Source organism: Puma concolor, chromosome A2, assembly GCF_028749965.1.
Source record: "Puma concolor isolate L17-30 chromosome A2, mPumCon1.1.hap2, whole genome shotgun sequence".
NCBI lineage: Eukaryota > Metazoa > Chordata > Mammalia > Carnivora > Felidae > Puma > Puma concolor.
Genome location: NC_141668.1, coordinates 3194234 through 4347666, shown reverse-complemented (window position 1 = coordinate 4347666; position 1153433 = coordinate 3194234). Strand labels below are relative to the sequence as shown.

Sequence of the window (1153433 nt, the reverse complement as noted above, 5' to 3'; positions counted from 1 at the left end):
GTATAGATCTCCTCTCACTGGCCAGGGTCTTCATGGGATGCCTGACCTTTGCCTAAACAACTTTCTCATTCTATTTCACAGATTATTTATGTAGATTAAATTTATTCATTTTACTTTATGGTCTTGCCAGTCTGAGAATCATTTTGTCTCCTGAAGTCTGTGTAGCAATATCCTATTTCTGATTGGCAATATGTGGATTTTAGAATCCAAAGGGTTTCCCCCTTTTTTTCAAACCTCAAGGGCCATTTCACTTCTTTTCCCCAAGGCAGTTAAGGGAAAAATACGGCTGGGGTTGGGGATTTAGTAATCATAAATATTATATGGACTATGCAGTTAGTATATGTGTAGATGAGAGTTTCTACTATCTATATGACTGGGGTGGGGTAGGAAGCAGAGGTCATGGGGGCAATAATTCAGGGATAAACCAGCAAAATCTATTTTCCTGGACATTCCGATTTTGAGTGTCTGTAGGTGTTGCCCCACTGGGCACAAAAGGAAAACAGCCAGCCTTAATATATTGTCTTGAGCAAATTACTATCCTGCCTATTAGTCTCAGCTTCCTAACCTGTAAACATGGGGGTAATAATCATCATCTCGCAGGGCCATTGTGAGGATTAAATAATAAAGTCAATGTAAAGCATTCACCTATCAAATACTGAGTCCCAAGTGCCAGATTTTGCAGAATAATATGATGATTTCCTCAACATTGAACGTCTGAATGGGATTTATCAGCTAAGTAGTCCACATTGCCAAGTGGCCAAATGGTTCTTTTACTCAGCGGATCCCAAAACCATCTTTGAAAAATTACCATGCGTGACTGCAGATTAGCAATTCCCAAGAGATACAGAGATTAGAACAAGATCTTAGAGAAGGAGGTGAGAGTGTCATATTTATTTACAAGAGGTCATGTGTTTAAAAACAGGGTTGAGAGAATAACTCTCTGAAGATTTTCATAAAAATATTATTCTGGTACATAGAAGTCGCTTCATTGGTATTTATTGTCTACGATCTAATAGGTAAATGGCGCGAATTATCCATGCCACCAAAAAAACAAAAAATAGGTTTTTCACATTCTCTATCCATAGATGTTTAAATCGGCTCTTCTGGGGGCGTCTGGGTGGCTCAGTCGGTTAAGCCTCCGACTTCAGCTCAGGTCACGATCTCACGGTCTGTGAGTTCGAGCCCCGCGTCGGGCTCTGGGCTGATGGCTCAGAGCCTGGAGCCTGCTTCTGATTCCGTGTCTCCCTCTCTCTCTGCCCCTCCCCCGTTCATGCTCTGTCTCTCTCTGTCTCAAAAATAAATAAACGTTAAAAAAAAATTTTAAATCGGCTCTTCTGATTTGACAAGTCCGCCAAACTGCATTTGTCTGCAGTTTTTATTTTATTATTTTTAAAAAAAAATTTTTTTTTCAACGTTTATTTATTTATTCTTGGGACAGAGAGAGACAGAGCATGAACGGGGGAGGGGCAGAGAGAGAGGGAGACACAGAATCGGAAACAGGCTCCAGGCTCTGAGCCATCAGCCCAGAGCCTGACGCGGGGCTCGAACTCACGGACCGCAAGATCGTGACCTGGCTGAAGTCGGATGCTTAACCGACTGCGCCACCCAGGCGCCCTGCAGTTTTTAAAATGCGACCTGCTTTTTAATGAGAACCTGACATTTAAAGAGTTCTAAGCTCATGTTACTGTTATTGTAAGAATTACGAGCTACCCTTGTAGCAATTTCTACAACATCTCGGCGCATGTACACCATCCATCCCAGCTCCACCTGCCTGCTGTATCCTGATTTACAAAGGAAAGGGTGCACCAAGTTATTTGATTACTCTCAACAAGGAGATTATTTCAGAACTTTAACGGCATGATAACTGGGGCTTCTTAAGTATTAATAAGTAACTAACATTGTGGCTTGCACATTTTGCAAGGCGGTTTTACAAAAACTAATTTTTGTATACAAAAAAATTCATCACGGACAAAAATTGGTAACGACACTAGAGAAGCTTATCACGGTATACAAATATTTGTTATGGCAAGAGAACCAGAACTTAATTCAGGAAAACTCCGGGGGCGCATCCAGCCGTAGAGATCCCCGAGGGATCAGCCATGGTCTCCATAACAACTGCTTCTCAGTCCAGGTCCCCGGCTGTCCCACTTTCTGCTTCCTGCACAGGAGCAATTCCTGCGAGCACCCCCCACCCCGGTCAGCTTCTGGCCTGCACTCCATCTCCAAGATGCAACTCCGTGTGGCTCCCAGGATGTCCGTAGAAGAGAAAGGAAAAGTGCAGAAGGCACTCCTGCTTCTTAACCGCGTTGGTCTTGAAATGAAACACAAGCGTCTGCTCACATTTCCTTGCCCATGACGGTCACATGTGGCAAAGGATCCCGGGACGTGTAGCTCCTGGTTCGGCACCTGCTTCCTGCACGACCACCACCACGCAGGGCACCAATCTCCATTCCTGCCCCTGCTGTAAAGGTAGGTGGTGGTGGTTGCTTATATTTGCTACCTGTTTGAGTAAGCTGGCTAAACTCTGTTATAAGCCTTAGAAGTCTATAGAAAGTTTCTGAAGCTGTATACTTAAGACATACGTATACTTTCTTGAATGCATATAATACTCCAATAAAAAGTTAAAATAAAAAAATAAAATAAAAAATCTGGGGCTTTATGTGGTTAAGGGGAGAAAGATACAAGAACTGAACAGCAATGGGTTACCTGCTTAAACCTCGTAGACCCAAGGGCACAACTTGTAAGTAATTTGGGGATTAAGGAAAGAAACCAACGCTGTTAGTTCTCAAAATGTGAAACGGTAGTGCCACATTGAGTAAGGGGCACCTCGGGAGGCACCTAGAAATATACTTCTCTTTCTTCATGGAGCTCTGATAATCATGTTTGTCGTGGGAGGTTTGAAGGCATGTGTCTATGTATCTGTCTGAGCCGCTGTATGGCCATTTAAAATGTTTTTAGCTATTATGTCATTTAGAAAGATGATATCTGGGCTCCCAAACCAGTGCAGGTATGTATTCATTCCCTATATCTTTGTAAATACTGCATTTTTGTCACTTTTAAACATATTTGCATATCTGATGGATAAAACATTGTTTTTGCAATTTTCAGCCTTACCCAGTAATAAAAGGAACACACTACGCTTATCTATCATCTGTAGTTTTACGATGAATTGCCCATTCATGTCCTTTGCCCATTTTCCACTTTGCAAACTTAATCTTTTTTTTTTAAATTTTTTATTTTTGAGAGAGAGAGCGAGAAAGTGAGACAGTATGTTCATGTGAGTGGGGTGGCGGGAGGAGGGAGGGAGGGAGGGAGGGAGGGAGAGAGAGAGAGAGAGAGAGAAAGAGAGAGAGAGAGAGAGAGGGAGAGAGAGAATCTTAGTCAGGGTCTATGCTCAGCACAGAGCTCACTTGCAGCTTGATCCCACAACCCCAGGGTCATGACCTGAGCTGAAATCAAGAGTAGGATGTTCAACTGACTGAGTCACCCATGTCACCTATGTGCCCCTTTATGTTTTATTTCTTAATTGATCTATATGAAACCTATTACAACAGATGGTGGATCAGAAACCCTAAAATATAAATTTCTTCACAGGTTGGCATTTGTGTTTAAACTTTTCTTTGCAGTTTTTCTGTACATAAGTCTAAAAGTTTGTCATGCTGAAATTCATTAATCCTTTTTTAGTGTGTTCTGACTTTTTGTTATGAGAAGAAGCTGGACTACAGAATTCAGATTCAATAATGTAATCAAAATTACAAACATATCATCCATTTGTTCTCTTGGGTTGTATTTATTTTACATTTTAATATTTGATCCTTAAATGCTTTGTCTCTACGTAAGATATAAGGTAGGGGGCACCTGGGTGGCTCAGTCGGTTAAGCATCCGACTTTGGCTCGGGTTGTGATCTCACAGTTCATGGGTTTGAGCCCCACATCGGGGTCTGTGCTGATGGCTCAGAACCTGGAGCCTGCTTCTGGTTCTGTGTCTCCCTCTCTCTCTGCCCCTCCCCTACTCACACTCAGTCTCTCTGTCTCTGTGTCTCTCTCTCTCAAAAATAAACATTAGCAAATTTTTTTTTTTTTTTAAAGAAAGAAGGTAGAGACAGAGCTTTATTCTTCTTTGACAATGGCTAGCCAGTTTTTAAGGCTATTTATTATGAGTCCATTTCTTCCCTGCCACATACTGAACACCCTTCAATACTAGGGGCAAATATCAATATATGTAAGTGATTTTTAAGAAATGAATTTTGACAGGAATGATTTTTAAAACGATACTCCACCTGGTTAGGCATTTGAGATGCAACCTCCAAATAGCCTTACCTCCTAAATAACTCACAGAGGGAAAGAAATAGTATTGCTGGCCTGGATGCAGGAGTATGGTGGCTTCTGCGGTGTTCAGTTATTGAACGAGTATTCTCTGAGTGCCTGTCACGTGCCTGACACTGTTTTCGGAACTTTGGACACAGGAGTCTCCCAAACGTACCACATGTCTGACCTTGTGGAACTTGCCCTTTCTGAAAGTTTATTCCATATCAAAACCCCTATGGGTCTGCCATGATGAACGGATGACCTTGAATGCTGGCCCAGTGTTTCCTAGTTTGGGGGTGGGGGGTTATGTTTTTTTCCTATTCATGTGGAGATGTTCCTGGAACGTCCCATTCACGTGAGGGTTTGGATGCGATTGGCCGCACATCTTTACCACAGCACTGCCTTGGGAGGAGTGAAAAAAGAAGGACCATCTTCTCACAGGAAAAGATGGAGTACTTCTCTCTTCAGGACATATTATGGAAATGGGATGGATTTCTGAGGCTTGGATGTCTTGGCCACATTTTCTGAAAATTCTTTTGAGGTTTTTCTGGGAAAAAACAGTCGGTGTTCTCCCTCTGGGAAGCTTCTATCCTATTTTCACTGCATTTCTGTTTGGAGATTTTGTCGAACTGCAAATCCTATGAAGATTTTATTAGTTTTACCTGAGAGGGCATTATGCAGATGTTGAGGAATAAATAATGGATTGAAAATCCTCTGCATTAATATTTATTAACCTAGGTACTTTGAGTATATCTCTTCTTGCCAGACCTAAGCAAATGACACTGGATGGATATCACAGTCCACTGGATATCACTGAGTTAGTCATTACTAATAATGCAATTACTGGCCAAGTTTTCCCCGAAGGAAAAAAGTCTGGCTGCAGGGATGATCCATGGTGGCAGAAACTGAATCACTTCTAGGTAAGAAAATTAGCTGATTTATTCCATTTACTTACCTCTGCCTTCTCTGGGCTCCTTGTATATACAGATTATCACATAATTATCTAGTGTCGTGCTTGATTCATTAGGTATTGGGTGTGTGTGTGTGTGTGTGTGTGTGTGTGTGTGTGCATTGTCTTTAACTAGATTTTAATGCTGCTTCAGGGAGGGCTCAATCTTCTTTTTTGCTTCCTTTTACCTTTGTTCAAATATCCTGAAACTCAACTCCGGAGGGACAGAAGATACTCAATAATTAGTTTGAAGTATGTATCAGTCAGCCCTTGCTGCATAGCAAAACGTCCCTCAAAACACAGAGGTTTATTTAGTTCACAATCCAATGAGCTGGCACAATCCAATTAGGCTGAGTGCGGCTGGACAGCACTTCTGATCTCTACTGTGCTTATCTGTGTTTTGTGATCCGCTTTGTTCTGCTAAGAACTGGTCAAATGTCATGCAAGGCTCCCGAGGTCCAGGCTCAGAAGTGGCACACCGTCTGTTCTGTCACATTCTATCGGGCCAAACAAATCCCAAGGCCATCTCAGACTCAAAGGGTGGGAAAATTGATGGCACTTCCTCACCAGACGATCAGAAAGTCTTATCGCAAAGGGTGTGGCTACAGAGTAATTGCCTCCATTTTGCAATCTACTACATGGTGCAAATATATTTTTGTTAACAAATTAGGATATGTGAACTACACACAGATACATTGATCTAAAAAAAAATCCCAGGGACTGTCTTTGGTATAGGAAATGTTGATATCAAAAGTCGAAACAATATAGGGATCCTAGAGATGCATCTGATAATAGCACACCCTTCCCCTGCCTCTTTCTACATTTTCAAGTGGAGAAGCCACCAGAACAATTCCATCTCACTGAAAAGGTCCTGATTTTCCAGGACCAGAAGGGGCTGGGGCCTGGGAAGTTCTTACTTTAATCCTGGAGACTGAGCTGGTAGAACCTGGCATAGCAAAGGGTGTAGAAAAGAAAGTACCAATGATTCCCCTGAGCAGACAGAAACTAGCTCCAGCGTGGCCCCAAATAGTAATCGTGGCCCCAAATTGCATGGTCCTTATACCTTAACAGGCGTCCACTATTTTTACTGCTTTCTAAGTCTTTTGTGCATTAAGAATGCTTACCAATGAGCATCTAATATTCACCTGGGCAAGACAAGACTGTGGGGCCAACACTGGTCTAGGGAGTAGTAACACCTCCTCAAATCTTCCAGCAGGGAAGGGTCAGGTCCAATTCCATTTGCAGCTAACTGAGGGGTGGGGCACTTGACTTCTGCTTTGTGTTTTCACATCAGAAGTTGTTGAGGAATAGACTGAGCTTGAAAAGAGTTAAGTGAACTCTCACGAACACACACAGAGACGCAACTGTCAGACCCATTATCTGTTTGCTCAGCACCTGTTGACGTGATCCACAGGAGGACCAGAAATGGGTGATGATAACGAGGAAGCTCCAAACGTACAGTCGCAGGGGCTTGTGTTGTAGCGCGCACCCAGCCTTCAGACCCAGGCTACCACCGAAGAGTAAATGTGTGAGTAACCAGAAGGGCCACAGTAGAGTCCTAAGGTGGCGATACCTCCAGGACACTGCTTGCGGCAGGTGGGAAATGTCATGCGTGATTCTGATTAATACAGATGCACGCATTCTATATATAAGCCTTTAGCATCAACATCACGACCCTTTATCATTTCTTTCATGGTTGGTTCCTAGGGATCCTGAAGAACGCGGTGTTATTCGGGTAGTACCAATTTACCTTCTGCCAGATTATTTCCGGACAACCTTCTTCTCTGGGAGAACCTCTCCACACACGTGCCCGACCGGTGGAAAGTGTGGTGGTCCCATTTCTTCCTCTTCTTGATTTAAAGATCTCCCTGGGAGCATATGGATACCAAACATTCCCAGAATGATGAACCCACTTCCTTCTGAGCAGGGGGTCTGAGTGGACCTCTTAGGGCTGATGCCCACAGAAGAATGAAGTATTTGCCAGCATCAGTCAAGAAGCTCCCAGGGAAGGATGGGGCGGTTTGCTGCAATTTAAACCATGGTAATCACTCTAAGAACCGACGTAAACAAGACAGGTATTCCACCGCCAGTGTCCTGACTTCTACTTCCAGATTAAGGTGGCTTCAGCATCACCTCCCTAGGCAACCTCCCTCCTTCGGATGCTCCTTCTTGACTTTAAGGCCCTCCTCCATGGCTACAGCTCCTTCCCTGCCCCTCCCAGTGCCCTTGCTCACTCCTGCCAAGAGCTTCACTCTCCGCCCTTCCTCCTCAATTCCACTCCCTCCTCGGGACCAGCTCCAGCTGCACACCCACCGGGAAGCCCTCCCTTGACCGTTTCTTTCTCCACGACCTCCATGCCTTCCCGGTCTGTGCTGCAGAATCTAACATTTAAGTATATGACGACCTAAGTTATTTAACATCGCTACATGCTAGTAGCCACAAGCCGTGCCCGCTACCCCGGGGACCTCCACGTGCCCCCACCCCTCTACTCGATGCTTTGTCCACATTAGGCATTTGATTACCTCGTGTTGCAAGACTGGCCAATTGATTGATAGGAAGCACTAACCGAATCAAGCCTCACTCATGCAGTGAACGGGGCTCCTGCTATACTCACCTCAGAAAAATGCTTTTCTTGACACTTACTACTCCTCTGTACATTTTGTAGATGCCAACACCTATTTTGGAAATTTCAAAGTGATTTTTTCATTATCTGTTTGTGAGATTTCTATCAGTTCGTGGCTTTGCACCTCCAATATGCATACATTCATGAAATATCAAAGGAAGAATAATCTCAAGCCACATGAGATCTTCTTCCAAGTTGGGCAAATTGTATATCATTATGGCGCTTGGTATTTTAGATCATTTATTTATATTTTATATAATTTATGTTGAGTACAATTCGTTGGCATAGACTTTCAGATGTTTTTTGAAATATTCTTTTCACAGCCATCAATCTATTCATTCCAAGTTAAAACTGATTTCTTTGGTCCCCACTGGGCTCCAAATGTTGTGCTGGGAGTTAGGAACAGAAACACAGGTGAACGCATGGCCTCTGCTCTCAAGGAGCTCACAACACTGTGGGGAGGGAGTCAGAAATGCCTCTGAGATCACTTGGCCCCATTGTATCTGCTCTCACGGGGCAAGATCAAGGCACCAGGGCAGGAGGGAAGTCTGCTTGAGGCCGACGAAACACCAGTAGAGTTCTCATCTAGGCTCTGCGGCAGATAGAACTGCAACCCATAGCCACCAGACGCTTAAACATCATTTACAGAGAATGCCCGATAGCTACCTTGTAAGGTGCTTCATCATAAAAGATCGGTTCTGGATTAAAACTTGACATTGGGGGGAAATCTCTGAAGTCAAAAAAGTAAAAAAAAAACAAAAACTCAGTGCTGTCACTGCACCAAGACAAAGTACTCAAAACCCCACTGTATTTGTCACACCCAGGGGACAAACGGGGAGGCCATGCATGCACGTTGCCACATCCACGCAGGTAAGGAAGCCCTACAGCTGGATGTGTGCCGGAGCCCGTGCAGTGACAGGGAACAGAAGTGTGATCAGAGGCGGCCTCCTGCCCACGAGGGGCCCAGCAACCCTCTGCGGTCACCTAAGCACTCACCACAGCACGTCCCTGCAGCTTCCGGGTCCCTCCACCCACAGACACCCCACGCTTTCCGGCTCTCTGATCTATCTGGTTAACGAGGAACACATCTGATGAAATTGCTTCTTTTTTTTTAAATTTTACTTAATTTTGAGAGACAGTGGGAGCAGGGTAGGGGCAGAGAGAAAGAGAGAGAGAGAGAGAGAGAGAGAGAGAGAGAGAATCCCAAGCAGCCTCCGCGCTGTCACTGCAGAGCCTGATGTGGGGCTCGAGCTCACAAAATGAGTAATGAGATCATGACCTGAGCCGAAATCCAGAGTCAGACCCTTACCTGACTGAGCCACCAGGTGCCCCTGATGAAATCACTTCTAAGCGAGGCCTGGGCTGCTCCGTGTCACCCTCCTGGGGTGAACACGGTTGCAGGAGCATCATCTAATATCTGTAAGGTGCATGGCAGTCTCACAGCTTTTATGTTGTTTGTACCTTGCTGTATGCTGCGGAGTGTTAGTCTGGGTATGACCATCACTGCCACAGATGGGGAAACTGAGGCTGGCCAGTCTGAGTCACAGCCCACCAGTACTGCAGTCGGAAATGTTTTCACCGATGGGTCTGTTTCCGCGACCCATCAGGACCCCGATGCTGACATCATCCTGCTGACATTGCCCAAGGCAAGGGACAAGGTTGCATGAACCCAAGATGGACAGTTCACACCTTGGAGGCGATTACGCACAGAAGTGTCTCCAATGGGACCACGAATCACGACTCCTGTCCGGCATGCCTCCTGTAGTTCTCAACGTGACCGTCTGCTGTGCTTCCAAATAGGTAACTAAAACAACAGCAATAACAAAGGGAAGACAACACGAGAACCCGACTGCTCGGAGTTTTTAAGAGCCACGTTAGAGAAGCTTCCCCACGTTTCAGTTTTAGGTCCACCTCCTCCCCGGGAAACGCCCTGGTGCCGATGGGCCGCCTCTACTTACCAAACCAGAACCAGGAGCTCAGACACCTGCTCTAGCCCCCACGCTTGTAACTACAAGTGAACCATTTGCCACTGGGTGGGTGGGACTCTGAAAGATAATAGCATTCCCAAGAGACACTTGGTTTTTGTTTTCATGTTTCTCTTAAATTGTATTATAAACAATCATATTCCTGCAAAACTTAGCAAGTGAAATGATTTCTTTAATAACGTGGCCCCGTTCTGTTTAATAAACAGCATTTCTTTTCTTGAGGAGTCTATTGTTGGCGAGCAATATTGGGCATTTCTTTCAGGGCTACTTCTTAAGAGAAAGTATTTGAACCAAGCGGAGATGATCCTGGAAAAACCCCAGCGTGACTTCAGGCCCGGTGAGCCCTGTGCCTCCTGTGCGTCAGTGCCAATGGGGAAGGTGGGAACGGAAGTAACGTCTCTGAGTGAACCTTTTGTGTTTATTTTGGGGTAAACGTGAGCTCTCTGCTTATGTTGGTTGAGTGCCAACATCGCCCGTGATAGACAAGCTTCTAATTGGAAGGTGTTGGCCACCGCAGGGAACGTTTCTCTCTTATTTCTGAGACAGAAACTCTTTCTGGTCCAGAAACCAAGCCACTGTCCTCAAACACACACGCACACACCCACACACACTCCTAGGAGGAAGATGGCATTATCACGGTCCATGGATCCTCCCAGCATGCCTCTGGCTTCCTGCCTCAGCCGCTGCTTCCTGACTTTGTCTACTGCTGAGGGGCCCGGTCTACACCTGACATCAGCTTATGTTCCAGTGTCCGAGTACGACAGGGACACAGAGCTCCTGCAGGGGAGTTGAGGGATCAAGTTCCAGCCTCCACAGGCAGCGCCCTTCCCTTGATCCTCATGCCTGGGTCAGCTCAAGGCCAGGGACAGTGAGCAGCCGTGAGCAATCTGGGAATGAAGGGGATGCCTGGCTGACCTTGTCGCTTAGCCAAAGGCTTTTGCTCCCTAAAACTGAACTCTGTTTCTGCAGTGGAAGCTCTTTGTACAGCCGCAAGTAACAGGCACATGTATAAAGCAGATAAAGTAGCATTGTTACATTTCCGGCCGCGTGCTGGGGCTTAGGCTTCATCAGGCATGATCTCTACCTTCTACAGCGACTCCTGTGATTCCCGCAACCAGGGGGCATGTTGAGGGCAGCAAGTCCAAAGACCCGAAGGTCACCGGATTTGGGCTGTGGTGTAGCGAGACAGAAGAGCAGATTGAAACACTGTAGACAAAAAATCTTTCTCCCAGGACTGACTCAACCAAAATGTTCACTCAACCAGAAGGTCCACCTACTCAAGCCCCCTGGTTTTTGTATATTGCAGATGCCTCGGTTTTGAACAATAGGAGTATCACATCTCCAGGAAAGGCTTGCTGCTAACTGGAAATTAACATGTCTCTCGGGGACAGCGCAATTATGGAAAAAAATGGCATTTTATGTTGACATAATTATTGTGGTTTATTTTCAGGGACATAAGTTGTAACAATGCAACTGACTGAATTTAACACAACTTAAAATTATATGTAGTCACCAGAGACAGTAGGGTGAGCAAGAACTGTCAGAGGAAATGCAACTCTTTTGGTCTTTCAAACATTTTGCAAATTTTTTTTTTTTTAAGTCGTGGAACTGTTATTCGAATTAAATTTTGTGTGAAACTTAAGTATTCAGACGGGAAAAAAAATGCTGTTTTTCCGTGTGCTGGGCTGCTGCCTGGGCTGTCCAAGGCCAAGACCTCAGCACTGTCCGGGGTGCTCTCCAGGGTTTCGGGTGCTCTCCAGGGTTTCGGGCACTCGCCCTGACGCGTCACTGAGTCCTCTGGTCTAGCTTGGGGCGGAGGCAAAGATCTTTGATACGAGGTTGCTTAAGTTCGTACGTGGCTCCACCGTTTACTGGCTATAGGACTTCATTCAAATACTGCTGTGTCCTCTTTACAAATAAAATCAAACACAGGCCTCGATGAGTTGCTCATGAAAAGGGCTAGAGCGGTATCTAACCTAGTGTTGAGGACCAATACATTTGCTCGTCCATAAAATGAGGTAAGCGTGATCGACTTTTCAGTGTTACGAAAGCCCTCAAGAGCCATGGGTCACTGGCTCCAAACTTTGTGAGATTCAGTGAAGATACAATCCAACAGAGAGTCCTCTCTGCAAACTTCTAAACTTAAAATCTACAGGTTTGACGTTATTTAAAATGAGAAATTATTACATATACGTCATACATCACCTTCCAATTAATATATTTTTTAATTGAATCTATACTTTCAGGGTAACAAATAGATTTAACTGGATGCTTTCCCACCCTTTCTAATGAGGTCTGTCTGTGCTCTGAGACAGCCAGCATTGAAGCTTTTTTTTTTTAACTTTTAAGTTTATTTATTTATTTTGAGAGAGAGAAAAAGAGAAAGAGAGGAGGACAGGGGAGGGGTAGAGAGAGAGAATCCCAAGCAGGCTCCTTGCTGCCACAGAGCCTGACATGGGGCTTAAATTCACGAACTACAAGATCATGGCCAGAGCTGAAATCAAGAGTCAGACACTTAAGCAACTGAGCCACCCAGGTGCCCCTTGAGGCTTTTTGAAGGGTCAGTGCGAAGAGCCTGTAAAACTCAGGCTCCAGCCCTTCCGTGTTGGATGTGTGCTCTCTCTCCGAGGTGTGTGTGCAAATCACTGATTTCTATTCCCTAATCGCTTTTGTAAGAGATGATAACCAGAGTCACTGACTCACCTAGAGAAGCAGAGCAGTTCACTGAAGTTCCAAAATGTTCATACAAAACGAATGACGTTCCCACATCGAGATGTGTAAGAATTCTTCCCATTTGTTTCTATTGTATTTTTCTCCTACTAACAAAATGCTGTTTAATGATGCTGAGTTCATTATTAGCTGTGATTATTAACAGGCAACAATGACGGGAAGTGATGGGATTTTGGGGTGTTGGTGAGGGTTCGGAGCCAATGGCCAAGAGAGAATTCTTGAAGACGGTTACAAAAAGGCGATTTTGTTAAAGCACGCGGACAGGACCCACGGGCGGAAAGAGCTGCCCTGGGCTTTGGAGGGGTGACTGCTTAGATACTGTGGAGTTGGGGGAGGTGAAGTCAAGAGAAAATTTCTTGAAGGATTTACAGATTACCGGAGGCCTAGCTATTGTCAAACTCAGGTTGTTTTTCCCTCTAGCCAAGCATTGTCATTAAGCTAGTAGGGGGTTCCTGGAGATTAGGCCATTGATGACATATCTGTAAACTGATGGAGACTGTAAGCTTAACCACGTGTCTTCTGTCCTTTCCTTGGTCCTTGGGCAGCCAGGAGTGCCTGAGGAACATCACACAGGTCCCACCTGGGGGTGAGGGGGTAGTGCTGGCTTGTGATTGGCCCTCAGCTTGCCCTACGGTCCCTCATCTGGAAGGAGTTCAGGGAAGACCCCTGTCCCTCTTCTGTCCGGAGCCACCCCCGGGAACTTGGTCATGTCCTCGCCAGCGTGACCCCATTTTTCACATGTGGGGTTCCACATCCGAGGCTCTCAGCAGAGGCACACCCCTCTGGGGGAAATTTCTGGAAGACCTGCAGGTTTGTTTTTTTTCTCCCCAACCCCTCATTTGTCTTGTGCGGAAAAGTGGCCCCTCCAGTAAAGCCTCACTGTGGAGAGCCGGGTGACAGATGGGCTATGTCCTTGTTTCGGGGTGGACCCCGCAAACAAAACTGTTTGGGAATCAGAGGTCTCCTTCTTCCCCAGAGTATCTCCGCCATTTTAAACATTCTCTGTCCCCTTTCTCTGCTCTGTTTTTCTTAATAGCAATGTCAGTATCTGACATTGTAACATACAGTCTTTATTCATATGTTTGTAGTTTTCTCAAATAGAATGCAAACTCAGGACATGAGGGGCTTGTGTCTGCCCAGGCCGGGGTGTGACGCGTGAACACAGACAATGAGTCTTTCCTGCTTGTTTCTCTCATTCTTTCATTCAGAGCCTGATGGTGAGCCCTCCCTCTACAGACCAAGGAGACCCTCTCCTTTGTTTGTTTTTGCTGAAATCAAAGCGAGTGGTCTGGGATCAGCAGAGACAGCCTGGGGGCTTGGGAAAGGAGAGAAGAAACATGGAGATTTCTTCAGTGGAAAGGAGCCCTTGATTCCCTGGGTGGCACAGGATGGGAGGGGAAGCCTTCCTCAGTCCCCGTGGCAGGGCGGTGGCCAGTGGGGGGCAGCCCCGGGGTCAGGGCGGAGGTCGGGCCTCCACCAAACACTTGCAAAATAGGGAAATTAAGGTTTGAATTCGAACCTATTTTTCTCTGTGAGAGCTGCGGCTGCAACGTGTTTTAATTTGCATGTGAATGAACTACTTTTAAAAACCATCACAAAATCAATTATCTTTTTTTTTATAGTACAGATGTAAGGCGCCATTTATCAAACCTACCATTTAAAGAGAATGGAATTCAAACTAAAAAACAAACCAGTCCTAAATTTGTTGTCGGGATGGGTAACTATCCCACCGCTGTCGCGTTGCTGGTTCCTTTACTACGTGTATGAACAGGTGTGGTGTGAGTGCAGGGACATAGGCCCCCAGGGTCTCTCCAGGGTTCCTCTGGACCCTTCCCATCCCCCTCCCACGCTCTCCTCCCCTTTCCCTGTCTTCCACCGTCCTGCTACGAAATCCCTCTTCCAGATGGTTCTGTCAATCCTGCTGCTTCAAGGAAGGAAACTCTTGCCCTCAAGCAAGAACAGGAGTCACCCACCGCCTCATGTTGGCCAACAGCCTCGCACGTTTGACACAGTGCAGACCTCTCAAGCGATGCCCTGGTTCCATGGTGTTGCTGCCCTTTGACACCTTAAACGGGGTCCTGAAGAAACAGAGTCACAGAGAGATAAACACGGATGCAGGAGGAAGGTCAAAGCACAGGTCAGCGATAAGTGGCCACCGTGAGCGCGGATGCGAGGTAGCGATTCTGCACGTTGCGGGAGGTCGGCCAATGAGATGAATGAGCACTGGAAACGCGAGGCCCTTCGAGGATGTGCTTCATTAGATACTGTCGGGAAGTGAACTTGGCTTTGAGGGTTTGGGGCACTTCATCCATGTGTTAAGGAAAATAGTATACTTCTGCCTTCTGGAGTTACGGTGGAAACAAGGCCAACGGATTGCCTTTCCACTGCTGTCCCCCGTCAGCTCTGTAACGCGGGACAAGCCACAAAGCTCCTTAAGCGCTTGGTTTGCTCGTCTGTAGTAGAACGGGCTCACGGGGCACACGAGAGAAATCTCCAGTTTTCCAGTTTTCCAACAGAGTGAATGGAAACATGGCTTCAATTCTTTTCTCCCTTGGACGGTGTATCGTCACAATTCTTGGCCACCGACAAGCGGAGTCCAAGTCCCCACTCGTGCAGCTGGGCCATCACTGCGGCTTGCCCTGACCAACACAATGTGGAGAAAGTGGTGGGGCGCTAGGTCCAGACCTAGACCCCAAGAGAATCTGCACGCCGTTGCTTTCTCCCCTGGAAACCTGTCCGGGCTTCCTGTCAGAGGGCCAGGCTGGCCCGCTGCAGCATGAGGCATCTCATGGAGCAGCGTCCCATCAGCCCAGCCAGGCCGTCCTAAAGCAAGCCGCTCATCAGTTCAGCGCCCCTGCTGATCACAGATGCACAAGACAGCCTGTGACCCGGCGGCTACTGACTCTTAAGAAATAATAGGGGCGCCCGGACGGCTTGGTCATTAAGTGTCTGCCTTTGGCTCGGGTCATGATCTCACGGTGCCTGAGTTCGAACCCGTGTCAGGCTCTGTGCTGACAGCTCAGAGCCTGGAGCCTGCTTCCGATTCTGTCTCTCTCTCTCTGCCCCTTCCCCTGCTCTTGTTCTGTCTCCCTCTCGCTCTCAAAAATAAACAGTAAAAAAATTAACGAGAGAAAAGAAAAAGAAAAGAAATAACAAATGAGTAGCTAAGTCACTGAGTTTGGGGTTCATGACGCAACAATCCCTAGCTGATACAGACGATGAGCACTCCTGACATTAGTTGGTAGGTCGTTAGGACACATTTTAATCTCAAAGAGGGATTCCTCTCACTACCCTGAAACTGACGTCCGTCCTTCCAGATGTGGCATTTGTCATCACCCTATTCGTCAAATGGAAAGCTAGATATATTTTTGTTCTTCTAATAAGCTACTAGGCAGTTCCATTCTAAGTCTGAGCATTGTAAGAAATTGGAGCAACGGGCATTTGACTTGTAAGTCACATATTCTGGCCTTTTAGGCCAGCTAGTTGCCCGAACATCACAAAAAGTTTCTAGGCATTTGGAACAGATTCTGGAAAATTGCTCGCAATGCTGCCTAGTCCTGTCAGTACTAGGTGAATTTCTCCTCCCCTGAATGAATTCAGGTGAATTTCACTATTGGATAGGAACTAAGCCAAGGTTCACTTGCCCTCAGTGGCATCCAAGGCCAACACGGTTCTTTGAATGATGACTTCATTGCCTTTATGAAAATGATACATGCTCACGATAAAAACACTCAAGCAATTAGGAAAAGTGTAACCAAAGTAATAAATCGCCTCGAATCCTCAAAAACATTAGCGTTGTCGTTTTGTGAATATCATTTCGGATATTTTCCCATTCAGATACATAAATGAAGAGGAAGATAAAGAGATTTCTAAATATAGGTTCAGACAATACATATTACTTTTCATTTTACAAGTATTACTTTGAATCATCCTGGATTTTCTCAAGAGGAAAAAAAAAGTTAAGGAAGAGCTCAAATTTAGATAAATATTCATCCACTCCTTAAGAACTACTTTCTCTGGGCTTATTCAAAGCCTGAGGAAGATTAATAATCTCCAGACAGGGGTGGTCTTGAGATGCAGTTTGTATATTTCTTGAGCCCACATTCCCCCTACTTTGCTACCTGCTCATGGTTCTGCTTTAGCTATCTGGAAGTGTACTTCTAATAGCCCATAAGCCCTGGCCTCAGGTTTTTCGTTGTCGCCTTTGTTTTTAAATGGTTACTTATTATTTTTGAAAGAGAGCGTGAGCAGAGAGGGGCAGAGAGAGGGCGGGGACAGAGGATCTGAGGCGGGCTCTGTGCTGACAGCAGAAAGACCGGTGCGGGGCCCGAACCCACAAACCATGAGATCATGACCTGAGCCGGAGTTGGACCGACTGAGCCACCCAGGCGCCCCTGTTTTCGTTTTTTTTTTTTTTTTTTTTTTTTTAATGTTGGATTCATTCTACGATATTGGTGCCAGAACTGTCCCTAGGTGATTAGGAAGGCAGACCCTCACAATGGTGTTTTGGTATCTTTGAGCTTGTTGGTGGCAGTCAGGGTCTCAGGGCTGGTGGTAAGGGGAATAGGGCTCATAATCCCAGGCATCACCTGTAGTTAACTGGGAGAAGGTAGAGGTGGAAGAAGAGGCAGTGGAATGTGTGGGGATTGTCAACACACGGTATTAGGGAAATAACGTTCATCAGAATTACGAAGCGGTCCAGGTTCATTCACGGCATTGGAAGCATTTCAAAAAAAGTAGATAATAGACTCAGGGCATCAAAATGCTAACTTAAGACACGAGAGGGACACAGAGATGAAAGCTAAGGTACCCCAGTAGCATTAGACTGGCAGGCGGTCACCTGCTGTAGTCTTAAGACAGAACGGTCGAAAATGCGGTCCGGAATCTCATTGTCAACTGGTGGGGTGCAATAGAGACCAAATGCACGGCCTTGACAAGTCGATGACAGGAAAAAGGGGGAACCTGGGACCCAGGACAAGGACCTCTGGATGGGTGGGCCTAAGGAACTTTAAATCCCAAATTCTATTCAGGATGCAAAAGCAGCATCTTCCCTGTTGTCACAGAAAAGAAGCTTCTCCTTGCCCGAAGAATACAGCATGACTTCACCTGAAGCAAGGTGCCACTGGTTTCCATTACCACATGCCAACGGCACTCTTCCTACCTTCCAGAGCAGTGTTGGTGCTTCCTGGTTTGGCTTGTGCTCAGGACGAATAAGCCTGGAGGTAAATAGGTTATCCGTTAAGAGGGATTACAGGAGCTGGCGAGTTTTCCCAGTAGAAACCAGGGAAATGTGGGGGTGGGGGGCAGTGGATCTTGAGGACGTTGGACCCCTGGGGTGGGATAAAAGCTGACTCTGGAAAAAACCATTCTCGGGGGGGGGCACTTGCAACATACAGGAGACAATGTTCTGGCACTGACATCTGTGTAGGTCACCTAGTCATCTGTGGAGGTGGCTCCTTGAACAAGGTTTGAAGATGGTTATATCCTACAGTAAATGAGATGATGTTGCCTTAGTATTGAAGAAGAATCCGGATAGAAAAGGGAAAGAGAATCGTAGATTTGTTATGTAAAATCTGAGAACCCACCACTAAAAATGTTTGCCAACAGGCCCCAGAGGACACTTCTTCACTAAGGTAATAAGGAAAGCGTTTACAGGAAGGCACTTGGATTTTTCAGAAGTTCTTCCATGGGGTTGTTCTCATTAAGCAAGAGCTGAGCTTGGAAAGTGCTGTCTTGATAGTGGGCTCCATGGGATGAATGAGAATGACTCCAGAATTGCACAGACCTACTGGAAGCATTTATGGTCAGAGACCAAGTCCAAGTGGATATAGTTACCATAATGGCTGAGAAGAGTGCCTTGACCTCCCAAGATCTCGTCTGATGGTTAATAGATTCAAATGTCAGGACAGCACACAGTATTAGATCTTAGTTGTAGGTCTTAAACCATATTGGGGGCCTAGAAAGAGCATGACCAGAAGTTAGGGAAAAGTGAGTCTGGGCCCAGGAAATGAATATGAAGTGTGTGGATTTTTGTGTCTCACATTAGTATTCACCAGAGTGCTCACTACGGAGAAGCTACTAACACCACTTATCAAACAGGATGGTCCGTCTGACACTTGGATGTCAGCCAGACTCCCTCTTTAACTGCTCGTGAGCTTGCAAAATGGGCCCATGAGTACAGCAGAGGTGGACGGAGGCTTTCAGTTTTGTATGAAAGAACAGCATGGGCTCCATCTCAGTAAGGCAGGTCAACCTACTGTCACACCTGAATGCCCAAACCGTCAACAGCTGACACTATGCTGACCTCTTCCTTATATGGCACCTTTTCCCCATAAGCCATCTGGGGGCAGATAAGTCACATCAAGGTCCTTCCGATCTGCAGGTGGCCAGAAATTTGCCCTTATGCTTACTCCAGATATGGGTGTTCCTTTCCTTGTCTGCCACCAGCACCTTCACATGAGATCTTACAGACTGCCTGATATTCCATACAACCTTACTACAGTCCAATGGAGGATTTACAGCCAATGACATGCAGTGACGGGCGTAAGCCAATGGGATCCGCTGATCTTACCATGTATTTATCATCTAGAAGCATCCAAACTTACAGAATGATAAAAGGGTTAACCGCTCTGCCCACACGTCTAACACTCAGATCATCGCTTCTAAAGATTATTTCCCATTTACACAGTCTAGGGCTTCTTGGAGAAATCACTTATTCCAGGTTTGGAGCAGGGCAAGTACAAGATGAGCCCGAAACAACTTTTTGTGCCAGAAAGTAAGGAAGTGCTCAGAAAAGAATGGGGCCATGTCATGACAACACCGGGGCTGTCACTGGTCAAACCTGGGAACTTTTGATCATTAAAAGAATATTAGTGCATAATCGTAATCCACTATGACACAAAAATCCATGATAAGGAGAAGGGAGGAAGGAAGGGAGGGAAGGAGGGAGGGAGGGAGGGGAAACTATTCCTTACAGTAAAATGCCAACTAATGACTGCAGGAGTGATGGAGTTAGGAAATAATCATTTTGCAAACATCATGGTAAAAACTAGGTTAATTAAGAATTATCCGTGGATACTAAAATTAATTTGGTAAGTCAGAGAGTATCTGTATCATCTCCAAGCATTTGTTTACAAGTGACTTTTAATGACCAAAGGAAAAATCAGTCACATTATATGGTAAAGATCTGGCAGACACTTGCCAAATTTTATTGCCAAATTGGCAATATTACTCCTGCCAAATGTGCAGAGTTAACGTCTCTCAAAGTGGAACAAACCAAGACAGCAAACTGCACACGACGGTGGCTCCTACTGAGATATAATGAGAAAGATACAGGTCTCTTATGTTGCAGGTTCCCCAAAAGTAGATCACTTGAATCAAATCATGAGGATACATCATAAGAACCCAAGTGGAAGGGCCCTCCAAGCGGCCCGTACTCATCAAAAATGACCATGTTACGAAAGACAAAAAGACATGGGGGCCATTCCCATTGACGGGTGAGGAGACAAGAAAACGAAATACAAGTGTGTGATTGTGGTTTGGGTCCTGGACTAGAAAAGACCACACTGTTGGGACCGTTGGGTCAATCTGAGTAAGGTCTATGGATCTTCTTTGTCTTATTCTCCCAGATTCTCTGTGAATTGGAAACTATTGCAAAGTGAAAAACCACAAAGAACCCAGCTCACGCCAACGCAGGAACGTGGGTTTGGGGTACCGTCTTACAGGAAAGGATTTATACTGAACCACAGGCGGGCCTTCATTTTTTGGAGGAAGAAATACCTATTGGGTTCCCACTCAGGTCCTGGGATTCGTGTCTCACGCTCAGGTGTGATAGACTCATTGGATGCCCCGGGTTGAGCGCAGCTTTCAAACCGAGCTCCTGTTCTGTCTCCTGTTCTTTTATGTTGGGACCTAAAGACTGTCTCCGTTTTATGAGACCATCAGTGGATTTAACGAAGACTTTTGCATATATCGCGTAAGGTGTTTCATTTTAGATTTTCAGTAGCCAGGGCAATCCAGATGTTTAGCCTGGCATCTTAGCAGAAAGGGCAGTCCCTTCCCGTTACTTTCTGGCACCAAGCGTTGCCATGGAGGCACTGACATCGACTTCTTTCGGTGCCTCCCTTTTTTCTTTTGAAGGTGACCGGTTTCAACCGCTGGGTGCCTAAAAGGAAGTCAATTTGTTAATGCTTCAAATTTGTTTCTAATACCTCAACACTTTCTGATAGAAAGTGTGCTTTTTTTGGGGGGCGCCTGGGTGGCGCAGTCGGTTAAGCGTCCGACTTCAGCCAGGTCACGATCTCGCGGTCCGTGAGTTCGAGCCCCGCGTCGGGCTCTGGGCTGATGGCTCGGAGCCTGGAGCCTGTTTCCGATTCTGTGTCTCCCTCTCTCTCTGCCCCTCCCCCGTTCATGCTCTGTCTCTCTCTGTCCCAAAAAAAAAATAAATAAAAAACGTTGAAAAAAAAAATATTAAAAAAAAAAAAAGTGTGCTTTTTTTGTTTTTAATATGCAGCTTCCACTTCTCCTTTATTTCAAAAAAAATTGCCTGTAAATTCTCTGAGGACTTTTTCAGCTTTTGGTGTTGTTGGATCAGCCAGGAAATGCTTCTCATGTTAGACTGTACTTTTTCTCTCTTTCCTGGCTAGTGTTTTCTCTCCAAAATTTTCGGTACTTTTCTCTGCACCTAGGCATTCGTGGATTGTTTCTTGCCCTTGCTCTGTCCAGTTAATTGGATTTTCAAGCATGTCATTTTTTTTCCTTGATACATGTAATGTATTATTAGGAAGCACACGCATGTGCACTTTATTATATAACTAGTTTATTGATTGGAAACGTAATGACGTATTTTTGTTCTCATTTTACTTCCTTTGCTCTATGATCTCTCTTTCCATCATATTTTTGTAATTTAACCTATCATTTAATTACTTAATCTATACATTTTATCACTTAATCTGTGATTTTTAAATTTTATTGACTTTCTATTAAGTCAAAAATTTCTATGTTTTATTAAATATTTCTGTTCTCTATTTCTTTAAAAAATTTTTTTTAAACATTTATTCAGGGGCGCCTGGGTGGCGCAGTCGGTTAAGCGTCCGACTTCAGCCAGGTCACGATCTCGCGCTCTGTGAGTTCGAGCCCCGCGTCGGGCTCTGGGCTGATGGCTCAGAGCCTGGAGCCTGTTTCCAATTCTGTGTCTCCCTCTCTCTCTGCCCCTCCCCCGTTCATGCTCTGTCTCTCTCTGTCCCAAAAATAAATAAATGTTGAAAAAAAATTTAAAAAAAAACAAAAAAACAAAAAAACAAAAACATTTATTCATTTCTGAGAGACAGAGAGAGACAGAGTGCAAGCAGGGGAGGGGCAGAGAGAGAGGGAGACACAGAATCTGAAGCAGGCTCCAGGCTCTGAGCTGTCAGCACAGATCCCGATATGGGGCTCGAACTCACAAGCTGTGGTATCATGACCTGAGCCAAAGTCAGATGCTTAACCGACTGAGCCACCCTGGCGCCCCTGTTTTCTATTTCTATATTTTATTATATCCCTATGGTTATCATCATTCTTGCAATATTTTCTCTGGACTATACTTTGTTTTCCAGAATTAATCCCCACCCCCCCACCTTTTCTTTCAGAAATCTATTATTTTAATTTAATTTTTATTTTTATTTAAATTCTAGTTAGTTATCATATAGTGTGATATTGGTTTCAGGAATAGAATTTACTGATTCATCGCTTACATACAATACCCTGTGCTCATCACAAGTGCCCTCCTTAATGCCCATCACCCATTTAGCCCATCTCCCACCCATCTCCCTCCATCAACTCTGTTCGTTCTCTATCGTTAAGAGTCTCTTATGGTTTACCTCCCTTTCTGTTTTTATATTCTTTTATTTTTCCTTCCCTTCTCCTGTGTTCATCTGTTTTGTTTCTTAAATTCCACATATAAGTGAAATCTTATGGTATTTGTCTTTCTCTGACTTATTTTGCTTTGCATAATATATTCGAGGTCTATCCATGTTGTTGCAAATGGCAAGATAAATGGGTAAAGAAGATGTGGTACACACACACACACACACACACACACACACACACACACACACACCGGAATATTATTCAACCGTGAAAAAGAAAGAATTAATTATTATTATTTTTTGTCTTTTATAGGTCATAATCCTTTATTTGCCCTGTTTCCTTCCTCTTCCTCCTCCCCTTGCTCCTTCTCTCAGCCTCTCTCACTGATTTTGGTCATAGTTTATTTAACTCAGATGATAACATTTGTTTTCATTTTCTACATACTTAATACAGGTCATGTTGTCCAGTACTTTCTAAGGTCTAACATGGTGAACATCAATACACCTTGACAATTTTTACCATAAGTTGGACCAGATCTATTCCCAACAAACAAAAGACCAGGACCAGATGGCTTCATAGGCAAATTCTGCCAAACATTTTTAAAGAAGAGTTAATACCTATTCTTCTCAAACTATTCCAAAAAATAGAAAAGGAAGGAAAACTTCCAAATTCATTCTATGAGGTCAATATTACCGTGATACCAAAACCAGATAAAGACTCCACAGGGGCACCTGGGTGGCCCAGTCAGTTAAGCATCTACCTGTTAATTTAGGCTCAGGTCATGATCTCACAGTTCAGCAGTTTGAGCCCCGTGTCAGGCTCTGTGCTAACAGCATGGAGCCTGCTTGGGATTCTCTCTCCCTCTCCCTCTTCCTCTGCCCCTCCCCTGCTTTATCTCTCAATAAATAAATACACTTAAAAAAATTCCGCAAAACAAGAGAACTATAGGCCAATATCTCTCATGAATATAGATACAAAAACCATCAGCAAATATTAGCAAACCAAATCCAACAATACATTAAAAAAAAATCATTCACCATGATCAAGTGGCATTTATTCCCAGGATGCAAGGGTGGTTCAACATTTGCATCAATCAATGTGATACATCACATTCATAAGAGAAAGGATAAAAGCATTTGACAAAGTACAACATCCGTTTATGATAAAAATTTTCAACAAAGTAGATCTAGAGGAAACATATCTCAACATAATAAAGGCCTTATATGAAAAACCCACAGTGACCATTGTACTCAATAGGGAAAAACTGAGAGCTTTTCTCCTAGGTCAGCAAAAAGACAAGGATGTTCATTCTCACCACGTTTATTCAACATAGTACTGGAAGTCCTGGCCACAGCAATCAGACAATATAAAGAAATAGAAGGCATCCAAATTGGTAAGGAAGAAGACTTTCACTACTTGCGGATGACATGGTACTCTATATAGAAAACCCTAAACACTCCACCAAAAACTACTAGAATTGATAAACAAATTCAGTAAGGTTGTAGGATACAAAATCATATACAGAAACACACACAAACACACAGACACAGACACAGACACACACACACACACACACACACACACACACACATATACACAGAATCAATATACAGAAATAATTTTTTTTAAGTTTTTTAAAAATTTTTTCTAATGTTTATTTATTCTTGAGACAGAGACAGAGTGCGAACAGGGAGGTGCAGAGAGAGGGAGACACAGAATCGGAAGCAGGCTCCAGGCTCTGAGCTGTCAGCACAGAGCCCGATGTGGGGCTCGAACCCATGAACTGTGAGATCATGACCTGAGCTGAAGTTGGATGCTCAACCGACTGAGCCACCCAGGCGCCCCTAGAAATAATTTATACTATACACTAATAGTGAAGGAGTAGAAAGAGAAACAAAGAAAACAATCCCATTTGCAATGCACCAAAAATAATAAAATACCTGGGAATCAATTTAACCAAAGAAGCAAAAGACCTGTACTCCAAAAACTATAGAACATTGGTGAAAGAAATTGAAGAAGACACAAAGAAATAGAAAGACATCCCATGCTCATGGATTGGAAGAATTAATATTGTTAAGTTGTCTATACTACCCAAAGCAACCTACACATTTAATGTAATCCGTATTAAAATGCCAAAAACATTTTTCACAGAGCTAGAACAATCATAAAATCTGTATGGAACCACAAAAGACTGACTAGCCCAACAGTCTTGAGAAAGACTGGAAAGAATATCCATGGGAAAAAGACATTTTAAAAATATGGTGTTGGGAAAACTGGACAGTAACATGCAAACAAATAATACTGGACCATTTTCTTATACCATACACAATAATAAACTCAAAACAGATTGAGGACCTAAATGTGCGATCCAAAACCATAAAAATCCTAGAAGAGTGTACAGGCAATAATTTCTCTGACATCAGCCATAGCAACATCTTTCTAGATATGTCTCCTGAGGCAAGGGAAACAAAAGCAAAAATAAACTATTGGAACTCTTCAAAATAAAAAGCTTCTGCACCATGAAGGAAACAACCAACCAAACCAAACGACAACCTACTGAATGGGAGAAGATACTTACAAGCGACATATCCAATAAAGGGTTAGTATCTAAAATATATGAAGAAATTACACAACTCAACACCAAAAAAAAAAAAAAATCCAATTAAAAAATGGGCAGAAGACATCAACAAACATTTCTCCAAAGAAGACATACAGATGGCCAACAGACACATGAGAAGATGCTCAACATAATTCATCCTTAGGGAAATGCAAATCAAAACCACAATGAGGTATCACCCCACACCTGTCACAATGGCTAAAATCAAAAACAAGAGACAGCAAGTGTTGGAAAAGATGTGGAGAAAAAGAAACCCTCATGCACTATTGGTGGGAATGCAAACTGGTGTAGCCACTGTGTAAAAGAGTATGGAGCTTCCTCAAGATGTTAAAAATGGAACTACCCTATGATCCAGCAATGGCACTACTGGGTATTTACCCAAAGAAAATGAAAACACGAATTCAGAACAACATATACACCCCTTGTTTATTGCAGCATTGTTTACAATAGGCAAATTGTGGAAGCAGCCCAAATGTCCATTGATTGATGAATGAATAAAGAAGACGTGTGATATATACACACACACACATACACACACACATACATGTATATGCATATACATACATGTGTATACATACACACAGTGGAATATTATTCACCCATTAAAAATGAAATCTTGCCATTTGCAATGACATGGATGGAGCTAGGGAGTATAATGCTAGGTAAAGTCAATCAGTCAGAGAAAGACAAATCCCATATGATTTCACTCATATGTGGCATTTAAGAATCAGAACAAAGTGATGGCTACCAGAGGAGGGTGGTGGGATGGGGAACTAGGTGATGGGGATTAAGGAGTGTACTTGCTGTCATGAGCACTGAGTAATGTATATGGAACTATTGAATCACTATATTGCACACCTGAAACTAATACAACACTGTGTTAATTTTACTAGAATTAAAATTAAAAATGGGAAAAAACAATTGGACCAGATCCTCTCCCTCTTCCAACAAACTATAGTTAAAGGCTGACCATGGCTTTCCAGCTACTTTTCCGTAGCCCAAAGGCTCTGGTGTGAGGGAGGCAGAAGCCTTTTTAAGGGGGAGGTGCTGTTTCTCTCTCTCTCATCCCTCTCCCAGGTGGACAAGGATCTCCTGGAGCAAACAGCAGACAGGCTTCTCTGACCCTCTTTTCGACGAGGACTTGAGGACTTGTCTCGGGGCCCTGTCGTTGGCCTGCATGGCCCTGTTGTAACAAGAATCTCGCGGAGTCAGTTTTGTAAGAATCCCACACCCGTGATACCTGATCAAGGTCCGCACTCCCCACCTCCGATTTCTAAGTCCTTCGATGCCTTTGGCAAGATTCCTGTTAGGTCAACTTGGCAAGAATCCTCCTACCTTTGATGTCTCCCTTAGTGACTTTCCACCCCCGACCCCGCCCTGCTCCTTGGCTGTAAATCCCCACGTGTCCTCGCATGTTTGGAGTGGAACACAATCTCTGTAGTGCAATAGTCTGGAATAGTCTTCCTTACATTTAGCAAGTATCAGAATAACATCTTTAAAATTTTTTTTTTAATGTTTATTTATTTTTGAGACAGAGCATGAACGGGGAAGGGTCAGGGAGAGAGGGAGACACAGAATCTGAAGCAGGCTCTGAGCTGTCAGCACAGAGCCCGACACGGGGCTCGAACTCACTGACCATGAGATCATGATCTGAGCCGAAGTCAGATGCTCAACCGACTGAGCCACCCAGGCGCCCCTCAGGATAACATCTTTAACAAGACACACTATATCTTTTACTCTTGATTAGCGTGTACCCACACCTCCTGCTAGAGGGTCAGCACCGTGAAAGAAGGGGGTTCGCGCTCGATCCCCACCCCCTGCTTCCTGCCCCTGGGATGGTGTCTGAGTCACCTTGTGCTCTGTTAACGTTCCCTGAATTTATATGTGAGTAAACGAATGTAACAACTTATATTACTTGATTTTACCGAAACCGTGGTCTATCTTACTCCTTCTGAGCTGAGAAATAGTAAGAAAATCCAAATGAGTACCTTTTGTTTTTAGAAATTTTTTTATTTATTTTTGAGAGAGAGAGAGAGCAGAGGAGGGGGAGAGAGAGAGAGAGAGAGAGAGAGAGAGAGAGAGAGAGAGAGAAAATCCCAAGCAGGCTCTCGACTGTCAGCACAAGAACATGATCTGAGCCAAAATCAAGAGTTGGAGACTTAACCAACTGAGCCGGTGAGATGCCCCCAAATGGGTATGTTTAATATAGTTAGTGTCAATAAACGTTCAGTATCAGAAATAATAATGATAAATAGCCTTGTTCTTTCAAATCAAATGAGGGCTCTGTAAAGTGGTTGTCCGCCAGTCCCTTGTCTTCTCTCTGGCTGTCCCAGTGGTAAGCCGCAGTTCTAATTTTCCCCTTGAATTTTTGTAAAGGGCTGCTCCAAACTGCAAGTTATCAGGGAGAATTTTTAAGATTTTTGACTCATCTTTCCTCATTTCTGTTCCTAAGGTAAGGGTGGGGGCAAAACGTGGGGCTACACTGAACCACATTTAATCTGTTTCTTTCTTGTTTCTCTTTTCTCTTTCCTTCTTTCCCTCTATCTTCCTTCCTTCCTTCCTCCTTCATTCCTTCCTATCTTCCTTCCTTCCTTCCTTCCTTCCTTCCTTCCTTCCTTCCTTCCTTCCTTCCTTCCTTCCATCTTCCTCCCATCCTACGGAGGGACTGAGATACTCTGTCCAGTGTGCTGGACGTGTGGCCACAGTCAAGATCAAGGCAAAGTCTGTGAAGGCTGGAGGGAGGGAACAGATGAGGGTTCTGCCGGATCTGGACGCCAAGGTGCCGGGCAGCGAGGCGAGGGCTTGGTCCCCCGGGGAGCCAGAGGTCTGGCCTCACTCCAACACAGCGGCTTGTCTACCGAGGTGGGGCGGAGACAAGGACTCAGGACGGCACACTCGGCGGGTCCTTCTCTCTTTGTGACTGAAAGTAGTTCCTTCTGAAAACAGTGAATCCTTCTAAAATCTTAACAACAGTGACTTGGACGAGGGTAATGCCGTTAGGGCAGGGGAAAGGGCTGGTCTGTTTATATCGCTGGTAGAGCTATAAATGGCTTCAGTAGTTTTGGAAAATAACGTGACAGAAATGTATTATATGAAATGTATTTACATGAAAGTAAAAATACACTTGCATCTTGACACCGAGAAGCACCTGTGGGGAATCCATCCCACTGAAACAACAGCGTTAGGTTATGAGACTATGTAAACAGAGGTGTTCACTGAAGCATTATTGACAGTGGTGACAAAACAGGGAAGCTGGGACATGAGATTAATGACCTTGGTGCATCCGTCTATGGAATACTACCCAGCTGTTAAGGATATATGATACGGCGGTAATTGCAAAAAAGGCAATTTGCTGAGAAATACATATGAATTAAAAGGAAGTCTTTATGTTTTGAGTGTGTGTGTGTGTGTGTGTGTGTGTTCTGTTTGTGCAGCTGTGTGCATTTGTGTGAGTACAGACAGTAGCACAGGAGGGTGTTTACTAAAGTTGTAACGTTACGTCGGTTACCTTGGAGGAGGGGTGGAGTAGGGGAGGCGAGACGGAGAAAGGGTCGACTTTTACCGTGTGATTCCCCGTGGTGAACTGTGGAGTTAATGTGTTAGGACAAGTAGCATGCATTGCTTTGGCAGCATGAAAGTCAAACTCAACAAAGGACTAACAGGTCAAATAATAGTTGGTGGCCTAGGGGACAACTATGGAAGAACCAGGGCTTAGGAGTCTCTCTACCCATCGTGTAACTTGCATGTCCCAGTGCAGCTGGCATCCAGAGTGTGGCGGACACGGTGTCCCGCAGGGAGGAGAGGTCTGCAAGCCGGGGCTCCCACACGGAGGCCGTCTATCCAAAGGGGGGCACCATCGCTGTCACTGGTGGGTGTTCTGTGACAGCCACTCTGCCCTCTGAGAATAGATGCTGAGGAGGGGCACTGGGCACTGAGGAGGGAGGGGGGTGCACGTCTTCAGCCATCAGCTTCCACAGAGTCTCTTAAACAATTTCCATTTCTAGAGCACACGAATATGACTTTGCTCGTTCCTGGGCGAAATCCGTCCAAGAAAATGTATGTGCCCACCAGGCACAAGGCGTTCAATGACCATTGCTTTACTAATCGGTGTGGAGCAGATTCAGAAACGAGGGAACATTCCCCCAGTCCCCATTTTAGGTGACTTACTCTTGGGAACCACTGTATCTAAACCGGGGCCCCATCTCCAACGGTTTCGAAGAAAAGACTGAATATTATCCATAGCATATTTTCTCTCTTAAGAAAATAAAACCAATACGCATGTCTAAGTAAATTACGGTGATCTATTCTAAAACCTCTTTAGAAACACAAACACCATGCATAATTTGTGCCTAACCTGGAGGCTCCCAGCTAGACTGGGAACGGTCTGGGGAAGGAAATGAGAACCGCTCTGAACTCCTGACTCCCCTGCGGCAAAGTCTTGACGATGTCTGACGGTGCAACAACCTTTACAGATGCCTGAGCCGAAATCCAGAGAATCTCTCCCAAACCCACAGGTTTATGGTTTCTGTTGAGATCAGGAAGAACTACAGGCAAGGGAATTCATTCCTGAGGGAGCTCTCAGTTTATGTCGTGGTCTGCCCACCGTGTAAAACAAACAAACACGAGCACAAACTGTGTTGGCTTGCACCGAATGCGAGTGCACTAAATACAGGCGAGGATGTGATTAAACCAACCCGCCTGCTGCCTCCTAACTTAATACATCATTTTTCCTTTCAATCGTGATTTATAAAGTAACTATACCAAAGATGTCACCTACATTGGACCTGAAAAAGCTACTGCTATTTTTGTTTTTTACTTTTTTTTTTAATTTTAGAAAAAGAGTGAACTGGGGAGAGGGGTAGACGGGGGTGGGGGGGGTGGGAGGGAGTGGGGAGAGAGAGAGAGTGAGAGAGAGAGAGAGAGAGAATCTTAAACAGGTTCCATACTCAACGCAGAGCCTGACACGGGGCTCGATCCCATGACCCTGGGATCAGGACGTGAGCTGAAATCAAGAGTTGGACATTCTACCCCCTGAGCCACCCAGGCACCCCAATAAAGCTATTTTTAAAAGATTAATTTAAACATCTTCAGGAAAAAGAAGGATGAGCTTATCAAAATAAAATGCTGAGAACCATTTCATCCCGTGTATTCCACAGACTCCCCGAGGGACGGAGTGAGCTTTCTCTGAGGTGTCGTGACTATTTCCATCACAGTACCCCCCGCAGGTAGGCACACAGGGAAGTAAAAACCATACACGAGACCCGGTTCTTGTGCTCAAGAAGCTTATGCTCTTAGATTCCATTCTCTCAGAATGTTGCATAAGTTCCTCTTTTCTGTCAGATAAATACGTAATGACTATTCATCAGCATTTAGGCAGCTAGTGCTTTTTCCTGGCAAAAATGAACATTTTGGTTCAGCTGGGTCAGTTCTGGCCTCCTCTGGAAACCTCTTTCTGCCCTGTGTCTTGCAGTTTTATCAGAGGTATAATAATTTTGCTTTTCATATTCTGAATTTAAGCCTCCAATGGAATAATCGCACCAAAATCTCTCCTTACATTTAGAGAGAATAATTAAGAGAATGAATGTAAGAGATAGTACCTAGAATGGAGGCTGTATCATGAAGCTTCACAAAGAGCCTGTAAAGGGGGGGTGGGGGGGTTGATCAACACTCCCATTTTACAGCTGAGGACACTGGGGCTCAGAGACCTTCAACCTGTCACCGAGATTACTGGGACTCAAACCAGTATTAGCTTGACTCTTAAAGTCCTGTCTCCTTCCTGTGTGTGGAAATCGGAGGAGAATTCAGGTCTGGAGATACAGCTTTGTGGTTATCTCATGGAAGTGATAAGCGGCAGGATTTGTAGGTGGACAACTTTGTAGACCGAGTCAAGAGCGGAGCTGGGAGTGAGCCCTCCCGTCAGAGGAAAGGAGTCTGGATCCCAGGTCCGGATTTGGCCTTGTCCACCGAGAGCTACAGTTTAGCACGCAGGTGACTGCTGGTGATATACGTGACTCAGAGCCCTCTGTGACCCCTTTGCCCTGGGTGGCTTTGTCACAGTACCACTCAAACGGCCACATAGAGCCCAAGTCTCGGGAGAGTCCTTTGCGTTTCACTGTTGGTCATTCAATTGTCAACGTTCTCAGCCTTTTGGAGATGTAATAGCCCCTTCGTGGATCCCTTACCTGGTCACCAGGCTGTCGGTCTGATGAGCTGGTACACAAGGACTCAACCCTCAGGGCCTGACGTGTTTCTGTGTGACGTTGGGCAAGTCCTTTAACATCTCTGGGTTTGAGCGTCCTCATCTTTTTTTTTTTAATGTTTATTTATGTATTTATTTCGAGAGAGAGAGAGAGAGAGAGAGAGAGCATGAGCAGGGGAGGGGCAAAGAGAGAGGGAGAGAGAATCTCAAGCAGGCTCTGTGCTGACAGATCTGGGGCTGGAACTCATGAACCGTGAGACCATGATCTGATACCAAATCAACAGTCGGTCGCTTAACCAACTGAGCCACCCAGGTGCCCCAATTCCTCATCGTTTATGAATTTTGGACCAGATGATTTCTAACACTGGACGGTCTGAGCAGGTTTTAGTTTTGCTCCTACACCTCCAGCAGAGTGTCCTTCTCCCCATCAGGCCAGATGATCAATGCAGTAACGGAAGACTTGGCAAGGCAGGAAAAATCAGGAATAACGCTGAGCCTCCTTCGTGCTTGTTGCTGACAGCGGGACCGGAGCCCGATGCCCAGGCAACGGAAAGCCACGCACCAGGGCTTGCTTCCCCCGGTTATCTCAGAGGACTCAGGTCACAGATTTGCGTGTGGCAAGGAGCCTGAACCTGCCACGGGGAGAGTCACAGCGGGGACGGGCAACTTGATGGTTCCTCAAGATGGAGTCTCTCGTGTGCGTAAGAAGTGGGAATGTCTCATTTCAAATCTTCACATGGGATCATTAGCCTTCGTGTTAGATTTTCAAATCAACAGACCCGTTCTGCAATCTTGACCTGTTTGCTTTCTCTCTGTGCTACCATTTCCCTATTCCTGACATAGGCTTGTAATCATCCACCTCATGGCGTCGTTGGAACAAATTACGATGTGTCGACCGCAGCATCGAAGAAGCAAGGTGCTTCATAAATGACAAGCATTTCATGCTCACTTCTCAGTAGACAACGTGGTGTGCACAGTGCACTGGGCACAGGGGGACCCGGGTCCAGCGTGTACCTTCCCCGCCCCGTCTTCCCCGAGGACCATGGCTCCGTTCATCTCCTCCATTATGGAATTCTTCAGGACCTCATTTTTGTTCCACACAATTAAGCACTTAATTAAATACTTTTTTCAAACCGTTAAAATTGTTTCGTGAGTGGAGGTTATGTGGGACGTCACTGGCCCGCCCTCTTGGGATCGCAGGGCTTTAAGGGTATCAGCACACATTACACAGGATGTACGCAGTTGACAGATCTTTGAAAAAAACACCAAAAAGTACCCAAAAAACAAACAAACAAAAAACCCATACAAGAGTAGAGCCCAAGCCAGGGCTGCCTCGGTCTTCCAGCAGTGGAGCTATCATTCTGGGCAGCGAGGCAGCGGGGAAAGTCTTCCAGAGGAAGGTTGGCCTGATTAGTCTTCACAGAGATGGAGAAAAACAGCCACATATTCCTGGTAATGGGAGCAGCAACAGCAAAGGGCCTGGGGTAGGCACTCACTTGCTCCCCGAGGGGACGGATGCTGGCAGTTCTGAGTCAGTCTGCAGCCAGCCTTTCTGTGCCGAATCATCGGAGGTGTGGGAAGAATCTGTAGTGCATCGTCTAGTGACCTCTTCCGCTGTCTTGAATTTAAGTCTCATCTGCTGTCAAGATTTGACTCTGATGCTGGATTTGAGAGCCAGGAGCAAATTGCGTCCCTGACTCTATCTGCCAAGGCCAGCTCCCAGTTTCCTTTGCTCCCAGCGGGGGATAAACCCTGCCCAGAGTTGTTCTGAGGACAGAATGAGGTAATAAATACAAGAAGACACGTTGAGGAAAACCTACAAGTGCTCCAATGTGAAGATCTCTTTTCTTTGCCGTGGAAACCAGGCTCTCCCCAAAGTAGGAGTTGTGGATGTTCAAGCCCATGAGGGGGTCAGACTTAATTGGAAATCATACCATGCCGCTGCCTTCTGGAAACTTCCCTGGATAATCAGCCAAAAGAACAGTGCCTACCCCAGGAGGCCACTTGGCAAGGCCCTGATCCACTGGGGGACGCTGACATTTCCCCGAGAGAGAATGTCACCCAGACAGGGTGTTGTGCTTTCATTTAGCTTTTCCCACCGGGTAGATCTAATTTTTCTCTCAACTGCGGTCTAACGTGTTAAAGCAAGTCAGTCCGGCTTTGTAAGCCCGACAAAATTCAAACATGATAGTAAATCATGTCCCATTAAGCCAACCCAGGTTTCACTTTTCTTCAGCTCCAGGTGGAGATAAGCCAAGGGTGGGACACAGACTCACAGCTGTGACAGATCCTGAAGATGAGTCGACAGGCTTGGCGTCTCCATCGTCAGCCCCAGAAACTTCCGACAGTGAATGGTGCTTCCTTTCCTGGTCAGCCATGGGTGGAAGGGAAAACAAAACCCCCCACCTGGCAGCCAGTTAACAGATTTGTACAACACGTCTGAGTATATTTACTGCAAATGTTTTGCCTTTCTCTAAAGAGACCTGTAGGAAGACAAGTTTGTGCTTTTATGCATGTGGATTTGAGAAACACCGTGTTTGGTACCCCTGGGGATCCTCAGAACCTCCTGGATCCCACAATGCTTCCCTCCGGCATGGGGTGGGAGTGGGGTGTTTGTGCCAGACTCCGTCGGTCTTTCCTTCTTCTGTGTTAAGAAAACCACTTGTCAGGGCGCCTGGGTGGCTCAGTCAGTTAAGCATCTGACTTCAGCTCAGGTCATGATCTCGTTGGGTTTGTGAGTTCGAGTCTGTGCTGACAGCTCAGAGCCTGGAGCCTGCTTTGGATCCGGTGTCTCCTCCCTCTCTCTCTGCCTCTCCCCCACTCGCACTCTGTCTCTCTCTTTCTCTCAAAAATAAATAGAACATTAAAAAAAAGAGAAAGAAAACCACTTGTGGATTTGGGGGACTCTCTCCAAAAGTGGAAACCCTCTGGTTCAGTGATCGTGGGTCTTTCCGGCCCTGAAAACGGCTGCCCTTATCTGGCAGATGATCCGGGCCCAGCGAGAAACTGGAAAGTCTTCTCCCTTGAAGTCAGACGGACCCCTTAACAGCACCCCCACCCCATGTCTCTCTGGCCGCGCGAGGAGGACGACAGAAGAAACCACGGGGGGGGGGGTAGCTGCCAGGTGGATGTCGGTTGCTGAATCTCTCAGAGAACTTGGTTACCCCCGGCTCGTCCTCGTTGGTTCGTCTTTTAAGATGTGCACGTGTTGGGGGGACAAAGACTTAGCAGAGCGCTCAGGACAACTGTGCATTTCTTTTTCCCTTGGATACCTTTTACTGGCAATACTGAAAAGCTAGCTTGGTTTTAAAAGAAAGGAAATCCTGTGGAGTGTCCCCAAGCCTACTGCACATTCCCCGCGCATCCCCTGTGCACCTTCGAGCCCTGCTCTGAACTTGGCCTTCCTTCTCCTTCCCTCTCTGTGTTTCAGTCGAACTCCGCCCGGTACCTGCGGGTGGCCCGCCTCGGTTCCTCCTGCGCGTCCCCAGCAGCGGTGGCCCGTCTGGGTCTGGCCCCGCGCAAGGCTGAGCCCAGAGGCCGCTTTTCAACTGGCGGCCGCCAGGGGATGAGAGGACACGGTTTGCAGTGCCAGCTCAGTACTTTGCCATCGAAATGTCCCCTTTGCTCTCCTCCTCCCTCGATGACAGTTCGGAGAGTGGAGGCTGCATGGTGAGTCACCGGCTCGTCACCGAGGCTGTCTGACACCCTGGCCTCGGTACTTCTTCACGCCTGTCACCAAGTCCCTTCGGTGGCGCGTTCGGCTGATTTGTCGGGCTGAGCCGATTTATTCGCGTCTTCAGACTGCTGGGGTTGGACACCCAGAGCCTCTAAGGTGGGGAACCAACAAGCGAAGCCAGCAGCTGGAAGAGAGGCGGGTCTCACCCTCTGGCAAGGCCCACGGAAATGCGGGCACTCTCCCCGGGGGTGGGGACAAGCCCAGCGTGGCCGTGGTTTTCCTCATCCTTCGGAGGAAGACCAGACGCCCACTGGATGCTGGCGGACGGCAGGCGGGCCAGCAAGCCGGTGACAAGCCACGTCCAAGCAGGAAACGTTTGTGAAACCCTCCAGGCGCCCAGCCGTGTGCCCGGACTGCAAGTTCCGTCCCTGCAGCACGACAGAAAACCCCACGTAGAATTCCGTGGGAGCACTGGCTAAACCGTGCCTCCGAGGAGTTCAGAGAACCGACCATTCTCGGTCGACGGGGATCAGGGAAACACAGTGAGAAAGGAGAGATTTCAGCAGAAACATCTGAGGGAGGCGCAAACAAGGAATTCACAGAAGGCCAAGAAACGGGCCCCGCTGGGGGCCGGAAAGAGCAAGGATAGGGAAGGACAGATGGAAATCAGAGAGAGGAACCAGGAGCGGGAGAAGAGTAGGAGGGGCCTAGGTCTGTCCCTTCTTGTGTCCTGCTTTGACCCTGCGGATTGACGTTCCCGAGTGTAACCGGGAGTCCAAGGTGAGATGATTCCATCAAATAGAGTCTGCTTTTAATGGCTGCCAAGGGGTGGGGAGAAGGTTCCAGAAACAAGAATTGAACCAAAACATGAACTTCCCGTTAGGCCGCCCCCCACCCCCCACCCCAGGATTGTGAGCAAGGCCAGGTACGCTGAGGGCCCGGTGCCCTGCAACCACGCCCTCCCCATCCTTAAGGGCAGCCCTGCGTGGAAAACGAGATGGCTCTCATCCTTGAGACACTTTGCTTCTTTCTGAACACTTCTCAGATTTCTTCTTTGTCCTTGACTCGGTGACGAATAACGATAGCACAGGTAGAATGCACTGTATGTGCTGACTAAATCGGCCCCACTATTTAGACACGAAAACTAAACGGCATCTCCTACCGCAGGGCGTTTTCGTGTGAATGTGCGATATTTTGGATCTTTGGCCTCAGGGCGTTAGACACAGACCGTGCTTTGTCTTCCTTGGCATTGGCAGCGATCAGAATTCAATGTCCTCTCCATCCTTCCTTTATCTCCCAAGCCGTGAGTATTAAATGAGATTAATATATATTAATGTCATATAGGGTAGACACTTAATGCGTATTTAATGTGGGTCATGAATAAAAAATATTTGGTCCACCCCAGAGAAATCTGCATTTTAATTGTATTCCTCCAAAGGAGAGCCAGCCATTTGCCCCTCCAGGGAGAGGGTGTGAGGGGTTTCCAAGGCCTCTGTGGGTGGGTGGGGGGCAGGCCTGTTTCTGGTGCCTATAGGGTCGGGGAGGCCCCCCCCCAGCACTACCTGTAGGGTCTCCAGGGGGTCACATTTAATGTGGAAGACTTTGGGGGCACCTGAGTGGCTCAGTCAGTCAAGCGTCAGACTTTGGCTCAGGCCATGACCCCTTGGTTCGTGGGTTCGAGCCCTGAGTAGGGCTCTGTGCTCTCAGTGCCAAACCTACTTCAGATCCTCTGTCTCCCTCTCTCCCTGCCCGTGTGCTCTCTCTCGCTGAAAAATAAACAAACATTAAAATAAAAAAATAAAGTGGATGTGCCCCAGACCCTCACTCTAAGCAGAAAGAACAAAGCTCGCCCAGAGACACTCAGCACAGACCTGAGGGGTTCCGAGGCCTCCCGGGGTCAGGGGTGCTCTGTCTTTAGCAAAGGGAGTGTTATTTTGCCTGGTGGATGGAGAGACCTAGACAAGGCTGAAGTTCTTAAGGCTCTGCTTCAGGCACTGAGGACTGTGGTAGGCCGTGATGCGGTGTGTGGGGAGAGCTGGCGAGGAAGAAGGCTCCTTCCTGGGGGGACATCTCTCTCCCCCAGGCACCCCCCACTTTTAGGAGCTCGGCTGGAGATGCCCCCGAGCTAGGGGCTGAGTCCTCCTGCTTTTCCTGGCCTCAGCTGCTCCTGAGGACCCTTCATCCTTGCTTGTCCTCTCATCTTCCTAAACCAGCCCACACACCCACGTGGTGTTGTGATAGGGAAAGATAGGATAAAATAGGCAGAGAAGGAAAGGGTTAGGACCCGAGGTCCCTGGGTGGGGACAGACACGTTTTTGAACAATGCTGGGAGTGTCTCCCCACAGCAAACCACCCCCAGGTGTAAGGTTCCTCTTAAGAACGTTAACAGACCCCACCTACTCCCCTTCAGGTTCCCCTCAGGAATTTGACCAAAGACCTGACTAGAAATAAGTGGTAGGCCATGAAACCTTTGACCCACGAGGAACGATATGGCCACCGGTCACCCCTCATGCAATGGAAACGAGCCAATCAGGAAAGGACAACCCAGCACCCAGAGCTATCAAGCCCATGAGGGTAGGACCTGAGAAGGACTGAGGGGGAAGGGAAGGGAGAGGCGACCAGAACCTTATAAAACAAGGACCCGCACCTGTAGTCGGTGGGCATTTACTGTTGAATGTCCCCTCTCTGTGAAGAGGGCTTTCACACTATTCTTACTCTACTCTAATAAGCTTTTGCCTCCTGCTCATTTTTTGTCCACATCTTCATTCTTCAAAGCATCGAGGCAGCGAATCGGGTATTGTGGTAAAAAATCCTGCAAAGGTGTGGTGAACCCATGACCTCTGGGCTTGCACCCAAGGTCGTCACCGCCCAGGTCCAGGCACGTGTCTCTGAAAGTTCCATCATGTTCCAGATTTGTATCAGGCGCGCGTCAGCCATGAGCAGAGCCAGGCGTCCCAGACCCCCAGAGATCAGAGCACCGGCTCTGAGCACGGCTCAGAGCACGGCTACCCGACACATTCCAGAAGGCTCTGAAGCACCGACTTCTGACCGGCTCCAGTTGGAGCGCGCTCCCCAGCCAAACCCCCTTGTGTGGGACGGCTCTCTCCTGGGTTAGAGGAAAAAAAGTTTTAATGTATTTTCAAGATTAAAACAAATGGCCTAAATTAATCACTCTTTGATCTATTTTAAGAAGCAGAATCTGAATTATCAGCAACAAGGTTCTTTACTCTGGAGTCTGTACCAGAATTTGAAGACGATTCTTTTGATTTTCTGTCCCTGAACTTTTCCATCCCATTTTGTCTCTTCCTGAGGGTAACCTCATTCCTGAGAAGACCGATTCATTAATTACGGTGACCAGGATGGCCTTATGGTTCCCTCAGCTGGACAGAGCTTTAAAAAGGCTTTTTCCCCGACTCTAGGCCCCTGACCTCCTTTTTCTTAAAGCATTTTTCTTGGAAAATGCTAAGTGTAAATTCCTTCTCTGTCCCTTTGAGATGTAAATCCTTTTAAAAGCCTCCTGCCAGTTTTACAACCCCAAACTGTCTTTCTCAAGGATGTGGGCGCCTTCCCTCTGAAATGTAACCACCCAGGGACATGGCGTCCAGTCTCCGCCTCTGTGGGGCTAGCAGCCTGACTTTGTGGACAGCTTAGTCCAAGTCGTAAAGCCGCCTCCTGTGGGTAGGAGACAGAAAGCTTGCTCTTCCTTTGGGGAAGGCCAACTAGCAAATACAGGTGTTCTGTCCTCCCTTCCCCCCATTCCAAGCTCCTAAAAAAAAATACCACCAGCCTCTGTTTTCACAGAGTTGGGTTCAGACTGTGTTCTGATCTCTCCTTGCTATTGCAATAGCCTGGAGGAAAGTCTTCCAGTTCTGTTTAATTTTGTTTGGGGCAATTTTTGCTTTGACAATGGCGAGGACAAAACAAACAAAATATCTAGAGCGCAATGCATGTCCAAAGATAAAGGAAAGGGTGTTAGTAAGCCAATGAGAAGCAGGAAAGAAGCTTGGAAGACATCGACACACCGATTTGAACATCCCAAGGCTTGCCTTGAAGATTTTTCCAGATCTTGGTGCTCCATATTTTCTCCCACAGCAACCGAGGAGGCCCTAGATTCTGTGGCTTTTGAACACAACGCCCTGTATTTCTTTCATGGTGGCTTCTTAAAACCTGTCATGTTGTGGCGGTTTCCAAGTTGTTTTAACTCTTTTAAACAAATGCCATATTTCATTGTGTGTATGCCTTGCAGACGCCTAAGCCAAAGGTACAAGTTTTAAGGCCAAGGAACAGCATCAGAAATAAAATTGTAGGTAAGAGTGACTAGGCGGTAACTAAACACTGATGGGATCGTGCCCAGGGTTGGAGAGAACAGTCTGAGAAACCGCTAACCATGGCCATGTTCATGCTGTACTTGAAGGCTAGATGGAATGCTCATCACCAGTGGCCCATCAGAGTGGATATACGTTCTTTGAGGCCCATTCACTGTCATGTGGGGGCTCTCTAAGCTTCATGGGGGGCCCAGGAGGCTTCCACTCATTGAATATTGAGAGCCCTATGGCTTTGATACTCCCTCTCCACTGGCTTGGCTGGGCCAAGGATCCTAGACCATGGCTTCCAACTCAAATTGCCCTTGGACCATTGCTTATTCTGCACACCCTTGCTTACCTCCCTAACCAATTCTTACCCACTGTTGTCTTTCATTCTGGCAACTCAATCAAGCTCAAAACCCAGAGTCATTCATCACCTCTAGAAGTAAAAAGTCCTGCACGTTTCAACTATGTAACTTCTTGAACCCATCATCCCATTCTATCCACCACTACCACATGGTTCTACCATGGGGGTACTCATCAGCTACCCAGATCAGTGTAATAGCCTCCCACTAGTACCCATCTGTACTCTTTATCAATTTTTTTCCTGATGCCCAGCTGGAAGAACAATATTTTTCAAATATAAGATCGACCGTGTCATTCCTCAACTAAATCCCTTCAATGGCTCCCCAGTGAGTGCAGAGTAACATCCAAGTTTCTTAACCAGGCACGTAGGACGCCGTACGACTTGGCCTCGTTCTCATCTCTCTAGCTCTACCTCGGGCCATCTCTAATGTTCTTGACCTAGGTATCACTCCCTGGAGTGGGAAATCCTGCTTGCTTGTTCTTGCTTTGCATCAGTCTCTGCCTCGCATATGACTAGCCCCCACTCTGAATTGTTCATGTTCCCAATAATTGTATGTCCCCTTTGGGGATGCTGACCCTTGGATTGGGTGCAAATAAATGATCTGCAAGATCTGGATGAACCATTTCCTCTTCCCCAACCCCAGGACAGGGTTCTTAGGACTTAGGTGTGAGAAATAAACCCACTGACCCAATCAAAGGAGGGACGGGGAGACTCGGAGCTTGGTGGAGCAAGGCTTTCATCAACCTACTTGTAAGAGCAGGTGTCTGATGGACAGGCACACTCAGGGCAGTTACAGCAGACAATTTATCTCCTAGCACGCAAGTCCCTCCCCTGATTCCTCATTGGTTGAGTACTACAGAGGTTACAGCCTTACCCGGATGTTGCCTATGCCCACATAAGGCAAAAAGTACACTCCCTGAGGTGAGGCAGAGACTTCAGTCCTTTGGAACATGCCCACTGCAAAGCCTGTGAAAAGTAAGCCCGTGAAAGGGAGTGGGAAAGAAGAACCAGGAAGTGAAGTGTCTAAGGGTTTGGGACCCCACTGTGCATGTAGTTGGGGGGGGGGTTGTGTGTGCGGGGAGGTTTGTACATATTTCCAATAGGTTGTAAACCTATTGTTAACGAGACAGCACAGCTTTCATTTGGTATTTTTGAAAATGAATCATCTCACTTCTCACATGAGGCATCCTTTAGTCACACTGATGAAGTTTGGGAGTTGGGGGGGGGGGGTGGTCCAGAGCTGACAGCCAAGAAAGAATTCTTGAGGCATCTTTGGTGCCAAGAGGTGCAAACTGGTGGTTTTATTAAAGCCGGGACAGGACCCCTGGGCAGAAAGAGCTGCACTGGGGTTGTGAGAAGTGACTGCTATATACTATGGAGTTGGGGGAGGTAAAGTCAAAAGGGAGGCCTCCAGAAGGGCTATGATATGCTAAAGAGGACTCCTAAGACCTGAGGCCTTGCTATTGTCAGGCTAAGGTTGTCTTTCCTCTAGTAAAGCATTAACATCAGGACAGTATTGAGTTCCTGGAGAAATGGTCTACTCTGTGTTTGCCTCAAGTATTTGTCAATGGCCTGCAGCTTACAAAGAAATGTAATGTTATGTACATTTTCTTCTTGCCTTCATTCCCCACATCACTATGGAGGAGAGGGTGATGTTGGGGCTCTAGGAAACTGAGTCTGTGGGTTTCTGGAGATTAGACTATTGGTAAGATTGCCTTTTTCTTATAATTTACTAAGACATATATAAACTGACGGACACATCTGTAAACTGATGGAGTCCTGCATGACTGTGATTTCTAACAGTGAACCATTGGTTTTTCCCTTTCCTTCCTTCTTGGATGGCCAGGAGTGCCTGAGGAATGTCACACACATCCCACCTGGACAGGAGGGTGGGGGGTAGGAGGGGGAGTTTGCAGGGTTATCAGCTCACCTCATCAGCGCTACAAAGGAGTAGGATTCTGATGGCCATCGCCCCACCTCCTGCACCTCCTCCCTCCATCTAGCTTCCAGGTGAGACCAAGTAAGCTTGCTTACTGTTTTACCCCTGCCTCGTGGTGTTTCCTTCACTCCCCTTTTGCTGAGACAACTCCTTCAATACATCACATGGAGAAGTATCCTTGTCTTCAGCGCTGCTTCTAGGGAATTCTATAGGACAACAAGGAAAGTTGGCCTCCATCCTAAAGAATGAATGGGTTGGTAACACAGGAGACAAAACAAGGATGAGTGCACATGCGTGGTGGATGCAGCATTTGAGGTGGGCAGGGTTGGGTTCCACAGGTGGGGATTTCAGTACGAGTATTATCTCGTCCCATCATTCCTCCTCTTAGAATCCTCACTTGCCCTTGAAGCTTGATTCCACGTTAGAGTCTAGGCTGTAAAGACGCAGGACTTCACGTGAAAACACTTGAACAAATGTATGAACTCTCACAATTATCAAATGGTAAATCTCTGACTATTTGCAGATTAATTGGAAATGGCAGCAAAACTATTTTTATCTGATGCAACGGCACCAGTGTATTTTCTGTGGTCTGCTCTTCCTTTGAACAAGGCATTTGGCAAAAACTGCTTAAAATTCAAGAGACTGGCCAGGAAGGTCTACATTTCAAATTATAGTGATGTTTGCCTTAGAGTCATTTGCTATTTTTCCGAGTTATTTCTTTAGGATGCATTAGGCATTGCCTCGGTCTAGGTTATGGTTAAATAGATTTCTATTTTCCTTCTTTAATGTAGTTTAACCCAACCTGACTTTTGTGGTTCTATCAAAGTGCTACCTCACCCCCACTCTGGATGGTAACCCTCTAATGGGATTTCAATCAGGAACTGCAATATAATCTCTGAAAACCGATTGGATCTCAAATACGAGGATATGGAGTTCAAGGGTGACTATTTATCCTCCAGTCTCGTCTGAAACGCCTGGTTGTATCCCACAGGACAAATGCCATTCCTATTAAAAGAAATAGAAGAAAGAAGAAATGTACTTCATCTTAAGAATTTTATAAGGGAGTCTTCTTCAAACTATAGAATTTAAAAACTAAAACTCAAAGATTCAAGGGGGCCCGGGTGGCTCAGTCGGTTAAGCATCCGACTCTTGATTTCCGCTCAGGTCATGATCTTATGGTTCGTGGTTTTGAGCCCTGAATCAGCTCTGTGCTGACAGCGTGGAACCTGTTTGGAATTCTCTCTCTGCCTCTCTCTCTGTCCCTCCCCTGCATGCGCATTCTCTCTCTCTCTTTCTCTCTCTCTTAAAATAAATAAGCAAACTTAAAAAAAAATTAAAACCAGAAGATTCAAGTATTAAAAATAGATCTAATTTATCTGTTTTAATCCCCACTCATTCTGAGTTCAAAAAAAGTATCATAAACAAATGAGGCTGTATACATTTGCTTATTCTAAAAGCAATACACACTTATTATGGAGAGTTCTTTACATACTGAATATACACAGAGAAATAAAAGGCAAATATCACCTACAATTCTTTCTCCTAAAAACAACCACTCAATATGTAGTTTATTTTCTTATAATCTATGCCTTCCCTGTACAGCATTTCAAAGCATAATTGTAATTTTAAAAAAGCATAGAGCTTTACACTAATTTTTCATATAATTAATAAAAGAGTGTTATTTCCTCTCATCCAATATTTCCAGCTTTAAGCATTTTTTTTTTCTAACTAAAAAATCATACATTGGGTAACGTTATAGGAAATGGTGAAGTACAGCAATCAAAAAATTGGTGCCTCTACTGAAACACCCATAAGCTGACAAACACTGACATAATCCTCCCATTCACATGGAATCACAGGAAGCCCTGAGAAGCCAAAACAATCTTGAAAAAGAAGAACAAAGTTACAGAGCGCAAACCTCCTGATTTCAAACCTTATTATAAAGCTACAGCAATTTAAACAGAGTGGTCCAGGCACAAGGATGTACATACAGACCGATGGAATATAATTGAGATTCCAGAAGTAAACCTCTACATCTATGGCCAAATGATGTGGACAAAGTTGCCAAGATCAGGAACTGGAGAAAGAATAGTCTGAGATAACTGGGAGCCACAAAAAACTGGGTGGCCCTACCAAAAGCACAAGCAACCGAAGAAATATAGACAAATTTGGCTTTATCCAAATTGAAGACCTTTGTGCATGAAATGACATCATCAAGAAAATGACAAGAGAGCCTATGGAATGATAGAAATACATATCATATATCTGATAGGGTGTTGTATCTAGAATATATAAAGAATCCTTACAACTCAATAACAAAAGGACAATCCAATTTAAAAATAGTCAAAGGGGGTGCCTGGGTGGCTCGGTCGGTTAAGCATCCGACTTCGGCTCAGGTCACGATCTCGCAGTCCGTGAGTTCGAGCCCCGCGTCGGGCTCTGTGCTGACCGCTCAGAGCCGGGAGCCTGTTTCAGATTCTGTGTCTCCCTCTCTCTCTGCCCCTCCCCTGTTCATGCTCTGTCTCTCTCTGTCTCAAAAATAAATCAACGTTAAAATTTAAAAAATAAATAAATAAAAATAGTCAAAGGACTTAATGAGACATTTCTCCAAAGAAGAAATACAAATGACCAACAGGCACATGAAAAATTGCTCAACAGCATTAGACATTATGGAAATGCAAATTAAACCCCAATGAGCTCCTACTTAACACCTACTTGGGCTATTATAGTAAAAAATATGAAATAACAAGTGTTGGCAAAGATGTGGAGAAACTGGAACCCTTGGATGTTGATGTTGGGAATCCAACATGATTCAGCCACCGTGGAAAACACATTAGCTGTTCCTAAAAGTTAAACATAGAATTACCATATGACCGAGCAATTCTACTCTAGGTATAGACCCAAAGGAATTAAAAACAAGTACTCAAACAAATGCATGTACATGCGAGATCACAGCAGCAAATACCCAAAAGGTAGAAGCAGTTGAGGTGTCCATCAATGGGAAAGGGATACACAAATTATGGTATGTGCATACAATGGAATATCATAACAGTGCCAAGATCTTGGCTTTGATAGTTCTGCCTACATGGTCACTTGATGTCCCTCGTCCAAATGTTCCGTCCCCACCCAGGCATAGCAGTCCTCCATGAGCTCTTTTGTAAAATGTATGTCTCTCTTCTCTAGATGTCAAGGTTTTGCTCCTGACCTCTAGGAACAGTGATTCTCCAGTTGGGGTTTGCATAAACTCTACTCACCCTGTTTGTAGTTTTTAGGGATCCCTAAATTAATAAAGTGTCTAGTTCTGAAAAAGCATCTTGTATCATCAGCTCTATCCGACAGAAGACGACCACCACTGAGCTTCTCAATAGTGCTGGTGTCCTTCTCATCACTGCATAGCTTATCACTTCGATCTTTATGGTCATATATCCACGTTAAAATAGCAACTTCTCTGAGAATCCGATCCCTTCTTTCATCACCCTCCATGGAAGTTCTGGCACCGATGCTTAACTTAGTGTGGGCCATTGCTTTATCAAGCTTCCGAGAGCTGTCTTATTGGCATGTCAGCACCCATCTTTGACATGCTGTCAGGATGCTAAACTCTGTCATAGCATCCTATCACATAAACAAACTCAATGGTCTAGCCCTATATTCTGGGACTTGACTCAGCATCCTCAGGATCCTGGTCTATACACACACTGCTGGCACCTGCCAGCACCTGTGGACCAGTTCCTACAGCTTACTTAGGATATAGTCCCTTTCTTTTTTGGCAGAAACAGAACTTTTCCAGCCAGGTTATGTCTTCATCCAGCCTTTATTATTGGTCTAGTGACCAGGAGGGAGAGTGTGTGTCAACTCTGGGGGTGGGAAAGAAGGGAGGGGTCGGAGAGGACACATGTCGTTTTGCAAGGCAAAATCTTCCACATCATCTCTAAGCATATACAAAACACTGGACTTAACTGGGAATATTTGGCTCCTTCTATGGACCCAGAAGGTCAAGAATTCAAGGTTTTTCCATTGCACACTCCCAGATTTCCCTATCCCAAGTCTCAGGGTCCCATTCCTCTCAACCATGCCTTGACCTTGGCAGAGCATTCCTCCTAGAGTTGACAATTAACCTTCTCTGGAGCTCTGTTTACCTTATAAGTAAGTGTTGGTCCTGATATACAGATTTGTTTTCCGCCCTTTGGTTCAGCAGAAGATGGAAACCTTTTTATATACTGCTAAAGAAGTCCTCTGGTTTTCACACCAAGCCTCTAATTGATGATTAATGACCCTCAGCCTCTTTAGTCTTTCTCCCATCCATCTACCATCTGTGCAATCGCTCTTTCCCTGTCCTTCTCCAATAACTGAGAAGTCGCATGTTGTGCGGCCAGTACATTTCCTTCCTCTGCTATCCTATCCTCTCTCACCACTGGTGAAGGTTTTAGCAACAGCATAACTATTGCAGACCAAGGGCTCCCTATGCCCTACCCACCATCAATATAGTGCTTACTGCCCGCCCACCAGCAGGTGACCCAGATGATCCCACATTCCACTTTCTTCAGACCATTCCTGGTATTAGATGTCATAGGTCAGATAATCCACGAAACAGGCCATGAGACAAGATTTCTTTGAAAGAAATCTATTGGGTCATGGCCTTGAGATCAACCCCACAAGGAGTGATGGATGCAAGTAGCAGCAGAAGCTGAACTGTGACCCACTTGCAAAAGGGTCTCAGCTGATTCTGGGGGGGGGGGTCTGGAGCTGGGACTACTCCTCAGTGTTGCCCTACAGAAAGGACAGAAGTCAAGTGTCATTGGGTGTGGGCTGTCCGCAGAAAGAGCCACGACCTTAGATGAGAAGACTGTCTTCATCTGAGAACAATTTCCAGAGAGAGATTCCAGTAATAGCTGTCTGTAGCCAACATTTCCAGAATCCGGATAAATTAGTTATTCAGTACCAGAGGGGATAGATAGGACCTGGGAGTTGCACCACAGAATCCAGCGTGGAATTTTAGGGAAGGGCCATCACAGCAGCTTGATGGGTTCTCAAAGTAATTTAACAAGTAGAGACAGTAAAGGGGAAGAGATTTGAAGAGCTGATTAATTCCAAATTTGGGGAGCATTCTAGGCTCCAGCTTAAATGTTGTCTATGACTTTGCAGCCAGTATGAACTTAGGCAACGCTTCAGCTCCCTGCAGATTAAAAAATGGTAAAGGAAATTCTTCAGACGGAAGAAAACAGATACCAGATGAGAAGGTGAATCTACAGAAAGAAATGAAGGACATCAGATATTGTAAATACACTAGTAAATATAAAAATTTAAAAAAACCCTTTTTTTCTTTTAAAAAATTGTTTAAAAATAACTTAGTGTTTAAAGAAAACTGATGATGTTTTGTGCAGTTTATGCAGAAATAAAACATGTAAAAATGATTGCACAAACGATGGGTGTGACTAAATTAAAATATACAGTTATGAGGTATTTACATTAAATCTGAAATGGTATATTATTATTTGAAGGTAGACTCTGAGAAGCAAATGATGCATTTTTAAATTGGAGAAAAATACTAAAAAAAGAAGTATAGCTAATGAGCTTATATTGGCAAAAAACAGACTTGGTAAAACAGCGTGAGTCTAAGATTAGACAAGAAAAAGGAAAATGTGGACAATGAACAAATAGATGGCAGCTTTAAAGTTTTTTTTAATGTTTATTTTTGAGGGAGACAGACCGGGTGTAAGCGGGGGAGGAGCAGAGAAGGAAGGAGACACAGAATCCGAAACAGGCTCCAGACTCTGAGCCATCAGCACAGAGCCTGATGCGGGGCTGGAACTCATGAACCACGAGATCATGACCTGAGCCAAAGTTGGATGCTTTACCGACTGAGCCACCCCGGCGCCCCTAGATAGCGGCTTTAAATCCAACATTGTTGGCATTGCATGTAGGTGGCCTAAACACTCCATTTACAAGGCAGAAGGCTGAGAAGTTAGATTAATAAAGAAATACTATGGGGCGCCTGGGTGGCTCAGTCGGTTGAGCCTCCGACTTCGGCTCAGGTCATGATCTTGCGGTCTGTGGGTTCGAGCCCTGCGTCGGGCTCTGTGCTGACAGCTCGGAGCCTGGAGCCTGCTTCGGATTCTGTGTCTCCCTCTCTCTCTGCCCCTCCCCTGTTCATGCTCTGTCTCTCTCTGTCTCAAAAATAAACATTAAAAAAAATAAACACGGCCGATCATATGTCCTCTACAAGACACATTTCATAAAGACACAGACAAGTTAGAAGCAAACAAAAGATGGGAACAAGACTGTGCAAACGCTAATTATGAGATGGCCAAGGTGTTAATAACAGCACACAAAGTAGGCATCAGAACAAGGGACACTGTCGTGGGTGAGGAGAGACACTGTGTGATGACACATCACATCCACCCACGTGCATTGAGACTTGATGCATCAAATATACAGGGAGGGACTGAGAGAACTGAATACAGAAGTAAGTAAATCCCCCATGGTAGCTGGAAATTCTAACACTTTTCTCTCAGTGACCAGTAGAGTAAATACACAGAAAATCAGGAAGAATACCGAACACACGAACAGTATTGTCGTCAAGCTGATCTAATTGATGGTTATGCTACACCCACATACTAGTGGCAAAATACACATAATTTGAATTATATATTGAGTATTCACCAAGACAGAACATATTCTGGGTCACAAAACACCTCTCAATAATCTTCAAATGAGTTAAATCATACAAAAATACGATCTCGGAATCACACGGAATTGGAATAGAATAATAAGGATATATTTGGCAAACTCCTCCAGTGTTTGGAAATTAAACAAGATACTTTAAAACAACCTATAGTTGTTTTTTTTTTTAAAGGAAAATGCAAGAAAATACTTTGAATTAAATGAAGATGAAAACAACATGAGAAAATTGAGGGGGGAGTGCAGGGGAAAGCAGTGTTTATTAAATATGTGTAACTTGTGGGGCGCCTGGGTGGCTCAGTCGGTTAAGCGTGAGACTCTTGATATGGGCTCAGGTTATGATCTCATGGTCCTGGGATTGAACCCTGCGTTGGGCTCTGGGGTGGAGCCCGCTTAAGATTCTCTCTCTCTCTCTCTCTCTCTGCCCCTCCTCCACTCATACGCATGCATGTGTGCCCATGCTCTGTTTCTCTCTCAAAAAAATTTTTTTATAAGTTGTAAACAAAATATCTCAAAATAAATAACTGAATATTTCAACCTGAAATGGTAAAAAGATCTGGGGTGAATGAAATGAAGCCAAAGCAAGTACAATTAAGAAAATAATAAATGAAGCCTGAGCAGCCAAAGACGGTGGCAACAGCCTATGTCCCCATCTCCCCAAGTTTTGTGTAGAAGTAATGGAGGACATCAAGAAAAGAACAGAAGCACACGAAAACCCTCAGAATGACAGAAAATGCTCAGACCTCAAAATCACTATGTTAAAAAGCAGGGGATGTTAAAATCTGGGGTTCGGCCTCTCATGTTCCTTCCCCACGCACACCCAGCCCCAAGACTGACCCATCCCAAGGGCAGGGAGAGAAGAGGCGGGAGCTGGCCGGGCCCAGGCTGACCCAAAACCACGGCCAGAAAGACGGAGTCAGCCCTCCACCTGAAACTGCTAGAAAGTGTCTGGAGCTCCAGAAGGGACTCGAAAGTTCGCACAAATTGAAGGGACAGTCTTCAAAATGAATGGCTTTTCAGGGAGGAAAGAACAGGACGAAGGGAGGGAGACGTGACCTTGGCAGTTGGGTGGTGAAGGGGACAGAGCAGAAGGGGATTCTAAGGACCTGCCACAAAAACAGAAGAAACACAGCCCCTCCCTCCCGACCACACACGCACGCACACTAAAAACAAATCCACGAGGTCCCTGAACGTTGCTTCACTAACAAAGGGGGCGTGGCTAAGCTTGGAATTTCGTGAAGGACTTTAAAAATTTTTTTTTCAACGTTTTTTATTTATTTTGGGGACAGAGAGAGACAGAGCATGAACGGGGGAGGGGCAGAGAGAGAGGGAGACACAGAATCGGAAGCACGCTCCAGGCTCTGAGCCATCAGCCCAGAGCCCGACGCGGGGCTCGAACTCATGGACCGCGAGATCGTGACCTGGCTGAAGTCGGAGGCTTAACCGACTGCGCCACCCAGGCGCCCCGTGAAGGACTTTAATCCCACAAAAATGAACGACAAAAGTTTAACACGTGTCCATAAGCTGTTGCAGGGACAAACCAACCAAAATGAAATTCGGCACATGCCCACCAAGGGTAGATTCCCTGCCCCACTCCCGCCAAATAATCACAATCACAGATTGGAAGAAAATGGTAACACAGCACTCCATGTGGAGTTGCATGGGTTCAGACCAGCATGTGAGGATCTGAGAAAGAATCCTGGAGAAGAGATTAGACTATGAACAGAAATGAACAAACAAACAAACAAACACCCAAAGAAAAATAAAACAAAGGGAGGTGATTAAACTCAGGAGAGAAATGAAAGAAAAGAAAAAATTATCTCAGATTTTCTAATGAATTACAAGATGTAGACTCAAATGAAAAATTAAAGAGAACTATTGAAAAAAGGCAAGAAAATGATAAAAAATATTTTTTAAATGAGGTTTAAAGAAAAAGCTTCAGAAAAATGTAGCACAATGGAAGACAGGCAAAGAGGGAAAACCATTTATATTTTTGGGGTCCTCGGGAGGAAAACAGAACAATAGGATTAATTCTTAAAACTATAACCCAAGAAACCCTCCCGGGGGGGAAAAAAAAAGATTACTTCAATCTATACCTTGAAAGGCCTTATCAGGGACCTGGGAGCATTAATTCAGAATGATCAACTCTGAGACACATTCCAGTAAGATGTTTAGATTTCAAAGATGAAAAAGTTTCTCAGAGTCTCAAGCAAAAGATCAAATAATTTACAAAGATAAAAGAATTCGACTGCCATCTGATTCTTCAAAAAGGAACGTAGACAAAAATAAAGCAGCATTTAAAAAAAGTATCAAGAGCATGGGAACGCTGTTTTCAACATATGAAGAGGTAAGGGGATTCTGTGCCCAGAGGTGCTTCTTGAAGACCTTATTAGAGCATGAGATTCATATATCACAGCGACCGCATCCGGAACGCTTTAAGGAAGAAAGGAAATGGTGGTATTAATATAAACGAACAGAGGAGAAGGGTCAGCTTTTCCTGGTACTGGAATTCTAATTAATACATTAAATTTTTTTAAACATTTCTTTATTTTTGAGAGACAGAGAGACAGAGCATGAGCGGGGGGAGGAACAGAGAGAGAGGGAGACACAGAATCCGAAGCAGCTCCAGGCTCCGAGCTGTCAGCACAGAGCCCGACGCGGGGCTCCAACACACGAACCGAGATCATGACCTGAGCTGAAGTTGGACGCCTGACCGACTGAGCCACCCAGGCACCCCTGTAATTAATATATTTAGTGGAAGGAGAGAAATGAGCAAACCATCACAGCAAAAACTGTTAGAGTCAAGAGTAAGGAAGATGCTAAAATCAGAGGAAGCGAGTATCTGAACTGGTTCAAGGCACCTCCCTGCAAAATTGTCACTCGTTACAATAGGAAAGGTAGTAACTTCACCGTGGACGAATCCAGCAGGAAGTACATCAGTCACGTGACCAAGGTTAACACCACCAGTAATGAGACGTGTCGATGCCTCCTCGTATGAGGCACTGAAATTAAGAGAAGAAGAATATTTATATTAACATCAAAAAATGAAATGCTTAGGAGTACATTTAACGAAATACATGCGTAAGTAGATGCCATGTATGCACTGAAAACGGCATAAGGTTTTTTTCTTTTTCAGATAAATGTAAGGATGTGGAAACAGGGGCGCCTGGGTGGCCCGGTTGGTTAAGTGCTCGATTTTGGCTCAGGACTTGATCTGGCAGTTCACGGGTTTGAGCCCTGAATTGGGCTGTCAGCACAGAGCCCGCTCCAGATCCTCTGTCTTCCTCTCTTTCTGCCCTTCCCCTTCTCACACACTCTCTCTCTGTCCCTCTCTCTCTCTCTCTCAAAAATAAATCAACATTTAAAAAAGGATATATAAATAAGTGGAGAAACATGCTATGTCTCTGGGCTGGAAGACGCAATGACATTTAGATAGAAATTGCTTCCAAAACTGATATATGGATTCAACGCGATCCTAATCAAAATTCCGCCTGGCTATTTTATAAACTTGATACGTTGATTCTAGATATATATGAATATGCAAAGAACCCTAAATCGCCAAAACAATCTTGAAGGGGAAGAACAAAGTCAGAGGAGTTACCGTAACTGATCTCAAGACTTGCCGTAAAGCTACAGTAATCAAGACACTGTAGTGTTGTCATAGAAATAGACATTCGGATCAATGGAACAGGATAGAGACCAGAGAAAAAGCAAACCTACACAGTAAATGAATTTTCAATGAAGCTGTCAAGGTAATGAAATGGAAGGGGGGGGGAGAAAGAGACTTTCAACGTGTAATGCTGAGACAACTGGATATCCAAATAGAAAAGAATAAACACCAAGGAGAAAGCTAGGACTACAAAATCTCTAGAAGAAAATACGGAAGTTCTTGTAACGGTAGTGTCGGTGAAGATTTCTTACACAGGACACAAAGGACTGTCCCGAGAGTCCTGACTGCTGGCTTTTCTTTTCGTAAAGCAGGTGCCTGAGTTAAGCTTTGATTCCATGTGAAGGCCCCTTGGAAGGGGGCTCGTCCAGGAAGCACACTGTCAGCCCTCAACTGGAGGCATCGCCAGCCTGCCTCCTATCCCAGGCTCCTTTGTCTTGGAAATCTTGGTTTGTTTTTGATAACTGACGTTTTGGGCCTCTTAGGTTTTTTTGTTGTTGTTGCTGTTGGGTTTCTTTTTGTTTTTTGTTTTTCTTCCCGTGCTTTGAATTCCTGCTCTTATGTTTTAAATCCACCAATATCTAGTAAGTCTGTGAAATCCTAGGCCCCCACCCTCCTGGATCCCAATCAAAAGCGGAAGCTTCGGCCTTCGCCAGCTCCTCCGAAACCCTGGAACGTGGCCCCAGGTGTGCTGTGTCATTTCCAGGTACCGTAAGTAACCAACCTTTTCTTTCAACGTTTCCTGATGGTTATTGCCGAGGATGTCTGGCAATCACAGTTAAGAGCCACAAAGGCTGGTCTGGCCATGAGATTGGTTATTGATGGGCTGAGGCTGGCACACAGTAAGCACAACCTTATAGAAAAGAAAATTGATAAACTGGAGTTCATCAAAATTGGATACTTACTGTAGCTAATATATATAAGTATATATACACACACATACATAATTTATACATATTTATATATCCAGAACATATAAAGAGCTCTTACAACTCAATAATAAAAAGCAAAGCAACACGGTTAAAGAGTCAACAGACTTCCAGGATTTACTCACCTTGTGTAACTAAACCTTTGGACCCTTTGACCAACACCCCCCAACTCCCCACCTTCCCCAGCTAACATATCTACTCTGTTTCTTGAAGTTTGACTTGTTTAGATTCCTCATATAATTGGAATTACGCAGAATTTGTTCTTCTGTGGCTGGTTTATTTCACTCAGCATAATGCCCTCCAGGCTCATCTGTGTCCCAGCAAATGGCAGAATTGCCTTCTTTTTTATGGCTGAATAACATTCCATCGTATGTGAATACCACATCTTTATCCCTTCATCTGTTGGTGACGTGAAGGTATCTTCCCCGTCTTGGCGGTTGAGGACGACGTAGGAACGAACGCAGCAGAACCGGTATCTCTCTGAGACCCTGCTTTCAATTCCTTTGGATGTATTCCCAGAAGGGAAATTGCCGGGTCATATGGTAGTTCTATTTTTAATTTTAATTAACAACACTTATTTGCTTATGTTAATCTGAGTTTGCTTATGTTAATTGTTCTTGTCACAAAAGAAAGAAGGGCAGAGTGCAGGAGGAAACTTATGAGCATGTTTGTGGCATTGACTGTGATGATGGTTTCACAGGTATATACTTATCTCCAAACTCATCAATGTGTATACGTTAAATATGCACAGCTTTTTGTCCATTAATCACACCTCAACAAAGTGATTTTGTGAAGTCAAAAGACCCATGCGGACACTTCTCAAAAGAAGATGTATGTACAATGCTATATATTAGGTATTATATATTCTATATATGTGGCCCATACGCACAACAGGAAACGCTCAACATTTTAGACATCAGAAAAATGAAAATTAAAACCACTAGCGTAACCAGAATTTACAAGACTGATGGCACTAAGTAGTGACAAAGACGTTCAGCAAGTGGCAGGAGATATTTTGGCTTTTGCCTAAGAGGAGAAGAGGGAAGTTTGGGGATGAGAAAACCATTCCCTGTGGCGGAAATGGTAATGGTTTCGTGGGTGCACACATTTGTCAAAGTGTTGAACTGCACAGTTAAAACGAGTATATTTTATTGGTGTGTAATACACCTCAATAAAATTGACTTTAAAAATCACACATCTAAAAAAATTTTAAGTTGTTTATTTATTTACTTACTTATTTTGAGAGAGCGAGTGTGAGTGAGGAGGGGAGGGGCAGAGAGAGAAGGAGAGAGAGAGGATCCCAAGCAGGCTCTGCACGGTCAGCACAGAGCCTGACGGGGGGCTCGAACCCACAAACCACGCGATCGTGATCATGAGCTGAAACCAAGGGTCCGACACTTAACCGACGGAGCCACCCAGGCACCCCTAAAAATCCCACTCCTGAGGCAAGCTTAAAGCATGGCGTGGACTCTCATCCATTAAATCTGATGACACGAGAATAATAAGATCTTGAAGAACTCTGCAAGGGCAATTGACTTTTTTTTTTTTAAGTTACCTCAAAATGCCAAAGGGCGACGAAACCACTTTGACAAATTTCAGACTTGCTCGTCCTGGGAGCCGTGTTTACGGATCCAACATAGGAAATGAAGATCAACAGGCGAAGCCATTCATTCCCCGCAAAGCTGCCCCTCGGGGCCGAGATTCAGGGCCAGGGGGGCCACGCTGTGCAAGTACAGGATGGCGGTCCCTGGGGGCCCCCAGGTGCAGGAAGTCAGACTCAGGAACAGAAGGTGTGGAGCACCATGATTTAACGGGGTGGGGGGGGGCGATGGTAGAAGTGGGGTGTATGTCTGAGCTAGCCTAGCTGCAGCGATCGTGGGGCACTGGGCTAGCTTTCTCCTGGTGTCTGAGCCGCCCCTGCCCAAGTGCTGCGTTAAAATTCCTGTTCCAAGACCTCTGGATGCTAGGAAGCCAGACAGCCACTCACAGGCCAGATCTGCCTGCAGGGAAGCTGGCGGGGCTGATGGCCCCACTGTAGGACAGAGCGGCCCCCTGCAAGTGCATGATTACCGTCTCTCCTCCTCCTGACACTCTTCCCTGCCCACATCGGGATGGACGCCTCATCACTGCTTCGGGAAGGACTGGTTGCACTCCAGGCTACAGCACGGCCATCTGTGAGCCCCGCGTGTCTGGTGCCAGGGCTTGAATTCTTACCCACTGTACCATGGCCTACGGTCGCCAGGCTCGACAATGGCCGTGACATCCCGTAGGTGGTAGTCGGAAAGTCACGCTCCTAAATCAAATGCGGAAGTTGCTCGGCCCCAGTCCGCCTTACCAGATGCAGGGAAGGCAGGGAGTGGCAAAGCCTGGGAGACACATTTGTGAGCAGGTGGCCGGGGTGAGTGGCTAATGGGCTTGTGGCCGGTCGTTCACCTGGGACACACTGCTGTCCTCACTGACAGCTGGCGGCCGCTCAAACTCCTTCAAATATGGTTTCCAATGATGCTTAGGCACCTCCTTTCAGAAAGGACAGCCAGTTCTACCAAACTCATTCCTCACTCGTGAATTTGTTGAAATGGGATGAGCCTACATTTCACCTCATACTGTACATGGTACAGGAAGAACGCACTCGAACGGCTTACTTTTCTTCTTCCCTCAACTGCTGACACAGTGCCCAGTTTAACCCTGAGATTGCTGGGCACAGGCAGCAAACGTCAATGTCATGGCCTTGGACAACACCCTCTAAACCAGGAGACAGATCGGGCATATCAAACAAATTGCTGGGGAAACACTGGCAGCAACCCCATGACCCATCTCCTAAACTCACTGTGGCAGAATCCCGTAGACCAACCTCAGGCAAAATTCCATCCATGATGCCCATGACATAGCAGCTACAGATTCCCAGATTCTGTTCTTAGGTCGTGTCTCTTGCACCACCCGCGATCCAATAGCAGGTCAGTGTTTATGGGAGTGTCCCACAGAATATGCAGAAGGCCCGGGGATGTTTCCAGAATGTTAAAGAATTGACATTAGTGACAATGGCCAAATTTCATATACCATCTAAGGGCTTTTTAACAATGTGCTTGGCACCACAGTTGGTGTTGAGGTGCCTGAGCTCAGAGAGACTGAGCTCTATGTTCAAGGTTACTGAGCGGTTAAATTGCATAGGTGAATTTGGCTCTAGCTTTGTCCTTAATCACGGTGGTATGACAGAAAGGGTGTCCAGTGGCATGGGCCGGAAAGAGACCACCAGTGGCCCGCCTCTTACCCCACACATTCACTCTGCTCACCTCATTTAGGGGCTGATGCTTGTCCTCAGACCATCCCGTGATGCTACGGGATTCCTTGGCGGATGACACGTGGAATGATGAACTTCACCTTACACCACCCCCGGCTCTATCTCGAGACCTGCCCCGCTATCCTGTGTCTTAGGGGACTGCTCCGTTATTCTGAGAAATGTTGTCACTCAAAGAGACAATGCTGGGGGCGCCTGGGTGGTGCAGTCTGTTGAGCGTCCGACTTCAGCTCAGGTCACGATCTCGCGGTCCGTGAGTTCGAGCCCCGCGTCAGGCTCTGGGCTGATGGCTCAGAGCCTGGAGCCTGCTTCCGATTCTGTGTCTCCCTCTCTCTCTGCCCCTCCCCCGTTCATGCTCTGTCTCTCTCTGGAGATCTCAAAAATAAATAAACGTTAAAAAAAAAATTAAAAAAAAAAGACAATGCTGGCATCCCAATTTCACCAGTACCTATTGGTGAGGGCTGAGTATGTTGGTTAGCACTGAGTCCCTAAATCCTAGCAGAGTGTATATGTGCTCAACAAACACGAGTCAGAGCTCAGACAAACATGTCTCCTCCCTATCTTGGCCACACAATGATTTTAGATAGCTCTTACAAAAATGTGCAATCAACGAATAAAACACAAATGAAAAATAATAATGCACAACTGAAGGCCCACTGTAGGGCAAAAACTATGTTGACTGGACCATGGATTTGGCTACAGACTTGAAAAATCCTCTAGTATCTGTTCATGCCTTTCTTTAATATTTTCTCCCTTATCTCTGTATGTATTTTATAGATGAGCCTATGGTTACATTGATTCTTACTACGTAAGGTGCTACTCCTCAACCTGGACACATCCGGGTCATTCTCTTTTACACACAGATTCCATGAGTCGCTGGTTTTGTGCAGAGGATAGTACCATGCTTCCTCCACTTCCTTACTTGCCTTTTGCCATTTTCATTGTCATTATCACTGGCTCCAACTTAACTCCCTTTTATGACTTGCTAACTATGTATGTGTAGATAGTCTGAGAAAATCAAGTTATTCGTGACACAGTGGCATGTATGGATGATCATTAATTAATCATGTTTATGCTCTGCTAGAGTCTTGATAGATTGAAACAAAGCGTTTCTTGCTAAGGAATAAAAACCACGAATGAGACTGTGTAGTTTAATAGGATTCCGTGATAGCATGAAGATATACATACATGGTTGATTAGCATTTGCGGTTGCTAGTTCCAACCAGGGATCACATTTCAACTTCAGTGAACAACAAATGATTTACTCTGAAAACTCTCATGGAGAAGTAAATTGGTTCCATATTTTGTAGAGCTTTTCCCCTTCTCTTAGAACTCTGCAAGAACATTCTGTATGCTCAATATTTTAGAATAGAATGCCTTTTGATTACTTTATACCCTTTGTACTTAATAGTCCAGCAATTCTCATCTACAGCCAACGTTGTTAAGATATCATTTTGTTTCCAGCGGCTCTGGAGTTGCGCTGATGGATGGCTGAGGCGACGTATGAGGAGAAGTAAATTAACTATCAAGAGCAAAATGAAAGATTAACTTCATTGCTTCCCAGAGACAATATATTATCAGGATTTTCTTGATTTAATGTATTTGTCTGGGTCTTCTGTCTACAAAAATTTTTTGAAAATGAATATACAGTAACATATCATCTGCCTGGCATCATGAAATGAGTTATGTCATTAGCAATAACGGATTATTTTTTTCCTAATTACAAGAACAACCTATAATCATTTTTTTAAAATGGGGAATGCAACAGAGAACAGTAGGAGCATAAAAATGATCTCTAATACTATAATTCTAGCAACTAAGGCAACAGCATTTAACCTTCCTACTGTAAATTGTTTCCATCATTTTTTCCCTAGGCAGGCAACATATCTGCACACCTAGACGTATAATTTATACAAACAAAGACCTACTGTGCATTCTGTTTTACAACATACTTTGGGATTTAATACATCATAATTATTTTCCTATGTCATTCAATCTTTTTTTCTCTCTCTTGAACATTTTTTTTTTCAACGTTTATTTATTTTTGGGACAGAGAGAGACAGAGCATGAACGGGGGAGGGGCAGAGAGAGAGGGAGACACAGAATCGGAAACAGGCTCCAGGCTCTGAGCCATCAGCCCAGAGCCTGACGCGGGGCTCGAACTCACGGACCGCGAGATCGTGACCTGGCTGAAGTCAGACGCTTAACCGACTGCGCCACCCAGGCGCCCCTCTCTTGAACATTTTAAGGAGTACATAGAATTCTGTCTTTGGAGCTATTCTAACTTAGTGACATATTGTTAAATGTTCAGACTGCTTTCAGTGTTAGATCATTTATAATTATATAATTTAAGTGAATACCCACTGAGCAGCAACCTGCTGTATTTCTACACAAAAACCTGATTATTTCTTAAGATGAAATTCTTACAAGAATTTTCATGTTAAGAGAAAATACATTTTTAAAAATGTTTGTTTATTTTGAAAGGGGGAGAGAGAGAGAGAGAGAGAGAGAGAGAGAGAACCCCAAGCAGGCTTTGCACTGTCAGCACAGAGCCCAACAAGGGGTTTGATTCCACGAACCGTGTGATCGTGACCTGAGATAAAATCCAAAGTTGGACACTTAACCACCTGAGCCACGTAGGTGCCCCAAAGAAAAAATACATTTTAAGTCTTTTAATACATATTGCAAACTTTCTTTCCAAAAGACTGTTCTGATCTACACCCAACTAGAAGTGCCATTTTCTCAAACCCTCCCCAAAGCTAGTTATATAATTTACTGTACTTTTCGTGGAAAACCATAAAATATTTTTGTGTCTTAATGTTAGTTTAATTTCTATTTTTTATTACCACTGATAGTAATTTAACTTCGAATGTGCCTTTGCTTTTAGATTTTTTTGAGGGGGCCTTCCTAAACAGTACTATATATGTGTTATTTACCTATCTATGTGTAACAAATTACCATAAGCTCAGTGGCTTAAAACAACACACATTCATTGTCTTGTAGTTCTCATGGGTCAGCAATCTGGCATGGCTGAGATACGTCCTCTGTCAAGGTGAGCCAGAGCTAAGATCTGATTTGATGGCTCAGCTAGGAAAGGATCAGCTTCAAACTCACTTATGTGGTTTTTAACAGGATCCAGTTCCTTTCAGGCTGTTGGACTAATGGCCTCTGTTCCTAGCTGGGTGTTAGCCCCAGGCCTCCCTCGGTGCTTTATCATGTGAGCCATCTCAACATGGCAACCTGCTTCATCAAAGTCACTAATGGAGGAGAGTTTCCCAGCAAGATGGAAATTAGACTTTATACATCTAATCACAAAAGTAACATCCCCTCAGCGTTGAATAAGCCTTTTGATTGGAAGGAAGTTATTCGTGGGGAAGACATTGCCTAAGGCCAGGAATACCAGAGGTGGAGATCAACAGGGACTATATAGAAGATACCCAGCACAATGCACTATTCTGTTTTCTTGGAGGTAGATAGAAAAACACAACTGGCCTTTAACCGGTAACTCATACCTCTATGTCTCATCTTTCTAATATGCAAAACTGGGATAAAAATATTAATCAACTCATGGAGCCGTTAAAAAGATTAAACGAGGGGCGCCTGGGTGGCTCAGTCGGTTAAGCGTCCGACTTCAGCTCAGGTCACGATCTCGCGGTCCGTGAGTTCTAGCCCCGCGTCGGGCTCTGGGCTGACGGCTCGGAGCCTGGAGCCTGCTTCCGATTCTGTGTCTCCCTCTATCTCTGACCCTCCCCCGTTCATGCTCTCTCTCTGTCTCAAAAATAAATGTAAAAAAATAAAAAAAAAAAAAGATTAAACGAAATAATTCAAAAATGCTTAGAACAATCTCTGGCACTTAGCAAGTTCCACTTCAGTATTTGCAGTTATCTTCATCATCACTATCGCCACCAACATCATCATCACCACCACCATCACCTTCATCACCATCATCATCATTCCCATCCTTATCCTACTGTTATCACATCCTCAAGAACAAATTTTTTTGTAAGATTATTAGCTTCATCAGAAATACTTTAAAAAGTACTTTCTAAATGTATGAAATAATGAGTGAATACATGGATGAAAACAAAAATCATTGTCATTTGGGGTTTCACAGGTGAATTCTACCAAACATTTAAAGAAGAGTTAATACCTATTCTTCTCAGACTATACAAAAAAAAAAAAAAAAAAAAAAAAAAAAGAAAGAAAAGGAAGGAAAACTTCCAAATCCATTCTATGAGGTCAGCATTACTCTGGTACTAAAACCAGATAAAGACTCCACTAAAATGGAGAACTTCAGGTCAACATCCCTGATGAATGTGAATGCAAAAATTCTCAATAAAATATTAGCAAACTGAATCCAACAAATACATTAAAACAATCATTCACCACAATCAAGTGGGATTTATTCCTGGGATGCAAGGACGGTTCAATATTTGCAAATCCATCAACATGATACATCACATTAATAAAAGAAAGGACTAGAACCATATGATCATGTCAATAAATGCAGAAAAAGCAATTGACAAAGTACATCCATTCATGATAAAAACTCTCAACGAAGTAGGTTTAGAGGGAATATACTTCAAGATAATAAAGGCCATATATGAAAAACCCACAGCTAATATCATCATCAAAGGAGAAAAACTAAGAACTTGTTGCCAATGGTCAGAAACAAGACAGGGATGTCCACTCTCCTCACGTTATTTAACATAGTACTGGAAGTCCTAGACTCAGAAGACAGTAAAAAGGTAAAAAGCACCCAAAATGGCAAGGAAGAAGTAAAACTTTCACTGTTGGTAGATGAAATGATACTATATGTAAAAAACCTGAAAGATTCCACCAAAAAAGTTACAGTAACTGACACACAAGTTCAGTAAAGTCACAGGATACACAATCAATGTACAGAAATCTGTTGCATTTTTGTACACCAGTAATGAAGCAGCAGAAAGAGAAATGAAGGAATCGATCCCATTTATGATTGCACCAAAAACAATAAGATAACCTAGGAATCAACCAAGCAAAGAGGTGAAAGACCTGTACTCTGAAAACTATAAAATGCTGGTGGAAGAAACTGAAAAGACACAACGAAATGGAAAGACATCCCATGTTCATGGATTGGAAGGACAGATATTGCTAAAATCTCCATATTACTCAAAGCAATCTCCAGATTTAATGCAATCCCTATCAAAACACCACCAGCATGTTTTGCAGAGCTAGAACAAACAATCCTAAAATTCGTATGAAACCACATAAGACCCTGAATAGCCAAAGCAACCCTGAAAAAGGAAAGCGAAGCTGGAGGCATCACAATTCTGGACTTTAAGTTGTATTACAGACCTGTAATCATCAGTATGGTACCAGCACAAAAAAGACACACAGATCAGAATAGACACACGGAACAGAATAGAAAGTCCAGGAAAAAAAACCCATAATTAGACGGTCAACTAATCTTTAACAAAGCAGGCACATGAAAACATGCCCCACGTCACTCATCATTAGGAAGTACATTATTTAGATTACGTATTTTCCTGTACTGGCCTTGTTGGGAAAGCCGACAGAGAGGCTAAGGGCTCCTCAGTCCATGCCTGGGGAGTTTCATTTCACAGAGACAAACTTTAACAGTCATGGAAAATACACAACATGACCAAGATCACACTGTTGGGTTGGAGCCTTGGGGTCTGAAGCAGCTCTGGTGTTAGACTCAGGAAGCCTTCCTGGAAATATCATCTGAATGCCACTGGTAGCTGCTGGGATAGCACAAAGGGATGATGCTTCATTGTCGAAGTCTTGCCATTTTACTTTAAATATATCCAGTAAGGATATTTACATTAATTTTCCTGTTTTCATAGAAGAGTGATTTAAGAACCCTTAGTTTTAGTTTTGACGCTAAGTAGTTCTGTGGCAGGAAGAAAGAAAGAAAGAAAGAAAGAAAGAAAGAAAGAAAGAAAGAAAGAAAGAAAGAAAGGGAAAAAAAAGAAAACCTAATTATTTGCCTAGTATCAATTTTCCCCTCTTATTTATAAAACCCCCCTTTTCAGTTACTCTTTTTGTTTGTCTTGTTGTGTATGTGTTTGGATGTGTGTGTGTGTGTGCGTGTGTGTGTGCACACATGCTGAGGACACCAAATGCATTCAGCTGAAGGATGCCATTTCCAGGGGCACCTGAGTGGCTCAGTCGGTTAAGCGTCCAACTCTTGATTTCAGCTCAGGTCATGATCTCATGGTTTGTGGGACTGAGCCCCACCTAAGGCTCTGCGCTGACAGACATAGCCTACTTGGGATTCTCTCTCTCTCCCTCCCCCCCCGCTTGCTCTCGCACCCTTTCTCTCTCTCAATAAATAAATAAACTTAAAAAAAAAAAAAGGATGTCATTTCTCAAACTGCACTTCAAGTGGCCAGATGGCTCTGCTGACCAGTGAGATGTCCTTGGCTGGGAAGTGGAGACAGGTTCCTTCAGGGAGGGAGGGACAAAGAGTTTGAGGGCACCAGTTTTCCTGTTTGAAGTCTTCCTGCTTTTTGCTGTCTGCCAGGTGGATAAAATGCTACAGCATGTGAGAAACCACGAACGTGGAAGGCGCACACAGCCTAGACTTGTAAGGAAAACGGGATGATCACACCAACCCTGACTGCCCACCTTGGATTTACTTCATGTGGGATGAAATATGTCTTTATGTGTTCAAGGCACTGAAAATTGGGGTTTATCTTCTATGCACCCAAACCCTAATTCATCAATTGTGTGATCTTGATCAAGTGAACTCCCATTCCTATCCTTAAGTTTTCGTGTCTGTAAAATGGGCTCCGTGAGGGATGGGAAGAGGAATCTGGCATTATGATTATGCGATTTCGAAGGTTCTTCTAGTCTATTATTTCTTGGTTCTGTTTAGGTCCCAGGTGCCCTATCTGTTCTGAAGCCTCAGAATGTTGATTCTTAAGCCTTTCATTAAGCCCCGCCCCCAAAGGTCCAAGGTTTAGGATGAATCATGAAATAAACACAAGAAGAGGACCACTCCCTTAAAGCGTTTTTTTTGCTAGGTATTATTTTCAAGTGTGTGTGTGTGTGTCCTTTTATAATTTATCTTTCTGAGTAAATTTTTTAGCATAATAAAACCTCATCAATTAGATCCTACTAGCGAAATTGTGTGAAAACTTGGATAGAGTCTGGGCCAAAGATTACTTCAATCATAAAACAAATTACTTTTTGGGGGAACAATAAAAAGGATTCCCCTGGGGCGCCTGGGTGGCGCAGTCGGTTAAGCGTCCGACTTCAGCCAGGTCACCATCTTGCGGTCCGTGAGTTCGAGCCCCGCGTCAGGCTCTGGGCTGATGGCTCAGAGCCTGGAGCCTGTTTCCGATTCTGTGTCTCCCTCTCTCTCTGCCCCTCCCCCGTTCATGCTCTGTCTCTCTCTGTCCCAAAAATAAATAAACGTTGAAAAAAAAAATTTTAAAAAGGATTCCCCAAGTAAATCAACCCTGTAAATAAGGCAAATTTATCTCTGCTCGGGAGAACAAACTGTTCTCAACTCCTATGAAGAATCTATTTGCATAAAAATTAATTAATGTACTAATTAGAAATCATTTTTACCCAGCTTATTAAAGTTTGCTCATTGGCAAAATTTTGCCAGTGTTTCTCCACTCAGTGTTGGAAGGGAGTTGCCTTTGGAAGTGTTAGGGAATTCAGAGCACAACGCCTGGTTTATCTAAATCAATGAGGTTTGCTCCCGGTTAGTTTATACCTCTCCCAGACACAGCAGAAAGATTAAATGCCATCTCTTTTTTTCTCAAACTATTAATATTTCAGAGTTTTTATTTCCTACAGGTTATGACACTCCGAGGAATCTCTTGGAAAATGGCTTGGGGGTAAGAAACCAATAGTTACACTAAAAAGATACTAGAATCCCTGGCTTCTTAAGATAACTGGTTTTCTTTCTCTTTTTGCATTGCAGCCAGGAGGGAATAAAACGGACAGGAGTACTGAGATGTTAAGAGACTTGAGAGAAAAACAAGTCCCTTCCCAGATGTGGGAGTCCACTGGGGACAGACAAACAGCAAGATTTCTCCGACGTTCATAAGCCAGTTTCTTGGTTGTTGTGCACAACTCTGGGCACGTCCCCCAAGGGTGAGAAACAAGTTTTCAATTTACCTGAAAAATGCCACACAAATGTGCAGGTTTTTTTTTTCTTTCAACTCTAGAAGCTGAACAGATCATATCTGATAGAAGCTAGTGGGGAGAGAGCTCAGAGGGAAGTGGAAATTCTGTAAATTTGTTGGATCCGTCCACGTGTTTGTTTCATGGGTGCTGCTCCAGAAGTCAGGCAATAAACGTTAAAAAAAAATTAAAAAAAAAAAGGGGGGCACCTGGGTGGCTCAGTCGGTTAAGCGTCCGACTTCAACTCAGGTCACGATCTCGCGGTCCACGAGTTCGAGCCCCGCGTCGGGCTCTGGGCTGATGGCTCAGAGCCTGGAGCCTGCTTCTGATTCTGTCTCCCTCTCTCTCTGCCCCTCCACCGTTCATGCTCTCTGTCTGTCTCAAAAATAAATAAACGTTAAAAAAAACATTAAAAAAAAAAAGAAGTCAGGCAATAAAAAAAATTCTAAGGCTGTGGAAAGCAGACAGAAAGGCCACTTTGTGTTTAAACCTGTGTTCTAGAACACTCTTTTGAAGAGTGAAGTCTTAAAGGCAAGAACTTTTCTCAATTTCTGGTCATTTCTACTGGCCCATGAAGTATAGCTTGCTGCCTGTCCTCTCCTACCCTTCTCCTACCTTAATGTGCCTGGTCAGTCCATCCTTGAGGGTCACACGTAGGTTTGATCCTCATTGTTGCTCCTTTCAACAACCTTCTCTTCCCTTCTGGTGACTGGTGCCTTTTCCCCTCATCCTAATTCCCACTTAGGTCCATCTATCTATCCCATCTACTATGGTCAGCATTTTCTACCTCTTACCCCAAACTTCCAGTTTTGTATTCCATCCACTGAGGCAAACTAAACAAATTTTTACTAAGACATTACTGGCAGATAGACTTTATCTACCTTTCTCAGAAGACTCGTCCGTATTGTAACGGGGTCCTTTAGTGCCACAGTGGAATGACCAACCGTGAGCTTTTAAGCAGATTGGGTAGATGTTTCTCGGCATGAGAGTGGATGGGATATCTCTTTGCTTCTCGATACTCACCAGATCGCCCACCGCATACACTCTCTCTGCTTATTACCAGGACTGGTAACAGGGCAAAATTGTCAACATGAGTTCAGAGTCCATGCATGTCGGGGCATTTGGGGCCTCAGAGGCAATCTCCTCTCCCCTTCCCCTTCCTGCAATGCGTAAATGGAGGGTGGGGGTGAGAGCTTACTAGTATCCACAAGCAGGTGCCCCTGTGAGGACCACGGCTCCCTGTTCCTGCCTGGTGTGTGATATTTCTGACCCTGCAGAGAAGGTACTAGGATCCTGGTTTATTTTCTTTTTGCTGCATTGGGGGAAAAAAATCTATAAACCAAACGTAGATCTCGAATATTCAGAAACCCAGACAGAACCCACTCTTTCAGGCCTGATTTATATCTCCCTTACTCCCAAGCATGCTGTCTAATTACTCCATGCTTCAGGGAACTTCATTTCTCTGGAGCATCTTTGAAATGTATACAGTGACTTTCACATAAGAAACAACTTAAGAATTATAAAACGTTCAACTAGTTGTTAGTCTTGTCAATTAGATTGTAATCTTTTTTTTTTTTAATTTCTTAAATGTTTATTTATTTTTGAGAGACAGAGCAGAGCAGGGGAGGGGCAGAGAGAGAGAGGGAGACACAGAATCTGAAGCAGGCTCCAGGCTCTGGGCTGTCAGCCCAGAGCCCCACACGGGGCTCGAACTCATGAGAGATCTGACCTGACCCGAAGTCGGACGCTTACCTGACAGAGTCACCCAGGTGCCCCTAGATTGTAATCGTTTTAAGCTGTATCGCCCCTACTCTGCAGGGGTGCGGCTGTGCTGAGCTTAGCGCCGGGTCCCCAGCAGGGTTCCACACAGCACCTGCACCTGCTGTGTGTCCCGCTGCTCTAGCGGGAACAGACATGCCCCCTGCCCCCACCTTAGATTCTCAGAAGGTGGCTGAGTTTTCATTCCTCCACTGGTTATCGGGAGTTACCCAGTAGAGAAATGGGGACCCTTTAGGAAGCGCGGCAGAAAGCCTGTGTGGCGGACGAATGCTTTTCTACGAGAGGCCCACAAAGAAAGCAAAAGAATTTCTTGCTTGAGCTCCATTTAGATGCTCCAGGAGCATGGAGAAGGGTAATGCGCTATTTCAGCTCAGAAAGCAGGCTTACAAAGCCAAATAAATAATTGACTGTGTTAAATCATTTTAAACCACCGGTGCCTAACCTCTTTGGAATACGCGGGCCCCTTGGAGAATCCCACGAATGCTACACACCCTGTGTTGCAGTCAGAGCGCATCCGCACACACGCTTTTAAACTTTGGCAAGTAAGTTCAGGAGATTCAATGGCCCGCCGAATGACCATCCACAGAGCCCAGGCTCCGAGGGCATCAGAACTGGGTTCGTTGTCACCCGCGACAGCGTTCCCGGCAGCAGATTTAGAAGTAAGCCGCTCAAAGCCTCCTAGGCAGTTTCTCGTGTGAAAATGTTATTGTTCTTCCGCAGCGCAGAGGGCTGGAAGAAATGGCCTGCATTTTCAGGCATTCAAGTCCTGTGTGGTGATCTGAATGGGGCACTCATTTCTCCCAAGGGCTGTAGCAAGTCGGTACAATTTAAGCCCACCTGGGACACGTTTATGCGTGTTCATGCACAGACAGGTTTTCCTCCCCCTGGAGAATCGGGCTCCCGACAGCTAGTGCGATTTCAACCTCGAAATCCTGTTGCCATCTCCCCCTGTGTATTTCTGGTTTCTAGTTAACAAAGGAGTTAGAATCTGTTTTTTCACTGTGGCGAATAAAAAGGGCTGGGAAATGAGGTCAAGGACATTACTGGAACGAGGGTGGAGAGAGAGGGACATCTTTGGTGTCGAGTAAATGATCTTCTGAGTCAATGGAAGCCCGTGGGGGGGAAATGAGGGAGGGACCGTGTCAGGAGCTGTAACATCTGATGTTACAGCAAGAGCCACCGTCCCATCCTGAGCAGGAAAACCCTGCCCATTGCTAAGGCTCTTCGTGAAGGTAATTCAGCTGCAAGTCAGACTCAGAGGCAAACGGTTCTTTCACAAACGCATTGTGTAATCTCAGCAGAGCTCAAAGGCCTCCAGACGAAAACGTACCTTTACCTGAAACCCTGACTTCTAAAGATGTGCCGTGGAGATTCAGGAGGCTCGGGGACACCACTGAGAGGGGCTGGACCAGAACTCCATCCCTCAGAGCACTGAGCTTCCGTGAATATTGCTTCCGGCGACGTGCTGGCTCAGACAGTGTGGCTGTGGCCGAGCTGGTGGGGGGGGAGGGGTACTTAAGCATCAAGGGGAAGATAAAGACACTGGAAAGAGGATGTGGACGTGAGGACTGGAATGCTACCGGCAGCGGAGGAAAAGAAAAGGAGAAGGGGGACAAAAGGGTTCCATGGGCATCATCATCAAGACACCGCCCTTCGGTCCATCCATCCTACTATTCACAGAAGAAACGTGTTTTGATCACCCGTTTTGTTTGTGTCACACTGATTTGCAGGGGCATTTCAGTCTTGGGAAGACAGAAGAGATTTCCTGTTTCAAGGAGACCACACTCCAGCAGGGGAGCAAGATCGGAAGCCGCAAATGGCATAATTAATCTCTTCCTTTGGAGGTTCTGAATTCTCCCCGCCAGAAAAGCAAGGAGGACATTGGCAGAAAGTGTCAGAACCAACTTTTCTAGAACTCCAGAAATGAACCACAGGCTTGCAGCCATCCTGGGAGCACTGACTCGAGAAAAACAGCCAAGTTCGGTAAAGTCAGCAAGCTTTGTGGCATTTCAACTCACTCTGTTCCGCCCCCTACCCCCTCAGCTCTGCGGTAAACCAAGGGCGCTCTCCGGGTGACACGGAGGGGCCACCAGAGCGGGGCCGTCACAGTCTCACTCCCAGAATCCAGAATCATTCCTGTTGGACCAGAGCGTGGTTTTGAGACACCAAGCACTTGGGCAGCTGCTTTTACTTAATTCACAGCCTGCTTGGTGCACAAAGCCTTTTCCCAGGGGCATGTGGCAAAAACATTTAGAGGCCATTGTCTTCCTATGCAGCTCAGAACGGCGTAGAAGGAGAACCTGGAGAAAGAGTTGTCCACGGAGGCTTTGGAAAGTCCCGAAAGTTCCATCCGCGTTGCTACAAGGGGAAAGTGGGTGATGGGCATTGAGGAGGGCACCTGTTGGGATGAGCACTGGGTGTTGTATGGAAACCAATTTGACAATAAATTATATTTAATATAAAAAAGGCAAATTTCAGAATAATTTGTACAAGATGATGGTTTTGTGAATCCAAAACTATATACACGTAGAAAAAATACTAAAGGGTTTTCTATGAATGAAAATATATGATGTAAAACAATACGAACATAGACAAGAAGGAAACATGCCATCTTCAGTAAGTAGGAATGAGACTTGCTTCTTTGAATAAAAGGAATTTCAGCTAAAACTATGTAGTAGGTTGTAATGGTATCCCCCTCCCCCCCCCCCCACCCCAGAATTTATGTCCACATCCAAGTCCCTGGAGCTCATGAATGTAACCTTGTTTAGAAAAAGGGTCTTTGCAGATATACATTAACAATCCTGAGATGAAATCATGTGGATTACCCAGTGGACTCTAAATCTAACAAGTGTCCTCATAAGAAACAGAAGAGGAACAGACCCACACAGGAGACAAAGTAACGTGAAGACAAAGACAGAGGTTGGAGTGATGTAGTCACCAGCCAAAGAAGTCAAGAGATGCCTAGAGATACTAGAAACTGAGAGAGACAAGGAAGAATTCTCCCCCTAGAGACTCCAGAGCAAGTGTGGCCCTTGACTTCCTCTTAATTTTATGCTTCTGAACTCTAGAGCAATGAGAGAATAAATTTTTGTTCTTTAAAAAGAAAAGAAAGGGGCGCCTGGGTGGCGCAGTCGGTTAAGCGTCCGACTTCAGCCAGGTCACGATCTCGTGGTCCGTGAGTTCGAGCCCTGCATCAGGCTCTGGGCTAATGGCTCAGAGCCTGGAGCCTGTTTCTGATTCTGTGTCTCCCTCTCTCTCTGCCCCTCCCCCGTTCATGCTCTGTCTCTCTCTGTCCCAGAAATAAATAAACGTTGAAAAAAAAAAAAATTAAAAAAAAAAAAAAAAAAAAAAAGAAAAGAAAGTCCTGAAAGATTCTTGGGGATCGAGAAACACGGGGTGGGGGTGAACATCTGAGAGGCTCTGGAAAGCCTGGGAAGGCTAAGCTCTTAGGTCTGAGCTGAACTGGAGCCTTGACCATACGTTCTTGTTTCTTCACCCAACTTGGGATTTCTTGTTGAAAATGGAGTCTTTCAAATAATATAACATGGCAACGCTGGGAACCAGATTGTCATTGCTGTTTGTGGTTATTGTATTCCATATTTGCTTTTTTTTAAAAGTGTTTTAAAAATTATTTTGAGAGAGTGAGCACAAGTGGGGGAGGGACAGAGAGAGAGGGAGAGAGACAATCCCAAGCTGGCTCTGCGTTGACAACGTGAGGCTCAAACTCACAAACCCTGAGATCGTAACCTGTGCTAAAGTCAGACACCTAACCGACTGAGTCACCCAGGCGCTCTCCCCCCTTTTTTTTTAAAGTTTTTTTTTTTTTTTTTAATTTTGTTCTGTGTTTGCTTTGAGACTTTTCCATGTACAGCCCCTGGAATCTGTGTTCAGGTAGCTAATTGGTCATCTAATGGTTGCACGGAGATTTTGTTAAAAGCTGGGAAACAGCAAGTCTGCTGGGCTGTGCACTGTGTGTGTGTGTGTGTGTGTGTGTGTGTGTGTGCGTGCGCGTGTGCACTGGGGCACCCGTTCCACACGCAGCCGGGCAATCACTAACTCTGCCTCAGTCTACACTTCCTAGTGTGAAAGATGCCCACACAAAGATCACATATCACAGAATCAGTTTATATGAAATGTCCATACGTGGCAAATCTAGAGGGCAGAAAGTGGATTAGTGGTGGCCAGGGACTGTGGGGAGGGCGGAACGCGGATGCCTGCTAACAGGCACGGCTTTTCTCTTCATGGAGGTGACAATGTTCTGGAATTAAATAGTGACGATAGTGAATGTGCTAAATATACTTGTGAAGATACCAAAAAGCACTGAATTGTATACCCACAAAGGGTGAGTTTTACGGTTTGTAAATTGTATCTCAATTTGAAAAGGGCTATATGAGGTAATCTGGACTTGGTCCATGAGATATCTGCTTCTGGCCAAGCTGGTTTAGCAGAGACTGGATTTACCATCCGGACCAGGAAACTGAAAAACTGAAAAACAAAAAAATCCCTGGGACAATGGCTTCTGGGCAGTGGACATCAGGCCGTAGAGGAGAGAGATCTCTGAGAGACAGAGACAGAGAGCGTCACACGTACCCTAGATCCTTGCCCTGAGGGCTCTCCGGGTGCAGCGCAGGAAGGGGTGGGGCACAGACCAGAATGTTCCTGACTTGAGGAGATGGTTCGGGAGCCCGGGGAGACCAACGTACTTACACTCACGGTTTGTTTGGCAGATGCCCAGAAACGGCAGAGCTGTGGACAGAGAGAAACCCAGAGATCCACAGAGGACCCCCCCTCAAACACTCATCAAAGAGCCGATCCGTGCACACGAGGAAGCTGCCGAAGGTTGGGGGTGGAAGCTGGGCAACACGACTGACGTCACGGAGCCCAGTGCTCACGCAGGACTGGACCAGCGCCCCTTTCCACCAGTCAGACTGGAAAGCTTTGTAATTCACCGGGTATCGGCCGCCCTGCAGGGGCCTGCGCTCACTAGCCCTGCCCTCGTCATGCCCAACATTTTTTCAGAACAAGACCTACAGCTTCCAACACACTTCGTGCATTCTAAAAAAATATTTATAGATATTTGTAATAAATTTTCAAAGTAATCAAAGTATAATAAAAATCAAAAAACTTAAGTTATAAATAAAAATGTTCGGCTTTCTACAAGCTAAAATTCCCCAAGTCTGGTATCCAAAAGATTATTAAGCATTAAAAGCAGAAAACTGCATCATAATAAGGACAATATTCAATCACAGAAAAGACATTGTTTGAATTAGCAGAAAGCGACACGAAGATCATTTCTGTAACTGCATACATGTATCCAAAAAGCTAAGCAGAGGCATGCAAATCATTTTAAAAAAATCCCCTTAAATTTCTAGAGATTAAAATTCCAGTATCAAGATGAAAAATACACAGCATGGTGTTAATGGCAGCTTAAGCATCGCAGGACGAATGAGAGAAACTGGACGCAGCAGCAGAAACACCACCCAAGATGAACCTTAGAGAGAGACTCCAAGGAAGGAGGCCAACAAAGCATCAGTGCGGCGCAGGACTGCCGGGGGGGGGGGGGGGGGGGCTCCAGGTCTCCCCCGGGAGCAGGGCTCCCTTCCCAGCCGCCGCTGGGTCTCATCTCTCCGTTGCTGATTTAGGGAACGGTGCCCAGGCCAGTCCCCCAGCTGACGGTGAGGTGCCAGCCAGGGGGCCTGCGTACCTGACAACTAGGTAGACAGCCCCGCGGAGGTTCTCAGGCTGAGCCCTTTCCGCTGCTCGCTGCCCGTCACCCCCTATTGTCATAGGCTTGTTCCTGCAGAAAAGGCTCTGCGGCCTCAGCTTCCATGGGATGGTGGCACAGGACCCACGACATCCCAGCCCTGTTCTGGCTGCAGCCCCCTCTGCCCGGGGAATGTGGCAGCTCCTTCCCTGAGTTATTGATGATTCCCAGGACTAGATTATTAATTGGTGATAATTCACCAGGAATCACTTGTAACTCGAGCACAATCATGACATGTTAGAAGAGGCACAGGAGGTGAGGCAACAAAGGTTTCCCTGGGAGGCGACGTTGAAAGGAGACACTTAGGGTCACTGAAGTGTGAATGGGAGGTGAAAGTAGGAAAGGAAATATTCTAGGCAAGGGATTTCAAAGAGGAAGAAGCTTGGCTTGTTTGAGGAACAAACAAAAACTGTGTGGCTGGAGGGGACGGAAAAGGGAACAAACGTCGCCCCAGGCTCCTGGTGACAGACCAGAGCGCTGGGATTTCATCCCAAGAGCGATGGGACGTGCCTCTGCCAAGTTTTGGGGGGAGGGGGTTGGGGGGGGGGTGGGTGGCTAAAATGATTTGGCCTGAATTGTAACGGGCTAACTAGAGAATGGACAGGGGTGGGCAGAACCTCAGTTCAAGGCCCGGGCAGGATTCCACGTGTCTGGACTGGAGCGGTGGCCGTGGAGAAAAAGGAGGAGGAGGGGGGCACATTTTGGGGGCTGATTATGTGCCCGGTGCCTCTTCCTTCCCCCTCATGGTTCAACCAACATGGCAGCTCCCGTGTGTAACGGTACAGAGGTGAGAACGAGACACGGGACTAGTAGAGGAACCTGGAGCGGGGTTACAAACAGGAAACCGTTTCCAGAACTTTCCTGACTGGAATTACGAAAACGCGAGAAAGAGCGGAGGAACCGAAGATCCTTAAGATCACGTGTCAAGGTAAAGGGTACCAGCCATGAGTTCCAGAAACAGTGACCTTCGCTGGTGGGCAGCCTGGCCTCTGATTTGAGAAGGTCTCCCAGAAGAAGTTATGCTCGAGCTGGGTGTGGAGGCAGAGAGAGATTTACACAATCTCAGGGAAGTTAAGCCCAAGGAATTTGGTATTTTATGGGATCACTGCCATCAGCCAGTCCCAGGAAATCGGTATAGACAGAAGAGATTCTCATTCAAATAAACATAATTTCTGGGGCGCCTGGGTGGCTCAGTCAGTTGGGCGACTGACTTCGGCTCAGGTCATGATCTCGCAGTCCATGAGTTTGAGCCCCGCATCGGGCTCTGTGCTGACAGCTCAGAGCCTGGAGCCTGTTTCAGATTCTGTGTCTCCCTCTCTCTCTGACCCTCCCCTGTTCATGCTCTGTCTCTCTCTGTCTCAAAAATAAATAAACATAAAAAAAAAATTAAAAAAAAAAAACAAACATAATTTCTCACCCACGAAGGGCAATTAAACTTCAGAGGCAGGTGAACAAGAAGTTTAATGAAGCTGTAAGTGTTTAAAAAATCATAAAATAACCACTTCCCCTTCCCCCTTCACGGGTGAGCTCTACTTGGGATCACTTACGAGGGGTGCATGTGAGTGCCAGGCCCCAGTCAGGCACCAGGAGTCACAGCTAACCAGGTCCCCGTGCCTCTTGCTCCCTGGGTTTCGCTGTGGGGATTTGAAAGTCCCTTTCAGAGGCTGATAGCTTTCCCCATTCAGCATTTCCTTTTTTTCCCTTGTGTAAAATCTACCTGTACAGCTGGAGGATAGATATTAAATTAAACTCGCTTTATGGAGTCCATTCACCTAACTAGTTCAGAGTATAGGGTCAGCACCCATAACCCCCAAACACTGGTTCATGTGTCAACTTGACTGGGTCATGGGGCACCCAGATATCCGGTCAAATATTTTTCTGAATATTTGGGAGGGTGTTTTTGCATGAGATTAACATTTGCATTGGTGGACAGAGTAAAGCAGATTGTCTTGCCCAGTGTGGGTGGGCCTCATCACATCAGTTGAAGGCCCGAATATCACAAAAAAGGCTGAAACAGCACCCCTCCCCCTCAAAGAATTCCTTCTGTCTGACTTCCTTTGGCCTTGGCTTTTTCCTACCCTCAAGTATGAATTAAAACACTAGCTCGTCCTAGGTCTCCAGCCTGTTGGCCTTCCAACTAGAAGAACATCATTGGCAATGGATAGACAGTCCCACCCCATAGATCTTGAGACTTGCCAGCCTTCATAAACCCGTACGCCACTTCCTTACAATAAATCTCTTTCTATATATGTGTATCCTATGGGTTCTGTTTCTCCGGAAAACCCTAACACAACTTCTTGTCTTTGCCTTCTAGGGACTCCACAGACTGGCTTCCAAAAAGCCCAGAATAGCATCCTTCAGCTTTCTGTCCAACCTGTTCCTAAGGGACCCGTGTTAGTGGTTCAGCTTGACTCTCAGCCACCCCTGTACTTCTGCATTCTCCTTCTGGGTCAGGACGGGGCTCTCCTCCCATCTAGCATGCTCTCTGCCCCTCCCCTGGGCAAACGCAAAGCCAACAAAGGAAACCAAAGTTGTGTCTTCCCTCAGCTGATGTTCCCCAATAATGGGTCTGGAATATCAAAGGATGCATTTTCCTCTCCATCCCTCCACATTACTTCTTCTTACTTAAAAAGTATTTTTACTTCGTCCCTAAGGATAACCCCAGGGTAGCTTCCTGCTGGCCCCAGGGCAAGACCAATGTGGCTTTGATGGAGCAGCCTGAAGACAGGACATAGCTAAGACCCCTTACTGTCTATGGTTCAGGAACAGGAAGATAAAGCCCAAGGTGGGTTTCTCTATTTTAATTGCCCTCTTGTTTAAATTATTCCCCCGTAGAGACCTTTGGGGCTGGTGTAACCTGTGTCCTCTGAGAAGCGAGGGTTTTATGAGGGGATGTGTATATAAAAGTCAGTGGGAGGACTCATTCTTATGGCTGCCATAGAACTATTGAAAATCACAATAATGAGTGATTATTGTATTGACCTAATGCCTTGCTGGGATTGACACTTAACCTGTCTGTTAAGCGTGTCACTCTTCGTACCCAACATGGGGTTCACTTTTGCTTGAGTTACACTCGTCCGTCCTTGTAGATGCCATGTTCTTCTCATGACCGCGACTTCTCTTGTGCTGAAGGTTACACTTGGAATTAACCCCCTTTTTTCTCCATCTTTCCCACATTGATTACTCTGGCATCTTGAACATCAGTTGAAAATCAGGTCTTTCTTTTCATCCTCATTGATCCATATGTCTTTTCTTAACACCATGCCCATGTAGTCCTAATAGCACGGCTTCGTAGTAAGCTTACCAATCAGACGATATTCTCCAACTTTCTTTTTATTTTTCAAAATTGGTTTGGCTCTCCCAGGTCCTTCTATTTCCAATATGTTATAAATCTCTGAGTATTTGTATTTTGTATGCTCTCTTACTATTTGTTCTGTATGACCTCTATTTCTTTCTTTTATTTTTAATTTCTCTTTAATGTTTATTTTTGCGACAGAGAGAGACAGAGCATGAGCAGGGGTGGGACAGAGAGAGAGGGAGACACAGAATCTGAAGCAGGCTCCAGGCTCCGAGCTATCGGCACAGAGCCTGACATGGGGCTCGAACTCATGGACCGGGAGATGGTGACCTGAGCCGAAGTCGGACGCTTCACTGACTGAGCCACCCAGGCACCCCAATGACCTCTATTTCTTTACCTGCCTAACAAAACACTTAGTGAAACTATGAAATTTAAAAAGAATAGGTGAATTGATCAAAGTTTGAGCTACCAGTTGACCATGTCCCTGGTCAGGCCTTATCTAAAGTCACATTTATTTTGTGTCCTACAAGTACCAGTAAGAGACAGTAGCAGGACAACTGTGTTGTGACCTTACTACAAACACATTAGGGTGTGGAGATACTCTTGGGATTGCATTGTACCTGCCCCCCCACTCCTCCCAATATCCACCAAGAAAATAGAGTTGAATGACTGGTATAAAAAAAAACAAAACAAAACACAACTTCATTCATAAATCTGTTTTCGGGGCACCTGGGCGTCTGACTTTCGAGCGTCCGACTTTGGCTCAGGTCATAATCCCGCAGTTCATGAGTTCGAGCCCCACATCAGGCTTGCTGCTGTTAGCCTGTCAGCACAGAGCCTGCTTCGGATCCTCTGTCCCCCTCTCTCTGCCCCTCCCCCCATTTGTGCTCTCCCCCAAAATAAATGTTTTTAAAAGTAAAACATAAAAAAACCAATCAATCAATCAATCAATCAATCAATCAGTTTTCATTTTGGCACCCATGCTGCAGTAAGGCTGTTAGTAACTTTTATAAAATGAGTGGGAGAGCTGGACGATTTGATTGGTCATTGACAGCACTAAGCCTGGTGTATAAATCTTCACGAGCGTGCAGGTAGAAATTCATTAGTCACATTACCCTCCTTCATGCTGTTCCCCATAAAAAAGACAGAAAAGGTGCTTGGGGGAAAGCTTGAACACTATTCCTATAACTTTTTTTTCCTCTCCTTTAACTGAATGTAAATATACTACAGGCTGTCAGCTCCTTATTGGAAAAAGAGGTTTAGTGGCAATAACAAGTTCAGGAAAAATAAAGCACTGAATTTCAGACTTGAAAGTCACCGTATCTTTGGAGACAAAAGCAGGAAAGAAATTGATGTTTGGCTAGATTGAAAACTTTTAGCTTCAAGTATACACCAGAAATGAAACAAGGGCTTATTAAGGAGTTAACCTTTCTGAGCAAAAATGTCTTTCATTTTATTTACGAAAAATGATAAGGAACTAGCATTGTGTGGGTTGCTGGGGAGACGGGTGTGAATGGGGCCATTACTAAAAAAGCAGAAGGCAGAGTCCTCCTTTTTTTCTTTTTAAGTGTTTATTTATTTTTGAGAGAGACAGAGCGCACAGGGGGGAGGGGCAGAGAGAGAGGGAGACACGGAATCGGAAGCAGGTTCCGAGCTGTCAGCACAGAGCCTGACACGGGGCTCGAACTCACGAACAGCAAGATCACGACCTGAACAGAAGTCAGACGCTTAACCTACTGTGCCACTCAGGCGCCCTAGAAGGCACAGGCCTCCTAACAAGCTCATTGTCTTTAAAGGTGTAATTCTCTCATGGAAAAACATCCCAGAAACAACACAAGAGGATACACCATGGGTTGTCAACTGGTGTGGCATATACAACATGTTAAATAAAATTCAGAGAACTGAGAGAGGATGGAAAATCCATTTAACATAACTAACTTCATGGATTGAGTATTAGAGTTGACCTTCCTTAGAAGACAGTAGGATTTAGGTAGACAGGTGGAACGGGGGCCTGAGATTTAATAGGTAGGTCAAGAGAAAAGATGGAAACTGAACCCTGCTACTTTATCTGTAAGATAAATGGAGCTAATAACACAATGCAATGATAGCCCAAGGATGCTGCAGCCAAATAACCATCAAGAGCCTCCTAGGTTAAAATATGGTTTTATTCTCCATTCATCCGACATGTCTGCCGTGGGCCTGGAGGGGAGACTACTCAGCACGGTCACTCGGCACAGCACGCTGATGGAGCAGCCACCGTCTGGGACACTCTTATCTTTGGGCCACACAGACAAGAGAGTCTCGAAGGAGACAAGAGAGTCTCGAAGGAGAATTTCCTGTCAGGAATTCAGTGTTTCAGCCTGTCCTCATGCATGTCAGTGATGGGCTCGTAACTCATGGAGCAGGACTTATCACATTCACCACGGTGGGGCCACGAATACAATACCATGCTTCTGGAATGCGGGGAAATAAACAATATTTCAACAACATTAGTGTTTGCCACAAATAGGTTCTGCGAGGATTGAGGAAAACAGCCCATGTCAAGGGCTTAGCACAATGATGCACCAACCACACTGAGTCCTAAAGAATTATCAGCTTTTATAATTATTTTGTTGATGTTTTACTTAATTTTGAGAGAGCGCAAGCAGGGCAGGGGCAGAGAGAGGGGGACAGAGGATCTGAAGCAGGCTCTGTGCTGACAGCAGAAAGCCCAATGTGGGGCTTGAACTCACGAACTGTGAGATCGTGACCTGAGCCGAAGTCGAATGCTCAACTGACTGAGCCACCCAGGTGCCCCACAGCTCTTATAGTTATTAAGGAGTGAGCCTGTGAAGTTTTGGGCAAATACTAAATCAAATGCTCTTTAATAACTTCTTTACCATATTACTTATTAATCTCTACAACCCTGAAGTATTATTGTCACCCTATTACAAATTAGGACGCAGACTGAGAGCCCTTACACAATATCCCTCATGTTACACAGCTTTTACTGTCTAAGTATGGATGAGTAGCCAGGTAAGTTGGACTCCAAATGCTATTTTCACTATGCAACATAGTATTTATAAAAGACTCTCTCAGAACTATGTTTTGTGTGGAACATAAGTATTCTGAGTTCTGTAAGTGTATCCATTTTGTGTAAAAATAAGATTTCAACATATACTTACTAAATATATATTCTATGTTACTACATATTCTGATAGGTTCTAAGGATTAAAGGAGAAGATATTTGCAAATGACATACCCAATAAAGGGTTAGTATCCAAAATCTATAAAGAACTTATCAAATAAATTCAACACCCAAAAAAACAAGTAATCCAGTGAAGAAATGGGCAAAGGACATGAACAGACACTTTTCCAAAGAAGACATCCGGGTGACTAAGAGACACAGAAAAGATTCTCAACATCACTCATCATCAGGGAAATACAAATCAAACCCACAATGGGACATCACCTCACACCTGTCAGAATGGCTAAAATTAACAACTCAGGTAACAATAGATGTTGGCAAGGATGTGGAGAAAGGGGAACACTTTTGCACTGCTGGTGGGAATGCAAACTGGTGAAGCCACTCTGGAAAACAGTATGGAGTTTCCTCAAAAAATTAAAAATAGAACTACCCTATGACCCACCAATTGCACCACTAGGTGTTTATGCAAAGGATAAAAAGTGCTGATTTGAAGGGGCACATGCACCTCAATGTTTATAGCAGTGCTATCGACAAGAGCCAAATTATGGAAAGAGCCCAAATATCCATCAACTGGTGAATGGATAAAGAAGATGTGGTATATATATACAATGGAATATTACTCAGTGATCGAAAGGAATGAAATCTTGCCATTTGCTAACAATGTGGGTGGAACTAGACTGTATATACTAAGCGAAATAAGTCAGAGAAAGATAAATATCATATGATTGCATTCATATGTGGAATTTAAGAAACAAAACAGATGAACATAAGGGAAGGGAAGGAAAAATAAGGTAAAAATAGAAAAGGACAGGGGTGCCTGGGTGGCTCAGTCAATTAAGTGTCCGACTCTTGATTTCCACTCAGGTCATGATCTCATAGGTTCATGGGTTTGAGCCCCACATCAGGCTCTGTGCTGACAGTGTGGAGCCTGCTTGGGATTCTCAACTCTCTCCCTCTCTTTCTACCCCTCCCCTGCTTGCCTGTGCACGCGCGCTCTCTCTCTCCAAATAAATAAACATTAAAAAAATCTTAAACAAAAACAGAGATGGAAGCAAACCATAGAAGACTCTTAAATACAGAGAGAAAACTGAGGGTTGTTGGAGGGGTGTTGGGTGGGGGGATGAGCTAAATGGGCAAGGGGCATTAAGGAGGGCGCTTGTTGGGATGAGCACTGGGTGTTATATGTAAGTGATGAATCACTAAACTCTACTCCTGAAACCATTATTACGCTACATGTTAACTAACTTGGATTTAATTTTTTTTTTTAAAAAAAGATAAAAGATCTCTGCCTGCCAGTTATCCAAATATCCATGGGGAAGATACATAAGTAAACAGACACTCGCAATATTATGAGGTAAGTACCCTACTGGAGATGTTATCCAATGCAACGGAAACACAGAGGAGGAACAATTAGCCCACGATGGAGGCGGGGCAGGAAAAGCTTCTTAGTTAGGTGATCTATAGCCCCTGTCTGCAAAGTCTCGTACAAAATAGTTGGGTAAAAGGGGCATGGGTTGGAGGGACACATTCCAAGCTGAGGAAGCCATGTGTACAAAAGCATCAGATTTAGAAAGCACGGCCCAGCCAGGACATGCCGTGGTTGTTTCTAGCTGTGGGACAGAGAGGGAGGGATGGCGGAGGCCGTAAGAATTAAATCTACATAGATAGACATTGATGAGATCCTGACGGGCTTTCTGTGCTGTGCTGAGAGATTTGGATTCTATTCTGGAGGCAATGAGGATCCTTTAAACGATTTCACGCAGGAAGGTGACAGAGTTAGACTGGCATTTTAGAAAGAGCATTCTACCAAAAGAGCTGAATTTGGATTGGAAGAGGCTGGACTCGGGTACGGTGAAATGAGCTAGGAGGCTTTGTACATGAGTCTTGGCGAGAGCTGATCAAGGCTTGAACTTCAGCGCTAGAAGCAAAGATACGATACAAGGAACGTGTACGAAAGTATCGCGCGAAGACCATCACAGAGCGGGGTAGCCGTGTCACTTCTGCACACACACTCCTGGCAGCTGAAGGGATGTGCGGGAGGGACGAGGGTCCGTGGGGCGCACCGGGGCATCCACTGCAGCCACGGGATATCCTCGGCCTTGCTCCACGTGCATTCACACGCTGCGATTCATTCAATCCTTACGACAAATGACGAGATAGGTGCTGTGAGCCCTCTCATTTTACCGATGAAGGAGATGAAGCACTGCAGGCTGGCTGTACAGGAGAAGCGGCGCTCACAACCAGCACCCACACGCCAACGCCTTCCTCCTTCCCGTTCTCTCCCGAGCCAGGGGGTGCAGCACCTCTGGGTGTCACCCGCGTGAGCAGCCTGCGGAGCAACACCCCACCCCCATCTTCCCAGGAAGTCGGCTCCTCTTGGACGGTGCCAACCACTTCCAGGTTTTGTGCTTGACCTTTCGCGGTGAATCCCGTGCCGTTTCCCGAATGTCCGGTGAACGATGCATTTGTCATTCGTTATACAAGCCTTCCTTCCAAAGAAAATAATTGGGTCACAAAACAGCTCAACGTGTAACGGTAAGAAACAAAACAGAAAACAGCTCAACGTGTAACTTTCTAGAAATGGTAGGAGGCTGGAAACAGATCCCAGGCATTAAAAAAAAAAAATTGTTGTATTTATTATTTTTGAGAAAGAGACAGAAAGCACGTGAGTGGGGAGGGGCGGGGGGGGTGCAGATAGAGGATCTGAAGAGGGTTCTGTGCTGACAGCGGGGAGCCCGATGCGGGGCTCGAACTCAAGAACTGAGAGATCATGATCTGGGCCAAAGCCCGACCTCAGGCATTTTAAAAGGTGGAGGACACAGCCATCCGACGGCTCAAACGAAGTCTGACCGCACTCGTACTAATCCTATAGAGCAAGTGGAATCCTTCAAATCTCCATTGGTGGGAGCAGAACGGCACCATCACCGGTGGTAACTCAGTGGACGAGCCCCAGAAACACTGAGCTGAGGGAGAGGAGCCTGGCACAACCAGACCGCATCGTGTGATTTCTGTGGACTTCCCGAACAGATGAAACAAGTCCACGGTGAATAACAATCCGAACAGTAGTTGCTTCACATAGAAGGGGTTAGCTGTGGACTGGGAGGGACGTGGGAACTTTGCAGGGAGACGATAATGTTCTCATCTGGATAGCCCTGTTCTGTATCACAAGGGTGTGTATTTTTGAAAACAGAGAATACATTATTGATATTTATCCATGTTTGTGATGTGTACACTTTGCCTCAGCGGAAAAAATAAATGTTGAATTCTTGTTAGTGATAAGCATGTTCAAGTACTGGGAGAAGTGTACTGATGTCGGCAGGCTACTTTATTTATTTATTTTTTTAATGTTTTTATTTTATTTTAATTGATTTTTGAGACAGAGAGAAAGCACTAGCTGGGGAGGGGCAGAGACAGGGAGACAGGAACTGAAGCGGGCTCCACGTGGACAGCAGAGAGCCCAATGTGGGGCTCGAACTCACGAGCGATGAGATCATGACCTGAGCTGAAGTCAGACGCTCAGCTGACTGAGCCACCCAGGCGCCCCTGCAGGCTACTTTAAATGCGTTAATAAAATAAGATGATGATGGATAGAGACACGGTTGGATAAATGTGTGGTAAGACGGAGATCATGATCTGTAGAGTTGGTACAATGGTAGAATCTAGGTTATGGGCAGATGGGTGTTCAGTGTGGGATTCCTTCAACTGTATTGTGTTTGATATATTTGTAATAAAATACTGGAGGAAAGGATAGAGGATACCGATGGCCCAGGTGCCCTGGTGCACAGTTTTGTAAGACTTTTTCTGGGTAAAATGTCCTAGTAAAGCCCCCAGCACCGTTCTTTAATAATCTGGGTATGCTAACAATACCAAGCATCACCTGGGTAGATGCAGGTGAGGAAGCATCTGTCGTGTAAATGTGAAACGATGGAATGTGCTGGAACATAAGATGATTTGGGAGGAGTGTGGGAAGTGGGGTTTGAGGGCAGAGATTGACCATATGGTTAAGAACTCCCAGAAAGACAATGACATTGCACTTCAGGGAGACATCGTTGGATAAATGTTGGGGAACATCACATGGGAACCCCCTGTAGCTTGCAGATTCCCAGTATTCAGCATGGTAAGGTAGCTGACCTCCTTCTCTGAAAAATAGATAAGGAAAAGCCTCCTATATGGGGACAGAAAAGTTTTAAAAAGCATAGGAGTCCTTCCTGCACATGAACTTTATTTTCATGAATTTCAAAGAAGGGGATTGGTGGGAGCACAGGCATAAGACATCATTTTGATGTACGAGTCCTTGCCCTCAAAGAAGAGATACATCAACCTGCAAAATATTATCAAAATGAAGCTATAGGTGGAAGTCTCACAGATCCAAACCTCCTGTCTGAAAGAGAGATACTCGTCACATTGCCTCTCCAACAAGATTCGCAGAGTTGAGCAATGGAATGTTTTATTTGAATAAACATTCTAGCAATGCATTGATGATCGATTTAAAATTTTTTTTTTCAACGTTTTTTATTTATTTTTGGGACAGAGAGAGACAGAGCATGAACGGAGGAGGGGCAGAGAGAGGGAGACACAGAATCGGAAACAGGCTCCAGGCTCTGAGCCATCAGCCCAGGGCCTGACGCGGGGCTCGAACTCACGGACCGCGAGATCGTGACCTGGCTGAAGTCGGACGCTTAACCGACTGCGCCACCCAGGCGCCCCAATGATCGATTTTAAATAAACCAGAGATGAGAAGAAAACATTTAATACTAAGATTACAGGGAAACTTTTTTCCTCCATCCATTCTAGTTAATGGACACCAAGTTTCCTAACGTGACGCGCTGTGAAATCATGCTTTATTTTTGTTTTGTTTCTGTTGTTACTACACAAGCACTAAACCACCAGTAAGTAGGCTCCCATTTGATAGATTGCCCCATAAACTAGAGTTTATATATTTGGAAAACATGAATTAAAATCACGACAAGTAAGTTTTATGTTGTAGAATTTAAATATCTTTTTAATGTTTCTGAGAAAGAATGAAGGAATTTTAGATACATCCTGTCCCTCCCTGCCACGGTGCTTTCACTTCCTTAATGCAAGAGCAGAAAACATTCTGAAAAATATATGAGCAGTTATGGTTTTCTGCATATTTAAAGGGAAATTGCTCAATCCATCAAGATAGTCTCCCTAAGAGAATCGCCTGGAAGCGACAGCGTGTGTCTTTCGCTTTTGGAAGAAGCCAGCCTGGGTTTGTAAATTGACTCTTACTTCCTAAGTCATCTCTCCGGAAGGCAATCTTGGCCATTGAGTGGGGACACTTAGTGGCTTTCCATGGGGACGCTTAGTGGCTTTCCATTCATTCCCTGAGTTTCTTCCCTTTGATCCCACTGCTGCTCTGCTCCACTTGTCCACTAGCATCTAAATGTAATCTCATCAGAGCCAAAGGTGCGATTGCTACCCTGGTCCAGATGGTCTTCCGTCCTCTGCTTTGAGGCTTTGCCATTTCAGAAGTGAAATTCTACCATGAAAGTGACCTGCTGGTAATATCCCTTTCCCCGGCTCCATCTGGATAAGTATAAACCTCTGTGTTAAAGGAAACCTTGTGGGTGCCTGGGTGGCTCAGTTGGTTAAGTGACTCTTGATCTTGGCTCAGGTCATGGTCTTATGGTTCGTGGGTTTGAGTCCCACATCAGGCTCTGCACTAACAGTGCAGAGCCTGCTTGGGTTTCTGTCTTTCCTTTTCTCTGCCCCGCTAGTGCTCTCTCTCTCTCTCTCTCTCTCAAAATAAAAAATAAACATAAAAAAAAGAAAGAGAGAAAGAAAAGAAAGGAAACCTCCAAATGAAAATTCCAAGAACACTAAAGTATGGGGAATTTTCATACCCTATATACCATCCATTTGCTCCCATGTGAAAATGTCAAGTGAACGCAACCTTCCTCTTTTTTTTTTTTTTTTTAAATTTTTTTTTCAACGTTTTATTTATTTTTGGGACAGAGAGAGACAGAGCATGAACGGGGGAGGGGCAGAGAGAGAGGGAGACACAGAATCGGAAGCAGGCTCCAGGCTCTGAGCCATCAGCCCAGAGCCCGACGCGGGGCTCAAACTCACGGACCGCGAGATCGTGACCTGGCCGAAGTGGGACACTTAACCGACTGCGCCACCCAGGCGCCCCTCAACCTTCCTCTTAAAATGTAGATTTGAGAACTGGAACCCCGATATCCACGATGGGGGGGATATGAGATATTGACATTAAAATGTGGACCTGGAATACCTTGTGAAGCGAAAAGGTAAGAAAGTGGGGGGAAAAATAAAATAAAACAAGGATGGGGCTTGTCAAAAGGTCGCAGGAACCAAAGTGAAATTGCTCCCAATGATCAAAGTAGAAACAATCCGAGAAACAAAATAAATACTCATAGTATTTATAGTATAAAATAAATATTCATGATCCCATTCTGACATAAATAAAGGATTGAATAAATAAATAAATGAAGGAGGGAAAAGTCTTCCTTATAGAATTTCAATTAACAGGGAAGGAGTTAAGGAAATAGAAAATCATCGTTACAACATTAGAATAATAATTGCTGTAAGCAAGATTTCCCCCTTTATAAAAGCACAAATTAGTGAGCAGAAGTTTAAGGTGAAATAGGATATTCACAATTTCAATGTACAGGAGTCCTCTCCCCAATCCACAGCTTTGCTTTCCACAATTAAAAAATCACCTGTGGTTGGGGTGCCTGGGTGGCTCAGCCGGTTAAGTATCTGACTTTGGCTCAAGTCATGATCTCGTGGTTCATAGTTCGAGCCCCACGTCGGGCTCTGTGCTGACAGCTCAGATCCTGGAGCCTGCTTCAGATTCTGTGTCTCCTTCTCTCTCTGCCCCTCCCCTGCTCATGCTCTCTCTCTCTCTCTCTCTCTCTCTCTCTCTCTCTCTCAAACATAAATAAACATTAAAAATTAAAAAAGGGTAAATAAATGAAAATCACCCACAGTCAACTGCAATCCGGAAGCAGGTGATTTTTCTTCTGATGAATAATTACCAGAAGGTCCGCAGTAGCCTCACAATATGTCACATGCCTATGTCACTCACCTTCTTTAATCTCATACATAGGCATTTTATCATCTCCTATCATAAGCAGAAGGGTGAATGCAGTACAATTAGATATTTTGAGAGAGAGAGAGAGAAACCACATTCATATAACTCGTATTATAATTCATTGTCATAATCGTTCTATTATTAGTTGTTGTTAGTGTCTCACTACTGCCTAACTGATAAATTAAATGATCACAGGTATGTGTGTATAGGAAAAAACATGGTATACACAGGGTTCTGTACTATTTCTGGTTTCAGGCATCCACTGGGGGTCTTGGAATGAATTCCCTGTGAATAAGGCGGCGGGGGGAGGGACTACTGTGACTCTCCCAAATATTTGTTAATTATAAAAAGAAAAATGATAACTACAGTGGAGTAACCTGGTAGATAACCCTCTCCCAGGTGATGACCTTGGTTTCTTACTTAGCAATAAGACATATCAATATCATGTAGCCCTAATACGATACACGTATTAAGCACATCACAATAATGGCACATCACCGTTGTGACATTTCCCCCCCAAAATCCATAATGTGAATCTCATCATGAAAAAAAATCCAGACAAACCCTAATGTAGGATTATGCTATCCAATACTTGATCATTATTCTTTAAAAGTCTTGAGGATATGAATGAAAGTCAAGAAAGGGCTGAGGAGCTATCACAGATTGAAGGGGATTGTGGGGCATGCAAACTGACTGCAGCGTGAGATCCTGGATTAGAATCAGCACATTAGTGGGAAAGCTGATAAAATGGAATAAAGTCCCTAGGTTAGCTAATAACATACCCTTGTTAATTTCCTAGCTTTGATGATCATACCACACCTCTGGGAGATACTGACAATGGGGAAAGCCAAGTGAAGGGTGTACAGGAACTCTGTACTATCTTTTAAACTTTTATGTAAATTTAGAACTATTTCAAAAGAAAAAAAATTTCATTTTAAGTGCTGCCTATGATGAGGATGCTGTTTTTAACGTCTGTGTAACATGGATGGCTCATAATGAGCTTAAAAGTAGTCATAGCAGCTCACTGTTTGTCACATGAAGAAGGCTCCTGATTCATATTTGTCAATTGAGTTTTTTGAAATTAAGTGCAAAAGCCTTAATCAATCCTTATTATTTATTTATTTATTTATTTATTTATTTATTTATTTATTTATTTATTTATTTATCTGTTTGTTTTTGAGAGTGTGCACATGAGTTGGGGAGAGGAGCAAAGAGACAGAGAAAGAAAAAGAGGGACAGAGAGGGAGATCTCATCCCAAGCAGGCTCCACACTCAGCACAGAGCCCGATGAGCGGCTCGATCCCATGACCCTGGAATCATGACCTGATCCAAAATCAAGAGTCGGATACTCAACAGACTGAGCCACCCAGGTGCCCAATCCCTATTTTTAAAATCACTAATTTGGTCCACCATTTTAATCGCAACAGCTCTTTGTAAGTTCTGAGTTTATCATCCACTATATTATTACTTCTAGCACACAAAATTATGGAAGTTTCAAATTATGCCACTCACTGAATTTTTACACCATCAATATTATAAATAAATGTATATCATTCACCATAACATAGTGTGTTATATTATTATGTTATGCGTATGATATATTATAAATATCACAACCAGATTTTAAAACTTGGTGCTTTCAGGTGGGTCATCTGAGAAGGCAACACTAATGCTTATCTTGTCAGCCCTTGCATCTATGAAGCATGTTGTGATTTACAGTTTTTCATACATATTGTGTCGTTTGATATCAGCAGCTGATACAAACTGTGGAATCACACTTTTCAAACACAGAGCTGTGACACTGTGAGAAAAGCGTGATGGGACAATCTGCTTCACAGCTGTGTTGGTCTGATGTGCTGTTGGTCTGAGTGCTTTGAAGCTTGGCTGGGACCAGAGGGCTCATTTCCCAGAGGGCGCCCTCACATGGCTGGCAAGTTGGTACAGTCTGCTGGGAGGAGGTGCCACCTCACCTCCCCTGTGATGTTTGAGTGTCTTCATGACATGGAGACTAGATTGCTCCAGAGAAAAGGTTCTAAGAGAACAAAAGAAAAGCTGCGTAGCCTTGGAAACCCCACACTGTCGCTTCCACCACACTGTTCCACAGATCAGCCCTGTGAGAGAAGCTGCACATCAGTGTGAATAAAAGGAAACAAGGACCGTTGAAGGCCATTTTGGAGGATGGCTACCACAGTAACCAATTGTGTTCTTTTTGAATCTATATACATCATGAAATACACTTGTCACCTTTCTTAGAAGACTGTTCAATTTGCAAGTAACACAAAATTATATATAACCTAAACCAGTGTTTTCAAAATTGTGTCCAGTGAGTGTCCAGGACTATCAAGAGGTATTTTTGGAGGCACTTCATGTCCACCACCAAGGAGAGGACCGGTCAGGACACAAGGTCCAGCTCAACTTAAGCTATATCACTTCTATTCTTTTCATATATGAGAGTGTCATATAAAAACATATCACCTTCGAGGCGCCTGGGTGGCGCAGTCGGTCAAGCGTTCGACTTCGGCTCAGGTCATGATCTTGCAGCTTGTGAGTTCGAGCCCCGCGTCGAGCTCTGGGCTGACAGCTCAGAGCCTGGAGCCTGCTTCGGATTCTGTGTCTCCCCCTCTCTGTGCTCCTCCCCTGCTCACATTCTGTGTCTCTCTATCTCTCAATAATAAATGAACGTTAAAAAAAAAAAAGAAACAACATAAAAACATATCACCTTCAAACAGAGACAATTTGACTTTCTCTCTGATTTGGATGCCTCTCACTTCCTTTCTTGTTTAATTGCTCTGGCTGGGATTCTCAGTGTTATGTTGAATAGAAGTGGTGAGAGTTGGCATCCTTGTCTTGTTCCTGACCTTACAGGAAAAGCTTTCAGTTTTTCACCATTGAATATGATGGTAGCTATGGGCTTCTCAATATATTTGTTATATTGAGGTATATTCCATCTATCTGTATTTTGTAGTGTTTTATCATGAAAGGGTGTTGAATTTTGCTAAATAATTTTTTTTGCATCTACTGAGTTGATAATATTTTTGTTCTTCATTCTGTTCATGAGGTGTATCACATTTATTGATATGCAGATGTTGAAAAATCCTTGCATGCCGGGGATATATTCCACTTGATCCTGATGTAAGATAATTTTAATGTGTTGTTGAATTTGGCTTGTTACTACTATTTTTTTGAGGATCTTTGCGTCTATGTTCATCAGGGTGACTGGCCTGTCATTTTCTTTTCTTGCCTGGCTTTGGTATCAGGATAATGCTGGGCTTATAAAATAAGTTTGGAAGTATCCTCTCTTCTTAAATTACTTTCTGGGTTATCTCATGTTGAATAAATGGCCATAGTATTCTCTTACGATCCTTTGTATTTCTGTAGCATTGGTTGTAATGCCTCCCCTATCATTTTCAATTTTATTTGACTCTCCTTTTTTCCTTAATCTAATTAAAATTTTGTTAATTTTGTTTATCTTAAAAAAATCAACTTTATTTTTGTCTTTTCTATCGTTTGTCTGGTTTCTATTTAATTTATTTCTGCTCTAATGTTTATTATTTCCTTTCTTATACTAACTTTAGGCTTAGTTTGTTCTTCATTTTCTAGTTTCTTGAGGTGTAACTTTAGGTTGTTTCTTTGAGTTCTTTCTTCTTTCTTGCTACAGGACTTTATTGCCATAAATTTTCCTCTTAGAACCGCTTTTACTGCATCCTGTAAGTTTTGGTATGTTGTGTTCATTTTCATTTGTCTCAAGATATTTTTTGATTTCTCTTTTGGCTTAGAAGAAAGCAGACCAGGAAAACTTTTTGATACTGATCTTGGCAATGATTTCTTGGATTTGATTAAAATCACTGGCAACAAAACCAAAAAGAAACAAATGGAATTACATAAAACTAAAAGCTTTATGCACAGCAGAGGAAGCAATCTACAGAGTGAAAAGGCAGTCTACACAATGGGAGAAAATATTTGCCAGCCATCTGTCTGGTAAGGAATTAAAATTCAAAATATATAAGAATGTCCTATAATCCAATAGCAAAAAAACAAATAATTAATGAACAGGCAAAGGACTTGAATAGATATTTCTCCAAAGAAGAGGTTCCCAGGCATGTGAAAACGTTCTAAGCATCGCTAATCATCAGGGAAATGCAAATCAAAACCACAATGAGATAGCACCTCACATCTGTTAGGATGGTTATTATCAAGAACAAATAAATACACAAAATGTATTGGTGAGGATGTGGAGAAACTGGAATCCTTATACATCATTAATGGGAATGTAGAATGGTGAAGCCACTATGGAAAACAGGATGGGGTTTCCTCAAAAAACTGAAAATAGAATTACCATATTATCCAGCAATCTCACTCCCAGTCATATATCCAAATGAACTGAAATCAGGATATCAAAGAGAGATTTGCACTCCCATGTTCATTGCAACATTATTCATAATAACCAAGATATGGAAACAAACCATATGGAAACAAATGTCCACCAATAGATGAATGAATAAAGAAAATGTGTGTGTGTGTGTGTGTGTGTGTGTGTGTGTGTGTGCGTGTTTATGTAATGAGATATTATTTAACTTTGAAAAAGAGAGAACACCTGCCTTCACAACAACACAGATGAACCCAGAGGACATTGTACTAAGTGAAATAAACCAGTCACAGAAAGACAATATTGCATGATTCCATTTATACGAGGAGTCTAAAATAGTCCAACAAACAAGCAGAAAATAGAATGCTGGTTTCCAGGAATTGGGGAGATGGGGAAATGGGGAATTGCTTTTCCATGGGTATAAAGATTCTGTTTTGCAAGACAAGTAAATTTTAGTACCACAGCTAACAAGACAGTGCTGTGCACTTTAAAATATGTTAAGAGGATAGATCTCATGTTAAATGTTCTTATCTCCCTAAAAAATTGAAAAACAAAATACAAAAGAACACAAGGAAATGTCCAGAGGGGATGGATGTGTTTGGTAACTTGCTGGTGGTGATGGTATAATGGGTACATGCATACATCCAAGCTCATCAGTATGTATACATTAAGTGTGTACAATTTTTTTTTGTATGTCAGTTATACTTCAATAAAGCTTAAAGTCGCAAAAAAAGCCATCTTTGATTAAAGGGCCATTATATAAAACTTTGCTTGAGGGGCGCCTGGGTGGCCCAGTCGGTTAAGCGTCCGACTTCAGCCAGGTCACGATCTCGCGGTCCGTGAGTTCAAGCCCCGCGTCAGGCTCTGGGCTGATGGCTCAGAGCCTGGAGCCTGTTTCTGATTCTGTGTCTCCCTCTCTCTCTGCCCCTCCCCCGTTCATGCTCTGTCTCTCTCTGTCCCAAAAATAAAAAAATAAATAAATAAATAAATAAAAAAACAACTTTGCTTGAAAACCACTTTTGCAAAATTGTAAAAATACTGAGGCAGAATCTGATCAAGTACAAAGTGTACAAATGTCCCAGAGTTTCATTCCAATTGAAATCGATTTATTGTATCAAGATTCTCCATTTTTCTAACAATACTATTCGATGAAATCCACATCTCTACATTTTATTCACATTTATATTGTGAGAAACTTTGCCCTGTAGCTATAACGTATCTGGATTACTGGGAGAAGTAAGGGAGATGGTTCATTTTCAGAAACACCAAATAGAAGCCGTGCTGTCTAGTTTATAGTAGGTTTACAATCTATTGGAAATACGTATGAACCCTTCTCCCACCCCAACAATGCAGTCCCAAACCCTTAAACACTTCACTTCCTGGTTCTTCTTCCCCCTTCTCCCTTTCATGGGGTTATTTTTACGGACTTTGCAATGAGCATGCGCAGAAAAACAAAGGGAGGAGGGACTGAAAGTCTCTGTGTCACCTCAGGGAATGTACATTTGTTCCAGTCAGACTATTTTTTGTCTTACATGGGCATAAGTGAAGGCTGCAACCTCTGTAGTATCAGCCAATGAGGATCCAGGGGAGGGGCTTGCGTGCTGGGAGATAAATGGTCTGCTGTGACTTCCCCGAGTGTGCCTGTCCATCAGACACCAGCTCCTGCAAGAACGCTGATTGAAGCCTCGCTTCACTGGGTTCCGAGTCTCACGCCCCTCCTTTGCTTGGGTTGGTGGGCTTATTTCTGACACTTACCTAGAAGTGTACTCTCCAGCAGATGACTTCTCCTCATCCCCACTTTGTCTGTGTGACAGAGGTGATAATTATCCTACCTAAATACTCACAGACACGTCCCTAATTGCTTCATAAACTCCGTGAAGGAGAAACTTGCACAGACACTGGCCTGTAGTACACAAACCTCCTCCTCCACCACCTGTCCCTTTAGGACTTCCCTGGGTCTTGGATTCCTTTGAGAATTTTACTGAAGGTCATGATGGACTTTCCACTGAAAAATACACAAATGCACATGCAAAAAATTTGCACATTATTTTAGGGAGTTCATAGCCAACACAAATCTCTGTGCTGGGAAACACTACTGTGTGTGTGTGTGTGTGTGTGTGTGTGTGTGTGTGTGTGTGTGTGCGCATGTGTGTGTGTGTCTGAGAGAGAGAGAGAGAGAGAGAGAGAGAGAGCGAGTGCGTTATAGTGCTTTGTTGGCCATGATTTGCCCCTTAAGTGAATCCATTCCGTTCTTCCATAATCATATTCTCTTGAACTGCTCACAATTTCTTAAGTAAACCTGTTCCCAAAACAGTCTGGATTTTAGCATCTACCCTTCCCTTTTAAAAACAATCAGAACACCACCACATCCTCCACCTCAGCACCCCTCCTTCTCCCTCAGCCACCAGCTTGTACGCGGAATCTCTACCATCCTGCCTCAGTTCCTCTCAGTGATGTGGCCGGTCCTCTGTCTGGCTCTGATGATTCCAACTCATTTGAGGTCCCCAGGTGCTGTCCCACGGGCACCTCATTCGTGTTTGATCTCTGCTTGTTTATTACACCTTTCGGTTTGAAATGTTTCTCCTTGGGGCGCCTGGATGGCTCAGTCGGTTAAGCGGCCGACTTCGGCTCAGGTCATGATCTCGCGGTCCGTGAGTTCGAGCCCCGCGTCGGGCTCTGTGCTGACAGCTCAGAGCCTGGAGCCTGTTTCAGATTCTGTGTCTCCCTCTCTCTCTCTGCCCCTCCCCTGCTCATGCTCCGTCTCTCTCTGTCTCAAAAATAAATAAACGTTAAAAAAAAATTGAAATGTTTCTCCTTAACACAGATGGAAAAGCAAGACAAGGTTTGAGAAAGTCTGTTTAGATGTCATTTTGTTAACATTACAATGTAAACCTGAAGTGCCTTCCTCCCTCCCTCCTTTCTCCCTCTGCCTTCTCTTCCAAGCATTGCTCAATTTCCAGCTTTGTTGCCTTTCCTCTCTTCACAAGTCTCCCTAGTGTAGACTGAGGGAGGCTCAGGAATGAGGTGGGTGGGGGCAGAGGGCTCAGGGTTGAGTTTGGCTGCCTTCTTTTATTACGGATTCCCATGGCCCTTTACTAGGTCACAGGGGGTCCATCTTGCAGTTTTCATGGGCAAACAAAACAAAACAAAAACTTGAGGAAATGAGACCGTCAAGGCAAAAACCCCACAAAACTCCAATAATTTTGCTTCACACATACAAAGTCTAAATTCCCCTGAGCCAGCGTCCATGGTTACAAGCAACATCGAATAAACTGAAACCCCACTTTCCCTAGCTTTAAGGTCCCCCCGATCCCTGGCATTCTGAAAAGTCCCCTCTTGAGATGTTTCATGGCGTCCCAAAGAGAACCACCCACATGTTCGTTCGGCCGGTGGGGCTCTTGATTCCCATCACCAACACCCTGACTGGGGTCGTCCTGGACCTGCTGATGGCCCGACCAGGTGGCCGGAGGTTTCCGTGCCCCCGCCCTGCCCCTGAGCAGGCAGACCGCAGGCTGGTTTCTGGCCAAATGAGTAGAGTCCTCCTTCCCAACGGGGTCCATAGCTCTCCCAAGCAACGCTCCCTCGGGACCTGGGTTCCTACATCTCCTCTGTAAGTTGCTGGTTCTGCTCCTTTCTCCCCTGGACAGTCAGAAAGTCGGAAGGTCCCTGCTGTCCCTTTCCCTTTGGTACCTTGTTTCCAGGGCTCTTGTCTCTGGCCCATCAGCTCTGCCACGTTCGCTCCCTTTTAGAAGGTTCATCTACTCACGACTTACAAGTAACCTACTTCTGGACCCCAACACAGACCGGGGAGACGTGGGCTTCCCGGGATGTCCCAGCAGGATCTGTGGCTCTGTCCTCCACAGGCGAAGCCCTGCCTTTTCCAGCAGAGCTGAAATGTGATCCTTGAAACGCGATCCTTTGAAGGTCCAGCTCAGTCCAAATTCTGGGACAGCCCCAATGAGCAAGAAAAGCAGGGAGGGCTGTAGGGAGGTCCAGTCCCTCCAGAAAGTAAAATATCAAGCAAACGTTGTTGCTTTTGAGCCCTTCTGGTTCTCAGGGGCTTCGCTGAATCCTGGGCGTATCCAAATGTGCTCATCTCCCTCAGTGCACACGATCGCACCTCTGCTTTGCTGCCCTGATATGGGGGGGGGTGTCTCTTTGCCCCCTCCTCCCTGTCCCTCACCCAGACAGAAGCCAGGATGTGGGGTTGCTGCTCGGGCAGCCTGTTCACATCCTGCCCGCCCCCCTCCCTGTATCGCACCTGTGACCGCAAGAGAGCTTCTGGCTCCCAGGGGTGGACGGCATAGAGCCAAAGGCCTCTCTGCACCTGAACCACCATCGTGCCCCCTGCACGCAGCATGCGTCTGCTCCCTCACCCCCTCCTCCCCCACAGTTCCAGGACCGGGTCAGATTCCCAGGCCCTGGTCTGAAAGCGACCCCCCAGTGAGACCCCAGGGGCCTCACGCCTGGAACTGCCCTGCCAGGGAGGTCTCTGCACCTCCTGGGTCCTACTCTGAGTGCCAGCAAAACAGTCCGGGCCCTTCAGGGACGGTTTACAAGGTGGCTTCTGTGTGTGTGAGGCTTGCCCGCTGCCCCCCCACGGCCACTGCACAGCTCACCTCCAACCCCGGCTTTCCTCCTCGTCACACGCAGGTACACACTGGGCCTAGAACACGGGAGTCGCTTCCTAAGTGCCGGGGCTGGTTGTCTGAATGATGATCAGAAACCCATGCTTGAACTGTTTGTCTTCGAGAGAGCACAAGTGGCAGAGGGGCAGAGAGAGGGGGGACAGAGGATCCGAAGCGGGCTCTGCTCTGACACGGGGCTCGAACTCACGCACCTCGAGATCATGACCTGAGCCAAAGTCGGACGCTCCACCGACTGAGACACCCAGGCACCCCAGAAAGCCATACTTTAAAAAATGTTTTGGGGATCAGAAATTCCAAATGCTTTGTCCACTTAAATTTCCTAGTACTCCCGGGGATCAAGGGGAATCAAGGGGAAAAGGGTAAGAAGCCATGGAGAGTTGCCACCTGCTGTCTTCTGTCTCGGTCTCATCGGCAGCCTGGGATTCAAGTTCGTTCTTCACTCTCCCTTCTCCCCACTTCCCCCTGAAGCTGCTTTTCTAGGCTTGTGTTAATTGGTTACTAAGATGTAATTCATTCAGACTAAGGTGCTAATGGGTAGTTAATTGATGCGTTACTCTTTCTGGAAAACGGCTGCATTTACTTGTGGCTTTCATGCCTCACATCCAAAAAGGGACTAATGTCCATTTTAGTCTCTGACACACAGCCTGACCTTTAATTTTCCACTCCCAAGGCATTTGCATTTGAAAAAGGAACTCTTTTTTCAAATATTTATTTTGAGGGAGGGAGAGAGAGAGAGAGAGAGAGAGAGAGAGAGAGAGAGAGAGAGAATCTCAAGCAGGCTCCATGCATCAGCACAGAGCCCAATGCAGGGGCTCGAACCCACAAACCATGAGATCATGACCTGAGCAGAAACCAAGAGGCAGACGCTCAACTGACTGAGCCACCCACTGGCGCCCCTGAAAAGGGAACTCTTGGTGCCTCACTACAAAGCTGTAATCCTCGAGACAGTACGGTACGGGCACAAACAGACACTCAGATCAATGGAACAGAATAGAGAACCTAGAATTGGACCCACAAACGTATGGCCAACCGATCTCTGACAAAGCAGGAAAGAATATCCAGTGGAATAAAGACAGTCTGTTTAGCAAATGGTGCTGGGAGAACTGGACAGCAACACGCAGAAGAATGAAACTAGACCACTTTCTTACACTATACGCAAAAAGAAACTCAAAACGGATAAAGGACCTGAACGTGAGACAGGAAACCATCAAAACCCCAGAGGAGAAACTAGGCAACAACCTCCTTGACCTCAGCCACAGCAACTTCTTACTCGACACGTCTCAGGAGGCAAGGAAATTAAAAGCAGAAAGGAATTCTTGGTGTCAAGAGATCTTAAAGAGAGCTATGGGTCTGCGTCAGGGGTAGTGAGGATTTGGGGTGGGGCTTCATTAAATTAAACCTCATCAATTATTTGTAAGGTGGACTGTATTTCATGCAGTGGTACCATTTCTGTATTTCCAGTAGCTTCTCAGCAAGACAGGCATTTATTTAAAAGGCAATTGGGGGGCGCCTGGGTGGCTCAGTCGGTTAAGCGGCCGACTTCGGCTCAGGTCATGATCTCGCGGTCTGTGGGTTCGAGCCCCGCGTCGGGCTCTGTGCTGACCGCTCGGAGCCTGAAGCCTGTTTCAGATTCTGTGTCTCCCTCTCTCTGACCCTCCCCCGTTCATGCTCTGTCTGTCTCTGCCTCAAAAATAAATAAACGTTAAAAAAAATTTTAAAAGGCAATTGGCCGGTGGAAGGGAATACTTGTAGAAATAGCCCTAGAACATTGCTGAGATCTAATTCGAAATGTTCACAGATGAACAGGGAAACAGAAACCGAAAGGACTCAGTTCCACAGCGCCTGGAAGCTTACAGCTCAGTGGCCCCCTCCCTGTCCGCTGGCAGTCACTGCCCCCAGAAAGGCCTCCCCCACCCCTGATGGCCCACTGTAGCTCCTTGGGAGTGGACACAAGCATCCAGGCACTGGCTGGGGAGGCGTTTTAATGTCCCTCAAACCACGGTATGTACCCACTTGAGCCCAGGGCTGGAGGCTGTTGGAAAGCAATGGGAAGAACAAGAGACATAAATGTTTGAAATATTTGCAACGTTCAAAGAGCCCCGGAAGAAAGAGAAGGGGGATCTGAGAACTGTGTAGAAGGATCTACCTGCAGCCCCCAGTCCACAGCTGCAGAATGAAGAAATCAATCGAATTCCTACTCAGAAACATCCTCCCATCATCCCCCACCCCATCAGCACTCACGGCCCCATTTCCCATCAGGAATCTGCTGTGTTCTGGACCTAATATGGTGAATCAATCACGCCCCCGAGATGTTAGAGCGATCATGGTTTGATGTGTTTATCTCTCCTGCTAGCATTGCTTTTTTTTTTCTAATGTTTTATTTACTTGTGCTTTAATCCAGTGGTTTCAGTGATTTAGGTCAGTGGCTGTCAAACATCAGTTTGCAGCGGGATTTGCCTGCAAGTCTTGCTTAGCACAGATTTTTCCACGCCACCGCCGGAGTTTCTGATTCTGGGATGAGGTCCGAAAATTTGCATTCCAACACATTTCCCGGTGATGCCTGTCCAGGTGCCGCTCTTTTAAAAACACTTGTTTGGAAATAAGACAGTCTCTTTAACAAATGGTGCTGGGAGAACTGGACAGCAACATGCAGAAGGTTGAAACTAGACCACTTTCTCACACCATTCACAAAAATAAACTCAAAATGGATAAAGGACCTGAATGTGAGACAGGAAACCATCAAAACCTTAGAGGAGAAAGCAGGAAAACACCTCTCTGACCTCAGCCGTAGCAATCTCTTACTCGACACATCCCCAAAGGCAAGGGAATTAAAAGCAAAAGTGAATTACTGGGACCTTATGAAGATAAAAAGCTTCTGCACAGCAAAGGAAACAACCAACAAAACTAAAAGGCAACCAACGGAATGGGAAAAGATATTTGCAAATGACATATCGGACAAAGGGCTAGTATCCAAAATCTATAAAGAGCTCACCAAACTCCACACCCGAAAAACAAATAACCCAGTGAAGAAATGGGCAGAAAACATGAATAGACACTTCTCTAAAGAAGACATCCGGATGGCCAACAGGCACATGAAAAGATGTTCAGCGTCGCTCCTTACCAGGGAAATACAAATCAAAACCACACTCAGGTATCACCTCACGCCAGTCAGAGTGGCCAAAATGAACAAATCAGGAGACTATAGATGCTGGAGAGGATGTGGAGAAACGGGAACCCTCTTGCACTGTTGGCGGGAATGCAAATTGGTGCAGCCGCTCTGGAAAGCATTGTGGAGGTTCCTCAGAAAATTAAAAATAGACCTACCCTATGACCCAGCAATAGCACTGCTAGGAATTTATCCAAGGGATACAGGAGTGCTGATGCATAGGGGCACTTGTACCCCAATGTTCATAGCAGCACTCTCAACAATACCCAAATTATGGAAAGAGCCTAAATGTCCATCAACTGATGAATGGATAAAGAAATTGTGGTTTATATACACAATGGAATACTACGTGGCAATGAGAAAAAATGAAATATGGCCTTTTGTAGCAACGTGGATGGAACTGGAGAGTGTGATGCTAAGTGAAATAAGCCATACAGAGAAAGACAGATACCATGTGGTTTCACTCTTATGTGGATCCTGAGAAACTTAACAGGAACCCATGGGGGAGGGGAAGGAAAAAAAAAAAAAAAGAGGTTAGAGTGGGAGAGAGAGCCAAAGCATAAGAGACTGTTAAAAACTGAGAACAGGGGCGCCTGGGTGGCGCAGTCGGTTAAGCGTCCAACTTCAGCCAGGTCACGATCTCGCGGTCCGTGAGTTCGAGCCCCGCGTCAGGCTCTGGGCTGATGGCTCAGAGCCTGGAGCCTGTTTCCGATTCTGTGTCTCCCTCTCTCTCTGCCCCTCCCCCGTTCATGCTCTGTCTCTCTCTGTCCCAAAAATAAATAAACGTTGAAAAAAAAAAAAAAAACAAAAAAACTGAGAACAAACTGAGGGTTGATGGGGGGTGGGAGGGAGGAGAGGGTGGGTGATGGGTATTGAGGAGGGCACCTTTTGGGATGAGCACTGGGTGTTGTATGGAAACCAATTTGACAATAAATTTTATATATAAAAAATAAAATAAAATAAAATAAAATAAAGAAGAAAAATAAAAAAAAATAAAATAAAAATAAAATAAAAACACTTGTTTAAGTCACAGGAGTTCCACAGGCTGTGGGAGGAGGCAGCCCGGGATTATTTTAAGGGGAAATAAGGCAATGTGAGAACTGGATCCCATCCATTAATAAAACAACAGAATGCTAATTACTGGGCATTTACTGTCAATTGTCATGCTATGTGCAGGGCAGTTGACCAAAATCAACATAGGGTTCTTCCATAAAAACCATCCAAACGGAAAGTGTGGGACCTGGGCTCCAGCTCTGTTTCTGACCGAGAACGCACTTCCCCCTGGTGGCCACACCCTCTGGGTCTCCCTCCACCAGGTGACCCACACCTACACGGGCACCTGCACCCAGGACCCCCACCCTCACCCCCCGCCAGCAACCCATGCTTACTCCTCCCCTTTATTTTTATTTTTTAAAGTTTTTATTGTAATTCCAGTTAGTTAACTTACAGTATAATATTAGTTTCAGGTGTATGATATAGTGATTCATCACTTCATACAACACCTGGTGCTCATCACAAGTGCATCCTTAACCCCCATCACCTGTTTCCCTCTCCCCCGCCCCCCCTTTTCTGGTAATCATGTTTGTTCTCTGTAGTTAAGAATCTATGTCTTGGTTTCTCTCTCTCTTTTTTTCCTTTGCTCTTTCGTTTGGTTTCTTAAATTCCACATGGGAGTGAAATCATATAGTATTTGTCTTTCTCTGATTGACTTCTTTCGCTCAGCATAAATGCTCTTTCGCTCCTAATGCCTCCCCTTTAGATGGCAGGGAAGCTAAAACTCAAAGCCAACTGGGAGCCTGGTGGCAGGTGCTCCCCCACTGCCACTGTCCTCCCAGAGCCACCTGCTATGATGAGCACGTGGGGTTTAAAATGGGTGGGAGCACCTGGGTGGCTCAGTCACCCATTGACGGTTGAGCGTCCGACTTTGGCTTGGGTCATGATCTCACGGTTTGTGAGTTGGAGTTCGGTTGGGCTCTGTGCTGACAGCTCAGAGCCTGGAGCCTGCTTCGGATTCTGTGTCTCCTTCTCTCTGCCCCTACGCTCTCTCGAGCGCACTCTCAAAAATAAACAAACATTAAAAAAAGAAGGAATTAATAAACACTTTTAAATGTTCTAATTTTAATTCTAATACGGTAAATAGCACGTGATGTAACCCACAGGAGCAGAGTATGAGCCACATGAACCCTCATCCCTTGGCCATCAACACCCTCACTGAGATTACAATTTCTCTTGTTCAAATTCACAGCTGCACACGGTCAGGGGAGTGGCATCATCCTTCAGCTTGTTTGTTTTTGTTTATTTTGCACCTCAGTGAAATGAAATGAGATACATGCATGAAACCCATCCTAAAGTGCAAATGCCCTGTGAGTTCCTCTTTACAGCAAGATGAAGAGATTCTGCAAGGAAGGTGGGGCCACAGGATGGCTGGGGAGACGGAGGGCAGGCAGGGCAGCACACGGGGGGCGTCCTGTGAGCCCTCCTAAGTCACGATGGCACCGGCAGGTACCATACGCCCAGTTAAATTTGAATTTCGACAAACAACAAGTATCTTATGTGTTGTGTGTTCAAATACTGCGTGGGCCATACTTGCACTAAAACACGATTTCGTTGTTTTTCTGAACTCCACTTTAACTGGATGCCCTGTGTTTTTCTTTGCTAAATCTGAAAACCCTAGCTGCTTGAGAATAGACCTTTTATGGCTCAACAAGCGATTTTTGCTTTATGCATTGTGTTCCAAAGTATCGCTTCCATTTAGGGCTCCACAACTTGTAAGAAAATACAGAACCCAGTTTAATTTTAAGAGACTGTGCAGGGGCGCCTGGGTGGCTCAGTCAGTTGAGCGTCCGACTCCGGCTCAGGTCGTGATCTCATGGCCTGTGAGTTCGAGCCCCGCATTGGGCTCTGTGCCGATGGCTCAGAGCCTGGAGCCTGTTTCGGATTCTGTGTCTCCCTCTCTCTCTAACGGTCCCGTGTTCATGCTCTGTCTCTGTCTCAAAAAAATAAATAAACGTTAAAAGAAAATTTAAAGAGGCTGTGCAAAAAGAATGCTTTGATAAGCATGTCACGGATGAAAACGTTTTGCAATCTTTTTTTTTACCTCAGTAGAATCTGTTGTCAGGTGATATGCCCCATTTATTTAGTTGTTTTGCCCTTAAATATATGGTTCATACTCTTGCTCATCCATCTGTCTCTCTTTTTTATTTTTATTTTTTTGCCATGTTTCCATGTCCCTTTGGCTTAAATCACGTAACGAGAGAGCACATTAATCCTCTAACTCGTGCGTTCATTCCATTCGATTCAACAGGCAAGGAAGGGTGTCAAGTCTGTGACGGGCATTCTGCTCGGGGCTGGAAAGGTCAGCGTCAAATAACATATAAAAGTCTCTCTGAGTGGACATGACTTCCCAGCGTGGGGAGACAGACTACGGACACGTCACAGATCACGTGGTGTCAATACTGCCAAGAATCGTAAACTTGGGTTAAGCGCTTGGCAATGTCAGGGTGTGGGTGGAGTTGGTATTTCGGATGACAATGGAGGAAGGTCCCACTACCAACAGGGGATCTGGGCCACCTAAAGGAAGTGAGAGGATGAGCATTAGGACCTGCAGGGGAGCAGCCCTGGAGGGAGGGGGAACAGCAGGTGCGAGGGCCCTCAAAGTTGGGTTAGGAAACGGCCAGGAAGCCAGTGGGGCTGGGCACCGTGAGAGAGAGAGAGAGGATGGTGGGAAATGAAGTGAGTCGCCAGAGAAAGGAGAAAGGAGCATAGACAGTGTAGACATATGCGGTGTCTCTTAGACCATAGTAAGGACTCAGGGCTTTGCTCTGGGCCAGACAGGAAGCTGTTAGTGGTTCTGACTTACACAGGTGAATGACCACTCTGCATGCTGGGGCCCAGAGAATGGAGGCAGGGAGGCCAGACAGGAAATCACGGCGGAGGTCATGGAGGTGTGGTCCAGGAGGCAGCAGGGAGGGAGGTCGGCGCCCGGCTCTGGACGGCGCTTGGAATGTGGGAGAAAAGGGGCACCCGGGGTTTGGGGCATCCAATATTTGAAAGGGGGGAGCTGCGTTTCTTGAGATGAGGAAGACGAAGGAGGGAGAGGTTGCCTGGTTTGCGAACAGAGGAGGTTCATACATGCTCAGGTTCATACATAACAAAGCAGAGATGCCCGCCACATGTCCCAGCCAAGGGTACAATATACCCTTGAACAACATGGGTTTGAACTGCCCGGGTCCACTTATACATGGATTTTTTTTTTTGGATAAATACAGTAAGTACTGTAAATGCATCTCCTTTCCTTATGATTTTCTTAATATTTTCTTTCCTCTAGCTTACTTTATTGTAAGAATGCAGTGTATAATACACATAATATATAAAATACGTGTTGATGATCTGTTTATGTCCTCAGTAAGGCTTCTGGTCAACAGTCAGCTCTTAGTAGTTATGGTTTTGGGGAGCCAAAACTTTACCCAGGTTTTTGACTGTGCAGGGAGGGGTCAATGTGTTGTCGTTCAAGGGTCAGCTGTATATACCAGCTCATTGGTTCCTTCTGAGACCTTCTCCTTGGTTAGCAGACGTCCAGTTTCTCCCTGTGTCCTCACATGGTCAACCCTCTGTGTGTGTCTGTCCTACCAGTTCTCTTCATTATGGACTCCAGTCAGATTGGATTGGCACCTCCCCTCCATGACCTCACTTAACCTCAATCGCCTTTTAAAAGGCCCTGTCTCCAAATATAGTCACATTCTGAGCTACTAGGGGATAAGACTTCAGCAGATGAATTCGGGGAGAACACAGTTCAGCCCAGAACGAAATCAGAACTCACTTGTCATTGGGTTTTAGGAGAAACTAGAAAACTTACTGGTTTTGTATCATTTTAAGCATATACCAAATTTTTAATTTTTGAAGACTCTACAATGGGGACGCCTGGGTGGCTCCGTCGGTTAAGCACGGGGCTTCAGCTCAGGTCATGAGCTCACAATTCATGGGTTCGAGCCCTACATTGGGGTCTCTGCCGTCAGCACAGAGCCCGCTTCAGATCCATTGCCCCCTTCTTTCTCTGCCCCTTTCTCGCCCTCAATCTCACTCAAAAATAAATAAATGCTAAAAAAAGAAGAAAAAACTTTATGATATATACTATTATGTCAAGACAGAATAAACTCAACATTTCATTCATCTGTGGCCTGCAAGGTTTGTAATTTATTTGAGCCTAGAAAAAGACTAGAGTAGTAAGCTGAAGATCAGTTTTTGTGGGCCTTGGAGAACTGACTTGGGGTAGTGAGTATTGTGCTATCAAATGAAGGAGCAGCCCCTTGAGAAAAGGCCGCTTACGGAGAGGACAGGTGGCAGGACAGACCCCTTTTATCACATCCCCTAAAGGTGCCAGACACTTCCATACCCTCTCTCTGTTGCTATGCCATAGTCTTCAATGTCATAAATGGTGGGTATCTTCCCTCGCTCCGACCCTCGTGTCTACAAAAACTTTGAGGGCATTAATCGGGTTCCTAAATCACGAAAATAAACCCAAAAATGAAAGGTTTTGAACAACATGAGCCAGTTTTTCAAGAAGGCGGGCACACATCTTAGCATCTCATCCATTTCTCCCATTTGGTATTTAGTTAAACGCTCTAGAGAGTCATTCCATCCTTGGACCGTAAGTAGCAGATCATATAACCACAGCGGGGAAACCGGGCCACAGTGTAGTCGAAGCAGACTTTCCAAGGACAGCTATGAAATTGGCTCAAGTATCTGAGGGCACACCAGCTACGCTGTGGTGTGTGGCTTCTGCTGACGTAGGCTGTTCCTCATCATGAGAGCTGGGGATTAGGAAAATCTAAAACATGCCGATCAGGGTTCCAAAGGCAAACAGGTCGTAAGTGGTTCCGGCCTCCAATGACTCCAATTAAAGCTTGAAATTGTAAGCCATTTTTTTCCTCAATGGCAAATCCAATTTTATAAGACAGCACTCAAGGGCTATTTAAAGGGATTTCCACAAAATGCTCACTCCGCAGAGGTTCAAATGTCGTTGGGTATTAGCTGAGCCCTTGATGAGGCATAAGCCCATGAACTCTGAGCAAAATTCAGGTAATTTCTGAGTCCGATGGAATAAACTATGTTAACATGTGAAGCTTCTGTATATCACAAACTAATGTTATTTTATATGTTTAAGATGTAAATTCAGTATTGAGGGAATCAACGTCTTCCCATAAATTTTTCTGGCAATTAAGAGTGAGTCTCAGGCATAGGAGAACACTTGTGACATATATATTTAAATTGAGAGACCAGCACATTTAAAGGACATCAGCTATATGGAGATGTATTGCCATTGACTACCAATAGCTTTGTGGTTGAAATCTGCTGTGTACTTCCCACTCTGTTAGTGCAGATGCCACATGAAGGTACAAAGTCACTGTCATTATGAAAATTTTAAATTCACTTCAGGAAGATACGCACGCAAAAACCCAGATGCACATAGACATGCATGCAGACACACAGGCAATGACACACAGAGACACGTACACACATATGGACACACAGAAGCACATCCAGACAGACATAGGCACAGACACACAGACACACAGAAACACACACAGCCACGGAGACCTACATACATCATATATTGTATAATAATCTACTTCTAACACTCCAGCTGAGAAATCAACAATGTAAATGTTTAGGGGTTTCCTAAGATCTAGGCTATAGCTAGGGACTGCTCTGTCTGGATGAGATGAGATTCTCTGGAATGTAATTTCAGCCAGAATGCTTTTCTGTAGGAAGGGTTGAATTAATTCATTCATTCATTCATTCATTCATTCATTTATTAATGTATTTAAAATGTTCATTTATTTATTTTGAGAGAGACAGAGAACGTGAGTGGAGGAGGGAGAGAGAGAGAGAGACAAATTGCGAAGCAGGCTCCAGGCTCTGAGCTGCCAGCACAGAACCCGACGTGGGGCTTGAACCCACGAACCATGAGATTATGACCTGGGCCAAGGTCAGATGCTTAACCCACTGAGCCACCCAGGTGCCCCTGTAGGAAGGGTTTTCACCGGCAGCGCTGTGGCCTGAATTTCCCAGACGGGAACTGGGTCCCAGCTATGGACTTCCTGGCTGGTCTTGACTATTTCATTTAATCTCTGTCAGGAAGTGGCTGACTTGTCAGCCCATTGTTAGAAGCCAAGGGACATTACTATCCGCTGATGGTTTTAAGCTGAAAGTCTTCTGGGAAGAAAATCGGAACCATTTTCATTATCCCTTGGCCAAAGCCAGAATCGAGTGGTTTGGATTTTGTGTTATAAAAAAAGTGGGGAGAAGGTTAGGCTGGAGAGGGGGAGGAAGAAGGCAGGAGAAGCAGAAAACAATGAAGAGGAGTGTCCTTTAAAAGCTACGACATGGCTTGCCTTTCCTAAACTGTAATGACAGCCTTGGACGACTTCCAAAAGTAGACCCCAGTGACCGCCTGTGGTTGGACCACTTACTTTTCAGTCTACACAGGTCGTGAAGGGTCAAAAAGGTTTACATAAATTAATAAATATCATAGAAGATGAGAAATCCAGCCCCATGAGACCAGATCCCTGGCATTGTCTTTGACTAGAGTACCAAGAACAATAATGAGGACCGGTAACCATCTTGCTTGGGTCTAAAAATTTAGACATTAACTTTCTTCTCATGTCTGAAGAGCACTTAAACAAGTTTATTTATTTATTTTGAGAGAGAGAGAGAGAGAGGGAGAGAAAGAATCCCAAGCAGACTCTGAGCTGTCAGCATGGAGCCCAACTCGGGGCTCAAACCCACGAAGCTGTGAGATCATGACCTGAGCCGAAACCGAGGGTTGGACGCCTAACCAGCTGAGCCGCCCAGGCGTCCCTGAAGAGAATTTTTAATGACATTGGCATTGGAATGTGGGAGGTGCTTGACTTTATCACTTCATTGCCTTGCACCTTAGGCTCCAGGAGTTCCTGCATTCTTGGCTTAATGGCCAGGAGCCTCACTGTAAGGTATTACTACCCAGATTGTTCTCTCTTGGGCAGGATTCAGCTTCTCTCGCCCCACTCTCCTGCCACGTTCAATCTCCGAGAAGCCCTAAGAACGCCACGGTCAAGATGCCAAAATTAAGGCACCGGATGGACAGCAGAACGTAGAGTTAATACAGTCATCAGTCATTGACATATGAAACCACAATGACAATAGTGACTGGCTTATCATAAAGGATCTGCTCCATGCCCGCACTGTGCTAGCCACAGTTCATGCTTTCTATTATTCGGCACTCAGGAAAGCTTGCTTGCTGCAGGTTCCATCTTTCTTTGTTTCACACACGGAGGCAACAGAGACCATGAAACACTGAAGTGCATACTCTCGGTCATGCACTTCAAACATATTTCACCAGGGTAATAGCTCCTCATTAGAGAGGCTTGAAGTCAAGAGCTAAGTGAACAAATTAATGCATCTTCCGGTCTCAGTCAGGAGTTCCCTGCTAGAAAACTGACTGTTTTGAGCCGTTCCCACAAAGACTTGAGAGTTCAAAATTCACACGCAACCGTTATCTGAAAAAAGGACGTTGGAATGGAGACGACAAATTAGTGTTTCGATATTTAACTATCGGTGTGAATTTTAGACCCTGGACAGACCTCGCTTTTAATGCACTTTTGAGTCCTACCCCATACCGTTGCCTACACAGGAACAGCTTTGACGACGAGGGTCCGTGTCACCAGAGGACTCGGCAGGATGAAAAGAAGGGCACAGCTGGGTTTTCTTGCAAAAACCTGACACCCGGCGCTCACCCACTCAGCAAACTGAAGGGAGTTTTTCCGAAATCTCTGCTTTCACTCTGCTTCTCTCCCCTTTCATTAGAATTGAAAAAGCGAAGGCCGGGTTGCAAAGGGATGCCAGGCTGTCTGACGCAGGGGCATAATTAAGGCTTCAAAACAACACAGTGACTTTAAGAAGGTCACACGAGAGCTGGGCCCGGACGAGGGTGGGTTGAGGAGTAAGAAGCTCCCATCAATCATGTTAATCACATACTTTGCCTGACTTAAGTATGATGAAATTAAATGACAAAAAATAACAAATGCCAGGGGGGTTCTGCAATTGCCAGGAGAGCCACAGGAGAGTCGGTAGGAATTGAACAGCCATCTGCAAATCCATGTCAGGGACAAGAAAGAACAACTTTCCTTCTGCTCTAGAGCAACAGTCTATAAACATTATTAATGGTGCGGCCCCTCGCTAAGAAAAGGCTTGAGCCGGCAACCGCCATTCGTGCTTGCGCACTTATTGGAAGAAATGTCCACAAGTGTTCCCATTCACGAGAGTTCATAACAGAGATCCTGGAGCAGAAATCTATGCCCGGGTTTGGGTCTCCGTTCTGCCTCCTGTTTGTGGTAGACTTCAGTCATTCATTAACCCAATTGTGCCTTCCCTTAAGCATCTATGAAATGAGAATGACAGTGAGAATGGCACTAATATTTGACGTGAGAATTAAACTGGTTGATACACAGAAGTCTCTCCGAGCGGTGCCTAGCACAAAATGCATGGTATAGAATGTTAGCGGTTATTATAACTATCATATAATTAATTACATAATTATAATTATATATTTATATGTCTAGAATACAGTTATAATTAAGAGTGGGTTCACAATATAGTTATGATAATTGCTCTATACAATTAATTACATCTAATATATCCTCTATTAATAATACCGTAAATATCTTTTTTCTTATGATTTTCTTTTCTCTAGCTTACTTAAGAATGCAGTATATAAGGCATATAATTTACAGAATACGTATTAACCAACTGTATTATGGGCAAAACTCAACAAAAGGCTATTAGTTAAATCTGGGGGGAGTCAAAGGTTATATGCAGAGTTTTGACGGGGCAGGGGGTCAGTGCCACACCCCTCATAATGTTCAAGGGTCAACTGTATATTAAATATTATACTATTTAAATGTGCGTATATTTTCATGTGTTTATTTATATATATACGTGAAAAGAGAGATTTTTAAAGGATGAGTTAAACCTAAGTAGAAATATAGCTTGTAATGTTTTCCTCTAGCACACCAATGGATGACGAGGATGCCAACCGGTGAGTGAGCATTCTAGTCTGGACACCGTCTCTCTATGTCAGGAACCGGCAAATGTTATCTAGAAAGGGCCAGATTGTAGATATTTTAGTGTCTACGGGTCACACAGTCTTTGTGGCAAATGCTCACCTCTGCCGTTGTAGCACAAAAACAGCCATATGCGATTTACAAATGAATGGGCTCGGATGTGTTCCAATAAAACTTTATTTACAAAAATAGGTGTCAAGCCAGGTTGCGCCCAAGGTACATAGGTTTCCCAACCTTCTTGAGAAGAAAGAAATAGGACAAATATATAGAGATCACAGGGAGTCAGCTCATCAAGAACAAGATATAATGCAGCAATGTTAGCTCTCTTGTTAATGAACTTCCCAGTACTGAAATTATTTAAGCAGAAGCCGGAGGAGTATCTCCCACAGATGATTTCATAGGAATTCTGAGTTAGGTAGGTGAAGCTAGACACAGAGACTTTATAGACCCTCCAAACCTAAGACTAATTGTTTTTATTCTAAGTAATGTTTACCCTTTTGTAAATCCTAGCATAGAGAGTCAACTGATTGTTGACAGGGCACCAATGACACACAATGGGTAAAGGATATTTTCTCCAATAAACATCATGTTGGGAAAACTGGATATCCACAGAAAAAATATTAAAATTGGACCTTACCCTGCACCATCTACAAAAGTCAAGTCAAAGGTTAAAGACTTAAATGCAAGAGTGGAAAAGTAAAACTCCTAGAAGAAAACATAGGGCAGAGCTCTGTGACGTTGGCTGGGACGTCATGGCTGTGTGGCCATGATACTTTTGGTAAGACACCGAACACTCAGGCAATAAAAGCAAAAATAAACAAGTGGGACTACAGTGAAATAAAATGCTTCTGTACAGTATGGGAAATAATCAACAGCAACTCTTCAATTTGCCCCCCCCTTCTCTGCCTTTCTCTCAATGGATACTTGAGATGTGCAGATATTCATATATTCCATGGCAGCCTCAGACTTTTGCTTTTCTTATTAGGAAAAAAAAAAAAGCCACTGAATTTCTTTGGGGCTTTGGAAGCTATCTCTTTCTCTTTCTGTGCCCCCAAACAGGCCTGGGCACTCTTTCCATAGTGTCAACTTTTGCTCTCTTTGTTTTACCTTTGTCCTCACCTCCTACCCACAGGGCAGGGACCAATGTAACCATGGCAACAGGAAGGTGGGATTCACGCTCCACATCCTCATGAAGAAGCCTCTAATTTCTCTGTGTCTGGCTGTCTAGAGGTCATTCAGATCCGTCTGAAGACATTAGAAGCTGTCTCAAGGGAGGAGAAGCATGCTTTTTGTGGCAGTGCTTTCTGAACTATAGGTGCTGTGTCCTTTTCAGTAATGTTTATTTATTTTTGAGAGAGAGAGAGAGAGAGAGAGAGAGAGAGAGAGAGAGAGAGAGACAGGAGACAGAGCATGAGCGGGGGAGGGGCAGAGAGAGAGGGAGACACAGAATCCGAAGCAGGCTCCAGGCTCTGAGCTGTCCGCACAGAGCCCGACGCGGGGCTCGAACTCACAGACCGAGAGATCATGACCTGAGCCCAAGTCGGATGCTCAACTGACTGAGCCACCCAGGCGCCCTGAGAAAAACCATGTTTAATTACCTGGTAATTTCTAGACGATGCATGTGTTATGAACAGTAAGTAGGCAAATGTTCCCCTTCTGATGATGAACTTTTATATTATTGAGGCAAAGGAAAAAGACAGCACAGATGTCCTTCGATACGTATTAACCACCAAAATTCCACTTCACTTCCCATCCAAAACGTTGTTCGCAAAGAATTTTGCCAAGTGTCTGCCAGATGTTATTTTTTGTCTGTCCCATAACATTTCAAAAAATTTGTTTCAAGTCCTAATTTGCTGATGGGGAAATTAAGGGTTAGGAGATTAAGTGATTCCTCCAAAGGTGATATGGCCCATAAGGGACAGAACTACCAGGATTACTATTGCGCCTAAAAGCTGTCTTAAATCTTCAGTCCAGAGAGAAGGAAGAAAGAGAAGGTAGGCAGGCAGAGGAAAGCCATGATGTAGGAGTAAGGGCATTGTGTTGGGATGTGAGAAATTCTCGTTTCCTTTCTTCACCTCATCGTTGAGGTCGAGTGCTGAGCGTAATGCCTTACCACGGTAAGGACATGATGAGATTTAGGATTTACTATCTGATTTAAGTCTGACGTTTACACTCCCAATATTACCATTAAGGAAATGGGTTTTTAAAAAGATTAAGTAATTGTTTCAGACTCACGATCCTTGCAAATTACAGAGCCAGGATTAGAAACCTAAGCTATAATCCAGACCGTGGGTTTCGACTTGCTTCTTTTGTAATAATCCTTTAAAGGACTTTATCTGAGTTTACAGACCCTAAGCCCTAAGAAGATTATGATATGTCATCCTCCACGCACATTAATTCAAATTCAAACACTGCTAAGATACAGAGAGACCGATAAAGTTCTGATTTGACACTCATTTTCTTGAAACATCAAATATTGAATTATTTTAAATACTTTTTTTTCTCCCTTTTTCTGTTTGACCAATTCCTTCCACTTTCGTGTAGTCAGCCTCTTCAGAAGCCCACGTCTGTCTCTACAGTCCCCAACTTAAATTGATCATCACCCTGTTGGAAGATTTGCACACCCCGGGTCAAGCAGACTGAAACCCACTAAAGATGAATGGAGTCCTGGGGACCTCTGCTGGCACCTACCACGAGCTTCCTGTTCACCCTTCTCAGCCAGTGTAGACGTGTTGACCATGCAATGGCTTTGCTGACTTTCCCTTGTGGTCTCTGCTCCCCTGCCTTTGACCTTTGTCTTCCTAAGAGTTGTTTGCCACATTTCTTCTGCCACACCAGTATGGGGGCATCAGTTTGGGAGACTGACTGCCCCCAGTTCCTTACTTAGTGTCTCACCATTTACCATCTGCATATATGGTCCTTCATTTGCCCTCTGGTCTCTTCTGTCACCTGTCCCTTTCCTAGAGTGGCTCTGCTCCGGGTCTGCAGTCCCATGGAAGCCTCGTGGAGAATCCCAGTAGGTTATTTTTCTACCCGCTGTGTTCTTCCACTCTCGTAGGGCTGGCCCAAATGGGCTCCGACAACGTTTTCCCATAGTGGAATTCAGGATCCCAGATCAAACACATTTATATCTTCATTTTACTTCACTGTTTAGAGAACAACCATTATTGACTATGTTTTGATAGTGGTTGTGGCCCATTTTGTCTACTTGCTGCCACATGCTGTCCGGCCAGGGAAATGAGGCAGATACAAAGAGTAGATAATTATGGATTGCGAAAGCTGGGAGAAAGTTTATTTTTTTCATTTTTTTCAAGTTTTGATTTTGTTCTCGAGAAAGAGAGAGAGAGCGTGAGCAGGGTAGAGGGGGAAAGAGGGAGAGAGAGAAAGAATCTCAAGCCGGCTCCACACTGAGCACAGGGCTCGATCTCACGACTATGAGATCATGACTTGAGCCAAAATGAAGAGTTGGACGCTTAACCGATTGAGTCACCCAGGTGCCCCTAGCTGGGAGAAAGTTTACATTTATTTATTTTTTGAGAGACATAGAGAGACAGAGCACAAGTTGGGGAAGGGCTGAGAGAGAAGGAGACACAGAATCCGAAGGAGGCTCCAGGCTCCGAGCTGTCAGCGCAGAGCCCGACGCGGGACTCGAACTCACAAACCGCGAGATCGTGACCTGAGCCGAAGTCGGACGCTTAACCGACTGAGCCACCCCCGAAAGTTTAGATGGTTTTATAAAGTTCTCTGCTTTTACAGCTGAGAAAAATAGGGCTGACTCGATCAGATGTATACAACTAAATTTTAGGGAGCTTCAACACTGATATCCCGAAAGGCAGTCTGGCATCATTTATGCCGCCTAACAGCCTATGTTCCTTTCGGCAAGACAGTGACAAGTGTCATCTGTAGTTGCTGTCCATCCTTCTTTCTACTTTTGGAAACCAGAACATATTTTTAGCTCCCCACAACCCCACTTCCGCCTCTCCAAACAAATGCATCAGCCCCCCACACCCCTCTTTCCAACACCCTCTCCCGGCCGAAATGAAATTAAAATATAGTAATACTTCAGCTTGGGTTTGGTTTCCAGAAAAACCAGCTCCTTTGGCCAGCTCCTTTGTTACCCACTCCAGGAAACATAATGCTTAGTCCTTCTCGTGGTAGAAATATCAGACAGTGTGGCCAGTCTTTGAAGATGAGCTCTTTGTCAGAGAAGCCTTCCGATCCCAAGTGATAATCGACCACACCCATTAACAGATCCTCAGCAACACAGTTACCAGCCCACGGGCACAGAGCCCCCCGTCAGCATCTGGTGATACCACATGGACAGATAGAGGAGCGACTAGATGAAAACATGCCCCAAGCTTCAGTCGTGCCGTGTGGGCACCATCTCTAACTGGAAAGGAAGGAAAATGCCATAGCAGGGATAACACGCATGACCCTTCTTCTCCCTCATGCTCCCTCCACGATGACACCAACATGGGAGCACAGCTCAGTTTGTAAGTATAGCTTCCAAGTGACATTAGGGCAATTAGCAGGAAGACCGTGGAGAGAAGACTAATTCGCCCTTTATTCGGGGCATTTTTTTTTTTAAACTCTTTCTTTGACTTGAAGATGATATAGGGGGGAGGTGTCAGGCTACTATTTTCTTAGCCTTTACATTAAAATAGAGGGATCTGGGGACCAGTTATTAAATCAGTCTTCGGAGAAAAGACAATGAATTCTAGAAGCCTCGTTTCAGTGTGATTTCACGAAGAAAGGGTTATGCTTCAGTAGCTTGTTAAGAATTCTTTGAATTTCACTGTCACTTAATCAAAGCAACTGTAATGAAATTGCATACAATACAGCAGTGGGGCAATCACGCTGCTTTGTAACAAGTTTCTCTGTGTCAAATTAAACTTCATTCAAAGGACAGAAGCATGGGATAGTAGCCAAGGGCAAGCAATGTGAGTAGTCCTGCAAACTGGCATGGAATCAGAGAGCCTAGAAGCTAAACTTCCCAACTCTGGAAACGATCTTCAAGACTCTGTCTGCGGGCCCCATGTTTTATAGTCAAAAGTTCCAGAAAGTTGGATTCACAGCCTTAGGACACACAGCCAGGACTGGAAATGAGATACTAACTCCAAGGACTTTTCCTACGGCCCATGCCTTCCTCTTTCTCAGTAAGAGCACATTCTAACCCCCTCCCCCAGGGGAGGAGACTCTGTAAGAGTCTTGGTACAGGATGGAACACCGTTGTTGTTGACATGAATGAGGTGAATAGTGATACTGAAAGCCGTAGTTTTCAGGTTGGTAAATTATACTACATAGTGTAACCTCGGCAAAGAATGACAACAAGAATGGGAGGGACCCGGAAGCATTAATTTCAGGGCAGTAGATGCGATTAAGCAAAATTATGTATGGAACTATTTGCTACTGAACGAAGAACAGAAATAAAATGCCAAAAAAAAAAAAAAAAAAAAAAAAAAGGAAACTATGTTGCATCATACCCAGAGAAAATACTTGCATTGAGAGCTGTCCTGCCTCTAATTTGTTCTTACCACAGTGTGGAGCTGTCTGGAAATTGTTAATTCTTGCTGTTAATAAATTTAACTATATATAACTCTCTCTATATATATCTATATATAGATATACAGATACATATACATGCATATAAACAGATAAATAGACATATAGATAGATATACAGATATAGATATAGATATAGATATAGATATAGATATAGATATATAAATAGATAATTTGGCGAAGCAATGAATGTTTTCTTTACTGAGGGTTCTTTTTGTCAGCAACGCCACCATTGAGAAGAAATTCCAAATTCTTTCTGCCTCAATGTTCCCCTCATTTTATCTTTCAACTGCAAATCATAGCAAGGACTCTGTGACCAAAATCCCTTATGTGATGCATGACAACAGAGGCCTCAGCTGGCCGTGACTCACCCAAGGGCTCGTGGCTGTTATGAGGTGTGACTGAGCAGGTGACACATTGAGATGTGACAAGGACATACGTAAAGAGACATGGGGATGGACTTTTCTCAGAATCCTCTGCTTCTCAAGGGCTGGGCTTCTACAACCAGCTCAGATAAATCCCAGGCTGGCATGTCGTGGAGAATCGCTGTTATAACATCCAACTGACCCGTCTGTCCAGGCTTCAATCCCCCGACGACTGTCCCCAGTTATTTAAACAGCAAGCGCCAAACGTTACCAGGACAAAGCAGACCCTCCAGGAAGAGGGGCTGGATATTACTTCTTCTGAGACCCAGTGTCCTTCCTACCATGACAGGCTCTCTGGTGCCCAACACCCCCACCCCCGTCCCTGGTTTACTTTCCCAGGGCTGCCTAAACCAATTCTCACAAACCGGGTGGCTTAAAAAACAGGACCTTACTGTCTCACGGTTCTGGAGGCCAGACATTAGCAATGAACGTGTCACCAGAGCCACGTTCCCCTGAAGCCTGCAGGGAAGCATCCTTCCTCGCCTCTCCTCATGTCCAGAGTTTGCCAGGAGTCCCTGGCCCCTTGGCTGGCAGCTATACCCTTCCACCCCCCACCACTGAGCTTCCTGTCTCTCTCTCCTCCCGAGTGCCCTGGTCACTGGATGAAGGACTCACCCCCACTCCAACATGCTCCCTTCTTACCTTCACAGACCACACTTGCAATGACCCTGTTTCCAAATAAGGCCATGTTCTGAGGTTCTGGAGGCTAGGACTTTACCGTATCTGTTCGAGGGGGTACGGTTCCACGTGTGATGGCACCACACCTCTCTGGTGGCCCTCACCCACGGCGGGGTGTGGCTGTACCGAAACGCCACGCACCCTGCCTTCACAGGATACCCTGTTTTCTAGCTTGGCCAGCACTTCTGGTCACTTTTCGGCAGCCCTTTGCCCTGAGAAATCTGTACGTTCGCCAAGTGCTGCCTCAAGAGGGCAGCGCAGAGGAGGGTCTGGACAGTCTTCAGATCCAAACTTGCGCAAATCCACAGCTCATCCAGCAGCTGCTCTTGTTAAGAAACGTGGTTAGGTCCACCGCAGTCACATGACAGAGGCCACAGGGCAGAAGGCTTTCCGGAGGCACGTTCCGCCTGCCCGTTGGCCGTGCCCTGCGAGCAGGACGCCTGCCCTGGGCTCCTCTCAGGTCAGCTGCGTGCAGCACGGCTCACGCTAACGGGCCACACGTCGTGTGCTGGGGCCGTGCTGGGGTGGTCACTGAGAGTGGTCGGACTCAGCCGTTCCCCTCAGGGAGCCCTCAGTCTAGAAGACAATTCACATAACGGTGTGTGATGGGATGCATTTTATAAATGAAGCCCTGAAAGATTAGTTTTGCATTCAGAATAAGAAAGGAAACTGGAGAAATGCATTTTATCTGGATCTGAAAGACAGGAGGAGGTAGCAGAGGAAAGTCCAGTTTGGCCATGATGGGGAAGCCGGTGGGTTGCTGGACAAAATAGGAAAAACAGCTCTTTAAGGCCGTGGGACACATCCAATACAAGGCTGCAATCCTGGTGAGAGAGGAAACACGGGAAGTGAGTCCCACCTTCACAGCAGCTTCCTGGTGTGGGGGGAGAGGGCCTGGGAAGGAAACAGCAGTGTCACTGGGCAGAGGAAATCCTCGCTGAGGTTCTTAAGATGGCTGGATGGGGTGGCCGGGCACTGGTGAGGGGGAACAGAAAGCGGAAGCATAGACGTCTGCGGACATAGCCCCCGAGATCCTTGGCGAGCTCCAAGCCATGCACAGGGCCTTCTACAGAAAGGACAGCAAAGACAGTTACATGGAACCTAAGTGCCGGGCAGAAACGAAAAGTCACACGATGTGGGGAGAAGTTGGAATTGGTGCCTCGCCCAAGAGTAGAGACCTTGGTGAGTTACCCAGTTGTGACTCTAGCAAGTCCGCTCTGTAGTAAAAGAAAAACCCGATCAAACACTCCTTAACTAAGCCTGAAACCAAGTCTTAACAAGACAAAAGTGACTCACTTTTACGTAATTTAACTTCCTGCCAAAATGAAACTCAACACTCTTCGGAGGAAGATAACGTAATACAGACACGCTACAATATAGAGCCCACAGTCTCCAGCTGGCAGCAGAAAACTCACCGGATGTCATGACGCGTAGGAAAATGTGACTTCTAACAAAGAAATGAGTTACCAGAAATAGATCGAGCTTTGGTAGCTTGTATAGTTTTTATGGATTTGCCGATGTTTTCTTCTGCTCTTAAGCCCAGCCAGTTAAGTCTTCATTTCTGGTATTTTGAAATTCAATTCTACGTTTTTCAACGTGGTAGAATTTCCTCTTTCTTCCCTTCCTCCCTCTGTTTTCTCCTCCCTCCCTCCCTCCCTTCCTGCCTTCCTTCTTGTTTTTCTTGCTGAAATGTTCCATCTTCTTGCCTAATTTGATCATTCTCCCATCAGGTCTTCAACATATTTGAAAGAGTCATTACCAGTCCTTGTCTGTTAATTCCAAAATCTGAGTGATTTCTGACTCTGCTTCTATTGTCAAATTTTTCTTTGGATTCTGGGTCACATTTTCTTCCTCCACGTAATACATGGATGTTTTTATTGCATGCTGGATATTGTGCCACAAGAGCAGTAGAAACGGAGGTGGAGAACATTCTCCCCTAGGAAAGTTCCTGTTTTCTCCGTCAGGCAACTGGAATAAGGCTCTGCTGTCTTCAAGCCAAGGAGGAGATGATCTGGGTTGGAGCTGGGCAGCCTCTACTGGCTTCTGTTCACCTCTGGCGTCTCGAGAGTGGGTTCAGACATCACTCCCTCTCCATAAGCACTTCCGTGTCTCCACATCACACGGTCGTGAGCAATTTCTCTATGTTTCAATCCGGCGTTCTGCTTTCTGCATCACATTTTATTCAGTGAAAATCCTGCAGTGCAGAATTTTTTGGGTCATCGTGCTTGCTTCGTGTTGTGGATCCTTCTCCTGCAGGGTCATTACTTATTCAGCTATTTTCTCCTGAGCCTGCAACACACCAGTGCCTACTTCGGGCTCCTTCTCCCCAGTGTTTCCAGACTTGGCGAACAGCCTGCGGGGATAAAGTGACTGCTTGCGTCTGCCTACCTGGGAAGGCTTTGTTCCGGTCTGGAAGATATTTTAGCCCCTCTCTTCATATCCAATGCTCTTTTAGCTGAAATTTTAAAATTTAACCTATGTTTCTTCAATGTTACAGCAAGACCTGTGACCTCTTTTTATGAGTTTCTACGTCCTCACTAGATGTAGTATTCACCTGGCAGCGTCTTAACTCGGGAATACCCAAGATCCCCAAATTTGTCTTCAACTGACCCCTAGTAGATACGATGACCATACGTGGAAAGTGAGCTAAAGCTGTATTTTCAGAAATTAAAAATTCCTTTAATGTCTTATTTATTTTTGAGAGAGTGAGAGAGAGAGAGAGAGAGAGAGAGAGAGAGAGAATGAGTGGGGGAGGGGTGGAGAGAAAGAGACACATGCAGAATCTGAAACGGGCTCCAGGCTCTGAGATGTCAGCACAGAGCCTGACGTGGGGCTCGAACTCAGGAACAACGAGATCATGACCCAGGCTGAAATCGAACGCCCAACCTATTGAGCCACCCAGGTGCCCCGATTTTCAGAACTTTTATCCCCGTGTCCTCATACATAGGATCAATGGGTTTGGGGTTGAAAGTAGGACTGGAACATATCAGATTTTCTCAGTTTCATCCACCTCCGGGGCCCTCTGCTGCTTGCTTTACAGGTTAACCGTGAGCCATCACTGCGTCGCAGGACGTGAGCACATCAAAATCCCTCACCACCTGCTTATCTTTTAGAGACTGCTCCTAGAACAGGTTAGTGACCAGCAAGGCTGCTTTCTCCCACCAACTGTGGCCAGCTCCCTATGGGCACGGGCAGTTCATGAGGGCGGCCATAGCTTACTCCCAAGCTGCAGAATGTGGATATGGTTTCGTCAGTAGGGCCGAAGTGAGTTATCCCGGACGTACGTCGGCAGTAGTCGTAAGCAGATGCACAAACCTCCTGCTTTGTCTGATAGACTTTTCCAAAGCCTGGTGGTTTTCCATGAAGACTTTTATTTGTTTATTTTGAGATAGAGAGAGAGCAGGGGAGGGGCAGAGAGAAAGGGAAAGAGAGAATCCCAAGCAGGCTCCCCGCTGCCAGCACAGAGATCAACGTGGGGGCTCAAAGCCACCAACCATGAAATCATGACCTGAACCAAAATCAGGGATCAGTCACTCAACTGACAGAGCCCCCCAGGTGCCCCTGGACATCTATATATTCTTATAGTTTAGAATTATAACATAGGTGAAAATCCAAACACGGTATCCATCTGGTAATGGAATTTGTTCCTCTTATTTATCTGGATCCACTGTCTTTCTGCATTTCTACCTCCATTTACTGAAAAGTTAGTGAAAAAGTGACAGGACAATATCTTAACAACTGACTCAAAGGCTTTCAGTCACGGAACTGCTGTGGATTCGCTGGAGTATCATGCACCCTAAATGACTTTTCTATTTTCTTTTTGTAATGTTTATTTATTTCTGAGACAGAGAGAGACAGAGCATGAGTGGGGGACGGGCAGAGAGAGAGGGAGACACAGAATCCCAAGCAGGCTCCAGGCTCTGAGCTGTCAGCACAGAGCCCGACGCGGGGCTCGAACCCACAGACCGTGAGACCGTGACCTGAGCCGACGCTGGACGCCCAACCGACTGAGCCGCCCAGGCGCCCCACCTAAATGACTTTTCTGAGCTTCGATTTCCTCATCACATTAAACAAGAATCAGACGAGAGAGTCTGTGAAAACACATGTGGGCACATACTAGGTGCTCAGCAATGTCAGCCTCATCTGAGTGTCTGTGTTGATTTCAAACAAATTGCTTTGCTTTATGTAGCTTTCAGAAGGATGTCCCCTTCTACCTCTGGATACTAATTGCCTTTTCAGATTACGTATCTCATTAAGCTTTGTATATCTTCATTTCTAGCACTGGCGGTAATTGAGTGTTCAGTCATTGTTATACTCACTATCCTGACAACGTTTATTAAAATGAAGCAATTAAGTATTGTCTTAAATGGAGTTTAGAGGTAGGGCTCATTAGACTCAGGCTCATTACAATTAACTCAAATGATAAATGCAAAATTATGTCATCCCAGCTCAACCCAGGAAATTGGTTCCGCTGTATTTCTCCGAGCTGGCTCTCCTTCCTCACATAACAGCGAAACTAGTTTGGAACATTTTAGTGAAACACGTATTCATTAAAAGGATGTTATTAAAAATGTAAAGCCCCAAATTGGCTCACAGGGGTTCCTGCGCCATTAACATCTGAACCCTGGCATACCTTCCTTCTCAGGCTGCCACATAATTGGGCTCGGGGGCTCCCTTAAGCGGGAGAAAAGAAGGAAACAGGCCCAGCTTTAAGTGGCCTGAGCGTGAATTCACATTTGTCTGCACAGGCAGTGCATCCCCTTTGTACACAGCGGTAGGACCGGCGGGGCAGAAAGACGGCCTTCCTGCAGTGGATTCGCTTCAGGGAACCCGTGGCCCTCCACCTCACCCGGCCACTGTGGAGGACTGCTCTCTTCCCCAGGCTGTCCGCCTTAGGCTGAGGATTTAGACAGTCTTACTCTGTTCAGTTTATTCCGAACAGGTCCTGAGAAAAGGAAATGGAAAGAGAGAGGGGTCCCACCCCTTCCAAGTCAGCTGATAGGAAACTTCCGGAAAGATGTCATTCCAGAGTGACCCTGACCTCAGGGTCAGACGGACTGTGCATCACCCCTGGAGGTGCCAACTGTTTCCTGTGTGATCCTCCAGAGTCACAGCTTCACAGAGCCCCACCTTTGTGGCCTGAAAATGGAAATAATGTGTACTTGTGCTGACTCTGGGAGTAGGTGAGATAAAGGAGAACCCTCAGCACAGTCTCCAGCACATATGACAGGGAGGGCAAGTATTTCCTTGGCCCCTGGCTTCTCCGGGCTGTACCAAACATTCCTTATGGTCTGAAAGATACAATATGGATGCTGTGTGCATTGGATGTATTCGAATATCTGGCACATGTAGCCCTTCTATATAATATCTTATTTTTGCCTCTGTCATCTGGATGATTGTGTGCTTTGCTGTTTGATTCAGATGATAAGGCCTCCCCAGTACGGCCCCTGAAGTCTCTCTAATAATCAGATGGCAAATTAAAATATCTTTGCCTCTCAGGGACCACGATGTGATTGTGAACTGAGAAAAAAAGAAGACCAAAATCTTGCTTTCCAACGACAACGCTGAATATGAAACAGGCAGGAGAGGTATTTGGGGGTTGGGGGTGGGAGACCGTATCAGCCAACAGAACCACAGCCACAGCACAGTTGAAAATAACCAGGTTTGGTGTTTTCTTTCACGTTCAAAGCATCTACCATTCGATAGTCTAGGGTTTTGAATGAAGTGGTTCAATAATGCCATCCGGGTCTCAGGGTCTTTGTTTCTTTCTTCTCTGCTCTTACTCACTGCTTGTCTTTTATCCTGATGTTTGCTGCCTCGTTGTTACAATGTTCGGTGGAGCCCAGGGAATAAGCCTGTGTTTTAGATCCAAGAGAGGATGAGAAGGCAAGAATGAACCAGTTCTATCTCTCTAAAGAGAGGCAGTCTTTGTCCTCCACCAAGACTCATGAAATGGATAATCCCTGAGCCTCAAAGAGGGAATGATGTTTGGCCAAACATACGAGACCACGTCCACACTGCAGGGCCACGCGGCTCCGAGGAGTGACGGTCCCCGTGCGATGGTGCCCGTGGCACCTGGTGGTCTGCCCTCGGCGGTTACGGCCCGGGGCCATACCAGCCATGCCCTTTACCTTGTGCGTTTACATTTCGCGTCTCACCTTCTTTGCATTTTGCTCCATGGGGGATCGAGCTTAGGAGAGGAGATAAGGAAACACTTGGGGTGTGGCAGTGTGCGAAGCCTGGGTTAAGGGTCTGGGAGCCTGTTGTGATCCAGTGGAGACACAGAGCTCAAACAGCTACAGCAAGTGCCTTTGGACAATGGACCTGAATCGTTCATCCACACCCAACCGAGGGCACCAGGAAAGAAAGCCACTACGGTAAAGAGAAGGAACAGCGTCCTCAGAACATGAGGCCCTGGAAGAGGAGACACATCCAGAATGCTGGAATAAGGACCTGAACCCCCACCCCCACTCCCCACCCCATAAAAGAAACGGAACCCCGGCAAAAATCGTCAAAAGAAACATTATTTTTAAAGCTCTGGAGTTTTAAAAACCCTGATTGTTGCGTCGCAACCATCCAAGGAGTGTTCACCCAACAACGAGGATGGAGTCTCGCTCAGAAAGAACAGTGAGCCTGTGGTGGGTTAACTTGAACCGTCCCATCCCCCAGTCACCAACAGCCCGAACAGCAGGAGGTGTGGAAACCGGAAACTCCGCAGGAAGCCCTTCTGGCAGCTTCCTGTATACGCTCACCAGGAGGACTTGTCTTGTCTGGCCTGATTCCGAGCTCTCTCAGGGCCAACAGTGCTTTCTCTGGAGACGTGTGTGGAAAACATCCCAGCGACGGGTAACTTTACAGCTGCTTGAGGCAGTGATAACCGTTAGAACAAAGAAGAGCCTCGCTGAAAAATTAAAGGAGAAGCGAGGGAGCGGGATGGGCAGGCTGTGAAAAGCTCCAACACACCCCGGGGATCACAAAGGCCCGGACTCCAGGCCCCCCCGGCCAGCAGGAAGTGAAGGCTAAGGCAGGGCTGTAGGTCCCCGAGGGAGGAAGTCGTGGAAGGCAAAGGCGGAAAGACATGTTGGTTCAGGGTGTTCAAGGACACACTGGCATCTCAGGAAATGTCTGTCCAGCCATTAGCCGACCACGAAGCCAACAGCAGAGGCTTCCGAGGCCCCACGCGACAGAGCGCTGACGTCATCAGATTAGTTCGCAAAGTCCCCAAACAGAGGCAGTAGCAGCAGCAGTGACAAGAGCCAACGATAATGACAAGCCCTAGGATGAGGGAAATACAGCTTTCAGAGCTACCCCAGCAGAATACCGAAGTTGGTCCGCACTGAAAAAGAAATTAGGAGAAAAGCAGCCGGGGAGGCCCAAGCACGTACGGTGGTGTAAACACAGGAAAAGAAGCCGTCACCCGAAACCGTCCCCGAGGACGCCCAGATGTGGGGCTCCTCGGACCGAAAATTTCAATCGCTTGTTTTCAATATATATTTTTTTAATTTTTCATTTATTTCATTTCATTCATTTTTGACAGACAGAGAGACAGAACATGAGCAGGGGAGGGGCAGAGAGAGAGAGAGAGAGAGACACACACACACACACACACACACACACACACACACACACACACACGCAGAATCCGAAGCAGGCTCCAGGCTCCGAGCTGTCAGCACAGAGCCCAACGCGGAGCTCAGACTCACAGACCACGAGATCATGACCTGAGCCGAAGTCGGACGCCTAACCGACTGAGCCACCCAGGCGCCCCTTAAATATTTTCAATCAACTAAAAGAAGCCATATCCAAATAATTGAAGCAAAGTATGAGAATAATTCCTATCTAAATAATTACAAATAGATATACAGAGAGATTTTTTTATTTAATTTTTTTAAAATTTTTATTTATTTTGAGAGAGAGAGAGAGAGTAAACAAGGGAGGGTCAGAGAGAGAGGGAGAGAGAATCCCAAGCAGGCTCCACAGTGTCCCTGAGCCCTCCTCGGGGCTCAATCTCAGGAACTTTGAGCAGAAACTGACAGAGCCACGCAGAGGCCTCTCCCTCTTCCGCTTTTAAAGAGCCTTGTGATTACACTGCACCTACACAGGTAATCCAGGGTAATTTCACATTTTCTGACCAGCTGATTGGCAACTTTCCTTTCCCTTTTGCCACGTAGCAAAACATATTCTCAGGTTACATGGACAGTTTTGATCGGGGGCATTGTTCTGCCTACCACAATACCCAAGATAACTGAAAACACATATTTGTACAAACATCTGTACAGGAATGTTCACAGCAGAGTTATTCATAATAGCCCCAAACTGCGAACAGCCCCAATGTCCATCAACTAATAAATGGGGAAGCAAAACATGGAATTTTATTCATAGACAGGAATGAAGTACTTTTAGATGCTACGGTATGGATATAACTTGAGAACATTATCTAATTAAAGGAGCCAGTCACAAAAAGGCCATATATTGTACAATTCCATTTATACGAAGTGTTCAGAACAGACAGATCCTCTGGAAGATGAAGTATAGTAGTGATTATCAGGAACTGGGGAGTGATGGCCAATGAGCACGGGGTTTCTTTCTGGGCTGATGAAAATGTTCTGAGGTTAGACAGTGGTGATGTTCACACAACTCAGCCAATGCACTAAATGGCATTGAACTGTACCCATTAAAAGGGTGAGTTTTATGGTATGTTAATTGTATCTCAATAAAGCTGTTACTGAAACATTTGAAGCCTTTGAGAAAATTTGCAGACCAGAACATTCTGACTGAGTCCCCCGGACAGATTCTCGCAGAAGAACTGGAAACACTCACTAAGCATCTGCTGTGCTTGTGTCCACTGGGATGGGTCACTTGTGACTTACTTCTCATACTCAATGGGAGGCCACACTGTGTAGAGTTCAAGAGCATCAGTTTTACTGTTGCTGTTGTTATTTTGTGTTTTATTGTTTTTTTTTTTTTTTTTGGAGTCAGGCAAGCTAAAGTTTGGGCCCTAGCTCAGCAATTACTAACTCAAGAACTCTGGTGAGTTATTTTGCTGTTAGTTTTTTCTCCTCTGAATGAGGTTTAAATAACTGTGAGCCCTCCCTCACGAATCTGCTGTGTAGATTGAGTAAAAGTATGTATTTATAGCATATGTTCTCAGAAGAGGTGATATTGCCCCCCAGGGAGTGAAAATTGGTTCTTGGAAGGACAAAAAAAAATTTCAGATGTTATGATGGTGTCTGTCCCTCTGAAACTCAGCCCCAACTGACGAAACCGTATTCCTAAAGCTGGAAAGGGCAATTAAGGAAATAAATGTCTACAAAGGCTTCTTTGGAGGGTGATCTTATTGGCTCATTGGAAGCCCTCAAGGTTCACGGTTATTTTCCATCATGGCGGAGTCTCCTTCTCTACTCTTAGACTGAAACAAACTGTTGTGTCCAAGTTACAGGCTGCTGGGTCATCTGGAGAAGGAAGAGGAATCTGCCCACAACCCAAACCCTGTATTTCCAAGAATGTGCCATTCGATTGGAGATATAGAAAAAGAAACAAAGAAAGCAAATCTATCCAATGACTATTCCTCTCCTTCCCTCACGTCAATGAACCTGAGGTTACTTCTACTAAAAGCTACACTGTGTGTGTTAATTGTTCTAAACCACTCTGCCCTGACTTCAGATGGGACTCGTGATTGATGACGAAGTCCAGATTCACTTTGCCCATCACGTAGGCTGGGCCGAGTAAAGGCAAGCCTGTGGAGCGTCCCTCTCCCTGGCGTCCTCAGAGGACCCTCTGCTACCTTCAGTGTCCTCTCTCCATTCAAGGTCCCGGGACTGCCTCTCTCCCCCAACTCCCCACTTAGCCAAGTGGATCCCAAAGGTTGTTAAAGATGGAATGTGGACATCAAACATAAAGTTAAACATTTTAATAGGAATTGGATTGCTGTACTTACTAGGGCTTTCACATGTATAAACCGAAGTCTTCATGGATGTTTTTAGAGTCAAACCCTTCACTCTCCATTGACGACTTCATTTCTTTAACAACTTACCTCCAAGAATACTAGAGTCTGGTTTAAAAAATTGAATGGAGGGCGCCTGGGTGGCGCAGTCGGTCAAGCGTCCGACTTCAGCCAGGTCACGATCTCGCGGTCCGTGAGTTCGAGCCCTGCGTTGGGCTCTGGGCTGATGGCTCAGAGCCTGGAGCCTGTTTCCGATTCTGTGTCTCCCTCTCTCTCTGCCCCTCCCCCGTTCATGCTCTGTCTCTGTCCCAAAAATAAATAAAACGTTGAAAAAAAGAAAAAAAAATTTAAAAAAAAAAATAAAAAATTGAATGGAGTGAAAGATGCGTCCTTTTACAATGAACAAATATTTATCAAGTCTTAGCTGTGTGCAGGCCTTCTCGTAGGCACTAGGGTTAGAGAGATGTGTAGGGGAATTATGCCCTTGAGTCTATGGGACTCATGTTCTTGTGTGTGTGTGTGTGTGTGTGTGTGTGTGTGTGTGTGTGTGTGTGTGATGAGTGAATGAATAAATAAATATCCCTAATCATGAGGTAGTGATAAATACTGTGAAAAAAACCACTAGCAAAGGAGACAGAGAACAGCACTGGGTTCTATTTAAAATGTTGGCACAAGGTATCTCTAAAAAGTCAACATCTAAGCAGGGATCTGAAAGCACCAATGGGGAATATTGAAGGAAATGGTGCTCCAAGAAGAGGGAAGTAGGTGTAAAAGCCCTGATGGGGATATATGGCTGGTGGGTTTGAAGGGCTTCCTGGAGGCCAGCACGAATACAAAGACCTACGACCCCCACCCCACGCCCCACAGGTGCATCATTTCAGCTAATGTGAAGTTACAGTTGGTCATGTGTTGTTTCACTTGGTTTCTTTTCAGCTCTCCGATTCCTTTTCAGTGTCCCAGAATAGGGGTTCTCCCGACCACCGGCCACCGTAAGAACTCTGTATTCACACCTTGGAGACTCTGAAAATTCAGGGCTGGAAGACACGTGCACATGACATTGTCATCTACCCACTTCAACAGATATATTCATCTACTTTTGAAAATCCTGACTTTGTTTTGAGAAGACTCCTTCTCCTTGTTCAATTATTAGCTTCAAAATTTACGACTTCTCCATTAGCCTCCCACTCCCTGCATCTCATAAGAGACCGTCCGATGTGTAATATGTTCTCAGCGATGCTCTAGTGACTCTTGTCCTTCTAATTAAGGGACAGAACGTTTCCGGGACAATAACAACAAAACCTGTCAGGTATATCGCGTATCAAGTGCACAGCTCTACGCTAGATGCTGTAAATCCGGTATTTTAGTAATTATCATGACAATTCAAACCCTAGGTGTATTTTTAAAACAGTTTTTAAAATGTTTATTTATCTTTGAGAGAAAGAGAGAGAGAGAGAGAGCGAGCATGAGGGGGAAGGGGTAGAGAGAGAGGGAGACACAGAAGACAGAATCTGAAGCAGGTTCCAGGCTCTGAGCTGTTAGCATGGAGCCCAACACAGGACTCTAACCCATGAACCTCAAGATCATGACCTGAGCCGAAGTTGAATGGTTAACTGACTGAGACACCCAGGCGCGCCCCCCCCCCCCGCCAGGGTGTATTTTTATATTATTATTTACACATTGCAGTTGCCAACATGTCAACTAACTTACCAAGGTCAAGGAGCATGTGGGTGGCCGACCTCGACTGCGTATTTGGGGGTCTCACTCCTGTGCACTGTCTGAACTTGGGTGGGAAGCCTCCGTGGATGGCAGGAAACGAAATGAGCGGAGAGAAGTCATGGCCGCCACGACGCCCACGTGCCACGCCCATGCCGTGGACAACCAGAGGCTGGCAGATATTGTCTTGGGCATTTTCACAACCGTTGAGCAGGACCAGGTTTGCCCAGAGAGATGGGGGCAGAGGCTGTCTGTGCTGTAGCGACCGAGCCCAGGGAGCGCAGGTGGGTCGTGCTGGTGCAGCTACACAAATACATTCTCTCCGGCTTTAATTGTACCCGATAGACGGGGACAAACACATTTGCCTTTGCTCTTAATGATATTTCAGTGCTATCTGGAGCACGTTTGAACATGGCAGTCAAGGGACTCCCCACCCCAATGGGGGGCCTGGGTGGCTCAGTCATTTGAGTGTCTGGCTTCGGCTGAGGTCATAGTCTCGCGGTTCGTGAGTTCGAGCTCCGCATCAGGCTCGCTGCTGTCAGCTCAGAGCCTGGAGCCCGCTTCGGATCCTCTGTCCCCCTGCCTCTCTGCCCCTCCCCCCTCTCTTTCTCTCTCTCACAAATAAACAAACATTAAAAAAGAAAAGGATTCTCCACCCCACTGTTATGAAAGGTTTTCTCTCTCTGTCTCTATGTATGTGTGTATCTCTCTCTCTCTCTATGTGTGTGTGTATATATGTATATACACACACATATACACACACATATATCCATGTATGTATATACACACATACATACATGTATATATACATGCATCTCTATATATACGTATATATACACATATGTATATATGTATATACACACATGTATGTATATGTGTATATATGTGTATATATGTATATATAGAGAGATGTATGTATATATGTGTGTGTGTGTATATATATATATATATAGAGAGAGAGAGAGAGAGAGAGAGAGATACACACACATATATCCATGTGTGTATATATACATATATATACATGTATATATACATAATCTCTATATATACACACGTGTATATATGTATATACACACATGTATGTACATACGTGTATATATGTGTATATATGTATATAGAGAGAGATGTATGTACATATACATGTATATATGTGTGTGTATATATATATCTGTCATTTCTAAGAGTAGTCATTTCTTATTATTTTCATTGCAGCGCAATGAACGTACAATAGACGCTAATTAAATCCAAGAGCTCCATGTGCTCTGCAATAGCCACGTGATCTTCATCAAGACAGCACGGAAAACATTTCCACCACCCCAGGGGGGTTCTTCATCACCTTTTCTGGTCACTCTCCCTCAGCTCGTAGAAGGGACCACTCTCTGATTTCCATCATCATAAATGGACTTTTGCTGGTCCTTATGGTTCGGTATAAACAGAATCCTGCAATTTTGTGTCTGGCTTCCGTGGTTCAGCAGCATATTTTGGAGAGTCTCCCCAGTGCTGCCAACATCAATAGTTGTGCTCCTTTTATGTGCCATGATTTATTTTATGGCATAAAGATGCAGCTTTTAAAAGAATCCTATTTTCCTGTTAATGGGCATCTGAGTTGCTTCCTTTTTGGTGCTGTTTCGACTGAAAATACTCTGGGCATTTTCCTACAAGTGGTATTTGAGGACATATGTTTTTAACAGCTTTCTCAAGAGATCGTGGACATAATGAAATGCAGTATTCAAGGTGTAAAATTAGATCATTTTGGCAAAGAAAACCACCACTGTCACAATCAAAACAATGAATACATCCATCCCCTTAAAACTCCCTGTGGTCCTTTGTAACCCAGCTCCCCGGTTTGCCCCTCTGCACCCAGAGGCAGTCACGGAACAGCTTTCTGCCATCACAGATAGTTTGACCTTCCTCGATTATAAAACGGGAATCACAGGTCATTCTTTTCTACTTGTCAATAAAGGTACTCATGAACAGCCTTAAACATACCAGCAGGGGTCCAGGCTCTACCCGCTTCATCCCAAGTCTGAGCATTCGAGTGTCTTAGAGTTCTGAACTACCCTCAGAGACGAGGCTCCCTGCCATCACAACAGGGGCTTGGCTGGAGCCAGACATTGAGATGTTCCACCTTCTGTCACCGACTTGTAGGGAAGACAAACAAAAGAAAAAAAGGTTTGCTCTTGCCCTCTTGCTACTTCCTGGCCAAACATTAAAAATGCAGAATGAAATTGCTATAGTCACATTATTCCCTTGCACGTTACTTACTAAATGGATTTTAGAAGGAGACAGCATTAAGCATTTATCTCCTGGCGATGCTTTGGAAACGCTTCCTCTGTCCCCACTCCATCCCCTTTCTATTGTATGGCATTTGTAGCTGGAGGGGCCTCTGTCTATCACACCACAGAGGCCCCGGGACCGGACGGGATCGTTGCACAGATACTACAGCAGGTGACCAGAGCGTGAAGAAGGGGACAAAGTGCAGAAGGAGGCCACCTCTGAGAATCCCTGTGTTCACTCCTCCCCACAGGCTGGTCTGTCCTCCAGTTCATCTATCAACTAGCCCATGGTCACCTACTGACTGTTTGGTTCCCAAGAGCTTTTGCACATTGGAAAGGCACACTAAGAGAACTGAAACAGAGCGTAAGGGTTCTCCAGTGACTTAGTATCAGGCTTCGAGAAGACGAGCAGACAGACACAGTCCAGCAGCAATCAGGAACTGGTCCCATGGTGGGTACAGCAGTAAAGGGGATGCGATGGTGAGATCATGGTCCTCAGCACTTTCTGACCCCACATTAAATTCAAAGAAACACCAAGAGATCATAGAATGGCAGGTGACTGAGCAATGTTAAGCAGACTCAAAAAGGATGGGTGTAGAAAAGTCAGAATAACCACTCATCAGGTGACCGCGTGTCAAGCAGATTTCCAAGTTCACAGACCAGGGCTTGTGCTTGGTCGGCAAATCTATGTCAGGACCAACATGTAACACATCCCAGGTGAGTCCGGAGGAATGTGACTGGCTGATATCATCTCTCTGAAGGTCACAGGGGAGGATGAACCGATGCTCTGACCTTCGTGCGTGAGCAAGACACTCTCTGCCCCGGGCAGCGTTCCGACGGATCCCTGAATGGAGCCCAACACAGGACTCTAACCCATGAACCTCAAGATCATGACCTGAGCCGAAGTTGAATGGTTAACTGACTGAGACACCCAGGCGCCCCCCCTGCCAGGGTGTATTTTTATATTATTATTTACACATTGCAGTTGCCAACATGTTAACTAACTTACCAAGGTCAAGGAGCATGTGGGTGGCCTGAATGGCTGTCTTGGGACACAACATTCTCAGATTTGCATGAATGATTCCTACACAAATACAGTTATTAACTTAAAAATGTGTCCATTAAAACAGCAGCCGTGATACGTTAGAGACTGTTTTATCAAGCACTTACTACATCAGGTATGGTTGTAAGTGCTTTATATATATTAACTCCTAATTCTCATAACAATGTAATTCTCGTAACAACCTAGCGGGAAAACTGAGGCACGGAGAAACATAGTTTCCCCAACCGGGAACTCTGCACAGGCTCTGGACTGACATCCAACAAGTCTGTGTCCCTGTCTGGAGCCACAGTCCATGTACCAATCACGTATCAGTCGGACTCTGGTGCAAATCTCAGCCTGGAAACCTTTGGAGGTAACACTGCATTTTCGTAAGCGATTGTAAACTTTCTACATTAGTTCCCAGGAGTGGTTCCCAGCTGCACAGAAGGTATTTACAGTGGCCAACATATATTCCCAGATCCTTCATGCGGTTTCCATATTAAGAGGGATTAATCCTAAATTGCCCCCAACATTAGAATATAGTTTTTGTCCTTTCCCGCTTTCCCACTTAGCTTTCAGTCTTTCTTCTACTCAACAACGGAGGATTTCGTCACTGCTAGGTTGCCTTGCCAGGCAGGAGATCCCAGGGACGTTTTACTCGGGGTCTCGGGCATAGCTGGAATAGGAAAGCTGGCCTCCCACAGGACCCAGGAGCAAGGGTCAAGTCCATAAGGATGCCTCGCAGAAGGATGACCCATTTCATGGAAATGAAAGTTTGTGCTCCTTGGAGGATGGGGGATGGTTCATACGCCCTTTTACCACTGCCCTGAGACTTTTGGGAGCTTCCCTCATAGAGAATCGTGCACGGGGCACTGCTTATTTTTGCAGGATGACAGGTAACTGGAACAAGAGCTTTTTGGGGCCTGACTTCTTTCCAGGGCAGCCCCACTGTTCCCACGGTAGGGCCAGTATACAACTAACAACTGGGGACAATGTCTGCCCCTTGTGCAAGTGCCGCCCCCTTTGGTCCTGCTGCATTGTCTACAACGTTCTCATTTAGACTTGGTTTTTAAGCCTTTCAGGATGAAGGATCCTCTTGAGAATCTGGTGAAAACTGTACTGTCTCCTTCTAAAATTCTTGTGCGCACGCACGCACCTAAACACACATGCGCACAGGGCCCTCTATTCAAATCTAGAGGCTTTGGCCCCAAGCTGAGGACCTTGTGATGGAGATACCTTCCCTTGGATTAAAATGTTACTGTTTCTAGGGGCAGGCTTTTAAAATGTAACCACTGTGAAATGCAAATCTAAACCATAATGAGAGACCACCTCACGCCTTTCAGAACGGCTAAAATCCCAAACACAAGAAACAACGAGTGCGGGCGAGGATGCGGAGAAACGGGAACCCTCTTGCACTGTTGGTGGGAATGCAAACTGGTACAGCCACGTGGAGGAGAGTAGGGAGGTTCCTCAAAACGTGAAAAACAGAACTACCTTATGAGCCAGCAATCGCACTACTGGGTGGTTACCAAATCCAAAGGGTGCATCCACCCCTATGTTTGTAGCCGCATTATTTACAACAGCCAAACTCTGGAAGCAGCCCAAGTGTCCATCGACTGATGAGTGGCTAAGGAAGATGTGGTATGTATACAATGGAATATTACTCAGCCATAAAAAAAAGAATGAGATCTTGCCATTTGCAATGATGTGGGTGGAGCTAGAGAGCATAATGCTAAGCAAAATAAGTCAATCAGAGAAAGACAAATACCATGTGATTTTATGAAATGATGAACTTAAGAAACAAAACAAAGAGGCAAAGAAAAAAAAGAGACAAAGCAAGAAACGGACTCTTAACTACAGAAAACAAACTGGTGGTCACCAGAGGGGAGGGGGGTGGGGGAGGGGGGTGGGGGTGGGGGGTTAACAGGTGATGGGGATTAAAGAGTACACGTCTCATGATGAGCACCGAGTATAGAAATGTTGAATCACTGGGGCACCTGGGTGGCCCAGTTGGTTAAACGTCCGACTTCGGCTCAGGTCATGATCTCACAGTTCGTGGGTTCAAGCCCCATGTTGAGCTCTGTGCTGACAGCTCAGAGCCTGGAGCCTGTTTCAGATTCTGTGTCTCCCTCTCTCTCTGCCCCTCCCCTGCTCACGCTCTGTCTCTGTCTCAAGAATAAATAAACATTAAAAAAAACAGAAATGTTGAATCACTATATTGAACACCTGAAACTAATACGACAGTGTGTTAACGATACTGGAATTAAAGTATAAAACTTAGTAAAAAATAAAAGAACATAGGCAAAACCAAAAAATAAACAAATAAAATAAAATGTAACCTCTGCAGTGAGTAATACTCCCGAGACTTTCAGTGCACAACTTGGTCAGAGATTGTGAAACCAAGGCTACTGCTCGATTCTGGGGGGGTCCAGAGTTGCTTTGGGGGCAGGAAAACACCTTCAAGAAGGAAGAACAGATCATGAGAAAGGAGATGTCACCTCGAGTCAGACTCACGTCAGCCTTTGTGATGGGGGCAGAGCAAAAGGGCCACCTGAGCCAGATCTCCTCACTTCACGTCCTATTGTCTTTCTCACTAATCTTCTCATTCATGAGGTCAGCGGCTGTGTTTCCATAGTTCTTTTTTTTTTTTTTAATTTTTTTTTAACGTTTATTTATGTTTGAGAGACAGCATGAGCAGGGGAGGGTCAGAGAGAGAGGGAGACACAGAATCCAAAGCAGGCTCCAGGCTCTGAGCTGTTGGCACAGAGCCCGATGTGGGGCTCAAACTCACGAACCGTGAGATCATGACCTGAGCCGAAGTGGAACGCTTAACCGACTGGGCCACCCAGGAGCCCCTGTGTTTGCATAGTTCTTCACACCAGAGCCTGATTCTACACCCTGAGTGCCGAAAATTCTTACAACTGTTCCGTGAGATACCGGTCTGCCTTCATAGGCCACTAAACTGAAGCCCAAAAAGTTTAAGTGGCTTGTTCAAGGTCACCTAACTCCTAAATTGTGTGGCTGCAAGCCAGCCTTGGTCTTTGTTATAATCAGCCTCAGGTGTTGAGACTCAACTTGATAATTGGGAGCACAACAAAACCAACATCACGTAAGCAGACATCACGTAGAGGCGAGACCAATCCCTGGCTACTATGATAGACCTGGATGTTTTTCAAAACGATGTAAATATCATCTAGAATTACCAGTAAAGCATATGCGATTCTGGACACTTATTTTTACATGTGACTAAAACCTTTTACATGTTACCTAAACAGTGAATTATAACTGAGGGTTGACAGGAGGGTGGGGGAGAGGGCAAAGTGGCTGATGGGCGTTGAGGAGGGCACCTGTTGGGAGGAGCACTGGGTGTTGTATGGAAGCCACTTTGACCATAAATTATATTATAAAAAAAAGTACATTCGTGGAAAAAAATAAAATTAACATTCATAAATGAAAGTGAGCACAATGGCAGAACCTCCCAATACCCTTATTTAGTTTTCTACGAAGAAGAGTGGTTGCCGTGAAACGTCTAGCACTGTTCATAGAGCTTCTAGAAAGCAGGCACACCTATGACCTATGGATAGTTACATTCCTCTGTTTCCAGGAGGGACTTTGTAATCATCGCAACAACAATGTTGAGTTAATTACGATGTTCAATTGCTGTTATTTTTGCTTTTGGGTGACAAATTCCTATCAGCTTACCTATTTATCGGTTCCATTTTTTAATAGTGTTTGCCTAATGTAACATGAGTAGAGATGAATATCTCCGTCAGCAATATCTGTGCCTCGGATTTTACAATAAACAGACCTTAAGTGCACCCATATCATAACTCAAATATTAATCACCATCCCCATACTGTGAGTGATAAGTAATCCATGGGAGTATTCAGGTACGGTGGCTTACCATTATCTTTATGTTTCTTCCCACATAAAATTGGATCGGGACTTGTTGGTCAACTGTCCCCATTAAACTGACATGGGGCCATGAGTAAAAAATATTTGGTGACTACCGCATTAGAATATATAAGACAATGCATATACACGTATTAAATGTTAGGCTAACTGTATACACAGTGATGAGATCAATGCATATTAAATTCATCCAAGTCTCATCGAGGCAGCAAATTCTGAGTGTTCTGCATTTACAAACAGGCTGTTTGCTGACTGACTGACTGACTGACCGGCTGGAAGGGGACCTTGCCAGAGGGTTAGACGTGGCCCGACTCCAGAGGGGAGAAGAGACTTTCAGCCAAGGCGGTGGGTTGAGCAAAGTCTTTGGCTGGAAAGGTGAGGTGTCTGCAGAACGGTGAGAGGAAAAGGATGTGGATGACGGAGGAAAGATCTAGAAGAGCTGAGCTGACAACCAAGACTGCCCCCTTAACCACCACTTTGTACCATCCCTGCTTCCCGTGTGGACCCATCATAGCCTGCCACCAAGGGGACACTCAACATCTTCATGGAGGACTGGTTCCTCTGGGAAGAAAGGGCCTGAGGTGACGTGTGCAGGCACATCGTAGCTCATCTACGAACTCAGCAGAAATTCAGCAGGGCTCTCGGGGAATGGTCTGAGCTGGGGCGTCAGTTCTCTTCTGCTGACACCGATCTGAAAGGATCACTCTCCCGAGGAAACCGCTGGATTTTCCATTTTTCCCTGGAATCAGATCCTGGAGAGTACTGTCCCTGTGGACTCCAAATTCCACTGCGGATCTGGCTGTAGCATATTTCATTAATTGGAATGAACAAATTGTTAATAAGGCTGAGAGTCATATTGTTTATGAATTCATTTTGAAAGTTCATAAAGTATAAAGGAATATGAGATATAAATGATTAAAAAAAAGCCCACACACAAATCACTGAACCCAAGAAAAAAGAGTATTATTAACAAAACTCATGAACAGCCATTAGAGTCCCTGTGGGCTCTATTTTTCCTTTAAAATGAAGCATGATTGTAAATTTTGTGTCTACTATTTCCTTGTTTTTCTTTGCAGTTTTACTAAACATACATGTGTGTTATGCAAACACATCTGCTTTGTTTGTTTTGGAGATTTTAAAATGATTTCATGCTATATGATGAATTCATATTACTTGTTTTTTAAGTGTGCTATTTTCTTTTAAGTAGGCTCTACGTACAACATGGGCTTGAACTCACAACCCTGAGATCAAGGTCACATGCTCTACTGACTGAGCCATCCGGGCACCCCACTTGCTTTTTTTTTTTTCTAAAAAAGAATTTGTGGGGCACCTGGGTGGCACAGTCGGTTAAGCGTCCGACTTCAGCCAGGTCACGATCTCGTGGTCCGAGAGTTCGAGCCCTGCGTCGGGCTCTGGGCTGACGGCTCAGAGCCTGGAGCCTGTTTCCGATTCTGTGTCTCCCTCTCTCTCTGCCCCTCCCCCGTTCATGCTCTGTCTCTCTCTGTCCCAAAAATAAATAAACGTTGAAAAAAAAAATTTGTAAAAAAAAAATAAATAAATAAAAAATAAAAATAAAAAAGAATTTGCATGTAAAGGAATCACTCATGTCGATACACATTGCTCAAATGTATTTATTTTTACTGTTTCATATTATCCTTCTGTGTGAATATGCATAGACCGTGGTATATTTATTCATTTTATTATTGAGGGACGTCTAGATTTTTCCAGTTTGGGGAGTTTCCTGTTGTGCTGATTTTGCCATCACAACCCATGCCGCTGGTCTCCTGACAACGGGAGAGTCTTTCTAGCGGCCCTAAGTAGGAACCTCACAGCTCAGGAGAGAACTTGTCGATTCCAATCTCTCTTCCCCAGAACAGTCTCTGGGGTCTCAATGGGTTTCAGTTGGGTCTCTGGGATTTCCTGGGAGAAAGTACCAGAGACATAATTTTATAAGTAGCCTCTTCTCTGAGGTGTTAAAGTAGGAGCCTACTGAGATAACACCACCAAGGAGCAGCCAGCTGGGACACGCCCTGTCACTGGAATTTCACTCTTACAGATTCATTCCTTTCCATCAAGGAGCGCCTTGTCCATTGCTTTTCCTTGAGCCCATCTGAGCGGGGTGAGAGCTGCAGGAGAGATGCCAGGGCGGTGGGGAGGGCAGAGGAAGAGAATCACGGGGAAACGTGCTTCTGTTGGACTTGAATCTGGAGAAGCTTGTCTCTAAGAGAAGATTTGTCACTGACATAACCTCACCAGCAAACACACAGACGTGAGAATATTTGAGGCCAGAGAACAAGAGGTAAGGAGAGACTCGGTCCTTCTGCCACAGTGACGTGGACGAGTGTGGAGCACAAGGTTCGCCAGCGCTAAGGGGCACGGGGTCACGAGTACCAGCGGCAGGAGACTGGGAGCAGGGGACCCGGGGGGAGGGCGAGAAAGGCTGTGGTCTGTGCCACTCAGGATTTCCAACTTTGCGAACCACAGCACTGCCAGGTTATGGGACGTGATGTGTTAGGCTTCCATTTCTTCTGAGTAAGAATTGCGTGCTTTAGAAATTCCTGCTCACAGTGCTGATGCATAGGGGCACTTGGACCCCAATATTTAATAGCAGCATTTTCAACAACAGCCCAATAATGGAAAGAGCCTAAATGTCCATCAACTGATGAATGGATAAAGAAGATGTGGTTTATATATACAATGGCATACTACTTGGCCATGAGAGAGAATGAAATCCTGCCATTTGCAGCAACGTGGATGGAACCGGAAGGTATTATGCTGAGTGAAATAAGTCAGTCAGAGAAAGACAGATATCACATATTTCCACTCATACATGGATCTTGAGAAACTTAACAGAAGACCACGGAGGAAGGGAAGGGAGAAGATAGTCTCAAACAGAGAGGGAGGGAGGCAAACCATAAGAGGCTCTTAAATACAGAGAACAAACCGAGGGTGGATGGGGGCGTGGGGGAGAGGGGCAAGTGGGTGATGGGCATGATGGGGGCTGGGGAGTGAGGGGGATGGGCACTGACGAGGGCACCTGTTGGGATGAGCACTGGGTGTTGTATGTAAGGGACGAATCACGGGAATCTGCCCCCAAAACCAAGAGCACACTTTACACACTGTACGTTAGCCAAGCTGACAATAAACCATGTTTAAAAAACAAAAAGAATTGTTTGTTGGCTTTAACAAAGAGCACTGAAGGAAATGAAAACACTAGGGCTTAATTCTCACATAAAAAATACAAAAATAAAAATTCCTGGTCACTCCATGTTTTGAGTGACCTGTTTGCATTGAGGGAACGTAATTCTAACCTCTTCGTCTCCAATTTTACATGGATGTCTCCTTCTTAGCCTTTTATGTCCAGCTTGAGTGTCACCCCTTCCTGGGGGTGGGCTGTTCCCTGATACCCCTGGCCCACTGCCCGCCTCACCCCCCGCTTGCCACCTTCACCCACCGTGTTCAGTCTGTAACCATCTTGTTCGGTCACCCTGACTTCGGTGTTGTCCCTCTCCCCCACGTGCCTGTCCTCTGATCGTATGAACTCCTACTGCACTGCTGTCTGCTCCACCTTTGGCTCCTCCCACACGTTAGGTTTTCGATAAATATGTGTCGAATAAATAAATCTTAAAATTCTTGCTGTCAGGAGACTCCAGGATAAGAGTCCTCTACATTTAGATGATGATTATACTATGCATATCCTAGGGCAGCCGGGCCGTATCTGCTCAATCCAAATGGAACCATGTGGTTTTACACAAACCTGGAAATTGGATCGCTGAAGAGTGGTAGAACGCAGGCTGTTCCTGGTTTCCGGAAAATTGTGGATAATGATACAACACGTTACTCTTGCGCTGTATTTCGTATTCGTTTTAGCCAAACCCTTGCAACGTGCAGACAAAGTTGGCTTTCTACCAAAAAAGAGAACTCTATTCTCTCGCAATTACTTGGAAGGGATTTAGATACTAATGGGGACAAAAGCTGCTAGCAGGTACACAAAGTATACTGCCAACAGAAGCCCATGCCTGAGAACATTAGCAACATCATTAAGGAAGCTGCTTAAATATTTATGTAGTTTCTTATTTTTAACAGAGGCAAAAGAACTCACAATAACCAAGACTACTTTCCTTTTTAGATGTGGATAAATTTATGGGCTTGTGTATTAGAGTAACATAAAATAAAAGCTTTTAATATTATTTTATTCAGGGGCACCTGGGTGGCTCAGCCGGTTAAGTGTCCGACTTCAGCTCAGGTCATGATCTCACGGTTCATGGGTTCGAGCCCCGCGTCGGGCTCTGTGCTGACAGCTCGGAGCCTGGAGCCTGCTTCGGATTCTGTGCCTCCCTCTCTCACTGTGCCCCTCACCTGCTTGTGTTCTGACTCTCTCTCTCAAAAATAAATAAACGTCAAAAAAATTATGATTATTTTATTCATGCAACTCCTATGTTCATCCATGCTTGTCCAGCTTCTAGAAATTATTCTGTTGTGTGTGTCCTTTGAATACTTTGGTTTGGAGAATATCATTAGCTCTCATTTGGCCCCAATGTATGCACAGGGATGAATTTTTCCTAGGGCCAGTCTTATGAGTGGACCAAGCAGGTGACCGCCTGTGTGGTCCTAAACAGTCTACAACCCAAATACCATTCCGCTAGGAGAGCATCTTTCTTTAGAGGGTTGTAGCTTCCAGCCTGTGACATATGGCAGGTAGTCATGATAAAATAATTTCATGTACGTATTTACAGGGTGATGATGTTTAAGGAATAAAGAGGAGACGAGACCAGGGAGGAGGGTTGGGGCAACATTTGATGAATTTTAGAAGGTATGCAGACGTGTGTGAGCCACAGTTTTACAGAAGCCGAAATTGTTCTAGCACGCGGGACGAGAGCCCGAAATCTGAGAATAAAAACATCACCTCTTTAAGAACGATTTATTTCCCTTCCAAAAGGCATTGCTGGAGTTCAGAAACTTCCACTGTTTCTGAACTCCAGCTCTGAGAATAAACTTGGATAAATGATTTGTCTTTTAGCATCTTCTTTCTGTATTTTCTTTTGAAGGGCTGGATGCGTGGGAACGTGTCGTATTTTTGTTTTTCATATGTCAAAGCAGAGTAAGTTTCCTTTCATCGGATTTGCTTGTCTTTAGTGCAAAGTCAGGCTAATTCAACGTAGAAAGAAAGAAATATTGAGACAAAGAGCAGTCAGGCTACATCTCTGTGCACAGTTCTGTGTCCCTGTTTCTCACCTGCCCTGACCTGGGCTGTTTACGGGACTCTGGCATCACACACCTCAAGCGGCCAAAAAAGTTCCCCTTTGTAACTTTCCTCAAGTCACCCTGTCTTTCTGAGAGTGTGAAGTTTTGTGCGTAAAATATGAAACAATCAGCAAATTCATTATGCTGATGTTTCATGACAGTGTGAGATCAAATAGTCACCTTGAAAAGAGGTGGCTTTATTTAAAGGTTAATGAAAGGACCTGGGGCAAAAATACACATTATACTGTCTGCCCCTCCCCCCCCCCCGTTTGGCTGCCTTACTATTCACCCCGCTTGGCAGACCATCCTTTTGGGGAGCTATGTTGGGCAGGGCCCCTTCCTGCCATGAAGAGGAGGGCAGTACTCTCACGTCAGACTTTCATCAGGCTTTCTGGGAATATTACGACGTGGAAACAAACACCAGAACTCAGTTTTGAATACACAGATAGATCCATCCTGGGACACGTGGCCAAAGAACTACCAAACACTCTGCAAGTTGTGAGCCAAAGAGAGAAGGAAGGAAAAAAAGAGAAAGCAATAAAGAATTTGAAGTAATATTTTCAAACTTCAGAATATATTAACATTTTCTGGGCGGCCTGTTAAAATGGAGAATGCGGGGTCCTAGCCCCAGAGTTTCTGCTTCAGTGTGACAGGGCCTCAAGAATTGGGGTTTATAACAAGCTCCGAGACGCTGATAATACTTCCGGTCCGAGGCCCGCTCTCCGAAAACATCTGGTGTAACATCTATGAAAGTAAGGACCGTTTCCCCACAAAAAGTTGCAGCTGGCAGCATTCCTAATATGAAAGACCGAATGCTTTCCACGGTTGGAAACAGACAAGGATGTCCACCCTCCACGCTTTCATTCAGGTTTTACTGAAGGTCCTCTGTGTGTGTGTGTGTGTGTGTGTGTGTGTGTGTGTGTGTGTGTGTCTGTCTATGAAAGAGATAGAGACACAGAGAGCGAGAATCTACTCAGAAAATCCTACAGAATCCACAAATTATCAACTATTGATAACAGGTGAGCTCAGCAAAGCTGTAGAACACATGGACCCTTCTATGTATTACCAATGAGCAACTGAAAACTGAAATTTAAAAAATAATACCGCCCAAAAATTATTTTGACAAAATCACCAAAAGATGCGCATTTCCTGTACAGTAAAAATTACAAAATGTTGCTGAAATCATAGACAACCTAAATAAGTTAGATTTACCACATCCATGAAACGAAGGGCTCAATATTGTTAAGATATTAATTCTCCCCAAATTGATATATGAATAATCCCAATCAAAACCTTCTAGGACTTTGTTGAACGGAAATAGTCAAACGAATTACAGAGTGGAAATGAAAATGCAAAGGAACTAGAATGGTCTAAATAGTTCTGAAAACAAGGAGAGTGGGAGGACTTACATTTGCCGATTTTAAGACTCATTGTATATCCACAGTCAACCAGACAGAGCGGTATTTCCGTAAGGGCAGCCATATATAGGATGGAACAGAGTAAAAAGCCCAAAAATGTCTTACATGCATATAATCAACAAATTTTTGTCAGAAATACCAAAGTAACCCACGGGGCAAGGATTGTCTTTTCAACAGATTCTGCAGCAAAAAAATGGATAAGCATAGGAATGAAAATAACCCTCGATATTTACTTCACGCCATTCACAAGAACTACCTTGAAATGGAACATAGATCAAACTCAGGAAGTGAAACATGAGACTTCAAACAGAAACCACAGATGTCTTATTGAACTTGAAGTAAGCAATGAGTTTTCAAACAAGACCAAAACATTGCAGCCATAAAACAACAACAACAATAGAGAAATTAGGTCTTACCCGAATACACGATGCTGGCCCGTCTGGCTGCCGAGCCCGTTGAGAGCCAAGGGCGTGTCTCCTCTGGCCGAAGCCCTCCAGCCGGTCTGAAGCTTCCTGGACACCCGCTCCACAGGCTCCACAGGCTCTGAGAGGGTGGCAGTGCATGCAGCCTGGAGAGGGCAAAGTGGGGCCAGACAGGCGGGTCTGTGAAGTCCCACAACTTAGTTCTCAGTGCTGGACTTCCCGCACTCTTGAATTATCAGAAATCTTTGTTGGTGTTTAATAAGCAGGACGATGTCTCACGGTCCTGACATGAAGGGCGCCCTGCGGAATGTCCTCGTCGCACGGAGCCCTGGGGACAGACGATATCAAGGTCCTCCCGGGGCACCTGTGGCTGCCAGACTTGCAGACTCTGTTGTCATCCACTTTGCCTGGTGAAAATGGGCTTTGCTCCACCCGTGGAAAGCCATACCCAGAAGACCCAGCAGTTTATAAAGTGCTCTCCCAGAAAGAACTGCAAAGGATAAAGAACAAGAAAAGCCAGAAACACAATGAGAGAAAACAGAAAACACTAGAAAATTGCAAACACATGGCTAGTATACCAGCTATACAAAAAACAAAACCAAACAAACAAAAACTAGAAAACACCTCATCTTTGTTGCCGGTCCGTCTCAGCACCTAGCAACCCAGAAGTTTTTACGTGACCACGGTATTTTGGGACATTTGATACAATACATGAAGCTGTCACCACGTGCAGGCTCACAGGGTCTGGGCACCAAGGTTCATCCGGCATCCGGTCAGAAGACCCTCTCGGAACCATACGGCGTGTCAACGATGCGGCAGTGGGTGGCGGGACCCTTATGGCCTCTCAGGTACAACTAAATACCGCAGTAACTCCTGGGAGAATATGCGGCATCCAGAGCCTGACCACACATATCTACATGATCTTTCTACACGTGTGTATCTACATCTCGGGGACGCGGCGGCCAGCGTCACAGAAGAGGAAACACAGGTGGGTGAACACCAAGAATACTAATGGAAGCTGCTTCCAGAATTATTTATATAAATTAAACCTCAACTGTCTTCAACTACACGTGGGTCCATTGGGTAAGAGTAAGAACTAACTGATGCTGGGGTGCCTGGGTGGCTCAGTCGGTTAAGCCACTGCCTTCGGCTCAGGTCATGATCTCGCCGTCTGTGAGTTCGAGCCCCACGTCCGGCTCTGTGCTGACAGCTCAGAGCCTGGAGCCTGCTTCGGATTCTGTGTCTCCCTCTCTCTCTGCTTCTCCCCCACTCACACTCTGTCTCTCTCTCCACCTCTCAAAAATGAATAAACTTAAAAAAAATTAAAAAAGAAGAACTAAATGATGCCACTGCAGAGGTAGATCCTTCCACCACCCCAACGAAGCTCAGATTGTCCTTGGGGAGGGAATGCTGGGAATTCCCAGTGGATGTCTACACAGTGTACCCTTTCCCCACCACCTGGTTTGTCCAAATCTGAGGAGGGCATCCCTACCAGCTCATCCAGGGCACAGTCCCCTTCTGAGGACCTGGACCCGGTCACAGTCATCATTCTGATGGCTTTTGCTGTGCCAGCCCCTCCCAGGCAGGTCCCTCCTTTCCCCAGCTCCCCACCGTCCTGGAGACTAGCCACAGAAGCAACCCCAGTGCCAGCACAGAGAGTTTGGTGTTGGTTCTTCTAAACAACCAGAGGACGATGTGGGTTGTGTCCCTCGAAAAGCCTTTGGTGGCACCTGACTGGCAAGGAGTTGTCAGTCCAAGACCAGCCTTCCCTTTCTCCCTCCTCTCTTCACAGCTAACCACCCAGGTTGGGCTCTGGGTCCCGCATCGCGGCACTAACAAGCCCAACTCTCAACAGAACCTCATCAGTCTTGCACAGGGTGTCCCACATTGCCAGCAGCCGCGAGCGTGAATAATTCACCCAGTTTTGCTGACCCGGCATCCCACTGTGCCTTGATGGGCTTTCCACCCGACAGCATCATGCACTTGATGCACACAGCAAACCCCACCGCAAATAGAATTCCTTGGAATTAAATCTTCCGCATAGCACAGCACAGGAATGGGAGGGATCGCTCCAGATGGAGACAAACAGGTGACTGTCATTCTCTCCCCCTGCATCACGGCACAGACAGCAGCCTGCCCGTGTCCACGCTGCCGTGGCTGACGGGGGGAGTAGAGCCAGAGGCCCAGCCTCTAAGGTGTTTGCATGGCAACCAGATTTGCACACGGCTCCTTCCTGAACTCGTAGTTGACTTACACACCCCAAAGAGTCCCCATGAATGTTCCTCATGCCTCTAACTAGTGTTAGCTCACGGTCCTTGAAGTATTTTTTCATTAGGCCTTAATGCACTGTATCAGCATAATAATTTTGGCATTGTTTCTCATGAATGATACTATTTTTAACTCCCAACATCAAACTTGTAATACTAATTCAGATCCCAGAGGAGATTAGCCAGAATTGTTCTCATTTTGGCTCTCTTACTGAAAATGTGCAAAGATCACGGCAACTCTGTTTTGTGACTTGTGGAAAAAACGGTAATACCCTAATATATTCATGAAAAATCTGACAATTAAGAAAATGATGCTTATTGCATTCTCTGAATACTTGAGGAGAATAGAATACATGTCAAACAAAATTGGTGGTGGTGTTTAATGCTGAGAAGTGTGGTCAGCAACAGTTTTGAGTTGCATGGATTTACATGCTATATTACGCATCACACATGTAAATTTGGTTAATGTTTATTTATTTTTGAGAGAGAGAGAGAGAGACAGACAGAATGTGAGTGGGCGAAGGGCAGAGAGAGAGGGAGACACAGAATCGGAAGCAGGCACCAGGCTCCGAGCTGTCAGCACAGAGCCCGACGCGGGGCTTGAACCCATGAGTCATGAGATCACGACCCGAGCTAAAGTCGGATGCCTAACTGACCTACCCAGGCACTCCGCCTCACACATTTAGAAACTGCTTTTCTTATCTCTCAGTTGTACATCTGCACTTTCTTTTTGAATGGTTGTTAATTATACAGGAAAGTTTCAAAGATAGTTATTAGAGACTAAGTGCAATGATCTCTTTTCTAATGTGCTTCCAGTATACTAGGAAATGCCTTAGAAACAGAGTTTCAAGTTACAGCTGACGTACCAGAAGCTTGAATATAGCATAACATTTTTATTGAACAAACGGTAGTTCTGTGGGATATCTATTTGGAAATTTCTTTGTTTAGTAATTGAAATGTGTCATAAAACGAGATCACAAGTACTTGGCCAGGATGAGACTAAGGTGGGGGAGAAGAGATTGGGGATCCTCTAAAATTAGGCCACGTAAGTTGTCGTAGATCATTTTGGTTACCCACAGAGGGTAGTGAAGTATTTTACTAAGACATAATGTGAAGTGATGTTTTTGGATAACACACACTTTCTTGACACAGTTTTAAAATGGATAATGAAATAAACTCAATTCAATTCTGAGTACTGGACAAAAATGGATTCAGAAAATGTGACTGTGCCGCCTAAATTAAGTATCTGGGGAGATACTTTCCCAAAGGGGAAAGTCAGATATCCTCGAGATTTTCAAAAAAACGATTGTGATAAAAGATATGCCTTTATACGTTGGAAATATTAAAAGAATAATGTGAATACCAAAAAAGGAAGCCCAGAGATTTAAAATAATAACAACAATTTAAAACACCTTATTAGGGGGCACCTGGGTGGCTCAGTCGGTTAAGCGCCCTACTCTTGATTTCAGCTCAGGTCGTGATCTCACAGTGTGTGGGATCGAGCCCTGAGTTGTGGTCTGTGCTGACAGCACGGAGCCTGTTTGGGATTCTCTGTCTCCCTGTCTCTCTGCCCCCCTCCCCCAGCTCTCTCTATCTCAGAATAAATAAATAATAAAAAAAGAAAAGAAAACACCTTATCAGGAGATGATATGTAATATCATGTTCAAGTTTTCAAAGCTCCCTATTGGAAATCTGATGACTTTCTATTAAATACAATGTACAAATTAAATGGCTTTGTCCTGAGGTATAGTGTGTAAAATCTGTTCCTAGATACCCCCCGATTCGATTAACTGAGCGTAGAGAAACAGCTAACTACCTAGCCATTTACGTTACTTTTCTAAAATTCTGCATAAATGAAAATCTCTAACTTATATTTTGAAGTAATTTTAGGACAGCATCACAAGAAATTCAGAAAACACACAAAAAAGATGGTAGGCTTACTAAAGAAGACAAATCGGACTTCCTCAAAACTTCACACTTTGGTTTTCCAAGAGCCGATGTGACAAAGACAAGGAGGGAAGCCGCAGACGTGGAAGACGCTTGCAAAATTATAACCGATAAAGGACGCACATCCAGAAAACATACACACACGTGCAGCTCGATAACAAGAAAATGAACAATTTGATTTTTTAAGTAGGCAAATAACTCTGAGTAGACACTTTACCAAAAAAATGACATGATTACCAAAAAACACAAGGTGTTCAATATCTTCGGTCATGAAGGACATTTTTTAATGCCAATGACATACTATGATATAATTACTAGCCAGGCTCAAGTTTAGAAAAGGAACGAGTTTGGGTAAAAATGTGGAGCCACTGAACTTTCAGGAACACACCTGTGTCTGTTTCTGAGAAATTCTGGTGGGGATGTGAAATGGTACAAATACCAAAAGGCCGTTTGATGGTTTTGCACAAAGTTAAACATGCACCTACCTACAGCTCAGCAAATCCCAATTGAGGCATTTTCCCCGAAGAAATGACAACATGTCCACAAAAATACTCATACTCCAATGTTCAAAACAGTTTTATCCATCTTAGCCCCAAACTGAATGCAAACGCCAAAACCATTAGCCAGTAAAGAGACAATTGTGGTATATTTCTAAAGTAGAATACTCTGTCAGTAAAATCAGACCCATTACTGATACACACAACAACATGAACGAATATCTAAAGCATTATATTCAGAAGCCAGAAACGCGTATATATACTGCATGATTCCATTTATATGAAGTAACAGAAAAGGCACAACTCTGGTGAAATGGCTTGTGGCTGATTACCAAGAGTTAAGAGAAGACTTTTCGGGGCGATGGAAATGTTCTTTATCATGATTGCGTCGATGGATACATGACTACATGCATTTATCAAGACTCGTCAAACTGTACCCTTAAAATTGGTGAATTTTATTTCATATCTATTTTAACTCAATAAGCCAGATTTTATTTATTTAAAAAAAATTTTTTACATTTATTTATTTTTGAGAAACAGAGTGAGACAAAGCGTGAGCGGGGGAGGGGCAGAGAGAGAGGGAGACACAGAATCCGAAGCGGGCTCCAGGCTCCGAGCCATCAGCACAGAGCCTGATGCGAGGCTCGAACCCACAAACGTTGAGATCATGACCTGAGCCGAGGTCAGACACTCAACCGACTGAGACACCCAGGTGCCCCAGTAAGCCTGATTTTAAAAAGTAACTACACTGGCTTGGTTATGAAGTTAATGAAATAAAACTAATTGTTGAGCTCATCCTTTTATGAGGCACCTCACAAGCCTCTACGAGGGAAGAAGAGAGGAAATGTGCCCTCACCATGCATCACAACCCAAACCAGCGTACCCGGTCAATCTGTGCAAATTCCAAGCTTCCCTGCCTTTGCTGCTGTCTAGTGTTGAGCTGTGGTCCACGTGGCAGTAAGGGAGGGGTACACGGATCAGACCTCCTCCGAGGAGAGCCTGCCTTCCAGCCCGCAGATGGTAGGCTTACCAAAGCCCCCAGGGTGAAGGCAGCAGTGAAACCAGTGCCACGCTGGTCAGGGCGCGTCCACACACACCCGGGCTGCTCCTGGCCTCTCCTAGGTGCACAATCCATGCACCAAGTCTCTCCATCTGGGTTGCCTGAGACTTGTCAGACGCTTTTTATGATCTGAGCCCCCCGCCCCTCTTGTCCAGTTCTGTTTCACCATCTTTATTTTTCACGGTATTATTGCCCGGACACCCTCTGGTATTCCCAACTCCATCACCGGTCTGCTTCGGAGCACCTGACCTGACGCACTTAAAGAATAACACAGTTGTTCTTAGTAGGAGGCATTTGGTCACGTAAAAGCCGTGTTGGCGCAGCAAGCATCCTCGCGTATCCCATACGCTTATGCTGTGACGACACTGTGCGTGCGTGTAGGCATGCACACCTGCTTACAGGCAGCTTCACATGCTGCGGCCACGAGTGAATCTGCATAAAAGGAGCAGCCTTCCTCCGCACGTAGGTATTTACACAAAAACTCCATGTCTGGAGTTAAAATGTCATTCCTTTGGAAGAAGTTTATTTTAAACTATGGCCGGGTAGACACAGCTCATCCAAAGGGAGGAAGAATGATTGATGGCACTTCGGGCAAAGAGAAACCAAAGATTCTGTCCAGGGGCAAACACCTGTTCCCTGAATCAGCTGCCTGTGAACCAACAGAACGCCTCATCTCTTCCATCCTACAGCGAGCGCACTGTCTCGCCGGGCTTCCCTCCAGCCATCACGCACACTGTCCCTGAGACCCTTGTGCCATGGGATGAACCGAGATACCCTCTCTCCACCCCAGCTGCTCCCTCAGCTCTGTCTGGAGAGAAACGGGGATGACAATGAATCTCCGAATGGCTTAGAGAGACCTGGCATCAGCCTGTGTGTGTATATGTGTGTGTGTGTGGGGGTGCTTATACAGAAAGAGAGTAAACGTAAAACACAAATGTAAAACGCAAATGTATTACGCAAATGTAAAATGCTCCCTCAGCACCCTATCGCAAGGCTCCCGGCTCCCAAAGATTCGCTGACATCCTCGTTTTTCATCACGTGAGACAGGACGGGGTTTCTTGGGAAGGGAATTCGCACTCGATATAAAATGTATGCCTCTGGCAAGCCGGGTGATAGTATGCTAACAGTTTTCAAGCGTGAGGATCCACATAGAGCCCCTGGCCATTCCTGGAAGAAAGAACGAACCAGAAGCAGAAACCGGAATCACGAGAAGTGTCTTCCTTCTCTGCTTCAAAGGCAGTGGGAGCCGGGTGGAACAGAGGAGACAGGGGAACGGAGGAGAAAGAATCCAGGGGCTGCCTGCACCCCACCCTGCTCTCTACAGAAAGCAGGGGGAGGGTAATGAGAGTCCAAATGCTCAGTCCTCCTCTCTGCACGGCTGTCCATTTCCAACCAGTCATGACTGAAGAGTTACAATGGCAAGCGATATAATGCCCGACCCAAGCCAGTTTTCAAAAGTCAGCTTTGGCTCAGATCACGGAGAACTCGGAGTCCTGGGCTAGCATCAGGTGTGACAGTGATGCGGGACCTCAAAGGAGGTCACCACAGCCTGGTGATGGAGCAGGGCCTCCAGCCTTCCCGGCTCTCCTCCCTGCACCGGCTCCCTCCTCGCCGGCCCCCTGGCACCAGCCTCTGCGCCAATGGATGCTTCGGCTCTGGCCCCACCCTCAGCTTGGCCCCAGCAGGGAGGGGAACATTTCTCCCCCAGTGTTAAAAACTCATGCGTATTCTGGGCCTGTCGCTGGTTTAATTTAGCTAATATAACCGTCCTTGAACCAAGTCACTATAGTCAGGGGAAGGCATTGATTACTCTGAACAACAGGGCTGATCCCAGGTGCCGAGTGAGGGTCAGACCTGACCTTGTCCACGGGGACTGGAGGTGGGAGGCTGGCCTCACGGGAACTCCTGGGTGGCGTTTTATCAGACGAAGGTTGAAGGGATGGTGGGTCAGTTAAGCTGATGTTGTGATGAGAACAACTCTCTAGAATACTCCACTGGCCTTTCGATGGAAGAAGGGCTACAACCAACGTCAGAATTCCAAACGTGATGGGCCAGGAAAGACAGAGGCTGGTGAGCAGGGGCTCAGGTGGGGCCGGGTCCCCGCGGACGCCGGCAGGGGAGCTCTGAGTCAGCGCACGGCTCCCCCTGTACAGCCAGGCCGGGCTCCTGTCCCCTGCTGCACAGTGATGAGCACTCCCACACACCCTGGGAAGGAGCCGTGGTCCATCTGGATGCCACGGTCATCGCTGGCACCGAGATCAATCATTAATATTGGCGCAACATGGAAATCAGCACCTTCCCCACACACAGGGCAATCTGTGGTTTCCTGATGACAAAGCCCTCGGGGATTAATAAATCTCTGACCTGAGAGAACAAACAACCGATTTCTGGTGGGGGATGGGGATGGTTTTCGGGACTTAGGACCTTCCTGCATTTCTGGCTTTTCCCTGGGTGTCTGTCTGGCATCAGCCTTCCAACAGCCTTTGCCTGACTCTCACTGTTGTGTGTGTGCACGGCACAGATTGCCTCTGACTCTCCAGGGACACGGATTAGCCCACCCTACCAGACACACCTGCACACACACACACACACACACACACCCCACACCAGTACCCTCCACCCCCACCACTGCCTGTTTGGACATAGCACCCGAAGCCTCTTGTCACCAAGACAGTCACACGGAGCTGAGACTCCCACCTGGGCCTGTGACCACGCCTGAGGTGTTCCTCGTGGGCACCCAGCTCTCCTAAGACACAGCCACGGCCAGTGTGGACATTTCAGGGCTCTCTGGTCCCAAGTTGTGCCCCGTTCTCTCACTGACACGGTGGCCCAGTTAAAGAGAGGCCAGACGTCTTTGGGAAACGTCGGATGAGAACACTATTTCACAGCTATCCCCGGTCACCGTTGACACGGCACCAGCCTGTCCCCTGGCTCGCAGGCCACCTGCATATACGGCCCCTTGGGCCGACTCACTCACACGGAGGGAGAGCGTGATGGGTCAAGAGGGGTTTCCCAGCTGGCTGGGTCACAAGCGTGACAGGAGCCGACAGCCACTTCGTCACATACCTCCGTGTTGATGCTCTGGGGGTGGGGGGGACACTGCCCCAGTGTCAGAGAACAGCACTGAGCCACAGAGGAAGATGTGATGCCAAAAGGGAAGAGAGCCCTGAGACGGAAGGTGAAGGAGTGAGGTGAAGGCCGCTGACCGGGGGCCAGAGGGTAAGGTCTGCCCCCTCCCCCGTCTGGCTGCCCGGCAGGAGGCTGAGAGTGGGCCCCAGGCCTTCAGGTGAGCCGCCTCTGCACCAGGCTGAGAAGTGCCTCTACCACTGCGCCACGTTTGAGCTCTCGGTCTTGAGCCAGGAGCTTTTCCCTCGCAGACAGGATTCAGAACACGGGGCAGACGCGCAAATGGAAACAGCAGAAAGCCCAGGAGATACACGGAGCCTGGGATTTTGCAAAGAGGTAGCGCACACTTTGGTGTCTTCGGTAAAGACCTTGTAAAATCCACGGAGGCTCACCGTAGACAGCCCAGGAAGCACAGAAACAGAGTAAAGAATAAAAGCACATATTAATTCCATCACCAAAAGGCAATTACTATTACTAATATATTTAAAAGATAATTATGATTAAAAATGCATTTATTTCCTTTTGGTTCTTATCCCATGCAAAGGGGGAGATGACATCACCCCAAAAAAGCGGGATATGACATTGTACATTGAAGGTATCGCAAGTGTTAGGATTCATTCAGAGAAAAAAGGTAGGTTTCCTTAATTCTCAAATCGGAGGCCTTTCCGGCCCCGTAACGTCATGACTTCTTACAGAGAAAAATAGTATCAGACACTCAGTGACTTTCGAGCCGGTATTCTCAACTCAGTTTACTATTGCCTAAGTAAGCAAAACTATGCACACATGTAACAAATAATCGCTCCTCTTAAATATGACTTAGCCCGGGGTAATTACCAAGGAAGTGACTCGTTTTGAATTTGCCCAAACTGGGGACAAAAGGAAAAATTAAACATGAGCTTCTACTGCACTAAGTCGTTACGTTGACTCCTGTGGGGATTTTGGTGACAATCCTTTGAAAAATGGGAATCCCCCCCCCCACTCTAATCCATGACTCATAAAATTCCTCACAGCACTTTTCACCCCTTGTTATCAGCGCCTGACCTCCTATCACATATTTAATGCTTGCTGTCTGCCTCCTCTACCAGAAGGAACAGCCAGATTGTTTGCTAATCCCAGTCTGTAATCCTAGCACCTGGAAAGTGGCTGGTACACAGACAAAATCCTCAATAAATATTCTGTTGAGTGTTGATTATTAACCTCCTCCAAGAATACCACAAGGCGAGTAGGGAGGAAGATACGAGATTTCAGCCTACTCTCATACTCCGTTGGATCTAATACTTGAAGCAATCTCTTATGGAAAACACGATCTCTCTAGATGAGTCTTTTAGACCTCTCCCCCCACCCTCCACCTTCCCCCTGTTCTTCCTAGAAATAGCATCTAAATGGATGGGGGGTGTGGGTAATTTCCTTGAGTTCCCCATCCAGATCCAGCGTCCACCCTTTCCCTTGGGTCTGTGCTCCAGGGAGGGAGACTCTACAAACCTGGGGCCCTTGCACTCTGGTTTCTCGTTGGGTTTAGCCAATGGGAGGAGACTGGCAGGAGATACGAACCAGGAGGATGAAAAGGCTGAGTATATTCCTTCCATGTCTTCCTTGTTTGGCCAACATGGTTCTTCTGACAGTAGCCATGTGGCTCTACCTCGTCTCTTGTTGGGCAGCCCCTCTTCCATGGCTCCAACAACGGTGTCCTCCCCTCACCCCTTCTGGACTAGGCTTGGTAACCATTTCCGGCTCTTGATGCTCTGAGGGGATTCGACATCTTTTGTTGGACCCCTTAAACTTGCTCACCCCCAGGGAAGAGCCACATCTTTAAATTCTCTTCAAATCCTGAGCTTCCTGTGGCTTCTGTTTCTCCCTGGGCCCCCCATGGACACACAAGGAGCCTGTGTCTTCATGGCAGAGGGGAAGAAGGTGTGTCCCCAGCCTCGCGTTGTCTCAGAATGTAAGTATTGGCTCAGGAGCCCCAGGACATACTTAGTGCTGTGCTCATACCCTCAGCTAAAGCTGTAGTTGCTGTAACACATGGTCCATGCCGGTCTTAACCAGCACATGGTGGTCTTTCCTGCTGCTCGGACAACCTGGCCCTTCTTCTGAGTGATACCGTTTTCCATTCAATCCCAGGTGGGGGGTTCACAGCCATCAACCGAGCACCTCTTGAAGGTCAACAGAAGCCTCAAGGTCTCCCCACATCATGCGAAGTCATATTTTGTTTTACTTTGTCTCCTGCCCTACACCCAAATCCCACCTGCCTGTCTCCTCTCAGGTTCGCAAACAGGGAACCGAGCAAAGGCTCTTGTGCTTTCAAATATTTTCCAACCACTTAAGCACAGTGTGAGCTTCTGAGTCTTTGGCCCGGTCAGTGAGATCTTGCTCACTTCCAGACCTCACCTTCCTTTTCCTCTCAGGGCTGTCTTGGCAGGATGGCTCAGTTTTCTAGGCCCTATTCTTGACTCTCCTGGAGATCCGACCTCACACAGTCGTGGGAGCTGGCACACCCCAAATCCATAGAGCAAGCTGGAAATTCAGGCAAGAGTTGATGTTGTATTCTTGAGTCTGAATTCCCCAGGGCAGCAGGCTGGAAATTCTGGCAGAGAAGAAGAGAATTCCTTCTTCAGAAAGCCTCAGTTCTTGCTCTTAAAGCCATCTGCTGATTGGATGAGGGCCACCCCCTCCCATGGAGGTAATCGCCTTTATTCAAAATCTGCTGATTTAAATATTAATCACATCTAAAAAAAATGCCTTCACAGCAACATCTTGATGGGTGTTTGACCAACACCGCAGCCCAGCCAAGTTGACATATAACATCAGCCATCACACTTGCATATTTATGTGATGGTTTTAAAGGAGGTTGTCACTTCCTGCGTTAGTTCAAGGAGCTGAGAAGCGGATACCAAGATACTGTAAGACATACAAGAGTTTTACAGGGGAGGGCTCAGGGGGAGGTGCAGAGCAGGTCTGACACTTGTGTAAGAAGACAGGGAAAGAGGGCGTTTGAGCACCAAGTCTCCGATGCAGCGCAGCTCCAAGGAAAGACTGGCTAGGCGGATGAGGACTCCTCCAGCCAAAGTCACCGATTGGAAGAATCCCAGTTTACCCCTGTGTTGCCCAGTAATTGGCTGGGAGTGGTCTGCGAGAGGCATGGCTTCAGAGCACGGGGTGGAACTGTTTGTGCCATCAGTCACCTTTGCCCCCACAGCGGGAGATGATGTATTTTCATGCCTCACCTCCCCATTACTACAGTTAACCCCACGTGGGTACAGTTATATCCATGCCTCTTCTAAATACACACACCTTCCTAATATGTGCATTTCTGTATGCATGTATGGATGGATTTCACAAAGGTCCCGATGCCATCTGTCAGCACTAGGCTTCTTTTATTTTTATTATTTTTTCCAGATTTTACTTTTTTTAAAGTCATCTCTACACCCAACATCGGGCTCAAACTCACTACCTGGAGTAGAGAAGAGTCCCACGCTTCACTGACTAAGCCTGCCAGGTGCCCCCCCAATACATGCATTTATTGGAATCCCCTATATAGAAATACATGAAGCTTCAGTAAGGCTAGAAAATAGTGACCATGATGGGGTTCCACAAAGACTTTTTTAGCTGGGGAGATGTTTTTTTTTTCAGTTCAAAGACGAAGGAAAAGTAACTTTCAAAATGATGTCTGTAGCTCTACCTATGAGTCTTTCTAGCTGTGAAAGAGGATCAAAGGGCAAACCACAGAAGAGATTTTTGTCCTGTTGGATTGTGTTCTGTGTTTTCATACTGGTTAGGTTTACATTCTGAGATATGAAAAGGAGATGAACATTTTCTTACTTGTGCATGGGTGCGGCCGTTACCTCACTGCACAGATGAAATGAGATGGTGTTTGTTATCATATCACTGAATGGGTGGAGGAAGTATGTGTTTTGATATAACCGTTAGCTGTGATTTTTCCTTGTAATTATTGGATCAATATAAGGAAATCATGCAGCTAGGGTCATGAGACGAAATGAATTTCTCAGAAAGTATACTGGGTTTATGTAAAAAAAAAAAAAAGTATTCACTTAAAACACAAAAGACTTTAGTTTGCTAAGCAATTACACAATGGATTCTAGGCTGCACAAATGTACTTGTGTATACTTTCTGGAACATTTATAAAGGTAACAAAATGATCTAACATATTATTTTGATAATACGTCTGATGTGCATTGGAAACTCAAACATACCGCTTGGAGAAAACACTCAATTCCTTAGAAGGGATCCGTCAACGAGGTGGATGTTTGAGATGTGCCCTTTAGATCATGTCATATCTGAACTCAACTTCCCAGTCTTCAGGCACTTGAACCCAATAAAGCAGCCACGCACAAGATGTCCCAGACAGTACTGATGAGAGAGCTTCACAATTGCATGATCACCGGGAAGTGTAAACCACACTCGAGTTGTATAACAGCAGCAGCAACAAAGGGGGAAAATGTTCTAGCCACATCGTGCGAGAAGTGAATGACCCCAAGGAACGAACACTACTTCTCACCTATTGGGTTTGCAATTTCCATTGCGAAAAATTTCCAAGAAGCTAATTATGAGCCCACAGCTAAGGGAGCCTCGGATCTCCTCATTATATTTAGATGCACTTCTCCCCCACACAGGTGAAAATGTGATTTTCACCTAAAATAGAAAAAGAGGGAGGATATTAAATTGTATGTACTCTATAATTACAGCCAGTATCATTGGGAAATGCTTATGAAGCAGTCTGCATGACCGTTATATTAATGACAGCACAGTGTTTTATTGAATAGATATACTATTCTCAGTGTGGTTATTGGAGAAAATCTAAAATGATTTTTAATGAGTTGAGCTGACATTGTAAATTTCCTATATTAAATATATAGCTATCATATTCATTTATGCTGTATATTAAGCATATCTGTAGTTATGCTACATTTCCATACATGCACCTATAGTTTTTCATTAACACTAAAGTTAGAAGCAATTTAGTGCTAACAGTAAATTCTCAAAGGATTTGTTTATCCAGTATTGTTCATATCAACCCCTTTTTGTATTTCTCTATACTTCCACAGTCATTACTACTCTGCAAAAAAAAAAAAAAAAAAAAAAAAATGAAGTGGGTCACATTTACCTTGACTTCAAAGTCTATTTTTTTTTTTAACCACTTAAATTCTTTTTCATCCTCCCCAGCACCCCTCCCAAGGCTCCCAGCCTCCGTTTGGTCCCATCTTTCCCATTAACGATTAAAAATGATAGTTAACTGAAAGGCTACTTCTCCAAGTAACCACCTGCATTTCAAAAGAATATCAATCAAAAAGTACTGAGCCTATTATTCTATTAGAAGACATTTATTATTGAAAGATACTAGACTCACCTGGGAGATACTGAAAAGAACAAACACACAGGACTTGTGTGGTATTCTCTCTTTCCGTATGGGACAGTTGACTGCCTAGGACCCAATGCTAGACCTTGAAGCCTACAATCCAGGGCATCACCAGGGGGAAGGAGGCAGGACTTCTGACTCTCCATTTTGAGCAGACTTAAGAAGGAACATCTGCGCTGGAATTTGCATGAATGAAAAATACACTTTTACTGTACTAAGCCACAGTCTTGGGCTGGTTGGTTACAGCAGTTATCCTGCCCTAATGCATAAATTTGAACCAGAAGTAGGGTTATGCACAAAGAAATGAAGAAAGGAAGGAAGAAAAGAAGGAAAGGAGGACAGAAGGTAGGAAGGAAGGAAGGAAGGAAGGAAGGAAGGAAGGAAGGAAGGAAAGAAGGAAAGAAGGAAGGAAGAAAAGAAGGAAGAAAAGAAGGAAGAAAAGAAGGAAGGAAGGGAGAATAAAAAAGGGAGGAAGAAAAGAAGGAAGGGAGAAGGAAGAAGGAAGGAGGGAAGGACATAAACATCTAACGTATGAGACAATAGCTTCACGATGGTCTGTCTGCATGAGGGAAAAGTCACTGATATGGAGACTTTGGGCTATCACAAACACTTATTAAACTGTTGCCTGCAACAGCTGGGGAGGCAGATCATGGACCCAATGAATCAGTGGCCTTAGGGGAAATGATCGGGAAGAACCGGGGTCCTGATGTGTAGGATTATCATTGGATACATTTATCAAGGTGTCACCAGCAAAGTTTAGTTCAAGAGAAAATAAGAATAGCCAAGAGTCCAGTCCACTGAGGCCTGCCAAGATTGTACTGCTTCTAAAGCCAAACCATAAGAAGTGGGATTGAGGGGCGCCTGGGTGGCGCAGTCGGTTAAGCGTCCGACTTCAGCCAGGTCACGATCTCGCGGTCCGTGAGTTCGAGCCCCGCGTCAGGCTCTGGGCTGATGGCTCAGAGCCTGGAGCCTGTTTCCGATTCTGTGTCTCCCTCTCTCTCTGCCCCTCCCCCGTTCATGCTCTGTCTCTCTCTGTCCCAAAAATAAATAAAAAACGTTGAAAAAAAAAAAAAATTTAAAAAAAAAAAAAAAAAAAAAAAAAAAAAAAAAAAAATAAAGAAGTGGGATTGAGAAGGTCTTTGAGTGACATTAAGGGTCAAGCCCCGGCCTTCCAGCAAAGACCTGAATAAGATGGGGCCTCCTTCCTCAAGCCCAACCATGACAGGGTAGCAGGCGCTAAACCGAGAGAAAGAGGACAGAGGGGCGATGGAGCAGAGAAATTTGAAAATCTTGAAAATGAGGTTGGGGTCATCATGGTGGGTCCAGTTACTGGTTCCAGAAACTGATGACAACAAATGGGTCTGAAGTCCAAGTGTGACTGGACTGAAGTGTAAGAGTCTGAACAGGTAGGGATTCTGACGGTGAAGACAGAAAACAATCAGCGGCTTCTCCAACTCTGCAGGGAAAGAAAGAACTCTCCAGAGCATAGAGAGAGAGAACATGGAGAACAATGGACAAGGGTCTCCCTGACAGACAGCAGGACCAACGTACCATCAAAGGAGATCCCCGCCCTCGGAGTGTCGCCCCCAGAGTCCCTGCACTGCCCGCGAGCCCCTCCTCCATCTACTCCCACTTGAGAACCATTAAGAATGCCTGAAGAGGGCAATATTCAACTCCAAATAAAGAATTAGAAAATTCCAGACCCTCTGCGATCTGTGCCAAGAGCATCACGTTCTACATCCTCACAGTAGGGACTTCACACGAGGCTGGTCTACACAGCAATGTCGCATGCTTATCTCCAAGGCAGAGCGGTGGATTTGGCAAAAGTCCACCTCAGAGTCCCGGGAGGGCGCCGCTGGGTCAAGAACCTAGATGGGTGAAGCACAAGTTGTTTGAACAACTAAGGACAGTCAACATAAGAGACGCCCAACAGAGGGGAGACAAGGCAGAGACTGAGTTGGTGTTGGCAGAAATCATCTTCAATCCGCGACAAGACCACTCCCCTTCTGTGGCCGTTGCCATCTCCCAGTAGAGGCAGCCGGCTCTCTGACCCGTCCCGTTTTCCGTCTGCGTGGTCGGGTATGGCTGTGTGTGTGAGACCATCCCAGGCAAACCGTATGAGGTTTTGCATTTCTGTGTTGTGACTTATTTTAAAATATTGCCACATACACGTGAGTATGCATGCAAGTTAGTCCCAATTTACATCTAGAAGAGGGTGCTGGGTACCTGATGTATTCATTAGGCATCACCTATCCGGGATCGCATTGTTCCCAGGGGTTCAGACTGGCTTTGGTTTCTAGTGATCTCAACGGTCAGGTTGTCAGACCGAGGCCCTTGATGTGAGAAACAACAAGCTTTGTGATTTTGAATGATCTTTTCCCTCTCCACAGAATCTGGCTTTCGAAACCATTTTCTCACTACGGACAGAACAAGTCGGCGTTGACACTCTCAAGTCCTATCCTGGATGTCAAAAGCTGAACGCTAGATTTTTCTTTCTCTTTGCAGTTTGGCTGCAACAATCCTAAATCTCCATGAGGCAAATGGGTTCCTCTGGCCCACAGGGGAGGTCACAAACAAGGAAACGCAAGAGAGAAAGCACGCGAAATATTTCAAGAAATATTATTCCTGCCACACAGCTGGGGCACGATCCTGCCTTTCCTCCACGGTCGAGCTTCTTGAGTGAGTTTCTCTGATTTGTTGGCACCCAGTTATGCTCTCACTATTACTCTGAAATTGCTACCACCAAATATCACTGGCAGACTGCTTTTCGCTAAAGCCAGTGGATACTGCGTGAGTCAGAATGTGCTTACTTCCATGTAGAAAACCCTCACATTTCAGTGGCCTCAGTTTGAAGGTCCTATGAAGGTTTTCTTAGGTCACAGTCCAAAGTGGGGGGGGGGGTTGTCTGCTGCAGAGTCAGGGATCGGGCACCTTCTATCTCATGAAGCCACCACGTTCCGCCTTCTATCTCGTGAAGCCACCATGCTCACCCTCTAAGGTCACTGCAGATCGGACCACAGAGAGGGGGAGGTGACTCCTGGGACAATGATGTGGGGTGAGGCGCATCAGCCAGCTGGTCACATGGCTCCAAATACATGCAATGGGCTGGGAAATGCAGTTTGGCGAGCCCAGGAGAAAGGGCAGATACGCAGGTGTCCGCGAGCGGCCAGCATCGTCCTGGCTCCTCCCATGCCTGGATCTCTTCGAAGTTTTCTGACTCTGTCGACCTCCCACTTGTCTTGAAATGCCTTCTTCTCTTCGAAGCGATTCGAAGGCTCCAGACACGCTTGGTCTCTTTGTCTCGTCTCTGGCCACTTCCCGTGAGGCTCGTCCTCATAGTCCATTACCTAAGAGAGACCGCCGCTCCTCTGTTGTCTCCCTTGGCAACCAGCTACGGGAAGGGTCCTGAGCGCGGCCCCCAGCTCAGGCCTGTGCTTTCTACCTGCTGGCAGCTGCCCTCACCACACGTACCCTCCTCAGCCTCCTCGCCCTTCTTACTCAGTGACTGGCCCCACATCCCTGCCATACCCCCAGGCGCCACTGATTTCCTCTTCTCCTTCCCTTTCCGCTTCTAATCCCAAAGTCCTGACAATTCTGCCATCGGAGAATCTCTCTCATCGATATTTTGACATCCTGCCCTCTCTAAATCCTGGCTCAGGAGCCATGGCCATTTGCCCTGTCTATTTCAGCTTCCTCCTAGGGGACTCCTGGCTCACGCATTCGTTCCCCCATTATTCTCCACAATGCAGACCGGTCTGATCAACCCCAGTCTGTGGTCCTCAGGATAAAATCCCACCCACTGATCAGGTCTCTCTGGCTCTGACTCCATCCCTCCGCAGGGGTCTCCTTGTAGTCTCCAGGCCAACTCTGTGCGATTACACTTGGGCCACAAGATTCTCTTCCCTGGCCAGACCCTGGCTGTTCTTGAGGCTGGTGGTGTGCCCAGAGCCACCTTCCTTCCGCTCTCATTTTCTCTGATTGATTCTGTTCATACTTGGGGGCTGGTCATGCGCCTCCTCTTTCCCCATCCCCCCCACCCCCACATCCTCACATAGCTTTACAATCCTCCTTACATCTCGAAGATCACTATCCTACATGCCTACAGGTAATGGCAGGTATGCAGCTGTGTTCAATAACATTTAACTGAATAAATGAACACATCACAACCAGAAAAGGAGGGAGGAAGAGGAGAAGGAAAGAAAGAAAAAGAAGTTAGGTGTTTAGTAATCTGAGACACATACTGGTATAGTAAATCCTCATTATACTAAAAACCAACAAAATACAGAACTACAAATCCTCCAGTAAGTAAACTTACAAATACATTATGTGTAATTAGCATTAAAGAGCTTTGTAGAGTGGTCCTGGGGATGTTCTTAAAGTGTATCTAAGCTCTAAATTCATTATTTCTGGATTATCTTTAAATGAAGAGACCCTCAAAAATGCAGGAGCAAAGCCCTGTAATAATAGCTGCACCAAATTGGTATTTAACTCTTCCATTGAAAGCTGTTTTCCTAACACACGATTATCTATTTTATTAGTATTTGAACAGTATCCATTTTTTTCATCACAAGGGTAGCTACAGTAAGCAAGTGTTACTCTTTTTAATCTTAAGAAATGATCTAGAATCAAAATAAATTAAAAACCTCATTTCCTTTTTCTCCCCCCATCAAATGAGCTCAGTGGTAATAATTTTTCTGTTTGGTATGCCTGCATTACTAAAGAAACGCCAATGATGTAGACTGCATTTTAATCACCAAATACATCAGATTTGGTAACAAACAGCTTTGGGACTGCTAAATCTTTCTCTCATGCGTGGTCAGTAGGCAACTAGGATTCTTTCTGGCGAGTAAAATGAACAGTATCTCCATAATTATCGTGATTGATCCTCAGCCACGGGAGAGGCAATGCTGAAGCTTGCCCCAAGGGGTAGCTAGCACTCAGTGTGGCCGGAGCAGTGGTCACACAGCGAAACATCTGGCATGAGAGGGGTCCCTAGAGGGCACTGGGGGCAAACACCAGGGGTCAGGAGATGACAGAGTAAGGACACGTCACGCGAGGGGAATACAGAGTCTGGGACCGTGGTGTTGAGGGGTAACGGGATATAGGACTGTGTATGTGCGTGCGGAGCATGTGTTGAAGATATCAAGAGACAGAGGGAAAGGAGAGGGTTAGTCACAGGAAGCATGTGCTCCGGTCCTAGAACCCACTCGGCCTGGCTCTGTGAGAGTCCCTCTGAAGGCTTTGCCCCAGGTATGTCTATATCCCATACTTCACAGGTGCAAGGTGTCGTCTCATGGAGAATTTAACTTGCCATGATGGTCCTGTCGGTTACAGAGGGCACTGATTGTTAGCCTACCTCACAGATGAGAACATTGAGAATCAGGAAAGATAAAAGTGATTTGTTTACTGGATGAGGTTCATAGTGAAGACCAGAGCCTGGTGATTTGAGCATCTGGCCTCAGGCTTTTCTCAGTTTCTGCTATAGCACTCTCTTTCATACAAGTGCATGAAGCTTAAGCAGAGAGACGCGATGGTCATCTATATGGTATAATTTGGCAGAGATATAAGAAGGACTCCATCAGCTACCCACCCACCAGTAACACCTCCATCAATTAAGAAACATCAAATCAAGTCAAAAGGAGACCACGGGGCACAGGCAAACCCCCTTGTGTCTCATTAGCCAGTTATCCCTTTCTACATTTGAGAATGGAGAGGACAGAACCCACCAAATGCTCTTTTGTCTTTCTCCTGTCCCCAAACAAGTGGCGTAACAACGAGGTTGCCCCTGTGCATAAATATACATGCCAGGGTGCTACGATCAGATAGATGATCAGATAGATACCTAGCTAGGTAGAGACAGACAGACAGACAGACAGACTGATGTTAATGAGGATTTTAGCGGGTTCTGTGGTGGGCTGGCTCCTGGCCCAGCTGTGTGTAGCCAACCCAGAGGTCACGGGAAGAGGTATGTACAACTGACGAACAAGTGATCGGGCTTCTGGGAGGACAGGGCTCCATCAGCCATCGGCACCCAGAAGCAGGTGAGAGAAGGTAAGTGGGTATTGAAAGATTTTATCATGTTTAGAGCTCCCCCCCCCGCCCCCCCCGCCGATGCTTTTAAAGAGGCTGAATTATGCCCTAGATTCTTTTCCTCCAGGAGTCTTCACTTTAAACAAGATTTCAAGGTAGTTGGGATGTTGTTGCTCCACTTGTCAACAGCTCCTGATGGGTTCATTTACATTTCACTGCCGAGATAGCTGGGCAGGTGTACTAGGCTGCAGCTAACAGACGTTTTTTGTATTGTTTGTTCTTTCTGTTCATCTAATTGACACATTGTGTCTTGTTCTATATTATATTTTGGTGCTTTATGGCAAAATGTCTGCATTTCTCATCCAGTTACCCCGAGGTGTTTCTTGTGAGCAAAGGCTAATATAATGACCCTTCTGTGAGAGGAGGGGCAGTTCCCCAAGTCTTTCCAAATCTGTGTTCATGTCAACATGCTTGGACCACTTGACAGAAGGGACCTCAAAGGTGATTGTGATGGTGAAATACGAAACTAAGTAAGAAGCTCGGAGAATGGGGAAATCTATTCTCATAAAGTTAGTAGTGGATCTTACCTGGTGAAAATAAATAGACTTTTCACGAAGACTGAAACACTGCATAACTCAAAAGGTATACTGGAGTTTCAGAAATAGCTATAGAATAATTTTAAAATAAACTTCAAAATTCACCTTTTTGAAATTCAGATCCTTCATCATAAAATAATTGAATTTCCAAGCTTGGATTCTTATCCAAGAGATACGGGGCCACCTGGGTGGTTCAGTCGGTTAAGCATCTGACTTCAGCTCAGGTCATGATCTCATGGTTCATGGGTTCAAGCCCCCGCATTGGGCTCTGTGCTGACGGCTCAGAGCCAGGAGCCCACTTTGGATTCTGCGTCTCCCTCCCTCTCTGCCCCTCCCCCTCCCCTCAAAAAATAAACATTAAAAAAAAAATCCAGGGGATATGTTCTCTTTTTGGTGTGTCCATCAACCCAACAGTGAGTCAGTCAATGAGCATTTTCCCCTGTGGATGCCATAATGAAGTATTAGACATGAATCCTGCCCCAAAATGTGGCCCCAGGACTAAAGCTTAAGAAGCCAGGAGGAATACACAACAGTGCATGTACATGTTGAGGACTGTGAATGCTATGTCGATTCAGCAAAGGCAGAAGCTGTTGGAGCTGGAGGCTGCATGGAAGAGGTGGAATTTGACATTGGCTTTGGAAACTGCACATTTGGAAAGGGAGAAAAAAAGTGGGTGAGGGTTTGAGGCATTGGTGTCTGCCAGGGTGAGTCATCAAGTCAGGAGTAAGCATAGCCAGTGAGTGGCCAAGGGGCACGGCTGGTGGCCCCATATGGGATAGAGCTCACTCCTCAACTCTCTGGCACAGGATCCTAATACACTTTAATCTAAACAGGCAAGTATTGGCAAAAGTGTTGATTACTTTAAGATAGAATCTAAGGGAAGAAAAAACCCACCTCTATAAATAAATTACTGATGAAATGTGATGACACTCGAGTGGCCATGGATGGCTCCCTGATTTCAAGGAGCTGCGTGTGCTTGGGTTATCTTCTGTTCTTGCCTTGTATCCCGACCGCTGGAAGCTGCATACCCTGGGTGTGCCTCCCTCACCACTTTTACTCATTCATGCCAATCTGTTGATAACCTGAAAACTTCTTAACCCATAACCGTTACCAGTAGTAGCTGAAATTAAAGATGGAACGGCATCCCAGAAATTCAGTCATGAGCACAGTGGTGCAGGCCAGGGAGTTTGGAGGCACAGCGGCTACTTTCCCAGGGCCCACTGTGCATATGTATGATGACCAATCCCAGAGATGACACCCGAGGAAGACAGAACGAGGCTGTTGTTTCCACACCTCAAAGTCTGCATTCTTCTCATCTTCACAGGAAAGAGTGGCTGCTCCTGTATTCGTCACGATTACTGTCCCCTTCTCTGGGTTACTTTCCCCGTGCAGACCTTGCATGCCTTTGGCATACATACATGCCTAGCATACAGGCACCCGAAGCTGGCATCCTTGGGTTGCCCATCACCAGCTGCTAGGACAGCTTGGTCTAATGGTGGACTGTCATCAACTTCTTGCTGTTCTGAAATTTTGTATCTTTATATAGTTAGGTCTTCTGCACTCTGCAGTTACAGGATTCGGTAGATATACATTGTAAATTGCTGTATCTTCTTAGTGAAGAGATTCATCCATATGGAATTCATATCTTTACCTTTAAAATGCCCCTTTCCCCCTTAGAGTATGTATTTTTCTGATGTTAGTAGAGCTTCCCGGTTGTATGTATTATTATTTTATTAGCTTTTCCCAAATAAAAATAAATTAGTGTTTGACATCTCTTCTCTTATCCTTCGGTTCAGGTTTTCTGGGTTCTTACGTTTTATGTCTTTTTAACTATAGAGTTTGGGTCCACACTGTGATCACTGATTGTTTGAATTCGTTTCTTCCATGTTGTTTTTTTCTTTTTATTTGTCCTACTTATTCTGCATCTCTCTGCTTTCTCTCCTGTTTTTCCTGCTGGAAATGATTTGAGGTCTGTTTTTGTTGTTTGTATCTCTTCATTCAATTTCTTCATCAGTTTGGACGTTATTCTTTCTAGATCTTTTGGAAGCACTACGCATTTTAACGAGTATCTTTATAAATCAAGCCAATTATAATGCTTTAACTCTGATCACCCACTATCGACTGAGTTCCTCACTTCCGCCATTCGTTTGTTTCAAAATATACTTATTGCTGTTTCTAGATTTATACACTCGCCTGCCATTTTCATTCCTCAGTTATTTTTGTATTTGTCACACCTTTCTTTGGAGTGGTTTTTTCCTGTAGCTCATCCTTTGGAACACGGCCATTTACGTGTGGTCTGCACAGTAGCACTGGTCTGCAAACCGTGAGTTACCGCTCCCAGACTGAGAAGGCGCTTGATCCAGAATAAAAATCAGCTGCATCATTAGGAACTCTGGTGATGGCAGCCAGCATGTTTTGTTGCCCCGGCAAGACTCGCGATGAGAGATGCAGTCTTTTGACCGACACCCTAAAGCAAGCCCCTTGGCTGGTCCTAGACCCACCTCTGCTTTGAGTAGCACTGCTCTGGGAATTCCTTCAGTAAGTGCCTGTCAGTGTTAAATCCCTTCAGTTTTGTTTGTTTGTTTGTCTTCTCGGTTACTAAGAGTTTTTATTTTGTCCTTATTCTGGAACAAATAGTTTTGATGTAGAAACTATTGGTTGATGGGAGATTTTCTCTATTTGCTGCATATGCTGTTGACAGACTAGCTCTCAGCCCAGGATCATCCTCTGTGGGAGATGTGCCTTTTCTCTCTGAGAGATGCACTTATAGTCTCTGCTGCTCTGCACCCCAGGCTGATGCTTCTCGGGGGAGATTCCTTCCTATTCACCCCGATCAGTGTTTCTTGGGCCAGTCTGAAGACTGGATTTCAGCAATCATAGAGGTCTCTTCCATTATCTCTTCAAATAATATGTTTTCTGATTCTGTGTTGTCTCTGACACTTCGATGGCATGAATCTTAGACTTTCCTAGTTAGCCTGCGTTATAGTTTGATACAGCCCCCCATGTGGCAACAGGGCACTTCTGTAGATTCAGCTTCTGGGTCAATAATTCTCGATCAGCATCGTTTAGCATAAGGCTTGTTGTTAGGTGCATAGATAGACAGATGAGAGAGGTGCTGGGTGGGGGGGTGGGGCGGGTAGGGATTGATTCTGAGAGGAAATATGAGGTCTCCGGCCAGAGAATAGACAGTTTATCACTCACAGAACATCTTGGCCCCAGCTCCCCAGAGCCCAATGGGATGAGAGAGGTGTTTACCAGCATATTGGTCATATTGAACTACGTGTCCTTTCTTTAATGTGCCCCACCTCTCTCACCTCGCTGCTGTCCTCTCTCAGTCGAAAACCCCCCTGCCTCTCCTCATTCGGATGGTGCCTTGTAGTTCGTTTGAACACCCACCAGGTACCACACGATCCAGGAAGCCTGGTGCAGACTTCTTGGTGGCTTTAGGACCTGTACTTATGTCTCCCAAGGCACTCATCACACAGTTTTCCGATAAATGGATTCCTGCCCGTCTGCCGCCCTGCACTGTAGACTTGCTGAGGGCAGGAGACAGCCCCTCCATGTTTGCGCCCCTCATGCCCCTCCTAGAGCCTGGCACGTACTGTTCCCAGTGTCTCCGCCACCCTCCCGGAACAGGCATTGCTGTCCCACGTTCTATTCTTTATTCTTATTTCGAAAGACTGTGAGAATCACGAAATGTTAGACGTAGAAGAATATCTACTTTGCATTACATCGATTTGTTATATTTAGAGTTCATTTCGTCTTGGCTTTAAGGACCGATACCAACGCACATCCCCTTCATATCACGGGCCAGGACGAGGCCAAGCGCCTAAAATCTCATTTCTTGGGAGGACGGACAGGCGAGTACCTACCTGCCCGCAAGGAAGGGAAGAGGCAGTTGGGTAAGGGAAACACAGGTTTGTAAATGTTTTAGTCGTTCTGCTCTCCCAGAAGCGGCCCAGTAAGGAGAAGGGAAACAGGACAGACCTCTCTTTCCCTCGGTGTGTTTTCCCTCACTTCCATTATGGAGTTCTGCCCAAGTCGACAGAGCAGCAGCAACTTCAGCGCATCTCCTCCAGCACACCGTGATTTGCACTGTTTCATAACCTGTTGGTGCCTACTCGTTGATAATTCTAAGCCCGTGTGCTCCTGCTGATTTTTACCGCAGAGGTGGAAAAGCACTAAATGGCAATTCGTTCCTCTAATTTTCCTGTGCAAACAAAGTCAGGGAACAAAGATGCACGGTGACTGCAAAATATCATTATTATTTTATCAACAATATTAATACAGTACTCCATTAGAGAAGCATCTCAGTAATAAATGCACCTAAAAGCAAGATAGTGAAGCAATGCAAAAGACAAATTTCCATAATGCTACATGAATTATTTTGCATAGGGCCAACTGTAGCTTGCTGCTGCCCAACAGATTAATTGCAAGTTTTGCAATTCTCCATCTGTCACCGGCTTTCAGAATGCACACTAGCTATGACCAAACTGACTAATGCAAACCCAGAATAAGCAGAATTTCTAGCACAGCGGTACTGAGACTTCAGGGGCTATTGCTGGAAATCTCTTTAAAAGGTAAACAAGATATCTATTGTGATTGAGAGATACAGTTTAAAGAGTACCCCTCTTTGGGGGAACCTGGGTGGCTCAGTCAGTTAAAGAGTTCGACTCTTGGTTTCGGCTGAGGTCATGATCTCACAGTTCGTGAGTTCGATCCCTGCATTAGGCTCCGTGCTGATGGTGTGGAACCTGCTTGGGATTCTCTCTCCCTCTCTCCCTGCCCCCCACCCCTCCCCACCACTTGTGCACATGCTCTTTCAAAATAAATAAATAAACTTTAAAAACATAAAGGGTGCCCCTCTTTGTTTGATAAGATGCATGGACTTAAATTCACTGTAGGGTTAAGGTGACCAAAGATGAGGTCTACTTTCCGAAAGAAGGGACACACTGGAGGGTGCACAAGGCCCAAGGAAACTTCATGCTTCAAGTGTAAAAGGGGGTCCGTGGAAGAATATGGGCGAAACATTACATCTTTATCGCCTATAAGCACTAACTGAAAATCAGCTGCTCCTTCTGTTGTGAACGTAGTCAGCAACCACTGCCCCACTAGCAGCACCTCTGACCTTCTTCACCACTCACTGATTTTTCATATCACATTGCAGTCACAAATGTCTTCAAACAGTGTTCACTCCCAGCACAATTTTGGAATGATAACCACAACATCTTTTTTTTTTATTTTAATTTTTTTAACGTTTATTTGTTCTCAAGAGAGAGACAGAGCGTGAACAGGGGAGGGTAGAGAGAGAAGGAGATACAGATTCTGAAGCAGCTCCAGGCTCTGAGCTGTCGGCACAGAGCCGGATGTGGGGCTCGAACTCACAGACCGTGAGATCATGACCCGAGCTGAAGTCGGACGCTTAAGTGACTGAGCCACCCAGGCGCCCCTTTATTTTTTTTAAGTTTATTTATTTTTGAGAGAGAGAGAGAGAGAGAGGGAGGGAAGGAGGTGGGGGAGGGGCAGAGAGAGAGGGAGACACAGAATCTGAAGCAGCTCCAGGCTCTGAGCTGTCAGCACAGAGCCCGACACGGGGCTCGAACTCACAAATCGCGAGATCATGACCTGAGTTCAAGTCGGATGCTTAACCAACTGAGCCACCCAGGCACCCCTCACCCACAACATCTTGATTAAAAACAGAAGAGACTCATAAATATGGAGAACAAACTGAGGGTTGCTGGAGGGGTTGTGGGAGGGGGAATGGGCTAAATGGGTCAGGGGCACTGAGGAATCTACTCCTGAATTCATTGTTGCACTATATGCTGACTAATTTGGGTGTAAATTTAAAAAAAATAAAAATAAAAAAAAAACATATGGTACTATATCAAATTTATTTTTTTCAAAGTTTTGATATGGGCAGTTTCAATATGAGTCATTGCCTTTGTAATCCTCTGGATTTTATGATTATTTTTTTCTTATTTTCACCTTTTTGCATTTAAAAACTTTATTCTGAGGATGGCCTACAGACTTCAGATGGTCAGCAGGTCTATATCTCAGAAAAGGGTCAGAACCCTGCCTGAAAGGTCAAAGAAGGAAGGAAAAGGCAGAGATTCTGTTGATAAAGTTTTCCAACTTCACAATTTTGCTCTTGGCAAAAAAAGCAGCTGCTCCCTTATGAAAACACTAATGCGCAATTTAAAAATCAATTTCGGGGTAGTGATGATGAGCACAGCTTCCAGACAGAGCCCCTGCTGTGTGGCCAGCCAAACACCATCCAGATCCTCAACCTTAGTGGACACCAGACACCTGACCCCTGGGCAGGGAAAATCACCTTTCCCATAGCAATGAAAGAACCCCATTTCCTACGTAGGGATAATTATCTGGATTGGTATTAACTGAGGACTAAAAACAAGCACAAAAATTAAGTGGGAAACACGAGAGACAAACCCCCCCCCCCCCCACCACCCTACAATCATTTCTCTTTCCTCTACAAGATCACACACGGTCCGCAAACGAACGGAAGTATGAGCTTCTGGGGTTTGTTTCTGATGTGGCCAAACTCACTTGTAACGAAACCAAATAGAACGTCGATCACGTCTGAGTGCTAATTGTGCGGTAGACACACTGCGGAGCAAATGAATATTTATTGAGCGCATGCTATGTGCCAGAAGTTTTCTATACCAAGGGTCAGCAAGCTTATTCTCTAAACGGCTGGACAGAAAATGTTTTCGATTTCGCAACTCACACTAGTCTCGGTCACAGCTGAGTGCAGTGTGAAAGCGGCCGTGGGCCATCTGCAAACAGAGGTGACTCCGTTCCAATAAAACCTTATTTACAAAAGTAGGTGCTGGACCATATTTGGCCCATGGGCTGTATTTTGCTGAATTCGGTGCTAGATATTACAGCACTGAGCAAAGGACAGAAAATCCCTCTCCCATGGGCTTATATTGTGGTACAAGGAAATGCACAATTGGCAAAGTGAGTGAGTTAATTCCATGTATACCTCAGGCTGATGGGTGCCATAATGGGAAGCCCAGGAGGGCCAGGGCCTGGGTGTCATGAGGGGAAATTGCAATGTTCCGGGGGTCAGAAAAGGCCTCTTTGAGAAGGAAATGTTGGCAAGACAATTCCAGCTTCTTGGATCATTACAGCAACTGTGCAGCATAACCAATGGCCTCTCTTTGAGACCTATTAAGAGAAGGCAATTTACTTGCCAAATCCACAGGCCCAGGCCCCTCCAGGCCTAGATGTCAGTATTCCTGGGAGCCACAAGGCCGTGAGACTCATTTAAAGCTCTCCAGCTGGTTGCAACATCCAGTCAGGATGGACAGTGACTTAGGCCCCACTGACCTCTAAGTCATTAAATTTCTCTTAAAGAAAACAAACCAACAAAACCTACTAATATTTTTACACGCAAAACTATAAGTTAGCAGTGTTAGATATTCTGTATCTTGGGAGGTGCTCATTACTTTGGTCCAGATGTTCTGGAAAGCAGATGACAAGGTACGATCAAACGTACAAGATGTCTCTTAGGGGAACACTTGATAGACAGTGGGGTGGGGTGTGGGGAAGGCTGGGGGAACCAGCAGGCCTGGTGTCAGCACAGGAGAACTGCCAGCCCTGAGACAAAATACAAATGACCACCGCTGTCCATCCCAGGTACCGGGAGTGGTTTCTTTTAATTTTTTTTAAATGTTCATTTATTTTTGAGAGAGAGACAGAGACAGAGCTTGAGCTGGGGAGGGTCAGAGAGAGAGGGAGACACAGAATCCGAAGCAGCCTCCAGACTCTGAGCCATCAGCACAGAGCCCGATGAGGGGCTTGAACCCACAAGTGGTGAGAAGACGGGTGCTTAACCGGCTGAGCCACCCAGGTGCTGACTGAGAGCGGTTTCTGATGCCTCGGCCTCTTGGAATGAATAAGAACACAAGTGCCAAATTCACGGTTGCACACAGTGTACGTGAGGCCTCACTTAGCTGCTTGAGCCGTAATACCACGTCTGGCTGCAAACATAGCTCATCTGTTAGTGTGCGTAAGCCGACGGTCTTTGCCCAGGACCAGCCCGGTTTTTGCAGGGCCCAAACTGCTGAGTTAAGTGGGTACAAGGTAGCGATCACTTTCCTTGTACTCTTTGAGTCTTTAATGGTGGCACAAATCTTCACCCCCATTAAACGCACAATCGACTAGGAGTTAGGGGATGTTCTAGGGTTATGACTTTTGTAGCATGTTAATTTATTTTTTCTAGTTATTCAAAATTTGTCTCAAAAACGATGAAGTGAAATTCAGGAACTTAAACACTTATTCCCTAATTATGAGATTTTTCTTTAGAGAATCCTGTGGTCAACGTGGCTGACACGTTTATTTCAATGTCATATAAGTCAACACATTAAGGTTGTAGCCACTTCCCAGCTCGATGCCATGTTACAGAGACAGGAAAGGTAATAGAATAAACCTATGTCCTCTGGGAAATAGTTTTATCTCCAAGGACTGCAAACATTGCATTAAGCACTTAAAAATTGATTTTGAAATTATTGTCACAGGTTTATCTTTCTAATGACACCACAGGATCAGGTTTCCGTTTGCAGCTAAAGACGTCACTGCAGGGGCGCCTGGGTGGCGCAGTCGGTTAAGCGTCCGACTTCAGCCAGGTCACGATCTCGCGGTCCGTGAGTTCGAGCCCCGCGTCGGGCTCTGGGCTGATGGCTCAGAGCCTGGAGCCTGTTTCCGATTCTGTGTCTCCCTCTCTCTCTGCCCCTCCCCCGTTCATGCTCTGTCTCTCTCTGTCCCAAAAATAAATAAACGTTGAAGACGTCACTGCAGACACCCACTGGTTCTGCAAGCCATTCCTGAGGACGTCACTCTCATCGTGATGGGACATCCCTGGGGACAGGGGACTCCCACCTCTCTCCAACACCTGACATTCATCCTGTGTTCTCGAGCTCAGGGAAAGAGACAGTTAATGCTTCACCATGAAAACGCTGCCTACCTGTTCTTTATTTGTGACATTCCCAGTGTCAATGGTAGAGTGGGGACGTTAAGTGGGAGATATTCAAAGGAGCATTGAAATTAATTCCCAAGTTTCCAAGCTCAGACTTCTATAGACCCTACTGACTCTGAACCCATAAACAAAATACCCATGAATATACCAAGACAGAAAAATTACCCAACTACCCGGGCAATGGCAAGTCAAGGTACATTGCATTGTGACTTCCATCTGGCAAAAGCATGCTTCATTACACCTGGAGAGTTTGTGATAATTGCATGGCATACTGTTTCAATTATTACTAATAGCCAACACTAATTGGTGGTTTGCTTTAAAAACTATCAACATGTAATTTCAAAAAAATAGCACAGATTCTAAGTAAAACTTTACACTATTTATTACTGTCCCAAATGACTGATTTCCACCTTGAATATTACAGTTAATATTTGGTACCTTCAAGTTACTTGGTGCCATGGGCTGAATTGTGTCCTCCTTCTCCCCCAGATTCCTATGTCGAAGCCCTAACCCCCATCGCGATGGCACTGGTAGACAGGGCCTTTGGGGAGTAATCTGGGTTAGATGAGGGTCGACGAGATTAGTGCCCTCATAAGGAGACACGTCAGACAGCTTGCTTCCTCTCCCTCTCTCTGCCATATTAGGTACAGAGAGGAGGAGGCTGTCTGAAAGCTAGGAAGAGGGTCATCGCCAGGGAACTGACTCGGTCGGCACCTTGATCTTGGACTTCCCGGCCTCCAGAACAGGGAGACGTGCCCTCCAGAGGTTTAGCCCCGGGGTCTCCGGTGTTTTGTTCTAGCAGACCGAGCTGGCATTACACTTGGAATAAGGACTATGGTCTGAGAATTAAACTATCAAATCAACCAAAAATACATTATGCAGAGTCACTGTGGAGAGAAAAGAGCTCTCGGGTGAGAGCAAGAGTTGACGACCACGGGATGAAAGGTGTTCATGCAGGGGCTCCCGGGTGGCTCAGTCGGTGGAGCCCCCGACTTCAGCTCAGGTATTGATCTCGCAGTTCGCCAGTTCGAGCCCCACATTGGGCTCGCTGCTCTCTGCACAGAGATCACTTCGGGTCCTCTGTGCCTCTCTCCCTGCCCCTCCCCTGCTTGCGCATGCTCTCAAAAATAAATAAATAAATCACAAAAAAGAGAAAGAAAGGAAGAAAGGAAGAAAGAGCGTTGGTGCAGGGAAGGAAGGCACAAGGCAGGAGCTGTGTCTGGACCACAGAAAATAATTATGGAATAGAGGACAAAAAAAAATGGTGGCACGGGAATCGCACACGGGCAGGCCAGCCTTGCCCCTGAGTGTAAAATGGTGCAAATCAGAAGGGTACCCTGAAGGTCAACTGGGGAGCTCAAAGGGGTGTGTAACAGTCCGTTACATCCCCGTGAAAGCACTGCGTCTACAGCATGCTCTGTGCTGGTTCGGCCACCGCCTCTGCGCAGGGAACCCAGGGGACACAGCGGGGTCCCCGCCTCCCTGCACACACGCCATCCTGCATGGGGCGACCCCTCGGTGGCGCCCCCATGGGGACCCCCGCCCCCCAGGACCTACAGAATTCCTTTCCTTAAGTTTTCTTTTGCACAAACACCACTCACAGCCAAGACAGCTACAAGCCCCAGCGATCACAGGATATGGCGTATCAATCAACAGCAATTAGGCAGGCTACGCAGGCGCTATTCCAGCAAAACACAGTTCAAAACCAATCTAATTCTAGGGCACATTCTTGCTCTCACTATTGGATTTTTAAAATACTATTGCATGTCCATAGCAGTTTTCTTCTTCTTCTTCTCCTTCTCTTTCTTCTTCTTTTTCACGTTTATATACTTATTTTGAGAGAGACAGAGAGAGCTTGAGCAGGGTAGGGACAGAGAGAGGGAGAGAGAGAATCATAAGAAGGCTCCGTGTCTGGAACGCTCTTGGGGCTCCATCTCAGCCCCATGTGATCTTGACCAGAGCCCAAATCAACAGTTGGATGCTTAAGCGACTGAGCCACCCAGGTGCTCCCACAGCAGTTTTAATATAAAGGTGTTTCAGCTTTTCGAAGAGCTCAGAAGATATCAGACACTATTTTATGTAAAGCTTTCCAATCCCACACATAAAACAGTTTTGAAATGGCAGTCCTGTAGCGGTCTTTTCTCTTTGGCTTCACCTTGCATCGCAGCCATCCAAAAATATTCTCTATATTATCATAGAGACTTACTATATTTAGTCTACTGTCTCCTAATTTACTACCCTAGTGTTTACGATGCACCTGTTACCGAGGTTCCTCCTGAAATAATCCGCCTTTCTTGGTGCCTTCCTTGGCCCCGGGGCCATCACCAGCCTCTACATCCTCCAAATCGCCCCTATGACCACGCTGGTCCTCAAGGCAGGGATAGGACAACCTCCTGTGGGCGTTCTTAGCTCTGTTACAATATTACGTCCCTGAGATGTGTGTGTGCTATGTATGTCCCATTAGAATGTACTTTTTGGAGCCACTGTAATGAATACTTGATATATCCAGGTTCTCCAAAGAAAATGCCGATGCAAAGTAAGAGCTTTAGAATGTGGTGATCAAAGAGTGCTTAGCAATTTGGAAGGACGAGCGGTTATCTTTTTATTACAAACACACACACACACACACACACACACACACACACACACACACACACACACACACAGAATTAAATATTTAAGCCAAACCAAAGGGCACCGTTTAAAGCACTCGGAAGACAGCTATTGTCAGTTCTTGTTATTCATAATGGATATGTTCTGTTAAGTCTCCATGAACAATGAATTAGCAAATACTGGGCTATTTTTCCTACGGAAAAAAAAGGCTCAGATTCCTTGAGCCTCTGGTCACAACATTTTCACCGAAAAATCAATATATAACTTCGCTTTATGGGTGTTTCTGCTTAAAGAAACCTTACTTAATATCTATTGTTGCCTCATTAACATTGAACTCACGGCCAATGGCACTAACTCAACCCGAACGAAGCTCATCTAACACGTGTATTTTCCCCATAAGGCACATTACGGCCTTCTTGCATTTAGGAACACAAGAAAGCACTTCGGCACGACAATTAGGGGCCATTTTAAACAACAAAATCAGCAACAAAAAATGCAGAAAACATGTCCCTAAACAGATTGTGAAAAAAGAAAGCCCTTGTTTACAGACTGAGAGCTTGTTTGACCTCAGCGCAGAATCGCACCTCCGGCCCCTGGATGTGTGTGGCTCTGGGAATGTCTGCAAGAGTCCACAAGGGCACCCAGAGCACAGATTGGGGTCACTGACCCATTTTAGCGAGTAGGCGATTTCACAGATGGGGAGTCCGCCGGCAGTGAAGGTCACCTCTGTATGAATCTCCTCATTGGAGGGGACGTGTAGGGGCCTAAGGGGGCTTTTCCTTTGGCAATGTTGCCTTAAAAACCCATCCACACCCTTGAAAGGGCATCCTAGGGAAAGGCAGGGACCCCACGTCGCGAGACTTCTGTTCGGGCCTAAGCTCTGCCAGTAACAAATCGTTTACATGCGAACCTCAGCGTCTTCACTTACAAAACCCAATTCGACAGGGTGAGGACACCTCTTTTCCTTCTTGTTTATGTGAAAGGACACACATGCTGCTGATGCACACCAATTTGGGCTTAAAATGGTGTGATTCCTCCATAAAAACAGTCTGTTGACTCATGTGATCCCTCCCACAGTGTGAATTTACTACAGAACCTGAGCCCCTGTGGGGACCTGTATGTCCGTGGTAAAGCGTGGAGACCTTCAGGAAGAGGCCAGTGACCTCAACACCTCCCCAGGCAGGTGCTGTTCCATCACAACCAGTAATTAAAAATTGACCCCGACGGGGTGGCGGATCTGAAAGAAGGCAACTCCGGGAAAAGGAAACACACACGGGATTGATGACGCGGCTCAGTCTGCTGAGTGTCCCGGCTTTAGCTCAGGTCACGATCTCACGGTTCGTGGGTTCCAGCCCCGCGTCGGGCTCTGCGCAGAACTCACTTCAGATCCTCTCTCCCTCTCGCTCTGCCCCTCCCTGGCTCGCTCGCTCTCTCTCTCTCTCTCTCTCAAAAATAAGTAAACATTTAAAAGATGACATTGATGATGATGATGATGAACACGAGCAGCGATTTGCTGTTTGGAAAAATAAGAACAAAAAACAAACAAAGGATTATGCTACCAAGTCAGTAAACAGAGAGTGATGTTTATACGATATCATATAATCTGCTCCAAGCTGGCAGTGAGCAGCTGGGGCAGCGACAGCCAAACGAGGAAAGAGAAATCAAGTCTTTGTACGTAGATTTTTTTCCTTTTGTCTTTTATTTTCCTTGACGTGGCTTAGATGATCCTCGCCTAATAATAAACTACTATTTTATTTATGTCCGTATGTATTTTTAATTACCTATTTTTATTTTATTTTATTTAAAATTTTTTTTTCAACGTTTATTTATTTTTGGGACAGAGAGAGACAGAGCACGAACGGGGGAGGGGCAGAGAGAGAGGGAGACACAGAATCGGAAACAGGCTCCAGGCTCTGAGCCATCAGCCCAGAGCCCGACGCGGGGCTCGAACTCACGGACCGCGAGATCGTGACCTGGTTGAAGCCGGACGCTTAACCGACTGCGCCACCCAGGCGCCCCTAATTACCTATTTTTAAATCAAAAACTCTTTACCCTTGTCCTTGGGAACTGCAGTATTCCAAGGCTGCTGTTTTCCACGTTCAAACACGTTATATGTAAACAGTTGCTTATTACATGGCCCAGGAAAAGCATCACCAATCATTCGAAGTTAGTTAAGCCCAGGAACGTCATAACCACAAGGAGGAAACCAGAGGTTTGCAGACCTTCCTTGAGCTTTCCAGCCATGATGGGGACGTCACATGAGATCAGAAGACCCGAGTCCTGGGTTGTGAAAATGAAGTGAGCAACGCTTCTTGACAATGTTCCGTGCTGCAGAAACGGAAGGCGCTCGAAATGCTGAGGAGGGAGAATAGCAGTGGGCGTTCCGGATCCTTCCAGATTTCCTGGCTCCCTAACAGGTGGCTTTGCTCCAGGAAGCCGGGCTCTGGGTGGTCAGAAACGTGGAATTCTCAAGACAGCCGCTGGACGATCCCTCCACACGTCCCTCGCTGGACTAAGGACTCCCTTAGTCCCACCTGGTTCCTTCCAAGGCGGGTGATGAATCGGGCAGACAGGTATTCACCGAATGTGAGAGATGTGCCAGACAGCCTGCTGGGCTCTGTCACTTAGTGTCACGGGAACACTTGACACGTGTGCTTTTCAATTTGGAGCCAAACAGCCATCTTCCATAAAACTTGTGCGACAGCGGAAGTCTCTAGCACTAATTTCTTCTCCTATGAGCAACGTCCTGTCTCCTTATGAGCCCGCCTTTCTGCCCACCGTCAGGAAAACAGGTGCCGCTGTTCCGTTTTTGTTTTTTGTTTCTTTCCCAGACTGTTAAAAAAAAAAAAATCATGATGTGACAGGATGTGCGTGCATCATTACAATGGGACATTCTTCCCGGAAAAAATTTGCTTTAGATTTTGCCATCTTTCGGATCGCCGAGGAATACATCTCTAATGGGGAAATACCAGGCAGAGGCACAACTCTTCTTGGGAGTTTCCAGCACTGTCTGCCGATAGGCTCCTTTTCCGCTTCACTCAGGCCACAGGGCACTTCCTCCTTCCCACCGACGCCCAGGTCTGGTGCTCCCTGGGCCCATCACAGCACAACTCACTGTGCTGGCGTCTTACACCAGAGAGGAAGTGGGCTGATGCACCTGCAGTGTTCACGCACGCGTCTGCATTCACCAAGGCAAGGGTCCGAAGAATAGCACCGTTGTTTTGGGAAGAAACGCCCATCTTTGTAGTTTTGTCTCCACCTCAAAAAAAGGGAGAAAGTAGTGGAAATTCCAGGATCACGGGGAGACAGAAGGATGAGGGACAGAGAGGTGAGGTTCTCGCTCCCGTGCAGGAAAGCCAGAATGTGGGACCATAATCCAAAACTTAGGGCTTTTATGTGTTAGCAATGTTGAGGATACACAGCAACTCACCTGCACAGGAGAAAAGTGCCCCTCTGAGTCAGTGCTGATAAAAAGACTCATCTGGAATGACTCTAATCCTAAAATTTAATTTATCCTATATTTAGGAGAACACACATTATATTACCAATGCAGCCCCCATGCTCATTATTCCTTTTCATTATAAAATTTATCTGACACAAATCATGATGGATCTTTAGGTTCTCCAGGTTTTTAAACATCTAATATAGCATGTAATCTCTTACAATGTAGAGAAAATCTATCATAACTAGATTAAAAAGGTTGACTATCATTTTAATTCAATGAAATGGGTAAAGAGCATTTTTATTAAATTTAAAAAAGTTTAGTCTCGCTTTTGACATCGGACGCACCAAGAAAATTATTCCACATCTTCATTTTCTCTTAAAATGGAAAAAAAAAATGCAGGCAATTTCAGTCTCAAAGGCAGTGTAAATTTAAGAAAAATTTATGAAAAATAACAACTCGGCCAAACTACAATTTAATAAAGGAATGAGACAAGGACCGTCAAGTGCATCAATTGTGAGTGCAAGAATGAGAATTGAATTTGGTGCTGGTGGTAGGGGGAATGAGGGCCATAGAAGATCCTGGACTAGGAATTAAGATATTTCAGTTCTTGCCCTTGATGGAACATTGACCACATCATGGTGGACAGATCTGACACACCGTTGCTCATTCAGTAAATGCTACTGGGCACCTGCCATATGTCAGGAAAGGTATGAAGAGTCGGGGTACATCTGTGAAAAACAGTGATGGGACCCCCAACCCTGTGTGCTCGCATTAGGGCTCCTGGCCCCAGGTTCACGTCTCTGTGGTTCCCGAGCACGGCTTACACGAGCTCCCTTGGTAACGTCCAGCCTCACACTTCTAAGCACCATCCACACAAACGACTTCTCATTTCTTATCTCCGGGTCTGTCACCCCCCCACCCCCGAAACCTGGATTTATATCCCACTTCTCAGATGGTTAATAGGCACCTGAAACCTGACCAGACCCCTGATCTTTTGTCCCCCAACTGCTCCTCCTACAGATACCTGGGAATTAACCTTGTCTCCTCTCTGCCTGGCCCCGGGGTTTCTGGCACAACATCCTTCAGCTCTGTGTTAAAAACACTGTGTCCTCAGAACCCATTGGCTTCTCCCCACCCCCACCACCGGGACCCCAAGACTTTGCCTGGGTTCCTGCAACGGCCTCCTGATAGGTTATAAAACCATTGCTCTCAACTCACTACACCTACATCTTAACATGGAAGCCAAAGTGACTTTTTAAAAATACAAGGTCTGGTCACACTGCTCAAGAAGTCCAATAACTTAGCATCTCATCTAGAGAAAACCCAGTAACTTTCCAGTGGCCTCCATGGCCCTACATATCCTACCCCATCACCTCTTACCTTATCACTGTCTTGACTCACTCCATGCCAGCTCCATTGCCGCTCCCCCCCCCACCCCAGACAGGCCAAGCAATGCTGCCTCAGGGCCTTTGCACCTGCCGCCACCGCCATGGGCTCACTCTCTCTCGCCTTTGGGGTCTATGCTCAACTAGCATTTTCTCAAGGGGGTCTCCTACCCAACCCCCTTCACACCCCATGCCCTTTCCTTGCAATGCATCTGCCACGATCTGACCTACAGAACACGGCACTTAGTTTTATTTTCCGTCTCTCCCTACCAACACACAAACTATGTGAGAGATCTTGGTCTTTTTCACTGCTGTGTCTTCAACGCCCAGCACGTCACAAACTCCTGATAATTATTTATCGAATCAGGTGACAAGAAATGCACTGAAAAAATAATTGGTGTAATTACACGTTATCTTCACTTTGTGCATGTGAGAGAGAGAGAGAGAGAGAGAGAGAGAGAGAGAGAGAGACAAAGAGAGACGGAAATAGAGAGAAAAAGAGAGAGGCAGAAGAGGGCTTAGGCTTCCACATGATATCCAGCCATTACACAGCCAACATGAATTTTGAAAACTTGATCTGTGGGGCACCTGGGTGGCTCCGTCGGTTAAGCATCCAAGGGCAGAACTACAGAAATGCACTTTTGAGATATATTTTCAAGAACACATTAGAGGGATGCCTGGGTGGCCCAGTCAGTTAAGCATCAACTTCAGCTCAGGTCATGATTTCGCGGTCCATGAGTTCGAGCCCCGCGTCGGGCTCTGTGCTGACAGCTCGGGGCCTGGAGCCTGCTTCGGATTCCGTGTCTCCCTCTCTCTGCCCCTCCCTCACTCACACTATGTCTCTCTCTCTCAAAATAAATAGACTTTTAAAAAAATAAAGAAAACTTGATGTGTACCAGAAAATTTTAGATGCTGTGATGACAGACATGGTTAACAATCAACCAGGAGAGACAATTTAACAGATATGTAGCATCACGTAATGCTGTTTCTGGGGGGCTTGGAGGCGTGTGGCCCAGCACACCCCCCGTGACTCCATGGAGGTGAGAATCCACCTTTCTCTTGAAGTAATATGTATAGTGTTTGGAGGTGTGAGCAAAGGCCTGCTGGGCAGGGGCCAGCAAGAGTGAAGTCATGGTGTTGTTATTTTTCTTTCTTTCTTTTTTTTGTTTTGAGAGAGAGAGAGAGAGAGAGAGAGAGAGAGAGAGAGAGAGAATCTTAAGCAGGCTCCCCACTGTCAGTGCAGAGCCTGATGCAGGGCTCAATCCCACAACCCTGGGATCATGGCCTGAACCAAAATCAAGAGACAGACGTCAACCGACTGAGCCACCCGGTCGCCCCAAACTTGTGGTATTTTAACCATTTGTCACACACTGGACATCGAGTCAGCCCATCTGCCTGGAAAGGAGAGTGTTTGAGGAAATAGAGGAAACACCCGTGATTTGGGCCGCACTGCAAAGCTTGAAATGCAGAACTAAGGTATTTGAGGACTACTGGCCAATTTCATATTATCTCAGGTTTTTAGTCACGAAATCCTCTTGTCAAACACGACCCATCACGAGGCCTAGGGGGCTGAAACGGTCACAGGCGGGAGGTTCAAGTCGAAGGGAGTCAAGGACTCTGTCCCGCAGCTTCTCCTACCCACCCCCCGGGGGTTCGAGCCTCATGGAAACCAGGGGCCCCTCGGACTGTCCTTGGAAACCAGGACAGATGAAGCCAGCTGGGGTTTTCGCTTCACTCCTGATTTACACGAGCGGGGTATCATCTGGGGACCTGGGCAATACGACAGAGAAACAGCTGACTTTGCCTGAAGGGCTCTCCCTGTGCCGGAAGCTGAGACATAACCCATGTCAAGGGCCCGGGGCCTGACCCGGCCATCCCGTGTGCTCATTCATTCAGTGCTCAGTCAACAAATATGCCCAAGTCTACTGTGTGTCAGGCATTTCTGCAGGGAAATAAAATTTGGGGAAATAAAATACCCCTACCCCCCCACAAAGCTAATCGTGTTGACTCTTGGGAAGGTGGCAGAGGGCGGCTGGCGTGCAGGTACGCGTGGGCCGCCAGGCTGGAGCTGTGTCTCCAAGTACAGTCTGTCCCGACCTCTGCACCTTCTCCTGCTTGCTACAGTCAATACTCATAAGCCCCACACCCATCTTGTGGCACTTTTGCAGTGGCTCACAAACACGCACAAAACGGTGGAAGGTTTAAGCGTCCGTCACGCCCGCTCCCAGCTGAGGTCAAGCAAGGCCATCCTCCGCCCCCGGGTTTCAGCTCCTGCTATAAACCAGAGCCCTCTCCACACTCCATGTACGGCCATGGTTTTCCAATTTGTGTGCCTTCCGCTGGGGATTTCGCTGCCGAACACGGCCCCCAAACGTAGTGACGTGCTGACCCACGTTCACGTTCTTGCCCTTTGGTGCAAGGCCGCGATGTGCATGATGGAGAGAACATGTGAGCCCGGTTCATGGTGCTGTGGGCCATGAGTTCCGTGCTGGAGAATCGACAAAAAGCACATTCGATAGGGGTCTTTACACGGAAACACACATAAAAGAAGGTTGCGTACTGATTGGCTGATGAAAATGATGCGGCCGGAAGCTCACAGGAAACTAACCCCGTAGTTCTCCCGGGAGTGACAGTCTGGTGCTCACTTAGGTCAGTGTCTAGGGGACTTGGTCAAGCATCCTACTGTGGGTTGTAAGAAGCAACTGTAGACGATTTTGCTTTGTTGTACGTAGCTGAGAAGAATATCGTGTAGCTGGTGGGGAACGAAGCCAGGAAGGAGGGAAGGGGCCCATATTTAGGTGCCCTGATGTTTATATTTCTGTACCGTTCTTCCGTACTTTCCAATCATTCGCAATAGCCCCTAGATGTGCAGATAAGGCAAGGTTAGAGACAACAGCTTTCCAGTGAGTCGATGAACAATCCCAGTCCTCTGTACGTGTGCCCTCTCCTGTGCTACGATTTAAGCTGGAATATGGTTATCTGCAGCAACTGAGCTCACTAGAGAACAGAAAAGGAGGGGCGCCTGGGTGGCTCAGTCGGCTAAGCATCCAACTTCAGCTCAGGTCACGATCTCGCCGTTCGTGAGTTCGAACCCCGCATCTGGCTCTCTGCTTCGGATCCTCTGCGCCCCCCCACCCCCGCCCCGCCGCCACCTGTCCCTTCTCTGTTCACGCTGTCTCTCTCCAAAATAATCAAACGTTAAAAAAAAAAAAAGAACAGAAAAGGAAATATGAACTGCCCCTAGACTTGGCTTACGACCAATGGACTCTCCGTGGGACTCATGTGAGGGATTTGAGAAATGCCACTTTGAGTATAATGTTCCTTACGCTTATAGTTTTCTGGGCAGTTGCTTAAAAATATAATTTCTTAGTGAAGACTAGTACTGACTATACCTGAAGCCATATTATTGCCTTTGCCCATTCAACTACATCTAAATAAATCAAACTCCTAAGAGTGGTCTATAAAACCTGTGATTTAATCACTGCTTTACTTTACAACTCTTTACTTAATTACAAATTATTTCAAACAAATGGAAGAGGTCAGATGATAATAGACACCCTACCAGATACCGATCCATCATTAATCACATTTTGTCGTATTTGCTTCAGATTCTTTTAAGGAGATAAAATCATACAGTTAAACCTAGCCCGTCCTCTCCCCTCTCCCTCCCCCGATTCCCAGGTGTAGGACCCTCATGCTGGCGTATATCCCCCCTCCTGGCTTGATGCCTTTACTATTTCTGCAGGAAATCATGGAGAGCACATAGCATGGTTTGGGCATTTAAGTCCTTATACACCTGGTACCATTCTCTACATTTCCTTCTGCACATTTGTTTATTTTAGTAAGCAATGTTTTAATCCACTCTGCCAATCTCTGTCTTAAGCAGCATATGGAGACCATTTACAATTGAGGCAATTATTGATAAGTTAGGAATGGGGTTGCCATTTGGTTTGTGCCTCCTCATTTCTCTTTCCTTACCTTCCGGTGAATTAGATGACACTGTTTAAGATTTCATCTCGATTATTCACAGTATATTTGAGTAGATGACTTCCTCCAGTTTCCGTGGAGGTTGTTCTGGGCATTACAACGCAAAACTCATCGCGGTGAGAGTGCCCACGTCTTCCCGCCTGGGGTGGACTGTAGGCGATCTTACTTCCCCTCAAGCCCCTCACTCTCCCCATCGTGGAATCGACTCGTCATGAGTATTTCCTCTGTGTGCCCCGAGCACACCATCACGCACCATTACAGTTTTTGCTTTAACCATCCAAGAGGACTTTTAGAAACTGCTGAGGAGGGGTGCCTGGGTGGCTTCGTCAGTTCAGTGTCCAATTCTTGATTTCATCTCAGGTCACGATCTCACGGTTCATGAGTTTGAGCCCCACTTCGGGCTCTGCACTGACAGCGTGGAACCTGCTTGAGATTCCTCTCTCTCTCTCTCTCTGCCCCGCCCCTTCTCACACTTTCTCTCTCTCTCTCAAAAATGAATAAACTTGTAAAAAAATGGGGGGAAAGATTTAAATTATTAAAAAAAAAACTGCTGAGGACTGATCCGGTCCATTCTACCACCCCTATGCTTGTCCCTGTCTGTGCGCTTGGTTCCTTTCTGACATTATAAGGCCATCTTCTGTTTTCAATCTCTGCTTAGAAAACTTCCTTTAGCCATTCCTTAAGGACGGAATTGGTTTTCCTCTGTCAGCCTGTGCCTTTACTTCCCCGTCATCCTTGAACTATGTTTTCCGTGGGCAGAGAATTTATAGTGCATGGTTTTCTTTCAGTTGTTAGGAAGTTGCCAGTTCCTTCTGGCTCCCGCGGCTTGAGATGAGAAATCTGCTCCCACGGGCAGTGGTGTCCACCTATAAGTAATGTGTAATTTCTCTCTGGTCACTTGCAAGGTGTTCTTTTGTCTTGGGCTCCAAGGGTGTTGATGTTAGCTCTTTGGTGTTTTCCCAGGGGGGCCTCAGCTCTGTTCATTTTGTTTCTATTTCTGTCTGTTGTCCAGATGGGGTCAATCTTATTGATGTTCCCTTAAGTTCTCTAATTCTACTCTCTTGTCATCTCTGCTCTGTTACTAAGCCCATCCACTAAGGGTGTTGTCTTTTTCTGGGTGGGGCGGGAGGTAATTGTATTTTTCGGTTATATATTTTCCATTTGTTTTTTTCTTTCTGATATCCCTTTGGGTCAGCATTTTGGATATTATATTATGAGCCTGAATCTTATTTCATGCATTGTCTTGTTAGCAAGCAGTTCCCCTGTTGAGGGGTATGCAGGACAAGGGCTGAGTGGGTGGGTGTGTTCACTTTCCCACGGGGCCCCTGACATGAGGGAGGATGGAGGAGGAAAGCAGAGTGGGCACCCCTGCCCCCACCGTTCCTTCATCTCATAGGAGCAGGTGCAGGCTCAGGCCGAGGTATCCAGCTGAACCGCTCGGACAGGGAATCCAAGTCTGACGCCCACTTTCCTGGCCACGGTGCAGTGTGGAATAGAAACTTCCCATGTGGCCCTACTGAATCCACAGCAGGGGCTTGTTCTGTTCTTGGTTCACTGGAGCAGCATCAGCATCACAAGACTGTTTTCTTGTTAGGCCACCCTCTTCTAGGTCGTTTGGCTAGGTGGCCAGGCTTTCCCTAGGTGGCCAGGCTTTCCCTGCTGGACTCATGCCTGAGTCCAGCCTGGAGGAGGTGTCACGCCCTGTGCACAGTCTACAGGCAGTGGGCATAGAACCCAGGGGGTCACGCCACCCTGCCGTTCATTCCTCGGAGCTGGAGGTCCCAGGACAGTCCACCCCTTCATCTCCCCTTTCCGTTTTCTGTGCTTGTTTGCCGTGTGCTAGTGTAAGGGGGAACCTGGGAGCTATGGGGCTGTTCCGCCCTAAAGGAGCTGTCAACAACGTTTCCCAAGATTTGTGGGCTTTATTATACACGGAGGCTTAGTTTGTTCAGTTTAAAAATCGGTGGTAGAGACTTAGTTCGTTCAGTTTAATAATCAGTGGTGGTCTGTTCTGTAGACACAGGGTTTTTTTGGTCTTTTTCCTATTCATAAATGTTTGCTCCCCCCTCCCAATTATTTCCTTTCATGAACAATGACGGAATGCACCTCCTAGTAACAGGTGTCCTAAATGCACGCCAAGACCTTCTTGGGAGTGACGCAGAGGGTGGAATTAGTGATGTGTAATGTCCCCTTTCTATCTGTCCCTCTCTCTACTTGATGGTTTTGTGATTGCCTCTACTAAGTCTCTACAGCCCCTAACCAGAGGAAGTTGTATATCCACGCCCTAATTCCTATTTGGCGGGGAGGGATGGGGGTTGTCAAGAACCTTATAAATCCAGCCACTGAGCCAGGGGGCAGCTCAGCCCAGGTTCTGACTTGGAGGGAACATCAAATCCTTCTGGCTCCCTGCACACACAAGAGAGCCATGACGACTTTGTCAAACTCACTCACTAACCAGAAGGGACCACTGCCACCCAAGCCCTTGGTATAAAGCAGTGAGCCTACAAAGCCCCCACCTGGCAGCCACACTTGCCACATTATTTCCTTTACACCAACTGAGCTCCCAGCTGCCTTAGCTTAGAGACCAGCAAGATGGTACTTGGGTCTTAATTAAAGCTTGTATCTCTCCCGTCTGCCAGTTTCTGGCCCACGGAGACGTGGATCTCGCTTAAAACTAGCTATGTCTCTTCTATTTTCTCCATGTATGTTTTATCTACTGTTGCCGTGTTCGAAGCAGAGGGTGGGTTTGGGAGAGGAGACTCAAAGCATGAAGTTGGAGAACCCTCCTTCCCCCAAATTCCCATCCTACCTATCTCGTGTGGGAGTCTCCACTGCGCTCCTGGCACGTCTACACCTGTGCCTACTGGTCAGTTCCTGACTGTGCCATACTTTCTTCCCTTGTGCTTCTCATTGGTTCCCTCAGTCTCAACTTAATTCAAAGATCTTCTTTGAATACCAGTCTAAATTAGGTACCTTCCTATTACATTCAATGTAAGATCCTTGTTGTTTCTTTCATATCCCGTTATAACTTGTATTATTTTCTCTGTTCACTTGTTGCTAGTTAAATGTCTCATCCCTTAGGGTAGGAGCTTCATGATGGCAGGGGACGTGGCTCTCTAGAGCAATTAGAGGCTCACGTGGGGCTGGCACACGATTTGCACTCAATACGTACTTGCTGCACAATTATGGAGTGGGCTACAATGGACCATCACAAACCCATTACAATAATTGGTCTTTAATCATCATTACTGGTAATTTTGATTAAAATGTGCTCTATATACAATGTTTTTTTTTAATTTTTTTTAACATTTACTTATTTTTGAGAGAGAGAAAGAGAGACAGAGCAGGACTGGGAAGGGGCAGAGAGGGAGACACAGAATCTAAAGCAGGCTCCAGGCTCTGAGCTGTCAGCACAGAGCCTGGCGTGGGGCTTGAACCCACGAACCATGAGATCATGACCTGAGCTGAAGTTGGATGCTTCACCGACTGAGCCACCCAGTGCCCCTAGTTTACTTTTTTCTTTAGGACGAGCCAGGGTGGCAATAAACAAAAAATGGCTTGCTCTTTTAAAACTTAATGATGACTTTATTAGGTCATTAACAATGCCAACATAGAAGGGCAAAAATCGTGTGGTGTCGCCCTCCACCTCCCGTGCTTTAGTTTAACCCCCTATAATTTCTAGGAGCCTTATTTCCACCCGAAGGAAGCACAGGATAATTTAACAATGATTACTGATATCCTGTCCACTTACTTGCCTTTGAAATACATGCATAGTATCTTGAAAGATGAACCTCCCTTAAATATACTGCATTCGGTAAGTTTTCAACTTTGTTTTGCATGTTGTCAGGGACAGTGCTGCTGGAGACAGGGGCCCACCACTGCACAGCAGAGTGATGGCTCCCAGCCCCGTCCTGCCACCCAGAGAGAGCCTGGGTAGCTCGGAGACAGGTGCCACCAAGCCCTATTCCATCCATAATGCTTTAGATCTCCGTATCAGGATCTGCAGCCTGACATGGCTCACAGAGACAGTCACCGAGTCGTTGGCTTTCCCGTGTCCCCCGCGGTGAGGGGCACCGTTTCACACGGTGTGGCGGGACTCACCGGCTGGGTAGTCTCCAGAAAACCCACCGCACAAATGCACAGCCAACTGACCCCCGGGTGCTTGCTTTTGAACTTTTAGAACATGAGAAAATGGTATTGAAGCCGAATCTGCAAATACAAGTGGAGAGTGAAATCGGTTCTACAGAATCCGAATAGCACGCTCTTCCTTCCTGCTAAGACCTAGTGGCTATGAACCATTCCTGCCTATTGACCATGAGATAAAGTCTCAGCTCCATCACCAGCATTCAAAGAGCCAACCTGCTTTTTCTCCACGTAATCATTTTTCTAGGAATAAGACTGGCCTGCCCGGTTTACCAAGACAGGCTGCGAGAGGTCCCCCTACCCTGCCGCCGCCCTTTACTTAAATGATGCCCATGGCTTGTAATAACCAGAACCCCTTTCCTTATCTCTCAAAACCCTCCTCCGTCCTCAGAGTGAAGTCCGATCGCTTCTCCTCCAAGTGATCTTCCCTGACCCCCACAGCCCGTGATCATCTCCTGGACCCTCGCGTGGACAGCTCGGAAGGTCTGTCCCGAAATAGGACAGTGAACACACACGCTGATATGTAACCAGAAAGTGGCACAATTAAGCAAGAAGGGCCCCAGGCTGAGATTTCAGATTCCTGCTCTGGGAGCCATCCCATATTAGCACTGAGGTGCGGTCATGTCCTTGCAGGGCCCGCAGAAGCGACAGTCCCCAACCCTCTTGTGACCAGTTAGATCCACAGGACTAATTCTGGCCAGGGGACTCTGAGCGGGGTGAAAACTCCCCTCTGCGAGGAGGCAATGACCCCGTGCATATGTAGCCAGGCAGCTTCCCGTCCCCCAGGAGTGAGCAACCACACGGTGAGACGACAGAGCAGCAAAGTGAAACTGGCTGAGGCCCCGAGTCACCGTGCGGCCCACAGAAGACTTGGACGGAGTGAAGGAGCTTTGTTAGGCTAAACTACTTTTGTGGCAATGATGTGTAACCACATCAGTGATGCCTCAGGTTCCAGTCCTGCATCAGCCATTAACTGGAACCTTGGACCAGCCTCTGACTGAGGAGTCCAGATCCCCACGGGAGGCCAGCTCTGTTTCCTGACGGCACAGCACTCCTGGTGCACCCACAGTGTCCTCACCCGCTCTCCCAGGAAAGAGCGTAGGGATTGTTCTCAGCTCCTCATCATTACAAACACTGCTGCGGTGGGCACCCTTGCGAGCTTGGAAATAAGGGTCTTTACAATAAGAAGGATGGGATCTCAGGGCGCCTGGGTGGCTCAGTCGGTTAAGCGTCTGGCTTCAGCTCGGGTCATGATCTCGCAGTTCGAGCCCTGCGTCCAGCTCTGTGCTGACAGCTCAGAGCCTGGAGCCTGCTTTGGATTCAGTGTCTCCCTCTCTGTCTGCCCCTCCCCTGCATGCACTCTGTCTCTGTTTCTCTCTTTCAAAAATAAAAATAAACATTAAAAAATTTTAAAAAAAGGATGGGATCTCAATCTGGCGTGATCACTGCTGGAAAGTTTGCACGACATCGTGAATGCAGTTAATGCCACTGAGTTGTACATTTTAAGATTCTAAAATGGTAAATTTTATGTTATATGTGAGGTGACTGAGATGCTTGAAAACAATTTTTTCTCTTAAGGAGTTCAGTTTTGTTTGCACTAGTGATTTGCTTAGTCAACCCCTTCCTTGGTAAAGAACACAAAAGTAAACCAGCCCAGATTTTGCCAAATTAGCGAGGTACCATCTAATGAAGCTTTAGAATATAGCTTGAAAATCATTAACTGGACTAGGAGTCCAGCCAGATTCTACCATTATCGCCAGAAAGGACCTCAGTGACTTTTAAAAAAAAAAAATAATTCATTTATTTTCCTGAGAAGTAGGTGTGATATAGAGCAGTGTTTTATTTCCCCACACTGAAAATCTTCAGTTCTTCCAGAGACTATAGTGGCAATTACCTTAAGATAAGCAGATTCTTTAAGTCCAAAGTCACATTTGACCTATGTATATTGGCCGTTGATATCATATTTGGATATAAATTTGGGGGGAGTTGGGGCACCTGCGTGGCTCAGTCGGTTGAGCGTCCGGCTTTGGCTCAGGTCGTGTTCTCCTGGTTTGTGGGTTCAGGCCCCATGTCAGGCTCTGTGCTGACAGCTCGGAGCCTGGAGCCCGCTTCGGATTCTGTGTCTCCCTCTCTCTCTGCCCCTCCTCCACGCACGCTCTTTCTCTCTCTCTCAAAAATAAATAAAACGTCACAAAATTAAAAAAATAAATTTCTGCGGAATTAACATACTGGAGTCAATAGAAGTGTGTGCCCTAACTATGCTGGCCATGCTGATGAGCTGACCATGTATCTGGGTTTTCGGAAGGAGGGGGCCGAGGGCGATTGCCAGAACGGACGAAAGAGGCTGTTCCGAAATGTCAGAAGCATGCGTGTCTGCAACACAGAGCCGGGGAAAGGGGCAGCTGGGAATACAAGAGTTGGCATCTACAAGGGGTAGAGATGAAGAAACACCGCTGCAAAAGAAATGGGCACTACTCAGTGTCACTTTGCTAAATTTAGCCGGCATGGTTTCAACATCTAATTAAAACAGCAAAACCTGGAGAATGGACTTTGTCATATGCATCTTTTATGGAATTTAGAAATAATAATTCGGTATGCTGAATTAACTGCGCACGATCAATGAAAAAGGCGCCCATATATTTTCAGGAGTGCCACATCGTCAGACCAATACAACTGAATTATGACTGGGGATTTTATTAGTCAAGGCAAATGGCGGTAGGGAGGCATTCGCTTAATCGCAGCTGCATGGTTTATTTAAAGCAGGGAGACGGAACAGAGCACCGGCTTCCAAAATTTCCTATTCTGTCCCCGGTACAAATGTCAAAACAATTCACACAGCCTTACCGTTGAGTAGGTGAGCTGATGGCATACACTTTCCGGAGAAAACACACACTGACTCCTTTGACTCTCTCATTCACAGCAACTTCTAAACACATGCCGAAAACAGTCGCGCACAGGTGAGCACACTCTTTTACCCCCACAGACTCTGGATCCTGGCCCGCGCGCGCACACACACGTGCACACACGCACACACACGCACTCAGCAGGGCCTGTGCTCTGCAGCCGTGTGCTTGGGATTTACATCTTGCCTCTCCAGGATTTGTCAATGCCGTTGACAGAAACTGCCAATTGACTGCTTTTCTTTTTAAAATGTTTTCTTACTTATTTTTACAGAGAGAGTGTGAGCAGGGGAGGGGCAGAGAGACAGGGAGAGACAGAATCCCAAGCAGGCTCCACACCATCAGCACAGTGCTGGACGCGGGGCTCCAACTCACAAACCGTGAGACCATGACCTGAGTCAATGTCAGACGCTCAGCCAACTGAGCCGCCAGGCACCCCGTTGAGTTGCCCTGGTATCGGTTGTTTGGAATGATTTGGAATGATCTCTTTCATAGCACAGAGCATCAATGGATCATACTTAAGCTACCAATGATTATCTGGAACAATCTTCCCTTCCTCTTAGCTGTGCGGCGACTGAGAGATGAACTTGTTGCGCTCGGTCTTCATGTGAAACACGAGAGCGTTGGGCTATATCCCCTCCATGGCCTCTTCTGGTAAGAGCTGCCACGTGATCTTAGAACACGATTCAACTAACCCAAGGCTGTAGCTGGGGAGTCTTAGTTCCAAGGTTCCTGGTAGATACAGGCTCTAACTCCAGGCTCCTCGCACACAAGCAGTCCCACCGGAAGATGATTCTGGAGACACCACGAGGAGGTATCAGCCCCACTCCTCAAGAAACAGACCCCACTTTGGTAATAAACGTGAAAAGAAAATGCCCGTGAGAGGGGAAATGCAGGAGGGGCCCTGAAAACTTCCAGACCACCACTCGAGTCTGATCGCAGTGGAGGAGCGAGGGAGAGAAGCCTGGGGGCCTTTAGCGTCTACAGATGTCCTTCCCGGAGTCTGTGACTGGTGGCTGGCCATTGGTGCGGCCCCAGGCCCAGGCAGGCCTCCCTGACCATCCCCGAGGCTGTCCTTACTGGCTGGGAGGAGGGGCCGTGACCTCCACACAAGTGCAGTAGGATTCCAAACCACAGCAGGGGGCCCTGTCGGGCCGATGCCCCCTGCAGCTGGAGGTGGGCCGGGGCTTTCTCCTGGCTACTGCACGACCTACTTAAGAGCAGGTGCACTTAGTCTGATCGCCAGCACGGGCGTGGGGGACTGACTCGGAGACACACCCCGGAGCATTGCATCCTGGGCTGAGGGCCAGGGGTACTAATCTGCAAGTCCCCTGGTCAGCTATTTAGGGTTGCCAGCAGGGGCGTGAGTTCCAAGGCACATCCAGCCTCCCACACACCCAGAGTCCAGTCGACACAGGTGCTTGCGGCCAGAAATTCGGGACAGAAAGGGCCAACAAGATACGGGCGGGGCACCATTGGTAGGTAGACAATGGAGACCCACCTGGCCCCACTCTACATCCCTCCCTCCAGCATCAAGGCCACTTAGACAGAGCACAGTCAGGATTTGCTCTGTGTGGCAGCTTTAACGAAGTGAAAATACTGTGGACCCTCACATACCCCCAGCTGCTCACTCTTTCAACAAGATACAGACACCTTGGGACAGTCGCCTTTCTTTGCAGCCAAGGAGTTGCATTTATTCTGATCAGTACCCACACAAGATTTTAATAGCCCTTTTCCCTTTCTTTATGACATGCATTGAGAAGACTACTTTTATTATTCATTAAAAAAAAATTTTTTTAATGCTTACTTATTTTTGAGAGACAGAGAGAGACAGAGGACAAGCAGGGGAGGTACAGAGAGAGAGGGAGACACAGAATCCCAAGCAGGCTCCAGGCTCCAGCTGTCAGCACAGAGCCTAATGCGGGGCTTGAACCCACGAACTGTGAGATCGTGGTCTGAGCCGAAGTCAGACACTTAACCGAATGAGCCACCCAGGCGCTCCAAAAACTATTTTCGTTATTTTTAAAGATTTTATTAAGTAATCTCTATACCCAGCACGGGGCTTGAACTTACAACCCGGAGAGTTGCATGCCCTATTGACTGAGCCAGCCAGGTGCCCCAAGAGGACTATTTAAAAGTTAAATAACAGGGCTTGGGAAAACTCAATACACCCGGGGTGAGAAAACAAGGTACGGGCCAGTAGAGTTTCAAACAGAAGCAGAGCCAGCATCGCAGTAAGCCAGCATCCCCAGCCAGCGTGGGACACACTGTAGGCACCGGTCACAGGTACAACGACATAAGCCTCCCGCTGAAGAACAGATTCTGGACCACAGGATGTCTACAACAGCTTCTAATTGGCGGGCATTATTTGCCAAAAGCCATCTTGGATTACCTCACAGCCTAGGGTTGTATCATCAACTTGTTTAATTTTTTTTAATGTTTATTTTTGAGAGAGAGAGAGAGAGCACGAGAAGGGTAGAGAGAGGAGGAGACACAGAATCCGAAGCAGGCTCCGGGCTTGGTGCTGTCAGCACAGAGCCGGACGCGGGGCTTGAACCCACGGACCACGAGATCACAACCTGAGCCAAAGTCGGACACTTAACCGACGGAGCCACCCAGGCTCCCCACCAAGTGGTTTTCAATACGTGGCTGAAAGTGCCAAAGCAATCAAATGGCAAGTTCGGCTAGACGGACTTGTAAAGAGGGCTCCGTGTACCTGCACAGGTAAGAAGGTCAGGAAGGCACAGCTCCTGGGAGCACGGAGCTTTCAAGTCACGTGCCGACAGCTGCTGGCATTTTCCTCATGGTATGCATCTTGGAGCGTTCCAGAACTGCCCTGGATGCCAGGGTGACACACATGTGGTTGTTAACGAGTGTTGTGTAGAAACAACAGCTTTACCGAGTGCCCACCGATCGTTCAGTGGGTGTCCGATGAATACTAACGAATGTTAATACTAAATTAATTACGGAAGTGGTACCTGTGCGCCACGGGAAAAGCTTCATTACCCTGCATGCACTCTCAGTCGTCCTTCCAGACTGAGGAGAATGATCTACAACAGGTCAGTTCACTCCTTCCTCAGATCCAGGGCTACAGGTGAGGTGGCCAGCATTTCTGCCACACGTTACAAATGTCCCTGCCTTTTGCTCCCGCCTCCCTCTGCTGTAAAGACGGGATGTGAGTGTGCATCGCATGGGGTTCGACCAAAACCACCCCGCTTTTCTGAAAGAGATTACTACAGATATGCATTTCAACCAGTAGACCTACGAGGCACAAATGTAACTTTTTTGTTGTGGGTGTTCGGCAGCCGGCTTGGTACCGTGGGAAGGACAGCTGGAGATCTGTAAACATTCAATCGTAATATCAGAAACGAGGGATCGCCACCTTAATCTGATGTATCTATCAACTCAAGCATGGGTGGCCTAACAGTGACAGCACTGCTTATTCTCTGGAACAAGTTGGCAGGAACCCGAGTGTTACTCGCAGATGCCCCGCCCCCTCCTTAGCTCTCAAATATCAGCACTGGTGTGCTTTTCCGTTCCTCATTGAACTTATGAAAAGAGCAAAATATACAACTGTTGAACAAGGAAACTGTAGCTGAATGAAGCAAACGATGTGTGGCTGAGGTTAACTTTGCAAAACCTACATCATACTCAACGTGCGGATTTCCTCATTTCTGGGAGGAAGGAAGTTGGGAATCATCGCCTAATTGTTCCGCTTCTACTTTTGAGAACTCCCCGGTCACACTCGTCTGGGGTGGGCAGTGTTTGCTCTGACCTGAGGGCCATCAGAAGATGGGGGACCGGGGACCGGGAAGGCGGCAATGATCCTGTTAGACTAGCAAGGACAGAGCCTGCTGGTGTCCAGAGAGAAGGGAGGAGGGGAAGGTGGGGAGGGGGCAGCTGTGGAGGCGAGGAGAGAATCAGGAAGCTTCTGCTCATGTCCCTCTTACCTGCTTCCTTGAGCCTGACATAGTGGGATCTATTGCATGGTAATGCTCAACCGGGACTGAAACACGGAGCACTGATAAACACTGCCGGATCCGTAAGCTCCAAATTTTAGTGTCAAAAAAGTATGACATATTGGCAGAGCTGGCCACAGGACATTGCATTATCTAGCCTGCATATTCATCATGAAAAAGGAGTGATGGGAGTTGCAGCAGGCTGCTTCTGAAATGACTCCCAACGATCCCACTTGGAAGTGCCATGCTGATTACGAAACGGCAGGACGCTTCGCGAGACTGTAGCCTGCAGTTCTGTGGAAACAGAAGAGCTTTTCTAATGTTACCTAATAAACGCAGTTATTTAGCTAGAGGGATTTCTGAGCAGCGTGGAAGGTACCACCTGGGTTTTCTTGCTACTTACAGTATGAGAGAAGAGAGATACATTGAGTGAATGGTTATTAAACAAGAAGGGAATAGGGAAACTGAGACGGAAAACACATGGCCTTCTGGGTTCAGCCGCAAACTGTGAAGGGCTCAGAAGCCATTGCTCCCAGCCTCACAGCAAGAAACACCTGAATAAGTGGAAATCAGTGATGATTCTTGGACCCAGAAGAGAGGGGAGGTCCCAGGGCACACACAGCTCCCCAGGGGCCTGCACAAGAAGGGTAGATCTGCTAACCCAGAGCAGAAACCCTGGGACAGGAACAGGGAGGAACAGGTCAGCGGTCATTTTTGATAAACCGCTAGAAGCTGAGAGTGGACTAGCGCCAGGGCGAGGAAGTCCGCGGGCCACACTCACGGGATGCCCACCCTTGTGGATTCCACGTCCAGAAACGATGGAAATGACAGACTGTCTCTGAGTTATTAAGCGCTCCCAATGTCAGCTCCCAATGTTCCAGGCTGTCAGCGACACCTGCCATTTGCTGAATGCCTGTTCCTGTGCCTAAGCACCTTCTACGCATCAATACTTCGGGGTCTCAGGGTCGTCACCGGAATTTGGCACTCTAGTGCCTCCCTCCCAGCCGTAAAACCACCAAGAGAGAACCTCCCCAAGGACGTTTGCCAGGCAGGGCAAAGCCAAGACTCCGTACGACACGTGCCTTCACCACACGCCCCGTCCACTGCCACACACACGGATGCCCAGCACATGCCTCCCCATCCCTGGGACCGAAACCTCACGAGTTCGTCTTTGAACTTCTTCACGGGGCAAAAACCATGAAAGGGGATAACGGACTCTACCACATGGGCCTTATTCCTATTTGGGGACTCGGCCGAAACGATGAGCACCAGTAACACCTGAGAGCGAAATCCTTTTCCTCTTAAAGGGGCACCGCAAAGGGATGTGCTTCTTTCTGTTGGGAACCCAACACGAGGGAAGGAGCAAGTTCCGGGCTGGCTCTCCCAGCAGAAGCCAACTCCTTCCCTCACTTTGTAGGTGATGAAACTAAGGTTGTGGGGCCGGGAAACAGAAACTGAATTATGCCACTTGATTTTCCTTCCAGAATATTCAAACCGCAGTATCTCTACCTGGATAAGTCCAGAAAAACCAACCCACCAACCAAACAAACAAACCGACCAAGATTTGGCTAAATGCTACAGCCGGGCGCCAATAGGCTCTGGGTCCACTATTCAGACTTGAGAGTCTGTAAAATGTTGCAATGCGGTCTTCGTGGTACAGCTGTTCTTTCCGGGTTTGTTTTTCCTAGTTCCCAAGGGTCAGTTTTCCACCTCTACCCCAACGCTGCCTAATTAGATCATGACTTCACAGGCGCCAAAGGAAAAGAGAGAGAGCGAGCGCGACAGCCAGGGCCAGAGAGACAGGAACCCCGGGCACGCTGCAAACACTCGGGTCGGGCTGCAGAAAGGCGTGGGCGCCCAGGGCCGCCTTCCCCCGACCCGGCCCGCCTTCCCCCGACCCGGCCCGGGGCCAGCGGACCCAGACGCACGCGGCGGCGGGGACCGAGCCGGGCGGCCCGGAGCCCGTCCCTCCGTTCCCGGCCTTCGCCCGAGCGGGGGCGCCCGGCGGAGCCTCGCGTGCCCCCTCCCGACCATCCCGGGGAGCCTGGGCGGCGGGAGCGGGCGCCGGCCCTCGGAGGTGCCGGGTGCGCTCGGAGGCCGGCGGCGTGCGGAAGGCGCCCCCGCGAGGTGCCCGCCGCCGAGGCTCCGCCCGGGGGGGAGGGGGCGTCAGGGCGCGCGGCGGCCACGCTCCCGCGGTCCCACCCGCCGGACACGTACCTCCGCGCCCGTCCTCGGAGCGCCCGTGGGTCCGCGCGGCCTCCCGGTCCTGAGCCGCGGACCGCCGCCCGGGAAAGCAGCGCCGCGCGGAGCGTCCCCGCAGCCGCCGGCCTCGCTCCCTCCCGGGTCCCGGCAGCGGCTTCTCCCGTGCGGCGTGCAGCCCCGCGGACACCTGCGGCCCGCCGACTCGCCGCCCGCCTCCGACGCGGCTGGAGGGCAGGACCCCCTCGGCTCCCGGAGACGCGCTCCGGGCCGCCCTCCTGCGCCCGGGAAGTTTGCAAGGTAGAGCGGCGGGCCCCCAACTTGCTCCGGACATGAATCAAACGGCGGGAGCCTCCAATAACGTCAGGTGTCCCCCGGGGAAAGGCCACAAGGTAAGGGACCGCGAAGGGGGGCGCTCGGGCGGGGCGCAGGGGGAGGCCGGGCGAGCGGACCCCCGCGGGCTTGCGGATCCCGGGCCTCGGGGTCCCTCCGCATCCCGGCCGCGGGGCGGGGTCCTGGCGTCTAGGGGGCCGCCGGGGGCGGGGATTGCGAGAACAGGTGGCGCGTCCCGGAGCGGAGCCCACAGTGGGGCCGGCGCACCTGCCCGGGCTTCCCGGGGCACGGAGAGCCTGGGGCGCTGGCTCCGGGTGCGGCGGCTCGCGGGCACATGCAGATTTCCCCCCCAGATCGCAGAGTTTTCCGGGGGTCAGGGAAGGTCAGCGGTGGGAGGCAGGGCCTCGGGGGTCAGCGTGTGACCCTTGGGCAGAGCGCTTCCGGGCGGCGCTTTGGGCTCCGCGGGGCGCGCGCTCTCCTAGGTGTCACGGACACGTGCTTAATTAACTTTAATGGGCCACGCGTGCCTGGAAAGATTTCCAGGAAATCACCTGGCGTTCGGAGAAGGGAGAACAAGCAGCGGTGAGAAATTGCTGCAGAGGCTCCCTCGTCGCGCAGAGCCTGCAGGGACCAGACGTGGGAAGGGTGTGCTTGCCCGCGCGGAGAGACAGACGGCCACAGAGGCCCCCTGCTCCACCCTGTGTGTGCCGCACAGCCCCTGCGTGGCCACGGCCAGCGCGACTCTTCTCGTACTCGCTGGAGGCTCACCTCAGGTCGCAGTTAGTTTGCAAGGAAGATTCCTTACTGTGCTCTGGTCTTTTGTCTCCTGTTTGTTACACCTGTTTGGGCAGCACGTTAGTAGAAGATGGTGGTATTTGTTGGAAACTGCACATGTGAGGAGTTGGGTTCATTTGGTGGATGAAGGAACCCCTGGTCTGTTGAGTTATGTACGATGAGGAGTGAGACCGAATGCCTTTCCATCAATCGAGCGATAGCCAGCGTTTTGTACTCCAGGCAGATCTGGGTGCTGTATTTCAATCAGCGGGCCATACCTCTGATCTCCATGCTCATTAACGATGATTCGAGCAGTTACACTTTTCACATTTACTTTATTTAATATCAATAGGAAATGTCTCTTTAATACGTAGTAGCTGATATTAGAAGATTGTAAATGAAAAACCATCAAGTTTCTCGCACCGGTGAGTATGTGGTAGAGACATCTGTGGAGTTCGGAAGATCATTCGGTAATTTCTTTTAAAAGATGCCTTTGGTTCCAGTGTGAAAGTGGCTTCTTGGCAGAATTGGATTGCAAGGTACTGACACCAATAAAATGTTCTGGGAAGTGTTCAACACTGGGAAGTGGGCAACCATTCAGGATGTAGTAGGAGACCTGTTCGTCACAAGGGAGCACCTAGCGGGTCCGTTGAGTTCCGCTGATTCAGTGAACAGTCATGGTCAGCCGCTCACTTAACAAACTGGGTCAACTCCGATTAAGTTCTGAGAACTGAGAACGCCGAATAGAGATTTAAAGATTGCCTTCACCCTCTGGAGTGAAGCCGTTGTCATACCTGCTCCTCGTGCTTTGACCTTTCTGGTGGTCCCCATGGCCTACTGTCCATCTGCTGGGAGGAAAAAATTCCAACTCCCTTCCGGGTCCCTTCCTCAAAGGAGAATCCACTGAAGTTGTCATCTGCCCGAGAAGTATGCAGGTGTATGGTGTGTGGTTGTGGACGAGGGTTGCTGCAGTGATGGGGCAGCGCTGGAGACAGAATTAACCGGGTGACGAGCGAGTGAGTGTGGAGTGAACGAGGCACACGCACGGAGCAGGGGGTCGACAGTCAACCAGAAAGTAAGACGGGTCACGTGGGACTTAGGCTGCCATGGTTTCTGCCTAAATGCAAAACTGGATAATATCAGTGCGTTTTATGAGAAGTTTGAAATATGCTTGTTTCCATTTTACCTGCTGTCCTGAGGGTCCCATGTGGGAGGCTTTCCGGGAAGAAGGGCCTCACCCTCTCCGCAGAACTCACTTTTGTGTTGATTCACTCCCTCGCCTCAGTCCCAGCTATTCCGATTGGACACATTGTTATGGTTTGTTCTTGGGAAGCATTTGTCGTCTTTGTCTTGTAGGGTCCCTGCTCAGTGGCTGGGTTTAGCCTTCGCTTCTGTTTCCTTGTTGCTGATTATGTCGGGGGGATGCCTCCCCCCCCCCCCCCACCCCCGGTAACCAGTGACTCATGGCTGCTAAGGATCACAGCGGTAACCACGACAGTTACCTCCTGAGCACACCGCCCCAGGAGCCATGATCACACGGGGCTGGGGAATTAAAATGTCCCTGTGGGATTATGCACTTGTACCTGCCATGTGGGTCTGGTGTTGGGCACCGTGACTGGTATTCACCAAATACTGGTCAAGCAAGCACTGGCCAACAGCTTGGGCTGTTCTGTAGACTTGAGACGTGACCATGTCGAATGGCTGGTCAAGCAGCCCACATTGAGTGTTTCCATGGTGGCGGTTGTGTCCCCAGGGGCTTGCTGGAGGGTGACACTTTCTGGAAATTTATGGTGTTTTCTTCTTTCTTTCTAGATACAAAATGGTATACATTTTATGATACTGAATTACATAGAAATATCTGAAAAGATAGTCAGGAAATATACCAAACTATTAAGCATGATTAACTCGGAATTAGAAGGAATGACTCGTATTTTTGCTATATTTTCCACTTAAGTCTTCTATAGTCATGATGTATTATGAGGTGTTTTTTTTATTTTTGAGTGCTTAATGGGTATATTTTGTGATAACATTACTAAACAATATGAACGTTTAAAATTTTGGTTTTGAAAACTTATGTACCATTGTACAAAGATTTATCAAAATCCAATATAACCTCTATAAAAAGAGCCACGGTTTTATTATTTACATAAAATGCTTGCGTTTCTTATTCTCAAAGACACTAAAGTCTTCCCTGGTAAAGGCATTGGTTACTCAGTGTCGCAGAACGGACAGTTTAAACTTTGATATGCCGTAGTTCACGTATTCCAGAATTATTCTTTAATTTGTTGTCTTCTTAAAAAAAGATCGTCATTAAATCTTTTCGACAGTTGTAGCTTATTACCTTCACCGGCACTTAAACTTTTCTTCATTGCCTTTTGAAACGTACAAGTGATGGGACATAAAAGCTATTCCTGCTGATACAGGGTGAGTTAAAATTTTAAGGTCAGGCCTATTTTGAGGAAAATAAACTCGTATTTAAAACACTCGTTTACTGATAAACGAGACCCAGTGTGGTATTTAAAGCTCTCATCTCGACTGTTTCACGAGAGGCATGTTTATAACTGTTGCGGGAGGTCAGCGACAGGACGGGACCTCAGGTTGACCCTGGAGCCAGACTCCCTGCCGGGTCCTCCGAATGTGCCCACCGTTCCCACAGGTGGTTCCAAGGTCTCAGCCTCGAGAGAGCGAGGTGTCCTTGAGACCGTCCAGGTGGCACAGGTGACCCCGCCTTGTTAAGGCTCCTGTAAACCTGTGGGATTCTGTCAGGAGGGTGTGGAGATCTGCCATCTGGTGGCCCCACCACAAGCCTGGTGTGGACCCTCTCTCCCTGCCCTCCGGGTATGGGGACAGGGGGCGGTCCCACCTGACACCTCCGAAACCCCCAGGGTTTCCAGCTAATGATAATCCAAGTGTTTGAAGTTCTTTTTGATGAATTTAATTTCCTATTCCCTACTTACATTTCCTTTCTATTTCTAGTGCTTAACTCACTCAGGGATAGGTAGGCTCAGTGTGGCTTGGGTCTCTGTCATTTTTCCTTTAGGATGTTCAAAAAATAAAGCCTCTAAACTGAGCCATTTTAGTTCAGTAGGAGGGCGTTTTTGTGAAAGAATACCGGCTAGACCCTCCTGCATTTTTATTTTGCCTTCATTCTAAGAGCTGTTTTTTTTCTGGTCAGAGAATCCTGGGTTGGTAAGATTTCGGTTTCTCTTTCAGTGCTTGAAAGAGCTTTCCACTGAATTCTGGTCTTGAATTTTTTTTTTCCCCCTCCTCAGAAGTGGATAGCCATTTGATTCATTGTCCCTTGAATGCAACGTGCCACTTTTCTCTGTGTCCTTTCGAGATTTTCTCTTTGGTTTGTAGTATTTGGGTGTCAGACGCCTGGACATGGTTTTCTTCCTATTTATCTAGTTAGGGTTCATAGATCCTCTTGAATCTTCACGTTCAGAGCATCTGGTGAAATGAGGTGTTTCTTCCCTCCTGTCCCTGGGCTGCTGGAGTGACAGTTATTCATATGTCAGACACTTTGTGTGATGCTGCGGGTCTCAGAGACGGTTCCTGCTTTTTGCCCGTTTCTTCTGTCTTCTTTGCGTTCGCTGGTTTCTGCTGCTCTGTTCTCACATTCAAGCCACGCTTCCCCCTGGCTTCTCCATCCTTATGGTTGGCACGCCCAGCGGTTTATTTCGGATGTTGTATTTTTAATTCTGGAAATTTTACTTTGTGCTTTCTTCAGAGTTTCTGTTTTTCCAGCTTAGAGTGCTACCCTTTCATTCACCATAAGTACTTTTTCCCTGTAAGTAACGGGCCTCATTGCGACATGTTAAAATCCCTGTCTTCTGATTCTGACATCTGGGCCACCTTGGGACTGGTCTGGGTTGATCGCACTACTTTCTTGAGGGGCGCCCGGGTGGCTCAGTCGGTTGGGCGTCCGGCTCTTGGTTTCGGCTCAGGTCCTGGTCTGGCGGTTGTGAGATCAAGCCCCGTGTCCAGCTGTGCGCTGAACTCAGAGCCTGCTTGGGATTCTGCCTCTCCGTCTCTCTCTGCCCCTCCCCTACTTGCTCACTCTCTCAAAATAAATAAACATTTAAAAAAAAAAAGGATGGGTCACATTTTCCTACTTCTTTGTATGTTGACTGATCTTGAATTTTCTCCGTTGTGAATTCGAGTGGAGGGATTCTGTTATGTTTCTCTGAAGAGTGTCTGGTTATTAATTTTTAGTGAGCCGCTAAGTGGGGGAGCAGCTTCCATGTAAGTTGTGTTCTTTGATCATTATCTAGGCCGCCCGGACCCTCCCTAATCCCGCACAGCTCAGGGGCCACCAGAGATTTGGGTGCCGTTTGAACACAGAATTTCTGGCTCTCTTACTGATTTTCTTTCTTTTTAAAAATTTTTTTAAAGTTTATTCTTGAGAGAGAGAGAGAGAGAGAGTGCGAGTGACCATGAGTGGGGGGAGGGGCAGAGAGAGAGAGGGAGATACAGGATCCGAAGCAGGCTCCAGGCTCCGAGCCCGATGCGGGGCTCGAACTCACAGACCGCAAGATCATGACCTGAGCCGAAGTCAGACGCTTAACTGATTGAGCCACTCAGGTACTCCCCACCCCTGATTTTCTTATTTCTAGACGTTCCCCCCCTCACTTTCCACCTGTGGCACGTGCCTCAAACTCTGCCCTCTCCAGAATCTGCTAATTTGGGTTGTTTTCCCAGCTGTCAGATTGCTTGTTCTGTGTTTTGCCCAGAGATGTACTTATGTGTGTCATAGCTGCTTTGACACAACTGTGACCCAGCCGTCCCGGGGAGTGGGACCCCGCTCATCTTTTCCATTAGTCAATTCAATGCCCAGGCTTTAGAATCAGTAGTTTGGGGACTTTGCTCACTGTGGCCCTGGAACCAGTGACAGAGAAGTTTCTAGAATGACAGGGCAGTCACTAGACTTACTCTTCACTTTATTTTCTCACATCTTTAGTTGGACACGTGTTACCCCTCTGCACTTTGAGACCGCATCCAGGAAGGAATGGTCAGCCCAGGTTGCGCCTTCCATCGGTGCTTCAGCCTTCCTCCCCCCTGCCCTCTCCAGGATGTTGTTACACCTGCCAGCTTCTCTCTCCTGTGATGTCCAGTCGCTTCCGTCTCCTCCCGGTCCCCTGTTCTCCCCTCCCCAGTGTGTCCCATTCTCCAAATGCCCATTTGTTAAGGCACAGCCTGTTAAATCTGGAAGGTCTCTTTCTTCCTCTGCCTTCTGACCCCCGCCGGGATGCCTCCCGTGTCTTTCCCACGCCTCCCTGCCCTTCTTCTGTGGACAGCAGAGCTCCCGCCTCCCCAGGCAGTTCATCCTCTTGCCGCACTTTTCCTCGGTCTGCACATCTCTGGAATTAAGCAGCCACCTCCTCCTCTTCACGGGCCAGGGGGTTTTCCTCCTGGATTTCCGCACACGGCTTCGTCGGCGCCTCCCTTTCCGCGGGAAGCCTTCCCTGAATGACTGGCTCAGCCACCGACCCGCAAGCCACCATGGACGCCCCCAACGCAAGCAAGGCTTGTCCTGCCCTTTCTCCGTCGTCACCCCTTCGGTGCACGAATTCAGCGGACGAGGTCTCCGTCCTAACTCTTGGGTGCCTGTCTCACTCTCCAGTTTGCCGTTGTGGCTTCAGTTTCGTGCCTTTCCACCTGCTCTCGTCCCTCTGCCTGTTCCTGAGCCTGTGGCTCTGGCAGAATTCCCAGCTCCTCTAATCCTGACCGTCAATTCCTGTCGTCTCCTGTGAACGTGCCTGGTGCCTCCTGTCACAGACAGGCCTCTGTTGCTAATACGCAGTGTGTGTGAGTGTGTGTGCGTGTATGTATATACACGCACACACACATGTGTATATATTATTTATTCATTTATTCATTTATTTTGAGAGAGCAAAAGTGCACAAGCCGGGGAAGGAGAGAGAGAGAATCCCAAGCAGGCTCTGCGCTGTCAGTGCAGATCTCGACGCGGGGCTCGAACCCGCAAACTGTGAGTTGATGACCTGAGCCAAAACCAAGAGCCGGACGCTCAGCCGACGAAGCCACCTGGGCGCCCCCCTACTACATCCGTAGTATTTTAAAACAGGATCTAGCTCTGGAGGTAATTTTGCTCCGCCCTTTCATTTCATAAAACCCGAGCTCCAACAAAACGCAGCTAGTTGGTGAGACAGCCTAGACGCAGACCGTCGTTCTCCGGCCCCCGTCCGTGGTGCATCCGTCGCGTCCAGCTGTGTCACGCGTAGCTCCGTCGGAGCACGGAGTCGGGGCCGCATCTGCTACGAGCTCGTACGTCACGCAGGTCCGTGGCTCAGCCTGGAGGAAACTTCACTAACGTGCAGTGTCTCTGAGAGCACATCCAGGTCAAGGGTGGTCTGGCCCACCTTGCCCATCACACACGCCGGACAGGAAGCTTACTTGTTTGGCTGGTCATTCCTGAAAGAGATAGGAAAGGGAACCCATGTCAATTAAAAAAAAAAACGCAAATTCTTTTTACTACCCAGAACCTAAATCATCCCGAAGAATTGTAGAATGTTTAACGTAATGCATAAAACATAGATTGCTTTAATGACTTCCTGGATATTCGCGAAAACCTATTTATGTTATTGGGTTTTACGTTTTATTGATTTCAAAAAATTTTAATTGTCCCCGTTTTCTCAGTAAAATACATAAAACGAGTATCAGCTCATGCATAAGTTAAATTTCCAGGAAGAAGAGGCAACAGATGAGTAGTAATTGCTTTTCTGGTTAAACTTGCCGGATTACTTCTTTTTAAGTCAAAAGCTGTCCCTCACACGCGGTATTTTAATTATCTCACATCTTATACCTTGTGAAGGAAATAGACTGACTGGAATTTCATAGACCCCCCCCCCATTCATGTTATTTTTGTTTAAGTGCCTGGCAATCTGTGTTTAGTCAGCAGGGACAGAGGACAGCTATGTGGCTCCCTGCTGGTCCTGTCCCCACGTTCGTAGGGCCCGAGAGAGTCTGTATTGCATGCCTACGACGTATAGCGTGCATGCTTTTTCAGTGTCTGTCTTGTGTTATGAAAATCTCAAATTAATATTAAGAGATCTTGAGACATTTAGACATGGCTCTATAATTAAAAATTGTATCTGGTATAATGCGGACACAAAGGAACGAGTTCACATGTTTCATAAAGTAAAAAAGTCGAAGATGCTCTGGGCCTTTGTTAAAGCAGTCTGAAGTGTGTGACTTCGGGGGTGGAAAAGCCCACCCGGGGGAGGAATATTTACTGAGGGTGCAAGAACATAAGGGAAAAGGGGTCAGTAGACAGGATCTGAGAATGAGCTAAGTTGTGCCTCCTGTTTGGGTCGACTCTCAGGTAAGTGGTTGCAGCTCGCTGGGCCTCCCCCTGCACCCTCCATCCCTGGCGCTCGCTATCTGAAGACTAAGGCTTCAGGGCCCCATCAGGCCCTTCCTTGCTCGTGTTCCAACCTGAGAAAGAGCCATAGGCAGAGTGATTGCCATTATTAAGGCATTCATGGGCATAGATGTTACAACCAGTTCTATAATGAAATGTGCTTAATGCGAACCCTAATCCAGTGGGAGTCCTTCACACTTTAGTATGAAAACGGACACATACTATGCATATCTGATACAAGCAAGGCTCGCAGCCTGAAGACAGAGGTACCGTATGAGATGAGGTGATCAACAATTTGACGTGCCTTTTCCATCCCTCACTTGTCATAAGTTTTTCACGAATGCCGTCTTATCTTCACAACAGCAGCCACAGTAGATAGGTATGACTTTTTTCCTCCTTTTATTTTTTAACTGAGGAAACTGAGCCAAGTGATGAGAGGCAAATCACTTCCAGCCACAAGGCAAGTAAAACAGAAAATGTTTTCAAACTGAAAATGTGTAAATAATGAATAGTATCGAATCTTTCATTCAGTAAGCTTCAACTCATGCTTCTTTCAACCTGTAAGTCTATTAATTTCCTCAATGCTACGTGTTATTTATGTATTTTGTAAGCATGGACTCCTTGCTTACTATTCTAAAAAAAAAAAAAAAAAAACACAATAAAGAAACTGTCTCTTTCCTTGGTGAGTCAGGTGGGTCTTCACAGATGAGACGGGGAAACGAAAGAATAAAATACCTGGCTGTTAAAAGACGAATAAAGCCAAATTATGGGAGTGTGGTCCGAGAAAAGAGTGATCCATTCAGTCTAGTTGGGGAAGACTTCACATAGGAAGTGGGACTCAGAACTTGCGTTCTCACTATGTGCCCTGCAGTGTAGACATTGCATGCAAACTACCGGCCTCGTACGACCAACTTTTCCTGCTCCCCCAAATGGTAAATACGATTCTCGGCAACCAAGGAACCCAAGGAGCTACCATGTAGCATTAGCTATACTTGCTTCCGGTAATTTCTGTTTGCGACCACTCAGATCAGGTTCTAATGCCTTCCACTCTAGGGACTCCGCAGCTTCACTTCCTCCGTGCAATAGTCAAAAGTCCGAGAGATCACCAAGAAGGACGTGATGTGAAAAAAAACAAAAATAAAGCAACGCTTACTATCTTCTTCCACGCTATGTTGGCTTTTGAAACGGTGCAACGTTTCTTTCTTAATTCACTCATCAACTGCCAGGGTAACGGAGATGCTGTTCATCGCCTCATGGGCCACGTATCGTGTGAAAGAAAGACCTCGCCTACGGCCTCGCTTCTGTTTGAAACGCAGGACTCTGCCTGCTCCTAGAGCCAGCTGATAGGACCAGGGCTGGACTCATGCTACGGGGAAGAAATCCACACGCTGAGTGGAGCCAGTCGACAGTGTCTTTGGAGATTTGAACTGAGAGATAGTCATCAGAGGTGGAGGGCACCATCTGGAAGATTCCATAGACTCTGACAGCCATGGATGGTCACAGGAAGCTAAGGATGACAGTTGAGAGAAAGAGCCAGCGGGGGGCAGCAAGGGGACAGAAATTATGGGCCCCTGCAGCACGGGGCACGTGGCCTCCCTTCTAGACTCTCGGGTACCTTCACATGAAGCCCGCCCCTACTTCCTTTTACTTCCCCGAGGCCCCTCTGTGTTTGGAAAGGCACCGTTATGTAAAATGGACAGAAAACAAAGAAGCCTCTTTAATTGCTAACAGGATTTCCTGTGTTTTCTCTCATTCCCCATGACCACCAAATAAAACTTTTTTTCTGTTGAGCAGACTTTTTGGTAAGCTTCTTTGCTTTCAAACTTTGTCTCCCAAGAGGCACAAGTGAGAATTAAGAAAAAAAAAAAAAGTCACCAAATTGCTTTCTAAGCAGGAGTAGGGAGTGATGGCTCCTTTCCAGGTTATTATCGGACAGAGCTCGCCAGATCTGAATTTATCAGAAAGATAGAGGGTATCTGTGAGGCTTTGTGGCAAGAGAGAAAAGGGAACGAGGCAAAAAAGATGATGTAGTGGTGGCCGGGAGTTATACTTTGGGGAACAGAATAGAAATTTTGCTGTGTTGGGGCACCTGGGTGGCTCAGTGGGTTAAGCGTCCGACTTCAGCTCTGGTCACGATCTCACGGTCCGTGGGTTCAAGCCCCGCATCGGGCTCTGTGCTGACAGCTCAGAGCCTGGAGCCTGCTTCAGATTCTGTGCCTCCCTCTCTCTCTGCCCTTCCCCCACACATGCTCTGTCTCTCTCAAACAATGAATAAACATTTAAAAAAAAAAAAAAAAAGGAACGTTGCCGTGTTGTATCTCGCTTTTCAGTGACGTGTCAATAAAAACCTTTTGGGTTCCCTGGCATGTTATGGGAGTGAGACCTCGGGTTTTGTGGCCATTGGAAGTGGGTAGCTTGATGTAACATGGGCTATGGGTTCAAGAGAAGGGATGGGACAGGATTCATCTGCCCAAGGGGGAGCTCCCCAAATTTCGATTACATCCATAATTCATTTGTTTTCCTTTGAGCTTTTTTATTTTTTACAGGTTCCCACTTTTCTCCTGCAGTCCCATGGGCCCTAGCCAAAATGATGTATCATGCGTGAAGCAGGTCTCTAGCTGGTTGTGTCTGAACCCAGATTGTGAAGATATCGTATCCCTTTCTGGTTCCTTTGCTCTACAAACAGGGTCCTTTCAGGAGTTAAGATGCCCAGTGCAGGCTAATATATTATCAGCTCCCAAACTCACTCAAAAGACAGGCTTCCTCTCTCCAGCAGCTTGAGCGAGCTTTGGGTCCGGCACCTGCAGGGGGGGAAGGGGGCCCTTCTGCCTCTTTCCCAGCATATCCCTCCACCCTCCTCGCCACCCAGTGCCCCATGTCTGTCTGCTCCGAGGTTGGGTTGGGAAGGAGGAGAAATGAAGGTAAAAGCAGAACGTAACATGGTAGGTGCCGTCATGATCTGGTGATAGGTCTCTGCGGACGGGACACAAAGCCGACCCTTTTCTGACAGCAGCTTGTCAGAAGCTTCTCTTTGGCCACCATCGCATAGATATTGAAAGGTGACTGTGGCTTTTCCTCCGGCTGTGACACTGTCCCTCGTCCTCAGGCTTCCTCTTGTCAGTCTCTGCCATTACTTTGCTCTGTTGGGTGGGTTCCTTTCTAATGGGCTCTTGGCTTTGTCATGCATATGGTCCATTTGTGTCATGGGGAACACCCACATTTTCCACTCTCACCATCCCAGACACGGTGTGTTCCCAGTACAGCCCCACTCTTCGCATCTGGCTGTTCAAGAGAAAGTTCTGGTTGCAGCTTCTGTTGAAAACTTTCCAGGTGGGGTCGAGGTAGATACTGCTTCTGCTTCCAAGTCACCCATTCCGAGCCCGCGAAGAGTTCCCTGACCCCCTCACTTGGTGTGTGCTGAGAGGCAACCTGTATCCACTTGTACATTCCTTCCTCTCCCACCCAAACGATGGAAGGTGCCAGAGAATCCCACCAGCTGTCTGCATTGGAGGCTTCCTCTCCAGGGGGATGATGGCTAATGTATGCAAGCGATTTCACACCCTTTCCTCATTTCCTGATAGTCTAAAGACCACTTTCAGATGTAGGGACACTTGGCAGCCATTTTTGCAGATTTTTCATCTTATTTTTATTGTTTTAAGTTTATTTACTTTGAGAGAGAATGAGAGTGTGAGCCGGGGAGGGGCAGAGAGAAAGAGAGAGAGAGAGGGATAGAGAGAATCTCAAGCAGGCTCCATGCTATCAGCACAGAGCTCAATGTGGGGCTCGAACTCCCGAACCATGAGATCATGACCTGAGCCAAGATCAAGAGTTGGACGCTCAACCCTGGGTCCCAACCCAGGCGCCCAAATTTTTGCAGATCTTAAGTTTGGTGCCTCAAGGTGGGACCGATAAAGGAAGAGCCTGCTGAACTTGGTTCTTTCTACTTGTGGTTTTCCAGTATCTCTGAGAATACGGGGCAGTTGATGATGTGTGGAAATCGCAAGTGCTGTCTAAGCTTAGTGTGTGTGCCGGAAGGATGTATTTTGGCTTATGTGATCGGAAAAGCATTCGTGGAAGAGTTGGGGTTTCAGCGAGGCAGTGGGGGGCACAGCATTTTACACGAGACTGTGTTTTATCTAAAGGACACAGGTCGCCTCCCCAAAGTCGAACATTTCCGTTCTCTTCGTACCTTAAATGCTGCACTTGCTTTCGTGCTCATGTGCATCCAAGGAAAGAGGGGGCTCTTGGATGTCATGTTCCCCCTCATCACTAAAATCCCCCTGTCGCGGTGCTTCTCAGACATGACTGGGCACCCTGGGAGTTAACTCCCTGGGTTAAGCCGGTCACCTGGGAGTTGTCATTAACACGCAGGTTCTGGGAGTGGCTGCGGGGTGGATCTCGAGGTTCTCTAAATGAGGCCAAGGCTGTTCCTCCCAGACCATGCTTCGAATAGCAAGGCTCTGTGGCTTTTGCTGAGTGACACATGCCTCAATACATGATGCACTTCCGTGTGTCATCGTGGCAGGTTGCTGGAAGCCTTTCATTTTGGGAGGACGGTCTTAGCTGTAGTTTGTACATCACGGGCTCTCACGCCTTTGAATTGTGACAAGACACTTCGGGGCCATTCACTCGGAAAGGAGGGTTGAACTAGGAAGAAAGAGAATGAGGGTCCCCTTGCCAGCTCTGCCATCACCTGGCTTTGGGCCATCACCACCAGCATCTCCAGAGTTAGCCACACCTTTTAAACGGTCGGTGCTGTAAGGTGGTCTCCAGGGCTCCAGCAAATACTAATATTCTACTTCTAAACCTGTTTTACGTCTGTCTTACTTACTGAGCTATATTACTTAAAAAAAAAAAAAAAAAAACCAGCCTTGGGAGCTAAGTCTATGTTTTTACATACACTTTCATTCACGGAACACGAGATAGGAATCTTGCGTGTAGAACGTGCTCCGTCAGTCTTTAGGAGTGATGATGGTGCGGAAGAGTGTTGATGTGGTGGTACAAGAGGCGATCCCAATACGGAGGAGTCCGTGAAGATTTTAAAAGTCTCTGGAGCAACTCTTTGTTGCTGGGTGGTGGGCGGTGTCCACTTCCTAAAGGGGAGATAACCAATTCCATGGTGGCCATGCGCTTGCTGAGTTTCTCATCTCCAACTAGGGCGAGTAGAGGCACCCCTTCCTCGCAAGGTCCAGGAGGATCAGGAGAGTAAAGGAGTGGAAAGCCTTCTCATTATAAATACAGTAGAGGTTTTTGAAGACACAAAGGAAACCTCTGCTTCCTTGCTCGCACCCTTCGGTGATTCTACATCCATAAAACCTCCCCGTTCTCTTCAGGTTACGGTTTGTGAAGACAGCATCCTACTTAGTCTTTCTAAATAGGTGCTACGTTCTGACTTCCTAAAGTATCTATTTCCATTCTGTCCATATCAGAATCCACTGAATAATTTGAAAACTCATTGATCGAGCTACGAGTCCTCGTGCTAGAGACACCACTGGGTTGTCCTAGTTGAGGAGAGTCAAGACAAAGATCGACAGAAAAGGCAAAATGACCCAGTCGTAGTCTCTAAATGATGTGTTATGACAAACAAGGAAATGTCACTCTGACATTTACTAGCTGGAAAGAAGCCAGGGAGGGGCGGGGAGGGGTCGTAAATAGCTGATGAAGTCCAGAAACTTCTACATGAAAGATCCAAGTGATGCAGGCAGGCAAATGCTTCCATTTATCAAGGAGGACAGGCAGAGAGATACTCAGTTTTCCTCTACCTGTGAAATTATAGCTTTTCGTTTGAGGGATAAGATTGAGTGAAGAGCCACACTGAATGTATCTTTGCAGAACATTCGAGTATAAAACTTGCGTCTTCCCCAACTTTGAAAACAGTGTGAAACCCCTCCATCTCTGTGTTAGATAGTATGAGAAACTTCGAGGTCTTATTCTGGACAAATCTATCAGCTGCTTCACAACTTTAGGTTTACATCAGTCCACGTTGAAGTAGCCTTCGCCATAGTGGTGCCTCGATGACCCCACAGGGATCTGTTCTTGTTGTGTTTCTTGTAAACACCTGGAACAGATGTGTCCCTGAGGTTTGTGAGGGCAGCACCTGGATGGTGAAAACTGGGGGAGGGGGGCTGCAAAGATTGAGGCCAATGGGAGCTCCTTCAACATCACCTAAATTTATTTCACCATCTGAAGCAGAAGACTTCAAATAGGAAAATTGGTAATGGGGTTAGGGCTGTGGAAGGAGAGAAATTATGTGGATCCGGTGTGGTCTCATGGGAATAACCTAGAAGGTTAAAATGGGGTTGATAAAGTAATATCTAGACAACGGTGGCAATCTAGTTTGAAATAAATAATGTAGGATTGTTGCGGAACAGGGATTTTAAACTTCCTTTGGTAAAGTGCTGTGACCTGCGAAAGGAAAAAAAGCATTCCTTGGAAGTCATTAGGAAAGAAAGTAATTAGGGGGAAAAAAAGAAGGTTTATCTGTGGGTTGAGGGATGGAGATCTGTGTCTGCCAGGAAAGTATTTTGCTTTATTTAACCCTTGCTCTAGTCCTACGAGGTACTATTGTGGAGAGGACCCAGAGATATTAAGGTCAAATGTCCATTGAGATGCTTGAGGCCTAGACTCGGAGCTCACTGCTTAATTCCAACATCGCAATGGATGGTAAATGGTGGAAGAGAAGTAAATGAATCAGAGTGGTCACTTCATAATTTGGTCATGAGTTGAATTGAGTAAGTTTGAGTAAATAAAGTTCTTCTACATTAGAGGAAGCGTGTCTATCGTGCAGTAGCCTTCTGGACACCGTGGCTCTGGTTTATTTGCTGAAAGATCACTTATTCTCTGAAATTGACCTTGAGTCCATTAGTCTTAGAACTCTTACTAGTTCTAATGATCGGTCTTGCCGATTCTGTGTTTTGATCATACCATGTGCAAAGAATGACAGCTGTTTCTCTTACTTTCTATACCCGATTATTACCATTTATTTATCTACTCTCGTGTTCTTGGTCAGGCTCCCTGTGCTGTTAAACCCTACTGTTAAGAGTAGGCTTCCCAGTGAGAACTGCTCAGTGATCCAGCGTGATTGGGGTATGTTATGGTGTCATTACCGAGGCATGGAGGAAGGAGGTAGGAGCAGTTTGGGGCACACAGCCATGCCCGTGACATGCCCACACCCGTGTAAACAAAAAAAAGGGTGATACTGGTTATCTTTCCAAACAAAATGCCCACAGGAAGGAACAGTGAAAGAAAGGGGAGCGAATGTTCAGAGACATAAAGCGGAGAATCCAAAGACAGTCATGTTTTGCAAAACAAAAACACGTTCTCCGAAAGCATCCTTGCAGAGTACTCCCATGAAATAACCCCTAAGAATAAAGAAATGTTTCCATGATTATATAAATACGTGGAATAGTGGAATCTTCTTGGAATTAATGGTACATACGAGCACAATAAAGAGTTTGAAAAAGGCTTCACTGCTAAAGTCTTCTTTTATAACAAATCCAGTGTTTCCCCAAGTTATTTAGCTCTGAGTACTTTCTACGCTTTTTTTTTAAAGTTTATTCATTTATTTTGAGAGAGGGGGAGGCAGAGCATGAGGCGAAGAGGGGCGGAGAGATAGAGATAGAGAGAGAGAGAGAGAGAGAATCCCAAGCAGGCTCTGCTCTGTCAGCACAGAGCCTGACGCGGAGCTTGAACTCACCAACCATGAGATCGTGACCTGAGCCCGAATCAAGAGTCAGATGCTTAGCTGACTGAGCCACCCAGATGGCCCACTTTTTTTTACATTTTTAAAGAGTCCTTTGATATCAACTTTATAAAATCAGGAGTCAGATCTATTTGCTGCCAGTTATCCAAATAGAGGTCATAGCAGGTAATAGGTGGGTACTCCTAAATCTTATTACACACCTTTAGGTCTTGGGTTTTGAGGGATACACTTGGGCAAAGCTTGAACAGACATAATAATGACAAGAGGGCAGTGACTTTGGGGCAAATAAGAGTGAATAACTCTGAGACCGTGCAGGTAGAAAGATAAGGAGCAGTTGTCTCTGTTTCCTGCTAATACGATGTCTGAAGACCGAATCTAGATTGGTGAATCCAGAAAGGTGCCCAGAATATGAGTTTTAGATTGATTAATTCTACCTGCTGGTCCTCTGGGATTCCGTTTGGACTTTCATGCAAAGATGTGGACTTTCAAAAAAGATGTCTCCCCATGGGGTGGATCGTAACCTGATACCCCCTCATAAGCTTGGATTTGGAGTAAAAGAAATAAATATACTTTCTAACTGCTACAGTAGGAATAAAAATGAAAAAAAAAAGAAAAATGATTGCCATGATAAATTTCCCTGACATATTTATTACAATTCCTTCTTGAAACATTTGTGAGGGAGACATTGATGAAGCCTGGACCATTTTATATACTTAGGCATAGTCTCTGAATTGTTTTAGAAGAGAGAGTTTTTAGTGCCGATTAATGAATTATCTGTGTGAGTCAGGACAATGAAGCATTATGATTACTTCTGGGTCCATTTCTCATCCTGCCCGTACAGACTGAAGTCTTCTGCAGGCTCGGCATCGGCCACCCGTTGCATTAGATTCCTGATGTTTCCGTCTGAGATAAGAAATAGCCCAACAACTTGCCTGGATCCTCCATTAACCCTGGGTGAAAATTCCCGGGGCCCCAGGAGATGTTGTTCCTGCTGCACAGGGGCAGGTGCGGGCAGTAAGCCATCGGCCAGGGAGAATGTTCTTGTGCGAGCAGCCCTCACTTGCTGGCCAGGTGAGGAAGATCACACAGTACAGCCACCCCAGGACCAGGCCTCAGTCATGGGCACACTGCTTATGGCACTCTGTCCCTTTTTCCTAAGTCAGTTCGTTTGAGAAAAGCCAGGCAATGGAGGCTGGTCTGCTCTTCCCTGAGGCTCTCTTAGGGACAAGAGACAGCACATTTGCTCCCCGCATTCGGTGGCCTCATGGAAAAGTCACCCTGGTGGGTGGGAGGTGTGGAGGTGGAAATGACTTGAGGGGACATGAAAGGGTCATGGCAGGATTAAGTTAACTTTCCCTACAATCTGCCACAGGGTTGCACGCACTGCGTCCTTCCTCTGCTAAGAAATGGATAAACTCAGTCATCTGGAGGATATTTGAATGTTAGCCTGATTTATCAGATGTTTTCAGATGTTTTTCGTGTTCTTTTTTTAAATATTTTAAAATGTTTATTTGCTTTTGAGAGAGAGACAGAGAGATAGAGTGCACGTGGGGAAGGGGCAGAGAGAGAGGGAGATGCAAAATCCAAAGCAGGCTCCAGGCTCTGCACTGTCAGCACAGAGCCCGACGCGGGGCTCGAACCCATGAACCATGAGATCATGACCTGAGCCGAAGTCAGATGCTTAACCCACTGAGCCACCTGGGCGCCCCACTCATGTTCTTTTTCAAATATTAAGGTACCTAATCAGGTCATAGAGCAGTAATTGCTAACTGTTTGAAAGTCACAAGCTCCTATAATAATCTGAGGGAAGATGTGGGCCCTCTTCCCAGAGAAGTATATGCATGCACACATTCACACACTGATTCACTGCACATCTAATGTTGACTGTTCGATCTGGAAGGAACAATCAGGATTATTGTGAGCAGACACTAGTTTTCTCCCTGATTTCTCTGCAACCTTTTATCCTTCACTGGCATTTGGGAGAATTTAGTCCCAACCCCATTTGGGGGGATGTTCCGTGATTCATCTGAACCAATTAGAATCATATCTCCCCTAATCTCCCCAAAGTGACCGGTTCCTGCCCAACCCCAGGCCATGGTGGGCGGAGCCCAGAGATCTTGAATGGCAAGAATGTCAGTGAAGGCACAGCAGCTGTCCCCCATTCTGTGCACCACGGAGGGCGCACTGCAGAGGGCGGCTGGGACACTTAGAGTCACCTACAGTAAGGGATTCGCTCTGTGATCACCAGGAAACTAGCATTGGCACCTTGAGAATAGAGTTGTCAACCAGAGGCACAGGCGGGCAGAACTGAGGACATCCCAGGGAAATGAAACTTGAGCCTTGAACAAAACATGAAGGCACCTCCCTGGGAGGCTGGGATTTCAATGATTACCTACAGGAGCTCAAACTGCCCTTAGTGTTTGGGCCCTTGTAAGTTGCATTTGCTTTTATGTGCAACAAAATAAGCTCCAAATGATCCGATCCTCCAGTGCCACTTGCTCAAGTATCTGTGGTGCTGGGGAGTGCCCTGGGGGGTAGGGGGTAGGGGGGCGTGGCTGCAGGAACTGCCCCACTGCTGTGCCTTTCCAGCACCCTGTCCCCACTCTGATAGGGTGCAGCTGGTTACAGGTGCCATGAGTGGTGGGTGAGGCCATCTCTGGCCATTCACGTTTCTCCGCCGAGTCTTGTGACTAATCTCCCCCAGCGGTAGTCCCTGGTGGTGGAGTCAAGGTCCTGAGACAGCAGAGAGCAAACTGGACCAGAAGAACTGAGCCTAACCGTAGCCTGGCTTCGTCCACACCGCACAGACGCCTCATAGACAACCCCATGGTTACCTTGCTGTGCAGAACTCCCTGAAGTGTGGACTGTGCCTTGCAGGTGACAGGCTGGTAGTTTCACGAAGAGTTTGCTTATCTTGACCTCACTAAACTAAACCTCACCGAGGAAGCAGTCAGGAAACCAGCAAAACCTTTTGTGGAGTAAGCTTATTTTTTTTTTTTTATTTTTTTTTTCAACGTTTATTTATTTTTGGGACAAAGAGAGACAGAGCATGAACGGGGGAGGGGCAGAGAGAGAGGGAGACACAGAATCGGAAACAGGCTCCAGGCTCCGAGCCATCAGCCCAGAGCCTGACGCGGGGCTCAAACTCACAGACCGCAAGATCGTGACCTGGCTGAAGTCGGACGCTTAACCGACTGCGCCACCCAGGCGCCCCTAAGCTTATTTTTTAAAACCACATCCAGTCTGTATTGGATGTAAAGAAAGAAAGATAATGGAAACCGACAGTGTATGTTTATCACCTGTAAGTCCTCAAACCCTGTTAAAAAGTTAAAATGGCGGGAGAAACTTACAAACTGTGTAGTATAGACTAGAACAGCTGTTTTGGAAAACTGTCATATACTAAAGCTGAGCATGACCTTACCCTCTCATCCCATGATGTCACTAAGTGCACATGTATGCACCCGAAAGACATGTACAAGAATAGTCTTAACAACATTGTTAGAAGAGTGCCAAATCGGGCACAATTTTGACCTTCATCAAAATAGACTGGAGAAATGCACTATAGTTTTGTCACACAAGGGAATAGTATGAAACAATGCTAAAGAATGCACCACAGCTACATGTAGAAACATAGATGGATCTCACCGATCATAGGATCATATATTTCTAAGGAAAAGAATCCATAATGTATGTGCACACACAATAGTACAGGGGCTGGAACACAATAGTGATCCTACAAATGTTATTTTGTCATTTCTCTTGAAAATTCAAAAGAATATGAGAAGAGGGGCGCCTGGTGGCTCAGTCGGTTAAGCGTCCGACTTGGGCTCAGGTCATGGTCTCACAGTTTGTGAGTTCAGCCCCGCGTCAGGCTCTGTGCCGATGGCTCAGAGCCTGGAGCCTGCTTCGGATTCTGTGTCTCCCTCTCTCTCTGCCCCTCCCCAACTCATGCTCTGTCTCTGTCTCAGAAATGAATACACATTAAAAAAATTTTTTTTAAGTAAAAGAATACGAGAAGATACGATTAATGCTCAGTAAGTAAATGGGTTTTCCTAGCTTTCTCTGGACATCCATTGTGGCATACATCATTAAAGGGCATCAGCAAACATAATACATGCATAAATCATTATTTTGCAAAGAAAATTGCCATTATGTGATCTAGTTTGTTTTACAAGCCCTAAATCATCAGGCTCAATCTGGAAACAAAAATATGCATTCCCTATATTCAGCATAAATTTCATTGCAGAAGATGGGGGTTCTGAATTTAGAATTACATGAGAGGAAAAATGATAAAGGATGTTTTTTAATTCCCAGACTCGAGTCTACCTCGCTCATTAATATTTAGCTCGCATTTGGCCTGGAATCTCTTATATCATTGAGAAGGATCAAATTGTTTGCAAGGTCGATATTTGATAATCCCGAATGTTTTAGTTCCTCTTGTTTTTGAAGAGAAGTCCTTTTGGGTGATACATTGTGATGAAAAATGACTTAATTCCAGGTGAAGGTATGCCTTATGGCTTCCATTTTAAATCTTGAACACCCACAGAGTTAAATTGCGGTGAAACTCAAAAAAACCACTGTCTGTAATTGATGGGACCCTGGAGTTCTAATGATATGCTGTAGGAGTCTGAAAAGATCTGGTAGTCCATTATTAATAGGCCACCCCAAAAAAGTCTGTGGGTTTTATTTTTCTGAAATGTTGAATTTCATCGGGAATAGGCAGGTGGCGAACGGTGGGAAGTAGAAATAAATTTTACTTATATTTTGTAGATTTGAATAAAATAATTTGAAGTCAACCCTTCAAATGCCAGATCGAAACTGAAGACTGAAGAAGGGGTGGGAATGAAGTTACAACTCCCTCTGCTTTTCACGGGTCATCCAGAAATCCAAGTAACAAATCCACGGTCATCAAAAATAGACCTTGCCCCGTTGTTGTCTGTTTGTTTTTTGCTCTTTAATCTGTGGGAAACGCACAGCTGAGAATGGGAGTGAGTTTGGATCCTCAGGGCAGGAGGGAATGTTGGTCAAGAAGAATGGGCTGTTTATCCTGGATCGTCACTACCCCAGTCTCTCTACGCTTGGGTCCATCTCCCGACATTCTCCCTCCATGTGCTCGTTCTAAGGGGATTCCCATCTGTTGGTCTGCTGCAGGGCGGTAAGACTCATGAGAGCCAGGTGCTTTGTTCACTCAGGGGCGACAGAGCAGGTCCTGGGTTCAATATATATTTACTGATTGTATCAATGACACACAGTTTTAGTATTTTGTAGGGATGGTTTCATCCTTTATTTCCCATTTCTCCCAGTCATAAAATCTCTTTCCAGCATTTAGCAAATGTCTTCTCATTTTTTCATTTTTTTGTTTTTTTTTTAATTACTAGTCCTCTGGGGCACCTGGGTGGCTCAGTAGGTTAAGCGTCCGCTCTTGGTTTAGGCTCAGGTCAAGCTCTCATGGTTTGTGAGTTCGAGCCCCACCTGGGGTTCCATGTTAACAGTACAGAGCCGGCTTGGGATTCCCTCTCTCCCCCTCTCTCTGCCCATACCCCGCTCACTGTCTCTGTCTCTCTCTCTCTCTCTCTCAAAAATAAACATAAAAAAATAAAAGTAAATTACCGTGCTCTGTATTTTTTGAGTTTGAAAAAGTTAATATTATGGTGGTATTGCCCTGCAGATCTATCTATAATTCTAATGCAGTTCTAATTTTGAGTTCTCTCCTTAAGGAATGGGTGCTGTCTCCCTTTATTTTTGTAAGTATTTCTTTCGTCTTTAGTAGACCTTGATTCCTTTCTTCATCTAGGAGTAAACAACCAATATGTAGGCTCAGTATTAAAATCTTTGTTACTGTTTCTGATGCCACCTTGTACCTATTTCATATTCTGACTGACTGTATCTGCTAAGACAACATTGGCTTTTATACATTTATTTTGTAATTGGCCGTATACTGAACTCACTTAGACCATGACTAATGGGTTTTCAGTTGGTTCGCTTTAGTGTTCTTGCTAGACATTTATCATTTTTACTTCTCTTTTGCAAAATTTATACTTCAGGCTTTTTATATTAACCCTTTCGTTAGCAGCATTGATGGGATTTGACTGGAAATACTACTTAAAAGTATTAGTCTAAGTAAATGAACAATTACATGTCAGCACACGTTATGAACCCAGTGCAAGTATGTAAACAGTGTTAACTAATTCACAGAACAACATTTCAGATGACAAAACACACCATGAAAATGTTCACATCCCTCGTACGTAGAATATATATGAATTAAAATGAGACTACTGTTTTGGTCTATCAGCTGGGCAGAGCATTCTTTTTTTATCCACACCAATGCTCTTCTCAGTGAAGGAAACAAAGACTCACAACCCCTTAGGGAAGTAAATTGCACACACACTCGAGAAGTGAATTTGGTACTATCTGTAAAAACTCGGGGGGGGGGGGGAAGCATTTTGCCTTTTAGAAATGTGTCTTGAGAAAAACATTTGGATCAATATACAAAAATGTTTCATCGCGTTATTATTCATCATACGAGGAAAAACCGCAAACTGTATGATATCCAAACAGCCATATTCCGGACGTCGTGTGCTTGATACATTCAACATAGTCAGTTGACAAAAACATTCAATTTCATTTTAAAAATTGTACATCAGTATGCAAAAGTTTCATCAGAAATCGTTGGTTTCCGGGGCGCCTGGGTGGCTCAGAGGTTGAACGTCCGACTTCAGCTCTGGTCATGATCTCACAGTTCGTGGGTTCGAGCCCCATGTCGGGCTCTGTGCTGACAGCTCAGAGTCTGGAGCCTGCTTCAGATTCTGTGTCTCCCTCTCTCTCTTCCCTCCCCCGCTCGGGCTCTATCTGTCTCTCTCAAAAAATAAACATTAAAAAAAAAAAGAAAGCGTTGGTTTCCTTTGGTTGCATTTACACGTTGAGTTGATGAATAATTTATGTTTTTTTGTTTTCCTGTGTACGTATGTATTTTCTCTAACTTCCTGTGTGTAATGATGATCTGAATTGAAAAGGCGTTCTTAGAGGAACCTCTCGTGTACTCTGGGGGCTAGAGCAGGGCAAGAAGAAAAATACCGTTGAGCCATTAGTGGTTCAATGCTGGTCTTCCCCAGGCTGGTGAGATTCAAGGGGCCAACTCTTCTCTACCTTCGTCAGATTTTCTTTTACGGCAGGAAAATGAAATTCTAAGTGCTTCAAGACTTGGAGAACAATCTCATAATATCCACTTTCTAGATATTAAGTCTGAAAAACCCCAAGCTGTATTACCACATTATGGTTTATGGGTGTGATTTAGGGATTGTTTTTCCCCTTATTTCTTACATTTGGAACACCCAGCCACTTTTCAGAAAAGCTCCTAGGAGAATTCCTTTGAATCTCCTTTAGAGTTCTTTTTAACTGTTTGGGAGCATGAATCCACTGGCCTTTTGGTAGCATTTGGTGAACTATCACCTGTAGCTGCCAACTGAATGTTCAAAATAGGAGTGTGTAGATTCTTCACCCCTCATGGGGGTCTGTAGACTTTCTGGACCAAATTATGTTAAGTGCAAAAGTTTTACTGGAAAAAGAACCAGATGAGAAGAATCCCATTAGCTTCGTGGTGTTCTGCAACTTACCGGTTCCAGTGCTCGGTTTATGTGATCCCCCATTTCAGTCTTTCATGTGTGAACATCTCTGAAATCACATGCACGTTACAAGGACAGCATCTCATGACCAGTGTTGTCCTGAGACGTTGCCATTGTCTGTGCTTGTGTGCACCTGCCAAGGGACTCGTACTGTCAAAACCTTGAGTGCTGTGGATTACTGTAGCTACCTGTGGTGGGTTCCGTTCACACGGAAGATGCCTTCATGTTTGTTAAATGATAATCTTCAAATGACCCCTCGGGTGAGACCAAGAAAGTGCCAGTGTTGTTACTGGTGCTTTGGAATAAAATCTGGTTGTCAACAGTGGAGTAGCTTTTTAAGAAATCCTGCATCACTGTTGCTCTGATGGTGCAGAAGATGATGCTTTGTCAAAAATCATAAGTAATGATAAGGCCTCGTGTCATAGTTTTGTTGCCATGGTTTTGTGTTTAGTGTTTTTATAAATGTCAACCTACAATAATGTCGTGTCTTATAATCAGTGGTGTCTTAGACTCAGTCTAAGGAACATACTTGGTAGCAACCCCGTTACTATCCTGAAATGAAATTCATAGATAATAAAGCCACCTACGTACAGAATTTCCAAAAATCAATTTAATCATCTCTCTCCGATACGGCGGGCAAATAAAAGGATATTAATATGTATTCTTAATGGAAATGATTTGGCACAACCTTACCCGAATCCATAATGAAGTGGGCAGATGTCCGTATCTACCTGGGATGAATAACGGTGCATTTAGGAGAAATGGGATAATCAGAAGCTATTCTTTACAAGGAGCACATGAAAATAAAAGGCACAGGTAGAGAGGCGAATGCCAGCGTGAACGGCAACACTATGAGAAATAATAAGTGGGAATTATTTGTATTGATGAGACAAAGAAGAAAATAACCTTAATTGCTGCGGAGCTAACACACTTTGGAAAATCGTAAACTGTTGAAATGGAAATAATGAGGAAGTGTTTTCACAGAGGAGCTGGGACTTATTTACGATTGTAATGTCAACATAATTGCCTCTGTTGTGACATGGAGAGGGATAGTGACAACTACCATTGAAAATATATTTCCTGTTGGGAAATTCTAGAAGTACAGGTGCGCTCAGTTCTCTAGGACTTAAAAAGGTCTTGGAGACAATATACAACAGTCTTCGAAGGTTAACTGGAAAAACTGATAATATAGGAGCCTAGAGAGAATTGGCGTAGACCCCTGTGGCTATTATCCGGGTAGGATGGGAAGGATAACAGGTAACCACAAAACAGACGCATAATTTCAGTAGCTAATTTTCATAAAATGAATTTCTGTCATTGTGCCTTATAATTTTTAAGACGTGTAAGTTGGCAATAACATGAAATATTGCAAATACCACGTTATTCATGAAATTCAGTGAGATCCCCGCCTTTCATGTGCCGTTGTCAGTAGAACCATGTTTGGGTCTCAGTCCCCCAACGGGAGTCTCAGATCTCGATTGCATCATTGCCATTGGGTCCGTTTCTTATTGCACGTTTCTACTAAACATGACCTTGGGACCCTTGCAAAACATTGAGTTAGATGTATGGCGTCAATAAATTGTCCCCTCGCTCAAGACAGTACCTTTAATCAATTTAGCCACCCCTGTCCACAATAACGCTCTCTCAACTTCTTGTGAAACATTTCCAAGATAATTATGTTCTTGCCTCAGCCTATTCGGGCCACTGTAACAAAAAGTCCTGCAGGCCAGGTGGCTTTCAAACAGCAGACATTTATTGCTCACAGTTCTGGAAGCTGGGAAGTCTAAGATCAAGGCACCAGTGAAGTTGGTGTGGCGGGTGAGGGACGGCTTCTTTGATAGTAGAAGGTTGTGGCCTCACATGGAAGAGGGAGCCCCCGGAGGGTCTCTTATACGGGCACTGATCCCATGCATGGGGGTCCACCACTCCAGACACCATCACCTTGGGGATTAGGTTTCAATATGTGAATCTGGGGAGACACAATCAGTTCAGCCCACAGCAGTACTGTATTGGCGATATACTGGCCACGGTAGATTTTATCTGTTGGGGGGTTTGAAATTCCTAGGCGATGCAGGACAATTTCATCTTGTAGGATTAGCCCACGTATTGAAGAACACCTAGCATAAGCCTAACCCATCTGTTGAAAGCTAGTGGCATCACTAATCCGGGGTCCTGTCCCAGGTTTTCAGAATGCTGTGATCAGGGAGCCGCTGGGGTCATTAACCCTGGGGGCACGACCGGAAGGAGACAACCTGAGACCAGCCACACTCCCCATCCACACGTGGCGTGGCGCTGGCTGGAGTGATGTTGATTTACTGGGTGTGCCCCGGGCGAGGGGATTGCGATCCGGGTACTTTCAATTAAGGAAGTAATGAAGCTTAGGAGCTTGGAAAACAAAACAAAATTGTAACCTAGGACATCCCTCACTATACATTAGGATCCACAGCTTAGAGACTCAGGTCGATCCAAAAGGGTAAGCTGCTGTTCTTGAAAAATCTGGACAAAAAAGTTGAGGGACCCATCCCACAACCTGCTCGCCATACCCTAAGGAATGTCCCTTGGGATGAGCAGTGAGAGTGACATCTCCTTATTCTCGATATTTACTTCAGTATCATAACCTGACCTGGGCTTCCCGGGGAAAATTTTTATTATTTGTTGTGGGTGGCGACACAGCCAAGTATCTGTTAATTCCAATGGAAAATCATTAGGGGGATGATCCCCAGGTTAGCCACCGTCTCCTTAGATATTATAATAGGAAAGAATTGTGCAAACACACACACACACGCACACACGGAGTGCCATAATATCTCCTTCAATCTGCCTAGAAAGAATATAAATCAAATTAGAAATATGGGGTAGACACACATATGTAGGAATGATTCCAGAAGCCTTGCTTTTAAGTCACTTTTTATTGGTCTTATCAGTTCTAACACAGAGATGATTTATTACTAAAGTCAAGTCAAAAGCACGGTGTTAAAGCTCCTTTCTAAAAAACAGATAAATTTGAAAACCTAGAATTACTAGGACAAAAAATTATGAAACAACGTACATGTTCAAATTATCTAATTTAGCTTTGTTATATTTAGGAATGCTTCATTTGCTTTAAGTACAGAAAGCAAGCATTATTCAGCAAGTGATGCTGGACCAATTAGCTCTCTGGAAGAAAATCAGTTTCAAAGCTATATGTAGCATGTACACGTAATACTGATTTCTAGGTATATTAGGAAAAAGTTCATACAGAATTATAGTAAAAACGGGTGAATGAAAAATACGTCCTGGGCTTGAAAGTAAGGAAAAACGTCTCAAAGAGCACTGAGAGCTTTCAATTCATAATTAAAAAAAAAAAAAATCCGCGACCACAGAGCAGAAAACAAAACATGAAAAATATTTAGAACAAATGCGGCAGAAATATTGTCAAACTACGAACTAAAGAAATGAGGTTTTAACTGATGCCAGTTTAACAAAACTTATTGGATTGATGATAATCGATGCCAGAGGCAATAAGTATGTACATATGTGTACATATTCATATATACAAGTCTTTATGGGTACATATGTATAAGATATACCCTATAGCGTTTTATACATATACACATGACACAATTACAAATGAATGTGTATTGAGTGAACAAAAGAAGACTGAAATATTATTTATCATGAGATCTATGTATATATAATATACATGTATCATTTATATATATGACACAAATCATAAATAACTTTTTCGTCCAGTTCTGTTTTCCTTCTTCTTGAGACATCAAAGACGCATAGTAACAGGAGCACCTCAGGCAATGGGTGACCGGCTCCTTCGGAGAACCCTAGAGCTGACTTAGCAAGATAAAGAGACCGATGTCTTGATTCAAACCCACTGGAAATTGCTGCATTCTTGAGGACACTCATAATAACTTTTTTCTCCGCGTGTATGTATCTTCCTGGTGATTAGAACATAAATGCTCAGAAACGTTGTCATGATTTATGGATCTCTAGACTTTATCTGATGCACCTTGCAATATTTGTGCCTAAATGCAATTTTGTTGGCGACCTGTTATTAGCTTAATCTTTTGAAATGGATTTTTGTATTTTTTATCACCGTAACTCCCCTCAGAGCGAAGGGTCATGATGACCATAAACTTCTGATCTATTTCTTTATCACAGTTTCGGGGAAATGACCTTTGTCATTGTCACGTTGGGAGGTACTCCATTACTTTTGGACCGTGGGATTGTGTCACGTGGTAGTTAATGTATTCTTCCAAATTCGAGGTCTGCGATCTAAGTCAGGATTCTCACGGTAACAAGAAAGTGAAGGATAGATGGTGTCAGGTGGGTGCGTTTGCATAAACATTCCTGAGAACCTCAGTTAAACCTTAGGCCAATGAATGCACCTGATGCGTGCCGTTTGCCGAGTCTTTGGGGACATGTGCCAGCAGGATACCCTCCAAGGTCTTCCTGGGGCTTTGTAGTCTTGGGGGGATGAGGTATACGTGACCCAATGAGGGGTGTGCTCAAAAGAATGTAGAATAAGTGAACAAAAGAAGGTTGAAAGCATTACCTGTTGTATACATTTTCATAAAAAGCACGCACATCAACAACAACAAAAGTGTGCCTAGGCATCCCGAGAACCCTTGAGTTCACTTCTGGCCTCAAGCTGGCCACGGTTCATCGAAGGTTACCCTGACTCCTTTTTTTCCAGTACTTTCTTCTGACCTCCTGAAGCTCTCACATACCTACCAGGTCACTTTATTTTTGGAAAAACTTCGGGGAGGGAGGAAGGGCAGGTATTGATCTCATCTCTAAGACAGGGGAAACGCAAGGCAAATTTAAGCAACCCGCCTGAGGTCGCATCGTTCCGCGGTGGCAGTGCTGGGACGCTGGCTTGCATCGAGCTGGGGTTCAGAAAGCTTTGATCTGTCGCAGCGTCCTGGTGGAGCCACAGGTTTAGGAGCGGGGTGCACCGGATCCAAACCCCACAGCTGCCCTACTTCCTCGCCTGCGATGACAGGTGGGAACCCCCACACGGAGGTCACAGTGAGGGGTGAGTGAGGCGCAAAAGGATGGCAGAAAGCCCCAGGTCCCAGTTCAGGGCTCCCCAGGGTCTCCTGGCGGGGAATTCTTCAAAGAGTCACCTTGGGCTTTATTTAAGGGATTTCATTGTTGAAAAACCAGAATGGTATTGAGGCTCTGATGCAGGTCATGTTTCCAAATAAGAATTCTATCTGTGTTCCCGAAATTTGACAGAAAAGAAGGCAGAAAAGATGAGCAAACAAAAACATCGACTTTAGGCTGATCTCTGAAATCAGCTCCTATCCTGGCCTAAAGCATGACATCTGATTATGCCTCTTTCAGCTCAAGTTATTCCAGCCCTTTACTCAATTATTGATGCTTGAAAATGCACTCAAATGTTCTGTGATGCAGCTGCTCAGAAGACGCACAGGGAGGGGAAATTTTAATTCTTATTTCTGAAGATGAACCTAGGTTTTGAGGTTTAAAAATTGTTTTTTAATCATTGAATAAGAAGCCCCGTCCCCCCTGCCCCGTGTTATTCTAAATAACCCGGGAAGAAGTCTTTCTCTGTGGCAGGAAATCCCACCGGCCCTGAGTTCAAGATGCGTGCAGGATCTGAACCTCCTCAGCACCATAGTTGGATTGTCCAGTTCAGAGCCACCAACACCTGTCCCCCGATCCCTGCCATAGCCTCGTGACGGCTCATCCGCTCAGCATGGCGGGCAGAGCAGAGGTTGGATCCTACCACTTGTCTGTCCTAAATCCTGCAAGAACATGGTTGCACCTGGGTGGCTCAGTCGGTTAAGTGTCAGCTCAGGTTGTGATCGCGCAGTTCGTGGGTTTGAGCCCCGCGTCGGGCTCTGTGCTGACAGCTCGGAGCCTGGAGCCTGCTTCGGATTCTGTGTCTCTCTCTCTGCCCCTACCTCGCTCATACGCGCACTCTCTCTCTCTCTCTCTCTCTTTCACACAAATAAATAAACATTAAAAAAATAATAAAAAATCTAAATACTGCAAGAACAGAGCATGAAGCATCTTGCTGAGAGTAACCCAGTGCCAGCAGAGCTCATGAGGTCCTCCTGGCCACCGGGTCTTCCCCTCTGCCCTCCCCCCACTGGCTTATTCATTCCGGACACACCGGCTCCACGTGTCCCGTCTCCTAAGCCAGCATGCCCCAGCCTAGGACATGTGCTCGTCCCCACCACACGCAAACTCTTTATCCGGATGTCTGTGTGCCTCGCTCCCCAGCGGTTTCCAGTCTTTGCTCAGATGCTAACTTCTCAGGGAGGCCTTCTCCGTCCCCACTCGATCGGAGACCGCACTCTTTCCGTAGCTTTCCTGTGTCCTCTTGTCTAGCCCTGCTTGTGTCAAATTCTTAATACCCTGATTTTTCAATCCCAATGCAGACTTTGCGTCCCGAACTTAGTATCTCTAAAACGGGAGTGCATCTGAACGTCCTGTGCTGTCCGGAAGAGGTGGGGGGGGGGGGGGTTGTTGCCTTTGCTCATCCGTTTACAACACAATTTACGGCAAGGCGGGGGATGGGCAGAATGGGGGAGGAGAGGGGGGTACAGCGCAGGGAATGTAGTCAATGGCGTTATGATAGCTCTGTGACAGATGGGGTTACACGTATGGAGAGTGTGGCATAAGGTTCAGACTTGGCCAAACACTATGTGACACAGCTGAAACTCATGTAACACTGTGTGTCCTCTATACTTCAACTAAAAAAAAAAAAAAACTTACGTTAAAGGATGTCAGAGGCTTTTGAGAAAATCCCATAGACAATGAAACACTGTTGTTTTTGTTGTTGTTGTTGTTGTTGTTGGGTTTTTTTGGGTTTTTTTTTGTTTGTTTTTTTGGTCTTTTTTCAGAGAGAGAGGGAGAGGGACGGGGGGAGGGTCAGAGGTAGAAAGCAAGAGAGAATCCCAAGCAGGCTCCTCGCCCGGCACGGAGCATGATGTGGGGCTCCACCCCACGGCCGTGAGATCATGACCTGAGCTGAAATCAAGAGTCAAACAACTGACTGAGCCACCCAAGCACCCCTATAATGAGACGTTCTTAATGGCACAGAGGATGTTACTCTGGAGGGATTAAAGCGATATCAACTCGGTCTGCATTGAAAAGGGATTCAGACGAATCAGTCTTGAACGTGAAGACGGTTGAGGAATGAATGCCTTAACCAATTTGTTGTCCTGGCATTTTCCTTTTCAATGATTGACAAGAATGACAGATGGCAAACAATAATGTAGAAATAAGTCTAAAGTACTAATAAAATGGAAATTAGCGTTTCAGATTTAACGCGTCACAATGCGGTTTCTTTCCCAGTAGTGGATGGAGTCTTGGTCCATCTCAGAATTAGTGATGTTCTAGACTTCATAAAATGTATAATTTACTTATTTTCTTGATTATAATCTCTCAACTTGATCGTTGTTAGTCAAGAGCCTAGCATATCAGCAAGCCTCAGGGCCCTGTTGTTGGGACACAGCCAAGATGTCCATCCAAATCAGACTTCCTTAGGAAAGTGATTCCTCAGTGAAGTTTTGGGAGAGTTGTAGAGTTTGTTTGGAATGTTTTTCTACCCCTTTCATTGAGCTGAGGCAGGAGCATGTATCTGAGGTGGTCAAAGAGTGATGTGTTTGGTTCCCCGCAAACAGTTTTTAACGATGGGATCACTGAAATTCATGGATGGGGGCAGATGGCCCCTCTTTGCCTTTATTTAAAAAATTTTTTTAATGTTTTTTTTTCTTTTTTGATAGAACGCAAGCAGGGGAGGGGCAGAGAGAGGGAGACACAGAATCCGAAACAGGCTCCAGGCTCTTAGCTGTCTGCACAGAGCCTGACACGGGGCTCGAACCCACAAACCGTGAGATCATGACCTGAGCTGAAGTCAGATGTTCAACCGACGGAGCCACCCAGGCCCCCGCCCCCTTGCCTTTATTGATTCCAGTGCATCACGCTGGAATCCCACCCACCTCATTTGCCCTTTAAAAACCTACAGGGGCACCTGGGTGGCTCAGTCAGGTTAAGCGCCTGACTTCTGCTCAGGTCATGATCTCACGGTTTATGGGTTCAGGCCCCACGTCAGGCTCAGTGCTGACAGCTCAGAGCCTGGAGCCTGCTTTGGATTCTGTGTCTCCCTCTCTCTCTGCCCCTGTCCTGCTCATGCTCCGTCTCTGTTTCTCAAAAATAAATAAACATTAAAAAAAACAATAACATTCATTGGTTGGTTGACTTTTTTGACAAATAGCTGTTGGGTGCCTTCTTGGGGCCAGGCACTGCTCCAGGCACTGGGAACGCAGGGTGAATGAGGGACAGTGTTTATATGACACGTTCCAGCTGGGTTCTGAGTGTCTCCGAGTCAGGGCTGCAGCCTTACATGTATTTTTACATCCCTACGTAATGCCTCCCATAGGAGTGATGGGTTATAGGGGTGATCACTTAACTGTCGCTGCTAATTACCTGTGTCGTCATTTCTGCACAACTGTAGCAAATGTAAGAGTCAGAGCACCTCCAAATTGTCTGTTCTTTTCTCTTTTTTGGGGTTTTAGTTTTACTTATTATTTTTGGAATCCCTTAGAGTATCACACTTTGTCTTCTTATGATGGAGATGTAAGAAACACATAACATTGTATTCGTTTCAGGTATACAACGTAATGATTCAATGTTTATATATATTACAAAATGATCACCACAGTATGTCTAGTTAACTTTCATAACTACCCCTACTTACAAAATTGTTGTCTTAGGATGAGGATTTTTAAGATCTACTCTCCTAGCAACTTTCTTTCTTTAAATTGTTTTAATGTTTATTCCTTTTTTGAGGGGGGAGGGACAGAGAGAGAGGGAGACACAGAATCCGAAGCAGGCTCCAGGCTCTGAGCTGTCAGCACTGAGCCTGATGCGGGGCTTGAACCCACAAACCACGAGATCAGGACCTGAGCCAAAGTCAGATGGAGCCACCCAGGTGCCCCTCTTAGCAGCTTTCAACGCAGTATTATTTGGTGCAGTCCCCATGCTGCACGTGACACCCCCAGGACTCGTTCACCTTGTTACTGGGAGCTCGAGACCCCTGCCATCCGGCCTGCCCCCCACTGCCTGCCTCTGGCAAACACCAACATGTTCTCTGTATTTATGAGCTTTTTTTCCTTTTTCTTTTTTCTGTTTAAATCCTCTTTTCCTCACAAAATCTGCTTTCTACTTCTCGCCTTTTTGAATTGCTTTGAGTTTTGCTCTCACAGCCCTTTCGGAATGACCACTTCTCTTCGTCACGGTGGTGGTGTAGGTGGCAGGTGACCTAGTTTAGGGGCAGATAAGGGAGCAGTGGGGTGCAAAAAAAAGTGGATCAAATCAAGTAGAGATGGGGGCAAGTTTCCTTTGACTGTGAACAAATACTCTCATGGAAATAGGATTTACCCCGATGCGCTGAGACTTGTGCTGACTGAATATGATTTAGCTGAGAATTCCTATGGCCGTTTTATTTCATCTTTTTTTTTTTTTTTTTTTTTTAACCAGAAATCTGTGTCCCATTGTGGAATCCTCTTGGTCCTGTCTTGGTAAGAAAGAAGTGATGTCATGTGTAGCGTTCAGGAAATTGGAAGTTCTGCTAGAGATTGGAATGGACCGATAGTTCTCACCCGAACAGACGATAGAAGGACAGTTGAAAGGTCTAGAAGATTTGGCAGAATGTGCACTGATACCAGCCGGTCACGGCGTAAAACGTGAAGCGTCCAGCCTCCGTCCTAAATCAGCTTGCTTTCTGCAGATTGGCCGCTGTCCCCTGAAAGTGTCACATGGAGGAAATGGGACCTGTTTGAGGCGTTAGCCATGTGGGTGGAGCCTGTGTGACACGGGATACGGTGCTCCCTTCCGTGCTCCCAGACGGAGCGTATGTCCTCGCCCGGATGGCTCCAGCTCAGGTGCAGGAGGAGAGGGGGGTCAGCCCGAGACTGTCGTGTGCCAGAGCTAAAATACCTTGTGCTCCTGGCCGCTTTTCGTTTCCAAATACCCTTATTGACTCCTTCCCCGACTCGGATCGATCCTGTGGCTTGGGAGAAGCCTCTGCCTGGAAGCGGTGGGGGAAGGGCAGGGCCGGGGGAAACATCTGTTAACCCCTGACAGCAGTGAGGAGGCCTGAAGTGACAGGAATCCCGGCCACCAGCTTAGAAAGACGAGTTCCCCCGGCTCCTTCCCAAGCATCCTTCCCAAAGCTCGTCTGTGTTCTTCTCTTTCCCTTTCGATGTTAATTCTCTGCTCTGTAGGGGCTCAGAGTCTCCCCGGCCTGCCCCACCCACCGCGGCCCCACTTTGGCCTCTACAGGCCTCTCCCTGATGTCTGGATACCCTCCCGCCTAGCGAGCGCCTGGCGTGGGGCAGAGGTTCGCCCACCGATGAGGAGTGGCTGCTGCCCGCCCTTGAGCAGTCTGTAACCTCGTGAACGGGCACTGTGCTGCTCCTTCTGCTTCCGTCCACTTTCTGCTCGTCTGCTGCTGCCTCCTGCTCGGGATGCACAGATGGTGGTTAGCTTTCCTGCTCAGGGAGTCGGAGCTCCCGAAGATAGCGTGTAACTAATGGGCCATGAGGTGCATGAGGCATTAGTGCTGGGAGGGGGGCACGGGACAGCACCACGGACCTGTGTTCCAGGCTGGGATCTGTCTCCTCCTGGGGCCGCGAGCTTTGGCGAGTAGGGTCACCTGTCTGAGCCCCACTTTCTCACCTCTTACAGGTTTGTGCCCGTTTTGCTCTGCCTTCTTCTCGGGGCTCCTGTATGGATCAGATGAGTTCAGTGATGGGAAAGCTTTCAAATAAAGCATTTCAAATACGGGCATCCTTTCCACATTAGGGATTTTTATTATGTAGGCTCTTCTCTCCCAGGAACATGTTTGCATCTCGGGAGAAATCTCCAGGGCCTTCAAGGAGTTGCCGTAGAAGGGATCCTAGGCAGACACCGAGGAAATGGGTTGGTGTCCTCACGAGGCTCTGGGTCACCTCTTCAACCACCTCGTGCAAGTTTTAGGCGAAGTTGGCTGACTCACAGTGCACAACAGGAGCTAGACAGGTTCCACACCATCATCTCAAAGCTACAAAGTCCCGTCTGCATCCTGCGTTTACTTCCATGAACAGCTGCAATGCCTTCCTTGCACACACAGCAGCTTGTGACAGGTGATTCCTAGGGGTTCTCCCGTTGGAAGACGCTCAGTGATGGCGAGACTACACGATGTGCGATGAACCAACCCCTCAGTGAGCCATGCAGGTTTTAGTAAGTCACATACAATTCTAGACTTGGAAGTACCTTTAATCCGTTTTCCTACACTTTTTTTAAATTTTAGCCCTAATAGTGCTTCTGATAACTTAGTAGAACAAGAGGTGATTATCCAGCCAAAAGGAATATGATGCCATTGGCATAAAGGGTAATAGGGAGGACAGAGTAGAAAATATACGTAGTTACTGTTTGGAGGAGGAAGGAAGAGGAGGAGGAGGAGGAGGAGGAAGATGACCCAGTCAAGGGTTATCCCAGAAACAGCTGAAATTTCAATGGTACCGTCTGACTTTTTCTCAGTAGTCTTTTCTCGTGTTTTCTCTCCAGAAGTACTAAGTCATAATCAACCCTTGTTTTTATTCTATTGAGAGTTTAAAAATTAATTTGTGATATCCTTAATGATAATAGCAGAACGGTGGGAAATCAGGCTGATAGTCTGAGAACAGATCACACGACATAAATGTGCCTGTAACTCACAAGATGCTGTTCTTTGGGTCAACGGCTCCCCTAGAATATGGGTGTAAACATGGTCAGCCCGTGCCTTAACCAGTAACTGGACCTCAACACGCAGCTCCAGACAGGAGTCCTGTTTAACTTGGCCTCAGCTGGCACTCAAGGGCAACCTCTGCCTCCTAGCAAGGATAAATAACCCGGATCAAAAGGCACTCAGGGCAGATGGCTCCTGTTGGTGAGCCAGGACCCGGGCAGTGACATGTCTAGAAGGATACGCAGTTACCCCAGGAAGGAGGCAGATTGCTGGTACCCGAGCCGACCCAGGGTCCACCTGCAAGGCCTCAACAGTTTCTTTCCAACCTGTGATATTCCATCCTGAACGATGACATTTTGCCCTCTCAGACACTCTGATTACAATACAAGCACACTGGGGTGCCTGGGCGGCTCAGTCGGTCGAGCATCCAACTTTGGCTCAGGTCATGATCTCAAGCCCCACGTCGGGCTCTGTGCTGACAGCTCGGAGCCTGGAGCCTGCTTCGGATTCTGTGTCTCCCTTGCTCTCTGCCCCTCCTCCATTCATGCTCCGTCCCTCTCTCTCTCTCGCTCTCTCTCTCTCTCTCAAAATTAAAAAAGAATTTAAAAAATAAATAAAACACAAATATACCTGGGGTAGGACCCCCTGCATGATTACTAGGGCAAAGGGATTCTTCCCCCACCCTTAGGAAAGCCCAGGGCCGCTGAGGGATGTGGGGGTCTAGGAGGGCTGAGTGAGGAGGGCAGGGGTGCTGAGGCCGGGCTCATCAGCTGCACAGTTTCCCCCGTGCGTGGGCCTCCTTGTGGTCTCTTCAGGGCCCCTCGGCTGGTAGGAGGCCACGTGTTCATCCTCCTTGGAGATGGGACCACGAGGCCTGGGATGTTCGAAGTGAGATATGGGCCGTTTCAGTCCCTCGTTTCACGGATGTGGATACTAGGGGTCCCACGCGGCCGCCTCTCTTGCTGGCTGGGGTTTTGGGCATGTGCTGACCTCAGCAAGTGGACGGAAGGCTCCGGAAGCAGCGGGGGTCGTGCAGAGATTAACCGAAGTCACGTGTGCCGGGATGTGTGTCTGCTGGTGGCTTTCCTGCCCAGATGTGCAGCCCCATCCAGGGGCCTGGACTTTGTCCGTGTGTCCCCACCGCCCCCTGGATGCTCTGCAGACACTATGTCCTCTCCTGTCTGTACATCTTTTCTCGTGCTCAGCAGAACGCTCATAAAGGAGCAGCCTGCTATTGATTGTATTTGTCTTCTAGAAGGAAACCGTTTGCTTTCTGTGATCTCCTCTCCTAATTTGATTTGGCTTTTCCAGCCTGGTCGATTCTTCCTGGGGCTGCGTTCACCTAAAAATTGGGCCGGGGAGGGAAGAAGATCTTTAAAATACTCCACCTGTTTCCACGTCTGAGGAAGTTCGGATGGGTCTTTGTTAGTATTATTTGGTTCGTATTATTTCTGTCCTAGTCGCTTGCTCAGCCAAGTCACTATAACCTTGAAATTCAGTGGGTCGTGGGCATGTGTCGGATCTAAGAGGTTCCTAAGCAGACACTAGATGGGGCCACGTTACTCACGGGAGCGTCGTCTGAGGGGTGATTTGGGAAACGAAGGAGTCTAGTCCTAGGCTCCGGAAAGAACCAGAAGAGCCCCTGGGAAACGTGTTTTCCAGAACAAATGAGTCATGGCTCTGAAATGCTTGCTGGATGCCAACCCCAGAAGCCTGACTCCTCAGGGAGAGAGGCTGGGGTCACGGCCAGAGGACTCGTATGGGATTGGGGTTCTTGGCATCAGCACGGCCTCACTGTCAACCATCTGTCACCTCCGTCTAGAGCAGCAATTCACCCTGTATTATCAGCCTGCAGTGCATTTCAAGAAAGCCTCGTATACATGGAAATCCATAGTATATTGCAAACAAAACCAAGAGTTTTTAAAAATGGGGGGGGGCGCCTGGGTGGCGCAGTCGGTTGAGCGTCCGACTTCAGCCAGGTCACGATCTCGCGGTCCGTGAGTTCAAGCCCCGCGTCGGGCTCTGGGCTGATGGCTCGGAGCCTGGAGCCTGTTTCCGATTCTGTGTCTCCCTCTCTCTCTGCCCCTCCCCCGTTCATGCTCTGTCTCTCTCTGTCCCCAAAATAAATAAACGTTGAAAAAAAAAAATTAAAAAAAAAAAAAAAATGGGGGGAAAAATCCCTCAGGTGAATCACTGATGGTAATGAAGGTGACTCATGACCAAAGCTAATGAAGGTATACTTTAGATCACAGCTGGCTGTGCTCAAGGTTAGCCCTTGAGACAGAAAAGTCCAGAAGCACCCCAGTGGCCCTTCAGCAGAGGCTACGTAAGTCTTCAGTCAGGACAAGGTAGACATGAGGTTACTTGTGGGGCTTTCCCAAGTCAGAGCAGGCAGAGGGGAGTCAGACCTCCCACGTCATCGACTGGGTCTATCACCCGGGCATCGTGGATGATCATATGGAACCTGTAGCTGGAGTTCATGGTCACAAATGGGCATTCTAAATGACTATTATTCCACATATTTTATTAAGAGATATTTTATGGAAGGAAATGAATATATATTAAGAGGCCATCACAAATTCCTGGAATATGGAATGGGCCATTTTTTTTTCAAGAACCTAGCTAATTTCCTCAGTGTTACATATTATATAAATTAATTCTCATTATGTATCATGCCCTAAACTTAATTCTAGATAGATTCAAGTAGCTAAATAAAAAAAAAGAATGTTTCACCATAAAGTTATGAAAAATCGGGTTAAATAAGTACCTATTAACACAATAAAGAACAACATTTTCAGAATAAAAGCAATCAAATGTTCACAAGGAAAAATATTCTTAGATTTTTATTTGAAAAACAAACGTAGATTTAAAATACTTAGTGGAAAAAAAGGAAAACAAAAATCTGGTAAAATCCTTATAACAAATTCTAAATGCATATATACTTGATATACAAAGACATCAGATACATTCATTAGAAAAATAAATAATCAAGATGTTCAAAAAAATAGAAACAAGTTTGAGATCATTGTTAGTTACTGTTGTGTTATTTGTACTGGAAAATAGGAAATAACTATTTACCCTGTGACTTAATATTGACAACAAATGCAAATTACAGCACATTCACATAATATTTATGGTCCTGCGTCAAGATGGTGGACAAGGCTTACATAATTAAGTCCCTTCTCTTCCGCGAGAGCTTGAAACAAGAGTAAAAAAGTACAAAAGGGGCTATATTTAAAAGACACCGGGGGGGGGGGGGGGGGAAGCCTGGGTGGCTCAGTCGGTTGAGCGTCCAACTTCGACTCAGGTAATAATCTTGGGTTCTGTGAGTTTGAGCCCCATGTTGGGCTCTGTGCTGACAGTTCAGGGCCTGGAGTCTGCTTCGGATTCTGTGTCTCCGTCTCTGTCTGCCCTAACCCTGATTGTGCTCTGTCTCTCTCTCTCAAAAATAATAAATAAGCATTTAAAAATTAAAAAAAAAAAAAAGACACTGGAAACCAAGAGGGGACCGGCAGACACAGATCTGGACAAATTTCTGTAAGACAGAAAGAAGGTGGGATCATAGTAACAAGTGTGCTCCAGTAAAGGATGTCATGGCTGGAGCAGGTGCACGAGAAGCTTTCAGCAGGTGAGACCCATTCACGGGGGAAGGCGTTCTATTCCCTAACACCCCTGGGGGTGCGGCAGCGGTGACTGACTTGTGCAGTGGACACACGGCAATGCTCACCAGGCCACTCCCCACCTCCCACCGGTAGAGCCAAGGACATTGCCCCCCTGCGAAGGTGGAATTGTAGACTTCTGGAGGGAATGAGCCACTCAACTAGTGGTAGCAAATGATGCGGACCAGCGCCTTCCTCATGTGGGGACAGGCAGAACCCGCAGCTTCCTTCACAGCTCCCGCTTAAATAAATTCCAGCTGAATTCAAGATGCAACTACGGAACACAAAACTAAAACTTTCTGAAAGTACATAGACAACGTCTTTATGACCCCACTGGGGAAGAGAGGGCTTCCCCACCAAGACACAAACATTCCAAACCACACACATCCCAAAAGATAAACGTCACTACGTTGCATTCAAAGACATCAGTGTGTCCTGAGAAGTCATTCTTTTACAAGCCTGGGTGGAGGACACCACACGCACTGGAGAAGGCATTCGTAACCCCTACGGCCAAGGTTTGCCCATCCAGAATATCTAAAATACCTCTGCAAATCCATAAGTAAAAGATAAACCACTGAGTATAAAAATGGACAGATTGAATAATGCAGCAGTTCAGAGAGAGAGAACCCAGATGGCCGCTGAGCGATCTCAAATTTTATTCATATCAGGAAAACGCAAGTTACATGGCAGAGGTGGTGGCTTCTGTTCTGGCACGTGATGTGCTGGAGAGGGCGGGGGTGGCGGTCATTGAACATGACAGGTGGAGAGGGCCGGCCCCTGGCCAAGTCCACGGGGGTGGGGGGCGCAGTTCCAGCCCCGGTGACGTCCCAGGAGGAAATAGTTCCAGGACCTAGTTGATGCTGGAATGAAGGTCTACGAAAAGATGTTTATTGCATCGTTTGGAAAGCAAAACTGTGGGAACAGTTCCTAAGTGCATCAGTAGAGGAGTGGATGCGTAAGTTGTGGTAGGGTCCAGGGTAACACTCTACGCGAGAGGAAGAAGCTTCATAAATCAATATGGGTGAACTCACAAGCACAATACTGAGTGAAAGTCCCCTCGCAGGGTCCACACCGCACGGTGCCATTCATAGAGTAAAATGTGAAACCATGGCACGCACTCACCTTGCTACGTAAGTAGAGATTAAGGCAGCTAAATCACTCCTTTCAGCTACTGGGTGGCATTGGCACTGGGTTTAGAACTGGTGGGGGGCTCTGCTGGGGGAGGTGGGCAGGACACTCAGCTGCACTTGTAACGCCTCATTTTTTCATGTGGGTGATGGGCGCAAGGGTCGTGTGATCTTTTCTGCTTGTCTGAAAAGGTCCGTACTTCACAAAGAAGACTAAAGCAGAGGCTAAAAAAACCAAAAAACCAAAACAAAAAAACAAAGAAATTTCCCCGGGCTGGAAACGACCCCTGTTTTCAAATTGGAACGATCAACAAATTATTCATACTGCTCATAATATTCATGTTTGATGCACGATTGCAGAAAACTTTGAGGACATGATCTTAAGAGCCTAAGGGGGCAGGGAGGTGGGACGGGTGGGGGAGGGGAAGACTTCAACTAGAAGATAGTGGGTAAATGTCTTCAAGGTTCTGAGGGAAAATCCAGAGTTCATGGGCTCAGTTTAAAAGCTAACCAAGCTCCCCATTCATGTGAGGGTGAAATACACACATTGTCAGCCTTGAGACCCGGGAAGCTTCAGGTGAAGCTGAAAATATGATTTCAGTCGCACTCCAGCAAAACAAAAAAGGAGCCCAAGGAGAGAGAGCATGATATTTGGAAAGAAAGGGAGTAAGCCAGCAATACAGTAACACATCACCCAGGACAAGAATCCAGAGTGACGGGTGGGCAGCCTAGAAAGTAAGTCACAGCTTTTAACAAATCTTGAACTTAAGAAATCACATGGTTGATCTGGGGGACTGATGAACAGACCCATTCCTTCTGTTTAAAAAGAATGAGGGGTGCCTGGGTGGCTCGGTCAGTTGAGCGTCCAACTTCAGCTCAGGTCATGATCTCGTGGTTCGTGGGATCGAGCCCCACGTTGGGCTCTGTGCCGACAGCTCAGAGCCCGGAGCCTGCTTCGGATTCTGTGTCTCCCTCTCTCTCTGCCCCTCCCCTGTTCATGCTCTGTCTCTCTCGGTCTCAAAAATAAATAAACACATTAAAAAGAAATAAAAAGAATGAAAAGATAAGTTAACTTCATCAGTTAATCGAAGTCCTGCCCTATTTTGCTCTCTCTCGTGGGCTCTGACACCCTGTGGGTTGTATGGTAGACTTTGTGTTCTGTGCCTGAAGAAAGAAAAAAACAGTGCTGGCGATTTTATACGTAAAACTAAATCAACTTGAATGTTGTATTTATTGAAAGAGCTGGTTTAGAATTATTTAGCACGTAAGGAAAATCACAGCTCTAAAGGAGGCATAATTCAAAAGGAAACTGAAGGGGGCGCCTGGGTGGTGCAGTCGGTTAAGCGTCCGACTTCAGCCAGGTCACGATCTCACGGTCTGTGAGTTCGAGCCCCGCGTCCGGCTCTGGGCTGATGGCTCGGAGCCTGGAGCCTGTTTCCGATTCTGTGTCTCCCTCTCTCTCTGCCCCTCCCCCGTTCATGCTCTGTCTCTCTCTGTCCCAAAAATAAATAAACGTTGAAAAAAAAAAATTTTTTTCAAAAGGAAACTGAAGGACATCGGTTAAGTCTTGCGAAAGCCATCATGTTCGGGTAACTTGTCAACTTAGAGGCATTCTTGGTCCTTCTGTGCGTACGTCGTCCTCTGGGCTGGGAGTAGCAGAAAGAGGGCTACGTGACTGCATTTGGGAATATTTTGCAGGTGCTTTTTTTCATCCAGAAGGTAGCCATAGGAAAATTCCCGGTAACAGCTGGTGGCCTCTTCCTCCCCGAACCAGCCTCCTGATGGCTTAGCTGGAGCGCCCTGGATAGCGGGGTTCCGAGAAGTCAGCTGTCCTTGTCGGCGAGAGTCATGGCTGCACCCGGCCCTCATGGATCCCACGGGGCTGCCTCGCATGGGGGATGTCACAATGGTGAATGAACAAATCTTAAAAATCCCTGAAATCGCTGAAATGAACATACTTTCGTTGGTTTCAGGAATGTTCATGCAGCTTCCGCTTTGCTTTGCTTTTTGCTTATCGTTTTGGGCACTTTTCCTCATGTTCCCCCTGTACCGTGTTGTTTATGTAAAAAAGAGAATCCATTTGATCTTAAAGCTGGGAACTTTTTTTTTTAATGTTTATTTTTTGAGAGAGACAGAGCGAGCATGAACACAAGCAGGGGAGGGGCAGAGAGAGACGGGGACAGAGGATCCGAAGCGGGCCCTGCACTGATAGCAGAGAGCCCAATGTGGGGCTCAAACCCACAAACCGTGAGATCACGACCTGAGCCGAAGTCGACGCCAACTGACTGAGCCACCCAGGTGCCCCGGGAACGTGTCTTTCCGAGCGGTACAGGTTTAATCATTCAAAACCCCGTCTTCTGTGTGGTTTTAATCACACGGCTTGTTGCCAGGGAATAATTTCCATAAGCCCCATATTTTAAATGTTTCTAATTGATTTTGAAATTTCCCAAGGATACCAGAAAAGGTTTATTTGTAATTTCAGAGCAGCATGTAATTAGTACAAAGAGATGTTGTTTTCATTTGGGAGGTACAAGAGGTAAGAGTAAGAATACTGTGTTTTTCATCCTACGGGCAGGGAACCATGAGATGCTGTCTGAAATTGACGGGCACAGAACATAAGGTGATTCCAGCCGCTGTAGCGAATAAGCCCTGAAATCCTGATCTTTTAATAAAATATGGTTTCTTTTCCAGTCACTGGAAGTTATCTAATTTATTTAGCACCAGGCCTTTGGGATGGTGAGTCAAGGACCCAGACCCTTCTGCCTTGTGGACCTGCTGTCTCCTAATATTTTAGAGTATTTTAATTCTTAGCTCAGGATGGGAAGGGACTGGACAGTTCACAGAACAACATGTCCCAGGCTGTTCTTCTGGGCCAAGCCTGCGAATGGCGTAGACCTTCACCCTAGTCCAGCTCGAACTGAGTCACGTGGAAAAGGAGGCCGAGAAGGGCCACGTAGCCGTGTGACCAGCAGGAAAAGGAAAGTCGGTTTGGTGCATTATAAACAAGTTTCCTCCAAAATGGATAAAGAGGCCATGAGTCAGGTTTATTATTAAAACGTTAACAGGGGTAAAATATAAATCAGAAAATATAAGCACAGTTGGTAAGAACAGGGGAAGAGAACCACTGAGGAGAAGTAAGTGGAATTATGTACCACCGACATAATTCGCAACCACTGGTTGCGAGATTCTGTTTGAAGCGGATAAATCAAGGCACGGATGCAGACGCGTGTTCCCCGGGCCCCGAGGGGGTGGGGGACGCCGGGGTCACCGTGAGCAGCGCTGTTCTCTGAGAGCCTGGGCTGAGGGTGGCATTAATGGTGGTTTTGGTGGTGATTCTGGGCATGAGAGATAACTTACCCCTTGTCGCCAATTTTCAGTACTATTTTGAAAGTTTAATTGCAAGTTCACAGGTGACTTCTGTAATTATATAATTAATCATAGCAACGGTGGTAAAAATATAAGCCAAAACATTAAAGCCGAGGGCAGAGATACACGTGAATTATAAGCAACTATACACAAGGAATAAGAAATAATATTTTTTCATAACTTACATCGTTACAGTAAGAAATTGTTTATAATATTAAGGTGGGGACATGCAGGGTACAAAATTATGGCTCCATATAATCTCTTTGACGTAAATAATAGGCATAGAACAAACTAGCAGGAAACCGCCGTTTTCATATTTTTAGTTATGAATTACAGCATTGACTTGTTTTATCCGTATTTTGTCTTTATCCTCGTCTCCATTTACAATGAACCATATTATTGCATATACTTTTGTGTCTAGAAAGTTGATATTAAGTGTATTTTATTCTCAAAACAAAACAAAACAGAGGGGCCTTGACGGAAAACACAATAACAGAAAAGTGGAGCTGTGTGCAGGGCGTTCGGAACCGTGGCTGGCTCTGTCCAAGGACGGCATGGTCGTTAGAACGAGGAATCCCAGATGCATCGCTCATTATGCGCGTGGCCCCGCGGACCCCGCTCGAGCGGGACCTCTGCCCCTCCTTTGATGGGTGACGGTCACATTCTCAGCGCCCACAACCTGAGCGTTTTCGTGTAACCGTGATGCTGTGCCCCTGCTTGGCGTTGTCGCGGAAAGACGGCGCAGCCCCGTGATGGGAAGGAAGCAGATTTTTCCATCTGCAGTGACAAGGTGCCCGCGAGATGAGAGAAGGAAGCCGTGCTCTGATTCCGCGGCAGGCGGCTTCCAGTGACATTGATGCCTCGGCCCCATTTGTATAGCTGGAGGCCCCGCGGAAGTCCCCTCCGGAGGGGAGCTCTGCTTTGCTTGTAATCTCCAGCTGAAGACCCCAACTCGTTCTCTGATGCCACCCACTTCCTCACTGCCTCCCCATCAGGGCAGTTTGCGGCCCGATTAACACGCTTGCAATATTCCATATCACTGTCCCCGGCCCCCGTTCATCTACTTGGTTATTTGTCTAGGGAGCCGTTCGCCGGGGAAAGGGAGGCGGAACATCGCTTTTGTCGGGAAGACATTTCAGCCAGAATAGAGTACACCTGCGATGGGCTGAATGTGCCCCCTCCCCCCCAGAACTCAGGGGTTGAAATCCTAGCCCCCAAGGTGATGGATGGCCTTTAAGAGGGGAGGGGATTAGGTCATGAGGCTGGAGCCCCCGTGAATGGAACCTTTGCCCCATGCACAGGGGACCCCAGGGAGCTCACTCAGCCTTTCTCCACCGTGTCAGGAAACACTGAGAAAAGTCCGCCTGGGAGCCCTCACCCACCGGGACCCGCCCATGCAGGCCTCCGGATCGCAGACTCCCCGACGCCACAGCTGGGAAATAAACGTGTCATTTACAAGCCGCTCGGCCCATGGTGTTCTCTTGTCACAGCCGGAGCGGCCGGCGAGGACCCTTCCTGAAACCACAGAACAGCTTCCAGCCATCACACAAAAGCGGGTGGCAGGTTGCCTACACGCTGTAGAGCTGGCGTGACTATTCAACAGTTGATATTTAGAAAACATTCCAGAAATAAAATGAGTATATAAATACCCACAGTGTGAAGAAGATGATTCGGCCATCTGCCACGGTGGACAGAAAGTAATATTATTTACCTGTTTGTCTCCATTTAGCCAATGTAACGAAGATATGTTATAAGGTCCCAGTGAGGAGTAGCACGTAGTAATAAAATATACATTATAGTGATCCCTTATGGATTACATCCTTTTCCCCCTCTTCACCTATGGAAAAATGACCTTGTACGTGTATCTTTAACATCAGGCTTTCTGAGGGCCTTACCGCAATCTTAGCAGGACTGAGTGAAAACATATGTCCGACACGGTATTTTTTTCTAGTCTTTAGGAGACCTTCATTCGAGTGCTTTTCCAAAGGTTTTTGAAAATGAAATCTTCTGAGAGGGCTTCCCGCATTACTGACAAATTTAATAATTCTTAGAATAACGGACTCCTTCCCTGCATCTGTCCTAAAGCTTCCCTCTTCCTCAGAGCCTACTTAGCGCCTTTGCAGATATGACAGCTCGGATTTCGGCGGGCACGTATAGGTTTAATTTGGAAACTCTGTGGTCTTTGCTCTGCTCTGTGGAATTCTTGACGGAGGGGAGAAGCCAGCCCCGCGGCCTCAAGGAGTCTCGCCCACCGACTAATTTGATTGATTTCTGTTCCTGCAACTTCCTGAGATTCCACCCCCACAATGCTCCATGGGGGTTTTCTGGCCAGGTTTCAGGTTGAGGTTGGCCAACGGGAGGCGGTGAGAGAGGTGGGGTCCCCCAGGTGCGCCTCGGCTGCTTTCCTCTGCCTACTTCTCCCACCATCAGGCAGCCCTCCCCCTCCAGCTGCAAGGCAGTATACATCCAACAGGATTCCCCAGCCCCAACCTCTGGTTCACTTTCTGTTATTACAGCCTGTCTTTTCTAGAATGCCACCGATATGGGATCCAGAGGGGATACTCGCTGAGGGGTGGGGAAGAGCGTTGGCTGCAAGGGAGTCTGAGGCCATCTTTGGAAGTGATATCTTGATTATTAGCAGTCATGTGATTATTCTCCATTGTTAACACTCCTTAAACTTCCCCTTGCAAGGTTGAATTTTATTCTACGTCAATATTGTACATCAACGATACTTCAATAAAGCCAACTTTGAAAAGTGAGAAACGGGGGTGCCTGGGTGGCTCAGTCGGTGAAGCGTCCGACTTCGGCTCAGGCCGTGATCTCGCAGTTTGTGGGTTCAAGCCCCGCGTCGGGCTCTGTGCTGACAGCTCGGAGCCTGGAGCCTGCTTCGGATTCTGTGTCTCCCTCTCTCTCTGCCTCTCCCCTCTTCACGCTGTGTCTCTCTCTCTCTCTCAAAAATAAACATTAAAAAAATAAAAAGTGAGGAACGACTTAATCGATCCGTGTGTTATCACCACAGTAAGCTGCCTACGATACATAGAATGACTTTCAGAAGATGCTTTGATACCTCTGCTCCATTGTGCATTGTGTCTTGTAACAGCCATTAATATTTATAGGGCCGAATAACTTAATCTCTCTTTATTTTGATTATGCAAAGAGATATTGAGCAGAAGGTGTTCAAGGAGAAACTCCCGTGCCCGTGTTTTCCATGACACTGTCCGATCTCTGGGTGGTTCTTCCTTCTTGAGCGTGTCCTCCGTGGTCACGTCTGCGGTAGGTGTTGGGAGTTATGCCATCTGTGGAGCAGCCATGACCACATTCCTCCTCGTGAAGTCTTTGCGTTAAGGCTCAGCTGGGCAAAAGCTTGTGACGTCCGTGGCAGTACAGTTCCTCAAAAATTTAACAGACGCCGGATGTGTTTGTTTGTCATTAATCCCGTGTTCTCGCCTCCATACCCAGAGTTCTGCCTTCCTATTCCGCAGCCTGCCTTATTTCCTTACTTTGTTACCCGCCTGCTTTCCCCCCATCTCTGGCAACTGGCTGGAGACAGTGTAGAGTCTGGCAGGTGGGGAACAACACCTGAAGCAGACCTCTGGCCTGAGTTAGTCAACTGAATAGCTTTATGAGACCTTTGCTGTGTGAAGCCTTTCCAAGCCTCACCTCTCCCCTCTGGTTTGAGAAACAGGTGGCTTTTCCAAACCTCCGGGTCGCAAGTGTCTTGATGCTCGTAGCTTCTTTTCGTCTTGTTTGCAAACGGTCTCTTTTCTGCCCTCGTCTACTTCTGGTATTAATGTACGTGGTCTTGCTTTGTCGTATTAGAGGGGCCCCTTGGAAGGGTTCCCTTCATGAGTTATGTGTAGAGCCTCTTCCCCTCCGTCTTCGGGGGTCTCCTCTGACTTCCCCAGAGAGGCTTGGCAAGCGCAGATGATGAAATAAAGCGAACAGAGTTTGTACGCCGATCGACCACACTTGATGAGGAGGAGTTTCCTCCCACGCTTCACCCAGACAGTGCCCTTAAGAACACACACATTATCCTGCTCCTTTTCCTCTCCCCCGTGACTCATTTGCTGCCACAACTACAACAAGTGCATAGTCAGTGTTTGTTGAATGAAACTGTCTTCGTTTAAAAAAAAACAAAAACAAAAACAAAACCAACAACTTTGCCAATATGGGTAAATTGTTAAGCATGCACGCCGGGTCCTGCAAAGAAACACAGACTAGTCCACAGTCTTCCCACGAAGATGCGCCCGCGTGAAGGGAAGACGGCGGTCCGTCACGCGCCACGGTGTGTACGTCAGACTGCCCGGCTGACAGTGGCAATATCCCTGGGAAATTGAACCGCACGAGCAGCTTCAGGGAACAGAGCCTCAGGACGTGTATGGGATTTGAGTGGATGGGGAATTGGTTACAGAGCATTTCGAGCTGAAGGGAAAAAGAGCAGAGAAAAGTCAGATTTGCAAATGAGCCCAGCAGTTTGGGGGATCGTAAAGCAAACTGCCCGACCTAAGGGGACGTGCATTTGGGACGTGCAGCGTGAGGTTGCCTGGAATTGCTCTCTGGTTTTGTAGGTTTGGAAAATGAGGCTGTCCCTTCTCAGATTCTGCATGACCTCCTGACTCCTGCTGAAACTGTGTCTGTTGAAGCACAGTCTATCTATGACCTTGGGCTTCTTTTCCTTACTTGCTCAGTTTGGTCTCAGACGTCAAAAAATTCGCAATCTCTTGTTGCTTGCGTGCAGATTCGGAAAAACTGCATTGCTGTTAAGGGTTAGATATAAAAGGTTTCTGCTGATATACTTTACCTGCTATGGAATTAATTTACTTTCTACATTTGTCTGCAAAGGGTCTACCTATTATCACCTAAAACTTTTACCTATTAACGTTAAAAGTTCACCTAACAGCTCCTGTGTGTCTATTCTGCATATAAAAACAACAATTTCCACATGCCATGTAAAATAGGAGAGAAAAATAGATCAAGAAACTCAATATGTTAACTACAGACGTACAATTTATGGTTTCTGTTGGTCTTACTTTTAAAAAATTATTTTCGGCATTATAATATACGTACATGTATACTGACAGAAAATAGGAATTTTGATATACATATATTTGTTAAAATGAGAATATAATTCATCAGTTGTTCAAGTATATAAATTAGAGGTATTTGGAAAAATAGAATGCTACAAAGAGGATTAAAATGAGCAACTTTTATGTTTACTGGGAAATTTATGACCACCAAGTACTGAAGGAACAGAAACTATTAGGAGACACAAATGAAAAAAAATCATTAAATGATAAACTACTATGAAGAAATCTCCAAGGGGAGGTGACAATATAAGTGTGGCAACTTTCCATCTTACAGAGAAAAACACAGACATTTAAGTTATGTGGGTTTATAACTTTAACAATTCCAAAGAGCATACAACAACAGTCCATGAAAGTATCCACAGTACCAGAAAGAAACACACACACACACACACACACACACACACACACACACCCCAAAAATAATCTAAAATTGTGGGTACCACTTCGGACTTCTGCTTCTGGAAAGGAGTGGGCATACTTTTCTGGATTCTGCTGTAAGTACAGCTGGAAACCCTGGACATTTATGTAAAACAAACACGGCAGACGATGACGAGAAGAGAAGACCAGCCAAGGACGTTGGGGGACGAGAGAAACAATTAGCGTGAGTTCCTCGCGTCTTCTTTTCGCCCACACCTCCCCGGCAGAGGCTGGCCACCTGGAAACGCCAACAATGCAAATCAGATTGCCCCCAGAAGAGCCTGCTGTCTCTGGCGAGACCAGGAAAGGGGCAGCCCAGGCTGGCAGAGTATGTTTTCTGTATAAGGGCTGCTCTGCTCCACCCCACTCACAACGCCACGAGTACAGGAGGTGGGGTGCTTGGCCCAGCTGTGAGGAGGCACCCCAAACTCCACTCCAGTGGTGTCAGGGAAAGCCTACGGGGGGGAGCCGGGACCCTCACCTCGACCTGGGCAGTGAAGGGCCCACGGAGACCGTGTGCAGATCTGGGTTTCCACCTGCACCTGCTGAGCCAAGGTGGCCCCTGCACGCCCCATGGGGAGGGAGCAGGCCTAGTGGGGAACCGGGACTCTGGTCAATGCCGGAGACAGAAGGACCCCACCCGGAGTGGGGGTGCACACCACATGAGGAGCAGCAGAGAGGGGTCCCCGCCCCGGCCGGGTGTTCCAGTGGAGGCGTGGTGGAGAGCCCGTTTCCACTTCCTCCCAGCAGTGGTAACCAGGTGCCTCGGAGGCCAGACACGGAGCAGGCACTCTCCCGGCAGACAGGCAGTGGCCCAGGAGAGCCCCGCGTCATCTGACCGTGAAAGACAACATTAAATAAGATCCAGAGTCTTAGGATATGGTACCCAGGGGTTAGGGATGGCAGAGAGGGTATGACTATAAAGGGATAGCGGGGGTTGGAAGTGTTACGTCTTGGCGGCCGTGGTGGTTACGGGAATCTACACATGGGATAAAGTGGCACAGAACCATCCACACCCGTTGTACTGGTGTTCAGTTCCTGCCTCTGATTCTGGGCTGTGATTAGTTAAGAGGTAGTCATCAGGAGAAGGTGAGTGAAGATCATATAGGACCTAGACTACCATTACAATTTCCTGTGAATCTATAGTTATTGTAAAACAGAAGCTCTGGGGCACCTGGCTGGCTCAGTCAGCTGAGCTCAGGTGATGATCTTGCAGTTCACGAGTTGGAGCCCCACGTTCGGTCTATGCTGACAGCTCAGAGCCTGGAGCCTGCTTTGGGTTTTGTGTCTTCCTCTCTCTCTGCCCCTCCCCTGCTCATGCTCTGTCTCTCTCTCTGTCAAAAAAAATTTTTTTAATTAAAAAAAAAAAAAAAGCTTAGAAAAAAAATTTTTATGTTTATTTATTTTGCAGAGAGAGAGACAGAGACAAAGAGAGAGAGAGAAAGAGAGACAGAGCATGAATAGGGGAGGGGCAGAGAGAGAGAGAGGGAGGGAGGCACAGAATCCGAAGCAGGCTCCAGGCTCTGAGCTGTCAGCACAGAGCCTGATGCAGGGCTTTGAACCCATGAATGATGAGATCATGACCTGAGCTGAAATCAGAGGCTTAACCAACTGAGCCACCCAGGTGCCCCATGGGGGGGGGGGGGGTGGCGGGGAGAAAGCTTTTAAAAAGTACCTGCCATATATGTATAAATAGAAAATAAAAATGTTTATTATTATTATTTTTACATCACTAAATGTGAGTAGGATAAAAGTTTCCCATTAGGAAAAGAATTACATCCAATTTGAGAATATATTCATTTACAAAAATGGAAATGTATATGAATATATGTTTGTGTATGCAGAGGAGGTTTCCGGAAGGATACACAGAAACGCTGGGTATTGGGACTGATAATTGGGGAGAGGCTGGGAATCTGGTTTTCATTTCTGCCTTTGTACAATTTGTAGATTTTCCCATGTGGATTGATTACTTTCATAATTGAAATGTATTACCTACCGGCTATAATAGAAGAAATGATCTTGAAAATGTATAATATTTAAAAGACCTGGTTGGAAATAATATTAAAACTCAGTTGAATTCAAACCATAGAAACCTGCATTTGGGGATAATTCTAGCACAAGGCGTATGGAACGCTTAAATAGATCTCTTGCAAAATTTACAGTTTCTTGGATTTTTTTCCCCTAGTCATCCCCGGTGTGTGGTGCAATTATATAGCTGCATTATGCTTGTGCATTTTACCTCTATCTCTGTTAGCTGCACGGCTGGGTGATTAGTTAGACAAAAATGTGGGGCTGTGAGCATTGTCATGAACAATATTTTACCACTGGGTTGGCAGGAGAGAATCTCAGGCGGAGGGCGTCGTAAGGACCTGAGTCTTCCTCAGGCCGTCTGCTGTTCAGCTCTGCGGAGGGGCCTCTCTCCTTCCTGTTTTGCACCTTCTCCGTGATTTCCTCCTTCCCTCCTTTGATATTTGGTATCTCCAGGTTTCCATCCCCGTTCATGCCTCTGCATGTTCGTTCCGCAGAGCATTTACTGAGTATCTCCCGTGTGATGGCAGCATCCTGGGCATTGAGGGCACAGCAGCTGTGGGGGGAGAACATCTCTGTTGCAAGGGGACGGACATACCAGTGTTTGAACTGGACTCTGTGGGCCACCACTCGATGTCACCGTGCCCCGTTCTCACTGCCTGCAGACTGGGATGGAAGAGGGGCAGGTTGGGCCGATCAAACGTGTTGACCGTTTGCTCCAGGCAGCCTTAACTGTAGAGTGGGAGAGACTTCTTGAAACTTCCTTATCCACGGGACCTAATGCTGCCCCGCCATCCCGGGTGCTCTCTGTCAGGGAGTCCACAAGAAGGGAGACAGAGCTTTCGTCCAAGAGGGTAGTCTCAGGACAAAATTGTATCTTGGACAAAGGAACGTGTGCTCCATTTCCTTATGTGTTTACAGGGATCGGAATTAGAAGCAGGGAAGCGGGTTTGGGCTCCATGATAACATGCTTGTCTCCTGGTTGCAGCTTCAATCATCTATGAAATTGTATAAATCCTTTTCATTTATATTAATTTAACTCGCCAGCAATGGCAATGGATTGGTGTCAGGAACCTTTTCGGTTTTAGCTGTTAGCCAAGAGCCCTCTGGGAAGCAAACAACTTAGAAAGAAACATCAAACTGTTTTCCGAGGCGGGCTTGGAAGGATTTCGAAGCTTCAGTCATTGGATTTTCATTTCCTAGCACAGCAAAACCTGCTACAAGAGCATCTCAGGCTGCATCATTCTTCCTTCTTATGAAACTAATGTGTGCGCACATTTTGTTGGTGAGGAAGCAGTGATTGGCGCGAGCTAATCCTGCACTTTGATCAATGTTCTTGAGAATTTCACAAGTTTTCGTGAACTTTCAAGAGAAGTCTGACCCCTAAAAGTCCACCTTCCATAGGCTATTTGTCCTGCAAATCTCCCAACCAAATTCGGAGAGAAGGCAAGTAAGGTGAGGGAAAAGACAGAAGGGTTGGTGGAAGGAAGCGTCTGTTCTCCTCCTGTCGATTTTCAGGTTGGCTGCCGTTCAGACATTCTTGTGCACATGTTTGGGGATGATGGTTTGGGGGCCCTGGAAGACATTGTATTAAACATGTCCATTCCAGGTAGCGTCTTACCTCATTCCAAAGATAATGTCCTTATGACTCAAGAAATGGTCTTGCATGAGGGTCGAACAATGGCTTAGGGTACATTTCAAATGTTTTGGCCAACAATCTTTAGGCAAAAGAGAACATAGAAGTCATTTTATTAAATACTGGCTGTTTTACTTCCGTGGAATGAAGAATTGATTAGCATTTTTTAAGTTAGCTGTTCTGGATTCATTGGATTCACTTAGCGTCCATAAATATAACTGATTTAGATTTAACATTCTTTCTGCGCTTTCGCAAACCACATTAGAGTAAAGGAAAATTTTTATGGAATGAATTACTGAACACAGAAACATTAACATTGAGCAGGGGCCAGGGGTATAGGAATAAGTTGTGAGCGAATGACCCGGAGTGAAGGATTGCATCTGACCAGTAGGATGCTGTAGAAATACGGGATGTATGGGACAGGTATAGTGTCCTCTATTTAGAAATGATTGATCTTTCTTTCCTAATTAGTGCATCATTATTATTCCAAAGATAACATACACCTATAAGCATAAGTGACTTTATTTCCTTATACAGACTTTTTGAATCATTTTTATTGTTCTGTTTCCAAGAGGCACATGGATTGGGGCAAAGAAAGTGGTTCTCCATGGAACTGTCATAGCCCCAAAGCCCTTCTTCTTATGCCCTTGCAGGCTCATGGCAGATGTGGGATGGCATTAGAGAGACGTGTTTGCTTCATTATCAATGTGGTGCAGCTAAGGAGCATTTAATTTTCCCTTGTCTTGTGTGGAAAGCTTAGAACTCATCTTCGACGCTTGGCTAGAGATTTGAGCTGTTTGGTTTTTCTGATTGAGGCCTGGCATCTCTCAAGGCAATATTAAACAACTGATTTAATGATCTCCTCGAGTATTCCTCTCTCACGAATGCTTTAGTAGAAGTGCACCCATATCGCAAAGTGGGGTTCGCCGGAGTTCACCAGTGTCGCTGATGGAAATGATCTTCTGACTGGATCTGTCTCTAGTCCTTCGTTCCCCAAACCTACCCACGTCATACGCTATCTAAAAATTAATATTCCTTTTGTAGGGGCGTGGGGACAATATTTATATAGACTTAAGATTTAACCTGGAATATACGCAGTAGGAACAGGAGTCCCAGTCTCTAGTCTGGCATTGGAATCTATGCCACGTACTTGGGATTTTATCTGTTTGTACATCTGCCTTATGAGTAAGTCTGCGGTCAGACTGAAATGCCCACTGAAATCCTCAACCTACCAGAGTATTTCTGCAGTGTTCCCATCTACCATCGTCTCTCAGCAGCTGGACCACAGGACACAGTGTCTGTCCACTTTGCTTCCTTCAGGACCCCGTGGAGCTCATCGGACCGTGGCGATTTCTCAGCCACACACTGTCTTAAGTTGTCTACTGTGCTTTCTCCTTGTATCTTCAACTCTTGGCTTATTGGTTAATAGTATGAGTATACCCCATCTCCTCAGACATATGAAAGGATATCGTAGAAAGCAATGGTGAGTTAGTATCTTTCTCCGATAATAACATCAACATGCTTAACCCTCCTGTGGTTCCCTTTCCTGAGTCTGTCTCTTGGTACGTTAAATGACGTTAAGAACACCCACTTTGCTCGGTTATTCTAAAGGTTAAATCATTAAATAAAATAGAGCCTAGCAGCATGTCTCTTGTAAGGAATCACTGGGATTGTTCATCAGTTTTTGGTGAACATAACTTTTCACAAATGTTTATCATGTTGGGTTCTTTTTTTAGAATTTTTTTTTAATGTTTATTGTTGAGAGAGAGAGAGAGTGCGAGTGGGGGGAGGGCAGAGAGAGAGGGAGACTCAGAATCTGAAGCAGGCTCTAGGCTCTGAACTGTCAGCACAGGGCTTGACATGGGGCTTGAACTCACGGACTGCGAGGTCATGACCTGAGCCGAAGTTGGACGCTCAACCGACTGAGCCACCTGGGTGCTCCCCACATGTTGGATTCTTAGGGTAATGTTATGAAGTGGCCAGAACAGGCATTTTTATCTGCATTTGTCAGTTGAGGAAACAAGTTCACCAACATTAAGGGCCATTTTCGCAGTGATCTGTGGGCGAGTGGTATTTACTAGACCTTCAGAATTTTAATCATACTTTGGTATCTTTGCATATCGAATAATTGTTGGATAAATGAACAACTCTGAGCAAGAAAAGAGAGTGCCTCTTTTCCTGCAGGGAGGTGATATGGCAAATAAATTCAGTTAAATGAAGGAGCTGCATTTTAATGATAAATTTCAAGGAGGTAAAAGTGGAACATTTGTATTTTCGTCCTACAAAAACCATTGGAAAGCGCTCTTCAAAATTTCCTAGCAACGCAATACAGTGCAGCGTCCCTGTTGACTGATGACGTTGGGATCACGAGAGATTGGCAAGGGCAGGAACTTCCCTCCCTTGACTAAAGTGACGTGACCCCATTCTTGTTACATCTGCAGAAAACAGATAGTAAGTAGTCACCACGTTAATGAATCCAGAGGTGGACTAATGGAAGGAAACAATTTATTTCTGTCTCGTCAATTTCCTTCCTTTGTAACATATTGTTCCTCGTCAATTTCCTTCCTTTGTACTATGATTTTTAACAAAATGCCTGACAAGTAATTTAGTGGCGGGTATGATTAATGCCCATGTAGCTTTTAAGGACTGGTGGGCAATATAGGAAACCGTTTTAAATAGAACAGCTGTTGTGCTGGAATAATGCGAATACCTAGGAAACGAAAAGACTAAGCTTGCCCTCTACTGGAATTCAGAGTTACACCACTTGAAGCTTCACGAGCAGAGGGAAAAAGGATCTATGTATTTTTAAATTTTTTTTGCTTTGCACATTTTAAATTTGGGCCTCCTGTTAGCAATTTGGTTAACCCGCTTCAGTATGTATTCTATGCATAGATCCAATTTAATGAACCGCTCACTTTCAAGGTAGAATTTCGGGTCCCACGGAAGAAGCTTTGGATAGCACGTGATCAGGTGGTCTGCAGAGTTATCACAGCAGCGGCTTCTGCTCTCTTACCCGTTCTGCAAAAGAGGAGGGATCCACTGACACCCAGTTGGGAGTCCTCGCAGTCCGGAATTGGTGTTAGGTGCTCAACATAACCTCGGGAATGAAATCACGCCGGCACACTAAAACATCGTCCGACAGTTGCCGTGAGCGCAGCCCTGACCGTTGAAGGGGCAAGGCGGGGTTAGGGGGCAGGATGCTGGCTACCAGCCCTTGGGAAAAGCTGCCGTCCCCGTTCGTTGGCTCTGAGTATCCCTGTCACAGCTGTCGGAGAGGCAGTGCAACCCGGCACCTGCTGCTGGGCCACAGCCAGTGAGGGCTGCAGGCTGGGACACCCCAGGAGAGGTGCAGGTCGGAAACGTGGGTGGCTGCAGGACACGGTGCTGGCAGTTGGCTTCAGGCTCGGGCTAATACACCGCCTCGTGTCTGTCCTCTCCTTCCAGCTGGGCACTGTCTCCTCTTCCTCATATGGCCTCCAAAGACCACCAGCTGGTGCCGGGGCTTTGTTGTAATATGCACGCTTATGTCTGTACTCTCCACGGCGTTACGGACTTCAGAAACTGGAAAAGAGAGGTTTGCCTTGCTGGAGGCCAGTACAGATCGACCGAGCAAAAATTTGCATCTCCGCTCTCGGCTCGAGGCTATTTCGCATTTGTTGCACGTGGCCCAAGGTTTAGAGAGAAAACACGGGCAGTGTTATCTGTCAAAGCTAAAGTGAGCATTTATGGGGGTGGCTGGGTGGGGGGAAAGAGTAGAACATTCCAGACCTGTACATCACCCTGCTGTTTAAACTTCAGCTAAAATAGCAGTTTGCTCTGCTTTTAAAGCAGCCAGAGCAACGTGTGTTTAGAAGTTAATATGCCTCCGTGAAGGGACATTGCATAACTTACCTTTTCTGGTTTTCCTCAACAGTAGAAACTGACTCCTATCGTTTACAGTAAGGTGCTTTATTGCAAAAATAGAATTATGGCATTTTTTCCCCACTTCATAGAAGAAACAGTGGATTAAATTTTAGAAATTTTGTGGCTTTTCTCTTAATACTTCCCGTAAAACTTTGGTGCCTGCCAGGATTCACCCCTCCCAAAATGCAGCATATTATAGTCCCAGTGAGGAAAAGTGCAAGTGTAGATTTAGATGTTTGGGGTTTATCAGTGTTTGGTTTCAGGTCATGAATTCCAGAGCTCGGCCGGGTGAACACATCCGAATTCTAGTTATCTTCTGAGAAACAATGAGGTCAGAAGATAGGAGTTGATAGGGTTTCTTTTCTTTTTCTTTTTTTTTAACTTTTCAAAATGTTTTTGTTTATTTTTGAGAGAGAGAGAAAGTGGGTGAGGGGCAGAGAGAGAGGGAGACACAGAATCTGAAGCAGCTCCAGGCTCCGAGCCGTCAGCACAGAGCCCGACGCGGGGCTCGAACTTATGAACCAAGAGATCATTACCTGAGCCGAAGTCGGACGCTTAACGGACTGAGCCACCCAGGCGCCCCTAGAGCATAATCACTTTTAAACATTGGAAGCTGAAACAGGGTTTGACCTCAAGGAAAATGAGAACTGTTTCAGCTGTTTTCTTTCCCCGACTGTGGAAGCTGTCAGTTTTAAGTAGATGCAGCATAATTTTCAATCTCCAGCAAAGGTTTTTTAAACATCCAAGTATTCACAGGAACCGTGAACCGTTGACTGTCAGCTGTGTGCCATGCGTGTTGCAAAGATTAATTCAGAAGCGCTGCAAACGTGCAAAGCAGATGATGACCTCAAGGTTCGCTTTTTGAGAAAGGAGGCTCGGACGCTGAGCCGCGTGGCCTTGGCCAAAAAATAGTGAGCTGCAGGGTTTGGACTCAAGTTTGTCTGATACCCAAGCTCATGTTTGTGCCCTGCTACCCCTCCAGGAAACGTGTTGATTTAAAACACTTTTTCTACCAGGAATAAGTAAATTTCAGCGCCAATACAGAACCAGTTTTCTGCTGTCTTATTCAACGTGCAAAGGGCCCATGATAATCTTTCCGAATAGCATGCACTTTTATAGCTCTTTGTAGTTCTACCACCTGCATCCCAAGTGGGTATTAACAAAGCCAGCTCTGGAAGGGAGCTACTTGGGAGAAGAAAGGCCAGGGCAGTCTTGGAGGGTGAAATAAATAGGGCCAGTGTGTGGAACCACAAAAGACCCAGAGCAGCCAAAGCAATCTTGGAAAAGAAGAACAAAACTGGAGGTATCACAATCCCGATTTCAAGATCTATACAAAGCTGCAGTAAAAAAAAAAGGGGGGGGGCGGTCAATATGAAGTTTCTCAAGTATGGACGGGAAAATGTGTCTACACTTTAAGCCGCAGTCCTCATACTGGTCACTCTAGAGGTGGTTGGGGGTCCTCGGGAAGAATGGGAAGCAGGCATCTCGCTGGGCATAGGGGTTCTTCCTGGCTCCCCAGTCCAAGATGCAGACGGAGCGCTGAGCCAAGTGTCTGAGGTCAGAGCCCGCAATCCCAGCAGCTGGATGCTGGGTAGAAGTCCATCTGCCGAACGGCAGTGACTCTTCTGCGTGTTGGTGACTCCGGACCACAGACGCTGATGACAATTAGCAGGCAGTTATAGACCTGGAGACCAAGTCTGCCCTGATTGAGTCAGGCAGAAAGAAGTGAGAATTATGTTATGATACCGCTATTGCTCAAACAAGCTAGAGATAAAGAGAAACAGAAAATAAGTGCCCAAGACACTGCGTAACAAAGGATGTCCGAGTTGCCCAGAGCATGGGCTGATTGAAATGGCAGAGACCACTTTCAGGGCAGTGGAACTTGATAGGGTATCAAGTAGGTTTCAGCTCAGTCTACTTGGGTTTCTTGGTACAAGAAGTGGGAAGCTCTTCCAAAAACTCTAACAAGAAAAATGGTCAATGGCTGTGTTTGAAACATCAGAGACCACTTTCTTTTATTAATTTTTTAATGTTTATTTTTGAGAGAGAGAGAGAGAGAGGGAGGGAGAGAGAGAGAGAGGAGCAGGGGCAGAGAGAGAGGGAGACACAGAATCCAAAGCGGGCTCCGGGCTCCGGGCTCCAGGCTCCAGGCTACAAGCTGTCAGCACAGAGCCCGACGTGGGGCTTGAACTCACGAGCTGTGAGATCACGACCTCAGCTGAAGTCAGATGCTTAATCGACTAAGCCATCCAGGTGCCCCTTTAATGTTTATTTTTGAAAGAGAGAGAAGAAAAGAAGAAGGAGGAGGAGGAGGAAGAAGAGGAGGAGGAAGGAGACACAGAATCTGAAGCAGGCTCCAGACTCTGAGCTGTCAGCACAGACCCTGGCGTGGGGCTCAAACCCAGGGACTGTGAGATCATGACCTGAGCCAAGATCAAGAGTCAGACGCTCAACCGACCGAACCACCCAGGTTCCCCCAGAGGCTACCTTTTGCCCATCGCTGATCTACCTGGAAGACGACATTTGCTTTAGCTTACACTAAAATAATGTGATAGTATTGCTGTCATTGTTTGAGCTTATAAATGAAATTCTCCCCTGCTGGAAATTGGGGAATTAAATTCACGGCGTTAGTAGCTTTTGAATAACTTCCAGCACCCAACACCAGTGGTTCTCAGACTTGTGCAACCAGCTCCCTGGCCCCTCCCCCGAGGTCTGGATTCAGTAGATGTTGGGTAGGGTCTGAGAATTTGCATTTCCACAAAATTCCCAGGACCACGGTGACAGCATCTCCACAAGGATGTCTTGTGAGGCAGGACAAGTTTGTCTTGCTTTATAATATTGCTCTTCTGTTTTTTGTCTCGTTGGAGAAGAAGGACTACGAGGAAACGCAATGGGAAATTCTGACTAGGAAAAAGCAAGCAGTAATTAACCTGACAACCGCCATGTTTTAATCTGGCAGATTAAATGGAACAGAAAAGCAAAGGCTAGTCCTGTCTTTGAGGCTCTTTGGTGTGTGCGTTGGGAGGTCTTGGGAGCATCCTTCCTTTCTGGAGGCAGGGCGACGGCAGAAAGGTGTCTTCCAGGGTGTTCCCTTGGGGTGACGGAGCCTGAAGACTACAGCAGGAAGGGGAAGGTGCATTGCCCGCAGTGGAGCTTTGGGCCTCCCCCAGGCTGGGATCACAGCAGAGGGGAGACTTCCGCTGGGGCAGGCCCCTTCTGCCTCCAGCCGCATCTGCACATACAACTTCTGGCCTCCGCTTGCCCCCTGGATACAGGAACACACATTTTACAGTGGATCTAAAGAGAACCGTTAAAGCTAATCGCGTCACAGGTAAGTGCCTTTGCCTTCGTCCAGCGATGGTGATAATGATTGTGTCCTGAAGTCTGAAAAATAAAGTTTTGCTGCATGTATAAATTTGCGACTTTGACTTTGTACAAGGGGCAGAATGTAGCTAAGACGCCAGTTTTAATGACGACCAACTGTACCCGCCCGTCCTGGCTCGCTCCGTGTAACTTGCAGACAGATGGGATTGTGATAATGGCGATTACTGTTCTCAGTTACCGATCGCGTGAAAGTATCAGAGAAAAAGGACACACTGCAGTTCCCAGCTCAGGAAAGAGTGGATGTGGATAGAGGAGCTTCGTATAATTTCGGGTTTCTGATGTTAAAACGTGGAAGTGAGAGAATGGAATCGAAATCCGTTTAATCCTACACTGAAAGTTCTTCCCTTCTCCAAGCAGCTCGTGGAATTTTAGCCTGTAATTTGGTTGTGGTGCTTGCATTCATTTGGCTATGAAATCGGAAATTTCCCGAGGGAGGATGAATTGTATTTAAAACTTCTGCTCCTAATGCCTCAGCCAGTTGCCTCACAAATAATCAGTAGTTAACAGTTATTCGCTAAATCAGACTTTGGGCCCCTGTCTTGTAGTGTAAGCAGGTGAGTTGGAAATGAACACAGAGCGCTGCGGTGGGGATTCTCTGCGGCCCTGAGCAGAGCGGAAGCAGCGGAGAGAAGGCCCTGGAGTGGCCCCTGGAAACCATCCTGCGTCCTGCACGCGGGGTCGCCAAGGGGATTTGCACCTTCGTACCCAACCGGTTCAGGAGGAAAGACCTTGACTGGTTTCTGCCTGGATCGTATCGGCCTCTAGCCAAAACAGATCGTGTCCCCGAGTCCTCACGTCATGGAGCTAGATGTTTGAGAGAGCCTTTCTCCTTTGAGCCCAGCCTGTGAATCCACAGGGAAAAAGGGTGCCTGGGGGGCAGCGCGGTGATCCATCAGGGGAATGATGCCCGGTGAGGTTCAAACCTCTTCTCCGGTAAGACAAACAAGCCAGGGCTGGAAAGAGCAGGACCCCGATCCCAGCACCTCTTCGGCGAGTGGGCCACGATTTCAGCCGCAAAGAAGGCGGAAGATCCCTGCAATATAATGAGATAAAATACCAGCCACGCCAGTCATCAGATCACTGATAAAACCCAACATCGTCTTAATAAGTATCGCATAGGGATGGAGACTCCTTAAGCATGGTGCGAAGTATTTTGGAGAAATGAGTTGCCAGTCTTGAAACGCTTTTTATTATCTTGCTTACACACAAAGATGCATGATTATTTTGAAAGTCAGGACGTCACTTATTTGATCACTCCATGACAGGAGTAACCTCCTGGAAGTTCCGCAGGGAAAGCCTCCATTCGATCGTGACAAAGGGTCTGCATGATTTGAGGTACTCCTATTTCAGCTTTAAGCCCTCCTGTCTTGTTGACTGCCCACCCCACTCTATCATCCCCAGTCAGTTGCCAAGTTCACACTGCTCAAACTCATTTTTCTTGCGCTGAATCAGGCATTGAATTAAATTTTCTAAATACAAATTAAAGAGTATCTCTGTATTACCGGGAAGATTTGTGTCTCGTTAAACAATATAATGGTTTGAGTCCAAGGACTTTGCAAGAACGACTCAAACCAAATTGGTCTTGCCCATATTTTAAAATCTTTTCACATCTCGCTTCTGTATTCCACACAAATGCATAAATCTTAAAGCAACTAGAGTCAGCTGAAAAAAGAAATGTTCTAAGCATTTCCTGTGAATAAAAGATATTTGAGAAAGTAGGCTGAGGAAGATAGGGAAGAAACTGAAGTGAGTAGAGATAACTGATGAGCTGATTTAATACACTTCAAGGAGTGGGCTAGCAAGCCCTTGGCATATGTTCTCTTCTTTCTATATAAAATATTTCTCTTGCTACAGAAACTCCCAAAAACAAAGTAACTGTCACAGCATGTCTTTAACTGTATGCATTCCTGTAGGATTCGCTAGTTTCATATGTCTCCATGTTCTTCTTGGCTTTCCACTGATGGCCAAGTGGACGTGTCCAGCAAATGATTCTGAGATGGAAGGACTTACCGTGAAATGCGGATAGGTAAAAACAGGAGTTCGGGGCATAAGCAGGTGGTTCCTGTACATGAACGTCAGATACACCTGTTTAATTAAGTCTTTGGATCGCTAGATAGATTTGCCCCCCAGGAAAGTTAGTCCAAGAAGCGGCATACAGAAATGGTACTAAACTTGACCCGTACCAAAACAAGTTGGTATTGCTGCAAGAAATATTTTGTTAGTGGTTTAATTTGCACTATTTTCATTGTACGGTGTCTGGTTGTATTTCTTCTCTAATTTATCATTGTTATTCTTTGCCAATCATTTTCACTAAGATACTTGATCAATAATTAATATATCAGCTCTTAAAATTCAGTATTCCTGTGGCTAATATTACTTCCCTCTGTTTTTTTTGTTGAAATACACAGGTATTTTGAAAAATTTTTATGTTTTCCATTCAGTCTTTTCCTTTGTGGCTTACATCTGTTTATTCGTGTTTAGAACTGCCTCTCTCTTCTACAGTTATATACATTTTTTAATCTTAATTTTCTTGTAGTCCTTTTATGACATCATATTTCACATTTAAATCGTTAAACCGTCTGGATTTTACCTGTTGGTACAGAGTGAGAAAGAGATATACCTTAATTTTTTCCCCCCAAAATGATTACTGGTTGTCACAAAACCTTTTGAGGTAATGCCTTATTCTTTGATTAGAAATCCATCTTAATCATGAGGGAAATTATTATTTATATTTATGAGGCTCTGATGCAGAGACAAATTTTAGTTCATAAATAGAGATTTAGTTCTAAATATTGCAAGAGATTTTAGGACACATAAGGTATTCTTGCGATACTCAAACCTCCTCTAAAAATTCTTTATAGTTCCGAGTATTTCCAGGATTTCGATAGACCCCACAACTCTTACTTCTCCAAATCAGGGGTCAGCAAACTTCTCTTGTATTTTAGGCCTGTGGCCACACGGCCTTGGTCAAAGTGGTGCTTACTAACTGCTGTTGCATAATAAAAGCAGCTGTAGACAGTGCCTGCGTGAAGGAAGGCTGTTCTCTCCCCACAACCTTTGTTTATTGGTGCTATGATTTGAATGGTGAATAATTTTCACAGAGAAGAAAATATTCTTCTTCTGATTTTTTTCAGTGATCTAAAAGTGTAAAAAACATTTTAGCTCGTGGGTCCTACAAAAACAAGCGATGGGCCAGATGGGGTCCACGGGGGGGGGGGGGGTATCTGCCAACCTTCGTTCTGTAAGATAGCGCCTCCCGTGTTTGGAGAGGGTTGTAATAGACTTTCTATCATTTCTAGTTGGCAATCAACCTGCTTTTTTTTTTTTTTTAAATTTTTTAAAATGTTTATTTGGTTTTGAGAGAGAGAGAGAGAGACAGAGTGTGAGTGGGGGGAGGGGCAGAGAGAGGGAGTCACAGAATCGGAAGCAGGCTCCAGGCTCCGAGCTGTCAGCACAGAGCCCAACCCCTGGCTTGAACTCACGAACTGTGAGACCGTGACCTGAGCCGAAGTCAGATGCTTAACCGCCACCCAGGCGCCTCTGCAATCAATCTGCTTTTTAAGTGTAATGTTTTAAATTGGCATGACTGTCAGTTAGCTGAGGTGACTCACTACGCAGTTGTAGAAGCAAGTGAACTATAAAAATACAAGTTTGTGGGTATGGTAGAACTCAACAAAAATGTTTTAAGCATTTATGTTTAACAAATCATTCCATTTGGGTCTGAAGCTTTCAGCTGTCAAGGTATAAAGAGCAAAGGAACAAGGTGTTCGACTCTGATTTTTTATTTTTTTTTTTAATTTTTTTTTTCAACGTTTATTTATTTTTGGGACAGAGAGAGACAGAGCATGAACGGGGGAGGGGCAGAGAGAGAGGGAGACACAGAATCGGAAACAGGCTCCAGGCTCTGAGCCATCAGCCCAGAGCCCGACGCGGGGCTCGAACTCACGGACCGCGAGATCGTGACCTGGCTGAAGTCGGACGCTTAACCGACTGCGCCACCCAGGCGCCCCAAAAGTTTTTTTAATTAAAGCAGGCAATTCATCAGAATAAAGTTTATACCATGAAAATTTTAAGAATTTAGTTTTAACACGTGGTTTCTTTGGGGGAGGATGCTTATGAATGTATTATGAATTGTTGCATCGTACAACTTGTTTTTTTTCTTAAATTATGCTATCTTAGAGATCTGATATCAGGAGATCTTATACATCAGTCTTTTTTTTTCCTGCTGAAATCCATACTTTAATAATTACAATATTTTTTCCATTTCTTTTTTTTTAATGTTCGTTTATTTTTGAGGGGGGGCGGGGAGGGGCAGAGAAAGGGAGACACAGAATCCGAAGCAGGCTCCAGGCTCCAAGCTGTCAGCACAGAGCCCGACGTGGGGCTCGAACTCACGAATGATGAGATCATGACCTGAGCTGAAGTCGGACGCTTAACCGACTGAGCCACCCAGGTGCCCCAATTTATTGTATTTTTAATTTGTATTATTTATTTATTATTATTTTTCATGTTTATTTATTTTTGAGAGAGAGAGAGGGAGAGGGAGACACAGAATCCGAAGCAGGCTCCAGGCTCTGAGCTGTCAGCACAGAGCCCGATGCAGGGCTTGAACCCACGAACTGCGAGATCATGACCCGAGCTGAAGTTGGACGTTTAACCAGCTGAGCCACCCAGGCGCCCCTCCTCCGTTTCCTTTTTGAGGAACATATTTTAAGTTATGCTGTTAGGAGTAAACACGTGAATTCCTTTTACCATGTGTATACTCTCTGTATTGTTGATAAAGCTTATTTTGCCTTAATGCATGTTTTCTCAGATGTTACTTATGGCTCCAGATTTCTTTTGAACAGTGTATTCTGTAATTTCTTATTCTGTACCTTCAGTCTTTCCATGTACTTACATTTTAAATACGCCTCTCCTAAACGGAACAAATCAGGATTTTGGTTTTGTGTTGATTTTAACAGTCTTTATCTTTGAGTTTTGGATTCAACCCTGATTGTAATTACTGGTACATTAGAATTCTACTCTCTGCTTTTCTGCTTTCCATGTATTTGTCATACTTGACTAAGCTTTTCTTCTTTTGGCTTGCTTTCTTTTGAATTAAATAAACCAATTTATTTTCTTTCCTCTACTGGCTTGAAAGTGAAATACTCTATTTCCACTTGTTGGTGGTGATCACATTTTAACAAGCGCATTTAATACACAGTAAGTCAAAATTTGATCCGTTTCCTGGTTCTTATTTCAAACAAATAAGAACTTGACATTATTTTAACTCTAATCACCCTCACCCTGTCTTTGCCTTGACTGTGTCCCTGTCACTGCCCAGATTTTAATATACCTTGGTTGTTGTAATAATCAATCGTCAGTTGTTTCAATTATTTAAATCACCGTCATCCAATTATTTACTCTTTATTTGTCTTGAATAAATACGTAAGAGTAGAATCCTTGCTCACAGGAAAGGTGCAGTTTAACGTTATAACACTCTACTTAAAAGGTTTCCAAATGACCCGTCCTTAGGTTTATGCCTCTAGCTTAGCAATGTAGGAGAATACTTCTCAATCACTTGGCATTGACAGTTTTGACCTTCGCCATTCTTATTAAGGGTCCCCCCCCCACTCCCCATGATGTAGAGCAACTTCTTTTTGTCCTGTGCTTACTGGTGTCTCAAAATAATTCTTCTCTGAAGTGTTTGTTCAAATTCTTTTACCATTCTATTTGGGTGGCTTATTTTGTTGCTATTGATTTGTAGGGATTCTTTATATATTCCCGATACTAGTCCTTTGTCTGATATATGCAAATGTTTTCTCCCAGTCTGCATTTCATTCTCTTTATGGTGTCTTTTTTTTTTTTTTTTGTAACATTTGTTTAGTTAGAGGGTGTGTGTGTACCATGTGCGCTCATGCAAACGAGAGATGCTTGCTCGTGCAGGCAAGGAGAGAGAGAATTCCAGGCAGCCTTGGCACTCAAACTCATAGACCATGAGATCATGACCTGAGCTGAAATCATGATTTGGACGTTAAACTGACTGAGCCACCCAGGCATCCCTCTTTATGATGTCTTGATGAGCCAAAGTTGTTAAAATTGATGAAGTTCAATATATTCATTTTTTCGCGCTTACTTCTTTGTCTTTCCTGAGAAGTGTATTTAATTTCTAAATTTTTTAAAATGTTTACTTATTTTTGAGAGATGGAGACAGAATGCAGGCGGGTTAGGGGCAGAGAGAGGGAGACACAGAATCTGAAGCAGGCTCCAGGCTCCGAGCTGTCAGCACAGAGCCCGACGCGGGGCTTGAATGCACAAGCTGTGAGATCATGACCCAAGCTGAAGTCGGACGTTCAACCGACTGAGCCACCCAGGCGCCCCCGTGAAGTGTATTTAGACCAATTTTATGGTGCAGTGTACACTCTATTTTAACAGAATGTCATGTGCCTCTTTCTATTTCTCCTTTCCTTTGGGATTCCAGTTCTATATGCATTCCACCATTTGATATTGTCCCAGAGTTCAATATGGCTCTGTTCTCTTTTTTACGTACGTATTTTGCTCTCTGTTCTTCAGATCGGACAATTCCTATTGATCTGTCTTCAAGTCCATAGACCATTTCCCCAGCCACCTCCAGTCTGGTGTTAATGACATCCAGTGATTTCTTTTTAATTTCAGGTATCTTCCAGTTTTAGAATTTACATTTATTTTTTATACCGTATATTTTTCTCCTGAGATTATTCATCTCTTCACTCCTTAGAACTATTTTTCTTTTTATTTTTTTAAAAAAAAATTTTTTTTTTTCAAACGTTTATTTATTTTTGGGACAGAGAGAGACAGAGCATGAACGGGGGAGGGGCAGAGAGAGAGGGAGACACAGAATCGGAAACAGGCTCCAGGCTCTGAGCCATCAGCCCAGAGCCTGACGCGGGGCTCGAACTCCCGGACCGCGAGATCGTGACCTGGCTGAAGTCGGACGCTTAACCGACTGCGCCACCCAGGCGCCCCCTATTTTTCTTTTTAAACCCTTGACCGGGTTTATCACAGCTGTGTGTGATTCATTGTCTGCTAATTCTAGGAGGTTGATAATTTCAAGGTCTGTTTCCGCTGACTCCTATTCTCTTGAATATGCATGATATTTTACTGTTTCATCGCATGTCTGCTAATTCTGTATTGTATTCCTAGGCACTGGACATGATGCATTCCGAAACTGTGACTTCTTTTGTTGTCTCCTGACGATGATTGAATTTTTCTGTAGCAGGCAGTTACACTCAGGGCCAATTACCTTGAACTTGGAGAGGTTTCACTTATAGTGAACCTTGCACTTTATTAGGACAGGTCTCTAAATGTGGACCTTTGGGGATGACACGAGACACCCTGAAACGTTTACCACGCCTCTAATTTGGAAAACGTGTCAATCTAAGTTCTGCTCTCCTTCTGGTGGGCAGTAACTGAAATCTAAATTCAGTTTTTTCAGCCTTCCAACTGCTGCTTTCTGCGGGGCTCCATGGTGTCTTTCGCAGACATTTGTCATTCACAATTCATTTAATACTTGTGGGTCTTTGTGTGGAGGCCCTGGCCCTTCTCCACTGCAGCTCCTTCATTTTGTAAGATCTTCCACATCAATTTTCAGCTACCCTGGGAGCCTCAAACTCGCCCCTCTGGCACCTAAAGCCAGTAAACCTGTTCTTGTTGGTTTGTTCGTTTTTTCCTAACCACACTGCATCCCATGTACCAGATAGCATCAGTAGGGGAAATTTGTATGAATCTTCATCTAACTTGGTGAAGTTATTTCCTTTCAAGAGTTATCAGCTTATCCCTACTTTTAAGACGTCTTGAGAACCATCAAATTGTGTTACTTCTAATCTTTTCCCGGAGTTTACCAGGTTAGCGTGATAGAAGTTAATTTACCATTGTTAGAATCACAATGATCCAAATCAGTATTTTTGTTCATGAACTCTCTCTCTCCTGAGCTGTGTTTCCTAGTATTGTTATTTCCGTACTTTAAGATCCTAGTTTTGTGTCTTCTATCTTCACTTCTATACGTTCTCTTTGGATATTTTCCTAATTTGGTTTTTCAGTTTTGATAGTCTCTTATTCTCCTTGTCATGCCTTCAATTATTGCTTAAAACACATTAAGCCTAGTCATTTCATTTGATCATTCCATTCTCTTCCATATCTTTGGATCTAATATACAAGGGGAGGGTTGCTTCTTTTCATTTCTTTTTATTTTTTTATTTTTAATTATTTTTTAATATTTACTTATTTTTGAGAGAGACAGAGACGGAATGTGAGCAGGGGAGGGACAGAGAGAGAGGGAGACACAGAATCTGAAGCAGACTCCAGGCTCTGAGTGCTCAGCACAGAGCCCGACATGGGTCTCGAACCCACGAACCATGAGATCATAACCTGAGCTGAAGTCAGACACGTAACTGAGCCACTCAGGTGACCCAAAGGGTTGCTTTGAACTTCTGATGGCTTCTTTCTTTATGTTTTTGAGTTTTTTAATTGTAAGTTTTCCCTCCCTTTGGAACTTCTACCTATGGGAGTTCTTTGAGCATGGCCATTAAAGTACATTCCTAAAGTGAAGAATCTGTTGTGTTCCACTGAAACATGGGGGTCATGTCCAAAACTGGATTGTCTTAAGTTATGGTTTGGCTTGCTGTTTACGGGGCACACGGTTAACGTGAATGGAAGCTCAAAACCCAGAGATGTTTAAGGCATAACTAGGGGAGATATACTTTTCTCTTTTTTTGGAATGCCATGAGAGTAAAGCATCTTCCAGAGGTCTACTCACCAATTTTGCTGGACATGGAAGCTCTGATTTCTGGTATTTCAGACGGTGTTTACAGGTATGGAAAAGCTCTGTCTTCTTTCTCATGTTCTTGGAGAACTCTTCTCATAGCCACTATGAAACGTCCTTACTTGTTGTGCATCACACTGCTACTTACTTTGTTTCACAAACCTGCGATCCAGACGTCTGTGGGGCCAGCGTCGCACCTGAGGCTTCACGGGAGAAGGACCCCACCCCAAGCTCACGTGGGTCACTGGCAACATTCAGGTCCTGGTGGGTTGTTGGACGGATGGGCTCCGTTTCTTGCTGGTTGTCAACTGGAAGCCATCTTCTTTGTCATGTGGGCCTCTCCAGGTGACAACTTACAACATGGCAGCTTGCTTCTTCAAAGCCAGCAGGAGCAGGTCTACTGGTAGGACTAACGGCACGACCTTACGGATTGTAGTCGCAACGTGGAATCACATACATCCCATCGCCTGTCCCAGAGTCGAGTGTTAGACGAAACTCCCACGCCCTCCACACTCAAGGAGAAGGAGTCACACAAGCACATGAGTACCAGGAGTTGGCAGTCATGGCGACCACCTTAACATCTGTCCACTGCGTTTCCCGTGCCTTTTTCTGGATTGATACCATTTTCTTTGCAGCTGTATAAAATACGTTGGGTTATTTATAGTTGAGCATTCCTTATTTACCCTCCTGCTTTCCCAACAGTATCTAGAGTTGGTAGATTATACATTCTTTTCCCAAATAAGTCAAGGTTATTTAATTCATAATATTACATATGAAAAAATACCGGTGCAGATCTGACTTATTGGATGTGATCAAGGGACATGCTAGCCTTAACCTAGTTCTGACTGAAGAGGAATTATTCACTGTGGATTGATATCTGATCCTACCAAAGGAGCAGTACAGTGTCCCATTATCAAAGGAGCTCTGTTTGCCAGCGATTGGAATAATTAACTTAGGCTCAGGTGTTAATGACCAATGATGACATTTTATGTAATCATCCAAACCAGATTTTCAAAATAATCAAGGCCTCTGTGTCTTAATCCAAGAGAGTGAGTGGGGTGCAGGTTATTGACTCCTTAAGAGGATCAGTCTGCCACAGACAGAATGTATTCTAAGCAAGGTAATTAGCCCCAGACAAGCCATAGTGATATGTAGACTTGGAACTTCTTTAATTGTTTGAACATGATAGTGTTCAAAACATGTAAACTATTTTGGATTTTCCATTACCTAATTTGCTGCCTTACTCTGTAAGTATAGAAAATATTGATGAAAATTATAATACGTGTTCCAAATCAATTCCTTTTCTGTTGAAAGGAAGATTTTATTTTGTTTTATTTTAAAAGTTTATTTAAAAATAAGAGAGAGTGCACGTACGTGTACGTGAGGTGGGACAGAGAGAGAGAGAGAGAGAGAGAGGGAGAGAGAGAATCCCAAGCAGGCTGCAAGCTGTCAGTGCTGAGTCTGACGTGGGGCTTGAACTCACAAACTATGAGATCATGACCTGAGCCGAAATCAAGAGCTGGATACTTAACTGGCTGAGCCAGACGCCCCAGGAAGATTTTAAAAATGGAAATGATTTGCCTTCTTACAAGACCACATTTTTAGGTTACAGACTAGAGTCAAGCTTTCATTAAAAATTTTAATTGTTTTTCTTTTCAAATGGGTTAAGCAAAATGCTTAGTGTGTAGTTTTTTTAGAAAACACTGTATATAATTCCAAATTATGCTTATTAGCATGTGTGTCCTTAGAACTCAGAAACTCTCTCTCTATTTCTTTGCGTGTGTGTGTGTGTGTGTGTGTGTGTATAAAATTGTGGGCACTAGTTGCTATAGTCAATATTTAAAGTGCTAAGCTCAACACAAAATCTAAAATTCTATCAGAAAAGAGCTATTTCTGCCGCTTGAAAAATGTCCTATCTGCCCAGTCCCTGCTCACAGCTTTCTAGCTGTGACTTTGGAACAAAGCCATGATTCTTCTACCGGAAAATGTTTGGAGATAGACTTTGAATGTTAAGTCATTTGGGATGGTGTTTTTTTCATTTGATGTTAGCATCCACTGTTCATGCAGTATGAAGACATCAGTTCAACGAAAGCGGATGCGAAATAGATATTATCCCTGGACTAACGATGATGCTTAGCATCTAGGGACGTCTCTAGAATACTTTTTTTTTATAGAGATGTGGCTGGTGGAGATTTTAGTCATGTTTGGTTTGCCCGGTGGAATTCAGATCAGACCTGTACCAGCTCTAAAACCTCACTGAGGAAAACATGCATTTTTGAGATCTGGGATGATTTGGATGGGATCAAGGTAGATTGTCCGTTGTATAAACAATGAACCGGTTCGTGAAGTAAGTTAATTGTATGAAAATATCCTAAATTGGTTCCCAGTTGACTCCAGGGTTCTCTCTAGCTCTAAAATCGTGACGATGTGAATTATTTTCAAGCACCATTTACATACTGATCTGCCTGTTCCACCTCATTCTAATCAGTCATTAACATGCATCTTCTAAGGACCGCATAGGAGACTCTCTGCTGCTTTTTCTTCCCCTCCCCCTTCTTGCTTGAAACTGACAAGATCATTTCTTATGTGATCAGTGGAGATAGAGACTCGGTTGAGTCGGGGTGAGCTGATTGATTGGAGGTGTGGGGTCGCGGTGTTTGTAGGAAGACAGGGCGCAGAAGACTGTTTGGGAAAGCCACACAGTGAGGGGGGGAGAGGGATGGTCCCGGCACAGCCAGGGGACAGTTCTCCCGGTGGGGGTGGGGCACAGAGACGCTGGTGGCAGCGGAAGCGTGGTTTTCTGTGGGGCAGGACTGGCGCTGGCCCAAGACGGGACACCTGCTGTCAACCTCCTCCTTCCGGGGTTCCTTCTATGATTACACCTCCCAGCCCAGCCTCCCCCAGCTCGCACGAGAAAGCCTTCAAATGACTGCGTGAGTCATGTGTTGGGGTTTCCAAGAACCGTCTGCGTCCTCCGAAAGCCCTATCTGTGGGGACATTTCCAATTTGCTGTGTGAGGCCTCAGATCCGCGGCTCCTATTCACAATAATTCTCCATATGCTGCTTTGTAGACCTTGTTTTTTTTTTTTTTTTTTCCTTCCTTCAGCTTTAAGCAGAAATGTTTAATGAAGATGAGATTTTGATCTCCTTTTCCGTGTAGAGGAGTTGCTGGATGTGAGTGGGGAAGGAACACGGCTTGATGTGGTGGCTTAATGGAGGCAGTATATAATTATCATTATCTGTGACAATTAAGGCAGCATCGGGCTGTGTTGTGACAGTTTATCGTGGTGTGTGGTGATGCAGTAAAGTGATATTTATACCCCCACGACTGCTCTGCCATTCAGAAATTCATAACTGTATAAATGCATTCTGTGGATCGAGCATATGTCTTCAGCATTTCCCTAGGTGGCTGCGTCTTTACACTGGGAACGTGGCCCACAAAATGAGAATGAATCCATAGGATAGATCAGAAAATAACAAGTTGCTCGACGATGAACGAAATCGCCCAGTGCCGTCAGGGTGTTAGAATCTGTGAGTACAGGGGAAGGTGCCGAGGGACCAGACCCACCGAGGCCAGTCTGGGAAGGGAATGGGGAGCAAGTGCTTCAGGGAGGAGGGCTTGGGTCCAAAAACCAATGGAGACTCTGTTACGGGATGAGTGTTGGTGTCTCCCCAAATTCCTGTGTGGAATCCCTACCCCCAAGAGGACAGCCTTGGGGAACTGATGAGGATCAGATGAGGTCCCAAAGATGGGGCCCTCGTGAGTGACTTGGGGCCCTTCTGATGGGAGTCACAGAGAGCTAACCCTTCTCGCCTCCCCGCCCTGTGAGGACGCGATGAGGGGGAGAAGTCCGAAGTCTGCAGCGTAGAAGTGGCCCTCTCCAGACACAGAATCTGTTGGCTCCTTATTCTTGGGCCTCCAGCCTCCGGAACTATGAGAAATAAATTTCTATTGTTTGTAAGCCACCGGCCTGTGGTATGTTGTTAGAGCAGCCCGAACACACTAAGGCTTGACCTGCCTACCTCTTCATCCAATTCAGACTTTCCAACCTTGACTCAAAGCTGGAATCAGACAGGGAGTCGGGGAGGCCAGCATCCAAGGGAATGTGGTGAGGCCAATGACCAGAGCTCAGTGACAGGGGTGAAGGACCACCGTGGGTTCCACGAGGGATGGCCATCTAGACCGCGGTGTGCAGGAAAACCTGAGACGCGAGAGCTGAGATCAGTGTTCTGAGCTGCAAAGGATGGAAATTCCAGGTTTCGGTTCTGGCTCTGGCCCATGGGCACGTAGTGTGTCTACCGTCCCCACCGTGGAGACCTACTGGCATTTGTTGATGGGGCTGTTGCTCAGGCCAAGTTGGCTGCCGTACGAAAGCACGCAGGGCATGTGTGTGCGTCGTTAGCCCTACGTAAAGGTTGCCGTTGTTATTGTCATTTTCCATTCTACAAATCGCCGTTATTATCCCCGGACAACCAAAGATTGGACCATCTATTCCAGTATATTCAGAGCCTCAGAATTGGACCACTGTCTCAGTCTAAAGGAATGACTTACCAAAAAGTAAATGTCAAGGGGCGCCTGGGTGGCTCAGTCGGTTAAGCACCCGACTTCGGCTCCGATCATGATCTTGCGGTCCGTGAGTTCAAGCCCCGCGTTGGGCTCTGTGCTGACAGGTCAGAGCCTGGAGCCTGTTTCGAATTCTGTGTCTCCCTCTCTCTCTGACCCTCCCCTGTTCATGCTCTGTCTCTCCCTGTCTCCAAAATAAATAAACGTTAAAAAAAATTTTAATTAAGGGGGCTCCCGGGTGGCTCAGTCAGTTAAGCACCCGACTTCAGCTCCAGTCATGATCTCGCGCTTCGTGGGTTCAAGCTCTGCATCGGGCTCTGTGCTGTCAACACAGAGCCTACTTCAGATCCTCTGTCTCCCTCGCTCTACTCCTCCTCCAGCCTCTCTCCGTCTCTCAAAAAGAAATAAATGTAAAAAAAAAATTAACTGTCAAATACTTGGGCAATTGGGGGAATCTCCACCCTGCTGGGAGATGTGGGGCTGCCCAACGACCCCCTCTAGCCCTCCAGGTGCCTTTCACTCTCCTCCACCCTCTTTGTGCCCCAGGAGGCTGAAGTGCTTAATGGCATCCTTGCCCGGTGGCTTCTGACTGGGTTGGGCTGAAGGGAGGCGCTGAAGGGAGGCACTGCAGGAGGTGGAGGGCAGGGGAGCAAGGGCAGAGCGTTTCTCCCCCTGCGCCCCCAACACCGATTCCCCAAAGCCAGTTACCTCTGTCAGGCCACCTTGCCACTCACCCTCCCTTCCTGTTCCTTGTCTAGCCCCTACCAGCCTCGGACAGGGACTGGTCCCCCAGTTACTAGCCCCTGGTACTGCCCTATCCTTGGCTGGATTTCCCAATCTTGCCTACACCTTTAAAGAATGTCTCTTTATTCACCTATTCCTCCATTTTCCGGCATGAGTGTGCCGTCTACCTCCTTCCGTGGGCACTTCTGTGGTCCTTTAAAGCAGACCCTTATTGTGTCCCTGGCTTCTAAATTATTTAGAGAATATTCTACCTCATTCCCTCCTTTTCTCACCACCTAAAACACCTGACATCTTAACCTTTGACATGTAGATACTCAGACACACCCCTAACAGACAAAGCAGGGGACAGAGAAATTAATGTCCTGTGCCTACGTATCCCCGTTTTAATTATGGAGAATATGTTAATTTTTAAAAGCATTACTGAGATGCTTAGTAACGTAGCAGGTGTTACAAAATGGCACTTTTATTATCCTTCCCCGTATCAGACATGGAAATTATGGTCTCTACAGCTATTTCACCACTTGCTAAATGTTCCTAGTCAGTTATCACAGATAAATGCTTCCTTTTAAAGCGTATGTAGACAATTAGAAACTTCTAGGTTAATTAATTTTCTATATTAGAAGAAATGACTTTATATAAATTAAAGGCAGTGGGATTGACGTTAATAACAATAATGGTCATCATACCCCATGAACCCCATAAAAATATTGAAAGTTGTATTTAACACAATTTGCAGCCTCAAAAGCAAAGCCTTCTGCACAGGTGCACTTTTTAACTAAGACATGTCTGTCCGGGGACTTAATATAAATCAATGGTGATTGGTTATTCACCCATGCTGCTTTTCTCTAATGCAGGTAGCATATCCAAAAGATACAAATCATTCCTAAAAGACTGCACTGTCAAAGAAGAGAAGGAAGGAATTTTGGTAAACAGGAGGTGGGAAACTAAGAAGCCAGGAGTCGGGTCTGGAGATAAAAGCACATGCCCGGAAGTCTTCTGCAGCGAGCTATGCATCCGACGCCACAGAGAGCAATGCACTTAGCGTGCCATGTACATTATCCGTAAGGCACCTGGTCGGGCACAGCAAATCTCGGTCTAGGATTGAGGCAAAGACAGTTACTCATTGAAAGGGCCATTTCTCAGTGTAAGGAAAAATGCTCTTGATGACATCATTAAGCTAGTTTCATAGGACTACTTTTTTAAAAGACTGAAATCTAGGGGCACCTGGGTGGCTCAGTCAGTTAAGCGTCCCACTTTGGCTTAGGTCATGATCTCACAGCTCGTGAGTCTGAGCCCCGTGTTGGGGTCTGCGCTGACAGCTCGGAGCCTGGAGCCTGCTTCAGAGTCTGTGTCTCCTTCTCTCTCTGCCCCTCCCCTGCTCGCACTCTGTCTCAGTCTCTCTCTCAGTAATAAATAAACATTAAAATAAAATAAAATAAAATAAAAATACTGAAATGTAGTTGACACACGATATTACATTAGTTTCAGGTCTATAATATATAAGTTTGTATGTTATGCTGTGATAGAACTACTTATTTTATTGAATTCTTCCACGTAGGCAGATGGCATCATCCAGAGGAGGATTTGGTGGTAGCCATTCTTTAGAGAAAAGGTCCTAAAAGGAAACAATTTCTTTTGTACACACAGCATAGTTCTCACACCAGATGTGGGTGTGCGTTGCAGGGGGGAGCTCTTTCCACAGCAACAGATCTTCAAATACCTGGATACCAGCAAGGTGTCCTGAAACTCAATTCAGTCCTGACACTAACTAGCTGAAGTTAGCCTAGACCCCACAGGGTAAAGGCTCAATCCCATATGCCAGCTCCCACTGCTGATGCCAGTTGCAAATCCCAAGGTTAGCCATACTTCCCTCCAGCTTGACTACAAATTGAGGGTCCATGACCTTCTCAGGTTCAGTGATTTCATAGAAAGCCTCACAGAACTCCGTGCAATACTTTACTTACATCTACTTATTTCTTATAAAGGATACAACAGAGGATACAGATAGACAGCCAGATGAAGAGGGACATAGGGCCAGGTGTGGGGAAAGGACACAGAACTGCCGTGCCCCCTCCAGGCATGCCACTGTCCCTGGACCTCCGTGTGTTCACCAACCTGGAAGCTCTCCAAACCCGTTCGGTTAGAGTTTTTCATGGCGTCTAATAATCAATAACGATTATTGTTTTTTAATTGCAGTATAGTGGACATCAACATTATGTTTCAGGTGTACCACATAATGACAGATATTTGTAGATATTGCAAAATGATTGCTACAGGAAGTTTAGTTAACATCCGTCACCATATCTAGTGATAGCATTTCTTCTTGGGATGAGAACCTTTAAGATTTATTCTCTTAGCAACTTTCAAATATGCAATACTGTATTATTAATTACAGCTGCCATGCTTTACATTCCATCCCCATGACTTATTTATCTTACAACTGGAAGTTTGTATCATTTGATCCCCCTCGCTCAAATCACCTGCCTCCCACCCCTTCCTCTGGCAAACCCCAATCTGTTCTCTATATCTGTGAGCTTTTTTTTTAACGATTGCACATATAAGTGAGAGCATACAGTATTTGTTTTTCTCTGTCTGACCTATTTAGCATGCTCCATCCATGTTCTTGCAAACGGCTAAATTTCATCCTTTATCCCTTCATCCGTCAGTGGACACCTAGGTTGTTCCCCTGCCTTAGCTATGGTAAATAATGCTGCAGTGGACATGGGGCCACAGAGATCTTGTCAAGTTAGTGTTTCTGTTTCCTTTGGATGAGTCCCCAGAAGTGGGATCATTAGATCATAAGGTAGTTCTGTCTTTACTATCTTGAGGACCCTCCGTACTGCTTTCCACAGCAGCTGCACCGATTTACATTCCCACCAAGGGTGCGTGAGGGTTCCTTTCTCCGTATCCTTGCCAGCACTTGCTATTTCTTGTCTTTTTGATAATGCCTTTGTAGCAGGCGTGAGGCGGTATCTCATTGTGATTTTGATTTGCGCTTCCCTGATGATGAGTGATGTTGAGCATCTTTTTTGTGTACCTGTTGGCCATCTATATGTCTTCTTGGGAAAATGTCTATTAAGATCTATTTTTTAATGTTTATTTATTTGAGAGAGAGAGAGAGAGAGAGAGAGAGAGAGAGAGAATGAATGGGGGAGGGGCAGAGAGAGAGGGAGACACAGAGTCTGAAGCAGGCTCCAGGCTCAGAGCTGTCAGCACGGAACCCAACACGGGGCTCGAACTCACGAACGGTGAGATTATGACCTGAGCTGAAATCAGACACTTAACCAACTGAGCAATGCAGGTGCCCCATAGCTTCTATTTTTTAAATCAAATTGTTTTTGTTCTTGAGTTGTAGGAGCTCTTTATATATTTTGGATATCACCCCTTATCAGATATGATTTGCATATATTTTCTCACATTTCATAGGCTATCTTTTCATTTTGTTGACGGTTCCTGTGCTGTGTAAAAGCTTTTCAGTTTGATGTAGTCCCACTTGTTTATTTTTGCTTTTGTTGCCTTTGCTTTTGGTGTCAAATCTAAAAACAATAGTCACCAAGACTGATGTTAAGGAGTTTACCACCTATGTTTTCTTCTAAGAACTTTATGATTTCAGGTCTTATATCAAGTCTTTTTCATCTGTTTTGAGTTAATTTTTGTGTCTGGTGTAAAATAGTGGTCCAGTTTCTTTTCCTTTCTTTTTCTTTTTCTTTTTTTTTTTTTGCACGTGTAGCTGTCCAGTTTTTCCAGAACCATTTATTGTAGAGGCTGTCTTTTCTCCATTGTATACTCTTGGCCCCTTTGTCATGATCAGTTGACCATATATGTGTGGGTTTATTTCTGGGTTCTCTATTCTGTTCCATTGGTCCATGTGTCTGTTTTTATGCCAATACCAAACTGTTTTAATTCCTATAATTTTGTAGTATGGTTTGAAATCAGGGAGTGTGGTCCCTCCAGCTTTGTTCATCTTTCTCAAGATTGTTTTGGCTATTTGGGTCTTTTGTGGTTCCATGGAAATTTAAAAATTGTTGCCATTCTGTGGGAAAATGCCATCGGGACTTTGATAGGGGTTGCATTGAATCTGTATGTTGCCTTGGGTAAGTATGGACATTTTAACGATATTAATTCCTCCAGTGGAATCCATGAGTGTGGAATATGTTTCCATTCATTTGTGTCTTCTTCAGTTTTTTTTTTATCAATGTCATAGTTTTCAGTGTACAACTCTTCCCTCCTTGGTTAAATTTATTTAGTTATTTTGTTCTTTTTGATGCAATTGTGAATAAAACTGTAATCTTAATTTCTCCCTCTGCTAGTTTGTTATTGGTGTATAGAAACCCAACAGATTTCTGTATATTAATTTTGTATCCTGCAAATTTGCTGAATTCATTTTTTAGTTTGAGCAGGTGTTTGGTGGAGTTTTTAGGGTTTTCTATCTATAGTATGATGTCGTCTACAAATAGTTTACTTTTCCCTTTTCAATTTGGATGCCTTTTATTTATTTTTCTTGGCTAATTGCTGTGGCTAGGACTTCCAATACTATGTTGAGTGAAAGTGGCAAGAGTGGGCATCTTTGTCTCATTTCTGATCTTAGAGGAAAAGCTCTCAACTTTTCACCATTGAGTATGATGCTGGCTGTGAGGGTGTCACATGTGGTCCTCCTCATGTTGAGGTACATTCTCTCCATACCCACTTTGCTAAGAGTTATTAATTTTGGACTCTGGAGAAATAAAGGGACAGAGGAAGATGAAAAGAAGAGGCAGACAAACTTTTTAAAAAATGGGATGGGGTTACAATAGATGTAGTTGGAAGGGATGAAGTAAGATTTTAAAATAGAAAAAAAAAGGAAGAAAGAAAAATAAAGGAAGGAAGAAAGAAAGGGAGGGGGAGGGAGAAAGAAAGAAAAAGAAAGAAGGAAAGAAAGAAAGGGAGGGAGAAAGAAAGAAAGAGAAACAAAGGGAGGGAGGGGGAAGAAGAAAGAAAGGGAGAGGGAGAGAGGAAGAAAAAGAAAGAAAGAAAGAAAGAAAGAAAGAGAAAAGAAAGAGGGAGGGAGGAAGAAAGAGGAAGGGAAGAAGAAAGAAAGAAAGGGAGGGGGAGGGAGGAATAAAGAAAAAGAAAGAAAGAAAAGAAAGAATGAAAAGAAAAGAAAAGAAGAGGGAGGGAGGGAGGGGGAGGAAGAAAGAGGAGGGAGGAAGAAAGAAAGAAAGAAGGGGAGGAAGAAAGAAAGAAAAAGAAAGAAAGAAAGAAAGAAAGAAAGAGGGAGGGAGGAAGAAAGGAAAGAAAGAAAAGAAAGGAGGGAGGAAGAAAGAGGAAGGGAGGAAAGAGAGAGAGAGAGAGAGAGAGAGAGAGAGAAAGAAAGAAAGAAAAAGCAAAAGCGTACCTATACCTTTAAGAACTCTTGCTGACCTGCCAAAGCTGTGAGAATACAAAAGGGCTGTGATCATTTGCCCATGGCCATTGGCCCATCAGCATCAAAGGCACATCTGATTGATACAAGTCCTACTCCAGCATCTTAATCCTACATTTCAGATTATGAGTCTGTCATCTTTAACAACACCTACAGCCATGTTCATTGTCACCTTCACTTCACTCAAGTGGGCTGACCTCACAAAATAGACCCAGCTAGTTCTCAAAGTCTGGGTTTTTGTCTTGTTTTGTTTTGTTTTTAGAAGTTATCCTAAATAATGCCTAAAATGTCTGTCCTAGACTTTTTTCTTTTCCCCTAAGTGAAATTACAGATACAAACTCAGGCTGTGCTTGCATTTGCAAAAGAAAACAAGCTAGCTTTGGCGGCCTCCACACAGGCTTTTATAGTTTAGGTTTCTCCCAGTATCTTAGCAAGTCAAAAGTCAGTCATAATGCATTAAAACCATTTGAAATTTACTTATAAAAATTAGACCATTAAAGAAGTTCAAAGCTGAACAACAAATGAGTAATGCTACTTAAATGCTACTTAAAATTCCTGTCGAGTCAATTTTCTTAATGCTAAAAAATACAAATCAATAAGAGAACAAATAAATAGATGAACAGGGAAAAAATGAAGCAAATATTATGAATAAACAATTTATAGAGAATACGTGTATAAGAAAATGCATTTATCTTAAGTAATGATAGTTAAATAAGATTTTACCTTAAATGTTTTATTTCTATTTAAAGTTTTGTTAGTCAACCTTTTGACACAATTAGAAATTCATGTTTTATTATGTAGCCATTCCCATATGCAGTTGCCTTTTATTTCTAATTTTAGCTTCTTTAAGTTAAAACTTAAAAACCTTTTAAGTGCTAGGGCGCCTGGGCAACTCAGTCTGTTAAGCGTCCAACTTCAGGTCAGGTCATGATCTCACAATTCCTGGGTTCCGGCCCCATATCAGGCACTGTGCTGACAGCTCAGAGCCTGGAACCTGCTTCATATTCTGTGTCTCTCTCTGCCCCTCCCCTGCGTGCATGCACTCACTCTCTGTCTCTCAAAAGCAAACAACATTTAAAAAAAAAGCATTCTCAGTGCAGAATCCTCCTAGGGTTTTCCTTTTCTTCACTCAGTAGTCTTTTTAAAAAGTTTTGGGGCACCTGGGTGGATCAGTCAGTTAAGCATCAGACTCTTGATCTCAGCTCAGGTCTCGATCTCAGGGTGATGAGTTCAAGCCCCATGTTGGGCTCCACACTGGGTATGGAGCCTACTTAAAAAGAAATTAAAATTCTCTCCTTAAAAAAAAAAGTTTAAATGAGATATTTTTGGACAAAGAAGTCCATCCTTTTAAAAGGTGCAACTCATTAATTTTTAGTATGCACAGAATTGTGCAGCCATCAACTTAGAGTATTTGGCCATTCCAGAAAGAGTGTCCTTGTACCCATTTGCAGTCACTATGTTGCATCCACACGACTCCTGAAACAGAATGCTACGGGCACCAGTGACAGTCACAACAAAGTTTATTGCACTGATCGGCAAGGCCGACCGATCTGGACCAACACTCTTGATCAGAGTGTGGCCCCGAACAGCCGGGGTACAGAGTTTTTATGGCCGATCACATCGTTTTATCATCACCTGGGAACAGAACAGAGAAACAGTTCCCAGACGACTTAGAAACAGTTCTCAGATGAGTTAGAAACAGTTGCTGGATGGGGTGATTATTTTAGACGTTTTGCCGCTAAGTTGCAACCAGTGGATCTCTTTGACCTTGCCTCTGATGCTCTTTCTTTGAGCTTATGTTTCCTTCATTGGTGAAGCCTGATTTACAAGAGTACGAAGCATAATTTACAAGAGTAAAGCAAGGCTGTTATCTCTTGACCTTCAGTGTCAGAACAAAGCTGTTATTTTTCAAGCTACACGTTAGCCTTACACTACAATTTAACCCTTACAACTAAGGTCTGTGATCACCAACACCCTTCCCCTCCCCCTTCGTATCCAGTCTGGTAACAACTTCTATCTGTCTGTGGATTTCCCTATTTTGGACATTTCATGTAAATGGAATCCTACAATATGTAGTCTTTTGTGACTGGCTTCTTTCATGTAGCATAAAATGTTTATAAGTTTCCTCTATGCTGTTCCATGAATCTACTTAATTCCTTTTATGTGTGAATAGTATCACACTGTGTAGAGACATGCCATTTGTTTATCCTTCCATTAGTTGATGGACTTTTGGGTTATTCCCTCCTTTCTCCTATTGTAGATAATGCTGCTCTGGGCATTTGTATACAAGTTGTGGTAGGCATATGTTTTCCGTTCTCTTGAGTATTTATACCCAGGTTGGAACCTCTGGGTCAAATGGTAACTCTATGTCTGGCACTTTGAGGAGGCGCCAGATTATTTTCCATAGTACCTGTACCATTTTACATTCCCACCGGGAATATGCAAAGTTTCCAGTTTCTGAGGAATATGCAAAGTTTCCAGTTTCGCTGCGTCCTCACCAATGCTTCTTATCTGACATTTAAAAAAATTTTTTTTAATGTTTATTTATTTTTGAAAGAGAGAGAGCAGAGCACGAGTGGGGGAGGAACAGAGAGAGAGGGAGACACAGAATCTGAACCACGCTCCAGGCTCTGAGATGTCAGCGCAGAGCCCGACATGGGGTTTGAACTCACAGTCTGTGAGATCATGACCTGAAGTGAAGTCAGACGCTTAACCAACTGAGCCGCCCAGGCGCCCCGACATTTTTACTATAGCAATTCTAGTAGGTGTGAAATGGAAGCTCACTGGGGCTTTGAGTTAATATTATTTTTGTGGAAAAATGAAACAGGCTTATATTTTAAAAAATATATGCCTGTGGTATTTTTAGCAGGGAAGAAGTAATGTGTGTCGTGTGTATGCCTGAGCCATAGATGTACAACGGGACTTACATTTACTGACAGATATTCAGGTTTTCATTTCTTTCTGGGCACATCTGATCTAGGCTCAGTGAAAAGCAGAGGTCAAGAGATCTGTGTGTTCTCAGCTCGGTGCCTCAACTGGCCGCAGAATCTTGTAAGCAAATTGAAATCCCTGTCTTTGCCCAAATACACTTTCTATGCCCATTACTTTCAGTTCATAAGTGTTGGGCCATTTCTCTTCTACAAGAGATTCCCCAGGAATTCAAAAATATATATTCTGCTCCACTGGTTCCATAAAATAGATGTTATATGAAGGAATTTCACATTGCCTAAGGATAATAGGAGTCTCAGACATTTAACTGCTTTTATTTTCCCATAATGTGCCCATCTACAAAACTTCTTTCTACAGATACTCTTTTTAAAACAATTTTTTTTATTGTTTTTAATTTTATGTTGGAGAGAGAGAGAGACAGGGCATGAGCAGGGGAGGGGCAGAGTGAGGGGGAGACACAGAATCTGAAGCAGGCTGCAGGCTCTGAGCTGTCAGCACAGAGCCCAACGCGGGGCTCGAACTCACAGATGGTGAGATCAAGACCTGAGCTGAAGTCGGACGCTTAACCAGCTGAGCCACCCAGGCGCGCCTCCCTATACAGATAATGTATAAAAGTGTGATCAACAGTTTGATACTCCCTACCCTTCCTCTAGAAACTACTTAATACCAACAAAATACGGCACGAGTCAAGAGGTCTTAACTATAATTCCAGTGAGGAGGCAATATTTGTTGAGTGGTTGAAATTAGTGGGTTTAGCCTGGAATGTTGAGGAAGTGTGGCCTGACCATGGGTCTGAAACGCAGGGTCTCTAGCCTTCATTCCTTCAGCCGTTAATGGTGGGTTCAATAAAACACACGCGTTATTGTTCAGACAAGTGCGAGGAGAGAAGAGGGACTCTGAACTGTATGTATTTTGGTCTGTGGAGGTCTATTTCCCGAAATAGAAGACCACCCCAGCCTATCTCATATAAAGGATTAGGTCAGAAGTATCTTTTTCCCGAGAAACTTGTGACATCCATGGAATCGTGCTGAATCGAGCGAGGCCAGAGAGAGATAATAAATAAATTAATAAATAATTTCCTTGACTCTGAGACCTGTTCTGGCAAAGTGAAACATTGCCAAAGACAAAGGTCTTCTCATCAAATTTGGAGGATTGTTTATGGATACACGTGGGATTCCTCTGAGATCTTTTTCATCAACAGAGCAGCGTAGCTGGGTTTAAGAAAAGAGATTTATTGAGACATTGTGCAATGTCAGCCCTTTGTTGCGAGTGCGGTGGGAGAGAGAGCGTTGTGCCTTTTCACTCCTGGTCTCGTTTGTTTCAGAAACACGTAGGGCACACCTACTCTCCATCAGTCACCGTCAGAGAGCACGAAGGTGCAGAGAGAAGCAGGACATAGGATACCCTGAATGTGGTACACGGAGGCAGACACGTAAATAAATATGTGCGCTAAGTTTTTAGAAGCGCTGTTCTAGCTGGAAGCAAGGTGAGTGTGTAAGTGGCCAGCAGAGCAGTTTTAATGTCACGTTGTCACTGAGTTGAGACAGCGTGGTTTCCGTCTCTTGGTAATGTGCCTTCATGGTCCTGAAGGAATGGGCCGGATGTGGGTCAGGTGCGAGATGGGGCGACCTCAGATTTTCCAGTTTCATGTGGAAGGTCCACAGATGACGCTTCTCTCACCCAAACCGTTTGCCACAACGTCCACATCTTGACTGTTCCTCCTCAAAATTTGTGCAGGATTTCTGCCGCTTTGCCTTTGTAGGGCGCATTGGAGGAGGTTCGTCGTGGATCTGGCAGGATTATTCTCTACTTGAGGGCCTGGGCCTCTGCATTTCCCACAAGCAGTGGCCCACGGGGCTTTCACAGCTAGTCCCACCCCCACCCCCATCATCCACCCGTGCTTCCATATGTTAGCATTCTTTTTTAAAAATGTTTATTGGGGCGCCTGGGTGGCGCAGTGGGTTAAGCGTCCGACTTCAGCCAGGTCACGATCTCGCGGTCCGTGAGTTCGAGCCCCGCGTCGGGCTCTGGGCTGATGGCTCAGAGCCTGGAGCCTGTTTCCGATTCTGTGTCTCCCTCTCTCTCTGCCCCTCCCCCGTTCATGCTCTGTCTCTCTCTGTCCCAAAAATAAATAAACGTTGAAAAAAAAAATTTAAAAAAAAATAAATAAATAAAAATGTTTATTTATTTTTGAGAGACAGAGACAGAGCATGAGCGAGGGAGGGGCAGAGAGAGAGGGAGACACAGAATCCGAAGCGGGCTCCGGGCTCCGAGCTGTCAGCCCAGAGCCCGACGCGGGGCTCGAACTCACGAACCGTGAGATCCTGACCTGAGCTGGAGTCAGAGGCTTGACCGAGGCACCCGCCGTGTGTCAGCATTCTGAAATGCTCATGCACTTCCTTTGCTGGCTCTTCCTTTCCTCAGCTCCAGGTCCCTAACATCGACATTTATAGCACTCCTTTGAGATGCGTTTCAGCTGTCACCTCCTGTTTTAGTTTTCTCTGATATTTGCCCAAACATCCCACAAGCCCTGTATTTTATATTCTTGGATCATACTTGTATTCTTATTGTTGTTGTCAATATTGTTAATTTTGATGTCTCCCGCCAGATACTGTGGACGTTTTGAGTACCAGGTCTGTTTCCTACAGTAAAATCACTGTGCCTGGCATATCATTAGTGCGGCTGCGTACGTTCACTTAATTTGTTTGATTCCTGAATGCTTTCTGGAATCCATTGTAAAATCGCTACTGACAGATCTCATTTTTTTTTTCCAGAATTTACCTTCCTGAAAATTTAAGGGTAAATCAAATTACATGGAATGAATGTTTTTAATGCAGTAAGAGAGCTCACGTTTTAAAGAACGTCAGCAATGACTTAATCTGTGGAAGAAGAGCTTGTGATCGCATTCTCTCTCTTTTCCCATGAGCTCTGATGGTTAATTTCATAAGTCAACTGGGCCATGGGGCGCCCGGGTATTTTGGTCCAACATTATTCTGGGTGTTCCGGGATGAGATTACCATTGGTCTCCTTAAAGTGGGTGGGCCTCGTCCAATCAGCTGAAGACCTGAATAGAAAAAGGCTGATGAAGGGAGCACTCCTTCCCCCTGACTGCTTTAAACTGGGACATCAGTTTTTTCCTGCCTTTGGGCTCAAACGGAAACATCGGCTTATCTTGAGTCTTGGGTCTGTTGACTTTTGGGCTAGAATTTAGACGATTGGTTCTCTTGGGGCTCCGGCTTGCTGACTGCAGCTCTTGGGACATGCCAGTTCGTAAGACACAATTCATGTGAGCCAATTCCTTATAATAAATTTACATATATACACGCACACGTCCTACTGGGTCTGTTTCTCTGGAGAACGCGGACCAATAAAGCCACCGAGGCTTCCGCTTTAATACGTTGGGGATTTCACATGTTGGGTTTCCTTAAGGTCGAATTCACCTGAATGAAGTTAAACCTCTTGTAGGACGTAACAAGAACACCGGTCAAATGATGTGAGGAATCTCTCCTGCTGTAAATGTTGCCTGATGTCAATTGTGAAGCTGTCTTTTGCCAAAGTCTCAACTTAAAAGCTACTTTAGTCAGAGCAGTCGCTAATGCACACAATACACAAGTTAAGGATGGAGCAGAAAGACGGCCAAATCCCGTGGCTGTATTTGGCAGGTTTGGAGAGAGCCTGGGCACAAAAATGGGGCAGGTCTGTCTGCCGCAGCCTAACAAGAGATTCGATGTTGGAAATGGGGAGACATGCTGTCCTTGCAGGTGGGAAGGAAACCGGAAATACAGCTGCAGGAACTGAGGACACCAGCAGATGATGGGAGGGAGGGTCTAACGGCCATGCCATCTTCCAATAATACTTCCTCATCCAATTTCCTCATAAAATTAATATCTGAAATGAATACGACAGTGGAGAGTCTTCGTCTTTCAAGCATTCTTTCCCTATACTCTTGGCTTCTTTCCTTCTTCGGGATCCCTCTTTACGCATCCGTATTCTTTCTTCCCCCAGCTTCCCCCAAGTCAATGGCTAAAGGCAAAGGAGTTGCAAAGAGTGAGTAGTCACTGCTGGTCGTTCAGAGCTGCTTTGCTCTTTTATTGTGTACAGTGTTCCCTCGTTTTGTGTTTGTTTTCAGTGTTCCCTTTTTATGCCTGCTTTTAGCTCTGTCATTCCTGTGGGCCTTTCTGCCAGAGGTCAGGCACAGATAGGACACAGGGGCCCCACATGAATGGTTTCGGCTGGTACGGTTTGGTGAGTTCTGGGAAGACCTTCAGTCAACTGACGTATTTACATACGAACTCAAAGTGTAATCCAGTGTATCCCACTTTCCATTTCCGGAGATAATGAAAAGTTAGTTACAACAATGGCAAGTTAAAAAAATATGTTTGTCCTCTTCTCTGGATTCTCTCTCCCTACTCCATCATGCGGTGATGGGATGGAGAAAGGGAGGTTGTGGGGAGACAGTTCCAACTGGCCTGTTCTTGTTGGGATGGAGGAGAGAAGGTTCCAGATGAATTAATGCTGCTTCATATAAAGAAGAGGAAGAACCACCTTCATTTGGTTGCTTCAAACCAATTTAGGTTGGTGGTAATTTTTTTTTTTTTTTTTTTTTTTGTCCACATTGGGCTGGTGGGTTTAGTGCAAAGTTCAGTAGCACAAGGAAGATTGCGCGGGTGTTCACTTCTGGAGAAAAGTTGTCATTAACAATCTAACACAGAAGGCAGGAATGTTCCTCTGCCTTCCACCTTCTGGCAAATGCCAATCCACGTTCCTTTAAAAGCTGCTTTTCAGGGGCACCTGGGTGGCTCAGAACTGCCGACTTCCGCTCAGGTCATGATCTCAGGGTTCCTGAGTTGGAGGTCCGCATGGGGTTGCGGCTGTCAGTGAGGAGCCCGCTTTGGATCCTCTGGTCACCCCCTGCCCACTCACGCTCTGTCTTTCAAAAATAAAACATAAAAAAAAAAGCTTCTTTTCCAGGATTTAGCTTTGGTTCACCTATTTCTTCCACCTAATTTTTAAGCCAGATCATTACTGACAAGTAGTTTTCACGTGTAAACCAAATGCTTGTGTGTGTTTATGTATACATTATCTATAATGTCTAATAAAGTGCATGCTTGAAGGCACTGTGGGTAATTTACATATAATTACTGTTGCAATTGCTAAGAATTTTCTGCTCCACTATGGGTTTAAAACTGGCATCGTATTCATTCTGATACACGATTTTTTGTGAATGTAAAAAAAAAAAAAGGAAAAGCTTCTGCAACCCCTCCCAGCCTTTCACCATCGCCACTGCCCCCCAGGCGAGGGCGCGAGCGCGCACGCGCGGGACACACACACACACACACACACACACACACACACACACACACACGTGAGTTGAAGCCTGATGTTTCCGTGTCCCTTCAAGCAGCTCCAAATACCGGTTTTGAGCGCCGTGGCCCCTCGTGGAGGAATGGCGCGGCGCGGGGAGACATCCTCTGTCTGCTCTTGGCAGCGGCCTGGCTGGGTCAGCACTTGAATTTGACCACCCTGTGCGTGCGCGCTCTCGGGAGCGCGCGTCCGTGTGTGGTCCAGAGAGCGAACCCCAGGCGGCTACTGGTCAGTGCCAGGAGCACTCGGGGTGGAGATCGGGGAACCCAGGGCGCGGTCCCTGGGTAACCTGTCGCTTGGGGTGCAGGAATGGGGGCCGGGTTTGGGCCCGGGCGAACGCTAAGTGGCTCCCGGGCCCGGCAGACCCACAGGCGCCAGGCCGGGCGGTAGGAAGCCGCTGGGATCACAGGCGGAGACACAAAGACGCCCGAGGGGCCGCGGCCGGGCGGCGGCCCGAGGGGCAGCGGAGCCCGGGAGGCCAGGTGTGCGGCCGGAGCGCGTCCGTGCCGGCGGGCGCGCGGAGCCGCGGGGCCAGGGAGCTGCCGCGGCGGCGGATTCGGAGGCAGATCCGGAGCGCAACCATGGCGACGCAACGTGTGTCCCCTAGTAACTCGCAACAACATGATTTATAAGCTGCCGTCCCCGGCCTGCCCTCCGCTCCCCCACCCGCCCTCGGCTGGACCGCACTGGCGGCGGACCGGCGCGCCTCGCCCTGCCCCGCCCCTGTCCCCCTCCCGCGGGCGCAGCCGGAGGTAGTCGCGGCCGGTCGCTGCTCGCGCTGGGCAGGAGGCGGCGGCGGCACCCGCGGAAAGCACCTTCGTGCGTGTTCGGAGACCCGAGCGTGCCAGCGACGCGCGCACACACACGGCCCCCCGGGGAGGGGGCGTCTCCCGGCTCTACCCAAACAGTGTGGGCTCGCGTCACCTCGCCGCCGCCCGAGGCTTCCGGGTCCAGCCCAGTCCTGGCGGAGCACCCGGTGTGAACGCGCGCGGGCGCGCACACACGCACACACACACATACACACACGCGCGCACACACACACTCGCCCGCCCGCCCCTGGCGCCGCCGCCGCCCCGCCGGGGCCCCCGCCCCCAGGGACAAGTGCGGCCACCGGCGCGCCCCACGCCGCCCGCCGGAGGAGCCCCGGGCCGGCCGCGCCGCCGGTGTCCCCGCGTGCGCCCCTCGGGTCCGCGCCGCTGTGGCCGGCGGAGCGCTGACGGCCCCCGGCGGACACGCACGCTGTCGGAGCCGGCCCTCCCGCCCGCTCCCGCTCCCGCTCGGCTCGCAGCCGGCCTTGCTCCCCGGCCCCGGCCCCCGGCCCCCGCTGCCGCGGAAAGCGCGGCAACCCCCGCGCCCTTCCCGCCGGCTGCTTCGGCGTCTCCCGCGGCGGCCGGAGAGAGTTGATCGCTATTGTGATCCGCCCGGGAGAGGCGAGGGGCGGGCGCAGGTGGGGAGACCGAAGAGCTGCCAGAACTGGGGTCCTCCCGAGCCAACTCCACCCAGCGATCGCCGGCGCGGTGTCTCCTCGCCGCCGGGACGATGGATTAAGTTACTCCTCCCGGGGCCAGAAGTCGGTGCAGACTTGCGGAGACATGAAGGAAAAGGCGATGATCAAGACCGCTAAAATGCAGGGCAACGTGATGGTGAGTGTGGCGGCCGAGGCGCGGGGTCGGGGCGCCCGCGGTGACGAGCGGCGGGGGTGGGGGGGTCCTGTCCCCGCGAGGCCCGAGCTCCCGGGCCGCCCGCGACCCCCGGCCGCGCGCGGCGGAGTCCCCCCCCCCCCCCCCCACTTCCCGGGGGCGCCGAGGGTCGGGCGTCTATCTGCACATCGCAACTTTGCGGCGCCGCCGTCCCCCTCCTTAGGGAGTGGGGCCGGGGGCCGGGGCTGGTGTGCGAGGCGAGGAGGGGCGGCGGTCAGACTTCCAAGCAGACCCCCCCCCCCCACCCGGGCTGGTCGCCGCGGCCGTGAGGACCAGGGCCCTGATGCCCGCGCGGCCTCGGGGCTGCGAGTCCCCGGAGCTCGAGACCTGTTGGGGTTGGCGAACCTCTGGCACTCGGGGCGGCGCCGCTCGCTCTGCTCCGGCCGCCGCCACCGCCACCACCCGGCCGGCGGGGCCCTGCTCCCCCCTCGCCCCGGGCCGACTGTGCCAGTGAGCGTGGTCATGGCACGGCGTCCCCGAGGGTTCCCGTGCGCCCCGAGACCCCTGTGGACGGGGTGGGGGGGGCGGCTCAGGGATGCAGGGCCGGGGGCCAGCTTAGCGTGGACAACTTTACCAACTCGAGGACCCCGGTGTTCCGCCTCCCAGCGAGCCTTTCCCCCCTCCCCCCTCCACTGCCCTGCGCCCCGCGCGCCCCGCGGCCCCTGCGCCCCGGGCGTGGGGCCGAGGGGTCAGGGCGCTGGAACCTCCTGGCGAGGACGAGGAGGTTGCCATCTTGTTCCGTGGAAATTGTGTGTGTGCCTGTGCGTATTTATTTGGGTGATGCTTTAACCCTTGCGGTCTTGGTGGAGGATGATCAGAAGGAGGGGCTCTATTTTTGCCTCACTCGCCGGTACTTGTTTTGCGAGAGAGGGACCACGCGACGGGGACTGGCGTGTTACTTCTGAGGGCACCGCTGGAGATGCAGGAATTTTTTCCGGCGCTAGGTCTGGAGTTGTCGATGAGGTGGGCTGGGGGGCGGGTGATGGGGGGAGGGGCGGGTGGCCGGAGGTGTGTTTGGGGCAACCCCAGTCAGGGATCCGTGTTGAGGTCTTGGTTTAAACAAAAAGAGACAAGGAATGAAACATTTATTCGAATTGAACAAATATCCGGCTGGCTTAACCACACCCACAGCAAGACACCTGTTGCCCGGCTGAGGTCTGTGCAGAACTTGACTTCTGGCCCGAGGTGTGCACCACGTCATCTGAGACAGCTCTGGGAGGCAGTGACTGCATGGAAGGGGCTATTTTGCAGGACCCCCCCCCCACCCCCACCCCCAAATGACAAGCCCTTCCTTTGAGGGCCTTCGTCAGTTTGTGGGTTCTGGGGCTGACTGACCTAATTGCTTGTTTGTGAAAATACATCCGTTTCCCCAATTTTCCTCTTCTCTTTTCAGCCATTGTGTTGTTCAGCATAATTTTTTTTTTTGTATAAACGGGGCAGAAACGTGTTTGGAATAATGTTTTCCAACTGAATTCCCACCTGCACCCATAATTCCCCTTTGATATTCTGCCCGAATGTGCTAGTAACACATTCACATTTAGGACGGAGGCAAAAGCAGGAATTTGAACGAATTATATTGATAATACAGTGAGAGATTATTGATTGGTTACCTACATCTGCTGTCAAACAGGTGCCCCTTGTCATGACTTAGGTGGGATGTGGAGACATAGCAGCATCTTTGTGTTCCGTCTGAAAAACGTTTCAAGTCTTCCCTCCCGCTTTGCCCCTTCTGGGTTTACTTGGGAAGATGAAGAATTAAAGGCATGTTTCCCTCCTGCTCTGAGCAAGGACGGTCCGTGCACTCACCGCACGCCGTCCTCTGTGTCTGTTGCTAATAAGCACAGTTAGAACAAGTAGAACCGAGCCTAGCAAATTGTGTGGCCACCAGACGTGTTTTTAGGCTCGTCGTTGGCCTAGGAGAAAATGAGATCCAGTCTTCATCAACTTTCCATCACCCTGTCGATTCTTACATTGGCAATTATTACCCTGTGGTCTGGTTCGTACCTTTTTATTTTTTTTGAAATTTCCTGTTCCAGCTACATCCACGCAGCTTTAATGGAGTGATCACTCCCTCACTTAAGTGGTTATTTGGGGACTTCCTGATCCTTAATTCTTCATCAGTCATTTTGGAAGACTCGCTGAGCACAGCCTGGCTTGGACTGCATGACAGGCAAACTCTTCTCGCTGGCAGCTTGATTGAGATTCAGGTGCTATTTTCCATCCCGGATGGGGACAGGGTGAATCACGCCTGGCGCCAACGGGGGAAGCTGCCACACGTCTGTGATGGAGAGAAGAGCATTTTGCATCCTGCAGAGTCGTGCGTGGACGTGCTCGCGGATGCCCACCCACACCCACGCCCACACCCTGCACCTCAGTTTGGAGCCCTCCCGGCTCTCTGGACGCACCCGTGAGATCTGATATTGGAGAGGGAGACATTGGGTACCCGTAACAGGGTCAGAGCCTCACCTCCTACGGCTGCAGCCGGATATGTAAACGGTTGATCGCTACAGCCCCTTTCCCATGCTCCATGGTGTGGCCATCGGGGGCCAGAGACAAGGGCACCCTCATTGTCTGAAATCTGACTGAATGCTTTGTTCCTCATACGCTGCTTTGGAGGGCGATTCCTGCTGACAGGTGATTAGAAAAGGCAAACTTACCAGTATACCATCTGATCTCATTTGGGTTAATAAACCAGTGAAAGGGATAACATAGGTGGAAACCACCTCTTGGGTTCTATTTTAATTTTTTGAAAAGAGCCAGCTTCATAAGCTTTATTTCCTTTTTTAAAAAATATTTATTTTTGAGAGACAGAGCATGAGTGGGGGAGGGGCAGAGAGAGAGAGAGAATCTGAAGCAGGCTCCAGGCTCTGAGCCGTCAGCACAGAGCCCAACACAGGGCTCGAACCCACGAACCGATCATGACCTGAGCTGAAGTCGGACGCTTAACGGACTGAGCCACTCAGGCGCCCCAACTTTATTTCTAATATGGTCAAGAATCCCATTCTCCCAGAACAAAAGTTATTTTTAAAAATAACCGTATTTTCACAAGGTCTCCATTTGAAAATCTGGGGGGGGCAGGGTGACTCACATGGGTTCTCAGCTCAGCCTTCCTTTCTTATTAATACACTGATATCGTACTTACTTACCTGCTGTTTCGATCAGACAGGTTCTTTTGGAGAAGCACGTCCTCTTGTGACAGGTTCTAAGATCGATAGAAAATTTTATTATCAGGAGGATAGTACTTCATATGCTAAATTCTGTTTTGTCCCTGTGAGCATTTCCCAGACACGGAGGTGCTCAGCGGAGACTCAGAAAGGATTGGTTAAAAGCAAAAGCCTCGGGGACTGCCCTGTGCCCCGTGCCCTGTGGGGCACGTCTTTCCTTGGCAGGCTGGTGGCTTTTCCTGTAGGTGGCGGGCTAATGATGGTGAGGTGGGCCCCTGGTGACCAGGCTTGTGTCAGTGAAGGTTCAGAAACTGGATGGAGAGGATGAGAGGTCTGTGGGTCACAGGGACACTTGAGAATCTCGTGGTTGGTTGCTTTTGGTTATGAATGAAAGTTGCAGTCTGGGAATTCGCTCCCTGGAGAGGGAATGCCGCTCTTTTTCCTGTGGCCGCTGGAACTGATTTGAGGGCTTTGGTCACTGACTGGAGGTATCTGTGATGTTATGAGCAGAGTGTCTTTTCGGACCTTGCCGTCCCCTTCCTGTGTTGAATAAAAACCCTAGATGGGAACCACCTGAAGTAAGAGCTTATTTCCAGACCCTTCGAGTGGCTCGCCTGTTGATTAGGTTAAGCATGGTGACCTTTCACCGTCGATGCTCTACTTGTAATGAGCCCAGGTGAGCAGAGGAAGCTCTTTGAGGTTTATAGGTAAATTACAGGGATTTGTGTGGGACACAGACCCCCAGTGCTGAGCCCTTCTTGGGAACCGCCATGCACCTTTGTAACGTGACTTTCAAGGGTACAGCCTTGAGTAATGCAGAGGTTCTCCTCTGTTGGGGGGTGATTGGGACCACTGCTCCTGCTTCCTTAGAGGAATTGGCACCCTGGTGACATTTAGGCACCCCTTCCTAAAACAATCAACCTTGTAACTGAGCTCCTCCGGAAATCTCGATGAATCCCCCGTGCAGGAAAACAGAGTGGAACAAGGGTCCATTTCCCCCACCCCTCTTCGAGGACTTACTGGATTGGAAAGACTTTACACATCAACATAAGTTAATGAAATTTCCAGGGAGAAGTCCCCAAACCCAGAAAGGGGTGGTCAGCTCAGGGTGTCGTATTTGAAATACCGTAAACAAAACTCTCTTGCAGAGGGCTAGCCTCTTTTCCCTGTGCAGGGACTTTGCGTTGAGATGTGTAAATATACTAGGCAGGCCGTTGCTGTACCTCAGTCATTTCTCTGTCCTGTGTCCTGTCCTCATGCCAATGACAATCCTCAGAACTCGTTCATCTTTGGCACTTTGAACATCCTGTGTTATTATTGCCAAGAGGTGGTGCATTTCCAGGTATTAGCCTCTGTTGATCATCTGTGGTCAGTTGCTGTGCACAGCGGGACTCAAGCAGGTGTATGTGTTAAATGCACAGACCGGGGCTCATGTCTACGCTTGGCGTAGACTGCTTTTGTGAGGAAGGACCCTGATTTTAGCCGTACATTTGTTTTCTTTTACTTTTAAGAACTCCTTCAAGTTCTAACGCATCAGGTAACACAAGAAAGAATTCCATGTGTATGGTATTTTCCACATACAGCTACAATAAAATTGAAACTCATGCTCACTTTAGGGGTTAACGTACGTGCTTTTTAAAGCACCATAAAGCAAGCCATTCTCTGACACCAGCTGGATGTCCTGTAATCCAGTTCAGTTCCAACACTGCTGGCTGGAGAGAGCATCCCACACATCCCACAGGTTGAGGGCTCAGTCCCAGAAGCCTGCCCCCACTTCAGACACTAATGTGGAGTTCAGGTGCTTCTGACAGATTGGGAAGAAGTCACAGGTTCCCAGGACGGCCTCCTTGGGTTCCATTAATTTGGTGGAGGCCCTCCCAGAACTCAGGATACCGGCTCATGTACTAGATCCCTGGTTTTTTACAAAGCATGTGAAAGGAAGTGAATGCACAGCCAGATCAAGAGTCACAGAGGGCAAGGTTTGGGAGGGTCTCAAACACAGGAGCTTCTGTCCCCATGGAGTTTGGGGTGCCGCCACCTTGGCCGCGTTCTGGTTCACCGTCTTGGAAGTTTTCCAAGCCCCATCCTTGGGGGTTTTAGGAAGGCTCCATTACATAGGCACGATTGATTAGATTATTGGTCATTGGTGATTGATTTGATCTCTAGCTCCTCTCCCTTGCCCAGAGGTTGGGGTGGGACTGAAAGTTCCAACCTTCTTATCACACGGTTAACTTCCCTGGCAAGCAGCCCCCATCCTTAGGGGACTTCCTAAAGACCAAAGCTTCTGTGTGGGACCCCTGCAGACCTTGTCCTCTGTGTCTCTTCACCTGGCTCTCCATTGGTGTCCTTGGACATCCTTTGTGATGAATAGAAACAGAAACTCAGGGGTAGTGAAAAGGGCTGGTTCTGAATAACAACACACCCATTTCCCATTTATGGCTCTAAAGAGATTTCAGGAACTGAGAACAAAAGAGCCAGTATTAGGACAAAAGTTGCTGCCATTGCTGTTGTTACTCAGGACATTCCAAGGGTTTTGGGAGCCCTGAGTCCTGTAAGCAGACCAAACTCCCGTGGACCCTTGAGGAACTTGGGTTTGAGCTGCACGGGTGCATGTATACTCGGACTTTTTTTTGGATAACTACAGCAGAGTATGTAAATGTATTTTCCCTTCCTTATGATTTTCTTAATAACATTTTCTTTAGCTTAGTTTATTATAAGAATACAGGGAATAACAGATATACGAAATACGTGTTAACCGACTGTGTTACCAGTAAGGCTCCTGGTCAGAAGTAGACTCTTAGTAGTTAAGTTGCTGGGGGAGTCCAAGATTATATGTAGGTAGTTGCTAGCACAGGAGGTCAGACCTCCTGACCCCCACGTTGTTCAAGGGTTAACTATATATATTAGTTATAAATTACAATATCGGAATCCTTTTTGTGGGGGGGGGAAATAAATTTTTTCCTTTTCCTTCCATTACTTTAAATTTGGTGATGAGAATTTTTGTGACCTCTTTTGGTTATAGAAGCTGGTTTTCTTTGATTAATAGGACCGCGTTTTAGAACCCAAGAAAGAGCGTGTCCCAGACCTTGTAGTACGCCCTGAGCCAAGAGGATAGAGGTAGATAAAAAGCAGTCAGGATTCCCTTTTCCTTTGTGGCTTCCTGTGAGGATGGGGAAGGGGGTTCATTCAAGAGGTGGAAGGAAGGTCTGAAAATCCACGTGGGTCCATAGGTCTTAGCATCGGCTGGATGATGTAATCCTCAGGGTGGTTTTGACAAAGCCAAGGACATCAGGTGGTCCAGTGGGCTGGCAGAGTTGAGAATGGTTGTTTGAGGGCAGGCAGAGGTTATCAACCTTGCTGAATGGTTGCATCACCAGAGGAGACTTAGTGATGATTGAAGGATAGCTTTGGGCTTTCCACACCCCCGTGCACACGCATGCACATGCTCACGGGGTGAGCCGATGTCGTTGCTCTGCTTTGCACCCTGGGTGTCGATATGTTCAATAGTGCTTCTGTTGGGCAGCCAAGATGGAGAGCCACTGGATGGAATGTGAATTTTTAAAATAAATAGGGTCAATAGCGTCTAAGGAATTAATGCCACCATTTATAGGGAGCCATTTTGGTTCGCGGAAGGGCACAGTCAAGTCTGGTGTATTGATTGGGTTGTGGAGCAAGCAAGATGAATGGGAAGCTGGGGATGGAGTGACACATGAGGAGAAGGAGTAAAAGCAGAGTCCCCAGGGGAAAAGCTGAGGGGACGTGCTGTGTCTTTGTTTTCCATTTCTCACCTGGGGTTGGGGAAGAACCAGGATGCCCAGGAAGCTCCCTTTGATTCACACCCACAGATAGCAGTCCTTTTCACTGCAGGATACTCTATTACTTGTCTGTGATCTACCTGAAAGTGTATTTCAAACCAAATTGAGCAAGTAGAACACGGTGGGTAACAGCGCATAACTCCTGGAGCAGCAGGTGGAATTCTAGAATTTTCCAGCCACTCTCCGAGTGTCCTTTGCAGGCAGCTCCCTGGACCTCCGTGTCCTCCCGCGTAAGATGAGGGAATGTGAAGAGACTGATTATCCCTCAAGTCCCTTTCTGCTCCCTCTTCCCAGCCAGGGGAGCCCTGTCTCCTCCACACGCTGACCCGAGGACGTGCTTGAGAAGTACCCGTCCGCGCCAGAACAGACATTTTGTTGGCGTTGTAATTTCTTCAGCACCAACTTCCCTGGCGCCTTCCAGCTTAGCTCACTCGTCACTCTCGCAGTGTGTCTGTCACTGTTTGTACACAAAGACAATAGATAGCAGAAATGTGTGCCCATAAGTCACAAAGTCCACAGCAGGCATCCATAAGCCTTGACCGCTCAGGCGGAATGCGGCGTGCGTGCCTGCACGGGTACGTCTGTGCCCACGCGTGTGCGACACGTTTCTCAGGTGGAAATGCTTCCAGAGCTCGGAGGCAGGGCCGTGGATTTGTTGGATGAGAACTTCTGCGGGCACAGTCACTTTGATCGCCTGACTTCCTTAGCTATTAAGAGAACATAACCACGCGGTAATAAACAGCCTCGCCAAGGATGTTCTGGTTTCCAGTTTGGTGTTACTTATCTGTGAAAACAGAAGGGAATCTCTGATGAGCTGGGCCGGCCGAGAGACCTGCCTGGAAGGGCATCAGCTGTGCGTGGGGTGTGATGGGGTCTTGCGTGGGAGGGACCCAAGGCTGATCATGTTTTCTTCACGGTAATGGTACTTGAAAAGTAAGATTTTCCTCTCTCTGTTGTCCAGCCTACCAGACGAATGCCCCTCATTTTATGATTCTGGCTATGTATGAACAACGCGTAGTAAAACCTTTACTACTGGGAACCCAGCTTTGAACTTGGGTAGAGGAGACCAGCAGTCATGTATGATTACAGCGCCTGAAGCCAGTGTGTAGTTTCTGGGTACATCCTTGACTCTGGGCACATTCAGCTCAACTTCCTAAACCTTCTTATCCTATGTTTTTGAGAAATGAGAGTTGATGAACTTCAGGCCCCAAATCTCTCCTTCTTACAAAAAGGGCTCCGTTACGGACTACATTCTCCATTCTCAGGCATGTGTGCGCGCGCGCGCGCGCGCACACACACACACACACACACACACACACACACACACACAAAGAATTAACACATTGTATAAAACTATAATTATCTACAACAGAAAACCAAATATTTTTCTGGTTAAATACTAGTTCCCCAGAAATTTCTGGTTATCAGATCAAATCAAATCCTGGGAAGACTTCTTTATAAGAGGATTTTTTTTTTTTTTGCTCCTCTTCTAGGACTCTAAACTGTGCATATGTTTTTAAGATCCCACGCTTCCCATTTCAAACCTAACCGATAACTTACAGTTTGCAGATTATTAAGTAATTTCACATACTCTATTTTATTATAGTAGCACAACCTGTTGTGCCCCAGGACAGATATTTCTGTTTCGTGGCTGAAAGAATCAAGACACGGCAAGATCGTTGAGCAGGATGGGGAGGACTTAGCAGCCGACCTTCAGAAACCTTCTTCCCCGCCACAAGTGGAAAGAAACCCAGAGCCCGAAAGATGGGAGAGGGCCTGGAGATCATCGAGAATGACATCTCCTTGTAGGATTTCCAGCCCTTTCTGGAACACATCCAGGGACTGGAAACTTCTGCCTTTGTTGACAGGTTCTATTTGCTGCAATGGTGTTGTTTATGGTTCCACGAAACCTGCCTTCACGTGACTTCCCAGTCCTGGCGCTAAACCTTTAAACTACATAAAGTCGGTTAACTCCTGCTTCACAGGACAAGCCAGCGTCTCTGAGAAGTTCAAGCGGCTGTCACGTGGGCCCCTTCCCAGGAAAAGTCTCTCTATTTCCTTCAACTTACTTAAAAGCGTGATCCAAGTAACCGTGCATTTAGCAGGTAGAGACACCTCTTTATCCAACCCTTGCCATCTCTTGCAATTTCACAGGCTTCCACATGTTCCTTCCGATTTTATTGTTATTTCTTCTTCTCCTGTTTAAGGACGCCATGGGCAAAGGTTAAAGATTAACTTGCAGAGCTGTGAGTAAATCTGGGGTATATTCAACACACGCAGGCTTTTTTCAGAGTGGAGCATAATCTTTTATGAAAATCTCCAGGGAGGGAAGGCTGAGGGTTACCGGTGGAAGGCTGTGACACTCACCGCCGACTCTGGTTTGCTTACGGAAAAGGAAGGGGCAATCCTGCAAAACTCTATGACAACAATATGACAGCAACGAGCCTTTTGCAAAGCAAGTATTATTTCTGTCTAGCTGACAGAAGGTGTTCCCTTCTAAGGTTTCTGTCTTTCTGTTTGATCTGGATGGAGTGGTTCAGCCTCACCTGGAAGCAAGAGGCCCCAACTACTTGTAATTCACCTTTTTGTCCCCTTGAGAAAAACAGGACACCCCCGACAAAAGGTTATCTGTGTCCTAGGACCTTCTTGTACAAGAGGGAAAAGGAGCCTGTTAACAGCAACATCAGGAAATGAAAGCCGCCTGTCCCCTCATTGGCCACGCAAGCCCCAGGGCAGCCCTGATCCAGCCACCTGCAGAGACATCGGCTTTCTTGGGAACTCTAGAGTAGGGCAGTCTGGTCCTCACGACAGCATCAGCCTGATAGGACCCTCCATCCTCGGGACAGTGCTTTTCTGGGCCCAGGGGGCTTTTATAGAAATGCACTGAGCCCCTCAACTACGTTAGCATAACTAGGGAAAGGCAAATTGAAATCACAGTGAGAAAACACCCAATGCAAAAATCCAACATTAAACTTTTTTTCATAAGCTTATTTGTTTTGAAAGGGAGAGAGAAGGAGAGAGGAGAGAGAGCGCACGTGAAGGAGCGAGGCATAGAGAGAGAGAGGGAGAGGCTCAATCCCAAGCAGGCTCCACGCCGTCAGCACGGAGCCCAACCAGGGGCTCGATCTCGCAACCACCGGATCACGATCTGAGCTGAAATCAAGAGTCAGATGCTTAACCCACTGACCCACCCAGGTGCCCAGAGAAGTCTACCATTTTTTAGAGATTTGTAACACTAAATTTTGGCGAAGACGTGAAACAGTGAGAGCCCTGCACACAGATCGTGGGGAGGGCTACAACTTGCAGCTGCTGACGTTGATGATGTCACCCGGAATCACACTGCGAGGTGCATGCCCACAAGAAATCGTGCAGACGTGCCCCAAGGGACACGTACAGGAAGGTTTAGAGCTTCAAACTGAAAGCCGGTCAAATCCCCATCAACAGTAGGACTCATGGCTGTCGGTGTGTTTATATAACGAGGTACCAGACAGTGGCAGGAGCGAAGGGGCACGATGTTCAAAGACACAGGGACCTTCTCAAACACAGCACTGAACTGAGTACAAGAAACCAGGACGGAAAGGAGACTGTATGGTTGCCTTTTTCGGTTTGTTTGTTTATTCGTTTTTGAGAGGGAGACAGAGCGGGAGAGGAAGAGGGGCAGAGAGAGAGAGAGAGAGAGAGAGGGAAACGCAGAATTCAAAGCAGTCTCCAGGCTCTGAGCCATCAGCACAGAGCCCGACGTGGGGCTCGGACCCACAAACCGCCAGATCATGACCTGGGCCGAAGTCGGATGCTCAACCGACTGAGCCACCCAGGCGCCCAATATGGTTACGTTTATATAGGGTTCAGCACAGGTAAAGCTGAAATGTCATACTGAGGGATACTGAGGTAGAGTCCTTGGTAGATGGGATAGCATGTTTAGAAAAACTAAGGGAATTCTGATGGTGCAAATCACAGTACCGTTACTGGGGGAGGGGGACCGTGTGGGGGCAGGGAGGCATGTGGGGGCTTCTGGAGTGTGGGGAGGGGTCAGATGCTTGCCCAGAGTTTACACAGGCTGCTTCAAAACGATGGTTTCTATGTCTGTATGTTCATATTGGGTGCATTTTGCTGTACCTGTGTTGCCTTTCACAGTGCTTGGAGACAGATTTTACTATTTTTTACTTTTAATTTATTTTTTATTTAATCTCAAGTTGTCTAACATACAGTGTAGTCCTGGCCTCAGGAGTAGAACCCAGGGATTGCTCATCCCCACATGTGTCCTCCTTAGTGCCCATCGCCCCTTGTGCCCATCACCCATTGAGCCCCTCCCCCCACCCAGCACCCTGCCAGCAACCCTCAGTCTGTTTCTGTGTTTTAGAGCCTCTTAGGGTTTACCTCTCTCTCTGTTTTTCTCTTATTTTTCCTTCCCTTCCCCATATGCTCATCTGTTGTGTTTCTTAAATTCCACACATGAGTGAAATCATACGCTATTTGTCTTTCTCTGACTGACTTGTTTGGCTTAGCATAACACATTCTAGTTCCATCCACATTGTTGAGCATGGCAAGATTTCATTCCTTTCGATCACTGAGTAGTATTCCATACACACACACACACACACACACAAACACACACACACACACACACACACACACACATCATCTTTATCCATTCATCCATTGATGGACATTTGGGCTCTTTCCATACTTTGGCTATTGTCGATAGCGCTGCTATTATAAACATGGGGGTGCATGTGTCCCTTTGGAACAGCACACCTGTATCCCGTGGATAAATACCCAGTAGTGCAGTTGCTGGGTCGGAGGGTAGGTCTGTATTTAATGTTTTGAGGAACCTCCACGCTGTTTTCCAGAGCGGCTACACCAGTTTGCATTCCCACCGACAGTGCAAGACTTTCTCCGCATCCTTGCCAGCATCTGTTGTTGTCTGCGTTGTTCACGCAGACGGATTTTAAAATGTATTCTGCGTGTGGTGGGCGAGCACACTGTGCCATGTGGTGGCACAGGGCACTGTTTTCCGGGCGGCCACTGGACGTGGAAAGGCCACGTCGCTAGAGGCCGGTTGTGCGCACAGACCCGGCGGTAGTTACAAAAGCTGCTCTGGGGAGCCCCTGGCCAGCTGGTGGAATGCAGCAGCATGGAGGAGAACGCCTGTGGTCTCCAAAAGCTGGGCGGGCCAGGAAGGAGGTGGCCGGGGCCGGCAGCCGGAGGGGAAGACACCGCGAGCAGTGGAGCGCAGAGTGGGTCTACCCAGGAAGTAGAAGCAGGTTGGAAAATGGTAGCAGGGCCTTGGGGGAGGACTGTCCGCCGACCCTGGGAGGAAGGACGCACCATCCGCGCTGTCCTCAGCGAGCGCTCCGGGGGCCCTCCACCACCGCGGTGTGATCAGCGGTCAGGCCGGGGTGCAACCCGCTCTGGTTTCTGCAAGAATCCGGGGCCCCTGACTCCTGGGTGCGCGGTGGCCTCCGACGTGGGGGCCACCGACCTGCGTGTGCATTCAGCTCAGACACCTGCGCGGTTCCTCGCGTTCTGCAGAGCTGGCTTCGTGAAACCTGGGTGCTGATTCACGATCACTTAGAAGAAGGAGATGCGGAGAGAAGGCGCCGGGACTCCGCGGGCGCCCACAGGTCCCGGGCACAGAAGCTCAAGGGCGAAGCTTCTTCCTCTGATGCCCTCAACCAGCCCGGCATTCCCGCCTGCCGACTGTGGTGCGCCACCCTTGTGGGAACTTGGGTGCCAAGCTCCCGGGACAGGGCTGTCCCCTCCAGCCTCCCCTCCCACCAGAGCCTGAGCCTGAAAGAAATCTTCCTCGACGTTCGCGCGTCCGGAGGGGGCCGACCAAGCAGGTCCGCTGTCCCCTCCCTCCACTCTTTGCTTGCTTGCTTGCTTGCTTGCTTGTCCTTTTCCGGAATGTTTTCCTAGCCAAGATGTTTGGGTTGAGAGGCCTGCTGCTGACAAAGCCAGTGAAGAGTTGCCTGGTTTCTGGAAAGAGCAGGACGCCCCCCGTTGGTCACCTTGTCAAACTAGGTGGCAAATGCCAAGGTCTCTGCAGATTTCCTTGAAAAATTGGCCCACCTCAGTCTTGGATTTTTTTTTTGTTTGTTTTTACTGTTTATTGTTTAGAGGGTGGGGGGTGAGCCAGAGGCATCAGGACTTTGAAACACTCTCTGGAGGGTGGTTCTCAGAATGCGGTGCCTAGACCAGCAGCGTGAACAAGGTGGCATCGCCTGGGAAAGAAATGTGCCCCACCCGGACCTGCCGAGCCAGGAACGCGGACGGGGGTCGGGGGGACGCGGCCTCGGACTCGAACGGCTGATCCTGGCGCATGCTACAGTCTGCTTCTAAATTTTCCAGCCCTCAGACTGGGGAAGGGGCATTGGTTTTCATTTGTTTGGTTTTGTTTTTTTGTTTTCATTTCCGTTCCATTATGGATCAGGACTTTTGTAAAATGCAACAGAAATGAAAAACATGAGAAAGCTAGAAGATTTACGGAGTGCAAACCCAAATTTTGTATTCCTAGATCCGAAGCTGTACAGTTGCTCCGTGAAAATTGCTAGAAACCTTTCTAAATGGCATCCTCTCAATTTCTGCGCTCGTGTCTCAGAGAACCAGCAGCCAGCAGCGTGCCCAGGGGCTCTGGCCGGCTGACCGGGCTCAGAGCGGCCAGGCCAGTGGGCCTTGGACAACCTTCCTCGCTGACTGCCAGGACCGCCGGGTACACGGCAAAGCCCCGGGTGGGGAAATATAATGAAAAGCAAACTCTCCTCCCAACCGAGACAACCTCATCACAGAGGCAGAAGAGACAGAAATTCATTTTATTATTGAATAAACATTCAGCCCCCCTGCGAAGACAGAAATCTCTCCTCCATGTAGCCACAGATGGGGCCACTCCTGTTGGGTCGCATTTGCCGCCTGGAGCCCGGGGACGAGTCAGGCCCATGTCTCCCCGAGACCGACACCGGGGAGGTGAGGCGGATCTTTCTCCAGGATTACTTTTCAGAGATTCAGCTCCTGGGTCCTTGAGGCAGCATTTCTGAGTGGAGACACTGGCCAGAGGCATTTAGCCATTAAAAGCATTTCCATACAAACAAGATTTGAAAAGGACAGAGAAGGAAATTCTGAAAGAAAAGGAGGAGAGTGTCTCTTTCTTCTGTTCCGTGGGGACACTTAATTTGTATCTGGGCTCACACCACACAATTCCCATCTTTTCTTTTCAGCCTTCGGTGTGGCTTGCGTATTGGGAGCGAGCGAGTCTGTGAGTTGTCACCGCAAATAATCTTCCTTCCCAGTGTCATTGTAAATTGATTCACGACAGGGTGCCCACATGGCGGGGCGGGGGGGGGGGGGGGGGGCGGCCAGGGTTAAAGAGATGGCTTTCATTTTTGACTTTGGTTATTAAAGAGAAATTGGGTATTTTCCCACTTTGTTCTAAAGTTTATTTTTAGCTGCAATTACTTAAAATGATTCATTTTCTTAGACATCTAGGAAATGTTAATTACTGCAGATAAGACTCTATTCTAAAGCCTACTACAAAGGCTCGCCCCCCCTTCTTCTTTAGCACATATAAAGGAGATGATGTTAAAATGCTCTTATGCAAATTTAAAAATTTGGCTGTTGCCTTAACAGTGCTAATGACAGTTAATGCATTCCCAAAGCCTCTCTGTGACCCAAAATCTTCAAGTGCTTAGAATTGTTTCAGGACCACCCTGCAAATAAACTAGAAGGGGACTTTTTTCCTGGAGATTAGTTCCCTGGACAAGGGATTCAGTTCGAATTTAAGGGATAAAAAACAACTGTGGACTCAGTGAGGTACTTACAGAAGTCTCTGCGGACAAAGACTGAAACCCTCTTCTCCCAGATCACAGTCGTGGGGGAGCTACAGAATCAGAGAGGAACGGTCACAGCGATGGTTAGGGGGGGTTGTCCTTCAGAAAGCAAGGCAGAGGAAGGTGTGAAGAGGGCTATCACAGGAAGGAGAGGAATGGGTTATCACCAGGAGGTGGGGAGAAGGCCATACAGGAAGGAAGGGAGAGGGCCATCACAGGAAGGTGGGGAGAAGGCCATCACAGGAAGGAGGGAAGAGGGCCATCACAGGAAGGTGGGGGGAGGGCTAACACGTGAAGGTGGGGAGAGGGCCCACACAGGAAGGAGGGGAGAGTGCTATCACAGGAAGGAGAGGAATGGGCTATCACCAGGAGGTGGGGAGAAGGCCATACAGGAAGGAAGGGAGAGGGCCATCACAGGAAGGTGGGGAGAAGGCCATCACAGGAAGGAGGGAAGAGGGCTATCACGGGAAGGAGGGGGGAGGGCCCACACAGGAAGGTGGGGAGAGGGCTATCACAGGAAGGTGGGGAGAAGGCCATCACAGGAAGGAGGAAAGAGGGCCGTCACAGGAAGGTGGGAAGAGGGCTATCACGGGAAGGAGAGGAATGGGCTATCACCAGGAGGTGGGAGAGGGCTATCACTGGAAGGTGGGGAGAGGGCCATCACAGGAAGGTGGGGAGAGGGCCATCACAGGAAGGTGGGGAGAGGGCCATCACAGGAAGGTGGGGGGAGGGCCATCACAGGAAAGTGAGGGGAGGGCCATCACAGGAAGGAGGGGAGAGGGCCAACACAGGAAGGTGGGGGGAGGGCCATCACAGGAAGGTGGGGAGAAGGCCATCACAGGAAGGTGGGGAGAGGGCCATCACAGGAAAGTGAGGGGAGGGCCATCACAGGAAGGAGGGGAGAGGGCCAACACAGGAAGGTGGGGGGAGGGCCATCACAGGAAGGTGGGGAGAAGGCCATCACAGGAAGGTGGGGAGAGGGCCATCATAGGAAGGAGGGGAGAGGGCCAACACAGGAAGGTGGGGAGAGGGCCATCACAGGAAGGTGGGGAGAGGGCCATCACAGGAAGGTGGGGAGAGGGCCATCACAGGAAAGTGAGGGGAGGGCCATCACAGGAAGGAGGGGAGAGGGCCAACACAGGAAGGTGGGGGGAGGGCCATCACAGGAAGGTGGGGAGAAGGCCATCACAGGAAGGTGGGGAGAGGGCCATCATAGGAAGGAGGGGAGAGGGCCAACACAGGAAGGTGGGGAGAGGGCCATCACAGGAAGGTGGGGGGAGGGCTAACACAGGAAGGTGGGGAGAGGGCCATCACAGGAAGATGGGGAGAGAGCTAACATGGGAAGGTGGGGAGAGGGCTTCACAAAGATGGGTCAGGGGTGATCATGAAGAACCAGCTTCTCGATGAGATCTCGTCACACTTGTGCCAGGACCGGTTGGAAGGAGGCTGGGAATGGTAGCGTTCAACTCAGTCTTGCTTGTAGACCAACCGCGGAGAGATGCAGGCCTGTGTTGTCCCTGACCTAGGGACTGCCCTGTGCTGCTTGGAGGAGGAACGTTTCATCCTCCGAAGGTAGCCCTGCTGAGGCGAGTCAGGATGCCCCAGGGCCTTGGCACCCATGCCTCTTACTGTCAAAGCCGTTGTGACTCCTTCGGTCTATACGCCATCCCCCCTCCCTTGGGCTCCTTGCCTGTAAACACAGACAAGCAGAGGCACGTGTGCCGCGGTGTAGTACGGAGCAGGAATGCCAGCCAGCTGACTTCTGGAAGGTTCCGGCTGGAATGTGCTGGAGAAATAGAATGGAAAACAGAATCTTCCAGCCCAGAAATGTTGTCCACAAACATAGTGGAGGAAAACAACCAGTTTTATCGTGTGAATAAGAGGCCCGAATGAGATGCGTATTCTAGGCAATCGAGGAACTTTCAAGAAGAAACGCGACCACCCAGGGAGTCCAGCCGACACCGCCTGCGTCACACGTGTTTCCTGATACGCGGGAACTAGTCCTCGAGTCCGCGGCCTTTCACGGCACCACCGGTCAGACACGGTTCATCCTAACCCACCTGGAAACTGGGGTGACCACTTCCGCCAGCTTGTTGGAAGGAGCCGCCTGTCTCTGGGACGGGAGGAAGTGTGCGTGTCGGAGGGAGGCTGACACCAGCTCACCGGAGGCCCCTGTCCCCCCGCGGGAACCGGGAGGGTGGGAGCGTCTCCCTTGACGGTTGCGTTTCGGAAAGATGGCTCCCGCGTTCCTTGGGAAGACGGTCCAGCAACAAAAGGCCCATCTCGTCCTCAAAAGGATACGTTTCCGAGAGATGAGAAAATGCTCACAATGGCTCATTTTTCCGAGGTGAACTTGGTAAGAAAAAGCAGAGGAGGGAAAGATTTCCCCTACGGTTGACCCTGGGGTTTGAACTGCACGGGCCCACTTAGAGGTGAATTAGTGTCCCTAAATACAGTACGGTACTTAGCTGTATTTCTCTTCCTTACGATATTCTGTTTGAGAGACAGAGAGAGAGAGAGAGAGAGAGAGAGAGAGAGAGAGAATGAGAATCTCAAACAGCCTTCACACTGTCAGTGCAGAGCCTGATGCAGGGCTTGAACTCATGAACCACGAGATCGTGACCTGAGCCGAAATCCAGAGTCGGACGCTTAACCAGTGAGCCTCCCGGGCGCCCCTCCTTATGATTTTCTTGATAATCTTTCCTCTAGCTTCCTTTATTGTAAGAATACAGTGTATAAATACAACACACAAAACACACGTCAGTCAGTGGTTTACGTTACTGGTAAGGCTTCCTGGTCAACAGTAGGTGGTCAGGAGTTAAATTTTCAGAGAGTCGGAAATTCTGTGCGAGATTCGACGCTCTGGGGTGTCAGCCAGGCCCCTGTCTGCTGTGTTGTTCAAGGGGCCGACTGTATTTTCAATGAGGAGAATTAAACCTGTTTTTTTTTTTTTTTTTTTTTAATTTGTCTTTGCCCTTAAAGCCAGAACATTGAAATGAGTAACCTGTTCAACAGCCAGCAAAAACACGGACACTCATCAGGAGTGACTGGAACCCGTCCCAGGCTCACGGAGGCTGAGTGCTTGAGATGTCAGCACGATTTAGGCAGAATTGAGGACCAGGAGACTGCCAAGGACACCAGTGCTGGGGGGGAACCATTCCTTCTTCCAAGAATTTAAGAGCAGGAGGCATGCCCCAAAGAGTAACCCAGAGCGGGCTTTGCTGTGCTCCAGAGGCACTGGGGTCCCGCACCCTAGTGTGGGAGGGAGCTGCGGCTAAGGCTTGGGGCGACGAAGGGAGGGGGCCCAGCACCTTGTTTATCCAGCCAGCCTTACTTCCAAGAGCGATTATTTATTTAGTGCTTAGCACGTGGCAAGCAAGAAGGTGGGCACTTTTTACGCCGCCTCTCGCTAAACTCCCATATGAGCCCTGGATGGAGGAAATCTCTCCATTTATCAAATGAGGCTCGAACGAGTTCAGTCGAAAGACCGCCCAGGTCATCATCCAAGGCTGCCTCCTGCCGAGGTAGAAGGGAGAAAGCCGGTCGTCATCCAAGTCCGATGGGGGCAGCTTGATGCGGTCATTTTAGGAGAAAGGGTCCAGCTTCAGGTCTCCCGGGCGAGGAGGGCGGAGTCTCGATACGCGCACAGAAGTGCTCACTCCGTAACATATTGATGCCGCGGCTGCTGCGGCCACGCCCAGGGCATTTATTTGGAAGCGTCCCTAAGAATCCAGCTGTGTCTGCCCTGCCCCTGCCTTCCCTTTTCCTTTTCGCGTCTTAGCCCCCCACCACATCACCTTTGGACCCGCTTTTGTTCAGGTCGGTCCCACGATTAAGGGCCTGTGTTACTGTTGCAGCATCTGGTTCTTGAAAGCCTTGCGGGGTCACAAGGGTTCACCAGCTGTGCCCTGCCTGCTGCGTAAGTGGGAGAGAACTCTGGTTGGTGGGGCTTTTAACCGTTTTCGGAAGCTGCCCGCTGCTGTGTCCGGGGCAGGCCCAGGGGCTCCCGTGTTGTGTGCCGTCCCAGGGGATGGCAGATGGGAGGAGAGTTCACTCCGCAGAGAACCAAGTCGAGGTTGTTCTCGGACCCTGGTTTTTCTCCACCGTTTCCCAATTCCTTTCACTTGGGGTAGTTTGTCTGTTCCTCATCAGTGTAGACCTGGGCGAGGAGAGGGGAGGAAACTGACCCTGGGTGCTAACGATTTCATTAAAAGCTTGGTGATCGTAGGGGGCGCCTGGGTGGCTCAGGTTCTGATCTCGCATCTGTGGGTTCGAGCCCCGCGTCGGGCTCTGTGCCGACAGCTCGGAGCCTGGAACCTGCTTCGGATTCTGGGTCTCCCTCTCTCTGCCCCTCCCCTGCTCATGCTCTGTCCCTCTCTGTCTCTCAAAAGATAACATAAAACATAAAAAAACTTAAAAAAGAGAAAAGCTCGGTGATTGTAGCAGTAGGGCTCGGGTAACAGTGAGCATTTTGACTGTCACTGGCCGTCATCGTCGCCTGAATGACCGAGGGTGTCACGCACGTATGCTCGCCATCTGTTGAGTGTCTCTCGTGCAGGTATCGTGGTCAACCAGGGGATCGCTCAGTGAGCAAAATAGAATCCTGCCTTTCCCTCCTGGGGTTCCGTTCTAGCGGCAAAATGGGGGTACAACTGATTACACAATGGACTATTTAATTACAAGGCTGATACGTTCTGCCGGAAAGGCAGATTGAGGCTGTCAGTGTTTCAGCATAGATGTTACGGTCCAGTATTGGATGATTTCGCAAATTTGAGGTTTTGTATCAATGGTATTAGTTATGATACGTGAGGAAGACGATTCTCCCAACTTTTTGATCCCAGGCAAAATGAAAATGTCACAATGATGAATATTTCTTAAGGGGGATTAAATCACTACATATGGGCGATTTGCCTCCACAGCAAGGAGTGAGAGAGCAAGACATTTAAATGAGGTTTCAGGGAAGCTTGGGTATCTGGTGTTTGTGAGTCTTGTGAGAGAAGTCTAAGGTCCTTACGTGAGGCACAAGGACTCATTTGACTCACTGTAAAGATGTGCTTATAAGGGGTCAGGAAACAAGGAGATGGGGGGGGCGGGGGCACTGACGGGGGGCTCTGGGGAGCAGAATCAGCTTTGGAAAGTGAAGATTGAATCAAGATTTGGTCCTGGGACCAAATACCAAAGAGCTTTGAAAAGCAAATAGTTGTGAAACGATAGAACGAGAAACAATCGTGAAGCTTGGGTAGAGAAGCTTACTTCCTGACGTTGGTAAAAAAAATAAACTAGGAAGATGAAAAGAAGGGTTGTATGTGCTTTTTTGTATGCAAGTAAACGGTATGCATTTTAGGAGAACTAAAAGGCACGCCCATCCAACTTTTATGAAGATCTGTATCCAGGCAGAAGACATATACTAGAGGCTTTTATTAAATTACTGTCAAACCTCATTAGCCGTGCCAAACGCTAATACTCAAGGGCTGAGCCCTCTCATGCCTTCTGTGCCGACCACATCACAACTGAACATGTGGTTCTGGGTTCTCACATGAAGAGGGACAGACAGACTGGCGCACATCCAGAAGAGAGGATCCCAGTCATGAAACACGAGAAATTGTGTCGGTAAACAAAACTTAAGTAAGTGCTGTCTAACCGAGGTGTGGTGGGTGATTCTGTGTGTCCACTTAATGGGCCACAGTAGCCAGATATGTGGCCAGACATTATTCTGGCTGTTCCTTTGAGGGGCGTTTGGATGAGATTAAGATTGAAATTAGTGTACAGAGAAAGACAGGTACCATGTGTTTTCACTCTTATGTGGATCCTGAGAAACTTAACAGAAGACCATGGGGGAGGGGAAGGAAAAAAAGGAAAAAAAGAAAAGAAAAAAAAAGTTAGGGAGGGAGCCAAACCATAAGAGACTCTTCAATACAGAGAACAAAATGAGGGCCGATGGGGGGTGGGAGGGAGGGGAGGGTGGGTGATGGGCATTGAGGAGGGCACCTGTTGGGATGAGCACAGGGTGTTGTATGGAAACCAATTAGACAATAAATTTCATATTAAAAAAAAGATTTAAATTAGTGGGTGTTGAGTAAAACAGATTGCCTGCTATAATGTGGGTGGGCCTCATCTAATCAGTTGAAGGCCTGGATGAAACCGAAGACTCATCGCCTCGGAGCAAGAGGAATTTTGCAGCGGACTGCCTTCAGACTTGAATTGCGACATTGTCTCCTTCCTAGGTTTTTTCAGACTTGAATTGCAACATTGACTCCTTCCAAGGTTTTTATTTATGCCTACATATCTGTAGGTATACAGATATTTTTGTAAATTTATTTATATATACAGAGATAGATAGTATGTATCTAATGGGTTGTGTTTCCCTGAAAATCCCTGACTAATGCACTAGGCAAACAGATATGGGGTGGAGGGCAATACAGGCGTTCATAATTATCTGGAAGATGGGGAACCCGTGTAGCTCAGTCAGTTGAATGTCTGACTTTTGGTTTTGGCTCAGGTCATGGTCTCCTAGTTCATGGGTTCAAGTCCTGCTTCGGGCTCTGTGCTGACAGCGTGGAGTGAACCTGCTTGGGATTCATTCTCTCTCTCCCCTTCTCTCCCTCTCCCCCCCCCCCCCCCCGTCTCTCTCTCTCTGCCCCTTCTCTGTGCACGCTCTCTCTTTCTCAAAATAGATAAACTTAAATAAAAAGTAATATCTATAAGGCTTTCATGAAAATAGATTCAGATTTATTTTTGTGTGATTTTTTTTAAGAGATTCCGATCCCTAGACTGAACTTGTAGGCTGGCAGCATTTAATCTGATAGAAGACAACAAAAATGGATATTTCAGACATTTTTTTTTTTAATGTGAATTGACATGTGAGACAGCGAAACTTAAAACATTTTGCTGTTGATACAGTTGGTGGAGAAACATTTGCACAAGGTGCTATAGAATGGTTTCGGTGTGCCTGTTGGGAGTTAGAATTATAAAGAATTTTGGAAGTTTCTAGTCCAGTCGTCTGTATTTCTGGCAGCACACATTGTGAGTGGCACAGAAACGTCTTGTTTATTTCGAGGATGAAACAACAGACTTACTAAAAAGCTGAGGGTATAGTTACGGGTTTTACACGGAAACATCCAGGCTACCTATCTTGTGTGAAATCATTGGGCACAGCGAGAGAAGAGCCCAACTCCGGAAAGAGCGACAGATTCGGTGTCTGGATGCTTTAATTTTACTTGCTTGTGGACGTGGATAGGAAAATGCTGATAGCAGAGTATCACTAAAGATCTGCTTGTGGTACAAAGGGACAGACACAATTTTTGTGTGACTGCAGTTACACAACAAAGGCACAGAACTTAGTATAGGCCAGTCCTTTTATACGGCTCGTTTTCTAAGAACGTTGTATTTAAAATAAATACATTCAGCATATTTCAGATGCACTCCAAGCCTGCACGTCTCAGGGATCTCCATACAGGATTCCTTACGAGGACGGTCAGAAAATGAAGACTTGGGGCCCCTGGGTGGCTCAGTCGGTTGAGCGTCCGACTTCGGCTCCGGTCACGATCTCGCGGTGTGTGGGATCGAACCTCGCATCAGGGTCCTCGCTGTCAGCACAGATCCCATGGCAGACCTTCTGTCCCCCTCTCTCTCTGCCCCTTTCCTGCCTGTGCCCTCTTTGTCTCGCAAAATAAATAAATAAACTTAAAAAAAAAAGAATATGAAGGGTTAAGTTGCTCAAAAAGATCGCGTGCGTGTTGGTAAAAAGCATCAACAGGTGCGCTCTATTTTGTTGTTTTCATTCATCTGAGACAGGTATTTGGGACGGATATTACTTTATTTTTTTTCTCAAATGGTTTACCTAGAGGTCTCAGATGATCCGTGGTCTTGAATGGACGTGGGCAGGAGGGTAGGTGCTCAGCAAGCTGTCAAGCGCCTGCAAAACTCAGGCGGCAGTTAGTGCTGGCACACCCCTCCGTCACCAGCAGGGGCTCAGGGTTGTCGTGGGTGGAGGGGCCACCGTGGGTCCGTTCGGGGACACCCGTGTTCTCTGCTGGATTGACCTCCTCAGACGGACAGACGTGCTCCGCATGTTTTTGTCTCTTACAAAACGAAATATACCTACGGCCTCTCAGCGACTCCATGCTGGGTACCCCTCCAGCCACCAGTCCTTCTCTCCTGCAACTTAATAGCAAAATGTAGCTATTGCCACTGTCTTCCCCTCTTACAGTCTCCTCTCCTTGCCCCTCCAGGGAGATCTTACCTGGCAACGTCACAGTCGGATCCAGAGGTCAGTTCTCACTTCCCACAGGTGATGGCATCTCCCTTTTCGGTCACTTTGCTTCGCTTAGCTTCTGGGCCACGGATCTCTCCGGTTCCGGCTGCTCAGTTTCTTACCCTGCCTGGGTTTTCCTCCTGCCCTGGGGCTCCGGAATCCTCCTTCTGGCTCCTGCAGTCCCCGTGGCTTTCGGTCGCATCTGTGTGCTGCAGGCTCACAGATTCACACCCCAGCCTCTGAACTCCAGACTCTTATGCTAAACTCCCTCTTGCGTGCCTAATGGGCTTACCAAAGACAGCAGAGCTGAAACAGAACTCTTTTTTAAACATTTTTATTTATTTATTTTTGAGGGAAGGAGAGCGAGCGAGCGAGCAGGGGAGGGGCAGAGAGAGAGGGAGGAAGAATCCCGATGCGGGGCTCGAACCCACAGACTGTGAGACCATCATGACCTGAGCTGAAATCAAGAGTCGGATGCTTAACCGCCTGAGCCGCCCCCGGAACATCACGCTTGATTCACCGCCTCCAAACATTTTTTACTTACGCTTCCTCATCTCAGCGGAATTATGCGGAAGGATGGGACCATCGTACGGTCTGATACTCCAGCTTGAACACTCGGAGCGTCCCTTGTTCCTTACTGGCCTGCACACCGCACGCCAGTGACTCTGTCAAGCAGCCCAGGCTTCAGGGGCACCCTGCACCTGACCTCCGCTCTCCCAAAGCAGCCTCCTCCTTGGTCTCCCTGTCTCCCCCTGGGTCAGACACACTACTGTCTTGAGAGCCTCCAGAGGGATCTTTTTAGACGTAGGTCAGATTTCTTCACTTAGTAGCTTCTCAGCATACTGGGATCAAGCCCCTGGTCTTACCCTGACACAGCCGTTTGTTGCCAATCCTGGGACCTCGCTCCCCCCCAATCCTCCCTGGTGCTGCTGTGACCCTGGCCTCGCTGGGGTCCCCGGAACAGTTGCCGTATTTCGCTTCACTTCCGTTCACCTGCTTTTCCTCCCCCGCCACTCTCCCCCCCCCAGAGGTTGGCTCCCTTTTTCTGGAATGGTCTCCCTCTAGACCTCTGCACTGAAATCATTCTCTTCCCTTACCCTCTTGCCCCAATATCACGACACAGGCCGAGGCTTTTGCCAACCGGTACCGGGTACTTTTCTTGAAATCATATTCATCCTTTATTCGTTGGTTTCACGTTCTAAATTCACGTTTTACGCACTCCCCTGACGGGCATCTTGTCTTGTTAGCCTTCCGTGTTCCCAGTGCTGGCACAGACGAACATAGACAGGATGAATAAATGTGGGCTGGGGGTTGTTCAGAATATGTTTTATGTAAAAAAAAGTTTTGTTTTTTTAATTTACTTATTTATTTCGAAAGAGAGAGAGCACGTGAGCAGGGCTCATAAACCGCGAGCTCGTGACCTGAGCCGAGATCAAGAGCGGACTGAGCCACCCGGCTGCCCCCAGAATATATTTTTACAAAGGCATTGGGGGGTCTCTCTTACTTTTTGTGAGTTTGCGATTCCAAGGCAAGGAAAGTACGAACTGGCAATGAATTGGAACTTGAGGAAGGGGAGAGCAGGGTAGCAGTTGTTACTGACAAATTCCTGCGCGGATCGTTAGGGCGCAGGCGGTCTAGGTGAAACCCTGCATGCGGTGGCAACATTGTAACATGCAGATTCATCAGCTGAGGTCACAGCAAGTTCCTGCTGGAGGGCAGAAGGAGAAATCCTGCCGTGTTACATTTCTGTTAGCGATTCCGTTTCAGTGCTGGTATGTTTTGACACCTATTTTTAAGTGATTTTCCTGTCATGTCTCCTCTTTGGATCAGGCCACCGCCGGGTGTGCTCGATGCAGTGATATCCATTAACCACTTATTAAGCGGACCATGCCAGGCTGGATGCCTACAGCCTGTCCTGGGGCAGGTCCAGAACCACTTCTCTGAGAACCTTGGGTTCAATTAGGAGCTCAGCGTGTTGGAGTTTAAGCATCTAGCTCAGTGCTTTTATGTTACATTAGGTAACACCCTCAGTGGCATCTGCGGTGAGCAGACCATTATATTTCTGCAAAAAAAAAAAAAAAAAACTACACTAAGTAGAATAAATACAATTATAAGTCGCTTCAAATCAGTTCCAGTAAGTTCTGCTCCCAAATGAGTTCAAGTCAGATAACATTTTGTTCTCCAGGGAGTTTCAAAGAGCTTTACGGTTTTCAAAATTGTGGCCTATATAGCCTGAAGTCACTGCAAACTCAAGACTCATACACACTCCACAGAAACGAATAGAGAGCCGCATGTGGGAAGCAGGTGGGGAGTGGCGAGGCATCAGCCGGGGGTGGGGGGGGGGTCTGTGGAAGCTGGCACTTCCGGAAAGAGGTGCACTTGGCATCATGCCCTCCTCGGAGGACCCCGCTGCAAAAAGCCGAGTCCTCCCCAGCCTGGATCCAAATTCTCTTTCCTAGTGCATCGCAGCTGCCAAAATAGCTCTTTGAATTTGGTGCTTAGAAGGATTTAGAGAGACTAAAAATTGCAGCATTTCCCACAGAGCTATTTGTAAGAAGAAAGCGGTGGGGGTAGAGAAGTGGGTTGTTGAAAATAATAGGGTGAACTTGAAAAGGGAAAAAAACCCGGGGATTAAAAGACGGGCAGTCTTCCTCCCATCGAAATTTCTCAAACGCAGAATTCTCTAAGGGGTTTAACTCTCATTTTTCTTCAGGGGCGGAAAGTGACGTTTTAAAAATCCTATGTATGCACATGTATGCACCTATAGACTTTATTTTGCAGGGGGGAGTAGATGAGCTGGGAGAGCTCTCCTCCCCAGGGGATCTCTGTGGCCTCCCCTGTAAGACTGTGAACAGCCCCCTCGCTCCTGTTCTACCTAAAGAAAAATCGTCAACCTGTAGGAATAAGTTGGGGGAAAAGATGAGTCGAGCTTTTGAACATCATGGCATCTCTTGAAACTCTTGTGTTAGCTGGAAGCCAGCAAGGGAGGCCTCTGTTCCAGCACTAACTGTTGACGAAGGGTTTTTTTTTTTTTTTTTTTTTTTTGCTTTTTTTGCATACAGCTGTGTTTGGGAGTCACGATCCATTTTCCTAATCTTCAAATAACGGGTTTCAGTTGAACCCCGTGGTTCTTGCTAGTTCGTAACGTTATCAATTCTTTGACTTGATCCGGAGTGGATCGCAATAACTCTCACAACAGAGATCCACTGTTGTTTCGTGTTTTGATGAGCTGGAGCCGTAGAGTCTCAGAATCGGGAAGGATGCTAGTTAGAGCTTAGTCGATACTGCTTCTGCTGCAGGTGTTAAGAATACTTCTACTGACCTTAGTCGCTACATCTCTGCGTCTCTGCTCATCGGTCCTAGCACTGTGGTTTGGACCAGCCCGAAGCACGTCTCACCTTCCATCGCTGGACGTTTCTATTCAGTATCTGAGAAAATTCATCCCTGTCTCCCTTGAGCCTTCTTTCCCCGGGGAAAAGACTAGCAAATCCAGCCTTGGAGGCCTCTGTTACATTTTACTCTTTTAGGCCTTGGAAACATTTTGCAACTTCCCAGGGGAGCCCTTTGTGACCGCACGATTCCGGGTGCTTGGGCCTGCAGAGCCCGGTGAATATTCCAGGGGGGGGTCTCCGAGTGACCGCGGCAGAAGGGTTCAGGTTCAGGTTCTTAGGTGCCGTGCGTTGCCGGAAGTTTCACATTTGGGAAACTTCACGTCAGGTGCCAGGAACATAGAGTTTCTTCTGGGTGCCAGGAAGCTGCTTGTGTCTGTTATCATGTGAATAGCCAGAGGGACGACCTAGATTTGGTATTCACCAGAAACTGACTGACTTGGCTGAGCCCGGGCCCCAGCCTGGGGACTCCCCAGTGGCCCTTCCCTCGCCTGCAGGCTGCGGGTGTATATGATAGTGGCTCCATCAGGAGGGAGCCCTTTTAAGTGTCCGAAGGGCCTTCTCCCAGCCACAGGAATTTTTCTGACAGCTCCGTGGAGCTGTAACTTGCAGGGTGTGCTTGCTCGCACAGCTCTGGGAAATTAGCATTATGTCCTGGGCTCTGCCTCCACCAGCACAGTCTAATGTGGAACATTTTCCTTGCCCTGAAGGGAGACCCCACCCCACCTGACCGGTGCCGGGTCGTTAGGGGTGCCTGGGTCGCTCAGTCGGTTGAATGTCCGACTTGGCCTCGGGTCATCATCTCTCGGTTTGTGGGTTCGAGCCCCGCGTCTGGCTCTGTGCCGTCAGCTCAGAGCCTGCGTCAGGCCCTCTGTCTCCAGCCCTCTCTCCGCCCCTCGCCTCTCAAAACCAAATAAACATCGACCGTGGGTCTTGGAGAAGTCACCTGTTCCTCCTCTTGACAGATAACGGCTTCAGAGTTCAGAGGCCACCGTTGTTCCTTCTCGACAGTGTCTACAGGTGCGTTATTTGAGGAAGCTGGTGACCATCCTCTGGATGGTTAAGCTATTACCGGGTTATGCTTTCTGTGCTGTGGCTCTCCCCTTTTCGCTGTCCCGGCTCACCAGCAGTTGGGTCTGGACTCTTGCTTTTACTTACGAGTTAGAATGTTTAATTGCGTTTGATATTATCTGGCTAAAATTGCTCACATTCCCTTTTAGTGTTGATCAGCAAAATCTTAATTGATCAATAAGTAAATTAAATCATTACAAGATTTAATCGATAAAGTGATTTAAGCGTTCAACAGTGGAACCCGTTCTGTTGTACCTGTGTGTGGATCCTTCTAAGCTGGCCAGTGGGTGTGTCGAGCAAGAGGGAAGCACAAAAAATCAGGCTCAAAGTTCAGGTTGGGACGGCACGATTTCAGTTCCATATGGTGCAGGACTCCCCCCACCCCAGCTGTAATGAGGACCTTCTAAACAGACTGTATGCGTGTCCAAAGTGACTCCGCGGTCGAAGGGCGGTTGAAGGTCAGGTTCTTGACCCATTTTCTGGCATCCGTAGGGGTGTCCAAGAGCAAAGTGCCCAGGAATGACGCCCGGCCCCCAGGCCTGATGCCGAGTGCACCGGTTAGCTGTGAGAGGTCAGGGAACCTTCGTGGTCCTGGGAGCTATCTGATTGTGTCCTGCTCTCCTTTGAACGACTGTTCGTTTGAACAGTAGTGAACACAAGAGTGAAGATGAGAATGACATCATCTGGAGTGCTTGGTTGGGGGGTCCTTCCAGGGATGAGACTCAGGTGTGGGGTAAAGGGGAGCAGGTGGCGACACAGGCATCAGGTGACGTGGAAAGTTCTCTCGGGCCCTGGGACCTGCTGATTCCTGTGCCGTGTGGAGTGCAGGGTTCTTGTGTGGCTTCATGGATTTGTGGTAAAGAGGCAATAGTTGTGTTTAAAACTACGAGACAGGGCGTCTGGGGGCCTCAGACTGTTGGTCTCAGTTCGGGTCACCGTCTCACGGTTCGTGAGGGAGAGCCCCACGTCGGGCCCCAAAATGATAGCAAGCAGTCTGCTTGGGATTCTCTCTGCCTCTCTCTCTCTCTGCCCCTCCCCTGCTGACACGTGTGCTCTCTAAATTAATAACCTTTAAGTGAGTAGAACTTTTAAAAAAGATGTAAAACTACAAGACCATAATATACTTAGGCATCTGTTTAAAGGATTAATCCTTTAAAATTTGAGAAGGCAAAATTAGTAAACATGCATAAGACCCTCACCTGGGCCAGATAGCACTTATCATTAAAAAAAAAATTAGGGGCGCCTGGGTGGCGCAGTCGGTTGAGCGTCCGACTTCAGCCAGGTCACGATCTCGCGGTCCGTGAGTTCGAGCCCCGCGTCGGGCTCTGGGCTGATGGCTCAGAGCCTGGAGCCTGTTTCCGATTCTGTGTCTCCCTCTCTCTCTGCCCCTCCCCCGTTCATGCTCTGTCTCTCTCTGTCCCGAAAATAAAAATAAATAAACGTTAAAAAAAAAAAAAAAAAAAAAAAAAATTAAAGGGGCGCCTGGGTGGCGCAGTCGGTTAAGCGTCCGACTTCAGCCAGGTCACAATCTCGCGGTCCGTGGGTTCGAGCCCCGCGTCAAGCTCTGGGCTGATGGCTCAGAGCCTGGAGCCTGTTTCCGATTCTGTGTCTCCCTCTCTCTCTGCCCCTCGCCCGTTCATGCTCTGTCTCTCTCTGTCCCAAAAATAAATAAACGTTGAAAAAAAAAATTTTTAAAAAAAATTAAAAAGCAGGGACGCCTGGGTGGCTCAGTCGGTTGAGCGTCCGACTTCGGCTCGGGTCATGATCTCATGGTCCGTGAGTTCCAGCCCTGCATCGGGCTCTGTGCTGATGGCTCAGAGCCTGGAGCCTGTTTCAGATTCTGTGTCTCCCTCTCTCTCTGACCCTCCCCCATTCATGCTCTGTCTGTCTTTGTCTCAAAAATAAATAAACGTTAAAAAAATTAAAAAAATAATAATAAATAAAAAAATTAAAAAATTAAAAAGCAAACAAACACATGTTCTTGGATCGAGAGAGAGGGGCATGTTCTTGGATCGAGAGGGGCATGAACAGTCTTCTGTCTCTTCTCTATTTTCTTTTTTTTTTTTTTTAATTTTTTTTAACGTTTTATTTATTTTTGAGACAGGGAGAGACACAGCATGAACGGGGGAGGGTCAGAGAGAGGGAGACACAGAATCCAAAACAGGCTCCAGGCTCTGAGCGGTCAGCACAGAGTCTGATGCGGGGCTCGAACCCACGGGCTGCGAGATCATGACCTGAGCCGAAGTCAGCCGCTTAACCGACTGAGCCACCCAGGCACCCCTCTTCTCTATTTTCGAATATCCATTGGGGTGAGAAGCCACCCCAGCTCTTATTTTCAAAACTGTAAAATGTCATGAACGTATTTATTTTATAATTTTTTATAGTTTATTTTATGAATTTTATTACTGTGTGTTTTATTAAATTAAAAAGTATAATAAATTACTTTTATTATAAATTTTATTACTGTGTGTGTTAAAGAGAAGTTTCCAGTGAAATTTCTTTTTTTAAAATTTTTTATTTTATTTCACTTTTTTTGTTTCGAGAGAGAGAAAGAGAGAGAGTGTGTGCGAGCAGGGGAGAGGGGTGGGGGGTGGGGGAGAGACAGGGAGAATCTGAAGCAGGTTCCACCACTCCCAGAGCAGAGCCCGTTGTGGGGCTCGATCCCACGACCCCGGGATCACGAGCTGAGCCGAAATCAAGAGTCTGATTCTCAGCCGACTGAGCGCCCAGGCGCCCCCTCCAGTGAGATTTCTATTCTTTTTTTTCAACGTTTATTTATTTTTGGGGACAGAGAGAGACAGAGCATGAACGGGGGAGGGGCAGAGAGAGAGGGAGACACAGAATCGGAAACAGGCTCCAGGCTCCGAGCCATCAGCCCAGAGCCTGATGCAGGGCTCGAACTCATGGACCGCGAGATCGTGACCTGGCTGAAGTCGGACGCTTAACCGACTGCGCCACCCAGGCGCCCCGAGATTTCTATTCTTATGCATCTTCTGTTGACTGCAGTGACTGGAGCTTATTCTTGTCCCTAAAGTGACCTGTGGATATGGTGTCACTGGCTGCACATCTCGTTAAAAAGTGGGTTCTGCTCAGTCGGTCTGGTTGGAGCCTGGAAGTCTGCATTTCTTTTTTTTTATGTTTTTTTTTTTTTTTTTTGAGAGAGAGAGAGAGAGTGGGTGTCGGGGAGAGGCAGACAGAGAGGGAGACGCAGAATCTGAAGCAGCTCCAGGCTCCGAGCGGTCAGCACAGAGCCCGACACGGGGCTCGAACCCACGAACCACGAGATCATGACCTGAGCCGAAGTCGGACATTTAGCCGACTGAGCCACCCGGGTGCCTGTGGAATTCTGCGTTTCTAAGAAACCCAGGATGATGGGGGACAGACATTGCAGCCGTCAGCCCTACTTTAAGTAGCAAGGTCTCTCTCGTGGGGCCTGGGGACAGGGGCACGGTGAACCAGAGTAGGGACAGGACTGGCTAAGGCGAGTTTCCCCGAGACCTCCCTCCTGTCCCTCTGCTTCTTGGGATTAGGGCCCTTTGGCATCAGAGTTGGATGGGGGGGCGATGGGGGGCATACGTTCTGGGAGGAAAGGCCTGGATGGAGAAAGGACGTTGTTCTTCCAGTATTTTACCCAATTTTACATCGATTGGGCATGTGCTTGTACGTCCAGTCAGAAATGTATGTGACCTCCGGGAAATTTTACCCCCCCTGGCTGCTATACAAACAGAAGGCTGGGTCACGCCATGTTGCGGCCACGCGTCCCCTCCCGGGGGCCACTGAATGCATGGACTTGGCAGACGTCGACGCCCTCAGGAAGGGGCTCCCACATCTCTCCCTCCCAGACACGTAGCTTCCCTTCCGGTTATCCAAAGGTTCTGGGATGATAGAAAAAAAAAAAAAAGTTAATGAACCCTCTCGCAGATTGAAACGCCTTCCGTGGGTTCTGTAGGACTGTCCTGGTCCCATGGGCTGCCCCCCCTTACTTAAAGGCAGTACTTTTCTTTTGACTTTTAAATGTTGCCACCGTTTCAGACTGCATCAGGCTTAAGTCACAGCAAACGTCTACACTGCTTTTATCTTTCCACTGATGGGAAAGTACCAGAAAAATTTCAAAGATCTTTCCGAAATGATTTGATCTCCTTCATTTTAAATTTTTTTTTTTTTTCAACGTTTATTTTTTTTGGGACAGAGAGAGACAGAGCATGAACGGGGGAGGGGCAGAGAGAGAGGGAGACACAATCGGAAACAGGCTCCAGGCTCTGAGCCATCAGCCCAGAGCCCGACGCGGGGCTCGAACTCACGGACCGCGAGATCGTGACCTGGCTGAAGTCGGACGCTTAACCGACTGCGCCACCCAGGCACCCCTGATCTCCTTCATTTTAATTCCCGTCGTCGCACCATTCAGATGATGGCGGAGTTCTTTAAAAACAGCTCATTCAATCATTTATGTTTTCTGTCATCCCAGAAGAACTATTTAAGAGTGCGGGACGGGGGCGCCTGGGTGGCTCAGTCGGTTAGGCGGCCGACTTCGGCTCAGGTCACGATCTCGCGGTCCGTGAGTTCGAGCCCCGCGTCAGGCTCTGTGCTGACGGCTCAGAGCCTGGAGCCTGTTTCAGATTCTGTGTCTCCCTCTCTCTGACCCTTCCCCGTTCATGCTCTGTCTCTCTCTGTCTCAAAAATAAATAAACGTTAAAAAATTTTTTTTAAAAAGAGTGCGGGACATGTATTTGATGTATCGGTTGTTAGTTTTATTTTATTTTTTTTTAATTTTTTTTTCAACGTTTATTTATTTTTGGGACAGAGAGAGACAGAGCATGAACGGGCGAGGGGCAGAGAGAGAGGGAGACACAGAATCGGAAACAGGCTCCAGGCTCTGAGCCATCAGCCCAGAGCCCGACGCGGGGCTCGAACTCACGGACCGCGAGATCGTGACCTGGCTGAAGTCGGACGCTTAACCGACTGCGCCACCCAGGCGCCCCATCGGTTGTTAGTTTTAAACAAATGGGAAAAAAGTGTGTCTCGTACCCTCGGACCTCATGAACAGAACTGTGACATGAGCCACCACAGGGTGGTTTTATTCCCAAAGCTATTGTGGCCGGTACCGTTTTCCAGAAATAACATAATCCTAAATTCTTCTGCCTTGTTGGTCTCTACAACATGAGCCTAGGTCCTTCGATTGCTGTGGAGCCTGAGAAGCCAAACAGTGGGAAATATCATGTTTAATTGCCTGTTTGAACATTTCTTCGTTTTTCCTTATTATCAGCTGTGGAAATAATGTATCAGCAAAGACTCCTTTCAGCTGAATGTCTTCTGCTGTCTTAAAATGATTCATCACAATCACCTTGGCCATTTCTACTAAGGCAAAAAGCACAGGCAATTAAAAATATGTTAGGAAGCGATGTGTCTGTGTGGCCAAGCAAACCAGCACCGATGACTTGGTCTTCCCCACCAAGTTTTGAACGATTGACATCAGAACGAGTACGTGTCACCGAGGTCTTATGTCGGGTCCCACGTGGGACAGCTGCAGAATTCATGCCTTACAAATAGCATCTAGAATCACAGATGGTCTCCTTCGTCTTGCCTGCAGTCTGTCTGGGTTTGGCAAGGAAGCTGGAGGCCTGGCCGACACAGAAGGTGTTGCGGACCTCACTGCCACGCAGTTGGCAGGTGACCTGGTGTCACGTCCATTCTCCATCAGTGGAGAGCTGGGGTGTGCGTTTCTCTTGCATGCCTCTCATGCAGTCTCCTGGGGACCCGTGACTGTCCTTCGCAGGACCCTTGGCTGGATTGAAAAGACCAGAGGGCCCTCGCATAAGCCAGCCTCCTCCTGGGCCTCGTTCACACGAGTTCTTATCTACCATGCCCTACACACTTAATCCCAGGGTGGTTGTCTACTTTGATGGAAAAAATTGTGTTTAATATAGGGTTTCCTGATAGCACGTTGTAAATGATCATTTTCAGAGGATGAGAACAATTTAAAATGCACTTCGATCAAAGAAATATACACTCAGGTAATGAATGGATTGTAGAGGCCTTCAGTCCACCCTCTTTTATTTACAGAGAGAACTTTTATTCCCACTGTATCAGCCACGGTTCTCCAGAGAAGCCGAACCAGTAGATTTAGGAGCCGCGGTTTCATATATTTTAGGCCAGAGAAACCCAACTGAGCTGTTGATGTTGTCCTTCTCTTTCCTTCTGGGTTGCTTGTTTGCACAGGTTACCGGAAAGCTGGCCGCAGAGTGGGTGGGCCTTTTAAGCCATCGATGCACCCATACAGAAGAGAACACCTCTGGCTGGCAGAGGACCCTCCTCTGAACAATCACAGTTTATCTGGCAGTCCCATGATCTTACTGATGATGTTGACTGCTGCCTGAGGCCAAAATTCCCAGAGAATGTCCCAGATGAATCACGACTCACACCTGTCTCACACAAGTGCAGTGGGGGCCCACAGTGAGTCGGGGACCTGCACGCTTGGTTGCTGTTGGTGGAATCCTTCCGGCCACCAGGGATAGCCGGCAAGCCTTCCTCTTGTCACGGATACCTGGCTTCCCTGAGAGAGGTTTAGAAGGGCGAGTGACTGTGGACACGTCAGTGGGTTCGTAGTGCTTGCGTGTGAAGCAAATTTCTCTGAAGCAAGTTTCTTTCACGTGTAAGGTCTTCACACGATCGGCCGAGAGAACCAGGGGGCCACCAGCTTGCTCCTCGGAGTGCTGACAAACATCCTAGCGCCGTTCAATAATCCTGTCATATTACAGTTGCTAGTGGAACTGATTTCAAAGGAAGAGACAAGGAAGGAGGGAGGGTGGGGAGGGAGAGAAGAAAAGAAGGGAGAGGACGGGGCATGAGGATCTGAGTTCTCTGACGGGGACTGCATTCCGAGATGGGTGTCACAGCTCAGACCTGGAGTCCTTACCTGGGTTCCTATTAGGTGGTCGTTAGTGATGTTATCACCGGTGGTATCATCAATGTTGCTGATTAGCGGTAGGTACTAAAGGAGTCCCTTCATATTAAAAGCCCAAGGCTTAGGAGGCTGCCGTAATGGTGTTTGTCCCCAGCATCTTGGAGGACCCGTGGTAGGTTGTGTTTGTCTTTACGGTTACTCAGTTCCTGGCTCTGGAGATAGAAGATTCGGCCAGTATGTCCTGTACTGACCAATGAAATGCAGGAGAAAGTGATGTATTTCTCCTCCAAATGGAAGCGCTTTCCTGAGTCTGTTTTTCTTCCATCAGGATTTCAGCGTAAGCTCTGCACAGAGGCTGGGCCCCAGGATCCCAGCCAGAGCCAGTGTTGACCAGGGTGAACACTGAGCAGGAGCAAGACGCCGACCTTTGTTCTCGTAAGCCTCTGGGATCTTAGAGTCTATTGTTGCCACATCACAACCCAGCCCATCCTGACTGATATCAGATGCCTCAAGTCCTAACATTCTGGGATCCTAGACTTACACTGATTTAACAGTTTATGTTGCCACGTTGTTCCAAACGATGAGTAAATGTAACTTAGAAAGCATAATGCAACTCAGTGGAATTAAAATGTATAAATCACGTAACACACACACACACACACATTTGGGGAAGAGAAAGGAGGGCAGAAGGATAAATCGAGGGCAAGCCCGGTATCATCTCATTGAATGCGTGCCGTGAGGTGTTCTGTCTACACAAGGTGAGCGGCGTGTGGACCCGGCTTTCTGGAAGCCATTGCAAAGAGGGAACACATTGCTCAGGCTTGTTAAACTAATTGCTTTTGGCTCAAGGGAGCACCTCACGTGATGAACAAAAGTAGTGAGAACTGAAGTAATCCACATCCCGTGAGCAGGCTCACGACAGCCTCTGGCATCGAGGACTGGATGGCTACAAGGCATGCCACTGAGGTCTGAAGGCTCAGGAGAGCCCCTGTCGCTTCTCAGCTCCCACATCTAAATCTTGGTTCTGGCAGGTTCTGACGTGCCTGCAAGGGGAGAAGGTGACCCAGGTTTGAGGAGCAGGCTCTGGCCAGGCTTCCACACCCAGCTGCGTCCTTGGAGAATAAACGTGAAAAAGCAAAGTCATGGCAGAACCTGCCATCCTTCCTTGCCTCCTAAGTCAGGAAGCAGGAAGCCTAGAGGAAGGGCTGGTGCTCACGGCTTTGCCTTGCAGGCAATCTCATGCACCATTAATCTGGTTCAATTATTATCTTCGTCTCCAGTGGGAATCTCGAGTCGTGGCTGGTTCCCGTGGAGTGGATCGCCCCAGCCCCCCCCCCCCCCCACAGACCCACACGTGGCTTTACTTTGCACTGTTGATGATAGAAGGGACAATCCCGGCCACCTGCCACTGATCCAACACCATATTTCTTTAGGTCTGAGATGCAGATTTTTTACATGTTTTTCTACCGTTAATATCAGGATGTATCTTATAAATAATGGCATGTCATATTTTAATTGGAAGCAATTTTTCTTCCGAAGTGGTTCGAGCCGTAACGTTGCCTATCACAATCAACGATTCCTTAGATTTGCTGAAATATGGTAAAAGGACGTTTGCCGTAGCAGAAGTAGCACCCAGTGTAGAGTCCTTTCTCTGCAGGGTTTTCAGAGGGGCTTCAACAAGACCCCTGCACGCCCTGGTGTACCTTGCATCCAGCCTTTGGCATACAACTAGGAATGTAAGTCCACAGCCTGGTGCACCGTGAATGAGGCAAGCCAGAAATCTCCAGTCCCCTGACATCAGTGATTCCAAATGGCTTGGGACTCTTTTGTCGTTTTGATTAAACTGGAAGGCTGCTGTTCAGAATGGCCCAAGCCCCTATTTGCAGAAATAGGTGCTGCAGATGGTCTTTGAATCCTCAGCAGGGATTGGATGATGAGGTCAGATGCTACTAACCAGCCAGGGGCAGTGAGGGCATCCCAAGTGGCAAAGGAACACACAGGAACACACAGGAACTGAAGATTACTGGGCGTGGAGTACTTAGGGGGCCGGTACCTGGAATCCAGTGTCTGTGTTGGAAAACATGGCCTTTTAGAAAGACCAGCTTCCTAAAACAAAGAGCAAGGTGGACTTAAGATCCTAAATATATGTATGTTACATATACTGTTTGTATGTGTGTATGCATAGGATGTGTGTGTGTGTATGTATATCCTATATACATGTATGTATACGTAGGATATACATACATAGACACATACACACACTTTTACTCCTTCTTGGAGACATTATTCAAACTCTCAACTCTCTGGGCCCTCTCCAAAGTTCTCCTTCCTCTTTAGAGATCACTACACTGGGCGTGTGGCTCTGATTTTGAATCTCTGCTTTAAGAAGAGGGAGAATGGCTGTAGCCATGACAGGTTGTCTCTGACACTGATGAGTGATGGGTCATCTGCCTGGCTGTTGGTCTGAGTCACCAAGGGCCAGATCCAAAGAGCAGAGGGCTCCTGGGGCCAGCGTTCCAGGGTATTGTGGGTGCCCACAGCCAGCGGCATGGTGACAGCAGGGCAGCAGAGAGGGCACTCGTTCTGTTGGCTAAGCGAACACCCAGGGGTCTGTTGAGAAGTCAGCATCCTGGCTGTCAGGGTTTGGCGGGATAGTTTCCACAGCTTGTGCCATGGCGGTCTAGAGAAAATCTGGACTGGGGACAGTCTGCTGAGCCACACCTGTTGGTCACTGACACTGTACCTCCAGCGTTAGCATGAAACCTGCTGCCTGGCACATCACAGGTATCCCTAGTGTGAGCTCATGGTGAGGGCAGTGGCGATGGCATCCTTGGTCCCCCGCTGACCACAGCAGGTGCAGTCGCTGATTTCCCAGGAGGGACCTGCATCCTGCACCCGCCGGAAAGCCATTCCTCACCAGAGGAACTCAGAGGAACTCAGGCATTCGTTCGTTCACCAAACAAGGCCGTATGGAGCACCAGCCATTCCTCTGGGGTTTTCCACATTCACAGTCTGGATTCGTAGCTACTTGACTCCCATATGATCTGTTACCCGTCACTGATCACGTCCGTGTTTCTACTGTGAGCCTCGCGCGTTCATATGTACAAGTAAATCTCATCACAACGGAAGCCACTTAATTAATTTGTGAGATTCTATTACAGATTGCTTGAAATCACATTTATATCCAATAGGAGACTAAAAGAGAATGCAATCTCTTGAAACCCAGCTCCTGTGTAAGAAATGGATGTACGAGAGAGGTCCCTTCAGCAGGTGGAGGGCAGTGTCAGCCTTAAATCACCCAGTGGGCTGGAACTTTCTTTACTGTATTCGTGGTAAGTGTTTTTGGATGATGGTGTGTTTTATTTAGGTGGTTCAGATGTCTGGAGTGGGGAGTTTTGATGGAAGTTGTTAGGTAATTATTACTTAAAGGACAAATGAAGTATAAAATAGTTAGCTACATATTTTTCCTCCTGTATCTTTTCTTTACCTATGATGCAAAAAAAAAAAAAAAAAAACAAACCCAAAAAAACAAAAAAAACACCCCACCCTGACAATGTCTTTATTACAGAAGTTGATTGTTGTGTGGACAGGGATTGGAGAAATAATTTGCTGTTTAGAATTTCCCCTTCTGTAGCATCGCCTCAGTGAACATGTACCTGCTCCGAGGTCCACTGGAAAAATGCAAATTAATAATTATAGTATTTGTTACAAAAATGTTTCCTTGGGTATGTTTTAATTTTTATAGGAAACAGTCATGTATTTTACTTAAGGCTCTTATTATAGAAAATGAATATGTACGTGCGCTCACTGTAAGAAATTCCAAAGTGAAAGTTGATGTGAAGTTCTGCCATGCTGACCTGTAACGCCTTCCGCATCTCAGTGCATACCTCTGGTTCATCTCTGTTGCACGTATACATGGATAGTATCGAATGTTGCATAACACGAATGAGATCATGAATTCGACTTCACTTCTACTCATTACAACGTGTACTATGAATGTTGGGTGCCCCAGACATTGGCAAGTAAATTAGTGAGTATGGGAGCAAGAGGCACATTATCTTAACTTAAAAATGATGTGTTCACACATTTTTATCGGATGGGATGGAAACTATGGGGATACGGAAAGCGTAGAGAGAAAAAGTCACAACACTAATCCTGCCACCCAGAGAAGAGTGACATTAACGCCGTATTCTACTTTTCCCGGGGCTTTTCCTGCTTGTACATAAAAACCTTACTTAGAAGGTCATGGTTGAGAGACAGGCCAGCCTGGTGGGTGAGTCCACACTGATGGGGCAGCTAGAGGAGCTGCTGGAAAGGACGAAGTGTCCGTCGCGAGGGCCCCGTTGCCCTGTAAAGGCAGGCGTTTCCTCTGGCAAGGGGGGGGTGATGGGAAGGTTTAAGCAGGCAGTGCGGTGGTCTGACCTAGGTCTTACAGGATCACACCGTCTGTGGTGTTGGGAAGAGACCACAGGTGGGCAAGAGTGGAAGCTGGGAGACCTTTCCAGAGGCTCTTTCTATAATTCAGCCAAGACACCGTTGATGGGGGCTCAGAGCAGAGAAGTGGTGCCCAGCTGTGGGGGGACTGGGTCCTCGGAGGGCCAGGATGCCATCGGGATTTGGGCCGGAGCCCTGAAAGAGCAAAGTGCATTTGGTGGAGGTTGGCCGCGCTGTGGGTTAGGCAGGTGTGGGGTTGTGATGTTCCAGGCCGCACACGCTGAGTTCCAGGGCCCCCCAGCGAGCAGGTGGGGCTGGGGGCCTCCTTTGAGGGGCTGTCGGCAAGTAGAGCGTGTGCACGACCTTGCAGTGGGTGAACTGATGAAGGAGTGGGTGTGGATGGAGAAGAGCTGGGAAAGTAGGACAACAGTTAAGCCTTTTGTGACATTTGCAAAGGGCTTTGGAGCAAGGGGCCAGGGTGCTTTTCCTCGACAGCGAGTGGGAACGATGGCCATACCACACCCGCGTCTGGTCTCTTCATTACGACGCATGAAACCTTACGGTTGATGGCTCAGGGAGGCATCCTTCAGCTTTTGGGTTTGCCTTTAGAGCCTGGGGTATATTCCCTTGAATATCTTGAATCTGCAAACACAAAAATTCTGGAAGCCCTTCCCTGCCGGCAGTTGGGTGAGCTTGACGTGGGGAGCTACCGAAGTTGGCTTCGAAGAAGAAGCCATCCACGGCTCACGTGCACAGCTGGCTGCACCACAGTGTGACTCATCCTGTGTGGTTCAGAAAGCAGTTTCATAATGAAATCGCAGAGAGATTTTGACGGTTAGCTGTGTACCATCCCAAGGTAACTCTTCTGCAGGAAGTGATGCTCACCCGGACGTGTGCCTCAGTGGCCTTTCTTTCTTTTTTTTATTTTTTAAATATTTATTTTATTTTTAAGAGAGAGAGAGAGAGAAACAGAGTGCGAGCAGGGCAAGGGCAGAGAGAGAGAGGGAGACACAGAATCCGAAGCAGGCTCCAGGCTCCGAGCTGTCAGCCCAGAGCCCGACGCGGGGCTCGAACCCACAGACCGTGAGATCGTGACCTGAGCTGGCATCAGAAACTCAACCCACTGAGCCACCCAGGTGCCTCCTCAGTGGCTTTTAAAACACAGCACGACTGGGTCACAACTGGGGACTTTGGAAGTCCCCACCCACTAGTTTCTGGAAACTGCGGTTAAAATCCCCATGGATACACCGAACTAACTACAAGATCACGGTACTCACTTTGTAAAGGGAAGTTCAGCGCAGCACTTAAATCAGAATGGGGGTGCTTGAAAAATGAGCCATTTGGAGGAAGAAAAAGTGTCCCATTCATCAAAGCCGACGGTCAGTGCCTCCTGGGAGCCGAGATGGTCTCCACGACGGCGAACGAGACAGTTTTGCCATCATTTGGGGCTCGTGGCTACCAATGTAACTTTTCTTCTTTCAGGTAGATGTCCTAGGAAGGAAAATATTGTTCTTTGCAGGACAGGCTAGTTCAAGTATCTCACAGGAAATTAAAACCGTTCAGGTTCCTTGTGATGTCCGCTTTGGCTGCGGCCCTCGGAGGCCGTTGGGAACAGCCTCCGTCCTCACTGCGATTTCTGCCGCGCCTGAGGACACAGATTCCTTTTACAAGTGGTTTTTCGTCGGACGACAGTTGAATTTCAATATGTGTGTCTTGAATTGTGTCATGGCTGGTGGCACTGCATCTCCGCAGCCTCTTAAGAGTGTCAGCAGCAGACGTGTGCGAAATCAGAGGGTCCCACGTCCCCGTTGGCTTTCTGGCCGGTTGTGCCTCAATCTGCCCGCAGCACCGTCAGGCGCCAGGTGGCGGTGGCATTTCGGGGGAGGGTCTCGCCACAGCTTGCAAGGAACCGTTCCTTCTCGGGTGGTTTCTGATCAGAACCGCACAAGTTGCTGTGTAGATCGTTTACTGGGGACTCTAATGGGGTCTGGGGAGGCCACAGTAAATCTTCTCTTTTTGGCTCGTTGCCTTTGATTGATCATTTTGTGTCTATAAATTACAGGCCACCGACGCCCGCAGAGGGGCAATGTCTTCTGATTGATGCAGTTTTCCTTTCTTTCTCGAAAGAACATTGAGCGCGATGACAGTAGCTGAAGGCCGGCGGGCCACTCTGTCTTCTGTCCTGTCTCACGTGTGATGAGAAGAGAGCCCAGGCTGGGGATTCGGTGATTTGGTGTCGGTAGAGAAGCATTGCTCATTAGACGTGCTCAGGGTTGGGAGAGAGATCCCCTGCTCCCTAAGTACAAGCAAGCATGACATTGTCATGATTTAAGGGGCATGGGACAGGATCCCAGAAGCTTGGTTTCTAATCCAAGACAATTCATCACTGTCTTTGTCCTGATGATGGTCTTTACCTGGATAAGCTCTCGGTTTCCTCAACTGTGAAGGAGATTTTTTTTTTTTTTTTTTCTGAAAAATCCCATTTCGTTTTAACATTCTGTGATTCCGTGAGAGTCGCCACTCGCTTTGTCTCGTGGAGCCCTCCGCCACCTTGCTCCTTTTCTGTCTGGAACAGAAGGGCGCTGTGTGGGAACAGAGGAGTGTGAGGTGAGTCTGTTCACTTCTTGCCCTGGCCAGTTCAGATAACTCTTTGTCCGTGTTGAAAATCTAATTACGTTTTTAATAATAAGAGAGAAAAAGCAATCCGAGAACATCCTCAGTGTCTTTATCTACACCAGGAACACCTCTGCCGTCTCAAATAAGTTAATTTCTTCAGATGCTTCACTGAGTATCTGGCATTGAACCGGCCTCTCTCTGGCACATCGGTCGCAGAGAGGGAATGAGAATGTGATCCCTTCATGTAATGCGGGAAACCTTTTTCTCCACGACTCCGCGCCTTGCCTTTATTAAAATGTTTTTTTAAATTTTTTTCATTTTATTTATTTGAGGGGGGAGGGGCGAGGGGGGGGAGAGAATCCCAAGCAGGCTCTGTGCTGTCAGCTTGGGGCCCGATCCCATGACCCGAGTGGAAGCCAAGAGTCGGGCACTCCAGCGGCTGACCACCCCCGCGCCCCCGTTAAAATGTTTTTAATGTCGCGCATTCTCGTTCTCTGTCTGGACACACACGCACACTCTTGCACGCACACACACACTCACGGTGCGGGGCTCAAAGGAGAGGATTTCCAGGACCAAGCAGTTGGCGGTGTGGCCCCTGATTTGCCACAAGCCCCCTGGTTAACGAGGAAGCAGAGCACGTACCGGGTGGCTTCATGGAGCCGGGGGGCTGGAGCCCAGACGCTGTGCCCTCCCGCGGACACCGGTCAGCAGATCGGGCGGTCTGAAGCCCGGCTCCCTGGGGATGGGATGCAGGCTGGCGGTGCCGGTGTATCTGGGTGAAAGTGAATGTTTTGCCGTCCCGGCAAAGGTGCAGGACGCCGAGAGGAAGCATCCCAGGCTGCCACTGCCAGAGACAGAGGGCGGACATCCCGGCCAAGCCCATCCCGGTGGGGGCTGTGGAAACCCCAAGGAAGGGCGGACTCTCTGGGAATAGCGACAGGTGGATAAACTCATCACGAGCTGGGCTGTGTGGACAAGTGACAGGGCAGGCGATGGAGGGAAGCCGACACTTGGGGTGGAGGGGGGGGACAGAGCCCACAGGGGACGATGGGCCAGCACTCCCGTGCCTTGGAAATGGTCCCACGGGAAGACTGGCTTTGCTCAGTAGGAGGAGAAGTGAATCAGAGGCCGGGGAGGCACGGGGGAGGTGTCCCGAGAGGGCAGCCCGGTCGCCCAGCCAGGCCACGAATCAGGACTGCAAATGTGTGATTCATCAGCCCAGAATAGGCCACTGCCTCTAACGTCAGTGTCGAACGTCCCGGCATCATGGCCTTCACGCAGCAGCCCGACCCCACCCAGCCTGCTCTCCTCCAACTCACAGCACAGAGCAGACCCTGCCCTGGCTCTCCGCTCTCCCTAAGACCCTGCTTGTTCCCTGGGTGTATCCAGCAATGGCCAAGAATGACATCAGCTCATCGGGTCTCCGTGCAACCCTGGGCAAATATGTAATAACAGTCCCACTGTGCAAATGAGGAAACTGAGGCTCACCTGGCAAGGCCCAGACAGGCCTGGGCCGCACTCTGCCTCTGACTCTGGTCGGTGGTCCCGGCACCACCCTGTGCAGCTGCTGGCCGGTCCACCCGACCTCTTGCTTCCACTCGAAGGCTGACCTTACAAAGCCCGTGGCAGACCCAGCCCACAGCCCCCTTGCACCGTGCGGGTGCCTGTCATCCGGAACCCGGCCCGGTGCGGGGTTTCGCCGCAGCCTCTGCTGGGTCGCGTGCCCACGGCACTGCCCCATGCCGCCCTCAGAGCACCTGGTGCTGAGTTACGTGCACAGTCACCGGCCAGCCCTAATCAGTGGGCTGAAACGTCACTTAGTTTGCTTCTATTTCCAAGAACTCCGGTGCCCCAGGAAGCCCGCCTCCATTGAGGACTGGGCTGTGTTACGGTTTACTGAGGGGAAGAAGGTGAGGCTGGGCTGCCCACAGTGGCTTCCACTTTTGCCCAGAAGATACGTGGGTATCACACCTACGCACAGTAGGATACCAGTTTTGTTTAGAAGCGTATAAACTCTACTGAGTGAAGACGGTACCGAAATACCAAGAAACCACTGTAAGCAATGCGGAAGAAACCACCTTGCAATATAGGAAGTTTTTAAAGAGAGGTCAGATGGCTCGTGTTCTGAACCGAACATCAGCGAGGAGTATGGGCAGGAGCGGTGGTTGGCAGGCTCGGGGCAGAGAACTCAGGCCAGACATCATGGCGGGGACAAGCTGATCAAGCCGCGTGCCTCCAGCTCTTCCTGGGCGCGCAGCGAGATGACCTTCCCCGTGTCCTGTGGCCAGACGTGGCCCCGTGACTGAGTGCCACCGAGATGGGAGAACAGGTGACGTGTGGCGCTCTCAGTCCTGCCTCCGGAGTCACGAGTGAAGGCACCTCTGTGGTTTAGGCTGCCCCATCTGTGCTTGGCCTTTGTGGCCCGAACAAACCATGGCACCAGCCAAAAGACAGTGTGATTGCTCTGAAGGGACACTGGGGTGGGGATGCCCAGAAACCTTGAGACACGGGGATTGACCAGACGTTGGCTTTCAGGCACCGCGTGGGTGGTGATGGACCAAGAGTTACGTGGGGGCGGCCCTGGGGAGGCTCGCATCGGTGAAACCGGCTGTGGGAGCCGTTTTGGTGGGTGAGAAACCCCTTACCTCAGATCCTGGAGCCACTGTCTCAGGAGAGACAGGGCATCTAGAACGTCCCACGAGCCCCATTCTACTGGCTACCAAATAATGAGATGCGGATGTGAGGTTCCCCAAGCCAACGGATGCCTCAAAAGGTGAAGTTTACTACATGAGAGCAGCCCCGTTTCCTCTGAAATTATCACTACAACAAAGGAATTGTGCTATGCTCATTCTTTTGGGACACCTCCCTTCAGTTTTTTGTTCCCATCTCGTGGCCGCCCTTGATGTGCGCTTCAGTTTGATTCCATCTGGCAGGAGAGTTCACCTGGAGATCTGCCCCTAGAGTGGCCCTAGGGAAGGTTCCTGAGTTGCCCCTCAGAGACATTGCATCGGGTGAAACAGGTGTGCACCCCCTTTGGTTAAGAGCCGGGAAATGACACAAGCGAAGTCCATTCTGCCGAGAAGAAGGGTGAGTGGGTCCAGAAGGTTATGTCAGGGACTGTGTGAGCTGTCCTGGTTTTCGTGGTGGGGACGAGCATGTGACCGCAAGGACATATCACACAGGCTCCCTTGCTCCCGGATCTCCCGGGGCAGAGTGGTAAGCAGACCCCGAAGACTGTGGTATTTGTATTGTGCCTGGTACCTGATAGATCACTGTGTCTCTCCTTCTCTCCCGCCTTCATCCTGTTCGTGCACTTGCCTCACCGGAGCACCTAAGCTTTTCAGATCTGGGGCACAGGGACCTCCCATTTTGTACCGAACTTTGTCACTGGGTTGGCTTGCAAGGTGCGTAAGGGGTCTCTCAGATTTATCGCTGGAAGTTTAGAGCAGGCCTTCAAATCCTCTTAGGAGAAGTGAACGTTCCCAGGGTACAGAACCAAACCTCTAAGTCTCAGGAGAGCAAAGCAAAGAAAACGGCATTTGATCTTTCAGAAAACCACAGGGGTCTTTGCCTGTAGGTGACGGGATGCTAGAAAAAGTCTAATAGGTGAGAAAAAGCAGCATAAATCAAAATGCATAATCTGTTGGTCACGTGCTTGCTTGAAGAAGGTATCGATGTGCAACCCCACGAGACCAGCCCTGGGACTATTTAGCGTGACTTGTCCCACACCCATCTCTCCCCCTGTTTTCAAGTCCTGTCCCTTTAAGAAGGAAGGCAACCATGGTGGGAAGACTCCCCCCCACCCCACCCCCACCCATGACTGTTGCTGAGGCCAGGGAGCTCTGTTAGGTCATCCGAGTTGTCACCTTGCAGAGCACACAGGGTGCCTAATTGAGTCTCATCACTGTTATGGTGGTTACACATACTCGACATGCCCAACCAGATCCTTTAATTAAAAATTCTCAGGCCATAGGGGCACCTGGGTGGCTCAGTCAGTTGAGCGACCGAGTTCAGCTCAGGTCATGATCTCACAGCTCGTGAGTTCGAGCCCCGCATCGGGCTCTGTGCTGACAGCTCGGAGCCTGGGGGCTGCTTTGGATTCTGTGTCTCCCTCTGTCTCTGCCCCTCCCCTGCTCACGCTCTGTCTCAAAAATAAATAAAAAACATTAAAAAAATTAAAACAAAAATTCTCAGGCCGTAGACCCACAAGCACTTTTTCTGTATACATCAGTGCCAACACAGAAGTAGGGTTTAATTCATTTGTGTGCTCTTATAATTCAAAGGTTATTTTCCACCCCCCGCCCTGACTTTTCCTAAATGAAATGCATTTTTCTGGGCTATCACTATAATTCTCTACAATCAGAATAAAAATACTCAGAGGAACAATGATGTCATTTCTGATTAAATGTTATTTTTATTTTTTGTTGCCTAGAAGAAGGTGCCCCAAGATCATCATCCATTAAATTAGAAACGGTGCCATTACTCACGCACTTTATATATAGTACAAACTCATTATGATCGGTTAATATTGACTCAGTGCTTAAAACGTTGTAGGTACTACACCGAGTCTATAAAGCGCAAGTATTAAGTTTTCGCTATGTGTAATTCTCTTCTAACGGCCAAGAATTATTGTCTTATTTATTCAGCAAATATTTATTAAGTGCTGCTCTGTGCCAGAGCCGCGAGCCAAACAGACATGGCCCCAGGGCTCAGAGAGAACACAAGTTCACGGTCTCGCAATGAAGACAGATGTTCAACAAACAATCGCCAAAATTAGTCTTAAACTGTAGTTGTCAGTGGGGTGAGCGGCAGTGAGGGACGTGGCTCGGGCTGTGGTTAGGGTCTCCCAAAGCACTGGCTCTTTGAGTGGCTTCATCCGTTGACTTGGTGTTTTTTGGGAAGTGCCAAGCCCTGTGCTAGATTCCGGGCGGTACGGAGGTGAGCCAGACCACATGCTTGTTCTCGGGGAGCCCCACGCCCGGTGAGAAAGACAGGCGTGAAAGCAAATAAGCGGACAGATGCCTGTGGCATCACTTAATCGGCCCGTTGTGAAAGGGCATGTGCTGGCACTCCTTGGGGAAGGAAGCACCGAGGGACAGCGGCGCAGAGGACGAGTCAGTGACAACAGGACGGTTTCTCTTACTAAAGCTAAAGGGAAGAGGTAGTACTGTCATCATGCTACGAGGAGTACCAGCAAAGTGGAGAAGGCAAGGTAGCCAGGGCCAGAAAGGGAACGGCTTCTTTCCAGAAATAAAGTCTTGCTAGCTGTGAGTGATGGCCCCCCGGTTCCTCCCTACTTCGCGCGACTCTGCTTACCAGGAAGGGGCTCGGCCATTTCCTCCTGGTTCAGTGCACAAGGCGCACAGAAGGCGGTGGGGAGATCCCATCCAGTGGATCCACCTTCCGGGCTGGGGGGTCAGCCTGAGTATTGGCAGAGGAGAGGGGACGTGGGGTTTGCTTATGTGAACCCTCAGTCTTGGCTTCCGTAGGGTTGATACAAACTACATGAGCAGGAAGTCAACTGTTGGGGCCAAGTAGACCATTGCTCTGCAGGGATGTGGACTCAGGAGTACGCTAAGAATTAACCGTGAGTGATGTGCACTGAAATAACCTTTACGGGATTCTATCAGCTGACCCTACGAAGGGTGAAGGGGTCTGCTCTGTGCTTGATTACCAAATAGTCAAAGGAGGGATGGAACCATGGTCTACCCTCCGACTGCCATGTCTCCATATCCATTCCTCCTACACGTCACAGAATGCCTCCGAGCATCCGTGTTGAGACGTGCCGTGGGTGATCCGCGGCACTCAACCTCCAGACACGAGAGCCTGCCTGGCGTGAGCTAGTCACCAACCCAGCTGTCACTGGGACAAGCGTCCCGTCCGCTTGTCTGCGCCCCCAACACGTATGCGATCTATCGCAATAAAAGCCACGCACTTGCTAAGCGTATGTCTCTTCAAGACAAGTTATCTGGCGCCTTCTTTTAACCAGGTCGCTGCTCCTAAACCTCTCCCGAAGAGAAATTCTAGAACTTTCCACTGCCATTTTTGGTCAGATTTCTGCATGTAGGAGAGAGATCCAGGGGTTGCCGAAGGTATCTTTTCCACGAGGGGCCAGATTGCCTTAAGAGCTCTCCCACTGCAGACCAGGAAACTAGCCAGGGGCGAAGTAACCGTTCCATGCTGGTTTCAGACAGTAAGGTTTTGTGCACACCTAGAAGTGTGCCCTGTGACAAAGGTTTCTTATGGGGATGACATGAGCTAGTGTATATTAGGTGTGTAATACACAGCGGTGGCAAAGCACAGGAAAGAGCCCTTGAAGTGTCAGAGAGTGATGTCGTCATAAAGCAGGTCTGGTCCAGTTGCTTAAAAAGTACCTGTGGCCCGTGGATGCCAGGAGGACCCTCCTGGACAGAAATGGTGTTCTCTCTAAAGCAGGCACATCCGCCCCTCAGCCCCCCTGCCTCTCCCCTGCCGAGGCTGGGAGTGAGGGGTGGCGGGCTCTGTGATGAAGCCGAGACCGGAGGTTGGGTGGTGAAGTTTCTCCCCGTCACCCAGGCCAGAATGAGTCCCAGACCGGACGCTGCTGGACAGAGAGAGCCCCCAGGAGCTCCCCCTCGCTTGAGTGGCTCCTTACGTAAGAGAACGAGAGAAAGAAGACATGAATGAGCTTGTGGCTGCCCTCTGCGGTGACCCGAGTACATCTCCTAGACTCTGCCGCCCACGTGTGCGGCTTTGGCTCTTTTGCAGAAATGTGCATTCAGAGGATAAGGTTTTCAAACTCCATTGACCGTACAGCTGAAGACGTATTAGGCACACGGAACAAGATAAGAAATACAGTCCTGTTCCAAACAGGTGAGTCTCTGCCACTGAAGCTTCTGAATGAATAATCAGAGGAACTTCCAGAATGTGTTAAGTAAGAATCAGTCTTTTCTTCTCGTTCTGTCTCTCTCTCTCTCTCTCTCTCTCTCTCTTTTTCCCTGAGCGCCCCCACCTCGCAGTCCGTGACATCTAGTAATTCATATACGGCAGTGAGAGAAGGGGAGTTTGGCAAAGCCGAGTACCTTTAAAGGGTATTTCACTGGCAACTCAACATCGTCCTCTCTGGGGAAGACACATCAGTGTCACCGCGTGCTTGTCTCCATTCTTTCAGGCCTCCAGCTCCTCTTTAGTGAATATCTCGATGCCAGATGTTGCCCGTGTCCTGGCCTCCTCAACCTTCTGTCCTTCCCAGGTTGGCCTCTGTCTTCTCTTCTCTCTCTGTGACGTACAAGAACCCTCCCTTCAGCGGCACACGGCACCTGTCGGTTGATGCCTGCAGCCCTGAGAGGTGATAAGCCCTTTCACGGTACCATGTGATGAGACAGAAGATGCCAGTCCGCTGGAGAGCCAGGGAGCATGCACTTGACCCCCAGAGGCCCTTGCTGTCATGGATTCTCTGCTGGGAGCTGCATGTGAGGAGTGGGCAAGAGAGTGAGCATAAGGACACCGCTGCGTGGGGTGCTGAGGCGGGCGATGGTGGGGCGCAGGGTCAAGTGCAGGATGGGAGTGCGGCCTCTACGGCCAACATTTGTGTCAGGAGGCAGCCCTGTTCTCCTCAAGTCCGCCTCCTGCCTGGGGTCTGTGAGCTCTGTGCTTTTCTTATTTTAGAGAAAGAGAGTATGATTGGGTGAGGGGCAGAGGGAGAGAGAGACAGAGAGAGAGAGACAGAGAGAGGAGGAATCCCAAGCAGGCTCCACACTCAGCACAGTGCTGGAGGTGGGGCTCAATCTCACGACCCTGGAATTATGACCTGAGCTGAAATCAAGAGTCAGATGCTCAACTGAGCCACCCCCCCCCCCACCCCTCTGTGACCTCTGGGATCTTTGGCTCTCCTCGTATCTGCCCCAGCCCGGCTCAAGGGAACCAGCTCGGGGTGCCTGTGATTCTGTGTCTTCCCTGCAAATTTAGATATAATTTATATGTAAATTATATATAAAATTTATAGATTTAATTTATATATATTTATCCTCACAAATTTATATATAATTTTTTTTCCATGTTTATTTTACTTATTTTGAGCAAGAGAGAGCAGGGGAGGGGCAGAGAGAGAGGGAGAGAGACAATCCCAAGCAGGCCCTGCATTGTCAGCGCAGAGCCCAATGTGGGGCTCGAACTCATGAACCGCGAGATCATGACCTGAGCTGAAACCAAGATTCAGACGCTCAAACCGACAGAGCCACCTGGGCACCCCACAGACTTTGTCTCTTGCCTGCTACCCTGACAGTGATCACAGAGAATGTGGCAGTCAAGCCCTGTGGTGACTTTTGAACGGCCACTTTCCTCGAGTTGACCTTCGCAAGTTGCTTCCTTCCGAGGCAGGGCTGAGGCTGAATCGTGCGCTAGCCCGAGTGAGGTTTTGCTGTATTTCACACCCCCCCCTCGTATTTGTCTTGGTTCCCTTTTACACGATTCTGCTTTTGTAAAAGCCTAGTCTTCACTAAATATCAACATATCCCTAATAAAATTTTACTTAAAAGGGCCTGAAGGTAATTATTTTATTAGTCAGGGAACTCCATCTAAAAATCTTAAAAGTCCAAAGAAATGAATCTCTAATGGCTGATTGTGGCACTCTGCCTGGCAGCAAGGGAGATATCTTGAGGCAAAAAAAAAAGAGACCTTTCTCGAAATCTAGAAACACACGTCTGCTGATGTTGAGTATAACTCCAAAGTATGACTGATGATGGAAATTTCAGACCTTAGATTGCTTCCGTTCTGTAGACCCACGTCGGGGGGGGGGGGGGGGGCCCTGAAGACCCGGTCGCCCAAATCCTGCCCCCTGAGGCTGATGCCCTGAGCGGGGAGGCCAGGGCTGCGAGAGCCCCCACAGGGGCTTCCTCTGGCGCCTCTGGTTTCAGAGACTCATTTACTTTCTAATGACCTGTCTGTGCTTTCGTTGATGTCGATCACGCACACACCCCCGGGGAACCGCACACTCCCTCCATTCAGCTCCCGCCGTGGTGTGAATGAACAAGGAGCCGGGAACTGTGTCCCCGCAGATGATCGCCAGACAAATGTGTCGGCCGGCCCCAGCGTTTACAAAAAAAAAAAAAAAAGACCACCAAAAAACACCGTAATTTTGCTTCCGCATAAGCCAGTGGCATTTATCAAACATGGACTAGAGAGTTTATACTTAATGCGTGGACACCTCTGCAAGCCCCCGTCGGAGCTAGGCTGCCCCGCAGTTTTCAAGAAAGAGAATTTGGAAGAGTGGTGAGCCCGGCCGGGCGTGGAACAAAGGCGGTCCAGCTGATGCTGGGGCATCCGCCTCCCCCCTCCTCTGCAGACCCTGGCCGGTGGCCCCGCGTTGGGGCAAAAGCGAGCGTCCACGGTGTACGTGGAGCACGGGCCAAGTGGCATGATCGAGGGTGTCCCCGAATGATCCGTTGAGATAAGGGTGCATCACCAAGGCCTGCTATATACTGAGCCTTGTTATCGCATCGATTCCAGTACAGCCCCAGGCGCGGATGGCTGGCCGTTCGTCTGACAGCCGACAGGTCCCCCTGGCCACCGGGAGCCAGTGCGTGTGTGTGCGTGCGCGTCCTCTCCAGTCGAGTGGCATCTTCTTCTGCCGTCTGTCAGAGCACAGATCCTGAGCCCAGCTGTGTGCGTGGGGCTGGCCCCCTCCCCGGCCCCGTCCATGGGATGCGGAGGCTGGGTCCTGAAGGGCTAGCAGGTGGCGGTTGTGCGAAGGGAGGGGGAGGGGACATTCCAGGCAGGGAGAGGAGAGTGTGTGGTGAGAAGGTCTGTGGGCATCGTGGAGAAGCAGACCGGAGGCCGGTGTCGCTGTAATGTGGGCGGGCGGATGGGGCGCCTGGGCGGCTCAGTCGGTTAAGCGTCCGACTTTGGCTCACGTCATGATCTTGCAGTCTATGGGTTCGAGCCCCGCGTCGGGCTCTGTGCTGACAGCTCGGAGCCTGGAGCCTGCTTCGGATTCTGCGTCTCCCTCTCTCTCTGCCCCTCCCCTGCTCATGCTCTGTCTCTCTGTCTCAAAAATAAATAAAAACATTTAAATAAATTTTAAAAATGTAGGTGGGCGGCAAGGGGGCGGTCAGCAATAAACACAGGATGAGGCAGAGGACGAGGCTTCAAATGACGGGGTGTTGAAGGCTCTAACTGCAAGGGAATGATTGTCTGTCTCTTGTTTTTGAAAGATCATGCACTGAGAGGCTGCAGATGCAGGAACCTCCTTTGTGTCCCAGAGCAAAGGTGTGTGCTGCCCCAGGCCCTTTGCACTTGCCATGCCTGCTGCCTGGGGCGCACCCTCTGCTTGCTCTGCCCCCGAAATGTTCTTCCTCATGTGGGTGGAGGTTCTGCTCTGATCAGGCTCTAAACGAGCATCTGGATTTCACTCACACCGAGGGTCTGTCCTGCGCCAGGGGCTACATAGTCACTGTGTTCCCTTCAGAAGACTGCTAAATTGTCATCGCCTTGTTTCTCTGCTTGTGTGTTGGGGGGACACCTGTCTCCTTCCCTTTTTTGGAGTTTCTGTGAGAGGACAGGCGCCTCCCTAGCTTTTCCTCTCCTCCTGCAGGTAGCTTTGCCTCAGGGACTGCAAAATCGGCAGATACCCGGGACTGAGTGGGGGATGGTGGCAGCTTGGACAAAAACGGGGCAGCGGGAATGGGAGCAAAGAGGACGCACCCGTTTGAGAGAACATGGGTGACGCTGTAGATGGCGTGTTTGTGTCCCCCAGAAGCCATGTGTTGAAGCCCTCGCCCCGCAGTGTGATGTCCTGGAGGTGGGGCTCTCGGGAGGTGAGTCGGTCATGAGGCTGGAGCCTCAGGAACGGGGTTGTGCCCTCCCGTGAGAGACCCCAGAGGCTCCCTGTGCCCTCTGCCGTGTGCGGATGCAGCCGGAAGGCAGCACCCGTACCCAGGTCTGAACCCTCGCCTTGGCCTTGACTTTGGCCTCCAGGACCGTGAGAAAGGAACGAGCCACCGTCTGTGATGCTTTTTGCTGGTGGCCTGCACTACGACAGATGTGAAATCAGAGACTTAGAGAAGCAGAGGGATGGAGAGAAAGGTCTGGGGATCCCATCCGAGAGCAGGATGTGCCGGTGGGGGGCACAGACCCTTGGAGGCACGGCCCCGGAGCCCTTCCCGATTTTTCCTGCCTCGCTGTAGCTCTCTGCTGAGGAGAGAGCCAATGAAATTGCCAATGAAATTGCCAAACCAGACGTGGTTTCCGAGAGTGGTTTTATCGGTCGGCAGGGGTGGGGGCACAGCCCGGGTGTGCAGGGGTGCCCTGGCCAGGGCTGCGGGGCTTCAAGTGACTTGGGACGTTCTCCAGTCCACTGTTCCCCCGACCTGCATGCTGCTTTGACCAAGCAGTGACTTTTTCTCAAATCCTTATTTTTATCACCGTATAAAAGTATTGATTTTCCATCCGCTCACCATATTCCTAAACGGGGCACATTTGGATTTTGTGGTCTGCAGAGACCAGAGTCCAAGACCAGATTTCTGCCCCCAGGGAGCCCACGCCCTCACGGGAGAGATTACAGACATGAGAGAAGCCACTTGGGCCGGAACGTGCACAGGAAGCAACTCAGGGTTTAGTGTCGTAGGGGTTTGGGCAGGCGGTGAACCGTCCATAAGGCTGTGCCATGCCGGCAGGAAGGCTTTCTAGAAGTGGTAGAAAGCACAGGCTGGTAAGATCAGGCAACCCCAAGGAGATGTGGAGGAACTAGGGCAGAGAAGGGGGGGATTTCGGGCAAGTGTGGAGGCAGGACCTGAAGGTCCTGAATGGAGGAGCTGAATTTTTCCCGAGGACAGTGCTGATTCCCAGACGGACAGTGAGCAGATCTCAGGGCCAGCAGACCCCACCCCAGTCCAGTCACCGCCCTGCCTCTGCTGAAGGGGGTGCCGGTCGGGGGGCAGGATGATTCACGCGGGCATCAGGGACCCTCTTCCCCAGAAGCAGCTTTACAAATCTGGTCTCCGCCAGCTTCCTTTCAGCCAGAGGAATCCGTAGAAAGCCATTGACACGATCCACGAGAAGTAGAAATGTGCCATTGGGTAGGTGACGCCCTTCTGGCCAAGGTCACTTCTTGTGTTAGCCGGCTCCCTTAGGGTGGCTGTCCGAAGTACCACCAGTCAGTGGCTTGAGTCACAGAAGCCCCGTGTCTCATGCGCCAGAGGCCAGGAATGGGGAGCGGAGGCATTGGCAGGGTGGCCCCTGGGCCTGGCCGCCCCGTGGCTTGTGGATGGTGGCCGTGTCCAGGTTCACACGGTGGCCTCCCTCCTCCCCTGTCGTAGGAGGACCTGTCATGTTGGTGACTCAGTCGCCCCTGTGAAGGCTGTGTCCACATAAGGCCGTGTCATGAGGTCCCAGGAGGTCAGAGTGCAGCGTGGGGATGGTGGGGGGCACAGTTTAACCCCCAGGGCGCACTGTGGGTTTTCTCAAATGGGCTGCTCTTTACCAAGAGAACAGACCAGTTCCAATACTGTGGCCGTTACTGTTTTCTGTCACCAGAAGGTAGCACTTCTGTCTGCAGGGATGACCCAGGAAGACCGTGTTGGGCGGCCACGTGCTTTCTTCTTGTTTCATTTGGAAATTGAAGCATCACTATGTTGATGTGCGTGTGTGTGCACCTGTGTGTGCATATGTGTGTGCCTGTGTGTGTGCCTGCATGTGTGTGTGTGAGAGAGAGGCGGGGGGGTGGGGAAACTGGGTCGGTGATACAAAGGCTTTTGCCATGAATTTTGGACCTGTGACAAGACCAGCAAGCCTGCAACAGTGGTTCTCTGTATTTCAGAAATCCCTTTGGGGGCCGAGCTGGGCCCCATCAATAACTAGCTTCATGGCTTTGAGAAAACCGCTTTGAAATATGCGGGTTGGTACTGGGACGGATAGATGTGGTCTAGAGAGATTTTCCACTCTGTCTTCCTTGCTGGGTTCCTTAAGGGTAAGATGTGCACACTTATTAAAGATCGGGAAAAATGCAATTCAAGGTACAAGAAGCTTCCGCTTGACTGTCATCCGTGAGGCAGAGGCCTCTCCCCTGCTGAGCCCTCCCTCAGAAGGGACACTGTCGTCCCCGAGAAAGAGCAGAGGCTTCTTTTACTCAAGCAGCGTCCAGACTGCCCAGTGAGATAGAAGCAGGGCTTGAAGACGTAGGGACAGTTAAAAACACCCGGAGGAGCCATTGCGATTCAGATGTAGGTCGTGTCATTACATCCCTCCAAGTTGGGAGCGGAGATAAAAGGGAAAGCGTGCGGTCTCTACTCTTGAAAAGCCCACACTTCATTTTCCGTGTTTTGAGAGATAAATTCAAAATGCACACACCTGAAACAGAATAATACATGAAGGAGTGAGTCCTAAAAGCATCAGGCGAGACTCATTTGTGAGCTGGTGTGGTTCTGATCCTTGGAGACGGGACACCACTGACGCTCGGTCCCCGGGCCCCCGGAGCGACCCGTGCCCAGCCCGTCCGCACAAGGAGTGGGTGTGAGCAGACCCCCCGCCTTTCTTGCACACGCTGATGGACGCTTGGAAACGCAGCTGGTGAGCACGGCAGCCGAGATTCAGTGTAAACAGCGTGGGGTCCTTTTCTCCGAGGAGGGGGAGAAAGTAATGGTTCTGCAAGGCACAGACTGTGTGGTCCGTTTGCCCCGACACTTCTGCTGCGACAGACCCAGCCCTCGTGTCCCTGCAGCCGAAACCCTCACCCTCTGCCCTCGGGGGAAGCTGTTCTGTTTTTTTTTTTAAACTTTTTAAATTTTTTTTAGTGCCAGTTTTGGGTGGGGGAGAGCGTGGGCAGGGAGGGGCAGAGAGAGGGAGACACAGAATCCGAAGCAGGCTCCGGGCTCCGAGCTGTCGGCACAGAGCCCGATGCGGGGCTCGAACTCACGAGCCGTGAGATCGTGACCGGAGCCGAAGTCGGACACTCAGTCGACTGAGCCTCCCTGGGCCTCCAGGGAAAACGGTTCTTGCGAGTCAGGCTTGTATGGTCTGTGGTCTCCGTGCTGCTAGGAAAGCCTGCTTGAGAAGCACGTTTTCTAGGTCCCGCGCTGCGTCTCCTTGTAGATATCTGTAGGTCCGAAGCAGGAAGGAGGGTGGAATCTGTCAAAGGGAATCCAGAGATTCTGGCTTCATGTTTCTTCTGGAATGAGCCAGCTGATTCTTCACTCGCCTAAAGGTTAGAGGCTCTGTTTCTGTGATTCTGGCTCTGGACTTAACTCCCCACACTGTGCGTGTTCCTTAGAAGCCTTCCTTTCCTCTGCTCATTTGGAAGAATTCCGTGGGGGGGAGGGGTGCAAATAGACCCCCCCCCCCCGTGGGGAAGGTGGACGATTCCTCTTGTGTCGAGCTGAAAACCATCTCAACGTTGGGACAGCAGGCGAAAAGACAGCACCATGCGAAGGGCTTCTGAAGAGTCTGGCGAGTGCGTGGACAGTCCTGGGGGATCCGGTGCAGGTTCGAGGCTAATCTGGAACCATCCACTCACCCAGTCCTTCGTGTTCTCCTCCCTCGGCCGGGGCCGAGGTGCCGCGGGCTGCTGAGCAGGGAAGCAGGCTTGGGGCCCAGCGGGGGCACAGACAGAGGAACAGCCACGACTCTGAAGTTTACTACAAAGGGTGGCGGTTAGAGCCGGCTCGAGGTGGGAGGGGGGCTCCTGGAAGAAGCAGGGCAGATAAGCTTTCACAGGTGAGGGAGGATTTAAGGAATTAAAAGGAAAAGCCGAGGACTGTAAGTTGCCAGGATTTTGGGGTGCCAGGGGCTGCCGGGCTGAGGGGCAGCAGCTGCCGGTGTAACCGGTTAGACGAGAAGGTATGGGACCAGTCAGGTCGGAGTCGGACCCAGAGGCACAGCCAGGATGTGCCGACCGTCCTACATCATGCAGAGGGATTTCGTAGGCAATGGGGAGCCATGGAGTTGCCCGGAGCGAGGCAGTACCAGGATCTCGTCAGGTGTCAGGATGTTACCGCAGGTGCAGAACAGGCCGGTGAGAGAAAGTCCTGGAAGCTTGTGCCATCTTCGGGCAGGCGTGACTGCACGGGGGAGCAGGTGCACAAGAGGGGCAGAGGCACTGTTTAGTGGTGGGCTTGAGACTTCATACCTGCTCGCAGGCAGAGGAACCTTGGGCAGAGACGTCTCTTGGTTCCTACTTTGACAGTTGGCTGGGTGCTGGCCTCCTTCCCTGAGGGCAGTGAGTGGAGACGGGGCAGGGGACACGGGGATAGCCCTGAGCACGTGAGGCTGAGAGGGACACATCAGTGCTGGGACAGGAGGCGGCTGCTTGAATGTGCAGGACTGGCACCTGGAGAGACATCGCCCTGGAGATCTGGCTGGGGACCCTGGTGCAGCTGTGGGGACGGATGCCACAGGGACACGACTCTATGGAGAGTAGGGAGGACCGAGTCAGGGCACCTGGGGCACAGCCAACATTTGTCAGGCGAAGCCGCAGGGAGGGGGAAGGGCGGTGGGAGGTGAGCAGAGTGAATGCAGCCAAGGGGAAATTCAGGAGGAGGGAAAGATCCAGAATGCCAGAGGGCAAGAAAGGCTGATGAGAATGCCCGTCGTGGGGAGAGCGTCTGAGCATAAGGGGCGGGGGGGGGGGGGCGCGAGTCGGTGAGTGTGGACGCTGTGCCCACAAACACAGCGACAGAGTCAGCAGGGATGCGGCCGGCCGCGGAACCACGGCGGGAACCATCAGGAAGGATCTGTAAGCGCTGGTGTTTGATGGCAAGATGCCGTTGGGGCAAAAGAGCTTCACGGGAAGTCGGGCAGGAGGAGGACACAGAGGATGTGGTGGGGGAAATGCCTTGACCTGCGGAGAGCAGCTTTCTCGTGGCCGCTGTGTCTCGTCTGCGGGACCTTGCTGTCTCTTAGGCAGCCCGAGGGGGCCACCACCCCTTACTTTGATGGGCCCAGGTTGCCGGGAGCTGCCTTGCTCTGCCCGAGTCCCTTCCATCGGCGCCCGTCACCCAAGGACGGACGCACCCACCTTCGGTACTGAACGTGCGTCGCTCGCCACCGTGGAGGAATTTACGCCCGGGTGGGTGAGGGGCTGGATGAGGCTGGATGACATCCTCCTCCCTGTCCTGGCACCGGGCGTAAGGAATGTCCACTCGCAGGTGTGTCCCCAGGAGCGACAGAACCGCAGAAACCTTGCCGAATTTGTCTCATGACCCTGTGGGATGGCTCTGGATTGAGGGATGTCTGTCTTTTGGATGTGGTGACATCTCCACCTGTAGAACACGAGACCTGTTGCCTGATGCCAAGTCACACTGACTTTTCCGCCACTTGGGTTTATTCTATGTAGCTACCGTCCACGAGTACCTAGCGTTCGTATTGGGAAACGGATCTCATCGTCCCCCATTTACAGAGGCTTAAAGTAAGGCCCAGGAAGATGAAGCAACTGATTCCAAGTTGTACAGGAAGTTGACGTATCATTGGATGAATCTTCCTGGGATTCAAATCCAGAGTTTTACTTCTCTGTAGTGTATGGAAATCAAATAGAATGTTTAATTTTTTTTTTCCTTGAAAGGATTCCATCGAGAAGGGCAATTTGTTTTTGCCAAATCAGGACTGGGATGTGCCCTGAATTTATTACAGCTGCACATCCCTAGACGGGCTGGCCGTGGGGACCCGAGAACCTGTGTGCATCTCTTGGCGTATTGACTCCTTTGAGTGAAGAAAGGACATCTCGAAAGGCACATTTATTCCCTTCCCACACTCCATACTTATTTTATTAATAGTTTATAAGTCTCAGCTAAATCTCTAGGGCATGATAAATCACATCCTTCACCATGAGAACTTGAAATGAAAATAAGCATTCAGTTATAACAATTTATGGCGAATGCTTAAAATGTGTACACCCCGCAATCTTTCAAGGTCTTGTCAAGTACAGAAGTCAGCCCGCTACAATTTTCAAAGGCTTCCCATAGAAAGCTCTAAATCTTTGCGTAGTCAAGTATATCTTAATATGGGAGAAAATTATTTTTGTAAATCTTTTCCTAGAAGAATTTTCATGTTCTCTTTTATAATCTTACAGTGCGGTGAGGCGGGGGAGAGATAAGGGCCCATGTTTATGCAGCGCTGAAACCTGGTAGTTCAGAAGTCAGTCTTTGAAAACCACTAAAAAGAAATATGAATACTGCTATTATCTCTTTTTTTATTTGGTGGTCTCACTTACCTGTCAAAACATTTCTTCATCTTGCTTTAAACTTCCAGAGTGCCCTCAAATCTGTTATTTCATTTTGTCCTCAAAACCACAAGAATTAAATAAGGGTTTGTGTTATTGCTTCCGCTTCACAGATAAGGAGACTGAAGACAAGAAAATTTGGGGTAATTTGTCTAAGGTCACACAGCTGGTTAGAGATAGAACTGGCGCAATAACACAGATCTCCCTGTGTTTTTTTTTTTTTTTTGTCTTAAATAAAAATGTCTAATGTCTCCCTTCTTTAGCCTCAGAATACCCTGTGTTTTCACTGAAGCTAGTTCGGGAGTCGTTGTGGTTTAGAAGGTACATGGTGTCCAGGAGGGGTCGTGAGGATAGACCTCGCCCTGCGTCCCCTGCTAACTTACACACCATCTGGGCAAGTCTTTGATTTTTTCAGTGTCCCAGTTTCCTCCTGTATAAAACCACAGACCTGGGACATGAATGGTCACCTGATCACCTGGACCAGACTCTGGGATTTCAGGGGTGTTGTTATTCTGTCATCAGTCGTGGCTCTCCGGAGAAACAGGACCCACGGCGTGTGTACATGCGTGTGTGTGCGTGTGTATGTGCACGTCTGTGTGGACACACGTAGATTAGAAATCTAAGTTGTGTTACTTTTGCAGTTTGGTTTTTGAGGCAGGAAATTCTGGACAAGAAAGATTTATTTTAAGGAGTTGGCTCATGCAGCGGTGGGTCTGGCGAGTCTAAAGTCTGCAGGGTAAGCCAGTGGGGTGGGGACTCGGTGCTGACTTCTACGTTATGGTCTTGAGGCAGAATTCCTTCTTTTGGAAACATGAGGTTTTGCTGTTCAGGCCTTCGTTTTATGGGATGAAACCCACCCACACTGTTGAAGGTGATCCCCTTGACTTAAAAGTGATCCTGTTGTAGGGTGCCTGGGTGACTCAGTTGGTTGAGCATCTGGCTTTTTTTAAAATTTTTAAAATATTTCTTTATTTTTGAGAGAGAGAGAGTGAGCAAGCAGGGGAGGGGCAGGGGCAGGGAGAGAGAAACACACACACACACACACACACACACACACACACACACACACACAGATTCCGAAGCAGGTTCCAGGCTCTGAGCTGTCAGCACGGAGCCCAATGTGGGGCTCAAACTCACGAACCGTGAGATCATGACCTGAGCCAAAGTCGGACGCTTAACCGACTGAGCATCTGACTCTCGATTTCATGGTCTCAGGGTTGGTGGGAGTGAGCCCCATGCCTGGCTCTGCACTAACATTGCAGGGCCTGCTTGGGATTCCCTCTCTCCCCTCTCTCCACCCCTCCCGTGCTCATGCTCTCTCTCTCAAAATAAATAAACGTAAAAAAAAGTGAACTCGTTGTAGATATTCATCACATCTGCAGACTCCATCTAGACTAGTGTTGGACCAAAGAGCTTGCTACTGTAGCTTAGACACGTGGGCATACACCATTAATCAGCGTGGCTACGATGTGTGTCTGTAACTTTTAACCATCGCAACTATGGTGTGTGTCCCTTTGAACAAGATATACACAACTTGCCTAGCCAACCGTCACCAGAGATGTTCACTCCTGAAGAATTTCCTTTCCTTGAAAAATCACATTGCAAAACTAGCAAAAATTTAAATTTCTGACAAGTTTAGTGTGTGCCTCCCCATGTCCATCTGTTAACTCTTGGAGGGGTCTAAGCCCCTGCTTCCGGTGCAGATATTCCCAAGTTTTCAAGAAGGCTGAGCATGGTGGATGCATGTTAGCAATGATATCGGACAAAAGGTTGAGAAGGCAGTGCCCACCAGGGTCAGGCAGTAGGAAACAGGAGAGCAGGGAGTCCGGAGCGATAGCTGGTTAGGGTCCCGCCTGGGGCTGTGGAGACCTGGAGATCACCGGCGTCCAGAGAAAATTCTAACCAAATGTCACAGTGCAGGGACAGGGTCCCTAGGATCCCCAGAACTCCTTGTTTTTTGGATAAGCTCTTAGGTGGATTATTACATGAAATCTAAAAACTTTAAGTGTTGGCAGTTGACTTTATTTTTTTTTAATTTTTTTTTAACGTTTATTTATTTTTTGAGACGAGAGAGACAGAGCATGAACGGGGGAGGGGCAGAGAGAGGGAGACACAGAATCGGAAGCAGGCTCCAGGCTCTGAGCCATCAGCCCAGAGCCCGACCCGGGGCTCGAACTCACGGACTGCGAGATCGTGACCTGAGCTGAAGTCAGACGCTTAACTGACTGAGCCACCCAGGTGCCCCAAAACTTTAAGTGTTGGCAGTTGACTTTAAAAAATTAAGACTTATTTAGCCCGCAGGACACTAGCCGTGGAATCTCTGCGGCTCCGTGGGGCGTTACTGCCTTTTTCCCTGGTATTGCCGTGGATGAGTTGGAGAAGAACGTGCCGGAAAATAAGGCAGTGGGGTGTGGATTAACATCGGAAACCCACCCCGGACCTCTGTTGTAGTGAACAGAGTGTAGTGAACCCTGTTGTAGTGAACAGTGCCAGAAACAGCTTTGGTAGGCACGTAAAATCTTGCAAGAGGAAAGGCGTCACCACCATCATCATCGTTTAATCTCACGACTGTCATTAGCGTAGGTTCCATTACTGCTGTTAGGTTAGGGCAGAGAAAATGAGGCACAGAAGATGTGAAGCGACTTGGCAGAGTCCACACGAGTAATAACCGGGGGCACAGGGATCTGAGCCCGGGAGGTGCGGCTTCAGAGCCTACGCTTTTCACCAGCGTTCGCTCTCGGGTAGAGTTATTAAACCTGCGGGTAACCAGGGAAGAAATAGCAATGGCGTGGAACAGCCGATTCAGCCCTCCGTTGCGTCCTGTCCGTGTTCCTTTGGATCGTGATCCTAAGGGGCGGCCGGTGAAGCTGAGAGAGCCACAGACCTGCCTTTGGGCCCCGCGTCGCAGGTGCAGGAGGTCCAGCGCGAGGTGCTCGCTGACCGAGAGCGCCGGGGCCAGGCCGAGGGGCGCTCGGACGTGACCTGGTGTAGGAGCCGGGCCCCTCGTGGACGCTTGGGCTGCGTCCCTGGGGGAGGAGGGGTGGGTCCCGGGCTGGGGTGTCCTGATGTCCTCCACTGCTCAGACCCCGATGCGTGCTGCTTGTGCAAGGCCACCGTGCAGGGGAGGCTGGGCTGCCCCGGACAGACCCCGGAGGAGGGGACCCCGGGAGGCTGGGGAGGACAGGCCTGAACCACCCGGACGTGCTTGTCCTGGGAGAGAGAAAACAGTCCTCAGGGTCAGGTGAGCGTGACCATGGCTGTGCCAGCTCCAGGGGTACGGACAGCCCAGGGGATGGCCACGTGCAGCCAGTCTGTGACGGGCAGGGGCGGCCCAGGTCCCAGACGGCTTTCCCACATGGCCGGCTGCGCCCAGCCTGGCATTTTCGTCCGCAGGACAGCAGCAGGACTTAGCTGCTGGGCAGAATTCTGCACTTTGAGCCAGCACGGAACCTGCTTCTCAAACTCTCCTTTGCCCCAGCCCCAGCCCCAGCCCCAGCGCGGGGCCTTGTCGGTTCCCTGGGCTGCTGGGAGCCTCTGTGTCATGCGAGCATTGTGGCTGTCCACTGTGCCCATCGTCTGCGTCGGTCCCAACCAGCGCCTTGAAGCTGCCTTCTGGGTGAGAGCTTGCCGAGGGTTTATAGGGCACAAGATAAAATAAATGTAAAATACACGTGAACTTAGTCTACACGCTAATCATGAAGCTATAAGAGCTTTGGATAAGTGTATCCGTAAGTTCCTGCTCATGCTGGTCCTGAATCCAAGGGTAAGGGGGGGGGGGGGCAGTAGGTGGCATGGTAGTCATGGTCCCGACATGTCGGGAAAGGAGGATCGGATTTGAGGGACTGTGTGAGGACTGGGGGCGCCTTGCACCTCGCACCTGTGCTTCCTCCCAGGTGACTGCAGAAGGAACAGGCCGTCCGGTGGGAAGAAAGCCAGACGTCACGGTGTCCTTGTGTAGGTGGGTGAGCTCAGGCCTGCAGGGAGTCCGCTCGTTTCCCAGGTGACCACGTGGAGGGTGGACAGGGAGAGCCACCCAAAGAGTTCCCCCCACTCCCACCTCCGGACCCCCCCTCCTGCCATTTACCGGGGAGACCGTGGGGCTGAGGGAGAGCAGAGACGTGGTTTACCCCACAAGTTCGTTCAGGGAAGCTGCCGACTCGAACCAAGTTAGGGTTACTCTTCCTGCCGTCCACTCTCTGTGTTTGGTGTTTGCAGATAAAACATTCAGATCTGCCTGGTTTTATTTCCCGTTCCTCTTTCCTCTGGAGCAGTGTGTTAACTTCGTCGAAGAGTTCCCACGCTCTTCGGTCAATAATTGTGGGCAGGTGCTATGCCTCACCGTAGTTAGGGCAGGCGAACTGCTAGGGTACAGGGGCCCCCGAATAAATGAGGGTTCAGGCACAGCGAGCATCTCCTTCGGGCCGGTGTGATAGGTCAGTGGGGCAGGTGCCCCTATCTCGTCTCTGCCACGTTCATCCATCGCATTTCTTGTGACGTCCTCAGGAAGGGTTGCTCCACTCCACCCCCTGGAGGCAAAGTGCCGGGAGGACCCCACGTGGGAGGGGTTTGATGATGCCAACAGGCATCCCCTTCTGCTGGGCAGAATAAGTCCTGGGGCCCTGCCTAGCTGCAAGGCAGGCTGGGAAGTGAGGTGGGTGGGGAGCCCAGGAAGCAGGGAGAGCTTGCCTGGGTTCCCCCTACACCTGCAGGTGCACCCCAAGGTGGAGGGCTTTGCCTAACACGGGGTACATCTATTTCCTTTGAGTCTGCTACCTGATTTGGAACCCTAAGATCGTCAGATGAGGCTTGGCACAATCAGCTTCCTCCTCCCTGTGCGCACAGAGTTCTTCTCTGCGCCCCCCCTCCCCCTGCCAAGCCCCCATCTCTGGGCAGGGGGGAGGTCAGCAGGAGCAGATACAACGCTCAAAGTGGGTGGGGTCTCTTGGCCCTGCCCCTCCAGAAGGCCCCTTGCCAGTTGTCCCTGCACATCTGGATCGTCTCCTGGGGTGTATAGAGAGGGGCCCTCTGCCCCTTCAGGGCCTCAGCTCGGCACTGTGAACCTGGGCAAATTAAAAAAAAAAAAACCACAAAAAACCCCCAAAGCTGCTGCCCAAGCACTTGGAACACAGTCAGCCCTGTACGTACCTCCTTCCCCCGCTCCCTCTGCTTGTAATAATATTTACCTGCTTGGCAGAGAGAGCCGTCGAGGGGATACACGTGTTCACGTGCTGAAGTGAGGGAGAGATTCTCTAATGAAAGGCACTTGGTGGCAGAAATTAATTGTGGCATATTTCAAAGGCAAGCCAAGAACTTGGCCTCCTTTCTCTTCTGTTTGGGGGCTGCTGTGATGGTCACTAAGGGTAAGAGAATGACAATAACAATAAGTTGCAGCCTTTTTTTTTCTTCTTGCTGTCGTATAAATAGCAGCCTCCTGACCTCCGCTCTGCAGAGTTTTATTGCAGCGTCTTTGTTCCCCTGCACGCAGCGTGCTTGTGGTCGCGGGGTCCTAAATGAATCTAAGCGTCCCAGTGCTCACTAGCCGGTGGAAGCAGTGTGGGGTCACCCCTGCTGTTACCATATTTTGGGGTGGACTAAAATTGTTGCCTTTTTTGTAGCCGCATCCTGAGGGGAAAGATGTGATTTGTGGAGACAGTAAAAGAAACACATTGCCTCCGGACGCTTGGGGTGGAAAGCCAAATTGTTACCTTTTTCTCCTGATTAATTCCCACTATGAAATCACTAAACAGAATTCACGTTCAACTCTGTTTTCGTGTCAGGGTTGCTGGTTGCAAAGACATCCGTGCCTAGGTCTGTGACAAATCCTACTTCCGGGTGTAATTATGCAAGTGATCTTTATTCCTCACTTTCTTCTTTTGTTATTTTTAACCATCCTCTGTTCTCCTCCTCTCTCTCTCTCCCTCTCCCTCTCTCTGTCTGTAAGCATATGCCTAAGGTCTGAAATTGGGCTCCATAAAGTCCCTGGCACTGTTGGTGTTGAATGAGTCTCACAAGTGCTTGGCAGGAAATCTGTGGAGGGAGTAGATTGGACTGCCTTTAGGGTGGCCCTCTGTCCCTAAATCCTGTGTGCTTGACTGTGTGTGCGGAAATGTACACATGCACACTTGACTCTGTGTGTGTGTGTGTGTGTGTGTGTGTGTGTTTTGAGGGGAAGATAGGGACAGTGGGCAGATATAAGATATGTGGACAGATATAAGTTGCATGTTCTTTACATCGAAAATGACAAATCATATCCCAAAATTTTTAAATTAATTACTCTTTTTTTAAAGCTTTTTTTTTTTTTTTTTTTTTTTTTGAGAGAGAGAGAGTGCAAGCGGAGAGGGGCAGAGAGAGGGAGACACAGAATCCGAAGCAGGCTCCAGGTTCTGAGCTGTCAGCACAGAGCCGGACGTGGGGCTCGAACTCACGGACCGCGAGATCATGACCTGAGCTGAAGTCAGATGTCTAACTGACTGAGCCACCCAGGCGCCCCTATAATTACTTTTTTTTTTTAATCTTTTGAGTCTTTTTATTTTGCTTTGGTTTCTCTGAGTACCTTTTCCTAGGCATAGGCATTAAATGTGTGAAACAAGGCAATTGCTTGTGTCATGTTATTCCAAGCTCCTCATAGGTACCTATAATTTTCGTTTAAGTACATAAGAAATATATGAATGTGGGGCGCCTGGGTGGCTCAGTCGGTTAAGTGTCTGACTTCAGCCCAGGTCATGATCTCACTGCTTATGGGTTGGAGCCCCACGTCGGGCTCTGTGCTGACAGCTTGGAGCCTGGAGCCTGCTTCGGATTCTGTGTCTCCCTCTCTCTCTCTGCCCCTCCTCTGCTCACACTCTGTCTCTCTCTCTCTCAAAAAATAAACATTAAAAAAAATATACGAATGCATTATCCTAATAATAACCAATAAAACATAAGGTATGAAGTGATCTCCATCATCCCCATGGCCTTTGTTTCAGGAACTCCTAGAAGAAATTGCTACCATTATTTAGTATGTAAGTTTCTAGCCTTTAGATATATAGAATATTAATGTGATATTTAATTACATATCAGCATACTAAATAATATTAATGCTTATATAAGTATATTAAAATTTATATACATAAATACTTATATGTATATACACATGCATGTACACATGAATGTGCACATTTGGATAGTTATATATATTGGTACAGTTTTGTGTATGTGTAATTTTTTTTACGTAATTAGTATACCGAGGTATTTTTCTCTCGACTTCTGTGTCACCCGACAGTATGACGTGGTGACATCCATTTATTGACTTAGCTTTGAACACACACACACACACACACACACACACACGCTCCCCTCCTTCTTACAAACTGTAACGTGGGGTTGCCATTAGCCAGTATAATCATTCCTTTATTGATAGACACGCAGATGGTTTCTGGATTTTTGTTTTGATCAACAACCGCCACCCTGATCATCTTTATATATTCTTCCTGCGTCTATGTGTCCGGTGTTCCTCCCGCAGAGAAACCAAGAAACATAGCAGACAGACTATAAGTTACGTGGCTTTACGTTTAAGTGGAAAATGACGTCATCCTCCAAAGTGGCGGCCCCGATCGATAGTCCCACCACCCGGGTGGGAATTCCTGGGCACACCTCCCCTCCTCTTTTCTGTCGGGTATGTTTTTTGAAGTACGTGCTATGTTAAGGGAGCACCTGGGAAGCCACGTCCACACGTGTGATTTCTTTCAGTGTGACGTTTGAGCCCACGTGCACGCCTCTGTCAAGTGCACAGAGGGGAGGAGGGACTGTAACGAAGCCAACTTTTCTGCTGTCACATCTACTGTAAATAGTGATCCCCTGAGGCCCGCCCTCCTCGGCATGTGGCGGTCATTGCGTGAACGGTTTTGTACGCCTTCTTTGGAATTCTGTGATGGGTTCCTTCGGGTCTCTTCAGAAGTCGGGGGCAGCCGTTGATTCCTGGAAGATAGGTTTTTGGTGGGTGAATACAGCCCAGGCCACCCAGAGCCAAATGTAGAACAGGAGGTGCGTGACGCAAGGGTCTGGTGTCCCACGGTGATGAGGCTGGCTTCTGGCTGTGCCCTCCGTCCTACCCGCTGAAGGCATGGTTTCGGTTGGCCAAGACGAGTTGGCCTGGTTCTTTCGAGCAGCCCGCCGTCCGAGTCAGGCAAACTTCGTGGCCTCCAGCCTCTTCCCCCGAAGTTTGCCTGTGGCGTGTGGCTCGAAAGAACCAGACCAACTTGTGAAGCTGGAGGCACCTGCTTTTCACGTCACTGTCAGAGATCAGTGATGGTTGAGGGTGAGGGCAAGTGGAAACACTGAGCCCTGGGCAACACTGGACTTTATCTTGTCACAGGAAAAAGGAAGTGCAGCAGCTCCTTCACGGAGCTCGGTGATCATTTGTTGGTACTTTAGGCAAAATACCACCCGGCCCGGCTCACCCCCCAGCGGCCCGTTTCCGTCTCTCGGAAACGATGTGTGCCAGCTGCTCAGGTCCCTGGTTGCCGGGCCGGGGTCACCAGGTCTGTGACCTGCTTGCCGTGAGTCACTGGGTGATGTGCGGGCTCACCGCTGCCCCAGGACACACGGAGCTCTCCCTTTGGTGTGCCTCCAGGAAGGCGTCCGGTGTTTTCGTGAACACTGTCCGGAGGGTGTCCTGTCGGGCGTGGAGGCATATTAATGAGGCAGCTGGAAAATTGTGCTGTGCTTTGGATTTCCATAGAGGCGATTATCCCTACCATGCCTTTTCTGACCAAGAGTCTTTGAAGAGAGCTCAGAGCTATTTTTAAGAAGTCTCAGACTAAAGAGAGGTTGTCCAGGAAGGAGGGAAGCCGTGCCCGGGGCTGCTGGGAACAATGCTGTCTGGCTCTTGGGCAGGCCCTTCGTCCTCAGGGTGCGGGTGCAAACCCAAGGAGCCCGGCTAAGCCTGAGTCAGGGACCCCCCAAAGCTGAGTGTGGACCTCTTTGAAGCTGCTTCTGCAAGAGGCGTTGGGGGAGCCCGACTTGCCCCTTTCCTCGCCATCTGCCTGCCGGGTGGTGCTGGTCCTGTGGGTGGGCAGGCCGGGCTCGGGCATTACGGAGAATGCTTCCTTTTGGGGACGCCCCCTCCCTGTCGACGTGGACCTCTGCCGTGTGTCACCTCTCTCTGTACCGGCACGAACCGAACGGGAGAGGTGCATGTAGCTGGGGAGAAAAGAAGCAGGTGTCTCTGCGCCCTCTCTCCGGGGAGGCCGCGTCCTGGCGTCCTGCAGGCAGTTTAAAGGCAGCTCAGGTGGGTCTTCATAAGACTTTGGTTAAAGGAGCCCAAATGGACGGCCGTGGGTCTCTGAAAGGACCGAGCCGTAGGGGGCACTTGGCGCGCTAAGAATGAACGTCTTGTTCGATTTGTTCTTTCCTGTGAATTGGACGGTAGCGACCACTGGCTTCTCTTTGAAGTTGGGCCCCCCCCCTCCCCCCCGCCCTGTTGTCTTTTCTGCACAGCGTCTGAGTCTCTCGGGCTTCTCACCACTCCTCTTTCTGTGCCTGGACTTCAGATCCTGGTGTTTCCAGCCTGCCTGAGCTCCGTCCTGTTAATTATGTGATGCCTCCTCTCAGTCTCCGGGGTTTCACCCACTCCTTTGGCCTCCTCCAGCACGTCCATCATGATGCACGTTCCGTCCAGCCCCTTATGTGAGCTTGCTTTTAGTTCTAGAACTGCCAACAAGCGTTTCTAAGAGGAAGCCCGTCATCTGCCCCTGCAGACTTTGTCTTCTTCCTACAGAGTCTGTCTCGGTGGATGGTACTACCATACCCCCAGAAGGAACCATCTAGAAGGATTACCCTCTTTCATATTGAGCTGGTGTTCCTTTAATTTTCTGATGCTACAAACTTGGCGAGGGCTCACTTGCCCGTGGAGGAAAATCACACCAGAAGGACTTGTGAGTTTGTGGCCCCTTGGGGTTGGGTAGGACTTGAAGGAAGGGGTGGATGGGAGAGGAGCCCCCGATTCAGCGACAGATCAGATGTGGGAGCTTCAGGAGGGAGAGGAAGCGAAGGAGGAGCCCAAAAGCATTCTCTCTGCTGGTGGCAAAAAGCTTCTCAGTTGTTGGAGAAATCTCTGTGTCGTGAGGTGATTAGACTGAAAAATGTATCTCTGCACGTGTTTCTGACATAACCACACTCAGCCGTGCTAGCGATTGCTTCATCCATGTGCGTGACTGTGCGTGCGAGACCGTGGGTCTGGTGTTCACACAGCACGTTTTCCTACGATGGTTCTTAGAGGGAACTCATCACCCCTGAGGAGGGGAGCGGGGACGCAGCTTTACTGGCTCCTTTGCTGCTGTGTCTTCTCCTCCCTCCCTGTCTCTTTCCCTTCCTCTTCCCACCCGGCCACACTGGCCCCTTCCTCTTCCCACCCTGGCCACACTGGGCAGCCATCCTGCCCTCCTGTCCCCGTGAAGGAAAGTGATGAAACAGAATTTCCCTCGTTGACGAGGAAGTACAGCTACTCTTTGAAGAGGTGGCATCCAAAATGAAGAAGGTCTCCTTTGTCCCCAAGTCAGATCCAGCCCTCGCAGGTGAGGGAGAATAGAGCATCCTCGGGGTTCCTTCTGCCTGCAGAACTCTGCGTGCCTTGGGTGGTGGCTCAGGCGGTTGAGCGTCCGACTTCGGCTCAGGTCATGATCTTCCGGTTCGTGAGTTCGAGCCCCACGTTGGGCTCTGTGCTGACAGCCTGGAGCCTGCTTCGCATTCTGTGTCTCCCTCTCTCTCTGCCCCTCCCCTGCTCGTGCTCTGTCTCTCTCTGTCTCAAGAATAATTAAACATTAAAAAATCATTTTTAAAGAAGTCTGCGTGCCCCGTGCTCACTGAGGATGTCGGTGGCTTCGGGTTTATGTGCAGCATTCCAGACGCGAGACCCTTTTCCATCCCCGTCAAGCACGACGTGTTGTGCCATTTCGCTCTCGGTTTCCCTGAAGGAGGCATCTGGCATTTGGAACCCCAGTGGTTGCTAGGAGCCACCGAGGACACGGGGTTAGGGCTCTGACGAGGAACACCCGACCTCAGTGTGACAGATTGGTGCAACCCCCCTGAAATTACCCCGAGCTCCTCGCGGTGATGCGGGGACGAGCCCATCAGCTGCACCACCGGGAATGATTCCCCGGCTCTGGAGTGTGGCGCTGCCCTTCAGCTGTGGCCGTGCTCCTGGGCAACCTCTCGCTCAGTGCCTCAGTTTCCCATCACGGGCCACGAGTGCCATGATGTGCTGTTGTTGGAGCTCTGTGGAACCGTCAGTGTGGGCGTGTGGGACAGTTGTAACTCTCCTTCACAAACTGTCAGGGCACACATGTCAGGGTTGTTAAAGCTTAGGATGGGGAATCAGAGAAGGAATAATTATTTCAGTGACAAACGGACAGGATGTGACCAAAACAGAATTATCGAAGTCTATGGTTGGAGCTCTCTACTGAGTGAGCTTACATCAGCACCTTGGAGCCAAACCCTGAGTCTCAGAGAGAACAGTGGTGAGTTTTGATGGTATCCTTAGACTGGTCAAGGATCTCCGGGAATCTTGCAAGAAGACAGCAGCAGGTGGAATTAGTCCCAGCGCGGCCAGCAGACTGACAAGCCAGGGCCACAGCGCCATCCTGGGCACGGGGCTGCAGGGAGCCTGGACAGAGGGCAGCCACCTTCGCGGGGCCTCGCTTGAGAGCAAATCTTATTTTCCTTTTAATTTGTAAATACCACGTGCAAGCGCTGACTTCTGATATATGCGGGGCAAGGTTCCCTTTATCTCCATGTCACAGGCCCCCCTTCCCATTCCCCAAGGCAACCATTCTAATGTTTTTGATGTGTGTCTTTTTATTTAAGCCGGTTGTTATAAAATACAGAACGTTATTGACATGTAATTCGCAAGCCATTACTTGTTATTTTTACAGCGTTCGATTTCACGGGTTTTTAGTGTATTCACCGTTATGTAACCTACGGTGTGATCTTACTTTAGAATATTGTTGTCTTGGGGAAGAAACCTTGTCCCCGTGAGTGGTCACTCACCATATTTCCCTGCTCCTGGCCCCTGGCGACCATTAATTTTTCTTTTAATCTCTACGGATTTGCATATCAGGACATTTCGTGTAAGTGGAATCATGCTCAGGGATGTCATTTGTGTTGGCATCTTCCGTTTAGTGTAGTCCTTCCCAGGGTCCACCCATGTTGTGCGAGTCAGAGCTTGGTTTCTTCCTATGACTGAGTAACATCCCAGGGCACAGAAGCCACGTTTCGTTTATCCACCCCTCAGTCGTGGACCTTTGAGTTCTTTCCGCTGTGTGGCTGTGAGGAAAAACGCTCCCGTGAACATTTGCATGTGGGGTTTCCTGGGGGCACGTGTCTCCATGTCTCTTGGATCCCACCCAGCAGGGAATGTCCTGGCTAGTGTGGGTGAACTGCCGAGCCGGAGGGGGAGGTCCGGTAACAGGGCGAGTCACAGCCACGCGGAGCTCTGTCCTGGCTGGACCCAGCCGCTTTTCTGGCATAAACGCTGCCCGGATTGTTGCCAGCCTTTGGTTAATTTCCAGAGTCCCGAAAAAGTCGATTTTGACAGTTTCTGCTGGTGCTCAACTTGCGCCTGTGGAAGAGCAACTTCCTCGCTCTGACTCCGCTCCATCGGGATCGTGTAGACGGGGTGCAGTGAGAGGAATTGTCCAGCGGCCTCCATTCTGTTCCTTAGTTTGTGTTCGTTTCTTTGCTTTTAAGCCCTATTAATGTTACTTCCAGAGCCGTGCTTCTCACGGTGCCTGGTATCACACTCCCCAACTTGATGGAAAGACACCCTAATTGCGGTACTTGTCCCAACGAAGGGGTTTCCGCTGGTATGTTTTTCCTTCCCTCAGTAAGCTCGTACTCAACTTTTCTTCCTTTTCCTTTATCCAATTTTTTCAGGAGCTGGCTTTATGGAGGTGAAATTCGCATTCGTTAAATTTTTGCAACTTAAGAGGACAGTTTGATGAGTTTTGAGTGATGTAGAACAGAGTCCTATAGGCATCATCGCAGTCGCAGTAGAAAATATTTTATTGCCAAAACCAGTTTCCTTCTGCCCCTTTACAGTCAGTTCCTTCCCCCACAGCCTGGCCCTCGGGAGTCACTGTCAGACTTGCTGTCACATTCTTTGGTTTTATCCAGAATTTCATGTAAGTGGAATCATGAAGTCTGTCCTTTTGTGGATAGCCTCTTTGTTTTCGTAAAATGTCCTTGAGATTTACCAGTATTGTCCTGTGCATCAGGAGTTCATTCCTTTTATTATTATGACAATAAAAAGGCATCTGGGTTATTTCCTCTTTTTAGCTGTTTTTTTTTTTTAAGTTTATTTATTTTGAGAGACAGAAAAAAAAGCAAGTGTGGGGGAAGGGCAAAGGGAGAGGGAGAGAGAGAGAGAATCCCAAGCAGGCTCCACACTGTCAGCACAGAGCCTGATGCAGGTCTCGATCTCAGGAACCATGAGATCGTGACTTGAGCCGAGATCAAGACTCAGACGCTCAACCAACTGAGCCACCCAGGTGCCCCTCGCTGTTTTGAATAAAGCTGTAAACATTCACGTACAGGTCGTTTTGTGGACATGACTTTGATTTCTTTTGGGAAAATCATTAGAACTAGAATGGATGGTCATATGGTCACAGCATGTTTAACTTCTAAGAAGCTGGCACATCATGACTTTCGTGTGGCATATATTTTGTGAATTTATTTGCATCTGTAACTTTTCCAGCGGAGGGGTGGGGGACCTTGCAGATCCTAATTTATTATTAGGCTGCTTGCCTTTCTGTTAGTGAATTGTAAGATTTCTAAATACGTGTTGTTCAACGTTTGCAAATAGTTTTTTCCGGCATGTGGCCGGTTTAATTTTCTTAATGGCCTTAATAGTGTCTTTGAAGAGAAAAGTCTTTTAATTTTGATCAAGTCTACTTTACTCATTTTTGCCATTTACGATTTTGCTTTTCATGTCCTTTTTAAGACATTTTGTCTCACCCAAGGTTACCAAGTGTTTTTCCTGTGTTTGCTTCTAGAAATTTGATAGTTTCTTACGTTTAGTTCTGTATTGCGTTTCTTTTTACTTTCCAAGACTGTATTTAAATTCATGTCAGTTATTAGCATATAGCGTGGTATTGGTTTTGGGAGTCGAATTTAGTGATTCATCCCCATTCACCCAGTGCTCATCCCGGCAAGTGCTCTCCTTAATGCCCATCCCCCATCTAGCCCAATCCCCTACCACCTTCTTCCACCCACCCTCAGTTCGTTCTCTTTTGCCAAGAGTCTCTTATGGTTTACCTCCCTCTCTGTTTTTATCTTATCCTATTTTCCTTCTCTTCCCGTGTATTCACCTGTTTTGTTTCTTAAATTCTGCATATGAATGAAATCATACGGCATTTGTCTGTCTCTGACTGACTTATTTTGCTTATCATAATCTAGCTCCATTCACGTTGTTGCAAATGGCAGGATTTCATTCTTTTTGATCGCCGAGTAATACTCCATTGTGTGTATTTACCACATCTTCTTTACCCATTCATCAGCCAACGGACATTTTGGGCTCTTTCCGTAGTTTGGCTATTGTTGATAGTGCTGCTATAAACACTGGGGGGTGTGTGCCCCTTAGAATCAGTATTTCTTTTTAAATTTTTTTAATATTTATTTTTGACAGAGATAGAGCATGAGTGGGGGAGGGACGGAGAGAGAGGGAGACACAGAATTGGAAGCAGGCTCCGGGCTCCGAGCTGTCAGCACAGAGCCTGACATGGGGCTCGAACCCACGAACGGTGAGATCATGACCTGAACCCAAGTCGGACGCTTAACCGGCTGAGCCACCCAGGAGCCCCAGTATGTTGTATGTTCTTAAATAAAATAATGTACAGTTGCTTCTTGAACAACACAGGCTTGAAGTGCATGGGTACACTTATATGTGGATAGTTTTCTTTTTTTTTCTTTTTTTTTTTTTTTTTTTTTTTTAGTGTTTATTTATTTTAGAGAGAGAGAAAGACAGAGTGTGACTGGGGAGGGGCAGAGAGAGAGGGGGAGACACAGAATCTGAAGCAGGCTCCAGGCTCTGAGCTGTCAGCACAGAGCCCAATGTGGGGCTCGAACTCATGGACCATGAGATTATGACCTGAGCCCAAGTTAGATGCTCAACTGACTGAGCCACCCACGTGCCCCTCGTTGATATTTTCGATAAATACATTATGGTACTGCAAATATATTTCTTTTTCCTTAGGATTTTCTTAATAGTTTTTCTAGCTTTATTGTAAGAGTACAGAATATGATGCATATAAAATATGTGATGATCTACTGTTTGTTCCTGGTACAGCATCTGATCAGCAGTGAGCTATTAGCAATTAAGTTTGGGGGGGGGTCAAAAGTTATATATGTATTTTCAATTGCGAGGTGCATCGGTGCCCTAGCTGCCATGTTGTTCAAGGGTTCAACTGTAATTTATTCCCAAGTTGGGATAGATGTCATGGTGTCTTCAGAAATTGGGCTATGCACAGGTTTCTGTCTTTTTTTTTTTAATTAGAAAACTCTATGTAGAGAAAAAAAATTGACGGTAAAATGAATGTTTTCTCCTTTACAGTTATTTGCAGTTTATTAATGAAATTGTTCTGTAGGGTTGAATCTCCTTGGCTCTCCTCCGTCGTTCCAATCAACGGCACTGTTAGTCATGGGAGAAATCAAGCTCTGCTTTGGGACTCTGTGGTATGGCATGAGATATTTATAGCTCACAGAGATCTTAGAAAGATTAAGCCATTGCTCTGACCTGTAATCCTTTTTAAACATTCAATAAAATTTAGCCAAGTAGGCATATCTACAGTGAACTATGTGGAAGGTCCCACAGACATGATTGGGAAGAAATCCCGTGAAGCCTTGATGCATTTTCTGCTTCTCATTATATTACAGAGAAGTGAAGTCAACTGAGGAGTTAGGTCGGTCCTGTGACTCCATCCCCAGTCATGGGTTGGGCAGGAAGGACGGAAGGCTGGCACTTGTCCACATGTACTTGGGGTGGCTCCAGGGTCAGGTGCCGGATGGGTCTTGGCAACCGACAGGGGGTCACCCCCGGACAGGGGGTCACCCGGCAGGTATGCAGTGGTGCCCGTGTGTGTTTGCGTGTGCAGTGGTAGGGTGGTCTGACCTCATGTGTCCTTGGACCGATGGGAATGGTTGTTCCTATGCTCTGAGGATTCTTCCTGGTGGCTCATGACTGAATAAGGGCTGTGGGGCATTTGTTGTCTCTATGAATGAGAGTAGCTTTAGTGTTGGGCACTGTTCATTTTTTACATATGAGCTTTAATGCTGGTCCTGGTCTACATTTGATGCTAGAGGACAGGACTTCTTAGGCACAGGCTGGTGTCTCTTCATGTTCAGCGGCTTTGCCCATCTTACTGAACTGATTCTGCCTCGTCTAGCCTAGTCGGTCCCATGTACCGCCATCAGGTGAGTGTGCCGCTGGCACAGTGTTGGAAGGTGGATTACCTTTGCTGGTCCAGTGATCTGGAAAGGATTGGCTCATTGGAGCCTGGTCTACCTGGGAAATCTCCAGACCACCGGGTGACAGGTCAGCTTCCCTCAAGCGGTGCCATGGGCTTTTTGTGTCTGGGGCCAGGCAGGAGTGAAAGGCCACAGCTTTGACCGGCTCCGTCAGGTAAGCTGCTGGTACCGTTCACAGTGGGTTAACCCAAGGTGTAGCTGATAGTAGGCAGGTGTCTTTGTATTGTACTTGGTGGGGGGGGGGGGGGTCCTGCATTTGCTCCCGTGGAAGCATGGCCTTAGGGCATGCTGTTTTCAAACATTCAGTGTGAAGTAGCTTGATTTGCTTGTTTCCTCCTTGGTGATCTCTCCCCACCCCAAAGTTAGATGGTTGGTTAGATGCTTCTAAGGTCCCCATCAGCTTTCAGACACATTGCCTGGTTCAGAATGAGCGTCTGCATGTGTAAGAGGAAGAGGGGACAAGAACACACGCGTACACAGTGTTCAAATACGTTTGGGTAAGAAAATATTCTTCCATTCCTCCTTTCTCTTACCTGTCTTGTTTTCCTCCAAGGCTCCCCTACTCCGACTCTCTGCCCCGAGGGTCGGTGACAAAGAACCCAAGCCTCACGTCCTTCAGTTTGCATTCGGTCCCACTTTGGGGCGGTCCTGAAATCGAGGACCCTGTGAGCAGAGACTCGGGTCGGAAGCTACCAACTGTGTCCTTGGTGTTCGTTCTGCTGGCGTTGAGCCAGAGAGAGCCGCCCTCGACCCAGCAGACCAGCACTGAGCCCTCGCAGGGCTCGCCAGCTTGTCACTCTTGAGTATTTTCATTGCTGGAGCTGAAACTAATCCTTCCTAATGCACTGACCCTTCGACCGTGTCCACATGAGGGGTCACGTTTGGATGAATATTTTTGAATCGTATTTCAGGGAATTCAATGCCCTTAATTCAGTGTTCCTCTTTGTTTCGCAAACGCTTAATACCTACTGTGTGTCAGACACAGAGGAGGCGTGGAGGTGACCGCAAGGCACAAGATCGAGGTACACAGAGGGAAGAGCAAACGTGTTGGACCTGAGAGAATGGAGGTGCACCCCCAAATAAAGAGAATGTGGTGGAAGAAGTAGGACGCGTAGAAAAGCAAGAGTCTTCGCTTTACAGAATAATTATTTTGCTTAGAGCCTTCTGTGAGGCCACCCTGAGGCACAGGGCTAGAGAACAGATCGTTGAAAATAGGACCAAAAAAAAAGCCCCACAAAGCGTCTGGAAACTTTAGCCTGTAGACACTTCTTAGACACTTTCTTAGAGAATTCAGGCAGCTTGAACTAAAAGAGAAAATACAGCACACTTGCCAGAAAATACTACGGTAATAGTTCTGTTTCTTTACTCGGCAAAGTCAGCCTGACGTTTCCCTGCAAGGTCTTGGTGAAAATAAGAGTTTGCCTATACCTTGGCCTCAACATCAAAATCATTAAAAACGTAGATAGAAGTCAAGATGATTTTCTTTTTTTTTTTAAATTTTTTTTTTCAACGTTTTTTATTTATTTTTGGGACAGAGAGAGACAGAACATGAACGGGGGAGGGGCAGAGAGAGAGGGAGACACAGGATCGGAAACAGGCTCCAGGCTCCGAGCCATCAGCCCAGAGCCCGACGCGGGGCTCGAACTCACGGACCGCGAGATCGTGACCTGGCTGAAGTCGGACGCTTAACCGACTGCGCCACCCAGGCGCCCCAAGATGATTTTCTTTAAGTCTTCATTGAATATCCCTAAAAAATGAATACAAGCCATAGAGATGTGGAGGCTTTGAAGTCAAAATACCTGAAATCAAATAACGGGCCCCCCACTCACCAGATGTGTGATCTGGGGCCACTGATGGCGCCCGGCAGCCTTAGTTCCGTCATCTGTAAAATGGGAGCAGCAATAAAACTACTTCCCAGAGCTGTTACAAGAATCAGCAAGGTGACGCCTGAAAAGCTGTTGAATAAGTGCTCAGCACATAGAGGATTTTCAGGAAACTTCAGTCACTGATTTTCTTGTTTTTATTTTTCTTACGGTTATGCCCTACAACGTGCAAGGTGTTGGCAGGTGCTTGGACGTGGGACTGGAGCCCGGCAGGTAGGGTTGTCGCAAATACACGTAAGCCAAGACCCGAAGTCAGTGTTTGTGGAAGAAAGACAAGCCGAGCCCCCGCGGTAGGGAGGAGGGGGGAGAAGTGGAAGGACTTCGGGACCCTGCAGGGTCTCAGAGCACAACTGTTACGGTGGCCAGTCAGCTGTATTAGTCCTCGTGGGTCGCTTCTCTGAAAGACAATAATGAGGAACCCTATCCTGACCGACGGCATCGCAAACAGGTGCGTTCCTCTCCGGGTTTCCCTGCCAGAATGCAGGGGGAGTCACGAAGGTGCTTCGGTAAGAGTGCACTCATGCATTTAACACTAATAATAACAACTAACGTATTTTGTTAAAAACAGCAAGGACTTCAGCTTCAGTGGAAAAATGTCTTAGAAATGGTTTGTCAGTCAAAGCGAAAGGTCTGGTGTTCAGCCAGGTTGGGAGTGAGAAACCATTTTCATGCAAAACGGGGAAAATTCTCAGCATTTGCAAAAGTTGAGCTTCTCGGAGGTCATGATGGAGCCTTAAGGACCACTGTCCAAGAGGAGGGGGTAGGAGGCCGGGGGGGTGTCCGTGGGGACTTGGCGTTGTCCAGCGGCTGTGCTTTTGGTGACCTGTGGGGACGGGAGACGGACCCCAGGCAGACCCCTCACCCCTGCCTCCCGAGCCTCTCAACATCCCTGCGCTCCTGTCCAGCCGCCGTGGCTTCTGCTCGTTCTCTCATCACCAGTGCGCCTTAAATGCAGAAATCTTCAAGTTTCCTCTCCCTTTTTCTCCCTGTCCCCGGTTTTCCTTACCACCCAAAGCCCAATGTGGCAGCGGGGGCTTAAGTGGCACCATCATGCTGTCATCACAAAGCTGGACCGCGGCCACACCTTCTTGTGAGGGGTGCTGGGGATGGAGTTGTGGGCGGGGGAGAGGCAAGAGGAGGCCCTGGCGGGTGACAGCCAGCCGTCTCTGCCACCATCGGACTGCCCTTCTCTTAGATGACGTGTGTAGCACCAACTCCTGGGCCACCACATCCATCTCAGGTATCAGCTCCTCGAGATAAGAGCTGTGACTGGTTTATCTTTGCCTCCCCAGTGCTTGGCATCATTTCTTACACGTGTCATCTTACACCCACACACACACACACACACACAGTATACAGGTGAAATTTTGGGCAAGGCATTAGATCTCTGAATGTTATTCCCAGGTTTGTGACTGAGTGTCTTCATTCTTAGGTCAGAGCCTTTTCTCCTTCTGTCTCTGGCTACTATCTGATCTGTACGCTAATTTTAGAATTTAAGAGTCTTTATTGTAAAGCACACAGGAAGAACTCTCCGTAGACCCGCGTATCTGGGCAACACCTGTGGAAATGAAAGCCAACATTAAGCCAGGTGGGAGCACGGGAAGGAGGGGTGTCGCTGCCTTTCAGATCCTGGGGCCCCGAGAAGCAGTCAGACTCCTGGGACATAATGCCACCTCGGGGCACGTGTGACTGTCAGGGCATCCTTCTCCTCTTCCTGTGGCAGCAAAATGAACATTCTGGAAGTAGAGATTCCCGTTCCACTGGTTTTGGCACGTGCATTCCTGGATTAGGAAGGAAACCAGTAGGCAAAAGTGAGCGTGCCGACCCCACTTGCTATATCCGTTTTGTTCTTTCTTCCACGCATTCCCCCACGAGGCCTTTATGGTTTTAGAATTCGAGCTCTCTGAATGTGAACCTTTTAGGTGTAGCTTCGAGTTCTGATCTCATCTTTGGTTCTGTGACGCCCCGCTCTTAAGAGCAAAGCTGTGATCCGTGGCAAGGAAGTTTGAGTGGTTACCCCCGGGGTCTCTGTCACCGGTCCCGTGGCCGTGAGGAGTGAACACTGGGTCTGTGCATGCTCAGTGCGACAGCAGTAAGGGCCTGGTTGAAAGTGATGGCTCACTCCTTCCAGCAACTTCCATCGAGCACCTGCTTCCTGCGCTTCCTGTGCTGGGGCAGGAGACATTCAGGCAAGCCTGTCCTGCAGTGCAGACCTGCCTCCAGCATTGTGTCTGTGCACATGGTGTGTCCTCGCCTCCTCTGATGACAGCGGAAATTCGCGTTCCGAGTGCACTGTGCCTTCCCTCGGCCGCGTGGATCTCATGACAGGGCAGGAGCAGGGTGACCCGGGGGAGGCAAGGGGATTGCAGAACGTGTCTAGCTTGCGTCTCTTCGCTCGCTTTCCTGCTCTGTCTCCCTTTCCCCATTTGTGAGTCGCCTTGCGGGGAACGCATCGGCCGACGGTGTCGGGACGTCACCCTCTCCGTCCCCAGCTCCACCCATGGAGGGCTGCTTCTGTCTCAGGAAGACTAACGTCACAGCTCCCAGAGGGGTCTAGGGCATCCCCAAGCCAAACGTGTGACCAGTGGCTGTGGGGACATCAGTGTCATCATTACCAACTTCACAGACCCTCTGCCCACACCTGAGGCCAGAGGGGGAGTGCCCTTGACCTTTACCCCGGGCTGCAGACAGGAAGGGCTGTGGTTTTGTCGTGCCGTTTCTTTAGTTTACGCTTGTGCTCAAGAGATGGCTTTGACAGGTGTTCGCTGCTTCTGGTGGTAACCGAACATTCCAAAACATTCCACATTCCAGTAGAAGATTGAGCAGAATAGCAAAGAGGAAAGAGACTACGTGACATGTTGGGGAACAAACTAAATGGCTTAGATGTGGCATTTGACAACTTGGGGTGGGTGGAGAAATGAACCTCTCCTCTCGCTCCAAAGTTGGTGAAACTGTGATTCTGGAACAATATATATTCCTGAAAGTACCTGAGTAGGAAAATCCTTTACTTCCAATCCATGCCTGTCCTTTGAGGAAAAATCTTTGTGGAAGAAAAAAATGAAAGATGTTAACAGGCAGTCTATAACTCTCCCTTCCAGACATCTGAGAAAACACAAAGGTAATTACTAACTTCTCTTTCAAAACAGAACACTCGAGGGACGCCTGGGTGGCTCCATCGGTTGACTGTCCGACTCTTTGTTTTTTGTTTTTTTTAATTTTTTTAACGTTTATTTATTTTTGAGACCAAGAGAGAGAGCATGAACAGGGGAGGGGCAGAGAGAGAGGGAGACACAGAATCTGAAACAGGCTCCAGGCTCTGAGCTGTCAGCACAGAGCCCGACGCGGGGCTCGAACTCACGGACCGTGAGATCATGACCTGAGCCGAAGTCGGAGGCTCAACTGACCGAGCCACCCAGGCGCCCCCAACTCTTTGATTTTGACTCAGGTTGTGATCTCACAGTTCGTGGGGTCGAACCCCATGTCAGGTCTACATTGAGTATGGAGTCTGCATGGGATTCTCTCTCTCCCTCTGCCCCTCTATCCTGATTACGTGCTCTCACTCTCTCTTGCTCTCTCTCTCGCTGTCTCAGAAAGACAAAACAACACAATGCAAAACAAAACAAAAACACTCACTACATTGTTTAGAAACTCTCCTTGCACACGTGGTATCTGACCTCTGACCTACCTCCCTTCTGCTGAAACTCAATCAACCCCTTTCAATCACAGTCCCCGTTGGGAACAGAAAATACACCCATCTGTTACTCTTTATTTTTTTTTTTAACGTTTATTTATTTTTTTGGGACAGAGAGAGACAGAGCATGAACGGGGGAGGGGCAGAGAGAGAGGGAGACACAGAATCGGAAACAGGCTCCAGGCTCCGAGCCATCAGCCCAGAGCCCGACGCGGGGCTCGAACTCACGGACCGCGAGATTGCGACCTGGCTGAAGTCGGACGTTTAACCGACTGCGCCACCCAGGCGCCCCCATCTGTTACTCTTTAAAGACATCTTCACGTAAGAATTGCTTTCACACTCATTCCACACAATCATGCCTTCCTGCGACGTTCTCCGAGCCTCTGGTCTGTTTGTCCAGGTGGAGACACAAGTTATCTTATTGTTTTCTCATGGTCTCCTCTGAACTCCAAGATCTGTTCGTCTTACTTCTGCAGGGCCCCAAACTGAACGTGGACTTTTTAATTAAGATGTGACCCAGCCGGGCATTTGCTCAGATCTTGCAGATCTGAAACTGTGCCCCGAAGGAAAGATTGGACGGATACAAAGATTTGACCTCCTCGTCTCAGTCCAGACTTGAAAAGAATCAGATGATTACCCAGGACACAGAACACAGAACCACAGAAATCACACCGGAGCGGAGTGCTATCTCTGTCCAGGTCAATGGCATGCCACAACATTAAATTCAGCTTTTAGCAAGAATCATCGGTGAAGTTTTCCTTTCAAATCCTGCAAGCTCTGCATTTTTTTCATGCACAGACAAATTTATCCTAAAGCTTCCGTAGAGGATTTAAATTTCAGCTAGAAATATTCCTTATGAGGAAAACCCATCAGGCGGTTTGTAAGTTCCTGGAGCAAACGGCATTATTATTTCATACTTCTCTTTATCCTATAGAACACCTTGCACAGAGATGGGTTTATAAAGTTGGTGTTCAAAAGCGTTCTCAAATCATTTAATTTGAATGAAACTTCAGAAAAAAAGGGGGAAGAAAGATTTACTGTAATAAGTAAGTAATAAATGCGTTTCTAGTAAAGCCACATGGTTCCAGAGTAAAGTCTGTTTGGTGTGGATTGATTTGTTTAGTATTCCGTAGGTACAGCTTACTTAGAAAATAAGCATCTTTCTTTTTATCTGTCCAGATGTCATTTATTGTTGGGTAACAGTTGTAATGCACCGATTCCCAATCTTTTCTGCAGAGAAGTGTCTCCTTGGTAAGTACCACATAGAATCAAACAGACCTGGGAAAGGATCAAGTCGGACCGACATTTTTCTTTTCTTTGGCTCTTGGGAAACTCAACAAAATGTCAACCACATTCTGTTTCCGTTGGGTTTCCTTGCGTTATCTGCTAACCCCAGAGCCTTGACATTGGTGTGGGCACAGCGGCAGGCGGACTGGTGCTTGGTCGCGGGTACTGACCTCCCTTCTCACGGTGGGTTGTCCTGAGGCTCTGTGCCTGGGGAGGACAGGCAGGACTTTGTTCATCTGCCTCCTCTGGTACCATTGTTTTGTTGTCTGATTTAAATACGGAGTTCAGTACGTAGGTGTGTGAGTGCAGCATAAATAATACGGTGTCCTCCTTCAGAGCCAGCGGCCGCCGTCCGGGGAGCCGCCGTGATTTATGAGGAGGGAGGCAGCCTGTGGGGTGCTTTGTCATTCGCCAGTGTGGAGCTGGTCAGAGAGACAGGTTTGGGGGGATGGGGGTTGGCGGGAGGGAGGACAGGAGGCACGAGGAGGACTGAATTGGGGTGCGGGGACCTGAACATTGGAAGTCAGTCCTAAAAAGCACACCGGGAGTCGTTCCACAGCCGCCCCCTAATTACCCTTTGTCCCCGGAGGATCCCGGGGAGCGAGGGTGGGATTTTCTCAGCGAACTTCATCTTCGGTGGGTGGCTTTTCCTGTGAGTTCTTTCCCTTGGTGGAGGAAGGGGGGCACGGGAAGGCAATGTGTCAACGTGAGGGTGGCCAGAAGCTGGTGGCCTGTGCTCCGCTCGCGGCCAGGAGGGCGGGCCACGTTGGAGCTGCCCGGGCGTGATGGTCGTGAGCTGTGCCGATGGGCACGACCACTAGGTCCCTCCTGCTTGCAGCCCATCCGACAGTGGAGACCAGCTTGTCCGGCCTGCCGGTAAAGGAGGGTCTGTGGCTGTGAGAGTGTGTGTGTGTGTGTGTGTGTGTGTGTGTGTGTGTGTGTGTACGGGGCAGATGGACAGAATTCCCTTCGTTCACCTGGACTGAGGATGGGCGTTTGCACTTTGTTTTTAGTGTTCCAAGCTCTGATGTCAGCCAGCCTTTTCCAAACTTGACTGTCCCCGTGATTGCTGAGGGAGCCAAGGGGGAGAGGGGTCAGGAGGACTCCCGCACACGGTTGGGGGATAAGTGAATCCCAGAAGTGCAGTCTCCACGAGCTCCGAATTACTGTGGACGTCGCATTTTGCTGTTCCCGGCACAGAGCTGAGGAGTCGGTGGAAGGTGTGGCCAGTACGACGCAGGGGCACCAGCCAGGGGGCAGCAGGGCTGGGGACGGTCAGCTGCTCGACTCATTAAACGGGATGTCTTCCCCTGGAAAAACCAAAGCCGCATCTTAACCTGGTGGGAGAGTTGGTTTGTGTGCCCTGATAGGCGTCTCCCCTTCCGGGTCACAGAGATCAGCAGCCGGAGGGAAGGGGGCCGGCGACCTGGGGCTGGAAGGGGCTGAATGGACGGAGGTGCCCAGAGCTGGTGAGCATGTACGTGTGAACGCGTGAGCATGTGTGTGAATGGGAGTGAGTGTGAGCAGGTGTGCCTACAGGAGAATTCCCTTTGTCTCAAATCTTCGTCATCTTGGCCGAGGTTTGGGGACGGTGCCTCCCCTCCAGTGACCATCCCCAGGTGCGTCACCTGCAGAATGACAGAGCCACGAGCCTCAGAGCAGAGCGGTCAGCCTGCGCACGTTTAGCACAGTTTCATTTTACTTATTTATTTGGGGGAGGGACTCTTCTTAATTTTTTCCAGCCCTTGTGAGATGTAACTGCCGTATAACGTTGTGTGCGTTTAAGGTGCGTGAGCGATGGCCTGATGGACTTGGGTGTCTTGGGACATGGCGAGCTCTCCGTCACCTCACATCGTCACCGTTTCTGTCTTAGCGCGTAATTTTAAAACTCACCGAAGAACACGGGAGGGAGGAGTGACTTCCGAGTTTCTTAAGCCTTGGAAAGGTAGGGCCAGAGTCCCGTTTTAGGGTTTTCCGTTATCGGCCGAAAACGGATTCACATTTTGTGTGCGTTCTGGGTTGTTAAACTCTCGAGAATGTGTTTGGGCACAAAATGTCAGGATACAGAGCCCACAGGGAATGTGCAACGGTGCCCACAGCAGTCGGAGGGATGGTTCCCCAAAGGCTAGAGAAAGAAGCAGGTGTTTGCAGAGCACAGGTACAGAAGAAAAGCCTGCAGCTGACCTATGGCAGGGGGACTGTGGTCAGCACCCAGAAGAGGCAGAGCGGGGGGTGGGGGGGGGTAGAAAAGAGCCCACACAAGATGTTGAAAGGCGATGTGGCTCACTGCCTTTTGAGGAGGGCATTGTGACGATTCTTACCTGTCTCTCCCATTAGGGAATGAAATACTTACATATATTTATTTTAGAGTGATCTTTTTGGGGTTGTTTTATTGAAAACAGTAAAGAAGGGGAACCTGGGTGGTTCAGTCAGTTAAGTATCCAGTTTCGGCTCAGGTCACGATCTCGTGGTTCGTGAGTTCAAGCCCCGCGTCCGGCTCTGTGCTGACAGCTCGGAGCCTGGAGCCTGCCTCCGATTCTGTGTCTGCTTCTCTCTCTGCCCCTCCCCTGCTCGCACTCTGTCTCTCTCGCTCTTTCAAAAATAAATAAATGTTAAAGAAGTAAAAAGAAAATAACAAACAAAAACCCCTCCAGTTCCTACTTAATGTTTTTCTGATTTCAATAGTTTACATTGTTACAAGAAAGTCAACATTCAAGCAAAGCTATAAAAATTCCCCTGTAAATGTTTTTAGTGAGTCTTCTAATAAAATAGTTTATTTGTAGTAAAAACTTGAATGCAAACCAGTTTTTAAAAGATTTGGCTTTCTGCAGCAGGGATATTTGGTCTTCTTGTCTGGGTTCAACTAATGTACATTTCCTGAGAGCCTCTGGGCTCTGGCTGTACTTGTGTGTGTGCATTTTGTCCAACCCCATATGTGCTCATTCAGTGACCAAGGGACACGTTTTGACAGAGTCCCCATGAGTCGCTCACTGCCCATCAGACAGCAGTCTGTCATGGCCGTGCTGACTCCAGGACTAACTTGTGCTCCAAAAAGTTCTCTCTCTCTCTCTCTCTTTTTTTTAAGTTTATTCATTTGAAAGAGAGCAAGCATGAGCAGGGGAAGAGCAGAGAGAGAGAGAGAGAATCCATTTTATGTATATGTATATGCATATGTGTATGTGTATATGCATAAGTATATATATACTTGAATATATCAATATCAATATCAGTATATCTATATCATGAATAGGGACATATTCAAATATATATGAACGTGTATGAGAATACACACACACACACACACACACACACACACACAGAGGGGCTTCAAGAGTATTGATTCAATGAACAGATGAGAGCATGTTGGCGGAGACATTGGATCCAGCACCAAGATTGCACCTGTCATCTTCCAAACACACTTTAGGCTGTCACCCTTCGAGGTTGACGTTGACACTCATGCCACCTTTACATCACGTGAATAAAAAATACCGTGTGGGAGTGATCTGCCCAGAGCCCAGCATTCCTTCGGAAAATCTGCCGCCGGGATTCTTCCAGTTCTGTGCCTGACTGACGCGTTCTCTGTGGGGTTCCAGCCTCGGCCACGAATCCCTCGGCAAACCGCAGCCGGCGACCGTCACCCAGGGTTGTCCCTTTGGAGATGTGCATGCGCACGCTCCTCTCCCTCTCCCCTGCATACATGGGACTCCGTCCCCATGTCTGTGAAAGAGGACGACAGAGGCTGAAAGAGACATTGTGTGAGTCGTTCGCAGACTCAGACCGCCTTCGCGACCTCATCCGTTCATTCTTCCACCTTTACTGGAGGGGGGCTGGTCCTCCTTTATGTCCCCAAGATCCCTCTGGGGCGGGTTCTAAACCACACTGAAAGCAGATCACAGTTAACAGCCCGTCCTTGTCTGCCGCTCAGCGCATCCCCTGCCTGCACTAAGGACAGGACCTCATGCTCCAGTTCCAGGCGATCTTTGCTGAGGCGTTAATGGTGACTGTTCTAGAAGCTGCTGGGGGGCTTGATGTGCAATCAGTTTCTTCCAGTAAGGGATTCTTGAAGATACTTGTATCACCGCTGGTGGGGCAGTGAGCCGGCGTAGAATCGCGCTATATAATGCTAGACCTGGAAGGGGCCTTGCACACCTGTATTTCAACTCTTTCCTCTTACAGGTGGGGGTAAAGAGCTCTCTGGGCTGAGTGAGGGGAATTCGAACCCAGACCGTCTCACTAACCCCAGCTCGGTGTATTTCCTACAGCCGCCTGTTCCCCTAAAAGAACAAAGCTCTAATGAGGGAGTACAAAAGTGTGAGTGGTGGTTTTAGGAAGGAAGTCCTTCTCTCAGATCATGCCACACGGTAGCAACTTCTCTGCCAGCTCCAGCCACTTTCGATAAAAGTTGAGCTGTAATATTCAAGGAATAATGGGGTGTGTGATAGGACACTGGACTGACGTTCCCCGGGGGCTGGTTTTTAAACCATTTTGGTACCCGACATTAAATTTATTGTTAGCGACTTTAGGGATATCTGACATAACTTCAGTGCCCTGGTGACTGGAATGTAGGGAGAGCCATCCATCTGATCGGGAATGACGGTGGCTTTAGACTTGTAGAATATACGGAGCTTGGGGCGCCTGGGTGGCGCAGTCGGTTAAGTGTCCGACTTCAGCCAGGTCACGATCTCGCGGTCCGTGAGTTCGAGCCCCGCGTCGGGCTCTGGGCTGATGGCTCAGAGCCCGGAGCCTGTTTCCGATTCTGTGTCTCCCTCTCTCTCTGCCCCTCCCTCGTTCATGCTCTGTCTCTCTCTGTCCCAAAAATAAATAAACGTTGAAAAAAAATTAAAAAAAAAAGAATATACGGAGCTTGAGAGACTTGCCTGTGCCTTTAATGGTTCCCCAACATCTGCTGGAAGTTGCCCATAAGTCAGTGATTTAAACTTAATTTTTCTGGTGCTTGTTTCTTTAAAAACATTTTCTTAAATGTTTATTTTTGAGAGAGAGAGAGAGAGAGCGGGGAAGGGGCAGAGAGGGAGGGAGACACAGCATCCGACGCAGGGCTCGAACCCACAAACCGGGAGATCATGACCTGAGCCAAAGTCAGACACTCAACCGACTGAGCCACCCAGGCATGCCCGTTTCTTTTTATTAAAAGCCCTCTCCTAAAAAATCTAATTTCATGAGAATTTTGATTAGTTACACAGTATTTTTTTTTCTAAATGAAATACAAGTCAAAAGTGGTATTGACTTCAGGTATGAATTTCATTGTACTTTTTGTAGTGCTTATGAAAAAAATAAAATTTCCCCGTTGCACACTTCTCTTCCCTGCAGAGAATTTCCACTTACCTGTTTTTAGATGATGCTTAGAGGTTTTTAATTTGCCCTAAGCAGGCATTTGGTGCTCCTCAGGTGAAATGTAATTCAGCATTACAGCTGGCTACTTCGAGTCTGCCTTCTCCGTAGGAGATTTCCAGAAGCTATAAAAATAAATCGTCCTTTAAGTGTGTAAGTAAAGGCAGGAGTCAGTCTGAAGGGGATCTGGGAACCCGAGAATCGGAAGACCCGTGTCTCCGGGTCAGCACGGACAGTGTGACATTTCAGGGTCACCCGGCAGAGGCCAGGGATAGGGCTCTGGGCTTTCTACCAGCCGAGGCAGGGACGGAAGGCCCTTGCTGCTACTGTGGACAGAAATCCTGGGTGGGAGCAAGCCCTCCACTCTGGAGGCATCTCCTTGTTGGTGGGGCCCAAGATGGTGTCTTCGTGGGGTTCTCATTTATTTATTTGTTCGTCTCTTCCTTCCCTCCTTCCTTCCTCCCTCCTTCCCTTCCCTTCCCTTCCCTTCCCTTCCCTTCCCTTCCCTTCCCTTCCCTTCCCTTCCCTTCCCTTCCCTTCCCTCCCCTCCCCTCCCCTCCCCTCCCCTCCCCTCCCCTCCCCTCCCCTCCCCTCCCCTCCCCTCCCCTCCCAGGAAGCACAGGCAGGGAAGGGGCAGAGAGAGGGAGAGAGAATCCCAAGCAGGCTCTGCACTGTGAGGACAGAGCCCAACGTGGGGCTTGAACCCACGGACTCCTCATGACCTGAGCCGAAGTCAAGAATCAGATGCTCCACTGACTGAGCCACCCAGGCGCCCGATCCGTGGGGTTCTTTCCAAAAGGAATGAAGGCAGGGGCAATGTGATACAGTGACTTAGTGGATGTTGTGCTTGATAAATCCCCCGTAGAAAAACGTCACACGGCTTTGCTGTCCGTGTGCCACCACCATAATGACATATGGCCATTAAAGTTAATTCAGGAAAGGTTGGGAGGGGAAATAAAAGCACCAGATGGAAGGTGTGGGTGTCTTGGCTCCCACCTCCCTCCCACCTGCCTTCGAGACCCAGACAAAGTGTTACTTCCTCCGGGAAGTCTTCTCGGAGGGACTCAGGCCGCGTGGAGCACTGTCCTGGCAAACCTCCTTGGTACTTGTTCACCAAGCCGTCGTTTCCCAGTCGGGGAGCGATGACAAAAGCCCCGGGGTCTGTGTCCTCCCAGCAGCTGCCTTCAAGGGCCGGGAACTCTGTTGTGTGTTGTCTGGTTCGTTTCCCGGCCTGCGGCGGACTCTTGTTTTCGTCGCTGTCGAGGAGTTAACACGTAGCCTGGCTGGGGAGGTGCTGGGACCACAGTGCCAGGTTTCGGGGGCGCCGTGGGACTCTAGGACCTGAAGCCGCGGGAACCGGCTGCCTGTTTTCACTGCATACGGTATTGCTTTGAAGGGAGGAATTATTTAGGGCGGAAACAGTAACGCTCAGTGTTTGGATATCTTTTAAAATTGTTATTCCTTCCATGTTTTCATTCGCGAACCAGTTCGTCTTGTGTCAGGAAGACATAGAGGTACAGAAAGCATGGGGATCCGTAGTCATTCTTCAAGGCTCAGTGTCCAGTCTTTTTCTCAGGAAAGTCTCTTCTGGCCACCCGGACAGACCGACGTGGCCCCTCCGCCCCCCAGACATGGCCTCTGCATCTCCCTTTGGACTCAGCCACTCAGGATTAAGAGAAACCTGCCATCTTCTTGTGCATAAATGTTTTATAGCTGCAGTGTATTATAAATGGTTTTGGGGGGTGGAACAGACTAGAAAAAGTACAAACAAGAGAGTGTGTTTTTTGTCTCCAGGCTTAATACTTCAGAGTCATTGTTTGGGCTTTCCTTCCAAGCCTTTGCATAACTTTGAGGTTTTTCAAGTTTTTTTTTTTTTAATTTTTTTTTTTTAACATTTATTTATTTGAGAGGGACAGAGTGTGAGCGGGGGAGGGGCAGAGAGAGAGGGAGACACAGAATCCGAAGCAGGCTCCAGGTTCCGAGCGGTCAGCACAGAGCCCGACGTGTGGGGCTCGACCTCACGGACCACGAGATCACGACCTGAGCTGAAGTCGGACGCTTAACCGACGGAGCCACCCAGGCGCCCTGAGGTTTTTCAAGTTTTAAATCACCCCCAGTGGATAATTTTTGCAAACGGCCTGCAAACAACCAAAAGTGATTCAGTGCCACAAATAATAAATGAAACATATGGAAAAGGGGTGCTATCACGATATGAGGCTGGTTTGCAAACAATGGTTGTCCTGAAAGTAAGGAAACCGGGGTAACTGTGTAGGCTTCATAAATGCAGAGTCCCTTTTGGAATTGCCTGCAGCGGGAACATGCCCTCAGCAGGGCAGAAACACCGGAAAAGGTGACAATGTAACTTTCGGGAAGGCCGTGTGTTCGGAGTGAAAGACGTGTGTGCCTCTCCCTCTCGGGCCTATCATCACACCAGCCCGTCCCTTCAGCCACACCGAGGACTCCTTCCAGGTGCCTCAATGTTGCACTTCTTTCGCTATTAGGTTGCAGGCCACACGCGGTGAAATCTAGCTGCGCTGCAATTATGTAGCAGTTCCGTGGTCTTCCAAGGCTGGACGGAAGGGAAACTTTGCCAAGGACTGAAGCTGCTGCACGGAATATTGACACCCCTGCTTCCGAGTCACCTTCACCTTCGTAGGCTCGCTAATTGCCCCCCACGCCTCCCCCAGGCAAGGCTGGAGTGGGGATCGCCGCCCCCTCCGTGGCTTTCCTGCCCCAGTGCTGACTGTGGATGTGCTCATCTGAATAGAACTGAGACCACTCCGGAACCGTGGTTGGTTGTCTGCCTCGTTTGTAAATATCCATATCCTGGGGCGCCTGGGTGGCTCAGTCGGTTGAGCGTCCGACTTCGGCTCAGGTCATGATCTTACAGCTCGTGAGTTCGAGCCCCGTGTTGGGATCTGCGCGGACAGTTCGGAGCCTGGAGCCTGCTTCGGATTCTGTGCCTCCCTCTCTCTCTGCCCCTCCCCTACTTTCGCTCTGTCTCGCTCTCTCTCTCCAAAATAAATAAACATTAAAATATTTTTTAAAAAATATCTGTATCCCATTATCTCTGTGTATCTGGGGAATGCGTGGATGAGACCTGTCTGCATGGAGAAAAGTTCTCTTGCGTTTATTAGAAACTGTAAAATGCCGACACAGCGGGAAGCTGAGGTGCCCCCTGAGACCCCAAAGTTACCCTGCGCGGTCAATGCCACACGAAATGCTGAGCCCGTCTGCGCCTATGTGCAGCCATGCTGGGAGTCTGCCGTGTCCTCCAAATAGCCTGAGCAGCCCAGCCCTCCTCTGGAGGGAGAACCGGGCACCGTGAGTCAGGTTTTCGGCCCCTGGGCTGTGTTGTGTTGTGTCTATGCAGCGACTTTCGCAAACAGCATCATCGCTTTGGCATCACGGGGCAGAGGATACAGTCATGTCCCTTGGACTTCTGCTCACCCAGCGCACAAGTGTGCGGAGAAGTTTGCACAGTTTTTAGGTATCATTACCTCCTGGAGGCCACCTGCCCTGTGTGCACACAGGGTTTGCCCTGCGGTCGGCACACAGACAGACAGCAAGGTGCTGTCAGCTGTCAGCTGGCAGACAGACAGCAAGGTGCTGACTTCCCAGGAGAATAGTTTCTAGTGTCTTGTCCGCTCACACTGCCTGTTCCTCGCCCTCCTGGGTGCTTCCTGGTTTCCTGCTCCTCTAAATCCTTGTAGTGTTTGCTGTTGAAACCTGTCAGTGCTTTGGGTTAGTATTCTCTGAGCACCTACCATGTGCCATGTAATGGAAATGGAGTTGGGGCACCTGGGTGGTTCAATCAGTTAAGTGTCCAACTTCAGCTCAGGTCATGATCTCGTGGTTTGTGAGTTCAAGTCCCGCATCAGGCTCTGTGCTTGTGGCTCAGAGCCTGGAGCCTGCTTCGGATTCTGTGTCTCCCTCTCTCTCTCTGCACCTCCCCTGCTTGCACGCTGTGTCTCTCTGTCTCTCAAAAATAAATAAACATTAAAAACATTAAAAAAGGACACAGAGTAATAATTTTGGGCAATCAACTCCTCACAGGGGGCTTTTTTTCATCGTCAAATTCTATCCTACTTAATTTTACTCTTTAATTTCAGTCTGGTTAGAGAGACAAGATTAAAATGCCTTTTTTTTTTTTTTTTAAAAAAAAGACTTTCCAAAGGTGGAAAATTTATATTCAGATAGTTGTAAAAATAACTCTGAATGACTTTGCTGAGTGATGTTTACGGGTGCGTTATGCATTCGGCACTTACAACTTCAGTGGGTGGGGAAGTGGAAAGGTCCTGGACGTGATAATGTTTCCTTTGAGCACAAACATGTTTTATGATGGTCAGAACCAGGGGGGGGAATTACTGCAGAGCCTAAACGTTGTTTCACTGGCACATAATATTTCGACGTTTTCCTTTCACGTCGAGGGGCTGGGCTGGGATTCCCCCAAAGAGCTGTAAAGCTGAGAGCAGACAGCAGCAAACAGATGGAATTTAGCGCCTTCGTTAATTTCATGCTAACGTGTCGCCGGGGCATCCAGGAAGGCTGTAGTTCTTGTCTGCCAGCGGGAAGAATCAGGGACCGACGGGCTGGCTTGTGCTCCTGATACACAGTTGCCGACGCTTGGATGTTCTGGGCGACGACGGCCCCTCTGTGCCCGGCCCCGCGTTCTCAAGTGGGGAACCGCGTCCTTTCCGCACGCACAGGGGCGCGGCGCTGGGCCCTTCGCCGAACCAGGCTGGCTTAATAGCAAGGTCCAGTCTTCACATCAGAAAAGCTGCGTTTCCTGACCCTGGAAAGCAGTTTTGGCTTCAGCGTTTCTTTGTTAAGAAGGGTCTGCAGTACGAGAGGAGATGTTAACAGTAGCTGCATCTTCCTCGGTGTTAACAATCTGCACTGGGTACGCTTGGGCACGTTTTAATCCACCCGTTACACATAACTCGGCACCCAGGTACAAGACGGAAGGAGGCATCGGTGACCCGTCCCCATCACGCGGCCAGTGGGTAGGCCAGGCCATCCGTCCGGGAACCTGGGCACTGAAACACACAGCCACTGTCCCCGGGTGCTCTCGTGGGCTCCTGCCAGACCCAGGGAGCCGACGAGAAAGGAGAAGACAGGCAGATCACAGGGTGGGGCCAGCTTTCAGGAAGCATCCCTTTGTCGGTCACCACGGGCTTCCGGGGATGCCTGAAAGCTCCGCCCTCCACCTCTGAGCTCTGCCGGTGTCCCCCTCACCTGCTCATGCAGCTCAGCCAGGCTGGACACAGCCTAGCATCACATAACCTGAACATCTTCGTGCACGCTCTGACACAATGCCTTCTTTTTTAAAAAATTTTTTAAAAGCGTTATTTATTTTTGCGAGAGAGAGACAGAGCGCAAGCAGGAGAGGGGCCGAGAGAGAGGGAGACACAGAATCTAAAGCAGGCTCCAGGCTCCGAGCTGTCAGCACAGAGCCCGACGTGGGGCTTGAACTCATGAACTGTGAGATCGACACACCGTCACTGTTCATCCTAGCTATGTCTTGCTAAAATCCCGTGGGGAGAACGGAACCCAGTGGTGCTCAACTATTAAGCCGTTTCCCCAGACGAAACCGTTGAGGAAGGTCAATGGATAAAACCAGCCCCGTCCTCACTCGCCGCCCAGCCTAGGGCATCCGTGATGTACCAAGGGCTCTGCAGAGGAAAGGAGAAACGTCAAGAGCGTTTGACGGTCCTTGAGTGAGAGGAGCGCCAAGGTCTCTGCCACTTTGAAACTGCGCTGCTTTTTTTCTGGTAATCAAGACACGGTTAGACGTTCCTACGGGTTGGCCTCCACTTGAGATGTTGTTATAGACCATTAGCAGGCAAAAAAAGAAAAAAAAACCCTGTATTTGAAATTTTAACATGAAATAAGGGAAGAAAACCCATATGATTTCTTTTAACTCCGCCAGTGGACTAATGCAGGTGCTGACGACGTCTCACTTTCCGGGGCTAATCCAGGCTCTCGGCTGTGCTGCCTGTGGGGGGTCAGGAGTTCTTACAGGTTTTTGGGGATTGTGCAAATGTCGGGTACTCACCATTTACAGATTTCTGCTGTATGTTGTCTCCCAGGGATATGCTTTCCAAGATCCTGTCCGACCAACTTTTAAGATATATTTCTTTTTTTTTTTAATTTTTTTAAATTTTTTTTTTTTTTTTTTTTTTTTTTTTGAGAGGCAGAGAGAGAGCGCAGGGTGGGGAGGAGCGGAGAGAAGGAGACACAGAATCCGAAGCAGACTCCAGGCTCCGAGCTGTCAGCACAGAGCCCGACGCGGGGCTTGAACCCACAGACCGTGAGATCATGCCCTGAGCTGATGTCGGACGCTCGACCTCCTGAGCCACCCAGACTCCCCATTAAGATACATTTCTAAGTTGATAAAAAACTTGAAGAAAAACTGCAGTTTTGATGTAAACTTAGCTGCCTACCAGCAGAGCCAGGTAGATGGGTCTCGGGAGCTAGAGTAAATAATTATGTTTAGCATGCTGTGGGTATCCAGCCCTCCAGTGTCATGGGCGTGTATGAATTCTGGGAAGAAAAGGCCTCGGCTGCTGATGTCCCCAACTAGCTTGCTCCTAACTGTCGTCAGTAGCTGCCTACATGATAGAACTTGTGGGCCACTGAGAGCCAAGACTCACTCCCAAATATCTCTTTATAGACCCGCAGCCAGCAAGGTCTGCATTGCTCGGCTCTGTGCCTCAACGCCAGATGTTTTCGAAAACACAAGAATTCCTGGAGGTTTGGTTCCGTCTCTTTCGTGCCTGGATGGCACAGCACCGAGGGTGAAGTGGGCATCTGCGGGCGTGGATAGCCTCTGACACTTCGGCACCATGTTTTTGAGTGAGCTCAAATGGGAGGGAGGGTATGGATGGGTCTAGAGGAAGAGAAGAGTTGCTCGTGGAATGGGAGTGGTCACTGGGTGGGAATGGTGTTGGGGAGGATTCTGAGGATTTGTCCACTGGTGGTAGAGGAAGAAATACTGAGGTCGCCCGGCAGCAATGCCCGTCACGAGCGTGTGAGGGAGGAGTGACGCCCTGCGTGTTTCTAGTGGCCGTCTCTGCTTTAGAGTTTGGGGGCACCAGCAGGCAGCGGAAAGCAGACCTCAGCCCAGAGTAGGAAGTGCGACGGGGTGGGCTCGACCGAGAGAGTTGGCCACAGACCTTCACAGGGACAAGTACGGTGCCTAGAAAACTCCACACCCGCTCCTGTCCCAGTTCTGCCCCGGTCTGTCGTTAATCTTTCTGTTCTGAACACGTCAGGGTCGTTCTCCTTGTGGCTTTTCAGCCTTGAGTTCAGATTAAAACAGGATATTTAGAGGGAAAAAAGAATGAAGCATCACTTCTCAGACAGATTTTCAAGAAAGGAGAAAAGGGCTTTGGTTATTTTCCGAGACCTGCAAAAGGTTAGGTTATGACCAAAGACAAAGGTGAGGTTGGTGTTGCCTTTACGTGAACTGTGTTACTCGGTTCTTCTCCGGGAGCGGTGTCTCCATTGATTCGGGTGAACCACAAAACCCCTTGGTAAGCAGTCTGCTGGCTGTGGAATTGCATTCAAAATACGTTACTTGCGTCTTCCAAGTCTTTGCTAACGTGTATGTTCCAGATAACACGATTGAAAGGAAAAAAAAAACATTAAATCTGTGTGGAGACTTTGGGGATCTGAGTTTTAAACAAAGGAGCATGCTTTAAGAGGGAAATCAGTGCTGTTAGTTTAGCCATGCTGAAAATTAGTAGGCGTTTGACAAAAGCTGAGCTTGTCAGACGCTCCCCTGACACAAAATCCTGTCAGTTTGGGGGATGCGTTTCCTGGGTGTATCAGGTAGTGCTGTTTAAGCACCCCAGAAACTCAGCGGGCTTAACACACCAGCCACGTAGCTAGGAAAATCATGTGTCCGGTCTTGGCTGATCTTGGCTGGACTTGGTCAGCTGTATGTCGGCTGCTTGGCTGGCTCTGCTCTGGACCGAGCCCACCGGGGGTGTCTTAGCGGGGACAGCCCTGCTCCATATGTGTCCCTTTCTCTTCCTCCTGCACCCCGGGGGGCCTGGTCTTTGCATATAGATGAGACAGAAATGCAAGAAAGCGAGGGCTGTAGGCAAGCTCTCCTGACGTGTAGGCTCAGAACAGCCCCACGGTCACTTCCCTCCTTCTGTTGCCCTGAGCAAGTTCCGTGGCTGAAGGGATGGAAAAATAGGTTCCATTCACTTTGCGGAAGGAACTCCAGTGTCACACGGACTATGGGTAGAGGAAGCATGAAGAACTGAGCCCGTTAGTGCAATTTACTGCAGTTAGCCCGGTCTTGAGATCTCACGGATGCTATTAACAGCCTGTCCAGACCCAGAATGTGCCCACCCTGGGCACATGAGGGTGGTAGTTGCATAACGGTGGGGGGATTGTCATGGCCAGCTTTTACCCTCACTTTCAGTGTTGTTTTTTATAGGCTTGTTGGAGTTGAGAGCCCCGGACTGGTATGAAGAAATGTGGTTCTTGGAACTTTTTTCTGTCCGTGGTTAATACATCAATCCAGTGTTTACCAGATGGCTACTGGATGAGAAGCATGTGCTATGTCTTGGCTCAGGGAGATGAAGCGGGAAAAGGACTGACATCTACTACGTGGCCATCTCAGGTCAAGAACTGGGGTAGGAACTTTGAAATCTCCAAGCTAAATGTGACAGGCATTTTAATGGAGAGATCCTACAGACAGCCCCTGACTTAAGATGGTTTGACTTATAAACTTTGGACTTTGGTACAAAAGTGATACCCGTTCAACAGAAAGCCTACATGGAATTTTGAATCTGGGCCTTTCCCCGGGGCTAGCGACAGGAGACGCAGTCCTCCTCTGTGATGCCAGGCAGTGGCCGCAGCTCCCGGTAGCCACGCGATCACGAGAGTCAACCGCCAACGTGTTGACGACCATCTACACCCACAGAGCCATTTCGTCTGTCACTTTCAGTATGGCGTTCCATTCATTATAGGAGATGTTTGATGCTTTATTGTAAAATAGGCTTGTGTTAGATGATTTTGCCCAACTATAAGCCAGTGTGAGTGTTCTCAGCACATTCAAGGTGGGCTCAGCTAAGCTGTGATGTTCCTAGTAGGTTAGGTGTATGAAATGCATTTTCGACCCAACCGTATTTTCAACCTTATACGGGTTTATTGGGATGTAACCCCATTGTTAGTGAGGGCGATCTGTACATGCATTTTTGTAGGGTCAGTTCAGGCATATGTCCAAAGTGTGAAGATTTCTTGGGGCCATTGATGATGAAGAAAGAGGATTAGGTTTTGGGGGTTGAGGTTTGAGTGCGAAAAATAAAAATACGTACATAGAGGTTTCCTATGGCTTTGGTGGTGGCTACAGTTTTGGTATGTAGAAAACAATGATAGATGGTAGTCCTGCAAACTTTGAACTGATTTTCAAAGGATGTTTGTGTGTGGAGTTTGAAGCCACAAAGATTGCCTTTAGAAAGCAAGAGAAGCCATTCCCTCCCCCTCTATATGAGATTATCTGGAATTTTCCATTCAGCTTTGGAGAGCTCAGGACTATGGTTTATAGGAAGAATTTTCCATGACTTTCTGTTGGTTCAGAATGTTACAGCTTTGCTTATCGGGCACACATACAGAACTAAAGCGTGAGTAAGCTGCATTTCTCTGGAGGTGTGCTCTCCACACGTTTGTCTCCTGCGGCAGCTGTTAATGGTTTTAAAGAGGGTCGTTATGGTCTGTCGTGTCAAAAGATGTCATTTCCTTCTGCCTTTTTCTTTGTGCTCATGCTTTTGAAAATGAGGGTACAATCAGACCTGAAAAAAATAGAACTTTGTGTCATGACCTACAAAAAGCAGTGTTGGCATGATACGAATTCTACTCTCCAGCGTGTGTGTCGGCAAATAACTGGAGGAAGTTGAGGTTATCTGAAGAGGGCTGTTTCTCAGACCCCATCTTGGAGGTCTTTCAACACAATTCTCACCCCAAGAAAGTAGCTAATTTGATTTGACTCTGGTGTAGCTCTGCTCTACCCTTGAGGGATCGTCTGAGCTGGCGGCCAGTGCCGCCTGAGAGGAGCCAGCTCCGTCCAGGGGGCCCAGCACCCGGCCTGGGTGGGCATGGGGGGCACACTGCAGCCAGTGTTCCCTTTCTACTGGGAGCAGAATGGATGAAGGCAAAGTATTTGGTCTGTGCGGTTAGACCCTGGGATCTGATTTTTTGCTTCTCTTTATTTTTAATTTAAAAAAATTTTTACATTTAAATTTTAGTTAATATACAGTGTTAATAATTGGTTTCAGAAGTCGGATGCAGTGATTCATCGCTGACATACAACACCCAGTGCCCATCCCAATGAGCGCGCTGCTTGATGCCCGTCCCCCATCTAGCCCATCCCCCACTGACCTCCCTCCATCAACCTGCGGTTCGTTCCCTATTGTTGAATCTCTTGTGCTTTGATTTCCCATATTCTCTTCTCCTCTCTTCCCGTATGTTCATCCGTTTTGGTTCTTAAATTCCACGTGTGCGTGAAATCAGCTACCCTGGAGAGCAGTACGGAGGTTCCTCAAAAAACTAAAAATAGCACTCCCCTACGACCCAGCAATTACACTACCAGGTATTTACCCAAAGGGTACAAAAATGCTGATTCAAAAGGGCGCACGCACCCCAGTGTTTATAGCAGTGCTGGCAACAATAGCCAAACGATGGAGAGAGCCCAGTGTCCATTGACTAAGGAGTGGATAAACACATGGTATGTACGTACGGTGGAATGTTACTCAACCAGCAAAAAGAATGAGATCTTGCCATTTGCAATGATGTGGATACAGCTAGAGAGTATTATGCTAAGCGAGATAAGTCAGCCAGAGAAAGACAGACGTCGTCTGGTTTCACTCATATGTGGATCCTCTTTGAATGGAAGGAAGAATGTGAAGTCATTAACATTAATTAACTGCTCACCGAGGATTCAGTTTGGGGCCTGGGAGACCCTACAAAGAGGCAGGAAGAGTGGAACCGAAGGGAGGAAGCTCCAGGGGCCATGGCAGGGGAGCGCAGACAGAGCCGCTGATGCTCGAGGGGCTGGACCTGGCGGCTGGCTGTCCTATCAGCAAAGGCTGGGTTTGGCTGGAGCTGTGGCCTGCACGTCTGGGGAGGATGAGGGGGGCAGTGGCAGGTTTCCCTGGGACTTGCACTTCATCGGCAGTTGGAAAGGCACTCTGCCTTCCAGAGCTGGCGTCCCTGGAAATGCAGCAGGCATCTGCCATTCACTAGCCTGCCCTCAACCAGTGCTTTATAGGCACTGTGCTCACCGAAGAGATTGGTTCCTACTAGCCTTATCTCAGTAGAGTGGGCAGGACTGGAGGCTTGGGGTCTCAGATGGGGTTGGTCGTGGGTGGCACATGTGGAACTGCAGACCTGGAGGAGGCCGGGCCCCGAGGAGAACCTGACAAAGTCCGGTCTGAGGGGCTGGCACCAAGGGGCCCCACCGGTGAGTGAGGCACAATGACAGGGAACATGGTTTGCAGGAAGTAGGAGTGTCTGTGCCACCCGTGGTTCTGAAATAAATTAACAACTAACAGTAGGTGTTTTACCTCGATGCTGAACGGAACCCAACATGTTGGGGTTCAAGGTTTTATGGCATCTAGTTAGTCAGTATGGGTCCTACCTGTGGGCCTCGGGACGGTCTTTGCTGTATGGAAAGATGAAATTAAGCGGCCAGAGGCAGAAATGGGTTTTATCCCAGGTTCTGTTATCAGCGGTTCCTTCCAGTCCTTTCGGAATGTCCACAGGTGCGCTCTAGTGCTAAATTCAGCTACCTTTGAAACCACACACAAAAAGGGCTCAACCAGTGATGGTCTCTCCCCCCAGCAAAGCCAGGGATTACATAATTCCACCTCTGGGACAGGCTCTGGAGCCATGTGGCCAGAATTAAAATCCAGTTCCACCACAAACAGCAGGGGGACGTTGTCCAAGTTAATTAACCTCTCTGTGCTTCAGTCCTTCGCCGGCAAATGGAGGCCATAGTTGCACCTTGTACCTTGTCCATCGTGGGGGTTTGCTGTGGACAGGAAATCCATGAGGGTGCCTAAGAGAGCACTTGGCTCTGGGAAGCCCTCAGTAGTTGTTTGCTGTGGTTTGTTAAGGGTCGCCCCACACATAACCAGAGAGGTAGTTTTGAATTACCCTGGTTGGCCTTGCTGGCTGTTTGGTGCAGGGAACAGAAGTGTGGGGCAACTTGGCTTTTCTGGACAGGTGACAGCCCCCCCCCCCCCAAGAAGGGTCCAGGGTTTTTAGTCTCATTGCTGTCCACCTGAGAAGACACTCGGCTCTTCCTGAACTGCTGCAGGTTAGGGATGACTCAGAGTCCCATCATCCTGGGCGTCAGGGACTCGGGGTGGTGAGTGTCGCCCAGGGCGGTGAGCTGGGGTGCCTCCCAGAGGAGCTGGGGACCTGGAGGGAGTTCCACTTCACACTTGCCCGTTCACCCTGCCTTTCACCTTTCCGCTCGGATGGACAAGATAGTTGGTCCGCTTGTAGAACAACCCCACATTCGCACCTGCGTATGAGACATTGCCTTTGCTCCTCCCACTTCTAGAATGATTTCATATTTACGACAGTGACTTTCGCTGCCTGCTGTGCCTCCAGGTCACCCCCAGAGCATTTAGAATGTGCACACTGAGGTCCCAACTTTGAGAAGTGCTCCAGTGGGGCCTCCGAGAAAATTCAGGCGTCAGCATTTTAGAAGATTCCTCAGATGAGCGGCCAGGGATAATAACCTCTTTGCTCTCACAACAGACTTGTGAGAGAGAATTGGACAATACCGTTGTCCCCATTTTATGGATGAGGAAACCAGTACTTAGCAGTTAAGAGCTGTCTGAGGGCACATAATTAGTTGGTGTACTTGCTCGGGGCCATTGCAGCTCCTTTCTGTAGCCAAGACTTCCTAATCTTAGGGGCTTAACCCGGCGGGTATTTCTTAGGGCATAGTTACCTGCCAACGGGTCGCTGTCTGTATTCTCTGAGGAGGCTCTCAGTCTTTCCTTCTTCTGTTCATGACCCTTTCCTCCCCTCTGTGGTTGCACATCTCAGGGTCCTTCAATCCCAGGAGTGTGGACAGAAGATAGATAGGGTCATGCTTCCGCAGGCCAGCACCATGGCCAGCTCCACAGTCTGCTTCCGCTGGCCAGACCTCAGGCACGCAGCCCCTAGTGTAGGTGGGTGTTCCTGTGTGTTTATGAGGAAACAACCCAGTCTGGCGGACATGTGGAGTTGTTTCCACCACTACTAACGACTTTAAGGCAATGAGATCTAAGCAGTGAGAATCTTCTTTACGTGGAGCCTAAGCTCTCACTGACATTTTATTTTACATTGTCTAGTTCAAGTAGGTGGCCATTTATCTCCATTGCTAAGGAGATCTCCATTTTTAAGGATGAAATCTCAGAGATTCAGAAAATTCCGGTGACTTGCAGAAGGCCATCGCCCCAAGAAAGGAGGGAGCTGGCTGCCCACATTCACCTCCCAGTGCTATGTCTGGGGTGATTTGGCCGGACAGCACTCGCCGCCCGTGGGGCTGGGGGCTACAACAAAGTCGGGGCCGAAGCTCAGGCTTCTGGACTGCCATTTGAGTGCACTTTCCCCATGACATGTGGTGAGCTTGCTGTGTTTCCGTATGGATGGCAGATTTAGGATTAAGCAAGTCTTCACTGACCAGAGGGGGAGAAAACAATTGAGGAGATTTTGCTGGAAGGTTTTGCTGTTGTTGCCAAGTACAAATACAGAATGTTTCTACTTCCTTTAAATCTGCTTGTGCCTCTCCTTGGGCGCCTTGTCTCTAAAAGCCATGTCACAGAAGATTCCATCTTTCCCAGATCAGCAGCCGCAGGAAGTGCAATTATTAGGGATATTATTTATAAGGCACAAGAGGACTTCTGCATAGCAGCCACCTCCCAGAGGAAATAAGCTTCCACTGGCTGTTTTCTCCTCAACACGGAGCAGGTAAATCTCCAGACAACGTTTGCCCCCACTCCAAATTAGCAAGGACTTTTCTGGAAACCAATAGCCTGAGGAGGGTTTCTCTTACTAAGCTGCATTTCTCTTCACTTGAGATGCCTCTCCCTGATGGTCATGTTTGTTCAGGTTGAGTCCAGCTGAAGCCCGTTCCCCCGGGAGCCGAGAGAGGCCTGCACAACAGGCAGCCACCGCCTGCCAGGAGCATATGGTCGGAAGGCATCTATCTCAGCAGCTCCAGCCTGACCAGCCAGTGCAGGGCTTTGAACTGTGAGCTCATCCTCCACGGAAGACAAATGGGGTTTAGCCGACACTCACCTTGGCCTGGTGACCTGTGGACATTGAGGCTCCAGGAGAATTCCACAGGCTCCCAGTGGTGTATATGAGTCATCCTGACCCTTAGGTCTGGCCGCACGGGAGGGACCCCACAGTCTTGCCTGCTGCTGCTCAGATGGAAAGCCGGGACCCTGAGCCCTCCCAAGGAGTCGTGTTCTTTCTCTCTTACGCCCGGCCACAGCTCACTTTCGATAATTACATGCCAGCTCATTAATTCCTCTCCCTCTCAGATGGAAAAGACACTGTGCGTCTCTCCTGCCCTGCTGGGCCCTGAGCCCTCACAGCATGGTGCAGCTGTCCTGCCTCACCCCAGAGGGGCTGGCGCTTTCTCACCCCGCACGGCCTCCCAACCATGAAAAGATCTGAGGACACAGTTAACGTGAGCACACAAACATGGAAAGCATATACACCATGTTCTCCCATGCCGTAGAGAACTAGGATGTTCTCATCGGGCCATTTTATCTGGCTCGCCTGAATTGCATAAGGAAGGTGACACCCCTCTGGCCTGAGGTCACAGGGGAGGACACACGTAAGAGGTAGACACGAGACGACGTGTGTTGCCTGTGCTGTCTGAACCAGCCAGGAGGGGGTTGGGGGTTGGTGGATGACAGAAGAGGAATCATCTCCTTTTCCTTCCAAGCTCTGTGTCGTGTTTGGTTTTTCCAGCCCCGAGACCGCCCTGCCTCTGAAGAGGTCTGTCCAACTTCGCTTGAGCAGCACTGGCTCTTTGCCTTTAGTCAGAAGCCTCTGAATAAAGACTACAGATCAGCTCAACTTCTCCTCCAAGGTCTGGTGTTGCTTCTGACACTTTTCGGAAACGGAATGCGGCCGACCAGCCTCAGCAAACAGTGCGTGCTACTCTCAACTGAGCTACCTGGAGGGCGGAGTAGAGACATCCAGCCGAAGCTCGGGGGGGCCCTGGTGCGGAGCAGCAGCAAACAGAGCCCAGAAGACTCCTCCCCCACGCCCACTCTTCCGGGATCATGAAATTATGGAAGTCTGAGCCAAACTCATCAATTAAACCAGAATCATTTATTTATCATTATATCTCCTGCCTGCTGCCTCCAATGATTTCTCATGAATTAATGAGCCAATGTACCTGCATATCAATATCTTGTTTTGTTTTAGCAGGACTAGATGTTCTTCTCAATGTCTGTCTGGTTTTCTGTTTTATCGATCCAGGTAGCAACTAAAGAATGAACCATGGAATGGATTCTTTCTTTAATTCTTTTTCTTTTTTAAATGGGCTTTTATTTTTATCGGTGATGAATGAAAGGGAGGTTGGCTTGGGGACATTTAGACTGAGGTCACCGAAGTGGCCCAGAGTTTGGAAGTTTTTATGAAACCCGCTGTGCAATTGGATTGAAACGGTGCTAAGAACAAGCTTCCGTGCCAGACTTGTGGCCAAGTCCATTTGGTTGCTGGCACAAAACTCGAGAAGAATGGTATTTGGTTTTGTTTATTTGGCATTTTGAATGCTGGTACATGTGGCTCCCAGCCCAACCGGAAACGGTCAGAACTGGAAATAGCAACTTCAGTAGCAGAAGAGTGGAGTCACCGGAGCATGACAGCACCTGCACGAGGTCCCCAGAGGGCCACCGAGAGCGCTTGCTGAGTGTGTGTGGTGCCTCTGGTTGGCACAGTCCCTTGGGCCCCAAGAGCCCCTCCCGCCCCTCCCCCCAGAGAAGAAAGCCCTGACAAAGAACTCCCTTGATCCAGCTCAGTTCCCCAGGGCTTGCAGCCTGCATCACAGAAGTTCCACTTGGCAGGCGGGGCAGTGGTGGGGCCCGTGACTGTCCTACTTTCTAGCAATGACAAATGAACGCACAGAGCCTCACATCTGACGCTAATGAGAACTCCTCTCTGGAGCTGGTGTTTTCATCAGGAGCCCCCACTGCTTGATTTGTAGTGTTTTGGACAAACACCCTGAGCGCTGTCTCTGGATCATTCCATAGCACGGTAGGTGGTGGAAATCGAAGCTCATCTCAATAGGGAGTGAAAGAAAAGGGATCGTTTGCAAGTCAGCTGTGAGACCTCAAAAAAATAAACCTCAGTTCATGTGCACTTTAAGAACTCAGAAATGATAAGAATTGTATTTTTCTTTTCCCTAAGAAAATTCTGTCTGGGGCAAAAGATGTCTGACTTTATGTATTATCATTCGTACCCAAAGTATTCGCTCTCGCTTAAGGCAAGTATTTGTTTGGAAGCAGCGGTTGGTGACGGTAGCCAAGATCATCAAACAAAAAAGCCGGTTTTTAAACAAAATGGTATTCCCTAAGGGTGAATCTGAACAATTTGCCAAATGCATTCTGAGATTGTAACGGAAAGCTTGGCGTGGGAAGGACCTGAGCAGTGATGTCACTGCCCCGCGTTTCAGAGGAGGAAGGTGAGGTGCCAGAAAGCCACACCCCTCCCGTCAGAGAGCAGGAGAGCTGGACGGCCGGTGGGCAGTGTTCTCCTGCCAGCATTTCGGGATGGAGCGATGGAAGGAATTACGATAGTGGCAGAAGCAGCCACTGACAAGGCAGATGTTATTGTCTCCATTTTACAGGTGGTAAAACTCAGGCTCGGGAATGTTGAGTCGCCTTTCTGGCATCATAGAGAAGAGAGTGTGGGACCTGGCTGGTGCCACTGGAGATCCAGTGTCCTTGTTCTTTTCCCATTATAGGAAAGTCCTTTCCACTGTCTTGGAAACAAAACAAAACAAAACAGGAAGCCTTCTTCCAAATAACCTAATGATCAAAAACCTATCAAAAATAGCCAGAGTATGGAAAGAGCCCAGATGTCCATCAACTGATGAGTGGATAAAGAAGATGTGGTATTTACACACAATGGAACAGTACTTGTCCATCAAAAAGAGTGACATCTTGCCAATTGCAACACCGTGGATGGAACTAGAGTGTATTATACAAAGTGAAATAACTCAGTCACAGAAAGACAGGTATATGATTTCAATTCCAATTCATATGTGGAATTTAAGAAACAGATGAATGTAGGTGAAGGGAAGGAAAAATAAGATAAAAACAGAGGGAAGCAAACTGTAAGAGACCCTTAAATACCGAGAACAGACTGAGGGTTGCTGCAGCGGAAGGGGTTGGGGGATGGGCTAAACAGGTGACGGGCACTAAGGAGGACATGTGTTGGAATGAGCACTGGGTGTCGTATGTAAGGGACGAATCACAGGCTTCTACTCCTGAAACCGGTATTATGCTGTGTTAACTAACTTGAATTTAAATCAATAAATTAAAACTAAAACCTGAATGTAAGAGCTAAAACTGTTAAACCCTTAGAAGAAAACAGGCATGCATCGCCTGCAAAATAGAACCAAATGGAAATTCTAGACCTCAAAAATATAATGTCTGAAATGAAAAACAAATTGTTAAATGTGATGTTGGTTTAGGCAACAATCTCTTAGATGTGGCCCTGAGAACACAACAGAGGAAGAAGTAGATGAACTGCACTTTGTTGAAATTAAAAGCTAGTATATCCATGAATGCCTCAAGGACTTGGAACCATGGCACATGCAGCAGGAGGACATTTTGGCACATCGTGTATCTGACAGGAGACTCGTATCTAGAACACATGAAGAACGCTATAATTCAATAATAAAAGGTAAATAACCCCATTAAAAGGAGGCATGTATTTTGCAGACCTCTTTTTTTAATCATCGAACAGTCTATCATCACTGTTGTAAAGTTCCTGCCGTGTTATTCCATCCGCCACCTGTCTCCCCATCTTGCTCGCCATCTCTTGGTCTGTTTCGGTGAGATTATTCATTTCCTTGTCCTCTGGATGTGTAATAACATTTTTTTATTTACTTAGAGAGATGGAGAGAGCATGGGAGGGGCAGAGAGAGGAAGAGAGAACTGTGAGATCATGACTTGAGCCAAAATCAAGAGTCGGACGGACACTCAGCCGACTGAGCCACCCAGGCGCCCTGGGATGTGTAATAGCTTTTCTTTTTTTTTTTTTTTTTTTTTTTTTTTTTTTTTTTTTTTTTTTTTAATTTTTTTTTTCAACGTTTTTTATTTTATTTTTGGGACAGAGAGAGACAGAGCATGAACGGGGGAGGGGCAGAGAGAGAGGGAGACACAGAATCGGAAACAGGCTCCAGGCTCTGAGCCATCAGCCCAGAGCCTGACGCGGGGCTCGAACTCACGGACCGCGAGATCGTGACCTGGCTGAAGTCGGACGCTTAACCAACTGCGCCACCCAGGCGCCCCTGTAATAGCTTTTCATAGAATGTCACACACTGTGGATTGTATGTCGTTGAGAATTTGAATTGAAACTTTAAAGAGTTTGAGTTTTGTTCTGGGACGCAGTTAATATCGTGGCTGCTCCGTTCTGTCCTGTTGAAGCTCGTTGTCTGGCTTGGTGGTGGGAGTCAAGATCCAAGGTCAGGTCACCACCCCCACGCACTCTGGCTACTCGAGCAGACTCACCAGTGCAGCCACTGCTGTGCCTTGATCTCCACTTCTCTGTGCTGCGGGTGGGACAGTGACCCTCTCTGTGGACTCCTCTGGCCAGAGTTCAAGCTTGCCTGGTCCTGCCCCTTCTCTCAAGGGCACAGCCCCACCCTGTCTGTAATCCAATCCCTGAAAGCTTTTGTTTTATGCATTTTGTCCAGTTTTATGATTCCTTCTTAGTGGAGGGTGAATCTGAGGACTCACTTGTATATGATGACCAGAGCCACTGGTATCTCCTACGTTATTAGAAAAAATTATTTTTGACGTTTATTTATTTGTGAGAGAAGGGGGAGGGGCAGAGAGAGAGGGAGACACAAGATCCAAAGCAGGATCTAGGCTCTGAGCTGTCAGCACAGAGCCTGATGCCGGGCTTGAACTCACAAGCTGTAAGATCATGACCTGAGCCAAAGTTGGAGGTTCGGCCGACCGAGCCACCCAGGCTCCCCTCTCCTACCTTATTTTTAATCACTCTGTTTTATATGTATTGACGTGCTTTGCGATGTTTGAATTCAAATGGGAAGAAATTCAAGAGAAAGAAATTAACAAACCTTTTAATGTTGAATATTCCTTAGACAAGCCTTAGGTTTACTTAAACAAATTTAGGTCTTTTTATTTTGTTTAGAAATTAAAAATTGGGTGTGGGGCACCTGGGTGGCTCAGCCGGTTAGGCATCTGACTCTTGATTTCAGCTCAGGTCATGATCTCACAGTTCATGGGAAGGACTCCCGCATTGGGCTCTGTGCTGATGGCTCAGAGCCTGCTTGGGATTCTCTCTCTACCCCTCTCTCTGCCCCTTCCCTGCTCTCTCTCTCAAAATAAATAAATAAACATTTAAAAAAAAAAAGAAATGAAAATTTAGGTGAAACCAAATTCAATAAGGGATATCTGTTTGAGTTACCCTCAGATGATTCTACTAGATGAGACGGCAGTGCTCAGGAAAACATCGTCAAATTCTTATTTCGTAGATGCAAAAAGTTAGAGGTCAGCTTCCACTTGTGATAGGATCGCACGTGGAAATGACTTAGGACACATGCTGTTGTCTGTATCGTCTCGCTTCTGGAATGCTGCTCTGTGCTCCTTCCGGCTTCCTGCCTTGATTGGCGTGTAATCTGCCTAGCTCCCTGTGCTGCAATTCCTTCTGAGAATTCACTCAGACTGTACGAGGGGCAGAACATGAGCTCTTTTCCAAGCCCTATCGAGTATCTCCAGTCTTCTGGCTTTAAACAGGGAAGTCTGAGGCTCAGTCTGGGCTAGTCCACGTGTGAGGGAAGAGAGGTTCGGAGCCATCCACCTGCGGGTCCCCTTCACCTTCTGGAAGCCCTCATCTCTCCGCTCGCTCCCCATCATTTTTCTCAGGCTCACTCTGGCCTGGGCACCCCACCCGCATCAGTCCAGGGAGGGGTTCATGACTGCAGCTGGTTTAGTGTGTTTTGGGAGGTTATCGCTAGAGTAAGGAGAACCCAACACAGCAGGGGTCTTGGTCAGTCTACCTCAAAGCGAGGACTGTGGGAATTTCTGAGCTCGCACAAAAGGGCTGAGAGGTAGGGGCTCATCTTTTTCCGGTGTGTCCCCCTTGCCTTTTATTTGATGTTTCCATCTGGTGCGAGCTTCAGGACAGCCTTGTCTGTGGCTCTGTGCTATTTCACTCCCTCACTGTTCCAGTCAAAATAATGCACGAGCTGGCTGTTCTGGTTCTGTTTTCCCGTTCCTTGCACCCTCTTACTATACATCCCTCCGTGGGCTAAAAGTGAAGCCTCCCTTCTGACTTTGCCTGTGTCTGAAGCAACAGTTCTGGTCTGGAAGGAACCCGGACGAAGTGGTCGTTAATGATCCCCCCTCGAAGGTCAGACCACCCAATTCATAATCTTGTAACACCTGGATATTTGTAAAACCCATTCCTTACGAGGCTCAGGATGTGACATGGGGGATGATCCAAGTTTCGTTCAGCACTTGAACTTCAATAAATGAAGTTGTGGAGAAACTGTTTCCCCATCGACATACCTGCCTCAGTGGAATGAGAAAGTACGATGTACCTGAGTGTTGGTTATTTGGCTCAAACGCAATGCAGTCCGGGGGTTGTGGATGCCACAGTCTTCTCTGCCCTCAACATCGTTTCTGCCCTCACCTTATTTGGCTTTTCAGCAGTGCTTGACGTAGGTGACCTCCGTCTTGGAACCTTCTCTTGTGGTTTGTTTCTCTTGTTGCACTGGCCACTCCTTTTTGATTTCCTTGATTGAGCCCATATCCTCTGTCCAACCTCTTCACGGTGAAATACTATAGCGTCCAAGCTCTCCCTTCTCTTTCCGGGTGTCTCTCATTCCCAGGTGAGCTCATCCCAGTCCACGGTCTTACAGACCACGTATGTGGCGATGATCCCCATTTGTGTCTCTGCAGCCTTGTCCTCACATTGACGTCCAAACTCAGTTTTCAGAACGCCCATCTGACCGCCCCACTTATAGTCCTCACTCAGTTAAGATGAAACTCCGCACCCACACAGCCTATTGAAACTGTATCTTTACCGTAGTGTCCCATCTCGGTGGCACGGCCAGCTGCCATTTGCTCAGATCAAACACCTTGGAGCTGTTATTCATTCCTCTTTTCCCTCACGTTCTATGTAATCCATTTGTGAAGTCCTACCAACCCCATTTTCAACAAGTACCCTCAGTCACTCACCATTCCCCACTCCACTGCCACCACACTAGTCCTAGCCACCATCGTCCCCCTCTGGGGTTCCTGGAGTCACTCCCAAAAGGTCCCCCTGCTTCCCTCCACCTCTCCCATAATCCCCTTCTTCACAAGGACCCAGAGTGGTCCTTTTACAATGTGAATCAGATCAGATGACTTTGACTCGCCCGCTTTTGTGGTTCCCCTCGGCACAGCACAGCCTGAAGCCCCTCACCAGGACCCACAGAGGTGTGTACCCTGTTTCTCTGGCCCCATAAGATCCTGCTCCCCTGAACTCTCTTTACGCCAGCCATATTGGCCCACTCTCTATTCCTCAAACGTGCCAAGTTCGTTTCTGCACTAGACCCTTTATCTCTGTTGTTTCCTCTGCCTGGAATGCTCAGTACAGGTCTTCATGTGGCTGTGTCCTTTCCATAGTTCAAGCCAACCCAAATGTCCCCCCCTCGGGAGAGACTTTTACCCGCTGGTCTACATAGACCCTGGCCCCACCCCCCAGTCACACTATTTCCTCGTTCTGTTTCATTTCCCTTCTACACATGAATCACTATTAAGACATTAAACAAAGAAATAGTTAGATTCGCATTTCGCTTTCCACAGTAGAGAAGGGCCTTGTCTATTGTTTTCTGCTGTATCTCCAATGCGCTCAACAGATATTTTTGAAGTCAACACTATGTAAATTATAAACATTTAAACATTGAGTTTTGAAAGCATGTTTGTTTGTCTCAGCGATGCCAAGAAACTGGCATGCATGGTAATAAAACATCTGAATTAAGAATCAGGAGGCTTGGCCCCTGGCCAGAACGTTGACATTGCCTCAGGTGACTCTTAGCTTCCGTTGGCGCATATGTTTGATACTCGTGATATCTCCTTTGTCTTCCTCATGGGGTTAGCGAGAAGATCACATGAAATAAGGCATTGGTAAACACACACGGAATCATAATGCACTGCACACACGTTAGGTTTTTGTTTGTCGCACGCTGAAAGAGCCGCTTGAAACGTTTTCTTTGGCAGCGTGTAGAAAGAACAAGGTGAAATGCACGTGACTGAGACTGTTCAAGAAATGCCTGATCTTCATGGCCGCAGCTTTACCATGCACACCCATAGGACCAGCCGGGCACCCCGTGCTGGGGGTGGTGGCCAAAGCAGGGTGATTTGCACCCACCACACCCATCGAGATGCTACCACCGGCCGTTCCCTGTCCTGCTGTCCCCTTAGAGATGGCTTCCTTTTGGCATTGACCATGGACGTCTGTGTTGCCCATTGCAGTACCCGCAGAGCCCTGCGCAGCACATGGCACCTGCTAGATGTTCTGCAAGGGACAGGGGGATCGGGTGCTGGTGGAAGAAATGGCACCCCAGCCCCGGAAAGGGTCAAGAGTGAACACCACCGCCCATACTTGCCCGTTTGGTGGTATTTCATCCACTCCACAGCTAGTCTCAAAATCGCAGGCTTATTTTTTTCGTGAATGAGTGGAAGCCAACTCTTTGTGGAGTCTGAGAACAGGCAGCTGCCCCAGTGGCTGGAGAAGAAAGAACGGTTCACAAGCTTTCTGAGCTCACAGCCTGGCCGGTCTGGGCTTCTCAGTAGAGTGGTTGCCATGACATTGCATCACTCGCGCCGGAGGGGAACCTTCCAGGCAGTTCCCGTGCTAAGGGCACAGGGTGACTGTGATACTAAAAGAAGCGTTTCTTGCTCTTCATACTCAGAGGAAATCAAGGGGAACTTAAACTCATTAAAAGCCGGCCGAGCACATTTGCACGAGGGGAATGCGGGTCCAGGCGGCTTCCTGCGCATCAGCCTGTCTCCCGCAGGAGAGGCCCAGAGCCCCTCCTGTGCCTGTTTGTTCTTAATTAAGAGGGATCCTTGGGGGATGAGAAAAGGTTCATAATGGCACCCACCACCGCCCTCTCGCTGCTGCTTTGACACCCCTTCCCCGGACCTGCAGCGTCTCGCACCGGCCCTCGGCCCTCAAAGCAAGCGGGAAGGCGGAAACATGGCAAGAGGCAAGACAGACACGATGCACGGTGAGAACGATTGCAGGAGATTCTAATGCACATGAATAACGCAAGCCTCCATCATGTTTGTTGTGTAGGATGCCAATGCTTAATGTTGATCATTGGCAAAGGGAAGCGGCTGCCCCCCGCTGTTGGCACCTCGTGCGTTCCGGCTGCGAACCTGAGGCGAGTCGCGGTTCCGCACAGGCCCCATTTAAGAGTTTACCTTTTTCAAGTTTAATTTTGCGAATAATGTGATGTTTAGAAGAGGGAAACAAACATCCTGTGTGAAGTCAGTCTTTCCCCATTCTTTCCACCCCTATCCAATATTTACTTGCCTCGGACATTTTATTTTCCTTCCTCTTTGTCCTTCCTCTGCTTCTTCTCCCCCTCCTTCCCCTCCCCTCCTCCCCCTCCCCCTTCTCTCCCTCCCCTTCCTTCCTCTCCTCCTCCCTCTCCTCTCTCCCCTCCCCCTCCTCCTCCCTCTCTCCTCTCCCCCTCCCCCTCCTCCCTCTCCTCCCCCTCCCGCTCCCCCTCCCCCTCTCTCCTCTCCCCCTCCCCCTCCTCCCTCTCCTCCCCCTCCCCCTCCCCTCCTCCCTCTCCTCCCCCTCCCGCTCCCCCTCCCCCTCCCTCTCCTCCCCTCCCCCTCCCCCTCCTCCCTCTCCTCCCCCTCCCACTCCCCCTCCCTCTCCTCCCCCTCCTCCCCTCCCCCTCCCCCTCCTCCCCCTCCCCTCCTCCTCCTTCTCCTCCCCCTCCCCTCCTCCTCCCCCTTCCTCCTCCCCCTCCCTTCCTCCTCCCTTCCTCCCCCTCCCCTTCCTCCTCCCTCTCCTCCCCCTCCCCTTCCTCCTCCCTCTCCTCTCCCTCCCTCTTCTCTCCCTCCCCCTCCTTCCTCTCCCCCTCCCCCTCCTTTCTCCCCCTCCCCCTCCTCCCCCTCTCCTCCCCCTCCCCCTCCTCCTCCCTCTCCTCCCCCTCCCCCTCCTCCCCCCTCTCCTCCCCCTCCCCCTCCTCCCCCTCCCCCTCCTCCTCCCCTGTTCCTCCTCCCCCTCCTCCCCTCTTCTCCCTTCCTCCTCCCCCTCCTCTCCCTAACCCTCTTTCCTCTCCTCCTCCCATCCTCCCCTCCTCCCTCTCCATCCCCCCCTCCTCCCTCATCTCCATCCTCCCCTTCCTCCTCCCTCCTCTCCCTCCTCTCCCTCCTCTCCCTCCCTCCTCCTCCCCTCCCCCTCCCCCGTCCTCCCCCTCTTCCCCTCCTCCTCCTCTCCCTCCTCCCCCTCTTCTCCCTTCTCCTCCTCCTCCTCCTCCTGCTCTCCTTCTCCTTCTTTTCCTTCCTCTTCCTCTCCTCCTCCTTCTTCTAACTTAATTTTCAACACTGGGCTTCATATTTAACACATACAGTGTAACTGGCTTCAGTAGCAAATCATTTTTTTTCTCCAGTGATGTTTGATGACACGGCCAATAGCACATAGAAAGCAGCCACATTGTTTTTCAGATCCCCTCTTCGGTGAACGTGCTCATTAAAGAATTGTATCAAGAGGAAGCACTTCTATAATGTGATTGTCTCCAAATGCTGAGGCTGGTGTTCCTATCGGTTCAGTAATAGCTTACAAACAATGACTCAAAATTAGTTCTTCACAGCTTATAGTTTTTCCCCTCTTCATAAAACCTTTATCGAACAACCGTTGCCAATAATAATAGACGACAGTCTGTTAAATCCAGTCTTCCTAAACAAAATGGGTCTTCCTCTAGGTCACAGAAAGTCTCTTTCAGGGAGCTCATACGGAGGTCCTGGTGGCCTTCAGATGCTCTCGTTTCTACGGGAACTACTTCCACTGTGGAGTCTGGGCGACCACATGGGATCCCACCCCAGGCCGTTCGTAGGATGTGTGAACGGTCCACCTGCGTTTCTCCTGCGGATCACTCGCCGAACTGGCATGCCCAGGGTTCAAATGAAGCTGTATGACGTTTTAGGCAGGCACACACACACACACACACACACACACGTCTTACTCTTTCTTTCTTTCTTTTTTTTCAGCTTTTTTTTAAAATATGAAATCTATTATCAAATTGGTTTCCATACAACACCAAGTGCTCGTCCCAACAGGTGCCCTCCTCAGTGCCCATCACCCACCCTCCCCTCCCTCCCACCCCCCATCCACCCTCAGTTTATTCTCAGTTTTTAAGAGTCTCTTACGGTTGGCCTCCTTCCCTCTCTGTAACTTTTTTTTTGGACATCTTACGCTTTCAAACACCCGCTTTGTTTGGTTTGCATTCTGAATTCTCCATCTCTGTGTTTTCAGTCGTTTTCTTCAGCTACCAAATGCCACAGAGCTTCTCCGTGGCGGGTTAGTGGAAGACCTTCGACTGCTGTGAAGGTACTGGTGAGGAGAGGGAAGGAGAAGAAGAAGGCGAGAGAGAGGCAGAAAGACGCAAGAGAGTAAATAGGCTGATCCATGACTTTGAGCCCTTGTGGATCTCCACATCTCGACCTCCACGTTGCACGTAGCTGTCGAGAACATGGAAAGATTAGCCTGAAAGTGTGCATGTGGTTAGAGTCCGAGTTGGGACTCATCTGAGTTCTGATCCAGAGCGTTTCTCCCAGCTGGCCAGCGTTTCCGCACCATTCACTTCGTGTGTTCAGCGTTTCAGTGCGTATTCGTTTGGCGCTGACTTTTCTCCCACGTGGGGGTCAAGCCTCTGAACGCTGTGAGGGGATTTACATCGTCGCTGAGCCCAGTGAGCTCGGATCGGATTCTCACCGTGGAGGTCACTGTCAGCCCACAGATGGGCCCGAAGGCTGCCAGCCAGCACGTGGGGCGAGCGCAGAAGCAAAGAGAGGAGTGTGTGAGGACCCAGGGACGGCTGGGGAGAAGCAGGAGGTGACGACAAGGCCCCCCAGAGAGGGTAGACCTGAGGGAGGAACAGGCACAAGAGTCCGCAGCCGACTGAGCAGGTGGCAGACGTGCGGGAGGCACTGCCCACTGCCGGGGGTGCGGAGTGGGGAGGGCGGGAGCCCCGAACGGAGACTGGCATGAGGGTGACGGGCGAGGGCACGAAGTCCCAGAGCAAGCCTGGGATCCGAGAACTGGAGGAGTCAGGGAGCCGTAAATACGTTTCGCAGCATTTCCTTTGACTCGGTCACCACGAGCCCCCCGAGCCTGGGGAGCGGTGGCCTCTGACTGCTGCGTGGCTCCGGAGCCCGGCGTGCCCCGGAGGGGTGACCCGGGGAGAAGCCTGTCCATGCCGCGAATAGCAGCATCTCTGTTCCTTCCTTCTGCCCCCGCCTCACGCGGCTCCTGCTGAGTCAGGTGCAATCAGGAGAGGCCCCGAGAAGCCTCGCGGGAGGATAGGGAGGACGGGGAGGACGAGGAGTGCTTCCTGACGATCCTCCAACCTTCATGCATCTTCACGTGACCGTGTGGGAGACACCAGGAGTCCCGGAAGCGGGGCTGTCCCTGACGTGTGGGGCTGGGGCTGGTGACACGAGATTTGGAGGGGCTGCTGTCTCCTTCCTCCCAGGGGGTTGGACAGAGTCTGGGGTGTGCCGGCCCCTTCGCCTCACTCTTTCCTTTTGAGAGGCAATTAAACTTTTACGTGCAAATGCATATGTAAAGTGCTCTGCACATTTAGAATCAGGCTCCTCTCCTGACCCAGGTCACGGACCCTAAGCCTCTCTATTCCGTTTATCTGTGGCTGCATAAACAACGAGCCTCGTACATAGCTATTGTAAATAATTATTTTACTGTTTTTTAAATAATTGTAGGGGTGCGTGTTTCAGGCACTGCTTGCACGGGCAGTTCTCTTCCATGTGGCGTCCCCGGAGGTCCCTTGGTGGTGCCCTCAACTGTCCTCCCTCCCAGGTGCTTCCGCAGGGATGGCTGGAAGCCAGGCCCGTGTGGTCACCGCAGCACGTGGTTGGGTCCTCGTGCATGGTGGCTCGGGTCCCCCTGAAACCGTCTGCCTACGGTCTCAGGCAGGAGCTGCAAGGCTTTTTCTGGACCAGCCTTGGAGGTCCAGAGCGACGTGGGCTGCATTCTGCTGCTCCAGCAGATAGTTAAGGCCAACTCAGATTTCAAGGGAGAGGTATTAGACCCTACCTCTCAAGGGGAGGAGTCTCAGAGCCACCAAAGGTTCCCGCCAACACTCCTGACAGGTGGGTAAAGATGAGCACAGACTTGGGGCGTGGGTGCGGAAGGTGGCGGAAGATGTCGAGCAGGGGAGGCCATGATGACGATAGTGCCACTTGCGTTTTATTTTGCATGGAGACAAAAATAATAAGTTATCACAACATCGGCCACCAGACCTGTTCTTAGTAAGAGGAAGCACTTTCTTTAGAAATATGAGTTCGAAGAGTTGCTTGAACGTGGGAAGTAAGACACGGAGGACCCAAGCTACACAGAAATGGTGATGCCATGCTGGGTGGGAAGGGGAGGGGGCGATATTTGTGTGGCCTTGGAGAGGCCAGGAGAGAGGAGGAAATAGAAGACACGTGGGCTGCCCTGAGCCCTCCCTCCTCAAATGTTAAGCCAGGTCTTGTAGGCTAACCGTGGCTTCGTAGGAGCGTCGTCCATGTGTATGTGCGGGGCACAAGGTTGAGGAAGAGGCCGAAGGTCGTATCTGACCCTGGGCAAAGAGACAGGAGTGGAAAGAGTTGCTCGCCAGGGATGACGGACACACCCTCCCGGATTCAGAGACATCGCAGCGAGGGTTTTGGACTTCCCCCAGGAAAGACAGCTTGTCTCAATCAGAAGTCACAGGGTAGGGAGATCCCGACGACCATCTGGCTCACGTGTGGTTTATGGTGTTGACAGCTGTCTGCTTCTCAGCTTCTGACCAAGTGTCGGCCCGGGACCAGTTCCCTTACCCTTCCGGGGGGAGGAGCCTCTTAAAGCCAAGGCACTAGATAATGGTCGCGATCATAAACCGGGATTCCCTTTGGTTCCCCTGCACAATGGGCTAATCTCTGTCTCACTTAAGGCTCAGGACTCCATGAGTGGACCTTTAGAGATTCCAGGATACCTAGAGTGGATTTTGCCAGTCCTGCCTCTGAGGCAGCAAAGGCACACGCTTACCCTTGGCACCTGTGAAAACTTGGTTCACTTCCACTAGGAGTTGTGGCCCCAGCTCTGGCACTAGCTAGTTACGGGACCTGACGCAGGAGGAGTGGTGCCTCCGGGATCAGGTCTGGAGACGGCTCTGCACACGCAAGTGCACACACATGCGTGCACACGTGCAGATGCACAGGGACACAAGTGCACACACACAAAGACACGTGTGCACACACGTACACACACGGATGCACACTGCTCCAATCTGCGTTTCACAAATCATAGAAAAGGGCATGCTTTTTCATGACCATTTTGCATCACAAAAGCTTATAGGTCTTTGCCCTGTGGCTTGACGGATTGGTACATTTGAAGCATCGTCTTTGTATTTGTTAACAACAGGTTGTGATATCGGGAAGATTTACCCTCCTCCCACTGTATTTTATATTGTTTTCACCACTTAAAAATGGAGAACATGATTATAAAATATTTGTCTCTGTTAAGAATATATCCGTGGGGCACCTGAGTGCCTCCGTCGGTTGAGCGTCTGACTTCGGCTCAGGTCATGATCTCGTGGTTCGTGAGTACGAGCCCCGCGTCGGGCTCTGTGCTTACGGCTCAGAGCCTGGAGCCTGCTTCTGATTCTGTGTCTCCCTCTCTCTCTGACCCTCCCCCGCTCGTGCTCTATCTCTCTCTCTCTCAAAAATTAATAAACATTAAAAATTACATCAAAACAGTTATTAGAAGTTAGGGCTGTCCAGACATCTTACCTGTCTGATTTTAGGTTGAGTTCTGCTACTGTTAAATGCTTCCCTGTGACCTTTGGTATTCTGATTGTTCTGGGAGCTTCTGCTTATAGTCACTCCATCTGCCAGGAAAGAAAGCTGTATACCAGGCTGCATAATTTCCTCCTCAGCTGTAAAGTATTAAAAAAAAAAAAAAGTATGGTGGAGAAGGAGTTAGGGAGAAAACACAGCATTTATCGTTTGAATTAAAGACCAAACCTGGCAAAGAGTCCAGCTGTCAATCCATGAACAGCGTGTGTTGTTGGACGCCCAATTCAGAGAATTTGAAGAGTTGATATATTTATACGTGAGCATCAACAGCACCCAAACCACTTTCCTGCGCATTATTTTTCTTGTCACCCACAAATCATGTTGCAAAAAGATTGATGGTAATTGAATAAATTGCCGTGCGTACTTAAAGACCGGGCTTGTTGGAGAGAGAACAGATTTATTAGGTGATCGATTTCATTTTTTCCTTTTCTGCCAGTGCTTCCTTCCAAACATAGGCAACTAGAAAAAAACAGGCTGAGGTCTTCAGGGGATGGCTCAGAGAGGTGATGTAACATTAGGGAAAACGCTGAACTGGAAATCGGACTCCTGGGTATAGATTCACTGCCGGCTCTCTCTGGTTTACATAATTTCTGAAATCCCTCTTGGCTCGTACATTTTATGGTTTCCCAACGTGATCCTTGTTTCGAGGTTTGTCGGCTGACTCTTCCCTATATGATTATGCTGTCTTCACGCGTGGAGTCCCGACAGCTGGACTTCTGCCCCTGTGGGTTTCAAATCTTCTGGATGCTCCCCTTTTCAGTCTCCTACTTCCATTCTCTAACCTGGCCAGGCACCAAAGTCTTCGTGAGATGCTACACGCCGATATTTTGTAATACCAACATTTCTAACTTGTAGTTCTGTGGCAAGAACCGGGGTCCTCTGGCTAAAACTGTCACCCAAGAGCTCTGTGTGGACTAAGCCACAGGTCAGGACTTGAGGATGCTTGCCTTCCCATGGGGTCGAAAACCCTATCACCCACAAGCTTGCCTGATTCCCAAGGTCATGATTTTGGGGAGAGGGGTGAGCATTGAAGCATTGGTCCTAGGACGCCTCTTTTATTTTTCTTTCTCTTTTTTTCTTTTTAAATTTAGTGTCTAGTTGGCTAGCATACAGTGTATACCGTGTGCTCTTGGTTTCGGGGGTAGATTCCCATGATTCATCGCTTACATACAACACGCAGTGCTCATCCCAAGTGCCCTCCTCAATGCCCATCACCCATTTTCCCCTCTCCCCTGCCCCCACCCCATCAACCCCCAATTTGCTCTCTATATTTAAGAGTCTCTCTTATGGGTTTGCCTCCCTCTCTGTTTGAAACTATTTTTTCCCCTTCCCTCCCGTATGGTCTTCTGTTAAGTTTCTCAAATTCCACATATGAGAAAGAACATATGATATCTTTCTATGACCGACTTATTTCACTTAGCATAATATCCTCCAGTGCCATCCACGTAGTTGCAAATGGCAGGATTTCGTTCTTTCTTATTGCCGAGTAGTATTCCATTGTATATATAAACCACCTCGTCTTTATCCACTCATCAACTGATGGACGTTTGGGCTCTTTCGATGATCTGGCTCTTGTTGAAAATGCTGCTTTAAAGTAGGAAGCCCCTTTTAAAAAGTGTTCATACCATGAGCAGTGACCATTGAGTTATCGGTAACGTTTTATGCTAACCAGGTGCCCTGATTATTTTCTCTTCCTTTATGCTTTACAACTGAGAAGGGATGATAGCAAGTGAAAGTCTAGAGGTGAAGAATAAATGTAGCTCAGAAGCCAAGAAAAGGCCACACTGAGTGTGCGCGGTCTGGTGGATGGGGAGAGAAGTGAGGAAGGTAGTCGAGGGGTAGGGGGATACCCTGGGAGGAGGAGTTGGGATGCTGCTGAACATGGTGTCCTTCACTAAAGTCTGGCAGTGTGGACTTAACCACACTGGATGGTCTCCTTCCATCCTGGAGCGCCATTGTGTTTATCTACGCAGCCCTCCCCCTGTCGACTGTGACAGTGACCCAAAGTCCTGCCTGGTTCTGAGCATGGCCACCCCTTCCTTAACACTTTAAACCTTTCCGTCTCTTGCACACTTATTGTTTCCAGTGCACGTTGTGACACACTGGAAGGCCATGAAATGTAGCGGGACAAGACGAACTTAGAACAATAAAATATAACACAAAAACAACACCCATGCACAGTAGCTAGTAGAGGAACAATTAGGTTGTGGAACTCTGTCTATTGCATGTGGATTTAGTATATGTTTCCTGCGTTGCTATTTAAATGGATTGCGTGTGACAGATTTCAGTCGCTTAATTTTGACAACTTTGGAGCCTTTTTTTGAGTGTGGAAAGGAAGAGGGATGACAACCCAGCAGGCCTGAGTTACTCAAACCATGCACGTTCCCTGGGAAGACCTGTTTTCAGGACTGGCCCTGGCAGGCTCCTGGGAAATGGGCTCCCAGCTCTTGGAACATTCTGCCCCGTAGGAGTGTTTCTGTTACCGGGGACCTTGCGCCACATGGTACCAGTTCGATCAGTTGGGTTATCCCAACAGTGTGATCGATGGTGGCAGCCTGAGTTTGCTCTGGGGGAGTCTGAAGGGTTGAAGTGAGTCATGTAGGAGTTATGTGCCTACATCCCTAACCCCCAATAAACACCCTGGACACCGAGGCTTAGGTGAGCTCCCTTGGTTGGCAACATGGTTTCTGGAAGAATTCAATGTGTCCACGAGACTTCACTAGCAAAGGACACTTGGAAGCTGACACCTGGTTTCCCCTGGACTCTGCCTCATGTACCTTTTATTTTTTCTGACTTTAATCTGTATCCTTTGGCCGCAATAAGTCATAATTGTGAATATATGGGCTTTTCCAAGTCCTGTGAATCCTAGTGACTCATCAAGCCTTAGGGTGGTCTCAGGGACCCCCCACTTAGATGCAGAGATAGGACCTGAGAAATTATGGAGCTTACTGGAACACACACACACACACCAAGGTTGAGCCTGAAATATGACTAGACCATGGGGTATCAGGCTGCAGTGGAGGGTCCACACTAAATGACTCCCTTTTTAAGTGAGATGGTGGGAAGAAATGACCTTTTCTCTGTTTCTGACAACAGTGATTTTTGGACACTTGTTCAAGTGCTATCGGTGGGTTTCACTAGGCAAGAGCAATAGAAACCAAATATTTTACCCTGTTTCTTTTTTTAACTTTTTATTTTTTTAATGTTTATTTTTGAGACAGAGAGAGAGAGAGAGAGAGAGAGAGAGACAGAGCGAGAGCAGGGGAGGGGCAGAGGGAGCGGGAAACACAGAATGCAAAGCAGGCTCCAGGCTCTCAGCCATCAGCACAGAGCCCGATGCGGGGCTCAAACTCATGAACCACTAGATCATGACCTGAACCAAAGTCGGAAGCTTAACAGACTCAACTACCCAGGCGCCCCTACCCTGTCTCAGTTTCAATCAAGGGAGACAATGGCACAAACGTGGTGTAAAACATTAGGGCTTATTCTGAACTTTTTTTTTTTTTTAACGTTTATTTATTTTTGGGACAGAGAGAGACAGAGCATGAACGGGGGAGGGGTAGAGAGAGAGGGAGACACAGAATTGGAAGCAGGCTCCAGGCTCTGAGCCATCAGCCCAGAGACCGACGCGGGGCTCGAACTCACGAACCGCGAGATCGTGACCTGAGGCGAAGTCGGACGCTCAACCGACTGAGCCACCCAGGTGCCCCGGCTTATTCTGAACTTTATCTTCAAAGGTACTTCTGACTTTTCCAAGATCTTTCAGTTGGGTCTCTTCTGTCCATTAAATATGGACCTCAGTGATGCTTAATGTTTTAAATTATTTCTAATTATGGTACATTGTAAACCAATGAGATTACCTCTCCTGAGTCCACGTGAATGAAAATCAATATGAAATTCAAAAAGGAGGCATGAAAAGAAAGTTTAACAACCACCTCCCTCCATTCCCCATGTCCTAGTGGGGCTTGCTCTTAGCTTTCTTTGTTTTGTTTGGAAAGATAATACCGAGAGGTTCGTAGTAAAAGCTTTGGAATGTAATTATGACGAGGGAGATCGAAAGGAAGTTAAACATAGCACGATTACTTTAAAAAATAAGGATGTAATGCCGCGTCTTTGCAAATAATCTCTCCCATACTGCCAGCTCATTTCCCATCAGGAGGTAGAGAAGAATTTTTGAGAACTATTAGCTAATAACAGTGTCTGAATCTTTATGGACACTTCTACTTTTTCTACACATCGTCATGTATTGGCAACTTCCTCGATTCTCCCAGGTTTTATGTGTCATCGTAATCAGTTTCCAGTGATACCTGGTTTGAGAATTACTGTGCCCCCACATGGTGCATTCTGGGAGCCTCGGGTTGTCCCGGGGCTGAGGGCAGGTGAAGGGAGAGACCACCAGTGGGTTCCCTCCCTCCCCCATCCACCAAAGTAGCCCAGTTTCTGTAAGAACAATGGAGGCATCTGCTGGTGTGCGAGGGGTCCCGAGATGGGACCTTAGTTCTTCATGGGACACTCTGCTCCCAAAGAATCCATCCTGCTCCAAGAAAGCTTTGACTTTTCACCTTTTCTCGGCCAGCAGTGACTTCCTTTTGTGCATGCGGTGCTAACTTCCTTAGGTTTTGAGCAGTTGACTGTAGCCCTTGCCATAGTGTGATCCGAAGAGGTAACACCTGCCTGTAAATGTTCACATGCTCTGATCTTTCCTGACCGTAAAGCTTGTCAACTCTGAGATTTCCTCCTCTAAATCTACATTCAACACATTTTACTCTTGAATCCAAAGAAGCATCTCTCAATCCTGCATTTTTATCGACCTCAATCTAAATATTTGGTCTCACCAGTCTCCTTTTATCCATTTTCAACCTTTTCCTTTTTTGTTTTCTGAAACCCAATGAAATTTCTTTCCCCGCACCACCCTCCTTATTGGAAAGGCTATACGTGTGGATGATTTTGTGCCTCTGTCTTTTTTCTCAGAGTACAAATGATTCTATACATATCACCTGTCACCCTCCCAGCCATATGCCTTTCAGTCGGAGGAAAAATAACTTCCATATTTCACTTATTAAGCACAACTCCCTGCAATATTGACAATATTTTCTCCTCTTAAACAGTGTCCGGAATCTCAAACTCCTGACCTGGATACTGTGTACGCTTGTTTTCTGTCCCCCTCGCTCTTATTTCCAGGGGGAACCGGGTCTGTGCTTTCACTAGACAATACGTGATGCTTCTTTTAGCTCTTGTATTTCGGGGCGTTGCACCTGTGTTTCCGGTTAAGTTGTGCTCTCCCCCTTCAGCAGCGTGATTTGGTCCTCTGAAGCCTGCCTGTGAGGTTTGGTCCCCAGTGCTCTGCCCGCCCCTTCCTGGCCGGGCTCTCCGCCTCCTCCCCCGGGCTGGCTCCCCTTGTTCCCAGCCTGGCTGCCGGCAGAGGCCCTGGACTCTGCACTCTCTCTGTCTCCGTCTCCCCCTGGCCCTTGCTCACCTGGGCAGATGGCTTTTCCCGTCTTCATCTCATCAAGGTGCTAAATTCTTCTTCGTTCCCTGTCCCCCAGAAGCACCCTCTCCCGGCCTCCTCCTCACACAAAACTCCAGCGATTTGTCTCCATCTCTTGAACTCCCATGTGGCGCGTGTTTCTTTCCATGGTTCCTCCTGCACCCTGGACGTGAGGGCAGCTGTCCACCTGCCTCGTCTGTTCCCTTCTCTTCGTGGTGGGCGGCCCCGGGTTTTGTCCGATGGGACAGGGCTGTGCAGTCCACACGTGCAGCAGGTGCAATGCAATGCCTCCTGACCCACACTCGGGGGCTCCTGCTGTGTCCCCGGCCCCGCCTCGCATGTACACGGCTGCCCAGCCCAGCCCAGCCCAGCCCAGCTGCGGCCCTAGCGTGCTTTTAATGTGCGGAGTGAGAACCCCACGGTATGTTGTCAAGCAGAATCCCCCAAACCTCAGAGGTGCCGCCTCTGCAGGGGGGCACCACGTCCCGGGGCCTGGCTCTGGGGAGAGCTCATAGGGCTGCACCGTAGCACCCATCCTGACCTAGGGAGTTTCCCTCCGAAAAACTTCGAAATAAGCAATTTTCTAACTCAAATTTAAGTGAGAGACACGACTTCAGGCCCTTTTCTTCCTTGGGACAGTGCACTGGAGGATTGGAAATGGTCTACGTCAAAAAATAAGTTCTGTTCCTGGCCGTTTCTCTGCTCCTGAGCCACGTTTCTCTGAAATGTTACTGACGCCTTCCCGATGGAATCCACCCAAACGTTAGGCGTCGCTCGCTGCCTTTCCTTCATCCGCACGGTGCCCTGGGAGACGTGCTTCTTGGGATGGCAGGAGCGTCCACCTGGGAGTTGGCACCTGAGCCTGGGCCTGGCTCTGTAGGTCATTACCCAGAAGCCGAGGCTCCCACGCCTTGGGGACATATCCGAGCAAGCCAACATCTCCAACCGTGTTCCTGCTGCTCAGAGGCTGTAAAAGGCAATGTCTCTGAAAGCGCATGGATCAGGTGAAGGAATCCTGGCCCCTGTGCTGTCTGCCAGGCCTCAGCCTCAGTTCCTGCGAGGTGTGCAGGCTCTTTCTTCCCACTCCTGGCTGGGTCTGACCCCCCCCCCCCCCCACCTCAGGACACTGCCCTGCCTGCATGCCTTGGGAACTCTCTCTCGGCCTTAGCACCAGGATTTCCCCTTGAGGCCACAGCTGGGCCCTCTGGAAACTCCCTTCTGGTTGTCCCTGGTGACTGGCCACACAGCCTCATCTGTTACCCGTTGCTTTCCCTCTGGAAGCAGCCCCCGTTGTTTCCACCTTGCCAACTCTGCAATAGTGTGGTGTATCTGAGTGTCTCCGGGACGTTTGTATACAAGCAGCTTGACTCAAGCCCCCTCCCCGGCTCCCCAGTGGTCTGAGGCCGTCTACTGGACGTCTCCGCCCGCTCGCGGCCTAGCCGTGCTCTTTAAGGCTGTGACCTCCCCCTCCTGTCCTTTCTGCCCCCCACAGGGAATACGACCCCTTCCTGTTTACATCCCAAGGTACCACCAACACAATGACGAGGTGTGGACTAGGTCTCGCCAGCTAAGTGTTTGTTCACATTTTTTTTTTCTACTTTCATTGAGATTTAGTTGACATACAGCACTCTGTAAGACATACAGCTTAATGATTTGACTTAGAAATGTTGTGAATCGATTATCATCGTAAGTTTAGCTAACTTCCATCATCTCACAGATACAATAAGAAAAAGGGAAAGGTGTTTTTCCCTTGTGAAGAGAACTCTGAGGACCTATGCTCTTAACCCCTTGCCTACATACGAAGACGGCAACGTTAACTGTAGTCGCCATATTGCGTGTGTATCACATCCCGAGAGTCCTTATTGGTCTTTTAACTGGGAGTTCGTCTCTTTTGACCCCCTTCCGCCCTTCCCCCAACTAAAATTTTAAAGAAACAGAGGAAAGTCTATATGTCCGGGACCAGGCTTCTCTGTTCCTGAAGTTTCTGGATCTTCCTCATCGCGGGGAAGCCTTCTCTTACTCCTTAGACCCAGACCGCTCCTTCTTGGACTCTAAAGCAAGTTTTCTTAATGTGGGATTTCAGGGGCTCTTGGATGAACTGGAATGAAATTAAAAAGGCCGTAATTATTTTTACCATTGCCGAACTGAAACATAGCTTCCCTTCAGTATGTCTGTAGGCATAGTTTTGTCAGTACCTGTGACCAGTAGAAATCACAGATATTTTCATATCATAATGACAGTTGAAGATATCATACAATGTAGGTTACTCTCACCGTTAATTCAGAATCCTCGTTGTTTGAAGCCCAGGCTTTGAGGCTGTTTGCACTTGCTCAAACATGTGGTCAGAGCTAGCCAATCTCAGGTAATTCTGTTCCCTTTTTTCCCCCATTCTATTATATTTTATCATCAGGAGGAATGAAATTAATTCTAATGAATAGTGCTAGATCCGTGAATCACAGGGAATTCTATGCTCCATGGTCTTTTAGCCACAAGACTGCAAGTCAGGTTTATTCCATTGGACTTTAAGTCAAAATCAAGTGCTTCTGGAGACCAGGATGCCTTTTCCTTATGACATGATTTGTGAAAACTTTCATTCTGCTTATGACTATGTACGTTTTCATTTATTTATTTATTTTTTATTTATTTTTGAGTCAGAGAGAGACAGAACATGAGCAGGGGAGGGGCAGAGAGAGAGGGAGACACAGAATCTGAAGCAGGCTCCAGGCTCCGAGCTGTCAGCACAGAGCCCGACGCGGGGCTCGAACTTACAGACTGTGAGATCATGACCTGAGCTGAAGTCAGACGCTTAACTGACTGAGCCACCCGGGCGCCCCGACTGTGTACCTTTTCAAAACAGGAGTTCCATTCTTCCAGTCCTCCAGAGGAAAAAGTGAAAATTGGATATCCAGCTTGATGGGCGTGTGCCCTTGTCAAGGACAATCCCACCATTAAATGTTATGAACCTAGCTAAGCCGATCCGATACATCTTTAAAAACAGAACTCGACTTGAACCTGCCTATTATATTGTGAATCGTTAATCAGTATGAATATATTTTATTGTTTTGTGTGCTTATAAGTATATTTTAAAATAACGGTTTTCTTTATAACCCAGTGGATTTTGTTTTTTATATCTAAATATACGATTCTGAGAAAAGAGACACAGGCTTTACCAGAGTGTTCTAAATGTTCAGGTTTCATTTGTTTCTAAAGAAACAAGGGTGTCTCCACCCTTTTTCTAACAACTCCGTTTTGTTATGCGGAGCAGTGTAAGGAGGCTCTTTCCCTTATGCCCTTGGGGGCTCAGAGGCATTCCCAACCAGTAATGCCACCAATCACAGCCAAGTACCTAGGGAGCCTGTGTAGGAAGTGCCTTACCTGTATATCACAGAGTCATTAAATCATTTGCCCAAAACCCTACAGTGAGGGGAGTGAGGGAGATAGAATCTGAATCCAGACGTTTCAGCTCTAAGACTCCACGGTGTGTGATATTTAACTACTCTATTATATGTTGTAGCCTCACTAAACTGTGTTCTGAAATAAATACATACATACCTGCCCACCCGCCTTCGGCTTTGTCCTTGGGGCCTAGGCGTCTGCAGTTAAGGAAACAGAAAATGTTTGTTCCCTGCCTTTGTCTCTCTCAGTCTCACTAGGTCATTCTTTCTCTTTCCGTCCCTCTGCATGGGGATTTGACTCTGTAGAGAAGCCTCCTTGTCTTCCCAGGCTGTCCCCTTGTCTTCCAGTGAAGGAGGTCAGACAGAATTGGCTCGGAGGCCGCCTCCAGCGTCAGTGTTGCTGTTTAAATTCAACACGCGCTGGGTCTCCCTCCTCACAACCCGGTGGTGGAGAGATGGTTCCTTATTATTGACCCCAACGTCACACGTTTCCCGCAAGGCTCTAAATCATCCCCACGAAGAGGTGACCTTGTATCTCCGGTCTCCTCATCTCCGTGTATCCATGGTGCAGTTGTGTTTGTCTCCTTGAAGGAATTTGTGAGCTAAACCAGTGGTTGCCCCCGTTTCGTGGTTGATTAATTTTCTAGAAAATAAAGAGCACGTTCACGAACACGGCTCTTTTTGGAAACTGGCAGGATCTTGATGTATATCCTACATACTGACTCAAAGCGCCTCTTCTTACTGGTGCCTGTTCTTACGCAAACGAAAACAAGCAGTATTTATTACACGTGGCTTCTTCAGTTTATTCTTGGGAGATGGGGTTTCTGGACCCCTTTGCAATTTGAGTAAAATTGGTGAATTAGAGTTTCTTCATAGGCATCAAATGGTACATTGTTATGGAGACACTGGAATATTTCTGCCGCGATGTTGTCGGTGGAAAGCTGACTGAGATGATTACCTTGAACGACGGGAGCCCTGCGATTTTAGTAGTGGGTGTTCAAAGCTGCATTAAGTGATGTCTTATTAAGTGTGGGGCCAACTAAATGACCCAGAGTTTTCTACATAACCGTTGTCAGGCTGAGTTTGTTCCAGCTCAGAAACGGAACAATCTTTATTTTTATCTGAAGACAGAGATGTACCTGGTCTGATGCTCTCAAAGTCAGACGGGTTTCTGTTGCCTATGGTACATTTCCTGGTGCTCACAGCAGGAAAGAGCCTCCGTGTTGCCCTGTCCCAGCCCTTCAGATTTGTAGCCGAGCAAACTGAAATCCAGGGAGGAAGTGAGACTTGTCAAAGGGTAATACAGATGAAGAAGTGGGGTGTGAACCACATTTATGGCTCCGGAGCCTTAATGTGCCTTTGGGCCACTTCTGCACAACAGTGAGAGTCCCATGGTCCCCTTCGCTACAGCCAGGGTCCCTGAAGCAAATGCAGGTGACTCCCTTCCTTCCTCCCTCGTGTGTGTGTGTGTGTGTGTGTGTGTGTGTGTGTGTGTGTGCGCGCGCGCGTGTGTGTGGCTGTTGGGATCAGTGGTTCCTCTTTAGCCTGCTTTTAAGTCAAGATAGAATTTGTTTTGGCACTCACATAGTGCAATGCCACATGTAACTTTTTATTTGTATGCATTACTAATTCGTTCTGGCGACAGTCATCAATACACACGAAGCCACTTTCCAATGTCTGAGATCATGAAACTAGCCCTCCCGGGCATGTCGGAGCCCCCCTTCACCCCTTCTAGGCATGTCGGAGCCCCCCTTCACCTCTCCTGGGTGTGTCAGAGCCCCCCTTCACTCCTCCTGGTGCTGGAGAGCCACCTAATTTTTGCTTTTGCTTTCATTCTCCTTTGCTTCTGTCATCCACTTACTTGAAGGTTGCTTTTGTGTCTTAAAGACTCAAGCAATAGAAAATTGAGAAGATCAGTCCATTGATTTATTTGGTCAGTCCTAATCATTGGTTGAATTCAAAGTCCCATCCCCATGCAATCCAGACTGAGAGAACTGATCTTTTCTGAGGCTAAGACATATATCAGTGGCCAACGTCCATAACTTCAACTTGACCAGCTCCCAGATCTTGGTTTCCCACCCAATCCTGGGAGCCCTGGATGCAGCAACCCCTTTGTATCCTAAGATTTACAACCTTAAGAGTTTTTCCCGGGGTCTGCATTTGGGGGGGGGGGTCAAGTCTTCACTGTTTTTTGTGACGAGATGGCTCACAGGATAATCATTAGCTTTGGCATATGATGTATTCTTATGTGCTGTCTCTGAGCGAGAGAGTGAAAAGCCTCCGTTAGGAAAGAATTATGGAGTGGTAAAGTAATGGATTCACTGTGGGACTTGAAAATAAATAAGTAAAGTGAATAAGTTGCCCTGTAGAATCCATCACCTATCATATAGAGCGGTGATACAATGGTGCAATAATTAGTGTGGCTCTCAATGTGAAATTATGTGAATCACTTCATTCATTACAGATAATGAGCCAGTAACACAAGCCTGAGTGATGGCTCCCTTACACTACTCATATACTTTATCTCCTTTTCTGCCCCTTTTGGAGCAAAAAGTTTTTTTTTTTTTTCCTTTCTCCTTGCAGGAGACACTTGTGATGATAGTAGTTAAACGAGGGATCGAGACCTCCAGCTTCTGATGGACGAATGCTGTCTAGAAGTACTGATCACCTAGCATGATGCTTTTATCCAGAAAGCATTTATCAATATAAACACACTTAGAAAGGCCATATGGAACACATAAAAGCATCAAGAAGCTCGGAATTACAGCAAAGGCACAGAATGAATGTTTTTTAATCTTGTCTCATCCATAGATACCTGCAAAGATTATTTCTGTTGATCACTGTGGTACCACTCGCCCTTTACGCACCTTCCATGCATTATATTTATCAGCTGTACTGTTGAAAATAGCAGGGCCGCTCTCCTGGTTGGATACCTTGGCAAACACGAAGCATTTAGAACATGGACAGGCTGTCATATATACGCGAACCCATTGGCCGAAAGGACAGTAATGATATCGCACCAGGGAGCCTGATGGAAAGCCAACAGATACTTGCTTGTGAGTGTGTGTGCATGTGTGTGTGTTAAAATGAACATCATATAATAAGTTTTCTAAATCCTTTTAACAATCCTCTGGAATGGGTGTTAATGCCTGTCTCCAGTGAGAAATGTATTTGAAACTGAGCTTCGGATGTCTTGCCTACAGCAATGTGGAGGCCCTGAGTGAGGGGTTTCATTCTGCCCTTTGTGGAGCCATCCAGTTGTGGGGCTCCATTATTCACGGGCGTGTGAGACGTGGAGAGAGCCCCGGCTCAGATCGCACACGTGTGGATCATACTCTGGGCACCATTTATACCCTTCTCTGGGAAGTAGGACAAGAAACGGAGAACAGATGGCTGATCCGTGTTGCAAGTATTCTGCTCATTCAAGCAAGAGATATTTTCCACTAGGAAACAGGATTTCTGAACAGTGTTGCTACCTTTGCAGTCACTTGCTGTACTGCAGTGTCCGTGGAAAAGCCGTCGTGCGTCGTGAGATGGCGTGGTGACAGGAACGTGCCAACCCCAGCGCTGACGTCTGCTCCACTCACCCAGGCTGTATGCCCCAATGCGCAGGTGACATTCCTTGGCATCTAGAGACCCAGCAGGTACACCTTTGGTGGGCGTGCCCAGTCATCAGCCATCTCGGTAGGAATTCTATCCCATGGCAAAAGGAGATCAAGACACAATTTATTTGAGAATATTCAAAACTAAATAAAATTGTTACGTTGCACCGTCTTAGCCTTTTCCAGCTCAAGGTTGAGTCAGACCCGGGAGTCTTGATGCAGACATTTGGAAATCCCCGGGCTGGGTGGAAAATCACGTCAATTGCAAACTCGGTGAGTAAGCTGTACAGCCGCACCTTGGAGTTGGTAGGAAGACAGCGAAGAGGGAGGTGATTGACCAGCACCAACTCTGACCCTGGCCGGTACCTCAGAGGAAGACTTTCAGTCTGTCTACGTTCTGTGAATTCCTTTTCCCTGCTGGTGTTCTCAGGTGTTCATGGGGACAGAATCATTGTCTGAAGCCAACAGCGAAAGTCTCCCAGGACCGCATGGCAGGCTTATCCTCAGGCTCTGGCCTGGAGCCACGTGTATTTTTCTGAGGTTTACAGGTAGCCCTTGAAGCAAATATTTATAGATGTGTTTTTAAAGAATCACTGATGCTGTAATTAAAATGGCTTACTAGGTGAATAAATGAGTAACCCGTTGAACGCGGCTGGTATTATTGCTCGACTCCAGTATCCCACACCCCGCGACAGACTCGGGTTAAGAGCAGTGAAGCAGACAGAAGCAATCTCCCCACTCAAGGAGCCTGTGCCCTGGGGGGGTGGGGGGGGGACATCCAGGGAGGCATCCAGCAGGATAGTCTGTCCATCCGGGAAGAGCCCGACGTGCATGCAAGATGAAAACACACAGTGATGGGGTTCTTGAGCAAATGACTAAGAAAGAATTCTTGAGACGTCTTTGGTGCAAAAAGCTGATTTTATTAAAGCGTGGGGACAGGACCCATGGGCAGAAAGAGCTGCACTGGGGTTGTAAAGAGTGACTGATTATAGGGGTGCCTGGGTCGCTCGGTTAAGCGTCTGACTTCGGCTCAGGTCATGATCTCGCGATTTGTGAGTTTGAGCCCCACAGCGGGCTCTGTGCTGACAGCTCGGAGCCTGGAGCTGCTTCGGATTCTGTGTCTCCCTCTCGGTGTCCCTTTTCACTCGCGTTCTATCTCTCCCTGTCTTTCAAAAACAAACATTAAAAAAAAAGTGACTGATTATATACTTTTAGTGGGGCTTAGGGATAGTGTAAATCTCTAAGGAATTTGGAAGCAAAGCTCTCAGGACCTTGAGGGGCTAGCTGCTGTTAAGATAAGGTTACTTTCATGGGTGATGGGCAGTGAGGAGGGCACCTGTTGGGATGAGCACTGGGTGTTGCATGGAAACCAATTTGACAGTAAATTTCATACTAAAAAGATAAGTTACTTTTAGCCTTTCATAAAACCAAATCATTAAGGAAGGAAGGCGGCCATGAGTCGGCTTGAGGAAGGTCACTCTGTGCGTGTTTCAGGGGTCTACCGGGGGGCTGCGAGCTGCATGGACATTTAATTTACGTCACATTTCTCTTGCCTTTGTTTCCCTCATCACACAGTGCGGCGGATTTTTCAAGTGTTTCTCTATAATCAGATACCAGTTTCATAAATAACACGACCCACTGCAGGATCGTGCTCCACGCTGTTTAAAAGCGCTGTTGTGAACAGAAGAGCCTTTTCCTCCCCCTGGTGTCCGAGGGAGCGCCAGTCAGAGCTCCTCCCAGCCGACTCCCACATGGAATCTTCTAGTAGGCCACCTCCCTGAGGACCGAGACGTGTCTGAGACAAGTGTGGCTTCAGTGAACTTCCTCTTTCTTCTCACTTGAACACCTGCTCTGTATGCCACGGGGCTCCCTGTGTGAGCCTTGGTCAGGCACGTCTCTTCTCACTAAGGGGCTTTTGACGGGGGAGCTGAGACATGACCCGCCATGGCGAGCGCTCAGTAACATGTGCTGCATGCAGAAATGAACGAACCGCGCGAGGTAGAGGGTTGTGCGTTCTCTGAAACAGGTACTTACGTGTTATGAGCATTCCACAAGACTGATAGTAACGTCTAGAATATCATGGAAGGCCTCTTGGAGGGAGTGGCTTTGATGTAAGGCTATGGTTGTGCCATCTGGCAATTCAACTTCACAACTTCCTGCGATGTGCCTCGGGGCATGACTCATCAAAATACCAGCATTAGATGTACAGGGTACCAGGGTGCGTGTTCCCGTCCCATATAGCACTCAGAACTGGGTTGGGATCCCAATTCTGTGACGCCCACACCATGCGCCTTCTAAAACGAAGTGAGATGCTGTATGGAAAACATGGTATAATAAAGCTCCCTCCACCATTGAATCTGTTCTTACTCGACAAAACCCTTCATGGATCAAAAGTTTATAAATAAATTCAGAGTGCCTAATGGAGGTGTCTCATGGACCCGTGGATGTCCTAGCATCCCAGATCCATTGCCCATTTATAGAGACACATGCATGTTTTAAAATATGACGGAAAAGAAATCGTAAAGCTGCTTTTTCCAAATTAGGGAATAACTTTACAAAGAACCTAAAGTTCGCGCTCTCCGAGAAGACTTGTGCAGAGGTGGCCGTCGTAAGGGTACCCTCCGGTATCCCCGATTTATTTCCTGTTCCCCCAGAAAGGGTGTCTGCTGTCCCAGCACAGCCTCTTCTTTCTGGATTCTTTTTTATCCTGGAAGGAAGAGGAGCTGGAGGAGGGAGGAATGGGAGGTAGGATAAGCCAATCCAGGCCAAATAAGGCTCGCTCATGGTCGCGTCCACCTCTCCCTTTCCGTGGCTCCCTCCTGCGCCCCCACTTCATCGATGCCAGTTCAGGTTCCCCCTCACGGGGGCGCCGTGGATAAAAGAGGCTAAAGGTGATCGAGGGTCCCTTCTGGACCCCACAACTCTTGGCACACAAAGCCATCCATAGGCTATGCCTGACCTCCATGATGAATGGAAATTGAGCTCATGATTGGCCCTTCCCTCTCCCCCAGGAGTATCCAAATCTGCAATAAATGAGAAGACAGAATTATGGTTCATTTACTGACCTGACTTTAATATTCCTGAGAGCATTTAAAACATTTATAGAGCAGCAGTCTGCCCTTTGGTAGGAAACAAAAGTCTCCAAAGGCAGAAATGCATTCCCTTCACCTGCCTGGGCTGAGCAGACGTGCGCTTCTGAGCTCCCATAGCGCCCTCAAGTGGCAACATCAAGCTCTCCATGTGCTCAAAACCCGCAAGACTCTCTTCTGGGTTTGCTCGGTCTTTTCCGTGGTTTGTGTAGTCGCTTTGATTTTTGCAGATGATTGAATTCACCAAAGGGTTATCAAAATAAAAAGCTGGAAGTGACTAGGATTTGCAGAGTGATTTTGAAACGATAGGGATGCTGGCACGAGGGGGCCTTCGGCGGACGCGGGGGAAGAAAAACAGTAAGAAAGGAACATGGAAGAAACCTGTGAGACTGTGGGAAATATATTTGCCTATTTCCCTCATGTTGTTTTCTTCCCCTGGATCGAAGCAAAGAACAAACCACATACGGGGTCCCAACAACCAACACAGGCTGCAAGATAAAGGGAACATGCTTTATGAGCCTGTTTTTCTTGTGTTCTTTTCCCAACGTGGAGTTCTGGATAATATCATCTGAAATGTTGCTGGCCCCTGCCTTGATAGACAAGGTTCATAAACATGGAGTCAAATTCCCATCATCTGTTTTTTTGGGGAGCATCCGCCGGTCAGGCTGGGTTAGGACTCAAAACCATGGGCCCTCCTAGGTGCAATTCCAATAAAAATATATACGTATATTGAAAATTAGTTTCTTCCCAGATACTCTTGAGTGTAAAGTTCTATGTGTCCATCCAAGGTGGAATGTGTTTACTTGTGTTTTCACTCCTTACGTGTGCCCTGGGCACCTGCACCTGCCGCTGTAGCCCTGCGCAGCCCCTCCTGTGAGCTAGCGGTTTTTTGCTGGGCAGCTCATGGCTCATGGTGGCTCTGGCCGGATGGGGATCCCAGACTGGCCCTTTTGACACCAAATCAAGGTCTGCTTCTTAGGAGGTCTGCTTTTTAGGGCAGTGACGTTGAATATTGGAAAGCACTTTGAGGGGCGCCTGGGTGGCTCAGTCGGTTAAGCGTCAGACTTCGGCTCAGATCATGATCTCGCGGTCCTTGAGTTCGAGCCCCACATCAGGCTCTGTGCCGGCAGCTCAGAGCCTGGACCCTGCTTCGGATTCTGTGTCTCCCTCTCTCTCTGCCCATCCTCCATTTGCGCTCGCCCTCTCTCTCTCTCGAAAATAAATAATAAACATTAAAAAGAAAATTGAAAGCACTTTGAGTACCAAGTGCTGATAAACATGAGTTTTAATGTTTTGCTTTGTTAGAGCCGCGGTGTTCACCTCCCTGTTTGGGCCCTGGGCTGCTCCTTGGTGGCTTTAGTGACCCTGGAGGGAGAAATATCTCCAAAGACATGTTTCTTCACTCCGCACAGGAGAGGCTTCTGAGAGTTGCAACACATCTTCCTGCCAGCACTCTTGTGGAAGGAAAGTATAAAAGTCAATGGAAAGTCCAAGTGTTTCCCCTTTGAATCTGAGACAACAGTAAACAAGAGAATCCACGGGAAAGCCTAATGACGCCTTTTGTGGGTGCTGAGCCATAGGCAGCTGTGATTTTTCTGAAGGTTAGGTGTATGTTAGGTGTTCCGGTTTCCCCTGTAGGAACAGCTTACTGGAACCTCTCAGGACCCGCATTGGTCACTCTGGACCCCGAGATGCTGTCCAGGAAGAAGCTGGTGCTAGTGAATCCTCCCCCTGCAGGGGGCCAGCGAGGGGAGGAACCCCCCGGGCATGACTGCATGTGTTACAACACTTGGCTACGTGACATTTCCCGACAGAAAGGGGGGACACTGGGGTTTCTGTCCGGGTCCTGGTTCTGTTCAGCAGCTCTGTGCTGTGAGGGTCCTGCTTGTATCCCTGCAGGCCTGTACCCTTTTTTGTCGTGGCCACAAAGAGGTCATGGCAGCTGTGAGCCCTCGGGTCCGCACACAACTGAGTGCAGAAGACTGGAGGGGGCAGTGCCAGGGGGGCGGGGAGGGTCCCTCTTCCGACCACCCTCTTTTATTGAGGAGGAAAACCTTCTTGCCAGGAGCCGCCCAGAAACTGTTTACACCTCTTTAGCCAAGCAGACACTTCTAACTGGAGGACAGAAGGTCTATGTTGTCGGGCGAAAAGGGAGAAGGGACAGTGGCAGAGCTTTTGGGTGACCAAGGAGGGTGGCTCCCACGGTGGTTCTCATCAGTGAGTGAAGAATGCATGTAAGAATGTGGTTACGGAAGAAATTCATGTCATTCCCTCCAGAAAACAAAAGTGCTTTGCCTTTCTTCAAAGATCCAATTTAATGAAGAGTAGCCAGCTCTCTCCCAGCAGGCAAATCTGGGGTTATTATTATTTTTATTTGACCCGAAGTACAGGTGGCGTAATGCTACATGGGTTTCAGGCACACAGCATGGGGACTCGACAAATCCGTATGTCATGCGACACTCACCACGAGTGCAATACTCCCAAGGTGTGCCTTTCATCCCCGTGACTCAGTCGTCCATAAGTGGAAGCCTGTATCTCCCACTCCCCGCTCCCTGCCACCCGTTTCGCCCATCCCCCTACCTCTCCTCTCTGTCAACTACCAGTTTGTTCTCTGTGTTTATGGGTCTATTTCTGCTTTTTCTTTCTTTGTTTTGTTTTTTAGATTCCACATATAATGAAAGCATATGGCTTTTGTCTTCCACTGCCTTCTTTTACTTAGCATAATACCCTCTAGGACCATCCATGTTGTTGCAAATGACAAGAGCTCATTCCTTTTTATGGCTGAGTAATGTGCCAATGTGTGTGGCTAGACAGACAGACAGACAGACAGACCTCATCTTCTTTATCCATTCATCTATTGATGGACATTGGGTTACCTCCATATCTTGGCTATTGTAAATAACGCTGAGGTAAACATAAGGATACATATTTTTTTGAATTAGTGTTTTCGTTTTCTTTGGGTAAATGCCTCGTAGTGGGATTACCGGACCATAGGGTAGTTCTGGTTTCCAGACTGGCAGAACCAACTCACATTCCTGCCAACAGCGCGCGAGGGTTCCCTTTTCTCCACCCCTTTGCCGAAACTTGTTATCTCTTGTCTTTTTGGTTCCAGACATTCTCTAGGGTTATTTTTCAGGTCACTGAACCATAAGGAGATACCTTTGTGGGTCTCTCCCATCCTGCCGTGAGTACATCTGACGAATGAGGCTTAGAGAAACGATAAGAAGATAAAAGTCCCAGAAACTGGGAATAGGTTGGACTAGGGACCCTCTGGGCGTCTCCAGCCTCCTTCCCTGGTAAGACTTTGGGAAGGAAAACAAACCACAGAATGCATTAATCTCAGCGAGGGTGTTCCCCCCTCAGAGATCAGTGGGATTCTCTTCCTGCGGCTGCATCAGCTGATGTGGGACGTCATCATCATTCCACTCGAATCAGGGACGGAAACCCAGGGCTGCGTGTGGCCTAACCACTGAGACGCTCTGCACTCGTGAGACGCCATCATAACCAGTGCCTGTTGTTCATCAGGTGGGTAAACCCGAGCCGGCTGCCCTCCCGGGGATTCCGTAACTGTCTGTACACGTCAGGGCATGACGTTCGCGGTGATAGATGGGAAGACCTCATCAAATGCAGATGTGATCAGTGGTGGCGATGTCACATGAGTACTTGTTCCAGGTTTTCCACGGAAGCGTCCGTCATGGGACAAGTGCACCCCTTGAGGGTCTGTGATACGAGTGGTTAACTTATTTGGAGCCTTACATCTGAGCATACTCACGACTTTTGTGTTCTATCCCATATCATCCCGTATTTGGATTTAATGACTTTGTATTATGTCTCTTTGAGTAAATTAAGTGCTGCAGAAAGGTATTTGGAGACTCAGAATTCATGTAGATCATGAGCAGCCACTTCGTCTCGTTCGGAGTTGAACTTGACGTTGTGTACGATATCCGGGCTCTGAGAGGGAGAAATAAAGCGATCCTGAAACACAGATGGAAATTGAGGCTTTACTGTTGCCGCTTCTACTGTAACGTGGCTTGGAAACCCTTCAGAGTCCTTTGAAAGCTTTAATTTATCCATCCGTCCTCACAAAGATTGAGGAGGTTCTGAATGAATGATGCAATTTGGGTTTTGTTGGGTTATAAAGGAACGAAATGGCAGTGATTACGGGTGCAGTGCAGAGGACTGAGGTAATGAGAGCCATCAGGGACTCGGCACAATCCAGGGAACAAGTGGGATCCACCTCATCCTGTTGTAGCAGAGAGTGAATTTTGTTTTTGCTGTGAGTGAGGGAAAAAACCGTTCAAATTGTAGGCTTATATGACTAATGGATTTATGTAGCCAACGGGCGGTTTCTGTTTTACCTGTCAAGCAAAATATAAATATAAGTAATTGTTAGGGGGATTACTTTTTTGAGTTCCAAATGACAATGACTCGGAATGCAATTAGCGGTATAGACAAACCTATTTCCCCCTTTTATGAGAAGGAAATTGTTCGGAAATGGGTAAGTGCAGTTGGTAGAGTGCACAGTGGATTGAATTACCCACATGAAGCAAATGAGTGGCTTCCTTTCTGTTTTATTGCTCCTAATATAATATGTTTTCATTAATGAGAACCCACTGCTTCTCCTCTCTGACGTGTCCCCCTCTGCGCGAATCAGGGTTTTGCGCTGATGTCTTCTGTGTTTGCTCAAGACTTTGGGAAGATACAGAGCACAGGTCTGAAGTTTATTTTCTTTCCCACAGTGTCATACTTCATATTTAGGATCTATGTGCGTGTTGATGGTGATCCTTAAATATAGGTATATATTCACAAAAATAGGCACATTCCATGGAAACCTGGAGAAAATCATTAAGTGATGGCGAAAAAAAAAAAGGAGTTGATGATGAACACTTTGATGTGGTTTAAAGGAGTAGATTCAGGAAAATTAAGTTGATAAAAGTCAGTTTTCAACTTAAATGTGTTTATTAACTTCGTTGATTTTTAATTCATGACAAAGGTTTTTTTTTTTTTTTATTGCATGAAAAAAGCAATGAGTCTAAACCAGAGGCACTGAGGATTTTTTAACGAAATCAGGTTTTGAAAGTAATGCTTTCTTCCCCCCTCGCAATTCTGCAGAGCTTTCTGCGAAATGGCATATATTCTGGCAAGGGGGTGATGCTCTTTGCTCGCTTGCATAGAGGAAAGTGTCTCTGAGATCTGCCCCAGCAGGCGTGGTGTCTTAGCTTTGATCCTGTCTTTGGTGTCTGCCTTATCAATCCCCTTCCGGCCACTACCTTCTTCCTGAGATGAGCCCTAAACAGCTCAATTCAAGGGGGAAACAGCATTCTGAAAATGTCTTGGAAAGGCCAACTGTACTCCGTTCTCTTTTGACTTTGATCTGCTGAGATAACCTCTATTTAAATGAGGTAGACAGGCTTGTGCATTCTCAAGAACTTCCTACCCTCTGGAAAATCCTTGTTAAATACTTTAGATTGGAAAGCCATTCCCCAGGGAAAAAAAGCAAACATTTGGGAGAATCTTTGAGGTCACCTGGGTGCCATCTAGAAAAACATTTGAGTATATTATTCTAGTCCAGCGTTTCTCAAACTTGAGCATTGCATCCAGAATGACCTGGAGGGCTTATTAAAATACAGGTGGCAGGGCCCTAGTCCTGAGTTTTTGATTCAGCAGGTTAGGGATGGAGTCCAGATTTTTCTTTTCTAACAGATTCCTAGATGATCCTTGTGCTGTTGGTCTAGAGACAGTTCTCTGAGTGGACTGAAAACGCCACTTAGCGCTCCTACAATAAATAACTAGGGCATTATTATGAACACATTTGTGATCTAGTTCTTTCTAAGAGTCTTTTTCTAATAAAAGTAGAAGGGCTGTGAATGCACCAGAATGAGCAAGAAATTGAGAAAAGCGCATTTATTCACAAAAGGAAGTCATTATCAATCTGACCATGTGATTTAGAGCCTCAATCCTGATTCACTGTGAGGGATATTGGGATATTGGCTGTAATCTGTAGGAAAGGAAAGACTATGTGTATTTCAGTCCATCGTGTCGTCCCTAGAACACAGCACAGCGACTGGCACCTAGTAGGGGTTCAAATATTGACTGAATAAGTGGGTGAAATGCTCACAACGAACATGAACATTAGTTCTACCATTTGCCACACGTGGGTTTGGATTTGGTTTTAGTGAGCTAATGATACAAGCGTACTCTGCAACACATCGTCCCAACTTGATGGCTTCTACAACAGTTATTGATTCTAAGGTGCACATTCCCGCGGGTCACCTGTGATTTGGTCCAGCCGCCCTGGGCTCAGCGAGCTGGCTCTGCTTTGCGCGCCCTGATCGCTGGACTGGACTCCAAGCTGTGGGTTGGGTTCAGATGTGTTTGTTGTGGAGAGCAAGCCAACATGGCGGCCAGGACATGTTCTTGTATGGTGGATCACCTGAGTGAAGGAGCTCGGGCAGGCCGTGCAGGTCCCTTGAAACCTCTGCCTGTGCCATGTCCGTTCACATGCCAGTGGCCAAAGCAAGTCACTCCGGTCCCTTTTGCTATTCCTGGCTGACCAGCCCTGTCTTTCTAGGCTGGATTACATCAGCCTCACACTCAGCCTCCCTAAATTTTAGTCTTGTCGCGCATTCTAGGAACACACCATATCCCCTTCCGTTTTATAACTGGAATCGTTTTCAGTGGAGGCAGATCATTTTAATCTTCTGTGTTTCCATTGGCCTGCACATGAGTAGTTCATGGAAGGATTAAATGACTCAGCATTAGCTCCGTTTTCCACCGTCCAAAGAAGACCGTGCATTTGAATGACACGGTTTCTTTCTATCCTTTTCTATTCCATTGTTGCTTTCAAGTAAAAGCCGAAAACCCTTTTGGGTGACATGGTGCAAAATCATCATCATCATCATGATCATCAACACAAATTCAAAAGTCCCATGTGAGGGTTGGAGCCTCCAAAGGGGACTTGGCCTCGGAATTTCAGAATTCTTGTCATTGGTTGCAAGAGAGCACAGATAAAAGCTTTCCCTTCTTCTAGAACACAGTCATCACCTCTGTCGGTGCTAGCACTGAAAGCACTGAATTACAGAGGCTCATTAGCATGACTTTAACATTAAAGGGAAGCAGATTTAACTGAATTCATTAGACTGGGGGAGTGCTTGGTTACAAAGGGCGGGGAGCTCTGGGGGCATTTCAGAGCAGAAGTCACTGCCCTCTTAATCTAATAATACTTGATGTGTGAATTAAGACATTTCAGATGACGACATCGGGTTCAAATGATCACCGGGGACAAACAGAAACAACAGACTCTCTTCCAAGCCTCACGCTCCAAAAACCTTAAGAGCCTCGGAAGACACTGCGGAGGCTCTTGCTGTGTCATCAGGACATGTGACCACACAGAAGTTGGTGCCTCCTCTGGGAGGGAAAGCGATTATTTGGATACTTTTATTTTATAAGTTCTTGTAAGTATTTTATAAATATTCAGTGAGCAGCAAGGAATTTGTAGAAAAAAAAAATATATATATATATATATATACAGCCTATTGATGTTGACCCAGAGCAAGGACAGGAATGAAGGACACGAACAAGAAGGAAGGAAAGGAAGATGGAGAGCAGAGGATGTCAGGGGCAACAGGTGGCCGGCGAGAGGGAGCACCCCTGAAGGGAGGGAGGGCCAGCCCCCCACCCAACCGGGCCAGAACAGATATCTTCTCTAGGTTCACACCAGCCTTTGAGTTGAATCCGGAGCCGTTGTGCCGACTTGGCAGTGGGCTTCCCAGGCTCCCGATGATTGACGCTGTGTGCTCGCAGGTGCCCTGTGACGGCGGTTAGCTGCCCATAGAAGGTTTTGGGGTAGCGTGCACAAAATGTACAGTTGCGTAATGGCTGTATTAAAATGCAAATGCAAGTGCCATAGGGAGATTAACATTGAAATTTATTAATTTTAGAGTAAGCCTTTTTGTTGGGTTAAAATAAATGTTTCTCTTTAGAACATATTAATTGTTAAGTACCAACTTGATATCAACTTGAAAAACCTCAGAATTAACCCCGGGCATATTTTAATTCTGTATTTTTTAAGAGCCGAGACTAAGCAGTCCCTTTTCTTGTGCCAGACACTTCCTGTTTGTGAAATTTGTAAACAGGTCATGCTATGCAGACCCTTGTTGATAGGCATCTGGCCAAAAAATATATATACCTTTATTCTTTAAAAATTTTTAATGTTTATTTATTTTTGAGGGAGAGACAGACCATGAGTGGAGGAAGGGCAGAGGGAGAGGGCGACACAGAATCCCAAGCAGGCTCCAGGCTCCGAGCTGTCAGCACAGAGCAGGACATGGGGCTCGAATTCACAAACCGCGAGATCATGGCTTGAGCTGAAGTTAGATGCTTCACTGACTGAACAGCCCAGGTGCCCCCAAAATATATATATATATATTTTTTAATTTTTTTTTTTTTCAACGTTTATTTATTTTTGGGACAGAGAGAGACAGAGCATGAACGGGGGAGGGGCAGAGAGAGAGGGAGACACAGAATCGGAAACAGGCTCCAGGCTCTGAGCCATCAGCCCAGAGCCCGACGCGGGGCTCGAACTCACGGACCGCGAGATCGTGACCTGGCTGAAGTCGGACGCTTAACCGACTGCGCCACCCAGGCGCCCCAACCTTTGGTATTTTTTCAATGCTTAGCTTGCACGTGGACCAGAAAGTCCCCTTTCTTGTCATTTAAAAAATGACCATCCAACCAAATTTTGCAGCAGCTCCTTAATTCCAGTGACTTATCATATTTGTCTTGCAATTTGGTTCCAGGGGAAAGAAACGAACACAACTCACGCCTTTATTTAATAAACAGGGGGGAAAACCCATCATATGTAACTCGGTGGGAAAAATGGGTCAGTGGGCATGGTTTTAAGCAGTATTCACATCTTGATATGAAAGAATCCATGAAATATTTTCAAAAACAGTTTCCCACATTTATCCGGTAGGCAGATATGGAAACTATTTCAATATAGCATATTGAAGGCGTTCATTGACTGGTGAGTGGAGGCAATTACTGACCTGTTCCCTTCTGAGACGCTCCAATGTTTAAATACTCATTGGGAAGTTTTGCCCCTCTTCAGACTTTTCCCCCCCTATTTGAGGGATGGGGCTCCGAAAACGTTATTGAAGGCAATAAGTGAATTAATTCTGTGTCACAAACACGAGATGCCATCGTTGCAATTTTCCACAATTGCTTTTATTTTTTAAGGTTTATGTATTTGAGAGACAGAGTGCGCTATGAGCGAGTGGGGGAGGGACAGAGAGAGAGAGAGAGAGAGAGAGAGAGAGAGAGAATCCCAAGCAAGCTCCGAACTGTCAGTGCAGAGCCAGATGTGGGTCTCAAACTCAGGAACCGCGAGATCGTGACCTGAGCTGAAGTTGGCGGCTCCACTGACTGAGCCACCGAGGCACCCCATTTTATAAGTAATTTTAAATAAACATTGCTTATTATGTTGTCTGAATCATTTAGTTAGGATTTCTAAGGCTGACCAGATTGTAATTTGAATACCTACGAGATCACTGGACAGTGATTTTTAAAAGTGAGGGACACATGTGCCTTCCGTACCTCAGTTTCAGCCTGTTCTCGTCGATATGCATCCATCTAGGAAGTATTGTGTGTGATACACGCGCTATTTCCATATAAATACTGTATTTTGTATACAATGTTAGTACAAGAAATATGCAATGCTACTTCTCACAGTCTGCGTGAATAAATACATGCATATTTTATAGGAATATTACAAAAGTAAACCCCTAGCAGCGTCTATATTTAGTGGCATTTAGTGGCGGTCCGGGACCTGGATGCCTCAGGGAGCAGCATGAACCTTCCTTTCAAGTCCTGCTGGAAAGGCAGCTTCCTCCCATCAAAAGCACAGCTGGGGCCGGGGGAGGGGGGATGACAGCAAGGTTTCCTATTTATCTAAATGTGATGACTTTTAAAGTTTCATTTCATAGTAATTGCTGCCTCTGTCTTCAAAGTGATGTGGGGCCAGTGACGCACTCTGCCACCCTGGACCTGTGGGCGGGACATCTGCCTGAACCGTAGGCCTTTGGCTGGTTCAGGGCACCTCTAGCTGTTGGGATTTTGGCTTTGCTTGTTAAGGAAAAATGTGCCTTTCAACTACTTTCGCAATCACCCTCTTCTTCATAGCGGAGGGAAACCAAAGTGGGTTAAGCAGAGGATGGGTGTGGTATAAATTCTAATTCAAACAAGGCTACCCACTGGGTTGAGATTTGGGGACAGTGTGGAAGGGACCAGAAGGTATGTTCTCCCAGGAGGCTTATTCACTGGCATCCGGTTTCTCCCCCCTAGTTAAGGACACTGGGAAGAAGCAATTTCAGGACCAGGCAACGGCTTTCTCAGGGGTATCTGGGCAAGGGCAGTGATGCCAGGAGATCCCCTTGGATTGAGACTCAACAAAGGCTGATGAGCCAGATATATGGCCTCACTGGCCCCGGCCTCGACTTCCCCTCCCCACCCCCCAAACGTAGATCAAACAGTTATGAAAACCCAGGTGGAGCAGGGGCCACCACTGAGTCCAGGAAGAATGTGAACATGAAGATGGTGTGGAAGGCACCGCAAAGTGGGCAGGTGCAAACGGTCCCCTCCCCTCGGAGTCTCAGGCCCGAGTTTTGGCTGAAGCTCAAGTTGGGACCGATCTGTCCCATCTCGAGGGGCTGCAAACAAAAGGGAAGGGGGTGTGGGGACGAGACGAGAAGGAGGAGCCCCCAGATCCTCATGAAAGCCGGAGGCGCGGATTCGAGAAGGAGGGAGACATTCCCAGAGGCCCGAAGGAGCAATCCGCCCCAGGGAAGGGCGGGGAGAAAGCAGCCTGCGCCTGGAGTCGGAGCCCGGCGCGCAGGCATGCTGGTGTGTTTCCACACAGGGGCGCTGGAGCACGTCTTACTGCAGCAAGACGCGCGAATGCGCACCCGGAGCCTGGCGCCCTGTTTGGTGTGGTTTCTCCCCGGTTCCTTCCTCTCAGTCGGAGGCTGAGGGGGCGGAGCAAGCTTTGGAGAAGTTGCTGGCCTCCCTGAAGCCTCAGCCTCTGCCTCTGTTTACTGAACATGAAAACGGAGTTCGCGATGGACACCAATGGGTTGGGATGTGTAGGGAGGAGCGTTCCACTGAGTTGCTCTGGAGCCTTCCACCAGGCCTCCCCTGCCTCGCTTTCCATGACCCTGCCTTTCCCTTCTTGTTGAGCCCGGGGGGGTGGGGGTGGGGGGGAGGAAAATGAATCTGTTTTCGGAGACGAGCTTGGTTTGGGAAGCAACGAGGGCTCCTTAGAAAGCCGTGTGTCTGAGCCCCTCCCTTCCAGCCCTGCTGTTTGCCGTCCCTCTCCCCACTTAGGCCCCCCAGGCCCGAGGGGTCCTGGCCGCTGTTGTTGCAAGTTAGGCGAGGAAAGCTGGAAGGAAACCCCGAGGGGGAGCGCTCGGAGGGGGGCGAGGCTGCAGCTGCGCGGGGTTCGAGCGTGTGCACCCAGGGCGCAGCCCCACGCCGAGGATGGGCGCCTTCGGGGCTCAGCTCTTCCTCAGTGCCCGCTCCCCACCCCTAGCCCCCCGCGTTTTCCGCGCTCTCTTCCCGCGCACCCGGGGGCGCCACCTCCGGCGGGGCCAGGAGCGCCCTGAGCCCCTGGCGCGCTCACGCCCCCGCCCGGTCCCCGGCCCGCCCCCGCGACCCCCCGTGCCCCCCCACACCCCCACCCCGCTTGCGCCGCCAGCCCCCCGCCGCCCGGGCGCCATTACCCGGCCGCGCGGAGGGGCCGGTGGGGAGGGGGAGGAGGAGCCGCGCGGAGGGGCCGGGGTGGGGGAGCGCGGAGATCCGCGCTGGCTGTTCTCCCGTCTCTAGGTGGTGCCAATTCTGGGGCCTAGGCATTTTCCCTCCCTTTATGGTTTTCCGGGGATTTTTTTTTCCTTCCTCCGGTGCCTTTGACTAGGCCGGCCGTGGCCGTGGTAGGGAGTTGAAAAAAGCGGAGAGGACCGAGCGAGCGATCGCACCCCCAGACCCCCGGCTCCGCCGAGCCGCCGGGGGAGGGGGCGGAGGAGCCGAGCCAGGCAGTCGCCCGGCGGCGACTTGAGAGTGGCGCGCGGGAGGAGCGGCGGCTGCCGCTTCCCTTTCTTCTGCGGCTTCTTCCCTTTCCCCCCCGGAGGGGGTGGGGAGCGGGGGCCCCGAGAGGGGAAGGCGCGGCGCAGAACGCCCCCCCGGGCAGCCGGCGAGGGCGCGGGCACCGATGGCTTCGCTCTACCAGAGGTTCACGGGCAAGATCAACACCTCGCGCTCCTTCCCGGCGCCCCCGGAGGCCAGCCACCTCCTGGGCGGCCAGGGGCCGGAGGAGGACGGCGCGGGGCCCAAGCCCCTCGGAGTCCCCGCGCCCGCGGCGGTGCCCCGGGAGCGCGGCGGCGGCGGCGGCGGCGCGGGTGGCCGGCCCCGGTTCCAGTACCAGGCGCGGAGCGACGGTGACGACGAGGACGTAAGAGCATCTTGGTGGGTGGGGGGCGGCGCGGGGCTTGGGGCCGAGTGCTCGGGGAGCCGCGTGCGCTCCGCATCTGCGAGGGTCGGGGTCGCCCTCGCGGCTCCCCTCCCCTCCCCTCCTCTCTGCCTCCCGGGAGCGCTCGCTCCTCGGCGCCGGCGCCGATCTCGGTCACCGCCGTCCCGAAGCGGGGCTCGGTCTGCAGCGGCGGCGGCCGGGAGTTGGTGCCTGAGAGAGCAGCGTCTGCGGGGCTGGGCTGCCGGGATGGGGGCAGGCTGGGGGTGGCAGTGGGTGTGTGGGTGTCTGTTGTCACTGTACAGGGGTATGCGTCCTAAGGCGACAGTTCAACCAGTCTGCGATTACAACTTGATCTTCCTTCCTTCCTCCTTCCCTCCCTCCCTTCCTTTTTTTTACCCCCCCTGCTTTAAGACTGGGGAAGATAAAGTCCCAGGCTTCCCACCTGTCACTACAATCTATGCATTGCGCCCTCCTCACCTCCTTCTTGCTGTCCCTTTACTCACGTGGCCTGCACTTCTTCCCTCTCCAGGCCACTTTCCCCTCCAGTGCGGATCGTGTGGGTGGTGATTTCCTTTTGGCAGGGGGTGCAAAACACTAGCATCCGAGGCCCAGCGTCCTGTCCCTGGGCCCGGCACAATTTTTGCTGATGGGAGTCAGGCCCTGCCTGTCTCTGACGACCGGCCTTGGACTAGTAGCTCTACCTTAGACCTGTGTTAGGAGAAAACTTCTTCTTCGGCTTGTTTCCTACTCTTCTTGGGCTGAAAGCCTGGGTTTCAAAGGTTGGATTTGCATATCACCTTAGTAACCGATGACTCAGGCTGGACACCAGCGGGCTGCTTAGATGGATGAGTCCAGCCACCTCTGCTGATCCCTTCTAGCTATTCAGATGTCCGGGGAGGACCACAAAGAGAGGCAACTGCCCTTGTTGAGATGTTCTCTTCCCCGGGGAAAAGAGAAAAATCCCAGACAAGCTCTGGGACTGACAGGGAGAGCTATAGCTTAGCTGCTCCGGCCCCTGGGGATAAGCAGGGTGCATTGTGTTGTGGAACCCGCTGCGTGTGCCTTGGAGGAGTTTGCTACCTGGGTGCACCTGGGCACAGGTCCTCACACAAGCCTCTCAGATAGCCTCCCCTGACAACCCAGGGCAGTACCGGTCCCTGCCCTGAGCAGGCTGTTAGGTCATTCAAACATGTCTTGTCTCAGGTCCCACTGCTTCACCATTTGGTTTCTCGTTAATAGTGCAAGGTTGGGGGGAAGGGCTTTCACAGGGACAATTCTGAAAAAAAAAAGCCACTGAGGTTTTGTTGTTGTCACTGGTCATTTTTTGTTTTACGGAGGGAGAGTGTGAAGACTGATAGGGATGACAGAAGTTTGTGGCAAGTGCAGTCTGTGTCCATACACGCACACGCATGCACACACCACAGCCTGTATCAGATTTTGCACGCAACCTTCCTATTTTCTTCTGGATCATTTCCAGACTCCCCTGGTTACACAGATAGCAAGCAGAGAGATGTCCCTCACTTCAGTGGGTCAGGTCCTGCGGGAGATGTGTGGATTCTTCAGGCATCTGGTTCAAGGAACTAGAAGTCTCTGAGGAGGGGTTTTTGGGCGGCTGGTGAAAAATTCTGGAGGATTTAGTTACTGAGAATCTTGGGGAAGACAATTGAACTGCAATGCAGACAGAAATTATGCACTTTTTGCCTTAAGTCTGACTTAAAACTGTTGAATTGTTATGCTTGGAGTGAGAACAGGGCGGTTTCCATTGGATAGGCTCTAGGTGGCGCCAGGAGGAAGGAAAGGCAGTGGTTTCTGAATTTTGTTTCTGATGATCTCCACCCATCTTCCTCTCTTTTTTTCTTTCTTCTTAGTTTGGAGCATCTGGTTATAGTTCCTTCTTTTCGGTTTGATATATGCCTAGCACCGTTTCTCAGATGAGCAAAAGGGTTGAACTGGGGAGCAAATTGGGGACCTAACATTTGAAGAGGATTTCTGCTGATGTGGCTCTGACCTGTGTATCTGACTTAAATTCAGGAAGACCCGACACCAGTGTTTTTTTCCTGGAAAATTCAGAATTGTGTGTGTGTGATGTGTAGGTGCAGGTATAAACATAGTGTACGTGCATATAGTGTCCTTATGAAGTACGTATAAATATATGTATATATCTAAAATGTATGATGAGATCAATGACACAGCTAAATGTGGCATCAAGTTCTTGAAAGCTTTTCTCAGAAATGTTATTCAGTTTGGAAAAGTTATGTCTAAAATTTACAGAAAGATAGGTGTACATATTAAAACGCTTTTCCTCCAGGAACGGCAGGTGCATTTTGCTTGAGATACTACTAGTTTAAAAAGATAGATGTAAAAACTGCTGTTTTGATACCAGCTTTGTCAAGATGAAAGAATTGAGAGCAGTCGTTTTGTCACCCAAACGTAAACCTGAAGACGTGCATGTAATTAGGAACGTATATAATAATGGAATCATAATCACGGATTACTCTTTGCATGTTGGCCCTGCCTTTTACGACCTGGATTTCAGCAGTTGGGGAGCTGGGCTGTGGGTCGTGGGAGCTGTCCGAGGTGCTGAAGCATGGCCGCGGCCCCCCTTCTGCACATCCTCACACTAGAGCCTGTGGCCTTTATAGCCCTCCTGTGGCTTGTCAGTCAGGGAAAGCTGTTCCGTGGTACACAAACAGCTTTCCCGCCATGGTCACGGAGACCATGATAAACAGCATGCCTTTAAAATCCAGTGGGCCTTGTGCCTCTTGTCCCTCCATCCAAAAAGGGGGAAGTAAAGTCCCATTCTTGACTTCTGTGTATATGCACACATGCCTGAATATGATTAAAAATAAGTAATTTCCACCAAAATAAAACTTAGGGTAGTCACAAGATTTAGTAGAGATGAATCAAATGCTGAGATTGTACAGCTGGTAATTAACTAGTATTGCATTTCCTATCTGCACAACCCCCTGCCCCCACCACCACCACACCCCCGCCACGGAACCAGAGAAAAGCCTGCTTTGGCTGGGTGGGTCAGTTCTGGGATGTGAGGTTAGCTCTGAAATAGAAATAAAACCAGAATACCTTTTCTATTGGAGTTTCCTCATCAATCTTAAATTTATTTAAACATAAAGTCAATTACCTGGGTAACCCCTCTGAGGAATCAATAGCCATTTTGATTTAAAATTCATTTTGTAGGTTTAAAAATTAAGTTGACTCTTAAAGGAAATGTTGCAAGAAGTGACTTCTAATGGAATTTAAGTAATTTCCAATAGGAAATTGTGACTGTGACTGATTTTAAAATACTGGATTTTGTGTCGCCCCTGCTTGCATGTTTTTTGTTTTTTGTTTGTTTTATTCCTTAAAGGACTCCGTAGGGCTTAGGCAGTAGTCTTGTTGAGGCCCCATTAGTATGTTCCTGTATTCTTCATGTTCGTTGACACGTGATTTCCTAACAATACAAACACGATGACAAACGGGATTTTGAAACAGCAAATTGGCCAAAGCAGGCGCTGAGCATCAGTCCCCTGACTCACGATGTCTGTCAGCCTGACAGGGCCAATTTCATTATCCGGTATCTTCAGCATGAGGCTTGTTCTCCAGCAACCAGCCCATTGTTCTCTCCACCTTGAGTTTTCACTGCTACGATGTCAGCATCCTGTGAATTTTTGATGGGTATTTGTCGATTTTAATGTTTTAAGTAGTTTGGCTGTACAGATCTGATGTTTCTTTACCCTGCCTATGTTTGTTCTTCTGCCCCAGTGTTAATTTTCTAAATATTTAATTTCACATCGTTTTCCTAATATGTGAGGAAAAGACGAAAACTTTCAACTACCGATTCGGTCCCATTCTTCTCGTGACTGATTTGACAGTGCTCAGTGTCGTCATCTACAGATCATCCGTGGGGTATATCACATGAAGCTCCAAATGACCTTTGACTTGAGGAGACGGGTGGAATCGCCATCTCACTCCTCATAACGGCAGTGCCTACAAAGTAGGTCCTATTACATGCCGAGCAGTGGAATTCGTCCCGTTTCGGTGAATATATGTTGTTGCTATTACTAATAACATTATCCCTTGATATTACCCTTCTCTACGAGTTCTTTCTTCTCTGCCTGCAAACAGACACAAAGACCATCCTCACTGGTCTGTTACTGCCAGGTCTGGCTACTGTCCTGTTTTTCTTTCTTGTTTTCTAGTCCAACTTCTCAATCAAGTAGTCTACAACTGATGCCACCTGCATATCACCAACAGTCTTCTTTTCCTTGTCTTTCTTGGTGGCAGACTCTGATTCTTACCGTTCTCACTGAGGAAGCTGCACACAGAGAACGTCATCAGGAGTCTGCCCTGTGTGATTCCTCTTCAGCCTTTGTTGTTACAGCTCCTGGTCTTGGTGACCACCACCCTGCATTTCCGACTTTTGCATTGCATGTCTTTCCTGATGCGGCTTGCATTCCTGTCCTGTCTCTTTCTTTCTGAACTCGGTCTTTGAATTCTTGGGTACATCAATCCTCCTACTCTTAATGTAGGAGGGTGGGAGAACCTATGCTCCCCAGTTTTTGTCCTCCACCATTCTATTCTTTACCTTTCATGCTTTCTAAAGATAAATTAGATTTCAGGTAAATTAGAATGAAGGTACAGGGAGCCGAGCTTATCCTCCATCTTCTGTATTAGAAGATAGCTAAGTAGCTTCCTTCCTCTAATATGCATCCCCTCGCATTTCTTCTGAAGGTGTTTTTCTTTTCTGTTTTATAGGATTGTAGAATTAGAAGGACCTTGATGGTGACCATCTTGATCTCTCTTCTGAGCTTTTTTTCCACATGTCAAGCAACTAGACATTACATCATTTTTGCGATGGCGACAAGACAGCTGCACGGAATGTATCCCTAACATTCCTCCTCTCTTTACGTCTGCTTATTCTAGATACCTTTCTTCCTAATCTCTTTATTTGTTGTGATAGTATTGCCATTTCATCCGTATCCCAGCATGGTGTACCACGTATGCAATCATGTAAAAATGACATTTTCTCTATGGTTTTGTTTCTTTTTTTTTTTATATTAGATGTTTCACCAGATAAGCTTTGAGGTCCCCTTATGAGTTTAATGCCATATGAAACTATGTCTTAGCACTCTGCTGGACATAGTACTTGTCCTGAAAAGTTTAGCTTTTGTACTTCAGAACATATTTTAAATGCATAGGAAGTGTTTACTACCTAAAGCAGTCTCGCTGTCAATGTTTTGGTAAAGTGAATAATCACTCAAGTTTTAAAAATATAATTCTGTGTCTGTAAAGAATTTGCTGAAATTATGATACATCTGTAACAAAATTATATAAAATTTTGCTTACTGTCTCAGCACAGAGAATGTAGTCATAATTGGGAAATTGTCTAGATTGAAGGAAGTAAGACTCATGACATAAGCAAAGTCAGTGCTCGCTGAACCATGGGTGAAGCCAGATATAGCATCAAAAATACCTTGCCTCTGCACTACGCCTTGATTTTGTTTTTAAAGTGCCGCTATAAGTATTCTCATTGTGTCTTCATAGTCGCCTTGGCTAGGGAGGAGAACCCTAACAAACAGCTGATCTGTGGGCTTGAAAAATTAATAAGGGTAAACCCAACTACTTTTCCGTTGCATGAGTCAGTTGTCAACTGTGAATGATAACAAACAGCTTTCGGTGTGTTAACAAGCCTTTGGTCTCTAGAGCCAGTCACCAAAGTGTGTGTTTGCTTAAAGCCAAAGTTGTTTGTGGAAAGTGAACATTATGCCTTCTCAGTGGATTTGAATTCTGTGTGGCGCTAAGACGTCTTGAGGTGGACACGGAAGCATACTCTATTTGGCATGCTTTTTTCGTGCTGCCGGCACCCGCTCTTAAATAATTTACTTGTCTGCGTTTCCTGCAGATTTAAGGAGGTCTGAAGCATTAGAGTAACATCATATTAATTTATATTTTTGAAAAGGGGATCAACTCATTTTCGTACATGAGATTAACATTCTAGCATCACTGTGTAGACAGGAATTTCTCGAGATGTTGGCTTTGGACATTTTTTTCTTCTTCATGAAATAGAGCTTTTTAATTTTGTACCTAAAGCTTTTTCTCCCGTAGAGTCAGAATGATTAATGAGTTTAATTTTTGCAAGCAACTGGCAGGAGTTGCTGAGTAAGATGTACATGCTGATTGTATATAACCCTGTTCCTTTTAATTACTCTGATGATAACAATGCATTTATCAACTGCATGCAGAATGCCTCTGTGCAATATACAATATTGATCCCTTTCATAGAGCATTGCCTATAAAAATAATATGTATAATAATCCTTTCGAAATTAAATTCTGCTTAATAAATTTGGTGTTAAGGGCATTGAGTGCCCATGTGCTGTTATGATTTGCTTTTATTTAATCACATGAGTTTGATTTTATGTACATGTAAAAAAAAAAAAAGAGAGAGAAAGTCAGCCTTTCTCATTAATGACTTTTGGGACATTTATCTTTAGAATCATCTAGTATTGGGAAATTATCTGAAATAGAACATTTTAAAATTTGATAGCATCTAATTTTACAAATGAGAACTCTCCAGGTAATTATGTGAATAGCATTTGGCAAGTCACTTGTGCTCCTCAGAGAAACTCAGCCTTCCGTCCTATCCTGCGTTCTTCTCAGTATGCTCTGTGGTACCATAATTGAGTGGAGGAATGAACTTAATTGTATCATTGGACTTAAAAAGTATGAACATTATGAAATCTAACAGTTTAAATTAATTAGGTTCCAAATGGATGTGCTAATTGCTGAAGGGAAAAACAGTTTTTCCATAGTAGTCTAAGATTTTGCTCCAACTTGTTTGACATGTTTCCCCCCATAGATTTATTTTTCTTCCTCCCTATATTTCTTGCTGTCTTTCCAGCATCATCCAGATCTGTTTGGAGCACAGGACATGTTCAGTTTTGCCCCACAAATGATCTATAAAGATCTATATCTATAAAGATACAGACATAGATGTAATTTTGCAGGGAGACTGGAAGCCAATGTGGCCTGGAAGGTCCAGATGGTAGAATTCCAGGTAGGGAAAATCCTGCTTCCCAGAATCAGAACATCTGAGGTGACGGTGGCTTGTGCAGCAGGCACTGGGGACAGATGCTGTACGTGAGCACAAGGCAGGGATCGGAACCTTGTAGGGGTGCCGGGAAGACGGAGACTCGGGTAGCTACAGACGCAGTGTTCTCAGGGCCTAAAACAGTGCTTAACTTAAAAAAAACAAACTTCCTTTCACTCATGCTGCACATGTAGATGAACAGCTTGAAGACTTTAAGATCATTCCGGCAATATGCCTGATGGAAGTGAAACACACACACTTTTTTTTTTTTTTTTTTTTTACATTCAGAGGGAACTTAAGGATTTTCCAGGGCCTCACAGTCATTGTAAAAATCAATGTGTAAACTTCCTACAGTGCTTGGATTTCTTTGATCTCAACTTTTACCTCACATAATTTTGGGTCAATCTTAACATGTTTACGTAAAAAAAAAAAAAAAAAACAAAATGGAATGGGGATATAGGTATCTTTTCCAATTGGGAATTGAGAAGACCAATTTATTTTTTCTGTCTTCTGTTATTTACTGTTTGGGAAGACTTAATTTGGAATTGAGAAGACCAACTTATTTTTTCTGTCTTCTGTTGTTTACTGTTTGGGAAGACTTACGTTAGAGACAGAGCTACTGGAATTACTACAGCAGCTTTTGGGGATCAGTGGGAACCTTGTTGTATCGTCCTGGATATGTTTATATAATTGTGTGTATCCATCATATTTCATGCATTGTATATTGGATGCATTCAAGGTGGCACCTGCCAGCAGGGGTGGGAGTGGGAAGGGACTAAAGGAGCATTGGAAGAACTACAAATAAAGGGCATCGTATAAGGGGAGGGGATTCGGCAGACATTAAAGGTGGGAAAACACTGGCCTCCTGTCTCCCTAATAATTTTCTCCAATACACTCAGTTTTCTAAACTTTATTCAAACCTTTCATATGCCTCATGCAAAATCCCGTTAAAAAATAAAAAGAAATAAAAATGAGAAAGCTCTAAAACAGTCGTGAGAGGTGAAGTTATCTCTTCTTTTCAAGTTTATTTATTTTGTGTGTGTATGTGAGAGAGAGAGAGCAGGGTAGGGGCAGAAAGAGAGGGAGAGAGACGATCCCAAGCAGGCTCCAGGGCAGAGACCAGCATGGGGCTCGATGCCACCAACCATGAGATCGTGACCTCAGCCGAAGTCAAGAGTCAGATGCTTAACCAAGTGAACCACCAGGTGATCCTTTCCCATTTCTTCTTGAAAGCTTTTAGAGTTGTGGGTGTTCACGGCCCCAAGAGGGGGTCCACTGCAGTGTGAACGGTCCAATTACTAGAGATGCCTTGCTTTCCTTTTCTTTTCCTTTCCTTTCCTTTCCTTTCCTTTCCTTTCCTTTCCTTTCCTTTCCTTTCCTTTCCTTTCCTTTCCTTTTCTTTTCTTTTCTCTTTCTTTCTTTCTTTCTTTCTCTCTTTCTTTTGTGTGAGCAATCATCTGACATGTAAAAAGATGCAACAAAATTTAAAATGATACAAAAATGTCAATTTCAGAACGACAGCAAAAAGTGAGCACATATAGTCCTCCTCTGCTCGTAACAGAGCAAATGGGTCAGTGGAATAATTCACGCTGAGGCATATTGCTATACGGAGTGGCAGTAGGAAAAGTTGGTAAAGGAATTAGAACTCAAGGGCTCCGTATTCATCTGGCATCTGCTGAATGTTGTACCTGTGGTTAGAAATGTACATGATGGGAATTCAAGGGATCTTCCAGATCCTTCCGGTCCTTTGTTTCAGGTCGGGGTCGACAGTGGCCACAATGTGACACTTGTGCTGAGTTACCGCCTGTACTGAGCAGTCATCTGCATAGATTGTCTCCTGTGTGCCTGGTAAGTGTTCACATCTTGGGTCCTTGACAATCCGTAGCCACTCCAGACTTCTGTCCCAGCTTCTCAATTTCAGCCATTACACAGTCAGCTATTCAGGGATACACTTGGCGTACAGGCAGTCTGGCATTGATTGTACTAAGTTTGACTTTAATGGAAAAATTGATAAAGTTGGTGTCAAACAGGATGTGGTGAGGTGGGCTCAGCTGTGTGTTATATTGGAGGAATAAGTGGGAAGGATGTTGGGACACTTCTCTTTTCCTGAGTGCACTGGTTTCTTTGCTTTCTTTTCAGGTTGTAATTTTTAATTGTTATATTTTATTTTTGTGTGTGTGTGAGAGAGAGAGAGAGAGAGAGCGAGCATGAGCAGGGAAGGGGGAGAGAGAGAGGGAGACCCAGAATCTGAAACAGGCTCCAGGCTCCGAGCTGTCAGCACAGAGCCCAATGTGGGGTTTGAACCGACAAACCGTGAGATCATGACTTGAGCCAAAGTCGGACACTTAACCGACTGAGCCACCCAGGCGCCCCCCTTTTTAGCTCTGAATCTGTCCATTAAGCATCTGATCTTAGAGACTAAACATTTGCTTCATGGCCGCCTACTTTCTTGCTTTCTTTCGCTTCCCCATGTTCATGCCACACTCTTGTTCTTGTGGAAAGATGCTTCCACAAGCATCTTGTGCTTCCCCATGGCTTCTGCTCACCAACCCTCATTGCCATAGCGTCTGAGGAAGGACAGAGCTGTAGATGAAGCCACGTGGTCCCCTGTCTTCCCTTCTCATTTTGTTCCTGCCTCAGGGAGCACTTCCCTCTCTACCCACCTTTACAGATCTTCTCAGGAATATCCATAGAGGGGATGGCTGTAGTGTTCTAGGACACTTGGGCTGCATCATAGAATACCCAGCTGCTTTCGCAGGTGAGTTCCTGGGTCCTTCTCATCATGCACATCGGTCTTTTCCCGTGTGCCAACGTCTGCTCTCCATTGCTAAGTGTGAGGGCACCGTGCTGCGGGGGAGCTGCCGAATCCCAGGTGAGCGCACCCGTTAGTGGCTCCTCACTCGCATTCCGTCTCTCGCCAGCATGTGCTGCCAGCCATACAGACCTTCAGCAGGAGTGTGGGCTCGGGTAGAGCTTCTGTGCGGATAGCGGTTAGGTGGAAGGATGGATAGGGTCGCCACAAGGTGGGGAGCAGAGGAACGGGGGCAGAGAAGTCGAGTTGGTTTAGATTTTCTCAAATGGGCACTTGGCTAAGTGCTGGAAGAGGGCTGGCTTCTCACGTGGGTGGGTGTAGGGGTCTTCACTTTGGCTCTGCAGATGCTTCTGGGGATTGTGTCCCCTTGCTCCCTTAGACGGCGGTGTGGCCATGCCTTACTTTGGCTGGGGAACCGGGAATGGCGGTTGCCGGGAGCACTTGCAAAATGGAAGCTTCCAGAACCAGCATGGGCAGGTTCTGTACTCACCTTCCTTTTGCCATGGAAACAAGGGGTATTTCAGAGAGCAGCTGCTCAATGGGAAAGCTGTGCACTTCGGTCTGTAAACACGGAGATTGTGTTACCACAGAGTAACCTGGTTGGAGCCGAGGAGCGCAGGGGGCGAGTGTTGATGTGGGTGGTCTGTTCCTCATTTCTGGACCTCGGTTACATCATCTCCCCGGCCAGAATCAACACTTCCTAAAGTTGGGTGGGTAGTTTCACCCTGCCTTCTTGTGTCTCACGTCAAACTTTTTAGTTCCCAAAGACGATGAATCAGAAATTCCTTTGGGGAGGACTGCAGATGTGGTAGGGCATGAGTCTTACCTGTTCCATCACTTACTTTATTTGGGGGGCAAGTGGGAACAATTCCTTGAAAGACAGGTGCACATGCTGGCAGTGTGCAGGGGTTAGGGGTGCAGGGACTGGGCAGTTGGAGGGATGCTAGGTAGGACACTAAACAGCCATGGTGGAAGCCAGCACAGGCCTGCAGGGTGTCAACGAGGGCCAGCCTTAGAGCCGAGGCTCTGGGTCCTTGACGGGAAACCTTCCAAGTCAGGGAAGTGGTGGTTGGTTCACAGGGGGAGGCTCTGAAGGTTCTCGGTGTGGAGAACAGTCTCGGTCCCTGACTCTGCCCTTGGCATTCGCTACGCTTTTCTGTCTTGGTGTATTCAGGATGAGGTTATTTGCTCTGTGGGAACGGAGAGGTACGTGTCTTCATCTGAATAATAGGAAAAGTCAGCAGAAACATCTAGCTGTAGCCCAGTATCTTTCTCCCCAATTAGCATCCTGCCTATGGTCATTTAACCGCCATTTTGTATGTGGGAAAGTGTCATGAATTTCTCTTCCTTTCTTCTAGATTTTTGAGCTTCTCTCAAATTCAGCCCCCGAATGACGGGTTATCTATTAAAAGGAGAGGGGGGTGCCATGAGAGACAGGGGTGTCGTTTCTATAGAAACGGGAGCTGGCTGTGATGAGCCGGGGCATCTGGCTTCCTTGTTGGGCTGCTGGCCTCACTGAATACTCAATCACTGCTATGCTTCCTCGTTGATGTCCTGCGGCTTTGACGGGATCACATCAGTCAGCCGGGCTGTTGTTTGCACAGGTACAAGGAGAACACCTGAGCAGAATCCTAATGCTCCCGTGCCCGCCTCCCCATGGTCTTTCTCGTGGCACCTCTGCTCCAACAGGTCTTGTCTTTCACCACAGCTGGGGAGAAAGCAGTCTTGCCTTCCGAGCCTTTTATTGCTCCTGGGGCTCATTGTGGTGTCTCTGAAGCAGGAAAGGACCTTGAGTGGTCATTGCTGGCCCTCAGTGTCTCCCACTTCCTCTTACAGACACCCATCTTCCTACTTTAATGGGCTTCCAGGAAAGGTTTGCCCATCATCATCCAAGATCTGCTTGGTCTTGCCCACCCAGTTCATGGCAGGCAGGTCAAGGGCATCACCTTCGCTCTGACCTCACTAGGAGAGCTGCCCTCAGCATCCTCTGCCCCAAGTCAGAGCTGCCCAGCCACTCCTGCGCTGGGAACCATGCGAGGGCCCCTCACTTCTCTCTCTCAGAGTAAAAGCCAAGGTTCCTACAATGAACGAAGGGCCTGCGACGATGTGCCTCCCCACTCTCACCCTGTGGTCTTCTCCTTGGCCGTTCCACCTGCTGGAACGTTCTTCCCAGGTGTCCTGCCGGTCTTTGCTAAAGTGCTACTTTCTCAAAGACTCTACACTGCCCACCCCATTCAAAATTGCATCACTCCTGATACTCCCTACCCTGCTCAGGTGGAAGGTGTTTATCATCTTCCAGAAAATTATATAATTTTCTTTTTATGCCTGTGTTATTTTTGGCCCCCGCCCTCTACAGCCCCCATCAGGACATTGGCTGAACTAGCATAAGGGACTGTGGCTGGTTTGTCCTCTGATGTATCCAGGCACCCGGTACAGTGCCTGGTGCCCCCAAGGTTCTCGGTGAGTATTTGTCATATGACGAGTGAACGAATGGTATCCTACCTGAAAAATCTCTCTTTGCTTCTGTCTGAATAATCACGTTCCTTTAACCGTGTTCTCAGGACTTCTTCTGAAATTGAAAGGTTCTAAAATTAGTGCTCTGAACCTCGTACGTGGTTGATCACGACTGTCTGCAAATAGATTCTCTCCTTTTTGGGATTTTCTTTATTATTTGATTCTGAACAGTGGAAGTTGGCTCTTCCAACTCAAGACTGTAGTTGAGAAGATGAAACGGTTATTAGGGAAACAGCAGGCTTTACTTTTGTAGGATCTGCTTTAAATGTCAGTGTCTAGCGTTTGTAATATTTTGTCTGAATTTAAAAATAAGTGCGAGTGAAATATACATTTCCTACGCACGACTCTTTTTGCTGGCTCTTTTTGTGGTTATCAGCAAAAGTAGTAGAAAAGAAGGTCCCAATGGGAAAAATGCGTATCTTTGGGAAGAAGAGATTCCTATAAATTCAAGAAGGTGATAAGTTGGTTTTGATTAGAAATTCCTATCACCTAATTTGCAATTTAAGCGAAAGCAAAAGATCGCAGCTTGGTTTTCCATGGTTCCGTGACCGTTGGCAGGTGGAAAGTCAACTCAGAGTATTTTGGAATAGTATGTCATTAGCGGAATACTAAAGTTCCCAGACCAAAACGCTCAGTTTCTGCTAGAGGAACTGTGCCTGGGTGCTTAGCCCGGGGCTCGTTTCCTGTCTCTAGCGTCCATTTTTATAATACAGTCAGGACTTAACTGCACTGACGAGGGGGCTGAGACCAGAGACTGCCACCCCTGTTTGATCCCTATTCCCTCTGCTTCGCCCAGCTGAGTGGCCTGGCGGCTCAAGGCTGTGCTGACACTTTGACTCAAGTCTCCATCAACAAATTGTGCAAAATGAAGATTGGCCGTTTTATTTTCTGTTGTCAGACAAGGGTTGGCTTGCACGTATGTGTCGTGAGTGCTCTCTTGCCCACCCCGAACTGGGCTGAGCTGTTTAAGAACGAGGAAGAAGGCGCAGCAGCCCTCCAATCGGGAGAGGGTCTGCGTCACGAGCACATTTGGAAGGGGTAATCAGAGAGCTGTGGGAAAGCTACATCCTTCGTCCAAAGACGTGCTAATAAGCACGTGGAGTTCTGGAGCTGTCAGATGGGGCCAAAGTGCACGCAATTAGATAGAGATGATGCAACCCATAATAAGGAGATGCATCGCTGGGCGTGGGGAGCTCTCTGACCCCTGCACTGAAGTAGTCCAAGTGCCTGAGAACACTTAGAGCCAAAAGACTCACCAAAGCACGTTTTCTGCTGTGATTACTTAAGGAGGAGGGATGTGAGTTGATGTGCCCAGGTTTCCAAGTTCAGCATCCAGTTCAAGTCCCGGGAGAGAGAGGGGTCTGCAGTGCATGTGAAAAGCCACTGCACACCCCGCCCCCCCAGTTGGCTCTCCATGCCTGAGAGGACCCAGTGGGCCCCAGACACCTGCAGCACTGCCAGCCGCTGGAAGGGCAGTGCAGGTGGGATCTACCCATCAGGGCCTCTGCCGCCCCCCCCCCCACCCTTTACATCTGTGAGGAGTGAGGGTGTGTGGTTTCAGGGGCACTGGGATGATCCCGGGGCCACTGCACTGAGCGTCTCACGGTTGGAACGTAGTCACCTGCCGATCGTTGGAGACGCGCATGTGGCCCGAGGAAGAGGCGTGAGGCCACTGGGTATTTGGCGGGAGTCAAGAGAGGGAAACCTCTCAGGTAAGACAGCAGAGCTGCTCTGGAAACAGAAGCGGGGCACAGGTGAGCTTGGGGAGTGAAGGGCGTTCAGCCAGGAAGGTCGAGGGTGTGTATTCGGTGCTGTGTGGGCCAGTGAATGCCCACTGTGACTGCGTCAGAGAAGCCAGACTCCCCCCTCCCCCGCCCCAGGCTTTGGTTTGGAGACGTGAGCTTCAAACTGTGCTTCCCCGAGTCATAGCGCTCCTGATGAGGGCCAAAGGAGGAACAGGAGACAGGGCCAGTGGAACGCGGCCCCTTCCGTACAGCAACTGCACTTTTAAGGTATTTCCTTGTTGATACGAGTTGACATGAAACAGTGTGTTGGGACAACACAAGCCCTTCTTGAGTAACAGCCCAAGGACCCAGCGAACTCACACGTACCGGAGCTGACGTGGCGGTTTACCAACGCGTCGCACGCAGAATTCACTGAGGCGCACACCTAACGTCACGTTACCGCCAGTAGGGCTCCATTTCTGGTTTCCGTTTCTTGTTCCCAGAGTCTTCATCGCAGGCAGCGTGGCTCAGTGGATGGGTGTATGACCCTCGACTCAGACGCCCTGAGCTTGAGTACTGACTGACTCTTCCCGCCATTTACTCATTGCTTAGCCCCCAGAAGTTACTCAACTGTTTCTGGACTCCGTCTTTTTATTTATATAGTTAGGAGAAATAAATCATGGTATCTTTCTCACCAGTTGGTTAGGAAGTTTAAGTTAATACGTGGGAAACACTTAAAAATAGTCCCTGGCGTGCCATGCATCATCACGATGTCATGAAGTCCTTATTGAAAGATGTAGTTGTTCTAGAAAGGATGGGTGGAGGGCTGGTGTGCTTTTAGGACACAGTGGCGTGGAGCTGGAGGTAGAGGGATGTGGGAAGCCCCCCAGTAATCACAGGTGCACTGAATATTGACCATAATCCCTTGTGCCTGAAACTTAACCATAATGCTGATAGGTGGGTTGATTTAGTGGTCTGGTTAGGACAGCTGGACTGAGGGGCAGCATGGTTTTGGGGGGGCTGATGGTGTCACCATTAACCACCAGTTCCCTCAGCGTGGCTCCGTGTTCCATCCCCCCTGTGTGGCATTCCTGGAGGAAACACGGGGATTTGGAACTAGAGGTCCTAGGTCCCACTCCCCTCCGGAGAGGACAGTAGATGAGGAAGCACAAGCTGACCCCTAGATTAACCCTGAGAGCCTTGGCACACCATCAGAGAACACAGACTTGCTCACCAGGGTTGTTCACGGACATCCTCCAGGGCCAGGCCCTGCCTTAAAACGAAAGTAGGAAATGGTTATTGAGAAACGTTACTTCCCTCGGGAGTCCCTTTCATGATTGAGAATCCAAAGTATGATACATGGTGCGTGCCCAGCACGGTGGGCAGAACAGGTCCAGCTAGAAGATGTGGAAGAAAGAATCGTGGGTGAGCCAGCTGTGAGTTGAAGGAATGTGGAAATAGGTCGTCCAGCCTGAGAACTAGGATCCGGGATCCCCAGCAAGCGCGGTCTTGTGAACCAGAGTGGAATAGTGGAAAATGGCCAGATGCAGGTGTGACTACAGCGGTTTTATTTATTTATTTTTTTTTAATTTTTTTTTCAACGTTTATTTATTTTTGGGACAGAGAGAGACAGAGCATGAACGGGGGAGGGGCAGAGAGAGAGGGAGACACAGAATCGGAAACAGACTCCAGGCTCTGAGCCATCAGCCCAGAGCCTGACACGGGGCTCGAACTCACGGACCGTGAGATCTTGACCTGGCTGAAGTCGGACGCTTAACCGACTGCGCCACCCAGGCACCCCTGACTACGGCGGTTTTAAAAACAAAGAACGTGGGGCCCCTGGGTGTCTCAGTAGGTTGGGCGGCCGACTTCGGCTCAGGTCATGATCTCACGGTCCGTGAGTTCGAGCCCCGTGTCGGGCTCTGTGCTGACAGCTCAGAGCCTGGAGCCTGTTTCAGATTCTGTGTCTCCCTCTCTCTGACCCTCCCCCGTTCATGCTCTGTCTCTCTCTGTCTCAAAAATAAATAAACGTTAAAAAAAAATTAAAAAAAAAATAAAAACAAAGAACGTTCTCACTGGGAACAGAGATCTTAAACCACTTCCCATGATGTTTCTCAGAAGCTTCGACATAACGCCTGAATTTTAATTACCTCTTTCTCTATTAGCAGTTATACTGGCAATGTTTCCATTAAAACTTTCCAGAAGTCTCTTCGTTCCGGCTCACCAAAAACCAGAGAGTTGGCCACTCTGTTGTATCTGCCGAATCCTCACTTGAAGTGGTTTCTGAGGTTCTCTGAGGTTGGAAAGCCTCTCCACTCAACCAGCACACTCTTCTCTTCCCAAAACAAAGCACACAGAGCCAGCATTGTGTCCAGGGAGTCTTTGGAGAGTTTTCTACAAACTCAGAGATCCTTAGGCTCCACATACCCCGGGATTGGCCCACTGGGTCAATGGAAGCCATGGAAAGGTATCACGTGCCATGAACTGCCCGATGGTCAACTCTAGTGGATAAAACAACATGGCATCCCAGGTGTGCCTGCCGCCCGCTCACCGTGTAGGAGCTAATGCACCGTAGATGTAACTGGAGCCTCAAGGGTTCTGGCAAGATCTGGTAGCATCGCTGGCACCTGTCTCACTGTCTGGACGGGTGTCACTCAAAGCTTGTTGCCTTCCAAGCTGGCTTCCCAAAGAAGGACCTTCCCAAGGAGGCATGCATCGAGATGCTTTGTGAACAGAAATACATTTAGGGAAAGACTGAAGGAAAATCTCTGCCTCACCCAGCTCACCTTCAGGGCAAGGTGTGCAAACTGCAGCCCAGCCAGGTAGGAATGAGAAGGAAGAATCTGTGTCTGTCTTTGGAGAAGCTCCCAGAAGTCCCAACACCTTGCTTGCAGGGAGGAGCGTAGCCCGTATTTCCTTTCATGACACAAGTCTTGCTCAACATCGAAAAGTCTGAGCACATCCGATTGTTCTGAATCACCAGCTCCTGGCATGTTTCCTAGTCTTTATGGCTCCAGTACTGGCCTGTTCTCACGTTCACAGCGCTCTGACAAATTCTGGTGACGGGTAGAATATAAAATTTCACTTAAAAATACAATTATGAAGAACGTAATTTATTCTAATTCTTTTACCATCAGTCATATTTGTGTATATTTAACTGTCAGCTTTGCCGTTCCTTTGAAATAAGATTGGGTCTTTGTTAACACAGAGCTTAGGGGAAACCACACACAGGGATTTTCCAGGCTGTCCTTTTTAAAGTCTCTGCTTGTGCAGAAAAGCGTTCATGGTCAAAAAGTTCGGGAAGCATTGAATTCTTCAAGCTCACTTGATTTGCTTTATTTTTTTTTAATTTTTTTTAATGTTTATTTATTTTTGAGACAGAGAGAGACAGAGCATGGACAGGGGAGGGGCAGAGAGAGAGGGAGACACAGAATCGGAAGCAGGCTCCAGGCTCTGAGCCATCAGCCCAGAGCCCGACGCAGGGCTCGAACTCACGGACTGCGAGATCGTGACCTGAGCCGAAGTCGGATGCTCAACCAACGGAGCCACCCAGGCGCCCCCCAATTGATTTGCTTTCAATGAGAACTTCACACTGAGTGTTACCACCTAAGGTGTGTGTGCATATGGTAGGAAGTCCCACTTGTTTGTGTCTGTCTGTGGCAGTGGCAGGATTTGGAGGCAGATTTCGGGTCAGGAAGAGGAAATCTGCATTTCTGGCCCCCACAGGCTTCTCTGGTTACTTTACATCATATCCAGGTGAAAAAGTCAGTCTCCAGCAGCCTTAGTTTTCTGCGGCTGCTGTGACAAACCGTACAAACTGGGTGTCTCAGAACAACAGACATGTGCTGTCTCCCTTAGGTCTGAAATCAAGGGGTCGGCAGGGCCGTGCTCCCTCCGAAACCTCCAGGGAGGACCCACTCTTGGTCTTCTAGCTTCTGGGGGCGCCGGGTGTGCCTTGGCTTGTGGCCCCGTCCCTGGAGTCCCTCCCTCCGCGTTTACATGACAGTTCTCCCTGTGTGTCTCTTCCCTTCTTATGAGGACAGCAGGCACGTTGGATTCGGGGTCCACCCTACCCCAGCATGACTCCACCTTAACTAAATTACATCTCCAGTGACCCTGTTTCCAAAATACGATCACATTTTGAGATACTGGAGGTTAGGGCGGTACACCTTTTTTTCGCAGGCGTGGGGGCACAGCCCAACTCATTAACACTGACTTACTGACTTTCGTCTCAAAGCATATCATTTTTAGGTTATTTAAAATATTTGGAGGATGACTGTGTGTCTCGTTGGAACTTTAAGGAACACATCTTCGTCGCTCAATTTGACTCATCCGCTCTGTGCAGTGGACTGTTTATTGAATCGTTATTGCCATTTGATTGGTGCTTCCTGTTTTTGGTGACGTTTCCTTTGGGAAAAGCCATTGGGGGAGGAGGAGAGGGAACTGATTTGGAGATAAATAATTAGGACAGTCTCAGTGGTGAGATGTCATGCATTTTGCTCTGGGGGATTCGCAGCTGATTAGGGCCATGTCACAGCTGGATGCGTTAAACACGAAAGGGATTCTTGGGCTAGTTGGTGCCACCAGACTTAGGGAATGACAGTAAGACGTTGCAAACCTGAGATGTCAACCGTCGTCTGGTCTGTGGATGGCTCACTTCATTCCGTAAGGACTTCTGATGGGCCTGTTGTAAGATGCTGCATGCTGTGTTGTTCTGGGAACCCAGACATAGCTAATTTTGTGACTGCAAAACCCCGGGGCACATACACCTGCTTCTGTCACCCTACTGTTGGGAGCACTGGAGAGGATGCTGCCGGCAAGGTCATTGTCAGAGGAGGAGGCGTGGCTTTATTTCTATTTCCGATTTCTTTCTTCCTACCCAAAACAGATTGCAAGCACGAATTGGCGGGGCTGGGGGAGGGGCGAAAACAAAAGTAGAGAGCTTCCAGACTGCAAACAGAAAACCTGTGTGTCTTCTGCGCTGTCACAGCATGAAAGTGTCTGGAATCTCATGCTTGAAAGTATCCAGACAGTACAACGTCCACTCCTAGACCCAGTGCTGGCTCCCGGTGGACAAAGGTGCTGGCCTCATTTCTCCCCTGCCCCTGAGGTGTGGGGCGTGAGCTCTGGGAGGCAGAACGTAGGAGAAGGGTATGTAGTGACCACTCACATGAGAGGTTGGGGTTCCTGGGAAGCCAGTCCTAACCTGTATGTTCCAAACCTGTATCCAGAGGAGTAGTTTGGTGCTGTCAGATACCCCCCTAATATGACCCTTGGTCCAGCGTTGCAGCACAGGAGGACCATGGGGAGGACCGTGGGGAGAGGTACTCAGGGCTGCAGGGGAGCGTTCCGATCCTCCCCGCCGTGAGCACTGCCCACGCCTCTCTGCGTGGGCTTGGCCAGGTGCTATTTCTGTCCCTATGCTAGCAATCGCTCGTGTCCCTGTTGTCCCCAGCTGCACATACGTGGATACCGGTATTTCTTTGTTGAACACACTTTGCCTTCTCCGCCTTGCAACTTGGGCTACAGTTTATTTATTTATTTTTTAATTTTTTTTTTTTAACGTTTATTTATTTTTGAGACAGAGAGACAGAGCATGAACAGGGGAGGGGCAGAGAGAGAGGGAGACACAGAATCTGAAACAGGCTCCAGGCTCTGAGCTGTCCGCACAGAGCCCGACGCGGGGCTCGAACTCACGGACCGCGAGATCATGACCTGAGCCGAAGTCGGCCGCCCAACCGACTGAGCCACCCAGGCGCCCCTGGGCTACAGTTTGTATTCTCTGCTGTCTTGGTGGAAGCTTTTAGGGGAGGTAGCCTCCTTTGATGGCCCCTCTTCCTGAAAGCCACCCTAATCCCTTAATCTGGATTCAAGGTCCTTGTGACGGGCTCCTGGGATGCCCTGTGCGCACAGCTGTGGGGGCATCTATCACACCTCACCGGAAGCCGCTTGCTTTTTCTTCCTTTTCCACTGGCATCTGAGCTTCCGGAGGACAAGGCATGGGACACGGGCTCCCAGGGTCCAGAGGACTGCAGGAGAGATATGAGTCCTGGCCACTCCAAGCGCCTCCAGGATCCAGCCCTGGGCCTCTCCTGTGGTCTTAACTCAGAGTCTGCGTTGCTGCGTCTGCCTGGCATTCTGTTTATTCACCGTTTCACCTAACAAACAGTCCAGGGTGGAAACGAGGACATAAATGATACATTGCCAAGGCCAAACATGAAGGAGTAGGAACGTCTAGAGCAGCCTCCTCAAAGGGCACCCCAAAGTCGCTGGCATTTCTCCATTATTCATTATTTCCTTCCCAGACACCTCATTTCATGCTGTGACCAATTTAAAAGAAATGAGGTTATTTTTAAGATGTGCCCTTTCAAAGAGCAACAGCCACATCTCCCTTGGGGTTTCCGGCTCCTTCCCAGGCAGTGGGTAAAAATCCGTGTTGGGGGACAAAAAATAAAAGGGAAGAGTTTATCTGGGAAAGAAAGAAATGTAAAATGTCACAAGCCATTAAAAGCGGCACTGCCTTTGCTCTGCTTTTTGTCCAGTCTGTCAAATGACTACGTGTATACCTCAGGGGACGCTTTCTGCCACAAGTTTGCTTTCCAAGATGACCCATTTCTGCTGTCGGTTGGGACTCGAGCTTCGTCTTTATATGCCTACGGCAGGGCGCCTCTCCGGGCAGCCCCTCCCTGTGAAGCCCTCCTCCTGCGGGCCCCGCACCTGACCCCTTGGCCTTCCCTCCAACATCCCGTGCTCTGACTTGCCTCCACAGTCATCTGCTAGCCCTCTGTCCCTTTCCACAGCTAGAAAGCAGCTAGTCCCCCTTCCTTGTTGATGGATGACAGGTGCAGGTGCCGAGTTCTCTGGGAGGTGAGTTTTGGACATTGGGGTTAGGACAGATCAACGGTTCCGTCCACCTTGCCCCTGGCGGTAGGTGTTGAACGTGAAGTGTCTTCGCTGAGATGGTTTCTCCACACACCCGGCCTCCTCGCTAGGTCAGAGATCTTTAAGTGCAAGGGCATGCTGTATTCCCTTGGGAACCCCCGATGTTTGAAATAGAGCTTGTATCACATACGTGTTTGGCGTGTAGGCGGAACATCGTGAATTGGCGGGAGATACACGTTTCCTTGGATCGTTTGCGAAATGTCTGCACCTCTCTGCTATTTGAAATAAAAAAAATCTTAAAACCTATAGTAGAGATGTAGATAAAACTGGCTTTCCAGATCACCGGTCTGGTGCAGGGACTGGCAGACTTCTTCTGGAAGAGCCAGATCTGTAAATAGTCTTGGCTGTTGAGGGTGACACAGTCTGTCACATCCACGCCACCGTGCGGGCGTGGCGCGGAAGGAGCCGTGCACAGTGGCCGCGTGCTGACGACACTTTGCTGATGAAAATGGGCAGAGGCAGCTTTGGCACACGGGAAGCAGTTTGCAGACTCCCGAGTTACAGGAAGCAGATGTGGGGAGCAGCGTAGACGTGAGTCACTGCCTGCAGACCCAAGATGAGCGGACTCACCCATGTATTGGGAAAATCAACCCGAAGGCTTGGAGGCACCTTTCGATCAAAACCGGCGACCCAGACAGTAGAGAATCTCACAGCGGCTGTGTGACGGCCAGAGGCCGATCAGCCTCGGATGCTGATTTGCCAGCACAGCCGCGGAGAGGGGTTGTTTGGGCTCTGGAAGGGGTCGGTGTGAAACCCTGACCAAGCAGGTGGCGAGCGGCGGTGAGAAGCAGCCGGTGCAGGGAAGACACCAGCGTCAGGTTATAGAGCCACAGCGTCCAGGAGAAAAGAGAAGAACCCGACAGCACACGCAAAGGGGACTTTAAGAAGGAGAGAGTCCACATGTTCGTCCTGTAACACAGCAGACACCACCCGGGGCTGGTTGGAGGGACGGAGAGTGCTGTGAGAACTGGGGGGAAACAGTGGGAATAAATACAATTCACTGCACACTCGAGTTCCGTTAGCGGGAAATCGGATTTGGGTTTCGTTTCTGTCACTAGCGATAGGCATCGACTTTAAGGGACGAGGGGAACATTTGCCGTTTAGGGCATTATTTTTGCAAGGGCGTATTTTTGCAAGTGCTAATAAGGCCATTTTATGTATTTACTTATTTTGTTTTATTTTTTAACTTTTTTAAATGTTTATTTTTGAGAGAGAGAGAGAGACAAAGCGGGGAGGGACAGAGGAGGGAGACACAGAATCCGAAGCAGGCTCCAGGCTCTGAGCTGTCAGCACAGAGCCCGACGTGGGGCTCGAACTCACGAATCAAGAGATCACGACCTGAGCCGAAGTCGGATGCTTAACTGACTGAGCCGCCCAGGAGCCCCTAATAAGGCCATCTTAAAGCCTCTTTCAGTAATGGACCCCAATGCCCTCATTTGGCTTCATTGAAGAGCTCCATGAAGACAGATAATCAAAAACTTCACTGTGGGTTTCCAGCCTTGGTGGGCCATTCCCCCGTGTTGACAGCCACATCCTTTTTCTGCCCTCTCTGCTTTAACATCTCACCACCCTTTCAGGGGCTCCTGGGTGGCTCAGTCGGTTAAGCGTCCGGCTTTGGCTCAGGTCATGATGTTGCGGTCCGTGAGTTCAAGCCCCGCGTCGGGCTCTGTGCTGACCGCTCGGAGCCTGGAGCCTGCTTCGGATTCTGTGTCTCCCTCTCCCTCTGCCCTTCCCCCACTCGCAGTCTCTGTCTCTGTCTCTCTCTCTCTCAAAAATAAACATTACAACAGTTTTTAAAAATCTCACAAACCTTTCAAGGACCAGATAGTGCCCTCCCCCCTTGCCAAGATAGCACTGCCTTCTCCGTCCGTCTGTGAGCTTCAGCTGGCATTCCACTGTGATGGGGCCGGGGCCTGGGCTCTGCCTTACCTCATTCCACATGTTAGCACCTACGTCTCAATCTCCTGTGACTTGGCTGGGTGCTAAGCAGGGCCTGTTATCAGTGCTCAAGGGCACACTCTCGGGTTGGGTCACTGCAGGGCTGACAGCACTGTCTGGAGGGCCCTCTGTGACTGCTGGTGCCCCCATCCTGGGCAAGGTCACAGGAAGGCCATCACGTGGTGTCCTCTGGGGTGGCCATACGGTGTCTCCACACAGCTACCCCCCCTCCGCCCACTGCCACGGTGTTCTCCCCACACCAGCCCCCCACCTTGACCTCGCCCGTGAGCGAGTCGGACAGAGTGAAGTTCCCTGAAACCACTCATCGCTTCCTGCCTGTGAGCCTTCACTCATTACCATCGCTCCCATGCTGGTCTGTTGTCTTCCAGTCGTGAGTGGTGGGCACCTGCCCACGTGACTTACGCAAAACTCTGGCAAACTTTAGAACGAGCCACTAGCACCACTGAGGCAAAGGCAGTGTGTGTTTTGGAACGTAAGTCACGACTTCTGCCATATCTGGGAGCAGATGGTCCCGGAAGGGAAAACAGCTTGTCCCCTTGCTGTGCCCTCCGAAGCCCAGCTGTGAGCCCCAACTAGGCAGTTACACTGGGGGCCCATCGTCCCCTCCAGGCCCGTGTTTGTGAGCGAAGCAGAGCCCGAGGCATGGAGTGGGGCCAGGCCCGAGGGGGAGCTGCTCAGCCTGCCTGTCACCGCTGGGCCCCAGAGCGCGTCAGGGCCAGGTCAGATGGGGCAGAGCCTGAACAGGACCCAGTTCTGCTCCCGGGGGCTGGAGGTTCTTCTGACCTGCCTGCACGAGCGCTTCCCGATGGCAGCTGGGTTTTTTCCTCCTGCACAGCAGCCCTCCTGAGTCGCGCCTGCCCTAGGCATCCCCAGAATGTCCATATTTTAAATGTTGGAAACCTCCATTCTTCTTCCAAGGCTTCTCTAGTATTTCTGTGATGACTGGGATAGATGTCCGCCACCACCCGGTTCCTGCTTGCTCGTGAACACACCGCCATGCAGTTGGATAGCTGTGCACCTGCACAGCAGAGCCCTCTGCTGGCCTGCGTGAGGGCCAGGTGGCCCAGCTTCTGCTCAGCTGTGGTGCACGGAGCAAGCTGAAGGAGCGAGATGCCCAGCTCTAGAACCCACCGGCTTTCGGATGGAACCCGCCATCACGAAAGGAAGGGGCGGGGAGCTCACGAGAAGGGGGTCCTCAAGCAGGGCCTGGCAGGGGGGGGGGGGCTTTAGAGTTTGGCTCTGTCAAGCGGGAGGAGTGGCAGAGAAGATGAGAGGCACGTAGAGATTGTGCAGGAGAGGTTTTGCTTGTTCATACAACAGGCTTTCACTGAATATCGGCTACAGCGCGATGCAGGGCCGATGCCAGGGGATACAGACGTGCTCGAGTCTCAGTCTGGTGGGAGAGACAGGCATGCAAATGAGCAAGAGAGTTGGGTATGTTGTGAGAAGGGTCTCAAGCAGCAACATCCAGGAGACCTGTCAGTGGTGATGGAAACACTCTGCATCTGTGCCGTCCCCTCCAGTAGCCGACACCTACCTGTGGCTGCTGAGCACGTGGCCTGTGCCACTGAATTTTAAATTGTAGTTAATCTTAATGTAGATAAATTTAAATAGCCGCAAGCACCTGGTGGCTACCACGTTGGGTAGCATGGGCTATAGGACCGGGATGAGGAATTTGTATTCGGGCAAGTAACGGGAAGACAGGTTGATGATGCGTTGGCTTGAAAACCCCCTTATTAATCTCTTTACGAGCGCAAGGATTCAGCATGCGGCACTCCATGAATACAACAGTCCTTGCCTTCGAGTTTAACACATCACCTTATCTTATTATTAAGTGGTGGAGTATGCAGAGGGCCCTATGGGAGCAGGAAGAGAGAGACTTAATTCTGTCTCAAGGGTGTCAGGGAGCGTTTCCTGGGAGATAGGAGTGCCTACGATGATTCTTGACGGATTAATAGCAGATAACCATGGGAAGAAGGAGAAAGATATTTCAGGCTGAGGCGATGGCTCCTTCAGAGCCACAGTGGCGTAAGAGAGCCCCGCGCATTCAGGTACTTGGGTGGCCTGAGGGATAGTGTCTGTGGGGCCGAGCGGGTAGAGGTGAGCCTCAGAGATAGATGGCGTGTCACGGGGCTCTTGCATGGCGTTCCATACTGACATGGTCCTTGCAAGGTGATGGAAAGTCATGGCAGGCTGAAGCGGACACGTGGCCACGTCTTCTTCAGGTTTAATAAAAATCATTCTGCGTCCAGCCTGGAGGCCAGAGGCGTGGTGTTGGTCGAGGGAGAGGAGTCGGGGGATGGGTGGGCAGAAGCTCTCGTCGAGACGGCTGCCGTGGCCTGCGAACAGAAGCGAGAAGGCAGAATGTCGACTGGTTGGAATTGCACGGGCTGTGAATGGGTTTCTTCTGATTGTGACGCGGCACCGACTTCTGTTCCTCTGTTTCCATTTCAGGATTTTGTAAATGGCAGTGGTAACGCCCTAGCGTGAGAAGCTTGAGAAGTATTTAAGAGTTTGAGAAAGACTGAGAGACTTTGGTGATGGATTAGGTGAGAAAGGTGGGGTCGGTCAGTGTTATGGACTGGATCGGGCCAAATTCGCACGCGGAAGTCCTAGCCCCCAACGTGATGGAATATGGGGATGGGCTATTGGGAGGTGGCGGGTTAGATGGGGCCTTGGGGGTGGGGGCCCTGGTGATGAGCTTAGTGTCCTTATTGGAAGAGACACCGGAGAGCCTGCTCCATCGTGCTCTGGCTCTCTCGGCCGTGTGAGGACACTTTGACCGGGAGGCTGTCTGGAAGCCAAGCAGGAAGAGGGCCTTCCCCAGAACCCAACTGTGCTGGCACCCTGACCTTGCGCTTCTAGCCTCCAGATCTGTGAGAAGATACACTGAGGCCGACTCGTCATCGTATGTTGTTGCAGCAGCTGAGCGGTCTGATGGGGTTGGGAAAACCCCAGGGTGGCCTCAGGGGCGTTGCCCTGTGTGCAGAATACAGTGGCCGGTGGGCAGGGCCAGACGAGAGAGACAAGAGAAGCCAGTTTGGACATCGAGAGCCTGATGGGATGGACCTGGGCCGGAGAGGTTTACATTTCGGTGTCCTTACTCTGTTAGTGATGGTTGAGCTATGGGAGCTGAGATGGTCCAGGAAAAATGTGTGGTGCCATGGGAGTAGCCGGCTGGTGGACAGACTCAGGATGTTTGAAGGTGTGTGCGTGTACCAGGCAGAGCAGAAGCCCCGGGAGGAGAAGGATGCTGCTGACACGGATGCCAAGGGGAAAATAGCTTTTGAAGTAAGAAGGTGGCCCCGTAAGGGGCAAGTGATACAAAAGCAGCAAGGGACCCCGTGAACTCGGGTTCCACGGTACTTTGGTGGCCACGGCCAGAGCGGTCTTCTGGAGCACAGGTGTTGGCTAGGCTGCCACGGCCCAAGCAAGGAGACATCACTAACTGGGAAATGAAGGCGATTCATAAGACCCTGAGGCAGGGCCGGGGCATCAAATCTAGGAGAGGAGCCTATGAAGGGTTTCTTGCAGGGACCGGAAGGGGCCTCCTTGTGCACAAGCCACAGCTTCAGGCCAGAGCCACAGACACAGGGAGCAGAGAGGCCAGGAGGGGAGGCTGCCATCCCCCAAAGGGAAGAGTTGACATTTGGGCCCGTGGCACAGAGGACGTCCTGTCCAAGGGGGCCTCTGAGGCGGGTCTGTTGACTGTCAGGAGCTTAGTGAGGCCACTAGGGACTTAATTCACATCTTTACCGCCTCTGAATTGGGAATTACCCAATGAGAATTGTCTCATTACACACATTTTTTGGCCCCCCCTGCATATGCATGTATGCACACACACACACACACACACACACACACACACACACACACCTCTTCTAAGGGATAGAAAAAAAATGAGCCACAACTAAAGTGTCAGCTCTAAGATCTCAGAGCCAGTCCTGTAATAAGGACTTGGGGTCCTTATGCTAGGCTCAGACATCAGATCGCAGAGTCGCACAGGGCAAGGGCTGTTGTGCCCAAGAGACGGGTCCCTGAGATCACATTCCAGATTATCCTTATATTTGTCACTGGGAATATGCACAATCATTATTTTATTTGGATAGATCTTGAATTAGCAGTAAAGCTGAAAACAGAAAAACTCCGTCTCCTGTGCTACGAGACTTTGTAAGCGCTGGTATCTGGACCCAAGTTTGAGAAGAAAGCACGTTTTGAAAATACGCAAATAATATTTATGCAGGCAAGCATTTGGCCCATTATTCATATTTTGATACTTCTTTGGAATTCAAGGTTGTCACAGACCACTCGTCATTGTTTTCTGTTAATAATACCGTATTTAATCATGAATAAATGTTCTCATGTTTGACAGGGTTTAAGTTAGTGTTTACTCTGTTCCTCCTTACGAGCCATTTTCCTGTCTGTAGAAACATAGCTTTGCAAAATATCCAGTTATGTGGGGCCTTAAAAGAAGGACTTAAAAAGAAATCTGTTGGGGTGCCTGGGTGGCTCAGTCGGTTGAGCGTCTGACTGCAGCTCAGGTCATGATCTCGCAGTTCGTGAGTTCGAGCCCCGTGTCAGGTTCTGTGCTGGACAGCCTGGAGCCTGCTTCTCATTTTGTGTGTCTCTCTCTCTGCCCCTCCCCTGCTCGTGCTCTGTCTCTCTCTCTCTCTCTCTCTCAAAATAAATAAACATTAAATTTAAAAAAATTAAAAGAAAAAATAAATTCTGTCTTTCTCAAATGCAGTGCACCTGTAGATTCTGATCATCCTTCAACTAAGCAGACATGAATCCAGGGGAAATGGCAAAAAGTAAGGAAAAGTTTCCCCTCCCCCAAATCCCATGCTGGGGACAGGCGGTCACTGTCATGATGCGTCACACTCTGCACGGACTGGCACGGTGTGGTGAGGCGGGAAGAGTTACTTAGACGCTTCAGATCCTAACTCTTGTCACACATTAATTACATGGAGGAACTCTTTAAGCCTTCATCCATATCTCTCCTTTGTAAAATTAGGCACATGTATACATTAATCCCTCAGAGGACAGTTGTGATGCATCTATTAATTTATGAAAAGGCCCTGGAAAACTTTCAGGTGTTTTATGTGGTCACTTAAACGACATACCAGTAAGTGGACGTCTTAGGTCTAATACACATGCTTCCAGATTTCTCTTCAACTTCTCCATTTGCTTCTTCTCGGGTTCATTTTTCCTGAATGACACATTCTTGTAGAAAATAACTCCGTTCTCTCTATTCAAATCCATTTTAAGCCGGAATGGCCCTCTGTTGCCAGAAAAATAAAATTGGTAGCATAGAGTGTTATTCAAATATTTTGGTTAATTGAAGGTGTGGGAAACTGTATTTGTAGTGTTCATTCAAATGGTGTCTGATAAAGTGGGTTATCCGTGGACCAAGCTCTTGGAAGTTGGCTAATGAACTCTAGTACATAAAGATAATACTATGGTATTAGTGATAGATATTCCTCTTATAATGCCTTTAAACCATCCTTTGTGATAAAATGTAGGCTTCGGGGCGCCTGGGTGGCGCAGTCGGTTAAGCGTCCGACTTCAGCCAGGTCACGATCTCACGGTCCGTGAGTTCGAGCCCCGCGTCAGGCTCTGGGCTGATGGCTTGGAGCCTGGAGCCTGTTTCCGATTCTGTGTCTCCCTCTCTCTCTGCCCCTCCCCCGTTCATGCTCTGTCTCTGTCTGTCCCATAAATAAATAAAAACGTTGAAAAAAAATTTTTAAAATGTAGGCTTGAGGTATATACGTGATATTGAGTAAGAATGCTATGATATAAAAACAGTCAAAAATAACACAGTATAAAATAGCTTATTTTATTTGTGCATGCGTGTTCTATCTTGGCTGATACTGATTCAATGATCTTTTTTTTTTTTAATGTTTTAAGTTTATTTATTTTGAGAGAGCAAGTGAAGAGGGGAGGGGCAGAGGGAGAGGGAGAGAGAATCCTAAGCAGGATTGCCTGTCAATGCGGGGCTTGAACCCACGAACTATGAGATCATGACCTAAGCCAAAACCAGGAGTCAGACGCTGAACCAGCTGAGCCACCCAGGTGCCCCTGAATCAATGATCTTTTGACACATTTGCATTTGAGAGGCTAAAACACTCAGGGACTACAAGGGTGATCCCTAACAAGGGAGTTGCTTGAACTGGCTGTGTTCACTGACCACTGGCGTTTATCTGGGGCTTGCTGGAAAAAGGAGAAAGAAAAGATTCGCATTTGCCAGCTGCGTGCCAGGCATTTTAATCCAATCTCACTTTATACCTGCAATAACCCAGTGGGGTATGTTTTATTGTTCTCTTTTTTCGAATATGGAAAGCGAGCCTAAGAGAGATAAGGTGACCTGCCCACGGCCTCCCTGTTATAAGCAGCAGAGGCATGATGAGGACGTGGAAACCTGCATCATCCATCCGCTCCCGTGGCTTTCTGCCTCCAAATTTCACACCTTTAACCCTCAGCCCCAGCCGCTCAGTGTTCTTTGAACTAAGATGGGGGCACAAGTTTATGGAAACTTCCCAACATCAATAAAAGTAGAGGCAATTATATAATGAGCTCATTGTAGTCATTGGCTAGCTTTATAATTATTAACTTGGTCAATCCCACCTCATCCATTTGCCACCACATTATCTTGAAACAAATCCCCAGGATCATACATTTGCCCTGGAAAATGGTGTATTACATTAATTGCCCTGGGACTGTTTGTGTCACCACTTTATGCTAAGCCTTCACACAGACTGTGTTCTAAGGATGCCTTTCCGTTGAGTGTATATACCTCTCTCGTTAACAAAGAACAGATTGTTGGGGAAAGCACAGGGGTTTCCTTCTTTCTTCAACTTCCCTAGGCATTGCAAAGAAAAATCCAGCTAGTGAAATTAGTCTAAAAATCTGAATCCCTTGAGGCGCCTGGGTGGCGCAGTCAGTTAAGGGTCCGACTTCGGCTCAGGTCATGATCTCTGGTTGGTGGGTTCAAGCCCCGCGTCAGGCTCTGTGCTGACAGCTCAGAGCCTGGAGCCTACTTCGGATTCTGTGTCTCCCTCTCTCTGTTCCTTCCTCCCTCCCTCTCTCTGTCTCAAAATAAATAAAGATTAAAAAATTAAAAAAAAACTCAATCCCTTGAAAACAGAAAGATTGGCAGTTTTAAGCAAACAAGTAGAATCCCCTTGGTACCTTACAGTTTCCATCCACAAGCCTGATGCGAGCGCTAACGTGGGAGGGGAGGTAGGGTTGTGTACTGTTTAAGTGTAGACAGCAGAGGGCAGAGTGTACTGATCAGATTCTGTTTCCAGGGTTTTGCAGTAGTGCGGGGAGGCTGTAAGAGGAAAACACAGACTACGAAAGATGATGCCTGTGCCGATAGACGGGAATTATGACACAGGGGAAAACTGGTCAGACAGAAGGGCTTGTATCGGCTCGATGTTCTCCTAGTTCCCCTTAAATCCCGCACATCACACCAGGATTTTCTGGAGAGGGCTCGTCTGTGGAGAATCAGGTGCTTCTCAGTGATGTTTGTTTGTGTCGTGATAAAGGAAGTCCAGAGGCCTGGCCCTCCTGACCATGCTGTGAGCGCGCTGAGGGGCGAGGCGGGGATCAGAGACCTCCCCGCCTTCACTGCACATCTCAAGGAATAATCATGACAAACAGGCAGGATTTGATTCTGTTAAGTCCTGGAAAGCTCCCTGACTGTGCATTTGTGGTGCGTGGATCGGCCCTCCTGGGCTCACACTGCAGAGTCCGTGGGGTCTTTGTCTACGTTATCTTTCTTCTTGCACAGCCGGAAGCATCTGAAGAGGGCTGGTCTTGCCTATCCAGGTATCATTGGTTATTGACAGACTGTGGCTTACAAGTATAGTGTTTTGTTTTGTTTCCATTGTATCCCAAGAGTTGCTAGGCTGGACCGAGTCTGATGTAGGTGTGAATAGCCTGTACCCTGTGGACTTGTCCAGGTCCCACACTCAGGTGCCTGGGGGCATGGACTTCATTCCTGGTGGCTGATAGGTGCAGATGGAGAACCGCACCTATCAGAAGCCAGACCAGCTCTGACTCTGGTCTGTGCTGTGAATGAGTGTAGTTCTCCTGGGGACCCCAGGCTTGGAGGGGAGCGTGGTGGGACCCCCCTGCTCATGGGCCCTGCCAGCACCAGAGAGGCCTGATGACCATCAGTGGCTGGGGGAGCGTCCACTGGCTTCCCAGTGATCCTCTTGCCTCCAGCTTGTCGCCATTACTGGCTCACGTCTGCGGGTGTAGACACCTCAATGTGGCTGCCCTTGGCTCACACCCTCTGCCATCCCTCAGGTCCCTAAAAAGAAAAGTTCAGATGTGGAATTCTCAGCGTGTTCTTCCCAGCTGAGGCTCTGCTCAGCTCACAGGACCAGCTCTTCAATGGTCTGGGCTCTTTGTCCCATTCTGGTATCTTCCATGGTCTCCTGCCCCTCTGCCTGGAGTGGCCTTTCTTTGGTGAACTTCTACTGGCCTGCCTCCTTCTCCCCTAAATCTGTGCCTGCTAGAAACTATTTTGAGAGCCTCTGTTTCCTCTACTGTCCCACAATTTCTGGGTTATTCCATAATAACACCTGTCATTTGGTGTGGTTAGTTATTTGTCTCAATTTTTAGCCCTTGAGAATCTCAAGGATGAGGATTGTTTCCTATATATCTTGGCCAAAACAGGTGCTGGGCGCATATTGCCATGCATGAGTGAGTGGACTTCAGTGAAGGTTCTAATATGTAAGACCAGTGTCAGGAATAAGGCCTTTAGTATTTCACTGCAAATTTCCCAGCATTCGTTAGATCTGAGTTCCTGGCGTTAGGTAAGGATTCTAAAGAGAAACTGGTGTTCATGGATGGGAAAACTGCTCTTACTTTTTTTTTAAGTTTATTTATTTACTTTGAGAGAGAGAGAGGCAGAGAGAGGGAGAGAAAATCCCGAGCAGGCTCCATGCTGTCAACACAGAACCTGACGTGGGGCTCGATCTCACAAACCATAGGATCATGACCTGAGCTGAAATTGAGTCAGACGCTCAACTGACTGAGCCACCCAGGTGCCTTAATCTGCTCTTACTTAACTAACTAAAAAATATGGTATTATCTTAAAAATGTGTCAGCTCTATATCAATTGTTTGAGAATCAAGTTGTCTTAATAAAAATGTCTCTTGATTTTTTTTAAAGTAAGTCTCAGAAAACTAAGGATTACCTGGGTGAGGCAAGGTATGTGTGTGCCTATAATTGGATAAAAGTGAACAGATAGAGACCTGGAGATATATATAGCCAATAGCTGCCAGAGGTAACCTTATGGGAAATAGGGCAGGAAGAATGAAGATAATATTTTTTTTATGATCTGTACTGTGTGAATTGTGAATTTTTGCACATTACTTAGTTAATGAATAAAGAAAGATGAGGACAAATACTATGGAAGCATAAGAGACCAAGAGAATCAAGGAGAACATTTCTGTCTACCTAGATGCCAAGATTTATCCTAAGTCCTTAGTAATTTTAATTACAAAACTTTTTTTAACATTTATTCACTTTTGAGAGACAGAGTGTGAGTGGGGGAGGGGCAGAGAGAGGGAGACACAGAATCCAAAGTAGGCTCCAGGCTCCAGGCTCCAGGCTCCGAGCCATCAGCACAGAGCCTGACGCGGGACTCAAACCCACCAACTGTGAGATCATGACCTGAGCCAAAGTCAGACACTCAACCAACTGAGCCACTCAGGCACCCCGGTAATTTTAATTTTGATCACTGTACCCACAGTAGTGCAGGAATAGACCTCATCCACCAGGGGACAAAACAGAAGTGGCCACAGTAGCTCACATTACATAATCCCTACTATGTGCAGGGTGCTATGTTAAATAATTTTCAGACATAAATTCACTGAATTCTTATAACCACCCATGAAGCAGAATTTATAGCTCCCATTTAAAGCTCTAGGGAAACTGAGAAAAGAGAGTTAAGAGACCAGCTGTGAACTAGCTGTTGGCATAGGAAGAAGTGTTGTCAAAAATCAGTGTGAAAAGTATTATTTCATAAATATGAATTGTTTATTGATATAGAAAAAAATAAAGTTATTTTCCTTACTCATTCTATACTAAACAATCCAGAGGGATTGAAGACTAAAAATTTTTTTAACTTCATAGAAAATCTAGAACATTTTTATAGAATTGGGGCATGGAAAGATTTTTAAAACAATACACAGAGTGCACAAATCATAAAGGGAGAAAATGAATTTTTTTCAGCCTGATAGAAGATAGGAGGGTGAAAAAGCAAACCACAGACCATATGAAAATATAGCTGCACACAGAATTGATATAGAATTAGTATCCAGAATATATAAAATTTCTAGAAATCAGTAAATAATAGATAACCTACTAGGAAAGAAGGAAAGGGTTTCAGATTTGGAAACCAGAGTGGCCAATTAACAAAAGAGCCCCACTCTCGCTGGGAGTCAGAAAGAAATGGAAATAAAAGTAATAAGACAGATTATATCAAAAGAAAAACAAAGCTGGATGATCACCATTCCAGATGTCAAGTTATATTATGGAGCTGTCGTGATCAAAACAGCATGGTGCTGGCAGAAAAATAGACACATAAATCAATGGAATGAATAGAAAGCCAAGAAATAAACCCACAGTCATATGGTCAATTAGTCTTCAACAAAAGAGGCAAGAATATGTGATGGGAAAAAGACAGTCTCTTCAACAAATGGTGTTGGGAAAACTGGACAGCTACATCCAGAAGAACGAAACTGGACCACTTTCTTACACCATACACAAAAATAAACTCAAAGTGGATTACAGACCCAAATGTAAGATCTGAAACCATAAAAATCCTAGAAGAGAGCACAGGAAGTAACTTCTCTGGCATCGGCTGTAGCAACATTTTTCTAGATATGTCTCCTGAAGGAAGAGAAACAAAAGAAAGAATAAATTATTGGGACTATGTCAAAATAAAAAGCTTCTGCACAGTGAAGGAAACAATCGACAAAACTAAAAGACAACCTACAGAATGGGGGAAGATATTTGCAAATGACATATCTGATAAAGGATTAGTATCCAAAATATATAAAGAACTTACACAACTCAACATCCAAAAAAACCCCAAATAATCCAGTTAAAACTGGGCAGAAGACAGAAACAGACATTTCTCTAAAAAAGACATCAAGATGGCCAACAGACACATGAAAAGATGCTCAACATCACTCATCATGAGGCAAATACAAACCAAAACCACAGTAAGATACCACTTCATACCTGTTAGAATGGCTAAAATTAACAACACAAGAAACAACAGATGCTGGCAAGGATGTGGAGAAAAAGGAACCCTCTTGCACTGTTGGTGGGCGTGCAAACGGGTGCAGCCACTGTGGAAACAGTATGGAGGGTCCTCAAAAAAGCAAAAATAGTAGTACCCTATGATCCAGGAATTGCACTACTGGGTATTTACCCAAAGAGCACAAAAATGCTAAATTGAAAGGGTTTTTGCACCCCTGTGTTTGTTGCAGCATTATTTACAGTAGCCAAATTATGCAAGCAGCCCAAGTGTCCATTGATAGGTGAATGGTTAAAGAAGATGTGGTGTGTATGTGTGAATATATACGTACACACACATACACAATGGAGTATGATTCGGCCATAAAAAAGAATGAAATCTTGCCATTTGCAACATGGATGGAGCTAGAGAGTATAATGCTGAGTGAAGGAAGTCAGTCAGAGAAAGGCAGATACCACATGATTTTTACTCATATGTAGAATTTAGGAAACAAATGAACAAAGGAAAGGACAGAAAGACAAACCAGGAAACAGACTTAACTGTAGAGAATAAACCGATGGTCACCAGAGGGGAGGTGGGTGGGGGGGGGGGAATGGTGGAGGGGATTAAAAGTACCTGAATCACGATGACCACTAAGTAATGTGTGGAATCATTGCATTACTGTCTTGAACGCCTGAAACTAATGTAACACCATATGTTAGCTATATTGGAATTAAAATTAAAAACTTAAAAAAAAATGAAGTAATGAATACATGCTACAATACAGATGAATCTTGGAAACCTTATCCTTGAAAGAAGCCAGTCACAAGGGACCACGTGTCGTATGGCCCCATTTACGTGAAATATCCAGAACAGGCAAATTTAGAGACAGAAAATAGATGAATCGCGGCCTAGAGCTGGAGGGGATGGGGGGATGACGGCTAAGGGGTGCTGGGTTCCTTTCTGGGGTCATGGAAATGTTCCAAAATTGTCTGATGGATGTACAACTGTGAATATACTAAAAGCCACTGAGCCATACACTTTGAATGAATGAAAACATTTAAAGCATCTACAGGCTTGATAATAGAGAGGAATTCACACCTATTGTTGCCGGTAGGAGAAGTTTGTACAGTTCCTTTGGAAGGCAATTTGCAAGTAGCTGACAGAGTGGAAGTTGTTTGTATACTGCACCTAGCAGTTCTCCCTCCACGGGTATTTCCTGGAGTAAGCCTTATGCACAAGGAAGGATCAAATGTGCGGAAGTATTATCTGTACTAACAGGAAACAAAGCAGTTTAATGTTTGTAAAAAGGGGAATACTTATGTCATAGCAGTATGTTTATGTAGTATATGGAATACTATACAGCAGTCAGATGAATGAACTAGGTCTTTTGGCTAGTAAATCTCAACACATCCCTTTGCGTTCCGATAAACGTTAGGGAAATGGTATGATACATCCAGCTCCGGTCGGAGTCAGGCACAACGGGTCTCATTTATCGATGCTGACGTATGAAGGTGAAGGGTAAAAACCTCGAAGGAAACGATCCACACACACCCCAGGCTACGGGTTACTGGGGGAGGGGGAGGGGATTCTGGTAGTGCTAGTGAGTATTTGACTTCAGCGGATTCCTAACGTTTTCATTAAAACATTTAATAATACGTTTCATAATAACGTATACATCATTACAGATACAACCAAGTACTAACACGTTGAACCATGAGTGTGTTTTATGTTCTGTATGTGAACTGTAATTCTCTATTTCATAATTTTAAGAAAAGGGAGGATGCATTCCGGAAGAATTAGAGTAACGTTCACGTCAAGTACCGTTGGTTTCACTGGGGGGAGAGGAGTAATGCCTGGTGTGCAGGGCTCTGTGCGTGTTCAGAGGACAAGGTCTGACCTCAGGGCGATGCTCTTGACCATCTGGGAATCGCTCTGAAGTAGGGTTGCTACTTGAGACAGCGATGGATGCGTCTTAGCTGCCGCCAGCCCTCACACATCATTTTTTAGGCGGTGGCGGGGGGGGGGGGGGGTGGGCAGAGAGAGAGAGAGACACAGAATCTGAATCTGAAACAGGCTCCAGGCCCCGAGCTGTCAGCACAGACGTGGGACTCGAACCCACGCACTGTGAGATCATGACCTGAGCCAAATCAAGAGTCAGACACTCAACTGACTGAGCCACCCGGGCACCCCGTCCCTCTATTGTCTTGAAGAGAAAAGCAAACCAAGAGACGCACATGTTGCACTGGGCAACCCTACCTCAGCCTACTCTCTCCTTGCTGTGACAACTGGTTTTAGTGCCCCTTTCCCAACTTAAACCCAGAGAATAAAATTTACGTGCGACACCACATTGAGAAATAATTCAGTATGTAGCTGAAATGAAATCAAATACTTTCTAGGAAAGGAACACGTACTTCGGCAGGTGAGTGTTCAGGCCGTGTCAGTGGCGTCCCGCTGTGCGTGAATGGCTGTCCTGAAATCGAGGCTCGCTCCTGCGTGTGGACAATAAGGCTGGCTTCAGGAGAAAGAAGACTGGAAATCAAGAAGTACGGGACAAGAAAGGATGAACCTGAGAACAAACATTAAGTGTTGGGATGAGTAATGGTAGATTCGCTTTATCTGAATGAAAAGGAAGAGGGAGGCATGCAGTGGGGGTGGGTAAGAGACTCGTCCCAAGACGGATTCCAGATTGTCAGGGTGGGGCAAGCAGGTGTGAGAATCTCAGCAGCGATCTGGGTCTTACTCCCACGTCAAACCAATGTCCTCTGTGGTGGTGACGTGGATGGGCAGGGGGGCAGTCTCCCGGGGATCCCACCACACGCCCATGGTGCCTGTTCTGGCTTTAGGACTTAAGACGGCCTTGGAGACTGCGTGCTTTGATACTTAGTAGGAAATACAGCCTGGACTGGAAAAGAAGCAGAAACAGAGAAGTCGTGTAATGAGACCCACGGGGACCCTGTCAGAGAAACTCACTCCCTCCCCCCGAAGTAATTTCAGTATCAAACTTTTACAGGGTAGATTAATCCTAGAGCTGTGATTTTTAAACATATAGGAAACACTTTAAAATCTTTTTGAACAGTCTTTTAAGTAAAAGTTATCAAGACCTCTGCATTTCATGTTTTTCCGTTGAAAATAACATTTGGGGTCAAGACGTTAGTCTGTGACTGAGGTGATTGAAAATCCCTTTGGACTGTTTTGCCATTGGTGTGGTATCTGGGCCTTTGCACTGAAACTGCCCAGTTTGAAGGTGGATTGGCCACGATATACTAACTAGACAGGATGTGTAGAAAGAGGAAACCAGCTTCTGTCTCCGTAACTAGCTTGTGTGGTCCCCAAACCCTTTATTTATCATCTGGTGTGAACTTTCAGCGTCCCTGTGTGCTGGGGGACCACCGATCTGTCATTCTGTGGGTTCACCCCGGTGGGGCGCTTGGGAGCTTGGGCGCTTTGCCATGCAAATCTCTCACGGTGCAGGGGTGTCCACATCCCCGGCCTCCACTCCGAAACCTGTGGAGACCTGCATTCCTTGGGACGTCTGCAAAATACTCATTTGCAAAATGCTGCTTCATTTATTTGTTCGGTGTTTCATTTTGCCCCAAGAGTCGTTCTTATTTGGTCAACCTTGGGAGCAAAGGCCACGAGATGTATCTTTTTAGAAACCAACGACTGAACGGATTTCCTAGGCGGTAGTTTGCCCCCATAGAGATCCGTCAGTAGACCCCAGATCTAATCCCTGTGGTTCTATTTTATAAAACTCTGTCCGGTGACCACTTCCTGCCTTCTAACCTCACTCCTTTCCATTACGTACCCAGGAATGAGTTCCCCTCATTGTTGTATCTCTCATCTTGGAATTGTGACCTTACATGTCACTTTACCTTTACGACCAGGTATTAGGGGTGTTGAAGGTGGATGATGTTGTCGCTTCCCTTGAATCCTTGAGAAATTCTGGCACCGTGCTCAGAAGATGATAGATGCAACTAGAAAAAAGTACGTAGGAAGAAAGATGATAGAATCAAGCCTTTCTTCCTTAATTTATGTTGAAGCTCTCTCGAAGCTCAGCATATATCTGTTGTGAGTGTGCATGCACACATACAGACATGTTGCACACAAGGCACTCACATGCACACATGCGCACACGCCCACACACACGTGTGCACGTCCCCCCACATTTTAGGCTTCATTAAATTTACATACATCTTTCACCCTGACGGCAGAGCAAGACTCTACAATGGCAGAAAATTTAAAAATTCTCTTAGATGTTAAGGACTACGGGGGAAAAGTTAAGCTGCTGAATTATTCCCCAAAGCTCATTTAGTGACAAAGTTGTGGGTTGGCTGGGCTTGTTCAAGCAACAGCACGGTGCTTGGTTAAGGGGTTGTAAAAATTAGAAACCAGTGTAGGCTATAAATTAAGACTATCTGGAGGCTAGAAAGATTTGGGGATTTTTTTTGTTGTTGTTGTTAAAATATCTAGCCAACTCCTGAAAAATAATGAGTGGTTGCCATAGCAACTTCACTTTCACAAGACCCAGGGAGAACATGAAAAGGATTGGAATCAAAGAAAGCCACCTGGCTTTAGTCTTTAATTTTGGAGAAAGAAATTCACCCCCAATGATTTATAAAATAAACTCTATTTTATTTTCCTCCAAAATTATTATAGGAGGAAAAAAAAAGGTTTTCTTTCTTTTTTAAAATTCAGAACACTGATGGGAATTCCAAAGGAAACAAAGGCAGGGTCTTTGCGTGTGGACGCATCCAGCCCCCTCTGCAACCCTCTGTGCCCCAGGAGCTGGCCATGGTGCTGTTTTGAGTGTGGCTGTCCTTAAACATCAACTAATAGATTCCCCCTGAGCATCTGGTTTCTGCTCAGCACCTACTTTCGAAGGGCATGTGTCACATGGCCTTGACCTCAAGAGGTTACCGTCCAGTTGATGAAACAAAAGCCACTTACGGGAGCCTATGCAGGAAGCGTAGATCCTCTTCAGGTGAAGATGGGGACTGCCCAACGGGGAAGGGAGCCTGGCTTGGAAAAGAAGGTCAGAGTGAGGGCTGGGTGGGGCCTGAAATTTCTGAGGGTAGGATTATGGAGCAGGTGAGAGGCAGAGCCCGGGGTACGCACCAGCTGGCAGTGTGAGGCGGGAGGGGACCTGCTGGGGGCAGAGCGCGTGCTGGGACAGGCAGGCAGAGACCGTGGGAACGTGCTTGGTGGGCCTCGGGGTCTGGATCTGAGACAAAGGTGGGTGAGGAGAGTGGCCTCTCTGCCAACGGGCTCAGGAGTCCCCTGACCCTCTGAACTGGTTCCTGCTGCCCTGGCGGATCCCTCGAGCCTGCCTCCGCACCCCTGCTGCCAGCCCTACCCTGCCCGGGCCCGTCTGCATGCTTGCACACGGCCTTGTGCACATCGCTCGTTGAGGCTCAGTCCCCGGCAGTTAACAGTTGAGTTGCCAAAGTAAGACCTGGAAGAAGTGCCAGGTGAGGAGAGCCATCTGTGATGCAGTTCCTCAGTCAGGGGACCCGGGAAACAGGCGGGGTCCCCAAACTAGGACAGGTCAGGGGCAGTTTCAAACGGGCACCATGTGCAAAGTGGGAGTAAGGGGCAGCGAAGCCACAAGGAAGGATGGGAGACTCCGTTGCCACTGCAGACGGATGGGACGAGGAGGGACCTGCCCTCAGAAGCCATAGAGAAGGTTGTGTGGAGAAGGGACACAGGCAGTGGGGTGACCCCGGGGCGAGGGAGCTGGGGTATGAACACCCTGCCAGCGTACCTGTGGCTGAAGTCACGAGGAAGCCGGGGAACAAGGTCTGTTGTGGATATAGTGCACACAGACCAGCCTGCCGAGGCAGGGAGCAGAATGGAGCAGGGACTCTCACCCGGGGAGGTCCCCACGGTGAGGACAGATGGTGCCTGACAGCCCTCTGAAGTCCTCGTGGCTCTTTCTCTTTCCCGACATACCACAGCCAGCGAGCGAGAACCTGGAAGCCATGTGCTTTTGCAGTAACCCCAGACCGGTGCCCATGGGGTCGATTCCATCCACCCAGGAAGACCCAGTAACTTGCTGTCCTGTTGGGACACTTCTGAGGGTGGATGTGCTGTTAATAATTATGCCAGAACAACATGCATAAGCTAGACGGGTCCTAGCAAAATGGGGACACACAGTGACCTTACCTCTACCTCTCCTCCCCACAGTCAACCAGGATGGGATGGTCACTGTGGCATGGGATGGGCTGGCCAGCGGGGTCTTCTAGAAGAGGTAAGCCTTGGGCATGATCAGTGGTAGGATTCAGTGAAGGAGTGAAAATCAAATTATGTCGGGAGCAAATAGGAGTTTCTAACGCTCCGAACAGAAACAAACAGATTTGCTAGATATGCTATTTAGAGACACATCAAAACCTTCAGAAAGTGCCTTTCAATGCCAAATGCTAATTATAAGAGGGAACATGTCTTTCTGTAGTTCTGGTTTGTTGGAGAAAGTGACAGCTCTTGATGCTAACAAATAAGGTTGTGTGTTATGTATCCTATAGTAATTTGTTGCACGTAATGGAAAATCGATGTTTGCTTTTTAAGGTCATTACTGAAGGCCTCCTGGGGTCACCCCTTACCTGGACTGGTCTCCCTGTTGCTTCATGTCAGAAATCAGCTTGAGGCTCGACCTTTTCCTGAAACTCATCAGAGGCTCTTCCGGACTGTCCAGTCTGCTTGGGTATCTCCGGCCCTGCGCCTGTCCATGTAGCACAGACTTTGACTCTGAGCAGCACAGAAAATCATGGATTTAATTGTCTTGGGGAGAGGGTGCTAGTCAGAGCAGGAGCCAAGTCCCCCTAAAGAGCTGGGTAGCCTTTGGCCCTCAGCTATCACTGAATGAATGAATGAATGAATGGGTGAACGAATGAATGAACCAACCAACCAATCGACCTTATTAAGTGAACACTTAGCACCTGCCTGAATTGTGGAATGCTGCAGAAAGTTCTTCATACCTCCTCTGTATTCATCGTCACTAGAGTTTCCCTCTTGGGGTGGCTTTGAGACCCTTACTACTTCCAGAGTTACGGAGGGGAAAATTGGATCCCAGGAAGTTTGGAAAATGGTTCCAGTGTTGAGTAGTAACCTCATGTGGTGGAGAAAAGAGCATGGCTGTTGGAGAAGCCCAGCTCTTGGCAGTGAGGGGGGTGGGAAGATGACATAATTTCAGCAACAGTCCTCTGGGCAGCGGAAGGAACCACATGGAAGCATGGAGATAAAGAACTCGTGTTTGTTTTGGATTTTACTATGTGCTGTTTGCCTGTAGCTGGCTGGTTTAAACAAATAAGGGTTGGGTAGACTTTGTGCATGTCTCCAGCGTACTGGGCTGCTGCACTGATCTGGTTTTACTGCCCTGAGGGATGGGGCTGGGGGGACGTCCTTGGACGAGAAACGAGCCAGCCACTCAGGTGGGCAAGCTCTAACAAAACACTCAACTCACATTCCTCCCTCTGTCCATCTCCGTTCATGCAGAGAGTAGGCTGAGAGAGGATAAGCACGTGAGGCTCCTGAAGGAGAGGAGCCTCCCCAAACCCTCTTCCCAGGGCTGAGTCTTGGCTCCTAGGTGCCCAAGCCTCCCCCGCCTCCCTTGGCTTCTCTTTCTTTTGTTTCTCTAAGACCCTCAGCCACAGCTCAAAACTCTGAACACTGCTTGTCTTGAGGGTGTCCAAGATCTAGTCATAGATGGCCGTGGGAACTTTTCATTTCATTTCGTAGGAAGTTTGAAACAGAGCTGCGCCCTTTCTCCCCAGCCATGCTAGCCCACAGCGTCTTTCTACAGGGGCGATCCAGGCTCCATGCAACCCCTCCAGCCTTCTTGCCCTGGGCTGACTGCAATCTGTTGGCCAGTTAGCATCATCCATCAAGACCAGTATGGAGGTCTCCAGGGGTTCCTCAGTCGATCGGAGGCTTCCAGGGATATGGGGACACGGCAGAGGGGCAGGCTCATGCACTGTGTGGTTTCCTCGGACCTTGGAAATTGAAAGTGAACACGAGCTGTTGTTCTGAGGAGTCCAGGAAGCACGTTGTCACTAATGCGGGGCTTCAGAGTTCATTACGTGTCGTTCTGTACCCCGATTCTTTTCCATGTGAGCTTGGGGAAACTGGGTCTTGTCATATAACCGCAAAACATCTGCAGGTGAGATTTTAACCTATCTTGAGTCGCCATGTTACACAGCTGGAAAATTCAGTGGTCATTCGTTGAGCGAACAGATGTGCTGGGAAGGTTGGACTTGTACCTCGGTTAGTCTCCGAGTGTGCTAGGGAGGGAGCCAGAGTCCTGTCCTTTGTTGGACCCGCCCTCTCAGCAGTATTGTGACCGCACCCGTGGTTTGGTGGGAAGCTCTCCGGGTGCAGAACTGGCACCAGCACCGTTGTTTGAACCCGGAGCAGACACGCACTTGGCTTTCTCTCGTGACTCTGCTCTCAGAAGGAGGCCTGTGCTCCCACCCGCCCAACACCCTGCTTCTGCCCCAGGCTGCTCGGTGCCCAGCCTGGGGCTACAGTGGCCGCATTCCACGCTGACCCATCAGATAGCGACCCAGCCAAGGTTGGCATTACCGTCCCTGACATGTTGCACACTGTCTCTTCAGAGATAGTTCTCACAACTGCTGCTGGGCAAACTCCATCCCTCGAAGGTTATTGGTTTAGAAAGATTGTGGCACATGGAGACACCACTCGCTGCTTGCTGCTGTAAGAACGCGATGCCCATAGAATTCAGGCAAGCCCCCCGGTCTCCCCAAGTACTTCCTTCACCTGAGCCCTGTTCAGAGGCTTCCTTCACCTGAACACCTGTTCAGAGGGTGCTTTCTGGAGAAATCAAGTAAGAAGGGGAGAGGTGTGGCTCTACTAAAGGATATGTTCCCAAGTCTTTCAGGTTTTAACTGTCTCTCAGTGTAAGACAAGCCATCTGGTGATACGGCCACTGGGAAGCTAATGCATTTTAAGTCTGAACCATTGGAAATGCGGCGACTCCACTTGTATCTGGAACGCTGTGGTCAGGGCTAGGGAACACACTTTTTAAAAATTTTAGTGTTTATTTTGAGGGAGAGGGAGGGGCAGAGAGAGAGGGAGAGAGAGAATCCCAAGCAGACTCCGTGCTGTCAGCCCAGGGCCCGACATGTTGCTGGATCCCACCAACCACGAGATCAGGACCTAAGCCAAAATCAAGTTTAACTGACTGAGCCACCTAGGTGCCCCGAGGAAACACACTTTTAAGAAAAATTCCTACTTTCCTGGGGAGCCCCAGAGCTGTGAAGCTACTATGGTAGCCACTGACCCCATGTGGACATTTGCATTTTGAGTAATTGAAATTAAATAAAATTAAAAGCTTCGTTCCGTTCCTTTGGCACCAGCCGCACCTCGGCAATCAAGAGCCGTACGTGCCTAGGGGATAGAGAATCAGACGTCATGCCGTTTCTTGCTCCTCAGAGAGGTCTGCATGCAATGCTGCTCCAGAGGTTGTCCGCCAGGGTGGCGGAGAGTCTGGGAATCTTGTTGAGTGAAGGATGGAGGAAGGAACGAAAGCTGTTTCTCCTGGAAAATCGTCCCCAGACAATCCAGGGTCTCTGCTCTGGGGACAGAGATTGGATTTTTCTAGAATGTCTCAAGAAAGCTTAACTCTGACCGATGGGAGGGATGTGGAAAAAGTAGGCTTTAGCTCCACAGGAGCCCAAGATTTCTGTCAGCACCTTTCGAAGAGTGGAATGTTGGTATCTCCAGGATCGGTGATTTTCTCTCATTCAAGATGCTCGGATGGAGACGGGTGTGTAATTATTGACCATGTCGAGCAGGGGACGCCAGCCGGTGACAGGTGGTGTGGTGTCATGCCAAGAATGTGGATTTTAGAACCAGGTAAGTCTGCCCCAAATCCAGGCCTGCCACTTTCCAGCTATCTGCTCAACTCACTGAACCCCTCAAGACTCTCCTCAATAATGGCAGTAATTGGGGCGCCCGGGGGACTCAGTTGGTTCAGCATCTGATTTCAGTTCAGGCCATGATCTCATGGTTTGTGAGTTTGAAGCCCACATCGAGCTCTACGCTGACAGTGTGGAGCCTACTTGGGATTCTCTCTCTCTCTCTCTCTCTCTCTCTCTCTCTCTCTCTTTCTCTGCCCCTCCCCCACTCATGTGTACTCTCTCAAAACTGAAAATTAAAAAAAAAAATAAATTATTTATTTTTGAGACAGAGAGAAACAGAGTACAAGCGGGGGAGGGGCAGAGAGAAAGGGAGATACAGAATCCAAAGCAGGATCCAGGCTCTGAACTGTCAACACAGAGCCTGATGTGGGGCTTGAACTCATGAACCCTGAGCCCATGACCTGAGCCGAAGTCGGAAGCTCAACCGACTGGAGCTGCCCAGGCACCCCAATAAATACATAAAAAAAACTAGTAATAATACCAATAAGTGTTTCATACCACCGTTTTGAGTGTTAAATTAACACATATAAAGTACCCAGGGTCGTGCCTGGCACACAGGGGGCACCGACGGCTGGGCCTGCTGCACGGGGCAGATGCCACCCTCACCGGCGCATTCCCAGGGGTTCTCACGCGTGCGTTGAAATACCACCCTGCGCAAGAAGTCAAACTGAATGGCAAGGAAAGGAGATCCGTGCAATGACCCTGATCCTCCCTGATTTCTTTTTTTAGATAAATTGTTTAGAGTAGACTTTAGCCATCGCTGGTAGCAGATGACTCACGGGGACTGCGCCGTTACCAAATGCTGTGACCCAGAAGTGGAGAGCCACCACACCGGTGGGTCCCAGGCCCTGTCCACCTCGGTGGTATCACGGTGCTCCCATTCGGGTCTAAGGCCCTGGGTGTTTCACTGGGGAATTTACCGGAAGCCAGAGCATTTGCTTATAAATCTTATAAGAAAGGCAACTTCACCTTCCTCTGCTTCCTTCCCTCCACTTTAATGCCCGTGATGATGAGTCAAGAAAGCTTCTGGAGTCTTCTCTTCCTCAGCTTCTTCCGGGCCCGGGGCCATGAACCTGGGGGAAGTCGGTGCTATGTGGATTCTCGCCTGAAGAAAGCTCCTGGGTACAGAGTAGTCAGGTAGGCTCCACCTGGCCTGGTTTTTGCTGCCAGGACCCTCGTCGCCGGTGGGGAGGAGGGCGCCTGATGCAGGCAGTACTGACACAGAGCTGCAAACCCGGATGGTGAGCCCGTGAGATCACATGCAGCCCGTTGCTCTATAAACAAAGGCCAAACACACCAGATGACGTTGAAATGTTTAAATCCCCTTGTATTTAATGAATAGGGAATACGCGACATCTAAGGTTTTATTGAGATCTGTATTGCGTATCATAGGAATATACCTTGAAAGTGTTTCTTTTTAAATGCAGATCCCTGTGTATCAAAGAGTGTACTTTTTTCTGTACCTTAAAAGAAAAAGAAAAACCCCAAAAAAGAAACAACCACCTGTCCACACTGCCCCTCACAGAGGTTGGAACTGCTGTTTCCGATTTTTCTGGCGAGGAGGAGTTGTTAAGTGGGTTGCTGGGGCCACCGGCACCCCAGGTAAGACCGGCAGGCTAAAAAGTGCAGTGCTTGGCTTTTGTTCGTCTTCTCTTAAGTTACGGCGTCTCCTTAAGCTTTTTCCTTGTTAGTTTAGAGCTTTAATAAGTGGAACAGTTTGTGGGGCTACTTTAACTTCAGTTCTGTGCAATTCGATAGCATTTATTGGGTGGCCCCTGGGGTCCTGGAGAGCTGAGCCAGCTGAGGGGGGGGGATCTCAAGCAACGCAGAGCGTGTGTGACCAGTGGGAGCCCCTCGCTGCCCTGCTGGGAAACCTCCAGAAATTCCACCGGGCCTCCTGGTTAAGTCTCAGTCTGGCCTTACCTTCTTTGACTCCAATCTGATGCTTGCTTTGGGGCCCATGCCTCATAACTGATGCTCCACGGTTTAGCTATTCCTCTGGCGAAGGAAGAATTTCTGTCCCTCTTCCCTGCAGGAAGAGAGGGTGTCCCCAGCTTGTGGGCACCAGAGAGCCCGCTCTGTGCACTGTGTCTGTCAGAAACGTTCTGAAAGCCGCTCCCTGCATCTTACTTAAAGGGGTCAACTGTGTCACAGGGGAGGCCCCACAGGGAGGAGGGGGAGCCCGCGGGGGCAGGGAGGTCCCCGAGAGAATGGTAGAGTGCCGCCAGAGTACCACCTGCTACATCCCTCGCCGACACCTGTTCCCCATCCTTGCCACATGGCCTCTGGAAACCGTGTTCCTGCTGCGGTCAAGCGTGACCATCACAATCTAGCAGGTGAGGAGACTGGATCGGCAAGAGGGGATTCTGACGTCTCCCTCCCGTTTGTGCAGTTTTACGAGGGGTCTGAAGCCGTGTTCAGAAAAGGCAGGCTTGTACAGAAAGCTCAGGTCAGGTTCCAGATGGGACATGTCGATGCCATGGTGGATGGATCGAGGGACTCACCCTTGATGGTTCTCAGTGATTCTCAGGGCACTGGACTTACTCGTCCACAACACAGAATAAAGGGTGGGGGTCATGCTTGTGGGGAAAGGTGTCCCTGCAAATACCGCACCTGTCCACCCGCACACCCGCCTTTGCGTGGTAGGTAGCTTTTTATTTTGAGAGAATTTCAAGTTTATAGAACAGTTGCGAAAATAGTGCAAAGAGTTTCTCACATCCTTTGCCGAATTTACTGATTGTTTAGACTTTGCTCCGTCGACTTTACTCTTCTCTCTGTGAATGTGCGTATGTGTGATGGAAATCTTTTTACCCAGTGATTTGAGAAGTAGGTGTGGAAAGCATGCCCTTTTACCGTAAATACTTGAGTGTATATTTTGCGATGAAAAGGGCACTTTCTTAGGAAGGCACAGTCCAGTTGTCAAAGTCAGGATATTTATAGCCGATATGATATTATCACATAAGGCACAATCAACCTTCTGATGTCGGGTGTTGTGGTGGGGGGAGGTATCTTTCACGGGTCATTTGTTACCCCTCTTCCAGGATCGCCGCTGTACTGAGGGGTTATATCTCTTTAATCTCCTCTCAACTGGAACATTTCCTCCATCTTTCTTCACCTTTTATGACCTTTACATCTTTGAGGAGTTACAGAACAGTTTTTCTGCGCACTGTCCGTCAGTGTGATTTGCCCGATGTTTCCTCACAGGGAGAATTTTAGCCAGAAGCCCACGGGAACGATGCCAGTTCAACATGTCGTTGAGGTTTGCTATTGGGAAGTTGCCGTGGGTTCTTTGGAATTAAGAGATTTCCATTGTGTGGAAATCCTTGGAGACCGTATTAACATCTTTGCCTCTTTTCATCTTCACCCCCCTGGTTCTGGCACCCTCTTGATTCTTGCCTGAGTTGAGTATGATCGTGGTGGCCGCACAGCGATTTTCTGACTTTGTTTCCCCTTCGCTTCCATTAGCTGGCACGCCACAAACATACGCATGTGTGTGTCACCAGTACAGGAGCTAATGAGCTATGCTGGTCTTCTGCGTGTCTTTCCAGTTTTACTGTGTGGGTTGTCATGACAAGTGCCACTGTCGCCTGTGGATTGCACACACACACACACACACACACACACACAGTCCGTTGGGACTGTGGCACCTCAGTGGTAGCCAACGTACTTCCCTGTCCCAGCTAATCCCTTCAGTCTGCGCCCTATAATTTCTCTTCCAAAGTTAGTCACGGTAGGAGTGAGGCCGATAGAAAAACGAAGGCACAGACTAAAGTTCAATCTCCTTATTTTCGCGATGAGGAAACGGTGGCCCAGGCCACTTTCCAAAGTTCACACAGCCGGGTTCCTCCTGGCCCCCAGCCCCGGTTTTCCCACTGCACTGTGCTTCATAGGAACTCATCCTTTACGTTGTGGTGAAGGCTGTTGCTTTTAGCCCCTGTTGGCATAAGAGTGAGTTTTTCCTGAGCAGTTTCTAAGTCTGGAAAAGGAGATTCCAGGGATGACAATGTTAAAGACACAGAATGATTACAAATAATAATGTATGTGTATTTGTAATACTGTGTGTGTGTGTGTGTGTGTGTGTGTGTGTGTGTGTGTGTGCGCAATCCCCTTAGAGAATTGTCCTTGTGCAGTAGGCTGTTTGCATCGTAACAGATGCAGGCTTATTCTCTGGGTCTGTTCCTGGGGATGCTTTAGGATGAAATCCAGGAACACTGATTTGGGGGGAGGGCTTCCTGTCCACATGCAGCTCAGCCAGACTGCTCCCCCCTGCAGCAGGACAGGTGACTTTGTGACGGAAGCGATGTCGGCCCTGGCGTGTTCTGCTGGCTCGATGTAACGTCGTACAGTGCGTGAGGCTCCGTTCAGTTCTTCGGAATGCTGCGTGCTTCTGCTCGTGTTGTGTGACAGCCAGGATTTGGGCTCCGTGCTGTGGATGATTTTTATAATGATCTCATGGGCGTGGGGAACGGGGGAGACCAAGGGGAGTTGGCGGAGCTGGGGAGGGCACAGAATCCTGGCTTCGCTTCCTTGGGGAGCGGCTGTTTGAGGATCTCGTCTCAAGGTCGTCTTCCGGGGTCGGCGGTGTTCCCGTGCGGCCTGCCCCGGGACGTGTGGCCGCCGTGGCCCCGTGGCCACGTGTGCGGGCCAGGGAGCCGGTGCCCTTCTTGTTGGCGGGACGCCCCTCACAGCCTGTGCTCAAGACGGGCTCTCCCTGCTTCCCAAGATGCCCTTGCTCCCCCAAAGAGGGCTCGCTCACTTGCCCTCGCCGTCCTTTTCAGCCTTCGCTCCTGCTGCCCTGCCTGCATCTTCCAGACTTAAAGGTCGTCTCGTGTTTGAATCCGTTCTGTAGGACGCTCAGTACTGGTGAGAGGGAGCTGGTGCAGGGCCTCCCTGCTGGGGTTGGTCTGTGAGGCAGTCTCACCCCACGCGAGCCGGAGGATGGGTTTCGTGTGTCGGGTGTGGCGCTAACTGAGGTGATGCTCAGTCTCTATGAGTCTGCGGGTAAGGAAACCGAGGCCCAGATGCTTGCATCACACGTCTGAGTCAGGAACGGTGGGGCGGCCGTCCGGATCCCAGGTCCACGGCAAGCTTCTCCAGGGGCTGGGATGTGCCACGGGTACCCGAGCACGTGGCAGGGACATGCGAATGCAGAGGTGAATGACCCCTGCGTGGCTTTCGGTGACAGCTCAGAGAGAGACTGAGAGAACACGTCCTGAGTGAGGGGCTCACCTGCCCATCCACTGTGGATCTCTGCACCTGGAGGTATGTGCACCTGTTAGAACCCAATGAAAGAGCAAGCTCTTAATTCTTAAATAGTTTCCCCCAGTTCAGAGTCAGTCCTGATTAAATGATCGGGTAGAAAAGCAGCAGGAGTGCTAACCTGCTCTCCCAAGAGGTCCCCGACTCCACAGGAGGCGGTGTTTCGAAGGGAAAGAAGCGTTCTTCACCAAGTCTTTTCTGGTCCCCAAGACCCCTCTGGGGATGCATGGCTCTGGTCCTACCTTTTTTCTCGGGACCCATCTGGTGCCATCTGAAGGGCCGGCCACAGCGACAGGCCTGTGTTCAGCAGAGAAGGGACATGGCTGGGAGTGGAGCGTGTAGAAGCAGATTTCCAAGGGACACTGGGCGTGTCGACCCACGATTCTCTCTAGGGTGCAACCCCCGCACCCCAGGGGCCGATGCCCAGGTGAGCGGCTGTGGATGAGACCCTGGGAGTCAGTGAGGGATGCGGAGCCCTCTGGGAGGTTGCTTGCAGCTGTGCTTAGCAGTTGTGGCTGGGGGTGCACTGACGCAAGGGGTGATGGGTAATACCTCTTACAAGACCTACAGTGACGCACGTTAATTGGACAAGGAGGCAGGGGGGCAGTGGAAAGAGCGTGGGGTTTCGGCCAAGTCCTCGCTGGGCCGTTTTATGCGCGCGAAGATTTGTACGCCACGAAATCAACTCAGCGCGTGCGTTTTAGTGAAAAGTTGTAAATAATTCCATATCCCCTTTTAGAGATAAAAAGCATTCCTCAGAGGCACGAGCGAATTGATAAAGTTCTCTAATTGCCAGCCCACTAATTCCGGTTCTGGAAAATGAGAAGCACTGAATACCGACATGGGTATTTATCTAAGAATGATTGTGTATCAATTAAGCAAGCTGGAGAAAATGAAATTGTTAATGTGGGTGAGATGTGGTGAGGCCATCCTGTTTGGCTTGTTGGAGTATAAAGCAAAATACTGTAGCTTTTGGTGTTGGTACCAAGTGCACATAACGAAATACCGCGTCATCGCTAGAATCCTATTTTGGAAGGAGTTTTTATTGTCTAAGAAAGTTTCTGTATTCCAACCGTAAGCGGAAATAGTGGGGAAATAAAATCTAAAGCTAGAAAGTCCAAATGTTGCAAATCATGAGTAAAGAATATTAGGAGAAATTAATACAGTGACTCTACTATATTGGCGGTCTCTGAGGGGCTCTGATTACAGCATCACTTACGTTTATCACAAAACACCAAACATGCAACATATGTTAGTTTAAAACGCACACACAGGTATTAGATGTTAATGGTCACGGCGCAAGAGTGGCTTGGGAAGCCGGTCCACTCTGAGGGCGGAGATCGATGGCTGTGTCGTGTGTTTATAGCAAGCTGCCTCCTTAGGTTGAGGTGGTGGCAGCGCCAGGCCTTCCCCTGCTGGCTCCTTAGCGCCCAGTCAGTTTTCCTGGTGATGTGGTCCTCTCCGCTCGCTTCCCTGGTTGGTCCAGGCCCACTCACCCAGCCTCGCCCGCTTCGCGTGAGCCTGGGTGCACTGGATCCACCCCGTCAGTGCCCACGGCAGCCGGCTGCTCCGACCCCTGCCAGCCCTCTCGGGGTCTCCCTGCCCGCCACCTGGACGAACGGGCTGCTGTTGGTGTCCCACCTGGGAGAAGGGGCCATGTCCCCAACAAAAGCAGGGGCAGGAGCCACAGTCACTTACTCGAAATCCCCGCGTGCAGGGGCACACCTCTGCTCCTTACTGGATGGTAAGCACGTTCAGGGCCCGGCCAGGTCTGCACGTTCAGCTTGGAGCTCCCGGGTGCCCAGCGTGATGCTTCGGACACAGCGCGTGTCCCAGGAACTCTGAAATGTCAAACTTTGGTCGGCGTATCAGTAAAATTCCTCTGTATCCTGGATGATCGTTAACAGAATCATTATGCACTTAAAATGCACCATTAACGGGGCGCCCGGGTGGCTCAGTCGGTTAAGAGTCTGATGTCGGCTCAGGTCACGATCTCACGGCTTATGGGTTCGAGCCCCGCGTCGGGCTCTGGGCTGACAGCTTGGAGCCTGGAGCCTGCTTTGGATTCTGGGTCTCCTCTCTCTGCCCCTCTCCCCTCCCAGAAATAGATAAACATTTAAAAAAAAAATTACAAAAAAAAAAAAAGGAGAGTTGGATGTTTAACCAGCTGAGCCACCCAGGTGCCCCAGTCACACGTTTAAAATCACCAGAGTTTCGGGAGGTTCACCTACGTGGGACTGGCGTTGAGGCCAGTCATTGGAGGTGCCGCCATGTGCTGCTTGTGAGGAGAGGAGCACGCAGACCAAGGCCTCCTTAGCGCACCGTGTCCTGGAGACAGGCTCTGGGGACCCCTCCTGCATCTTGCTGGGGCCTCAGCTTGCCACAGTGTGAGTCGTCCTCCCTCTTCGTGACACTAGGAGGACAGCGGATTCCCATAGCTCAGCTGTACGTCACGGTCCAGCTGGAGAAGGAGGGGAGGGACGCCCCTGTCGGGGATCCACCAATACGGCTGCTTCCTTCAGCAGCGATACAGAGATCTTCAGCCTTTCCTGGTAGGGATCGCAATGACACTTGTGCAAAGAAAGCACGCCTCCAGACTCGACTCGTTCTGGCCCCATCAAAGCTCCTGGGCTCCACAAGCAAATCATGCCAGGCTGGCCGTGCAGACAGAAGCCGTAAACAGCCTTTAGATTGGCTTTGCGGACAGTCACATCACTGTTCTGATGTACGGAGAGAGTTGCAAGATCTGTGGCTTTTAGGGAGGATGGCAAAACATGAGCACATAGTTTGCAGAGGAAAAATGTGAATTCAGTGAAATAAGAATGGAAGTTTGTGTCACTGAAGGGAGGGGCTCGTTTGACTCGGGAGAATGGGAGATAATCGTCTCCGTTACCCTGGCTGTCTAGGAATTACAGCAAGATCAACTGACAGGAAATAAAACTGAAGATGTTCTTCATAAGCCATTTATTAGTCAGAAAATGTGGAGATCCAAATATGTGCCAGGCTCCACATCCCATGTTAACCACTTTGGCTATAGCAGGTGAACAACAAAAAATCTTTGCCTTCACCGTGCTTGCATTCTAACAGGTAGAAACCAAAATAAATAAACAAAAATAAAAATAATCATTAAACAGCGTTGTAGATTATCGGATGATGAATTCCAAGGGAAAAAATAGGGAAAGAATATAGAGGGTTTTTTTTTTTTTGAGGGGGGTGGCTTAAAATTATAAAAATTGTGGCCAGGGGGAAGTCACACTAAGGAGTTGACATTTGCCCAAGTACTGAATGAAGTAAGGGAGTGAACCATGGGTTGACTGAGAGAAGAGCATTTGGGAACAGAGGAGAGAAAGTGCAAAGGTCCTGAGGCAGGCGAAGCCTGGTTTGTACAAGAGCATGAGGGAGTCCACTGTGGTTTGAGGGAGCTCAGGGACATGAGGTCAAAGCTGCCCGGGTGATGCTTTTTTGGCCACTATGTCGGGGATTTGGCTTTAACCCGAGTGAACCGGCCAGCTGCTGACGGGTGTGAGGGAAAAGGCGTATAAATTGACCAGTGTTTGCTGGATCCTTCTGGGACTCTGTGAGAAGGGTGATTGGTTAAGAAGCTGTTGTGCGAATCTAGGAAGGCTTGGTGGCGACTTCACCAGGGTTTTGGCAGTGGATGTCCTGAGGAGTGTGCAGGGTTGGCAGGGTTTGCTGACCCGCTAGGTGTGGGCTGTAAGGGAAGACAGGAGTCAGGGTTTGGGCTGAGCCCCGGGAAGCATGGAATTGCTGTGTTTTGAGATGGGATCTCGCTCTCCCTCTCGCTCTCTCTTCCTCTCTTCCTCCCTGCGGGAGCACTGGGTTCAGGGTTAGCTTTGGGACTGCAAAGCTTCAGACACTACTGGGGATTCCAGTGCATGAGTGAGTTCTGGACTTCAGGGAGTGTCAGTTAGACTAGACTTCCAGGGGACCCTCCTTGGTGACAGAGTCCACATCACATTCCCCAGAGGGGGTCCCCGTGTCCCCTGCCAGCCTCCCCGCGCCCCACACTCAGCCGTTGACTCCAGAGCCGCGAGGAGACCAGCCAGTGCTTTTGTTTCTTTGCTGGTGATCGGATATCTGCTGTCTCTGGAATGGATGTTCCCCCGTCTCCACTCACTGTGGACAAGATGCCTGCTGAGTTTTCATCGCACACCACCGATAACACGGCTCAGACCTGTCTGCCTTGCGCCCTACCCCCTCCCCCGGACCCGGGAGGGGTGTCTCCCGTGAGTCTGTGGCACTCGAGCCATCCTTCCGTAGCTCATGTCATCACGCTGTGGCTTCGGCTGCCTGAGTGCTTACCTCTGCTGCCTCGCCCGCCGTCCTCTGACCGCCTGTAGCTCAACCCCCCACCCCCCACCCTGCTCCCGTCACAGGGACATTCTGCCCGTCCTTCAGGTCTGGCTGGGACGTCCCTTTCTGGAAAGCTTCGTCTGGCACCTCGAATTCGGGTGAAGTGTGTGTCCTGAGTGCTCCAGCAGCTTCCTGTGCTAGCTTCTCCTACAACACGTGACACTGTGTGTGCGTCTTCTGTGGGGTCCGGGAGGATCCCAGCAGAAGGGACGGCTTATTACTGGGTTAGCACGCAGCTCGCACTCAGTGACTGTGATTTCATTCTTTTTGCCTTCTTCCCTCTCCCCTCCCGCCCTTCCTTCTCGCTTCCGATATATCCGTGTTCAGTCCCAGACGATGAAAGGGGAAGGGTTGAGCAAAGAAACTCTGGGAAGGCAGCATGTGGGAGCAGAAGGGGGAAAGCCTAGCGGAGAAGCGGTTACGGTTGTTGGTCAACAGCAACGGCAAGAAACGTGCGGTCGGAACATTCCGTTGCATCTGTCATCAGGACTCTGCACGGGAGCTGCGTGTGAAGAGTTTGAATGCCTTTGTTCGCGCCTTTCCACGTGCCCGTTCGTTCATTTCTTCACTCATTCACTCGGTGAACATTTGCACGAGGACCTAATGGGCCGCACAGGGGAAACGATCACCACACTGAGGGTTCAACCATCCTGCGCCTCTCCCGGGTGTGCTGAGCTCCCCTGCTCGGGCCCCACCCTCTCGGGTTTCACGTTGTCGACTGCCTAGCACGTTGGACCCTTTGTCTCTGCCTTGGCATCTACACGTCCGTGTGGCTGTAGGGGTCACACGTCGCCTTGCCTTCCCCGGGCCCCCCACTCAGCACGGAGATGCGTTGCTCCCCCCTGATGGATGACCACCAGGAGCTACACCTGGCTGGAGGGGTGACGGGGTGTGCTTTCTTGATGTGTTTTTGGCTAGACCTTGAGAAATTTTGCTTCCTGGGCAATCTAGTCATATTTTATGAAGATCATTTGTCAGTGGCTGGAAAATTGGACGCGCGTGATGTGTGGCTGGGGAGGACTAATGAGCCCTTCCTTCCACACTCTGTCAAAGTCAGGTGCGATGCCCAGAGCAGAGCTTGCTTCAGTAGCACAGGCGAATGTGTTCTGATGACTAAGAAGGCACAATATGCATATTTTAAAGCTCCTGTGACTTCTCAAAACAGCCTGCCGCCATGAATTTATCCGGTGGCTGGACATGGGACACGCTTGGGACTTTCCTGAGGGCCCTGTCAGCTTTCACTCACCTCTCCGGATCTGGGCTCTACAGCTCTTAACCTGTGAATAATCCCTTCAAAACAGAGCCCCCAAGAACAGGCATAAACATTCAGAGTAAGACCAAGTGCTCTTCTCCCCGCCTCTCTGGCTGATGATCTGGGATGTCAGGAGCATGTACGTGTAAGAAAGCGGGTGGAGAGCTGAGGCACGGTGTCAGCTCATCGCCTTTCCCTTGTTTGGTGGGATCGTTGATGTGGAGGAGGGGCCACAGGTTCAAGAGGAAAGGGTTCCAGTCAAAGGAGCATCTGACTCTGGGGTTCCCAGTCTTGGCCAAACTGTTCATTGCAGAGCCTCACCTCCGATTCTGTGTGACCAGGGGCCTGGCCAGGGGCGGCTCTCGGCCCTCCTGCACCAGTCCAGTGGCTACCTCCCCATAACATCCCAGTTTCAGGTCTGCTGGTCCCATCATATTCAACAGCTCAGTCTTCGGGATAAGTCCACACTGTGAGTTCACAGCTCAACAAGCTGTTGGGTATATAGCTGTGACTCTTGCCCACGTGCACTGAACATCCAGCTGTAACCCATCACCTGGTGCAAATCCCCTGAACTCACCCAGCTCCCAGAGCTTCTGGTTTCCACCACCCCCTGAGGAAGCAAGATGGGGATTTCTTGCTCTGGGCCCACCCACCCTGGAGACCTGTTTTCTTTCCGAAAACATCATGCATTCCCCAGGCCCCATTAGTTCCTTCTTTGCTTCCAGAATACCATTCCGAAAGGACTGTTTCTGTAAAACTCGTGTTTTTTTTTTTTTTTTTTTCTTGCCTTCCAGTCTTCCCCGTGAGGGGCTCAGTTCCTTTCGAACAGGAACAGAGAGGCCATGTCTGTTCTCTCTGTGTTTCTAGCCGCTCACTCTGGCCCGAGGGGCATTGTTTCCTTGGTGGACATGCTGGGAGATGGTGACTTTGCAGGGCTGAGCAGAACAGGTAGGATTTATGTTCTTGTGCCAGGGTCATGCAAACACAGTTACACATATATTTGAAATTGCAATAATTGTCACAAAGGGAAAAACAGAAAACCCAGAAGCATGGATACTTGCTCTGGCCCCCTCCTAGCACTGGTTGTGAGGCTCAAACCCTGAATGATGTACTCACGTCAGCCACTGACAGAACCCTTTTTTTTTTTTTAATTTTTTTAATGTTTATTTATTTTAGAGAGACAGAGCACAAGCAGGGGAGGGACAGAGAGGGGGAGACACAGAATCCAAAGCAGGCTCCAGGCTCTGAGCTGTCAGCATGGAGCCTGACACGGGGCTTGAACCCACGAACTGCGAGATCGTGACCTGAGCTGAAGTCGGCCGCTTAACCGACTGAACCACCCAGGTGCCCCAACAGAACTCTTAAAGTTTGAGGTCCCTTCCTTTTTTCTTTAAAGGTTTTAAATTTATTTTGAGAGAGAGAGAGAGAGAGAGAGAGAGCGAGAATCCCAAGCAGGCTCCCTCACTGTCAGCACAGAGCCTGACGCAGTGCTTGATCTCACAAACCATGAGATCATGACCTGAGCCAAAGTCGAGAGTCAGATACTTAACCAACCGAGCCACCCAGGTGTCCCACGGTAATTTCCTTTTAAAGTTTTTTTTTTTTTTTTAATTTAAACAAAATTTTTTTTGTGGGGTCCTTTCCATTGATGGCTGGACCCTGCTGTGTCCCCTGCGGTGGGCTGGGTGCTGGGGATTCAGTAGTCAGCCATTCGGTACATGTTCGTGGCAGTAAGAGGTGCCAGTTGAGAAACACAATAACCGAACGATGTTGATCTGTAGGACACCCTTGAAGAGTGGCTGTCAGGTCAGGTGGCCTTGGCTGGGCGGTCGGGGAAGGGCTCTGCTCTGAGAAGGTGATGCTGGAGCGGAGACCACAGGGTGATATGGAGCCAGCCTGTCACCCAGGGAGAGGAGAGTCTGTGAGCAGAGAACCGGAGAAGGGGAGCCCTGGGATGTGGAAACTGGCGCACCCATCTGAGGGCGCGTGAGGAAGGGGGGCTGTGTCTTTGGCATTTGGCCCTGAGGCGGGCAGCCTGGCAGTCCTGGGCACCGGAGGGGAGATGCTCGAAGGCTCTGTCGATCACCTGTGCTACGGTCACTGGCCGTGGACCTGGCCTTCAGCGCTCGCTGACATCTGAGATTCAGGCCTAGAAAACCCACCGTTGGGCCCTTCTCCAAAGCGGGCTGAGTCTCCGAGCCCCCCGGAGCTCAAGGTGGGAATTTGATTTCATTTGAACTTCAGCCGTTTCCATTGCCTTTGAAATCTCATTCAGTTGCGTTTAATAACACATAAATAATTCATGAGGGCTGGGGAAGGAACGGAAAATGAAAATAAAGAAATGCGTTCACCCCAGTGCATGAAGGGGCACCTTGATATAGCTCTGCCCCTGTGCGCAGCGGGCCGGCAGATTCGCGAGACCAAAGGGTGGCGCGTCCCCCTCTTCCGGACACTCGGGGTCATCTCAGGGCCAGGGCTTGAGGAACGGATGGGCAGGTGCCCCACCCTGCAGCCCGGCCTGCCTGATGCGCATTCGCCTCTTGGCCGTCGTCCTCTCCAAACCCCTGTTTCCTTGCACGGACGATGTAGGTGCCTTTACTAAAATACCTGATTTAGGCCAGTGTCATGAATGGACGGGAAACAGTTAGATTGGGGTATTTACATGTGCTCACGCACCACCCCGGGACTGCCTGGTGGCTGCACGCAGAGGGACGTGGCCGCACCAGAGAGAGCTGGCTGTTGCTGCCTGACCCGGCCATCTGTCTCCGCACCCCCAAGGACGGGACACACAGGCACTTGCCTGAGTGCCCAGCCTCACCTGTGAAGAACTACAGGAGTGTTTAGTCTGAACCGCATCAGACTCTTAGGTCCTGCCCTCAGCTCATAGGAAATAACAGGACAGAGTCTAGTGTGTGGGGGCCAGAGGAGATCACTCGAAAAGTCTGGGGGTGGGGACAGGGGACAGCTGTCCTATTCCTTCCAACAGGCCGCAATGTGCGGTGAGGCAGGGGCACCGCTGGGGTGGGTGCATCATACGTTGGAGCACATGTGACCACCACGGGCAGCTCGTGAGCTCAGGGTATCTCCTTTGTGGACACAGGCCAGCTCCATGAGCCGTTTCTGAACAACGAGGGAAGTTATCAGAGGGACTGGGACAACATGAGGAAATTACATTTGTCGTTTAAAAAGCATGAGATGTTTCTAATTAGTGATGTAGGAAAACATCCAGGGCTTGAGGTCTCCATTCTTTTTATAAAATTGTTTTTTAAAGTTTGTTTTTGAAAGAGAGAGAGCGCGCACACACAAGTGGGGGAGGGTTAGAGAGAGGGGGAGACCCGAGAATCCCAAGCAGGTTCTGTGCTGACAGCAGAGAGCCCAATGTGGGGCTCAAACTCATGAACCTTGAGATCATGACCTGAGCTGACGTCAGAAGCCGAATAACAACCCAGGTGCCCCCTGAGGCCTCCATTCTTAAGAGTCGCCCAACACTCAGCTTTTTTTAGAAGATGCACCCTAAATTGTTTACAGGTAAACTGTCCTCATGTTTGTATTTACTTGAAATAATTTTTAAACCAGATACAGAAATGATGTGGAAAACAAGTAACAATTATGTACGTCTGGATGCTGGGTACCTGACAATTAATTAGACTCTACACATTTTTATTTTTTTATTTATTTAAATTTTTTTAAAGGCATAGTTTTATTTATTTTCTAAAAAAATTTATTTTTAGGCAGAGAGAGAGAAAAAGAGAGTGAGTGAGAAGGGGAGAGAGAGAATCCCAAACAGGCTCTGTGCTGTCAGTGCAGAGCCTGACTCGGGGCTTGATCCCACACCTGATCATGAGATCATGACCTGGGCTGAAATCAAGAGTCGGATGCTTAATTGACTGAGCCACCCAGGCACCCCTGTGCATTTTTAAATAACATAGTTGTTTTTTTTTTTAAGTTGACCACAAAGATTTGAAAGTTGATACACGCATTTTATCCCTGGTTGGACATTGTTCTTAGCCGGGGAGAGGTGGTAAGAATTAGTTGGTCTGATTAACAGTCCATTAACCACCCGTCGTCACCTGTCCGAGGACATTGAACCTCTGAAGGAGTAAGGCCCTTGGAGGCGCATGGCTTGATGGCAGAGAAAGCAGAGGGGACCCTTCAGAGGTCGGCATCTTCGGGGGGAAGGAGGTCTGTGGGAGTGCCAGCTCCTTATCCCCGCTGAGTCTCTACGTCCTCACGGTGACACGGGGTAGTGACTGTGCGGCTCCTAGGAACGTCATGAGAATCAGACGACAAAACCTACATGGAGCTCTTCTGAGAGAGCCTGGCCCACGGTGAGCACTCGGCAAACGTTAGCCCCTGTGAGGGTCGCAGGTGTCCACACCGTGCAGGCACCTGGCAGAGGGAATCGTGATTAATGCCAGTGCCTGATGGAAAATATTTATTCCAGTTATTTTTCTGGCCTGGATGGTGCCAGAGAGGATGATAAAAATACAAACAAGCAGGTATTTTTTAAATTTTGTTTGGGAGCATGATTTAGTTGATGAAATTAGGTGTCTCTTCCGATATGTTTTTATTTTGTCCTCATTGTGGACGTAAAAGCCCATCTAAATGTAACTAGAGAAAATCCACTTGTGGTGTACTGACGGGGGCTTATGAGTAGTTCCGAGATTGATGGCGTGTGGATGTGAGGGCAGGTTGTGTAATTGGGGATAATTTGTCCACATCGTTAAAATACTTTTAGGTGTAAGGCAGAATCCTTGTCCTTGACAGAAATGGTGAAACACACATTTTAAACTTTTTTAAAATGTTTATTTAGTTTTGAGAGAGAGACAGCATGGGGTGGGGGGGCAGTGGACAGAGAGAGAGGGAAACTGAAACAGGCTCCAGGGTCTGAGCTGTCGGCACAGAGCCCGACATGGGGCTCTAACCCACGAACCGTGAGATCATGACCTGAGCCGATGTCAGAGGCTTAACCGACTGAGCCACCCAGGCGCCCCACATTTTAAACTTTGGAAAAGTGTTTTTTTTTTTTAAAGTTCGGTTAGGGGGTGCCTGGTGCCTCAGTCAATTAAGCATCTGGCTCTTGGTTTCCGCTCAGGTCGTGATCTGACGGGTCATGAGATCGAGCCCCGAGTCAGGCTCTGCGCTGACAGCGTGGAGCCTGCTTGGGATTCTGTCTCTCTCTCTCTCTCTCTCTGCCCCTCCCCTGCTCATACTCTTGCTCACTCTCTGTTTTTCAAAAAGAATAGAAAGAAATAAACTTCATTTAGGCCAGCATGGGCGGGGACTGGCCCGGAGGACCCATTCTTGCCAGCTCACCTTCCTTTATTCCAGAAATCCTCCCCACGTTCATCTGTCCTTTATTCCAGAAATCGTCCCCATCAGCAAGCCTGGGAAGGACGGGTGCCCGTCATGTCTGAAGGAATGGACAGTAGGTGTCCTATCAAGTGTGGTGACAGGACTGTCACCGACATTTATGCCACAGATCCTGTCAGCCAGCCAGGCAGCTTTGTCAGAGACCTAGTACCTGGTGAACGTGAGCCAAGGGCTACATTTTCAGCAAAGGATAGACAAAGACACCTAGGAAGCCTGTAGCAAGGAATGCACTCACAGCCACTGAAAGGAGTCTTGAAAAGGTTGCCACGGGCTTTATCGTCTTCTCCGAATACTCTGCAAGAATATTTTGCGGAATTGAGCTCCTGAAGGAGGAGGTCACACCGTCTCTTTTCTCTGGTCGGCGACAAGGTACTTCTACCCAGAGCCTCGTCTACCACAGCCCCGGGCAGGCCACCAGACGCCGAGCATATGCCAATGTCTAGTTCAAGGGCGGACTCTCTCTTATCCATGGCAGAATCGTCCCTTTGGGGTTATCTGGCCCTGACATTCACTGGCTGAATTACCTTGGGCTAGTTACGTAAACTCAGAAGAGTCCTGGTTTTCTTATCTGCAGAGTGGGGATGACAGGACCCAACCTGTGTCACAGGGATATTATAAAGATTAAGTGAGACCATGGAAAGCCATCTACCCAAACCATCTATCTCGAGCCTGACACAATAAAAAAGGCAATTTTTATTCCATTATTGAGGTGGAGGGAGGAGGAATAGGGGAGCACGGCACAGAGGTTATTTCCCAGGGAACTTCAAAAATTCCCTGTGAGTGTTATGATCCTGAGCAGGGGGGAGTCACCGTGCCGTCTCACGCCCTCCCCGGTTAGTGCACCACCAGACTCCCAGGCAGCCTGCAACCCAGAGAGTGGGGGATGGCGCTGTCCGTATCAGCCACACCGTTCATCTGTCATCAAAGTGAACCCATCCCACAGAATCCCTCTTTTCTCAGTGTTTCCACCTGTGCCCAGGAGGCTCCCGTAGCTTTCGTCGCTGCCGGGATGTCTGCTGTCACTTACGCGGACTTTCTGCAGCATCTGGGTGTGTGTTTGGGCCGAACGCTGGCCAAGAGGCGGGCGTCCGATTCCAGCACAGGCTTGCCTGGAGCCATGGGGTCTGGGTGGGCACGGCTGGTGGAAGGACGTAAGGAGTAACTCAGTAGCTGTGTCGCCCAGCTCATTGGCATGCTGACGTCAGGAGGCGTGAGGTCTTGTCCTTTTCTCCAGGCTTCATGGAGCACAGAGGTTCTTGACGTCGGACCCTTCTGCAGTTGGCAGATGTTACTAAAGACAGGTGCATCTTGTATCCCCAAGGGCAACCGCATGCAGGAAGACTTGTCCACCCGCCTGCCCCTGCCCCACAACATGTGGAGGCAAGTTCTGCACTTGGTGTGATACATATGACCCATGTAACTGAAGTCACGTTGTTCTCAGTCCTCATTGTAGGGTCCCGCTTACAGCCGTTAAGAACCTCTAAGCCAGCCGATGATGAACTTTGACAAAGTACTCCTGTGGCTTTAGCTGAAAGAATAAATCGAATCATAAACCATTAAGGTTTATTTGTGACCCCCACAGGTTTTAAGAACTTTATTCCAATGTCCCTCATCAGATGGGTGGCCTGGAATGTTTGTGGCCATCAGTCAGGGCGGTAATGCTGCACAGCTCACCAGCCATGCATCTCGATCGTCCGTGGGTGGGGTCCGCGCCTGAGGTCTGTGACTGAGACCGTTCAAGGCGACTGTGGATCCTGCCATTTGCTCCCGCAGACACTTGCCGGAGTGTGTCAGTTCCAGCGGGAGGAGCTGTGGCTTTCGGGTGCGTACAACCTGGAGAGAGTGAGCTCTTTGGGTTTGGTTGGTTGACTTTGACTGAACCTCGGCCTCTCACTTGTAAAACGGCCAGTGCAGACCTACACGAGCTGGTGTGAGTGCACAGCCATTCAAATAGTGACATCCATGTGGCTGACTCGAGTGCACTTTCCCGAGGGTTGGATGGTAACACTGTTGTCGCCATGGATTGATAATGAGTGTGTGAGGTGACCCTCCCCAAGAGCCTGGATGCTACGCAGAAGGAAAAGGGTCTCTCTCCGGTTATGAGCAGCTTAGATGTGAAATCCAATATAAAACCAAGTGTGCATTTACATGACAGATGGTCAAATCCTTACGTTTTGCAGAACGTTCGATGTTCGTTCTTCACATGACCGCTATTGCAGGCATATGGTATGTGCACTAAATGAGACGTGTCTCCTTTGGTTAGTTACTCAGACAGATCGTAAAACTTCTTCAGTCTGGGACTGTCTTCCGCTTCACATACATTCTCTCCTTCAAAGGAGAATTGAATAAAACAATAGTTGAATGGATGGATGGACATTGACTTTCTTGGGAAAAAAAAAAAAACAAAAACCTTTGTACCTGATACTTTGGTTTGCGGGAGAATAAAGTATTTGATTCTGATTGGCCTTTAGAAACCAGGGCCCCCGAATATCCTCCTTGTTGAGGAGACAGGAAGCATTTATGTTCTGGCCTCAACCTGCTCCACAGAAACTTCTCCGTTAAGTTTGTCCTCAAGAGATTTATTTATGATTAGATTTGCTTATTCTTTCAGAATGTCAACACGTGAGTAAGCAAGCGGTTTACTTTCCCCAGTAAAACAAATCCTGAGCCCTGATCTTTAGTAGATGAGAATTACGTTTTCAGTGTCTACAATTACGTTTTCAGTGTCTACGATTCAAACATTCCTTCATCGCCACCTCCCTTCACCATTTCACCTTTTTACAAACTAGTAGTTTCTCCTTGTATTATTTCTGATTCGCCTCCCTTGACCTTTGCTTTACTTACAATCCAGGCAAATTTTCGTTGAATCAGATTCCACAATTATCCAAGGCCTGTCTCTTTTCCTAGCAGGTGGACTCAGAGAGCAATTCTAAGAAAACGAGATAATAAGAATTAGAGAACAAAACAAAACAAATTCTTTTTTTTTTTTAATGTTTCTTTCTGAGAGGCAGAGGGAGAGGGAGACGCAGAATCGGAAGCAGGCTCCAGGCTCCGAGCCGTCAGCACAGAGCCCGACGCGGGGCTCGACCCCGTGAACCGTGAGATCGTGACCTGTGCTGAAGTTGGTGCTCAGCTGAAATGAGCCATCCAGACACCCCTCAAGAAAACAAATTCTAAGCTCTGACTGGGTCCAGGGCAGACACAGACGGTCCTCATTCCTGAGCCTTCTCCATCTGCAACACGGGTCAGTGTAGTGCATCCTCAGTGCTCTCCAAGATTCTCAGGCCTCAAAAAGACCTCTTTTCGCTGGCCTTCGTTTTTTGTGGCAGCGAGGTGGGCCCCTGGGAATTAATACACGCTCACCCAAAAATATGCACTGAAAGGACTGCTTTGTGAGACTAGCAGAAATTCAACCTAGGCCTCTCATTCCAAGCCTCTCACTTACTAGATCGGTGCAGACATCCTGTTACTGCGTAAAATACAACAGATTGGTAAACATCACAATTTCACATAATGGTCACGACTTAGTCACGCAAAACGATTTATTGGAGACGTGGATACACAGCATGCCCTGCTTTTACCTTTGAGGCTCATATGTTACCTTTAAGGAAATGTCTTTTTCTGACTTCTTATTTGGAGGTTTTTTAAACGTCTGAGTACTACACCTCTTGGTTTATGTTCTCATATGTGATTCGATATACTCAGCACTCTGGTGTCTTTGTCTCTTCTTTGGCGAGAGAGGACTGTAGGTTTTGGACTTACCTCATTGCTAGTTTCTTTAAAGAACGTGGATTCCTGGAAATGAGATCAAGTTTCTTTACTGTCCCTCTTCTAGCTTCTCTTGTAACTTCCCTTTTTTCATTGTCCAGCATGACCTGGAACCCACCAGCTCGCTGCTCTGAATCGTAATGATTTTTGCAAACTGAACGTCACCTGCCTTGAGCTTAGGAGAGGTGCGCGTTAGAGACGGCTGCTTTTAGTGAATGTACGGTCGCTGACATTTGCTAAATCTGACCCGCACACTGGGGTGGATGGGAGAAGGCTGGCTAAGACATACAAAGTGCAAGTGAGTAGATAGGGAGCAGAGCCATGCCTGGCGTTTCTGGGGGAGGAACGTGGCATGGCCAAGAATGCCCAGTACTGGGTTCTGGGACCAGAGCCTAGGGGGTGACACCAGTGTCTCGTCGCTCCGCTTCGGGGGCTAAGCCTGCTGTAATCATGCCTGCTGAGAAGTACAGCAATCTGGATAAGATTGAACTGGCTACAGATAATGGGACCAAAGAGGAGATGCTTGCGTCTGAATTGCAGGGATGTCGTATGGAAGCTGAGAGAAGGAAGAAAAAAAGAAAAAGACCTGTGAGTGATTGTTAGTGTCACCCGCGTCACAGGTAGATGTCTCTTCCTAAGAGATGTGGCAAGTTTAGAATAAATAACAAGAAAATACACGTGGTTTTTTCAGACAGCGATGAATGCCTTCTTTCTTCACATCTGAAGTGGCACATCGTGGGAAGTGTCTTCAACTTCATGTCTGAGATGGCAGGAAGGTGACAATGCGTTGATTTTTGGCAGGGAATGGAAAGTCCCAAGATACCCCTTGAAATCTGGATGTTGTTGTTTCCAGATGATCACTGGCATTTTTGTAAAATATGAACACCTTCCTGAAGGTCAGCGATCCTCAGATAAAAGGACGGGGCAACAGAGCCATGCGGGTCATGCACCTTTTCTGGAGGGGGTCACGTGCCTTTTGGCATTTTGATATTCACGTGGACACACAGTGTTGCCTACAACAAGGGCACCATGAATGCTGGGTTTGGGTGAAGGGAAATGTCTGTGGTCCGTGGCAGCCAGGATCTGGGCCCTCCGACAGTGTTTATACAAAACAAACGTGTGTGCCATTGGTGGGCACACGTGGGCACGCCTGGAGGGGCCGTTGTAGAGTCGTAAAGAAGGCGAAACTCTTCCAATCTGTGTTCAATACGTGCTCCTCAAAGACGTCCCACGCTAGGCTGGAAAGCTTTGGTGCCGCCCCTCTGAGCAGACCTGGGTCTCTGCTGGGTCCCTCATCCGATCTCGTAACACATCCGTCAACACGTGTGCACACCGATTCTCTATTGTTTCTTATTTCTCTAAAATAAAAACTAACTGTAGAAACTTCATTTTATATTATCTCAGGGGACACAGTGCCGGGATAGGTAATGTCAAACCCTTTCAACAGGTGAGGAGAGGGAGACTTAGAAATACTAGGTAATTTACCTGCGATGGATTTTTCCAGCATCAACTTGTGGTGTTGGTATTTCCAAGAGTCTTCTTCCCAGTGTATATGGTTCTGGGACAGCATCGGCCAAAAGTGGGGTGGAGAGACATTTAGGAGGTGAAAGGAAACAGCGGTTGGAGGTGGCGAGAGAGAAGGGGAGGTACCAGGGGGCCTCACGCTGCCTTCCGTGACCTGTGTCCAACTCCCTTCCCGGCCGCCAGCCGCGCTGACCAACAGTGACCCCAGGGCCACCAAATGCTTGGCTCTTCTCTACAGAAAGGACCCCTGGGCCACACCAGATGCTGCAGTTCTCTTGTACAGACCTTTACTTCCCCATCTGTACCCAGAAATGGGGCAGGTCTAATTCCTGTAATAGATCATCACTCTGTAAGAGTCATGGCTTTAACTCTCCAACCTGAACTCTGGCTGTACGCTCCTGTGGCTTTCCAGCTTTCTATGCTATGTAAACATTTGGTTTTTACCATATATCGCTGCATTCTTCTGCATTAAGATTTCTCCTTTCTTACTTATCTATCCTGTGTTTTGTGTGCTCATTTTTAAAGGTTTTTTTTTCCCTAAAACATGGTGCCCTGAGCTAAAGATTGAAGAGTCAAGGGTAAGGGTGGAAATCCCCCATGGGTAGAAAGCCCTGTGCTTTGTAAGACTAACATAAATAGCTCCTTATAACTTTCCAAATTGATTACTACCAGTCTGCGGAGAAAGCCTGATTTGATGGGAACTTGAAGGAACCCATCCTGGAATTAAAGATTCACGCGGAAGAATTCGTAATGGTCAGTCTAGCTAGCTAGAGATCTGTCGGTTTTGTTGATCTTCGAAGAACCAACCTTCACCTTCGCTAATTTATTGCTTTTCTACTCTCTTCTTCCTGCTCTGTCCTTTATGTCCTTCCTCCTGCTTGCCTTGGGTGACGTTTGTTCTCCTCCTGCCAGCTTCTTTTTTTTTTTAATTTTTTTTTCAACGTTTTTTATTTATTTTTGGGACAGAGAGAAACAGAGCATGAATGGGGGAGGGGCAGAGAGAGAGGGAGACACAGCATCGGAAACAGGCTCCAGGCTCCGAGCCATCAGCCCAGAGCCTGACGCGGGGCTCGAACTCACGGACCGCAAGATCGTGACCTGGCTGAATTCGGACGCTTAACTGACTGCGCCACCCAGGCGCCCCCTCCTGCCAGCTTCTTAAGGTGGGATGTTAGGGTATTATTTGGAGGTCTTTTCTCTTAATATAGGCATGTACAGCGAAGGGTGGCTTTTGCTGCATCACCTAAGTTGTGGTACGTTGTGTTTTCATTTCCATTCAGCTCCAAGGATTTTGGCATTTCCCATGTGGTTTCTTCTTATTTGTTAGTGTGCTGTTTCGTTTCCATATATTTGTGTCAATTTTCAGTTTTCTGCCTGTTCCTGATTTCTAGATTCATTCCACTGTGATCAGGAAATATATTGGTATGATTTTCATCTTTTAAATGTCTCGAGACTTGTTTTGTGGCCTCGCGTACGGTCCACCCTGGAGAACGTTCCACATGCACGGAGGGGCACGTACGTCCTGTTGCTGTCGGCGGGGAGAGCTTGTGGAAGAGACAACAGACTTGGGCTTCCCACACCTTCTTTTTCTATCTGGAGACGCCACATCAAATATCAGCATCTACTGTTCGGGCTGTCTGCTGTTTAAAATGGCCCATCATCCCAGACCAGAGACTGTTCAGCCGACGGCATTCCTCACGATGGTGGTAATTACTGAAAATAACCACGTGTGACCACGCTTTTCAACTGGAATAGCACTTTTCTTTATTTCCCATTTAGTGCCCTCTTGAAATTTGCACGTAGGGCTAAGGATGGGCACAGCTTCCGAAAACACTGGACTCACTTCTCTCAGGTGTCTGTGTATGTGGGCCTGAAGTAATTACCTCCGAGGAGCCGAAATAATGATTAGAAATGATTACTCCAGGGGCGCCTGGGTGGCGCAGTCGGTTAAGCGTCTGACTTCAGCCAGGTCACGATCTCACGGTCCGGGAGTTCGAGCCCCGCGTCAGGCTCTGGGCTGATGGCTCGGAGCCTGGAGCCTGTTTCCCATTCTGTGTCTCCCTCTCTCTGCCCCTCCCCCGTTCATGCTCTGTCTCTCTCTGTCCCAAAAATAAATAAACGTTGAAAAAAAAAATTAAAAAAAAAAAAAAAGAAATGATTACTCCAGCACAGAACACTTCACCACCCCGGCCCCAGCGTGCTGAGAGGGGCTCGCATATGTCATGTTTGCGTACTGATCCGAGGTGGTGTGGCACAGGGGACGGGGTGTGACGAGGTAATATAAGGCATTCCGGGTGTGCCTGGTATATATAATGAGCCTTTAGCACAGAGTTGTATTTTTACTACTGTTAAAAGTTATTCTTTTGGATTGTGAGTCTCATAATCTTTACGTGCTGATCATCAGATCCTCCTTACTCTAACCATCACACCTCCTCTCTCTGACCATCAGACCCTTGTCTCTCTCTGGCCATCAGCCATCGAGTGAGTCTTAAGCCAGCTGCCGGTGGCATCCATGGACAGATCTTTGTTGTTTTTCTGTCCAAACAATCTGTGCCTGAAGCCTGAACTGACAAGAGACACCAGAGTTATTTATAGCAAGGAAAAGAGGCATCTCGAGGGAAGTGAACTACAATAGAATGTAAACTAACAGAATAACAAACGTATAAAGAACACGCACCCCAACCGACTGAATTGCCTTCAGTGATCCCCAAAGCCTTCTGTGTTTGGCTCATATCAAGTAATTACATCGGGAGATAACTGCTTCCCTCCTGTGCTGCGCTCCCACGGCCGACATGGCTTCTTCCTTCAAAGTGAATTTCAGGGCTTGCTTTGGGGCAGTGCTGTGAACTTGTCCTGGTTGGTCTAACTTTGGTGGAAGCTCGATCTCACAACTCTTCCTTGAGCATTTGATCAACATTTACATGGAGGGATTTGCTCTTAAAATTGTTAGGCAGATAGCTCTTTTTTTGTTTGTTTATTTGTTTGTTTCCAGCAAGAATGAATGACATTTGACAAGCTGGGCAGTCTGCTCGGCTTCTTCTTTACTTTCTGAGAGCTGTCTTCTCCCAGACTAACTCTGCTCTTTCTTTGTGGCCCACGGCACTGGGAGGCACTAGCTGCATTGGGGTTATGTTGATGAGTGAGGAGGATGAGGTGTGCATTCCTTCAGCAAACACCGCTGAATGCTTGCTGTGTGCTAACCGTCGCGCGACCTACCAGGGACCCAGGAGACGGGACGGGGCGCCACGCCTCACGGGGCTCATCGTCTCCCTCGTTTGCTTGCTTCCTTGTTGCTACGTCGTCTCTCCCACTCTTTTCCGACTTGGGTATCAGTATGAGGACTTGTACAGAGCGTTGGGATGTGGGATGATGACACGGGAGAGGGACTTAAGGAAGGAAGACCGCTTGTGGGCTGACACCTCAATGGGGTTGAAAGGGTGAGAAGGGGCTGGTCTCCTGACGAGCTGCGAACAGGAGGGGAGGAGGAGAGTGAGAGAGAGTGGGGGCGGGGGCGCGTGTTCCAGAGGCATCTCCCAAGGGCTTGGAGGGAAGGTGCGTGGCTCATTATGGGACATGGGAAGCCGCTGTGGGTGCCACAGAAGGGGTGACAGCAGACAGCAGGGCTCCAAAACCCGGCGTGTAAGGAGTTGGCACGTTATTCTCGATGCCATGGCGAGCCACTCAAGTGTTGTAAGCAGGCGGTGGCAGTGCGGCTAGGAAGGGGAAATGCTCCCAAAATATCCAAAATAAAAGGAAATTGCTCATGGGTTTGATTTGCGGGTGGGGTGGGAGGTTAGGGAATTCATGACGCTATCTGTGCTCCGGGCTGTCTGAGCAGTCTGTTTAATGTTGACACCATCATCTATAATGAGAAGACTGAGGGAAGGGGGAGGTTTCTGCCTGTGGAGCTGGGTACCCGGGAGAAGTCCAGGCAATAATGGCAATGCTAGGCATATGGCACTGAGAGAAGAGGCCCAGACTCAAATAAGACATGGGAGGAGTTGGCCTGCCTCTAGGCAATATTTGGAGGGAAGTAATGACCGATCACACCTAGGAAGAAAAGGCTGATAAAGAGAGACGACCCTTAAGATTCCAACAGAGGAGACTGCAGAGGTGTGTCTGCTGGGGTTGGAGACAAAAGAGTAAGGCGAGGACAGAAATGTGCCCCTTGGTTAGTGTGCAACAAGGAGGGCTTTGGAGACTCTAAGAGAAATAACTTCCTGCCAGTTCACTAGAGTAGTGGAAATCAAAGCTGGATTAGCATTCACTGAAGGGTGAATGGGGGGGTGAGGAGGGAGGGACAATACTGTGTGGACTGCAAGAGACAGTGCTGTGGAAAGAAGCCAGGAATGAAGCAAGTGGCCTGCCAGGACCAGCTGAAGACACAAAATGGAATTTTCTGAAGTCCTTTCAAAATTCTACTTGCTTCCCCTCATATACTGCCTCCTTCCGAAAACTACTATAAACCAGATTGTATGCATTGGATTGTGTCTTAGCTTTACTTCTGTTAAATAAGATATAGTCACGTTAGAGAAAAACATAACTATAAGACATAATTAGATGATGCGCAGATTCCCAAGGCAACTATTAAAGAGCTGTGCGCCTTTGTAAATGTATTAGATGCTACATTGGCAGGCGCTGAGGGAAAACAGTGAATGTCACATGGAGAGTCAATCCTTGCAACATGACTTCTTAAAAGAAGGTTATCATTCCCACCAGCCATCGATAGGGTACATGCATTGGTTGTTTTAGCAGCGGACAGAAATGGAGTTACACTGTTACTCATTGTCTTTTGCTGGCTCAGGTTAGGTGTGATGGCTCCTTGGGTTGAGAAATGGTGCTCTGGCTGGAGGCAAGAGTGAAGATTACGGGCTCACATCACAGGTTAAAAGAGAAAAGATCTAGGGCACCTGGGTGGCTGAGTTGGTTAAACGGCCGACTTCGGCTCAGGTCACGATCTCACAGCTTGTGGATTCAAGCCCCGTGTCGGGCTCTGTGCTGACAGCCCGGAGCCTGGAGCCTGCTTCCAATTCTGTGTCTCCTTCTCTCTCTGCTCCTCCCCTGCTTGTGTTCTCTCTCTCTCTCTCTCAAATAAATATTTAAAAAAAACTTAAAAAACAAGAAAAAAACCAGAAAAGATCTTTGTTCTGTTGGAGAGAGCCTAGAAGTAATAGGTCACAAGGAGACCATCTTGTAGATGATTTTGCAGAGTCGTAAATTGCCTCCCTATTTACGAAAATATCGTAGTTCATCTACGAAAATATCAAAGTTCATCTCCACTTTGACCTAAGTGCTCCCTGGCTTTGTGGGGCATGGTTAGTTGAGCCCTCAGTCTTGTGGTTGCCCCAGGAATTCAATGAAACTTTATGTCTGCAATTACCAAATTGCGATTTTTATACGGATGAAGTATTCACCGCAGTATCCCCAGAAAATAAAACCAGGAATAGATTGGACAAAGGGCTATTTTTAATACAGCTAAATCCTTGATAGGGGTCATTGAACGTGAAGACGAAGTATGAAGTCTATCAGCCAGAGATTTGCAACTTCTTTGAAATTCACTTTGGTTCAAGGAGAGGTAGCAGAAGTACTGAGAAATTGTCACCAACGTAAAGAGAATTGACATTTAGTTGGTTGAATATGCAACAGTGAGATAGAGCTAAGTCGAACTGTTGTAAGGGGATCCTGACCTATAAGTAAAGTGACCATATAATTGACCATCCAAACAGCGTACAGGGAGGGGAGAGAGGGGAGCTATTAATACTCATGTCGAGACAACAGGCATGACAACGCCCTGGGAGACACCGGGATGTGTGTCTCCCGGCGGAGGTGTCCCGTTTGTGCGAACATTTTGGTTGTGTCCTCCCTGACACGAAAGACGAGAGCCCAGGACAGGACACTGCCCTCGTGGTAGATCAGTTAAACATTCCCTCGCAGGTTTGTTTCCGAGGTCAACAGGAGAGCAGTTTCAGGGGCTTGCACTGCCAATTTTATACATACATTTTAGAGGTTCTGCTGGGTTTTTGCCTCTCCTGTTGCTACCTGTTCCAATCTCTGCTTGAATTTACACCTGGAGATGTGGTTGAAATGTGTTTGTGGCAGAATTAAGCCATTTCAAACCTGGCTACAAAAGTTAAAGATACATACACGTATTTAAAACAAAAAGAAACAAAAAAAAGGGGGATTTGTATGCCAGGAAGAAAGCCCCAGCTCACGAGCCATGCCTCCTGAACATCCCGCCTGTGCCATGAAAATGAAGACTTTTATCATTTTCATTTCTAAAAAATCTCGATTTTTATTCTCTAGTCGTACTGATTTTCTTCACTCGTAAACCCCAAGTTGCCTTAAACAATGCTTGCTGTCCTCGTTTTCCACCTCTGTGGAAGATCCCAAGCTTGGGGTCGTGGAGTTGGATTTATAGTAACTACCTTCAGTCGTGTGTGTCCCCTGTTCTTTTATTCCTTTGGAATTTCACTACTTCTTTTGGTAATGCTTTCCGTATTGCTGAAAAATGACACATAATCCTAACTTTGCAGTCCTATCAGCTACTGCGGATACGGTTTGGGCATTTGATAGGTACTGAGTTACACTGTTCGAAGCAGTTACCTTAATATCTCAGAGCCAGAAACAAAACCAAACTGTAATCCCAGTGATTGCTGTGGACACTTTAAGAAAGCACTTGCCAGGAGAAAAGGGATGTCAGATATAGCACTTTTTTTTCTTTTTTTGCCCGTGGCAGAAACGCATTACGTCTATTTCAGGTACAGCTATAAAACGGAATTACAATCTTTGATGAGGAAGTTGAAGCGTAAAACGGGCTTTACTCACGTTGGCGAATCCCCAGCGTGTTACTCTGTGAGCTGCTTGCTGTGCGTGAGGAGCGGACGCAGGTGACCTCTTTGCGGCCAAGCTCTGTCTTCAAGGACCGCTGTTTGCCGCTGCCTCCTGCCTTTCTGATTGTGCTGGGGCGTGGGGTGGGGGACTTGCTTCTTCTGTGGGCCCTGGGCCAGAATGGGATCTATTTCTGTCCAAGAACAAAGACAGATGCTCCCTTGGTGAGGCCGTTCTTTGTTGGACCCTGACTTCACAAGACGCTTTCCGGCTCTGACATCTGTGCTGTGGGAGCTGCTGGCCGAGCCACAGCGGTCCTACGGGAGGGCACCAGTTCACTTCTTTGTAGAAAGAAGCTCAAGTCCTCCGCCTACGAACACAAAGATAAGGGGCTCGGAATTGTGCTTGAGGGAGTGGGGTGGGGAGAGATGGGGGACTGAGGGCGCGAGAGGGCACCTTCGCAGGACACAGGGTGGCATGTGGCCAGGGCCACCGGTGCAGTGTGGGCCCCTACTGGCTTGGCCGGCACTGGGACATCTTTATATCCCTGCAGTTTACTTGAGTGCATGAGCCTTTCCTCCTGGGAGGGGCTCTGGAGCAGTGTCCTGAGTGATCTGTTGCCCGTGTGTCCTATAGACCGTGGCTCTAGCACTTTGCAGTTAACAGTGAATTGGGGGGCTCAGGCGGTTAAGCGCCCGACTCTCGGATTTCGGCTCGGGTCACGATCTCGCTGTTCATGAGTTGGAGCCCCGCGTTGGGCTCTGTACGGACGGCGTGGAGCCTGGTTGGGCTTCTCTGTCTCCCCCTCTCTGCACGCTTTCTCTCTCTCTCTCTCTCAAAATATTAAAAAAGAAAAAAAGTGAGTTGGCACCTGTGACAGCAGCCATGCCTCCGGATGTGTAGCCAGAGGCACCCTCAGCGGGGGCCCAAATCGTAGTTTTCCTGCTTGGTCTCCCTGAGCCTGGGAAGTACGACTGCACAATCACTCATGCAGTGGGAAGCGGTTCGCCAGCCGAGGATTTTCCAGGCTTTCCTTGAATAACCCAAGATGCAGCATATTCCTCTCTGGGCAGGAAAGCAGGAGGAAGCAGTGGTCATTGGGCTTGGCGTCTCCTCTACCTCGTTGAGGGCACCATACCCTCATCACGGATCCTTAAGATCTGTCTTCCTAGTCCTCTCGTCCCCCCCGCACACCTGGAAGGTTCCTCCCGCCAACATGCTGTCTTTAGAACCCTTCCACCTTGGCGAGTGGTGGTCGCGTAACCCAGAGCATGTCTGAGAGAGGGATCACGGGAGCTGGAAGTGGTCTTGATGCACATTTCTTCCACTCCATTCGTTGGAGTTGGAGTGACTGATGGGCCGTGGGCAAGGTCATCTACCAGCTAGCCAGAACCAGATTGCCCCTCAGCGTGAGAGCTCTGAGCTGGTCTAGATGGTGGCTCCCTGAGAACCCAGGGCTGGTTACTATCAAAATTGTGGGCTGGAGTTCTGGTGGGTTTTGTTTCTTTGTTTTGATGCTGACACCGGGATCTGGGGTTCTTTTTTGAAGACAAAGCTGCCAAGCCCCAAGTGACAGGTGGCCAAACCTCAACCCTCCAGCCTCCCTCCTTCTCCCTCTCCTTTAAGCTGAAGACATAGGCTATTCAGAGAGGTCGCCGTTTAGACTTCCGTTGTAAATATAAATAAAAGCGTAAAGCATAATAGGACTTCACAATACAAATGACATAAAGCAAGAAGAGACTGTACAAATGTGGCAAAGACAGCTCTGGACAAATCGCCCTGGAGAATGCCTGGGACAGATGTTTTCAGGTCATTCTGGAACACACTGCCTGTAGAGGAAGAATTCTTTTTGTAAAGTGTGGCAAGAGTCAGCATGAACATAAGCAAGGCAGCGTGTTTTAATAGATAAATGAGTGAGTTAGAAATCAGTAGGGAGCAGATTCAGACTCAAGAGCCAGAGGTCCTAACCCAGGGAACCGGGACAGACAACTCAACTTCCCGGGTCTTAGGTTTCCAATGCAGGGGTGGGGGGCAGACGAGATCTCCAATCCACAGGATGGCCGAAGGTGTTATGTGGGGGGGAACGATGATCAAATAAGCTTAAGGATTTCAGGATTCTGTGCAATTAAATTTACGTATTTGTCCTAAGACCGAGAACCTATCTTAATCCAATAGGAAATAACAAAACTCCCCGAAGGGAACATGGCGTGTCGCCTAACCCAACTTACGTGACCAGAACGTCTTTTTTTCCCAAGGAGTATATGGTGTGACTGATGCTACACTAGACCCGTGTGGGGAAAATGGGATAAATGGCCTCAAAGGCCTTTCCTCTTCTGGCATTCCCTGGCTGTGTCTGCCCAGAAGAGCCAAAAATTATATGTCATAGGTCCTCATTGCTAAATCAAATCAAAGCTCAGTATGATTAGTAAGGCCTGTTTATAAATAGGTCATCTCTTCAGCTGCTTCCTATCTTTTGTTCTGTAATTACACTGTGCATCAGGAAAGTTATCAAAATCCTATTTGGAGAATATTGGATTAGCAGAATGTTTGATTAAATCAATAATTGGACTGGTAAGGGACTTTTCTCATACTAATTACATCTAGAAGCACCAGTGTTGTCTGTGGGGATAAAATGTGAAGCTTTGTTCATTATGGAAATGAAGATAATTTAAGGAAAAATATTTTGAGAAGGTGCCTTTCGGATTCTTGCTCAGATGTGTCTAATGGAGAGATACTCAAGGAGAAAAGGATAGAAGTCTCGTGAAACTTTCTATAAATTCTAGTTATAATAGAAATGAGTTCAAGTCATAAGCTGTGTACTCCTCTGAAAAATGAAATGTTGGCATGAAATTTTAAAAATAAATTGGACCTTGCATTTTTATGTGGACACACTTCTTTCTTTTCCCAATGAATGAAAGATAACATCCTTGACGGAAAACCATGGCAAGCAAAATGTTTTGCAAATTAGGGTCAGGCCTTATTTACTTTCTTCCTAAATTTAACCTAGGTGCAAGAAATATTTTCCTTTTCTTTTTTTTTTTTTTAAATTTTTTGAATGTTTATTTATTTTTGAGAGACAGAGCACAAGTCGGGGAGGGGCAGAGAGAGAGGGAGACACAGAATCCGAAGCAGGCTCCGGGCCCCGAGCTGTCAGCACAGAGCCCGACGCGGGGCTCGAACTTACAGACTGTGAGAGCATGACCTGAGCCGAAGTCGGTCGCCCAACTGACCGAGCCACCCAGGTGCCGCAATTGTTTCATCTTCTATGCGTTGAATTCTAGATCTTGATGTTCTGCCTGGTCACAATATCTACTGAGACAGAAATCACTGAACTCAAACCTGCGTCAGCACTCATTATCAGAGAATAGCTGATTGATTTGCTGGTTTTACTGCTGGCGCCTCATTGATCTGACTAAGTATTCCCCCTGGCCTGCTAAATATATTCTGTAGCGATCAGGCGAGGTTTTCGATGCCTCGGAAGGGAAATGAGACTGCAGTTGTGGTGCGAGATCCAGCTCTCAACTTGGCCTCACCCCCCGGGGAATGAGTAGGCAGTGGCTGTGTGTTCATGGCGTCGGTGTGCCCTCCGCGTCTCTGGGCCACAGCTCCCATCCTCTGCCTTGTGTCCCTCTGTCGTCCTCTCACGTCCTCCTCCGTTCCCATGGCCACTCATTGCATTTCAGTGGTCTCGTGAGAGGCCCCCTCCTACTCCTCCATCAGTGCGTTTCGTACTCTGCGGCCCGAAAGGACGCTCCGTGTCTTCACGTCTTCTGTGGATTTCCATTGCCTTCACAACAAGGTCTCCATTGTCGTCAGAGGCAAGGAGGCTTCCACCACGTGGCCCCCGCCAGCTGGCCGCCTCCCTCACCATGCCACCAGTATCCTGCACACGTCAACTGTCTGGCACAACTCCCCACTCTCGGGATACACTGTGCACTAGCAGCTCTCTGCCCTTTGTTGGGTGGTGTTCTCTTTCCCCAGGATGATTGGGCCACGCTTCTCTTCCAGCAGAAACGTTGCTCGTCATTCAAGTCCCAGCTCGCGTTCGCCGCTCAGTAATGCTCTCCTACTGTGTGTGAAACAGCTGGTGCCCTCCTCTGTGCCTCATGTTATGTTGTGGGCAGCACCAGTGTGGGCCTCATGCATCTGTCTGTCCCTGGTTCATGAACACTGCACAGAGACACAGAGAAACAAGGAGAGATGGGACATAATCATAGTAGTTAGTTATTCTCATTATCATTGATACAAATACGTATTTAAAAAAAGGTAGCTCTGGGCTACTGTATTAGGCCTTAAAAATCGTATCTCCCTTCATCTTTAAAATATGTCATATTATCATACCTCACAGGTAAAGAACAGGTTCATGGAAATGAAATATAATCCTAGGGGCGCCTGGGTGGCTCAGTCAGTTAAGTGTCCGACTTCGGCTCAGGTCATGATCTTGCCGTTCGTGGGTTTGAGCCCCGCGTCGGGCTCTGTGCTGACACCTCGGAGCCTGGAGCCCGCTTCGGATTCTGTGTCTCCTTCTCTCTCTGCCCCTCCCCTGCTCACACTCTGTCTCTGTCTCTCTCTCTCTCAAAAATAAACATTAAAAAAACTGAAAGAAAAAGAAAAAGAAATTTAATCCTCAAGTTACCACAGCCAGTGAGCTATTGATCTGGGACTTGTCCCTCTCTCCTGCGTCTCCAGTGCGATCCTGTCTAATCGTGTGTGTCTTCCCAGAGATTAGTCCGTGCACATTGTGGCTACTGGAATGATTTTGCATAGAACTGAAGGGCTTGCTGTCAGGGGCCGAGTCCTTTGTTAGGAGACGTAAGGACAGTCCCGGGAAGTAGAAGAGAGGATGGCCATCCTGAGGGGGCTCCCAAGCCGCAGGTGGGAGGTGAAATGAGAAAGTTCTTTAAAAGTGGACACTGGATAGCACCAGTCGAATGTGAAGCCTCATGCTGGTAAGAAGGCACAGCGACATTATTCTCCTTCAACTCCTAACTTCGTTGTTTTTATATAATTTGAAAACAATCAAAGAATAGATAAAGCAAGAAAAATGCAGGTCTTCAACAGGAAATATGAGAGGGTGGGGCACTTCGCAATCCGAGGTGGCAGGTTCCCCGCTGTATCTGGGACAGAATGAGGTATTTCAGTAGTGGATTCGACTCCGTGGGGCACACGCGACCTTTCACTTCCATAAGCTCAGTGACTCATTCTCCCGGCATAGACTTGGCTTTATCCCGGGGAGGCAGAGGACCAACTCAGTGGTGCCCCCAGAACCATGCAAGTGTCCCCCAGGCTCCATCGACCCCGCACTGCGTCTGCTAATTAGGTCCACGCCTCTGCTCAGCAGCCTGCGAATGTGACGAGGCACACCTCACACGTGGAAGAGCTTCCAAACCCAGAGTTTATGGAGACTCACGCCTGGAAGTTCAAAAAGCCTAATTCGGTTTCCAGCGCTGCGACTCAGTACAATCTTTATATTTAGAAATGTTTCCTCCCTCAGTAGGCAGTTTGGGGGTGAATCAGTGAGAGGTGTAGTTTCCCGATGTCACCCAGGGGAACCCCGAGGATGCAGCGAAACAAGGCTCATTGTCCCTTTGCTGTTTGTTGTCTGGACACTCTTCCTCTTGGGGCTGAGACTGGTCCTTCCAGTGCAGAAGCCCAGGGAGGAATCAGAACTTTAATGTTAGAAGTCTCTGGAATTACGATCTTGTGCTCGTTCCCTTGACTCCTTTACAATACGTTATTAGATTCATTCACCGAGTGGGGAGAACATCAGCATGCGGTGTGGAGTTGCTCGAGGAGAAGGAAGCAGATGCTGTGGGAGAATGGCAGGATTCCCAGATTTGCTTCATCCTGCTGGCTTCCTTCCTCATGGTTTGATTCCATTCAGTTCCAGGTCACATCCTGGCCCCTCCATGCTGACAACATCACATGGTCAGACAGGCACAGAACCCAAGTGTGGGAATCTGGTGCAATTTCTCGTCCTTAGGTAGTCTTGTACAATCTGGCTCCTGCTGGTGTCTCCTACCTTCACTTCCTGTGAGCGTGCACTTCCTGTGTGGGCACACTTCCTGCGTGGGCGTTTATTTCTTATGAGCGCACGCTTCCTACATGGGAATTCATTTTCTGTGAGTGCACACTGCCTGTCTGAACATTTATTTCTGTGAGCGCACACTGCCTGCGTGGACGTTTATTTCCTGTGAGCGCACACTTCCTTCATGGGCATTCATTTCCTGTGTGGGCACACTTCCTGCGTGGGTACTTCCTGTGAGTGCACACTTCCTGTCTGGGCATTTATTCCCTGTGAGCACGCCATTCCAGCGTGGGCATTCATTTCCGGTGAGCGCACACTTCCTATGAGTGCACATTTCCTGTGTGGGCACTTCCTGTGAGCGCACACTTCCTGTGTGGGCACTTACTGTGTATACACTCCCTGTGAATGCCCACCGTTGTTCACTCTCCCAGTGACCGCACACTTCCTGTGTGTACTCTGTTAACCTTAAAAATAAATCTGCTGGTTATTTTGCCAGCAAAAATGGATTTATTTGGTAATAGTGGAGAACTGCAATCCCGCAGAAGCAAAGCAAAACCACAGGCAACTCTGGGAGAATAAAGGAGAAGAGGCTCTTTTATAGAGGAAGGGGGGAAGTCGGGAAGGCTGCTGTAAACTAAGAGTTCATTGGAGTAAACTGGACGTTCACAGTATAGCGGCTTCTCATTGGCTGAGCTGTGACTGTCCCCCATTGGCTGGGCTGCTGCCGGGGGAGGAGGAAACCTTCCGTCCTCCTGCAGGGATAGTAGAGTGCCGTCCTCTGCAAGATGCTCCAGGAGTTGGGTCTACATTTGACAAGGAGCGCTGGAGATGAGAGCGCCCCCTGCCGGCCTCCTGACTCCATTCTAAACAAAGTTTCCTTTTCTTAATCTTCCCAACTCTTACCTCCATACTCATTCGAGTGACAGTGGTCCTTTTGTCGCTGGGACATACCGGATTCCTTACCAGTGAGAACCTTTGAACGTGCTGCCTTCTCAGGCTTTTACCCATCTTATTCTCAATACCAGTTCGTTGTTCAGATCTCTCCTTAAATATTGTTGGTCTCCCCGGGGTGTGCTTTCATTGAGACCTGTGTGTGTTTCTTTGTTCTTCCCAGTAAAGGAAGGATCACTAATTTATGACAGTTGCGGTCTCCCCCAACTAGATGACAGGTTCCAGGCGTGCGGAACCATTGTGAGCCACTCCGGTGTTCACCGAGTGTTTCTTCACTGAATGGATGTATGACAGCTGGGGTTTCTCTCCTTCAGCGACATCATTAAATTTAAATATGGGCGTGGGGTATTTTTAGTACGCATCTTTAACAAGTCCAATTTGTGTAAACGTGTACAACCTATCGATTTCTCTGCAAGTGGACTGACTTGTGAGCCTGTTACTGAATCTTTACTCCAGATTTTTGGGAAGGTGGAGACGAGGTTTCACTTCGCTTCCTTTAGGCTGATAGCAGTGTTTTGTATCTTTTTGTCAATACCTGTTCAGACACACATCCTTTGTGAAACTCCTAAAATCCTTTCGAAATGCTCTCACAAGCCCTTAAACACATCACTTCTCCCTTATTACCCAGACACTGCAGACCTTGAGGACTGCTTTTGGAAGTCTTGATTCGTAATTCCTCAAAAACAGTTTTGAGAAAAATAAAGAACAATAAAACGTTATTACTAGAACCTTGGAACCTTGTGAAAGAAGATCCGAGTCAGAAAATGTAGGCAGAGACTGAGAAAATATTAGTAGAAGGTCTGCCAAAATGGTTCAAACATAGTATTATTCCAGCCGGTGAGTGTAGCCCATAAAAGTCCACTCCCTGAATATTAGAGCTCAGTCCAGTCACAGAGCTGTGTGCTCAGTGAACGTGCAATTTACCTGTAAACAGAGGTGTTAGAACTGCCTTATCTTGGGGCGCCTGGGTGGCGCAGTCGGTTAAGCATCTGACTTCAGCCAGGTCACGATCTCGCGGTCCGTGAGTTCGAGCCCCGCGTCAGGCTCTGGGCTGATGGCTCGGAGCCTGGAGCCTGTTTCCGATTCTGTGTCTCCCTCTCTCTCTGCCCCTCCCCCGTTCATGCTCTGTCTCTCTCTGTCCCAAAAATAAAAAAAAAAAAAAAAAACGTTGAAAAAAAAATTAAAAAAAAAAAAAAAAAAGAACTGCCTTATCTTGTTGCAGTGTAAACCCACTCAACACATTGTAGGAACCTGGAAGAGAAGCCTCGGGGGACATGCCTTTGAACCCCAAGTGCCTCCTTACCCCTTCCTGATAGTGCCTTACAGCCCTCTAAATTGTTTATTAGGGGAGAGAAATGCCCAGAAGACTTCTTTGCTTCCACTCCCTTGAGGATTGCTTCTTCTGCCTTCTTTCATGGTGATCGTCTGAACTCAGCTGCATTTGCCTCTGGCTCGTCCAGGGTGGGGGCTGCCTCTTCGCATCCCCCGAATAGCCCTCCTTTGAGTGAAGTGCTTGCTGGAAATCAGCCTCCTTCCCAGCCACCGTCCATCTCTCTCTCCACAGCCCACTCATGCCTTCTTTAAAATGCATGCATGGGCACCATTCAAGGCTCCTGATTCAGAGCTATCACACAAAAGCCGAATCATAGAAGCGGACAATCCTGGAATATGGAGGGGTCTCAGTGACGCCTGACCCCAGTCAGTGCTTCCGCCCCAAACCCTATCCCAGTGATGACATAGGGTATTTCTATACAGAAGTGAACTCTCTGAAGGACAGAGTTACAGTAGAGATACATACATCACGGAACAGGAAAGAGCCATTTGGCTGGTGTCAGATTATCTGCCAAGGGTCTGTGTTGCTCTTGACACAGGGAGAACCATGTTGGGGGAGGTGAGTGGGTGGGATGTGATTATCTGTATTGGAAAGAGCCCAAGCCCCCTGGATTAACACACACCTTCCCTGTTGAAGAAAGCGCCCTGGGAATGGCCTTACCGCTGGCTACCAGGCCCTCCATTTCTCCTCTCGCAGGACACCGAGCCAGCATACCTAGAATGTTGCTAGTGATTTACAGCGAGAATGGCTGTGGTCTGCAGGGGTGTGATCAGTGTGGCTTCTTCCTCCCAAAACATTGGGCCATGTTTTGGCTTCCTTGCCTCAACTTAGGATGCATTGTGTTCTCATATTGCCCCCGAGGTCTTAGCTGATGCAGTTTCTGGGATCTGGGGTTAGTCTACCCAAGCCCAAGGTCTCTCTCGGAGAAAAGAAATAGACCAATATCCATAAACCGCCAACCGGGCTTCTGCTCCCCTGTCTGTTTCTTTGAATCCATACCTCTTCTTTGCAAACGAGGTGTTTTTATGAACAGAAAATATGTGGACTTTACTGCCTCACTTACTCTCTCAGAAGTTCATTAAAAGCTAGCACACATACCAATCAAGGCTTTTTATGAGATACTGCCAAGATGTTTCATGCGTACGGTGCCAATAAACATACTTCTCCAGAAGGAACCGTGCTATTTATGTAAAGAAGACACTTAATTCAAGTGAGTGGAAATAGCAAATTAGAGAATGCTTGATTATGGCATTGAAGATGCTTTTTTTGGAATGAAGATATGATCTGGAAAACCTCCAGATGCTCACAGCTTGAGGAGAGTCCGGATCAGGCAGGTAACCCCCTCTAATACACTTGGATGGAGACTCATTCTGTGCCAACACGTTTCAGCTAGAAGGCTCGGAGCCGCAGGAGGGAGGCCAAGCTGACCCCTTTGACGTGTCAACGGTACGTCCACCATCGTCACTGGAGGCCTTTGGTTGCAAGGATCAATTCCAATCCTCCGGGGACACAAGCGTATTGGATCAGCCATGAAACCAGTATCATCACAGCCTAGACCTATGGCTGCAGAGATAAGATAACGAAGGCCGGAAAGGGGAAAAAAAAATGTCACCACGAGTTTGGTAGGGGGCATTTGCTGGCAAGCAACGAGTTGGACCATTTAGTTTTCTAAATTGTTTTTTAATGTTAATTGAACACGGCAACCATTGACTTGAATCCAGTTCAACATAAAGAACATTCCGTGCCCGTCAAGCGACTGAAGTGAATGGACAACATCACTTAGCAAATGCGTTATCAACAACTCAGGCCTCACGAGGAAACACTTGGGCCCGAAAAAACCCTCCTGTCACAGCAGCAGCAGCAGCAGCCCGAATGACCGTGAATTCCATTGATGGGGTGTCCTCCCTGTGCGACAGAGAGAGCCCTTGGTCTCTTCTAGGATCAGAGGGCGTGGGTGTGGCCAGACTCCTGAGAGTTTTCAGGCAAGGGAACGGGGGGGAGGGAACACGGTCCCCTGGTAGAGATTTCCTGGACCCCTCACATGCTAAAGAGTTCAGTAGAATGGATCTGATTCATCAACTATTTCTCTGTTTCACAGAAGGTGTTGTGCGTTCTGGGCACAACCACTAAGAAGTCTCCTTTGCGATCTCTTCTTCCCGTTGGCCATTCCTGACCCTCCAGGCAGCTCCCACAGCCAGTTGGCCTGAGACAGAGAGAAATGATGGCATTGCCCTTGGACACAGGAGAGACAGATACAGATGCTCGTTTGTTCTCATATCTGCGTGACCTTTGAGCCACAGTCCTGTCTCTCGGGGTGCAAACCATATTCACACACAATACCTACACTGGCTTCCAGTTCCTGCTTCCGGTTCTGGTTTTTCTTACCTACAGGTTCTTTGACCGTTCTCCTGAGTTCTGGGGTCAAGCAGTGACACATAACCCTGCAGAGTTGAGAGTGTCAAGGTGTAGCCCATGGGCAGATAGCCATCAAATTCCTCTGAGATGTGAACTAGACACGCTGGGGTAGTTCAGCCGCTCTGTGATATCTTACAACTTGCGCACCATATCCTACTGTCTACACCACTGTTTTTTGATCTTAAATGTACACTTGAGGAGCCCATTCAAAATTTGAAGCCCACTCTTATGCTTTATCTGTTCTAATTAGAGATATCTTCAGTTATATGTGTGTTTCAGAAAGGGTCATCTCTGATTAAACAACCATGATTCTGTTAGTACACATCAACCCACATACAATAAGAAAACCCAAATATCTCAACATAATTGAATTTACTCACACCAAGTTTTCTCTGTAGGATTACATAAAATAGTCCCATAAACATGGGTAATTCTTCATATCACTTGCCTTATACAAATGCAAGGAGCTGATTTGAGGATTATTTGGAAATATAAGGAGGATAGGGCTAGTTAGTATCTTCCAAAATGCAGGTATATGTACACTAACCTAAATTATTTACCTAGCACGATCTAAATCCGTTGAGTTTTAGAAACAATACATATTTTTAAAACATTTTTTGAGTTTCTTAATTTATTTTAGTGAGAGAGAGAGAGAACGTGAGCAGGGAAGGGTCAGAGAGAGAGGGAGACACAGAATCTGAAGCAGGCTCCAAGCTCTGAGCTGTCAGCACAGAGCCTGACATGGGGCTCAAACCCACGAACTGTGAGTTCATGACCTGGGCCAAAGTCAGACGCTTAACCGACTGAGCCACCTAGGCGCCCCTAGAAACAATAATTTTTAAAGGCTCCCTTCTAATAATAACACAGTGATTAACCACAGTGATTGGAGGATTGCCTCAAAACCTTTTTGGAAGTAGGCAGAATATAAATAAATCAGCTGATACATAAATAAGATGCTTGAGGCTTTGCAGCCTTCTGGTTCTTCGGTTTTTATATATCACATTAGAGATTGATCCCACTAAGTTTCCTCTAAAGTCCCTTTGATGTGGAATCCTGTGGCTTTTCTGTGGATCCTGGGTTAAGTTACGGGCCATTTGGCCGTTGACTTTGTTGGTAGTCTTTGGAAAAGTAGAGTCCACTTTCCTACTGAGCTCATGTCCGGGCACTGAAGTGCTCTAGGATCATCCATGGACAAACCCTCACATCTGGGGAGTGTGAATGTATGGGCCTTGTCAGCTGTAACAGCTCCGTACTGACACAGTGATAAGCGGTTCTAGAAAGACATAATATGGCCTTCCAGCCCATTACAACGTCCCTAAACCTTCCTGGTGAGAAAGTACAGCTTGTTGGAAGAGTACCGAATGTACTTTATGACTCTTCTCTCTCTTGTCCTCCCAAGTAAGAGTTTCTTATTTCACAGAGAGAGACACGGGGGTCTGCCGTGCTTACTCTGAATTTGTTTCGTTTACTGCAATATCCCCATGACCTCGCTCTGTGCTCCATCTCGAAGTAGCCACTCAATAGATATTATTTGGACAGAGGAATGGATGAATGAATGTCTGGGGTGCGTGTTCCTAAATACCTTGGGCCCCTGTATGTGTTTTGCAACGCGTCCATTGTTTCTGCTTCTACTAGCGGGAACCTTGATAAACTTGCTGCCCAGGATCCCCCACACAGCCCGTGTTAACCGTGCTGCTAACTGAGAAGTAATCACATTTACCCGCAAGCGTGTTTCTGTTCAGGCCCATTTAAAGTAGGGGGCGCATCCTCGTGTCATGAAAAGGAACCTTCGATAAAATATTTCTCAGTGGTCCCAGCCAGAAGACCCACCCTCGTGGCAGTCCTACAGGCAAGTAGCTGGAGACGGGCAAGGGACTGGAGAAATGAGCAACTGATTTTAACTTACCCGTTCGACTCATCAAGGGACTTGTGTTACAACAGCGTTTGGAGATCACGTACTGCCCTGCAGGTAGTGCCAATCGTTTGCTTGCGGCAGATCCAAGGGAACGGAGCCCGAATCCAGAAAGGGACGGTGGAAGACTCCAGCTGAACTTTGTGCAATTAATTAACCATCACCTATTCAGAATCTTCTCATTTGTGGCTTCGGATTGAAAGATACCATACTCCCAAGAAGGATACAAGGATCACCACAAGATAAATGGATAATGACCTCATCCTTAATTCATGCCACACGTACTCAGTTAAGTGGTTTGCATAAGTGATAGAGATAGTTATTTATAAGTAGACCAGTAGAAGAATATTTGAATGTAAGCGAGGCTAACACGATAGGCTGAATAATGGATAAGAAAATTGTTTGGTTGGCATTCGATGATTTCCTTGGTTTGAGATTTGGGTTTCTAAACTGAACGTATAAAGCAAAGGGTCGGGGCCCAGAGAATACAAATATAAACAAAGATAGGCCCAGGTTTATTGTTTAGAACATGTGAAATCCTGCCATTTCCAGCAACGTGAACATAACTGGGGGGTATTATGCTGAGTGAAATAAGTCAGTCAGAGAAAGACAGACATCATATATTTCCACTCATATGTGGAACTTGAAAAACTTCACAGAAGACCATGGAGGAAGGGAAGGGGAAAAAATAGTTCCAAACAGAGAGGGAGGCAAACCCATAAGAGACAGAGAACAAACTGAGGGTTGACAAGGGGTGGGGGGAGAGGGAAAATGGGTGATGGGCATTGAGGAGGGCGCTTGTTGGGATGGGCACTGGGTGTTGTATGTAAGGGATGAATCATGGGAATCTACCCCCAAAACCAAGAGCACACTGTATACACTGTATGTTAGCCAACTTGACAATAAATTATATTTAGAAAGTAAATAAATAATAAAAATTCTGATATAAAGGACAGAAACATCCCACATGTCCCCCAAAGTATGTATTCCACAAAGTATCCCACAGAAGCGGAATGTGAAAGCAATAATCCATCATTTTTTTTTTTTATCTTCTAACATTGGTAGTATTTACACACTAGTGAGTTTTGTGCCTTTCCTACTCAGATGAATATACGGCTGACTAACTTTGGTTGGGGTTTTCACCATGATTCATCCCTTCAGCAGGGTCTAGTCCTCCACTTGACGCAACTCTGGAAATTAAGTTCGTGTGATCTGTGCTTATCCCTGAAATTGTTTCTTTCATGTTCGCATTTTTCTACTCATTTTTACAAAAAAAAAAAGTGAAATATGAACGTAAAAATCACATCACCACTTATGTGGGGGGAGAAACCAAAGATGTTTGTAAAACTGACCTGCTGTCAGACCAAGAGCATCACGGTTCTTTCGCCAGCTACGAACACAGTGTCAAAGTGGAGGCACCGGGTCGGCCTTTCATCTGCCAGCACAGAATTGCTCAAAATGCAGATTGGTGTTAACGTCCAGTGAACCCTCAAAAACATTCTTACGCTAGGTGGTGGGAAGAGACCGAAGGGCATAAGATACTGAAGGACATAAGGAAGCTGCGGAAAGTTGCCTAGGATTTACCGGTCACGGTCTTCCTGCGCAGGCTTCCTGGTCACGCGCCGTGGAAGGGTGCGGAGGTAGAGGCTGCCTCGCCGACAGGAAACAGGCAGCTGATCCAGAATGTGTTGTGGGATGCCAGCTACATCCTCCTTGACTGACTGATCACAGTGCTTGGAAGTTCTAAATCAAGGCTCCTTGGTATACAGTCTTTGAGGGTGACAGAGCACATTGCTTTAATCTAAACCGTGACGCTGTCCGTGGATTTGAAAGTCTTTGAGTGGGCGTACCCGGAGGGGTGTAGGTTTAGTTCTCAGGTAGACTCCAAAATGGCTTAATATTTTAATTTTGAAGAAGCAATAGATCTGTGAGGAAGACAAAATAGAAAAGGCGGATAATCGATAAACTAAAAACAAGCAAGAAAAGAAATGCAAGAGGTGACCCATAACCTAATCATTCAAAGATAATCACTGTTAATGGTTGGGCAAATATTCCTCCTGTGATTTTCTAGATATAGAAATACCTCCAGATATACCTCTATCCACACTACTTCTGTGAATGCACATAAGTGTGTGTTCTTTACAAAAATGGCGTCCCTCTGTTCTGTCGCCTGCCTTTTTGCATAGAAATACATTACGAACACGTTTCCATGTCACTATCCACATGTGTGTCATCGTTCTTTGATGACTGTCGGCATTCACTTCTTGGGCTAAACCTCGGTGGTATCGTATCATCAACCATTATAAACAGTGGTTCAACCAGCCTTCTTGTGCACACGTCTCTGCACATTTGTTCAGTGGATTTTGGGGAATATGATTTTGAGAAACAGAATTGCTAGATCAGAGCTGTATGTTTCTTAATATATTTGCTCTGTGTTGGAAAATTCTTTTATAGAAGTCCTGTCGAGTTTTGTTCTCGCCAGCAGTCTGCATAAAAGGGTTTTTTTTTTTTTTCCTATTCAGACCCACCTCGATACAGGTTGTTGTCATTCTTTTTTTATTATTATTATTTTTTCTTTTTATTTATATTCTAGTTAACATACAGTGTAGTCTGGGCTTCGGGAGTAGAACCCAGTGATGCACCTGTTACATAAGACACCCGGGGCTCATCCCGAAAGTGCCCTCCTTAATGTCCGTCACCCCTCCCCCACCAGCAACCCTCAGTTTGTCATTCTTTTTCATTGTTGACAACCGACAGGTGGTAAACCATTGGCTTGCAGTTTGTTGATTAAGAAGTAACGTTGAGTGCCTTTCACATGTTGACTGACCATTGCTTCCCTTTGCCTCCTTTTGCCTGTCATCCCTGCCAGTTGGTGTGGTTTTTCCTACTGTTCCTCAAGTTATTCACCTCTTGGTTTGTTCGGCCCCTGTAGCCCACCTCTTGTTTCCTACGTGTTGCAACCCCTTTGCCTGAGCCATCCCCGTATCTTCATCTCTTGGGGCGGCCACCACAAAGTACCGTGGGCTGGGGGTGGCATCGACAACAAACGGTCGCTTCTCACAATTCTGAGGCTGGGAGTTCAGGGAGATCTGGTATCTGGCGAGGACTCTTTCTGGTTTGCGGAAGGTTGCCTTCTCGCTGTGTCCTCACTTGACAGAGAGAGGGGGCCTAGTGTCTTTCTCTTCTTAGGAGGGCACTGATGCCATCATGGGGCCCCACCCACATGGCCTCGTCTACGCCCAGTCACCTCCCAAAGGCCCCACCTCCTAGTACTGTCACTCTGGGGGTTAACGCTTCCATGTATGTATTGGGGGGGGGGGTCATAAACATCAGTTATAGCATCTGACCCATCAGTTCTGTCCCGTGTTGGCCACTAGCAGTGACCTGGGGACTGGGACTAGAGCAAGGGGCTCACTTCCAACTCACTGTCCACATCTGCTGACTAGCAGACAGAGACCCGGACTGGGGAGGGGGGATGTGGGGAGGAGATGTCCTTAGAGGTGGCCTGAGGGGCGGGGTGCATCAGGGAACAGCCAGGTGAGTGGGGGCATGGGATTTCCGGCCAGGTCTGCTCCTTTCCGGCTGTGTGGCTGATCCTGAGTTAGTCCTGCCTCGTCGTGAAAATGGAATAATAATCATAGCAAACCTAGATGTCACCAGGAGAATTCAGCGCGTTAAGACAGTAAGAGCTGGACTGTGCCGGCCTTCGCTGTATCCATCACGATGACGGTAAACGCTGGCTCGTTATCACAACCGCTTCGCGTTTTTGAAACACTGATACTTGATTTATTTGGAAATTTCAAATGTCATTAAAGAAGACATGCTATTTTTGGCGTGTGAATTTAAAGTGCTCCCAAAATACCTTGCCCTCTTCCTCCGTGTTTGAAGTGTGTGCTCATCGTTCTCATGACTTCCTGAAGCCCCTCCGTGGCATCCCCTGCTGAGGAGGGGCCGCCGGACGGGCGGTGGGCTGCAGAGGGGCCTGGAGCCACGGCCACGCCAGAGGATCGGCTGCGTCTGTGACGCCCGGGGTTTGCCCAGTTACCCTGGCTTCTGCGTGCGCCGATGTGCATTCCTGTTGCCGTGCAGAAGGAGAAACCGACCACAAGATGCAGGACTCAGCAGAAAGCAGGCGGCATCGCAGAGGGAGTTCGGAAAGGCAGCTACAGGAAAGCGGTGTCTTCTGCAGCTGAAGTCATGATGGCAGGCGGGCCGTGGGCTTGGGGCGCCTGGGTGGCTCAGTCGATTGAGCTCCTGACTCTTGATTTCAGCTCAGGTCATGATCCCAGGTTGTGGGATCGAGCCCCGTGTCGGACTCCACATTCAGCATGAAGCCTGCATTGAGATTCTCTCTCTCCCTCTCTCTCCCCCTCCCCTGTCCCTCTCCCTTGCTTATACACATTCTCTCTCTCTCTCTCTCTCTCTCTCTCTCTCTCTCTCTCTCTCCCTCAAAAAAAAAAAATGTCATGGCTTGTCCAAAGGCAGGTTAATGGCCTGGGATCCTCCCCACCCCCCTGTGGCCTCCAGTCCCTCCAAGGCCACGGCCTATAGCCTATGAACCCCCTGCCAGGGCAGCAGAACTGTATCAGCAGAACGTTTGTTGTGCCTTCTGTAATGAGGCCACATGAACCCTGCTGTCCCTTCTTTCTACAGGGCTCTGCACTTCCCATGCCGTCTGCATGCCCACCAGGCCTCCGGCTCCCAGGGCCGCTGGAGGACCCTGGGCAGACACCTGCCAGGCAGCCTGGGGCTCAGCCTTCCGGTCAAGCTCTCCCCTGCCCCCTGGCTGCTGGGTGTGGAAGTGCAGTAAGATGCTTCCCTCCAGAGCTCATCTGGTGCAACATCTGGAGCTGGTCCTCCAGCACCTGGATTAATGATGCCTCAGAAGTGAAATATCCGGGGAGGGCTGACCTGTTGACAAACAAGGATCCTGAATCTTCAATAGCTCTAGTGACTGCCAGCTGCTCTTCCCGGAGGTCCCCCGCAGAGAGCGCTCGGGCCCCCTGCAGAGCAGGACTATAGAAAAAAGGCTTATTTAAGGCTTGATCATGCTTCAGGCATTTGGAAAAGAAATGGATGGGTGAAGAAACAGACCAGATTATAGAGAAACGGAAACCATTTCTTTTATAACTGCTGGGCCGGTAATCCCAAGTGTTCCCGGCAAGTGTTTGGGAGGATAAAGAGGAGAGGACAGAGGCCACCACCAGGCGGTGAAATGTGGGAAGCAGAGAGGGGACAAAGGGCCACACCCCTCAGCTGTCCAGCTCCGGCCCAGCACTCCCAGCCGCGGCCATGCCTGCTGTCCTGACGAGAACAAAGAGCAACACCTTTGATTTTGTGTCATAATTATTAACAAAGCAAAATCGATAAACATCTAGAAAATAAGATGTATGGGTCTTTTCCTTGTACCTCCTGAGTCTGCAACAGAATCGCCAGAGAGGTTTTGATAATGGCGTTGTGTTTCCTTATTGTGACCCAACCCCCTTGTTGAAGCTCGTGTGTTTGCCACGGGTTTCTATCCTGCGAAGAAAATGGGCCACCTGGCCATCTGGGCACATCATCCTCAATTTGGAACCCTTGGGAAATAGTTCGTCCACAGAGCACAGACAGGACTGTGGAAAGCTACCTTTGTCGTTTGACGAGACCCCCAGTCTTGCCCCCGGCGCTGTGGCGACACTCCAGTGACAGGGAGACGTGGAGGTCACAGAGGATGCGGGCAAACTCTTCTGGGTGCAGAGGGTTCATCTGCCAGTCTGCCAACCTCAGGTCCCAGATGCCAAGGGATAGGTGAGACAGGCTTTGTCTGGGGGGAAACGCCAGAAAGAAAGGCAGTGGGCAGTGTCTACTGGGTGGGGTGCCGTCAGTCCTAGGAGGGAAGGGGGTGAGCCCGTGTGCAGGGTCGGGACGGTCAGTCGGAGCCCAGAGGACAGCAGGACTCTCTAACCAGCGCCTCCGACGGTCTTGCCATTGGCAAGAAGACAGCGATGGCCCGATCTAACTCAGCACCTGAAGATTCAGAGCCACTTTATCGGTGTTTTTTTCCGGCGTCATACTTATGCACCTTTGAACCTTGCAGACGTTTGGGGCACGTGCAGACACATAGTCAGAACACCCAGCCTGTGCCGGTGCTGTGAGCTCTTCCCTAATTGTCTTTGGATCCACCCACCCCAGGTTGCCCCTGCGCCCCACAGAGTCCAGAGTCCCTGGAAAAGGAAGTTCTTTTCTGGTGTCAGCAATGAGCTGAGAATTTCTTCCAGGCCAGCCTCCACGAGCCCCCTCGATGCCCAGGTCCTCCCTGTGCCTGGCACCTGACGGTGTCTCCACAGTCCTCCCTCTGGGAATGCTGGCCCTGGTCAGGTGCCCCAAGCCGCTCACTTTAGTATCTCCATATGCGTATGCGTGCAAAGACCAGAATTTGAGGACACATTCAGGAACCTGGCGATTGGAATGGAGGGGATCCACCAACGTGTTTTCCCTCTGGATCACCTTCCTTCTCACCCTCTCCTTGAGGGCTGAGGAAGGAAATGGGGCAAGCCAGCCCTGGCCCCTTTTCTGCCTCCTCAGGTGCTCTACAGGTCATTGCTTCTCTGCCGGTACTTCTGGCCCAGACTAACCCAAACCCACGTTCCCAACCGCCTCTGCCACCCACACACAGAAGCTGATCTCTGCGCCTTCAGTGACTGTCTCTTCCAACCTTTCCCAAACCCGATCGCTTTCCCAAACCCGATTGCTTTCCCATTGATGCGGCATGAGCTGAGATTATGTTCTGAGCGAACGTCAAAAGCATAGAGCGTGACGAGGCGGCCTGCCTCCCAGTTGGCGTGTGACTCCTGTCCGCGAGTGCAGTTGCGCCTTCTGTGGTCCGGATCTTACTTTTCCATCTGGTCAGATGAACTTTTGCTCCGTGGAATTTGTAGAAAGAAGAGTAAATGATCTGAACAAGAGGAGAGTTATTATTTGCAGATAAAAAGCTCCTGGTCACACCAGGCATCTCCCATCCACTGGTAAATACGGGTGACCTTTCAAGGTGGCCTCAGCTGGCTGCTAATGCTTCTCTGGTCAAACGAGCCCCCCTCCCTGCAGACCCAGCAGCCCAGCGGCTGAGTCCGTTCCGCTGGGGTCCAGGCTGCGGAGATAAAGCTAGAACTCTAGGCTGTCAACCCTCCAGTGTTCTGTCCCATCCCAGCTACCTGGGAACAGGTAGCTCTGCATCCAAAGATGTAAGCCATTGGCGCCAACAGAGGGTCACTGGGAAGATGGTCCTGTGGCCTGTGCTGGGGGCACAGCCCCAATGCAGACAGCGGTCAGTATTTTCTTCTGAAAACATGACACTGCAGGGACTGGAAGCTTCACTTTGTGTGACGGGAAGCCCTATATTTCAAATCACATGTGATCCCATGTTGCTGCCCCTGCGTTGCTGGGTACGTCCGATGACCCTTCGATTGCAGACTCGGCCCGAGGAACAGAAGGCTGTGGCCTTAGACGTTCACTTAAATGCTGGCAAAATAATGTGTTCATTGAGTATTTCTAATATTTGTCTTAGGAAACCAGGGACGCTGTCACCCTCCAACCGTAGGTGGCCCCAGCTCTGCTCTGCCTTGCTTCAGCATTGTGCACCTCCACTGGGCCCACCCTGCTGGCAAGCTGGGGCCTGCCCGGGGTCAAGGAGGCTCCAGTTCCCAGAGGGCAGACTGGTGAGCTCATCACTTCCGCAGGTTGGCATGATGTTTCTTTTGCAAGATCCTAGAAGATCAGGCTGCCAGGACAATGCAGACTTGCCGAGTTTGGGATGATTCAGATTGTTTAGATCAGCAAAAATACATGGCCGGGCCCGGAACAGCAGAGGGGTGACTCTGACCAGGGAAATACTGATACACTATCTTCCCAAAACGTTTGCCTCCTTGAGATCGTACTCCGGTGTTGTGAGGAATCATCGGTACGGGTGGTACAGGGTAGAGAGCGTTAGGCTAGTGGAGTTGACCTGTTTTGGGTGCGGCTGGCCATCTTTGGTGGCACTGGTAAGGCGGGAAACTGGGGCAGCGGGCGACGTAATCCTTACTGAAAGTAAACTTCCCCTGTGCAAATGCACATGCAATTCACCGGAAACTCACCTACCTTTTCTCCCTTGTTTAGTGAAACCTGCTTCCTGATCAATACCTCTTAGCGAACTGATAGGAACAGGCATCATTTCATTTCCTGATCAAATTTAGACCTTGAATTCAGTAGGGCTTAGATATACAGATGACCATAATATCCAAGAATTCTGTCTGTATCAAATTGAGCCAAAAGAACCCAGAGCGATTAAATAGATTTTTTTTTTAATTTTTTTTCAACGTTTTTTATTTATTTTTGGGACAGAGAGACAGAGCATGAACGGGGGAGGGGCAGAGAGAGAGAGGGAGACACAGAATCGGAAACAGGCTCCAGGCTCCGAGCCATCAGCCCAGAGCCCGACGCGGGGCTCGAACTCACGGACCGCGAGATCGTGACCTGGCTGAAGTCGGACGCTTAGCCGACTGCGCCACCCAGGCGCCCCACGATTTTTTTTTTTTTTTTTTTTATAGAGGAAGCAATTTTTAAGAATATGCTCCACTTGTAGGTGGGGAAGCATGTATTGGTGCTGTTTTTGTATAGCTGAGCGTTGTTTCCCTGGTGGCAAAGAGCAAAGTTATCTTTGGAATTTTGGAGAAGAATTTAAGGGTCACATCCTCCTTGGGCCAATTGTCGTGATGTGTGTGATTCTCTATTTGTTGGGGAAGAAGACGGACACTAGGTGTTCACATTTTGGTTATTCTGAACATTTTTACTCAGCACACCAGAGTCGAAATACTTGAGGACACACATATTTTTCCATATATATATATGGAACACCCTCATCTATGTTTTCTGAGCCACAAAAGAAGAAATCGGGTAATGCCAACTCAGCGAATTAAACCACCATACATTCTGTCTGCCTAACGTGTGTGAGGAACTTGGGGAGAATTTCAGGCCTGAGTCCCACACAGACCTGCAGTTCCCCACCCAGTTTCTGTTTCTAGAAAGATGAAGAGACGCAAAACCTACCAGATGAGAAGCTCTCCGTGAATGAGAGCCAATTCTCCGATTGTTTTCTGCTTTGAGTTTGCTTTTCCTTTAAAACCGGCCTGTGTTTTTATGTTTTCTGTGGTAATGCACACACGAAGCTGGTAAATTGTGTGTTACAACAGCACTCATATTGGAAGAACAGTCCCGTGCCACGTTTTGCTCCGCCAAGGCTAACGTTTTTAATTATTGCTGGTTTTTTTTTTTTTCCTGGCCTCTACTTAAATGTTTCTCAGTAATGTACTTAAATGAGGGTATGTATCTACTGAGATGTTACCTGTCACTTTCCTATCGTAACAGGTGAAGGTTAAATCCTTTTCTAGTACTTTTCACGTAGCTTCACCTTCCACCTCATGTAGTTATTTCACTGTTGGTCAAAGCAGTATGTGATGGAGTATTATTATTACCTCCCTCTTCTGTATGATGTTTCCCCCTGGATCGGTAGTATTCACATACCTCCGTATTCTGCCTGCAGACCAGCCGCCTGGCACCTTCTATCCTTTGACTACCAAGGGCGGGTACTCTGTGAACAGCTGGATGGCTTCTAGCTAGGGCATCGTCCTTGCCACCGGCCTGGGGGTGTCTGCCTTTCTCCAGTGTCAGAAGTAAAATCCAGAATGTTCATGTGGCCATCTTTGATGTCCTCTGCTTTTTCAGATCAGATGAATGAGGTGGTATCAATCAAAAGGTAATATTTATGAGGTACGAAGAGCTGCCCTTTCCTCCAACAAAAATAAAATCTCAACTCCTCACCTTACCCAATCTGCTGGACAAGCATGAACTTGGTCACAGAGAAGTCGGGGAGACCGTGTGCACACAGATACTCCATAGACAAGTCTACGTGGTGTGAAAAATGGGAGAGTTCCTACCAATGCTGCGTATTCTATACAGATTATTGAGATTGATCTTCACAAATAGGGCTTCAGGGACCCCATCAGATAGTCAATCACACGTGGAGAGGTTAAGTGTCACCCAGTCCAGAGCACGAAGGAGCAAAACTGTGAGTGGGACTCAGGACTTCTCACTCTGGGTTCGGTGATTTTGAGCTCCTCTGTCCTGAGCCAGTTGTCCAATGATCATCTGTAAATGAAACCAGAGTCCTCAAGGACGTATAGTAACTTCTTTTAGGCTGTTCTGTGTGTGTGTGTGTGTGTGTGTGTGTGTGTGTTTTACTTTTATTGAATTTATTCACTACTTGTCTAGTGAACATTACAAAATAGCAGCATTTCAGATGGAAAACTTTCAGTTTATGTTTATATTGGTATCAGATCCTTTTATTTTCTTAAATATTTATTGTATATATTTTTTTCAATTTTTTTTTAATTTGAATACGGTTACCCATAATGTTACCCAACAAAGACAAATAACACTAACACCTGTGTGGAGCCACAAAAGACCCCAAATAACCATTATGTGTTATTCTATGCGTTATCTTATTGTGCTAAGAAAAGGGTAACTTATTTCCAACATGTTCAGGCTTTCTGAGCTCAGAGTGAAGAGCCATTGATTTTTCTCTGAAAACTATCTTTAATTTTTTTAATCTTCATTTATTTTTGAGAGAGACAGAGAGTGAGCAGGGGAGGGGCAGAGAGAGAGGGAGACACAGAACCCGAAGCAGGCTCCAGGCTCTGAGCTGTCAGCACAGAGCCCGACGCGGGGCTTGAACTCGCAAACGGTGAGATCGTGACCTGAACTGAAGTCGGACGCTTAACTGACTAAGCCACTCAGACGCCCATCTGACAAACTATCTTGAAATGAGTGAGGAGTGTCTCCTAGTCCATGTTGTGTGCACTGTCTTGGAAAGACCAACGTGAGGGGTGTCCTGGGCTATCTGGAAGATAAATGGCCAAGATGGCACCTGTCCCGTAGACGCTGCCTCTGTCGTCTGGCGGGCTGCCGCTGACGAATGGTGATGGAGAATGTGGGGAGTTTTATAAGCTCATTTCCCAAATGCGGCATGCACCAAACTGCATACACACCAAACTTTGGCTTGGACTGAGGCTTTGGTGTTTCTAACCCAGATGTTAGACTCGTTCCCAGAAGGCAGAGAGAGAGAGAGGTGACTTGGAAAATAGCTTTCAGGCAGATAGTTAATTAATCCGAAACCCACTTCTCTTTGTCATCTCGGCAATGAAATTGACATCCTAATACAATTCAGTACAGGGCTTGCTTAACACACCATTTGGCCCCAGGAGAAGACGTGCCAAGAACACGGGAGTCATCTGACCTCAAGACGTTGCTCTCCTTTTGAAAACGATCGTGCGTGGTTAACTGCCTACGACTCTCAGAATTAAGATACTTGGTGCTTTAAAACCGATGGAGGCCTATGTGTCGAGCACGCTCCAGAGTCAGCGAAACATGCTACAGCCCTGCACCCCCCCTTCCAGAGGCTCCCCTTCGTTTCCTCCGCTTTACCTTTTCTTACGATAAGTTTTTCAGTTCATTTATTTTGAGAAACAGAGAGTGCGAGCAAGCAAGAGAGGGGCAGAGAGGGAGGGAGAGAGAGAATGCCAAGCAGGTTCCTCCCTGTCGCCGTAGATCCTGACACGGGGCTCGATCCCACGAACTGTGAGGTCATGACCTGAGCCGAAATCAAGGGTCAGATGCCCCAGCTTTGCCTTTTTGAGACCAGAGCTGCCGTGATGACCCTTTGGCTGCAGTTTTCCTTTCTGTCCAGGCCTTGGTGTTCTTTGCTCTTTACCTTGTATGTGGCCTAGGTTTTCACAGACTCTTGAACCCGTGCACCGCACCTTCCCTTTCCCAGGCTGCCCCGGGTGCCTTGTCATCTGGGAGTCCCTCCTGGAGGAGGAGGTCATGCTGGGCTTTACCGAACCTCTACTCCCGGCTTTTCTCCAGGTCTCTCAGGGAGGCCCCGGGGATGAGTCTCAGAGGGTGAGCTCTCAGGAGAGGGGAGCCTGAGAGGAGAAACCAGCGTGGCCCTGCTGGAAGCACAGTCCCCTCGCTGGCGGGCGTCACATCAGGGCTTCCCCGGGGAGCAGTCGTGGCTCTGATACCGGGGCTCACTTCCAGCCAGTCTCGGGCTCAGGAGGCCTAGAAGCAGCCAAACGGGGCTCCACGGCCCTATTTCCTTTATCTCTTTTTGAGCACAGATAAAATGATGTTCCCTATGAACGCCAAAGGACATGTTTGTATGAACCAAAACACAGGGCACATCCGGTAGGTCCCCTGGAAAACGGACTTCACGGCGGCCGCGGGAGCGTCTTCCCTGAGTGGGGACCACGCATACCATCCGTGGCGCTACATCCGTGGTCCGCAGCCGTGGGAACGCATGCTTTGTGACCCTTAGACCATGGTGACACCTGGGCCTACTGCTGGCTGAAATTCCCGCGTTCTCTCTTTCTCCCTCTGAAAGAAACGTTTTTGTTTTAACGGACGTGTCCTAGACATTGAAAGGAGGTAGACGGAACACAGATAAAGCCGGATCCTCGGGTTTATTGTCTGGCTGTGGATATAAACGTTCAGGTGAACAGAAGAGCACAGTATAGTTGTAGGGAACGTGCACCTGTTCAGAGCGCACACAGAAGCCCGGCTCCGTGAGTTTGGGAAGAGAACACGTCCCCTCCCGCGTGTGACGTTGAGGGGACGGAGGCTCAGACGCTCCAAGTCCCACGTTTTGTTTCGGGGACAGGAGGAGGCAGATGCCACACCTTCAGGCTTCAGCCTTCCTTTTTTCCCTAAGAGAGCGGAATTTTGCTTAATTTTCCGGGCCACGGGCCAGAGCCCATGGTGATAAGAACCTTCCCAAAGAAGTCACGCGGTGGGGCTGTTGCCTGTTCCCTTGGTCGCCTCTGAAAAGCCCAAGACCAGAGCATTAGAGACCATTGATTGGTCCACGAAGAGAAAGAGAGAACCGAACAGGTCTGTGTGCATTTCACCAGTTCATCCACCCGAGTGACAAAATAATCTGAAAGAAATGGAAAGTTGATGATTTTATCTCTCTCCCGTATCCTGGGCACTTGCAAACATATTCTGGTCCTAAGTCGATTCCGAAGAAGGTTTCGTTTAACGATCAACACTTTTTTGTTGTTGTTCTCCGCCTCTTCCAAAAACCCACTGGGGTTAGGAACCTCTCCCGAGAGCTCCGTGGTGCCGTGGTGAAGGGCAAAGGGCCTGTCTGGCAAGAAAGAGCCCTGGGTTGGGGCTTTAGGGACTCACTGGTGTGAAGTGGGGGGTTGGCTTAGACCTGAGCTTCCCCAAACGTGGTCCTGAGTGTGCTTGTGCTTGTGGAGTCTGAGTGTGTGTCGGGGGGCAGCAACCCAATCCAAAGACGAGCATCGGGTCCTTGGCTCTTGTTGGATGAATGACCTACTTATTTTCATACACACTTACGGGTTGCTAAGTGAGTTGTCGAGGGTGGTTGAACTCTTGAATGCATGCAGTACAGTTCGCAAGCTGCCGTTATTCTTCCGAGGGTCCTGTTCTCTTGCCTGGGTCTGGCTGCCCCTGGGTGCCGGGCAAAGCCGGAGCTTCTGTCTCCCACCCAGGTGCAGGGTGGAAGCTGGCGGCTGGGATTCCTGTACCCCGGCGCTTCGAGCGGGTTGTGGCCTTCGGTGGTGGTTCTTTTGTTGTTTCATCGTTTCTTTTCCATTTTGAATCGCCCTTTCGCTATCTTTACCGTTTCCGGTTTTGTCTCCTGGCCTAACCAAATAACCCACAACGGTGGGTTAGCGGTACCCATCTCTTCCAGAAATGCTCGCCACCTCGGGTCTTCCTAAAATGGTTTCGTAAGATGCGTACGGGCTGCGGTTCACACACCGATCGTCGCGTCCTGATTTGTGGGGCGGATGCTTGCGTGAGAGCTGCGGTGAGACGCTTGCTTTCTTATTTCCGTGAATTCGTCCAGTGGGGCTAGGGGGGTAGGTGGGCTGTGGTCGGAGAGCGTTAGTGGGACTTGGGGCGGCAAGAGGGTAGCGGGGAGGCACCTGGGCCATGGAGGTACAGTGGGGGAGACAGGTCCCATCTGCCTTGGCTGGCGCTTTCTCCCTCTTGACTAGGCCTCGCCTTCCTGCTCATTGTCCTCACAGACAGGACTCCTGTTCCCTGGGCGCCAGGCCCTCCTCTCTACCAATAGCCTTTCGTGACATCGCTGACCCTTCTACCTGCCTGGCGTGGCCGCCACCACGAGGCATCCTATTCTGAGCGGCCAGGTGGAGCCTCTTCCCAGCACCTGCAGCCTGGCCCCTTTCACGGTCCAGCCAGACAGGCCGCCGCGGCCTGGCCATCTGTGCGTAGCTTATAGGTGTCTAGCTTTCCGTGGTGCCCTCGGGCTCTCCCTCCCGCCTCTCTCTCCCTGCCCCACCCCTCCAGGAATTAAGTCATCGGACATCCTCTCTCACATCCGTGATGTTTCACGAAGTGCCATAAAACCAGCGATGACTGTGATTATCTCCATAGTCCTACTTAAACATCATCATCATGTTTGATTTAATATGGTGTTTCACACTGGCCATTACATTTGTTTTCCAAATTCACTGAGGTAAGATTTACATACCCCAAATCCCCCCTTTTAAAGGGTAGAATTCATGGGGCGCCTGGGTGGCTCAGTCGGTTGAGCGTTTGACTTCAGCTCAGGTCATGATCTCATAGTCCGTGGGTTTGAGCCCCGCGTCGGGCTCTGTACTGATGGCTCAGAGCCTGGAGCCTGCTTCGGATTCTGTGTCTCCCTCTCTCTGCCCCTCCTCTGCTCATGCTCTGTCTCTCTCTGTCTCAAAAATAAATAAAAACATTTAAAAAAATTTTTTTTAAAAATAAAGGGTAGAATTCAGTGGTTTTTAGTACATTCGCAGAAGTGTGCAACAATCCCCTTAATCCAGTTTTGGGCTATTTTTATCCCCCGACAAGAAACCTTATATCTGTTAGTAGTCACTTTTCATCTATCCCTCCCCCGGCTCTGCATAACCTCTAGTTATTTTTTGTCTCTATTTGCCTCTTCTGGTCATCGTTTACATGGAATCCTATCACTTGTGTTCTTGGGTAAATGACTTTCTTCACTTAGAATAATGCTTTCGAGATTCATCCATGTGGTAGCACGGATCAGAACTCATTTGTATTTATGGCTGAACAATTCCCTACTGTATGGTCGTAACGGCACATTTTCTTCGCCCATTTGTCATTTGAGGGATGCTTAGTGGGTTCTGTATTTTGTCTGCTATGAATAAGGCTGCTATGAACAGGTCTGAACAAGTCTTTATGAGGACATGACCACTGGATTTTATAATGGACAGTCTGCAGACCCAGCAGTCAAGAAGACTGGTGTGAGATGTAGGCACTGAGCTTGCATTTAAAGAAATGTCTTCTAGGGGCGCCTGGGTGGCACAGTCGGTTAAGCGTCCGACTTCAGCCAGGTCACGATCTCGCGGTCCGTGAGTTCGAGCCCCGCGTCAGGCTCTGGGCTGATGGCTCAGAGCCTGGAGCCTGTTTCCGATTCTGTGTCTCCCTCTCTCTCTGCCCCTCCCCCGTTCATGCTCTGTCTCTCTCTGTCCCAAAAATAAATAAACGTTGAGAAAAAAAAAAATTTAAAAAAAAGAAATGTCTTCTATTAAAGATTCTGTACAGTATCCCATTACTTCCTTGGTGCCTTCTGTCTTCTTGTCCAATTCATTCCTTTATTTGTTCAGCAAGTAAACAATGCCAGTCATTGGCCAGGCACTTTACTGGGTTCCGGTGACACCTTGACTGGTCATTTTTATGCCTTCAAATTAAATTGGGCATTTTATATCTCAGAGAGAACCTGTTCAATTTTAAAAGTAAACTGTGTCTGAAAATATTGGAGCCTCCTCCTCCAGGCATCAAACACTCATTTAAACTAAGCAATATCAAGATATTTGGCTTTTCTCCAACTCATGGCTCTCTTGTGGTCTTTCTTGGTCAGTTTACTGTGTGTGTGTGTGTCTTAAAATGTCTTCTCTCCCAGGCATCCCCAGGGCAATGTATTCTGCAATATTTTAAAGAAGCTTTTCTTCCTAACTGGGATTTGGCTCCTTTCTCCGACTCTTAATTCCAGCTGGAGTCTACAGTCTTATGAAATACCTCCGGCTTGAGACTTTCTTGCGCCCTGGGTTCTGGATTGGTCAGAGGACCTCCGTGTGCAGCCCCTGCTGATGCTGAGGGAGAAGGCCAGGGAGGATGGGTGTAGATCACTGCCTCCCGACTCAGACCCTTCGCTAGGACTTGCAGTGCGTGTGGGGGCGGAGGGCTGTCTGCAAGGTCCCATCCGAGGGGCCACCTCTGGATCTCATCACTGAGGGCCGGGGATGAGCGGGATGGAGAATCAGGAGGGAAGAATGGGGACTCAGGAGCTGGGAGGGAGTGCTCAGACCTCAGAAGGGGAAAGGAGAAGAAACGACAGGACATAGACAAGTGGCAGGGAGATCCGGCACAGCAAGGGACAGGCTGCAGCCGCCGCCGTGCTCTGAAGAACACTGAGAATGCAGAGCCGGGACACCTGCCCTGAGCTACTGAACCCCAAACCCCGACAGCAGAACGCAGGGAGTGTGTTTCTAGAAAGCCCCACCGGTTGCCAGGGTTGCTCAGAAGCCTCTGCTCTTGAGGATGAAAATTGTTTAGGATGGTGACTCTGTAGGTTCAGCTCCTACCACTTGACGTGACCCCCAGCACCCCCCCCCCACCTGCTGCCAGAGGTCCAGGGTGAGGCTCCGAGGGGAAAAGAGAATGCGTGTTGTCAGTGGGTGAGTGTACCTGCCTTCACACGGCACACGGTCTTGCTGGGGGGAGGGACATGGACCCATCAGAGACAGGGGGCTGTCCCCCGGGGCATGTCAGAGGAGAGCATGGACCTCCGGTTCTGCAGGTGATTCCAGAGGAGAGGAAGTCCGGAGACCCAGCGGTCCTCCAGGCTTGCTGCGCGAGGCAGGCCATGAGCTGGCCCTTCCGGAGTGTCCTCTCTGATGAGGACCGTGTGCGCCTCCCTGTTTCTTCTCTGCCCTCCCCTCCATGTCTACATCATTAATTCGATCACTCGGCAAGCGGATGTATGAGGGGGAGCCCCATTTCCCGGGCGCTGTGTCAGGTTCAGCACTACTCGATCTCCGCGGTGCTCCCCAAGTCGGATGGAACCGCTCGTATCACACGCACCGTCGTCCTCCCGGCCGACCTCGCTGTCACAGGTGTCGCAGCCAGGAGCTGCCAGTGCTGGGGGCAGCTCCCCCAGAGTAGTCTGCATCTCTGCAGGGTGCAGGTGAACGGCGGCCGGGAGCTCCCCAGACCCGCAGAGCCTCACCCTCCTGACTTGGCTCTCCGCTGCTTGTCCGGGGCATCTCTTGGCCGACGCTCCCCCTGGCCCCACAGCGTGTCCAGCTCCTTCTCGGTGCCGCACTCTTCCAACCTGTGTGTTCTCTTCAGTGTGTCTGTCTATGATGTTGGGTGGGGCCAACAGCAGACCCTTCGAGAGAAGAAAGGAATCTATGGGTCGTTACTTGTGCAGAGAAGGAAAGCTGGAGACATTCTACACACACGTGTTAGCTGCGGTCACTGCGAAGACAGCAAAATGATGTCCAGTCTCCTGCTAAGGACACTCAGCATCACTTCAGCCGGTGAGATCTGAGATTCCTTCTCCCTCCTGTCCCCCCGACCAGCGGCACCGCTCAGGTGGGTCTGCTGTGGATTCTGACACGCGGCCCAGAGGGGAGGAACGCTGGGGACCTGGAAGGAGTATTGTTCATCGGAGTTTGTGACTTTTCCCAGGACGCACTCCCGTGGGTCAGCTGGACAGCGCACACGTGCAAATGCAGATGGTGAGGGCTGTTTCCTGTTCTCAATCCTCACGTTTGCACAAGATAATATCCGTGTTCCTTTACTGGGTCGTAAGGAGCAAGTTACTCACTTGTTTGTGTCGGAAGGCAGCCTTGCCCATTCCCGCGCGGGGCAGCAACGATCCGCTAAGTATCGTTTCAAAGCCCAGCCCTGTTCTGGACGTTTGGGGCATAGAAGCCAAGAGGGAGGTATTTCCCATCCAAGAGTTTAAAATTAAATGGCAGGCGTCTGTGTGCTCCTGGGTGGACGTCGGTGAGCGGAATCTCTTCCCGTGCACCCCTGTGTATCTGCGCACAGGGTGGGCACGTCCTCAGGACAGCCACCAACCGGGAGCCTGCCCTCTGCCCCAGTTTATCTGGGTGTCGGCCCTGCCTTCCCTTCCGATAATTAACAACCGCTAACTGTTCAAGGGGACCGGGTATGGTATGTAAGGCATTGAGGAGAGGGTGGGCAGAGAAATAAAAAGTGAATCTCAAAAAAGAAACCACCCTGTTTCAGAGCGTAGCCACGTGGAAAAACTGTGGGTCCGCAGGTGGCATTTTCTAGTGCCAAACTTGTGCGTGCACAGAGGCCCACGGGTGCCTGGTGAGTTCTGAGCAAAGCCACTCGCAGAATGTGTTAAGCTGACGTTCCCCGCATCTTACCGTGAGCTTACTTGCTGAGGTAATGTATTTTGCCCCAGGCAAATGATCACTCGGAAATGCTTTCATATTTTAAACCGGATCCTGAGTTTGCAGGAGCTAAACTCTGCATCAGCGTTTTGCAGCCTCTAGAAGCAACCGTCCTCCCGAGGGGTCTCAGTCACTCAACACCCGGCGCTTCCCGGGAGGGCTGTCCTGTGTCCGCCACATCCCAGTCAGCGCAGACCCTCTCTGTGCTGTCACCCGCCGAGCATACGGTAGCTGCTTTCAAGGGGCATCGCTCAGGCCCTGCAACATTGGCTCTTGGGTTGATACAGCGAGAAGAATCCAGAGTTTTCAGTTAATGTACTGACTGTCATTTTGCTAACCACAGCTTCCTGTGTATAAACTGCTCAGCACAAAGTGAGGCTCAAGCGAAATTAAGCGTGTGGCTCAAAAGCCTCGAGCCTGTAACGAGAACCGTGCAGATTCGTGGCCACATCAGCCCACTTTGACTTTTCGTGAAGCCTGGCAGCCTGCCAGGGCCCGAGGTACCGAGTCCTCTGCACAGATGCTGCTGTGCGTCCCCGGGGACACTTGCCCATCTCACACCTGTCGGGCAACTTGCCTCCTGACGCTGCTTTCCGGGCTCCCGTCCAATCTCATTTGTGAGCCCTTATCAGTGAGCAAATCTGTTTCTTTCTATTAGATTCAATTGAGGCAGAGGCAGACACTCAGACAGATGGGCGGCTGAAGGTAACGCCGGGGAGGGCAGCCTCCGAGGAGGGTGTGGGGCCACTGCGGTGAAAACCTTTGCAGCTCCGGGTCCTGGGACTCTGAGACCATGGCAACCCAGACAGGAGGAGAGAACGGCCCAGAAGGCCTTATTATCCCTGCTCTAGGTGGATACACGGATCAATAAAATAAATGAGCTGTTTTATCTAGGCCAGCCATCTAATCCAGGGACACAGAGACAGACACATAAACACATTGATCACCCGTACGGCCTGCTGGTCTACCCTCCATGGAAAATGGGAAAGAAGGTAAAGAAAATACACTGCCCGTAGTTCTGGGCCACACTTCACCTCCTTCAGTGTGAGGAAGGGCAGTACGCACTGTGATCTGCCCTCCGGAGCCCAGGCAGAGGCGGTGATCAAAACCAAGGCTGATGTGTCACCAGCAGACAGCCGGTCTCTAGGCTCAGGGTGAGGTTTAGCTCCTCTGACACAGGTGTTTGATGTGGCCTTTATGCGGGTCTGTAATGTCAATAGTCTCTCCCTTTCTCTCTTAAAAGATTTTTTTTTTAAAGAATAGTAAACACAGAACATTATTTTAGTCTCAGGTGTACAACATAGTGAATCGACAGTTCTGTACATGACGCAATGCTCAGCACAGTGGGTGTGGTCACCATCTGTCACCACACAACGTTATTGTAATATTATTGACTATATTCCCTATGCTGTACTTCTCACCCCGCGATTTATTTATTTTATAACTGGAGGTTTGTATCTCTTAATCCCCAGGCCTAAGAAGGCCATAATGAGCCGAGCAGAACAAAACCTGTCCTTACTGAGAGCTTTGTGACAGTTGAGGTCCAAGTAGGGAAGGCTCTGGAACACTTCTAGCCTCACTGTCTACCTTTATAATCCCCGACGAGTCCTCGCCAAAACCTGTGACATCCGAAAGGCCCCCAGCATTTCTTAGTATTCCCATCCTACTCCGTGTGTGTGTGTGTGTGTGTGTGTGTGTGTGTGTGTGTGAAATTGAAACTAAATATTGTCCCTGATTCCTTAAATTGCAGAGCCTTTAGGATAATAATTTCTGTCTTAAGCATATCCAACACTGGTAAATTATTTCCTGTTTTCCCCTTTAATATGATGTATGAAACAGGAAGAACTCCATTTGCTCATTGCACACAGGCACACAGTGGGGTGCAGAGGGATATGTGACCTAGAGAGAACCCAGGGTCAAGTCTCTTTTGGCTTCTGTCTCCCAATAAAAAGGATGCACCTGCCTCTAACTGAACCAGAGTCCAAAATTTGTATAAAAAAATTGTGCCAATTTCTTCCTTCATTCTTTCAGATATTTAGTAAGCACCAACTGTGCCTGGGGTCTGGAGTACTTGGGGTGTAGTGCTAGGCAAGAGCAAAGAAACAAATACCTCAACAAGAAAATATCAAGGAGTGACAAGAACCCTGATGACATTTTTTAAAGTGAGATTGGAAATGACATCAAGATAGGACTACATGAGCCAGTGTCATTTCAACAGACTGTCATGTGATGAGGTGACTTAAGAATGGTCAAGATGGGGGGCGCCTGGGTGGCGCAGTCGGTTAAGCGTCCGACTTCAGCCAGGTCACGATCTCGCGGTCCGGGAGTTCGAGCCCCGCGTCGGGCTCTGGGCTGATGGCTCGGAGCCTGGAGCCTGTTTCCGATTCTGTGTCTCCCTCTCTCTCTGCCCCTCCCCCGTTCATGCTCTGTCTCTCTCTGTCTCAAAAATAAATAAACGTTGAAAAAAAAAAATTAAAAAAAAAAAAAAAAAAGAATGGTCAAGATGGGGGTGCCTGGGGGTGCCTCAGTCGGTTAATCATCTGACTTCCGCTCAGGTCGCGATTGCATGGTTCATGGGTTTGAGACCCATAAACCCTGCTTGTGATTCTTTGTGTCTCCCTCTCTCTGCCCCTGCCTGGCGCTCTCTCACTCTCTCTCTCTCTCTCTCTCTCTCTCTCTCTCAAAATTAAAAAAAAAAAAAAATGCATCACATTGTCAGAAGCTTGGGCGTTGCCATTGGCCACACAGATCTGCACATTGGATATTTGGTGTCTCCCTTGCACCTGACCTCCCAGCCTCTAGAGGTCCTCGGCCTCAGCTCCGGAAGTTAGGACGGGCCCTGTGATTGGATCTCCTTCAGCTTAGAGACTGCTGTGGACTGCTTTAATGGAAGATGTTATTTCCAAGTGTGTCTTCATCGAGAAATCTATTTTGTTTGTTAAAAATCCATAATCGGAAAAGAACTGTAGCAAAGAGCAGGCTATTTTTGCCTTGAAGAATGCTTGTTAGGGGTAAATGGATTTCCTGGTGGGTTATGTTAGAATGAATCTCAGATCCTAACCACTCTAATTCCTTTCAGGGGAATTTTGGCAAATAGAGTTTGTTTCTTGACCTCACTGGAGCCCCGGTTAATTTATTGCAACCTCTCTCACCAGGATCTGTGTTTGTATAAAAAAGATGATTTCTGACCATGCAAGCCTGGGTCCAGTGAAAGTCCCCATCGTTGGTTTTAAGGAATGGGGATTCAGAAGAACAAGTAAGACAAGTTCTAAGTGAAATGCAGGCATGGCAGTTTTGTTCCCAGTGGGTCCTGAAGAATCTACGTAAAGGGAAGAGTTCAGAGTTGCAGTGCCTCCAACCTGGGTATTTGGGTCCTGAGAGCTGACCCCAGAGATGGAAGGGGACACTCCTTGTTTCGTGTAAGGATCTTACCCCCACTCACATCCCTACCTCCTTTCCCTCCATTCTTCCCTTCCTGATGCCCCAGCTCTTCCTCTGGCCTCTCTGTACTCACTCTCCCTTCCTCTGCCACCCTCAACCTCTCTCCCCTTCTCATCAGTCTCTCCCACCTCCCTTCCCCACCCCCTTCTGTTGTCCTTGCCACTGACCAGCCCTACGATGAGCTGACAGATGGCCCCTCTAACTTCAGTTTGTCTGTCTGTCTCAGTGAAGGGGGCAGAGACGGGGTCCACATTTTAGTGAATCAGGCTTCCCTGTTCTTGGGGCTCACGCAGGAACGCCATGGGGATACAGGCAGTGGGGTGCCTCAGAGGGGCAGGGCTCTGCTACCCACAGCAGCTGTACACAGCTAAATGCTGTGCAAAGCTAAATGCTGTGCCCTGTGCAAAGCTAAATGCTGAAACTCCTAGGGTAAATCCTTGCCTGTGATGACCTTCTGCTTGCTTCCCCAGAGACACAGGTTGTTCCTTAAGATGTCCCACATATGCCTCTCCAGCATCCTTCTGGTCATAGATTATTTTTAAAATATATTTATCTCCTTTTTCTATTTCCGGTTTTCCTTGGGGGAGAAAGAATAACATGGTTACGTCCAAGGGACTTGAATCACACTGTTTTGTTTTGAATGTGAGCCTCACCACCCATTGGCTGCACGACCTTGGACCTATCTCTGCCTTTCTCCAAGTTTTGGCTTCCCCACTGGAGAATTGAAAGGGCCTGTCTGCCAACCGTCCAGGGTTGGGGAGAGTTAAATGAGCTGATTCATCTGTAGTGCGTGCCATGGGTCTGTATTGGGTGAAAATGCTTACAGCATAAAGATTCACCAGCTTTACCATTTTTAAGTGCACAGTTCGGTTTTGTTGACTCTGTCCTCACAGTTGTGTAACATCTCCAGTGAGTGGTATGCATAAAGGCTTACGTTGGAGATTAGTCTTTGGGGTGGAAACGTGCTAAGAAAGCGTCTCTCATTCCTAGTTGTGAAACCAAAACTAATACATGTTGGTATCTAAGAGTGAGTCTGTCCGTGTTCACAGACTTGACTGGAAATGTCTTGTTTTGTTTACAAATTTCTTTTATCACCCTTTCTTCATTACTGTCAACCTGGCTCTTTGCAGATAAATCACTATCCCTAAGGTTAAACAACTTACTGTAGTATATTTCACCAGGAGGTTTGGATGCCTGTCATAAAGGCAAGTTGTTAATTTCCTGCTTCTCAAGTTCTGTGGGTCCCTTCCTCTCCCCTTCCCCCCTCATCTCCCTTCCCTTTCCCTCCCTTCCCTTCCCCACCCCTCCTTTTCTCTCCCCTCCTTCCCCCTCCCCCTCCCACCATAGTTGTTAACTCGTTACAACTTCTACCCAATTTCTCTTGTGTATTTTTTCTTCTCTCTTGTCCCCTCTTCTTCCCTCAAGTCCCTTCTTCACCCCACCGCTTAATGTTTTAATTCAGTGAGGTTGAAATTGGTGGTGATTTGGCCAATTGCTTAGACCTTGATTTTCAGATGAAAAAAAAAACAAAAACAGTGTGGAGCTACGGCAGAGCCAAGGGGAACACACACAGCAGTGGTAGTTGAGGGGTGAAGGGAGCTGGTCTTCATGGTTAAAGAGTGCTTTTGTCCACATCACTACATCTCTGAGCTTCCTTTTGGCAAGTCCAGCCATGGAAATAAATTATTCAAGAGCGTTTCAGAGGATTCTTGCTGGCTTCCAACCCCTGAAAAGTATAACCAAATCTTATATTTGAGTCATTCATTTGCCTATGAAAAGACTTCTGGATGAATTGATGTTCAATAGGGCAAAACCACATTAGTTTAATCTTTATTTATTTTTAATATCACAAAATATGGAGTTATTTCCCAGTTAAAGTGTCTTGAAATATTCTTAACATCGAACAATGTCTTGCACACAAAACATGATGTTACTGATCAGCCCAGTAGGCAGAATTTTGGCTCCTATGACTTCTGCCCCCTGGCTTCACACGTATGTTACAGTCCTTGGAAGAGGCACTTTGCAGGTACAATGAAGGTTACTAACCAGTGGGCCGGAACGTAGGGAGGTTACCTTGGATTATCTGGATGGGCTCAATGTAATCACAAGAACCCTTGAAAGCAAAACATGATGATGAGCTTAGAAGCAGATTTTTCCCAGAACTTCCAGAAAGAACCACGGCCCTGCCAACATTGAACCCCACCTTGTCAGACCTGAGAATGCAGCCGCCCTAGCGTAGCTGCACTAGACGGCAGACCCAGGGGGCCGCATGATGATGAACGAGCGTGCTCTACGCCACTAGCTTTACGGCAATTCGTTACAGCAGCAGCAGAAAACGAATACATCCAGCATTCATTGGCAGGCCATTAGCTTATGGTTGAGGCTGTTCCTGTCTTGTAGCGGGACAGGTTTGTGTCAATATCACCACAGATTTTTGCCTCAACTGCTTCCTGCCCGTGGACGGGGGCCTTCGGCTCAGGTAAGTATATATTCTGCGTCCATGGAGCAGGTTGAAGTTAGTTGACATTTTAGAAACATGCGATGAGATTCCGTCTTAGAAATATTCCCTAGCCAGGTGAACTGAGTCAAAACGCAGGTTCTGGTTCAGGGCTGGTACCCAAGGACTGCCTGGAAACCAGTGGCATTCCCTGAGAAGTCAGTTAAAAGTGGAGGATTCTGTGGAGCATCCCACAGTTACTGGGTCAGAATCTCTGTGGACAAGGGTGGAGGATGTTTGGTTTTGACGAGCGCTCAGGCGATTCTTTGCTACCAGCATTTGGAAGCCAGTGCTGTACCCCAGTGGTTTCTGAGCAGATGCTTGAGATCCAGTGGATCAGGAGATCGATGCAGTGGGACCATCTTTAAAACATACAGAAGCGAATGGAAGAGAAAACATCAGAATGCCCTGCAAAGTGGTAAAGACGAGTCTGCTTTGTGTGTGTGTGTGTGTGTGTGTGTGTGTGTGTGTGTGTGTGTGTGCGCACAGTCACCATGTAAAACAGTCCCGTATTTGAGAAATACTGCTTACATCTGGTTCTGTTCCCAGGCCAGCCTTGTTCTCTCCAGTTAACTGGGCCTTGTCTACAAATACGTAATGTCTGCTCACCTGGCCTGCCTATTAACAGGGCTGCCTTGTGAGGAACGTTGAAGGTAGGCTGTGTGTGGGGCTTTGACAGCTGCAGTAGAGGTTCTCAGCACCCTTCCATTTGGGGATCTGCTAAATATGCTAATGGAAGTCACTTCCTGTGTTCAGTGGAGAAGAAAACTTCTTTGAGCATTTTCCAGAGACATATACACACTACATACAGAAAACTTGCTCCCTGTCGATGTTTAGAAATGGATGTCTTCTGGGGCGCCTGGGTGGCTCAGTCAGTTAAGCATCTGACTCTTGACTTTGGCTCAGGTCATGATTTTGCGCTCGTGAGTTCGAGCCCTGCATCAGACTCTGCAGTGACAGCATGGAGACTGCTTGAGATTCTCTCTCTCCCCACCCCTCTCAAAACAAATTAAAAAAAAAAAAAACCTTAAAAAAAAAAATAAATGGATGTCTTCCCTGTGGAATTAAGCTATCAGCTGATACAGAACAAGAATGCTACCCAAGTACAGAACTCTTTTCAAATTTCACTTTAACGATGAGCCATGATAAAGGAGTTTATATACTGAAAACTTAGGTGATACGCTACCTTAAATACAGGTTGTGGTGGAAGACAGTAAGAAAGGCAGCGATGCCTGCGTAGGTTTACAGAAAAGGAAGTAGCAGTAAAGTGTGGTAGGAAGGGTGGGACTAAGCCTAGGAAAGGTAACATGGGACCAGAGCTGCAGACTGCCTATAGATGGGCCCAAGGACCCTGCACTCAAGCAAGCATGGTTTGGACTCACTGGGACGCATTATGCTACGATTTTCCCGTGAAAAGTACATACATCTGTTTGCTGATACACTTTTGACAAGAATCGTCTCTCGTACCAACACTTCAGATTGGTTTTGAAGTGAAAAGCCCTCCCCTTACCCAACTTTCTCTGAGAGGCCAGGCAATGGATGCAATAACAGTGGTCCTCGAGTACTACGTAGAGTACTCATAGGGCTTGGTATAACAATACAGAAAATACTGTCTTTGCCACTTGGTAGCAGAGAAAATGAGGCTCAGAGGTAAGGCTGGGCACACGTATTATCAATTGGCGGAGCTGAGGCGGAAGGACTGAGACCCTGACTGTTGGCCCAGGGCCTCTCCAGGAAACCAAGGTGCCTGTCCCCATGCAGCCCCACCGCTTCTACAAACCCCAGGCCTTTGAAGAGCACCGAGGGGTAGACTCAACTCGGGCCCGGATCCTGAGAGTACATTTTAAGTCTTGATGATACTTAATCCCTCCTGAAGGTGGAATTTGCACATTTCTGTTCAATGAGCTTTGAAGAACAAAAGGTCATTGCTAATTTGAAGATAAAACCTTTATATAGACAACATCCTGCAATTACTACAGGGAGGTTAGCGTGTACCATTTGATCAGGAAGCTAAGAAGTCTTTGTTGAGCAAACACTGAAATACCCCCGGCCTCACAGATCACCGTGCCTCTTAGAAAGTGCTTTCATGCTGACCATCATTATTATTATTATTTTTCTTTGGCTTATGTCTTCAGTCCCCGACCACAAAGCCAATAGCCACAGGAAGGCAGGGAAGTACAATAAATGGCCTTTCTCTACCCATCGCTGGCAGAACGTATCCTAGTTTTAATAAGCTATAGACGCTTGCAAAAAGGAACACTCTGGAAAACACTTAACTGTAAGTGAAGTCTCCATTTGGTGTTCTGCAGTAGAGTGAGTAGTAGGGGGGAGAAAAAAGCTCTACTGAATACAGAATGTTAGACACAGATCTCTGTAGGTTTGAAGAAAGTCACCAACTATGGCTTGTCCCTGAAATGTACGGCTAGTATTTATCTAGAATTTCACAATTTAAAAAGGTCCCTGCTCATAGATTATTCCTTTCCATTCTGTGACTGCCCCTTTCAGTGTGGCAGAGGTCCCAAATTGGGAGGAAGAGGTCGGAGAACCTTAGAAAGCAGCAAGAGAAGTCGCCACAGACCAGGAGGAGAAGGGAAGTTAGTTAACATGGCCCGCTCGGAGTAGCGATCTGTGTGCTGCTTCAAGATGGAACCCAAGGCCAGAGACGAGACCCCAAGGGGAAGGGCAGATGATGCCCTGTGGAGGCTGGGTCCTGGCCTTTTTGACCGCCCCCACTCCAGTCCCACCAAAGAGTTCTGTGTGTTAAGCCAGCACGGAAGCATCAGGACTAACCACACCTGAAGGAATGATGCAGAATGAAAGAGACTCCTGTAACCCATGACAAAAGATCAGAAGGCCCCTCCACTGTGCTTTGGCACCTCTGAAACCCACGGGACCTTGGGACGGTCCTGGCCCCCAGTGGCAAGCGAGATTGATCTGCCTTTTATTCTGCCAGACAGAACATTGAATGCAAATTCTAGTTGCTATAAAGAAAATAAGGAAAGGTGCTCTTTTTGCACACCTGAATTTTTAGGTTACATACAGAACAATGAGTGGATGAAATGGGGGTGCAAGATGGTGGTACAGTGTCCTTATATAAAGCTCGAGCGAATGGAGAGTACAGAGTATGTAGGCGGCCACGGGAGTCAGATCAGAAAGTGTGAGTCCTGAAATGGTGATTTACGTTAGAAGCCATCCTATGCGTATTGATATTCTGGAGGTAAATTCTTAACCACCTAAACTCCAGCCCTTGTACATGTAAGCGATTGTTATTTCACACGTGTTGTCCCGGAAAGTCAGATGATAGATGAGCTGTAATGATCTATAACCCAGAGGAGGCTGTAAAGCTTTGGTTCATCATGACTTCCCCACTCGCCACCACCAGGCCAGCACCCATAATGGTGTCCCTTTCTTTCCCTTAAATCAAAACTTTAGTTTTACCGCAAGGCTTACTTTAAGTTTTAGTCACGCGAGGAGTCACTAGCTTGCTCTGGGAAGGTGGCTTGATTTTCTGTTACTTTCATCTTCTCGAGATATAAAATTTACATTCATGGTTGTTCGTTTTCTGTGTCAACTCCTTGTGTCATTAAGTGAAGATAGACTTCCGTTTATTTAAAAATCAATAAACCCATGTTATTTTTGATAAAATTTAAGCTAAAAATGACTTTACAAGTTTCGGTTTGCCAATAATGTTATAAAGATTCGGGATCTCCCAGGAGGATTCTGACTTAAAACATTGAGAAAACCTTTTTATGTAGATACATTAGGAAATGCAAGGTACATCTACAAATATGCCGTGTTCACAGAATATTTGAGTTAATGTCAATTCTTCAAAAACTTCAACAGCCCTCTCTTTGACCTCAGATAGTGAAGTCCCTGGCTATCCTAATATTTTAGAAGTGGCCTGGAAGACAAAACTACAAATGACCTGGAAGAAATATGGTCAGCATGACAGAATCTAATTTTTTAAAAAGCATTGTATAATGAAGTGTCAGAAACCTACATTTTCTTACCCATATTTTTCAGTGATTAAAAGTTTCCTGGTGCTGAGGTTCTCATGGTCTGTTTCCAGGGTGATGAATTCATCATGCCTACCTTTCCAAAATTACATAAATTCAAGATCACATTATTTTTATCTGCCATCAATTAAATATTAATCAACTTTTCTTGGTCCTCTTACTTACAAGACTCTAAAGGGGAAACACTAGGAGCCCTGCCAGCACGGATCCCTTAGCTTGGAATATTTTTTTCCACAATACCAATCCCTGTAGCTGTCTGTGTCATCTAACTTGCGACTTCCCTTAAGTGGCAAGTTGAAAAGACAGAAGGGCATCAGCTTGCTCCGCTTCTGTACTGACAGGATCAATAGGCTACATACAGATCTGATGCATTTCGATCCCCAGATGCAGGAACACCCTCCTTGAGAGCTGCTTCTGAGAGACTGAATTCCAGGAAACCTTTAAGCTCATGAGATTAGGACCATTTCTTTGTCTTGGCTTTCTATGCAGATAAAATAATGTGCTGTCTTCAGATGGGAAGGGAACGCTCCTGTCCGGATGCGGTGATGTGGCGCGATGCGTGAGGCCCTACAGTAGCTTTCCGCACTGGTCTGCCCTGGTGCCAGACCAGAATAGAATAGCCATCTAGACCGATGGCTCTAGCCTTGATTTCAGCCTTTTTTAATGGCTGAATAATATTCCTTTGTGTATATATGTATCACATCTTTATCCATTCATCAGTCGATGGACTCATGGGCTGCTTCTGTAGTTTGACTCTTGTAAACAATGCTACTATAAACACTGGGGTGCATATATCCCTTTGAATTAGTGGGGTTTTTTTTTTTTTTTGGTTTTGTGTGTTGGGTTTTTGTTTTGTTTTTGTTTTTTTTGTTTTTGTTTTTGTTTTTTTTTTTTTGGTAAATATCTAGTAGTGCGACTCCTGGATCATAGGGTGGTTCTTTTTTTTTTTTTTTTTTTTTTTTTTTTTTTTTTTTTTTTTTTTGTGGGAACTTCCATACGTTTTCCATGGTGGCTACACCAGTTTGCATTCCCACCACCAGTGCAAGAGCACATCCCTGCCAACACTTGTAGTTACTTAGGTTTTTGATTTTAGCTATTCTGACAGGTGTGAGGTGGTATCTCATTGTGTTTTTGATTTGCATTTCCCTAACGATGAGTGATGTTGAACATCTTTTTATGTGTCTGTTGGCCCTCTGGATGTCTTCTGCAGAGATATGTCTGTTCGTGTCTTCTCCCCATTTTTAATTGGATTATTTGTTTCTTGGGTGTTGAGTTGTATCATTTCTTTATATTTTTTGGATACTAACTCTTTATTGGCTATGTCCTTGCAAATATCTTCTCCCATTCAGTAGGTTGCCTTTCAGTTTTGTTGACTATTTCCTTTGCTGTGCAGCAACTTTTTGTTTTGATGTAGCGAACACATATGTCTCTTATGACCTCTGTGCTCAGAGACACAGCTGTTGATCTGGGCTGTTGAAGTGTGATCCTGGGTGGGTTCAGGAGCACAGACGAGTGGATCTTCTCGCTGAAAAAATTGCAAAGTACCATCACACATTAGAACCTTTAAAAATGCATTTGGGGCTAAGTATTGATTTTGTCGGGAGAAGACAAACTAAGAAAATAAATTTACAAGTTGTAACAGCCAGGATCCGACTAGGTTATGTGCCAGTAAGAGGCTAAAAGAAAGGGTTATTTCTCACTAATGCCACCAGTCCATCACTGGTCTCCAGGGGGGTCTGGTCTGCACTCCCTCACCCTGTCATCCTGCCAGAGTGAGAGAGTGAGAGCTCGGAGCATTTGCAACGGCAGTTGGAGGTGCTGATGATGAAGTAAACGTTGCTTCCTTCCAGAACTCATTGAGCAGAATGTCACATGGCTCCTTCCAGCCGCAAGGGACCAGAAATGACCATATAACATGGGCCCAGAGGTAGTAAGCCAGTAATATTTAGCAACAAGCATTACTTTCAACAATGGTGGATAATCATGATTTTCATTGGAAAGACAAGTCATTAGCCTCTTTGTAGAAATGAGGCATCCCTGATGTTCTGTGATTGCAGAGAGGTTTCACACCGTGTCTCCCAATGCACTCTGATTCGGCGTATTTCCGTAAGTATCAACATGGTTCTGCTGTCCCGTGAAGAGGAGACCCACATCCAGCCGCTTAGGGACCAAGATGAAAGCTTGGAGTGAGGGATGCGGGGCCCTCGCGTGTCCTTGCAGCCTGGTCCTCACATGGGTTCCCTGTGCTCATCTCTCTCTCCCCACTTCTTCCTTTGCTCTCCTCTTTCTCCATGTGCTGTAGAGCACGTTCCTTTAATGCAGCGATGCTGGTGTTCCTGGTGGCTGCTCTTTGGGACTAGAGAGGTGGCTGGCTATGATGCTAATGTATCAGTTACTGAATTCACTTCCCGAGTACAGATTCTTCCTGCTTGGGTCAGTGTTTTGCCATCTGCCTACTTGAATCCCCGACCTCGAAGCCCTCCTGGCCCTTACCACTCTTGTCTTCCGTTCCTCCCTTCTTCCTTGCTCCTTTCATTTGAGTTAAGCTGATTTCCTCAAGCTCCTCGGTTCATTCATTTTACCTCTGCCCATAAACCACCTTTCGTTACTTTCATAATACTACAAATCCTAAGACAAGAGAATCCTGAAAAGGTCAGTGTCCATTCACTGCTTCTGTTTGACCCTCAGTCATTCTCCGGGTTCCAACACAGTCCTAGCCAAGTATGACGACAAACAGGAGGTGTGCTGGTGAGTTGAAGTAATTATTTACCTAAGGCTCCTCTTGTAAATGGTGTCTGGGTGGGAATTATCTAGGAGTGTCCAACCCTTCCTGCTCAACCTCTGTCAAGGTAGCATCATCTCAGAGCAATCGCTCTTGCAGGTTGATGGTGGGACACCTGAGTGACCCCCATCAGCCTCGTCGGTGAGAACTGGCAAAGCTCCCCACGATGCACTGGGCACTGCGTCAGGCTCTGAAAAGATGGTGGCCCAGTCTCTGCCCTTGAAAAGCTCTTGGTCTCCATGGTGAGTTGGTCTGTTCATGGGGAGAGCAACAGGTAATGAAATCACGATGACGCTGAACTATAAACGTCACCGCTTCAGAGCTGATGCCTGCCTGGCTCACGCTTTTATACCCAGAACCGGCCATAGTGCCTGGCATAGAGTTGGTGCTCAAAGAATATGTTTAGAAACAACCAATAAACACCAGCACCGTGACAGCGGTGAACGTGATAAAGTCTGGGTCTGTCCATCTGCACATTGCTTTTCTCTGGGAGGCATGTTGAGATTATTTCCAGACACAACTATAAATGTGCTCCTTGGTATCCTGAAACCTCCTAGCATAAGATTAAGCAGATAATGGCCAAATCTCTGTTTCTCCGAGCCAATGCAGCCAAACCTACAATCAGCACTTACCCTTTATCAGGAATCATGTATAGAAATTCCTGTCCCCCAGTATTCCAGACACACACCTGTCCGTGGTCGGAACCCCAAATAAGAAGCAAGGACCATCTCAGGTCAATGGGGACACCCAGGGTTAAACTGATCATGTTAAGCTGAGACTAGTGTTAGCATTTATCTTTCTCAGAGCAGACCCTGAGCTTTGATGTAGCCCACATGAAGAAGAGGCAAACAGGGCTGCTTAGAAAACACCCCATTTTTCACCAGGGAGGCTGCTTTGGAGGCATTCCTAAGTCTTCCCTCTCTGCCCTACATCAGTTTGCAGTGGGGTAAGCCTGATCCTCCGAGGCTGAGGATGTCATGTGCAGCAGCTATTGGTTGCTTTGTGCTGAGTGGCGGACTCTGTGGTTGTTGGAAAGCAGCTCTGAAAGCTAGGGAGTGTCTCAGATTGCAAGGACCCTGGTCAGCGTCGCGGGCAGTACACTGCTTCAGATCCGCCCGTGGGAGTCCCACTGACGTTCTGGAAGCCGCGAAGGGTAGACTTCCAACCTGTCACCGGCGGGGATGAACGCTTCCAGGCTGCCCGGCGTGAACAGATTCAAACAGTTTTGGAGGGTGAGTAAAAGGACACAAATCAACTTACAGGAAAAAAAAAAAAGAATTCAATTTCTTAAAAACCAAACAACACAAAACCTACCTTACTGTGGGAGAGGTGCCATGAGATAGTTGCGTTATTTTCCAAAACTCCTGTGGGGAGAGGTTCAACTGTGCATGCCTGATGTCTTGCCAAACATTTGGGATTTAATTTTAAGTAATCTGTAGCAGATGCAATCAGCAGCCAGTGCGACTTTGGGTGTTTACTCAGAACACGACTTTTCTCGAAAAGGCAGCTTAGCATTTGAGCCACAGTATGATGGTTAATTATATTTACTGTCACTCAGCTATCATCCAGCATCTTCTGATCTTGGCCTCTGGGAACAGTGTTGGATGTGATGGCTACTAGATAGAGCCCTGAAAATAAGGTCTGTATGCATTTTCTCTCAGACTGTGTAGTCTATTGGGAGCCCTGTGTGACCAGACAGAGAAGAGAGAGGAAAATCTCAGGCCCTGTAGTGCACTATCACAGCATTAGAAAGTACTGAGGCAGCGGTAATCACAAACCATTCAAACGTGTGATACACATTTGTAGACTATTACCGTAATCCTCTGTAATGAGAAGCTCAGCCCCAAGCCAGCCTGATAGTGGACGGCTTCTGGATTTTCAACTTTTGCCTCTTCTCGCAGAATGATAAAATATCTAGGGAAACCATTGCTTCTTTGCAGTTGTCAGAATCTGGGTTCAGAGCAACAAGTAAAGAATTCGTTTCTGAATCGTCGCGTGAGATTCGGGGAGATGTGTGTTGATATTGTATGCTGGTACCAAAGTTAAAACCCCTGAGTGTTTAGGACATAAAAAGGAACGAATGACCCTGAATCTGATTGTCAGGGACTCCTTAAAATATGATGCAGAGCTGGTATAAATTTGTGGGTAAGTTTCCATCTTACGCTAACGTTACTTAATTTTTTTTTTTTTTTTTTGGTATGCTAGTGTTAGTACCCTGCTCATTAGAAATTGCTTCATTAGATGAATAAATAACAGGCAGTTAGCACACCTAATGCATTTCTGACTATAGGTAAGCTGCTTTTCTTTCTGTATGATGCTCTGAGTCATTGAAGAAGGGCCTGGGGTTATAGATGTGCTTTGTCAATTACTTAGTGAGTCATGCTCTCTCTTTATTTGAACTTGTAATGATCAGATAATGGGAGTTTGAAAAGAATGTGAGTAATTTTGAAATTACTTCTTAAGCAAAGCTTTACATTCGACTGGGTAGAACCAAAACAATTTCTTCCCAAATTAGAGCATATGTGGAGCATATAAATGGATATTTCATCTGAGTAAACAAAAGCATATTTAAAACGCTTAAATGATGACACTCTAAGGAGCACCATATGCAGCTTGCACAGCCCTGGGCCGAAGGTCTGACAACCAACCGTGTGGTTCCTGGGATTAGTCTCTTGATCCTGGGTCCTGGGCAGAACTGCTTCTACTGCCCTCCCTTCACTTCCCGTCTACAAAGTGAGTGGTTCCCCCCCCAGCTCCAAGATTTAATCTGAGCATATGGGAAACAGATTACTCTGTGCTCCAAAGTCACCAAATATCTGCCTAGATCTGTCTGAAGAAGTCTGATTAAATGTGTTGGGCCTCATAGCTTTTAGCTGTTAGAGGGCTCCCAGAATGCCTTATTGAAATGATACTCAGACCTGGCTTCCAGACTCTACAGCGTTCTGAGTGACATCAGAGGTAATGGATCAGAGTCATGTGTAGATATGTGGATGAACAGTAGGGTAATTTGTATTATCTCTTTCACAGACTAAGCTTCCTTCTAGCCATGAGCCTCCCCAGTGATCTAAATATTTGTTACATACGACACCCCAAAGCTCCAGATGAGCCCCTCAGTAAGCTGTGTGTGGAAAGGCATCCTCTGAGAGAGGAGGGTCTTTCGGATGTGTGGGGCCCACAGACCCCAAACTCACAGCACCGACGCTGGCCCTGTTTGCTGGAAGGAGGCCTCAGGGCGATATAGAGAGACGCCCAGGATTTCACTGGCCAACAGCATAGTCCAGAAAAGGAAGCACATTCTAAATAATCCAAGGGATTCCTTAATTATTTAGGGGTGGGGAATTTAAATGGGTGATGTAATTACTCTGTAGTTTCAACTTTGAATTATTCATTACCTTTTTTATGGTGGTTTTATGCTAATCACTCCAGACTGTTGTTAATAAAACTTGTAAAAATCAGAGAGATTCAAAAGCAGTTTCCAAGTAAGGATTTAAAAGCCTCTTAATAGAGGAGTGGCTGTTGAGTCTCTCATCCAGGTGGCCAGAATTATTCTGGGGGCTTGGTTACTTCCGAGTCTGTTCCTTCCCGGGCCCATCTATGGCGCGTCTAAAGCCAGGGTCAAGATGATGGGTATAGAGTTTCAAAATCTGGACATTGAAGCCTGGCATGAAATAAAACATTACCATACCACGAATTCGTGCTCATCTAAAACAGCAGCAGTCTTCCCATGGTTTGGGTGGCTCCCATGTATTTATATTGTTTTACTGGTAGCAAGTAGAAATAAGAGAGTTTTTTTCCATACAAACCCAGGACCGGTCCACCTGCAGAAGTCAGCAGAGTTTGGAATCAGTGCTTTAGATGGCTTTGCTCTTCAGACTGCATGCCTACAGTAGCCAAATGACTGATTTCAATCCAGCTACTGGATGCTGAGTGATGCCATTTGATTTAACGGATATTTGACAAGAGAAATTTATGTACTAGAAAGGCTGGTCCCAAGTTTCCCACAACCCAAACTTGAATATTTAGGAATCACAAAACTCATGAAAGATAATGCGATGTAATAGAGTGATAAGCAAGATGCATGGTTTTGCCCAAAGTGGTCACTTGACTTCCCTTTGTCCTTTTCTTCTCACCTATAAAATTGGGGGGACGTGTGTAAGTCACAACAGCTTGATTCTCTATCCAGGTAGTATAATATAATCTCCCAGAAAGCTTTGTTTAAACTTTGTTTAAACTCCAGTCAAGTCAAAGTCGCAGTGGGTGGGGCCCACAATATCAATAAATGTTTCAAAAGCTCCCCAGGTTATTCTAGCAGGCAGCCAGAATCAAAAACAATTATACCACCTGAAGGTCCTTTCCGGGCTCTAACATTCTATATGTACTACGATTCTAATGATTACTTCTCGCAGTATAAGCACTACATAGTTTATATCGTGGTTAGGGCGGTTCCTCTTCCTGTGCTGGTCATTTCAAGAGATGATGATGTTAAAGTGGGAGAACAAAGGATACAGAGGACTTAACCCCCCAAAGTGGCTTTTCAAGGTTAAGGGCTTTGAATAGCTTTGGTGTGGACAAAGCATCCAATGGCCATCTACATTTTTAATTCCCTAATGAGGTATTTTTGGTCCCAAGAACAGTGAACTCCAGTTTCAAGGGTATAAAATCAGTGAAAATAATACTTACCCCCCAGATATAAGTTTGTTCATATTGCTGCTGAGGTCTAAGCAGGTGTCAGTGATACAGAGATCATAAGACACGATCCTTGCCTTAATTAGTCTACAGTCTAGTGGAACAAAAGAGAGCGCCTGTGTCGTGTGGGGTATTTAAATCTGCTGTTGGTTGGCCGTGCAATTTTCCGGTCTGAAAAACTTTGCTGATGTATACAGAACTAGAAGCAAGACCCTGCCGCTTTATCATTTCCCCACTTACAGGTGGTTTTTTTGTGGGTGAATATTTCATTATGCTTTCCGTGTTTCTTTGGGGCACATAGATGTCTGAGCAGCACACACACCTCCAGACCTATTCCCGCAGGTACTCTGATAGCACAGGGTGTCTATACTGATGCTCATCACACATGTCTGCATTTAGATATGCAAAGCTACATTTATACATCTCCACAAAAGAACAAAATACGGTGGGTTATTTCATAAGTAATGACACAAGTTGAGAACCAAATTAAAACCCTCACTAACCTTTGATTCTTTTTCTGAACCGTTCGAGGCAGCCTTCATTTTGTGATCCTACATCTCTCCGTTCCAGGTTTGCCTCAATATCAAACCCTCAGCGTAGATTTCAGCAGTGTAGACTGGAGAGCAAATGCCCTGGGTATTTGGGTTCTTGTGGCTGCCTTGCCTCTCTGGAGTTGCGTGAACTCGGGCAAGTCCTTTCCTTTCCGTGAACCTTTGTCTCTTCTCTATGATGTGATGAGGCTAGACTGGATTTCTGTAGGTCTCCTCCGAATGCCCTGCGATTCTGCATGTTTTCTCCAGGTTCTTAGGAAGTAGGAACGGTCATCGTAAAGCTGTTGATGCCAAGAGGCAGGATGGCAGACAGGATGGCAGTTCCTTCTGTTCGAGGGATAATCGAGGGACCAGCCTTGATTACCCTAGTTCAGTAGAAAAGGCCTTGCATTGCAGACAGATCAGAATTTGAATTTGGATTCTTCCGCCACCTATCTGTATAGTGTTAGGCTGGTCTCGGCCTATCTGAGACCCACCTTTCCTCCTCCGTAAGGTGAAGCTGCCCATACTGCCTTATAGTGTTTGGGGGTGCAGATGAAACTTGATGATGTCTATACTACAGCATCTGTGAACATACCAGCACATAGTAGGTGCTCCGTTAGTGATGTGTGGGATTACCCCTCAGCGTTGAGGGAGGCTTGGTAGGGTGTTTGCATCTCCAGCCTGGGGTCTCTGCTTAGTGGGTCCCTAAGGTAGGAGTGGCCCCTTGGTTGCACGGGGGCTTTCCGAAGAAGGAAAATACTGAATCTCAGATGCCCCCGACGGTAGAGCAAATGATGTCATCCCATAGGGTGACATCAGCCAGCTAGCCACCTGCCACCGTCCTCCCGGTGAGGCTGTCTTTGTATTTGAGTCTCTCTCTGTGGTCTGGCTTTCCATCTTCCTGTGTGTCCTTCCGCACAAACCGGATCAACTGCTTTCGGCTCTTGGAGGGAAACAGAGAAACAAATCATAGTTCGTGTGAACAGTGATGTTTTTGTCTGTGGTTCAAATAGCCAGTGACACTTGGCAGCCAGGCATTTTGACGCCAGGTGGACCTGGCCACACCTCTTTATTTGGCCTTGAACGCTGTCCCTTTGGAGAAAGTCTTGAGTTTCTTTTTAACCAACGCTCAAAAATTATTAATTTGGCTCTTTATTTCACGAACATTAAAAGCTGGAAGTTAGTAAATATTTTATGATCTTAAAGCTCAAATGCACATCGGACTCATACTGAGGGATAAGGAATTGAGGGCAGGGAAAAGGCCTCCTCTTTCCAGAATCGGCAAAATCGATGTAAAGCGGGCTTTCACTAACCTACCAAGGGTGCGACTAACATTGGCTAACGCAGGGGGATGGAACGGAGCTGTGGGACGCTGGCATTGCCCCGGGGAAGGTCTCCAGCTTGGCTAGAGGGTCATGCCTTTTCCCACCTTCCCCGGTGCCCCTGGCTGTCGTTCCCGGGGGAGGTAAAAGGAGCTCAGAGTAGCACCGTCCGTTCATCCGGTAATGTCAGGACTTCCAAGAAACATACAGCAGCTCTTTCTTCCCAAAAGGGGAGGGGTTCCTGGGCTGGGACGTATTTTTGAAAGTCAGACGTCAGTCTTGGAATAAGCAGGCGAGTTTCCGCCTTGTATTTACTGCCGGCGTAGGAAGGGCTTAAGTATGCATTTAGTTCATACCGTGTGATTTTTTTCAGCAGATACATTCAGGAACTCAAGCTGCACTGTTGGTTTTCTTTAAAGATTTTTTTTCCCCCACCCCTAGTGAACCAGAACAGATTCTTTGGGTTTGCTATCGATTAAACAGATGGATAGACCTTTCTGATGGGCTAAAAGAACGGAACTAGGATAAATAGGGTTGATTTTTTTTTCCCCAAAGGTCTAAAAAAGCACATGAATTCACCTCGTGCTGGCAAGAGCTGTTCCTTCTTAAAGAAAAAGCATCGAGTAGGTTTTTCATGGAATGGTCTTCCTACAAACTGTCCTCACCAACAAAATCTTGAAGAAGCCTGCATCACCTTGTGTTCGTGTAGCAACTGAGGAAGTTTCTGTTACCAGTGATTCTAAAAGAAAATGTGCTGAATGTTTTATAAGGGGAAACATTCATATAGGAGATGTAAATTCTCAAATGATAACCAAAGAGCGACTGATAGGACTGTAGAGAAGCCCAGCGAACAAACTTGTGACCTGGGGAGTCTGTTGGTGCTTCATTATTAGCAGAGTGATTTGCTAAGTGCAGATTCTGTGCTTTGATTGTTGATGCCATTTTCTGCAAATGTTGCCTGCCAAGGCACTGATTGGAGAAGTGACTATGTGAAATACAAACATGCTTGTAAGATTTTTAAAACATTGCGGTTTTAACACAGTTATTGACATCTTAATGAAGAAAAGGTAGATAATTATCCATGCTAGCGAGTATGTAGAGAACCTCTTTCTCAGGCAGATGGACTTAAGGGTAACCTGAGTGGCTCTTTAATCACCCTATCTCATCTGCCTTATCTGTAAAATAGTGACAAGATTACTTATCCTGTAAGATTTTCTGAGAAATAAATGAATCACAAATGTAATGTGCAAGCAAAGGCCTTTCACTTTGTAACAAAGGCTGGTTTCTCTTTCCTTCTTCTGTGGGCACTAGCCCATAATTAATATTTAGCTACAGCATGTAGACTAAAGGTGTGTGTGCTAAGTAAATATCCGTTGGATGGATGGATGGATGGATGGATGGATGGATGGATGGATGGATTGAGGGTGGGTGGATGGATGGGTGGGTAGGTGAATTGATGGATGGATGGATGGTTTATGGATGGGTGTGTGGGTGGATGGATAGGACAGGTGGATGAATGGGTGGATGGGTAGATGGATGGGTGGATGGGTGGATGAAGCTAGCTTAACTCCAGTTTACTATATACATTAAAATGTATGATTGAATATGAATCACTTGGGAATTCATCAAGTCTATTTACTTCAGCCTCATTGCTGATCTTAACGTTACCATAGTATCTGAAAACATCAAAAAAGGTTTCCTTTCCCCGGTTGTTTTTGTTCTCGCCTGGCCCTCTTTAGGAATATTTTTTTTTGTCTTTAGGAATATTAACATTGTTAGGTAGTTTGGCTATTAGCCATTATATATAGATGTGATATATGCATTGTTTGTTATTCACCTTTGAATTTAAGATAGCCCTTTGATTTAGGAAGCTGAATATTTCTGCTCTATAATTTATCAGTTAGGGAAAGAAGGCAGGGGAAAAAAAAGCAAGTACTTAACCTAAGCCTTTTAGGGAACAGATGCTGGTAGATCTCTGTCCCTTAATGCTTGATTCTCTTTCTCCTGTCTTCAGCTGCAGGAATGCCGAGAGTAAGGTAAAGAGGACTTACAGCAGACTTTTAGATCAATTCCCCAACCATTTCTTGGCACCATTTCAGGCACTGTATAAGCCCTCCAGGACAAATTTGGGTAGAGATATGAAGAAGGCCCTGACTGGGCTTGTATTCCGCATAGGAATTTAGCACAAGTAATCAGAGTACCACGTGCAAGGTGCCAGATGGGGAGAGGGATAAAGTGCCCTGGAAACATCGAAACAGGGCACCTGATGTTCTCTGGAAGGCAGGGGGCTTGGAGGAAGACTGCAAAGAGGAGAAACTTCAATTAGATGCTTAAAAATGAGTTTTCAAAAAATCCCCGTGTGGACCAAGCATATAAAATGGTGTGACTCAAGGCATCAAAACATGAAATTTTGTGGAGTCTTATGCAGACAAGGATATTGCACTCCAGGTAGTGAGGTAGGTGTCCGAGGTGGAGAATTGGAGGTAGGGTTTGGGGGTGCCTGGGATGGCCTGAGGCCAGGTATATCCGTGAGCGCAAGGAAGTTGGGAGCTATTGAGCTGAGGCACAGGAATTATTTCCAGTGGTAAACCTAGAAGTTCATGCATTTCCTGTTCGGAGTCCTCAGTAAATAGGAACTCTTGGAGCTAATTATTCCTGTAAATACATATACTTAGGTAAGCAAACTGGAGGTTCTTAGGCATTTTTGCTTTGTGTTGCTGTGGAGGGGCTAACAGTATGCAGATGGGTTGCTGGAGTCCATGAGCATGGCCATTTACTTGCAAATTTCAATACCAGATTGAAGATGTTGGAATGATTTTGCTATAAATTAAGCATACATTATACTTTCAGACTCTCTTCAGAGTCTCATACTGAGCATTACCTGTGTGTGCGGAGACATGTGCTGGAAATCTTGGGGGGCAATGGAAGAACCAGGAAAAAACAGCATCCATATGTTCAGAAAGTAGATGTCCATGTTACATCCCAGTGTCTATATATTTGTTTGATATTTTGCCCTCTTATCGTCTTCATGGAGAAGCAAGGGTTGGATATTTGTTGGAGTAAAATTGAAATAGAGGGGCTACGTTTTGATTGAAGGCTTAAGTAGTGGGTAACATTTTAATAAACAGAAATTTGTTTGAGGGGATATGAGAAAACACGTGCATGTAGGGACACAGACAAGAAAGTGTAAGCCTTGGAGCAGTGTGGCCGGAACAGAGGCAGCGTGTTCCGTGTTGGCAAGAGGGCAAACAAGTTCGAAATGCAGGGTTGCGACCCGAGTCTGGGAGGTCTTAAACCCTGTGTTCTCACTGCTGGTCACACACAATTGCTGTCTCCCATCATGTGCAAGACAGTCCCCATGGGGGAGAAATCCTCCACGACTGGAGAAACCAGGATCTGCAGAGGAAGAGAGAGAGAGATGTGTCACCAGACTAACAAGTTAAGTTCAAGCAGGAATATGAAAATTGGAGGAAAGCGACATGAGGTATTTCTGCCTGCTAGACAGAGTAGGACAGATACAGCATCCCAGGGTGCACCTGCTATGTATGTGAGCACCTCAGCAGTATAGATTGTCCTCGAGGGCCAAAGAGAAGTGTAAAGCTGAAGTCTTCCTGCCTCCCAACTGCAATGGATGTACCTACATGTAAAGTAGCAGCTTCTTTTCTGAAGGAAGACCGAGCCCAATTTGAGTTAGCTCTGATCGAGTCTGAGGAAAAGGATTACCCACCAGGGAAGCTGCTTAATCCCAGAGAAAAACTGCCTGTAGTCCCAAGATACTGCTCACCTTGATGAGATTGGATATTTTTTCTTAAATGTTTGTCATTGTGGAACTTAGAAATCCATCCCATGGCCAGGGGCTGCTAGTGCTGGGGTTGTTGGAAAAAAAACAGTATATCGTTTTCTCCTGATAAAGGCAACTTGTGTATAGTTGTAGGTACGAGGCGAAGAGATGTGGAAATGAGGGTGTCAGTACAGTACAAGCGGAGGGTGAAATAAAAGAGGAGATGATCAGAAAACTCAAGATTCAAAGATACGGATCATACGTATAGAATTCTGATTATCTCTTTGAACAGCTTTATTGACAGATAAATACAATACAGCAAACTACCCTTATTGATTTTTTTTAATTATTTGTTTTTGAGAGAGGGAGAGAGTGTGAGTGGGGGAGGGGCAGAGAGCCAGGGAGACAGAGGATCCCAAGCGGAGACCTGAGAGCAGAGACCCCGCTGCAGAGCTCAAATTCACAAGCCATGAGATCAGCCACCCAAGGGCCCCAGACCACCCATATTTAAAGTGTGCAATTTGATACGCTTTGGCAGATGTATACATCCAGAAACCAACCCCACAACCAAGATAGGGAGATAGGGAACACATCGTGGTCCCAAAAAGTTTCCTCGTGTCGCTCACTCTGGAGCCCTCCTGCGGAAACCAGAGATCTGCTTTAAGCCACCATGGTCTAGGGTGCATTTCCTAGAACTGTATACACAAGGAGTCCGTGAGTGTGCATTCTTTCATGATCAGGCATCTTTCCTTCATCCTCTTAGTAGACGTGTACTGCTACTAAATTATGGCTTTGTTTCCACTTCCCGAGTGAGGTATGTTGTTCCGTATCTTTGCATGGATTTGTCATCTGTGTATCTGCCTTGGAGGAGTGTCTGTTCAGATCTCTAGTCCATTTTATTACTGAGAGTTTGCTTTGTTTTCTTATTGTTGAATTCTGAGAGTTCTTTATATATTCTGGATACAAGTCCTTTGACTAATATATGACTGGCCAATATTTTCTCCCAAATGGTAGCTTTTCTTTTCATTCCCTTTTGACAGAAGTTTCTCCTCCTGATGATATCCCATTTACCAGTTGGCCCTGTTAGGGATCTTGCTTTTGGCAACGTGTCTAATATAAGGTCACAAAGATTTTCTCCTACCTTTCTTCTAGAAGTCTTATAAGTTTAGGTTTTATGTTTAGACCTTACCGTCTATTTTCAGATGGTTTTTGTATATCGTATGTAGTATGGATTAAATTTCTGTGTGTGTGTGTGGGTGTGGGTGTGGGTGTGGGTGTGGGTGTGGGTGGGTGTGGATATCTGAGGTTTCAACACCATTTGTTAAAACAACTACCCTTTCTCTACAAATATGGCTGTAACGTTAGCATCCTCAGGATAAATAACTTCCAGCATCACCTTTCTTTCATTTTAAAAAAGTTTATTCATTTATTTTGAGAGAGAGAGGGAGTGTGAGTGAGCAGGGGAGGAGCAGAGAGAGAGAGAGAGAGAGAGAGAGGATCCCAAGCAGGCTGTGAGCTGTCAGTGCAGAGCCTGACGTGGGGCTCGATCTCATGAACTGTGAGATCATGACCTGAGTCGAAACCAAGAGTCAGATGCTTAACCAACTGAGCCACCCGGGAGCCCCAAAACCACACTTTCGACATATGTGAGAAGCGTTCCATAGCCCCATGAGCCAAACTGGGGGAGAATGGAGAAGCTACAGCCAGCTACCAGACCTTTGGAAAACAGCGCCAGGCCACACGCTCGGACACTTGTCCGGTGCCCCAAGTTTCACTCTTCACGTTGTGAACATGATGCCCGACTGGATTCCTTTTGGGCAAGCTGCGAGAAGATAAGAATAAATGTAAATGAAGCAGAGAAGTGACCACACTACGTTCACCCAGGTGCTGGGTAGTTACGGCTACGGTGATCTCCCTGCCCCTAATCACCGCAGTGCATTGCCCACCTTGCTGCTAGGTGATAGTTCTAAAAGTTAAATTCTATCAAGGCACTCCTTTTTACTTACCAGAAGCCTCCAAGTGGTCCTAGTTGTCTGGAATTCTAGAGGACACCAACACATCTCCGAGATTCCTACTAGTTTTCAGTAGGACCCTGTGCTGCAGTGTGGCTTCTCATCACTGCCTCCGTGGGCCAGGTTCTTTGGGTGGGACGTGTGGCCTTCCTGGTGTGGCTTCTCTCCTTGTGTGTTTGGCAATAGCACCTCACTTTTCAGGACCCTTCCTAGCACGATCAGCCCCTCCCTCCTGACTCTGAGACGCTAGCTCAGGTTCCATGTTGGTGACACCAGCCCCAGGAAGCTGGCCTTCCCTGCGGAGCTGTGATGGGGCCTCATCACCCTGAGATCCGCTATCGCCCGTGTGTGGTCTCGCTCGGAATGAGAAGTCACGGGCGCTCATGGAGTGAATGACCAAAAGCTAGTGATTTGTTGTGTTATTCATAGCCATCAGAATTTCTTGGAGGGCCTTTATTTCTCTGTTGAGTGTTGGTTGTTTGAAGATGATTACCTTTGAGCTGTGAAGAGTATCACCTTGCCTGCTTTCCAGGAGCACCCGGGCTCCATGGCCATGAACCAGGTCCCCCAAGGACCTGGGACTTGGGTTAATCCGAAAACACTGTTTTCCTCTCCCCTCTGCCCATCGGGAAGCCGCGGGATGATGTCACTCTTCCCAGATATGGTCAGACTGCTGTAAGGGGGGTGCCCCGCCCCTCTCCTACTGAATCTAGCCTTCCTTGTCGTGCACAACTCCCCTTACTTAAAATTCACCTCATTCCTCATGTAGTCCTGCCCATTTCTACCTCCATGACTTTTTGCCTGGGAATTCCCTGAGAGTCCAGTAAAATCTGCTTTTTCCTCTTTCATCTTGGGAGAAGTAGGAAAATCCACAGGAATGGGCAAGAAGCATGCATGAACCTTTCTGTGCCATCTCTCCCCACCCCAGCCCCGGCTCAGTCTGGAATAGCATGGGTAGGTGCAGTGGGGAGGGCCAAAGAAACGCCTTCCTCCTCCTGACTGGTGCTCAGGTGGCCCCCCGCCCCCGTCAGAATGCCTCAGCAGCAGAGGACAGTCCTGAAGGTGTTCTTGTAAGCAAGAGGTAGCCCAGCAGGGGGCGGGGGGAATGAACATCCCCTGAAATCCACCTGTTATCGTCTACTTCAGACTCTGTGATGTCATAACAAAGGACAGTTGGAGGTAGTACCTGCTGACCCAATTCAGCCAACTTTATCTATTGACAATGAGGTACTATAACGAAGCCCTTTTGACATATCAATATGGCCATGCCAAGATGCCCATTTGTTCTGAATAAGAATCAATCGTGTTCAATTAATATAGATTATGTCACCACGCAGTTAATTTAGAGTGTCATTGCTTTGAGTTCATATCCCGACCTCACGGAGCCCGGTAACATTCACCTCGACGGCCACACCACTGGCACGGGAAGGGGCAGAGAACCTGGTCTGCCCCCCCATCTCGGACCTAGAATTTCATCCCAGCAGAACGGCACGTCCAGCGTATGGCCCCTTCCCCAGAGGCGCAAGAGGGATGAACCACTCTTTCGGAAGAGGTCATCGGCCGGAAGCAAAGCCATTTTGGGTGTTACAGATGGGCTCAGTGCTCCACTGATCCCTCCCACTACAGAGGGCTCGGAATGTGCATAAGACAGGACACCTGTAGGCGTTCCAACTTTTGCCCATCCGAGAGCATGGAGCCCCTGTGTGATACACATCACACTTGCATGTACATAATGCAGTAGCATTGTTTTGAGCTCTTTCCTGTCCTTATGCACAGGCATGGTGGTTTTGTGGCTTAATGTCATCTTTCACTGTTCTCTCTCACTTGGGCGGAGGGTGGGAGAGTGGGTACGTGGGTCCTCAGTGTAGTTTTCACTTCTTTTTTTTTTTAATTTTTTTTTTTCAACGTTTATTTATTTTTGCGACAGAGAGAGACAGAGCATGAACGGGGGAGGGGCAGAGAGAGAGGGAGACACAGAATCGGAAACAGGCTCCAGGCTCTGAGCCATCAGCCCAGAGCCCGACGCGGGGCTCGAACTCGCGGACGGCAAGATCGTGACCTGGCTGAAGTCGGACGCTTAACCGACTGCGCCACCCAGGCGCCCCATTTTTCACTTCTTATATTTAAAAATTACTCCAGCTGGCGGTAGAACAAAGATAATCCTCTATCCCGATGGTCACAGGACTTACCGAGGTCATCTGTAGGTATGCAGGCGTCTGGTGTGTTCATGCATCAGTCAGGGATCTCCAGAGAAATAGCACTGGTAGGAGGTGGGTCCGTAGAGAGATGTAGTGTAAGGAATTGCCTCGTCATCGCAGAGGCCTAAGATCTGATCGGCTGGTGAGCTGGCCAGCTGTGTCGTTCCAGTCTGAGGCGGAAAATGTGAGAACATGGCGGAACTGCCAGGCCAAAGGTTTGCAGGCTGGAGCCCCAGGAAGAGTTGATGTTTCCCTTCAAGTCCAAAGGCTGGAAAAGACCAATGTCCCAGCTTGAAGCGGTCAGGCATGGGGAGTCCCCTCGTATTCGTGGGAGGATCACCATTTTTGTTCTATTCAGGCCTTCAGCTGATTGGATGAGGCCCACCCACATTAGGGCAATCTGATTTACTCAGTTTATTGATTCCAATGTTAACGTCATCCAGAGACACCTGCACAGAAACATCCAGCATAGTGTTTGGCCAGATATCTGGGCACCTCCTAACACGGTCAAGTTGATACATAAATTTGGCCATCAGCAGAAGATTGCAAGGCTGTTTTCCTTTCCTTTGTTTTGTGACTTAACCGTCACCCTCCCGGCTCAGGAATGAGTCTTGGCATGAGACAGGGGCTGATGAGTGTGCAATGAGCTGGTAAGGCCCCATATTCCTTTTATTGTCCTGTCCCTCTGAATCCACAGCACCCTTCCCCGGGTCTCCTTGATAAAGCCCCTGATGAACACAACCTCGTTTTCTGTTGGTCGTCATCATGATCCCCCCAAATCCTTGTCTCAGTTTTCTACCCACCTAGGCCATTCATTGGTTTGTGGGCAAAACTCTTGTGGGATTTGCCCAAACGTGGGGAAGCCTGTCTAGGGACCCCAGCTGGTGTTCATCTGAAGTTTTTGGTGCTGCTGCGTCCTGAGTCAGGACCTCAATTCCCTTCCCCCTCTTCCCTCCCTCCCCCACCGAATTTTGGATCTTCCGCAGGAGCCATTGCTGGTTACTGTAGCCTTTTTAGCCCAAAAGACCATACTGGGATTAATTACCCTGGTGTCAGTGTCCTAGTCCACAGGCGCTACCGGAAAGATAGAAATGAAAATCTGTCGTTGTGTTAGGTGCCCCCCCCCCCCGCCCCGCCATACATTAATTCACTGGATCTTAACTATCCTGTTAACTAAGCGGGACTCATTTTTGTGATGAACAATTGATCTTGGACAAAGCTAATTGTTAGCTGAGTTCAACTTACCCATTTACTCCACTCATTTACACATCCAGTAGCTGCTTATGAAAAATGCGGGTATGAGTCTAGCGCTGTGTTAATGACGGAAAAATGAATCTGATGGCACCTCTGCCCGCAGTGGCTTCTTTTGAGAGAGTCCCCTGACAGTGCAGAGCATGTGTGTCACACGGGACCCCCTGCAGTTTAGGGGACCGAGGGAGGTCCCCTCTGACACTGCACTCGGCAGTCACCCGGCGGGGACTTTTCACGCGCTCTTACCCCTCATATACTAGAGAGTCTGGTTTAATCATTCTGGGGGTGTGGCCTGGGCTTTGGGACTTTTGAAGTTTCCCCAGGTGGTTGTGATGGGGAGCTGAGAATAAGAGCCACTGGAGAGGCTGGGCACCTGCGTCTTTAATAACCCCCTGAGCCACCGAGAAGAAGGTCTGGGCACCTTTTGCGGATACGGATGGTAAAGGTCAGTACGCAGAACTACTGAGGCCTTTCTGGGACATCGTGGTCTCAGAAAATTTCAAAACAGGTACAACCCAGTGATTTCCGTGTCAGGAGAACTCTTAAGAGAAAGACATTAGTTCTCGTGAATTAGGCTGCAAGTATTGTATATTTTTTCTCCTGAGTTTTCTTTGGAGGAAATGTGAGAGATTAAAAGAAAACCAAAGTGGTGCTTTTTTTATTATTTTAGTGCCTGGGAAACAGTAGGTTGCAAAATATGTCACCCGTGGAGCATTAATCCTGCCTTGTTGGCAGCTGTGGAGCTCTGAGTTAAAAAATGCTCTCCAAGGCACGTGTGGGGCTTAGTCGGTTGAGTGTCCAACTCTTGATTTCGGCTCTGGTCATGATCTTACCGTTTGTGGGTTCGAGCCCCGAGTCAGGTTCTGCACTGACCACGTGGGGCCTGCTTGGGATTCTCTGTCTCCCTCTCTCTCTGCCCCTACCCACCCTCAAAATAAATTAATAAACTTAAAAAAAAAGTTTTTGTTTTTTTTTTTTTTAATGCTATCCAAGGAAGCAAAACTGCCTAATCTCCTTTGGATGGTCCTCAGTATAAAATATTTGCAGCAGTCTCTTCAGAATTGGCTTCCATTTTCTAAAAAACAAAACAAAAAAAAAATTGTGACTTCCTCTTCCCTCAACAAAGGGCATCCCCTCTGACATCAACGAAGGACACGGCACTTAGGGAGCAGCCCCCCAGCTCCAGCTGGGTGCTCCGATGTGTCTGATGTGTCATAATCAGCAGGAGAAGGAACAACTTCAGCTGTGGTTACAGATAATGGGGAAAGGATTTTCATTTTTAAAATGGATTTTTCTAGGTACTCAAAGTTAGCGGAAGGCTGGTCTAGGCTCATGCCTACCTGAAACAGCAGTGCAGCTGGGACCTCGTCCACACTTACACTCTGACAACCCTCCAAGCTCTCATCCAGGATGCTCGTGAACCAGAAGGCATTGGAAGAGCAGGTTGACATGGGGACCATCGCAGCTGGCTTCATGCGATGGCTGTTAATCATCCCTGTCCTCTCGAGACTGTGTGCAGACAGATGAACAGCTAAGGGTGGCTTTGGAATAGTGATTAGTAAACCCATGTGCTGTGATCCTGCTCAACAGGGAAAGTATAAACTATGTAATTGGACCTGCATACACTTGAAAAGAGCTTTTTTTGAGTTTAACTAATTAATTTTGGTTTTTGAGAGAGGGAGAGAGAGAGAATTCCAACGAGGCTCCAGGGTATCAGCACAGAGCCCAACATGGGGCTTGAACCCGTGAACCGTGAGATCATGACCTGAGCCGAAATCAAGAGTCCGATGCCTTAACTGACTGAGCCACCCAGGTGCCCCTCAGTAAGGATTTTTGGTTTTTGGTTTTTTTTCTTTTTTTTTAAATTTTTTAATTAAAAAAATTTTTAATTTAAAAAAAATTTTAAACTTTTGTTCATATTTTGAGAGACAGAGAATGCGTGGGGGAGGGACGGAGACAGAGGGAGACCCCGAATCCGAAGAAGGCTCCAGGCTCTGAGCTGTCAGCACAGAGCCCGACGCGGGGCTCGAACTCATAGACTGTGAGATCATGACCTGAGCTGAAGTCGGACGCTTAAGTGACTGAGCCACCCAGGCACCCCTTTATTTTTTTTTAAGTTTATTTATTTTTGAGAGAGAGAGAGAGAGAGAGAGGGAGAGAAGGAGGGAGGGAGGCGGGGGAGGGGCAGAGAGAGAGGGAGACACAGAATCTGAAGCAGGCTCCAGGCTCTGAGCTGACCTCAGAGAGCCCGATGCGGGGCTCAAACTCACAAGCTGTGAGATCACGACCTGAGCTGAAGCCGGTCACTTAACCAACTCAGCCCCAGGGCACTCCGAAAAGAGCTTTTAAAATAAGAACAAATCTAAATTCATGTCCCAGCACCACCCGTTAACTTTGAGGCTAAAGCTCTTGACTTAAATTTCCTGATCTGTTTTTGTTTCAGTACTTGTAATAGCCCTCACATCACAGAGTTGCAGTACACGTTGAGGCAAGCCGTATCACACGGCTGCTGGAGACCTTTTTTGTCTTTAATTGTCACCTTGACCTTCACTGTAGTTAGCATTGCCTGAACCTGGAGGCCAGAACTAGATCCGCTGGCCCAGTTTGGGGGGTTTAAATACACTAATGGCTTGGAGATCCTAAAGCACCAGGCGTGGTGTGCAGGCATTTTGCAGACCCCTGCCGTGCCCCACGGGTGCCCCTGGCCCCTGGGGTGGTGCCGCTGCCCTGGAGAGTTGGTATTCAGTGTGGACAGCATCACCACCCGCAGAGCTGTTGGAGCAGAGAGAACCAGAACGGACGCTGGGCCGAAGTCCTGCGGTTCCGGGTCACGCACTTGGAAGCGACCAAGAGAGCAGGTGGCAGATGTCCTCACCGCACGCACAAAGGTGAGCGGATGGCGGCGCTCGCTGGCTGCTGGTGACCGGGACGCGGCATCCGTGGGCATCCCCTCATCACGCCGCACACCTTAGGCTAAGTCATGTTCTGTGTCAGTTACGTGTCAGTAACGCGGGGGAACGGTGTTTTGATAACGTAGTGCTGTGGGGCCATCGGGGAAAGAAATCGTGACAGCTAAGTCTTTTCGTGGGCACGTTCACATATTTCCGTGGAAGTGCAAGCATTTTCACTGCGTTCCCATCAGCCTCCACTCGCTGCCCACTCCCTGCCCCCCCCCCCCCCCCCCCCGTCGAGCCTGAGTCACCCCCGGGTGGGTCTCTCCCCCGGGAGAGGGGTTGTCCCCCGGGACCTGGTCAGTCTCCGTGTGGACTCTTACGATGCCCCCACACCCATGCCCCTGCCCCCGACTGGAATCCCCTCGAAAGCAGATGACAGGTCTCATTCTACCCCTGTGTCCCAGAGTTTAGCTCAGCACCTGGGCTACATTTAGGCTTTCGATTTATCCACAGATATCAACTAATACACGCACATGCCCAGCACACATGTACACACAGAGCACGATTATTTTTTTCCTGCTGCGGACACAGGTCGTGGTTTTTACTTTAGCCGCACATCGTGGCGCTTAGGGATAAGGGTATTAACGTCAGACAAGCCTAGGCTGGAGTTCTGATTTTCCCGTTCACTAGCTGATGGCCCTGACTGAATTACTTAAGTTTTTTTCTCCAGAAAATAGCAGTAATCATAATTATAACCTTAATAGTTCATTCACAGGAGAGTTATTAAAAGCATTAGATTTGGAAATGAGGTAAGGTTAGCTCATGTACAGTATGGTACATTTGCAGGTAGCATTCAGGGTGTGGGATTTTGCTGTTTTAATATTAGGTAGTGGAATATGGGCATAATTGTTAGGAAAAATGAGGCCCCAAATGCCATCACTGAAGGAGCAGTTTCTTCCACACAGCGTGGGCAGGACCAGCATCCAGAGCTGAGGCCGTGTTAAGGTGGGCCTGGCCCTCAGAGGTCATTCCTTGCCTTCCTGGCTCCTGGTCAGAAGCTGGTCAGGACGTGTGGACTGGGCTCCATGGAGCAGTCACATTGCTGTCCCTGTCCCGGGCATTTGCAAAGACCACAGTGGGGACGAGGAGTTACAAGGACAGATGAAGCCAGGTGAGGAACAGAACTGATGGGTTCAAGGACGTCCGAGCACCGTGCGTGGGTGTGGGTGCGGGAGGGCAGAGCAGGGCCAGTGGGAAAGAGCGGGGATTGAGCGTGCTCAGAAACAACGTGGCACCAGGGGCACCCTGGGGGCTCAGTCGGTTAAGCCTCTGACTTCGGGTCAGGCTGTGATCTCGCGGTTTGTGAGTTTCAGCCCCGCGTCCGGCTCTGTGCTGACAGCTCGGAGCCTGGAGCCTGCTTTGGATTCTGTGTCTCCCGCGAATTGTGTGCGCGCGCGCTCTCTCTCTCTCTCTCTCTCTCAAAAATAAATAATAAACATTTAAAAAAAGCACAACGTGGCACTGGGCATGGGCCACAGGCCTCTGATCGTGGGGGCAGGGAGGCCAGTCTCTGCTCAGGCTGCCGCCCCCCACCTGTGACCGCGTGGACCCGTTCCGCCTTCTCAGTCAGCTGCCCTGCACTCTCCTGTATTTAACGGAACAGAGGCCGTGGTGGCTACCATGCAGGGGTCTCAGGAGTGGCACGGTGGATAGTGGATGGCAAGGCCTGATGGGATAGAAGGCTCCAGACACTGCTGCTGTCGTTGTGAGTTAGCTTGTGTTGTTGGAACTGCTGGTGGGTTCGGGGGACATGTTCCTTGCCCTTCTGGAGCCTGGATCGCCCAGAACGAGCCCTGGAAGGATGTTCATTTCACGTAATGACCCCGTGTCTTCTTTAACTGTGCATCTGGGGCTCCCTCTGTGTACATTTACCTGTCTCATCAGCCCACAGGGTGTGTCTGACGTCCGGGAACAGCGGTGACATGATCAGAGTCAGGCGTGGGAGTCTTGGGCGTCTCACCCTCTACAGCCCAGTCTGTGGATGAAATGCCCCTGGAAGGTTAAATGCAGAGGTCTTTAATTGGGTAAAGACACATTATCCAGCAACAAGTTGCTTCCATGGTTCATGCGTCTCCTTGACGGGACTTGTGGGAAAGAGGCGTGTTTCTCACTCGAAATCCTTCTTGTTGGCAAGGAATGGGGGGCATTTCAACCTTGCCCAGAGTGACACGGAGAAGGATTGATTGCTCAGTGACCTCCGGGTGCTTTAATGTAAGGAGAGTTCATTCTCACCATTAGCCTCCCTTCCCTGGTGTGAACATATGACAAACCCTGATGAGTCTTGTTTGAAGAGACGCTGCTCAGACGTGGGGGCGCTGATTTCTGTGGACAGACGGAAACCACATGGCTGTTGACACCCCGTGGCAGGTCATTGTCAAGGTTAAGTGGGGGGTAGAGTGTGTTTCTTTTCTGTGACGTGATTGATTTTGTAGGAGAGCTTGGTGTGGAAGCAGCAGCGAGTCAGGACTCTACTTTTCCTTCTGCTGCTGACTGGCTGGTGACCTTGTGCCTCTGTGTGTACGTGTGTGCACAGGCATGCGTGTGTGTGCATGTGGGTACATGTGCATTTGTACAATTTTTTTAAACATTTATTTATTTTTGAGAGAGAGACACAGCATGAGCAGGGGAGGCGCAGAGAGAGAGGGAGACACAGAATCTGAAGCAGGCTCCAGGCTCTGAGCTGTCAGCACAGAGCCCGACGCGGAGCTCGAACTCACGAACAGTGAGATCATGACCTGAGCCGAGGTCAGGCGCTTAACCGACTGAGCCCCCCAGGTACTCCAGTACATACGCATTTATGTGTGTAGAGTCATTCCCTGGAATTCTTCATATGTGTGTGTCCATGTATACATAAACACATACACACACATACACATACACATATGCGTGTATACACACACACACACACACACACACAGACTGAATATGTCTGAATAATTCTTTCCTGTGCTGAACTACATTCTGTCTGGCATCAGACAGGAACCAGATTATGGCTTAAATCATGTGCCTGTTCTAATATTTACATCTTAATAAGTGCACTTTTTTGGTGCCACCTTGAGATAGCACTTGGTCCTTTATTAATCATCACTGATGCTCTTTTCTCCAAGTGTTTATTCTTCCCTTGTTAAGAACAGGCTCAATGGGGTTTTGTCCTTTTCAGTTAATTGAGCTTTTTTAAACATTTTTTTTAATGTTTACTTATCTTTGAGAGAGAGAGAGAGAGACAGAGCATGAGCAGGGGAGGGGCAGAGAGAGAGGGAGACACAGAATCCGAAGCAGGCTCCAGGCTCCAAGCTGTCAGCACAGAGCCTGACATGGGGCTCGAACTCATGAACTGTGAGATCATGACCTGAGCCAAAGTTGGGCACTGAAGCAACTCAGCCGCCCAGGCGCCCCGTTAACTGAGCTTTTTATCTTGACGTGACTATAGGTTCGCATGCATTCGTAGGAAATAATCCAGAAAGATCTCCTGTGCTCCTCAGCCACTTTCCCCCAGTGGGACCATCTTGCAGAACCACAGCATTATGCCACAAGCGGGACGTTGACAGGTGACACAGGACATTGCCATCCCTAAAAGGAGGGCTCCTGTTACTCCTGTAGCCACACCCACTCCCTCCGCACCCTTCCTGAGCCCCACACCCACTAATCTGTTCTCGGCTCCTATCTGTCTTTGATTTCAAGAATGTCATATAAATGGGACCACACTCTACGTATGTAACCTTTTGGGATTGGCCTTCTGCACTCAGCACATTTCTCTGGGGAGTGTTCGTATATACTCACGTGGTTCCGTGTCAAAAGACTCCAGAGTCTCTGAAATCCTAGAGTCAGCGTCCAGGGACGTCGGAGCCGTAGGGGACCCCTTGTGGACTATCGGAGGCTCAGAGGTCTTGCGTCATGGAGAGATTCCTTACAGCCGAGTCCCGACCTCTTTTATTTTGCCAAAACCGGAAGCAGAAGAAGAGGCGTAAAGATGCCCCGTGATTGCTACCCCCACAGCGTACCTCCAAACTTCATGGTCACCAGAGCCACCGTGGTCTCTGTGCACAGCGTGCAGGAGCCGGGGATGCTGTCACCTGGACATCCTGGGCCTTAACAGCTTACAACGTGACCTTTTAACATACCTTAGAAACTTTCCAAATTGTGTGAAGTGATGTGACCAAGTTGATTGAGCTCTTCGAGATCAGCTCTGGTCCTCACGTGCTCCGCGGCCCCGCCGGTCCCTCCGAACAATAATAGGTTTCATAGAGTGAACTATTCTTCCAGTTCATTCTGGTGCATCCATGTGTCAGAAACCACTGAAGTGCCCCGGCAAAGTGCACATGATAGGGTCTTACTTCGGAGTGATGGAAAGGTTTTGGCGACAGATCGGGGTGGCGGTTGTGCAACATTGTGAATGTACTGAGACTGAATCATTCCCTGTAAAGTGGGTAGTTTTGTGATCGGTGAATTCCACTTGTATAGATTATTCTCCTGAACGTATATGACGTCCCTTCGGAGAAGTTCCCAGTCTTGTCCGAGACGTGGGGCATGGATAGAGCGTTCTTGAATGCATCCAAGCAGGAGCTCAGAGGAGCCTTCCCTTAGGAGGGAAAACAGGCCCAGAGATACTCCTCTCGACGCCTGCTCCTTGAAATGGCCTATAATTAGACACTCCGAGAAGGGAGTTTTGTATACTCAGACTGGAAGAATTTTATGGGGGAAATATCACGATGAAAATGTGAAGTACGTTGTTGGCAAAGCAACATTAACACACCCACGTGGTGCACATGCCGAGCTCCAGTGACTGGTGCTTTCAGATCCGGGGCCTAATCAGGCAGCCCCGGGAATCATTGTGACTGTGAAAACCTAATCATGCGCATTTCCTGGCATCCTGAATTTGCAAGTGTAATGTCATTTGTTTCTATGTAGTAAGAGGGTACAGCATTTGGAGGATGTGGATTTTTTATAGCATATTTATCAATTTGCATGATTTTGAAAAAACAATATATAACATTAACACCAAATGTACACAAATGTCTCCTTTACGTCAATGCCGCTGAATCGGACCAGTTTCCCTGCTTGATTCTCTATAGCCTTTTCACAGTTAGATCCAGACACAGGAGGGTAAAAAGGCATGATTTCCTAGTGCTGGCTTGCTGCATTTATGCTCCGGAGAGCAGAACCCCAAAACTCTGGATCACAGCCCTTGGATTGTGTTGATCCAAGCCCTTGGATAGTTGATCAAGCCCTTGGATAGTTGATCAGGTGTGGCAGGAGCAAAGAAGACTTTCCCTCTAACTACAAGACAAGTTTGTTTTCAAACAAACCAAGAGGCGTGTATAGAGTTAAGACCCAGAATAGAACTTCTGGAACAAACTCTTATGTTATTTATTTTCTTATTAAAAAAAATTTTTTTTAATGTTTATTTATTTTTGAGAGAGAGACAGACAGAATGCGAGTGGGGGAGGAGCAGAGAGAGAGGAAAACACAGAATCCGAAGCAGGCTCCAGGCTCTGAGCTGTCAGCACGGAGCCCGATGTGGGGCTCGAACCTGCAAACTGCGAGATCAAGACCTGAGCCAAAGTCAGACGCTTAAGTGAGCCACCCAGGGGCCCGCAAAACTCTCATTTTATAAATGAAGAAACAGAACCCAGAGAATCTGTCTCTGAATAGGAAATTGTGGAGAAAATATCCTTTTGTAAAAGTAGTATCTATTTTTAAGAACATTTGTGTTCCTGGTTTTTACATGTAATTTAACTCTTCTAATTACAAATTATTTTTATTCTTTTTTTTAAAGTTTATTTATTTTGAGAGAGAGAGCACACAAACAGAAGGGTCAGAGAGAGAGGGAGACAGAGAATCCCCAGCAGGCTCCACACTGTCAGCTCAGAGCCCGATGCGGGGCTTGAACCCACAAACCGTGAGATCGTGACCTGAGCTGAAATCAAGAGTCGGATGCTTAACTGACTGAACCACCCAGGTGCCCCAAGAATTATTTTTGTTTTTTATTACAGGAGCATGACAGAAAGCAGGCATTGGCAATCGTTCATTACTTAAGAGAAAAATAAATCATCAACCTCCATAAGTTCGTTACGAACACATCAAAGCCACAGTTTTTGGCAGCTACTTGGAGAGAAAAGAGGCTCTCAGTACATGTGGTCTCAGAATATCAAAAACTTTTACCACTGGAGCACCTCATAGCATTTGCAGGGATCCAGAAATGGGGGCAGAAAACTTATTATTTAGGTAAGAGGTGGCTGGAGAAAGTGAATCATTTTCCTGGACAAGAATAGAGCTGAACTCTGCTCACTACAATTGCCAACCTCACTGCATTTTTTTTTCCCTGTCCATTATTTGAAAAGCCCCAGATAAGGAAAGATACCCAGGGCTTTGCTGTATCCAGATAGCCCCGGCTGATTCACCCATTCTGGAAGGTGCAATGTGCTATTTATCACTACTCTCCTTGTATTCTACTCTGCCCAACATAATAAATATTAAGCAAGTGCTGTGTACTTACATAATTTGCAGAATTGATCGGCTGACTTAAAAGCTTGATTCCCCAACAACAGAAAATGGAGTGCTTTGTGCAGAGGTTAAACGCACAGTTTAATTGGCAATTGTGCATTAGAAACCTATTGTAAAATGATCACAGTTTGAGGGGATGCTCCAGATAGCACAGTCAGGGAAATAAGTCTTCGTTTTTGGCCATTAAAAAAAAAAATCAGGTCTTGGAATTGAAGTGAAAACATGGGGCCGCCTCAGACTGGATAACCGTCTCCCAGAAGGTGATGTTGTTCCTCCTACACTCTACCTCCTAACTCAGAATTTAGAACATGCTAGTTATGCAGGTGTTAAAGATTCTTTCCTTGTCTAAATAATTTGACCACATCTCACCAACTGTCACATCTCAGAGAGATGCACAGAACACATATACAATCTTCGATGTGCTGGGTATTTACCATTTAAATGAAAGGAGGGGCGCCTGGGGGGCTCAGTTGGTTAAGCGTCCAGCTTCGGCTCGGGTCATGATCTCGCGGTTCATGGGTTCAAGCCCTGCGTCAGGATCTGTGCTGACAGCTCGGAGCCAGGAGCCTGCTTTGGATTCTGTGTTTCCCTCTCTCTCTCTGCCCCTCCCCCACTCACGCTCTGTCTACCCTTTCTCTCAAAAAAAAAACATTAAAAAAAAATAAATGAAAGGAAATAAATAGAAATCTAGGGAAGTCTGATGAAGTTCATTTGGACTGAGGAAGAGTGTTTTGCAACAGTGATTTCCCCAAAACTATTTAAGAGCATGCCTAGCAGGAAATCACACCGCTTGTCACATTCCTTCCCTTGGAAAGTAAAGGAAGTGTCTGCCATGGGTTCAAGTGCAGACAGGGATGGGGAGGGCAGTGAGAAGAGGTGGGGGATAACCTGGTCCCCAGAGAGAGCTGTTAGATCTTGCAGATGTGCCCCATCTCACGCAGAAGTTGTCCCAGTAGTATGTGTGCTCATCTCTCCCGGTCCTGCCCACTGGAACATTTTTTCCCTCTTCACCTTCCCCACCCCCCAAGGCTGCCTACGTTTACAAAGCCCGCCCCAGGCTCCTGTCCAAGGATTTCTGATCTGCAAGGATGTAACCTTGGTTGGTGTCTTTTGGTGGTTTTCCTTTCTGTCTCTGATTCTCATCTGAGAGTTTATAAAATGAGTGGTGGTATTTCTCCTGGAAGTTCAAATCCCCTAGTAATTGTAGGCACTGCAAGCAAGTTGAACTTGAAACCAGGAAACCCTTCTTCGGATCTCGTTGCAGAGGATGGAGCGATATGGAGCGTACTTAATTTTCCATCCTCATAAAACAATCCCATAAGTATAGAGAAGCCCAGCTGTAAGCTATCATGAATTATGATCATCGTTTCTTACTGCGGGTTCGGAAGGGGCGCCTTGCTCCTCGCCTGCTGTAGGAGGCGGCTCAGGAGGCCACAGTGCACATCAGTCATCATTGTGATGCTAATGGTTGCCGTAGATTCTGGAATGGAAATATTAAAATTGCATTTCTCCTTTCTCTCTTGCCCAAGGGAGGGATGGGGACAGTCAAATAGCATTGACCTTTGGCCGTTGATGGAAAACGTTAGCAGATGTGCATTTAGACCTCAGTGCACGCGTCTCTGGTGCAGGAGGGCCCGAGGAGGCGGTCGAGGGCTGTCCACAACAACCTCCGTCTTCAAACTGGACTCTCCCGTGTAGTGGAGAAAACCTCATAGCAAGACGCGTTATTCCCAATTTGGAGCCAGAGGATGATGAATCGAACAGACCAATAGTTGCTTCTCAGCAAGCATCCTTCCTGTAACCTTCCAGCTCCCCAGCTGGTGGAAGAAAGGTCCCTAACAGGGATCAGCCTCCAGAAGGGGGGGACACTAAGGGATGCCCCCCAGGCCCTGCCATCCAGGACAGACCCTGTAGGTACCTGCGGTGGGCATCCCATCCTGGGGTCCTTCAGGGTCTTCCTGGAGCAAACCTACCGTAGCCAGTGGCCTGTCGCAGAGCCTGAAAGTCTGTCTTCCGTCCCTCTGCTAATGAAGAGCCCGATCCCTGGGGCCAGTTTGCAGAGTTGAGTTCTGGCCTGACTTCTTAATAACTGGATGATTTAGAGCAAAATGTAAAATGCTGATCACGGAAGCACCTGCCTCACAATGGCTTTGGGAGGCTAGTATGAGTTAATGCCTGTAAGGAACTTAAGACAGTGCCTGGCCTGTCACAAGCACGCAATAAAGTTAGTTATTTGTATACGCGACCTCCGTGTGCTGTCTGGGCAACCGGGAAGCACAGCAAACAGCTCACCGGAGTTAATTCCATCCCCTCCAGACACCGGGACTAGCGCTGTGGCTGTGGGGAGGACCTTGGGATGGGACAGGGTGAGAGGCCTGAAGGCCAGGGCTCTGTGAAGGGAGGCCGGGCTGGGTGGTGGCGGAAGGGCCACCCCAAGTGCCTGGGAAGAGCAAGACTGTGGGGGTTCCGCAGCAACTGCTCACGGAGAGAGGCGGATGCAGGTGCAGTCCAGGCTCTGCCAGAGCACTCGCTGGAGATGGAGGTTTATTTTCTCGTTTTCCAGACCAGCGGGCAGGAGTGTCTCCCGGCTAGTAAGTCGTGGAGCCGGGATCTGAAGCAGGCTTTGCGCAAACCCAGACTCACCTCCGTCTCAGCCGAGTCCTCCCCGCTGTCGTAGGCGGTCCGATCAGATCCAGGAGAGCCCTGCCCCCCGGGAAGCCAGGTGCCCCCCCCCGCCCCCTCTGCAGCCACAGAGCTGGCTTCCTTCCCCAGAGGGGCTGTCGCTGCGTCTCCAGAACCGCACTGGCCCTGGTGCGTGGCGGGAGCAGGGAACCTACCATAGACAGACCGGACGCTACGTGACGAGGAACAGGCCGCTAGCATTTCACGGCCGGGTGGGGACCGTCACACCTGTCGCCACCGCGTTCTTCCTGGCCCACCGCTTGGGAAGTGAGGAGGGCAAGGTGCCCCCGCTGGGGTGACGCTGGGCTCAGCCAAAGCGTGAGAACCCTGCTCCACAAGAACGAGTTGTGGGCGTGCAGCGCTTTCGCTGACTTCTCCAGAATCTAGGGAAAGGAGTGTATCTGTGGTTTTCTTTCAGGCTCTAACACGGGTAGCTCCAGGGCCTGACATTCGTCCTCATCCCCAATTCCGCCAACAGGTGGCTTTGGTCCGCTGTAGCCAGGGGCCCCTCCACGATCATGGTCGCCCCGTCTCTTGCACATGCAGCCTCCCTTGTCTCCCTCCGTGTTTGGAGATGTCCGAGCCCAGAAACTGCCCCCCTCCACCGCCTGTGGAGGGTGGAGACAGCCTTGCCCTGAGGCCTTTCTGCTGGAACAACCCCCGCGTTTATGAATCTATGTGTGGCTCACGGGGAAGGGATAAGCTGAGCCCGCCCAGTGCCCTGCGTTTCCAGTTTAGTGTCCGTCAGTTACACTTGGGGACATTAGACTGGACAGTCCCCGCTGGCCGACACCCACACCCTCCCCTCTGGTCTGAACCATGTGTCGGCGTCATTGGAGTGGGCCGGTGTGGCCCTTCGGGCACTCTGGGGACACAGTGCAACGAGGAACAGATACTGTGGGCTAATCCATAGGCGCGCAGACGGAGAAAACCCAAGGCAGAGGTGGGGGAAGGCCTCAGCGTTGCCGTGATGGGGCTGCCTCTTCAGAGGGAACAGTTCTCTTCCCTTCTCTCAGACAAGCGGGATGAGCAAACTAGAAGGCGGTCTTTGAGGGCTGTTGACTCCCTCCTTTCCCCCAGACTAAATTGTGCCTCTAAGTGGCAGCTCTTAGCAGGCGGGAAACCCCCAAGGACAGGTGGCTGGAAACGCTGGAGGCTTTGCAGGCACAACCGCTAATGAGGAACAAAGTCACTAGTTATTTGAAATGGTTGACACAGCCCCCGAAGCTATTAGCACACCGAACACATTTCAAATGTGTGTTTAGGTTCTAAATGACAGGGATTTCGAGACCAAAGGCCCGCTGAAAATTCCAGCAGCCCAGCTTATCCACCAAAGCATTCAGCCGGCACGTATTTTCCATCAGACTGTTTGAAATGGAGATTGGGGAATGTAGAGCCTCCAGAAAAAGACTTCCAGGGCTCTGGGTGCCCGTGACCTCCGAGGACTTTCGCGGAGAGCAGTAGCCAGGCCCAGCCCGGCACCTGGCACACCGCAGGGGCTCACCGGAGTGTGAACTGAAAAAAGCATGAATAATGGAACGCACAAATGGCCACTTTGATGTGTGGACGAGAGTACAGGCTTTGAGCCAGACACACCCAGGTTCAGGTGCCATCCGTTAGCCCGTTCCTTCAACTTCCCTAGTCTCCCTTTGCCTGTCTGTGAACGAGGAATGAAATAGGCATCCCGTAGCGTTGCTGTAAGGCTCAGATGAGCCATTTCATGGTATACAGAAGCCGCTAAATAAATGTTAGGCCCGTCAGTGGCCTTTCCATCTGAGGTGGGCAGGAGACGTGGGCGCAGTGGAGTGCACCTGCAGACGTTACAAAATGGGATCAGAGGCTGGACCAAATGGGACGCTACCACCCGAGGTCCCTTCCCTGAGGTCTGTTCTCCACTGCAAGGTCTTGTCTGCCCGACAGGCTGATAGCGCTTGGAGAGAAGCGGCCCTTCCTAAAGTGTGGTCCGCGACCAGCACCCTGCTACGTCTGGGAGCCTCTTCGAAATACAGCCCCTCATCTCCCACCCCAGGCAAGCTGAATCAGAAGCCACATTTTAACGAGATCCCCGATGATTCATTTGCACTTTGAAAGGAAACGCCGGCCTAAAGCACCTCCACCATCCCTGGTTTACAGGGTTCATTTATTGATGAAGTCCCCACAGCTGAGCTGAGTGGTGGGGGGAGGCACTTGCCGAGATTCTTCCGATAGGAGATTGGACTGTTCCAACCAGCCACCAGACGATAAGACAGATCCAGCTAGTACTACCTTCCTCCTGCTTTTTTGAAGGGGCAGGAGAGGGACTGGTCATGGGCCAGGAAATAGATACATTTCCTGGGCCCTCTTCTTTCCTCCCCTGCCAGAAACGACAGCGGTTGTGAGGTCCCGTAAGGATCAGTTAGCGGCCAGTCTGTTTCTGACTTCTCAGAAACAGGCTGAGTGGCACCAGGGGCCACCCCCACACCCCCACCAGCCATCAGGGGCCTGGCTAACTCCGTGGGGAGGAGAACGCAAGAAAGTAAAAGCTCTCAGACATAAGGGGAAGGGTGAGTGTCGGGATTCATCCTCAGGAGCCGCTAGACCCCATGCGCCCACAGCTCTTACTGTAGAGTCCCTACAAAGTCTCTTTCTGGAAGAGCCGTGGAATACATTTCATAGTTGAAAATGTAGAGCCAAGTCTGTTGCCATATAAAAATCACAAGGTAGGGTTTTAGGACGTCCGAGGTGGCAGAGGGCCCGTTTTCAGAGATAGGTCACCCTTGGTCCAAGGAGCCACACAGAGGCTGCGGGACTCCCAGCTTTGGGGCGGGATCAAGGAGAAGAACCCCGGGTGAAGGGCACAGAGACTCCTGCAGATCCATTTTCATCCAGAAAAGGAAGCGGCGGGGGTGGGGTGGGGGGTGCGATCCTTTGATTTCAATTACGGAACATTCTGTAGTAGTTCTTTCTCCCCACCCAGCGAACCAGCACCAGATGCCCGCAGGTGCCAGCCCCACGAGGACAGCGTGCCCTCGTTCTCACAGACCTGCTCCGGGTGCTGCCGTATCCGGGCAACGTGGACTTAGAGGCTGCCTTGGTTGTTTAGCACCGCTCACGTGTTTGTGTTACTGCTGTTTCTGCCAAAGAACAAACTTCACACATGCGTTAAGGCCCCACGCTTCAGCGACAACCAATCTGACTTAGAGACTTAACCACGGCAGTGAAAACACTCCCTGAAAGAGAAAAAGGGAACAGGTGCAAGGAAACAGTGGAACATCTATGAGATCCATACTAATTCTGATCGGATGGTCCGCGTTTAGGCAGTTTCTCTTCCCACAAAAGGGGAACTGAAGCGCTTACCATGTCCAGGCTTTTTTTTGGGGGGGGGGCAGTCAGTCTCAGACTCCATTGTTGGCCCCCATCAAGGTTGAAACACAGGCCTCCACCTTAAAGAAATGGAACTAAAAAAGAAAAAAGAAAACCTGAAATTACCATTCGGTAAATACTCCATTTAGACACTTTCTGGAAAAGCGCAGATCTAAAAAGGGACAGGAGGGTGTGGTCGTCCATAAGACCAGCCCCTGGTTTGGGGGTTGGCACCTGTTACCCTCAGCTCATTGACTTCAGTGATTTCATCCAACGAACACGTTGGGCTCTAAAGCTGTGGGGAGCACGTTTAGGTAAGACTTGCTAAGAATTTGATGACACCCACCCCTGACCCCCCCCACAAATACAGGAAAGATGGAATAGGATGGACGACAAACTCAAATGTCAAGCATTAAAAGATTTTGTCAACTGGAAATAGTGTGTCTCTGAAATGTTAATGTTTACATGGGGCAGTAACATTAAGTTGATGAATACTAGAATTATACTATTTTTTCAGGAAATTACATTTAGAAAATTATATTTTCCTTTTTTTAAAAACAGATTTTACTTAAAATTTTTTTTTATATCTCTTTATTTATTTTGAGAGAGACAGAGAGAGAGAGTGTGTGTGTGAGATCTCATGACCGTAAGATCATGACCTGAGCCGAAATCAAGACGGACGCTTGACCAACTGAGCCGCCCAGTCAGCCCTAAAGATTTTATTTTTAAGTGGTCTCTTCACCCAACACGAGGCTTGAACTCACTACTCTGGGATCCAGAGTCGCATGTTGTACTGACTGAACCAGCAGACGCCCCTGAAAATTACATTTTTCTAAAAAAATAGATATATAAACTGCAAACAGACATTGTTCTTAGACATGAGCGCACCTCCAGCCAGCTCAGTTACCTTGCTCGGTGTTAGCAATAAGAGGTCTGTTAAGGAAACATAAAGGTAATGAATCCTCGAACCTTCTCTCTCTTCCTCCCTTCCTTACTGAGGTAGGGGTGCCAAGGAAGACCTTCTCTTTCCATTTCCCTCTGCCCAGCCAAGGATAGAGAGGCTGAAAAGCACTGTTGTGACCACAACAGAAGAATCAAGGAGAGGGGCACAGATGGTCTACACGTCGTCTGATGGATAATCCATCGGTTTAGGGCTGATGGACGGACTCTGTGTGGCTCAGAGGGAATCTGGAGAGGCCAGGCAGGAAGGAATGTGTTGTGATTCACTATGCATTTTCATTCTGCTGTAGTTTACTGGGTAGTGACATTTATTTCTCTGAACACTCAGAATGTAAGTAATAGAAAGAAAGAAGCAAAATAAATCAAGGTATGGTGAAGCACTTCACAGTTAAAATCCATCCAACATGGGTTTTCCTGTTTTATCAACCAAAAAATGAATTCCCCAGGTTGGTATACTGAGATTTTGCTTTGGTCCCACCTTAGGGTAGGGGTTCGGTCGGGATCCCAGGGAAGCCAGCCACTTGCTTATCAAAGGTAGCAGATGTGCAGAAAGTGCCATGATCACAAGGTCCTGGTCCCCCCCCCCCCCCCCCGTGCCTCACCAAGTCTAACAGCCTCACTGCCATCACTATGACCCGAAATTGCCCGGACTTGCAGATTACCTTCCGAGGGGCTTGAGACAGCAACTTTATCTTCCAAGATAACTGAAATAGCACATTGATATTAAATCAAATCGTACAGCTAATTGATCAGTTTTCTTCAGAATTAAGGGCACTGCATATGTATTCACCTTTAGGTGGCCTGATGTGTGGAAATGTGAATTATTCATGGGCTTTCTGTGGGTTGCAGGAAACCTTAATATAGCCTTTGTTTCCTAATGTGTTTGATAGGCTCTCGGTGTATGATCACATTATATGGGTATAGCTGGCAGTAAATTTTAAATTATATAGTCCGCAGTTTTGCACTAAGAAATGGTAGGAGGTGATTCATCATTTTCCTTGTCTTCCTGTTTACATGCGGACATATAATTCATGCTCAGAAACCATCTTTCAACTCATCTGGAAGCGCTCCACTGCACCACCACAGAATCTCTCTCTGCCAATCTGGCATTATAAATCACTTTTCTATTAAACAGCAGGGCTAAAAATGCAAACATATGTACTTTAAATATATGTAGCCATCTCTAATTCCCGGCAGATGAGCCAAAATTAAAGAATTGTCAAAAAAAAAAAAAAAAAGGCAAGTGCTAGAGTTTAATGAATGAATTTTTTGACTTTAGGGCATCAGAAATTTGCATCTCTATACACATACTGAAGAGATGTGCATATATAGATTTCCCAGATGGGGCTATATTTGAGGAGTGTGTATTTTGCAAACTTCTTGGTACACTAAATCTTGATTATTCTGAAATTTTACTTCATAAGATGTTTTGCTTTGGCAGTGTTATAAGACAGTTGAATGGCAGGAGAAAAAAGGTGAGGTCAGCTGTTTGCCACCTCCTTGACCTTCATCCCCAGGCCAGGATAATGAAGCCATTAGTTCAGAATAATGGTCCCCAGGGTTGGTAATGGTCTTAATCTCCAAACAAAGATAAAATTCTGTTTACCAAACCCAATGCTTCCTGAAGCAGGAAGTGTGATTTACACACTCCAGAGAGATTTTCACTAGGAACTATTTCTTGCCCAGCTAACAAACACAGTCATGGTACTCTGGCCCCTGCACCCATAGTTCCACATGATCTGAGACTGGGAAGAGACACACACACTTTCTCAAACATACACACACGCACGTGAACACTTATCTGGCCTTCTTGAGGAGGGAGAACTTGCCAGGTAACTGAAGCCAACCCATTTATGAGGTTTTTGTTTAATATGGCAACTGGTGGGGCGCCTGGGTAGATCATTCGGTTAAGCGTCTGACTCATGGTTTTAGCTCAGGTCATGATGTCAAAATTTGTGAGATCGATCCCCACATTGAGCCCTGAATCGGGCTCCATGCTGATGGTGTGGAGCCTGCTTGGGATTTTCTCTCTTCCTTTCTCTCTCTGCCCCTCCCCAGCTCATGTGCTCATGCTCTCTCTCGCTCAAAATAAATAAATTTAAAATACATAGATATATATGGCAGCTGGTTTATTGGAATCTTCCAAAACTTCCATACTATTTTCTTGCTTCCTTTTCTATTATAGTAGGCTCTAGGCACAACCTTGGGCTTGAACTCAGGACCCCAAGATCCAGGAGTCACATACTTTACCGACTGAGCCAGCCATGCGCCGACTTGCCTCCTTTCTTGAGCAAGGAGCACCAAACTCAGTTTTGTTTCATTCTTTGATTCTGTTGGGAATTGTTATGACTGCATGGGTCTCACTGTAGACTGTCTGGTGCCTGCCTGCCTCAGAGCTCACCTGCTCTTCTGTGTGAGCTCTCTGTTGGGCATGTTCCAAGAACCAGTTTGCTGGGCTTGCGTTATAAATTAGGAGTTGGCAAGTCCTGAAGAAATGCCTCCCTTCCTGCAGGGTTGGACATGAAGGCTTTTGTGGACAAATCATACCTTATCACTTTTAGACCCAGAGGCTCTTTGTCTGGGTGGTGGATGCCTTCTTGCTTATTTCGTCATTGGTCCGGAATTAGCCATCTGGTCAACAGGGTCTTCTTAGGTGTGTAGACAGTACGTACAGGTCTCAGTTGAAACTGGACTCAGAAGAGCATTGTCATGGTGACCAGCATGGAAACAGGGGTCTCTGCTTACCACTAAGGTTCCCTCTTTCCCCATCCAGCTTCTTTCTTCCTTTATTACTTTTGTTAAACAGCCTATGTGATGACCTTTCCAGTGACCTATGACTCAGTGGCTTAGTTTTTTTTTTTTAACACTAAATCACAAAAACGTGGCTTAACTATTGAAAATTTTATTACAATGGTTATGGTAATGACTTCATTAGCCTCTGAGATTTCCTGATTTTCTCTTAATTCCAAGGTAGCTGGCCACACAGAGGCATCTGAGAATTGCTGTTAACCTCCACTGAATTTAAAATAGGGGTGGAGGAACAATGTTGGAGGTAAGTCAAGCCCGTTTCAGAGATAATGGTCATGGTATAACATCCCGTTTAAATATAACTCTTTTGCATTATTAAAAAAGGTATATTAATTCATGGTAAACTGAGAACTTAATTTTCCCTAAATTAGTTAGAAAAAGGTGAAGAATCTTTACTATGCTTCATTTGGTGACCATGGGGATAGAAAATCTTTAGAGAGCATCATCAGCATGGCACATGACCCTATACATTCTGCCCTAAGTTCCGTTTTCCCATTTACCCTTCTCCACGAATTCCCCCAGAGCATCCACATCCCTCAGTCTTTTCTCACACTTGCATACATCTAGACATGTTTTTATCTCACCGATGACCTTTGACTCTCCCCTTCCTTCCACAAACCAAGTGTTTTTACATTTCAAAATCACAACTCAAATTCCTGTGCCTTTATATCCTCCAACGGGGTGTTCCCCTGTGCCTCTCCAGTCTGAACAGTTGAGCTGGGGATAGAAGAACTGAGAAGCTTAACACAAAATAAAACAATGTATCATGTCGTAGAAAGAAAGCTTTCAGTAAATTTCACCACATCAGGAAGATCATCTCCTGTATTTTTCATCTGCCATATGAGTACCTGTCTCACTTACCTTTGGGTTTTTGTTGATCAGCGCTTCATGTTGGGGGGTGAAGGCACGCATGCTCAATCGGGAACCTTTTGATGGCTTGGTTGGTAAGAACTGTAACACCCTAACCTTGCAGGTCATAGGAAGTTTTTGTTTGTTGTCATGGTTCATCATGTAGGACTTTAACACCTCTTCCACAAACGCTGTACTATAAAATCATTTTTCAAATGGTAATCCTTGAGAAAATTGGAGGCAACGCAGCCAGGTTGTGGAGCCCACGTTTGAAACTGTTTCAGTAGGGTACAGTGGTAGAGTGGTCGAGTTAGCAGTGATAGAGACGAGAGACTTGGGTGTTCCTGGGGGCATTCGACATGTTTGCATAAGCAAAGTCTGCTCCACATCCCATTGCAAATCCCTAGCCCCAAGAGATGCTTCTGTTGGTCAACAGGACAAGTACAGGTGAAGAACAAGTAGAGGAAATGCAGCCCTTCTCTGCCAGCAGAGGCACAGACCGCCAGGTCATGGCTCACTGATTGTAGGGGATAAGCGGATGTTCTCCCTCCCCATCCATCCATTAACACATTTTACAAATATTTCTTGAGCATCTGCTGTGTGCTAAGTGCCAGGGATTCGATGGTGAGCATCAGTAGAACTAACGGGACGCAGTCAGAGAGACAGATGTGAATCAAACGTGACTGTATAAACAGATGTGAGCCGAGAACTAAATAGCTGCCCCCAGTGACCTGAACTGGGAGCATGAACACTGGGAAGGGCCTGTGATGGCGAATTTAAGCCAGACGTCCCTGAGGAGTCATGTGACAACAGAGGTCTGGGGGTGGGTACAGTGCAGAGGGTGGGAAGAACGTTCTAGGCAGAAGGAAGTGTGGGAGGGTCAGGCTGAGTGTTGCCAGGGTAGAGAGGACAAAAGAGGAGCAGAGGAGAGTTCTAGTCTTGGGGTAGTGAGGCTGCGGGTGGTGGGGCCAGCCTTCGAACCTGCGTGAGTACTACGTGCCCATCACTGTCCATGTGACCAGATGTTAGAAAACTCTGTCACTTATTTGAATGGACCAGCAAGCCCTTGGAGTTATCCTGCATCTGCCTTTTATCCCGAGTTTCCTGCGGGGGTCTCATTCACTATTGTTAAACCTGCTTAGAAATTTCAGAAGGACAATAAGTGTATGAGCAGCGAATAATAATACACGATCTCCCATCCAGAAATACCATCAGGGATTATTTTTCTTCATCCAACTCGCAACGGCAAATCCAAAAGACGATGCCGTTACAAACTCAAAAGCCCGAGCTCAGTCGAATTAATAATCAAACGGGATCTTCTGATCAATAGTTCTCAAATTGCTCTGTGTAGCCCAGTAATTCCCAGTGAGTACTTCAGACTGAGCCTGACACTCTATTTTAGAAACAATTTAGCGTGACTTTTGTGCCTGTGAAAGATGCCAAATTGTAGTTTGAAAAATTGACAGTTTAAGTCCAACAGGGCAGAGGCAGCGTAGAATCATCCAACCAGTCGACCTCCTGCAATTCATGGGGTTCTTGACTCACGAAGCACCTTTGGGTGCCTATTTGTTTAATTTCTGCTACAAAGTAGACGTGTAAAAAGGAACTGTGCCCTTCATTTTAAGGTAGGAGTAAAAGAAGTTGATAGGCTTTTGTTTCAAATCAGTCATGATTTGTTTTTCATAGTTAAATGGCAGAGGTTTGCATCATGGCGGAAGACAGGCGGGCTGACAACAGGAGAGAAATGGGAATGAGGGGAAGGATCTGTTTCTCTTCGTTTTCAGTAAGACCCTCAAGATGTCAAGTTCACTAGGGACAGAAGGAGAATTTGAATTAGCATTAAAAATGAGTTGTTAAAATCATATGTTCACTTTTAAATAGCGTTTTATATTTTTAAAAATACTTTTTTATTTTTTCTTCCCTTTCCCTATGTTCATCTGTTGTGTTTCTCAAATTCCACATATGAGTGAAATCATATGATCTCTGTTTTTGTCTGACTTATTTCGCTTAGCATAATACATTCTAGCACCATCCACATTGTTGCAAATGACAAGATTTCACTCTTTTTCATTGTTGAGTAGTATTCCATTCTATATATACATACCCCATCTTCTTTATTCATTCATCAGTCATTGGACATTTGGGCTCTTTCCATAATTTGACTATTGTTGACAGCGCTGTTATAAATATTGGGGTGCATGTGCCCCTTCAAATCAGCATTTGTATCCTTTGGATAAATTCCTAGCAGTGCTATTGCTGGGTCATAGGGTAGATCTATTTTTAACTTTTTGAGGAACCTTCATACTGTTTTCCAGAGTGGCTGCACCAGTTTGCATTCCCAGCAACAGTGCAAAAGGGTTCCTCTTTCCCATCTTCGCCAAGATCTGTTGTTTTCTGAGTTGTTAATTTTGCCATTCTGACAGGTGTGAGGTGGTATCTCATTATGGATTTGATTTCCATTTCCTTGCTGATGAGTGCTGTTGAGCATCTTTTTATGTGTCTATTTGCCCCTGGATGCCTTCTTTAGAAAAGTGTCTATTCATGTCTTTTGCCCATTTCTTCACTGGATTATTTGTTTTTTGGGTGTTGAGTTTGGTAAGTTCTTTATAGATTCTGGATACTAACCATTTATCTGATATGTCATTCGCAAAGATCTTCTCCAGTCCCATCAGTTGCCTTTTAGTTTTGTTGACTGTTTCCTTTGCTGTGCAGAAGCTTTTTATCTTGATGAGGTCCCAGTAGTTCATTCTTGCTTTTATTTCCCTTGTGTCCAGAAACATATCAAGTAAGAGGTTGCTGTGCCCAACGTCAAAGAGATTGAGTAAGATAAAAACAGAGAGGGAGGCAAACTATAAGAGACTCTTAAATACAGAGAACAAACTGCGGGTTGATGGGGGTGGGTTAAATGGGTGATGCGCATTAAGGAGGGCACTTTTGGGGATGAGCACAGGGTGTTATATGTAAGCGATGAATCACTGGGTTCTACTTCCAAAGCCAAGACTACACCACAAGCTGGCTAACTTGAATTTAAATTTAAAAAAAGAATAGAAAAGAAAAATGAATAATAATACCATCTAAAAATACATTTTAGCACTTTAAAGAGATTAAAGATTTTCGGGGGGGAATTAAAGGCCATAAAGCCCCCCCTTCCCCCTCCCCTTCCCCTCCTCCCCCTCCTCCCCTTCCTCTTTCTTCTCTCCTCCCCTCCCCCTCCCCCTTTTCTTCCCCTCCCCTCCCCTCCTGCCCCTCTGGTCTGCACATACTCACTCGAATATTGAGCTCATATCATGTCCTAAGCACATGAAAAGCTCTGTGGGAAAGCAAGAGGAACAAGACGTGATCCCCCTTGAGTTACTGGTGGGGCTGTGTTCTTTATAGACCGCACGTCAATGAACTACTTGTCACTGCTTACAAACACAGAAACAGGCCATGATCAGGCGGAGAGAACTGACTTCTTTCTCTGCCTGCAGGTGGTTTTCTCCGCCTTCTTTCTCCCCGCCTGCTGTGGCTTCCTCATGGGAGGGGATCCCTGCCCGTAGTTCCTACCTGGGCCTTGGGCCCTCACATCCTAGCTGAAAGTTCTTCCCAGGCTATGAACTTGGGCCATAGCTTGTCAGACCCGACTGGACCCGAAGTGGACCAGAAGTGGTCCAGCCGCCTAATCTTACAGCAGAGGGGCTGAAGGGTGGCGCTGACACAGGAACGTGGCCAGCATCCCTCCCCGAATTAGGTGTATGGATTGGGAAGATCACAAAAGCCACCCGCCTCTGTCCCTAGTGCTTCCCTAGCCTGCTCCCTGAGACAAGGACCGGGGCTGTGGTTTCCCACAGACTTGGAAAGAGGTCCTGCAGATTTTCTCGTTTGTATCATTTTTGCCGCTCACTAACGTTCCTGAGACTTGAGAGTGTATGTTGTTTGTTACACAAACCTAACCTAATTTCGGTAATACAGAAGCAGTTTTGGTTCTGTTTAGGGAGTGAATTCAAGGTCTCTATGACTTACGCTTTCTTATTTCATATCAGTAACACAGCTATTTTAATTTCTGTCAATAAAACATTTCCTTTTTCTCCCCCCCCCCCCAAAAAAAAAGTGCCGGGCACATTGCTCGTCTATAGAAGATTTTTTAAAGTCCAGAACCGAAGTAAAACAAAGCCGATTGTCACATAAAAATTCATCTAAATTATTCTACCTGAGAGCTTAAAACGAGAACGTGTATTTTTGCGTGACCGTAAAGAAAAATACTGCATCTCATGTATTCAATTCAGAGCACAGTAATTGGCGGTTACATAGTTTTGACAGTTGGAAGACATCTTGAGAGAGAATTTGAATACCACATGTGGTGGTCGATTTTTCTTGCATACTGGGCCACTTCATTGTTTTCTATTCTGCTTCAAACTCAAGTATAGGCTGGAACCTCATGAGTTCTCGACAGGGTCCTCTGTCCTCAACGTCTTCAGTCTGTGGTTTAGTTCGGATCACCCAGAGTCGTATCTCGGAGACGGGTCTCTGCTGCAAAGAGACAACGAGCCCGGCCCTGTCTGCCACCTGTGTCCCTCCTCAGGGCATGAGAGATTGCCGAGAAACTGGCGGCCGTGAGTCGGAGCCAGGGACCGTTTCAGACTCGGGCTGCGGGCCTGCCGAGCTCCCTGGTCCTGAGAACTTGGTCAAGGTTGTGGCTGGAGCATCTTTGAGGACCACAGTCCTGACTTCAGTGCATCAGCTGGGTGATTAAAACCGAGATGCTAGTGTCAGGATAAGGTCGGGCCCAGAGTCAGAAAAATCAGAAAAAGTCAGAAAAAGTCCTCTGGCTGGGTCTGATAGCACAAAATGGGAGGTGGTCTCAGGAAGCAGAAGCACTGGGGGAAATCAACATGAAATCGTCACTCTTGCTGCAGGAACAGGTGAACTCCCTCCCCAGGGAGCCAGAAGCACTATACTCAGAACAGGCAGGGCAGCAGGTGCTGGGGAGCTCTGGCCACGGCCCTGGGGAGAGGGTGGCCTGGACCACTCAGAACAGGTCCAGTCTCAGAGATCGTACTATCAACACGGGGCTCCGTGTCAGGACGACAAAGATGAGAGGCAGGAAAGTCTGGCCACACAGCATCCCAGGTCCTTTCTGACCAAAGTCACATTAGGGTCTACAGACTGGGCTGTACAAGGAAGCCAGGGGCCTCAGCCGTGCTTCCCCATCTGTCTGCGTGCTCAGATTTTCTCGGTGACTCTGGCCACCATGGTAAGAAGCTGGGCTGCCAGCAGGCTCCAGGCTGCTGCACACTCACCAGTGCCCCATGTGGGTGAAACTTCTTTGACAAACATCACCGGAGCCCCTTCCCCACACAGAGCACTCTCTGTGCTTTATTCCCATTCAGCCTCATCATAATGCCAAGAGGATACCTATTTTGCAGGTGAGGAAGCTGAGGCCTGAGACCCTAGAGCTGAGAAGTGAAGGATCCTGAGCTTCCCAGCGTCTGCTTCCTCTCCCCTTTCCCCTCGCGCTTTCTCCCCAGGCCAGCCCTTTCCCCTCCAGCAAAATGGGAGACCCCTTACTTCCCACCAACCGTCAGGCTCCTTTCCACGTGGCGCCCCTGCCTTCTCCATCATTTTCCAATCGCTGATGTGAGAGAAGGAATCGGTGATCTATCACAACCTAAGAGGTATGAGGACATCACCCTCACTGAGGGCTGCCCACGTGTCTTCTCCTGAAAGGCTGTCAGTAGCTTATTTATGAGTTGCAGATATTTGAGCTTATTATGCAGGGTCTCTGATGCCGTCTTCCCAATCCACCCATCGGGGGCAGGAGGGACCTTGGCACGTTTCTTCTTACAGAGATCGATGAAGCTACTGGTTTACTGCGTAGTAAGAATCACCCAGGCTTAAACAGTGTGGTCTTTCAGGATGTGGCACAAAGTGGGCAAATACTGGGACCAACGGAAGAGATGGGGAGCTCGGAGGGTGTCCTGGGGTGGGACAGGGTGGTGGGGGGCGGTGGCCCTGCCGTCACGGGGAGGGGCAGGAATGGAAACAGGTGTTGTCACAAGCATGGGCTTCCATGGGTTGGATGGTGTCCAGTCAAGTGCAGGCAGGGAACCAGCAACCCTGGGTCGTGGCAGCAGAACCCGAGGGTGGACACGCTTGGAGTCTCGGGCAGTATTCTTATGACATGGACTCATTGTCCACTGATAGCAAAACCCTAGTCACTGAGCAAGTGTTTGGGGTCAGGGCCTCAATCCCTGGAAAGAAGGGACTAGAACTAGAGCATTACGGGGGCACCTGGATGGCTCGATTGGTTAGGCGTCCGACTTCAGCTCAGGTCATGATCTCACGGTTCCTGAGTTGAAGCCCCAGGTCGGGCTCTGTGCCGACAGCTCAGAGCCTGGAGCTTTCTTCTGATTCTCTGTCTCCCTCTCTCTCTGCCCCTCCCCTCCTCGCGCTCTGTCTCTCAAAAGTAAACATTGACATAAAAATCAAGTAAAAAAAAAAAGAAAGAAATGTTTAATAAAAAAGAGCTGGAGTGTTATGTCCAAACTGGACCAGTACCCAAGGTGCCTTGATAACATTTATCCTTGCTTTTGTTCTCTTACATGTCGTAAAATCCTTCTGTCCGGCCATTTAATGGTCTTCGCCCAGCGTACCTGCACAGCTCGGGGCAGGGCACCTATGTGTTTCCGTAGCTCTGTCTGCATTTGTAGCTCAACACTGCCGAGCATAAGGAAGGCAGGCAGAAGCAGAAGTCAGCACCAAATGGCTGAGAGAAACCGCATACGACACAGAAGGGACGCAGGTGGAAATAGAGGGCATAGAAGTTGGAGAAGCAAGGCCCGTGAAGTGCTAACCTCTGTGAGGAGGCTCTTGGGCCCATCTCACTATTTGTATGACAGATGACGGAGTTTCCTGCTGACGTCAAACATAACTAACTAATCACCGGCTTCGGTGTTCTGGAGAGAGAAGCATGGTTACGATGATTTCGCTTAGAAGCGCAAAGACGAAACCGTTGAGTGCAGGGAGGGAATCTCTCCAGTGACGAGGTCCTCCCGCTTGTCCGCTAGAGTAGTACGTACGAATGGAAATCGGAATGAATTTTTGGAGAAAAGCTGGGATAGGGCGGGAAGCAGTTTTGCCGGCGAATTCGGCAGTGGGACGCAGTTACACGTTATACGTAGTTGTGCGAGGAGACTTTGGGAGCATTTATGTGCTTGTTGATTCAATAACGATTTATTCAGCACTGCAGGGACACAGAATATTGAGATAACACTGTACCTGTGCCTAAGGATCTTCTGTCCTGATGGAAAGTTAAGCGTACTTGTTATTGGTAGAGTTTTATCCACCAAAAATGTGTACGTTGAGATGCTAACCCCCCGTAGCTCAGAAGGTGGCCTCATTCGGAAATCGGCTAAAATTAGTTAAGTGGGGGGGGGGGGGGTGGGCGCTCATCCAATATGACTTACGTCCTCAGATGAAGAAGAGGAAGTTTGGACACAGACATGCAGGGAGAAGGCCCTGCGAGGACAAAGGTGGACGGAGATCGGGATGATGTGTCAGTAAAGCACGGGTCACCAAAGGTGGCCAGCAGCCACCAGACGCTGGTGGAAAAGCCTGGTGCAGATCCTCCCTCATAGCCTCCAAGGGACCCTACCCTGCGGACGCTGGACTTCAGGCTTCCAGGCTCTGGAGCTAAGAAAGTAACTTCCTGTTGTTCAAGGCGCCCAGTCGGAGGTGGCACTTTACCAGAGCAGCGTTAGCAAACTAATACGATACCAGAGAAACTGAAAAGCAACTCGTGGCAGCACTTGGGTAGAGAACAGATACTGGGGTCGTCTTAAGTGTAGAGGGTAGCGAGATTGTGGGTTGGGGTTACTCTGGAAAAGCCTCGTAGAAGCATTGAGATCAATTGTTAAGGGCGGGGGGTGGGGGGTTGGTCTGGGAAGAGAAGGGAATGCATGTCTGTGGTCCTTACTGTTGAGTCATGGTCAGAGCCTGTTCCCGGGGCTGGAGGGTCAGGTGCCCAGCCAGGCGAGCGAGCGATGAACGCAATTTGGACCGTGCAGAGATGTAGCCCGTCAGCAGGAAGGAGCTTACAGATAGAAAGCAGCAGGAACACGGGTGAGGATTTGAAAACGAGGCCTCTGCAGGCTGTTCGGGGAAGGGGAGAACGTTGGGGCTCCCGACATGGGTCAGGTGGGGCTCTCGTGCTGTTTGCTGTCTCTGGCGTGGAGGGAATCAGACTTCAGCAATTTCAGACTCTGGTATCATACAAAACACTATATAAACCAGGCTCTGAGCTGGGTGCTTCAGGGGAACTCCCGCAGACAACGGTCGACCTGTCATATCTTTCTGTGTTTAGCTCTCTCAGTGCTTACCCAGGACACCCAGGACCAGCGTTCCTTCTGGATGCCAGCAGCCAGGGCTTTTCTCAGTATGTTTTTCTCCAAGCCCCCATTTCTGGGCCCCAATCCCTGAGTCTGGGCTTGCCCCTGAATGGCTCGAATATTATTACTTGAATAGACAAACCATCCAGTTCACCCCCACCCTGGTGCATGCACACACGCATACACACACACACACACACACACACACACATACACACACACACACACACACACACACACACACACACACACACACACCTGTTCTCCGGAGAATTCTCCTTCCCAGCTGTACAGTTAAAGAAGTATCACCTTTATTCCTTTTATTTCCTTATATCCTAGATGATGGAATTTTAAACAATTTATTGAAATTGAGAATCATTTCAGAAGCGGGATAGAGTCGAACTAAATGACACATTTGAACCTAGAGGAACCAGTAATTTGGACCAACAGAGCACCTTCGAGAATATCTAGTCTGTCTCTTTGTATTACAGCTGAGCAGTCTGAGGTCTCTACAGGCCAGCTGACCTGCCCTGGGTTGGGAGTAGGGGGACACCTGTGGGATAGCTGACGTGCCCTGGGTCAGGGGGTCCCTGCGGGACAACTGCCCTGGGTCAGGGGGTCCCTGCGGGACAGCCGGAGTATGGACAGGTTGTAGAGAAAAGTAGACAATTCCTGACTTGTTAAAGTTGAAAAAACCTGGGTTGGAATTCTGTTTCCCAAACTAACTGATGGAAAAATCCTAAATAAATCATCGAACTTTTCTAAACCTCAGTTTCCTGGTTTATCAAATGAGGCTCGTAGAGCTGCTTTGAGGTTCAGCTGAGACAGCATAGTGATGAACCGGCTGGGTGTCCACCCTTGAACCTGAACTCGCTTCCTTCACTGCGCCTCAGTTTCCCCACCAGTAAAACGGGCATGATCCTAACACTTGGCTCACGGGTTCTTGTGAGGTTTGAGTCTGTCCACGTAATGTGTTGAGATAAGTATTTGCGAATAAAAATATAATCGGTAGTACTTGGCAAGGGCCTGTGCTCCAGGCAACGGAAGACTCTGGCTAAGGAGTTTGCTGAATAGATGCCGGTGGGCTCGCAAAGTCACAAAGTCACAGCACTGTTCTTCTGTGCACTGACAGTAGTGCGGCCGTCCCCGTAACAGTGCGAGAGCGTTTCCTCCCCCCACCCAGAGCTGTAGCACCGAGATTGCAACCCCCCGGCCCCGCCCAGCCTCTGCCACCACTCATCTGCGGTCTGTTCCTGTGGATTTGCCTGGTCTGGACGCCTCGTGTCAGTGGAATCACACGATATGTCGCCTTTTGCGTCTGGCTTCTTGCAAGGAGCCCAGTGCTTTCGCAGCCTGTCCAGCCGGCAGCCTCTGCCGATACTCCATTCCTCCTTATTGCCAAATAACCCCATTTTCAGTGTTTGAGGGGCGCCTGCGTGGCTCCGTGGGTTGAGCGTTGGACTTTGGCTCAGGTCACGATCTGGCAGTGAGTTCAAGCCCTGCATCAGGCTCTGCACTGTCAGCACAGAGCCTGCTTCAGATCCTCTGTGCCCTTCTCTGTCTCTGCCACCTTGCCCCCTAAATGAATAGAAAAATTTTAAAAAATTTTTGATGTTTAAAAAAATCCTTCCACCCTGTGGGTTAGTTCTACCAACATTCTTGTCCCATCTGCTGGGCCAAGAGCCGGAGAAATCTTTTCCTGCCTTCCTCTCTCCTTTCTAGAGAGACCAAGGCTAAGTGGTCCTTCGCAGTTGGTGAGTTCGAGCCCCGCGTTGGGCTCTGTGCTGACAGCTCAGAGCCTGGAGCCTGATCCGGATTTTGTGTCCCCTTCTCTCTCTGCCCCTCCCCAGCTTGCACCCTATCTCTCTCTCTCAAAAATAAACATTAAAAAAATTTTTGGGGGGCGCCTGGGTGGCGCAGTCGGTTGAGCGTCCGACTTCGGCCAGGTCACGATCTCACGGTCCGTGAGTTCGAGCCCCGCGTCAGGCTCTGGGCTGATGGCTCAGAGCCTGGAGCCTGTTTCCGATTCTGTGTCTCCCTCTCTCTCTGCCCTTCCCCCGTTCATGCTCTGTCTCTCTCTGTCCCAAAAATAAATAAAAAACCAGGGTTTCCATAGATAGCAATGGGCCCCAGTCTATGAACTTATTCCTTTAAAAAAAAAAGAAAAATTTTTTTTTTAAATAGACTAAGTGGTGCCTCCAACTTTGGGCTTCAAAGTCATGCTGCTTAGGTCTAAACATCTCCATGACACTCAGGAAGGTGTGACTCAGGCTTTTCTCCATGTTCTTATCTTTAAAATGGGTTTAATAGAAATCCCAAACTCGTGGGGGTGTTGTTAAACTGAATGGTTTAACAAACCATGAAATCACGTGAAATTGTGTTTGGTACGTTATAAACACCCTTCAGAGTTAAATATTATGTGTCATATTCTGTTTTTAATGTAAATATATTACATTATTATATCAGCATGCGGGTATGGGCAATTCATCCTTAACATTATTTAATACTTCAATTTATTATGAATCCAAATGGCCAGATAGGTGAAGTAAACAATCTTCCTTAAAATTTTCTGCAGCAAAATTTACATTTGTGTCAGCGATTTCAGAGTAGTCTAAATACCTAGAGTAATTTCTTAGTCCTTAATGGAAGATTCACCTTCTTCTTTTAAAAGATCAGCAGTGGGGCGCCTGGGTGGCCCGGTCGGTTAAGCGTCCGACTTCGCCTCAGGTCATGATCTCACGGCTCATGAGTTCAAGCCCCGCGTCGGGCTCTGTGCTAACAGCTCAGAGCCTGGAACCTGCTTCAGATCCTGTGTCCCTCTCTCTCTCTGCCCCTCCCCCGCTTGCACTCTGCCTCTCTCACAAAAATAAATAAACATTAAAAAAATTTAAGAAAAGATCAGCAGCGTTTGGTCGCAGGGGAAGATTCGGGCTTTTTCTTTTTCATTAAGCCGTTACTCTGAATGGTTAGATGGCACACAGTTAGCCTCATGTTCAGCTGGTCCGTCCTTTCTGTAGATTCATGGAAAGCCGCAGATCTGCCCAGAAAGAAAGAGACGTGTGGCCATGTGTGTGCCCCCGATGTCTACACTGGGGGGCGGTACGGAGGTGGTTGGCATCACTGATGTCTTGCTTTCTGTTCTGTTACCATTTTCTTGTGCTTACCCAAATCTTGATGGCAGAGAGGAAGAAACGACTGCAGGCCACTAGGAAAGGGTGGGAGCAGGACATACCCTTCCCTGGAAGGGTCCCCAGCGCTCTTAGCCCAGTGTGGGGTCCCCATGCCTATCTCCCAGTGCTCCCGACACCTGCCTGGTCTCATCCTCTTTCCTCTCCTTCCAACCTGTGCCTATAATCCCTCAGATTCTTTCCCACTGGGGTTGAAATAATTGGTCATGTCTTAAAATACTACAGGTGGGAAGGAGGGGGGGTGACAGGGTTGTGTACTCGGACACAAATCTACGTCTGAAGCTGGCGGCAGAATTTCAGAAGGTAGCCAGGAGTTGGGAGGACAGCCCTTTACGCCTGCCCTGTACACGGCTGGCTGTCAGAATCCACCTCTGAGAGAGCTCCAGGACATCTCGAAGGAACGCTCCCTTGTTATCTCGGTTTACAGGGCAGGAGAAGAACCAGTGTATCAGAAAGTAGAATAAAGGGGGAGATTAAGCACCACCCTAAGGTGGGGGCGGTTAACAGTTCTTAGTGGCCAGTTCAACTCTTGATAGAAAAAGCCCTAAAAATTACATTCCCCATATGGACTGTGCCACTGTCCCGGTCAGTGCTGTGTCACTCGGTGTCAGATTTTTGGTGTCCTCCAGGCCGTGCCTCCCGGCTCCACTGGGCTGGGAAAGGGGCCGTGTTACTCACGGGCGGATCTGTGGCCAGGGCCCTGGTCACCTTCTGATTTCGTCTGGGACGCACTTTGCCTCCCTGCTCCGGGCTCAGGCATTACCAGGGAGTCAGGCAGATCATTTGTATCTGGAAACCCCCATCTCGGTTCTTCTGTTCTCGGTTCTCTCTTTTCGTCCTTAGAGCTTGGTAGCTATGGACAAACCTGCCACCAGACAGTAGGGAATCAGTGTAGGCCTGGCCAGTGGACATCTTGGGGCACTGTGTTCCTGCTTCTGAGCGCTCAGATACTCACATTCCCATTAAAGGAATTGTGCGAGAAACAAAAGCATTGGGTCCACAGTAGGGGATCCCTCACTGTGCACCGAAATAATACCTTGTACGAGAGGAATGTCCTATCCGAGTTTAGGATTGCCCTGGGAGCCTACAAATTCAGAGAGGGCGGGGAAGCTGATCAGAGGCGGAGCTATTAAAGCCAAGTGTGTTGGGCAGGAGACAGAATGAGGGCTTGCTGAGGGGTCTTTCCAGGGATGGGGGGCAGGTGGTCATAATGGGTGACCACCCCCTTTAGAAGCTCATGTCTGAGAAAATCCCAGGGACGTTCCCAATGGCCTTTCTCTTCCAAGTGGGAGGTGAAATTTCATGAGGACCTTGCAGATATCTGAAGGATCCTTTTCCTCACCAAAGACTGTGTTATTTGGTATTTTTTAAATAGCACCATCTGTCAGTAAGGGAAAAGCTCCGAGTTGCAATATTGATCTTGTCACTTTGGGGAACAGTTTGATATTTAGGATTATAAATAACATTTTCATTTGCTCCGTGATCGTGTTCAGGCTGTGCTTGACATCTGAGCCCAGCAATATCATTTCTTATCAAATATGAAGATGTGTACTTTTCCTGAGGTCTGAATCATGAATTCTGAAATAACATTGACACGTATGATTTACTCTGAAACCTTAACAGTTCACAGGATGTGTGCAGTTTTTCCCTGTCTTAATTAAACAGAGGACAGTGTGAGTTGACAACAGCAATACCTGCTAACATTTATTAAGCCCTAACTTTGGCTCAGGTTGGAGTTTCTGATTTAAGCCTTACAACAACGTAGTCAGGAAAACCACCATTATGACCATGACCCAGGTAAGCACAACAAAGCAGAGTGAGGCGCCCACTGCCCTGTGGCTACTGGGAGACAGAACTGGGATTTGAACCCAGGCAGGTCGGCTCCAGAGCCCATACTGTGAGCCACTCTGTTCATTTATATTTACCCCTGTATGTGTACAGCCTCCTTTGGTGTTATGCTTTCAATATCTTCTATATTTGGTTTCACATGCTTTTATTTTTCTTCTCCCTTGATCTTTACAAAAATCCTTTGAAAGACAGAGGACAAAGATTATTATCCACATCTTGCAAGTTAAAAACCTGAGGCCCAGAGATATTAAAGGATTTCCCCAACACCATATTGTAACTAACAGCAGATTAGGATTCAAATGTAGATCATCCCACTCAAATTCTTGTATCTCTTTGATTTGAGTGACACAAAATTATTACCATTATTGTCATTACTGAAAACTACTATGGTTACATTTAAAAGATAAGATAAGCTGTGTGTTTCACTGGATAGTTGGGCCGATAAAGAGAATATGTACCAAAGTTTTAGCCAGGTCTTTGCTGTAAAGCTCTGGAAGAATGTTTTAAATGGGTTTCTTTCTTGCCCTTTCTTTCTTTCTTTTTCTCTTTCCTTCTTTCTTTCTTTCTCTTTCTTTCTTTTTTTCTTCCCTCCTTCCATTCTTCTTTCTTTTTCTTTTGTTTCTTTTCCTTTCTTTCCTTCTTTTTCTTTCCCTTCCTTCCTTTCTTTCTCTCTTTCTTTTTTCTTTCCTTTTCTTTCTTTCCTTCTTTTTCTTTTCTTTCTTCCTTTCTTTTTCTTTTCTTTTCTTTCTTTTCCTTTCTTTCCTTATTTTTCTTTCACTTCCTTTTTCTTTTTTCTTTTCTTTCTTTTTTCTTTCCTTTTTCTTTTCTTTATTTCCTCCTTCCTCTTTTTCTTTCCTTCTTTTTCTTTTCTTTTCTTTCTTTCTTTCTTTTTTTTCCTTCTTTTTCTTTTTTTTTCTTTCTTAATTTATTTCTTTCTTTCTCCCTCTCTCCTTCCCTCCCTTCTTCCTTTCCTTTCTTTATTTTCTGGCCAGGATTGGGAAGTGATGGATAAATGGAATCCTTTCCTCTACTTATTCCCAGGAAAGATGCTGAAACTCATCCTCTCGTGGGGTATGTTCTCTCATAGACTAATTGTGTTCTCCTAGAGGGCATCTGATTTCCGCATAGAACTGAGACCCTGTATTTACAAGAGAAACAACAAGGCTACCCAAATCTGCCTTTCTTGCATCCCAAATCTGCCTTTCTAGTGCCATAGCTCTTAATTTCTTCATTATTTATGTATTTTAATGTGGTGCAGAATATTCCAGAACTCCACTGAGCATTAATTTAGCTTGTATGTTTTAAAAAGAAAAGGATCAACTCTTTGATATTTTCATCTCTATGTTTAGCTAAGTTTGTGTCCAATGATGTAATTCTAGTAATAGTTTCAGACACTCTCTACGTAGCTTCTCATTGTTATCATTGAGTGCCATTCTTTGGAAGGTACTTGAGTCCATCCATCAAGCAGTGGGGAGGAAAATGTACTCTTTCTTTAAGTGGCCAGCCCCACCCAGCTGTGCGTGATGATTCCACCTGAACAATCCACAGCCTTCTGCCTGTGGACGAACTTTTCTTCCACATTAGGAGCAAGAATTAGGAGACTTAGGAGGCCTCCAGAAGGCAAGATGGCACACAGTGAGATGATTGCTAGGATATTGGAAATGTCTCTCCCCTGTAAAATTATAAACATCGTAGAATAAGTTAGAGATGTTCACAGCCTATGTCCCTCCTGTTTATTTGTTGATGTCGTTTCCTGTGAATGCAGCCCCCATGTTCTAAGATTCGGGATATAGCTGCGTGAGCAAAGGATCTGAGATGATACTCATACTCACTTTTCCCCTGATTTCCTTAGGGACTATGTCCGTTTTGTCCAGTCTTGCTAGTTTGTAGGATGATTATTCCAATAGTTTCTTGTTAGCAAATCAACAATGACAGATGTTTAATTGCTGCCAATGGATTTTATGCATGATGGACACTGAGGTTTGACCATTCAATTCATTTGAAACAGATGATATTTCCACGTTGAAATGATGTCCTGTGTTTGGTATTTCCATGACATAATAGACCTGGACCAATACACCTCTGGGTAAAAGGCTGTGATTTTGAAGAAGTCATCCTAGGAACAACAGGCCAGCTCACCCTCAGGCCATCACTTTCTTTGTTGTTAGAACACTGGACAGCTTCACTGATAAAGATAGGAGTTTCAGCCTCCTTCTTTATAAATTAAGCACATACCATTGGTGGTGCCCAAAGAAAACATTACAAAATAGCAGGCATTTCAATGAGCTTGTATATATACAGGTTATCTTTTTGCCCGTTGGAGAAAACAAACGTATTCATAATTATGTCTTCCTTTAAAATGTAGTTAGTAAGAGTGCCTTCCTGCCTTTCCCTATTTTATCCAAATCATTGATATTCTTAAATTTTTTTTTAAGTTTATGTATCTATTTTGAGAGAATGAATGTGAGCGGGGAGGGGTGCAGAGAGAGAGAGGGAGAGAGAGAATCAGAAGCATTCTCCATGCACTGTCAACATGGAGCCCAACATGGGGCTTGATCTCATGAACCGAGAGATCATAACCTAAGCCGAGATCAAGAGACTGCCACTTAATCGACAGAGCCACTCAGGCGCCCCAAACCATGAATATTATTAAAGATCCCACTCCACTCCCATCTCCTCCAAAAAGCCTTCCTTTTCATTCTTATGTTCATTAATTCATTTCTCCTCTACCTTCTATTACATTTTAACTTGACATTGTACTACCCAGCACCTGACTATCATATACTCTATTTTATTTTACCCAGAAGGAAACGTATATGTTTGATCTGCCTCTCGTGTTAGGTTTTAAGTTAAAAAAAAAAATCTGCTGGCTGAAAAAATTGATCTCAAAACTAAAGAAAGGAGCCACCTTTTCTGTTCCTGTATAACAGCACGGACCCTGGCCCTGCCCCTTACCCCCACACACTCCATACTATTTACCTTCCAGAATTTACAGAGGACTGAGTTCCTAATAGATGTTCCTTAAATTCTTTGTGTGTGATTTAACTTGAAAACTGGAAGGCAATAAATTGAACAAAGGAAGAAGATATTCCAGGGGTTCAAAAGCCCCTTGGAACCCTTCAGTAGTTGTGTTTCAGCCCTTAGACTCTACTGCCATTTCTGTCTTTTGGAAGTTCTCCGAGTCAGCAAAGGGGCTCATCATTTCTGCATCCCCCAGACGGAAACCACGCAGTCTTTTCCAATATTCTTGCCTACTTGTTCCGACTTCTCTGACATTGACGTGTAAGCATGCTGGAGCCGGCAGGTTAACATCGCGCAGGCTTGTGAAGTTCCACATGCAACCACGGAGCTCCATGAATAACTAATAGAGTGAAGCAGACACCAGGTTGACTACTGACTTTGTAGTGTTTAGTCTCTGATAACACTAGCTTCGAGAGGCACGTGTGCGGGGGCACCTGGGTGGCTCAGTCTTTTGAGCATCTGACTCTTGATTTCGCCTCAGGTCATGATCCCAGGGTCTTGGGACCAAGCCCTGTGTCAGGTTCTGGGCTGAGTGTGGAGCCTGCTTAAGTTTCTCTCTCTCTCTCTCTCTCTCTCTCTCTCTCTCTCCCCCTCTGACCTTCCCCCCTGCTCATCTCTCTCTCTCTCTCTCTCTCTCTCAAATTAAAAGAAAAATATGTGTGTGCATATATTGTGCAGATATCTGCTTGAGCTATTGCATAAAAGCAGCCAGTGAACTTTTCTTCAAGCTATGATAGAGTAACTGGCAGTAAACATTCCCTTCTGGCATAAGCAGCTATCAAACCGGTAAAATGTGTGAGGCAGCTGTTATAAGGTATTGAACAACAGGCAGCACAGGACCACGGTCCTTGAGGGAAAAGAAGCCTATGGTATGAGGTTCACGACTGCCCAGCTCTCTGCCTGCAGAGCTTTCCAGAGGGACAGGAAGGTGGACCTCCTGCAAATTATGGCCTCACCGACCCAAGAAGGAGGAGGAGAATCAAATTCTTTCCTAAGAAGCATGAAATTTGCGGAGCTCTCGAATCAGGCCTTGCCGTAGACTAAGCTCATGTCTAACAAAGGAAATATCAAACCCGATATGACCCAAAAGATTCACTGCTAATTTTCCTGCTGCCAGAGCAAAACTCACTTATAAGTTAGGAACACACGGTGTAGTATCCCTGAAATATTTTATTTCATTATGGAGCACCTGGGTGACTCAGTCAGTTAAGCCCGACTTCGGCTCAGGTCATGATCCCGCGTTTCGTGAGTTTGAGCCCCGCGTCGGGCTCTGTGCTGACAGCTCAGGGCCCGGAGCCTGCTTCAGATTCTGTGTCTCCTTCTCTCTGCCCCTTCCCCACTTGTGCTCTGTCTCTGTCTGTCTCTCTCTCAAAAATAAACTTTTAAAAAAAAGTAAATAATTTTAAAACAATTACTACAGTTGAAAAAAAAAAAAAAACCAAATATGGGACCCATGATCACGGAAAATAGTCAATAGAAACAAGTCTTGAGATGACTTTGATGTTGGAATTTTCAGACAAGGACTTTAAAGAAGTTATTATAAGTATATTCAAGGAATTAAGGGAAACATGGTCATAATGAGTGAACAAAGGGACAATTGAACAGAGAAATTAAAAGCATAAAAAATTTAGAATTGAAACTATAATATGTAAAATAAAAATTCATTTGGTGGACTTAAGTATTTAGATCAAGAAAGACAGAAGAAAAGCAAGTTAATTTGAAGGCAGATCAATAACATTATCCAAACTGAGGAACAGATATAAAGAAGGGGAAAATATAATAGACTGTGTTTTCATGACAAGCAGGACGGTATTTGAGTAGTCAAAAAATACATGTAATCTGAGCTTCAAAAGGATATAAGAGAGAAAAATCCATTTTTAAAATGCCTTGAGTTTTCAATATTTGGTGCAGAAAATTAAAATAATGATTTAAGGGGCACCTGGGTGACTCAGTCAGTTAAGCATCTTGATTTAGGCTCAGGTCATGATCTCATGGTTCATGGGATTGAGCCCCGTGTTGGTCTCTGTGCTGACAGCATTGAGCCTGCTTGGGATTCTCTCTCCCTTTCTCTCCAGCCCTCACTCTCTCTCCCACTCTCTCAAAATAAATAAATATTAAAAATACACACACACACATAATTTTTTAAAAAGAAGCAAACAGTAAACATAAAAAGTGACTGTTTATATCACTGTCAGACAAGATATACTTCAGGACAAGGACTTCTGTTGAAGACAAAGACAAATATTTGATAAAAACAAATTGTTAACGTAACATGTCAGAAAGGCATAAACATAATAAATATGTATGTATCTAATAGCAAAGCTTTGAAATACATGAGGCAAAATGACAGAACTAGAGGGATTAGTGGATAAGCCCACAAATTGTTGCAGATATTAATATCCCCTCTCAATAACCAATAAAAAAATTAGGTGTAATTTCAGTAAATATTTAAATCATCTTGATCTAATTGATATTTGTAGAGCATAGCCCAACAACCACAGCATATATATTCTTTTAGAGTATAAGTAGAACTCGCACTGTGTGAAGCTCTTATATGTCTAAAATGAAAATCAGAAGATGAAATCTTACAGAGTATTTTCTTTTACTGTAAGACAATTAAATTAGAAATCAAAAACAATAAGATATTTAGAAAAAGTACAAAAATGTTTAGAAAATAAACAATACTCTCTGAACCCATGGGTCAAAGAAAGTACAGGGAAAGTTAATAAATATTTTAAGCTAAATGACAGTAAAAGCACATATCAAAGCTTTTGGTATTTAGCTAAAGTAGTGCTTGGTGGGAAATTTATACTTTTAAAGGTTTGTATTAGGAAATAAAGAAGATAACATGGATGGAGCTAGAATGTAGTATGCTAAGTTAAATAACTCAATCAGAGAAAGACAAATACCATATGATTTCACTCACATGTGGAATTTAAGAAACAAAAGGGATGAACATTTGGGAAGGGGGAGGGAAAGAGGAGAGAGGGAAACAAACCATAAAAGACTCTTAACAATAGAGAACAAACTGATGGTTGATGGAGGGAGGTGGGTGGGGGATGGGCTAGATGGGTGATGGGTACTAAGGAGGGCACTTGTCCTGATGAACATTGGGTGTTGTATGTAAGTAACGAATTACTGAAGTCTACTCATGAAACCAATATTGCACTGTATGTTAACTAAAATTTAAATTAAAAAAGGAAAAAAAGATAAAAATCAATGATCTAAATCTCCTTCAAGATATCAGAAAAAGAAATGCAAAATGAACCCTAAGCAGAAAGATGGAAAAAATATAGAAAAAAATGTCTGAAATATAAAATGCGGAAATAATAGAGACAACATACATGAGGAGAATCAATAATACTAAACTATCATGTCTCCTCAGATTGATTTATGGGTTTAATACAAGCCATTCCAATCAGGAAGTGAAAATTCCAATCAGGAAGTGAGAACTGACAAACTGATTCTAAAACTTACATAGGAATTCCAGGGAGCTGGAATGGCTAAAACGAACTTGAAGAAGAAGTACATATTTCAAGGACTTCCCCCATCTGTTTTAATTACTATAAAGTTGCAGAAGTTGAATGTGGTATTAGCATAGGTGAAGACAAATAATCAGCAGAACCTGGGTGTGTGGAATTAGACACGACACACACAGGTAACAAACAGTTGATTTTGGTTAAGGTAGGGAGGCCAGGATAAAATCATTGGGAAAAATCAGGGTACCTGGGTGACTCGGTCGGTTGAACATCCAGCTCTTTTTTTTTTTTTTAATTTTTTTTTACATTGATTTATTTTTGAGAAACAGAGTGAGACAAAGCGTGAGCGGGGGAGGGGCAGAGAGAGAAGGAGACACAGAATCTAAAGCAGGTTCCAGGCTCTGAGCAAGCCGTCAGCACAGAGCCTGATGCGGGTCTCGAACTCACAAACTGTGAGATCATGACCTGAGCCAAAGTCGGACGCTCAACTGACTGAGCCACCCAGGCACCCCGAACATCCAACTCTTGATTTCAGCTCAGGTCATGATCTCACGGTCTGTGAGATCGGCCCTGCGTCGGGCTCCACACTGACAGCAAGGAGCCTGCTTAGGGTTCTCTTTCTCCTTCCCTTTCTCTCTCACTCTCCCTCCCCCACTTCCCCAATTCGTGCTCTCTCCATGTCTCTCAAAATAAACAATGAACACTTAAAAAAAAAGGCTATTGGGAAAGATAAACTTTACCTCCTACCTCTAACATAAACAATAATGCATTTCCATCAAAAATGATTCCTAACCATAAAAGCTAAAATGATGAAACATTCAGAAGTAAACAATGGGCAATACCATAACTTTGTAAAAGACTTCATAGGCAGGAATCAAAACACACCTACCATAAAAATTGTTCATTTGGACTTCATCAAAGTAAAAATTTCTGCTCATCAAAAGACATTGTTTGAAAATGAATAGTTCCCTAACAGATTGAAAAAATATATATTCAGTTCCATATATCTGACATAGGATTTTGTATCTATAATATATAAAAAATGCCTGCAAATCAATAATTTAAAATGGGCAAGAGATTTGAACAGGCACTTTACAAAAGGAGATATATAAATGGCCAATAAGCACATGAAATGTGAAACATCATTAGTCATTAGGAAATGCCAGTTCAAACCATGTTGAGACACCTTCTCATAACTTGCTAGAATGGCTATAATCAAAAAGATTGATGATCCCATGGGCAAGGGGGGAATTGGGGGAAATCGGTGAAGGCAATTAAGAGTATACGCATCATGATGAGCACTGAGGAGTGCACAGAATTCATGAATCATTATGTTGGTACACCTGGAATTAATATAAAAGTGTATGTGAATTACACTTCAAGTAAAAGAGTAAAACACCAGGATACTTTTTTTCTGAGTCCTCTGAATCTAAGATGGAACCTGGAAGTCATATTCTTTGTGTATATATAGTGTTTTCTTTATAGTAGGTCTAATTTTTCTCTGGGTAATTTATAAGATACTTTCTTTGGTGTTAACAACAAACAAATCTATTCTACGTATGTTAATATAGATTGATATCTATAATCTTTACCGGTTCTTGCAATTATAGGTGTTTAATGCCTTCATTTATTTGTACGATTTTACTTCTATAATTTCTTTGAATGTGCAAAAATAAAGATTGGCCACACCAAATGTGAAAGGACCCAGACTCTCATACATCATTGGTGGGAGTAGGTAGTCAGTACGACTACTTTGGATATAAATCTTTGAAGGTTTCTTACAAACCTAAGTCTGTAGTTCCCAGCTGCAATCTATTGTACTCCTAGGTTCTTGCCCAAGAGCAGTGGAAACGTAAATCCACAAAAGATGTATATGGGGGGGCGCCTGGGTGGCGCAGTCGGTTAAGCGTCCGACTTCAGCCAGGTCACGATCTCGCGGTCCGTGAGTTCGAGCCCCGCGTCAGGCTCTGGGCTGATGGCTCGGAGCCTGGAGCCTGTTTCCAATTCTGTGTCTCCCTCTCTCTCTGCCCCTCCCCCGTTCATGCTCTGTCTCTCTCTGTCCCAAAAATAAAAAAAAAAAAAAAAAACGTTGAAAAAAAAAAAAAAGATGTATATGGGAATGTTTATAGCATCCCTATCCATAATACCCCCAAACTGGAAAGAGCCCAAATAACTTTCAGGAAAACAATGGAAAAATAAATGGTGCTGTATTCATACAGTGAACTGTTTGTCAGAATAAAGAAGGCTGCATTTAAAAACATTTTTTTAATGTTTTAATTTATTTTTGACACAGAGAGAGAGAGCACGAGTGGGGAAGGGGCAGAGAGAGAGAGGGAGACACAGAATCCGAAGCAGTCTCCAGGCTCTGAGCTGTCAGCACAGAGCCTGATGCAGGGCCAGAACTGATGAACCAAGAGATCATGACCTGAGCCGAATTCTGACGCTTCTCCGGCTGAGCCACCCAGGCGTCCCAAGAAGGCTGCATTTTAATGTGCATGCAGTGAGGGCGCGTCTCAGACATGAACCTCGTGTTTGGATGGATGAAGCCAGATAAAAAAGTTCATTTGCAGAATTCAGTGCGTAAGAAGCTCAAGGCCCGTGAAAGAGACCAGAACGGTGGTTGTCTGTGGCAGAGTGGGTGCAGTTGACTTGGAAGGGGCAACAAGTGACATTCTGGGGATGCTGTGAAAATGTCCTGTATCTTAGTTTGATTATATGCATTTGACTGCATATACCCAGAGAAGTACACGCATTTGCCAAAACTCAACTGTATGCTTAAGATCTGTGCACCTGCTGTATCTAAATATCATCTCCTTGGGGGAAAAGAAAGTGGGCTTATGTTGATATGTGCGTCCATTCTTTAGGCATACCAGTGGCAAAACTGGCTTACTCCATTCCTGGAGCACAGCGAGGAACAGGGTTGCCCTATGATTCATAGACATGAATCTGGAGTCCCTCAGGGGTTGTGCACCATGGTGATATGATAATGCTAATGGTCATTATCTGTTTTTGTTACTGCCTGAGATTCTGACATTCAGTGTTGGTGTTCATCCAGAAAAACGTGCGAATAATGGGTGAATAGCTGAATGAGAAGTGAAACTTTCTCTCTTCGAACATGCTAGCAAGAGACCATTTTCTGGTTGTATGTGTCAAAGACAAACATACCATTCATTTTTGGAAAGGAAATCAACTTTCTTCAGGGAAGCGGCTTTAATGTGATGAAAGAGGCAAAATAGCAATTAACCTATTAATTAACCCAGGGAAACTATTAGCCAGGGAGATCATCAAATTGCTTTTTAAAAGATTACCTGACGACAACAGAATCTGCCCAAATAATTACTTCTGCAACTATCCTGTGTTTTTCCTCTGTCTCGGAGATACTGGGGAACATCTGAATATCAAAGATTCTTGATTCACTCCTGAATATTTTCTTCGGCTTGTGTAAGAATGATTTGGCTGTGTTGCGTTTTGTTTTGTATCAGCTTAGCAGGATGGGGGGGCTTTTCCAGGACTCCAGGCATTGGTCTCTGGCTTCAGAGCCTTATGTGGGTCATTGCTCTTGGAGAATGTGCAAGAGAGTGTCCCCAGGTACATTCATGTATCACTGCACGGGCACAGAATTTTGCATATGGTTTCAGAAGGTTTGTGGGTCCCTAGAATTTTGTCTCGTATTCTCTAGGGGCTCCCTGTAGTCTGGACTGAGGACTAAGTCTATTTCTCACGCAGACTCCTCTGAAGAAGCACAGTGGCCTGCCCGCATGGACGTCTGGACGGCGGGTCTGCGTGGCGAGGGTGTGTGGGTGTGCTCGTGGCGGGCAGGCTAACGGGGTTGCTGGGGAGTCTGATCTCCTAAGACTTTGAAAAAGGCATTGCTGGCTTCCCAAGGTGCCTGTGAATTCAAGTAGGAGACAAATGGATTTCTTCCCTCTTTGTGATCCTGAGCGGGAACTGCAGAAAAACGGGCGTTTCTACCTAGTTATAAAGAAATGCCTTTTCCAAAAGATGAATCCAGTCGGCTTTATTGAATGGAGAACATGTCTGGTCTGTCTCCAAATGCAGTCTTCCCTGGTGGCTTCTGCCTGGCAAAGAGAAAAATCGGTCTCTTGACTGAAGGAGCTCTGTGTGGAGAAGAGTCGAGGGAGGTGGTGACAAGAAGAGGCAGGAGGGAAAGTTGGGGGGGGGGGAAGGTGGGGGTAGGTGGGGGTGTTCCTGGCAGGTGATCCTGGCAGCTCATGGGCTCCAAGGCTCTGCAGCTGGGGCGTTTAGAGCACCAGGTCGGGGGGTGCTGACAGGCGGTGTGGAGCCAGAAAGGCGTGCCTCCTGGACTGGGAGGACCCGAGGACACCGCGTGAGCATCCCGAGCCTCAGTTCCTCCACGCTGATGTTGAGCTGCGGGAAAGCACTCTCAGCAAAGCAGCGGGAGAGGATCCCAAGAAAGGTGTAAGGTGCCCGCCTGAGCTGGCAGGTGGCTGATTCACAAGAGCGATTTCTTTCATAAGGAAATCTACACGTGCTTTGGTAGCTTTGGAGCAGCAGGTGCTCTGGGAATGTTGGAAGAGAAGGCACTCAGGGACATCGCGGAGGCCTGAGGCTGTGACAGAGCTGACCATCTTTCAGGCTGAGGCGACAGGAAAGTTCTCCGGGTTCTGTAGGGGCAGGGTGTGAGGGGCAGCCAGTGTGGTTTGAATGAGAACAAGAAGGCTGGCGGAGTGAAATGCGTGTAAGCTGAGGCTGGCGGTGCACTGTCCCTACAGAGAGACTTATTCTCCGGGAAGAGTAGGGATGCCCCGCGAGTGGGCTTATTGGCTATAAAGTTTATAGCAAGTTTATCTACTTCGGTTGAACTGAAAATCAAGACCCTGGTGGTTCGTGGTCACATGTTGGTGGTTCGTGGTCACATGTGCTTGTGTGTTTGTGAGCGCGTCGGAGATGGAGGTGGAATGTTTGAGGCTAAGCTAATCCTCGGCAAAAATCCCTTCCCTTCGGTGGCAAGCTGGGGCTGGGGACACAAGTCTCCCCAGGCTGGGAGGGGCGCGAGTCCCCCTACCTTGCTTATTAGGACTGTAGGCATGGGTTCCATATGAAACCTACCTACTGACCCTAAGACGGATCTGCCCTGCTTTAAATCCTCCAGGTGCGGTGTGCTTTCTCATTTCCCACACCTGGACAGACGCCCCGCGCCACGAACCCCATCTACCTTCCCCCCAGCACCCACGTCACTATTCCTGATAATGACGTACGAACAAATGTCACTGAAGCTACTCCTGGTCAATCATCGCCATGTCATCAGAGCAGGAGAATTCTCAGTGTGGAGGGGTTACTCGAGAGAAAAGAACAAAATCACCTTAAAGAAGGACTGAGCCTTATGCCCAAGAACGTCCAGGGAGATGGGCGGTAAGACCAACCATCCCAAACCAGGGTGAAGGTGCCCATCTCGCCGTACCGTGGGCAGACTCAGAGAAAACTACTGTCAAGAGCGTCCTGGAGACCCACCTGCCCCCAGACATAATTCTAGAAACCTCGGTTCTTAGTGAAGGCTGCCTGATAGCTCATTTAAAAGTGGCCCCTTTTGCGTAAGGAGGATTTTAATCTGCCAGATTCAAAATGAAATGAAAATAAAATAAAAACTTAGAATGTCTCCAGTCAGAAGCCAGGTTGGAAGATGATGAAGGGAAAAGTGGGCGGCATGGGGTGAAGGGGCTGTTTGGGGTAATTAGTAAAATAATCCCAAACACCCTGTGCACGTAAACCCACGCCTGCAGAGTAGACTTCACGGAAGGTGCCAGTGAGTCCCAAGGAGGGACCAGCATCATTTTCAGAGAGACCATCTTCTACCCAGAGAAAAAAAGTGGGTAGAGTCTGTCTTTTCTCTGCAGATGAGTTTTCACTGAAAGGAACAGGAAGCACACACCAGGGTCCCCCCGCTGGGGAGGGCGTCTGAGGGAGGGTGGTGCCATTGGCCACTCTGCACCTTTCTTCCGAGTAGATGGAAATAAGCCAGGGCGAAGGGAGGTGATGTGGCTGAGCAGGAGGACAGGAGGGAAACGCACATTAACTAGGCGCTGCCTGGTGCGGCTGCCGACACACCTTCGTAAGTGTTCACGTATCTAATTCTTGCCTTGCATGCTGTTTTAAAGGTAGAAGTGATTTGACGTTTATCGTAATGGAGGGAAATATTTGCAGTTTTATAGGAACGTATACATAGGTGTGTGTGTGACTGGAATTCCACGCCATAAGCCATATTGATAATAAAGACAAGGGTGATGATGCCAGAGATGATGATGGTGAAGCTGGTGGTGATGTGCTGTCTCTAAAGAGGAACAGGGTTGCAGCTACGTTAATAGATTATCTCATTGATTCAGCACGACAGTCCTTCCCAGCCGCTGTTACCGTCCCTTTGCTGTAGTTGAGGAAACGGGGGCTTAAAGAGGCCGGTGAAGTTGCCCGGGATGACCGCGTTTGCCCCTTCCTGTGCCCATTCTAACCGTTGTGCCCGTCTAGCTGTATCTGTGCCCTGACCTCTCTTGAAGGGCGAGCCTCCTGTTACTTTTTTAAATTTTTTTGAATCTTTATTTTTAAGAGAGAGACACAGAGTGCGAGCAGGGGAGGGACACAGAGACAGGGAGACGCAGAATCCGAAGCAGGCTCCAGGCTCCGAGCTGTCAGCACACAGCCCGACGTGGGGCTCGAACTCACAAGCTGTGAGACCATGACCTGAGCCGAAGTCAGATGCTTAAGCGACTGAGCCACCCAGGCGCCCCATGAGGCTCCTTTTAAACTGTTGCTCGTTCCCTTTGTGCCATCACGAAGCCACATCTAAAGCATCTCCTTGCAACTCCGGGCGTTGTAGGTGTAACTAGAGGTAGGTTTATTTTGTGTTTCTGTCTATAGGTTTAGTTTGCCACTTAATGTATCTTCTAAGAAAAATCAAAGCGGGAAGCCTGCCTTCCATAGATGTGAACTCGCAGTCTTAATTGCCCAAGATGCTTCCCTTGGCCGTTGTGGGGGGCGGGGGTGGGGGTGGTTTTCCAAGGACGGACGCCGGTCATGGTGTGTGTCAGCACGAGGGCACGGTTAGAAGACCCAGGAGCAGGGAGGTGAGTAGAGACAGTGGTCACATCTTCACTGGGTTAGGAATTAAACAGGAATAAGAGCTCCGATGAGGGAACATAAGTCACATTTTACCGAGTGCGAGGGCTCGAGTGTGTCTGAGGTGAGGTTCTGCAGGAAGATTCCAGATGGGAACAGGAGGGTGTGGAAAGCTAATGAGAGAGGACTAAGTGTGGGAGGAATCCATTATGGAGGAGAAGGGAACGTGCCACTGCGAAGCTAAAGAAAAAGAGAGTGATTAAGAGGACCATATGGACCAAAAAATGCAAGGTGTATGAAAATTCCTCACGATACCAACATGTGAGTAAAGGCTGTGCTCACAGTTTGCTGAGGGCAGCGAATCTGTTGCGGTGAGAGAGTGAATGTCGGAGTGTGTGTGGGGGGGAACGGAGGGATGACAGAGGAGGGGGTGCAGCTGAAGCCTGAGGGAGCTCCTTCCCTCCCCCCACCCACCACGTTAGAGAAGAGTTGAAGGTCAGATTCTAGAAACTGAGATCCATTTTCTTAGGGGCAGTGTGAAGTGCTGAAAGGTTTTATGAACGTGCCGGAGCCCAGAGCAGATAGACAATTAGAACTCTTTGAAGGTTGACATGGCAGCAGGCTTAGATGAATTAGATCCCCAAAGTAAGGACAGAGAGCCAGCCTAAGTGGGCGATTTGGGGATGTGCAGATATCCCCCAGAACTGGGGCAGGGGGCGCAGAGGAGGGACAGCCAGAGCCTGGGGGGGGGGGCAGGCAAAGAGCCTCACCTCACTTCGTCTGTCCCCGGGGAAGAAGTGTCCCCACTCATCGTCCCCCCTTCTTTCTCAAGCCTGCCCTCCCTGCTAGTGCCTGGATGTCTGGTCCCTTCCTAGAACAGACACTAGATGTTTCCAGAATTTTTATTTGTTGTTATTTTTTTAAAGAAGTTTTTAAAGTTTATTTATTTTGAGAGAGAGAGAAAGCACAAGCAGGAGGGGGGCAGAGAGAAACAGAGAAAGAGAATCCCAAGCAGGCTCCTCACCATCACCACGGAGCCTGATGGGGGGGGGGGGGGGGCTCGAACCCACAGACTGTGAAATCATGACCTGAGCCGAAGTTGGAAGCTTAACTGACTGAGCCGCTCAGGTGCCCCGATGTTTCCAGAATTTTTAGGCCATGGTACTTGAAAGTTCTTTGGCTTCGTGATGCTTTTACACTTAAAATACAACAGAATACAGTAGATGCTTACCATAATGGGAAAGAACGACTTTCAGGTGAGTTGTAACGCCTGGCTTCTACACCCCATGAATGCTTGCAGTGGTATTTCATTTGCCATTCTTACATTATCATGCCTGTTTCACCACCTGTAACATACGAATAGAGTTACCCGCTCTCTTTACCAGCTTCCCAAGGACCACCTGAGATAAATACATGGAAACATACTGCGAGGAGCACAAAATGCTTGAAAACCTACAGTGTTATTTTGGTAAGGATCAAGGAAAACCGTAATTGTGTCTGAAATGTAAGAGTTGATAAAGGAAAGATATATGCTGCTGTAGACTCTGACATAATCTAATTAAAGTCTGACTACAAGGAGAGGAATCACTTCCTGATGAATTATGAGACCCAATTTATGGAATAAATTATTGGACTAGTTTTTAAAAAGTCCAAGAGTGGTTATAATTTATCTTGATTAGTAGAAAGGTTTCATAAACTAGAGTATGCAACACATTGATCCGCCCAGCAAGTGCGCTGTGCGGGGACACTGCACACGCCAGACATCCCTCGCTTGGTGGAGGGCGGCTCAGCGGCTTGGCGTGTTTTCATCACAGTCATGGGACAGAACGGGAGCTGGATGTCATGATGGAAAACGATCAGTCTGCGTGACGGGTGCAGAGAAGTGAAGCATGACATTTGAAAACACATTTCCTCCAACCATCTTGAGAGATCTTCGAACCAGAGCTCACCCACGCATCTGTATTCTCCAAATTCTAAAGCGAGCCACTACAGATTTTTGGTCTTGGCCCCCCGTGGCTTTGTCTTCGGATGCTCCTGTATCTGATTTTCCTCTTCTGCTCGGGCCAGAACCAAATAAGCAGCAGGAAACCGTGGGACTATCACATTGCAGTAACCCCCTGTTAGAGACGTCACTGTGGAAAGAAGAGAAAATGAGAATCTGGGTTCTCGATAGGGTGCTCTTGATTCACACGCGATAACCCCAGATGCACTTCAGATGTTCGGCCTCAGGTTGTGGTGACGTGTGAGGAAGGGTTCCAGCTTGGAGTTGCCACCATATTCCTTCCCATCCTCACTTCTGGGAGGTCAAGTGTATTTAGCAAACACCAGGCTGAAGACTGTTGGGATAAAGTATTTCTCCCTTTCTTTACCAGAATATGCCCGAAGACATCCTCGCCCCTCTTTTTTTAGGGGGATTTATTTAATTGTTGCTTTATATTTTCTTTACCACAAGTGTGAATAAACACCTTCATGCATACTATTTTGGACATTTGAAGGGAGGGTATTTTTTTCCCAGTTTTATTGAGAAGTAATTGACCTAAATCGCTGTGGAAGTTTAAGGCATACGACGTGATGGTTTGATTGACTATATGGTGAAGTGATTATCGCAGTAGGTTTGGCTAACATCTGTCATCTTACACAGATGCAATAGAAAGAAAAAAAAGAAGGAAGCCAAATTCTCCTGGAATAAAAACACTAGGATTGACTGTTAACTTTCTCATATGCCACACAGCAGCGTCAGGGGCCACCGTCATGAACGTTATATCGTTAGCGCTCATTTATCTTGTAACTGGAAATTTGCGTCTTTGCCCCACCTTCCTGCATGCTTCAGCAGGGCAGTGTTTATGGCGCTCACCTTGACCTTTCTAATGAACCCTCTCTTTTGGTGCCTGGGCCGGGCAGCACTGTCTCATCTGCCCTCGGGGTTTCATGCCCACTGTGACGTGTGCTCACTCTGTCCTCAGAAGGCACAGCTCTCATTTGGAATACTCAGACTCAATGCCCTGCACAAATGGAGAAGAAGTCCAGTAAGGTACAGGTGATACTTCCAGGCATCTGAGTACGAAAGCCACGCATGGAGAAATGGCTTGCATGTGTCAGTGGAGTAAATGGCAAAGTGGTAATGACCTCGTTTGGCTGCCACTGGTTAGAAAAGGTCCTTGACCTCCACCCAATTCATTTGTTTCCATGCATGTTAGCCTGTTCTCTCCTCTGTTTCCCAGGAACACGTATGGAAGGGCAAATCACTTGACATCATTTCTAGGTGTCCTTTCCTTGTGTCGCGGTCTCAAAGGCCGAGAAGGCAAAGGGATCCTTGAAAATTACACATAGGCTCAGGTAGGAAGGGAACTTAGAGAAAGGATGGGTTGGAAAGGTGTTGAGAGGTGGGATGAATTGAGGTCAAGAAGTGCCCCACTTTGGGCACCTGGCCAAATGACTTCTCTCGCTTTTGCGGGATGGCCACTCCTTCAAAGTACCTAGAATGGGGGCACAAAGTCAAGAAATGTATAGATACTCTGCTTTAACAAACCACATATATTCCTAAAAAATCTCCACATGATGCAAAAATCACTCAGTAAAAACCGCAGCGTTCATGGGGTAAATGGGGCAGAACACTCAAATACTTTGTCATTGACACATAAAGAAAAAGCAGGAGTCTCGTGGAAACGTTAGCACAGTTTTATATGTGTCCAGAGGTTAAGAATCACATAAAACCTATGATATCTTTGATATGTATGGCACTTTACCTTGAATAAGACCTGGAGTTTGCCTGGAGGAGTGAGCGCCGGAAGGATTGTCGTTGGCAAGACATCACGCAGAGGTGGAAGGTAGGAGGGGTGTCTGAAATCAGATGGAACTTTGTGACAAGTTATGGGTGGGTGTGACTCAAGACGGGTCGTGGATGGATGTTGCTTCCATGGGTGAGGGTGAGTGTGTGTGTGTGTGTGAGTGTGTGTGTGTGTGTTCCTAAGGCTCAACTCAGCTACACACATTCACCTAGTGTTTCCTACAGACAAAGTCACACCTAAGCAAACACAAAATATGCTCACATTGTTCCCCAATAAATGCATTCAAAGTCACGTTTTCAAAACAAGCATTTTAGCAGAGCTGATGGCACACAGGTCTTCCATCGGAGGAGTTTATGATCTTGTTCAGAATAAAATACGGATAAGCAAGAAATACTGCATTATGAATTGTCAAACTGAATACACGTGTCGTGGAAAGGGAGGGCTCAGTGAGGTAGTAAGGGAGGTTTTCTTGCAGAAGGTGACTCTTGAAGAAATGCTCTAAGCAAATTCACAGGAGTGAAGATAAATGAGTGGGAAGGTCAGGGAGAGATCAACTCAGGGGCAATGGGAAGTAAGGTCAACTAAGTGGTTTTGGACAGAAGCTAGAGTGGCCATGGTGGCCATTGAGTGGCATCTCAATCAGAGAGTTTTTTAAAAGTTTGGGTGCACATGGAATCTGCAGTACAGACGGGGGGGATGCACATTTACAGAATGCAGGCCACCATTCCGTCCCTTCCAGGCCACCCTATTCACTTCTCAAGCAGCAACATTCTCTGAGTTCCTGTAAGTGTCAGACATTGCCAACAGCTGAGGTCACGGCTGTGAACACAGAAGCCAAAATATCTGCCCTAAGGGGTTTATGTCCTAGTAGAGGAGAGAAACAACAACACAGTAGGGAAATGACAGGATTCCAAGTAGTAAGTAAGGGCTGGGGGCTCAATGGATAGGGGACAGGGAACAATGGGTTTGTGTGGGAAGGTGGCTTTTCCAGAGAGGGCGGCCAGAAGTCTCTTCTCTAAGGGATCAGCATTTGAATATAGATGTGGCCTGTGTGGGGTGGGGAACAGGTCTGGAAAAGCTGGTCCCAGCAGAGGAGACAGAAACCAAAAGAAAGCTGGTAGGCTGGAGCGGAGAGGGAGGGGATGTGGGGAGAGGTTGTAGAACCAGCAGGGGCCAGACCCCATAGTGGCCTCAGTCCATGCTCAGGAGCCTGGGTTCTGTTCTAGTTCCTGTAGGAAGCTACTGGATCATTTTGAGCACAGTGTGTCACGATCCAACTCACTTTTTTTTTAAGATCATTTTGTTTGTGTGTGGAGAGTAGTCCTTAGTGGGTGAAAGTGGAATCACAAACCTGGGTTGGAGAGAGGTGATGGTGGGTTGGGCCAGGGTGGTTAGATACAAGCATGGTCAAAAACTGGGGGAAGAAGAGAGAGTGAGAGGAAGGAAGGCAGGAAGGATGGAGGGAAAGGAGACAACCAGATCCCAGATATATTCTGATAGTAAAATCTTGAGAACAGTGCCCTGTGACGGGGACCACCATGACAAGGGGAGAGTTAGGGGCTTGCTTGTGTCACCTCAGAACTGAGGCCCTAACCCGAAGACTTCAGACTGTGACTGCATTTGGAGATAGGCCCTTTAAAGAGGTGACTTAGGAAAGCAAGACCATTAAAGTGGCCTTGATCTGATCAGAATGATGTGCTGATGAGAAGAAATTTGGACACAGAATGAGACAGCATGTCTGCACGCCTACAGAGGAGAGACCCTGTGAGGACACTGTCTAGTCTGAGAATCTGTTCACCAGTGAGAAGGGCTAGCCAGAACTTTGGTTTTCTAAGATCTCTGTTCCAATTTGGGAAGGCCTCAAGCAACCACGGAGGAAAATAATCGCCATGTTGATCATCAACACAATAGAAAGTCTAGAATAAGAAAACCATCCCTCTATCTTTCTCGTGGTTATTGTCTATTACAGGAGAAAAGTACCTGGAAGAATAAAAATGATTGGAAGAACAAAGGGGAAAAAGAGTCCACAGAAGCTTCAGGGTGACTCAGACTGAGCCTAATCAAGGGAAGGAAGATCGGCCCGCGAGTTGCTCAGCGTGCTTTTCTCTTACTGGAATAAAGTCCTTACCTTCAAGATTAGGAAGCCAGCCAGGACAGGTTCAGTTCTTTTTATATATGAACAATTTTTAATTCCATAGCCGTTTGGGGAAAAAAAAAACCTGAGTAATCATCACCTCAATGATAGAAGCTAGATCAGCCTCCCACAAGTCTGCACCTTTAGAAAACTGGATAGAAGTAAATAGACACAGAGATGTGAGATTGCATGACATTTTGACTAATAGGCTTCCACTCTGGGTGCTTCATTAATTCCTGTCTACACATCTATTTCTGAACTTCCTCCTACAGTGCCTCCCCTGTGCTAGCCTCAGACCAACGACTCATGGCTTTCCAAACATCCCTCCATTATGTTCTTTTTTGGGAGGTCTGTGAGGACTGGTATGAAGGGGCTTGCTATAAATACAATGGAAATAACTTGCATGGCCAACTAGAGCTCCCAGGAGGCCCTGCTCTTTGACACAATTAAGGCTCATTAAGGTTATGTTGTGCTGAAGAGTGGCCTTCTCATGGGGTGTGAGATGTGCATTTTATTTAAATATATTTACACTGAGTTCAACTATTCCCCAGTCTCATTATGTATAATGCATTGACTAATGAAGAAATCAAAACATGACATGCATAAAATCCGTAGCACAGTTTTCAAACTCTGAAATCTTATTTGGTAGTACAGAGAAGCACCCTTTAGGTCAGAATGCAGAGTTCGTGGGTGTCACATGGTAGGTAAGAAGCTGGGCTTCAAAGTCACAAAGAGCTGGGTTTAATCTTTGTTCAACCTCTCACTCGCTGTTACTTTGGACAAGCTACCTCTCTTTCTAAGCCTATTGCCATTTGGAAAATGAGAAATAACAAAATCTATCTAGTAAGGTTTTACTGAAGATGAAAATTGCATTATCCAAAGCTTTGCACACTGCCTGGCATAGAATGAGGAGGGGCCAGAGTGGTTGCTGTGATGACCAGGATGATGATGGTGAAGATGGTGATGATGAAGATGATGTTGATTATTATGAAGACAGTGATGATGATCATGGTGGTGGTGGCATTGATGATGATGAAGGTGATGGTGGTGATGATGAGATGATGATGATGCTGATGATTGTGGTCACATGATGGTGATGATCGTGATGGTGGTGGCGTTGATGATGATGAAGGTGATGGTGGTGATGATGAGATGCTGATGATGCTGATGATTGTGGTCACATGATGGTGATGATCATGGTGGTGGTGGCGTTGATGATGATGAAGGTGATGGTGGTGATGATGATGAGATTATGATGATGCTGATGATTGTGGTCACATGATGGTGATGATCATGATGGTGGTGGCGTTGATGTTGATGAAGGTGATGGTGGTGGTGATGATGATGATGATGATGATGATGAAGGTGATGTTGATTATTATGAAGATGGTGATGATGGTCATGGTGGTGGTGGTGGTGGTGATGATGATGATAGTGTTGATGATGATGATGGTGCTGATATTTAACTTAAAAATTTTTCTCTGAAATATACCATAAACTTAAAATTATTGTGGCCAGAGGACTTTCTTACATCATCAGAAAAGGGAGATAGGAAAAGAAAAACATTTGACTCTATTATAGTACATTACTTAGGCTGTATTGTATTTCTTTTAAAAAGATATGTGCAAGTACATATTCTCTCAAACCTCACACTTTTTCAATCTGGCTTTTTAAAACATTACTTTATTTGGGTCCTGTGTTTAACGAGAGATAAGACAAAATAACAGGAAAAAAGAGTTCCCTAAAAGTGCAACATTATTCAATGGCATGGTCAAGAGAGAGGTTGGGGGGCCCCATGTGAGGTAAGTATCTGTAACTGCTAAACCACAAAGAGAAGTTACAGACTTGCACTACCCACCCCACACCATGCCTATGGGTAGCTGACTAGGATGAGGTTTCAGAAGAGAGGATGCTCTCCTTCCTCCCCGAGAACCTGGGCCGATTCACTAAACAGGACCTGACTTGTAGCTTCCAAACAGTACTTGCGGGTTGAAGGAATGGATGTGTAAAAGAACAAAGAAAGCAATTTCAGGCATGCCCTCAATATGGGGACGTCCTTGAAATCAATCCATCCTTTCGAGGAGCTTGGAAGAGTCAAGGTCTTATTCACCAAGGCTCAGACTCTGAAAGAAGAAACGAGGAAGATTATTTGTCCTTTCGGGACACCTGGTCAGAGATGTGCTGGACACTAAGGCCATCAGTCAACCGATAGCACTGGCTGGGCCACTCACACCGGGAATCTGGACAAGTCAGTCTGCGTGGGTGAGCCTGATTTCAACCACAAGTTCCCAAAGTGGTTTTGAGGACCCTGGGGCTACCTGTGACTTTTTAAGGAGGTCTGGAAGGTCAAAACTATTTTCCTAATAAAACCAAGATTTTATTTGCCTTTTACACTTACATTATTTCATGAATATGAAAACTTCATTAGAGTCTGCCTGCATTGCAACTAATCTTGTTAAGTTTTGGTGCAGTTTCAAAGAAGAGTGTTTGCAATTATCCAAGAAGGCAATTAACATGTCCCCTTTTCCAACTACATATATGTGTGAGGGCTTAGTTCCTTCATAGACTTAAAGTAATATGTTGCAACACATTGAAGGCAGATGTCAGAATCCAGCTTTCTTTTATAAAGGCAGATATTATTGAGATTTGCAGAAATTTAAAGCAATGCCAATCTATCACTGTATTGTTAGAAGATAAGGGTTATTTTTCATAACATGTTAATTATATCAACATATAATGGGTTTTTTTTTTAAGTAAACTAATGAAAAGATGTACTTAAAATGTCTTATTTAGGGGCGCCTGGGTGGCTCAGCCGGTTGGGCGTCCGACTTTGGCTCAGGTTGTGATCTCAGTTTGTGAGTTCGAGCCCCGCATTGGGCTCACTGGTGTCAGCGTGGAGCCCACTTTGGATCCTCGGATCCTCTGTCCCCCCTCTGTCTGCACCTTCCCCGCTTGCACTTTCTCTCAAAAATAATTTTAAAAAGTCTTATTTAATGTTTTAATGTGATATATAATATATAAGATATGTATTACATTATAATATATATACCTCATATAATATATATGTCCCACATAAACAAAATCTCTTTGAGTTTCTCAATAACTTCTAAAAGTATAAAAAGGTCCTGAGAAGAATTGTGTTTGAAAGACACTGGATTAGATTATCAACTCTAAAATCCTTTCCAAGCCTGAAATCTTTGGTTCTAAAACATACCCAGCCCTCAGTATGTTCCACAAGGATGAGCTGTGAGTGTCCTTGCCCTCAGTGCCACCCAGACATTGTTAGAGAGACGGACATCTCCATGAGGGGGTACATTAGACAGCCCAGCACCAAAGACTCAGTTGTGTGGCTCTGACAAGGGGCCTGTGGGCAGCCGGGCTTGCTGAGGTGGCTTCTCCTTTGACTTGGGTTATTTTCTCTATGAGGATGTGCTGTGTTCTCAACCGAATGCTTCCATAATAATAATAATAATAATAATAATAAAATGTTTTAAGAAACTTTTTATTGAAACCAATTATGATCTCAGTAACCTAATTTTCAACACAATGCTGGACCTAGTGATGTGAATGGGCTACCTTAGAGCTTTTAAAACTGCCCTGTTTTTTATTGCTTTGACACAAGGTTGGTCTTATCACTTGATAAGGCCAATTAGCAGATGAAAAGGCCTTAGAGGTGGTCAGTCCTGGGATAGCTGACTCAACCACCTCTATCTAACAGGACACTGAGCAAGTCCTCTATTGTGTGAGTCTTAAATTTTATTTATTTATTTATTTAAAAAAAATTTTTTTTTTCAACGTTTATTTATTTTTGGGACAGAGAGAGACAGAGCATGAACGGGCGAGGGGCAGAGAGAGAGGGAGACACAGAATCGGAAACAGGCTCCAGGCTCTGAGCCATCAGCCCAGAGCCTGACGCGGGGCTCGAACTCACGGACCGCGAGATCGTGACCTGGCTGAAGTCGGACGCTTAACCGACTGCGCCACCCAGGCGCCCCTTAAATTTTTTTTAATGTTTATTTTTGAGAGAGAGAGAGAGAGAGAGAGAGAGAGAGACAGAGCATGAGTGGGGGAGGGGCAGAGAGAGAGAGGAAGACACAGAATTCCAAGCAGGCTCCAGGCTCTAGAGCTGTCAGCACAGAGCCCGACGCGGGGCTTGAACCCACGAACTGTGTGATCATGACCTGAGCTGAAATTGGATGCTCAGCCAACTGAGCCACCCAGGCGCGCCCCCCCAATCCTTCTGTGAATCTTAAAACAATCTGTAATATTGAGATGTTAATTGTCGTTTTCAAATCCTGTAGCCTGTGCCTTGTGCTCTAAAAGACGCTTCGTGTAGGTTATTGATCTAATTGTCAGAGACGCACCGTATCGCGACATAGTGATCCTCGTTCTGAAAGTGGGGAACTGAGGGTCAGAGGACCAAGTGGTGACCAAACCACACAACTGCTAAGTGGGGAGCCTGGCGTCTCCTCCAGCTGTCTGGTTCTCAGCTCATGACTTCCTGACCACTGAGTTTTCGGTGGTCCGCTTGGGGAGTTTCTGGGATGATTGAGGAAACAGTTTGCAAAGTGCCCATAGTAGGTGCTGGGTGCACAGTAGGTGCTCAGTCGATCTTAGTTCCCCTGCTCTGCCTGGCTCCTGGGTCACGTACTTTGTAGAATCAGTGTGCCATCAAAGCAAGGTTAGCCACCTGGGACCCAGGGGAAGAAGTCTCCCCTTTGAGGGTTCTTGCTTGCTGCCGTGCTCAGCGGGCATTTGCTGGTTAATCTGTGGGTGTGGCATTGCAGTTAACAGTCTCTGGGATCATGGACGAATTTCTCAGTTTTTCTCAGCTTTGGTTTTCTTTCCTCTAAAAGAAGGCATTTGGACAAAATTACCTTAAGACCTATAGAGTGTATTCAAATCTACATTGTACTGGTGCTCAGTTGTTGTTTTTTTAACAAACTTCGTAGTTTCAAGAAATAAGGGTGTTGTAGTGCTTCAGTGTTTACCTCAAATCCCAGAGGTACAATTTGGAGATTTGCATCACAGTTACAGATATGTGATGTTTAAGAAAAGCAGCAAAATATATCGGCTCTTTCATAATTCCTAGGCATCTGGTATGAAATTGATGTTATAAAAATGACTCCTTCTTCCAGTGCTAAACCCTAAATAATGAGAAATGATACAAAGGAAATAGACCTCCCGGTGAGTAAGTAGAATGAATGACTGTCCTCACTGCGATTGTTTGGGTGTGTTTGAAACTGTGGGCTCACCACAAAGGCTTTCATTTCATGCTTGCTTTCCTGATTAACTAATTCCCATCTCCCCCTTCAAATTAAAGGGGGAAGATTAAATTCAGCATGTTGAAAGAAGAACATGGTTTTATTCATACATTGTTAGTTTCCCATATTTGCCATGTTACATAATCATTAAGTGTATTTAATCACATTGCGGGTGAGTTAAAGACACTGCCTCATCATCCAGTTTTGCAGCAGGTGCTGTCATTGGCCTTACGTCATCTGAGAAAATCCGATCATTGCTGTTATGAACCGATAATATGGGAAAAACCATTTTGAATCGATAGAAGGAAAAAAATCACTTTCCTGAAGACAAGCGACAGGCAATATATTTAGGCTGTGCAGCAACAGCTCAGATCATAGAATCTGGAAGCTAGTCGGGGGTCAGAGCACCAGGCACCATGGTCCTTCCAAGTACCTGAAGGTGAACGGCTTGTCCAGCTGCCTGGTCCTCCTGAGGCTGCCCAGGTTCTAGACTGAAACGTCTGGTGCATTCAGTGCCGGAGGTACATGAGGTTTTTCCCTGAAAACAGAAGGACCCAGCCTCCGTGTGGCACAGTTTGTAACCAGAAGGGGGAGTCAGGTGAAGGTGCGCTGACGCAGGGGAGGAGATGGTTTTCCCTGTGAAAACAAGCACGCAGGTGTCCCCATCCACCTGTGCCTGATGCTGATGAGGATTCCGGCCGGGCTCTGCATCCCGAGGACGTTTCCAGTCCTTCTGCACGCGTGTCCTTCCACCCACATCGCCTCCTGGCCCTTGTAGGTCAACTCTCCTTCTATTGCAAACCTCCATTTCCAAAAGAAAAGGGACTCATTAAATCGAGTAGAAGGGATATGTTGCAATAATAGTGAGCTGTGACTAAGGCCTGGGTTCATGGGTAAGCTCTTTTGTGGGAAGTTTCCCAGGGTCCCTGGATATCTGCTTCCGTTATTCCAGCTCAGAAGACTAGAGTCTTGACTGATCAGAGGGAAGACAGTTCAGAAAGTAAAGCTCCAGAAGCAGTCTATGTAAATTACCCATCTGTTTTGTTTCTGCAGAGTTTAAGGATTCAACAGCTGTCCACTTATTTGTCTGTCCGATCAGAGAGGTTCCACGACTTCTTTCTGGGGTAGCAGACGGGGAGGGGGCAAGGAGGCAAGTTGTATCACTGGGGGCGGGGGGCAAGCAGGAAAAAAATGTGTCGAAATTGGAATGGGTAGGTGTAGGATTCTCCCATCAAATGACACAAAAATATTCTCAAACGTTGGACCTAGAAGCAAAGTCAACATGCCTAGAAGGAAGAAAAGTGCTACAGAGTTGGACAGTGTGATTTAATGAGAACTGGAGGTATTTCTGTCTCCACGATTCCCTGCCATATATTTGCTCTTCCGAAGACTGACTTATTAACAAGACGCTTTGGACAAAATCTGTACCAAAGCCCTTAGGTTATATCAAAGGACTCCCATACTGGCTCTCCTGGTTTGAAAGTAAGAGTTCTCCAAATTCCCTCTACATCCAGTCTCTTGATACAATCTGTATTTCCTTGGATAGATGATTAGCTTCTTGAGAACAGGTACCCGGATTTATTCACCCGTGAATCCCCGGCCGCTTAGCGCAGTGCTTTGAACCGAACCGAACGTCTACGTAAGTTCCATCTCTTCTGCTAAGATAGGCCTGTGTGCAGCATCCATTTTTGACGGCTTTCTCCTGATATTTACTTTTAATTAAATGGAATGTTCATCAAAGTAAAAAACACGCTTCACTTAGTCCATTACCTCAGACTACAGAGAACACACCTCTGCTACTTATGGCCCTTTGGGGACAGCTGTGAATTGAGTTTCTTATACTTTATTAGCGTAATTGAAACGGACATTAATCCAAAGGGAGGCATTTTGTACACTGCCTGGGTAAAAATCATATGAAAGTGGCTTTGTCTATAGCGTGCGGGCTACTTAAATTTCACCTCGAGATTCACGACTAAGCACACAGCCAAACTTTCCTTTTCGGACTTGGAATTTGATTTTGGAAATTGTGGGATCTCCGGAATTTCACTGAAGTTCATTTCCGGGATCTCATTGTAGGTGAGCAGTGCGGGGGCAGCCAAGCAGGAGTGTTTCTGGGGAGAAATACACACAGATACTCACAGCCCTTGGGAAACAGGGCTTAGAGAAAGAACCCCAGATGGGTGGGAGGTGGCTGTCGCGCTGACGGCCCCTCGCCCACTGTCAGTAATGGGATGATGAGTGGGCAGGTGTTCCTGTGGTTTCCCCCGCCCCATATGGCATCCAGCCCCGAAACCCTCAGGCCTTTGGGGTTTTCTGTTGTATGGAGCCCCCAGGAATTCTGCTTCGCAAGACGACTTTCTCCCAACCAGGAGCCCAGCGGGATTCATGTGCTCTGAAGCGAATGCACCATTTCGTTTTGTTCCCAGCAGAGTCTCTTCCGCTATTTTCCTCACAGAGGACTCTGAGGTATATTTAACCTCACTTATTGAGAACACAGAAGAGCTTCATTGATCTGTGGACACGATAAGTGTTGGATGCTGCTCGCCTCACACTCTCTTTGTCCCCAGGATCTTTTGATCTGTATGGATTTGAGTCCCACCGATTGGAGATTCCCAATACTGAAGGGTCCGCCTCCCCGCCACTAGTTGTGTGACACACAGCAAAAGAGTGGCAGAAGCAGAACAGAGAAAGGGGAAGAGCTTCCAGTGGAGGGTCGGGGCCAGAAGAGCCATCCCCCCAGAGACAGTAGAGGTCAGTGATGAATGCCAGCAAGCTCTCTATTCTGAGGCATTTCTCTCCCTGTTGTGATGACCATTTGCTTTAAAATGGTCAAGTGATGGGGCACCTGGGTGGCTCAGTTGGTTAAACGCCTGACTCTTGATTTTGGCTCAGGTCATGATCTCATGGTTAGTGAGTTCGATCCCCGTGTCGGGCTCCCACGTGACTGTGTGGAGCCTCTGCTTGGGATTCTCTCCCTCTCTCTCTGTCCCTTCCTCCTTGTGTGTGAGCTCTCTCTCTCTCTCTCTCAGCTCCTCAAAAATAAATAAATTAACTTAAAAATTTTTTTAGATTGTCAAGTGGCAGTTACCCATATTTGGGGGCAGTGCTTTTTTTTTTTAACTGAAACAAAATACATTCTTATCGGTGCATAATTATCTATGTAACAATACACCTTGCTGGGGCGCCTGGGCTTAGGCAGTTGAGCGTCCAACTCTTGATTTTGGCTCAGGTCATGATCCCAGGGCATGGGATCGAGCCCCACATCAGGCTCTTCACTGAGCTTGGAGTCTACTTGGGATTCTCTCTCTCCCTTTCTCTCTGCCCCTCCACTGCTTATTCTCTCTCTCTCTCTCTCTCTCTCTCTCTCTAACAAAAAAAATACACATTTTTCTATAAGATTACAAAAAGAAAAGAGAATGATTGTCTTCACGTCATGTGGGCTATTCGATTGTGTCCACTTTTATGAATAAGCAGCATATTTCAAATTACAATTCCAAAGTCAAGTATACACGGGTGTTTTTTTTTTCTTTTTGTTGTTTTGTTTTAATGAATGAGATTGAGGGGACAGTGGTTTGTTCCTTGGAATGATTTTTCTTGAGATGTAGCCAGGACACTACGGTCAGATTGGCTCAAGTGGAAAGACCTAGTTTTGGGGCACCTGGGTGGCTCCGTTGGTTGAGCATCTAACTTTGGCTCAGGTCGTGATCTTGCGGTTCATGAGTTCAAGTCCCACCTGGGGCTCTGTGCTGACAGCTCAGCCTGGAGCCTGCTTCAGATTCTGTGTCTTCCTCTCTCTCTCTGCCCCTCCCCTGCTCCTGCTCTCTCTCTCTCTCTCTCTCTCTCTCTCTCTCTCTCTCAAAAATAAATAAACATTAAAAAAAAATCCTAGTTCTGGCAGCAGCAACACCGAGGAGAAACACTGTACCCCCGTGGACAGGTCTGTGGATCTGTGGTCCTGTTCACTCCCGCCTTCCCTGCTCCTCTCCAGAAAGCCAGGTCACCAGAGTGTCTCGTTGAGAGGCGGCTATGCCGCGTGGTAGTGGGAGTCATGGCCTCGGGAGGTGGGGTGGTCTCTGTGCCTGCTCTCTCACTGGGTGAGAGAGGACCCAAACACACAGCTTGGTGACTCACCTCCAGGGCCCTTTTCAACTGTGGAATTCTCCAGCTCTTTCCTCTACCCGAAGCTCCTCCGTGTAAGATGGAAACCTCATTCCCATTGGTAAGTTCCGATCAGCGTTTTGATGGGGTCCCTGGCTCCTCTGTCGTGACCCTGTTCTCGAGTCCCAGCAATGCCAGCAGCACTCTTCCCCTGGAAATAGGGCAGCCAGTCTCCCCACAACAGGGGTGGGGGAGCCAGTTCCAGCTGCAGCTGGGTTGAGCACGAGCCCGCTGCTTTGAAGGGCTTAGGCGCCTCCACTCACCCCTTGACCATCTGCATGGCCGCTGACGACTCTGGCCTCCTGACATCCAGAAGTGTTACACCCTAAATTATAGCATTTTCCAAATGGGAGTTCCTTCATACACGTGAGAAACAGATTTCATTCTTCAGTAAGTTAAATGCAGGCGTACAAACTAAGATTTTCTTCGTGTACGCAGAAACCAGGTATCGAAATCGGCAGATCTGCCTTGATTCTTACCTTACCTTCTTTTATCAGTATTTTCGTGACTGACATTAGGCACCAAACGGGGCTCTCAAATATAAGTCTTATATTTGTCTTATATTTCATGACAAAATTCAGGATTTTTTTTTTTATTAAAAGAGAACTTTTTTTTAAATCCACAACACTTCCAGGGCACCTGGGTGGCTCAGTCGGTTAAGCCTCTGACTTCGACTCAGGGCATGCTGTCTCAGCCCCACGTCGGGCTCTCTGCTGTCAGCACAGAGCCTGCTTTGGGTCCTCTGTCCCCCCCTCTCTCTGCCCCTCCCCTGCTGGTTCTCTATCTATCTCAAAATAACTAACCTTAAAAATATATGTATAAAATCCACAACCCTTCCGCTCCATTCATCCTGCTGTGCTCCCGCACAATCACAGACCACTGAACCACATCTGGAGCCAATGTGATCATCCAAGAGCCAGGTTCAGAGACAGCCGTAGATGCCAAGCTTGCTCTGCCCATGTGCCTCGGTGTCACTTGACTGCCCCCAGGCGCACCTGCCCCTCCCACCCAAGGCCAGCAGCTGTGTCTCCTGAAATGGAGATCTTAGAGGGCAGACTCTGCTGCGGTCCTCATCCAAGTGAATTTCCTCCTCTTTTCTTTTTTGTAGAAGTCATATTGATTTGGATCATTCTGCCCTGAGCCATCTGTTTTGGGAATTGTCACAACTGTAACTAGGCTAGTTACTCGTTCATAGTAAGTGTCCAGATTTCTGGAAATGATCAAGCCAGTAAGGCAGCTCCCGTGTTCCTAGCACATGATCTGGTCTGTGATCATGGTCAGCCGTCCTCCCCCATCTCACTGCGCTAGTCCAGCTTCGCGACAGTTAACAGATGAGAATTCGGAATGTAACTTAGAAGCTCTCAGGAATCCAGGCTCTTGTCCTATGGATCCTTTATTTGAGGTTTGTAAGACCCTGCTAGTGCCTAGCAGGTATCTGTTTAACCTAGTGCCTAGCAGGTATCTGTTTAACCTAGCTGTCAGGACAGAAACATCTGGTGAGCACTTCCTGGCTACCCTGTGGGTGATGATGATGGTGGTTGTGGTCTTGCTAAAACAGGAAGACTCTTTTCTTGGTGGTGTCCCTATTTTGTTTTAAACTTATGGGTGTTATCTCAGAAATACATACTAAAATTTCATCAGTAGTTATTCTTCTCCCTTTAGAAATAAGGCAACTTTGACTCAGCATTGCTAACTTTTTTCCTCAGGATCACGCCAGACAATCCTGAATCACACAGCAAATCCTGAATTCCACACTGTGTCTACTTCCTGTTAACGGCCCTTCTGCCTCTCAATAATCAATGGCATCTAGAATTCCAGTGAGGATGGTGTAGATAAGGTGGAAGAAAGAAGGAAATTTCCCTTTCGGTGGTTAGGATTTATTAGGAAACCCTCCTGATGAGGTTAAGAATTAAATTGGACATGAGAGCATTGTTCTGACCTGTGCAGACTGCAGTGAGCCTCAAGGGGCAAGGGACACAGAACAGGATAAACCCCCAGAGATACTCTATTTGCAGCGTATTTGTTCTATAAAGAATGATCAAATAATGACCATAGTTCCAAGGAGATTTACAGTGGTAGGTAGGTGCCTACCGCTCTCTGGTAACCACATTTTTGTCGGCCAGTTGATACACAGCCTTCTTTTGTGTTTCTGCTTACAGACACATCATTGAACATCTATTGTTTATTCGTTCACACTGACCTCACTCAGGGTCAACAACACTATAACTCCACCTCAATGAAGCTTATCTAGCACATGTATGCTCTCCGGGGGGTGCAGTTACTGCCTTCTTGTGTGTAGGAGCACTAAACAGCACTCTGCACTGTGCCTTGGGTCCACTTTAAACCATGAAATCATCACCAAAATATAAAATAATGTGGAACATGTGGCACTAAATGTGTCCATCCTGTGACTTCCCAGAATTCACTGTAACTGTTAAAAAAAGCAGACTGTATGTCATAACCAGTCACAGTCAAGTACACGGAGTGATTACCTTGTAAGATACATTGTTCCTTTAGTTCAAAAAGTAAAATAAAAAAGGTGGGAAAGAGGAAAGAAGTCATCTCTGTCCTTGTCCAGCAGTTCTGAGTCATCCTGGTGTAGTTGGTTGCAGTGTTTTCTTCTTCTGTGCAAATGTGGACCGTCTTGCTTGCCTGTGACACTCTAAGCAGACATACGCTGCCACTGCACGGACAAGAATTTCCTGGCAGGTGTGCAGACCAACCTGTGAAGGAGGCAGGTTGACTATCCCTGGTGTGCAGGCGGTGGACACGGTTCAGCTGACCCTCCGTGTAGCTGAAGGAAGTGACCACTGGGTTTCATTAAATGGGAGAGCCATAGGCAGTCAGTTCTCTCGACACGGATGGGAGAAACCGTGAGCGGTTTGGGCCCCGCAGCTAACACCGCAAGATGAGGAGGGCATCCCAGACTCCACGTATGTGAAACTCGAGCCCTGAAATATCATGGCCACTTACCAACTTGCTAAGTAAAAAAAAAAAAAAAAAATCATTAACTCAGAACACGCTGACCAACAGCTTTCACCCTCCAAAAAACCCGAATGACTTTCACGTGCAGATCAGATGCCCTCTTTGAAGGATTTGCCTACTCCTTTGTTTTCACAAGCAGCTTGAAAGAAACTCAGACAGGGATAGTGGTCTTGATCCGCTATTCTAATACGGCCTCTTACTGATATAAAAGTATAGTCAGCCATATCTGGTCCTGTTTGTCATGAATATGGCCCTTGTATCTGTTTCCTCACATGACAGATAGGGACAAGTACAAACATTGGTCTTTAAGGTGATGTGACTTTTTAGCAGTCATTATAGAGATTATTCATCCAAATATGTGTCTTCACCTTCCGAGGGATGGTCTGTGAAGTAATATACTTATTCTGTGAAGGGTGCTATTGTTCCAAGCATATGTGGAAATGTTTGAACACCTTCACATTTGTTGAAAATGTTTAATGACATAAAATGACAGTCCTTTAAGGAAAGCATGTATGTGTGTATGTGTGTGTGTGGGGGGGGGGTATATATATTGTATGCGTTATGTGTGTGTGTGTGTGTGTGTGTGAATACCAATCACTTGAAGGCAGGCAAGAAGAATACCACTGTTGATCACATCTATAGATGGTTTTGTGTAAGGTCAGAAAAATGATGTGTGTGATTATCCAGGTTTCTGCTGATTTTCCCTTGTGCTCCCTAAACTGACTATGGCCAGGATGCTCTCGAGCTGCCTTTAGTGGCACTATCATGGGGATAAGAATCTGCCTTTCTGAAGTGGTGATTTTGAAGGGTATCCCTTAATGGGTCAGGTGTATATGAATATGGCCATAACTAGAGTGGCGGGCCACGTGCATACATTATTTTTATTTTAATTTTTTAAATGTTTATTTACTTAATCTAATTTATTGTCAAGATGGCTAACATACAGGGCGTACAGGATGCTCTTGGTATTGGGGGTAGATTCCCGTGATTCATCGCTTACATACAACACCCAGTATTCATCCCAACAAGTGCCCTCCTCAGTGCCCATCACCCATTTTCCTCTCCCCCCGCCCCCCATCCACTCTCATTTTGTTCTCTGTATTTAAGAGTCTCTGTGGTTTACCTCCCTCCCTCTCTGTTTGAAACTATTTTTTCCCCTTCCCCTCCCCCATGGTCTTCTGTTGAGTTTCTCAAGATCCTCGTAGGAGTGAAAACATATGATATCTGTCTTTCTGACTGACTTATTTCACTCAGCATAATACCTTCCAGCTCCATCCATGTTGCTGCAAATGGCAGGATTTCATTCTTTCTCATGGCCAAGTAGTATTCTGTTGTACATAGAAGCCACATCTTCTTTATCCATTCGTCAGTTGATGGACATTTGGGCTCTTTCCAAAATTGGGCTATTTTGGAAGTATCATTTAGCGTGAGGCTTTCTTACTGTGGTACTCACGGTAATGGTGTTTAGATTGCAGAGTCTCATTAGTTTGAGTTTTGGATCCAAGATAAACTCTTAGGAAAAGATATTGATAACTGTTAGGAAAAGATATTGATGCATCCACTGAACTTTGAGAACATACTGAGCGGACACATAACATGTTGCCTGTTTAAAGGATGGCTTGTTGACTTGGTCTAACCCTTATATCATTTATCCTCAGATGGATTTAGCTTTCAGTAAAGGAGCCCACATGCCTAAGGGCTGATCCTTTGAAAAAACAGTTCTAAAAATCTCTGGAAGAGATGATGTTTTTTTCCTATTGAGAGAACAATCATAAGAGGCCATTGTTTTGAATAATAACGCTTGCATCCTGTTCAAGGCTTAGAACATTTTATAATTCAAAATAAATGTTAAGAATAGTCAGTAGGATATTTTGAAGGAAAAATTACATTTAGCACAGATAGGAGTGAAATAATTGTTTATCCCCCATCACTGCATCTGAATGGGCCAACAGCGGGAGAATCGCTCTGAATCCCAGAAAGTAGAGCAGGCCTGCCATTATTGTAAGCGACAGATTTATCACTCTTACTGTTATTTTAGCATTAGTGGGTTTTTTTTAAGCTTCCTGTCACAAAGCTCTTGAGTATTAGTCTAAATGCAAAGGTAAATTGTAAATGTATTCCTTTGGGCTTCACAAAGACTTAGGCTAAGGACTCGAGAAGTGAATGTTGCTGGTGAAGCTTTTCTTAAAAACCCACTCCACCTCCAAGACTGAAATAGAAGCCTCCGGGGGGGCATGAGTGCATGAAGCCCATGGTTTTGGGGACAGGACAGGACCTGGGCTGGTGCTCTACTCTCCGCCTAACTCTATGGCCCTAGACAGGTCATATCCCTGCTGAGTCTCAGCTCCCTCATTCCAGGAGCTGTGACACTGTTGTAGGGCAGCTCTGGGGGCTGGGATGATGTACCCAACCCAGAGTGTGGTCTCAGGTAGCTGTTCAACAAATGATGGCCAGGATTTCTCCTATAGCAAGTAAGGAGTTACTAACTCAATTTGCATTTTGGTTTAATTAACACTGGTACTGAGTGGGTTTATTACTCTATTAGCAACATATTTGTAGGCCAAAAAACATTTCTAGAAAAATCATGGGATTGACCTTGTTCTTTTTCCTTATGTCTCCTTGTCCTGATACTCTTACACTTAAGAGTCAGTGTTAACTGATTGTTTACTGTGAGTCAGGCCTGTCCTGAGCCGTTTACATGTGAACATAGGAAACTCTCCCAGCCACCCCATGAAGTAAGCACAGTTCTTGTCCCATTTTTACAAATGAGGAAACTGAGGCAGGTTGGGACACTTGACTAAAGGCCCACAGCTGGTAAGTGGTGGACATATAATCGTTAAGTGACCAGGATGTGTCTTCAGTGCCAAGGTTTATACTTGCAAACAGGCCTGGCACTCCATAGGCTCTCCCTCTGCTGGGACTGCTCCCCCATGTGAACTGTGTTCAGACTCATTTACGAATCATACCCAAACAGCACTACATAACTTAACATAACCATTGCTCATTGTAAATTTACACAACGTGGGACCACTTTGCTAAAAACCAAAATAGCCACAAAGTCCAAAGCGTTATCCCCATTGACTATCTAAGAGAATGTCCTAGAAGGGCCTAGGATATCATGCTAAGTGGAAATGCACTTTGCGTCTCAGCATAAGATCTGTGGAATAAATATACAGTTTGGCTAGGACCTGTCTTGCAGTGGGCCAGACAGATGGATTTTAGCCCCAAAACTTACGTCAGTGACCCTCCCCCCTTTTTTTATTTGAAGGAGACAGAGAATACAAGCGGAGAGGAGCAGGGCGGGGGGAGGAGAGCAAGAGAGAGAACCTTAAGTAGGCTGCACACCGAGCATGGGTCTCGATCCCACAACCGTGGGGTTGTGACCTGAGCCGAGATCAAGAGTTGGACACTCAACTGACTGAGCCACGCAGGCACCTCCAGTGACCCCTTTTTTACAGTCATTCCACATACTTAGGAGTTCTTGAACTTTGCTGGTGCCTTAGACTGCATCTTGCTACTTGAGAAAAATGCAAATCACCTTCCTTGCCTGAAAAGAGCTTCTCCCAGACCTTCCGTGTCAAGCATGGTGGAAACAGTGCGGTATGGGGTTTGGAGTCCCATGTGGGTCTCTGTGACTGTATCTCAGCGACTGAACCCTTCTGCCTCCGTTTCCCACCTGTCAGCTGAAGAGCCGCCTTGCCTAAGAGGGTTCTCATGCGGGTTCCACGTATGTGTTGCTGGAGGAACCTGGTCCAGGGTCCGGCATCTTCTAAATGTGCATAATATTCCTTATTTCCCTCTGCATCCCGTGTGCCTGTGGCCCCATCAGGTAGGCGTAGGTCTGTGGTTTGCCTTTGACGGTGGTGCCCTCGCCGGGTCATCCTCACCCAGCTGTCCGACCCAGGAACTGCGCTGTCCCTGTGGTCATTCTTACAGCACACCTGTCCCGTATAGCCCCAGCCATCGCATAAGGGTCTTTCCCAAACCACATAGGTGATGAGGCAGTGGCAGCCACCCCTCAGGTGTTTGGCTGCGTCTCTCGTGTGTGAGTTTTACCACTCTTATCTCCTCCTTCTGGGCCCTTCCTTCCCTCTGTTCTCCACACTGTCAGGAGAGAAGCTGTCGTGCACCTTGCCTTGGGCACAGCTGTCCCTTTACACTGGGATGGGATGGGCAGCCCCAGGCGCCAGGGTGAGGAAGACTGTTGCGCATGGCATTTCCTCAGGACCGGTCTCTAGGGGGTGCTGTCAAGGTGTATGCTTATTTCAAAGAATCCCACACAGTGGCTCACTTATGGTAGTTAGGCATCGAAATGAAGACCATTGTCCCAGCCTTTCTCAATAAAACGAAACACACCACTCTCATGTGTGTTTGGGCCAATAAGGACAGGGTGCTTTCTAAGGGCTCAGAAGCAATCTTAAGTGGTCAGTTTACACCAGGAGGTTAACTGAGAGACGGTGGTTCTCTCTCTCTCTCTCTCTCTCAGCATCAGAACGCACCTGACATCTCACTCCGGGCCGGGGACAACACCCGGACGCATCTGTAGGGTCTGAACACCTACATCCTGCCCTTGGTTCCCACCCCGTGGTGAAGTACGTGGTGATCTTCAGAGTAGGCTTCTCAATTGGAACCAGGCTCATTTCCGTGTACCCCACCGGTCCTACTAATGTCATCTGCTCACGTGCTGAAGGCTAGAATCTGGCTCACGTTGCCCTAGAGCGCTCATCTGAGAGGCAGAATAGAGTGGACGTTCCAAGCGTGAACTGTGGAACCACATACCTGCTTTGAATCCTGAACTTGAGACAGTTGTGTAGTCTTGAGCAAGTGAGTTCAACTGTTGCTGCCTCTGGTTTACCAGAGGATGATAATCCACCTCATAGGGTTATTTTAGGAATAATTGAGTTAATACATAGCAACTATAAAAATGCCGGGTGCCTGGTATTTGTTAGTAAGAGCTGGCTGCCATTGCCGCCATCATCATCACCAGCAGGAACTTAGTGAGCTCTTACAAGAGCAAAGCAATATGTGAGGCTCCTTGGGGTCCACAAAGATAAGCGAGGTGTGGCTCATTTCTTCAGGGAACTTACTTTGCATGCAAGGCAAACAATAATATTAATAGAAGCATAAAGAGTCATTGATATAGAGCTCACGTAGCACAAGGGACCACAGGAATTCCTTGAACATAGAGGATTCCTGGGAAGCAGCCCTGTAGAGACAGAACTTGAGCATCCTTGATGATCCTGGTACTTTGCCAGATAGAAGCTCGTACGGTCGCATAAGACAGACTGAGCTCCATGAAACGCCAAGTATACGAGAGCGTGATGAGAAGATGCCCGCCCACCGGGTGCATGTAGGGAACTGGATATCGCACTGCCCAGAGCATGTGTGTTAGTCGCTTGTTATTCTGACCCCACAAGGACAAGGAACCGCTGCTTCTGGACCCAAATCATTTGCAGTTCTATTGAAGATGTGTGGCACGAAAACAGCTATTTTAGGGTTCAAAAATAATATATTATGCTATGTTGAGCTTTTGCATTTCCAAATGCCTTCCAAACATTGCCTCATTTGATCCTCAGGACATTGGTGTTAGGTAAGCAAGAGTTATTTCCCTGCTTGACAATTGGGAAAGCTGAGTCACAGTCATGGGAAGATGTCTGATCATGGTCAATGGAAAAAGGGGGGAGAGCAAGGCCTGGAACCTACCAGGCCCCTACCTTCTGGGCCCGCTCACGCTCCCTGGGACCACGAGGCACCTGTTGTAGGGCATCTTGGCTAATTCACAGGCCAATGGAGGAGGTGTTCCTCGATTCCACCAGAACTATGAGACGATTCACAAAACCTAAGTTTAACGAGTCACGCAAATTTTGACCAATTAATTCTGTTTCTGAAATTGAAAACAGCGAAGTACCCAAAAGAATTGAAAAACAGGGACTCAGAGGCTTATATGCCAGTGTTCACAGCAGTGTTATTGACAGGAGCCAAAAGGTAGAAACAGCCCCCAGTGTCTATCAGCCAATGAATGGATGGATAAAATGCGGTCCATCCTTACACTGGAACATTGCTGAGCTGTAGGAAGGAATGGAGTTCCGATTCATTGTTCAGCATGGAGGAGCCTTGGAAAAATCGTATTACATGAAATAAGCCAGATGAGAAGACAAATGCCATTTGACGCCACTCATACAAGACATCCAGGGTGGGCAGATTCGTAGAGAGAGACAGTAGTTAGAGGGGACCAGGGCTCAGGGAGGAGCGGTGGGGCCCACCGCTTGATGGTTACAGGGTTTCTGTCTGGGGGTGACAGTGTGGTGGGCACGGACAACGGTGACAGCACCACACCACGCACGCGCTCAGCGCCATCTAACTACACGCAGCACTGGCTAAAATGGCGAATTTGACGATACGCGCAACGTTTACAACCACGGTTACAAAAAACAGCTGTCGTAACTTTCAGTGAGAACACGGTTTAAAACAAGCGGGGAGATGGCAACCTAAGAATAGTATAAATTACGAGAGGGTTGGTAGGTTCCGATATCTTTCATGAGAAGCAGTATTTATACCATGATGCGGAAGTGATCTTCCTTTACTCGAAAGACTGATTATTCCTGCTGTGTGTTTATGAAATATATACAGAGTCCTGGCATAGTTAGAATATATGAAAGACAGAGTCTGTAAAGTGATACGATTTCACTTTTTGCCAGAAAACTCTGGTGTGTTTTTCATTCTGACAAATGGGTGACCAGAAAGATGAGGGGTTACTTTTGTCAACTCGTTTGTCCTTATCCTCAGCACCATTTGCCACCTGTTTTTCCCATCGTACTGAGATATACCTCTAAGAAAAACGTGGCTGATTCCTCAGTATTGTTTTTAAACCATATGTGCTCTTGATCAGTGAGCTAAACATATGTATAGTTTGTACGCTGTACTTTGGAAAAGAACAGATTTGGTTTTCCAAGACCGTGGACCCGAGACGAGCACTCACATTCTGCAGCAGGGGCAGGCAGATCGGGGGAAGGGAGACGGTTCTGTCTACTGGTGAGGAAGAGAAAGTGATCCAGGGGTCCTGGTCCCAGGTCAGCCTCCAGCTGTGTCAGCAGTTTTGGGCAGTGTCTCCATTTCTGTGCACCTCGATGCAGCCATGAGTCAAATGGTTTGGGATATTTAACGCCCAGGCTGCATGTTCCAGACAGACACTGAATGTTGGGGTGCTTGAAGCCATGCGGGTCACAGGTGCCTCGGGCTTCTGTGGAGTGGTCAGACCAGACAGTACAACAGAATGCCCACTTAGCAAAGGCAGCAGGCTCATTTATCCATGTGATGTCCCTGCAGGGAGGAGGCCTTTCTCTGCTGAGTGGCTTTTGGAAAGCACACTCCCCTCCAGACAAGGGAATTACCGAGAAACCCTGAACTGTAAGGCAAAGCTCCCCGGTGGCTGAGGGTGAGTGGTCAGTTGACTTTGGAGTCTGGAACTCACTGTGGCCTTGGAGCTGTCCAGCCGGCGTCCAGGATGCAGCTCTTCTCTCCTGCCCTCCCTGGCCTCCTCAAGGCCAATATCCCATTGGCCACACCCCCACCAGCTTTGCTCCTGGGGTTCTTTGCTTCGGGGAAGTAAAACAGGTACACATTTGTCTTCTGAGAAAGCCTGTGATTGCCCAACAGCAAGACAGGTCTGGCACATGCAGGAGGTGTGAAGGCTTATGTAGAAGAGAGAGGTGTGTTTGGTGAGTGCTGGGTCTCCCCAGCGGGTCAGTGTGTGAAATGTTTAAAACGTCCACAGAGAGAAGGAAAACAAAATCGCACTTTGCTGACACTCGAGTGTTTGAAGTTTCAGTGTGCATGATCTTGCGCTTGTAAATGCAGAGAAGAATGTCGTTCCTCGTGGCCGGGTGGATTGTCTTAGACTCACACAAATCCTACTCGGTGCAAAAAAGGTCCTGCAAGTTAATAGTTTATGTCACCTGCTGTAGGCAAATGTCATGTTGTTAGGCGGCTGCATGGATCTCCTACGGGCCTATCCTCTGCCATTGTCACTGATTTCCAGAGGATTCTGTCCTAAGGAGAAGACAAAAGAACAAGGCCGGGAGCTGAGGACATGCAGGGAGCTGGGAGCAGGGCTCACCATCTCCTTCCCACGGGGCCCATCTGCTTGGCTGGCTGAGACCGGCAGCTGGGCCACACTTGTGAAAACCAGACTCCCCGACGGGCCAGCAGAAGGGACTCTTGTCACTTCCTACCTTCCCTAATGAAACAGCAGCGTCTGGCGGAGTCAGAAAAGAGGACCAACTGTGAACAGGGGAGGAGGGTTGAGCGCTGCATTCTGTAGGGAAGGTTGTCCAGACATGTTCCTGCTGTTTTTGTCCCCAAATAACTGAGAATACTAAAGAGGACAGGGCAGGGTCCATCTCCGAGGTGTCTGAATGAATGTCTTAGGGGATTTGACCACCACCACAGTGGAGATTTTCTTCTGCCGAAAGATTAAGCCTGATAAAAATGGTCTCAAGACACTCCCCCCGGAGGGACGGAACGGGGCCTCACCAATGCACCTGTTGAACGGTTCTGTGGCCAGTGTGCAGATCCAGGAGGATCAGGCCCTCCTCCAGGCCACGCATCTCCCTGAACTCATGGCCTGGGGAGCCACGAGAACGTTCCTCTGACTTGGAGAGTTTGCGTTCTTTGCTGAGACCTAGCAAGGGCATGGGTGGGGGTGGTGGGGAGTCCTCCCCTGCTCTTCCCTCAGTGCCATCCAGCACCTGAGCCCCCTGAGTTCTGCCGTGTGAACCTTCTGCCCGGAGATGAGGAAGGGGCAAGGAAAGGGGGGGGGCAAGCAAAGACCTTGGAGGTCAACGCGGGACAAGGTGAAGGACTTGGAAGGGCACGTTGAGAGAGGGGCGCGCCGCCTGCCCACCTGGCAGGGGAAGCCACCGTCACTGTGGGGAGGGCAGCGGCATCCAGAGGACTCGGTGGAGGGGTTGGGGTCTGCCCACGCTCTGCCGCCGGCTCGCCGAGGGCCCTGAGACCAGGAAGCCACCCTCCCCGGGCACCCGCCGTCTTCGGCACGTATCCCTCACGCTAGGGGAGACCGTTGATGCCTCGCCCGCTTTTTCAGGCAGGTCTGAAGAACAGTGACATCACGGGTGGCGGTGGGTTTAAGTGTGTTCCACGTGGAACTCGTGGTCCACAGAAGCGGTTTCACCTGTAGGATGAATCCCTCCACGTTCTGCTCCCCGCGGGTGGCAGGAAGCACGGCGTCTGTAACAGTCGACGCTTCAGCCCATATTTCTTGAGCACCTGCTATGCCAGGCACTGTTTACACGTGGTGTTGGCGTTCCGGCAGACACACGGATGGGGCGAAGTGACCGGGCAAGGGAAATCACGAGCACCAGAGGGACACAAGTGCAAACACAGGAAGGAACGACTTTAAAAGTTGCTGTGGTTCCCCTCCGCCCCCCACTCTGACAAGCTGTCGTCCGGCCGCTCTTCGCTGTTGTCGAGTTCAGCGAATAACCCGTGTCAGGAGTGCCCACGTGTTTGAGAAGGGACCGCAGAGTCACAGGAAAAGCTAAGGAGATGAAACTAAACAGAAGCAGAGGAGAGAAAGAGAACAACCCACCCGGGGGGAGGAAGTGAGCCCCGGAGAAGGGAGCTTGCGGCACAGAGGGATCGCAGCGAGGACGTCCCAGGTAACAGGGTAACAGGTGCAGTCCACTGAGGCAGGAAACAGCACGGGGCTAAATGAACCACCACGCTTGGGCTCCCAGCATGAAGACGCTCGGTGTGGGGCTCGCCGCAAAGGAAGGTGAGCGAGCGTGACATCCCCCGGCCTCCGGCTCACAGCCGCCACCCCACTGGGCCCACTGAGGTAGTTCGGTGCTCTGTTTCTTCGCCGGCCACACGCGTTTAGGGAGCGCCTGCTGTATGCTGAAAATGAGGTAAGGGGCCGCAAGGGTAGCAGTGAACAGGGGCCCAGGGTGAGGGGTCACGACACTAGAGCCCAGAAGGCGGTGGTGGCTTGCCCCACCTCAAGCCCCGCACATGCACCATGTCCTGCACCAGCATCCAAGGGAGCACTACCCTCTCCGTGCAGCTCCAGAGAGGACAGCGGCCATTGAAATTTGAGGTACTTACGTTTGCCCCACCACCACACTGTTCCAGGGTCCACAGAGTGCATTGTGAGTCGGGACCCTGGAGTAGTGTGGTGCACAGAGTACTCAGTCCTTAGGAGCGGCTGTAACAAAAAGACCACAGGGCGGGTGACTTGCAAACGGCCAGAATTTATTTCTCCCAGTTCCGAAGGCCGGAAGTCCAAGATGAAGCGCGTTCAGTGTCTGCTGGGAGCCCACCGCCTGGCTCCCAGACGGTGGTCTTCCTGCTGTGTCTTCATATGGCAGGAGCGGAGAGGGAGCGCTCAGAATCCTTTCATAGGGTCGCTGACGCCAGTCATGGGGACCCCACCCTCGTGACCTTGTCCCCTCCCAAACGTTCCGCCTGCCACCGCCATCATGTTGGAGTTAGATATTAACATACAAGTTGTGTTCTTGGGGGGACCCAATAGTCAGTCTACAGCACGTACGGGATCTAGGTTTCCTGAATCCTAAGCTAGGCTTGCGTACCCCGTGAGCCACGCCGACTAGGTTAATCAACACAAGGAATCAAGGAGTCCTAAGGTTGAAATGTAATAGTTGGAGAACATAGAACGCTTGGTAGAGTGTCCAGATGGAGAAGGTGCTGGAAAATAAATGAGGTGTGATCATTGAAATTTATCCTGATCGTGACAGTGTCGCTCATTAGTGAGTCCCGCATGGGCAGTGGTGCGGTGCCTGGAAAAAGTACAGATAGAAGGTGAAACTGACAAACATGTGTGATGTGGGTAATGCATTGTTCCAGGCCTTCCGGAGAATTAGCGTATGTTGCTGTAGCCAGATTTACTCACAGAAAATGGATCACATCTTAATTGGTCAACATGTTCTTTCAGTTCTGCCCTGAGAAGCAACTTTAATTTTATTTTCTCACCCCCATCACTTTATATCAGGCGCTTCTTACGTTTTGCTTGAGTGCTCCAAAAGCTTCCTAGCCTGGAGTCTCCATCCTAGGTCATTTTCCACATTCTGAAAAGAAACCCTTCTAACTGTAAATCTGCTCAGGACATCTTATCACCAAAGTTTTTTTTTTCAGTTGTCTGCAGGGGGAGTCTGGACCCTTGGTGAACGGGACCCTTCCCGCTCCGTGACTCCCACACATGCTGCACGCCAGTGCACTGGACTGCTTACAACCCATCAAGAGACATTTTTGTGCATCAGTACCCTTCCTCCGTGCCAGGTCTTTGTCACCAGCCCAGTCTTCTTACAAAATCCTTTCTAGAACCATAGATCCCCTGCTCCTGCCAGACACCCTTGCCTCCATGTCCATCTGGATATTCTGTTGGTCTCTCTGTCTTCCATGAGCCTCAGAGTCCTTCAAAGCCAGGGGTTGTGATTTTTTCTTCCCCCAGTGTCTACACAGGACCTAGCATATAGTGATGCGCAATAAATGTCTGGGAATTAAGTGAGAGACAAAAAAAAAAAAAAAATGGTGCCCAACCAGGGATCTAGTAACAATTTCTTGTTTTTTCCCCCATATGTTTATTTACTTATTTTGAGAGAGACAGAGAGTACAAGCAGGGGTGGGGCAGAGAGAGGGAGAGAGGGAGAGAGAGAATCCCAAGCAGGCTCTGAGCCGTCAGCACAGAGCCCAATGTGGGGCTCGATCTCAAAACTGTGCAGTCGTGACCTGAGCCAAAACCAAGAGTCAGATGCTTAACCAGCTGAGCCTCCCAGGCGCCCCAACAATCTCCTGTTTTTAAGTGGAGCCAAAACTCAGCGAGTGGAAAATAGTGCTGGGCTTGAGAACCTGAACCAGTTTGCAGTCATTTCCCCCAGAGACCTCCTGTATGAGTTCCACCTCCCCCACCCCACCCCCATAGTGATAGGATCACTGAGATGCAGACTCACCTTGGGAGCCTCGGGCGTTCATCTGTATTGGCACCTTTGACCTGCCCCTCACTGCCCCCAAACACTGGGTTGCACAGTAGCCTGGTCTTGAGAGGAGGCCTCCGACTTTGCGTAAATTCTAAATTACAGAGTAGCCTGGTCTTGAGAGGAGGCCTCTGACTTTGCGTAAATTCTCAATTACGGACCAGAGCGGGGAAGTTGCCGCAAACCAAGGCCATTCCAGGATCCAGCTGCTCCAGGCATAAGAGCTTGCTTTCTTCTTTCCTGTTCCCCGCTGTGCTCCACACTCGCTCATTCTTTATGCTTTCTACCTCTCCTTGGGCTAGGCATCCTAGCAGCTTCACAGCAGTTGTGTCGCTATAGCCTGGGCTCTGCCCACTCCCCATCCTCCAGCTTCGGGCTGACCCCTCACCGCTAGCAGACCCTTGATTCTTCTGAGTTCAGGTCGCTGAAAGGGAGAATCGGATTGGCCTGACTCATCCCTTGCTGTGGAATTGATGGCCACAGATTGGCTGGCTGTTGACGGGATCACAGATTCAGTCCAATCACCCACGCCATGGTATTCCTGCCTCAGCCTAAGAGGGATACCCATCCAGAACCAACGTAGTGATGGACAGTGAGGTGTTCTCAACAAGAACGTAAACGCTCCACGAAAGGAGACATACTCCATCCTTCATACTCCAGTATCAGCGGATGCGTTGACCCCATCCCTTTTCAGAGGCCCGGCAGAATTCTATACACACTGGAAGACCATACTTCATTTGAGGGGCAAGGAGCATTTCTGAAAGCTGCGGAAGAGGGTAAAGGAGGAAGTAGCCCTGAATCCAAAAGTTATTGTCCTGAATTTCTTCAAGTTCCTGGTAGGGCAGGTGTATTAATTTGATCCATTGACGGAATATCAGTACAAAGTTCCTGGAGAGACCAGGGTTGTCTTATGTCTTATATCAGCTGTATCCGTTATCGTGTGAAGGATCCCAACCATTCAAAGGATGAAAACATAATTATGATTTTGAAGCCTTGATGAAGAAAATACATCAAAATTGGATCCTTTGTGGTCCCCCCCACAACTTTTACCGTATCCATTGTGGTTTTTTCTGCCCATTACCCTACTCAGGATGGGCTTTGAGAAACCATCAGTCATGTTGTAGGGTTGGTCTTGCATCCATCTGAGATGTGACTCAAACCAGACTCCTGTCCTGTTTATGATCCTTCCAAGGACAGTCTTTCTTTGCCTGTATTCATCTGAGCGCCTTTGTAGGAGACACATTCAATCGTGGCTGCTAATTCATTTCGGGTGTGCTTTTTTCTATCGCATGAAGACCCTGCTGTGGTGTATTTTATAAATGGACGTGTTGAAAATGGGGAGTTACTGAGTATTATATCCGCCTAGGAGCCGCTCTGGCCTCAGCTTCCAAAGGCTTTCTGGAGAAGCAAGGGTGTGGTGTGTTCTCAGGAAGGAGAGAAACGTGTTGGAATGGTGCGCACACACACAATTTCTCTTTAGGCTTTTCACGGAATTTAGAGCAGTATCTTTGTAATATTTCACCAAAGTTTCATAAAATGATGATACCCCTACGAAGAGTTCTATCTACTTGGGTTGTTTGTTTTTTTTTTTTTAATTTTATTCTGCTCTATTAATGCTGGTTGACACAGGAAGTGGTAGAGTAAGTTAATTTCATCTTAGGACGGCTACTGTCTTCATCTGGCCGCTTTGGGTTTTCCACCAAGGTATCTTTTCCATTTCTCATGGGGGTTGGTGGCGATCTGACTTCCCCTTCCATACCTTATCTATTACTTCACATAGATGTTTTTATTGTTATTTGATAGTGTTAGAAGGCGGGGGAAGGACAGTAAAGTATCCGCCAGACTGGGAAGTTGCTTTGAGACTGGAAAACGAAGGAGGCCAGTCTGTAGCGTTTACGCAGAGTTTTGTTCAGGCGAACTTACTGACGGGGGGGCGGGGGGGGGGGGTCCACGGTGACTGCATGCTTCCTCTCCACAAGTCCAGGTTGTGTAGAGTGAGGGCACGTGAGGAAGGGTGCAGTCACTGTCGTGAGATCAGAGGGTTTGCAGGCACCTGGCAGCTGACCTGTAATCACGTCTTGTGGTACCACCCGTGTGTCAGGAAAAGGAAAGATGTGTTCTCTCTAACAGATTCACGGGGGCCCAGAACAGGTCTCCCTCCCCCCCCCCAACCTGGCCTTGGTGAGCATTTCTAAGGTGCATTTGTTAACCTCTGAGGGGCCCGAACGCATGACCCCAAGAGAGGTCATCGAGTGACCATGAACAGGATGGAGGCCGGGACGGGTGGGACCTGCCAGTGCTCTCTCACACAGGCTGGGCCCTGATTCTTAAGGACTTTCACGTAGCTCTAATTTTTAGCAAAAGAGACTCTTAAAAAAGACATAATAAGGCACATGCAACCTTTTATGCCTGTCTGGTGAATTGATGAAACATATCTTCCTCGCGTGTTTCCTCTTTGATTTCTGAAATGTCAGAAGTTTTCCTCTCTTTAGTGGCCAGTGGCCCGGCTTTTCATCCTGCCTTCTTGAAAGGCGGCCGTCCGCAGGGTGGACTCCGTGGGCCCCGTGTTTGAAGTCGCACAGCTCCATCCAATGAGACGCAAGTCTGGCCAAGGAGAGGGAGGCAGAGGCGCTCTGGCCGGATGTAGAACACGGGTGGGATGGGCACGGAGCCCCGACTTCTAGAAGGCTCTCCTTGCAGCTCCTGCATCTCGGCGGCATGTGGGAGGATTCCTCGGGCCGGTCAGTCCTTCCTGCACTCTTTCCTTGGTTTGCCCTGTGCTCCCCGGGCAGCCTCCGTGCCTGGTTTCCGCCTCGTGTTTCCATCCCTCCGTTACTCCTACTGTGACCGCATTGCCCCGTTAAGGCTCCACTCCCAAGTGCACACGTCTGCCTACACTTCTTTGTCCGTAATGAGCTCCGGAAATGAATGACCTGGTTGTGACCTCTCTCGGTGCATCGTGCAGAGAGAGACTCTGGTCCCCCTGATTTTGATCGAGGTGCTGCTCAGCTTTCACACACGTTCTGTCCCCAACACACGCATTATCCTGCCATCTTCTGTGTGCTGAGCACTGAGGATTCAGGGAGGAACAGACTTGACCTCCCAGAGCTCCCCGTCTGGCAATGAGATGAACCGTTTATTGAGAGCGAACCCTGTCCATTGGTTTGAGTTTATCTGATTTCATTCTGACAGCGTTCTACAAGCCACCGACTACCGTGTCCTTTTCACAGCTGGAATCTGGAATCAGTGGCTTACACAAAGCCAGCAAATGAACAGATGTGGGATTCACACACACAATTCTGGCCTCAAAGCCGTCCCTTAAACTGAGAGCGGAACGTCACATTGCCTTGGCCCTGCCGAGGAGAAACTCACGGTGGGGCTGGGCATGCCAGGGAAGCGGACGGTGACTCTATGAGGCAGCAAGGACTATACACAGACGTGAGACATGGAACGTGTGTGATGGGAGAGCAGTGGGGCAAAGGACAGAGTCCACGGGGAGGTAGGGGGTGGCATTTGAGCCTGGCGTTTAAGGAGAGGAGGGTGAGGGGTAGAGCTGGCACCCGTGCCCGGGTGGAGGACGTGGTTTCTTTGTCCTTTGTTAATGTCCTTGCTTTGATGATGCCTTCCGAGAGAAAGTACCAGGTGTCTTAGCTTGCCATTGTTGACATGTCTCTCCAATTTTATGTGGCGCACTTGAATGTCACTGACACTCATCCCCAAAGTCAACTCAGAGGTGTTTGTGCAAAGTGTTGGACAACAGGGATTTCATTGGCTCATCCTTCTCTGGAAACCTTCTGCACGGGTCTCCTAATTTATTTATTTAGTGTTGGAAATGAAGCACGAGCCCTGAAAGGTCTGGGGAGCGGAGACATTTTTACATCAGACAAGTTCTCCCATTCCTCCCAAAGACCCAGGCCCAGGCCAGGAGGCAGGGAGGTGAGCAGAGGTTCCGGGAAACCAGGCAGGATGTGAAACCCACACCAGGATCATCCAGGGGCCTCCTTTGGGTATCTCTTTCCTGAAACAACACTGAAGACAGTGTGCGGGCAGAAATACCTGAGTGGCCATATGTTCCCCCAGCAACACGATAGCTTGTTCCACAGCTGGCGCCAGACTAGGGCTGCGTGAACAGCCCCAGAAATTTCAGCGGGGGTCATTAGAAACCATAAACAAGGCATCTGTCGAGCCGCCGTTGCCAAGGTCATCCTGGCACACGAGGTGCCTGAGAAGACACAGGCCGTGCTGAGCATCACCGGCCGGCGCGTGTGGTCCACCTGCCGGGTTCCAGAGCACCCTGGCTCTGCGGCTGAGTTTAAAGCCGTGGGATAGTTCAGGGGAGGCGTGACGGGCAAGGCAACTTGAATGAAATTAAGCTACTTTGGGATGAAACATGGAAAGTTTAAAGCAGAGTTTCCCAAACATCACACCCTGAGTGCATTGTTGAACTGAGGCTGCACCGATAAGGGTGAGGAAAGGAAGGGGCAGGGGAGGGAAGAGACGGAAAAGAAACGTGCCATCTTGGAGAAAAACAAAGCCTATAGGTTGAAAGGATTTAGAGGACAACATGGCACATAATAAGTAAATTATGTGCATTTAAAAAAAGTAAATAAATGAGAGCCAGGGTGCGGACATAAATGTGAGCTGGTTTAAAAGCCCTTTCGCATGATAGTGGTTGTCAGAAACTGGATGGCCAACGTTGGAACATCTACCTGGACTCACAGCGTGGAACCTTCCAGCTGGCAGGTAGCTTCGGGAACATGTAATTTGGAGAGTGTGGTGCTCCTGCCCGGCGGGGAGGCTCCAGTGTGGGCTCACCCCGGGCGCAGTAGTCAGAGCACATTCCGCGTGGCCTTGGCCAAACGGTCCTTCCCCTGCAGCCTGGCTCCTTACCTGTCATTAAGGAATGAAGGCACCGTTGTGAGGGTCACATCCCATGGTACAGGTGACCACGCAGGGTGACAGAGCACTTTTGTTTGGACTTTCTCCATCTTGTTCACAGGTGAGGGGACTGAGAGGTGCGGAGGGAAGTTTGTGGCACGTTGTCATCCGCGGGTCAAGCAAAACCCACCCTCTTTCTTCCTTCTTCCTTCTTTTCCTTTTCTCCATGCTTCCTCCCCCCCTTTCTGCCTCCCTTCTGTCCTTTCTTTTTCCCAACTGAGCTTGTCATCTACTCTCTTCCCTCCCTGCCATCAGCAAGCATTATGTTTTGTTTGATGGGCAACTTGTAGTTTGTATGTGTTTTTGCAAAACACATGTTTTGTAGGAATGCATTTTTTATTTGTTATAAGGTTTTGGTTTATTTATACATGCATACATCTGTTTGGTGTACATCTATGTTTATGTAAATGTATACTCACACATGTATGTCTACATGTGTAAACATGGATATTTCTGACTTTTTTGCCTTAAGCACTGCATTTACCATCCACCCGTGCGACTCTGTGTACACACATTATCTTGCTTCTGATCACTGCCTAGCATTGCCCGGAGTGCATCCAGTAAATTCTACATAGCCCCTCACACGAGTCGGACACCTCTATTCCCTGCTGCCTTTCTCCTTGTACTTCCTAAGGCAGGACCAAAAGGCATTTATCTGCTGCAAGTTTCCCTCTCCTGTGAGGCCATGAAGACAGATTTCCTGACTTAGCACATAATAATTTCTCAGTAAACACAGAGCTGTTGACTTCCCAGGCAGCTGGAGACAGTGGCCTCAGTCCCCAGGAAGAGCGCTTAGCATGACCTTATCTTGTAAAGGTTTCTGATCAGCGAGGGGAGCGTCTTTTAGGGAGAAAAGAAGTGAAGATCATTCAGATATGATATGAGGTTATCACTGGACTCTTTGGACTCTGCCACCTTATTAATTTATCCAAACAAATATTTTTGAGCACTTACCGTAAGTGATGGCGGTATGGATTTGGCAGACCACTTGAATGCTTTCAGCATTCCTCAAATGCATAGGAGCCTCCTGCTTCTGGGGCACCGAACCCTGTCCCGTGAAAGCGTTGTGCATCTGGAGAGGGTGCTGTAGGATGTGCACTGGGGGTGTGGTGGGGACAGTTGGCTCCACAAGACAGGAGATGGGCTCTGACGGGCCGGTGGGCGGTGAGCTGAGGCCAACAGTGAAACACGTTAGGCTTCTCCTATCATCTTTCCTTTCTGGGGGTTGTGGAGCTGGTCTGCTTTGATCCTGGAAGGTTTTTTCCTGTTGAATTTGGGATTCTGAATGGATCCACACACCTTTCGTTGACGTGTAACGGAGTTACTGCGGGCCAGGGATCATACTAGCTAGTATGTAAGCAAATGGGCGCAGCTGCATTCCAATAAAACTGTACTTAAAGCACAGGAAGTGGACTGCATTAGGCCCATGGGCCATAGCATGCGGGCCCTGATTTAGAGGCTCACCCATTTGCTACCTCTAGTACCTATCTTTGCTATGTAGAATGAGACAGATCTGTAAGTGTTCCTTCCTTATTTCATTGGCTGTAATTCTATGGGGACACTCTTAGCGCAACTATTAGGAGGAAAACAGAGAAGACAGAAGAGGAATTTGTACTGTGTTGACTTGAATTCAGAACACCTAAAGTAACAGTGACTTACCCAAGAGAGAAGTCCATTTGTCTTTCCTGTATATAAGTTTTGGAGGTAAGCAGCCAGGGACGCTATGGCTATTCCTTCTCACAAGGTCCTTGGGTCTCTGGGCGCCTTCCCAAGGGTTTATCCTACCAATGGTCTCGATCTCATGGCTCAAGACTGTGGTAAGCATTCCAGGTAGAAAGGTGGGGAAGGGAAGGAGGAGAAGAGTAAATTGAGAATATTAAGATACTACTATCTATCACTTCTACTTATGACCTGTCACCGTTAATTTTATGAACCAACGTGCCTGGGTCATGGGACGCAGTTTTTGGTCAAACTAGGTATCGCTATGGTTTTTGTTTTCTTTCCTTTTTTTCTTTTTAAATTGGTTTTGTGTTTGTTTTTCTGAATGTGATTAACATTTAAAGCAGTAGACTTTGAGTAAAGCAGATTACCCTCCATGATGTGGGTGGGCCTTATCCAATCAGTTGAAGTCATTAAGAAAAAGACAGACCTCCCCCGAGGAAGAGGGAACTCTACCTCCAGATGGCCTTTGACTCAGGCTGCTCTTTCCTGGGTTTCCAGCCATTGGCCTGTTCTGCAAACTTCAGATTTGCAAGCCCCCACACTGAGTGAGCCAATTCCTTAATACATAAATAATGTAAATATTATTTATATTATTAATTATTAATATGTTAATTATATATAAATAATACAAATATATAAGTTTTATATTATATATTATATATGTATATATATTATATATATAAAATATAAATTTATATAAATTTATATATATATAAAATATAAATTTATATAAATTTATATAAATTTATATATATATAAACCCTACTGGTCTTTTTATCTAGAGAAACCCAGAACCCAGTCTTTAGGAAACTTATCCACATTCTCCTTCTCCTTGGTAATGCTCAGTATTTACTTTTTATTTATTTACCTCCAAATTGCTTCTTTGGATCTCAGCCTGGCTCTCCAGGGAATCTTGCCTTGCTGCCCGTATTTTTTATTTTCAGGGAACTGTACGTTAGAAGTAGCTTCTCTTGCAGATGGTTAATGCTGCAAAGTTCAGAATCTTCCCAGATTCTAAAGACATCCTGATCCCCACCTTACAGCAGCGTGTAGGCCAGTGCGTCTGTTCCAGTGGGTGGGTTTGCCGTCCACACATAGTAGAGGCTCGGTAAAGCCTTGCAGATCCGATGTTCTTGACGCAAAGCTGTTGTGGCTGATGGGCTCTGGGCCAAGGCGAGCGGAAATCCGAGGAGTGGGAGCTCACATCAAGCTGCAGGGGATCCTGGCCTGCGAGTCTGCAAACAAAGTTAAGTAGCTGAGCCTGTGCCAGCGCCCCAGCCGGACACACCCGGGGCGGGGAGAGGAGGAGGCGAAATCGGCGTGCGCCCGCGTGAAGCAGCCTCTCGCCAGATGCACCTGCAAAGGGCTGATCGGGCTCGGGTCCGTTCGGTGAGGCTGATTGCAGACACGAGAGATTTCCAGCAGCTCCGGGCAGCAGGGTGGGTGGGCACGGAGGGAGTAACACGGCAGGACCGGCAGCTGGTCGAGTCCCCATTGGCTGCCAGGCCTGGCGTGTGTTCCGCCAGGCTCCAGGGAAGAGTCGGCTTGGCCGAGAACAGGCGCCGGCCTAGTCCTGGCTGGGTGCAGCCTGACCTCCCAAAGCCCGAGATGCTCCTCGTAAGCTCTTGCGTGGCTTGAAGTGGGATCTTTCTCGACACCAAAGCAGGGGGGAGTCGCCCAGAGTAAGGCCTTAGCGAGACCCATTTAGCGACTCAGCAGGAGCTGGGGCAATCAGAAGCCTTCCTCTCCTTTGGAGAGTTTCGGGAAGCCGCTCCTGCCCGAGCACTCAGCAGGTGTTTGAAGAGGCGCGGGGAGCGTGTGCGCGTGCACGCGGTATGCATGCGCAGCCACGGGCTTTGATGGAACAGAACTGGATCTAAATGCCAACCCTGCCACGTACTGCTGCCTACATGATTTGGGAGGAACGTAGTAATCATTTGAAGCCTCCATTTCCTCATACGTAAAAAAGGAGCTAATAGTGTTACAATCGTGTCCCCCTCCATCCGTGTGTTCATCCCTAACAGGCAGGACCTCAGAACGTGTTTGGAGGTGGGGTCTTTGAAGAGGTGAGCAAGGTACAGCGGGGTCACTGGGTGGGCCTGAAGCCAATCTGACTCGTGTCCTTATAAGAAGAGGAGATTTAGACACAGACACACACACAGAGGGACCACGTGAGGGCACGGGCCAAAGGGCCATCTATAAGCCAAGGAGGGAGGCCTCAGGAGGAACCAATGCCTTGATCTTGGACTTCTGGCTTCCAGAAATGAGAGAATAAATCTCTGCTGTGGAAGCCCTCCATCCATCGTGCTCTGTTGTGGTCCTAGCAAACTAAAGCAGAGATTTTTTAAGGGTTAATGAAGATAATATATATATATATATATATATATATATATATATATATATATATATATATAAAATCCTCAGGGTCATTCCTGGCACATAGACTATTTACATATTTTTTTTACATTTATTTATTTTTGAGAGACAGGGAGAGACAGAGCACAGGCGGAGGAGGGGCTCAAAGAGAGGGAGACACAGAATCCGAAGCAGGCTCCAGGCTCCGAGCTGTCTGCACAGAGCCCGACGCGGGGCTTGAACCCACGGACCATGATCATGACCTGAGCCGAAGTCGGACGCCCAACCCACTGAGCCACCCAGGCGCCCCTAGACTATTTAAACGTTTTCAATAGTCTATTCAGGCATTCAAGGCAGTGCAGTATGGGGGTCCCGAACCTGAACTGCCGAGGTTCACATTCTGGCTTGGTTCCTTGCTCTCTGGGTAACCGTGGGTTTCAGATTTCAATTCTCGAAATATCAATTTCCTTTTATAAAGTAGGGGAAGCAGGGGTTCCCCTGCTTGGGGGACATACCACGTTGAGCACAGTACCACATGCTGGTGTCATTGTTAGCGGGGGCAGGTAAGCACTGTCCCCTTGCTGAGTATGTGTGACCTCAAGTAAACCTTCATCGAGGAAAGCACAGGGAAGGAGTTTGGAGGATGCGGTTTTGGGGGGCGCCCCTGTTCCTGCTTGAGTCACCCTGACTCTTCTCCGAGGTGTCCTTTCCACAGTCTCTAGAATTTGGAAGCCATGGTATTTATTCCTGGCGCTTTCCAGAAATGTGTCTATAAATTCCTTTTGTTGAGGGGTGGGGTCTGCACCCCCCCCCCCCCCGGTATTCGCTGGTTGATAGCTTTCTCTCTGTTGGAGCAGTTTATTTTAATTTATTATTTAATATTTTTAATGTTTATTTATTTTTGAGAGAGAGACAGAGCATGAGCAGGGGAGGGGCAGAGAGAGAGGGAGACACAGAATTGGAAGCAGGACCCAGGCTCCGAGCTGTCAGCACAGAGCCGGACGCGGGGCTCGAGCTCACGAACCGTGAGATCACGACTTGAGCAGAAGCCGGATGCTTAACCGATGGACCCACCCAGGCGCCCCTCTGAGGGAGGAGTTCAGAAGGCAGCGCTGATAATGCCCAGGAGAATCTGATTGGATTCCCCCTGGAGATGGCTCCCCAGATCTGGAGTGAGACGCACCCACTTGCAGCTGAAGGATTAACGTGGGCACCACGGTGCTTGTGCCCCGGAGGGATAATGATGAATGTTTAAGTGGTGATAAAATGCAGCCCTTCCTCCCTGGTTTTAAGATTGCTCTTGTGGTAAGAAGATTTAACACGAGATCGACTCCTAACAGACTGAGTGAGCCGTGCAGCGTTGTCCTCTACGGGCCCGGTGTCGTATGCTCCTCTCCGGAACTTCTCCGTCGCTCCTAACAGACGTTTCATCCGCATCCACTCCTGTTTCCCTGCCTCGGGCCTGGCCATCACCATCCTCTCCTCTGCTCCCAGGAGTTTGGCATCTCCTCTAAGTGGGATCACGCAGTATTTCTCCTGCGTGGCTCACTCAAGAGGAAGGCCGTCCAGGTTCATCCGTGTTGTCGCGTTTGCTTGGCGGGAGAACCCGACCTTTCTCTTTTAAAAGCAGTCAAGTCGAGTGTGCAGAAAAGTCAGCCACCTGGGGGACATGGCGCCAGAAAATCCACAGAAAGGGTCTGAGTGGCACAGCCTGGCCTGGCCTGGCCTGGCCGTCCACTGGTGATTCTCAGACTTTTCTACCCGGCGGCTCCTGAGAACAGGGGTGATGAACGGAGGTCGTGGTGGGTGGGAGGGCTGGCCAGGCGAGCGCTCACGTGACCTCACGATCTGAAGTCAGCAGGAGACCCCTTTCGGGGATCAGGTATAATCCCGCAAACGTGGGGGAACTGTCGTTACAGCCACATTCATTTTAGATGTAGGGTAATACGGAAGGTCTTGGCTGAGAAGTGCAAAGGAAACACCCGAGGGGCCTCCCGCCCTTCCCTACCACCAGCACCCAGCACCCCGGGCTACCACCTGTCCTGCTGGTGGTCCTGGCCTCCCGGGGTTAGCCACAGCTCCTCTCAGATGCTAGGGTAGGATTTGAGCCCCCTCAGGAGTTTCATTCGGGAGGAAACAGGAGGACAGACCAGCCCTGAGGTACTCGGGAATAAGACCGAGATAGTGCCCGGGGTATTTTGCAGCCGAGGCCGCCGTGGTCCAGGCCTGGCCAGTCGCTTCCCTTGCCCCCGAGTCCCCCAGGTCCCTGTGGTCCAGGCACGTGGCGGGTAACGTGGGTAGCAGCTGCTCGCCTCACTGTTCAGCCCTTCTTCCTGGGTCTTCGCGGCTGGGGTCCCAAGGGCGGGTTTGCAGTGACTCCCTGAGGCCTAGGGGTGTGACCGCACGGGGCCATCCATGGATGAGCCTGGGGCCGTATGAAGGTCCCCCTGAGAGTCTGCGTGGCTTGGCACAATCCTCGCGGCCGGGAGTGGCAGTAATTCGTGTGCAGACCCCCGGTAGTGGGGCCACACAGAGGAGGACGCCACGGATCCACAACTTTGCTGTTCCCACCCTGTCCCGTGGGGAGGCCTGGACCAAAAGCAACACACACTAACCAGACCCTTATTGTGTGACCAGTGGTTTACGTGGGGTTTTCCTTTTTTTTTTTTTAATTTATTCTCGGACAAACCACGCAAACTGCAGCTGCCTAGCTCGATGTCTTAGAATCGATGCCAAGCAAACACTTCCCCCAGAACGAAGTTCAGGCTGTGGCAGAGGTGGCCAGGCAACTCCGCCGTGATCTAGATTCATCCGTCATCTGTGAAGGACCCAGTGCATCGGATCTTGCAAGCGTGTTTGCTTTTGGAAAATGCAGTGGTCAGGGGCACTGGGAAGGACCTGAACAAGGGAAAGTCTGCCATTTTACAGCTTTTCAAGGGAAACGGATCTACTCTGCCTTTCTCTCCGGAAGGAAGGATGCGCGGCCAGCCAGAAGGACTTTCTTCTTGGGCGTGTTTGTTGGTGCCGCCTGGAGGGGTGGCTTCCCGTGCCATGGGGGCCTGCGGCAGCCTGAAGCTAGGAGTTAGGGAAGTGTTCACAGAGGGCACTGTTCACACACACAAGGGCAGCAGAAGGCCCCCGTGCCCCGAGTTGGTCTGTGTTTCTGGAAGGCCAGGAGGCACTCCCCCCTGCAAACTAGTGGCTAATCAAGCTTTACTCAGAGCTCCTCAGCTCTGCACACCTTGTGTCTCTCCTCTCCCAGCCAACTCGTCCCTCCCCTCCCCGGGGGTAGGGGTCCGGGGGCTGCAGCAGCAGGACCCACAGTCAGTGCTCCTAGAAACCAGGCAGGGCCAACACCATGGCCATCTCTGTCCTGCCTTCTCCTTGAGCTCAGGACTCAGCAGGGAGCCTTGCTCCTATAAGGTCACCCCAGATGCTTTTTTTCCTTTTTTTTTTTTTTTTCTTTTAACTGACAGACACCCTTGAGGTTCTGGTTGATTTTCAAAGAGAAACAGGAGACTAAGTAAAAAGGAGAAACCTAGGAAGTTTTCTGACCGTGAAGGAAAATGAAGGCCACCCTTTCCACATCTAGCATTTTAGCAGAACCCACTGGGCAAACAGAAAAGATGCCACTCCTTGGAGCCCACTGCCCATCTGCCTCCTCAAACGCGCCGGGCACTTGGCACAAAGGAGAGACAAAGACCTTCTCCCTCGTGCCCCCTCCGTGCCCCCCCCCCCCCCCGTCAGGGTGTGACCTGCCTGTCTGGGAGCACTGCTGTGGGGGCACAGGCTCGGCCACCCCCAGGCCTGGCAGTGAGCGCGGTGACAGTGCCCGGGGCCAGGGCACCGCGCCCCCGCCTGGGTCCCCCTCCCCAGCCCCTTCTTCCCACCCTGACGCCCCTTTACCCCTGGGGCCCCCTCTCCACTTTCCTTGCCCCTCTCCTCCCGGGGCACCCCCTCCTCACCCCCTAAGCTCCCTCTCCAGTCTACTCGCCCCGCTCCTCCCGGGGCTCCTTTCCTCCCTCCCCCACCCTGCGCCCCCTCCCCAGTCTCCCTTTCCTCCCCAGAGCTCCCTTTTTCCCACCCCCACCGCGCCCCCTCCCCCTCTCAGCTCCCTCCCCGGCGCCCCTCCCCACCCCTGCCGCCCCCTCTCCAATCTACTCACCGGGCTCCTCCCCGGGCTCCCCTCCTCCCTTCCCCCCCCCGCCCCCCTCCCCAGTCTCCCCCTTCCTCCCCCGGAGCCCCCTCCTCCCGGCGCTCTCGGTCCCGGCCCCCTCCCCGCCCCCAGGCCCCCTCCCCAGCCGAGCCGTGGCGGAGCATGCGCCGTGCGCAGCGGGAGGCGGGAGGCGGGCGGGAGCAGCGCGCATCACTCGGGTCCCCTTCCTGCACCGCGCCGCCACTTGCCGGTTGCTAAGCAGTTACCATTGTTTCTGTGGCGATTGCGGAGGCTGTTGCTAATTGGAGAAGCCCCGCTGAGCCGCAGCATCTCCCCTGTTCGGATCCGCTCTCTGCTCCTTGCATTTAAAGAGAAAACTAGGCTGGTCTACCCACTCGCCCTCCCCCACCCGCCCCAAAATAGCCGTGTGGTTTCGGAAGCATGGACTAAATCACACCCCTCCCCGCCGATTGGACTCTGGTGGCTCGGAACTCGCCGTCAGATCGCACCTGCCCCTGTGCCGGTGTGCGCCCTGGACGGGGGACCATGACTACAGCCAAGGAGACCAATGCTTCAGGGAAATCCGTGCAGCAGCAGGAACAGGTAATGCTGCTTTCTGGAGTGTGCGTGCGCGGGAGGGGGGGCACCTGTGCTTCTTGAATGAGCTTATATTGGAGATGACCGCCCTCACCTGAGCAAGAGGCTGGAGGTGAAGCCAGCGCCGAGTGAGCCTCGCTGGGGTCTGCCTCCCCGGCTCCTGAGTGCTATTTTTGAAAGATCCCCGGGTCTATCAATAATGCACAGCCACAGGGAGCAAGCATCTGGCGGCTTAAACTTGATGCCCGGGGACCTTTGGACAAAGGCCTGTCTCCTGCACAGCTGCCTAATTATGCATTTGTCAGTGGTCACTACTTTGTAATGGGGGGGGTGGTGGATGGAGGTGAGACCCCCCCCCCTCAAATTTCAGTGTATTCTGACCCTCCAGCAGGACTTTGGTTTGGTTCTATCACAAGTCAAAAGAGGACAGAGGAGCTCGGTTTAAAGGACTTTTCTTTTGAGACCCGGTCCCTTTTCCTCCTTAAGTATTTCTTGAAGGAGTGAGCAGATTGCTGTTCATCCTGGGCATGTAGAGAGTGCAGCCTGTGCCCGCTAGGGAGGCTGAAGGATGCCCAGCTGGGACCGCTAGGGAGGCTGAAGGATGCCCAGCTGGGACCGAGTGGGACCCCCAGGTGAGAAGGAGCAGGGCTCCCAGTGCTGGCCAAGGATGGCCAGGAATGCACTGGTGTCCCCATATGGCAGAGGATGGCCACTCCCCCTGCCCTGAAGAGGCTCGCCATCTGCAGAGGCTCCCGGTCTCCGGAGTAAAGGGGAACCTGCACGCTGTGTCTTGCCACTCATGTAGATATTGCAACTCCCTTCTCGAAGATCGTGAGGGCTCTTATCTTTTAATCACTGCTTAGTTCTCCTCAGGCAGATCATTAAAATAGATCCTGGGAGACACCAGTAGATTCACAGAGCAGTTTGCTCAAGCTTGGTAAGTCAACAGCGTAAGCTGATTTCCCGTATTTATTTTAGGGGTGTTGTTAGCTCCTGCTTGCTAGGATTGGGGCCAAGGAAGGAGACCCCACTGGAGTTCAGGAAAGCAGAGAGCCTCTTTGGGGACAGTGTGTGATAGTCTCATCATGACTATTCAGAGGCGGTATGGAGATAACTTCGGATCTATATTTTTGGGGTCGTTTCCTCAAAACCCATGTTTTGACTTAAAAAAAAAAAAAAAGAGACCACCTCAGTAGTGGTATCATCATCATTACCGTCATCTGGAGAACTTAAACACAATTTTATTTCTTCTGGGAAGAAGACTGTGTAAATCCCGAAGTGTAAGAATCACGTTCGGTGGGAGAGCTCCTGTGAAGGTTAATGATCACTGTAGCATGAACGCCAGGAGGTTGACACCAACCCAACCAACCCCTCCTCCTTTTGAGTCATTCTACACAATACTTGTTCCAGAAAGAAGTCTGTCTACCCTCAATTAGCATCCCGTGACTAACTGGGCTTCCTTTGATTACAGCGTTCCTCACTAGGCATAAACCAAATGTGCCCTGGGCGTGCAGGCTCCAGAGAGGACTTGGGTAGCCTTTCTGACCATGGGACTGTGGTAATAATTATGGAGAAAGCACATTGCTCCTAGGGCTGAGCCCAAAGGCGGGCTCTCAGAAGCCCTGTCCGTGTTACGTGGAAGAAGGCATGTGCACCTGTACAATGTCACTCTCATTTTCCCTAATACCTCCACATGTCAGGAGAGTGGAAATAGTTAATTGGGGTGCGGGTTTTGGAGGGTGGGCAAGGTCTTGTTTGATTTTGTGCCTTTTGATCATTGGAAACCCCACATCCCTGTACCTGGGGCCATGGTGGAAGCCGTGGTTGGGCAGAGTGCTGAGGACAGAGGCGGCTGTGACCGCAGGGAGCGGTCAGGAGGTCCCCCTCCATTCTCGGTGGCATCTTCTTGACCCTCAGAAGGACACAGTGCCCACCCTGTGAGGCAGAACACATTGAGGGTCAGCAGCAGGACCACGGTGGGAGAAGTAAGACAGGACGGAGAAAAGATCTCATGTCTGAAATTAATGCACCTTTAGGGGACGTTGGCTTAAATCTTACCAAAGTGCTCAAAACACAAAGAGGTAAATAAAATCCTTAGTCATGAAGACTGTTTCCTCTTCCTCCACCGTTTGTCAATTTTTAAAAGACATTTAAACTCTATTCTGTGTGCTCAGACTGCAGAGCTCTGAATGAGTTCTCCCATTCTTTATTGAGGGGATAGCCCCATCCCCAGGTGGCTGGGGGTTAATAGGGAGGCCCGGACAGACAGACAACATTTTTTACAAGACAGAGAAAGAGAAATGGATGCTGGTTTGTGGTTTGGTTTGCTTTGGGTTTTAGGTTGGGAGTCGTTTAATCGTCCTGCCAAACTTTGGGGCCCTGACACCTTACCTCTTATATTGGGAGGCATTCATCTGAGGATTTGGATTTTCTATAGCCTGATATGTATGTCCTATACTCTTTAAAATTCGGTTAGGGGCACCTGGGTGGCTCTGTCGGTTAAGCTCCTGACTTTGGTTCAGGTCACCATCTTGCAGTTCATGAGTTCGAGCCCCACGTTGGGCTACATGCTGACAGCTCAGAGCCTGGAGCCTGCGTCGGATTCTGTGTCTCCCTGTCTCTCTGCCCCTCCCCTGCTCGCACTCCGTCTTTCAAAAATAATAAACATTGAAAAATAATAATAGAATAAAATTTTGTTATTACAATAGACTAATAGTTCTTAGACTAACAGAGGTATGGTACAGTGTCTTACCTGCCTTGGTAGTCAGAAGCCAGGCATGTGGGTGGCTGCAGGAAATGACTTTGTATGCTGAGGGTAAGTAGAAATTAATGAACGATAAATCTAGGAGAAGATATGAAACCAAATGATTTGACCTATTCATTAGAGATTGCCATTTCCCTCCTTCCTTTTTCTTGCTAAAATATGTACTAAGAGTAGAGGAATGTGTGGAGTTGTTTTTTTTTTTTTTTTTTTTTTTTTTTTTTAATTTTTTTTTTCCAACGTTTATTTATTTTTGGGACAGAGAGAGACAGAGCATGAACGGGGGAGGGGCAGAGAGAGAGGGAGACACAGAATCGGAAGCAGGCTCCAGGCTCTGAGCCATCAGCCCAGGGCCTGACGCGGGGCTCGAACTCCCGGACCGCGAGATCGTGACCTGGCTGAAGTCGGACGCTTAACCGACTGCGCCACCCAGGCGCCCCTGGAGTTGTTTTTTTAAGATGCTGTGTAAACACACTGGAATAAAATGGAGAATAGACTTCTAGAAGACCATTTCCCTTTCTCTTTGGATATGCCAGTATTTATTTTCGAATAAAGTATTAACAGTCTAGAGGTGTTTGGAAACAAAATATTCAGAAAGCTGAATGAGCTGACTTCACCCTTTGGCTCAGAAGCCAATCAGATGGTAGAGGCTTCTCAGTAAAACCCAAAGCCACGCTGGCCAGCGTTCTGCCGTAGCACGTGCCCAGAGCGAAACCTCACAGGTGAGGTAGAGAAAGCGGAGGCTGATTTGGCTACAATTTACTGTATTCTCTCAAACGAACTAAATCCTTCCTTAGAGAACCAAATTAAGGAATTTTTTCCCCTTAAGTAAAAGCACAAATTTATTGTAAAGTATACTGTCTTCGTTTCAAATGACTTAAAATTGAAAGGCAGTGATCAGTAATACTGCTGAGAGTAAGAAAAGACAGAAAGATTAATTCTCCATGCTTCCAGTGAACCAGGAAACATTTTCGCTGAAAATATTGAGCAGGGGTACGTTTTTAGTGGCAGATTCGGTATCTGTGTTGTGTGTGGATATGACTGCATGCGCGCGCACACACACACACACACACACACACACACACATTGACGGCCTCACATGCCACAAGGTCACAGATTTGGAAAAGACCTCAGAAATGCACCCCAATATCAGGCCCACCTGTTGGGCTCAGGAATCTCACAAATAAATGAGAATATGCCTTTCCTTAAAAGATCCCCAAAACACCCCTTTTCACACGGAGATATTCTGCGTTCTCTTGGCGACTTGGATCTTTAGCTCTGTGTTAACTTGCATCACTTCTGTGTCTTCTGGAGACCTGGAAACCAGCTGTCTCATAACACTTCCTGGGTAACAGCTATTTTTTCGTTGTTTTTCACGTTTCTCTGAGCTGCACAAGCCCATATATATGGCCCTGATGTGTCTATTCTCCTATTAAATTAGGAGCCCCAGGACCCAGTGTTGATTGAGAGGTTAAATTATTTATCTAGACATTTGTAATAACAATGCCACTGCTGAGAGTTTTCGGAAATGAATGAAATTTTATAAACAACACCTTCTGTGATGCAGCGTTAAAATGCACAGAGCTGGGAATTCTGTGAGAGGACTTGCCCAGGGGCACACAGACAACGATGACCCAGGAGCCGGACTTCTAACATCTTCTGCCTGGTGCTCTTTGCATTGGATCCTGATGTTTATCTCAGTAGTAAAATCAGATACTGAAACGGAGGAACTGGCTTTGGCCATCACGAGAGTTAAATTTTTTATGAAACTCTGTTAAAAGAACAGTCAGTGAGAAACATCAGTAGAGAAGGTAAATCAAAATGAAATAGTAAAAGGAAACCCAGAAAAACAAGATTCAGTATTAGGGAGTACGAACGTGACTTACTTCCGAGGTGGTCCTTTCACGACTCAACAAGTGACAGTGGATGTGGCAGTCCTACTGGTGTAAGTTAAATGCTCTTCTGCTCATGCTCTAAGTCACTTAAGACACTCTGAAGAAAGAGAGAAACAGTCTGGCCGCCAGTTGGGTGGATGGGTGAAGGGGAGAACTCAGAAGTCCTCGGCATCCTAGAGGGAGTGTGTGCAGAACAGGATGTATAGGGATCTCCAGGTGGGTCCTGGCGAGGAGGGGGAGTGGCCAGGTGGGGGGGGGGGGAAAGCAGTGAAGTCTTTGTGCAGAGGAAAGAGGGCTGGTAGGTGCTCTTCTTAGAGGAGACTCAGGACTTGGGACACTGAGTCTCATCGCCGGAGAGAACAGGGTCACAAAGAAGCAGTGACTAGCTTGGAGCCATAATCTGTCGCGCTCGGGCGTCTATGGCCATTTCCCATCTCCTGAGATGCAAGTTACGTGATGTATTAAAACAAGTCGGGGGCACCTGGGTGGCTCCGTTGGTTATGCCTCTGACTGCGACTCAGGTCATGAGCTTGCGGTCCATGAGTTTGAGCCCCACGTTGGGCTGTGTGCTGACAACTCAGAGCCTGGAGCCTGTTTCGGATTCTGTGTCTCCTTCTCTCTCTGCCCCTCCCCCGCTCACACTCTGTCTCTCCAAAATGAATAAATGTTTAAAAAATTTTTTTAAAAGAAGTCAATAAGCTAGTGTCACTCAAGAGGCCTAGTGAAAACCCAAACAATCCCAGATCGGCTGTATGCAAAGCCCAAATTCAAAACAAACAGAATGCGGCTGACATTTCTCTCTGAAAAAGGCTTTCCCTGGCAGTAAACACATTTTATTATGTGATACTTACATTGCATTGAACTTAGTCCCTCCCTTTCAATCCTGGAGTTACCACGGAATGCTTAGCCAAGACCTTCAAACGCTCCCTGGAGAAAATCTGGGGAATTTTGAGGGTGGGAGGTTGCTTCCCATGAACTTTCACCAGAACACCGTCAGCTGCAGCATGCCTGTTGGATGCCGGTCACTGATAGTCAAGAACAGTTACCATGTGTCTGTCTCAGCGGGAATTGTGGCATTATTATCCTGTATGGAGATGAGCTGTGCCTGTGTTTGGCATTAATTGATTTGGTTTCGTGATGGACATCTTTCACCTGCTCTCGTGAGAAAGGGCAGAAGGAGTCCGTTTATCCAGACTGAAAGTTCAGGGAAAGACTCAAATTTGCGGAGGAAGCGAGTCTCTATAAGCGTGTGGAGATGGACGGTTGTTTGAAGCCCTTGCTTTAAAAAGGTGTTACGTGGGGGCGCCTTGGTGGCTCAGTCCGTTGAGCATCTGACTTCAGCTCAGGTCATGATCTCACGGTTCGTGGGTTCAAGCCCCATGTCGGGCTCTGTGCTGTCAGTGCAAAGCCTGTTTTGGATCCTCTGTCCCCCTCTCTCTGCTCCTCCCCCACTTGCTCGCTCTCCCTCTCTCTCTTTCTCCCAAAACTAAACATTAACAACAACAACAACAAAAGTAAAAGATGTTGTGTGGAGATCATGTATTCTTGGTTCAGAGGTCGTTTGGAAAGCTAAAATGTTTTTATTTCAGGTTCCAGGTCTTGTTGCCTTGTGGCCTCAAAGCATAGGAGTGGGAACCACATGGGTGGGGTGGGATTGAACCCTAATCCTTGGTTGGTGTCATTCTGCAGGAGGCTGACATTCTTATGTCCTTCCTGCCTTGGCTGGTGGTGTCCCTTGAAGTGGGGACATAAAGGAAAGGAGGGGGCGGGAGGATCCAGGAAAAGTAGCCCAGGTGACGTGATCCGATCCAGATTCCGAGTCCTCCTTTTTCCTCCATCACCTTCTTCATGCCCTGTCCCGCGTGGGCCTCAACGGCTACTGGCACCTGCAACAGGCCATTATTTGCTCAGAGTTGACTCTGCTAGAACCTTCATGTGTGCCGATCCACCTGGCCCTCGCTAAACGACTGGGGCAAAACCTAATCCCTACGAAGAGTATAAGCCTGTCTGTGCAATGCGTTACTCGCCTTGAGAGCATCCGTAACCTGAACAATGGCCACCGGTAATGAAACCCAAAGGGATTGTTAATGGTTGGAATTTCGGGCCCAAAGTTTAGGACAGCCAATGGAACAACAGCAAAAACAAAACAAATACACTGTTTACTCATAGTCATTAATGACAAATTAAGTAGCGGTCATGGGGAGGACAGTCTTGGCACCCTTGGAATTACTGATGGGTTCCACACATACCTGCAAGTACCTGTTCTCACTGCATTTATATAAGAGCTGGCCTTGTATCAGGCAAGTCCCAAGTAACAATCCCTGTTGCTGCTTCTGGCTTCCGATTCTAGGAGGATTTTGTGGCATTGGAGTAGAAAGAAATGTGCAGCAGTCCCTTCTTAGGACAAATTGCCATCATCGCAGACTGCTTTTGGTAGGGGCCCCCATCCCTGTTTCACAGTGGTGGCTGGGACGCCATAGGACCCAGAGTGCAGTCCCCCACCGATGGCTTTGCAGAGCACATTAGTGATAGAATCAAGTCTTGATAATAGAATTTCCCGTGACAATTTATATATTGTCCCCTTACTCGTATCTGATCAGTGTTTTAGGAGATTTAACGTCCCCTGCCAGAACTCAAGAAAAACTGCTTCCCTACATCTGAAACTGCTGGAAACTGTGAGCATCGTCTCCAGCTGCTAAGTTGTTAATTTGGAACACAGGCTTCTAAAAACTGTCCGTGGGCGCGGCCGGGTGTGTGGAGTGGGGGAGACCGACCAGAAGGCACCGACAGAATCTGCTGAATAAAATGGGGAAACTGGTGGTTGGGAGGGGGTGCTCTTTCAAAACATTTTAAAAGGTCAAAGTCTGTTTTCCAACTTGCTCCTAGGATTCTTGTTGAATGTAATGGGGATTCATGGTCTGGGAACGATAGATTCAACCCTTTAAATAGGTTACCCACAGCAAGATGAACATCACAAGGAAGAATGCGAAACATTTTCTCTGTAGAGATTAATATTCAGCAGAGATCCCCTTGCGTGGTGGTGACGTATGTTTTAAAATTAATGAAAGGATGTACTTCTGTATTTTGAAGAGGCAAGTTTTATTCTCCGTGGTAGAACATTTGAGGGGTTGTTACAGTGTTCACTCAGGGGATGCTAGAATTATGACACTCCTCACCTATCCTAAATCAGGTCTCTGGATGGGAGAGGGCAGGATACTTATTTTTAAATGTTAATAGCCCATCTTATACCCCATCCCCTTATTAGACAGATGTTGGATCAGAGGAAGATTTTTCTTTTGATGAATGGGTGATATGGAAGAGGGGAGGCTAGGGGAGAACAGGGAGCCAGCTGGGATGGCTGAAGGTTGGGACAGCAGAGGGGTTCCCAGGACCCGTGGGAGCCTGGAGATGATTCTGGAAAGCAGGAAACACTTATAGGCAAGGGTTTCAGAGCATGATGGCATGGAAAGTACTACAGTGGAGAGCAGCAGAGGATGAGTGAAATTCTGGAAGAAAGGAGAGAAATCTGAACTTACAACAGATTTCTCCTTAAAAGAACAGGATTTGGGGCATATAGGAAACTGGAAGAACGGCTTGGACATAAAAATTATACATTGTGAGTGTCATTACTTAATCTGGGTGTGCCCTGATGGACTAAAAAGGGTACTGGAAGCTTCTGGTTTTCAAAGAGTTTCAAAGAGTTTAAAAGGGTTTGGGATGTCCCGGGTAAAATTCAAGTTTACTTAGAAGCAACAGGTACTTTAAGGCATTAAGGCACACACACACACGTAGGTAGTAACGTGTGTGTATATAAATGTAGTATTTCTTGACGTAGCCTGAGAAATTCTTGAAAAGACTTGAGATAGTTAGAATACTTGGCTCTGATCATTGAAAAGCAAAATAAACACTCCATTCCACCCCCCCCCAAATCCACATCATATAGGGTACACAGGTAAAGAATGATATTAATAAGAGAACTTTGTAGACAAAAGACTGTTCTGTCATTAAAAATAAGAAAGCCTTAATGCCTCAGATTTTTCTCAATGCATTTTATCGACTACCTGCTCCTTAGGAGGGTGGGGTGGGCACCTTCCATCCTTGCCAAAAGCTCTCTTTTCTGGAAAGTGAGAGAACAGTGTGCTTTGGTGTAGATGCCCCTGACTCTCACCCAGCTCTTCCTCCTGCTAGATGAAGGACCTTGAGCACATCTGGGTGATGCCACATCTGGGGATAATGCCCGTGACACTGGTGCTTTGAAGAAAACATTCAAGCACAAAGTACTATTCTTGGCATGGAGATTTCAAACCACTGTTTAGTGAGTACTCAACCACGTGTGTTCACATAACAACGATGTTTGAGTGGGTCTTGTTTGCAGCATTTGGTGAGGGTTTGTATGTCCATTCTAAGATGGGTTAGTCTATAAAATCATAAAGTGTTCCACTTTTAAGCATTTTACAGACCATCTCGCCCCATGATTTTTGGACTTTTGTTTTAGTAACAGAAACCTTTTCCCCAAAGGAAACAAGCCAAGTCCAACACAGGAAGGAGGTGAAAGCACTTCCCTAGTGGCCCCTACATGTCAGCAGAGCACCCCTCCCGTTCCCCAGCAGGGTGGAGCACAGCTTACAAACCAGGTATCTAATTCACAGTCTGATTTTACAAGGGAGGAAATAAGGCTTAGAGAGGGTGAGTGAATTAGCCAAAATCACACAGCTAGCAATTGCAGAATCAGAACAGAACCATTTCAGGGTTGCCTGGGTGGCTCAGGTGGTTAAGCATCCAACTTCGGCTCCAGTCATGATCTCACGGTTCGTGGGTTCGAGCCCCACATCGGGCTCTGTGCTGACAGCTCGGAGCCTGGAGCCTGCTTCGGATTCTGTGTCTTGCCTCTCTCTGCCCCTCTCCCCCCCTCAAAAATAAATAAACATTAAAAAAATTTAAAAACAAAGAACAGAACCACTTCCCCTTTCCCCCCTGTTTTTTGGATCCAAATCAGGAAATTTCAGGTGAGACATGGTACAAATAATATACTAAGAAGATTAACACAAAAACTGATATTAACTGGAAACTGCAAAGGAAATAAAGTAAGCATTATAAAGCGGGTTTTTTTTTAATTATTATTTTGAGAGAGATGTGGGGAGTGGCAGAGAGAGGGAAAGAGAATCCCAAGTGGGCTCCCTCAGGTCCACGTTGTCAGCACAGAGCCCAACACGTGGCTTGATCCCATGAACTGAACCATAAAATCATGACCTGAGCTGAAATCAAGAGTCTTATGCTTAATCAACTGAACCACCCAGGCACCCCCATAAAGTAAGCGTTATAGATGCAAATTAAAACGACCTTGTCCAGAGATCAGTTGAGAAAAGGCATAGATATAGTTAAGGCAGTCCTTTGTCTTCATGTCTTATGGATAGATGTAGCTACTTCTTTTTATTGCACTGTCCCTGGAGGCATTAGGGTTTTCATAGCAACTTTTCATATTTAATTAGTTATTTAATGAGTTGCTTTTGAAATGAGGAAAAAATGAGGCTATAACAAATGTTTTTCTCCTGATTTTTAAAAGTAAGCAACACTTCGTAAATTCTACATGCTTTGGAAGAAGGCAGTAGGTAATTTTCAATCTCATCTTACACTTGAATAACTTCAAAGGCAGTAGTTATACAATAGGTGTGGAAAGACAGCAGGAAAAGAGAGAGCAGACCCAGCCTGTCACCTGTACAGACTGGGGGCTTGGCCCCACGGGAGTTGGATGTTGAAACATCTGGAAGTTGTATGAGTTCATAAGCTCAAACTGAACCAATAGCATGAGTATCATTATCCTTGGATTACAGATCCCTTTTGAGGATCTGATGACAGCCACGGACGGATGTGCTCGCCAGAAAAAGTCCCGTAACCTCTTGGTTACATGAAGCCTATAGATGCCGTCGTATCTGTCTGTAAACCCCCGGTGGGTTTCCAGTGTGGCCTTCCAGCAAGCGAGGACCATCTTAAGACACATCAGTAGAGATGTGCTCACTGCTCAAACCTCACACAAATATTAAGTAGCTATCACATCTGGGTGTTGTACTAGGTACAACGGAGGCACCACACTTAGGAAAGAATGGGGTGGGACTGGGGAGGGGTGGCAGGGAAGAAAAGGGTATATGATATGCCAGCAGTGGTGGAGAAGGGGTCTGTGAGCCATGGTGGGTGGGGAAAGTTTAAATAAATGCAGTTAGATAGCTGGAGAAATAAAGTATGTCTTTAATGTTTAAGGAATTGTTCAATATTTTTAGAAGGAATGATAGGATTGTGATCTTTTTATTTCCTGGGTTATCTCAGGCAAAAGATCAGGGACCTGTGGATTTAAGTCCCTAGATGGACAGCGTTAGCTCAAGCCACCGTCGTCCCGCCCCCAGGACAGTGCCAGGATATGCCCGATGACCATCAGCCTGGTCTCTTCCTCTGAAAGGGCAGGTTTGACTAGGATCCCTTCTACTTGAAGGTCTCAAGACTTTAATACCTTTCCTGTCACACAACCATGAGCCTCTGATGGACACAGACCGTGTCCTGCTGCTTACGTAGCTCCAATGCCAAGCCCAAGGCACATCCCCTCAGACTGTTTGCACATTGAATCAGTGAATGAATGAATTGCGTCCTCCTCTCTTAGCCTCCTTCCATGAATCATGCACAGAGTGAAAGGGTCTGTGATTTTATTCGCTCAACAAAGGACTCAGGCTTTTGGAGCCCTAAGATCCAACTCCTTGCATGCCAGCTCACCTTGCCGTCCCTGATGCCTGAGACATCATGGCGCATCTCTTTCCCAAAATTTCGCCCCCACCTGTTTTACCTGAAACCATTTCTCTACCACAGAAGCATCGGCCACTTGCCACAGCCCGAGTGTCAGCGGTCTTGCGGGGACTCCCGTCCGTAAAGTAAGCACATATCCTTTCATTTACCAAGTGGGTAGGTGGATAAGAACCCATTGGGGAGAATCCAGTTCTGCATCCCCAACACTTTTTCCTGTTGTTGAAGCAAAAGCACTGACTCTTCCTCCCCCAAAGTGACTGGCAGAAACAAAAAGACAGGAGATGTGGATTGCATGCCGCCTTCTCCCAGGTGCAGACACGGTTGACCCAACATTTGGGCCGACCCTCTAAAACTCAGGGGGCAGACATGCTTTGAGGGAAGAACAGCCAAAGGGATGAAGATGAACACGATGGAAAGGTCCAGAACATTCACTCTCTTTGTCCTCTCCTGGGTCTGGATTGGCCCCATCCAGATTGGTCTGGATTGTTGAACTTTTTTATGAGGCAGTGTAGGTTCAAGAGTGATTTCTGGTACAAGTGACAGGATGCAATGCTTTCTTTAAAACATTTTTAAGTATTTATTTGTTTTGGGAGAGTATGTGCGTGCATGCATGATGGGGGAGGGGAAGAGAGAGAGAATTCCAAGCAAACTCCGTGCTGTCAGTGCAGAGCCGGACGAGGGGCTGGAACTCACAAACTATGAGAACGTGACCTGAGTCAGGCGCTTAACTGCCTGAGCCACCCTGGATAAAATGCTTTCTTAAGGAGAAATAAATGAAAGCATCCTGTGGCTATTAGAAGCCAGACCTCGGCGGCCGCGGTGTTAGAAGAGGAGGTCTGGCTTTGAATCCCAGCTCTGGCACTTAGCACTCAGGCATCATTGGGCTCTTCGGGTAACCTCTTTTCCATGTGGCGCACCTGCTGACAGAGGGCTCAGGATGTTGTTGGGTGACAGGTCTAGCCCAGTACCGCGGGAAAAGGTAGAGGTGCGATGACGTGATATGAGCCCGGTCGTCATCTTCACTGTCCCTGTGGCCCCCAGCAGTCTGGCTGCAGGAGAGATGTCGCCAGAGGGATGCCCGGGTTTCCTTCATGTAGTGTGTTTGCTTCACTGAATGAAGTGGTTTACTTTCCCTTAATTGCCGCTGTGCTTGAAACCGCAAAGAGATTTTGCGATTTTAGCACTTGAAGCAGTGAGTCTGAAGCCTCGGAGTCTGTTTAATTCACTTAGGCCTGTGGCTGAAAAGCTGCACTAAGGCCCTTGAAACTTGGTTGTGGTTGATTGGTTGTCAGAAAGGTTCGTACTTGAACTAGGCACCTGCCTAGTTCAGCGATACGGATTATGAACCTGGTGCTCGCAGCTTTGCCCAGAAAGCAGACTCCTGTGTTTTAAGTTTCTTAAAATCTTCACAGTGTGGCCGAACCAAGATTACTGAATTTGGTTTCTGAGGGACTATGGTCCTATAACGAAGGGATATGGTAATAGAATGTTGTATTGGTTTATTTCCGTGCTGTACTATGTCTGTTGAAAATTTCATATTAATATAATTGTGTTTCCATTGCTCGAATGAAGAAAATGATACTTACAGTAACAGACACTGATTGAATCCAAGAAAAAAATGCTAGAAAATAAAGATTCCTGTGCACTGGCTGGCTTGTGCCTTTTGTGACACTCGTAGTGGCTTGAGAAGATGCTGTCATCAAAGGAGGACTGAGGGAAAGAACTACACTTACGTGGCTTCACTCAGGTCTGAATTTCACGAAAGAAACTCACGATATCTTTTAATTCACTTCTGAGCTGTACATTGGGCACCTGGGTGGCTCAGTCGGTTAAGCGGCCGACTTCGGCTCAGGTCATGATCTCACGGTCCGTGGGTTCGAGCCCCACGTCGGGCTCTGTGCTCACAGCTCAGAGCCTGCAGCCTGTTTCAGATTCTGTGTCTCCCTCTCTCTCTGCCCCTCCCCAACTTGCGTTCTGTCTCTCTCTGTCTCAAAAATAAATAAATGATTTTAAAAAAAGATAAAAAATGTGGGTGGGAGATTTTAATGCTGTAGGACTCCTTAATTTCTCCCCCTTTTTCTTACTCTTTCCACACTTAGGAAATGTCAATAATTACATTACCCGCAAAGAGGTGTAATGAACAAGAGCCATCTTTGGGGAAACATTCACAATCAAGCCACAAATCAGTTACACTTGTGTCACCTATGCTCTCTCCTGTATTCTCCACATCTCTTCCGACACCCAACTACCCAACTACCAGACCAAAGCCTAGGCAGAGTACCTTAACACTGTTAGAGTTTGTGGAAAGACAAACCCCTCGATGGAGTTCTGTTGAGCAGCATGAGAACTCCCCAGTTCCGGCTTATTGCCGTGGAACTGGGTATCACTGGTGGACACAGGTTATGCCAGCGAGGTAGGGAGGGAGAGATGTAGATCTGCCCCTTTATTCATCAGGATGTATTATTTTATTTCTTCCTGGGCTCAGCAGGTGGAGTGTAGCAACGATCCAATACCCTTTGTCCCCAGCCGTTTGCATGAGCATATGTGTGTGAAAAAAAAAGCAGCTTTGGGGAGAAGTCCTCTCTTAGCTTCTTAGTGGGCAGTTGACTCATTGATGTGGAAGATGTGGGCATCCACGTGCACATGTCCTCCCCTTCCGACCATCCTGTTCCCCCACACCTCTGGTTTAGATGGACGTCACTGGTGCTGCATTTTGCTTATCACTTGGTTCTTGAGGCCTGCAGCTAGGGAAGGAGGCTGGCATGTCAGAGGCAAGTAGTAAGTATAAACACCCAAGGATTGCCTAAATGACTTCTCTCTAGAGCACCTGTCATCATGAATTTCCTCAACAGTCTTACTGATTTTTTTTAAAGTAAAAATTATACTTGATGATTATCTATCGCATGAAAAAATACAAGGAATGGTTTGATGTAAGGATGGAAATAAAGCAGTCATGTTTGGAGTGTGTGTGTGTGTGTGTGTGTGTGTGTGTGTGTGTGTGTCCTCAAATTGGTTTTGCTCTAATGCAGGTGAAATTTTTACTTCCAAAGACAAGGATAAAACTCCAAACATTTCTCTGTATAATTTTAGTATCTAGAATAGGGTAATAATACTATTTTATATTTGTGTAATACTCAACACCAGTGCTGCTAAAAATGTAACACAAGCTACATATTCTATTTTGGTTTTTTTATAGTAGCCAGGTTAAAAATTGAAAAGAGATGTATGGGGTGAACTTGATAATATATTTTATTTAACCCAGTATATCCAAAATCTTATTATTCCAACATTAAACCAATATAAAAATATTATATATTTTATTATAATGTAATACATAATAGTACTTGACATATAATACTATACCAATATAAAAAGGAATTAATGAGATCTTGTACATTCTTCGTGTGTCTTCTGAATCTTTGTGATTGGGTATGAAATACATATTTCATCCCCCCCCCCCCCACACACACACACACACAGCACATCTCAGTTCACACTCACTCCCTGTTAAATACTGGATCTCTATATGTGCCTCCTGTCCAGGCTTTTGGGTAGAAGCTCTGTACCGTACTTGGTTTTCACACAAATTGCCTCATGTCGTCTAATATTTTCAGTTCTACTGAGCAAGGGAGGTCTCATCTCCTGGTAATAGGAACTGTGTCTGAGTCCATATTTTGAAGGGGAACATTTACCACTTGTGCCTCTTTTTGAACTCATATTGGCAAATGTAATCTAAGGTTTCAGAAAAGGTAGTGCTCTTTCATAGAAATACTGAGAACTGAGAAAAAGATGGCATTCATTCAGTATAAATATTTATTGAGTGCTTACTAGGTGTTAAGCACACTTCTGAGCACAAGGATCCAGAGGAAATACAAGAATTCTGTTTTGCAAATTAAATTTAGCAAATTTTGATTGCGTGCTAGTCATTGTTTTCTGCATTGATAGAAATTACACTGGTAGCTTAGGTTACCTTTTACCAAAGAAAATGCACTGCAATTTCACAAAGCCTCATTTCGTTGTGTCCCTTTCTACACTCCTTGAGCTGAATACTAGCTCTTGAATAGGCAGCAGCCTCAGCTGGTTGAGGAGGGAGTTAGAAGATGGATTTAAATCAGCGAGAATTTTTGTTTGTGTGTTTATTACTGCTGCTCACTGGGGATTGGTGAAGATCAGAAATGGGAGGTGACCATATACAGAGGGTTCAATAATTGTTCTTCCCTTCCAAGCAGACATTGGCATGTGGACTTTGGTTTGAAAGATCCTAGGTTGATGGTCTGTAATTGCAGAGGGCTGAGAGATCCAACCTTGGGGAGAGCTGCAGCCTTTTTCTGTAGATTCTCTTTTCCCTCCTACAGAGAAGCCAGCTGCCAGCAGCTTCCCATCCCATGCCCCCTAGCTAGGTCCCAACTGGTTGCAGCCAGGAAAAGCTCATGGAAGGACTCTGACCAGCCTGGCCGAGTCACAAGTCCATCTGTGGGCCAGTCACCTGATTTGGGGGCAGCGTACTATAAGCCCATGTTGTGAATTAGCAAACGCAATCAGATGCTCATCCCATGTTACGATGCTATGCACATTTGTGTTTGTAGAAGGAAGAGAATTTGAAGGAAGAGAAGCCAACAACTGGGTTTCCCTTCAGTTCTTTGGGCGCCATGAGCATAATCTGGCTAAACTTTAATTTCTAACCCGGACGCACACCAGGCTTTGACACGTTAGCAGGCAAACTATATGAACAGAAGGATGAGCAGCAGGAGTGGGCAGTTTTCATTTGATCCCAAACTTTGTGCCTGGTGATATTCTGTGCCGTGTAGAGAACTATGCTTAATAATGCATTTTTCAGCTGTGTTAAGCAGCATGAAAATTCTAAGCAGCATGCAGCCTCTGCCTTCAGGGCTTAAGTAGGGGAATTAAAGTAGATTCATGGAACTAGAACAGTCCAGAATAGATCAGAAAATTTCCTAGACTCTAACAGACTTCTTAATTCCAGGCGTGCTCAGGAAGATAGCAGCCCTTATTGGCTATCGCCATGAAGAGAAAAGTGTCAGATCCTGAGAGGGGGTTTTTGTAGGCAGTAAACATTAATGCTCTGGTCTTTAAGATGTCTGAAACATAAAACTCGCTCACGTTAGCTAACGGTGCCTACTTTAAGTTCCGGTACTTGCTACACATGACTGTGACATTACCCACCTGGTTTTAAAAGCCAGGCACAAAAATCAAATCAGGTGATGTGCGTAGAAGTTCATTGTAAACCGCAGTACCGTGCAAACCAAGATGGTCGTGCTGTGATCCCTTCTGGTTTACAGTTCATTGTGGAAGCTGGCCTGCTTGCAGAGGAAAAGAGGCCCATTAGCCCTGTTTGGGAAAAATAAATGGAGACATTGAAAAAATGAAGAGAAAATGAAGAAAAAAAGAAAAAAAATGAAGACATTGAAAAGCAAATGAAATGCTATTCCATACATGTCCCAAAAAAGTTCACCAAGTCGTTTAAGTACAAAAGGCGATCACAAGGATGACAGTAAACCATGAGGAGATCGTTTCCTTTTCCAAGATGCACTTTTCCAAGATGGCTCTAGTGTGAAAGTCTCTTAAAGTGTAGGTATAATTCTTTCAAGTGGCACTGTTGGCCTACAGCTCTGGAGTCTGTATTAAAAAGGAGAGGAAGGAAGGAAGCTATTTTGCACAAAAGGCTGTAGGAAATGAGGGCCGCATGTAAAGAGCATTTGCCTGGTTGATTGTATGTGTTCGGGATCCAGCTGCCACTTGGCATTGGGCCCGTATTTGGGCCAAGCTCTGATCTTGGTGACAGATGATTTTGTCAGGCTCCACATGAAAGGTACATGTCTATTTTCATCATCAACTAACTTCCGTCGATAACTTGCTGCTTTTGGTCCCCCAACCGTGAAGCTTTATTGACCCATTTACCATCTCTCGTACAAGTGGATGGAATCATCTTTCTTGACAGGAGAACTCCAACATCACACCCGTCTCTGAACAGTTTGAGCTTCACCGTGTTTACAGATTGCAGTGTTAGGCCTGTTCTTTTTCTGTGAGTGGTAGGCCATTGGGAGGAGGATTGGGCATGCTGTCTTTAAGTTCAGTAGCATTTCCATGATCATTGTAAATCTTCCTTTTCAGGTGACACCCATGAGTTTGTAACGTTTTGATCTGAGTTGGTTAAAGTATCTGGTAGATGAAACCAATTTGATTTAATGATACCAAAGATCTAAAGGGTTGGGTATGAGTGAAAGTTGAGAGGTACAGTGAGATAATTACAGGTGAAAACTTTACAAAAACCCTAGTACAACAAATACACACACACACACACACACACACACACTTATGTTTTCTATTTACAGTTAGGATTGAGGACACAAGCCATTTCTGCAGTCAAGACAGAGCCTTAATGGAGGATCAAGTGGGTGGGCTTCCATGGAAGAAATGGAATATACTCTTTTCTATTTGGAGATAGCATACAGATTGATTAAATTACACTCACTATAATAACTCTTGCTTAATACTTCCTGTTCATAATTACCTTCCAGTTGTATAACACGTTTCTTGGGAATAGATCTATTCCTAGCTTTAATGTTCCAATCCCTCATTGCTTGATTTAACTATCTTTCAAATAACTTGAGTTGGCTAACGAATTGTCTTTTTCTCTTCTGCCCCCTCAGTATAAGCACAGCTTAATACAGGCTATATTTCCATTTGATTTTTTTCTTTACTTCTCATCAGTCTTTATCAAATCTGAGCTTCCAGTATCCTAGTGTGTCTCTTCCCTCGTGAGCCCTACCAAACACAACTCCTTTGTCTCCATTCTGTCTCCTGCTCGGTCATAGCCACGTCTTACAACTCCATGCCACCGTATTCCATATCAGTTTTGTGAGTATTTTCTGGCCCAACAGGCACTTGTTTCATGCAGGCAGGAAGTTGTGTCTTTTATGAACATCCTGAATCGTGACACGATGTAGAAACAATGTGCTAACTGACGTTGCTTGAAACTTTACAGGTTGCTCAGCTCTTGTGGGCAGGCATTTATTTGGCCCTCCAAACTCTGAGGGTGGGATTTCCCATCTCCATTTGGCAATGAGGAAATAGAAGTTCAGTGAGAGAATGTGCCAGGACCAAGTTGCTGGTAAGCGGCAGGGTCGGGGCTCCGGCCTGGTCTCCTTGCCTCATGCATCACCAGCCGTTTTGCTTAGGAGGGACTTAGAGCCTATAGAGCACATAATACTTTTCGGGGAACCTCTTTCCAACAAAAAAATATTTTTCTTTCCAGAAGATTCATGCTTGGCTTTGACAGTCTTGAGCCCCCACTGCCCAGTATTGCCTCTAGGACTTGCTTCATAGCTTTATTTCAGATACAAACGTGGTTCTCATTATTCATCGTTATAGCTGATCTCTTTATACACTGCCCTAGGAATCACTTGTAAAATCGACAGGAATGTAAGCTGGAGTCTGTCTTCTGTGATGGAAATTTCATTCCCAGAGAGAGAGCAATGTTTCTTAATTAGATGTTTACTCCAGTGATCCAGAAAGAGAGTCATTTGGTCCTGTTTACTTTATTTTCATTATAAGCTAAAGATTTGGATGATGTTTTCATGATTCATAGAGAACTGCACCAAGACTGTCTATATTCAATAAATATTATTAATAATCAGAAGAAAGACACTTATATTTTCTGTCATACACACGTCCCTAAATGTTTAGGCCAAGGGCACGCTTTTAATGGATTCAAATAACAAATCTAAATTGTGCCTCTCTGTTACCTGAATATCTTACCTGTTTGGAGGTTTTATTGTCAGGAACTGCCAGATAACCAGCATGTATCATTTTAATTGAACCTTAAGCCTGACACTTTTATTGAAAAACCTGGATTTCAAGTTATTTTTCATACATAAAGGCTGCTAAGCCTATGCTTCATTGGTGAAGGCTTTCTCAGATATGGATGACCTTACCTCCATGCTTCAAGGAAAAATAAAGCCTCACTATCTCATATCCTTGAGATTTGGCAAAAATCGATCAATTAGCTCTCCATAGACCTGTAATGAAATGACTGCAGGGAATACACCAAAATGAATCGTGCCCAGTGTGGCTCGTCAAGTGTGTGTGACCCTGTGCCAGAGACATCTGGCCATTCAAGCCTTGGGCTCTCTGCTCATGGTGAGGCCACCTCTGTGTGGCTTGAGCCCCTATCCAGAAACACGATGTGCTCATATCTTTGGTGCCTCCTAATTCCTGCGATGTCTTTTGCATTAACTTTTTTTTAATGTTTTTTATTTATTTTTAAGACAGAAAGAGACAGAGCATGAGTGGGGATGGGGCAGAGAGAGAGGGAGACACAGAATCCGAAGCAGGCTCCAGGCTCCGAACTGTCAGCACAGAACCTGACGCAGGGCTTGAACTCATGAACCTTGAGATCATGACCGGAGCTGAAGTTGGACGCTCAACCGACTGAGCCACCCGGGCGCCCCACATCTTTTGCATTCTTTTTTTTTTTTCAATTTTTTTTTTCAATGTTTATTTATTTTTGGGACAGAGAGACAGAGCATGAACGGGGGAGGGGCAGAGAGAGAGGGAGACACAGAATCGGAAACAGGCTCCAGGCTCTGAGCCATCAGCCCAGAGCCCGACGCGGGGCTCGAATCACGGACCACGAGATCGTGACCTGGCTGAAGTCGGACGCTTAACCGACTGCGCCACCCAGGCGCCCCGACATCTTTTGCATTCTTAAGTTATCCCTGGAAGATAAAAGTCAGAGCTCAAAATCTGTATTTTGATGAAGCAAAGTTGAAGATATGACGATCTGGAACCTGTGACCTCAAAGGCACGATTTAAAAGATTTGAGAGCTCTACCTAACGCCTATAGATGACTTGGTAGCTCGTATTCTCATAGGAGACTTCATCTAGGTCCAGGAAGGCTCATGTTGGCTCCGTGTTTTGTGTTGATAAAGAATGCATACTTCTGACGTTATATTTTATTGTTGATTTTGACCTGTAATTGTAGAAACACTTTAAAGCATTTGCTGGCTACTATAGTCGTCACAGTATGATGTGTGTAGCTGTTGCGTAGAAATAATCCCACTTTGCTTACCCGTCAGGATTTTCTTTAGACTGAGCTGTTCAGCACTGATTCATATCTTTTCCCAAGATATGGCAAACAGAATCTTCTGTCGATTCCCATAAGGAAGAAATGAAGAAAGGGAGGCAGTTGGTCTACACACAGCGTCCAGTGAGTCCCAGGAGAGTAGGCATAGCTAAGGGTGCAGGAAATCACGTGTGTCAGAATTCCTGTTCCCAAGAAGTTCATGGTGCTTTTAGAGAGATAAATACATGGGTCTAGGTCTCTTTGGTTCAGTCTTACTGTTTTGCTTGGTGTCTGTTTACTGCAGGCCATTGCTGGGGTCTGTTTGATGATGGATGCTTCTGGGGAAGGAGGTTTCTGGCATCTAGGCAGTGTAGAGAATTAAGAGCAGACACTTGTGGGGGCGCCTGAGTGGCTTCAGTCGGTTAAGCATCCGACTTCGGCTCAGGTCATGATCCCACGGTTTGTGAGTTCGAGCCCCACATCAGGCTCTGGGCTGACAGCTCAGAGACTGGAGCCTGCTTCGGATTCCGTGTCTCCCTCTGTCTGCCCCTCTGCTGCTTGCACTCTGTCGCTCGCATTGTCTCAAAAATAATAAATAAACATTTAAAAAAAAAGAGCAGACACTTGTGATGGCCATCAGGAGAAACTTGAGCAATTGGTAAGTATTAGAATTATGAGGATAAAAAGCAGTTCCTAGGTTTTTAGAAAAGTGCTTTATAGGTAGGATTACAGTGTATCCCAGTTTGCTTAGGACGCTCTTGCTTTCTGCTGACTGTGCTGGCTTGAGCTTTAATCGTAGTCCCTTTTTATTCCCAACAATGTCCTGGTTTGGGCAGTAAGTTGTATGGTCGACGTATGTATTGACGATGAATTAGCGTCTTAAAATAGCAAGAGATTGGAAACGAAGGTTTTGGTGAAATCAATTTCAAGTTTCCCTTTCCAGAAACCGCAATCTGCTCTCTGGGCCAATTTCCATTGTTATTTGAGGAGCGGTGTTTGACCTTATTTCTTAGAAGAAAAATAACAAAACTTTGCCCAAGCCGTTTTGAAGTTTTCCTTCCGAGGTAGAACGCGAATTCAGAACTCGAAAATGTCATTGCTTGTACTAACATCCAGCCCATATGGTGGGGGGAAGAGAAAAAGGCCAAGAAACAATAGGGTATGGATTGTACACATTCCTTTCCTCTGTTATGAGTGTGTCCCCTAACTCTCACTGTTTACCCTGGATATGTGATTTCGTTCACCAGGACAGCAAAGGAGAAACACAGATATCATAAGCCTAGTAATGATTTGCAAAAGAAATCTGATTTGCCCAGGCTGTTACGTTTCTGTTCTGCCTTCAGTGGAAATAGCGGTACTGTGGGTAAACTCGACACTGTCATGCTTGGGAAACAGGAGTGCTGTTTGGGTTTGTTTTCTGGGATCCCTCTGGTGGAGGTGGGTATTATTCACGTTTGCTGGAACAATCTTCACTAGGTCTATGAGCTCAGGGAGGTCATGGTCTCAGCACCATAGGGCGCCAATGGTCAGAGACTAAGAGGCAGGGGGAACATGGTTTCCTCAGATGTCCCTGCCCCTCTGGTCTCACTCAGAGTGTTCTAGACAGTCAGGGTCGGAAGGCGGTCTGTGGGAGCAGTGGGTGGGAAGCAGTCCCTGAGGGCCACGGAATTGAAATGAGGGGATGAGAACAGCACAGTTAAAGGCTCATGGTGAAGTGAGATCTGGAACAGTCATCGTGTCACATCCCCAAGCAAGAAAAGTAAACTTTCATGGCAGTGAAGGGCACAGAAGAGATTTCTGTTCAATCAGGAGAACCTTCACTGCAGTATTTTTTAGACATGAATGTAACCAGTGATGTATGTGCAAAGGAAAATGGAAGGAGGGGAGAAACAGGATAGGGAATGCATGAATTTGGCCAGGATATGGCCTTGGAAGTGGTCTTTGTTGGTCTGCCTGTATGGTCTAAAACAGCAGGGGAAGCCCCGGGAACCCTCTCGATTACCAGTTAGTATCAAGCGTTAAGCAGAAAGAAGCCTTAGTAACCGTTAAGTTCATTTGAAAAGAGAAAATATCAAGCCCATAGAAATAGTTTACTTCACTCCCACGTTTATACACTAATTAGTGGCAGGATCTAGGCTTCTCACACACCCGCTGCCTCCCTGACACCAATGCCGTTTCCTAGAGGGTAGAAGAGGATCCTGTGGTCACAGTGTGACAGAGACCCTGAGAGGGTCAACATAGGTATTGACCATGAATTAGCATCCTAAAATAGCAAGGGATTGTAAACGAACGTTTTGGTGAAATCAATGTCAAGCTTCCCAAGCCAGACCCAAAAGCTTGGGAAGGAGGCTGTCACTTCATGGACAATGTTAAGGGTCTGGATTCACCCATTAGATTATTTATACCTGATTCGAATCAAGAAGCAGAACTTCCTATGGTAACACAGCCAGCATTGTTTACAAACAGTGAAAATAAATATTTTTCAGTGTGGACGGCCCTGCTTATAAGCTCTTGCTTCTTTGTGACACTTCCTACAATTTTTTTCTATGATACTTTTGAATGAGAAGTGTAAGCCACTCTTTTTTTAACTTGAAATCTTTTAATTTTACATATCTCTTCGGGAGCGTAGATGGTAGGACACTGATGTTTTGTTTCTGAGTTTGTGTACACGTTTGTTGTAGTCCTGATTTCAGCACATCTCTACTGTGCGTCAAATGCAGTATTTTCTCCATCACCGTGGTCCAGTGGAACTTGATGTGGTGGTAGAGTTGTTATGCACCTGCAGTGTTGAGTATAGCAGCCACTCATGCATGCCGCTCTTGGGTTCTTCAGTGTGGCTAATATGACTGAGAAATAGAATTTTGAATTTTATGTAGTTCTAATTAATGGAAATAGCTACATACATCTCGTGGCTCTTGTGCGGCACAGTTCTCGACAGTGATATTGGGTGGGGGTGGGGGTGGGGGTGAGTCACGACCCTGATGACCGGACACTCACAGCCTGGAGAGGTGGGGAAGGGCAAGGGGTAGGTGGACACATCACTATGCCGGAGAGGGGTTAGCTGTTACCTTACAAGTCAGAACAGGAGAGAGAGCACGACTTCTCCTTCGGGGGATGGGGAGCATCAGGGAAAGTTTGACAAAGAACGGACATTTGAATCTTGATGAATGAGCTGAGTCTATTGCACACGTCAGAAGTGAATAAAAATAGGAATTTTCAAGAGTGGTGGAATGAGAACAAGTTCCTAGTTTTGTGAGACAGTGGAAGGCTTGGGGTTCTCTGCGATTCTGGGAGATATGGAGATATCAGTATAAATGTGGACACACACACACACGCACACATATCTGTGCTTTCCGCCCATGGGGAGGTGAGCTAGCACGTGGCTCAGGTAAAAAGTTACCTGCAGTATTCACCCGTTAGCTACTGTTCTGCCTTAACGTGCTGTGTGACGTTGGACAATTTCGTCTAGCGTTTAGAACGTCAGTGCCCTCCCCGGACATGAGAATTATGACCTGAAGCCTGAGGGGGCTTTGTGAGCTCCTCCCATTCATAGCTTTAGTGATAATTAGCATAAGTCCAGTCAGCCATTGGCAGCTTCTGTGTTCACTGTGATGGCCTTCCTTCAAGACATGAAAACATTCTTGGTGTCGTCTTTGGCACTGAGTACTTGTTAACTAAGGATTCTTAGAGATCCCCGAGAAGTGGAACAGATTGCCTTAATGCTGATGGTGGCTGACCTCCTCCAGCTGACATAACCATTTTTTGCTCTGAGTGCCTGTATTGTAGTTCCATTATTCCCTTCCCTTTCAGGGATCTCAGACCCCAGAGATAAATGGCTTTCTGTGGAGCCTGTATAAAGACTGAATGGTATTAGGAACTGGCAGACAGAGGTATGATTTTGGAGATTCGTTCATCTACCATTACCTCAATTGGCAGGCAGCACTCGGTACACAGGGGCTATGTGGGGTGAGAAGAATACAAGATTTCTTTTTTTTTTTTCCAGGACCTACCTGCTGGCGAGGTACAAAAGGTTTCTGCTAAGCCTGGAGGGATCTCACTTGAGCTGTACCAATAGGCAGATGGATAACTGGTAGACCAGAAGAGTGTGTGTGTGTGTGTGTGTGTGTGTGTGTGTGTGTGTGTGTGTGTGTGAAGAAAGAGAGAGAGAGAGAGAGAAGGAAAGAACAGAGGAAGGAAGGAAGGAAGGAAGGAAGGAAGGAAGGAAGGAAGGAAGGAAGGAAGGAAGGAAGGAAGGAAGCGGAAGGGAAGACTCATTTTTGTAAATGAACTACTCAGCCCTTTGATTCTGTGGTCCTTCAATTCTCTATTCCTCCAGGGTGGTCACACTAATCTGTAGGGAAGCTAATTTTACAAGAATGAAATGGGAGGGAGTTGCTGTTAGACGAGAAGGATCCAGCTCTGGAAGCTAGCCACAGCGGGGAGGCGCCACCAAGCTGCCATCATCATGGGCTCTACCAATCTGCAGCGTATCCAGAGCATTTTGACCTCTCCTCTCTCAAGTTGGACAGAGTACCACCCATGATATGATCATGAACTCAGTAGGTGTGGTTAAATATAGAGATCTAGGGTGAAATTAATAGCTACTATAGAATAGAACCACTTTCTGAGGGTCCCTAAAAACATACTCTGAGTTCCCCGAAGAGGGTTATTATACATGTGCCTGGCAAAATCCAGGATTTTTTAAAAATTATGGTGTACATATTTAAATACCCACGCTTGCATGTATGTTTATTTGGGAACAGGCTAAACGTATTACACCTTCCATACTTCCACATTTGTGTGATGGCGTCTGTGTTCCAGGATCATGGAAAGTAACTGATGAAGGGATCAAAAATGCGTTCTTTGTTATGTCTTAAGCTAGTGCCCTTGACACTTCCTACATTCATACAAAGCACCCAGAAGGTGTCATCAAAATGCAGATTCTGATTCAGTGGGTCCCGAGATTCTGCGTTGCTAACCCGCTTCCTTGTGAGGAGGTTGCTGCCGGCCCAGAGTTGAGCCTCTGCCCGTGTGTGTGGGCGTGTGTGCACGTGCGCACATGTTGTGTGTGTGCATGTGTTGTGCGCACTGTGAGTAAGTTGCCCACCTTCGGATGGGAGCCTCTTAGAATTTGAAGCTGTGGGACCAACAGAATCTGAAAACTATAGTGGTACAGTTGTTTTATGCAGGGGTGCAGGCTCAGTGAGCATGTAGACGTTCTGGGATTTGGGTTTTTCCAGAAAGACGCACAGCGAAGTCTTTCACGGTCAAGCACCATGAATAACGTGTTTCTCTGAAACACATTTTGGGGAATGTGTGTTTGGCCCTTCCCCATTCCGGGTGCCCTCCCAGTGTCTGTAACAGCACGTTGGCAGTGCTATAACTGGAAATAGTAGGAACTCTGGCCTTGGCGGGGGGGGGGGGGGGGGGGGAGTGCTACCTGGTCTCGGGTGCTGGCGAGCTGCAGCAGTGGCCCGATGGCCGGCGGTGCGTCCCCAGGAACAGCTGCTCTGGTCCTGCAGGAGGAGGTGCCTGACTTCCGAAAGCCAATGACGGATGTGGTTGCAGCCAACCCCTGTCTCATCAGAGAGGAGAGCGCTGTGCCTCCATGTAATTATGGCACATGTCCCCCTTTGGCTGTTTTCATAGTTCTGCTTTAAGCATCTTTGTGTTTCCTTATGTTCCAGTGTCTTTGAGGAAAATCTATCTTATACTATGCAGGCCAGTTTGGAGAGACGTGACATGTTGGAATTTGCAAGGAAATATATGTATTTCTCAGGTGTTTGTTTGTTTGTTTTTAGTTGAGTGTGGTTGGACTTTGGCGTTTGATATCCAGGCAGTCTTTAATGTGAGAGACAAACACATTTATTTTGTATCAATTCCTGGAAAATGCTCTCAACTTTAAAGACCTCTAGACTGGTCTTGTCAGTACAGCAATGTAGTGACAGTTTCCTTCTAAAATTTGAGTGCTTAAATCGTAAGCAGCTGGTGGTATAGATTAATGCTTTATGCAGTTTGAAAGCCGAACTCCCAGGCTGCATTCAGATGGTTTAAAGCATTGATTTTTCTCTCTCTGACAACTCTTAAGATACTGGCTGCCCCCAAATGGGGGAAAGTTGGTTCATGTCTACAGCACATATCTTGCCTGCCATAGAGAACATTAGTTTTTTCTTTACTGTAAGATGCACCACCGATATGAGGAGTGTTTTAAATCATTGTGAAAATTGGAATCAGTGAGAACAAAACTTCCTCACTAAACTCAAGAATTTGGGATCCGAAACCACATTCAATTTGGTATTTGACCGTTTCTCCAACACCAGACTTTAGATCATTTTAGTTGCTAAGGTCAGTCTTGGAAGCTACATTATATTTTGTAATGATTTCTATAAAGCCTCTTTTAATGCTCACTCTTGAGAGGAAGTAACTGAATTATTTCTTTTTTTTTAAATAACATCCAAGAACTATTTTTATTTATGTTTTTGAAGTTTATTTTGAGAGAGAGACCGCGTGCACAAGCAGAGGAGGGTCAGAGGGGGCGGGGAGAGAGAGAATCCTAAGCAGGCTGAATGCTGTCAGCACAGAGCCCCATGCGGGGCTCGAACTCATGAGATCTTATAGATGGGCCGCCTGAGTTTGTGCAGCATCGGTGTTTTGTTTCTTGTTAAGAAAGGAAGGGAGGGATGGAAAGAGAGGAAACCCTCGTCAAAGGAAGGAAAGGGAGGAAAGAGAGGAAACCCTCGTCAACCCTAGTCTCCTTTGAGCGCTAGCTTTTCCTGAGCCCTGGGTATTCCTCTGCGCCTTCCAGGGATGTTTCCCCATGCCCTACTGTCTAGGGCAGGAAGTTCGAAGAGGGAAGGAGTGGGAGGCACAGGTAAAAAGGACAGGTGATGTCAGTGCCCATAATGTCGCTGTCACCTTGTTCCCATTGTGGTGACACGGGAGCAGATGCACCTGATTCCAAAAAGCAGCATCAGACGTGAGGAAAATGAGGTACATGTGATTGAGGCGAATCATTGAGGGGCAGATCTGGGTTAAAGGTGCGTGGAAAATGGAGAAATCCCTATTAAAATCATTTACCGATAATTCAGGGGACTGTCAAAATAAGCCAAGCTGCACGTCTAGATACTGTGCTTTTTCACAACAGCAACAAAGACCACATCTGTGATGTTTTACTTTGTCTTCTTGCCCAGAATTTGGATGTCACAAAAGTGTTGGATGATTGCCTTTAGTTGCTCATTCTGAGCTTTGTTTTCAGGGGCTCTGTAGTTTCATTTCTAGCAAGTGATGGGCACCTACCTTCTTAGAGCCTGGAGTGAAATATTCCTAACCTGAGACATATCCCCTGCATCTTCATTGGAGCATATTGTCTGTAATATTAACTGTGAGCTTTGCGGAGAGATGCTGTACCTTCAAAAGAAGTCCAATAAAATCGATCGGAACCTAGCTACACACAGATCGACTTCTTATCGACCAGGGGAACATTGAGATGCCATGAACCAGAGTTCCACTTCTAGCTATTTAAGCTTAGGAGGTAATCACCCGTGTGCCCAGAGTTTTAAGACAGTGTCATTTCTCTGTGCCTAGTACCTACAGAAAGGGGCAGCGTTCTGCTGTATGTTTGAGGACAGCAGACACGCACGTTCGAAGGGACTCCGGTGGAACCCTCAGCCGGAACTGACCGAGACAAACTACAGAAGTAGCAGTGAGCCTGCTGGACTGCCCACAGGCAGTGGTCAGTTTCCCTTTAAATCTTAAACGGGAGGGGGCCCTCACCCAGGCTGCAGGTTACTAAATTCACATGACATGCACACACAGCACCTAGAAAAACAGGGCTGGAGAGATCTATCTATGAGTACCAGGTTTTTGTGTCTTAAGCATTACCATAAATGATACTTACCTAGTTTTTCCCTCTGTGTTTTTCATGCCTTTGCCGATGCTTTGCGGTGACTCATGTTATTTTTGAAATGGGGGATGGGACAACTATGCAGGAATTCATTTCACAAAGTTGCAGAGACTTTTTACTAGAATCCCAGCTCAGACGCTGGCCGGAGTCTGGTCTGGAGGCCGGTGGGTGCTCAGGAAGGGCCCGCAGCGACAGCTCTCTCCGGCAGCCACGTTCGGCGGAACGACGGATGTAGCTAGATGCATGGAGTCCCTCTATTTGCTCCAAGCTTACTTCTGCCTCCAAGTGTTTCTTTACACTTGTATTTCTTCCTTCAGGTTTCATATGCTAGCACTTCCTGGTCTTGAGATTGAAATGGTTGTGTTTTTTCAATACTTTAATGTTGAAAGGAGGCAAGAATCCATGATGCGTAAAGGAAGGCAGAGAATCACAGGAAGGAGAAGGTGGTGGAGATAAGCAGGTGACGTCATGCACTGGCTATGTAATATCACCACATTAATTGCATTAGTAAGAAGCCGTGGGTATTCATTGTAACCCTTCTGTCGTGGCTTTTCCCAGTAAATGCAGGATACAAGACACCTGCTTCTCTTATCCCCTACGTTGCTGATTCAGCACATCAAGTAAAAGTATTTCTTTAAAAAAGCCTCCCATGGGGTGCCTGGGTGGCTCAGTCGGTTGAGCGTTCGACCTCAGCTCAGGTCATGATCTCACAGTTTGTGGGTTCCAGCCCCTCGTCAGGCTCTGTGCTGACAGCTCAGAGCCTGGAACCTGCTTTGGATTCTGTGTCCCCTCTCTCTCTGCCTCTCCCCCACTCATGCTCTCTCTCTCAAAAATAAATAAACATTAAAAAAATTTTTTTTAATTCTCCCAATGCCACACACCTGAATTGTGAGTACTTATCATTTCACCTAACAAATATCAATACTTTGCCACTTACGGGTTGTATAAATGACCATTAAGATGATTTGTTGGACACACAGACATTATTAACCTATAAACAATGTGCAGATACAGGCTGTAAAGTGTTACACTCAGAATCCGGGCCGTGTCCATGGTGGGAAATGTTGCACATCTTAATAAACAATTACTGTAGGAGACCAAGAATACAAAATCAATCCAGGAGGCTAATAAAATGGAATTAGATACCGTAACACATTGCAGCAATCTGAGTGCTGTGTGCTGCACTGTATTTTAAGGTGGTTTTTTTTTTTAATATTTATTATTTATTTATTTATTTATTTGAGAGAGGGAGAGTGTAAAGTGGGGGAGGGGAAGAGAGAGGGGGAGACAGAGGACCTGAAGCGGGCTCTAACAGCAGAAAGCCCAACGCAGGGCTCGAACCTATGAACAGTGAGATCATGACCTGAGCTGAAGTCGGACGCTCAACCGACTGAGCCACCCAGGCGCCCCACCACACTGCATTTTAGAGATTGGGAGCTGTCATGGAATGCAGGCCTCCTGAAAGCCGTTCATATTTTGTGTTCAGATTTGGAATTCTACAGGTATTTATGGAAAAGTACCAATGGATATGTTAATAACATGCATATAGCCTGCAGTGTTGATGGCTTTCACTTAGGTACTCTGTGATAGAAGAAAACATAACCTGTTTTGCTGTTGTTGTTGTTGTTGTTGTTTGGTCCACACTGGTTTAGATGGACAGGCTCGTGTAACAGAGAGCTAGCATGATAAAACTCTCTAGCAGCACAGGCTTAGGGACCTAGAAAGAATTCAAAATGGTGTACAAACCAGCCCCTTGGCCTGACGCAAGTTGGAATTGCACTTGGACCGTGTGAAGCGTCTTGTCTGAGATTACAAGATGGCAGTGCTGGGACTAGATGCCCTTTCAGTCCTGGCTGGAGGGCTCGTAGCCATGTGGCTTCAGTGACAAGTGTGGCATGAGTAAGAACATGACAGGTGCCACAGCCATGCTGAGGCGGTGGGGGGGCAGGGGACCAAGGCTGTGGCTCTTGGCTGCAGGGACCTTGTCTCACCCCCTAACATAGGCTGGGGGGGGGGGTGACTGGGGCTCTGAGAGCTGTTGACCATGACACCCCACTCTACACTTTGGAGTGTAGTTCAAGATGGACTGTATGGTTAAGTCGAGTGGATGCGATTCAAGCTGAATGCCAAGATCCCTCAGAGCTGTGGGGAAAATGGCCCCCTGTGGGCCTGATGGTGAGTCAGGGAGGCCTGGAGGATGGGATAGATGGAGGGGGGACCATGAGCTGAGATGAAGAAAGCAGCAGGGGGTCACATGCGGCAAGTGATGTCATTGGGTGGGGAAGGCAGTCATTTGTTCCCGGGGGGGTCGAGTGCTGTTAACTGCGGAGTGGGGGCCAGAAGGGCTCAGGAAGCCAAGAAGATTTAAATGTCAGAGGGCCTTAGATCTCCTTCCAAAACAACCTGGGCATAGAAAGGTCAGTCATTCCCAGTACTTCATCCATCAGTTCCCTTCTTTCAAAGGTGAACCTGAACCGACTTTTGCAGTGGGGCAGAGGGGGCAAAGCTGGCTGTGAGCAGTGCCAGACCATGGCCGAGTCACTGGTGCTTCCGTCTTCCATTTGCACAGACGGCCCAGGCCAAGAGCCTGGATTCTCAAGTGTCTTAACAGTACCTCCCTGGTCCTAGGATAGGATAGGATAGGATAGGATAGGATAGGATAGGATAGGATAGGATAGGATAGGATAGGGTATTCTTTGTGCAAACATAAAGTTAAAATAAACCCAGGTAGAAGTTTCCATTGCAAGCCATTGAGTAGTTTTTGATATTTTAACAAGACAGAAAAAGGAAAGTGCCAGTTCTTTACTTCAGATGCCCAAGCTGTGAGCTTTTAGAAAACACCTAAAAGCTTCCCACGTCGGCATGGTGCTGTGCACACGGCAGACGAATCCCACCAGGCTCTCCGTAGCTGCTTCTGAACTAGGTAGGTGGGCTCAGCAGTGGCCCAGCATTTCTGAGTCCTGATAGCTCTCCGGGCACACTCCATGCACCGCCCCCCCCCCCCCCCCCGCCTCGCCCCACACCCAGGCAGGTCTCATCAAGCCCTGTGCTCAGGGAAGGGTCCTGTGAAACCCCTCCGGAGGCATAAAGGATGTAGAAATCACCTGCTTTGGCCATGTTTGCACTTCAGTGGGGATAAAGGCTGATGCCCAGGGAGGAAGCAGATAGGGTGGAATTTTTTTTTTTTTAATTTTTTTTTTTTTTCAACGTTTATCCATTTTTGGGACAGAGAGAGACAGAGCATGAACGGGGGAGGGGCAGAGAGAGAGAGAGAGAGAGAGAGAGAGAGACACAGAATCGGAAGCAGGCTCCAGACTCTGAGCCATCAGCCCAGAGCCCGACGTGGGGCTCGAACCCACGGACCGCGAGATTGTGACCTGGCTGAAGTCGGACGCTTAACCGACTGCGCCACCCAGGCGCCCCCAGATAGGGTGGAATTTTAAGCACCAGCCATATGGTGGGTGTTTTTATTGCCCTGAAGGATTTGTTGTTTGAGGACCCTTGTTTGGTACCCCTGAGATTGTGTCGTATTGACTGTATACCTGTCCTGTCCTTGACCCGCAAAGTCAGCCCGGCCAGGGCAGGTGCATCTGCATGGCTCCCCCATCGCCTCCATTGCTTAGCAAGAGTGTATTTGTCTTGCCTTCTGGCAGAGATTTTCCATATGGCATTCTGCTTATTTTTATCCTGATCCAAGTTGTTTCCTTCGGAAGATGAGATTCCTTGCCAAGATTCCACAAAGGTGGATGGCAAATTTGAAGTCGCTTGCATTTTTCAAAGGGCCCCAGAAGTATAGTTTTACTTTGACAAACTGTCACCCTCCACCTGGCATGAGAAGCCCCCCCTCCCCGGGAATCTTGCTGTCCCAGAGCCCCTCCCACATTGCATCTGAAAGGGCTTTCTCCCGCGGATGATGAGTACTTTCGTCCAAGGGGCTTCCTCCCTATTATGAGGGCAAAACTCTCAGTAGGGCAATGAAACTTTGTGAGGCATCGGGAAGAAAGAAAGGATCTCAGAAACACCTAGAAGTCCCCCACAATTCAGAGAAATTGAAAATCCAAACACACAGTGGAGTGAAAATGGCAGACGCAGATGCTGAAAGATTGAAGCCCAGAGTCAAAAAGAAATGGAACCAGAGAAGAAACAACGAAGGTGTCAGAGTCTGGATAGTTCCCACAGGGCCAGTGCCAATGTCCGTACCTGCCTTCATGGATATCCTCTCGGGTGAGCATGCTTTTGGATTCATCCTCTTATTTCCTCCTCTAACATCAGAAGATGGGACCGTGGTGTCCCTGCAGCCTTCTTGCAAATGCCTAGACCCTTTAAGGAACACACAGCCCATTGAACCCAGTAGGGACAGTCATGCTACCCAGACAATGTTCTCTTCAACACTCACTTAGCAACGATGCCTCTTCCCCTCTCAAACTTGCCTTTTTTATTTTTTATTTTTCCTGTCCTGAACACGATCAGAAAGCAAACGTTTGGAGCCTCTTTTGCTACAGTGGCATTGCCCTGCCTCTTCCTCTCCAGCGTCCGCACATCACTGTTTCTTACCGAGCCCGGCCTCACTGTTCCAGCAGACGACCAATGCCAGCTTGTCCCCCCCAGGGTCACTAAGCCTCCGAAGTTGCCATTTAAATTCCAGATTTCTCAACTTGCACCAGGCTGCGTGTGAACGGGCCAGATTATGTGTTTCCTTTTAAGCAAAGCGCCTGATTGCTGGGCTGTGTGGGGTCGGTCCTTGGTGGTCACTGCCAGCATAATAGACGTGTGTGGGCTGTGCAGAAATGTGATTTAATAAAGCCCTCTGCTACTTTTTCTTCTTTGAGATGTGTTCAGCAGCACGTGTTATGCATGGAAAACGCAGCTGATTCCAAGCATACAGGGAAAGGAAGGTGGGTGTGGGGACAGATGACACGGACAGGGGCAGCAGAGCGGTGGGGGAGGGGGCAGCCTGGTTTATTTTTAATACAGTAATTTGGTTGGCATGAATGTGGAGTGGCAAGAGGGGATGGCTGGCTGCCTGTCCCGACGGGGAGGGGACTTCGCAGCTCTGTCAGCAGAACTGGTGTCTACCAAGTGGCCTCTCATCAAGAGCCCACAGGACAGAAAAACCCCCACTTCCCACAAGTACCCAAGAAGCTTCTCCTTGCAGTCAACGGACATGTTCTGCATAACAGTCCATTGGAATCCGGCAATAATTTGCCGAACGAGTAACATGAATAGACCATCTCAAGTCCAATCCTCGTGCAGTGTGTGGTTGCTTTGACACACAGTTCTTACTTGTTTTCATTGCTGTAGATCAGGAATGTCACATTCGGTGAGTGGAAATAGAAGCAGCCAGTGTTCTGTGCAAGAGAGGTACACTTTAGATTCCTTCGGATGTACCCGTTAACGCCGGCCCTACCGTTAACACCGGCCCTACCATTAACGCGGTTGGCCATTCTAAGCACAACACGGAATTCTCTCTGGAGCCATCTTAGTTGATCAAGATTGATATGCAAAGATCACATGCTGGATTTGGAAGCTATAAAAGGACATATTGTAGATTTTAATTTATTTTAGACAGAAGGCTGCAAGAAACTCCTAATGCCTTTAACGGGATGGAAATTAACACTCTATAATCACCATTATGTATCTTCTGTGAACTGTTGCGATGTATGGACCTGCTTAGCAATGAAATAAATCAGGAATCCCCACATCCTTGCCAGTCGGCTCAGCCCCCAAAGGCCCATCTGGGTCTGTGCAGTTCTGTCCTTTTTCCAGCTTTCAGTGTGTCCTCATCAGCCGTCTTGCACAAATGTCCTTAATTCTCTTGACTTTCATTCAGGTTTCCTGCTCACCAGCTATGGCATATAATTTACCCAAGTGATTTTAATGTGACATATTTTCTTGTCTTTGTAACACTAGAGATCCAAACTGCTCCCATATGATCTCTTGGTGTAAAATTAGGTCATGATCTCATGGCTCGTGGGTTCGAGCCCCGCGCCGGGCTCTGTGCTGAACGCTCGGAGCCTGGAGCCTGCTTGCGACTCTGTGTCTCCCTCTCTCTCTCCCCGTCCCCCATTCACGCTCTGTCCCTCTCTCTCAAAAATAAATAAAACAGTAAAAAAATTAAAAATAAAAACTCTTTTAAATAATACTTCCCTTCATTTTCTAGGTATTGAGTGTAGAGGTGTGGGTGATGTTGCTGACATGGCTTTATCACACAGGAGGTGCCAAGAAGTTCACAAAGTGTTTTACATGCAGTATCTTAATTAAGACAACAGTGGACTCCGTTCCTGTTATTACACCTGCTTTACCCTCAAGGAAAGCAAAGTTCAGGTGGTTAGCTGTCTTGCCTATGGTCTCGCAGGTAGGGAGTGGCGGGCACAGGCCTGAAATCTGGCTCACAGCCCACGTCCACTGCAGAAAGTGGGTCTTGGTAGCTGAGGGTACGTGCTTAGAATTTTTTAATCAGGACTTTCCTTACAGTATTTGGACTTCTTTCAATTTCTTGTTATAGAAATCCATAGAATACATTCTCTCATGAATGAATTCATGGCAGTTAGCAGAGACACTAATTTTTTTAAGCTCTTTTATTCCTAGTAATAAATCACACTTAAATATTATTCCGTTTAAGTTTTGACAAATCCCTCTGTCCTCCTTTGGGTATTTAGAAAACAGCAAAAATATGTTAAATAGCATTTTGAAATAACAGGGTTAAACGGCGAAGGTGTTACAAGGTGGATGTGAGTCTTTATACACGTTTTGCTTTGCATCAGGATGCCAACATCAGCTCAGGGGGACATTGTCTGGCTGTGTCCTCCTCTTTGTGTTCAGTGACTGGGCCAGATGGAGGAGGTAGTGACAGAGGACTCGGGAATGAATCTTTGTGAGTACACCGTTGATTCGGGTTTTAGAAATGAAACCCACAATTGTAGGTGCCCTTCTCGCTCTTTAAAGATCGGACGAAAAAAGCCAGAGGAAAGTGGTATGGAGAGAGATCACCGACCTCAGATCACGACTGACTTCTCGTCATCTCAATGCCTACCACACAGAGTGCACACGTGCGACCTTGGTTCTTTCCTGGAAGCAGATGCATCACATGGAAATAGAGAAACATCCTGTGCTGTACTCGGTTCCTTGTTCCTTAGGTTTAGTCTTGAGATGTGTGTGCTTCACTCTTTCCCCTGAATGACATTTAGTTGCATTCATTTCCATATTCCAGGCTCATAGATCTTGCCCAAGCAACTGACTCTTCCTGGTGCCTTCTCCGGTGATATAAACACATAAGAACAGTTGTTGAGCTGGAAAGGAAGTAGCCTTCGAAGTTAAGGGGAACATTTCAGTGCATGGTAACGTGCTCCCTGGACTTCTAGCAGGGATGAAGTGGCTCCGACCCCTGTGATGTCCCTCAGATCAGGGTCTTTGGGAAGCAGAATATTCCTCACTTTAGGGACTCCCTTCCTGAAGGCAAACCAGTAGATCTAGGAGTTGACAGAACGGCCGATGTTTCTTACCCGGAAATCGATGGGAACACTCAACAGCTTCTGTACCTTTCAATCTTCCATAACCACATGCTGAATATTTTGATTTAAGGAGCCATAAATGAGTTGGACCGCTTCTTTCCTTCTACGTGTGAGGTGCCATATGACAGCGTAATTGCCCTCCGCCGCTCCTAACTTAAGGGCCGTGCCACTTCTGTGACGATGCTGGTGCTGAGATGGCAAGAAATTCACTGTCAGAGTTGGAGTCCTAGGGGAAGTCAGACATTGAAGTGACGAATGTGCTTAGGATAGCTAGTAATTCACTTAGGAAAGAAACTAAGATGAGGCGGGCCTGGGTGGCTCAGTCGGTTGAGTTTCCAACTCTTGATCTCAGCTCAGGTCATGGTGTCACAGCTCATGAGATCGAGCCCTGTGTCAGTTTCAATGCTGTCAGTGCAGAGCCTGCTTGGGATTCTCTCTCTCTCTCTCTCTGTCTCTCTCTCTCTCTCTCTCCCTCTTCCCTGCTCACTTGCTCTTGTTTTCTCTCTCTCTCAAAATAAACGTTAAAAAAAAAAAGAAACTAAGCTGGGGCACAGGGCATGAAGCGGCCAGTGTTGATATGTTTTGACTGGAGCATGCTGTTCAAAACTCACCTTGCTATTAACTGAGGCACGACTGGATTGTTCAGCTTTGCTGAAAGGGACTCAAGGTCTGTTTGCGTTGGATCAAAAGGAATGTAAAGGGGTAAAATGATGCAGGTCCGAATGCCCTAACAAGTGGAAAGGAACTAAGGCTTCCTGTTGCCTGAGTGCAAGACCTTGTGTGTCATGTGTGATCATGAAAGCACCGTGCACTTGGTGGCCTGCCGTGGTACCGGCGAGAAAACCAGGGCTCAGCGTGCAAATCCCTGAGGACGCAGAGCTAACAAATAGTGGATCCAAGTTCCAGATAGGCTGTCTGCCTCCCAGCACACACATCTCCTCTCACAGCACCTTCAGAAGTCCCCGGGCAGCTTCCTTCCGTGGCGCTGAGACAACACGAGCCTCAGCCAGCCCTCTAACTCAGTTTCAGGTCTAAAGTCAGGTACGTGTAGGGTTGTTATCTCGAGTGTCAGTGGCCCTGTTCCCTGCAGGGAAAGGTTTGGTAAATACGTGGCTGTGCTTCCCTTTTCTGATGTCCTTTTAAAAGAATCGTGACCTCCCTGGAGGAGGTAAGACTGATGGGAGGCAGACAGGAGGGACGCGCTCTGTCCTTGGTCCTGGCTTCCCTTCTCCCTGAACCCCAGTCATTTGTATGAAGGCGACTGTCTCCACCCCTGATGGCTTTGTCTGTGTGCTCCCTCCCACCCACTCGTTACCCCCTCTCGGTAACACATGGAGTTTGTCAATGTCCTGGGGTAATTTCCTATGAGTGGAGGGTTCACGCTGAATTCGGCTGCCAGCTATGCTAGTGTGGTGTGCGGGTAAGGGACTCACATCAGACCCCAGCTTCGTGGGGCAGGACATGCCCGACCTCACCCGCCTATCTTGGCCTCTCCTTTCTCTCGTTTGTAAGCGACGGGTAATAACCTCAAAGGGTTATTGTAGGGATCAAATAAGAAAATGTGTTTCAAGGGCTTGATACCTGGCATGTAGGGAAACAAAGCAGACATCTTGTAAAGTTGCCACTCATCGGGCATTCCCGGTGCATTTTGGATTATGCCACTACAGTTGTGCTGGTGGAGGTGGGTCTGGGTCTCCCATGCGTGTTCTCCTTCCTGAGAGCTGTCGCCATTTCCCAGACTGCTTGGGATTAGCTACCCCTACCTCTGCCCCACGGAACCCAGCTGCGTTTGCCTTCCTGTGTGGACTCCACGGCGTGCATCCGGGGGAGCCACCACCAGCCAAGCTCCTCGACGAGCCCCTCCTGGTGGGTCCTAAGTCAGGGTGTCCCCATGTCCTGCCCCTGCTTCCTTTTCCTGCCTTTTCCGACGGCTGAGGGAGGAAAGACATGGTGATTGCTAGAGCAAGTCTCTGCACAGCATTTCTTTTCGTGCAAGATACCTTCTCGGTGTCGTCAGAAATTTCTGTGAGTTGAGACTGACATACATTGTAATTGAAACAAAAATACTTTGACCTGGGAGTGGGGAGGGCTGCTTCTGTACATTATATTCTCACCAAGTTATCTTCGCAGAGAGGTACAAAGCCTTCCTCCCCACTTCCTGACGTACTGGAAAAGTTACCACAGTTGAGAACCAGACTTCTATGTGCCTTTCCGGCTTTAACAGCTCCTGTGCATTTCCCAGGGTGAAAATAACTGGCAATAAAGGAGGCCCTGCTCTTTCCCCAAGAGTGGCTCAGATTCCCAGGATAAAGGAAAGACCATTTGGAGGTTCACACACGGGTGGAGACCAAACAGGGGACTCCCCAGCATCTCATACCTACTTGTAGGTGTTTCTGCTCTCACACTTCTAGTAGATATGTCCCGTGTCCTGAGGGACCCTGAGAAGCGATACAACCAAGCTACCGTGTCATTAATCATAACACTCAGAGCACCGAGTTCATGCCCAGCTTTTCTGGAAAGTCCCTCGTAAGGCTCTAAATGCATCACCGTGCCTCACTGGGTCATTTATTTTAATGCAAAACAACAACTTGTGTATTCCTTGGGGATACACTTCAGCAGCGGCACCTTAAATATTGACTCTGGGGTTTCAAGTAACTGATCTCAGTGAGGACTATCACAGAATCATTTATCCATACCACGCAAACTGTCCTAGTAATGTTACTCAATGTCAGATCGTTACTTTTGACCAAACCCGGTGAATTTGAATCCTTTCTCTTATTTAAGCTGGAGGAGAGAGGATGTGCCCTGAGGCTAGCACAGTGTTTCCAGTCTTGGCCTGGGTTGAGTACGCACTCACAGGTTGTAAACTTTTGATCTGGGGTGTAAAAAATCTGGGTGGTTGTGTATTAAATGAAAAGGGGCTGACAGATAATCCCTAGCCTCGGATACAACTGTTTGTTTAAAGAGCGATGTTTTAGGCAGAAATTAGTTTTCAGAACATTAAAAGATTCCAGTGCTAGTATTTACAAATCCTTTCATATGCGTGAAACATTAGCAACTAAATCTGACCATTAAAGCATAATCTTTATTTGACCAACGCATGATATAAAAATGGAATAAACTGTAATTTATCTTAGCTGACAGTTAATTACCTGGAAGTCTGATTAGAGGGAAAACTAAGTTTACTTAATTAGTGTTTTGGTGTTTAGTCTGTATACACATAAATATGCCCGTCTCTTCTACATGAACATTGCTAGAAATAAATTACCATTTTTATTTTGTCCCATTCAAATGTTGCCAAACTGAGAACAACATTCGAAGAATGGGTATTTTACTAACAATGGTAACAGGTGTTTGTGGATTATGAGCCTGATGGAGGAGAAGGCTTGGCAACACGGGGATGGGGTGTTCATGACTAAGTAGATTTCTTTTCCCCGGGGGCGTCTTTTAATCCTCAGCGAGAGGCACCCACTTGCAAGTGAACCACCCCCACAATCCTGGCAAGAAGGTTCATGAATAAACTAAGCCCCCTGAGGCGGATGTTTGGGATGGATGCAGAGGCTCCTTTGAAAGCCTCTCAGTCACCAGCTGTTGGTTAGGACTCTACAGAGGTGTTGCCTTTCCGGGGTTTGGACAACCGGCAGTAAACACAGAGGAAGGCAGAGGAGGGTCCAGGACCCCCCACCCCCTAATCCGCACCCACGTGTCATGATGCCTCCGTCTTCTCCTGGAAGATGCCACTTAATCAGGAGGCATATGGGGCTGTACTCAGATCCTCATCCCTTGTGAGATACCAAAAGTAAAAGAAGCCTGTAGTAAGTGATCTGAAAGGCGTAGAATGCTTTTCTTGAAACAGGGAGGTTTTCCTTACTTAAAACGGCAGACCGACCAATAGTTTGGTGATACGGGTATACGTAATTGGACTAAAATAATGTTTATAAAAGGCATTGCAGGTTTTAATCAAAGCCCACAAAGAATTGAAAGTTCTAATTAAATCTGAAGCTCGACTTCATAGGCCTGAGGTTTCAGTATGATTTTTCATTCTCACCGCACATCCTGTACGGTTAAAGTGGAATATAAGCTGTGAAATAGCCAATTATTTAAAGGATGGTGTCACTGAAACAAACCCAAAGCAAATAAAATATCATCTTAGACTCACGGGATGTGGCAGATGAAAGAGACACACAGAGCGCCTTCAGCCCGTGGAGACGGGGCGCCCGGCCGCTTTATTTCGTTAACCCTATCTTCCTTTGTGGAATCGTCTAGAATAATTGGAAACCCTCCAAAATAACGACTTCTGACAACAGTTCTAAAAATCGCAGAGCGAAGATATTAAGGGACAGTATCCTTAATGACGAGTTAGAGCTTCTGGAGCCGCTTCTGGAAGCATTCCTTTGCCTGCTGCCCACGCCTCTCCTCTGGCAGTTAGCCTGCCCGCGTGTGCCGTCCTCCTCGGTTTATTTCACCCCTTGACTGGATGGCGCTAAGGTCACACAAGTCAAAGGGGTTGTAATAAGCCAACAAATGCGATTCTTTCCTGCGACGCCATTGACATGCAGGTCGCCTGCTCTCTGCCATATTTTTCCAGCGCGGTAGGAAAGAAGTCACTGTCTAGCGAGCGACAGTTAGGTGACAGTGTGCCGCGTGTGTGTTGATTCAGGTCCTCAGCCCAGCACGCGAGAGCGCACCTGGTTCGTTACCGTCTTCTGAGCTGGGAGGGGAGGGCAGGGCACAGCCTCAGAGCAGGGCAGTGGAATGGGACACGTGCCCTGAGGTCGAGGCCAACCGGGAGGAGGACGCCCGGTGGTTTTTACGTTTGTTCCTTTTCTGACGTCAGGTAGACGTTGAAGTTTCCAGTCCAAGCCACCAACACTCGATTCACAGACAAGGTTGCCTTAACATGGGCTTGGCGTGCTGAGCCGCGGGTTGTCAGCACCACAGTAAAAGTGCGATTGTGTTTCTGGACAGTCTCCAGCAGATGGATGTGAAAGATACGGTTTTTAGGAAATAGTAAGCTGCTCATAATGTGTTCGGCACGTGTGACTTCCAGCTGGATCCCTGAGTCAGCGTGCTCGTGTGAATGATCCCTTGTATGGCTTTGCCGCCTCCAAAGCGCTCTGCAAAGCGTCCTGCCTCACGGAACTCGGGAGCTGCAAAACACGTGTACTGGTAAAGGTCGGAATTAGAACACTGGTCGTTTGTTCGCCAAGTTGAGTAAAACAAAAGTAAGTGTTTAGGCTTTTCTCGTGGACTTTTTACACGGACAGCCCTTCGAGTCGGGAAACTGGTAAGAGCTGCGTTCAGGGCCGCTCGGCAAGCAGGCACCGAATACTTGGTGAGAAAAATGTGGTGCTGGGGCCGCCGGGTGGAGTGAGACGCGGTCCCTGCCCTTGGGAGGACGGGCAGACCTGGCAGGGAGTCGGGTCGCGGAACCCTGTGGGGGGACCACCAGCCTCGGCTCCAGGGTACAGACGGCAGGCTTCCCGGGGTGAGCAGAGTGCGCTGGGGTCAGTGCTCCGCGATGCAGGGCTCCCGGCCTGGGCAGGGGCGCCCCGGAACCATCTGATGGCGCTGGGAGCCAATAGCTGGGGCTGGCGGGAGGCCGGACCTCATACTCTCTGGTCACACCTCCCTGCCCTCCCCACACCTGCTCCCCACACCCCCTTCCCTCACCCCTTCCACTTCCTTCCCTCACCCCTTCCCTCACCTCCTTCCCTCACCCCCCTCCCTCACTTCCTTCTCTCACCTCCTTCATTCACCCCTACTCTCACCCTTCCCTCACCCCTTCCTTCAACTCCTTCCCTCACCTCCTTCCCTCACCCCCTTCCACTTCCTTCCCTCACCTCCTTTCCTGAGGACTGGGGATGTCTGCTTCCAGGCTCTGACCCTACACTTTAAGATGGAGAATTCAAGTGAATAGCAAGTCTTTTCAGAGAAGAGGGGCTCACGGGCAGCCCGCTCTGGGCCTCCAGCTCAGAGTCCTGCTTCTTAGCCTCTGGGCGTCAATTTTCATGAGCAGACCCCTGCCGATCGTGGGACTGGAATCGGGAGGGGTGTCTGCCCACACATATGTTAAGCGGCAGCCTTGGGATCGGAACCGAGTTGTGACTGCAGGGCCTGGGTTTGCTCAGCCTCCGGGTCCACAGTCTTTGCTCTCGCTGGGCACCGTGTGTCCCGAGAAGCGGGCTGGGCTCTGGCAGGGTGCCCCTGTCTGGGGCTCTCCAGGCGGTGCCTGCTGGAAGGTCAGCACTGGCGCTCTGGGCACCCCTGTCCACAGCTCTGGCCTCTGCTCCCAGAGCCGCCTCCCCAGTCTGGCCCTCCAGAACCAGGTGGGGGAAAATTGGAGACAATGTCTGTCATCTGGCTCCCATTTGGAATCCGAGGGCTGGTTTAGGGGCTGCACAGTAAGAAGTGCTTTTGTTTATTTGTCTTTGTTTTAAGAACCAGAGGGCTGAACAGCCTCCTTATTGCATCCACTACTTTCTTCTTTAGAAATAAAATCTATGAGGGGCGCCCGGGTGGCTCAGTCGGTTAAGCGTCCGATTCTTGGTTTCGGCTCAGGTCACAAACATGCGGTTGGTGAGTTTGAGCCCCGCATCAGGCTCTGTGCTGACAGTTCGGAGCCTGCTTGGAATTCTCTCCCTCTCTCTCTCTCCCTCTCTCTCTTTCTCTTTCTCTCTGCCCCTCCCCCTCTTGATCTCTCTCTCAAAATAAGTAAATAAGCTTTAAACATTTTTTAAAAAAGCAAGATATCTATGAATGATCACCAGCAATGTGAGTCCCCAAAGAGGTGCTCAGCCGTGCGTCCCGCAGCCCTGTCCCTGTCCCTGTCTCTGGACCGGGAGCCCCAAACCAGCAGGCTCCAAACCAGCAGAGTCTCAGCTCCCTACCCCCACCCAACTTGCTGAGCCAGGATCTGCATTCTAACAGGACCCCGAGGTGATTTACAGAAGTACCATTCAAGGAAACGCCAGATTTGTCTTCTAGTGTATTCGGCGAACGTTTTAGGATGGTTTCGTTTTTCCTCCCGGTTAAACTGCATCTATTTCCTTGTACCAAGAGTTCGGCCAGGACTTCTGCTGAATTCCTTGATTGATACGGAAGGGGAGCTGCATCTGCGTGCACGAGGATGTGCCCAGTGTATCGAGAGCCGGAATGATGACCCTGTGGAAAACGGAGACACATGCAAGAGGATGGACACCCTGGATTCATCTTCGGCATCAAGGAGCCAGCCCGTTATTCTAATCTGATCAGGGACTTCTCCGTGGCAGCTGAGCGATGGTGGGGGGAGTTTGGCGTTCTTTTGCTGTGTGCTTCTTCGGGCAGACGGACAGGACTTTTGATCAACAACCCTGGGTCTGATTACAGGGTCTTTAATGGAAGAGACGAAACACACCGGACACGTAACCTGTTCGAGTTGAACAGCGGCCAAATGAAAGATGCTTCCGTGCTGCACACAGACAATAGGCCTCCTGCAATCAGAAGACAGTGGTGACACTAACACTGATTTAGGGGCAGGAAGCCTGCAGTTAAAATTAAGCTGGAGGGCTGTGGAGCTTTATGTGGAAATGACAGGCAAACCTCTGGTTCCCAGAACAAACATAATACACTATTGCTGCAAGGCCTTTGCAAAGAAAATCCCTTTGTGAGAGGAGAAATGTCGTTGTTAAATTTGCTTGCCCGCCCCTCTTCTGTCCTTTGGTGTCCAAGCAGAATGTCCAGTGAGGTCCATGGGGGAGAGGGGGATTATTCCCCTTATCACGTATTTATTATGCCTTAGCCGTGTGTCGAGCTGTGTGGGAAGCACGGGGGACCCAAAAGCAACGTGAGCCAGGGCCCGTATGTCTCCGTGCACCAGTCCTGTCTCCGTGGAATCAATGAAACAGGAGGAAATAAACTGGGCCACAGTCACAGTGTGGACGTCGCGTCCCCCGGCCGTTCGAGCGAGCCCCGCTCCTGCACTGTCTTGCTTATCCAGGTGCTGAGAACATTGGTGCCTCCAAGAAGACATCTTCCCAGCTAGGTGTTTTCCGTGCATGCGGTCATTCACTCCAGAGCGTTGTGAGCTCCGCTCCGCATCCCGCCCACTGCTGCACCAGTGCCAGAGCCCTCCCACCTGCCTGCCTCACCCCTTCCAGCTCCGCCCGCTGGCTCTCCCTAACCGGGCCCGCCACCACGCACCTCTTCTCCCGAGAGCGATCGCCATTCTGACATCTTTCACCGTCCGTTGGGTTTCGCTTGCTTTTGAACTTTGTACAAATGAAATCACCAAATACATAATCTTTGTGTCAAATTTCATTTGCTCAAAATCAGCTCAGAGAGAGCCCGCCTCCAAGTGCCAGCAGCCCCCGCTTGCATTTCTGCGAAGGGCTTCACTGTCTGAACACAGCCCTGTTTATTCCTTCTTCGGCCGAGGGACGTCCTGTCGGCGGACATTCCTGTTGCTTCCAGATCGGGTTCCTCTGCTCCGGGCTGAACATCTTTGGAGGTTATTTCAGTGTCCGCACACATGCATATACGCTGAGGTTTGCAAGCTATGGGTACAAAGTTTCCAGAGGTTTCCAAAGTACTCATTCCAGTTTATGCTCCCAGTAGCAGTGCGGGAATACTGTGTTCCTCACATCCTGTCCTCACCGATGCTTAGCACGGTTCAGGCCATGTTGTCCTTGTGGTTGCTGTTGTTTTCGACATTTTGGTGCGTGTGTAATGCGACCTCATTGTCATTTTCATTTAATGCGACCTCATTGTCATTTTCATTTCCATTTCTGTCTTGGCTACTATGGTCCAGCCCCTTTGCATGTACCTGTAGCCTCTTTGGATCCCTTCTTTCCTAGGTACGATGCACATTTTTGCCTATATTTATTGCATTGGGTCTTCTGACGCTCCCTCCCACTCGCTGATTTATAGAAGTGGTTTATACATTTACGTCATTAACCGTGTGACTGCAGATTTCCTCCTCTTCATAGGCTGCCTTCTCAGAGTGTTTTTCACAAGTGTCTTTTGAAGAACAGAATTTTAAAATTTGATGAAGTCTGATTGGTTGCGCTTTGCATTTTGTTGAGTGTTTTCTTTCTGTTCTTGTTTAATGAAATATTTGCTTTATTCAAGGTCATGAAACTTTTTCTCTTGGTTATTGTCCAGGAGCTTTGCTATAGTACCTTCAACACTGAGGTCTGTGAGCGATCCGGAATGTACTTTGGACTGTGATGTGAGGTAGGGGTCATGGTTCCTGTATTTCTATGTGGGTGCTGAGTTATTCCAGACCAGGTCATGAAAATAGCATCACTGCCCCAGAGCAGCACTGTGGGGCCCTCATTGAAAGTTAGGAGACACGTGGATCTTTTTCTGAACTATGTGTTCCACTGGTTTATTTGTCTATCCGTAGGCTGAAATCGTATTGTTTGAATTACTACACTTTCAAAATAAGACTATTAACTAATAGTTTAAGTGCTAAGGTTATCATCTTCAAGATTATATTTGTTATCCTTTACCCTTTACACTTTCATACAAGTTTTAGAATCAACGTGTCAAATTACACACAGTGTGCACACGTGCACATACACACGCCACAGTTGGGATTTGGGGTTGAGGTTGCATTCTATCTATAGAAGATGAAACTGATGAGAATTTACATATTTACAATGTAAAATTTTCCAATCTGGGGCACCTCGGTGGCTCAGTCGGTTAAGTGTCCGACTTTGGCTCAGGTCATGAACTCAAGGTTTGTGAGTTCGAGCCCCGCGTTGGGCTCTGTGCTGACAGCTCGGAGCCTGGAGCCTGCTTCGGATTCTATGACTCCCTCTCTCTCTGCCCCTCTCTTGCTCATACTCTGTCTCTCTTAAAAATAAATAAAACATTAAAAATTTTTAAATAGGGGCGCCTGGGTGGCGCAGTCGGTTAAGCGTCCGACTTCAGCCAGGTCACGATCTCGCGGTCCGTGAGTTCGAGCCCCGCATCAGGCTCTGGGCTGATGGCTCAGAGCCTGGAGCCTGTTTCCGATTCTGTGTCTCCCTCTCTCTCTGCCCCTGCCCCATTCATGCTCTGTCTCTCTCTGTCCCAAAAATAAATAAACGTTGGAAAAAAAAAATTAAAAAAAAAAAATTAAATAAAATAAAATAAAATTAAAAAAAATAAAAATTTTTAAATAAAATAAAATTTTCCAATCCATGAATGTGATATACCTCCCCAATTATCTATCTCTTGAATTTCTGTGAATAACATCTCAAAGATTCCTGTGTAGAGAACTTGCACATTTGTGTGAGGTTGATTCCTAAGTATTTGGGGGTCATGATGCTAATATACATGCTTTTATGCTTTTCTTTTGTTTTTTTTTTTTTAATTTTTTTCCATTTCATATCTATTCTGTTCACTTTCTACTTGTTTATATTAGCAAAATGAAAATACAATTAAGACTAATTTTATACTGACTTTGCATTTTCTTAATCTGAAGTTAAAACTTAATGTTATACAGTTTTTTGGTTTTACTTTTCCTTATGGTAGAGGACACTTTGAATTTGTTTCCTTATCCTTAGGGTACTTAACCCTATAGTGACAAACAAAATGCTTAACTGCTTGTTGATTTGTTGACTGGTGATGGTTTTTGTAAGGAACTTCAGTCTTTTCTGGTTACTTTACAAATGAGAACTTATTAGGCCACTTCGTTAATGGTCAGACCATCCCAGCTAAATCGAAGATGTTAAGTGTAACTAAATCCCATGGGCTTCTCCATCATTTTGTAAATTACAGCTTCTAAAACAGAAGACTAGCCTTGTCTTAATAAGATATGCACATGTTCTTGGAGATGCTTTTGTACCACATCACATCTTGCTGAAGGTCATTGTGGTTGACTTAATGTAAAATTCAGGGTGCATAAAATAAAGAATACAAATAATTTAGAAACGGTAAACACAGTGGAAGTTGATTTGCAAATTTTGTTGAAATTTGGTGCGACGACATTAGCACCTTGTATTTTAAGAGTTAAAAAATAAAGTTTATTGGGCAAAAGTTTCACTCAAACCTATTATTTAATGGAAAAAGCATTGTTAAAATGAAGGCAATTCATACTGCATTTTATCATTCTCTTATATTTTAAATGAACGATGAATGCGGAATATCTGACCTTAGTACGTAACGCAAGAGGTTAAAGTAAAAGAAAGAGAAATTCATCTAAAATTAATATTTAAAAGCCACATTAGTTCTCCTTGATCTTACACCAAACATGTATAGGGCCTCCTTCATTAATGCGTTATCTTTAGAAAGTAGTCCGCGTTTGTCGGAATTGAAATAAGATTCATTTAATCAGCTATCGTAGTTCATCTGTTAAATTACAGCACTTTGCTCTCCATTTGTAAAATAATTTTCAAACTAATGAAGTAAGGTCAATTGCATGCAGTTTTATTCCAGCCAAATTGCTGTTAATTGCATCAAAGGCCTTGGTAAGGTCAATAAATGTTGCCTTTTTATATCCTCTCTTGAAAATGGCAGAAAATAAACTCCTTTTCTCTGTAATGCATTCAGGTTTGGGGCAACTCATAGCAGCGGACTATTAGATTTTCATGACCTGATTTGAATGTGTTCCACTCCTCAGGACTGGTAAGAGGGATTGGAGTTACCAAGGCAGCTTTAGAAAAGACACGTTTATCCCAAGGGCTCCTTGCTACTCATAATAATGGCGGTGTCGTCTCTCAGACAGAGATAGGCTTCTACCAAACAACTCAATAATGGCTGTAGGCTTTGACTTTTTAAAAAAAATTTTTAAAGTTTATTTATTTTTTGAGAGAGAGAGAGAGAGCGTGAGTAGGGAGGGGCAGAGAGAAAGGGAGACACAGAATCTGAAGCAGGCTCCAGGCTCTGAGCTTGTCAGCACAGAGCCTGATGTGGGGCTCGAACCCTCGAACCGCAAGATCATGACCTGTGCTGAAGTCGGACACTTAACCTACTGAGCCACCAGGCACCCAAGCGTTGACGTTTTTAGTTAATGGTAATCAGTCTGGACCTTGATACCCCTTCTCCCTTAACTTTGTTTTCTACAAACAGTGAGTGTTAGCAGATCAGCTCAACTCTGTTGATAGTATTAAGTGTGCAGCCTGGCTGACTCTCAGTGGGTCCCGCATCCTGGGCCAGCGTAATGAAGGGCAAAGTACCCCATGGGCGATCAGGATCTTGCAGCGCCTCGTGGATTCTGTGGACCTGGCACAGTTCTTAGGACTGGATCAAATTTTCAGTGACCTTTATCCTTGAACGTGCCTATCTGTCTCACCATCTCAGTTTGTAAACTGTTAATGCCGTGTGTGTGCACCTGTGTGTGTGCAGTTGAATATTGCTTTGCTAGGAGCCCTACCTGACCAGGATCACTGCTGTGCCCTCCTCCTCCTCCTCCTCCATCTCTAGGACCTTCTACCCTGCCTCACTGCCTCGGACACTGAGTCTGCCATCCACTCTCTCCCCTCACTAGCCCCCCAAATCCTAGAGGGCTGGCCTTGTCTTTGTCTGCACCTTTGTTCCACTGAATTATTCCAGGCACCTTGCGCAACGCCTGGCATAGGAAGCCTTCTGGACTATTTGTTTTTTAAATCTTTTTTTTTTTTTAAACTTTATTCATTTTTGAGTGAGAGACAGAGCATGAGCAGGAGAGGAACAGAGAGAGAAGGAGACACAGAATCCGAAGCAGGCTCCAGGCTTTGAGCTGTCACCACAGAGCCTGACATGGGGCTTGAACCAACAAATTGCGAGATCGTGAACTGAGCCGAAGTTGGATGCTCAAACCAGCTGAGCCACCCAGGTGCCCCTGGACTATTTCTTAAGAGAATGAGTGAATTCATGAATAAATAAATACACAAAGTGCTAATATATAGATAAGAACAGAACTCTGTGGGATAAAGTCTGTCAGGCGCGTCCCCAAACCCAGGGGATTCTAGAAGGTAGGCTGGGATAAATTCAAAGAAACTTCACTAAGAATGGTGGTGGCAAATAATTGTTACACACTCAGAATCATACATAAGCATAGTACAAATTATACCTTTTCCTGCATGGCATTAATTACCAAGGACATTAATTACCTGCACATTTGTATGTCACAATCTCACAACCATGGAATATTTCTTGAAATCAACAAAATGTTTTCATACACAGACCCTACTACTCGGGTTATTGATCATATTCATGGCAGGTAACATTTAGTGAGCACCTGTTTTTAGAAACGGTTTTACAGAAGGCTAAACCCAGAGATAATAACCAGTAGCTAGTAAGTGGTGGAGCCCGGATCTGACCCCAGGAAATCCAGCCCCAGAGCCTGTATTCCCAACTGTGACAAATGAGTACATCCAGTGCAACTCAGATAAATAGGCACTGTGGTTAAACCTAGAACGTCCCAAAGCTGCCGGAAGGTGCAGAGAAGATGTAAGCATCTTCCTTGGGCAGGAGGAAATGATGTGACAACTGCTTACAGAAGGGCTGTGTGCAGGGGGCAATGTTTTTCTGAATGTGGCTTGGCTTCAAGGTGTAAGATGAAGACCTCAGACACTTTCTGGTTCATTGTACTTGGCCAGTAATGGTCCTGTCTTTCCTGTGTCTTTGAGAATTGAAACTGGCATGGATCTGCTTGGAGCTGCCATTTGGAAGTTGGAACAGTGGAATATGTTCACTTTACTTACTTTTGAAATATTACCTGGGTGCCCCGGATAACACTGTGCATAGGGAGCTTTCCCGGGGCTCTTATCCATGGGATTCTTGGGGACGTGGGGCCCTCTCCAGACCCCAAGTTCCCAGCCCCCTTCATGTCTCAAGTTTCTGCACTTTGATCCAGAATCTTCCATGACTTCCCTTAGTTTCTTCTTTTTACAGCACCAAATTCAGGCCCAGGCGTAGTCCTATTTCTGAGTCCAACCCGTTCCAAACCGGGACAAGATGATCTTTTAGAAACGGATTCATGAGAAGGGAGAGCCCATCTAGGATGGCCTGAATAGAAAAGGTCACACGATGTATGAAGACCTCTGAAAACACATCGGTTTGGTGTTTTCCACTCAGTCTTTACATGACACGCCTGGCGGTGCAGCTCTATATTAAGAAGCTGAAAGCATCGTAGACGATGCTTGCCTTGTTTCGAATTAGCCGGCAGAACAGTGAGTCGTTGTCTAAGTGACCAGCGTGGTGATTTATGACTGTATTCCCGAAAAATTTAATTATATGACATAAACAAGTAGAGTGAGTAGGAGGCTTGAAAATCACAGTAAGGAAACAAGGGAGCAGTATAACTATTTTCAGCCCTGCCGGGCATTCATCACTGATGGCCTGGGCTGGATCAGCCTTCTGTTGTTCATGGTAGTTTTCCTGTGCATGAGAGAAGAGTCCGTACGCATGAGACACTGGACTCCATGGGCCAGTGGCTTACTGAGAACCTTTGGTTGTGTCTCTTGTACAGAGTTGTCTGCTGGGATGCCAGTTGCCATCGCAGGATCTAATACTTATGTATGTATGTACGTATTTAGGTTTATTTTTGAGAGAGAGACAGAGTGAGAGAGCACATGCATGTGCATGCGGGAGAATCTCAAGCAGGCTCCATGGAGCCTGCTCAGTGCAGAGCCAATTGAGGGGGACTCGATCCCACAACCCTGGGATCAACACCTGAGCCAAAATCAAGAGTCGAATGCTTAACCGACCAAAGTGCCCCAGGATCTAATTTTTATTTTTGATAATGATAACCAGCAAAGTAATAGTGCTGCGTGCCTAAAGACAACAAGGGAAGTGTGTTTGTTTCTTGTTCCTGGAATGGCTGGATCACAAGGTCAGGGTGAGGTGCAAGGACTTTGTGGGTTTCGTGCTGCCTGGCTTTGTGAGCTCATTATGAAACCTGTCGGGTCATGTGGCTTTGCCTGCATTATAACGTGCACAGGACGGATATCAAAATCAACAAGGTAAAATTCACCAAGGAAAAATGCCATCTTTCATGTAGATTTAAAAAAAGAAAACCACTCGCAAAACACCCAAGCAGAGAGACCTAGAGAGTCTGTGCTCACAAAACCAGTAGGAAGACCTGGGGTCTTAGCTGACCTCATGCACCAAATGGGTCAGTCTTGAGACACAACCACAGATGATGCAACAAATACCCAGTTTTGCTTCATTGCCACAAATTAATTAATATTAATTAATTACTCTTTCCTCAATTAGTTATTAAATGTCTGCTTACTTATTGACCATTATGTGGGGGGTTCTTGGACATACGCTTGCCTGCCTAACTGATAAGGAAACTGAATAAAAGGGGGGTCGGGTAGCTTGCCCCGTTATAGAAGGTGCCAGTTGCAGTCAGATTTTTGAACCCATTCAGTTCTCTAGGGCTCCTGCCCTTTGTGCCATGGTTTCCTGCCTTGCTGCATTCTACAGTGATTATCCCCCATCTGGAATACTACATTTGGTGGGGAGCCATGGTAATCTGGAAGCCATTGGGTCCATGGGAGCAGAGACTTTGGTCTGTGATCAGTGGGGAGCAGCTGAAGGATAAAGAGAAGAGTCACAGTAGGGGCACCTGGGGGGCTCGGTCACTTGAACATCTGATGTCGGCTCAGGTCATGATCTTGCGGTTCGTGAGTTCAAGCCCCATGTAGGGCTCTGTGCTGACAGCTCTGAGCCTGGAGCTGCTTCGGATTCTGTGTCTCTCTCTCTGCGCCCCCCCCCACACTCACTCTCTGTCTCTCGAAAATGAATAAACATTAAATTTTTTTTTAAAAGGAGAAGAGTCACGGGAGGCGATGTGACAGGTTTTCAGAAGTGTGCAAACTCAGCATTACCCTTGCTTGGTCCTTTGGGAAGAGCTGATGCCAACAGCCAGTCCCCGGTTGGCATCAGTCTGAGAGCAGCGGGTTACACAGACCTCGAAACAGTGTCTGAGGTTCAGTTTGGGAAGAAGCCAGACAGCACCTCTAAGGACCCCGAGGATGGGGTTCCTGGCCTGGGACTTGGGCCAGGTGAATGCGGGAGTGATTTCCAAATTATTTGGTGTTTGTTGCAAAGAAGATACTACAGCGTCCCTCCTTACGGAAGGGAGGGACAGGTATGCCCCGAGCTGGCCTCACTCTCCCCCTGCGCCAGAACTTACTCTGGTGAGACAGCTGGTCAGAGGCACCACAGATGCATACACACAGCGTGACCCACTAACCGACACCACGAGCATCAGCTGGAACTCGTTTGAAGTGCAGATCAGAGCCCAGGCCCCCAGCCCCGAGCACCAGTCAGTGCTGCATATTTGCAGGAGGTGCGGGATGGGTCACGTGTACCTGAAGTTCGGGGACCCCGATCCAAGGCTGTGGTCATCAATCCGGCTGCACATTAGCATCACTGGGGAGCTGTCAGAAGACCGAGGCCAGAGTCCTTCCTCCTTCACATTGTTCCGGGGGGAACCCTATGCAGCAGCGGTTTTCTGGGCTCTCCAGGTGGTTCTGACGTGCAGCCAGGGTTGAGAAGCTGACCAGGGTAACCAGACCTCTTGAGGCTGTGAACTGATTCTCTGGGCCCCGTGTAGCCTTTTGAACATGTTTTAGATTAAGAAGAAATGTGCTTGTTATGAAACTACTCAATATTAAGTGGGAGCCATGGGTTCCTAGATCAGGGCTGAAGGAAATGGCTGTGTGACTGAACCCTTTACTTATAAAGAGATACAAAAATGAATGTTGGGACTGCGGGAGCCTCCAAGTTGAGGACCTCGGATCCTCTGAATGGTAGGCTTGCAAGTCTTGAGTGAGAGGAAGGGAGAGCAGTCCTTGTCTGTGCCCCCACTACACTGATCGTTTCCCATACGAGCATGTGTCTGTCACCTGGAGTCTGTATATTGGTTTGCTTATTTGTTTTTTTATTTTGAAAAAAAAAACGGTCTATTTTTTAAAACTGCATGTTAGTTGGGGCCCCTGGGCGACTCAGTCATTTGAGCGTCTGACTTTGGTTCAGGTCGGTTCATGATCTCATGGTTTGTGGGTTTGAGCCCTGCATCGGGCTTTGTGCTGACAGCTCAGAGCCTGGAGCCTGCTTTGGGTTTTGTGTCTCCCTCTCTCTCTGCCCCTGCCCCGCTCTCTCTCGCGCTCTCAAAAATAAATAAAAGATTAAAAAAATTTTTTAAACGGAACTGCGTGTTAGCTAAATTTAGTAAATGCCTTCGTTTTAACTTTTGAGCATCTTTAGCTAACGTGTTCTTGCCATTGAGTTCCTACAAATTATTATATCATATTTAGTCTGTTTATGACCTGTTTTAAGTTGTAGCTATCTTGTACCTTCCTGGAACCATTCTTATCTGTCTGATTTTAATATTTTTAAACGTGGTTTTAATTTTGTGGTTATGTACCTGTATTTGTGTGTGTGTGTGTGTGTGTGTGTGTGTGTGTGTGTTTAATTTTGAGAGAGAGCGCTCGCACAAGCACGTGAGCACGGATGGGGGGCACAGAGGGAGAGGAAGAATCCCAAGCAGGCTCCACACCCAGCAAGGAGCCTGACACGGGGCTCGATCCCAGCGCCCTGGGATCGTGACCCGAGCCAAAATCAAGAGTCGGGCACTCACCCGACTGAGCCACCCAGGCGCCCTGGTCATGCATTTGTTTTAAGAACACAACTCCGCTTTAACAGCTGGCGAGCAGGCAGCGGGGAGTTGGAGCTGAAGGGGGTTGCAGCTGTACCTCCTGAGCCCTTCGTCTGGGAAATGAGTGATCGCTGGACTCCCCTGCACACCGTGCCCTGCTTCAGAGTCACTCTCCCGCCTTGAAGACATATCACTAAGTATCAATATAACCAAAAACACAGATAATCAGATGAATCCTAGGTCTACACTTACAGCAAAGTTGATGGTCTTAAACCTGAAGAAAACTAAATGATCCGGAGCGTAATTAGAGATTCAGCCCTACTCACGTTGCTCTCACTCCCATGGGCACCCTCAGCCTCTCGCTGCCCATCTTCTAGGGACAGGTGCACACCTGCAGAGACACACTCAGGGCGCCAGACACACTTCTGGGGAAACAGTGGCATAGCCCATCTCCCGGACACTGACCGCCAGCCCACTGTCCCGAATTACCCAGCTTATTTATGAGTGCAAGAGGAACCAGATCTGAAATTTGTGGTCCATACCCCATAAAACTGCTGCACGCTCACCCGGCCGTGCCAGCGCACCCGGGAAAAGCAGGGTGTGGGTGGGGTGCCCTCTCCGGAGCTCCTGCCCCCTCCCCCGAGCTTGGTCACCGTGGAAGGTCAGCCACGTTTCCCCCCTTCTGACAGGATGAAAGTGCTCGCAGGACAGGCTCCTTTCTGTTATGTCTTCACCCCAGCGTGCTGTCCTCACTCAGACGCCACTCACCGGGTCTCCCTGTGCGATCCCTGCGCAAGGCCAGAAACAGGAGCGTTCTGTCAACGAATTCCACTGGCTTTGCACCACCAAGTATCTGGTTCGACTGGACTAAATTAGTGGCCCGTTGCTTTGGCACAGCGTGAGGCTGAGAGAAAGCTTAACTCACCATTGTTTCAGGAAGCTGATTAATTCAGGGATTAGTTACGCCCCAGACTCCTGTCGAACCACATGGAATTAAAGGGCATGCCCGATGCCAGAGCATGACTGGAGTTTGCCAAGCCACACGGGCTCTCCCAAAAGGAAAACAGGAACAAAGCAAACATAAACTATAGTACCTGCACCGATTTGAAGGAACAGAACCGTGACACACAGGTCTAGTGGAGCATGTAAAATTCGTAGGGCAAGGAATGATCCGCACATACCTTTGGTCAAAGCTAAGAAACAAAGGACCCCAGAGAGACCACTGTATTGTGTCATACTTTCTGGGGAGGGAGAGATCACCTTTCATGGGCAACGAGATCTAGTAAAATGAGAACCTGTTACTATGGGGTTCGACTCTAATTGGAGCAGAGCGTGGCCCATTTATGCTTGGAGTTGACCAATGGAGCTGAATTCACAGCTCAGATTCCCTAATTGCTATGCCAGCCTGACAGCCCTCATTCACTGCCCCTCTTAGAAGTGGGGGAGGACAGCTTTTCTCTGTCTCCTGGGGTAAAGGTGCATCCTGCTGTGTTCCTGGCCTATTTCATAGACCCTCATTCAGCACCCGGGGCTGCTGTCTTGTCCTGAGCTCATAAAGAGCCTGGCTCTGAGCAAAACGGAAGTGTCAGCAGCTCTGGGGAGGAGTGTGTCCTCCCGGAGGGCCACGCGGACCCTGTGTGCCTGACCGTGAATCAGGAAGAGACGGACGGAGTGCAAGGAAGTAGCAGCTGTGGCAAACGTACCAGAACTGGAGGATGCCGGGGAAGAGTCTCCTCTCCTGTCACCATGTGCCTCTCCCGTCACCTCCCTGATGGGAGGAGTCATTCCCCAGTCCCAGGCCGACTCTGTGCCTTCGCGTTTCTGTTGTAATATATTCCATCTGGTGGCAGAGGATGGCCGTTGACAGGGTGGTGGTTCTCAACTTTGGATGCACAGTAAAATTATGGAGGGAGCTTTTGAAAATGCAGGTGCTGGGGGCGCCTGGGTGGCGCAGTCGGTTAAGCGTCCGACTTCAGCCAGGTCACGATCTCGCGGTCCGTGAGTTCGAGCCCCGCGTCAGGCTCTGGGCTGATGGCTCAGAGCCTGGAGCCTGTTTCCGATTCTGTGTCTCCCTCTCTCTCTGCCCCTCCCCCGTTCATGCTCTGTCTCTCTCTGTCCCAAAAATAAATAAACGTTGAAAAAAAAAAATTTAAAAAAAAAAAAAAAAAAGAAAATGCAGGTGCTGGTTCCCATCCACAGGGACCCTTATTTGATTGGTCTGGGGCAGGGTTCGTGCACTGGTGACTTACAGCACCTCCGGATGATTCTACTGTGCAACCCAGGTGCAGGCGGTGCCTTGGGTGGATGATCTCATCAGGATCTTTTAGATCAGCAGGTTTCTTGAACGTCAGGTGGAGGAACTGGCTGGGTGGAACCTACTAAAATAGTTAAAAGATGGGAAAAAGAAAGTCAGAAGCACGAAAGACAGATGTGACCCCCTCGTCATCACGGTACTCAGTTTCGCCAAAGTCTTAATATAATTTATTCCCTGCGAAGCCTTCATGGTGTCTCAGAATTGTCTTCCGGAGCGGAGTTGCATGATGAGATGGGCAGATTCATTTACAAAGAGTCTGAATGTGCAGGGAAAGCTCTCTGATTTTATTATCTTGCCTGAGCTCCTCTTCTGTGTGATGGAAGGTTGTGCGTTACCAACACGTGTCCTGTCACAAGAGACCCTTCTTTCCTAGGTGAGCACAGGACACCTCCAGGGATGAGGTTTCCCGAGGTCCGTGGAAACAATCGAGAGCCAAGAACTGACATAATCAATAACCGTTTTGCACAGTGGAGCCGATCAGTGGTTTCCCAGGGTTACTGGCAAGGTGACAGGCAGTGACACATGTAGATGGAGACCTGGATGGCTCCTCCCTGAAATGGGTGCTGGCCTCAGCCACCGGCTCCGTGGTTGTTCAGTCTCACTGATGCTGAGCCACGTCATGATAAGAAGAAAAATTAGTTATGTCCATACATAGCGTGTGTAATTTTGGACTGCGTCCTTTACCAACGCGGAGAAATCCTTTTTATTTTAAGTCTCCTAGTCGGGCTTTCTCAGATGACTCTGACAAATGATTTCTGCCTTCATATTCCTGGCATTTCTAATTGGATTGCCCCTAACAATTTGAAAAGCATGAATTGGTAAAAATACCAAGGGTTGTTGCATGCTTCTTAAATACTAATTTCCTTTGGAATCTAAAAGCCACAAGTGTGGAGTACCTGGGTGACTCACTAGGTTAAGCGTCCGACTTTGGCTCAGGTCACAATCTCACGGCTCGTGGGTTTGAGTCCCGCATCGGGCTCTCTGCCGACAGCTCGGAGCCTGGAGCTGCTTCAGATTCTGTGTCTCCCTCTCTCTCTGCCCCTCCCCTGCTCACACTGTGTCTCTGCCTCTGGCTCTCTCAAAAATAAGTAAACATTAAAAACAATTTAGAAGCTATAAGTCTGTTTTTTTACTTGTACTTTTGTTTTCTTGACCTCCCCCCTCCAATTACTGCTAGAATTCCATCCAAAAGGAAGTTGGAGGAGTGCACTGAGTAGAAGAGGGAAAAATCGAAATGAGCCGAGTACATAGGAGTACGAGTAGATACTGTCTCCTGAAACCTTGATTCTGATTGTGCAAGTATGTGATTAGGTTGTCCTGCAAAGTTTATTTTATATTGTGGAACATGAGTGGCAATTTGAAAGCTTTTGGATAGTGATGTTGGTGAACATAATCCCACCGCCCACACCGCAAGCGTGTGGTCAGTAGGCGCTCGCGTATTCTCTGGTAAAGACAGGAGTTGGGAGGAACAAAGAGCTGCCTGATTTGCTCGTCTCACTCAGGGCTGAGCAGCTAGGCAGTGGTTCTCAAAGTGTGGTCCCCGGCCCACAGTGGCACCATTGTTGGGAACTGGTTCGAAAAGCAGATTCCCAGGGGTCCTGTCCCAAATCCACTGAATTAGAAACTCTGGGTGTGAGGCCCAGCAAACCGTGTTCTAACAAGTCGTCCAGGTGGCTCTTTCCTGATACGTGGCTGCGGCGGGGACATCTGGCTGGCCAGGTATGCAGAGGGTCATTAACCCCGTACCGAAGACCCGTATCTGCAGTGTCAGTGCCAACGTGGTTATAGTGTATGAATTAATCCACTGGCGGAGTGTTTGGGGTTCTCCTTCTTTTCACTTTTGGAGCTAGAATTTGTCATCGGTTTTGGGTCAACTGTGATTTGAATCAGCCCTCGACAACACGTGGAGTTTATGAACCACTGGGGTAGCCCTGTCCTCCCACATCCAAGGCGGCCTTGGATAGGAGTACAGGATGGTCTCATGCTTGTCACACCAGCCCAGGGAGATAATTGGGTTTCTCCGCCCAGTCTCAGGCTGGGTCAGATTTTGTGACAAGATAGAGTCAGCAGTAGACTCTTGAGTGGTTGACTAATGACATTCAGGTTCTTGGCTGAATTCAAACCCGTTGTCCATCTAAATGTGTCCTCTGTCTCGTTCCCATATCCCTCGTGTCTTTCGAAAACTGTTAGTTCAGCAACTTGAGCTGATTAATTAAAATTGGGTGATGGCCCACAAAAAAGCACTTGACCCTTTGAACGTGACTCACTAAGAGCCCTTCTCTCTCTTTCCGGGAGTATGAGGTGTAAATCCTTCCCAACGCTCTCACTTCAGAACCGGATAAAATACTTGCAAAATTGTCCTGGCAGGGTTTCATCTACGCTTCATGTCAGTAGGCACACTCCAGCGGGAACTGTTGCTGAAGAAATTGAGTGAAGAAGCCCGATGACTTCAACACAACCAGTATCTCATCCCACCAAGTGCTGAGGAATCTTTCAAACCCGAATGATGAAGCAGCTTGCGTGCGCTTGCCTGAGTGTGCTCTCGCTCTCCTGAAGCACTTGCAGAATTCTCTGCTTGTCTGAGTCACAGTGCCGCTCCTGATTCGCGACAGATTTGAGCTGTCTGCCAAAAAAAAAAAAAAAATCCCCTTCCAACTTTGCGTGAAATGCTGAAAGGAAAACAGGTCACCTCGTGCCGGTGTGGGACAGTAATCCTCCTGCTCCTTCTCCGGACGAGGCTCAAGCATCTGAAGAGAAGGTGGGAACCGCTGAGTATTTTCTGGTGCTCACCTGTGCTGGGCGAGGTACAGGCTTGGGCCTGGGTCCAGGTGTCCTGACTGGCGGGCCTGTGGACATTGGACGCCAGGCAGACAGATTCCCTCCAGGGGTTTGGGAGAAGGGGGCCAGGGAGTGGGGTGCAGGGACAGATTGCTTGTCTGGGTATGGGAGGAGACAGCCAGTGTACCCCCTGGCAAATACCCATGCCATGTGACTTTGGAGGCGCTAGAAGAACAAAGGAGCCAAAAAAGAATCTGCAAAATCAAGACCTCTCCCACCACCCGGCTGAGATGCTACGGTTCTTCCTTTGCTGTACAATGTGGTGCTTCAGGGAGAATGCACCTACGCGCCCGAAGCCGGGGGCTCTGGGTGCTCCCGGTAGGGCCGCCAGTGTGGATGAGGTCATCAGGCCCTTTTCCTGAATCCGGGCTCTGAGCGGATCGTGTAGGGAGGGGAGGAGAGGGCGGGACGATGAACACACTCCCAAGTGATGTGGGAGGCCTCGGCCAAGATGAGAACACCACCCAGGGGCTAGCGAGGGCTGCACAGAGAAGTTGGGGTGAGCCAGAATCAAAGTCACCTGAGATGTGCCCGGGGCCAGCCCATGCCGAGGCTGCTGTTTCCTTTTATGTCCCCGGATCCTGCTCGCCGGGCAGAAATCATTTCAAGCGTCCTGGACTTTGAAGGCCGGCACTCCCCAGTTGTGGCCGCGTGTGAAAGCATAATGCAGAGAGCAACGGGGGGGACACCTTCCTCTGAGGATTTTAAAGGGACTGAGGCTGCCTTAGGAACAGCGAGAGTATCGCAGAGCAATGCTCGCCGAAAGGCAAGGCAGGCACCCGCTCCCTTGGCCAGCACTCCCTGCTCCCCACCACAGGCCACACGTCAGCCGTGCCCCACTGCTCGGCACTGAAAACATCGCGCTCGTAATGTATGCCGTTTTTGCAGCCTGTTACCCTTCCCCTGCCTGGGGGCAGAGATGGCGTTGACCCTGTTGACTTACCTCTTGGGACATTGAGCCAAGAGGCTACGGATGTCCACGGGTGCTTTTTAATTCATTACTTCCGGAGGAAGAAAAAGGAGATGCCATCAGTGCATTAGATGAAGTGATCAAGATGTAACTTACAAACAGACGCTGAAGGAAATGGCTAAATCTAGAAAGGGAGCGATTGTAGAGGGAGTAGAAAGGCTCCGATAGGCGATGGTTTGCCAGTATTGGGTCTGTTACTTGGAAGTGTTTCTAGATGACCACGTGGCAATGGAAGTCAGGCACAAGCGAGGCCAGGCCACCACCGGGGGACGCACCATTCCCAGACGTGTCCCGTATGTGGTGACGGCCCGTGCTCCTGGCAGAAGTCAGATTTGGCTGGACTCACGTGGAACGCCCTTCCTACCTCTGCTCTGATCACCCCCAGGAAAGCCTCCTGGCCCCACTGTGCACGGCCTCGTTTCCCTCTCCCTGCATCCTGTCACCTTTACATACTCCAGGGATGGGCACAAAATGACTTCCATGGGACTGATGACCTTAAGGACAGGATTAGCTGTGCACCTACAGGGAGGAGGCTGAGGAAACGGGGATCCAGACCCGAAGGGCCCATTGTCTGTGCTCTTCCCCTTGATGATTCTCTTCAGGGGCCAGCCCTGGAGAAAACTTAAAACGAACTCTTTATTTTGACTTCCTTGTGTTTATTTTATTGATAATTACTGATGTAGATCCCCATTTCTTCATACAAAGGGGAGGCTATCACGTTGGCTTTGTGAGGCCGTTTTAAGGACATGGCATGTGGGGGCATCTGGGCTCAGACAGTTAAGCATCCAACTCTTGCTTTTTGACTCAGGTCATGATCTCACGGCTTGTGAGTTCGAGCCCCACAGCACGGTGGGTTCCGTGCTGACAGTGCAGAGCCTACTTGGGATTCTCTCTCTCCCTCCCTCTCTCTCTCTCTCTGATTCTCCCCTAATGGCTCGCTCTCTCTCTCTCTCTCTCTCTCTCTCTCTCTCTCTCTCTCTCCCTATCCTCCCTCCCTCTCTCTGTACCTCCCCATGCTCATGCTCTATCTCTCAAAAATAAATAACAAATCAAAAATAAATAAAGGACATAGCATGTGATGAGCACCTTGTCAACGGCTCCTCGTTGGCAAGGGGTGCTGTTTGTGCTGAATGTGGGGCTCTGTGCAGCCTGCAGGTAGATCATAAGTGTGTTCAACAGTGTTTTGGTATCTGCTGATTTTTGTTTTAATTTATTGTGATACATTTCCCAAGTCCTCTTTCAGGCCAGCTGTGATGAACATTTTGGGGAAGCAATTCCTGTGATAAACCGGAAGCAATATTAAGTATATGAGGACTGTTTCTCAAGGTCAATACGTGTTTTACTTGTAATATTCTTAAGAACGTATGGTGATAAAACATAGATAATATAAAATCTACCACTCTGACCACGCTTAAGTGCACGGTTCAGCGGCATTGAGGACATATTGAGGACATTCTTGTTGTGCCCCCATCACCGCCATCATCTCCAGAACTTTCCATCTTCCCTAACTGAAACTCTGCCCCTTGTGACACACTGGTCCCCGCCCCCTCCCCCCCCCCCCCCCAGCCCCTGGCGCCTACCCTTCTACTTTCGTGTCTGTGAATTTGAGTGCCCTGGGTGCCTCATGGAAGTGAAATCTCACAGCGTTCACCCTTTTGTGACTGGCTTATCTCACTCAGTGTTAAGTTCTCAAGGTTCATCCATGTCGCATGTATCAGAATTTCTTTCCTTTTGAAGGCTGTACAAGCTGATGTTTTAAAAAAATTTTTTTGACGTGTATTTGTTTTTGAGAGACAGAGAGAGACAGAGTGTAAGCTGTGAAGGGGCAGAGAGAGAGGGAGACAGAATCCAAAGCAGGCTCCAGGCTCCAGGCTGTCAGCACAGAGCCCCACAGGGGGCTCAAACCCACAAACCACGAGCTCACGACCTAAGACGAAGTCATATACTTAACTGACTGAGCCCCCCAGGTGCCCCTGTATGTGCTGATGTTTTAACTGAGTGACTTATAAACAAAATTCCTGGAAACTGGCCTATTTTCATGCAGGACATTCTCTGTGCTTCCAGAGATAGGACTATATCTGTCACGGTCCTAATGGGCGCACTTGAAGAAACCACAGGTTTGGGAGTCAGAGAGACTCTAGTTGGAACCCTAGCCCCACAGCTACCAGCTACATGACTTTGAAGAAGTTATTTTACGTCTGTAGTCTCATGTGTATAAGACTCGGATAGTAATACGCACCTTATCATGTTGTTAAGTGGGCCCCATGAGCTAAGGTTCATAGAGCCCTGAGCAGGCAGGTGGGGGAGGTTGGCTTGCTAAGGACTGGTTCTCCTTGTGATGTGCTGGCACCATTGCCAGTCTTGCTCCTGAGTCATTTGAGACAGAAGAGTGTCTTCTCTATAACGTTTCCTGTGGCAGTTGCCATATGAAGACATTCGCATATACAGACCACACAGGAGCTGTCCAATCCCTGCTCTGAATAGGGTTAACCTGTCTCCCTCCTGCACATTCGGAGAGAAGGGGCCAACATTATAGTTTTCATTAATTCTTTCAGTAAACATTTTTAAAGGACTTACTACGTGCTGGAGACCTTGAATGTCCTGGGGGGCACAGCAGTGAACAGCACAGACCTGGCCCTACGTGAAGGGAGGAGGCAGATACGCTCGCAAAAAATAAGCCTATTTCCTGGGAGCGGTGGTGGGGTGCTCGGAAGAAGACAAGAGCAGAATAGCAGGACTGAGAGGAAGAAAGGGAGCAAGCAGATGGATGGGTGTCCAGGGGACACTATGCAGGAGGTGATGTCTGAGCAGAGATTGGTGAGAAAAGGGGGGGGGGCAAACCATGAAAAGTGCAGGGAGGTGTTCTGAGTAGAGGCGGGAGCAGTTCCAGAAGCCCCTGTGAGCTGGGCACAGCCCGAGGGCAGGAGACAGACCACGCGGTCGTGGATGACAGAGCACAGGGCAGGGTGTAGGGAATAAAGCGTTGGACAGGACGGAGGAAGGCTGTAGGTGCCACCGGTTAATATCAGTCGGCCCTTATTCACTACACTTTTAGTATCAGCCTTGTTGTGGACTGAATGTTTGTGTCCCCCCAAGAGTCCTGCTGGAGCTCTAACCCCCAGTGTGACAGTGTTGGGCACTGGCCCACTGGGAGGTGATTAGTGTTAGATGAGGTCTTGAAGATGGGGCTTCACGATGGGATTAGTGTCCTCGCAAGGAGAGGAAGAGAGACCAGAGTTCTCTCTTCCTCTCTCTAGGAGCCATCTGCAAGCCAAGAAGAGACCCCTTACCAGGAACCTGATCTGTCAGAGCCTTGACTGTGGACTTCCCACCCTCCAGACTGGGAGAAGTAACTGTTGGCTAAGCCCCAGTCTAGGGTATTTGTTTATGACAGGCTGAGATGACAGAGACAAGTCTTTTGTCCCTGAGTGATGTGGATCACTTCCTAAGGCATACATCTTTTCCCATGACTCCTACTGACTTCGTAAACAAACACCTGCCTTTCAGTAAATGAGTGCCGCACTAGAGTGAGGGGGTCCAATACCCTCCCTACCCGTGGACAGGTACATTTGCCTGCCTGCTCACCTTGAAGAGTCTGGCCGGGTCAGCCCCAGGTGTGCATGGCCCATTCCTAGCCCCAACCGGAGCTGCCTCAGAAGCCATGTGCATTTACACTCAACCATCCAGTAGATGTTGGACGGCCTTTTTGCTCATATGGTGCTTTTGGGAATCTGCCAGCATCAGGCAATTTGCTGGACATGTGGAGATTGCGATGTGCGGTGAAAGGCTGGTGGGCCGTGGCCTTGAGCAGACGGCAGTCATGACTGGTGCCAACATGTGACCAGCTATAGCCATGCTGGAAGGCTGAGGCTGCTGCCGTTGGTTCTCTACTTTGTCCCTACTCATGAAATTGTTCTGGTGGGAAATAAATATATGGGGCGGCACCAGCACATGAAATATCGGACTGTCATTAAACAGTTTCACCACCCCTGTATTTGACAAGTATTTTTAATATTTGGAAATACATAATCTCTCATTAATCATCACGTGGTTAACAGTGAGATGGACTCTTCTTCCTAGTGGATCAACATAATGAGATAGAACATTATGGACTAAACATTATGGGACTTGAAATTTGGCAACTCTGCTAAAAGTGCATGTCACGATGCCCATGAATATGTGAAGCATGTAAGAAATACACTTGTGTCCTATAGAGGAAACTTCAGTTCAGCTCTCCGTGCATCCAATGACCTCTTGTGGTTAATTGACATGCAATCGGTAGTTTCAGGTATCCACTCAGTGGCCCCGCACTGGAGCTGGTCTGCCTGCCCACCGGCCCATAACACTAATCTCTCTGGTTAATAACTTGCAGTATGGGCCTCATTAATTCCGAGAACTTATCCCCATACAGTAGGCTTTAATCCTCTGTATTAGTATGTTGTAATTTGTCTCCTAACTGGGCATTTTCTCCTCTTTATTGCGTGGTGCATTTGGAATAGTGTTGTTTTCCAGCATTTTGCTTTTTGAGCAATCCATACTTCTATAGTCCTCACCCTGGGAGGGACTCCTCAATTGTTTTGGGAGTCCTACTCTATCTTATGTTGAACACTTTTGGGGACAGAATAGTCAGATTAATAATAATATTTGTAATCATCATCAAAACAAAACAGCTAATAGTTACCGAATGTGCATTATGTGCTAAGAATTATAAGCTGTTTCATTACATTAACTGACAGTTCTCACAAGAATCCCATGAGATAGGTATTCTTACCCACATTTTGCATATGTAGAACCACCAAAGTGATTCTGTTTCATTCATTTAGTGACGGAACTGGGACCACAGTCCAACCAGGTGATCCATACAACTCCTAGAACTTACGTTGAAATGAACTCACTTGTAGACCAGGCCACCTGAGCCGTCTGGGCACCTGCATTGCATTGCCAGGTGAGCGAGACTAACTTTGACCCCAAATCCACCCCATCATTGGCTGTTACAGAAAGGAGGACTTCATCTTACTTCTAGACCGGGAACTTAGGAACTGTACCTTCAGGCTATAATGGAAGTTTCTCTTAATTTTAAATAACTTCTTCTTTGTATATGGAAATATGGAATGGTGAGGTCTTTTTGAGGGTTGATGCTAGGTCTTCTTTCCTCTGTTAACCCCCGGAGTCAGCCGGGGTTAACCCGGGATGAAGCCAAAAATATTTTTGAATGAATGCTAGCCATTTTTTCAATGCTACAAAATTTTATACATCATTTTCTACCTATTGCTAGACATTTTCTCTCTCTATGTTTTTATTCAGTGTGTGAAAGCAGCAAAGCAGAATAAATTGTTGTATCATTTTGGAAGGAGAAGTAAAGAAATTGGAGGTCGTTTTGTAAAAAATAGATGTACCATCCAACTGCCATCAAAAAAATAATAGATGCATTTCAGGCCCCCTTGAAAAATATGTTGATGTGACAACCTGCCTGCAAGAGCTGACCCCATCGGAGGTCACAGAGACCCCCGAAACGAAGAGCTGACCCCATCGGAGGTCACGGAGACCCCCGGAATGAAGAGTTGTCTGGGTTGCAACAGTAAATTTTTAGATCCCAAATTTTGCTTTAAGAATTTACCTAAAAAAAAAATACATGATGTGTAAAGATAATGGAAAGTTCTCTTTTAGCAGAATGTGTTCTGATGAATATAGAAATCATTATGGATTCAGGAAATTATGATCTTTCATTTCCCTGTATCATAGTTGACCCAGGCAGAAGTCACCAGTGAATGCCAAAATCTCTGGGACAGGTTAATAGGGAATAAGATACCCACAAAATCTTGAGGTGTCCTCTCTTAAATTCTTACTAACTCAAACCAAAACAAAAATAAAATAAAATTACCTTTCTGATGGAGAGATCTAAGGAATGCTGCCTAACCAACTGGTCAGAGTCAGTCCCGTCAATGTTGGAACAAAATATATGCTTCTTGATAGCATGGAATAACCAACCCAGCGCATTCTTTATGTAATATTATTGCCAAAAATGTTGATGTGAATCTAATCGTGAGAAAATAATCAGATGAGTCCAGGTTGTGGGGTTTTGTAGAATACTACTGTGCTAGTTTATAAAAATAAAACAAAAGTAGTGTCAGCAGGAAAAATGAAACAATCTGGAAGACGGTGAGGTAGAGGAGGAAGATATATGAAGTTAAAAGAAATAAAATAGAAATAACAATGAATGCAAAACATTGTCCTTGATTGGTTTCTTGATCAAAAGAAATAGTTATAAAAACCCTGGGGGGAAATTAGGAAATTTCAATGGGGCTCTATATTCATGTTAACTATTGCAGGCGTTCTAGTGTAGGCAGAAGGTACAGTTTGTGGCGGTTTAGAAGAATGTCTTTACGAGGAAATTTGTGCTGAGTATTTGGAGTGGTGTTTGTATGCGACTTTCAGAGGGTTTAACAAAAGCAAGTTTGTGTGTATATGTGTGCACATATACACGTATGTACAAATAGATGCACATATATACAGAGAAAGCGAGGGCATAAATGCAGTAAAATTGTCAGCAGTTCATGATGTCTACATATGTGGGTGTTCGTCGCTTTATCTATTCAGTTTTCCCTGAGCCTGGCAATTCTTCAAAATAAGAAGTGTTGGTGCAGGTGGGAGGAGATGATATCTGTGCACCCCGGGTGAAGCCAATTGTGGGACGTGTCAGGCTGTGGTATTCTGGTAATATCACCTGTCTCCTCTAAAACACCCCTTTTTTGGATGATGTATGTGTTCTGTTGCTTTGGGGGAGTGCAGAAGGGAGCATCCATTTGTGGCTTTTCCTTTCTCTGGACCATAAATCTCCAGTGATCAGAGGAGAACGTTGGTGGGGAATGGCAGGCTCTGTGTGTAGTGTCTTCGGGAGCTGTGTCCTGTGCGAGACACAGGCTTGGGGGCCATTGCCTGGGTCAGTCCCTGCCTGGTGCCAGCATCTCCAGCATCTGGGTACATGTGGCCCTGTGTTTTCTAAGAAAGTGTTTTTCTTAGCTTCCTCTCTGGGCTTGGTGGGTATTGTGGCCATCACCTTCCAGAGGTGGAGGCGGGCAGAAGGTAAAGGCCCCTAGAAATCACACTGCTGTCCTCTGCAGAATTCTCTTTTCTGCCCTTGAATGAATAAGTATTCCAAAGGAAGTGAGAGAGCTAACAGTGTGGTAGGGTCTCAAAATTTTGACACCCCCAATGACAAATGTGTTTGTATAACGATTAGCATGCACATGCGTATATACGGGTTTGTGTGTGTATATATAGGCCCTACAAAAAACGGCAGGTGAAGTTTGTCGTTGGCGTCTAAGCTTCTGCTTTATTTCTCCAGACGGGTAATAATGCAATTACTCACATGTCACGTAAGACAGGGTGGCCCGTCTGATGAGCCAGGAAGGGAATCTGGAGGAAATTACACGTGCAGGTATAAGCAAACCGGGTTTTTATGTCAACATGAGGGCTTTTTTCTTTGGGGAGCCCAGTCTTTCACACACTAATCTTTGCTGAAACAGCAGTGGAATGTACACATTTGACGTGTAGATGACTGTAGGGGACTGTGCTAGCTCACAAGGGTCACCCTTCCCCGCCCCCCCTCCCCGCCCACTGCTTGAAGCTGTTTGCAGAGGCGGAGTGTGGGGTGGTCCCTGGCCAGAGGGCAGATGTCCGGAGGCACATTCTGGATCGAGGGGCAGTGCTGACGAGCATCCTCCGGCAAACAATGGCTTCCCTGAGTTGAAAGTTCCTCACTGTTGAAACGGGATAACGAAAGGTGTGCCCAGTTCAGACTGTCCTTATCAAACTGTCAACTGAACTGTAAGGAACCGTTGAGACCACCATGCAGACGGGCCTTTTTTGCAGGGATCTTCATTCTCCAAGTTCAGAGTTGTGTCCCATCTCTCTTTCCAATCAATAGGATAACCACAGTGACTAGTGGTGATGATGCTGACGCTATCTACCAAAGTCTCACTGTGGGGCAACTCAGCGCTAAGTTCTCTTTGTCCATTGTTCTCTTTATCCATTGGTAAGAGCAGACTCCGTAGTCACCTGCCTTCTTCACATTTTCCCTTCCTTTTCCACCCGCCGTGGGTGGCGTGTATTTCCATAGTCCTCTTGAAAATCTCAAACCTGCCAGACCGTAGAGGAGGGAGAATTATTAGCTCATCAGATTCAGTACATCCAAATGAACTTGGTGACAAAGTGGCACATAATTCACAAGCTACAATAATTATTAACATGTGACTGTTTCTGGCAAGGCCCAGAGTGAACAATCAGAAAACTATTAATGCAGTCTCAGGCTGAAGTTGAAAAGGTAAATGAGCAAATACTTGGAATTCTTATGTTTTGGCTTGAACTGTTGCCTTGCCTTTCTGAACTGAATACTTAGAGTCATAAAATGCCTTAATTTCCTGTCCCTCACTCTGCTTCCTTTGGATTCTCCAGTTAATGGAAGCACTCACATTTTGCTTTGTGTCTATTTTTAAAACATCATTTGGTACTAAAACATTTCCTGCAGATTGCTTTATAGGGCGTGCCGTTTATTCCTACATATCATATATAAAGACTTCTAGCTTGTTTTAATATACGAAACTTGTATGCACCACCAATAATTATATGAAAAGATACAATGGTACTTTCTTGCCTCCAAATGATTTATGACTCAGCTGTTTAAAAAGATGTTACTGAATTATTTAAAATAATACCCATTTCTTAGATCCATGAAAGGATTCTTCCCCTCCCCCCCTCCCCCCCCCCCCCCCATGAAAGGATTCTTAAATCTCCCTGGTGAGAGCCTGGCTTCACCCAGCATCCATGGGCATAATCCCTCAATGATCATTAAGTAGCTGTTTCACACCAGACACTCCCGCTTAGGACTTTATCCACATATCTCCTCTAATTGTCCCGTGTATTGTGTAATTGTCTTCATGTTACAGCTGAGACCACAGAGCATTGGCATGTGATGCTGGGACTCAAGTTCAGATGTCTGTCAGGGCAAAGACTGTTCCCTGTAATGACAGAGATTGTGGCATCCCCTGGCCTTTGGGAAGATCCTAATTTATGTCAGGAGGCAAGATGTAAAGACCTGAACCATTGAGGACAATTTAAAGCCTTATAATGTGAAATGGCATGATAGATGCGGCAGATAGATGCGTGTCTCTTGGAGGAGGCGGCCACAGGGATCTGGAAGCATTCAGAGACCATTTGCTGGAGGGGACTAACCTTGGGCAGATGCATGAGTGCTGGAAGGGGTCTGGAAGAGTGGCCAGGAGCCGGATGTGGAGGTATGGAGACTGGAAGGCCAGCGTCCGGATGAGGCAATGAAACCAGCTCACAGGGCCAATAAGCGCGAGATGAAAAGTCTTCTCAGACTGTATCACAGCACCTCCCTCTCCCACTCTGATTTATCATCCACTTTTAGGGAAACCCAGTAAGAATCAGATGAGCATGCCAATCGAATTTTATGTGCAAAAAATGGAAAACTGAGGTGACATTCTGAGTTATCACGGCTCATGCCTACGTTGTCACGTTGTTAACCAGGCACTGTCCATCACACACTAGCTGTGCCTTCTACTTTGGAGATACCCCCCACCCCCCACCCCTCCACACTTGAGATGCATTCTCTGGTGTCACTCTCACAGCTGGCCAGTTTTTGTCAGGTTCTGCAGGGGAAGGCGGCAAAGCCGACAGGCATGGACCTGAGTCCCAGGTTGGATTCTGCCACCAGTTGCTGTGGATTTGAGAAAGTTGTTCCATCTCTGGGACAAAAATCTCTCATGTGTCCCTTGAGATGCTACATACTCACATGTGAAGTTTAGATGAGATCCTGGTGGTCACAGGCCATGACATACCCACCATTATCATCTGCCCAGCGGGGATTAATCGACAGAGTTTAGCTCCCCTTTGATGGTACCTGTGTATAGACGAACTTGCTAGAATGGAAATGGAATCTTACATATGAACTGCCATCAGTGAGCATTTATAGAGAAAACAAGAAGAATGGTGTTTGATTACCCAGTAACCAGAGCCCTGAGGAATAGGCAGGCAGAGGTCTGGACACTCCAGCCTTTGAACACCAGCAGCTTTAACGAGAAGGTTGGATGCTTTCAAGTAGAAAGCAGGAAGCACCATGTTAACCACATTTTCTATTATTTTCCCTGATCATGAGCTGGTCTTCGTGGTATGATTCTTCCAGCAAAGCAATCCTTTATTGCAGAGTAACAGGATATATTCATGAAAAACGTTGCTCTTTCCAAATTCCTTGTTCAGTTTCTGTGGCCCTCTGAGATATTCTTAAAGTAATGGGTTGGGTTGGCTCGGCTCTGTCCTCCCTGATATGACAACCAGGATCATATTACTTATCTTAACTCTAAAATGGGTACTCTGAGGGTTTATATGTATATATGTAGCTTTTCCTTCATTGCAATAATTTATGATTCTCTGGTGTTTCCAGTGCCCCCTACTGACCCATAACATCATCACATAATAAATTCATGTTCTACTGTGCTCCCCCATCACGTTTGCCTCTGTCTGTCTTTTCTGTGGCTATACCTACCCATTGGCCCCAACAGATCTTGATCTCATTGGGAATTATGGCAATGATGACATTACTTGATCCTTTACAGATGAGTATAGATGTTACATAGACCTTCCATGCCAACAGGCAACATTTCTAAAATTCCAGATTTTCACCAGATCATTCTGTGTCACGCACAAGGTAGGTTAAATCAGGATAAAAGGAGTAAAAATGTCACCAAATTAGAGAAATCATTGGAGAATCAAAGTAGTATTGGCTCAAAATATATGCCATTTGTTGGAGTATCCATGGAGCTCCTGCAGTACTGATCGGAGCTGCCCCTACTGGAAGAGCAGCCGCCCCTCCCTGTGAGAGACCCCTGGATGTCAGAATGCAGAGAGGCAAGCAGAGGGCCTTGGAAAGGGCAGACACCCAAATACAGGAAGACTTGGGGCATCTGGATGGCTCAGTAGGTTGAGAGCCCAACTCTTGATTTCGGCTCAGGTCACATCTCATGGTTCATGAGATTGAGCCCCACATCAGGCTCTGCACTCACAGTGTGGAGCCTACTTGGGATTCTCTCTCTGCCCCTCTCTCCCCTCCTCCACTTGTGTTTTCTCTCTCTCAAACAAAATAAATAAACTTAAAAAAAAGGGAGAAGACCTAAGGATGGGAATTTGGGTAAGGTGGGTACGCATGCAGGAAGGAGAAACCATCATGGTGAGAAATAGCCCTGTTAGGTGAGGGTCTTGAGCAAGCGAGACAGAGGGCAGGATGTGGATCTGGAGGAGAACACAATCAAGAGGGTGAAAGAGTGGAAAGAAAAGAGAAAATGAACCTAAGAGACTTGGACTTCACACCATAGCTGTAGACCTAGGTCATTATTGGTCTTTGCAGCCCAGACACATTCTGAAAGTGACCTGCATCGTTCAGGAGGGGGCAGAACAAGGCTTAGAATGCGCTGGCTCTCCTGCCAAATCCAGAAACACAGTGTTACACTTCTTGCCCTCAGGGAGCCGAGAAACTAAAAGGAAGGGACAGTTTTAACACAACATCACAGGATTGTTGCTGTAAGATGAGGGTGGGGAGGCTTTCTAACCCAATCTTGAGAGAGCTAGAGGCCTCTCCATAGAAATGTAAGCATCTAGTGGTGCCTGGGTGGATCAGTCGGTTAAGCATCCAAATTTGGCTTGGGTCATGATCTCACCGTTAGGCTTGGGTCATGATCTCGCCGTGTGTGGGTTAGAGCCCTGGGTCGGGCTCTGTGCTGACAGCTCGGAGCCAGGAGCCTACTTCGGATTCTGTGCCTCCCTCTGTCTCTCTCTCTGCCCCTCCCCTGCGCGCGCGCTCTCTCTCTCTCTCTCTCAAAAATAAATATTTAAAAAAAATTTTTAAAGAAGAAATGTAAGCATCTAAGCCAAAGTTTAGAAGAAGACTAGCTAGTCAAGTGAACAAGTCAAGGCCCAGGACGACCTTCTTTGCTCTAAGCTATGGAAGCAGCATCTTGAGAAGTGATGTGGCCAACCCAAAATGTAGTTCTTATAGCTTGCATTTAGGGTACAGGACTCTACCTGCCATTTATTTTGTCATATGAGTGAAGACAGCTCCCTTGTCAGCCCCCACATTGTCATGGCAGGAGGGAAGCATGTGGTCCTTCCAGTCTTTTCCCTCCCCTTGTAGCCCAGCCCTCACAGACCCCATTGCTTGTGGTATTGCCTTTGGTGTGGGCACATTTAGGCCTGTATCAGCTCCACAAGGAGCTCGTGACTAGCAACGCACAGGAATTTTTTGCATCGTGTGTTTCCTGTCTTTCTCTGATGCTCATTTTTTCCATCACTCTTGTCACCACCTGATACAGTTAAGCTCTGTGAGGGCAGGAATTGCCTACATTTCCCCCGACTCTTACATGCTTGGCACCTGCATGAGTGCATGGCTTGCCATGGGCACTCAAAAATGTGTGGGGTGAATGAGTTACAATGCTAAATTATTCCCTAAACCTTCTCCGGCCATTTGTACATTCTCAGAACAGTTCTTTTGAGACTCTGAAGACAACAGTAATCTTCACACCCAGTAGTTGCCAAATTTAGATGAACATCAAAATGACTTGGAGCACATAACAATGTCTTAGTCTCCCCCCAAGATGCTTGGAGTCATTGCTTCTACAAGTGGGACCCAGGGGTTTTATTTTTGACTCAGATGATACTTCACACTTGGAAACCACAGGTCTCTAGTCTGTCTTTCCCATTTTGCAAGGGAGAGAGTAGCCACAGAGACAGAAAATGAGTCTCACATCCCTGCAAGTACTTCTGGGAAGACCTTCCCTCACACCCAAGCCAGTGAACTCTGCTTCCTTGCCCGTGTCTCACAGGAGCCTGGAGCAAGTGGTCCTCTCAATGGGTGGCTTGCGTTTGAGTTTTGAATAAGCTCATAAGGAAAATGCAGGCTTATGACTGGTAACGGTAACAGGAAGTTGATTCCAGGTGAGGAAAACATTTCTCTGCTGCCATTTAAGTAAAATGAAGATAGTAGGACCCAGATAATTTAATACAGTTTTCCATTGGTCAAAGGCTTACGTTTTATTTCTTGGTGATTTTTTTCCTCCTCAAACATATTCTCCACTGCAAGTGATAGTCCAAGAGCCTGCTTCAGTTCCCAGAGAGCTTGGATTCTTTCTGGGCAGGAAGCCCACGGTGTCATTCAAGCTGGTTTGGAAAACTGGTTCAGGCTGATGGATAGTTGCTCCTTGGTGAGCACTCAGTCTCCACAAAGGTCACAGCACCCTCGCCTTTAGGATCTAATTTATGTAGAAATGTTGGCAAAATATTTAGGAGGGCATTCTTGTGGATTTCAGCAATTCTAGAACAAGGGCAGGAAACAGGGAGGAGTGTGAACATCACGGTGATGTTGGCTACTCCACCTCATTACCAAGGGACCTCCCCCCACCGTGAGGCCCGGAGGTTAGATGGATGGTGTTACCTTCTTACATGATCACACCTTGACATCTAGATCGTTTCATTTCAGGCTCAGAACAGGAAGTTAGGAATTAATGAAATTGAGATGATTTAATCCACCCAGGATGTGTTATGATTTCAGGAAAATTTAATTAAATTCTTGTGCACGGCAGAGATCAGTGTTCTAGTAATTTCATGAAGTTATTTCACTCCCTTTGCACTTGAAAATTAGCCTTTTGTGTTTTGAGTCAAAAAGTAATATGAAAAAAAATGTTTTAATATTTATTTTTGGAGGGAGGGCAGAGAGGGGCAGAGAGCCAGGGAGACAGAATCCGAAGCAGGCTCCAGGCTCGGAGCGGTTAGCACAGAGCCTGATGCGGGGCTTGAACTCACAGGCTGTGAGATCATGACCTCAGCCAAAGTTGGATGCTTAACCAACAGCCACCCAGGTGCACCCCCTCCCAAAATAATATATTTTAAAGTATTTGCGTGATGATTTATTTCAGTGCCTAACTACTTAGGAAAATCATGAGGGGTTTTCTCGTTTTCAAATTTATGAACTAGATAATATCTTGACCGCGCACGACATAGTACATTGATTTTCCTTGCATTCTGGCATTTCCCGAAATATAATTGGCAAGTTTATTCTTAGACAAAATCCATTTAATCAAAATTCTCATGGTAACTTTCCAAAGTAGCAGTTGAATGTTTCCTGAAAGGATTAAACACCTAAGCTTTGAAGCGGATGGGTGATTATTACAAGAGCCAGGTTAATAGAAGTTGACTTAATTTCTAAACAGCAACATTACAAGAACCTTGTGAGAATAGCTGTTACTGCAAATATATATGTTGACAATGCGTGATCTCAAATAGTCTTCATTTTTTTTTTATGTTTTACTACGTGCTAGAAGGTATACATTCAATTGCACGCACAACGTAACTGTGGAAAGAAGCTAGAGTCTTTCACGTATTTAGTTGTCTATTCGGTAATTCAGCACATAATTGATGGAACACGTACCCGTGCCCGTCACCCTAGAGGCACTTAGATCCACGTGAGAAGGTGGTAATCGACAAGTGAATAGGTATCAAGGAGAACTACAAAGAAAAATAGGGTGGGGGTCAAAGCATGACCTGGTGCCATGTCTACAAGGACGTCAGGAAAGACCTCTCACCTGAATGACGGGAAGGGGCCGTGGGTCACCTCCTGGAGCACCCGGGGCCGCAGTAAGGCTGAAGGTTTATTTTGAGAGAAACTGGAAGGCATCGAAGAGGTTCAATGACGGAGGCAACAAGAACTGCCTAAGCTTTATGTACCTGTCTCGATAAATTGTAAAACCTCTAGATCATGTAACAAGGGAATCATGTGCAGGGCAGGACCAGGCCTAGGAAATCACGTGAGCAAATAGTAGGTGAATAGTGAACTTCAGAGAAGTGCTAACCAAGAGCGGGGCTGCCTCTATCCTTGTCCTCCTCCTCTCTGGAAATGCCCACCCTCCCAGTGGCTTTCTGTTTCAGGAGGAACCTGGCCCCCCTGCACATCTCCAAGTTTTACTCCCATGGTAAACCCAGCCTCCCTGACTCCTCCCATGACGCTGGCTCTGCCTTGCACCTTCTCCTCCCCCATGGGGCCCAGAGTCTGAAACATGCAACCTGTCACCAGATTACAGATGATCCCAACACCTCCTCACGACGTGGCCTTTAGCTGGTGCACTTACCCCCTTATCCTCGCCTGTAAGGTTGTGGGGGGGCACCTCATCAGATTCAACACGAAGATGCTTTACGGCTTTACAGGATGCAGTTAGCAGGTGCCAACCGTGAAGGGAAGGACGCTCCATGAGCCGTGGCTGCTTCTACAACTCTCCTGTTTTGGATCCTAATTCATCGGTGTGTTTTTGTCTCATACACAGTATCACGTGTGCTGGTCCTACTCCGTGATAGAATCCTCGAGAGCAGGAGACATGTCTTATAATCCCCTGTTTCTCCCAGTGCGTTGGGCAGTGTGGGCCTTCAGTCCCCACTGGCTGGTCCGCTGATTGTGTGGTCACCTCCGCCGTGGCCCTTCGTGCCTTCTCCGTGCCGGCCTCTCCAGCCGGCAAGGTCAGGACACCACCAGAGGTCCCTGCGTGCCAGATGTATGCCCCAGTTCCAGACCCTTCTAAGCCTCCACCGGGTGTTTCTCAGTATCTACAGACACTTCTCTGGATGTGTGTCATCCCAGAACAGGCTCCTCTTGATGCTGATTTCTCCTGAATTCTTAATTCTCAGAACACAGCCTCCATCAATCTGTCCTTCAGGTGAGAAACCTCTAATTCCTCCCTGGCCCTCAGACTTTCAGTATCTCGTGCCGCGCAAGTTCACCCTCTCCCAGACCGAGCCCCTGCCTCTAGGCACTCACTGGCCCCACTCACACATCTCAGCCAGAGCGTGTTGATAAGCACAGATGTTTGATCTTAAAAGTGGTGAGGCTCAGCGTGGGTGCTGCTGAAGGTAGGGTGGTGGCCAGAAGCCCAAGGTTTGACCTTGCCCTCCAGCACAGAGGCCGCCCTGGGGTGTGGCATCCCAGTGAGCAGGGGCCAGACGAGCCAGTGCCTCTGCCTCCTGACAGCCATCCTGCCACTGTTACACTAACAGAGGAGAGAAGACCAGCCATTTGTTAAAGCACTCGACATTCCACATCAGAAAATGTACTTTTTCCTATTCGACTAAAAGGTGGTTGCATGTGAGTAATTTCACCAGGACCCAGCTGAGCCAAAAAAACAAAACAAAACAAAACCCTCCATCAATCAACCTATTCCTTCCTTTATTAACCCCACTTCTTAAAAAAAAAAGGGGGGGGGTGGCCGGGACAATAAAGCCGCCCCTGTGAGCGATTTCACGTGCTGGAGGGTCTCGACCGCTGTCGCCATGCACTCTGCAGCTGTGTTCTCGCTTCGCTGGGAAGCGGTCTTGGGCCTCGAGCTGGTGAGGTCTTGGGTCGTCCATGTCGAGTCTGGTTATTGACTTTAAGGGTTAAAGGTTGGACCCATCCACCTTAAGATTTTCAGTGGAAGGTTGAACCTGCACGGCCCTTCCTGTTGGTTCTCAGTTAATTAGAAAATTAAATTAACCACAACCCTCACTCCCAGAGCTTTCTGGTTAATTGACGTCTCACTGTATTTGGATTAGAGAAGACCCAGGAGGCACAGGTTATAATTGTGCAGAGTTAGAGAAGCGAGGGAAGGAGTCACAGACAATTCGCAGAAGAGTGGCGGGTCCAGGCCTCGGGAGACCCCAGCTGTGGGTCAGGAGCTGTTTACGCAGATCCAGGAGGTGAAAGTATTGTCCCCACTCGTTTGCATGCTTTCAGTCTACCTCTCAAATGTGAACGTTTTTATTCCTTCATTTTCTGTGGTCTCCCAGTCTGTGGACTGGACGTGATGACAGGTGTGCAGAACGCGGGACAGGCTAACCTCCTGAGGGGCTGAAAGCCGCCGGGGCCGATGGCTTTAGATGGGGCATTTTCAGGCTTAAGGTAAAGCTTTAACTGTCCCACATGGAGAACGTCTGCCAGGAAGAGGATGATCTTCGGAATGCTTCGTGCTACAGCTGTGAGTGTGTTGGGGGACAGTTAGACTTCGCCTGCTTGCACTTGCCTTGGAAGGTTCCCGTGCGAACCCAGGCTGGCGTGTGGACCAAGCAGCGTTTATGACTCCTTGAAAACACAGATCACTCATGGGGAGTGTGTGGCAAATAAAGAGCTTGCAGTTGTCATTCCGAGTCTTGTTATTCTTGTCCATGGACCCCGGGCTTTAGGGGAGGACGCAGGTGTGGGGCAGCTCAGAGCTGGCTCATGCACAGGAATCCATTCCATTTTCATTTCTCCTTTAGGACCTGATAACTTTAGGTTTTACACTGATTGCTTTTTAAAAAGTTCTTTCTTAAAATTATTTATTTTTTAATACGAAATTCATTGTCAAATTGGTTTCCATACAACACCCAGGGTTCATCCCAACAGGTGCCCTCCTCAATGCCCATCACCCGCTTTCCCCTCTCCCCCACCCCCCATCCACCCTCAGTTTATTCTCAGTTTTTAAGAGCCTCTTATGGTAGAAAGTTCTTATAGAGGCGCCTGGGTGGCGCAGTCAGTTAAGCGTCCAACTCTCGATCTCAGGTCATGATCCCAGAGTCATGGGATCGAGCCCCACGTTGGGCTCCCCGCTGAGCATGGGGCCTGCTTCAGATTCTCTCTCTCTGCCCCTCCCCTGCTCGTTCACACACACGCTCTCTCTCTCTCTCTCTCTCTCAAAAAAAAAAAAAGTTCTTGTAACTTTTAGGTAAGAATATAATTTGCTGCCGAACTGATTCTTTTTAATATGCCTGATTTGGGTCTTCAGTCAAATAACAGCATAGATGCAAATAACAATGCTGTGATGGTGTGAACTCTGCTAACCAACTCACATGCGTTATATTATTTTTTAATGTTTATTTAAGAGAAAGAGTGCTAGAGGGACAGAGAGAGAGAATCCCAAGCACGCTCCACACTCAGCGCGGCGCCCTACTTGGGGCTGGATCTCAAAACCACTAGATCATGACTTGAGCCAAATATCAGGAGTCAGCCACTTAACTGACTGAGCCACCCAGGCACGTCCCGCCTTTTTAAAATGCATTATATTCTTAATACTCAGAACACCTTGTGGGTAGGAGTTGCGATTACCCCCGCTCTGCGGAGGAGGACTGAGTCTCAGAGAGCTTTGGGGACCTGCTCACAGCAGCAAGCCAACAAGCGGCAGAACTGGGGTTCAGATTCTGTCTGTCGAACCACAAGCCTGCCCTGTGACCGCTGCACTACAGTAGGGGAGAGACCCTCATTCCAGACCATCCAGGGCCCTTCTGCTTCCGTGGTAGAGAGGGATGGAGGGAGGGAGAGAAACAAGGACATTCCCCGTTTCCTATGCCTTTAGGGAGAAAAGGGGACTAGCCAGCACCTTGCTATGAACAGAGAAATGCTATCAGATGCTCATATTCCAACAGGGATGACAGTGAGCCCTTTGTGGGGTACAGTGACAACTACGTGTTCCACGACCCTAAGTTTCCACTTGCTGATAGAGCACATGCAAAAAAATACTCATTTGTGCAGAGGCAGGACGTTATAATAAATGAGTAAGTGTTCAGGAGGCAAGAATGAAACAGGACTCACCCTTAGAATAATCGACTTATTGTAAAACACAATGAAGCCACTTCTGAAGATTTTTTTCCCTGACTCTCTAGCCACGAACATCAACTGAACATTAGCAATAGAGTGGCCGACCAGAATGATGGAAAATTTGCACAATGTTAAATTTTAGCCTGCATCTTATGAAAGTGGTAATAGAGCGGACAGTCTGCTGAGAAAGGAATAAAAACGAATCACATTTCGGTTTTAATTCCTCATCCGTAAGTGTCATTAGAAAGAGAATTCTAGAATCATCAACTTGATGATGTCCCCCCCCAGAAGGTAATGTCTTTGTTATGAAATAGCACCTGCATTATTGAATAAAATATTACCCATGTTGTGTGCAATGTGATTTCAGTGGAAGAAATTATAAGCGAATGACCCAGAATAAATCATATGCCACCACCACTGCATGCTGCTAATACCAAGATTAATTCTCTTCTGATGGGGAAGCTGCTCAAATTCTGATGGAAATGTTGGTGTTTCTGGGTTTCGAGTGAGTTCTAATGTATTTATTTTTAAGCACTCCTGAGATGCAGAGAAAAAGCTGGTCAGCAGGTGCACAATACATTCATTTGCTTTGTGCTGTCTGTGGGGGAGGAGAGTGACAGAGACGCCCTCTCCAATAAACAACGCTCTTTCTTCCCCCGCCTGTTCTCCAACTATCTCTGGGTCTTGGTGCCTTTGGGCATTATAGCCAGACTTTGAGACAGAACAGTTTTAGAGGGAACATTTCGATGTAATCTTTCCCTGAATGTCCATTTCTAGATTTATATCCAACTGTTGTGATGCAACAAAACATAGGGCAGTTCTGGGCAAAGCTGTTAGCAAAAATCAGTGTGTTTGCCCTGGATTTGTGTGATGTGTCAGGTATGACACCGAGGGTGGCAATGACAATGGATTGGGACAGTATGTTGAGCATCGGGCACTTTGAGTGTCCAAGTTGTCAATCTTCCCAGCATTGCTATGATGTATTCATTATTACCCTCATCTTCTTATTTCAGTTTTTTATTTTAATACCAGTATAGGTAACATACAGTGTAATGTTAGTTTCAGGCGTACATGAATTCAGTGACTTTGTACATTGCTCAGTGCGCATCATGGTAACTGTGCTCTTAATCTCCTTCACCTGTTTCCCCCATGTCCCCACCTCTCTCCCCTCTGGTAATCATCAGTTCTCTGTAGTTAAGAGTCTGTTTCTTGGTTTGTCTCTCTCTTTTTTTTCCTTTGCTCATTTGCTTTGCTTCTTAAATTCCACCTATGAGTGAAATCATACGATTTCTGTCTTTCTCTTATTTTGCTTAGCACCACACTCTCTAGCTCCATCCACGTTGTTGCAAATGGCAAGATTTCATTCTTTCCGATGGCTGAGTGATATTCCATTGTGTGTATTTATATCACATCTTATTTATCCGGTCACCAGTTGATGGACAGTTGGGCCCTTTCCATAGTTGGGCTGTTGTCGATAGCACTGCTATAAACATTGGGGCGCAGGTGCCCCTTAGATTTAATGTCATTATTAACCTCATCTTGAAATCCAAGGCAACTGAGGTGAGATCGCTTAAACAGCTCACCTGAGATCTCTCAGTGTGTCAGTAACGTGGACTGGATTCCATTCTCAATGAAGCCAGCTCCCAAACTGTCCTGCTCACCTGCCCACACAGAGTTTCTCCCGTGGATGCGTCCATAAGGTGATGTAATGATCGGATCCCCAGTTTTCCTTTGCACTTCAAAGACTTTCTGAGCCTTCTGAACACGCTCATATTTTGGCATCAGCATGATCACGGGAAGAAAACCATTGTCTCTCATCATCGTATTTTTTTCTCCTTTCTCTTTTATGATCATAATTTTCTCTCCATCCCAAGTGAACGGACAGCCTTCATTTCCCCCATCTTCTCTCTATTCTGGTGATGATGCTTTCGTTTTGCCGAGTGAAACACCCACTGCGAGCAGGAAATTAAGTGCATCAGTGCCTCCACGTGTCAGTTGTCTGCCGGGTGTCAAATTCTGGTGTCACAGAGGCATAACTCTGTTGGGGAGAAAATTGTGTTTTGCAGAGCCCGTTCATTTATCACTTCTGCCTTGTAAGTTCCCTTCTTGAAACCAGCAAGACTCGGGCTCACGTGCAGGTCATTTTTATGTGGCACACTTGATTGCTTGGGAAGACACAGTTTAAAAGCACTTTCTTTAGAAGGAAGATACTCTTCACTCCAGGGTGAAATATTTCAACCAGATCCTTGGGAGTGCTTGTCTCTGAACCACTCACCTTGGTTGGGAGCTGCTCTAACAGGGTTTTGTTAATTGAATAGCATCTACCTTGATAATTAACGGTGAACAGAATGTTTAGGACTTCAGCCTAGAGTTGCTCTTTTCAGAAGTCTTTTCGGGGAGTGAGAACAAAAACAACACTCAAAACACATCTTTGGGTTCTGGAAATTCAAGAGAAACTGCACTATTTCTAAAGAGTCATTACCTTGCCTTTTTGGTTTTTTTTTTTTAATTTTTTTAACATTTATTTATTTTTGAGAAAGGGAGAGACAGAGCATGAACAGGGGAGGGTCAGAGAGAGGGAGACACAGAATCTGAAACAGGCTCCAGGCTCTGAGCTGTCAGCACAGAGCCCAACGCGGGGCTCGAACTCATGGACCGCGAGATCATGACCTGAGCCGAAGTCGGACGCTTAACCGACTGAGCCACCCAGGCGCCCCAAAGAGTCATTACCTTGCCTTTTTGAAAGAAGAGGAGGAGGAATCCTCTGTCTCTCCCAAGGAAAGTTTATTTCCCAGACAACCATGCCTGTTCTGGCTTTATTTGTGTCATCGATTTAGTTTAAATGCAGGTGTCGCACGCAGATGCAACCATGTGATGAAATGGCACCAGAATCCGGACATTTGGATTATTTCTCGAATACTTTCCTTACTGTTTTTTATAGTTATACTGAATACGTTGTGTAATTTTGCAAGGACTCACATTATCGTTTCTGTAAAATCCAGTCTTCCCTATTAACTTCACAAAATGGTCAGAAAGGTAAAAAGGAGCAGTGCTGTACTGGAACTTGGAGAAACGCAACTCAAGTGCCACGTGTTACTTTAATTATACTTTTGCTACAGTCAACAAATACCAAGGAGTTGCATGAGCATTTCTGTTGAGGGCTTACTCTGGGCAAAGAAGTGCCTTCATCTTGTCGTAGAATTGTTTGCACACAAACGACTTGGGAGGAATTCGGGTGCTGCAGGGGGATTCAAGGTCCCGGAGGCCCGGGGGACCGGAGGAAGGGAGGCCTCAGGTGCTGACTGCCTTCTGTTCCGCCAAGCTTTGGGGGGTGTGTGCGTTAAATGGCTTCTCTCCAGGTGGAAGGTGGGGGTGCTTCGTGGAGAAGATTGAATTTTAAATTACCCGAATGAGAGATATAATTTAATAAGTTCTATAAGATATATGTTACGCATAGTGGTATATATCTTGAAAAGGGCCTTCAGGGAAGAGAGGATACCAAGAGCAAAGACGCAAGGAAGCTGGGCCAGTCCTGAGGGGGCCGAATGGTTCAGCTTGAAGGGAATGTAGGACATGTATATGGAAACAGGGTCAAGTCTTGCTAGAAAAAGGCATCTGTGGAAGGGGTGTGGGGGGGGCTGCAGAGGGCTGTGCATGTTGTTGAAACATGAAGTAACAGGAAGAAAAGGAGCCAGGGGGTGGCATGATTATACAAGCAACAGTTCAGGTTATGCTGTATGTGCCCTGGCAAAACCAAAGCCCAGGCACCCTCATTGGGGTGAATGCCCTCTGGGTCGCCCTGGCCAAGGCAAGAGAGAGGTAGGTTTGATGAAGAGAAGTATCAGAGACGCAGCTCGGATTGCTCAGAGTCTCCCTGGGGGTGAAGTGGACATCCCTTGAAAGAGGGTGTGACCCCAGTATTTGCAGCATACATGAGGCAGCCATGTAGAAAGGAGGCTGGAGAGGACGTTCAAGCTTTGGAAATGTGTTTGGAAGGAATGTTTTTGTTCTATAGTCACCAAAATTACGAGCCCAAATGAGATCAGATAGGAAAAGAATTTTGAGAGAGAAGAGGGCTGAAAACATGGTCAGTGCCAGCAAAGGAGGAGGAAAAGGTACAGCCAGCTCCTTCCCTGGGTGGGTGACACTTTCAACCGCGAGAGGTGGTCAGGCTGAGTGAGAAATGCAAAGTCTCCCTCGGATTTCACGGGAGACTGAGATGCATTTGCAATGAGGTGTGATGCTCCAGGTTTTAGGTTCAATTTTGATCCTTTCATTTCCTCGAGTTTGATTTATTTCCTCCTCTGCACTCCTGAGCGTTTCTTCCTGGCAAAGAGCTCCCTGAACTCATTGCTCCTACATATTGATGGAACTCTGCTGGAAATAGATGCTCTCCGGAGTTGATGAGCGATCAAGTGCCCAGGGCCACATACTTGAGAATGGGGGGCGGGGGACGAGAACTGGGGGTCAGGGTGTCCCTGCTGAGGCTGCCGCATGTCTGTGCCACAGGGCGAGGAGCAGTGTGCTTCCTGGGGGCCCCAGCAGGTGTTGTGTGAGGGAAGCAAGTCCAGAGCTGGATAAATGGTAGAAGATATGGGGTTTTATACTTTGTGTTTATTGATTGATCTGAGTGGCTAAATGAATATTCATTTTGCTTCCTGTTGACTCTGTTGTGTAAGAATCCAAGTAGAAAAGAGAAGCTTCTCTGAAGAACTCATTCTGTGCTGACTTGTGTTTGAATCTTCAAAGAGCACATCACTGGGAGGATTTCTTCCCATAACTAAATTCCAGAGAAGGATGGGGATACCTTAATGAGAATCCGCAGAAAGCAGATTTCATCGACTCACAGGCTACAGGAGCTAGAAAGGCTTTTAGAAGTCCTCTGGTGTTCTTGTCCAATTTTAAGATCAGGAAGCAAACTCAGAGAGGGGAATTGACTGCCGGCCCTGCATGTACCATCCACTTGAGACAAATGTGCTCCAGTGAGGGCAAAATGCACCCCCCCACCCCCAGGTAAAGGAAGGTGGTGAGGGACGGAGTTCTCATTTGCCTGAGCCTTACAGCCTCTAGCACAGGTCGAGTCTTAATTTATGTTTGATAACAATTACCTGCTAACACCCCAAGGATTCCATACACGTAGCCTGGTCATCACTACTCCTGGTGAGTAAGCATGACAAGGATGAGGATTGAACCAGAATGCTGAAGTAAACGCACAATTAATTCCCAACATTAACCACGAAGGAAGGAAGGAAGGAAGGAAGGAAGGAAGGAAGGAAGGAAGGAAGGAAGGAGAAAGAGAAAGAGAAAAATAAAGAAAAAGAAAAGAGGGGGAGGGAGAGAGAAGGAAGGGAGGGAGGAAGAGGAAGAAAGAGGGAGGGAGGAAGGAATAGAGGGAGGGAGACAGGGAAAGAAGGAAAAAGGAAGGAAGGAAAGAAGGAGGGAAGGAAGGAAAAAAATCCTAATATTATGAGACCAAAAATTCATCTTGAACATTTTATGTCCAGATATAGTGAGACTTTATCACAACTGAATCTAGTAAATTTGGTTACTTGAAGTAGCCAGTTGAATCTGGAGGTCTTCACAAGTCACTTAAACTCTTAACTGTCCTTGACCAATGACCTGAAATCTGAAACACACTTTGTCTTCTGGAGAAGACAGTTCTAAACTGGAAGTCTCTAACTGGTCAGATTCTGAAAACATTTCCCCCCATGTATTTGTTATCTGTTGCTGCCTAACAAATTACCCCAAACCTCAGGGCCTCCTTGGAGGGGCAGACACATTGTATCTCCCAGTTTCCGAGAGCCAGGAATTTGGAGGCAGCTCAGACATTCTCATGAGGCTACACTGAAGCTGTGGGCCAGGGCTGTGTGGTCTCATCAGTGGACTGGGGCTGGAGGGCCTGCGTCCAGGCTCGTTCACGAGGTGGGCTTCCCCCAGCACAGGGGGATCCACAAGAGAGTGTCCAACTAAAACAGAAACCACAGTGTATGTTATGATTTGATCTTGAAATTAGTGTGTTAGCCTTTGTTATATCCTATTGGTCACACAAGCCAGGTATGGTGTGTGTGTGTGGGGGGGACTACAGAGGCTGTGGGTACCAGGTAGTGGGGGATCCCGGACCATCTAGAGGCTGCCCCCACACTGATGTGTGGCTACGCTACTCTTTTTCTTTGGAGCCATCCAAGGAATCATTTCGCCCAATTTAAGGCTTCCATTAGTATGTGATATGGGTTCAGTTTAGAATAAAAAGGCAACTATCAGCCAGATGGACAGGCAAGGAATCACACCTACCTACAGAAAAAAAACATCTTCAGAGAGAGATACAGTTGCAGATAATTGTTTAGAAGCATGGGTAGGTATATATTTATCCATGCACATGTATATATACATGTTCTCATTTACTTTTCAGAAGCAACCATGTAAATTAGGAATCATTGTTCCCTGTCTTTACAGATGAGGAAATGGATTTGGAAAGTTGCATATCTTGCCCAGGGTCACACACCCATTAAATTATGTAGCTCTGAGGTGCCTGGGTAGCTCAGTCGGTTATGCATCTGACTCTTGATTTAGGCTCAGGTCCTGACCTCACAGTTCATGAGTTCTAGCCCCCCATCAGACTCTGCACTGACAGCATGTGGAGCCTACTTGGGATTCTCTCTCTCCTCTCTCTCTACCCCACCTCCCCTCGCTCATGTTCAAGCATGCACTTTTCTCCATCTCTCTCTCTCTCTCTCAAAATAAATAAATAACTTTAAAAAATGTTTTTTAAATTACTTTGGCTATTCGGGATCTTTTGTGGTTCCATACACATTTTAGGATTGCTTGTTCTAGCTTCGAGAAGAATGCTGGTGCAATTTTGATTGGGATTGCAATGAGTATGTAGATTGCTTTGGGTAGTGTTGACATCTTGACAATATTCGTTCTTCCAGTGCATGAGCATGGAATGTTTTTCCATTTCTTTGTGTCTTTTTCCATTTTCTTCATAAGTTTTCTATAGTTTTCAGCAGCATACAGATCTTTACATCTTTGGTTAGGTTTATTCCTAGGTATTTTATGGTTCTTGTACAATTATAAATGGGATCGATTTCTCAATTTCTCTTTCTGTTGCTTCATTATTGGTGTATAGAAATGCAACCGATTTCTGTACATTGATTTTGTACCCTGCGACTTTGCTGAATTCATGTATCACTTCTAGCAGCTTTTTGGTGGAGTCTTTCGGGATTTCTACATATGAGTATCGTGTCGTCTGCAAAAAGTGAAAGTTTGACTTCCTCCTTGCCAATTTGGATGCCTCTGATTTCGTTTTGTTGTCTGTAGCCCTTACTCCAGATCCAGAGAAAAAGGAAAACAGTATTAAATGGAAGCTCCCATAGCTTGCTTTTGGATAAATGTGTACCAAACTCAGTAAAGATTTTCTGTTTTAAATAACATGTTGTGAAGTGCATGGGATGGTTTTTTGCTTGTTTTTGCTTCTAGCTACAAATGAAAATAAAGATATTTCCTTTGTCAGTGTAGAAGTATTCTATATTCCTTTAGGAGAAGCATTAACCCCTTGTTTGCCATCTCTTAAAAAGCAGGAATGCTTGGGGTGCCTGGGTGGCTCGGTTAGTCAAGCGTCCACCTTCAGCTCAAGTCATGATCTCACAGTTCATGAGTTCAAGCCCCACATTGGACCTACTCTCAGGGCTAAGGCCACTTCGAATCCTCTCTCTCCCTCCTTCTCTCTCTGCCCCTCCCCTGCTTGTGCACGCACGTGTGCTCTGTCTCTCTGTCTCAAAAATAAAGATTAAAAAAACCCAGGAATGTTTTCCAAGCTGAGAAAGGAATATATTAAATGCAAATGACAATTTTTGAGTAAGCTGGAGTGTGGGCAGTGTGGTTCCCACTCGAGCTTCTCAGGCTTGGTGAAATGTCACAATGTCTGTGCCGAGTTGGGCAGGCTGAGGGCGCTGAGCAGTGCTGCTCACGCTCTGGGGGGCATGGAGAAGGGGCCTGAACAGGCTCCGGGGGGCATGGAGAGGGGCCTGAACAGGCTCCAGGGGGTAGGACACACCATGGAACCCTGGGATCCACATGCTGGATTTGCATAACTCAGTTCACCTTCCCCACTTGTCAAAGCGAACATGGAAATGTTTTCCCTTTGTCTCCCAGAGGGAGATAGTTCTGGAAAGTAATGTGAAGACGTGTACTTTGTGAACAGACTCATCTAACACACAGAGGAACTCGGTGTTTAGGAAAGCTCTGGTGAATACTGTTTCACAGAAGGAAGGGGCATCTGAAACCTGATGCGTGAGGTCGGTGACATTTTGGCTGACGTTAACCTAGCTACTGGTACATTGAGTTTTCTGAGAAATAGGTATAAAAAAATCTTATATTAATACTGGCTACAGAGAAATCAGGAGGCATGCTCTGACATCTGCACAACACAGCAAAGCCCTTTGAGAAAATTCTGGGTTTTCTCACTCTCCTGAAGAAGGAAGCCACAAGTTTACCAATCAGCCTTTACATTTAAATTTCAAAACGATAAGTCTGCCATGTGGTTTCCATAAGGTTTTAAAAGCAGATAAATATCTTCTTTTACTAAACACACTTTGCAGTTTTGTTATGCTTTATGGTCCAACCTTTTCTTCAGTTATTTCACAATTTCATAGCTCTGAGAGCTGGCTGCCACACGACCCTGTGGGGAGTGGACACACACATGCACGATGCGACTTGGTGTTGAACACGAGCAGGTCAACTGGACGGTCTCATGAAGGACACAACGGGTCAGGAGTAGACCTCCGGGCACGTTGTTCTCAAAGCATTCTCTTCAGACCAGCACCTTCAGCATCACCTGGGACCTTGTTGAAAGGTGAATTCTCAGGTTTCATGCCAGACTTCCTGAGTCAGAATGAGTCATTGTTACCCGTTAGTACCTATTTGCACCACAGTTCTGCTGGAGCTTTCGCAGTCAGAGGAAGAGCAAGATGGATGCCGTAAGGTGCATGGAACACCTGTTGTAGTTTCTTTGGGCCATGAACACATGTCTGTTCCTGGGACAGAGAAGGACTGGGCAAACGTAAGGCCTTTGTACACTCCTCATAAATGTCGCATGATTACCCACTAATAGCCCGGGCAAGCATCACCTTCCCCATCAGTGCCAAATCAGCCATTATTATTCTACCTCTCATCTTTGAGATGAACTCAGATCCCTAGTCTTTATGTGGAGTCCTATGTACCATTAATTTTCTCTGCTCACTCCAGGCAGATAGCAGACTCAGTACAGCGGACACATCTCGGGTGTCTGATGATTAGTTTTGCTTCCAACTTCTCCTCCAACTAGGATTCCTACCCACATTTCAGTTTCCGATTTGAGTGAAGATCCTTTGAGAATATTTCTCCAAAGATTTCGTTTTCTAAATGGCATGTAACTCTTTCCTTGTACGGCAGTTAGTTGGCCTATCACCCTTCATTAAAAACAACAACATTCTATGCATGTTATATCTTGACTGCTCCAATCTGGAAAAGTTTTGAGACAGACTCACATCTCAGATTTCTTTGTAACTTTTCAGTGTCCAGCCAACATTGAATAATAATCATTTATGGTGTTTATTTGATGCCCTTGATGTAGATACGGCTTTCCCCAACCATGATTTTTCCAGAATGTGCTTAAATGCATTCACTCTTGGTCCCTGACCACTCTCTGCATCTCCCGGCATTGTGCCTCTAACAACATACCACAAATGTGCTGGTCAGGGAATGGTGGTTTTGGTTTGGTTGGCCCACATGGTTGTTTTTTCCTCTGAACCTCAATTTAAAAGCTGGTAAATTTCATGTACAAAGTAAAAGTTATGGCTTCCTTTGAGCTAGCTAAAGGTGCAGACCCCAAGCCTTCATTCCATAGGAATTGAGGGTTGTGTGAATTCTAGGCTGTGACAGTTCCCAGGATGTTTTACTGTTCTCAGTATGGCTATTGAGTATCTGATAATTGTCACACATGCACTATTGATTTTCTTATGTTGAAGACAGTTCCTTCATAAGGACTGCCCGGTTCTTACTGTTGGCTCTCAACATACTACCTGTATCTGAGCAACCATGCACAAGATATTTAACCTTTTAGGTTCCCTTCTATAATCTGGGGGTAGGAAAGGTACCTAACTCCTAGGTTGTGAGGATTGATGGGTCAGCATCTACCAAGGACTTACAACAAACCTGGCACATACTGAGTGCTCAGGAAGTTTGCTGTTATGTCTACGATTGTTCCTAGAGCTACTCACGGTAACAGTGGTATCTACCAACAGTATCTACCAAGGTTCCTTTTCTAAGTAGAAAAAGTAAAAGGTGAATTAAGCAAGTCCTGTGCTTCAGGAAAAATGGGACAAAGCAAATTCCTTTTAAAAAGTAAAGCATTTTCCTTACGTCTAATGTATAAATTGAGTGTTTTGGTATCGAGGGGACTATTAGCCAATTTCATATAAGTTAGTTCCCTGCTTAGGTCTTTGTTAGACGGTGGTTGGAAAAGCAGGTCAGTTGTTTATTTCCTTGAGCCAAATCCTAGTACTAGGTTTGTATGGTTTGGGAGTTGTTTGTTTGATCTTTTAAATATAATCTTTTTTTTTAATTTGTGGATAATTTTAGATTTTTAGGAAGGTTGCAGAGACAGTCCAGAGAACCCTTGCATACCCGACTCCCAATCTTCCCATTGTTAACAGCTTACTTTTTGATGGCGCATTAGCCAAAACTAAGAATCTGAGATTAGTAAGTTACTATTAACTAAACAATAGACTTTACCAGCTTTTTCAGTAATGAGTACTTTGTGTTCTAGGATCCAGTCCTGAATCCACATTGCATTTGGTTGTCCTGCCTCCCCAGTGTCTTCTGACCTCTGACAGTTTCTCAGTCTTTCCTTGTTTTTCCTGACCCAGAGTCATTTGTTTATATCAGTATTGATAGAGCCTGACTCATTCCCCCAAATTTATACATAGGAGTCCTATCCCCTGCACCTCAGAGTGTGACTATATTTGGAGATAGGGCCTTTAAAGAAGTAACTAAATTAAAAAGGTCATAAGGGGAGAGGCCTTAATCCAGTATGACGGGTGTCTTTAGAGGGAGAGGAGATCAGGGTGCAGATACACGGACAGAGGGACAACCATGTGAGGACACAGGAAGAAGATGGTGTCTACCTGCTGAGGAGAGAGGCCTCAGAAAGAATGAGCCCTGCCCACAGCCCGTTCTCAGGTTTCTTGTGTCAAAAACTCAGAGGAAATACATTTCTGTTCTTTAAGCCGCTCAACCTGTGATACTCGTTATGTTTATTTTATACTTTTTGTTGTGTATATTGTTGCTCAGATTGTCCCAAATTGCTCCTAATTGGTCACTGGAGCTCTTTCATGCTGGGTCCTGTGTTCCTTTGGCAGGTCCCTATGCTTTTGATATTTGAGCACTTCTTTTCCGGTACTACAAGGTGCTCTGGGCTCATTATGCGTTTTCCTTACCCTGGCCCTAGAATCAGGCATTTCCCCAAAGAGCACAGGTTCCTTTTATTCGCAAATGGCATTTAGAAATAAAGATCTGCAGGCCCAGGTTTGGATCCTTTACCTGTGGCGCTAGCCTCAACTTACTAAGGTTCTGAAACAATACTAGCCAGGAGGCTTGGCTCATACCTGATAAAAAAACAGGTTCTCCATGTTGGAACCATGGTCGCTCTCCAAGGTCCTGATTGTGAACAACTTTCTAGTGCTGGAGAAGAGCAAGGAAAAAAAATGTAGAAATATCACATTTCAGCACAGTAACAGTCATTCTGGGTTCACATTCTTGGTGCTAATAAAGGAAGGAAGATATAGCACTTGGGTGAACAAATTCAGGAGTCTTAGAATTTAACGAGTAGTGCCTGTCTCTTTGCAAATCCATCCCTTGAAGAGGTCAAGAGAGCCTCTTGAAAGAGAAAATATGATAAGGCGCTGTCCAAAATGTTATGTGTGAACAAAAATCACACGATTTCAGATTTGCCTAACACCATGTCTTCGTGATGACAGTTCAAGAGGAAATGTGCTAAAGCTCTGGTTTGAAGGGTTTAGTTTAGATATGCGCATTTCGTGACAGGTAAGATTAGAGGATTCTGTGGAAGCCAGTAATGAGGTTTACAGAGCTTCCTTTTAACTCTGCTAATAAACAAGTGCAATCTGGCTTAAATATCTGCTTGGGTTTAAAATAATTCAGATTCAATATTTCATTGGCCATAAATGCTTTTTCATTGAAGCAGGCAAAATATCGAGTTTCTTTTGGTTCTGTGCACACATGCTTGATGGTATAAAACTTTGGGTAACCCATATTGTGACACACTATCCTTTTTTCCTGTTATCTTCCTAATATTTTGATATCTGATGATGGGGTAGGAAGCAGTGCTTGTTATAATGAAATAACCAAACATTATTTTTCACTTAAGGACCTTCAATCAACAGATATTAAGAGCAAAATGGATTCTGCATTTTTACTACAGTGGATTTTTAACATTACTGCTAATAAGCATCCAAGTCCCCTAGTGTGAGATATTTTGTTTCTTTCCTTTAAAAAAAAAATTAAGTTTCGTGTTTTCCCTTAGAGCCTAATTCCTTTGCTAGATTAAAAAGCACTTAAAATAGTTGTTTAACACATGGAGAAAATATAGCAATTGTTGTAATTTTTTCTTTTTATGAAAAAATAAGTGCATTTGGCTCCTCGAGAAGATACAAAGTTTTATAGTTGGCTTTTAGGAATTAAGACATATATATAAGACTTGCCTGAAGTGGTTTTGAGCTGAGAATGTCTTCTGCCCCAACTCCGTGAAAGTTCCCTTAAAATCAGATACTTCTAGAAGTGGATATATTCCTGAGTGGTCACAGAGGTCACCCCCTCTCTGCTTTAGTTAAAACCGCCCCTCTATAACCTTTATAAAGAGAACATTCATGGAAGTATAGCAGAAACATCCAAAGATGGCCATGTAACATATCCTTCAATGCATTTTCCAGTTTTTAATAATTTTCATTACATCTGTCCTTCCCCTCAGTTGAAAAGTTAGCGTGGCTTTTCAGGTCTCCAGGAAATCTGAAATGATTCTTTCTGATCATTGGTGGCTAACCTGTGTATCATAATTAGTCCTCCAGAAGTTCAGCCACACATGTTGAAGTCAGCTCTATAGACGGAGGCATTTATGAATACTGTTTTCCTCCAGCATTCATATTAGCTATTTAGTAAAAAAAATAAATAAAACATAAAAAATATTTTACGTTTGCTTTATAGGCCATCCTTAGCTTTGAAGCACCTGGTTCTATTGCCTGTGTAGAAAACAGTGACTCTGAATCATCTGCATTTGAGTAATTGTAACTCTCCAATTCTGGGGCTGATGATACCATTAGCTAGACTCTTGGAGCGAGTGCATCCTCACGCAGGCTGGCCTCAAGAACTCCTCTGATTCATCCTTTTCATATTCTGGAGAGCAGGTGTGTTCATCACTTGGGCTGCCGTAACAGAATGCTACAGACTGGATGGCTTAAACCAGAGAATTTATTTCCCAGAGTTGTGGTGTATGGAAGTCCAAGGTCAAAGTGCCAGGGGGTTGGCTTCCAGTGTGTCCTCTCTCCCCGGCTTGCTAATGGCTGCCTTCATGCCATGTCCTCACATGGCCTTCTCCTTGTGCTTGAGCTTTCCTGGCATCTCTCCTCTTCTTGTGAGGACACCAGTCATATTGGAGCAAGGTCCCACCCTCATGACCTTATCTAACCTACATCACCTCCTACATGCAGACTTCCCAGTCTGTAAACACAGGCTCACTGGGTGTTAGGGCTTCAGCGTAGGAATTTTTTGAAATATAATTTATTGTCAAATTGGCTTCCATACAACACCCAGTGCTCATCCCAACAAGTGCCCTCCTCGATACCTATCACCCACTCCCCTCTCCCCCACCCCCCATCAACCCTCAGTTTGTCCTCTGTATTTAAGAGTCTCTTATGGTTTGCCTCCCTTCCTCAGCATAGGAGTTTTGAGGGACACAATTCGGTCCACAACAAGCGGTGTTCAGTCACCTCAGTAAAAGCTTTATCTCCCAGTTTCCACCCTCTTCCCCCCGCCCCGACTCCTAGCTCCAAAGAAAGAGAACAACACGTTTTCTTACCTAAGAAATCGTGTATTTATTTATTATTTTCTTAATGTCTATTTATTTATTTTGAGAAAGAGCGAGAGAGCCAGGGAGGGACTGAGAGAGAGGGAGAGAGAGATAATCCCAAGCAGGCTCTGCACATCAGCACAGAGCCCAAGATGGGGCCTCAAACTCATGGACCATGAGCTCCTGACCTGAGCCAAAATCAAGAGCCAGACACTTCACGCCCCATACATAAAGTATTCCATTTCTGTACTCACCTTATCCAGTGCAGCCCAGACAGGGTGGCTTCATTTCCCTACTCGATGACTTTGCCTGATTCTGTCCTGGCTTCCGCCCTGCCAAGGGCAGGTGAGCACATCACATGTGCTCACCAGTGTAGCCTGCTTGGTGCTCCTGCTGTGTTTCCTGCCCTAAAGTCTTTCATAACTTGATTCGATGTCTCACACATCCTCCAAACTACAAACACCTTCCTCATCTGAATTCTGCAGGTTGCCATTTTAGAAGGTTCAGAGGAGAGCCCAAGAAGCGTCACCTGTGAGTTTATTAGAAACGCAGACTCTCAGGCCCATCCCGGGATTCCTGAAAAAGAACCTCTGTTTTCACAAGATCGCGAGTCCTCGTGAACAGGAAAGTTTGAGCAATGCTGCTGTAGACGGGTCCTCGCTATAAATAAAAAACAGCTACCCACGGGTCAGCCAGTCACTTGTGCTGTCATTAACTTTCCTCTCAATCTGTGCTCCTTAAATACACCGAGTCACATCGGCTTTTCCTCAAGGGACTCATTTCCCTAAACAGCATATCTGGTATTCCTGCACCTACTAGCCTTTTCTTCAGTTCTTCAGAGATCTCAGGTCTGTTTCTGTGGAGACTGATGCATATTACAGGACTCTGTAGGATCGTAAGGTAATGTGTGGCCAATGGTAAGGCTGAAATACAAAGAGTAAGCTTGTGTATAGTCCATGGTTTGTGGTAATTTTCATTCAATAGCATTAGCATTTATTTATCTGCTCTTTTGATTTTCTGGAGAAAAAATAAAGGTATTATTTGCATCCAGTTACCTGAGTTCGCACTTTAAGTATTTTTAGTTTTAGACATTTATTTTATAGTCAGTACACACATGGTTTTATAAATAAGGGCTTCAAATAGTAATCCCTCCTCTGTTTATTTTTTTTCATTGTTTACCATTGGACTTTGAGAAGTATGAATAAGGTTATGGGAGGCAAAAGCTTTCTTTGCAGTTGCTTAAAATATTCAGTAACCAATAATTTAAAATAATGGAAAACTAGGTCAAAATCCAAATGAGTATAAAGCAAATTTTCTCTTTTTTTTTCCACTAATACTGCATGCTGGTGAACCAAATACAAAGAGCCTACTTTCTCAGGAAAATGAATGCAAGGTTCTTCTAGCAATCGCAGATGCACTGCAAACACACTTTCTCAGCATTATGCTAGCTCAGAACTTTAAAAAAGATATCAGTGAGAAATGAAGCATTCAATTTGTAAATCATTTCATTTTTTTAAGCCGTTTTGTCCATCAGTTTTATTAAGAGAAAAATGCTACCTTCTACCAGACGTTGTCAGACTCCATGGTGCAATAGCATCCCACGGCTTGCAAGGAACCATTTTATTTTATTTTTAAAGTGTATTTATTTATTTCTGAGAGAGAGAGAGAGAGAGAGAGAGAATGAGCATGAGCAGGGGAGGGACAAGAGAGAGAGGGAGAAAGAGAATCTCCACGCTGTCAGCAGAGAGCCCAAGGCAGGGCTCAGTCCCATGAACCAACCGTGAGATCATAACCTGAGCCAAGATCAAGAGTTGGACACTCAACCAACTGAGCCACCCAGGCATCTGCTCAAGGGACCATTTTAAAACTTCTCTCTGATTTGCCATCAGTTTAATATTAGCTTCCCATTTTTTGAGTGGGCAATTCGGGCTAATACAAATATAGCTTAGGAATGCCACTACTCAAGACTAACAAAATTCAAGACGCACCTGACAAAGTAGAAGGAAGAACTTTCCCATCAGAAAGAATTTTCAACTCTTGACTTTCCCTCCCATATCAGTTACATGGTATAATATAATTAAAACTAGAAAGGAAACTCTTCCTTCTGAGATACGTAGTTGGAATCAGTCTTCCCAAAGCCTTTCTGTACTTAATCACCTTTATAAACTCTTTACTGGTTCTCTCCTTCCTGTAAGATAAAATCAGAATTCCTTGTCTTGATATTACAGTACTTTAAGCTGAACCCCACTCCCTAGCGCTGCCTTCCATCTCTCTCTCTACGCCCTTTACAAAGGCTTTCTTCCAAATAACCTGTATGGTATTTACCAAGTCTTACTCAGTCCTTCCTCGGAGCCTGGGTTAGTTATCTATTGCTGCAAGATAATCACTTCTAAGCCTGGTGGCTTACTAGGACATTAGCCCTTCATTATCTCTCAGTGTCTGTGGGTCAGGAAATTGGGAGTAGCTTGGCTACTTGGCTCTGACTTGACCTTGGCCTTGGCTGGGGCTGCAGTCTCCTCTGAGGGCTGGAGGACACACTTCTGGCCCATTCACTTGGCCAGCAGGTTAGTGGCAGCTCTTGGCTGGAGGCCTCTGTTCCTCTCCACAGGGCTTCTTGAGAGTTCTCTGGCTGCCTTCTTCCATAGGGAGTGATTCCAAAGGCCAGGATGCATGCTGCGATGGCCTTTATAATCAGCCTCAGAACTCACATCCTGTCATTTCCACCATATTCTGTAGGCCACACAGAGAGGTGATTTGAGACTGGAATTTGGAAGATCACACAAAGGAGGGGTGGGTCACGGGGGCCATCTTGGATGATGGCCACCACAGAGCCATTCTCAATCTGGCCGCACTCACCCTGTGCCACCTCTCCCCTCCTCCTCTCTGGACCTTCCTGACCCGCCCTGGATCAAATGAAACCCTCCAGCACATCCCATGCATACCAATCAGGCAGTGGGTGCTGCCTTCACATGAAGATTCGCCTCTCTAGATGAATTACACTGTAAGTAAATCACTTAAGGGCAAAGTTCTAACTCTTAGAATACCCTTCATGTGATAGGTATTAATAAAGATTTCCTTAATCTTCATTACCTATAATTAAGAAGGTGAATCTGCTGTGTACAATACATTCAAAACCTTTGACACTATTTATCTTGGCTAAGGTTAATTTGCATTCCTCACACATCTTTAAATTTGGTGTTACGAGTCACTATACTGCAACTGTGCCAAATTATCTGGGGAACCAGTCGGATACTGCCAACTCTCTAGGTTGTGAAATCTCAGGCATGCGTGTTGATGGGAAGCTGATGTCGCATTAAGGTCCTGCTCCCTCACAATGTGCTGCAAGTCCCTGAGCAATCTCAGTTCCCTTCTGAATCACTACAAGAAGATTACATGAAACTCAGTATGATCTTGGTGTTAGGTGTCAGTCTAGTAGTCGAACCATTATACGTGTGTGTGTGCAAGCAGGGGAGTGGCAGTGAGAGGGGGACAGAGGATCTGAAGCAGGCTCTGTGCTGACAACAGAGTGCCCGATGTGGGGCTCAAACTCATGAACCACGAGATCGTGACCTGAGCCAAAGTTGGACACTCAAGGATTGAGCCACCCAGGTGCCCCAAATCATTAGAATTATAAATCCATGAGCGGTGGTACAGGGCAGCCCTCTGTCATCTAGAACATTCTCTTCCCTGGCAAGGCTAGAGAAGCACGTTTTCAGTATTAGAGATGCTGAGCCATTTTGCCGATTAGAGATTTTATCTCTTGGATTGAGTTTGACATCTCTACCGCATCCAAAAGCCACAGTGATTTCGGATTAAGCGAGGCCAAGAATGGATTGGTGGGCTTGAACTGGAACATGTGTCTCTCTCCTGCCCTCAAAGGCTTCATTTGGGAGTTTTGTAACTCTTTTGGGAGAAACATCCCCATGGCTATTTTGAAGCTGAATTCTAGCTTGTCAACATAGTTAGCTTGTGTTTATAGTTAATAATTTGAATAAATAACAGTCAGACTGGATGATAGAAATGCCATTTTCCTGCTCTCGTGTGCAGACAGTGACTTGAATGGGCCCCAGGAAATGCTTCCAGATGGAGCTTCTGGGAGGTATGTGGTTCTCCTGTGTCTTTTTGTATGCAGACAATTAATATGCAAAATGTCTTGAGCAGTTCATTTCTCAAGTGGGTCCAACAGGCTCCTTAAAGTCATGTTGACAGTGTCCGCCCACCTACCAGCACCTTTCCAGTTATGGATTAAGAGTCAGTTATGACCCAGGTCATGTTCTGATACAGTCCGAACCACTGGAGGCTGACCCAAATGATCATTTTCTGTATATGTCTTCAGAATGTACAGCCTTGTGAACGGATGTGAATGAGGCAAAGCCAAGCTGCCCAAGCTACCGGATTTCGGGATAGTCTCCCACCAGTTATCTTCCAGACTGGCTCAGTGACCCCTAGATTTCCATCATTCTAATTGTTTTCTTTGTGGTTATCAGCCTTTCCCAACTTTCTTCTGCATATAACTCACCCAGGGATGTTATTAAAGCACCGATTCTGTTTCTGTAGACCTGGTGTGAAGGCCTCCTATGATGCCCATCCCTGCAGGTGTCAGAACACATAAACCCCTACAGAAGTAATTCCCGGATGTTTGCCAGTTGAAAATTATGTCTCCGCTCCCTCAGGCTCCAACCACCGATCCAAGACCGATCCCTGAGCTACAACCCGAGTGGCTGACTTCTCCCTTCGGTTTGTGCCTCCCCACCTCCCACCCACCCCACTTCTGGACACAAAGAAGGAGAAAGCAGATTTCACCTTCTTTATTCCCTGTTTTGGGCAACGGCTCCAGCACCTTTCGACCCTGCATAGTTAAACACGGCATTCACGGGGCGCCTGGGTGGCGCAGTCGGTTAAGCGTCCGACTTCAGCCAGGTCACGATCTTGCGGTCCGTGAGTTCGAGCCCCGCGTCGGGCTCTGGGCTGATGGCTCAGAGCCTGGAGCCTGTTTCTGATTCTGTGTCTCCCTCTCTCTCTGCCCCTCCCCCGTTCATGCTCTGTCTCTCTCTGTCCCAAAAAAATAAATAAACGTTAAAAAAAATTAAAAAAAAAAATAAACACGGCATTCAATTTATCCTCTGTCCAGCCCTCTCCCCGCGTGTGGCTTCTGTCCTGTGGGTGATGGCCAGGTGCACACCCTCCTCCCTGCTGCCACATCCACACCAGGACAACCTCAGCCCCTCTTGCGGAAGGTGGCTCCTTTTCCCATCACTCTTCACTCTCTGGCTCTTGCCCTGATGATGGGTTAGTATCGCTTCTCCCATTTAGGCTCCCTGAGAGGTTCCCACGGCCAAAACCCTTGTTCGTGAAGGCAGCTGGCTTCCCACTTACCGTCCTCACCACAGTCTGTGACCCAACTATGTGGGGATATGTACTCTTCAGTGAGGTCCCCCTTGTTTTGAGCACATAGTGTTAGTGCAGGGCAGAACTCAGCCCCCCGCTGAGGCTCTGCATAAACTTCCGCTCCCTACAGGAAGGCTTCCATAGCCACACCACCACCACTGCAGATGCAGGATTTAGGGCCTCAGCTGGGGGGCATGGGGGTGGAGGGGAGAGCTGCGGGGGGGCACCTACCCCATGGCCTACCCCACACACATCCCCCTGTCCTGCTGATTCTTTCCTTCTCCTGGAAGTGACAGGAGCCAGCAGCTGGAAGGAGGACCGTGGGCAGACGCCATCCTGCTGAAGAGTGAAGAGCCCTGGAATTCTGGGGCAGCGTGTGTGTAAAAGTTTGCAGGCCCTGGAGCTACAGAAACCCAGATTTGAAGTCAGATTCTACCAGTTGCTAGGGATGTGACTTCGGGTGCTCACTCTGTGGTCCTTGCCCTCAGGTCCCACAGCCGAGAGTGCAGTGCTAGGAAAGTGCAGACCTCCGTGGGTCTAGCCCTCAGGAGACCTTGCAGCTTCTGTCCTGTGTCCCCATCAGGCTCTCCTGCACATGGCTTTCTAAAAGTCACTTCACACCTTTGAATGGCAGTTTCTAGACCTGTGAAGAGAGGGAATTGGACTAAATCATCTATTCATCGGGGGTCCAAAACTTTGTTCTGTATGGGCTGTAAACTAATACATTAAATTTAGATGATGCCACAGGTTGTGGGCCAATCTAGCCAGTTCGGTCAAACAGATCATTAGAAGCAACATGGATCCAGTTTGCACTTACAGCACTGCTCTGCGTCACACATGGTACAATGGCCCCAGTGCCCCGCACGTAGCTGGCACTCAGGAAGTATTTGTTTAATGTTTGAAATAACTAGCTGTATCAGTCACAGCCCCAGGAAATAGATGGCACGTTCTAAATGGGTGTTTGAAGAGCTGTAATGAAGTGACCGTTTAGGAACGGGCAGGGTAGGAGAAAGCGATAATGAAAACTGGTGAAGCATTCTGGGGCTAGAATAGAGGGAGGGGACCTAGCACCCCGCAGCCAGGGAATAAATACCCTGACCTCTCTCCCTGACTTTCTGGTCTCCTGGTAGAACCTCCCACTGGCCAAACCCAACTAAAACCGAGAGCACTAGGAAATGAGGTTGAGGCTGGCCATTGAGGTCAGCCTTCTGGGGCTGGCACAGAAAGGCAGGGGAAGGGTGCAGTGGATCCTGAAGAGAAAAGGGAGAACGTGTGGCAAACCAGAGGTTTGCAGGTGCACGTGAAAGTACATGGCGTGGGGGGTTGGGGCAGGGGTGGGCGGGATCTAGAATATTCTGTTTGCTTTGGGACGCTTTCCCACAGGCATAAGAAATTACTGCCTGTGTTTGTCTATTCCAGTGAAGTTAATGGGGTTAGGTAGTAAAGGTAATGATTATCTTCAAGATACAAATTTTCACTCATCAGTGCCAGGTCAGGTCTGATCATGATCAGCACATTTTGGATGGATGGACTGGATCGTGGGGGTGAGGCCCGGGATGGAGGGGGCATGGGAGGCAGCAAGAGAATGGCTAGGGGGTGGGCTTTGGCTGAGTTAGGATTGGCCTCAGGGACACAGCGATGGCAAGACTAGAGTGATGGCCAGGGAGTAGCAGACCAAGAGGATGGGTCTGGAGCAGAGTTCCCCACGGGCTTGCAGTGAGGAGCCACTATTTTGCAGTCTCATCCAAGACCTCAGCATGCCTTGGTTTTGATGACGAGGAGACTTGTAGCTTCTCTAAGCCCAGCATCTCAGGGGGAGGCACTGCCTGCTGCTGGTCGTCAGCCTGTTGAAGGATCACCTGCTAAGATGGTATAATTATCATCAGTGTGATTTTCAAAAATGCACGCACTCCACAATCTCATGTCAAAGGTAAACAAAGCCAGCCCCTAGTTAGAGTGGTAAGGGCAGGTTTTCAGCAGCGGTAACTGCTGCAATAGGGAAACGAGGCCAGTGTGAACTGCACTCAGCTTTGGATCTGTGCAGAGATGATTGGGCATTTTGTAACGGGACAAAGAGGAAGTGGGGAGGGAGGCGAGCTGGACACAAGTAGAGACAGGAAAGTAAGGAAAATCACAAAGGGTTGGTCAGTGCAAATGCCATCGGGCCAGCTGTATTTGCTAACTGGAAGCTATCCACGTTAGGGTTCTGCCCTCCCACAGACACTGGGGGACAGAGGCTGTGTCCACAGGTGTTGGTAACTGTGTTAGCGTTTGTTCAAGTCTTTTGCGGCCAAGGTTGACACCTACCAGAGAAGAGGCTTAGAGGAGCCTGGCTGGACTTGACCCTTTGGTCAAGAGGTCTTTGTCACCTGCTGTTTTTTATTAGGAAAGCATTTAGGTACTTGAATAGCTAAATAAAGAATATAGAAAAAAAATGCAACAAAACTGTTGTCAAAGAACAATTTTACCGGTAATGTGCATCTTGGTGATGATTAATGAAATGGGAAATTGTGAGATGCCTCCCTTAATCTTTACCTTTACAAATTAGTTGTATTTTGCAGCCGGGCTGAGGCTTTTGACTATATTGTTTAAAAGCCAAGTATGAAGAGAACTATTGATTGTGAGTTTATTTTCTATTCAAAAATCCAGGAAGCAAAATAGGTTATTCAAAAGTGATGATGAAATGTTTCCAAACTTTACACAAATGCCTTCAATGGTAGGAAAAATGAGAGTTACATCCAGGAAATAATAGAGTCCAAGAAAAGTGGAGAATTTGCTCGTCCCTGATTGCATAGACTCATTGTAGAGTTTATTTTATGGTCTTTTGCTTTCTCTCTCTCTCTCTCTCTCTCTCTCTCTCTCTGTCTCTGTGTGTGTGTGTGTGTGTGTGTGTGTGTGTGTGTGTGTGTTTTATATGGAAGGAAGATAATCACATTTCCCACCAGTGTGGACACATATAAGAGTTTTAGAGCTCATCCAACCAGACTGTAAAAATAATGATATTCTCTCCTATGATCTTCTGTCTTGCACACCACTGGAAAGACGCAGTGAGTGTGTGCCATTGGCCTAGAAACCTCTCCGCATTAAAGACACGATATTTGTCTCAACTCACACAGATCTGTTTTTTAGGTTAAGGTTGCAGCCGATGAAAAGAGGAAGTTTTCCAAAGAAAATCCCTAGGTGGTGCATTAGTTTTCTACTGCACCTGTAACAAATTACCACAGATTTAGTGACTCAAAATAATACACATTTATTATCTCACATTCCGAAAGTCAGAAGTCTGAAATGTGTCTCACTTGGCTCAAACTCACTGTGTTTGCAGGGCTGTGCTCCTTCTGGAGGCTCCAGGGGAGAATCTGTTTTCTTGTCTTTTCTAGCTTCTGGAGGCACTTGCCTTCCTTGGCCAGTGACCCTTCCATCCTCAAAGCCAGCAGTGGCCATTGAGCCTGTCACTGACACCAACTCTCCACCCCTCCCTCCTCCCTCATTTATGGACCCTAGGATTACATTGGGCCCACCAGGATAGCACAGGCCAGGATACCCTTCCTAGTTTAAGGTCGTTTGATTAGAAACATTCGTTCCACCTATTGCCCCACTGCCCCTTTGCCATGTAACATAGCTCGCAAGTTCCAGGAAGTAGAATGCAGACATCTTTGGGGGACCAGTAGTCTGCCTACCCCCAGGGAAAATGGGAATTACAATGAAGTGATTTTCCTCCAGTGTAGTTCTGTGACAGCCTGTGGAGGGACCCATCTCACACCAAGTTCTGCTTTATAATCGTGATACATGGTGGTAGGATGCTTATCAGTGCACAGAGAACCAGATTAGGAATTCGGATGGATTCTGGATCTAGTAGTTGCCACTTGACAACTGTGTGATGTTAAGCAAATCTACTGACGCTTAAAAGAATGTTTTTTCTGTCGGTCTCCTCGTTTGTAAAGTAAGGGTTATGTCCTCTCTGTCGTCCCTTTGAGAGTCCTCCAAGTTCAAGGTCTCCCTATGGGTGAGGTGAAGGTCCTGAGGGGTAATTTCTTGGTCATGGTTATTGTGTTCTCGTTGATGTGTTATTATCTCGGGTGCCCATGCCGTTTTATGCACATTTAAAGTTAATTATTTCTGTATCGTGTAATTAAATATAGATGAATCCTAGCTTAAGTTGTCAGATGGACGACTTACTCTTTCCTTAAGCAGATTGATAGACTCACTCACTCAAACCTGCCCCCTGCCTCAAACAAGTCATTGTGTTGTCCTGGGGGTTGATTCGTGGTCTTATTACCAAAGGATCAGATATGGATTTTAACAGACCGCAGTCATACACGTTGGGTACTTTCCAGAAATGGATTGAAAAGTGTTCTTATTTTTCATCCTAAACCCCTTGAGGATAACACTGAACAGAAATTGGTAACCCCTAAAATAGATTTGAACTGGTAAAAAGAGCTGTCAATATTGAGACATAAACATTTTAGGCTTAGCTTAGGCTGAGTCTCCTGAACTTGGGAAATCCTGAACCCACTTCCCTTCAGGAGCTCAGCCACCCAGCTCTGAACACTGCCCTGGTTTGGGCTCCGTGGCACATCTGTCACAATTTGGGGAGACATTAGTCTTGTCCTGATGTGGGCTTGCCAGCGGTGGGTGCATCCAGGAGTGTGGTGAGCTCAAGTGGCCGCAACCTCTTCCTCCTCGTTCATCTCTAGGTTTGTTTGAAAACAATCGTGTGTATTTTTAAACACTGGTTGACAATGAGTTTAAGTGTTACAGAGCTAAAACAAAAGATGAGATTTTACTACAAAAAACTTAGATGCTATTTTAGGTTGGACTCAGCTGCCGTGCTGCTGCAGAGAGCTGAAATCCTGGATGTATCGGGCCAGATTCCATTTTCCATGCCATCTTTCCAGGACAGTCACTGGTGTCATCCTCTTACTTGAGCTCTTCATCCAGCATAAATCTGGCCAGCGGGAGACTATCCAAGCCAGAAGTTTAACATGTGTTTTTTATTACAGTATGGAGTAGGGGGTGGAAAACCAACCACTTAGCTGTAGGACTACTGGCATCTATGTTCAAAAAAGAACTTTTACAATAAAACCTTTTAGTTCTTTACTTGGTTGAGGGCCTACCAAATACAATTTTGTGGGAATCTGATGAGTTACAGTGATGGTGTGGCATGACCTCAGAGGAGAGCACAGTTCTGCAGTAGAAACAGCAAAATGTAGGAAATCCTGTGTTCGGTCTCATTCCATGCTGGCCATACTTCTTTTGATGGGGACACGTCTCAGCCTTTCTGGAAGGTTATGGTCAGGACATGTGGTTGGCGGGCTTCTGCAGTGTGTGGTCCCTGCACAGCCTTCACTGTCTTGGTCCAGAGACACACAAAGGAAGAGTGTCGTAGGGTCAAGGTTGTACCGCTCTGGCTCCTTGGTCACGGGAGGAAGTGTTGGAGAGACATGTGAAGCCATTGAGAGATGATTTTGGAAAAACATCAGCTAAGTGGGTTATTTGAAAAATGGAGCCATGGGGCACCTGGGTGGCTCAGGTTAGGCGTCCAACTTCAGCTCAGGTCATGATCTCACGTTTCATGAGTTTGAGCCCTGCATAGGGCTCTCTGCTGTCAGTACAGAGCCCACGTCGGATCCTCTGCCCCCCTCTCTCTCTGCCCCTCCCCCATGCTTGTGCTCTCTCCCTCTCTCTGTCTCAAAATAAATAAATAAACTTAAGATTTTTTAAAAAGGAAAAATAGAGCCATAAACACTGAAAAAAAATGTGTGAATAGATCGTCGTTGAACACAAAATTCCAAGAGAATCGTTACCTGTACTAGCAGTTGAATTTGTTTGTTAGGAGAGTAATAAGTGAGATTGACCAAAAAATTCTTCTAGTAATGCTCTTAATTCATGGTTCAACACTAGGTTTATTTTAATCAGAAATTATTTTGGTAAAGGTCTCTATGCACATGAAAACAGCAACAAAGGTCATTACTAATATTGTAAACAATTTTATTTGTAGCCTCATTTTCATTTCGTTTTCCCCTCTATCTGTCTTCCTTAAGTGGGAGGTGTTGACATGGACACATGCATTGTCATCTTTATCGTTAATGTTCTCAAGTGAGGGAGAAGTGCGTTCTGTGTCGTTTTATATTTAAAATGGTTTTGAAGAGTCTGGAGATGAACTAAAATTCACATGCTTTCGACAGTAGTTTTGGGGTGATAAATTTAAGCATTATCTCTTAGGTTTTACGTGTAGTTGAGATATTGATGGATGTGTCCTCTCTATTCTGTGGGGTTCATTCATCCTTCCTTCTTTCCTCTCTCTCTCTCCTTCTTAGAAATAAAGTCCTTTTAGAAGCTAAATAATATTGTACTCAAAAGGTCCCGTGATTTGAAAACAACTTCAAGCCTTCAGAAGAGGTTGACCTCGGTTGAAGCATGTTGCCCATGCTAACCTAATACTGCACATCAGTCTTAGCAAAAGTATTGTAAACATCTACGTATTTTAATTTGGTCGTTAGACATTGGTTTTCATCAATAACAGAATTGAAGTAAAACCTACTCTTCTCAAGCTCACATTCACATCAATGCTAATTCATCTTTTGTTTTTTCTGGGTGACTCTTACATGAGGGTCTCTTATGTCTTCGATTGTAAGCTGTCCCAGGAAGGAAACCACTTGTCCCTTGCTTCTGTGGCCATTGTGGAACCCCAAACAGCAGACTGTAATACCAGACACTCATTCAGTGTTGGAATAAACAGGATAACCAGGGGTGGCTTTTTGAAGAGTTGATTTGCAGCTCTTTGCAAGAGTTGATCTTGATTTGCAAGATCAAACAAGCAGAATATTTATAAAGCAGACCTTAGATGTGAGTGGTATGGAAACTCTAAATCAGTTGCTGTATCTTTTAATCTAAACTATGAGCATTTTGTATCATATTAATACTACGGCCAAGTAAAGTCACGTAAAAGAAGCCTCGATAAATGTATAGCTCTGTGTTGCCAAGTTTGAATGAATGATTTGGCAAATGACAGAGGCAGTGGAGAATTTGGCATAACTTCTGTTGAGAGAATTTTGTTGAAAGTTGGCGAGTATGAATTCTTCATAGAATTTCACAAAATACTTAGAATATTGAAAAGAAACCTTGAAGTCAGAACTCAGCTGTGACTGTTGGCCTCTAGAGATAAAAAACTCAGCCTGAATTTTTATGGATTCAGAACACCCCCTTTTTAGCAGAGCACTCCTAAAACAAATTAGATGTTTTGCTAATACAGAGTAAGTATTCACAGAAGCATTGCACTCTAAAGCTAGAAATAATTCTCAAGAATATCTAGCCTGTTTCCCCAGATGACAGAGTCAAAAAACATGATTTAGGTCTCAAAGATGTGGCCTCAGTTGCCTTTTGGCTGCCTCACATCTGTGTGACCTTGAGCACATAACTTAACCTCTCTGAGCTTCAAGTTCCGAATCTGTAAGATAAGGATAATTTGTCTTACCCTTGTTTCAATCAAATGGAATGGGTTCTATGAAATCCATTTGAGATTGTCAGTAGGATCCAAGCAGGAGCAGATTAAGGCCTTCTCTGAAAATTTAGCCACACAGCTATAGAGTGGCCAGCTGGGCCTGGCACCCAGCTCTGCAAGGCCCAGCTGTTTGCACACCCCTCTGCGTGTTGAAAAGCCACAGCGACTCTGCTGCTTGGACGTTGGAGGGTTCCCGCGGTAGATGGTGCCTCTCTAACTCGTCTTTTCTGAGGGACGGCCATGTGCTACGACTCCCTTCTGTAACCCGTTCAAGAGACTTCACGCCATGAAGTGCTAAAGCCGATAAGGTGGGTTCACACCCGTGTGGTAACGTGAGTGCTGTTTACATGCATGTGATCAGAAGACGCAGACTTGTCATAGACACGCGGAAATGAGTTCCACAGTCCATAGTCACAGACGAGACAGTGTCGACCCGACAGCCCAGAGCCCCTCCCGGAAGCAGGTGGACACCGATGTAGGGCGGCAGCTCCCGCCGTCTGGAGAACGTCTACCTCTCTCTCAGGTGACGAAGAACGTCACGGGCAACTTACGTCACATGTGCGAACAGTGGCAGGGCCGTCGGGTGGCTTGGCCTGTCCTGTCAGCAGACCTGGCGTTTATTAATGTCCCCGCCAACGCGGAAGGGGTTCTGGCCGGTGCTGTCTGGTTTCTGGAGTTCAGGCCGTCCTTTCTGACAGAAAAGTATGAATTCTTCATAGAATTTCACAAAATACTTAGAATATTATTGAAAAGAAACTTTGAAGTCAGAAATCAGCTGTGACTGTTGGCCTCTAGAGATAGAAAAATCAGCCTAAATTTTTATGGATTCTGAACACCCTCTTTTTAGCAGAGCACCCCTAAAACAAATTAGACCTCCAGGCCCCAGGCTGTGTCCAGCTCCAGGCCCTGGGCTGCGCCCACCTCCAGGCCCCAGGCTGTGCCCACCTCTAGGCCCCAGCTGTGCCCACCTCTGGCCCTGGCTGTGCCCACCTCCAGGCCCCGGCTGTGCCCACCTCCAGGCCCCGGCTGTACCCACCTCCAGGCCCCGGCTGTGCCCACCTCCAGCCCCATCTGCCCACCTCTGGCCCTGGCTGTGCCCACCTCCAGCCCCATCTGCCCACCTCTGGCCCCGGCTGTGCCCACCTTCAGCCCCGTCTGCCCACCTCTGGCCCCAGCTGTGCCCACCTCCAGGCCCCAGCTGTGCCCACCTCCAGGCCCCGGCTGTGCCCACCTCCAGCCCCGTCTGCCCACCTCTGGCCCCAGCCGTGCCCACCTCCAGGCCCCAGCTGTGCCCACCTCTTGCCCCCGGCTGTGCCCGCCTCCAGGCCCCGGCTGTGCCCACAGCCTCTGACCCTCAAACAGCCTGCTGCATCTCCCCTGTGGACCGATGAGCTTTTCTGGGAGCGGACAGCGCTCCGCTGTCGGGTCAGGTGACTGAGGTAGGTCGTGCAGGAAGCGTCAGCACTGTGGAGTGGCCGTGCTATGTTCACGTTAGTGTCTACGGCAGAGGCGCGCTGTGGTACTGTGCTCATACGGTGACATGTGTCATGGGCACTACCCACGGATCACCTCCCCTGCAGCAGGCCCTCCAGACCCTCCCTACGTGTTGCCTGTCACCCTCACTTCCGTGTGGCCAGGTGTCTCAGCCCCGCGCACCGCCTAGAAAGCCGAGCCCCTGAGTGCAATGTGCCATCACTGTAGGATCTGAGTGTTTGGGGTGCTGAGATCTAACTGCCACAGTGACAGCATTTGGAGCTGGGCCCTCTGTGTGTGATTGTGCCCTTATTAGAAGAGGCCAGGCGGCTGGCTTCCCCAGGCCTTGCCGTGGTGAGGGCACAGTGGGAAGTGGCTGTGTGTGAGCTTCGAAGCTGGCTTTAACTCCAGCTGTGCTGGTGCTGTGATCCCAGGCTCACAGGCTCCAGAACCTCGAGAAGGAAGTGTCTGTGTGTAAGCCCCCGTCTGTAATACTTTGGGCGCCTGGGTGGCTCAGTTAAGCATCGGACTTCAGCTCAGGGCAGGATCTCGCAGTTGGTGAGTTCAAGCCTCGCATCAGGCTCTCTGCTGTCAGCACAGACCCCACTTCAGACCCTCTGTCCCCCTCTCTGCCCCTCCCCTGCTCGTGCATGTGTGCGCTCTCTCAAAAATAAAAAACAGCAACAACAGGTTTTTAAATTAATTTATTTAAATTCAAGTTAGTTAACATACAGTGTAGTATCGGTCCCAGGAGTAGAAGCCAGTGATTCATCCCTTACATACGACATCCAGGGCTCATGCCAACAAGTGCCCTCCTCAGTGCCCATCACCCATCTAGCCCACACCCCCACCCCTACCTCCCCTCCAGCAGCCCTCAGTGTGTTCTCTGTATTTAAGATCCTCTTATGTTTGCCTCCCTCTCTGTTTTTATCTTATTTCATTTTTCCTTCCCTTCCACTACAGTCGTCTCTTTTGTTTCTTAAATTCCACATATGAGGGAAATCATATGGCATTCGTCTTTCTCTGACTGACTTAATTTCGCTTAGCATAATACATTCTAGTTCCATCCACAATGTTGCAAATGCCAAGATTTCATTCTTTTTATCGTCGAGTAATATTCCATTGTGTATATAAACCACATCGTCTTTATCCGTTCATCCATCAATGGACATTTGGGCTCTTTCCATACTTTGGCTATTGTCGATAGTGCTGCTATAAACATGGGGGTGCATGTGTCCCTTCGAAACAGCACACCTGTATCCCTTGGATAAATGCCTAGTAGTGCGATTGCTGGGTCGTAGGGTAGTTCTGTTTTTAATTTTTTGAGGAACCTCCATACTGTTTTCCAGAGCAGCTGTCCCAGTTTGCATTCCCACCAGCAGTGCAGAAGTGTTCCCCCTTTCTCTGCATCCTCGTCAACATCCGTTGTTGCCTGAGCTGTTCATTTTAGCCATTCTGACAGGCGTGAGGTGGTATCTCAGTGTGGCTTTGACTTGTGTTTCCCTGATGATGAGTGGCGTTGAGCACCTTTTCATGTGTCTGTCAGCCATCTGGATGTCTGCTTTGGAAAAGTGTCTATTCATGTCTTCTGCCCATTTCTTCACTGGATTATTTGGTTTTGGGGTGTTGAGTTTGATAACTCAAACAACAAGTACCAAAAAACAAGTACCACACAACAGATTTCTGTTGTGCGAGCTCCCAGTCTATGATACTTTATGATAGCAGCCCAAACGACCAACGTGGTCACTTAAGTACCAAAGATAAAGTTAAATCTTTTCCATTCAGGAAACAAGTATTGAGTGTCAAACACGTGAAAACGCCCCGGGCTCTGGTCCTGCGATGATGGGTCCTAATGCGGTCCTGTCCCCAAGGTGTGTGCTCTCAGTAGCACTCAGGAGGAGACGAGCCACCACATTTCAAGACGAGGAGACATACCTCAGGAGGGAAGTGCTGTCAAAATCCTATGGGAAATAACAGGAAAGAAAGTGTGTTATTCCAGGGATGAGAATGGCGGGGGGGCGGGCAGGGACGTCTGCACTGGGCTGTGAAGAGGAGGCAGGTTTGACCACATGGAGATGAGAAAGAAAGTTTGCCAAGGTTTGCAGGAGCCACACCCGTTCCCAGGAAAGGAGGGTACTCTGAGGACAGCTCCCAAGGATGCTAGCTAGGGCCAGGGACATCAGGTGGGAACGTCCACACGTGCCCTACATATATGCATGGGTGCGGGTACCCTACATATATATGCAGGGGTGCAGGCAGCACATGTGGGAGGGAGGGAGCCTGCGCTCCACTCGGGGCTGCTGCAGCAAGCCTGGGGCCCCTCAGCTCCCCTCCTGCCCTCTTCTGGGGCCCCCCAGGAGGAGCCCTACCCAGCAGTGTTCTCGCATGGTTTCTGTAGTCAGCACGTGGCATCTGGCTCTGTTTTTCTTCCTTCTTTTTAGAATCAGTTCCTTGCAGTTGGTACTTAGGACCCTCCATTTCTCCCAGAGTCTGCCCAATGGCCCAGGCTCCAGCTCCCCTCAGCTCTGTGCTCTGCGTTTGCAGGCTGCACCCGTCCGCTCCTGCGTCCCGCTCTCCGTCCCCGCTAGAAACTGGGTCTTATCCGGTACAGACACTTGGCCTCTCCACCCTGCCACTTGCCTGGGAAGGAAACGTGGGGGTAGTAATAGGCAAGTGTCTACGTGTGGTAGTTTCTGTTGTCCAAGTAATTCAAAGAAGTGAATCATTAAAAATGATAGTCAAAGCAGTTTATCTTTTCAGGCTAATGTGCAATGATATTTCTTAAATCTGCTTTTAAGTGATTGGGTTCTGGGGCGCCTGGGTGGCGCAGTCGGTTAAGCGTCCGACTTCAGCCAGGTCACGATCTCGCGGTCCGTGAGTTCGAGCCCCGCGTCGGGCTCTGGGCTGATGGCTCAGAGCCTGGAGCCTGTTTCCGATTCTGTGTCTCCCTCTCTCTCTGCCCCTCCCCCGTTCATGCTCTGTCTCTCTCTGTCCCAAAAATAAATAAATGTTAAAAAAAAAAAAAAAAAGTGATTGGGTTCTGGTGAATTCCAGGCACTAAGTTGGCTGGTTTTTTGTAACAGGTGTCATTGGATGTTCCCCTTAAAGTTGGTGTTTTACAAGAACACAGCGTCCACACTTCCTGGTAGGGAATGTTGATGCCCCCACTTGACCACGGCCACTGTTCATTGGTACAGATATTACGGCTCTGAGTAACTTGCTTGACGTATCCCTCAACATTTGTGGGGGGGGGACAGGACTATGTTGGGATGATGCGGTAATCTTTTATAAGATACTCTCCTTTCTTGACATCAGCCTAGAACTTCGTCCTATTTAGAGGAACAGCCTTTTCACAGCAGCAATGGATTTGACAATCCATTTGAGTTTCGTTGTTCTTAGTTCTTCATTTACCAGTAGGTTCTAGCCGATTGTAGTGCTTACGTATGCTGAGCTTGGTTTTGAACTTTGGTTTGCAGCAGCATACAAGACACAAGAGTGGGCTGTCATAAGATAGAGCGAGTTCTCTGCTTGGTAATGGAGTCACTCAGTCATGCAGGTTATTTGTGACGAGGGGGAGAGAAGTCCACGGGTGCGAGCTGCTTCGTACCAAAGGTGCATGGACACCGAGAGTGAAGGGAGCTAGTCAACGGGCAGGCTTTTGGCATTGGCCCCGTGTAAGAGTGCAAGCCAGAATTCCCCTTGGGCGTGTTTCCAGACCATTCTCTAATAGGCCCGTGAAGAGAGTTTTGCATTTGAAAAACTGCCCTCACAAACCCTTAATTTTCATGCAGTTGTAAAGTGTTGTGGAGAATGTAGATTTGTGGTTGGGATATCAGTCACGTGTGGACGATCCTGCTGATATTTTTAATAGGTAGAAACCATTTGCGCCTCTTAACATGCTAATGTCCTGAGCAGGAAGGTCAGCTTTCCTTAAAACCTCTTCAGTTAGCAGTAACCGTCCGAAAAACCATTAAGGTTTCTCATCTGCTAGAGGGACGCACCAGTCAGGAAAGTCGAACGTCTCTTAGGAGTCTCTAACGAAGCAATGTCCAACTGTCAAGGATGTCACTGAGTACTTGCAGCAGCGAGTACAGACCCCATGACAGACGTGAGAACCTTCACACGTGTGACGGGAGTGTTGAAGGTCACGTACGGACTGTTCGCTGCCACTATGTGAGACCGCTGCGGTGTAAGCAAGACTTTCAGGCTGTGTATTTTAAGGGATTAAAGAAAAGTGCATTTTAATCAATCAGTAAAGCAATTCTTCGTTTAGGATCTATATGAAAGACTGTATGTGGCGCTTTGGGACAAGGTTCCCTGGAGGAACTTGGTCTTTAATTGTAAAGCACACGATCTCTGCTAAGGGCTACTCGGGTGACACGGTCGATAAATGCTGCATCATCTCACTGTAGGTGTCGCAAACTTCCTGGACGCTGTGTCAGTCAGAGGCATGGCAGGAGACGAGTCCAACTCAGGGGGCCTTCCAGAGACGGTCAGGTACCCTGCGCGCAGTGTGGCACCTGCAGGCCAGTGTGACGCGGTGGCAGGTCGCCCCACCCCCAAAGTCCAGGCCGTTGGCCTCACCCAGTAGATTGTTCCTCCTGCGCCTTTGGGGTCCGTGTGCTTCATACTCTGCTGGTACCTGACCTTCTCTCCAGGTCTCCCCTCTGTGCATTTCACATTCATTTCTTTCTGTTTCTGCTCTCTTCCCCCACCTTTTATTCGGAGCTGCTCACCTGGGCTGTGCAGGGGTGTGGTTGAGAGCTTAGCATTTGCTAATCAAAGCGCTTCTGTCTTCTGATCTGCAAAGTAAGCCTTCAGAGAAATGATGAACTCCCCACCGGATATTTGTGTGTCTCCAGCGTTTTTGATCAGCGCTCGTGTAGACTCTGAAACTTCTCGTCTGCTGTTGCTTTGTGCTCTTGGCTGTTCCAGAGGGGAGAGGCTTTCATTTAAGTCTTGGATTCCGGGGCTACTAACAGCTTGTGAGAGAGAAACAGAGGCAGAGAGAGAGAACCCCCTGCGTGTTCCTAGGAGTCACCCCCACAGACAGCACCAGGGCCGACCCTTCCGGTAATTTCTCTAGCGGCGGCTGGTTTTGCTGGGGCTTCGTCATGTGACCATCTACATAAGGCAGGGACCACGCAGAGTGGCGCTTTCCGCTTGGGTCCACTCTCAGGTTTCTTAGGCCAGTTGCCATCTTTGTTGTGTTTTTAGTGCCTTTATGAAAAAACAAGAGCCGCTAATGAGGAAGATTAAGGAAATGAGCCAGTAAAACAGAAATGGGGATGTGCACCCAACGGGCTGACGTGATGAATATCGATGGCCATGTGTCAGTTGCTAAACGTTATTTAAAACTTGTTCTCGCCGTCTTCAAGTCATGTGTTGTCCTCCAGAATATGGAAATACAATGATTAGAAGGCTGTTTTACCATCCTGAGATATATGCACCATTGGTCTTGTAATTTGTTGCTACCTTTTCCTTATAGTAAATGGTCCATGATACATAAAAGAAATTTATGTCAGAACTTTTCACGGTGAATAAATATTAGAAAGAAAATACATTTAGACAATAGACTGGAGCAGCGGGATGGGGATCCCGTGCTCAGGTTTGCGTAGTTTATTTTCTCCTGATAATTTGGACACTTGCTATGTGAATATTTTACCTTTTAGGGTACTTGTGTCCACCTTGTCCCAGTAATCGATACATTTTAAGGCACCGCGGGAGAAGTAACCAATCCCGGGCTTTCTCCGTGCCCTTTTCCTGATGTCAACAAACACGTTGAAAACTTAACGCCTGCCTTCTTCTAGAAGTTATTAGAGGTGGCCTGCAGCATCCTGCAGTGACGTCGCATTGCATTCTGGACGAAACACAAAATACGCGGCATTGTCTACAAGGCAGGTGTGGCGTTAGGGCTGCTTTCCCTGCGCCTGCGTCACGTGACTCTGCACCAGGTCTCACGCCCGCCTCACGGTGCTCCCCCAAATGGAAACCCTTCCCGGCTATTCACCTGGCTAGCTCCTGCCCATCCTTCGAGAACCTGAAAGTAAATCCCACTTCCTCAGAGAGCCCGGGCCTCCCCCTTGGTCCCCAATCAAAGCTGGTACCCATCGCATCACTATACCCTCTGTAGCACCCCGATTGGCTGGGCACAGAGCTCATTCCAGGGTGGCACTCCAGTGGCCTGACGTCTCTCCCTCCTGCTGGAGTGAGTGCGGGGGAAGTAGCCCTTTCCTTCACTCCTGGCCCGCGCCTGCCGCCGCAGTTACCGTGCACCCCACATGGTCAACGTTTGCCACTGTGAAATGTACGACGCAGAAACTCCATAACGTGTAAGCCTGTAACCTGAAACAGCCCCGTAACCTCTCTCTGGGTGGAGAGAGGGCGTACTGCCCTGCACCTTGCCCCTGCCTTCCATTTGGCACCCCCCCTCCCCTAAGCGCTGCAGCATGCTGCATTTGACGGAAATTCCTTTGTTGTTCATCTTCTTAGACTTCAGCGTGAACCCTGTACTGATAGTGTAGTTTTGCCCCGTGTTCAGTTTTTTTGGTTTGTTTTTTTGGTTTGTTTTTTGGTTTTTTTGGCCCTGCGTTTGCTGCTCTCTACAACCTAGGACCATCAGTTTTACATGGATGAAATAAATCATGATATATTCTTCGGTGTCTGACACTTACAATCGTATCTGTGAGGTTCGGTCGTGCTGTGCACGTGTGCGGATGGATGTTTTTCTATTGACGTGAAACGTTCCGCTACATGGAGTAGTGGCAACGTAAAGACTTCCTGCAAAATGTCTGCATCCCCAACTTCAGAACCTGTACGTGTGTTAGGTTACACGTCAGAGGGATGAAACTTGCGGGTGCAATATAGACTGCTAATCGGTTACGTTTCTGTGGCTAATACCTTCGCTGATGCTGTATGTCTTTCCGTGAGACTGCACTCTGCGATAATGCCGTTTTTGATGGCAGAAAGAGCTGGTAAATACGGATCTGCTGAATATATCCGATTCTAGGCCAGCTGTAGTTTAAAAACACTAGAGCCTTGGGGTGCCTGGATGGCTCAGTCAGTTAAGCATCTGACTCTTGATCTCCGTTCAGGTCACGATCTCACGGTTTGTGAGTTCAAACCCCACGCTGGGCTCTGATGGCACGGAGTCTGCTTGGTATTCTTTCTTCTCTCTGCCCCTCCCCTCCTTGTGTTCTCTGTCTCTCAAAATAAATAAGTAAACTTAAAAAAAAAACAAAAACAAAACAAAAAACCTTAGGGGCGCCTGGGTTACTCAGTCGGTTAAGCGTTCGGCTTCAGCTCAGCTCATGATCTCCCGGTTCATGGGTTCGAGCCCTACGTCAGGCTCTGTGCTGACAGCTTGGAGCCTGGAGCCTGCTTTGGATTCTGTGTTTCCCTCTCTCTCTGCTCCTCCCCCACTCACACTCTGCCTCTCTCTCAAAGATAAACATTAAAAAATTAAAACTTTAAAAAAAATTTTTTTTAAAAACTTAAAAAATACTGGAGCTTTGTTTTTGAGTAATTTGATACCTAAAATAGCGACTGCCTCTTCAAGACTCTCATGAACATGATGTTGTACCAACTGTCTTGGCTACCATTTTGCTCTAGCATCTTGAACTAGCCCCCTCCTGTCACAGAGGGGGCTGCACTCCACTGCTGATATATGGTGACAGGTGTAGATCCTTGAGGATCGCTTGAGGTCATCGCTATATTTCACTCAGGATTTTGCTGTAAAGATAACTATAGTAGTGGAAGAATGGAGCTTTTCAAATAAAATCACATGTCAAATTAGTAAATTGATTATTTTGAAATTATAAACCCAGTGAGTAGTTACGATCTTCACCTTCACCTGGGTTTTGAGTGGAGGTTTGGCCAGAATGTGCCACAGACCCTGGAGCCTGGAGCGTGTGACTTCATTAGTGAGCACGAGTGCCTTCTTGGAAACGGACACTGGCAGGAGTTTGCACCGCCAGACCGGGCATCGCCGCATGCCGCGTGTTCAGCTTCTTTGTTCCCAAGTTTTAGAGAAGGACTCAAACTAGATAAAATATCTCCTAAAGAAATAGAAATGTCTTATTAAATCTAAGGGAAAAATTCATTCATGCCTCAGGAGGAAAATTAAGTCAAGAAATGGAAAACCAGGGGCACCTGGGTGGCTCAGTCGGTTAAGCGTCCAACTTCAGGTCATGATCTCGCGGTTTGTGAGTTCGAGCCCCGCGTCGAGCTCTGTGCTGATGGCTTGGAACCTGGAGCCTACTTCACGGTCTGTGTCTCCTTCTCTCTCTGCCCCTCCTCCACTCGTGCTCGCACACGCTCTCTGTCTAAAATAAGTAAACGTTAAAAAATAAAAAGAAGTGGAAAACCAGTAGGGACCCCCTTTATGTGTCTCTTGTCTCTGCTTCTCCACCTCTCACATTCCTACTTCTCATAAACCTGCTCTATTTCCTTCTGAATCCATATCCCACGCAGAAATGGGCACTCCCCCTATGCTCATCGGATCTCATGTTTCGTGACAGCCAGCAAGAATAAATCCAAAGAGTTGGATCCCCCACCTGAGACCCTCGAGTGGACTTCTGACCCAGGCTGGGCCACCCCCGTGGTGGAGGAGGAGAGAGGAGGGCTCGCGGTGCAGAAACGCGGCTCTGGTCCCCATGGGTGGAGGAGGAGGGCAGTGACGATCATTTCGACGAAGGCCCTTCTCAAAAGGCTTCTGTGCAGTGCTGGAAGATTGTAACAGGGGGGCAAGCCCTTTGGAAAAACTGGGCTCAGATTATTTTTGTTGCCGCCATTAAATTGCTGGTAGCTCTTGCCTCTGAGGCTTGTTAGATACTTAATATTTATTGAGAGCCTGAGGGGACTTTTGACACTGGGAAGTCGAGCTTGCCAAAATGCTGCCCAGTGTAGACCAATCGGTCTCAAAACTGCCTGTGGGTTTCAGGGAGTCTGTGCAAAGTCGGCTGTTATCTGAAGAAGATCGTAAGACGTTCTCCCTCGCAGCAACATGGAAAGATACAGATGCTCAATTTTAAATTCTGCAACTCACATCCAGTATTCTCCCTGAGAGGGACTTCTCTTGGGCACGATACCGTGTGAGATCTCTTCTGACTGTGATCAGGTCACAGGGCCGTTGCTTTTGGTGATTTATGCAACACGACACCTTTAAAACGTTACATCAAAATAGATCCGAGGTAGACTGAGCTCCGAAGGTAAGAATAACTTACATTTCGAGTCAATTTCATAAAGAAGCGATTAAACACAGCCAATTAAACTGAAAAGCCTAAAATAATGGGAGCCCTGGTGTGGAATTTAAAGTAGAAAAACTAATGAAGAAATTTTAGAAGATATATAATTACAGTCAATAATTTGCCTGCTTCGTTTTGTTTTGATTTCCCTGAAGGGCTAATGGAGTGGGAGCTGGCTCTGTGCACACAGTCTTGCTGAACCACAGGTACAGGGCTGACAGCTGCCTCAGTGACGGGGCGGCAAAGCGCCGTGCCCTCAGGCGGTCGCACAGAGTCACGTTATGCAAAATAGTCAACCTCAGAGGCTTCCAAATTCAGAGGAGAAAAGGACAGCCGATTCCAGATAGGTCCATGAGGCAAATACAGAATGGTTGGTGGACAGCCCCAGAGAACCTGAGTTGTGAGACACGGAGGAGGCGGTGTGAGCAGGAGGGGTGTTAAAGGCGGGGGCGGGGGGCACCCGAGAGTGCGTGTGGCAGAATTGGGGGGATACCATCTCCTTTCCCGTAAGATAATGGCGATTCTTAATTAACTGCCCGACCTCAGCAGTGGGGCCTGTCAACCAGATTTAATTTCTAATTAGTGAAATCAGTAGAAGTTTTTGAAGGGTAAGAGTCCATCTGTCACCACCAGCGCCGCCCCCCTCACCCCCCACAGCCTTGGTTGCTCCTGTCTTTCCGAAATGGCTGCTCAGCCCGCCCCAGCCCTGCAGTCAAGCGCAGAGTCACTGACAGGGAGTCAGCATCAATCAGTACCCTGTGGCCACAGCCCTCAGCCACCTCTTACACTCACAACTAGGAAAAGCATCACGAGGACTTAGGAGACACCGCACAGCAGTCCCAGAGAAGGGGAGTGTCTCAGGGAGCAGGAGGACTGTCCCTGCTCAGGATCCAGGGAGCTTTGCTGGACAGGGAGCTCTGTTCTGCCCCCTCAGACGCTGGCTGGCGTCTTCGACTCTGGCCGACACCGTGAAGTCCGATGAGCTGCTGCTTCGTGTGTATCCTCTGGAAACATTTTAAACCATCAATTACCTAAACGTGGATCTAGTTATATCCCAAGGAAGGCCTTTTTCAGTTTTGGGAGCTGGAAACCGTCTTCTCTTCTTAATATACTTCGGAAAGCTGCCTGCGTGAAGAGGAGATTGATTGGCTCAAAGACGGACTGTTGTGAGAAAAATAATTGAATTCACTTCCTTCCTCCCTAGTGAGTGGGCCATCTGGTCGACCCCTCCGCCTTTAGCAAAGGGAAATAAAGTGCACGGTTGCCAGCTGTCCCCAGCAAGGCTGGCAGGGCCCGGACCTCCACTGTCCCTGCAGTCCCTGCTCTCCTGCGACCACCCTGGTTGCTCCCGCGCCCGCAGCTTCCCACGCTGATCTCCCACGGTCACGGGGCTCCTTTAGGGAGAGACCTTAGTGTGCGGCAGAAACCGTCTTCTCCCCCCACTTCAGCCGGAAGGGGGGCTCCTTCTGTCTCACTAGCTGTGTGTGGCCGTACCTGCGTCGTAGAAAACAAACATGCCGCAAGGTCCACCTGAAACATTCAAGGTGGGTGTTTGCCACGTGGGGATGTGTGCTTTGTCGCAGAGTGAGGTGGCTGCAACCCGGCTCACCCTCCTCCGGGCACCCAATGGAAGATAAAATGCCGCTTTGCCGTCTTTGGGGGAAGCGGCCAAAAGGGATGTGATTTCTCTGCGTTTCCTTTCTTCATACAGTGTTGGAAATTTGGCGTGCTTTTGGGTTGTTCCCCCATTTGTCAATCAAGTGGCACGGAAGCATCATCTGGTAGTGATTGGCAATAGATAGTAAGGCAAAACCTTACGTGTCTATACATTGCATAAATTATAGTATGCCGCCACACACATTTGCGTGTAGTCCCAACACTCACGCCCTGGAGTCCCTTTGTCTTCCACCCCTTCGTTGCTTTTTTTCCACCCGGGCAGCTTTCAGTTTCTCTAACTTCTAAAGGATCACCTCAGCGTCTTCATGTGAATTTCTGCTCCTTATCATGAGGCATAGGGTGTGATAAAGTCAGCGAGGGGAATGCGGTGGGAGGGGGGAGCTCAGGACGAGATAAGGTGGGTCAGGTGTGGACACAGACGGGCAGGGCCTGGAGGCTCAGGTGGCCCAGCTTAATCCATCCACAGAACACGGTGGGTCTTCAATTATTATCTTAATCTGTACGTCTCCCATTTCGCTGTACAACTGGCACGTAAAATATCAAACTCGAATCACAGATTATGAAGATAATAACGTTCTGAAACCATGAATTGTATATTTAAGAAAAACCAAACAACCCAGGAAAAGGTTGAGTTTATTTCTCGTTCATTTGGTTGGGTTTGTTTGTTTTCTTTTTGCCTGAGTTAAGAACAAATGCGAGCACCAATTATATCACTAGGGACAAGGCAATTGCCAACTCTAGATGTCAGTTTGCATTACGTCTGTTAAGACCGACTGCTATTTATGGAATCGTCAGTGGAGCTGGGCTTGTATTAATGCCTTGCTTTCCACATCAATCGACAATAGCTTTTCTGCCAGAGGTGCCAGCAAATAATAAAGTTACTTCTTCTAAAGGCATTCGGGCATCCGTTCTTTCATTCAGCACACAGTCCTGGAACGCTGTGGCGTCCCACGTTCTATACCAGGCATCGGGAACGCGAGCACACCAAGGCCATGCGGGAACGCGAGCACACCAAGGCAATGCGGGAACACGAGCACACCAAGGCAAGGCAAGGCAAGCTTAAGCAGCTTGCTGCCTGGTGATGGCACGGGAATTAAATACGTCATTGAATAGTGCAGTAATGTTACCGAAGAGCATTTACAAAGAGTCACGGTTGTGTCCAGACGGAAGAATGATGAACTGTGCCTGGGAAACTAGGCATGGCTTCCCAAAATGTCAGAGATGTGCAGCTGAACAACAGAGATTTGTGTCTCATGGTTCTGGAGACTGGACACCCAAGCTCAAGGTGCTGTAGTGTCTTACGAGGCTTTTCTCTTTAGGTGTTTCACGGCGCCTTCCTGCTGTGTCTTCACATGGTCTTTCTTCGCAAATGGGTACAGGGAGAGAAGGCAAGCTCTCTGGTATCTCTTCTTATAAGGACACTAATCCTGTCCTGAGGGCTGCACCTTCCTGACCTCATGTAACCCTCCTTGCCTCCCAGAGGCTCTCTGTCCACATACCATCACACTGGGGGGGGGGGGGGGTAGAGGTTCCACATGTGAATTTAGGAGGGACGCAGCTCAGCCCATAACAGCCTGATGTCCTTCCTTCCTCCCAGCTGCACTTCTTGGAGTTTCTGTTCAAATGTCACTTTATTAGGAAATCTCTCTGACGACCTTATATACAAACAGCTTACAAGGCATTCTCCCTCCAACTCCCTTATCCTGCTTTTTTCTTCTCTTACTGGGTTTATGTGTTTATTGTTTGTGCCTCATCCCTGCACTAGAGAACAAGAGAGGAAATACGGAAAAATGAAAGCCATTCAGCTTGCTGGGTTGATGACAGTGTAGTCTGTTTTGTTCACTGCTGTTGCCCAACATTCTCAGGGCAGGGATGGCAGAGTAAGACCTGGGTAAACATGTGTTGGATGGACGGATGGATGGATGGGCAGATGGATGGATGGACGGACAGATGGATGGACAAATGGATGGAGTGGGTGGGTGGGTGGATGAATGGATGGATGGATGGATGGATGGATGGATGGATGGATGGATAGATGGGTGGGTGGGTGGATGGACAGATGGATGGAGTGGGTGGGTGGGTGGATGAATGGATGGATGGATGGATGGACGAATGGATGGACGAATGGATGGATGGGTGGGTGGGTGGATGGACAGATGGATGGATGGATGGGTGGGTGGGTGGATGGATGGATGGATGGATGGATGGATGGATGGATGGGTGGATGGACGAATGGATGGATGGGTGGGTGGGTGGATGGACAGATGGATGGATGGATGGGTGGGTGGGTGGATGGATAGATGGATGGATGGATGGATGGATGGATGGATGGATGGATGGATGGGTGGGTGGATGGACGAATGGATGGATGGGTGGGTGGGTGGATGGACAGATGGATGGATGGATGGGTGGGTGGGTGGATGGATTGCTGGAAGCCGAGCTATCCCAGCCTGAGTGGCAAAGCCCGGGCTGTGGACGGATTGGTGACTGCAGGGCGGCCCGCCGACAGTGAAGCTTCCTGTACTCCCGCTTCTAGGTAATTTGGCCTTAAAACTACCCGGGGTATTGTCTGTCGGGGAATTGCCTCGGCAGGCCCCCTGGGAAAAGAACCATTAGGGAAGAAAATAAGGTTCCGCAAGAAATTGTGTGGCCTTACGTTTAGCCCTTGCCATCCCCTATGGAGACTCCTCTACTTACAGGAAGGATAGCCTCATACCTTTGCCAGCAAAGAGGGCCTGTAGAGGAGAGACCTATGGATTTGAAAGCCCCACTCCGGCAACTAAGGAGTGTATCTCTGGGCACAGGTGACTTCAACCCCTAGGCCCACCTGGCCCCCTGGAGGCATTCCAGATGATGACTGAACCTAGTTGGTTAAGCTACAGAATGGTTCATTGGTTCCTAGGTGCATTGTCTCTCTGAGAATGTATGAGGCATGGGTTTCTAAGGCCTTTTCAGCCCCTTTCTGACACCTCAGACTGAGGCAAACACATTGTTCTTCTGGCCTCATGTGGTTAGGAGGTCATGTCCCTGTAACTGTTCCATTTGAGATATTGAGAAATGGAGGGCCTTTCACGAGAACAGCAAATCAAATGCTTTGTAGATTATAGATAAACACAGATGCATAATGGAATAATGTAAGAAATTAATCTATAATCAAAGGGTATGTGGGAAAGTTAGGGGGAAATCACCATATTATTTCTTAAAGGTCGTTTATACATAGGAACATTTTCAAAATTAGATAATGTTAGAAAAACATAGATGGCGTATGCTACAAGGAAATCACTAGCATATATAATGCCACATTTACTACAATAAATTGGCCAGTTCAACACACTGCTGTTGTCTGTATCCATTTTTATTTTAGTTTTAGTTTATTTTAGTTTTTTATTTTCCAGTTTTTAATTTTTGTTTTATTTTATTTTCACCTATGCCGTTCTTCCTTCAGGAACCCCTGGTTGCTGGAGCTGGTCTCTGGCAATGGATGGATGAATGGACAGACGGATGGGATGGATGGATGGATGGGTGGACAGATGGACAGATGGATGGATGGGTAGGTGGCTGACTGGATGGATGGATGGATGGATGGATGGATGGATGGATGGATGGATAGGTGGGTAGATGGATGGATAGATGGATAGATGGGTGGGTGGGTGGGTGGATGGATGGAGAGATGGACGGATGGGTGGATGGATGGACGGATGGATGGGTAGGTGGGTAGATGGATGGATAGAAGGATGGGTGGGTGGGTGGATGGATGGATTGATGGACATATGGACAGATGGATGGATGGGTAGACGGATGGTTGGATGGAAGGATGGATGGATGGATAGGTGGGTGGGTGGATAGATGGACTGATAGAAACTTTGTTCACCTTGTTACACCAAATGGTTAATTGTTAATATGCTCTTCCATTTTACTGGATCTCTGAGATATGCATGTGGTGGTACCAAGGAGAACAGGGAATGTATTATAGTCTCATTTTCACCATTCTAGGCAAAAATATATAATTCTGCTGAGAAATACACTACTGAAGCTTAACATTTCAGGGGATAATTTATTAACTTCTCTTGTCCTTCATGGGAAGCAGGGTCAGCTGTACTCAAATTTTCAATAAGTCAGCTCCTGCAAGTTAAGATGAGGAAGTCAGTTGAATCTGGGGAGCTAAATGAGACGTTCAAGGAAGCGCATATTAATCTGCATTCTAACTCAAAAACTGTCTCTATATTCTGGTTACACCCAAGTAGAAATTAAATGTGCATATAGACCATGACTAGAAAGGAAAATGGGGAAAATGAACATTTCTGTTCTCTTGGATTAGCAAGATTATTCATGATTTGTTTCCTCCTTAATTTGTTTCCTATTATTATTATTGTTACAGTATTTTTTATGTAAGTTAAAAAAAGTTACTATACTGTGAAAAGCGAGATTTGGCAAATGAAAATGGAATTTAATAAAGAATGTCTCCTTTCCTGTGGGTAAAATTTCTCTGCTTTTTTCAGCGTGTAAGAATGCTGCCTGGAAGGCAATATGGTGCACCTGTCTTTAAGAAATGATGTAGTGATCCAGAATCATTTCACTTGAGTGAGCTATGCTGTCAATGCCTGTTTGGTTATCTACTGTCCATTCTCCCATTCAATAATATATACTAAGTTGGTTTTCTGTGAAAAATATTTTCTTAGTCCGGTGAACATGCAGGAATCAGAGCCTTTGCCCCTTTCCAGAAGTCTCTTGACTCCCATTCATTTTCCACCCAGAGGAGCAACTTCACAGCTTTGCATCTTTCTTTTCCATCCTATATGTGTTTATAGGACTTTTACTGTATTGAGCATTTTTAAGACCATTTATTTCCACCTTCCTTTCTGGGGGAGTGGACCTCCAGGATCCCTGTTAGGTGTTCACCATCTTGCTCACTTCTTGGTAAAGCCACCCATTCTGTTGTTAGGCAATATTAGTGCTTGGGAATTTTGAAATTGTACTGAAACAATTTCTACCTTCCAGAGCTATACAGAATAAGTCTCCTCTCTCTTGCATGTGACAGTTCCAGTGAAGACTCTAGGTATTTGGCTTTTGAGACTGAACATTCTTTCAAGCCTACTTCACGTGACATGTTTTGCAAACATTTCCATCCTCTGGTCATCTTGGCAGACACTCTCTATTTCATCTATGACCCCATCTAGCCTAGACCTGGATATCCCATTGGGGATGCGTTTGGGCTAGGAAGGGGCCCACTGAGTCCCAGAAGGTCTTCTGTCACTGCAACATGGGTTCAAGTGCACTTCTGCTACACTACTAGCTGGTCAAGAAATTGACACAAAGCAAAAGTCTTAGTCTTCTTTCTGCCTATGAACTTTGACCAGTGCATCTAATAGATGTGTTTAAAACAGATTTTAGAATTCTGGAGTAGTATTAAAAACAAGATTTGAAAGAGATCAATTATCTGACCTCATGAAGACAATAACATTTTGTCATTCTGGATCTTGAATAAGATTTGGTCTTGACTATTCTAGTATTCTGGTTTGATGATTACCCTGGGATTTCATCTGAGCAGGGTTCAAGAAATCTGAGCAGTGTTCGGGGCACCTGGGTGGCTCAGTCGGTTGAGCGTCCGACTTCGGCTCAGGTCATGATTTCGCAGTTCATGAGTTCAAGCCCTGCGTTGGGCTCTGTGCTGACAGCTCAGAGCCTGGAGCCAGCTTCAGATTCTTTGTTCCTTCTGTCTCTACCCATCTCCCACTTGTGCTCTATCTCTCTCTGTCTCTCAAAAATAAATAAATAAATGTAAAACAAAATTAAAAAAAAATGGAAATCTGAGCAGTGTTCAAGGGTGTGCGAGAGATTATGTGCACTACATTGGTAGAATGAATAGTACTGCTTCAAGATTTATGCTTTTCACAGATTTGGAGAATTTTCAAATTTTCCTTGTAAACTTGGGCAAAGTGAAAAGCTGTGGAATCAGCAAAATCTGATCACTTGTCTTTGTTATTGGCTACTGATTTTCTCACATAGAAAACCTATCCAATAAGAAATGAGAGCAACTCAGTACAACTTTTCATCATTTTTAAGTGCTAAAAAGCCACTACTTAATAGATCGGTTCTAGATAGCAAATAAGATTGGTAGAAATTTCTAAACAACTATAAAACTCTTTCTTGCTAAGACCATAATGGCCCTCATAATTTTTCTTAATTTGATAACCTATAGGGCCAAAATTGAATATTTGCATTCCAAATAATTAATTATTTGCCATCCTACATTTGGTATTACCTTTATTTCAACTTGTAAAAATGTGCTACATTCTAATGAACTTTCAGTTTTGGAGGAAGCTGTATTCGGGTATTGTGTTCTCTACTTTTTGAGACCATCTCTATTCTACTTCATCTTGACCTGGCGTTAATATGAGTTATAATCATGGGGACCTTTATAAGAAAGAAGATTTTGTGATCTGTGTATGGGCAGAAAGAGCAGTAGATCATTTGCAGTGTGGCCATACGTCTTTATTTGTCCTGGGGAGGTTCAGGTGCTCTTGTATAATTAATGATAATTATCAATATAAACTCTTATATTTATTAATTATAGATATTAACCGCTTTGTCTTTCAAAGGATCTCTACTTGGAATGTAAATTACATGACCATCCTGATTTGAAAGCAACTGAAAGCTTGGTCTCAGCAGCCAATATGCCTGGTTAATTTCCTAGATCTGTCTAACCTGTAGCACACTGTAGCAATGTCTCCCGATTCTTCTTCCTGTCCGAACCCTGCTACAGTGCAAACATGGTTCCCTGGAGGGACTAAAATCTAGAATAGGTATAAGTGAGTTACCCAGTGAAGAGACCTGGGGAATCTTGAAGCCTTGTATGAGATGTCATAGAAGAAAGAAAAGGCTCATGATAGTGAGCAGTGTGTAGAGTTTAATTAACTGTGGCACGCAGTAGGGCTAAATAAATATTTGAATCTGGTAACCGTGTGGATGTAAACGAAAGGAAAATGAGAGAGGAGTTGGAGCTGGAGTACTAATCATACTGGGTTTGACTCAATGGGGGTTAGTAGGTTGGCTAGAGTGCAGAGACGTGCCCCAGTTCCTGTGTGCTGTAGGACCTAGTGTGCTTGGTGGAGAGACATTAAGTTCACAGAAATGCTATAAATGTAGTAGAATACCACATTCATTCTTGAGATAAGGTTTTGCCAAGGTACAGGGATGAGAGCAGGAAGCAGAAGGGTGGAAAAAAGAACTAATCATAACTTCAGGGATGAGGATGTGCTTCATTCGCTGTTTTGTGTCTCGGTTCTTGATTTAAATGGAGTGTATTTATTAGGTTGATTTCATGTTTTCACTCACTGGATTTCTCTTCTGTTGTTGTTTTCAGGAGCTGGTGGGGAGTAATCCTCCACAAAGAAATTGGAAGGGAATAGCGATTGCACTCCTTGTGATTCTGGTCATCTGCTCCTTGATCGTCACCTCGGTCATACTGCTGACACCAGGTACTTATATTTATTCTTGGAAAAGCAAGTCACTGTAAGGGAGAAAGTGCATAGTTTTGCTTTGCAAATTTTTTCTAAGTAACTACCTATTACATAATTTATTTTTCCCAGGTTCTAATTCTCATTGTGTCATTTTGTTAAATGATGCAATATGTTTCAATGAAAAAATCCATTTTGGATGCTTTGAATTTATTTATATAATTGTTGACTAGGTAGAAATACTTGGCATATATTAAAATTCATAATTCTTATTCATGCTTCTTGAGCTTAAAGACAGTGGCATTATAAATGTAGTCATTCTATAAATCTCATGGAATTCATGGCTACTATATCAAGGATGAATGTTAAAAATTATTAAAACGACGTATGTTGGGCGCCTGGGTGGCTTGGTCGGTTAAGCGTCCGACTTTGGCTCAGGTCATGATCTCACGGCCCGTGAGTTCGAGCCCCGCGTCGGGCTCTGTGCTGACCGCTCAGGGCCTGCAGCCTGTTTCAGATTCTGTGTCTCCCTCTCTCTCTGCCCCTCCCCTGTTCATGCTCTGTCTCTCTCTGTCTCAAAAACAAATAAACGTTGAAAAAAAAAATTAAAGAAAAAAAACTGACGTATGTTAAGTGTGAACTAAGGACCAAGTTACTTATTTGGTACTATTCGCGAAATAACAAAAGTAGAAGAAAGAGTCAGAACTCTCTCAGGAAGGAAAAAAACACACAAAAATCTGTAGCAAAAACCTACCACAAAAATGTGCATACATCTGCCCCAATTAATGCCTCAAAAATAAGGGCTGTGGGAGCTTGGAGGAGAGAGAGATCTTTTGTGAGGAAGTTCAGGAAGAAGGCGATATTTGAAGAGGGTGGTAATGAAGGGTGAGGTTCAGGAAGGAAGGAAGACTTTCTCTGTAAGGTAACCACACAGCAGTTGTAAGAAACCATGTGGCCACATTCTCATTGTCATATCAGCTTCCTAGTTGTGAGAACAAAAACCACAGCTCTAATCCTCAACAAATAAACTGCACAAGTATTAGGCCTTAAGGTAGGAAGAGAAGTAGATACATTGAAATGTAGAAATGAATAGATAGGCAGATAGATAGATGGGTAGATACATAACTTTTACATTGTTGCAAGAGGCGCAAGTAAACTACCATGTACATTTAAACCATGCCAAATCTTAAATGAAAACCGTAAAGTAATCTGTACCCTGAAACGAAAACTAGGTAAAGATACCACAGGAAAATTATAACCAATGTCCCTTATGAATACAGATGCAAAAGTCTCAATAGAATTCTAGCCAACTGAATCCAGCCCCATATAAAAAGGAGTGTGTACCATCCCCAAATGTGATTTATCCCAGGAAGGAAAATTTGATTTAATGTATGAAAATCAGTGCAATACATACATATTAATAGAATAAAGGGGGAGGGAATCCACATGATTGCCTCAGAAGATACAGAGCAGGCATCTGACAAAGTCCAAAATCCTCTCATAGAAAAACATTCAACAAGCTAGTAAAAAGAAACTTCCTCAACCTGATGAAGACCATGTATGAAAAACCCACAGCTAATATCATGCCTAATGGTGAAAGACTGAAAGCCTTTCCTTAAGATCAGGAACAGACAGGATGTTCAGTCTCCCCATTCCTACTGAATGTTGTAGTGGAGATTCTAGCCAAGGTAATGCAAGTGGAAAAGAAATCCAGATAGGAAAGAAGTGAACTATCTCCATTCACAGAGGACATGAATTTGTGTATAGAAAATCTTAAGAGGCTCCTGGGCGGCTCAATCAGTTAAATATCTGACTCTTGATTTCGGCTCAGGTCATGATCCCATGGTTGGTGAGTTTAAGCCCCACATCGGGTTCTGCACTGACAGCACAGAGCCCACTTGGAATTCTCTCTCTCCCTCTCTCTTGGCCCTCCCTGGCTTGCTGTCTCTATCTTTCTCTCTCTCTCTGTCTCTCTGTCTCTCAAAAACGCTAATTAATTAATTAATTAAAAAAAAAAAAAGAAAATGGTTCCAGCTGCCATCGTTTCAAAAAGAATAAAATACTTCGGAATAGGTTTAACAAAAGATGTACAGGCTTGTGCACTGAAAATGGGAAAACATAAGTGAAAGAAATTAAAGAAAACCTAAGTAAATGGAAAGATACCCAATGTTTATGGATTAAAAGATCTAATATTGGTAACATGGCAATACTTCCCAAATAGATTTACAGATTCAATCAGATCTTTGTCAAAATCCCAATTGCCTTTACTGGAGAAATAGACAAGCTGATTCTAAAATTCATATGAAAACGCAAGGGACTCAGAATGGCCAAAACAACCTTGAAAAAGAACAGCTAAGGTATTTTTACTTCCTGATTTTAAAACTTACTCTAAAGCTACAGTAATGAAAACATTGTGATAGCAGCATAAGTGTAGACATATAGACTAATGGAATAGAATTGAGGGCTCAGAAATAAACCCATACATCTACGGTCAACTGATTTTTGACAAAGGTGCCAAGATCATTCGATGGAGAAAGAATAGTCTTTTCAACCCATAATGTTTGCAGAACTATGGGGCACCTGGGTGCTTCAGTCAGTTGAGCGTCCAACTTCGGCTCAGGTCATGATCTTGTGGTTCTTGACTTCGAGCCCCACGCTGGGCTGTGTGCTAACAGCTCGGAGCCTGGAAACCCACTTCGGATTCTGTGTCTCCCTCTCTCTCTCCCCTCCCCTGCTCACATTCTGTCTCTCTCTCTCTCTCTCAAAAAATGAATAAACTTTAAAAAATTTTAAAAAAATAATAATGCTTGCAAAACTGAATATCCACATGCAAAAGAGCAAAGTTGGAGCCCTGCCTCACACCACATACAAAAATCAACCCAGTGTGGATCAACAACCTACTATAAGAGCTGAAACTATAAAATTCTTTGAGAACTTTTTAATGTTGTTATTTATTTTTGAGAGAGAGAGAGAGAGACAGTGCTAGTAGGGGAGGGGCAGAGAGATAGGGAGACACAGAATCTGCAGCAGGCTCCAGGCTCCAAGCTGGAAAGTATAAAATTCTTGAGGAAAACTTGGGAGCATATTTTTATAAACTTGGATTTATGACACCAAAAGCATAAGCAGCCAAAGAAAAAAATAGGTAAATTGGACTTCGTCAAACTTAAAAATGTTTGACATCAGTAGACACTATCAAGAAAGTGAAAAGACAGCCCATAGAATGTGAGAAAATATTTGCAAGTCATATGTTCAGTAAGGGTCTAATGTCCAGATTATATAAAGAATCATTATAACTCAAAACAAAAGAGAAATAATTTAATTAAAAACAACCAGAGGATTTCAAAAACATTTATCCAGAGAAATATAAATGGCCAATAAGTATAAAAAAAGATGCTCAGTGGGGCACCTGGGAGGCTCAGTCGGTTGAGCACCCGACTTCAGCCTCAGGTCATGATCTCACGGTTTGTGAGTTCGAGCCCCACATCAGGCTCTGTGCTGACAGCTAGGAACCTGGAGCCTGCTTCGGATTCTGTGTCTCACTTTCTCTCTCTGCCCCTCCCCCGCTCATGCTTTGTCTCTCTCTCTGTCAAAAGTCAATAAATATTTTAAAAAGTTTAAAAAAAAAAAGACGCTCAACTCGTTAGTCATCAAAGAAATGCAAATCAGACTCACAGTATACCACTTTACACCCACTAGGATGGCTATAAAAAGAAAAAAAAAGGAAAATAACAGGTATTGGTAAGGATGTGGAAAAATTGGAAACTTCAATTCCAAGTAGGAATGTGAAATTGTATAGTCTCTGTGGAAAACTAGTAGTTCCTCAAAAAGTTAAACATAGAGTTAGTGTATGACTGACTGAGTGATTCCACTCCCAGGAGTGTACCCAAGAAAACTGAAAGCATATGTTCATGTAGAAACTTTCACATGGATGTCCATAGCACCAGTATCCCTAAAAGCCAAAAGGGTGGAAACAACCCAGTGTTCATCACCTAATAAATAGATAAACAAGTATGGACAAATGTGATATGTCCATACAGTGGAATATTATTCAGCCATAAAGAATGACTTACTGATGTATGCTACAACATGGGCAAAATTTGAAGACATTATGCTAAGTGAAAGAAGTTAGACACAAAAGGCCACATATTGTGTGATCCCAGAATGGGCGAATCCATAGAAGTAGAGGTAGATTAGTGGTTTGCCAGAGGCTGAGGCTGGAGACAGTAAGAAGTAACTGCTAATAAGTGTGAAATTTCTTTTTTTTTTTAATGATAGATTTTTAGAGAAGTTTCCTAATTGAGAGGAAACCATAGAGATTTCCCCATATACCCTCTATCCCTGCACGTGGATAGCCCCCTTAGTTCTCAGCATCCCTACCAGATGGTACATTTGATACAATTGATGAGCCCACACGGATGCATCATGGGATTTCTTTTGGGGGTGATGCAGATATTCTGGAATTTGATAGTGGTGATGGACTCACAACTCTGTTCATACATTAAAAACTACTGAGCCGTGGGGCGCCTGGGTGGCTCAGTCGGTTAAGCGTCCAACTTCGGCTCAGGTCACGATCTTGCGGTCCGTGAGTTCGAGCCCCGCGTCGGGCTGTGGGCTGATGGCTCAGAGCCTGGAGCCTGCTTCTGATTCTGTGTCTCCCTCTCTCTCTGCCCCTCCCCCGTTCATGCTCTGTCTCTCTCTGTCTCAAAAATAAATAAAAGGTTAAAAAAAATTTAAAAAAACTACAGAGCCGCACACATCAAAAAGCAGAACTTTATAGTAAGTGAATTTTATCTCACTTGAGCTGTTCGTTGAAATGATGGTGGAAAAATTATTTTAAAAACACTGGTGTCCTGTGGCCACATATATACTAAAGTACCATGAAAACTTGCCTACCATTGAAGAGGTTCAGGTAGCAATTCTGGAAAGGAGAGTGTTGCTCTCTCCTCGAACGTGCTTTATGGGCACACCAGAGTTGCCTGGGGCACCAGGACTCAGGATTCAATATGGTGCATCTGATTGATCAGGAAAAAGTTGATTCAATCACTGAAATCTGAGTAAGGAGAGGGTTAGTAAAGACAACAGCCCTCGTTCTGTTTTGTGATTGGCTGATGATGATTCACCTTAGCTGGGGACTTCAGCAACCACGTATTTTTAGTTCTTGTGGAGGAAATCAGGTCTCTCTGAGCATTTGTGGAGGGCGTATTCATGCCTTTGCTTTTCCTTGAGCAGAACTGTCCTTTATGTGAGAAAATGATTATTGAGCGGCTGATTCTGTGTTGGCCCAGCCCTGGCTTTGGGACTTAGAAAGCAGCAGTGTTTTGGGTAGTTTCAATTGCATCTGCCCTCCTAAGGCACACACGAGTGTTCACGTCACCCAGAGTCTAAGGGCTCCTGCAATCGTCACTTCAGAGTGAAATACCAGGGCGGCCTGGAGCTCCTTTCTCACCAATGGTCCAGCCACGAGGCTGGGTAGTAAATGTCCTGACTGAATAAGTTACGAACCGGTCCTGGAAGCCTTCTCTCCTTGCGCCCATGCAATGCCACACGGAGGACTGTCCCTCAGTCTTCTCCGCTGCACAGGGCAGGGTGTCCCCTTCTCTCAAATGCAGCCGCTGACCCTGAGCATCGTTGACATTCAGCTTTTGTGCATCAGCAATAGAGACCAGCGTCACTGTAAACTGTTACCTCTTTGCACGCTGGAGGCCAGTTGTCAGGGGCAACAACAATGAGCGAGAGGCATCTGCTGGTGGGGAGGCTGTAGTGAATCCCCGAATTCCAGAAAAGGCTTTGAAGAGCAGAATTTCTTTTATTCTTCTGTCGAAGTAACAATGTGGCAAAGCCGGGACTAACCCTTCGGTTCTCTTGGGCTTCCATAGCTAGCATGTCTTTTTCCAAGTCGTGGTGCTCAGGGATTGTGTGTTCTGTGGTTAGGATGATCAGCCATGCCCGTTCAATAGCATCCTGTTCCCTTCTGTCACGGGCTTTGTGCATCCACTGTCCTGGGCTGCAGCACTGGCTTTTGTGTTGACTGTCAAAATTCCGTCAAGTGGAAGAGAATGCCAAATCCCTTAACCTGTCCCTATCTCCGGAGCTTTCTCAAACTCACGAACACACAGAGCATCCTCGCGTTAACCAATGGTGCATGCTCACTGGTCAGACACTAACGATTCCCCTCTTGGGGGCTGAGAGCATTGAGCTCACTGTTGGGTAAAATGGGAGAAAGGGAGACACAATTGCTCCTCATGAGAGCTTAGCGTCCACTGAAAAAGACAGAAGGAACGCCCATCAGGAGAATGCCCCACTAGTGCAATGCGGAAGCAAAAACAGAACAGAAATCCTGGGCAGGGCTTGGGTAAGGCCAGTTGAATTATGCCTATCACTGAGTCATTGACCTAGAAGACTGTGCACACAATTCAGTGCAGCAGTGGCTTCCGGTGGGTGAGGGACGAAGTGTAGTCTTGACGAGAGGAGAGTCCTCGTGATGATAACACCCTGCACATATTTGGGTCATCTTGGGTGTGTTCCCACCCAGCCTTGCCTCCATTTTGGTAGGCTTACTTAGAAATTGCAGTATGTACTTAAAAAAATAAATAACCTTTTTCATGGACTACTTGTTTCTAGTCTTCTGGTTTGTTGAAACTCAGATTACAGCACTTGCTTTCTACCTGCCCCCCAAATCCATTCTGAACTCATTGGACTTAGCCTTTGGGTAGAAATGTTCCCACGTACACGTGGGTCCCCTTTCCAGCTTGGTAGGAGGAGTTGCGGTGGAGGCCGTGTTCTGGCCCGGGATCTTGAAGGGGCTCCTGGTAATCATTCTGAATGACAAGTACCTTGTTCTGTAATGCAGACTAATTACCTCCAGTTATACACAATTTATGTTTTAAAAATCAAATTAAAAGTGTTTAAGGCAATCTTACTTCCAAAGGGACGAGCCAAATGAGAATGTGTCCTTTTCAATTTTGTCATTCATTTCTCCCTTGCTAGCCTGTGCTCTTTTCTAAATTCCTCTTTGGCGTAATAGGCTCAAAGTTACCTTTTTTGTTTAAATTTTATTTTCAGATATTAAATACATGTCTACGCTAGGTCACACAAGGTGTATGCCTTTTTTGGTAGCTACACATCTTGCATTACGATGACAAAGACTCTGACATTCTGCAATGCCACCATTACTGTTGTGGGAGCTGAAAAATCCAGCAGGATCACGTTGGCATTAAAAGAGCCCAGACATTTGACCTTACGGATTTTCACATTGGAGAATGAGGACAATAGTTTCTGATGGAAAACACCAGAATGCTTTCAGGTGGCGTGTAACTGAAAAGCCTTGGGTATTTGAAAGTCACAGTGATGGTAGACTTTGGGCTGAGGCCAAGCAGAGGTTATCAGAATATGAGACTCACTAGTCTTTTCGGCGGGAGCATAACATAGAGAGGGTTTTTGTGGAGTTGAAATTTCATGGTTTACATCCAATGTGTGTAACTGCTTTGCTAACCCTCAGCTTATCTTTTTTTAGTTTTCAATTGGACCCACTAGGCTTTACTGAGAGGGAGTGAAATCTAGCAAACTGGCCATCACGGCTCATAAATTGGAATCTCCTATAGGACAGAGTAGGTTTGGGCAAGTCAGACACTTGTCATGTGTTCTGAATGTATACCAGAGTCAAAATAAAATGAAACGACTTTGTGTGGAAAAAAAACTATATTCAGATTAACATTTGAGAGAGCCCCTCGGCTTCAGCGTTGTAGCTGCTAGTTAACAAAAGTTCTGTAATAAAATTTCCACCGAATTTTAAAACTGGATTTTTTTAGGGCACTTTTGGATTCACAGCAAGACTCAGAGCAAGTACAGATTTTCCCAGACCCCCTCTGCCCCCAGGCCTGCACATCCTGCCCCATTATCAACATCCCCACCGACTGTACATTTTTACAGCTGATGAGCCTGCACTGACCCATCATTATCACTCAAAGTCCGTAGTTTACATTAATGTGACTCTTGGTGTTATGCGTTCCATGGACTTGGACAGAGGTTTCTCCCATGACAGTGTCATACAAAAGAGTTGCCTTGCCCTAAAAATCCTCCGACGTCTGTCTTTTCATCCTTCCCTCCCTCATAACCCCTGGCAATGATCTTTTTACAGACTCTGTGGTATTGCTTTTCCAGGATATCATATAGTCGGAACCATATGGGATGAAGCCGTCCTTTACTTGGAAGTATGCTTTTAAGGTTCTCCCCTGTCTCTTCATGGCTTGACAGCTCATTTCTTTGTAGTGCTAAATAATATTCCATTCTCTGGATGCATCACAGACTAATTATCCATTCACCTGCTGAAGGACATTTTAGTTGCTTCCACGTGTTGGAGTTATGAACAGGGCCGCTGTAAACATTCAGGTGCCGATTTTTATGTATGTGGACATACATTTGCCACCCCGTGTGGGTGAACACCAAAGAGTATGATTGCTGGCCTGTATGGTACAGGTATCTTTTGTTTTGTAAGAAACTGCCAGACTGTCTTCCAAAGAGGCCGCCCCATTTGGTGTCATCAGTGTCCTGGATTTTGGCCTTTCTGATAGGTGTGTAGTGTGTGAAAGCTTATCTTTTTAAAAATTCTGGAACAATTGATTTTTAAACATTTATTTATGTATTTAAATTTTTTTTAACGTTTAGTTTTGAGAGAGAGAGACAAACAGAGTGCAAGCAGGGGAGGGGCAGAGAGAGAGGGAGACACAGAATCGGAAACAGGTTCCAGGCTCTGAGCCGAGCTGTCTGCGCAGAACCCGATGTGGGGCTGAACCCATGAATCGTGAGATCATGACCTGAGTCGAAGTTGGATACTTAATTGAGCCACCCAGGTGCCCCTCAAATGTTTATTTAAAATACATTTAGAATATTATATTGTTTAATGAATTTTCAAACTGAACAGCCTCCTGTAGCCAGTATCCAGAATGTAACCAGCATCCCAAAAGCCCCCACTCATGCTTTCTCATCACTAATCCTCCCAAAGGTAACCCAATTTCTAACATCGTAGAAGGGTTTTGCATGCTCTTATAAGTTTTGAATTTACAATATTAAAATAATCATTTAGGATGTATTCTTTTACAACTGGTTCTTTTGTTCAGTATAATGTTTGTGAGACTCATCATTGTATTTTAAGATGGATTGATGCTCAATTTTTCATCTATACATAATCTATATATAATCCCTCCAACAATCACAAAGTAGCTTAACAATAATTTAATAACTTATGTATGTATCGTAACAAGTAACGTACATCTTATTGTTTCTTATAGATTGTTATAGAAATAGGTGGTCCAGGGGTGCCCGGGTGGCTCAGGTGGTTAAGCGTCCAACTTCAGCTCAGGTCATGATCTCACGGTTTGTGGGTTTGAGCCCCACATCAGTCTCTGTGCTGACAGCTTGGAGTCTGGAGCCTGCTTTGGATTCTGTGTCTCCCTCTCTCTCTGTTCCTCCCCTGCTCGTACTCTGTCTCTCTGTCTCTCTTTCTCTCAAAAACAAAAATATTAAAAATTAAAAAAAAATAGGTAGTTTGGTCATGTCTTCTAGGCATTTTCTTTCCTTTTTTTTAAGTTTATTTATTTATTTTGAGAGAAAGAGAGAGGACACCAGAAGAGGTAGAGAGAGAAGGGAGAGAGAACCCCAAGCAGGCTTCGCACTGTCAGCACAGAGCCCAGTGTGGGGCTTGAACTCGCAAACCATGAGATCAAAACGTGAGCCAAAATCAAGAGTCAGATGCTTAACCAACTGAGCCACTCAGGCGCCCCATCCAGGCATTTTCTCTTTTCTCCTTCCTGTATTCAACTCATCCCCCAAATCTAGTCTTGTCAGAGCTCATCTGTTGTGTGTGACTACGACCAAGTGTCCTGTCATAGGACACCCAAGTTATGTGATCTAGTATCCTTCACTCGCACTTGGGCATCTGTAGTTCTGTTTCTAGATTCCTCTGTGTCTGTTCGCACCCACCTGCCAGCTGGCTGATTGGGAGAACAGTGTCTGCTCTGCTCATGAAACAGATACTTGTTTTTGCTGCTGCTGCTGTGCTGCTGTCCTTTCGGATTAAAGATAATCTGTTAATGTCAAGCGAAACTAAGTTCTCTACTGGGATAGTGCAGATAATATTTATTATGACAGCCCAGAGTATAGGAGAGATCGGGGAGGGCAGGAAGCATTCGTGGAAGATTTTTTGGAAGATGGGGAACTTGAAAGACGGGTACAATAGAAATGATGGTAATCTAAGAAGGGAGGTCCCCACGAGCCATAATAAGCCTGCTGGGAATCTCTCTGGACAGAGGGTGTCTGGCTTGGAAGCCATGGAGGGACATAAGGAATGTCAAGAGTTAGGCTGAAGGGGTGGGGTGGTGGCAAATTGGGAGGGTCTGGAAGTCCAGGCTCTGGGTTTGTGATTATACTCTAACGGCTTCTGTCATCTGTAACAACTTATACGTTGTACCTGTTTTCAGAATCTGATAAAACCATAAATTATCTTATCATTGGGAAGGGGTGTATAGGTACTCATAAACATTTGGATGCACCGCAGGAAGCTCATGTACCAGGTCAGCCCGTCCATGGGCCACGTTGGGATCAGCCTGAGCGTTTATCCAGAACCCAGAAGTTACAGTGTATCTCAGTACTTCTGTCCCCAACAGAATATCTAACTAAAATAATTCAAACCGTAGGTATTGTACTGTTTCATAAAAGAGGTCTAGGAATGGCCAGTCCCAGGATGGCTCCCTGGCTCAGAGATCTCTGCTGCTAGTGTGAGTGTGCTGGTGGAGTGACCACAGCGGCTTCTCACAACACATCTCCTACCATCACAGGAAAGAAGGGAAAATCCCAGAACGTGCCTCATGCACTTCTGTCTTTTTCTTTTTTTTAAAAAAATTTTTTTTTAAGGTTTATTTATTTTTGAGACAGAGAGAGACAGAGTATGAACGGGGGAGGGTCAGAGAGAGAGGGAGACACAGAATCTGAAACAGGCTCCAGGCTCCGAGCCATCAGCACAGATGCCTGACGCGGGGCTTGAACTCATGAACCGCGAGATCATGACCTGAGCTGAAGTCGGACACTTAACCGACTGGGCCACCCAGGCGCCCCAACACTTCTGTCTTTTTCTGCAACCATCCAGGAGACAGCTTAGTTGCCATAAGTGTATTACATGGCCTTTGGCCTCCCTTAGCTGGAAGAGGTTTGGGGAAGCAAGTATTCCTAAGACCTGGAAGGATACAGTGGTTCCCGGGAAGGCAGACCCTTGTCTGCCACCACAGGACCCACTGACTTATGAAATATTTGACGAATGCAGTCTGCATCCCTTGAACTTGAACAGTGAGTTTGAACCATTCTTTAAAGGGAAACAAATCTGGGGTGCCTGGGTGGCTTAGTCAGTTAAGCGTCCGACTTCGGCTCAGGTCATGATCTCACAGTTTGTGGGTTCGAGCCCCACATCAGGCTCTGTGCTGTCAGCTCAGAGCCTGGAGCCTGCTTCGGATTCTGTGTCTCTGGCTCTCTCTGCCCCTCCCCCACTTGTGCTCTGTCTCTCAAAAATAAATAAATGTAAAAAAAATTTTTTTTAATGGAAACAAATCTTAAAAGAGGGCGTTCTGACAGATTCTTATAAAAGAGCAAAGTCATTTACCCTGCTACTAACCTTATAGTTAGTGGCAGGGTTCCGAAATCCTGAGAAGTAGGTCCCTGGGAGAATCTTAACAGCCTCTACTTTGACTTTTCATCATCAGCTAGCTGTAGGATTGTGAAGTGCATCTTGCTTATTTATTGAATCCTTGCACTAAAGACCCATTTATCTAAGGGATGGCAATAGATTATTATTCACGCTTGTGTTAAAACTCTAAGGCAAATGTGCCTGCACATTTATCCATAAACGGGCACTTTTCTAAGCGTTGCTACATTTTGCATCCTATTTTAAAGGCACAGTTGCATACAAACAATGAAAAGGATAAGTCTTATCCTGACACTCTGGTTTTCTCTAGTCTGTTGCCTGGTTTGGATGAGAGCCTCTTGGTAAATTTCGGGTGAATTTGGGGAGCCTTCAGGACCATCTGTTACAAGGGACTGGCTAGTCTAGGAGTTGCTATTTTAGGGAAGACTTTGGCCAGCCAGGAACCAAAGGCAGCAATTTAGGAATCTTAAGTCGAGTTACCGGGTCCAGGTTAGGAACACAGAAATAGATAGGAGAATAAAGTCAGGGAACCGGAGACAAATTGCCCACAACGAAGCAGGCATTTCAGAGGACCCAGGAGGATTGAGTTCCAGGCTGCAGTGGCCTGCCTTCTCTCTGAGGCAGAACTCTTGACCTTAAACCCTGTTCGAACGAATGCTGTTTCTCACTTCACCAAAACCAGCACATACACGTGTGTATATACAGGCTTTCTCAGATGGCTATTTCATATTCCTCAAGTTCCAGATTATTTGTAAATTAATTCTGTGCTTTTAGGTAAGATATCAGAATTACCAGGAATTAGGTTAAGAGGTAGTTTCCAGAGCCTCTGATGAATCAGTCTTTTTCTCCCTTGCTTTGTCCTTATCTATCCTCTTTTTGTGTCTTTTTAAAAAAAATTCAGTAAATGTCTGATTATCGTATTTTCAGAGGATGCCTTCTGAAGTAGTGGGTTAGCTGGAAATGCAGAAAAGGCCTTGAGGGATCTGGTAGGTGAGACAAAGGCTCCCTGAAGGTTCCGTGTGTGTCCTAATCCCTGGAAGCTGGGAACGTTACCTTATATGGCAGAAAGGGTGCAGAGGTGGTTACCTTAGGCATCCTGAGATGAGGGGGGCGGGGTTTCCTCCATTGTCCACAGGTCCTAAATGTAACCACATGTATCTGTGTGAGAAGGAGGCAGAGAGGATTTGACACAGACAGAGAGGAGACAGCAGCGGGACCAGGGAGGCGGGGACTGCAGTGATGTGGTCAGGAGGCGGGGAGCGCCCACAGTCACCAGCAGAGTCAGAGAAGAGATGCGCCCCCCAGAGCTCCGCACAAGTGTGCCCTGCCACCAGGCACCTTGCTTTGGGTCCAGGGACACTGACTGCAGACTTCTGGCCTCCACAGCAGAGAAAGAACAGTCGTCCGCCGTGCTGAGCCACCACATGCGTGGTGCTTTGTTACAGCAGCCACGGGAAAGTGACACAAAGGGAAATAGATGCTTTTGCCATTCTTGCAAAATTCTTACAGGCAGGCACCATGGAGGGTAAGAGCGAGGAGGAGGTGTGCTGGACCCTCGGGGGGCCACGGTGGTGGTGACCCCCTTCCCCCGGTTCAAGGAGACTCCTGCCCGCCTCCCCACCTCTCCTGACAACTCCTCTCAGCTTCAGACTTCGGTTCTGCATCCTCTCTGCCACCAGAGAAGGAACTGAAATGCATTCACATCTGGGGACATATATTGCAGTTTTTAAAATGTAGAGAGGAAAGGACAACACCCATCCCCTGCATTGGCTTAACTGATGTCTATTATCTTACTTACATGCATGACACAGATGCGAGTTCCACTTACAGCTCCCGTACAATTGACAGGAGCCAAGTTAAATACAGATCAATCAGTGAAGCCAATAAAATTCAAGTAGCAAAACTATATTCCGTGTGGCAGGTGATGAGGATTTCTGGAATAGTGTGCCTCCAAATGTGTCTATGGCATTTTGCTCCTGGGACATGGGCCCTTGGGGTCCCCCAGCTGTCCTCTAGCCGCACCGGTGAGGGCTCGCTCCAGCCACCGTCTCTCTGTCGGGAGCACTGCACATCTTTGCTCACAGGGCAAACTGTACCGCCATCTGGGAAGGTTAAATTAGCCGGCCGTGGGGTTGGTGCATCGTGAAGACGCACGCGAGCGCCGACGCTGGGTTCAGGTGTGAGTGGATGCTTATGATCAGATTGTGACTTCATTAATGATTAAGAAAAAATGGATGGTGGAGAAGCTAGTAAATGCTCAACCGAAATCAAACTAATAATAATATTCTTTTTTGGACTCTCAATTCTACAACCAGTCTCTAGAGACCGTTCATTACATTTTACCAATTCGGATTTTAGTGTTTCTGATGTTTATTCCTGTGATTCTTTTTTTTAAGTTTATGTATTTTGTTTTTTGAGAGAGAGAGAGAGAGAGAGAGAGAGAGAGAACGAGCAGGGGAGGGGCAGAGAGAGAGAGAGAGAAGGAGGGAGAGAACCCCAAGCAGGCTCCGCACTCACAGCACAGAGTCCAACGCGGGGCTTGAACTCACAAACTGTGAGATCATGCCCTGAGCTGAAACCAAGAGTCGGACACTCAACCGACTGAGCCACCCGGACACCCTATTCCTGTGATTCTTGGCTGTGTGCTTATCTATCTATATTGACAGATGACTCCTGGTAAAGTGAAGAACGTCGCTCACTTACGTGCCTCCCGCCTCCTCTCTTCACTCTGTTGTGAGACCTTTGAGGTTATTTTTAAGTCCTTTATAAGGTTCTTTCATAAATTCATATGAAAACGTCTTTCTGGGGGCGCCTGGGTGGCTCAGTCGGTTAAGCGGCTGACTTCGGCTCAGGTCATGATCTCGTGGTCCGTGGGTTCGAGCCCCGCATCGGGCTCTGTGCTGACAGCTCAGAGCCTGGAACCTGTTTCAGATTCTGTGTCTCCCTCTCTCTGACCCTCCCCCGTTCATGCTCTGTCTCTCTCTGTCTCAAAAATAAATGTTAAAAAAAAAATTTTTTTTAAAGAAAACGTCTTTCTGTATATGTGTCTTATTCCTCTGACCTTAAGTGGAATGTCTTGACCTCTCACTGGCTGAGCTGGGGAAGTTTGCACACCTGACCACCCCCTCCCCGGCCACCCGGGCACCTTCTGTTCTTCCTCTCAGCTTTGGGCAATGTTTGCAGCCTCCTTTCTCACGTTACTAAATCTCCACCAAACAATAACAAGTTTATTGGAAAATGGAACACTCACTGAAAACATCCACGGTTTGTCTGGAGGCATTGAGGCCAAGTGAGCTCTCATTCCTCCAAACCCATCAGTAGCTACAATTTACCTTACTGCTACTTGGACCTTGACTTTCTTAAACAAACCAGTTTCTTGGCAATTCTAATGGATTATTTCTATTTGAAAGGAACAAGTCAAACTCTTCTTATTGAAGACAAAATGAATGCCTATATAGGATGTGCTCGTCAAACAAACGGGTCGGTTTAGAAAGGTTGCAGAATGGGGCACCTGGGTGGCTCAGTGGGTTGAGCGTCTGATTCTTGGTCTCAGCTCAGGTCACAATCTCATGGTTCATGGGTTCAATCAAGCCCTGCGTCAGGTTCTGTGCTGACAGTGTGGAGCCTGTTTGGGATTCTCTCTTTCTCCCTTTCTCTCTGCCCCTCCCACATGCATTCTCTTCCTCCCTCCCTCCCTCTCCCTCTCCCTCTCTCTCTCTCTCAAAATAAGTGAATAAACTTTTTAAAAAAGAAAGAAAGGGTACAGAATACCAGATCTATAAATGCTGTGTTTTTGTGTACTAGCAACAAAAAGTTGGAAGTTAAAATTTTGAAAATATCAGTTGTGTTAGCAGGCTGAGGCTGACATAATAAAGTACCACACACCAAGTAGCTTAAACAACAGAAATTTATTTTCTCATAGTTCTCGAGTCTTTAAGCCCAAGACCAAATGCCAGCAGAGTTGGTTTCTAGGGAGACCTCTCTTTCTGGCTGGCAGAATTTCTCACTATATCTCACATTGCTTTTTGTCTGCATACAGAGAGACAGAGAGAGAGAGAGAGAGGGAGGGAGAGAGACCTCCGCTGTCTATTCCCCTTTCCTTACAAGGATTCTGATCCTGTTGAAATAGAGCCCCATCTTTATGATCTCATCTAACTTTAATGACTCTTTTGGGGCTCTATCTCCAGGTATAGTCACATTGGGGGTTAAAGATTCAGCATATGAATGGGAGAGGGGTGCCATTCAGTCCATAACCAGTACTCATGGATATCGTTAGGGACCATTATTTTGCGTATACAGTCTGACCTCCAGCCCTTAAAGATTCACATCCATCCCACATACAAAGCACGTTCTCTCCACCCTAAGGTCTGCAGAAGAAGGTCTGCAGAAGTCCCATGCTTACAACATCAACTCAAGTTCCAAAGTCTCATCAGCTCCAAAGTCCCAAATATCATCATCCAAGCCACCTCAACGAGTTACGCTAAGACTCCGGGCGTGATCCATACTGCAACCTGTAGACATGTTCCCTGGTTCAAATTTCATCATTCTAAGTTGTTGATCGTGAAGCATGACTACATTTCTTCCTTCATTATGATAAGCATCCCAAGGGAGTAGGAGTATCATCTCCAGTAGATAGCATCGATCGCACTTCTTTGCAAGAGAAGGAAAAGTCTAACCGGAACTGTTGATTCCAGCAGCTACTAGTGCCCGACGCAGAGCACCCGCTCAGCTAACATGCTGGCTGCTTGTGTTTTCGTAGTCTTTTCCTTGTCCTAAGCAGCTGTCCACATTGGGTTCATCAGTAATGAAACAAGCAGCAGGAATTTGCCGTGAAGCAACAGCTGTATCATTGGAACTTGGGAGGTAATGGCTCAGAGTTTGAAACACGGACAGGATTCCCTCACGTTCTTCTGATGTGTGTATGAAAGCAAACAACTATTATCATCTTCTATAGAAATAACATGCACGTGTTCACAGTGACTTATTCTAAACACCCAGGGTACTTTGACTCTGTGCTCAGGTTGAGATCTGCCTCCTCCGAGGAGCTGTGTCCGGCCGTCCACAGTCTTTGTCTCCTTGGAGTTTGAAAACCCTACACGCGACACCTGCCACATCACACATCGCCGTGGGCCGTTGTTGTTGTGCTTCTTGTTGTTCTGATATGGAGGCTACGTTTTTTCAATGAAGGAAATACGTCCATAAGAATGGCTTTGTAAACTCTTCCTTTATTTATGGATTTTTTTTTTTTAACCTGGAGAACATAGTGTTTTCTCATTAGCATTACCTGCCTGAGGTTTTCTGTATTTTATAATTTAATTAGCATCCCGCTTCTGGAATAGGTGTACATAAGCCGGAATCTGTGAATAATGTCAGTGTTCACATTTCCCTGCAAATGTGGTTAATGCAGCTTGGCTAACTCCCCACACATCTTCAGAGAAGCCGTGTAACCACTCAGTAGCTCAGGTCTGCCTTCTGTAACATGGCTTTCCTTCCTCCTCTTTCTTAAAGGATCAAGAGTGAAAACCATCAGTGTCCTCCCCAGACTGCCAAGCATTTTTCGAGTGGTTAGTTATTCCAGTTTCTAACACAAGCAGAAGGAACAAGAGACTCTGACTAATCGCATAGATTTTCTTTGTTCCTAAATTGGGTTTGTCAGCAGCCGACCTCTGTTTGCAGTGATTGAAAACCTCAAGAGGTTATGCTTCCCATTAATCCATTGTAGGGTGGTGGAATTTATTTCTAATTTTAAAAATCTCTAAGGAACATTCCAAAATGTTCTCCGGTAATTGTGCTGCTTAACAACATAACTGTTTAACAAGCACCAGGAAAGAAAAGGGGCCTGAGAAATTTGCATTATATTCTGACCTACATAAAGATAATAGCCTCACTACAGACTATGGCGTACCTTTGCATGCCGGTGAGCTGACTGGGATGCCCCGTGCTTTGCAAGTGCTACGTGGTCATCTGACTCTGGGGCTAAATGAAATTCATCCCCAAGTTGCCTTAGGGGTGAAAGCCAATCCGGAAGAGCCACGGGCCACTTTGTGTATCTCCATTTGCATGTTGACTTCTGGTTTAAGATGTCAGATTGAGCACAGAAATCTTTCCCTTTTGGGTTGAAACAAGTAGAGATGAGAGAAAATAAATAAAAACATAGCTGCACTCAAAAACAAGAGTGTTGTATATACCTGGAGCAGAAAGGTGTCTTCGAAAGAAGGACCAGGCAAAAACCTAAAGTACCAAGTAAGACCAAACTCCTGCCACCCTCAAGGGGCAGAGAATGACGTCCGATCCAACAGGAGGGGCTAGGATATTGGTGTTCGTGAGGGGCCAGGGATGGGACAAGTGCATCCTGCCTGAAAACTGGGTTCGTGTTCAGAGGCTCTTGAATCACATCAGCCACGTAGGGCTGCCCAGGTCCAGCCCAAATGGCCACACGGGGCCCAGACAGAGCCTCAAAGTGCCCAGGACATTGACCACAACCACACCACCAAGGGTCTCTCGTGACCCAGGACACTTGCAGGGCAGAAGCTTACTACTAAGAAATACAAGGACCCCCAGAAACTATCCCCTACAAAGCAGAACACTAGCTTAACACACACGAGAACTTAAGTCCAAAGAAATATAAATGAATAGGGCAATCAGAAAATGACATTTTAGGTTTAAAAAAAATTATCAATGTGATAGAGGAGCTTACAACTAGAAGAGTAGATGATCTTGAAAAGGAGCTGTTTAGGAATAATAGAAACTAAAATGTAATTGTTTGAAATTTTAAAAGTCAGTTGCAGGATGAAGCTCTCTAAATAATGCTAAAAACAGTAACAAGGTGGAAAAATCGAAAGGAAGAAATCATGCAAATTCCCCCAAAGAAATAAAAATGTGGAAAACACGGAGAAAACACCAGGGAGGTGGTGGTGGGACCCCACAGCTCTCACACAGGGTCCGCCCGCACCCTGGAAGGGAGGGCTAGGTTGAAGGAGAAATAGTATTAAATGAGATCATCACTACAGCCTTCCTGATAAGGAGAAAGTGATTCTTAGACTGATAACGTTATTGGGTGGTAAGCATGATTTTTAAATAAAATCCACAAGTAGACATTTTCTTTCCTTTTTTTTGTTATTTGTTATCTTATTTTTAATGTTTATTTATTTTGAGAGAGAGAGAGAGAGAGTGTGGGGGAGGGACAGAGAGGGAGACAGAGAATCCCAAGCAGGCTCCGCATTGTCAGCACAGAGCCCTGCCAGGGGCTTAATCCCAGCAACCCGGAGATCATGACCTGAGCCCAAGCCAAGAACCGGATGCTCAACCGACTGAGCCACCCAGCCTCCCCACAAGTGGACATTTTCTCGTGAAATTTCAGAATATCAAATATAATGAGAGACTCTGCCTTCGTCTCTCGATATTTCCGTCACACTGTCTCCTGCACCAGCAACAGCACACACGATTTCCTGAGAATGCCGCGTTCACTGATACCTTCATGCCCTTGCCCTCCTTCTAGCTCAAAAGTTCTTCTTTTGTGTCTTTATCTGGGCTAGCAGGCGCTTTCCTTGGGGAATTCTCTCCAGAGTTCCTCCCATTTCATTCTCCCTCCTCAGGGCCAGCCCCCCTGCTCTCAGCACTGACACTCTTGCAACATTGTGGCTCTCTGAGTTCCATAAAGTCTTCCCTTGTGATTCCTCAGGCTCAGGCTGGTTCCTGGGGCGTGACAGTCGTGCATGCTTGTCACCACCTCAAAGGATCTTTGAAATGCATCAAAGTACTACTCAGTGATTTCATTAGATAGCAGCCGAATGTGTGAACAAGCCATCAAGGTCCAGAGAGGCCAGCGGGGAGCATCGATCCCTGACAGAGTCCAGTGTCCTGGTGTCACCAGAGCAGTTTCATGGCGTACATCACAACGCCTTCACCACAAACCGTCCCTAGGTAAAAGTCATGATGTTAAAATAACCTTTTAAAAACAAAGCAATAGTGGGCACTCAGTCAGTTGGGCGTCCAACTTCCTCTCAGGTCGTGATCTTGCGGTTTGTGAATTCGAGCCCCACGTCGGGCTCTGTGCTGACAGCTCAGAGTCTGGAGCCCGCTTTGGATTCTGTGTCTCCCTCTCTCTCCGCTCCTCCCCTGCTCACGCTCTGTTTCTCTCTCTCTCTCAAAAATAAGTACACATTACAAAAATTTAAAAACAAAGCAATAGTTTTTAAAAAAGTGAAACGCATTTGTAGATTAATAGAACAGTGTTTTGTAAAAAGAGGGATTTTTCAGAAAGTGAATTATGTACCTTTTTCATCTTTTACCCAAAGTTTGTGTAAATTGCAGCCTTCTACTCTCTTCTCATGAGATGCATGGTTACTTCAAAAGGTGAGCTAGAAGCATCCTACAGTAGCAAAGGTTACTCAGATAAAGTTTAAGCTTTAATAGGACTGTTTGTTTCCTGACTATATGCTTCAGAAATTTCTATGCTTAGTTTTTGCTTTATTGTTTTAATCTTTTTTTGAAATATAGTTGACATGTACCATTGTGTAAGTTTAAAGTGTGCAACTTGTTGATTGGATACATTTATATATTGCAATATGATTGCCTTTGAAGAGTTCGCTAATACCTTTGTCAGGTCACAAAATTATGATTTATTTTTTTCAGTGGGAATAATTAAGATCTAATCCCTTAGCAATTTTTATGTTTATAATACAGGATTATTGTCTATATTCCATAAACTGTGCATTAGATCTCCAGGACCTATTCATCAACTAGTTGCAAATATGTTTCTTAATCACTGGACCAAAGTGTAACTTCACTAGATCGATGTCTGGTTGTCTTTAAAATGTTCACTTATTGTTTGTTTTTCATACTGAAATGCACTGTATTTGTGTCTTTTTCCGGGGCTGCTTCAGTTGCAGATGGAAAGGTCCTACAGGGGAGAATTGGGTTTAGTTTAACATGTTTTGTTCAGCACCGGGGAGAGCTCCACATACACTCAGGTTTAATGAGAAGGCCACTTTGAAAGGTATCATTCTGTAATTTTCGAAAGACTTTTACACACATTAGTCCTCTGTGATATTCAAGAAATCAGTCAATGCACAAAGTAACACATGACTTTTCTGACAACTTCAGTAATCGATAACATCCAAAGAGGCCAAAAGAAAGAAACCATATAGGAGATGTAATAAAACCTATGTGCTAGATGGGGCACCTGGGTGGCTCAGGTGGTTAAATGTCTGACTCTTGATTTTGGCTTCGGTCATGGTTTGTGGGTTTGAGCCCCGCTTCAGGCTCTGCCCTGACAGCACAGAGCCTGCTTGAGATTCTCTCTCTCTCTCTTTCTCTCACTCTCTCTCTCTCTCTCTCTCTCTCCCCCCCTTCCCGCTTGCACACACGTGCTCTCTCTCAAAAATAAAATGAATAAAAATTTAAAAATTAAAAAACAATCTGTGCACTAGAATCCTACAAGAAGCTTTGAGGATTTCATTCAGAGGGTATTTATTCATGTTATGTCATCTAACAAAAATCCTTGTTGTTTTCCCAACCTGCCACAGATCTGGAAACAGAAAATTAAAAGAGGCAGAGGGCACTGTTGAGGGCATGTTCTGTGACAGCCCACACAGTGGAAGCTGGCTCAACAGGCAGAAATTGGAAAGAAAGGCAGACATGACAACCAGACACGAAAATGTAAAACCAACGTGGATCTGGAACCACCTCACATAGGATGCACACACACCAAACACCTTGGTTGGCACTGAGGACAGCTGCACCCACCAGCACAACATAGAACTAATGGCTGAGGGCCCTAAGTCTTCAAGAGAAGTGCCCCCAAAAGTTGGCACCTTCTATTCAGGAAGGCAGGAACGGAAGTGCCTAATTCTAGATGGATGACGTACATCAGAAATGGTTAATAATGTTACCAGTATAACAGAAGTGAGAGCGGTTTGGGGTGCTATCCTTGTGGGTTTAATCTGTTGGCTTCGACCTCTGGCGAAGACATCGCCAGATTTCTACAGTCTCACCCACTGGTGCCATTAACTAAACATCTCCTCTTGGGATGGATATTAGATTAGTACCTTCAAGGCTCATCTCATGTGCTTACTGCCAAGTGATCGAGATGAAGCAAGCCAGAATCTGGTAGTGTGCACACAGACATTTGAGGTGTGAGCCTGTCTGAACAGGAACTGATTCGCAGCCCAGAGACAGCCAGGGACAAGCGAGGCATGTGGAGAATAAATACCTGCCTTTTCATCCCCAGCACCCAACGTGCTCCCAGTAGTTGGCATTTAATAAAGTTGAGATCCATTCTGGACATTTGTTCCTTCCTCTCTTGACCATTCCCACCTTGTTGTTCATAAATCAGTCTTGAAACGTTTACCTCCGTTGCTAAGAAATATGATCATTTATGTGTTCAAGTAGAGGGAGAGAAAGGGTGCCATTTTCCTGCATCATGGTCTCCTTACCGCAGCTGTTGATATTTTAATTGAAAACAAGAAGCGTGGGGCGCCTGGGTGGCGCAGTCAGTTAAGCGTCTGACTTCAGCCAGGTCACGATCTCGCGGTCCGTGAGTTCGAGCCCCGCGTCGGGCTCTGGGCTGATGGCTCAGAGCCTGGAGCCTGTTTCCGATTCTGTGTCTCCCTCTCTCTCTGCCCCTCCCCCGTTCATGCTCTGTCTCTCTCTGTCCCAAAAATAAATAAACCTTGAAAAAAAAATTAAAAAAAAAAAAGCGTGACTGGCTTTCGTTCAGCCTTTATGTTATGTGTCGAAAGTATATGTTTTACCATACGTACTAGTTCTGAACGGCAACCAGAATGCTTTATGGTCCTCTCTTTCTACCAACAAATAAAAGGCTCAACTATTTGCCATGTTCTTTTCTAGCGGAAGATAATAGTCTGTCTCAGAAGAAGAAGGTCACAGTGGAAGATCTCTTCAGTGATGATTTCAAAATTCATGACCCCGAGGCCAAGTGGATAAGCGGTGAGTCCTGAGCCCTGCGTGTGCACGGGAAGCTCCTCTTCCCTAGTTTGGGTTTGGTAGCTAGCGTGTCACGTTCTCTCTCTGGCTGTAGAGGTGGTGTGCAGAGATCTTGCTGTGATAATCATCTTATTATCATTCTAAGAAAATGTGTAGCTGGTAAAATGGGGCTGTGCCTTCATGAGAAATGGGTCCTCTGCGTCACCTCCCTGAATCATTATTTCTCAGATGGAGATGGGAGGTGTTGCTAAGCAACAGGAACAGGCAGAGACACAGCTGCGCATTCCTCCTTCTCCGTGTTCTTTATTCCCTGTTGTACGGCCCCTGCTTTCACTCCCCACTGGATAGAGGGGCCGAAGGGAACTCCAAGGATTCTTCCCGAGTGCCACCAATGAACTGTGGAGCCTGGTGCACATCTGCAGCTAAATTCATTCTCCTCTGGAACGTCAGTCTGGATGTAATCTACGTGTCTTGCTTGGGGAGAGTTTTAAAACAACAAAACAGAATTGGAGGCAAACAGCAGTACGTTCGTGATGCAGTTTTTGGTCCAGGACACAATCCATTTCATCTAGTTGGGGCTGAGCTCATTTTAGAGCTCAGTCATGGGAGGGAAGGTGGGAATGACCTGCACCATCCTCTGAGGGCTTTCTTCCCTCCCCTGAAGCAGTCCAGTCCGCGCCCCTCTCCCGTTATCTCCACAGATGTTTTCACTGATGGAGCCTCCATGGGATGCGCTTGAAAATTAATCCTCAGATCAAAGAGCTTTTCTAGTGGAACGCTCGAGGTCTAGTTCAAATCTGGCTTTTATAATAAACGAGGACCAGGGAGGTTAAGTGGGGTTTTTTTTTTTGAGGTCACAGAGCTCACTGTTGCCACAGATGTATTTGGAGGCCTGTCTCCTGACTTCCCATTTAGTGCCCTTCCCACCACTGTCTTGTTGAGTGACACCGTGTTATTGTGCTCTCTTGCTGTCACACTGCCTCTCAGATGCTTCTCATGCTTCGCAAACTCTCAAAAATCAACTAGCAACAACTCTTGGCCATTAGTCTCCTACTAGAGCTATAGCTTTTCTTCTGTCGTCAACTGTGACCTTAGTATTCGTGTCTGATCCTCAGATTAGCTTGTTTAAAATGGAGAGAAGTAGATGCATCCCAGAGGGGATGTATTTTCTACAGAGGAACTGGGGAGAAATGACAGCAGGATGCTGGGAATAGCAGGTGTGTGTGTGTGTGGGGGGGGTGATCACAGAAATCCCAAACATGGACAGAGCCAGGGTCTTTTTGTTTGATGAAGGAAGTAATTTTGTCTTTGGTTCTGAGGGAGATCTAGCACCTGGTTTCAGTCTGTGTTTGCCCATGGCATAGGCAGGTGGAAACTAGCATGCTCCGTGCCCAATCTTGGGAATGAAAGGTGATTACTCTCTTCTTAATGAGTGTAAAGCCATATTCGAGAAGCAGAACAAACAATGAGTGACCAGTGCTGATTCCGACACAAAATGCACAGAGAAGGCATGTCACAGATGGTGAGGAAACTTAGTCTTCAAGAATGGCTAGGAGTTAACCAACTATAGAAAGAAGAGAATAGACTCTGTAATGTCAGTCTAGAATGTGCTAAACCTTGAATGGGAAAACCAAAGATTAGCTGAGAGACAGTCTCCATGGGTCATGAAGAAAAGCAACTGGAGAGAAAGGAAGAGAGAAAGGAAGGGAGGGAGAGAGGCAGAACAGTTGGGAGAGAGGCAGAATTAGGCATAAAACAAGTTGGAGAAGAGGAACACAGAACCAGAGTTATGGGGCTGAGAGCAGGTCAGAGGGAGCCCTGAAAAGACTCCGTGAAGTCCTAAAATAATATACCTATATCTGTTTGTTAGGGTGCCCATAGTTGCTGACTTGTCCTCACTTAGCTTTCTGTAAGCAAAACAATGAAAATAAAAAATAAGTAAGCAGAGATCTGGAGCCACAAGAGCAGGTGAGTTTCTGCTGGAACTGTGTTGGTCGTAAGGAGTTTGTATCTCATGAGCTAATTCACACTGCAGATGAGTGAGCTCTTCCAGAGGTGTGCTGGCTCTCTGGCCGGAGGAAACAAGCCAACATTTCCTTATCCACAAAGTTGGCGTTAATACAAGCAACTGAGAAGTGGCCTCATGCCCAGCAGAAAATGCCCCGCCTGCCTATTTGGCAGATTAATTCTATTCATGAAGACCACCTACAGTTCTAAACAAGCATGGCTTTGGTGTCCAGGAGCTTTCTTAGGAGTACTCTTTCTTTACAAATGTGCACATTGAGCTTGATGTTTTGCTGCATAGTAAGCAGGTGGTCCGGTCTCCCCAAAGACCAGGCACCATCCAGAGTGTAAGGGAACATGATTGTTCTTCCCTACACATGACTGTTAGCTGTCCCCCCCACACTATTCTTTCATTCATTTCTCCTCCTGATCACTCCCTTTCTTCCTGTTCCCTAAAATTCAGTAGCTTAAAATGAATGAAGTAGCTTTGCAGTGATTGTTTATAATTGATTTTTCACAATTACCATAAATAATTCATTCTTTTGTAAAATTTTTTAATGTTTATTTATTTTTGAGAGAGAGACAGAGTGTGAGTGGGGGAGGGGGGAGAGAGAGAGAGAGAGAGAGAGAGAGAGAGAGAGAGAGAGAGAGAGAGAGAGGCACAGAATCTGAAGCAGGCTCCAGGCTTCGAGCTGTCAGCACAGAGCCTGACACAGGGCTCGAACTCACAAACAGCAAGACCATGACCTGAGTTGAAGTCGGACACTTAACTGACTGAGCCACCCAGGCACCCTTTTAATGTTTATTTTTGAAAGAGAGAGAGAGAGAGAGAGAGAGAGAGAGAAACAGAGCGCAAGAGGGAGAGGGGCAGAGAGAAGGAGACACAGAATCTGAAATGGGCTCCAGTCTCTGAGCTGTCAGCACAGAGCCCGACGTGGGGCTCAAACCCACAAACCACAAGACCATGACCTGAGCCCAAGTTGGACACTTAACCGACTGAGCCAACCAGGTGCCCCTCATTTTTTTAATATCACAAGTTTAAATGTTGAGATCCAGGAAAGATTATGACATTCACAGGATTATTGAATGATGTGGAGCTGGGTGAGCTCTAGAAATTATCAGAGCACTGCTTCATTCAGTTAGTGTTTACTGAGTGCCTGTTGTGCAGCAGGCAAAGTTCCGGGTCCAGGGAACTATTTCTTACTGGTAGACTTGGGAGTTGCCCCTGTCACGACCACTGTCTATCCCCACCATCACAACTACAGTCTCCTTCATTTCCTCTTCCTTTCTCCTCTGTCTGCTCCTCTTCTCTAATTCATCATCATCACCAACATCATCGTCACATATCACATCATCATCATCACCATCACATCACCATCACCACCATCATTGTCACCACCACCATCATCACCATCCTCATCATCACCCTCATCATCACCCTCATCATCACCATCATCTCCATCATCATCATCGTCACCACCACCATCACCATCATGACCACCATCATCACCATCCTCATCATCACCTTCATCATCACCCTCATCATCACCATCATCTTCATCATCATCATTGTCACCACCACCATCACCATCATGACCACCATCATCACCATCCTCATCATCACCCTCATCATCACCATCCTCATCATCACCATCCTCATCATCACCACCACCATCACCATCATGACCACCATCATCACCATCCTCATCATCACCCTCATCATCACCCTCATCATCACCATCATCACCATCATCATCACCATCATCTCCATCATCATCATCGTTGTCACCACCACCATCACCATCATGACCACCATCATCACCATCCTCATCATCACCCTCATCATCACCGTCATCATCACCATCATCTCCATCATCATCATCGTTGTCACCACCACCATCACCATCATGACCACCATCATCACCATCCTCATCATCACCCTCATCACCGTCATCATCACCATCATCTCCATCATCATCATCATTGTCACCACCACCATCACCATCATCATCACCATCATCACCATCCTCATCATCACCCTCATCATCACCATCATCATCACCATCATCTCCATCATCATCATCATTGTCATCACCATCATGACCACCATCATCACCATCGCCACCTCCACGATCACCATCATCACCATCCTCATCATCACCCTCATCACCATCCTCATCATCACCCTCATCATCACCATCATCATCACCATCATCTCCATCATCATCATCATTGTCACCACCACTATCACCATCATGACCACCAGCACCATTATCACCATCACCATCATGACCACCACGATCACCGTCATCACCATCCTCATCATCACCCCATCATCATCATCATCACCATCACCATCATCACCATCACCTCCATCGTCACCACCATCATCATCACATCATATCACATCATCGCTAGTTTCATTGTTATCACCACCACCACCATCATCATCTGCTGGGGTTTCCCCTTATCTTATGCTCAAGGCTAAGTGCTTTACACATATTAAATCACTTAGTTCTCACAACCACCATTGTTTCCATTTTATTTCCTCAGGAAACTGAGGCTGAGGGTGTTTAAATGACTTGATCAATGTCAGTAAGCAGCAAAATTTGGACTGGAACCTAGGTCTGTCTGGTTTTTATAAACTGTGCTACATGGGATAGAACCCAGGTCTCCGGTGTCCAGACAGGTTCTTTCACAACCCCACTAGCTACATTGTGTGTTCTATCCAAGACTATAGGTTGTGAATATTTCAGAATTCTTGCCATCCCTTAAATTCTCTATTCTAGCATCCCTTTTCCCATGGTGTCGAACTAACAGAATACCTAAGTGATAAAGAAAATGGTATAATGCCCCATGGAGAATGGGACTTGCTGTTTTAACCACTAAAGTTAACAAATGTATCTTGGGTTTAATATTGGAGTTAATAGGGGCGCCTGGGTGGCTCAGTTGGTTAAGCGTCCGACTTCAGCTCAGGTCACGATCTCGCGGTCCGTGAGTTCAAGCCCCGCGTTGGGCTCTGGGCTGATGGCCCAGAGCCTGGAGCCTGCTTCCGATTCTGTGTCTCCCTCTCTCTCTGCCCCTCCCCCGTTCATGCTCTGTCTCTCTCGGTCTCAAAAATAAATAAACGTTAAAAAAAATTTTTTAAATATTGGAGTTAATAGTCTAGAATCTAATAAACTATATTTATCAGGAGAAAATTTATCAGGTTAGAGTTCAATTTCTCCTCACTCATGTTCATACTAGAGACTTGTTTCAATCTTCCTTTTCTGAAAATGATGGGTACAACCGCCTTCGTATCCTCTGCCCTCACATAGCCGTTGCAACCAGATGAGCCGTATGGATCAGTAGAATGGACGACATCCGGAGGCACATGCTGAGCACCCCCTGCAACAACAGGCACCCCCTACAAAGGAAGAGGCACGCACCTCCTCGAGGTGGCCACAGTGCCGTCTCTCCACATACTCACTTAATGGAGGGAGTTCTTCCACCTTCTCCACTAACCGCATTGCACTTCTCAGCCTCGTGGATCCCTTGATGTGGTGCGCTGGGATTCCCCGATGGGAGGGCGTCAGGCTTCCCACCCCAGCACCCGCTGAGACTCCTGTGTGCAGTTGCCGCTGACCTCCGGGCACCTGCATCTCACGGTCACTTCTCAGACCTCAACTTACTTCACGGGCTAGCGGTGTTTAGCACGACTGATCACTCCCTCCACCTGGGTGAACTTTCTCCCTCCACCTATGGGTCATCCTGTTCTCTTGACTTTATTTCAGCATCCTGGGGGGCTCCTTCTCAGCCTCCTCTGCTGCTCGTTGCTCGTCTCCCTGACTTTTCACGGCGGTGGGTCTCGGGGCTCAGCCTCTAGTCCTCCCCTTTTAATACCTGCCCTTCCCCCCTCCGTGTCTTCATCAAGTTCTGTGACTTAAGTATCCCCCACTGATGCCTCCTAAGTGTGTATGTTCACACGGCACCTCTCCAGCCGTTCTCAGATGTCTCACGGACATCACCGCCTTCAGCTGGATAGCTCCGGATAGGCGTTCTCGGTCAACGCGCCCCAGCCCCACGCACAAGCCAAAAAGTAACACCTGCTGTATCCACGGCTGCTCCCAATTCAGTGCATGGGGTATCCATTCTCCTGCCAGAACAGACCGAAGAACACGGAGCCGTTCTTGGCTCGTCTCTGTCTCTCCCACCTTCTAGCTGATGCATCAAGAACTCTTGCTCGTTCTGCCTGACGTGGGGAGCGCCCATCGAGACTCAGACGTGTAGGCTTGTGCCTGCCACTGGCATATTCGGGAGTGGTCCACCAGAAGGAGCACGCCTCTCCAGGGGCTCCCCAGAGACAGCCTCTCCTGCAAGGAGAAGGGGGTCACTGGAACGACTGGGGTGGGGGTTTTACGTTTCCGACTTGTAGATGTCCGGGAGCCTCACACCTCCCGTTTCTTCTCGGTGTGTGCCCGCGCCCCCTAGGGGAGCTCATTCCCGCCCGGGACCGCGGTTACCGTTGTGGGTCCGCGAGCTTTAGGTCTGTATCCAGCTGAAACGCTCTGCTGAGCTATGGGCTTGCGCTGCGTGTTGTAGCGTCGTGTGCGTGCGTCCCCCTGACAGAGGTGGTCACCCACGAGGATGTCTGCTGGACGCCTCACGTGCTCGCGTCCAGCACCGCACTGCCCTCCCCCTGTCTCCCCTCTCAGACCTCGGGCCGCCTCCCCACCGCTCCTGGGACGAAGCACACGGTCCCGGCCCCGGGACCCTCCGTTTCTTGAACTCTGGGATCAGGCCCCTGCTTATTTCCCGCTCACTGACTTCAGTTTTTCTTCACCCCTTGGTGTCTCCCCAGCTCTCCCTACTCGGGGCTGACTTGAGTTTTCTTTTGATTGCTGCCAGAGTCCTTGTTCTTCCTTCCATCGGCCGCCCCTTCTGCCCAGCACGCCCCCTCTTCTCTGGGTCCCAGCTCTCCCACCACCGCCCTGCGAGCGGTCGTTTTCTTTTAGAGCTGCCCTCCTCCTTACTCCACAGCAGTCTTTTCTGTCCTGCCTTAGCCTTCTGCGTTCAGGCTCTGTTGTATCCTGGACTTGGCTGACCTTTTTCACGTGCGTGTAATTACGTATTCGACGTCTGTCTTTCCCTGTGTCTGTCAGCTCCACGGGGGCAGGACTCACCCCCTTTTATTCCCACGGCACCCCCACACCTAGCACAGGCCCTGGTGTGGCGCCACCTTGTGGCTCTCCTTCCACACGCCCTCGTCTGATCCAGAACCCGGTTTGAAAGATGAGGAAACGCAGTTGGGCGTGTGTTTCACGTGGAAGGTTGGAAGGCTTTTCTGATGAACTGGTTTCAGGCAGAGGCCTGGATGCGAGAATCACCCAGATACGCTCTCTGCGGGGAGGGCGTCCCGGGCAGCACGGAACAGCACCTGCCTGGGAGAGCCGCGAACGAGGTCAGGTCTGAAGAGAAGGGCAGTAGAGTACAAAACAGCAGAGCAGAACGTGGGGCCAGGGTCTGCGGGCGCCTGGGGGGGGGGGGGCAAATAAGATGGGGTAAAATCTAGAAAAATGGGGGCATCAGCTTTGAGCTGTCAGAACTAAAGGTTTTAGAATAGTCGGATGACAGGGTGAAATCCAGCTTAGGCTTAGGGGTCGTATCAACTATTTTCATTATATACGTATTATGTATTTCTTGTAGCAAATTAGAAAACAGGGTTGGACACAACTTCAGAAGATGCTAAAACTCACCTGTAACTCTACCGGCTAGAAGTAGCCGCTAGTGTATTTTTATACACACCCTCGAAGGTAATGTAATATGTGGGATGATACTAAGTGTACTAAGTGGGGGAAAGTTTATAACAGATCTTAAACATATTTCCGTGCAGTAGATACGTATTTCTGTTGTCATCTTAATGTCTGCATAGGGTCCCATGACATCAACATGCCTCAACTTGGCCCACCTGCACATGCTGGAAGGTTAGCATGTGAGCGGAGGGGAAACGGTAGGTATAAACAGCCTTCACGAAGGACAAATGGTGGGACGTTCAGCTGAGTAGGAACGGAGGGATGGGAGGAAGGACAGCCAGGTATGACTCGGAGGTTTTAAGCCTGGTTAACCGGAACGGCGGTCCCACTGGCAAGGAGTTGGTTTCTGTGGTTAGATGATGAGTTCAGAGTAGAAGTTGACGAAAGGTAACTAAGTGGAAATGCTCTTTACATATGGAGGACCAGGCATGAAGCTAGGTGAGAGTTTCCCCACTAGCTTGGAGAAATGTGGAAGTGTACATTGCTGAGGGGCTGTAAAGTCTCCTGGTGCTGTGGCAGTGGGGGGGGGTGGGCAGGGACCAGGGCAGGTGAAGAAAGGAGGAGACCCCAGTGACGCGACATCGAGGAAGACCGAGAAAGCGCGTTAGGAGAGCCAGCCTACCTGCCTGCCGTGGCAGCAGGTGCAGGATGCGTCCGTGGGCAATTAGCCACGGTGGCCGCACGCTCCCTTCTGCTGGCAGGTGTCCTCCTGCCAATCCTGTTCCAGACTGATGCCGGGAAGAGCGTGTAATATTTGGATACAAACAGCTTTTGCCCTTGGAGACAACAGCAACGGGCTTCTCTGTGTCCGCGGCGTCGCCCCCCTGCACAAATAGCGCGAGGCCACACGTACTCTCGAGAAGCCCGTTCGCCTCTTGTGAGGGCGGTCTGGACGGAACCTTGCAAAAGGTCTGGTGAGCTCGTGCCCTGTGCTCTGAGCTAGCCACGGCCACCTGCAGCCTGCGGGGAACCTGCCGCTCTCTGCCACTGGCTTCAGGACACAGGCACGCCCGGGGCCGATGGGCAGAAGCTCCAGGCGGGAGCCTTCTCGGCTTACTCTTCCTCCGCGTGGCCGTTCAGCTCGAGCTGGAACGTGGCGAAAGACCACGGTGGCTGGTTCCAGAATCTCTGTGTTTACTCTCGTCTCCATTAATCCAGCCACTTGTGAGCAGAGAGCCCTCTGTGTCTCTCGGATGCAATACTGGAGAGACTGTAAAATTGGAGAAAATTGCTTCTTTTGAATGAAGGAAAATATCAGCTGGCTGGTTGATACCAGAAAAGTATATGTTTTAGAAGGTGAAATTGGAGAACAGAGCACGGGGCTCAAAGACACTGGATTTCCATATTTCCTTTTTCCTCTTCTCTTTTGTTATTCTGAAAACACAGATGGGTTTTTTTTTTTTTTTTTATATAAAGCTCGTGGGGTGAGATAGAGGGGGAATTCAAGTATAAAATGGTTTGGGTATTTCTGCTGCGTTTTGAAAAGCCACGTCTTCCAGACAAAACCGTCGAGTCTTAGAGCTGTAGGGAGTGGAAGTTCCCGAGAGGTCATCTGCTACAGCCGATACCGATTGGCCGGCAGTCGCTCCAGGGAAATGCCCAGAAAGGACACCCTGCCAAGACCAAAAGCGTTCTTCAGCGTCTCAGTGAGTAGGTAAAGATAATAACAGTCATCAGTTGAAGTCATTACGTAAAATAAGAAAGAGACGAGATGTAATTAGAGTGCACGTGTGTGTAAACCACCAATTTTCTCTCTTTTGTAGTGGTTTCTAAGATTCCACTTTTCTTGAGGAGAAGAGAGTGCCAGTTGTCTCGTATCGAGAGGCCAGTGATGCCTCAGACTCTTTGAAAGCAGTAAAACCTGTCCACACCATTGCTCCCGTCAGCTGAGACCGAGGCTGTTGGAGCAGCCACCTGCCTTTTTTTTTTTTTTTTTTTTTTGAGACAGAGACAGGGCACAAGTGGGGGAGGAGCTGAGAGAGAGGGCGACACAGAATCCCAAGCAGGCTCCAGGCTCCGAGCCGTCAGCACAGAGCCTGACACGGGGCTCGAACCCACGAACCGCGAGATCGTGACCTGAGCCCAAGTCGGACGCCCAACTGACTGAGCCATCCAGGCGCCCCTGTTCCATGCCATTCTTAATGCATCTTCGACATTTGCAGTATCTGAGCTAAAACTATTACCTGCCTAAGGTCCTTCAAACGTCTCCTGTGGGATTTGCTCAGGGGAAACCCTGGAAAGACTGTAGCATTGAGTGCCGATGCCACTAGAAGCAACAGTAGCAACAGTAACAGAAATAGTAACAGTAGCGAATTAAATACCTCGGTTACTTCCTTTTAAACTTCTCTGGAACCGGAGGAGGTAGGAGTTTTTATCTTTACTTTAGAAATGAGGAAACACCGACTCAAAGAAACTCAATCGCTTTGCCAAAGTTACCAAGGTGGCAGCAGAAAGTCCAGGATGTTCTGCCTCACCGTGCCTCGCTGCTTTCCTCACCTGCTGGCTTCCCTGCCTCCTTGCCGGCCCTCTGCTCTGTCCCAGCGCGTCCTTGCCCTGTCAGGGACCCAGGTGGCTCAGTCCCTCATCTCTGTTCTTCTCTGCATCTAAAAACACATGTGCTTCCCTGCTTCAGAAACCCTCCCTCATCATTTATGACTTGATCCCAAACGGATTCTGTCTGGATTTTCCCAAGTAGAATTGGTTGTTCGGGCTGCGAGAGAACTCTCTACCACTTTGATCACAGCACCCACTGGAGCCTCGTCTTAGGGTCCCCAGCCTCGGGGGACACAGCCTCTTGGCAGCATTGGGAGGAGCGATTTTCTGGGGCCGAGGTGCCCCCCCACCCACGCTTCCCTTCCAGAGGGACTCACACAACTTGGAGCCGGGCACACCGCTCGGGGCTGCCGCCTGCAGGGACCCCACTGCCCCCATCACTTAATTCTCGACTGGGGCGTCGCATCTCCGCGGGCTCAGCCGGGCCACCGCTGCTCCAGCGGGGAGAGACCCACTCTGAACCCCGTAACCTCTTCCCCTCTGACAGGTGCCCCTCGCCTCCCTGGGAAGCTTAAACGCCCTCCGCCTGTGTGCAGTGAGGCGCAGACCTGACCGGGGTGAAGTCCACTCCAACTCTGTGTGTTTGCATCACAAGAGGACGGGGCTTTTTCCCCCTTGGATCTAGGAAATATATATGTATACGCACGTACGTGCACACACACACATGCACGCACACATGCACGTGTGCATCTACTGTGTTCTCCTGAGAGGGGCATCTCAAGTGAGATGTAGATATAATTGTGGCTCCTCAGTGAGGTTGACAGACGTGTTCCAGGATGTGATATGGTTGCTTCAAGGCCCCTAGGCTTTTAAGGACTTTTCCCCAGGATTCTTCACAGCCCCTCTTTTCCTACACGTGCAGAGGAGTGATCTGGCTCGAGGCCAATGCGTTACTTCGGCAGATCTCCTTCCGAGGCTGGGCGAAGCGTGGGGCGGCGCTCTGCCCGACGATGCCGTCCGGGAGACGCAGGAACCCTCTCACCCCAGCCGCCCACAGACCAGGACTCACGAGTCTGGTTTTCTTTCACTTCCCATCAGACCAAGAGAGCCTGTGAAGTTACCTGAGTCTCCGTCTACGGAGCCCAAGGGGGGAGATTCCTCTGCATGCTTCTTCTGGAATGGTCTTTTTAAAGCAAATCAGGAAGTTCCCTTAATGAGAGACTCCGCATCCGTGAACGCGGTGACCCTCACACAAGCCCTGACATTACCGTTTGGTGTTTCAATTACGTTATCCCACAAAGTCCTTAACCGCATCAGCCTACTAGAGGCTAATGAATTATCATTGACGTCTTTCCAAACATTGATCACCTTCTTGATTAATAAAAAGTGAATCAGTTGCTCTCTTGCATAATTGAGTCTAATCCCCCGTGACCCATCCATCCCGTCCGCAGCCCGTCTAATCGTGACTTCAGGTGTTCGTTTTCTTCGCCCTTGACGGAAGCTTCTTGGGGCCGTCAGTGCTCGGTAGTGACTTCCATTTCCCTCGTGGATCAGAGTCTGGCTTGTGACAGAGTCTCTGTAAACATTAATCAGTGCAACAACGGACCCAGTGATGGAGGAAGCTGAGTGTTCTGGAGAAGCTCCTAGACTAGCAGGCTTTCTGGTTGGTGGGACAATAACCAGGCTTCTTTGTCGTAACTCTTGGCATTTTGAGGAATCACACCTCCATCTACAATGACAATACCTATCTGATTCTGGTTTCCTCCTTCATTGGCGAGAATGCCGGGGACGGCTTCTGACACCGTTCACCCAGTCCCATCTTCCATACTTGCCACTCACTGATGATACGCAAAATGCACCCAACACTCTACCAAGTTCTTTGTGTGCACAGAGCCACCCGAGGAGGGACGTGGATGCCCTCGTCTCCACGTGGCCCAAATAGCCACAAAGCTTTTAGCCACGTGGGGTCAACACAAGCATAAGGGCGAGCCCATGTCCTCTGGAAAGCCCAGTGGCCTTTTCAGTGGTTTGCGTTGTTTCCTGATCTGTTCCCAGGCTAACCCCCCTCCCCTGCCCCCGGCGTTGGGGTGGCCTGCCATGATCCCAGGGCCACCGTTTTCTCTCATCTGCATGCTGTCTGTTCCTCGTGTGGACGCGGCCACTGCTCCGTTCTGCCAGGTTCACGAACACTAAGCTGCTTGATGACGAGGGGGATGGGGGCACAGCACACCCCAAAAATGAAGGACCTAGAACTAAGCAGCTCACCTCCCTCTTCAGAAGGCCACCCTTTGCCTCTTGCTGAGGGGGTGCTTCCCAAACCCACGTGGCCTTGCGTTGATGCTGTGGCTTCAGTCGTGGACCGTTGAGCTCATGTCTGTGGCACCCCCATCACCTGAGTTGGGGCAGAGGGGCTGGAAAGGGGTCAGGTTGCCTTCAGACTTTGTGTGGATCTCATGTTCACGTCGGAAATGCTTGGGGGCCTGGGCAGGCCGAGTAGCCAGAGTGCCGTGCTCTGTTTCTAAGCTGAGTATCGTGTAGAAGGAAGGAGGCTGTTCTGGGTGCTGGGGCAGATCTTTCTAACACCTGGTGGTTTACACATGGTTGACACGGAGCCCATCTTTCCTGGAGTCTCTCGCCGTGTCTCACGGGAGTGGAAATAGGGGGCGTTATGGGAAAGTCACGTTGGCATCTGGGCTTTTTGGACCTTGAGCAGGTTGTAGACTTTCAGATCCAAGGCCCCGACACATGAGCCAAGCTCACCCCTACTGCCCCCGGCCCAGCACAAACTGTCTTTCTGAGGTGAAGACCCTTACTCAGCCACCTGTTCTCTGAGTATTTTGGGCCCCCGTGCACCCTCCCCACTCTCGAGAAGATAGGCGAGGAGTGCAGCTCTGTCCTGCAAAGGGCTTTCCCTGTGCCCGGCCAGCCCCGCTCCTGCCCCCTGCCCCGGGTGCCATGTAGCCTTCCGCAACAAAACCCAAAAAAAGCCAAATTAATAACTGTTTCCAAAGTAAGGACGTATGTAAGGGGACCTCTACCCTTTGCTAAGCAAGGAACCAACAAGTGAGTGAGATTTTTAACTTCTCCCAGGCCAAATGCTTCCATGCAGCTCCCATCGCCAGCAGAAGGAAGGGGGAAACGGAACAAACCCCAGAAATTCAAGAAGTAGTCTCATGCTTCCTCTTAACCCCAGCTTTACAGATAAGGGTACCCAGGATCAGGGAGGGTAAGTCACTTGCCTTGGGCCACACAGCTAACAAGTGGCAGGAGTAGTCTCTTTCTTTAAGAGTTCTGTTGAGGGGCGCCTGGGTGGCTCAGTCGGTTGAGCGTCCGACTTCGGCTCAGGTCGTGATCTCGCGGTCTGTGAGTTCGAGCCCCGCGTCGGGCTCTGTGCTGACAGCTCAGAGCCTGGAGCCTGCTTCGGATTCTGTGTCTCCCTCTCTCTCTGACCCTCCCCCGTTCATGCTCTGTCTCAAAAATAAATAAACGTTAAAAAAAATTAAAAAAAAAAAAGAGTTGTCGGTTAAGCATCCGACTTCGGCTCAGGTTGTGATCTCATGACTCGTGGGTTCGAGCCCTACATCGGGCTGTGTGCTGACAGCTCAGAGCCTGCTTCAGATTCTGTGTCTCCCTCTCTCTGGGCCCCTGCCCCACTCACACTCTGTCTCTATCTGTCTCTCAAAAATGAATAAATCTTTCAAAAAAAAATTTTAATTAAAAAAAAAAAAAGGAGTTCTGGCAGACCTACTCTGAAGATATCCTCTGGGGATTCTGTGAACTTGCCCAGAGTTCAGTGGAACGTTTACATCTGGCGAGAGCCTTAAGGTACTCATTGTGAGGTTGAATCCTCGTGCACTGGGATTCTGGAAGTGTCTGGCCAGGACAAGGCGGTGTCCCCTGGGTGGTTTATCCTCCTCTGGCGCTCTGTCTCGGGAGCAGCCCAGCTCTTCAGCAGGGCCCACGGCTACATCTGATGCACACAGTTCCGGCCCCTTGTTGCTGGCCTCTTGCTGGCCTGGCATCCTCAGGGTCACTGCAGAAATGCCAGGGCATAAGGTCTGCCCCCTTAGAGTGGCCGGGCCCGGCGAGTGTGAGCCCCGCGTCTATCCCCTCGCATTTGCCCTTAGCTCCTCAGACTCCTCGGGGCACCAAGTGCTTCCCTCAACGCAGTTCGGATACACAAAGACAAATGCCCGAGAAGTAAGCAGACAAACCTGAAAAGGGTGAGGTTGCTGGATAACCCTTTTAAAAGGATTTGAATGAGTTTCCGGGTTTGTTTCCAATCTCACACTCTGCTGGTAGATTTGTGCTGAGACCCGAGCTAGCCACGTGGGGCTTGGGACGTCTGAGTCAGGAATTCCAGTGGGCAGTCTGTCCCAACTCCGCCCGTGGCTGCCCAGGTCTCACCTCTGGCAACAGACTTTACAGTGGTAGCCGGAGGCCAGGAAGTCGTTTTATTTATCTGCTCTCGTTAAATTGCCTCAGAAGTGAGGCCCCACCTGGTGTGTAAACCCCAGCGATCTGCATGGGAATGTGCACACAATAAGCCCAGGACAGAAAGGATGTCTGGACAGAAAGGATGTCTGCGGTCAGCAGGTGAGAAAGCACTTTTCAGGCTGAGGTCTGAGGAGTAAACGCAGCACAACACCAGTCTTTCCCGGGATGTTTTCTTTTTGTTTTTAAATGTTTATATTTTGAGAAAGCGCAAGTCGGAGAGGGGTAGAGAGAGAAGGGGACAGAGGATCCCAAACAGGCTCTGTGCTGACAGGAGCGAGCCCGACGTGGGGCTTGAACTCACGATCCCCGAGATCCTGACCGGAGCCGAAGTCAGAAGCTCAACCAACTGAGCCACCCAGGCATCCCCCCACCACCACCCCCTCCAAACCAGGATGTTTCTTTTGCCATCTCTCCCGCCAGTGACGCCTCACATTAAAACAGGCTTAAAGTGCCTTGGTTGAGTGTTCATCCTTAAGTCAAATTGTTGGGTTTTTAAAACTTACTTTTGGGTTACGATCTCCAAATAAGTAAACAAACGGATTGCAAATAAAGCTGGTCTGCTCATTTGCCGGCTGAGGGGCATCAGAACCAGTGGCCACATTAGCACCGCCCTGTGGTGATGCTTTGAGCTGTTGGAAGCCTTGCTCCTGGATGGCCCCAATCCCTCGGGAAGCCCCCTTGAAGCAGCCAGTAAGTGTCCAGGAAAAGATGCCACGTACCGACAGCTAAAAAGAGGTCTCTGCTCTGCCTTTACTCCCGGCCTTCCTCTGCCACAGAGCCAGACTGGCCCAGAACCCCTGCCTCCTCCCTTTTTTGAACGACTACCAGACAGTTTAAAAGAACAAGAACTCCTTCACCTTCCCTCCTTGCCATCCACCCGCACGTGAGAGAGAGTGAATTGTACCGGGAAGGGAGATCCTTCTCTGCTTTTCCTTTGGGAGATCAGGTTCTAAACCTCCACCACGGACTGTGACCCTCCCACGCTTAAGGATGGTTCCATGTGAACTCCCTGGACGTAAGCAGCGGGTGGGAACCTGGGGCGCCCCTTCTCTGCTTGCTCATGACCTTAGCAAACCGTCTGCTAACGTGTCTTTCCAGGACTTTCCTTCTGGGGTGGGAACTTAATCTCCGGAAGCGATTTCTCCAACCACAGTAGCTCAAGGATTCCATTATTGCACAAAACAACTTCTGCGTGGACCACACTATGGAAAACAATGTAAATCAGTGAGGCAGGATCCGTATAGCATCTTCCCTTCGCCTCATAAATATTGTGAGGCACCTGCCCAGAACTCTGGTTGGCTAGATGATGATGTGGGGTTATAGAGACATACAAGAGGTGGCTTGTACCTTGTGTGTATAACATATGGCATATTGTAAATGTTAACTTAGAACGCATTGGTTTATTTTCATTGGCTTGATGATAATTTTGCTGAGGGCTGTACTCCTATGCCTAGCGCAGTGCCCAGAAAGTGTTAGTAAATGCGTGCACAGAATGAAATATTCACGCCGTTTTGTTCCAGAGGAGGGTTTGGGGACATCACGTAGCAGTATAAGATCCAGCAACAGCAAAGAAAAGACAAGTGCCCACAGCATGTGTTTGCTTTTACGGACATTTTTTTTTTTTTTTAATTTTTTTTTCAACGTTTATTTATCTTTGGGACAGAGAGAGACAGAGCATGAACGGGGGAGGGGCAGAGAGAGAGGGAGACACAGAATCGGAAACAGGCTCCAGGCTCTGAGCCATCAGCCCAGAGCCCGACGCGGGGCTCGAACTCACGGACCGCGAGATCGTGACCTGGCTGAAGCCGGACGCTTAACCGACTGCGCCACCCAGGCGCCCCTTTAATGTTTATTTTTGAGAGAGAGAGAGAGCACGTGGGAGAAAGGCAAAGAGTGTGTGGGGGAGGGGCCGGGGGGGGGGACAGAGGATAGAAATGGGCTCTGCACTGACAGCAGCTAGCCCGATGCGGGGCTCAAACGCACGAAGCATGAGATTATGACCTGATCTGAAGTCAGATGCTCAACCAACCGAGCCACCAGGTGCCATGAGAGAAAGAGAATCTTCAGCAGGCTCCACACCCAACGCAGAGCCTGCTGTGGGGCTTGATCTCATGAACCTGAGATCGTGACCTGGGCAAAATCAAGAGTCGGACGCTCGACCGACGGCGCCACCCAGGCGCCCCGCTTTTGCGGACATTTTAAAGGAAGGAAAAATTCCCCGTGAAGGCGACATCCGTCGAGATCCCCTCTTCTTGCCTCAACTCCTCCTGCCGTCGTCCTTGTCCTCACCCTCCCGTCCCACCTGTTCCCTTTTCTGGCCAGACATCCGGTGAGGTGTGGTTAGTACATCAGCTCATTTGGCAGTCATGGAAATGGGTTGTGGCCGGTGGTGTTTCCATTTTGCATATGAAGAGACTGAGGCGTAGGGCATCACTTGGGTCACATGGCTAGTATCACAGTGGAGAAGTGGCTGCAGGTTTATCCAAACTCCATGATGTGGACCCTTCCCTAGGTGGTCCTTTAAGCAGGATGAAGCTCTTACTCTCATTGTCTCTGTTCCTTCTGCATCTGAGACTTCGTTCTGAAGATAAGCCATAAAACCTCACTTAGGGGTTGAGACTCATTCAAGACTCCCAGAAATGGCCTGCACCAGCCAGTTAAAAATCCATGAACTTGCCCCATCTGTCTTCTTCATCAAGGCCAGGTGGCCCTGGCCTGCAGGTTAACCTGAGATTCCTTCAGAAGATAGTGCTTTTTAATGTCAGCAGGGTCAGTGGAAGCAGCCTGGAGGTCAGTACAGAGATCTGCGTGGGACCTTTCAGGGAAGTCATTGTATGTAGGACAGTGACCTCGGGGATGCTGTAGGAGGACAGTGACCCCAGGGATGCTGTAGGAGCTAGACCTAAGAGAGATCCTCATGTTCCTAGGGCCCAGTTTCAGTGACGTTTCCCAGAGCCCATGGTGCTTTGGGGTCAAGTGTGATTTTAGTGAGTGAATTATAGGTTGGGTGAGGGTCATTTTACCAGAGAGGACAAAACGTTGACATGAATTCTCTGTCCATACTCAGTCATGTGTAAGCAGAGACCCAGAACTTTCTGTGGTTCCAGAAGCTGGGCACCCATTGAAGGCCTCTAGGGAAATTTTATTTACCCTGATACAAAACAGTTGAGGTTCGGTGGCCCCTAACTGCATTTTAAGATGTAGGAGAAAGAACTAAAATACTCAGATTTGTCAGGGCACCTGAGTGGCTCAGGCATTTGAGCGCCCAACTCTTGATGTTGGCTCAGGTCATGGTCTCGGGGTTGTGGGATGGAGTCCTATGTTGGACTCCGTGCTGACAGCATGGAACCTGCTTGGGACTCCTCTCTCTCTCTCTCTCTCTCTCTCTCTCTCTCTCTCTCCTCGCTGTCCCTACCCTGTTTGTGCAAGAATGAGCACACTCTCCCTAAAAACACATTTCAGATTTATTTTGTTCTCAAATGGACGTCCTTTATCTTCTGAATGCCTAGACACATTAAAATAGTTACAGTGCGATGGTAACCATCTTACATAAGGAAAACACAATTCAGTGGTACGTAATCTTACTAATTTATGAAATAAAAATGCCTGGAGTAGTCTATATACACCAACTTGCCTTGTTAGGTTTTCTTGAACTATGTAATGGTTTTTAAGTTTTAAAAGAATTCAGGATAAGAAGTCCCATTTCTGGAGTTGCGCATGGGCCATATGTGAGTGCTAAGCCTCTGCATCTAAGTACAAGCAAAGGGCTGTTTTATGTATGAGGAAGGTCTGTCAAACCCGTCCCGTTTTCTAGATCCTTCCAACATGGCGCTGCTGGACTTCTCCAAGGAATTATAAGATTGGAGAAGCCAAGAGTCGTGAACACCACCTGGTAGGGTTCCTACATTACATAGATAGAAAGAGCGTGGGCCAGGGAGGCTGGATAACTCACCCGCATTTGTACATCGGGCTTCACGATTCCCAGTTCCGTGTTTTTTCTATCCTTCTGCCTCCTCCAAATCAATTGCTTTCACTCATTCATTCATTTATTTGTTCATTTTGTCAGTAAATGAAAAAAAAGATGCAAAGAAAAATAAGACCCGGCCCTTGCCCTCGGGCGCTTCCCGACTGGAGGGACGCTGGGAGAGTTTACACGGCCTGAGGAATCGCGAGCACTTTGCCGAGACCCAGTGGGGTGGGCGTGCACGGATCTGGCGGAGCTCAGGGAGAGTCCGTGGGGGTGTTGTTTGAACCAAAGGGACACTGGAACATAGCCAGGATGTTGTCAAATACAAACGTGTGGTGGTATAGAGCGGGAGTAGAGGATTTTGTTAACGCTGCAGGAAAAAAACGGAGTCTGTGGCACATCCAGATGCTGATCCCAGTGTTGGTTCCGCTTGAGCCAGGAACATTCCGAGACAAGTAGGAAATGAAGCTACAGTGCAGACAGGTCCGACCTGGCAGGGAGTCTCTGCAGTGTTTTCCTCTGAGCAGAGGGACCTGTGGTCTCCGAGTGGTAGGACCTGCCCTGTTGTGTTTCTTGGATGATGAGGGCACAGTGTCAGTATAGGCTGGAGGGGGCATGTCTGTATGTCTTCATGAATTATTTTATTTATACAGTCATTTGCAGGGCACAGAGAGGCACAGAAGGAAGGCTGCTCCCTTTAATAAGCTCAGAATCTAGCCTCATGGTGAGCCATATACACAAGTAGCTGTGTATGTACCTGGGTGCAGGAACAGAAAGGAGAGAAAAAAACCCACCGAGGCCACAGTGCATTTATCAGGGGACCGTGGGACTGTATTCTGCAGGACCTTGTTAATGAGCATTAAGTCAATTCCTGCTGGAGAGTAAATAGTGCATCTCCTTTACTGTGATTCAGCAATAGGGAATACCCAGTCCAAAGGACGTATTTGTAACAGACAGTTTACTGCACAAAGTCTTAAATTTTCATAAGGAAGAACCTCTGAAGATTCGGGGATTTCACAGATACTCTGGATCTTAATTTTTAATGATATAAGCATGATGTGTTTTAAGATTTTTTTTTCTCTCAGGAACAAACACGGGCAAACTTAATTTATTTCAGGAAAAATACAAATGTAAGTGGACCTCTCAAAGGCACTGAATATAATCCCTTTTCTTAGAATCTGAGCCTACAAATCTCCTGTCCAGAAGGAATGAATTAATTTTTGAAAAGCAGCATAAAGATGTTATGAACATTAACATTAGCGCTATGAGAATTTACTTAATACAATTAACTTGACCCAAAAGCGGGATACGGGAGCCCAGAGATTTAAGGTTTTTACTATATGAGAATATCCCATTACCAGATATTAGATATTTATCCCATAATTTTCAGCACTTTTGCCAGCGGGTGATTCTCAGCAGTAAATGTGAGCCCTGAGAGTGATAGGCACACATGGAGAGACCTGGCCGGAAAGCCACTCACTTAAACGCACGGCAGTACTAGACTTTGACTCTCTTACAGGTTTTTGAGGGAGGCTCTTTAACAAGGAGAAGGAGCCCGTTTTAGATCCTATCCTTCCTTACCACACACTAGTGCTACTGAGCAAGAAGTAAGGCTGACACCTGCTCTTAGAGGAACTTGAGAGCGCGTGCTGGGGAACGGGTCACGAATCTTCCTCGGTGTCGATTCAACCCTTAGAAACGTACACCCGACACCCAGTTTTCTTCAAATGCCCAGTGTAAGTCAACCCTCCATGCTTATGGCTGAAGACCTTTGGCTATGATTTTATTGTTTAGCCTGTATTACATTTAGAGAATTTAAAAGGAAATGCATCCCTGTCTTCAAGGAAATAGTGTTCTAGTTCATTCTCTCATTCATTCATTCATTCATTCACTCACGCTTTCACTCATTCACTCATTCAGGATTGTGTGGAGGACTGACTCTGTGCCGGGCACTGTTCTAGGCACTGGAGAGGTAGAGGTGCAGACAGAGTCACTCCATCATGAAGCTTACGCTGTAGTTCGGGTGATGGTAGTTTTCAAAGCTCGAAGCCTGGGAGGGTGAGGGCCTCTGTGACCTTGGGAGTCCAGCCTCTCCTATTAGGGATATAAAAACTAAAGACATGAGGACACTCTGTCCATTGAGAGTTGACTTCTAATCTGAACTGTATCTGAGAGACTTTTTTAAGCCTGGAGTTGAGACAGAGAGGGGGGAGGAATGAGAATAGACTGACTCGATGAGATCATTGCCCACAGAAAGATGTTCCCACTGTAGTGTTGAATGAAAAATTTTGAAAGTAGCATAAAATCTGCCCATTTTCCTTGAAAACAGTCTGCGTTTCCTACATATACTTAGGGGGGAAGATCTGGAAGAAACTAAAACAAAGGGATAGCAGTTAATCTCCTAGGATGAGGTTATGCATGCTTGTTTTCTCCTTATGTTGTACCCTGACTGCTGGACTCCCATGTCTTATTTATGGTGGAAACCAGCCAGCCTGTTGTACGAGGTCCTCCTGTTCAGCAGGGTGATGGAGAGCCCCTACTGTGTCCTCTCATGGCAATAAGAGGAAGGAGAAGATTCTGGAAGGAGCTGTGGTCAGAGAAATGTATGACATGGGCACAGAAAGGAACGACATCAGAGACTAATGCCAGCTCTGGGCATGTATAGAAATTATCCAAACCACGTGCCGCCTCAGTGAGCTTGTCCTAGTCATTATAGATGAGACGGAGCCCTCTGAAAACTCTTACGGTCGGAAGAGTTGGGAACCCAAAAAGAATGAAAGCAGGGCAAATCACTTGAACAGGCTTCAGCTGAAGGTAACAGCAACCCCAAATGAGCAGCTCAACCAACAAATTAATTTTCCTCACATGCAAGACACCAGAGTTAGACAATTCACATCTAGCGTTACTGACCAGTGTCGTCAAACACCCGGGTAGACCAGATGACCGTGTTGTGGGAGCTGCCCTGTGCATGAAAGGTGTTGAATAACATCCCCGGCCTCCATCCGCTAGGTGCCAGGAGCACCCACTGCCTGTGTCGTGGAAACCAAAAACATCTCCAGACATTGCATACCGTCACCTGGGGTGCAACATCACCCCCAGTTGAGCACCAGTGTTCTAGTTCCCTGCTCCGCATCTGTGACATGTGACTTTTACCTTCCGGTGCTTTAAAAAAGAAAAGCAGGTGGTTGAGCGTGTTGAAAAGTAACAGCTCTACGGAAGACAGGATAGCTTTCTTCCCTGGGGTTGGTTGTGTGGCTGCCTCATTGTCGTGCACGGAGGGGAAGGAGGGGAGAATTTTTAACTGGATGTATTGAAGCCCTCGGCAACATGGGGACTCTGATCGTAAAGAGGAGGAGGCAGAATGGAGCCTGGGCAGGCATCTGGCGGTGTCCTCCATGGGGGTTGGAGGAGAGGGGGGCAAACAGTGTGCTCCCGTGGCCTCAGTGACAACGCATTTCCTGGAGACAGAGCGGGCCCTTGGGGTGCTATACGCGCTTGCTGGAGCACCGCCTCCTGCCTTTCAGGACCACCGAGTGTGTGTGAGCTGGTGTGTACCTTAGTGCTCAGTGAGGCCTTAAAGCAGGGGGAATGTAGTGTGTCCGTCCACGTACGGGAGGCCGTCACCAACTGCACATCACTGGCTGGAGCCAGGAGCTCGGGGCGTCTGGACTGCGTGATCTGCCATCACTTAAGACCTTCTCCATTCATTTTTCATCTTATTAGGTTACGACGTATTTTATTATTTATTTATTTATTTATTTATTTATTTATTTATTTATTTTTGAGAGAGAGAGAGAAAGAGAGCAGGGGAAGGACACAGGGAGAGGGAGAGAGAGAATGTCAAGCCCCCCCCCCCCCCCGATGTGGGGCTCAGTCCCGCAAACCATGAGATCATGGCTCAAGCTGAAATGAAGACACTTAACCGACTGAGCCACCCAAGCACTCCGGTTTCATTTTAAAATGTTCCCTCAATCCTTTAGAACACCACCAACTCTCACTTATTGTTACTCTTTCAATAAAACCGTCAATCTTGTATTCGAGAACAGTGCAGCAGATCCCCGTGTCCCCTTAGCCTCAGCTGTCCAAAAGCCCTTGGACAGCCCTGGTCTGAAGTATGCCCTTCCCCCACCCCGACTCTTGTGAAAGAAACCCCCGCGCCTGATCATTTCACAGGGAGCTGCCCTTTCCGTGTGGATGCGAACGTTCCAGACGTGGGCAGAGGCCGTGTTGCACAACTCTGTGAGCACATCACACAGCACTGAACCCTATTCTTTAACGTGGTGACAGCAATGACTTTTATGTTGTTGTCTCAGATGAGGGCCACAGACCTGCCTCTCCTGTCACTTCTGCGAGGCTGACAGGCCTCATGGGGACACTCACCCTAAGGCCCCCTCCCCACCCCCACCCTTTGAAATAAGATTTAGGAAAAGTGGGGGCCCCGGAGTGGCTCACTCGGTTAAGCATCCGTCTTTGGCTCTGGTCATGATCTTGCAGTTCATGGGTTCGAGCCCTGTGTTGGGCTCGGTGCTGACAGCTCGGAACCCAGAGCCTGCTTCAGATTCTGTGTTTCCCTCTCTCTCTGTCCCTCTCCCATTCATGCTCTGTCTCTGTCTCTTAAAAATAAATAAACATAAAAAAAATGTGCTTAAAAAAAAAGATTAGAAAAAGGAGCAAATTCGTTTCTCCTCCCCTGGTTTCCAAACTCGCAGGAAGACCGCCAGATGGGGGTGGGGGGGGGGGGTGGGGGGGGCGGTCAGAGATATCAGAGATAGCTCCTTTCCTGATCCTGCCTGTGCTCTTGGGGGACTTTTCTTCCAGTGATGAAAACAACACACTTACAGCATCCTCAGACTTGTGACTCTCCAAGCTTGAAATGTATGGAATATTAAAAACAAATTAAAAAGAAAAAGAATGGGGCGCCTGGGTGGCGCAGTCGGTTAAGCGTCCGACTTCAGCCAGGTCACGATCTCACGGTCCGTGAGTTCGAGCCCCGCGTCGGGCTCTGGGCTGATGGCTCGGAGCCTGGAGCCTGTTTCCGATTCTGTGTCTCCCTCTCTCTCTGCCCCTCCCCCGTTCATGCTCTGTCTCTCTCTGTCCCAAAAATAAATAAACGTTGAAAAAAAAAAAATTTAAAAAAAGAAAAAAAGAAAAAAGCACAAAACAATGCCAATGCGAGTCTGCCCACATGATGTCAGCGCAGGCCTGTTCCCCGGGAACATGTCACAGAACTTTAATCACCTTCCCCCAGTGATAGCTGTGGAATTTCATTCTGGAAGTCATTTTTAAGAAAACTAAAAATAAACTCAAAGGTATTTAAATGAGCCGGGCTACCTTGTGGAAAGTTGTCTTCCTGACAGCCAGCGTGAGCTCAAGGAGGATCTTTCCTGGGGTGGTGCACTTGACTCAGGAAGCTGACAGCGGCCTCCAGGCCCCCACACAGGTAGGCGGAGCGAGGTGACGGGCAGTGGGGAAGGGTCTCCGTAGCATGGAGGGCGTCGGACTAAGGAAGATTCAGGGACATTTTCACACTGGGGCTGGAGCCTGAAGTGACAGGTCAAAGAGGAATGTTCCAGACAGCAGGAACAGCTTGAACGGGGGAAGAACCAGGACATGTTAAGTCCCTCTGTGACTCCGTGTGGCACCGAGTGAAGAAAGGGCAGGTGGCAAGGCTTTAACCTTACACGTCCTTGTGCCCTGACCGGAAGCCTTGAATGGCGTGCTCGGGATTTCTAATTTTATGCTGCGAGCACTCGGGGGCGCGCAGGATATCTGAGCATGGGAACCAGGTATGAAGACCGTGTTTGAGGACTGCAGCTTTGCAGCAGGGGAGAAGAAGAGGGGTGCAAAACTAAGGCACGGGCTTGTGCCACATTTTCATCAGAGTCTCTTGAAGTGTGAGAGGCCTTCAGGCTTTACTGCTCGTAATCAAAAAACTTGAACTTGTCTTTCAAGGTTTCTGTCTGGTCAGGGGCAGAACGACTGTTACCGTGGACTCTTCTGCTCATGTTTGATTCTGGATCCTCTGAGAACTCTGTTTATTCTTGCTTTCTGCGTCTCTCCTCAATCAGGGAAAGTGAAGAGTCGATGGCTGACGGTCCACTTGTCTCTGCAGTGCAGCCTCTCGCTGGCACGTTGAAACCCCTTGACCATGTAGACTGTAACAAGCTCATCCTCTTGTGTTTGTCCTTATATTTGTTTATTTATTCAGCACATATTCACTGAGCATGTCCTGCAGGCCAGGCCAGGGGGTAGATAAGCAAAAAGAGCACCAGGGTGAAATAGAATAAACACACACACACACACACACACACACACACACACTGGAGGCAGCAGATGAGGGTCCAGTTCTAGCTCCGTACGCATTTAAGACCCGCGCCTTCCAGCCGTCAGTCTCTTCATTTGTAAAATGTATCTACAATACCGCTTTTTGCAGGTAATCGTCTGGGGCAAGAGTAGATCACTTGTCCAAGGGCACACATCCTTGGCCATTACAAAGATGATTCAAGAATATAGCCCCGGCTTTGACGTCTGATTAGACTCCAGCTGAAAGCGTTCGGTCAAAGCCAGCAGCAATGGCTTCCCAGTAAAGGAGCGAAACGTTTCGAGCGAGCTCTGAGACTAATGGCCACAACACTTGAGATCGGAATCATCTATTTTGTGGAAATATTCCAAATAACGTTATAAAGAGTTTCCACAAATGTCTCATGTTTTGGTAACGAAACAGGCTTGCAGATGTTCCAAGACTTGCTGAGTTTAGACATCGGTCCCCCAGGACTGAGATTAAACCCCAGGGCTCCTGATTTATGGATTAATAACATGAACAATAAAATACTCATTTTTCTGAATTATCCGTGGTTACCAACACCGATGCATTCAGAGATACGTCTTTGGTCGGCCCGTATGGTACTATTACTATAATTAGTTTCAAAAGCCTCGATAGTGCTTAGAGCATTTTATGAAGCAGTGCCCTCCAGTGGCTATGGGGACCCGTGACAGGCACAGTAATGGTGCTATTTGTAGTCTCGCTGGAGAATTGATTGTAAGGACGGCATTTAAAGAGACTGACGATCTTGCTGCAGATGTATTATTTTGCATATGTGTAGCAAATAAGCACGAGGACAGATGACGATCGGTGTCTCAGCTGGGCATATGATTTCTTCATCACTGACCTATTCATTCTCGTCGTAATCTATAACGTGACCTCCAGTGTACATTCAGCGGCTTGTCACTTACAGTAACATTAGCGATGTGACATATGATCATTTGAGCTGGAGCACTGCTTTCTGCCAAAGCCAGGGACCTCAATAATTATCTTTTTACATGTAGTTAGATGCGATTTGGAAGAGAGACGAGTACAGGAAGAGAGGAGTCAGAAGATCCACATGTGAGACCTAATTTAAATATATATGTATTTTAAAGTTTTATTTATTTATTTTTGAGATAGACCGAGGGGGGGGGGAGTAGGAGCGGCAGAGAAGAGAAGGAGACAGAGGATCCAAAGTGGGCTCTGCCCTGACAGCAGAGAGCCCAACACGGGGCTCGAACTTATGAACCGTGAGGTCATGACCTGAGCTGAAGTCGGAGGCTCAACCGACTGAGCCCCCCAGGCGCCCCAGAGACCCGATCTATGTGAGATATTACTTGTCTCCTCCTTCTTCTGTCCAACAGATCATTGCAGACCCAAACTCCATACCATATTCCTGAAAATGAAAATTAAACGCTACCTTAAAAAATACTCCTTTTTGACCCAAAATATCCAAGTTTATCTTTTAAAAATGGATGCCACATGTGGTTAAGAGGTAAAACAGCAAATGAAAAACCTACACAACCATTTTTTTTTCTTGCTGTGGAATTCTATTAAAATTGGATGAGTTTTTGAAACTTGTGGATCATGGTCTTACCCCCTCAGCCAGGCGTTACCCGGGACACGGGACGTGCGTATCTGGGGGGACGTGCCCTCAGAGTTACTGTACTGAAAGAGAATTTGTACTTTGGGAAACCAGCAGCTATAAGTACTTGGTGAATTGACTCGAGAAAAACCTTTCCCGTTTGTCGTTAACCTTGAACATATTCTTGCCTCCCAGGAACGTAGTCTTTTCACTCATTCTGGATCAAAGCATCTGAAAGTCGAAGCGTCGAAGCATCATGTGAGACTTCCAGCTCAGATCTACCCTGTTATTATCATCATACGTTAGGATGGTACCTTTATTGCAATTGATCAACTGATAGTCATACCTCATTATTAACTACAGTTCGTACTTAATTCGGGTGCCTTAGTGTCCTTGCCTGCCTCCAGATCCCATCAGGCTCTCACATTACATTCAGGCGTCCTTTCTCCTTATGCTCCTCCGGCCATGATCATTTCTCAGACATTTCTTGTTTTCAGTGACCTTGACGGGAGTCACAGGCAGGTATTTTCAGGACGACTGTCAGGTGTCTTGTAAATTGTTCTTAAATTGCAGACTTTCATCATTAGCCTGGGGTCACAGGGTTTGGAGAAGAAGACCGCAGGCATGTGGTGTCCTTCTCATGATGTCATGTCAAGGGCATGTGCTGTCACGGCGACTTGTCACTGTTGAGACCTTACCCTTGGACACCCGACTGATGCCTTTTCCCCCTCTTTCCATGTGGTGCTTTTTGGGAGGAAGTTACTGTGCACAGCCCGCAGTTAAGGAATGGAAGGTCATATTCCAACTTCCTGAGAGCAGAATCTCGGTATAAATTATTCAGAATTCTTCTGCATGGGCAGATGTGTCCATTCTCCACCATTTATTTCTGTACTGAATCACTTACTTACGTTAATATTCAACTCATGGACATTTACTGTATACTTTGTATTACAATCCAATACTGCTGTGTTGTTTTGTTTTGTTTTGTTTTTGTTTTTGTTTTTTCTCCAATGGCTCCAGCTCTGTCCCATCGGGTGCTCCTGCGGCTGACTCCACTGTTTGAGGCTCCTTCATCATTGTGGGTTTTCGTTTTCTTTCCTTTACTCTCTTCTTCCTCCCTCCTCCCGCCTTCCTCCATCCACCTTTCGTTCAACACTGTTTTACCTTCTGATACTACAAGGCGCTGCAGGCTTAGCTTATAGTTCCCCTTGCCCCAGAATTAGCCATTTCTCCAAGTTCCTGTTGGATAAGAGCATTAGAAACCAAAGCTCTGCTCGTGAGCACTAGGATATCATTGCTTCTCGGCCTTCACAGCTGACCAAGTGAGGAAATATATGTGTGTGTACCAACCTGTGTGCATATACACAGCTCTGGGTCTATCACCTGTGTGTGTATATACCTATCTCTCTATCATTTAGCTCCAACAATGTCTCTATAAAGCTAACATGAGTTCCTAGGGATGCCTCTACCTGGGACACTAGCTGTCACTTGTTGTTTCTGTGTAATTAGTTCCCTCATTAACAGCGAGAAACGTGACTCCCGCCATCTGCCACCCAGTATCTTACTTGTCGCGCTCGGGCATGTGCGAGCATGGTCGCTAGCCTGCACCCCTCAGAGACATAGATTTCCAATCTCAGTGTAGTGTTTCGTACGGCTTCTTTTTTCATGAGTCTTCCTTCTAACTTCCATTTTTTATGTAAAAAAACTCAAACTTTTTTTATTTGTCCTCAATATTTTTGCCCTTTTAAAAGTTCTTTTTCCCCCCTTACAAAATATTTGCTTATTTCGATAAGATATGCGTAGCATCAAGTTTACCATTTTAGCCCTTCGTAATATCCAGTTCCACGGCATTGAGCGTATTCACAACGTTGGCAACCATGGCCACCATCCACTCTGAGAACTTCTTTTTACAACTCTGCTCCTTTAGACAAGACTCACTGTTCTCCTCCCCCACCTCTGGCAGTCCCTTTCCTCCTTTCTGCTCTGTGGCTTTGACTGTCAGGTGCCTCACGGAGGTAGAGCGAAACAGTATTTGTCCTCTTGCGTCTGGCTTCTTTCAAACCTGGCATAACATCTTCAGGATTCGTCCACATTGTCATACGTGTCAGAACTCCATTCCTTTTTTAAGGGTGAATACTATTCCACTGTATGTGTAGACCACGTTTTGTTTATCCATTTCCTGCTGATGGACCTTTGGGTTGTTTCTGCCTTTGGCCACTGTGAATAATGCTGCTAGAGCCCTGGTATACAAGTCTGTGTTTGACTTCTTAGTTTGTCCAATATATAAATCAGTGTGTTTTTTGGGTATTCATATCTCTTTTACAAGTAGAAATTCCTTTCCCATCTGGCCACTTTTTATTTCTTTCTCGTGGCTGAGTGCCCTGACTAGAACCTCCAGGAAAATGTTCAATAGTGGTAGTGAGAGTGGATGTCTGTCTTTCCCTTGTCTCATGGGGAAAGCTACCAATCATTCACCATCACTTATGCCTTTAGCTATGGGTTTTTCGTAGGTCCCCTCTGTGGGGTTGAAGAAGTTCCCTTTTGTTCTGGTATGTTCAAGGGTCTTATCATGTAAAGGTGACGGATTTTGTCAAATGCTACTTCTGTACCTATTGAAATAATCATGCACTTTGTCTTTCATTCCATTAATATGGTGTATTGCAATGATTGATTTCCTGTGTTGAACAAACCTTGTATTTGGGGGATAAAATCCACTTTGTCATGGTGTATAATTCTCTTTATATTGCTGGACTTGGTTTGCTGATATTTCCTTGAGGATTTTCGCCTCTATAGTTATAAGAGATATTGGTCTGTAGTTTTCTTGTGGTGTCTTTGCTTTTTTGTATCAAGGTAATATTGGCCTCATAGAATGAGGTAAAGAGTTCCCGTGTCTTTTTTTCTTTTTGCCATTATCTCTTCAAATATTATTTCTGCCCTTTTCTGTCATCTCTCCTTTTAGACTCCTATCATGTATATTTTGGTACACTTGATGATATCCCACAGGCCTCTGAAACTGTTTATTTTTCTTCATTTCTTTTTCTTTCCGTTCCTACTACTGGATACTCCCAGGTATCATCAAGTTCACTATTTCTCTCTTCTACCAAATCTAATAATTATTTTTCATCCCTTTAGAGAATTTTTCAGTTCCACTATTATACTTTTCAACTTCAGAATTTCTATTTGGTTCATTTAAAATAATTTCTTTTTACTGATATTTTCTCTTTAGTGAGACAGAGTTCTCATTCTTTTAAGTTCTTTAGGGGCGCCTGGGTGGCTCAGTCAGTTGAGCGTCCGACTTCGGCTCAGGTCATGATCTCACAGTTTGTGAGTTCGAGCCCCACGTCGGGCTCTGTGCTGACAGCTCAGAGCCTGGAGCCTGCTTTAGATTCTGTGTCTCCTTCTCTCTCTGCCCCTCCCCCACTTCTGCGCGCGCGTGCGCGCGCGCGCTCTCTCTCTCTCTCTCTCTCAAAAATAAATAAAATAAAAAAAATTAAGTTCTTTAGACATAGTTTACTTTTGCTCTTTGAACATATCTATAATAGCTAATTTAAAGGGTTTTTCCCGGGGCGCCTGGGTGGCGCAGTCGGTTGAGCGTCCGACTTCAGCCAGGTCACGATCTCGCGGTCCGTGAGTTCGAGCCCTGCGTCGGGCTCTGGGCTGATGGCTCAGAGCCTGGAGCCTGTTTCCGATTCTGTGTCTCCCTCTCTCGCTGCCCCTCCCCCGTTCATGCTCTGTCTCTGTCCCAAAAATTAATAAACGTTGAAAAAAAAAATTTTAAAAAAAAAAATAAAAATAAAGGGTTTTTCCCCTAATATGTCTAATTTCTCAACTGCCTTACGAATAGTTATTAACTGCTGTTTTTTCCTATGTATAGGCCATATCGTGCTATTTCCTTGTATGCCTCATGATTTTTGTTAAATACTAGATATTTTAAATAATACGGCGTGGTAACTCGAAATCAAATTGCCCTTCTTCCCAGGTTCTGCTACTGTTTTTTGTCACTATTTATATGTTTAATGGCTTTCTTGAACTAATTCAATAAAGTCTGTGTTTTTTCCATGTAAGGCCACTGAAGTCTGTGCTAAGTTAGCTTGGTGGTCAGATAATGATTGGACAGAAACCCCTTTAAATACCTTGAACCAATAAATCTCCCAACTTTTGCCACCAAGATCTGTGTACATATGTTAAGGCATGACCTCAGTACTCAGCGAAGCAGTTTACAGCCCTGCCATAGTCTTCGTTTCCTGATTGTTCAGAGTTGCAAGGTCAGCCAGAGTTGAGGGGTTAGGGCATTCTCACATATTTCGTGAGCACCCCCACAACCCTACACATGGAGATGGCCTTCTAGATTCCCAGCAGTATGTTCAGGTTTTTCAAAGTCCTCATGGATGACTCATTCCCTAGCTTTTCCTTCTTAGTTTTTTAGTAAACTTCTCATTTTCTCCAACTGTTATCATCACCTCGGGCAGCTGCTATTTTAAACAATTATCACTGATTGTTTTTGACAAGTGCCCCAGGGAAAAGGCTTTTGCATTGAGCAAGCTCCCAGTCTCCTCACATAAAGGCACACTCTGAGTGCAGGCAGGAAACTACCAGACAGGTGAAATAATGGCAGTCCTCCAGGAATGGGGCTTTTGAAAAGGCATGAACATGTTCTTCCTCCAGTATTTTCGAAGCTATTAATTTTAATGACCGTCATGATTGTGAGGTTGTTGTTTCTCACAACTACCTGGGAGCTGGGGAGAGGGAGATGAGAACAAGGCAAGTTAAAAAGGCCACAATTCAGACCAAAATCGATCCATTTTGCTTCAGTAATTGCACTTCAGAGTGTTGGAAGCCATTGGTGAAGTGCCACAGTTCGCACTTTTGCAATCTCATTTCTTTTTTGAGGGAGCAGATTTTCGAGGTCTTTTTTTCTGCCATTCTGAAAGTGGCTCTTCCTTCCATAGGACTTGACATGTAGTTCTTTTCTCGTTTGGGTTCAAATGACCGGTTTCTCAACTCTGACACATGTGATACTGGATGGTACTCAAAATGACGCTTGTTTTCATCAATGCTTTCAGGAATTTTCAGGGAATACTTTAAAATGTTCACAGTTTTCTGTGCTACTGGGAGCAGTGTGTTTCTGAGGGGGTGAGGGTTGAGTAGACTGAAACCCACATTTCTGACATTTTTAGTCCTTAACGGTACAATTACCTGAAAAAGAATGACATTAAAGTGTTTACTCTGCAGTAGTGAAGTGGCTAATACTTTGTTTGAGAGGGAATATCCCCTCTCAAATGCCTGCTGTTTTCTTATTTCATGTATCAGATTAACGTAATATTCAGTATTTAGCTCAATTCCTCCCATTAACTATTTAAAAGCAATTTTTCTTTCATTCTTTTTTGTATAGAATGCCAAAAGCATATAGCAGATGATGCGCCATAATACCTAAAAGAGAAAGATGTTTCTTCTCTCTCTTGAGGTTAAGATCTGCATATAGGATAGAAGATGTTTCTTCCCCCTGCCCCCTTCCTAGAAGCTGCTTGGTGTGGTCACAGGATGACCGTGGAAAAGCATCAACAGACGTTCCGTTCTACACTTTCAATTATGTGGATAATTAATGTGTACTCACACATTTCCCCTTTCTAATAGTAATCAATACAGAGATGGTAATCTGTGTAATCCATTCAGATGATTTCTCTAGAAATTTCCTCTGACAGCCTGGAAATTTTATAGCATATTTCTCTCGGCTGGGGCACTTTGGGTCTGCCAGAGTCTCCAGTGGATACAGAAATTGTCTTTCAAGTGAACAAAATACATGATCTACTCTCCTAAGGCACTCTTTCTTTGATGACCATGCAGTGTATTAAGTACCAACTGTATGCCCTTCATAATAAAACACACTTTAGGATGAGTGATTAAAAAGGCCCTTGGTACTTATGAAATGATGGGGAAGATGTAAACAAGTAAACCTTGGTGCAACTGGAGAACATTTAGAAATTATAATCAAATGAAAAGTTTCAAAAAAAAAATACATGTAAACTCAAAGTGAAGCTGTCACATACAGAGAAGTACGAGTCTCCAGAGACTTTGTGGAGGAACCAGTTAAATCAGACATTAAAGGAATTTATGAGCGTATATTAGCAGGGACTTGTAGGCATTCAAAACCAAGACTCTGATGTGTCCACAGACATTAGTCAGCTATGTGTGGGGACAGCAAACAGAAGCAGGACTGGAAAGGGATGTGATGTCATGCCATCAGCAACCCATCAAATAAAAAAAAAAATCTCTCAGCAACCCATGGTCTGTATGCACCACAGATCTGTGTCAGGACATGTTTACTCAGTGTAGTTCCATACGCTCACTGAGGAACCTAACAATGGCCGTTAGCTAATTGTTTTAATAGCAATCTATAATTTATCCCTAGAATTTTCTGCCTTTAAGTCTAATTATTTCTTTTGAAGCAACTCAGAATCCGTCTAATTCTCTCTTTTTTTTGACAGTTCTGAAAATCCTGGAAAAGGTAGCTATTATCTCCCTTCCCTATTCACTTTACTTTAAAGAGCCTACAAATCTGAGAAGATAGTTTCCATCCACTACTTTGATATTTACTACCTTTGTAAGTGAAGGCCAGCCAACCTGTCTGGGCTGCTACTTACTCAATGGGTATATAGTAAGTGCTCATTTGTCTCTGCCCAGGGCTGCCCAGGACCCAGATCTGTGGAAACCATCCCTAACTCTTGCTTCTCAGTCTGGGACATTTCTCTACAACCACCCCCTTTATGAATTTCCTGACTTTAAGCTCAGGAAGGCAGCATTCCAGCTGCCTCTTGTTATACTCGAATTCTCCATTTCAGCCTAGGCACTTTGACAGTTTGAGTGGTTGTGTTTGTTCCTCCCATCACAGTTAATGTGGATGGGGCTGGCCGTAAGCATTGTTCCGTAGGTCCTCCAGGGATCGAGATTCCATCCTCTGCTAGGTAGGACATCGGTAAGAGCTCAGGCTCCTCTGTTGGACACTCTGTCTATTGAGGACAGAGTCAGGAAGAGGATGGAGAGTTTCTCACAGCAGGTGTTTGGAGCTGGCCCCGAAAGAGGCATACCTCTCTTCTACTTACATTTGCCATTGGATTGGAGTCAGTCACATGACCCCATCTAACTGCCAGCGAGGCTGAGACATCTAGTCTACTTGTGTGTCTCGGAGGGAAAAGGCCAAACCTACAAGTAGTGTGTATCACTCCTGCCCCAAATTGTGCTGGACTTTATGCACAGAGCCTGCGAGGAAACCGGGAAATGGAGTCTGGTTGAAGGCTTACAAGGAAGACTTAGTAATTATACTTTCCAAGCCTGTCAACCTTAGAGGTAGGTGATTGTGTTTATGGTATCTGTTACAGGGTGAGATTGCTTAAAAGGTAGTAAAGCAGCATAAAAATGAATGCTAGTATCTTCTTAACAAATGATCCTGGGATGACTAGTCAGTCACGGACAAAACAATGAAGCCGGACACTTACCTCACACTACATACAAAACTTATCTCAAAATGGATCAAAGACCTAAATGTGAGAGCTAAACCCATTAAACTCAGGAGAAAGCAGTGAGGTAGATCTTCATAAAATTAGATTTAGCTAAGGACTCCTAAATACGCACAAGCAACAAAAGGAAAAGTAGGCAAATTGGATTTCATCAAAATTGAAAGCTTCTGTGCTTCAAAGGACGCCATTGAGAAGATGAAAAGACCACCCATCAAATGAGAGCAAATATTCTCAAATCACGTATCTGAGAAGGTACTTGTTTCCAGAGTATGTAAGAACTCTTACAGTTCAATACTAAAGCAACAATTAGCCCAATTTAAAAGTGGGCAAAGTATGTCAACAGACATTCCTCTAAGGAAGACACACGAGTGGCCAAGGAATACATAACAAGGCACCATCGGGGGGGATGCTCAGCGGAAGCCCAGTGAGATACCGATTCACACCCGCTAGGTTGGCTACAGTCTTAAGAGTCAGATAATCGCCAGTGTGGGTGGGGGTTGTAGGGATGTCGTCCCTCATCTGTCGCTGGTGGGAGTGCAAAGTGGTGCGGCCACTTTGGAAAACAGTGTGGTGGTTCCTGAAACCTGGAAACAGAGTTACTGCCTGCCCAACCGTTCCAGTGCTGCGTGTAAACCCAGGGTCAGAATGAAGGGCGGGAGACAGCCGAGGAAAGGGTGGGAGAGCAGCTCACATGGGTTTCCTTATCCTGTCTACAGTAAACATACACTATATATGGGGAAGAAAAATAATCATGCTTAAGGCTCTTGCATGTGATATCTCACTTAATTGTGATAGCCCAGTGAAACGGCAATATTATTGTCACTGGTCTATTAACTTATTCAAAGCCATGCATGTAGTCAAGCCCAAAACCAGTTTGAACACCCATCTTTCTGGCTCTGGCAGTGGAGTGAAAAGGTCTTATGCCATCTGCTTGAGGCTTCAGAGCCGGGGAAGGAGCCCCAGGTCTGCGTCGGTCCTGATTTGTGCAGGACTCAACTATGCTCTTCCTAATCCACATCAGCCGCCTTGTCAAGCAAATCCCAGAGCCATCGTACACGATCTGTAAGGACGGGAGGGCAAAGGAGGCAGCAGCTCAGAGACTGGGCAAAAGGCAAAGCATCGCACTGATCAGGGTGATGACAGAAGGGTCAGATTTGGCAAAATTCTTAACTTTAGCTTTATATTTTCAAATGAAAACTGATTTATGCAAACATTAGTCGGTAACCTGATTTTCCTCATGCTGTACATAATCCTAATAGAATTTGTTAACCAATTCAAATTATTTGGGTGCCTGGGTGGCTCAGTCGGTTGAGCATCCAACTCTTGATTTCGACTCAGGTCAAGATGCCAGGGTCGTGGGATCGAACCCCACATCAGGCTCTGTGCTGAAGCGTGGAGCCTGCTAGGGATTCTCTCTCTCCATCTCTCTCTGCCCCTCCCCACTTGCACACATGTGCTTGTGTGCTCTCTCTCAAAATAAATAAAAATTAAGCTGTCAAAAAATGTTAAATGATTGATAACAACACAACCCTCTAAATGGATGCCAGACTAACATTTGCCACGAAGTCTCACGTAATCATTTCCATTTTTCTTCGGGGAAACTGGAATCCACTTACACCGTTGGTCCAGTGACTACACAGAAAAGTGAAAAGTCATTGAGACATTGACAGAAAGCTGGGTTTTTTTTTCTGAAATCATTGCACCCAATTCTTAAATGTACATTTTTCTTGTAAACTGTGTATACTTTTAGACACGATTGTGTTTTGACGTGGGTTGCCCAGTTAATGGGAAAAGCTTTAAGTCTGTGAGACAGATTCCTGACCAAAGCAACGTGAAATCTGTGTTGCTGTCTGTTGATATCCTATCACAGAGTGACTTCTAGTTTTCTCTCCATTCCCGGTGAACTAGGGAATGGTTCCACGCCCTCCTATACGTAATGTCACGTAAAGCACTTTAAAGGATGTTATATTATTTTTCGTGATAGAATCACTGATATTTCTAATAGTAATTCTCCCTTCACACTTAGTAGCTTTCAGGCATAATGCCACATGACTAAAGGGGAACATTTGAATGTAAAGGTCCCTGCTCACAGGTGAAGAAAAGACAGTTCACAAGCTGAAAATGAGTTTACTCCTTGTTACAGTGCAGTGAGCTATTCCCATCTGTGGAGGCGAAGGATAGTTCTTTCTACAGACCGAACGCCACCAGGCCTTCAGTGCCCAATCACTGCCCTACAGACGGATCTCCAATCACACGTTACACAACAGGAAGCACGCGTGATGGGAAGAGAGTGGGCTCACCTTTTCCAATGACCCGTTCTTACCAAGAAGGAATGACTTTGTCCGGATGCTCTGCGGTTGCAGACTGTTGGCCGAGCAGTCTCGTCTGTTCATCGATAACGTTTCGCGAGGACAGAAACAGCCACACGCTCCGAGATGCACAGCCGTTAGACTCGTTGACTTTATTACCTGTGGGAATAGGAACAACCATACCTGTTCGGCAGTTTGGGGGTGACTGTATCTAAACAGAAGACAGAAATGCAGTACGTATCAGAAGCACTTTAGAGCCTCCTTCCAACACCATGCCCATGTTGACCCCCCACCCCTACTAGTTCGTTCACTGCTTTCTTCTTCCTTCTCTCCACCCTGAGGGCCCTAATCCATTCAATTGTGGAAGTTCTTTGTTTCCTCTGGAGCCATTTGTACTGTAAATAGAATGATTTTCTGTCTTCTCTTCCGTGTTATTGAACTTTTGTTTCTTTCACGCTCCTGCTCTTTGTTAATGATTCATGATTCACGCCTAGAGGAATTCACTCCAGAACCACAGCGGGGGAGTCTCCATTGCCCTGTCTGGCCAGTCCAGTGGGGCCGGAGGGGGCTCTACTAGGACCCCATAAAATAGGTTAATTACGGGGCGCCAGGGTGGCTCAGTCTGTTAAGCGTCCAACTCTCTATTTCGGCTCAGGTCATGATGCCAACGTCATGGGTTTGAGCCCCGCGCCGGGCTCTGCGCTGACAGAGCAGACCTTGCTTGAGATGCTCTCTCTCCCTCTCTCTCTGCCCCACCCCAGCTCACGCGGTGTCGTGTCTCTCAAAAATAAATAAATAAACCTTCAAAAATTATTTTGAAAAATAGGTTAACTGCCCCAGACTTCCCTCTTGGAAGCAAAGAGTTGAGTTTCGGTTTGTTTTTTTCTTTTTTCTGGCTTTCTAATGAGCTCAATTAACATTTTATTGGTGCGATGTGGGACGGATGTTGAAACAAAAAAAGATTTCAGGTGATGGAATTCTTACCCTGTTTCCCTTCCTGGGGAGGAGAAGTACCAGCTGACACAGGCCGGGAGCTCTAGGAGTGAACAAGGACTTGGGGACTTCCCGCCAGCGCTGATCATCCCGGGCCCACGGGGATCCGGGAGACGGGAGGAATTTCATACAACGCTAAGCCCTGAGCTGATTCCAGCGCAAACTCTCCGTGGTACCTGGGCCTGGCTTAGGCACCACACCCACGTAGCCCTGTGTAGGGACAGTTTCCTCCCTGTCTATACCCCGCATCCATCCAGGAGCAAGTGACCGGCCTTGGGCACATGCCTCCCAGCAGTGACCCAGAAAGCGTGCTGGAGAGAGGTGGCATGTGGATGAAATGAATAGTTACCTGAATCCACAGCTCTTCCTTAGATGGGCGTAATTTCTTTCCTGCTGAGTTTTCTTTCTTCCTTTTTTTTTCTAACGATTTCCAAAGTCATAAACTTGGGTCTGAATGAAGGTAGGCAGAGGTCAGTTGCACAGGTACACGCTTTTTCAGACCCTCTCTCTTTTACCCGTACTCTACATCACACCTGTTTTTTATGTCCCAAGAATTCCGTTTTTGCAATTATTGTAAAATATGTGTAATATAACCTGTACCATTTTAGCCATTTTTAAGTACAGCACAGTAAGATCAGGCACATTCACATTGTTGTGTAACCACCTCCACCATCATTCTCCAGAACTTTCGCACTTGCCAAACTGTATCTCTGTCCCCATGAAACACTAACTCCGCGTGCCCCCCACCCCACACTCTGGCACCGTCCCACCTTCTGTCTCTATGAGTCTGACTACTCCAGGGACCTCATGTAATTGGAACCATACGATATTTTCCCTTTTGTGTCGGGTTTATTTCACTTACCGTAACGTCCTCAAGGTCCACCCGTGTTGTTGCCTGTGCCAAAATGTCCTTCCGTTTGGGGCAGCTGGGTGCTCAGTCCGTTGAACGTCCAACTTCAGCTCAGGTCATGATCTCGCTGTTCGTGGGTTCAAGCCCCACATTGGGCTCTGTGCTGTCAGCACGGAGCCAGCTTCAGATTTTCTGTCTCTCTCTCTCTGCCCCTCCCCAGCTCACGTGCTCGCTCTCTCTCTCTCTCTCTCTCTCTCTCTCAAAAACAAATACACATCTTAAAAAATGTCCTTCTTTTTACAAGCTGGGTAATATTTCACCATACGTGTGCGTGTGTGTGACATTTTGTGGATCTGTTCATCTTTCCATGGAAACTTGGGTTGCTTCCATTTGTTGGCTGTGTGGCAGCAAACATAAGTGAACAGATATGTTTGAGGCCCTGTTGTCACTCTCCTGGGTCCACGCCCAGAAGAGGAAGTGCAAAATCATGTGGTAATTCAGCATGTCATATTTTGAGGAATCGTCATATGTGTCTCAGGAGCCCTTAAGACGTCCAGAAATGACTCCAAACAACGGATGACCCAAGGAGACAATGTTGTTTCCGTGCCACTTGGCAACACTGCCCAGGAAGTTAAGCCCAAAGGAAAGAAATCGGTTGATGTCCAACGAACAGATCACACAGTTTTCTCCAGTTCAAATCAGCGTGGCTTCTGGTTGTCTTTTGCTACATTGTGCACAAGTGGCTGCAGAAACGGTCCTGTGTAAAGTCTTTTTAGAAGGGCCCGATGTAAAATTTACTTCCCGGGACCCTGGCTGGCCCCTGGAGAGGTTGGCCACCACCTCCTGGAAGGCTGCCTGATTGGAGAAGGAGGTCTGTTCTGTTTCCTCGCGGGACAGTTCCCCGGCTTGTCCTTCTTTCCGTGTTCTGCTGCCATAATCACCAGGAAATGATGAGCAGGGCGATGTGGCAGCCGGGGAGTCGGGCTTTACTCCATAAATAGGCAGTTATTCTTTCTGTGCTCGAGTTTCTTTATGGAGGAAGGAAGCAAGTTGAGCACAGGAAGCCCGCGAGCGCCACCAGCGTCTTCCAGCACCCCGGCCCCGCGGAGCCGAGCTCCCCACCCCGTCCACACCGTCGTCACCTCCCAGCGACGTGACCGGGTTCGGTCTGTGGCGCTCACCGGGCCTGCTGGCTGTTCCGTTTTCTCCTCTGTCTGGCTCGGGCCTGCTGATACTCCAGTGAACTTGGGACGGAGCCTTAGGAGCTTTTTGTCTGTTTTTCCACCTCTGTCGTGGCACCTGTTTTGTTTAATTTTACTCCATAAGACCACTGTATACTGTGGTTTCTTATAAAGCGGTTTTCCTGCTCTCCCCGACAGCCAAGACCTACTTCGTCCACACCCGCACGAAGTGCTGGCTGGTCCTCCCGTCAGACGGGAACATGGGAACATTCCAGGGTGTGTGGAACCGGGAGAGCGGACGTGAGAGTGGGCCTCTCACCCTGGGAAGGCGCGGGGGGCATTGTGTGCTGCTGCAAGGAGAAAATGAGTCGGAGCTGAGACTCAGAGAGGTGTTGGCGGTCTCCTAGGAGATGCGAGCCACACACACGGGTCCAGGGAAACGTGACTTGCGGGCATTGCTGCCTGAATGGCAGAGGCCGGGGCCGAGTCTTGGAGGAAGGAATAACAGCCTGGCACCTCCCTGGGGGAGAAGCCTTGTGGGATCACTTGTGAAGATCCCGGACTTTGATTCGGCACAGGGAGCAATGATCCAGACCCGGACATTGTGAGAAACGTAAGGTACACAAAATACAAAACTAAAAACGAAACGGAATGCTGATTCACACATCGTGTAAGTGGATCACAGCATACAGGAGAAACAGAAGCAGAAATCGGATTGTCAACCCTGCAAAACGTGCTCTTCTGTCTGGACAGTCCCTGGTGACATTGCTGACAGGACACGGGTCTCCAGTGCCCCTTTGGTGTCGCTTATGTTAGCACTTCGGTGTTTTGGATGTGACCGTATGTCTTTGGCTGTCCCACAGCACCAAAGCATCCCAGCTGATTGTTTAGTTTCACTCACACCCCAGTTTCTTCTCTATCACTATTTTAAAAAAAAATTTAACGTTTAATTTTGAGAGAGAGACAGACAGGGTGTGAGTGGGGGAGGGGCTGAGAGAGAGGGAGACGCAGAACCCGAAGCAGGCTCCAGGCTCCGAGCTGTCAGCACAGAGCCCGACACAGGGCTCGAACTCACAAACCGTGAGATCATGACCTGAGCTGAAGTCAGACGTCTTACCAGCTGAGCCGCCCAGGCACCCCATCGTGATTTTAATTTCTTTCCTTTTGATATTTATTATGTGTTGGCTGGATGAAAACACATCAAAACATTAGATAATGTGGTCTTTCCCCTCAAGGGAGGATGATGCATGAGGAAGGCATCATGGAAGGGAAAACATGAGCCATGGGCTGGTAGAGTAAGTGTTGAGTTTGGACCAAGGTGATCTCATTTGCCTTAGCCCCTCCCACAGTGCCAAATGAGTGGGAGGCACCCCCACAGCCAACAGCTCACTGGTGACCTCCGTGAGAATAATGGTGTGGGTCCATTAAGGGAGAGGGGACTCAATCATATCCCAATCCTAACATACACTGTAGAGTGCTTCCTTGAGTCTGCAGGGAGGCGTGTCCAACACCCCACTGGGGGAGGGCTGAGCACAAGGTAAGAGATTTCCCAACTCCAGTGGCGTCTCGCAAAGAAGCTGCCTTGAAAGTGGTGGATGAATTGAATAAGCAAACACACGACCGGGTTCGGAAGGTTAGTCAGTTGTTCATGAAATCAGCTACTTTCGCCCTAGTCAGGTAGGTGGGTTCATGCTCACCTGAGAGTTGCTAACGTTGATCGGTCGCCATGATTCTATTCTAGAGAACGAATAATGTAGAACGATGTTGTTTGGGGAGGAAATAGTATTTGGCAACTCCATAGTGTTGAGAGGAGGGAAGAAAGCCCGTTCAGGCGAACCTCGCCGGTCCCGATCACCGTAGCGTTCCTGTTTCACATACGACAGTGCACATGTGGACATCACAGCCGCTGCAGGGACTCAAAGCAAAAGCACACAAACAAAACCAGGGAGAGGAAAGCAATAGAACTTAGGCATTTAAAAAAATCCATTCCCTAATAGAGTAAACACATCTTCCACCGCAAGTTACGATTTTCAACATCATTTACCTTGTACTTCCGCTGTTGAGGAAGGCGGCTTTAATAAATGAGACACAGTGATGACCTTTATCAGCACTACCGATAGCTATAAATTGAGCTGAACATCCCCATCAGCTAAGAAGACAGAACTCATTACTGACCAAAGATTGCTGTGTAGCCTTTGACGGAGACGGGTACCATTAAAACCAATGCTGCTTCACTTGTGTCGACAATGTCTTACCATGGGAGACCTGAAACACCACGCATTGATTTTTGTGGGTGACTACAGTAGCATAACCAAAGGATGAGCTGAGCCTTATTGTATATTAAATAGCAGTGCCATGCAACGTGTTCTTTTTTGAAAGAGTTGATCTGTTGCTTCTTACATTACGATCTTTACCAATGGCACACGTGGAACAGAATTGTCGGACTTATAGTCCTGACAATTCAAGTTGAGCCATTCTCTTGTTTCAGATATATATCCGTGAAATTAAGTCAAGATTTTTAATTTTAATGTTTATTTATTTTGAGACGGTGGGGGGGGGGAGGGGGCAGAGAGAGGGGGAGACGCAGATTCCAAAGCAGGCTCTAGGCTCCGAGCTGTCAGCACAGAGCCCGACGTAGGGCTCTCTAACTCATGAACTGTGGGATCATGACCGGAGCCGAAGCCAGATGCTCAGCCGACTGAGCCATCCAGGTGCCCCAAGATTTTTAATTTTAAAACTAAATACAGTAAATACAGAAATTTGTTTCTACCAACACTAGCCTTATTTATTAGTAACAATACTTGCTGAATTTGGGAATAGACCGGGGTTGAGATATTCAGGTTATATCACTTGCCCTGATTATTAAGGCATCCCTGTGTACTTTCAAGTGTTCTGGTTAGATGATAAGCTACACAGTTACTCTAGAAATATATGAAATGGAAGGACTATAGCAATCCTTAGTCTTCAGGTTACAGTTTTATCAGATTCCACATGTAAAGCATTCCTTTTAAGTCCTGTGACTTTCCATAAAATGGCTTCCATTACCCAGATGATGGTTGTTTCCTTCGAAAAGTATCTGTAGTGCTTACTACTCAGGATTACTCGATATTGAACCGGACGCTGTTCTAATGTCACAGAAGCAAGGTATCCTTCACATCCCTATTGCTGTCAGAATGGAATATTGAGGTAGAGAAAAGTCAAATAACTTAAGTCCACGTAGTAGGAAAGGTGGGAAATTTTTAGTACTTCAGATTAAAGATCTACCGTAAGAGATGGGCCCTCACTTCACCATGGGATAAGAGCAAGGACCTCCTTGCCTGTAATCGCTGCATCCGTGCGGCCAGCATGTGACTGGTGCCGCACCTGCTCTGGGAACACAGTCAGCACCCAGGTTGCCACGGCTTTCACATTGATCGGTTCTGGCTGGCTGATTGGCTGGGCTTTCTCGTCTCATCCCAGCAGAGCTCTGGGGTCAGAGCCGGAGTCAGAAGACAGAGGTGGGTTTATAATAACGACGCCATCATGTAGACTTCTGAGGCCCCTTGCCTGGAGGAGCAGCCTGGGCGGATGGGAGTGCCATGCTGAGCTGTTCCCCTTGGCGAGGACAGTCCCCAGAGCCGTCACAGGAGGCTTCACGTCCTGCCCGAGCAGGCGACCCAGACAGCCACACTCCTTGGGGAGAGATCTGCCTTTGACCTCTCACATTTGTTACACGTGCTGGACCTTCTCTGAAAGCAACAGCCCACCGGTGTCTACCATATGAGGGGGCGCTTGGAGGCCTGACAGAAATGAGCTCCTCTGAAGGAGCGAAGGACTCCTTCATAGGGCACCTGCCTGCTTTTCCTAGGAGAGTGAGAGTACCTCTGTTCCTCCACCCCAACGAGTAGAATCGCTTCCTGTAATGGTTTTCTCCGTACAGTACCTATACTCCATCTGCTGCTTGCATTTTGGATTATTTTGTTTGCTGTTAAGTCAGAAAGATGAGAGCTGGGTTTACTCGTGCTTTTCGCAGACCGCACCCAAAATTCTGGAATAGGGCTCATGACATCTCTTTCCTTCACAAATAAAATCGTAGGTGCATGTTTGGTAGAAAGCCACACGGACTCTCCTTGGCGGAGAGCTGAATGCTCCCGTCCTTCTCTTCCCACTTGTGCCTGGGCTCAGTGGCCCTGCCCAGTTGCCCTTTTGGAAAAAATGAGGTGGTTTATTATGGAGAATGAAAGACTGAGTGATAAAGTAACCTGACTTAGCAGAACGCAGCAACGGGATTAAACCTGGTTCTCTGGACTCCAAATCCAGAGTAAAAGCATGATTGTATCTCTTATTAGACTCATCTCTGAGCAAGAGAAAAATGAAAATCATACTGGTTTACACAAGACAGAAAGGTTGTCAGTACACCTAGAAGTCAGGAGGGAGGATCTCTACTCTAATTTGCTTTTGTAGTTCATCCGCAAGGTTACCTAAGGGTCCAAGATGGCTGCTCTAGCTCCAGCCATCAGAAAGCATCCCTGCTAGCAGGGGTGAAAAAGGAGAGGAGGACGGCATGCTCTAGCCCGTACGGACACAGCTTTGTAAGTTTCACGGCCCACTCCGGGCATGTCCCATCTGTGGCAGAGCCCGAAACAGAAGCCAGGTTCCCAGGCTCCTAGACCACGCTTTTCCCAACGATCTGTAGACTACCGCTGGCACTTTTCCTCAGAGTTTTTCTGAAGGAACGTTCCTGTCAAGGTTCCGTGTCTCGACCCATTCATTAGTCATTATCAGCAAGTGATTTTTCTCTTGGAAGCACAGCTAAGGTAAGGCGGTCATTTCAGCGAGCCCTCTAGGTACTTCTGTTTGCTAATTTGTCCCATAATAATCATTAGAGGGAACAATATTGACATAACACCTGAGTTTACTTTCCGCGGTAGTCTGCTGCCTTAATGTAATGCCAGCAGACGGTAAGCTTATTCAATACCTTCTGTCTTCTATGTTTGTACCGGAAAACAGCAAAGTCTTAGAACCCCTGTTGATGAAGTATGTACGTGATTGAACACTGACCCAGCTGTTAGCATTTTGATTAAAACCATAGCCCACGTGGGGCGCCCGGGTGGCTTAGTCGGTTGGGCATCCGGCTTCGGCGCAGGTCATGATCTTGCTGTCTGTGAGTTCGAGCCCTGTGTCAGGCTCTGTGCTGACACCTCGGAGCTTGGAGCCTGTTTCAGATTCTGTGTCTCTCTCTCTCTCTCTCTCTCTCTCTCTCTCTCTCTCTGCCCCTCCCCGGCTCACAGTCTGTCTCTCTCTCAAAAATAAAATAAAAACATAAAAAAAATTTTTAAAAAACCCATAGCCTGCAGAACCACGTGCTATGGCTTTTCTGAGCTATTCTTTTACTAAAGGCTATGGCATTGGAACGACATAAGTAGCATCATTCACTGACCACTGCATTTCAGAATCTGCTAATCGTTCAGGACTTTTGACAAATAACTCATGGTGATAAAATTTGGTGGCCTCAGAAAACAGCATGTGTAATCTTCCAAGTTGCTTCATTTCTGGACAAACTCGTAACCAAAATCACTTTTTACACAGTTTAGTGATTGTTTTCATATCCCGTCCGTGAAATTTTGTCCATATCTTTCTTGCACATGCTGAACTTTACTTGAAGAAGAATTTTTTCTTTTTTTCTTTTTTTTTTTTAAATTTTTTTTTTCAACGTTTATTTATTTTTGGGACAGAGAGAGACAGAGCATGAACGGGGGAGGAGCAGAGAGAGAGGGAGACACAGAATCGGAAACAGGCTCCAGGCTCTGAGCCATCAGCCCAGAGCCTGATGCGGGGCTCGAACTCACGGACCGCGAGATCGTGACCTGGCTGAAGTCGGACGCTTAACCGACTGCGCCACCCAGGCGCCCCAAGAATTTTTTTCTTAACGTTTATTTATTTTTGAGACAGAGAGAGACAGAGCATGAACGGGGGAGGGTCAGAGAGAGGGAGACACAGAATCTGAAACAGACTCCAGGTTCTGAGCTGTCAGCACAGAGCCCGACGCGGGGCTCAAACTCACGGACCGCGAGATCATGACCTTAGCCGAAGTCGGCCGCTTAACCGACTGAGCCACCCAGGTGCCCCGAAGAAGAATTTTTTAAAGGTAGAAATCATGAGGCTCGTGGTTTTATGTTAATGTAAAATAGACATGTGTCCAAGATTTTATTTGTCTCAGGAATTAAGGAGAGAAGTGGCAAGGTATAAAGAGAAAAGTTAAAGGCAGACACACATGTAGGCAATCAGAAATGCTGGGATGAGTTTGTGGAAAAGTTGTGGCTTTTTCTGGGGAGGTGGGGTGGGACAGAGGGACCCACTGCCTGTCCACCAGGCAGAATTTATTTGCATCTCTCTGGCTAGAACCCTTCTCGTTGCTATCAGCTTTCTACAGCGCACAGTCATAAAATAGCTCAAAGACAGTGATAGGAGTAGACATCTAAAGAGGCGAACAGCCCAGGAGGAGTTACATACACAATGCCTAATATTCACCGAAAGGATACTCCATGGTCTTTTTTGTCCATTTCAGAGTTTTTTAAGATTTTTTTTGACACTTTCGATAACACTTGTGATTGATTTGCTTTAAGAGAAGTTTACTAAGTAATAGAAACATTATATATATATATTTTTTAATGTTTATTTATTTTTGAGAGAGAGAGATAGAGCACAAAGAGGGGAGGGGCAGAGAGAGAGAGGGAAACACAGAATCTGAAGCTGGCTTTAGGCTCTGAGCTATCAGCACAGAGCCCGATGTGGGGCTTGAACTCATGAACCGTGAGATCATGACCTGAGCCGAAGTTGGACACTTAACTCCCCTAGGAGCCCCTAGAACCATCATACTATAATCATTTCAAAACCCTTCAAGAAGGGGCATCAAGGTGGCTCAGTTGGTAAAGCATCCAACTCTTGGTTTTGACTCAGGTCATGATCTCATGGTTCCTGAGTTCGAGCCCCACGTTAGTCTCTGCCCTGACAGCATGGAGACTGCTTGGGATTCTCTCTCCCTCTCTCCCTCCCTCTCTCTCGCTCTCGCTCTCTCTCTCTCTCTCTCTCTCTCTCATTGATCTCCCCCAGCTCTCTCTCACTCTCTCTCAAAAATAACTAAACTTACAAAAAGCTCATCAAGGAGTCTTGTATTTTTATAAAACAAATCATAAATATCCTTAAATACGTGTAATTAGCACGGGACTGCTTAGCTAATCTTCCCTTGTTCTGTACCCACTAAACCCTTTTCTTATAAAGCCTTACCTGTATATTTTCCTTTATGATAGATTCAGGTGAAAACAAGATAAATTGCAAAAAAAAAAAAAAGTGCTAATTGTATAGATAAATTGTTTTTTCCCTTAGCCACATAAGCTAGCATTGTCAATGTTAAACACAGAAAGAAGTGCTTTGTTGATTTTTGAGCGGGGCTTCAGTATAATACGCTGTTTAAAAGTCTAAACATGACTCTGTTGAAGCACATAAAAATTGGCCCCCATCCGAAGAGTGGAAATTTAAAAGGTTTTAAAAGCTCTCTGGGCTGTCCGTTAATCAAAGATAAAATTGGGCATTCACAGATCTTACGAGCCAAACTAGTGGATTTCAAATCCCCTAAACATCATCCTTGCATTGTAGCTACTTTCCAAGTCATTTCCAGGCTGAGATCAATATTTGTTTGACAGTACTTGTCTGTGTAGTTACCCACATTGTGAAAGCGGATATTGTGGTGTCACTGTCTCAGAATTTGAAGCCCACAGAATTTAATAGTCCACCTCCTTCCATCTTTCCACCCGTTTCATTCCCAGACAACCCAGCTCACAATTTCTGTGAGATAAGCTAGAAAGAGAAAAACAACAACCGAGTACAGCAAAAGCTTGGATTTGTAAGTCGTTCTGCGAATGTTCCGCAAGATGAACAGACATTTCTAATAAATTTTAACTTGATAAACGAGCGATGTCTCGCCATATGAGTCGTACCTGACGCTGGACGTTACGTGATCACAACCGAGCCAACGGTTCTTGAAATTGGCTTCCATATACAAGTGCTTTGGATTACAAGCATGTTTCCGGAATGAATTATGTTCACAAGCCAAGCTTTCGCTATATAGAACTTTCATGTTTTAACTTTTTTGGAATTCTTTGGCTCTTTTGGGCCAAAACGCACACATTAGCTTCCACCATGCTGCAGAACCTGTGAGGTTCTGCGAAGGAAACCACCAGAGCGTCCCCGCCTCAACACGTGTTGTGTAAAGGGCTACACACCTTCCGTCCTGGATTCTCCCTGCTTCCTGCTCTCCCTGGGATTTTCTGCCTGAAAGCCTCTCCATCCACTGAAACGTGGACCACTGTTCTTAGGTCCACCCCACTTGACTGTATGTTCCTAGAAATTAGGGGCTATGTCGTTTTATCTTCTGCTTCCTTTTTATGAAAAACTTTAAGCTTACAGAAAAGTGGAAAAGATAGCACAGCAAACACCCATATAAGCACCACTTAATCTTAGCACTTTCGCCTTTTTGTGTCTTCCCTCAATTTTTCTTGCTGAAAATATTTAAATGTGTCATTTTCTTTCATCGCTGAAGACTAAACCTACATCTCCAGAAGTATACCCTCTTTGTATCTACAACCTCATTCTCGGCGAAAAACATGGCTGTAGTTTTCTAATACCATTGAATTCCTAGGCCATATTCAAATTTCCTCCTTCATTCTCAAAATATATTCTATGTCTTTTTTTCTCTCTGCTCAGATCACATTAAGGATCATAATTATGCTTGATTATGTCTCTTAAGTTTCTGCCAATGTAGAACAGCTCCGAGCTATTTCCCTATATTAGGCCAGTTGTGTTATAGAATCTTCCACATCCTGGATTTAGTCTGTTCCCTCACGGAATGATTTAACACGTTTGTCTCCAGCATCTGGTTGTCCCACTGGTAAAACAGGACTCAGAGGCAGATTCATGGGTGAAGCTGGGGCCTCCAACTTCCTCCACTATAAACAGGCATTTTCCGGGGTGCCTGAGTGGCTCAGTGAGTTAAGCATTCGACTGTTTTTTTTCTTAGTTTTTAATGTTTATTTATTTGGGGGGGGGAGGGGCAGAGAGAGAGGGACAGAGGACCTAATGCAGGCTCTGCACTGTCAGCACAGAGCCCGACGTGGGGCTCGAACTCACGAACTGTGAGATCAGAACTTGAGCGGAAGTTGGACGCCCAACTGACCGAGCCACCCCGGTGCCCCAAGCGTCTGACACTTGATTTCATCTCAGGTTATGATCTCACAGTTCATGACAGAAAGCCCTGCATCAGGCTCTGCCCTGACAGTGCAGAGCCTGCTTGGGATTCTCTCCCTCCCTCTCTCTCTGCCCCTCCCCTGCTCACGCACACATTCTCACTCTCTCAAAATAAATAAATAAAAAGTATGCGTTTTTCCATCGAGACTGGCGTGTGTTCTCTGAGGTCGTATTTTGGCACCAGGAAAATACCCCATCAGCTTTCTCGGAATGAGTTTAGCACGCATGGACGGTCCTTACCTGAATCGGGTGTTTCAGCAGCGGCTGCAAATGGTGATTTCCTAAGTTCGTCATCCCTCACACATTCACCAGCTGGCAGGCTTCTGAAAGGAAGGCCTCCCCCTCACAGGCGGGCTATATGTTGTCGCCCTGAACTGCTGGAAAAGGAGGATGAATCCTTGATTATTCATTTTTTCCCTCCAAATTTGTATTTATTAAATTCCAGCTAGCTAACATCCAGTGCAATATTGGTTTCAGGAGTAGAATTCAGTGACTCATCACTTACATACAACACCCAGTGCTCATCCCAACAAGTGCCTTCCTTAATGCCCATCCCCCGTCTAGCCCATCCCCCACCCACCTCCCCTCTGCTAACCAGCAGTGTGTTCTCTAGAGTTAAGAGTCTGTTTCCTGATTTGTCTCTCTCTTTTTCCCCCTATGTTCATTTGCTTTGCTTATTAGATTCCACACATGAGTGAAATCATATGGTATTTGTCTTTCTCTCACTGACTTATTTTGCTTAGCATTATACTCCCTAGCTCCATCCATGTTGTCGCAAGTGGCAAGATTTCATTCCTTTTGATCACCAGGTAATATTCCATTGTGTATAAATACCACATCTTCTTTATTCATCTGTTGATGGATATTTGGGCTCTTTCCATAGTTTGGCTATCGTGGATACATCAGGGTCCATGTATCCCTTCAAATCAGTATCTTTGTATCCTTTGGGTAAATACCTAGTAGTGCAATTGCTGGGTCGTAGGGTAGTTCTATTTTTAACTTTTTGAGGCACCTCCACACTGTTTTCCAGAGTGGCTGCACCAGTTTGCATTCCCACCGACACTGCACATCCTCGCCAACACTTGGTTCTTGTGTTCTTGATTTTAGCCGTTCTGAGATGTGTAAGATATCTCATTGTAGTTTTGATTTGTATTTCCCTGATGATGAGTGATGTTGAGCATTTTTTCATGTTTCTGTTGGTCATTTGGATGCTGGCTTTGACATCTTCTGCCCATTTTTTAACTGGATTATTTGGTTTTTGGGTGTTGAGTTTTATAAGTTCTTTATGTATTTTGGACATTAATCCTTTATAAGATATGTCACTTGCAAATATCTTCTCCCGTTCTGTAGGTTGCCTTTTAGTTTTATTGTTTCCTTTGCTGTGCAGATGCTTTTTATTTTGATGAGGTCCCAATAGTTAATTTTTGCTTTTGTTTCCCTTGCCTCAGGAGACCTATCCAGTAAGAAATTGATAACGGCCAATATCACAGAAGTTACTGACTGTGGTCTCCTGTATGATTTTAATTCTTTCCTTGCTCACATTTAGGTTTTTCATCCATGTTGAGTTTATTTTTGTGTGTGGTGTAAGAAAGTGGTCCAGGTTCATTCTGCATGTTACCGTCGAGTTTTCCCAGCAGCATTTGTTAAAGAGACTGTCTTTTTTCCATTGGATATTCTTTTCTGCTTTGTCAAAGATTGACCATATAGCTGTGGGTTCATTTCTGGGTTTTCTATTCTGTTTCCATTGATCTGAGTGTCTGTTTTTGTGCCAGTACCACACTATCTTGACGATGACAGCTTTGTAATACAGCTTGAAGTCCGGGATTGTGACGCCTCCTGCTTTGGTTTTCTTTTTCAAGATTGCTTTGTCTGTTCGGAGTCTTTGCAGTTCTATGCAAATTTTAGGATTGTTTGTTCTGGCTCTGTGAAAAATACTGATGGTATTTTGATAGGGATTGCATTAAATGTGTAGATTCCTTTGGGTATTATAGACATTTTTAATTACCAGTTTCAGAGTCAAGACTTGATGTCATAGTTCCCTCCAACTGTGGAAAACGAGTTGTTTTTCTCTTTTGGGAGTTCCATTATGGATTCCTGAACTGTTTTATACATTTGATGTGTCTGAATCAATTAGGGTATTGTTCTTGTGATGTTCAGATTTTACCAGCTTCGGACCTGAGAGCCCTCCCACTGGTTGTCTAGTGACACAAGAGTGTTGTGTAACAAACAGCAACATACCCTCGGTGACATGCAGAGTAAGCATTTATCTTTCACGCAGCTGGTTGTCGGCAGCCGGTGGTTGCTTCTCCGCTGGCTGATTTGCTTCCAGGGCTGGACAACCAGCTGGCTGCCAGCGGATCTGGACTGGCGTCTTCTCAGGTGCCGGGCAGCTCAGCTGTGCTCCACATCTGTTTCTGCCCTGGGGCCAAAAGACGGGGCCACACATGTTTGTTTCACGGCTATGGCAGAAGCCAGGAGGGGCGAGTCAAACTATACGAGGGAGGGGCGCCTGGGTGGCGCAGTCGGTTGAGCGTCCGACTTCAGCCAGGTCACGATCTCGCGGTCCGTGAGTTCGAGCCCCGCGTCGGGCTCTGGGCTGATGGCTCAGAGCCTGGAGCCTGTTTCCGATTCTGTGTCTCCCTCTCTCTCTGCCCCTCCCCCGTTCATGCTCTGTCTCTCTCTGTCCCAAAAAAAAAAAAAAAAAAAAACTATACAAGGGCTTCTCGGGTGCCTGCTTGTTCACAGTCCAGTGACCAGTTTAGGTCATGCATCCGAGCCCACATTCAAGAGGAAGAGCCTGGCGAAGCCAGACACAAAGGCCGTGGGCAGGAGGGAGGGAAGCATTAGGGCCATTTTGCCGTCTACCGTGGTCTTATGGTCCGTGTCCCCGTCGGTCACCGAACACTTCCTTGCTGGCTGGCCGCTGAGATATTCCAGGTTCATACTGTATGTTCTGTGCCTCAGATCGAGAAATGCCCAGGTCTTTAGAGATCCCTTGTGCTTTTTACTGAGAATGGTAGCTTGGGATCCTTCTTAGAGTACGATGCTGTGGTTAATGTGGAACTTAACAATAGCCAACACACGATAATTATCATCTGATTGGCAATGTTAATTGTAATTGTCCTTAAGTCAGGGAACATGGCAGATTCATGGTGCATACTGATTCTGTTTAGTGAGAAATGGTATTATTTCTAGACCACAGCGTGGATGCTAGGGATTACAGATCAGTTTTTATATCTTATGGCCATCACCTGGATGTTGACTTTCTTAAGAAACATGCTATATGCTATGTGTTATCAGCATACGTGAATACAAGTAATTTGTATCCGAGAAGAAAATAAAATAAGCAATAAGTAGGATAGAACGCTGTTTCTATTAGCAGCTATTTACAATTAAAAGAAGATAATTAAAGAAAAACCAGATCTGCTTCATTTACGTGCACTGTTTGTTTCTCAAAGTCTATTTCTCTGAAGCAACTCTTTGTGATATTTATATAATCAATTGTCAGTCAATTTATATAATCAAGACCAGCCAGGGGCACCTGGTGGCTCAGTCAGTTAAGCGTTTGACTTCAGCTCAGGTCACGATCTCGTGGTTTGTGAGTTAGAGGCCCGCGTCAGACTGTGTGCTGACAGCTCAGAGCCTAGAGCCTGCTTCGGACTCTGTGTCTCCCTCTCTCTCTCTGCCCTGCCCCCCACTCATGTTCACTCGCTCTCTCTCTTTCTCTCTCAAAAATATTTAAAAATTAAAAAAAAAGACCAACCAGCAGGTCTAAGTCATCCTTGGCGACGGCAACCACGTATCTCGATGGCTAAGAAATCTCTAGTACCACAAAATGCCATCCATTTAAAATTTCTTCATCATGGGAAAGACCTTTGAAAGGTTTCTAAGAAATACATTACTGTGTCAGGCAAAAATAAGCAACGTACGAAGCCAGCTGATATATGATTCTCAGAGGAAATGACTGGAACGTCATCTTATTTTTGGAAGAGCGAGAAAAACAACGTGTTACAGTGCTATATATTTTTCTATCACAATCGGAGGAAAAGAATAAAATGAAAAGCAATCACCTTCCTTGCGTTGGCTACCGATGTCGTCGCTTTCTTTAATTATGCAGCTTTGGAGAACTGCCGAAGCCACCCAGAACAACTAATGACATATTTTACATGCTGAGTACTTGACATGAACAATACGTCGCACAGGGTGACGCCGTGCGAGACTTTCTCCGGGAGATCTTTTCCTCACAACCTCACCCTCTGTGTTTCTCAGAATCCCCGGTGAGCCTGGCTTTTCAGTGTCGCCGTCCCGTCCTCAGAGTGTCCAAATGCACCTTACACTCCCCTCTGGGGTATCTTACTGCACTGCCGTGACGGGGAGAAAGGAGCTATCTCAGAATCTCACCAAGAGGCACTAAAGGCAGAATTGCGAAGCGGCCCTACCCACCCGTGCTTCCTTTGACCTTGTCGGCCAGGGGCAGCCTCTCACACAGCCGGTCTGCCTACGAAGTCGCAGGCGGGTTGCACATTTGGCGAATCAGACAGACGGGTGATGGTGTGAATTTGGTGAACGCATCACGCGTTTTTAACCCCCGGTTTCCCCTCAGTCATCATGCTAGGTTTTAGAGGTAGAAAGTCCAGAAGGTGCGGCCTTTTCCCCATGCGTCCCGCTCTCTTTGTGGAGGAGACAGAGTTGTCACAGCCAGTGAGGAGCGTAAAGCAGGAGTGGGGTGCGGGGCAGAGCAGAGCGGGGTTAATCCCGCCTGGCAGACGCATGGCAAGCTTTGCAGGGGAGAGGCCTTTGTGGGAAGAGCGGACAGAGGTCCCCCGGAGGGAGTGGGAGAGGGCATTGCAGGCTGGGCTGTGGTCTGAGGCATCACCCAGGCACAGAAGGCACAACATGGTTCAGGACGCTTGATGGGGGGGGGGGGGGGGGGCGGTGACAGCAAATTAAAATGGGAAGAGACACCCAGGCCTGGATGTGAAGGACCTTGAATGTCAGGCTGAGGAGTTGGCCAAAGCAGTCTCTGCCAAAGGACCTAGAAAAAAAAAAAAAAAAAATAGAAGCACGTCCTCGTGTGCACAGAGCATGGAGCGAAGGGAGTGAGCCGTCAGAGGCGTCCAAGGTGAAGGTGGTCATGGGCAGACCCAGGGCAAGGGCACCGCAAGCCACGAGGACCCATGGCTTTGAGCCATTCAAGACGCCCGCAAAGGGGTAGGCGCAGACGAGGGATGGAATATTGAAGACGAGAGACAAAAAGGAGGCAGAGATGATTCCAGATCTTCTCCTGAGACAAGAGTAGCAGCTGACACGCACCCCAGAGCCTGCCCTGATCAGGCGTCATTTTAAGTTCATCTTGAGTCTCCCATACATGATGTCTCTGAATCTTCACATGCACGATATCGGGTGTATACTATTATTTCTCCCGTTCTGCAGAACAGACAAGCATATGAAGGATGGAAAATACAGTGAAAAAAATAAACCTTGCAAATCACCAAGAAGGTGAGAAAATTCTAAACTTGCACTCATCTGATAAAATAGTTACAAGATGTATAACTCAAAATCTGGAGGATGAACAGGAGAAAACTAATCGATCCATCATCATACCAGAATGTGTCAATACAATGGGGGGCTTTTTAAGAAAAAGTGAAGCGTGCAAAAAAATGGGCTGAGAATGAGGCAAGTTAATGAATGGTACAACCAGCACGGTTAAATTAAAGACCAAATAGAGAACCCTGCATCTTCCGGTTAGAAAATATCCATTCCGGCAAGAAACCTTCCACAAAAACGAACCCCGCCTCAGGCTATAAACCAGAGTCAACAAATTTCACAGAGGGGATAGTACAAGTTTTTCTAACACATGTAGCAAATTACAAGTCAATAAGAAAAAGACGAAGAAGAGTGTTTTACATACATTTGCAAATTACAAATTCCAAGTAACTCCCAGGTTGAAAAGGAAAGCATGACAGAAACTAAAAATGCACGGAATAGAGCACTAATGAGAGAACTACCCATTAAAACTTGTGGATTCAGATAAAGACACAATTCAGGAAATTTATGGCACCAGTCGTGACTCTATAAGAAGAGTGGAAATGCTGAAATTAATAAGCTAAGTGTCAAACTGGAAAGATAAGAAGGGGAGGGGGTAACGAGACAGGGTGGAACAGAGATTAGTAACACAGAAACCAGCAGAGCCCTGGCGTCTCTGACCCGTGAGCCACACACGCCCAGAAGACAAGCAGAGCAGTTCAGCTGTAGGTAACATACCGGCATTGAGTATAAAAGGCTGCTGCCCAAAGTTGGTGGCCCCTGTGTAGTGAAGAAAATTACCTGGTGTTGCATAGGAAACCACATTTATTAAAGAATATTAACATAGTCCAGAATGTCCAGAAACTGACAACCATCGTGTCTAGCATATAGCACAAAATTACCTTACTTACAAAGAATGCCCCCCCAAAAAAGAGGGGAACATACTTTCAGTATAAAAGAAAATTAACTGAGTCTGACTCCAGAATGAAACAGATTTTGGAACTGATGGGGCAAAAATCCTAAAAGTGTATATATTTCCATGACGCACAAGGAAGTACGTATGTTTTCCGTGAATGAAAATGTCAGCAGGGAAATGAGAAATCCCCGAAGAAAAGTAGAAACAGTAGAAAGAACAACATGGAAAATCCTAAACATAAGAACGCAGATTCTGAAATGTAAAAATTCACTGGGTGGACTTGACAGTCAAATAATCATGACAAAGGAGAGACAAAGCAGCTGTGATGACAGCTCAATAGAAATTATTCGAGGTGAACAGAGGGAAATTTTTTTTTAAAGAACAGAGCATCAGAGAGTGTTAGATAATATCAAGGTCCCCAATATGTGTGCAGCTGGCACTCCAGGAGAGGAGAGGGATAAAACAAATAGAAAAAAATATTCGGCAAATTAAAGGCTGAAGATTTGACAAAGACATACGTTTGCAGACACGAGGCTCAGCAAACACCAAACAGAATGAACACAAAGAAGTCTAATCAAAAATGCATCATAGCTGGGCTGTTAGAAACCACAAGCAAGAAGTCAGTCTTGAAAACAGCGAAAGAAAAATGCATGGAAACAGTGTCGGGGAAAGAACAATTAAGAGCCGCTTCTTGTTAGAAGCCATGGTGACCAGAAGGACGTGGCATGAAATTTCCAAAGGAAAAGGAAAAACCATCAACCTAGAAATCTATATGAAGAGACAATATCCTTCAGAAGTGAAGGAAATCAAAGGCACTCAGGTAAGAGCAAATTCAAGGAACTGGGTGCCGGCGGGTCCGTACAAACACACACCTCGAGGAAGTTCTCAAGAGGCAGGACAATGATGCCTGGTGGAAACTCAGGTCCTGGATCAAGTCTAAAAAGCGTCAGAAAGGCGAGTGATGGGCAAATGCAACAGACTGTTTTTTTCTTTCTTTTTCTTCTTGCTCTCTTTATAAATGAGGTACTGTTATAAACAGTAATTATGACATCTAGTGGAGTATGTAAAGTATCTCGATTCAATACACATGACAATTATAACAGCATGGGGCTGGATGCGGGCTGAAAACTTGATACATTTCTGTATTTCACCAGAGCTGGTACACTATTAACTCATTGTTGAGTGTGGAAAGTTGAGTATGTATTCTAATCCCTAGGATAAGCACAAAAAATTTGCAAAGAAATACAGCTAAGGGGCGCTTGGGTGGCTCAGTCTGTTAAGCATCCGACTTCAGCTCAGGTCATGATCTCACGGTTCGTGAGTTCGAGGCCCGCATCGGGCTCTGTGCTGACAGCTCAGAGCCTGGAGCCCGCTTCGGATTCTGTGTCTCCCTCTCTCTCTCTGCCCCTCCCCCGCTCATGTTCTGTCTCTCTCTGTCTCAAAAATAATAAAAACATTAAATTTTTTTTAAAAAAATACAGCTAAAATAGGGAAATTAAAATTCTGAAAAATATGCAACAGTAAAGTGAAAGCCAGAAATAAGGGGGGGAAACAAGTAGAAACTAATCACACACACACACCCCTACACCCCCCACCCCCACCTCCACACACACACATCCCACACACCCATACACATACACACCCACCCCACACACATACAACGCCCTCACACACACACATACACATAGACACACATTAGACCAAATGCGGCCGTATCAATCATTTCATTAAATATGCATAGAGGACATTCACCAGGTTAGACCATATTACGGACCACAAAAATGTCTTAATGAGTTTTCAAAGACTGAAATCATGTACCGAGTCTTCTTTGATCCAGTGAATTTAAATTAAAAATCTATAAAACATAAAAGGGCCAGAATAACTTTACATACTTGCAAATTAAACAACATGTTTCTGAATAATCATTGGGCCAAGCAGATATTACAGGGAAGATTAGAAATAATTTGAACTGAATAGTAATGTAACTCAGCATATCAAAATTTGTGAGATGTAGCTAACACCATCCACAGAGGGAAATTTTTAGCGTTCATCAGTTTTATTAGAAAGGATGGGGGGCGCCTGGGTGGCTCAGTCGGTTAAGCGGCTGTCTTTGGCTCAGGTCATGATCTCGTGGTCCGTGAGTTCGAGCCCCGCGTCGGGCTCTGTGCTGACAGCTCAGAGCCTGGAGCCTGTTTGATATTCTGTGTCTTCCTCTCTCTCTGACCCTCCCCTGTTCATGCTCTCTCTCTGTCTGAAAAATAAATAAACGTAAAAAAAAAAAAAAAAAAAAAAAAAACGAAAGAAAGGATGGAAAATCAAACTAAAGATCTAAGCTCCCACCTTAACAACCTGGAAAAAGAAGAGAATGAAAACCAAAGCAAGCAGCAGAAAGGAGTGAAAAAGGAAAGAGCGTAAATTTATGAGATAAAGAGTAGAAATGATAATACCGTTTGGATTAATCCAGTCTGCACGGGTGGTCCCGTCAGCAACTGGTTATTGTGTGAAATGCCTTGACCATCAAGCTGGCTCAGTACTCCCACCTTCGCTTGGACAGACAGTATTTCTTCTCCTCGTCACGTGCCCAGCCCTGTACCAGCAACCCGTCCTTCAGAAAACGTGCCCTTTCACTCGCAGTAGAGACACACGTGCCTACAGATACACCTCTGCAATCATCCTGATCGGTGTGTTTTATTACTTTCCTGAGGGAATAATTGAAAGGTTGGTCATGCAAAGGACCACGGTCACTGTCTCTGGGGACAGGATGTGTGGATTCAGGGGTATGCGTGACCAAGAAACTGCCGACTCTTCCAAGTGTAGCAAGGAAGGTTGTGGACTAACTCGAAACAGTCTTGCAGGGTTTGGATGTCTGAGCACGTGTGCATAACACGGTTCACCCAAGCTGTACATAGAGGAAATCACTACCCACAGTGCCAATTACTGTCCATGCTTTTTGGTAGTAAGTTTCTTAATCTGCTCCATGTGTCCACTGTGTGTTGGGCTCAAGGAAGCTCTAGAATGTCCGAAAGACTTCATGGGCGTGGGCACTGGTGTTTTATATGCCAGTGTGTAGCATAGGTGCGAAGATTCGGAGAGAAGCTTCACATGAGGTTATGTTGAGAGCAGCTGTATATACTTTACCAGATTGAAAGGACCCTTTGATGAATCACAGCATTCTATTTTTGTCGGAATAGTTGATTCGTTCTGTGTAAGTGTCGGTCAGAAGCCTGCTGAGCTCCTTAATGTTTCGTTTCTTTTTTATTTCTTCTCTTGCAGATAAAGAATTCATCTACAGAGAACAGAAAGGAAATGTGATACTACAGAATGTTGAAACAAATATTTCTACGGTGTTAATAGAAGGCAAAAAAATTGTAAGTACTCTCTCTAATGACCGGGATAATTTCAGTTTTCCCTCCTGCAAGTCAATAAAGCAGAAAATGACTTTAGGTTTCAACTTTTAGGAGGAGCCTGGCAGAAGCAATAAACTTGTAACACTATAGCCTGAGCAGCTAAAGATAATGTGAAATTGAAACCACACTAATTTAATAAGATGAAAGCAGTTTCTTTCGTGTGCGGGACATTTCTCTGCAGGTGTTGGAAACAAGTGTTGCATATCATATGTAATTGGAAGATCACGTCCTAGGGCTTTAGACATTTACAGAAAAATTGCAGTAATGCACAGAGAATACTTCAGGAGGGCTTGCTCAGTCTCGTTTAAAAAAAACACCTCATCTCCACATGCACAGGGAATATTAATGTAGGCACGCTGACTGCGCTTCGTCTGAACACGTGAAGTGATGTTTAGGCTTCAAAATAAGTACGGAGTGGATGCGAATGCCAGTCAGTGCCTCATAATCTGGGAAAACCCATTTTCCCCGAGATTTAAGTAGCATCGAAATTTGGAGTTCATGTACAGTTGAAAATACTTACTTAAATTTTTTTAATGTTTATCTATTTTTGAGACAGAGGGAGACAGAGCACGAGTGGGGGAGGGGCAGAGGGAGAGGGAGACACAGAATCGGAAACAAGCTCCAGGCTCTGAGCCGTCAGCACAGAGCCAGATGCGGGGCTTGAACCCACAAACCGTGAGATCATGACCTGATGTTACTTTAAATAAACACGGAAGAGGGGCACCTGGGTGGCTCAGTCGGTTGGGCGTCCGACTTCAGCTCAGGTCATGATCTCGCGGTTCGTGGGTTCAAGCCCCACGTGGGGCTCTGTGCTGACAGCTCAGAGCCTGGAGCCTGTTTCATATTCTGTGTCTCCCTCTTTCTGCCCCTTCCCTGCTCGCTCTCTCTCACACACACACGCACATACACAAAATAAACATTATAGAAATTTTTAAACAAACAGAAGAATACAATATCATCTTTACACTTCAATTAGCAACCATCAACATCATCCCTGTGTATTGAAAGGCTAGGAAGTGAGCACTGAACTATGAAAATCATTCATCTTGTTGGGTGGGGAAGACTTTGTATATTATTTTTCATGGTGATGAATTCCATAATTGTTGTTTCGATGCCGTTTTACTCAATAATTTTAATCAGATTTTTAAAAATTCAGTATCACGTTTCAAAGGGATTAGACCTCTCCATCAACGAACACGTGAGCACCGCAGACAGTTCAGAAAGTACTTGGAAGGGAAAACACGTAAATTAAAAGAGTCCTGCTGTTCTGCGTATGTCAAGTTTTCTCACTTTTTATGTCTTCCCCTGTTTTAATTACTTATTTAAATTACTAAGTTAACATTTAAATAAAAAGTCTTTTTGTTTCTTTAATTTATGCTCCCCTTTGATTTTGTATAATCATTAGACTGTAGGATTTGAATTTTTATCTGTCTCTAAAAATTAATGAATTCTGACTCCTCACAGAGAGGGACATGATTACAAGTATTAGGAGACCCTTTCCAGAATCAAGAGCTGTAATGGGTTCATGTGTTGTAGAGGAACTCGGGAATCTGTTGAGATAAGAACTTGAGACCACTTTTTTCCTTTTTCCCTTCATCCAGTATGCTGAGCTTTCACAATTAGCGTTCACTTTACTTTATTCTGTTTCGTTTAATTTCCATCAAGGGCTCCGTGTGTGTGTGTGTGTTCTCACATTTGGAGGAGGAAGAAGCTCACTGCCGGGGCTTCTCCTGCTTGCCCTCTGTGGAGTCCTGCAGGCTGGCTCCCACAGGTGGGCCCCCGCAGGTGCAGGTGCGCCCCAGGTGGGCCCCCGCAGGTGCAGGTGCGCCCCAGGTGGGCCCCCGCAGGTGCAGGTGCACCCCAGGTGGGCTCCTGCAGGTGCAGGTGTGCCCCAGGTGGGAGGGGTCCCAGCCCCTGCCTTGTGGGCCCGTCCCCACTTTTGCTGTCATCCTCCTGGTCTGCATGACACAGCCAGCCAGCAGCCCTGCGGCTGGACAGGAGAGGCTGGCATGGCCAGCGAGCGTTTCCACCCTGAGGCTGGCTGCGCTTCCCACCTCAGTAAAAACCAGGAAGGGGAAATAGCCTTGTTTTTGTCTGCAGTTGAGAAGGCAAAAGCCAGCAGCCCGAACGCCCGCTGAACTGTTTTGTTTGGCCCACAGACTGGTTTTTTGCAAGCTGGAAGTCCAGGTTTCTGTCTTTTCTTGAAATACAGGAATAGCTAAAAGCAGCGAGACATCATTTTCTCAGACAGCAGAATTTGGCGAGCGGAATGGGGTAGCAGCTGTCCGGTCCCCACAGCGACCACACTCGCTGACTTCTAACCAGACCGGCCTCTGAGTTTCCAACCCCCTTAGTCCAGGAACAAAGGGATGGCATAACAAGTCACCATCATTTGCAAGAATGTTGTCAAAAGCCATGTCACGCGAGGTGTCTATTCTAGTTTGGTTTCTGTGTCTGCAGCGTTCGGTCCAGCCACTGTCCCTCTGCATTTTTTTTCTTCCTCCCCCTCGTGTCTCAGACACATTTTCTTCTTGTTCCTCTTCCCTTTCTTTTCCCCTCTTCCTCTTTTTCCCCCCGCTTATTAAAAGAACAGAAAACAAAAATACTTTTTACTTATTTTTATTTCCTAGGCTTGTCTCTCTCTCTCTTTTCTTTTTTTTAAGTCGGGAAGTATGACATTGTGTACCTGTGTCTTTAAAAGACCTGCAAAGAAATAAAGTAGCAGCTTGATTTTCCTGGCCCTGCACCTGCTACGCTGTGCAGCTTTTAGGTGGTCTGATGTCGTCCTTCTGTCACCCCTGTGCTCTCATCTGACATTAAAGTGTGTCCTCTGAGCAGGGCCCTGGGCTGGCCGAGGTGGGTGGGTGGAGACCAGGATTAATGAAACAGGTTTACTCTCTGGGACCTTTCCACCCAGATCTAGAAGAGGCAGGCATTTGTGACGTCTGTGCTGCAGTGGAGGCAGGAAGGAGAGAAGAGAGTCGATGTCAGCGGTAGATAGGGCGCAGAGAGGGACGTCCAGCAGCCCCCGAAAGGTGAGTACAGTTTGAAGACAAGCGGGAAGCAGCGTCCTTGCTGCACAGCGAACAGGCTGAGCAGTGAATGTCCCGTGGGCAGGCAGGGTGGCCAGTCACCAGCTCCGGTGCAGGTCACGTGGGAGCGGTTGGAAGGCCGTGGCTCAGGGCCCCGGGAAAAGGTCAGGGAGCAAGCCACGGAGCGCCTTACCCGGGGGTCTAGCCTTTTTACTCTGCAGGAAACTGAAAGGGATGGGACTGTTGAGGTCGGGTCTGTCTAGGAAAATAAAGCTAGAGTCACGTGACGGGGTGCAGGAGGGAAAGATGAGAGGCGAGGGGCCCCTGGGACTGCTTCGGGCCCAGGTGAGGCTGAACCGGGTCCTGGTGAAAGCAGTGACTGGGGAAACCAGGAGGGACGAGTCTGCGTCCCGTCACAGAGCTAACATTGACGAGTCTGGCTGCGCGGTGCACGAGGGCCACCGAGGCTGTAGCCACGGTCTGCGTCCACCAGGGGCATGGGCGCGGGTCTCAGACACCCGGAGTGGGGAGCAGTCAGGGCCGTGGAGGAGAAAACCAGGGCTAACCGAGGAAGGAGGGGGACACAGCAGAGTGCACTCGGGGTTCATTCAACACGCAAGGCTATGTGAGTGCTCACGCGTGTTTCCTTATTTAATTGAAACCCTGTGAGCGGCAGGCGGGATATTCTTCCCACTTTACCGAGGTTTATGGAGGCCAAGAGGTCTTTTCTGAGTCACGTAGCTGGTAGCTGAGAGCCCCCAGGGCTGGTCCCGAGCTACATCATTTCTAGATGGCGTAAGGGGTCTTGGGGCCAGTGTTCCACGGCCCAGGAGGGTACCACAGCCTCAGGTGCGGGGCTCACACTGTGAGGCCACCGCTGCCTGTCCCTGTGGCCACTGCACATTGCCCCGAAATAAGGATCACACCTGCAAAACACTGTGTCAGGCAAGCCTGATGCAACACCTGCCGAGGCAACCGTGCGGATTTACCTGTTTGCGAGGTGAGAGCTTTTCTCGGTGGTGGGTCTGCTCTGCTCTGTCCGGCTGCATTTTCAGGTTTCTTCTGGCTCTTACCACCAGTGCAGGGGCGGCACCTGCTTCGATCTGACTCCAAATTTAATGATTTTTAGGGTGCATCAAGGGCCCAGATGCAGACAGTGGCTGCCTTCCCCGGGAGGACCCCCAGGAGCACACGCGCCCTCCTTCCTCGTGCACGGGGACGGGCAGCTCACCACCGCCTGTGTGGCCAAGGCTGATGTGTGTTCCCCTCGAGGTGCACAGGGTGTCCCCATAACTTGTGCCATCTTCTCAGCATCTGCCTTTGGTTTTATCGTTACCAATCTTACTTATTTCCTTGTTTTCCTTTCTGAGGCGATTTTCACAAAACAGCCCAGGGACATATTTATACTCCCTGCCCTCCATTTCTTTCCCATTCCTTGATGATTTAGAGCATTCCATCATCCCGTATCTTTTTCTTTCACTCACGGCCGCCTTTCCTTCTCTGCGTTTATGATCACACAGGTATTTATCCATTACATGAAAACAAGACACCAGCCCTTGGCATAAGTGTCTCACCGGCAACACGCCGACATTTCCATACCTATGGGCTCGCCATATGTGTAGATTGATGTTTTTCTAAGTCAGGATAGGGGCGCCTGGGTGGCTCTGTCATTTGAGCATCCGACTCTTGACTTCGGCTCAGGCCATGACCTCACCATCATGTCGTGGGATTGAGCCCCGCATCGGGCTCTGCGCTGACAGCACGGATGTCTGCTTGGGATTCTCTCTCTCCCTTTCTCTCTCTCTCTGCCCCTCCTCGGCGCTCTCAAAAATAAACAAACTTAAAAAAATCATAAAAATCAGGGTCATGTTATTAAAAATTACGTTACTGATTGTGAGTAAACAGCCCCAAATAATGCAAAATGGGAACTGCACACCAGTCTCACCAGCGAGTGTAGCTACAGACGTTGTAACTGCAATATTGGCAAGTGGAACCCACTCATGTATCCGAATCGTGATTCACTCTGAATCATGTACTCCTGACAACAGCATTTAAATATCAAGAACTCAATCAGCAAAACCCATTACAACTACAAAATAACAGCAAAATCCTTGATGATTACATCACAGACACTGAAAGGGTACCTGGTAAAGCTTATCAATAACTGCTAATAAAATTTCTGGGTGAGATGAAAAGGAAAACCTGCCTAAATATGACAGAAACCATTTACCCTAAGCCAACTAGCAGCAAAAACCAATCTCAATGGCAGACAGTAGAACTATGTCAATTGCAGTCGGGCCAGAGTACTCACCATCACTATTCATATTTAATGTGCTCTTGGAGATAGCAGGAGATGCCGTATACAAGCAGAGTAAGTGATGGGGAACTAGAAAATGAAAGAAAAATGTCTTTCTTTTCGGGTAACGTAATTCCATCCCTAGAAAACCTAAAAGATGTTAGTTTGCCTAAGCTGTAATTAATAAGGAAAAAATTTCATCTGGCTGAATACAGAAAATATGTGAATAAATCCGTGGCTCTCTCTTCACAGACTTAAGTACCTAGAATATTCCATTCACTATATGAACAAAAACAAAAGTTCTCTCATAAATCTAAGAACAGCATAAGACTTAACGCAGACTACAAAGTCTTATTGAAGATTAGAATTCTACATGCAACAAAAATATCTTTCAGAGTTAAAGATAAAATAAACTGGAGACAAAATCCGAGAGCATTCACTGGCCACACACTAGCACTCTGAGAAAGTGAAAGGAAGTTCTTTGGGGTAAGAAAGATTATACTGGGTGAAAGTTTGGATCTACCTAAGGGAATGAACAGTGCCAGGAGAGGTAAATGTGGTCAACGTGTAGCTAAGCTTTTGGTGGGAACTTAAAGAAAATGAATTGGCTAGTCCTGAAAAAAATGCATCTGTTTTTTTACAAAAGGGTCTTTAAATGTGGTGAAGATGTCCAGTTCCTTTTAATATAAGACTTCTAAGTCTTTTCTCCCACACTCTACGTTGACTAAAAACCGCAAACACATACACATAAAATCTTTGGAACATGTTAGAATTTTCTTGGGCAGGACACCCAGAGCAGAAATCTGATACAATGCAGGGTGGAAGATAACTAGTATAAAGGACAGGTTTCCTATATCATTATGTCCATAAGCTTCCCTTATTACTCCCAAAGGATTCAAAGGTGAGTTTTAAAAAGCAAGACCCAGCTCTAAGCCTTCTATGATATATACTTTCAGTAGAAAGACACAGGTTAAAATTAAATTAATGTAAACAGACATACCATACAAACATTAACCAAGGGAAAGCCTGAATGGTCCTGTTAATATCAAAGTAGACTACAGAAGAGTCCCTACTACTGGAAATAAAAAGAAATATTTCATAAGGATAAAGGGGTCAGTTCTTTAAGAAGGCAGAAGAATGCTGAAGGTATATGCAACTAGCAATAGAGCTATAAGATTTGAAGCCAGAATTGGTTGAACCAAAACCAGAAGTGGACAAATCCACAATTAAAGTGGGAGGTTCCAACGGTCCTCTCTGAGTAGTTGATAGAACATGTAGGAAAACAGATCGGTACAGAGACCAAAGTCTTGAAAGCACAGTCAACCAACTCACCTAACTGACATTGATGGGTCACATCCCTCACCAACAGAGAACACGTTCATTCTGAGCCCACGTGGAACATTCACCAAAACTGATAAAAGTCTGGGCCATTAAACGAGTCTCAGTTTATCTCGGAGGTTGGAAATTACGCAAAGACCAGTGTCTAGCAAATACATAATTAAAGTAGAAATCAACAGCAGAAAAATATCTGGAATGTGGCCTGATGATTGAAAATTAAACAACCTGCTTTTAAGTGACGAATCGGCCAAAGAAGAAATCAGATGGGAATTAGGTAATGTGTTGAAATGAAGGGAAATTAAGACATATAAAATGAAAATTTATGGTGTGCAGGTAGGCAGCACTTAAAGGGAAATTTATTGCTTTAAGTGCTCCTATCATTAGATCTAAGCATGCACCTTAAAAAAAACAAAACTAGAAAAAAAGGAATGACGTGTAAGTATGCAGAAGAAAGGCAATAAAGGGAAAAATCAACCATATGGAAAAGAAAAAAATAGCAGAAAAAAAATAAACAAAACCCAAAGCTGGTTTTTGGAAAAGATTCATGAAATTGATCAAGAACAAAGATAAAGGACAAAAACCAATAATAGGAGCAGAAGAAAGTCCCATCAGTACAGGCTTGGAAAGGGTAATTGAAAATATTTGTAGTAGCCATAGATCAATAAACTTGACAATGAAATGAGAATAAACAAGTGAAATAAATAAATCCTTAAAAGATACAAATTATGACAGCTCACTAAAAGTGAAATAGGGACTCTCAATAGTCCTATATTGATGTAAAAGGAATTAATGGTCCAAAAGTTCCACATGTAGAAAATTCAAGGTGCAAATACATGGCTTCACTGGTCAATTCTACCAAACATTTAAGGAAAACATTATACCAGTTCTGTACAAACTTACAAAACAAATAGAAGAGGAGGAAATACTTCCCAAGTCATTTATTAGGCCAGCACTTCCCTCAATTATAAACCAAATGAGGTTATTACCGGAAAAGAAAACCACAGACTAATGTCCCTTATGAACACAGGTGCAAAAATCCTCAACAAAATAGCAAATCATGTCTAGCAGTATATAAAAGGGTTAATACATCATGACCTATAGAGATTATCTAAGGAATGCAAGTTTGCTTCAACATTTGAACATCAAACAATGTAATTAACCATTTTGACAGACTAAAAAGAGCAAAACAGCATAATTATCTCCAAAAATGCAGAAGAAGCATTTGAGATTATTCAACACTCATTATAAAACTCAACATCCATTGTAAAAATTCTGAGCAAACTGGAAATAGACAGGAGCATCTTCAACCTGATAACAGACATCTACAAAAGCACCTGCCATTAATACACTTACTAATGAAGACTGGATGTTTCTCCCTAAGATCAGGAAAAAGGCGAGGTGTCCACCCTCATTATATTTCCGGACATTATACTGGCGGCTCTCTAGTGTGTAATTAGGCTATAAAAAGAAGCAAAATGCATCTAATTAGGAAAGGAGTGGAAAAAAAAAAACTCTTCAGCCACAGAAAATATGATTAGATAGAAAATTCTAAAGAATGTACAAAAAAATTGCTGTAACAATTAATGAAATTTAGCAAAGTCGCGGAACAAAAGGTCAAGGTACCGAAATCAATTCTATTTCCGTATGTTAGTAATAAACAACTGAATATTGATATGTGTATATTTTACATATATAAAACATCAATAATGCCGAATACTTAGGGATACATCTAACAAAACACGGGCAAGAGCTGTACGCTGAAAACTACAAAGCATTGCAGAGAGAAGTTAAAGATTTCTTTCAGAAGCCCTCGTTTCGAGAAGCTTACATTCTAGGGGAGGGGACGGGCACTAAATAAGATAAATAGGTTAAATATACATTATTTTAATAGTGAGTACGCCTAGGAAAATAAGGGATGAGGGTTATGAAAAATTGGAAGCAAGCCTATTGAGATTTCTAGATCTCATGGCCACGGAAGAGAGGGAAGTCTTCACTTAGAAGGAGGCTCCTGAGAAGAAAGCTGACAGGTGACAGTCTAGAGCTTTTCAAGCAAGAGGAAGACCAGTCATGAAGACCACGAAGCCAGCGTGTGCCTGGCGTGCTCATGGAAGGTGTAGACAGCAGTGGCAGTGTGGCTGGGGTGCACAGGGTCAAGAGGCCATACTTGGAGGTGGGGACCAAGGACTAGCCCCACTGCTCAGTGGGAGCTTTGACTTTTAGCCCACTGTGATGGAAGCCAAGGTGGTGTGGCTTCAAGCAGAGGGCAAGGTGATGATTCCTGTACTGAAAAGCTGGCCCCGGCCCGTGAAGCTAGAGTAGAGTGCAGGGGACAAAGTTAGAGCCTGGGGACACCGCTGGAAGGTTACTGCCATGGCCCGAGCGGAAGACTCATGCTGAGACCAGGGTGGTGGCGGGGGGAAGGAAAGCCTGTTCTGAATAGACTCTGATGATAGCCCAACAGTGGTTTCTGCTTGGCTAGATCTAAGATGTGTGAGACAGAGAGGAGAGGAAAGCCAGGAGTTTGCCCTGAGCGGCTGAGGGGGTGGGGTTGCTGGGGCTGGAGGGAGAAGGGACAGAATATGAGGGGCTGTATTGTATTCACGTTACCTTGAGTCTCCCACTTGACATTCGAGTGGAGGTGCCAGGGAAGCGGTGGGACATACACATCTGAAGGTCAGGGTCAAGTCCAGTTGGGTTCACAGGGTCTTGGACATGTGACGCTTGGAATCGTCAGCAGGTACTTGGATTTCATAGCCACGAGTGTGGATGGTGTCAGGAATGTGATTTCTGATAGGAAACCCAGACATTTATGTTGGTTACTCCAACATTCAGAGGTCAGAGAAATGAAGGGAACCAGCGAATGTGCATGAAGAGAAGCATCGAGGAGGTACGAGAAAACCAGGTGTGCGTCCTAGAAGCCAAGTGGAGGCAGGGTTTTGAGGAGGAGCAAGTGATAAGTTGTGCCAAGAGGAGAATTGAGACATCATGACGACATTAAGCAAGTTAGTCTCTGGTCACCTTGAGAAGAGAAGTGGGGATAAAAACATGGTAGGAGTGAGCTTCAGAAAAAATAGAAAACTCAGCATAACAGGTACCTTCAAGGAGACAGGGATGGACAGTTTTCTAAAGATAAAATCCGCATTGCCAGAAATATCCAGTGAGGATCAAATGTGCCCGAGGCAGGGAAATAGGAACTAAACTCTCAGCGAGGCACCACCTGACATCCATCAGAGGGTCAAACGGAAGAGTGGATAGCAGCACTTCTGCCAGAGAAGGGAGAAAGGATGCATTCGCTCATCAGTAATGAGAGTGTTAATTCCAGAAACATTTCGAAAAGCAACTGGGCAATATCTATTTGCACTTTTTAAAAACTTGTGCATCATCAGCCCCACCCTTAGAAATGTGTTCCATAAAAAACAAACGTGGGTGAGGATTTTTATGGCAATGTTGCGTGTCGTAACTGTACTGGACACACATCCCAGCCCATCCTCGCCGCTCACAGCTTCTGTGTTTGCAGAGGCGGCCGTGTGCTAAACTGTGTCTGTAATGTCCAGACGAACACTCATGGTGCTTTTCCAGTCATTCCCAGATGTGTGCATAGTGGCCAAAAAATTGGGGTTCCAGATCTCATGCTGTGAACAGGTGTGTGTGTGTGTGTGTGTGTGTGTGTGTGTGTGTGTGTGTGGTCTGTGTCGTGCCCTGCTTTCCATGTTCTTTGTGCTTTTTCTTGGTGATTATGCTGTTTAAAATGGCCCCCAAGGATAATGCTGGAGTGCGGTAGTGTTCCGAAATGCAAGAAGTCTGTGATGTGCCATACGGAGAAGACACATTTGTGAGATGACTTGTTCAGGCTGAGTATAGTGTTGTTCAGTATGAGTTCAGTGTCAGTGAGTCAACGGCATACAGTCAGTAAGATGTCTTGAAGGGCGCCTGGGTGGCTCAGTTGGTTAAGCATCTGACTTCAGCTCAGGTCGTGATCTCGCGGTTCATGAGTTCGACCCTCGCATCGGGCTCTGTGCTGACAGCACGGAGCCTGGAGCCTGTTTCAGATTCTGTGTCTCCCTCTCTCTCTCTCTCTCTCTCTCTCTCTCTGTCTCTCTTTGTCTCTCTCCCTCTGCCCCTCTCCCACTCATACTCTGTCTCTCTCTCACAAATAAAATAAACATTTAAAAAAAACTTAAAAAATGAGATGTCTTTAAGCAGAAACACATGTGAAACAAGGTTATGTATAGATTGGTTGACCAAAGTATTGTGACCAGACCTTCACCAGAACCTAGCGCTGCGTTTCCCTTAGGAACAGTGTGCTGCAGTTTTCCCTAACCCAGAGTTCGTGGGGACTTTCTAGAACATTACTGCCATGAATACCAAGAATCTCCTGTAACCACGCTTTAGTAAGGACTGAGTAAATCAAGAGAGATCCACACCATGTAGTTCTGTGCAAGCTCTGAAGGTCAGCACTTCAGGCCAAACCAATTGTTGCTCAAGAAAACCCAGGTGAGGGATGTATGGTGTGATGTCACTTTTTGTTGTGGTTACACATCTGTGTGTTTGCACGTGGCCGTATGATCGTTGGTAGGGTTGCCCATGACAGGTGGACAGAGAGTGGGCGTGGGGTCTGCACAGCAGTGTGATCACAGCGGAGAAGGTTGTGGGGGGGAGTGGAAGGGAAATAGCCTTTCTGATGATTTCATGTGGGTAAGATTGCCTGTGTACCATGAAGATATTTGAAGGAAGAACCACAGCTGGTCCTCTGCACACGGACCGACTAGGGGGCCGGTGTCTATCATGGTGAAAAAGCAAGCTGCAAAACAATGTATAGAATGTAATTCTGCCTTTTAGGGACCATCTTCTTGGAGCCCCTGGGGGGCTCAGCCGGTTAAGTGTCTGACTTTGGCTCAGGTCATGATCTCATAGTCTGTGGGTTCCATCCCACGTCGGGTTCTGTGCTGATGGCTCAGAGCCTGGAGCCTGCTTCGGATTCTGTGTCTCGCTCTCTCTCTGCCCCTCCCCCGCTCATTCTCTCTCTCTCTCTCTCAGTCAAAAATAAATAAACATTAAAAAAATTGGGGGACCAGTCTGCTTAAAGTCAGCTTCTAAGTTTAAAGGTACAGAGAGGACAGAGTCTCGTGGGAAGGGATGATTGGTTTTCATCTTTACTTCTATTGACTTGTTTCCATAGATAACCGTAAGTATTGCTGTGTTGAAATTTGAAAAAAAAATGAACAAAATGTGCAAAAGTCTCAATTGCCTGAATATTATTCAGCAAAGAAAAGATATTGCCATCTTTAATAGACTTCAGCGAATTTATTGCATACAAATTATATTAGCAGATTTTGAAAACAGAAGCAGCAAGGACAGATTCACTACAAGATTCTGAGCTATGTTACATGTCACACGTTAAAGTTCTTTGTGTTTAGGGGCGCCTGGGTGGCTCAGTCAGTTAAGCAGCTGACTTCAGCTCAGGTCATGATCTCACAGTTCACAAGTTCGAGCCCCACGTCGGGCTCATGTGCTGACAGCTCAGAACCTGGAGCCTGCTTCGGATTCTGTGTCTCCTTCTCTCTCTCTCTCTGCTCCTCCCCTGCTCACACTCCGTCTCTCTCTGTCTCAAAAATAGATTAAATGTTAAAAAAAATAAAATTATTTGTGTTTTTTTTTCCTTTTAGGAATCATTAAGAGCCATCCGATATGAAATCTCTCCAGATAAGGAATATGCTCTGTTTTCATACAACGTGGAGCCAGTGAGTACCGTTCTTTTCTGTCTATAAAAAATTGTTTCTCCCTTCTGAGACCCTATTAAGTATTTTCCCTTGAACCTTCATTCTCCGTGATCTTGGAATCCTGAAACAGTTGATGGGTCCCGAATTAGTCTCTTTTTAGCCACACTGCCACCTAGGAGAGAAGAAAGGTATAAAAATCCCTTTGGCAGAAAAAAAAAAAAAAAAAAAAATCACTCCTTTTAGGGGCAATTTCGTAGGATTTTCTTGAGGGACATGATTAGAAGTTGTCTTTTTATAAAGATTTATCTTACCCTTTTGTGCAGCTCTTTTTCTTGCCATTTTCTCGATCATACCATAAATTTTATCCCGAGAACAAAAACCAACTGTCAGGTTCTCCCTAAACTAAAATGAAATGTTAATTATCTCTTAGCCATCCTAGTATTCTAGACAAGACTTGAAATATCACTTTTCATTATATAAATCCCTGTTTTTAGCACTTCATATATGAGCTTCCCATAAAATCGCACCAGAAGTTTCTATAAAATCTCACTCTGGGCTTTAGTGGCTGCCTAAAACTAGCTCTTTCTTTTCCTTTTATTCTTTTAACATGCTCATAATTTAAAATTCATCTTGGCTCTTTAATTTTAAATGAGCTCGAAGGTGAAATTTATTTGTGTCAGTGAAGCAGATGTTCAGCTTATAAGAGATTAGCAACTTTAGAAATGTGCATTTGTGAAACTTTATTCCCTGGCAAGCAAAATACAGAATTCCACTGCCTTTCCTGTTCTTCTGAGACCATTCTGTCCAGGGTTTTGTGACGCTTCTGTGAGCTCTAAGGGTACCTGGATTTTAAGTCAAGCCTGAACACCTTCTTGGTGTGTTTGAGAGGCTCTTGTCCCTGCACGAGAAGGCTAGCTTGTTGAATGACATCCCGCTGGAGTACCTGGGGGCTTGGTTTGCATGGAGATCCAAGCCCTATCCTAGAATGTTTAGAATTTCTTTTAAAAGGTATTTGGCAGCTGGATTATTTATTGGAGATTTCCATCTTTTTCCTCAAAATGTACATCTTTTGAAAAACTGTCTCCACTCTTCCACCTTCTGTCGTTTTAATGTCCATAACACAAAAGTTTTCATTGTTTCCATCCACCTCCTTTGGAACAGCTGGTCATCTTTATCTGATTGTGGGAGGTGAGGGAACTGGACGTGGTAAAAGGCATCCTTCAGCCTTGGGACTGTGCGAGTCCTATACCCACCCCTGGGCTTGCCTCTCTAAGCCTCAAGCACATGGGCGTGTTGGATGTGGATCACAAAGTGGTTCAGCTCCCTTCACGGACACTACCAAAAGTGTCATCTCTGCTCTTGAATAAGAGAAAAAAACTCAGCAGGTACTTGAAGGCTCTCATAGGGATGGGGTAATGCCTTTGTCGTGGGTTTGTCTGGGAGAGACACAGCCAACACCCATGTGAGAAAAGCTTAGGAAGACAGATGCTAGGTCATCTTAGTAGAGCCTCTTTTCTCAGTGGGAGGGTCTCAACACCAGGATGGGTTGCCTGATTTCCTCATGAGCTTCCTGCTCCTAGAAGCCTTCAGCACAACACTTTGTATTTGTTCTCCCAAATCTTACAAAAGAGTCTCCTGTCTGCTCATCGGGGGGATCTGGGCACATCCATGATTCTGTTCTGTGCGTGGTAGAACTCTCCATTGGTCTTCCTTGTCTTTCCCGATGCCCCTTCTGAAAGAGTGCCATGAACTCCCATTCCAAGCGATGACTCTTTTGGTAAAGAACACTTTGCTAAATATGAGTCTTTGCCATGTAAAAACACTGGCTGTCCACAGGAACCTTGAAGGAACCGTTTCTCAACACAGCATCCGTTGGCCTTTGGGGTAGGACTGTGTTGGAGTAGGAAAGTGTAAGAAACTAGGAGTGGATTTAGTGAACGGTAAAACTAATTGAAGTATTGAAAATGTGTGCTCTGTAAAAATTCTCTGCAAATGGATACTTTAAACTTGAATCGAAGGAACAACCCTGCATGGTTTTCAAGTAGTGAGCAGTTACCAAACATACAACTAAGCACAGGTTCTGTTCTTCTGGAGGAAATGTTGGCCCTCTGCAGGACGACTTGGAGTTGGGTGTTAGACATAACTTCCTAACTGGATAACTTAAGATGCAGATATTTTTAGAAAAGTGGGTGACTTACAAGGGAAGGGTCTAGATCTGTAATTCTGGAGGAAATGGCACAAGCCAGGACTTTCGACTTTGTTTTTAATGTCTGTGTCATTATCCCTGGATATTAAGAAAAAAAAAATAGTTTCCATAGTCACATAAATTTAAGAACTCTAGTTAAACACAATCAAGTAAGTTTCTTTACTGAGGATATGTTGAAGCTTTTCATATTCTCATGTGGGTTACACAGTGTTTCCCAAATTGGTATGACCATATGTGATTCCTATCTGATGGTAGGGAAACTGGAATTCTATCTTTGGATCTATGTCTATCACATCCTTATTTGTGTGTTTCAAACGCAGCCAGGATACCTTGTTTCTAGGCACTAACTCAACTTCTCATTGAAAAGACTATCATAAAAAATAGTTTTGTATGAACCAACTGTCCAATTACCAGGCATCTCTCGTGTAATAGCATAAATGTTTCATTTGCAATAAAATTTCAATACATTGGGTCACAGCTCCACCCAGAATACCCAAATATTGCACTTTGCATTAGGAAAACAGCAATTCTTCCAACTGCTCCTCTCTGCTGCCCCGCCCACAGTGCACTTGCAAATCTAGCAGCCCCCGGGCTCAAGTGCTTATCTGGAACAATCAGCTCTTTGGAGCCCAGCTTCCTGCCTCAAACAAGGGGTGAGTGGGCATCTAGCCATGCTCAGGTGGGGCCTGGATGGGATAGCCCATGGAAAGCACTTACCTGGCAAACCTAGGTAAGTGTCCTTCTCTAGGGCTTGGACACAGGGCTCTTTCCTCAGGAAGATTCAAGCTCCTTCTAGTCTTGCGGAGACATGTCCAATTATTCTTTTATATCTTCAGTTTCATTTTGTGCACTAAGTCGTGCAAAAGAGGCAAGCTACCTTATGTCATGGAGCCTGCAATACAGTCACGTAGGCACATAACCAGTGCCACTTGTGTAGAACTGCCAAGAGGAGTTTCGTGAGCGTAAAACAAAAATTTGACCCCGTTAGGTAGACCCGGAAAGGCTTCCAGAAGGAATCGGAACTTCAGCTGGACTCTGACAGAGTCCAGTGGGGAGGGTGTGTGTGATGAATAAGAGGTACAGAGAAACCCAGTGTGGCTAGAGATAAGATGGGGCTCGCCCATCAGGTTCAGGGTTACATAGAGGGTGGCGATATCTTGGGCTGTTCGTGGGCTTGCTTTTGGAACTGAGTTTCAGGCGACTCTGGGGCGTTTAACAAGAGTTTACAATTTACAAGAAAATAGCTGGAAAGATGGGTTGGGGGGCGCCTGGGTGGCTCCGTTGGTTAGACATCTGACTTCAGGTCAGGTCATGATCTCAAGGTTCAGGAGTTCGAGCCCCGCATTGGGCTCCGTGCTGACAGCTCGGAGCCTGGAGCCTGCTTCGGATTCTGTGTCTCCCTCTCTCTCTGCCCCTCCCCTACCCCTGCGCGCTCTCTCTCTCTCTCTCTCTCTCTCAAAAATAAATAAACATTAAAATATATATACGGGTGTGAATCCCATAAGCCGTGTCTGGGATGGAGAAAATTTCAAAAGTAATTAACTTAAAGGAGGGAAATACAACCGTGGGTGTAGGTGACATGACCCATGGGGACAGTTACAGGAGCTGTATGGAAGTGAAGAAGGCATAAGACTGAGTCTGAGGGAATTCAATATGTTGTAAAGGTTATAAAGGATAAATCTTCTAAGGAGTAAGAAGAGAGTCCAAACCGATGGGAGAAAAGGCCACAAAGTGTCTTATTATGTGTGTAACAGAAAGGAAATGCCCCAAAGAGGAGGAAAGCTGGCCACTGTGGACTCTGGACATCTGAACATTGTAGCACGGGGCTCCGCCCTGGCAGGTCCTCTGTCTCTCATGGTGATGTCACTCTTCCTTGTGGTGTGAGATGCCATGCCCGTGGTGCCGAAGTCCTGGTTCACTTTCTGTCCTGCACCTTTCCTCGAAGCCCCAGGGGGAATGCTCTGCCACCAGATTGGTCACCATCGTGACCAACTCGCTCTGGATGCCTTTGGACCTTCTGTGCAGCCTTGGGCATCTTGGGAGTCCGCCTGGGAGGCTCGGAGAGGACGTGTTATCTGTCAGCCCCTGTCCTCCATCCGTGAAGGGTAGCCCAACCCACCGAGCTCCTGCAACCGCACTTCTAGGTTGCATGCCTCTGAGCACAAAGGGGCTCTCTGGCTGCGTCCGGGGCCAGGTCTGGGGGCTCTCCAAATGCACCCACTTGGGGTTGGTTGAAGCTTGCATTCAGTGGCTGGAGTAGAAGTGGTGGATAAGGGCCGGGAGAGAATGGGGCAGCCAGAACAGAGAGTCCAAGAGCTTGGATACAGATAGTAAGTAAGGCAGTGTCTTGAGGACAGTAAGGGCCAAAGGAGAGACACTTTAAGTTTAATTTTATACTATTCATTGTGTGTGCCTTCCTCTCATTTACTTAGGCTCACTGCAGCGTTGTTCCATTTCCCAGTTGTTTGACGTAAACTGGTTTGTTTGCCCATTTTTACGTTGTCAGCTGCTCAAGGGAAGGTCTCTGATCTCCCGTCTACCCCCAGCCCTAGCCCAGGACCATCTTTGCACATTGGGTCCACAGGACGTCTCCACCCAGTTCGGGGGGCAGTCTCCCTCATCAGAGCAGCAAGCAGGCTGGGCCGAGAGTGACAGAAAGACAGCAGTCCCAGCCCTCAGGACCTAATGACAGCTACGCCTTCCCCATCCTGCTCTGCTTGTGAGAAACATGTCACTGGGCTCTGCCCCCGCGTGAGTCGAGGGGATTCCACAGGGAGTGAATGTGGGGGCCGGGGGGTCGTCGGGAGCACTTCAGGGGCTGCCTGTCGTACCATGTGTAAGAAAGTGTGGTTCCTTGTATCTGGGTGGCACTTGGTGACCCCACAGTCTGCTGAAGGACGTAATACACCCGCCAGGAGAGAGTAACAATCTTTCTTCCCCCGCCTTCAGAGTTTTGAGGAGTTGGAGAGGCCCCGGGAGGGCTGGGCCGGGAGCAGGAACACCAAACGGTCATCACCCCTCCGCAAGTGACTTGCTGATGACCGAGGAGGGGGGCACACCACTTTAACTTTTCACCAGAGAAGTGGGGATACCACTGTGTGGCCGATTAGTGACTCAGAGATGTTACAGATACCAATTATGGATAACAGCCCCCTGTCTGGGTTACACCACAAGTAAATGAATAATATCGGAAGACGCCTAACCCAGACCTTGACATACAAGAGGATTCTCTATCATGTAATTTCTCGTTATCATTTTATTTGTATTATATTTTCAAGTTCAGCGGCCTAAAGATACCGCCTAAAACCATGCAAGCATAGTATTACCATCATCCTCTTAGGAACCCGAGTGAAAACTTTCTCTTTTTTTTATACTACTTCCAGAATCTCAAATTTAGCACTAAAATTAGAATACAGAGAGAAATCATTAGGCCATTAAACGTGGACATATTTCTTGTGGTTTCCTGGCACATATCTTGAAGAGATTTTTAAAATTTTGTGCTGGAGAAGGAAAGTGTTCCAAGAAATATTATTACGCTCTTTTGTTCTTCTAAGGATTATATATTCTTGGTTAATGGTGGCACCATTAACTAGTTGGGGAAGTTAATCAAGTGATTTGCTATTCTGAGCCCAGATGGTGGTTCCTAGAGGCCTGGCCTTCTGTCTCCGGCTGTGTCTGGGGCCCCCGCCCGCGTCCACGACAGAGAGGTTTGGGGACCGATCTGTGAGGGCTGAGCTGGGCATTTCCCAGCGCACGGAGGGGGCAGAAAGCGGGGTTTTTCCGGAGTCTCTAGCAATGTAAACTTCCAGACCTTCTCTCATGTCTGTATTTCTCAGGGTGGTTGGGAAATGCTGGTGTCACAACAGGAAGCGTCATGGTCCCTGAGCTTCCTGGACCCCGTCCCTCGGCTGAGAGAGGGGTCGTGTCCACCTTCTGGGGCTCACTTCCCCGCACCTGTAGGCTGATCCTGCTCCGACCCGAGAACGGGATGTGATGCTGGGCTTTTCACTGCAGAAATTTGAAGCGGTCTCACGTGGGATAACTTCCTGCCCTCTTCCTGTCCTCGGAGTGAGTGCTTGTGGCCCGCCTTGCTGTCTGAGCCATGGTGAACTTATAATTCAGGTGAAGCCTGAGAAGCACTCAAACGTGGACAGGCCTGATCAAGCCCATTTGGCGAGGTGACCCTGCCCTTCAGTCTTCAGCGCACCTGTCCAGCGTGGTTACCCGTCACCTCTGGGTATGGGAGTTCACTTTTAAATTTTTTTTTTTCAACATTTATTTATTTTTGGACAGAGAGAGACAGAGCATGAACGGGGGAGGGGCAGAGAGAGAGGGAGACACAGAATCGGAAACAGGCTCCAGGCTCTGAGCCATCAGCCCAGAGCCCGACGCGGGGCTCGAACTCCCGGACCGCGAGATTGTGACCTGGCTGAAGTCGGACGCTTAACCGACTGCGCCACCCAGGCGCCCCAATGGAGTTCACTTTTAAAAACCAGCTTGAGACTCTGTAAACAGAAGGGGTTAGCTATAAATTATTGACCCCATATTCACGGGCTGACTCTATTACGGACGAATTCATGTGACTCGTGTAATTGTGGGTATGTGACTTCCTGCACCGCCACCAATAATGCCATAGTTACAACGTGGTTCTGATGTTTCCTACCATCCCTTCCTCCTGAGAACCGACGAGATCTTTGCCCAGGAGCATCCAAGGGAGACGTGTGTCTTAATTCTCGGGCTGTTGGACTAGATCTTTCCGCTTTATCTGACAGCCTTTTCTGGGCCCAGCCCCGGGAACCTGCAGAGCATTGCAGGGAGCTCTCTGTCATCTTCTGCAGCCGGAAGGTGCTCCGGGGCAGGGGCGAGGCCACCCTTCAGTGAATTCTCGAGGTCTTCTTCAGGGCCCAGAGGTGCCCTGTCTGATCCCCAGGCCCCCACCCAATATTTCTCAGAAGCCCCGTGATTCAGTCTGGTGTTTCAGTTCCAACCGTCTTTCGCAGAGTTCGTGAGATACGTTGCCCACGTTGTTTTGTAAGCACCTTACAGTTGGCTGTTTACCTGTGGAAGGCCTGGTCGTCAGCCACCACGTCCTGTGTTCGATTATGGAAAGTTGTCATTCGGGGTCTGAAACACCTGTTTTCACCCAGCACACCTCGGACCCCACGCACACGGTTCCGCCAGCTCGTGAAAACCCAACGAGTCAAAGTTCTTGCAAAACTACGTAAGGGCCACGCCAGCGTGTGGCCACGGGTGTGGATTTCCCCTCCCCACGAACCTCCCGCCTGGTGACAGGGGTAAGTGTGGATTCTTCCTCGTCTGGAAGTTCGGTCGTCCGTTTTTTGTTGCTTTTGAAGTAACAGGTTCTTAGCGTCTCCTAGTTTACTGGTTTTTGTGGTTGTATCGTTTTAACACAAAACTGGTTCCAAACGTGTACACACACAGAATTTGGGGATTTTGTTTTGTTCATGTGCCTTTCTGTTCAGGTTTGGAGCTAAGTTTAAAAGCTCAGTATGAAGCCTAGGAAAAATGTGGTTCAAAGAGTGGTTCTTTTCTCATCAAAATGCAAACATCGTCCGGGTAATTCTGTGTGTGTGTGTGTGCGCACGCGTGCACAAGCGTGCTGCTCCAGCAACAGGGGAGAAATAGAGGCTCTAGCTTACCTGAAGTACCCTCCGTGGATCCCAGTTTAAAGACAAATACTTTTGAGCGTGGTTTCCATAGGGTGCTTGACACGTTTGTATCATGGAGTGCTGCACCAAGAGCCTATGTCTGCGTCCCCACAGGCGAAAGAACAGTCCTCAGGAGCCCTGCATGGTGGGCGGGGCCTGAAGCTTCAGTGGCTGCGGCCAGCAGTGGCCCGGTGTGCTGTGGTTCACAGGTGCCAGAAAACCTGTCCCCTCCCAGCGCCGCAAGCTGACCGCTTCCTGAGCAGCCTCCCTGATTGGTCTCTGTGCTTCCCTTCTTGTTCCCTGTCCACACTGGTCTCTGCAGGCGGCCAGGTGCTCTTCAGCCTGAAATAAGGGCGGTCTCCTGGCACCGTGGCTCCCCCTGCAGGCTGGCGGGACACCGGCATGTGACAGAGGCCTGAGGCCTGCGTGGCCTTCTCCACCTGCTCTGTCCGGCCACAGCGCCTTCTCTGTGGCTCTAACATTGCATGCCCCTGCCGACCCCAGGGCCTTTGAACTCACTCTGCTCCCTCCAGAACCTTCTGGCTTCTGGGAGAGGGCCCTTCTTGTGGTGGAGGAAGGAGGCAGGAGATGATCGAAGACCGTGTGGGCCACTGGTGGATCGGTGGGCTCGTTGGGGTCCCGTGCTTGGTACCAGCTGGGGCTGCAAATTTGGCAGGTAGTGAAGTTGGGACTTAAAGGCGTTTTTGAAGGAGTGCTTTTCTCGAGGAACCATGGACACTCATGGGGTCATGGAGGGAAGTGAAACCAGGAGGGACCAGCAGTAGGAAAGGGGGGTCTTCCGTTGGGTCAGAAGTCTGGGTAGCAGTGGCTGCGGAAGGAGCGTGCCACTGTGGGCCAGTGAGATGCCGTGGTTAGTCCCCCACGGCAGGAATGAGGCAGGCGGGAAGGCCGGGGAGACGCCAGGCATCTGCGAGAGCTGCTGGGGGACGAGGTGCCGCCCGGGCTCCCCGTGGCTTGAGGGAGAGGAGGCAGGACTTACTGTCAGGCCTGGCATTGAAGAGTCCACAGCAGAGGGGGCGTTGAGACCCGCTGAGCACCAGGCGTCGGTGAGGACTGGGGGCAGAATGGCAGCACCTGCTGAGAGACGGGGGACACAACATGTCAGCTAGCCACAGGGCAGGTGTGTCAGGGGATACCATGCCGTGGAAGGTCCGAGGAGCCAGGGCAGCTCAGAGACTGGCTCAGACGGGGGCCTCGAGAGGAGTGTGAGCGGCGGTAACGTGATGACCGTCACTCCCGCGGGCCCCCCCGCTCGTGGAGGGTCTCTGAGCGATCCAGATTGATGAGTGAGGTTTGTGTCGTCGGTAATAAAAGAGGTGAAGAAAGGGAAATGAGGTTTGCTGAGTGACACAGTGAGGTATTAAATAGAGAACACTTAATTGCTTTTATTATACACGGCCGCCATTGTAACGTAGCGAGGGGAAAAATGACTCAAATTCTTCCTGAAAGATTTGTTCCTCAGTTCCCATTTAACAGGCCATTATTGCGGGTGAGCTCGTTAGCAGCAATTACATGCAGGGACGCAAAGCTGATTGATACGGACCCAGCTACGGGGTCCCCTGAACAACAGTGACGGCTTAGAGACTTTCCCCAGAGATCATCATCTATTATCCCTACTCGGTGGCTGAAGCATTTTTCTGTTACTAAAACCTAGAAGGAATTCATCACTATTGTATGTTAGGACCGGTTCCATTTGTGGTCTTGGGTTCCAACTGCTGTTAAGGAAAACACTTTAACGCAACGTTCCGCGAAGATGCCTTCCGGAGTATTTCCAACAATATCACACATATGGCCACATTAGTTCGGCGGTAAAATTAGGCAGCCTGCGACTGGAAACAGGTCAGGACACGCTTCAGCTTTTCCCACTGGCAGCCGTAGCTGTCATGTGTGTGATAGCAGATAGACTTTTCAGAACGTAGTTTTTAAGAGTTGATTGTATCCCCGCTTCTTTCTTGGTGTTTTCCGCAGTAGGGATGCCGTGTGATTTGAAAAACCCCATGACACGCTCCACGCACAACACAGCAAATGCCTTGGGACCGTGTGTTCTATTAAACAATAGGTCTTAATTTCCTAACAGTCTTTTTCCCTCTTACTGGGTTGTGCGGCTCCTGAAGGGGGGGGGGGGGGAGAAAAACCCCGAAAATGGGAGAGGAAGTCTCCAGAGTGCTCAGTCGTGGGATAACGTGCATGTACATCAAGGCTTGGCGGGTTTTATTGATGCATCTGCTGTGGTGGGAGTTCCAGCCAAGTCAGTAACCACAGTTTTGGAGCCTGTAGAAATTAACGAGCAGAAGTGATGAGTTGTTTGAATGAGCCTTAAGTTGGGAGCTGCCCTGGGCCTCTCGGTGTCTGTCTCACCTTCTCCTGGGCGGTGGCAGCAGCGTGACCAACACCATCGAGCCCGTGTTTGCAGGATTTCCCGCGGGCGTGTTTGGGAGCGCGTGGGCACGGGTGCGTGTGAAGGGGGTAGACCTTGTGTCCGCGGAAGGTGGGAAACGGAGAGGAGGAATGTGCAGTGTCATCCTTCAAGCAGCCCTGCAATCTGTTACCTAATTAAGAAATTATAAACTGGAAAGATGCTCATCCCTTTACGTGGAAGGAGCCCAAGCCAGGCACCCTTCCATAACTGAGAGTGCCGCCTGACCGACTCATCTGGGGCTTTGAGAATTCTCAATTTTTTTTGGCTACGACAACAGCTACCAGAAACGATTATCGAAAGAAGGAAAACCTTTTTGTTTTCTTAACGCTGGATTGAAGAAATAAGAACGGACAGAAATGCCCGGGTAGATTTGACGGACACTTGGCTTTGATCTCATCACTTCTTGGGTGAGGAAAGAAGAATTAGTAAAAACATCCCGTAGGTTAATCTGCATAATGTCACAGTCATCAGTTCTAACTCGATTGCTCTGCTCCGAATGGACCAAGGGTTCGGACGCTGCCCGCGAGCACAGGGTGTTCGGAAAAGCCAGGGAAAGTGATGCTTTGGCAATCTGCCCTCGGAGTATCGGTCACGTATTCTCAGATGGAGTATCTCAAATGGAGTATCGGTCACGTCCTCTGCTGACGGTCACCAGGGAGCCCAAGTGGACGAGGTGGGACGGGCCAGAGCGCCACGAGGGGCAGAGAGGCAGATGGGAAAGGAGGAGACAGGTCCCCAGTGAGTCCATTCCCTCCGAATCCCTGAGGAAAGAGGATCTTGGGGTGAAGCCCAGAAAGCATCGTCCTCTCATTCTACAGATTGGGAGACCAGGGCTGGACGAGGCTGCCCGCTTTGCCCGGGGTCGTGGCTGACTCAACGTCCTGTCTGTGAGGCACCCTCCTGACTCCACTGTGCTGTCTCTGCCACTGCGGCAAAGCTGGACCTGGTTTTACCAGCTGTCTTCTGGCCGTCACTGAATTCATTTGTCCCCCCCACCGTGCTAGTCAGCTAGTCACATCAGGGACTACCCGTATGACCTCAGTTAACCTTAATTATTTCCATAGAAGCCCATCTCCAAATACCGTCACACTGGGTTAGCGCTCCCACGTGAATTTTGAGGGGACACAGTCGATTCCCTGGCACTTCACCACTGCCCCCTGAAGTGCATGTCCTTGTCACTTGCAGAATACGTTCTTCCCGTCCAGATGGCCCCCAGGTCTTCATTCCAGCATCCACTCTAACCTGAGTCCACATCTCACCTGAACATCATCTGAATCTTCTCTGGTTGAGGCCCGAGGTCAGATTCAGCCTCAGGCTGTCTCCTGTGCAGCTGGGAGCCCGGGAAGCCAGTCATGTGCTTCCAGAATGTCATGGTGGACGGGCGGGGACACACGTCCCGTTCCGAGTGAGAGATCAGAAAGGGGAAAGGGGGACAGGCCCAAGGACACCCCACATCTAGCAAGGTTACAGGCCCGAGGACACCCCACATCTAGCAAGTTTGTGTCTGTCTTAAGTCTCGAGAATCATCCTCTGGCTGGAGGCTCTCTGCACAGGGGCCTTGCCCCTAGAGAGCTGCCCTCTGCCCTGATGATTCTCATGATTTCTGAATTCTTCCCTTTTCTTGGAGAATGAAGCCTGTTTGCAGCCAGAGAGCTCTACGGTCCTGTCCCGTAGTATCCAAGACATCGGCATGCCCTCTTTCGTTCTGTACCAGGTTACTGTCCCCTGTGGTCCCGGATAGCAGTGTTCCTGCGATACGATCCCTCTCTGGGTCTGCCTCTGCTCGAGTGGCTGGTTGAACTCCGGCTCGCTCCCGGCTGGTCTCTACCAGAGGGTTGTTGGGACGCTTCCAGACAGGCCTCCTCGTTTCCTCAATACGAGTAGGTGGAGCATCTTCCGAGTGGTCCAGTTTCCGGTCCTTCCCACATAACCACTCCTTCTTGCATTCATCTCCGTCCTCTCAGACCGTCTGTGAGCAGTCAGGAGGACCCAGCCCCCACCTTCCACATTCTGCTTAGAAGCCTCCTCGCCACCTGTCCAGTTCCAAGGCTCGCAAGTCCTATCTTCCCCAAGAGACTCTAATTTAGCCGGAATTCTTTGCTGCTCTATGACAGGGGGACTCTTTCTTCTCGTTTCCCATGACGGGTCCTCATTCCAGCCGAGAGCTCATCAGAATGGCCTTTACATGCACATAGGGACCAGCGGTTCTTTCAAGGCAACCCAGGCTTTTTCCAGCCGCAGCTCAGCCCTCCTCCAGCCTCCATTCATCACCCACTTCCGGGCTGCTTCCTCATTCTTACATGTCTGTTACAACAGCCCCCCACTTCCTGGTACCCAAATCAGTGTCATCAGCTCAGGCGCTACGACAAAATTTCTCAGACTGGGTGCCTCAAACAGTAGACATTAATTTTCTCACGGTTTGGGAGGCTGGAAGTCCGGGTTGGGTTTCTGATGAGGGCTCCCTTCCCAGCTTGTAGACGGCCGCCATCTTGCTGTGTGCGGGCCATGCCTTTCCTCGGTGTGTGCGCAGAGAGAGAGAGGGAGGCAAGTCTCTTGTGCCTCCTCTTGCAAGACCACAAGTCCTATCGAATCAGGGAACAGCCCTATGACCCCATTTAACCTTAATTAACTCCTCCTCGGCCTATGTCCAAATACGGCCACACTGGAGGTTAGAGCTGCAGTATGTGACTTTGGGACGCAGATGTTGAGTCAGAGCACCTCCCTCCTCCAGCGTCACCAGGCTGGCGCTTCTGGCAGAACTAAGATCCCTCACCCCTCCCCCTTCCTTTGACTCTCCTGACCCCTCACCCGCAGAGGTTTTTTGGGCTGCTTCTCCTTCGCCTGCCGGGGTGGGAGTTTGTCCAGCACGCAAATTCTGAGTCCTGGACTCAGTCACTTTTCCTTTTGCAACACGCTGTCCCTGGGCATCCCAGTCTCTCACTGCAATTCCTGTATCAGTCGTTGCCATCCCCAAAATGCGATCCACTGACCAGCAGCAGGGGTATGGCCACAAAGCGTGTTAGAAATCCTCAGCCTCAGACCCCTGCCCAAAACGTAATGAATCAGACTGTGCACTTTAAGGAGATCTGGGTGTGACTGACTCTGTGCATTGCAGCCGGAGACCTGCTTCCCTGTGCAGCCACGACTGGCCAAGAGGTCTCACTAGTCTCCCCGTCACACGCTCTGCTGCCTCCAGGGAGCCCCGAGGGACCTGGGGAGTCTGCCCCCTCCATCCCCTGAAAGTTCTACCACACCCTTCAAAGCCCTCCCTGACCCCACAGGTGTGGGTTAGTGACCCCCATGTACGTCCTCAGCCCTTCGCAGTTGCCAGATAGTCTCCGTCTCCACTGGACTCGAACGGCCTCGGATGTAGCCTCACGCCCCAGCTGCCCCGTGGCAGGCCTCCACGAGCGTACGCTCAGTTCACAAATGGACGCGCACCCGCTCCCCCTCCACGCGGTTGTCGCGGCCGCTCAAGCCCTCTCGGGGCTGTGAGCACTTGTGTGGGTGGAATGTTTGCCCACCGTGAGCGATTTCAGCTTCCATGATTCAGGCTTCTTAACTGCACTTTTGTTAAGCCATGCGTATAGACATATGTTCTGTGAAGTGTCTTTTAAAGCCCTTCGTTCTAAGGAGACTTGTAATGTCATAAATATGTAAGAATGCTCTGCAGCTCATCTTTATAATCACTCAGCCCAGAATGCATGTGGAAATGCTGTCGTTGGTGGATTACAGCTATGATAGTCCTCAACCCATCTTGGATCTCTTTGGTTTTAGTGTAGAAGCATGTTATACATAAAACGATTAAAAATTGAATTTTTCTCTTTCTAAAGGTTTACATTTTTTTTTTGGTGGACAGCTCTCTGACTTTTAAAAAATTTATTTTAAGTTTCTTTGTTTTGAGACAGAGAGAGAGAGGGAGCAGGGCAGAGAGACGGGGGGAGGGAGAGAATCCCAAGCAGGCCCCGCGCTGTCAGCACAGAGCTCGACGCGGGGCTCGAACTCACAAACCGCGAGATCATGACCTGAGCCAAAATCGAGAGTTGGACTCCTAACCGACTGAGCCACCCGGGCGCCCCCAGTTCTCTGAGTTCTAAGGCCCGTGTAGGCTTGTGTGACTGTCAGCTCCCATGAGGATACTGAGCCCTCATCACCCCAGAAAGTCCCCTTTGAGGTCAGGCCCTCCTCTACCCTAGCCCCTGGCAGCCAATAATCTGTTTTCTGTCCCTGCAGTTTGACCTTTCCTAGAATGTCAAATAAGTGGCGACAAACAGTATGTAACCTTCTGACAGTAGCTTTAAAGAGGAGAATCTTTTTGCGTCCAGATACGGAGAAAATCTCTGACTTCTTTGGAATCTTACTGCCTTCACCGTGTGAGCATGTAACGCATTCTGCTGTGGGAATTTACCTGCTGCTTCATCGAAATGGAGGACTGCAGGTTAAGCTGTGAAGATGTGGTTCCTGAGTTCCTGCAGGGCTGGGAGGCGGGGCGGGTGCGGGGAGGAGAGGAAGGAAGGAAGGACCGTTGTCACACGTCATCTGCCTGGAGCAGCCAGTGCCAGGGCTGGGGAGAAACCCGGGAGGTGAGGTCTTCATGAAGCAGGTGAAGACAGACTGATCCTTCGTGCTCTGTCTTCGAGAGGGAGCTGGGCGGTGACTGAGGAGGGGGGCGCAGAGTGACGCGAGGCGGGGTTGACCCCTCCCTGCCGTGGATGCGCGGTTGGCCGCCCCTGGGGTGCCAGGCTCTTTCTCTGGATGGCCGATTCCTTTCCCTGCTTGCTGCTGTCCACTCACACCACATTTCCAAGCACCAGACGCTCCCCTGCCCGGCTCACAGGGTGGCGGGACACCAGTGTCACATCACAGTGGTGGACATGTAGCGGGGACATCTGAGAAAGCGTGGCTCTCTTGAAAGAGAGACGGGGTGGCCCTCCCTCCCCTGTGGCTCCGCCTCCAGCAAAGCGTGGGGCACCAGGCACGTGGGACAAGCAGGGACCCAACCCGCGGGAGGGCGTCAGAGCAGGAGACGGCCCTCCTGGACGGCGCCATTGAACTGCCCCCCGACCGCGTCCTCTAGACTCGCGTGCCGGAGAACCGACCTGCCTGTCGAAGCCACTGCCCTGGGACTCTGCTGCTTGCAATTCAGTGAATCGCAAGTGACCGCACGCTCTTCCCTCTGGCTGAATGTCCTCCGCGACCTTGTCCAGCTATTATTGTCTTCTGTCGAGAAATGTAAGTTCTTCAGGGAGGCCTCCCCAGTTGCCCTGGGCCTCCCGCGGAGCATGCCTGTCTCCTGTCCCTGAGCTGTGGGCTCCCCACAGGCACAAACGATCCGTGGTGTTTGTTCACACCTGGCAGGTAATAAATGATCGGCAAATATTGGGTGAATATACGAAAGGACCAGTGAATGCCATAGGATCAAGAAAGGGAAAACGGAACCAATTCTCTAAGTTCCTGCAAAATCACGGCCTTATCCCGCCACAGAAGGCCATGCGAGAGGTTGAGGACTTGAGGACTCTCAGGCACCAGCATTCTGCCCTCAGGGTCAGGGAGGGCACGTCATGTGCCCGTCCTGCCCCGTGCTTGCAGATGGCCTCTCCCCGTGAGTCCCTGGATCTTGTGTGACCCGTGTGTCACGTGGCTGCCTTGTTCCTGACTCGAACCAAATTGAGCGATTGGCCCCGGGAACTTGGGATCCTGTTTTTCTGCATTCCCACTGCCGTTGCCTTCGTCTGGACTCCTGTGGCTTCTGGCCGAGACGGACACCACGCAGCTCCTCGTCTGACCCTTCCCCTGTGCACCTCCCGCCCAGGGGCTTGTTGGGGGGCGTGGCGCTGCCTCCTGCAGTTCTAATCGTGCCCCAAATCCTGTCCCCTGTGCCTACAGACTCACCTTCTGAGGGCTCTCCTCCTGCGTGGAGAGCACCCTGGACTTTATTCCCCAGTCCCCAGCATCTCCTGTCTGTAGCCCGACGGCATCATGGGATCACAGGGCTGGAATGGACCTTCCAAAGCACAAAGATGAGGAAGGTGAATTCTGGAGAGTGGACGTTGACTGCCCCAAGTCCTGTGGCTCACCCACTGGTGGTAAAGCCAAGACCGAAATCATCATTGCACCCCAGGGCTGTCTTTCCCACCTGCGTGCCTTCCCCCGTCACTGCTTTGTGTGGACATGTTGTGGCGGCCAGTGGATGGGACAAAGATCGCCTGCTTGCTCGTGTGCGGGGCTGATCTGTTCCGCGTGTGGAACCGGCCAGAGGCGTGAAGCAGGATCTGAGGAGCAGGATTGTAGACGGAATCAAGCTTTGCACACGTACGGCTGCAGCCGTGACAGCTGTCATCGGTTGTAATGTGAGTGTAGGAGGGACGAGACTATGGTCGGTGATTTTTGCAGCCACATCTGCGCCCCCAGACAATGATGGAGAGCAGCTGCGGACAGATCCGGGTCAGGGACCACAGAGCGGGAGCCCTCGGGGCCTCTGCTGCTGGCACGGGCTCTCTCGTTAGGCCCTTGGCCGGGGCGGGCGGGTGGAGGGCAACATGTTCTCATCAGGCTCCATGAATGTGGCTTCTCTTGACACACCACCCCGTCCCTGCTTGTCCCCAGGAGTGTCCCACCGAGGAGGAGGGGTCCTGCTGGCCAAAAAGGCTTGCTCTAGAAGATGCTGTCAGTGGAATTCTTGTGGACGCTTTAATTCCTAATCAAGAAGGGAGACTGATTGTCCTAGACGCCCCCCGGTTCCTCCGGGGACGTGTGATGTCTCCCTTCAGAATAGAATATCTGCCCTGATCTGCACGCTAGATGTCTCATTACTGAGGCCTTGCTTGCGTCCTTCTTAGCCTGTGACACATTCCAGGATGCCACCCCACAGCTTGTTCTTAACTGTCTACCTGAGACTCTACAGGTGTTACCAGCACGTTGAGCTAAAGAAACGAGCTGGCTTTTCTCTCGAAGCCAAATATCCATGCACCTGACCGAATTAATAATGTATGCATTCCTAAAAAATGTTTTTACAGGTTAAAGAAAATTTTAATTGTAACTTTACGGTAACCGCACGGACTTCATCTTTGTGTCTGTGGCTAGTATTCCGCGCTCTTTGTTGTCGCGTGGACCCTGACACACTCAGTTACCTGGTAACCTGGCGGACACATTCTCTTAATGAGCAGGAGGCTTGTTAAACTCTGCCAGGCTGGTCAGTTCTCACAAAGCCATTAGTCAATAGGAAACAGGATCTGGATGTGGAAGACTCTGCCCGTGAACCACTCTACTCAAATCTCTCTTTTAGCCATTTACCGGAGTGTGCGTTCTGAGGCTTATGGGTTACTTTTGCTTAATTTTCTTTAATTTTCGCGGGATGGCGGGGTTGGATGGGATGCAGACACCAGCTTTTGTTGTTTGTGAAATGTCGTTTAAGAATTTTGATTGTCCCAGGGGCCCCTGGGTGGCTCAGTCGGTGAAGCGTCCGATTTCAGCTCGGGTCGTGATCTCTAGGTTCATGGTTTGATTTCCTACTGCGCTGACAGTACAGAGCCTGCTTGGGATTCCCTCTCCCCCCTCTCTGCTCCTCCCCGACTTGCTCACGTGCATGCACGGGCTCTCTCTCTCTCTCTCTTGAAAAATAAAAAACTTAAAAAAAATAATTTCGATCATCCCAGAAGTCCTTCTACTTGGGTCATGATTACTGGTTGATGCGTGTTAAACAGGTGCCCTCCTCTTCCTCTCTCAACGTGAGCATGTACTCCTTCCTGTACCACATTGGTCATATTCTGTGATGAATAAGACTGGAGGGACGTAGACGGGCATCCGGTCACCGTACGGCACAACTTCTCCGGAAGGGAACGTTCCTGCCTCTCGTTACTTAGCTCTGTTCTCTGTTCTCTCTTTACGAGGTTCCTTCCCTGTAGAACACCCACTCCTGAAGCTGGACAGTTGTGACTGTTACAAAGTTCTTCTCTAGACGGACTGAAGTCTACTTCTTAGGACGTCATGTTCCTGAATCGTGTTCCACCTTTGACAGAGGAGTGGCCAGTGGCACTTTCTGCAGTGATGGAAAGAAATGCTGTGTTTCTGTGCTGTCCAAGATGGTAGCCCACACATGGCGGTGGAGCACTTGACATGTGGCGGGTGTGACGGAGGAACTCGGTTTTTAATTGTAATTAGCCTAAGTTTAAATATCCACGTGTATCTATTGGCTACCAAATTAGTCCAGTTTCAGAGCAACAGCAAATACAATTTTTCCTCCACTGTCCCTTAATGACCCTCAAATATTTGGAGACAGCTGTTGTGTATCCTTAGTGTTTCCTTTGTGCAGCCAAATGAATGTTTTAGGATAAGTGTCCCGATGGCTAAGATCTTGGTCACCCTTGGTTCACCTGTCATGCTTCTGAATTAATGAAGTAATTGAGAGAATTAGTGAACAAATAACTGGGTTTTCTTTCTTCACACCAATCTCATCCTATCTAATTCTCTTCTTATATAAACTGAGGTTTTGGTGTTGTGACCATGGGTGGGGACGGGGTGTGCAGGGGAGGAAGACAGAACCGGGGAGGGTCATGTTGTCTTCAGCTCCCCCCTCCATTACCCCCACCACTAGCAATTGGGAAAAACAGACTTTTTAGCTCTAAGGTATCAATGGCTTATAAAAATAAGACGTGCCAAGCAGGGCATGTGGTCTTGCAGTGAGAGCTGGGATTGTCACTGGTTTGCACAACAGTCTGTATTGTCCAGCAGAGTGCCCCCGACCATTTCTCGAACAAGAAAGAAAGCACACAGGGTGGAGATACAGCAGAGCCAACTTGGGGGCAAAACCGTCCCACGGCGAACAGATTCCAAAGCACGTGAGCCTGGGAATCGAATTCTAGGTTCAATTCCGTTTTTATGGATCAAACATCATATCCTTGTCACTTTCCAAAGCTTCCCGTTTTTTTGTGCTTTTACAGCTCATGCAAGCATGAACATCATTTTTCGGTGTCTTTTTAGAATCCCTCGGTATCACAGCATCCACATTTATTGTAAACACAGAGTATATTCCATGGTCTGTTTTTACTTAAAATGGAAAAGCCAAGCTTGGTAAATAGACCTTCATTTCCTAATGAGGCAGACCCCATTTTTTTTTCACTCGAACCCGAACATCCATTCTGCTAATAAGTGTTTATTGACTACTTGCTCAGTCCCAGGCCATAGTGATGGCCTCCCCCAGGAGGAAGATAACCATGATCAGTGTCGCCCATTAGGCCACAGCGATAGGACTGGTGAGCCAAGTAAAGTTCACATGGAACGTGCTGGGCCCTGGAGGACAGCAGTGAGGGAGACAAGCTTAGGCTCAGAAGCAAAATTAAAACGTGGTTTGTTGTGCCTTCCCTGGGGTCTCTCGGCACATGTTGGCATTGAGGTTATAGACCAGAGTTGCAAACACCACAACCACAGAGACCACTGGGAAGGGGGAGCCAGGCAATGGCTGGGGACTGGAAGGGCAGCCAGTGTCTCCCCTCTGATGCTGATTCAGCAACTCATATGCCCAGGGTGGGTTCTCAAAGTGCAGGAAGCGTTTGAGTACAGGAAAGGAGCTGTCGCTCGAGATTAGGGTTAAGACTAAGAGTGGAATCTTGGGTGTAGCTGCAACGATGGCCACCATGACAGTCGTCATGGTGATGGTGGTGTTGGTGGTGGTGGTGGAGAAAGCAGTAAAAAGGACAATGATGAAGACTGCTAATTATGATGGCACCAACGTCAGAGATCACGATGGTGGCGATAGCAGTCACAGCAGACGAGGACTGACGTCACTGTTTCTCAGTGGCCTCTCTGTGAAGGGAAGAAAGTCTGAAATAGGGCATTCCCACCATCTTAGTATACATAAGGCCCTCGTCCAGCACTGGCTGGCCTGGCTGGGCTTCCTTAGGGGAAAAGACCATCCTGCGATGAGCAGGTTGCAAAAGGTGGGAGCCTGGGGGTCGAGTTCTGGGTTCAAGGGGTGCTAACCAGCCTGCGGTGTCCGGAGCCACAGAGCAGGTCTGGAGGGAGTCGGATGAGTGTGTGGGTTCTCTTGTCTGGCACTGGAAGGTCTGGTCAAGATCACAGATGGTGGTGACCTTACGCAAGGAGAAACTAGGATCCTGGCAGGGATGGGCAGACGTCGGCTCCTGCTCTGGAGGTACTGGGCTCTGGAGCCCCCGCGTCCCCCTGCAGGCCGACTCACAGGCCTGAAAAAGGATCTGCTCATTACTTCATCTTCTGGCTCCGAGGGGCCCGCCGTGTGGCCACAGGAGGACGGCCACACTCGGTGGTGCCCCCAAGACAGCAGTGACAGGAGTAGCACTCCAAGAGCCTCAGACATACCCGTTCTGTTAAAAACATGGCTTGTTGTGGTTTGGAGCAGGGAGAGAACGGAAGAAGATACTGGAAAAAGATCGGTTTAACACATGTTGCCCAAAATAGCACAGTGAAAAAATAAAACATCAGCCCATTTGATCAACTTGGGATCCTCATCAGCACCCATTCAATTATTGAACGAGCATTCGTGAAGTCCGGAATACGTCATCGCGCACTCTTGGCAGAGCTAGGAATACAGCAGCAAACAGAACAGACCAGGTCCCTGCTCCTATGGGTCTTGTATTCTACCGGGCAGACACCAGGAAGAAGCCAATATGCTTATAACATGCCAAGTGGGGACAAGAGCCGGAGAGGAAAGTGCAGGGTACAAAGGTGGGGCTTCCGAAGGGAGGAGAACGCGGTGGCCCCTTGAGGGAGTCACATGGAAGCAGAGAACAGGAGGAGGTGGCGATGAAGGGACCTGAGGAGGGGCCCTCGGGACAGCTGCGGCCAGCGTGCTGGCCCTGGGAGGGGCGGGGCGGCCGTGCGGCCACAGGACATGCATTCCAGGTGGAGCCCTGGGTGGTACTCGAGCACTTCGTCTTTAAACACACACACGGTGATGCCCACAGCTGCCTCCCCCCAGTTGATCTGTGCACCCATAAACCACCCCGAACACAGCTTCGTGATGTGAGCAAGAAGGCGAGGGAGTCATTCACACTCCAGGCACGGTGGGTGTACCTAGCTTCCCAGTCAGTGCCCCCTTTGGCAGGCTGACCAGAGGGCATTGCAGCAGGAGTAAAAAACACATCTCCCCCATCCTCGCAGACGGTATTTAGGCTCCAGTGTCAAGCGGTAACTGAGAGAAACCCCCCAAGTGTGGGACTGAGCCTCGCTGGGAGGGAACAGCTAACACAATTACCCGCTCCTGTCCCCATGGTTAACCATGTGATGCACTGTTGGCGAGGGTGGGGGGGGGGTGATGCAGGGCGGGGGCACCTGACAGGTGGCACAGAGACTGCAAATTAATCATCACTCCTGTGCCGATGACTGCATTCGTATCAGGCACATACGTAGTTTACCGCACTCTGTTAGGATCAGATATTAATAGCTCCGGTCTGCCTAAATTCTGACTTAATTGGCAGGAAGAAAGCAGAGCCGTGCAGATCTTGACTGAATAATGATGCATTTTGCATTGTTAATAATTCCTGGTGCATGGACGCTACCTTCCTGTGATCACAGGGCATAATTTCTTCTTTATGAATCTTTGAAAAAACAACTATGTGGGGTTTTACTATTAAATTCAATGGTGCTCCTTCACTGTGCTGTTTAAATTATGAATTGATCTCACTTAGTTGTCAGATTAGGGATTGTCAGCTCTAGCAAGCTGTTGGCTCAGGATCATAGGGCATGTACTCGTAAAATAACTATGCATCCTGTCTAGGACCCTGAGTGCCACTGATGTGTAAATGGAAAACAAAAAAAATGGGCCCTGTGCCCTGAGCCAACAGGTGCTCCTAGGTGCACCCAAGGATTTGGTCCACCAGAACCTGAGCGCCCTCAGTGTGTGCTACTCCGTTCCAGGCACTGGGGTGGCCACGGAAGCTCAAACAGAGGAAAAGCAAGCCCTCGTGCTGTTTGATCACGGACCTGAGTCCTACACACAGATGACTCAGCTAGTGAGTTAGGCAGCATTGTTCACAACTATACCATATGCTGGAATTGAACTAGGAACAAGTTAGTAGTTAATAACATCCTAATTATATGGTAAGGCTGATCTGCCCTTTTAAAGCAGCCTCCCTGTGGACGGAAGAACCAGGAGAGGCTATGGACAAGAGAACATGCCATTTATTCAGGCACCGAGGGGCAACTACAGAAATGGTGCCATATCCCTGCAACCTTCTATGGCAGTGGGTTCTGATGAATTCTGATTCCGTCTTTGACCAAAGGGTTACTCTAGGAGCTGCATTATTCCCATGGGTTTCCTAGTCTAGGTGATCCTTATGGGTGGGGAGATCATGCATCAGAAGGGACATCTCAGTGGATCATGGGTGGAAATTTTCACACTGTAAGAGCATTCCACCAGAGCTCAGCCATTCTGTAATAGGCGCAGGTATTAATGCTGTTTCTGGAGCGCTTGACAGATCACTGTGTGTGTGTGTGTGTGTGTGTGTGTGTGTGTGTGTGTGTGTGTCCCCATATCCTTTGCTACACTCAGGATTCTCGGAGGTAGGCATATATCTTATTTGTTATTCATTAGAGTCTTGCCCCACTATGTAGGCTAAAGAATGAATGAATGAATGAATGAATGAAGGGAAGTTAGTTTCCCCTTAGGTAGCAATGATTGTGCTTCTCACTCCAGGTCATCTATGGCCTATGACAAGAAGCTAATTGTCACAGTGAATTCCTATCATGTTTGCTACCTCTGATTCTTTGATGTGTACTTATTCCCATTCTTGTATTTTTAGTTCATTGTCTTTATATATATATAAATCTGATTCCCAACTTCAAGTACCCTAGAGAAATAGAATTAGAAATAGAAATAGAATTTATTGGCCATCCCCTCTGGCCTTGCCCATAGCACCTCCTGTCGTATTGAGCAGAGAGGAAACTATCCATGGTAAGTTTCAGACTAATGAAATTGGATGAAGCGGCTCTGTGGATTTCAAGTGGGATTCACCAGCTGACCTAGACCAGGTCAAGAGTCTGCCTGGACATTGGGTCTTTCCCCAGTCTCTGGACAGGCAACATGAATAAAGATTCAGGCCCACATCCATTGCTTAGATGGCAGGGATCCCAGATCCAGGTCAAGGACAGGATGTGCTTAGAAAGGCATTGTATTCATATTCTGGTGGACTTTGTGGTTTTTCATCCCCCAATTGTATAATTGATTCCTTGTGTCGATGTTCAAGTTTTTCCTTGATGTTGATGAATTTAAAAACAACTGTGTAATTTGGAATGTTCCCAGAACAGACACGAAGGAAGGGTTCCCTTCTTCCCTTGCTCTGCTGTCTCCTCGCTGTCCTTCCCCTCCCCATCTTTTCTCTCTTGGCGCTTCCTTCCCCTGGATGTCCCCCCCCTCGCCACCTGCCACCTTGTGTCCACTCTTCCTTCCTGACATTCCCAGACCCTACTGTGCTGTAGGCAAACGGTTCTGGACCTGAAGCCAAGTTTCTTCCGCAGTGCTACTTGCTGGAACTCTCCTGTAAAGGGAAAAATTACTGGAACTCTCCTCTACAGGGAGTAAATTAGATCACTTCTTAAAGGCCCCCCATTCTAGGGTTATCAACCAAAAATGATTTTCATTCATGTAAATCATAGTAGTTATGCTGACTAAAGATACTCTTTTCCACTGTTACAGTGAACTTAAACAAGATCTCTACCAGGTGGCACTTCCCGTAACATCGCTAAGCAGATGGAGAGCAAGTAAAGAGCCATGTGCTCTCCCCGTCCTTCGGTGGAGGGGAGAGCAAGGCCGGCAGAGGCAAGAGTGGCCTTTATCGGCAAAGGGGGCTGCGCTGCATTTTTCTTTCCCATATAATGCCTAATGTGTTCTGACAGCCGAGTGGAGTTTGCACTTTGGAGCATTTTTCTTTGTATATGAAAACCGTTATCTCACATTTAGAGCGGTGTGGGACTTACTTTTCTCGGGATCAGGTATTCATTTTAGTCATGAAAAGGAAAAGGGTATTTGACCCAAATTACAAAAACCACTGAAGTAAAACTGGCTCATTTTATCCTCCCGCTGTCAGTGAAAAATGCCTTGAGTGTCTCCCACTTGCTGAGTGCTGGGCTCAGGGCTCCGGGGAGTGGAGGCGGGGAGGCGCTGACTCCCGCCTGCAGGAACCTGCATCTGGCTGGTGGCATGGAACATCGTTGGCGGTCCTGCCCTTACTATGATGGCAGCACAACTCTGAGAAGACCTTGAGGCGTGTCCACGGTGTCTTTATATCCACTGTATATGAAGGTGTTAAGGACACGGAAAGCAAGGGAAGGCCTGGCATGATGTGGGTTAATGCTAGAGAAGCTTCTAGAAGGAAAGTGAATATTGAGAAAGCCTTGAAGGAAGAGTGGAGGAGACAGACCAGCAGTGCCTTGTGGAGAATTCTAGAAGGAAAGTGAATATTGAGCAAGCCTTGAAGGAAGAGTGGAGGAGACAGACCAGCAGTGCCTTGTGGAGAATTCTAGAAGGAAAGTGAATATTGAGCAAGCCTTGAAGGAAGAGTGGAGGAGACAGACCAGCAGTGCCTTGTGGAGAATTCAGAAGGAGCAGCATCGCCGCTAAGCATTAGCTGCTTTGTAAGACAGCCTGAGAGCACCAACTGATGAATCTCCACAGGTAGACAAATGAGGCACGGCTGAACAACTTGCGGAAAATGACAACATCCAGCTTTCTTTAAGATAAAAATCTATCTCTTCAGATTCCAGAAACACAGGAAGTTATTTTTATTGGTGCTTTATTTTAGGAAAATTTGAAACGTGAGGCAGGAAAAAGGCCATGAGAAAAGTGTTTGTGAAGCTTTTTGCTAATAGAGGGCCCATGCCACTACAAGGTGGTCATCTAAGGAACTGGCCACCATCGTTAAATTCTAAAAGTAGTGAAGAGGCAGCCTGAGCTCCTTGGGAGTGAGAGGCAGAGGGAAGAGTCTATGGAAGGGCCCTGGAGCAGGAACGCGGGACTGTGGAAGGCTCTGGGAGCCGACCGAGCACGGGCTGTGTGAGGCGCAGGGGAAGTAGGCTGTGCCTGAACGCGACTCCCACCCCGCAACCTACGGCCTGAATGGTGTATTTGTGTGCTGGGTCCAAACAACAGGAAACATATTGTCTGTCAGCCCAAGAGGCTGGCGGTCCAAAGTCAAGATGGCGGCAGACTTGGTTCCCTCTGCGGCTGTGAGGAAGGATCTTCCCAGTCCTCTTCTGGTTTCTGGGTTTTGCTGGCACTCTTTATTATTATTATTTTTGGCTTCTAGAAGGATCACCCTGATCTGTACCTTCATCTTCACATGGTGTTCCCTCTGTGTCCCAAATCTCTGTGTCCAAATTTCTCCCTTTTTTAAGGACACCAGTCACATTGTACTAGGGCCACAGTAATGACCTCAACTTGATTACTTCTTTAAGGTCCTTGGCTTCAAATAAATTCACGTTGTGAGGTACTGGGGGTTAGGACTCGGATCTATCTTTTTTTGGGGGGGCAGGACACAATTTAACTCATAGCCAGTAGTTAAAACAGCGAATTTGGTGATTACCTTTTAATTAGACTCTACTAAAACAATGACATGTTTGTTTAGCAAAATCAGGACCAAATTACAGACTAAGGTTGTCTATGAATCTATAAGACTGTGCCTGCATTTCCTAAATACAATGGAGGTTCAAGTCCTGAATTTTATACCAAGAAATATAACTCAGTCAGTGTTCCATAAGGCAAAAACCATGTTATGAGGTAAAAAATAAATGTCCTGGTCGAAACATTCTGACACTGAACTTCTGGATGGAACCCTGGAGAGCAAACGATTTTTCAGCAGGTGCAATTTGTTCACACCTCCTTTAGCCTGCCTCAGATCCTGTATATGGTGGCGTGGGTCCCCAAATCACCACCCGGTCCCCATGGACCACCCAGTTAGACCATCATGTCCGTGTTCCTGACTCCAGCAGGTGCATGAAGTTAGCAACATTATTAAATAGCTTGTAGGAACTCTGAAGACAAAGGCCCTGGAAACAACCAAACACAATTCCGGGAAAGTCTTTCCAAGTCCCTGTTTGTAACTCAGGGAAGGACCCTATCAGCAGGTGAGATGTGCTGCTTCCTCTTCTCTGTTCTGGAGTGTTCTGGAGCTCAACTGTGTCGCACTGTAACTGAAAACATACTGGCACCGTCTACACACATCTTTAAGTGAGCGAGGATGCTCAGAGAATTCTGGAGGGCCTTTATTGTTTACAGGACATCATGTCATTATTAATGTTAACTTTATAAGGCGCCGTTTGGAGTATGGATCTTTAGGAACCTCGCCATGAAACACCACCTTGGTGCTAATGACTAGTCTTACCTTGGACCCTGGAATAAAGGAGCCTGGGGGTGTAGATGCTGTGGGAACAGGTGACCATTTATATCTTGAAGAGGCTGCAGCTGTAGGTTTGGGCCTCCACAGAGCTGAGTGATAGTAAGTGCCGTGAATGTGTGCAATGTTGATTTTGCTGATGGTGTCTTTATAGAGAAATGCATACTTGAAAATAGGTATGACTGAAATCGATGAAAGTGCATAGCAATTCTCTAACGGAAACTCAGCTCTCTTTTTTGTTTTTTGTTTTTTGTTTTTTTTTTTTTTGGTTTCATGGTGTTTTTGTTTTTTGTTTTGTTTTTCTTTTTTGTTTATTTTGCATCCCATCTGATTTTTGGTTCAATATTTGCTGTTCACTTTTGGTTGCTTGAGATTATTCTTCCATTTTTTTTCTCCACTCTTGGGTTATTGGCTAAAACTCTGTTCCACTGTTCCGTGGTTGCTCTAGGGTTAACGTGAGCATCTTCCCTGAGCACAGTTTATCTTCAATTGAGTTCATGCTGCTCTACATGAATGTTTCTATCTTACAGCAGCATTCTTCCATTTCTGTTATACCAACCTTTCTGATACTTTGTCATACATTTTGTTTGTACCTCTGTTATAAACTCCACAACGCATTTTTATTTTCAGTTTAGAAGCATTTTCAAAAATGATTAAGAAAAAAATAGCTTTTGGGACACTTGGGTGGCTCAGTCAGTTAAGCATCAGACTCCTGATTTCAGCTCAGGTCATGATCTCATGTTTCATGAGATCAAGCCCTGAGTTGAGCTTCTCAGGGACAGGGTGGAGTCTGCTTGGGATTCTCTCTCTCTCTCTCTCTCTCTCTCTCTCTCTCTGTCTCTTTCCCTGTCTTGCATACACACACTCTCTCTCTCAAAAGAAATAAATAAACTTTAAAAAAACAAACAAAAAATAGATTTATGTTTACTCACCTTTTTATTAGTTCTTAATCTTTTTTATAGATACAGATTTCCCCTGGCATCATTTTTTTTTCTGCCTGAGTAAACTTCTAACATTATAGAGCTGGTCAGTAGGCAGTAAGTTCCCTCAGCTTGTGTTTATCTGAAAAAGTCTTTATGTCATTTTAATTTTCTTAAAAATATTTTTTCTGAATAAAAAAATCCAGGTGGATGATTTTTTTTTCTTTTGGGAAATTGTAACATTTCATTTTTTGCACTAGGATTGCCTAGTTTCTGAGAACTCCATCACCATTCTTTTTTTTGTTTTGTTTTGTAATGTGATTTATTGTCAAGTTAGCTAACATACGTTGTATACAGTGTGTTCTTGGTTTTGGGGGTAGATCCCCATGATTCATTGCTTACATACAACACTCAGTGCTCATCCCAACGAGTGCCCTCCTCAATGCCCATCACCCATTCCCCCCGCCCCCCGCCATCAGCCCTCAGTTTGTTTTCTGCATTCAAGAGTCTCTTATGGTTTGCCTCCCTCTCTGTTTGAAACTATTTTTTCTCCTTCCCCTCCCCCATGGTCTTCTGTTAAGTTACTCAGGTTCCACATATAAGTGAAAACGTACGGTATCTGTCTTTCTCTGACATATTTCACTTAGCATAATACCTTCCAGTTCCATCCACGTTTTTGCAAATGGCAGAATTTCATGTCACAATTCTTATCTTGTTCCTCTGTGTGTGTTTCTCTGGACACATTCAAAACTTTATCGTTACCTTTTTTTTTTGGCAGTTTGCTCATGATGTGCATAGATGTAATTTTCTTTGTGTTTAGCCTGCTTGGGTTCAGTGGGTTTTATGGCTTTATTGTCAGTTCTGTTCCATTCACCCTCCCCTCACCTCCTATTTCTCCCAACCCATTCTCTGTCCTCTTTCTGGGATGACCCTTCCGTGTACGTGAGACCATACCCATTCTAACAGAGCTCTGGATGCTCTGGACTGCTTTTGTTTTATTTTTCTTTTTCATCTTTCCTCATAATAATAATGTTAAAGAATAGAAGTCAGACCCAAAAGAATACCACCGTGATTCCACAAACTGATCTATGGGGATAAAAGGCAGGAGAGGAGTGGCTGTCTTGGGGTTGGAATGGGATGGTCGAAAGGTGCTTAGGGGTTTTGTCATGTCTGGTAAAATTCTGTTTCTCAATTTCCATGCTCATTACACTGGGTGCATTTGCTGCAGAAATTCACTGAACTGTATACATAATTTGTGCACCTTTGCTGGATGTGATATTCTTCAATTTAAAATTTTATTTTAAAATTAAACATTCCAATGTATCCTTTTTCTAAAAGTGGTAAATTTTGTTTATGTGTACAACCTTTTACCAGTGTCTTTTATTTACATTGTGAAGAAAGAACATACCTTTATTTTTCTCCTCCACGAAGAGTCCTTTTTTTTCTATCATGATTTATTAAATTGCATCATTTCCTGGTGGTTTTATTACAGTAACGGTCATTTGCCAACACCATGTATGATGGCTTGTGTTCGTCTTCTCATTTCCGTTCTGTTTACAATATGAATCAGGGATCAGCTTTCAAGTTCATTAAAATCCCTATTGGTATGTTTATTGAAATCCTATTGAGTTATTAATTTATAGAGAATTGACAACTTATAAAATTGAATGATCCCATCCTGCAGTAGGATATAAAACCTAAGTAGGTAGGTCTTAAGTCTTCCGATATAATTCTGTACCATTCACCCTAAATGTCTTAAATATTTTAGAATGATTATTTGTATATAATTTTTAAAGAGTATAAATTATTTTTTTAGTCACACTTTTCATTGTTACCAGTGAATAGAAATCCTAATGACTCTTTAATGTGAATCTTGTTTCGAGTGATGTCACCGATGTCTGTCATTTCTAACTTCAGTCTGATGGATTCTCTTGGGTATTTTATCAGACATCTGCACACAGTGACAACTGTGTTTCTTCTTTGCTTGACACGTTTTCTTTGTTTGTTGTTCTTTTGCTTTTTGCCTTCCTGCACTAGCTAGTACTTCCGGGCCAGTGTTGGTCTAGAAACCAGGAGAGCATGATCTCTCATCCTCTTTTAAGTTTATTTATTTATTTTGAGAGAGAGAGAGAGAGAGCGAGAGAGAGGGCACATGATCAAGGGCAGAGAGAGAGGGAGAGAGAGAATCCCAAGCAGTCTCCGCACTGTCAGCACGGAGCCCAATGTGGGGTTCGAACTCACGTACTTCAAGATCATGACCTGAGCCAAAACCAAGAGTCGGGCACTTAATCGACTGAGCCACCTGGGCGCCCCTCTAGTCCTCTTTTTAATGTAAAGGGAATATTTCTGTTTTCTTCATCAGTGAGTATGGTTTCCTATGTGCTCTGGTAGCTGCTGTCTAGAAGATTAATAACGATGCCTTCTAGTTCTAGCTTCAATTTCTTTATTTTTGAATTATAAGTCAGTGTTGGATTTTCAAAGGATTTATGATTCTATACATATAGAGGTCATCCTGTTTTTCTTTTTAATCGGTTACTAAATGAAATTCCCAATGTTAGACCGACCATCATTGCATTCTTGAGATACCTTATTTAAATATGAAGTATTTTTTAAATACTTACTGCTGATTATGTTTTGGGGGGCTTTATTTTTATTTTTATTTTTATTTTTCACTAGTTATATAAGCAAGAGGATATTGATTCCATCAGGGCTTGATACTGTTGGGGTTCATTAATTCCTTTTAAACTATTGTTTCAGTGTCTTTAATGGTTACTGTTCTATTTAGGAGTATTCCTGAGTCCAGTCCAATATCTGTTTAGAAAACCATCAATTACATCTGAGTTTTCAAAATCATCATAAAATCATTCACCCCTTTTCACCTGATATTGTTCTAAAGTAGTTATGCCTTGTGTTTCATTCCCAATATTGTTCGCCTCTTTTCTGTTTTGGTTTTGATTGATTTTGACATAACTTTGCATGTTTGCATTCTATTTCAAGACCTCTGCTTTGGTTTTCCTTTTTCTCTTTTCATCCTTGCTTTCTCTCTCATTAATTTCTGCTCCCTTGTACTATTTCCTTCCTTCCACCATCTTTATTTGCATCTGCTGTTTTTAAATCTTGGAGATGAAATTTTAGCACTATGTTCAGTCTCTTCTTATTTGAGAGAATGAGTGTGAATCTCCCTCGATTATTTGAGCAGCATCCACAAATCTCGAGATGGCGTGTTTGATTGTTATTCAGTGCTAAATATTTCACATTTTACATTATAATTTGCTGGTCATGTATTTTTGATTTCTGAATTCGTGCTTATGTTTACCGGTGGCTTTTTGTTGTCGGTTCCTAATTTATTGGCATGCGGAGAATGAACGCTGTTCGAAACACAGTGTGAGTGCCCCCCTGAGACTCTGTAGGCCCCCTGTGTGGTCAAGCTTCATTCATAACAGTGATGAGTTTGTAACCACTGAAATAGAGTTCTGAAGCTATTCATTCACTAGCTTGGTTTCTATGATTACAGACAAATGTTGACTGCTCTAAGATACTTTGTTTTTCCTGCGTACTTGGTTTCCTCGTTCTCTTTATTGGCTTGTTTGGGATTTTGGTCAAATGTTGTTCTCTCGGCCCATCCTGCACTCGTGTCCTGTGTTAATTTCCAGTATTCCCACTCCATCTTCTTTAAGCGCCCCTCCAGTTGGGCCTAATAATCATCATCGCTGGACACTGTCTGCCCTCAGTCATGCCTCTGCTCAGTGTGGGCAGGGCATCTCACTCCTTCCTGCGTTCGGTCCCCACTGGCAGACGCGTCGGTGAATGTCTCTGATGGATCATCTGCTTCACCTGTTGGCTTGGCCATCACGTAAATAAGAGCTTAGCTAGGATTTTAGGTTGTTTCTCCTCCCCCATTTGAAGGTGATAATTTCTTTCCCTCTAGCCTTGTTGCCGAGTACATAATTCTGCGAACAAACTAACTTTTGTTCTGTTGTAGGAGAGCTATCTTTTTTTTTTTTTTGATTGCTTTTACCCATGTCTTAGGTTTTCACTGTGATTTACATGCGTAGGGGTTCATTTTTGTTTATAATGCTCCTGACTGCTTGTACTTCTCCACTGTGAGGAACCATGTTCTGGGTCTAAACAACTCCATACCATATTCTGTTTATTCAAAGAAAATGCCTTCTTGTATTCTCTTCTTCCCTTCCAGAATGCCTTCGACGCGTATTGGACCTTCTTATTTTATCTTACGTAACGTTAATGTTTATTTCTATCTCATTATCTCTTAATGCTATATTGTACACACTTTGCTCTAATCTGTATTCCAGTTCATTAATTTCTTTTCAATTATGCTTAATCTGTTGCATAATGGGTCCATTAAGTTTTTATTTCAGTGGATATATGCTTTATAATATCTAGACATACTGTTTGGTTTTTTTAAAAAAAACTTTCTAAGTGGAGGGTGCAGATTCTTTCATTTACTCTGCCCACTTGAGGGTGGTTTATTTTTTATGGTTGATAATTTTGTATTGCAAGTGCTTCTTAAGTGAGCCGAGTTTGACTGTGTGGTCTTCATCACCAAGGTGACCCTGTGAAGTGGTCTGTGTGTGACTTTGCCGGTGCCGTGGGGTTCTAACTTGCCTGGACTGTGTTTGTGTTAATTTCTCCCCGGAAATTCCCTGCCAATTAGATGGTACAGATATAGACTCCATATATGCACAGGGCAACAGCTTTTGGTTCCAAACTCTTGTAGGAAAACCCCCAGTCCCCACCCCACCCCACCCATAGCCCTGGCTTGACAGAAAACTGCATTGCCCCTTTTCAGTGCTAGGAGAATTTTCTAGTCCCATTGTAAAGGAAGACTGATTCATATGTGGGTACTGGCTTTTTTAAGGAGTCCACGGTTTCAGCCCATGACCCCACTGAGGCCCAGGATACCTGCCCTGCCTCCTTGAGGGCGTTAAAGCCTCAGATTCCCACTCTAAGCCTGTATTCAGTCATCACACCCCCATTAGCTGCCCACGGTTAAGCTGGGACGTGATATTTTCATGGCGAATTCTATCTTCATTTCTGCATCTAGAGATTTCCCATATTCCAAGCTTTGTATATTCCCCAAAATTTTCGTGATATTGTGTCCATGTGCATTTACTGGGTGTTCTCTGTCCACTTAATATACTGTATTGCAAAACCCCAGTGGCGTCTTTATTCTCTGCACTGTCCCCGTAAGTGAGCCCCACTGTGTGACTCCCTGTCCCCTGGTTCGGGCTCATGCATTTTGCACGGAGCATTATCTCAAGAGAGACGTTGCTTCTGGTAGGCAAGCTTACAAGTCAATTCACTAAGGGAATTACTTTCTAGTCGTGTTTGTTTTGATCTGGATTCATTGTTCCTGTTTATTTAGACAAGAGCATTTGTTTTCGCTCCTGCACTTGGAGTGTAATATTCTCCGCTGTTCCCAGTAACTCGGACACACCTCGTAGTGTTCCCGTGTCACTCCGTGTGCACACTCACACCCACGTGTGCACACACTCACACACATCAGCACATGGCACGGCAGGGTGTTCAGTCAATGCAGAGCAGGTGTCCTTGTCTTACTGACATGTGCTCACGGCCTGTCTCTTGCCCTTGTCTTCCCACGCCATCCTGACATTACCTCTGGGGTTCATGTGAGGCGATCTCTGTGCAACATGCTGTAGCTTACAGATTCCTTTCCTGGAACCAGCCTTTCCTTTCAATAGATCCATTGGTTCCTTCTAACCCTGGCATATTTTTAGGCATTATTACTGCATAGTTTTAGAATTATTACTGGGATCAAGCCCCCTGTCAGGCTCCACCCTCACAGCGCAGAACCTGCTTCAGATTCTCTCTCTCTCTCTCCCTGTCTCTGTGCTCCTCCCCCACTTGCTCTCTCTCTCTCTCTCTCTCTCTCCCTCTCTCAAAATAAAATGAAAAAAGAGATTTTAAAAAAGAAATTATTACTGCCTTTCGCATTCTCTTGGGAACACAAAAGTGTCTGTCTTGCCCTTGGTGTCCCATGTCATGTATAGCCATCTGGAACTCAGGTCAACCTATCTATTCATTCATTCCTTTGCTTAGTAGGTATTCATTGAGCACCTGTCATGTTGCGGGTGAGGTATTAGATGCTGGATATACACTAGTGAACATAATCGACTCTGCTCCCCGGAAGGGAAAGAAAGAAAGTCCTGTCCCTGTTTTTACTGCCCCATGGTCCAACCGAAGAGATGAGATTTCTGTGAACTAAACTGAATGTAAAACAAGTGATAGCAGCAGCCCCTTAGAGGCAACAGAAAGCATTGTGGTTCGTGCAATTCCACAGGGCTGCGCCTAACAGACAGACTTGGAATTGGGTCTTGACAAAAGAGAATTTATCCTGTCCAGAAATACAGATGGGAAGGCACTTCAGGTGAGGAGAAGAAAACGAGCTGAAAATCTACCCAGGGTTCTGCGGGGTGCAAAGAAAGAACAGCTTCAAGGGAGGAGGGAGTGCACAAGTTGGGCTGAAAATTGAATCCCCTGTCACTTGGAGGTACTGACTTTTGACAATAAATTTGTCATTTCTTGCAGCAAATGTTTCCCATTGAATGGAAAATTTCTTCTTTGAGGTCTGTGATGGCGTATTGCGTCTCTGGCCAGTATTTGATCTTTGAGCTTAAGATTTTGCATCCATGTTACATCAAGGTTCATATTGAAGCCCAAGTAAAAGCTGTTCCAGTTTCCATTATCACACTGTCTGTATCTGTGCGGTGCATGTGCGTGCGTGTGCATGTGCACACGCTTCTGTTTGCATCTCTCCTCTGGGATTTCTGTCAGACCCTCTTTTCTCCAGAGCGCACACGGGTTTTTCACTCTTATCCACCATCTGACCGGCCTTTTACACCCCAGCGGCTCAGGTGACACTGGGCCCTTTCTCGCTAGATTGTAATTTCCAACTGCCAGCCACTCGCCTTTGTAAGAAATCGATGCTGAATCATCTTTTCTTCAGTTCTTTCAAACGCTGAATCTAAAGCATATTTTAAACCCATGTTGGCGGCCAGTTAGATTCATTTACTGTGGTAGAGGCTGTCTGGCCACTTGCCTGAGACGGATTTGTATCCATGATTACACATTATAAATGGTTGCATGCAGTTAACTATGCAAAGGGTCTAATGTGGTGCCCAAAACTGTTACCTAATGACTTGTGACTCACATGTGTCTTGTAAATGGTATTCCAATTAATAGTTCTTCCTCCACTGTGGCTAGATAAGGTAGAATCTTTTTGATAAAATACATGGGTTCGCTCAGATAAATTGTGTTGCTTTTTACACACACACACACACACACACACACACACACATATATCTCTTTCCCTCACTAACTTGGGAGCTAGATAAAGACAGAGGGAGTCTTATTATTTCCACTGTCAACAGAAGCACTTGACACAAAATGGGGCTCCATAAATCTTTGTAGTTCCCTTTCCCCCAAAATTACCCCCTAGACCTCTTTGGGTATCCATGAGCAATGCTCTGTCTCTTGGTTCTAGAAATTCTTTCTTGCCTCCTTGTCTCACATAAATGTCCCAGAGAAGTTATTTATTTATTTTTTTATTTTATTTTATTCTTTTTTTTTTTTTTTTTTACCAGCACTCAACTGGCCATTCTTCATAAATACCAGGTGCCTTTGTTTTTAGCAGTGCGGCTTCTGGGAAGGCCGCTAGTGCTTTATTTCGGGTGTCATTGTGATTTTTTAAAATTAAGCTTTATATTTGGAGATACTTGATTCACATGACGTTGTAAGAAATGATACAGAGAAATCCCTTATGCAATTTGCCCACTTTTCCTGAATGGTGACATCTTGCAAAAGTGTAGTACAATATTACAATGAGGACGTTGATATGGAGACACTCCACGGGTCTCGTTCAGATTTCCACAGTTCGTGTGTGTATGTGTGTGTGTGTGCATGGTTCTGTGCAGTCTTGCCATATGTATAGATTTGTGCGATGTCGCCACAGTTAAGATACAAAGCACTTCCACCATGAGGACCCTCCTCCTTTCCTCCGGCCTCCCCTACCCTCCAACCGTTATCTGTTGCCCATCTCTATAATCTGTCATTCCAAGAATGTTGTATAAACAGAATCAGAAAGTACGCGATCTTCCCATGTTGGTGTTTTCCACTTCGCTTAATTTCCTAGAGATCCACGCAAGTTATCAATAGGTCATGTGCCCCTTGTACTGCCCAGCAGTTGTCTGCGGTGTGGACCTAACAATTTAATCATTTACCCACTGACGGACACCTGGTATCCAGTTCTGGGCTCTTCCAAACGAAACTGCTCCGCACATGCATGTACAGGGTTTTCGGTGAACTTAAGTTTTCGTTTCTCTCGCGTAGATATCCAGAATTCAGTTGCTGGGTCATCTAATAATTGGATTTTTCGTTTTTTAAGAGACGGCCTCCACTTTCCAGACAGGCTGTATCATCTTCCCACCTGCACTTTGAGAGTGACTCAGTTTCTCCACATCCTTACCAGCATTTGGTGTTGTCATTCTTTTGTGTTTTAGCCGTTCCGAGAGGTGTGTGGTGATAACTTGCTTTTGAAATTGTAATTGGGTGTTTTGTTTGGCCCTGCCCATAAGCCGGCCAGTTAGGGATTGCAGGTGTAGTAAACCTTACGTGGCAGAGAAAGTAAATGGCTCAAATGGTCGGAGGCTTATTCAAGGTCACAAGGCTAACCAGTGGTCTGTCAAGGACCCTGTGTTCCTGACTCATTGTTTGATGTGCCTCCCGTTGAGTAAGCTTCTAACGGAAAACAAAGTCTATTATTCCTAAAACCTTGAGGACTGGCCAGCCCTGCCCCCTTCTCCCTTAATGTTAGAACATCAGACAAGCGCAGTTAATGCTAGAACCTCAGACACACGTGAGGCTGCCTTGCAGCACATCCATCACATCCACCAGCACATCCACCAGCTCCTTGCAGAACGGAGCTGGGGGCCGCCACACCTCACATGCCGGCTTCTGGTGTGATGCACTTGGGTGGGGGACGGGGACCACGTCTGTTCTTTTCATGTGCCTTCTTTTCAGTCGGCCCCTTCAAGGCCACTCTCCAGCTGCAGACGCCCTCTCTGCCTCCCTCGTCCTCCCGCCTGGCTGTCCCCCCACCTCTCCCTCTCCTGGGCTCTGCTCCTTCCTCCTTTTCCCCTTTCCTGGGGCCTCTCCTTTCCTGCTCCCCGTCCTGACCGCCATCGGTCCTTTGCTCTCCTCACCTCCCCCTTCCCTCTCGAAAGAAGTAGGGCTGACACAGGGCTAGCTTGTGTTCTGTCTGCGACTTTCCTTTTGTCAAGTCGGTTTAGTTACGGGCGGAGTTGGAGTCTGTCTGAACTCAGTAGTGATGAGGTGAGCCTATGGCGCTTGAAGGGAAACAGGGAGGAAGGTGGATTCCATTCCGTTTGCGTTTTTCCTTGTCTGGCAAGCCCTCATGTAACTTCTTTCTCCAGACAGAATTCACGTGCGAGGGAAACACGCCTACACTCCATACAGATTGCCGTGCCTTGTTTTTAAATGGCTTATTGGGTTTTATGGCTCGGCTTTCTTTTCTCGGACAAAATTTGTCCTGCCTTCCCTGGAAAAAAAACAAACATGTTATTCTGGACTATCGGGGGGTTCCTTAATAGCATGTACTTAAAATAATGTCAACAGCAAAGCAGTCAGTAGAAACGTCTAGTAAAATGCTCCTGGGAGTGAACGTAAAATGTTAATGTTTCCTTTAATTGAAGCATTCTGAGATGTTAGCATTAACCATCTAGGGTACTGTTATTAGCCAACAAAGCAGAGGAGAGACCAGGGAAGGCCTTAGCAACACTAAGGCCTTTCTAGTACACGTTCATTGAAAGGACTTGCCCTCGATCAAAAATCGCAACATGGGAGAGTGTGTCCAGCATTGTCTGCCATCCCTCATGTCCACGGACAAACCTTGCACAAGTCAAACTCCTGAGCACCCAGGCTCCTCATCTGTGGCATGAGGATAATGGTTCTTCACCTCCCTTGTGTCCGAGGTTTACTTGGGCAGACACAGGGAGAGCCAATGGGCAGAGGATTCCACTCAGCGGGGTCCGGGTCGGGCACCAAAGGCAGCTGGACGTCCCACTCGGACAGGTCGCTGGTCAGCAGCGAGAGTGTGCGTCTCCATGGGGGCATTTTGACTTTTCTGCACAGCAGAGTTTGCAGGGAGGCCTGGATCCTTGTCCCTCTTTATCACGAATAGATTTCTGGCACCAGAAAGCAGAGCCGAACACCGAGCCAGACCTAATAGACTGCCCCTACAAATAACAAAATCCCTCTTTCCTTACATTTGTTATTCATCCCGGATTGCCCTCAAACTTCTTTCTCAGTGGCCATGATTAGTTACGTTATGAATTTTAAAATATTGAAATCCATTTTAGGCTTCCAGTTTTTCTTAATGTGGTAAATATGTGTATTTCTCAGTTCAACCCTTCTTGGGATCCTGGTGGCCATTGAGCACGTCCTTGGTGCTGGATGCCTGCCACTGCCTGTGCCCGCAGACAGCACGTGGGACCATCCCCCACAGAAACTGGGCACACACTGAACACCGCCCCTGTACCCTTACACAGCCCCCCAGGCAGCCTCTGGGAGCCTGCCTGTTCTAGCTACTTCGTGTAGACATGGTCACCAACTCTTCGTGCTTCTGAGCCTGGGTTATTGCAGACTGCCCATTTCCTGGGATGCCTCAGGTACAGCCCCACACAGCAGCCCGTGATTTGGTTTCCTCGGTGCCAAGCACCCCCTGGGAAAGCCTGCCTGTCCCTGTGCCGTGGAAAGCTTCGCCCAGGTCACGGGACACCAGCTGTTCGCATCACCGGAAGCGGCTGTATCTGGAGGCCGAGGGAGTTGACCCACAGTCTCTCAACACGCCCTCCAGATACTCTGTCTGGCTGGGTGTCCTGTCAGCCGGTGGCTTCAAGCATTTGTGAACATCTGAACCTTCCCGGGGGCTGCTGAAGAAGCCAGTTCTCATTCGCACCCTCTACAGACTGACAAAGCAGGTCCGGGCCAAGACTGAGAGATCTGAACTTCTAAGAGCTGAATCGAATGCTCCAAGGAACTTCGCAAAATCGAATACTGTCTGCTACAAACAGCTCACAGTCGTTCACGAAATTGGGAGCTTAAGAAAGTTGCAAAACCGGGGGCACCTGGAGGGCTCAGTCGGTTAGGCGTCCAACTTTGGCTCAGGTCATGATTTTGCGGTTCATGAATTCGAGCCCTGTTCAGGCTCTGTGCTGACAGCTTAGAGCCTGGAGCCTGCTGCCGATTCTATGTCTCCCCCTCTCTCTACCCCTTCCCTGCTCATGTTGTCTCTCTCCCTCAAAAATAAATAAACATTTAGGGGCACCTGGGTGGCTCAGTCAGTTAGGTGTCCAACTTCGGCTCATGTCATGATCTCACTGCTCGTGGGTTCGAGCCCCATGTCAGGCTCTGTGCTGACAGCTCGGAGCCTGGAGCCTGCTTCAGATTCTGTGTCTCCTTCTCTCTCTGCCCCTCCCATGCTCGTTCTCTGTCTCTCTCTGTCTCTCAATAATGAATAAATGTTAAAAAAAAAATTTTAATAAATGAATAGACATTTAAAAAATAAAGTTCCAAACCCCCCTTTATTTTTTTTATTTTTAATATTTATTTTATTTTTTTATATTGAAGGATAGTTGACATGCAATGTTACATTAGTTTCAGGTGCACAACATAGTGATTTGACAATTCTGTACATGATTCAGTGCTCACCATAATATGTGTGGTCGCCATCTGTCACCGTACAACATTATTACAGGATTATTGACTACATTTCCTGTGGTGTACTTTTCATCTCTGTGACTTATTTATTTCATGCCTGGAAGTCTGTACCTTTTAATCTTCTTTATCTATTCTGCCCAGCCACCCATCTGCCTTCCCTCTGACAACCACCAGTTTGTCCTCTGTATTTAAGAGTCTGTTTTTTGTTTGTTTTTTGATCATTTGTTTTGTTTTTTAGATTCCACATGTAGGTGAAATGATAAGGTATTTGTCTTTCTCTGCCTGACTTATTTCGCTTAGCATAATATGCTCTAGGTCTATCTGTGTTGTCCCAAATGGCAAGATGTCATTTTTGTATATATGTATACACACACACACACACACACACACACACACACAGTGGAATATTACTCAGCCACACACACAAAATATACGTATACACACAAATACCTACATATATATACACACATATATATGTATATAGACACACATATAGCATGTATATGTATACTCACACACATTTTTTTTTATCAGTTCTTCCACTGATGGACACTTAGGTTGCTTTCATATCATGGATTTTGTAAACAATGCTGTAATGAGCATAGCAGTGCACATATCTTTTCAAATTAGGGTTTTTGTTTTCTTTGGCTAATACCCATAGTGACATTACTGGATCATATGGTATTTATATTTTTATTTTTTTTAAGGAGCCTCCATATCATTTTCCATAGGGCACCAACAGTATACGAAGTTTCCTTCTTCTCCACGTCCTCGCCAGCACTTGTGGTGTCTTGTGGTTTTGGTATTAGCCACTCTGACAGGTGTGAGGTCGTATCTCATTGTGGTTTTGATTTGCATTTCCTTGATGATGAGTGATGTTGAGCATCTTTTCATGTGTCTGTCGGCCATCTGGATGTCTTCTTTAGGAAAATGTCTATTCAGGTCCTCTGCCCATATTTTAGTTGGTTCGGGAGTGTGTGTGGTGGGGGGTTTGTTGTTGTTGTTGTTGTTGCTTTTGGTGCTGTTGTATAAATTGTTTATGTATTCTGGATATTAACCTCTTATTGGATATATCATTCACAATTATCCTTTCCCATTCAGTAGCTTGCCTTTTTCTTTTGTTGATTGTTTCCTTCACTGTGCAGAAGCTTTTTATTTTGACATAGTCCCAATAGTTTATTTTTGCTTTTGTTTCCCTTGCCTCAGAAGACCTACCCATAAATATGTTGCTAAGGCTAATGTCCAAGAAATGGCAGCTCATATTTTCTTCTAGGAGTTTGTGGTTTCAGATCTCACACCTAGGTCTTTAATCAATTTTGAGTATATTTTTGTGTGCGGTGTAAGAAAGTGGTCCAGTTTCATTCTTTTGCATGTAGCTGCCTGGTTTTCCCAACACCATTTGTTGAAGAGACTGTCTTTTTCCCATTGGATATTCTTGCCTCCTCTGTCATAGATTTATTGACCGTAAAAGCATGAGTTTATTTTTGCACTCTGTTCTTTTCCATTGATCAATGTGTCTGTTTTTCTGCCATTACCATACTGTTTCGATTACTATAGCTTTATAGTATTCTTTGAAATCTGTGATTGTGATGCCTGCAGCTTTGTTCTTCTTTCTCAAGATTGCTTTGGCTGTTCAGGGTCTTCTGGGGTTCCACACAAATTTTAGGACTATTTGCTCTAATTCTGGGAAAAATGCTGTTGGTATCTTGATAGGGATTACACTGTATCTGTACATTGCTTTGGGGAGTATCAACATTTTAACAATATTTGACTTTCCAACCAGGACCATGGAATGTCTTTCCACTTGTTTGTGTTGTCTTCAACTTCTTTCGTCAGGGTTTTAGAGTTTTCTGAGTACAGGTCTGTCACCTCCTTGGTTACATTTATTCCTAGGTATTGTCCATGAAATTGTGAGCTCAAGAAAGTTCCAAACTCGTTGTTATTTTTGAGTCGAAAGAGGTGGGGTGGCCAAAACAGCCTTAGAAAGAGTCTGAAAATGCCAACACACTGGGTTGAGGCCTTAGGAGGGAAGAAGATGGGCTGGAGGGAATCTGCTTGCTGGGGATTCTTGAGCGTGAACGAATCCACCAGAGGACAACAGGAAATCAATTCCTCCAAGCGTAAGTTGGTTCTCTTCTCTAGAACTTGGTCCAACCTAAGTCAACGGAGTAAATACAAACAAAAGAAGAGCATGAGCTCAAATAAATGAAACTCAGTCTCTACCTAGCTGAGAAGCAGCAGTGTCACCTTGATGCATCCATGAACAGAGAACATCCTGGAATGGACTCTAGATTAAAGATTCCATCACATTCAAAAGAAGCAAAGGCATACATTTCCTAATGTTATAGTCTTAAAAATATTACTTCCAGTCAAAAGTCCATAACTTTTAGCCAAGAAAAGCACGGCTGCAAGTTGGGGATACTGGGACCATCTTTGAAAAATATGTCTACGTGGCTGCTGATATCACAGCCTGGCTCCCGGCACTGGATACTGGGGACTCGTACAGGGGACCCAGCACTGTGGTGTTGACACAAAGGACAAGCCAGCTGCGAGGACAGGAGGGACAGGAGGTAGGCTCTTCGTTATCTCGACATGAATCTCACTTTGCCCCATGGCCCACACTGGAAACAGAGGCGTTTTCTTTGGGGACACAAAATGCATCGTTGGTTCAAGGATCCTGGAATTGTGGTGTTCGGTGTTCTGATCATGGTACCATTTCCATCTTATGAATGGAAATGAACATTTAGGGTCATGCAGTCTGATTATGGACATAACGTTGCATCAGACAGTTGGGGATGTCGAGCCCTCTAAGGTAAGACCTCCTGATGAGCACCAAAATCAGACCTTGGCTCTATTTTATCTGGCAGTCCAGAACAGGTGTCAGTGGGCTTCCCCGCCGACCACGGCGCTGGCCTATTGGGGACTGCTCAGTGAACATTTGCTGACTTGATGGGAAGATTTAGGTGTCAGCAGTAGTAAGAGAGCCAACATGGCAGGTATTGGTTGCTTGAGTGTCACTGGTGTCTAAAGTAATGAAGACCTCCTCCATAGCTGTCCCCCCACCCCTGGAAATCGTGAACCATTCTGGTTAGAAGACTAAAGAAACGCTCGAGGGTCCACACCAATGGAAGACAGTTTGGGGAAAGAGAGGATGTTTAAGAGTTCTGGAAAGCAAGGAGGACAGGGCTCCTCAGGAGACTGACATGTGCCACGCTTTCTTTTCCCGGGAAGGAAAACTTGGCCCCAAGTGGCTTGCGTGAGGAGGGAAGGATCAACCTGAGGAAGCAGTCCAGCGTGAGGTGGGCAGAACCACAGGCCCAGGACTTGGTTTCTCTCTCCCTCCTCTGGGGCTTGGTGTTGCCTGCATTCTCCAGCTCTTTTCTCTTGTACAGCAATAGGATGACTGCTGGAAGCTTCCAGAGCTGGATCACTCTGGAAATGTATCCTGTGGGAAGGGGCACCTTAACTTTCCTCACAAGCAAAGAGGCCCCCAGTGGGCTCTTCCAGGGCCATGTGCCCTTTGTCCTGGAGGCACTTAGCAAGATTCCTTGGGATGAGAAAAGGCTTCGCTGAGGTGCTGAATGGAGATCTTGGACCAAGGATTCAGAGAAACCAGCCTCCTGTGGCCAGTGATCCGTGACCGGATCCGATTCTGGCTTTTCCTCATGTCCTTCTCATCCTCCCCTTCTGTTTGCTGTTCCACGGATTATGTTAGAATTTCAAGAGGCGCCTGGGTGGCTCAGTCTGACTTCAGTTCAGGTCATGATCTCACAGTTCATCAGTTTAAGCCCCACGTTGGGCTCTGTGCTGGCAGCTCAGAGCCTGAACCTGCTTCAGATTCTATGTCTCCCTCTCTCTCTGCCCCTCTCTGGCTCTACTGTGTGTGTCTCTCTCTCTCTTTCAAAAATCAATTAAGATAAGATAAGATGATAAGATAAGATAGAACTTCAAAATCATAGTACTGAGAGGAACCTTGGACATCATCTAGGTTGGCACTTAGAATATTCTTGTATGATCCTATATTTGGCTGATGTGGAAACTGAAGCCCAAGGAGTTTATGACGTGCTCAGAGCCATGCTGTCACCCAAAGGCAGGACCTCTAGACCCCCTGGTGGGGAATTTCCATGGCTGCTCTTTGGGGATTGAGAACTCAGCACATGCCTGCTCCCTAATAAATGCTTTGTATGAATTATCTCCTTGTAACTTCAGTCATATAAGCTAAGTTATATTTTGCCCATTTCACAGATGAGGAAACTGAGGCTCAGAGCATGTTTGCACTTTGCCCAAGGTTGCCCCACCAAAAGTGATGCAGCTGGTGGCTAACCCCTGTGAATGGCGTTCATCCCGACCCCGGTATTCCTCACATTGGGGCAGGTGCCCTCCAGGTTCATGTCCCCAAAGTCTGTCATCTGCCACCTATTACTCATCTGCTATATCTTTAAGTCAACCTAAGCTTAACGTCGTTACCTATCACCGCTTTGTCCTAAGCAGTAATTCCAGTGAGGTTCAGGTTTGAGGTTCTACTTCTCTCCTTTGATTAGACATGAAAACAGGGCTCTGCTAATGAGAAGGATGTATGCACAGTACCTCACCTGCCACCAGCAACATGCAAACATGCCTATGGGCGCCCTGACCCACGCTCTCTGGCCAGGGAATATTTTTGACGTGTGGCTGGTGATGGACCGAGAAACTTAGCACTGTGGGTGGAAAGTCTGGAAAGGTCCTGACAACCTTCAGTGATGAAATGGACAGCAGAGAACCAATGGCAAGCGACCTTCATTTTGTACGAGCTCACGCATATAGATGTGTGGATATGCAGTAGCACTGAACGTTATACTCAGAAAGGGTTGCACGTACCCACTGCGCGTTAGAATCGCTCAGCAGTGATCTAATAAATTAGATGCTCTGATGGTGGGGCCTGCGCATCAGTACTTATTCAAAGGTCCCACATAATTCTAAGTGGAGCCGGGTTTGCAAGCCAAGTACCTTGGACACAGGTTCTCAACTGGTGTGCTCCCCTCGGCTGGCTGGCTCACGTATCTGCACCACTTTGTCAACATTCACGTTCAAAGCCCCAAGGGTTATAATGTAGTAAATCTGGGGTGGACCCAGGAATCTGCATTTTTAACAAGCACACTGGATGATTCCAGTGCAAGTGAGTGGTCCACAGGCCACCTCTTGAAAAGCTCTGCTGCAGAACTCAGCTCTTTAGAAGCCTTGAGTTGCCATCTGGTAAGTCCTGAAGACTTGTACTAGCTAATCAACAAAAGTATTTTTAGCTCAGGGAAAAGCTGTACAGAATTCAGCAACACCGTCCAAATATGGAAGGATTCTTCCTTAAATGCTCATTAGAGGACCTGAAGCATATGGCAAACGCATAGTCAGTGGTGACTGATCACTTTTTGATGTCAGCCTGATCATAATCACCCAGCATCTGAGCGCCAGGCGTTAAAATGCCACCTCCCTCTCTTCTAACCCTGGCTTAAAATTGGTATCAAAGGCAAAACATACTGTGATTCCTCCAGTGTTTTTGGAATTGTCAAAAACAGAAGATATATTTAGAGCCCTTTTGTGTAGAACACAAAATTTCAGTACACACAGAATTGCCAGTTAGGATGGGAGGCACATCAACAATCTTAATGACGCAAGGCGGCTGAACTTTTTCCCTCTGCATTACAGGAATCATCTCAAGGATGCCTTTGCTCTGCACAAGTTTTTTTTTCTTTTGACACTGTGTGTAGAATCTTCTCTGCGGTGCTAAAAGCAACAACTATTGTCTACCGGCAATCGGAAGGCACACTCCCTTCCATTCATTCATGTTCAGTTCGCACCTGTATTTGCAACAATCCCATAGGTAAACGGGTGATCGGGTACAAGTAGGGGCCTCCCTACATCTCAAGAATGACTAAATCTGGCATATGTGATTATTACCATAGTCAGCCTTTGTAATGTCTTCTTGATTGAAATTACCAAATATAATGCCATTGTTACATTATAATTTACTACCCAAACAGGCACAGAGAAAGTACAGTTATCAATAATTATAAAAGCAGGCATAAAACTGTCTTCCTGGGGCACCTGGGTGGCTCAGTCGGTTAGGCATCCGACATTGGCTCAGGCCACAATCTCACAGTTAGTGAGTTCGAGCCCTGCGTTGGGCTCTGGCTGACAGCTCAGAGCCTGGAGCCTGCTTCGGATTCTGTGTCTCCTTTTCTCTCTGCCCCTTCCCTGCTCAAGCCCTGTCTCTCTGTCTCTCTCTCTCTCTCTCTCTGTCAAAAATAAGTATTTAAAAAAATTAAAGAAATGGTGCAGGGGCGCCTGGGTGGCTCAGTCGGTTAAGTGTCCGACTTCAGCTCAGGTCATGATCTCACAGTTCGGGGGTTCGAGCCCCACGTCGGGCTCTGTGCTGACAGCTCAGAGCCTGGAGCCTGCTTCAGATTCTGTCTCCTCTCTCTGCCCCTCCCCTCCCGCCCCGTCTCAAAAATAATAAGTAATTATTTTTTACAAACCTGTCTTCCTACACAGGATAGAGCCACACACCAGATAGTAATATCCCAGATCAGTTTGGTGAATTCCTCCCCATCCATAGTGGCAGATGACTCTTACTGAATCACATGAATGCCTTTTTTAAGATCACCTATACTTTTCCTTAGAATGTCCTCAACTATGAGATGGTCTAAGACCAAGGAATATTGGGACATTCATGGATGAACATACAGTTTACTTTTAGAACCAACAAGTAAATGAAATACCACCCCATCTGTAGCCCTGTGTTTGTTTGTTTGTTCCCAAGGATAGGCACCTAAATTAAAACAAACAAAAAAAGTTCCCTCTACTTTTCGTCCCTGTCAGGGAAGTTGAGGGTCTGATCTCTTTCGCTTCTCCCAGCGACTACAGCCTGTTGTGGGAGATTGCTGAGAATGTGTCTGTACTGTGTTCACAGCATATTAAAACATTAAATCCTCTGCAGTGATCACACGTCCTCACCCTGTGTGTTCCCAGTCGATCACAGGGCTGTTTCAACATTGTTTCAGGATGTGCTTTCCAGACCTTCATGTACCTCTTCTGACTTGATGAAAAATGGTCTCTCCAGCCCCATAATCATGCCCAAAGCTTCTCTTCCTGCCTTGTGGTCACTGTTCCCCCTCAGCCCTGGTGCCCCCTCTGCTCCCCTCGAGCCAGACACAGAGCACCTGCTGACGAGCATTGCTTGTGACGTCCACCCTGAGGCTTGGGAAAGAGGCACGTGCCGTGTGATGCAAGGACCTAACCTGTGCAAAGATGGTGTGTGTGTGTGCAGATTCCCGGTGTTTGATTCCTTCTCAGAGACGTGCTCAACACGCTTCCCCACCATTTTGCTTATTCTGTCTGGTTTTAGACTCATCTATCAGCTCCTTGTTGAATTCCTTCTTAAATAAATGCCTTCCCCTACTTGAACTGAGAAAATAATTTATTTTTCTGACAGCCAGTAGGATCATTCACAAAGGAATGATAACAAGGAAGAACGAATATCCTGGTTTATCTGGAACACACTGTTCCAGACAAAGCTTGTGCCTATTTCCCCAGTGTAACTATCGATCATTACACTTCTTCTAGCCTCATAGTTGGTAATTCCATATCAAGAAGACATTACAGACTGATTATGATGGTAATCACATGGCCAGATTGAGCCATTCTGGAAATGTAGGGAGGCCCCTGGTTGTACCTGACTACCTCCGCTTACCTATAGGTTCTGTGCCAGCAGGAGATTGTTGCAGAATGTTCCAGATCTCCAGGTGTGTGTGGTGTCTAACTGAACAGGACACTGAACTTCCTGGAACCACTCCCAGTGGTGATGACACAGGTACTAGCCTGTCGCTCGCAGGTTTGATTCTTCCAGATGCGGGTAGCCGAGGGGATGGAAAGCGAGCTGCGACCAGAGCAGGAAGACGGTACCAGACGTGGCCTTCTCTTCCGGCCGCGAGCGCACATGTCCTCAGTAGCTGCCTATCTCAGAGGCTGGGAGCATTGCTTTGGCTGCTGGCACGTCAAAGGCCTCTGACACACAAGCAAAGGAGAAAGGCTGGAGTATGGGGGTTCTCGAGAAGCAGAAGCCCTGAGGAGACACGAGCCATCTCTGAGATGGGCAACAGGGAGGAAGCCCACACATAGCCTCCCATAAAACCTGGCAAGACATGCGTGGAAAACACAGCAATGTGAACGAGAGAACAAAACCTTCAGAAGCGGTCATGGACGTGAGGAAGCAGGCTGTCAGGGGATCATGCAGCAGGCTTCAGGATCACCATCAGACTGTGCGGTTTCAGCTGGGGCAGCGCCCGCAAGACGTCGCGCTCAGCTGCTGTTTGCTCGTTGGATTCCAGAGTCTTCTCAGGTCGCTTTTATCCCTTTTAGTTAATTGCCTGTCTTACCCACAAAGGGATTTGCTGCAAGGGGTTCTGCGGGTTAAGAATCATAAATGTTTAGCTCAAACAACTTTGGGTACAGAACCCTGGGTTTCTGCTACAGAGGGACAGATTTCAGCTTCTGTAGAAGCCCCTGGATCGGGTGCGACTGGGAGAACACACTTTTGTGGGCCAGTCGGGTTGGTGCCCTGACACTCCACCTCGATGGCACTGGGCTGCTTCAGCATGGGCCACCCTGCTCTGCTCTCATGCTGTCTCCACCGAGATGTGGCTTTCACACTGGGGAGTCTCACAACCATTTGCAGAAAGTCTCCAGCCCCTGCCTGTTCATTTGGCACAAACTGACCGGTACTAACACCCGAGGGACGATGGCCTGGCCCGTGCACTGCACACAAAGGTCTGATGCTGCAGTGAGTCAAGGGGGTATTTCTCTTTGTGTTGTGGAGCCTTGAAACTTGCTGGCAACTATGTTGGAGACAACTGTCACCAGGTGCCACTGCTGTGCTCTCGTTCTGATGTGCACCGTGGCAGCCGCCTCTTGACTGCAGCCAAAGTAATCTGAAAGACATCACTAATGTGATGCTTGGTTTCATTTTTTTTAAGTTTTTTTCCCCCAGACTCCCTGAATTATAATTGACATATAACATTGTGTAACTAAGGTGGACAGCATGTTGATTCAATACACTTACATATCACCACACGATTACCACAGTGGCTTTAGCTAACAGCCTTCATCCTGTCACATAAGTACCGCTTCTCTCCTGTGGTGAGAACATTTAAAATCTACTCTCTTGGCAACTTTTAAGTGTATAATATGGTATTAACTATAATCACTGTTCTGTATGTTAAACCCCCAGAAAATTTATTCATCTTATAACTGGAGGTTTATGCTCTTTGACCTTAATGTGATATTTAAAATTTTTTTAAATTTTTTTTAACATTTTATTTATTTTTGAGACAGGGAGAGACAGAGCATGAACAGGGGAGGGTCAGAGAGAGAGGGAGACACCGAATCTGAAACAGGCTCCAGGCTCTGAGCTGTCAGCACAGAGCCTGACGCAGGGCTTGAACTCACAAACCGTGAGATCATGACCTGAGCTGAAGTCGGAAGCCTACCCGACTGAGCCACCCAGGGGCCCCCAAAAATTTTTTAATGGTATACTTTTGAGAGAGAGAAACAGAGCGTGAGTGGGGAAGGAGCAAAGAGAGGGAGACACAGAATCCGAAGCAGCCTCCAGGCTCTGAGCTGTCAGCACAGAGCCCAACGCGGGGCTCGAACCCATGAACCGTGAGATCACGACTTGAACCTAAGTCAGAGGCTCAACCGACTGAGCCACCCAGGTACCCCACAAAGGCTTATTTCAAAAAGACAGAGAAAAGAAAGTATAAGGAAAACAGTTGTGGAGAAGAGGTGTCAGAACTCAGCGCCTGCCCCCAGCACTGCCCAGGATGGTAGGGTCACTCAAGACCGTGCTCAGACATGATTCGGTCCCCATCTGCTCTGCACACAGGTAACTAGACCCCTCGATGGGAACACAGATTCCTTGGCCCCAGCCTGACACAAGGCATCAGGGTGCCCCAAGAAGAAGCCTGTCAAAATCCACATAGATACAAGCACCCTCATCATCAGCGATGTGTGAGAAACAGTGGAAGATCTGACAGAGACAGGCACAGGTGGCCAGGGCTGACTATATGCCCCATATTTTACTTTGCAAAGATAGATTCCACCTCGACGAATGGAACAACGTGGACACCACAGTCAGCGATGAAATCACCATCGCATGGATGCCGGGGGGACTTGTGCAGAGTGGACGCACTTATGCACGCTTGTGCAGTGTGGCCGTGGATAAATACAAACCAATACCAATACAAACCAATACCAGTACTTTAAAGGGGAAGAGAAAGTGGTGAGTCAGAAACTGAAAAGGCCGTCTTCAGATCATCCTTGAGAAGTCATGATCAGGGCAAGAGAACCAGGAAGAAGGCTGGCTTCATGTGGCAAGAGCCATAATGGGCATTCTGTCCCGCAAGTGGGCAGGTATGCCAGCCAGTGGGCCATAGAGAAGGGCAGGGTGGGTGGTTGAGCCTCCAGGTGCATAGTGGTGAACGAGGTCATCCGGAATCACAGGCACAGAGGAAAGAGGGCCACAAAGACACACAGGTAATGAGGAACTCGGAAAACTCCTTCCCGTCCTGGAGCTCTCTTGCTTCGCCCTGGCAGATGTTCAGGCAGGGGTGGGGGGTGGGGGTGGGGGGGGCTGAGGGACTCGACATCAGGCAGATAATTAGAAAACAGCAGGAGATGTCTATCATGAGGCTGGCCTGCAGAGGGAACCAGGCTTCCTTTCTATCACTTTGGGGAAGTCGGATGCTTGGCTTCATATTCTTACCAGTGACTTTCAGAAGGAAAGCGGTTACCCAGCTCTAGATTTACTGCCGTTGGAATGGATGCTGGTAGGTCTCTCTCTGGTGCAGACGGTGTAGGAAAGTTTTGGTAATTGACAGACCCTCTGACCTAAATGAGGAAACAGATAGGAGGGGAGGTTATGTGGCAGGTCTCTGCGAGGGGTGGATGAGACCCCTGGACGAGGTTGTAATACCCACCCCTCCCTCCACAAGCTTGTTCTTCCAGAGACAACTAAGGACATGTGAAAAAACACAACTGCTCTGCTTTGTTTTTACTTCATCGGGTACCAAAACAATGAATTTTTTCAATGAAAGACCGATGATTGTGAAAATCTGGGTTTATCACGTTTGGGACGTGATGTTCTGAATGCATTGATTACGTAGCATTTGTGGGTCGGTGGCATTGGCATAGCCTCCTTGTATTTGATGATGTGTCTAGACAGTGATTTTTCAACAGTTGAGTCCTGACCACTGTTCCTGTGGTCCTCACTATGTTTTCATGAATCGAAGGAGCCACATTCCAGGAGTGAGGACCGCTGAACCGACACTCTGGAAGGTTCTCCAACATTAAACACATCAGAATCGCCTGGTGGTCTTGTTGAAACATACATGGCAAGAGTTCCCCTCCCAGCTTCTGCAGTTCCGTGGGGTGATTTGTACTTCTAACAAGGTGTCCTGGATGATATTGATGCTGACAGGGAGCATACTTGGTGTAGAGGGATCCTAGGGTCTGCTGTAACAACGTGTAAAAAAAAACTGGGTGGCTTAGAACAGCAGAAATTGCTCACAGCTCTGGAAGCCAGAAGTCTGCAATCGGGGTGAGGGCAGGGCCATGACTCTCTGGAGCCTGGAGAGGAGAATCCTTCCTTCCCTCTTCCAGCTGCTGCTGGTGGCTGGCTATCCTTGGCACCCTTCGGCTGACAGACAGACCCATCGCCCAATCCTCTGATTGCACGGTGCTTTCCCCAAGTCTTTCTACAGTCTTCCCTCTGTATGTGTGCGTCTCTTGGTCCAAATTTCCTCTTTTGCTACTACTCATATTGGATGGGCTCTCCACTCCTGATGACCTTGTTTTAACTAGATTACCTCTGTAAAGACCCGGTTTCCATATAAGGTAAAATCTAAGATGAGGACTTCAACATATGAATTTGGGAGGATATAATTCAACCCATTACACTTGGAGGACCCCCTGCCAAATAACCTCCATGCCCAAAAGTTTTTGATTAGGACACATGGTAAGACAGTAAGAAGTACATCTTACATCTTGAGCTAGTGTTCAAATGCACATACAGAACTGAAATGAAATTTTGCAAAATAATACTCTTCCTCTGTTATATACTCTAAAACAGTGTTTTCTTTTTCCTGTTCTATTTCATTGTTTTTAATGTTTAGCTCTTTGTTTTGAGAGAGAAAAAGCAGGGGGAGGGACAGAGACAGAGGAGAGAGAGAATCCTAAGCAGGCTCCACGCTGTCAGCGTAGAGCCCAATGTGGGGCTCAATCTGATGAACTATGAGACCATTATCTGAGCCAAAATCAAGAGTCAGCTGCTTAACCAACTGAACCACCCAGGCACTGAGCCTTTTTAACAAGAACATCTTTGCGAAACCAGTGCCTCCTGTGACGCTGTCCACCCATTTATGAAACCAACACTGCCCTGCCCAGGAGCTCGATACAAGCTACTTGGAGTGCCCTGCCTTCTGGGTATCTGGAGCTTCTCCCAAAGCCACGCGGTGTGGTTTCACCACCTACTGCAGACCCTGCCACTGCTGTTAGTGCCCCAGCACAGCCTCTAAACCCCTCTCAGCACAAAGCAGCCTCAGCGGTGCCCACACACAGTAGCCCTTGGGTCTCCGTTCACAGCTCAGCTCCCGTAGGAGCCGTGGGACTCAGTGCTTCACTGCCTACCTCCAGGCTGCAGAGTCCTGGTGGGGACATTGTCTGGGCACCAAGAGTTTGTCCTGACAGCCGCCTCTGTTGAACTTCTCTTGCCATGTGCTTCTTGAGAAACTAACATTGTCCTACTCTGCCCGACATCTCCCAGCCAGGAGTGAAGGGAGCCAGTGGGGCAGAGACCCAGGCAAGGGGCTTTGTGAGAAGCTGCACTTGGCAGGTTATAAATGGCTACTGACTCTCAGGGCACTAACTCCCACCCGGCACATAGGGGTAAGACATGTGCCAACGTGATTGTAGTAACAGATGTGATAAGGAAATGAGAACACTACAAAACGTGCCAGAGAAGCAAGGCAGGGGAGAATGGAACTCTTTGTAGTTCCTGTTGTTGGAAGTGAGTCCAGGGCACTTGACCTTCGGTGTCATGAGAGACCGGGGGTCAGGGTCCTGAAATACTCCATGAGCTGCTGTGGGGGGAGCTGCACGTCACGTGGTACAGACAGTTCCACCTGGGTGTGCTGGATGCAAGCTTGCTTGACTTCCCCTTGTCACCTCCTTGGGCTTCCCTTTCTTTCCATTTTCTCCCTGTCCCCAAGACCCGTTTTGGATTCGGTGCTGTTCTCTGAAGGCTTCATTTCAATTGGCTGACCACTGATGCCTTTCAGCAGGTTGGCAAAGTGTGGCTCGGGGGTTAATCTTCTCGCATCATTCCCATCTTGAGGATCAATCCCTCATGAGGAGAGCCTTCCAGAATGGTAAAGAAAAGGTGCTATAGGGCGGGAGAAGCTTTCTTACCAGCATGTCATAGTGGAAACAACTTTAAGCAAAATGTGAAAAGACATGAGCCTCCCACTTCGCCTCCTTTGACAACATGTGACCTGGGACCCACCAGTTTGCATCTCTGAGCCTCAGTTGCTTAACTTAAAAGATAAAGAGGGGCACCTGGGTGGCACAGTTGGTTAAGCGTCCGACTTCGGCTCATGTCATGATCTCACGGTTGGTGGGATCGAGCCCCGCATCCAGCTCTGTGCTGACAGCTCAGGGCTTGGAGCCTGCTTCGGTTTCTGTGTCTCCCTCTCTCTCTGCTCCTCCCCTGCTCATGTTCTGTCTCTCTCTAAAAAATAAATAAAAATTAAGAAAAAAAGTTAAAAAAAAAAAAAAGATAAAGAGAAGCCAGTTCAGCCACAGGAGCAGTTGTTGGGAAGGTCAGGTTAAAAGATATAGAAAAACGTTTTGTAAATTTCTAAACACTTACAACAACGTCAATAAGATTTATCTCTTTTTGTCTTGCCTCTCTGCAAGGCTGGTCTGACGGGTAGCGTGTCAGATGAGAAAAGGAGGCGTTACACAGAGCAAGAAAAAAAAGAAATGCTGTGTTTTCAAGCAAAATCAGGAGTGAGTCAGCAGAAAGTCCTAGCAGAACAACAAAATAGGAAAGGCAGTGAAGGAGAATGCGGGCTTGCGGGACTGGTATGGACATCCCACACCTTTTTCTCAGTGACCAGCCAATTAGACATAGGGGATGTGACAGAGCTGGGGAGGAAGCCAGCGCACACAGGTGTGTGCCCTTGGAAATCAGTTCAGGAGGAAGTCCTTATGGATCACTTCCTCTGCATCCTTCCCTAGCAGCACCAGGGATGGGTTTCATTTGTTTCCGCAAGATGAGCCTCAGACACATGGGCATGCTACTTGAATTGAAATGTCCAAGTGGAGACAGAAGGAAATGATAAAAAAAAAAAAAAAAAAAAGAATTACACAGCTATTTCTGGATGTCAGAGTTGCTCTCGAGATTGATATTTGGAAACGTAGAGTCACAACCAACAGCGTTACTATTTGTCTCTGAAGTAGAAGACATTTGTGTCGATGGATCCCCACTTTGAGCCAGATTGTTTTATACTCACTACTCACTCACCGCTGAAACTCAAGCATCGTATGTGAAGGGCACAGGATGAGAGAAACACTGTCCATTAAATAAGTTAGACGGTGGGGATTGGTCACAAGCGAAGGAACCAGGGTTGGGCGTGGTGTGGAGAGCAGAACGAGACATTTCAAGAGACTGCAGGTTCAGGAGGACGGCACCGTCTCTGCTCTCTCAAATTGTAAAAAGTTTTGCGGAAGACAAGTTGGAGGAAAGAAGTTGAGATGTAAGGAGTGAATCCTAAGGGTTTTTAATTACTTCTGAATTTTGAAACTGACAACTGTGTTTCCTCCATTTTAAGTCTTGCCTAGATTGTGTCGCTAAATCCTAAGTTCCATCTCGTGGGGGAAGGAAAGGCACCCAACCAGGGAAACACGAGGAACATTGAGTTCCTATTTCCTACGACTGTTCTTATGTCATCGAAGCTAGATATCCGTACTTCTACTTTTTCAGTCGTACCTAGTTCTTTGTGATCCTCTAAAAAACATTTTTTAAAAATTATTACAAGAAGAGGTTTAACTTCATGGAAATGATATTAAATAAGTTGGCAAGGTTTGTGGAAGTGTGTGCCAAATGTAGTCATTAGAACGTGAACATGGGGCGATCATGACCTTCCTGAGACAAGAAGCTGCCTCTCTGGGAAGGATCGGTTCATTCAGGAAAGTTTCTGTCATCACTCACTCCAACACCAAGGCTTGTAATTCTCTGAACCGTGAGCCTTACGGGTGGGAACAGAGACCAGGCAGGAATTTAGATACTTTGGGAAGATGCTGGGTCACTGGAGTAGTGCCTGATAAAATCAGTGAACAAGACAGGAGATGGGAAATCAAGCAGGGGCTTGGGGGTGAGGGTGGAAATAGGATTAAGAGAACACTTGTTGGGGTGCCTGGGTGGCTCAGTTGGTTGAGCGGTCATGATCAGCCCAGGTCATGATCTCACAGTCCATGAGTTCCAGCCCCACATCAGGCTCTGTGCTGACAGCTCAGAGCCTGGATCCTGCTTTGGATTCTGTGTCTCCCTCTCTCTCTGCCCCTCCCCCACTCATGCTCTGTCTCTCTCTGTCTCAAAAATAAATTTAAAAAAACATTAAAAAAAAGAGAACACTTGTTGTGATAAGCACTGAGTACTGTGAAGAATTGCGGAATCACAGTGCTGACCTGCTCACACTTTCATGCTCACAACAGACCTGCTCACACTTTCATGAAGCTCTTTAAAACCTTAAAGACAGTCTTCCACGTCTCCTGAGTTTCTCGTCCGGGCAGACCACCTGCTATTGCCCCAGGTGACTTTCTTGCCAGACTCCAGCCAACCTGGTCATATTCTCGTTTTCTCTAGAATATTTGGGCTTATTTGTCTCGCTTCTAAGAAAAAAGTGACACCCTCCACTGGATTCCATTCTCCAAATTTAAGGGGAAGAGTTTCTAGACAAGATACTGGTAATTTCTTCCCAGAAAGGTCTTACCAACTGGTTAGTTCTTGTCTCAGCCACATTACTAAAGATGTGCTCGTTTATTTTTTTTTTCTTCAAAGAAGGACTCAGGAGGCTTTGTCCTTTTTTTTTTAATTTTTTTAATTTTTTAACGTTTATTTATTTATTTTTTGAGAGACAGAGACAGAGCATGTGCAGGGGATGGGAAGAGAGAGAGGGAGACACAGAATCCGAAGCAGGCTCCAGGCTCCGAGCTGTCAGCACAGAGTCCAACGTGGGGCTCGAACACACAAACCACAAGATCATGACCTGAGCCAAAGTGGACGCTTAACCGACTGAGCCCCCAGGCGCCCCTCAGGAGTCTTTGTCCTGACGAGCCACCTGATAATTAGCCATTCCATAGAGTCCTGGAGGGCTTCTCAGAAGTCCGGGAGCTGCCATGTGGTGGGGAGATCGTGGTAATGGATGGTGATAATGGATAGAAATAAGTATGAAAAGCCAGGATTGCAGGTGTTTTGGAAGAATGTGTTAAGACCAAGATTTAGGCACACACAGTGCAAATGTGGCCATTCGTGAAGTATTTTTGAAAAAATGGGGCATGAGTTTCTCATCCCTTCTGCTCCCCACATCAACTGAAGGGGGGGCCACCCAGGTTCAGAATTAAGTGTTTGATCACTACTGCCTTCTTAAAGGTTATTAGGACACAAGGGGCGCCTGGGCGGCTCAGTCGGTTGAGCGTCTGACTTTGGCTCAGGTCATGATCTCATAGTTCGCGGGTTTGAGCCCCATGCCGGGCTCTGCGCTGACAGCTTGGAGCCTGGAGCCTGCTTCGGATTCTGTGTCTCCTTCTCTCTCTGCCCCTCTCTTGCTCATACTCTGTCTCTCTCTCTAAAAATAAATAAACATTAAAAAATTTTTTTTCTTTTTTTTTTTTTTTTTTTTTTTTTAATTTTTTTTTCAACATTTATTTATTTTTGGGACAGAGAGAGACAGAGCATGAACGGGGGAGGGGCAGAGAGAGAGGGAGACACAGAATCGGAAACAGGCTCCAGGCTCTGAGCCATCAGCCCAGAGCCTGACGCGGGGCTCGAACTCACGGACCGCGAGATCGTGACCTGGCTGAAGTCGGCCGCTTAACCGACTGCGCCACCCAGGCGCCCCTAAAAAATTTTTTTAAAGTTATCAGGACACCAGGACACGTTGGATAGGTCTGTTACCTTGACTGTGAACTTGGTGTCACAGATGTTTACATGTGTCTGAACTCATCAAACTGTACACACGAGATATGGGCTGTTCTTTGTATATCAGTTGTACCCCCGTAAAGCTGTTTTTAAAAGGGTTCTGAGGGAACAAAAGGAACGTTTACAGGACATTAGCTTCGTGAAGTACTTGTCATGGTCTGCAAAACCCTGCCTTGAAGTTTGCAGGCAGATTGCTTGCTCTTTCCCAGAGGACAGACCACTGTGTTGGTTCCCAGTAGAACCGGGAATCACTGTGGCAGATGGAACCAAATGGAATTTCCTCTTCTTTTGGTAACAGAACCCTCAACATTGTGAGGAGACAGACCCCCTGAGTAAACCTTTCATTTTCTGCAATCCTAACACCAAGACATCTCACGTTTTCCAGCTTCCAGTTTTTCGCCTCCTTCAGGTTTTTGGTTTTTCACTCGTCATCACTGATGTCACATGCAGGTAATTTTTCTTCTGTTTTTTTCCTTATCATCCAGTTCCCAAATCTCGCTTTCTTTTCCCTGCCCTATCTTTTTCCTGTGTTCATCTTTCCCGGTTCCCAGTACTTTTAGCCTTCATTCACTCCTTACCGGATCTGGGTTCTTTAACCATGTGTCCCAGCCATGGTGGTCTTGACCCTAACTCAGGAGAATCTTACTCTGAGCTCATCCACACCCTCCAGTGCATTTAATCCCCTCTATGAATAGAATGTGGGAAGCGGAGGGGGGAGGCGCAGGAGGCCGGCCGGCCAACTGGAAGATCACTGTGGTCACACAGACATCCAAAACCAGGGCAGTGTAGAAAACCGAGGGTAGAAAATGTGGTGTGAATTTAAGAGACATTCCAAAGTTACCAAGTCCGGTGACACTTGGAAACCCATTGTACATGGACAGTAAAAAATAACAATAATAATAAAATAAATAAGGAATTAGGAATACTTGAAGCTAATGCCAATGTACATGGACAGTAAAAAATAACAATAATAATAAAATAAATAAGGAATTAGGAATACTTGAAGCTAATGCCAATGTACATGGACAGTAAAAAATAACAATAATAATAAAATAAATAAGGAATTAGGAATACTTGAAGCTAAAGACCATCTTTAGCCGGTCTCTGCTGTAAAGTCTCTAAAGAGACTTCTTTAGCGAGAAAATGGTTTATTTGGCTTCTAAACTGTTACATTTGGGAGGCAAGTTTTGGATAAAAAATAGCCATGCAGAAAGGTCCAAAACAGGCTAAAAATAGGAGCCTCGAACTCAAAAGATAGGTCAAGCATAAAAATGTAAATTCAGTAAAAAGCTGCATAAGAAAGGAATGAGTGGGATCTACCAGACCAGAGGTGTAGACCAGCAAGGTGAAAAACAGCAAAGGGGGGCAGGTCTGGTGCCTGCATCCGTTGAAGGTGTCTGCAGCAGCAGGAGAGAAAGGCAAGGTCCTGGAGGCAGTGACCTGTCACAGAAGGAAGAACAGAAAGCGGTTCCTGTCACCTTTATCACCCACTGCACAGACGTGGAGCAGACTGGACATTGAGCTGATGCCATCATGTCTGGCAGCTGGAAATGAGCTTAGAGATCGCAGTTTGAGAATGTTAGAAGTGCACCGGTTACAAGTGCACAGAAGGTGAGGCCCCACAGACTTTTCTCATGCAGCGCAATGATAGTTAAAAAGAAGGAGTCGTTCGGGGAGGATATGACCAGGGATTTTTATTTTTAATGGGGGAGATTTCGAGTTATGTTTGCAGATTTGGGAGACAAAACAACAAAGGGAGAGATGAAACATGTAAGATGGGGTCTTTTATGAAACCTGTAAGGCAGGAGTCCCTAAAGTCCAACAGGAAGCAGAAGGGAACGGGTTGAGAGCTGAGGTTAGTCTTGGAAAGGGTAGCTTCTTTGTGCAGGAGAGGAAAGATGGAGGGGAGGTCGGCAGTAAGGCCATCACAGTGAAGAATTGGCAGTGGATTTGGGAAGGACTGAAGAAGTCCATTCAGCACCATTTGAGGATGGATTGAACTGGAGCAGAAGTTCAAGGGAGACCAAGAATGGAGTCAAGGAAGACTACGTTTTTAGCTCAGTTTACTGAGTGGATGATGAAACCACCAACTCATATGGGACATATCAAAGGAGAACTAGGTTTTAAGGATCGTTGAAGAGTTTATTTTGGAGAATATTGAGGTTTTGGTCCTTGTGAGGTGTGAGGTAGGGATGCCTAGGTGGAAGTGTGGTTTAAAACCACAGGAGTAGATGATTTTGTAGAGGAAGAGGATGGAAAGTGAGTCTGCATGAGTGTGCACAATGGGTCATGAGTGTCAGCACTGAGGCTGAGGTAGGGAAGACCATAGACAACAAGTATGGCTCCGCGGGAGCGATGGAGGGCAGAGGGGATGACCTGTGGGCAGGTGTTTCGAAACTAGAAGAAGCAAACCAAATGTGAACTTCTCCCAGGAAGAACCTTCAACTGGTTATATTTATTCCAATTTTTGGATGCCAGTATCAACCATTTTTCATAACATATCAGAAAGAAAATTTGCTGAAATTGCTTTCCCATCTTGTGAATCGCATTTTGGGTAACAGGTTTTTATATATTCATTTTCCATGGGGAATTTGATAGTGTAGGAAGAAACCAAAATAACTCAAATCCATGAACTCCCAAAAGTGCGCTCTTAGAAAAATAACCAGATGTGTTCTTACCAACTTCCAGCCCTGTACTTTTTTCCATGATCAGAAGTATTAAGTCTATTTTAAAGAAAGAAACATAAACACAACAGAGAGAGCAGAAAAAAAAGAAAAAGAAAGACTTTCTAAGGAACAAATTCTTCCAGTGACATGTCGCTTTTTTTTTATTCCTTTCAAGATCAGGCATTTTCTCTTTAAAGAGTAGTTTTCTTTTGTGTCCGTGGTTCTCTTGGCTCTGGGCTGAGAGAACACTTTGTGGAAGAGAGTGATACTTGATTGTTCCATCTTAGAAGGTTGTGACATGGCCCTCCCTCGTCCATCCTTTTGTAAGAGCAGCTCTTCAGTCCTAAGTGCACTTTCTTTCCTAAGGGTCCCACTTGTGCTAACGTTCACCCCAGACAGCTTCTTTCACGTGCGTGCTTGGCACATCCAGATTTTACCTGTCTCTCCTACATCCTCTCCAATTTTTTTTAAATTAGAGCCTTTCTTTTAAAAAATTGCTTTTATCTATTTATTTTTAGAGAGAATGAGAGCATGAGAGCATGAGCAGGGGAGAGGCAGAGAGAAGGAGAGAGAGAATTCCAAGCAGTCTCCATGCCATCAGCACAGAGCCAGACACAGAGCTCGAACTCACAGACTGTGAGATCATTACCTGAGGTGAAATCGAGAGTCAGATGCTTAACTGACTGAGCCACCCAAACACTCCCATTTTTGTTTCCGTCTTCCTAATTAGTGATTCGGTATTCCAGATATTTTACCACATTTTCTGTCCACACATGCTTTTTTTTTTCTTTTAACCCAACAGTACAGGCATAGAATTGAGGATGGGTAATTCTCTCATTTTCTTCTTACCATTGACCTTATGAGGTTATTTCAGTTCAGTCTCCTTTTTTCTCATTGGTCCCAGTCAGAAGATACTCCCAGGGCTGAATTTCAGAGGCAGAGGCGTGTTTAAAGAGGCATGTGAAGACCAACTTTGGGTGTTTGTGTGAGAATGGCATGACCGGGGAGTAAATGGAAATCACCGTGTCCAGATGGATTAAAGAAATAGTCCTGGGGCTGCTGGGTGGCTCAGTCAGTTAAGTCGGTCACAGTCCGACCCTGATTAATGTTATGATCTCGCTGTTTGTGGGTTCAAGCCCCGCATCAGCACAGAGCCCGCTTCAGATCCTCTGTCTCCCTCTCTCTCTGCCCCTCCTCTGCTGGCATTCTCTCTCTCTCTCTCAAAAATAAACATTTTTTTAAAAAAGGAATAGTCCTTCAACCATGAAGTTTTGCATGGTCATTGTATCAGTTGGGATCCTGGATTCTTCAGTTGACAGCCATCAACTTGGACTTGTAACTTGAGAGTTAAGAGATATGCCCTTTGTTCAGACAGTTTCCAACACAGTGATCAGAGAGAGACAGACCTCAGCTCACACCTTGCTTGAGCTGATTTGAATTCCTTAAGATTCAATTTTCCTGTCTTCAGAATAGGGTGTTAATGCCTATTCATAGAAATTGAGTGACTTCAGTATTCCGAGGGGCTGGCACACCACCTGATGGGTAGGACATTCTCCATGAACACTAGCCACTCACCTTCCACTTCCCCAGCCTCACCCCCATCATCACTTCTGACACTTTGGGCTGCCCTGTACAGTAATGTCAAAGACGTCCTTTAAGTGTTTGGTCTACGAGTGGTCTTACCCAGCCCCTCACTTCTGTACTGAAACTGATTTGATAAGGGATTTCTTTTTCTGTTTGTTTTAAAAGTTGCCGAAGGTTTATAGGAGGGAATCCAGTAACTTAGAAATCTGTACCTATCTGATGGAATAGTTACCCTTTTTCCTCTGGGTTTAAACTAGATCTGTCACTTCTGTATGGCTGTATAAGAACTGAGCAGCTGAAGACAACCAACATTTATTATCTTGAAGTTACTGTGGGTCAGGAATCCAAGACCTTCTCTTCTGAGTGGTTCTGGGTCATGGTCTGTCATGAGTGTCAGCCAGGGCGGCATCATCTGAAGGCTAGACTGGGGATGAAGACTGCACGTCCAAGCTCCCTCATGTGGCTGTTGGCAAGATGCCCCAGCTCCTCGTTGGCTGTTGGTGATCTGTTGGAGAGGAAACTTGGTTGCTCACCACGTGACCTCTCCCAAGGGCTGCTTAAGGTTCTTAATGGCATGGTGCTGTCTTCCCCCAGAGCAATGACCTGAAAGAGAGCCAGCAGGAAGTCAGGATTCCTTTGACAGCCTGGTCTCTGAAGTCTCATACCATCATTTGTGCTGCCTCTATATGATAGAGTCCCAGAATTAGGCTCCACCGCTTCTTCCCCCTCCTCCTCCTTATTGCCTCCACTCCTCCCCTCCCCCTCCTTTTCCTCTCTCCCCTGCCCTTGCCTACCTCACTTTCCTATCTTAGCAAACAAAGGTTACCTTTTGCCTGCCTGGGGTCACCATGACAATAGAGTGAGATTAAACAGAATGAGCAGGTGCCTCCGGAGTTTAGGAGTGCCGTGTAGCACAGGGCCCATGTCCCGTGACTGCAGAGAATTGCATTGTGTCTGTCGAGCTTCTGTTCTTGCATCTGAGGAAGCTCATCCAGCTCAGAGGCAGTGTAGTCAAAGCACAGGGTCCTTTGGTGGGCGCTGTCTAGGCCCTCCCTTCTCTCCTGGGGAAGCAGCGTCACTTCAGAAATAGCAGAGCTGGGTTCCTCTGCTCCTTATCAGTCACCCTGCAGGTCCGTGAAGTTCTCCTGCACAGTCGTGTGCCTGCTGGCTATTTATTCATAACCAAAGCAGTATTTGGACACGTTTCCCAGTCAGATGCCACCCACTGTCCCCAGCAGGCCACCCCACATCCCATCATTCTGGTGCCAGAGCCTTGGGATCTTCAGAAGCAAAAGATCTTCTGGGCTTAAAGGCTGTTGTTTACTTTTGTATCTGGATTCCTTTTCTCCAAGCAATGCAATCCGCCAAGATTGTCCGGAAGTTAATCCCGGGGCCCCAACAAGGCAGGGGGTTGTTGAGCTTAGCACAGTCATGCCTGTTCTCTTTGGCAGGCTCACTCTGTCCTCAGCACCCCAATATATTCCTCTACTCTATGTGCTTCATGATGGATCTGTCTTCCTTGGCCCACACATTCCTCACCGATTATCTTTAGAAAGGTGGTTTGTGGGGCACCTGGGGGCTCAGTCAGTTGAGCGTCTGACTTCAGCTCAGGTCATGATCTCGCAGTTCATGGGTTCAAGACCTGCATCGGGCTCTGTGCTGACAGCTCGGAGCCTGGAACCTGCTTCCGATTCTGTGTCTCCCTCTCTCTCTGCCCCTCTACCACTCACACTCTCTCTCCCTGTCTCGAAAATAAACATTAAAAAAAAAGTGGTTTCTTTTTTCTTTTTACACTTTGTTTATTTAAGTAATCTCTACTCCCCACGTGGGGCTGAAACTCACAACCCCAAGATCAAGAGTCACACGCCCCTCTGACCGAGCCAGCCCAGCGCCCCTAGGAAGGTGGTTTTAAATGCTGGTCACTGAACGTTTACCCACACAGAGTGTTGACTCTCAGAAAGTACACAGGTAGAAGAAAGGGACTACGGTACCTCCTTGCTTCAACCCTGCAGAGTAACCCATCACATCCCAATGCTGGGGAGGCTCTCTGTCCAGAAAGCAGGAGGTGAATGCCGAGACTTCCTGCATTGTGTGTTGTCCCTTCTCTTGGTCATTCCTTGCATTCCTTTCATTGCATTTATGGGTCGGGAAATCCTCTCCTGGCTCAAGAGTTTAAGAGAGGCTGCAGGTTGGGGCTTATAGGAGTTTGGAGACAGAGTTTTGCTTGTTGCCTTAGTTTTAAAAGCCATGCTCCCTGTTGCATTGAGTTCTTAATTTGCTGACCCCTCTCCGAAGCTGAAAGGTGCACATCACATTCTACAGCAGGACAGGGGGCTGCCCAGTGAAGCATGTGTTGGCGTCTGTATTCACTGAGGATACACAATGGAATGTGCCGTCATTTACAGGGAAGTCCTACGCTACAAGGGTCTCATGGTCCCGTTGGGTCCAGCTGACTGACTGCCTCTGGTGACCTCATTCACGCTGTACTGCACGTAGTTGAGCTGGAAATCTGTGCCCCTGATTTAATCACAAAAACCAGCTGATTATGGGGATAATATCGAGCCTCTGGCTGCCCTGTAAACAATGTGCAAATGACAAAAGTAAAATAAACAGGATGTGCAAATTAACTTCCTAAGTAAATTAAAGATGTTGCCTCCGGGTCTCCTGAGTAACTCCTTTTCGTCCCCCTAATGTTTTTTTGGGATTCACAGTGATCTGAAAAATATCACAGTCACAGCCTTTGTCTCAATGCTTGCTTTGTTTTCTTTTTTTGTGTTCTGTCGTGTCTGTTTCAGATATACCAACACTCCTACACTGGATACTATGTCCTGAGCAAAATTCCTCATGGGTAAGATTGTTCTTTCATTTTCTTTTAATGAGAAATATTCAGAACAAAGAAGGCGTAGAACACTGAATAGTAACTTCGTTCATGGAATTAAGGGCAGGTGATGGGACAGCTCGATTTTGACAGTGCAGCATCCTGATGTGTGGCCTCTGTGGCTCCTCCCTGGCTAACTACATCAAGGGTCTCAGGGGTGACATGAGTCCAGTTACTTGCCGTTTGTAAAGCCCCCATCGTAGGACAACTCCACCTGTCTCCCACTCTGGTTCCCAAGGTCCATGTCAAGGTCGTGCAGGGCGGACTTTCCCCTGTGCCTTGCAACCTCCCAGGCACAGTGGATGGCCCTCAGACTCCCACAAGAGTTCCAGTAATATCCAAAATAGAGGGCACCCCTAAACTTACCTGGTCTCTCAAAAATGCATGATTTGCGACCCAGAAGTGTGTGTGGGAAGGAGGGACATGAGCACATGCCTGATACCCACGCACAACACAGGGGCGCCCTATCGGGAGCTCGTCTCCAGAGTCCAAAGGCAGGAAGGACACTGGTTAAAGTCTGCCGAAGCCATTTGTTGAGTCAGACACATGACGAAACAGCTCCAGAGCTAGCAAGAAGAGGCAAGGATGCCTTTTTATTTCTCTCCCTTCCTCCGTCCTCCTGTGTCGTCACCTCACCTGCCCCCAGACTCTTGTTCCCCGCCTCAGCCTCTCCTTCACTCCTCCGGGGCTCCTCTCGCTGTGCTTGGGAAAGGGGAGGGGCTCAGGAAGTGTTCAAAGAAATTGAACTGTGCTGCTGCCCATGTTGCGTGCATTGCCTCTGAATATGTAGGGGAGGCATCCTAATTTTCCTGACTTGAGCACACAGGAATTGCTGAAAAGTTTCATAAGAGAGTATCAATCAACAGCATGAATGTTTCCAATTTGCTTTCTACTCCATTTCTGTAGAATGTGGGCATCTCCTTGGAAAACAAACATGGAGAAAATAATTTCATTTGGACTTCAGGCAAATGAGAGTTGTGTGTAGATCCGAGGCAACGTGAGATTCGTAGTTTCTGGTGGGCTGTTAGACAAATCAAGCTCAAAGAAACTGAAGGCGAACCACTGTGGTAAAAATTAAGTGTGTAGGAATTTTTCATTTAAAGCCTATTTTAAAGATAAACTCAGATGTTTTCCACTGAGGAGGAATTATTCTATCATTTTTCCAAGCAGATGTGCATCTTCAAAGGTCACAGTAGTCAAGGGTGTAATTATGCCATGAGATTTATGTACCCCTTGTAGGACGATAGAATGTATTATAGATGATGAATATTTCATTCCATCTTATATAAATTTGTAAGACTCAAAACTCGAAAAGCATTTTATGCTTAACACTTTGTGTTAATACTTTACTGCATCGGTCAGAATTTAGAAATAGATTTGGAGTCTGTACAAGGTTCTGCCAGACCAGCGACAAACCAGAGGAGGAGATAGTCTGTGTTGATGACTTTGTTTCACGTTGGTGACTTTGTTTCGTGTTGATGATGATGATACCCCCCGTAGAGATTGTCAACACATAATGCACTGTCTTCAATATTTTAAAAATAATCACAGGAATAATAATTGCTGTCATTTATAGATTGACTTCTGTGCACATTTACTCTAACACAACAGCCTGCAAGAAAAGCACTTTTTTTTGAGAGAGAGGAGAGAAAAGGGCAGAGAAAGAAAGAGAGAGAGAGAGAGAGAGAGAATCCCAAGTAGGCTCCCCGCCCAGTACAGAGCCCAATGTGGGGCTTGATCCCATGACCCTGGGATCATGACCGAAACTGAAAGCAACAGTCAGACATCAACCTACAGAGCCACCCAGGAGCCCCAAGAAAAGCATTCTTACCCCCACTTACAGTGAGACCTGGAACATCAACTAACTTCCCAGCATCTCGTAGCTCACGTACAGTCGAGCTGGGATCCAGTGCCAGCGTGGCTGCCTCCAGACCCCAAGCCATCAAGACAACCCCCTTGAGTCATATTACAACTGCAAATATTGCATCTTTAGTGGTGCTAGTTTATTTTCCCCAAGCACCTCTGTATGATTGGTAGATGTAGCCGATTCCTTGTTACATTTACTGGAAGAGAACCCTGGTGGATGAGGAAGTCGGTGGCCCAGCCCATCACCCAGATGAACTGCAGCATCTCCAAACCTCGCATTGTTTGCCCGCCCACCTCTTCCTCTTTGTCGTAAGATCATTTGTGGAAAATGAATCAATTAATCTATTCTAAATAGTGTTGACACCTCATTTGTGTTAGTGAGACAGTGGATTTCCGAACCGGATGAGCGCTCAGGCCTCAAGTCTTTGCAACCTTGGCGATGCCTCAAGTCCACTGCCTGTGCAGGCGACCGAGCCACCGGGTGGCAGGAAAAGATACAGCCCGCCTTCCAAGGCTTGTACCGTAGGTGGGTGTGGGGTAGAAAGGAAAGCACAATTCTGGTTTTAAAACAAAAATAGGCAGGCATCTGGGTGACTCGGTCGGTTGAGCGTCCGACTTTGGCTCAGGTCATGATCTCGCAGTTTGTGGGTTGGAGCCCCGAGTCGGGCTCTGTGCTTCCAGCTCAGAGCCTGGAGCCTGCTTCAGATCCGGCATATCCCACCCCACCCCTCCCCCACTTGCTCGCTCTCTCTCTCTCTCTCTCTCAAAAATAAACATTAAAAAATGTTTAATAAAACAAAAATAAGCTTGTATTAAATTATTTAGATTTGCATTACTCATCATGCAAAAAAACAAGGAGCTTTTCCTTGGTGCTTCTGAAGACACAGATCTGTACTTTGCCACAAATTCTCACTTCCCTCTCTCTGCTTCTCCTCTGAACACTTCACTGGAAGCCGGAGGCCATGCAGCCTGCAGGATGGGATTACCTGTCATTTGTAACTTGAATTTTGTCCTGGCTTCAGGCTGGCCAACCAGTCACAGAGAAGGGTCGAATTAATTTTTCAATGCCTTCTGAATTGTGGTTTCCTTCCTTTTTGCCAGAGGCAGAAGAATTAGGGGAGGGTCTACTTGTTTTTCTGTGTCACTCACAAGCCAGAAAGAGGTCCTCCCTGTCCCGTGTACCCGCATCCCCCATCACAGTTCGAACCTCTGTCTGTAGCGGGAGCTGGGTCCGGTCCTTTGCACATACTGGCTAGAGCTGCAGTGAGAATCCCGGGGCAGCAGTATTTTCATCTACTCAAAGATCTAAAACCTAAGGGAAAATCTGTTCATCTTCCACACCCTATGGACCTATCTACGGATAGATCAAAAAGCGTATTCTTAAACCGGTATCTTTTACACAAATTTGTTTGTTAACCCAGATTTAAAGCTAGTCATTCTTAACATAAAATGTTTCACTAAGTTCGTGTATCAGAAAGTCAGCAAAATAAAACAATCTTCTGTAATAGAGATTATCACCCTGGCTCAATGTTCTCTATTAAGGATCCATCATGTGTTTTCATAGAAGTATTTATTTTTGTAGACTTGGCTGCTTCTTGACATTTTCCTGATATGACTTCTTTCTTGAATTAGTTTTTTTCTTTGTCTTGAGGGCTTTTGTAAAAGAAAGAATTTATTTCTGTATGACTATAATTTCTTATATTTACTAGCATCATCCTGAAAATCATATGGACTAGTGAAAAGTATCCCCTTTATAACCTAAATCAGTTTTAAGAAAAATTCGGCATATCTCTTAATTGGGTGGCCTTGGCATTTGGGGTCTGGCAAACAAAGTAATAATAGAACAGACACCAAGAAATATGTGAGCGTAGCTTTGTTTACATGCCAGGCCATCTTCTATGGATTTTGTTGCCCAAAGTTAGCTCGTTGACTGGTATTTTTTAGGCACCAAACATAAGTATACAGAAATTGCACTCCTTTGGAATTCTCATTGACCTGTGAAGTCACATTCTGTATCTGAAAACTATAAACTGAGATGTAGGTCTTTCTGCCCAGACTTACTCTCTAACTTCATGGGCTGGGATACAGAAGGCATTGCATTTATTTAGTAACTGGACATCTGGGATGAAAACCTACACACAGTGTATGTTGCCCACAGCATGATGTGGGAATTAACTTCAGCTCTGTGGTCCCAAGGGTGTGAATCCGAATCCTCAATCCACCACTGACCTTGATCGTTGTCATACTTCTACAGATCTGTTTCCATATTTTTAAAAAGATGATATAATAGTGTTCCTCTCATAGACACATTGTAACAATTAAGTGGAGCAATATATCTAAAATGCACAGTAGAGAATTTTGCTTCCGGTGAACATTTGGGAATGTGATTTCTTAATATTGTAGCATGCACCTATATATATTTGTAGTCTTGTGATTAAATATTATTACACTTTACTTTCTGGCCAGCTGAAATCCTTTCTGTTATAAGGGGAGGAATGATACACCCGTATAAGGGTAAGATTCCCTTTGGGGCAGCTGGTGGTTCAGTTAGTCAAGTGTCCAACTCTTGACTTTGGCTCAGGTCAGGACCTCACGGTTCGTGAGTTCAAGCCCCATGTCGGGCTCTGCACTGACAGTGGATAGCCTGTTTGGGATTCTCTCTCTCTGCCCCTTCCCCACTTGTTATCTCTCTTGCTCTCTCTCAAAATAAATAAATAAACATTTTTTAAAAAGAGTAAAATTCCCTTCAATAATTGTTCAAAGCTAAGGCTTATTCTGTGACACTCAGGTAATTATAATTTCTCTCTTAAAGGAGATGTTTGTAGCCTCAGCTATCTATAATTCTCCATGCTCAGTAAATTCTTTTCCATAACATCTAAATCTGACCTGTCACAATTAATTTGTAAGGCATTCAGGTTTTGCCTCCAGTGGAAACAAACAAGATGATATAAGTCAGTATTTATTGTTTTAATGTTTTAATGTTTATTTATTTTGAGAGAGAGACAGAGTATGAGCAGGGGAGGGGCAGAGAGAGAGGGAGACACAGAATCCGAAGCAGGCTCCAGGCTCCGAGCTGTCAGCATAGAGCCCATCATGGGGCTTGAACCCACAAACCGTGAGATCGTGACCTGAGCTGAAGTCAGACGCTCAACCGACAGAGCCACTCAGGCACCCCAGTCAGCAAGTATTTATTGAGACGCTCTGTTGAGTAATGAAAGCATGGTTGATATCCTTAAGAAGTTCAAAATCCTGTTGAAAAGAAAAGATATAGACTTTGTAACAGTATGTAATTAAGTGGCCCAAAGGGGTATTTTAAACACTGAGCACAGAAGAAGAGAAAGCTGTGGGCATCAGGATTATGCTGAGCCTTACAGCTGAGTGAGTTGTTGTTTTCAGTAGCTGGAGACAGAGGAGATATTATTCCAGGTTTGGTCGGTCATTAAACAGACTTGACTTTTGCACTGAGCCAGCATCTTCTGGAATTCGTGGGGTGCTGGCCTAGGCCATGTTCACACAGGCTCTGCATGGGTAGAGTTAGGGTTGGGTGGGTGTTAGGATAGCACTGAAGTGTAAGGAACCTAATGCCACCCTAGTGTGATGGGTCTTCATAGTAAGAACATAGGGATTACGTAGAGCAGATGTGCTGAAAATGGCAGGCTTGGGTGAGTTTCGTGCATGTGTGGAGAAGACTGAAGGGAGAGGAGATCTGGGGCATGGACTCCATCAGGAGGCTGGCTAAGGGGAGTAATGAAGGCTTGGAACGTGGCAGAACTCAGTGGGTGGAGAAACCACACTCCTAGTGATTATGGGTGGCCGGTGTTCTCCTGGAAAATGAAGACATATTTCAAGTGTTTATTCCATGTCCCTCTAATTAAATCTTCAGCAGCCTGTGTCCCGCTGTGAGCTGAACCTGGTGCATGAGAAGATTCAAGGTAGTGAGTTCACAAGGGCAGTGATGAGAATTCTCAGCACATGTCAGTGCCTCGGTGGCTCACCACCTTTCCTTCCTGGTCCTTTTCTCATGGATCCCCAGGGGCCCTGCCGCTGGCCTTCCAGGCAGACACACACTGGCTCTACCCTCACAGCTGCCAGGAATTGTATGAATACAATTGTTCGTATAATGTACAAGTGTGAAGCCAAGAGGCAGAAGAAAGTGATGTCCTTAAAATACCACTTTGCTTGTCTCTGTCATGGCATGGGGTGGGGAGATCTCCCCGCCCGCGCCCCCGCCCCCCCCAACCCACCACACCGTTACTGGCTTTCACATATTTTCAGAACCGTGGACAGTTCAGAGGTCTACACTAACATTCAGGACCGTGGACAGCTCAGAGGTCTGCACTAATATATTCAGAACTGTGGACAGCGTAAAGGTCTACACTAGGACTTGGTCTGGGTCCTTCTCCCCCTTCTCCCTTGCTCTCCTGCCTCCCCTCCCCCCCCCACACACACACCGCCTTCCTCCCTCCAGAATACAAACTCTTAGCAAGCATTTTCAAGGGAACATGACTTTAGAGTCAAAGAGATCTGGGAATAAATCCCCAGGCTGCCTCTTTACCTGTGTAATCAGGGAAGAGTTACTTTGCTTCTCCGGGCACAATTACTCCATATGTATAATGGCAATAAAATGCCTGACTCATAGGGTTCATGTAAAGGTTATAGGAAACACTAGAATAATGAGGTGGGCATTTAAATGCCTGCTTTGGTGTGTGGAAAGCACTACACGCTCTATTCACAGAGGAACCAAGATCTTCAGTGATATGGCCAAGTCTAATTAACCCCCCTGCATTTGGGCACCAAATAAATGTCATCCTCAATGTCAACTCGGATCAATTGTAATGGCTTACTAGAGCTCTGAGGGTAGAGCTGAGTAGTTGAGGGCTATGCCCAGGCTCTGTGGGAAAGCATGTAGACATCGATGTGTCTGCCCTGCAGTGAGGGAGGAGGAAGACACATGCCATGCTCCCATGAGTGGTCACATCAGTGGCGTGTCCAAGCACTGCCCCCAGACGGCGAGCTCTTGGAGGTCCTCACCTGCACACGTGCTCCAGACTTCCTGCTCCCTGTGTGGCTGCACCCCCAGCCTCTGACCCTTCATGCCCCAGCACCCACACCCCCTCCTCCAAGAGTCTTCCGCCAACTGCCCGAACCCCCAGAGTTCCCACCACAGTTCCCAGTTCCCACCACAGTTCATCCTGGCATTAAACTGCTACTCACCTTGTTGTAAATATGTGTTTTTTCTGAGTGGAATGTTCAGAAATGTTTTCAATATGCATTCATTGCCTGACACTCCTCACCCTCACCCTAAGGCCTCAGAGAGAAGGGTTTCTCTGGCAGGGGCTTGACTGTGTCTGCACCCACGGGGGCTGGTGCCCCAGGACAGCGTGGCTGTGCAGAAGGGGGTGCCCCGCACACCTTACTCTCCCCGGTGCCAGAGGTCTCATACACCAGGGCTGGGCCAGTTGGCGGAGAAAAGCCATCAGTCACAGGCAGAAGGAGGTGGTTTCAACCATTCTTTCCCACCAAATCATTTGTCGCCACAAGCCCACGTGAAGAGGGAAAAACACACTTGTGACCTTGCTGATTCTAAGCTGCATGTTCGTGTCGCTTGAGTTGTTCCCGTCGTGGGAGGCATTCCTTCGATGCTGGCCGACGGTGGGAGGAAATGAATTCAGTGATTGAGCAGTGTTGACTTGAAAGAAGATGCGTGCCGGGCCCCACCCCCATCAAGCAAATGAGTCTCTGACGACGGGGCCCGGCTCTGGGATCAGCCAGGCCTGCCCCGCCATCACTTGCTGTCATCACTAAATGTAGCTGGAGCTGAAACAAGTGACTGAAGTTTCCCCTGAAACGTTCATTTCCTTGTCCTCTTGACAAGCTCAGAGAGCACAGGTGGCCTCAAATTAATGGTTATGGGGGCGATTTGTTTAGTGATCTTCAGGAGAGGCTCCTTAGTATGGAGGTCCAAACCACAGAGGTGACACAGGGCCTGCTGTTGGTCGCCTGGGTTCATCCCCAGCCAGGGGCACGGTCCCTGGTGCTTCTGTGTGCCCCGTGTCCTGCCAGTGCGGGAGCTTGCCGTGGGCTCCACCGAGTGGGATCAGCAGTGAGCCGCCCATTCGGATTCATGCATTTTTGTCTGTGCTGTGCACACTCCCCCTCCACGGTCTAAGTCACGTGAAATTAGAGGCTTGCCTGCTGAGCCCTTTCCATCAGGCGTGAGGGTCGGTCACCTGAGGAGCTGTCCACATTCCCGGGGTCAGCCCTCTTCCTGCTCACGGACCTTTTCCTGAAGAGAAGTGCCGGGCACCGAGCAGATGCCCCTGGACGGCTGGACCTGCCAGGTGCTTGTAGCGTGTACCGTGCCTTCATTCCTGCTGCGGACATAATGGAGCAGCCAGCGTGTGCCCAAACCGTGCTAGCCTCAGGGCAGATGATGGAAAGGCTATGCGTACCCCTTGCTGCCTCGTTGATTTTGTATTGTTTTTATGTCACCTTTCTGCATCTCTGTGCTCCAGACTATGCCTACAGAGGGCTGGACACTGAGCCCCCAACTGTTTACCTGGGTGACATTGACTCAGGTTGAACTTCACAGCACCCTTGCCCAGGAAAGCGGCTCTGGAGGACAGCGGGAGGGGATGATGGGGGTGGACAGGCTTGTGAAAGACGGGCAAGCGGTGGTCACGTGTGTATAATCGCAGGCTTGTTGCAGCATAACTGACCTATAATAAAACTCACGGTTTGGGGGGACACCTGAGTGGCTCAGTCAGCTAAGCGTCTGACTTCGGTTCAGGTCGTGATCTCATAGTTCTTGAGTTCAAGCCCCGCGTCAGGCTCTGTGCTGACAGCTCGGAGCCTGGAGCCTGCTTCGGATTCGGTGTCTCCCTCTCTCTCTGCCCTTCCCCGCTCGTGCTCTCTCTTTCAAAAATTAAATAAAAACATTTGAAAATTAAAAAAAATAATAAAACATACGGTTTTAATTGTAAGTTTTCAGGAAGTTTTGACTAATGGTGCCATCAGGGGAGCATCTCGACACCAAGACAGAAAGAATCCCATCGTGCACCACTTTCACCCGCTGTGGTTGTCCCCGACAGCCAGTGACATGGGGTCCGTCCCCGTGGTCTTGCCTTTTCTAGAACGTCTTGCAAGTGGAGTCATACTCACATCGTCTGTGTGGCTGGCTTCTTTGTTAGCATGACTACCGTCAAAGTTCCCCCACATTATTGCCTGTGTCTGCATTTCATACTTTTTATTGCTGAGACCTGGCCCATTGTATGGATACACCATAATTTGTTTACATGTTCACCATTTGACATTTCAGTTGTTTCCAGCCTGGGGCTTTTTTGGATAAAGCTGCCGTGAATTTTTGCATACAGAATAGCATATGGAGGTACGTTTTCATTTCTCCTGAGTAAATACCTAGAAGGAGAATTGCTGATTTGCACAGTAAATGTATGTTTAACTCAATAAAAAAAAAAAATCACTGAATTATTATCCACAGTGGCTGTGCGGTTTAGACCCTCCCTTTTTAGGTTCATTACCTGTCCTTCACCCTATCCCTGCACGTGACTGGCCAGATGTGCCTACATAGGCTCCTGTCCCCGAGCTCTCCCTGCCCCGATGCGGGCACTGCAGGGTTGGCTGTCCAACCTGACTGCACATTTCTCGTCCCCACAACTGCTGTCTTTGGAGCACTCTACGAATGAAAGGTCCATGGGGAAGTGTGTGGTCGGCACCGTAGGAGGTCAGAGGTGGGAGGCAGAGCAGACCCTCATGAAGAGGCTGTTATCTGCATAAGCCCCTGGGCGTAAACCTCAGGAGCCATTGGGAAAGTTCCAGGCCCTTGAGATCCCTCACTTCCTGGACAGATTTCCGGGAAAGGATTTCTTTTCAAGAACCACCCTTCTTAGAGGAAGGACCAAGGAAGGATGAGATCCAAAACTGTCCTGGTGATTCGGTCTTGTCCTGGGTGGGCCTGTTGCTTCACAGCTGAAAAGCAGTGTATAGGACCCTTAACACCTGGACAGCCTGGTGACTGTGTTGGGGACCTGTTTTCTGACACCGGAGCTCCCATCCAGCACCAGCAAAGGCCATTCTGCTGAGAGGGCACTGTAGGCTTTTTCAGACCTTCCTGTCCATTCTTTTATTGCATCTTGACTATAATACTGCAAAAAAGACAGGTAGGCAGTGCTGGCCTGCCCTGGGGGGTGATTGGTATGCAAGGTGCCCCCAACCCAGAGCATGTATTTGACTCAGCTCAGGATTCAGCTCAGCTGGCAGGCTCACAGGAGCAAGGTCGACATGGTGCCATGGGCCAAATGCCCAGATTAAGAAGAAGCCTTGCAAAACAGATGCTGTTGCCTGTCTGGACTAGAATTTAATTTAACCCTAGCCTGTAGCTCTCTGTTTTCTGCATCCAGCAAGATGGATGCAGGTGCCCAAACTATAGGGGAAGGTTGGAGCACTTGGAGAGTCAACCTCTTTCATAACCACAGGAGTTTGGACAGCCCGCTCCCAATTACTAATGTGAAGGTCAAGTTTTTTACATCTCTGAGCATCTTGACCCAGAGTCATCACATCATGGCCCTAATGTGAATTTCTACTGACTTTTTGAAATGCTTGGAGCGGCTTTCAGGGCAGGGCGAACACACACTTCGCCGAAGCTCCCGACATAATCAGCCAAAATGGAGTGTAAGGTACCATTTCTTTCTCTTTTTTTTTTAACATTTATTTATTTTTGAGACAGAGAGAGAGAAAGAGCATGAACAGGGGAGGGTCAGAGAAAGAGGGAGACACAGAATCTGAAACAGGCTCCAGGCTCTGAGCTGTCAGCACAGAGCCCGACGCGGGGCTTGAACCCACAGACCGTGAGATCATGACCTGAGCCGAAGTCGGACGCCCAACCGACTGAGCCACCCAGGCACCCCAGGTACCATTTCTAAAAGGGGAGGAAAAAATCCACATCCAGGGCTGATGCGAGCCATGCCTTTAATGGTCGTTGGTATCAGAACTGGGGTTTCTCCACCCAGAACAGAAGCTATCTGTGAGCGTCCTGCTGGGGACCCAGCCCGCTCCCCTGGGCAGCGTCTGAGTGTCCTTAGCCAGACGGGCATCACCCCCAGCCCCCGGTCCGCCTCCTTCTGGTACAGCCCACGAGGGCAGCCCTCTTACCTGTTCTTCATTCCTCTTCCTGTCCCAGAGCACAGGAATCCCTGCTTACCTACTACGTGATGTCCAGACGCCATCAGCCTCCAGGGCTCCATCCACTCTGTCCCAGTCCGTTTCTGCCACACCATTCTTCCCAGGACATGCCCTTTGCTCCAGGGAGAAGTCACACCTTCATCGCGCTTTCTGGGTTCCTGTCACCTGCCTGCTTCTTTCTTTACTCTGGGCAGGACTTTACACCCACATCGGCCCACACTTCTTTCTGCTCCCTTCTCCTTGATTGCGCTTATGAGTGAGGGAATAAATGAACGAATGCATGTACAAACGCATACACAAGTGTTTAGTGACCGCTGGTTACACGTTTGACACTGAGACCTACAAGAGCATGTTTTGTACTCTCAACAATGATGGGGTGCCGGTCATATCCCCACTTCCGAGAGGAGAACCCTGAGGACTCCCCATTGAAGCAACTTGCTCAGGACCTCACAGCTAGTGGCCGGCGTGGTTTTAACTCAGTTGTCCGGGCTCCAAGCGTGGCGTGCTGTTTGTGACGCCACCTTCCCCTGCGTTTCAACCCAGCGAGACTCCAGCCAAATTATGGACTGAGTGGCACGGAGCTCATCTTATGTAGGTTCTTTTCTGCTCCCTGTGTGGAGTGTGATTAGAAGCTCGTAGTAAGGACCGTATTGAATAACTGTCAGATTGGGGATGACCCAGCGACCAGTGTTATCTGATAAGCCCAAGCTGGTGACTTCACCCGGTGCCACTGCTCAGGGAGTGCGTCTGCATGTCCTATGAACAGCGGTGTCATGAAACACTGTGACTGCTTATGTTCTGTTCGGCATCAGAGAGCAATAGCTAACATTGGTGCTGTTTTCCCGTTTGGATAGGACGAATGAAAGCTCTCTGAAGTAAATAGTTGACCCCTATCAAAATAAAATTATACAGCATTATATAGTACATATAGCCATTCTGCGAGGCCAGGCGGGAAGATACCTAGAGGACCCTGTGTGGTCTCAGACCGCCTGTTTAGGACCACAGCTCCCGGCGATCTCTGCTCCAGTCAACCTGCGCGATCCTGGCTTGGCAAATCAAACAGCCTGTCAACTGGCAAGACAGCTGGAGGAGGGGCTCTTGGTGGTTTGGAAGTAGTGAGGTGCCAGTCCTTGGTAGAAAGTGCCCCCCTGGGGGTCTCTGTCCCGTGAGGAAGTGGAGAGCTGCACTCCTCGGTGGAGGTGCGCTTGCTGGAACCGGGGTGAAGGCCGAGGACCTGGGTTTTCCTGCCAACCCGCCCTCCTATGTAACTGCCCTCCTTCTCCTTGTTCCTAAAATACAGCTAGAGGTAGCTGCTCAGGAGGGTTGTCAGAATCATCATGCGACTGGGGAAAGACAGAGGTTACACAAATATATTTGCATTAAAATTCATACTCAACCGGTGTTAAGCTTAAAAGGAACCATCCTCCATTGCCCCCGCAAGAGCCCTGAGATGAAGGGGGAAAGGTTGCCCCTTCAGAGTTACTGAAATCCAGTGGCTCTGAGTGCCGGGGTCCCTGTGGGCACAGTCTAGGTATTCATCTGAACTCATGTGGCTGGGGAACCTGACCTGGCCGAGAACTCAGTCAGAATGATGTGGTAGGCAAGAAATCTGACCGCATGTATTGAACCCTCCTGAAGAAAGTCTGGGTGAATAGAAAGGTCAGTACGCAGACAGAAAAGCCCGGAGAAGCATTAAAAAAAAAAAAAAAAAAAAAAAAAGACAGTGTCTACCCACACTGCTGGAGGAAAAGCTCGCCATACGGGGGCACTTCAAGCTGTCTGCCCACTGTGTCCGGCTTCCCAGCTACCTTCTGATTACAGTCTCACACAACGGATTCATTAACATGAGCCTCTGGCCAACTGGCCTGCGCTGTTTCTCATCAAAAATTAACAAATTCTCCTTTTTGGTTATTTCGATTCTTATGAATTTGGCCAAGATGCAACTTGCCCTAAGAGATCGGTATGAATTCACACACTGAACACATCAGGCATCTGAACACAGCCAGGCCCCACCCTGTAGCAGCCTCTCCAAGAAGGGTGGTCCAGGTAGCTATGTCCTGAAGGACGTTCCAACCTTACCAGTGCCTTGTCTGATTTCTTTCACTGGCTAGCTTAGCTCGGTTTATTTCAGCTGCCTTTGTAAAACACACTGAGTGGTTTGGGTACAGAGATGGGAAAGGGTATTATGTCCTATTCTTTCCTTATTAACCCAGTAACGTATGTGCCTTACAGAAAGGCCGTAAAAATTTGTATAACCAGGGGCGCCTGGGTGGCTCTGTCGATTTAGCATCTGACCCTTGATATCGGCTCAGGTCATGATCTCACGGTTTGTGAGATCAAGCCCCGAGGCAGGCTCTGTGCCGACAGCCTTCTTGAGATTCTCTCTCTCTGCCCCTCCCCTGCTCGTGCTCTCTCTCCTCTGTCTCTCTCAAAATAAATAAACATTACACAAAATTCATATAACCAAAGTCAACTAAAAAATAGGAAAGCAAGATGTCCTTGACAGAGAACCATTGCCCCCCCCCCCCCCCCCCCCGTGATGACCAGTGTGTACAGGCCTCGTGGTCGATGATGGTGTCAGTGTTATGGGTAGTGATGAGGCCTGACTTCTACCTTTTCATCCTGAGCACTTCACTGATGCCAAACATGTGGTTTTTCGTCATGGGAAATGTTTATTTCCAGAGTTCAGGTGCCTTCCACCACCGCCAGCTCCTTGTTCATGGCAAGACGCCCATTTCATCCACAGCATGGCGCTAATCCGGGTCCCTTGGCTCTATGGCCCCCGTTGCTATTTTGGGCATGAATTTGGACCCAGACAGAGACAGGTTTTCTGTGAAAGTGATCTTGTCATTATTTTGAGTTCCCAGATGCCCTTATCATATTCATGCGGACCAAACAGTAATTGACAAGTTACATCACATTGTCCCCTAGGGACTTGTTACCAATGTAATCCCGGCCACTAAATAGCATTGCAATGGAAAAGATACTCTTTGTAACAAGACAGAGCACCCGCTCTTGGTAAAAAATGTTTTTTCAGTCCGTGGAGAAGAGTGATGAGTGTGTGCATGTGTGCGTGTGTTTATTTGGGGGAAGGAGGAGAATCCTAAAAACAAAACTTCCTAATTTAAGTCTAGCACTTTCTCCCCCTCGTCCACCTCTACCCCATTAAAGTCAGCCTGAAAATACTTCCAAGTCATAAATTTGTCATGAGAAGCCAGAGCTGTGGAAAGGTTGTTGCCATCCATACAGTAGTCTCTACAAGTGAAATGATATGTGAAATATTTTCATAAAGAGAAAACGTGGCAAAAACATTCTTCTCCATCCAACTTAAGGGATTCCTCGCTAAATGGGGTCAGATAGAGATTCTGGGACAGATGCTCCAGAGGGCCTTAACATGATCTGCTCAGGAATTCATAGGCTCTAACCGATCCCTGCAGGTCTATGACAGTGACCCACAGGATGTAAAAAAGGGTGCTTTTAGATGAGGGAAATGCTAATTGATGTAAAGATTTGTCCAGATTGTTTTCAAGGTGTTTTTCTTTTTGTCTACCAACAAATTGGATTATTTAAGGAGCCATGTTTTCAAAAAGTTATTTGTTGACCCCAGAAATTTTATTTAATCATAACCAAAAAAATGGCTACCCCTTGGATAGAGGTTTCTGTCAATGTTCTGAGCACTTTGTGTATATCCCTCCTTGACAGCTTAAAATTTGCCTATGATGTAAAGACTATCACAGCCCACTTTACCTTTGAAAAACCAGGTATGGGGAAGGAAAGATGCCCAGCTGGCCAGTGGCAGACCCAGCATCACAGCCAGGCAGTGTGGTCCTGGGGTTAACTCGCTGCTGCCCTCTGCAGGTGAGCGACCGCCATCACCAGCACTCGTGTCAACACCACCTCCAAGATGGCCAGGGGGAAGATAGCTATACTAAAGAAGTGAGCTCAGAGTTAAAGTCATGAGAAGAGAAAGCAAGTGTCTCCAAAGAATCCGAACTAATAGGACTAAGATCTCAAGGAATAAAAACGATGCTCCGGGAGATGGACTGACAAAAGGCGTTCAGTAATGAGATTTGTAGCGTTCATAGACTCGGTTGTGTTATAACTAAGAAACATCAGTACTAATTATAGGGAATGATGGGTCGCTGAGCACAGGTGAGCCCCGTTTTTCTCCGTCCTTGTGAGGCCGTGTGCTTTATTCCCATCTGGTCTCTGTTGAAGAAACACTTCCCATACAAGATCCAGAGGTAAATGATAAACAGTTTTGCTGGCGTCGATGTGACCCTGTTGCCAGTTTCTAACATCACTCTTTAATCATCCTTCAAGATTGTTTTGTGAATTCAAAGGAGGTTTTGCACAACGTAGCAAAGGAAGCAGCCAATCTCGTGGTCTCCGGAAGTATGATGATCTTGTGCGCGCATGGAGACGAACGACAGAAATCATACATCCCGGGAGGGGTTTAGGAGATTAACAGTGACTAGTTAATTATGCATCCTTAATCAGTCAATGCACGTACACTCACAGAATACTTGGCACTGCGTATGGATTACAGAAAAAAGGGGCAATCTTTCCAACGTCACGTTTCCTACTTGGTTGGGGAAGCCACCACATAGACCAGTTATCATGTGAGAAGCTTTCTGAATCCTGCGAATCAAGATGTGTGATATTTAAAGTAAGAGTAATGACGAAGAACCTGGTAAGCACACGTGTAGCCCCATTCTCAGAGTTTAAGAAGCGGTGTTTTCGGCCATCCCGCACTGAAGATGCATCAGTTTTTACTATACATCTGTCCCTGGCACCACAGAGCACAGAATAAATAAGCATTTGCCTGCAAAAAGCTTATTCTTTACATCTGACCACATATAAATGCAAACAGAACAGAAACATGAGGCTGCCGTTTATAAAAGCCAATGGTGAGGCAGGTGCAAATATAAATACAAAAATACAAGCGGCATAAGGTTCCTGGTCTGTAGGCGTCAGGTGTGAGGGTAGGAGGCTCTGATGCCATGCCAGGTGGGCAGGTAGGAAGGTGGAGGGCACAGAAGGGCCCCGCGTGCACGCCATACCCCGTGGCTGCTGCAGCACAGCTGGCTGAGGGGTGCCTGTCAGGTGCCCATATCTCCACACTGGAAGCAGTCTCATCTGAGGCCCACTCTCCCCTGTCCCCTTCCCTCTCCATCCCCACAGCACTGCCTTCAGCCTTGTGCTGACCACAGTCCCCCGCACCCTGTGGCCCTTCCACAGGCTCGTCCCTCTGCCTTGAAGACTATCCTCCCAGACCCCACTCCTCCACCCACACACCTCCAGGGATCACAGCGTTGAGAATCATTACTCGCCATTTGCATCTCCCCTAGATGGCGGCTTCCCCCAGGAAGCCTTGCCTGACCTCCCCAGGCGGGTCGGCTCCCCCCACTGTAGCCCTCCCCTGGGCCCATAGCGCGCGACGGGTTCAGAATAAGCTTTTGAGCACAGCACGGGTCACTTCCCTGGGTGACAGAGCCTTTCCCACAAGCTTGATGCTTACTACGACTTGACAAGCAGTTTCTGGAAGAACGGGTGAGGAGCTCCAGGCAAAGACAGCACAGCTGCCTCTACCACTTTCAGATGCCCTCAGACCCCCACCCATACAACAGAAAGTGGTCTGGGGAGCAGAGAAGATGAGGAGGAAACCAAACTTTGAGTTGGAACGCAGAGGAAGGGGGAACCGCGCTAAGCCAATGCAAGGCAGCCAATTCCCAGGCCAGGCCCAACCTGGCTTCTGAGGACCCCAAGGCCCTCGGCACCCACAGCACAGGCGGTGTTCGACCTCCCCCCCGTCCCCCACCAAGGCCATTTGTCCTGGTTGGCTGTGGCTTCTGTTCTGATGGATCCGATCTTTAGAACATCACCCCTGATGAGAGGCTGGGGAAGGGGGTGTGGAAGAGAAGCAAGAAAGATTGGGAATTATGAAGCCCTCAGAACCCCAAGTTCCTCTCCATAGGTCCTCAGGAGACGAGGGGTTTCTTTCCTGGAGAGGATAGAACAGAGGCCTCAGGCAGAGGAACATGGGGAGCAGTGTAAGGTCTGGATCGAGGACGGAGTGTTGTGTGTGGCGGGCAGCAAGAACCCTCTCCCCCGTCTTCCTCTTAGACGTGCGGCGGCCGCACTTGCCCCCCAGGGCGGGGGCCCGCGGGTCGTCCCCACGAGACCCTGACAACAGGGACGGGATGGGCCAGGAAATGCTTCTTCCGCTCTTCAGAACTGCCCGTCAGCTCATCAGCCCCTGATCCGGTGAAGTGTGGATGACTGGTCAGGAGTGGATGTGAAAGTCTTCATGCGAGGAGAAGAAAACATGGGGACAGAGCCTCCTGCCAGCATCCTCGGAGAGATGATACATTGCTCTCGTGAGACAACACAGTAATGTTCTGTACATTTCAAAGCAAAAAGCTCCTAGAAATTAAGAAGATGACAGAAATGAAAACTGGACAGAAAGGCTTAAAAACGAAGGTGAGGACATTTTCCAGGAAATGCAAGAGAGAAACAGATGGGGGAGGGCGGAGGGAGGGAGAGACAAGATGCGGAAAAGGAGGGAAGATTTTGAGGACCAGCCCGGCCATGTGGACGCTTCTTAGGAATGTGTTGCTGTGAGAAGGAGCCCCTGTGCTCTCCTCCACTCGACACCGGCTCCCGTGCCCGCAGCACCGTCTCCCAGCGAGACTCACCTGGCACAGGTGCCCTGGCATTTAGTGATGGAGCCCAGCCCGAGAAGGCAGGGCCATCAGAGGCAGGACAGATCAGTGCGCTGAGGTCCCAGCCAGGTGCGTGTGGCCACATCAGGGAGCTGCAGAGAAGCTGCTGGGCTCCTCTCCGTTAGGACTGAGTCTCCCTCCAACTGCTCGGCACAGAACTTGAGCTCAGCTTCTGGCTCAGCCTTCGTGATGCACAGATGGGCGGCCCTGGGGAAGAGGCCGCTCTGAGCGAGTGGGAGGTGGCAGAGGGCCTCTCTGACAAGGATTAGCCCAGAAGGCTCCCCCCTGCCTCGTTCTGTGCCAGCCTGGCCGCAGCTGGCCTGTCGGATCCCTTGCCCAGAGCATCCCTGCAAAACAGGACTTTGAATAACAAGACAGTTGCAGGTCTGATTCTGAAAATAAGCCCCCAGGTTGGATAAAATCAATACGGAAGTTCTAAGTTGTGCCTTTGGAGTGGAAAGGCATGACACAGTGAGTGGAGGGGCAAACCTCCATCAGCATAAGGGGAGACAGAGCGCCTCGGGGTCGGCCCCCAGAATCGGCAGTGGAGTCCTACGGGGAGAAAAGACTTTCTCTGCAGGACTTTCTCTAGCAGGATGTGAGCTAGCAGTGATCCCCAGCAGGGCAATGCTGGAGAGAGAGGGGGGCTGGACCTCAGCGCCTTCGCCCGTACCCCACTTAGCTATGTGGCTACAGAATCTGAATCGGTTTCACTCCAAAGATGTTTTTCCTCTGTACTCTTCATTACTTCTGCGCTTTCTAATTTATTGTTTTCCATTCCCTCCCTGAGCTGTTGGAGACGTAATGCAATCTGACTTGTCCAGGTTGTTCTTTGGTCAGATTTATTATTGTGAAGTTTGTGCTTTTGTTTTTGTTTTTGTTTTTACTATCAACATACAGTTAAATTGGTCCAAAATAATTCCTCAAAGGACCTCATTAGTGTCTTCAGATCGTAGACCCAGCTCTTGGTCAGAAGGAGCGTTCATCAGGGACCACAGTGCTCAGAGCCCGAGAGCCCTACCTGCTACACGTGTGTGCAGTGTATGTGTGATCAGGTCCTGGGGGCTAGGTGAGGTGCCGTGGTCAGCTAGCAACCCGGTGCTCGTTCTGAGAGCCGTGGGCAGCCCACACAATCAGAGTGCGGTTCATTGAGATGCAGACACTGGGCGGTTAGCGAGGCCACTTCTCAGTCTTTGGTTTAGTTTGAAAACATCTGGAAAGCTTATAAAAGTGTATATTTCTAAGATGCATCTGGAACTAGATGTATTAGGAATGATTTGGTCAGATCCAGGGAGATAGAAAACCCAAAATAACAAGGGCTTTTACAAAATAGAACTTGTTCTCTGACTCACATCCCGGGCCCCCAGGCAGATGCCCACAGAGTTGGGGACCCAGGCCCGCCATCTTGCTTTCCAGCCTGGTGGCCTCTGCCTCACAGTCCTTGGTGGACAGAATTTTCAGCTAGCCGGAGAGAACAAAGGGAAGAAGAGGAGACTGACTCCATTCTAGGACACTTCCTGGAAGCTGCATGTCCTTGACCAAATTTAGTGCAAGGCCTCCCCCAACTGCAGGGAAGCCGTGACGTGCTAGCAATCCAGGGCCAGCTCTTGGGAGCACAGGAGGGATGTTATTGAGCGTATAAGGAGTTCCTCTCTGTGCACAGTGCACGGAGGACAGAGACCAGGAATCTGTCTTCTTAAGTGACTTCCTCAGGACTCACGACGCAGGTGGTCTTTGGACTGCTTAGAGACGCCCTAAGCAGCTCACTCACCACACGCATCACATGTTCCCGCACACCAGTCTTGTAGTCTGCTGAACAAAATGCTCATAGCACCTTACACAAATCATCGAATTTATCCTGAGAAGCACCCAAGAGGTGGGCTTTATCATCCCCACTGCAAATAATTCCAACAACTTCTCCCAAATACTTGACCACACAGGTGTCCGTGACTAATGTGCAAGTGGAAGAGGTAAAAAACAAGTGGCAAATGTTTCAGGAGAGTGGGGTAGAGATAATACAGAGGGAAGAATGAAGGAAAGCAAGACGTATCCATTGAGAGGGGTGAGTAGGCATTTCTAGAAGAAGGCTGTTGATGCCGTACATTGTGGCTCATCCATGGTGGGGGGAGTACTTGGGTTCTGTAAGTTCTTACTTTCCCTCATCTCATCTGCCCATAGACAGGTTGGCTGGCTGGTGGGAAGTTGTTGGGGGACACGGGGAAGGTGGCTTTGCCCTTTATATATAAATACAATGTCTGCACCTTTCTGATGATGCCATGAAGATCACTGTGTCCCAACCATCTTAAGCCACGCTACACAATGCTTTCTTCTTATTTTCCTCGTACAGTACTCGTGCCAGATGTTCTACTCACTATGACTGAATAACAAATTACCCCAAAACTGGATGGTTTAAAATTGGCAACATTTATTTCGCTCATAAATCTGCCATTTGCTTGGAGCTCAACAGGGACAGCCCATCCCAGCTCCACTGAGTGTCAGCTGGGGCAGCTTGGAGGGTCAGGGCCGGACTCATCAGGAGACCGGCAGATGATCAGGAAAGTCAGCTGAGACATCAGCTGGGTCTGTTGGCTTAAACTCCTCCATGTGGTCCCTCCATTGGCTTGGGCTCCTTTGCCGCATGGTGGCTGTGTTCCATAGGCACATTTCCCAAAGAAGGGGACCAGGGAGTACATTACTGCCTCTGGGACTCGACCCCAGGGGTCTCACAGAGGAATTATGCTTCATTCTACTCATGGATGCGATGAGACGGCCTCAGTCAGTTTCAAGGAAATAAACTCCATCTTTGGGTGGAGAGCACCAGGGTTTTGAAGAAGCATTTGGGACCAGGAATATTGCTATGGCCATGTTTGGAAAATCCCACTTATACCACAGGCCAAAAGATTTTGCTGAGTTTTCTCTGTGCAGTTGATACTTTGAATATACTAGATATATTAAATACGCATTTTCAACTACACCACACACACTTGGTCCCGACATTCAGATGTGGACCTCCTTGAAGATCATATCCACAGAGGATTGTCTAACGGAGCCCCGTTCTCACTGTGCAAACGAGGAAGGCAATCTTCCTCATCTCAGCTGTCTGCAAGCTTAAATTTAAGGAATGTTCAAAGTTTCTCCTTAATACGTGAGGCACGCAACCCTCCATCCCATATGGCCTCTGCGTAAGTGGTGCGACTTCTTACAGCCTCAACCTTTAATGGCAAACCTCCACACTGCCCACCGTTCCTAGTGAGCATCTTCCTAGTAGCTCTTCCTGGCTCCTCTTGGAAGACGTGATTGAATAGAAAAATGTATATTGTTTATGAATCCCTTTAAGTCACAGTAGAAGCAGACGTTTTAGGTATAGGAAGAGGAAACTGAAAATGTGACTTTCCCCAGTGTTCCCCATGATGCTTGCTCGTGGCAGCCAGAATGTTTGGAACCTGCAGATTCACAAGTTTATGATGAAACGTTATCTCTTCTTCTCGCTCTGCTTTTTTTATGCTATTGAAATTGGGCAGTCTGTCGGTCTTCCTATTGTTTGGCTCATTGCTGAAGGTCAGAAATCCAAAGAAATATTGTTGATATTGCTTATGAACACCATCTTATTTCAAGACTTTATAATTCAGCAGACTTTTCTCCAGTTCCGGCCAGTAGGGTGGCATGGGGGCCCCTCCCAAGCCCTGCCCAGGCTTGCCACCTGCTACTGTCTCCCATGGGACTGCTGGCCCTGTGCAGATAGGCAGGGCAGGAATTCCAAGTCTGGGAGCACATCCCGAGGAAGCACCAAGAGCGTGAAGGCTTGGCACTGAGTCATTAAGAGGTGGTGTGGCAGAACGGAAATAACCTTGAACCTGAAGTCTACAGATGAGGCTTAACGCCCTGGCAGCCCGCAGCCATGGCCAAAGTCTTTCTTTTCCTTTCCCTCCCTCTTCTCCTTCTTTTTCCAAGTTTTCCTCTCCTACCTCTTCTTCTTCCTCTCCTTCTCTTCCCTTCCCTGGCTTTATGGAGATGTAGTTCACACACCGTGCAATTCATCCATTTAAATTGTACAAATCAGTAGGTTTTTAGTGTGTTCTCAGAATTGGACAACCACCCCTTCATTCAATTTTTGAACATTTCATCGCCCACACAATATGCTTTCATATTCAGCTGAAGCTCCAGTCCCTCCCACTCCTCTCTCATTTCTTTTTAATTTAATTTTTTAATTTTTTAAATTTACATACAAATTAGCATATAGTGCAACAATGATTTCAGGAGTAGATTCCTTAGTACCCCTTCCCCATTTATCCCATCCCCCCTCCCACAACCCCTTCCATAGCCCTCAGTTTGTTCTCCATATTTATGAGTCTCTTCTGTTTTGTCCCCCTCCCTGTTTTTATATTATTTTTGTTTCCCTTCCTTTATGTTCATCTGTTTTGTCTCTTAAAGTCCTCATATGAGTGAAGTCATATGATTTTTGTCTTTCTCTGACTAATTTCACTTAGCATAATACCCTCCAGTTCCATCCACATAGTTGCAAGTGGCAAGATTTCATTCTTTTTTATCGCTGAGTAATACTCCATTGTGTGTGTGTGTGTGTGTGTGTGTGTGTGTATACCACTTCTTCTTTATCCGTTCATCCAATGATGGACATTTGGGCTCTTTCCATACTTTAGCTATTGTTGATAGTGCTGCTATAAACATGGGAATGCATGTGTGCCTTCGAAACAGCACACCTGTATCCCTTGGATAAATGCCTAGTAGTGCAATTGCTGGGTCATAGGGTAGTTCTATTTTTACTTTTTTTTTAAGGAACCTCCATAGTATTTTCCAGAGTGGCTGCACCAGCTTGCATTGATTGCCACCAACAATTCAAAAGAGATCCTCTTTCTCTGTATCCTCACCAACATCTGTTGTTGCCTGAGTTGTTAATGTTAGCCATTCGGACAGGTGTAAGGCGGTATCTCATTGTGATTTTGATTTGTATTTCCCTGATGATGAGTGATGTTGAACATGTTTTCATGTGTCAGTTGGCCATCTGGATGTCTTCTTGGAGAAGTGTCTATTCATGTCTTTCGCCCATTTCCTCACTGGATTACTTGATTTTTGGGTGTTGAGTTTGATAAGTTCTTTACAGATTTTGGATACTAACACTTTATCTGCAATGTCATTTGCAAATATCTTCTCCCATTCTGTCGGTTGCCTTTTAGTTTTGCTGATTGTTTCCTTTGCTGTGTAGAAGCTTTTTATTTTGATGAGGTCCCAGTAGTTCATTTTTGCTTTTGTTTCCCTTGCCTCCGGAGACGTGTTGAGTAAGAGGTTGCTGCGGGCAAGATGAAAGAGGTTTTTGCCTGTTTTCTCCTTGAGGATTTTGATGGCTTCCTGTCTTACATTGAGGTCTTTCATCCATTTTGAGTTTACTTTTGTGTATGGTGTAAGAAAGTGGTCCAGGTTCATTTTTCTGCATTTTGCTGTCTGGTTTTCCCAGCACCACTTGCTGAAGAGACTGTCTTTATTCCATTAGATATTCTTTCTTGCTTTGTCAAAGATTAGTTGGCCATACGTTTGTGGGTCCATTTCTGGGTTCTCTGTTCTGTTCCATTGATCTGAGTATCTGTTCTTGTGCCAGTACCATACTGGCACTTGATGATTACAGCTTTGTAGTATAGCTTAAAGTCTGGGATTGTGATGCCTCCTGCTTTGGTTTTCTTTTTCAAGATTGCTTTGGCTATTTGGGGTCCTTTCTGGTTCCATACAAATTTTAGGATTATTTGTTCTAGCTCTGTGAAGGATGCTGGTGTTATTTTGATAGGGATTGCATTGAATATGTAGTTGCTTTGGATAGTATCGACATTTTGACAATGTTTGTTCTTCCTATCCAGAAGCATGGAATCTTTCTCCTTTGTGTGTGTGTGTGTGTGTGTGTGTGTGTGTGTGTGTGTGTTTTCTTCAATTTCTTTCATAAGCTTTCTACAGTTTTCACTGTATAGATTTTTCACCTCTTTGGTTAGATTTATTCCTAGGTATTTTATGGTTTTTTGTGCAAAGGTAAATGGGATCAATTCCTTGATTTCTCTTTCTATTGCTTCATTGTTGGTGTATAGGAATGCAACTAATTTCTGTGTGTTGATTTTATATCCTGCAACTTTGCTGAATTCACGAATCAATTCTAACAGTTTTTTGGTGGAATCTTTTGAGTTTTCCATATAGAGTATCATGTCATCTGCGAAGAGTTAAAGTTTGACCTCCTCGTGGCCAATTTGGATGCCTTTTATTTCTTTGTGTTGTCTGATTGCAGAGGCTAAGACTTCCAATACTATGTTGAATACCAGTGGTGAGAGTGGACATCCCTGTCTTGTTCCTGACCTTAGGGGAAAAGCTCTCAGTTTTTCCCCATTGAGGATGATATTAGCATTGGGTCGTTCATATATGGCTTTTATGATCTTGAGGTATGCTCCTTCTATCCCTACTTTCTTGAGGGTTTTTATCAAGAAAGGATGCTGTATTTTGTCAAACACTTTCTCTGCATCTATTGAGAGGATCGTATGGTTCTTGTCCTTTCTTTTATTGATGTGATGAATCATGTTAATTGTTTTGGGGATATTGAACCAGCCTTGCATCCCAGGTATAAATCCCACTTGGTCGTGGTGAATAATTTTTTTAATGTATTGTGGGAGCTGGTTGGCTAATATCTTGTTGAGGATTTTTGCATCCATGTTCATCAGGGAAATTGGTCTATAGTTCCCCATTTTAGTGGGTTTCTGTCTGGGTTTGGAATCAAGGTAATGCTGGCTTCATAGAAAGAGTTTGGAAGTTTTCCTTCCATTTCTATTTTTTGGAACACCTTCAAGAGAATAGGTGTTAACTCTTCCTTAAATGTTTGGTAGAATTCCCCTGGAAAGCCATCTGGCCCTGGACTCTTGTTTTTTGGCAGATTTTTGATTACTAACTCGATTTCCTTTCTGGTTATGGGTCTGTTCAAATTTTCTATTTCTTCCTGTTTCAGTTTTGGTAGTGTGTATGTTTCTAGGAATTTGTCCATTTCTTCCAGATTGCCCATTTTATTGGCATATAATTGCTCATAATAGTCTCTTATTATTTTTATTTTTGCTGTGTTGGTTGTGATCTTTCCTCTTTCATTCTTGATTTTATTCATTTGGGTCCTTTCCTTTTTCTTTTTGGTCAAACTGGCTAGTGGTTTATCAATTTTGTTAGTTCTTTCAAAGTACCAGCTTCTGGTTTCATTGATCTGTTCTGTTTTGTTTTTTGGTTTTTTTTTTGTTTGTTTGTTTGTTTGTTTGGTTTTAATAGCATTAATTTCTGCTCTAATCTTTATTATTTCCTGTCTTCTGCTGGTTTGGGGTTTTATTTGCTGTTCTTCTTCCAGGTCCTTAAGGTGTAAGGTTAGGTTGTGTATCTGATATCTTTCTTCCTTCTTTAGGAAGGCCTGGATTGCTATATACTTTCCTCTTATGACTGCCTTTGCTGCATCCCAGAGGTTTTGGGTTGTGGTGTTATCATTTTCATTGGCTTCCATATACTTTTTAATTTCCTCTTTAACTGCTTGGTAAGCCCATTCATTCTTTAGTAGGATGTTCTTCAGTCTCTAAGTATTTGTTACCTTTCCAAATTTTTTCTTGTGATTTTGAGTTTTATATTGTTGTGGTCTGAAAATATGCACAGTATGATCTCTATCTTTTTGGACTTACTTAGGGCTGATTTGTGTCCCAGTATATGGTCTATTCTGGAGAACGTTCCATGTGCACTGGAGAAGAATGTATATTCTGCTGCTTTAGGATGAAATGTTCTGAATATATCTGTTAAGTCCATCTGGTCCAGTGTGTCATTCAAAGCCATTGTTTCCTTGTTGATTTTTTGATTAGATGATCTGTCCATTGCTGTGAGTGGGGTGTTGAAGTTTCCTACTATTATGGTATTACTATCGATGAGTTTATGTTTATGATTAATTGATTTATGTATTTGGGTGCTCTCACATTTGGCACATAAATGTTTACAATTGTTAGGTCTTCTTAGTGGATAGACCCCTTGATTATGATATAATGCCTTCTGCATCTCCTGATACAGTCTTTATTTTAAAGTCTAGTTTGTCTGATATAAGTATGGCTACTCCGGCTTTCTTTTTTTGACCATTAGCATGATAGATGGTTCTCCATCCCCTTATTTTCAATCTGAAGGTGTCTTTAGGTGTAAAGTGGGTCTCTTGTGAACAGCATGTAGATGGATCTTGTTTTCTTATCCATTCTGTTATGCTATGTCTTTTGATTGGAGCATTGAGTCCATTGATGTTTAGAGTGAGTACTGAAAGATATGAATTTATTGCCATTATGATGCTTGTAGAGTTGGTGGTGTTCTCCGGTCCTTTCTAATCTTTGTTGCTTTTGGTATGTATGTATAAATGTATGTATGTATTTATATATATTTTTTTTCCATCTTTTCTCTGCTCAGAGAGTACCCCCTAAAATTTCTTGCAGGGCTGGTTTAGTGGTCACAAACTCCTTTAATTTTTGTTTTTCTGGGAAACTTTTGATCTCTCCTTCTATTTTGAGTGACAGCCTTGCTGGATAAAGAATTCTTGGCTGCATATTTTTCTGATTCAGCACACTGAATATATCCTGCCACTCCTTTCTGGCCTGCGAGGTTTCTGTGGATAGGTCTGCTGCAAACCTGATCTGTCTCCCCTTGTAGGTTAGGGAGTTTTTTTCCCTTGCTGCTTTCATGATTTTCTCCTTGCCTGAGTATTTTGTGAACTTGACTATGATATGCCTTGTTGATGGTTGGTTTTTGTTGAGTCTAATGGGGGGTCCTCTGTGCTTCCTGCCTGGATTTTGATGTCTGTGTCTTTCCCCAGGTTAGGAAAGTTTTCCACTATAATTTACTCATATAACCCTTCTGCCCCTATTTCTCTGTCTTCCTTTTCTGGGACCCCTATGATTCTGATGTTGTTCCTTTTTAATGAGTCACTGATTTCTCTAATTCTTAAATCATGCTCTTTTGCCTTAATCTCCCTCTTTTTTTCTGCTTCATTATTCTCTATAAGTTTGTCCTCTATATCGCTGATTCTCTGTTCTGCCTCATCCATCCTTGCCACCGCTGCATCCATCCATGATTGCAGCTCAGTTATAGCACTTTTAATGTCATTCTGGCTATTTTTTACTTCTTTTATCTCTGCAGAAAGGAATTCTAATCTATTTTTCGGCTCCAGCTAGTATTCTTATTATCGTGATTCTAAATTCTGGCTCAGACATCTTGCTCGTATCTGTGTTTGTTAAATCCCTGGCTGTTGTTTCTTCATGCTCTTTCTTTTGGGGTGAATTCCTTCATTTTGTCATTTTGAAGGGGGAAAAGGAATTAATGAGATAGAAAAATTAAAATTAAAAAATATTAAAATTAAAAATATATTAAAATTAAAAACACACACACAAATCGAATAAATGATGCTAGATTCTATGTGTGTTTTGTCTGGGTGTTGAAAGTAGTTTGACAGATTAGAGAAAATAAAGGGGGGGAGAGAAAAATAACAAGTTAAACATTTTTTTTTAAAAGGAAATCGTTTGAGGATTTGAAAAATAAATACATTGAAGTAGACTAAAATGAGATGATGGCAGTAAAATAGAATTTGAAAAAATATACACAAAAGTAAAGAATAAAGTAGATAAAAAATTAAAGAAAATTAATAAAAATTAAAAATAAATATGAATCTTTTCCTTTTCTGTATTCCAGAAAAAGAAAAGAAATGAAAGAGAAAAAAGATTTAAAGAAAGAAAAAAAAGGAAATCGTATGAAAATTTGAAAAAGTGAATACACTGTAGCAGACTAAAATAAAATGATAGAAGTAAAATAGAATTTGAAAAAATTTACATAAAAGCAAAAAATATAATGAAAAATTAAAGAAAAATATTTTTAATAGAAATTGAAAGTAAAAACGATGTTTTTCTCTTTCTGCATTCAAGAAAAAAAAAAGAGACGAAAAAGAGAAAAAAGAAAAAGAAAAAAAGGAAATCGTTTGAAAATTTGAAAAGGTGAATACACTGAAGTAGACTAAAATAAAATGATGGCAGTAAAATAGAATTTGAAAAAATCTACACAAAAGTAAAAAATATAGTAATAAAAATTTAAGAAAAATATTTTTAATAAAAATTGAAAATAAGAGTTTTTTCTCTTTCTGTATTCAAGAAAAAGAAGTGTAGAAGAGAAAAAGACACAAAGAAAGAAAATTGAATAGATGAACCTGCTAACAGGTTGAAGTAGGACTGAAATTACTTCCTTTTCCCGTAGAAGTCAGTCCATGTAGCTCTTTATAGTCCATAAATTAAGCCGGCGGTGAGGTTTGTGTTCTTGAAGAGCGAAGTTGGCCCAGCTGGGCGGCGCTCGGTGTGACGGCTCCGCTCTCCCCTAGATGGCGCTGCCAGCCTACCGGGGTGGATTGTTTCCATGCTCCTCGGTGCGCATGCGCGGCAGTGGTGAAAAATGGCGTCACCAGGCCAGCCAGTCTGTTCTCCCGGATCAGCAATCGCGCACCCGTCCTCTGTCTTCAGCTACCATCCACTCCCCTCTCCTTCGCTCTCCGTGACCAGGCCCCAGGCAGTACCTCGCTCCCGAATTTTGTCTCAGATGCAGCTGTTTTCCCAGGCCCCTTACTTCCGAAGGACCTCGGCTTTGACCCGCTCCGCCCCTCTGCGGGAGGGTCTCACCAATGGCCAAATGAGCAACGGCCAGATGTCGGCTGCACCCAGAAACGCCCGCTGGACCCTGCTGCTGCTGGTGCCCCGAGACTGTGGTCAGGTGCCAGCCCGCCCCAGAAAAAGTTCGCGAGACCGTGTAGCAGCAGCATTTCAGGGATTCTGGAAGATCGCAACACACGTCTGGCACCAGGCTTCACCCTTAACGATCTTGCCCCAGCACCAGCGAATGTGGCCGCCTTCCGGGGTCTGCTGGGACCAGGTGGCCTCACAGCCTCTACCAAATGTCCTTCCAGCAGTGGAACCGCTTTTCCCCGTGTGGCCCAAGAACCTCCCGGACCCCACTCTGTTCCTGGGGATTCGCCCTTCCCAGCAGAGCACCGCCAGGTATCGAGCTGCGGAGTTGCAGACTGCACTCCCCTTGTTTACAGTCTTAATGGAATTTAAACCCTCTCCTTTCTCCTTTCTCCCTTTTTAGTTTAGTCCCTGCGGCCATTTCCAATTTTCCACTTTCTCTCCAGCTGCTTTTGGGGAGGGGTGCTTTTCCCATATTCTGCCCCGCCCCCCAGTCTCCGTCCTCTCTCCGCTCACAAAAGCACCTCCCTTCCTGCACCTTCTCTCTCCCCAAGTTCACCTCTCCGTGCACGTTCCCTGCTGAATTCTGTGGTTCAGGTTGTGCAGATTGTTGTGTTAATCCTCCAGTCAGTTTTCTAGGTGTGTAGGATGGTTTAGTGTTGGTCTGGCTGTATTTCATGGACACGAGACACTCTCATTTCCTTCTTTAATGGAAGTTTCTGAGCACCTGTTAGACACTGAATATACAACAACAAATAAGTCCCAAGCTCCCTTTTACCTAAGAAACTTTTCATGTGACTTTATTTGGTATCGTATTTGTGATCACGGTGTTAGAGTGTCCCCATGAATCGGATGGGGGATACATCCAAGCATTTCAGAGTGAGCCACCCCATCATCTTTCAGTGACTGGAGTAACCCCGCAGCAAAACTCCTGTATCAAATCCCTCCTGAGGAAAGACCTTCTGATATGCCAGAGACACAAAGACACTTAAAATTAATGGTAGGATGTGTTCTGGAATGTTGGCGACTCGGGAAGGATTTATGCCTCTGATGAGTCCTGCCCCCAAGAATTTAACCATGTAATTTAAGATATGGGTAAAAACTGATAACACGAATCTTTAAGTTCTGCATGAGTTTAAAGTATCACTAAACCTGACCAATCAGCAATTGGCAATTAGACTAGGTCCCATTGATTTATCCACGCACCCCTCCATTTATTCATTATTCAGGAAATATTTATGAGCATTCACAAGGGGCAGACACTGTTCTTGACCGGGGGTGTATCTTATATTTTTATATTACCCACCATGCCACGCACCTAGGAATACTCAGAAAACACATATCATTTGACATTGCTAGGCTAGTTTTTGGTGTCTTTAGACATGAAATAAATGTTAGGAGCCAGAAAAGCAATTTTTAGTTTGACTTTTCCAAATGCTGTTTTTGTTGGGAGGCTTTTCAGTCCCTTCAACTATCTTAAAAAGATAAATACATAAACTTTGCTGCAGTAACTGCTCTTCAAAATTCAACATGATTGATGCCCTGTGTTGTTTATTGCTCAAATAAGAAAAATCAGAATGGACTGAACGATCATTTTGAGATATGGCAAGTCCAGATAATTTTATTCTAACTTAATCATTTTTTTTTTTTTTTTTTTACCAATCCATCTCCTGGAGGTGATTTATCACAGAGCCTGCCATGCGTTCTTTAAAATAAATGAATATAGTTTCAAAAAGACAGAAAAGTTGCAGGAGGGCACTAACCAACCACAAAATAAACAAAAACATACTTTCATGTGTCCCCCCATCACACACACACCCCCCTAAGAATTGCAGAATAATCCAGTCCACGAGGGGAAATGATTTGATGGCAATGAGCTTTCATGCAGAGAGCACTGCTAGCGGTCCTCAGTGTGGGAAGGAGGCATCCGTACTGCTTTGACGGGAGAATGTGCTCCGCAAAGAACCACCATTGAGTGGACACGGCAGGCGTTTAGCAGATGAAACTTCCTCGGAGGCTGTTTTTGCTCTGCTCTCTGAATGTCTTTCTACTTTGTTCCTTAAGTCAGTTGGAGATATTTTTTTCTCCTTTGACCAAACCAGGAGATTCATCTTTAGACAGAAACTAATCAGCTTGGTGTCATTGAACTAATGGCTTCTCCACTTTGGGCCTCAGTTTAAAGAGTGAAGGGTATATTAATTTCGTGGGGTTGTGGTAGCAAACTACCACAAACCGAGTGATGTAAAACAATAGAAATTCATTTACTCATGGTTCTAGAGGCCAGAAGTCCAAAATAGAGTGTCCCCAGGGCCATGTTCCCTCAAAACCTGTAGTGAAAAACCTTCCAGCTTCTGGTGGGAGCCATCTGTCCAGCCTGTGCCTCTCCTGTCACGTGGGCTTTTCCCAGTGTGCCTTCTCCTCCTTTTATACAGGAGATTGGGGTTGGATTGGGCCCACCCTAATTGAGAATGACTTTATTTTAACTCAGTGACATCTGCAAAGAGCCTGTTTGCAAATAAAGCCATATTTCCGGGGACTGGAGGTTACGGAAGCAGGAAAGATTGGAATCATGGTTGAGAAGAAGGTGACTAACCAAGGCCGAGTAGACATGGCGGGAAGGGTTAGTACCCAGCTGACAAGCATTACACTGGCTTCATGCTTTCTCTGCCAGTTTCCAGTGGCCTAGGTGTTTGTATAAGGGGGTGGATTGAGCATAAACCCAAGCTGGGCGTTTGCTAGGCTGGGGTAGAGAAAGAATGGTGCAAGGAAAGCCATTCCATGGATGGTTTGAGCAGAGGATGGACGACCATCAAGGGAGTCATTGAAGAAAGGACCCCCCCTTGCGAGGGGGAGTTGAGGAGACCGCCCTGAAATCAAGCAAATCTTACACCATCACATTCCAATGCAAAATATAGGTTGATTTCATAGAAACAGGGTTGAGGGTTGGGGTTCCTAAACCCACCCCCATATAATACAAGAATCAAGGTGTTTGTTTTATTGCTGAGTTCTATAAGGTAAATTTGTCCTCCTATCTGATATATTATTGGACCTTTAGTTAAAGTTGCATATGAATAGTGATTGCATGAGCAACTTAATTATTTACCATTTACCAATTAAAAAAACTGCCATTTATTGAATATCTACTCAGTCAGCTCTGTACTACTTATTTTCATATTCAGTGGAACCTTAAGTCCAACCCTGGAAAGCAAGCATTTTTATTCTCATTTTATACATGAGGAAACAAACTTGGGTTAAGTTTCCCTATTACCCCACACCCTACCGCTAGTTAGCGGCAGAATTCAGAATTAAATTTGCAGCCTCTTAGAGCTCTTCCCAGCACATCCCAGCTTCCTGCACTGTGTGAGGTGCTTGCACCATGGTATTTTCCTAAAGACGGACTGAAGCAGCTCTGAGGCATCGTGGGGGCATTTAACTTACAGAGATGCACCAGCTGGGAAAAATAAAGACAGTTCCGTCCTTAGACTGTGTTACAGTTTATAAATAGTGATTGTTTCTCTTGATTTTCCCGGCCCTTCTTTAGGGAAAAGGGTCACTCTTATCCCGCTTCCTCATTAAGGCTGGTCTGAGCGTTGTACCCAGCCTCCTGCTCCTGCTGGAACTTGGCTTTTCCCGCTAGCCTCTGCTGTCTTCAGGCTGTAGAAGCTTGTCTGATGTGTTGGCCATGAGGGGAAGAGGGTATACGTGAGCCCGGAGAAGGAGTGAAGGTGACAAAAGAGGGATGCACATGTGGTCATGGTATTGAAATCTTCTAGGACACTCTGTCTACCTGGAGATACCACTTCCGGATAGCATTTATAGGAATTTACACTTGTTAGGTGAAAGAGACGCTAATCTCCTGCTGTTCTGGATTATCCCAGACAGTGGCATTCATTACCCAACAAAGAGAATTTCGGTATTCAGTAAGACTCTGGAATTTTAACATTTCTTTTTTCCTACGCTGTGCTCCATGCTTGGAAAATTCTAGATAAACCCAGGCCAAATGAATTTGTTAGGTTTGCCGTTAACCTTGCAAAAACATCTTTTACTTAGAGCCACCACCATAACCCATCTATCCCTACTCATTTGTTTGTCACCTCAGATGCATGAATTGAGTGCTTATGCCGTGCTAGTATTAAAGACTTTTTCATCAATTCAATATCAAGATTGCAGTATCGTGGGAAGGAAATTCTCTAATTTTAATTCATTTCTATAATATTTGTTATAATCAATGAGATATAACCTATTCAATTTTTTGAATTTTGTTTAGATTTCTATTTTAAAAATTTTTTTTTTTTAACGTTTATTTATTTTTTTGGGACAGAGACAGACAGAGCATGAACGGGGGAGGAGCAGAGAGAGAGGGAGACACAGAATCGGAAACAGGCTCCAGGCTCTGAGCCATCAGCCCAGAGCCTGACGCGGGGCTCGAACTCAGGGACCGCGAGATCGTGACCTGGCTGAAGTCGGACGCTTAACCGACTGCGCCACCCAGGCGCCCCTAGATTTCTATTTTAAAGTAATTTTAAACAAAGAAAAATTGTGAAAACAGTACAAATCATTCTCTTATATCCCTATCCCTACTTCTCCTATACTCCTGCAATACTGTTAGTGTATTTTATAACCACAGTGTAATTATCAAGGGCAGGAAATTAACATTGGCACAGTATTATTAATCCAACTTGTTTGAATTTGACCAATTTTTCTACCAGTGTCTCCTTTCTGTCTTAGGATCCCACGTTCCTTTAGACATTATTTCTTTTTAATCCCCTCCAGTCTGTAACATTTCCTCACTTTCCTTGTTTTCATGATCCTGACACTTCCAAAGGTTATTGGTCAGCTGCTTTATAAAGTGAGGCTCAATTTGGGCTTGTCTTATGTTTTCTCACGATTGAAGTGAGGTTATGCATTTTTGGTGAAAATACCATATAGATGATGCTTTTCTCCTCCCCAGCACATTGTACCAAAGTGTTCATGATGATGTTGATGTGTCTTATTTCCAGTGACATTGACCTCAATCTCTTAGTTAGGTTGCTGTCTACCAGTTTCTCCACTGCAAAGTTGCTGTCTTCTCCTTTATGACTGATAAATATCTTGAGGGGAGATACTTTGAGGTTATGCAAATCCTGTTTCTCTTCAAACTTGGGTTCACTAACGTAAGCACCTATCAGTAGATCTTGTCTGCAACATTCATTAATGTAAGTCTAAGGGTGAGACTCTTTCCTTTCTTTTTCACAGTTATTAATTGGAATTCTCTTACAAGAAAGCTGGTTTCTGTATTTGATTACTTATTTATATTAGTATGGACTCATGGATATTGATTTTATTCCATGGATGAATCTGATACTATTATTAATTATTTTGTCACTCATATTTTTCCAGCTTTGGCCATGAGAAACTCCTTTAGGTTGGCTTCTGCATTCTTTGAACAAGGATTCCTTTCTTTCTGTCTTTCTTGAGTATTTCCTCATTTTCTGGCCCCATAAGATGTTCCAGACTCATCCTGTATTTCCCTGTTCCAGCCTGGATACAACTACTTCTCCGAGGAGGAGCCTTATTTATTTTATTGGATGATGGTGTTTAGAGACCAAGATACGGGCACTGAGTGTGCTCATTGTTTCTGGGGATCATCGGTTCTAAGCCTCTCCACGAACAAAGCAAGGACATATATGTATGCACACTAACCCCTGGACACACATATATCTACATTTTGCATCTATGTATGTATTAGAAACCATGAGTTTGCACCAATACCTCTGATTCCAGGCCAACACCACACAGTTCATTTTAGCCTTCCCCTTTTCCTTGTAGCTTGTTTTTCCAACAGTAAGAAAACTGGTTTTCATTCTCTCCAATGTATGTATATATTTGCAGAGTAGTTTAATTCCAGCACACACATTAAGTAGTTTCAGAATTGCTAACCCATAGTTCAGAGGGATCTTTTTGTCTTTAGCTTTATGCTATCCAGTCGAGATACTGTTTTCTGATATTGCTTATGTTGGTTCTTTCCTTCCCCACCCTTCCATGTAGTTTTGTGATTTATCTGAAGTAGGGTTTTACTTTGTTGTGGTGTTGCTATTCTTTTTTGGGTTCCCCCACGTCCTGATTGCTTTTTATTGTTAGTTTTGTTTTTGGAGTGTGCAAAAAGTATGTGAAACCCCACTATGGGCTAAGACTGGACGTTATACCAATAAACATACCCCAGAGAAGTGCTTCTCCTTCCTCATGCAGACACCTCATGCCCAATCCCTCCTTCTTCCCACCCACCCCCTATACATAACCAACCTCTGGTTTCTGGTTTCTGCTTCCTGTGTTTTTTTTTTTGTTTTTTTTTTTTGTTTTTTTTTTTGTTTTTTTTTTTCACAAATGAGGATGTATGTATGTGTATTTTCTTAGATCCCTTTCTTATATGATGGGTCACATACTATAGATGGTCTGTTGGACTTCACATACTCCATGATGAAAATCACAACAATCAGTTTATAGAGGTCTTCGTTCTTTCTTGCAGCTGTACCATAGTACCATTGTATGGGTGAACCACAGTTTGTTCAGCCACGTATTGTTTCCAATGTCTTGTCATTACAGAGCTGCAATGAACGTCACCTTCTGCATATCTATTTTTGTATTGTTAGAGGCATATCTTCCCAGAAGTGATGTAGTTCAAAGGATAAGTGTGTATTTTATTAGGTGTTGCCAAATTTCGCTCTAAAAGGACTGCACTATTTTTCAGTGCAAAGTATGAGGACACCTTTTTCCTCACAGCCTCACCAATACAGTGTGCCATACTTTTCTTTCTTTTTTGGGAGGGCATCGGGGAGCAGTTTCATAGGTGAAAAATGGCGATTCAGTGAGTCTATTTCTATAATTTGGCATGCGTTTGGTGCTTTTTAATGTATCTGAGGACCTTTTATATCCTTTTTGTGATTTGTCCGCTCATGTCTTTTTCTCCTGTTTCTACTTTTTTTGTCTTTTGTCACCTCGATATTTTAGAGTTTTTTAAATACATTATGGATATTCGCTCTTTGTCCATGGTACATGTTATGAATAATTTGTCCCAGTTTGTCAGTTGCCTTTTGTTCATGATGTCTTTGTGAGGCAAAAAAAAAACTTAAAAATGTTTATGTAGTCAAATGTATCACTCTTTTATTGCTTCTGGATTTTGAATCCTCCTTAGAAAGCCTTTCCCTATGTAAGGTTAAAGAGGAAGTCACCCATGTTATGAAAATAGTTTGAAACATTAAAGACATACACATGGTAGGGTTTGTTAAGATTCCTTTGCAACTGGGAATGTTAAGACCCCTCCCTTATTCTTCTAAATAAATGCCTGGCCATCAGCCTTCCCGGCTGAGTCCTGTTATCAATTGTCATCCACTACTTAACAACTAATCACCCCATCTTCAAGCTTTCCTGGTCTCTTTAGACCCAGGGACCCCATCTAAAACTACGCAGGGGTATTGAAGACTATCTCGCCTTCGCCAGTGCTTTTTACTCTTAAGTGAATTCTGTTTTGTCCTGGTAGTATTATTAAGTATTAGCAACTTTAGAAGTTTCTGCTGACTCAAGCCCAGAGTCGGCACCTACTCACTTTGCCTCCCTTCCCTTTCTGCCTCATCTCCTTTGTTCTCCTAAAATTCACCTTCCTCCTTTTTCAGAGACCATTCAGCCACAGCCTCTCAGTGGACGAGTGAGCACCTTCACAGCTATGCCTTCTGCATGACGCACATCATAGCCAAGTGATAGGGCGTAAACCCGACAGAGTCAGGCCCATCCAGCAGAACACAGATATAACGTCATCTGAAAAACATATGAAAATGAGTCTTTTCCACATGTTGTAGATAATAGTAGCTACAAAATATACTGAAATATTTCAGACCTATACAAGTGTTAGGTTTTCTTCATGTTCATTATGACATTTATTTAAGCACCTTAGCAGGATTTTGTTAGCATAGTATTTTGCATATCAGTAAATAAAGAACCTCAGTGATGTCTGAAAGGAAGACAGTCTTTCAACCTTCCCCTCTCCCTTTCCTTCCTTCTCTCTCTCCCTCCCTCCCTCCCTCCCCGTGTAAACCAAAGGGTGAAGTCTGTCCTGAGGCCACTGGTTTTGGAAGGTCAGAATGACCTAGCAGTATGCTTAGGAGAGAAGCCATCTGCCAGGAAAACCCAAGATAGAGACAGAAGCCACAGGGCTTGCCACTGCATAGTCATGCATTTCCATTTGTAACGTTGACTGGTGTTGGACGTTTTAATAACTGACCTACAGACCTCTGCTGGTTGTCTCTTGATAAATATTTACTATTTGGGTTAAGCAGTGACGGGCCAGTCTCAGCTTCATTCTGAAGAAGTCTAATGGAAGGCTGAGACATACTATGTAATAACACGAGCTTCTGAAATTCATACAGTGGCTGAAGGGAAGAAATGAGAGGAGGAGGAGGATAAACATAGACCATTCTTGTCTCCCACCATGTTGATTGATTGATTGGTTGTTTCTTCATTTATTTTCTTTCAGGGACCCTCAAAGTCTGGACCCACCGGAAGTGAGCAATGCGAAGCTTCAGTATGCAGGGTGGGGCCCCAAAGGCCAGCAGCTGGTAAGCCAATCGAGCTCAGTGACCAGGTTTGAATTTGATGAAGTTTACACATTGTAGGCGGGATCCGCTCACTACGTTCAGGGTCTGTGTTTGCATGAGTTGAACTTTGGAAAGGTACACCAGAATATTCACCTGTGTAAAATGGACATTTCTTTTTTTTGATTAGAGAATTATGTAACACGGTTCCCAGATCTGAGACCCTTGAAGTGGTCCCCACTTAGCTAGCTGCGTGTAGACTCCAGACGTACCGTGAGGTCAAGGAGATAAACCTTGTCGAAAAGACCAATGGGAATTAGCAGAGTCACGGAGCCGTTGCGGGTTTCTTTCGTTTTGCTCTTGGAAGCCTGGCTCTGTTCTTCGGAGGGTTTGGGGAGAAGGTGGATTTGCTGGCCATCGTGGAGCCGTCCTCCCTGCGGGCGGTGTCAGCATGCGGCCAGCGCTGCCTCATGGCTTCACATCATGTCCTTCTGCGTCTTGATGCTGATTACATACAGCGGCATTTTAAAAACACTTTTCCTAAAATAACACAGAAAATGATTATTTTAAAAAGCTTGAGGTGAGATCGTATTGGACAGTCTGTCTGTTGTCTTAGGAATTGAAATAATCTTATTTTTCCCAATGGTATGGTTATACTGGTTGCATATTAATTCCATTTCCTTGAAATGACTTAAGGAAATAGGAAGATACAGGCCACAGAACTGTCCTAGCTACGACTAAAGGGTCCCCGGTGCCCGACACACAGCGATCAGGATTCGAAAAGCATGTTTAGCCAGTGGGAGTCAGCTTGTGACTTGGGGGGAAGGGGGGGGCCAGGAGGCGGGTGAACACCCCCCGCCAACTCAGTTACAAGGAGACGAAACTCACCTTTCCTCAGAGACGCTAACTCTTCCACAAGGAGAAGCTGCGACGTCATAGAAGGTTGTAGAAGCCCGAGACTCGCGTGACTGAGTCTCCAACAGCTGACTTTAAGTCCCTCTGATGTCATGATGGAAGGTGTGTCTGGGAGCAAAGTGCACCCATATCCGTCAGATCACTCCGTACAAGTGACATGTTGCCTCCACAGAGGCTCTCCCAAGTCTCCACAGTCCTCGGGCAGCCCGCTGCCCACAGCCTTGCACGCCGGCCTCATTCCCCCATGCGGGGAAGAGCTCACGGGTGGGCAGCCTTCCTGAGGGGCCACTGCCCAGCCTCCGTACAGGCGTCAGGGTGAGGACATTGTGACTCACACACTGGTCAGCGTCTCTTCCCGGCAGGCCCGCGGCCTCTTCCCTTGTGTCCCGGTGATTATCACTAAGCTTAGGGACTCACGCTTCCCCATCAGCACTCAGGAGAGGCCAGACCCTGGAACCAAGGTCGCACAACCTGGTCCTGCCTTCTAGAAAGGGCTTTTGGTTTACGGTAAATTTAACCCACAGTTCCTAAAGAAGGACGGGTGTGAGCACGTGCGTGCAAGCAAACACACACACTTTAGAATTCTGTCTGGAATTTGCAGGCAGATGGAGCTGCAGAATGTTCCCTCTCTAGGCCACTTACGTATTAGGCCAGCCCCTTCCGTATCTGAAGCTGCTCGTGTCCGGCTTTCTAGGGGTTGGGGGTGGGCTGAAGGGTCACAGTCATCCTGCTCAACCTCTTAAAGAACTGGCAGCAAAGCTAAGTAGGCACCAAGTTCTCTGAGAAAGCGTCCCTGACTCCACTCCCCGCTGCTGGCTCCGTCTCTGGACTCCCGTGTCTCCGTGCAGACTCCCCTCACTTGGATTTCTTGGTGTGAACTTGGGGTCTCTCCTCTGTTCCTCCAGCTTCATCTGGGCATCCAGCTCTGTCATCTTGTATTCTGAGTGCCTAGCCCAGCACCTAGTGCTCAGGATATATTTGTTGAGGTCAAAAATGGATGCATGGAGGTGCCTGGGTGGCTCAGTCGGTTAAGCGTCCAACTTCGGCTCAGGTCATGATCTTGCAGTTCGTGGGTTCGAGCCCCGTGTCAGGCTCTGTGCTGACAGCTCGGAGCCTGGAGCCTGCTTTGGATTCTGTGTCTCCCTCTCTCTCTGCCCCTCCCCTGCTCATACTCTGTCTCTCTGTCTCTCTCTCAAAAATAAATAAACATTGGGGCACCTGGGTGGCTCAGTTGGTTAAGCGTCCGACTTCAGCTCAGGTCACGATCTCACAGACCGTGAGTTCGAGCCCCGCATCGGGCTCTGGGCTGATGGCTCAGAGTCTGGAGCCTGCTTCCGGTTCTGTGTCTCCCTCTCTGTCTGCCCTTCCCCCATTCATGCTCTGTCTCTCTCTGTCTCAAAAATAAACGTAAAAAAAAAAAAAATTTTTTTTTTAAATAAAATAAAAATAAATAAATAAATAAATAAACAAACATTAAAAAAAATGTTTTTAAATGGATGCATGAATGGGTTTATTACATAATATATCCTTGTGACCCTCAGTCACTTAAACACAAAGTGACTGGGTGCAGACAAGCAGCCACGATCTGTGTGGATGTTCAGGACATTACTTAACAGTAGGGAAGTTCAACTTCCTTTCTGCTCCAAGGAAATGAATGTTCAGGTAAGTAATAATTGCTAGTATTTGGGCTTAGTACCAAAAGTACTAATGTGCTCAGGGAATTTTTCAGTTATTAACATTTTTGAACTTCCAGTTTTTATTATACAGTTCTTGTACCGAGTGTGGTCGGTAGGCAATATAACTCACCCCGGAGAGCGTCGTGTACAGGATGCAGGAGTCAGCACGCTGTTCCTCTTAAGGGGCCAGGTAGCAGGTGTTTTAGGCTTTGCAAGCCCACACAGGAACGTCTGGGTCTCAACTCTCCACTGTGCTGTTGTAGAGAGAGCGGTTGTAGTCAACACAGAAAGAGATGGACAGTATTTTGTTCTGATAAAACTTTATCTGGGGCGCCTGGGTGGCTCAGTCTGTTAAGCGTCCGACTTCGGCTCAGGTCACGATCTCGTGGTCCGCAAGTTCGAGCCCCGTGTCGGGCTCTGGGCTGATGGCTCAGAGCCTGGAGCCTGCTTCTGATTCTGTGTTTCCCTCTCTCTCTGCCCCTTCCCCGTTCATGCTGTGTCTCTCTCTGTCTCAAAAATAAATAAACGTTAAAAAAAAAAAAATGTTTTTTAAAAAACTTTATTTACACACACAGATATTCTGGCCCGAAGGCTGTGGTTGCTGACCCGTGTTTCGGGGGGATCGTATGCTCTCTTGGCTGTCCTCAACTGAGGAAAGCCCGGCCCGGGGACCAGCACCCTGGTGACAGGTACTCCCGGGGCTCGCTTTCTCGGCAAAGAAAGTCTGCAACCCGTGAGCAGGCTTTGCAAAGACACTAACAAACCCCTCATTGCCAGTTTACTTGAAAAAGCAAATAATACTCCCCGAAGGAAATCTACTCTAATTATAAAGAGTCAGACTAAAATGAGTGATGCTCCTTCGGGAACAGAGAACACAACTGGAGTTCAAGTTCACTGGAGGGCTTTCTGAGCATCCTCACCTCCTGGTGAAGAGTGATTTCAGCAGCCCCTTTGGCTCGGGGACCCTGTAAGTCCCAGGGAGACAGCACTCCACCCTGGGAGCAGGCTAACGGCGTTCTCTCGTATCTCCACACGGCCTTCAGTTACTGACTCTTGCCTCCTAGGGTAACTTTTATCGGACCTTCCGTTCACATCTTAGGTAATAAGTACTGCCTGATGGGCCTGTTGTTAGAGGAGCCTGCTGAGCCTAAAAATAGGAAAATGGATTTGGCTAGATTAAATGAGATTAAGGGAGAAAATATATGTAAAGGGTTGAGGAAGTGTCTTCCCCTCCATCTTAATGTGGTCAGTGGACATAGCCATTCACATTGAAAACACGTGATTTCTAAAGTTTTCCCCGTACTTTATCCCCTGCAGATAAACTTTGGCCTACATGGAGTGCTTCTCTGAGTTTCTCTTCTTTGATCTTTGGTGAAGCCCTCCCCCTTACGTGTGTGTCTGTTCATGTGAAGTCCTGTCTCTGCTAACCTTCAATATGACAGTTTGTCCGTCTGAACGTAGCCTTGCATCTTCTAATACATAATCTCTGCAAGGACATCGTTTTAATGTGTGTTTATTTATCTATCTTGAGAGAGAGAGAAAGAGAGCACGCAAGCAGGGGAGGGCCAAAGAGAGAAGGAGAGAGAATCCCAAGCAGGCTCTGCACTGTCAGCGCAGGGCCTGACGTGGGGTTCGAACTCACAAGCCGTGAGGTCACGACCTGAGTTGAAATCAAGAGTCAGAAGCGGGGGCCTCCTGTGCGTCTCTAGCACGCTCCTGGAGCTCAGGCCCCCTCGGCCTGTCTTAGCGGGTTAGCGCGCACACCTAGGGTACTTTGGAGAATTGTTGCATGTTTCCCTTTGGAGCCAAGTGCCGTGGAAAGTTCTACAAATGTGATTGCACGGCATTAGACAACAGTAAGGATTGGAGGCTGGCATCTTTGCTGGCCTACTCGGATGATCAGAGGCAGAAAATGGTCTCCTGTTCGGTTGGCCTGCTACCACGATGGTGACAAACGGACAGCTTTGAAAGGGGAGTCTCATAAGCCCCTTGTGAGCTCTTCAACACCGAGGTGGCTTCAGCACCTGACAAATGACGAGCAGATGGGGTAGCCGGCTGGGAAACCTGTCAGAACTGCCACCGGAGCGGTCCCAGCATGCAGGTGACAGTCCAGCAGAAGAACACGGAGGGATGCTCACAGGCTGTGCTCTCCCGCGTCGAACCGGAAGCTGACTCCGTCGTAGTCTCCCGAGGCACGCAAGGCTGCGGTGTGGATGACAGTGAGAGACCGCTCCGTGTCTTCCTGGAAACGAGGGAATAAAATTAACTATGTTTACCCAGATGGGGGGACTTCAGCTACACTGTGTGAAAAATTGCCTTGATTACCTGGCTTGATAGACCCGAGGATACTTCTCCGGGGAAAGTCATGGACAGAATGACTCCCCAAGGAGAGTCGAGGAATCTGCTTCAGTGGCTTCTTTGTAAATGGCTCAGATAGCAGCTCTCCTGACGAGGTCGCAGGGCAGACTGGACTCTGCAACATTCTCCCGGCCCCAAGAGCTCTCGGGTTGACGGGGGTGACCGGCGGTTGCTGTGGTTGGTCAGCCAGCGACCGGTGAGGGACCTGAAGGCCAGTCCTTTGTGCACACACAGTTTTGACCATCATTCGCTCACACATTTGTTCACGATTTAGTAAATTCCCACTGAACACTTCCTGTGGTCTAGACGCTGGAGTTTCACTAAATGCCGGAGATGCAGAAGCGAGGCACAGCTGTCTCCACCTCGTGGACAAGGCACCCGTCACCACGGTTACTAGCCATCGGCACCTGCACCTGTTCCGTGCTGCCCTGCCCGCCCCGCTGCATCTCCGTCCCCTTGGCACAAGCTCAGTGTCCTGTCCATGGCAGGACGCGTGACTGCCCCGCGTCCCTGCGTGGGTGCTGGCCGAGTTTCCAGCCAGGACTCTTGGGCCCCCAGTCTTGGTGCAGTGATGCCGGCTGCAGCAAAGCCCTCCTGACGGTGAGGACATGCCATCATTCCCTGGCTGCTTGATGTTCTTCCTGCAGAGCAGTTCTGCTCCCGTCCACAGTCTCAGCCGAGACTGAAGCCTGGGCCTCCTTGAGGGGACCAACCAGGCCCCCGTTTTCATTGTGGATTCTCAAGCCCCACCTTCCGTCAAACTTTCCTTCCAGGGTCCCAGCAGCCCTCCCCCGTGCAACCTTTTCCACCTGTGTCCTCTGAGCTGCCTGCTGTGAGCACCTTTGCAGGAGCCCTGGACCATCCTCCCCCTTAGTGGTTAGAGGCACGCGTCGTTAGGTCTGTGACGTAACAACTGCCACGGTCAAATGACTGAGTCTGTTCTAAAGAAGCCAAGCTCTACAAATCAGCTTCTTCTGAGTCCTCTGGGCCCACTGTTTTTAGCGCACCATTTTACCGAGGGTTCTTTCTAACATGTCAACAGCAAAAGAGAGCGAGGGTCTCACTTCCCGGGGTCACTAGCATCGCCTCGTGCTCCCTGTGGACTCATAGCAAACAAGCCATGCCTCTGGGAGTCAGTGGACGATCCGGAAGAGTTAGAGCTGAGGGTTTTTGTGCTCACCCTCGGCCACCGCAGAGCACTCAAGTTTCTCCTGTAAAGGAAAAGAACCTTTAAAAATAGCCCATTAGATGGGGCGCCTGGGTGGCTCAGTCAGTAAAACGTCCGACTTCCGCGCAGGTCATGATCTCGCGGTCTGTGAGTTCAAGCCCCGCGTCGGGCTCTGTGCTGACAGCTCGGAGCCTGGAGCCTGCCTTGGGTTCTGTGTCTCCCTGTCTCTCTGCCCCGCCCATGCTCATGCTCTGTCTGTCTCTGTCTCTCAATAATAAATAAATGTTTAAAAGTTTTTTTTAAAAACAGCGATTAGCGTTGTAAAAATTCACGCCACCAAAATGTCAGTAGTTCAACATGAGATACCAGATGGAGAGATTGTTCTTGAAACACCAAAATGCTCTGTTAAAGGGAATAAAGAGCAGACAGGTAATAGACCTGAGGATTCACTCCGTGCAGGTGTGGGCATCTGCAGACACACTGGCATCCATGCAGGGACCCTGCTCTCCGTGAGGTAGCCAAGTGCAGACGGAAGGGACGAGTGGGTGGCAGTCACCGCAAGGCCCCGCCCTCACCCAGGGATGGGCAGGTGCAGCCAGGACACCTGCTACCATGCAAGACGGCAGGAACCCAGGGACAACCCAACCCTGAATGACAAGCCCTCATCTGAAAACCTCGTTGTAACATTACAACTGCCTGTTCCGTCTCAGAATCTAAAGGTCTTCATTTAGAGCCTTAGAAGGAGAAGAACCTTTAGTTTGTTCTCTTTTTTTAATGTGTATTTATTTATTTTGAGAGAGAGAGATAGCAAGTGAGCATGAGTGGGGGAGGTGCAGAGAGAGAGGGAGACACAGAATCTGAAGCAGGTTCCAGGCTGAGCTGTCAGCAAAGAGCCTGACGCGGGGCTCGAACCCACAAACTGTGAGATCGTGACCTGAGCCAAAATCACGAGTAGGACCCTCCACCAACGGAGCCACCCAGTTTGTTATATTTTTTTTAAGTTTATTTTTAAGAGAGAGAGAGAACAAGCAGGGGAAGGGTAGAGAGAGGGGGAGACACAGAATCCGAAGCAGGCTCCAGGCTCCGAGTCAGCACAGAGCCCAGTGCAGGGCTCGAACCCACGAACCGTGAGACCACGACCTGAGCTGAAGTCAGATGTTCAACCGACTGAGTCACCCAGGCCCTCCTATTTTTTAAGGCTGTTAAAAACAAAACCTGTAGAGTCAGGAGGCCACTTTCAGGTCTGGGTTCTGGCACTTGCCAAAGGTGTGATCTTAAGGCACTTAATCTCTCCAAGCCTCAGTTTCCTCATCTGTAAACTGGAGATAATAATGTGTATCTTGTAGAGGTCACTGTATGGATTCGGTTAATTTATTAGAAGTACATGGTGTAGAACCTCATATAATGAAAATACTCAGTAAATGATGGATTGTTGTGCTGCTGCTATTAGGATTATTACTTGGCTTAACCAAAATGTAGAGAATAAGAAAAAAACAGGAATGTCATCAAATGAGTGTGGTATGTGTCCAAAGGTGAGCGAGGCTACAGGTAACACAGGGAGATAACATGGGTGTGTGGGTGGGTGGGTGCCCAGAGGGCTCAGTCTCTTCTTTGGCTCTTCTCCAGCTTGCAGGTGGTGAAGGATGCTGTTCAGAAACCTTCCCATCAGTCCCTGTCCCTCTAAGCCTGTAGCTCCTGGCAGGTTGGCAACTGTCCATCTCCTTAGAAAAGGCCATTAAAGGTGACGGCAATTCCCCTGCTCCGATGTCACCCCAGAAATGATCCCTCAAACGGAGGGAATATGTTCCTATAAGAAACCTGGATGTTGGATCCCCAGAACTTAGTCATCTTGTAACGGGAAATTTGTACCCTGAGACCAGCATCTGTCGTCTCCCCTCCCCCCGCCCCCCAGTGCCTGGTGACCACCGTTCTATTCCTGGTTTCTGTGAGTTCAGACTTTGTAGATTCCACAGTGAGTGAGATCATACAGTATTTGTCTTTCTCTGCCTGACTTATGTCAGGTAATTATGTGACAGGAGGGAGGCAGTAATCTTCCAATAGAGAAGTACATGACATCACCTTAAACTTAACACAATGTGACGTGTCCGTGATAACTCAGTAATGGTGGGGGAAGGCCTGAGGACCTCCTGTTTCCCTGTCCCAGGTACCCTGCCGTGACCCCAGGACCTCGAGCTGGATGGTGACTCTCTCTCCTAACCCTGATCAGGCAGCCACCTGAGCAGAAACGGGTGAGCTGTCTGCCCAAGGGCATGTTGCTTACCCGCTTCTGAGTCACTAAGGGGGCAAAGCAGAGTTTTATCAACGTTGACAAGTCCAATGAGGGGAGAAAGATGGATCTTTCCAGCAAGAGGAAATTATTTAATGAAATGTCGTAGACATGGAGAGGACCAGACTGAAGTGACATCCCATTAATAACTTATAAAAGCCTCTAATCAGTTTGGGTTAATTTGGTATTCATTGTAAAAACATTCATCATGGGCACTGAAGCCCATGACAGTAGCCAAGAAATTAATATCACCGGGATGGAAATTGCCTTATGTATCCTCAAGTAATGGATGGAGCCAGTTCAGTGAGTGATTTACTAGCTCGCCAAAGGTACCCTTCAAGTTTAACGCAATGCACTCTCACTTGGTGGCCCTGTGGGACTCCCTCACTTAATGTGCACTCTAGTAAATAAGCCACGTTTTTGTCACTTAACCCAAGTGGATGGGGCAACATGGCAGAACTGCCTGACAGTCATAGGTAAAGAATGAGGCGAATTTCTTAAAAAACATTTTTTTAAAAAGGGGGCACCTGACTGGCTCAATCTGTTAAGCGTCCATCTTTGGCTCAGGTCATGATGTCACGGTTTGTGAGTTCAAGCCCCACATCAGGCTCTGCGCTGACAGTGTGGGAGCCTGCTTGGGATTCTCTCTCCCTGTCTCTCTGCCCCTCCCCTGCTAGCTCTGTCTGTCTCTCCCTCTCAAAATAAATAAATAAACACAATTTTTTTTTTAATTTAAGGAATGAAGGGAATTAGGAGGTGGTGGTTGGTGCTTTTTACTTCCACCAGCAGGCTCTCGGAAAACACGGGGATTTCCAAACACAAAAGCAGCTTATAACTGTGGGCTTTTAAAGGAAGTGAGGGCAACAATGTAAATAGTAAACTGTGGAGTTTTTAAATTTTTTGTCCTTCTGTATGAACACAGGGTAGGGGCTTAAGAGCAAATTCATTCTTGACACAATACAAAAATATGTAGTAAGAGTCACAAAACATGTCCCCACGTTAGCAAAGAAGTCCCTTCTAAAGAGAAGCCAGAAGCAATAGTCACAAATGCATTCAAAACACTGTTATCTGTAATGTTTTTTAAGTTTGTTTATTTTGAGAGAGACACAGAGACAGCAAGCGGGGGAGAGGGAGAGAGAGGATCCCAAGCAGGCTCCACACTGTCAACACAGAACCTGACTCAGGGCTTGAACCGCAAATGGTGCAATCATGACCTGAGCCGAAATCAAAAGTCAGATGCTTGACTGAGGCAGCCATGCACCCCTGTAATAATAATTGTTAAAGGCTATACATATCCTAAGTGTTCATAGGAGAGTGATCTGCTAAAGCATGGCACATTGGCGGGATGAACTCGTCTGCAACCACAAGCGTTAAAAAGTGGCAGGTGGGTTGCATATGAACATGGGAACTGTATCATCTACTAATTAGCATTAGGACTAAACATAAGATATTTGGTATATGTTTTGCATATGAGGAAAGATGCTTATTTTGGTCTGGCCGAACTATGCACATTTCACCCACTTCTAAAGGTTTCCTGGACATAACATTATATATGCATTAGAAATGGGGGAAAAAAGAAAGCCCATCGTCAAATCTGAGGTTCACAAATTCCGCTCAGTAGACATGTGCTCCGACAATCCCACGGGGTAGAGCACAGCGCTCTCTGCTGGGACGGATGTGAGGAAGTCAATCCTGGGTGGGGGGACAGTGCCTTTAACTGTGTTAGTTTCAAAGTGCTATGCAAATGTGTCCTTTCTCCTGGCTCTGCTGCAAACCCTTGAGAGGTTATTTTCCAGATCCCACGTGTCAGCCCAAGCAATTAAGAAAAAGACGGATTTTGGGTTGAAAGCCAGACCTGACCTGGTTGTACATGATGGTCTGTGAGCATAAACTGTGTTTTCTTCCTGATCAGAGCTTCCCCGATGCAGTTGTGCTGGAAACAGTGTGTTGCTCTTACAAAAAATCTAATTTAAAAGGGTGCCCACATCAACCTTGGGAATATTAGTTAGAGAATTTCAGGGTAATCTATCAAATAGAGTTTAAAAGCAGGACTGGAACACTGCATTAAGAAAGAGTGCCTTTAATGATTGGTTCCTTAGATAATGTAACAAGGCAGTTATAAATTAAAATAACCTTTTTTGACCTTCGATGGGGGTGCCAGGGTGGCAGCCGGGTTCACATTTGCAGCCCCAGGCAGACATCCCCCATTGGGTGGAGAGAGCAGGCTCTGGCCATTTGGAGATAATTCCAGTAGCTTAAGAGGTGACCTGTACCATTTGTGCTGCTAAAACTTCTCCTTAGTGTCCGTAATGGGCTTTTTTAGACCCTCTCGTGGACTTCTCCCATGTGAGTGGAAGGAACACCTCTTTCTCATGATTCCTAAAATATTTCGCAATTGGAAAATATCAAAGGAATGGCCCCATGTCTTTGGCCGTTGAGAATAACCATGACTTCTCCTTCTTCTAAAAGGCTGTAACATCGTCAGTGCCACAGATAATAACAGTTCCTCACGGGCCACTTTGTTTTATTATCCAGTCATTTCGATTTTGAATAACTTTATCTCCCAGATCAAATGTAAGCTGATCAAGGACAAAGAATGTTTTTCATTGCATTTCACTCTTGCATAGCCCATAGCTCCCTAGCTAGCAGAATACAGGTTTTCAACAAATACTCGTTAAATGGATGATATCCAGAAGGGAAAGTAAAATTAAATGTCAGATTTATGGGCATGGATCCCAAATTCATGGAAATTGGAAAAACCTGGTGTCGTAACCTCAACATTTTAAGATGTAACAACTTGTCTGATGCTTAATCAGCTCAGCAGTTCAGATGATAAGCAATACCATGGCAAGAATTCTAGATTTTAGAGTCAGACTTTTTTTTCCCCTGTTTGTTATGCTATGAATCATCTCCAAACTGAGATGTGGGTTCTCACTATTAAAATGTGTCAAGAACAGGCTGAACTTTCTGACCAAAGGGGTAGAACCCGCTGGCTTTCCTCGGGAATTTCAGAGGATTAAGTTCTCTCTGTGCTTACCCCACCAAGGCACCAAAAGTGATTTCGTTCTGTTTAATATCAGAGCAAACCATCAGACTTGTTCCTCACTTCTCCGCCAGTCATATCTGGATTGGTGAATGACGCGGAGATACTTAGGGACCAGCACAGGCAAGACTTAGCTCACTTAGTTCTTGCTTCCGAGAACTTTGGAGACATCTTAGCAACATCAAGGTCAGTTATTTGCAAATAACTCCTATCTGCCCTTTCTTCAAAACAGACTTCACGGGACTCCTCCTTGATGACATTTTGTTAGACTTCATGGATTATTACAAATCAATTACAAACACTGGAAAGTCACAGTACCTCGCTTCTTTAAGAAACCTTTCCTGACACCAGTGTCTTTCCATTCTTTGAGCTGGTTGTGTTCAGTCCACGAGGCATTTATGTTAGTTGTGTAACTCCTGGGGATCCTGGGTCGACTCATGATAGTTCACCTTTAAATTTGCCTTACAAAACAAAAGCAGTGATTTCAGTGTAAACTTAAATCACATTCTAAAAAGAACAATGCTACAAGTGAGCACAGATAAGCAACGAGTCAGTTAAGAAAAAAAACAGATCCCGATTTATTTATTTTGGATGTGTTTATTTTTATGTGTAGCATGGCTTAACCGTAGCTCAACTACTTACACTTATAAAGAGCACATAGCAAATTAGCGAATTGATTTTTCTAGCTGTTGTTCAAGTTGGAAACCTACTCATTTATCTGAATGCTTTTGGTTTTTATTGTAATGGCTTCGATGGCTATTAACAGCTGGAACTATGTTTTCATTTCCTTGGTTGGGCCTGATTTTATGAGTGTAAATTACACATGGGGATGAGCCGGGACCAGCCCAGAACTTTGGTAGATCGTTGCCACCTAGGCTTTGTGCCTGGAGCACAGGTCTGCACTGGGTCTGTTCCCGTAGGCACCACACCAGCATTAACTCCACACTCCACGGCTGCCCCTGGGCTCTGCTACTTTGTCACCTGGCTTCACCTGGGTTTCTGCCAAACCTCTGTGTCGTGTGGTGATACATGTTACTCAGCAGGTGGCATCCCCGTCCCTTCTGTTGCCCAAATCAGAACCCTGCGCTCTTGACCCCCCCCCAGCCTTCCTCTGCCCTGTCTTGACCCATCCACAGTCCTGTGACCCCCCCTTCTTCCTCTGCCCTGTCTTGATCCATCCACAGTCCTGTGACCCCCCCTCCTTCCTCTGCCCTGTCTTGACCCATCCACAGCCCTGTGACCCCGCCCCTTCCTTTGCCCTGTCTTGACCCATCCATAGTCCTGTGACCCCCCTCCTTCCTTTGCCCTGTCTTGATCCATCCACAGTCCTGTGACCCCCCCTTCCTCTGCCCTGTCTTGACCCATCCACAGTCCTGTGACCCCCCCCTTCCTCTGCCCTGTCTTGACCCATCCACAGTCCTGTGACCCCCCCCTCCTTCCTCTGCCCTGTCTTGACCCATCCACACTCCTGTGACCCCCCTCCTTCCTCTGCCCTGTCTTGACCCATCCACAGTCCTGTGACCCACCCCCCCGCCTTCCTCTGCCCTGTCTTGACCCATCCACAGTCCTGTGACCGCCCCCCCCCCCCCGCCTTCCTCTGCCCTGTCTTGACCCATCCACAGTCCTGTGCGTTCTGCTGTCCTGCTTTTTTGACAGCTGTCATGATAGCTTCTCCATCTCTGCCATCGCCTCACCCCTGGATTCTACAACGCTGTCTCCCTCCAAATCTACCCCTGCTCCAGAATGTTCTCCATTTCTGCAGCTGAGTGACCATGTTTCCCTTCCACTGGTGTGCTGCCTTTAGGGAGAAAGCCCAAACCCCTTGGCCCTTCCTGGGTGCGTTCTCTGCCGTCTCCCCTGTCAGCCTCCATGCCGCCGGCTGAACACAGCCACTGTGAACTCCAGTTTCCTGCAATTTGACTGCTTTCCTGGGAACATGCTCTTCATAGACCCCTTGGCCAACCTCCTTTGCCTGGTTAAAGCCACGTTGCCTTTCAGATCCCAGCTCACACCTGTGTTTTCCCAAACCCTCACCCTGCAGCCAAGCCCGTGCTAGAGACCCTCTGCTTATGTCCTGCCTGTGCCGTCTTCATTGTCATCAAGTCTCACCCCGTGCAGTTAGGTCCTGGCCACTTATTTCTTCCCCAGAAGACCATAAGCTCCTTCGAACCTCCTCCCTGTCGCTGGTGTGTCCTCAGCCCTGTGGAGTAGACTTGACCATGAGTGAGCATCGCGTAACTATTCAGAGGCTGGATGAGGGACTCATCAGTTCACACATGTTATTTACCAAGGTGCAGATCACTTAGCTTTCCCAGCACAAGCATCCTCCCCAGGCCCATTGGTCATGTTTCTGTCTGTGTTTTCACCCTGTTGTAGAAGTTAGCCGGGCCTGCCAGCTTGTGGCGCACCTCCCTTAACTCTGAACCTTTTCGACCTCCCAAGTTACTCATGACATCATGTTCGAGCTCAGACTCTGCCAAATCCTGGTAAACGTCCAGATTTTCAAAGAACTTACAATTGCATATACATGTATTTATGCAGTTAAACTTATTTTCTCCATAGCCTATACAAGCTCCTATGTTTTTTTTAATTTTTAATTAAATTTTTTTAATTTAAAATTTTAAAATGTGATTCTTTAATGGAACTTGAATGATTGAACTGGCCCCTGAAGTCACGACTTGCTATTTCCTGTAAATCTCATCACCCCAGGACAAGGTTCATGGTCGTTTAGTGAATTCTGTCTTTCCAATTTCCTGTGTTTTGCTTTATAAGGTTGGCTGACTCCAAAAATATCCCTCCAAGAAAGTACAGAATACCAAAAAAACAAATTATTGAGTCACGGAAATTTACACTATCTGTTCTAGACTGACAAAGCACCACAGAGCCTCTCCATGGCACATCTCGTTAGTTCACACATGCAGTGTCGGCCATGTCCCCGTATCCCCATTGAATCATATCTGGGCTGGACATCAGTGACAGGACAGAGCCAGCCTGTCACGCAGCTGTGTCATAAAGACATGTGCCAGCCTATTTGTAATTTCCCAATGACATGGCAGTCTGTAACTCCTTTCTTCTGATAACCCTGAAACTTTATTGGCCAAGGGTTCAACAGCCTGGTAGACATTTAGGGAAGCGAAAGGGTTATAGTACAGAGGATTGTTGACACTAACAGTTCTCAGCCCTGCTGCACTGACTTTATAAGACTCGGCCCCGTGCCCACAGATGCTGGTGCGTTTACGCCGGGTTGGGACTCGGGCACTGGGATCCACAAAAGCTCCAGGTGCTTCTCGTGTGCAGCCAGACGTGAACCTCATGGGTTCATATGCTGGCACTCAGGAGGACACCAGATGGCCTCTTCCATAAACTTTGAGACCTCATGGTCACATTTCAACTTCATGGCAAAACAGAGAATCTGTGAGAGTCTGTTTTTAACCACCACGCCTGTAACAAAGGTGTGTGTCACATTAACGTTGCCAGCCATTTCCAGTGAAACTGTCCCTTCCACGAGGCAGCTGGACCCCATTGGGTCGACAGCACTTACAGGGGGTTACTAACTGCTTTGCCATTCGCTGTGGTCCTGGCCACTCGAGTCAGTGCAAAGTTAAGATCCGGACGTCTCCGAACTGTTCTGTTTTCTTTTCCTTCTAACTCTGGGTGAGGAGTCATTGCCCACGTGGACAGACGTTTTACACAATCTTAATCATTTTTGTCTGATCTTGCCTAATCGGACCTTTAGGCACTGAAGTATACTGAAATGACAGCCTGAAGTAACAGAAGCGCCGGGTTCTAAATGGAAGGTTGTCGCCCTGTGGCTGTGTCCACTGGGACATAGGAACTAAGAATAAAGCCACCATTTCTTCAGGGCTTCCAATGCACACAAGTCACCAGGCCAGGCATTTTGCACATATGGTCTCTTTTGTCCAGCCTGTCTCCATTCAGCAGTGAGAACACAGAAGTTCAGATAATGTGCACCATTTGCCCAAGGTCACGTGTGAGTGATGGTGTCGGAACTGACCCCCGACTTCTGTAGCCCCTGCTCCTTTTTTGCGCCAAACTCTACGTCCGGGCTCAGTGTCCTCAGTTGAAAAGCCAAGATGACTTAGGTCAAGAGCAAATGAGTTCGTGTCTGTGAAAAGTCTTTGAAAAATCCTTTAAATGCCCTGCAGATACAAAGTAGTATTATTACTGTGAATGAGGACATTTGTATTCAGGACACCCATAAGAACCTTCCTTGCGATATGTAGAAGCCGACCATCTCCTGACACAGCCTCTCCTGTAATGAATCCAACGCCCTTATTCCCCCCCCCCCCCACGACCATCCTAAAAGGAAACGAAACATTGGCTCAACTGTGATATTTCCATCCGAAATCTCTGCAGGTTCCACAAATGAGCCTTCAGAACCCCAGAGCAGACGCTAAACCCCAATTAGAAGAAAATATTCCTCCCAAGAGAGACCAGATCCTTAGTCCAACATGACATAACTCACATTTGAGTGGTGCACACAGCTCTTTTAGAAGAGCGTAGAGGAAAACTGTGTGTGTCCCCTTCCCCAGGGGGTGACAACATTTTTTATTAGTTTTCTACATTTAACTATTTTTTTGTTTTAAATGCACTTTTATGTGTTCATGAAATAGTTTATTAAGAATACACATGAGAGGCACCTGGGTGGCTCAGTCAGTTAAGCATACAACTCTTGATCTTGGCTCAGGTTATGATCTCACAGTTCATGAGTTTGAGCCTCACTTTGGGCTCTGTGCTGACAGCGTGGAGCCTGCTTGGGATCTCTATCTCCCCTCTCTCTGCCTGCCTCTCTCTCTCTCTCTCTCTCTCTCTCTCTCTCTCTCTCTCTCAAAAATAAAATAAATAAACATTTAAAGAAAAAGAATACAGGGACGCCTGGGTGGCTCAGTCGGTTAAGCATCTGACTTTGGCTCAGGTCATGATCCCGCAGTTCATGGGTTCAAGCCCTGTGTAGGGCTCTGTGCTGACAGCTCAGAGCCTGGAACCTGTTTCAGATTCTGTGTCTCCCTCTCTCTCTGCCCCTTCCCTGCTTGTGCTCTGTCTCTGTCTCTCTCTCTCTCTCTCAAAAATAAACATTAAATTTTTTTTTTAAATACACATGAAATACAAAGAATAGTAAAGTGAACACTCTTACCTTCCATTCAACATGAAACAAGACACTGAGTCCCCCTTTGGTGTCCCCCACTCCTGCCAAATGAACCAGGACTGAATTTTCTTTATGTTGCCCTGCTGCTTTTCAAACAGCATTTCGCTGCATATTTATGAATCTCTAGCATATTGCTTATGTTTTAACTCAACATGACTGTTACCATATGCTGTTTATATTCCTGTTGCTTGAGTTTTGCGCCCAATATTGTTTGTGTTATCTGTGGATATTGATACATGGGCTCTCACTGAGTCTTTTTCGTTCTACATATATATCCCAACGCCCTTATCCAGTTTCCCGTCTGTGCATAGGCAGCCGATTTCTAGTAAGTGTTTAAATTCATTTTCAGCATGGCTGTGTACAGTTACACACACTTGTCAAAGTTTCTGTGGGTTTCTATTTGCATATATTTGATGTCTAGCAAGGCTAATGTCTCTCCTATGTGCATTTACTATTCATGTTAACCTCTTTCGTAAGACACCTACGTGCGCCTTTCCCCTGTTTTTCTTTTGGGCTCTTTGCCCTTTCTTATTGTTGTGTACAGTTCCTGTACATATTTTGAATTCTAAGTGTCCATTTTATTATTGCCAGTATTTTCCCTCATTTTATAGCTTGTCTTTCACCCTCGCTTTGATATTCTTTGGCAGGAAAAGATAGTAATTTCAACAAAATCAAATTTATTCACTTACGGCTTGCCTTTCTTATGTCTTTTATTTTTTTTTTTTAATTTTTTTTTCAACGTTTATTTATTTTTGGGACAGAGAGAGACAGAGCATGAACGGGGGAGGGGCAGAGAGAGAGGGAGACACAGAATCAGAAACAGGCTCCGGGCTCTGAGCCATCAGCCCAGAGCCCGGCGCGGGGCTCGAACTCACGGACCGCGAGATCGTGACCTGGCTGAAGCCGGACGCTTAACCGACTGCGCCACCCAGGCGCCCCTCTTATGTCTTTTAAAAGAAATTCTTCCCCATCCTTGAGGACCTGCAGATATTCTCCTACATTCTCTCCTGACACGTTCGTAATTTCGTCTTCACAACTACACCTTTAATCCACTTGAAGTTGATTTTGGGGTCGTGTGTGAAACATAGGTACGAATCATTTTTCCATAGGAATAACCAGTTTCCCCAGAACCATTTACTGAAAAACTCTTCCCTTCCTTACTGATCTTCAGGGATGCCTCTGCCATTTATCAGCTGTGTGTGTGTGTGTGTGTGTGTGTGTGTGTGTGTGTTTTCAGACCCTCTGTTGTGTTCCATCCGGCCTTCTATCAGTGTAGCTTTTTTTTAATTTTTTTTTCAACGTTTATTTATTTTTGGGACAGAGAGAGACAGAGCATGAACGGGGGAGGGGCAGAGAGAGAGGGAGACACAGAATCGGAAACAGGCTCCAGGCTCCGAGCCATCAGCCCAGAGCCTGACGCGGGGCTCAAACTCATGGACCGCGAGATCGTGACCTGGCTGAAGTCGGACGCTTAACCGACTGCGCCACCCAGGCGCCCCCAGTGTAGCTTTATAATAGGTACGATGATGCATCTATTGTACAACAGTTGTTAGTATGTCCGTTGTACTAGACAGGCATTGGTGTACCTAGTCCCCTGACCACGTTCTTGAGAAGTGTCTTGGCTATTTTTGGCACTTTGTGTGAAAGTGTGTGTGTGTCTGTACACGGAGTTTAAAATAAGTTTGTTCTGTTCTTTCAAAAACACTTTTGGAAGATTAGTTGGACAGCTGAGGGGGAATTTATGAACTCCAGCTACTGAATTTTCCAATACATGTTATAGTTGCCACTGTTTTTACTTTTTCAAAAAAAAATGTCTTTCACTAAAGTTTTAAGATTTTCTCCATAAATTACTTCTAAACATTTGGCTTCGATTTATCCCTATGTTTTGGATATTTTTTTGGAACTATCTTATGTCTCATTTTTTCAAATGTAAGTTTTCTTTTTTTTTAATGTTCGCATTATTTTTGAAAGAGAGAGTGCACACGAGGGGCAGAGAGAGAGTGGGGGGACAGAAGATGTGAAGCGGGCTCTGCACCAACAGCAGAGAGCCCAACGTGGGGCTTGAAACTCACGAACTGTGAGATCATGACCTGAGCTGAAGTCAGCCGCTCAGCCGACTGAGCCCCCCCAGGCGCCCCTCACATGTAACTTTTCTAATTTATATTTGCCGGTGAATAGAATCGCAATTCACTTCTTACGTTGATTCTGTGTGTATGGTTTCTTTATCTGTGGCTCATCTATCATTTATCTATGGTTGCTTTCAGACTGTGGATGTGAACGATTGTATCGTCTCCACATGACCACCAATTTACTTGTTCCTCTGTCTTTTTTTTGTTTTAAATATTCATTTATTTATTTTGGGAGAGAGAGAAGAGGCAGGGGGAGGCGGGGAGGGAGAAGGAGAGAGAAAATCCCAGACAGGCTCCATGCGGTCAGCCCAGAGCCTGACTTGGGGCTCGATCTCACCACAGACCATGAGATAATGACCTGAGCCGAAATCAAGAGCCAGATAGATGCTCAACCGACTGAACCACCCAGGTGCCCCTATTTGTTCCTTCCACCTGCCCTCTGCTTCTGTTTCCTGTCATGAGTACTGTGCTCTCTGGGACACCAGTGCTAGGTGGAGTAGAACCGTAATCATGGGGACTCAATCTGCATCTTACGTCTAGTGCTCTCAGGTTTTCCCTGTTTTTCGTGAAGTTGACGCAGGCTTATTTGGTGGGTGCCCTGAGTCAGTTTAAAGAAGGTCCTTTCTATTTCTAGATTGCTCTGAAGTTTTGTTTGTTCTTTTGTTGTTGTTTTTGCCCTTGATATTGTGGTTTGTGTTTTATTTTTCTTGACTGGAATGGATTTTGAAATCAGTGTGTTTTCTGCACATATTGAGATGATCATGTGGTTTTGTCCCTTTATCCATCAGTGGGTATGTTGTATTGATCCGTAGAAAAGCAATCTGACATTACTAGGATAAGCCCAATTGGTGATGATGGATTTTCTTGTAGACATATATATTTTGCTGCATTTTTAAAACTACTATTTTTTAGGGGCACCTGGGTGGCTCAGTCGGTTAAGAGTCCGACTTCGGCTCAGGTCATGATCTCGCAGTTTGTGAGTTCGAGCCCCGCGTCAGGCTCTATGCTGACTGCTCAGACAGAGCCTTCGGATTCTGTGTCTCCCTCTCTCTCTGCCCCTCCCCCACGTGTGCTCTGTCTGTCAATAATAAATAAACATTAAAAAAACTACTATTTTTTAGAATTTTTGCATCTGTATTTATCAATACAGTTGACATCCTAATGTGATAAATTACATTATTGAATTTGACGTAAATCACTTTGTTAAATAGGGGCACACACAAAACTAGGTATAAACTCATATAACTTAAAAGCCAAATATAATTTATTAATTGACACCAATAAATCCACACAACCAACCAATCACAAGCAATAATATTGGTTTTGGGGGCTGGTGTTGAAACCATGTGGCAGCTGACTATAACCTGACTATAGCCCTGACTCTCCCCGGGCAAGGCCTTCTATTTCTCATGCCTGTGTTATCATCTGAGGACTCAATTTCTCGTGATTTTTCTTTATTTGACCTACTGAGAAATTGTCTTTGGAACAACACAGCCTGAAATTATTGTCACATTGCCTGGCGGGAATGTATCATTTATTTACATAACCAAATTCACTTGGATTCTTTCCTCACTGGCCCACAACAGCCAAGTGGTTCCACTTGGCGGCAGTGTTCTCATAGACATACACTCAGGGACTAAATTCAATGATAGGACATAGATGGGCATCCAGGTGATCTAGAATGTTATATTCTAGATGTCATATTAATTTTATTACGATTTGCACCAAAACAACACATGAAACTTAAAAGTTCTTGGAAAGAGCATGTGTCCTCTGACTCCTCGGTTCATCCCACTCAGTTTGAGAAACACCCATCTAGAGTTTTCCTCCCAGGAGGGACCATCAGTGAGATTTGTTGAGGTGCCATTAGGAACATTAGCCTTCCGTTAGGAACAGCACAGATGCTAAGTCTGTAAATAGAACCACAGTGAACTGAAAGAAATGTTTTGGAAAAGTTGCTCCTGTCCTGGGGGAATCCACCCATGACACGGCTTGTAGACGTCACAGTTCCCCCTCTGACTCTCAGTGACTGTTTTCGTCATGGTGGGAAAGAAGGACAATGGTGTCTGTGGTGTCACGGTGACCTCACAACTCAGTCAAGCTCCGTGTGCCTGTATGGAGCTGTGGCAGCCCGTGGGCAGCAGCGAAGTGCCCCCCACCCCAAGCCAAGCCTGGTCCTCCCCCACCACAGGTGGACCGGAGCACAGCCTGACCCTCCTCCTGGGCTGCCCTGCTCACCCCCTACAGACAGTCCTGTGGGGATTGCCCCGAGGGGCTGACATCATCTTGGCTGTGTTCTCATACATGAAAAGGGAAAGAGTCCCGGACAGAAAACTCCTGGTTTCACTAGCTCTGATCTCTTCTCCTTCATGGTAAAGGCCATACGCCAGATTTGTTGAGCAGCATTGAGCACCTTCTGTATACCAGGCGAGCCACTGCCTGGGGGCCGCCTGCTGCCACAACCGTTTCCAGGGGCTCTACCCCCCTGCGTCGTTCACACTAAGCAGATTGGCAAAGCCAGTAAGACCCAGAATACTTCTCAGGTCTTTCTTTCAAAATCTAATAAACTGTGAGGCAGAAATGATTGCTTCCTTAGGATCCCCTGTGACAAGCACCTTGAAAGTGTTGGGTGCAAGTCTGACACTTTCCTAAGACTGTTTCTGCCCCCGCTACCCAGACAGAGCCCCCTGATGTGATGGCGCATTCAGTGGATGGTCTGGCACGTGACTGTGGGGGCTGCGCGAGGGTGTCAGGGAAGACAGCACATAGCAAGCAAATTGGTCCATTTTCATATGTCTTCAGACTTTGCCTTACAGTCGGGAGGCGGGGGGCGGTCTTTGACAGCGTTAGTACCTGCTAATCTCCCTTTTTAACAAAGAGAGTGCAAGCCTCAGGTCCAGAACGTTAAGTAACCCTGGACAGAACTTGTAGTAATTTTTGCTTTTTTGCTGTTTATTTTATGCCCGTCACGTCTTCACTACTAACCATATTGGCATTCCGTGGAACCAGTGATACAGAATTTCCCTTAAAAATGAAACTTGTTTGGGCGCTTGGGTGGCTCAGCCAGTTGAGTGTCCAACTCTTGATTTCAGCTCAGGTCATGATCTCGCAGTTTGTGAGTACAAGCCCCACGTTGGGCTCCACGCTGACAGCTCGGAGCGTGCTTGGGATTCTCTCTCTCCCTCTCTCTCTGCCCCTCACCCACTTGCTCTCTACCTCTCTCTCAAAAATAAATAAATAAACATTTTTTTAAAAAGTGAAACTTGTTTACGGAAAGAGGGAATCGATTGGAAAAAATAAATTATAGAACCAGTGATACCCCCAAATGGCAAAAACTCATCAAGGTGCTTGGTGGTTATCCAGCTTCTGGGAAGCATCCCCGCAGCAGAAAGACCCAGGGTCACCAGCCTGAGCCGGACCAAAACCCAGCCCCGCTGCTTACGGAGCTGAATGATGTCTGTGACCTCTCTGAGCCTTGGTTTCTGCATCTGTAAACAGGGTAGAAAGACCTTGAAAGAGTGCTATAAAGGTCACTAAAATAATTCATGGGCAACCCCAGTCGATGTAGTAAATGTTTGTTCCCTTCCTTGACCACTGATGTGGAAGGAAAAATCCAATAGAATCTTGAATCTGGGCCAAAGATATAATAAGTTTTGCTCAAACGGTGAGAAAATTACAAAATGAAAAAAACATAGACTTTGGAGCCAGACGACCCCATTAGCTTTTTTTGACCTTGAACCTTCTGAGTCAATATCCTCATCCATAAGATGAGGGTGATTAAGATACCTATTTTGCATAATCATTGGGAGAATCTGAGGAAATGCATGTAATTAAATCACACCGCGGTGACCCCCTCAGTACACAGTAGGCACTCAGTAAACATGGCTACGTGTTCGAGTCCGTGCGTGTTCAGGAGTCACCATGGCATCCCCCCGTTGTGTGTGAGCACCCCTTCCTTTTAGGTCTCCTCCTCGTGTGTGTAAAACTCCACCTGCTGTTTAGGAGGAAACCATCTCATAAATGTTTGGGGTCAAGAGGCACCAAGATGTATAGGGGTCATTCTCCAGGGCTTTGAGGACTTGGGTTTCCCTGTCATCACTTATGATTTCAGGGGTAGCAGGCGAGTCTCACGTCATTAATTAAAGGTTCAGGGTGTTGGAAGCACATGTGCTCACTGTCCTTTTCTCCTCGCCATACTTTTATTTGGGGACTGTTGTTTACATTCTTTCTTTTCTTTTTTTTTTTTTTAACGTTTATTTATTATTGAGAGACAGAGAGACAGCACAGGCAGGGGTGGGACAGAGAGAGAGGGAGACACAGAATCTGAAGCAGGCTCCAGGCTCTGAGCTATCAGCACAGAGCCCGACGCAGGGCTCGAACTCCTGAACCATGAGATCATGACCTGAGCCGAAGTCAGACGCTTAACCGACTGAACCACCCAGGTGCCCCAGCTACTCTGTATTTTTCTACTGACAAGTACATTCTACCCCTCAGGAGGGCTTTAAGGATTGAAGGGGGGGTCACTTGGCTCCTTGCAAAGGAGGTTTTAGAAGGTAATAGCCTCCAGGGCTTTTTTAATGCATATTTATTTTGGGGGGAGAGAGAGAGAGTGAAAGAAAGAACAAGTGGGGTGGGGCCGACAGAGACTCTGAAGCAGGTTCCACACTATCAGGGCAAAGCCCGATGTGGGTCTCAAACCCGCGAACTGCAAAATCATGACCCAAGCCAAAGTCGGATGCTCAACCAACTGAGCCACCCAGGCGCCCTAGCCTCCAGGTTTAATGTGCGTCATGGTGAAGCCATTATATCGCCGGAAGCGCTGCGCTGGCTCTCAGGAAGGTGGCGGGAGGGCTGGCATGTCGTGAAGCAGGACCTCCGCTGACGTGGTTCTGTGAAGCCTCCCCCAAGCCCCACCTGCAGAACACCGAGCGATATCATGCAGCTGGGATGTCTCCTGATATGATAAGGAGTTTGAAATTGTGCTTTCTTAATTAACATTTTCATTTTGCTAAAATTTTGGAGTGCACTGATTTTTCAGAAGTGCTAATTACCAAGCTCACAGCAGAAGGTCGACTGCATATTAAAATATTTCATCACACGCTCCCTGCTGAGCTCAAAGATGTCCTCATTCAGCCGAGCCAGCCAGCCTCCCGGGCTGTGGGAGACATGTGCGACTGACTTGGGGGGCCCCTTCTGAACCAGGCACAGCACTGGGGTCCAGTAGGCAAGGTTCCCACCACGTCTGCCCTCAAGAGAAGTCTGTCCATAGGTGTGAGAACCCAATGTGTGGCATCAGATAACGAGAGCCTCTCCTGGCCACCCCTCCTCCCCAGCTCCAGGCATAGAGCTCCCTGTCACTTGTCACAGTCATGTGGCTCCTATGAATCTAGAAGGCCCTGGAAGGTTCTGACTTATGAGCAAAAACGAGACTCTCCTGAAACACTCTGTCCGGTGACACTGGAATAGTTATATGTGTACGTCCGTGTGATGGCTTGTGTGCAGATGTGTGTATACACATAAGACAGGGAAATCTGAGGCACCTGGGTGGCTCCATCAGCCATAAAAAGCTACAATTTTAAGTAGCTTTAGAACCCACCCTTTTTGCTTATTACAATGCAATTAGCCTTTTGTGCAATCGAATGCCTGTACACATAATTTTTAATAGTCATATAATATTTCATTGAATGGATTTATAGAAACTTAAGTAACCAATCTCTTGTTGGGCATCTAGAGTCTTTATAATATTCCATATTAGAATTGATGGCATAGAATACCTTTGGGCCTGAACTGTTCCTGATGTGGAATCACTGAGTCAGAAAATATGAACCCTTTACCGAGGGCCTCCACACAGAATTACAAATTGTTTTCTGTGTGGTGCTCACTCCTTCTTACTGTATGTTCACCGGCAACATCAGGTCTTATCATTTAAAAAAAAATATTGGTGATTCTATGATTTCAAAAAAATCTTTGCTAATGTAATCCAATCGCATAGCTATTTAAGTCTGCGTATATTTAATTATATCCATGGTTGATTGAATTTGCATGTATTTCATAGTAAACTGATTGTTTTCCATAAATGAATACTCATGCTGTCTTTTCTTGTGAATTACCTGGTCCTGGTCCATTTATCTTTCATTGCCTATTACTGTGTAAATACTAGAAGACGAGATATCTGGGGTGGAGGGTGTAGGCAGCAGGACAGTGTTTGTGTGAGTCCTTCCCCCCCCCCCCCACCTCCTGTCCCCACCCCGGTCTTGTGAGAAGTGCCAGGCTGAGCCAGACTCTCTCTCACTCCCCTGCCCGCCCTCTGGGGAGGTGCTAATGAGCAGTATGCAGCTCTGGAGGAGGAAATAGAAGCTTCAAAGACCTTGAATAATCCACAGACTAGATAATGAGCCCCTTGATGCTGAAGAGAAGATTGGCTGTTTTTCACATCACCTTGGAGAAGAGTAAGTTCCGAGCAGCGTCATCCAGAAACATCAGAGGGAATGTGTCTGGATGGGATGAGCTGGCGTGTCCAGGAAGGGTGTCTGTGGCTTCGACATACCCTCACATCCAGCACACTATAGTTCACACCCCTGGTATGGCTCAGGTGTTCCAACCAGAGAACTCTGGGTAAGGTTTCCCTGGAAGCTGATTCTCCTTGCTGGCCTCCAGGGGTCATTTGTATTTGGACTGCATACAGAAAAGGCCCAGAAAGGGGAAAGGGGCACCTGGGTGGCTCCGTCTGCCCTTTGTCATGTCATGATCTCATGGTTTGTGGGTTCAAGCCCCGCGTCGGGCTCTGTGCTGACAGCTCAGAGCCAGGAGCCTGCTTCGGATTCTGGGTCTCCCTCTCTCTCTGCCCCTCCCCCACCGTGCGTGCGCTCACTCTCTTTCTGTCTCTCGTGTCTGGACGAGGAGAGGCCGTAGATCATGGGCTGTGAGAGTTGCGTTGCCCAAGCCCTGGCTTTCCAACCAACAAGATGCACCATGTTGAGCAGATGTGACCTTTCTGAGTCCTGCTTTCCTTATCCCTGAAAAGGAAAAAATAATCCAGAATAATGCCTGTCTCAGAGGACTTAGTAAATTAATATTTGAAAGTGCTTAGGACAATGTTTGACTAACAAATCGTATATGAGTATGAAATAAAAATAAATATATACAGAGCATCTGCCAATGCTTGGCACCCTAGTGAGCCCTCGACAAATAGTAGTTATTACTTTTAGAATCATTGGTATGATTCTACTAATCAACAAATATTTAGCACCAACTATCTGCAAGGTTCTGATGTGGGCATGAAAAAAAAAAACACAGATCAGGTCTCCATGTTCTTAGAGATTATAGTTAGTGGGGATTCAGCATAAAAGGAGAGTTTCGTCCTGGGGAGGGAGGGGTGGGCGCAAGGCAGAGGAGACATACATGAAGCAGAGTAGACACTTCAGGGCATTCGGACTCAAGCTAAGCTGAGAGTTCTGGAGGCTGAACAGAGCCAGGGAGGGATGCCTCAGGAGTTGGTTGTGCTTGGGCTGAAGCAGGTTGATTCAAAAGTGGTCTCGGGGCGCCTGGGTGGCTCAGTCGGTTAAGCATCCGACTTCGGCTCAGGTCATGATCTCGCGGTCCGTGAGTTCGAGCCCCATGTTGGGCTCTGTGCTGACAGCTCAGAGCCTGGAGCCTGTTTCAGATTCTGTGTCTCCCTCTCTCTCTGACCCTCCCCCATTCATGCTCTGTCTCTCTCTGTCTCAAAAATAAATAAATGTTAAAAAAAATATTTTTTTAAAAAAGTGGTCTTTCACGGCCACGTCAGTGCTTTACCCACCAGACCGTCCACCCTCCTAGCATCCCTTCTGTTGATTTACCCTTATCTCTGTGACTGCCAGCCTCCGAGGTTTATGGATGTCTGGATTGCATCAGATGCCGCCTTCAGTGAGCCAGAAAAAATAAAAGCCTCATAGCTATTCCTTGGAAACTGTAGGGATGAGACCTCATCCAGAATCCAGAATGCTGAGAGTTGGTGCAGCACACGAGGCATTAGTTGTCTGACGTACTTTTGTATATATCTTCCTAAGCATGGGCGAGAATGTGCCTGGACCGGACATGAGCTCCTGGAGGACAAAGATCTGTCATTGTCCACAGTGCCTACACAGGAAGGGCTTAGCAGAGGAGGGAGAGAGGCAGACCGTGCCAACAGAGTACCTGTAGCAAAAGAAGTGTATATATTCCTAGGATTTTTCAGTTATAAGGAACAGAATTCCAAGTTAAACTGGAGTAAACAAAGAAGAAAGTCTCTTACATGCCAAGGATAGGCAGAGGCAGGATTGGCATCAGGCATAGCTGTATCCAGGTGCTGGAGCAAATCCTCGGGTGTGCACCTGTCTCTCCCTCTACCTGTCTTGCTTTCCTGCTTTCCCTTTTTCTCCTGCATCTCTCCTCCTGCCTGTTTCCCTTTGGGTGTTTATTTCACTGTCTCCTACCATAAATAGATACTGTCTGCGGGGTCAGGAATACAAATAACCCCTAGGACTTCCAGGTCTATATCCCTCTACACCAGGACCCAGAGGCAAGAAGCCACGAGGCTCAAAACTGCATCAGGAAAGTGCTGGTCACTGTGTGGGACACGCACCCACCTCTGAGCATCACTGTGGCTGGGGGGAGAGTCCTTGGAATACAGACAGCCCCAGAGTCACGGGAATAGGGAGGAACTGCTTCAGTCTAGGCCAATGGAAAGTGGAGATCGCCACCAAGTGGTTAGCCAAGACATCCAGATGTAAAACAGAAGCGAGTATTCTCTTAAGGCTGAGGCAGTAAATACAGTTGTCCTTTTGTTGAGAGATCAGCATTTGCCACAGAGCAGCTACAACCATTCTGGAGATCACAGCGCACCTGAGAGCATTCTCATCTGGAGCACAGGGGGCCGTCTCCGTTGGAGAAGGGTCAGAGGCCCTCTCTCCAGCAGTTTGTCACATGCCCTAGAAGCCTGTTAGAGGTCCTTTGTGTGGCTTTTAAGTGGCCCTCCCATGCGGAACCCTTTGAAGAAAGACAGCTTGATGAGCAGTTGGCACTGATACCTCTGATGGGTGACGTCCTGACATTTCCCGCTGGCCAGCGAGGCGAGGTGTTAAGGGACCCCCTCCCTGACCGGGACCGGGGACTGGGAATGCCCTGGCTGGCGTGTCCCTGTCCAGGGGCTCCCGCGGACCACACAGGGTCAAGGCATAGGCTGTGGTGCCATGAAAGATGGAAGGGGAAAGAAGAAGCAGGGTCCCACAATGGCTCAAGGTCGTTCAGGGTCGACGAGCTGTTTTCGTGGTAAGTGTAAGTGCAACTCACATCACCTGCAGCCTGAGACAAGCCTCTCTGAAGACCGTTGGTGAGTGTGCGCATCCACGTGGACTGTCCATTTCCCGCATCTAAGGTGGGATCGTGGTTTCCCACCCGACCTGCCGCAGGGGTCCCCAGTGGGTGCCACCATGCGTCCACTCACATGTGTCCTTCACCCTGCCTCTCCCATCGTCTGTGTCCAGGCACCATCACACCTGGGGATTTGCCTGCAGCGCGACGGTTCCACGGCCAACACCCAGCCCAAGCCGCCGTTGTCCCCCGGCTGGACTACCCCACTGGGGCCCTTGTCCACTCGCCGCCCCTGCTCCTACACGGCAGTGGGTGGTCATGGGAGGCACGTTGCCCGTCTTCTCCCTCACGCAGGGCAGCCGACAACCACGGTGACCACGGAGCCCTCCAGGTACCCTGTTCTTAGAGGAAAGCACGTGGGCATTAACGTGGACGGCAGGACCTGCATTAGCTCTCCCTGCCCCTTCCCTGCATCCTCCATACTGTCTGCCTTGACCGGCCACCCCAGCCTCCCGCTAGGGGGCATCACCAGACGTCCCCACATGCCTCTGTCTCCCACAAGGCTCTGCACCTCCTCCACCTGGCCAGCCTCCGCTCGCCCTTCCTTTCCCCACGCCAGTCTTCCTCTGAGGAGCCCACTGCCCAGGCCATGTTTGGTGCTTTGCCCTTTCCCAGCCTCGGGAATTTCAGGAAGCCCAGCCAGGCCACCCTGGGCGGCCCTGGAGCCTCAGAGACTCACGGCCACTGCTCTGTGTTCCTGGACCCGCTGGGACCATCGCATCCGTTTGGTCAGCTGTGAAACTCTTTAGTTCCCGTGTGGAGGTCAGTAGCGTCACGGTGGACCCTGAATGAGGTCTGTCAAATGCACAGGAGCATCGTTTGATTTTGAGACCTCTCCCTCAGCTCTGAAAAAAACAACACGTCAGAACTCTCCAGGTTAAATGTGTCTTCTGCAGGTGATAAGACACTGAGGGATTTTTCTGGGTGGGTGACTTTGAAAAGGAAGCTTCTCCTTGATGTTTGAAGGCTGCTTGACGGGAGGGTCGTTACGGTGGGGTTTCTGATGTTTCGTCTTGATTTGGGTTGACATTTTGAAAGGATGAAAAATGTGAGTACTTTCCAGTAAGAAGGGTAGCCTAGATGATCTACAAGACTTTTTCTTTCCTGGCACTGAACTCTGCCCTGTGGCATTAAATCCTGTATTAATTTGCTCGAGTGGACGTGGGATGTAATGTGTGGCCCTGATTTTTGCGGGACGATGTGTAAGAACCTGCAGAGACCCTGTTATCAGAGCGGTGTCGTCCGTAGGAAGGATCAGCTGGGCTGATGATGCATGTTCTACTGATAATACATTACCTTTAAACGTGCTTCATGACCTTCAAGGTTTTCTCCCCTAAATTATCTCCTGCAGGTGCGGCCGGTGGGGTTATCTGGGTTTTGCGGGTGGGGAAATCCAAAGGCAGAGCAGTTAAGTGATTCTCGCCATGTCCCACAGCTGCCTGGGCCAGAACCAGGTGCTCTGAATTTCAGGCTGATGAATTAACTGGGAAATACGAAGCGGTCACACAAGTAAACAGTTGTGTTCACCGCACAGATCAGCTGTGGTCCTGTATCGCACGTGTTTAGCGCCCAGCCTGGCGCATCGGAGATGCTTGAGTGGGTGTTTGTCAAGTGATGGAGACACCCCTGAATTGAATAAGAATCACCTAGAATCTTTTTTAAAATGTTTATTTGTTTAAATTCAGGTTAGCTAACATACAGTGTAGTCTTGGTTGCAGGAGTAGAACCAAGGTCACCCCTTACGTGCGACCCCCAGCGCTCATCCCAACACGTGCCCTCCTCAATGCCCATCACCCACCTAGCCCATCCCTCCCCCTCCTCCCTCCAGCAACCCTCAGTCTGTTCTCTGTATTTAAGAGTCTCTTATGGGTTGCCTCCCTCTCTGTTTTTATCTTATTTTATTTTTCCTTCTCTTCTCCCGTGTTCATCTGTTTTTGTTTCTTAAATTCCACATATGAGTGAAAGCATACGGTATTTGTCTTTCTCTGCCTGACTTATTTCGCTTAGCATAATACATTCTAGTTCCATCTGCATTATTGCAAATGGCAAGATTTCATTCTTCTCGATCTCTGAGTAGTATTCCATTGTATATGTATATACCACATCTTCTTTACCCATTCACCAGTCGATGGACATTTGGGCTCTTTCCATACTTTGGCTATTGTCGATAGAGCTGCTATAATCATTGGGGTGCAGGTGCCCCTTTGAATCAGCATTTTTATATCCTTTGGATAAATACCTAGTGGTGCAATTGCTGGGTTGTAGGGTAATTCTATTTTTAATTTTTTGAGGAACCTCCACACTGTCTTCCAGAGTGGCTGCACCAGCTTGCAATCCCTCCAGCAGCGCAGAAGGGTTGAATTACCAAGAATCTTAAAGCCTCCCATTGACCAACAGCCTTGGCATCCCTCCACCCATCCACTCTCCAGAGGGGGTTATAAACTAGGAGACTGGAGGGTCACTTCCTTGCCCAGTTGAGCAGAAAAATGGCCAAAATACAAGTGACAGGAGCAAACCAGAGCAAGTAAAGAATTCATTTAGTCTACAGACTGACTGGTCAGCTCCTGACCTTGAGAAGGGCTCCGCAGCCTGGGGTCATTGACAGGGGGGTGGGGGGGGAAGGCGCATCAGCACCTGTGAGTGTGTTTGTTGTTATCCTGGTTCAGAGGCAGCTGCTTCCTGCTGTCATCAGTTTCCAGTGCATATGGTTTGAACGGGCCAATTATACTTTATTTCCAAGTCTTTCTCACATAATCTACACACAAAAAAGTCTCCTTTGATGAGCTTTGCCGACTGCTTTTTGTAAATGTTCTCTCAGTCTCTGTTCCCATCCAGAGAGCGCCCTGCATACTTAGCAATGTTGGGGATCATTGTTGTTCAGTCTCTGACAATTTGATAAACAAAATAGTCCCTCTGCAATAAGATTTCTATTTGTTATGAGCGAGTACAGACGCTTCTGTATTTTCCAGTACTTTGTGTGGTTCTGTGATGCATCCATTCATGTCCTTTACCTGTTTTTTTTAATTGCACAGTGAGTGTGAGTCATGATTTCCACTCATAGGAATTTATTCTAGGGAGATAGTGGAGATATAAGCAAAGGTTTTACCACAAAGATGCAGCGGTAGCATTTTTATTGTAATAAAAACAGAATTGTGCCAGACAACAGGACCATAAAGGCATTGCCCCTAGTGAATCTCCAGAAGGCACATGTCAGGGATACTTTGTGACACAAAAGCATTATTGATATCTTAACTGCACATGCTGTATGACCTTAGTTTTATTAAAAACTAGATTTCGTGCATGCGCACACACATCTAGGAGGGAATCAAATACAACAAAGCTTCTGTTAATAGTCATATTTTGTGTATGCACGTGGGTTGTAGGATTGTGACATTTTTCTTTTTTTCTGTATATGCTGTGATAATGGTGAACGCGTGTGGTCTGAGGTTGTGGGTTTGCTGCCCTCATAGACAAATGGCTTGATCTAGGCCAGCCAGTTTGCTCTTCAAAGAAACCCAGCACTGTTTTACTGTGCCCTCCTTTAGTGCTGGCACATAGCCTTTCTTGTAATTACTCCGTAGTAACTTCACTCCAGGAAAGACTTGCAATGCCCACCATCCTGGGAAGACGGGATGCCCAAGGAGCCTTAGGGCCGCTCTGAGACCCCTGTGGGGGTCTTGTATCAATGGAGCAAATATGCTGACTTGGAAGTCCACAAATGGCCGTGGTAGTCATCCACTTGACCCTCAGGAGTACGGACAGGAACTGTTGGCCAGCGGGTGGTAGGAGGGGTGCCTCTCCTGCAGGGTCGCGTGCGGCAGTGCCCCCACAGCCGTAAGCAGCCACTACCTCCCCCGTTCTCCCTGCCAGATGACAGCTCGGTAGACAGGAGCCCATAGGCGGGTGTGGCATCTGCCCTGCCCAATGCCCCTCTGGAGCCACGCACCCGGGAAGTCACGGCTACGGCTTCCACTCAGTATATACAGTTCTCCTCGCCCAGATGCAACGTATCATAAACGTTTAGAGTCCCTGTCTACCCATACCAGCTGTCCAGGGAAATAGAAACAGAGTTAGCAGAAAATCAAGCTCTATGTGGACCAGACCACCATTAAGTTCTAAATGCAGAACAGTTTTTTTTAATCCACGAGTTGGTGATTCTAACTTGCTGTTATGGGACCTGTTGATGAAGCCATTCAAGGGACCAGAGGTTACTTTTGCGGTACACCTCAAAATTAAAGCCCTATAGAAACATGCATGTGGCCAGTGGCAGCCTCCCAGGGATGTACTGGCCTCTCCGGTCGGCATTTTGCTTATTTACTAGAGTCTCCTAAAAGATATGTTGGCCGGGCTGCAAGATTTAGAGACAGAATTTCCATGTTCTGGTGACGTGTTCTATTTGTGTGTAGTTCCAGTAATGTGAGTTAACTGTGTGCAGTATGTCCTGTGGGGTTAGAGTGGCCTGCAGTGAAGATTACCTAGTTTGCTTTAGAAATACATGACATCCTTATGATCACTGCTGAACCAGTGGTAGGTGGTGGTAACTCCATGCCCCATCCAAACAGGTCTGTGTTTCACCCTAGGAATTAAATTTCCTAGGGTGAGTTTTTTAGCAGTTTTAGCAGTTTTAGCAGTTGAGATTTTTCAACTGCTAAATGGAGAGTCCATGTTCCCCTTGATAGTAACATGCTGGCCTCACTGTGAACATTGAGCATTGTTGAACAACGTAGAAGATAGAGGAAATCATAGAGACCCTCGCATTTATGGTGAAGGACATGAGGCTCAGCAGGTGGCCCGTGTGAAGCTGGCCAGATGGCAGTCTCAGCTAGAATTTAGATTTCTGCTTCAAGCCCCATGTTCCCTCCTCTTCTTCATTCTGCCCTGACCTGTGTTGCTATCTTTTTGCCAAGCACTGAGCTGTTCGATATGCTTCCCTATTGGCCTTGATTTTCCAGAACTAAGAGCTAAGTTGCACCCAATTACAGTAATTATCTCATCCTTGGTTCCTGAGATAATTAGCTCCCTCTTTAGCCATGGATGTCACTTTGAGCTTTATTGTAACCACCCCTCGAACGTGTGGAGATGTGTTTTATTGTCCTCTACTGCGAATCCGGTTTAGAAATACTGAGGGTATCAATTAGCACTTAATACACACACTCACACAGACAAATGTTGATTTCTACCGAGTCAGCTGAAGTTTTATTATGTTTTCAGATTCCAAAACAAGTCAAAGGTTCAATTAGTCTAAACCCAGCTAACTCATACACTAAATATTGGTTTTTCTCTGTACTACTTACGTGGAAAAGGGTTGTACCAACAGCATCAGGGAAAACAACTCTGAGGACAGGTATAGGTTCAACCCAATCCATTTGTCTACAACTACAGCAACAGTTCTAGGCAATGAGAATACATATTTATGCCAATGAGCTTAGGCAACTCAAGGTCCCTACTCAACACCAATTCCATGCTGTATGTACCTCATTCTATCTAATATATCCCCAAAGTAGGAAAATATGGAAATACTTCTCTAAACATTGAAATCAGAAAGATCTTTAATTAGAGAATTCATCCTGAAAACTTGTTTAACTGAAAGTTCACATTCCTCCAGAGATTTCCAATTAATTGAACTCGTAAAGAATTTATTGTTACCATAGGATGCCTAGGTGGCTCAATCTGTTAAGTGTCCAACTCTTGATCTCAGCTCAGGTCACAATATCACAGTTCGTGAGATTGAGCCCCATGTTGGGCTCTGCGTTGACAGCATGGAGCCTGATTGGGATTCTCTCTCTTTTCCTCTCTGTGCCCCTCCCCGCCCCCACACTCACTCTCTTTCTCAAAAATAAATAAATAAACTTTAAAAATTACTGTACCCATGAGTATATAAACCATAATAAGTCAAAAGTGCTTATTAAAAACTCAGATTAGGGGCACCAGGGTGGCTCAGTCGGTCAAGCATCCAACTTTGTCTCAGGTCATGATATCATGGTCTGTGGGTTTGAGCCCTGCGTCAGGCTCTGTGCTGACAGCTCAGAGCCTGGAGCCTGCTTTGGATTCTGTGTCTCCCTCTCTGTCTGCCACTTCCCCACTCATTCTCTCTCTCTCTCTCTCTCTCTCTCTCTCTCTCTCTCTCTTTCTCTCAAAAATAAATATTAAAAAACTTTTTAAGTCACACTAATAAAAATATGTGTTTTATAAAAGAATAGTGAAATATACTTTATATTTTCAGTCTGTTTGGTTTGTATTTCATGAAATCTCTATTTAAAATCAGAATGTGTTTGGGGGCAAGGGATGTGCTAAAATCGCTGTATGTATGGCTCGCACCTTCTACTGCAAGGATAGCAGAAGAACCAAAATGCCCAGAAACGAGGGAAGGAATTGGTCTCCGTGAATCAAGATGAAGCAAAAGCAAATCCATAGAAGAAATACTTTTGCCAACTAGTTGTTTGAAAACAAATCCATGTACTTGTGGAGTAGGGCTGGACGCACGGTCCTGTTACGGATGCTGAGGGAGAAGAAGGGTTGGGGACGTGCATCCCTGCCCTACTGGACTCTCACGGGGACTGTGGAGAAGGACCCGCGGATGCTGAAGGGGAGACAGCTCTGTGTGGCAGCAGAGGCGAAATGGACCAGAAAGTGCCAGCAAAGTCCTGAGGACGGGGTGAGCCCAGGAACGTAGGGGAGAAGCCTCTGCTGCGCCTGGGGATAGAGGGGGATCTGGCCGGGCTGGGAGGGGGTCCTGGCAGGTGCTGTGGGCCTTACCCAGCAGGAATGAGTGGGGCTGATTTGGGAACAGCAGAGAGGGGGGCCTGGCAAGAGGAGGTTTGGATGGGAAGAGATGCTGGATGCTTCATCCTGCCGGCGCGGGGGAGGGAGGAACAGTAGAACGGCACCATATGGAAAGAAGGATCTGGTCCGCTGATGTGTGTTAAAGCCGGTGTTAATATGGTTTTCCAACGAGGAGGAAGAGCCCCAGTACGCCTGCTCGGCCTTCTCTTTGGAGCACTCGCCCCCGTGATGTGGATGGAGTGTGGTGTTGATGTGAATTATGAGACCGTTTGGGACCCGACGGCCCCTCCCGATGGCGCCCTGCAACCTGTGAGATAGGGGGACCCCAGCATGGGTATTCCCATCACATGAAAGCTCGGAGGCCTCTCTGCCATCTACCTCCTCCATAAACAGGGACGTGCCCCAGGCTGCCGCCCTCGCCCTCTGCCACGGAGTTCGGGCCTCTTCTGTTAAAGGCCTTCTGTCTGCGTTTCCGCTCCATCCAGAAAATCCCCTGGCACCTTCTCCTCTTTTTCTTCTTCTTCTTTTTTAACATCTCTGGACTTTTTAGCTTCCTTGCCTTTGATCTTGAACTATTCCACAAATTCTGCTTTCCAAAAGTTTCCTTTTTTGGTTGTGAATTAGGGAGTGACGGCCTCCTCCCACCCCGGGCTAGATCTCGTCTGTTGGGCGTCGTCTGGACCGCTCCCCACCCTCTCTAGAAGCACGGTGATGCGCTTGGAATCTGGGGCTCCCAGGTGAGCTGTGTGGGCCAGGATGCCAGCAAAACTTCCACCCTGCAAGTTCTTGTGAAATTAATTTAAATTTATTTCATCAAAAAAGATAATCGTGTCTGATCACACACAGAGTAACGTGGCCCCCAGAGTGGAGGGGAGGGCAGCAGGGGTGCTGAGGAGACAGCACTCAGGCCTAGTTCTGTCAACTGGAGTCTTGTCAGCTGAGAAGACTGATGAACCAAGAGGAGAAACATGGGGTACGAAGGGTGTGTAGCCCGCTGTCCCCGTCTGCTCAGGTCATGTGCACAAGGAGGGAAAACTTGACCTAAGTCTTTCCGCTGCAGCACCTGCCATTGAGGGAGGCTCTCACCAGCTTGCGCCCCGAGACGCGCACTGACGGCCCTTTCTTCACGGCCTCTGCTGCTGAGGTCAGCGAGTCTTTAGGAGGGACAGCCAGGGCCGCGTCCCTCTAGGGGCACCTCCCCTGTGTCCCCAGGGCCCGTGGCCGCTCCTCTGTCAGCATCTCCACCAGCTGCTGTGGCCGAGTCTGGGCAGGAGCAGGAAACGAACTCTCCTCAAGTCTCTGCGGATTGGTCACTTCTGAAAAGAGCTTCCTCTCGCACCGGCATCCACCAGAAGCGCTGCTGCTGGCCCATGGGATGTGACCGTCCTGCCCCACTTCTAACCTCCCTCATCCTCTCTGCCTGACCTTCATGCTCCCTCTTTAAAACCCTCTCCACATGCAGCCACGTGTGTGTCGGTGAGCAGAGGCAGGACAGTGAGGACGGCGACGCAAGGGCTTCTGGGAGGACGGAGCCCAGAAGAGCCTCCCAGGGTGACCGGGACTTGGGCAGACAGCAGAGGAAACAGCTCCAGGTGAGGACAGAGAAGGTATTGAGGAGGGCATCAGGATCACCAGTGTGCAGGACGTGGGGACTGTCTTCTGTCCCACCAGAGAACCCTGTGTCCCTGGCGGCCACTTGTGGTGCTTGGAAACCACCACGTAAGGACCACAGAACACGCTTTGTCACCGTCCTGTGCTTTGTGTACATCTCATTACTTTGGGGGATATTTTCTAAAATTTTGTTTAACGTTTATTCACTTTTTGAGAGACAGAGACAGAGTGTGAGCAGAGCAGAGGGCAGAGAGAGAGGGAGACACAGGATCCAAAGCAGGCTCCAGGCTCCGAGCTGTCAGCACAGAGCCTGACGTGGGGCTTGAACTCACAGACTGTGAGATCATGACCTGAGCTGAAGTCGGACGCTTAACCGACTGAGCCACCCAGGCGCGCCACTTTGGAGGATATTTTCTAACACTTTCTGGAAGAAAGACTCAAGGGCAAAGTTCCGTGCCTGGGATTGCAGGGCTGCGGTGGTGAGGGCGGGCTTTGCTGGCTCAGCAGCCTTTTCACGGACTAAACTCGAGCCTTTTCACTGGTCCTGGAGCAGCTGTGGGGTACAGAATGTGCACAGACCCGGCCGCCAACCAGGTGTCCACAGCGGGGAAGGCTATAGAGGTGGGCGGCCCCTTCACTGGAACTGATTCTAGAGCCTTGGCTGATAGGATTTAGGAGCCAGCAGGGCCTTGAGTCTGGCGTGGCCCAGTGGGTCATGCAGCACTAGACCCAGGCTCCCCTGAATAAACCCAGGTAAGGGAACACCCTGTGATGGCTTCTGTATCTGCTGGCAAAATCCTGGTGACAGTGACACTGTGACCTGTATGCCATCCAGTCATGTTCTTCTGCCTGAAGAAGTGGCCGGAGGGAGAGTGAGGAGACGCTGTGGCTCAGACAGGTATCCGTGGTCTCTGGTTCATTTCTGGTTAGAAATCACACCTTTTGTTTATTTAACAAGTCGCTATAAAGAGGCAGTGTGCTGTAGCTGCTGAGAGCACAGACCTGCTTGGGTTCCAATCCCGACTCCTCCTCGGATTCCCTGGTGACCTTGGGCGTGGCGTTTCGCGACCCCCACACCACCTGGTTTGAACCCCTGCTGACCCCTGGCCAACAAGACATTGGTCAAGTTACTTACCCTCCCCGTGCTTGTGTTTGCATCCTCAAAACAAGGCCCATGCCTGTCTATAGCATTATTTTTTCAACTGAATTAATGTTTATAAAGCATTTGAAAATGCATGGCCAACATATGCAAAAAACAATTCAAAATGGATCATAGACCCGAAACTAAGAGCAAAAACTATAAAACCTTAGAAGAAAACATGGGGTCAATGCTCATGACCTTGGTTTTGGCAAAGGATTCTTAGGTGGAGCACAAACAGCACAAGCTATGAGAGAAAAAAAAATAGGTAAATTGGACTTGATCAAAATTAAAAGCATTTATCCTTGAGGGTCTAGCTCAGATGTCACCTCCCCCGTGAAGCCTCTCCTAATCCCCCCAGACAGAATGGGTTTTTATAATGACGGTGGTCATCATCGCACAACAACATGATACAACAGCAGTAGCAGATGTGCTAGCGAGCCCATCCTTTGTGCCGGGCATTGCTTTGAATTTGCCAACTCACTCTTCTTGTCCACCTGAGACTAGGTTGTTACCGTCTCCAGTGACAGGAGAAACTGAGGCACACGGAAGCCAGCAATGGGCCCAGGTCACGTAGCACATCCTCTGCCCCCACAGCCCGTGCTCTGGACGCCCTCGTGGGGCCTGGAGCAGACTGAGCGCTGTAGAATCTGGACTCCCGCCTGCAAACGGGAGCCCCCATGGACTGCCTCTCACCCTCGTGCCCCTGCATGTTGTCGGACCACCATAAATCCTGCAGGGGAGAGAGGCCAAGGGAGACAGTCGGGTCTTGAACCCCAGACCAGACGCCTCAACTCTATTCCATAGTTAACAGAAGGCCATTTCAGGTTTTGTGTAACAGAATGCCATGATAAAGGTGGTGTTTTAGGAAAGACTGATCAGGACGGCCAAGTAGGAGGTGAACTTGGGGAGGGGGTGACAGGAGCAGGAACACCTGTTCCCAGTGGATGTGCCAGGGAGGCACCACCCACCTCAGGCTAGGTTGTGAGAAACCCCCCGGCAGGAGGGGAGTGGCTGTGTTCGCACCACGGGGGCCAGGCCAGGGACTGTGGGGGTCGCAGGCCAGGAAGGTGAGGTGCTCCCGTGGGCATCAGGACCCAAGGTGATGGCCGGGGTGCTGAACAGAACATGGAGAGTGGAGAACTCAGCCACTCTCCCCAACACCTACCCTCCCCGTGCCACCATTCACAGAGCCACACCGCGTCCCTTGCCTCTGAGCCGAGCTCCACTGGAACATCTGAAGGAAAAGGTAAAACGTCTCCCAAGCAAAACGCACTCTTAGGTACAACTTGTTTCTTTTCATTTCCTTCCATTAAAAGTAAAACCAAGGTGATAAAAGTTTTAACATCTATCACAGCAAATTTTACTCACCCAAAATATTAATTGGCTGCAGTCTGATTTAATTCAAAAATTTATTATAGGCTTAGAATACATAAAAGAAGTTAAAATCTAGTAATACATCTTACCCTTAGGCAAACTCATAAGAACAGCTACTGAAGTTAAATTAGGATGTATACTTGTGTCTGGAAGTTTTCCAACTCGTTTCGGGATGAAGTGAATGCTGTAAGCGCCAGGAGCCCAGAGCAGAAAACTAACACTTGGTGGTCCTTTCAGATCTACCGTCAGTGAGGACCATCTGGGGAAATTGCCTTTTTTTTTGCATTTTCAATAAAAAAATTAGTATTTCCACCGTTTCCTGTACTCTGCAAAATACCCTGTCTCTGTGGTCTCTTAAATGACACTGACAGTATGTTTTTCTAGAATTTCGTTAAAAGCCTGAGCCTGGGTGGCTCAGTCGGTTGAGCATCCAACTCTTGATTTCAGCTCAGGTCATGATCCCGAGGTTGTGGCATTGAGGCCCACATCAGTCTCTGCACCAAGCGCGGAGCCTGTTTTAGATTCATTTTTTCCTCTCTTTCTGCCCCTCCCCCATCTGTAAAAGAAAAAAATAAAACAAAGAAAAGAAAAGATCTGAGTCCCGTTCCTGGTCCATGTGTAGAAGTCGGCACTTGGCCAGTTGCTACCAGTGTGTCCAAAGCCTTGCGGGCACAGAAGCGGGGATTCCTACAGAAACACAGGGCAGAGCCGGTCAGCACCTCGGAGAGCGCAAATGCTTTGTCTGCCAGTCGTTCCTTTAAGAGACCTTAGGTTTCTCTGGGGTCACAGATCGTAAATTTGGCTGCAGGTTGGAATCAAGTGGGATGTTTTCTAAAAATCCTGATGCCTGGCTCTCAGCCCTCGATACTGGTAGTGGGCTGGGCTGATGGACCAGGCAGTGGGGTTTCTAAGAGCTCTCTGGATCATTCTCGGGGGCCATCAGCATTCAGGAACCCAGACCATCCTCTTCTCCACAACTGGGTCACCACCACCCAGCGGGTCAGGAACAACTTTGCTTCGTGTCACCCCTTCGCCTAGACCTTGGTTCACTCCATGCCGTCAGCGGCTGTCTCCTGGCTGGTGTCCCCCACTGTCCCCTTGTCAGCACCCTCAGATGGCCAGGCCAGCCACACGGTCCCCCGTTCACGGTCTCGCTTCCTTCTCATCGCCAGAAGACTCTCATTCGACTGTGATGCTCCCCTTATGAGGCCACCATCAAGGGCTTCCTGCTGCTGGTGGGGCACCTGCCCTCCCCTGCCCCCCCCCCCCCGCCGCCATGCCCCTGACAGGACAGCCTGCAGGAGCCCCTGTCCACCTCCACCAATACCCTGTGCCCGCTTGGTCTCTGCTTTCACACCGTTTCTTCTCTGTAACCAGCCTCTCATCTCTGTGCTGTCTTCACTGAGGCCTCAGCGTGAGCAGCACTTTCTCGAAACCCTGTCACCTGCCGTAGCCCTTGAGGACTCTGTGCTGAGTGAAAGACAGATATTGTATGATTCCATTTACGTGCGGTGCCTAGAGTCTCCAGATTAGTGGAGACAGACAGTGGAACGGGGTGCAGGGGGCTGGGGAGGGATGGGGACTAGGGTTTCATGGGGACAGAGTTTCAGTATGGGAAGATGGAAAGTTCTGGAAATGGTGGTGGCGATGGAGGCACGGCAGTGTGAATGTACTTAATGCCACAGGACCGGACACTCAAACACAGTCATGGTGGCAAGTTTTGTGTTAGATGTATTTTTCTGCGATAAAAAATGTTTTGCCCATCACTTTCTCAGTGAATCCTTTGGCCTAAGTTAGGGATTCCTGTTACACATCCCCAGAGCTGCACCTGCACCCTCAGAACACTTTCCTGGTAAAGTTTGTCTTCTTTACCAGACTCTAAGTAGAATAAAAGCCCATTCTGCGTCCCACCCCATTAATCACCTTGCCTCCTGTGATTGGCACAGAAAAGGTGCCACTAAATAATTTTTAATGAATAGTGAATGAATAAATGCCAGATTGCCAGTTTTTCAGCTCACCCATCTTAATTGCTAGGAAAAATACAATAGCTGAAATAGTCAACACATTTGACGTGCAAGTGCCTAAAGTATCAGACCACAAACTGTTCACGCGTGGAAAATGATGGCACAGGATGAACGTACCTAAAGATGGCATAGGGTGAACTGTGTGAAGTCTGGAGTCTCTGATTAACCAGAAATGCACACGATACATGCGTGTGCCCCACCTGATCCTGACGCTGCCTTTGTCCTATCAGATAAATGCACCAGGCAGATGCAAACCACATCCCCAACTTCTGACTTCTTACGAGTACCCTATTTATAGCCACTTCATTGGTTAACACTGTGTTTTCTCTCTTCCCAATTAGATATTTATCTTTGAAAACAACATCTACTACTGCGCACACGTTGGGAAGCAGGCCATTCGTGTGGTGTCTACTGGGAAGGAAGGCGTGATCTACAACGGTCTCAGTGACTGGCTGTACGAAGGTGAGTCGCACCGGGTGGGGCAGACGTGGGGGTCTGGGGTCCCACTCCTGCTATGCTGGTGGGGGGGGGGGGTGGTTTCCTTCCACTTCAGCTGAAAATTAGCCTCTAGTTTCTTAAAGTTCTGCTAAATTAAAAAGACACTGTTGGAGCTTCAGGGAGCATCATGCTGTCAGGGTTGAGCCCTCACCTGGTAGCCAGGTGTGGAGGGCTTTCCAGAACCCAAGCTCCTCGCCGAAGGGGAAGGGGGCACTCTTCTGGGAGGTGTGCAAATGCAAAGGTTTCTGGACCCCCTCCCAAGCGGTGGGATGCCTTGTCTTGCCTGGGGAGGGAAAGCTGGAAAAGAAGTAACGGGTGAAGCTTTCCAGAGAAGCCAGTGCAGGTGGTTTGCTGTTCCAAGTGCATCCGCCTTGTTGGACGTTTCCCACCACTGGTTTTCTTCTGGCGCCAGAGGACTCCAACTGAATGCATTATTAAATAACTAAAAATCTGAGCGGGAAGCTCTTCTTAAACATTTATAGTCCGTCTCCGTGCTAATGAGACTTTCGTCGTAACAACAACGATTATGTATCGATTGCTAGTACGTTCCGGTCACTGTTCTGAGCACTTTCTTACCTGTTACCTCACTTAACCATCTGTCTGTCTCAGCTCGGGCTGCAGAACACTGTGGATGGGGGTGGGTGTGAACAACAAGCATGTTTCTCACCGTTCTGGAGGCTGGAAGTCCAGGATCAGGGTGCCGGCCAATCTGGTGTCTGATGAAGAGCCCCCTCCGCACTCATAGATGCTGTCTTCTCACTGTGCCCACACATGGCAGAGAGAGGGGAAGAGACAGATGTGGTCTCCTCATCCCCTTAGAAGGGCCCTAATCCCATCAGGGGGGCTCCCCCCTCATGACCTCATCACCTCTCAAAGGCCCCACCTCCCAACACCATCATGCTGGGGATTTAGGCTTCAACGTGAGTTTCAGGGGACGCAAACATTCAGCCCATTGTGTCCTCACAACAACATTCTGATGGGATGGGAGCCGTATCATTCACACTTCCCACATGATGTAAGGGGAGCTTAAGTGATCAGCCCAGGTTCACACAAAGTTAAGGAACAGGTACCGGGGAGTATCACCGTTCAAGTCCAGGACAATTCCCTTTCCACAAATCCAGGTATGGATCCGGATGCTTACGCACCGGCATTGGGCTGATGAACAGCTATGTGTTCTGAGCCTACCTGCCTGAGACCATGTGGTCACAGTGACAATTCACCATGCTAGGCCGGGTCAAGGGGCGATCAAGGGATGCCCTGGGCATTACGAAGCCCAGGAAATACCATTTTTCCTCAGTGCTATTCACTGCCCAAGCCAGGATCCTGCACTGCGAGGCTTTATGCACTCTGGAGCAGAAAGCAGCTGGATATGTAAGCTTCGTATCACTCAGCGTAATCTCACTGAGCTCTCTGAAGCATAAAGTTCTAGGACTTGATTTCTAAGTTAAAAAAAAAAAAAAATTAAGGGGCACCTGGGTGGCTCAGCCAGTTCAGCGTCTGACTCTTGATTTCAGCTCAGGTCATGATCTCACAGTCATGGGATTGATCCCTACATAGGGCTCTGTGCTGACAGCACGGAGCCTGATTGGGATTCTCTCTCTGCCCTTCCCCCACTCATGCAGACATCCACGCTGTCTCTCAAAATAAATAAATAAACATTTTTTAAAATAAGCTGAGATATAAGTTGTATACAACAAAATGCACAATCATAAGGACATACTTAGATGAGTTTGACAGATGTATATACTATGCACCCTGGTCAAGACATGGAGAATTCCATCCTTCCAGAATGTTCTCCCCTGAGCGGTCCATCCTCTCCACCCACGTCTCCTTTCCCGAGGCCATGACCATCCTGATTTCTGTGCAGCCTGTTTTCCAGCCGGCATGCCAGAACGTGGGTGCCCATTGAGGCTGTCCTCCCCAGTGCAGTCCTCCCTCTGGGATGGTTCACTCTAATGTGGATGGTGAGGCTCAGAATGTTCTGGATTACACTCAGGATTCTGGCTTTTGAGTTGCTTCCTGGGCCCCGGGAGAGGAAACCTTGAGGTTTTATTGTCACATCATCCTTGGCCGCCTCACATGAGGGTGTCACTGGAATGAAGAGGGAGCCAGTGTCCACTATAGGTATGTTTTGTGTGCACAACCAGCCCCATGAGTGTCAGGCCCCAAGGTCCAGAGAGGTCAGTGCAGTAGCAACCCAGAGGTGCCCCAAAAAGAAAAGGTCCTGGAGTCCTGGCTATAAGAGCCTACATGGCTCAGGACTAATCTCCTTTAAAAAAAAAAAAAAAATCCATAACCAGAAGATTTAAAATATCTTTTTTAGTATCTTCCTAATAAAATAAAAAGCTCATTGCTTGGCAATTCAAGTTAAGCTTTTGCTTTAGCAAATCCATTGAAAGGAAATTTTTCTTCAAGGCATTTACACGAAATTGTGTCGGTGTGATAACAGAGCCCCAAATATTTTAAATCAATCACAGCTGATGTGGCAGCTTAAGCTACTTAGTGTTGTTCCCTGGAAGGTTCTATGTGCCGATGCTTGCGTTTCTGATGTGTGGGGGCCTGAGAGCCCCAGGGAATCTTGGTTCAAGTTTGAATAATGGGTAAACTTTCAAGACTGTCCTTTTTCTAATCTGTGACTTAACTGTTTCACTTCTGGATGCTTCCTTTAAAAAAAAATAAAAACATATACGGGCGGGGGGGACACACCCTAAAATAGTGTCTGCAGAGGGCCTGATGTGCCTGGCGACGTTAGCTCTGAGAAGAATCTAGGCTGTGTCTGTGGGAAGCAACTTTACAGTCTGTGGGCTTGTTGGCAGCAAAATGCAGTATTGATACGATTCGCTTTGTGTCCCGAAAGGAGTCTTAAACACATTGGACATTTCAGGATATTGATGGCTGAGGGAGAGAGACGAGGGGGGAGACATGAGGGCTGCCGGGAGCCTGCACTGCTTGTCCGAAGGTGTGCACTCTCTCCATGGAAGGTCTGGGCCAGTTGACTGAAGCAACCTTCACGCTAGGAACTCGGCACCGTGTGCCCCCTTGACTCACTGGAGTCCTCAGCCCATGACGGCCACAGACTAGTTTTGATCAGCGAAATGCAACCTGTGTTTTGTTGTTCTGGGCAAATGCCGTGCAGTCACACAGAATTTTGATTTTAACACAAGATTGAAAATGGCTCGATAGTGCCTTACGGCCGCTTTAAGGTTTAGTAACGTTGGTTATCTAGAAACGGAAATTAAGATCTCAGTGGACCTTTCTGAGAACTCCAGTCCAGGGACCTGTGAAGAAGTCACACTTTCAGGCAAGTCCATATTATTGTTAACACTGTCTTCATTTCCACCGTCACTAGCAGACACGTGCGGTATGGTGGTGCAGCCCAGAACTTTGGGCATGTGATTTCCCAATAACGGGACTTTAAGTCATTACGTGTTTCCCCTGAACTATGAGACATCCACACCCCTACTGCCACAGCGGTCATACGCATACTCCAAAATAACACCGTCAGTCAGTGCTATGTCCTTATCATGAAATGGCTTCTACCCCATCGGGAAGCTAGGATGTGTTGGGATCATTTGAGAACCAAGTCTTTCCCCCCTTAGAGAAGTCCTTGTCTCCTCAACTCCTCTGAGACAGCGGTGGGCATGAGAGGGAGCAGTGAACTTGGGGCACAGGCTGGAATCACTGGGCTGGAATGGTAGGCGGAGTTGAGAAAGTGGCCTGAAGGGTATTTATTTAATATGTGGTTTGGTATAGATGAAATCCCAGGTCTGAGTTTTTGTCTGAACTAGTCCAGAGCCCAAAGGTACTTGGAAGATGCGGTCGGATCTGAGGACCCTGCTTGGCCGGGCAGCCTGGCCCCGTGCAGTGAGCGGGAAGAGTGTTTAATAAGCCCTCAGCCAGCTTCCCTCGTGCCCACTCCTCTTGCTTGGTTTTAGGACTCACGTGCCAGGCAGTGCTTAAGCGACAGTGACCAGAGGGAAAAGCCCATGCAGACAGCCACACCTTCCCTGTGCCCATGCCCAGTGGTCCCTGTTGTCCCCTGTCCTCCCATTTCCTATAGCTTCTGTGGTTCCCAGGCACCGCCTCCTCCCCAGAGTCACGGTCCTCATGGCACTCTGTCCTCCGTCCACCTACCGGGGAGCCCTCGGATCCCTCTCCACTGAGCCCTGTGCCGACGGCTAGTGTCCACACGGGGGCTGGTGTCGAGGAGAGGGGCATGTGGCCAGGCTGGCCAAAGAGGCCCCCTTCCCAGAGTACATCCCAAGTTCGAGCTTGGAATGCTCTAGAAACACTGTTCACACTGTGGTCAGGCTTGCTGTGAAACAAGGCTAGAGCTTTGCTAGGCTGGTTCATTCAGTGCTGCCCGTTTAATGCCCAAGCCTGGTCACGCGGTCCTCAGCTGCCATAGTCAAACTTGTGTCTGGAGACTACAAATCCAGGACAAGGCTCAGGCCTGTTTTGTAGGTCTTGACACTGTTTCCTAGACCATCCTTTATGGGCTCGGCACTCATGTCCTGGCAGTTTTTTTTTTTTTTTTTTTTCCAACGTTTATTTATTTTTGGGACAGAGAGAGAGACAGAGCATGAACGGGGGAGGGGCAGAGAGAGAGGGAGACACAGAATCGGAAACAGGCTCCAGGCTCTGAGCCATCAGCCCAGAGCCCGACGCGGGGCTCAAACCCACGGACCGCGAGATCGTGACCTGGCTGAAGTCGGGCGCTTAACCGACTGCGCCACCCAGGCGCCCCGGCCTGGCAGTTTTTTATCTCAGTGAGGTGCTCTGAGAGAAATCAACAAAAGGTCATGTGGGCCCCAGATGGATAAATCAGAGTTTAATGATTCATGTTTTGGTGTAGTTCCATGTCTTACGGTTTTTATTCCTCGAAGAGGCAGGATGTCAACAGGGGAATGGCTTTCGTGGGAACAGACGTCATTGTGACGAGGGCACGTATGGAGATCCATGGGGTGATTTGATGGTGTGCACTTTCCATAGGAGAAGGTCTCTTCCCTGTTCATCCAGATCGCGCCTCACTTTCTCAGTTCTATGAAAGCAAAACAAAGCCATCAAGTAATATTTACCTTGGAGCATGCTCCATGACGTCAGTTGAAACTCACGGTTTATTAAATACCTGGTGAGCCAGAATGTCTGCTGCATTCTGTGTCGATGTTCAGTGTGTCCAGCGTCTGCCCAGTGTGTGTGACAAGCAGACGGAGCCAATTGGGACCGCCATGACAGTCAGTCTAGCGCATGGCCCTGGCCTTGGACTGGGAAAAGTAGCTGAGGGAATGTATCACACAACATCTTTTTATCGGTAAGAAGGTGTTTCCAATGCCTCCTAAGCTATTGTTTAGACTTCCTGACCTATATTTAGATAATGATATTTTGCAGTGCTTCTGGGGCCACTCCAATGAGCAGAGTCTTGACCAGATTCCTTATTATTAACTGTCTCTGAAGTACCTGGTTAGGGCACTTCAGTTGCCAGCAAACCACCCCAATAGTAGATCAAAGTGAATTTATGCACCCATCGGGCGTCATTCCAACTGGACTGTTCGTTTTAAAATAAGTTACGTGGCCATTCGTTCAACGGACTTGGAATTGTGTTCAAGTCTGTTGTGTTATTCTTCAAGCCATAGATGTGTAGTTCTTTGGACTTAGTGTCGGTTACTTCTCTGATCTTCATGATGGGACATCTTTGGTTAGACCAGGAAATCTCCATCTGTAAACTGCCACATGCTTGTGACCGGCCTTACAAAGCCGTCCCGTGAGGGTGGTGGAGCTGTGGTTAAGAGCGGGTTTTTTTACGGTGACTGTGCCTGTGTTTGAACACTGGCTTCACCACTTAGAAGCTCCGTGAACCTGGATGGGTGTTTAACTCCTTGTGTCTCTGTTTTTCTTGTCTGCAAAGCAAGGACAGCAGCAATCCATGGTCCCTAAGGTCATAAAGGAAATTGAGTAAAAGCTGATGCCGTTCTCAGCACAGCACCCACGCTGGGAAGTACCACTGATAAACCCACTGTCACTTTACCTTGTGATTTCCCCAAACAGGAAACACAGCAGGTGCCCCCTCACTTCTTCATCCAGCATTGTGAAGAGTCAGGAGCATCAATGTGTAGCTAACTTTTCCCCAACATCAGTTTTGAAAACTATGAAACTCTCCGCTCGTAAATTATTATCTATAATATCTTTACATAGTTCCAAATCAACCTGGAAAGGATATCTGTATAGACATGAACATGTCTTCAGCAACCTTCTCTCCTCCTTTAGAATCCCAAGCTGGATTCCCATCCCTCACTCTTCCCTGGCACCTGCCACAGAGACAGCACCACAGTCTTCTGACTTGATAAAAATCACGCTTCATGAGGGGCGCCCGGGTGGCTCAGGGGGTTAAGCATCTGATTTCAGCTCAGGTCACGATCTCATGGTTTCATGAGTTCAAGCCCCGCATTGGGCTCTGTGCTGACAGCACAAAGCCTGCTTGGTATTCTCTCTCTCTCTCTCTCTCTCTCTCTCTCTCTGTCTCTCTCTCTCTCTCTGTTTCTCTCTCTCTCTGCTCCTACCCTGCTTGCACTCTCTCTGTCTCTCTCAAAATAAGTAAACAAACTTAAAAAAAAAATCACACCTCATAAGCACTTGTAGAAATTAGATATTTTTTAAAAATTATGTTCCACTTCATCTGTGACTTCTAAGGGAAAATATAGCATGGAAGTAATGAGGAAAATATCTAAAATGTAAGCTTAATGCACTCAGTGTTCAGTGTAACAATGAGCATTTTTCCTGCCTAGCCCTAGTCTCCAGCCCCATAAAGTATTAATGACCCTGACTTGGATAGCATGTAAGTGTTACCAGTAGAGAAAAGCTACACCTGTTCACTACTCATTTGACTGTGACATAGGTACAGATGAGGTTCGTTCTGTCCACACTGTCCTCATCTGTGAACAGACGCCTTCAGGTTTCCAGATTCTGGATGTTGGTCCACAGCAGGGGACCGTGATGTCAGGCGTGTGGGGGAGACTGAGACGGCCAGTCTACATCCGCTGGCTCTCCAGGGCCTTCTTGCCCACCGGGCTGGTCTGAGCGCCTCTGTGCCCCTCAGATCCCATCCTACCTCCTGCCAGCATGCCTCCCACACACGTGATTCTCCCCTGTCCTCGTGGTGCTGCCTCAGCTCCAAATTCAGACACAGGCATTCTAGAAACCGTCTGAAAGATGTCAGCTTCCCAAGGAAGTCAGCTGGTCTCCCCTCCTTCACAGTCGGTCATCGGGATTTCAAACATCTCTCCACAGATACAACAACCTGATGATCCAAGAGCCACAGTAACCGTGAACCTCATTTTAATTACAAGTTTCACTGTTTATCCCCAGAGATGAAGGAAGTGAGGGTAACACTGGGGACATGGGCGACCCTCTTACCCGGAGTGGAAGGCTGCAGGATCGCAGCTGCCCAGGTCCAGACCCCCCCCCCCCACCGGTCAACGCGAGTCGGGGTTACCCACTGAAGGAATAAGACAGGAATGTCTGACTTCCACTGGGTGCCTCCCGCATGCCGTGCCCCATGAAGAACCTCACTGAATCCCCGTATGAAGCCCGTGAAGAAAGCACTACATTAGTCACAGCTGTGGAAAGTTGGCCTAACCAACCTGCAGGGACTCTCCTGTGGTCACACAGCCAGTAAGTGGCTCCAAACCCAACCCCCCAACCACATGCCTCTTGTGGTACTTTTTACGTTCTATTTTTTGCATATGTAAATAGTCTTGAATCGCTGCTCGGGTTATGAGCCGACCATCACCTTGGTGTCAGCTGCTCCAGCCAGCAGCCCTTAGTGTAGCTGGCTCTGTGCAGGGCCTTCCTCAGAGTACGGACTTACCAGCCCAGCAGGCCTGAGTTTGAGTCCCCACTCTGCCCCCTCAGCCACCAGGTGCCTTGAGTAAGTCACGTATCTTTGTACCTTCCTCAAAGGATTATCATGAATGCCTATTAAATGAATGTTTCCATGAAAGCAGAGGCAGAATAAGGTAGCACCACGTGAGAAAGCTAACACCTAATACGTGTTATTATTTACGAGCACGTGGATGTGAGATGCTCCATAAAGATAAACCCCCTGCCTGCCTGTCCTGCTGTCCGCGGCTGCTGATGTCTCGGGTGTGGCAAATCTCAGATGCCAGTGTGCCCAGCATAGAAGGTGTCTACCACGGACAGAAGTATTTTTAATGGAGAAGTCAGATCTGCACACCTCCAAGCACAGCGTCTCCACAGCCCACAGCAGAGCGCAGGTGGGCACCGAGGCTGCGCAGCCCGGTTGGGGATTTCTCCCGAGAGACGGGGACCTCCTTGCTCCGAATCTTCCTCTTCTGGACTCCTTGTTCCCCGTATGGATGTCCACCACCCTCTCGATCACCATGGTGACCAGTTACTTTGGTGTTTAATTAATGTAATAGGTTACTACACCTGTACCCTGGAACACACAGCCAAGAGCTGCGATCTGAATCTGCAGTAGACGGACAGTTGGGCGGCAGACCGAGGGGGTTACCCTGGACGGTCTGGGAGTCTTCTTCTGATTTTGTGGCCGAAGTCGAGGTGAGGCAGCAATGCACACTGAAGAAGGAACAACACTCTCCTTCTAGAATGTCTGGATGGAGGCCCGAGCCATGTGGGATGGCGGCCAGGGACCTGTGAGGTGAACACAGCGTCCGTGTGAGGGAACAGTAGAAGTCTGATCTGGAGTGTGCCTTGCAATTCTGTGCTAAGCCAGAGCTCGTGGCTCATGCCTGGCAGCTTAGCTCTCTCTGCTCCCCAAAGCTTAGCTCTCTGCTCCCCAAACTTAAGCCCTGTCAGATGGGGCAGGAAGGAGCCAGGAGAGGCTAAGTCAGTCTGTGAATAACAAAACGCACAAGCAAAGAAAACCAAATACCACCTCTGGAATTCACACCAACACATAGACTCTCTCGCCATGATCGCACATGCCCCTAGATTGGAGTGGGAGTGAGGTGGGGGCCCTGGTCCCCACAGTCACCAGGGTCCCAGGCTGCTGGGGCTGCCCTCTTCCCAGCCTGGAGATGACACCAGCGGGCACCTCTGTTCACAATTTATTGTCCATAACTCACCAGCAGGGCCCAGGGAGTACCATGCCAGCAACCTTAGAGCAGGGACAACCAGACAAAGCAACATTAAAGGTTCCACATCTGGGCTGCACTCTTGCAAATGGCAGACCTCAAATCTGGGCACCAGAGCAGACGAGGAATTAGCTGCAGGGATGTTGGGATCTCTTAGAATCCATGAGAGGGTTAGAGGACCAGATTCAGAAAACAGCCAGAGATCAACGGCAGCAAAGGGGATCCCACAGGGCCAATCGAGTTAGAATGGACGCTGGGAGGTGGGGGACGTGGGAGGAGGGCAGTGGGGAGGGGTGCCCTGCCTGCCAGAGCACATGTGATGTTAGTGAATTGCTAAAAGGAGAAATGCCACGTTCCTCACACTGGACCATCCATATACCACTAAGGCAGGATATTCCCAGAAACAGCTGGGGTCTGTAACTTTTTACCATTGCAAACTCACCACGTTGCATACTAATGGCAGATAGCTGAGAGGACTGATCAGAATCACTATCTTGCGTGATTGCTTCCATGGGAAGGTTGGTAAATATCATTCGCCACCTTGCAGGTCAGCTCCGTTCCTCCCGGTGTCTCTGCGGAGTCCGTGAATTAGTGCGTGTGGTTCCCATGAGCATCTCTTGACTGCAGGGGAGAGACCAGGATGGTTGGGGCCCGTCTAAGCCTGGCCATTGTGCGACACTGAAACAAGTTAACTGCAAACCTCAGGTTCTCAGAACCAGAAGCTAAGACTTTGTTCATAAAGGCAGCATAGGCTTTGTTAGTGTCGTGGAAACATGACTGACAATTTGAATTCCACATGGGGACATGATCGGCTTGAACTTGTGAAATGGGAAATAAGAGAAGTCGACGGGGGAAACATTCTCTCAAGATAGGGGAAGAATTCCCACTGGTCTTGAGAAATCTGGCTGACAATTACCAAATCCTGAGAGATTTTGATAAATAATGTACGATGTTCAGTGGTTATATTTTTTTTTAATTTTTTTTTTCAACGTTTATTTATTTTTGGGACAGAGAGAGACAGAGCATGAACGGGGGAGGGGCAGAGAGAGAGGGAGACACAGAATCGGAAACAGGCTCCAGGCTCTGAGCCATCAGCCCAGAGCCCGACGCGGGGCTCGAACTCACGGACCGCGAGATCGTGACCTGGCTGAAGTCGGAAGCTTAACCGACTGCGCCACCCAGGCGCCCCCAGTGGTTATATTTTTAAAGCTTTTTAATTATGCATTGATTGTGAGATTAAGACAAGCACACCTCCATCTTTTTGTTACAGAGGCTTAATGAAATTTGAGTGTTTGTGGCTAAAATCCTTTCATGCCCTTGGGAGCTGCAACTCATTTTAGTCTTTTGGTGTTCTTACATCACTAGGACATTAGACGCTTTACCCTAGTATTGAGAGTTTTGTTAATACAGTTCTATGAAAACTTGAAGGAAGACCTATTGGGCTCCATGCCGTGTGTACTTGAAACAGTTTCATCTGAGACTCAGACACTCCACCCAAGCCTTTCCATCTATCCATCAGACCTGCTTCCCTAACCTCTTCGGGCCATATTTTCTCTTCCCTGTTCTGAAAATATTGTTGGAATGAAACGGTTAACTCCACACTCCCTTCTGTCAGTAACGTTTCCATATTTAAATATCAGTGCTATAAACACATAAGATGGCATAAACTCTGTATTGAAGCCAGATGACTTCAATGAATGAATGAATGAATGAAATATTCACCTGCCCTCCCAGGTACTTAGTGGGTGTGCTGGAGCAAAGATCCCCAGTCATCAACAGTGGAGACAGAGCTCAGGCATGTCTCCGTATCCTTTTCCCTTCCCCTCTCCCACACACGCAGGGCACTTGTGCAGTAGGAAAAGCTCATCAGGTGATTCTGATACCACTTCTCCCTACCCTCTGGTGAAATTATCTGCTCTAAAGGAATCAGCTCGCTTTTCTTTCTTTTACCCCTGTTTTCCTTGCTTTCTATAAAATTTGCATGATTAGTATAACTTTTTGTTATAGAGCTGCTTTGCTTTTTTTGATAAGAGCTGCTAAGAGCTCTTTGCTAAGGGCTGCACTTGGGAAGGTACAGGGGGGTGAAATGGCTGTTCAGCTTCTCCACGGGGGGGGGGGGCAATCTGAACTTGGAGTCGTGGAGAAGACCGGTTCTAGGACTAGTGAACAGAAGCATTGGACTTAAGGAGTCAGGTTCAGGTTGATTCACATTCTTGTTCATCTTCCTGACCCTGGAAGAGGGTGTCCCGGGAAGGTCAAGCAGAGGGAGGTCACTGCCATTGTGTTGGGTTGTCCTGAAGCGCTTCCTGCGTCGGGCAGAGGTCAGACATGTAGGCCTGATGTCTCCAACGGCACGAGCTTGTGACTCTGAGCCCCAAGCACACCCCAGAGCCCCGGGGCCCAGCAGTCCTCAGGGAGACAGTGTCTGCTCCCTCTCGGCTCAGGCTGGTAGATCAGCATACATTCCACACAAGGCCACGCATTGTGCGTTCAATGGAAGGTGGGCACCTCAGCCTGGGAACTACTGGGTGCTGGCTGTCCCCAAAGAGGATGTGACCTTCCAGCTCTCAATGGAAAAAATAATGCATTCGGCATGTTGTTCTTTTTACAGAAACAAGGGCATCTGGCACTTGCTTTATTAAAAGAAAACCCAAGCCCTTGCGTGGACACTAAGCCTGTGAAATGTTGGGATTTTAAATAGATGTTCCTGGGAAGGCGCCCAGCCAGGAGGCTGCCGTGTCACTTCCTGGAGGAATCACATTCTGCCCAGCCCTCAGGACAAAACCGCCTGACCCCTGAAGGTTTGGGATCAACTCTTTCTCTGCTCCACATCGTTACCCTTTGGGTTCTTTTATGTGTTCAGCTCAGACTGTCTTAATCACACCGTGGCTTCCCTTTCTCCCCATCACATGGTTTCCATTAAAGGTCAGCTTGTCCCCAGCTCCAGGTGGTTACCCCTCTAATCCTTGTGCCCCTGTCTCCAGACCGGTGTGAGGACGGTGAGGAATTTGCACATAACAAGTCCGTTCCCTAAGGAGGATGTTCCAAGACTTAGTAATGGCACACGTGCCCCTTATTTATTCAGGAGTTGCACACCAAGCCTCTGCTATGCCCCCAACATGGCTTAGTTACTGTGAGAACACAGAGCCCAACATGGCGTGGGCCTTTATGAAGTGCAAGGAGAGGAGGAGAGGAGGGAGGTGCGTGATTCGGACCCTCCCTTCATGGGATCGACATATGGCGGCTGCCTGGGAAGCGGGGACTATCCTGTGCAACAGCCCGTATTCGCATCACCGGGTGTGCGTTCATGCGTTTATCCTGTGCCAGATCCCCCCTCCCCCAGGGTCCTCTTAGCAAACAAAGATGCTTTATGATCCGGATCTGCCTGCAAGACGTTTATGTAATGCAAGGTGGTATTTAGTCAAATCCTAATTATGTGAGGCAAGTATTCCATACAATGTAGACACTTTCGGCAGAATAACGTATTCTGATTGAAGACTGCAAAACATGAAAATCAGAAAACCAAGCAGCTATTTAATGTGTTCATTCAAGAGCTAATTCTTCAAACTTTTTCCCAAGTGTCCTCCCGTCAAGAGATTACCAGTACATCATCGTCTCCAGGCTCTTTTCCCATTTCTGTCTTTCACCAGACCCTGCAAGGTGTGACCTAGCATAAGCTCGTCCTCCCGGGGAGACTTACAGAGTAGTAGCTAGGGGGAAGCCGGCGACGAGAACATTTGTGGCCGTCTCCCTGCACCATCACCTCCCTGAGGATGATACCCTAAGGTAGACAGGCAGGGGTGCCCCGGGCTTCCCCTTCCAGCTCTCATGGATGGAGCGTTCTCCCCCACGTGCCAGGGCAGGGAAGGTGGGTGCCCACCCAGCAGTACCCTCCAGTGGGGCTCCCCCTGGCGGCCAGTCAGTCACCACTCCCGGCCTCTGGCCTCTCCACCTGCCACTGGCAAAGGGTGTTGGGGATCCCAGGAGGCTCTGGAACTTAAGGACAGAGAAACAGACCTGAGCACTTGGCATCTCCTCCCCAAAATACTCAGCCTTCCAGAGATTCTCCATTATTTCTAAGGCAAATTCAGGTTTCCATGGACTCTTCAGGGAGCATAAGGGGGTCATACTTTGATGGCCATGCACATTACAAGAAAATAAAGCCCGAAATGAAAGAGACGTCGTCCTGGGTGGTTATGGCTATAAGTTCGTGGAAATGCGGGTGGGGCGCTGGTTCTCCTAACAGCTGCGGTCTGTCCAGCGGCTTTCCTAGCTCCGGCCCCCGCTGTGTCTCATCTCCAGAACGCTGGGGTGCGGGCTCTCTCTACGGGCCAGGGTTTTATAGGATTATTTTTGTCTCATTGTAGCATTGAACTGAGTCTGGAAGAATCATCAGTAAGGGAAAGTAAAGCTGAAAGGGGAACTGAAAACCATGTAAAAGAGAGCTTTCGGGTTCCAGGGAAATAGCCTTTGCAGTGTCATGAGTCTTCGTTGACTCTGGGTCACACGACGCAGGAATAGAAAAAGGGACGGATGTTTTCCGCCCTGAGATCTCCAAAGCAAGCTGGCACCTAGACTGAGGACATGAGCCACAGAGGAGTGTACGTGTGTGTGAGAGACAGAAAGAGAGACAAAGATCCCAAGTAAGCCGCTTAATTAAATACCTACTTTGGGGCACCTGGGTGACCGGGTCAGTTAAGCGCCTGACTTCGGCTCAGGTCATGATCACGCAGTTTGTGAGTTCGAGCCCTGAGTGGGGCTCTGTGCTGACAGCTCGGAGCCTGGAGCCTGGTTCAGATTCTGTGTCTCCCTCTCTCTCTGCTCATCTTCTGCTCATTCTCTCTCTCTCTCTCTGTCTCTGTCTCAAAAATAAACATTAAAAAAAATTTTTTTGAATACCTACTTTAACGAAAGGGTGAGGACCTAGTTTACTTGCCCCGAATGTCTTCTTCTGGCATTGCTGGGGACTTTGGAGAATAAGGGACCCCTCCCCGCCAGAGTGCGGTGTGGCCGAGGCGTGCAGCAGCTGGTTCGTCCACACGTGTGGGGCCCACGGCACCACCAAAGGCCTTGGGCGGCCCACCCCACAGAAGCAGCTTCTTGAAATTTTCCTACTTAGGAGACTCCAGCCACAGAGACAAGCTTTGTTGTTGCCTTTCCCCTGCCCCAGTACGAACAAAAAGAGAGCAGGAGAAGTCACAGAGTAGCAGCCAGTGATGTTATAATGAAAATCTGTTGCACCCATCCTGCCATGGAACAGAAATTCACGTTTCTTCAGTGAGGATGTGGGAGGGATGCTGCCCCCTGGTGGTGGCCGTCCCGGGCACATCAGGAGCGCGGTCCCAGCCCTGTGGTGGGGGTGGGGGTGGGGGGGGGATTGCTGGAGATGATAATGAGATGCTCACCGTGTGTAATATGCAAATCGCAGGCGCTGATTAGGGAGGGAGGCTGTGAGCCTTGCAAGGTAAGAGCTCCATTTGCCTCCTGGCTTGACGTTCTCCGATTTCTTTTTTAACCCCCATTTAATTCTGCTCTCGGCACCTTGGATAAAATATTTAGCGGCAGAAAAAAGGCAGCAGATGCAAGCAGGAATAAATAAGATTTTCTGTATTTAAAATGAGGCCATTTATTTCTGAATACAGATCCGTCAGGCATGTTATTTACGTCTTTGGCAATTTCCCAGGACCCAGATTCCTCGGGGGCGCTTTGGTTTTCGCCAATACGTATAGAAGTGGGGGGTGTGGGGAGCAGGCCCTCGTTAACGGGCTAAACCCACGGGGCCATTCTACTGAGGAACGACCCGAGCCCCATCTCTCTGTCCACGCTCCGCTTTCGTCTGTGTCCTGCCTCGTTCAAAGATGACCGTCTGCGACACCGATGTGACTCAGGCAGATGGGTTGTCCAAATGCTGAAGCCTCAGCTGCCAGACTGCAGCTTTGTTCTCCGGCTGGCCGGCCCGGCAGTGTCGTGGAAAGATCGGCGGGCCCAGAATAGAGACACGAAGCCGGGCCCTGCCCCCGTCCTATGATTCTGGGTCAGTGACTCAGCCTCTGCTCCGCCAAGTCCTCAAGGCTGGAGCTGAATCAAGCTTCCCGTGCTTCCTTTCAGCAAGCTGTCGACATCCCCGAGCCTCAACCTTCTCCTCTGTAAAATGGGGGAACCAAAGCAGTGGTACCACTGGAAGGATCCCAGCATCCGGTCACTAGTAGGACAGATTTTGTACCAAGTCAGGCTGCCAGCCGGCTGTGGGTATTTGATAAATGGCAGCGTTTATCAAGGAGAGAAGGAAAACCAACGGGGGGAAAGATGAGCTCGGGACACAGGTGAGTGAGAGTCTGTGAGAGAAACAGAGAACGTTCTACACATCGGTGTCGTGGGGCATCCGGCAGGACGTGGCTCCACTGGTTCTCTCTTTAAGGAAGACAGCTGCCCTCTGGGTCCCAATGGCACAACTCAGAAAAACCACCAAGGCAGTCCACTCTTTGGAACTGGAATCTCCAGGGAGCACGAAGCCCCCGGTCCTTTGTCCAGGACGATAACGCCCTCCCCGTGAAAGGGAGAAGGGGAGCTTCCCAGCCTGCGGCGAGAACGAAGCCAGCCTGATCCCGTTGGGGGCTTGCTAACAAAGTCCCTCCTCGTGAGATCCCCCAGCTCGGTTGTGCCCTCCTGTCTGCAGAAGCCCCACCGGAAGCACTAGTAAATGCTTCTCAGGCATCTGGAAATTTCTACCTGCGATTCTTTTATTCACCAAGTGACTGTAACGGCCAGGATGACTCCTGCCCGTTGCTGTGGACCACAGGTAGCCCCGAAGCATTAGGAGAAAACCGAGCAGAGCCGTGGTTTGCTAGATGTTCGGCTTTTATAAGCTGGTGAGATTTGGGCAAAGCGACAGTTCACCAGGACGGCTGCACTTCACTATAAGAAGAAGTTAAAATTTTCTGCCAACTGTTGCTCAAAATCGAACAGAAGATTCGTACAGCTGATGCTATAAAACGCAGCTAAAATATATAGTCTTTATCTTGGAAACAAACTCCCTAAGAGGATGAGAAACAAATCATCGGAGCTCTTCCCTGACTCAAGGGCGAGCTCCCTTGTGACCGGAATTGTGTGCCCTACCCTGCTTACCCCAGGGCCGGCGGGACCTCGCACTGGTTGCTGCATTCATAGCTGATAAATCCATTAGAACCGTACGAGGTTATCTAGAAGGGAAGCGTTTTCCAGGAGACAGTGGGGAAGGCACAGGGAGCCCTGTCTGCAGGAATAACACGGACACGTCTCGAGCTCACTCGGAGTAATTGCCTCTCGGTGCCATCGGCTCCCTGGGCTGCCTGTGCACTGAGGGTGGGAGCCGAACCCACCTTCCTCTGCACTCTGGCCCCGTCCCACTTGGTCCCCATGGGCATTCCAGGGCTCTCTGCCTTATAGCGTGGATATTTTATTCCATAAATTGGGCCAAAACTCATAGGCTCTTAGAACGTGGCAATTGCACAGAAGCAGAAGCTGAACATCCAGGGAAATTGGTGTCTTGGAGGCTGGCAACCTTGACTGCCTCTACGACGCGCTGGTTGTCTGAGCCCCGCGACTCAGTCCCTGTGCAGGAGCAGCAGTGTCTCCATCCACGCGACGGGAGTGGCGGCACCTGCCTGCGGACCAGGGTGACCCTCATGGTAGCAGGCACAGTGCCATGTGTCACTGGTCCCTTCTCAGGCATTCAGCAGATCGAGGCTGTGAGCCCTTGGATGGTCGCTGTTAGAAAACGCCGCACGTTAGTAAAAAAAAAATGGCAGAGTTTCTCTTTTCTGATGCTGAGCAAATGCCCCAGGTCCTGGTCCAAGCAAGCCTCCATCTGTGTGTTAGTACTACCCTCCGGAAGGGGAACCCATTGTCCTCACGGCCTCGGGAATTTGGGGACGGTGTAATTATCGGGTGCACTCTGGTCACGTCTGTGTCGTGTCTGGGAAAGAGTATAATGAAAAGCAAAGGGCCGCACAAACTGGGTATTATCGGTATTAGCAGGGGTAGCAGCTGCCTCATTGAGTGTCCTGGCACCAGCGTGGGTCAGTTGTAGTCTTTCTAATTTATTGACTTATAAAAATGAGAACGAACGGATGGAGGGTGGGAGCCCCAAGCTGACGGTGGTGTCTGTCTGGTTTACTTGGGTACTGGGTGCTGTAGGAAGAGGAAGACCTGGAACTTTCTCGAGCAGGGAGGAGCCCACCTGATGGTGGCCGCGGCAGTGCGGACCCACAGAGAGGGGCAGTGGGGGATCCCAGTCTGCCCTACGTGGGGAGGCAGATTAAACAGGAAGGGGAGTGTCCCATCCCCTCCCCACCTTGACAGTGTTCCCTCCTGTCCCTGCCCCACCATGCTCCTCGAGATTAAGAGGACCCAGGAGCTCCCGTCCCCAACATCGTCAACACTGGCCACGTCATGGGAACGTCTTGGTAAACTCTGTCACTGGAACCATGACCGCCTGGCACATGGTGCAGTGGGCCGTGCACAAGGGGGAGGGCGAGAGCCCTGTGACCCTGATGCTTTGCAAGGACCTTTCTGCACTTGGTCTCCGTCAGACCTCTCACGACTTTGCTCTTCCCATCCCGTGGGGGAGGGGGGCGAAGGAGGGGGACTTGACGGGCTTGGTTAGGGCCGCCGGTCAGGGCCTGGTGGGAACGTATCCGTTTCCATGACTCTTGCTGTAGCCTTGTCCCACCAGCTTCCGGCTCCTGGCGGCAGGTGGGGTCCGGGAGAGCCGTTTGCTTTCTTTCTGGATTGCCCGTGGCTTTCAAACTCCAGGTCGTGCCCCAGGCATGAAATCATTTTTGTGAAGAGAACAGTTTTTTGAAGAGGACCGAAGCTTTACTGGAAGGGATGATGGAGTAGAGGAGGGAAAGTAGACGAGACACAGTGAGAACGGAAATGATTCTGGTCCAGGTGGGTGTGTGTGTAACGGTGGGTCATGGTCCAAAATGGTGACAGCTGTTGTCACTGACCGTTACGAGGAGGACACCACCCAAGAGTAGGGTGGCAAAGGGGAGCTTGTCTGTAGGTGAACAGCCTTTGGGGAGGTGGTCCTGGGGGTTCCATGGTCCCTCCACTGGGAGTTCTCCAAGGCTAGGTGCGGGAGCCCGCAGCCTTTCGAAGCATGGACACAGTGTCAGATTTCTTTCGGCGGGGACCACGTCTGGGGTCCAGCCAGCTCCAAGAGTTGCCTGCTGCTGAGTACCTCGCTTCTCTGTGCCAGCCGGACCCACAGCGCCGTTCGGAACAGCAGCCCCTGCAGAAACCAAGTGAGGGTGGGAAGAAACGTAACCAACCATCGAGCGGCGGGAAGGGTGATGCTGGCCGTAGAGGGGAGGGAACCAGGCACAGGGCAAGGCTGCTGAGCGGTGGGACTGTTTCTGGCACCTTCCGGTCCTTTCTTACCCTCTGCCCCTCCCTTTGTGCCATGTTTTTTACCCATTGGGGCAGGTCTGATCCCAGGAGCTGGGAGGTCTTCATTTAAAGCCCAGTCTTTAAATCAGGCCCATGCTCGGTGTGTCCCCAGCTTCCTAAGGGACATACACACACACACACACACACACACACACACACACACACACACACACTGCACAGGATGTATCTTCTTGAAATCACCTTTTAAAGTGCCCACCTCCCCAAGCATCCTCTGGGGTCCATGAGGTCAGGAGGCATACCTTGTTTATTGTCTCGAGCCCTGGTACAACTTTAGAAGTCTCTGGATTTCTCAAAATGGAGAAATGCTGAACAGTAAGGGTTTGTTCAAGTCAACCTACCAAATTTCATGGCGCCGTGAAGGGATGGAGAAGACACCTTTTTAGTAAAGCCTTTGGATTGAAATAAGACCATGATGAGCAAATCCAGATCGAAGGAGTCTGTGAGTGAGAGACATGGAGAGCCGTGGGCTCTCTGGGAGCCTGGGGTACTTGTGGGCTTCTCTGACCCTCAGTTTTCTCATCTATGAAACATGATGCCGAGCTAGTTGATTTCTGAAACCTTTTGTCTTGAAAACCTAGAGTTGGTGGATTTTCATCTGGGCCAGAGCGTAGGTGAATCCAGATATCTGGAAGTATCCTAGGCAGAGGATGGCTATGGTGTGAACCCAAGAGAGAGACTTAAAACAGAGATGCTCATGGGACCACGAGTCTCACCAGGGTGGTCAGCCGAGACGGGAGCAATGGCCTCGTGTGGTAGACCTTCCAGCACGGGTGATCCCACAGCACTGCTCCCACACATGGTGCACACACCCCTATTCTCCACCACTGTGCTCGCTCAGGCTGCTGCAGTAGCCTGTGAATCAGTCTCCCTTCCAGAAAGGAGTATTTGCCCCTCAACCCCCATGCTCTGGGCTCTAAATGGCCCTGCCCTGCCCCTCGTCTGCCCCGCCCCATAGGGCAAGGAGTTGACGGAAGCAAGAGCACCAAAGCCAGCACCTGCCCCACCATCTACACCATATCCAAGTACTTGAAACTCCAGAAATCCCTACCCAAATGGCCCCAGCTGGATTCGGGCATGTGCCGGCCTCTTCCGTGTGGTCCTCCCAAGGATGGGCATGTTGCTTGTATGAGTGCCCCCAAGCCCGGGGAGTGGCCAGGAGGCTGCCATGTGCAGGGAGTGTGGGTGGAGGACCACCCCGCAGGGAACTCACACAGCCTCCCTCTTCCTACGGCTGGGGCCTCTCTAACTTCAGGCTTTGGCTAGAGACACTGATGACCAAGGAGTGCTGTCTACAGCAGTTCACCTTGGCTCTGACCCCTCGACGCCTACAAAATGGCTTCTGCTCACCATGCCGTTGGAGAGCCTCCCACCCTGACCTGTCTGCCAGCGAACTGATTCCTCTCTGACCTGCACTGAATCCCTGTGTCTGGCTCTGCACCTGGGGCACAGTGGGCACTCTAATCACCAGTGGAGCCAGGCATTGGGATGGCTAGAACACCCTCCATAAACGTGGCCACTGGGGCATTTGGGAGCTGTTGCACCACGGTGAACGGTTCTCACGCTTCTGTTTGCTACAAAGACGTGTGTTGAGCACTTCCTGTTTGCAGAGCACTTTGGAGGGAAGTGCATTGTGAAGGGCACCACTCTGTTCCAGGGCCGTCCCGGGACACGGATGCTGCAGTCTGGGCCTAGAGATCCAGAGGGTTCTGCAGGCCCCTGGGTGAACCTCGGGTGTGGACAGGTCCCACATCAAAGGCAAGGGGAAAGACGTGGTGGACGGATGTGGCCCGGTGAATGGGACTTCTGCCTTTGCTACGGATTGTCTCAGTTTAGTTCCGCTGAAGCCATTTATTGAGCACCTGCTGTGTACTGTGAGCTGACTCCATTTATTGAGCCCTGTGCTGGGCGGTTCTCTGGGAGGGAAGGGGAAGGGATGGGCTAGGAAAAGGCAGTAAATCTTACAGATTCTCCTTCTAAACACCTGGAGAGCGGGGACTATACCTGCAGTCCTAACTTGCTGGGTTGCTAAAGTTACTGAAGAGGAACGAGGGTGTGGCTCTTGGCCCTCGTGTCATTGTTTGGTAATGAAACGTCATACGACACTCCAGCACACCTAGGTGTGCCCAGGTGGGGTCCCCTCTGGATCTATGATTTCCAGGAAAGCAGGGCCACTGCCTGGGCCACGGATGGCACTGGGTGTGTGACAGCAGAAGGTGCTTCTGACTGGCAGTACCTGGCCCGCGTTGAACCCGTGGAGCCACGCCCCTCAGGCAGCAGTTTTCAAAGGAAGGGGTGGGGACTGTCCCAGAGTCATGGTCACCGCCCCCTCATTATTCTCTCCTGTTCTCAAGCACGGCCCCTGCCTGTGAAACCCGTCCGGCCGAGGCTCCTGGTCTGGGCTCCATGTGCCCACCTGGAACAGGTGACCTCGCGTCCTCAGCCTAATGCCCAGCACAGCACTGCTTCACTTAGAGCTAGGGCGACACTCCCGGAAAACGCGGGGGTGGGGGGGAGGGGGGGGCGGAAGCAGGTGGGGACAGGGGTGGGCTTCGGGGAACGGCTTGGCCCCGGGCTTGGGGATGTGCCTTGCTCCTGGACCACCCGCCTCTCCTCTTCTCCGTCCACATCCTAGGAACAGCACGGCAGCGTCCCTTCTCCATCCCGGATTCCTGGGCCGTTCCCTCGTGCTCAGGATGCGTCTGCATGAGTCAAAAGGCAGGCTCTTGTACTTTGAGCCGTAGAACCAAGAGTAATTAATAATTTGATGTTGTTGGGTACAGAAGCTGTTCTGAGTGCTGTTTATAATCTACAGTTAATTAACCTTCTGCTTTTCAAAAAGCAGAAACTTAAGACCTAATTTTCTGTCTCAAACACATTGTTTCTGATATCCATTATTTTAAAAATATGTTTTCACTGATATTAAGAAATAATTATGCAGACTATCTCAGACTGATTAAGGAGACTATGCTCTGTTAGGATTTTCTTTGAAAACGTGTATTATAATGAGCTTTTCTGCGGTGTATTGTAAGAGGAAATATTATTCTCATCACACAATTTTAAAGCAAAAGCCAGTGCATAAAAGAAATGTTACATATAATTTCAAGGCTGTAATTTTGTTGTGTGGTGAAAAATTCTAACTTTCAGGAGAGGACAAAATAAAGTCAGCACTTGGGGAAAAAAAAAACCTTCATAAATACAAACTGTGGTAAATCTCAGTTGGTAGCAAAGTCACTATCCAATTAAAATTCCAATTTCAGAATCTCAATCATTTTTAACTTTCTTGTGAATATTAACAGGATGATCAGCTTTGGCAAAACACCAGGAAGAAAACTGCAACTGTCCAAGGAAATTAAAAATCATGATAGGGTTGGTAATATATTTTACCTAAGACACTAAACCAATCACTGTATAGATTATTAAATTAGTATCAAAGTCAGTTAGAGTATTATGGTAGAACATTCTCCGTTATTAAATGGAACACATTTCAGGAGCTGAATTTAAAACAGTGTTTGGCGAGGGCACACGAGGCCCCAGCCGTGCCGTCTCCATCCCGTTTTGGGGGGAGTGCACGGGGTCTGAAGCCACAGGGGCGGAGGTCGGGGGGTGGGTTGGAGCCGGGAAGACACTTTGGACAAAAGTGGTTGCGTTTAGTGTTTTCCACGGATCCACTCTTTCACTTACCAGCTCAGGGATTGGAGCGAATTATTTAAACTTTTCCCCTTGGATTTCCTCAAGGGTGAAAACGAAGGCAGCAACGGCACGAAGCTGAGGTGCTTGTCTTGAGGATTAAATGAGCCCTTGATGCATCAGGCACCCTCACTCTGCCCGTGAGGTTTGGCAGGAAGAAGGGGAGAGTAACAGTGTCGCCGGGGCGTGCAGTTAGAGGAGGGGTCACAGTCACGTGCTCTCTGCGACAGGGACGGCAGAACGTTGTCTCTCTGCCTCGACTCAGCCCTGCCTTCCCAGCGCCGATCCTCACTGCGTTGTTTTTATTAGAAAATCACGAGGACCTGGGTGGAGGGGTGGTGGTGTTTGTTCGGGTTGTTTTGTTACAGAGGAAATACCCTTTTTGCAGATGCTTTACGAAGCGTGCAGTGGAAATCCCAACGACCCTTCTTGGCCCTGATTTTCAGTCATATCCCCGGCAGATTGTCCCCACGAGGCCGCAGTAACCCGCTGGGACCCCGTAGGGAAGTGTGGCCGTTGCTCTCTCACCCTCCAATCACCAGGACCAGCGAGGGGGGATCAATACTGAGATTCCCCCGCTCTCCAGGTGGTTCCGTTACCACATGCCCAGGCTCTCCAGGCGCGAGGTCAGCTCCCTCTTGACCACTTCATCCAACTGCTCCTAGGTTCATTTTCCATTTGGGTTTCTTCTGCTCCCTCAGTAGGCCCTACTATCTGTCTCCATGATGACAGACATTGTATGGCAGTCACAGGGCACAGGCATCAGTGTATTTATGTATAACAACTAATAGAACTCGGGTAACAACAGCCCAACGAGGTAGAGACTGTTTTCATCCCCATTTACAGATGGAGAAACTGAGGCATCTCTTACCTAAGGTCACACAGGTGGTGAGTGGCTGGGCCAGAATTTGGATCTCCCACGCCCAATTCTAGCATCCGTCCTCCTGAGCACCACACCCTGGTAACCAGGATGGGGCACTGTTCCCGAAGGCCGTCAGCCTCCTCCTCGGTCCCTTTTCGGGAAGCCTTCAAAGATGGTCCTTGTGTACTTTCCTGTCACTTTGTGACACCTGATTTGGGACAGGTGCTACTCCTCAGGGAAGAACGAAAGGGAATGCAGCCTGTCCCCATGTCATTGTCCTTCCCTGTCGACCTCCCGTCCCTCCAGGGACACAGCCTCTCTCCCCTTTGGGTGTGAGTGTGACCGCCCTGCAGGGATTCGCAGAGTGTCTGGAAAAGCGCCTTCCTAACACCCCCCAGCCCAGCACACGCAAGTTCCCTCTTCTCGCCTGCAGCCCTCCATCCCCTTATTTCTTAGGGTCTTGCATGATTTTTAAACATGTACGAAGTCATTTTGAAATAAGAGCACCTTCCTGCAGGGGCCACCTGCACTGAGGATGTGAGAGGGCATTTTTGCTCAAGTCTTGTCCTTCCAGATCCACGTGAGATCCTTCTGGCAGAAGTCAGTGGTCCTCTCTGTCCTCCAGAGCATCCATCATGGCGCCTGGATAGTTAGTGGTCCGTACCGTCGCTGGGATGGGAAATCCTGGGCGCGCAAAATAGGAATATTGACACTAAACAAGGGCTCGTGATTCCCCCAGGATGTTCGTTTAGGGCTTCAGAGTTCACTGGAGGCCATATGGCATTCGAAGTTAGCCTCCACTCTGAGGAAAGACGGTGGACAGATCAGGGGCGGCCTGGGAACAGGTGACTGAGCAGCACTTGAACACGCGTCCCTATTAGAACGTGCTGCACTCTTCTCTGCCTCGAGCTCCCTCCCAGGGAGGTACCCTACCCCGTGGAGCTGCCCTACCCCGTGGGCAGACTTACTTCCAGGCTGCTCTAAAGTCACAGTTTTCTAGCCAATGCAGCCTCCACAAACCTCTGCTTATAGTTGGTGGTTACTTTTTTTTCTAATGGTTATTTATTTTTGAGGGAGAGAGAGAAAGAGATGGAGTGTGAGCGGAGGAGGGGCAGAGAGAGAGGGAGACGCAGAATCCGAAGCAGCTCCGGGCTCCGAGCTGTCAGCACAGAGCCTGACGAGGGGCTTGAACTCACGAACCGTGAGATCATGACCTGAGCCGAGGTCGGTCGCTCAACAGACTGAACCATCCACGTGCCCCACAGGTTACTTTTCCAAGACTCAGGAAGCAGCCAGGCATCCAGTCTGGTACAGGCCTTCTAGAATCTGCTCAAAGGAAGCTCAGTGGACACGTAAGTCAGGGCCCCAAGCGGTCAGGTGGGAAACAGGCTATGAAGCCTTGTCAGGAAGTCCGTGAATCCGCGGTCACACTTGGTTTTACGTAGAACCAAATATGTTGTACGTCACAGTACAGTTAAATATCGGTCCAGTATGTCAGATGCCCTTGTGAGGAATGAAATACCGATTTACTTTTTAAATATGTTGAGCATTTCGGACTGAATTAAAATATGACACCTGCCTTGTATTTCTGTGAGAAGGGGCACTCACCCACCTTTAGAAAGGGAAGCCGATCCTCTCATTCTAGAGTCGAGGAAGAGGGCCTGGAGGGCAGGTCAGAGGCAGAGTCCAGCTCTCCCCTGTAGCACACGGCCTCTGGAAGTAGCAGGTGGAAACCAGGCATTTTCCTAGGTGACACGATGTTTCTATGGATTTTGCTCCAGAAGTCGCTTTTTTGGCTGCTGGGTCAGATGCCGATTTCGTGGCCCTGAGACTCGAGGTCCTCCAGCCCAGGTTAGCCCCGCCGGCCTCTGGCCTCCCAGCTCCCTGGTCCACAGTCAGGTCCCCACGTCTTATGGCGCTCCTCCGCAGAAAGCACACTCCAGTTCCGTGCTTACCTTATCACTTGATTATCTCTCCGATGAGGACCCTCTTGTACTTTAAATGCTTCCTTCACATCAGCATGGTAATTTGGTAAGGGAGGGGGCGAGGAGAGAGAACTGGCGAGGCTTTCTTGTACTTTAAATGCCTCCTTCACATCAGCACAGTAATTTGGTAAGGGAGGGGACGAGGAGAGAGAACTGGCGAGCCTTTCTCCAACAGCTCAAGAGCGTGGAGACTTCTTTCCAGCAGCAGCTTGTCCGTCTGAACCAGCACGGGGGGAGGGGCCGGGTGTCCACAGGAGGCCACAGGAGGCCAGGGGCTGACCCCAGGGCCAGGCCACAGGACCAAAATGGAGACCAGAGACCAGATATCTCTGCTGCCTTCCCCTTCCCAGAGCCTTGCAACACCCACCTCTTAGACCCAAGCTAGAAACCCCTGCCTCAGGAATAAACAAGAGTGCACACCGACAGCCTTGTTCTAGAGTGTTCTGGAGTACAGGTGAGCCGACATCGTCTGTGTCCTCTGATTCACTGTGAGACCTCGTGTCTACCCAAATCTGTGTTCTGTCGGCCTCATTAGGATGTTTGTTCACCCCACTGAGTGAATGAGTGGGTGGACGGCTGCACGATGAATCCATGAACAAATGAATGAGAAGTGAGATCCTCTGGGAGACGGTCACCTGCCTGGGTGTGGTTCAAGTAAATGGAGGGCTTTAGGCCTAAGTTCTGGAAGCTCCCTCAAGTTCCCATGGTCAAAACGAGGGGCAAAGAGTGGGAGGCAATGCAAAGGAAGAGGGTCACGTAGGAACAGGAGGCGACCGCGCTGGCCCGGGTTTCCTCTTCCTGGCCCTCGCTCTGTCCAAAACTTCTCTTAACTAAGGTTGATCTCATTGATCCAAATAAACCGCCTGAAACAGTGACTTGTATAAATTGGGTGGAGCTTGGCAGGTGTACCCCTTCTGTCTACTCTCACCAGCTGGGGCAACCGGGAGGCTGGTCCCCTCGTGTGTCCCATGGTTGATGCTGGCTGCCAGCTGAGACCAGAACACGGCACGTGGGTCTCCACTCGGCCTCGGCTTCCCTACAACAGGGCCAGCGGTGGTGTTAATGGGGAGCTTCTCAAGCAAGAGAGGGCCAGGGAGAAGCCACGCTGCCTTAGTAGTTAGTTACACAGCGTCATTTTTATCACATTCTGGTGGTTGAGGCTGCTGCACAGGGCTGCTCAGGTTCGAGGGAGAGACACACAGACCTCGCCTCTTGATGGGGGAGCGCAGAGTCCTGGAAAAGCATGTGGGACCAGAAATACCACCTGGGCCGATTCTGGAAAATACAGTCTGCCATACTCAGCAAGGTGTCAAGCTCATACTAAAGTATGAATGACTTCCCAGGAATAAAAGAACGTCAGTAACCCAAAATAATGTCAGAAGGGTTTTATGAATTCAGTTTGGGAAGATACTTCTGACGTTGTCTCCTTCAGTCAGGTGTGACCCCCTAAGACCTTCCCCAAATCACTCCACCCAGGTAGTTAGATTCGTGCACCACACGTGGATTGAGGCCCACGGAATTACTCTCACTAGAGCCTCAGGAAAACAGCCAAATAGTGATGGGCTGAGCTCAGGGGACCTGAGGGTTAAGGACCCACAGACACAGAAGGGCTCCTGTGAGCCCGTTGCTCTGAGCGATGGTCCAGCCATCTCTGCAGCAAGTATAAATTCAGGAACATCGTGTTTTCTGCTTTTGGAGGCGGTCTGTAACTTTACCTCCTGTCTCTAAGCCAACAGCCTGCCCCCTGAACACTGAGGTCCTGACGGAGCAGCCGGGCAGCCGGACCTCCTCGGTGTAGCCAGCCTGCCCCAGCGGGCAGCCGAAGCTTCAAAAAGGGAAATAGCCAAAGTGCAGACACGGCAGATGGTGGGTCTGGGAGCGAAAGAGGGAGAACTCTTAGCCTTTGCCAGCCCAGCACCTCAGCTGTCAGCTCTGGCCGTTCGCAGATGGCCCTGCTGCGGCGGGGAAGGCGGAGACCAGCAGAGCGCCCATGCCCCCCGCACCCCGCGCTGTCCACAGGTCAGAGAGCCGGCTGTGGGGGCAGGTGCAGATTCAAGCATTCCGTCCGCGGGCTCCGATGAGTGTGGACCCTGGCCTCCCTCACCTTGCCCCCCCAGGAAAAGGAGACAGCTCTGTCTTCAGGAGCCCTTTCTGCAGGAGGCCCTCCAACCCCTGCCCTGCATGTCTACACATCCCTCGTCTACCCTGGATCTGTTTTTAACCAGTCCTGGGTCCCAGGTTGGCCCGTCTGCCTGGGGAGCCCCCGGATGCAGTGGACAGGGAGGCACCTTGCACGCTTCAGTCCCACACAGCCCTCCACCCCACACCCTTCCAGGTCCTTGTCTGATGTTGACCTCTGGCTCGGCGGCCTCCCCGCGGGGACTGCAGATCAGGCCTCAGCTCTGGGCTGGAAGTGTCTCTCCCTCGTTGAAGAGCCGGCAGCATGCAGATGTGGGGGTGTCCTTTCCTGGGCATGGGGCCTCTGCAGACGCCGACCGGGGCACTCCGGCCTCCATGGCTCTGACTCGGGATTTGCTGCAGGAGCTCGGCCTCGCGATGAGGCCCTCGCGAACTCTCTAACCTCCCACACACCTGCAGGATCCACACTAGGCTGTTTGTCACCTGCGCAGTCCGCACCTGCCCACAGGACGGAGTGGGGAGGGGCGGGGAGGCCTTGGTGCTCACGCCCTTTCCGGAAGGGAGGACCTGGACACTACTCAGAGCTTCTCTGAGAGCCCACAGGCAGGAATCCGCTCTGGGGCCAGCACTAACCTCAGAGAGCCCGGGGGTGTCTTTATTCTGGAAGGCCCTGAACCTGGCTATCCGTCGTTGGTTCTTGTCCTGAAGGAAGAGCAGACCGTGGATGTTGGGGAGCAGTTAGCAGTGCTCCCCACAAGAGCCTTCCCCACTTTGCTCCAACGACGAAGAGACCTCCTGTGTTTCTAGCCCCTGCAGGTCTCCCGTTCTGGCACCGATCACTAACCCTGGGACTGCTGGCCGTTTGTCCACTGTAATCTACGCTTGTGTATTTCCTCTCCAGCACACACAGCAGGAGCTTTGGTGGGAGCTGAACACTCAGCCTTTGTTCAACAACGTTCACTTCTCTCAACCTCCAAGTCCTCAGCCCGGGACGGGGTTGCTGTGGGGTGGTTACAGGCATCCGGGGAGCAGAGATGACAGGGACCACGCTGAATGCTGTCGTTGAAAGGTCTCTGTTACACACTCCCTGAGTTGACTACTAGGCACGGGAGGGGCTGTTGGGTTTCTCTGCCGGCTTGGGAGCAGGGGCCTCGGTCACCTGGACCAAGAGAGGGATCCAGGGCCCCGAGGGGAGCTGCCTGAGAAGTGAGCGAGCAGAAACACGCAGCTGTGAGCACCGAGCCTGGCTCGCGGTCGCGTTTCATAAATGGGGGTCCCGGCGGTGACGGCCACTGTTGCTGAGTAACTGTCCCTGAGATCGTGCAGGGAGAGCCTGGTGGCAAACGTGCCGTGTCCGGAGAGTGGGCCAGGCCGCGGCTTCGCGCTGCAGGCGACGGAGTCCAAGGAGCCATTTACCTACACGTGAGGCTCGAGCAGGACGGAGAGAGTTGCTGTGTGCACAGTACTTGCAACAGTGCCTGCGGCATACCAAGAACGTTGTGGGGGTTAGTTAAACGCGAGAGTGTGTTCTTACGTCTGGCCGGGGTTCGGGAAGGGCCCAGTCACAAGTACCCAGCGTGTTGGGCAGAGGCAGAGACAAGCCAACCCCGTCAGCCCATTAGAGGCTGGAAGCATCAGCGGCAGGGGGGCGCGGGGCTCGGCCCAGCACACTCAGTGTCACATCTGTGTGCAGGCGTGTGTGCGCTGGGGGTGCAGGGGTGCTGGGTCCAGCCCACCTGCTGCGAGGGCGGAGGCCAGCCATATGTGCCACCATGCTGGGCAGGTCTGACTTAGAAATCCCGCCCCCTGGGTTTCAGGGAAGAATTTGGCAGCCTCTGGGCCCCTGACTCAGGAGTGTATTTCCTACTAGTGTGGAGCTGGCTCCCTGCAACCGGTGTAGACATATCCGGTCTACACGGTGTAGACATAACCCTGCACAAGTCGCCTGAGGCCGCCACAACCTGGATGGCTTTCAACAACAGAAATGTACTGTTCAGGTTCCATAGTCTGGAAGTGTGAGGTCGAGGGGTCACAGGGCTGTTCTCCCTCCGAGACTCTGGTTAGTACCTTTCTTATCCCTCCCAGCTCCTGGTGGCTGGCAACCCCTTGGTGTCCCGTGTCTTCTGGACACATCCCTCCATCCTCTGCCTTTGCCTTCCCACAACATCGTCCCCATCTGTCTCTGTGTCTCCTTTCCTCTCCTCATAAGGAGACCAGTCCTGTTGGGTGGGGGCCCCCACCCTGCTCCAGAATGACCTCACCTTAATTCCACCTGCAGTGACCTTGCTTCCAAATAAGGTCACACTCCTGGGCACCAGGGATTAGGACACAGCATATCACTTTGTATCATATGTGAGGGGGACACAAGTGAGCCCACCGGACACCTTTAAGAGGAACCTGTGATTCTTCTGTTCAGGAGGGTAACTCCCCATGAACAATTTGGAAACATACATCGCCTATACTGATAAAGTCGATGCCTACAGTTCCAAAATGCAATGCTTATTGGATCCAATATAGCATATTTCTCAAATTGGTCATCCTTTCTCTTTTTAATGTTTATTTTGAGAGAGAGAGAGCATGTGCACAGGGAAGGAGCAGAGAGAGAGGGAGAGAATCCCACGCAAGCTTCTTATCATCGGTGCAGAACCCGACACAGGGCTCGAAGTCACAAACCGTGAGAGACAAAACCTGAGCCAAAACCAAGAGTTGGACGCTTAACCAACTGAGCCACCCTGGCGCCCCTCACATTGGTCATTCTTAACCAGAGTAGACACCAAAGCCACCACTTGAGATTTGGGGGAGAAGATGCCTGTGCCCTGCAGATTGTCCTGCGTGGAGTACTGAAGGGCACACCCATTCCCACGTGCTCTCTGGGGAACCGCCCCCCCCGTGACGCCAGTCTGCCACCACGGAGGGGTGTGGGCGTCCCTCCTCTTCTGCATCTGCCACACGCTCGGGGGCGCATGAGGATTCCTCCTCTTTGCTGGATCGGCCCTTATCACCTTGAGCCCAGAGAGAGTTTGCCCTCCAGATAAGCCCTCAACAGTGCTTGTCACGAGCAAATAACATTCAGATAGTCGAGTCGACTTTTTGAAGATATGGTGAGAAGAAATGAGGAGCATTGATTCAGATCCCACCATGAACTAAGCACATGGATGGAGCTTTCTGCCACTTATGACTAGTTGATGGCCCCCAATGTGTTCTTCTCGTATGACTCTGCAGTGGTCCCTGGGCAGGACGGGCAAGGTGAAGGCAAGCTAAGCATCCGGTTTCCCAAGTTACCTGTAGTTACTTGCTCAGAAAGGCAGGCTTCTTGTCTTGTTCCAAGGCGAGGGCTCATGCAGTTAATTTAGTTGACGAAATAGGGGTTTGTTTTTGTTTTTGTTTTTTTCCCTCTGCAGAACTCTGTTCCTAAGCTACATTGACTTCATGGCATTTAAGCCAACTGCCTCATTAAGCTGGAGATCCTGAAGAAAGCGTTTGCAGGATAAGGATGTTCATAATTAACACAAAAAATGCCACGGCTTTATCTGCCTGGTCCTTCTCCCCTTAGTTTCTTACACTTAATGATCTCTTTATTGAGCAACTAACACAGAGAGAAATAAAAGAGCGGAGGAGCCCTGTGTTAAAGGGCATCTGGAGAAAGTAAGCTACCGTTCCCCTGGTTTTGTATGCCTTCCCCCCACCCCCCAACCCCGCGCAGGGCAGGGTTCCTTCCCATTTGCCGTCATCTCGCCGTGGAAGAGAACTGAAGAGAATAACCATCGCCAGAATTTGTCATCCCGGAACTATATGGTCTCTGACTTCCCTTTCCACCCGGCACAAGCGAGAGTCTGAAGTGACCCTTTTTTTGCATCCCCGTTTCCCGGTGCTTTGAGCTTAGCAGAAACGCGCTGGCATTTGCCGACGGAATTGATGGAAACTGATTACTCTCTGCCCGAAGTCAGGCTCGGCCTTCAACCCCATTCATTCTCTCTCCTGAGGGCGAGTCTGGAAGCAGCTTGCACACAAAGACGGCTGGACGTGGGAAGCTAGTTGTCTCTCGCTCCCCCGGCCACCCCCCACCCACGCACGCAGGCCCACCGGACACATGGCGGGGCCACTTGGCACAAGGTCCTCCCTCTCGTTCTAGGGGATTGCTCTGGGTCCAAAGAGCAGAAGCAGATGATTCATCTTCACAGGGGTTGTGGTGGCTTGTTTCTGTCAGGCTTCTCCACTTATGAAGGCTTTGTCAGCCAGCCGTTTTCCCGTTGGGATTAGCCTGAGTTGGCCATGAATTCACATGCTGTGGAAACCGCTGCCAGGCCCGTCGCCACTGACTTTGGGGGCGGGAGGGGGAGGGTCTGCTTCCTTCCCCCTGCCCCTTGAATTCCGTTCACTGGCTGTGATTCCACTCGCCTTGATTGGCTCCCCCCGTCCCAGCCCTGCAGCACAGAAGCGATTGAGCAGAATCACCCACAAATTGCATTGCAAATGGTGCCTGTTTTTTTCCAGCAGGCCATCTGCTGGAGTCTATTACTCACCCTCCACAGAGCCAACCCGAGGAGTCAGGTGGTTCTGGGTACAGCCACTTCGGAATCACCTCGTTCCACACTCACCTGAAAGTCACTTTGCTGGCTGCTGAAGACGCTGGAAAATTCCAGGCTCTGGAGAGGCGGTCTTCTTCCTTTTTTTTTTTTTTTTTAAACCTCAGGAGACCTTTGGGCCTCCGTGGGCTCTGGAAAAGCTTCTGAGCCCACTCGTGGGACGCCCCCAGGTGGCAGGATGCGGGAGGGAGGGGGGTGGTGCTGTTAGGGGCGATGGCCATGCCCTCGGTGAACAGAGGGACCTTGTCCAGGGGCTAGAACCAAGGACTCCGTGGCTCTTCATCTGTTGTCCACGGAGCCCCGCATTCAGACCTGGGTGCACTGGGGACAGGAGTGTTGGGTGTTTCGTGAGACTCTACCGTCTGGTGACCAGCCAAGTAGCAAGCCCGTGTTGCATTGAGGGGAGTCTCCATGAGCTTCTGGCCGCTGGAGGACAGCACCCAGAAGGCAAGGAGGAGTTGCTTCCAAGGAGAATGACACTTGCTGCTGCAGGTGCCACAGACTTGGGGGCTCCTCCCCTGAGAGACCAGGCCAGTGACCCGGGGGTGGACGGACAGCTGCCTTCGGGCACCCCCACACCGGGACTAAGGGTTTGCAGCCTGCCCCACTCACAGGCCTGGCCTTGGCTGTGAGCGCCTCCAGGACGTGGCCCCCAGGACGTGGCCCCCACCCTGCGGCCATCCGATCCCCGCGGTGCTTCCCCCCCCCCCCAACCTGTCCGCCACCTAGGCTAGCCCAGCTCCCTTGTCTCCTCCGTGTTCCTTCCCCCGTGATCCTCTCCTTCTGTGGCCAGTTGTCCTTGGCTCTGTTCCAGCGTATGCTGTCCCTTGGGTTATGTGCACCCATTTTCAGCATGATTTCAGCTTCCTCATCGGCTTTCTGCCATACGGGCATGTGGGGCTGGTTTATGGCACACACCTGATGATAGCCAGCTCAGTGGGACTTGTATTACGTGATTGGAGAATTTTTCAATCATTACTCTATTTTGTTTTTATTTATTCTTGAGAGAGAAAGTGAGTGAGTGTGTGAGCAGGGGAGGGGCAGAGAGAGGGAGAGAGGATCCCAAGCAGTCTCCACACTGTCAGTGCAAAGCCCAACACAGGGCTGGAACTCATGAACCATAAGATCATGATCTGAGCCAAAATCAAGCGTTGGAGACTTAACCAAGTGAGCCATGCAGGTGCCCCCATTGATGATTACTTTAAAAACAAATCTGGAGGGAATTTCTTTATGATGCATATGGATTGTGTACAAGAGACAATCCTTTGACCTAAAAGCTGTTTAGCACCCAGATCGGTCTCTGGTCCCCAGCACCCTGACTTGGTACACTGGGCGAGTTTTAAGCAGAATAGAATTGTTCTTTCTGGAATAGATCACAGATCCCACAAAAATCATCCACAGGTAACAACTCTGATTAGCCAAGACACTTGGCTGCACTAACACACAATAATGGGCATTTCTGGGGGAAGCCTATGAGAATTATCATTTGCATTTCAGCCCCGTTGGAGATGAGGCCATTTTGTTTTTCTGCCACAGGAAGTGAAATCCGTCGTTCCTTTAAGGCTGAGGAATGTGCTGACCTTTGAACCTGTTCTTTCGCACGGCTGTTCATGAGGGAGTATGTGTGTGGGCATGAATCCCCAGGCATCTCCCGCAAGCTGATCTGAGATTTTCCGGGATGTAACCTACAAGACAGCTTTCTTTCTCACTCGGTTGTGCCTGGATGTGCCCTGCTTCTGCGTGGATTGATTTCCTGTAGCTTCGCTTTTGTAAAGCATCTTAAAATAATAACTCACAGTGGCGCAATAATTCAATTCAGAAAGCACTCGTTGGGCTCATCGTGTTCAAATTTGTGCAAACGAGAGAGAGAGAGAGAGAGAGAGAGAGAAGCTCTCCAGACAATGAACTTCTGTTCAGTTGGACCTTGATTTATTGGGGTTCATTCTGGGGCTTGGTGGTCAGCACCAGGCTTTTCTTGAGCCCCGTGGAAGGAAGGCATATCCAGGGCACGGTGAAGACCACTCGAAGATTGTAGAAGGTCTGTGTCCCCAAGGCGGGGTTCATGATTTGCTGGCCAGCTCACAGATGTGTCCACGCACCATGTGTGTGTCCATTGTGTGTCCACATTTCTCCGCTTTGTGTTCCCTTAGAGGAGATTTTGAAGACCCACATCGCCCACTGGTGGTCTCCGGACGGCACGAGGCTCGCCTACGCCACCATCAACGACTCCCGCGTGCCCGTCATGGAGCTCCCAACCTACACTGGCTCCATCTACCCCACAGTGAAGCCCTACCACTACCCCAAGGTAGGCGACAGGAAACAGCGGAGCGAATTCTTCGCCTCGTTCCTCAGTCCCCCCGACCCAGGCGACTCCAGACGTGGAGCTGTAGAATCAGACGTGTTCTGAGCAATGCAGTAGAACAGAGGCAAGATTAATTATTTCCCACTACACTGCATTAAATTCCCATCTCCGCTGAGTTGAATTTGTTGGCAGGTTTACTCTATCTTAAATAGTTGAACTGCCGTTAATCATTTGTGTGAGTTTCATGGGACCCAAAATAAGTACCTTACCTCCCCTTGTGAGTCCATGGCAACAAAGTCACACTGCCTGCTCCTGGGGCCCTCTCTCGTCACGTCCCTGCTTTAGAGTTTGGCTCCTGGGAGGTCCGAGGGACCTCTGTCTGCCCCTGGTCCCCTGGGTCTGTGCAGGGCTCTTTTGTGTTTGGTCATATCCCGGCCTGTAGTCTCTAATTGCTTCCCAGACCAAGTTGTTGGCACAGAGACTGGCAGGACAGCAAGGGTGCGGTGGAGGGGGAGGGGTACAGATGTCTGGACCTTGCTTTGTTAGCAAATCACAGCATCCTGGCACGAAGCAAGGACTGGTGCCACATTTTCTGCAGCCCGCACCGCTGCAGAGACACTGATGTCTGACAGAGTGGGCTCAGCGGCCCTGCCGCCCCCCCCTGCCCCCCCCTGCCCCCCCCCCCCGGCTTCGCTGGAGCGCTCCAGGGCCCGCGGAGGCCACGGCCGGTGGACGTGAGCCGTTCACTGCCTGCACCTGCCTGGTGACGGAGCACTCGCTTCCCGCCTGCGGCTGCCTCGGAAGGACCCCTGGAGCCCGCGCCCGTGAGCGCTGAGCCGTGGCTCCCAGGCCATCAGACCATCTCCCAGATCGGAGGGCTGATGCCACGCGCCTTGTGTATCGGAAGGACGGGACACGCCAGCCTGCAGGGGGCAGCAAGAGGGGCGATAGTGTGCAAGTGAGGCCAGTGAGGTGCCCGGCGTCCCGGGCCACAGAGAGGAAGCCCCTGGTGTATAGTTGGTGCAGGTGCCATATATTCGTTTCTCACAGCCCTGCCTGGAGCCTGAGAGTCCGAGATCGGGGTGCCAGGAAGGTCGGGTCCGGCGAGCACTGTGTTTCTTGCTCCACCCCTGCCTTCTCTCTGTGTCCTCCCACAGCGAGGGAGCTCCGGTGCCTCTTTCTCTCCACATGAGGGCACCAGTCCCTTCACGGGGCCCCACCCTCCTGACCTCACCTGACCCCGATGGCCTTCCCAAGGCCTCACCCCCGCATACTGTCACACAGGGGCTTGGGGCTTTGCCCTAGGAAGGAATTCTCAATTTGGGGGGTAGGGGACACAGACATTCCGTCCACAGCACCTGGAAAACAGTTCTCTTAATTTTTTTTGTTTTTTGAGAGAGAGAAGGAAGAGAGGGGAGGGGCAGAGAGAGAAGGAGACACAGAATCCAAAGCAGGCTCCGGGCTCTGAGCCGTCGGCACAGAGCCCGACGCAGGGCCCCAACCCACGAGCCGTGAGATCATGACCTGAGCCACAGTCGGACGCTTGACCCCCTGAGGCACCCAGGTGCCCCAATACTGAGCCTTTTCTGTGGGTCTTTGATTGGTGTGGCCAGTGTCCAAGGAGGTCCCTGAGCGGAGGAGCACAAGCTCTGTGAAGGCACAGCATTGTCCCCACCACCGTCCCACTCCGACAGCACTTGATGTCAGCCTGCCACACGGACCTGCCTGTTGACAGAATTCTCCCTTTTCAGCTGGGCTTCATTGGACTGGACTCTACATCTTGTGGAAGGGGCCGGGGTTTTAGTCGCAAACGGTTAACTAAATGCGGGCTCTTTTGACCCTGGAACGCCCCACCCCCCACGCACACAGTGGGGCCAGTGGCTGCCTGACTCCTCTAACAGCCAGGGATCCAGTGGCTTCCCCTGTGAACCCTGTTATGGGCGTTTCCCCAACTTAGGAGTGGTGACCTGAGATCCGTCTGGAGTTCACACTGAGCTCTGGGGTGGGTGAAATTGGAATTACAGAAGCCCGGATGGTTTGTATTCGGATGGAAAGGCGGCATATTCTAGCCAACAGAACTCAGGCACCCCTTGCCCCGTTGTACTGTCTCCCAAATCAGAGGCATGAGTTGGTGACCCCGCCAGACTCCCGCCCTATTGTGGTGAACCCGACACGTCTTCATGCAGGGAGCAGAGAAGCAAGGGTATCCGTCAGACCTGGCGTGTCGCTGACAAATAATGCCACGTGTTCCCCTGTCCCATCCCGGCAGTGCCGTTCCGCCCGAAGAGGGAGCACAGAGCAGCAGTGACGCAGAGCAGAACCCACCCAGCACCTTTTCTGCACCTTTTCCAGGGACTTCCCTTTCCCCACCGCTGGGCCTCGGCCAACATTCATCAGCCTTCCCCACCCGTGTCTTTGCCCTTGGGCGCGCTGCCTCCTGGCATGGCCTCCAGGAATTTCTGTCCCGCTCCTTGTCCCATCCCTTGCCCCTCCCAGGTTGATAATCGGGAGGCACTTGGAGGAACAAGAAGAGGGTAGGGTTCCTGGGGAAGGAATGGCACCCCAGTTACCTTTGGTCCTTCGTGCGGCAACTGAGGCACTGTCCCCGCAGGAAGGTTTACTCACACCTGGTCTTCTTTGCTTCCCAGGCTGGAAGTGAAAACCCCGGCATTTCCCTGCACGTCATTGGCTTAAACGGACCCACCCACGATCTGGAGATGATGCCACCCGATGATCCACGGATGAGGTTTGCTTCCTTGTTTCTACTATGCTAAAAAAATAAGATGAACATTCATTCACGTGGTCTCTCCAGATTTATTTTACTGCTCTCTTCAACATCCAAGAAAAAGGTGCATTGTCCAAAGCTTTGCTTCCTGCTTCATGATTCACTTTTCTGGAAAGGAATACAAGTCCAACTGGTACCAGTATTTCTTTCCTTAGTCAGGAGCAGACTGCTCTCCCTGGGAGGCTGGGCTCCTCGGGAAGGGGCATGTCAGGTCAGCCGCAAGACTCCAGCAGGGACACGTTGTCTCACACAGGCAGACGCTGGAGAACACCCATTGGATGAATGCATATAGCCTTAACCAAGAAAATCCACATGATGAGACTTTCTGTAAATGGTGCCCCATTTAAGAGACAACTTTAGAACAATGGCGTACCTGGGCAGCTCGAGGAGCTGGTGGTAAATCCTGCTCTAGTAACCCACTTCTCCTGGTTGCTAAGATAACCTGTGTAGGTGTTAGAGCGCATTGGCAAAGGTAACTGGCCTGTTATCATTACCGTCTGCTTTGGGTAGATTTTTTTTTTTTTCTGTTAATCAAAACTGCTGAGTAGGGTCTATCTCAGTGAAGTGGTCTGAGTATCACCAAAGTTTGAACAGCCTGGGGACTGAATAGACTTCCAGAACCCCCCATATCAGCAGCAAGCTTCTCTATGGGGGATATTGATGGGAGACTGAAAGAAAGGGGAGCCCACCGTACAGACACCAGACCCATAGTGCCGATAGATCTCCGTAAGTCTAGATATGGGCCCAGTGAAGCCAAGAACGATTCATTCTGAGACTCAGAGGACACCCACCGCAAATTTTCCATAACCTCTAGCCCAGGCCTTTACTATCCAGTTATAGAACTCCACATTATTTTTTTTTTTTAATTTTTTTTTCAACGTTTATTTATTTTTGGGACAGAGAGAGACAGAGCATGAACGGGGGAGGGGCAGAGAGAGAGGGAGACACAGAATCGGAAACAGGCTCCAGGCTCTGAGCCATCAGCCCAGAGCCCGACACGGGGCTCGAACTCACGGACCGCGAGATCGTGATCTGGCTGAAGTCGGACGCTTAACCGACTGCGCCACCCAGGCGCCCCTAGAACTCCACATTATTAGTCACTTCTGGCAGCTTCTGGAAGGACAGGAGCTGTGGCCCCATCCGCTCCGACTCCTCCACAGGCCCTGCCCAGGGCTGGGCGCTCTGGCATTGGGTACTGCTGGTATTCTGTGGATGGTGTGGTCCTCTCCTGCGGTGACTTCCTTAGTAAGACCCTCAGAAGCGTGAGCCTGTGGAAAATTCCACAGAGATTCTTTTAACGCTTTCTTCTCCGTGGATAATAAAATGCTGTGAGGTCCTCAGGTACACAGACCAAGCACAGAATTCTGGGCTCTGTAAATGGCTCCTCGCGGCCTCTCTCCCTGCCCAGGATTGGTCTCCTCAGTCATATCAGAGGGTTGCAATGTCCCCAGAGGCTAATGAAGCTGGCCCCCGAGCCACCGGTGCCTGGAGTCCCAGAGCCCTTGGTATATGCTGGTTGGGGGGGGGGGGGAGGGGGGGGTAGTGGGTGTTGAACTGATCTGGCTCATGTGCTTCTGCTGGGGTAGAAGAAAAGTTCCGGTCATCGCTCTGCCTCCTCTCCTGAAGATCCAATATTTCATTGTTTTCCTTTCAGCCCCCATCCCTGCCAAGCCTCCCGGGGCCTGGTCCAGCAAACTCACTGAATTAATATGGAAAGTCACCTGGAAAATTTAAGCCATCTGTTTGAGTTAATTGAAAATCTCATTTGGTCAATTTGGTGATGCTGTTTCCACAGGCCTGATTACCTTCAAGGACAATGAAAAATTAGCCTCAGTCGGGGCTTGAAATTCAGACACTGGCTTCAGGTTCTCTGCTCTGATTTCCTAGGCTAAATGCAATCCCGTGCCTCACGTGCAGCAGAAATCTGTAATATGCAAACGTCACGCTGTCTCATTCTCTCTCTCTGTCACACGGCCTTGAGATTTTTTCCAAAGAGAGCACAGGTATATCAGAAATCGTAGAATAAATTGTGAGCGAATATTTATCGGGCATTTAGTTCACCAGCCGTTAGCGTGAGCGCCGCAAGCATCGTGAGGAACGAGACGTGGAGCGGATGATGTAGGGCCCGGGGTGTAGACTGAATAAATCGTCACAAGCGAGTGGATAACTGCAGGCGTGCGAAGGGCCACCAAGCACGTGGGGTGTGGAGGAGGGGCCGAGCTACTGTGCGGGGTGACCGTGTCTCTCCCAACCTCAGCACTACGACACGTGGGGCCTGGTGACTCTTTGCTGTGGGGGGCACTGCGGGGTGTTTAGCGGGGCCCCAGCCCCACCCATCAGACGCCAGTAGCACCCCACCCTCAGTTGCGACAGTCCCCCGTCTTTGCCAAATGTCCCCACATGGAGAACCACTGGTTCAGAGTGAAGGATCTCGAGCCAACGCCTGCGTTCAAATCCGAGTCCTGGGACCCTGGGGAAGGTACGCAGACACGCTGCCTCAGTTTCCCCATCTGTAGAATGGAGATAAACATTACTGATAGAAGTGGTTGTAAAAACCAAATGAAACAGTGCAGGTGGCACAGGGCTGGCTATACGGTCACCCCGTCTTGTGGCGTGGTCAGTACTTCCTGTGGACTTGCTGGCAACCTTCCCCTTCAGAACTCAGCCTGACCTGTCCCCACAACCCCAGTTCTGCATGAACTGGTCAGGTTGCAGTTCTCCGGGCAAAGTAAATGAATGTGTGTCGAAGATTTTATTTAACTCCTTAGCTAAGAAGGTAGCCAGTGAAGTGTTAGGACCAGTCTTGCTGGCATCGGCAAAGCTAGGTCTGTGTGATCGGTGTAACAGAGAAGTGTGGGGGCAGGTTTGCTGGGTAACGGGTCTAGCAGGGCCCTGAACTGTGACCTTGGGGGATAGCTGGTCCACCTACAAAAACCCAGGAGGGAAGTCTGCCCGGGCAGAGTCCCCAGTTGCCTCAGAGGCCGAGCCCGGGGTTATGCTGGAAGAATACTGCTAGATCCTGTTCCCTCTTTCCAGGTTTCAAATACATTTTCTGAGAATCTCTAAATGACGTCACCAACTGGACACAGAACAGATGCCCCGATCTCCTTCCAAAATCCTACTGCCCGCAGTCTGGCCTCCTTGGGTCCCCATGTGCTCAGGCCTCTGACTTTCCTGGGGGATCTTCCCCTGGAGGGCACGGCGTCAGAGGGTGTCCCCTCCCTCCCATCTCCTGGTGACCCCAGCTGAGGCTCTCCGGGACCACAGGCTTCCAGGCCCTCCCCGCCCCTCCTGCCCAGCCCAGAAAGCCGTGAGCTATGTCAGACCGCCTGTTCCCTCTGCTGGCCTGCTGGTGGCTGGCTGTGCTTACATTCTTTTGTTCCCTTAAAATCATTAGCTGCTGAGGTCTGTTCTTCCGCAATGTTGACATATTCCAGGCCCTTCTGCTAGAAACATGCTCTGGGCGAGTAGCGACAGGCAGGTACAGCTCACCAGATGGCCAGGGGCCAAAAACAGCTTCTACGTCAAGAAAGCCACCTGTCGTCTTTCTTCTTCCGAGGACCCAACCCTACCTGCCCACACTAGAGGCACTGCACAGCTTTATCCCGCCTCTCGGCACCCCTCCTCAGATATGCTGGGCTCGCCCCCTTCTTGGGGCGCTTGCACCTGTGCTCCGTCTGCCTGAAAAGTTCCCCTGCATGGCTGAGGGGAGCACCCATGCACTGTCAGTCGCGATCAAAGTGTTCCTTCCTAGCAGTGTGGAGGTTCCTCAGAAAATTAAAAATAGACCTACCCTATGACCCAGCAATAGCACTGCTAGGAATTTACCCAAGGGATACAGGAGTACTGATGCATAGGGGCACTTGTACCTCAATGTTTATAGCAGCACTCTCAACAATACCCAAATTGTGGAAAGGGCCTAAATGTCCATCAACTGATGAATGGATAAAGAAATTGTGGTTTATATACACAATGGAATACTATGTGGCAATGAGAAAGAATGAAATATGGCCCTTTGTAGCAACGTGGATGGAACTGGAGAGTGTGATGCTAAGTGAAATAAGCCATACAGAGAAAGACAGATACCATGTGTTTTCACTCTTATGTGGATCTTGAGAAACTTAACAGAAACCCATCGGGGAGGGGAAGGAAAAAAAAAACAAAAAAAAAGAGGTTAGAGTGGGAGAGAGCCAAAGCATAAGAGACTGTTAAAAACTGAGAACAAACTGAGGGTTGATGGGGGGTGGGAGGGAGGGGAGGGTGGGTGATGGGTATTGAGGAGGGCACCTTTTGGGATGAGCACTGGGTGTTGTATAGAAACCAATTTGACAATAAATTTCATATATTGAAAAAAAAAAAGATTAACCAGGTATTTTGACATTGATATTTAAGTCACATCTCCTCTTTTTGAGTATTATGTTAATACTAGTTTATATTTATTAAAAAGTTCTGTTTAACAGAAAAAAAAAAAAAGTGTTCCTTCCTGAGCACTTCCCTAACAGCCGAGCCTGAGTCACAGCCCCACTCCCTCCTCCCCGGGCCTTACTTTCCTTCCTAGGGTCATCCCAGCAGGATATTCTGTGTGCTGTGTCCACCAAGTCCTTTCCCTGCCCAACAGCTGGAAGGAAGGTCCGCGGGCAGGGACTTGGGTCTATTTCGTGCAACGCCCGCCCTCCCCTCCAGAGCAATGCCTGCAACACAGGACAAGCTCAGGAAACCTTTGTTGAATGGGCCAGCGAGCTGAACACGTAGCCAGTAAAATCCTACATTGATAGGATCCTCAACGACTGAGAGTTCTTTGGTTTTCTGGAACCTTTCTAAGAACCAAACCTTTAGAAATGTGTAGGCATTGGTGACATCATGCCATTTCCACTATAGGATGCTGTTGGGGAGGCAGAACTTCAGCCAGGACTCCTTAACAAAAAGAAGGATTAACAAAAGGAAATCAGCTCATTAATGCACATGGAGCCCGTCTTCAAAAAGCTCACCGAAAAGTGACTCAAAGCAGCAATTCAGAACTGCCACCCCTGTAGCATCTTCAACCAGGAACAGTAAATTTGCAGGGAATTAGCCGGACGAAGGGGAGCAGTTTTAGGTGTTCAAGGACAGCAGATCACGGGAGGCAACTCCCAGAGGAAGGTCTATTTGCAGATTCCGCTGGTTCTGCAGTCTTCCGCTGCGCTAAGAGTCTGTCTCCAGCCCAAGGAGAACGTGTCTCCTGCCTTTTTTCTGGGCTTGCTCTTCTTCATTGCCTTCAGCTCAAAATAATTTGTATGTCAAAAAGGCATATCTTGAGGCAACATGTTCTGGCTTTCTTCAACTAGTCTAGGAAAGGTAAAAGTAAGAAACCTACCATGTGGAGAGTTTTAGGGAGGAAGGAAGGAGACCCACATCCTCCAAGGACCTAGGTGGGGAGAGACAACAAAGAAATGTATCCTATTACAAAAATTAAGTGCCACAGAGTAGGCATTCTTCTTTTTTTTTTTAAGTTTATTTATTTTGAGAGAGAGAGTGCAAGCGGAAGGAGGGGCAGAGAGAGAGAATCCCAAGCAGGCTCTGAGCTGTCAGTGCAGAACCCAGTGTGGGCCTCGAACCCACGAACCATGAGATCATGACCTGAGCCGAAACCAAGATTTGGTTGCTCAATCGACTGAGCCACCCAGGCGCCCTGACATTGATTCTTTTAAGAGTTTTGCCAAAGGATGGAGAAATCCTCTCCAGGGAGGAGGGTCGGCAGGTGGAGGGGTCGGAGGTGTGGGCAGGATTTGGGATATTCCAGGAGCCAGTCTTCAAGAGAAGTAAGGGAGCACAGGGGTCCCAGCATAGAGTGGGGAGCCCTGAAGCATCATCAGTCATGTGTTGTGGTTTGAACTGTAAAGCTGTGACCTCAGGGCTATTTATATTCTTTGCTCCTTCCAAACCGGGCTTCTGGATTTGCTGGTGGGTTTTCACTCTTGCTTTTCCTTCTGCCCGTCTCCCTGGGAACAAGGATGTGGGCTTACAGCATGTACAGGACAGTGTCTGGGTCCAGGACGGCCCTAAAGGCTTTTGCAAGCTGTACACGTCTGAAGTAGTTCCTAGTGCCCCCGTTCCCCAGATGTAAAGACTGAGAAATGCAGAGTTTAAGGAAGGTGTCTGAATCCACACAGGGTGTAGAAGGGGGTGCTGGGCCTCAAGCCAGGCGGGCTGGACAGCCTCACCTCCCTGAACAGCCTCCAGAGAGGTATGGAACATTCTGGAAGGTCCACTGGTCACTTTCAGCAGGCTGGTCAAGGAGCCACCAGGAGGAAGAAACAAGACACTTCATCTGTCAGCTGTCTGTCGTTTACACCACCCATTTCCAGATTCCTCCTGTTGTTTGCCTGCTAACCAGCCTGACCTCCCCTCCAACAGTTCTCAGATACAGGGAAGATTGAGTCTGGGCTTCCGGATCTTTCCAGTTGGCCAACACTTACTGACCTTGGTTTTGTGCCGCATGCTGTGTTAGGCACCCGGATGGCCTCTCCCATCGTGTCACCCACAGTCCAGAAAGAGGGACAGCTCGTGGTCCACGGCCAAAATGAAGTGTGGTGGGAGCCACGACACGCGAGGTGGGAGGGACAGCAGCCCGCGACGCGGTCCTCAGGCGCAGGACTCCCTGGGCCAAATTTGAGGCCGTCTTTTAAGACGTTTACCTGAAAGGTAATTAGGGACCATGACCCCGCGGAAGCAGGGCTAAGGGAAGGTCAGCGGCGCCTTGACAAGCTGAGCTGTGTCCTGTGGGCGGAGACCTAGATGGAAATCATTACGCACCGCCCGCCCCGTGATTTTTACCATTTCCCCCCGCCCCCCCGAAACCCAGCTGCTCTGATCCAGCAAACGCGGCTGTGTCGTGCTGGTTTCCTGGGGCCTTCCCAGGGCTGCGGGGCCGGGTGTTGAGCTAAGACGCAGCAGAGAACCGCAGGACCTTTTCGAAGCCTAGTTGCACTGTGCCGATACGTGGTTTTATTCTCCTCCGAATATCCATTCGGCCGGGGCACAGCCGGCGGCCTGTGCGCTCTTCCTGATTGCCAGACGGCCGCGGGCTGTCACACAATTGCACCGTGAGAAGGAGCCCAGTGGGTCCCTGACGCACCTGGGCGGGGACACGGGTCCGCAAAAGGCTCAAAGGCGTCTTGCTTTCCTTGCGTTTTCTTCTACTTGAGCTCATTCGTTCATTCATCTTTGACCTCCAGTTCCAAGGACTTAGATGGGCTTAGCTCATGGAATCCCACCGCTGGTCTGTGTGAGGCCTCACTCTTTTTATTTCATTGTTCTTTTCAGGGAGTCCCTACTCCGTACTCTCCTCGCCACATAGACCCCTATGTTTCTTGGTCAGTTTCTGGCTTTTTGTTTGCTGAAATCGACTACTTTGTTCAATGCATTTTTCCTTTAAATTGTTTTTTTTTCTTTATTGTTTTTAACTTAATTCCACTATAGTTAACATGCAGTGTTATATTAGTTTCGGGCATGCAGTATGGTGATTCAGCACTTCTGTACATTACGCGGTGTTCATCAGTGTCAGTTACTCTTTTTTTTCTTAAGTTTATTTATTTTGAGAGAGCAAGAGAGAGAAAGCACGAATGGGGGAGGGGCAGAGAGAGAGGGGGACAGAGAGAATCCTAAGCAGGTTCTGCTCTGCCAGTGCAGGGCTGGATGCAGGGCTCAGCCTCACGAACCAAGAGATCATGACCTGAGCCAAAACCAAGAGGCAGACGCTTAACTGACTGAGCCACCCAGGCGCCCCAATAGAAGTGCCCTCTTAATGCCCATGACCTATTTCACTCATAACCCTGCCCACCTCCCCTCTGGTGACCACCAGTTTGTTCTCTATAGTTAAGAGGCTGTTTCTTGGTTTGTCTCTTTCTCTGTCTCTCTTTTCCCCTTTGCTCATTTGTTTTGTTTCTTAAATTCCACCTGTGAGTGTGAACTCCTGTGGTATTTGCCTTTCTCTGACTTATTTCACTCAGCATTGATACTGTAGCTCACCCATATCATTGCAAATGGCGAGATTTCATGCTTTTTTTGGCTGGATGACAGTCCACTGTATATCTATACCACATCTTCTTTATCCACTCATCAGTCAGTGGACCTTTGGGCTCTTTCCATCCTTTGGCTATTGCAAACAACGCTGTAGTAAACATAGAGGTGTATGTACCCCTTTGAATTAGTGTTTTTATATTCTTTGGGCAAATGCCCACTTGTGCAATTACTGGATCCTAGGGTAGTTCTATTTTTAACTTTTTGAGGAAGCTCCATAGTGTTTTCCAGAGTGACTGCACCAGTTTGCAATCCCACCAACCGTGCATGAGGGTTTCTTTTTCACCACATGCTCACCAACACCTGTTGTTGCTTGTGTTGTTCATTTTAGCCGCTCTGACAGGTGTGAGGTGGTATCTCAGTGTGGTTTTGATTTGTATTCCCCTGATGGTGAGTGACGTTGAGCATCTTTTCATGTGTCTGCTGGCCATCTGGGTGTCTTCTTTGGAGAAGTGTCTGCTCCTGTCTTCTGCCCATTTTTTAGTGGGATCATTTGTTTCTTGGTTGTTGAGGAATATCAGTTCTTTATATATTTTGGATACTAACCCTTTATTGTCTATGTCATTTGCAAATATCTTCTCCCATTCCATAGGCTGTCATTGAGTTTTCTTGGTCGGTTCCTTTGCTGTGCAGAAGGTTTTCATTTGGATGTAGTCCCAGTAGTTTATTTTTGCTTTTGTTTCCCTTGCCTCTGGAGAACTGTCTATGAAGATGCTACTATGGCCAGTGTCAGAAACATTACTACATAGGCACCTATTTAAACATATTTGAGTCCCCCTTCTCTCCATTAATGTTAGTAAAACGTGTGTTGCTGTTTACACAAGTGACATTGTGATGTACATAGATACAGATACATAATAAACTTCTGTGTGTGTGTAGACCGTTTCCCCTCTTTTTCACTCAGCAGTATGTAAAGACCTAGCATATTTCTGTGTGTAAATGCAGCTCTCTGCTTCTAACTGTGCACGTGGTCTAGATTTCTGCAAACCCTCGGAGCTTACATTCTCAGGGCCTCCTCTGCCACCAGGTGCCTCTTCCACACATGACTACCCATGATAAGCCCATGCCAACCAGCTAGGAAATGGAGCCTTCTTTCTGGTCCATCTCTATAAAATAGGGACTCGTTGGGAGATTGGTATAGTGAATCCAATATAAACCTTGACTAAGAATTAGGGGGAAGACAGAAGTCATCAGAGCAATGCAAACATGACACAATAACAAGGTCCTCATTACTAGTGACCTCAGCCCCAGCCCCATCAACAACTATACTGCTGTACCACCATTGTCTCACCCCCCTCACCATCACCACTATCACCGCCATCACCGTAACCTTCACCCCCACCACCTCCATCACTTGCCTCTACGTCTCCTATTCTATAAATCCCTTCACGTTCAAAGCATACCGACTATTGAACAAGGACTCCACGGTCCCTAAGCTGGCACCTCTCTCACCTCCTTCTCCCTTATCCTGACAGTGATCCTACATTATAACCAGCCCCTAAGATGGAAGGGAAAGGTTCCTCCATTGAAAGTGAAATCGTGGAAATCTACATCAAATAGTAATCTGTCTTGGAGCCACATCGCTTTCATATTCTGCAAAATGCAATTTGCCTGCAGATATTTTTACACAACCGTGTGACTCCTCTGAGGACCCGCTCAGATACGGAGCCAGACCCTTCATCACAGGCCGCATTTGGTATCTGGTGTTTCCGTTTGCTCAACAATGTCTTCTATTTAAAAACATCACTTTTTAAAAATTTCTCCCAAAATATTTTTTTCTTCTCCGCCTTTATTCATGGAATGAACATTGCTGAGAAAATGCCAGAGTTAATTGCAGGCTCTTTATTTCGCGAGATAAACAGACCTTCTGTTCCCTTGCCCTTTATTGCCCACAACTGTGAGAACCTTTGCCAGAATTTGGAATACCACAAAGTGACACAGCACATTAATCCCTGGGAGAGAGACGGTGCCCTGTTAATATTTTATGGCAAACAAATGGACTAATAAAAAATTCATATACTTCTCACCAGGAAGAGTCCGTGTATTTTGATCTGAAGGCACCTTTGGCTGCAGATGTTTGGGAAGCTGGCAGTGTCTTCTCAGCAAACTTGTGCTTTTCACCACGCCCTCCACCCCCATCCTCCGGGCAGACCCATGACCTCCTTACAGGAGGGCAGTCCTTACCCCTCACTGAAATGAGGGGTTGTCTGTCTCCCCACAAACCGAGCCCCCCTATGACGAGGGTTTGGCTCTCTATATTGCCAGCACCTGGGACCGCGTCTGCACAATGCTAACCCCTAACTAAATGCTCTTGGAATGAACAAATGTTATTCGTTGGCAGATAAAGTACTTTAGAATAACGACAAAACTGGTAGCATTTCTTCTAGGAACCTTTACTTCCTATTAATGTTTTGGTGTCATGTTCTTTTTAAAATGCAATTTCTGGGGCACCTGGGTGGCGCAGTCGGCTAAGCGTCTGACTCTTGATTTCAGCTCAGGTCATGATCTCGCGGTTTGTGGGCTTGAACCTTGCATCAGGCTCTGCAGTGATGATGCGGAACCTACTGGGGATTCTTTCTCTCTCCCTCTCTCTCTGCCTGTGCTTTCTTTCTCTCTCTCTCTCAAAAGAAGTTTTTTAAAAACGCAGTGTCTAAGATTCTCAAAGTACGATCATCTGCTTTCTGTGATTATCAGAATGTTTCAGTATCTCTCTTCGTCTCGGCACTGGATCAATCCTTGTGTCTTTCAAAGCCCGGCTCTGTCTCGTCTGCTTACATCATTGTGCTTTAAACCCTGTTTTCTCCCCTCTTTTTACTGCAACCAACTTCTCTTTATTCCAGAACGCCTTATCTGCCTGCCAATACGTTTATTCACCCAGAGAACGTTTAGTAAAGGCACATGTGGAGATGGAGATCTGTCATTCAGTGGCTCTTGGAGGTGTTCTCTGTGGTCTCCTGCTCACCAGCATGTCACGTGGCTCACTTAGATCGTGGTTCTCAAACTCGAACACCACTGGAATTATCTGGGGGCCTCGTTCAGCCATAGACTGCTCAGCCCCGCCCACAGTGTTTTGGACTCAGTGGGTCTGGGTTGAGGCCTGAGAATTTGTATTCCCAGCCTTCCCAGTATGCTGGTCTGGGGATCACACTTTGAGGACTGCTAACTTGGATAATCAAGCGTGGGTGCAGAGACTGTTTCTGCTACTGCCTTTGCCCCCTGCGGCAGAGGCATTGGCTGCTTCTGCCGCAGAAGCCCCGTGTCGCCATTGCTGTCCGCTGCTGTCTCTGGGCGGGCCAGCCTCCCGGGAGTGTGTTGGCTGCAGGGGGCGTGCTCTGCAACTCTGAGCCGGTGCGCACAGGACCCTGGAGACAGGCTCCCCGTCTCTGTCCGTGCTTCCTTCCAGGCGCAATGGAATGGATTTGAAGGCACCTTTGGCTAGAGATTTGCGGGAATGGGGTGATGTTGATGTGCAACCCGGATTCATTGCCTGCACCGACACAAACAGGCCCCGTGGAGAGGCCAAGGCCAAGGGGACTCAGAGTTCTCTGGGCACGCAGGCCTGCGTAACCTACGGCTATCCCATCACACAAAGTCAAGTCGCATTACTGTTGCTTCACTGACATTGACTTTCTTTCCCATTATAATGTCCTTCTGGATTCTCCTCGGTCAGTGCCTCCTCTCTCCTCTCGTGAGGCAGTGTGACTCAAGTTGTGAGGATTTTATTGGTTTCTTCTGTAGGTACCCGAGCCTTGGTACTGGATCACAACTAATAGGAGGCATGCCCTTTGCAGTGCCACAAGGAGCTCTGGGCCCGGCTAGTTGTCAAGAAGAATTGGTAATACACGGCAATTGAGATCACATGGCACAGACCACAGGTTCAAGGAGGGAGGGGTGACCATGGCCTCGTGGAGGATTCTGGGGGAGTCCCTTCCCGCCCCTGTTTTCAGCATCTGTAGGTGGGCCAGTGGTGCCTGTAAACTGTGAGCAGAAGCAGGCAGTCTGGGACTTCTCATCTGGGGAAGACGGGCGTGGGGGTTCCTACTGTTGTGCATTGTCTGTGAGCTACACATCCCTAATGCGGAAATCTCTGTCCAGCATAAACAGCACACAGCCTAGGGCCCTCAGCACCTCTGCAGAGGGAGCACAGCGAAAACACGGTGGACGCGCCATTCTCCTGGGAAAAGAGGTCTTGAGGGGGGACACATCTGGGACACAAATCAGCCAAGCCCCCAGGCTGGCCCCAAACACAGCTGTGGGGACACCTGCCTGTGGACAGCCTCATAAAGGCCCCTGTTCTATAAAATTCAGACATCACAGAAGCTTCTCCTAGCAAAGCCCCCAAGAGAACTCAGCACATCAGAGCAATAGCTCTTGAGTATGGTTTCAAAAGAAGGAAAACTTCCTCCAGGATGTTTGGTCCTTTTTTTTTTTTTCTTGAGAAGGACAGGGGACAAAATATGTATTCAGTTTGTTTATGTATGTTCTAATTAAAACTGTTCTGTTTGGGGAATAATTCGGCTGAGATCTTGAACGCCGTGAAGCCCTCTCCTGTCCCAGCGTGTCTGCCCCCGCCGGGCCGGGCCGGTTTGAGTCAAGAGCTGGACAGCTCCCTGCTCCGGCCGCACTGGCCTCGCTGGACAAAGAGAGAAACGCTTTCTGGATTCTGCAGACACGGTTTCTGCCTCACGCAGTCCACACACTCGAAGTGTTCTGTCCTTGACAGGCCCCCTCTTGCCCGCTTTTCTTGTAATGTCGATTCATTGCTTCAGGAGCTTAAAAAAACTCTCATTCTTGCACATCAGTGTGGCCAGAAGCACCCAGAGGAGCCGTGCCCACGTGCCTCCCGAGGGCAGGCGCCTCTCCCTACGTCCCCACGGGTACTCGTCGGCAGACCCAGCCTTGTCCAGGTCACTCAGTGTTTGTCGACAACTCCGTGCGGTTATCTTTTCTTAATTTTTATTTAGTTGTAACTTTCCATTTCCTTTTAATCAAAATGCTCCATATTAATGCTTAGAAGTAAAACCATGCAGAAGGGGTTACAGGGAACAACAGTCCCTCCCCACTCACCCAGCCCCAGATGGAGATGACCCTAACTCCTTGTATGGTTTTCCCCAACAGTAACCCTTGCATCGTTAAATAATATGCTTATATATTTCATTTTTTATTTACTTGTTTTTTATTAATTTATATTAATCAGTTTTATTATTTTTTATTTATGCGTTATTTCTTAGGATACACAAGAAATGTGCATACCCCACCCCATGCCCTCCCACCTTCTCATTTATGTGCGTTTTAATTTCCTCTGTTGGTTACCTTTATTTTATTTTATTTTTTTAATGTTTATTCGTTTTTGAGAGAGAGTGTGTGCATGCGTGGGGGAGGGGCAGAGGGAGGGAAACACAGAATCCGAAGCAGGCTCCAGGCTCTGAGCTGTCAGCACAGAGCCCGACAACGGGGCTCGAACCCATGAGCTGTGAGATCATGACCTGAGCCGAAGTCGGATGCTGAACTGACTGAGCCACCCAGGCACCCCTGTTGGTTACCTTTAGAATCTTAAATAATATTCTTACCAGTTTCTTCTGTATTGCGTTAACTATAGACAAGAATTCGCACCTCCCCAGTTTGAAAGATGAAGATATGGGTCCTGTCCTTTCCTCCAGGTCCCTCTCTGTCCCTGTCTCTCCCCTAGAAACTCTGTCATCTTTTTGTTAACGTTTCTGTCACTGAGATTGGTGGCATTTGCATTCTGTCCCGTGACCATAACTAAATCTTACTACTACTCTGTACGTTGATTCTAAGAAGTTAAAATCAATAAATAGCACTGACTTTATCATAAGTAATTGTCTTTCATGCTAGAGGTGTGATGGGGCTGTGTGTCTTTTTGTTCAGCGTTTTTTCCTGGAGTTTTAAATTACTCTGTTTTTAACGTGAACTGTTTGATTTTTTCTTACTCTCATTCCTGTCCTCCCAAACTCCATTAGGTATTCTGCTGTATTGCCCTGTTCCCTAAACCTGTCCTCGCAAGAACCCCCGCTGCCCACCCCAGTGTGGGCTAACTATTCTCTACCACGTCCTGGGACCTCCACTGCTGTCCCGAGTTGGAGCCACTGTTTTCTGGATCACATGCCACCTTCATTCCTGATGACGTTTTCATTAAATATTACATTATTATATACACTGGGGCACCTGGTGGTTCAGTCGGTTAAGCGTCGGACTCTTGACTTCAGCTCAGGTCATGATCTCACGGTTCGTGGGTTCGAGCCCTGGGGCTCTGTGCTGACAGTGCAGAGCCTGCTTGGGATTCTCTTTCTCTCTCTCTCTCTCTCTCTCTCTCTCTCTCTGAATAAACTTTAAAAATCAAATAAATAAATTACTACGTAAACTATTTTGTTCTTATATAAACCATCATGATTTAAGGCCAGATTTCCTGTGGTCCGATCACCAGTGTGACTGTTCCATCAAGGAAAGACCCGTAGCTCTGGTCTCCCATTAACAAGTCTTGGTGTAAATTCTTCTTGAGAGACTTCCTTTTCAAAACCATCTTGGCTATATTTTTCCATTTCTTCTTCCATATGAACTTTAGAATTCTTTTACTAGATGATCTCTCTGCAAAAAAAAAAACAAAAAAACAAAAAAAAAAAACCTATTGGTCTTTCTGTTGGAATTAAATTTATTCCTTTAAAAAACATTCAACATTCAGCACGTGTGATGCACCTTGCAGGGGCTGACGATACAGGAAGGAACAAGGCAGATGTGGTCTCTGCCCTCAGGAAGCTTCCGTGGAATCAATTCCAGCCTTCCCAGGTGGATTATCATTTTGAAAAGTTTTTTTTTTTTTACCACATTTAGTTTCCTCTTCTGGAAACATAGTTTATATTCCTTTCCCTTTAATGTTTCTTTCTGTTTCATCATGTATGATGTGTCTTACCTTTTGTTCATAATCTTCTCTGAAACAGGCGCCTGGAGGGCTCAGTCAGTTAAGTGTCCAACTTCGGCCCAGGTCATGATCTCACAGTTGGCAAGTTCAAGCCCCACACCAGGCTCTGTGCTGACAGCTCGGAGCCTGGAGCCTGCTTCGGATTCTGTGTCTCCCCCTCTCTCTCTGCCTCTCCCCTGCTTGTGCTCTGGCTGTCTCTGTCTGTCTTTCAAAGATAAATAAACATTAAAAAAAACTTATAATCTTCTCTAAAAGATTCACTAAATGTTTGTAATTCAAGGAAATAGTCACCCAATATTTTTTGTTTGTTTGTTTTATCATGTTTTGTCACATAATAATTACTTCTGATTGTTACTTCAAATTGGTTATCAAATCGATAGGTGTTTGGGACTAGTTACAGATGATTGATTTTCTGGATCATCTTCTTACATGCTAAACTTAAAAAAAAAATGTTTATTTATTTTGAGAGAGAGGGGGAGAGAGAGGGAATCCCAAGCAGGCTCCATGCTGTTAGCACAGAGCCCGACGCAGGGCTCAATCTCACGAACCATGAGATCATGACCTGAGCCAAAACTAAGAGTCAGATGCTCACCCTTGGAGCCAGCCAGGCACCCCCATGCTAAGCTTTTAATTTTGAGTCTTTAATTTTTGATTCACTATGGGGTGTACTTAAGGACAAGATATCGGTCGTTAAAAACACACTGAAATGTAAATACCCCTTAGCCCTAGAACAGCAGAGAAATTTGCTATCAGCCTAAATTTTGACTCTTTGTCGAAACTTACTTCCTTATTAGATTGTGGTGAGATTCCTTTCTTCTTAGGACTCAAAGATTCTATCAGAACATATTTAGGCATTTTATTAATCTCCCTGGCATGTGGAAAATCCTTTTAACCTGCGTATTCAGATCCTGTTTAATCCACGGAGATGCCTCTTCTGTGAGTTTTGGAGATCATTCTGGTCCCGGCACTCTGGTTTCCCTGTGAGAAGTTCTTATGTCCTCGAAAGGGACACTCCCCGCCCCTTCCTGTCGCCTCTGTGGCACCTTCCTCTGCCTTCTGGGAGAGCTTCCCCAGGTTTGCTCAGTTTCTCCTAGTCGGATTTCTCTCACTTTCAGCTTTGGTTTCCCTGCAGTCTTTCACCTCCTCCCCTCCATCTCACCCTGTATTTTTAGGGCTCCGTTCTGCCTTCACGTTTTCCATGTGATCCCCCCTTTCCTTCCTTTGCGTTGCTTGATGACTCCACCTCAGGAAGGAGACATCCACCCACGCAATCTGGCAGCAGATGCGGCTGGGGGTTATTTTTGACTCTGAAATTTTGGGTGCTGCTTGAACCTTCTCCGATGAAATCGGAAGACAGAATCTAAACCGAATCCATCGTGCCTCTCTCTGCTGGCTGAGTTGAGAGTTTTCTTCTTTCTTCTGCCTTCTTTCGAATTTTTTTTTTTTTTTTTTGACATCTAAGTCAACAGGTGTCCATGAAAAGTCATGATTGTCTGCGACACCGAAGTAGCAAAGGTTTGACTTCCCACGTTTCTGGCTGGTACGAGCGTGGTGTTCCCGAGGAAGGATAAGACACTGGGGAGCAGGATTATGTCCTCCTTCTGCTCGGCGACTGCTGTCTCATGGAGGGAAGCAAAGGTGGGCAAGCCATTGTGTGGTTTCACACACCTCCGTCGATGTACGGATGCTGGAGATTTTCAGCACTCACTCCGGTGGTATTGTGATTTTGCGTCTTTTTTGTGTCTTTACAGGCACGTTGACACAAAGTTGGTAAAGACCTCCTCACATTTGCCAAGCAGATGCCTCTGTGTGCTGGAAATCTCCATGGGCTCATGCCGTCCACACTGCTGAGGCCCTATGTGTGTGCCATACGGTCCAACCCTCATAACCAACATAGCTTGACAGAGCCATGACCTTGGACCTTGACACTAGCCCTACAGTCAGAATCTACCCATTTCTCCTGCATATAACGGTCAGGCAAACAGCTTTAAAGTTAGAGGAAAATGGAAAATATATAAGGAACCAGGAGAACCTTTCTACTTATGGGTCTCTTCTTAGGGAAAGTTTCAGAAATGGGCAAACATTGTGTTTTCCTTTCCATTAACACATGGTGTCGCTATGAACCTCACGAAGCAAATAGTCATTCTTTCTAGAGTACCGCTTCTTCGTGAGGCTCTGCATCTCCTCGCCAGATGCTGCCAGCCTTTAAATTGCCCATCCTGAGCAATGCTTTATCTTTACGACTTGACTTGATTTTTTAAAATACCCTGAGCTTATCTGGCATGAAGCCTAGTCGTGGATACAATTCATGGGATTAGGAAACGTTGGTTCGAGACGAGATGTTGCTGTACAAGTAATGAGACTGCTGTGTGTGGTTCTGAGGGACACTCGGGCGGAAGGCTCCCAAGTGTTTGATGGACAGCAACACGATGGGAGATCCTGGAATTGCCAAAACGTGAAGAAGCACCACTTCCTTCTAGAAAGATATGTTATAGCATCTTTCTAGTGTCTTTAATAATTGTTTCAAGAGTTCTAAAAAATATTTCTCATTGCATTTCATCACCATACAATCTCAAAGGGTGCCCTCAGTTTGTTTGAAATTCATATCATACCAATGAGGAGCTGAGGATTCAAGTTCCATGTGCAGTGAGGTGTGTGAGCAAAGCCCTCAGGCGTCTCTGAGGGACGCTGCACCTGCTCATTGGTCGGGGCCCCCGTGAGAATCCACACGACGCGGCAAAGCGGGCCCACGTGTAACTGACCTCATCTGCAGTGCAGTTATTTCTCCCTTTCTATGACATGTCTCGTATTACAAACTGGGAAATTAAAGGGAAAGACCTTCAGACTTGGCCTTTATGAAGATTGTTGGTGCAAAAGAACATCACAAAACCTAGAAAGACACATAATAGGACGCATGAATGTGTCCAACAAACGGAAACAAGAATGGGGTCCTCCCTCATTAGTACGGAGGCCGTGGGGAAAAAAAAATAGTCATTCCAGGAGATCTGACTTTTTCTTCCTTGATTTCATCCAGATGAAGTATGTTTGCTCATCACTGTGACGTCGCACACACACCCTCAATGCAAATGTCTGCATCCAAAAGGCCCCACAGTCCAGGAAAACACGAGTTTGCCACATGCGTCCCATGGCCCTTCAAGCTAGCAGTTTCTCTCCACCTTCCGTCAAACAGGGACCAAAGGATCATTCATGTTATAATTTAAAAATAGGAAGTATTATATGGAGAGCAAGGGCTGAGCACAGACCCTGAGTTATTTTTTTTTAATTTTTTTAATGTTTATTTATTTTTGAGAGAGAGAGAGAGAGAGACAGAGCACAAGTGGAGGAGGGGGAGAGAGGGAGACACAGAATCCGAAGCAGGCTCTAGGCTCTGAGCCATCAGCCCAGAGCCCGACGCGGGGCTCGAACCCACGAACCGTGAGATTGTGACCTGAGCCGAAGTTGAACACTTAACCCACTGAGCCACCCCGGTGCCCCGACCCTGAGTTGTTTTTAAGGGCCAAGCTAAATAAATGTTTTCATGCCTACAAACATCTGGGGAGACGATCAAACCTAGCATTACAAGTCGGCTCCGGCATCCACAGAGGACTTGCCAAAAGGCCACGCTCCCCCCTCAGAGCAGGAGCCTGACCCCGTCGGGGGAGCGGGCAGATCCTATAAACACACAGAGCCAGGTCCCCGAGGCCCGTGGGCCTGCTGAGCAGATGGTAGGAACAGAGACAGCCCTATTTCCAAAACCACAGCAAATTGAGAAGGTTGAAAATCATGAAGTTGGATTATGCCTGAATGACATCCTCACCAGCCATGTCCCCAGGAGATTGGCCAAGGCTTTGATGGGCAGTCCCCGGGCCTCCCCTCTCCCCGACGCAGAAGGTACCGGCCTGAGCCAGCTCTTGACTTAGGTTAAGTTATTAAAAGTTTTGATTGACAGGTGGATTCGAGAAATAGGGGACACAGCAATTCAATCTCCTGGTTAAACCAAAGCTTAGATGAAGACATCTGGTTCTTTAAGCCTTTCTGTTGAAAATAATCATCGGAGGTACTAAGGTCCGTTTTGAGCTTGCTGGGAATTGTCTCCTGAATGTGCTGGAGCCTTTAGTGATAAAGGACCTTGTGAGGCCACAAAGTAATCATTCCTAACAATAGATCTCATTATAGATATAGATGGGGTAGGTGATAGAACAAAGGTTAGCTGGCCTCTAGAACATTCTGGGAACTCACCTAGGGATAGTCTCTTTGCACTTGTTTTCTTCTTTTTCTCAAATGTATAGTTTCCCCCCTAAGACTCCCAGTTTTGAAGGACTCTGGGTGAATTGGTGAGTGAATTAATTGCTGAAAGCCTCAGCACCCCTTGTGCTAAGTACAGGGTAACCTAGAACAGTGTGACGTTTTCAGGTTTGGGTAAAAGCAGGCGTGTGACATCTAGGGTATCCAACCAAATCTGCCTGATGCCCAGGGCCCTGAACCAATTTCCCTAATTAGCTGGCGAACGTCCCTGGGTGTTTTGCCTTCCCAGGAAAGGGAAGGGACACACAGAGCCTTCCTCTGCGTGGCCCCGGGGTTTTTATAGCATGTGAGGCGCCGTGAGCGCCTGTCTCTCCAAGCGCTTCCTGGTGCTCGCTCTGCCAGCCGCTCGTGTGACCTCCTTCTCCGTCCTGTGAGCTGCAGTGGCGCGTTGGCCTGGGCTGTGGCTTGAAACCCAAGCCAGTAGGTCAGCACTAGCTGCAGCGTGACGCGTAAGACCCGCGGAGCAGAAGCCACACGCTTCCCCCTCCGGGAGTCGTTGCGCCGCGCGCACTTTATCCGCAACCCTGGAGGGAGCAGCTGAGAAGGAACCGCGCTGTGTGGCTTACTTGGGCACGTCAGTGCCTTGGCTGTGCCCGCCACAGTTCGCGATCCGAGCACCTTCTTGAGAAACCCCATTTCAGGACCTCCCGGGACGAGTCCAGCCCGACAGGCCCCGGCCCTCGGCCCCGGCGTCCAGGGCTGGGCTGCGCCCGTCTCCTGGCTCCCACGGCCCCCGCAACGCTGCCAACCCCGTGTGTTTGCGTGTTTGCAGGGAGTACTACATCACCATGGTGAAGTGGGCCACCAGCACCAAGGTCGCGGTGAACTGGCTGAGCCGGGCGCAGAACGTGTCCCTTCTCACCCTCTGCGACGCCACCACCGGGGTCTGCACAAAGGTACGGGGAGGGAGGGGACAGGGGCCGATGGCAGGAAGGACGGGAGGCGGAAGGGAGGCAGCATTCCGGGGCGTCTGGGTCACCGTCCACAGACTGGCCGGAACCCGCCTGCCGGCCTCTGTTTTGGTGCCACCGTGTGGATGGATTGTGTACTGCCGCAGAAGTCAAGGCTGAGCCCTCCGCGACCGCAGGGGTCGCGTCCTCAGACCTGCATGAGCTCCACAGCCCGTGATGTGTCAACCCCCTTTATCTGCGCCCACCGCATGCTCGGGACGAGCCTTCTCTTCATTTTCCAGTTGATATCAGAGAGGGGGAGGGGCAGCCTGAGCCCCCAGGACACGGGTGGAGCCGGCCCTGCCACCTGGCTTGCCTTGCCCACTTCCGGCGCACCTGGGGCCGGCGGCCCCTGGGGGCCGCATCCGTCCGGGAAGGTCACCGGTGAGCCCAGCTGTGTTCCTGGGGGCTCGGGCTGACTTAATGTGTAGTTAGAGGAGGTGAACGTAGGGACGATACCATGGAAAGTACCAGAGGGAAGCGAACAAAGAATGAAAATGCAAGCCGAGGGGCGTCCGAGGACACACCCTCCAGCCCGTGGGCGTGAGGCCTCCACACTTCCACGTGAGCCCGAAGAGGCACACCCCCTTGTGCTAGGTGAGAAAAGGTCAATTACACTCCACGAATAATGCCCAGCAGGTCTTCCGGAAACTCCTTTTGGCCCCTAAGTTTTTATTCCCCAGCCGGGGAGGGAGAGGGCTTGTAGAGCAGGTTCACCGCGGCCTGGGAGGCCCGGAGGCATCTCGCCGCACCGCCTTTTCCAGGTGCACAGAGTGATCTGTTACCGAGACAGACATCCCCACGTCTGTGAGTCACCTGAGAGCGGACTCCAGGTGATCCGGTAGGCATATCGAGGGGGAGGAGGGAAGGAAGGAGCAGATGCAGAGCCAGGAAGCTGGGAATGGTTGCTGATCTACACCTGCTCTCACCTCCGCCCCGACCCGTGCGAGTCCGTCATGAGACTCCCTGCTGCCGACCGTACAGGACTTGGGGCTAGAGAACCCCTCCCTGGGCGTCCGGAGGCCGGACCAGCACCGGGAGCAGGCCCACGGCGTAGCTGGAATACTGGTGTTTTTTGTTCTCTTTGGTCTTCCGTTATGCATCTTTCCACACGGTTCTGGGAGATTTACTTTTCGCTCCCGGGGTTGTTATTCAGGGCTGTGGCTTGAGAAACGTCCACACACCTGCACACTCACAAAGCCCTACAACAAGGCAGCACTTCCGAGCAGGCCCACGCGTGGACTGACGGCCAAATATGGCAGAAGTACGCCATCTTCCACCGGGTTCCCGCCCACCATGGGTTTGTCCCCGTTGCCGGGGAGGGCGACGTTTTTCTTGTTCGGGGACACGAGTGTTTGGCGGTGAGCCACAACGGCGGGCCGGGATGCCTCCTCCCTGGGCGGGCCACGGCTCTGTGTGCCTGTGCAGCGACCGTGGAGGGGAATCAAATTGTTTCTGCGCTGTTGGTCACAGACACAAACCATGCAAAAACATCCTTTGTCTAATGCTCTTATTTCATTTCAGAAACACGAGGACGAAAGCGAAGCCTGGCTCCACAGACAGGTAGCTACTGCACGTTTGCCTTGTCTTTTGTCTGCACCCGCCCCCAGATGCGCCACCACGGCGCTCTCCGAGTTTTCACAACACGATGGCTTCTCAAGCATTCAGTCCCTCAGTAGCCCCGCAGAGGTTTCCGGCCCTGGTGGGTGGTGGGGGCTGCTCGGCCGGCTCCTCCTTGCTCCCCGTGGCCCTTGTGCATGACTGGAGAGTCACAGAACCAAGGAAGAAAGACAGTTTGAAAACCACGGCTCTTGAGAACGTACGGGGCTTGGTGAGAACTCCGTTCTGTTAGATTGATGTCCTTGTGGCGAATTACAAGGAGTCCATAAACGCTGCCTCAACGTACTCTCTAAAACAGGTTGGTAGCCGTACATCTCTCCTCATGATTCTGTGGCTGTCCCGTTGGAGGCGCACCGTGCTGGGGTTCGGCGTGAGCTTTCACGGGAACCTGGCCTTCGGAGCCACCCCCGGCTTCCCGTCCTTACTCGGGCAAGAAGTACACGTTCAACAGGCTCCGGGGTCTTGAGGTTTGAGGAGGTCGGGAGAGGCCGACGGGGACTCCCACTTCTGCAGCCAAAAACATTAAACTCCCGCAGAAAGCAAAGCTCTCAGGGCTGGTGTTTTGTCTCACTCCACACCCTGGCAAAGAACAGGTGAGAGTTTTGGAGGCTTCCTTCCTTCCTATCCAGCCTGCTGGGATGAAAGCAGTCTGAACATTTGTGGGGAAAATCACACCAGATTGGAGTCTCGAGAATCGGGGTGAAGCAAGTGCCAACAGAATCCGGGGACAGAATAACGGTGGCTGGACGCGGACCCACGGGCAGGACTTCCCTAGCGGCGGAGTCAGCTGTCCGTCCCAGCCTCCCATCGGTTACGTCCAAGGCGGCAACCTCATACACGGGCACACAAGCACACTCACTTTGAAATACTCCTCCTCGCCGGTCTTTTCCGAAAGAGGAATCGCCCGAATGCCCGATCTTGTTGCCTGTGTGTGAGCGTGGGTGCCACATCCAAGCTAAGAAAACTCCAAGAAAGAGAGCGTGCTTGGAGGACCCCGAAACGTGAGCTGGGAGGTCATGCTGTGAAGTTGCCGAAAGCCCCCCTGGACCAGTGACAGGAGCGCAGATAGCAAACACACGTGCTGGTGCCCCTCTTGTAGCAGACAGAACGTCAGACAGCTTGACGTGAAAGCGAAGAAAAGCCATCATCTGTGTGGTCGTCTGATCGGCCAGTACCTTACGGATCAGACCAGACAGCGCCTAGGCTCCGTGGATCTCAAAACTGAACCAGCGACTTCTCCCAAGCCCTTGTCCGGCGGGTGTGGGGACGACCTTCCTTCTTGTGGCTGAACGACATTCCACTGTACGGACAGACCGCGGCTTGTTTATCTGTTGATGGGCATTGGGTTGTTTCTGCCCTTTGGCTGTCTTGAGCAGTGCGGCAAGAACCTTCTGTGGGGAGCCCAGAGCCAGACAAAGAGGCCGCCCGTTGTGTGATTCCATTAACACAAAATGTCCTGAATAAATGAGTTCACAGAAAGGGACGGCTGTTTGCTGGCTCCCCGGGCCGGGGGAGGGCGCTGGGGAGCAAATTTATGTGAATTTCACCCCAGTACTGTTTTTAAAAAAAACAAACAACAAAAACCCAAATGGAAATGAATCCTTTAGAACAGCAGCTCTCAAGGATTCACGGGGTAGGAAGGTTGATGAGAGGCGGGCATGAATCCCACGTGTGGTAAATGGAAGTAACCCTAAGATATGTTCAGAAGACACGGACAGGTGTTTGGCTGTGGGCGGGGCTGGAGCACTGGCTGGGGGTCCTCGAGGTCTGGAGGCCAAGAGGCCGCCCGCTTTGCTGGTCTCTTCATCGCGGAGACGCCATCATCACCGGGATCTTTCTGTATTTATCAGCCTTGCAGCTCGTGGCCCACCTGAGAACACCAGCCACGCTCCAGACAGACAGCCTGGGTGGCCTTGGGACAGCGGCTCTCTCCACGCAAAATCAAGTCGGCACTCAAAGCCACGTGGAGAATCACACTTTTACAATGCAGACTTGAAGGCATTTACCGAGCAAACCGCTAACATTTTTTAAACAGCCATTGAGAAATGTGTCGTGCCGTCTTGAGTTTAAGACGGCAGGTCCTATAGAGGACCTGTTCCAAGGTGGTGCTTTCCCACCACCTGGGAGTGTAGGGAGGCCCTGCTTTCTCTGGGTACCACTCCTCAGGCATCATGAACACAGCGCTCCAGGGCCAGTAGAAAGGTCTAGCTTCACCAGTTTCTTATGACATTCAAAGAGATTTTTCACAAAGGGATCCGTGGACCCTGTTTTTCACACCCTTCAGGATATCACGAGGTCCTGGAGGGCAAGTTAGGAACCACCCAGTTCTCCTAGGAATATTCCAGAAGAATAGGCAGCTCCCCCGTGATGCATACACTCCATCACCACCACCCGTGACCTTGCAACGTCTGTCCTGATGTGGATCCACGGGGATTCGGTGTAGAGCCCTGGACCCCGTCCTCTGGCTGAAGATGCATCCTGTAGGCCGACATCAGACAGTCTTTCTTCCTTTACCAGAATTTTGGTTTTGTGATTTCAAACTCCAGGCTGGGAGATTGGACAAGGGGCGTGTCCGGAACCACTCTCTGGAAAGAATTGGCAGGTGTGGTACCAACATTTCACAAAGACTCTCTCACCAGTAGAAAGGGCTCCTTCTTCACGGATCCTCTGCGAGTGGCATGGAGGTGGGGAGAGGGGGCATCGTGTGTGGCAGATTCCCTGTTACCGAGAGAGACCGGAGAGCTTCCCCCAGAAGCCCTGAGTGTCAGCACTGACATCCGGGTCTCCTCCTCAAAAACCATTGCACTCTCCTACCAGGAATACATTTACTGCCCCAGAAAGCGGGTCTCAGGCTGAGGGCAGGTGCACCGTGCTCCCTGATGAATGTAAAGGTGACATGGAAATGATGAGGGCTCCCTCAGTATGAAAGCAAAGCGTCTGGCCGGAATTAATTATTTATTACCTTTATTCAGAGTATTTTTCTCTGCCAAAAGTGCAAACACTTCCCCAGAAAACGGAGGCAATATTGCAGTATCCGCCCTGGGGCTTGGCAAATAAAAGTACATTTAAAAAGCCAGAGTCCCCACTCACTTTCCCATTGCCCCTGCTTCTAAATACCACGCTGCCAGCTCTAAATAGAAAAATAAATATTTGCAGATTAAAGGTTTCATTTTATTGCAAATATTCATGAAGATTAAATGTCATTTTAATCACATGTTAGTTTATTTCTCCGGGCGCATCACGCTGGCGTCTCCTCGCTCACTGCGGGGAAATGTGCGTTCCTGGCACCAGCTGGGGCCTATTTACCATTTGTTCTCGGCCGCGTGAGCGTGCGGCTCCTTGAATCAGAAAATATAGATCGTCGCCGACTAATTGGTGTTCACGGATGGAAACTTCCAAGCCGGAGCCGCAGAGATGCTGAGATGCCGCTGTAGCAAAATGCCTTTTCCCCCATCGGGGAGGTGGCCCGACCCCGGGGCCGTGGCCACTCAGCTCTGGGGGTGCCGGGCAGGGATAGGGCAACACACTTCAGGCCTCGGCTTTGAATCCAGCCGAGAATTCCTTCCCCGGGGGAGAGCTGGGAATGCCCATTCCTCTCCGAGGAGAAGTGGCAAGAGACCCCAGCAAACGGGCCATCCGGCAAATGCCCGTGTGGCACGCTCTTCTGGTTCAAGGTTCCTGGAAGGAACGTTTCCTGCACCTGCACCTTAGAATGAATAAAATGTGTCCTTGTTTGCTGTTCTGTTCTCTTTTTACTTGTCTCCCTGGCGGGCTATTCCGTGTTCTTTACTAAATTAAAGAACAAAAGACGAGACCGAACGTGGTAGAATTCGTTTTCAGGCACAAACTTGTGAGTGTTCGGGGTTCGCTTCTTCAAGGTGGAGGCGGGTGTGCCTGGACAGGTGCTGCCCTGGGCTCTGCTCTCACGGAGCCGCGGTGAGAGGGGCAGGTGCCCCGGGCGCTCTCCGTGCAGAGGTCCTGCCCCGCCTGGGGGCCTGCGACAAGCCCGCTCCGCGCTCGGCGCCTTCCTGAAGGCTCTGCTGAATTCCTCATTGTTCCTCGGGAAACAGAAGCTTTGACTCGTGCTTCCCAAGGAGAGGAGAGGCCCCACTCACTGTTGATTCTTTCCACCGCACCCCCCATTACAAACGGCAGAGGAGATGGCTCTCAGGATGTATCGTCTGTGGTAGACCTTTTCCACACACAACAAAGCCTTTTCACACTCTGCTTTTGTCCGTAGAACGAGGAGCCGGTGTTCTCCAAGGACGGCCGGAAGTTCTTCTTCGTCAGAGCCATCCCACAGGGGGGACAAGGGAAATTCTATCACATCACCGTCTCGTCGTCCCAGGTAATCCCGACCGTTTCTAAAACTTCCCGCTGTGCTGGTGACAGCCCCTAGTGGGGACCACTCTGTGTGCCCTGATCATCTGCAAGGTCCCCAGAGAGCTCGGGTCCTTGAACTGGGAGGTGGTTTCCCCAAGGTGGGGCAGAATGGGGCTCTCGCAAAGCCCAGGGCTTGAGACGCTGGGTCGCACGTGTGCCCTTTCTGTTACGGCTCGAAAATGCGATGACACTTCGGGGCCCCTGGGTGACTCAGTCGGTTAAACGTCCGACTTCAGCTCAGGTCACGATCTCACAATTCGTGGGTTCAAGCCTCGCATCCGGCTCTGTGCTGACAGCTCGGAGCCTGGAGCCCATTTCAGATTCTGTGTCTCCCTCTCTCTCTGCCCCTCCTCCACTCACGCTCGGTCTTTCTCTCTCAGACATAAACATTAAAAAAAATTTTTTTTAAATAACCCTTCTGACAGTAGCATAGGGGGCTGTGGGACCCGGTGTCGGGGATGAGCCCTGGGACTCGGGTCTGCTACTTTGTAGACGATCCTGTGCCCTCGACCCTCCCTCCCCGTCTGTTGCGCTGTCCCCGACCCTCTCTCCCAGGGACACGGGTCTCCCAGGGACAGGGGTCTAGTGCCTCACGGTGCAGTGTCCTAGGACATGCTGTCTTTGAGCCCGGTGTAGGCTCTATGCCATTACTCTGCTCCCACCTGCTGCCACTCACCTGATTCTGGGGTCTGGTGGCTTAGGAGCAGGGCATCGCTGAGCTTAATGTACGCGGAGTTAGAACCGGAAGCAGAGATCTTGGTGAACGCTGTTTGTTGCAGACCTGTCACCCCAGGAAGCTCAGGGCACTGAGTGTTTGGGGAGGGCTGCCTTTAGGAAGAAGGTGCAGAGAGGGCGTGGCATTTCTGTGACCATGACCCTCATCTTCCGAGCGTGGATTCCATTTCTGAGAGAGCTTAAGTTATTTGGGGCCCAGGATAGGTGAATTAAAATTTGGTTTTAAACAGTTATCAAAAATATCCTGTAGCTACTAATAGAAGACTCCTATTTAGGATTTGGGCCAAAAGACAATTTCAAAAGAACATGCTGAGGACGCCCCACTTAAGGGCAGGTGTGACACAGGGAACAGTAGCGGAGACCCAGCAGTGACCGTGGGGGGCCTGGTTCCCCGGGGCAAGGCTGCAGGGGCCTGAGTCTCCAGCCCAAGTGACCGCATGACTGACGGTGACTGCTCTCTGGCCGACTTTCCGTTGGTCACTGTGGCACCAGAGTCCTGTTTCCACATTTTGGATCACATTAACCTAGATCAAAAACGTTTATGTGTTGGGGCGCCTGGGTGGCGCAGTCGGTTAGGCGTCCGACTTCAGCCAGGTCACGATCTCGCGGTCCGTGAGTTCAAGCCCCGCGTCGGGCTCTGGGCTGATGGCTCAGAGCCTGGAGCCTGTTTCCGATTCTGTGTCTCCCTCTCTCTCTGCCCCTCCCCCGTTCATGCTCTGTCTCTATCTGTCCCAAAAATAAATAAACGTTTGAAAAAAAATAAATAAATAAAATTTATAAAAAAAAAAAAAAAAAAAAAAACGTTTATGTGTTTGCATGTGGCCGTGTCCCTGAATTCATGCACAGAGTGCCCTGTTAACATCCCTGCAGGAAGCAGGCCCGCCTTCATCCAGGAGAGCACCCCCCTGGCCAGGAGCCCCTCAGGCCACCCCTGTCATCCAGAATCCCCCGCACCCCCGCTTCCCTGCTCCCCGCAGGCTCTCCCTTCCCCTGAGACCCCCATGGGCTCTGCCTGACTTAGTCACCATCCGATTCCCACCTGCCTCCCTGAGCACCTGCCCTCCAGCACAGCTGGCCGGTGCCTCACCCTGCACCTCCACACCGCGTTCCAGATCACGTCGTTCCTGTCGCGATGGCCGCACCTCCCTCCATTACGGTGTATTGTCAGAATTATTCCACATTGGGAGGCACTTAGGGAGAGAGAGGGATTCGAACCGTCCTTGTAAATGATGGCAGAGAATGACAGACGTGTCTCCTCCCTCCCTCCTTCCCTTCCTCTCTCCTTCCTGTCTTCCCCCTCTCTTCCTGCCTTCCTTCCCCTCTCCCTTCCCCTCTCCCTTCTTTTCTTCTTTCGTCTCTTCCTCCCTCCTTCCCTCCTCCCTCCCTCCCTCCCTCCCTCCTCCCTCCCCTCCGTCTATTTCCTTGTCCTGTTTCATACCCCCCCATATTCCTCTTTCCTCCCTCCCAGCCTTCCTGTAGTAATGACTCTGCTAATGAGATTCACAAATTTTACAAAACAGCATCAACAGCATGTGCACAGTGGCCATCGCTGCCTCTAGTGACACCCATGTGTCATGGTTGGTGGCCCCGGCCGTCATGGCACCAGGTGACAAGTACCACGGACGTGGACTCTGGAGGAGGGGGAGGGCTAGGACCTGGGGGTGTCAGCCGAGGCTTTGTGGATGGGCTGGATGCAAACCCCGGTCAGAGGAGAGGACTTGGGGGGGTGGGGACCCCACGGAGGGGCTCGGGCTCACCAGCTCTGCCATGTCCTGTCTGTGTTCCAGCCCAACAGCAGCAACGACAACATTCAGTCCATCACATCTGGAGACTGGGACGTCACCAAGATCCTGTCCTACGACGAGAAGCGGAACAAGATGTAAGTGGGGCGGGCCGCGGGGCCGGCAAGACCCTGGCGAAACGCGGCCCTTACTTCCGGTCAGACGACACTCACTAGGTTCTGTCTCCCAGCGGCCCCACCTCCAAAGTTGCCAGACACTGAGCAGAGGAAGCTGAGCGGCCGGCCCTGCGGGGTGACACAGGGGGACAGGCGGTGGCAGGACGGGTCTGTACTCCTTGTGAGCTCCAGGCCCCGTGTGGGGCGCGTTGTGACCGTTCCGTCCTTCGGCTCAGCAGTCCGGGGGAGGGAGGGGGGTCACTGCTTTCCCCGCTCCTAATGTAAATAAGCCGACACACAGAGCGGTTGAGTCGTTGACTGCGGCTTATCCAGACGGTGACAGGGAGCCAGGATTCAGCTCCGACGGTGGAGGCCAGGCCCGGGTGCCCGCGCTCCAGGGGCAGACGAACGCCACTGCCCCAGGCTTTACGTCTGGACTGGTGTCGAGGGTGCTCGGGTCCCGGCCCTCCGGGAGGCCAACGGCTTGTAAAGGCATGCCCACACCTGAGTCCAGTTGTACACCGTCCTCGGCCCCCGGCGGAGCCCCGGTGAGGCCCCTGGGTATGCGGCTCTCCCCGCCCGCTCCCGGGGCTGGGCCTGAGCGGGACAGGAGGTCCCGTCACCACGCACGGGCAGAGTCCCGGGGAGCGTCTGCAGACAGAGCCCTGCAGGGGACGAGAGCCTACCCTGGGACCACTAATCTCTGTTGTCCCCCCCGGTCTTTGCAGCTACTTCCTGAGCACCGAGGACCTGCCTCGGAGGCGACAGCTCTACAGGTACGTGGGCCGGCCGCGCACACGGGGCTCCGCCTTCAGAAGGCCTGGTGACTCATGCAGGGACGCGGTACCCCCTGGGGGGGGCGCAGGGGACCGCCACAGAGGCAGCTGTAAGGTCCAGAGACAAATAACGAGAGATGCAGAGGCCGCCAAATTTGAACCTTGATTTTTCTGCACTTGTCCAACGCGGGGGTGTTTGCTCCCCACCCCCAACGTGCTTTCTTGTGTTGATAACCCAGCCTCTTTCTTCTCAACTTTATGCAAATGTGACGTGGCGGGCTCATTCCCACGGGGTGGGGGGGGGGGCTGATGGGAGGCAAGTCGGGTCGGGCGTGCCCCGTGTCGGGCGGGGAGGAGGCCCTCTACGGGCTCCGCATCACCACCATCTTGCTGTGACAGCGGTCAGATCCGGAATCCCAGACGAGGCAGAGGAAGGGTGCCGTCTGGACCCTGGAGAGGCGACTTCTTCCAGGGTCTGTTCTCCCTGGCATCAGGTCCTGTCACCTGCCCCAGTCACTGTTCCCACCAGGGAAAGCATTGGGTTCTGAACTGAGATCACCAGACGTGGAAATAGCACAACCTCTTACCTCCTCCGTGTTTCCCAGACTAGAAGGTCGGTGGGTGCTGGTCACAGCCCGCAGGCACACCAGCCACCCCGCGGGGACCCGAGGGCCCGAGGGGGTGACTCAGGCTGGATGGAGCCGACGCCTGGCTCCCCTCCCTGCCGCGGGGACGCTGGAGAATCCCTCTCAGGAGGACCAGCGTGTCCCCTCCCACCCACCGGTGTGTGGGCTGAGGGCACAGAAGGCCAGCACAGGGGAGTCCCTCTGGAGGGGAGAGAACTCTGGCAAACCCACATGGTCACAGGCCCGCTGCTCCGTGTAGCCGGGCGTGTCTGCCAGCATTACTTAGATCAGTCCTGTCACCCCAAGAATGAAGGGGTTCGAGGCGGACCGCCTCCCTTTCCCTCCGCCTTATGAATACCGTTAGAAGGCCGTCTTCTCCTGGGCGCGAGCTACCGTCACCCTTGTGGGCAGGTCTCCTGCGGGGCCTGTGGGGGGAGGGGACCTTCCCCGGCAAAGTGCTCAGGCAGGAACCCCCTCCAGGTATATGCAAAGCCTCCTCGGTATCTTCATTTCGGGGAACACATTTCAGGCCTTCTTGACGTGAGCGTGTGCTTGTTCCGCGTGGTCCCGGGGTTCCTGCTCCGCCTCCCCCCCCAACAAGTGAGAAGCTCCACGTCTCCGTGTGGCTCCGAAGCAGCCGGAGCCCGGTTCAGCCCATGCCCCTGGGGTTCCTGATGCGTCGCGCACCAGTGCTAGGTTCTCCTAGGAAATTCGGAGATTCGGAAGACGAGCTCCTGTTCTCAAAGAGCGAGCCGTCTTCTCAGACCAGAGGCCTGGGTCCAAAGTACTAGATAACGGCACCAGGCACTGTGCGCCTTCCCCCTCCCCAGCGGGGGCACGCACAGGCGCAGGCGACCAAGCGTGCACTGTCACCTGTGCACCCAGAGAGCACATGTGCCGTGAGCTCTTCCGAGGGGGGCCCGCCCACCAGGGAAGGGGAGAACAGAGCAGAGCATTCGGGCCTTCCCAGGGGGACGGGCGGGAGAAAGGCCCACCGTGGAGCTTCAGGGACTCGCGAGTGCCCTTGAAAGGAGAGAAGCCACCAGCCCCGAAGGCCGAGCTGGGGGTTTGGACCCTGCGCCCTGGGCCGGTCTCCTCGCCGCCTGGGTTCACGCCCCGCCGTCTCTGTTCCTCCAGCGCCAGCACGGTGGGCAGCTTCAACAGGCAGTGCATGTCCTGTGACCTGGTGGAGAATTGCACCTACTTCAGTGCATCCTTCAGCCACAGCGCGGACTTCTTCCTCCTCAAGTGCGAAGGTAGGCTGCGGCCCTCTGCACCCGCCTCTAAGTCAGCGCTGAGATCCGGGGCGTCCCGGCCACCGGCAGGGGGGTGGTGGTGGGAGCCCGTCCCAGACCAGGCAGGGACCCGCCCAGGTGGACTCACGCGGGCAGGGTTACCGGACCATCTCTGCGGTTTACGGCTTATCAGGGCGTTTACCCGCTAGGCCACTTAATCCCAGAGTTCCTCCACATTCTCCAAACAAAAAGTCCTAGGAAGTAGATAAGTGTCCCACACGCTGACGAACCTTCGCCATTTATAAAGGTAATAAACGTCTCAAAGCTCAACTTCTTAAGCATATTTAAGGGTCGAGGTGATCTAGAAGTCTCAGGCAGAAAAGAAATTATCATCCTATAACCTAACGTGGGGGTAACTTATCCCAGAAAGTTCCTGATCACACCCGTCAGCATACACGAAGCAGTGGGCATGTCCCACGGTGGAAAAACCAGTGTCTTTGAGTCTTGTCCTCGTATGTTGGAAGGATAAGGTCTGAATCCACAAATAAATACGGTTGTTACAAAGCGTGTCTCAAGAGCTCCTGAGACCACATTGCTGCAGGTGGAACTGACTGGGACCAGGACCAATTCAGGCCCACGACTCGCGGGTGCAGAAGGAGGAATGTCTGTGAGAGCACTGTCTTCGTCGGCCTTCGCCAGCTGCACACCAGTGCGTGACCTCATCCCCTTTTTGTGAGTATCTTCCAAAATCGTGAAAAGCCAGGAAGACTCGGCCCCTTGACCACCACAGGCTCAGCCCCAGACGTTCTCCCAAGACGATGGGGAACCTCTGAATTACAACTGTAGCCACCCCCTCCCCCAGTCCCCTCGAAGGAAGGTGGTACCAAACTCCTCTTTCCTGTGCTGCCCGGGAAGCAGACAGCAAGTGGCCGAAAGAGGAGAGAGCCTAAGAACCAGTCCACTGGCTTCATCCGTCGACAGGAAGTTGGGTGATGCACAGGGAACCAGCATCAAGGTCTCCCGGCTACCGGTCCAGCGACACCTGCCGCCCCGTGGCAGGATCTTTGGGAAATTACAGCCTGGGAAAATGTAGGGTTTATGTGGCCAGGAAACCGACCCACTAGGAGCTGAGACAAGAGTCTGACCAGAGCTACACAATCACGCATCTGGAATCTTGTCCCCAGAAGGAAACACAGAAGCATCATGATAAAATACAGAAGAGAAAAATCAAAGTGCATTTAAAGAACATCCCAGACAAGGATCCATTATTTAAAATCCATTTAAATATTGAGCATGTTGCCTTATCGTAAGGTAAGCTTAAACTAGCCCTCTTCTCTACAAAATTTCTCTGTATATATTTTTTGTATGATAACCTATTTTCTGGTGAAAGTAACTTGAATGCCCAAATTGACCTTTCCCCCAAAGCCTGACCAAACCCTCATTTTTAAAAAGGGACTTTCTAAACGACAAACAAAGAAACATAAATGTACAAAAGATGCAATGATGAGAGACCACGGACTTAGCCGCAGTGAAAGCGAATCCCCGTCCTGCGCTGAGGGACAGTTAACCCCGTGAGCGGTGGTGACGACTGTCATGGGGGTGAGACTTCAGAAGGGGATGATTACACCCAGTTTGATTGCTTGGGATTTTTGTGGGGGAAGAAGAATCAAGGGAAGATGACGTGGCATTTCAGATGTGGGCAAGGGTGGGATTCAGAGTGTCGAGTGCAGTGTCATGGGGCGGGGGAGGGGGATGCAGCGTGAGGAGGAGCGTCGGGCATGCTGAGATCGCGTGGAGGGTCCCCCCCCCCCCGATGGCCTGTGAGCCCCCATCGGTCCAGCAGAGGCATGCATTTAAGAAGTCCAGTTTATTTATTTATTTATTTTTTCAGCGTTTATTTTTATTTTTGGGACAGAGAGAGACAGAGCATGAACGGGGGAGGGGCAGAGAGAGAGGGAGACACAGAATCGGAAACAGGCTCCAGGCTCTGAGCCATCAGCCCAGAGCCTGACGCGGGGCTCGAACTCACGGACCGCGAGATCGTGACCTGGCTGAAGTCGGACGCTTAACCGACTGCGCCACCCAGGCGCCCCAAGAAGTCCAGTTTAACAACCAAAATTAATTCTCAGTGATTTTATTTTCCCCCATGTTTCTCGGCAGAGATTAAAGTGGACCCAAGCAGCATTGATTAAACTCCCTCCCCTGTGTTGCTTTCACACCCCAAAGCTACTCGCTACTCCAGAGATTCCTACGAACCTCTGACCAAAACGATGTCCCCACCCCCAGCTCTAGAGGCTCTCCTTCCCGGCTCCTGCGACACTTCGGGTAGATTAACATGGCCCCTAAGATGTAGCCAGAACAACAAGTCCTTCCCTTCTAGGCTGAAGAAAACGTAATGACAGTAGCGGATTCTCTGTGACTGGGGGAAGGGGACTCTGTGAACGCTCCCACACTCAGAAGGGCTCGGCCCATCGTGCAGGAGGAGGTTTGGACCGAGGGTTTAGAACCGGGGCACGGCAGACACCCAGCGGCCAAAGCAAGGGCTTGATCAGAGCGGCCGCAGGCCGTCACGCTGGGGGAGTCCACAGGGCTGGGGACCACACAAGCGGCTGTAAGACCACAAAATTGAGATACCCCATCTAAACTCCTCCGGCTTTGCCTGCGGACCTTCCTCTGTGATGGGTTTTGCTGAGTTTATCTGCGATGGTTCTGTCCCTTAATTTACACTGTCCCTCTGTCCCAGCTGATTGTCGCCCATCACTCGTCTGCAGTGAATGCTTGTCTGTGACTGGCCCTTCCGTGCGTTGTCCTTCTCCTGGTGAGACCATAACCTCCACCCTCATCGTCACAGATTTCCTCTTAGTCTTATCATCTGGTGCCCTCTCCTGTGACACTTCCTTAACATTTATTCTGTGCTGTCTCAAGGCTTCTCATTTCTGTATTTGTTTATAATTCTTAAGTTCTTAATTTTTATTAAGTATGTAAAACTTTTAAATGCATAAATTATTTTCATACCTTCGCACACCATCGATTAAAATAGCACAGGTAAGGCAAGACTCCAAAATGTTTGCAGTGCTTACATCCACTCATTACCTAGCTGGGTCCCATCTCCCTGTGCTGGTATTTCTAGCAAAAAGTCATGGGTTTCATATGGCCACTGAAGGCTTGCATGAAAAGTGCCTGTAAACCAGATGCAGTGGAACCTTGTAGAAACTCACCTACATAATAAGTACACAGATGTTTAGATTTCTTTTCCGATCTCTAGGGTCTAGCAGTGAAGCCAGATGCATTCAAAACACTGCATTACGATGTGACATCTTACAGCAATTTTCCAGAAAACCCAGCAAGCTTTCAGTTTCTACACTTGCTGGTCTCCCCAATGACCCTGTAAGATGGGTGGTGATAGAAATACCTAAACTCTGTTCAGCTCTTCACAGTTTGAAAAATATATTCCTTATAATATTTGACGTTTATGTTTCCATTTCTGATTGCTTGCTATCTGTCTCTAACACAAAGAGATCTTAGAGTTCCCTACACTGAACATACTGTTCCACACTTGCACACTTGGTCTTTGACCGATCAATGGACGCCTGATTGATACATCCCCCAGACTTTCTTTCAGGCCAAGGGTTGATTTTTTTAAAAAAATTTTTAATGTTTATTTATTTTTAAGAGATGGAGAGACAGAGTGTGAGTTGGCAAGGGGCAGAGAGAGAGAGGGAGATACAGAATCCGAAGCAGGCTCCAGGCTCTGAGCTGTCGGCACAGAGCCCAACACGGGGTTTGAACCCACCAGCCATGAGATCATGACCTGAACTGAAGTCGGACGCTTAACCGACTGAGCCACCCAGACGCCCCAGGCAAGGGTCAATTTTTATCAACCCTTGGGATGAACAAGCCCAGGCAGCGTGGGCACCCTCAGACCAGCATGTGTGACAGAAACTGTCACTGGTTCCTCAGCTGTCCTGGAGCACCCAGATCAGAAGTCAGGCTGCATCTCCCGCAGAGCTGTGACGTCCAACTTTGAGTCTTGGGTGACCCCAGTGTCATGTTTAAAGAAAAATTACTCACCTCCTGTATTAGTTCCCCAGGGCTGCTGTAGCAAATGACCACAAGCTGGGTGGGCTTAACGCAGCAAAAACGTATACTCTCCCAGTTCTGGAGACCAGAAGTCTGAAAGCAAGTCGTCTGCAGGGCTGACTCCTCGTGGAGGCTCTGAGAGGGAATCTGCTCCATGCCTCCCTCCAGCTTCTGGTGCTGCCAGTGATCCTAGGTGTTCCCCACCTTGTAGATGTCCTACCCTGACCTCTGCCTCCACTGGCACATGGCCCTGTGTCTCTGGACCCCAGTTTCTCTCTCCTTATAAGGACACCAACCACAGGTGAGGACCCACCTACTCCAGTCGACTTCATCTTAACTTGATTGCATTTACAAAGACCCTATTTCCAAATAAGGTCACATCCACAGGTACTGGGGTTGGAGCTGCAACATATCTTTCACAGGGAGATACAGTTGACCCACAGGTCCTCCCTTCTGTGACTCCATTCACCTTCTTCTATAAGAAAGAGAGGAAAGGAACTGTTGTTGGTTTTCTCAGGGACACAAATTTAAGGGCAACCACGTGAGACTTTGTGACAGAGACTGTTCCCAATGGCTTTACCACATTCTAGAAAGAGTGAGAGGGGCCTCTGCAGAAAGTGATAGTTTCCAAACCATGTTTTTGGAAGATAACGCTGGCATGTTGGCGGAAGAAGTGTACTTTTTCTCCAGAAATTCTTCCTCCGTGTCAGAAAGTCAAATGAATACTCGAGTCACATGGAGCTTTGAAAAGTTGTTAGGATTTTTCTCCTCCCCAGCTGAATTCATCCAGGAGAGCCACTGTGCAACTGAGTCAAAGCACCCAGTTTACATAATTTGAGTTTTACAATCATAGCCTCTGTTTAGACAATTGGATTTTTCTCTTCAAACTGAATCCCAAGCACATGATTCATTTTCCTCCAAGTTTGTGAGAAGGACTCAGTCAGTTCTGTTTCTAAGAAACACCGAAACTTCACCAGGAAAATGGGACCTGTGCATGAATCAGGCATTTGCTGTTTTATATCAAAAACAGTTTTCTATTTTTAAAAGTGAATAAATAAACTTCTTTTTCTTGGAACCAAACATGGTGGAACTCGAGCTTTTCATCCTGTTCTGAGTGGAGAACCTTTGTTATGAATCCTGCTGCGGTCTGGACTTCACCCCCCTTTGCTGTTAAGTTGTGATTTATGGAGCCATTTGCAAATGGTTAAGACATTCGGCCATAGAGTCAGCGACTTGATTTATCAGGACAGCCTTCTCCATCTTGAAGTCAAATTGAAACAAAATATGTAAGCTTAAAATAAAGCGAGTGACCGTATCCCGATTACTCCTTTTCTTACTACTAAATGCTCGGGGCTCTATCATCACCATCGCTGCCATGGAGAAAGAGAAATCACAGAAATGGAGAGCAATGAAGGATGGAATTGGACAGACCTGGCTAGAAGCTGGGCCCCTCCACTCACTAGCTTCGTGATGTGGGCACGTTGGCTGGCCTTGCCAAACCCTCGACTTCCTCATCCTGAAAACTGGGGCCACAACAGAGCTGTCTCACAAAGCTCTTGTCTGGATTCACGGAGGTAATGCACGTGGACTGCTTGGCATAATGTCCGAGGCACAGCAAATGCCTAATAAGTGATAACTAATACTGTGACCACAGTCACCATCGTCATCATCGTTACCTCAGTGATCAAAGGAGAGTGTCTTAGCCATCCTCCAGCTACTGACTCAGCATCCAGAAGGTGGGGCTAACATGACAGATGGTTACCTTCTGTGAAATTAGTGAAGCAAATCCCTTACTCGGTGTTTCCAGATGTGAGTGGCCATCCTCATGCCTCACCAGGCTGTGCCAGAAGCCCTGGGTGTGCGCTCACACTAGCAAGATAGAAAGTTCCAGAAGTGACTGTAGTTGCCAGAGTCACAGAACCTTAGCTCACCCATGTGTGAGGCATGGAGGTGAAGTACCTGGTGACTTCAGAAGGGCAGATGCCTACAGGGCCCTCCACAGCTGGTTCTTGGTGGAAGTTAGGAAGGAACCAAATTTTCTTATTTTCATCAGCACTGGATATTTCCTCCTTCTGTGCCATTTCCCCTCTCTGCCTTTACTCCATCAGATGCCCAGTGCTCTCAGCTGCCCTGGCCATGTCCTGACCTTGAGGAATATAACAAAGGGGGAAATGTACACCGAGGCACTATATTAGTTCTCCATGAGTTTTAGTCAAAACAAAGCCATGAGTGGCAGGGATGAAAAATGGGCTTCAGCCTTGAAGATCAACTCCTCCGCACTGGAAGTCTCTGGCTGCAGTGCTGTGCATAAGAAGGATGCCTTGGCCAAGTCCAGGCTCAGCAAGAAAGAGCCTCATGAGCGATTGATGGGTCATGTCTGCCACACGCAACAGGGAGGAGGTGAACGATTGATTGGTCATGTCTGCCACATGCAGCAGTGAGGGAGGAGGTGGTGCCCACCTACCACACATCTGTTCCTGGAGGGAGTGGAAAGCTATTAATCTTGACATCACTACAGAAAGTATCCCGAGGGAAGCTTGTGGCCTAAGGTTTCTGACTGAAAGACAACTCGGCCAGTCATACATCTTTTGAAGTAAGGAGAAGAAAGCTCCAGACCCCTCCAAAGTGGCCCCGGGGTAATGCCCATTCACACACAGTCCTTCAGTGTACATCTAAGCAGGTGCACCCTCTCACATCCCGGCGCATCCAATGTAGGCATGAAATACACTCTTCTACTGAAATTATTTCAGATAACTGTAAATGATAGTGCCAGAGCTAGAAAAATAATAATCTGCATCCTCGCTGATGAAACTATATTATTCGCTTCAAACATGGGGCAATACTGATGCCATGCAACAAGATTTGAAAAGGGAAAAGCACGTAATCCTCTAAGCATCTCTTATACCAAGTTTCCAAGCCATTAACCTGGGCGACCCTATTTTAATTTTGAGTTTGTCCAAGCAAATGTTTGGAACCAAGTTTGAGACTCCTTGGAGCGTTGCCAGTGTGTTTGTGAGGAAGAACATCTCTTCAATCTCTCAGACATTTGGAGCTACTCCCTCTGAAGCTGTGTGTACCAAGAACAAGGAGAGGGATTCTCGGGGCAGGTTGTATCATCAGTATAATTTACATGAATACTTTGGAAGATGCTAAACTCATCAGTAAAAGCTCCCAGACCCCAAGCAAGTCACTGAGCAGGAGCCTCGTTGCTCTTCAGTGACAACAAAACAAGCATCTCCCTCAGAAAGACACTTCCCACTTTCCCACTGGACACCTTCCCCATCACGGGGCAAATGTCTGAGCTGTTCCAGCACCAGGTGACAAGGTACCTTCTGCAAAATGAGAAGTCTTTCCTGACCGCATTCTACTTGAAATGTGCGTTGACAATAAATAATACCATTCAGTGCAACTATGGTGACTCTGTGACCCACGTTCTCCTTTTATGCCCACTGCCCCGACTCCAGCCAGCCACTTTGCTCCTGACCACCATCACATTTCCTAAAGCATCTTTTCCTTAAGGACAGCTTCCTGAGTACATATGTAAAATAGTAGAAGAAACATAAAATTAAAAAATAAATGGCATCACTGAGTCACCAGGAAGGGGTTACCTGCAGACCAGAACATTGAAAAATTTTTGAAAAGTAAATAGAAATAGATCACACTGAGAGTTAATTCCAAAGTCCAAAGCCTAGGATGTGTATGTAGCATAAGTGATGAAGGATGTAATTACAAAAAAAAAAATTAAAAAACAATCGATAAAACAAAAAGACAACCTACAGAATGGGAGATGTTTGCAAACGGCATATCTGATAAATGGATCAGATATTAGTATCCAAAGCATATGGAGAACTGATACAAGTCAACACCCAAAAACAACCCAGTTACAAAATGTGCAGCAGATATGAAGAGACATCTCTCCAAATAAGACATCCAGATGGCCACTAGACACATGAAAAGATGCTCAACATCACTCGTCATCAGGGAAATGCAAATCAAAACTACAATGAGATATCATCCCACACCTGCCAGATTGGCTAAAATAAAAAACACAAGAAACAACAGGTGTTGGCAAGGATGTGGACAAAAAAGGAACCTTCGTGCACTGTTGCTGGGAATATAAACAGGTGCATCCGCTGTGGAAAACAGTGCGGAGGGTCCTCAAAAATTTAAAAATAGAACTACCCTACCATCCAGTAATCATACTACTGAGTATTTTCCCAAAAAAGGGGGAAAACATCAATTAGAAGGAATATATGTAGCTCTATTTTTATTGCAGCATTATTTACAATAGGCAAATTATGAAAGCAGCCCAAGAGTCCCTCAACTGATGAATGGGTAAAGAAGACGTGACATATATACACAATGGAATGTTACTCAGCCATTAAAAATAATGAAGTCTTGCCATTTGCAACAACATGCATAGAGCTAGAGTGTATGACGCTAAGTGAAATAAGTCAGTCAGAGAAAGACAAATACCGTATGATTTTACTTATAGGTGGAATTTAAGAAACAAAACAAGTGAACTAAGAGACAAATGAAAGAGACAAAATGAAAAAAAAGAAAAGCAAACCAAGAAACAAACTCTTAACTACAGAGAACACACTGGTGGTTTCCAGAGGGGTCAGGTGGGGGTGGGTGAAGCAGGTGATGGGGATTAAGGAGGGCACTTGTGATGAGCACTGAGTGACATATGGAACTGTTGAGTCACTATATTGTACAGCTGAAACTAACATTAAACACTGCATGTTAACTATATTGGAATTAAAACTAAAAGCTTAATAAAAAAAAGAAGAAAAAGTAAATTGACTCATCAAAATATATACCCTCCCCTAATTTTTCTTAGTTCAAAAGAAAAACTGAATAGATGCGGTAATTATAAGTCCCAGTTTTCCAAGAAAGCCCTGGATAATGCCTGACAAAGATCGATGGAGGCCTGATCTTTATTTTTAGTGCCCTTCTCTTCATTCTCAGAAGTGTCCTTGTTTGGGCAAAATTATGGACAGCATACCACCAAACAGGAATGCGGAAGATCCAGCAGGATTACCCAGAAGACCGCAACTGGATGGAAATGAACATTCCAGCAAAACTTGAGAGACATGAATACTAGATCCCAGAAATGCATTCTGCCATGTGGAGGTTCGAGGGGAGACTGGGAAGGATGAAGGGGAAAAAATAACCAAAGATATAATAGAAAAAAATCCCACCAAGCGTTGAGTCATTACAGAGGAAAGAAGTATTGAATGTCTTGTAAGAATTTGGGGAAAGCCAGGAAGTTAATTGCTCCTAATGAAATTTGATGATTCAGAGGTTAGAAATTACATAAGGTTATGGGGCAGAAGGAGGGTTTTCTCTTTTCTTTTTTCTTTCCTTTTCTCTTATTATTTTAAATACTCAGAGTAGTATCGCACTTCTCACTTTGCAACAACAGTTCAGGAAACAGCAGAACAAGTCCATAAACTGCTGCTGATGGAAAACGGTTTCTAAGTTTCAGTCCTGCCCATCCTGAGCTCTTGTTCATAAAATGGGCAGGAAGGGGTACCTGGGTGGCTCGGTTGGTTGAGAGTTTGACTTCAGCTCAGGTCATGATTTCACAGTTCATGGGTGTGAGCCCCGCATGGGACTCTGTGTTGACAGTACAGAGCCCGCTTCAGATCCCCTGTCCCCCTCTGCCTGCCCCTCTCCCACTTCCACTCTCTCAAAAATAAACATTTAAAAAAATAAATAATAAAATAAAAATCAAATAAATAAATAAATAAATACAATGGGCAGGAAAAGGAATTTGGGAATGTTCAAATATGTAAAATATACCATTCACACATCTGCCCTGGAAAACAAAACAAAACAAAACTACACACAGAGGTGCTTAAACAAAAGAAAAGGGCTGGCCAAAGAGAAGTAAGAGGCATATGATGAGCAAAGGAACTAAACTTTAACAATTATTGGATAAAATGTACTGCAGTTGTTCATGAGGATTCCTAAAACAAAAGTGCTTAAAAAACTAGAAGAAGCTTCTAGATGATTTCAGCCAGCTCTGGAAGGGCAGCTGTGCTCCAGCAGATGGGGTGTAGACCCACTGGTGGGGAGCAGGGGATGTGGGAGACCTGGGTGCCTGTGTGCTGAAGAATTAAGTGAACCCTTACCTTATACCACACACACACACACACACACACACACACACACACACACACACACTCACACCTCAAAATGGGTTAAAGACTTCTACATAAGACCTGACACTGTAAAACCCCTAAAAGAACCCACGGGGGAAAGTTTTGTGCCATTGATCTTGTGTTTCATGGGTAGGACACCAAAAGCAAAATAAGAACAAAACATTTTAGAGATGGAAGCAGGGAAGCGTTGTCACTACACTCCAAGAACTGTCACCTTAAACAATAGTGCTGGCACATTCTGACCACCAGTAAAACATCCATCCGCTTCTACCCACGTTCCAATAGTAGGTGACATTTTGTTTTAAACCAGGGAATGTTATCGAATTGCCTGGCACACGTGAATCACAGGTATTAGATTGGAAACGTACAGCTGGCTTTCAACAAAAGTTTCCATTTTTGATAAGACATAAAAAGAATTGATCCCAAACTTAATTAATTATTGATGCTAATGGAGAGGAAGAGGAATAAGGGGAAACAGATGCTTGTCTAGCCATGAGTTTTGGCTCCTCCCCTCCCTCACTGTTTAAGAGAACACTTGCAGGGCGCCTGGCTGGCTCAGTCGGTTAAGCATCCGGCTTCAGCTCAGGCATGATCTCAAGGTTTGTGAGTTCGAGCCCTGTGTCAGGCTCTGTGCTGACAGCTTGGAGCCTGGAGCCTGCTTCGGATTCTGTGTTTCCCTCTCTCTCTGCCCCTCTCCCTCTCTCTCTCTCCCCCTCCCTCTCTCTCTCTCCCCCTCCCTCTCTCTCTCTCAAAAATAAATGAACATGAAAAAAATTAAAAATATTTGCAAGTATAGATGCTTGAGGGGACAGGAGGGAAGGTCAAGTGAACCCCACTTTGCAGATTATAACGGGGAGGGGCAGGGCAGGGCATGGAGGGTGCTGGAGGGAACATCCCAAGTCTAAAAAGAACACCTGCCATTCCACTGCAGTCAGTTGTCACCATTCAGAAGCTATGTAATTTCTGGATCTTATGGTATTTCAACAGAGCTTCAAAATCCATATTTTTATATAAAAATCGAATTTCTCAATGTTGGAAACCCACTAAAATTTGAAACGTATTCCTTCTGGCTAAGCAAACGTTTGCAGGCCATATCCCACCCACAGGTGACAGTCTGACGTCTACAACCCACTGGATTGCCAAGGGGAGTTTCTCATAATCTCTCGGTCCCAGCTATGAGCTACCCTCTTGGTTGTCACTAAATAGCCAAAGCTTAAATAGCCAGAAGGAGCCATAAGTGAAGTGGATACGTTTCTATCTCAAGGATCCAACCCTGGACCCTCATGAACCCACAACACTTTTTAAAGCTGATCTGTAAGAATATTTTGAAGGTACTTGTACTTAATTCCTAGCTATCCAGCATGGTTGAGTAAGGCAGTTTTCGTATTAATAAATTTTTCTCATTATACCATCCATAAATTGTCTTCAAAGAGGTGAGGATATTTATCACTTACTCTGCTGGCTGTAAATTGATCTTTGCTGCTTCAGGGAGCTCTTTGACACTGTCGTTGCCTTCCATCATTGACTTGAACCATTGGTCCATGTGAGCAAGAAAGAAAGTTATCAGCCAACGGACTGTGGTGGTGGCTGACTCCCTTTTCCTTGCTTTGCTGTTGAGGAAACTGAGGCACAGAGCTGTTGAATGACTCAGGCAAACCGCACAGCCGGTTAGTAGTAGGAGCCCCAGACCCCACGCCATCTGACTACCGTCCTGGTGTTTCTGTAACACTGTTCTTCTCCTTTGCATCCTGATTAGCAAGCACCATGGCTGCCCATCGAGAGTTTTGTGTGCTTGGTGCATTGTACCCAGAGAAGGAACCAAAGAGGCAAACCTGGATGAAGTGCTAAGGAGAAGGCGAAAGGCAAATGTCAGAAGTCACATTTTTACTCTCATAAGTTCCATGGCTTTCACGCACACCAGTTCCAATAGCTTCAGACACGGGATGGCTCACGTTTGCCCGAGAACACAGAAGATGGTGGTTTGAGCCACTTGTCCCACCCCCACCAGGAGATTTGCGTGCTGATAACGAATCACTGTTAAGGAAATGAGTCCACGAGAGACCTACAGTTAGGAGTTCAGCCCGTGTCCAACGTGGAAATGCATACTACTGATAAGAATGGGAGCCATGACTGATCCTCTAAATTGTGGGTGACCCCAATCCTGTGTGTGCTGCACCCAGCACCGTGTAGACTTTAACACGCCAAACATGAACAACGGTTGTCTTCTTCCGTACTGTCGACAGCAGCAAAAAAGCCAATATGGCGGCAGAAGGCAGGGCAGGGGCCAGGAGGGTTGAAAATGAGCTCGAAAAAGGAGCAAAACTTCTTCAGGAAAGCACCTTCTTCAGGAAACGTGGGGCCAAACAAGTCAGCAGTTCTCGAAAGGAGACGACGTGGGATCATCCGTGTTCTTAAAATAGTCACATTCAAGGGAAGATGAGCAGAGGCATCTGGCTAAATGTTACATCTGCTTCCGCTTCCGTTAACTTTTTTTCCCCGAGAAGAAGGTATTAGATTATGGTAGACAGCTATTGAATGATAATACAGCACTCCTAATGCATTTTTAAAAGCCCCCTGTTTTGTACTTCATAGCTTTGCATCCATACCGACCGAGACAAAATGCAGGTGAGTGTAGGGACTCCATGAACACAGAGTATCCGCTCTCCTGCCTGGCTTGTTCCTCAGCAGAACCATGAAGACATCGGAGACATTTCCCTAAGGCAGCTTCTGACCTCCACCTCCCTCCTCCATCCAGTTCAACTATTGAGCAGCTAATGTATGCCTCTAGGTGCTGGGGAAGCACAGAATCAGTCAGAGATCCTGCCTTGAGGGACTCATGTTGAGGGGGGAGCACCCATGCCAGAAATGGCATTTAATGTGGTTGGTGCTATTACTGGCATGTGTGCAGGGGGGCGTGAGAACCCAGGGAATTCTCTGTCTGCTAGGAACTTTGCTGGAGACCACTGTAGGCACTTGAGTAAGGCATCGTCCGGGGCGCCTGGGTGGCTCGGTCGGTTCAGTGTCCCACTTCGGCTCGGGTCCTGATCTCGCAGTCCGTGAGTTTGAACCCCGTGTCGGGCTCTGTGCTGACAGCTCGGAAGCAGCTGAAGCCTGCTTCGGATTCTGTGTCTCCCTTTCTCTCTGCCCCTTCCCTTGTCGCTCGTGCGCTCTCTCCCTCTCCCTCTCTCTCTCTCTCTCTCTCTCAAAAATAAAATTAAAATTATTAAAATTTTTTAAATAAATAAAAATAAGTTTAAAGATGAATAAGGCATCGCCCTTGACCTCAGGGAAGTCACAGACATGTGGTGAGAGTCCGCCTAACAAAAATTTGTATATTTAGGGCATGGAGGCTGCTCTAAAAGCCTAGCAGTTCACCATCTCCTTTCCCACTAGCAGAGACCGCCCATTTTACAGATGAGAACGTTAAGACACTTTCTAATCTTGCCCAAAAGCACATAGCTAATTAGGGGCAGAGTCAGAACTAGGATCGGTATTTTTCCCACACCTGCCTTCTCCACGTGCCCGTGAACACCACTCTTGCTCTCTCTTGTGCGTGGAGACAAATGAGCATTTTTGCTGATTGTTCTCCTCAAACACTTCTTCCACAGCCGTGTAAATTGAGCCCTAGTGAAGCCTTAGACACAAGAGGGCACTGCAGCCCTGAATATTCACACCTGCCTTCCTAGGGCCGCTGTGGGGTCGGTGCAGCATCATCTCCCAGTGTCTGGTGCCCCCTCCGGTGTGGCAGTCCCACCACCCGCACTGCAGTAGTGTTTCCACCACCCCGTGGGGCTACAAAGGACAGAGCCGTCCAGACCGAGAAGCATTTCTCTGATGCTCGCTGTCTGCCAGATACGGACTGCAGGCCAGGCGTGCAGCGATGAGCAAGAAGCAGAGGCCCTGCCCTCGAGTAGCCCAGAGTCTGGTGAAATTCACAACACTGTGAAATCCGTCAAAGGGGCCGAGCGTGGAGCAGGGAGCCCGCGAGAGCCTCAGCTGGGATGGGCTACCTCCCCCACGTCACGGGTGTGAACTGGTCCCTGTGCTCTAGGACTTTACTGGTGAGGAGACACACACCACCAACTGGAGAGTAATAAAGGGCAGACTGTAGCGAATTGTTTGGGAACGACTATAAATGCTCTCGGTAGCCGGGAGAGAAAGCATGTGGTAACTGGCAAAACTTGGGGGGTCGGGAGGAAGGGCAGATGGTCCTTCCCAAGGAGGAAGCGGGAGGAAGTGACCCCTTTGTGCCTTGACTGCCTCATCTATAAAATTGAGATAATAATAGTACCTGCCTGGTAGGGTTGGGGCAAACATGGAAGTTTTGACTATTTATGAAGCACTCACACTGGATGTTACTGTTGTTCGTCATTGACCATGTTATTGTTCGTGATGATGACGACAGTGTTATTGATGATGATGGTGATGGTATCACTGTTGTTGCTGTTGTTGCCCCAGCTCTGGCTCATACCTGAGAGATGGGGCCTTCGATTATGGTCACTTTTCTCCTGTAGTGGGGAGAAGTTTCGCCTCTTGTTTCCGATGACTGGTGATGTGAATTTACATAGAGATCGGTTAATAATAGCTATTATGTTTCTATTCCATAAATTAGACCGAGATGACCAAACTTTATCGTGGAATGTGTCTGTAGACAAAGGATTTTTATTTCCTTTCTGTGTACAAGAAACAGTAGTTGTGGCCTCCACGGCTAGCTGAAGTGGACGTTGAAGATCTGGGCCAGGATCTGGACCTTTGTAGGTGGTGTGGAAAGTGTGCATGGGACAGAGTACATCTTCATGCAGAGGGCAAGAGGGAGTCTGTCCTCAGAGCACGGAGCCCACATAGACCACCTTGACTGTTTCCAAATTGAAACGAAATGAAGAAACACACAGATAATGAATCTTACCTTGCCTGGGCAGGCAGACCGCCGCCCCACGCGCCTCCCAGATCTTAAGCATCAAGTTTCCGTCTCCCTTGAATCCCCAGCTGCTTACTGGGGAATGTTTCCATTATTAATAATTATGAATACCACCTTCTGTCTGTTTCACTCTTGCAATGACCAAGGACTACAAAGAATGTCTCCTTCATTTAGTCCTTCCAAATGCCACGGCTGTCCACATTATACACGTGAAGGGCCCACAGCTCAGAAGCCAGGGTCACATGGTCTTACATAGGCAGGAGCTCAGACAAGATGAAGGTTTATGCTCTTAACTAAATTTATTCATTGCAAAAATGATCATCAGTTATAGGCCTGGGAACTGAAGAGCCTGTTTTTGTTTTTGTTTTTTTGTCTTTGTTTTTTTTTGTTTTATGTGATTTGGAACCATTGTCTATAGTCAGAGGAAGATTCTAATGGGAATATGCATGGGTTATGTGCCACAGAGGGACTTTGTTCTGATGGGGACCTGCTTGTTGTACATCATTGGCCTGGGGGCATCTCAAAATTTAGCTAAGTAACATGTATATGGGAAAGTTTCTTTGGGGGGAGGGGAAGGAGGGAATGTCTTATGCAAACAGGGTCAGTATGTATCATGTGTGGCTTTTCTGACAACGAAGTAAGACCTACCTCTGGGTCCCTATTGTGGGTTGGGTTGTATCCCACCCTCTCCCCAAAACACAGATGGTGAAGTCCTAACCCCCGGAACTTCCAAATGTGACTTTATTTGGAAGGAGGATTGTTGTGTATGTAATTAACTGAGATGAAGTCATTCTGGAATAAGGTGGCCCTTAATCCAAGGACTGGTGTCCTTATAAGAAGAGGAAAAGAGATGCAGACACACGAGGCAGAAGATGCCACGTGCTAATAGAGGCAGAGATTGGAATGATGCGCGTGTAGACCGAGGAGCCCCCGGGACCGATGGCCACCACCAGAAGCTGGAAGAGGCAAAGAAGGAGTGTCCCGGGCAGGTTCAGAGGGGACCGGGCCCCGCTGATGCCGTAGTCTCGGACTCCCAGCCTCCAGACCGTGAGACAGTAAATTCTGTTGTGTTAAGCCCGCCTGTTGTTGGAACCTTGTTACGGCAGCCCTGGGAGAGGGACGCAGCCCCAGGGCAGGCCCCTCCAAACCCTTCCCCAACCGCCTAAAATCCCGGGCTGATTTCTTACCTCGGAGCAGTGGTTCTGAAAGAGCAGCCCACAGACATGGTGACACATGCAGGTTCCACAGACCTGTGGAATCATAACCGCTGGAGCGGCACCCGCCGGACTCTGCCTGTCCAGGCCGTCCCGGCCATTCTGGTGTAGCTAGAGTTTGAGCATTGCCGCCTTAGACGGAGTATGAAATAGCATGTCCTTGCTTCCAAGATGTGCTTCTCACATTCTTCGTTTTTCTGAAATCAAATGCATCTCAGTGTCTCTGTAAAATCGTAAGTCACTGGTGTCTCTTGCATCATTTGTGTGTTAGAATCCATGAAAAATAGTGCATACAACATCCATCCGATATGCCTGTTCATGTTGCTTGTTTAAGAAGCTCCAACCGCCGTAGAAGTGATTCCTGGTGCTCTGGGATTTTAAAGAAGTTTGTGTCCTGGCCATGGGAAGTGCACCGGGCACCTTGAGATGTGGGGTGACCTTCAGAAATGCCTCCCGGGAAGCATTTAAACCTTCCATTCGTCTCTGATGCATCGATGCATCATCTCTGATGCTTCCGTTCGTCAGCTTGAGGCCCACCCTCTGGGTCCTACTCCCATGTCATCACTGTGACCTTCCTTCCCGCCGCTCCTGCTGGCCTTTCCGAAGGGCCTCTGGTCTCGAGGCTTTACTTCAAAGATACACTACTTGCTCAGAGAGGGGCCCCCTGACTGCAGGAAGTAATGCATTTGGTTGATTTGTTTTCTTCCCTCTCTTCTGGAGGCATTTCCCTATGAAGCTTGCAGATCCCCCCCCGCCCCCTGTCCCTGCCCACTTAGAAACTGAGCCTCAGATAAAAATGGTGTGCGGTTAGGAGGCTGGTATTTAAGACAGAACATCTGTTCTGTCACACTTTAACAACACGGCTGCTAAAGCAGGAGAAAATTAATTAAAAGTGTCACTCATGTGGCTGTTCAAATTACATTTCTACTTCTTCTCCACAGAGCATTCACGTATACGTTATAAAATGTGGTGGTGTCCTGAATCATTAATTTTGTTTAAATTATTATAAATTGCTCACTGACACAACAAAAATGAGGAAATTGGGGAGACGAGATTTTATTTGCACAGAGTTTGTATTTTTTTATCTTTATTTTTTTTAGAGAGAGAGAAAGCACGAGTGGGGCAGAGGGAAGTAGAGACTCCCAAGCAGTCTCCGTGCTCAGTGCAGAACCGGACGTAGGGCTCGATCTCACGACTGTGAGAGCATGACCTGAGCCAGAGTGAGAGTCAGATGCTCAACAGACCGAGCCACCCAGCACCCCTTCACAGTGTTTAAAGGATGAGTTTTAGTAACATGCTGTGGGTCAGTGTAAACACACACACACACACACACACACACACACACACACACACACACACAACACGTACTCCATTCTTGTAAAAGTATCACTGCTCTTTACCCTCCCTTCTCTCCCCAGTGTTGCTGACGTTTTCTAGAACAATGATGACCCACGTTCCAACTTGTATGTTGGTTTATTTTTCTCACTTTTCCCACCATGTCCATCCCAAAGCAAAGAAAGACTGTTATATTCACATTCCCACAAGATCCCCCAAGAGATCTTAGCGTTTTTAAGTTTGTTCATTTATTTAGAAAAGTGTTTCACCAGGGTGCTCCGTTTGTCGGGAGCTCAGCGGGCCATGCTCCTGAGATCCCTGCCCTTGATACATGTTCACAAAGGCAGTAATTCAAGGAGAAAGCAGTCAGTGTAATGAAAGCAGGAAAACAGTTATTAAATATTCAGAGAACCGAGGGCTTACGTCTAGCTGGAGGGGGTCAGAAATGTTAGCTGAAATTAAGACACACTTGTGTAGGGAATGTTTTTAGATTCATAGAATGCCCGGGCAGAAGGAAGTTTACAGACTCTCTAACCCCAGCATTTTCTAATGTGGTTTAAGCGACAGAGCCCTTTCTTCAGAAGGAAACTTCTCACAGGGACGCCCAGCATGGCAATGGCGGCCCGTGAGGGCTCCCAGGAGCTCCCTTTGGAAACCTCTGGTCTAGTTCAGTTGCCTCATGTTGCAGATTAAATAAATGTGGGGGCAAAAGGGTCAAGTCATGAGAAGAGTCCACTTGAAGGAAATAAAAATCCGCTGTAGCAAGAGCCTTTGTGCGACAGCACAGGAAACACGTTTGGCTTATTTAAGTGGAGATTTTGGAGGTATTTCTATACAAGACGCTTGCAGCATTGGCCTGCCTCAGATACTGAATAATCCTAACCTTAGTCTGATGAGAGAACGGTGCTTGGAAGGTTCTAGAATGCCTCGTAGAATATGGTTTTTCTGTGGCAGACGCCTAAGAAATCTGCAACTCGGTCCTTGTTAGTCGACTTGGTTGTTGACAGTTGATGCAGTCAACAAACTTGCAATGCCTCTGTGATAAAACTTAACTCTCGATTATCTTTCATACTTTTTAAAAACCAAGGTTAGTCTTTGTAACAGGTAATTGGCAACTTCGAGGTTATTCAAAAGAACGCTCCTCAGCCTCTGAACTGACTTCGCCCAACCTCACAGGTTCCTGAGGGTGCACCCTGTCAATGATTTCTTTACCCACCATTTAATCCGCAAATATCAGGTGGCTGCTTCCTGTGAACAAGACACTGTACGTGTCCCTTTGTGGGAATTAAAGCTATGCTGAGAGCGTTTCCAAAATGCCAAATAGAGTAGAAGAGATTAGACGTAAGTAATCATCGGAACTCAGATTGGAACATACTTGGCTTTGGCCAAAATTCATCACGGGACTTCTGGAATCGCAAGCAGGCAGGTGACAGGAAGCATTGTCACAGGTCTGATGGATGTGGCGATCCCTGCAGCTGCAGGAAGTGCACGGGAAGAGCCTCGAGTTGGAGCCGGAGACCCCGGTGGGGATCCGGGCTCGGCCACACTCGGCACAAATGGAACAGCCAGTGCACGATGCATCATTGCCCCTGTGGTTTGCCTGATCTGGCAAAACGAGCCAGGCTGAGCTCCTTCCTTCCTTCTCTGGATTCTGTGAATTCTGCCAAACCCCTCACACCTTCCCCCAGGTTGATGCATACAGGGCATAAAAATGACGCCACGATTTTAATGCATAAGTCTTGAAACCTAAAGCTTTATGAGTCAACAACCCCAAGACACCAGCTGGATCTCAGCCATTGTCATGAGCCCTGAGTGTCACTCACAGTTTCTGGAGCAAGAGGTTACACGTGACCATACAAAGTCAACGTGACATTTTTCGCCATCGTTTGTGAGTGTGTAAAACAACCCATTGATTTCTACAAACCCCACTGAGTGATTCACTTAGGCTGCTGCATGGATGGAAGTGTGACCTCATCCAAGGTCCCCAGACGCACAGAATTAGACGGAAGCAAAACCCAGTGCTGTGGGCTGTGGCAGGCAGACCCCCCAAATGCCAGGGTTTATGCCAGCGATCACAAGGTCTCGAAATCAAACAGCAACAAAATCTGTCTGCCGCGTCGACTAGGAAATACTGTCTCTAGGACAAATATGTTAATCATCCACGATAGCACCGGTAGCTTGGCTGGGTCCCTGTTTAGCAGTATGATAATATCGCCTCCATGTATAAACTCTGCGTAGCCGGCATACATAATGCATGAGCTGGCAAATAAAGAGATCTGGATTCCGTGCACTGAGGAGCCGCGCCGACTGTCTCTACCAGAGCCTTCGCCTTTTCTCGCACTCCCAGCAGCTGGTTTTGAGACCATTCATCAGTGCTCCCGCCATGCGCAGTGAACTCCATTGTCCGCACGCCGTGGGTTTAGCCCTGCTTGGAAATTATCTGTCACATAAACATCCTCCAAGGATGGAGAGGAGAGGAAGGAAGACAAACACTGTCTCGGTGAATTTTTTTTTTTTTTATTGTGATGATTTTTTTTTTCGTTTCCAGTTTTGTGTCCTTTTTAATCACTTCATTTGCATGTGTAATTGTCACTTTTCCCCATGCAGTCAAGCAAGTGTAAATGAATGTTCTGGCATAAACGGCACCAGAAACCAGAAGCGCAAACGTGAAGATTTTTCTGTTTGCACGTCTATTGCGTAATTTAGTCTTTTCTTTGTGAAATCTGAATGCTTCGCCTCTGACCGCAGGGACTCCGTGGGTCAAAACTCCCATACGCATTGGTTGTGGATTTGCTTGCTACGGTTTATTTTTTATCTCCCCTCAGGAACAATATACATTTGGAAGTCAGATATCTCACTTGAGCCAAAATGGTCTCGGTCACTAACCAAAGTTTTTAGAAAACCAAATGTTGTTTATATGTCTTTGTAAGCAAAGGCCAAGCAAATAGAACGAGCTTTCTCTGTCGGCGAACGCACGGTTCTGCATCTGGGTTTGACAGTTTTTTTTTAATGTTTATTTATTTTTGAGACAATGTGAGAGACAGAGTGCAAGCAGCAGAGGGGCAGACAGAGGGAGACACAGAATCCGAAGCGGGCTCCAGGCTCCAAGCTGTCAGCCCAGAGCCCGATGCGGGGCTCGAACTCATGAACCGTGAGATCATGACCTGAGCTGAAGTTGGATTCTTAACCGACTGAGCCACTCAGGTGCCCCTCTGCATCTGGGTTTGAACATATTAGCGCTCTCACTGCATGTTCCAGGGGTCCACCAGCTATGACACAGGCTTACCCACCAGGGGCTTCAGAAATATCAGGACAGGACGAAGAGAATCGTGATAAATGTTTTTACATCTACCCATCATGTTCATAAGCGTGCACGCCATGTGAATGTCAGAGTGCACGTGGAAGGGGATCGCAGTACACATGCGTGTACAGAATGGGAAATGGACTATTTCACCCAGTTGCAGAGAGGAATTTGCAGTGAGGTATAACCGTATGCTTTCAAAAGCATGCCCCCTGTCCTAAGACCAGACAAAACTGTCCAGATCCCAGAAGGCCAGGCTGAGAGGGAGCAGAGCAGTGATATTCACTCTCTTCTGCCCTCCTTGGCTTCCACTTTGGGCTGAAAGTAGAATCTCCTTCTCGGTCCAGGTCTAGACTGTCGCCTCGGCCTCTTGCCCATGTCTGCATTTCAGAGGGAGGCTCCGGTCGTACAATTCCTGTCTCCGGAGTAGGGTACGCCAGCCTCACAGAGGGACACGGAGGCAGTGTCACCCCAACACCCGGCACAGGGCCTGGCAAGTAGTGGGTGCCCAAAAGTGGTCGTAGCAGCCTTTGACGCTCTTACTAAGAGTAGACCTCGACAAGCCCGTACAATAAAACCTTGGTTTGTGAGCACAGTTTGTTCCGGAAACATGCTTGTAAATCCAAAGCTCTTGTATATCAAAGCAAATTTCCCCAGAAGAAATCATGGAAACTCAGATGATTCGTTCCACAACCCAAAAATATTCATTAAAAAATGATTACAATACCATAATATAATACAAGATACTAAAGAAAATACAAAATATAAAGAGAAAAACGAATTAACTTGCATTTACCTTTGAAAACCTTCGTGGCTGGTGTGAGGGAGACAAGAGAGAGGAGGGCTATTGTGTAGGACAACTTTCAGTATCACTAACCATCACTGCTGTCGATTGGCTCAATGGAATCTTTTCTGCACGGGGGCCGTTGTATATGTTCACATGGCTGTTGACTACAGTACGGTATTAATAAACTCTTGTCATAGACTGTATTTAATATTACTGGCAATAAGGCAGCCGAGGAAAGGGTCTATATCTGCAGGCGGCCTGACCTAGAATGAAGCAAAGCCTTCTTCAGGTTACTCTTGCCTGGAAAAGCAAAGGACTGTCCATAGGTGCTTGGAGGTGACAAAAAATAACACCAGTGCCAGTTGGGGGCACCTTCCAACGTTCTGAAAAGTCAGGGATTTCTGCCAAACACCACCTCCTGAGACCAGCATCTGAGCATGGGAGACGATCACCCACAGCCCCGCAGGGAGTGAGAGAGAGAAAGAGAGAAGAACCATTGGCTCAGTTGTGATCACACGGCATCTGGCATCACATACGACTTGTGTTGTGCAACATCACTCCTCTATAAAGTTAAGATTTGTTAGAAATGTTTGCTCGTCTTGCGGGACACTCACAGAACACGTGACTCAAAATCCAGGCTTGACTGTCTTCTGCACGTGAGACCCAGAGGAGAAAAGGCGCAGAGCTGGAACCAGGGCAGGCTCCCCAACCATGTCCCCGCCTGCGGGAGTCAACTTGCTCACCTCTGAACCGTGTGCCTTCTGGTGATTTTGCTCACGACACGGCATCAAAGCCTATTTTTGTGCATTTTGTATTTCGTCCTGGTCTATTTTGTTCTAGACAGTGAGTCCCTGACAGCAAATACTTTGTCTGTTTCTGGCCGTTTCCCCTGGACCTGGCAGCGTGCCTTGCACACACGGAATCTCTATGTATGTTTGTCGCATTGAATTACACGCAAAGTGAAAAGAAGCCGTGAACAGGAGCTGTCAGAATCACCGTTGAGCAGAGTCCTGTAGGGTTCTGGCTGTCTGTAAAGCAAAAAGCCAGATTTTCCAGGTTTCAGTCACAATAACGTGTGCACGGATAACAGAGAGGCAGTGACAACATAGCCAATAGCTTTGTACTGTACAAAACAACGCGTTTAATCAGTGAGGTGTCGGCTGTATGTGCATTAGATTTTTTTGGAAGAAGAGGAAGGAAGACCAGTTTCAAACTTCAGTGAGTCCCTCCTAAGACTCGTTAGTAAACGTGTTCTTGTTTACAGTGGGTGTAGGGATCTCCCTTTTTGTGATAAGCTCTCCCCAAATCCTGCGTATGCTGTTAGTGTATTGGGTGTGTCCTTTCTCTTCTGAGAGAAGTTGTAGGTGAACGCTAGCCCAGGTCTGATAAAAGTATCACAAAGTCTAAGCATCTTATTCCAAATTGAGAATCCCCTGCTTTTTCTTTCTTTCTTATGAGAAAATTGTTTGTGGTTTAGGTGTGTTTCTCTTTTTTTTTTTAATTTATTTTTAACATTTATTTATTTTTGAGAGACAGAGACAGAGCACGAGTGGGGGTGGGGCAGAGAGAGAGGGAGACACAGAGTCCGAAGCAGGCTCCAGGCTCTGAGCCGTCAGCCCAGAGCCCGATGCGGGGCTCGAACTCACCAACCATGAGATCATGACCTGAGCTGAAGTCGGATGCTCAACCGACTGAGCCACCCAGGTGCCCCAAGGTGGGTTTCTAAATTACCTGCCAATTTTGAGGAGCCTGACCACCATAGAAATCTCAAACCCGTTTGGGTAATATTAAAACCCACCTAGGGCATTTTCTCCCAGAGGAGGGTCTGACCTTCGGACAGGATCTGGAAGGTTAGAATCAGTAGGTTTAAATTATACACAGGGGCTGCTTTTTAACTTTTGTTTTGTGTCCTCTTTAAACGTATTTCTTGTGTGTTTTGTTTCTGTTTGGCTATTCTAAAGAATCTTGTATATTAAAACAGTGGTGAATACAGCACAGTTGTGGTGTGGCTCTCAAGGAAAAGAATGCCGTTCAACCCTTATAGACGGAGGCAGTTATGCTTGGCACTTAGAGAAAAGGTGGGTGGGGGCTGAGGGGTGACCACGTACCCACAGAGAGCCAAAAAGCTGGATTCTAAAACACGGAGATATGGGATGGGCTTAAGAGATCCTTCCTTAGCCTGATTTCAGTGTGCTGCCTTGATATGTCATGGCCAAGTATATGCTGAAAAGGTCTTTGTTCGTTAGCCATTAATCCATTCGGCAAGCATTTTGTATACAGCGCTGAGTCCCAGATTCTGAATAGGCACCGGGGACCCAGATTTCCAGCATGAGGATTTCAGATTGTGTGTGTCTGTCTGTCTGTCTTCTGTTCTCTGGGGGTGTGGTGGGAACCTGGTAGGAGCAGTTACATTTTTTTTTTTTTTTTTCATTTCAATTCGGCACAGCAATTGCTACCCTTGGTACCAGGGACCCTTTTTGAGTGACAGATGAGGGAGAACCCAGGAGAAGCTTCTGCAGCAGCAGTAAAGAGATAAATCCCTAAACAGCACAGGGACAGGCCCCAGCACGGTTGTGGTGGACGAAGGGCAGGAAAGGGCAGTTTGCAGTCACACACACACACACAACGCAAATGTCAAAGAAAGGCAAGAAGATGGCCCACTTCACTCAAAATCTGAGAAATGTGCATTAAACCAATGCCAAGTACTGTGTCTGCCCACTGGAGCCATTGTCGTAATGCAGACCCCCCCCCGCCCCCGCCATGAACTGTAAGTTAGAGAGCGTGAGTCTATATCGACTAGGACTCAGATGCCTCTGCCTGAGGCGGTAGACGGCTGCCCCACGTCTCACGCATAACCCCCCGGGACCCTCCCCATCACCACGTGACCCCAGCCCCCCTCGAGAGAGGTCCCTTCCCCTCTGTTGGCCAAAGGCATGAGAGCCGGTGAGTATGACAGCAGGGCCCGGACGCTTTAGGAGCCCCCGTGTGTCCCCCTTGCTCACCTCCTCCTGCTGTGACCCAGTTCGTTCCCGACGAGGGCTGGGAGCTTCAGCCTGGGTCCCAGAACCAGGACACCACACGGAGAACCCAGTGTAGCCGCGTGTTTACCAGGACGTGACATTAGCAAGAAATAAGCTTTCATTTTTTTAAGCACTGAAGGTAGGGGCTCTGTGTTTGGACCCTGAAGCTGGTTTAGTGAAAGCTGACCATAAAACCTTTCAACACAGCAGTCGCAGTGCTGGTAGCTAGCTTAACTGACGGTCTCGTCCACGCGCAAAGATACGAGCGAGAGAGTTTTCTGCAGCGCCGCTTATGGTAACGAAGAACAAAAGGAAACAGCCTAAATTTCCGTCAGCAGGGAAGGCACCAAATAAATTGTAGTATGTATACATTGTTAATTATAATGTATATAATATATATTATATATAAATTTATAATATATAATATAAATTATGTATACAATTTATATACATCATTTATATATATAAATTATATATACACGTATATATATCCATACAATGGAATACTATACATCTGTTACAGCTTTTCAAAATTACTTACATAATTGTACATTGCAGTATTTACCACAGTATTTACCATTCAGCAACTTCATGCTCTCAGGCAAGTTTACGTTTTTCATGTTCGTCCACGTCAGCAGGTGTGGATTGACTCATTCATTTCATGCGCTCTCCAACCTTCTCCGTGAATGCGCTGATTTAAGCCGCCCCGTCTCCCGCTAGGGGTTAGCTGGGCCACTGTTGCTCAGGCACAGGTGCTGTTGAGAAGGACCTCCTACGCACCTCCTCACGGGTGTGTGCAGGGGTGTGTGCAACGGTGCTTGCAAGACGCTCCGCCGTGGAGATGTAGGCCGCATGGCACCGAGCATCGTCACCTCTCACGGCTGTGCCGACTCCAAACAATTGCTCACTCGCGTGCTGCCCGTTTGGCCCCATCTCCAGATGCTGGGCTACGATGTATGTGACAAACATGAGATTGTGGACCCAGACCATGTGACAAAAATGTCTTTTAATTCTTTTAATGCTTATTTGTTACTTTGAGAGAGAGAGAGAGACAGAATGCCAGCAGGGGAGGAGCAGAGAGAGAGGGAGACACAGAATCCGAAGCAGGCTCCAGGCTCCGAGCTGTCAGCACAGAGCCCAATGTGGGGCTCGAACCCACAAACTGTGACACCGTGACCTGAGCCGAAGTCTGACGTGTAACCGACTGAGCCCCCCAGGCGCCCCGCGAAAGTATCTTTTAAGTGGTGCGGGAGGATGATAAGTCACCTCAAGGTAACAGTTACCTCTGGGAAGGGAGCAGGCTGAGATCAGGGAAGGGTGGACAGGTGCCCTCAAGCCCATGTTTTATTTAAAAACAAAGACAAAAACAAAACACTGAGGCAATAGGGTTCGGCCTTAAGATTTGAGAAAAGCTGCTGGTTTCTATGCAGGTGTTTTTATGTTACTTGAACCTGTTTAAAATATCTGTGTGTGTGCAAATATGACCACATATACACAGAGAATCATCTTAAGACATTTTGGAGACGTTTAGGTCACCTCTGGGAAGTGGGGGTCAGAAGGGTATTTCACTTGTCACTTTATTCTGTTCTTCAGTGTTTGCATTTTTTTAGCAACATATATCAAGTTAATGAATTAAAAACTGAGGAGGGATGAGTTTCTTACTGTGTGGGTTAGATGGAAGGCTTCAGACTCTCAGAACCTGCGTTTTCTCATCTGTAAGATCGACTTTGGAGGGCTACTGTGAGCGTTATGAATTACTCATGTCAAACATCTTGCAGAGTGCCTCTACATAGTAGGCACTAAATAAATAATAGTTGTTTACATTATTAATCAAAATGCAGGATACGCTCTGTATGTGAATTTACTCCCCCTGAAACGTGCAGAGGAAATAGATGTAGTGTCTTTATTTCTCAATAACTGATCTGTTCTTCCACATGAGCTCCCCATGGGGGAAAATGGATCTTTGAGCTGGGAAACTTAGTTTGATTCAATAATTTAAACCCACAGCCAGTGTTTAAACCCCTTTCGGTGAGGGCTGTCTCTTTAGATTTAAACACCTAGACTCTCAGATCACTGCTGCCTGCGCCCCTGGGGAGATGGTGTCAGATTTAGCAAACAAAAATACAGGACATGCAGTTCCCTTTAATTTCAGGCAAACAGCAAGTAATTTTTTTTAGTGGTAAGTCCCAAATAATGCGTGGGACATATTTATACAAATATATATTTATATACTGTAGTGTTTATCTGAAATGCCCACGTGATTGAATATCCTATCTGTGGGTCAATGGTGGAGGGGGCATAGGGGGGAGAGGGAATAAGGTCCCAGGGCCTCCCGGACTTTGGATGTGCATTAGACAGTGTCTGGGTCCAGAGCCTGGGCAGTGGACAGGCTCTGAGTTCCGTGGCTGGTGCGACCCACAGGCTGTGTCTCAGCTCAGCCAGGGTCTGGGGTCTGAAGCCCCTTTGTTTTTCTGGCACATCCTCTTTGGGCCCTGGACTGGGACCACTCTTTAGCCACTGCAGTGGGGTCTTTAAGCCTGACTACGGTGGGATCTGTGCCAGGTTTTGTGGCTCTCAATTGAGCCACTTGGTCTATGGCCCCAGAGAAGCACACAGAAGGTACGATGACCCCAAGGAAGCTGAACTCCAGCCATCCCTCTCCCCAGACAGTCCATGTTCGCCTCCGGCTCAGATGTGGCCCATCTCTGTGAGCTCATAGCGTCCCAGAGTCCCCAGCCTGAAGCAGAGAGCAGGAAACAACCCGACGACCATGTCCCTGTGATGGCCCCTTCTCTGCCCACCCGCTTCCCACCTGCCTTCATTGTCCCCAGTCCCCCAGGATCACAGGGCTCCTTCCTGGACGCTCTGCGATCACCACTCAGCACTCACTCCGTGAACATGTAGTCAAGTACCCACTATATCCCGAGTACCATCCAGGTGCTAGAAATAACGGCAGGAAGACGGCATCCCATTTTGTCCCTATAAATTCCAGAGCTTACACTGTGGTGCAGTTGAACACGCGGACAGTGAGCAAATTCTGAAAATTTCTGTTATAAGGACCCAACTTTACAGAATGTGACAGTGACCTCTCTCAAGGGGAAGAAAACAGGGACATGTAGGGGCTGGTGGCATGGTCATGAGAGGTGCTCTTTCCCATTGGGTGGCTGGAGAAGGCATTTGAGCAGAGACTTCAACGAAGAAAAAAGCCATGCCAGCGTCTGGGGGCAGAGAGAATGATACGCGTCCTTCAGAATCTGCAGAAGTCCAGTGGATTCGCAGAGCGGGCAGAGAGGAGATCAGAAAGGTGGCCCACCTCATAGTCTACTTTCAAAATGATGTAAAAATAATTTGGGAAGCCCCTTGTGCTTTCTGGACTCTCTTCTTGCTCACGAGAATAAGGCTGTTGACCATGGACCGAAGCCAAGGAAGTCTGTGCCTTCCCTCACACCGCGGGGCCCCGGGCTTCCTGGCAGCCTGGAGCTGGGAAGCCGCAAGCACGGTTCCCGGGGAGACGGACGCACGGGCGAAAGTCTACAACATAGCCCTGCTGTGGTCGCGAGTGTCTACCAGGTGTTCCAAGAGGCCGGCGGAGGGGATGGCTTCTCTCGCAGGAAGCCGTCCAGGATTGGCCGCTTGAGCCGTTCACTCGAACTCCGCGCACGGCGTGTGATTTGTGTCGGTGCAAGGACCGTGGAGCGGGGAGGGGGTGAACCAAGTCAGGCTCTGTAAAATGATGTGAATGCGTTTCTGCAGCGGAACATAGGGAGTTTTCATCGGGCCCCTTGTGATGAACGAGGGCCCAGAGGAAGACAGACAGCCTGCAGTACAAGGGCCGGTCCGGGCCCGCACGTGTGCAAGCTGTAAGGAAGGCCGGGGTTCTCTCCTGCTTCGTCTACACTAACAACCTTCTTTCTGTTTCTTGTCTGGCTCCCCCTCCCTACCTGCCCAGGTCCTGGAGTCCCCACGGTGACAGTGCACAACACAACGGATAAGAAAAGTAAGTGTCTTGCTCTTTTCTGGAACCTTCCCGTGCCGTGGCAGAGAGGAGGCTGAGCCTTGTGAGAGAGTCCAGCCCACGGAGTCCTGTCTGGAGACCCAGAGATGGGGATGTCCTCGCAGTTCAGAGTGACCCCCACGGCTGGCAGTATTGATCAAATGTCAGAGTCACCCAGACAGAAGGTGCCCCCGCCCCACGAGTGCTGAGGCCCGGAGGCCACCGCGACCATGCAGGACCCCCGCGTGGGGCGCTGAACAGGGCCCACGGCCCCCAGCTCCTCAGTCTGGCCCTCCCGACCCTCCCCTCCTCTTAGAACCTCCCACTGGGGGCCAAGGCTCCATGGGTGCTTTGAGACTCACCTGCCCTTGTGGCCGGGGGACACCCTCACAGCACGGAGGGGCTTCATGTGCATGCCGCTGCAGGGACGAAACTTTCCGGAGCCTCTTGAGGACCTCCCAGCACATTTTTGCTTGAGGGGACCCCGTGCAGGTCGACACGCACATGCAGAGCTCTGTGCCCTTCTTGGCCTTACTTCTTGACCTTCCTGTCCCCAAGGAACCCTACTGCCTCCTTCCTCCCAACTCCACCCTCCTTCCTACCGGGGCACCACCCGCCTCCGCTCTGTACCCCGCCCTCGAACAGCAAGTCAGACCTGAGGCCCCAATGGCGGGGTGACCCTGCACATCCCTCGAGTGTCACGGCAGCAGGCCGTCAGTGACTCTGACTCCTGTCTCGGTGGTAGGGCTTCGAACGGCGCTGGCGAGGGGGAAAGCGTGGAAGAGGGGGTCTCCCGCCGTCTGTTTAGACACTGGTTAAAAAGTGGTCAAAGTGTTCAAAAGTGGGTAAAACAGATTTATTTCAAGAGACAGCATTTAGAGAGTATTCCCAAATAATGACAGTATTCCACAAAGCTCATCAAATAATGACTAGAAATGCAAAATTAAAAAAAAATCAGAAATAGATTTTTAAAATCACTTAAATGTAAAAAAAAAAAAAAAAAAAGGCAAAAGAGGGACATCAGATGGTTACAAAACCCACTCAAAACACTTGTGTGGCCCTCAAAGGGGAGAAGGGAGGGAGGGGGCTGCGTTGGCCTCCCTGTGTCCTGGGGGGGGCGGGGGTTCAGGGCGAAGGGTGCCCGGCCCCAGGCCTCATCTCCAGCACGACTGGGGAATGTTTCTAGGAGCCTGTGAGGTTTGGGGGTCTGGCCACACGTCCAGTAGGGACAGGGTTTGACACAGGATTCCCTGGGCTGCACCCACCTCCCCCGCCCGCCCCCAGGCTGCCCTCTCTTCCCGGCACAAGGGCTTGGAGAGTCCTGGGGAGCCTGGCCAGCGGGTCGGGCCAGGACCCCCACCCCAAGGCAGGTGTCTGTGGGATCGACAGACACGGCCCGCATGACAGCCCTCGAGTGTTCATGCCAGAATCTCCTTAGCTACGGATTTCACCAGAAAAGATGGAAGTATTTCACAAAGCCTCTGCTGGGGCATCCTTTTTTTCTGACAAAAACATGGATTGTTCCACTAAGAGGGTTTGTTAAAATACAAGAGGACATAGATAATTTCCCGATATTTCATGAAGTTTTTCCCTTCTTAAAAATCTACAGTCTGATGAAAACTGAATGAGGTGCGTGGCCAGCGGCTCCGCCCCAGTGTTGGTGTCTTGCTCTCAAGGCCACGCCAGGTCACGGAGGCCGTCACTCCTGGGGGAGGCTGGGTACAGAGCACGTGGAACTATGCCCTATTTTTTTTTTTTTTTTAATGTTTGTTTTTGAGAAAGACAGAGCATGAGTGGGGGAGGGGCAGAGAGAGAGGGAGGCACGGAACCTGAAGCAGGCTCCGGACTCTGAGCCATCAGCACAGAGCCCAGTGCAGGGCTGGAACTCACAGATTGTGAGATCATGACCCGAGCCGAAGTTGGACATTCAACCGACTGAGCCACCCAGGCGCCCCAAAGGCTTCTTTTAAATTTTTTTTTTTTTCCAACGTTTATTTATTTTTGGGACAGAGAGAGACAAAGCATGAACGGGGGAGGGGCAGAGAGAGAGGGAGACACAGAATCGGAAACAGGCTCCAGGCTCTGAGCCATCAGCCCAGAGCCTGACGCGGGGCTCGAACTCACGGACCGCGAGATCGTGACCTGGCTGAAGTCGGACGCTTAACCGACTGCGCCACCCAGGCACCCCACCAAAGGCTTCTTTTAAAGTAGAAGAACCTCGCGTGTCAGCTAGGGTCTGGCAGTGTCACGGAACCCTAACACAGCAGTCGCTTCAACGGGACAGAACACATTGCTGTCTGTGTGCATCCCCGTCTGCCACGCCAGCTCCACAGTCATCATGCCCTCCTGCCTGCCCCACCGCTGGTCCAGCTCGTCACTTCCAGCCTCGAGCGGCTTCGTGATGCAAAGTGGCCGGAAGGTGGAGAGAGGGCAAAGCACGACCGTCCCTGCAGGCTGGCTTCCTGCAGGGGCCACCCGCACGCCCGCGTTCCTGTTGCCGGTCACAGCTTAGTCCCGCGTCCCGCTGGCTGTGGAGAACGCACAGAGATGGCTTTTGTCCCGGCTCCTTGCACCTCAGAGGAAGTCGGGGTTTCATGGCCGAGCGCTAACAGCTGCTGGGAGTGCCACCACCCAAATCTTCACGTGGGAGTCTCCCGGGGCTCCCGTCCCAGCGCGGCGCACATGGGGTGCTGGATTCTGTCCCGGCTCTGGAGGCTGCGAGTTCAAGAGCGAGGTGTCAGCAGGCGGCTTTGTTCGGAGGCTGTAAGGGAGAGTCTGGTCCAGGTCTCTGCCCGGATTCTGGTGGCTTCTGGCAATTATGGGTGTTTCTTGGCTTGTGTGAGAGCCAGTCTGCCTCCTCACACGGCCTCCCTGTGTGCGTCCCTGTGTCCAAACGTCCCCCTTTTCCTAAGGACACCAGTCGTATTGGATCAGGGCCCCTGATGGCCTCAACTAAACTTGTTTCCTCTGCAAAAACCCTCATCCCAAATAAGATATGGGGGGGTTAGGACTTCGGCATCTTGGGGGACGCAGTCCAGCACACGACACAGCAAAACAAAGGTTTGTATTTCGCTCACACAAAGTTCAGATGGTGTGATCCTTGTCGCTCTTCTGGGAGGAACCTGGGCTTGCAAGTTCCTTCCAGACTGCGGCCCGTCATCATCACCCCAGCTTCCGGCCACCTGGACGGGAAGAAAGAGAAAGGGAAGATGCTGTGGGTCAGGACATCGGACCTCGCACAGCCCAGCAGCGGTACGCGGCACTTCCAGCGGCCCGAACCCCCTCACGTGGGCCCGCCAAGGTGCAAGGGAAGCCCAGGAAGGAGGGAGGGAGGCCCGTGGTGCCTCCTGTCACCGTCACAGGACGAAGGAACATGGGTCTAGGATGCCACTGGCGACCTTTGCCAGTCTTTGAGAGAAGTGACTGAGTGCAGAAATATTGGCCAATTTTGTGTAGATCACTCTGCCTGCACAAGCTTGTCAGATACTTCCCTGAGCCAGCCCATGGAGTGCTCTCCAGAGGCCCCAGACTGCGACAGAGGTGCTCGTGCTGGAGGGGTCCCTATGAGGGGGCTGACCCCACACACACCAGGGAGGGCTCTCTGACTGTGGCCATGAGCACCACCTGGGGACGCAGGAACACAGGAGGAGAGCACAGAGCCAGCAGGGGAAGCTCCAGGGACAGATGGGTGGCTATGGGGGCGTGGGGCCAGGGACCCGCTCCTACCCGCGTGAGCCTGGAATCTTCTGAGGGCACAGAAGACAGAAGACGTAATAACCTAAACAGAGAGGCACATGTTGGCCAGTGCCTGGCGTGAGCAGGGATGCGAATCTTGGGGTCTTTGTCAGACCCAGAGTCAAGGTCCGAGAGACCTCGATGAAGGGTAGAGATTTGTGGACTTTTCAAATTTGGTAGGGATTTGAGATTTCGGTTGTTTTTGTGATTTTCTTTAAAAAAAAAAAATTGTCCTCATTTTTCCAACTCTGCTGTAGGAATTCCCAGATAAGAAGCGGGCTCCGTTTGGAGCTGTAGGCAGGACGAGGGCCGAGTGTTGGTTTGTTTGACTCACTGGGCGTCAGGTGGCCATGCATATGGGGCTCATCACAGAGAAGAAAGGAAAGCTGTTTCGTTCTGGAAATCCCAGATCTGGGAGTTAAAAAGATGATAGGCAACAACTAATCGAACTTCTTCACTTCCAAGGCTGGAAGTCGGAGACCCCGACAGCTGCGGGCCACAGAGCTCCGGAAGGAGTGTTCCTCATGCCCCATGTAGACGGCGTGTTGGTCCCACCCACTCAGCAGCCTCAGTGCTCATCCCTCGGGGCTCCCTTGGTCTGAGAGTCCCCCGTGTCCTCAGCAGAAGCCAGACCCCACGGCCTCGGTAGTCTGATGTGACACGTGATGCCCAAGGGCTGTGACGGTCACAGGACCGTCGCATAGCGCATGATGAGGCTCTTTTCCCTGCTTCTCATCAATAACCCGTGAGAAGGGCGGCCGGCTCCATTTCACAGATGACAAAACTGAGGCTCGGATCGCGGGAATCCCAACAGCTGATGCGTTATGTCTTCTGGAATTCTGACTGTTGAAGAGCAAATTATCTGAATTCTTCAAGGAGACGGTGGGAAGTGGGTTTAAAAAGAGAGAAAAGAAGGAAGAAAGGAAAGGGAGATTAAAAACACCAGCAAGTCACAGTGAACCCTCTAGTCTGCTCCGCGTTCTTAAAGATGAGGTAAAATGGGAAAATGTTCCAATTTCACGGCTCACTCAGTGAGAACATTGATGGCAAGCCTGTTGGGTGCCAGCCGCCAGCGTGGGGCCCAAGCAGGTGACGTGACTTGAAAGTAAGTAGCAGAGCAGGAGACCCCATGCCTGGAACCCCCAGCTCCTCCTGCTCCGTCACAGAGGGTGGCACCGCAGACGGGCCTGGGTCCTCCTGGACAGAGAGAACCAGAAGCTGCAGGTGTGGTAGCATATCGGACCCCGCGCTTGGGGTCCCAGCCTCGGGTTTTGTCGGCAGGATGTGTGAGAGGCTCTTTTCTGTGTGGGTAACTTTCGATGCGTCCTCTGACAGAGCTTCTCGCCCCATCTCGTCCCCAGCCGCGTCGCCGGCACAGAACAAAGCGCTCTCGGTGTTTGCGACACTGGGTGGGTCCCTCTCTGTTGAGGAGTCCGTGTGGGGGGCCGGGCCCCTGCCTGGAGTGGGCGGTGGTCGAAGCTGCGGGTCCACGAGTGTGACCCCTGCTGGGCTGGGACTAGCCGACCGCCCTCACGTGCAGGTGCGCTCCAGGTGAGCTGAGTTCTTTCCTTCCAGGCGTGGCACAAGGTGAAGGGTGGGCAGGCGCCTCTCATCTGTAGTCGCAAACCCAGCCTGCGGTCCCGCATCCTCGATGCTGCCAAGCCCCACCCCACGCGGGCTCGTTATGAGTGATGCTGCGCCGGGAATATGTTCTGGAAACTTGACCTGGCCAGGGGCCCAGAGAGTAACCGTGGCGTCCACGTGACTAGGCCAGCACTTAGGAATCACTTGCTATGGGCCCGTTCTGTCCTCACGTGACAGTCTGCCATCACCCCCATTTTCCAGTTAAGAAAATCAAGGAAACACATGCGCACACATGCACGTACGGCTAGAAAGCGGTGGGTCCTCTTTCCAGCCTGGCCTTTGCCTCTGGCCCACCATCCACTGGCCTTGCTGTCAACGCGGCCTGAGGGGCTTCTGCAGATCTAGTGTTCTCCATCTGGTGCCCACGGTGAGCCGGCCGGGAGACCCGTGCTGGCCCCCTTTCCCCCCCGGAGGAAGAGAAGGTGCTGCTTCTGGGCTGGAGCAGGCCGGGAAGTATTCTGTGGGCTGGAAGGACTGAGCCCTTAAACTTCACCTTCTGGTGCTGGCCACTGAGTGCCCCATCGTCGTGGCATTCACCATTTTCAGCGTGATCGGGGGGGCCATCTCATCCCGTGGCCAGCCCGCCCAAGGGCTTTGCACACGGTATCCTGCACGTGCCTCGTTATAGCAAATTACCGGATGGCACCGCCTCGTCCAGGACCAGAACCATGGCTCACTGACCCCAAGCACATAGTCCTGACCACGGGGGCTCTCTCCCAGACCCCAGGACGCAGCAGCTGGAGACAGCTGTGCCGTCACGATAGTCTAAGCAATGTGCGGACAATCGCAGATTCCCTGATCACAGTTCCCCAAACCACCCCCGGCCCTGTCTGGCTCAGCGCCAAGCCCCTAGCGGTGTTTGAACCTCATGCTGGCTTTGGACAGGGCAAGCAGAGCGACACAGCCACCTCGTGCGTCAGGAAGGCCGTTCCACCCGGCTGTGTGGAGGGAGACGGAGATGTGGGGGTCTGCGTGCCTGTGGCAGTGGCGGGAGGGCCAGCCGGCTCTCCGGAAGGCGGCTTCTGGACAGACTGTGGGAAGCCAGGACTGCCAGCTAACGTGAGGCCTGTGCTCTTCGACCGTGACAGGCACGGAGGGTGGGGGCCACAGGAAGGCCGCACGGCAGGTGGCGAGACGGGCCCCGCGAGGTCAGGGGTCTGGCTCTGGGCCGATCGTTGCATCCACTCCAGCCCTGCTCTGAAATTCGAAATTACTGTTTCAGAATTCTTTGTCCTTCCTCCTCCTCCCCCATGACCCCAGAGCCACCCTGGGAATATTTGACTTCTTTCCCTTTAGAAAATCTTATCTATGAGCAGAGCCTGCAGGGTGTTCACAGATGTGACTCTGAATTATTTAAAAGCTGTTTCCTTAAGAACGTAATTATGCCTGGGACCAAAGTATACTCATTTGATGCCTGGGTATTCAAACAACTTAGGTACTGGGATAGAAAAACCAACAAAACACAGTTAACGCGTGGCTGGTTGTAACGTAAGTAGGAGAGGGAGTGCCACTCAGCTGTGTGGATGCCCTGTCGGCAATCGCGGCACCCTCCCGGCCGGCTCCCTGGCCAGCGGGAGGAAGTGCAGGGGGCGGTGGAGGTGGGCATAGTGTGTGTTCGCAGGCAGCACCCCACAGCGTGTTCTTTACATTGTTTTTTTGTTTGTTTGTTTATCTATTTTTGAGAGTGAGAGACAGCACAAGCGGGGGAGGGACAGAAAGAGGGGAGACAGAGAATCCCAAGCAGGCTCCACACTGTCAACACAAAGCCCGACACGGGGTTCCAACTCACAAACCGTGAGATTATGATCTGAGCCGCAGTCAAGAGTCAGATGCCTAACCGACTGAGCCACCCAGGCGCCCGCACAGCATGTTCTTGAGTGCGTGCTGGCAAACCCCAGGTGACCTGGCTGCCCAGGCCCACCGCCTTACCAACACTCACAGACAGGATTCTCTTCTTCCTCACGTGGGTCTTTATCAAGATGCAAAAGCAACTCCCCCTGCAGCGGACATCAAGACAGTCCTTTTCTGAGATCGTACGAGACGCCAGCTGCCTGGTAGCCTGGCCTTGCCCACATGGTCCTCGCTGTCTGGGAGCCACCCTGGCCCCTCTGCATCTTTTCCTGAGTAACCGCCCACAGACCACATCCTCTGTGGCCCGCCAGTCAGAGGGGAGACGGACGTCAGAGAGACCAGGAGCCCCAAGCCTGGAATGACCCATTCTGTCAAACCCTCGTTGTCTGTGTATCCGAAAGTCTTCTGGATCCCCAGGACTCCACACAGGCAGCCTTTGTGGGGGATGGAGTGATCGGATTTACAGATGGGTCATTTTAGACCAAAATACGGCACATTCGGTGAGCGCGCGTGCGTGTGGTCGACAGAACGGCACACAGCCAGCCTCCCAGCCCTGCCTTGGTGTCCTCCCTCTCTCCCTCCTAGGTCGCTGCCACCCCACCCACCGCTGCACCCAGAACTACGTGGCAGTGTAGTGCATTGTGGGGAGGGGGCCCCGTCAGCCCAGGCAACACACAGCCCTTCCTGATTAATCCCATTCACCTGCCTGGCCAGATGCCAGTGGTTGTGCCAAAGATCAGTTCATTCACAGGGACTCTGCCTTCAAGTTCCTTAAAATCCTACTGAAGACAAACCTAGAGCAAAAAGGAGCAACTGTTACCCGACTGTGTGACAGTGACTCTAACGACCGGACATTCAGCGTTCAGAGAAAGGAGATCTCCGGGAACACAGGGGCGCCCGTGCTGGCGTGGCGTCAGCCTGCACTGGTCCGAGCCGCACGGCCCTGGGGCGGCCGACCAGGGGCAGGTGCACACGAGGAAGCCGTCGGCAGTGTGCCAGGACAGGCCTGGGCAGTGAGAGGCACAGGAAACCCATGCAGGGCGATGAGACCACGCAGCAGGACGAAGCAGACGCCTACTCTCCGTGCACGTGCTCTCCTGCGCTCCACCTCCTACAGAAATACCAGGGGGGGAGCGGGCTGTTCTCATCGTCATCAGGTCAGTCGCCTGTTGGCTTCTGTTAGATTCTGGTCACATTTCCCCAAATTCAGCCAAGCGGTGATGCCCCCACTGCTTCCCTGAACCAACAGAGTCCGCGAACCGCCCACGGGCCATGCCCCATCCGCCCGCCGGGGCACCGGCAGGGAGGCAGGCCCCATGAGCAGGCATTTGCTTCTGCGGTCTCACTGTGTCCAGATCTGATAATAGCTAATTCCACCAAATATTAGAGGGGGCTCACATTTAATTAAGGAGTGGCCATTTGTATGCTCCAGACTGGAGGTCCCCATGGCCCTCAAGTCAAAAGAAGAGTCCTCCGGGAACATGCCAATCTTCTCTTATTTCCTCTGCTGAGCTCCTGCCTTCTTTGAATGCAATTATGGGAACAAATAAAATGGCTTAACTCAACTCCCCTGTGGGCCAGCCAGCTCTCTGCCGATAAAACCAGTTGTGTGGGCAATCATTAAATGAGAAATCTAATATTTAACTAAATTTAATAGTCTGTTGCTTTGGTGCCTCTGTGAAGGGTGGGATTTCAATACAGAGGGCGAGCTATTCAAACGCAGTCCGTAGAGTCAGTGCTCGATGAGAACGTTGCGCGCTCCCACTCGAAGCCGGCACTCCGGGGTCCAGGAACGGACAGGCTGTTCCGGAGGCGAGCCTGTGTTGTCGCTAGCTCCAGGCGAGCTGAGCTCGGTGGGCAGCAAAACGACTCTGCAAACCTAAGCACGAAATTTCTCCTTCAGGATCAGCATCAGAGATTGCTGAGTGATGCCGGAAAGACCGAATTCAAACGCGTGCCCACGGACGGAGGAGCGTGTCGTGATAAACTGAGAGGCTCCGTTCGGTCCTCTTGCGTTTTGAACTCTGGTGGTCCAGTTGGCCTTGCCACCAACAAACTTCCCCAGCTGAGGCTGTCGCCTGCACCCCGGAAGCAAACGCATGCTGCTGCCTCTCGGTGGCAGTGGGCCGCCTTTGTTCTTGTTGGTGAAGACGGTCTACTCATGTGCCTGCTAATTCCCCTCGTCCAGCTTGGCCCACATTTGCACACCCCTAGTCCCTTACCTGTCTCCACCTGGGCTTATCTTGTGGGCATACAGGGAGGGAAAGATGGCAGGTTCCCTGAAGATCGAGGCTTCCAGAAGAGCTGTGCACTGGCTCTTGCACTGAGTGCAGGTCTGGGGCAGCGTCCATGAATTCCATACTGGTCCCGGCATTAACTCAGTGTTAACCTGCGTCCGCCGGGACTCCATCAAGTACCATACGCTTTCCCGTCAGTGCAACGGAAGTGTGCTTTGGTTTCGCCGTGGGTCGTTTCATGCGGGGAACAATGGTGGAGAGGCTTCGATTGTGTCAACTCTCACCACTCGACAGGCCTGAAACCCTGGGAACCCCTGAAAGCCCCCAGGCTTCTGAAGCACCCAGGAGGACCTCCCAGTCCCTCCCAGCTTCTTCTGCAGCAGAGACCCTCTTGCGGCCATGGAAAGGGGCCATGTGGGAACAGGGAGAAAGCGTGGGGAGAAACCCAGGCTTGGCTCCTGTGGGGATGCGCCATTTCCGGGGTATGAACTGGATTTCCCCATCTACTCAGGTGACTGGAAACTCTTGCGTTTCGTCCCTGGGATGGGACCAAACACTGATGCCTGGGGAGTTGGAGGGTGGGAAAGAGTCTGACAAATGACCACAACTCTTACCCTTGGTGTGAAGAGGGGTACCTGAGATAGACTTCTGCTTGACGAGGTGATGTTTGACCTGACGGAGGAGGAGCCAGCAAAAAAACTTCCTTCAGAGGGAACAGCAAGTGCAAAGGTTCTGTGGCAGCCAAGAACTTGAAAAATGCTACTTTTCTCCTTATCCTGCAGAACAACCTTCTAGACTTCCCACCCTATCGTTGTGACTAGGATACGGATAAGAAATAGTTAATATCTCACAAACTAATTTCTCTCCACTGAGTGCCTGCAACACTCTTAACAGGAGGAGGGCATTTAGACTCAGCAAAACCTGAGTGCTGCATCGGCTCTCTGAGGAGTCCGGGCTGTGGACATGGGGTGGGCAGCGGGGCCACCTGCCACCCTGGGGCTGCGCTCCTTCCCTAACTTGCGTGCATGGCCAGAAGATAGAGCGTGCCGTCTCTCAGCCACATCTCCGGGTCTCCAAGTTGAGGCCAGGTGTGCTTGGACCTCCCTGTACGTCCCTCGCAGACTCAGGTGTCCCGACTTGCTGTCTACGAAGGACCCCATGTCTTGGCTGCCATGTGGTGTTCAGAATCTTTCACGATCTTGGTCCAACTTAAGAGGTTTTTACCTTTAACTCTACCTGTTTGAAAATTTAGTTTTACCACTTCCCCCCTCACCTTTACATCAAAGCTGAAATTTTTTTTTTCCTTTTTTTAAAATTAATGCTTATTTATTTTTGAGAGGGAGAGAGACAGAGTGTGAGTGGTAGAGGGGACGAGAGAGAGGGAGACACAGAATCGGAAGCAGGCTCCAGGCTCTGAGCTGTCAGCACGGAGCCCTACGCGAGGCTCGAACTCACGAACCATGAGATCATGACCTGAGCCGAAGTCGGATGCTTAACCGACTGAGCCACTCAGGCACCCCATCAAAGCTGAATTTTCAAATATGTGTCCAGCAACTGGAACTGTCCCTTTCCACTGGCCCCTGAGGGCATTTGCCATTTCTGTTCCCAAAGAATCCCCCGGATCCCTGAGCACCACTGGTAGCCTTGTGCTGTTCACAGATAACACTGCCCAGCGCTGGAGACTCCTGGTTCTGGGCGATATTTGGCCTCCAGGTGCCTTCGTGCTAAAGGTGTCACTTAGGGTGTCTGTTGTTCTTAAAAGGAGTTTCTATGGGGACAGTTCACCGTTCCTTGTAGCATTGCATGTCGTGTGAATTTACTCTTTAAAATATTCATGAATGTTTCAAAGGTGGAGTTCCTTGCAGACAAAATTTCCTTTCATAACGAGCCACAAGGTGTCCCCACGTATAGGCTCAAAGTAAGAGAGGAAGGAGGAAGTCAAATCCGGTGGTTTTATTACAGAGCAGATGGTGGAGTAGGAGGAAGGAGGAGATTAGTGAAGTGGGCTGATGAGAGCATCCTTGCACCTGGACAAATACCACTGGGTGCACGTGCATGTAAGGAGCCAGCATAGGACTGACCCCTCTCTCTCTAATTTGGAGGGGAAAGGGCCAGTCTCGCTGCACTGTATCACTGCCAGCTAATATGATCATCCAGATTAAGGTGTGCCAAGCCAGACCACATTATGAGTAGGGTGAGAGATCTGAATCCACTTTTCCTGTAAAATTTTAATAAAGAGCATACTCCAGCCTCTACTCTCTTTTCTTTCCTTGGTTATTTGCTGCAGACTTTGAGTCTGGAGTTCTGTCTTGTCCAGCAAGAGAGCAGACGCAGAATTGAATACGAGAGAGGCTAATGTCCGGGAGGGACAAGAGCCCCAAGTAAGGGTCCTTGCTCCATATTTATTAGGATCAGAAGGCTTACAAATGTGATGGATGTGCAGAAAGAAACAATAAAACAGTGATCGTTAACTTGTGTGTGAGAGAAATGGGGTTTCAAAGGTATGCAGTGTTAGGGGTTAGGGTCAATACAAATCAAAATGCTGACGCTGAGCAGACGGCCATTTACTGCAGGCATCAGTCACCGTGTCTGTTTATCTGAACTTTTCTAGGGACTAAGTCAGAGAGAGCATGCTACCTCGGGGTTAACAAGGCATTTTTCTTGCTAGTTAGCTCTGGACATCTTTGCCCTGCTGTGGGGCTTTCCACTTCTACCTGTTCTCAGACGCTTTCGTCCTGTGGAAGTGGCTTTCTGCTCGACCCCTTGTTCTACGCTGGGGGCGCTTTCGCCCTGTGGCGGCTTTCTGCCCTAAGCCTTGTTAACCCAGGCTTAGGTTAGGTTAGGCTTAGGTTGGGTTTTGGTGCAAGCTCAGGGAATTCTTAAATTTATTCCCCACCGTTATTGTGGCCACTATATTCGGAAACTCATCTGTCCTAACAGGTATGTGATGTTGGTTTTCCAAAACCAGCAGTGTTGGGATAAAACATACCCAGACCTATGCGTGTGAGTGAGAAATGCCTTGCGGAAAGATGATATACGTGTGAGTGAGAAATGCCTTGCAGAGAGACGATTTATGGGGGGCGGAGGAGTTGCCTAATACGGGGGAGGACTCTTCCGTCTACCCAAGCTCCTGACTTGAGACTGGGCACTCCACCTTGTGCTGTATCTTGAGCAAGTTATCTAATGTCTCAGTTTCCTAGTCTGTGCAAAAGAAATAGTAATCATCACCTCCAGGCCCAGTGTAGGAATTAGTGGTCTGATGCACATGACAACACTTGGCTTCCATAAATGACTGCTGAGTCTGACTGTGTCATTTTCCTTTCTCTCGCTTAGAAATTTATGATCTAGAAACAAACGAACACGTAAAGAAGGCCGTACATGACCGACAGATGCCGAAAGTAGAATACAGGAAGATCGAGGTTGACGATTACAGTAAGTACTGCATTGTCTCCCATTTTTTTAAGTTTATTATTTATTTTGAAAGAGAGCATGCGCACAAGCAGGGGAGGGGCAGAGAGAGGGAGAGAGAGAATCCCAAGCAGGCTCTGCACCTTCAGCACAGAGCCCAGCGTGGGACTCAATCCCACGAACCATTTGGTCATGACCTAAGACAAAATCAAGAGTCGTTCACTCAACTGACTGAGCCACCCAGGCGCCCCTGCATTGTCCTCTTTACAAGGAAAGCAAACATCGACTCTGAAACAGCCCAACCATCAGCAGTAGGTTACTGTGCATCTGAGGCTCCCCCCTGCACCACACTCGCTGGGCTTCATGGCTAGAAATGCATTCCAGCCAGCAAGGAAGAGATTCAGGCGGGGCTCGTGGGGGGAAAGCATCCTGCACCAAGCTATTGTGCTGAGAATCAAGATGCTTCTCTGGCAATTAAAAAAAAAAAAAAAAAAAAAAAAGCCTCTCCTCAAGAGGCTGACAATTTAAATAAGGTCCCAGGCTGGAATTCTCTCCTTTGGGGGGGACATGTCATGACACCATCCAGAGAAAACGTCCTCCGTGTGGGGATTCCTTTCCTGTTCCATTTGGTATTTTTCTGCTTCATCGTCTAACCTGTCAGTGCTGATCATGGGCCAAGGGGGTATCCTCAGAATGGGGGAAATAATGTAATGGAGGACTGATGTGTTGTAACAACCCAAGAAGCACCCAGAACTCTGCCTTTTCTGTTTCCTTCTTGGTCCTGAACTGTCCATTCGTGCATCCAGTAGGCTTTTATGAGCTCCAATGCTGTGCTGGAACCCACCAGGCACTGTAGCCCCAGAGCACTGGTTGCACTCATAGCTCCAGGGGGGGACGCGGGGTCCCCAAAGGTTCAATCCTCCTCTCTTCGGATGGCTCCCTAGTCAACCCAGCCAGCCCTGGCATCCTAACTGCCCACCAGATGTTTACCTTTGGAAACCCCACATGCAAAATGCCCCAGATACGTCTGTCTTTCCCCCTGAGCTCTATCCCCCTCCAGACTTGCCTACTCTGGGAGATGGCACCCTTCTCTTAAACGATTTAGATTTCCCCCTTGAAGGTATCAACGGAGTCCTTCATTCAGGTCCATCTACCCATCACCTCTGAGGTTGGTAAATGGGTCTCCTCTCTTGAGAAAACTCGACTGATTGATGGTAACTGTTAGAGCTCTTGGTTGAAGAGGAGTAGAAGGTCACCAGTGGTCAATGGGAGAGTACTGAGATTGATTAGTGATGTCCAGACCATCACTGGAAGCTCTTTCTCTACCCAGTCCCTTACAGGGGGACAATGGCTCATCACCTAGGCCAGTGGACCCAGAGCATTATTAAGTACCTCCTTGTTAGCGAAGACACAGCTACCTAACAGACTGATCTCCTATGGTCAGGAGCCAAGGCTCTCCCCCATGAAACAAGATCAGCCTGACCCAAACAGTACACGTGGTCAAGCTGCATCCTTTAGAGCAGAAAGCAAATGGCCCACGAGTTCAGAACAGAGCATGAGAGTGGGCTGGGATCATGGGAAGGTTCCCAAGAAGGTGGGGCTTGGACGGGATCCTTGGAGCGGGCTTTAGGTTGGCACACAGGAGAGCGTGCAGTCCAGGGCAGGGAGCAGCCCCAGCCGGCGCTCGCTGTGGGGTAAGTCAGGAGGCCGACCCGGACTCCCAGCCCATGGGAGAGCCCCGGCGGTCAGTGGGCACAGAGGGACCCCTGACTTGGAAGCACCTTCCGTCCATCCAGAGGCCACGTGCCAAAACATCCCAATCCTGTTCTTTCCCTGTGGGGTCACATGACGTTAGAACTTTTCTATACATAGCTAGAGATGCATGTGAGGTTACATATTCATCTCTGAGAGTCGGGAAATACGGTGTACTTCAAATCCCTGCCCCCCAGCCCTGGGTCTAGAGGCTTCCCTTATAAAACACCTCAAAGGTGATCCCTCTGATGAAGGAGACGGTGAAGGAAATAAATAAGGAAGGGTCAAAGAGATGGGAGAAGAAACAAATAGGAAAAGCTCAAACGGGGGCTGTGGCGATTTGCCCTGGCCAAGAAATGTGGTTAGGGCCGCGGGGGTCCCTTCCCACAGGCCCGGGGGTCATTCCCACCGTCTCCCTGCCAGTTGGTTTTCCCCTGGGTGTCCATGAGATGCACTCAGATGCCACAGGACACACTCAGCCCTGGAACCACGGACAGCGTTGGGTGCCCAGGGAGCCGAAAGCCCAGCAGGCCGAGCTCAGGCCTGCTTATTCACGAGAGGGAGAGAAGCGGTAAATTAAAAAGACGTCGACGCGGAGAGACTAGGACACAGATGCCTCCATCAGGGCTCAGGGGAAATCGTAGAACTAAAAAGAAGGGAGCAGAAAGGGCCCGGGTCCAGGCAGCGTATGAGGACCCACAAGAGCCACGGGAACCCCAGCTCTGATGGCGAGCGTAAGAACCAGAGAGATGCCAGCGGGAAGAACACGGCGAGCCTGTAACACAGCAGCTCTTGTCGGGCTGCCATTGGGACATCAAGTAACCCCGCGCCTCGCGGGCGACAGTGGACGCCTCTCCTGAAGTGGGGCGTGTGCCCTGAGAGTGTCGCAAGCTCCTGGTGGATTCAGCCGAGTAACCAACCAGTAACCGCTTGTTTGTCGCAAATCCCGCCCCCGTCCCTGTCGGAGCGTGTTCTAGAAAGAGAGCCACTCTGGTCAGTTTGGCGTATTCTGCGACAGAGATTCTTGCCAGTGGAACAGGAGGGCCTGTTCCAAAGAAGTAGGTCAAGGGAAAATGTGGCCTGCCCACACGGATGGCGTCCTTGACTCGTTCCGTTTTTCATGCCGGCCCTGGAGTCCAGTTACTTGGACACTGAAACTCATGAGAACCCTTAAGTAAACAGCAGAGTTTTGTCATTTCCTCCCACGAGGAAGATCCAAAGGGCAAGAAGATAAGATGATTTTAACAGATGCTGGATGGAGGGAGGGAGGAGTGGGAGGACGGATGAGTAAGTGAACCGGCCATCTCCAGGTTTGCTCCGACCCCCTCTCCCTTCTGTGTCTATATCTGAAGACCCCGAGATGGGCTCCGTAACGTGCAGGGCCCAGTGCGGCGTGAGGACGTGGGGCTGTGTGTCCACGGCTCACGACGACAGCCGCGCACAGGGCCCTGGCGCGTGCCACACTCTGTGAAGCCGTCCCGGTGGCCCTCCGTGGCCTGACTTCCGCCTCCTGCCCCAACCCCCGTCCCCGTCAGCAAGTTTTCCGGAACACTCCCTCGCGTTTCCCCACTACCACAGCCTCTGAGGCCAGACCGTGCTCCTTTACATGTTTGCTTCTCTGCTGGGCCCAGCGCCCTCCTTCTTCAAGCCTGTCCGCACGCTGCTGCCACAGTAGTTCTGTCCGCTGATGGGTGGACGCCATCCCCTCCAGAAATGCAGAGAAAAGACCTTCGGAAACAATCAATTCTCCCACCCTTGCCACTTGAGATTTCTCTCCAGCATGAAGTTTCCGTGGCAGAACGCAGGTGCTGGAAAAGCAGGTGTGTGCAGGGACCTAAATGCATTAGGTGCAGGGCACGTAAATGTCACCCCTTTGGGGCCCCCCAAAGATCTGAAAAATGTGACCCTACCGACATGTCTCGTTTCGTTATGTTTTGTTTTTTTCACCTAATGGCACCAGAGGTGAAGGCCTTCCCGAGGGAAGCGATCCGTCTTCGGGAAGGGCTCCCTGCGCTGTATGCAGCCTGTCGTGGCCAAGGTCGGCCTGCGGGCTTATCGTTGGCCCAGAGCAGCCCAGACCATGTTTTATGGATATTGCAATGATAAAGTCCGACGCCTTTTGGCTGGTCCCTGGGCCATTGATCTAATTTGCAAGCCATTAACATTCAGCCAGAATCAGTAATGAGGCCCCGGTCATAGCAGGCTGCTAAGCCGACCCCCGCCCCCGCCCCCTGAGCCTGGGATGTATCCGTAGTAATTGTACTGAAAAAAGTTACTAATTCCAATGTAATCGCTAATCTGGGTCATAGTTAACATCAATAAACAATTTCTAACGTGGGCAGGAAGGCTTGTTTTGGGGGTTGCAGAAGAAAGTGGGAAGGCAACCCTCCCCCCTCCCACACTGGGTCCCTCGCTGCCCAGGACAAGATCCGAAGGGGGTCGCGCAGCTGTCCTCCAGCCCCCGCCTCTGCAGGGATCCCCCGGCTCTCGGCCTGTCCCTCTGGGCTGCCCCCCCGGCCTCACCACTGGCCCCCTGGGCTCATCTTGTCCCCGTCCCCATGGCTCCCCCGTATCTGTCCCCACTTAACTGACGAACGTCACCCTTGGGGGTTCATTTCTCGCAGCCTAGAATTCGGCTCTTAACAAGTGCTTATGGCGTTTTGGTCTTTTCTGGTTTTCAGCTCGCTCTGTTTGCGAGGTTGAATTTAAGCTTTGGATGGAGAGACTCAGCCTCAAGATGGTTGTGGGTGATTTGCCCAAGGTCACTCAGCAGGCCGGAGGCACGGAGAGAAAACTCAGGGCCAGCCCCAGGAAGGCGGGGTGGGGACCCACCATGTCCCCTCCAGAGGGCCTTTCTGGCACCGGGGCCAAGGCTCTTTCCTTCCCTGTCTGTGCTGTCCCTAACGTGCGGCCCTGTGCTCTGTTCCTGCCTAGACCTCCCCGTTCAGATCCTCAAGCCCGCGACCTTCACCGACACGGCGCACTACCCCTTGCTCCTGGTGGTGTGAGTATTGTCGCCTCTTTCTTTCTCGGGGTCCTTGCCGGGGGGGGGGCTCAGTAACAGCACGGAAAACAACCACCACGCCCATAGGAGATGGCGAGCTCGAGAAAGGAGGTTGCAACCTGCAAACTGAAGGCAGGCTGGCCGCCAGCAGGTGGCAGGCCACACTCACAAGTCAGGGAGCCGCCTGGTAGAGGAAGGGGGGCTCGAGCCCCGAGCCCCGATCCACTCCTGCTCCGGGACCAGGCCCAGAGACGGACAGCAAAGCTGGTCCCGCAGGCGGGCAGCACGTCACAGGACAGACGCCTTCTGAGCACCGCCCCCGCCCCGGGCACAGGCCCCCCAAGAAGTGAGGGGATGGTGGGCGGGCACGGCCGACCCGCTGGCTTCCCCAGCTGGCACCAGGGTGGCAGGGCCTGAGCAGCAAGCTGCCTTGAACGCTGCTCCTCTGCCAACAAGGACTTAGTTCAGACGTTTTGTTTGTGCGTGAATGAGCCCTCTGGCGGAGTCTGGAGAACAGAGAGCCGCTGTCGCCACTGCTGAGGGGGTCCTGACCGGGGACAGCACGCTCTCACGGGCACCTCAGATGCTGCCCAGCTGCCCTGAGGCTTAGACAGGGGCTGGCCTGTGCCCCCCCGGGGGTGAGGCACACGCCACCAGACGAAGCACTGTCCCCACCCCCCCGGGGTTCCTTCAAGGCAGGGGCACCAGGGAAACCCTGACGAGGCTCGGGCCTGGCCTCTTGGAGCCACTGCCCCCGCGGTGACCGGAAAGAGTCCGGGAGAGAGTGGGGCCGTCCGCGGTGCTTTAAGAGTGAGCGGGGTCACCCAGGTCCAGTGACCTGATCAGCCCTGCGCTCCTCAGCCGCTCCTGTCCTCGGGCCTCAGCCCTCACACACATGCCCGGCCGCCTGGACCCCGCGATCTGGTGCCGTGTCGCAGTCACCCACCCCACCGTCTGCGCAGCCTTGGCACGCTGCCCACCCCTCTCCCACACGCCCACACCACACACCGGCCTCTCTCACACACACCCCAGATACACACCTCGTAGCTACACACGCCCCTGCATACACACTCCTCAGAGGAGTGTAGGGGAGGAGAGGGGGGAGCCCAGGGGAGGGGGATGCGCAGGGGGAGGGAGGGGGACGCGCAGGGGGGAGGGGAGGGGAGAGGAGTGCGGAGCGCAGGGGAGGGGGGAGCCCAGGAGCGGGGAGGGGAAGGGAGGAGGGAGGAGGGGAGAGCGCAGGGGAGGGGGAGGAGCGCCGGGCCACAGCGCATGCGCGAGGCAGGGCCTGTGTTGCAGGGACGGCACCCCCGGGGGCCAGAGCGTGGCCGAGCGGTTCCAGGTGAGCTGGGAGACGGTGATGGTGAGCAGCCACGGGGCCGTGGTGCTCAAGTGCGACGGCCGCGGCAGCGGCTTCCAGGGGACCAAGCTCCTGCACGAGGTGGGGCGGCGGCTGGGCGCCCTGGAGGAGAAGGACCAGACGGAGGCCGTGCGGTGAGGCCCCCGGGGTGGCGGGGTGCTCAGAGACCATTCGGAGGGCGGGGGAGGACAGGGGAGGGCAGGGGAGGTGGGCGGTAGGTGTGGGGGCGAACAGGACCCAGGAGCGTCTCCCCTCCCCGCCCTAAGGACAGTGGGAAGGGCCCGAGCGCAGCGACCGCGTGCGCTGCTGTCCCGGGAAGGACTCGGGCCTGTGCGCCAGTCCTGCTGAGGCTGGCTCCCACGCAGGAGGGTGGATGCGAGGGCCGTGGACTTGGGCGGCACCGCGCTCCTCCCCGTGGAGGGTCCAGGGCACAGGCTGACACGCTTTCACCGGGGGTGCCATCCCATCCCCCACACGCCTCCCGGGCTCGTGCTCCGCGGTCTGGACAGTTCACTTTCGACTCTTCCAGACGGATCTCGGATCTCTCTGGGCTCTGAGAAGGCTGGTGGCCCGTGGCGGGCGGGCAGTCGGATCACTTTTGAGTGACTGGGACGTGAGTGATGAGTGAGTGGCGCCCCCTGCTAGGGGCAGGTGAGGACGCCCCCTGGCCGAGGACGTGATGTGTCCAAGGCCCTGTAAGTGCCCCGTGGAAAATGCAGAGAGGGGGAAGCTTCTGAGGACGCCTCCGGGACGTTTTTGCCAGGGAGCAGGCACACCATGGCCACCGAGCTTCAAAAATAAAGAGCCATTAGGGGCCCCCGGGGGCTCAGTGGGGTCGGACTTCAGCTCGGGTCATGATCTTCCAGTTCATGGGTTCGAGCTACGCGTCGGGCTCTGTGCTGACAGCCCGGAGCCTGGAGCCTGCTTCGGAATCTGCGTCTTCTTCTCTCTGCCCCACTTCTGCTCGTGCTCTGTCCCTCAAAAATAAACAGTAAAAAAAAAAAAAAATTAAATTAAAAAAAATAAGGAACTGTATTGGCTCTGAAATCTAGAGTGATGGTGGCCTCGGGACGGATGGACACACAGACCCGGCCATGCCACTCAAAGCCCGGCTCTCCGAGTCCCCCTCCTCAGCTGGCCGTGAGGGCATCACCTGGAGTGACTCTCCTCGTGCCCACAGCATGGCTACCAGGAGCACCTCATTCCGGGCCTCTCCGTTCGCCTCCAAGAGGTTGGGGAGCGAGCCACCTCCAGAAACTTCCAGAAAGGAAGGGAGGAGCCTCCCCAGAAGCCCCCAGCCAACCTCTCCTTACGTGCCCCTGCCTGGTCCAGAACCCGTCACCGGCAAGTGAGAGGTGTGGGCCGTCACCCTGAGACCTAAAGGGTCCCCCCATCCCTGTCAGCGGGGGGAAGGAGGGTGGACAGCCACGTGGGTTCTGTGCAGGAGGGGTGGAGCAGTGGGGGCGGGGCCAGCCAGCAGGTGTCCACCGAGGGAGGCCCCTCCGGAAAAGGGAAGGGGCGCGGTGGGACTTTGTCAGCAGCCCTCTCGGATGGTAGCAGGGCCTCTGGCTCCAGGGGCCCCGGAAGGAAGGACGCAGTGTCCTTCAGGCGCACCCGCGGCCCGCACCCCTGCAGGCGCCTGGCCGTGTCTAGCCTCTCCCCTCTGAGCACAGGGACCAGAGAGCAAAAAGGCTGTTCCACACTCTGGGCGTTTTCAAAACTAAGGATTGATCCGGCCATCTGTTCAAAAACCAAGGCAGAACCCGTTCCGGAAAGACAGCATGTCAACCGACAGACCAAGCTTCCCAACACCAGAATACACGAACTGATGAAAACCTTACAGCCACCTTAAGACACGCAGGAAGCCGAGGCCCAGGGTTCGCCCACGCCAGGGAGAACTCTGCAAGCTCTGTGTGCGGTCCGGGTCTGTATTTTGATTTCAGAGAGCAATCACCCCGTGGTATCAGAAGTCTGAGAGACCCTGAGGCTGGCCCACCCCTTCTGTGGTTCTCCCGTCTTCGTCCACCTCGTGTCTTGTCCTGGAGCCCCACTGGGTCAGCAGCTGTCCTCGCAGCCGACGCGAGCGGATCCCCTCCCAGGCGCGGCCGCTGCGTTAGGGGAGAGGGCAGCCGTGCGGCACAGGGCGGAACCACACTCACGCTCGCAGCACCGGCTACAGAAGCAAACAGCCCTGCCTCGGGGGCTTCTGGGAGGAGGTGGCCTGTGGGCAAGACCTCAAAGGATTACTAGGGATCTGTCAGGCCGAACGCGGGAGATACACTTTCCCAGGGGAGAACACATCGTAAGCGAAGACCCGAGGCAATGCAAAGGCACTGCTGTTCGGGGCACGCTGAGCACCAGAACACCACAGTGTGCGTGGGCCGTGGGGGGGGAGGTAGGACAGGGCTGGATTGTGAGATCCCTCCCACATGGTCCTGAGGAGCTGCTGCTTGCCCTATAGGAGCAGTTCCGCAAGAGGTGTTTTCAGCAAGGAGGTGGCAGGGTTAGCTTTGTTGTTCGGAACCGTGACTCTGGCAGCGGTGCAGCAAGTCGCGTGGGTCAGCGTCCTGGCGCTCAAACTGAGTCATTACGGGGGGCAGATGGGTCACCGTGCAGTTTGCAGGGGCGCGGGCAGGGTCAGGGACAGCCAGTGAGGCTGCGGTAGCCACAGCAGGAGCAGCTACTGGCCCAGAAGAGAACCTCGGCCACGGGGAGGGAGCACCTGACGGGGGCCGTGCCCCCTGCCCGCTCCCCCCACTGGCAGAACCCACTAGATGCCAGAGGACACGGCGTTCGTAGGGCTCATCCTCGGAGGCACCGAGCTCAGCAGAGCCCTGTGGACAGTGAGCAAGGGGAAGCGGAAAGGAGGAGACGCCCGTGGGGACGAAGAAGGAAGAGGGTGGGGAGACGAGGAACCTTCCCCAGCCCTGGCTGCAGCCTGGGTGTGGCCTCGTGGCCCCCAGAGACCAGCCCAGCAGGTGGGGCGACTGCCCCTGGCTATCAGTGCCCAAGCTGTGGCCCACGGGGGGGGGGGTCAAGGACAGACCCACCAGGAGGGCACGGTCCCGGCCGACTGGCCAGGACCACGGCGTCCGTGAGTGGGTGCTTTGGGGACCGCCAGGTGGCAAGGTGGGGTGCGCCTGGGAGGTGTTTCGAGGCAGAGTCCCCAGGCTGGTCAGCAAGTGCACGTGGAGGTGGGCAGGGCGCCCTGCCTCGGAGCCGGAGTCAGGAGCCCCCGCCTGTCGCACTGAGCTGGAAGAAGGCGCTGGCCATGTTTCTTCCCCCTTCCGCCACCGTTGCCCCCTCTTTCTTGCCAGATCCAGGCTCTGGCTGGGGGCTTCCCCCACTCTGAGGCAGCCGTGTGGACCGTGGCACCTGTGTCAGCTGGGGTCCCCAAGAAGGGTGCCAGCGTGGACTTAGCAGACGGTGTCGGCAGGGCTGTTTGCAAAGGATGCTGGGGTGGCCACCAGACTGCAGTGGAGTCTGACACCGTGGAAAGGGGAGGGGCTTGGAGGACAAAGCGGGTACGGGGGCTTCCGGTGGCAGCGAGGCTCTGAGAGTCCCCGCCAGCATGACGGGAGCCCATCGCCGAGACAGGGCAGGATCCCATGCCAGGCAGCCGGGCGTGGCCGTAGGGCCCCTGCCGCACTCAGTCCCCGGGTTGGGATGCTGTGGACGCCACGGAGGGTCAGAAGATGTGACCGCCGGTGGTCGGCAGCCCCCTCAGGGCTGGTTCTCTCAAGGGAGGAGGGACGGCACGCAGGGTGCAAACTTGTACCCTGTCCCCCCCGAAATTCCACACTGCCCCACAAACAGCCCCACTCACCCAGGACCCCGTGCCACCATCTCCCAGGTGTTCTCCCGTCCACATGGTTCCCCCCCACCCTGACCAGCGCACGGCTCCCCCTCGGGTCCCCCTCGCTGCGCTAGGCTCCTTTAGCAGTGACCCCACCACACAACGGACATACGTCCCATCATGCCACATCATCAGTGCTGCTGCCTTGTCACCGTGTTAGTCCGCCCTCCCCCAGGAGACGATGCATCTTGAGGGCTGGAGCCCATCCCCCCTGGGCCTCTGCAAATCAGCAAGGAACCAGACTCAGAACACGCTCCATTAAGAAAGACACCCATGGGGCGCCTGGGTGGCTCAGTCGGTTAAGCGTCGCACTTCGGCTCACGTCATGATCTCGCCATTTGTGAGTTCGAGCCCCGCATCAGACTCTGTGCGGACAGCTCAGAGCCTGGAGCCTGCTTCGGATTCTGTGTCTCCCTCTCTCTCTCTGTCTCTCAGAAATAAATAAATGTTAAATTTTTTTTTAAAAAAGAAAGCACTCCGATGGGTTCTGCCTCTGCTTTTCACGAGGCCTCAGACAACCCCAGTAATAAAAAAAGCACTACCTGCATGTGAAATCGGGCTCTCCTTAATTTGCAGTTCTATTCACCATAAAAAAATCATCACATGGGATTTGCTCGGTTGGTTAATGAAAATAGAAGCACAAGATAATAAAAATATTTGATATTGGAAAAACAACCACTCTTGGAAGACTCCAGAAAAATGAGGATCATTACCAAGGTTTCTGGCATTTAGATCAAGAAGTAAGTGGCCAGGTAATTAGGTGAAGGCATTGCCAGACCCTGGGCCGCCTGTGGACTTGGAAGCAGAGCTGAGAAAGGAAATCCAAGGTGTTTTCCAAGTTGGAATGGAGCCCTTTGTGGTGCACATCACCCACACCACACTCCGTGGTCCCCACCGACTGCCACGTGGATCCCAGCAAGTGTGATCTGGACGTCCAGCCGTGGGGCAGCATCCTCGTGGGGCCCCCCGGCGGGCTGGTTGTGAAAGCTGGCTGAGCCAGAGCATCTCACGTGTGCCCAAATGCACGTCTGAAAATCCAGGGTTTGGGTCTCCAGGAGGAAGTCAGGGAACTTGCAGAAATGTCCCTGCTGGGTCCAGATACGTGGGCAGAACTCTGCAGCCCACGACCCAGTGTGTGTGTGTGTGTGTGTGTGTGTGTGTGTGCACGCGCACATGTGGACCTCCACATCCCGAGTCTGGCAGAGGTGATTGGAGGTCTACGGGGCTACCCTATGACACCCACACAACATTTTTCAAAAGCAAGTTTATTAAAGTGCTGTAAGTCCCCAGGGCTGGAGCATCACAGTTGAGGTGTGTTGCCTTTTCTCTCACTTGAGTAACTTTCTGTGGACCTACTTGTCGTATCTCTCCCTTGTTTCCGGATCCTGCTCACGCTGTTAGTATTTCTGTTCAAATGCTGAGACACATTCGTAACCTGTCCACTGCGGTTTTCTTCTCTTTTCTGCTCCTGTGGGGCTGGTCGTCTCAAGGACCAGCTTCAGCTGTTTTCGCCACCTTCCTCCGTCGGAAAAGTCGGGGACATTGCTGCTTCAAGCTGGGCCCTCAGCCCCCAGGAACTTGTGTCCATTTACCTTGGACATTGGCCATGGAAGCGCGGTGCTGACCACGGAGGACTGGCCTTGTCCTGGGACGCGGGGTGGGGGAGTCATCTTAAGGAAAAAAATTGTCTCCGAGGGCTGGTACCCAGAGTTTTAGACACCCTTCAGGCTGAGAAGGGCGGTTATCAGGGATGGGGTGGCTCCAGCCTGCCAGCAGAACACAGAAAACAGAAACAAAGGAATAACCCCCAAGAAGCAGGTAGAAACCGACGGAGCAGTGCAGGGAGGGGCTCTGGCAGCGGGGTGTATGCGTGGAAGGAAGCAACTTGCAGAGATCCGGAAAGCAGCCGGTCACGTGCCAGCAGGTAGCGGGACCCCTGCTGCTGAATTAGGGCCCGGAAACCAGGAAGATTCCCGTCATTTCGTGGGGAAAAGGGGTGACCGGGGAGAGCAGTGAGACTCTGGCAAGGGCAAGGCAGGGCCCGGACAGCGCCGGGCAAGGCAGGAAGCACAAGGCAGGGCTGAGTCTGCCACCGAGCAGGTGCGAGACAGGGACCCCCACCTGGGAGTTGGGGACAAAGGACATTGCAGGTGGATTGGGAGCCCAGCACCGTGGCTCCAAGCACAGAACCAGAGTGTCTGTTCTCCAGGCCAACCCCGCAGGACACGCCCAGAGTCTGGGGTGGCTGGAAGCCACATGGTCCAAGCGAGGGGCAGACTGGAGCAGAGGACAGGGACCCAGCAGGGCCTGGTCTCCGGATCGGCATCAGCTGCTTTGCATTCCTGGCTCTCGGTCGGCAAGTTTTACACACCTGGACAGCTCCTGTGAGGGCACTTTGAGGTTTCTAACATGGGCAAGCTACATGTGCGCTGAGTAGAGAAAAGCAACAATTACCTTCGAATTCCGATACTTCCTTTGATTTACATGGGGGGTCTTCGTGCCTGAAATGGTGGGAAAGCACGGCTCTGGGCCACCATGCAGGTGCACAGTCACTCAGCCCTCTCTTCTTTGGCCTTGCAGGATGATGCTGAAGGAACAGTACATCGATAAGGCGCGTGTGGCCGTGTTTGGGAAGGTGAGCCTGTGCCCAGCACCCATCCCATCGAGAGCACTGCCATCACCCAGGCCCGGTCTGATTTGCTCAGAACGTCTCTCGGCCGGTGCTATGAGAGCAGCTACGTTTTTTTAAGAGCGAGAGGTTGGACGCTTAGCGATTCCAGCAAGGGGAGCCACCATTTGGCCAGCTTATTTATTAGAGTTTCACTCTCTCTGTTATCTAGAAGGAAAGAAAAACAAGCCAGGTTCATTAGGTTCCTAGTTACTTTTCTTATGCAAGCCCGCCATGGTGCCTGATGTGGTGCCCCAGGAAACGAGGGAACGCAGGAGCCTTTATTTCCGCGTATCTTTTATGTGCACTAGTCAGGTTAGCTGACGTGGAAGGAGTCGGCAGTTCATGTTCCTCGGGGTGGCCCAGCTGGTGCTGTGCAGGCCCCGGGGCTGCAAGGCAGGCCTGTGGGGGGCCACCTAGTACCACCTGGGCACACACTCCCCCCCCATTCTTAGACAGCCTGGATCCGTGAGCCTTAGACTTCGCAAGGCACAGGCACAGATGGATAGACACAGATCCATCGCCCCTCCGAGGGGACACTCAGAGCACAGGCCCTCGGGGAGCACCTCAGTGACTGCAGTGCAGGTGGAGACTCGAACGGTAATCGGTAATCACAGGACTACCTCTAATGTCATCGCCTCCGGACCTTCCGTGCCCAGCGTTCTGTGGGGCCAGTGTACAGTTGAGACGTGGCACCATGGGCGGGTGACCCCAGACACCCCTCCCACACCCCCGCTGGCACCACCAGAGGTGAGGCGGTAAAGGGGAGGGCCCAGGGGCTTCTCTCTCAGGCGCAGCGTTCTGGAGCTTCATTCCATGCTGGCGGAGACCCACTCACTGCCCGAGAGGGGCTCAGAGCCAGTCGGATCATCTGTAGGCATAACTCTGGGCGTCGGCATCTATCACCCACCCGCACCCACCCGGGAAAGTTGCTGCCCTATGGACTGCCTGCCGGGTCACGGCCCCTGGCCTGGGCCTGTCTCTGTTCAGTGCTTGCTCCTCCTCAAACACTCACACAGCCTCTTGAGACGGGCTTCTTTCACTGAGCAGTACACGTTTAAGGCTCTTCTCAGGGCTCCATAGCTCGTTACTTCTCTGCACGGAGTAATAGCCACGTACCACAGCCCATTGGTCCGTTCACCGACTTGCGAGTTTTGGCAATTATGAATGAAGCTGAGGGAACCCTCCATGTGCAGGTTTTTGTGCGGATAAAAGTTTTCCCCTCCTTTGAATAAATACCAAGGAGCACGATTGCTGGGCCACAGGGTAAAAAGCGTGTTTAGTGTTGTAAGAAATCCCCACGCTGCCTTCTAAAGTGGCTGCCCCGTGAGGCATCCCAGCCGGCAGTGAGTGAAGGTTCCCTGTTCCACGTCCTCACCAGCATTTGGTGTTGTCAGTCCACACTTTTTTTGAAAACAGATGGCAGAATGACTTTAAGGACTTCCAGATTCCACTGACAATGAAAATTATTAACCATAATAATATTGAGCATAGAGGTCATAACGGTTATTGAGCATAGAGGTCATAATATTGAGCATAGAGGTCATAACGGTTAATTCTACAGTGAGTTTGGCACAGCACGGGCTACACACAGAGTCTCTGTCAGGTGTATGGCTCCTTCACACTCGATCCTCCCGCCCAACACACACACGTTCACACACCCACACACCCACATGCACAACACATACACCCACACCCCCACACGCACGCCTTCCCATACAGAACACACAGACCCCCCCGTGTACACTTACGCGCACACTCATGCACACACAGTCACGCACACACATACTCCCTACACACGCACACACGCCCACACAACACCGTTAGCAGCCCCCATATCCTTAACATACCTGGCTGTCTCGAGCCCGCGCCCCTGTCCCTTCCCACCGCCGCTCATCACAGCATCTCATCTGTGTCCCACTCCTCTGGGATCTGGAGACAGAGCACATCTGAACCAAGCAGCCTTGAAGGTGCCCGTGGCAGGTAGCCTGTGACGTTTCACTCTCCCCGGAAGGCCCGCGTTCAAGCAGGGGCCTTGCGTGCCAGCCCCAAGGTAGAGGGACCGTAGGACGAGAAGGACCTGCCGTGCCCCCTGTCGGCCCTGAGCCGGGCACTCTGGCCGACCAGCCCCCGGGCCCTTTGACACAGGCTCCTTGTTGGCCCCTGACGGTCACCTCACGTGGCTGGGTCCGCTGGAGTCGGGAAGGCAGCTCGAGGCGCTGCAGGAATATGCTGGTTCGGAAGGGGCCTGACGAGAACCTCACGCGCAGCTCCTGACCCGCGACCGCAGCTCCCGTCACGTGGCTCCCACGACCCCAGGCCCACAGACGGGAGGCGTGCCTCATGCAATATCTAACTGGCAAGGTGTTTGCCTCTCATCCTTTTTTGCTTTTTGGCAGAAACTACGTGACAGTGGCCGCTGAGTCGCTGACCTACGTCGGAGGCTGTTGTCGTGACAGAATCCTCGACGCGTTGCCCACTTGTCCCCCTTTCTGTCTCTCGCAGGACTACGGCGGGTACCTGAGCACTTACATACTCCCAGCGAAGGGTGAAAACCAGGGTCAGCTTTTCACCTGTGGCTCTGCTCTCTCTCCAATAACAGACTTCAAGCTCTACGGTAACGGTCTTGACGCGACGAGGCCCCCACACGGCCCCATGCCTCCCGTCCCGCCACACTTCCCCTGCCTCCCTTGCTTCATGCACCCACGGTGGGTGGGAGGCGACCTGGGCTAATGAGAAACCTGGACAGAAGCCTGGGAAGGGGAGGGAGGGCTTCCAGTCACTTGTTTGAATGAAACCGGTCAACCCCCCGAGACCCGTAAGTCACGTTCCCGACACACGAGACCAGGAGCTCGAGACCCACCCAGGGGTCCCCTGGCCGACCCCTCCCCGGTGCCCCATCTCAGCACCCGGGACCCCGTGGACTGTGAGGACCTCTGACTCCTGCAGCCGAAAGGCTCACAAAAGACACGTTGACAAAGTGCTCTAATGCCAACTTGAACTTGTAGTCCCAGCACTCCCCTCCTTCAAACACGTAATAATTTAAAATTCGTTTTCCCATGGGAATACATGTAATGTATTTCAGATTTTTTTCAACTCAGTGAGACTTTCTTAATTTTTTTTAATCATGCGGGTTCAAAGGTGCCTGACTCGGATGCACATAAATGTACCATCCTGCACCTTGATAGGTCACAGCCGCAGGTGGGGGAATCCTCCAGTGCCGTCTCCACTTAATTAAGGGTGTCCCTGTGACGCCTGGGTGGCTCGGTCAGTGAAGCGTCCGACTTCGGCTCAGGTCACGATCTCACTGTTTGTGGGTTCGAGCCCCGCGTCGGGCTCTGTGCCGAGAGCTCGGAGCCTGGAGCCTTCTTCGGATTCTGTGACTCCTTCTCTCTCTGCCCCGCCCCCGCTCATACACATTCTTTCTCTCAAAAATAAACAAACAGTAAAGAAACAACACCGTCAAGTCAACATTAAAAAGAGAACGAAAGATCCCCCCTGCCCCCTGCAGAAGTGTTTGGTGCTTCCTCCAGCCTGACTTTGCCGACAGGCAGACGTCAGACTCTCACCCAGGACTGGACGCAGACATGCCTAGTGTTTAAAACCAAACAAAACAAAAACAGAAAAGGAGCAAATCCTGATGGCAGTCTGCTCTTCGGGATCTGTAGCCTTTCCTGTATTTGAAACAAAGCGAGGGCTTATCCTGCTCACGGGGTTTCAGAGTCACTGTTTCACGCGGTTGAGGTTTTGCTGTATCGCTTAAAAGCCAGCCACCAACTCTGAGACACTCGAATGTTACCGGGGTGCTGTCTGATTACCTGCGTGAAGCCCCGCAGGCTGAGGCGGTGTTTTAGAAACAAACGTTTGCCCTGAAAGCGTGGGTGAGCCCACCCTCCCTGCCCCAGCCCCCTGCCAGGGGCGTCCCCGCATCGGGGGGCTCGGCACCGGCTCCGCTCGGGTAACCCTGCCCCCCTCTTCTCGTTTCTAGCGTCTGCGTTCTCCGAGAGGTACCTGGGCCTCCACGGACTTGACAATAGGGCATACGAGGTACATGTGGGCAGGACGGGGAATCGGGCGAGCTCGGGCCGCCCCTCCGGAAATCCTCTCTCTCACGCCCCTCTGGCCCCCGGCCCGGTTCTGGGACCCACGCTCCCTGCCCGGGCCTGCTGGGCTCCCCCTCTCCCCCACCAAACTCGCTCTGAGAAAACCTTCCACCGGGCCGTGAACCCTGGTGACCGGGGCCTCTCCCGGGTCTGTCCGCTTTCCCTTTCTGGCACCCGAGAGGCAAGGAGGGGAGTTAGGAAAGTCTTCGGACGGGCAGAGGGTCTGTCCCGGGCTCCACGGTCGTCGGCACGGGTGACTGCCGGTCCCCTCATCCAAGGCTGGTTCTGCTTTGAGGAGATAAGCCCCTGGTTGGGCTACAGAAAAGTTCTCCGATACCACCTGCCAGGCCATAGCCACCGAAGTGACTCAGTGCAGGTGTCACCTGGGTGTTTCTTCAGCGGGGTGAGGGGGGCGTAAGGGGGAGGCCGGACTTCTGTTGCCCGGAGGACCTGGCTTCAAAGCTGGGATTTGCGCGTGGACCACGGGACTCTCTGGCCGGGGTGTCACCTCCCAGTGGCACCGGCTGAGATGGTGGCCCTCTGGGGCCACCTGCCGTGGGCGGAAGGGAGCTCTCCTGTGCCCTCTTCTCTTCCACCCCTTCCTCCTCCTAAGAGGAGCTCATGCAGGGAGGCTTCTGGCACGCTCCGTGCCCTCCCCTCCCCTGCGAAGCCCCCGCTTCTCCCGGGACGAACACCTCGCTGGCTGCGGTGAGGCCCGCTAACTCTGTCCCCTTGCCCTGCCTGTGCAGATGACCAAGGTGGCTCATCGAGTGTCAGCCCTGGAAGAGCAGCAGTTTCTAATCATTCATGCAACCGCTGACGGTGAGGACCGGGGACACTCATTCTCTGCATCGCCCCTGATGGTGTGCTGGGTTTAACCCATACTGTCCTCTTTTTTGTTTTCTTTAACAGAAAAAATCCATTTCCAGCACACGGCGGAGCTCATTACACAGCTAATTAAGGGGAAGGCTAATTACAGCTTACAGGTACGGTATTTGCACACCCACTCTGTTCCACGCTTGGAGAGACACATTCTTCTCGTGGAAAAGGAACTGATTGGTATTCCGTTCATCCCGTGTCTGCAGACGCACCCGTGTCGCGGCTGTCAGAGACAGGCCGGGGCACGTCGGGCCAGACGAGTTAGCGCGTGCTTATTTTCTCCACTAATTGATGCTGATGGCTCGGTTCTACACTCGAGCTGTGTGCAAAACCCCTGTAGCACCCCCCCCCCCACCCAGTCCCGCGGTGAGCAAGGTCAGGACAGCCACCACACCGCCACGGTGAGGCTGGTGGTGTCCCTGGCGGGTGACAGTGGGACTGTTGTCCCAGTGTTGACCAGAGCAGCATCCTGGGGGCCTTGGGGGGCTTTACACGTGCAGGTCCTGAAACTTCTCTCACTGGCCTCCTGCCAGACAGTACCACACATTAACTAAATTCTGGAGGAATGTTCCAGAATCATCTGTGGCTGAGCAGCCATTAGAGTGCTACCCTTCCCATGAAACGTACTCACAGCCTCGTTCTCCCTGGCATCCAGTACTGGCCCAGCAGCTCAAGGCTGGGCTTTTTCCAGCAATGCACAGTGCTGCTTCTGGAAACATCTTCTGTTTCCTTCTTGACCAGGGGTTCCCTTTGGCAAAAAAGACCCCGATGGTCTTTTCACGTCCAGGGATCAACGGGAGATTTCCTCCCCTAAGCACCCATCAGCCCTCAGACAGCACCGGCCCCAGCACCGACCGCTGCCTGCCTTCTGTCTCCAAGCCCCTGGCCTTCTGGCATCGCTGTCTTGGAGGGACACGTGTGTCCCTGCAGTGAGGGGGCTTGGCCTGAGCTGCTGAAGGGGGAAGAGAGGACTTGGTTAATGTGACCTCTGAGCTCACTTTGCAAGTGTTCAGATCGCAGTGAGTTTGATAGCTGCCGGGGTGTAAATACATTTTACGCACCTAGCGCAGCCGTGGTGGGTTACAGGGTCAGTCTCCGTGTGTGGGTGTGGATCGCTCACCCAAGAGGCAGACTAAGCGAAATCGGCAAGCTTTTGAGCAATATGCATTGTAGACCACACTCGAGACAGCGAAAGGGATCCACGCCCAGCACCGGGCCTGCAGGCACAGCAGAGGTTTTCACAGATCCTCAGTGAATTTGCAACAGTAAGCAACTCCAGAAAAGGGCACAGGGACAAGGGACCCAGGTAGGAAGAGACGTGCCTCCTGCTCTGTGTCCTTCTGTACCACAGACATTCTACCGTATACATAATAGCTCACTCCCATCAGTAATAACTACTCTAAAGTAACGGTGAATGCCCGCCTCCAGAGACACAGAGGAAGACAGGATTCAGAATGCGGGAGGCAGCAGGTGTCACGGGAAGAAAGTGGGCTTCCAGGTCAGCGAGACTTGGCTTTGAGTCCCTGCCGGAACAGGTTCCTTTGCGTGGAAATGGTGTGGCGCCTCTAGGATACGGGGACGGCCATTCACATCGTCTTCTTCGCGTTCCCCGTGTCCTGGCCTCGTTCTAAATGCTTCAGGGAGCATAACGTTTAATCCTCACAAAACGATACGAGCCGGATTCGGTCACGGTAATCATCTCCACGTAACACAGCTGGAAACTGAGGCCCAGGAAAGTTACCTGCCCACGGTCAGAGGGTGAGCCAAACGCGTGTGGCCGGGCCCCAGAACACAGCAGCAGGATCCGGCCTGTGAGGGTTGTAGAGAGAGCACAGAACACTTCCCGTGTCTTTGGGGATCCTGGGCCCTGGGGCCCTGGGCCGGAGCCTCTGTGGTCCCGGACCTCGGATCTGTCCTTGCTGCAGATGCAAACCAGACGGACGGCATAGACGGCACCGAGTCTGGTGACCAAAGTGTGGTCTAATTTAGGCACCCGGTGCCCTGAGTGCCCTGATGCCAGCACTGGAGGGGTTTAGGAAATCCATTGCTCGGGCCGACTCCAAGCCGCGTGCGGTGCCCGGGCCGTGCTGGGTTTGGGGGGGGGGGCCGACCACCCCAGCGGCGAGTGACCTGTCCCCGCCTTCCCCGCAGATCTACCCCGACGAAAGCCATTACTTGCACAGCGCCTCCCTGCACCAGCACCTGTACCGGTCCATCATCAACTTCTTTGTGGAGTGCTTCCGGATTCAGGACAAACTCCCCGCAGCCACAGCGAAAGAAGAGGAGGAGGAGGACTGACCCGGGAGCCAGAGCCAGAGCCAGCCCTGAGCACGGCGGGGGCTCCCCCTGGAACAGTGTGCGGCCGGGACCCTGCCCCCCTCTCCCGCAGAGGCCGGGCCGGGGCAGCAAGTGTGATTTCCATAGCATGTGTCCCGAAGGCGGTTTTGCTTCAGAAACCAGCTCCTTCCCAGGCCGAGACGCGTCATCGCCCCCCGAGGGCCCCTCCCCGCCGCGCCTGGAGCCGCCGCCGCAGCAGCATCGCCTCCTCCTGGCCCCAGGGTGACCGGTGCATCCCCCGGCCCCTCCCCAAGGAACGAAGGACGGACAGCAATGCAGAAACCGGCCCTTAAATCCCAGCTCTCCCGCAGTAGCGCAAAGACCCGCCCTGGCCAGCGGCCGCGTCCACATGAGCAGTTTTCCACCCTGTCTGATACACCCACGCCATGGAAACGACTATAGCACAATCATTTTAGCAGTACTTGTTCATAGATCGGCTCTCTCCTTTCTGTAATTCGGAGACCCGGCGTTGTCAGGGCTGAACCCGGTGTTCCCGTAGCTTCGCTAATGGTTAACCTTACGGAATTAATTCGTATTTTTCTATGGTTTTTACCTGGCACTGTCTCGGGTCACGGGCTGTCTCTCCTTCTTTGTGTCTCTCCTTCTTTGTGTTCTTTCTTGGCTTTGTTTGCTTTCTGTTCTTCGGTCCCCGTGTAGGCTTTGCACTTGTTTGGATAAAGAAACACATCAGAAGCAACAAACTGCTCTCTCCTCAAGATTGTCTTGAGACTTTGTGCAGAAATTTCAAAAACCTGAGGGGAACGAACATCCAGTACTACACTAAAAAAAAAAAAAAAAAAAAAAAAATCCTAAATAAAACTTCTTTCCCACGAAGCTGCATTGGGATTTGGCTCAGACTCGCACTATCCACGTATGTCTTGTAGCCTTTTTCCCCCTGATACCTTGTCAAGGCTTTTCAGATGGCATTTGGTTAAAAAAAGGTAAAAAGACTAAGGGTGGACTCCATCCCCAGGTCTGTGCGCGTGTTCAGGGGACAGGCCAGGGAAGCCTAGGCGCGGGCGGTGGCCTCCCGCCCCGGGGACGGCTCGGTGGCCCCGCCACTGTGCGCCAGCAGCCTGTCCACGTGTCACACACCCTCCGATGGGACGAGCCCCCGGTGCTCCCGGTGTCTATTTCATTTCGTTGTATATAAAGACGGGATCGGGCCCCGGCCCTCCACCAGCTCATTTCGCCTGCATGCCGCCGCTCTGTGGCTGACCCGCACTCCCCACCAGTGCCAGTCGGAAATGCATCGATCACTCTTGTTTCCCTCGGAGCTCGTCGACCACCTGAACGGCAGTACTGACCTCTCCAGCGTCCGGTCCTGCCGGGGGGGCCTTGACGTGCCGTCGGCAGAGATTTGTCCGCGTCGCTTTTCGGTGTTTGAGGGCGTGGGTCTCGTCTCCGCGAGTTTGCAATGTGAGTTGCGGTTAGCGCCATTGGAGGGTCTCCGTCACCGGATTTTTTCGGGTGAGACGTCGTCACTTGCGAAAAGGACGACGCGTGAGCAGCCGGACCGCTGTGAGTGCTACGTGACCGTGCTTTCGCTGTTCTCAGCGGGCTTGACCGACTGCAAAGCCGACTAGGTCCGACAGGGGAAGCCAGCTGTGGCCGCGAGATCTGGCAGGGGGGGAGTGAGCATGTGGCATACTAGCGTTTGTTCATCCATGGAATAAAACATTATTTTACCACTCGGATAGCTCTTTTCTTGCTTATCCTCCACCATCTCTGCTTAGGAAGTGTGCAAAGCGTCAAGTGTCTCAAGGTACTTACTGAGCCCCAACCATGGATGCATGTCCCCAAGAGCCTGGTGGGCGGCAAATAAAAACCGCACCTGTGGCAGTGGGGTACGGACGGAAGGACAGGACCACTCGAATATGTCAAAAGTCCCAAACCAACCAGAGAAAATGAATTTCAGTCGCGTCTTTAAAGTTTTAGGGTGAGGACACAGAGCTATTCCCTAACACTAAGAGCAAACCTGTCTCTCAGTCGAGACCACAGCATTGCCCGCTAGAAAACTAGGAAAACCTCCATCTCGGTGGCATTCCCTGGCACACGGGCTGCCTCGCTCTCAGAGGTGTGCACGAGGGGGTGGGGGGCGGAGCTCTAGCCTCACTGGCCTGAAAACACGCCCCTCCCTCTCCTGCCTGACTTAGCAGTATCCGAACGATGATTTTGTGAAGGCTTGATTGCCTTCTGGAAGCCCTGTTAAAGCCCCAGTGTCACAGAGGGACTGGAAAGCATTTCAGGCCTCCTCTGGCCGTCTTCCGTTAGCATGTGGTGTGAGTTCTTAGGATAATCACAGGAGACACCGGGAAGCCTGGTGAGATACTGGATACGCAGACAGAGGATGTCCCCAGATCATATGTAAACACAGAGCTCTGACCCCCAACCCACGGCCACCAGTCGGGGAAGCCAAGCCACGGTCTGCAGCAACCAGCCCCAAACGGCCAGGCCTTGATCAACACCCGCCAGCTTCCCTCGCTCTCACCCCCACCTCCAACTTAGGACTGACGGGGAAAGCCAAATACACCCCCCCAACCAACCGCCTAGGATTCTGCTTCTGGTCAGCCCTCCTGACTTCCCCACGCCCACGGCCCCCAGCGGGGCGCACCTGACCCCCTTTTCCATGGTGCAGCTCCCCTCTGCCAGCTCGGAGTCCCCCCCCTCCTCCCGCCCCAGCACAAGGGATGGAGACTGAGCCCCGGAGCTCCGCGCTCCAGCCGGCTGGGAGCTCGTGGCCCTGCTCTCTCTCATGCTGGTGGTGTCTTAGTCCGCTCAGGCTGCCGTGAGAAAACCCCACAGACGGGGCACTCACACAATGGGAATGTACTTCTCACAGTCTGGAGGCTGGAAGTCCAAGATCAAGGTGCCGGCTGATCCCGTGCCTGGTGAGAGCTGTCCTCCCCGTTCATAGATGGCCGCCGCCATCTGGCTGCGTCCTCACAGGGCAGAGAGGGAGGGGCCGGGTGGGGGAGGGCGCTCTCTCTTCCTATCGGGGCGCTAACCCCACCATGGGGTCCCACCCTCATGACCTCATCTAAGCCTAATTTCCTCCCAACGACCCCACCTTGTAAAACCACCACCCTGGGGGTAAGATCCCAACCTACGAATTTGGGGAGGATACAAACATTCCGTCCCTGGCAGGTGCTTTTTTTTTTTTTTTTTTTTTTTTCAACGTTTATTTATTTTTGGGATACAGAGAGACAGAGCATGAACGGGGGAGGGGCAGAGAGAGAGGAGAGAGAGGGAGACACAGAATCGGAAACAGGCTCCAGGCTCCGAGCCATCAGCCCAGAGCCTGACGCGGGGCTCGAACTCACGGACCGCGAGTTCGTGACCTGGCTGAAGTCGGACGCTTAACCGACTGCGCCACCCAGGCGCCCCAAGTGCTCTTTATTTAGTTTCCGGCTGGCAGAAAACAGGTGTTGGAGAGGATTTGCTGAGGAGCGGGTGGGAGCCCTGGGGGTCAGGAGGAGGGAAGGAGGGGGAGGAAGGGAGAGGGACAGGGACACGAGGGGAGAGAGGGAGGGAGGGGGTCCAACCCCGGGGACACTGCCTCCGAGCGGGGCTCCCCAGAGAGTCGGGATGGGCCCTCCTGCAAACCACAAGCTGCAACGCTGCCATCGGCCCCCGAGCCCCGTCACTCACTGCACGGATCGGATTGGGGAGCTAGAGCCCAGGGGAGGCAAGGTGGCTGCCCCCCAACCCGGAAAGGCAGCAGCACTAGGTGCTTCTTCCCCTCACTGTTTTCTCGTGGGGAGAAGCTCCAAAGGCCAGGTTCCCGAGCCTCACGGGCGCCGCTGGGGCTCTCGGCCTCGCCAGCTCTGGGGGCCCAAGCCCCCGGCCAGCACGGAGCCGGCCTCGGTGGAAACGGGTGTCAACGTCTGGGTTCCGAGCAAACCCCAGGTGGGGCCTCCTTGCTAGGAAGTCTCGCGTTGCATCAGCGGTGGCAGTTCTGCCGTTCTGTTTCCCGGGCTGGGATCTGGAGCGACACAGGGGAGCGGAACGGCCCCAGTCAGCCGCACCCTCTACAGCGCGGCCCTCGAGCCGTGGTGCTCACCAGAACCCGCGACGGCGCTCTGCAAAGTAGACCGGAAGCCCCAGGACACGGACTCGCCCGTGTGCACCCGTCTGCACTTGAGAGGCACCACGCTGAACGCCGCGGCTCCGGCTGGTCTCTCTGCCCCAATTCCCCTTGAACCCAGAACCCACCACCTCACAGAGGCTTCCCATTTCCTGTGGGCCCGTGTCCGAACTCCTGAATCATACCTTACAGTGCCCCCAACCCCCAGGCCCAGTTTATCTCACAGACTTCCCCTCCCCTGACTACCCTGCACACGCGGCCCGGCCACGCGGACAGGCTGTCCTCTCCCTGCGCGAACCCCACACGCCCCTGACCCTACACGCGCTAGCTGCCTTTACCGCGACTTCCCCTTTCACAATGATTCCCAGCCGCTCGGACACCCCGGCCTGGATCATCGGCGGCCGTCCTGTGCAGGCAGGGAGCTTAGCTGCTCGCTGCCCTCTATTTACCAGATGCACTATTTACCATGACAGTCAAATATGTCCCCCAACATCGCCCCATGTCCCGTGGGGAACAACATCACCCCAGTTGAGAGTCAGATCTGTTTAGATGCTAGGCCAGGTTCACGGGCTAACTGAACAACTCTGCACTTGCCCAACCCTGGGAGGCGGCATCGCCTTGGACCTCACAGCCTACGTGTCTTACCTGCCTCGTCTTAGGGCCCAGCCTTACTGCACAAAGCCTTCCCTCGCTTCTGTTCTGGAAGGTGTCGAGAGCTCTATGCCCATAGAGAGTTTATTCTGACTCGTCAAATATCTGTTTGCTAGATCTGAAGCCCTGGGAGGGCTCTGCTTCTGCTGGGGCTCCTGAGGCCTGACTCCTGTGACCAAAGAAGACTGCCGAGGTGACCGCGGGCCTCTCCAGGCTGGGCCGTTACAGGTACTGAAGCTTCTGCCTCGTCTCTGGGATCAGGCTGTGAGGACGCTCAAGCAGCCCCAGGTGAGGAGCTGAGGTCTCCCCCCACAACACCCAGGACGCACAAGGGCACCGCTTTGGAAGTAAGTCCTCCGGCCCCATCAGTCCTACGGAGGCTGGTGGCCAGAATCTGCCAGGCAGGCCACGCTCGAGTTTCCAACCCTTAGAAACGGAGCTGATAAATGAGCATTACTGTTCCCGCCACTGAGTTTGGAGTAATCTGTTACATGGTGTCTGATAATATAACCCTGACCGTCCCCCTTCCCGTTAGCTATGGAAGAAGCTGGGGATGCACGGGATGCCCCATAGATGCCGCAGACTCCCCCCCCCCCCCCCCCCGGTCTGGCTAAGGGAGTGGCCCCAGGCATCAGACACCTGCTCAATCAGGAGACATTGCCAGGTGGGGGGAAGCAGGCCGGTGGCAGAATTCCCACAGACACTTTCTACTAGGCACCCTCGTTCTTGTCTCCCTCTTCCTTAGAAATGGGCCCCCAAGTTTTAGCTGGGCCCGTGGACATGCAGAGGAAAGAAACACAACTTCCGGCCTCCTTTGACTAACCTCTGGCCGCTGAAATGCACGTGCAAATGCCAAGAGGAGGCTCCCACCATCCCACCTTAAGAGGCCGCAGGTGAGCACCCTGTCCCCTCACCGTCCTCTGTGTTCCCTCGGGGCCAAGCAGACACCCGTCCGTGACGTGGCTCCCACACATCGCTGCGAGCACAGCTCAAACCTCTAACGGGTGCTGCAGAATGTTTTTGTAAGGGCTGGCTATTCCAGACAACAAAGCCCTCGTGCTGGGCAAAGGCAGACGACATCACAGCCGTTCGCTCTGCACAGAGCAAGGGCCGCGGCAACGACCTTGATGAACATTTATCGAAAGCTTGCTTGGTTCCAGGCACGGTTCTGTGCACGTCATGCGGATCCACGTACAATCCTGACACGATTCACACATCGATCTACAACGCCCTGTGATGCTGTGTTCTTGGCTACATTTCGCAGACCAGGAAAGAAAAGGAACAGAGAGGTGTGGGCACTGGCCCAGGTGAAGGACAATGGCTAGCTGCCAGAATGAGGCCCCTGCCTCATTCTTCTCCAAAGGGGGCTCTCACTGGGTCCTAAGCCAGAGTTTAGCCCTATCTGGGCACGGGTGACCTGTGACCCATTGTGACCACCAAGCACTTGAATAATAGGTTTGGTTTTGGTTTGGGTGGTGCCGATTGGTTTGTTTTGGGGGGAAAGAGGACAGGAGGGGCCTTCTGCCCAGGCGCCTGGAGAGAAAGTGACTGGAAGGCTCTAACTCTGTGACAGGAGCTCAAGCCAGAGCTGATGGGCCTATCTCCCGGGAGAGAGGCCGGTGAGGAGCTTGGGAGGTGGGCGTTCTCCCCACTTCAGCGGGAACCCACAGAGCATCCATCCGGTGACCCCTCTGGGGGATCCGGGGCCACCCTGGCAGCCCAGGGTCTGCAGCCCGTGCTCTGTTGGTCGACGTGGCCGGACCCAGGGTCGTGAAGGGCTCCAGAGGGGACACGCTGCCCCGTATGTCTGGACAGGCCACACACACAAGCGGGGCGGGGCATCTGTCCTGCCGATCCTACGGAAGCCCTGTGCCGGTGTCTGTGCTGGGCTCTCTCCCAGGCACTCTTGGAAGGGTGTTCTCAGAAGGCGAATGTCCCAAATTAAGACGGCAGTGGGCAGAGCCAGTGACATATAAATCACTGCCATCCATGAGACCCCAGGGGAGCTTGGGGTCTCTACTGTCATGGGTCAAGTAGATTTCGCTGCCCGTATTCCTTATGGGGAGGGGGCACCTTAAAACCAAATATATATAGCAAACTCATTGACTAAAAATGCACCAGTGTCCCCAAATTCTGCTTTTGAATGCAAGCAGATTGTTGGAGTTTTATGCCTCCGATTATGTTAAGAAATGTATAGTTTCTAAATAACCATTTTTTACAGGCATCTTACTATTGTCTACAAGTCAGAATAATGATTTGTTGAATGAGCTATTCCTGCGCTCAGACGAAGAAGACAGCCCGTTGAGCTGGACGCAGATGACCGTCTCGGCCGTGTGCTGGGAAAGCGCGTCTCCGGGAGAAAACCGTTACAAGCGCCCGTCTGTAGCGTTTGCGGATTTCTGTGCCGTAAACACTTCTATTGCCGCTAATTTCAGAGGGTCAACCTAACATCCCTGAAAACAGAGCTGGACCGCGACGGGCAGGATTCCTTCTTGCAACACCTTCTGTGAGGAGCAGCGAGCTTCTCTGGCCGCGGACCCTTACATCTGGGGCCACCGTGGGAAGGGAGGGGGCAGGGCTCCTAGATGGGCCTGAGGATGCTTGCACTGGGAGAAGCTTCTGGCCGGGTCACAAAACCACACGCTCCATCCTGGCCGTGGTGTCCTCAGTGGGTTTGGGGGGGGGGGGGTGATCTTCCACAGATGGACCCAGCATCTTGCCACCTGATGTCAGGCCGTCTGGGGACAGGGGGAGTCTTTCTTTCTTCTGTGTCAGGCAGAGTGGGTAGAGATGGGGCGCGCGGCGGCTGGGAAGAGGCAGGGGTGACCTCCCCGTGATGCGGGGGACGGAAGGAGGCGGCACTGATTATCCTCCTTCAGGAGCCAGCAGCGGGCCGTCCGGGGGCCCCGGGGAGGAGCGGACCGCGGGGAATAAGCCTCACAGCGCAGCACCGGCTCCACCAACGTCACGATGCACCACAGCTGTCGGCACTTGAGCACAGACGTCACAAACATTCCTTCAAACATTCAGCCACTGCGCTCCGTGAACTCGTCCACCGCCTGACAGTGACCCCCCCTCCCCCCTCCCCATCTCATCACAGTCTGGGGAACTCGGTGCCACTCGTGAGGACCCTCGGGCAGCCCTAAGGGGTGGCAGGAGGGGAGGAGCAGGAGGGGAGGAACGGAGCCCCCCCCCCCCCCCGCCAGCGGATTCCCCCACTCGGGCTGCTTCCCGGCTGAGAGCTGGGCTGTGAACGTGAATCAGAGCGTCCAGCCAAACCGCAGCCGCATGCCCGTCCCTCAGAATCCAGACGATAAATGCTTGTGGGTTTTAGTCGGTAAATGGTGGGTTATTTGTAACACAGCACGGGCAGCCCATACAATCCCAAACGCTCGTCATCTGAGCCCCTGACACACGAGGAAGCCGTCTGTCTGGACGCCTCGCTGGCCCCATGAGTGCCCGGGGCTGGTCGTGAGGCAGGCGGGCCCCCTGCTAAAATGAAAACTCCTCCCGTCCATGAAGGTGCGCTCGGGAGCAGGACAATCCAGATGCTTCCGCAGGTTCCGACAGGCCTTAGCAGAGTGCCCCGTGCAGGAGGCCCCCGCCCTCCCTCCGGCCCCCGGGGAACTCCTCCCGGGTCTTCACACACGAAACTGAAGGCCTTTCCACTTTAGAAAGTCGCAAGATGCACCCTCATGACAAGCAGGACAGGGCGAGCGACAGCACACAATTGGGTCTGAGCAACCAGCCGAGTGAAGCCACCGGCTGGGCCCGCGGCAGCCGGACGCGGCCAGAGAAACGCAGCCCCCCCGCCGCTGCCCTGCTCCGTGTCGTGTCATCCAGCTCTGACTCTGCAGGGAGTCCCCAGTCAGCTCTCTGTGACATCGGCGAGTAGGCGAGTAATGGCGCCTCTTTTGCCTGCGGTTTTCTATGGTTCCCGCGGAGAAAGGGGAGGGCGGGGGGCTGCCGGCTTTGTGCCACGTTGCGTCAGGGCCTCACCACGCCGGGCACCAGGTGGCCACTGATAGGTAGCCAGGAATGTGATGGCAAACCACTGCGTTTGGTGGCTTACCCACCCGATTTCCCATCCCCCACACTCACTCAGGGCCAGGACAGCTGGACGGATGCAGTTCTGTCCTCCGTGAGCTCGGGGAGCGATGCTTGTGCCCGGCGTCCCGGGAGCTGCTTCGCGGGGGTGGGAGGGCGGTTAGAGGGGTTGGGGGGCCCCCAGGCCGGGTGCGAGGGCCGGTCACCTGCCCCGCAGAAAGGACAGCTGCAGTGAGGAGAGGCCGTGAGGACCAACAGGTGGCGCTGGTGTGCAGAACACAAACGTGGAGTCCCATGAGCCGGCTACTCTCTAGGTCTCTGCTGCCGCTGTGTGTCCCTGGGCCAAGTGTCCTAACCTCTCAGAGCCTAACTTTTCTCCCTGGTGGAACAGAGACAGGCGCTCAGAGGGGACAATGATGTGAGCTATGGATGGAAATTCCTAAAGTCGTGCTTGGCCGGCAGCCAATAAAGTGGAGCTAATATTGTTCGGAATGTCTAGAATTGGGTTTTTGTTTTTTTTTTTTTTATCTTTAACC

The 1153433-nt window shown here is 47.9% G+C and overlaps 1 protein-coding gene and 1 pseudogene across 5 annotated transcripts; one reads left to right on the top strand and one right to left on the bottom strand.

Annotated features, from left to right (window-relative positions):
* The first annotated feature begins 195003 nt into the window (after positions 1-195003).
* DPP6 (dipeptidyl peptidase like 6) lies at positions 195004-1144263 on the top strand. 5 transcript variants are annotated; one of them, XM_086685604.1, is made up of 26 exons: positions 195004-195196; positions 777827-777941; positions 800461-800559; positions 859043-859137; positions 871509-871583; positions 935272-935324; positions 972407-972488; positions 1013872-1013992; positions 1048001-1048155; positions 1050801-1050898; positions 1071010-1071133; positions 1072712-1072750; positions 1077048-1077155; positions 1079713-1079804; positions 1080551-1080598; positions 1082362-1082480; positions 1111234-1111281; positions 1124079-1124177; positions 1128840-1128909; positions 1130209-1130403; positions 1136706-1136760; positions 1139299-1139410; positions 1140782-1140840; positions 1141646-1141718; positions 1141809-1141882; positions 1143927-1144263. In XM_086685604.1, the coding sequence occupies exons 1-26, from the start codon at positions 195137-195139 to the stop codon at positions 1144071-1144073; spliced, it is 2415 nt and encodes an 804-aa protein (XP_086541730.1). In that variant the 5' UTR covers positions 195004-195136; the 3' UTR covers positions 1144074-1144263. The 5 variants fall into 5 exon arrangements, with proteins under 5 accessions (XP_086541730.1, XP_086541735.1, XP_086541728.1 ...); XM_086685609.1 differs by lacking the exon at positions 195004-195196 and adding an exon at positions 284092-284410; XM_086685602.1 differs by lacking the exon at positions 195004-195196 and adding an exon at positions 428645-429253.
* Positions 437997-438828, bottom strand: LOC112866996 (rRNA-processing protein FCF1 homolog; annotated as a pseudogene).
* Positions 1144264-1153433: the final 9170 nt, after the last annotated feature.

Excerpts from the sequence above, each read along its gene's own strand:
- DPP6 (XM_086685602.1), top strand. The coding sequence starts at position 429,014 with ATGGCTTCGCTCTACCAGAGGTTCACGGGCAAGATCAACACCTCGCGC. Across the intron at positions 1,124,178-1,128,839 it reads GATCGAGGTTGACGATTACA|ACCTCCCCGTTCAGATCCTC; the intron begins GTAAGTACTGCA and ends GTTCCTGCCTAG. Across the intron at positions 1,136,761-1,139,298 it reads GTGTGGCCGTGTTTGGGAAG|GACTACGGCGGGTACCTGAG; the intron begins GTGAGCCTGTGC and ends TGTCTCTCGCAG.